Here is a 1153433-nt window from a genome sequence, read left to right as displayed (position 1 = left end):
TTTATTTTAATGTAGTTGAAATTATTTATTTTACATTTTGTAATATTTTCTGACTCTCTTTTGGTCTTAAAATTGTTCCTTTCCCATAAATCTGACAGTTATATTTGTCTGTGTTCACTTAATTTACTTATAGTTTCCTTTTTTTCATTTAGGTTTTTTAAATATTCTGGATTTATCTTGGTATAGGGTGTGAAATATTGATCTATACCGAATCACTCCCAAACTATTTTCTAATTTTCCTAGATGTTTTTGTCAAACCGTGGGTTCTCATCCCAAAAGCTGGGATCTTTGGGTTTATAATATACTATTTTGCTGAGGGCATTTATTTCAAGTCTATTACATTGATTCTCTCTTCTTTCTCTTAGCCAGTACCAGATTGTATTGATGACCACTACTTTATAGTACAGTTTAAGATCTGATACTGTTAGATACCAATCATTCACATTTTTTTTCATTATTTCCCTTCATATTTTTGCTCTTTTGTTCTTCCAAATGAACATGGTTATTATTTTTTACTAATTCAATAAAAAAAAAGTTTCTTCGTAGTTTGATAGGTATGGCACTGAATAAGCAAATTAATTTAGGTAGGATTGTCAGTTTTATTATGTTAGCTCTTCCTACCCATGAGCAATTAACATTTTTTTCCAATTATTTAGATCTGGTTTTAATTGTGTGGAATGTGTTCTGTAATTGCGTTCATATAGTTCATATGTTTGTTTTGGCAGATATATTCCTAAGTATTTTATATTGTCTAGGGTGATTTTAAATGGAATTTCTCTTTCTAACTCTTTTTGCTGGGTTTTGTTGGATACATATAGGAATGCTGATTGATGATTTATGTTGGTTTATTTTGTACCCTGCAACTTTACTAAAGTTATTGATTACTACTAGATTTTTTAGTTTGATTTTCTTGTATTCTCTATGTATACTATCATGTCATCAGCAAAAAGCGATAGTTTAGTTTCGTCATTACCTACTTTGATCCCTTCAATTTCTTTTTCTTTTCTAATGGCTACTAATAGCACTTCAAGTGCAATATTAAATAGTAGTGATGATAATCAGCATCTTTGCTCCACTTGTGGTCTTATTGGGAAGGCATCTAACTTTTGCACATTACAGCTGATATTTGCTAATGGTTTTAAATAAATACTATCTATTATTTTAAGGAAAGGTTGTTTTATTTCTACATTTTCAGGTGTTTTCAATAGGAATGGGTGTTGTATTTTGTCAGAGGATTTTTATGAATCTATTAAGCTAATAATGATTAGCTTGGTTGTTGACATGGCCAATTATGAGGATGCTTTTCCTAATATTAAACCATCCTTGTATTCCTGGTATGAATCCCATCTTGTCATAGTGAATAATCCTTGTGATCACTTGCTGTAGCCTTTTAGCTAGTATTTTATTTAATATTTTTGCATCTATATTCATTAAGGATATTGGTCTATGGTTTTCCTCCTCTGGTTTTGGTCTTCCTAGCTTGGGAGTAAGTACCATATTTGTATCATAAAAATAATTTGGAAAAATTCTGTCTTTGCCTATTTTGTGAAATAGTTTGTAGCATACTGGGAATAATTGATCTTTAAATGTTTGATAGAATTCATTTGTTAATCCATATGGCCCTGGTGATTATTTTATTAGGGAGTTCTTTGATGGCTTGTTCAATTTCTGTTTTTGATATGGGATTATGTAAGTATTCTATTTCCTCTTCTGCTAGTCTAGGCAATTTATATTTTTATTAATATTCATCTCACCTAGGCTTCCATATCTATTGTCATATAACTGGGCATAAAACCTTCTAATTGCTTTAATTTCCTCTTCATTAGAGGTGAGGTAACTCTTTTCACTCATGATATGGTTAATTTGGTTCTCTTTATTCTTTATATTAATTAGATTTATTAATATTTTCTCTATTTTATTTTTTCAAAATACAGATCATAATCTTAATTATTAGTTCACTTATTCTTTTGCTTTCAATTTTATTAATTTCTCCTTTGATTTTTAGGATTTTCAAATTGGTTTTTATCTGAGTGTTTTTAATTTTTTCTTTTATACTAGTTTTTTTTTTTGCATGCCAATTTGTTAATCTCTTCTTTCTCAATTTTTTAAATATGGGCACTCATTTATGTATATTTTCCCCTAAATACTGCTTTCACTACATCCCCAAAATTTTGGTACACTGTTTCCTCATTTTCATTCTCTTCAGTGAAAACATTAATTGTTTCTATGATTTATTCTTTAATCATCCAGTTTTGGAGAATCAGATTATTTAATTTCCAATTAATTTTCAACTTGCCTCTCCTTGAACCCATACTAATTATATTTTTATTACATTATTATCTGAAAAATTTGCATTTATTATTTCTGTCTTTCTATAATTGTTTGCAATGTTTTTATCCCCTAGTACATGGTCAATCTTTGTGAATGTCCCTTGTGCTGCTGAAAAGGTCTATTCCCTTTTATCCCTATTTATTTTTCTCCACATTTCTATTAACTCTAATTTTTTAAGATTCCATTCACAAGTCTTACTTCTTATTTATTTTTGGTTTGATTTATTTAGATCTGATAGAGCAAGGTTAAGGTCTCCCACTACTATAGTTTTACTATCTATTTCCTCCTTAAGCAAATAATTTCTCCTTTAAAAATCTGGATGCTATACCATTTGGTGCATACATATTGAAGTACTGATATTTCTTCATTGTCTATACTGCCTTTTATGAGGATGTAATGATCTTACATATCTCTTTTAATCAGATATATTTTTTACCTTGGCTTTGTCAGATATCATGATTTTGACTGCCTTCTTTTCTCAGAAGGTGCCCAATAAATTTTGTTCCAGTCTCTTACCTTTACTCTGTGTATGTCTGCCTGTCTAATGTAACAGTTAAAAATTAGGGGTAGACTGAGGCAGGTAGAAATTAGTTTCTATCTGCAATGAGTATTATATTTTTATGAGGTTTATTAAAGATTAAGGATTAAAGAAAATACAGGATAAGAAAACACATGCCTAGGCCAGAGAGGCCTAGACAAGATAATCTCACATCATGGAAGAGATGCGTCTGCTCCAAAATGGAAGTCCAAAAAGACCCCTCAGTAGGCGGAGAACTCCTTTAAATAATCATTTGTGTTCTTGCCCAGGTGAGAATTCAGTGTGATTACAAAGCACTCTGGGGAAGTGGAGCAAAGGATTCTGGGGATTGGAGTCCTGAATTCGAGTCTATTTTTACACTAATGTGGGTTTCTGATAAACAACATAGCATAGGATTTTGGTTTTTAATCCACTTTGCTATATGCTTCTGTTGTTTTTTTTTTTTCTTGTGAGTGTGTGTGTGTGTGTGTGTGTGTGTGTGAGTTCATCACATATTGCATTCAGTATATTCCACATCATTTTGATTTCCTCTTTTAGTCCTGCCATTTCTTCTTTAACTATTTCCTTCTACACTGGTCTTTTGCTTTTAGTCAATCCTCTTTTTCCCAACCTTAATTTAATTTCCTTCTTACCCCTTCCCTTCTTATCCCCCTCCTATTTCTCTTTAAGGTCTATTAATAACTCCCCAACCCACATCCCCCTTTCTTATTCCCTCTCAACTTCCCTGTAGAGTATGTTAGAATTCTATACCACAATAGATCTGGCTGTTCTTCCTTCTCAAAGGTAATTCCAATGAGATTAATGCTTAAGTATTACCTATTACTACTCTCTTCTTACCTTACTTATAATAGTATTCTTCACACACACATACATACACATGCACACACACATGCCTCTTTCTGTGGTATAATTTATCCTCTTTTACTTCTTCCTTCAAGTTTGTCTTAGCATCATCCCTCTTTTTTTGTCCCCTCCATTTTTTTACATATCATCTTAAACAGCTTAAGAACATACCATCTGCCTATGAATATTTCTTCTATTTACTATGATGATGAAAACAAATTTTAATAGTTACAGTTATCATTTTTTCCATATAAAAATATAATCAATTTGACCTTATTGAAGCCCTTAAATTTTTTTTCTGTATTTCTTGTTTCCTTTTCAATTTGGTCTATCTTGCTTTTCAAGCAGGTTAATTCTGGTCTCCAATTTGCTTATCACTGCATTTGATCTCTGTGCCTCTTTTCCCACATGGGCAATTTTGTCTTTTAAGCTATTTTTTTTCTTTTTGTATTACTTTCATTTCTTTTTCACACTTTTCTTCAATCTAACTTTGTTCTTAAATTATTTTTTGAGTTTCTCAAGAGTTTGTGAGCCATTTCCATTTTTTGAAAGTTTGAATGTGTTTGCTTTTTTCCCACTCTCTACTATTACTTCTGCATTTTGCCCTTTTTCTACTGAGAAATTATCCAGTGTCAAGAACTTTTTTTGCTGTTGCTTAATCATTTTGCCACTAGTGGTTTGGGGTCCTTGCATGTTGGTGGTCATTGCTTTCTTAGCTTCTCTCTCACAGGGCTTTGTCTTGGTAGTATCTTTCCTTTCCCTGTCAGAAGCCTGAGTGAGGGCAGGTAGATTTGTGGTGTTGTTTGAGTAGTCTGTGCTTTAAAGTGTTTTGTCCTAAAACTATCTTCCTCAGCTCCCTGCGTTTGGATTTCCAGCTGCACTGTGTGTTTTGCCCTGAAGCTATCTTTCAAGCCCCTGCTGTCTTGACTTTGACCAGCCATATTTCTGCCCAAGCTCTTCACTCTGTTGCCCAAGTTCTGTGCTCTTCAACCTCAAGTATTCCTGCCAAGTCCTTGCAGTGCCCTGAGCGGTAAGTCTGTCGTGCTTTCAGCTATCTCCCAAGATTTTAGAGATTGCCTGGGAACTCTTGTGTGGAGGGTGGGGGGGGGAGGGGTGATCAGCTTGTGCTTTGATTAGTACAGTTTCACCATTTTATAGGGTGGGAATCACCACTCATTGCCTACCTTTAATGCTACAACCAGTGGAAGAACCCCTTTACTCATCTGGTTTTGATTTCTGTCCTTTTGAGACACTTTTTTAATGACTGGTTGGAAGGAGATTCAGAAAGCTCCTGCTACTAAGCCACCATCTTGGCTCCTCCTCATCAATCAAGATATTGCCTCATACTCACAAATATTCTGTCTATATGTCATATTAAGCCTGTAGAAGATTGGAGTTATCCTCTATATTACCTTGTAGATTAGGTTTTTTTTTTCCTCTTGAATATCATAATTTCTTTTAATAACTCAGAAATTATTCAGTCAATTATTTATTTAAAGCTTTAGAGGAATTATATTTTCTGTCTCTTGAGAGAAATAAGTTGTTCTTTTTTTCTACATGCTTTGGAAATGAACATATATATCAACAAATGGGAACATGGGATTTAGAGCTTAGAAAACTTCCATTCCAGAGAAGGAATTTGAGACACAGGGAAATTAAGGTCTTTACCCAAGAATAAACTAATTAATAAGCAATCATTTATTAAATGCCTACTATCTTCCAGGCATGGTGCTAAGCAATGGGGATAAAAAAAGAGACAAAAGATAATCTTTGCCTTCAAGGAGCTTATAGCATAAAGTGGGAAACAAAATACAAACAAATATATCCAAAAGCAGGATATTTTTGGAAGACAGGGAGACCAAAAAGTCAATAATCAGGGCAGAGAAGAGTATATTCCAGGCATGTGGGAAGTCAGAGGTGATCCTTGAAGCTGAGAGGACCATATTATTGGTGGAAAAGTCAAGAGACCAATTTCACTGGACACGTGTCAAGGAAGAAGGAACATGAAGATTAGAAACATAGAAGAATGTTAGGTTATGAAGGACTTTGAAAGCCAGAGTATTCTGTATTTGCTCTTGTAGGCTCTTGGGGTTTATTGAGTGGGAGGGTCACATAGTCTAACCTGTGCTTTAGGAAAATCACTATTGTAGGAATAAGTTAGGGATAGTCTGATCTTCTAGAGTTAGTGGAAAGAAGGGAATTTTATGATAGCCCTAGGAAAGGATTCTGAGTAGCAGGAATTGTGGGAGTCTAAAACTGAAATAACTGAATTTCACTTCCTTCTTGGATTTTAACTGAGCTGGGAATTGGTTTTGTCTGTGCCTACCATTCCAAGCAGAAGGAGGAGTTTTGTTCTAAGGGATTCTCCCTGGACAGTCAGAATTTTCCTGGAGAAAATCTTTGGCAACAAGGTAGAAGGTTTATTTGGAGAAAACCAATTTCCCTAAGTCTAGTCCATCTACCAGGATTCCTATTGGCTACGGTAATTCAAAGCTTTCCACCTATAACTTTGATTTACTTAGGTACAGTAGCCAAACCCAGAGTTTTTCTCCTTTTTTTAAAATTAATTATTGATAGAAAGATTAGGGTTAAGTCAGATAGCCTGGGAAAGGGTTTTAGATAGCATAAAGAGGTGTAGGTAATATCTAAAGAAGAACAGAAGGCTCTCCTTAAGCAGGAGACTTAGGAGCCGGGTGGGGGTAGCTTAAAGTGTATCAGGGTCATACCTACCAGTTCCTCTTATCCCTTTTTGTTAAAATAAACTTTGTTTCATAACCAAAGGTTTAGGTGCTTAATTGGCCCTGTGGAGTTCCTCGGTGGGTTAAAGCATCTTACATCTCTCTAGGACACTTCCATATTACACTGTAGTGGCCTAATGGAAGATTGATTGGAGTGGGGAGAGACTTGAGGCAGACATATTCATCAGCAGGCTACTATAATAATGTAGATATGAGGTGACATGAGAATACATTTAAAGAAAGGGTCAAAACTTAGGAAGTACTTTTGTATCCAAATTCATCTCTCTATATATACCTTATACTTTCTTCTTCTGTCCATAGGTGGAGGATGAGTTGAGAAAAATTTTAATAAAGAAAAAATGGTTGCTAAAGTATAAATGATGAAAACCCTGGAGATAGGAAGAGATTATTCCTTCTTAGAATTCATGATAAAAGCGTGGGGAGGGGCAGGAAAGTGGGGGAGAGAGACAGCCAAGAATTATCTAACATATACAGAGATTTAAGGAGGAAAGATTTTAAAAGATAAAGAAAAAGGAGAAGATCAAGGCTCAACATTTATAGAAAATCTCAACCCAGGAAGGGAAACCTTCAAGATTCATTTTCTGATGACATAAAAAGTAACAGTTCTGATGAAAAAAAAAAAAGGAGTTTTCTAAAGAGACTGATCTGCTTACACAGGGAATTCATTGATCAACATAGAATTTAAAAAGTCATGTCTGGATGATGGAAACCAGGGCAAGAAAATGTCTAAATATCAAACCATGACTTTGTCTTGTAAGAATAATGTGAGGAAAACTAAAATTCAGAATGAGCTCAGGCTAGACAGGAAAGTTGTAGGGGAAAGGTGTATCACTTTTTTGTTTTTGTTTTGTTTTCAGCTATGTTGGGAGTAAGTGGAGGATGAAAGAAGCAAAAATATTACTGCTTAGCTAGTATTGGAAAATGATCAGGAATATTCAAGGGAAAAATTAAATAATATTCTGGAAATATTAAATTTTGATCTTGATTTTGCTTCTTCTGACCAGGATAATGATCTTTTGATCTCAAAGGTCAGAAGAAAAATGACAAATAGGTAGTTGAAATCAAATATATACATGAAAATAAAGAGAGCTAACATTTGACATAGCCTCACATATATATGTATTCTTTATATGTATTAGCTAATTAGATTATACCCCTATAATAATTCTGTGAGGCAAGTTGTTCTGTTATCCCTGTTTTACAAATGAGGAAACTGAGATTGAAAAGAAGTTTAGCAACTTGTCCAAGACGTACTCCTAGTAAGTGTCTAAGGCAGTATTTAAGTTCATCTTCCTGACTCCAAAAGCAGCACTTTAATCACTGTGCCACTTAGCTGCCCACAATGAAGAGGACATTACCAAGTAAACCAAAATGAAAAAACTGCTGAGTCAGTGAGTCAATGAACTAGTATGTATTAAGCATTTATTAAATGTCAGGCACTGGTATAAGCAGTGTACATTTTAATAGGTGAGACAACATATAAATAACTACATTGTACAAAATGCATGCAGGGTAAATTGGAATTAATATCACAGGGAAGACACTAGCATTAAGGAACAGCAAGAATGGCTTTTTGCAGAAGGTGGGATTTTAGCTGAGACTTTAAGAAAACCAAGGAAAGCTAGAGGGGGAGAATAGTAAGGAAATTATTTTAGGTTTAGAGGAATGCCAATGAAAATACATAGACTAGAAAGATGGAGTGCTTTGATCGTGGAACAATGAGGAGGTCAGTTTCACTTCATTGTAGGTCATATGGAAAAGAACAAGTTTTAGACACCTGGAAAGATTGGAAAGGACCAGGTTTTTCAGAGCTAAACAAGATTTTCTATTTGATCTAAAAAATAACAGAGTCCCTGGAGTTTATTGAATAGAGGGTAACATGATCAGATCTTTGCTTTAGGAAGATACTTTTGGTAGCTGAATGGAAAATGGATCAGAATGGGAGAGGTATTGGAGCCAAAGGAGCCAAACAGAAGATTTTGGCTATGATGTGATGAGATCTTGCATCAGGATGGTGGCATTTTTTGAGAAGAGAAGGAAGCATAGGTGTTTTAGAGAGGTAAAATACATAGCACTGAGAAAAGATTAGATACAGAGGGGGATATTGAGAGAGTGAGTTATTAAGTATGACAGATGATAAGGATGGGTTACTGGGGGGATAAAAGATTAGAAGAGGGGAGGATTTAGGAGAAAAAAATAATGAATACAATTTTTAACATCTCGATTTTAAGATGCCTGTGGGACATAGCTTGAGATCTGTAGAAGGTTTCTAACCTGTGAGAAGTGTTACAACTCACAGGGAAGGAGAACTAGTTTCCAAGATACAGACTGTTCAGTTTAGATGAATCATCATCTTTAATATTTGATTCATTCTGTAGACACATTCTAAAGTCACTGATGAGGAGGGTGATTAGGATGGTGAGGGAAATAAAGAAAAGTCAATGTAGGGATCAGTTTAAGGAAATTCTCATGTTTACTTTGGAGTGAATAAGACTCATCATCTTCAAGTATTTAGAAGCCTGTAAGAAGGAATTGCTTTGATTTGTTTTCCTTGGACATTAATATGAAATTGAGGAGTAATTGGCAGAAGTTGTAGAGAGTTTGGGTAGAGTTGATGTAAGAAAACAATTCTGAAAAGAACTATCCAAAAAACAAAACTAAAAAGGAATGGTCTACTTTTATGCACAGTAGTTTCCTCTTTTGTCAGAGATGTTTAAGCAAAAACTGGTGGACCACCTATTGAATATGTTCTATAGAATATTACATTTCAGAACTAAATGTGCTAAGAGTAGAAGGTTAGAGGACATCCACAGCTATTAGGCATATGCTGAATAAAAATCTAGCAAAGGAGAATAAGTGGTCAAGCATGAAGGAGAGCCAATAGAGTATCTTAAAGAAGACAATGATTAATAGCTTCAAAGTATGCAGATGAAGATTGAGAAAATATCATTAAATTTGGCAATTAAGAAAAAAATTGGTAACTTTGAATAATAAAGTTGCAAACGATATTTCAGAGGGCTTAGAAGCAACTAAAAATAGAAATGTAGATGGTTTTCTCATGGAGATTAGCCTAGAAAGAGAGGTAAGACATCAAATAATAGGAAGAGGAATGAGATGATGAGGAGGGATGCAAATTTTTGGCTTATTCTCTGTGGTAACTACAATAGTAAATTCATTAGGGAGTTGTAAAAGAATGGCCTTTCTGTAGTGGGGATCCAGTTGAGACTAGGTAATGCAAATTTGTGGTGGACCCAGTCTGAACAAATTTTTTTTAATTTTTTCTGGCTTCAGTAAGAAGCATATGAATATCTCCAATTGATAGATAGTCAAAGATTATGAACAGGAAGTTCTCAAATGAAATTAGAACTATCTTTACTCAAATGAAAAAATATTCTAAATCACTATTAATTAGAGAAATACAAATTAAACAACTGAGATAGCATTTCACAACTATCCAATTGATGAAAATGATTAAAAAAGGAAAATTATAAGTGCTGGAGTGGATTTGGGAAAATTGGAAAAATTGGGACATTAATACATTGTTGATAGGGCTGTGCTCAGATATAGCCATTTTGAAGAGCAATTTGGAACCATGTCCAAAGGGTCCTAAATTATGCATATCCTATGATCCAGAAATACCTACTGGAAATATTTATGAAGTAATGCAAAGTGAAATGAGCAGAACCAGGAGAACATTTTATAAACTAACAGCAAAAATGTGCAACAATCAACTACAAATGACTTAACTATTATTAGCAATGCAAGAATCCAAGACAACTGCAAGGTACTCAGGAAAGGAAAAAATTATCCACTGCCATAGAAGGAAATGAAAAAGTCTGAATGCTGATTGAACCATGCTCTTTATCTCTTTATTACCTATCTGAAATTTTTTCCTCATATAAGAGATGTTTCTTTTTTCTTTTGCACATAATGATCATTGGAAATGCATTGAATGATAGAAAATGTATAATCTATATCATATTACCTGTCATCTCAGGGAGGGGAAGACAGGAAAGAAACATAGATCACAAAATATATGAAAATGATTATTAAAATGACATATATATGTAATTGGGGAATTTAAAAAAAGCAAAACATGAATAGGATGAAAGGAATCAGATGAAAGGAGTAATCTAAAAAACAATGGGGTTTACTAAGTCATATTTGTTAGCTAGAAAAGGGGTCAACTTATTATTTGAAACTTGTTCACCAAAGAATCAAGAAACAGAAAGAAGATAAGTAGGAAGGAACTCAGGTTTAGAGGGAATGGAGGACAAGTGTTATTGAAATAAGGGGAAAGAATAGTTAGGGGAAAAGTAAGTCACAAGCATTTATTAAGGGACAATCATGTGCTGAAGACACGAAGAAAGGCCAAAACTCTTTGATCTGGCAATATCACTGCTGGGTTTGCATCCCAAAGAGATAATAAAAAAGCCAAAAGGATCTATTTGTACAAAAATATTTAAAGCAGCTCTTTTTGTAGTGGAAAAGAATTGGAAATTTAGGGGATGTCCATCAACTGGGGAATAGCTGAACAAATTGTGATACATGGTTATGGAATACTATCATGCTATAAGAAATAATAAGCAGGATGATTTCAGAAAAGGCTGGAAAGATCTCCAGGAACTGATGCAGAACCAGGAGAACATTGTATTTAACAATAGCAATCTTGTATGCTGATCAACTGTTAAAACTTGGCAACTCTAAGCAATTCAGGGACAATCCTGAAAGCTTTATGACAAGAAATGTTATCCACCTCCAGAGAAAGGATTGTTGGGGTCATCTTTCACATCAGTGTATTTATGGTTTTATTTTGGGGCTTTGATTTTGTTTGAATGTTCTCTTACAAAAATGACCAGTAAGAAATTGTCTTTTTATGAATGACAAAAATAAAATAAGAGTAACATGGGTACACAAGGATGGAAGCCATGGAAGGATAGATGCTAATAAAGAAAAGAATAGGTGCCCCACCTCAAACCCTGACTTCATTTTCATTGACAAGCTAATGTCTGGTACCTATAGAAAGATGTGTATTTCTGATTCAATCCCTGATCACTTGGACTCAGTTTGCTCATTTGTATAGGGAGTTATTTGGACCAGATGCACTCTTAGGTCTCTTCTAGCAATATATCTATAATCTTATATAAAAACAATTTATAAGTATACTATTTTATAGAAACATAAGTTATCATCATTTTAATGTTATTATTGAAGTTTTCTCATGAACAGGATTATAAACTCCTTGAAGGCAAATTCCTAGCCTTATTCATCATCAAGTCATTTCTCCTCATTCAATTCAGGGATATACCTCTATGAGTCTTTTTATTGAGTGGAAAGATGCATGACAGTGTCTTAAGGCAAGATAATAGAGGATGTGTCAGATTTCTGCTTTCTAGCTTTCTGTACTGTGTTTACATTATTTACTTTAAATTAATGATAAAATATCCTTGCATCAGCTCCCATTTTTGGTTACTATTGCTCTATGTTTATTCATCATAGCTGTTATCAAAGCACAGAGCATAAATAAACTACTTAGTAAATGCTTTCCAAACCTAATGCAAAAAATTTTGCTGTGTTGCAAAACAGATACTCAAATATCTCCTAAAAACTTTGGAAATGAGAGACCATGAGCTTCCACTGGAGAGTGCTGGTGGTATTCAACCTGGTCTGAATACCAGTCACCAATTTGTCAGGTCATATCCACCCACCTGATACTAGAAAAGAGGGAGAGGTTTCCTGATTTGCCTTGCCACCGGGGAGGGCATTGGCAGCTGACTGATTGACTGCAGGCCTGCTAAGAAGGGATCAATCAGTCATTCATCAATGCCAGAGGAAAGTTAACATTAAAAACATCTCCTCAAATCTTCTCCCAGTGTACCTGGACATGCATTAAAGGAAAGCATAGACACACATGTACATGGGCAGAATCATTGATAAGATGTTAGAGTGGGGATCCATGTGTCTTGTCTATTGTCTGGCCTGCTCTTTAACCAAACCTATACTTGGGAGAGAAGTGAGGAAAGGAAAAAAAAGAAATATATATATATATATATATATATATATATATATGAGTGTGTGTGTATCTATGCATGTAGGGAGATGGAGACAGATACAGAAAGATACATAGAGACAGAGTCACAGAGGAACAAAGGGAGTCAAAGAGAGACAGAGATATGCTGTAAAGATGAATTAGAGAGAGATTCTATAAATACCACGACCACTCCCATCATACTTATCCATTTACTGAATTCAGCATAGATGGCAACACTGAACATGTGTGTGTGTGTGTGTGTGTTTGTTCATTTGATATGAACCAGACTTGGAATTTCACTGTAAAGAGAATTTCTGGTGAGAAAATGCCCTCTACTGTTTCTCTCTCTCTCTCTCTCTCTCTCTCTCTCTCTCTCTCTCTCTCTCTCTCTCTCTCTCTCTCTCTCTCTCTCTCTATATATATATATATATATATATATATATATATATATATATATATATATATATATATATATATATATATATATATAGTGAGAGATTGAGTGATATGATTGCTTTGGTCCAAAGTCACAGATACAATATGTATTTGAGGTAGGACTTGAACCCAGTATTCCCTAGGATCTCTTAATCCACTAAGACTATCTCTTCATACACTAAGCCATGCTGTCTTTCTTCTTAAAAACACAACAGCCAGTCCTCTCCCTCTCTCTCTCTCTCTCTCTCTCTCTCTCTCTCTCTCTCTCTCTCTCTCTCTCTCTCTCTCTCTCTCTCTCTCTCTCTCTCCCCTTCCTACCCTCTTCCCCTGTAACCACTATCTAAAATATCTATCTTCTTTCTACCATTTTTAAATCTTGTATTCCTTTCCCCTTCATGGTTCTTAATACCATTCTATGTGAGAAATTCTACAATTTGCTTTAGCTATTTAATAACACCTTCAGTATGAATTGAGCTGAATTCTTGACATTCATTAGCACACACCAATCCATTTATCTCTGCTCCTTTTTTGCTCCAGGAACCAACCTTGCATTGCAAAGAATGTACACAGAGACCATAAAGACTCACTGATAGAGTGATAGATCTTTTTTAAACACTGGGGCATTACAGGATTTTATGAAGCAGTAAAACTTTCTCTAGGCATGAGAAGTGCAGACTGACAGAGACCATTTTATCTATAAGGCATTAAAGTATAAGTGCCACATTGGACAAGCATAATAGAGGGGGGAAGAAGCTGAGAACAGACAGCAAATTTCTCAAGCAGGAAGGAGCAGACTGGGTGGTTCCTAATGATCAGCAGCTAGCTAAAGGCCCCCCAGTCAAAACATGGGTGCATAGTTTATTTTTCTATTGAAAGGAGGATTTACCATTCTCTTGTCCTTCTCTCACCTTTAAAGAAACAGATGAGTTTGTGATCTAAGAGTCAATTACTCACAGAAATACAACTCTCAGAATTGAAAGAGACCTCCTAGGATTTCTAGTTCAACCTGATTTGAGCAGGAATCCCCTCTATATCATCCATAATAAGAAATAGTCCATCTCTGTTCCATAAATGAGGAACATACTATATTCCAAGGTAGCTCATTCCATTATCCTGTTATAGGTAAGGTTCTCCTCTAAAGGCTAAGACTAGTCATATAAATGTATTGAGAAATTTTGATTTGACAAAACAAACACTTCCTAACAAACCTTTCAATATATATTTCCCCACAAAGTGTGTCAATTATTAAAAGAAAAGAGTGATAAGAGGCAAAGAAATCAAATGCAATGATAAGCAAATTGGAGAACAGAATTGACCTGCTAGAAGCCATGAAAAGCAGGATCAAAAAAGGAAAATCAAAAGACCATAGATGCAAATCAGTCTTTAAAGACTAGAATTGTGTTAGTAGAAGCTAATGATCTCATGAGACAGCAAGAATTAATAAAGCAAAATTAAAAGAATGAAAAAATAGAAGGAAATATGAAATGTTTCAATGAAAATACAACTGACCTGGAAAATAGATCGAGGAGAGGCAACTTGAGAATTATTGGTCTTCCTGAAAGTCTAAAACAACAACAACAACAACAACAAAGCTTTGACATCATATTACATGAAATTATCCAAGAAAACTGCCCTGATGTTCTTGAACAAGAGGTCAAAAGAGACACTGAAAGAATCCACAGATTGCCTTTCCTACATTAAATCCCCCCAAAACAACCCCCAGGAATGTTATAGCAAAATTCAAGAGCTTCCAGGCCAAGGAGAAAATACTACAAATGGCCAGAAAGAGACAAATTATATATCAAAGAGCCCCAGTCAGGATTATAGCAGGATCTTGCAGCTTCCACACTAAAGGACTACAAGGCTCATAATATGATATACAGGAAGGCAAGAGAATTGAATCTACAACCAAGAATCACTTACACATCAAAACTGACTATCTACTTTCAGGGAAAAGTATGGGAATTTAATAAAATAGAAGATTTCTAGAAATTCAAGAACTAAATTGAAAATTTGATATCCAAATAAAAAATTCAAGAGAACCACCATAAAAAGGTAAATAAGAAAGAGGGAAAAAATAAAAACGTAAGCACTTCAATAAGGTCAAATTGATTATATTCCTATATGGAAAAATGATATCTATAACTCTTAAAATTATTTTCATCATCATAGTAGATAGAATATCCATAGTGTAAAAGTTAAAAATAATGTTGGACAATAATTTTATGAAATTATGTAGTTGCCGATACTTATTATTTCTTGAATCAGAAATTTATTTAAAAATATTTACAAAATGGAGAGAAAACAAAAAAGCAGATAAATGTGAGGAGGTTAGAGAGGTTATCTATCCTATCAAGCTAAATGTTTACTCTGGGTTTGTTTAATCCAGACAAAGATTAATTAGCTCTCAACCAGGAAGGCTAGTATTGAGTAACCACATGGCCTTCTCTAATATGGAAGCTAGTTTTTTGGGAAACTAGGAAAGGAGTCAGTCTTTCACTCCCCAATTAAGTAGTTCAGGAGTCAGAATCTAAGTTGAATCCAAGCTCCAAGCCCATGATCCAAGCCACAATCTCCAGTGAAGCTCCCTTGAAGACTCTTCCCATTCAGAAGACTATCTCCAGAAGACAATCTCTTCAGACTATCTTCTCAAAGACAATCTGCTCTGAGGGAGTTTAGGGATTACTTTTATGAGGACTTCTTTTCTCTTCACCTTTTCACAGGGGACGATCACAATATCCAAATTGTCTAGCATTGCCCAGTGGGCAGTTTCTATGGGATTCACACCACTCATCTGAAAATGTCAACTCTAATTATAAGATTAACAAGTTTGTGATACATACCTCTTACCCTCTGAAGGTGTAAACTCTTAACAAAGGATTCACAAGTTTCTGACTGAGTTAAAATGGTGGAGCTTTCCAAGTAAGTGACTATGAACTTCTTTACTTAGTGTTAAGTAAGGGTGTTTTTAAGTTTTTGGTTGATTAACTCAACATAGACAAAGAAAATAAAGAATTCCCTTTCATATTCAGCAGAGGTTATGATATTAAGCTGTTTAATGATATGTAAAAAATGGGGAGACAAAAAATAGGATGGTGCTAAGAGAAACTAGAAAGAAGAAGAAAAATATGATATATTATACCAAATAAAGAATCACATAGGGTGGGAGAGAATACTATTATAAGATGGGTAGGAAGAGAGTGGTAATAGGTAATACTTAAATCTTACTCTCAATGAAATCAGTTCTGAGAGGGAACAGCAGCCAGATCTAAGGGGGTATAGAATTCTATCTTACCCTATAGGAAAATGGGGTAGGAATAAAGAAGTGGGTGGGTGGGGTGGAAATATTAAAAGTGACAGAAAGGTTTGGGGGGAAATTAATAGTTCTTAAAGGAAATAGGAGGGGAATAAGAAGGGTGGTGTGAAGATTGGATTTAGCTCTCCCCAGATTGTAACAATGAAGATACTTAGCTCTTCCTTTGTTGTGAATATTAAATTGTAATCCCCTGATTGTAACAATGAAGGTACTTAGCTCTTCCTTTATTGGGAAGATTGTAAACCACAATCTATTTTAAAATTTTAATCCCCAAAAGGTGGTAACTCAGTATTTGAAGTAGATCTACCCATTTTAATCTACAAAAGTGTTAACTCAGTATTTGTAGTAGATCTACTCACTTTAACTACAAAAAAGGTGTTAACTAACTACAAAAGGTGAACTAACCAAAAAATGTGTTAACTAACCATAAAAGGTATAACTAACCACAAAAAAGGTGTGAAACCCATTTCATGTATTGAATTGGAGATCTGTGACCCATGTGTGAATGAGTGTGGGCTGTCCTAGAGAGGAGCTTCTGCTGTAATTGCTAGATGTGAAATTTAGGGAAGGTGACACAAGAGAAAAAGATCTTTAAACAGAGGATATTCCAGCATTTGTGTGAGACCAGAGAACTCTGACTCTGAGTTGGACTGGACAGCTTGGAGTGAAGGATCAGTCACTTGGAGCTGGAGGGAAGACAGACACTTGAGGAGAGACTAGAAGATGGGCACTCAGACTTGGCTGTGGAACTGGACCCCTGGAAGAGCTGTTGCAGGAGACCTCACACTGCTTTCCTTATAGACAGCCATTATTGGTGAGTGAAAGGCTGACTTAATGACCCTACCTTTCTAGAGGTGTAAACCTCTGAGAAAGGCCAATCATCTTGAGACTATTTTCCCTGATTAGGACCTTGGAATTTCTACCTGGCTCAGAGGAAACTGGAGTTTTCTCTACTCTCTGTCTGTCTGTCTGTCTGTCTGTCTGTCTCTCTCTATCTCTCTCTCTCTCTCTCTCATTCCTTATTATCTTCTCTCTATTGTAAATAAAATACTATAAATTACATTGACATTAATAATTCATTTTGGGATTTAGAAATTAAATCCTTGGCGACCACCAACTTGACACATTCCAGTCCAACCAATAATAAAATTAACAGTGGGGATGGGAAGAAAGTAAAATAATGGTGAGGGAAAGGGGTACTGGTTAAAAGCAAAACACCAGCATAGAAGGAAATAGTGAAAGAATAAAGGGCAGGACTAAAAGAGGAAATTAAAATGATGAGGAATGCACAGGTGGTAATCATAACTCTGAATGTGATTAGGATAAACTCACTCATAAAACAGCAGCATATAGCAGAGTGGATTAAAAACCAAAATCCTAACATATGTTATCTACAAGAAACACACATGAGGCAGATAGACACATCCAGGGTAAAGGGTGGAGGCTAGAGCAGAATTTATTGGGCATTGTAACAAATAAAGGAGTAGTTTGCCATAAACTGTTGCAGATAAAAGAGTGGTTGCCTTAAACGGTGACCATGGAAATATGATTTCAAGACAAAAATATAGTCGTTGCCAGGGAAAAATTCCCAAATATGAAATATACCCAAGTCAGCTGGGTTTTCTAGAGATTTTAATTAATACAAATTAAGGAGAGAGAGAGTAAGAGGAAATAATGAGAAAAGGTCTAGGCCAGCCTAGGCCAGCCTAGGCCAAAGCCTTAAGAGAAAGATCAGTCAGTCTTTAATCCACTCACCACAAGATTTTGTCCCAAGCAAGATTCTAGTGTTCAGAGAGACCGACCAGTTTAGTTCCTGAGCTCCACTTCAACTTCCAAGGCTGAATCCAGCTTTTGCAAGCTGCCCTCCCTCTTAAGGCCTTTTCTGACCTGCTTTTAAAGAGAATTTTCTCCTATGTCACCTCCCATAAGTTTTCACATCTACCAATCACAGTAGATGTTTTCCAAAGGACTGACCATTCTTAATTCACACCTGAGTAGACTAAACTTTTGAGTAATTCACACCTGAGTAGACTAAAACCTCACACCTCTTGTTAAGCTTGCTTGAACCTTTAGTGATTAATTTGACCTTCAGAGGTACTTAGTACCTTTTTGTATTAGATCTAAAAATAGACCCAGCTTAAGGTTTTTTAGCTTTACTTTAAGTATGGGTTAAGTACTTTTCATTGTTCAGGAAAGAGTCTACAACTTTATTCTCCCCTAAAGTATGCTTAAGTATGGGTGGAGTAGAGTTCTCACATTCCTAATCAAGTACCTTCATTATTTAAAATGTGGAATGGTCTTAACCAAATCTTTTGAAGTAGGGTCTGAGAATTTTTAAGATTCACACAAATGGTATAGCATCCAGATTTTTAAAGGAGAAACTATTTGCTTAAGGAGGAAATAGATATTAAAATACTAGTGGGAGACCTGAACCTTCCTCTATCAGATCTAGATAAATCAAACCAAAAATAAATAATAAAGAAGTAAGACTTGTGAATGAAATCTTAGAAAAATCAGGATTAATAGAAACATGGAGAAAAATAAATAGGGATAAAAAGGAATACACCTTCTTTTCAGCAGCACATGGGTACATTCAAAAAGACTGGCTATGGACTAGAGGATAAAAATATTTTAAACACATGCAGAAAAGCAGAAATAATAAACACAACTTTTTCAGATGATAATGCAACAAAAATTGTAATTAGTAAGGATTCATGGAAAATCAAGTCAAAAATTAATTGGAAATTAAATAATCTGTTTCTCCAAAACTGGTTTGTTAAAGAATAAATCATTGAAACAAATAATGATTTCATTGAAGAGAATGAAAAATGAGGAAAGAACATATAAAAAATTTTGGAATCTTTCAAAAGCAGCACTCAGGGAACACTTAAATACCTTTGTACCCATATTAACAAAAAAGAGAAAGAGGAGATTAACAAATTGGCATGCAACTAAAAAAAACTAGAAAAGGAACAAATTAAAAACCCTTGGGGAAAAAAACAATTTGGAAATCCTAAAAATCAAAGTAGAAATTAATAAAATTGAAAGTAAAAGAAATGTTGAACTAATAAATACTAGGAACTGGTATTTTGAAGAAAAAAAATGGATAAAGTATTGGTTAATCACTTAACAGTATCATGAATGAATAGGGTGATCTAACTTCTAATGAAGAGAAAATTAAGGCATTATTAAAAGCTATTTTGCCCAACTTTATGGCAATAAATATGGTAATCAGGGTGAAATGGATGAGTATTAATAAAAATATAAATTGCCTAGACTAGCAGAAGAGGAAATAGAATACGTACATAATCCCATATCAAAAACAGAAATTGAACAAGCCATCAAAGAACTCCCTCAGAAAAAAATCACCAGGGCCAAATGAATTCATAAATAAATTCTATCAAACATTTAAAGATCAATTATTCCCAATGCTCTACAAACTATTTGACAAAATAAACAAAGAAGGAATGTTACCAACTTCTTTTTATGATACAAATATGGTAGTGATTCCCAAGCCAGGAAGACCAAAAAAAGATAAGGAAAACTATAGACCAATATCCTTAATGAACATAGATGCAAAAATATTAAATAAAATACTAGCTAAAAGGCTATAGCAAGTGATCAAAAAGATTATTCACTACGACAAGATGGGATTTATACCGGGAATGCAAAGATGATTTAATATTAGGAAAACCATTCACATGATAGACCGTATCAACAACCAAAACCAACGGAAATCACATGATTATCTCAATAGATGCAGAAAAAGCCTTTGACAAAATACAACAATCATTCCTATTGAAGGCACTAGAAAGTATAGGAATAAAAGGGCCTTTCCTCAACACAATAAACAGTATTTAAACTATCAGCAAGAAGCAGAGATGCCCATTGTCACCACTACTATTTAATATTGTACTAGAAATGTTAGTAGTAGCCATTAGAGGAGAAAAATAAATTGAAGGGATCAAAGTACGCAAATAAGGAAACTAAACTATCACTCTTTGCAGATGACATGATGATATACCTAGAGAATCCCAGAAATCATCTAAAAAACTAGTAGAAATAATCAATAACTTTAGCAAAGTTGCAGGGTACAAAATAAATCCACATAAATCATCAGTATTCCTATATGTTTCCAACAAAATCCAGCAGCAAGAGTTAGAAAGAGAAACTCTATTTAAAATAACTCTAGGCAAGATAAAATGCCAAGGAATTGACTTATCAAGACAAATTCAGGAATTATATGAACATAACTACAAAACACTCTTTGCACAAATAAAGCTAGATCTAAACAATTGAAAAAATATCAATTGCTCATGGGTAAGATAAGCTAATATAATAAAAATGACAATTCTACATAGATTAATTTACGTTTTCAGTGCTATACCTATCAACCAACCAAAACACTTTTTTTAAAGAATTAGACTAAATTATTACAAAGTTCATTTGGAAGAACAAAAGAATAATAATATAAGAGGCGATAATAAAAAAATAATGTGGAAGGAGGCCTAGCTTTACCGGATCTCAAACTATAGTATAAAACAGTGATCATCAAAACTATGTGGTGCTGGCTTAGAGATAGTAGGATGGATCAATGGAATAGGTTTGGGGTAAATCACAGTAGCAAGATAGTGTTCAATAAACCCAAAGTTCCCATCTTTTAGGACAAGAACCAACTATTTGACAAAAACTGCTGGGAGAATTGAAAACAGTGTGGGAGAAATTAGGCTTAGATCAACATCTTACACACTATATACCAAGATTAACTCAGAAGAGGTAAATGACTTAAATATAAGAAGGGAACTCATAAATAAATTAGGTGAACATAGAATAGTATACCTGTCAAATCTATGGGAAAGGAGGGAATTTAAGACCAAGCAGGAGATAGAGAACACTACAAAATTTAAAATGAATAATTTTGATTATATTAAATTAAAAGGTTTCTGTACAAACAAAACTAATGCAACCAAAACTAGAAAGGAAGCAACAAATTGGGGGGGAAATTTACAACAAAAACCTCTTACAAATGTCTCATTTCTCAAATTTATAAGGAGCTAAGTCAATTGTACAGAAAATCAAGCCATTTCCCAATTGAAAAATGGTCAATGCACATGAATAGATAGTTTTCAGATAGAAATAGTAGTCTCTCGGTAACTGAGGATGATGATTGTCTTTGTGCGTTTTCATAGTATGCACAAAGACACTTGTGCGTGAAGGAGATTTAAGTGGAAAAGTCGATGCACAGAGACAGTCCCACTCTCTCGGCGTTGGAAGCCTGGGTCCAGTGGTATGAAAAGTCGTTACACCTGGAGACTTCCTAAGCTGCATTGGATGGTCGTGTTGTCTTTTGTGCTCCAACACCCCCTAAGCACTCCACAGTGCTTTGCTGTGTCGCTTCCTCAGCCATTGAACCTTCTTATTGGTTTCTTTTGTCTGTTTGGCTGAAGCAGTCTTCACATGCTAGGTGAGCAAAGCCCTGGTTCACCAGGGGTCGACGACCCGATGGCTACCCTCACAAGGTTTAGCCGGCCTGTCGAAGCCGTTGCCCGGGGTGTGGCTGCTGCCACATGCTAGCAGCTACTGGGAGCCACAAGTGAGAGCTGGATGTCAGGTGAGGGTCAGAGGTTGGAGAGCTTCCCTAGGAGGGCACGACAAGCCCTCCATATCAGAGAGACTACTCCTCCCTGAGCACCCCATACACCCCAGTTTTCAGATAAAGAAATCAAAACTATCAATAAGCACATGTGACAGAGGCTGGCACATAAGAAATGTGCCAGGCTGAAGAGTGTGTGGATTTGATCACCTCAACAGGGGAGGGGCCCAAGGAGTTTGGAATATTGAGGGCAGAATATTCTGTCTGGAAGAGCAGTTGGTCTCTCAGTCTGGGGAAGCTGAAGAGAGAAGGTGGAATAACACTTTCTCCTGAGGGGTTACCCATTTTTCCTGCTTATGACTAGAAATCTTTCCCCCCAACATTTCCCAATTGAAGAGACTCAGAGAAAAGAATACTGAGAAAGGTGTTTTTAATCTCTGTAAGACTGTACCTCAGCTTCTATTGCCCTTTGTCTGAACTGTGGCCAAGGGGCCAAACCCAGGGTCAGCCAACCTGACTATCTCTCAGGGGGATCAGGCTGCCAAAGCCTGAGTTCCCCTCAAATTCGAGGAGGGAGGGAAAAGGGTTTTAGAAAGAGACAGGGACCCCCTTTCCCACACTTTACTTTCCCATTCTTTTCCCTGATAGTTATTCCTTTGTATTACCCTGATTTAATTGACATTAAAATAGTTATCTTTTCCCCAAGCTGTGAATCAAGGGTGAGTGAACCGATCAAGGGGAGAAAAGAAACCCGTTGGTCTTGAGTAGTGGAGTGGGTTCAGGGGGGACAAGAGCATATCTAGGAGAGCAGCCATAGCTAAGGAGGTTAGGCAGAAGGGGTAAAATCTTTAAAATCCCTCTCCTCTCTCTGAGCCAACCCTAAACATCAGCTGTCCTCTCCCAGATCCTGTTCACTTTACCAATCCCTAAACCTTTTCTACATTACATCTGCTATCTCTTTTTCTCTTTATATACTGAAAGACTTAACCTTCATTCAATTACATACATAATAAAGCTTTATAAATCTCTGATAATTAGAGAAATGCAAATCAAAACAACTTTGAGGTACCACATCACACTTAGCAGATTGGTTAATATGACAGTAAAGGAAAATAATAAATTTTGGATGGTTTGTGGCAAAATTGGGACACTAATGCATTGTAGGTGGAGTTGTGTATTAATCCAGGCTTTCTTGAAGGCAATTCAGAATTGTGAGTAAAGGGCTTTAAAAGAATGCATACCCACTTCTGGGTTTGTACCCCAAATAGATAAGGAAAAAACTTGTACAAAACTATTCATAGCCATGTTCTTTGTGGTGGCAATAAATTGGAAAATGAGTCATTATCCCTCTATTAGGGGAATGGCTGAACAAATTGTGGTATATGATGGTAATGGAATACTATTGTGCTGTAAGGACTGATGATCTGAAAGCTTCCATTTGAACCAGGAGAACCTCAATGAACTGATGCAGAGTGAAATGAGCTGAACCAGAAGAACATTGTATACAGAAAGTAAAACATTGTGGTACAGTCCAATGTAATGAACTTTGCTACTAGTAGCAATGCAACAAGGAGTAGAAATGAAGAAGAAGAACATATGACATCACTTGTCACAGGTATATATGTGAATGTGATTTGGGGTTTAGGCCTTAAAAATCACTATAGTGTAAATGAATAATATGAAAATAGGTATTAAGTGATAACATTTATACAACCCAGTGGAATTGCTTGTAGTCTCTGGGTTTGGGGAAGGAATTGGGGAAGAAAATGAATCATGTAAGCATGGAAAAATATTTTTAAAAAAATAAATAAAATTAAAATAAAATAAAAAAGAGTGATGAACTCTTCTAAATTAGACAGTGTTACTAACATTGAGCAAATGTATCTGACCAAAGTTTTGGATCTTTACATATTGGGTTCATTTGTGATTCTGAAATTATTATGTACACTTTTATTTTTTTTCCAATTTTTCCCCAAAATCATATTGCCCTAGATTCAAAATGGGACTTAAAAGTTCATTTAGGCCAATCTCTCTTTATTCATAGGGTACTGAGGCTCAGAGACAGGCAGTGACTTATGCAATATCACATAAGTCAAATTAGAATTTGATTCTAGGTCTTCTAAATTCATATTGAATTATTTTCCTATTATACAATAAGATTTCTGAAGAAAAGAGTTATTAGATTAGGAGAAAGAGAAAATTTTTTTCTTTTCTCCAATCCTCCCACTGACTTTTCCTTATATTCTCATCTAGAGTGAAGAGATATCTGACTTCAGGTTTGGCATGAAGTAAAAAAGGAAAGTGGACATGGAAAGTATTATGATATGTTGGTTGGAATCTTTACAAGACATTTTTCAGTGTCCAGTGATGTTCCCTCCATAATGATCCTGCTTACCTACTCTATACTAACTCTATTCTACTCCATTTTCAACCTATATTGAACTACAACAATGACCACCTTTGCTCTGTTGTTGACACAACTCAGTACTTATCTTTGTTCTGTTTTTCCTTTGAATTCTGACATGTCTTGTCACAGGCAAAATCACAGTTATTACTTGTATGATCTTAAACAAATTAATAAACTTTTCTGATCCTCAGTTTCCTCATCTATACAATAAGAGGGATTATACTAGATAGCTTCACCAAAAACTAACATACAAACAAAAAACCTTTAGTCTGTATCTATCCTGGGAATTCAAGAAGCCAGCCTTGCATTTAATATAAACTATGCTATGAAAAGAACCAGCTGATGTAATTGTCTATTACCTCTGAAAAAATGTAAAAATAGGATAGTTCCTAGAGTTAGGGGGATGAGGAAATGTTCAAATTTTTAAAAGGGAAAAATTCACATTCTATAGACCAGTGTGTTTGATTTTGATTTTTGGCAAACTTCTAGACTTCATTGTTAAGATGATAGCTTGTGATCTCTTAGAAAGGAAAGAAGTGATCAATAAGAACTCAACTAGGTTAAATTAAAATAGATAATTTGTACTGCATGGCATTGGAAAGCTTTTGTATAGACAAAATTAATACAAAAAAGATAATCAGTGAAGTAGTAGACTTGGGAAATTATTTTTTTGCATCAAAATTCTGATAAGGGTCTGGTATCCAAGTTATAAAAGTAACTAGTAGAAACATAAAAAATTAAAAAGTCTTTCTCTAGTAGGCAAATGGTCAAGAATACATGAACAGTGATTTTTTAAATGAAAATTAACAGCCATATGAAATAATTCTTCATATCTTTTTCATAAGAGAAATTCAAATCAAAATAACTCCAAAGTATCATATATCTCAGCATGGCTGGGATTCAGAAAGTAGGCCAGTTTGACTAGAATATAAAGTGAGTAAGAGGCAATAATGTGAAATAAGACTATAAAAGTGGTGTTTAGCTACATGTTAATGTCCTTGGATATAGATATGGAAAGAACCTTAATAATCATCTAGATAAACACTGTCATTTTATGCCTAGGGAAATCGAGGATCAATGATGTTAAATGACTTGCCCAATACTTTAGAAACAGCACAGTTTCTGAACTTCAAACATAGTGTGCTTTTTACTAGAATATATTACATCCAACCCTATAGAAGGGTTTCATGCTATAATCAAAGATTAGACTGCTTGACCTCTGTGGTTCCTTACAACTGTAAGATTCTGTGACTCTATAATTTTAATAGTCACTCAATGAATATGTATCAATGAACAAACCCTTTAATCTTAAGACTTATTTTAATATCCCTTTTCATTATTTTGGGAAGGAGATACATTCATAGTTCTTTCACTTCTACTCAACAGAACATAAGCAAAGCTAAAGGCATCTCAAAATTGGGCTGCCTGCGTATATTAGAAATTTGTGCTTTCTCAACTAAACTTTCACTGCACCTAATTGCTTCCCAGTCTCACTCCACACAGAATTCATTCCAAACCTCCTTTTCTCTCTTCAAGTCCTTTCTGCCTCTTATCCCTTCTCATTAAATTAAAGATTGTCTTTTTACTTGAAAAAATGTGACCATTTGACATGTGCTCTTCTTTTTGCCTTCATTTTATCTCACAACTCCTTGACATCTTCTCACTCTCTTTTTCTCCTGTCACTGACAAAGACGTAACCCTTCTACTTACTAAAGATGAACTTCTGTATATATGCACATGACTTAATCCTCTGCAATGTCCTCTAGCAGGTTACATTTTCAATCACCTCCTCCCCAAAGCCCAATTCTGTAATCTTCAATCTCTCCCTATCAACTGATTTCTTCTGTACTGCCTTCAAATGCACTCAGGTATCCCTAATATTTAAAAACTCTTCCCTAGATCCTCTTACTCCTTCACAAAATCATATTATACCTTTCCTCCTTTTCTTAACCACACTCTCTAAAAGGTGCCTTACCTAGTTGTTTCTTTCCTCTAATTGAAAGCTCTTTACAACCTTGTTTCCAACCTGATCAATCAACTGAAACTGTTGTCTCCAAAATTACCAGTGATCTCTTAATTATGAAATCTGACAGGATTTTTTCTCTTATCCTCAACTAACGGATACATTTAACTCTTTTGACTATTTTCTCCTCCCAGACATTCTATCCCTTCTGGATTTTCGTCTCATAGTTCTTTTAGAACTTATCTGACCGATTTGTGAGTCTTCCGGTCAAGATGGCAGCATAGAAGCAGCGAAAGTTCAAATCTCAGAAATCCTTCCTTACGGATCGCAAACAGAGTGCTCCTACGACACTGAAATTCAAGCTTAACAACAGGATAGACCTGGGGAACCCTCCTCCTGGACCTGGATCAAAAGGTACCGCATACCAAAAGCCAGAACCCTAGAACACTCAGATCTAAGGGGTAGGCAGAAGGAAGGTCCCAGGACCCATCCCCCCCCCCCAACCCAGAGTGCTGAGCCCACGGCAGAAGCGGGAACCTCAGGGCTCTGAGGACTCACCTTGAAAGCAACCTGAGCCGGTCTCTGGTGTGCCCAACACAGATGGCAGGGAAACATAGAAAGAAGGGAGAAGCCTGTAGCCCCCTGGCTGGGTCCTTCCATCTGAGTCTCAAGGGAGGTCCCAGCTTTAGGGCACCAGCTGAACCCAATCCCATCAGGAGCCCTCAGAGCTACTGAAAGGACTGAAAACTCAGGGCTGGCAAAGGGGTTGCTCCGAAGAGCTTACCTTGAAAGTAACCCAGGCCAGTCTCCAGGCATTCAACACAGACTGTGGAGGAGGTTGTTTTTTTTTCTTCCTTTTTTTGGCTCGGGGATCATTCAGCCCACACCACCTGAACCTAATCCCATCAGGAGCCCTCAGAGCTTCTGAAAGAATGAAAACCTCAGGGCCTGTGAAGGGCTTACATTGAAAACAACCCGGGCCATTCTCCAGGCATTCAACACAGATTGTGAAGGAGGAGGTTTTTTGCTTCAGGGCTCATTGGGCCCAAACCAGGTGAACCTAATCCCATCAGGAGCCCTCAGAGCCCAGGCAAGCCACGACCCCTCCCCCCTTAGAGAGCAAGGTCTTCTGAAAAAACAGAAACCTAGAGGCAAAGTCAAGATGGCAGCCTAGAAGGAGCATAGACCTGGCAGCCTGGCCAGAGTTTGGAGATCCTCCATATTTGCTCCAGCCGTCCAGGAAGTTTAAAACTCAGAGTAAACCTAGCCCAACTAAGCTGAACTCAATCCCATCAAAAGTCTCCAGAACGCAGGGAAGCCCAGGCTCACCACCCATCCTCATTGACTGCTGGACTTTAAGCCAATCAAAAGCCTCCAGAGGACAGGGAATCTCAAACCCCAACAACCCTCCCCCAGAGACTACACCAAGAGATCTTCTGTTAAAGCTTCAAAAGGGGAGACTCATAGAAGTCCCCAAAAAACAAAGAAAATGAGAGGAACAAGAGCACAGACAAATACAGGGAGTAAACAAGGGGTGAATTTGAGCAAACAACAGAAAAAGAAGAAAGAAACTACAATAGACAGCTATTACTCAGCAAATGGAACAGAGGGGGAGAGACCAGCAAATGATAAACCAGAAATCCCAGCGAATTGGATACAGGCTCTGGAAGAACTCAAAACACAACTAAGAGAGGCTGAAGACAATTGGGAAAAGAACTTAAAATTAAGATAAGTCATCTGGAAACAGAGGCACTTGAACTAAAACGAGAAAATAGTGTCTTGAAAGCCAAAATCAAACAGCTGGAAAATGAGGCAAAGGAGATGAAAGATGAGGCAAAGGAGATGAAAGAAGAGGTAAAGAGGATGAAAGATGATCTTCAAAGAAAATCAGACCAGAAGAAAAAAAAAAGATGACCAAAAAGCCAGAGATGAAATTCAATCTTTAAGAACCAGAGTAAAACATCTAGAATCAAGTGACCTCACAAGGCAGAAGGACACTATAAAACAAAACAAAAAGAATGAAAAAAATTGAGGAAAATGTGAAGCATCTCATTCACAAAACAGATGATTTAGAAAATCGTTCAAGAAGAGACAATTTAAGAATAATTGGACTACCAGAAGACCACGACAAAATAAAAAGCCTGGACATAATACTAGAGGAAATTATCCAGGAACACTGTGCCGAGATCCTAGAACAAGAGGGGAAAGTGGAGATTGAAAGAATCCACAGATCACCCCCTGTATTTAATCCCCAACTGACAACACCAAGAAATGTTATAGCCAAATTCAAAAACAATCAGATGAAAGAACAGATATTACAAGCTGCCAAGAAGAATCCATTCAGATACCATGGAAACACGGTGAGGATAACACAGGATCTGTCTGCATCCACACTGAAGGACCGAAAGGCACGGAATGCGATATTCCGGAAAGCAAGGGAACTAGGTCTACAGCCAAGAATAAAATACCCATCAAAACTGACTATATTCTTACAGGGGAAAGTATGGTCATTTAACACAACAGAAGAGTTCCAAGCATTCATAAATAAAAAACCACACCTGAACAGAAAATTTGAAGTCCAACCACATAACTCAAGAGAATCATCAAAAGGTAATTAAAAAAGAGGGGAAAAACAACAATAACAACAACAAAAAAATTTTAAGAGACTCAATAAGTTCAAATGATATGTATCCCTATAAGAAAAGAGGTCATTGGCAACTCTTAAAAACTGTTGCTATCACCTGAGCAGCTAGAAGAACTACACTCAGAGGGAACAGTGACAAACTGTATAGGATGAAAGGACAAGACATAAATAGGTATATAGATATATGCATGCATAAATACATATACATGTGTATATATATATATATTTTCATATATATATACATGACTAAAGCTAAAAAAGAAAAAAGGTTATGACTAAAAGAAATGGGAAAAGAAACAAATGGGGGTAAATTTATATGTCACAAAGAAGCTCATGGCGGGAAGGGGGAGAACATCAATACACTGGAAGGGTAAAGAGGTTGGAGATAGAAAATACTCAACTCTTATGTACCTTGAAACTGACCCTAAGAGGGAAGAACAATCCAATCCATTGGGGAAGAGAATAGATTTGCGCCCTATAGGGGAATAGAAAGGTAAAAAACAGACTGGTGGGGAGGGAAGCAGTACAAGGGAGGGAGAGGGTGGGGGGGAATTTTAAAAAGACTACAGGGGAAAATAAGGGAGGGAATAAGAAAGGAGGGGGGTAGAAAGGGAAGTACAAGGGGGACTGTTTTAAAGTAAATCACTGGACTAAAAAGTAGAACTGAAGAAGAAAGGTTAGAATTAGGGAAGGATATCAAAATGCCAAGGAGTCCACAAGTGACAATCATAACTTTGAATGTGAATGGGATGAACTCACCCATAAAACATAGATTAGAATCCAAAACCCTACCAAATGTTGTCTTCAAGAAACACACATGAGGCGGGTAGACACCCACAAGGTCAGAATTAAAGGATGGAGTAAGACCTTCTGGGCCTCAACTGACAGAAAGAAGGCAGGAGTGGTAATCATGATATCTGATAAAGCCAAAGCAAAAATAGACCTGATCAAAAGGGATAGGGAAGGTAATTATATTTTGTTAAAAGGGACTTTAGATAATGAGGAAATATCACTAATCAACATGTATGCACCAAATAATATAGCACCCAAATTTCTAATGGAGAAACTAGGAGAATTGAAGGCCAATATAATAAAAATGACCATCCTACCCAAACTTATTTATCTATTTAGTGCCATACCCATGGAACTCCCAAAAAATTTCTTTACTGATTTAGAAAAAACCATAACAAATTTCATTTCGAATAACAAAAGATCAAGGATATCCAGGGAAATAATGAGGAAAAAAAAACACAAATGAGGGGGGCCTTGCAGTCCTAGACCTCAAACTATATTACAAAGCAGCCGTCATCAAAACAATTTGGTACTGGCTAAGAGGTAGAAAGGAGGATCAGTGGAATAGACTGGGGGCAAGCGACCTCAGCAAGACAGTATACGATAAACCCAAAGATCCCAGCTTTTGAGACAAAAATCCACTATTCGATAAAAACTGCTGGGAAAATTGGAAGACAGTGTGGGAGAGATTAGGAATTGATCAACACCTCACACCCTACACCAAGATAAATTCAAAATGGGTGAATGACTTAAACATAAAGAAGGAAATCATAAATAAATTGGGTAAACACAGAATAGTATACATGTCAGACCTTTGGGAGGGGAAAGGCTTTAAAACCAAGCAAGACATAGAAAGAATCACAAAATGTAAAATAAATAATTTCGACTATGTCAAATTAAAAAGCTTTTGTACAAACAAAACCAATGTAACTAAAATCAGAAGGGAAACAACAAATTGGGAAAAAATCTTCATAGAAACCTCTGAAAAAGGTTTAATTACTCAAATGTATAAAGAGCTAAATCAACCAAGCCATTTTCCAATTGATAAATGGGCAAGGGACATGGATAGGCAGTTTTCAGATAAAGAAATCAAAACTATTAATAAGCACATGAAGAAGTGTTCTAAATCTCTTATAATCATACAGATGCAAATCAAAACAACTCTAAGGTATTACCTCACACCTAGCAGATTGGCTAACATGACAGCAGAGGAAAGCAGTGAATGCTGGAGGGGATATGGCAAAGTAGGGACATTAATTCATTGCTGGTGGAGTTGTGAACTGATCCAACCATTCTGGAGGGTAATTTGGAACTATGCCCAGAGGGCGCTAAAAGAATGTCTACCCTTTGATCCAGCCATAGCACTGCTGGGTCTGTACCCCAAAGAGATAATGGAGAAAAAGACTTGTACAAGAATATTCATAGCTGCGCTCTTTTGTGGTGGCCAAAAATTGGAAAACGAGGGGATGCCCATCAATTGGGGAATGGCTGAACAAATTGTGGTATATGTTGGTGATGGAATCCTATTGTGCTAAAAGGAATAATAAAGTGGAGGAATTCCATGGAGACTGGAACGACCTCCAGGAAGTGATGCAGAGGGAGAGGAGCAGAACCAGGAGAACATTGTACACAGATACTAATACACTGTGGTATTATCGAATGTAATGGACTTCTCCATTAGTGGCTGTGTAATGTCCCTGAACAATCTGCAGGGATCTAGGAGAAAAAATACTATTCATAAGCAGAGGACAAACTGTGGGAGTAGAAACACCGAGAAAAAGCAACTGCCTGACTACAGCAGTTGAGGGGACATGACAGAGGAGAGACTCTAAATGAACACTCTAATGCAAATATTAACAACATGGCAATGGGTTTGAATCAAGAACAAATGTGATACCCAGTGGAATCACGTGTCGGCTACGGGGGTTGGGAGGGAGGAAAAGAAAATGATCTTTGTCTTTAATGAATAATGCATGGAAATGAACATATAAAATATTATAAAATTTAAAAAATAAAAAATAAAAAAAGAACTTATTTGACCACTCATGCTGTTATATTTAAAATAGTTGGATGTCATAAACTGTAAGAGTTAAATAGTTGAGGCCATACATTTTATTAGACAAAAGAGTGGATGAGTAAATTGTGACCGCAGAAAATATGTTTTCACTACAGTGTTTTGTTTTTAAATCAATATATAAGGTGGTCACCAGGGAAAAATTCCCAATTATTCAATATACCCAAGTCAGTTGGGTTTTATAGAGATTTTAATTCATACAAATGTGGAATTAAAGAAAAAGAGAAAGAGTAAGAAAGGAATAAGTATGAAGGGCCTTAAGCTAACATGGCCTAGACCAACATGGCCTAGACCTGAGTCTTAAGTGAGAGAGATCAGTCAGTCCTTAATCACTCACCACAAGATCTGTCCAAGCAAGAATATAGACACCAGTTCAGTCAGCCATCCTTCTCCAGAGAGAGATTCTTCTGACTGTCCTCAAGAGACTGTCCCAAGAGCCTGTTTCCAGAGCTCTGTCCCAACAGCCTCCTTAGAGACTGTTATTTTTTTTCAGATTTCTCATCTCCTTATATAGGGAATTTTCTCCTATGTCACTTCCCCTAAGTTCTTCCATCTACCAATCACAGTAGTCATTTTTCAAAGGACAGACCATTCTTAATCCACACCTAAGGTGTAAATTTTTGAGTAATTCACACCAGGAAAGCTCTGAGTAAGTTTCTCAGCTCTTTGTTCCTTGTAAATTCACAAGTTGCTTGACCTTTATAGGTACTTAGCTTAAGAACTTTTTGCCTTATTATAAGTATGGGTTTAAGTACTTTTCATTGTTCAGAAAAGAGTTTACAACTTTATCTTCCCCTAGGGCAGACTTAAGTAGGTGATGTAGAGTTCTCACATTCCTGAACTAAGTAGAGTTCACTGCCCAAATGGAGAATGGTCTTAATCCAATCTTATGAAGTAGGGTATGGGAATTTTTAAGGTTCACAATGCTCAAGATCATACTTCCTAACCTTGACTTCTCAAAGTTCTGTCCTGGGTTCTCTTTCCCCAATATATTATCTTCTTTGAAAAGTTCATCAGTTCACTGATTTAACTCATCAGTTCAAAGATTAATTCTCATGTCCATATGATATATATATATATATATATATATATATATATATATATATATATATACATGGATACACACATCCACACACTTCTATTGGGATTATCATATAGTGATGATAGTTACACCTACACACACACAGTTCTAGTCTCTGAATTTCACTCCATCACCAATTACCTATTAGATATTTCAAACTTTTTGTCCTGAAAACATCATGAAGTTAAAGAATACATAAAATCACCTTATTGATTCTAAGATGGAAGTTAAGGGTTTAAAAAAAAAAGAATACATAAAATGAAACTTGCTATCTTTCTCCCTAACCCTCCCCCTTACCAGACTTTCTGATTTCCCTTGAAACAATCAGCTTTCAGCTTCTAATCACAGTATCATCCTGGTCTTAACAATGCCTTTTACCCCAAAAATCCAATCAATTTTCCAATATTGCCATTTTTATCTTCACCACATCTCTTGCGTCCAACTCCTCTTGACTAACATAGCTGCCATCTTAATTCAAATCCTCATTACTTCTTAACTAGATTATTAAAGCAACCTGCTAAGTGATCTCATTGTTTTCACATCTCTCACTATTTTACTCCATCCTACACACTGCTACCAAAATAATTTCAAACTAAATTCTGATCACATAGCTCCTCTATTCAACCAATTCTAATGACTCTCAATTTTCTTTAAAATAACATCATATATATATGTATATGAATATACACTTCTTTGTTGTTATTATTCATCTTTCATTTTTTAAAACCCTTACCTTCTGTCTTGGAATCAATACTGTGATTCATTCCAAGGCAGAAGAGTGGTTAGGGCTAGGCAATGGGGGTCAAGTGACTTGCCCAGGGTCACACAACTGGGAAGTATCTGAGGACAGATTTGAACCCAGGACCTCCCATCTGTAAAGATTAAAATTTAGGAATATGGGAAGACTGAGGCAGGTAGAAATTAGTTTCTCTCTGCAAGGAGTATTATATTTTTTTAGAGGTTTATTAAAGGTTAAAGATTAAAGAAAATACAGAATAAGAAAAAACATGTGCCTAGGCCAGAGGCCTAGGCCAGATAACCTCACATCACAGAAGAGACGCATCTGCTCCAAAATGGAAGTCCAAAAGAAGACCAAAAACCTTTGCCACCAGCTTAAATCCTTCCTCGATCTCGGCCCACCTCAGAATTCCCGTGAGATTACAAAGCATTTTGGGGAAGTGGAGCAAAGGCTTGTGGGGATTGTAGTCCTGTATTCGAGTCTATTTTTTACATTCCCCTGTTTGATCGTTGTTGGGGAGCAAAGTTTCCTCAAAAAGGATCATGAGGACATAATCAACTTAAACATTACAATAATTTGAGGATAAGAGAAACAAAAGAATAAAACCAATAATTGCCGAACGCGTTGACAAAAAGGCAGTTAGGGGGCAGTCCCCTTTGGCATAAAATATACATACAAATAAATGTTCAATCAACCACACCCAAAGTTCAATTTTGTGCAATTCTTGGTCTGGAGGCATCTTCATGGTGGCTTCTCCAACAGTTCAGTTCTGGATTCAGAGAGGTAGCATCTTCTTTACCTAAAATTCTTCTCAAAAGGAATTTAAACTTTGCAATTTAAATAATGACTTTTTTTGCATTCCCCCCATTAAGAGGGTGATTAAAAAAACCAGGATCACTTAGGGATGCATGGCTGAGGTATATGAATCAATTGGCAAGAGATATTAAAAAGATATCAGAAAAATCCAAAAGAAAAGAAAAAATTTCTGGATGAAAATATAGACTATCAAAGTCTTATATGTAAAAATTCCAAGTAAAAAGAAAAATAAATCTATAACAGGTCCTTGAATCAGGGCCCAATTAAAATGATCTAAGCAATGATGCATTTACTCAGTCAGTAGCCAGGACTACAGAAAGGTGTACCACAGGAAGGCAGAAAAGGAGCCAAGGTTTTGGGGATACTCGTCTGTGAGTATTTTCAGAGTGAGTGTGGACACAAGGAAAGCCAATGTCTTAACACATGTTAAACATAGTAAACATAGTAACCTCGAGTCTTCACACTAGGTTCAAGACCTTTGTATTGGCCTAGAAGTGCATCAATCCATCCTGGATTGGCTTTTCTTTGGCTCTGTACAATGGCTCTTGTGTGTATATCTTGTCCTGGAATCAGACAGAATCATTAAGCAAAGTCCCATAATTTATTAAATAACTAGTGGCATTATTTTTATAGTCACAAGCTTTTTAGGGCATGCATTAGCAAATGTATTTCAAACTTGTAGCACTGAAAAGTCAAAAAGTTAAAGAAAATCTTAATGCTGGTGACATGTGCTTCAAATATAAAAAGGAGAGAAAAAATAATTTAAAAAACTGAAAAAGTATATTGCACATGCAAGAAAAATATAATAATAAAAGAGCTTTAAAAATTCAAAAATATAGCTTATAATCATTGACACTCTGTTTCAGCTAAGAAAATATAAAATGCAAGGTTTTTCTCACAAAAAATGCGATCCATTTCCTCTTAATATCTGGCCATGCTCCACGGTGAGTAGAAGGCAAATGAATTGAACAAGGTTATCAATTTTTCATTTTTTAAAAATACAGTAGTACAAATATGTAGTTACCAAAATCCCCAAAATTCTCAAAAGCCCAATTAATTACGATAGCAAACAAACACACTTTCATATTTCACATAAGTTGTATGACATTTAGAAGCATATGAATTGATGGATATTTGTCACAATTTTTTACAATCATAGCAATCTTTCAACCTTGGTATTCAAACATATTTTTTTAAACAAAGTAAAACTCATCTTGGGTTAAGAACATAATCAAGAAATCTAGATATCATTCTGGTGCAAGTAAAGTAGTGAGCTGAAGTATATAAATAAAGGGGTGCTCCTTTTGGAGGCTTTTAGGGATACAAATGCCCTGAGATTAACTGCCCAACTTCCATTCACATGTGGGAAGGTTGGGGTTTATAAAATGTATTTCACTTCAGCTACTAGAATGGGCCTTACCTCGTGGTAGGGGCAGGCAAAAATAACCAGATTGTTAAAAAAAAATTCCAAAAATCATATTTAAAAAACCCTTAAAATCAAATCATTTGAGGTATTTAGCACATTAAATTTTTCCAAGGTTGTTAATACAATTATAACCAGTTCTGAAGTCTATCTATCCTCGGCAAAGTAGAAAAAAGCTGTTTTTTTCATACATGGGCTTATTCACAATAATATTTGTTCAATAGTTATAGGAGAAAAACAACAGAATTTTTAAAACTAAGTACATTCAAAATATATTCAATCAACCTCAGTTCAAGCAGAATAATATTGAATCCAGTAATATATGAACTTAAAATCACAAAGTTAAACCATAACAAAAAATGCAATAGAATACAGAGATTTTTATAAACCATTGGAGTCTGAAATGCCTTAGAATATAGCCTTTAGTCTCTTCAAAGTTCATTGGGTTCTTATCCATTTAAATGCCTATTGTCAGAAGGCAGAGTGGTAAGGTCTAAGCAATGGGGTCTAAGGGGTCTGCTCAGGGCCCCAAAGCTGGGAAGTATCTGAGGCCAGATTTTAACCCAGGACCGCATGTCTTTATGTCTGGCTCTCAGTCAGTTGAGCCACACATTTGCCTCCCCAAAGTTGAATCTTTGGGCTGAATCTTTCTTCTGGCATGCAGGTGAAATCAATGAAATTATCAGAAGAGTCTAAAGGTAGCCTTTTAAACAGCCCATCGCTATTAAGTTTCTGTTTGAAAAAATTTGTTTCTTCTCCTCTCCCTTTTCTCTCTCCCCTGCTCTGATACCTCTTCCTGCCCCAGTCCACGTGGAGCCAATACACCCCCCTCCCCCCTGCCAAGGATCTGGGTTTGTTGGGCATGCAGATCATCAGGTGATTACAATCTTGGTTGAATCAGGTGGGCCAGGTGAGTGAGAGAAAGATTGCGGGTGGGCAGGGCTGGGAGCTGGAGTGCAGACAAACAGGGTCGGGAGCTCGGGCACCAGGTGAGAGGCCAGGAGCAGAAGCAGGAGAAGCAGGCAGGCAGAACTTAGCAGCCAGGGGCCAGGTGGGCGGCAAACGCAACAGGTCTGGATTGGGGACTGCAGCTTTTTGAGGGTAAAAAAAAAAAACTTGGCCAGAGAGATGTGGCTCAAAAAAAAATTTCTAGGTACTAGCTATTAAAGATTAACTAAAGATCAGAAAAGAAATCAGAAGATTGAGAGTTTTTTTTTTTCCCATTAGGTCACCAAACTGTAAAGATTAAAATTTAGGAATATGGGGAGACTGAGGCAGGTAGAAATTAGTTTCTCTCTGCAAGGAGTATTATATTTTTTTAGAGGTTTATTAAAGGTTAAAGATTAAAGAAAATACAGAATAAGAAAAAACATGTGCCTAGGCCAGAGGCCTAGGCCAGATAACCTCACATCACAGAAGAGATGCATCTGCTCCAAAATGGAAGTCCAAAAGAAGACCAAAAACCTTTGCCACCAGCTTAAATCCTTCCTCGATCTCGGCCCACCTCAGAATTCCCATGAGATTACAAAGCATTTTGGGGAAGTGGAGCAAAGACTTGTGGGGATTGTAATCCTGTATTCGAGTCTATTTTTTACATATCTCTGGGCCTGGCTCTCAATCCACTGAGATACTCAGCTGCCCCTCATCTTTCATTTTTGAAGAGGACCAATAACATCACTGGGTTATTTTTTGACTTGCACCTGAATTGGACTTAGGGAAGGCATTGTTACACAAAGTTGTCAGTCTCAGGCAAGGCAAAAGTCAGGATGACTGGTAATGGTCCAGGATGCAGTGGATGACCTTGGCATCTTCCATGTTGGACAAGGCTCTAGGTATTCCAAAGTGTTTGCTTGAGCTGACTTCATGGCCACTGGAACAAATTATTCTCATCCACCCATTGTACAGGGAGGTTTTCACATGCTTGGAGTAAACATCTCCCTAACTCGTTGATGGGTTTGAGACTCTCATTTACCCTCACCCTATTTTAACTTATCTGCCAAGATAATTTTCCTGGTAAATGCAAATACTATAGCTTCTTGAAGCCACAAGTGAGAGTTGGGTGAAAGGTATACACCAAAGGTAAATGGGTGTCCCTGAAAAGGGCTCAACAACTCTTCATACCTGAGGTATTAGTCCCCTTGGTATTCTGTTTCATGTTTAAGCATGCATTCTTCTAATTTTTAGCATGCTTTGTTAATTTATCTGCTTGTGCTATAGATTTTTAATTGATTTTTCTTCTTTTTGAAATATTTAGGTGTTTGTCTGTACATTCTCTAATCATTTACTGACTCTTCCTGCTTTGAGATAAACTTCTCTGCTTAGTTATGAAAACCTTTATGCTTTTGTCTCAAACTTTCATTCCACAGTCATTTCATATCACTCAACATCCTGCACTTGGACATCCAATTAGACTGTCCTCTTTGTTCCAAACACAAGACTCCATATCCTCTATACCTTTGCTCTGACCATCCACTCTGGCTGGAATGTGCGTCCTTTCTTCCTTCAAGATGTAGATCTATCTGTATAGGATAAAATAACAAGACATAAATAGGTATGTAGATATATGTATGCATAAATACATATATGTGTATATATACATATATATATAATTAGAGTTCAAAAAAGAGGTTAATACTAAAAGAAATGGGAAAAGAAATAAAAGGGGGTAAATTTTTATGTCACAAAGAAGCTCATGGCGGGAGGGGGGAGAACATCAATACATTGGAAGGGTAAAGAGGTTGGAGATAGGAAATACTCAACTCTTATATGCATTGAATGTAGATGTAGACTCTAAATGAACATCCTAGTGCAAACAACAACATGGAAATAGGTTCTGATCAAGGACACAAGTAATACCCAATGAAATTGCGTGTGGGCTGCAGGAAGGGTGGGTGGAGAGGAGGGAGGGAAATAATGTGATTCTTGTAACCAAAAAAATGTAATAGTAAAATAAAAAAAAGATGTAGCTTTATCATCAAGCCTTATCTGATCCTATTGCCAACTGCTAATGCCTTCTCTTCCTAACAACTTTTTATTCAACTACTTTTTACATCATTATGTTTATTGACTGTTTTATATTGCATATATTTCAAATCTCTTTGTTGTCTCCCCTATTAGATTATAAATGCATTGTGAGGAACAATTGTTTCATTGTGTTTACTTATATGCACAGTGCCTAGAACAGTGCATAATGCTTAGTAGATATGTATTCATTGACTGAAGCATCAATTTTGTTTTTAACACAGAAGTTATTCTGGAAGATCACTTGATTTAAACCTAAACTTAAATCCACATGTTACCCTTTGCTAGAGAAATGGAGGTGTCTCTTGTAGAAATTATGACATGAAGTGTAGTATTTCAAGGTGTTAGGGTGCGGTAATTGCACAGATTGAGGCAGAATATCCAATATAGTGTCTCTACTATAAAGAATGGCACTAGCCGGCTTTGGATCATGCTATGTTTTTCTAGTACTTTTGTTGATCCTCATATCATTTAGCAATTTTATTTATCATCCTGTAGTCAGCCACGGCAGGGAATTCTAAATGGTGTGTAAAGTGAACATCTGTCCACCAAGGGATAAGCACATCTGCACCCATTAATTTTTCATCATTTCCCCAAATCACAGGTCAGATGTTCACAATGTGCTAATGTCCTGGCACCTTCTTCCCATGGATTGTATGCCTATAAAGCAGATCCACTAATTATGAGATAGGTAGGTGGGAAAAATTAATGAACCTAAACCCTGCTGATAGTTTTAACTTCCTGGAGAGAGGAATGAGGTCACCCTCTGGACTCACCCCACAGAAACATTGTGCTGGACATTGGATTTTTCTCTAACATATTAATATTGTCATTCTATCTACAGATCTTGTCAAGGCTAGAGTTCAAAATTGTTTTTGCCTATTCCTGTAACTGAACCCCTAAATATTCTCAGATTGTGAGGATTATAACTACAAGCCTCCATTTCCCATTTTCCCCTTCTCCCTCCTCCCATATACTCTACAATACATGTATTTTTTAAATAAGTGTTTTTATTTAGAAATAGGTAATCCACCACCAAAATAAGTTGTAGTATGTTCATTGTAAGTACATGACAGGAATCTAGCTTGATTGATCCCAACCTTATTATCTTTTATTCCACATTCTATTTCCTAAATCAGGTATCAAATGTTCACAATGTGCTGATGTCCTTGCATCTTCTTATATGCCCAAACCCTTTTGTAATATTCTAGTTCTCTCCTCTTTTGCTTCTGTAGCTGAAATCCCTTCTTTTTTTATTGAAGCCAAGCTCTATATTTGGACCTTCAATTCCAAACCCTGATATATCTTCTACCAAATTCCCTCTACCTTCATCTCTCTGATGATTCATTCTCCATTACCTTTAGAATCTCTGAGTTCTCTTTTATCTAAAAAACAAAATAAAACCAAAGCCTTTGTTTTCCCATAATCTATCATCCTCCCTATCTTTCCTCTCCTTACATAGCCAAACTCCTAGAAGAATTCTCTATGTCTATGATATTCTTACATATCTCCAAAGTTGGGGCAAGTCTCCAGGGACTAAATCCATAACTGCTTAGGAAAATGTAGTTTGAAATTTGAAGGAAAATGATGAGTTGAATTAGGGTGGAGTTAGTGACATGCCCACAAAGTTTTTTGAACTGATAGCATTGGTTAAACTGAATAAGGATGAAAGTATATTCAGTACAAGAAGGCAGGCATAATTTTTCTTCCCTTATATTTTAGAGACATTACTGGTTTAGTTCCAGGCCACCACAATAAAGTAAATAATGCAATAAAGTAAGTCACCCTAATTTTTTTTGTTTTTCAGTGCAAGTAAAAGTTATGTTTATACTCTATTACAATCTATTAAAAATCCAATAATATTGTCAATATATACATATGTATGTATATACCTTAAGTTAAAAAATTGCTAAAAAATATCAACCGTCATTAGAGACTTCAGTGAGTCATAATCATTTTGCTGGTGTAGCATCTTGCCCTCATGCTGATGGCTGCTCACTGATCAGGGTGGTGGTTACTGAAGGCAGAGGTGATTATGGCAATGTCTTAAAATAAGAGAACAATAAAGTTTGCACCATTGATTGGCTCTTCCATTCCTTAGAACACTTAGAAGCCATTGTAGGGTTACTGATTGTCCTAATTTTGATATTATTGTGTCTCAGGGAATAGAAGGACCCAAGGAGAAAAGGGAGAGATATAGGGAATGGCCTATCTGTGAAGCAGTCAGAACATATACAATGTTTATCAATTATGTTCACTGTTTTATATAGGTGCAGTTCATGGAACCCCAAAATAATAATAATAATAGTAATATCACAGACCACAGATCATCATAACAGATATAATAATCATGAAAAAGCCTGAAATACTCAGAGAATAACCAAAATTTGCCACATTGCCTGTGAACATATGCTGTTGAAATATTGAGAGAATAACCAAAATGTGATATAGAGAATGTGAACACATGCTGCTGGAAAAATGGTGCCCACAGACTTGCTTGAAGCAGGATTGCCATAAACCCTCAATATATCAAAAACATTAGATCTGTGAAATATGAGAAAGGAAAGCACAATAAAACAGGTGGGCCTGAATCTGGAAAAAAGGACAAAGTGCCTAAGCAACTAAACAACAGCAGTAGCCAATATCTTCCCTTCTCTGGTATCCAAGGAGGTTATGAAAGAATAGAAACTATTAGGCACAGGTAGGTGCTCAATGCATAGAGAGCCATGCCTAGAAATGGGATGTCCTGGCCTCAGACACTTCCTAGCTGTGTGACCCTGGGCAAGTCACTTAACCCCCATTAACTAGACCTTATCACTCTTCTTCCTTGGAACCAATACATAGTATTGATTATAAAAAGCAAGATAAGGTTTTTAAAAAAATTATTAGATACCCCTAGCTATAATGAATCTGTCCATAATAGCTTCTGACCATACTAGAATAGTTCTGTGAATGAGTTGAACTGTCCCTCTATGATGGATCTCTATGAAATATTTCTTCTCCTCTCTCCCATCTCTAACCTTTCAGATATAGATTTAAATCTAAGTTTAGCTCCCTTTATATTATTTCAATAGTACTATTAATTCTGTTTTCTTTAGACACAAGATGAAGTCAATTCCAATTCTCTCTCTGTATTTGCCCTGAGTCATTGGCAACTACATGGGTGGTAGAATGTTAAGGAGTTCAGCTCACAGAGTATAACTGAAATGACTTTTCAGCTTAGGTGGTTTAATTTTGGGAACTAAGGTTGAAATGAGTGAGAGTGATTTTTCATTTCTCTTAATAACTTCATAATTCTCCTACAAGGTAGAATTTTTGCAGCCTGGGCTTTTTTCCCCTTGTAACTAAGCAAATCAGTCCTCCATGATCATGCTCATCTCAGGGTATATTTCTTTCCAACCCATTCTGCAGTGAAGGTCAAGGGATGGAACAAAGAAGAGGAGAGAATAGAGGAAAAATCTGTGTCTCAAATCACCAAATCCTTATGGGAAGAAATATGTATATTTAGGAGGATTGTACCTCTGCCTCTCTTGTTGGATGAGGGACTAGAAAGAGTCCAGCAACACTTAATGATTATATATCCACTATGTCCAAGTCCTCATCTTACTTTCCAACTCCTCGTAAACTAGTAGTAACTACCTGCACATTAAGTTAAAACTATTCTTTCTGACAAATGGGCCTTTTCTTGTCAATAAAATGTGCCTTGTCTTCTTCTACCTTTCTGAAACTTATTAACTACCCCCTTCTCTTCAGAGTCTCTCCTCTTTGTGCATTTGTGACTGTATTGATTCTCCTACCTGTCTCACTGTTCCTTCTCAGTTTGTATCATCATCCCTCCCTCCATTCAGTTCCATGTGTAAGTATATTCCAGGGTTTATCATGGCTTTCTCTATACATTTTTTTTTTACTTAGTGATCTCTTTGTTCCCATGGAATCAACTATCTTAGCTATATAAATTAGTCTAGTATCAAGACATAGAGTCTCATCACTCTCTGAGCTTCAGATTTATATCACTGGCTATCTAATGAACATACTTCTCAACACAATGTACAATGTTGTTGTGGTTGAGTCATTTCAGTCATGTCTGACTCCTTGTGACCCCACTTGATATTTTCTTAGAAAAGATACCAGAGTGTTACTTCTTTCTTCAGCTCATTTTCCAGATGAGAAAACTGAGGCAAAGAGAGTTAAGTGACTTGCCCAGGGTCACATGGCTAGTAAATATCTCAGGCCATATTTGAACTCAGGAAGATGAGTCTTCTTGATGTCAGATCCTAGGTTCTATCCATTGCACTAACACATCACCCTATAAGGTACTATTGGAATCTCAAACTCAATATTTCCAAACCAGAACTTTCTTTTTAAAGTTCTTCCTCCTCCTATTTCTGACTATCATCCTTTCATTCACTCACATTCATTCACAGAGTTGCAACCTTATAATCATTCTCAACTCTTCTTTCATACTCACTTTGAATATCAACTGAATTTTCAAGATTTCACCTTTGTAACATCTCTCAAATACAACTACTTCTCTCCTCTGACACTGCCACCACCTTAGTACAGGTACTCATCACCTTAACTTTGGTCCATTGTTGGTGGGGCTTCCTTCCATAAGTCTCTGTCCACTCAAATCTATATGTTATTCATCCACCAAAGTATTTTCCTAAAGCTATTGTCAAAATGTTATTTCTCTGCTCAAAAACCTGCGACGATTTATGATTTCCAAAAACAAATACAAATATCCTCTTTTGGCATTCAAAATACTTTATAAACTATCTCTCCTTTCCCCACCATGGTTTTAGTCTTATTATATCTTATGCCTCCTTCCCAACACTCTTTTTAATGCAATTGCACCAGCCTCTTAACTATTTCCAGAATAAAACACTCTATTCCTCATCTCTGGACATTTTCTCTGACTTTCCATCATGTCTGGAATGCTAGTTGCCTCCAATCTTACTTTAAGTCCTAGCTAACATCCCACCTTCTATAGGCAGCCTTTCTTAATTCCCTTTCATTCTAGCATCTTCTGTCTATTGATGAACTCTAATTTATCTTGTATATTGCCTTTTTGTACTAGTTGTCTGTATATTGCCTCCCTAATTAGATTGTGACCTCCATCAGAGCAGGAACTTCCTTTTGTCTATCTTTGTATCCCCAGAACTTTCCAATAATGCCCAGCACATAGTAGGTATCATGCCTATTAATGTCTGTTGAGTGATTGACTAATTGAGGTTAATTGACTTGCCCAAAGTCATTTGGTAGAAAGCGACAGAGCTAAAATTTCAGCACAGGTGATCTGACTGCTTCCAGTTCCCTTTTTACTCTGCTATCCTATCAAGGGAAAGGAAAGATGTTATCTACAGACAGGCTTGAACAAAAGGAATCATCTTACTTGTTTTTCATTTGGTACTTGCTAAACATAGGATAATCATCTTTGTTCATTTAAAATGGAACAATATAATAATTTGAAATGGAATGAGTTCAGCTAGTTTGTAAATGGGGCTCCCTTCTTTTTTATTCCAGTTCACACACAAAAAAATGGTCACAACATTCCCTTATTTCTTCATCTCTAGGAACAGAATTACCAGCTACCAGCTCTTTTCTTGTTTTCTCTTTATTTTTCTCCTTTTTTTCACTCTTTCCTCTTCTTCCCAAGGGACAATGCAGTTATGTGGAACATTTTTGCTACTCACTCTTCATTCTCTGATTTCCTAGTCAAATTTGCTAGTAATCCAGAAAGAGTAAGCATCAGACAGAGAGACAATTTACAGAGAGAGAGTTGATCATGACCTTTGTACATGGCTGTCAGGAATTAAAATCTGCAATGAGCTAATAAACATTTGCTTTAGGAGGAAAAAAATCCTCCTGCAAATATCATTCTCATATACAATAGAAACAGTCCCTTCTCAGAGACATTGCCTTGGTTAATTACCAATCTCATGGTGTGCTAAAGACCTAAAAATAACTATTGATTGTCCTTCCATGTAAAGAACTGAAGTCACGGGAGGAGGGATAGGAGAAACAAAATTTAGGAAGAGGGGGAAGGGAAATGAGAATAGATGAATCATGAGGATCATTTTCTCTTGTTTTGGAGATGGAGAATACTTTTCATTTAACAGTAAGAAAAGCAAACCTGGGAAATTTTAAAAGGCTAGAAAGATTTTGAGAGCATGTCTTACCTATAAAGGTACATAACATATCTTTTTAGGCAAGAAGAAAGTGCATTTTGCCTCACACTTAACCCCACACCAGGTTTAAAAACAAAATAAATCATTTTTAAAATAAGCTCTAAATCCATGTTACTTAGATCTTTTTATAAAAATAAAAATAATAGCAGTAGAAACAAAACCATTAAGCTGATAGTATTCTTTTCCTGATTTTGTCTACCCTACCTCTTCAATATTCAGAGAACCCTTCTGGTGTGTCCTGAATTTTTTAACTTATCTCACTTCTGTCACAAACAAATCCTGTGCTTTTCTTTGAAATATTTAATCATGCCTAAAAATCATTGTCAATAATATCAGGTTAGCAGAAAATCTATAGTAAGTTATTTATTATTATTATTATTATTATTATTATTATTATTATCAGGGGTTTTTAGAATTGGGTTTGGGGTCAAAATGAGTTCAAACTCTGGTTCTATCATGAATATCTAATAACTGAGAGAAATTGGTAAAATCACATAATTTCTCTGGGCTTTTGTTTCCTAAATTATAAATGGAGGAAGGAGGTTGGATTAGATGTTCCATCAAGTCTCTTTAAGCTCTAAATCTCTATGATCCTCTAATTGTACTGTGAATACTACTAAGCATTGGATCAATAAGGTTTTACTTGTTTGTCTTCCTTTGCCATGAGACACAGTAGCAAAGCCTAGCAGATGTTTTGGAGGCTTGCCTTATTTTCACTTTATCAATCAGATGCCCAGTAGTGTGCCGGGCACCAATAGGGTCACTCTCTACCCACAAGGAGCTTATGGTATAATTGGTGAGAAAAGACATGTAGACATGAAAACATTCTAGAGCATGGCAGCAATCCATTTAGCAGTAATATGTATGGATATTCCTCACTAAAGTCTTCTTCTGTCTCACGATCAGTCAGGGAATCTGAGTTATATCACTACATCCACCAGTTATATGAGTTTGACCTTGATCAAGCCATTAATCCTAGAATCTCATTTTCCTCATATGTACTGGACTAAATGAACTCTTAAGTCCTTTTCAGCTCCAAATCTATGAACCATATGAGTACTCATATTTATGAAAGAATATTGGCTCATAGATGATTTTGTTTTGTTTAGTTGAGTTTTTTGGTTTGTTTTTCAGTCATACCCAACTCTTCTCGACTCCTTTTGGGATTTCTTTTGGCAAAGATATGACAATGGTTTGCCATTTCCTTCATTAGGCAGACTATTCCATTTCCAACTTCTTTACTTTGTCTTGTCTATCCTCCAATTTGATTCCTTGGTCCTTCTGTCTGTTGACTGACTGATTCATATCTAGGTAAACTAAATTCATAGCATTCCTCACATATTTGTTTAGTAATCCTATCAAAAAAGTAAAAGGAAATTAAGTTATTATTGCATTACCTGGTCCTTCTGAAATCACTTCCCTATCTAGATAGATCAACAATCATCTCTTTAATATCCCTTCTACAATTTTCCTATGAACCAAAATCAAGCTTACTAGCCTCTAATTTGCTAACTCTGTTCTCCTCTACTCAGGAGCATAGGATACCTCCACATTGTCTATTTAATCCAATCTTCACTAGAATACATATTATTCTTATTCCCAACTGCAGTCTGCAATAAGCAATGCTTCAATTCCAAACTGCATTTGCAATGAGCAGTAGCTCACACTATTCCTCCTTAATTGAAAGCCCATCTTTTCCATCTGTCTAGTCAGTCTGCCTACCTATCCTTCAAGAACCAGTTCACCAAATCATTCAAGAACCTTCTCTGTACTAGCAACAACAAAAAATAGCAATACCTTATTTTGTTTTGGTAATATTCCCATGATTTTATTGGTAAAGGGAACTCTTAGAGAATAAACTTCCTCTACCAATACAGATTGACACCTCTCTAGCTTACAATCCTAAAGATTTGATTTGGGATCCTGAGAGCATAAATGACTTTCCTAGAGTCAAGAAATATATGTGTCAGAGGAAGGACTTCAGCCTCATTCTTAGGTTCTCTGGTGTTTCATGGTTTATAAGCACCCTGTGTACATTAATTCATTTGATCCTCACAACCTTGTGATATAGATAAGTCAACCAAATATCCAATTTACAGATGAGACCATTGAAGCTTAATCAAGCTAATTGACTCTGTAAGTATCATTCAGATATTATATATCAGGGACAAATGTTATGTCTTTCCTAATGATTCCTGTCCATATTAGCCAGAATTCTCATTAGTTTTTTTAAAATTTTCATTCCTGTATAATACACAGCTTATTACATATTGATGTTCTTTAATTGTCTTTGCTACAAAATGTGACAATTTATTATACAATATATTGTAGTTAATTTGTAAGGCATTTGATAGAAACTCTTTCATATTACCAAGGACCCAGGTTCACTTTGAATGGATTTTATAACTATAAAACTTATAGGTCCCAACCCAGAAACTTGGGGAAAATGTGAATAAGTAGAATTGTCACTTGATTACAAGGTAATGATGAGTCTCCAAGGACTTAGCAAAACTAGACCTTTAACATCAGAAATATAATTTACTCTTGCATTTTGGTTGAACCAGCAGGATGCTAGAACCATCCCAAACCAGCTTAATGGCTGATTGTTAAATTTTCTGTGTGAGCATTTATACCTCAGAAATTGACAAGTGCTATATAAATCAGGACTTGATTTATTGTTTTGTCTATTATTTAGGCTTAAGAAAGTGATAGAAACTGTATCTTAAAGAGATTTTTTTTTAAAGGGTAAAGGATCTACTTCTACAAAAGTATTTATTGTAGCCCTTTTAGTGGTGGCAGAGAGTTGGAAATTGAGGGGGTGTCCATCAATTGTGGAATGACTGAACAAACTGTGGTATATGATAGTGTTGAAATACTATTGTGCTGTAAGAAATCAACGGAATGATTTCAGAAAGAGCTGGAAAGACTACATGAACTGATGCAGAATGATACAAGTAGAACCTAAAGAATACACACAGTAACTGCAATATTGTGGAACGATCATTATGTTACAGGTGCAGGCTTTGAAAATTCAAGTTTATCCCTTCACTAGTAAAGTCACTAAAGGAGGATTTTACTGGAACCTGCTATTATTATTGCTGGGACATGGGAAGGACAAATCAATGAGACAAAATTTTCCACATATGTGTAAACTCAATTTGGGTGGTGAAGTAGATAAAGCATCATGTCTGGAAGACCTGAGTTCAAATCAGACCTCAGACACTTACTATGTGGCAAAAATCATTTAATCTCTGTCTGCCTCAGTTTTCTTATCTGTAAAGCAGGGATAATAATAGCATGTTCCTTGTGTCTCCCCCATGGTCATTATAAGGACAAATGAGATGATAATTGTAAAATACTTAGCACAGTACCTAAAACATAGTAGATGCTATTTAAAAGCTAACACTCCAATCATTAAATCTGATAACTTCAATAATTCTGTCTTTGTCCCCAAAGTTATAACTTTACCTACAAACATTCCTGAATGTCCTTGTCCAGGTAACATATTAAATATACTTCCCTTGTGCACTTTAAAAAAAATCATCTAATTGAAGAATCTAAAGAGGGAATGAAAAGGGCCATTCTTTATTCTATAAAATTGCTGAATAGTTTTTCAGGTGGGGAAGTAGTGGTGCCCTGTAATTTCTAGGCTTCTGCTAGACTAATAACTCATCTGTACTTTCTAAGCTTGCTAAAGCCAACATGGAGGATTTGTGAAGATAGAGGGAAATAATAGCAATGAAAGAACTTTGCAAGTCAAATAATAGCTCATATTTCTACAGTGTTTTACAATTATGAAGCACTTTCACTTTTATACTCTCATTTAATCTTCCCAACAATTTTGCAAGAGATCTCTTACAAAATATGAGTGGTAGAAACCCAGTTTGGGACTTGGAATGGATCTTAATGGTGATATAATTCAATCCATATCAGAGAAAGAACCTCCTGATAATTATTCTCAATAAGTGGTCATCCTATCTAATCTTGAATTATTTCTCTGGCACCCTGATATAATGCAAATGGTGTTGGATTTGGAGATAGTGAGCCTACTTATACAACCCAGCTTTGACACTTAATACTTCTGACACCTTGGGCAAATAATTTAACATTTCTCAGCCTCTGTTTCCTCATGTCTAACAATGAATATGTTGATGCTTATGACTTTTGTAATCCCTTCTAGCTTCAAATAGATTATCCTGGCAAGAAATTCATTTCTTCCTGGAGCGGTTCATTTTGTTTATGGACAGTTCTAATTCTTCAGAAGATTACTCACCCCCCCCCCCCATATATAGCCCAAATCTAGATACATGTTACATTTGCTGATTTCTTTTAATTCATTTTTTTCCTTGGTTCTATTAGATCAAGCTTAATATTTCTTTCACTGGAAAACACTTCAAATGTTGTAATAAAGTTATCAGGTCTCTCTTGTCTATTCTTCCCCATGTTAAACTCTTCCTTGTATCCTTGTATATCATGGTCTCCAAACTCTTTGGTTCCCTACTTGTCTTCATCAGGAGTTGCTACAATTTGTCAGTATTCCGATGCCCAGATCTGGACACAACACTATTTCCACTTTATCAGGCAGCCAGAGCAAGTTTAAATATAATGACCACTTATTGAGAATAAAGATCAGGAAATTTCTTTATTGATATGGGTTGAACTACATCACCACTGAGCTCCATTCTAGGTATGGTTGTAGTAGAGCAGACCACTTTTGCCCTTGTCACTTGTTTGACTTCTTTAAGGTAATGCTAGCTAGTAAGAAATAAAGCCGTGCTTTGAAACCAGTCTTAGAACTTCTGGTGCTAAATCCACTGGTCCTTTCAGAACATCATTTTAGTCCTAACGTCAAAAGGGAACAAAATCAACCAAGTATATGCAGTGCCTCTCTTCCAACAATGTGACTATTATTCTATCACCTTAAGAAAGGAAAACAATCACAGCCAAGTAATAAAACAGATTTGCATCTAGAACAATTCATTTGACAAAAACTAGATATAATCTGTTAAAGGGAAAGAAGAGAAACCCCTGGGATTATAACATAATGGTTAGTCAGAATGAGTTGGTGAGCTAACCCTCCTTAACCAGACAGAGAATGCTGCCCTCTGTCCTTGACTGGGTAAGGTGGAGGCACAGGGGAAATGCAGAGGTTTGCACCATAGGGAACACCATAGGAGTGGAGAAATGTCAGTTGGTTAGGTAATTTTGCAAAGCCTAACAACGTGCCCCCCTACCCCGCAACCCCCATGTCCCTTCAGGTCAAATCCCTTGCTGGAGGAAGATCAATGACTTTCCACTCAGGATCTGGCTGACCCTGGGATCTAATAAAGATCTCCCTCCAAATAACTCCTTCACCCTCTTGATAACTGATCTGACTGCATTTGTTCTTTAGTGGAAGTTTGGTTTAATAGTGAATAACAAGGAGAGGTGGGGAAGAGGGAAGAGGGGTCTCTAACTAGAATGAAGATCAATCAGTTCAGCTCTTTCTAGGCTTGGCTAAAGCCAGGGTTTGTCTTTGCCCTCTCTGCCTAAAGAGGAAACTGCTTCTGCTCTTCTAAGTGATCTAAGAGAAATGGTGATAGTCTTTAGGTAAGGAGACACAAGGAGAGAGAGACCAGTCTTCAGTGGTCCAAACTCCTCTCTGGGTAAAACCCTTTGAGAAGCTGGCTGCTGATCCTCTTCAGTTCAAAGCAAGATGGTCAGGCTGCTGGATTCCTTAAGGTACTGGGAAATGACTAGGGAATATCTGTTCTTCCAGGGAAATTCTCTCTGGTGGCTTCTGTTTCTCCAGAAGTCAAGAATAGACTTCCAGATTGTCTGTTGGGCTCCCACAATAGTCCCTCCCTCATGATTCTAATGACATTTGGCCTTTTACAGAGTTCTCTTACTCTGATGGCTTCCTCTGGGTGAATTCTGTTCTTTAAATCTAAGCATCTATTAGGTCAGACAAAATAGGGACACTCATAGCATGTAGACACAGAATTATTTAGTTGGATATATTTAGTGATGAATTGGCTGATGACATTTGGTGTGTCCTTCTCTTCAATTGTAGTTGAGAAAACCTACATTTTAGAAGCCATGCTGCACTGTGAAAATAGAACTAGACTTTGAAGGAGAGACTAGGCTTTCCAGAAATTTTCTGGTCCCAGCTAGTAGGCCCTACCTCCCTACATCATCTGGTACCTTTTTTGTAGATGTTGTTCCCTCTGATAAAATGTAGTTTCCTTGAAAGCAAAGACAATTTCACTTTTTCCTTTTTATCTCTAGAGTCTACCATAGTGCATAGCATCAGAGGAGCAAAAGAAATTATTTTTGATTGACTAGATCATCTGATCATAGTTGTTTTGCCAAAAGGAGTATCAGATACCAAGATTAGTCCATGTTCATTTTTCAGACGAGGAAACTGAAATTTAGAAAGGTATATTAAATCAGCTAGTCTTACATAGGAAGCAGGCACAAGTATATAATCTGAGCCTAGGTCCTCTAACTCCTCACCCAATGTCCCTTTCATTGATGCTATTAGGAGACAGCCTAACCCTTTTAGTTCCCCTTCATTGTTGGAATAGAATGAGGAACTCATAGCTCACTGAACAGTTGACAAAAGCCATGTTATAAGATATTCAACAAGGATACAGTAGAACTTAGTTTGAGTATATATGCCTCCAACATGCATCTTGTCTCCTTATAGAATAAAATATATCTGGTAATGTAGGACCTATGTGTTATTAGGACCTTTCTAAAGTTTGAAAGGTTCTAACAATGTGATTGGACCTTTATATATTCTTAGATAACCAGGAAGCCTCCAGAAAATTGGAACAAGCAAGATAAAGCTTGACCCTTGAATCCATAGATCAGTCAAATATTGGAGACAATTTTGTTACCTTTTAGAGAAAAATTAGCCTGGACCATGTTCCCATGTTTTGGATATGGAGGTAAAGAGAAATTAATGGGTAATAAAGGGGGGAGATGAAGTAGTCCTAGTAGATATTAGTCTGACAGAAGGCTTAGGTCAACCCATGTTATAGTTCCCCATATTCAAAACTAGATTTAGTTTGACTTTTAAAAAACTTGTTTTGTCTTGTTTTTGAGACAGACCTCTTCATCAACCTGTTAACTAGCCTACACTGTCTTTTCTCTTCCTTGTTAAAACCAAAGCTTCTAGCTATTTGGTACATATCTTCCTTTGAGATCAGAAATTTGAAAACAATGAAACAGGCCCAAGCCTTTGCCCCTCCTTTTGGACCAATTGACTCTTTTCAGAATCTAAGAGAAGCTCAGTTGCATGAGATAAGCAGATGCTTCCTCATTGAACTAGGAGGAAGTAAAACAATTTGAAATAACCTGTGTTATTTCTCAAAATAGTGTATCATGTGGAAAGGAAAACTGAGACTGAGGAACCATTGGCAGTTGGAGCAGGAGAAGAGGCTTGTAGGAGAAAATGCTGAGAAAGGGGTCTTTTCCCTGTGAACTCTGGAGAGTCAGGAGCTAGGACCCAAACTTGAGATTCCAGCCTGTGGTGACAGAGCCTTACCTCCGTTTCCCTTGCCCTGAAAAGAGAAGATTCCTAATATCTTTAGATAATCAACTAAAGAAAGAAAAGAACAACAACTGCTGCTCAAGGGTGCTGATCCTTTGAACTTTACAGGGTCACCCTGAAGACCCTTCCCATCCCTTGACCTTCCCAAGAACGACACTTGACATCTGATTAGAATAGCATAGTGACAGAAATTAGAGGAGAAAAGAGACTCAGAAGCCTGAGCCATTTGGCACAGCTGAAGAAAGAAAAGACAACCTGTAGGGTCTCCTATTCCTGCAAACCTACTCCCCCCTTTTGTTACTGGAATTAATTAATAACCTTGTATTGAAGAAACTCACAGGCAGATTCAAATCATAGAAGAACAAAGGAAGAGAGGGTGCTGGCTAGGCTGGCCATTTAGCCTTGGCTAAAGAACAAAGAGCCAACAGGGACAGTCAGCCTTCCAAACAAGTGGGACTTCTAGGGGCTCAAGTACCAGTCAGGCCTTGAGAGAATTAAACTCCATTATTCCCCAGAAGCCTACTCATGAGACCCTTCCCCTCTTATGCTTGCCTTAACATCAGCTCAGGGGTCCCTCTGTCATGGGTTTAAAGTATGAGGGAAAAGGAAAATTACAAAGATCATCCCTCAGTGGTTCTCTCTCCTCTACCTCACCAACCCTCCTTATTCCTTCTGTCCTTTCATGTTCTCCATTCCCTGTTACTTACAATCCCATAATTATTGATCTTTTTTCTACTGTCATCAGGATCATCTGAGCCAAGGTCTACCCCCTCTTTCTGGCTTAGTCTCTATAATGTCCTACCTGCTCCTCTAGCAATCCAGTTGATTCTTATATCTTATGTAATTCTGAGCTTAATATTTCCTTCCTAAATTCCTATCTCCTGGAAGTGGGGTTCATAACTTAATCCTCATGGATAAAAACAACAAAGAAAGGTTTATTGCCTTTAACATCTTTCTAAAATACTTTCAAATGCAATGGAACAGGACTAGCTATTATTAGCAATGTAGTTGGAGAGGAGAAGTCACTTAACATTTATGAGCTTGAATTTCCTCACCTTTAAAATGATGACAATAATACTTATACTGTTTCCTCCTCCACAGGGAAAGCACTTCATAAACTGGAAAGCACCTATGAAATCAGTCTACTATTATATTGTTGAGTATGTATGGCATAGTAGGCATGAGAGAAAACTGAGACCAGAGGTACTCTTTATAAAGATTTTAGATTTAGAGATCAAATGAATCATAGGGTGTTGATCTAATCCATTCAAGTGAGGCCTAGAGAAGTTTCAAATTAGTCAATTTCAGGCTAAATGGTTCCTTTTAGTAAGTGGCACAGTTGGAATTTGAACCCATATTCTTAAACTGAAAATATAGCTCTTATAGAATTAGATTATGTCTGTTCTATGACATCCTGAGATGAAAGTATTTACCTAAAGATGAAACCTCCATTAGAAGGCCAATTTTACTTGATTGGAGATAGAAATGGTCTTATTACAAAGCTGTCTTTTTTTTTTTCATTCACCAAGGATTATTTACATTGAATGAAAAGAGAAAGTGATCCATATTTAACATATCTACCTTGGCTAGTGGAGGTTTGGAATGGCCAAGATAGTTCTATCACTCTAAAAGTCATTCCCTAACTGTTAAATGGTCAAAGAATATAAACAGGCAGTTTTCAAAGGAAGAAATCTAAGCTATCAATAGCCTTGTAAGGGAAAAAAATGTTCCAAATCAGCCATGATTAGAAAAATACTAATTAAACCTGAGCTTCTCACAATTCACACTATCTTAAGTCAGAGAATGAGATGATGTGGATTTTTTGTGACCTATATTCCATAAATAAATGAATGAAAAAGCAATTATTGAGTACCTATTACACGCAGATGATTGTACTAAATACCTAGGATACAAATGAAAAAGAGTATTCTATAGTCAAGGACTCTTTTTTTAAATTGGGAAGAGACTACATATATAAAAGGATCAGGTTCTGGCCAGAAGCGAATGTCTAGTGTTGCATTGGCAGATCCAAGGGTTTAGAGGATGTAGAATCAGGGCAGATAGTAAGGTCCTCTATCTTACCAGAAAGAATATAGTGATTCTTTGCTCTTTGAGATGGAATGAATGGTCATATATACTTCCTCTCAAGATGTAAAATATTGGTGTTGCAGAGACCAGGCTCATGATATTGTGCAAAGATCAGTGGAGTTATATGTCAGTGAAATAGAGTTCTGAGTTTCTTTCCATTGCGATGAAGATAAATGAATGAAAAGACTGGATTTTGCAAATCTATCTCATGAAAAAGTGAGATAGAACTCTCCTGCCATTGGGGTATGGGAATGGAACATTCCAGCTATGAAAAGGAAGAGTAGTTGGGGACTGCTGGTTCTTTTCTCTCTTTGACTTAAAGAGGGAAGGAGTCAAATCCTCACAGAGCCTACTTAGCTACAATCTACTAAATCCCTTATTGAGCAGGAAAAGGTCCAGACCATTCCTCTGTGTTACTGTGGTGAGATTAGAGACTTTTTCCCTTCAGAGAAGACAATAGCCTATCCTTCAGAAGACTCATTCAAAACTATATCTCTGAGACAAGATATACCATCATCTTGAATCTACAAAGACATTAAGATAGTCTGGGACTTAGTCCCCAGACTTGTGCCTCAAACCCCTGAAGACATCTATAGGAGGGAGATAGCTCTGGGACTTCCTGTGTCCTCTCTCCTCATTTATACCTAACCCCTTATTCAATAATAGCTATTTTTACTTTACTGAAGACTCAGACATCTTAAATGTACTAGAAGGAGGATTACAAATACATCAACTTTGTACTTTGTACCAAGTAACTTTGGTTCCTTTTGATTCCTCACTAGTACACCTATCACAAATGATCCAGTAGATATTAGAAGACAAAGAAGTATACCACCAGTGCACCACTGGAGGAAGTACCTACATTGATGGATTCACTGATCCATCAAAGAAATGAAACATCTCTCCTTCCAGTTTAGACATCTAATTATTTAAAGATCTCTTCTAGGTCTAAAAGTGATAGGAAGCATTTTGACTTGAAAAATGTTGTGTTAATCCTAAAAGACCTAGAGAAAATCTTCTTGGAACTGAAACTCTCCACAGGTTACACTGACTCATCCAAGGTTACACAGCTAGTAAGAAATAGGGCCAACATTTAACCTATGCCTTCTGACTCCAAGTCCAGTGTGCTTTCCCCAGCACCATACTATCATTTGCACTTGCCACCATTTACCCATTATTATGGTTTGTGAGTGTCTTGTGATAATATCCCCTCCTTTTTATTAGACTTTATTTAAGAGTGGGCTTTGTATCATTAAAGCCTAAACAGTGCCTTGCACAGAGTAGTTGCTTACTGCTTTTTTTTTTTATTAATACTATTTAATTAATCAAGAGGGCATTTCCACCAGATATTGAATCACCCCTTTTCAGCTTCATTAAGCATCCCAACTTTCCCTCATCTTTCCTTTGTTCTGTGTAATTCTTTTATTTTACTCTCACATTCTTCATTCGGGTACTTCTCATATGTTGAAAAAAATTTTTTAAATATATGATTTTACCTCCTGTAATACACTGCCCCCCCTCACAATTAATCCTGGGGGGGGACAGAGAAGAAAAAGGATGGATTTTTGAGGAACAAAATGTCAAATGGAAGTTTAATAAGCCCAAATCTCGTGGATTTTTAAAACCAATAAAAACCAAAACTGTAATTGTTTGAGTGAGAGTTTAATACAAAAATGAAGATTCTGAAATAAATCTTTTTCTCTTGCCAGTGGAGTTCAATGTCCCCTGGTTTTTCAAGATTGGTGTTGTGGGATTTGATGGCACCCAAGGCCCTTCCATCATTACTATGGACTTGCAGCACACAGCAGCACACAGAAAGGGCTTACAGCCAAGCAATAGGGGTCTACTCAAGTTAAATGATATCTCCTCTCACCTCTCAGACAACAGTAGAAATAAGTAAATGCAATTTGTTACCCTTGCACTGTTGACTAGCTTACCAGGATGCTGTGGGCAAATGTAGCATTGAACAGCTCACTTTCTCTGCCAGCAGTTCTTAGGGGACTCTCTTAGTGGAATACGTTGATTCACAGAATGACTGAGCTAAGATATTTTGCAGGATATATGAATCGTGCCTCAAATCCCAGTACTTAATGATTGTGTGGCAGGCCTGTGTTCTCACGGCAGATGCGATCTGTAACAAGATAATAGCATTTACACCTTGGTTTTTTCCCCCATGTTCCTCTTAAGCTAAGAAACAGAATTCTGTAGCCAATGGCAGTGCCCTCAGAGTTCTTACTTTACTTCCACTTCCTAGTCTAGGGAAAACATCTGGACCTGGTGATTATGTTGGATTTGGGAAAATATTTTCTAAAAATCAAAGCTTTGTTAATTTATTCTGAACTTATAAAAGGGTATAAGATATTATTTGAAGAAAAATTGTAAAATTTAAAATAATAAAAGACAAGAAAAAAGAAAGTGTGGCATGGAGGATAAAAAGACAGCTTTGGAATTAAGAACTGGATTCATATCCCTTCCCATATTCTTGTGATGCTGGCCAAGTCACTCATCTCCAAATACTTCAAGCAACCATGTGGCACTATTGTTTCAGGATAAAAGCAGATCTGATTTATTAAGGGAGTTTCCTCACTAGGCAAGTGATCACTAATCCCAAGAAAACAAACACACACACACACACACACACACACATACATACAGAAACACACACAAAATTTATAGTTATCAGAGCTATAAGGAGTGTAAGGAGTGTGTATTTGAAACAATGACTTGTGAATGAGAAGAGTCATAAAATAGTTAACCAAGAATATGCATGTTTATTATTGAGAAAGAAGTCAAACTAGGATAACATAGTAATGAGAGCAAGAGATCACAGAGGGATGTTATGTGTCATCTACTCATGCCTGCAAAAAGTTAAATTTTACTTAAATTGAGTAGATTCTTTATGGGAAGATATAGGCAAGTCTTGCACAAAATTAGGAAAAAAATAGATTAGTTGCCAATTACATTGGTCAAAAGGATTCCCTCTGAGCTTACAAATTCAAAGAGGAAGTAAAAAAAAAAGACAGAATCTGGAAAGGCAAAGAAGTGTAGTCAAAGACATATCCAATATAGAGACAATTTGGTATAGTGCAAAGAGGATTGGACATATACAAAACATCAGAATTTGAATACCTGCTCTGGAAGTTGTGAGCTCTGTAACTATTTCTCAGTTCCTTTATTTTCCTCCCTATGAAATTGGCTTATGTATAGTGAAATCAAAAAGTATTATTTAGCACCTACTATGTGCCAGTAACTCGTACTTTTTAGCTGAGACCATTAATTTAAGGAAAGAATCATAAAATTACCCTTATGCTAACTAAAGGCTAAAAATGAATGAAAGTACTAAAACAGTCATTTATGAATCACAAATAGACCCTAGTGGGACATCATGACCAGGAAAATATGAAAATAGAAGAATTTTATTTTTGCTATCCACTTTCCTGGAATCTTTAATGCACATACTTGAAATGGAGTATCCCATATCCTATTCCTACATCATTGACAATTGAAATACTTGCTGACAAGGCATGATATACCCTATTTTGATTGCTTTTAAATGGGGATTCTAGATTATTTACTTTGGATTCTAGAACCAAAGGCATAAATATAAATGATAGATGTTTAGGCTGATGTTCAGGGGAAGAATTCTAGCCTGGTACTTCCTTAAACCATATTATATTGGCAGCTATAGATGACTTGATCCTAAATTGTAGAACTAAGACTTAATCCCAGACCTTCTGACTACAAATCATACTTTTCTTCACCAGTGGAAAATAAAGTATAAAACTTTAAACATTGGTGAATTACAGCTGCTGCTCTACTACAGCTACCTCTTCTTTTTCTCTTGCTTTCTTTGCCAGATGAGAGGCACAAAGCACAGAGAGCAGGAGTCAGGAAAACTTGAATTCATATCACACCTTGGACATTTTCTATTTGTGTAACACTGTTCAAGTCACATTGCCTCTGCCTCCCTCAATTTCATCAACTGTAAAATATAGATAATAATAGTACCCATGTTCCAGGGTTGTTATGAGGATAGAAAGAGAAGAGTACTTAAAAGTGCTTTGTAAATGTTAAAATGCTATGTTATTACTAGCTATTATTATTATTATTATCCCAAATTCTTAATAGAAGTAAGAATTTGCAATGCAAGTGAATATAAATACTAGATTTAGAGACTGGAATATCCATGAAATCTGCCTCATATATATGCTAGTTGTATTATCTTAAGGAAGTCAATTAATCTCTCTGAGTTTCAGTCTCCTCATATGTAAGATGGGACTAATAATAAATAGTTTCTATTTTGGAAGGGTTTCTGCTGATCAACTGAGATAATACAGGTAAAGATTCCTAAAAAAACAAACAATGACATTTAAGGTTTAGCTATTATATACTTATTCTTTTTGGCAGTATTACTTTCTCAATGTCCATTTCTTCTCAAGGGCTTTTGGGCTTCTTTTAGATCTTAAGATAACAAGTTGTTGTTTAGTCACTTCATTCATGTCCTACTCTTTGTGACCCCACTTAGGGTTTTCTTGGCAAAGATACTGGAGTGGTTGCCATATTGTCCTATAGTTCCTTCTACAAATGAGGAAATTAAGCCAAAAAGAGCCACACAGCTGGTAAATATCTGAGGCCAAATTGGAATCATTCCTGACTTCAGCACTCTATCCATTGCACCAGCTAGCTGCCCAGGATAAGTAGTGCCTTATAAAGAGTAGGAATTAACCATCTTACAGCTATTTATTCCCTTCTGTGGAAGTTTCCCAGTCTTCACTAGATGAGCCCCTGATTCATAGCATGCCATAGAGAGGTTTTCTCTTCAGGTTGGAAAGTCTCTTTCAATCCTGAATTTCCATAATTCCCAGATCATCATGTTTGGGTGTCATGTAAGACTGTGGACTTCTCTAAGAAAGATGTGATCTAGAAGCAAAAGTTGGCTTTGGACTTAGAGTGGAAAAAAGTCCTTTCCTATTGATTCAGCTGCCAAGACCATCTCTGGCAGTCCATGCATCACTGCTATTACATAATCTGTATGCTAATTAAGGTAAATGTAATAGTGAGAACATGGTGCCATTGTTAAACTTAATGATCCACAACATTACCACTTAACATACCTTTGGAGTTCATTCAGTGGAATTAATTGCAATAGTGGAGAAGGGCTCATGGCTTCACTCCTCTTTGTCCAAGAGCAGCAACTCTACATTGAGTTGAACATTGAAATAGCAGTTTTCACCATATGTAAAAGACATCCCATTTAGGTTTTTTTTTCCCTCATATATTTCACTTCCTTCATTTAAATAAATGAGATCTTGGAAAACAAAGGAACAAACAACAACAAAAACATTCTTTAGTAGAGAGAGTGCAATCTAATGAAAAGAACACTGACTTTTGAATCAGACATCATGGGTTCAACCTCTATTTACTAGTTGTGTATTAATTTCTTCTTCTAAAACAATGAAGAGGCTTGAGCTGCTTTTATTTAGTCAATACATTCCTCATGCCTTGAATACACTCCTCTTTCTCCTGTGCCTCTTAGAATCCATAGCACCAGGATTCAGCTCCTGCCAGAAAGCTTTCTGCTACCTCTAATTGTCTGTATTATTTCCCTTCCTAAATGAAAATGTATTTATGTATCTGTTTACCTATCATATCTCTCCACTAGAATGTAAACTCCCTAGGTAGGGACTATTTTTCACTTTTTCTTTGTATCCAATGCTTAGCTCTCTTGAACAGAGAAAGTACTTCCTAATATTTGTTGGATTGGAAAAAGAATTTATAAGGTCCTTACTGTATGCCAGGCACTGTGGCAAACGTTTTTTACAAATATCTCATTTAATCTTTACAACAATCCTAGGAGAGGTAGGTGCTATGATAACACCAATTTTACAGTTAAGGAAATGGAGGCAGACAGGTTATATGACATTCTCAGAATTATACAGCTAGTAAGTGACTGAGTATAAGTTTCAACTCAGGTTTTCCTGATACTAGGCACAGTGCTCTATTGGACCCATTCTCAGCCATTTCTAAATTCTTTTTAGAGGTTTAAATTATAAATCCTTTAGAAAGAGGTTTGGGAGGATGGCTATTCTAAGAAAATATGAGTTTCCTTGGCTTTCTGCAAGACTCAGCTCAAGCCCCAGTTGCTAGTGCATTTTCATTCGCATTCACACCCCCCCTCTGTCTCTGTCTCTCTCTCTGTCTCTCTCACTTTCTCTCTTTTCCTGTCTCTCCTTGTCTCTCTCTGTATCTCTCTGCCTCTGTCTCTGTCTCTCTGTCTTTCTCTCTCTGTCTGTGTCTCTTATTCTCTGTGTGTGTGTGTCTTTCTCTCCCTGTCTCTCTGTGTCTCTGTCTCTCTGTATCTCTCTCTCTGTCTCTGTCCTTTCTCACATTCTGCCAGAGGTGGGTGGTAGTCTCTTGTGACAGTATCAGTTAGTCAGTTTTCACTTGGAGAGGCTATTTTTTAGGGTTCTTTTTGGAGGGGGTTGGGTGAGAGACCATAGGATTGGGAAGAGAGAGCACAATTATATTAACATAGGTGTTAAAAGTTAAAGCAAGACTTTCTGTTTAGGGTTCAACATTATGAATGGTTTTAGCTATCTGTGGTAGGTCTTGGAATATATCTCCAGAGGATACAGGACCCTTCTATATTTATTTATTTGTAAACTTTTCCTTTCCTTATTAGAATCAATCCTATGTATTGGTTCCAAGTAAGAGCTAAGCAATGGGAGTTATGCAACAAGGTCACATAGCTAGGAAGTGTCTGAAGCCAAATCTGAATGTAGAACTTCCCATCTCCCGGTGCTCTCAATCTTTTGAACCACCCTGCTTCCCCTGCTCTACTATATTTAAAGATTGTTTCCACCATTACTTTGTTATTCCCAACACTTAACACAGTGAGTATTTTTACTGTGCTATATTACAATATGGTAAGTATTTGACGGTTGCTTGTTTCCTGATTGCCTTTACTAAATAGATTTGGAGTTTTGGAGATGGCACTTGGCCATGTGCAACTAGACTTCTCCACTGAAGCCATAAACCATCACAGAAAGAACTTTGATAGACATGGTAAACTTTGTATAACAGTAGAAATGTCAGATATTGAATATTATTAAAAATGATTCCACATTCAAATATTGGTTTTAAGTTTTGCATAGTATTTTGAGGTTAGGGGCATGTGTTAATGATTAAATCCACAACATAATAGTTTTATTTTCTTAGGTGATATCTGTCTGTTTCCCTAGGAGTAAACTGACTTTAAAGCATGACAAAATCCAGAGATCAGGGTTCAAAATTTGTCTCTAATGCTTACTTAGATGAATGGCTAGGGGCAAATCACCTCACCTCTCTTGTCTCATTTTTTCCCATATACAAAATGGGAATGATAATACTTGTACTAACTACCTTCTTTACAATTAGGATCAGAAGTAGTAGCATATGGCTGGAGCATTGGCCAAGGTACAAGAATAGGAAGGTATTTAGGATCCCTTCCTCACCCATCCCTTCCATCTTCATGTCTAGATTGAAACCTAAATTTCTCCTGAAGATATTCCTTTTCCTAACACCTTTTCCACAATAGAGTGTTCCCTTCATCATATCTCATGGTATATCAAGATCTGGTATATTCCTTGCCTCTTCCTCCTATGGTAAACCTTTGCCCCACCTATCCTGCCTTAAATTCATTCCATCTACTCTAGATTCTTGTTTCTGTCATCAATGGACCACTGGACTACTCTGCTTTCTCTGAACTAAGGTGAGTACTTGCATTATAATCTCCTCCACTCAGAATATGTTGGTCTTTCTGTTACTTCAGCTTCAATGACCTTTGTCACGAATTTCTCTCAACCACATATCCCACCTTTCTAGCTCTACTGAATTTAGCTGGTACCAAAAAAAATCTAGTTACAGCTCTGCTCTCAGTGTTGTTATGAGGGAAGTTCTTTGCTCATCTCAGTGAAGTATATAAGTGAAATTCATTAGAATGTAAACTTCATTTGGACAAGTATTATTTTTACATTATCTGCTAAACATTACCACATAGGATCATATTAGCTACTATAGAATATAAAACAAACAGTTCTTTGGGGGGGAGGGGGTCTGGACCTGCATTGTCATTATGAAAGGGACATTCCAATGAGAAAACTGCTCATACTTATGCTCCTGTTTTACAACAGATTGTCTTGGACTTACCTGGGCACCAAATGGCTAAAGGAATTGTCTAGGTTCATAAAGTCAGAAAGTGTTGGAAGCAGGATTTGAACCCAACTCTTCTTGCCTCCCAGGAAGACTATCTTTACATTGTGACATATTATTTCTTATGAAAAAAAATTTTTAATTACCTGATTTAAAAAAAAAATTAAAATGAGAGATCCATAGACATTCACAATAACAAAAACAGAAACTGGACTTAATAAAGTTTTTTTCTGTATCTATTTCATCCTCATAAAAGCCCTGGCATCTGTCACAAAAGCCTGATATCTCCCCTCAAAAACCAAACCAAACTATATGTATGAGGAATCTAGAGGTAGAAATTGGCCTTAATTATCTATTCATCAGAAAGAAAATATTCTGGTCTAGGGTAAAAAAAAAAAGTTACAACCTGTCATTAGAAAAGAGTGGAAAAAATAAATAAATATTGTCATTTCGTTTGTATTCTACTATGTCTGCAGGTGTCAGAACTGACAAACCCAGTGCAACATCTAACTCAACCTTCTTCTTAAACTGCAGGGCTGGTATTGATGAAGTTAATTCTCCACATTCAATCCTTTGAATATAGATGGATTTCTAGCACCAAGCTGAATAGCAGTATGAAGCAGAGAGTCAAGGAATTATAAATTACACCTATCATCGGCAGACTTTAGCTAATGGTTTAAGGACGAAGGCTTTTTGTTGCTGTCATTATTTTCCTGATGGTACTAATCAAATTATAAATGCAAAAATACTACTTAAGTCCTAAGTAAATGCTAATGTTTAGATTACAAGGTAACACCAAAGTGGTTATGTGAAGGGGCATTTCAATTGCTAATCTGATCAAAAAATAATGGTCTGAGCCTCCCTGGAAATCCCAAGTCATCTTTATACTTTTGCTCAGCATCATTCATCAGTATTCAATGACACACTTACAATTTGCCAGTAATGGGGCTAAGCATGCAAAACATAGAAAAAAGAGAGTCCCTGCTAAGGCTGGCCGCAGGCAAATTTATGAAGAAGGGAAGAAGGTGAAGTTGGTCTTCCTTGACCCTCCATCCCTCTGTTACTCTAAGTCCTACCTCTAGTGACTGCTACATTTGTGACTGTATGCAAGCAGCTTAATCTTTCTGAAATAATAATTCTTGTACTATTTACTTCACATGGTGGTGAGATGAAAGCTTTATAAAACTGTAAAGCACTAAATAAATGCGAAGTACTCTAGCTCACTTCCATTCTACCTGTCCCTCAACTCACCCTTGCTGGTTGAGCTCTAATGGGATGACTGTCCCAAGCTCAAAGTCCGTCTTGGGATTATAGTTCTAAGACTGTAGATCATCAGCCCACATGGGTGTGTTTACCTTTAATGGTCAAGAAAGCTAGCTTGGCTCATAATAAAAGTATTGAATGAGATGGTAGAATAAAAACTAGTAATTGAAAAATTGTTTCTTCATAACCCTTGGGCACACTTTTCCATAAGTACACATAGCATCAGTGAATACATAAAGTATATTAGGAGTGTTAATTTGAGTAGGGTAGAGATTGGAATAATTAAATTTTGATCTATGCTGCAGCCCTTCCTCAATCCTGTTAGGACTGAATAGGGTGGAGATTGATTCCAAGTGTCTCCATTGTATCCATTCTAAAATCAATCATGACTCAAAGAAATTCCTGTTCTATGCTTAAGCATAGGTCAAAGTCCTTTCCATTGTTCAGCAAAAGGTTTCTGTCCTAAAGTAATCTTAAGAAGGGAGGAGGAGGAACCTCCCATGCCAATGGGGTTCACATTCCAATAGACTATCAGTAAGAAATTTTCCAAGTATGAAATTTCCCAATGGTGAAATTTCCAACATTTATAAGTCTAAGGAATTTTAAGGTTTACAGGAGAGAAGTACACACTTTGGGGAACATGTGGAGCCAAGGCTACTCCTGTTTCCAATGTTACAAAGTTCTGAGGTCCTTTTTCTCCACATGCTGCTGCATACTTCTCAGCTAGATTCCTTGTATTTGCTTCATCTCTGAAGTTCAATTTCCAACAATTCTCTAATTTCCGAATGAACTCCCAATCTTATCTCTTCTGGGTGTAGCTCCTCCTGGGTCAGTAATGCTATTCCAAAATGTCAGCAAATTGAGGTTGAGGAGGGAGATTTAAGAGAGAGAAAAAGTCCCTTTCCCTCCCTGCTCCCTCTGAAAGAAACGCGAGGGAATAAAGGATGAAGTGTAATTCCCTCTCAAGAGCTTGGTTATTTTTCAGAGTGGTTTGTTTTTTGCTATTGGAAGTCACAGATCTTGATTTGCACTCTTGATTTTTAAAGGGTTCCCATTAAATGCAACCTACACTGGTCAGCTATTAGTTAACCTCTTTCTAATTCTATCAGGCTTAACTGAAAAAAAATTCCTGAACTGTCATAAAGAATCAATGAGGGACAGACTCTTATTTGTATTTTGCTGAAGACCATGACACCTTAGGATCTCTTTTAGCTGGCCTTTGTTCTAGGAGGAAATCAATTAATTTGTGTTCTCTTGATCAAATGCTCCCACCCTTTATATATTATTAATTATGATAGTAGTAATTGTGTAAGTCCTATACTTTCACAATGTTCCTAGGTATTAAGGACTCCCCATTATAGCACCATATAGCATATCCTGTTCTGATCTATTTTAATTCATGAATAGTACTTCCCACTTGGAGAATGGAAGAGCTGTGTTCAAACTTCATCTCTCATATGTTCTAGCTAAATAATTATGAAACTTCAATCTGTCTAAACATCAGTCTTCTCATCGTTAAAATAAAGGAAAATAATAATTGTAGTGCCTGTTCCAGGTGGTAGCTGGGAGGATAAATTGAGTTTGTTTATCTTTATTTTTATTATTATTTAAAAACCTTAAATGCTATGTAATATCAGTAGCAAAGCTAATAATTACCAGCAATAACAAAAACAATAATCTCCCAAATTCCAACCCATCTTCCAAGCTATGAATATCACAGGCCAATAGCAAAATGGAGGAACACAACAGGTGGTATAGAGAAGGCACAGAAGTGATGCAAAGTGAAATGAATGGAACCAGGAAAACACTGTACACAGTAAAAGCACTAAACTACCATGATCAACTGTGAATTACTTAACTATTGTCAGCAATGCAAGAATCCAGAACAACTCCCAAAGACTCATGATGAAAAAGGCTATCCACCACCATAGAAGGAACTGAGGGGATCTGAATACTAATTGAAGCATATCATTCTTTGCTTTATTTCCTCCATGAATTTTTCTCTACTGTAAGCAATATGTTTCTCCTTTCAAAACATGGCAAACATGGAAATATATATGTATTGTATGATAATACATGTTCAACTTAAATGATATTACCTGCTGTCTTGGGGATGGGGGAGAGACAGGATTGAGGGAGACAATATGGATCACAGATGTCAAAAACAATTATTAAAAATTGCATCATGTTAAAAAGACATAAAAAATGATTTTTATTGTCTATCAGGAACACTAACATTTTGAAAAATTAGGCCTGCTAATACCACTTATTGAGTACCCATTTCACTAGTGTGCTGCAACTGCTTATGAGTCAAAAAAATAGATTGGCTATTTTAAGAGAAAACTTTTCAAAACCATCAAAATGTTAAGCTCTGTACACACCGTATGGGGGAGCTAATGTCCTCCTTCAGGCTCTGGTATCCCAAAAATGCAAGATACAAATGAACAAATTAGGAATACCAAAATACAACCTGTTGGAAATGCTTCAGTGCAGATTGTACATTGACCCCCTACAGTAGGGAAAGCATGAGTGTAAATGATTTTGATTTGCACCAAAGACATGAATATGCCATTACAAGACAGTATTATCATAGCAAAATTAGAAACAGATATCACTAGTTACAGGCAAGGATTTCATACTGTTTTTCTGTCAATAATACCCACAGCTCTGTCTCACAACAATATATTTTCAATAAAGGCAAGAAATCATTAAGACCAAAACAACAATATCCTATATCCCCAAACTAGTTTATATAAAAATAAAATTGAAATCAAGGAACTAGTCATATCTGAAAGGGTAAAAGTTTAAGAACTCAAAGTCAGTGAAAACCTTCATTCATTCAAACTTTAGGAATTATATGTAGCAATAATATGACACTAATATCTCCAATGATTTTGTTAAACTGGGGAGATTGGCAACAGTAATTACAAAAAAAGACAAAACAGAGTCATTGGCAAGAAAAGAAAACCTAACATTTGTTATAACCATCTTGAATGAACACAGATCCAACCAAAAATAGTAATAGTAATAGTAATCATAATAAATAAATCCTACTCCTGTTGGACCCCTTTTTCTCATAATGTTGATTGAAGCAAGCTCAGTAACCCAATGTGAATGATTTGTTAAGATGTAATAATAGTTGTAGATGTTCTTTCTAATTCTTAATTATATTTTGTAATTTTAAGATGATTTTTTATATGTATGCCTAACACAAAATAGTAAACTCTTATAGGAAATACCATGCATTGTGAGAGGACTAGTGAAGAAAGACTCATTCAAATGGTATCTAAAAATTTTCAAACATTTTCATATTTTAACAAATAAAAATACAAATAAAAATCTCATATCTAAATAAGTATTCAGGCTTATCCAAAGAGACAATGTTTCCAACTCATTATATTACTTTTTTTTCCTAAGATTTAACAAAATCTCAGTAGCTTGTTGATTCTCTAACTTCTTTTCCCTCAAAAAGAGATCGAGAACTTCATAATCTTATTTTTAATTTGTGTCTCCATTTCTGCATTTCATTTAAATTAGGAGTTTCATCAAACTCATTTTTACCAATTACTACTGGTGTGACCTTGGCTAAGTCACTTAAATTCTCTTTGCTTAAGTTTCTTAATTATAAAATTATAGGTTTGAATTAGATAACCCATAAATCAATGGTCCACGACACACTAAATCTGTGATCCTCTGATCAGTCCCTGGCTCCATTGTAGTACAACTAGTAGAAATGAGGAGGTATAAGAATATCACAACTAATGTTGGGTACATGAAAATACAATTTTAAGTTAAACAATATTACAGGGGAATAGCTATAGCTACAGCTATGACATAGGAGCAGTATTATAAATGGTGTTTAGGCAAGCATTTTTCTAGTATGTTTCATTAACTACTATAGACAGCTAATTGGTGCAGTGGATAGAATGTGGAGCCTGAAGTCAGGAAGCCTCATCTTCCCTAGTTCAAATCTGACCTTAACCCCTTAGTATGACACTGGGTAAGTCATTTAACCCTGTCTGCCTCAGTTCCTCATGTGTAAAATGAGCTGGTGAAGGAAATCATAAATGACTCCAAAATCTATGCGAAAATCCCAAAAGGGGTCATTAAGAATTGGGCATGACTGAAACAATTGAACAAAGCTACTATAGATTTTGGTAATAAGTAATTGTCTTCTACTCATACTTTAAGAATATTCACTATTACTTGGAGAAATAACCTCTTTGAATAACCCTCAAATAATAAGATAAGGATCAGAGGAAGCAAAACCAGGGAGAGAAATGTCCACCCAAAGTATTTACCAGTGATGGAGGAGATCAAGGTCAGAAAAAGATTCAGGCTGGATAGTGAACTCCAACCGATGCACTTCTTTATGGATAATACTGTGCTGATTGCATCAAGGCCCAAGACAATACAGAACTTCCTGGAAGAGATTTGTATTCCCTGAAGACTTTGGTTTAACCATCTATGGACAATTGAAAGTTCAAATGGATTAAAAATGTACATTGCTCAGAAATCAACATACATTTGAACTGAATTCTTTAAAGCAAATAGAAATGCATTCCTGCAAACACATTTTGACTTAAAAACCCATAAATTAATATTATCTATATTGGATTAGATTATTTTCCTGTTACATATTTCCCAACAACAGAATGCAAATCTGAGACAGATAATAGAGCTATATAATGAACTGGGCCTGGAGTTGAAAAGGAACAGGAGAGCAGGATAAACTACTTTTGGGAAACTGACTTTTGCTTTTGCAAAAAAAAAAAAAAAAGCTTTTGGTCTACCCAAAATTTCCATAATAAGCAAAGATCCATCTTTGTGATATAAACATTCTACTAGCATTATTATCTTGCAGTGAGATCTGGAGCATCAGTGTCTTGAAGAACTAAAAATGAGTAGCACACGGAAGGCAATGGTGAAGGATTCATAGAGAGTGTGATGAGAATGTGGCATAGAGTGCACAAAGTAATCTAGAGAAGGACAAAAGTAAATAAAGGATTAAGAGGAGTTGGACATTTCAAGAGAGAGGGATGATGAATGAACAAAGTACTCCTTTAGCAGCAGAAGGGACTGCATTCTGGGGCAAGAAGAGACACAAACATAAACCTGGGACTCTAGTGTAAAGGTTCACTTATTTATTTGTTTGTTTGTTTGTTTGTTTATTTAGTCATTCATTCATTCATTTGTTTGTTTTGTCTTCCAGGAAAACCCAATCATTAAAGGAAAACTCCCAGACACTTGAGAAAATAGAGAGGATGTGAGTTTGTGGTAGTAGTTCCCTCCTCAATCTGATGCCTCCTCCTTTTATTTCCTTGCAATGGTTAGTCAATGAGGTTCTTTTGCTCCTTAGGTCTTCAGATTACCAACCTTGATCTATACTCTCCAGAATGTAATTCCCAACCTGGCTAGGATTGGGACTGAAAGGACTAATAGCTGAAGGGCCAATCTCAAATCACTGGATTACTGATGCTGCAACCCACTGCTACTCCATCTTTCTCCTCCATACTCAGACCACTAATACATCTCAGTGAGGAGTCTGGAAAATTCCTGTACCTTCTGCTGTTCCCAATCCCATCCCCCAATGGCAGTTTACTCTTGGATAGGATAGACCTAGGATACTGAGGCCATATTGTATTTTTAGGAAGAAGAGATGCCCAAACTAGGAAAGCTGGCAGTCCCAGGAGTAAATGAATATCATTCTTCAAAGAAGCAGGCAGTTTGGGCAAGGGTAGGGATTTGGCATTATGTTTTCTACTATTTCTCCATCATTCTCCAATATGACATGTATTAGCAACCCCCTTCATCTGCCAGACTGGATTTTAGTGTTAGTGTGTGCCATCAAAATTCAGCACCCACTGAATTTGGTAGTTCATTGAAAAGAGCTCCAGGTTGTCCACCCCTAGTCATAACTCTGTCTGTATATCAGTCAATATGACAACACACTGAAATAGATTATGAGCACTTGGCTCGGTTGAGCATTACAGACAGCATGGAGGGGAATGAGGCTCCATATAGATCATGTAAGAAAAGTCCCTGTAAAAAAATCAATGATGACTATAAATAAAACTTTGTGACAGATTCTCCAAAAGCACTGGGTTGTTTATCTGTCACCCTGTGAGATTCCTGTTGCCCATCTAATCCTTCCCCTTCCCCTCTCATCTGTGCCAAAACTAGTGTGCTGGGGAGGGAGGGATTTAGGGGAGGGTCAGGGTAATAAAGTTACATAAAAATTCATAACATTATAGATTTAGCATTCCTCTGATACTTAGTGCAATTGAGTTCAACCTTCTCTATCAGTTGATGAGGAAAGGAGCCTAGAGTCATTAAATGTTTTTCTCATTGTCACAAAGTAGCAGACCTGAGATTTGAACCTAGTCCCACTGACTCCAAATTGAGCATTGTTTTCATAACAACACATTGCCTAAGGAATAAGGAATAGGATTTTTGCAGAGATCTATTGATTCTTATAGATCTTGCTATTCCCTATTTTTGTTAGTGTTTCTTTAAAGAAATTGCCTATAGCTATTTGAGATGTTTCTCCTTTGTCTTTGTATTTCTTTTGTCCTTTTTTCCTCCTTCTCCTTCCATTTCAATGTTTTTTTTTCAGCTTCAAACCACAGTATGTGGGCTCTCCACAACTGTTTTTTTGGAAGCTGAAGATGTCACAAAAGAAAATGAGAAGTCACTGCTTGGTATATATCTGCCCTATCCCAAAGAACTGTGAAGCCATCTGGCATGCAGTAAACAGATTTATACCATTCACTGACTGAAGAAGAAACCTAGCAATTAGTAATTCATTGTATCTCCTAAAAACATGGTGGAAATTATAATCAATAGAAAGTAAAAAAATGGATAGCACCAACAAAGTGCCCAGAAATCCCTGGAAGTAAACTGTCACAGTAGATTCCTATGCCAAACTATGCAATCACTCAGATTAGAAATCAAATCAATGTCAGATTATCTTGTAGTTTATAGATCCTATTTGGTTTCATAAATGGGAGAGCACTGATCATAAATTCTACACTGTCTTTCCTTAATGACCTTAATGGGTTGCCATTATTTTACAGTGCTGTCGTTCAAAATAACCCCATCTGGTATTCATAAATATATCCAAGGGAGGCTGGACTTAGACAGTAATAAATTTAATCCAACAATGGCTTCAGTTTAAGTAAGATTGGAACTTCTCTAGTATAGAGATTTTCTACAAAACCTTAGTGTATAACAAAGTAAAAGAATGAAACCAAGGACATCTGTTAGTCTTGAATTTCAAACAAAGTTTCTCCCAAGGATCAAATTAATGATTCATTAAAGACTTTCTAGGCTAGGAATCAGCTGATGTTTGGCCACTGGAGCCCTAATGAAAGCTTTGTGACCAAACCAGAAGAAATGCTTTAAATTAAAATACACACACACACACACAGCCATAATTTTAACTAGACTTGAGTGACCAGTTTTCCTGGGCAAGGTTCTCTCTTGGTTTACCTGGTCCCAGGCCACCTTCTATTCAAGGATTATTTGGCAGGCTTGACCTTTGATCTTGGTTCAGTCTTTGGTACATGGTGGACCAAGTCACAAGTGCACCTGAATTACATCACTAAGTTTAGTGACCCATGCAATATAGGATGACTGGGAGAAATGGCAGTGATAGCACTCACTAGTCATCACAGCAGTCCTTTGCCACACCTACCAGAATTTGACCTACCTTCTAAAATTCCAGGTTGTAACTATGTAGACAGGAACCCCTCAATTTAGAGCACTAAATGTTCTTCATCCAGTGACTTTTTAGGGTTCTATGATATTATTATGCCTTCCAGGCACAAAACTTGTCTAATTTAATTTGGACATTCAAATATACTTTACTAAGGTACCATGATTAAGAATGAACTAATTTGAACTGTGATGATCTCCTTTGATTTTACATTGATATACTATTATAACTACCAATTTATTTTCTCATTTCTTAGAGAACTTGGTTTTCAATAACCGCATTATTAAGAATTAATGGTCAGATTTAGGATGGGATACTGGAATTTTAATAAAAGTCTTTACAGGAAAGGTCAATGAACTATAAAAAATCAATCATTCATAAGCAGCCTTTGGTTCTCATTGAAATATTTATGAATGATAAAACTATTTTGACAAGGCAAAGTTCAAATTGGAGGCCACTTGTGACAACTTGATATGGTTTCATAACAAACATTATATATAATTAAAAGCAAAGACATAGAAGGCACTTACATAACTCTTTGAAAAAAGTTATCTGATTTGGTTGTACACATGTGGATTAAATATATTTATAAAAAAAGAGAAAGAAACCTGAATAATAATCAGATTAGAGAAGAGCACATACCTTCCAATAAATGTATGAAATGTATCTAATCAGGTAAAATGGCAGAGTTGGGCATGAAACTTTCCCATCCCCTTAATATCATCTCACAAACAACCAAAAATAACTCCAGATTTAAAGATAAAAGCATCAGAAAAAAAAAAGCTATGAGTTGAGAGTGAAGCTGAATAGCCCAGGAAACCTAGGGAGGAAAGTTTCTCACTTCTCTGATCTCAGTCCTACCACTGGAGGTCCTGGGGGCAGAAACAAAGCAAATGGAATCAATAATGGGCAAGGATTATCCTTGTCTGCTTTTCTCTGAGAGGATACCACCTGAATCCTCAAAGGGAAGGCCCTGGGAACAGTTGGGACTGTCAGTCTACTCTAAGAAGTCTTTCCACATACCCCACCTCTAGGGATTGAAGGAGTGGACACTGCTAGAGTCTGTGGGTCCTGGACCCTGAGGGCACAAGCTCAATCATCACTGCTAGTTAATAAGAGACTTTGGAGGACCAAGGAATGTGGACTGGATACCTGCTGTGTACCAGGCAGTGCAGTAAAAAAAGAGTGAGAAGAGTGAGGAAGGAGTGTCCACCAGTTAGTGTGATTACTGAGGAACTGGTACCCCTTCAGCTATGGTCAGTCACTTCAAGGAGAATGGAGCCATGGTTGCTGTCATGGGGGGGGGGGTGGACTGGCTGCTTGCAGGAATAGTGGCAGAACTGCTCTTTGGCTATGATCAAAACACCTGAGACACTATCTATTGTACATATTTGAATCACTAGCTCCCTTATCCTATTTACATTCATGCCCAATCAATATTCAGTCATGGGCCTCTCTCAACATCACATCCTCTACCACTCTTCTACCACTGTCCCCATACAGTTATAATTACAGGTACTTTAGAAAATCTATTTTTTTAAACCCTTACCTTCTGTCTTGGAATCAATATTGTGTATTGGTTCTAAGCCAGAAGAGCAGTGAGGGCTAGGTAATGTGGGTTAAGGAATTTGTCCAGGGTCATACAGCTAGGAAGTATCTGAGGTCAAATTTGAACCTAAAACTTCCTGGCTCTAGGTCTGACTCTCTCTCCATTGGGACATTTAGGGAGCCTCTCAATTTAAAATTAAAAAAAAAAATTTAGGAGCTAGCTTCCCATACAAGTTGTTTTAAATACTTACTTTCTGTTTTAATAACAATAATACAGAGGGGCAAAGTCTAGAAAAATGTGGTTAAGTGCCTTGCCCAGGGTCACACAGATGGAATCTTAAAAATTAGAGGTATTCAATTCAGTTTGAAAATTAAGGAGATGTCTATCAACTGGAGAATGGCTAAAAGCGTTGTGGTATTGATTGTAATGGAATATTATTGTACTATAAGAAATGACAAGCAGAATGATTTCAGAAAAAATCTGGAAAGACTTACATGAACTGATGCAAAGTGAAGTACACAGAACCAGAATAACTGAAAACAACACCAGCAATATTATTTGATGAAAACTATGAATGACTCAGCTATTTTCAGCAATATAGTGATCCCAGACAACTCCAAAGACTCATGATGAAAAATGACATTGTCTACAGAACAAGAACAGACCAAAGCATATTACATTTCACTTTTTCTCTTCTTATTATTTTTGTTTGAGATCTTTCCCACAAAGTGACTAATATAGGAAAATGTTTTACATGATTGCACATGTAAAATCTATATTAGATTGCTTATTCTCTTGGGGCAAGAGAGGATAGTGACAGTAAGAGAGAGGGAAAATATGCAGAACTTGAAAAAAATTAAATAACTGTTAAAATTGTTTTTACATGTAATTGGGGAAAAATAAAATATTCTTTTAAAGTAGAGATACTAGCAGAGGAAGCTTTCAAACAAAGAGGGAAGTAACTATGTATTTGGTATACTATAGAAAGGAATTCTTAGTTTTCTTCTATCATTTTGTTTTCTAATTTTTTCTTGTTTCTTATTATTTCTCTCTCTCTCTCTCTCTCTGCCTAGGGTTCATTTTGGGCATGACATCCTTTCACATTCTTCTTTGAGTTTTCTGCACATTTTCATTGCTGTGTTCTTCTGAGCTTGTCTTTTGCTTGATGAAATATTTTTCGAGCATCAGGATTTTTTTCTTTGCCTTGCTCATTTGGGGGTTATTTTCCCCCTTGGTTTTATTTATATGCTGAAGCTTATCTCCATCCCTGGGGTTGAGCGAGTACTATCCCATGCTTGTACTGTGCCTGGGGATAGACTCAGCTGCCTCAATTTCAGATTAAGCAATCTGCATGGGTGGCTTGGTTGGCTTGCTGTGTGAAGGTTTAAAGCTGTTCAGTTCAGCAGGTTTGAATTGAGTTTTGCCCAATCATGTCAAGGCTGCCATTGTTGGACCGAGTTCTTTCCACTGTTAACTGAGTTGGCTCATACCCAGTCTCTGTTTGGGCTAAATTATGCAGGGCTGCTCTCCTCCCACTGCTGTTTGTTCTATATTGCATTCCTTTCCACTCTCAGACTAGACATAGTAAGCTCTACTGGCCCCTGCTGCTCTATCACGCCCCAGTTCCTCTGAGGTGTGTTTAGCAGCCCCTCCTCCTACTCCAGTGAGATGAGTCCTCCTTGCTGACTCTTGATGTTGTCCTGGGCTGAAGCACTGCTTCATCTCTTCTTTATGGGTTCTGCTCCTGCATTATTCTTTTTGAGCTGTTTTTGTTTTTCTGTGGTCATTTGGAGGGTGGTTGGTGGACTTTGAGTATTCTTATTTTGCCATCTTGATCTGATTTCTTCAGTATTTCCTAGTTCAGTTGCCCAATCCAAGGGGTTCCGTAGCTTCTATAGCCTTTTCCAACACCAACACCAAGCACCACTGCCCTAGGATTTACTGTCATAGGTGAAAGGAATTCTTGTTGAGTTATGTATTAGACAATATGACCTTTTAGCTCCTTTCAAACTCCAAGATTCTATGACATCTCAAACTATGCCAACTGAATACGCTAGAAATTCATATAATTTAATTCCATTTGGATTCTCGTAGCACTAGTTTATGCTCTATTACCCTCCTAAAAGGGTTGTTCCAGAGGCTAGATGACTATTTGTTAGAGAGATTTCATGTTCTAAGTCTTTTACTATTCTGAGATGAAGTAATTTTGCAATATAGCTATGTGATGATTAGAATTATTTCATTAATACAAATATAGGAGCAGTCCAGACTATGATGTAGAGCTTGGTATTTGGAGTCAAAAAACTTGGATTCAAATTCTATTTCTGACCTTTACTATCTCTGAGCTTAGTCATGTCACTTAATTTATCTCAGTTGTAAAATAAAGGGGCTGTATTTTATTATATTTAAGACCCTTTCCTACTTCAATTCCATTATCCAAATGTAAAGGTGATTTAATTTCCAAGGAATAGAATTCAACTAATTCTTTAAAGTTTATAAACCATTTTCTTCATGATAATTTGGACAAAGATAATTTGAGTGTGAAGATTTAAATTCCTGTTCTAGAAGTATGAATATTTGCAAAGAACTTAGCTTCTATAATCCTTAGTTTTCTCACCTGTAAAACAGAAATACAAATACTGTGCTTGATGATACCACCAACTATGCCTCAGTTTATTCATCTACCAAATGAGTATACTGAACCTTTCAACTTACCCCACAGAAACTGTTATGAAGATTAAATGAAGTTTCAAAAGGACAAATACTTTGAAAAATGCTAAATGCAAAATAAATGCACATGCAAATAATTACACATCATAATTATTTATATAAAACCTGTGTACTCTCTCAGTTCCATAGGTTAGCTATTAGACTTGTGAGTTCAATGCACATGCTTTAATTTCTGTATTTCACCGAAGGAAGTAAGCTAAGGTCGCTCACACTCAGCTGCTTATTGGGAAAAGCTTGATTCCATTCATGTCTAATTATTGGGCTCAGAGCTTCCCTAATTCTTTGCTCATATTTGACATTTTTCTAGGAAGCATGCATCTTTTTGCTTTTTAAAACACATCCATTAAATTTAATCTTACCATCAGCTTCAAGAAGCAGCAGAATTCAGGACAACCTTCAAAGTTCCCTGTCCTGACATTTTGCCCCTCTTCTTCTTACTTGGCATTCATAACATCTTTGACATTTATAAGGCATTGCTAGTTATCAACAGAAAAAGGAAAGAATTTAAAGGGCCACAAGGAATTATTCTAAGAAGGTTGGAAATGTAATTTCCTGGGACCCCATTGAGAGCCACATTTGTAAACTCTGCTCTAACAAAAGCTCAGTATAGCTCTTACAATGCATGAATCTTAATCCTCTGTGGGGTTTTCTATTCTACTGAATTTACATTTGATTACACTCCAGAGATTCCAAGTCATTAATGCTGCCCAAAAAGAAGTCCAGCTCATGTACATATGTATACACACATACATACACACATACATATAATTATGGGCCACCAAGGAACCACACAGAATGTTAAAACTAGAATAGAACACAGAAATCATTTCATCTAATCCTTTGACTTTTTTTTTCATGAGGAAACTGAGGCATAGGGACTTTGCAAATTGTTCACAGTCAAACAGATTTCAAGTTCAATGTTCTTCCCCCGGGTTAGTTTTAAAATCTACTGTAGGAAACTGGAATAAGAATTGTTCCAAATCTGAACTGTGACACCTCTCATACCTTTGAACTCATTCACATAGAACAATTGATGAAGGAAGAAAGGAGAGGAGAGAGGAAATGAATGGACAGATAGATTGATAAACAGGCTAACAAAATGAGAGAGAACAGAAGGGAGGAGTGTGGGAATAAGAGAGGGTATAAGAGGGAAAGAAACAGAGAGAGAGAGACAAACCTAAAGAGAGAGAGAGAGAGAGAGAGAGAGAGAGACTAAGGAAATATGATAATATACTTGGTGGAAAACAGCTTTCCTCCCAATCTTTTTCATTTCTTCCCAACAGAAATATCAGCTGGAATAACTGCTCATTTCTTGGCTTCACTTCAACTCTAAATTTCAATCTTATTGATTAGAAGTTCTGTCTCTGCCACCAAGAGGGCTAGCTGAAGTGGGCTGCCTGCTCGTCTAGATGGTTGAAGTATTTATGAAATTAATATCAGTCAATCAGAAATAATCAGACTTTTTTTTTATTCCTAGAAGCCCAAGTGTCTGTGGGCTTGCATGAGCAGCCCTGCTTTTGCATTAAGACCCAGTGAGATCTGTTCAGAGTTGGAATTTATTGAAAGTCAAACACTTAACCTTTGCTCCTTTCCATTTCCCATGTAGAATTATTTGCTATTGAGGCCAAAAAGCATCAACATAATATATGTCTGGAGACTCAATTGTTCATATTGTGTGGTTTCTGTTGGCAGTTTACATTGCCCTTACAAAGTAATTACAAAATATGAGTTGTGTTAAGAGCCCTGACAGATGACATTAAGTGTAATTTATTGACTAAATGGAACAAGGAAAGAGTTGGGGAGTTTCAGTGCAATTGAAAAGAAAGCTTAATAGGAGCATTTTTTTTCAGTGTTCTTATCGGGGTTGTTATTCCCCTCTTCTCCTTCCTGGTATTTTGGTAATGCTTTAAATGGGCAATGTAATGATAAATAGTTATTGATGGGGAAAGTGCATATCTTTTTTGGTAAAGATCAACAAATGTTACTACCATTTATTACTTACCTGAATGATATTATGAACAAAAAATATTGAAATCAATGAACAAAGGAGGCAGAAAGAAAGCCACCTCAATTGCATTACAAAACACAATCTACATTACAACAGGAATACATTAATTTAGAGGAAAATTAGCAACTTTCCCGTAACAGAATAAAGCATAGTTTCAAAGGTTTATCATATCAAAAAAGTGCTAATTGTGTTCATTAATTCTCAGACCAACATTATTGTGGGGAAGAAAAAGAAAGCTAAATGTGAACAAAGCAATAATCTACCCCATCTTCTGTGGAACAAGGAAAAATATTCAGTTATCCATTACTGTTTCTTTAGACCAGCTCATCTTAATTATGATGCAAAGGGAGAAAAATAGAGAAGCCTTTTCAGATTACACTGAGCTCTTGAGACTTAAAGGGTTAGATGGAGGCTGGGTGGGGAAGGATGGATGGAAACTGCAAATCAGTGTGCTTTTGGAGAACAAAGTTAATTAAGGAAACCCTAGTCTCTCTGATTTCAGATCAGACTTATTCCAAGGAAGAACCAACCTCTAGATTTTAGAACAGGGAATTTATCCAATTAATTAGAAGGAAAATGTGTTAAAATATTAAAGAACAAGGAAGGACCTTAGAGATCATTTTCCACATAGCCCTCTTTCCTCTATTTTACAGATGATGAAACTGAAGAACAAAGTAGAGAAATGACTTATGCAAGTAGATTATTAGGTGATGTTCAGAAGAAACACACAGAAGACTGATTGTGTTTTTCACTTTCCACTTAATTGTTTTAGCATCACTTGGTTTAATATTCATGTCTCTTTTCTGGGGAAAATAAACCACTCATGGGTAATTTCTCATTAATAAGAATATCAATTCATATTTCTTCAGTGCTTTCTCTCCCCCCCCCCATCTCAAAGGACTTCCTAAACTACTAATGAATTAAACTTCCTGACATTCCAGCAAGACAGGAAAATATTGCATCCATTTTTTTCATTGAAAATATGTTGGGTTTCTAATAATACCAACTATTAGAGTCTCCAAGAATTTTGTAAACATTTGATCATGAGTTGGTAGTATGGCATGGCATCCTAAAAAACTATTGTGATCTTCAGTTGCATGAATAGCAGTCAAGTGTTCAAAACCAAGGAGGCAATGGTGTTGTGGTGCCCTGTCCTAGCAAGAAAGAACACAGCTAGGTTTGATCTTGGACTTTAGGAAGACCATTAACAAACTGGCATTTATTCAGAGGGAGACCAGGATGTTAAGGAGATTAGAAACTTCTTCATAATAAGAGGATAGTTTGAAGAAATAGGGAATATTTAGTCTAGGCAAGACAATAGTTAAAGGGACAAAAAAGATATCTTCAAATATTTGAAGGGCAGTCATGCCCTTCAAGGGGAGGAGAGATAAACTTTGTTCTGCTTGGTCTCGGGGCAAATATTATACACACACACACACATATATTATGAATTTCCACTATTAAAGACACTGTATGGAGAAATCTTTCTGAGCTACAGTTTGGATTAGTGATGTTCCAGTTTTCTTTCAACTCAAGAATTCTGTCAGTAAATTAATCTAGGAGTCCTCTACCAAATCTGAAACCTCGTAAATGGGATTTTCCCCATGCAATGTTAATCCTTGATTGGGCATGTTAACTTCATTAACCTCAAGTTAATCCTTCCTAAAATCTCTAGATAACATGTAAATTAATATCCAGCTTCAGCATAATCTGCTCTATATCTGTTTACCCCACCCCCATGTAAAAATGTTCTACTCAAGGTAAACAAAAAAGTCTCTGTCACAGAAGAGAATGGAAGAAAGTTGTCCAGAGTTTCACTTCTTTACAAATAGACAACCCATAATCCACTCAGTATTCATGAGCCTGAAACACGAACCAGTTGAGAGAACACGTTAAATGACAGAACTTATTTCCTAAAAGTGAGTGAATCGTTGACAACATCATCCATTATACTGAGAGAGGGAGAGCCAGGAGCCCAAAGAGCAATGTTAATTTCAAGTCCATTTGAATTTCAAGTCACTTCTTCCGAAAAGCCTATCCAGAGTCCCCTTGGGCTTAGAAACAGATGATGTGCGATGGGAGGGGTGAATGAGTCCATTTTCTTTTAACCTCAAACAACATGATAAAAAATAACATATTCAGCCTACATCTCCTGAATGATTATTTTGTTAATGTTTGTCTATTTCTTGTTTCCTTGCATTGCTTGTTCCGCCAGGTGACAAGTTAGGTCTTTATGTACTTCCTCCAAGTATCTAAAATTTCAACAGTGAGAATAATTTCTTTAATGACATAGATCACAATCATTCCAGGTCTTAGTGAGTAAATTTGTGTGCTGGTATGGCAAACAATAAAAATAATAATCAACTGGTAACCAATACACAAGTGTTAACTCTTTCCATTCTGTCAGGTTGGTTCTCTGACAAGAGACTTTGTCTATCATTCAGCCGATGCTAAGGACCTCTATAGAAGTCAGGACCTAACCTAGTGTTAGCATAGCCTTTGAGAAACCTAGTGTTCGAGAGATAGTAGTGCAAAATGTCTAACCTAAATAGATGACTAACTCATATATAAGGATCCCCTGGAGCCTGCATATTGACTTAGAAAACCACATACTCACATTCTCTATTGTTAACCTGGAAAACACAAAACCCTCAAAGCAGTTAAAAAAACAAATCTTTAATCAGGATAAGGGAGAGAGGGCTCCTATGGCCACCACATAGAATCATGCCCCCACACCACCACACTGAGCTAAGCTCTGAGAATCTGGGAACATTGACTATGGGAAAATGCACCATGGATGGGAATCTCTATCATGGGAGTTTCCAATGAACTGAAGAACTTGGGGTCTTATATATTCTTTAGGGAGTATAGGAAAGGAAGAACAACTGATTAACTGAATGGAGTCTAGGGACACAAGATTCAAGCCAGGGGCTAGAATACCTGAAAGAGACTTCTATGCTATGAGAGAAACTTTTAAAACAAAAGGATATTTAGGATTAGATGATATCTGCTAATCCTATCTAAGGTGAGATCAATGAATGCTTGAAGATTTATTGTATAGGACAACCCTACTAATCATAAGGAGGGTGACCCAGGGGTGCTTGAGGTTTTCATAAAAAAAAAGTTGTCACTACATTGTATTTTATTTTTATTTATTTTTACAATATCTCCCAGTTATTTTTTTAATTTAATCTGTTTACTAAACTGTCCCAAGCCACAATGAGAGCCATAACAAACATATACAGGAAGACTTCCAAGTCTACTATATTGGACATTCAACAGAACTAAAATAATTAATAGAAAAGAACCTGAAATTTAACCTAAGAATATAGTAAATGTCTTTGTGTTATGGGAGAGCTTGATATGTCTAGTTCATGAGGGTGCTCTCTTAAAGAATTACCAGGTTCTGATGAATATCTTTAAAAATAGAGAAATTTATTGAATGTATAGCCAGGAGGCAGGTACAGGCAAAAACTGCCTCTTGGGAGGCAATTTGCCAGTAAAATAATTTTCCCTGAAGAGAAGAGGTCCAGCATTTTTATACCTTAAAGGAACAGGGTCTATATGTCTTAGAAAGAAGAGGGAGGGAGGGAGGCAAACAAGGGGGATAAATGAGAGGAATTAGGTGACGTTTGTGAATCTTAAAACTACTCAGACTGTATTTTAGAAGATTTGGTCTAGCTATTCCCTTATTGTAACAATGGAGATACTTGGTCTAACAAGAATTAAGAATGTATTGGGAACTTTTAAAATTACTCCACCCTACTCAGACAGTGCCTTAGGGGAAGATAAAGTTGTAAACTACCGATTGAACAATGAAAGTCTCCAACTCATACCTTATAGTAAAGCTAGAACCTTAAGTTAGTTCTATTTTTAGATCTAATACAAAAAGGTTTTAAGTACCTGTAAAGGCTAAATTAGTCACAAAAAGGTCAAGTAACTTACAAAAGGCAAGCTCAACAAAGAGGTGTGAAATACTCAGAAGATTTAATCTAACCAGAGAAGGTGAAAACCAAAGAAGGTGAAAACTAAGAATGGGAAGTCCTAGAAAAAAGCCTCTACTGTGATTGGTAGACATGAAAATTTAGGGGAAAATAAGAGAAAAGAGAAAATGTCTTTAAAAGGACATAAGAGAAAAATCTCCTTAAAAGGAGGTGAAGGAACAGTTCGCAGACAATTGAATTGGGTTTGCAATTGAATTCAGTTTGGGGAGTAATTTTAGTTCTAAGTGGAAGAACCCAGCTTGGAGATGGTCTTGTGGTGAGTGATAAAGACTGATTCACTCTCCCTTAGGCTCAGGCCTAGGCCATTTTGACCTAGGCTTTTTTCTACTGCTTGGCTCAGCCTGAGCCAGAGCAGTTTAAATTAATTCTCTCTCTCTCTCTCTCTCTCTCTCTCTCTCTCTCTCTCTCTCTCTCTCTCCTTCCCTTAATTCCTTCTTTCTTTATTCATTAAAATATCCATAAATCCCAGCTGTCTTGGGTATTTTCATATTTGGGAATGTCCCATGGCAACCACTTATTTATATTTTTAGTCAAAACACTAAAATGATCCTTACAGTTTGGGCATTTACACATTGTGAGGTGCTTTAGATTCTGGGGCAAAAGCACAGGTATAAATCATTCATAACATCCTGATCTTTTATAAAAGTGGGTAAGTTGCCTATCTTGAAGAATCTAGAGACATTTGAGGTACAAGCATAAGGTATGCCTCTGTGCTAAGACCCCTAACATAAAACTAATGTAAATGCATCTAAAACAAAAGCAAAGTCCCTTGTTTATTCAGTCATCTCTTTGGTTCCACTAGGGCCAGCTTTTTTCAGCCAACACTGCAGGGGTGCAAGATTGGGAAGTTCCACATGTACTCCTTGATCTGAGATTCCTCTAGAGATTTGGAGTTGCCAGGGAACCCTGTGCCCCTATATCATTTGGAGATATTGTGTAGTGAAGAAAACTTGACTTTTTTTGGGGGGGGTCATAAAGATTTGGATTTTATATCCACTGATCAGTTATATGCTTTTTAGCAAGTCACTTCAACTTTCAGGGTCACAGTTTCTCATTCAATGAAATGAGAACTTTGAGATAAATGTATTTAAAATCCAAAGATCTATAATTCCTTACCTTTTCTCCTTAGATATGCTGACCTTTTATTTATATAATCAAAAGGTTTATTTGCTTTAGATTAGCAGGATTTTTTAGATACTAAATAAATCAGCTCTCCTAGTAAAAGTGATCCCCTAGTAATTTCAGAAAGGTAAAGAGGTTTTTTTTTATTTGTTTGTTTATTTTGGATTTAGAAGGAACAGTTCTTTAAACAGTCTACCCAAACTCAGCATGCAGTAGGGATCAGAGAAGGAGCTGACTATGAGGATAGAACAGCAAAGTTGGGTAACTTACCAAATCTCCATATAGTTTCAATTCATGTCTAAAATTTTCTAAACTTCCAGAATATAAAAAAATGTAATTATTCAAATGTTAGTACCAAAACATTGCAAAACTAATGTACATGATCGTTTCAGTTCAGCACCTATTTCTAATAGAAAAATGTCTACGGAAGGCTAGAGGGATAGTCTGTGCATGAGTAATAATAATAGTATTTATATAAAACCCTTCCTTGTCAGGCACTGTGCTAAGAGGTTATAATATTATGCCATTGACCCTAACAAAACCCCAACAGAGAAGTGTTATAATTATCCCCATTTCCTAGATGAAGAATCTGAAGTAAAAAAATTAAGTGACCTTAAGGTCACACAGTCAGTGACTGACTGAGGCCATATTTGTTCATGGTCCAGGATTCAACTCATTGTGTGAACTAGTAGCTCCTTTAGGAGAAAGACACAATGTCATACACCCAAACTTAAATCTTTCTACAACATATCTGACTTAAAACTATCAGACTCTGTCTGAAGCTTCCCCAATGAGCCTGTTTTACTACTCTAATATCTGTGCCAAGAAAACCCCAAAGGTGGTCACAGTCAGACATGACTGAAAAATGATTAAACAATAATAAATTATTGAGGGCTGTTTCTCTTTTGTTTTGCTTTTTTTCTTGTATTATTACTAGATCAGCTTCTCTGCAACTTCCACCCTGGGTCCCTAGTCTTGCCTTCTGGAGCAAAGTCCAACACAGAGTTTTCATATGATGTTCACCAAACAAATGAAGACAGGCATTATGTTTTTGTTGGACATATATGCCCATGAAGTGTAGACCAAAGATCTTTATCTAATTGTTTTTTTTCCCAAAGTCTAATTATATTTCGAGTCTAAGCCAAGAGGAAAATTCCATTTTGTGAATTAGAATGTAGCATTTCCTCAAAAGAAAAGTCTTGAAAGACTGGGACCACCCCAGCTCCCTAATGAGTATTCTGACTCCCAGGACCAGCCAACATCACCCTATGAACTATGGCAATTTGGAAATCTTATTCTTCATTTCCCTGGGAGGGTTGGGGTGAAGGTAGAGGTCGGTGTAAATTTAACAAATGGCTCTCTAAAAATGCATTACATGCTATTAAATCTAACTTCCTTATTAACATTTTCTTCATCACTTGCTTGGGCCTAGATGATCAACAAAACAGCCATCAAGCCCTGATTTGTAGGGCTTATGATTTCCAAGGTTTCTCATGTGGAAAATTTAACAGTTGATACAAGCTGACTCTAGGAAACCTCTGCTCCTCCACCTCCAAAACCCAGCAACAAGCAGACCACCTGCAACTACTGAGAAAAAGCAAGGAGCTATCCATGCACCTTCATTCCTCTTTGACTCATTTCCCAATTTTTCTAGGGACAGATAGTTTATTGTTAGCTGGATAATGATACCTTTCATCCCCACATCTGCTATAGGCATCCCAAGCCCCTATTCCCTCTGATCTTTGAACTCTCTGTCCTCTTGGTCACTGATCCTCTGTCCTGCCTTTGAATCCAAGGTCCTCTTCTACCTTGCTATTCTGCTTGTCAGAATCAAAGTGCTTCCTGCCTATTGCAGCTGCTATGAATTGAACATGCATTCTTTTTTTTTTAATAAATTGTCTCCCCTAATTAGAATATGAGCTCGTTGAGGACAGATCCTGTCTCCTTATTTTCTATGTTAACCCAGTGCTTAACATAGTTCTTGGCACATATAAATGCTAAATAAATGCTTTTCAATTTAAATTAATTGATCAATAGATATTTATTAAGTATCCATTATGTACCAGGCACTGAGCCAATACTGTAGATACCAAGTTCAAAGAATGAAGCCATCACTGCTCAGAAAAAACTTACATTTTAATAGGAGAGACAAGTATATATAAAAATTAATGCAGGATAAATATAAACTTAAATCCAGATATATACATAGTAGGTAAATACAAGTTTGTGAGTGAGGGCACAAGTTAAATACTAGCAGTTGGTGAGACTAGGAATTGCTGCATGAGTGAGTTTGGGGAAAAGATAATGGGTTCTATTTTGGACATGTTAAATTTGAGAGGCTTATTAAACATCCATTTGGAAATATCCAATAGGTAGCTGATGATAGGGGACAGGAACGCAATACATAAGCTAGAGTTAAATATATAGGATAAACATATATGAGAACCATATGCTTATAGATTATAATTTTAACCCATCAATGAAAAAGAAAGAGAAAGCTTAAAAAGGGAAGAGAGCACATTAGAGAACATCAGAAGACACTCATAGTTAAGAAGTCGGGAAATATGTAATAGTCCAGCAAAGAAGATCAAAAAAGTCATAGAAACTAAAGAATGTAAAGTCAGGAAACATCAAGGAGAGAAAATCCAGGAATATTTAATGATTTTATTATCATTTCCCTAAGTTTGATCTTCCCTCTGATGACTGTTACTGGCACAACCATTCTCCCAATTTTATTAGTGTTATCTTTCACTTGTTTTCATCAACAATTAGTCAGTTATCAAGTCATGTTAGTTGCACCTCTAAAATATTTCTTACGTCTCCTCACCTCAATTTATTGAGTTCCAACTATTACATGCCTAATCCATTACAATAGATCTTCATCTTAATAGACTTTCCCATCTCCACTCATATTTCAATTCACTGTCCAAATCATTGCTGGATTTATGTGATGGACTTATACAGAGGATTTGGTCAGTCCTCTACTCAAACTTCTAATATGTTTCCCTGCTGACTGCCAAGTAAAAGTACAAATTTCTTAGTCTGATACTTGTGGACATTCATAAGCTGACTTTTCTCTACTATTCCAGCATTTTCTCTTGTAACTATTTCTAAATATTCCTCTTCATTCATTTTTGGCTTTTATGTCTCCCACGTCCTCTATATACCCTGCATTTTTATCCTGTAGAAAACATAATGTTGACAGGTGTATATAATTTCATATAACATTTCTTCTCTATGATGAACTTCTGGAGGGCATTGATTATGCATCTTCTAAATATTTGTTGCTGTGTACTGCTTCCCATCATGGCTTCACTTTCAGATTAGCCCCTAACTGTGATACCACATTCACTTCCTCAGGTACTTATTTTTTTTCTTTTCCTTTAAATAATATTTTATTTGATCATTTCCAAGCATTATTCATTAGAGACAAAGATCATTTTCTTTTCCTCTCCCCCCCCATAGCTGACGCGTGATTCCACTGAGTATCACATGTGTTTTTAATTCAAGCCCATTGCCATGTTGTTAGTATTTGCATTAGAGTGTTCGTTTAGAGTCTCTTCTCTGTCATGTCCCCTCAACCGCTGTAGTCAGGCAGTTGCGTTTCCTCGGTGTTTCTACTCCCACAGTTTGTCCTCTGCTTATGGACAGTGTTTTTCTCCTAGATCCCTGCAGATTGTTCAGGGACATTACACCACTACTAATGGAGAAGTCCATTACGTTCGATTATACCACAGTGTATTAGTATCTGTGTACAATGTTCTCCTGGTTCTGCTCCTCTCGCTCTGCATCACTTCCTGGAGGTCGTTCCAGTCTCCATGGAATTCCTCCACTTTATTATTCCTTTTAGCACAATAGGATTCCATCACCAACATATACCACAATTTGTTCAGCCATTCCCCAATTGATGGGCATCCCCTCGTTTTCCAATTTTTGGCCACCACAAAAGAGCGCAGCTATGAATATTCTTGTACAAGTCTTTTCCCCCCATTATCTCTTTGGGGTACAGACCCAGCAGTGCTATGGCTGGATCAAAGGGCAGACAGCATTTTATCGCCCTTTGGGCATAGTTCCAAATTGCCCTCCAGAATGGTTGGATCAGTTCACAACTCCACCAGCAATGAATTAATGTCCCTACTTTGCCACATCCCCTCCAGCATTCACTGCTTTCCTCTGCTGTCATGTTAGCCAATCTGCTAGGTGTGAGGTGATACCTCAGAGTTGTTTTGATTTGCATCTCTCTGATTATAAGAGATTTAGAACACTTCTTCATGTGCTTATTAATAGTTTTGATTTCTTTAATCTGAAAACTGCCTATTCATGTCCCTTGCCCATTTATCAATTGGAGAATGGCTTGATTTTTTGTACAATTGATTTAGCTCTTTATGAATTTGAGTAATTAAACCTTTGTCAGAGGTTTCTATGAAGATTTTTTCCCAATTTGTTGTTTCCCTTCTGATTTTAGTTACATTGGTTTTGTTTGTACAAAAGCTTTTTAATTTGATGTAGTCAAAATTATTTATTTTACATTTTGTGATTCTTTCTATGTCTTGCTTGGTTTTAAAATCTTTCCCCTCCCAAAGGTCTGACATGTATACTATTCTGTGTTTACCCAACTTATGGTTTCCTTCTTTATGTTTAAGTCATTCACCCATTTTGAATTTATCTTGGTGTAGGATGTGAGGTGTTGATCAATTCCTAATCTCTCCCACACTGTCTTCCAATTTTCCCAGCAGTTTTTATCGAATAGTGGATTTTTGTCCCAAAAGCTGGGATCTTTGGGTTTATCGTATACTGTCTTGCTGAGGTCGCTTGCCCCCAGTCTATTCCACTGATCCTCTTTTCTGAGCCAGTACCAAATTGTTTTGATGACTGCTGCTTTGTAATATCGTTTGAGGTCTGGGACTGCAAGGCCCACATCATTTGTGTTTTTTTTTTCATTATTTCTCTGGATATCCTTGATCCTTTGTTATTCCAAATGAACTTTGTTATGGTTTTTTCTAAATCAGTAAAGAAATTTTTTGGGAGTTCAATGGGTATGGCACTAAATAGATAAGTTTGCGTAGGATGTTCATTTTTATTATATTGGCTCATCCTATCCATGGGCAGTTAATGTTTTTCCAATTGCTCAAGTCTAGTTTTAGTTGTGTGGCGAGTGTTTTGTAGTTGTGTTCATATAGTTGCTGTGTTTGTCTCGGGAGGTAGATTCCTAGGTATTTTATTTTGTCTAAGGTGATTTTGAATGGGATTTTTCTTTCTAGTTTTTGTTGCTGAGCTGTGTTGGAGATATATAGAAAAGCTGATGATTTATGTGGGTTTATTTTGTATCCTGCAACTTTGCTAAAGTTGTTGATTATTTCAATTAGCTTTTTGGTTGAATCTCTAGGATTCTTTAAGTAGACCATCATGTCATCCGCAAAGAGTGATAGCTTGGTCTCCTCCTTGCCTATTTTGATGCCTTCAATTTCTTTTCCTTCTCTAATTGCTACTGCTAGTGTTTCTAGTACAATGTCAAATAGTAGAGGTGATAATGGGCATCCTTGTTTCACTCCTGATCTTATTGGGAATGTATCTAGTTTATCCCCATTGCAGATGATATTAGTTGATGGTTTTAGATATATACTGTTTATTATTTTTAGGAACGACCCTTCTATTCCTATGCTTTCTAGTGTTTTTAATAGGAATGGGTGTTGTATTTTATCAAGAGCTTTTTCTGTATCTATTGAGATAATCATGTGGTTCTTGCTAGTTTGCTTGTTGATGTGGTCAATTATGTGGATGGTTTTCCTAATGTTGAACCAGCCCTGCATCCCTGGTATAAATCCTACTTGATCATGGTGGATGACCCTTCTGATCACTTGCTGGAGTCTTTTTGCTAGTATCCTATTTAAGATTTTTGCATCTATATTCATTAGGGAGATTGGCCTATAGTTTTCTTTCACTGTTTTTGACCTGCCTGGTTTTGGAATCAGTACCATGTTTGTGTCATAAAAGGAGTTTGGTAGAACTCCCTCTTTGCTTATTATGTCAAATAGTTTGTATAGTATTGGGATTAACTGTTCTCTGAATGTTTGATAGAATTCGCTGGTGAATCCATCAGGCCCTGGGGATTTTTTCTTAGGAAGTTCTTTGATGACCTGTTGGATTTCATTTTCTGATATGGGATTATTTAAGAATTCTATTTCTTCTTCTGTTAGTCTAGGCAGTTTGTATTTTTGTATGTATTCATCCATGTCAGCTAGGTTGGTGTATTTATTGCCATATAATTGGGCAAAGTAATTTTTAATGATTTCCTTAATTTCCTCCTCATTGGAGGTGATGCCCCCCTTTTCGTCTTTGATGCTGTTAATTTGCTTTTCTTCTTTCCTTTTTTTAATTAGATTGACCAGCACTTTGTCTATTTTGTTTGTTTTTTCAAAGTACCAGCTTCTTGTCTTATTTATTAAATCAATAGTTCTATCACTTTCGATTTTATTAATCTCTCCCTTAATTTTTAAGATTTCTAGTTTGTTTTTCTTCTGGGGGTTTTTAATTTGGTCGCTTTTGCGTTTTTTATTTGCATTTCCAATTGATTGATCTCTGCTCTGCCTAGTTTTTTAATATATGCACTGAGGGATATGAATTTACCTCTGATTACTGCTTTGGCTGCATCCCAAAAGGTTTGAAAGGATGTCTCTCCATTGTCATTCTCCTCGATGAAATTATTAATTGTTTCTATGATTTCTTCTCTAACTAAATGATTTTGGAGTATCATATTGTTTAATTTCCAATTAGTTTTTGATTTGGTTTTCCATGTATCATTACTGATCATTATTTTTATTGCCTTTTGATCTGAGAAGGCTGCATTTATTATTTATGCTTTTCTGCATTTGTATGCCATGTTTCTGTGACCTAGTGTATGGTCAATCTTTGTGAATGTGCCATGTGGTGCTGAGAAGGTGTATTCCTTTTTGTCCCTATTTATTTTTCTCCATATGTCTATTAATTCTAATTTTTCTAAGATTTCATTCACTTCTTTTACCTCTTTCTTATTTATTTTTTGATTTGATTTATCTAAATTTGATAGTGGTTGTTTCAAGTCTCCCACTAATATGGTGTTACTGTCTATTTCTTACTTCAATTCTCCTATTTTCTCCATTAGAAATTTGGGTGCTATATTATTTGGTGCATACATGTTGATTAGTGATATTTCCTCATTATCTAAAGTCCCTTTTAACAAAATATAATTGCCTTCCCTATCCCTTTTGATCAGGTCTATTTTTGCTTTGGCTTCATCAGATATCATGATTGCCACTGCTGCCTCCTTTCTGTCAGTTGAGGCTCAGAAGGTCTTACTCCATCCTTTAATTCTGACCTTGTAGGTGTCTACCCACCTCATGTGTGTTTCTTGAAGACAACACATGGTAGGGTATTGGATTCTAACCCATTCTGCGATTCGTCTACATTTTATGGGTGAGTTCATGCCACTCACATTCAAAGTTATGATTGTCACTTGTGGACTCCCTGGCATTTTGATATCCTTCCCTAATTCTAACCTTTCTTTTTCAGCTCTACCTTTTAATCCAGTGATTTACTTTAAATCAGACCCCCTTGTCCCCTCCCTTGATATGTTTCCCTTTCTAGTCCCTCCCTTTTTGTTCCCTCCCCCTCCCTCCTCTTCTTCCCTCCCTTTTTTGTGTTCCCTCCTCCCTCTCCCCCTTGGTTTTCCCTTCTCCCTACCCTTGTTGGGTAAGATAGAATTCAAGATCCCAATGGATCTGGATGTTCTTCCCTCTCAGAGTTGATTTCTCTGAGAGTAAGGTTTAAGTAAAAACTCTCTTTCTCTCCTTCTTATAGGAGTTTTCTTCCCCTCCCCTTCCCCTGTGAATCTTTGTGTGAGAAAGATTATTCTATTTGGTTTTTCTTTTCCCCCCATTTACACATTATGTTTTCCCCACATGTTAATATATATAGATTGATATAAATGTAGTCCTTATAGAAGAGAGTTTGAGTAAAAGAAAAAGATAACATTTTTCTCCTTCTCCTTTCCTTCATATTTACCTTTTCAGGTATTCCATGCTTTTTGTTTTTCGATATCGAACTTTCCACAGAGCTCTGGTCTTTGCAAAAACTTGGAAATCTTCTATTTTGTTGAATGTCCATACTTTCCCTTGGAAGTATTTAGTCAGTTTTGATGGATAGCTGATTCTTGGTTGAAGGTCCAGCTCTCTTGCCTTTCTAAAAATCATGTTCCATGTCTTACGATCATTCAGAGTGGAACTTGCAAGGTCTTGTGTGACCTTGATTGGCATTCCTTTATATCTAAATTGTCTTTTTCTGGCTTCTTGTAAGATTTTTTCTTTTGCTTGAATGGTTTGGAATTTGTCAATTACATTCCTGGGAGTTGTCTTTTGGGGATTTAGTGTAGAGGGTGTTCTGCGAACTCTTTCAGTGTCTATATTGCCCTCTTGTTCTAGGATCTCTGGGAAATTTTCTTTGATTATATCTTGTATTAAGATATTGAGTTTGCGGTTTATTTCTGACTTTTCTGGTAGTCCAATTATTCTTAAATTGTCTCTTCCCCCTGTATTTTCCAAGTCTATGACCTTGTCAGTGAGATATTTTATGTTCTCTTCTAATTTCTTGGTCTTTTGGCTTTGCTTTATTAATTCTTGCTCGTTGTCTTCCAGTTGCCTAATTCTGACCTTTAAAGCCTGGTTTTCTTTTTCAGTTTAGTCAAACTGGTTTTGTAGATGCGTGAATTTCTTTTGCATTATTTCCAATTTTTCCTCCCAGAGGGCTTCCATCTTTTTGATCATTTCCGATTCAAATTCTTCATGGGTTTGTGGAGAGTTTCCATTTCCTTTGGAAGGTTTCAGAGCATTTGCTTGTGTTTCCTCTTCTATCTCCTCTGTATTTTGTATTTTTGCTCCATAAAATGTGTCCAAAGTTGCCCCCTTCTTCTTGCTTTTCTTGGAGTTTTGAGGCGTTTGTGCTTCTGTGCTGTTTGCCATCTCTATCTGAGTCGGGAGGAATAGCTTTTCTTGTCTCTGTCTGGTGTTCAGAGGCTTTAGCCCTAGGCAAATTGTCCATTCTCCCCAGCTGTTCTGTCTTCCCAGGGAAGCCAGGAATTGCTGGTGTTTCCCTGTTACTGCCCTCCTCAGTTCCCTCTCGATGCTTCTCCGTTGCCTTACTTCCATGCTCTGAGCCTGGCTTGGCACTCTCCGCGAGGTGTTTCAATGCCTTTGCCGGCCAGAAGACCCTGCACTCTGAGGTGGGAGGGGCCTTGGCTTTGCAGAGCTCAGAGGGCTCCTGATAGGATTAACTTCTGCTGGGTTGAACTGAGTATGCCCTGAGGCAGGGACCTTCTGTAAGACTCCGATGGAAGGATCCAGACAGGGGTTACAGGTTCCCCCCTCCCCTGTCTCTCTCTGTTTCCCTGCTGTCTGTGTTGGGTGCCCCTGAGACTGCGTCAGGTTGTTTTCAGGAAGCGGCCTTCAGAATAGCCGGCCCTGAGGCCCTTTTGCAGGCTCTGAGGTTCCCTCTGCTGCCTCAGACTCAGCACTCTGGGTTGGGGGGAATGGGTCCTGGGACCTTCCTTCTGCCTACCCCTTAGGTCCAAGTGATCTTGGGTTCTGGCTTTTTGGGGGCCATACCTTTTGATCCAGGTCCAGGAGGAGGGTTCCTGGGGTCTATGCTGTTGTTTGTTTTGAATTTCGGTGCCCTAGGAGCATATAGTTTGAGATCGGTAAGGAAGGGTTCCCAGAGATCTGAACTTTAGCTTTCTCTAAGCCACCATATTGACTGGAAGTCTCCCTCAGGTATTTATTATCTGTACAATTATTTTAAGTTTCTTAGCAACTTTGAGACTTATTTTCTTCATCTGTGAAAGGGGATAATAATAATATTATATTTGCACTTTCTGTCTTAAATGATTGTTGGAAGGAAAGTATTTTACAAATATTAAAGTCCTTGATTAAGCTTCCAATATTCTAATAGATCTGTTTTGTCACTAATGTGACTATTTTTTCTAAAACTTAAGTCCCAATCTATTCATGCCTATTCAGTGTCTTTTGGCATCATATAAATAATAACAATTCCAAGGCTTTTCAAGTTATCCTGCTCTTGTTCTATGTGACTAGAATACCTTTTTAGTCATACATTTTTAATTGCATCTTTTATACATCTATGTAATAATTTGTACAATGTATATTCTATTTATATCTATAATTTTTTTCATTGCCTATTTTGAGATCCCCTGACTTGCCCCCTTTGTAGACTGTAGTATTTCAAAACTAGTAGATATACAACATCATTGGAAAAATATTGGTAATAAAAATATAGTAGATATTTGTTTCAGTATGAATCTCAGAATCTTTAAAAGATCTGTTCACTTTCACAAGTCAGGCTTTAGGTCATGATTTTCTTACAGTATCTGAACATAAATAGATAGTTCTATATAAATGCATAATTAATATCTGAACTAAGATATACATATAATTGTATGTATATTACACATGCATAAACATCCAAACAATTCTAAGCCTATGTATATATATGTATATATATATATATATATATATGGATATATATATATATATAAGATCATAGGCATTGACTCTTTTTTGTTTTCCTTACAATAATAAAAATATGATGATCATAATAGCAAGTAGAATAACATAAAAGCATTGAAGTATAGTAGGATACAGTGGAGGCTGAATTCAGGAAGACTTTTCTTTGACATTTAATACTTGTGTGACCACAAATATTCACTTAACCTCTCTTGCCTTTCATCTTTAAAACTGAGGATTTGGTATAGGTGACCTCTTAATGATCTACTAGCTATATCTAAGAACCTAGAGTAGAAAGTACATTAACCTTAGAGACAGGAATCCTGCCTATGAATGCTGATTTTTAGACACTAATTAGTCATGATATCTTAGAGAAGTCACTTCTCTATTATTATGTTCCAATTTATTCATATGTAAAATGAAAAAAGTTGGATTTGGTGATTCAGTTCCAAATGTCTATAATTCCGTTATTCCAAGCAATTCCTCTATGATCATTCAAGAAGTCAGAGACAGAGTCAATTCTGGCTGCTTAATCCTGATTAAAAAAGTGTGAAAACAAAGTCCACCAATTATGCTTTTGAATTCTACTTTCTGGGTTCAATTGTCTTTCAAAAAGGGGGATTGATCATCAGTTCCAAATGGAGGGAAAGGAGAAAAGAGAAAGCCTTTGATAACAAAGAAAAAGACTAATAAAAGAAATGCGCCTGACATCTTTGCTTCTTACACTTCTATAACCTCCTGGATCCCTTTGTTCCTGAGATGTTGCCCTATTGATGTGTGAATCTGTAATGCTATTATTTCTTGTTTGAGGAACATTTATAACTTAGATATTTCTTGTCACTGTATCTCCTTAGACTTAATATTAATAATAAAAGTGTATTATCACAGAAAGGACTAGGCAAAGTTCTGGAGAAAGGTTTTCATTACTCAAGAAGCATTTTTTTTAAAAGGGTCCTCAGAAAATACACTTATTGTGCATTTTTTGATAAGGGCATGTTATACTTCCTTAAGATCTTCTTTGTAGTCTCATCACAGGGTTAAATGACTGCATTATCAGCCAGCTGTCACTTGAAAATGGTTGTTGCTTTTAGCATTGGGGACATGAGTGTCACTCTAGGAATGGTTGAATTGTTTAGGTAAAAGAGTTACTTGAAAAGCAGAAGTTGAAATTGACAATAGATTTGTGCTTAGTGTGGGGAAATTATGTGATTTCGAAAATTGCCTTTCAACTTTCAAAGAAGTTCAAGTTAACTTTAGATCAGCTTTCTCCTTATATCCCTGGATAGAGAAGAGGGGCTTTACTACTCTCAAAGATCCATGGTTTGTGTCATGAAGGAAGGAAACAGTTGTGGAAGTGGGATCTGACTTTAATTGTCATTTGGACCTCTCATTAATTAAAGAAACATTCCCACCACATGGATTACTGGTCCCATTATTATTAATTCTACCAATAACCAAAAGAGTCCCACAGATATTACCACCACTATGACTAATAACAACACTAACAGAAATACTTCTATCACCATGCACATTTCTTTTATTATAATACTAACCACCTATTGCTACTAATACTATCACTTATTATAACCATCTTGGTGACCAGTGCTACCACTTTTGCTCTATTAAGAGTGATAAAATAATCATAGTTTGCCATTTTAGAAAATGTATTTTTAAAAAACAGAACTTATTAAATATCAAGTAAATTGAGCATTTTCATAAGCAAACAAGAAAGAGAATTGTACATAAAATTTCGAGTTTAAATTGTATACATACTTCTTTTTTCCCTTTTAAATATACAAGAAATTTGACATATAACTGTGAAAGTTGTTAAGCTTGTCTGCGATGTTTTGTAACTTTATTTCTCTTTTTTATGCATTAAAATAATTCTTTCATGGCTTTCCTTTCTTTTTGGGGAGATGGGAGAAGGAAGATGGGCAACTTTGTTGTAGGCTTCTCTTTCCCAACTCTTTCTTGCCCAGTGATTTATTGAATATATTAATTATGAACTAATAAAATAATTAAATATATAAGTATTAAAATAAAAGTCTACTAAAACAAATTCCTAGGATGGATGTGTTATTTAATTTGATCAGCCTAACAATTCTCCAAGGTAAAGAGTGTCAGTATTATTATTTTTTAGATTATTTTTTAGATTTAGACCCTTTGAGGTCAGTGATTGTCTATTATTCTATTCAAATGAACTAGTTTCAAATATTCTTGTCTTGTTTCTGTTTCGTAATCTCATTTTGACATTTTCATCTTCCATTCCTTCTCTGCTGCTTAGTCCTTACTCCCTCTTAATTGTGTCCAGTTGAAAACTTTTTCTTCCTTTAAAATGCTGTCTCAGATGCTATCACTTCCATAAAATTCCCCTTAATTCCAACAGCTTTAAATATTCTTACATTACTCATAATTCTTGCCCTCCTCCCATTTGACTTTAACAAAAACTTTTTATTGGATCAGATTTATTCATTTATATGCCTTGAGTCAGCTCAACTTCATAATGGATGATACATTGGGCTTGGAGTCAGGAAGGCTTTACTTTGATTCCTACCTCAGATACTTAGTAGCTATAGAACCCTGAACAAATCACTTACTATCTTTCAACCCCAGTTTCCTCATTTGTAAAATGGACAAAATAAGAGCATCTACTTCTCACAGAAATGTTGGAATGATCAAATTGGATCATGTATTTAATGTGCATCACTAACCTTAAGGTATCATATGTTAGGCATTTATTATTATTATTATTATCTTCCCTTTCCCTCATCACCTCCCATTAGACTCTGATGCCCATGAGGGCAAAGAATATGTCAGTTTCCATGTTTGTAGACAGCATAGTACTTCGCACATAGCAGGTGCTTTAATAATCCTGGAGGAATAAAGTTTTGTATTATCCAACCTACTAAATTCAGAGATTAGAGAAGAGAGAGAGAGAGAGAGAGAGAGAGAGAGAGAGAGAGAGAGAGAGAGAGAGAGAGAGAGCAAAAGAGACAGAGAGAGAGAGTAAAAGAGACAGAGACAAAAACGGAGATAGAGATAGAGTCACAGAGACTTTCTTAAAGTTACACAGGGAATAAGAAATATAGTTTTGCTCTCTGAAATCCCAGAATAGTGTTTGTTCTACCACAACAACACCTTATGCGTTACATCTTTCAGAGACTACATAATGGGGCTGGATTTGTCTTTTTAAATAATTTAGCCTTAAAAGCAAATATGAAAATGGAGGTCCATAGAGAAGTGATTTCTCTACTGGTTTACAGAGCTATTTCAAGTATAGTTATTGAACTTAGGTATTCTGAATACAACATATATGGAGTATAGCAATTCATTCAAAAGGTAGTTCAATTCCTGTTTTCTCAGGAATCAGATCCTTATATATGATGCTCCCTGTGCAAATGTGCTAATATGTTAGATTTCTCACTTGGGGGACTGGTCTATCATCCAGGAGACAAGGGAAATCCAAAGTCCAAACATTTCTCTGAGGGTTTAGGGATATTTCTTCACTAAATTCCCAGTTTTGACAGGTCCCAAAGAGAGATCTGTCATAACTACAGTCTGCCTCCATCCATTCAATGCCCTTGGAGAAATTCCCTTCATGTCTGTGTTAAATATTTTTTTGTGTGTGTTTGGGCTGAATCAGCAGTTTACAGCCTTCTGGCAAACTCAATCATATCTGAAAATGAGGTTTTAAAAGAACAAGTACCAGGAAACAGTAAACTGATTCAGTAGCAAAATTAATAGACTCAGATTCATAGAATTATAGGATCACAGGGCTGGAAGGGATCTTAAAGGTCATCTAATACAGCACCTTCATTCAATAGATGCGGAAACTAAGGCTCAGCAACATCTGAAATCCAGGGCAAAGTCACATGATAAACCATTGTCAATGCTTGCACTATAACCCAGACTCCTAGTTTCCAGTCCAGTGGCTCCCTTTCAGTGATAATATATAGAGAGTAAAATATATAGCTCCTGTCCTTCCACAGAAGACCTGTCTCCTGATGACACAAAGATAACCTTGATGTCTCACAGGTTATGTCAGCAGCTCTTTTAGGGACAAAAATATGAAAGGCTTTGATAAAGGTACAATGTTAGAGTATGTGTCTGTCATCCTTACTTAAAGGTAAAAATGCTCCTGATCAGAAAGGCATATAAGTTGATGAATTATCTTGGCACCTTAGGAAGACATCTTATTGTTTAAAAATATATTGTTAGATTTATTTATATTGCCTATATGTTCCTCCTTGACACATTCCATTTAATAAAGAATTTTTTTAAAAAGAAAAAATCAGCAAAACTCATTAATATGTGGAAAAATCTGAACATATATGCAATCTTCTACACTCATGGACTCTTTACCTCTACAAAGGAACAGGGGAAGATTCTATGGACCTTTATTCTGAGATGTTCAGATGCTTTCAATCTTTATTGGTATAGAAGTGAGCACAATTGTGAAATCACAGATCCTCCAAACAATCAATCAGCAAGTTATTATCAATTAAGCACCTAACAGATGGATACTCTGCTAGGGATTAGGTATACAAATACAAAGAAGGAAATCTCTTTTCTTAAAGAAATTGCAATCTAATGGAAGAAATGAGAAACAAGTATAAGTATGTACTGGACAAATATAAAGAGAATACATGCAAAGCTGATAGGGAGGTAGGTGCTAGTATTTCAGGGAAACAGAAAAGTTTCATTTTGAAGGAAGAAATTCTATGAGATGGAGGAAGTACATTTCAGGCATGAGGAAAATCTGGCAATGGATTTCTGGTTCCAAGGGCAGGAATGGGAGAAATGTATAATGAAAGTGGAAAAATCTGTCATGATCAGGTTGCCAAGATTTTGTATTGGATCCTTGAAGGTAATGGAGAGCAGTGGGTGATATAAAGTAAATTTACATAAGATGATAGACCTCAGTGGGATTAAAATGATCCTAGTTTCCTGTTATAAAACTAAAATGACTTCACATAAGCTTGGGTAAAAGCTGTAGATAGGAAGATTTATGTTTCATGTGAGGAAAAACTTCTTTATAATTAGACCTATCCTAAAATGGAATGGACATTTTTGGAAAGTAATGATGATCTTTCTCCCCTTCACTAGATGTTTTCAAATGAAGACTGGGTGACTGCTTCTTGGAGCTGTTAAACCAGAAGGTCTCTGAAGTCATTTTGCACATTGAGATACTATGATAAGCTTTTGGTTGGTTTGTTTTTATCATGATTCCTAAAAATATTTTTACTTTAATTCTTTTTTTGGTGTATTTTTTTTTTCATAAGAGAAAAGCTGAGTGTAGGTAGAAATGATCACTGTCATTGAATACTTACTTGAAGGGCTCTGATCTTAAAAAAGAAATTTGATTTATTATGTATTTATCCAGAGGGGAGAACTAGGACCAGTCAGAAAAATTACAAATAGACAGACTTTGAGTCAATAAAAGACCCTCTTGTCAATTAGAATTGCTCTCAAATGAAATGGGCTGCCTTATCAGATAATGAGTTCTCCCACCACTAGAAAATACAGAATCATAGAATCTAGATGTTGCAGTCAACCTCAGAGTCCATCTTAATCTGATCAGATATCCCATATTCAAAATCCCCTCAAATGGCAATCTAGTTTTTGCTTTAAAAGACCATTAGTGAATGTTAAATATTATTGTGGTTGGACTGAATATATTATTGGTGGTCACCAGGGATTTAATATCTAAATACCAAAATGAATTTCTAAAGTAGAATGAAATTTATAGTAGTTTATTTTATAATAGAGGGAAGATATTAAGGAAGAGATAAAAGGGGAGAGAGAGAGGGAGAGAGAGCTCTGACTTCCTCAGAGCCAGGTAGAAATTCTAAACCCCAGTCAGGGGAAAGGACTCTCAAGACGATGGGCCTTTCTCAGAGGTTCACGCCTCCAGAAAGGGCAAGGAACTAAGTCAGCTTTTACACTCACCACAGTTACTGTCTAAAAGGAAAGCATTCTGAGGTCTCCTACATGAGCTCCTCCAGGGATCCAGTTCCACAGTCAAGTATCTTCACTCTAAGTCTGAGTGTCTGTCTTCCAGTCTCTTCTCAAGTGTCTCTCTTCATTCCAAGCCCAAGTCATTGATTTCTAGTCTAGCTCTGAGTGACTGATCCTTCGATCTAGATCTAATCCCATCCAATATGCCTCTGTTTCCTCTGTTTAAAGATTTTTCTCATGTCACCTCCCCTAAATTTTATGTCTACCAATCACAGCAGATGCCCCTCTCCAAGACTGCTCATTCTTTCACAGGGGGTCACAGACCTCCCACTCAATGTATGAAATGGGTGTTCACATCTTTTTGTAGTTAGTTCATACCTTTTTTGTGGTTAAAATGGGTAGATCTACTTTAAATACTGGGTTAATACTTTGGGGATTAAAATCTAAAAATAGACAGGGGATTACAATTTTATCTTCACTATCAAGGAAGAGCTAAGTACCTTCATTGTGTTGTGGTGAAAATTTCACCTTTTAAGATTGTTATAATATTGAACAATGGCCGCCAAGGAATTTACTTATGAAATTCCTAAAAAAGAAACACTCAAGTCAGAATGGAATTTATGGAGGTTTAATCACAATGGGAGCAGGGAAAAGGAGAGGGAGAGAAGGAGAGAGGAGAAAAGGGAAAGGGGCTACTCAACCTTTGACCAAGGCAGAGGGAGTTTAGTCCCAAAGGGCCAAGGTGGAAGGAATCAGTCCTTGACTCACGTGACTGATCTGAAGGGAAGCTGTCTGCAGGCCTTCTCCCTGTCCAAGCTCCTCACATGAACTGGCTTCTAGCTCTCTCCACAGGAAGTCAGCGAATTCCAGAGGCTGTTTCTTACCTCACTTCCTGTGCCTCACAAGTGCCAATGGTGGCTGTAGCTTGGCTTAGGATAGCCCAGGTGGGCAGTTAGTTATTTCTGATTTGTCATTGACTAGCACATGCCTGTGTAGTGTGGGTGTGCACAATTTTTGGGTGCTAGACCAAGATGGAGACTTTTAAAATTCACAATTGTTACAATCAGGAGAGAGCTAAATCCAATCTTCACAGGAGATACCACCCAAGGCAGCTCATTCTACTTTTGTTGAACTAATTATTAGAGAGTTTCCCCTTTCATATAACTGAAAAGTGTCCCTTTGTAAATTTCTCAAACTTATTCCAATTTTGCCTTTTGGAGTTGAGCAGACACATATTTTATAATCTTTCCATAAAATAGAGGCTATCTCACTTTTACATGTCTATCACAGTGTCGATGATTCATAGCTTTCTGTTGTTTGACTATCTGACAATTCTTTAAATATTTTTAGATTTATCTGGGTCCTTAATTTTCTTCAAAATAAACAACTACAGTTTCTTCTGTTCATTCATCTTCATATGCCATCATCTTGAGGAATTTCATCATCAGTTTGACTGACTTCTTTGATGCTATCATAAAGATTTAAACAGGTGCTAGTTTACTACCCAATCAATCAAAAGACATTTATTAAATACCTACTATGTGGTAGGCATTCTGCTGAGTATTTGGAACACAGATATAAAATTCAAGTCTTCCCTGCCTTCTAAAGATTTAGAGCCAATTAGAGGGAGTGTCGGGTAGGACATTTATAATCAGAAATATAAGGAAAATAAACACAGGGTCATTTTTGATGGAAGAGGGCATTAGAATATTAGGAGACAACTTTCTCTTGATATTATAGAAGGAAAAAATGTGTATCAGATAAGTGTAATTAAACTAAAGCTTTAAAAGTCCCTTTTTCTAAATCAACATGATAATACAGAAAATGTGCTAGACTTAGATACAAGCTTGCTTCAAATCCTAATTGCCACTCACTACTTTTGTTACCTTGGCTAATTTACTTAAATTCTCTGTTGTTTGGATTGCTCATCTTTGATATGAAGTGGTTTTCCGATATATCCTGTAAGATCCCTTCTAGATCAAAATGCAGTATCATTAAAATGGTTTAAATGCTGTGTAAAATTAACATAAAATATAACTCACAGTTGGTACATGTGTATTAAGACTGTACAAAGAATGACAGTGCAGCTTCTGACCTCCAGAATGGGCAGGTGGAACCCTGCTGTGTGGCCTCTGACCAAATGGCATGGCAGGTACAATTCCAAACTAATGGAAGTCAAGGGAAATGACAAGCTGGGATTGAAGTGAAACCCTTGCCAATCAGAAAATCTTAGGGGAAGGGTTTAAACTGAGCTTTAAAAGCCAGCACATAAAGCAGGCTGGGTGGGTCTCTGCCATTTTTTGGCTTGTGAAAGAAGCTCTCTCACTGTCTGGCTGTCTTGGAACTACTTATGCCATCTCTGGCAAGAGGCCTCCTGACTGGGAATCATGTAACTTGGGTTCTTTGGCTCTGGTCTCTTCCTGAACTCAAGACCACTGCTTGGCTGGCCTTAATTTGTCTGGTCTGACCATGTAGTTAGCTAGTCTTCATACCACCACTTAGGAAATTGACAAGTACCTGCAGGGAATGTGGGACATCATCCTGATGACCAGAGACTTTGGGTAGTTAGGCTAGTAACCATATTTCTCTCTTTCTCTTTACTAATAAATGCTTATAAATTTAAAGTCTCCAACTTTTATTCATTACAATGATCAGGATTTCTAGGTGTGACCCCTATATCCTTGTCCTAGAAAATGAAAAGAATCACATAATCATCTGATACAGTCAATTCATTTTGTAGATGAGTAAACTAAGGTTAAGAGACTATATGAATCACCTAATGTGGCAGAGAAAAAACTCAATCCTAAACCTTCAAATAAAAGCCTAATTTTCTTTTCAAGAAATAGGCTTTGGAGATTTTTATCTAAAATATTTCAAAGAGTTGTTACTGTTTATACAAACTAGAAGAAACACAAAATGATAAATTTGGCTCCAATGTTCTAATAAAGATGTTTAGACAGATGATAGATGACTAATCAATCAATGAAAAAAAAATTTATTAAATGCCTATCCTGTGATAGGTATTGTGCTTAGCAATTGGAATACAAAGATAAAACTCAAGCATTCTTTGCCTTCTAAGATTTCAGGGGAGACAACAGAATAATGAATTCTGCATTTTTTTAAATTTGTAAAAACACTAACAATCCCAAGAATTATTTTAGATAAAAATCTACAAAAGCTTATTTGTTATTCATTATTTTTACCGATGACAAGAAAGGGAATATGAGAAAATTTGGCAGTGTTATATAAAAATAGCAGTTTACCTATGGCTTAGTTACAGACCTTTTGGTGATAATGAATGAATGAATGAATGAAAAAGCATACATTAAGGGTTTACTGTATATTGTTCCATGTGCTCAGCACTAGTGATACAAACAGAAAAGCAAGGTAGTCCCTTCTCAAGGACCTCATTTCCTAATGGAGCAGACAACACATAGGGGAGATTGCCGATGAAAGCAAGATGGAAAGGCTCAGTGGTCCTTTGGGAACATAATCAAAGTTGATGATAATGCATCTTCTTTAATATGATTTCCATTGATAAGATCATATCTAATTCTAATGATGGACCTTTTGACTATGCCAAGGACTTTGTTGACAAGTACTTTCTTTTTCTAGTGTCAGGAGCTTGAGTTGCTGAGAAGGCAGGGGCTGCCAAATATCAAGTGCAGAGGTATTGTTTCCTTGGACCATGGCTTGGGGATTAGGCCAGAAGCAAGGCCAGTATTCCCACAGTTGTTTGACCTTCAGTGGCTGTGGTTAAGCAGTTGGGGTTGAGGAAGATAGAGAGATGGTCATCTGTCCACAAAGATGTTCTGCTCTTTGAAGAGATGCCCCTCATAGAAAAGGACAAGTATCCCTGAGCACACTGAAGAGATTGATGCTCTTTATAATCTTCTTGAGCTCTGTGTCCTAGACTGGCTCCATTAGGGTCTGAGGGGAAGAAAGAATCAAGGGAGTGGAAGTATTTTATTTAAGCTGACCTGCACACTTAACTCCTGTCTTGTCCAGCTACTTCAGTCCTGCTGATTTTGCCTTCTTGGATCATGATAGTTGGTTGGTAGCTGGGGATGGTAGTGGTAGGGATAGTAAGCCATATCTCTATGATGGTAACTCCCTTTGATGACACTTTCATGAGCAAAAAGAAGAGAGCAATAGTTCCCATTGGTATATATTCTAAAAACAGAGCCAGGTCTAGAGACAGGAGGTCCTAAGTTCAAATTTGGCCTCAGACACTTCCCAGCTGTGTGACCCTGGGCAAGTCACTTAACCCCCATTGCCTAACTCTTACCTCTCTTTTGCCTTGGAACCAATACACAGTTTTGATTCTAAAACAGAACATAAGGGTTTTTAAAAAATGTTATATTAATCAGTATTTAGTCCCAATTTTTCTCTATACTAATGAATGAAAGAAAAATAATTTATTATGTGCCAAGAACTCTGATTCATCTTGTAATATTTAAAAATTGGTTTTGTTAAATAATATTAGTTAAAAAAAGATTATTATGGTCACTGTTTATAAAATAATTAACCTTTAAATCACAAAGATGATAGTAGCTTTTAACAAAGTAATTTTAATATAAATATAATCTAAAAAAGAAATAAGGAGGGGAGGAAATAAAAATATTTCCTAGCTACCACCCTAATCTTACTAGCCCACAAAAGTGTCCTCTGCCCCAGACACCAACAGAGAATCACAGATAACCTCCTCTCCTCTATGGTCTCATTTCTCTCTCCTCTTTCATTACTTCCTTTCTCTGTGTGCTGGTCTACCACATCTCAGAAGCCAATAAAAGTCTCTGTCTGGAGAATTGCAGCCACACTAAGGGCCTGACTGATAGTCTAGCTCTAAGGAGCAGAAAGTTCACAACTCTGGGAGGAAGGGGTACCCTTACACAACCTTGTAGTACAAAAAAATAAAACAGTCATTGGCCTCAAAGAACTTATATTCTATGGGAAGACAATATACAATAAATATATGTAAAATAAATACAAGGTAATTTGTGGGGAGGAGAATTATTAGGTGCTGTGGGATGAGGGAAATAAAAGCTTCATTTTGAAGACATCATTTGAATAGTGTTAGAAAGGAAATGAGGGCTTCTAAGAGGGTTGAAATGAGGGAGTCAAGGCAAAGTAAGGGATTAAGTAAAAGATTAAATAAGTGAGAGATCAAGTGCTTGTGTGAAGAACCACAAGGCCTGTTGTATGTATCACGCTTCCAATTTTATAAAAGAGAAGACTTAGAAGTAACATATTCACCTTCAAAAAAGTAGTAATTGTTGCCGGTAGATTGGCTCTTACTCAGGTTAACTAGAGAAATTAAAGACTTTCCCATTCCTCTGGCAATACAAAAAAAGTAGTTGATCCCACTTTAGCTTTAGAAGTTTTAATCATTATTGCCTCCTCTTGACCTACACCTCCTCCCTCTAATTCCCCAAGCTCCAGAAAAGATAAAACAGTAAAAGAAAAGTAGTGAGCTGTTAAAAAGGATCTCCTGCTTTTTCTTATCACAAAGGTTTGACCATTGCTAGTTAACCCTACAACATCTCCCTCTATGCCCCCCCCAATAGTTGCTTCATAAGTGCCTATTATGTTCTGAGAACAATCATTGTTAAGCAATACTTAGATAAGATGAGGCCCCTTCCCTCTTGCCAGAGCCTGAAGTGTAATGGGAGATATTACATAAACTATAAACTCAGGCTGTCCAGTAGAAAGAAGGATGTATATAGAGTTGGGAAGATCTGAATTAAAGTCCAACCTTAGAAAAATCACTAACCATGTGATGCTGGGCAAGTAACTTAACCTCAGTCTGCCTGCCTCAGTTTTCTCAACTGTAAAATGAGAATAAGAATAATAACATCTATTTCCCAGAGTTGTTATGAGGATTAAATGAGATAATAGTTGTAAAGTGCCTTGTATATAGTAGGCATTAACAAATTGCTCTTTCCTTCCTTCCTTCTGAGAGATCAGCTAATAAAATCTTTTTATTTTACAAAGGAGTAAAATGAGGACCAGAGAAAGAAGTGATTTGCCCCAAAGCAGATCAGTTCTGCTAAGTTTTAACTCAAGTTTCATTAAACTATGCCACCTGTGTCTGAGGGCAGTAGACCAATTTCTACCTGAGGGGAATATCCCCCTTTCAATGTACATGCCAATTGTCCTTGTAATGTGATTAATGTTCACCCACCCACGCCCAGGCTCATAATGCCCATTTCAATTGTCAAAGTTTAAAGGCACAAATCAGGAAAAATATAGCAACAAATCATTTCCTCAAATAAAAAGGTCAACTGGTATTAAATTGGTTCATTTATAGAACTTATCAAAATTGGCAGTATGTTCTTAAATTGCTTCTTGATTGAGGACATTTGCCTCATTAATCCTAAACAACCTCAGAAAGCCATTAAAGTCTAAGAGAACAATGGCCAAGGGAAGAAGATGCACAACATACTGTATCATGGTATTCTAGGAAATCGTGCATACTTTGACAGTCACTCCGGGGATAAACTGAAGATGCTACCATTAATGCTGCATTTACATTCTTTTCTTGAACAAAAGAAGCAGGGAACATGCCCATTTTTCTGCTAAGGCTATTGGACTGGAAATTGGTCAAACAGGACAAGAACCTGAAAATTATTTTTCTGTTCAATTCAACTCTTTATAACCCCATGAACCATAGCATATCAATACTATCTGTAGGGTTCTCTTTGCAAAGACACTGGAGTGGTTTGGCATTTCATTGTCCAGTAGATTATTTGACAAGTAGTTTGAATTTAAGTAAGTTGCCCAGGATCACATAGTTACTCAATGTCTGGGACTGGATTTTTACTCAGGTCTTCTTTAATCCAGGTTCAGTGCTATATTCACTGAGTCCCAGAGCTGCCTCATTCCTTTGATGTTATTCAGGAAGAAAGAAAGCTGACTAGGATCATTTGGGGCCATAGTTTAGTTGTTTGAGTTCTGCCCAACTCTTCATGAGTCTATTTGAGTTTTTCTCTGTAAAAATTCTGCAGTTGTTTTTCCATTTCCTTCTCTAGCTCATTTTACAAATGAGGAAACTGAGGTAAACAGGGTTAAGTGACTTGACCAGTCACACAGCTAATTAGTATCTGAAGTCACATTTTAACTCAGGTTTTCCTGACTCCAGATATGGAGCTCAATCCACTCATTTTCTAGCTGTACCCTAGCTATTTAGAGTTGGTCTGGGAAACAGAAAGGCTTCCTTTAGATATTTTTACTAAATTAAGATGTCTTAAGAGAGTAAACAACAGTTTTCAAATCAACACATCCTTTTAAAACACCTTTCAGTGTAACTTCCTCTAAGAAACTTTCACTTCTCCATTTAGTGGATCCCACCTTTTCCCACTTCACATACATGTTTAGCACTTCCTTTGAACTTGTTTATGGCAATAGAAGATAGATTATAGAAAAATAAATAGATAGGCAGGTAGACAGAAAGACAAAGTGAGAGATGAGAGAGAAAGACAAAACTTGTACATGTTTTCCACATGAGAGTGACTGAGTTAAGTTTTTAGGATACAAATAAAAGTAAGCTTTGACAGTGTTTTAGTGACAAAATATATTCCTACTAAGTCAAAAATTCTGTGAAACTTTGGACCAATTCTAATTGAGAAGATGTATGTCCCTTCAACTCCCATTCTCCACTGTAGCCCCTTCACCATCTCCCTAGAAGGTTATCAGTCCATTTAATGATTATTTATTTTATACATTGGACTGGTTTGAATTGGACCACTTTATTTTGAAAAATTTCTAGAATCCTTCCCAAAAGATACATAGAAATCATTTTATGGGGCTCATATAAATGGAATAATTAAGCAAGCCACTAAAACAAAATCAGAGGGAGTTAAAACTGGAAGGTATCTTTAAAATAATCTAGTTCAATCATTTCATTTATAGATGATAATAATAATACTTGAAAAACATTTTAAGGCTTGCAAAGTACTTTATAAATATTATCTCATTGAATTCTCACAACTCTGGGAGGTAAATGCTATTATTATGCCCATTTTATAGATGAAGAAACTGAGGCAATCAGAAGTTAAATGACAAGGTCACAAAGATAATGAGTGTTCAAGGCTAGATTTGAACTCATGTTTTTCTAACTCCAAATCCAACAATTATTCACTGTAATATGCCTATGTGCATGATTACAGATCAGGAAATGGTAGTCCAGAAGAAGGAAGCCCCATAGCTAGTGTCCAGGTATGGACCCTAGTAAATAGCTATATTTACATAATTATACAAGATTATCTCAGTTTCTGGGACTCAATTTAATAACAACCTTTCCCTGGAAAAAGAGAGCTCTAAGTAAGAGGTAATCTATGCTAGTTTCTATTGGAGAACATTCTATTGGAAGACAGTAACAGCCAGAAAAGAGATTAAGGAAGGAAAAATGTCATTTACATTTAGGATTTTCTTTCTTTTGAAGGTTCAAATTTGAGTTTTAAGAGTATGTGGTTCAGGGACATATAGTTTATGCAGTGGCTAGTGATCCAGGACATGAAATGGTTCTGGATTCAAGTCTGTTCTCAAACACTTCCTACATGTATGCCCCTGGGCAAGTCACTTAATTCTCATTGCCTAGCTCTTACCACTCTTTTGCCTCAGAACTGATATTTTAGTGCCAATTCTAATAGAGAAAGTAAGGGTTTTAAAAATAACAAAAAAAAAAAGAGTGTTTGGTCCAGGAGAAAGGTCCAGAATGAGGGAAATATTAGTTTGTCATTGTTCTCAGAGGAGGACAGACCATGTCTGTGATATCCCACTCAGTTCTGCATGGTGTATTTTGTATTTTAGGAAGGACACTAAAAAAAAAAAATCAGAGCCTGTTAAGAAGAAATTGACCAGAAAATATTTATGGGGGATATGCTTGCTATGTTCAAATATCTGAAGGGTTATCATGTAGAAGAGTGATTAGACTTGTTCTACTTGGCTCTCTAGAGTGAAAACTTAGGGGGACAGATTTTGATTCAATTTAAGAGAAAAAATTCCTAAATTTGAGGTTTCTGAAAATGAAAGGAACTATCTAAGGAATATGCAAAAGCTTCAGTTATAGCAAGTGTTGTTAACCTATGGTACATGACCTTTTAAATTTTTTTAAAGTTGATAAGTATTTCAATATGTTGGTTTCATTTAAATTTCATTATATGCATTTTAAAACATTAGAAAGTTTCACTCTAAATTATAAGCTGAATTATCCTTTTTTTAAAAATCCTTACCTTCCATCTTAGTATCAATAGTGTATATTGGTTCTAAGACAGAGTAGCAGTGAGGGCTAGGCAATGAGGGTTGCCCATGGTCACACAGTCCTCATAGCCAGGAAGTGTCTGAAGACAAATTTGAACCTAAGACCTCCCTTCTCTAGGTCTAACTTTTAATCTACTGAGCAACCTAGCTGCCCACAATGATCCCTTTTTTGGAGAAAATGTAAATGAGGCTCCTCCTTCACATTTCCTCTTGAGATCTCCTCCAACTCTGAAGGTGTGAATCTCTGAAAGGCATATGCTGCAGCTCCAACTTTCTACTCCATTGCCTTCCCACAGGAATTAATTTTCAAGCCATATCAGAAAAAAAGAAGGAGAAAAAAATCAAACTAATTATTGTCACACCTCTTTAAAAAGCAAAGAAACAAAAACAGTATTCCTCAGACTGAGCAACCACTAATTCATCAGACATGGCTCTAAATGGCTTTTAGTTGTTCAGAGAATCAAATATCCTCAAAGAATAAAGTCTTGTCAACACTTAGGTTGTAGTCTCAAAATAATAGATTGCAGGCTGTGAAGACAATTTTAAAAATGCTTCCCAGTCTGATTTAATTAATGGAAACATCAGTTGGAAAAACTGGAAATATTGGCATAATTATTAGAACAATTGCAAATGTGTCATCTTTGAAGGGTGCCATCCTTTAAGTACAATATTCATTCAAAGCCATCTTCATAAAGATGACAGCAATAATAAGGCTTATTTTGAGCTTACTATGTGCCAGGCACTGTGCAGGCCATGCTTTATAAATATTGTCTCATTTTAACTTCACAATAACCCTGAGAGATAGGTGCAGTTAAAATTCATATTTTACAGATTAAGAAAATGAGGTAAATGTGGAAGGTGGATAAACCACCCAAGAAAAGAGTTGAGCAAATGCTTATAGCAGATGTATTGTCTTCTCTGAATACTCCATATGCCCTGAGGCTAAAATAATATGAATATGAATAGTTAGTCCTTATATAACCTGTTAAAGTTTGGAAAGTACTTTATAGATATCTTTATCCTTGACATAACCTTGAGAGGTATAGTATTATCTCATTTTACAAAAAAAGGAAGCTGAGTCAGACATAGATTAAGAAATATCATTTTAATCTTAAGAAAAAATAGAGAAACTTTCCTAACACATTGAGATCACTGTGGAAAATTTATGGGGGCCATGAAGAGGCAAAGTTTAAGAGGGACTAGCTTGGATAAATTATGAATTGCCTCATTGGAAGGAATGCCCATAACAATGAGATCACAAATCAATTGGATATTGAAGCATACTATCACTATTTTGTAATGATTTTTCTTTCCTTTGAGAGTGATGAATGATGACATTATCATAGTGCCTCTATATTTGAGGCATTCTTTTAAAAAAGACTCACATATCAAATTAATCACTTAAGGTATTTCTTAGATATCCAATGCTATAAATCTACAAGTCAAGAATTACAGAACATAAATGATTTCCCAAAGGATTTGCCTTTTTATGTGTTTTAGAATTAAAGACTAGGTAGCATAATCCACTGTGTGCTCCCTTGAGCTCCTTTAGTTTTTGATATGACAAGTCCTAGTTCTTTCAAACAAGAAAAAAAATTTGAGGAGAAATCCTGAAATGGTTATATTTTTTATGAACATTGTCCATTATATGAACATGTAGAATTACTAAATGAGAGACTGCTAAAGACCTTACTCCAACCCAGCCTCCTTTCTCTATAACAAGACTTAAAAATATAAAGAATTTGATCACTAAATTATATTGCCTGTGGCCCATGCTGCTCAGGTTTCTATCTTTTGCAGAGTCAACAAGGGATGTGTTTTGGAGGAGGACTGATAGAATTTTCCCTTTCAGTATCAAAGCTTATGGAACACCCTCTCAAAAACAAACAATCAAATACATTTTCCCCCTGAATCTTTTACTTTTTCAGCTGCTATCTACTTATACAAGGGAGGGGGATTAACATTTCATAAGTCTTGAAGAGATAAAGCTAGATAGGTAGATGAAAGAGAGTAAAAAAAATAGAGAGAAAGGGAGGGGGGAGCCAAGATGGAGGAGTAGCTAGAGAAGGTATTCTGTTTCACTATGAAAATCCTCTCCAACTAATATTAAAATATCACCAAAAAACAAATATAGGAGTAAAAGAACTAGCAAGGAGAAAGAGTGAAACAAACTTCAAGAAAAGAAAAACTCAAAAGGTAGGTAGAGACATATGGAGAACTGAGATGAGAAGGGAGCAGAGCTAGCAGGACACTATAATAAGGAATGAAAAGCAAGCCAAGAGCAAACCACAACTCCCTACCCCACATTTGCTGTCACAGGTTCTGAACTTAATCACTAGTTAACAGTCAGACCCTGAGATTCTGCCTGGACAAATAATGATCCAAGCCAACCCGCACCCTTTGAAATTTCAAACAGGTAGAGAAGTCCAGAGTCCAAGTCCAAGGCAGTATGGGCTGAAGAGGGATGATCTGTGTGGGCCCAAAGTAAATCCAGGAATTTCATAATGGGCTTGGGATGGGGATATAATCCATAGTTTGGGGTGAAGACAAAGTTCTCAGGGGAGCCCCCATTGCCACAATCTTTTTGCCCAAAACTAAGGGTGGAGCTCCAGGACAGGACAATCAAGGATGTGCCTGATTGAATGAAGAACACCTTGAGACCAAAAATGTGAGCTTAGGCCTGTGGCTAGAATCTGATCAGCACTTGACCTGATCAAGTTCAGATTGAGATCAAAAGCTTACACCCAAGCCTCATGAAAGTCTTTAAGCTATCAGAATCTCAAGGATCAATTGAATCAACAAGGGGAGGGGACTGTCATAGCTCTCAGTCCTCAGATCATCTGGTAAACTAGTAACAACCCAGAAAATAAGCCAAAAAAGAACATCTAGGAAGGACTGAATTTTAAAAGGATACCCTGACTTCCCAGAAAACAGAGCCTACCTATAATTAGATATGAAAAATGGGCAAACAATAAAAAAGCATCTAATTCTAAAGACTTTTTATGAAGATAAAGAGCAGAAACAGAAGGGGATATAGCAAAAGCAAAGAAAACACACCCAGTGTCCAAAAGAAAAATATGGATTGGCCACAGATTCTGGAAGAGCTTAAAAAATTCAAAAAAGCTATTAATAGAGGTATAGGAAAAGTGGGGAAGAGAAATGAAAGTGATGCAAGAAGAATGGAAAGTAATGCAAGAAGAAATGGGCCAACTGGAAAAGGAGAATCAAAAACTGACAGAGGAAAAGCAGGTCTTAAAAATGAGAATTGACCATCTAGAAACGAATGATTTAATGAGACGTCAAGAAACAATAAATCAGAATCAAAGGAATGAAAAAAAAAACAGGAAAACATGAAATAGCTAATTGCAAAAACAACTAACCTAGAAAATATGTCTAGGAGAAACAATTTGAGAATTATTACTAAAAGCTACTACCTGAAAGTCATGATCAAGAAAAATCCTTGGGCATCATATTATAAGAAATTATCAAAGATAACTGACCAGAGATCCTTGAACTAGAAAATAATATTGAAAATGAAAGAATTAAAAATCACCTCCAGAAAGAAATCCTCAATTAATAACTTCCAGGAATGTAATAATTAAATTCAACAGTCAAAAAGCCAAAGAAAAAATACTTCAAATAGCCAGGAAGAAACCATTCAAATTCCATGGAACTACAATCAAGATCACACAGGACCTAGTGGGTTCTACATTAAAGGATCAAAAGGCATTGGTTATGATATTCAGGAAGGCAAAAGATTTGGGCTTACAATCCAGAGTCACCTATCCAGCAAAACTGAGTATATTTTTTTCAGGGGGGGAGGGGAAGGATCATTCAATAAGATAGATTTCCAAGCATTCCTGGGGAAAAAAACCAGACCTAAATAAAGAAATTTGAAGGGCCAATACAAGATACAAGAGAAGTCCAAAAAGGCAAATAAGAAAGAGGAAATTTAAGGGACTCATTAAAGTCAAAATGTTAATATGTTTACATGGAAAGAGGATTTCTGTAATTCTCAAAAATTACTCTTAGTAGTAGAAAAGATAGAAAGAGGGTGGAAAAGTAAGCTAATTATGATAATATGATGTATATGATGATATATGATGTGTATGTAAATTTGATGATATGATATATATGCATATGCATGACATATACAAATCAATCAAGGGCTGAAAGAGAGGGTTGTATTGAGAGAAAAGGGAGAGATAGAATGGGGTAAATTATATAACATAAAGAGGCATGAAAAAAATCAATACAGAGAGGTGGGAATAAGGATGGTGACAAGCAATGCTTAAATTTTACTCTCATTGTAACTGGCTCAGAGAGGGGAAAAAAAGTGTATAGAATTCTATCACCCTACAGAGAAGTAGAAGGGAAACAAAACAAGAGAAGCAGGGGGTAATTGAATGGAAGGGGAAGTGGGGAGGTGACAAAAAGTAAAATACTGGTGAGGAGGAACAGAGTGAAAGGGAATATAACAGGATCTAAAGGGGAAAATACTATGAAGGGCAATACAGAGTTAGTAATCATCATGCTGAATGAGAATGGGATGAACTCACCCATTAAACAGAAAGGGACAGCAGAGTGGATTAAAAACCAGAAGCCTACTATATATTGCTTACAAGAAACACATTTGACACAGGATGACACACACAGAATCAAGGTAAAAGGCTGGAGCAGAATTTATTATGGATCATCTAAAGTAAAAAAAAAAGTAGGAATAGCAATCATGATACCAGACAAAGAATTAAGCAATATCATTACTAAACATCTATGTACTAAATGGTATAGCATCTAGATTTCTAAAGGAAAAATTAAAGGAGCTCCAAGTTGGAAATAGATAATAAGACCATAATAGTGGGGGATCTCAACTCTCCCCTTTTAGAACTAGATACATCAAATAAGAAATAACTAAGAAATGAGTAAGGGAAGTAAATGAAATGCTAGAAAAATTAGAGTTGAAAAATATCTGGCAGGGTACAAAACAAAACAACATAAATCATTAGCATTTCTATATATTTCCAACAAAACTCAGCAGCAATAGTTAGAAAGAGAAACTCCATTTTAAATCACTCTAGATAACATAAAATATTTAGAAATCTATCTGCCAAGACAAACACAGGAATTATATGAACACAACTACAAAACACTTTTTGCACAATTAAAACTAGATCTAAATAATTGGAAAAACATTCATTATTCCTGGGTAGAAGAGCTAAAATAATAAAAATGATAATCCTACCCAAATTAATCTATTTATTCAGTGCCATTCCTAACAAAATATCAAAAAAAACTTTTATATAGAATTAGAAAAAAATAACAAAGTTCATCTGGAAGAATAAAAGATCAAGATTATCATGGGAAATAATGGAAAAAAAATAAAGGATTGGGCCCTAGTAGTTACAGATATTAAACTGTACTATGTTGCAGTGGTAATCAAAACAATATGGTTCTGGCTAAGAGAAAGAACAATGGATCAATGGAATAGACTGGGAGTAACTGAACTCAGCAAGCTAGTGTTTGATAAACCCAAAGACCCCAGCTTTTAGGATAAGAACTCACTATTTGACAAAAACTGCTGGGAAAATTGGGAAAACAGTATGGAAAAAATTAGGAAAGATCAACATCTTACAACCTATACAAAGATAAATTCAAAATGGTTAAATTACTTAAATATAAAGAGTGAAATCATAAATAAATTAGGTGAAAATAGAAGAGTATATCTGTCAAATATGTGGGAAAGGAAGGAATTTAAGAACAAGCAAGAGATAGAGAACATTGAGAAATGTAAAATGAATGACTTTGATTATATCAAATTAAAAAACATGTACAAACAAAACCAATTCAACCAAAATTAGAAGGAAAGCAACAAATTGCAGAAATTTTTCATAACAAAACACTCTGATAAAGGTCTAATTTCCCAAATATATAAAGAACTAAGTCAAATTTACAAAAAAATCAAGCCATTTCCCAATCAACAAATGGTCAAGAGACATGAATAGGCTGTTTTCACAGGATGAAATTAAAACTATCCATAAGCTCATAAAAAAGTGTTCTAAATCCCTCCTAATTAGGCAACTCATAGAGGACAGAAGGAGCATAACTAGATAAAAATTCCTATGAAAAAAGCAAAAGAGTTTTAGTGGGCTGAGAGGTCAGTATGCTTCGGTAGTAGACTATGGGAGCCAAACAAGCTAATACTATAATGATCAGCAGTAAGAAAAACTCTAGTCAGGCTAGATCTAGAGTGGTTTGATGAGTTCTAGTTTCCATGCATTAGAAAAGATATAAATAAAGTAGAGTATATTCAGAAGCAAGTGAGAAAATAGAAAGAACTAGAGGCCATGATCACATTAATCAATTGGAGAAATTGTGAAGGGTTAACCTAAAAAAAGAAAGACAATTAGAAGAGAAAATAGGGAAATAAATGGAATTAGAAAAACCAATAAGGAATACATTCAAAAGTCTATGTAAGCAGAGATGAGGGTCCACCCTCGTATGGAAAAGAAAAAAGTTCTTTTCAATTAAATTCATTATCCCAAAACATCACACATTGGTAATATAGATATCTATCACTTCATTTCCATAAAGACACTTTTGCTGTTTCCAGAACTAGAAACATTTACTGCACAGGAAATATCCAGAGATGGTTGGATGTTCTGGCAATACATCTTCTCTCCTCATTAACTTTGCTTAGTATCCTGATTCTTACTGGGAGACACACACACAGACACACAACAACCCATAGAGAATGTGGGGTGCCATAGAAATAGCTGAAGTCAGTAAAGATATGTATTTGAATCCTGCCCCTGACACAATAGCTATTAGCCCAGGTGAGTCATTTAATTGTCCATACACTGTTTCCTTCTCTTCAAAATGGAAATAATAAAAGCTCCAGGATGTCCCAGGGTTGTTATAATGACCATGTGCCACAGGTAAGTACTTGTCAATCTTAAAGTGCTATATAAAAGGTATCATTGTTTGTTGTTGTTACACAAACATATACACATCTTGGATCCCTAAATATGCATCCCTTTGTGGTCACGATTGAGCTATACAGATTCTAAAGGGGAAGCTAAAAAACACATTCAAAAAGCATCTTGGATAATGGGGCTTCCCACCATGACCACTGCCAACTCTACTCATGGCTGGCAGTGCTGTGCCAGTAAAAAATAGCCTTTGGGCTTTGATCATCTCTCTCCAGGATTTTTTTTTCCTCCTCCTCCACAGGTAGGGATCTTCTTATGTCAAAAACTATCATTTCTACCCTGGAGCTGATAGACTTTTTAACCACATGTTCTCAGGTTGAGTTATTAATTTAGCCCCTAAATTTCAATTTCAAACAGCCCGAGGTCAGCCTCCCTGGTTGCCAGAGCTCTCATCATCCTCCAACCCCCTGCACCTCTGAATAACCTTCACTAGTCTCATTAGCAGTTTTGCATACATATTAACTTCACCTATGCAGGGTAAAATGAGCGTGGGTACAAATGGAGTCAGGCAATACTTGAGATAGGACTGAAGGGCTCACCTAATACTGCCAGCCCCAACAAATGACAAACTGGTCAGCACAATGTGTGCACTCCAAGATAATTAGTGCGGATGTTCTTTATGGCTGCATAATTGTCAGCACATCTTTATAAAAAAAAAGGGAAAAAACTCCATATGACACCATATTTCAGGGTTATTTTTTAATGAGCTGGTGTGTGTGAAAAATTAATCTTGACACATTAAAATGAAATGACTGCTGAAAGGGAAACCCATTGCTGACTTTTAAAAATTGTTGATTTGCTTTATTTGTATTGATTGGTTTTTAATTTGTATTCAGCCGGCTGGAGAGGAAAGAGAAAAGTAGACTGAGGCTGCTAACAGGCTCCCTAACAGCAAATGTGAATAGTTAAGTCCCATTGTGTGAGTTACATCTCATACTACAGTTTCATCCCAGCAGGGCTTTATACCCCCACTGATTAAAAATCCCCAAATCCCTTCTTTGCAGAGAACAATAATCCTACAGTAGTTTTATAATTTCCATGCTTTACTTTCTTTGCAAATGTGAAGAAATACATGACAAAGATATGCAGAAAATTGATTTGATTTCTATATTTCTTATTTGCTCTTTCCAATTCAACGAATACAACAAATATATATTAGGTGGCCACTATGTGCAAGATACAGCCCTGGGTTTTGGCTATGCAAAGGCAAAACAAAAAGTAGATCTTTCCTTCAAAGAGCTTACATTTTACTGGAGGACGCAATATTCGAACAGGTAAAAACCTAAAGGGCAATAGAATTTGAGAGTTGGATTGGCCACATGGACTAGATCATGCCCCAAAGGGTTTCTCAAATAACATGGAATCGTATAGCTTCTTGAAGATTGAAGACCTACAATGAGAAGAGAAACCATCAGCTCCCAAAGAAATACATTACGTTTTTGAAGATCTCTAGTAGTTAGACAGGTTTTTAGGCATGAGACCTAAAGTGGAGTTATGAAATGTTTCCTATAGCAGATGGCAAGTCCTAGGTTAATTGAGAAATTATATTCACATAATCAACCAGTGAACATCTATTTACCAGATACTAGGCTAAGGTGGAGAAACAAAGACACAGAAAATCTCTGTCCTCAAGAAGCTTGCATTTTAATGGTTGAGACCTCATGCATACAAATAAGTATATGCAGAATATGTACAAAAATGAAAACAATGTAGTTTGGGCAGGAGGACCCAAACAACTTAGTGGGAGCAGGAAAGGCTTTATGTAGAATATGGTTTTTAATCCAAGTCTTGAAGGAATCTAGCCATCATAAGAGGGTAAGAAGAATGGTATATTTTAAACTTGAGGTTAAGCCTCATCAAAAGCACAGAAATGGGACATAGAAACCCATGTGTAAGGAATAGCAAGCATAAGGTTTGTGGAAGGAAGTAAGAAAACTTAGAAATGGTTGGATGGGTAGTAGAATCAAAAGAGGGCAGTGTCATGAAAACTCATGGAGAAGACAGCACTCAGGACGACAGCATCATAAACATTAGAAAAAGTACTCAAGAAATTAAGAGTCTGGGATGTTCTCTAGAACTTTTCTTAATTCTATTCACCCAGATGATACCTATCACACTTTTCATAAAACTCTTGTCTTGGAAAGGGGCAGCTAGGTAGATCAGAATGGCAGATCTGGAGGCAAGAAGACATCTTTCTAAATTCAAATTTAGCTTCAGATACTTAATAGCTATGTGACCCGGAGCCAGTCACTTAACCCCATTTGAGCAGATATTTGAGGCTTGGAGGAAGCCTGAGAAATGAAGAGATTCAGTTCTTTTGTCTTCAAAATGTGGGGCCTGGATTCAGTGATCCCCAATTCTCAATTCTTTGGTGTTATGATCTATTACAACTCACCAGTGTGAGGTAGTGAAAATGGGAAGACACGAAGAATATGTTGTGCTGTGGAAAGAGTTGGGAATCCGGAAAACTGGGTTCATCCATGGTTTTGCCAGGCATTCTCTGTGGGATATTGAACAAGTCATCCCTGCTCTAATCCTGAAGTTCTTTATCTGCCAAGTAAAAAGACTGGAGTCAAGAAAGGCAAAATGCTATGATTAAAATTCTCTGAAGACTATATATTAATTTATAATTTTTTATTAGTAAAGGTTAGAGAGAGAGAGAGAGAGAAATAGCATGATCACCTGGTCATGCCTAATTAATCTCAGTTTATAGCCAACAGTGGTTGCCAATAACAAGAGTCTCTAGCCCCTGCGCCCAGAAAGCCCTACAGCTGGAAAAGAGAGCCTGTGTCTTCTGTGCCCTTTCTTATAAAGCTAATTTTCATCACTCCTCCTGGGACTCTCTGGTTGGACAGACTTAACTTTAGTCCAGATCCATGTCCTGTCTTTTTGACATGCCACCAAACTTAAGAGGGCTTAAGCCAGGCCCTTCCCTGGGCCATGTAGACCACTCAGTGTCCAGTCAAAGGGTGGGACCAATAGTGACCCAAAATGAGTTTTCAAACAAAATAAGGGGGTACAATTTATATTAAATTCATACAATGTGGATGAGGCGTGACTTGTGCTGCTTTACCCCCAAAGAGCAGAAGGAAGTCCCCTAGGTATAAAATTCAAAAAAGGCAAATATAGGTTAAATGTTGGGGATATCTTCTAATAATTAAAACTGACTTAAAGTGAAATGGGCTGCTTTACTTTTTGCTGGAGATCTTCTAGGAAAGCCAACAACATCTAGCAGTTAGATAACATTTTGGGGTTTGCAAAACACATCAGAAATAGAATTTCAGTTTATCTTCACTACAAAGGGAAGTAGCAGCTATTATTATCACCATTTTACAGTTGAGAAAACTAAGGTGGACAAGTGAAGTGGCTTCTATAGAGTCAAGATCTAAGTCCAACCAGATTTAAAATCAGGTCTTCCTCAGTAATCTATCCACTGTAATACTGTAGCGGAGCAATACTGTAGAGATTTTTGTTGTTTTGTTTTATTCTTATGTAGGGCGAGTATTATATACCTACAGAGGACCTTCACACTCCCAAGAACCAATTTTCTATGATGTCTAAAAACACATCTAATTTTAAAGTTCTACAAGTATGTGAAGATGGAAGTAGCGAGAGGAAGGGAGCTGGTAATTTGTAAACTATAAGGAAAAAAAAGCATATGCAGTACTATCCCCATAGTTCAAACAAATGGCTAAAAACAATTTAGCAATACACAAGTTAAGGTTCTAAAAGTAATGTTCACCTGCCATGCTCTAGCTCTAATTCCAAGAAGCTATTTCCACAGGCGCTACATGTACAAAGTGTATCAGAATTGCTTTTATACAATGTAACTTCTGTATTAAGATGTTTGGGGGTTTTGGTTTCAGCAAATCTTGTTTATCTGCCTTTCCAGTCTCTCCAGCCTCTTTCTCCAGGCTGGGCTTTTAGGGCAGGGAAATGCTTGGAGAATCGTATGAAGAAAAGTGCTTTATCTTTTAAAACCTACAGGGAGCAGGGCATCATGGATATGAAAGAAATTTTACGAGTTGTGTGTTTGTGCTAGCTTTCTATCAGGGTCCTCTAGGGGAAACTATCTAGGAAGAAAATTGGCACTTCTGCCCAACAGAATCGTTGGAAGATCTTAGTTCAGCTTTAGAGATTTGACTATACTGCTTTGGAGTTTAAAGGAAAGCCAAATCTGGAAGTGGTAATTGGGAAAGCCCATCATTAGTGGATGCAATTTGGGGGACTAAAAGTAGAACCCTTTCCCAAAGTTGTATGATTTGCCAGATTGAAATGAAAACTGCCTTCCCTCTAAGAAAGGGACTGCTGTCCCACTGAGTTTAGAGCATTCTCGGAGGAAGATGGCCATGATGGGAATGAGACTGGACATTATATTATGAGAATAATAACTGAACACAGAAACCTGTTAAAATAAAGATCAGATATTTATTGTAGTCAGCCAACACCTTGAAGAGCCAAGGAATGATACTCAGAAGTAAATTTCTGGACCTAGGCCAACAAAAGCTAAGAGAAATTATTCAGAAATGATGTTTCCTTTGGCTGTGAATTAAGTGGGACTGATATTGTATAGAAATTGGGCTATTCTTGATCCTATTCACCAAAAGATGAAGGTGATATACAACTACTGACTTCTTCAGCTAAAATCCTCACTTCTGCAAGAAACCTTTCCTATTTCCATTAATATCAGTTCCTTTACTCTTAGATGGTCTCCAATTTGCATCATGCCTTTTTTGTACACAACTGTTTATCTGTCATCTTCTCCATTAGACCTCCATTAGAACAGTGACTTTCATTTTGTTTGTTTTTTAAATTTCTTCTGGCACATAGTAGGCACTTAATACATCCTTATTGACTTGATGTATGGAAAAGCATGAACGTAAGGAAATAGGAGAACATGTTTGTTCTCAATAAGTCTTTGAATTTAAAAATTTCTTTGGAAAAAAAACCCAAAGGAAAAATAAGACAAAACAAGATGAAATCTTGTTAGGCTAGGCATGATTTTTTGTCTTCAAGAACTACAAATGTCTCCTGAGGAAGAGACATTTCACTTGATCTTTTTGTCCCTCAGAGGGACAGTAAGTCAGAATAAGTAGAAATTGGTAGAAATAGCAGAGAGGCAGATGTTGGTCTCTGTGAAATAATGAAGAATATTGCTTAGCAAAAAAAAGTATCCAGAGATGGAAAGAATTAGTGAGCTCACCATCCCTGGAGGATTTGACAAGACTGTGAATGATCTTATAGAGGGAATTCTTATTTAGATATGGGAAGATTCTGAGATGGTCTCTCAATCTGAAAAACTCTTTGAATTCTTCTTCCAAGAACTCTCATCCTCATTATGTAAACACAGAAGAGGAAAGGTGAAATGCTGACTGCTTCTCTGGTCTTAGTTTACTTTCCATTGAAATTCCTTCCCTTGGATGAGTACATGAAAGCCTGAAATTATATATGGTTGTTTTGGTTAGATTGTAAGCTCCTGGAGGACAGGAATTCTATTTTGTGTCTTTTTGTATGCCTTGCACTAAGCACGGGGCCTGGTAAATATTAGATGTTTAATAAATATTTATTGATTTATTAATCAATGGATTGATTGGTCACTCAACAAATATGTTCTCCCTTACAGACTATAGTGGCATTTTATGTCTATAAGTGCTCCCCCCCTCCACAGATATGCCATGGACTTATTCATGCCATCTATATTATTGAGTTGTTTAGTGGAGATAGAAAAATAAAATAAAAATAAACTCTAGTTGCCACTAAGTCTGCCCAGGTCTCCATATGCTACTTCTTTGCTATTCAGTTTCTGATTGATGAGGGAAGGCTAATAACTAGAGGAGAAGAGGAAGGGAAGAGGGACATTTTCAGGTGTTCCAAATTAGGGACAATTCAGCAGATTAGTTTAATGAAGTCAAAAAGTTAATTTGTAACTGCCAGCTGTTGAAAGGAAAGTTATAAAGCTCAGCCAGGCTTTCTGTAGCTCAGTGGGGGAAACACTGAGGTAGAACGGAATGGAATATGCTGAGGCCTTTCAATAAACACATAATCACCAATGCCAGGAGAGAACAGTCAGACAGTGGTCAGGAGGCCTCATGGAAGAAGAGATGATGGCAATAATAACCATCAGCGGCCAGGTTTCCTGTGGTGGCAGGCTCAGGGGAAGGAAAGGGCCATTTTTTTTTTCTGGTGTGTGATCTAATTCCCAGATTACATAGCTTCCTCCTGTTGGCAGGTTTGGAAATCTCACTTACCTCATGTATAAAGTGATTAGTGCCAGTTTTCAATTTCTTGTTTTACTGCTGATTTAAAGACCATCAGTCCTAAATATAAGATATTTCCCCTTCTCAACTCCAGTTTTTCTTGGGATAAGGACACGATATGTGGTTGCACCTATGCAGGTAAAGAAACTCCCTCTAACAGTGCAGGCCAGCACATTCTCTGTAATTCAGAAACTTTAGATAGATGCTCAAGGGTTGAGTGACTTGAGCAGACTTTCACAACTGATATATGTGAAAGGCAATACTTGGACCCACACATTTATTCCTGATTCTGACAGCAGCTCTCACTCTATCCATTACTCCTTCCCCACTCCAGTTTTTATGAATTAGTTAGTAACTTTGTCAGTAAAGATTGTCTCTGATTTAAATTAACCCTTAAGGGCAGTGGGAGGTCTAAAGCAAACAAGCAAGAAATTTTAGTGGTCTTATGGGCTTCTTGTTGTTTAACCTTATCCTCGAAAAAGACAAATGACATAATGATGTTGGGTCAGAGTACAGTGTGGCTGCACAGACTATAGCTGATCAGACCAAGAGGCATTTTGAAGGCTCTTCCACATGTCAGACACAAATAGTCCATTAGAAAATTTGGGATGGAGATGTCTACTCTGCGCCTCTCACATTTCCTATGTCCCACTGATATTCTGCTTAGCTCATGGAGCTCCCATGTTTCATAGTCAATACTAAAGTTCTTCAGAAAGGAATAATGAACTGGAGGACTTCCATGTGAACTGGAATTGATGCAGAGTGAAAGGAGCAGAATCAGGAGGACCTTGTACATAGAGATGGATATACTGTGGTTCAATCGGACATAATGGACTTCTCTACTAGCAGCAATGCAATGATCCAGGACAATTCTGAGGGACTTATGAGAAAGAACAGTATTTACATCCCCAAGAACTTTGGGAGTAGAAACACAGAAGAAAAACAACTGCTTGATCACATGGGTCAATGGGGATATGATTGGGGATATAGACTCTAAATGATTACCCTAGTGCAAATATCAATAATACGGAAATAGGTCTTGATCAAGGATACATGTAAAACCCAGTGGAATTGCTCATTGGCTACAGTAGGGGGGTGGGAGGAGACTGGGGAAAGAACATGAATCATGTAACCATGGGAAAAAATATTCTAAATTAATTAATTAAATGAAATTTTTCAAAACAAAAAAAAATTAAAGTTCTTCTGAGGAGACTTGAGAGTATCCTTCTAACCAACATGTGACTAGGAAACCAAGAAAATCCTAGGAATGGTATCATCCAAGAGGGTCACAAAGAGTTAGATATGACTGAATGACTGAACAACAGACTTGGGAGCTTTCTTCTTCATGTTAGGGCCTGTGAATCCAGAAACTCAATGACACTGGATGGCTGTTTCTAGGCAAGTATCACCTTTAGGTACTACAAATCCAACCCCCAAGTAAATATCAAAAGAAAATTATAAGAGTTTAGAGCAGAGGTTTCTCTAATGTGGCCAGATAATGTAGTTTTCTAAGTCAATATGAAACTTGCAGGGATCCTTATATACCATGGAGTGTCCTCATTTCTATTTGTCTTTGATTTCACTGGTTTAGAGTCTCATATTATTAGAACCTATCCTGCTCCTGTTGCCAGGTAGGTAGTGTGGCATAATTGGAGGGCACTGGATTTAGCCTGAGAGGCTATTTTATTTATGGTTCTTGTATTTATAAACAGCATGACTTTGGACAAGGTCAGCTAGGTTTCCCAGTGGCTATAGCACAGCACCTTGAGTCAGGAAGACTTGAATTCAAATCTAGTCTCTCAGATAATTATTAGCTGTGTGACCCAGGGCAAGCCACTTAACCCAGTTTGTCTCAGTTTCCTTAACTGAAAATGATCTGGAAAAAGAAAGGACAAACCACTCCAGTATCTTTGGCCAGAAAATGTCAAATGAGGTCATGCAGAGTTGGATACAAGTGATACAAAAGACCTTGGGTGACTTATTTCTATGAATCCCAGTTTTTTTCATCTGGGAAAAAAGCAAATTGGGCTAAATTATCTCTAAGTTTCCATCTGGTTCTAAATCTGACTCTACTCTACCCTCTTCATTTTACATGAGAGAATTGTTAAGTTAGAGTTAAATAAGTTTCCCAAGGTCACATAGCTACTTAGCTCCAGAGCTAGGATTCACACCCAAGTCTTAATACCAAAGACTTCTAAATATTAATAGGCAAAAGACAAAATACACACCAGAGGGTAGACATCTATTATGAGGAATCACAACCAATCCTAAATCTTTTATCTTTCCATAATGCCATAGGGGAGACTTTCCCAGCATCTGTTCCAATACTTAATTACCCCCCAAAAAACCTATTTTATTGTCTTGTATACTTCTCTGCCCAAAGCATGATTCCTTAAGTGTGCTGTAACTAATTTGGATGTATATCTAACTGGCCTGCTGCTTTTGAGTTGAATTTTAATCTTATCCCCCAAGAAGAAGAAAATGTTTCTGGGAGACTTGGGGCCTCCAAGAGACTCCTTTCTTAGTTGTCAGTGTTTCTGTATTGTAAAACTACTGTCAAGAAGTCTCCTCCAGTGCCCTACAAATTAGTAACTACTATTCCCTCCCAGGCATTACATAGTATTTTGTTTTATACCTCTCAGAAGCATTTCAAACTATAGAAATTAGAACAGGAAAAAGCCTAGAGATCATGAAGCTCAACCTCATTTTACAGAGGAAAAAAATGAGAACCAGAGGTGAGAAATCAATTGAACTGTCATTCAATTCTGACTTTGGTTACTTATAATGGGCTAAATGGACACCTAGGTGGCCAAGTGGATAGAGCACTGGGCTTGGAATCAATAAAATTCATCTTTGTGAGTTCAAATCAGACACTTATTAGGTGTCTGACCCTGATCAAATAACTTCATCCTGTTTGCCTCAGTTTCCTCATCTGTAAAATGAGATGGAGAAGGAATGACAAATCACTCCAGTGTCTTTGCCAAGAAAACCCAAATGGGAATCATGAGTCAGATTTATCTGAAAAAAACAACAACAACAACAAAAAATGAGGTAAACTGCTTGAGTCTGAGGTGAGATTTCAGAGGTCAATATAATTCAGTCTCAGTCTCAGATCCCATTTTTCTCAAGTGTGACCACAAAAGTAAAGTGGAACAACACTACTAGCTTAGCTACAGGAACAGAACCAGAGACAGTCAGATAGCAATTAAATTATTTGCATTTACCATCATTTACCAATCTACGATGGATATTTGAACAAAGTCACATTAAAGCCCCAAGACTTGAACTGCACTTAGGAGATCCTCTTGCATCATACTTCCTTCCCAGCTACCCTCATCTACTCTTTAATCCTCCCCACTCTCAGCTTTTTTCCCATTAGAATATGTTTCTGAAAGTCAGAATAGACTGTCTTTCTTTCTACTCATGCTTTTATTCCCAGCACACTACTTAGTGTAAAACACAAAGGAAGGGCTTAATAAATGTTTTTCAATGGACTATTTTATCTAAGCACTGTGTAAAATGTAAACTCCCTGAAAGCAGGGACCATATCTCTTTCATAATTGAGTCCATATTTAGTCTCTCTCCAGTACATAAATATTTGTTGATTGATTTTCCCCAACTGAGAGCTTTGAACTAAAGAGGCATTTAAAGATTTGAGGAAGTGAAATTTATTGTAATAAAGCTTTCTCCTCAATCTCTCTCTTTCCTCCTTTTCAATTCCCACTGCTACCATCCTACCATAGATTCTGACCTATTGTTTTAGCCTTCTTCAAAGTTTTCCCTGCTCCACTCTCATTCAGTAATTTTCTGAATCCTTTACACCTTTATAACTTTGGGAAACATTATTATGCCCAATTCCTGACCTGTCACTTGCTCAGAAATCTTCAGTTTCCTCATTAGTAACAAAAAAGTTTAAACTCCTTTGACTGTCATTTAAGACCTTAATAATCTTGTACTACTCCACCTTCCAGCCTTAGTTCCTGTTCCTCCCCTCTGTATGTTCTCCACTCAATCAAAATGGACTATTCTCCATTCTCTGTATTCACTCTGCAGATTTTCCATGCCTTGGCACATGCTGTTGTTCCCTGTATTTCAAATGCTTTCCCTTTTCTTCTTTGTCTATTGAATTACTACTAATGCCTTAAAATCCAATTCTAATGCCAGTTCCTTCAAAAACCCTTCCCCTATCCTGCCAGGCAATAATAACATTTCCCATTGTGATCCCATACAATAATTTGATGTCTCAGACTAATAATGACATGTTTATGAAGTATCTTTTAGGACCTCTAAAAAGTCCTATTCTTTTGCCTGGAAGTTATCATAGATTCTCAAAGTTAATACACACAGAGGGGCAACTATGATAGAGTGCTGGTCCTGGAGTCAGGAAGACTCATCTTTATGAGTTCTAATCTGGCTTCAGATACTTACTAGCTGGGCTAGCCCTAGGCAAGTCCCTTTACCCTGTTTGCCTCATTTTCTTAATTTATAAAGTGTGTTGGAGAAGGAAATAACAAAATCTTCCAATATCTCTGCCAAGAAAACTCTCAATGGAGTCATGAAGAGTTGAACACACATGAACAATAATAAATACCTACAGAGTTTAAATCTAGTAGGTTCTGTCATGTTGGAAAGATTTGGAATATAGCCTTAGCGACAAACTGATTCTGCTTTCTAAGGAACAGTTTAGCAAAATATAGAAAGAATTACTGATAGTAGTCTGGCCATTTGGTGATGATTTTTGGATGGGGAGGGAGATTGGGAGTCATGGCAACCTGCAAGTCAAATAACACTCAGATAATACATTCAATTCTTTGAGAACCCTTTCTCTTTCTGCAGTGATGCTGGCAGAGTTGAGGATAGAAGAGGAAGGTGATAAAGGTGTCAAGGATAACATAGATTTTAGAATTTAATTTCACTGATGGTCCCCAAAATGTGATATCTTTGTTCAATGTAGTAGTTTAAATATTTGTATATAACTAAAATAATTGTTTCTAGAAAGATACCTGATTGTAATGGGATTTTAGTAGGTTAGAAGAAGACAATCCTGTCACTTCTCCAGAATTCTGGAACCTTCCTGATTCTTCCTTTGCAGAATTCCTTCCTGCTCATTTCCTTATAACATGGTTCAACATCTGGACTAATCCTGGAACATTTGAATAATTCTAATTCCGACTTTCTTTAAATGAAACCAGAATAAAGAAAGAAGTTGAAATGGAAAGATATGTCACAAGTATTTTTAGAGAAGCAAAGAAAATAATTGTCAGAGCTGGTTTTATTATAGATCTAAAAATAGCAAAAACATTCATTTTAGTGATTATTTGGTCATCTCATTTTGAAAAGTACTTAAAAAAAGAACACAATGAAAAATTAATTGTAGTTCATTAACCAACATCAGCTGTTGAAGATGAAAAAGTAAAGAAATTGTATAAAATACTTAATAAGACTTCAGATTAAACCTAAATACATCATGATACAGTGACATTAATGCAAAGGCAGAGAAAGATGACTCGCAAGAAGGAGTAGGAAAGTATGATTCAGGGGAAGAAAAAAGGATTAAGAAAGACTCTTAAATACTATTCAGAAGACTTATGCCTGGAAATGTTAACCCTCTTGAAAAAATAAGCACTGAAGATAATGAATGAGTACCATCATAAAATGAAGCTGATATTTTTAATAGGCAGGGAAGGAATTATTGATGTGTAATCCATGAATCATTTATTTTATTTTTTTTTTATTCTTGGTGACCCCATTTGGGGTTTTCTTTTTTTTTTTTATTAATATATTTTATTTGGTCATTTCCAAGCATTATTCGTTAAAGACATAGATCATTTTCTTTTCCTCCCCCCCCACCCCCCATAGCCGACGCGTAAGTCCACTGGGCATTAGATGTTTTCTTGATTTGAACCCATTGCTTTGTTGATAGTATTTGCATTAGAGTGTTAATTTAGAGTCTATCCTCTGTCATGTCCCCTCAACCTCTGTATTCAGGCAGTTGCTTTTTCTCGGTGTTTCCACTCCCATAGTTTATCCTTTGCTTATGAATGGTGTTTTTTTTTCTCCTGGGTCCCTGCAAGTTGTTCAGGGACATTACACCACCACTAATGGAGAAGTCCATTACGTTCGATGATACCACAGTGTGTTTGTCTCTGTGTACAATGTTCTCCTGGTTCTGCTCCTCTCGCTCTGCATCACTTCCTGGAGGTTGTTCCAGTCTCCATGAAACTTCTCCACTTTATTATTCCTTTTAGCACAATAGTACTCCATCACCAACATATACCACAGTTTGTTCAGCCATTCCCCAATTGAAGGGCATCCCCTCATTTTCCAATTTTTGGCCATCACAAAGAGCGCAGCTATGAATATTTTTGTACAAGTCTTTGTGTCCATTATCTCTTTGGGGTACAGACCCAGCAGTGCTATGGCTGGGTCAAAGGGTAGATATTCTTTTAGCACCCTTTGGGCATAGTTCCAAATTGCCCTCCAGAATGGTTGGATCAGTTCACAGCTCCACCAGCAATGAATTAATGTCCCTATTTTGCCACATCCCCTCCAGCATTCATTACTTTCCTTTGCTGTTATGTTAGCCAATCTGCTAGGTGTGAGGTGATACCTCAGAGTTGTTTTGATTTGCATCTCTCTGATTATAAGAGATGTAGAACACTTCTTCATGTGCTTGTTAATAGTTTTGATTTCTTTATCTGAGAACTGCCTATCCATTTCCCTTGCCCATTTATCAATTGGAGAATGGCTTGATTTTGTGTACAATTGATTTAGCTCTTTATAAATATGAGTAATTAAACCTTTGTCAGAGGTTTCTATGAAGATTTTTTCCCAATTTGTTGTTTCCCTTCTGATTTTAGTTATATTGGTTTTGTTTGTACAAAAGCTTTTTAGTTTGATGTAGTCAAAATTATTTATTTTACATTTTGTGATTCTTTCTATATCTTGCTTGGTTTTAAAGCCTTTCCCCTCCCAAAGGTCTGACATGTATACTATTCTGTGTTTACCCAATTTACTTATGGTTTCCTTCTTTATGTTTAAGTCACTCACCCATTTTGAATTTATCTTGGTGTAGGGTGTGAGGTGTTGATCTATTCCTAGTCTCTCCCACACTGTCTTCCAATTTTCCCAGCAGTTTTTATCGAATAGTGGATTTTTGTCCCAAAAGCTGGGATCTTTGGGTTTATCGTATACTGTCTTGCTGAGGTCGCTTTCCCCCAGTCTATTCCACTGATCTTCCTTTCTGTTTCTTAGCCAGTACCAAATTGTTTTGATGACTGCTGCTTTGTAATATAGTTTTAGGTCAGGGACTGCAAGGCCCCCATCATATGTGTTTTTTTTCATTATTTCCCTGGATATCCTTGATCTTTTGTTCTTCCAAATGAACTTTGTTATGGTTTTTTCTAAATCAGTGAAGAAGTATTTTGGTAGTTCAATGGGTATGGCACTAAATAGATAAATAAGTTTGGGTAGGATGGTCATTTTTATTATATTGGCTCGTCCTATCCATGAGCAGTTAATGTTTTTCCATTTGTTCAAGTCTAGTTTTAGTTGTGTGGCGAGTGTTTTGTAGTTGTGTTCATATAGTTCCTGTGTTTGTCTTGGGAGGTAGATTTCTAGGTATTTTATTTTGTCTAAGGTGATTTTGAATGGGATTTCTCTTTCTAGTTCTTGCTGCTGAGCTGTGTTGGAGATATATAGAAAAGCTGATGATTTATGTGGGTTTATTTTGTATCCTGCAACTTTGCTAAAGTTGTTGATTATTTCAATTAGCTTTTTGGTTGAATCTCTAGGATTCTTTAAGTAGACCATCATGTCATCCGCAAAGAGTGATAACTTGGTCTCCTCCTTGCCTATTTTGATGCCTTCAATTCCTTTATCTTCTCTAATTGCTACTGCTAGTGTTTCTAGTACAATGTCAAATAGTAGAGGTGATAATGGGCATCCTTGTTTCACTCCTGATCTTATTGGGAATGCATCTAGTTTATCCCCATTGCAGATGATATTAGCTGTTGGTTTTAGATATATACTGTTTATTATTTTTAGGAATGACCCTTCTATTCCTATGCTTTCTAGTGTTTTTAATAGGAATGGGTGTTGTATTTTATCAAAGGCTTTTTCTGCATCTATTGAAATAATCATGTGATTCTTGCTAGTTTGCTTGTTGATGTGGTCAATTATGTGGATGGTTTTCCTAATGTTGAACCAGCCCTGCATCCCTGGTATGAATCCTACTTGATCATGGTGAATGATCCTTCTGATCACTTGCTGGAGTCTTTTTGCTAGTATCCTATTTAAGATTTTTGCATCTATATTCATTAGGGAGATTGGCCTATAGTTTTCTTTCTCTGTTTTTGACCTGCCTGGTTTTGGAATCAGTACCATGTTTGTGTCGTAAAAGGAGTTTGGTAGAACTCCCTCTTTGCTTATTATGTCAAATAGTTTGTATAGTATTGGGATTAACTGTTCTCTGAATGTTTGATAGAATTCACAGGTGAATCCATCAGGCCCTGGGGACTTTTTCTTAGGAAGTTCTTTGATGGCTTGTTGGATTTCAATTTCTGATATGGGATTATTTAGGAATTCTATTTCCTCTTCTGTTAGTCTAGGCAGTTTGTATTTTTGTATATATTCATCCATTTCTCCTAAATTGGTGTATTTATTGCCATATAATTGGGCAAAGTAATTTCTAATGATTGCCTTAATTTCCTCCTCATTGGAGGTGCTGTCCCCCTTTTCATCTTTAATGCTGTGAATTTGCTTTTCTTCCTTCCTTTTTTTAACTAGATTGACCAGTACCTTGTCTATTTTGTTTGTTTTTTCAAAGTACCAGCTTCTTGTCTCATTTATTAAATCAATAGTTCTATCACTTTCGATTTTATTAATTTCTCCCTTAATTTTTAGGATTTCTAATTTGGTTTTCTGCTGGGGGTTTTTAATTTGATCGCTTTCCAGTTTTTTCATTTGCATTTCCAATTGATTGATCTCTGCTCTCCCTTGTTTGTTAATATAAGCATTCAGGGATATGAATTTACCTCTGATTACCGCTTTGGCTGCATCCCAAAAGGTTTGAAAGGATGTTTCGCCATTGTCATTTTGCTCGATGAAATTATTAATTGTTTCTATGATTTCTTCTTTAACTAAACGGTTTTGGAGTATCATATTGTTTAATTTCCAATTGGTTTTAGATTTGGTTTTCCATGTACCATTACTAATCATTATTTTTATTGCCTTGTGATCTGAGAAGGCTGCATTCATTATTTCTGCTTTTCTGCATTTGTGTGCTATGTTTCTGTGACCTAATGTATGGTCAATTTTTGTGAATGTGCCATGTGGTGCTGAGAAGAAGGTGTATTCCTTTTTATCCCTATTTATTTTTCTCCATATGTCTATTAATTCTAATTTTTCTAAGATTTCATTCACTTCTTTTACCTCTTTCTTATTTATTTTTTGATTTGATTTATCTAAATTTGATAATGGTTGGTTTAAGTCTCCCACTAGTATGGTTTTATTGTCTATTTCTTCCTTCAATTCTCCTAGTTTCTCCATTAGAAATTTGGGTGCTATATTATTTGGTGCATACATATTGATTAATGATATTTCCTCATTGTCTATAGTCCCTTTTAACAAAATATAATTACCTTCCCTATCCCTTTTGATCAGGTCTATTTTTGCATTGGCTTTATCAGATATCATGATTACCACTCCTGCCTTCTTTCTATCAGTTGAAGCCCAGAAGGTCTTACTCCATCCTTTAATTCTGACCTTGTGGGTGTCAACCCGCCTCATGTGTGTTTCTTGAAGACAACATATGGTAGGGTTTTGGATTCTAATCCATTCTGCTATTCGTCTACGTTTTATGGGTGAGTTCATCCCATTCACGTTCAAAGTTATGATTGTCATTTGTGGACTCCCTGGCATTTTGATTGCCTTCCCTAATTCTAACCTTTTCTTCTTGGGCTCTACCTTTTAGTCCAGTGATTTACTTTGAAACAGTCCCCCTTGTCCCCTCCCTTGATGTTTCCCTTTTTAGTCCCTCCCTTTTTGTTCCCTCCCCCTCCCCCCTCTCTTTCCCTCCCTTTTTGTTCTCCCTCTCCCCCTCCCCCCCTTGGTTTTCCCTTCTCCTTACCCTTGTTGGGTAAGATAGAATTCAAGATCCCAATGGATCTGGATGTTTTTCCCTCTCAGAGCTGATTTCCCTGAGATTGAGGTTTAAGTAACCCCCCCCCCCTCTCTTCCTCTCCTTCTTATAGGAGTTTTCTTCCCCTCCCCTTCCCATGTGAATCTTTGTGTGAGAATGATTATTCTATTTGGTCTTTCTTTACCCCCTATTTATACATTACATTTTCCCCACATGTTAGTATACATAGGTTGATATAAATGTAGTCCTTATAGAAGAGAGTTTGAGTAAAAGAAGAAGATAACATTTTCCCCTTTCCTTAATATTTACCTTTTCAGGTATTCCTTGCTCTTTGATTTTCGGTATCAAACTTTCCACAGAGCTCTGGTCTTTTCTTTGCAAAAAGTTGGAAGTCTTCTATTTTGTTGAATGCCCATACTTTCCCTTGGAAGTATATAGTCAGTTTTGCTGGGTAGCTGATTCTTGGTTGGAGACCCAGCTCTCTTGCCTTTCTGAAGATCATGTTCCATGCCTTACGATCATTCAGAGTAGAACTTGCAAGGTCTTGGGTGACCCTGATTGGCATTCCTTTATATCTAAATTGTCTTTTTCTGGCTTCCTGTAGGATTTTTTCTTTTGTTTGATAGCTTTGGAATTTGGCAATTACATTCCTGGGAGTTGTCTTTTGGGGGTTTGGTGTAGAAGGTGTTCTGTGAGCTCTGTCAGTGGCTGTATTGCCCCCTTGTTCTAGAATCTCTGGGCAATTTTCTTTGATTATATCTTGTATCACCATGTCCAGTTTGGTGTTTATTTCTGGCTTATCTGGGAGTCCAATTATTCTTAAATTATCCCTTCTCCCCCTATTTTCCAGATCTATCACCTTGTCGGTGAGATATTTTATGTTCTCTTCTAATTTCTTGGTATTTTGGCTTTGCTTTATTGATTCTTGCTCTTTTACACGATCGTTGTCTTCCAGCTGCCTGATTCTGGCCTTTAAAGCCTGGTTTTCTTTTACAGTTTGGTCAAACTGGTTTTGTAGATGCGTGAATTTCTTTTGCATTATTTCCAACTTTTCCTCCCAGAAGGCTTCCATCTTTTTGGTCATTTCTGATTCAAATTCTTCATAGGTTTGTGGAGAGTTTCCATTTCCTTTGGAAGGTTTTGGAGCATTTTCTTTTATATTATCTTCTGTCTGCTCTGTATTTTGTATTTTGGCTCCATAGAATGTGTCCAAAGTCGCCCCTTTCTTCTTATTTTTCTTGGTATTTTGGGGCTTCTGTGGTTCTGTGGAGTTTGCCATTTCTGAATGTGGAGGATTAGTTTTTCTTGTCTCTTTCTGGTGTTCAGAGGCTTTAGTCCTGGGCAGATAGTTCTATGAGCTTTCCCTGGGTTAAACTGAATATGCCTCACTGGAACTGGAATGGAAGGGTCGGACCACGAGGCCACACTCTCCCCCGGCTCGCTTTCCGGAAGTTGCCTTCAGAATCGCTGGCCGTGAGGCTGTTTCGTAGGCCTGCGGGGGGATGGGCTGCAGCTTTCCCAAGCTCTGGGCAAGGACTTTCACTGAGACTTGGATAGCAGGATCCAGCCGGTGAGGCTGTCTTGCCCGCCCTGAGGGTTGCTGTTGTTTCGACCAGCTCTCTGCAGCGGAAGCCCCAGGCAGTAACTTTCACCGGGATTGTAGAAGGCCCTGAGGGTTCTGCTCTCTGAGCCCGCCGGGCTGCGGCTTCCGGGAGCCTTGGACTCTGCGCTCCTACCCCTGAGGTCCAAGTGATCTCGGGTTCTGGCTTTTAAGGGGAGCCGTACCTTTTGAACCGGGTCCAGGTCCAGGAGGAGGGTTCCCAGGGTCTGTGCTGTTGATCGTTTTGAATTTCGGCGCCTTAGGAGCTTATCGTTTGAGATCGGTCGGGAAGGGTTTTCAGGAGATCTGAGCTTTAGCTTTCTCTAAGCCGCCATCTTCCATGAATCATTTATTTGCCAAGGCAAATAATAGAATGAATGAAATGAAATAAAATAAAATAAAAGAATGAAGAAATAAAAATAAAGGGAAAAAAGACATGGCATATAATTGCAACAATTTGATCCTGAACTAATTAAACAAGTAAGTAGCATTGAAAAATGGGAAATAGAAATGAGAAAAGACATTAATTCTAATTACAATAACTTCCTGCAGAATCTATTGCCATGATAAAAAAAAGTCCAGAAAAGCTCCTAAACAAACATTGGACTTGTATGCAAGAGAAAGACAGCTGCCAAAGGCAAAAGTTTAGAATATAAACTCTTGTAAAATCTATGAAGGATATTGGGCAACTATGAACAGTATCATCTCATAAAGCAGAAAGAGGCAGTAGATGGTAAAAAACAATTAAATATAAAGTTTATCAAGAAATTCAACTAAGCAAATTCATTGCAAGGGACATTGAAAACAAAAATTGAAAAAAGGAAAATAAAGAGAAAGAAAATGGGAAAAATCACTATGATTATTGTAGTAAACTCTTTTTCACCATTAAAGAAACTCTATGTGACCACCAGTATTACAATCAAAGTTGTGTTTCTTTCTTACCCTGAAATCGGGTAGGCAGGTCTTTCCTATTATATGTATTTTGTATTTCTCTAGCATAATTGGAAATTGATGTTATATATGCCAAATTAAAACCTTGCTGCAAAGAAGTCCTTTTATTCCTTCCTAATTGAGTCCCTATTTTATTCCCCACAGAAACTATTCTAAACTTTTCTTTCCTGGTCTGGCCTTCTTATTTTGCTGAGAAAATTTAGGCTATTCCATAGCAAAATAAGAAAAAAAAATCATTGCATAAAAGACAGGAAAGAGGAAACCTGGAAGAATTTTAAATAAACAAATAAATAAATACTATGATGCTGGTTTTTTTTTGTTTGTTTGTTTTAAGATTACAAAATTTTTCCCTGTGCTCTCTTCCCAGCAACAGAGAAATTTTATATTGCAAATATTTTAAAAGAAGAAAAAGAAAAAAAAATCAGAAAATTCAATGACTACATAGGAAAAAAATGACAATATATACAATTGTCCCCATTCATGGATTTCTTCCACCACACTTTTACAAAGGAGTAGGGAGAAGTATCTTCTATGGCTCATTTGGAGTCCTTTTTATACTTGCTAATTTTGAAATATTTATTTCCAATCATTTGGTGTTTTTTTGGTAAACTTTTCAATTTACAATACTGTAAATATGTTTGTTTTGTTTTGTTTTGTTTGTTTAATTTGTAAAATTTCCTTAATCCCCCCCCCTACACACACACACACTAAAATCTGTCTCCTTACAACTTTAGTCATTAATTCTACTTTAGTTCTGCCCTTTGGTGCCAAATCAATCTTGACTAGTATAATGGGGTGATGGGTCAATAAGGGCCTAGTCCTTAAAAAAAATCAAATATGTTCTTCCTGTTGATTTTTACAGGTTTCTACAGATATTTTTTGTTTTTTTCTTATCCCAAATATGGAACTTTTAGTAGCAACTTCAGAGATTGTGAAAACTTGTGACAAGAGTGGAATTCTGGCTGTGTACCCTCAAAAGGCACCAATCCTTAGAGGATGAAAAGAGCTAAGTACTCTATGAATGGAAAAAAAAGGAATTCTCAGTCCTGGAATGGGAAGTACTCCTTGGCCATGTGTATTCTTTTACATCTATGCCTCTATCTAATTCTACTTTAAGTTTGAGCCCACTCTCCCTAGGAACTTTGTGGATACAAGGAAATAGTTTGCCCCAAGGGTTGGGGATATTCTTATTTTATAACTACTTTTTCCTTGCTATACCTTCTCAATAAATATTCATTTCCCACCAGCAGCTCTGCTTGTTTTAAACTATATTTCATTATCAACCTCTCCCCTTCCCTGACAAATTTATTACCTGGAAACTCAATATAATGGAACTTGCTTCAGCTTTGGTACTCCTACTACATCAGTACTTCTAATTGGAAGGCTAGAGGGTAGAACCAAAAAAACAAAACAAAAATATGTCTGATAATCTTTCCTTATAGAAGTTCAAATCCCTGATACCTCTTCATTTGCCAACACTGCTCTACTTGATTTCAATACCAGTATCATCTACCATTATGGAAGGATACTTTCTAAAGCCTGCTCTACCCCACCTGTTTGCTAGTTTTCAACTTCTTTTTTTGTATTTTCTTCCTCCATTAAATTTTAAGCTCTTTAAAGTCAAGAATTATATATATATATATTTCCCTTTATCTTATTTTATTTTCTCCAATTATATGTAAAAATGATTTTTAACATTTGGTTTAATTAATTTTTTTTATTTTGAACCCCCAATTCTTTCCCTCCCTCTTTCTTCCCCACTCCAACCTGACTGAGATAGTAGACAATGTGATATAGATTTTACATGTGCAATCATATATTATTTTTTTCTATAATTTTATAGACAGATGGAAATTTTCACCAGGAGTCCTTTGAGATTTTCTTAGATCATTGTATTGTTGATTTGTTGAAAATAGCTCATTCACAGATGTTTTTCACTATTGCTCTTACTATGTAAAATGTTATCATGGTTCTGCTTACTTCACTTCTGCATCAATTCATTTAAGGTTTTTTTTTTTTTCCCCTGAAATCATCCTGCTTATCATTGCTTATAGTGTAATAGTATTCCATCACAATAATATGCTACAATTTGTTCAGCCATTCCCCAATTGACAGACATACCTCAACTTTTCCATTTTTTTTGTCACCACAAAAAGAGCTCCTATAAATATTTTGGACATATAGGCCCTCTTCCTTTTTGTTTTATATTTCTTTTTGATGCAGATCTATTAATGTTATTGCTGTGTCAAAAGGTATATATGACTTTATAGCCCTTGGATACAGTTCCTAATAGCTCTCCAGAATGGCTAAATCAGTACACAATTCCTCCAACAATGCATTAGTACATTAGTTTCTCAAATTTCCCACATCCTTTCAAAGTTTTATATTTTCCTTTCCTGTCATTATAGCCAATCTGATAGATATGAGGTGGTACCTCAGATATTATCTAAGTTGCATTTCTCTAATTCATAGTAATAAAGAGAATTTTGTCATATAACTATAATTTTAATTATTTTACCTGAAAAATACCTGTTCATATCCTTTGACCATTTATCAATTGAGCAGTGAATTGAATTCTTATGCATTTGACTCATTTCTCTATGTATTTGAGAAATCAGGTCTTTATTAGAGTAAGTTGTAAAAAAAATTTCACCATAATGATTACTATGTATTATTCTCCATCCTATCTTCCTCTTGTTTATTCTACTCTCTCTCTCCTTTTGTCCTGTCTATTCTCAAGTGTTTTTTTCCTGATTACCACCTCTCCCGCCCTTCTTTCTATCACTCCTCTTTCTACCACTCCTACTTTCCTATAGGGTAAGATAATTTTATCTACCCAACTGAAAGTGTATGTTTTTCCTCTCTTGAGCAAATTCCAATGTGAATAATGTTTAAACACTTCCCTTCCTACTTTTCCCATGTCTCCCTACACTGTAAAAGCTCTTTTGCACCTTTTTTGCATGAGATTATTTACCCAATTCTATTTCTTCCTGAACCCTTCTTCCAGAACATGGATTCATATTATTATCATTTCATATCATAATATTATCATATTATAAATTTTCTTTTCTTGAAGCTATTTGAGTTCTGCTTTTTGATTGATATTGGATGGGCACAATAGATGGGGGGGGGTCATAAAATACCTTATTAGAAACAATAACACTCCTAGAATCTTGGAAATAGTACTCATTTGCTATCTGGAAACCTAATCTGCTAGGGCAAATGCCCCAAATTAACCCTAATATGTGTTTTAATAGAAGCTCTTCAAAATGATAACCTTCAAATCAATAGAGCCCTTTAAATTCATATTCTTTCTAAATCTTCTATTCTAAACATGCCTTCAAGAGTTCCTTTAAGAGATCCTCCTGTAACTTAATAGCAAGAGGAAAATTATCTATTACTTTATATTTAAAAAGTCCTTTCCTCATTCCATGTGAACTGGAAAGATCCCAAGGAATTGATGCAGAGTGAAAGGAACAGAACCAGGAGAATACTGTACACAGAGATTGATACACTGTGGCACAATCAAATGTAATGGACTTCTCCATTAGTTGCAATGCAATGATCCAGGACAATTCTGAGGGACTTATGAGAAAGAACATTACCCACATCCAGAGAAAGAACTGTGGGAGCAGAAATACAGAAGAAAAACAACTGCTTGCTCATATGGGTTGATGATTGGAGATGTAGACTCTAAATGATCACCCTAGTGCAATTATCAATAATATGGAAATTGGTCTTGTTCAATGACACAAGTAAAACCCAGTGGAATTGTGCGTCAGCTAGGGGGAAGGGGAAGAGGGGTGGAAAAGAACATGAATCATGTAACCATGGAAAAATATTCTAAATTGATTAAAAAAAACTTTTCAATTAAAAAAAGTTCTTTCCTCATAATAATCTTCTGAGGCTAAATTAATATAGCTATTATCATTCCCATTTTACAAATAAAAAAACAGTCTCAGAGAGGCAAAGTTATTTATTCAATATCATATAATCTACAAGTCTCAGATACAGAGCTCCATGAAGATGAATATTTCCTTATTCCAATATCCAATTCTCTTTCCACAATACCACTCTATAGCCTTCCCATCCTGCTGACCCTCCTATGGATGGTCTTGAGCTGATCATTATCTTGGAAATGCTCCACTTATAATTATGTATATTACAGTAGATTTAGTTTGACCAAGGAAGAGTACAGCAGGACTACAAATAAGTGATCCTGAAACGTGAGTTACTATAATTTGTGACAGCAACAAAAGACAGAAACAGTGAAGAATATAACTTTGTACAGTGTACTATAATATAACTTCTATCTTTTTCAATATAAGCTTCTATGATTTGTTGTCGTATTTAGTCAATTTTAGTCTACTTAAATAATTTTTAAATATTCCCTCAAAGATATAAAAATACCCCTAACGATCTTCTGAATTCTATGACCAAGAGGAAAGTCAGCTTCTAACTTCTAAGGGAAAACATTTTATAATGACTTTATACAATTTTCAGTTCTCATCAGAGCTTGAGTTCAAGTCCTAACTCTACCAATTACTATAGCTATATGACTTTGGTCAAATCTCTTGACCATCTTGAGCCCAGTGACCCTTATCTGTAAAATGGTATCATAATAATACCACAATGCCCTTTTACTATCCAGGATGAATCAAACAATCAAATATTTTGAATAAGTCTTTACGAAATCTATATACTCTGAAATGTTTTTCATAGTTGGTTAAATAAACTTAGTATTTATCTCTATTTTTATACTACAGATAGTCAACCCTTTAGGAATATTGTTGCTGTTTAGTCATTTTGGTTGTCTGACTCTTTATGATTCCATTTGTGATTTTCTTGGCAAAGATAATTGAGTGGTTTGCCATTTCCTTCTCCAGATCACTTCATGTATGAAGGAATTGAAGTAAATAGGGTTTGCTTTCCCAGGATCACACAGCTTAGTAAATATCTGAGGCTGAATTTGAACTCCGGTCTTTCTGATTCTCAAGCCCATTGCCCTATTCACTGCTTCATATACTCACCCTTTAGGAACATAATTTCTATTAATATCATTGTTTCTATGAGAAAAATCAAGTTTTACTAATATAATTTTAATCGGTAACTCCTATTTATGGGAATGTCATCCACAATAAGAGTAAGAATTGCTTCTGTGCACAGTGTATATTCAAAATACATTAAATGACTAGGTTTGAAGTAAGAGGACCTGGATTGAAGGTATTACTTAGTTTTAAAAATGTGTAAAATGAGAAGGTTGTAAGAAGTAGCTTCCGAAGTCTCTTCAGCTTCTAAATCTATGACCATAAGTCTTTTGCCTTCCTTAAGCTTCATTTTCCTCATCTGAAATAGGAGGATAATAATTTAGAAATTACTATTTTCAGAGAACTGCTTTAAAAAAAGACTCATTCTTTAAAAGGATTTCTAAACTGGCATACATATACTTTTTAATATTCTGATAATTGCATTTCAATACAATTGGTTTCCTTTGTAACCCTGTGAATTTTATTTTGTGCATTTAAAAAACGGAGAAGGGGGTGGTCCACAGGCTTATCTAGGCAGTAAAAAGGGTCCAGGACATAGAACTCCTCATTTATATCTTTGTGTGTGAAGGAGTAGAAGGGCTTCTTCCTAGTTATGCTGTCTGGCTTATTGACAACCCCCCAAAAAAGTGTCAGAATTGGGAGGATGACTCCAAACCATATGGTGAGTCCCCAAAAAAGAACTGCTTCGGTTTGACTACATTTCCTGATGTGGTAGTAAAAAATATTGAATCATCACATTGCCCATTTCTGCTCAACAGCTCTAATTTATTATCCCACAGAACCCAGATATTCGGAATGCTAATGAAAACGACCTATCACGCTAGTTCATGTCATTCTCCTTTACGATCTTATTAAAACCTTACAATTCCTTAGCACACAGTGACAATGACTGGGGAGTGGGACAGCTGTCCTCCTGCACTCAGTAGTGCCTACATACTGCCTGTCACAGCTAAAGGCTGAGTGATTTAGGCCAAATGAGCAGGCCACAGTGATTTTTTTTTTCACCCTTGACAGGATTATATAATTTACAGAAAGGCCATTAACAAATATAAAGGCATAAGCAGGAGGGGGAAAGCAGGTGAAAAATGGAAAAATAAATCTTTGAATCTGTCACTTTATAATAAAATACCCTTCATGTCAGGATTTAATGAGCTGGTTATCCCACCAAAGGGGACCCGGAAAGGCTGTCATCCAAAACTCCCCATGTTTTCGAATGATGCATTCAATTACAAAGAAGAGATTAGGCACATATAGTAGGAAACAGTCTTGCTGATCCTGTTAGTGAGGTGTGCCCTTGTTAGTGAGAAGCAGCCTTGTGGTAACATTTAGAGAAGCTACAATCCCTGAAGACCAAGTTTGGGAAGTGAACCCAGGAGTTCAAGTATTATTACCACTTACTGGGACAATAAAGCTAAAATAAGTCATATTTTTTTTCTTTGCTAATGATCTCTTATTTGCAAAATGCAATGATCTCTTCTCTTATTCTATTTGACCTCTCTTCAGTGTTTGACCTTATTGATTGTAGTTTCTTCCTGGACACTGACTCTTCTCTGGGTTTTGGTGATATTGCTTTTCTGTCTAATTGATCTCAGTCATCACACACACACACACACACTCACACACACACACACACACGAGTATAAATATATATTATATATATATTTGTGGCCCCAGGCTCTGGCCAGTGTCTTCTCTCTTTCCAAGATCTCAGAGGCTTCCATAGCTTAAATCATGGTATCCTTGGGGATAATACCCAAATCAAATATCTTGGCCCTCATCTATTCCATCAATTACAATTCTGTATCATAAATTTCTTATTAGACATCATAATTTAATATTCTATAGGCATCTCAAAATCAGCAAGTGCAAAACAGTACATTCTACCCTTCCCCCTCAAAATAATTCACTCTTCTTTTAGGTAACTGAAATTATTAATCATACTTTCTGCCACATTTATATTTCTAAAGCAGAGATCAAACCATGTCAGTCCCTTAATCAAAAAAGTCCAATAACTCTCTATTGCCTTAAGGAGAAAATATAAACTTCTTAGTTTAGCATATAAAGCCTTCCATCTACTTCCAACCCATCTTTCTAGAGAGATTCCATTCTTTTCCTCCTCTACCTTCTTCTCCTATTCTTCTTCCTAAGGGGAACATGAATCTAAATTCTAACCTGTTTGCTGTGGCTGCTCTATGATAATGGCTCCATGATAATGGATAGATTTTACACAGAGTGTCTCCCATGTCTGGAAGATATTTACTCCTTACCTCTATTTTTTGGAATTCTCAGGTTCATTCAAAACTGAGCCTAAATGCTACCCCCTTACTTAGAACATTCCTAATCTATCCAATTATTACCTATTTCCTCCAAATTCCCTTTAACCTACCTTGCAAATATGGCTTAATGTAGTGGATATAGCTTTTAGCTTGGGTTCAGGATGACTAGAATTCTATTCCTTTCTAAAATAATTATTATGTCATACACTGGGCAAATAATTTAATCTCTCTTGGTATAATTTTCTTCATATGTTAAATGGAGAGATAATAGCATCTACCTCACAGGATTATCATAAGGATCAAATGAAATAGTATATATAAAGACTTTGAAGACAAGAGTCCTGTATATAAATGGTATGTTTTATAATTATTATTTTGTTTTCTGTCCCTAATATTGTTTCTAAGTTTCTTATTATTTGCTTTTATGTTCTTTTTAAAATGTTTTTCTTCATTTTATTCCAGTAATAAATTTGCACATAAGTTTTTCAAAGTTACATGATTCATGTTGTTTCTCTCCTTTCTTCCTTCCCCCCAAGAGATGACAAGCAATTTCATTGGATTATACATGTATCATTCTATACATGTATGTTTCCATATCATTCATTTTTGTAAAAGAATAATTTTATAAGACCAAAACTCCAAATCCTATAGCCACATAAATAAGTAATATATGATATGTTTTCTTCTGGATTTCTACTCCCACAGTTCTTTCTCTTGATGTGGATAGCATTCTTTCTCATCAGTCCATCAAAGTTGTCCTGGATCATTGCATTGCTTTTAGAAGCAAAGTTTGATCATTCCATAATGTTTAATTACTTTGTATAATGTTTTCCTGATTCTACTTATTTCAATCCACATCAATTCATGTAGGTCTTTCCAGTTCTTTAGGAAATCTTCTGGTTAATCATTCCTTTTTATGCTTCTCTTGAGTTTTGCATTTGGACATCAAATTTTCTATTTAAGTCTGGTCTTTTTATTCAGGAATGTTTAGAAAATTTCTATTTTATTAAATAGAAATAGAAATTTTATTAAATAGAAATACCTTCACCTGAAAGAATATAGTCAGTTTTGATGGGAAGGTGATACTTGGTTGTAAGCCCAGCTCTCTCTTATTCCATGTCTTCCAGTCCTTCTATGTGGAAGCTGCTACATTTTGTGTAATCCTGACTGGGGATCCATGATGTCTGAATTGTTTCTTTCTGGCTGCTTGCAGCATTTTCTCTTTGGTTTGGGAGCTCTTAAACTTTGCTATAGTATTCCTGGGAACTGTCATTTGGGGATTTATTGTAGGAGCTGATTCTTAATTTGAATGGTCTTAGATTATCTTTCCTGGATCTATTTTCCAGGTCAGTTGGGTTTTTTTCAATGAGATTTCATTTTTTTTCATTCTTTTGATTTTGTTTTATTGTTTCTGGATGTCTTGTAAAATCATGAGCTTCTATTTGACCAAATATAATTTTTAAATTGAATTTCTTCCATGACCTTTAGCTCCTCCTTTTCCTTTTGGTCCATTTTAATTTTCATGGCACTCTTTTCTTCATTGGATTTTGAAACTCTTTTTCCAGTAGGTCAATTCTGTTTAAAAAAACAAAGACACTTTTTTCTTCACTGGACTTTTGTACCTTTTTTTTCTATATTTGGTTTAAATATAGGACTCAGTTTGATGACAAAACAAGGACACAGATGAAAACAGAAAAAAGATTAATACCCCAAAATGGGATCAGCTTTCAAAGAGAATGATTTCTTGGAAAAGAGAGGTAATGGGTATAAATTTCCTAATTAAGAAACACATATGTTTCTAAAAAAGAGGTAATTTATCTCTCAATACCTCCCTTTTTCTCTTCTACCCATCTGTTATTCTATCCCATCTCCCCCCTTTTATATATCAGCACATCTTATTTAGTTTCCTTCCTCTTTCTATGTATATTCCTTTTAATTGCTCTAATAGTGATAAATTGCTTAAGTATCTTAGGTAATTTAGGTCTTGTGTATATTTTAAATACTTTACCTTTCTCGAGAATCATATCTATCTTAATAATACCAGTTATCACCTTCCAATCTATAAATGTACTCAATTTCACCTTATCAAAAACCCTTGTTTTCTTTTTACTTTTTTACGCTTTTCTTGAGTGTGGAATTTGTTCACCAGATTTTTTTTCAGCTTTGGTTTTTTTTAATCAGGAAAATCTAAAATTATTTTATTTTAGAATATAAGCATATTTAGAATATGCTTAGTATTGCTGGGTGTATATTCTAGATTGCAGTCCTGGATCTTTTACCATTCAGAATATCTTATTCTGTGTCATCTTGACTTTCAATGTAGAAAATGTTAGGTCCTGTATAATTCTGACTTTGGCTCCTCAATATTTGAATTGTTCCTTTTTAGCACCCTATAGTTCTTTTTCCTTGGCCTGGGAGTTCTGGAGTTTGGAAACAATAGTCTTGAGATAGTTTATTTTGATGTCTCCTTCAGGAGGTGAACAATGGATTCTATTTGTATTTTTCCTTCTAATTCAAGGATATCAGTGCAGTTTTCCAGATAATTTCTTATAATGTATTGTACAGGGTTTTTTTTTTTTATCATGACTTTCAGGTATTCCATTGATTCTTAGATTATCTCTTTTCAATCTATTTTCAAGGTTGGTTGTTTTTCAAGTGAGGTTTTTTAAACTTTATTCTATTTTTTTTTCACTTTTATAATTTTCTTTTTTTGTTTCCTGATGCCCTATGGTTTAATTAGTTTCCATTTTTCCAATTCAATTTTTAAGGATTTATTTTTTTCTTGAGTAGTAAATTTGCTTAGTAGTAAATGACTTGTGAACTGTGTTAAGTAGGGGTACTTTAAATTCTTGATGGATTACATTAAAAATAAAAAGAGTTTTAATTCTTTCTTCACATTTTCCTCAGTAGCATGTTGGACACCTGAGACGAGAGGCTTATCTTCCAATGTCATATATTTTTATCATTTTAATACTGACCATTGGTTTTTCTTGGCAATTTATTGGAGTGGCTTGCCATTTCATTCTTTAGTAAATTATCTTTTTGTCTGAATTCTCTACTATCTGCTTTGGGTAACCTTGTATGGCTTAGCTCATAATTTCATTAAACCACACAAGTCCCTTTGCAAGTCAAGGCAGTGATCCAAGAGGAGTCAATGACTTTATGTCTTTTAATATATTATTAGTCCTATAATAAATTATATTATCTATTCTATCCTTTATATTTTATATATATATACACACTATTTTGTGGAGAGACATTATATAGGCACATGCTTATCACTTTATTGTGCCTATAGAATAATCTTTGGTGTGAATGTATGTATAGGTTAATCACTATAAACATATATATGTTCCTATATGTGTACATGTACATATATGTTTATGTTTATATATTTGTATTCACACATGCATTATTAAATATACTCGACTTTAGGGATCATTTTTTTTCAAAGTTGATGATTCAGTAATTCTGTTCTAGATATACATGGTAATTTTTTGTGCCAATATCTGATTAGCTATTTTTTTTCTAATTCCCTACTGACAGTTGGATTGCTTCAGTGGGAGTATTAGAAGTAGGGCAAGATAGAATGTTGGCTAAAACCCAGGCTCATCAGGTAATAGAGGAAAAAACCAATAATCATTTCCAGTGCCAGAGTCCTAAACATATATAAACTAATATGTTCATAATATGGATCTTAAACTGATAGGCTTGTAAAAATAATCATTGTATCTCCAAGATGTGCTAGACTAATGGTGTATAATTGAAAATCTGTTACCCTAAAAAAGAACTACATTTCCCAGGAGCCCACTGACTTCCTGTCCTTATGTACTTCCTGTAGACAGGGGATATTAGGAAGGGCCGTGGAGGGTCCTACCCTCTTTTTGTCCCTGTCAGGGAACATGGAGGTGGTGAGTGGGGATTTTGAAATGGCTAATCAGCCATAGGCATGTGGTCTTTATTTTGTATCCTCTTTTTCTCTTGATTTCTAATGATCATTAATAAATCACTTAAAATATAACATTTTAATATTTGTGATTAATTTTAAATCTTACAATGATAGATTATTTTAAAGACTATGTCCATTTATTTTGCCTTCCAGGGAACTCTTTGTCGTAGATAGAACTGGTTGAAATCTAACTAATACATGATTCCTTGGCAGGAAATGTAATAAGGGCAAAAAACTTGAGTGTCATCTTCATGTTTGGGTAGGGTGATGCAGACAAGAAAAATTGTTATGGACTAACAGATTTATAGCTGAGATTATGCCATGCTTTAAGGTTGTTAGAGACTTTTGGGACCTTTTATTAGTTACTTCCCATTTCTAAGCTTCAATTTCCTCATCTATAAAATGGGTGAAGGGTGGGTTTAGATGAACTAAGTTCCCTTCTAGCTTCAGATCCAATGACCTTCCATTGATGCTAGTTAATTGGATGAAAATAGGTTCTTTCAAGGGGAAATGCTATTTAAAGGAGTCTCTGAAAGTCATTCAGAGAGAATGAGCTAGAAACTGGACCTAAGAAAATGCAAACTCAGAGGACATCATTACAGTAGGAATCTATATGTGTAAGGAACAGCATTCACAGAGATGGAAACAGAGGAACTTTTTCATATTCAGGGGAATTTCAGACAAGGCCTTGACAAGTTTTCATTCCATAGCTGGGAGATGACAGTTATTATTTGGGACCCTTTCATACCTGACACTACATGCCTTTCACATGTGTGCCTTCCTGCACTCTTCTTTGCCCTCCCTCCCCCGTCACACCAGTGCTTTCAACCTACCCCTAGATTCAGTCATTGAGAGAAAAAATCTGCCAGGTGATGTGTCATTAAAAGTGCTGGATTCAGAATGCCTTTCAGAATACCTTTGCTTGGTGTCTATATTGTGAACTTGGACAGGTCTCCGTTTTTCCTCATCTCCTAAATGATGTAATGGTAAGATTCTCTCTGAGCCCCATTCTACATCTCAAGTTCAAAGGTTTTATGCATTTATATGAAGTACTTAGTAATTTATAGGGACCCTCTATCATAGAAAACAGGATTTAGAAAAGAAGGGGAAGTTTAGAATCTATATTGTCCCACCCTTTCATTTTGATGATAAGGAAGGAGAAACTCAGAGTTTGGATGACACCTGGGCCTGGGACCATACTTTCCACATCCTAATTCACCACATCTAGCCACCACCAGACACCATTATGCCATAGGCTAAGCATCTTTCTGCTGTTTCTGTAGCTATACTTGGGTTTCATTTCCACCTTATGCCTCTGATGGGATCCTTCTGATGTGGAAATGCTGAGAATTTATATATAGCTAGCTCTACACTTCAAAAATTTGCCCCTTCCCCATTTTCTTGGTATTTCTTGGGAAGCATATATCTTCCCTCCACTATCACATGAATACACCACTTTGCAAGTAAAATAATCAAATCAATACTATCATAATTGGGAGGAGTGTGTCAGTCAATTTCCCCATGACTCCACGCATCATCTCATGTGATGTTTCAAGCCAAAAATCTTCCTTTTAACCATTATCCAATATTTATTGTATTCTATTAGGATATAAGCTATTTGAGGGCAGGAATAATCTTCTTAGCACTTACCACATTGGCCAGCAATAGGAGGATTTTAACATATATATTTTAAATTTATTTAATTTATTAATTCAATGACTTGCCCAAAATCAAATAGCTAGCAAAATGACAGGAAAATAAAAGATTGGAACTGGATCTTCTAAATGAAAACCTAGAGATCTTTCTATTATATTTAATTGGGTACTCCTCCATTTGTTTTTTATTTTATTTGTAATTATTTTTAAATATCCTTTATTAAAATTGTTTATTTCTAGGGTCATCATAACTTCCAAATATATTTATCCCCTATCCTCAGTAAAGTAAGGTATCCTTCAGATAATTTTTTTAAAAAGTGAAAAAAAGGAGTTTAGAAACTTAGCTTAGCAACTAAACAACACACATAATGTGATGTCTGACAGAATATTCAATGTTTCATACCCATAGATCTCCACCCATGCAAAAAATGGAAATAATGTGCAATTTTTATTTTCTTCTTTAGGGACAAGCTCATTCTTTAAGATTATAAATGCTGGAGGCCATCATACCCTTGCTGGCTGACAAGATCACAGTCTGGGGAAATGAGGTTTGCAATGCAGTCCCTAGAGAACGAGGCCCTCACTGATCCCCCTCTGTGACATCTCTCTCTCTCCAACTTTCCTAACTAATGAATTGTTATGATTATTATTCTCTCCCCAATTCAGGAGAAATAATATGGGAGCAAATACTTATAGGATCAATACATATATATCCCACTTTAATCCCCCTGGGTTATTACCCCCAAAAGATTGCATTTACAGAATTAAAGCCCAAAGATTATTGCCCATCACCCCTCCTTTCTCTCACTCAAGCACAGATACACTTCAAAGCCCCACAATAAATACTGGCCAAATGCTTGAGCACTATAATAAAACTTTCCTTACAGTTATCACACTCCAATGAATTTGTTGATGGACAGAAACCAGGCAACATTGCCAGGTGCTTCAAAGTAACACAAAAAAACAGAACTTGTAAATTGAAGAAAACCCCAAATCTGATCATTAAATTGCCCTCTAACCTTGTACCTAGCTAAGAAATGTTTTGCTATTTATCTCCTAAGCAATTGTGATTGATAGTTAAAGCTGATCAAAAGCGCAATGATCCTCTCAGCAGGTCAAGGGTTACTAACCTACAAATGACTTTTTTATGTTATTCATATACATCACAGAGTGTTGGAAGTGTTTTTTTTTCTTTTTTATTTAGTTTTTTTTTCTTAATTACATGTTAAAAATTTTAACAATAATTTTTTAAAATTTTGCTTCCCAAATTCTCCCTCTCCCTTCTTCCACATATCCTTTACAAGAAGGCAATTTAATATAAATTATACATGTGTACTCATGTCTTAGCCATGTCGCAAAAGAAAGCACAGACAAAAATAAAACAATAATAAAAAAGTTTTTAAAAAATGCTTCAATCTGCATTCACTTTCCATCAGTTCTTTCTCAAGTGGTTAATACCATTTTTCATTTTAAGTCATTTAGAATTATCTTGAATTCTTGATTATTAAGAAAAAACAAGTCATTCACAGCTGATCAATGAACAGTATCATTGTTATATATACAGTGTTCTGGTTCTGCTCATTTCACAGATAAGTTTTCTCAGGTTTTTCTGAAACTATCCTACTGGTCATTTCTGATAGCACAATAGTAGTAGTAGTCTCTCGGTAACCGAGGATGACGATTGTCTTTGTGTGTTTTTGTGCATGAAGATTTAAGTGGAAAAGTTGATGCACAGAGACAGTCCCACTCTCTCAGCATTGGAAGCCTGGGTCCAGTGGCACAAAAAGTCTTTACACCTGGAGACTTCCTCAGCTGCATTGGATGGCCGTGTTGTCTTTTGTGTTCCAACACGCCCTGAGCACTCCACAGTGCCTTGCTGCGTCGCCCTCTCAGCCGTTGAACCTTCTTATTGGTTTCTTCCGTCTGTTCAGCCGAAGCAGTCTTCACATGCTGGGTGAGCAAAGCCCTAGTTCACCAGGGGTCCACAATGACCCGATGGCTACCCTCACAAGGTTTAGCTGGCCTGTCGAAGCCGTTGCCCGGGGTGTGACCACTGCTGCATGCTAGCAGCTACTAGGAGCCACAAGTGAGAGTTGGGTGTCAGGTGAGGGTCAGAGGCTGGAGAGCTGCATACAATACAATACAATAGTATCCCATCACAATCCTATACAGTACTTGTTTAACCATTCCCCAATTGGTGAGTATGTCCTCAATTTCTAATTCTTTGCCATTATAAAAAAGAATTGTTATACATATTTTATACACGTATGTCCTATTCCTTTTGTTTTGATCTCTTTGTGATATAGGCTTAGTAGCAATATTTATGGGTCAAAGGGTATGCACTGTTTTATAGCTCTTGGGGTAGAGTTCAAATTGATTTCTGGAATGTTTGAATCAGTTCACAGCTCCACCAACAGTTCATTAGTGTCCCTATTTTTCCACATCCCCTCCCAATATTTTTCATTTTTGTTTTGTAACATTCATCAATTTGATAAATATTAGGTGGTACCTCAGTGTTGTTTTAATTTGTAGTTCTCTAATCGATAATGATGTAGAGCATTTTTTCTAATGTTTACAAATAGGTTTAACTTCTGAAAACTACTCATTCATTAATTGGAGAATGGTTTGTCTTCATATATTTAATGGAATTCTCTATATGTTTGAGATATGATACATTTGTTAGAGAAACCCAATGATTTTTTTCAAAATTTGCAAAGTGTTTTCTGTAGATTGTCACTGGATCCTTACAATAGCTATGGAGATAAGTAGTATTATTTTGCTATTTTCATTTTGTTCATGAGGAAAATGAGGTTCAGAGAAATTGAGTAATTATTTAGCATCACAAAGTAGTAAATTAGAATACAGAATTTGAACCCAGGTCCTCTGACTATAAATCTAGCAATTTCTACTATAACCCACTATAAACCCTTTCATAGGAGAGGGAGGCAAATATTGCTGAAAGATTCTTGCCAAGTTTGGTGGCAAGAATATGAATATATCTATGAATAGATGGTGTTTGTCTAGAAATCTGGCCCTGATAACAGTTCTTTGGGGCTTTTCCTTTTTGTCATGGCTTCAACCCATTCTTCACTTTTATACTGGAAGTTTCTCTAAAAAATATCAGATTAAAGGGAAAATCCCCATTGCACTACTGGTCTGCTCCACAGGATTGTTATGAGGAAAGGCCTGTTTGATTTTGTGTTGTTATTATTGTGATAAGAAAGGCGGTATAAAGGAAAGATTCCTGACTGTAGAATTAAAAGAGCTCTGTTTAAATCATGGTCATGGCACTTACTAACAATGAAAATGGAGGATTTACTTTGGCTTTTTGTTCTCATTATTCTCTCCTGTAAAATAGAAAGGTCAGGATTAAATGGGCATTTAGATGACATGGTGGATAGAGTGCTGGCTCTGGAGTCAGGAAGATCTGAGTTGAAATTCAACCTCAGACATTTAGTAGATCTGTGGCAAAGTCATGTAACCCTGTTGACCTCCGTTTCTTCATCTGTATAATAATCTGGGAAAGGAAATGGCAAACCATTCCAGTATCTTTCCCAAGAAAATCCCAAATAGAGTCATAAAGTCAGACATGACCAATTGCTAAAAACAAAACAAAACAAACAAACGAAAAACTCCCTAAGGTCCATTCCAATTCCAATTTACTATTCTAAGCTGATAATGTAAAGCTGATAAAGATGTCTCATATTTCTTCTATCTCTCCTCTCCCCTCTCCCTAAGTTTTTTAATCAATTATTATTATAATTTGGGTATGTGAAGTTAAAAAAATTGATGAAACAGTAGCAAGTATACAATATATGGAAAGAGCTGGAGGGTTTCAATGGACTCAGAATCATCAGTATGAATCAATAGTGTGTCACGCAGTTAAAATGCAAATGTGATTTTAGGTGGCATTAAGAAAGTCATAGGGTTCAGAACATGGAAGGTCCCAATGTCTCTCCTTTCTCTGGTTAAAACATTTGGAATCCTATGTCTGACTCTGGATGCAAAAAGACATTGACTCTGGAGAACAAGGCATGGAAGATCTGTAAGACCTTGGTGCACATCCAGAAGAAAGCAATAGGATTGGAAACTATCGCATATAACTCATTCCTAAAATTAGTTTTCATGCTCTTCATGACCTCCATTCCCTGAGTCTCTCAGCACATTTCAAAACTATCCCTAGAAATGGAGCTTCATTTTCATCCTATCCAAATCTTGACCTTATAATTAGTTCTTTCAACTCAATATTATCTACTCTCAAAATCCTTGCTCCCTGGTCCAATAACTGCTCATGTAAGGCCAAATCTCAACTCTGATCACTCACCATCAGTATCCTCCATTGCTACTTGTTAGTGGATCAAAGCTGGAGGAACTCATGCAAATTTGACTGCATGTATCCTTTGCAATCTTACATTATTTTACATCATTTGTGCTTTCACTTTAGCAAAGCTGTCATTTTATTTTTCTCTGATTCTCTGTTCCATTTCCCACCAGAGCTATTCCGAACATTCTCTTCTCTAACATCATCATCTCTTTCCTTCCCTTTCAATTGATGACTTTGTTGCATATTTTAAAGAGAAAATAGAGACCATTTGATATAAAGTCCCTCTTTCCTCCTTTTCTACATCTCATAAATCCTTTACACCATCCCTCTTTCTCTAATCCTTTATCTCAGTTTTTGATGAAAAAATGTCCCATTTATTCACCATGGCCAACTCTTTTATGTGTAGTGTACCTTTGATAATATATCTTCAATCTTCATTAGGATATATTTTCTACAATCTTCCCTTCTTCTAAACTTTAGTCTCTCTACTAATAACCAATTTTTTCTATGACTACAAATATGCCCAAATCTTCCTCACCCTTTATAAAAACAAACAAAACCCTCTTCACCAGACCTTTCTATACCTTCTATCATCCTATATTTTTATTAACATTTTCACCAAAACTCCTATAAAAAGCTGTGTATAGTTATTTTCTTCATTTCTGTTCTCTGTATTTTCTAAACCCTTTATAATATGGCTTCCAACTTCACCATTCTACTGAAACTGTTTTCTCCTAAATTGCCTGTAATCTGTTAATTGCTGAATTATGATTCCCTTTTCTCAGTCTTTTATCTTTCTTATTCTCTCTACAGTTCTGACACTAGCCTCTCCTCTGTGAACCTTAAAAAATTCTCAGACCCTACTTCATAAGATTTGGTTAAGACCATTCCCCATTTAAACAATGAAGAGACTTAGATCAGGAATGTGAGACCTCTACTCCACACCTGCTCTTAACCAACCCACCCCTCCTCCTACCCCCTCGGCCTCAGAAAACCCTACTTCTAACCAACCCACTCTGAGTTCACAACCTGCCCATGCTTTCGATCCCACACCTTCAACTATAAGTACACACCCCACCCATGCTTCTGACCCTACACAATCCACTCTAAGTTCACACACCACCCATGCTTCTGATCCTAATGCCTCCACTTCACACCTTACTGATTCCTCCAATCCTAACACCTCTGTATCCTTTCACACTTCTTCCTTTGCTCCTCCTTCCCACCCTGCTCAATTCAATTTTCAGATCTTTCCTACCTCTGATCTTTCTGGCACTATGGGACAACAACAAACCCTCTCCTTTAATGTGCCCAACTCTTCTATTTCTCATACTTACCCCACTGAGAATGGAGCAAGAAGCCTAGAAACAGGAGTACCAAATAATTCAGATAGGTTATTTCCTTTAAGGGAAGTACCCACTTTTAATAAAAATGGAAACTTGGTATTTGTCAGACATCATACACCTTTTAGCCCTGAGGATTTAAATAAATTTAAGGAAGATATGCCATCATTTGAGGAAGAACCAAAATTAATTATAAAAAAAATTAGAGAACATATTCAGAACTTTTGACCCCACTTGGTTGCATGTTGAGAATTTGTTAGAAACATTTTTGACAAAGAGAGAGAAGTCTCTCTGGCTAATCAAAAATGAGGTAAAAAAAGGAAATTATTGGCCAACTGAAGATCCACATTGGAATCCCAATGTTGAACTAGGTCACACAAAACTAAACCAGGCCAGAGAAGCATTATTGACAGTCATGAGAACTTGCTCTAATAGACCTGAAAAATGGTCAAAATTTGAAAGAACCCGACAAGATATTGATGAAACACCCTCCCAGTTTAAGGACAGACTTATTGATGTAGGGAATACATATATGGACCTTGATTTATCCAGAGAAAGAGACATTAGGCAAATATGTAGGCAATTCATTGAGAATTGTTGTTCAGTGGTAAAAGACTACTTTAAAACTAGCTGTCCTAATTGGGACTCTATGGACCTTGAAGAATTGAGGAGAGTAGCAACCCATGTTTATAAGGGTCATGTAAAAAGACCTGAGGAAGGCAATACATTAGTGGAAGACTTAACGAAAGAAATTGAAATGTTAAAGAGACAATTGAAAAATAAGGGAGAGACTATAGCCCCATTTGTGGGAATTCACAAATAAATCAGTAACTTGCTACTTCTGTGAGAAGAAGGGCCACAAAATGATGGAATGTAGAACCTTTCTTAAGATGATTGGAAGGAATACGCAATTTAATAACAACTTTAGAAATAATAACTATAGAAATGATGATAATGGTCATAGAAATCAGAATTTTAGAAATTATAATAATGATTATGGAAATAATTATAATGAATATAGAAATAAGAACTTTAGAAACCAGAATTTTGGAAATAGGAATTGGGAAAATAATGACAATGCTCAAAATGAAGAAAATGATAATGCCCAACAACAATATATAAGAAATGGTGCTAGTCCAAAAAATAGTCGAGGTGCCCTTCAGGGGGGTGCCCAAGGAACATCCCAAACACAATGAAGGTGTCTGGGGTGGGGCTCAGGCACAGGAATCAGAGGATACAACCTTTGATTTCCTGGACCCTGATGTCCTACTACCCGTTATCCCTATCCACTGCCCTCCCCATACTAATGAACCCCATGTTACCTTAAAGGTGGGTAACACTTATTATGATTGTCTCTAAGACACTGGAGCTACCAGGTCTGCATTGAAGAATGTACCAGATTTAAATTGTTATTCCGTTGACTCACGAAGTGTAGTGGGAGTATCAGGAATACCCCAAAGAGTTAAAAAAAACTTCCCCCTAGAATGGTATCTGTAGGACCCCTACATTCCTTTCTTTTAATGCCTGAGTCCCCTTTAAATTTTCTGGGGAGGGACCTTCTATGCAAACTCAGAGCCACAATAACTTGCTCCCCAGATGGTTCCTTAACATTGGAAGTACCAGAGGAATCTTTAAATTTATTCCCTGTATTTCTCTTAGAGAACCAGGAGGCAAAAAAGCCTTCCATTTTTGAAATACCTAAGGATATACCAGGGTCTCTTTGGGCCATATCTTCTTCTGATGTAGGCTTACTTAAATCTGCTGTTCCTGTGCAGATAAAAACTAAATCTAGCCCACTTCCTTCCATTCCTCAGTATCCCCTCTCAAAGGAGGCAATTGAGGGTATTACACCAGTAATTAACTCATTAATTAAACAGGGAATAATAATCCCTTGCAAATCAGAATACAACAAGCCCATCCTGCCAGTTAAAAAACCAAAAAGAGGGCCTGATGGCAAATACCTCTATAGATTTGTACAGGATCTGAGGATGGTGAATAATCATGTTATAAAGAGACACTCCATAGTTTCCAACATAAATACTATTATTTCCTCTATTCCTAGCACAGCTACATACTTTACAGTAGTAGACTTGTGCTCAGCTTTCTTTTCCATACCTATACATGAGAACTCCAGGCATATTTTTGCTTTTACCTGGAAGGGCTTACAAATACATGGAGTTGTCTGCCACAGGGTTATGTGGAAAGTCCAAGTTTATTTGAACAAATTTTGAGCCAAGACACAGACAATATAACATTTTAAAATAGTAAATTAATCAAATATGTAGATGATCTACTCTTGGCTTCAACAGATGCAGAAACATGTCAGGAAGATAGTAAACACCTTCTTTTGGAATTCACAAAAGAGGACATAAAATCTCAAAGGATAAGGTTCAGTGGTGTCTCCCTAAAGTAGAATATTTGAGATTCATCCTGACTGCGGGTGCTCATTATATTTCTCCAAAACGCATTGAGAATATTCAAAATTTAAGTGCTTCTACTACTAAGAAACAGTTGAGAGCAATTTTAGGAGCAACAGGGTTTTGCAGACAATGGATTCCTTGCTATGGGGAAATTACTAAGCCCCTTATAGCACTAACAAAAGATTCGGTTCCTGAACCCCTCAAATTAGAGTCTGAACACTTGTTAACTCTATCAGATCTAAAAAAGGCTATCATGTCTGCCCCTGCTCTAGGCATCCCTGATTACAACAAAGCATTTACTTTGTATGTACATGAGCGAAGAGGAGTAGCTTCTGGTGTTTTAACTCAGACTTTGGGACCTTCTCAGTGTCCACTTGCTTATTATTCTGCCCGGTTGGACCCAGTAACATCAGGAGCACCACCATGTCTTAGAGGAGTAGCTGCTACAGCCTTACTAGTGACAAAAACTGTTGATCTAGTATTGGGATGTCCATTAACAATTATGTACCCACATGAGGTAGAAGCATTGTTGCTAAAGCATAGAACACAGACATTCTCGGATCAGAGAATTACAAGGTATGAAATAACGTTGTTAAATAGCGAAAACATTACCTTAAAACGCTGTACAACCGTTAACCCTGCTACCTTGCTTCCAGATTTACCAACTTCAGGAGAACCATTACACAATTGTGAAACATTAGTGTCCATGGCAGAAAAGCCTTGAGATAATCTCTTGGACACTCCCTTAGACAATGCATATCTGATTTTATTTACTGATGGTTCCTCTTTTATGAGAGATTGCATACGCTACACTGGAGCTGCCGTAGTCTCAGAATTTGCCACTGAATGGTCAGCTTCACTACCCTCTAACATTAGAGCTCAAGGAGCAGAACTCATAGCTTTGAAGCAGGCTTGTATAACTGCCAAGGATAAAAAGGCAACAATTTATACAGATTCTAGATATACTTTTGGCATTTGTCACTCAGTTGGAATGCTATGGCTCCAGAGAGGATTTTTAACCTCAGCTGGAAAATCTATAGCTAATGTAGAAATTATTAATGAAGTTCTTTCTGCTCTCCAGCTTCCTGAAGCCCTAGCTGTAGTTCATTGTTCTGCCCATACAGGTGGCACTGACCCTATCTCTAAGGGAAATGATTGAGGAGATGCCACAGCAGATTTTGTTGCTAAGATACTTTTAAAGGAAATTATTCCTCGCTTTGGACTACCAGCATGTTTTGATTCAGATAGAGGAAGTCATTTTACTGATTCTGTTCTAAATCAGATATATTCTTGCTTGGGAATAACTAGGGGGAGAAAATACTTGCTGAACAATGAAAAATACTTAAACCCATAATTATAGTAAGGCAAAAGTTCTTAAGCTGTGTCTATTTTTAGATCTAATACAAAAGGGTGCTAAGTACCTATAAAGGTCAGGCAACTTGTGAATTTACAAAGGCAAAGAGGTGAGAACTTACTCAGAGTTTTTTCCAGGTGTGAACTTAATCAAAAGTTTAAGCCTACTTAGGTGTGAATTAAGAATGGTCTGTCCTTTGGAAAACATCTACTGTGATTGGTAGATGTGAGAACTTAGGGGAGGAGACATAGGAGAAAATTCCCTTTAAAAGGAGGTCAGAAGCTGAGAGCTAGGGGGCTCTTGCTGGGACACTCTGTCGGGACTTTCTCTGGGATGGTTAGAAGAATCTCTCTCTGGAGATGGAGCTGACTGAACTGGTGTCTCTCTGAACACTAGAATTTTACTTGGGACAAATCTTGTGGTGAGTGGATTGAAGACTGACTGATCTCTCTCTCTTAAGGCTGGCCTAAGCTGGCCTAGCCTTTTTTTCTCATTATTCCCTTTCTCTCTCTCTCTTTTTTTAATTCCTCATTTGTATTAATTAAAATCTCTATAAAACCCAGTTGACTTGGGTATATTTCACATTTGGGAATTTTTCCCTGGCGACCACTTTATATTTTGATTTAAAACAAGACACTGTCTTAACACCATATTTCTGTGGTCACAATTTAAGCCAAACACTCTTTTATCTGCCACAGTTTATAACTCCCACTATTTTAATCATTACACCTCTTCATTCTGGGTTTTAGATTGCTATCTTGTCTCTTCTACTCAGTCTTCTTTGCTGAATCCATGTCTGGTAGGTATCTCTGCTTTGTTCCCTTTTCTCTTCTCTCCCAATGCTTTTCAACTTACCTCATGAACTTCCAGTGACTTGATGATAAGTTCTATCCTGGTGAGACTATATACATCAGTCTAGCCCTAGTCTCTTCCCTGGGCTTCTAGTCCTGCATTGACTATGAGACATTTAGTACTAAATGTCTTATAAGCATCTTAAGGACCCTTCTGACCAAAAAGGACAAAGTGGCTATCCCACAGAATGCTGCTTCACCTAGGTTTCATTCCCTCTTCATCAGACACTTGGGATCAGTTAAGGATCAGCAAGGGGAGGTGATTCCAATGGTGACAGATGCATGTGAGTTACCACTATCATTGCCATTTCACCCTCACTTGTAGTAAACTTTCTAATTTCTATTCTTATATACCCTTCTATGTCACCTTTTCTTTAGGAAAGGGAAATGAATTAAATAAATCTTTTTATTGATAAACATTTGTTTTTCTATCTCCTATGTTTTCCACTATGTTTAACTCTGCTCACCTTCCTGGGAAGCCATTTCTTACAACAGGGGAAAAATATGAAGAAAAAAGTTCATCGAAGTTAACCAACATATTGAAAAAGTCTGATTATATGCAGTGGTTCACACTCATATTTCCACATCTATGCAAAGAAGTGGAGGGGTAAGGGGAAGAGAAATATTCTTTATTGTTACTAGGCTTTCGTTTACCTTGGATCGCTCAATCTCATGTTCCTTCCATCTTTTGAAACTTACTTCCTTCAAAATAAATTGACCGATATACTCTTCAAAGCTAGAGTTCACTTTTCTTTAACCCTCTGACATATAATAAAGCTCTCTGTTGCCACTTCAGATACTTCCTTTGCCACCATCACTTAACAACCACTTCTCTCTGTTGAAGTTCATTCCAGGCTCTCCAGTACCATGTTGTTTTCTTATATAAATTTAAAGATCATTTTCTTTCTTCCCTACTAAATTCAACACCTGACTCATAATCTTTTTTCTCTACCCATCCCCTATACTTACTTACATTTCCTCCTCTTCACATTGAATCAACCATGGGTTATACATTATATCCCTAGTACACCTTGATCCCTTTCTGTACCCTACTTGTAAGTTTACTGAGTTTGCCACGGGTTATCAGATGTCCTAGCTATGAGCATATAGAAATATTTCAGAAAACATATCATCAAAAAAAGGAACCAGAGCAGTAGAATATTTCAAAGCTATCATGTGGGAAGATTACATTTTATTCTACCTTCCTTAATTATAAGCTTTTGCTATCCCTTCCATCTTTGGATATGACCCAAAGCTGAAGCTCTATGACAGCAATATAGGACTCCAGGTCTTAATGACATTAGTAAAAATATGTTCAAATATGATAATTTAGAAAACACTTTCATCAACAAGGAATCATTAAGTTTTTTGAATTTGGCACAATGTATTTTCCATGAGATTCACTGTAACTTAATGGAAAGAGCCCTTGACTTTGAATCAGGAAGGTCATTTGTTGCTATCATGGCTCTAATAATTATGAGTTGTCTGTTCTCCTTTCTGTCAAAGAAATCATAATTCTTCCAATCACCCTTGGTTTCAGCCTTAGCATTACCTTCAATTCCTCACCCTCTCTCAATACATATGTATAATAAGTTGCCAAATCTTAGTATTTCTAACTCCATAATATATTTCACATTCATTCTTTTCACTAGTTCAGACTCTCATCATATCTTGTCTAGACTATTTCAATAGTCTTCTAATAGGGCACCACCACTCAAGTCTCTTCTCATTCCAATCCATTTTATACATAGTCCCCAAGATGATTTTCCTAATGTTGTACTAGAGGGGGATCAGGAACAAAAGCTGAAAGATCTAAGAGAGAGAGGGGACAGATAAAAAGACACACTACTTCCTCCCTTGGGTAGAGCTACACAAAGGGAAGGTGAGAGATTTGATCAAGGTCCAGAGCTGAAAAGTAAGGAGGAAATCCCCTTCAGTCTCTGGTTTTTGCTTTATTCTCTTGATAGATATTATCCTGATCCTCTTAGTACATTAGATGAAAAAGATGTTTCAGTTTCTTCTGTATTAATAAGACCTATTTATTCTTTTTGTTAGTTAGGAATGGTAGGTTTAGGGTAGAGGGAAAATTAGGAAATCCCTAATTTCTATTTTAATCTAAATTCCCCTCAGGGCTTGAGGGCTCAGGTCTGGAGAGCTGAGTCCCTGCAGAGATTGTGGAGTCAGGCTGTTGTATTTTCCCGATATAGAGGGATATACAGTTATTGAAAACATCAATTAAAAATCTTCTTGGGATAGTCTCTTATCTTCTCCAAAGGGAAAAAGTCTTATCCATCACTGAGGAAGGGATGGTTAATCTGATTTTCTTCATATAGATGAGGGATCCCAATAGGTTGAGCTCAGCAAGATGCCCCTCTCCCTTCAAGTTCAAGAAAGAGAAGAACCCCTCACTAACTGCTGATCTCCTTTTCCTTGGCTAGAGGTTCTAGCCCATCCCCCATTGACAACAGAATTCCATTTTCTTCCTGCATGATGTTTTTTCTGCAAACCAAGTCCTTGCAATGCAGTCTGTAACTCTCATCCAAAATGTATATCTGACCATGTTACTCCTCTACTCATTTAAGTTCAGCGGTGCCTCAATATCTCTAGGATAAAATATAATGTCCTCTGTTTGACATGTAGAATCGTTATAGCCTGGCCTAAACTGACTTTTTCTAGTAGTACTATATAATAATTACTTTCCAACATTCTGTGGGCCTACAAATCTGGTTTTCTTATTCTGTAAGCACTGCAGTCTATCCTCAGTCTCTGTGTTTTATACTGATTGAACCTCAAGTTTCTAAAGCACTCTCTTCCAACTTCTATCTCAAGGTACATACATGTGAAAGATTGCTGAATTTATTATCAGAACTCCTGGGCTTGAATCCTGCTTCTGCCATTTATTACCTGTATGACAATACGTAAAGCCACTTATCCTCTTTGTGGCATAATACCTAAACTTCAAAATAAGGTTGTTAGGCTAGATGGATTCTGCATTTCCATCTAGCTCTAACTCTAAGATCTATATAGTAGTGAGTCCTACTAGGAGCTACTTTTTCCCCAACTTATACTCATAAGTTAAGTCGCCTTGATAGACAACTGCTACATCAATGTTTAAAAATGTCCTTTTTTCTGTGTCTTGTTTTTGTTGTGGTTTAGTAAATTTAGTCATGTCTGACTCCAAGATCTCATTCTGGGGGGTTTTATTGATACAGATACTATAGTGGTTTGTCATTTCCTTTACCACATGATTTTGCAGCTGAGGAAACTGAGGCAAATAAGATTAAGTGACTTGGCCAGGGTCACACAGTAAGTGTCTGAGTCCTTACTCCCTAGATATCCCTATATTTTATGTATATAATAATTCTACTTCATGGGCTTCTTTCTGTAATTGTACCTTTAACAATGAGGCAGCATGAGTAGTTCATAAAGACATATTTAATTCAAAGAAAAGGTGCTTACTAAAGTGACATAGTAAAGACTACAGTTACAAAACATGTCCCCTTCCATAAGCTTAGGGCTCTCTCTCTCTCTCTCTCTCTCTCTCTCTCTCTCTCTCTCTCTCTCTCTCTCTCTCTCTCTCTCTCTCTCTCTCTCTCTCTCTTTCTCTGTCTCTCTCTCTCTCTTTCTCTGTCTCTCTCTGTCTCTCTGTCTGTCTGTCTGCCTGTCTCTCTCTCTCTTTCTCTGTCTCTCTCTGTCTCTCTGTTTCTCTCTGTTTCTCTCTCTGTCTGTCTGTCTCTGTCTGTCTGTCTCTCTTTCTCTCTCTCCTCTTTCTCCTCTCCCTCTCTTTCTCTCTCTTCCCTCCCTCCTCTCTCTCTCTCTTTCTCTGTCTCTCTCTGTTTCTCTGTTTCTCTCTCTGTCTCTGTCTGTCTGTCTCTCTGTTTCTGTTTCTCTCTCTGTCTCTCTGTCTCTGTCTGTCTGTCTCTCTTTCTCTCTCTTCTTTCTCTCTCCCCCCACCCTCTCAGAAATATATACATCATCCATGGGAAGAGTTGTCACATACTTAGTATACACTGATAATAAGAAATACATAAGGAATATGTTGGCCAAAGTAGCTCAGACCTCTAGTGCTGGAGAGCCTCCATGTCCTATCTCTTCCTGTGATATTTTTCTACTACTGATTGCATTTCTATTAGGAAGGTAGCTAGGCTGGGCACTCAGGGTCTCCTCTCTGAAGCTCCCCTCAATCACAGGGGCTAGTTTTGTCCTAATGTGGGGACTCCAAATTCACATTTGGCTCTCTTCTTCTCCAGTATTTACGCAGTTCCTGGCACATAGTGTAAGTGCTTAATAAATGTTAATGACTACTGCCAAGAGGTCATGCTTCTTCAATTCAATTTTTTGCCTCTGTCTGACTCAGTGCCTGTGTTTCCTAGAGGGTATTATTTCCATTCCTTGACAGAAATGAGATGGATTCAAGATGCAGTGAGATATACATTTTGTTCCAATGTGGGGGTTTATGTTGTTTGACTGGGCATATTTGTTTTAAGGGTTTTGTTTTAGTTTTTCTTTTCTTTCTCAATGGGGATGAGTGGGTAGGATGTAAAGAAAATAAATAATTGAACTGGAAAAAAATGCTATAGCTAATGAGGAGGATGGAAGTACGACTCCGCACCCTCTCTGCTTCCACCCTGACTCCTCACTGTCTTCTGGCAGACATACAAGGATTACACTTCACAAAGATGCTCACTGCCTAGAATATGGGAACACAGTCCACTCAGTTCCTGGCTTGGCAGGCTTAGCTTTTTAAAGGCCTTCAGGGGCCTAGCCAATTTTTTGGCAAGCCAGTGAAAGCTTCCTTTCCTATTCAATAACAGAAATTTTCTTTACTAAAAGAATAACAGTATATAGATATCTTTGCTCTTTATTAACATATTTTTACCTAGTTATCTTGGTTATATGCTTCTTATTTCTATGATTATATGGGAGTGGAGGGAGGGAAGGAGAAAATCTCCCCTAATCCTCTACAAAGTGATCTTATAACCTATTTTCTCAGATCCATCAAACACAAATCAAAATGCCTCCTACATGAAGCTTTTCCTGAACTCTCTGTGTAGTAGAACCAGAATCAGCAGAAGAGTTGATTTATGTAAAGCAAATTTAACAAAAGGTCTCTACCAGTCTCAGCAATATAATGACCTCTATCTGAACTTACCTACTAGAATTCCCTTATTTGTACTTATGCGTTGTATAACATTTCAGAGCTAAACCACCAGATAAAACCTATAATGTCAGATGCAATTGCTGAGTTGGTACCTAGACATAAAACCCAATTTCATAGAAAAAGTACCCATCTAGCCTACTTCAGGGAAACTTTTTTAAAAAAATACTTTCTGTTCAGTCATTAAGTCCTGTCCAACTCTTTGTGGCCTTATGGACCACAGCATGCTGATACTGTTTATGGGGTGTTCTTGGCAAAGATAAAATAGTTTGTCATTTCTTTCTCCAGTGGATCAAGACAAAGGTTAAGTGACTTGCCAGAGTCACACAGCTAGTAAGTGTCAGAGGCCAGATTTAGACTCAAATATTTCTGACTCCAAGTCTAGTACATTATCCTCTGAGATATCTAGCTGTCTCTTTTGGATAATAGGTCCCCCCATCTCTTCCAAGCTGGAAGTACAGATGCTAGTCACTGCTCTGATGCTAGTCTAATTGGCCTGGGAGCTAAAGCCTGCTCCTTTTATCCTCCAGGGCTAGTTTGCTCCTCTTTAAAAATCCTAGTGGCTCCCCATTTTGGGGGTCCTGTTCTATTAATACCAAATAGCACAGACCCTTGGTTGTCACAGACCATTGCAACTCAGAGCATCTGAACTCGAGATTCATCAACCTCAGCCTCTGAGGCAGATAAAATTATAGATATTTGACCATATGCAGGTCTCAGTGAGATTTCTACCCAAAGAAAGAGCTCTCTTTGCAGGCAACAAACTTTAGAGGAATATTATTGTGATCTCCTTCTGCTGTTAGAAGAATAAGATTCATCTCCTCATTTTACTTTGCTTTAAAAAATTATTATTGGCCCTTACATTATGGCCCTTAATACCATGGCATTTCTCAAAATTCCTGAATTTATAATCTCCATGGTAAAAATCCAAACATCAGTGCCCTCTCCCCCCCAAAAAAACCTTTTACTGCTGTCAGTCAGTTATGCCTGGATCTTCGTGACCCAATGGATCATTGTTGTCAATGATATTTTCTTGGCAAGAATACTGGAGTGACTACCATTTCCTTCCCCAGTGGATCTTTTTGTCAGGCAGAAAGGTTAAGCAACACACATATAGTATCTAAGGCTGGATTTGAACTCAGATCTTCCTGAGTCCAGGCCTAATACTCCTAACCACTTAGCCACATCTAACTCTCAAAAATGAGTCAAAAATTACCATCTATTTATTATCTATATATTTTCCATTTTGTATGTGACCTCCTTTAGGATAGTGGCTATTTCATTTTATTCTTTGTACTTGTAACATCTAGTTCAATGTCCGGTATGCAATATGAACTTTAATGAAGAATGCTTTTGCTATCTCACCAGATTTCAGTCAAAAAGAGGACTCATTCATTTAAAGAAAAATACTGTTAATTTAAGAATGTAACAAGTAAATAATAGGAAGATTATTCATAAATAGTAGTAGTCTCTCAGTAACCGAGGATGACAATTGTCATTGTGTGTTTTTGTGCACAAAGACACTTGTGCATGAAGATTTAAGTGGAAAAGTCGGAGCACAGAGACAGTCCCACTCTCGGCATTGGAAGCCTGGGTCCAGTGGCACGAAAAATCATTACACCTGGAGACTTCCTCAGCTGCATTGGATGGCCGTGTTGTCTTTTGTGCTCCAACACGCCCTAAGCACTCCACAGTGCTTTTCTGCATCGCCATCTCAGCCGTTGAACCTTCTTGTTGGTTTCTTCCGCCTATTCCGCCGAAGCAGTCTTCACATGCTGGGTGAGCAAAGCCCTGGTTCACCAGGGGTCAACGACCCGATGGCTACCCTCACAAGGTTTAGCTGGCCTGTCGAAGCCGTTGCCCGAGGTGTGGCCGCTGCCACATGCTAGCAGCTACTGGGAGCCACAAGTGAGAGCTGGGTGTCAGGTGGGGGTCAGAGGCTGGAGAGCTGCCCTAGGAGGGCACGACAAGCCCTCTATACCAGAGATATTACTCCTCCCTGAGTACCCCATACACCCCTAAATAAATAAATAAATATTAAATGAATAGCATGCATTTTCCTCAGAGGTTAGCATATTACCAGTTGGGAAGGGGATACATTCAGGGAACCATTGTGAATATAGAATTCATATGTAAAAGCACATATAACAAATACATGACCAAAAAACATGACAAAAGTGGCGCATATACAGAAAGCAAATGACTGGGCTAACTGTCATCTTCACAAAGGGCCAAATGAATTTGTTGCAAAGTTGCCAATGTACCCTGGTGGTATGATCTAGCTAATTGATTTCTCCATTGAATTTAGGTCTTCTGCTATTTTGTTCTCCTTGTCACCTGCTCTCTGGTATTTGTCTCCATTGCTGTGTCATCTATTAATGTTTTTGACCATTGCTATTATACCCCATTGCTACCATATTCTGGTATTAGCTTACCATGTGGCTCTTTTTCCTATAAGGGGTCTGCTTACCCTTATTTCAGTAGACACAGAGACCATAGTCAGTTATTTTATGAAGCGAACACCAGTCAATCACAACTAGATAGCTGGCTAGAAAAGTCCTTAAGACTGTAAGTCTGTCTTCTGAGCTATTTTCCTTCTTGTCTGAATATGACTCCCTGAGAAAGATGTGACCTTTTTTGAAGTTAGAAGATTATTTTTAATACCATACATTCCCTGATCTTTCAAAGCTCAAAACCAATGGCAACTTTAATATGCAGTCTTTTCTAATTCCCCTAGAATTAGGAAGGTTCCCTTTCCTCCAACCTCACTGTACTGTAAAATAATTTTGTATTTTCTCACATATATATGTACACAAACATAAATATATATGTATGTACACATATATTTACACAAACCTATGTGTGCGTATACACATACAGATGCAGATATAGATATAATCTCTAGCAATTATAGGTAACTTTCTTTCAAGGAAGGACTATTTCATTCTGATCTTTATAATCTCAGTCTAGATACATATAAAACACAGTAGATACTTAATAAATGTTTCTTTATTGATTGATCTAAATTAGTCTTTGCCATTTCAAAGTATCTTGAGCACTCTACTTATCAAATCTACAAAAGAGATATATAGTGCTGAGTTAACAAGGAAAGTTCTTTTATGCTAACCATAATTCCCCTGGTTGTCATGCATATCAATTTGTGTCAAGACTGAAATCCAAGCAGGAGTCAATGAAATTGGCCACCTTTGCTCTAGTTTCTTCATTCTATATGGATGCCTGTTTTGCATTAGCGACAGTAATGAAATTGCTCATTTCATTACAACTATTTGCTGATTATAAGACAACCAATATTGCTTGTAACGTTCCATCATCGTCTTTGTGAATGTTTTGCAAGCACTGAGAGAATTATAAAACTCTGTATAACCTTAGACCCAGAAATACCAGTTAGGTCTATTTCCTAAGGAGATCAGAGAAAAAGGAAAAGAACCTATATACACCAAAATATTTATAGTGGCTCTCAGAGTGCTGTAAAGGAAGTATTTCTTTTGTTGGAAATTTGGTGGAAATTGAAGTAATGCTCATCAGTTGAGGAAATGGCTAAACAAATTGTGGTATATATTTGCAACAGGATGCTACTGTGCCATAAGAAGCAATGAGCAGGCTAATTTTAATAAAGTCTTGGAAAGAACTATAGGGGATAATGAACAACAAAATGAGCAGAACCAAAGAATATCATGCACAGCTTCAGATTTAATTCTTGAAGAATGAATTGTGAATGTTATCTCTAGAGAGTGACCTGAAACGTGGAAACATGAAAGACATAATTTGTATAAAGATTCTGTCTCTTGGTTGATGCCTTCTGTGATGTGGGGAAGTGGAGAAGGGACAGGGACACTTGTTGATTAATAATAATAACAATGCTTTGCAAGTGCATTTGTATTCTAAACATATTATTTGGCTACCATGTTTTTCTTCTTGTCAATGAGATTAAATTAATTTGCTGGTTGAGGCAGTTTCTATGCTTTTTGAGCCTTTAAGTTATGGAAATTGTGGTATAATTTTAACAGTTAATTGTCTCAGATAAATGGTAATAGAGTCAATTCCTTTCCTGTGGCCCTTTTCCTCTTTTTCAAAGTGTAAAGCACATTTAAATAAGAATAGGGTGCATCTACTATGATTGAGCAGTGTCTTCCTTTCACATAATAGGTGTTCAGTAAATGCTTGTTAATTAATCCATTTCCTTTGCTGAGTTGCTCCTATTTCTCCATATCACTTGGTTCATTTAACACCGTTATGGAAACATATAAATTAATAAGGACAGAGAGTTAGTTGTCTGTTGTGTTTAAAGTTAGTTACTTTTTAGAAAAAAAATCTGATTTCTGGCTCCAATATATTTTAAACCAATTCTCTTTCTTGCCAGTACTCTATGGCCTGACCTGGGTTGGCTCTGCCTCCTGACATACACCACATTGTTGAGCCAACTGGGCATGAACTTTCCATGTGTGGAAACAGACATCTATGCATTACATATGCTACAATCAGACTTAAGGCACCTACTAATCCCTCAGTAGAAGATGTAGGTTGAGAATAATTATCATTTTAATTGCATCTGTAAACCGTCCTCAGTGCTTGGAGAGATGGAAGTGGGAAATGATGAAAAGCCTCAAAGCAGAGAGGCTCATGTTATTAACCTTTAGTAGCATGCTGCTTTTTCATCTTTGTTCATCAGGATTTTTAAATGTGTAGGCATTTATGTTTCATTAAGCAGTTTTCCCTTAAAATTTAGAGCAAATAAATCATCTCAGGAGAGTAAGTTCTTTGAGGGCAGGGTGGCCCTAAAAGGTATCTTTTATTTCTGAGTCTGTGTTCCTAGCACCTAGTAGATGGATTGTTTTTCACTGAATTATTAAATTCATTTCTCTTTATTTAACAAACATTTATTAAGCACCTGGTTTGTACAGGGGTGGAGGAAGACTAGAGATATACAAAGATTTTTTTAATGTCTTATCTGCTTCCAAGAAACTTAAATTCCATAAGGGCAAGGGAAATAAGATGCACTTTAATAATTATATTTAATAATTAATAATATATAAGATAATTATAATACAAGGTAAAGATCTCCATAAAGCACCCCAAGCAAAATTTGAGAAAGGAAAGAATACTTTTTACCTGGGGAATCCTGGAATGTAAAGAGAGTCACTTGACCTGAATAATGAAAAGAAGAATTTTAAAACACATATTACCACAGGAGAGAATGTATGCTAGACATGGGGGGAGACCTATAGGAGTGAAATGACTTGAGAGATGCTATGTTACTTTGGAGAAGAGCTATCAGTCTAGTTCACATGGAAATAATATGAAATAAAAGGTGTAAATGTAGGTTCCAGACAATTTGTGGATGGTTCTACTGGAGGCAGCCAGGGCTAGTGCCCTGAGCCTATAGTAAGGAAAACTGAGTTCAAAATGTCCTCCTACACTTACTAGTTAAGTACCCTTGGACAAATTATTTAACCTCTATCTGCCTGAGTTTCCTTATCTATAAAATGAAGATAATAACATAATATGTAATAATAATATAAAAATGTAAGTAAATAAATAATAATAGCCCTTCTCTCCCAGGGTTTTTGTGAGGATAAAATAAGATATTTCTAAAGAATTTGGCAAATCTGAAAGTGTCATATAAATGCTGTTGTTATTATTGTTAATATTATTAACAGACTAAGGAATCTCTGAAAATAAAATAATACGATGCTACTTTCTGCATTAATTACCTAATTTAATAAATATTATGTTAAGATGTGACTACATATTCATTCTGGGGAAGATAGACCTGATCCTCCCTGCCCTCAAAGTGCTTAAAATGCTGTGTGTGTGTAAGATTATATATAAGTTAAGCAGAATGAGGAATGAATCTGTGATTTCATTATTATAGGGAAGGAGCACTAAATATACTTTCTCATTTGTACAAGTCAGCACATTCTCTATACTTAAAGTCTTAGAGAGTTGCTTAGAGCCCTAAGAGTTTAAATAACTTGCCAATGGTCACTCCTCCAGTATGTCTCAAGGGCTGGAAATGAACTCAGGACTTTCTGCCTCTCTAATTAAATATAAAAGAATAAATATAGTAAATGTATGAGGAATTAAAGATGTGAGAATATATAAGAACAGAGATTCTAAAAAATATTCTCTGTAGAACATAGTCTTTTCTCCTATTACTTTGAGTTCTGTATATACTTAGTAATATTATATTTTATATTCCATGTATTAGTGTAGTTATCTTCACTATTAGATCTGAACCTTTTTTAAAATTTTTATTTTTAATTTCAAACATTGTTCCTTGGTTACAAAGATCATTTATTTTCCTCCCTCCCCTTCCCCCACCCCTCCCATAGCCGACACACAGTTGTTGATATTTGCAATAGGATGTTCATTTAGAGTCTATTTCCCCATTCATATCTCCTTCGACCCATGTTATTAAGCAGTAATTTTTCTTTAGTGTTTTTACTCCCACAGTTTTTCCTCTGGATGTGGGTAGTGTTTTTTCTCCTGTAACTCTCTGGGTTGTTCAGGATCGATGCATTACCACCAATGGAGGAGTCCATTACATTCAATTGTACCAGAGTGTATTAGTGTCTGTGTACAATGTTCTCCTGGTTCTGCTCCTCTCACTCTGCATCAATTCTTGGAGGTTGTTCCAGTCCCCATGGAATTCTTCCAGTTCATTATTCCTTTGAGCACAACAGTATTCCATCACCAACATATACCACAATTTGTTCAGCCATTCCCCATTTGAAGGGCATCCCCTCATTTTCCAATTTTTTGCCACTACAAAGAGCACACCTATTAATATTCTTGTACTTGTATTTTTCCTTATTATCTCCTTGGGATACAGACCCAGCAATGCCATGGATGGATCAAAGGGCAGACTTTCTTTTATTGCCCTTTGGGCATAGTTCTAGATTGCCCTCCAGAATGGTTGGATCAATTCACAACTCCACCAGGAATGAATTAATGTCTCTACTTTGTCACATTCCCTCCAGCATTCATTACTTTCCATTGCTGTCATGTTAGCCAATCTGCTAGGTGTGAGGTGATACCTCAGAGTTGTTTTGATTTGCATCTCTCTGATTATAGAGATCTAGAGCATTTTTTCATGTGCTTATTAATGGTTTTGATTTCTTTGACTGAAAATGGCCTATTCATGTCCCTTGCCCATTTATCAATTGGGGAATGGCTTGATTTTTTGTATAATTGGTTTACCTCTTTATAAATTTGAGTAATTAGACCTTTGTCAGAGTTTTTTGTTATGAAGATTGTTTTCCAGTTTGTTATTTCCTTCTGATTTTGGTTAAATTGGTTTTTCTTGTACAGAAACTTTTTAATTTGATGTAGTCAAAATTATTTATTTTACATTTTGTGAATCTTTCTATATCTTGCTTGGTTTTGAAATCTTTTCCTTTCCAAAGATCTGACGTATACTATTCTGTGTTCACCTAATTTACTTACAGTTTCCTTCTTTATGTTCAGGTCATTCACCTATTCTGAGTTTATCTTGGTGTAGGGTATGAGGTGTTGGTCCAAGCCTAATCTTTCCCACACTGTCTTCCAATTTTCCCAGAAATTTTTATCAAATAGTGGGTTTTTGTCCCAAAAGCTAGGGTCTTTAGATTTGTCATGGACTGTTTTGCTGAGGTCCCTTACCCCAAATGATCCTCCTTTCTGTCTCTTAGCCAGTACCAAATTGTTTTGATGACCACTGCTTTATAGTGTAGTTTGAGATCTGGGATTGCAAGGCTGCCTTCCTTCGCATTTTTTTTTTCATTATTTCCCTGGATATCCTTGATCTTTTGTTCTTCCAAATGAACTTTGTTATGGTTTTTTTCTAATTCTGGAAAAAAAGTTTTTTTGGAAGTTCGATGGGTATGGCACTAAATAAATAGATAATTTTGGGTAGGATGGTCATTTTTATTATGTTAGCTCGTCCTACCCATGAGCATTTAATGTTTTTCCAATTGCTCAGATCTAGTTTTGGTTGTGTGGAAAGTGTTTTGTAGTTGTGTTCATATAGTTCCTGTGTTTGTCTCGGGAGATAGATTCCTAAGTATTTTATATTGTCTAAGGAGATTTAGATCTTAACCTTTTTGAGGGCAGGGATAATATTTTATGTATCTTTGTATCTCCTCTAGCACCTAGACTGCATAAGAGGTATGACTTCTCAGGTTTAGGTGTATTAGAGGATTGATTTGGGTATAATGGAGAAAGAATTGATGATAAATACCCAGAAGGTAGAAGGAGGGGGAGATAGATTCCCCACTTCAGTCTTCTTCAAATATGTCTCTCCACTAACCCTGCCTTTATTCCCCTCTAATAACTGGGGTTATTTGATGGGTGAACCTCCTTCCTTGGGGAAAAAGAGAGAAATCAGCTCTTTCCCTCTTCTGCTATGACAAAGAAGTCAATTTAGGATAACTGACAACTTTATTCTAATAAATTGTGGATAGGCATAAGATAAGAAAGATGTCTGAAGGTTGGGTCTATAGGAAAGAGGGAAAAGGAAGTCCCTGTCTATCTAAAATATCTTTCTCTCTCCCTCCAAAGTTGAGAGACTCAGACTTACCAGCCTGGTCTCTGAGAGTCAGGGTTTGTGACCCCTGGTTTTTATCACAGCAGAGCCAATGTCTAGACCCAGGGTATCACAGGAGCTGCGTGAGATCTTGTTATGCTATTCTTGTTCTTCTCAGGTTTCTGCCACACTTCCTGGTATCTTTGGGGAGAAATGGTGTTTTAAGTTCAATGAGGGATTTTGAATAGCTCAGGAGATAATTTCTGATCAGACTATCACCTTTGCTGTCTCAAGATAGAGAGATCAGCTGCCTCCTACCTGGAATCTCTCTTCCCTCAAGATTCCAAACCTTCTCAACCATCCCCCACTGTGGATGGAAATCTTTGCATGTCTTCCAGGATCTGTCCTTCAAAGTCTCTGGATTATTTTTCTATCATATAGGGAATGATATACTCAAACATTTAAAATCAAGAAAAGCTCATTAAGTGTTCAGAAAATAATTAATAGCCAGGGCATATAATGGAATTCAGTATGATAAGCAACTGGGACATATTGGTTTTTTTGGAGTTTGACTGTAAAGGGAAGTCACTGAATGTAAAAGCTAAAGATTTCAGACTTTGTTAGGTAATGGGATTCATCAAGAGTTTCTGATTAGTAGCATGATAGAATAATTTGCTCAGATCTATGTTTTAAGGAAATTAATATGTAAGATTTATTTGTAAATATCCTAACTTCCCAGATTTTTAGCCTTTTTAACTCCTTTGATCTCTTGGATAAGACTTTCATTTCACCTCAACTGCCAAGAGGGGTGGTCTTTTCTTAGACCTTACCATCACCTATAAATAGTTGATCATTGATATTGAACTCTGAGATTCATCATATTGTTCACAGTCAAATCAGGCCATGTTTCCTTCTACCTTATTCTTTCTAACCCCAGTATTTATTCTTATCATAACCTTCATTCTTCCCTATTCTCTCAATCCATCACTCCTTTAACTTTATGTTTTACATTTCTTTTTTCATAGTCTTTAGCCTATAGTTGATCAATTCAATCACAATATCCTCCAACCTAGTGTTTGGAAACCTGAGAAAATAACATAACTATGATGACTAGATCTACTAAAAATTCATGTTATCTGAACTCAACTGGGCTTTTTATTGGCACAAAACAATTTTTAAATTCTCCCTAAGCAACACATTTTTTGTCTGGACTGTAGTGACTGGAAAAATGGTCATGATTGCATCTAAGGAGGGAGCAGTAATAATCCTTAGGACTTGGTCCTTCACCAATGAAAACTCTGAATATTAGTATCTGACTCCTTTTGCTTTCCTAAAAAGAATTCTCTGCTCTGCTACAGGTATTCAGGCTAGCAAGACATAGAGCAAGGATAATTTCATTTAACATGTCTGATTTTTAAATCTTCCCCATCTTGCTTGGTCTAGCATCCAAAATTGTGCACACCCACACTACATGGGCATGTACTAGTCAATGACAAATCAGAAATAACTAACTGCCCACCTGGGCTGTCCTAAGCCAAGCTTGAGCCACCATTGGCACAGGTGAGGAGCAGGAACTGAGGGAGAGAACAGCCTCTGGAGTTCGCTCACTTCCTGTGGAGAGGGCTAGGCACCAGTTCTTTCTAGTAGCTGGAGCAGGTAGGAGGCCGGTAGGCAGCTTTCCTTCAAATCGGTCAAGTGAGTGAAAGGGCTGATTCCCTTCCCTGCCTTGGCTTTCCAAGGCCTAAACTACCTCTGGCTCTGCCAGAAGGTTGAGTTAACCTCTTTCCTTGTCCCCTTCTTTCCTTCTCTCCCTCTCCTTTTTTCTTACTCCCGTTGTAGTTAAAATGCCATAAAACTCAATTCTGACTTGAGTGTTTCATTTAGGAATTTCATGAGTGAATTCCTTGGCGACCTTAAATTAATATATATATATATATATATCAGTCTTTTAAAGTGATTTCAATATCACACATGACTAAAGGACAGAAAACTCTCATAACCTATCACTCTCATAAACTATAACCAAAATAGTTATGAAGTTCTTTCACCTTCTAATTGAAGGATTTTTTTAAGGGATTCAGAAATCATAAATTGAATAATTATACCATGTGTAATGTTTCTTCTGTGTGTGCAACTTCCCTTGACATCTTGAGATGAAACACTGGAATGGGATTGCCAATTCATCTTACCTTCCAGTGATTTAATGACAAACTCTATATGCAAAATATCTTATCTAGAATATAGATATTCAAATTATCAAAGTTTTCCCTAGAATTTGAGATTATGGATAGATATGGTTCAAATCATCCAAACTGATTTGTCTTGGGAGAGATTATAAGGGAATCATCTAATCTAATCACAGAAAAGAGGATCCTAACAAAATAGTAAACAAAACTAACTACAAAAATGCATTCACATCAAACGATTCCTTTATGAGTGCATGAAGAAGTTCAAATGAGACTTCATTTCCCAGCACCCCACTCTCTTTCTGTCATTGCCTGCTGACGTAGGCAGGATATGAGGTCTGGGTAAGCCCCACCTCTCCGGGGTGGCTCTTCCGGGGGAGGTGTTTTCGCAGAGGCTCAATGAAGTATCCTGCTGGAGCTCTGCCTTCTCTTTTAGTCCACCTATTCACCTTTCCACACGGGTTGTTTGTATGTTGTTACCTGCAGTAGATAGTAAGTTCCTCAGAGGATAGGGATACTCTTTTTCCTTTCTTTGTATCTCTAATACCTAGAATAGTGCCTGGCACAGAGTGCTTAATAAGCGGTCGGTGACTTGATTTCAATGACTTAACAATATGATTGGAAGAACAGTGATAGCCCATATCAATAGGGTGACTTTTAAAAGTCAGCCCAGGTATGTAGGGGTAAAGAGGAATCCAGATGCAGGTGAAATATATAGAATATGCAGGTATCTGGAGATATGGAGCTGGTCAGAGCCCGGAGCTGGTCAGAGCCCGGAGCTGAGGAAACGCGGGCAGAGACTGCCATGAAAAAAGGAGTCCGAACTCTAGGCATTTTGAACTGATCAGAAATGCAGCATTAGGACAATAGTTGCTAAAAGTCAGACACTTTTGGTAGTAATCCTCTATTTTCTTCTCGTTGTTGAGTTCTTACTAATCTAGAACCTCTTCCTCTAGGTACAAAAAATCTTACTTTTCTTTGTTTTTACATTTACTTTGTCTTTATAAGTAGTGTTAGCTGCAGGCCTTCACTGAAACTGGGCTCACTTTTTGGAAATGGGGTTAGACGATAGCAACTGAGAAGAAAGAACTCCCCATGAAATCTAATACTGATGTATTTTACTTCAGCACTTTTGCTGGGGTCACAGAAAGAAAAAAAAAAGTTGCAATTGCCATTATTTCTCTGGGCTTGAAAATTGTATTTATATTGAGAAATGCATCTAGGCTAGTGGTTCTCAAAATGGAGTCCAAGAAAACTCTACAGGTCCCTTAGACCCTTTAGGAGAGTGTATCTGATTAAAAACAACTTTCATGATAATACTAAGATATTTAAATTTCTAATATGATAAATGTCATAGATATAACCAATATAAATAAAAAGTTCTCCGGGTATTTTCAATAATTTTTAAGAGGTAAAGACATTCACGTACCAAGAGGTTTGAAATCACTGATTTAGACAATTAATCAGGAGTAGGAAACGGTGGTATAAGTCGATATTGAATAAAAAATAAGGTTTTTCCTTCATTTGTGAAGAGGATCCATAATTACATAATGGGATGATGTCATGACTTGCACATGATTTGATTTTAAGTAAGGCAAAGTTGCACAAAATTATCAGCTTACTCTTTCTTCCACAATCATCAAAGTCTAGTGCCAAGACAAAAGTTAAGATGACTGGCAATGGCACCAGGTACAGTGGATGACTTTGGCATCTTTGATGTCTGACAAAGTATGATTCCACAAAGCCTATTTCTGCTGCCTTCAAAGACTATGGAACAACTTGTTCTTCCCCACCTATTCTGCCAGAAAAAGTCTTCACATCTTCATCAACAGGTTTGAGGCCTACAGGTTCTCTCAACCTGGTTTAACCCATCTGCCATGACTATTTTACCAGTGTGGCCACTGTGCATGCTACAGCTTCTTGGAGCCACAGGTGAGAGTTGAAGGACAAATGGACATCAAAAATGGTTAAGTAGCCTTGGAAAGGGCTCTGCAAGCTTCCATACTGGACGAGTTGGTTCTATTATACAACCCTGCTCATCACACCTCCCCACCACTATTCAAATAGAGAATTACACTGAGATTTAAAAATTGATAAATTCATAGAAACCCTATGTGGCAAGGAGAACAACTATTCCATTTTTAGTAGAAGAAACTGAGGACTCAAAAAATAAAGACAATTGTTCAAGAACCTGTGCTCAATCAAGTAGCAAGCATTTATTAAGTACCTACTATGTGCTGGATACTATGCTAGGCCCTTGGGCTACAGAGACAAAAATAAGATAGCACCTTGCCCTTAGAGAGCTTATATTTCTTAGGAATATATATTCAAAACAAGGACCAAGTAATTTGAGGTATAAAGCATCTATGGCTAAAAGATCATGGAAAATCCTCATGTAGGAGGTGGCTTTTGAAATCTGACTGTTACCTTTTTTTTGTTGATCAGTCATTATCAATAATGCCCAACCCTTCATGATGCCATTTGCAGGCTTGGCAAAGATACTAGAGTGGTCTGCCACTTCCTTCTCCAGCTCATTTTTCTAATAAGGAAGTGGAAGCAAGTAAGATTAAGTGACTTGCTCAGTGCTCACACAGCTAGGAAGTGTCTGAGCATGGATTGGAACTCAGGAAAATGAAACTTCCTGACTTTAGGACCCATGATCTACCACCATATTACTTAGCTGTCCTTTTCCTCTGTATCAGCTCTAAAGTTTTGTCTCTCCAAAGACTTGTTGGCTCTCTGGAGCCAAAAGTCCATCCTCTGTAGCTTTCTTTAAAGACATTCTGGGAACTTCATTGAAAATTTCTGTTACTAGCTTTTGGGGACCTTCCTTGATATCATTAACATAAAATGCTACCAAATGGTCTGGGAAGTACTCTCTAAATGTATCTTATAAAAGAGAGTCTTTATTGTAATCTCTTCTACTCGTAAGGATGAAATGGGTGATAATAGGAGGGGCTGCTCCATTTTTATGGGGCAATAATCTGGCTCCTAAGCAGTCAAACTTGATAGTGGAGCCAACAGCAGAGAAGTTTATACTAAAGAGGCCATCACTGAGAACAGTAGCCAGGTTGCCATGCTACCTTAAGAAAGATTTTTGCTAACATTTTGTATTCCCTTGTTTAAAGGTCCATCTGTGGGGAACAGAAGCTATTCAACAGACCTCATATCTCCTTCACATGGATGAAAACACCACTCCCCAAACTCTCAGGCACCTAGAATTTTTAAAAATTTTTTATTTTATTAAAATCCTTAACTTCCATCTTGGAGTCAATATTGGCTCCAAGGCAGAAGAGTGGTAAGGGCTAGGCAATGGGGGTCAAGTGACTTGCCCAGGGTCACACAGCTGGGAAGTGGCTGAGGCCAGATTTGAACCTAGGACCTCCCATATCTAGGCCTGGCTCTCAATCCACTGAGCCACCCAGCTGCCCCCAGGCACCTAGAATTTTAAGAGACATACTACTTCAAGGAGACAGCTAGTTGGTTCACTGGATTGAGTGCTAGAATCAGGGGTCTGGGTTTTATATCTGGCCTCAGTAACTTCCTAGCTGTGTAACCCTGAGCAAGTCACTTAACCTCCATTGCCTAACCCTTACCACTTTTCTTCTCTGGGACTGCTATACAGTATTGATGCTAACATGAATAATAAGAGTTTAAAAAAAGATACAGACTTCTTCAAGATGAAATACTGGGAGGCTGGAGTGGAGGTGGAAAATAGTTCATAAATATTTCAATCTCCAGCACTGTAACTTATTTTTAATATGAATTCACTAAAGATGAATTAAATTGAATGTTTGTCTTTTTAATTTTCTATTTATTGGAGTTAGGGAGAAAGAGTATTTTAGAAAGAATTAGGTCCAGATGTACAGAGATATCAAACTTTCAGCCCATGGGCTGAAAAACTCTAGCAGGACTAGATTAAAATATAATTGGACACTGTTTGATAAAATAAAAATATAATAGAACATATATGGCATTGATTTGTGATGTTCTAGACCAATATGTGGCTTTCAGGGATCCACATGTATTGAGTTTGACTGTACTCATATAGAAGACCTGTATTTACGTCTCAACTCTAAGCCACTGAAATATTTTAAGTCTCTGTTATGTCATCTATAAATGCTCCATTTCTTTCAGCTTTGATAACCGAGTTTCTCTTAATTCTTCCCTTAGTTTACAAAGATTCTTTGTGGCCTGTGAGAATTCAGTAAAGAAACGAAATAAATTAACAGTAACAGACATTATGCTATAGCCAACCAGGTAATGAGCCTCCACATATTTAACTAGGAGGAAAATAAACAGGTAGCTTATTATGGGGCTCATATTTGAAATCTGCAGATTCTAGACCTTCTACGATCTGAGCTCTACCACTATAGCCTTCAAGAAAACTTTGGTGTGAGGGATCTAGGTGGTTCCATGGACAGAAAGCCAGTCCTGGAACCTGGAGATCCAGAGTTCAAATTTGATCTCAGACCCTTCCTAGCAATGTCATCTTGGGCAAATTTCTTAGCCCTTACTGCTCTTCTGCCTGGGAATGAATACTTATTATCAGTTCTAAAATGGAAGCTAATGGTTAAAAAAAAGAATAAGATCTCAGTATCCTCTCTGTTTCTCAATAGGACATAAAGTAGGATTTTGTGGAGCCCTTTGGAAAATAAGATGATGATAACTCACCCCAATAATTTTAGGGAGTCATGAGCTCATCAGAATTTTCACTCTCAGTTTCTTAAATGAGGGGGTTAACTAGATAATTACTTAAGTCATTTCTAGTCTTATCTCTAATTCTTGGTGATTCTACCTAGGAACAGGGAGAACTAGGTATAAATATGAATATAATTCCAGAGGTTATAAGATTCAAACAGCTGTCCATGATTTTGTTTGAAGAACTTTTTTTTTCCTTCTAGGCAATTCTATCAGAAAACACAGCGTCTAAAACAGCCAAGTACATCATGTACCAGACAAGATGCATTATTAGGAAATATTTAACAAAATAAATAATGCCACAATAAAACAAAGATAACTTTTCATATTACAACTAAATCTTTATACTGCCTACACACATGCTTATGTATGAAATAAAAACCTTCATTTCGATTTTAATTTGACACCACCTGGGTAAAGGATATCGTTATAGAAAGCCATAACTGACTAAGAAGTTGAACTTACTGAATATCAATAGTGATGCATAATGAGCAGATAGCCCATGTGCTCCAGTACTCAGGGCCATGCAACCTTGGAAAATGAGACTTAAGGGGGCTAAGTTGCCCAAAGTCACATAAATAGTAAGTATGATACCAGAACCTCTGCTCTTTCCATGTTACCAGGTCCTTTCCCTACACATCTTTGCAATGTCATGAGAAAGTAAGAAAGAACCCAAGCACATTGGGGGAATACCCTTTGGTGTTCACTGTGGGAGGACATAGGGAAGGAGAAGGGGGAGAGAATAAGCTTTTATAGAGTAGCAATCATCAACCATATTCCAAAAACTGCTAATTGTATTTTACAAAAATTATTTCATTTGATCCTCATAACCACCTGGAGAGATACTGTTTGTTTAGTCATTCATTGGCATCTGATTCTTTGTGACTCCAGGGACCACAGTTATCCAGGGGGTTTTCTTGGCAAGGAAGATGGTGCAGTTTGCTATTTCCTTTTCAGTGGAGCTGGTGGATCCTTTTGTCAGGAAATCTGCTGTTAAGTGGCTTGGCCAAGGTCACAGAACTAGGAAGTAGCTGAGGCTGGACCAACCACAGAGCCTCCTTGCTGCCTCCTGGACATACAAAGATTAAGTGACTTGCCCAAGCTTACACAGCTGGGAAGTATATAAGGCTGTATTTGAACCCAGGTCTTTCTCGATTCCAGGACTAATGTCCTAATTACCAAACAATAGCTGCCTCATAACTTAATATATACTTTTTATTATGATATCCATTTTATAGTTGAAGGAACTGAGGCCATCAGAGATTAAATAATTCACTCAACTAGTAAGTGTGAGAGGCATGATTTGAACTCAGATATTCCTGACTCTAGACCCTGTGCTCTATCTATTGTGTACCACCAATCTCATCCTAGGCAGACAAGGTCGCTTTGACATCTGTGTAGTTAAAGGTAATATCCACTTAGAGGAGATCATAGATCCCTCGATTATCCATATTTCCCCATATAATTTCTCTTTGTTTCTACCTTTATTATCGAAGAGGCACTGCTTTCGCTTAAGGATATCTATGCATCCTCCTGATAGTCATTAAAAGGAATTGTGGTTTTGATGACACCAGAGAACAGGAATTAGTTGAACACTGATGAGCTAAGAGACACAGTGAATGAATATGTGAAATGGCCTCCCAAATCAATTCCTGATCCATTGCTATTGAAATGAATAGATGGCAGGTTGGGACTATGTAATTTTTCATCTTTTTATCTACAGTGTCTAGCACAATTTCAAGACACCCAAAAGATGTTTGTTTGATCTTATAGGAATATAAGAGACAATAAGGCTATCTCCATAAATCCATAGATCTATGGAGAAGGGAAAATGAGGTTCATCAGAGATGCTAGGAAAGTTGCATTCATCTTATGTATTTATTTTTTAATCAGGTTAAATAAAGGCTGTCCTTTATCTGAAGATTTGTCTGAGTGCTTGCACAAAAACTAAAATTTGTTGTGGATATCTATACGAGTCAAATTCTGATATTTTTGGCCCCAAACGTGAACATCAAAAAGTGAAATTCTATAGCTCCTGGGAAAGACAATGGATAGGACCATATAACCAAGAGAATATGATTATAAAGAAGCTCCCAGGTTGAATGTGGTAAACATCAACCATTTCTTTAGTTCTGAGTCACATGTTCTAGTTGACTCATGGAATCCCAATATCATAAACTCAGACCTCAAAGGGAGCTCCAAGATATAATCTTTATACACACTATGAGGAATCAGCCCTTCCATGAAGAGGTGATGGTAGACTCAATACTTCCTAATTCATCAGCTCTGTGTTTCTCAGGAAATTTTCCCAATATATTTTGATCTGCTTTCTAGGGCCAAGCAGAACAATTCTTACCTCTCTTCAGCAGGGAAGACTTCAAATTTTTGAAAAATAAAATAATTGAATCTGATACTTCAGTTATAGTCAGCCCAGGGAAGAGTCAGTCCAGTGGCACTTTCTGATTCTGGGAACTATATGATTACTCACAGACGCTATGTGTAAGTCACCTTTTTTTGGCTACAATTTGAATTGAACTGAGTTGGATAGAAAACAAGGAAATATTTTAGTAAGATATAATATAGGGCACATTCCTGAGGCACTAATTACTATTGTTTTCTCTCTTTTAGTTCCTAGGAATATCTTCCTGTTTGTCTAATTTTCAGATGGGATAATATAATTATGGTGATGACAGTGATAATGTGGGCTTCTTTACATTAGTATAGTAATTCACATTTTATAAGATATGCTAACTTCAGGCATTCCTCACAATAACCGTATGAAGTAGGCAAAGCTAGACATATTATCTTTATTTTCCCCATGAGGAAACTGAGGCTTAGAAAGAATGTCTTACAAAGGGACATCCAGCTGTTAAGTATGCATATTTTCCTCACCAAATCTGTGAGTAGAGAGAGAGAAGAGGTAAAAGACCATAGGCCTTTATTAATTGGAGAAGAAACAACCACTTCCTAAAATAAGCTCTTTGCCCAAGATGCTTTTTGTTGTTGTTGTTGTTGTTAGCTTTTTGGTTAGTAAAGTTTCCTCTACAGCAAGGGTTTTTTTAAACTGGACTCCATGAAATTAAAAGTAATAATTAATAATAATTATAATAATTCTGTTAGTTGTATTTAATGTAACTGGTTCCCTTTTAATCATACATATTTCATTTTATGCACTTAAAAACATTCTGAGAAGAGGACCGTAGGCTTAAGGAGATTGCCAATGGCTTCCACCACAAAACAAATTAAGAACCTCTGTTCCACTGGTAGAAAGAAAAGATTCTTTGCATCTAGCTACATGTGTTTTCAGGAATTTTAATTCCTAATGATAGTATTATTTTTTTCATCATTCTGGGAGAACCTCAGCCATTCATGGGAGAATAAATACACATGAGGACACACATGGAAGGTTGGAGAAAGAAGGAACTGAGTGACTGAAAGAAAAAGGAGTACAGAAGATAGGTATTGGGGTAATGTTAGAAAGTGGTGACTGGCCATGGCAGGTGTTGAATACAACGGTATGCCATTGTGGGGGCTAGAACTTTCATTCACCAAGGCAGATGTTAGAGTGGTGAGCAAAATACGGGGCTTGTCTCATTGCTAGTGAACTTTGTCCTGATTTAGAATTCTTGTAAGAGTCTCTTTTCCTCCTCATTCCCCTCTGCTTTTCCATTCAAGAGAATCAGTGTATAAGCCAGAATTTTCTGTTCTTTCAAGTTGTTTCCTTGCCATTTTAATTTATAACAAATGTGGCTAATTTGAAATTAATGATTGATCCTAGCTTCCCGGTTGTGTGGCTTACCAACCATAATGGAAAAAGCAAACAGAAAGCAAGCAGGTAGAAACATGTACAGAGAAGAAAAAGACAAAAAAATTGGAACCCTTGGTCTAAAGCACTGTTTCTATACTGACTAGAGCCTCTAAAGTAAAAAAGATAGAAAATACAATTGATATTTGCTTTTTAAAACTCTTATCTTCTGTCTTATAATTAATACTAAGTGTCAGTTTCAAAGCTGAAGAGTGGTAAGGACTAGGCAATTCAGGTTAAGTGACTTGCCCAGGGTCACAGAGTTAGGAAATTCTGAGACCATAATTGAACCTATGACCTTCTGTCTCCAGTCCTGGCTCTCTATCCACTGAATCACCTAATTGCCCCAATATAGAATTATTATTATTATTATACATATTGAAAAGCAAGTAAAGCTGTGTTTGGGTGTTTATCTCAAACTCAGTATAGACATAGACACACATCTGTATGCATATCCATATGAATATAAAAGCATAATATGTAATTCATATTATATAAAATATATGTATGTGTATGTACATTTTTTCCCCTTTCCAGGTAAAAGTAGAGCAGTGGTCTGAAGGAAGTTCAACTATTGTGTTGGATAACATTTCCTCATTCATCGTTTCCCTTCTCTCAATATACATATTTAGATAAAACTCTGCAAGTGAGTGGTTGAGGCTGGTGACTTGGGAATTGGACAAACAAAATGCTGGACCTGTCCTATAAGGGCAGGGACCAGAGGATGGAGTGAATGCATTTTCCTTTAATTTTCTCCTTCATCCTCTAAAACCAGAGAGTAAAATATTGTTTTTTTCAAGTCTGAAACCTAAAAAATGCTCTTTGGATAGTCTAGGGAGTAACAAATTGAAAGACCTGGGAGTTGTGCAACCATCACAATTCTAATATTCTGCAACATTAACCACCAAACTTTTGACCCCACCAGGAAGTCTCTGCTCAGCTACCTGCTTCTAACTTTCTCCTTTCCAAGAAATATGAGAATAATGTGGGGAAAATGAATTTTCCTTTCTCTGTCCCATTTTTTCTGATGATGTAGCAGAGGGCAAATGTCATTTTGAGGCTAGGATATTTATATTTATAATTCATTGAAAATTACTGTCGTGATGAGTATTTCATCCTGTTAGCCCTGGGAAGAAGAAACCTCATTAGGATTTCAAGGTGCCACTCATGTAGTAATCTAAGATGTCAATAAAAGACTCTTTATTCATAAATAACCGATATGCAGTAATTTATGTCTGTACATTTTTCTTCAAAAGTCTGTAGCCATCCAATTTCTGCATACTCTACATAAAACATCCAAACTGTCCATTTTTTCAATACAATATAACACAGCTGTTGGGCATTACCAAATATATATGTATATATATTTATATATATGTACATGTGCTGAAAAAGAAGCCAGTGCAGCCTTTTCTAAGGAGTCCATCCAAGTATTTACTGTACAACATTCAGAATTTACATTGATAGTACAAGGCACAGAAAGTGTGGTATGAAGCCAAGGCCATGCTTTATTCAAACTATCTTCTCTGGCTTGCTTGCTCCTTCAGCTTCATGTCAAACCAAGTGTTCAACCAGATCTTTGTTGTTTCTGTTGTCTTCCAGCTCTGAACACATTTAAATAAAACAGAGAGTAAGGTGAGAAAGGGCGATCTGAGACATTTCTTTAGAAAATGCCTACAGACCAATCCCATACTGCACCACTACCAAAAGGGGAAAATAAATCAATTCTCCCCCCCAAAAAAACAAAAAAAAAAACAAAAACATCTTCTGAAGTTTTTCAATACAGAAATGGAAATAAATGGAAAAAAGAATTGGTTTCATGGTTTGTATTCGAGTTAGGAGAATAAGATGCTGTTTCCCTATGTGTTTTCACACTTGTATGTCTTTGTGTGCATGTGAGTGTGTAATGAGGGGGCATATGTAATAGACCCCAAAGGACAATTAAATGCCACTGAGATATGGACAAGAGGAAGCAGGAGCTTAATTCTATTTTGGAAAGACAAGGAAAATATTTTGGTCTGAAATTTGGTCCCTTGGAGTAGCTTTTTCCATAGTTTTTGATATCCCTGCATGCCTGGGAGGATCAATGGCAAGGTCACAAAGTGATGGCAAGTCATACAGATTTATTTTCTTGATTCTCTAAGAGAAGTCTCAGTGCAGGCCTGGGTTAATGCTGCTTGAATTGACATCTGTTCTATAATTAGAACTAGTTAGGAAGGGAGAATAGAAGAGTACCACTGGAGCTATTCTCAGCTTTGTTCTCTTTGCCATGATCAATGTGTCTTATGGAATGAGAGTTTACTTACAAAGTGCCCTCACATTCTTAAATCAGAGAGCTGGGAAGACTCCTACGAGGTCATATGGTCAGTTATTTTACTTCAATGGAATCACACCCAATTTGTGGCCAAGACAGGGAGTCTTCAAGTATAGGGTCAAAGAGGGTGTAGAGAAGGAAGGGAATATATAATTTGGGGGCTTCGTTTTGCTAGCATTTTTTCCCAGAAAAGATGCTTAACCAATACTTGTTGAATCTGATTGAATGAAATTAAATTTATTTCTCTTTGGAAATCATTAGACTACATGACCTCAGGCATACTTCCCATTTCCAAAAATGCTAATGCTTTCTCTCCATCATTATAGATGCTGGATTCTGAAGTTATAATTCTATCATGTTAAACTCCAAGGAAATGTCCAATTTTCTTTTGTTGTGCTAAAATGTTGTTCTACAGACTCTTGCTTGAAATGATGTGATCATTGTCCAATGGGTTGGGAAACAGAGCTTAAAAGGGCATTTCCCCCCATTTTAACAATATTTAACACGCACAAAACTGCAGTCATTCATGAAAAGAATGGCATGCTTTTCTGTAAGAAACTATCATGATCATTAAATGCTACATCTTTTAGGGACAGTGGTATGGTTCATGTTGAACCACTTTTTTCTCAATTTCAATTTTATTTAAGTAGACGGGGGGGGGGGATGCTCTTAGAAGTACAGGTGTAACCATGAAGCGTTCTGCCTGTGTTTATCTTTGGGTTCAGATGGTGGGTGGGTTCTAAGACATGAAGCTTGATGTTCACTTCCTAGGCCCACCTCATGAGGACATTTCAAATCCATGGTCTTCACAGCAAGAGGAAAAAAAAAGGCTAAGCAGCTGCTTAAAAAACTACAATTACTCTATGTGCGTTAAACTTCCTACTTCAGATTACAATACTACACACTAGTGACTAATTGGCTAGGGTTGGTCTTCCATCCTTTTTCCTTTTATTAAAAGAAAAAAAAATCTCTCTTCCTATTGCCATCCTGTTGTGGGAGATGACCCCGCCATGGGGATGTAAGAAGACCATGTGGTGGACCCTGGCCTGCCTAGAACCGCTTGCAAAAAACACCACATGCTGTTTAATACACCCAAACAGCTTGGTAAACTGCAGCTTTTAAAAATCATTTAGAAACAAAAACACACAAAGAAAATGCAAACACATCTAAGATCAGTTAACATTTTCACTTTTGTGACAGTTGACAAAATACACTTTTGATTGTTGTTTTGAAAACTTCTATAAGGACAAAACAGTGGAAACTGCGGCCATTCAGCTTTTAGCTAAAGCATTGATTTCAAATACAGCGCTATGGCAACTAACACCAAGGGCTACTAATTTTTTTTTAATGCCACTATTATTAGGACAACATTTTGCTTTCCCATTTTTATGTGGCTGTTATCCCTAATAAAGACAATGGTAGATACTAAGAAGACAGAATCTTGCAATGTTACATGAAGAAAAAATAATGAAACTGAGCCATATAACAGGCCATAGAGGCACATTTCTAGCTCATTGGCAATTCTTTTGAACTTTCTATACCTGGAACAAAAGCCTCTGGGACAACTTTTCCTTTACTGCATCTGTCAACTCTATTATTCAAGACATTTACAGAGAGCAGCTTGACCCACTACTAACAGATAGAAAAAGAGAAATGACTAAAAGGGGGAAAGAGAACATTGCACTGGTATATTTCACAATATTTTCTAACTTCACAGATACCTTTGCTAGAAGTTTGGCATCTGAAGTATGCTTTCTGAAAGGGAATGAATATGCCATATCTTTCTACTTCTTTTTTTTTAAGATAACATCTTTCAGAGAGACAAGTGCTTCAAGTCTTCAAGTCCAGAGATTTTAATCCAAGGAAAACCCCTGTTTTAGTGATTTAAACTTAATAAATAGCTTCTCTCAGAATTTCCTGAAAGAAAAATGTATAGGCCACAGCAAAGGATAACAGCTGCTTTTGGAGATAAAAATAATAATAACAAAAAGTCCCCCTCTCTTTAAGGAGAACAGTGTCAATTCTTTTTCATCTCTTACAAAAAGGCCAATAAAATTTTTGTGGGAGTACATCCTAGTTTTATGGGACTTCGTGCACCAGTAAATGAAGTTTGAATTTAAATCTACAGAGCAAGCTTCCCTTTGACTTAAAGGATTTTAATGTAAACTAGTCAGACTGCACAAGCAATGTTGTAAAACTCATAAATTAACTTTATGATGCTGCAGTCTGACAAAGCTATGAAGTGTACCATTTTGGTGATATAATTGTAAGTCATTTTGAAAGTATGACTATTAGTTTTAGATTACTCACAGGATCAAAAATGGCAGGGGGTGGCATCATGACATTTTCTAAAATAGGCCACCAAATACTAAAGGGTTTTGTATCTCTCTGTCTCTCTTTTTTTCTCTATCTCTGTCTTTTTCCTTCTCTTACTTTTACCAGTGCATAATCCCGGTACAAAAGGATGACCAAGACAGTTTATCAAAATAAGGCCTCAGAATGACAAGTGAAATCTCTTTCAAGAGGGGCATTTGCTTGGCTGGTCTCAGTGCAGGGATGGCCAAACATGAAAGACCATATAGGAGTTTAGGTTGGGATAAGTGGTCCAAGGTTCAAATGATGATCTAAGGCTTTATCTGATCTGCCCCTAAAGCCCATTGCTGTGTACATCTTGCAAGTTCTCTCTTTAAATCTTGCAAGTTCTCTTCTTGGATGTCCATTGCCACATTGTTGAATGATTATAAATGCAGCAAGAATTCAACTTTAGCCTTTTCTGCACCTAATATCCAAAGGAGGGAGATTAATATATAAAATGGGGGAAGGAGGGGAAAGAGAGGAAAAAGAATAGATCAAAGGGTTTGTTTGTACATTTGACTGATATTCAAACAAGATTTTTATTTTCTTTGACATTCCTTGAAATGATCAATTGCATCTTAAATCAACCTTTCAGTCTCGGTTTCCTTATTCAAAAAATAAGTGTTGATCTTGATGATCTTAAGGAATGGTCTGTCTCTTTATCAGATGAGCCTATTTGCAAAAGCCACAGTTGAAAAAAATCCACTGAGTTAATATTCAGAAAGTAAAAATGGCTCCATTTTGCCTTTAAATGTTCAAAATAAATTCTCATTAGCCTTATTTAAATTTTGGGTCTGTTGTCAAATTTAAGAGCACTCTTTTAAAATGCTAAGAGTCATTCAAGGTCTGTCTTAATTCACATTAATGGATAAAATGTTTAGAAGCCCATTCAGGAGAGAAGAGAAAAATTCTGAGTGTCCTACATTAGGGCAGAAAAAAAAAGATGGGGGTACTTTCTATTTTCTCTGAGGAGTTGAAAACAGCTGCTCTGCCAAATCTCCCCCAATCTCTCCTCCTAAGAAGTCAGTTCGATGCTTCTTTTGATGATTGACTCTACCCAAAGCTGCCTCTTCAAGAAACTATTTCAGAGATGTCAAATGATTTATACTTCCATGGTTTCTCTCCATTGTTCCCTATAAGGGATAAACATGTTGAAGACTATTAAGAAAAGGGCATTCTCCTGATCTAGAGACAGTATTTCAGAAAATGGGTTTGACAGTTCTAAGTGGTTTTGTCTGTTCTGTACAATAATCCATTCAGTTCCTGAGAAAAGCCTTATGCTGCTAAATATGACATAGTAAAACCAATGCAGGAGTCAATATGCACCAGACTGCATTAAATATGGCATCATAAATTCCAAGCCTTTAGACTCTTTTCCTTGTGACATGATTTTTGGATTTTTTAAAGGGCTCTAAAAAAAGGTAATTACAAATTTTAATAGTTATTCAGGAAGCTTCTTCTTTGGATAAACTTACACATTTATATAGTTTGTTATTTTCATCTCTTTGGATATTGTAAATTTTCTCCTTTTCCCCCTGTTGCTGGTAGAACCAAGTCCTTTAGGAAAGTTAGGGTTTGCTTATCCAACTTGTGGCCTTTTCAGGTTCCTGCCTCCTTCTCCTTTCTTCTGTTGTCATGCCAGAAATGTTATCCTTGGAGTTAATATGTCTTCATAAACATAGCTAGAGAGTAGAGGGCAACCTAAACAGAACCCTTTGGACTATTTGCATAAATCTCTGGTCAAAACGATTTTATGGGAAAGAAGGTTAAACTAAATTAATTGATTTTTTTGTGGATTTCAATTATTTTAGGGCAACTAAAACTACTTTTTCCCCACAAGACTAAAAATTAACTACATACTATTATGATGTTGCCAGAAAAAAACATCTAAATGAGGGAACTGAGGGTGTTGCTATAGCTTGTATTATAGGATAGCCCTTTGAGGATGGGGGGGTATTTCATTTTTATCTTCATATTCCTAGTGCCTCATACTCAGCAAGCACTTAAATATTTATTTACTTAAATTGCATTTATGCCAGGTATTATCCAAAATGAATGATTTTGGCTTCCCCGCCTGCCTCCCCGAAAAAGGAAATTTCCTAGGGAAAAAGTAGTTTTAGTGGAGAGTAAATTTATCTGTAAAATCTCAATGATATAAAAATGAAATAAGCATTTTTAGTAAGGTTCATCAAAAACGTAGAGTACAACTCCATTTTCTTGTGGTAGTATTGGGGGGATCTGGCTAACACTTACTGTCTTGTAAAGGAACCAGGCTCTTTGAGGCTTTCAGCTTATGGAGCTGTTTCCTGGGAAGTAAACTGACTTGGTTCATGGCCAAAGCCAATACCCAGCTGTGTTATGAGGGATTTGATTCTACTGCAATGATGTGGCTCAGCTGTGAGGAGAGGTGGTGGGGTTCAGGGCCTTGCTCTATACAGTTGTGAGCAATGGCTATCATCCTAAGTCACCATGCAGTGATGATTAACTGTGGTCATTGATGCACCTGGAAACAGTCCCTTACTATTCTGCATTGAGGGGGAATGGCAGGAAGGAGTGAGGTGAATCTTGGCTTTTGGAAGGACTATAGGATATAGTCAAATATTTAATCATCCTATTCTTCCTCCTAGTGGCCCTTGTCTAACCTGGGGGGGGGGGGTCTGTCATGGGCTAATTTGGGAGGTGGTGCTGGTGTGACTTACATAGATTCTGAGTTCTAAATGCTCATTTCTTGCTGGTGACATGGTTGAAATGGACCGGCAAGATTGTTACTTATGTAGGCCAGTTTTATACTTTTTTCCCATATTACAAATATCAATTGGTTAAAAAAAAACACAACAATCTGATATTGATATCAGACTAATTTGGCCCTTGGGGAACATCATTACTTTATAAACATTTTCCAAACTACACATTTATTCAATCTCTATTTTGCTGGCATCTGATATGTTTTGACTCATTAACAATTCCAAAAATATGAGCCTCTTTAAAGGCATTGTGTGTCCCTTTTTCCACTTCAATTCTGTAGAATTGGCCAAGAGTTAAGTAGGCATTAATTCAGATGGGACAGTGGGGCCTTTTGGATGCAAGCTTGAACCTTCCCAACATTAACCTGATTTACCAAGACAGTTTTCAGTTTCTTCAAGTGATGTCCCTCTCTGATTATAAATGAAGTTGAGTTTTCCCAAAAAACACTGGGCCAAAAGCCACCTCTTTTCTCCCCACCTAAAGAAAAAGTCACAAAGCTGGCCATCGGTCTGTCCATGAGAGGAGATGGACTAAAGTCCATTTTGCCTGCTGTAGCTGAAGTCAGGTTCTTCAAGCTGAGTTTCAGGAATGTTTGAGAGTTTCGTGTGTGTCCTCCCAATCTCTTCAAGAGCACAGGCCAAGGAGTCAAGGTCACCATCATGTTGATGACGAGCTTCCCACAGGTTCAAAATGACAGCAGATGGGCTACTTTGGGTAGCAAAGTAAGATAAATTCCTAGACAAGAAGAAACATTAATTAAATAATGTAATAAGCAAAAAAAAAACCTTATGGAAAGAAAACAAGAACACTGTTAGACTGGAATGAGAGGGAGCTTAAAGAATACTACAGTTTGACACAAAAGGGATTAAAACTGGGTTATGCCTCTGTGGCAAATGTATGGTATAGTAAGTAGACGGAGGAGTTCCCATTATAACTTGAAAATAATAACTGAGGAACAATTTAGTTATAGGTGATTTATTGGCTAGGTAGTTAGAAAGCAGTGGTCAGTGGACTCCCGTTAGTCCAAATGCTCCAAATAAAAAATTAAGCAAATCCTTATACCTGAAAATAAATTAAGCATATATGTTAAAAAAAACACTTTAGTTAATTAAAATAAAAGCAATTGACCAGAATACAATTCAGGACACAAAATTAGGAAATCTAGTTTCTAATTGGAGGAAAATTTAGGAGCTTTCCAAGTTGTGAGGGGGAAGGAGTAGATTTCAATATAATTGGGAGGGGGATAAAATAAATTTTGGGGTAACCTTTTCATAAAATTAAAGGATGCTGATTAATTAAATCCACCTTTATATATGAAACAATAGATGATTTATATAATCTAGTTTCCCATGGATGAATAACAGAAAAACGATGGAGAAGAGAAGTTGTGGCAGTTTTCACAATATAGAAGCTGATTGGTCATTCCGATTCTTACACTTAATGAAATGAGTTTTATACCTGATTTTTATTTTATTGTAACAGTACCCCAAATCCTAGATTCTTGCAATCTTGGATTCCAGAGCATGAAGGAAAAAAGAAATACAGTAATAAAATAAAAATCTTTACATTTTTTCCATTTCCTATGTTAACTTCGTAGTCTATTTTTAGTTCCTATTTCTATTGAAATAGCTCTTTCCCAGATTACCAGTGACTTGGCTTTTCTTTCTCAACCTTTATCTTCTTTGATCTCCCTGTGGTGGTGCCAACCTGAAACAGTCTTCTCTCTTGGGTTTTGAAGACACTAGCTCTTCATGGTTCTTGTTTTAGATTTCTGACCATTACTTTTCTATCTTGGTTTTGTTTGGTCTTTATCTACTTACCTAATTTGTGAGTATTTACAAAGACTAAGCCAACATTCTTGTTTTCTCTAGATTCATTTAGTAAGCTGCTCTACAACTAGGCTTCAACTATCTCCTCTGTGTAGATAAATTCCAAATCTATTTTCCATTCCTACAGTCAAGCATATAGGACTCATCTTTTCTTTTTAAATGTCTATGGGACATTTCTCCTTAGGTGTCCATGCTACTGTCACTTCAAGCTCAGATATTCAGAGGTAAAATGTAGCATGGAACTAAATAAACATTTATTAAGCTCCTATTATGTGCCAAGCAGTATGCTAATAAGCACTTTGTATCTATTATCTTATTTTATCCTCACAAAAACGTTGTGAGATAGGTGCTATTATTTTCCTCAATTTACAATTGAGAAAACTAAGGCATAAAGAATCTATGTGACTTGCTCAAGGTCACACAGGTAGCAAGTATCTGAAAACATATCTCAGGTTTTCTTAATTCCAGGTTTAGTGCTCTGTTCACTGAACCACTTTGCTGTTTATTCCATAGTACAGCAAAAATTCAATTTTCAAATAAAAAGAGGACGGTAATATAGTATCTGTAAAGTACAGACCTGGAAACCCAAGCTTGAGACAACAATAGCATAGCCAAAAAAAAAATCTGCATCTGGCATCAGACCCCAACTCTGGGTTCAAATCCCAATTCTCACACTTTCTAACTGTCTGATGTTGGATAAGTCATTTATCTTCTCTGGGTCTTAGATTCTTCTATTATATGGAGTTGCATTGGGTGACTTCTAAGATACCTTTTTGCTCTAAATCCTGTGATCCTCTGGACTTTGGGTCAAGAGATTTGAATTTGAAATCTTGTGTGACATCAATCAAATGGTTCATACCTCTACTGGCAGTGTGTATTGCTTATCTCACTGAACTATTGTGAGAAAAATGCTTTGTAAACTGTAAGACACTATGGAAATTTGAGTTATAATTATCATTTTCTTGAAGTAATTATTTGTTCCTCCACCATGCCTTTCTCTCCAAAGCTAGAAACCTTAGAATTATCTTCGACTCCTTCCTTTTATTATAGAGATCGATAGGTAATGTTTTAATCCATCTCCTGTTGTTTCTTCCTTTGACATTTTTCTCTGTCTCATCCCTTTTGTTTTCATTCACAATGAAGTCTCACAATCCAGGCCCTTGTCACTATAGATGTAGGAAACAAATATCTATGTAAATTCTATCCCTTCCTCTAATCTCTTTCTCTATATACTCCTTTCTGCTCATCAGTGCTAGACGTCTCTTCATTAAACAGTCACAACACTAATATCAAGCCTTCATTTCAATCTACCTCAAGACTAAACTCCATTTCCTGGCATTCCAGGCTCTTCATTTAGCTGCTTTGACACCAGCTATCTGATGCCTTAGCTGCTATTGTGATACAAACTTACAACTACTCTTCCATCTAAGCAGATCTACCTACTGCTCCTGAAAAACACTCATTTACTCTGTCATTCTTTCTCTTCTGTTCATTTTCTGACCTCTTACTATATTATATACATTCAACTCATCTTTCAATATTAAGCTCAAATCCCATCATCTCATGAAACTCTGAGCACCCAGGCTCCCTGGAATTCTCCCTTTTCTGAATAATGATTGCACTTTTTACTATAACACAATTCAGCACAAAATTGTTCTCCAGTTTTTTTGTACCTTAATTTTGTATCCCTCCCCATCTAGACAGTAAACCTTATGAGAAGAGGCTCATATTAGTTCTCAACTGCTGTCAACTCAATTCCTCAATATCAGGTATACCTACCATCATCTATCTAGTCACATTGCCATCAACCTTGTTCAAGCTCTTATCTTCTTTCTCCTGAGTTACTGACAGCTTCCTAACCAATTACTTTGCTTTTCATCTTTTTCTTCTCCAATATAGTTTCATAAATTTCATAGCAAAAATAATTTTAACACATATTTCTAATGATGTAATTTACCTGATTAAAAACCATCAGGAGCTCCCTATTGAATATTGAGGTACCTTCCATTCATGCTCCTTACCCCTTCTTCCTGACAGCAGAATTCGGAATAAGCTCTTTCATTCATGACAGAATGTGTAAATCAACTGTTCTATAGTTGCATTCACCCATCCTGTGGACTCCCCCCCCAAAAAAAAGATCAGCCTTCCTTAGCTACCATGTTTATCTAACCCCATTAGAATATAACCTTGTTGAGAACAGGGACTCTCTTATTTTTTCAATTTGTATCACAATTTCTTAGCATAGTTCCTGGAACATAAGCTTTTTAAATAAATTATTTTTCACTCATTAATTCATATCACATTCTATACTTTCTAAATCATCATATGCTTCTCATTTAAAGGTATATGTATGTGTACACACATTAGCATACATATACATTTCTCTCCCTACTTAATTTAGATTGAGAGCTTCTTGAGGTCTGGGACTATTTCTTCAAAAATTTATCCATGATAGCTTGCATATGACAAGTGTAATAAATATTTATCAAATTAAAGTATAGTCATTTGTGTCCCCTGAAACACATATCATATGGTACTAGATATATTGTAGTTGCACAAATTACATACTTGAAACCATGGAGCAGGTTTATTGAGCTACAAATTCAACTTAAGTTATAGTACAATGTAACAAAGCCTACCCTTTGTGTGATTTTATACTACATTAAGAATATTTTTAAAAGTCCAAAACTGAAGGAGTTGATATTCTTACTGTCTCTTGTTCTTCTCAAGCCACTTTAATAATATTATATTCAGGTAGAGATCCCGCTTTTGGAGAAGATTATTAGTAACTAAAGCCATCTTCAGATTACCAGGATGATCAGGATGATAAAGAGATTAGAAATCAGAAAAGTTCAGGTAAAGAATCTAGGGATGTTTAACCTGAACAAGATGAGACATAGCAGGAGAGAGATGTGAACATCATAGGAAATCATATAGAAGCAGGATAAGATTAGAAGGATTTGTTCTTTTTTTGGACCCACAATGGCAATGCCTTTGGGGGAAAACAGATTTTAACCCCAAATGAGGAAGGAGTGCCTAATAATTACAACTGACTCAAATGGAATGAGCTATCTCCAGAAGAGAGTTCCCTGCCACTCTAGGTCTCTGAGTGGTGACCAGATTTCTCTCATTAATGATGTAAAAGAGATTCTTGTTGAAGTGGCCTTAGAGGTCTTTCCAACTCCAAAATTCTGTAATTTTGTCAATGGACTAAAAATATAACATGAGTTATCAGTGAAACATAACGAGTACAAAAACATTTAACTAGTTATATTGCCCAACATGAAGAGGGCAGATGGCTCCTATTTTTGTTGTTATTCTTCTTGCTGGTTTATGAGATTTGATTTTCTTTGCTGGTTTCTGAGTTGGCTCTGTTCTACTGAGGGAAGGGGAAAAAAGGTCCCCTTTGGGCCAACACCGGTTTCCTATTTAGGTCTATCATAACAGAGAAACAAAGATTGGTGGAGGTCAATTAAGCATTTCCTTTTCATGACTGACACCCATTCACAATCAGAATTCATCTAGAAAGCACTTATATAAACAGGTGACCAGCTTTTAATGGCACATTACTATTCATCTTTACTATTTGATGATTCACTCAAAAGGCAAGCCAAAACAACAGTGAGAAGGTTATGACATTTTACTCAAAGATCCCAAAGGGCCCTTCAAAGCTGAGAAGCTGACTATAATAAATACCAGAAGCAGTGTATATACTTTTTGCCTGCCTGCATGTGTATCTTTAATAGAGAGGAACGGGGTCACCCTACAATGTCCTTTTCATTTCTTTCTGAGTTTGATTCTACTGTGTTTATTTACTTCTACACTAATAGAAATGTCACTGGACTACTTGTTTGTGGATTTGAAATGCTCCTCAACTCCCTGGTTTAAATACAGGTTGGGGACTATGCCATTTACACTTGGTCACATGGATGGTGCTTGTCCGGCAGTCTTCTGTGCCTCCCATAAAGGTATTTCCCAAATCTGAAAGTCATAGAATAACTGGATACCATCACATCCAACAATGCAAGGGCAAGATGCCAGCAGAACAAGGGGCAAAGGGGTAAAAAAGGAGATGAGCGGAAAGAACCTCCCTCAGAGTGGTCCAAGAGGGCTGATCCCCCCAGTAGTGAATGAACACACTTCTTATGCTATTTGTGTTTATAATAATAATGGAGAAGGAGCTGGATCTGGGATTTGCTATATGGACTTTTCTATATGGAAACTTCCCTAAAGCATAGCAGGACCTACTATGCTACTTAGTCTTAGTGAGTTATTTAGAGAATCAAGAGGCTAATTAACTTGTCCAGAGTTACATAGTCGGTGAACCCTAAAACCAGATTAGCATTTCTAAATATGATGCTAAGCTCCCTTTAATAGTTTACAAAGTCTGTCCAGGTTTACAAAGCACCTCCCTCACAACTACCCTGTGAAGTGGGTAATGAAAGAATGATCTATTGGGGCAAGTAGGTGGCTCAATAGATAGAGGGTCGAGTCTAGAAATAGGAAGACCAGGTTTCAAATCTGGTCTCAGACACTTCTCGGCTATGTGACTTACAGGTTTAACCCCAATTGCCTCGCCTTCACTGCTCTTCTGTTTTAGAACCAAATTGGTTCTAATAGAGTAAAAGGGGTTAATATAGGAAATGGAAATTAATATACAAAGTTATTTATTTCTTTTATAACGGGATTTCTTTTCCCCTCATATCTCTGGAATCCAAGGTTTCAAGAATCTAGGATTACCGAAGAAGTGTTAAGATAAATTAAAGATCATGTACAAAATACATTCAGTTTAGTACAAAAATCAGAAGGACCAATAAGAAGGTATGGCTTTAAAAAAATAGTGTTCTATCTTGAGGGAACTGAGGTTCATCAAATCCAATTTAATCCAATAAGTATATATTTGGTACTAAATATATGCCAAGAATTATTTTAGGTTCAGGAGATATAAAGATAAAAACAGAAGCGTTCTGGCTTCAAAGAACATACATTGACTTATATATCCATAGCCACAATGGTAGTGAAGTGGCAGAGGAGGCATCTCAAGCTAGGTCTTCTAATCACATATCCTGTGTTCTTTTGCTATTTCTCCATGATGCTCTCCATGTTAGACTATGTACTCATATTTATGTTTCTGTATCATGAGTTAGTCCTTCCATTAGGCTCTCCTTCATTGGTTTCTCAACAAAATCAGCTAGTCTTCTGATTAATCCTAATGAAGTTTTTATATTTGAAATGTCCCCTGAAAGATAGTGGCATGGGAGCCCCATAGAAATGGTCTGAAGAGTAGAGAATATTGAAAACTACTGTTTGCGCACAAATAATTATATTAAACCAAAGCACATATTTTGTTATTATTGACTCATTTCAGTAATATCTGACTCTTTGTGATCCCATTTGGGGTTTTCTTGGCAAAGATAATGGAGTGATTTGCCATTTCCTTCTCCAGTTCATTTTACAGATGAGGAAACTGAGGCAAACAGGTCACATACCTAGTAAGTATCTGAGGCCAGATTTGAACTCATGAAAATGAATCTTCCTGACTCTAGGTCCAGCACTCTATCCACCACACCACCTAGCTTCCTGTATTTATCCTATCAGGATCATCAATCTTGCCCTGCCAGGCCCTGGCCTTGGATTACTACTACCATCTGCTTTCTTCATCTCCATTAAAATGTTACTGATTGAAGCTGGAGAAAATCCTAACTGGTTCCATTACAAATTTAGATTATACAGTCTCAACTGGACCCTCATTTGCTATAAGATGATCCATTTACACCTCCCTAATTGATTCAACATACCATTCACTCCAGCGGCTTTAAGCTTTTTTATCCTTATTCCAACTGTCCCATGGCTCTCCCTTCCTATCCATTTAGTTGAGAATTGTGAGCTCATGCTTCACTTTTTTTAAACCCTTATCTTCCATCTTAGAATCAATACAGTGTATTGTTTCAAGGCAGAAGAGTGGTAAGGACTAGGCAAGAGAGGGTAAGTGACTTACCCAAGGCTACACAACTACGAAGTGTCTGAGGCCAGATTTGAACCCAGGACCTCCTAGCTCTAGGCCTGGTTCTCCATCCCTTGAGCTATATAGCATTTAGTACTTCATATTTCACTTTAAAAAAAAAATGAGGCCATGGTATGAGATCTCCTTCTTCTTGCTTCTGCCTTATTTCACAGTCATTTCGATGGTTTCTGAAACTATTTTTTCCCTCCCTTCTGTGTCATGTGATAAGGTGACCCTTTTTGTCAGGGCAAATCCCTCTCCCTGCAAAGGTGCCACATTCCTCCCTGGCCAGGAGGCCAAAGTCACTGGATCGCTGAGTACAACAAGAGGAGTAAAGTGTAAGACATCTTAAACTAGAGGAAGGGGTCAGGTTATGAAGGGCTTTAACAGCTGAACAGAGGATTTTATATTTCATCCTGCAGTTTGGAGGATTGACTGCAGTTTATTGAATAGTGAAGGTGATATGGTTAGACCTTGCTTTAAGATGATCCCTTTGACAGATAAGTGAAGGGAAAATGGACTAGAATGGAGAGAGTTGAGGCAGGAAGACCAACCAGAAGAGGATTACAATTGTCTGAAATTGCTAAAAGGGGATGAGGGTCTAACTCAGGGTGGTGGGAGTGTTAGAGGAGACATAAAAGGGCATATATCAGAGCCATTACAAGATAGCTGTTATAAGATTTGGCAGTAGACTAGATATGGGGGAGTAAAAAGTGGTGATGGGAGTAAGGAATCATTCTAATAATGACACAGGTTTGAACCTATGTGATTAAAAATATAGTAGTATGCTCAAGAGTACTAGGGAAGGACAGCTAGGTGGCTCAGCCCTGATGGGAGGTTCTGGGTCCAAATCTGGCTTTAAAAACTTCTTAACTGTGTAACCCTGGGCAAGTCACTTAGCCCCCATTGCCTAGCCCTTAACACTCTTCTGCCTTAGAACCAATACACAGTGTTGACTCTAAGACAGAAGATAGAGTTTTCATTTTAATAGGAAAATTTAAAAGAGAGGAACTTGGGGGGGGGGGGAGAAAGATATATTAAGTCTTGGACATGCTGACTTTAAGATATCTATGGGAGGGGAAGCTAGGTGGCTTAGAGAAGAAAGCTAGGCTTGGAGACAGATGGTCTTGGATTCAAATTTGACCTCAGACACTTCTACTCTGTGTGGCTCTAGGTTGTCACTTAATCCCCATTGCCTAGTCCTTACTATTCTTCAGCCTTGGAACCAATACTAAGGTATTGATTATAAAACAGAAGGTAAGGATTTTTTAAAAAAAGTGTCCATGGGACATCCACTTCAACATGCCTACTATGCATTTGAAAATGAGAGACTGGAGCTCAGCAGAGGGGTTAGAGCTAAATTAGTAGATTTGAAAATTGTCATCTTAGAAATGATAATTGAATCAATGGGAGCTGATATCACTAAGTGAAATAGGTAGGAAGGAAGGGAGAGAAGTACAGAAAGAAGGAAGGAAGGAAGGAAGGAAGGAGGGAACACTGGAATGAAGGGATGTAGAGAGGGAAGAAAGGAAGGAAAAATTTAAGCAGCTGTAACATGTCAAACATTTCTTATTTGATCATCACAACATTTGAGAGATAGATGCTATTATTATCATCTCTATTTTATAGTTGAGTAAACTGAGACCGACAGAGGTTAAATGACTTGCCCCGGGTCATATAACTTGTAAATATCTGAGGCAATCTGTGAACTTAGATCTTCCTGACTCCACGTCCGAGGCTGGACCTGCACCATGAGAGTGTGTTTATGCAACTGCAGCAGCTAGAACATTAGAATTGTCCTTTGTTTCTGACACATGTCATACCCTAGTCCCTCTGAGAAAGCCACACAATGGCAGATGCTTGAAAGTCATTGCTATTTTAGTAATTCCTTGACTTAATTCCACACCTTCAGCCTTTGAAGTGAGAAAGAGTTCTGGCTATGGAGCTGCTTCATATCTTCATTCATCATATAATTAGGCCCTCTTTCATTTATTTGTACTCAACTAAACATTGAGATTAGTGGATCTAAAGTACAGCAAGCAGCCTTTAGCAGAGGAATAAAGACTATAGATGCTGAGCACTGTAAGGGAGCAGCGACAGGTCTCTAGTATACTTTGGGATCTTAATTCCTCAAAAACTTAAAGAGAAGGCACCCATTAACCTGGGATGGGGTAGATCTCTGACTATCTTGAGGCCAAAGGCAGACTAGGTAATACCATTCCATCTATGGATTTGTGAAATCCTCAATGATTGTCCTAAGCTTAGAAAAAGCTACGATTGTGGCTGCAGGTGATGAATGCTCAAGAGATAGAAACATACAGCCTCACTTTGCCGCAGGTCTCCTTGTCTACTCTGTACTAGTTATAATGTGTTCAGCTGATCTCCCTCCTCCCCCCCAGGCAAGTATTAGCTTCATCCTTTGCATTTACAGAGGAACAAGGCATAATGATATGAAAAGCTAACTTGCTGCCTAGATTTAGTAGATGAAGTTGTAGTGTCATGTCAGCCTTATGGTGCAAAAATATTGCAGCTTCTCTGCTACCTGGCATCTTGTTAAGCAGAATTTCTCCACTTCTATTGTATAATATTATTCAAAATTATTACCTGGAGGCACTTCAAGATGCAAGGCTACCATTTTCCTCAAAGAAATAGGAGCTTGTTTCCTCCAGTTTTTGTGACAAATGCATACAAATGTTTTGCAGGTCTTTGATAATTTGTAATTCCAATATATGTTTAGTTATCTTCCTCCCAATCATTTTGGACTTAATGATGGCCCCTACTGATACCAAGCTATGCCCTCTCCACTTTTCACTTCCATTTTTTAGAGAGAGTTTCTCAAGAGAAAGATGCCATACAATATGGGAATTTGTTAAGTGACCTGGGATTATTTTAGCCTGAAAAGAACATATCTAACAGTGGGAGAGGAATAAAGAGAGGATCCTGGTCTACGAATATTTGAAGGGCTTCACGAATGACAGGCAAGATGTTTACTCCTTGCCCAAGAGGAAAGAACATGGGCCATTAGGAGAAAGTTATAAGGAGGTAGACTTCAAATCAATAAAGGGATCAATGAAATTGCTTATATTAGAAAGTGATTCAGAAAGGGAATCAGGTTGGGATATAGTATGTTTCCCATCATTAATAGCTAGCATTCATGAATTTTAAAGCTTACAAAATACTTTATTTTATACTCATTTTATACTCATGACAACCCATTTAACATACCAGGAAATTAACGTTCAAAGAGGTTAATTTATTTGCCCAGGACTACAAAGCTATTAAGGCTCTATGGCCAAATTTGAACTTAAGACTTCCTGACTCCAAGTCCAGAGCTCTATCATTGTACCATATTGTTGATTCATAAAAGTTATCATTTACATAGATGTTTAAAGGCTTTGAAAGCACTGTACATGCTATTTCATTTTCTCCTCACACAGCCCTTTAAGGTAAAGGCTATTTTTATCTTTATTTTACTTATGAATAAATTGAAGCTAAGAGAGATTAAGTGACTTGGCGGCAGTCACACAGTCAGTAAGTATCTGAAATTAGATTTGAATTCAAATCTTCTAGACTCAAGTTCAATGCTCTGACATACCATGCCACACCACCTAGATCAAGGTTTAAGTCACAACTTAGATGACTATCTATCAGGGATGGTAGAGAAGAGATCCCTGCTTAAGTAGTAATTGAAATACAAGATCTTGACAGTCCCTTCCAAGGTAAAGATTCCATTATATAAAGATCCATTACTTTGGGTTTTGGAGACTACAAGGTCTTCCAGAGATTCTATTAAGAGATACATTCTCTTGGGAAGAGGCTCTTCTACAATAAGTGGTTATCAGTTAATATCTCAAAAAAAGACTGGGTGACCAACTGCTACTGAGAACGAAATAAAAAGGGCTTTTGAGCTGAAAAGGAGAAGAAGAAAGTTTTTATATTTAGAGTCAGAAGGGACCATAGAAGTCATACTCCACTTAACCATTTTGTATGAGGAAATTAGTAGTAGATACCAGATAACAGAATGTGTGATCCATAGATAAGTTCTTGAGCTGACATTCTAACAGCATCCCTGGGATGGAATTGTCCTTTATAACAGTAAGTTTGTTCAAATATACCTGGTTATGATGTATTCTTTATGAAGAAATCACAAAACAAAGCAGGAGAAGTATAATAATAACAATAATATTATTTAATATTTAGTCACAATAGACTAAGGTGAAATGACTTGCCCAGGATCATACAAGAATAAGTATCTGAGGCCAGATTTGAACCCAGGTTTTCCAAACTGAAGGTCCACTGCTTTATCCACACAAGATAGCTGAGTCTCTAAGTGGTAAATATGTTCCAGGTATGTTAATATATAGTGTTTGTTTGTTTGTATCTAAGTGCTGTCCTTATATCAAATAAGATACTATAGATATTGTGGAGAGAGAGGAAGGAATATAGAGGAAAGGAAGGGAAGAAGGGGAGAGACAGGAAGAGGGAGAGCAGGAAGGAGAAAGGAGGAGAAAGAATGGGTAGAGGAGGCAGGAAAGAAAAGGAGAGGCAGAGACAGAGAAAGACTAAAAGAGAAAATATAGAGTGTTCCACAGTGTCTAGGGTGCTCAGTTTGGAGTAAGAAAGGGCTTTTTACCTCTCATCACTTTTACGATGGAGATAATATTTTATATACTACTACCTACTTCCCAGGGTGGTTGTGGTTGTGAAGCTCTGAGATTCTTTCTGTAGAGCATCCCAGAAAATGAAGGCTTCTTGGGAGGCAGAGGACCTGAGTTCACATCTTGCCTCTGATTTTTATCTCTGTGACTTTGGCCAATAAATGACCTTCCCTGAGTTTCAGCTACAGTATGCAAGTCATATTTGTTCCTATTCTATGATCCTAGACTAATATGAAAATAAGTTCTTAATGTGTTAAGTAGAGGAGTGTAGTGCTGGATTGGGTGTCAGGAAGACCCGAGTTCAAATTCCATTTGTGACAATTATTAGCTGCATCAGTGTAAGTAGGCCTAATTGATCTCTCTGATCCCCATACTTATCATCTGTAAAGCAGAGATAATAATTTAGTACATCTCTCTGAAGGAGGCTATAAGGATCAGATGAATTAAGTCATATTCAAGGTTTTTCAAAAATAAATGTGTTAATAAATGTTATCTATTGTGTGGCAATAAAAAAATAACATTTCATAGAATGTTCAAGTTTTACATAAGCCAGACATTAGAATATAGGACAAACTATATGGAAATGAATATGACACCATATAAAAATTGTGCTTGTTCATATTCTAGAAGGAAATTTTAATTATCTACTATTATATAACTTGTGTTTATCTAGTCAAATTTGTATTTAACCTTCTCTCCAAAATCTCTGCCAAATGGCCTCCCAATTTCTAGGATCTCCTGTGAACAAAACTCACTATTTCCCAAGACATTCAATTTGGGGAGACCCCTAATTGTTAGGAAATTTTTCCTCAGATCAATCCAGTCCTATCTTTCTGCATCTTCAATTCATCTTTTCCAGTTCTGTCTCCTGAGGTTAAATAAACAAACAATTATATACATACATGTGTATATATTATGAAAATTGGATTTGGCTCTTCACTGATTGTAACAATGAAGGTACTTAGTTCTTCCCTGTTTGTGATGTTTTAAATTGTAACTCATGTCTATTTTTAGATTTTAATTCCCATAAGTGTAAACACCCTACTTAAAAGTTAAGTATGAAGATCTGTCCATTTAGATCTAATCACCCAAAGTGCAAATATCCCACTTAATCATGAAGTCGGAGGTCTGTGACCCACATATGTGATAGTGGGTAACGAATCAGAATCAACTAACTGCCTTCTGGGCAGTCCTAGAGCAAAGCACCAGCTGTGATTGGTAGACTGGAATTAGGGAAAGTGACTCAAGAGAAAATGCCTTTAAAAGTGAGAGTGCTACACAGAGTTTGGGGAGATTCTTGGAGCAGAGTTCAACTTGGACTTCTACTTGTGCTGGAATTCAATTCTTCATGCTTTTGAGTTGAGGCTGGTAAAAAGGGGCAGAAGAATCTGCTGCCTGGACTGAAACGTGGTGAGTGAAAAGCTGACTCTAAACTGCTTGATTTTTCTGAAGAGACTTCCCCAGGTCCTGGGCTACAAGGGCCTAGGCCTATCTGGTTGAGGACTAAACTCCTCTGCCTGGTTTTTGAGCCAGGGGCCAGAGTAAATTACTTAGTGCTCAGGCTAGATTGATTACCTTTTCCTCTCTGATTTCTTGCTTCACTTTTCCTACATTTTGTAAATAAATTGTAAATAAAATCTCTTTGGAATTAATTAAGTTCCTGGTGACCAGACTCTTAAATAATCAAGTCCAACCCTTTAAAAAAAATAAGCCCCTTTTCCCCCTTACAATATATACACTATATGTCTGTATGCATATATGGGAATATATGTATGTATACATGTCATCAAATTAAAATCATATATTGTACACATATATATATAGTTATTTATACATTTATCCATACATATCTATAATATCAAGATCTATCTATATCTATTTAATATAGAATCTAAAAAGTCCTAGTGAATGTTAAGCTTTCATAGTCCCTATATGGGCAGGTAGGTGGTGCAATGGATCGAATGTCAGACAGGAAGACCCCTCTTCCTGAGTGTGACTCCAGGCAAGTCACTTAACTTTGTTTCAGTTCATCTACAGTAAAATGAACTGTAAAAGTCAGTAAAAGGAACTGACAAACCACTCCAGTATCTTTGCCAAGAAAACCCCAAATGATATCTTGAAGAGTCAGACTCAACTGAAATGTCCGAATAACAATAACAATTTCAGATCCCACAAAAGATGTGAGCACAATTTTTATTCCCACCTATGTGTTCCCTTCTCTATGAAAACAAAAAGTAAACCTAGTTCCTTCACTAAGAAAAATAGCTACATGTCTAAAGCACTGCATGGTGGGCAAACACTTTCTGTAGATTATTTCATTTGATCCTCACATCAATCATGAGAGGCAGGGGTAATTATGATTCCTGTTTTATATATGAGGAAACCATAGAGAAGTTCAGTGCCCCAAGGTCAGAAATTGTTTCTGAGATCTTTCTAACTCCAAGGCCACTGTGATCTACTGCCATATAATCAATTTTTTTTGAGTTTTGAGTAATATGGGTTTCCCACCGATGCATGTGCTCCAATTTTACAATGATATTTCCTAAAGCATGGTACCCTGAACTGAATAACATACTCCAGAGGTGGTGGAATATATCATCTCCTTTATTGTGAATGTTGTGCTTCCATGATCAAAATATAAGTTTACCCTAGCTCAATTTTTTTCTCTATGTCTTCATTTATTAAGAGGTAAAAAGAGTTTTGTCTTTAAAATGTACTTTGGTAGCAGCAGTTGTAAAAAGTAAAAACTAAGTTAAGCATTTTGTAACAAATACAGAAGAAATATCATTACAAGAACAGTACATAATCCTACTGTGTAGTACCAAATAGGGAATTGAAACACACTCATAATGAAAATATTAATATCTCTGCTATCACCATAATTGTCTCATTTAATGAAAGCCTCTTATGTGACCAAAACTAACCCTCCATATGGTTCTTTAAATGCAAATTGAAGGAAAAAGTCATTTATACTCAACAGTAGCAATTGGAGACCCTATTTGAGTTGGTCCATTTATTAGACATTCATTCCCAAACTGCAATCTCATTGGGTATCCAAGGAACATAAGCAGCCTTGAGCTATAGCTAATCAGTGCTTTTTAATTATTTTTTTTTCCTGGAGAAAATCAGAATAGGAACTATATCATCTGACTTGAATCCAATCTTGCCTATAGTTCTCTTGTGTCTTTAAGAGTCTAAAAATGATGAAAAATCACATATGCCTACACACATACACTGCCTGCCCCCCTCCCTTTACAATGGTAGATTGATACTGGAAAGAAAAAGATCTATGGATGCTGAGTATTTTGAGTCCTGACTTGACTCAGATGTTATAGACTGGACTCCTCCTACTCCATTGAAATCTGATCTAGATGGTCCCTGACATCAACTTTCATTTTGGGCCTATCTTCTAGAGATTGCTTTGAGATCAGTGTAAAGATATATATCCTATTCAAATAATCTTAAAAAAAAACCCAAATAGTCTTAAAAAAATCAGTCTTAAGGATTTTTTCTAATGAATATTTTTTTTGAGGACAGAGAAAAAACAGTGAAATTATCAAGTATAGGGAACTCCCCATGTGAAATCCTACCCAAATCCCCCAAAATCCTATCTAAAAAATCCAAAACATATCCTTTCCAAATAGTGAAATGAATTGTCTTGATAAATAGTGAGTTTCTATTCTAGGAGATCAAATGGTCACTGACTATTTTTGGTTGTTGTCCAGGGGAATCCTGATAAATATCAGTTGGTCCTAATGATTTCTAACATCCCTTCCAATTTTGTGATTCCAGTGATTTGGAGCTAGAAGGGATATTAAAAATTATCTAGACATAGGATCAGGTAATAATGGTAGTCATTAGCCCGTTGAGGGTGTCTATTCCAATTCTCTCTTTTTACAATAAGAAAACAGAATATCTTTTCCAAAGTCCAAAAACAGAATAGCATATCTTTTCCAAAGTTACACAAGTTACATGTTGCCACCAAGATTCTAAAACAGAGTCTGAGTACAAAACTAATGCCTTTCCTCCGTCAGTCTCTTTACTTTAGGTACAAGGAACCTGAGACCAAGCAAAGGAAAGTAGTTTGCTCTCAATAAGAAACAAAAGTAAGACATAAAGCGAGGCCAGAAAGCCTCACTCTTTTGATTATAGAACAGGTTCTTAAATAGGGGTCTCTGAAAATTTTTGCTCATTTATTTTGAATAACTTTTCAATATAATTGGTTTCCATTTTAATCCTATTACTTTATCATTGTTCACTCATTCAGTAGAGTCTAACTCTTTATGACCCCATGGATCAGATATCCATAGGATTTCCTTAGCAAAGATATGGAGTGGCTTTCCATTTCCTTTTTGTCAGGCAATCAGAGGTTATGTGACTTGCCCAAGACTCCAGCTCTAGTTTTCTAACCACTGAGTAATAGTTGCATCTTTCTATGTATTTCATTTTATACATTTAAAGATATCATTTGCAATGAGATCTTTAGAACAAATTATCACAATGGTCTATGACACTCAAAAAGGCTAAAAATCTCTGTACAAGACTAGCAAGTCTTCCTTTAATGATTTAAGGATTTCAAGAGATAAATAGAAGCTATTTCTTGAATACAAAAAATGTGATATTTCAGAAAATATTATATATTAGACTTAGTTCTTTTCTTTCCCATATCTGGTTTTCTCTCTAGTCCTAAGGTGGGTTCACTGATGTTTTTAGGAAAATGGGATTCATTGGAATTCTCCAGTGAACTTATCCCAATGGGATCTTTTCATTTTCTCCATCTTGTGGTCTTGCCAATATTTCACACGATCCAGTCATAGGTCCAAGGCTGGAAGACTGTCTTTTCATTATGCCTTTTTTAGTCAATGGAGAAGGTAGAGGGTAGGCAGAAAATAAGGATAGTACCTGCTTTTTGTTTGTTTTGGAAGGTATAAAATAATTCTGAAGCCTTGAGGATTTTTCTAGTGAGTATTTTTTTTTGAGGACAAGGAAAAACCAGTGAAATGATCAAGTATAGGGAACTCCCCATGTGAAAACTTTCTCCACTGACTCAGATGATCAATTCACCTGTAATTTGCAATCTTAGAAACACTGGGAGGTGAGGGGAAACCAAAAGGTTAAGTGATTTGCCTTGCTCAGGGTCACCAAGCTGTTATGTGTCAGAGGTAGGACTCAGGGGACAATACAGGCACAGCAAGGTCCTGATTAGGGCCAATAATGAGTTGTGTGAAGTGCTCTCAAGGACTGGAATTCACACTATTCAAAATTATAATTATGTAAAATAGGATAACTGGCTAAAGAGCAACAAAGATACAACATGAATTCAAAGAATGTGATCATATGACAAGGACCTAGTTAGAAAACATTTTATAAAACTTAAGAGTACCCTGACAGTATTTACTATTAGTCAATCAATTCACAAAGAATTTAAGTGCTTTCTGGGTGTCAGAACTATTATTTTATTACTGACTCTAAGGCCTGTCCTTCAACCACTCTACCATACTGCCTTTTGTTCTATGATTTACCAAACTATGATGATTCAGTAGTTGCCATATTGCACTATGGGCTCCTCCAAAATCCCCCTCCCCAAGGTGACATTTTTTTAAAGGATAAAGTATCTAGACTACCTTCCTGGAACAACATCCTACTAAAAACAGGAACAACGTCCTACTAAAAAAAGTCATATGTTTTGTACAAGTCAGATGAGGGAGAAAAATGTAGTTTATATTTGGACCAATTGAATAAAAGCCAAAGTTTTCTAAGGCCCCATTTAATTCTTGACAGACAAACCTCTTTCTGAGGCCTCTCTCTGCTTTGTCAGACAATTTGGGTCCTCTCACAGAATTTTAAACAAGACCTGAAAAGGTTGTCTTTTCTCATCAAGGAGGGAAGAGAAATGGTCTGTCAAATCGAGCCCCACTTTTCTTTGCATCAGAAAATTCCAGAGGGAGGTTTATTTAATTTTCCAGAAAACTAGAGAAATTCCTTGGAATGCCTGGATAGGAAGTAGATCTATTCCATCACACTCTGACTTGGGCCTGAATGTGGCCTCCCTAAATCTATACACAATAAAATAGTAAGAATATGAAAGTGCTTTATAAAACTTAAAAGTACCAAATAATCAATAGTTAACATTTATATAATTCTTTAAGGTTGACAAAGCATTTTAGAAGTATTTCATTTGATCATCACCATAACCCTGGGAAGTAGGTACAATTATTATCTCCATTTTACAGAAGAGCAAACTAAGGTGGACAGAGATTAATTGACTTGCCCCGGCTGAAGTGAAACGAGCCAGAACCAGGAGAACATTGTACACAGTTGTGGCAATAATGCAACGATGATCAACTGTGAAAGACTTGGCAATTCTGATTAATACAATAATCTAACACAATGTTTAAGGATCCACAATGAAAAAGGCTTATACACTTCCAGAGAGAGAGCTAACAAGCACTGAATACAAATTGAAACATAATTTTTTTTTACTTTATCATTCTCACTTTTTTTGCAACATGGCTAATATGGGAATGATTTGCATGTATAATTGACATCATATTGCTTGCCTTCTCAATGCATTGGGACAGAGAAGTTGGAGGGAAAGATAATTTGGAACTAATTTTTTTTTCCAAATGATGCTTCTATTCTCATATGCAGACCTTCAACCAGTTCTAATGGTAGACTATGAGAGAAAAGGATAGTTTGGTAACAAACTCAGATTTTCTGAAAGCTGCCTTATTAAAAAGGAAAAAAAGTAGACAGAAAAGGAGCCATATTTTTCACTGTGATCATCAAGGATTTATTTGTGGTCTTAAAGAAGTATAATTTCCATTAGTTTGGTAAACAGCACTTGATTTAATATTGCACTTAGTTTCTTTCCTTGGAAACATAAATGTCTCCTTGTAGTGAATAGATACCTGGGAACCTCCAGGTATTGCTTCTGTGACTGAATTTGTCCCAAGTCAAAATGCTTTCGCATTCTTTTTTTTAAAGTAAATGCAGTTTTATGAGTCATTGTCCTTAGCAGCATGGTGCTCAAAGACTTAGTGGAAATAAAGGGGTTTTAGAGCTGGAAAAATTCTCAGGTTTGACTGAGATTTCAGAGGTAGATGTGCATCCAAAGAACCCAGGACTGGAATGGATCTCAGAAGATACCCAAACAAGCCCGAACAGGTAATCCTTTCTATAATATTTCTGATAATTGCCAAATTATAGACATTTAGTGATGGGAAATTTTCAATTTCCTGAGGTAAACCATTCCACATTATGATAGCTCTAATTCAATTTTTTCCAATTTAATTCAATCTATGCTCTCCTTAGCACCTCTAACTTTTGGATTATTTGCATAGACTATAGGCAAATGGGATACATAGAGATGAAATATTTCTTTTGTTTTTCCCCAGCAAACTGAACTCATTGTTCTTGGGTCTATCCTCTTTGAGCTAAACAGAATTATTTTCTTTTGAAACCTAGCACTCTACTCTATCCATCATCTCATGCTACCTCTAAACTGGAGTTGAGGTTGGAGGATGAGGAGGAGTCCCAGGACTCTTCATAAATCCCCACCCCACCCGCAACACCAGTACACTGTGGCATCTTTGCTGACATGGATCTCTTTCTTGATTAGGAAGGATCTTCATTGCATGAATTCTTGGGTCACTTGGCTTGAGATAGAAAGCTCAATTGGGGTCTTGGGCTATTATTCCCACTGGGTGCAGTTTAGCTGTATAATATCTCCTAAGGCTCAATTCTTCCCTTAAAGCATCAGGAAGACTCAACTTTGGCAATGACTCAGCCCCACACAGAGTGCTTTACTATACATTTTTTTCGTTATTATTAAATGATTACTATCTTTTCTAGCCTGCAGCTTGGAGAACAGCCTGAGACTCATTTGGTATAATCACAGCAAAACCAGACAAACAACAATAAAAATGTCTAGTCTCAGTGGTCACTAATGCACTGCCCTTGGTGCTCCATCTAAATAATGTAGGCTTATAGGATGCATGGAGACTGTCCCTTTCTCTCTTTTTTTTCTCCCTCCCTCTCTCATTTTCGACCAAAGGCAGTTAGTTCAGTAGCTACTTTGGAATAAAAATTCAGTGACCTCTTAGTTTTCCAGGGTTTGATTTTTTCAGATTCCTACTCTCTTCTTCTGTCTCTCCCCACCATATTTTGGGCTATTTTCTCTGCCTAATTGCTACTTAGCTAGAGGTTAGTCAGGGGAAATCAAAGGAGATGACCCTGAAATGGTTAGTTTCACTCCTGATGAGATGCTCTGGTGATAGGTCTGGTGAAGAGGAGGTCAGAGAACCCTATTCATGTTACCATTACAATGGGTTTTTTCTGTCCAAACTTTCTCTGTTCCCTCATCAGTATTAACCTTCAAGAATAGTCTATATTACATATCACACAATTGAATCATCACAAATTTCTCTAGAAGTTAGAATTTCCAGTCCTTCAAGCCAATATATTGCAACAAAGGCCTGGCCCTTGGAAAATTCTGAAGTAGGGTTGGATTTATCTCCTTGTTCTCATTTTAGTGCCCTTCTTCCCCCTTGTTTCCCTCAATTTGTACCACCTCTGCTATTGTACCCATTTCCCCAACTCTAAGCACTTGCACTTATTGTCTGTCTTACTTATTTCCATGGGGATTTACTTTTTTTAATTAAAATTTTTATTTAATTAATTAATTTAGAACATCTTCTCATGGTTACATTATTCATGTTCTTTCCCTCCTCTCCTCCCCTTCCCCCATAACCAATAAGCAATTCCACTGGGTTTTCCATGTGTCATTGAGTAAGACCTATTTCCATATTATTGATATTTACAGTAGGTTGATGGCTTAGAGTCTGCATCCCCAATCATATCTGGGGGATTTACTTTTAGTTAACTTCCGACTAATCCTCAGAAATGTGTTAAATGATCGACATTCTCACTATGGCAGTTATTTCTGAAGATATTCCAGGTGTTTTAAATATAGAAACCTGTAAAGGCATAATTACAGTCACTTTGATAGATCAGATGAGGATAACATAGAAACAAAGGTTCTGAGCAGAAAGGGACATTAGAGATCAGACAATTCAACCCCCTTATTTTATAGGAGCATAAACTGAGGCTCAGAAGAGCCAGGAAAGGAGGATGAGGTTGTAGGCACATTCTAGAATCAGCATATTACCCAAGAATTAGAAGGAACCTTAGAAGGCATCTAGTCTAGCATTCAAGCCAATGCATAAAAGTGTTCTAAAATATTCCTGGCAAATGGCATTTTGCCTCTTCATTAACCCTTTGAAGGACAATGACATAACAATTTAGTGAAGTAGGCTAGTTCATTATTAGTATGTTTTTACATATATTGAACCTAGCAATATTCATAAGAAGATATCACGAAATATGCTTTCAGATACATAGGATCTCTGAGTTGAAGAGATTTGAATTCTCACAAGCTGCCTTCCTTTGTAATAGTTTCAAAGGATAAGACAATCCTTTGCCTTGTTAAGGCTAACTCTTTCTTTTCTCATTTGGAAGTCTGGACAATTGATTATTCTCCAAACATGCCTGTTCCCACTGGGCGAGTGCAGCTAAATATTTAACCAGGTTTAATGAGGTAAAGCTTGTATCTATCTGACTCTCCAAAAAATGAAGGACAATTTAAAATTTAATCCACATCATTAACATTTCCTTCATCACTTTCTTAAGTCTAGGTAATCAACAAACTAGCAAATAAGGTCCTAATTGGCAGGGTTTGCAAATTTCTGAGATATAAATGCTCACACTTAAAATTTAACAATTGGCTATCTCCAACAAACTAGCTTTAGCACAGTCCTAACTTCCAGCACCACTATCACTGCCCTCATACAAATATTTCTTCTCTATTGTCAATAAATATTATTAGGTATCTTCATCTTTAAAAATAAATACAGATAAGGAACTATTATGGAAATAAATAGATAAATAACAAATTTGCCTTGATGTGTCTATCATCTCAGATTAACTTCTATGTTTTCCTCTTTTCAGTGTTATTCTTGAAGAAACAGTCTATATTTGCTGCTTCTAATTTTCCCAAGACCTTGTAGTATGGCTTTTGATATCACCATTCTACTGAAACTATTCACTCAAGGGTCACTAATGATCTTATGCTTGCAAAAAAATTCATGGCACTTTTTTTCAGTTCTCATCCTACTTGATCTTTTTATAGCTCTTACCATCATTGTCTATCCTTTTTTCATAGATATGTTCTACTTCTCTGACTTCTAAGACACTGATCTTGCTTGATTTTTCTCCTACTTGTGTCACAGCTCTTTCTTAGTTTCTTTCAATGGTTCACTTTATCCTGCTCCCATCCTTAAGTACAGTTGTCCCTTAAGGCTCTTTTCTGAACTCTCTTCTCTTCTCTTTCTATCTATATACAGAATCATATATGCTCACATACAAACATATATATATATATATATATATATATATAAATTGAAAGGTGGCTAAGAAGCAACATAACATAGGCAATAGACTCAACCTTGAAGATAAGAATTCATGGATTCATCTCCTACCTCTGAAATACACTGATAGTGTGAACCTGGACAAGTAATTGAACTTTCCAGTACTCCTGTCTACTCTCTGAGACTATAACTTGCTGAGAAGACATCACCCTGCATGAGTAGAGAGTGTTTTCTCACCAGGGAGTTCCTTGTCCAATGAAATCAGAGACTGAGTCATTATCCTTCCTGCCTTTCACATTTCATGATCTAGTCACACCAGATTACTAACTAATTCTGATTTCTAATTTCCTCTTAGTATATCCTCATGCCCATTAATAAGCTTCTTCTTCATCTGCATTCTTCAAAAGCTCTATCTTACACCCAAACATTTAGTTCATAGGCCACCACGTGATCAGAAGAAAGGAAAGAAACATTTATTAGATGCCTACCATGTGACAGGTACTATGCTAAGCACTTTATAAATATCATCACATTCATCTTGACAACAACCCTTTGAGGTGGGTACTACATTATTTCTATTTTCCAGTTGAAAAGACTGAGACAAACATTAAGTTACTTGACCAGGGTCACAAAACTGTCAAGTGTTTGAGGCCAAATGTGAACTCAGATCTTCCTGGCTTAGATCTAGGACTTTCTGCTGCAACTACCTCTGGAAAGTCTTCCAGGATTCATCCAGCTTAAAATGATTCTTATCATCATAGTTTTTCCTAAAATGTTTTTGTCTTTTCTGGATTTTTCTCACTTCCTAACTTGTATAATTTATCTCTGCACACATATTTTTCCCTTCCCACCTCATAGAGTACAAACTCCTTGCAGGTAGAGACTGTCCTTTTATATCTTTATATCCCTGGGACCTGGCACATATAAGACATTTAATAAGGATTTATTAAATGAATTGAAGGACTGTTAGGATCATTGAGTTCATTTTTTACCCCACTTTAGTAAGAATAACCATGATGCATGGCTATCTAGTACTGCTGTAAGAGTTGGGAAAGGGGAGGATTAGCTTTACTTTAACTAGGTCATAATTTGGAATACACGTCCTTAATCTTAAACATTGAGTTACATTTAAGCAAAATCTTTTCCTCTTCTTGTCCCATTATTTTTTCTATTCTTTTTAAAAATGTTTACCTTCTATCTTAGCATTAATTCTAAGACAGAAAAGCAGCAAGAACAAGGCAATCAGTGTTAAATGACTTGCCCAGATTCACACAAGCAGGAAATGTATGAGGTCAGATTTGAACTCAGGTTCTCCCAGGCTCCAGGCTTAGTGCTCCATCCACTTTGCCAACTAGTTTCTCTTTGGCTTCATTATTTCTTGGTCGCATTGTACTTATAGTATTTCTGCTCAGTTGTCATTTTAGCACAGGTCTTGTATTTTTGACTGGTGGAATCATATTTAGAGATCTCTAGACATACCATAATATACTTCAGCAATGTTCCAGCCATACCTGCACCCTTTCCACTCTCTCCCCTTCCCTTGGAAAAATAATCAAAACAATAATACCATTCCTAGAAAGGACATATTGATCAATTACCCTGTGAACCCACTGAACTTCTTTGAGTTCCCAAATCAAATCACCTGATCATTCTTGCATGGTCACTATTCTTCTAGAAAAAGCTTCTTCCCCTATCAGAATGTAAGCTTCATAGGGGAAGAGACTATCATTTTTTTTGCTACCAAGATTAATAGTATCTGGCACATAGAAAGTGCTTAATAAATATATGTTCAATTAACCTTTTATACATGCTTTTGTCTGTGGTTAGTTTTTCTGTCACTCCATTTTTGTGTATTTTCCTCTAGAATTAAAACTTCTCTTTTCTGCTTTAGTCAATGCTTCTAACTTAAGTCTGCCTTTCCTTTTTTTCTGTTTTCCTCTTTGAAGAATGGAAATATATAATAATTCTTGCAAAATCTGACTCTTTTTCAGAAAAAAAAATTGGGATGATTTGGAGCTGTTTATAAAAATTCATTTTTTGGGGGACTTCCGGTTAAGATGGCGGCTTAGAGAAAGCTAAAGTTCAGATCTCCGGAAAACCCTTCCCGACCGATCTCAAACTATAAGCTCCTAAGGCGCCGAAATTCAAAACGATCAACAGCACAGACCCTGGGAACCCTCCTCCTGGACCTGGACCCGGTTCAAAAGGTACGGCTCCCCTCAAAAGCCAGAACCCGAGATAACTTGGACCTCAGGGGTAGGAGCGCAGAGTCCAAGGCTCCTGGAAGCCGCAGCCCAGCCCGGCTCAGAGAGCAGGGTCCTCTGAACAACAACCCTCAGGGCCTTCTACCCGAGTCCCAGTGAAAGTTACTGCCTGGGGCTCCCGCTGCAGAGAGCTGGTCGAAACAACAGCAACCCTCAGGGCTGGCAAGACAGCTTCACGGGCTGGATCCTGCTATCCAAGTCTCAGTGAAAGTCCTTGCCCTCGGAGCTTGGGGAAGCTGCAGCCCATCCCCCCGCAGGCCAACGAAACAGCCTAATGGCCAGCGATTCTGAAGGCAACTTCCGGAAAGCGAGCCGGGGGGAGAGTGTGGCCTCGTGGTCCAACCCTTCCATTCCAGTTCCAGTGAGGCATATTCAGTTTAACCCAGGGAAAGCTCATAGAACCAACATCTGCCCAGGACTAAAGCCTCTGAACACCAGACAGAGATAAGAAAAGCTAATCCTCCACATTCAGAGATGGCAAACTCCACAGAAGCACAGAAGCCCCAAAATACCAAGAAAAATAAGAAGAAAGGGGCAACTTTGGACACATTTTATGGAGCAAAAATACAAAATACAGAGGAGATAAACGAGGAAACACAAGCAAATGCTCTGAAACCTTCCAAAGGAAATGGAAACCCTCCACAAATCCATGAAGAATTTGAATCTGAAATGAGAAAAAAGATGGAAGCCTTCTGGTAGGAAAAGTGGGAAATAATGCAAAAGAAATTCACGCATCTACAAAACCAGTTTGACCAAACTGTAAAAGAAAACCAGGCTTTAAAGCAAGAACTAATAAAGCAAAGCCAAAAGACCAAGAAATTAGAAGAGAACATAAAATATCTCACTGACAAAGTGACAGATTTGGAAAATAGAGGGAGAAGAGATAATTTAAGAATAATTGGACTCCCAGAAAAGCCAGAAATAAACACCAAACTGGACATGTTGATACAAGATATAATCAAAGAAAATTGCCCAGAGATTCTAGAACAAGGGGGCAATACAGCCACTGACAGAGCTCACAGAACACCTTCTACACTAAACCCCCAAAAGACAACTCCCAGGAATGTAATTGCCAAATTCCAAAGCTATCAAACAAAAGAAAAAATCCTACAGGAAGCCAGAAAAAGACAATTTAGATATAAAGGAATGCCAATCAGGGTCACACAAGACCTTGCAAGTTCCACTCTGAATTATCGTAAGGCATGGACCATAATTTTCAGAAAGGCAAGAGAGCTGGGTCTCCAACCAAGAATCAGCTACCCAGCAAAACTGACTATATACTTCCAAGGGAAAGTATGGGCATTCAACAAAATAGAAGACTTCCAACTTTTTGCAAAGAAAAGACCAGAGCTCTGTGGAAAGTTTGATACCGAAAATCAAAGAGCAAGGAATACCTGAAAAGGTAAATATTAAGGAAAGGGGGAAAATGTTATCTTCTTCTTTTACTCAAACTGTCTTCTATAAGGACTACATTTATATCAATCTATGTATACTAACATGTGGGGAAAATGTAATGTATAAATAGGGGGTAAAGAAAGACCAAATAGAATAATGGTTCTCACACAAAGATTCATATGGGAAGGGGAGGGGAAGAAAACTCCTATAAGAAGGAGAGGAAGAGAGGGGGGGGGGGTTTACTTAAACCTCAATCTCAGGGAAATCAACTCTGAGAGGGAAAAACATCCAGATCCATTGGGATCTTGAATTCTATCTTACCCAACAAGGGTAAGGAGAAGGGAAAACCAAGGGGGGGAGGGGGAGAGGGAGAACAAAAAGGGAGGGAAAGAGAGGGGAGAGGGGGAGGGAAGAAAAAGGGAGGGACTAAAAAGGGAAACATCAAGGGAGGGGACAAGGGGGACTGATTCAAAGTAAATCACTGGACTAAAAGGTAGAGCCGAAGAAGAAAAGGTTAGAATTAGGGAAGGCTATCAAAATGCCAGGGAGTCCACAAATGACAATCATAACTTTGAACGTGAATGGGATGAACTCACCCATAAAACGTAGACGAATAGCAGAATGGATTAGAATCCAAAACCCTACCATATGTTGTCTTCAAGAAACACACATGAGGCGGGTTGACACCCACAAGGTCAGAATTAAAGGATGGAGTAAGACCTTCTGGGCCTCAACTGATAGAAAGAAGGCAGGAGTGGTAATCATGATATCTGATAAAGCCAATGCAAAAATAGACCTGATCAAAAGGGATAGGGAAGGTAATTATATTTTGTTAAAAGGGACTCTAGACAACGAGGAAATATCATTAATCAACATGTATGCACCAAATAATATAGCACCCAAATTTCTAATGGAGAAACTAGGAGAATTGAAGGAAGAAATAGACAATAAAACCATACTAGTGGGAGACTTAAACCAACCATTATCAAATTTAGATAAATCAAATCAAAAAATAAATAAGAAAGAGGTAAAAGAAGTGAATGAAATCTTAGAAAAATTAGAATTAATAGACATATGGAGAAAAATAAATAGGGATAAAAAGGAATACACCTTCTTCTCAGCACCACATGGCACATTCACAAAAATTGACCATACATTAGGTCACAGAAACATAGCACACAAATGCAAAAAAGCAGAAATAATGAATGCAGCCTTCTCAGATCACAAGGCAATAAAAATAATGATTAGTAATGGTACATGGAAAACCAAATCTAAAACCAATTGGAAATTAAACAATATGATAATCCAAAACCGTTTAGTTAAAGAAGAAATCATAGAAACAATTAATAATTTCATCGAGGAAAATGACAATGGCGAAACATCCTTTCAAACCTTTTGGGATGCAGCCAAAGCGTTAATCAGAGGCAAATTCATATCCCTGAATGCTTATATTAACAAACAAGGGAGAGCAGAGATCAATCAATTGGAAATGCAATTGAAAAAACTCGAAAATGATCAAATTAAAAACCCCCAGCAGAAAACCAAATTAGAAATCCTAAAAATTAAGGGAGAAATTAATAAAATCGAAAGTGATAGAACTATTGTTTTAATAAATAAGACAAGAAGCTGGTACTTTGAAAAAACAAACAAAATAGACAAAGTACTGGTCAATCTAATTAAAAAAAGGAAGGAAGAAAAGCAAATTCACAGCATTAAAGATGAAAAGGGGGACAGCACCTCCAATGAGGAGGAAATTAAGGCAATCATTAGAAATTTTAGAAATTACTTTGCCCAATTATATGGCAATAAATACACCAATTTAGGAGAAATGGATGAATATATACAAAAATACAAACTGCCTAGACTAACAGAAGAGGAAATAGAATTCCTAAATAATCCCATATCAGAAATTGAAATCCAACAAGCCATCAAAGAACTTCCTAAGAAAAAGTCCCCAGGGCCTGATGGATTCACCTGTGAATTCTATCAAACATTCAGAGAACAGTTAATCCCAATACTATACAAACTATTTGACATAATAAGCAAAGAGGGAGTTCTACCAAACTCCTTTTACGACACAAACATGGTACTGATTCCAAAACCAGGCAGGTCAAAAACAGAGAAAGAAAACTATAGGCCAATCTCCCTAATGAATATAGATGCAAAAATCTTAAATAGGATACTAGCAAAAAGACTCCAGCAAGTGATCAGAAGGATCATTCACCATGATCAAGTAGGATTCATACCAGGGATGCAGGGCTGGTTCAACATTAGGAAAACCATCCACATAATTGACCACATCAACAAGCAAACTAGCAAGAACCACATGATTATCTCAATAGATGCAGAAAAAGCCTTTGATAAAATACAACACCCATTCCTATTAAAAACACTAGAAAGCATAGGAATAGAAGGGTCATTCCTAAAAATAATAAACAGTATATATCTAAAACCAACAGCTAATATCATCTGCAATGGGAATAAACTAGATGCATTCCCAATAAGATCAGGAGTGAAACAAGGATGCCCATTATCACCTCTACTATTTGACATTGTACTAGAAACACTAGCAGTAGCAATTAGAGAAGATAAAGGAATTGAAGGCATCAAAATAGGCAAGGAGGAGACCAAGTTATCACTCTTTGCAGATGACATGATGGTCTACTTAAAGAATCCTAGAGATTCAACCAAAAAGCTAATTGAAATAATCAACAACTTTAGCAAAGTTGCAGGATACAAAATAAACCCACATAAATCATCAGCTTTTCTATATATCTCCAACACAGCTCAGCAGCAAGAACTAGAAAGAGAAATCCCATTCAAAATCACCTTAGACAAAATAAAATACCTAGGAATCTACCTCCCAAGAGAAACACAGGAACTATATGAACACAACTACAAAACACTCGCCACACAACTAAAACTAGACTTGAACAAATGGAAAAACATTAACTGCTCATGGATAGGACGAGCCAATATAATAAAAATGACCATCCTACCCAAACTTATTTATCTATTTAGTGCCATACCCATTGAACTACCAAAATACTTCTTCACTGATTTAGAAAAAACCATAACAAAGTTCATTTGGAAGAACAAAAGATCAAGGATATCCAGGGAAATAATGAAAAAAAACACATATGATGGGGGCCTTGCAGTCCCTGACCTAAATCTATATTACAAAGCAGCAGTCATCAAAACAATTTGGTACTGGCTAAGAAACAGAAAGGAAGATCAGTGGAATAGACTGGGGGAAAGCGACCTCAGCAAGACAGTATACAATAAACCCAAAGATCCCAGCTTTTGGGACAAAAATCCACTATTCGATAAAAACTGCTGGGAAAATTGGAAGACAGTGTGGGAGAGACTAGGAATAGATCAACACCTCACACCCTACAGCAAGATAAATTCAAAATGGGTGAGTGACTTAAACATAAAGAAGGAAACCATAAGTAAATTGGGTAAACACAGAATAGTATACATGTCAGACCTTTGGGAGGGGAAAGGCTTTAAAACCAAGCAAGACATAGAAAGAATCACAAAATGTAAAATAAATAATTTCGACTACGTCAAATTAAAAAGCTTTTGTACAAACAAAACCAATGTAACTAAAATCAGAAGGGAAACAACAAATTGGGAAAAAATCTTCATAGAAACCTCTGACAAAGGTTTAATTACTCATATTTATAATGAGCTAAATCAATTGTACAAAAAATCAAGCCATTCTCCAATTGATAAATGGGCAAGGGAAATGGATAGGCAGTACTCAGATAAAGAAATCAAAACTATTAACAAGCACATGAAGAAGTGTTCTACATCTCTTATAATCAGAGAGATGCAAATCAAAACAACTCTGAGGTATCACCTCACACCTAGCAGATTGGCTAACATAACAGCATAGGAAAGTAATGAATGCTGGAGGGGATGTGGCAAAGCAGGGACATTAATTCATTGCTGGTGGAGTTGTGAACTGATCCAACCATTCTGGAGGGCAATTTGGAACTATGCCCAAAGGGCGATAAAAGAATATCTACCCTTTAACCCAGCCATAGCAATGCTGGGTCTGTACCCCAAAGAGATAATGGACACAAAGACTTGTACAAAAATATTCATAGCTGCGCTCTTTGTGGTGGCCCAAAACTGGAAAACAAGGGGATGCCCATCAATTGGGGAATGGCTGAACAAACTGTGGTATATGTTGGTGATGGAGTACTATTGTGCTAAAAGGAATAATAAAGTGGAGAAGTTCCATGGAGACTGGAACAACCTCCAGGAAGTGATGCAGAGCGAGAGGAGCAGAACCAGGAGAACATTGTACACAGAGACTAATACACTGTGGTATAATCGAACGTAATGGACTTCTCCATTAGTAGTGGTGTAATGTCCCTGAACAACTTGCAGGGATCCAGGAGAAAAAAACACCATTCATAAGCAAAGGATAAACTATGGGAGTGGAAACACCGAGAAAAAGCAACTGCCTGAATACAGAGGTTGAGGGGACATGACAGAGGATAGACTCTAAATGAACACTCTAATGCAAATACTATCAACAAAGCAATGGGTTCAAATCAAGAAAACATCTAATGCCCAGTGGACTTACGCGTTGGCTATGGGGGGTGGGGGGGAGGAAAAGAAAATGATCTATGTCTTTAACGAATAATGCTTGGAAATGATCAAATAAAATATATTATTTAAAAAAAATTCATTTTTTAAAGAATGATAGGACTCTGCTGGAAAAACAACCATGTAGCAAAGGATGGAGATTTTGCCACATAAGAGAAAAATGGAATCAAAAAAGCAAGGGAAGAAAGAGGTTCTGTAGAGACTGATAATTTCTTTTATTCAGTTATTTTCTTTTGGAGAGAATTTCACACTTCAAACCCCTTTATTTATATAATAAACAAAAACTTGTGAAAATTCACAGAATTTTGGAGAATCTCCAAATTGGAAAAGACCTAAAAAATCCTCTTGTACCAAGTACTCTTCAATAACAATCCCTTCTTGTTTGCATCCCTGAATCAGTGGCCATTCACTTTTGTTCAAATACCTCCAAAGATAGAAGACTTAAATACTTCTGTATGTATCCATTTCACTTTCAAATACTTTTCCTAGTTTTAAAATCCTTTTTTAGATGCACCAAATACAAAGCAAATATAATTTACCAGATGATGTATTTACCAGATTAATTCCTGCATATCTTTACCACTCTTTCTTTACATATGAAGTAAAATCTGTTAACAAACTTGTCCATTGATCTCTAACTATTGCCCAGCAATAAAATTTCTCAATTTGTGGTAATTCCCTTATGTTTGATTCTCTGTGAACTCCTAAGTCCTGCCTTGAATTAGGATCCATATTGGCTTTATTTCCACATGGTCAGCATTTCCAGGTCTGAGTAGTACTTTAATATGAAGTGTATCGCTTTACTGCTTATTACTTAACAGGAGAGGTATGCTTGAGATAAGTAATGTTCCTGGAAAGAGTTAGCAGGTAGGGAGGGAAAAGGTTAACCCAGATGCCTCAGTTCTCTATCATTGCTCTATGGTGACAATCTTATTCACTCTAAATATGTAACTCCCTCTTCAACTATATGCACTTCCAAAATGCCATGATAATCCTATTTCATAGACAGCTCAAACATTCTAACAGGGTGGCACAATGTAAGTAAACTTGTTAATGGGATCAAGTATAATTTCATATTGTAGCTCCAGGGGGAAAGAGAAAAGATGATAGGAAAGTAAATTAATGAATCACATTAAAATATCAACCAGAACAATACAGTAATGTTGCCATTTAGTTATGTTCTCCATTTTGGGACCTCATTCATAGTTTTCTTGGCAAAGATACTAGCGTGGTTTGCCAGGTCCTTCTCAAGCTCATTTTACAGATGAGGAAACTGAGGCAAACAGGGTAAAGTGATTTGCTCAGGGTCACAAGACTAGTAAGTGTCTGGGACTAGATTTCAATTCAGGAAGATGAATCTTCTTGATTCGAGCCTGTTGTTCTATCCACTGTACCACCTACCTGTTCCTACAGGAAGGTAGTGGAGTGGAGTAAGTAATATGTCTTCCATCTATCTCCTGTTCATTTATATATCCCTCTTGTACTTTTTTTCCTACTTAAAAGATTTCAATCCCCTTGGTAATCATCTCAAAGAACCTGTTACCTGTTAATGCTGTTTTTCTGTGCTAACATCTGCCAGTCTTTGCCTTTGGCACTGGGAGTATCAAATGTTGCACATATCCTCTGTCTGATGGAGTAGGGGATTTTGAAGGCTTTGGGGCCAGTCTGTGCAGGGAACGTGTTGTCCTCTTGTGCAAAAAATGTGATGGTTTCTCTTTCACTCTACAAATACAAAAAAGAAAATTGTGATAAGATCCAATTGTTAGCATCACAATTTCATTAAAATCAGTTCACATGAGAAATTCTACTTAAAATACTTTCCTTTTTAAGTGCATTGAAACCATGGAAGGTGCTTCCTCGTCTTTAGTAGAGCATAAAGCCTTATCTCATGAGCCTGGCAAATATCTCCTAAAAATCTACAAAATCACTTGACATCTTCATGGTATCTGCAATCTAGGAATTCTCTATGGTTCATATTGAGCAAATCCAACAAGTAATAGGTAGAAACTTTCTCTGCTGTAACTACATGTAATTAGATCCAGTCATATCCTGCCTCTTCTGGAGAGTTCTAGAGAATCATATTTAAAGAATTAATGAGGAGGCAGTGAGATGGCTCAGTGGACTGGGAGCCAAGTGTAGAGATGGGAGGTCTTGGGTTCAAAGTTGGCCCTACATGCTTCCTAGCTGTGTCACCCTAGGCAAATTGCTTGACCCCCATTGCCTAATCTTTACTTCTCTTTTATCTTAGAACCAATATACAATATTGATTTTAAGACAGGAGGTGAGGGTTTTTAAAAATTAATGAGTAGGGTAAGCCCCACTGGTAATTTTATACTAGCTTATCTCCCAATGCATAGAAAGTTGTGTCATAGTGGTGACTGGAATTATTCTCATCATTTCTGGGATGCGTGGATGTCATCTGATAGTCCTGTTTCTTACAGACATTCACATGATTTGTATTCCTTTGGGGACATACAATATATCAAAGATCTTCCCAATAATGACAAATATCAAATGGCAGTTGATAGGTAAAAGATGGTAGATAAAATAAGATTTCCCAAGTTCCTTGTAGATGCAGTGAAATATTTCTTAATTAAGAACTTAAGCACTGCTGGGTTCTATAGAGTTGAAAAGTATTGGTTAGACATAATATTTGTCATATATATATATATATATATAAGTTAATTCAATTAAGATTTTCTTTAAAATATTTCCAAAAAGCATCAACACTATTTTTCTTATGGCACTTATTAGAAAAAAATTAAGCTGTCATAAAGGTCTCACCTCCACCCCTACTCCTAGGATGGTTTGATCCTGAGGGCATTGTGGAATTAATTAACAGCAGTAGCAAGTGAATAAGGGAAGCAGGACTGCAAGTGAATGAGTGACAATCAATGAGAATTTACAAATAAATAAATATGGATTCCAAGAGCACAAAAAAGAGAAAGTTTCTGACTTTTAATGGCAGTTTGATGGGTGGCCTTCCTTTGCTTTTTCATTTAGAAACTTTCCTGTTTTAAATCAGTTCATTGCACAGGGATGGGGATGCACTAGTCACTTTATATAACATTTATGATGTATTCCAAAAAGCATCTGGACCAGTTAATAAGAATCCTGTAGATACATCACATTTTCTGATTGTTTAAATTAAATATGCAGAGGGAAGAGTAGATTTCATGCCCTGCACATCTGAGATAAGCAGTCACTACCTGGTTAGCTGAGGGAATTGTAAGGCAATGAAGAATTCCAAGTATTCAGTCTATTTTGTCAAAATATCCCCCTACTTCCTTCACTTTTGGAGATGGGATAAGAAAACGAGCCACATGATTGAATCTGCTTGAAGGGAAGTTGTAACATGTAAAATTCCCATTTTAACTTCTTCTGCCCAAAAGATGATTCCACAGCAGTATTTTATTGAAGAGTAAGGATGAAAGAAATAGCTCATAGATGCCTCCCTTTTCTCTACAGCATTAAAAAAATTCCTTAGCCCTGCTTTACCATCTATAATATTGTGTCGTTGGTAACTCTGAAGGGTATCATTCACCAGTAGCCCATGGTCAATTCAATTGCCTTTCCTAGGTCAGCAATGGATTTATGTTTGAGGGACAACAATTGATAGTGAAAGTTGTTAAATTTGTCCTGATAATAACCTTATTTTTTAAAAAGAGACAAAATCCTTCTTCCATCCATGAAAGAATATGGAAGTGAGAAGGCAAGTTGGATCATATGTTTCTTTAGAAAATCATTTCATTGAGCAGGGTGGAAGGTGATAGTGACTGTGGGGACAGACTGTAAGGAATTAAATTACATAAATTAGAGGTTTAAGAACACTGATATTTGTGGGTTCAAAATCAAGGCTAAACCATAACCAGAGGAAGGATGTCTTTTATTATAGATAAAAAGTCTTTTTATTTTTTAATTTATTTTATTTATATATAATATATCTTTATTATAGAAAAAGAAAAAAGTCCATTAGGAGTATAGGATTAGAGTTCTCCACTGGAAGGATAGGACTGGAATCTAGGATATGACAATTTTTTATTTGTTTTTATCATAAAGAAGTCAACCTAGTTCTCTCAATTTCAATTGTCTAATCTGTAAAATGTAAAGCATTGCATGGAATATTGTGGGGAAAGTGATTTGTAAATGTTAAAGAATTGCAGAATTGTGAATCATTATCATACCTTCATCCTCAGCATTGGCCTCATATTTACTGTTGGTATCATGCAGCAGAGAGCTCCTCATTGTCCTAAGGGGGATGTGATTCCCTGCTGGTTTTGGTGATGTTTATTTGTTTTCACTCATGTCCTACTATTTATAACTCTTGGCTTCTTGGCTTTCTTGGCAACTATATTGGAGTGCTTAGCTCATTTTATAGATGAGGAAAGTGAAGCAAAAGGGGTTAAAGGATTTGCCCTGGGGCACTTAACTAGTAAATGAATGAGGCTGAATTTGAACTCCAGAAAAAGAATCTTCCTGACTCTGGATACAACACTCTATCCACTGAGTCCCCTACTTGCCTAAATCTGCAAGTTGTGTGAGTTTCAAAATGTTGTGGCCTGGGGAATTTCATTTCCCAGTGCCACAGGGCTCCCTCCTTCCTAATTCCTGGTGTGAGATTGGTCCAATCCCATGCTGGGAGAGGGACCACGCCCCTACTTCCTGGCATGGGATAGGTTTTGAATTGGACCAATCCCATTTTAGGGGGGCCCATATCCCCTACTTCTGGGTGTGGTATTGGTCTATGTAAGGACCAATCCTAGGCCTAGGAGGCTCTCTTTGGCTCTTTTATGAATGAGGGTATGAATAGGAGAAGTGAATGTGGTGAGTTAATTGGGGGAGGGGTTAACTCCAGTTTTTGTTTGAATAAAACTTTAGATTAGAGTGAGATAGGAGTTTTTTTTTTTTAGCACTTTCCTTTCAGTTGCCAGTGGCCTAGCCCTCTAACAGGGTGTGATGTCCTTTAACAAGTGAACCCTTTAATGAAACCTATAGTATGGAGAAGGAAGCATATGAACATTTCCACATTCAGCCCATAATCTGCTTTCTTCCCAGTTTAGGGACTTATTTAGTGATTGTAGTTTTGCTTTGCCTTTTGGTTCAATTGATTTATTAAAGGTTTGGAGAAAATTATCCCCTAAACCTTTTTAGTTTCATGAAGGGCTGAAGAAGAGAGACAAGCAGTTGTTATCCATGAGCATATACATTCACCTACTGATAAATGCTCATGGAATAGAATGGATCTTGAGAGATCACTCAGCTCCTGCCTTCAGTTAGGTCAACATCTAAATCTCCAGGGACTGTCTCTTCTCTTCCTGAAGATATAGGAGGTTAGAACTCTCTAAGTATCATGTTTTTTTTCACACTATTAATGAATGAATGAAAAACCATTCATTAAGCTTTTACCATGTTTAAAGCTCTCTGTGCAAGACAATAGGTATAAAAAAATAGAAAAGCAAGACAGTCCTTGCTCTCAAGAAGCTCACATTATAACTGAGGAGCTAATATGTATAAGCTCTGAGCTAGATGAGAATTCATTGTCTTTAATGTCATTTCACTAAATTATCATAAGGATGTTTATCATCTACTTATGCCTTCCCTGATCTACCCAGATGCTCATGATGATTCTCTCCTTGAACATCAAATAGTATTTTGTTGTGCACTTTCTACAATGTACTATCATAAAACTTTGGAAAGACTCCAACAATGGAATAATGACAAAGTTGTAGAGCAAGAATTTGAACCCAGATTCTGTGATTCCAAAGGCTCCATACCACATAATACCCCATAATTCTTTTTCAGGTTTGACAAGTTGCACAAAGTGCTTAAGACATGTGGCACACTGGACTTGGTTAGTTCTTGAAATTGAGTTGGTGTTATAGGAAAAAAAAAATCCATTGGCTTATTTTTTCCCCTTGAACCACAAGGGTTCAGTGGTGCTGAGAGGCAAATGTAAAAGATTTTAAAATCCTAACACAATTTTTCTTTCACATTAATATTCTGTAAAAGCTGAAGTTGCTACCTGCAAAGCCACTATGCCCTTAGAAGCCCTCAACCTGGAATTCTTTTGTCAACCTCTTAACTGATATTAAGGGTAATTTGCATTGAAGAGAACCATTATTGTGCATTCTCTGCCTTTCCACACTTCTGAAAGGCTGTTCTTCCTAGCTTTCTTTTTCATGATATTTTTTACATTTTCTACAATTCATATTTTACTTTGAAATTCATTGTGCTAAATAGTCCATGACTGTTCAAGCCAAAAAAAAATCATAATCTCCTGCTTATGCCTCTAGCTCTATTACTGATGCCTCTTTCCCAAGAAGATGCCTTGTACTAATTGGCCATAATAAATGCAAATCCGATAAAGACATGCCACTTGTGATAGCCATTGGTTTGGAGAAGTGGCCTTTTGGAAAATGTTCCATTATTTAGCAGAATAATTATTTTAGGATTAAGTACTACCAGACAAAATAAAATGACTGATTATTGGACAGTGAGTGAAACAGCAGAGTTACTTGTTTCATTCAATTGATCTTCTGTTGAAATGGTCTTCACTATTTTCTCTAGTAATTCTTTTTTTCCAGAAAGATTAAATCAGCTCTGAAACTCATTTCTCTTCAATATCCCCTGGTCCTGGGATCCCTTCACTACCTCTGATTAGAGAAGATGGAAAGTGGATCTTGGAGTGTTCCTCCCATTTAAGAAGGGAGCACAGTATAGCAATCTTCCCCTTGATGCCTTGCAGGTCTTCATCAACCCCCTGATTGAGGACCTTTCCTCTACTCTTTCCCCTTTTAAGTTTCTTTTTTATGTGTCACTTTCCCCATGATATTGTGATCTTTTTGTGGGCAAGAACTATCTTTTACCTTAGTGCTTAGCACAGTACCTGGCACACAGTAGTGTTTATTAAATACTGACTATTCACTATATAACTAATAGTTAAATAGCAGCATAGGTCTTAACCAGTTAATGGTATTTCCCTATTGATAATGGATTATACATATTAAAATGATTTCACTATTCTGCCAAAACTAAGCTAAGGTTTCTTATCATCCAGAGGAGAGTTAGCCAAAATACAGCTCTGTCTTGACTGGCCAGAAAATATCCTAAATGTTGTTTAATCATAACATAATGCTTCCCGTTGCCATTCTGGCATAACTAATTGCCTCAATAAGAACTCACATTTTTCTATCCTTACAATCCCACAAAACATAAATAATATCACTCTACTGTTACAGATGACAAAACTAAAGATCTGAGAGACAGGCCATGATTTGCCCAGAGACTCACAACTCCTGAGTGTCTAAGGTCATATTCAAGTCCAGGTCGCTTGACTCTAAATCTGGTTCTTCGTCTTCTATTTCCTGCCCTTGGAAATATTATTATTATTTTGAGTTTATAAACCAGGGTCTACAGCTAAAATATTTCAAGCATTTCTTAGAGTGAATCGGAGAGAAGTACTATAGTATAGTATGAAGAATATTGGAGAAACATGGAAAGATCTGAGCCCGAGTTTTGGTTCCATTACTGGTACTGAACTTGGCATCAGAAAGGCCTTTGTTCAAATTCTGCCTCTTAACATTTATCTAGGAGAATAATTCAATCTCCCTTGTCTCAGATTCTTCATCTATAAGATAATGATAATGATAGCAACTACCTCATAGGGTAGTTGAGAAAATCAAGTGAGAAAACATACATAAAGTGCTATCTAATTGGTAGCTGTAATTAATTTTTATTATTAGTATTTATGGGCTGTGTTGTTTTGGACATGTTTCTTCACATTTCAACCTCAGTTTTCCTCATCCTATCACTTAATCTTCTGCAAAATTAATATTATAGGCTTTAAGCTGGGCAGGCTCTTTTGCTAAGATCTCTTTTGCCCCATTATTTTGCCCTGAATTTTTGTCCTGCTCACTCTCTCTGGTGTCATTCAAATTGTGAACTGACCAATTTAGATTGTCTTGAGTGGTCTAGTAATAAATTAACAAAAATAAGAAATAGTGCCTTTCAAGATTTCAGTCATTACAATGACATCTTTTCATATTCTCCCCACCTGTAGTGCCTCCCCCAACAAGTTACCATTGTAGAAATTTAACTCTGTTTATTCCTTTCTTTGACATCTCAAAACAATCTTTAGATTTTAAAGGGTGTTATTGTAGTAATTATTACTGTGTAACCTTAGGAGAATCATTCAAATTCTCTTCACCTCAGTTTCCTCAGCTGTAAAATGGAGATAATAACAACACTTACAAGGTTGTTAAGATTAAATGTGATAATAGTTTGAGGAGAAAAAAAACAATGAAGTACCCAGTACAGAGTAGGTGTTATATAAAAGAAATGATGATAGCTAACATCTTACCTCAAGGATGGATGTCTGCACTTGGAGGATCTGTTCATGGCCTTTGAGCTGCCGGATGCAAATCTTGCAGGACAGCTGGGTGGTGGTGGGAGTGTAGCGCTCCAGGGAGAAGGCACAGTGCAGGGGCTGTCGGTTACTGCACCACACCCGAGAAAATGGGACTTCCTAGAGGCGAGAGAGGAGAGAGAAGAGGGAAATGACATGTGGACCTATCTGATGGGAACAGAGAACAGGAGAAATAATGACAACAATAATAATGATGGCAACAAAGATAATTGCATACATGCCTTTGATGGAATTGGTTTTGAAATAATGTTCCAATATATGCCAAGTAGCACAAAACTAATTGATGTCAATTCCAATTGATAATATTAGTATTCCAGGGGTACCACAAGCTTGAATTTCACTTTGTGGCACAAATGATTATGAAGAATGCACTCCAAAATGAATCACCCTTTCCTATTATATAAATGCTTCTCTTTCAAGAACTTATAAGAGCCCCTTTCCCAGGACTATGGCTATGCATTCTGAAGCGTGTGGCAGCACAGCATTCCTCATCTCTCCCTCTGTTCACTTAAAAACAAAAGGCAGTGAGACGATAACTGGATTTGATATCAAAAGTATTGAATTCAAATCTTGGTTTTGTTGCATACTTTCTGTGTGCTCTGAGACAAATATATCTCTAAGCTATAGTTTCTTCTTCTATCAAATTAGAGTCTCAGATAGGATGATTTCTAAAGCCTTCACATATATTCACATACATTATACCCTATATGCCATTATCAATTAAGATGAATTCAAATGTGGTGCAGATACCCCAAACTACAAAATAATTGATTAAAAAGATATGCTAATACAAACAATGGGCTATCTGTGCCACTCCATATTATCCAGTCATGCAAAATTTCCCAACTCCTCTTTCCTCCTCTTCCCAACAGTGATCAGAGAGGAGGAAGTAATTGCACTTATGGAAAATGAGAAAATAAAATACTATAAAAGCCCTCTCAGAATACTACTATCTTGCAAACAATTACAGCCAATTGGACTGGGCCCAAAGATAAGATTTATAATGAGTCCAGGACTTCATTCTTCTCTCACACATTGAAACAATCCACAATTCCTTACTTCTCCTTTCTAGGCTTCCTTTTATATTTCATGTTGAATTTTGTAATAGAAGAGTAGAAAGCTAGACATAGTCTGCATATTATGTACAAAATGTACATAGTACATTAATATTTCAAGGGTTTAGATAAAAGACAGGCAAGAATCCATGATCCTATAGAGAAATTCATCTCAGGCAGAATGGGGAACTCTAAAGAATAAAATTACAAGGCACAAAAAATTAACCACTTATATTAGGAGGTCAAAGTGATCTAAACACATCTAGACACCAATGTGGATGCACAGGGAGCTCACTGATACACATGAAATTTTTAATAAACATATATATATATATATGTATATATATATATATATATACACACAATAGAAACAGGAGGAGCCAACAGAATACCAAGGTAGGGTACACTATAATAATAATGTCAGGGGAAAGAACTGGGGAATTTCCAAGTTGAGAGAGGGCAAGTGAACAGGTACAATTCCCAGAATTCAGGAAAAAAGGTATCCTGAAATGAGTATTATATTCTGCCTCTCCTAAAGTGTTACTATAGGATGAAATGATATAGAGTGCATACGTATTCTGTCAATAGTAAAAAGTCACCCATGTCTATAGAGAAGGTCACCCTAAGGATATATAAGCATTATACTGCATAGCAGGATTCAAACCAATAACAGCTAACTTCTTAACTAGGACTCTTTTCATTATATCATATGTTGTGCCTAGGATTCTTGTCAAGACGTTGGTTATCTCTGCCTTTACCCCATTTTATCTCTTAAAAAAATATATATATATATATGTGTGTGTGTGTGTGTGTGTGTATATGTGTGTGTGTATATATATATATATATATATATATTCACATTTCATTTTGTTTCTCTATCCATCATTCACTTCAATGAGAAAAACAAAAATAAAAATATACAAACAAAACTCTAGGAAGGAAAAAAAGACCCAGCAAACTCAGTCATTTCAGTTTACTATGGTCAAGCTAGCTGTAAACTTTGGGTAGTCTTTTAATCTAATTGCTTATTTTCCTTCTCTTTTTCTTCTCCAATGTACTTGTGTTTTCAGCTACCACTTTTTATGTAAACGAGGCCGATGTATACATGTACATCTGTAGTCTCTTAAAGACACTGAGAGCATCTCCACACCATGCATCCTGTTCTCTGACATCATCACTGAAAACTTGGACTTTGCCCCCAGGATCCTCTAGCTCTGATAGATGAGCTTTTTGCCTGCTCTTGATGTGATCCAGACTTCAACATTTTCTTATCATTCCCTTGTTGTCTCCTCTTTCCATCACCCTTTATGCTTTCTCTCATTAGAATGCAAGATCCTTAAGGACAGGGCTATTTGTTTAATTTTTCATTCCCAGCACTTGGCACAGTGTTTGGTATATCAAAATCACTTAATAAATTCTCTATCATTAACTGTTCATTATTGTATTTCCAGTTGTCACTGACTGCTTCCTTTGTAGGTCTTATCAATATCTATAGCTTAAATATTCAAGATATCAACTCTCCATTGTCCCTTTCTAATTTCCCCATCAATGTCCCTTTGTGGATTTACCTCTGCCAAATCTATTTCTAGTCACTCAGATGTCTTTAAAATATATCTTTATATTTCTGCTCCCACTATCTAAGTCTTGCTTTTAGAGATCATCACCTTGCCCTATCCATGAATTCTTGTCACTAGTCATCTTGCCAATAGTGTCTCCTGGGCAACAGCTCTCAATACTCTCCAAACACTACTTTAAAATCACATTACTCCTCTGTTCACAGATCTCCCATGGTTAATTTATTGCTTATCCTGTCAAATCTGGACACATTAGCCCTAGTTTCTCTCAAGTCACAGTTCTTAGATGTCCTGTAGATACCTCAAGTTCTGTGTATCCAAAAAAAAAAAAATCATTATCTCTACATCCCAAACATCCCCTTCTTTCCACTTTCCCTAATTGTATTTGAATTCCCTAATCTATTGAAAATACTAACACAATTTTATTGTTTTAAGTTTACTACCCAAGAGTTATTCTGTGTTCCCTCTTTCACATTTCATGTCCCAAAAAGATACCAGGCATTAATGTTTCTACCTACACAACGTTTTTTCATATAGACCCCTTTTTTTGTCCATTTACCCCATTTACCCTAATGGAGGCTCATATTACATCTCACCTGGACCACTGTAATAGCATTCTAATTTGTCTCTTTGCATCTAGTCTCTCCCCTCCCCAACCCATTCTCCACTTGGCTATCAAAATGACATTCTTAAGGGAACAATCTGACCATATCAGTCCCCTGCTCACCACCTTCTGACAGATTTCTCTAACTAAAATAAAATATAAATTCTTATTTGGTATTGAAAGCCTTCACAATCATGCTGCATTTGATCTTCCTGAGATATTAATATTACTCCACTTTTCACCTGGCCAATTTGGGTCATACTGGCCTACTTACTGACCTTTGTAAAGTGGTTAAAGACCATTTACATGAGCATGAATAAAGGGAAAAGATCATTCTGATTTTTCTGCCTGGGCCTTTTCAGAGGCCATCTCCAACATCATGCCTAGAATGCATTTCCTCCTCATTTCTGCCTCACATAATATTCAAGTTAAACTTCTTCATAGCTTAACTCAAATTTCATCTTTTTCATGAGATCTATCCTGTTTCCCCCCAATTTTTAGTGCACTAGTGAATTCTCTATTTTTAGTGCCCTCTCTCTTTTGCCTTCCTTCTTTCTCTACAAAATCAAAACATTTTGAATATCCTATTTTAAGATAGTATCAAAGGAATTTTCTTTATTGTTGACTGGAGTAGCAGCTGCCAATAGCGATAAACAAAACATTAACAAATAATACAATTAGAGCCGCTGTGATTAGTGTTTTTCCAGGGCAATCATCTTTGCTTTCATTTATTTAAAAATTAAAAAAAAAAACAGGAAAAAAAGAAGCCCATTGAATTGAAAGGAAATATGTAGAAAGTAATATGGGAGGACAAAGTGTGGCAAAGTTATGGGTGTTTAAAGCATTCCGGAAATGTTTTCATTTTGATTCCCATTATAATTAGGTTCCTAGCAGATGGAGAGAATGTAAATCATCTCCTAGCAGGAGACAGGCACTGGGTTCTCTAAGATGCAAAGCATGCTGCAAAAGACAGCTGCTTTTATCCTAGTGAGGTGACAGCCTGGCTTTGTGTTTTTCTGGCTTAATATATATTTTGAAAATATTTTATTGTATACTACATATAATAGATTCTCTTCACTACACAACCCCTTTATCCCCTCAAATAAGGGATCAAGTGAAAATGATTAAAATAATATGAAGTTCCAGAAATTCTGGTGAGAGTAGAATGATTCTCCTTCTAGAGGAGGTGTCTGACTTTCAGCCTTACTAACTCTTTTATTTCCTATTTATCCTGTTTATAGCTTGTTTGTATATCTTTCCTTGTTGTTTCCCCTATTATATTGTGAACTGCTTGAGGGCAGGGACTGTTTTTGGCCTCTTTTGTTATCCTTAGAGCTAAGTATAATGCCTGGCACAAAGTAGACACTTAATAACTGTTTATTCATTGATTGATTAGAGAGTGAGTGTCTCTCTCTGATTGGTTTAGATAGCTGGAAAGGGGAACATGGAGTGAGTGAAATGGAATTTTCTTTGAAACATCATTATAACCCATGATCTTTTCTTGGAAAGTACATATGGACAAGGGGCCAATGTTTAAGGAATAAGCAAAGGTAACTAGAACCTAAAATCTAGGAATTATTGGCTAATTAGAGCTTATAAATATCAATAAGAACGGGTAAGATAAAACAATCCTCAGGCTGGAATGTGCCTCTCAATCGGTATAATTTATGTAAAAAGAAGTAGGCAAAAAGGGGGCAAGGTAGCATAGTAATGAGAAAGTAAACTTATAGCAGTAAATGAAAAAAATGGAGAAGTAAACATATTGGGAACAAAAATTTGAGTTAAGATAAGTGATGGGAGAAATGAGAGCTAGTTTATTACTGGTGTAAACTACAGACCACCTGACAATGAGTTTGGGAAATAGGTCACAAAGCTGCCACAGACCTGTAATATAGTAATGAAAGATAAGAAACTTTGTTTATCTAGACATATGCTGGAATACACTCTTTTGGAAAAAAAGCAGAAAAGCATTTTTTTTTCTTGATTTGCCCTAATGACAATCTTCCCTTTTAAAAAAGTAGAAGAAAAAAAGGGAAAATTTGATACGATATTTTTGTTATTTTTGCTGGGGTGGAAAACTCTTTATTTCTAAAATTTGTAATAGAGATAGAAAAGCTAGTTTGTGTGGCATGTACCTTAGATATTGAGAAAAGAAATTTACAATTGTTCTGGTTCATTATTAGAAGGACAGGTAAGAACCAATGGACTAAAATTCTACAGCAGAATTCTTCTGAGAAGAAATGAGAAACTCAGAAAAAATATGTTTTTAAGATACAAAGGAAAACTCCAGTAAAGAAAGAGTACAGGAATTGTATCAGTCTAACTGATGTGGACACACTGGTTACTTACCAGATAACTTCAATTTTTCTTTTAAACAATATATACAGAAGATGGAAGGAATGGCAGATAATACTGGATAAAGAAGGTATGGTTCTATCAAGGATAGGCAATGCCCATTACTTATGTTATTGTTATCTTATTTTATTTTTCATAGTTATTAAATTAGCCAGTTAGGCAAATGGTAAAAATATTTATTTAGATTTTAGTAATGCATTTGATAAAATATCTCATACTATTTTTGTGGAGAAGATGGAGATATATGGACCATACAATGATTCAATTAAATGGATTTGAAACTGGTTGGAAATTTGTACTCATAGAGTAGATGTTAATGGTCCAATGTCAAGTTGGCAGAAGCTCTCTCCAGTAGAGTAACAGAAAATTTGTTCTTGGCCCTGCACTGTTTGACCTTTTTATTAATGACTTGGATAAATATTCATCAGCTTTGAAGATTATACAAAGGTGGGAGGAATAGCTAACATACTGAATGACAGAACTCAGATCCAAAATATCTTAGGCTAGAACATTGGACTGAATCTAATAAGATAAAATCCAATAGGGATAAATATAGTCTCACTCTGGATTTAAGACACACACACACACACACACACACACACACACACACACACATACACACACACGAAATGATGTAGAATATCTAGTTGGGCTGTAGTTTGTCCAAAACCATCATGAATTTTTTTAGATTAAAAGTTTATGAATCAGTAATATGATATGGAAGCTAAAAAACATTAAGGTGGACTTCATTAAATGAGGTATAGCTTTTAGGCCTGAGAGAGTGATAATCCTATTTTACCATTCTCTGATAAGCTCACATTTTACAATGTTCAGACCTAATCCCATTTTGTCAAGGATTGATAAATTGGAGAGCATCCAGATATATATTATTTGGAGAGTAAATTGGTGAAGGGTTTCATATCTATGGCATATGAAGCTAATGAATATGTTTAGCCTAGTGAAGAATAGAATAGAAATAGAGTAAAAGAGACCCAAAGGCTTCATCAAATAATTGATGGGAGGATTACAGTTGTTCTTTTGGTCTCAGAGTACAAAACTATAGTAGGAACAATGGGCAGATATGGCAAAGAGTCAGATTTAGGTTTAAGTTTAGGTGAAATGTCCTAAACATTAGAGCTATACAAAACTACAGTAGCCTGCTTTAGGAGAAACTGGTTTCCCTTTCATTAGAGGCATCTGATGAAAGGTTAGATGAATTCATGTTAAGTGTGTTATAATAGGGAATAATTTTGTATATAGGATGACTTAAGCTTCTTGAAGTTCTAAATTCTATGATTCTATTGAATTTGAGACAAGATGATGTCTAAAATTTTTTTCCAGCTGTTAATCACAATAGGATCCTTCCATATTTTCATCTGCTCCCCCACAACTTGAATAACTCTAGGTTCTGCCCCAAGGGGTTGGTATGTAAATGTTCCACCAGCTCTGAAATTGCCTGGCTTTCCACTTTTCATATCCTCTAAGCTTTCTTAACCTGGTAATTTCCCAAGTAAACACAGAGCAGCATTGCTTATATCTAGAACCATCTTTGGATTCTCAGGTGCAACTGAGTGGATTACATTTAGGACAATTTGTCTCAGTATTTCTCTAGCTAGTGGCTTTCTTAGGATCTCAGATTCTGTTTAGGGAACCTACATTCTTTTTGGAAGTGTAATGAAAGATAAGGGAAATATTACTCATTGGGAAAAAGAGTATGAGTGGGCATGAAAAATGTGGCATAGTGCATTATGAGTATCTTAACTAGGAAGTGATACTTTACTATGTTTCTCCTTACTTATGCCCTCCAGTCCACCAACCATGCATTCGTCTTGCCTCTATATCTGATATGAAGATACAATATTATCAAAATGCTTTGCCCTTGTCATCTGCTGTACAGATGAATCTTGTTCAAGTGTTGTTTTCTTTTTTAAATGTGAGCTCCTTGAGAGGAGGTTCTTTCTTGCTTTTCTATTTGTATCCCCAGTTGTTAGCTTAATGCTTGGAAGATAATAAGTGTTCAACAAAGTATTTTTATAACCCTTTAATTTATTCACTCACTCTTTACTCTTCTACAGGAAGACTAGTTTAGATTCTGCTTCTGACATTTAGGTTGAATAACCATGTAGAAATTTATTCTTTTTGATACTCAGTTTACTAAACTAAACAGTTTAAACTAAACTCGGTTTAGTAACCTAAACATTTAAACTGCAAATAAAGATAACATTTTATAATAACTTTATCATAATATTTTTTAAGGGTCAAAGGAGATAATATATGTGATAATAATTAGTCATCCAGAAGGGAATATAACAAACACATAGTAGTTTTAGGCTTCTTGTGGGGATTTTATTTTTGAGTCCTTGTTAGTTTCTAATGACTAAGCTCTGAAAAAATCACCATTATTCATCCAGTGTTTGCCCAATGCATGTTCAATTCTATATTTATTCCACACAAGATTGGTTTGAAGGAAGTATTTTGTAAACTTTCAGGAACTATAAATGTGAAAATAAGAGTTGTTGCTATTTTTGCTTCTATTATTACCATTATTGCTTGAATTTTTTTACGCTGATCTTTGATTTCATCAGTATAGGGAAATCCTTGTATGGAAATGATCTTCACTGAAGCAGATTGGCTACCTACTTGGAACTAATAGTATGAGAGAGTTTTGGGGACCCTGAGAGGTTAGGTGACTTGTGTGCAAATTAGCTTAAAATAAGCTCAGCACATAAATTCCCCATGGGAAATGTTCTATGATTCTCTAATATTAGGAACATGGACTTGAAGGGCAAAATGACATATAAACTGAAATTTCCCAGGGCTTAGATGACCTCCAGCAATTGGCCAAAAGAAAATTCTAGGGCTGGGGTGGTGGAGGGAGGAAGAATATGTTAAAACACCAGGACTCGAGAAAAGAAAATATAGTGGAAATGAAACATTAGGGGATGCTCCCTTGTTCTTAGAAAGTTAAATTGGGGTTGGGGCCAGCTAGATGGCTTAGTGGATTGAGAGCCAGGCCTAGAGACAGGAGGTCCTGGGTTCAAATTTGACCTCAGATACTTCCTAGCTATGTGCCCCCACTGCCTAAATCTTACTACTCTTCTGCCTTAAAACCAATAAACAATATTCATTCCAAGATGGAAGGTAAAGGTTAAAAAAAAAAAGGTAAACTCTGTTCTAGCCAATTATATCCAGAGCAGATATGTATGATTTTAAATAGAAATATTTCTACCTGTTTACTATCAACCTCCAAACTTACCCATTCTGGTTATAATCATATGTGGCACAGCTTTGCCAAAGACTGAATTTTTGGCTTTGAAATTCTCCAATTCCTCTTCTGAAGTCAGCAAGCTACTTTTGGCCTTTTAAACAGGAAACTTACTCCCCAAAACCTTGCTCTTCATTATTGCTTAAACACTGTTGCAAAGTAATGTTCTCTCATCAGAATTTTTATCTCTTAGCAGTAAACTTTATAGTTATTTTGGACTGATTCATTCATATTAGCTCTAGTTATATGTGGCCTTTTAAACCCATAAAGATTAACACAGAAGGATTTGTATAACTGTACATGGCAGAGTAGATATAATTCTAGACCAAGAATAAGGAAGACCTTTCACCCTGAGTTGAAATTTGGACTCAGATACTTATTAGCTATATGACCCTGGATAAGTCACTTACCCCCATGTGCCTCAGTTCCTTATCTATAAAATGAGCTGGAGAAGAAAATGGTAAACCACTTAAATACCTTTGCCAAGAAAATCCCAAACAGGGTCATTAAGAGTTATATGACTGAAATGACTAAATAATAACAAAGAGTCTTGTTTTCAACAATACCCTAAAGTTCTATTTGCAGCAGAAACTCTGGATAATGTTTCCTGGAGAACAAAAACTCCCAGGTCTCATACCCTACAGACAATACATTTATTCATAGAAGACTATTTGCTCTAAAAGGAAAAGTGCTGATACTTTTAAATAAAATGTTCTGTGCCAGTTTGTTCTCAAAGCTTAGAATTCACTAAGAATTCATGATAAGGTGACAATTCCCCACAGTAATTTATGATGTCTATAGAAATAAACAGAAAATAAACTTTGTATTCATCAAGCTACCAAATATGGAAGTACTAAGTTTGCTACATTTAGAGGGTATAGGGTTCACCTTTCTCCTCAATCTCAGGGGCCCAGGCAGATTTTTCTCTTCATGGCTTTATTTATTGTATTTTTAATTTTTAAAATTAGAACAAATCTTTTTGGGCCCATTTTTCTTCTGACAGTTTGGTATAGTTTGGAGAAGGTGCAGACACAGTAATTATGTGATGAGTGAAAATATAGTCAAATCACTGTGCCATGTAGGTGATGGAGACAAGCAGAGCTGAGAGGTTAGAATCCTCAGGTGATGTTAGCTCAGCAGCAGTCAAACAAGTCAGCTAGAGACAACATGCCCATCTGAGTTACAGATGCCTCTATTTTATGTTCATATAACTTTCAGGATCCCTTATACTTGGCACTGCTTTTAATTATCATTTTTATGTTTCTAGATATTTCATGGAATATTTACCAAGTTTTTGATGAGGGGTAGAGGTGGAGTTCCATGCTAAGTAACTGCTGGATGGTTTTCCAAAACTCTATGAAGTCAACTTATTTTACATCCTGAGTAAATTAGACTCCCCTTCCCCGACTCATCTAGAGTGAATCTCAGTAAGCAATAATATATGTGTATTTCTGGTGCTTTAGCTGGGTAGCACAAGACTTCTGATTTATTCGTTTTGCTCTTGCTTATTTCATGTGAAGCCAATTTCTTCAAAGGCTTGACAACAGATCTATTGTGTTCTGCTCAAACCAAACCATACAATCATGACTTGGAATCATGACTGCATCAGTATTCTTTCTCAACTCTTCAGTGAAGCTAGAAAATAAAATGGATGGATTACAAAACATTTCACTATTAGTACCCAGGTTGGCATGTGAACCAGAATAGAGCAACAAATTCAACAGGAAGGAGGAAAGGAAATGTTTTATCTGATAAGCACTTTTTGAATGTATATACAGGCTCTGAATTTATAAAAACCTGTTTTGTTCCTGTTGCATCCCTAAAACTGGTATATTTCCATGATAGGGTTGAGATTAAACCCACATTTTTTTATAAGGTGTCAGAGCAGGAACTGAGTGGATCAAAGGGAACTTCACTCAGGTTTTGTTATGGCTTTGTTAGTCAATATGGAGCAATTTGGGGTAAATGGTACCATTAGTGAGTACATACCTGGCATGCAGTAAATGGTTTAATTCTCCAAAGGAAAGGGGGGATATCAAGGACAGAAATCTGAAGACTAAAGGTATTCCCTTTGAAATGCAGCAACTTTGGTTCTTCCAGTAGCTGTCCCCCTTGATGCCTTTCATCTGAAACCACTTCCTATAGGAAAGAAAGAGAAAAAGAGAGATAGAGAGACAGAGCAAATGTAAAATTCAGTTTCACAAACATTTTTCATTGACAAATATATACATCAATTCTCATGATGAATAGATAGGCATGTTATATATATATATATCTGTGCCTCTACTAAAGACTGGCCAAATTCAGAACACTGGCTACTTTTGACCTTAAGAGAAGAAGCTCGTTTGTCCTCACAATAACTTCCACTATTCAAGGAGTATTTCTTTTTTTTTTTTAAAGAAAGTCATTCTGTTTTCATTAAAGGTACCAGGGCTCAAAAAATCTTAATAATGTAGGTATATTTCTGCAAGCATTATTGGATTTCACTTTTTAATAGAAATATAGGTCTAGTTAATACTTTTATGCTGTGGAAGAGAATGTCCTCATTTACATTTTCTCTATATCAATAAAAATCACATTCTACTCCCTATCCCTATAAATATTAATTAATATATGTATATATATGCAAAAATACCTACATATATACTATACATATATTCTATGCTATTAGTTTATAATATTTTAGGACTATAAAGACTGGATAGTGGCTAGTAGTCATATTTGGGGAAAAAAGTTAAAAAATTAACATATCTTTACATATCACAGTTCTTTACACATTTGTATGTATACATATATTTTTCAAAAGGCAATAGATCAATAAGAAAAAAGAACTAAGTATTTCTTAAGTCAGTTTCAACCTTGGTAAAAGCAGAAAGGATACATTTTTTTCCCTAAAACAGTAAAGTTAAAAATATCCTGTTGCCTGTTCACATGTACTTTTCAGTTAGGGAGGTAGGCAGGGAGAATATTAATTTACATCTATGACACATTCACATGTGTTCTGATATATAAATTAACGGTTGTTTGCTAGCATCTCAAGAGCTGTGCTTTCTCGTTTAGGGGATATTGAAGAGGTATGAGATGTTTCCTCTGCTACTGAGTGCCTGAAACTGTGTGATTTTGACTAAAAGTAGCACATGAGATAAGGGAGTTTTTTAAATCAGTTTTTTATAACTAACTTTATTTAGCTTCCGTATTTGGCTAACAGCTGTGGGATGAATCAAGTCGTTGAGTTATACAATCCTAGATTTGTGGCCAGAGGAAGGATATCAAAAGTCACAAAGACAAAGATGGCACAGATTTTCCCTCTAGGTACTTACATTTCTTAATAAATATGTGTAGTATTAAGTAGATGTTTTTGCTGTTCCTTTTAATCTCATCTAAATTCATAGTCTCCAAGCCAGTGGGGAATAGAAGTGGACTTCTGATTAGTACTGCCAAGGTAGTACCAATATTGGAGCAAAACTACTCAAAACTACTTGAAGGAAACTAATAATCTAGGCAGTAGCTTTAGTAGCTAGAACTCTAGATTTGGAGTCTTGAAGATTTGGGTTCAGATTCAGCCTCAAACATACTGCTATATAACCATTTATTTTCATAAAAGGTATTTTTCATCTTGATTCAATCTTGACTCTAACTCTGATGAGTTTTGTAATTAGCATTTGGTTTGAATGTATCCTTTGTCTCATTTTCCTTATTTGTAAAATGGAGATAATACTATCATCTACCTCCTAGAGTTCTTGCAAGTATCCATTATAATATTTGTTAAGTATTTTACAAACCTAAAAATTCTGTATAAATGCTAGCTTTTTTTAAAAAAAGGAAATCATTTTTAAAATCTCTTTTGTTTTCTTTATATAATATGTAGGGTGTTTTTTAAAATGCAAAAAAAAATTTAAATATAGCCATTCTCCAGTTCCAGATAACTCAGTTTCCAGGGATAAGGTTACCTTGAATGGTCATATTGGGGAATTCAGTCATGTATGAGTTGAACTAGATGAACTCTGAGGTCTTTTCATATTCTCAAATTCTGGATTCCATGATTCCCTCATCTCATTTATTGTTCTGTCTATCCTCAGAAACAATCTGAATAAATCCTTTGCATAGAATTATAAAAACATAAAATATTAAAGTTGGAAGGGTTTTCAAAGATTATACAATCCTCATATTTAATATAAACAAAATAACAAAAAATATAATCTGTAGATATTTATATGTATATATAGATGTATGTTAATATATTTCATTCTCTACATGTACTATTGAATTTCACACTCAGCATTTAACTTGAGAAAAGTCAGTTTAAGAGATGACAATCCACGCAGCTGGAAAGTGGCCATAACTTCTCAGATCTTGCTTACTTCACTCTTCTTTTGATTGCACCAAAATTTCAGACCAATCAGATATTTGTCTCCATTTATTCTTTTTCTACCCATAAACTATTATTTGTTGTGAGTGAGCCATCATTCTCTTTCTGAAACCAGCCAAAATAGGACAGTTTCCTTACTTATTAAAATGTATTATTCTTTAACTTTAATATTGATGATAACTCTAACTGATGAATTTTACAATTCTTAGTATTTAAGTTTGTACATGATGCTGAGGCCACAAAAGCAAAGATGGCAAAGAACTTGACTGCTAGGTGCTTAAATTTCCTAAGAAGTTGGTGTGGTATTAATTGGATATTTTTGCTACTCCTTTTAATCTCATCTAAATTTTAGTCTCCAAGCTAGTAAAAAGTAAAATTGAATTTCTGATTGGTACTACAAAATAATAGTTAAGAGGAATTTTTCATAGTACCCATAATATATACTAACAGAGATAGATAAAATAGATGTAAATATTGATATTGATATTAATATAGACATTTAATTACAGGGGATATTAAACTTTCTAGAGAATTTCATGGAAGGAATAGGATATACCAGAAGTCCAATTCTAGTCAGCAAGCATTTATTAACTATATGCTACAAGGCACTGTGAAAGAGACTCAAGGAAAGAAGGAAGAAAAGAGAGGTAAGAGTAAGAAGTTGATTGGAGACTTTCAAGTTGGAAAAATTTAGCTTTCTAAAGAAAGAAGGGAATTTCCTGGCATAGAACACTCCTTGGAGAATGAATGGAATCTTTGCATAATTCCATTTCAACACACTCTACATCTATATAGTGGCTAAAGATTTTTTAAGCACTTCATAACAAGTAAAAAATGAATAAAAAACAAAGATAATGATCATTACTGTCATAATTTCTTATAAAATTTGATAGATATAAAGGTCATCACACAAAAGAGCATTCACAGCTTGTGTCACTTTAAAAATTTATAAACATAGACCTCTCAGTGAGTTTACATTTTATGTCATAAACTATAGTGAAATGTAATTCTGCATATCAAAGAAGCCACAGACTAGACTCGTGGTCTTAAAATGTTTTTTGATCACACACCCTAATCAGTTGTTTGTTTTACATTTTTAAGAACATGCACTACAATATTATTTATAGAAATTAAAATTTTTAAAAGGATATAATTATAGACAAATAATACTTGATCATAGAGTTAGTAGGACGTTACTGGAGTTTAATGAGTAGGTGAGTAATATGGTCAGACCTGTAAGACATCTTTGCGAAGGATAGTTTAGGAGAGAGGAAAGACATGAAAAAGGGAAATCAATCAGATGGAGGAGGTTGTAAAAGTCCAGGCGAAGATGATGAGGGTCTGATCACAAGCTACTGTTAAGTAGATAGAGGGAGAGATCTGTGACACATGGAGTTAAGGTAGAAACAAGTTTGGCAACTGATTGGACATGACAGAGGGTGAAAAATATAGGATGAAGCTAAGATTATGAACTAGGATGCCTATAAAGATAATGCTATCCTAGACAACAATAGGGAAATTTAGAAGAGGGATAGGTCCTGGCAGGAGGGGTGACACCAATATCAAAGCATCCATGCCTGACCATCTTGCCCCCCTCTATTCCACTCAAAATGACAAGCCAGATTGGAGTTCTTATTCAGCCTCTGACAGATGCCTCACAGTCAGAAGTGATTGGTTGGGGCAATAGGGAAAGTAAGTATAAGGTGGAAATGGCAAATGTTACCAATGATACTTAGATAACTACTGCTTTACTTATATAACTACTGCTACTATGTGGTTAGCCTATAACTAAACTTAGGAGCCAATTCCAGGATCAGAAGCAGGAGAATGTGATTTTACAGAACAGATGCTGTAGGAGAGTATTAGATAAGGGAAGGTTATAGTTGTGTTGGACATAAGTCATGTGATGGTTACTCTGTGGAGGGTTAGGATGAGACCAGTCTCCTCCACACATACGCCATATTGGAGAAACATATATCTCTTGGGGTTAGGTCACAGTTACCCATTTTAAAAAGTGATATACACAACTGGCAGGATCCCAGACCAACATTGCATCTGAGAATGTAGGGCTGAAGTGAAAGTAATTATGAATCAGATTAATATGTCTTGAGGATTAGGGAATATCAATTCATTCTTGGCTCTGAAGGATCTTCTGATGTCACCAGTGAAGAGAAAATCATATTCTAACAGAATCAGGTCAGTCTTTAAGGGTTAGGTCAGATCTCTGGTGTTGCCCATAAAGTATTGAGATGGAGGAGAGATGGAATAGGGAATAGTGATATAAGTGTAATTTTCACTCCAGGAAAAATTGGAGAGGAGTTATAGGTGATAAAAAAAGGAGAAGGAAAATGATTGATTGCATGGTAATGTGGCTACTAAGTGAAATTGAATTTGAATTCAAATTAGGATTTTCTGAATATTTTAGTGTCCCATTTTCAAATCATTTATATTAACATGGAGACGAGGATATCTCTAAAGTTGTTCGGGCTCTTCTTGAAGTTCCTATCTTAAAATGTGACAGTTTTTTGAGATTTTATGCCTGCTTCTGCTAATTAATTCATTCTTTTTTTTCATATATGGACATCTGAAAAACTGAAATTAGAATCCATAACTGGAAGCAGGTTCCTAATTGACAGAGCGAATAGTAACAAACACAGGAGCTTTCCTAATCTAAGGTCTCACATAGGTAAAAGCTGGCTATGTACTTTTAAATGACCTGGCCAGCAAAACCTAACCCTTGGTACCCTTTACAAAGATCTTCATATTGATTGAATGAGAGATATGGATATTAGAGCATGCTTTGGGGAGTCTGAACCAGCCAAGGTAATTTACATATTTATAAGACAAAACTGTTTGAACTTTAAAAGAAAACACAACAAAATATTATGTTGCTGTGTTTTTTTTCTTTAAATGAGTTACCTGAACAATATTTCCCAAGGTTGCATTATTGATAAATGTAAGAAGTGCATCTCTAGGAAATCCTTTGAAATTAGATTCTAAATCCACATTAATTCCAAGTAAGTAATGAATATCAAGAGGCATGGCTAGGAGTACAAGAGATGGATGACAGAACCGAGTTATTCTTTTATAAGACAGGGTGAGTGCTTAATTCCTTGACATTACTAAGTCAGGGTTTGTTTGGGTTTGGAAAGAGAAAAAATGAATTTGCAAATGTCAGAATATGCCACCATTCCTCAACCTTTGGGCTGAATTTATCAAAAGAAAGGAAATAGATATCAGACAGGAAAAGATGGCAGTTCTAATTATTCATAGAAACACAAGACCTAGAAAGGATGAGATCATTTAGAACTTCACTTACTCTTATCACTTTCAGCCCTTATCATATAACCTATTCCAAACAATTGGAAAAAGGTACTTTTCCATAAATTAAAAAAAAACTCTTTATAATTTACCCTATGGAATTCATTTATAATCATTGTACAAACTGTGAATGATTCTCCCAAACAAATTATAAGAATATGTAGCATTCCCTCTGTGAAACTGATGTTTCCCAATGGCACATCTGAATATACCCACTTACCACTATTAAATAAACTCCAATGACTCCTTATTACCTCCACAATCAAATTTAAAATGTTTTGTTTGGCTTTTAATGTGTTTCATAATCTGGGTCCCTTCTTTCAGTCTTTCTGCACCTTACTGTCCTCTATTATTCCTTTATGCATTGACACAAGCTTCTTTGCTATTCCCTAATTTGGCGCCTTTTCATTGGCGATCCCTCATTTCTGGACTTTTTTTCCTCCTCATTTTTCATCTCCTAATTTCCCTGACTTCCTTTCAAGCCTTAGTGAAAATCCTATCTTCTGCAAGAAGTTTTCCCTCAGCTCCCTTAGTACTGGTATTTTTCTCCTGAGACTACTCAGTATTTATTTATATACATACATCTCAATATATATACACACATATACATGCATATACATAGCTAGATCCCTTGAAACTACTCAAAATTTATTATGTGTGTGTGTGTATGTATGTATGTAGAGTCAGTCATAGTTGTTATACGTGCTCTCCCCCTCTTTAGTGGAGTTCTTTGTGAATAAAGAATGAAGTATCTTTGTGAATAAAAACAGGTTTTTGTTTTTACCTTTCTTCAGATCTTCAGCATTTCATGAAGTTCCTGGCATATAACAGGCACTTAGCAAATGCTATTTGACTTACTGACTGACCTCTGAGCCTACATCCTAATCCTCAGTCAAGGCCAGGTCCCCCAGCTGACTAGAGTTCTAAAAGTAACCCTTAGAGTACTATTGCTCATAAGCCCCCATCAATATGCTCCTATCAGCCAAACTTCATTATAACCTTTAAGACAGAGGTATAACAAAAAGGAAAAAACACTATAAAATGAATCCTTTCCTAACCAGTGGCACATTCTTTTCTTATCCATACAAGGTCCCAGAAGACTTACAGAAAAATATTAGTGAGGGGAAGTGGAAGATTGGATGTCCTTTTCTCCATTTGAGGATTCCTCATTGTTTCTCTTCTTGGCTCTGAAAGTCAGTGCCTTTTTAGAATCCTGAAGCTGCTTTACTTTAGTATCTTCAGTGTCTCTCCACTCCCAATGGAGATAATGACTTTAGTCACTACTTCTCCAGGAGCAACTCATGTCATGTTCTGAACTTTGAAGGTTTTCTAGGTCATAATCTAGTCCAATTTGTCTCTATATAATTAATTGGTATTTTTATCTTCAGTAGATGTTTTGTTTGTGCTTACTTTGTCTTTCTCTACTTCTAGCTAGATGCATTGTCTCTTATTAGTTCAGTCACTTTGGTAACATGTTTTATGGAAACATTGAAAGAAAGAGAGATAGACAAATTCCCTTCACCAAAGAAGTGTTTCTCATCTAAGGACCTAGAATTTTCAGCTCCTAAATCTGGTATCTTCTTCCTCTTGACTGTCTCTAAACTAACTTGTTTTTAGATTTTAGATGCACCCCAAGAGATGGCATTTGATCTTAATTAGCCAATCACAAGACATTTTCTGTTAGTATCATGTGCCTTTTTAAAATGACCCCAAGACCTTATGATGCTTTCAAATTGAACAATGAATTATTCATTTTTTGAATGATTGATTTAATCAAGATGTTTGAGCCTTCTATAATATATTGGTGTTGGCCACTACCCTTACATACATAGTATGGACAGGGTTGAGCTTTCAAAGCAAGTAATTACTATCATATCACATTTTAGTAAGGATATTATTAATAAGCTAGAATGTGTTTAGCAGGGTTAGTAGGATATTGTGGGTCTCAATTTTATACTGTGTAAGGATAATAGTTCACATTCTTATTATTTCCCAAATTTACAAAATACATTCTGTGCAACAACCTTGGAAGAAAGATAATGCAAGTATTATTATTCCTGTTTTATAGATTAGGAACCTGAGGCAGAAAAAGTTTAAATGACATTCCCATGCTCACTTGGCTAGAAAGAGCTAGGAAATATCAGAACCAAGACTCAAACTCAGCTCTGCTGACAATAAGATTGATGTTCTAATGACTGGTATCAACCTTTCTGTGCAATTGAAATTTTCTTCTTTGTGGAAATCCCCAGTCCTGGCTGGGCATATTTTTGTTTCAGATTCCCATTTCTTTAAGATGTAAAATATGCCCTGCTATACAAAATCAGCTGTCACAATCAGCCTTGTCTCTATTCCCAAAGGATGACAAGCATTTCATTAGAGCTAGAGTTGTGGCAAACTCTAATGTAGACAATTTCTGCAGAAATGTCCCATGAAAAATACATACTAATTTTGATTAAATACCCAAGGGCTCCATTGGAATTACAGAAAATGAGTTAGTACTGGAAACACAATCATCAGCTCTCTTCCACAGAAAAGAGAGAGAAAGAGAGAGAGAGAGAGAGAGAATCAGAGACAAAGACAGAGAGACACAGAGAGAGGGGGGGGCAGGCTCTCATCTACATGCCTCTCCAAGTGCTTTTTGATGTTCCAAAATTAATTGTTTTTTTCCAGGTTTGTACATAGAGAAGAGGTTTTTTTTCCAAGAAAATATTTTTTGAAAACATGTAGAAATTAAAATAAAAAAACTACATACTCAATGTATGTATGTAGAAATGGGTGGGATCAAATTGATAACTCCTTAGAAACTGAGAGCCAGGTTTTCAAGAGGTTGTGTGTTCATGTCCTGCCTCTCATAAACACTTACTTTACCCCTCATACTTTTAGGCTACTCTCTAATAATAAGCTGCAAACAAACCCCAGATATGTATCACAGTTTCTATCTTAAGGATGTAATCTTACAAAGTAGTGAAATCACGGATCTAGATAGGGTGAAATAAAGAAGAAGAAAGAAAGAAAGAAAGGAGAGTAGAAGAGAGAGAGGGAGGACAAGGAGGGAAGATAAAGAAGGAAGAAGAGGAAAAGAGAAAGACAGAATCCCAGAAAATCTAATCATGGACAAAACTGAGGATGAAGGAAAGGAAAATTTTGAGCTCATACCTACTACAAATTCAATAAAAACGACATGGGATGTTTAACCTAGAAAAAAGAATACTGAGAATCTGAAGGGCTATTATAGGAAAATGAGATTAGTTTTGATGATTAAGAACAATGGTGTTGGAGTCCAAGATGCTATGATACTGATCCAGAACATTTTGAGTTGCCTCACCATCTCTCCTTCCCTTTCCCATTCTCCTTTCCAAGTCCTTTATTAACCAGTATGTTGTGAGACAGACCAAGGCAGTTTGAGATAATTTTGCTCATAGATGGGTTGACCTGAAATCTACTTGTGGGTGCTTTGGGAAAGAAATAAATAAAGGGGGTCTGTGAGGCAGCTCAGTAAAAAATCAAGAATGGAAACAGGAGGTCCTTGGTTTAAATTTGGCCTGAGACACTTCCTAGCTATATGACACTGGGTAGGTCACTTAACCCCAATTGCATAGCCCTTACTACCCTTCTACCTTAGAACCAATACTTAGTATCAATTCTAGGACCGAAAGTAAGACTTTAAAAATACATAGAGCTGTCTCTATGGATATGTAGGAAATTTTTGAGCTCTTAGGCTGCTTTTACATGTTGACCCTAAATCTGTTATAATTTAAAATGGAGGGAAGCTGTGCTTATTTGAACCTACATTAAAAAAATATTTATCTGAAATCTTAGGCTATAGGTAGCCCTAGATACTCTTTCTAGTAATGGTAACTCACAATCCTGGTTTTATTCATACCAACCCACTCATATACCCTCTGATCATGTTGGAAATGTCAAAATACTCCTTGTCTACATTGGCACTTCTGTGCCCTTCCTTTACCATTATAGTTATGACTCAGGAAACTCTCCTCCTTAAATGTAACTTCAATTCAAGCATATTATTTAATCTAGTTCCTGGTAGACATTATCTACTCTTCTAATGGAGATTCTCCTGCCTTCTTCAGTGACTTTTGTCTGCCTTGTGATCTTTCTCTCTATCCTTTCCTTCCTTTAGTCTAAATTTGCATATCCCAAATTTCTATCAAATATCATAACTCTTCATTTGGGGAATCTACTGATATCTCATGACCTATTACTCCTCTCTCTCAATATCAGATAAAGGATGGTCATACAATTGATCTTGTATTCTTCATTTCACTTCAGGTCCCACTCCTGACATGCTGGACTTTCTCTACAACAGAAATATCCTCACCTTGGAAGTCCATTCCCTTCATGGGCTTCTCCCATTGGAAGTACATTCCAGTGCTGTATTCCCTTTATCAGATTGGCTGATTCCTGTCAGAATTTCCATTTTAAAAGAACATCCTCAGATGAGCTATGTTTTTATTCTTCTCTAGGATCTACTGATTTTGCTGACTTATACTACTCTGATTCTGTGAGGCTACCTTCTTCCCTCACCCTTCTTTTCAAATTCCTTTTCTAAGTTATCTTACTTCATTACAATATAAGCTCTTTGAGAGTATGGACTGTCTTTTTGCTTCTATGTGTATTCTCAATATTTATTATAGTGCCCAGCAAATAGTAAAAGCTTAATAAATGTTTACTGAATTAAATTGGCTTACATTCATCTAAAACTGTTCAATTTCCACATTCAAGAATTGTGTATTTTTGAGACAGCTGGGTAGCTCAGTGGATTGAGAGTCAGGTCTAAAGATGGAATATCTTGGGTTCAAATCTGGCCTCAGACACTTCCTAGCTGTGTGACCCTGGGCAAATCATTTAACCCCAATTGCCTAGCCTTTATTGCTCTTCTGTCTTGGAACCAATGTAGAGTATTAATTCTAAGATGGAAGTTAAGGGTTTTAAAAAATTATGCATCCTTTATTTGATCATTATCTTTAGTCTTTCCATCTTTCTCTATACTTCACTCCTCCTAAAATGACTTTTCCTATTCACCTTGACCTCCAATACCTTCATCTCTCACTTTGTCAGTTATCACCTGTCCTTTTCTAAATATTCTTTCTGTAGAAATCTTGGCTCTTTGGAAGCCATTTCAATTTTACACTATTCAGTGCTCTTGATTCACTTGTTTCTTTATCTTAATATCAATCGCATCTGGCAAAATGGCACAGTGGATAGAGTGCTGGGCCTAGAATCAGGAAGATTCACTTTCATGAGTTTGAATATAGCCTCAGACATTTACTTAGTGAGGTGACCTGGGCTAGTGATTTAAATGTGTGTTTTAGTTACTCATCTGTAGAATGAGGTGGAGAAAGAAATGGCAAACCTCTTTGCCAAAAACCTCTAATGGATGAACAAAGGGTTGGGTATGACTGAAAACCTACTCAGCAGCAATCACAATCATCACACTGGCCAGACCAGAAACCTGGATTATTCTCACTACTGTATCCTTCCTTCATTTCTATTTATCTATTGAAGAATTATAACAAATTACAAAACCATATTGACTGTGTTCACTCTAAATGCATGCTAGCTAATCTCATTTAGACCCTCTCTTTAACATGGAAATTATATTATTTTATGTCATTGAATATTTATTAAGTCCCCTTGTTTTCAGACATTGTGCTAAATGCTAGAGTTTCAAAGAAAAGTAAAAGATAGTCCCTGCTTTCAAAGAGCTCAAAATCTAATGTAAGAGACAACTCACCACCAACTATGTCCAAACAAATTATATATAGAATAAATTTGAAATTGTCAACAGAGAAAAAATTCTAGAATTAAGGGAAAGGTTCCTGTAGAAGGTGGGAATTTAGGTGATACTTAAAGGAAGCCAGGAAAGTAGGATGAAAAGAGAAAGCATTCCAGGCATGGAGAACAACCAAGAAAAAATATCTATAGATAGGGTTTCATTTGAGTTTGATCAAGGAGGCTAGTACTACTTCTATTTGATTTATTCTCTTGCTTATCACCAACAGCTATTCTAAACCTTTTCTTCATCTCGAAGTATCTAGTGCCTTACCCTTACCCCAACCAAACATTTCTATTGAGTGCCCCTTGTCTCATACTAGAATAAGAAAGAGAGAGAAACAGTGGGAGAGAGAGAGGGAGGTAGGAGATGGGGGAGGAAAAGAGGGGAAAGAGGAAGGGAGAGGGACAGAAACAGAGAAAGATAATTCAACAAGAGTTACTTCTCCTCTCCTTATCTCATATCCTTGTGAACTAATGTTTCAATATATTGTAATTCACTCTGCTCCCTAATGATGTGAATGCATCACATCTAATCTTTAGCCGAATTTCATTCTCTACAATATCAGTTTCATACACTCTTTACCAATCACTTCACTTCTCTCCTGGATTATTAAAATAGACTTGTAATTGGTCTCCCATTCTGAACTTACTCCCCCATCTAATCCATTCTCCAAAAAGATACTAAAGCCTAAATCTGTCCATGCTATCCTCTACTTAATAAAATTTATTGGATCCTTATTATTTCCAGTATAATGTTTGACATTTAAATCTCTTTGCAATCTGTCTGGTTCTTAGTTTTCTTAACTATTGCCTTCAGTGCATTCTGTGATCCAGTCTTACTTGCCTAATTGATCTTCCCCACATACGACACAGCATTGCTGGTTTCCATTCCTTGTCATTGGCTGTTTCCTATAATTAGAATATTGTCACTCTCATTTCTGACTCTTAGAATCCTTGTTTTCTTGCACGACAACTCCAGGGCCACCTAACAACTGATGGAAGCCCCCTCAGCTCCTTACTTCAAGTTTCTAGCCCTTTTCCCTCAAAGGTTATGTTCTATTTTCTCTGAAGCACCTACCTCACAGGGTTATTATGAGGATTAAATGAAATGTAACCACAGCTACAAAACTCACTGATCTTGGACTCCTCCAGCTCAGGTTATGCACATAATTTTTGTATAAAGTGCTTAGCATTGTGCCTGGCATATAAGTGCTTCATGAGTGCTTGTTTCCTTCTATGTCTCTACATTAACCTTGTATATTTTGACTTATGTATGTCTGTGTCCATCAGAATATAAGTGCCATCCATGATGACAGGTACTGTTTTTGCTTTTTCTTTGTCACTCCAGCCCTTAGCATAGTAGTTAGAACAGAGTAAATTTTCAACAAATGCTTGTTGATTAATTGATTACTAGCTATCAAAACTATTATTATTATTAACAAAAATAATACTTTTAAAAGGAGATTAAGATGCATATATTCTGATCAAGAAGCAAACTTTTTCCTAGTGATAACTAAACTGGTACTAATATTTTAAAAAGTTAATAGATGTTGAGAAGAAAAACTATTTTCAAGTTCTCATTAGTACAAATTCCCTGGCAGTGCATTAATTCTAAAGATGGCTAATAATTGGTAGGCTTGATGGAGGAATATTGGCAATTTATTAAGAATAAAGCATTTGGCTTAACTTCAAATCCACTTGGCTATCTCTAGTCAGTGAGAATATTATTTTAAAACTTTGAATTTTAAAAAAGGTCATGATTTTCTGTGGTTGGTCTCTGTCTTAAAACATTGCTCTTCAAAATGGAAAAATGGAAAATTTCCCTACTGGGTCCCCAAGAACTCTAGACTTGCAAACAGATGCCTGATGGCCACAAAAGTAATAAGAAGGGCACCTAAATTGAGAAAGAATTTCTTCAGAGATTGCTTCTTTTACAGTATCAATTTAAGTTTTTTCAATTTCCCTTTTATATGGAACAGAAGCTTTTAACAGTTTCTTCATGGTGGTTATGCAAGACATTTTTGGTGATTGTGACTCCAATATTATCTGTGAACCAATCTAATTTTTCAGCAGGCACTGAGATACCCAATCACAATTATCTTTTGATTCTAAATTTTGAAGAATAATATAGGAAGGTGGCAGTTTTAAGACAATAAAGGAATAGAAAAACCTATAATATTATTTTGAATTTCTCTAAGCTATGAAATTGTACCTTTGCTAGAGATATACACGTCAACTACTGAATAAAAGAGAAATCAATAGATATTTCCTATACAAACCTGGAAAACAAGGGGTGGAGGAAGAGGGGGAGCATTGGGGTTAAGGAGGCTGTGAAGGAGTAGTTTTGGAGAATCTAAAACACTACCACATCATCTTCATTTACTCCTGCTCAGTGTTCAGACACTGTCTCATTTCAATTGGTAAACGTGTTTTCCAACTCAATGTCTTAAAAGTCAGAGACTGAATAAACATTTTCTGTGATAAACTTAATGAGCCAGGCCTAAAATAATAGGGATACAGAATAAGTTAAGGCTAAATGTGCATGAATATTTTCATATTATCTTTGGAACTATTAACAAGCTTTTGTTTTCTATGAGTTGTTCATTTAAGATGAATTTTACATGATTAAAAATGACATAGATGAAAATGAACCTGTGTCCATTGCTTGGTTCAACGCATAAAATGACTTTAGCTATAGTCACAATTTGTGATATTCAATCAAAGTCTGTGAGCTTAATTGCCTCTTCTTTGCTCTGCTCCATACAGAGGCTTATAATCAGAAAAATGCATATTATATATGTATATATGTATGCAAACATGAGTGGGTACACATACACACACAAATATACACACACTGTCCCTGAACCCATCCCTCCCTTGCCATGTTCATTTGTGTCCAAGTTTTTACCAGACTACAGGAGTACTGCAAATTGACCTTGGGGCAAGTGGGAGGGAGTAAATCTTCAAGCTGGGCCAAGGAGAGATAGAACAGGCATTAGCAGGGAGATAGAAAGACATGAATGATGATGGTTTGGAGATCACAGTTGTGGAAACTATGATCTAAGGAGATGGGGGTGAGGGGGGGAGGAACGCACTTAGCCTAACCTTCCACTTGACAACTTCCAATTTTAAACAATTATTCTTGGTTTATTCTTTATAACTCTGTAGCTTTTACTCTGCTGAAGGCATATGGTCAATGTCCTATAAATTCAGCACCTTGGACAAAGCTCTGCTTATGTATGAATATATGTGTGTGTGTATTTGTATATACTTCTATGTAGACACAAACATACATATATGCCCCTATTTTTAGGTATATAACTCTTATATGTAGGCATAAACATACATATATGCATCAATATTTATATATAAGCATATATATATAGGTTTGGATAGTTATATGCTTATATATAAATATTGATGCATATATGTATGTTTATGCCTACATATAAAAGTATAAACATATTTATATATACATACATATATAGGTATGTACTTAATATATATATATATATACCTAAATGTATACTCAAATAAATTTACATATGTATTTCAGTATATATACATGTTTACATATGTATATATGTGTTGGTACATATATGTAATCTAATATGTACTCAATAAAAATGATCAATATTCACAATTCCCTATGCTTATATTGCCTTCCTTCCACTTTACCTATTAAATCCTTACTCATTTTTTACTAACTCAGACACTATGTCATTTGTGAAATTTTCCTTGATTTCAATTCAATAGCCTTATCTTATGGATTTTGTTTTTGTATCTCTGACGTGTCACTATATAAAATAGCTTATTATATTTATTTCTGCATATGTCTTACCTCTTCCCCATATCATTAATTTCTTTCTTTTTTTTTAAAACCTTTACCTTACGTCTTGGAATCAATACTGGGCATTGGTTCCAAGAAAGAAGAGCGGTAAGAGCTATGCAATGGAGGTTAAGTGACTTGCCAGGGTCACACAGATTGGAAATGTCAGAGGAAAGATTTGAACCCAGAAAGTCCCATCTCTGGGCCTGGCTCTCAATCCCCCGTGCCACCCAGCTGCCCTCTAAACCATAAGTTTTTTGACCTTATCTTACCTAATTTTTTTTTTTAATTTCTAGGCATTGGGGTTGCATACAGTAGGTAGTTAAAAATGGCTGTTGAATGAACAAATGAATGTTCCATATTTTTCAAGTGATGTAAAATCACTTATTGTCATAAAGACAATGGAAGGATCGGGGACAACGTCTAACCTGGAATGCACAAGGGGTATTGTCCACACAGTAGACTCTCAAGTTGTAATCCAAGGAGTTGCAGGACATACAGCCAAAGACGGCCACCTTGAGTTGCTTCACAGCACAATCGGTGATGGGTTCTCCAGCGAGTGCATATGTCCCAAAGCTGTCCAGGAGGACATGACATGCAAAGGGGTCCAAAAGGCAATAACAGGAAGTCGATTCATCCTCCACTGACATCACCTCCTGTTAGGGAAGAAAAAATGCACACTAACGAGAACTCTTACAACTTGTAATTGACATGCTGCTTAAGATTCATTCTACAAGTCTACATTTCCCCCACAGAATATTTATATTTTTCTAATTGGCTTGATGCTTAATACAGATCTTTCATCAATCATGATAACTACTTTAATCAGCAGCTGTAGTTATGGTTATGTACGGTGCATTGAATTTCTACTTAATAAGTAATAATAACAAAGTGTAAGCAATTTCAGTGTCATTTTGAATGTCCAGTATCCCTAGTTAATTTTTTTTTTCAATGTCAAGTTCAGAAATTATCTTGAACATCAAAGTCAGTAGAGGAAATCTTTACATTAGTCTGCTTCTGACAACCTTTTATCAATTTTTTTTTTAGTATCCATCAAAGTAATTTATGTTTTTATTATTGGTTGTTTTTGCCCTTCAGTATAACAGAACCATTCATGAGGCACCATTAAATACAGTTTGACTAGTTTCTCCTGCTATATTTCACCACTTAGCTTTTAGCTATTTGTAATTTGCTAGCAATGGAAAAACAGAACCCCAATGCCGTCTCCCTTAACAACAAAAACTTCAAAACAAACAAAGAGAAATAATAAGCCAGTGAAAGAAGGAAAGAGAAACTAAACTGGTAAAAAGTAGAGAAAATATTTTAAATGAATTTTCACAGAAGGTCACAAGATTTAGAGCTTAATTGAGACTGTGATTATGTAGCCTCTTATTTAACAGATGAGTAAACAGAGTCTCAAAATGTTAACATGAGGTGTTCAAAGTCACACCTACAATAAAAATAGCAGGGCTAAGATTCCAAGTGATTGTAGGATTGAGACTTGAAAAGTACATGAGAAATTACTGAACCTGTCCACAACATTTTATGGAGAAGGAAACTGAAACCCAAAGCTGGAGAAGGAACTCATGCAAGGTCAAACAGGGAATGAGGAACTGAGCCACACTTTTAAACTGGTTCCTCTGACTTCAAATCCAGTGCCCTACTTTCACACTGTTCTTCAAACTGGTATTCTCTCCAAGATATATTCTTCTACTAATCTGTTAATGAAATTCATAAAATTCACTCTCCCAGGAAACTTCTTTCAAATGTAATGATAATGAGGAACTGAGAGTAGGATGTATAGAGGACTTCAAGAAGCAAAAAACAGAATCAGGAGATAGCTGTAATGCTAGAAAGGTTCTTTTTCACCTGAAGATGTGAACATGAGCTTATTTTTGCTTGTTGATAGTCTTTTCATCCATCCTCTCCTGAAAGTTTCTCAAAGTTATCTCCTAATTCAGGTGGGAGTTGGGGACTGTGTTCTAAAATGAGAATTATACCACTTTCATGATAGTTGACTACATAAAGCTATGAAAATAATCCTATCACACAGGCAAATCATAGACCTAAGTTTTCTAAGAATGATATTGATGTTGATAATTCTACCATCCCAGTTTTCTGTTTTTAGCTAACTAGTATAGCCCTTTCTGTTTTTTTTATCATTTCCCCTTCTTTGTCAGATGTTTTTTTAAATAACTAAATAAGATTTTTTTGTTCATTACAAACACTGATTTAACCTATATGTATATTTTCCATGTTTTGTTTCTTTGTCAATAACAAGAATATAATGAGACCAAGAGAAAGCTAAGGCTTAGAATTAAGAAATGGCTTGTATGAACAGGTATGTATACCAATCAAATTATTAATAAGCTTTCATTACATCTATAAGAGGATCCAGGCACTGTGCTATTGTGTTTTGAATACAAAAACAAAATAAATAACCCCTGCCCTCAAGAAGCTTATATTTTGGGGATAGGATGCAGTGGGTAATGAATAAATAGATGGCATTTATTAAGTACTTGTTATGTGAAAAGTCCTGAGTTAATTTCTAAGGAAACATAAAAAGAAGAGTAAGACAGCCCCTGCTCTCAAGGAGCTCACATTCTAATGGAGAAGTCTCTCTCTCTCTCTCTCTCTCTCTCTCTCTCTCTCTATATATATATATATATATATATATATATATATATATATATATATATATATATATATATATATATATATATATATATATATATATATATATATATATATATATATATATATATAACATTTCACCTGTAAATCAGATGAAAAGGTCCCATGGTCCTTCGAGTTTAGGAGGGAAGCAGATGGCAAAACCTCTTTGATGTCATTTCTACTGATAAAATCATATCAGTGACAGATGCTGAGCTATTTAACATTGCCAAGGACTTTGGTGTCAAGAACTTTCTTTTCTAGGTCTTCAGGAGCCCTGGCAGCAGCACCTTTAGAAACAGTTGCCAGGCTGCATCTGGACATTGGGATGGAAGCATTGCTATTCTCAAGGCTCTTGGGTTTAGGGTCTTGGGATGTCTTCATTAAGTATTGAGACATGTACTTATGAAGGTTATAAATAAAACATATGTAATTATGTATTGTGTGTGAAAAGTCAGGAGCAGTTGGGTGGATCAGGAAATGTTTCATGCAGAAGGTGGAACATAAAGGAAATCTTGAAAAAAATAGGGATTCACAGAGATGGAACTGAAGGAGTCAATACCAGGTATGAGGAGTGAATAATAGAAAATAGACATGGGGAATGAGGGAGAATAAAAGTGTGTGCAGAAGGGAGAGGGGGTGCATGGAACAATGAGAAGGGGAGATTACTAGGACTACATATTGTGTGAAGGTAAGTAATGTGTAACAAGGCTGATAAGGTAGGCTTTGAAGGAATTTAAATGCCAAACAGAGGAATTTGTACTTGATCTTAGAGATCATACAGAGATGCTAGAGTTTAATGAGTAGGGAATGACATTCAGATCATTAGACAGATCACTTTGACAGCTCTGTGGATAATGGATTTGAGGGGGGAGATAGTTGAGTGAGGGAGATCAATTAGAAGAGGCTATTGCACCAGTTCTGGAAAGAGGTGATGAATTGGAGGAGGGCTACATGAGAGAACAAAGGAGGGCACATCCAAAAATTACTGTGACAGAAACAGTAAGATTTTGGAAACTATTGATTATGTAGGGTCAGGGAAAGTAAGAAGTTAAGGATAAAAGAAGATTTTGAACCTGGAGGAGTATAAGGAATCTGGAACCCTCAACAGAAATATGGAAGTTTTTAGGTTTGAATTTGATTAGGAAATAATGCTTTCATTCTGTTTTGAATGTGCTGAATTTGAGGTATCTATGGGAAATTCAGTTAAAAATATCCAAGAGTCGGGGGCAGCTGGGTAGCTCAGTGGATTGAGAGCTAGCCCTAGAGACGGGAGGTCCTAGGTTCGGATCTGGCCTCAGACACTTCCCAGCTGTGTGACCCTGGGCAAGTCACTTGACCCCCATTGCTTAGCCCTTACCACTCTTCTGCCTTGGAGCCAATACACAGTATTGACTCTAAGATGGAAGGTAAGGGTTTTTAAAAAAAAATGTCCAAGAGTCTTGTGAAAAATTGGTACTCAGGATAGTAACCATGGTAGAAATTGTGAAGATTGGATTTAGCTATCTCCTGATTGTAACAATGAAGATACTTAGCTCTTCCTTTAGAGTGAAGCTAGAATTGTAATGCACAATCTATTTTAGATTGTAATCTACAAAAAGATGATAACTCAGTATTTTAAGTACATCTACCCATTTTAACCACAAAAAAGTATTAAGTAACTACACAAGGTGAATTTACCAAAAAAGGTGTTAAGTAACCCAAAAAGGTATAATCTAACCAAAGAAGGCGAGAACTAAAGAGTGGGCAGTCCTGGAGAAAAGCATCTGCTGTGATTGGTAGACATGAAATTTAGGGGAAGTGACACAAGAGAAAAAGATTCTTTAAAAAGAGTACAAAAGGCCAGAAGAAGAGATGTATTCAATTCAAGTTTCAATTGGATGAAGCATCTCTGACTCAGAGTTGGACTTGGAGGAGAGACTGGAGACAGACACCTGAGGAGCGACGGGAAGACAGACACCCAGACTTCTTTTCATTTAGACCATCATCGTTGGTGAGAGAAAGGCTGACTTAGTGACCCAGCCTTTCTGGTGGCGTGAAGTCTCCAGGAAAGACCCATCATCTTGAGACTCTCTGCCCCTGGCTTAGAAATTTCTAATTGGCTCAGAGAAAGTCAGAGTTCTCTCTCTCTCTCTCTCTCTCTCTCTCTCTCTCTCTCTCTCTCTCTCTCTCTCTCTCTCTCTCTCTCTTTCTCTCTCTCTCTCTCTCTCTCTCTCTCTCTGTCTCTCTCTGTCTGTCTCTCTCTCTCTCTCTGTCTCTCTGTCTCTCTCTCTCATTCCTTAATATTTTCCCTCTATTGTAAATAAACTACCATAAATGTATTTTACTTTAGTAATTCATTTGGGATTTAGAAATTTAAATCCCTGGTGACCACCTAATAATATATTTCAGTCTCAACCACACACACAAAAAAATTTAACAAAATCAAACAGATGGATGCTAGATTGATAGCTAAAAGAAAGATGTATGCATGTGAATACACACGCACACACACACACATACACCTTTTCTCTATTCCCATTTTTTTAATTTGGCATTTTGATACTATTGTTCAAAACTTCCTTTTTGTATTTTGAAGCACTACTCTATCCTGACCTACTTCCAAACAGTGTGACCACTTCTTAATATCCTTTGTTGGCACATTATCTATTTCAAACTTTCTAACTATGACTCTTCCCAAGTTTCCATTGCATGCCTACTTTTCTCCTCTATTCTCTTTTGGTAACCTTGTCAGCTCACTTAGCTATAACCATCATTGCTATGCACATAACCATCAGATATATCTATCCCTATATCATCTATATTGATACCTACCTGTCTCCATTATCACTCTTGACCTTTAGTCCTGCAACACCATTTGTCTATTGGCTACTTCAAATTGGATGCCCCATGGACAACTATAAATCAATACATTCAAAGATGAACTCATTATTTTTCCCATAAACTCGCCTTTCTTCTAAATTTCCTTTTCTCTCAAAGATTATCACTTTCTATTTACAGTCTTCCAGGTCCATAACTTCAGCATTATCATTGATTCTCCACTCCACATATATCTAAACAGTTGCTAAATCTTGCCAAGGCTCTCTTCAGAACATCTCATGCATTCAAACTCTTTCTCTTTACTCATACCAGTTATAAATCCATTTTAAACTTTAATCACACTTACCCAAATTAAGTCACCTAATTGACCTCTTTGCTTAAAATCTCTGACCATTATATCTACTATATAAAGTGCTACCAAAGTAATTTTCCTTAGGCGTAGATCTGATCAGATGGCACCTCCCACTCAAACAAATCCAGTTTCCCATTGCCTCAAGAATAAAACATGAACTCTTCTATTTAGCTTCTAAAGTCTAAAGTAATCTAATTCCATCCCATTTTCAGCCTCATATGAACAGTACACTGCTTTCATTATTCTTATATCTGGTCAATATTGCCTTTTTGCCTTTCCTCACACTCAACATTCCATCTCCCACCTCTATGCCTTTGTACTAGTCATATCCCATACTTGGATTACATTCCCTCCTTGTATCTTCTCATGTCAATCATTTCCTTTAAGATGCCTTCATGAATCCTTTTGTGATCCCCCAAATGCTAGTTTTCCCTTGCTCAAACTACTCTTTAATTAACACCTCTCAAACTACTTTTTAATTAGCACCTCACACAATTATATTTATTCTCTTTAAATTTATATTATACATATATGTATATATGTTTGTATGTTTGCACATACGTACAGATGTGTATATTTGTTGTTTACTCTATTAAAATGTAGGCTTCCTGTGATAAGGAACTGTTTCAGTCTTTATGCATGCTTAGCACCTAGCACCATGCTTGACACATACTATGTGCTTAAATCTATCTATGGATTGATTGATATAAAGATAGTGGAGTAATCTTCACAGACATGATAATTAAACTGATTATTTCATCAAATAGAGATTGTAGAGGTAGAGGAAAAGAATGCTTAGGCTGAAGTTTGGGGCACACCCAACATTAGAAAACTACATAGTACTACTCTACATTACTTAGAGTGGACTTTAATTTATGGGTACATGTACTCAATTTCCTATTCATTCCCAAACTACAACAAAAGGAATTTTTAGAAATTATTGTTTGAGAATTGTTTCTGGTCTCCCACATAGTACCCAAATATGAGCCCAACAGGAGAGGCACAAAGAGGTCCATATCTGAGTGGTTGTCCAGATGTAACTCTTTTCTTTCCCATTATCATGAAGATGCAAGAGCTGACTGTATTTTGACAGGTTTATATAGCATAGGACCCCAAAAAGAAAGAAATGTTTACAAATTACTAAACTGTTTCATGAAAATAGTAATGGAATCTAAGCCCATCTCCTCATCCCATACTCCCATACTATTTTTTTGAAAAAAGAACTCTTGATCTTACCTCCCACTTGCCCTGCTGGGTCCTCTTCTTCAAATGAATATTCCAGTGTTCAGAACTGACATCAGCACAGTGAGGTATGGTCAAAGCAAAGGGAGTTGTGACTACCATGTCTGAAGGCCCACAGGTGACTTCAGGACTCAGGAGTACTTCTGATCCATCTGGCTGGAGGCTTTGGTTACATTTGGAGGAAAAGAGGAAACATGAGCCAAAAAGAAGGATGGCTTCGTTAGACATGGCAGTGACAGGTCTCATTCAACAAGTGGGGTTGGGGAGAGAGGAATGATACTTGAGGTTTGAACATAAACCAAGTTTGCTGTACTGCTCACAGTCCAGAAGGTGGGTGACACACATGCAAATAATTCTATTTACTCCTAGCAGTTTTGCTGTAGAACAGCAGGACAAGGCTCTTAACAGTTGATGCCTACAGAGTGAGTTTAAAGCCCACATTTCAAACCCAGGGTCTGGACAAAGGGGAGACTGACAAATGCTTGCTAATATTTGCAGTGCAGAGTTGGAGAAAGGACAGGGGCAGGGGGAAGAGCCACCCAGACCCCTCTCCCAACTGCAATGCAAGATTCTTACTGATGGAACACCCAAGTCCAGGTGTTTAAACATGATGAAAACAGCTGATGCCGACAATGTTGCCACCAGATTCTTTCCTCCCAATCATACTACAGACAATATTTTCATAGTAGTCAATAATAACAATAACTTATTAGATAACAAAACAGCCCTTCAGCGATGTGCAGATTGAGTATTAACTTCTCTCATTTTGAAAATATATTTTCTGCCAATTCACAAATACATAGGTTATACATATTGACAGCACAGCAGATAGTTATAAATATGCATTTTCAAATGCATGAATATAGATCTTTCAAATCTCCCTCGTTTGGTGTCTAAATTTAACGTCATCCCACGCAAACCTGGTGTTCACATTTTTTATTTTGTTCTCTTTATTGTGAATAATTCATAATGGGAATGCAGAGTCATGAAACAGATGAAAGAAAATGACGGTTAACAGAAGGAAAAAAAATCTACCTCACTAAATGTGTCAGTTCCTACTTCATTTCTCCTTTTTTTAAAAAATCTAATTTCTCATCCTTCAGAAGGGAATTGTGACATCCAGTACAGTAATTAGGGGGAGGACTCTGGGGTGTTCTTTCTCCTCCCATTCCCCGGTGCCTGACTAGGTGGTCTTGGATAATCTACTTTATCTTTCTTTGTCTTATTTTTATTTGTAAAATAAAGGTTTACAGTGGGGTAGAGTTAATAAATATTCTGAGGCTCTTGGATGAAAAGAACAGTATGAGAATTGATTACATGTTGTTTCCTAATTTTCACTTCCAAAAGTGTAGGATCATGCATCTACAGCTAGGAAGGAATCTACAGGTGATCTAGTACAACCTACTCATTTTACAAATGATGAAACTGAGGCCCAGAGAGTTTATGTGACTTGCTCAAGATGACACAGGTAGTTGGTGGTAGAGTCAATATCTGAACACAGATCCCATGACTCCAAATCCAGGACTCTTTCCCAACCACCAATTATGAACATCCAAATAAGTCGCCAGTGATTGAAAAAGTCACCTCCTTGATAATAGAAAGTGATTCTATTTCAGTGCATTTCAATGCATCTCACTGTTTTCAAAAATTCTAACAGCTTCAATAGAAACTCATAAAATAGTTTAAAAGTTTAACCTCTAAATTATTTTTTGTAATCATTCTGTTCTAAACGTGCTCTCTTTTTTTCCCTTTCTTCCTCTCTTCCCCCATGTGTTAGCAGTTGCCCTTGTATCTTGTTATCTCTGATTTGCAGCTGCAACAAACTTAAGATATTTAACTCAGCAGGTGCATCATCTCTAGCCTATGGCAGCTATCACATCGGCAAGGGATGCATACACTTTCACCCCTGACTCACAAAGCTGTACCCTGCCCAGACACAAAGGCATTCCAGTTTACTTAAAGTTAACTACAGCCCCAAGTTTGACGATTCCTGTCCATGCTGGGAGCAAAGTACAGGTGAAGCTGGAAGCCATCTTGCATTGACTTTCAGCCACTGTGATCCAGAGATTAAGCGAAGCCACAGGTGATGATTCACTGAAGGAAGGAAGTCATGCTTTTGGAGCGAAAGGGCAAAAACAAAGGTTTTTCCGTGGGGACTGGAGGTGGGCAGGCAAGAGGGGGGTTGGAAAATGGCCCATTAGCCATTGGGAAGTCTCCATGAATGGCTTAGAACAATGTGCTCGAGGTTTGAAAAACGTAAAATTTAAATGTGAGCTATAACCAGCATGCGACAGCAGCCCTGGACCACTGCCAGGGGCCATTAGAGAGGGTTAAGCGGTTTCTGTGTAATTGGTGCCTGCATTCATCACGTACAGGAATAGCAGGGATGCTTGTGAGTGACCGATGACAAGCTTTCCTAAAAGAACTATTTAATTGCTTTCAGAGAATCATCCCCCTTGTTGAACATATTGTTCAAACATATGGGAATTTGGGGAATTATTTAATGCCAAATGAACTGAAATCAGCTAATTAGATGAACTCTCACACTCATTGTGAATAGCAAGACTCCTTTCTGTAATAACTTAAACAGCATTAGGAGTCAGAGGCAGTACATATTGGGTATTAAGCAAAGCATGGGACGGGAGCTTTGCATAAAGCAGATACTGGCCATTTCCATAAGTGCAAAGTAAGTAAATCAAGATTTATATCTAATCCCCCTACAGCGAAAATAATGTGAGTGGGTGTAGAGTCTCCAGTGAAGGAACAAAACATAATCTCTCCATTTTTCCATGATTAATGATAATTTGCCCTTTCCTACCTCCTTCTATCTGTGGCAATCAGAGGGCTTTACAAATATTAATTAACACTCATCACACACCTGTGGAGGCAGGTGTTTCAAGCATAAGGTCACAGAGAAGTCAATCAAAATGAGGAGAACAAAACCTGAAATGCCTGATTCAGACTCTCCTGCTGTAACAGACTCTGTGGCATCTTATGTCTCTGTTCATGCTTCCTTCACGGGGTTCTGCCTGGATGCCTTGCTGTGGCTTTCAGGTGACCCTGAGCTCCTGAAGGACCTGCCAGCAACACACACGCTCTGACTAGTCCAAATAGGGTGGAAATACTCTGAAGGTAGGCCTGGTGGCAGAAAATGCAGCTGTTGTCCAAGGACTAGCCTCACTCAGAACAAAGAAACTTGTCACCTGAAGGAAGCCTGGCCATCAGCTGAGGATTATTGTCAGGCCAGGCAACTCATGATTCCCTAGGAAGGCACAGAGGAATGGCAATCTGCATCAGTGAAGAGAATAATATAGCCATGGAATAGAATCATGTTTCAAATATTTGGGAAAAGTTAACTTGCTTAAGAACTTCAGTCTAAAAGAAAGCCGGCCACCTAGACTTTCTCAAGGAGAGTAAAAACAATAGTAGCCACAAGACCAAACCTGTGGATCCCGGTTCAGATTCTAAGCAAGGGATGGAGAGTTATGGGCATGCTTTGTGCCATACAGTTTGAAAATCTGTGATAAAGATCCCTAACTGTACAAAAGAAAAATGAAAATTTATAAATGGAGAAAATTTAAAAAAATTAAAATATTGTTTAATGGTTGGAAAAGAAATGCAGAAGAAAATGTATGATTTATCAGTTATTTGTACAGGTTTGTAATTTAGGGTTTTGATTTTAAAAGATTACTTCATTACAAAAATGAACTATATGGAAAAAGGTATTGATATATATATATATATATATATATATACCTGTATATACATGTATAACCCAGTGGAATTGTTTGTCAGCTCTGGGAAGGTGGAGGGTGACAACATGGGTCATGTAACCAGGGAAGAATATTTTAAAAACAAAATATAAATTATATTTTAAAAAAGACTATAACATATTCAACATGTAAATGAAAAAAATAAAATATCATTTAATACATGAAAATCCTAGTTCAGATGGTATGCTTTTTTCCTCAACATGGTGGGGAAAAAAGGAAAAAAAATTGTGTAAGCTTTCTGTGATTATTATGGACTGAATCACTAATATCTATGAACTGACCACTTTCTTGGAACATTGTATAAAAGTCTTAGAATTTTATATTATATTATTATTTATATTAGAGATCCTACATCCAATTATCTAGCACTAGAAGGAATCTTTTTATATTTTAAACTCATCACTTGTCTTAGAATTGATAACAAGTATGGCTGCCAAAGTAGAACAGTGGAAAGGATGAAGCAACTGGGCTGAAGTGACTTTTTACAGGGTTACAAAGCTAAGAATTTTATAGCTAAAGAATTTTATAGTCTAGTTTTACAGAAGAGGAAACTAACCCCCCAGGGAGATTAAATACGTTCCTGAAGTCAAATCCAGTAGTAGTATTAGAATTTGAACCCCGTCTTCTGAGGCCAAATCTAAAGCATTCATGACCATACCAGGGTGTTACTGTAATCCAGTCTATAGGATACAATGTTTATGGGAAGGAGAGTTGTTCTAGACCCAATAGGAAGTCCTGGCTTCATAAACCCTTGATTCTAAAAGCTAGAATTAATATACAGCCAGTCTTGCTGAAGCTGTTTTGATTTCTTAAAGGCTAGGCTGGGAAGGGTAGATTTGTAAATTCAAAAACTGGCCCTCACTAAGTTTCTGAATGTCCTGAAGTAAATTGCTTCTTGTTCCTATACTTGCCTTTCCCCATTTTAAAAAGGTAAGTGGAAGAATAATATGCTTGTGAAGGCCCATGGGAAGTACCGGTGCTGCAGAAATGCTCACATGTGTTACACTTGGTAGATACCAGTATTCTGAGACAGGGACGGCACCAGGAAAATTTTTGAAGCTGGCAACAGATGCACAATTCAACTTAATTACAAATGTTCAGTGTCTACTGTGTGAAGGGCTTTGGGCTATTATGTATTGTTTAATTGTCCCTTCATTTCTCCTTAGAGATCATTCCCCTCTTGTCTATGTGGGACCCTCCAGGTACTCACTATCCTTCTGCAAGTCATTGATTGCCTGGAGTGTCCAAATACAGGGTTCTGTCTAAGTCTCTCTCCTTGAGGTGTCCCTAAAAACAGGAACTAGATGGACTTCCTGATCCCCAACTGCCTAACCCATTTAATCATCAATGACTAAGATGAAGATTTCCACTGTATACAATGACCACACAGATGGAGGAGATCCAGGGACCAATACCTCATGGAAGAGGTCTGGACCCCATATCTTCATTGCTCTAAACAGAATCAATTGTTGTATTTTCTGAATCTACTCTAAAAATTATTACAACTCACTTTCTCACCATCAAGTATATAGTCGAGTTGAAGGGAAGATTCACTATCCCTTTTTTTATTATCCATCTCCTTTCAATACCCCTGAATGCCAGTATAATCAAATGCTACTCACTTCCTCTCTCTCCTATTTCCTAAAGCCAAGGAGAGCATCCCAAGGTAATCTTCCATTGTTGGTATGAGATGTTGCCTGTGTTTCCTTCTGCCTCTGGACTCTGCCAAGCCTTATTTTCCCTATGGAAATGTAACACCCCTCCCTTTTTTTCCCCCAAATAATTTTTCTTGAGGTTCATTCCAATTTCTTGTGTGAGGTAATATGATAAATTATTGTCAGTTGTTGATAATGCCTTCATATTTTATATCTTCCCAGGCATACTGTTGTTGCTATTTCTACTAATGAAAACACTAGTCCTAGGACTGTCAGTACCAAAAGTAAGACTATTTATATCTTATAAAAGACCTTTTATGATTTACAAAGCACTTTCATATAAATTTTCTGTGATTTTTATACCAACCCTGTAAGGTAGGGCCAGGCAATCATTATAATTATATTTTATAGGTGGAATAAAGTGAATTGGAAAATTTAAATGATTTGCCTTAAGTCAAAGAAGGAGGATCTTAAAGGGCTAAGAAAATTAGGGCCCAAGTTTTTTGACCCCAAATGAAGCTTTTTGTTTTTGTTTCCTTTTTTCAGCTAGTCTAATTAGATTTCAACAATCCCTCTTGAAAGACAATATTATACAGTGCATAGATAACTAGGTGTGAAGCCATATGGACCTGTGACTAAGTTGCCTCTGACAGACAGGGATTTACATGCCTTAAAGCTATTATAGCTTAACAGAGCACTAAAAGTTTTGGGACTATGTAACTGTGGGAAGTCACTTAATCTCTAAGGGCTCTAAGCAATTTTTCAGAGAAGATGGTAGCCTGAATTGGTAATTCCCCATTAAGGTAATGCCAATATCACTGAAATCATAGGTTTGATCCTTATTTTCATTCTACCTCTGAAACCTCAAGGGTAGGGCACCTGGGTAGCTCAGTGGATTGAGAGCCAGACCTAGAGATGGGAGATTCTGGGTTCACATTTGGTCTCAGGTATATCCTAGCTGTGTGACCCTGGGCAAATCACTTAATCCCCATTCCTTTACCACTCTTCTGCCTTGGAACCAATACATAGTATTGATTCAAAGGTGGAAGGGGTAAGGGTTTAAAAGAAAAACACACACATATAAGAGTGAGTAATTAAAAGAATTTCAGGTCCTGTGATAGGGCTAGTGAGGGGAGGTATATTTCAAGATTGGATAGGGAGGGAAACTTGCCCAAATTTAAAAAAGCATTCCTTAAAGGAAGAAAACTATCTGCTTCCCATCTACCTAAGGCTGGCCCTATTAGAAATGAAGAATGATAAAGAAATGATGGATTGAGTTATGTTGTAAAAGTGGTGTTATCCATATATGTAGGTCCAGGAATATTCTGGAGGGTAGTAACAGTGAAAAACATGTCCTTTTACAGGGCTAGCTTTAGGATAGTAGCTGCTCAAAAAAGGCATATCTGGAAGGGCATTCAAATTGATTTTGCCTCTGCTTTAAAGATCTCAAGTGTTGCTGCTGACCCGTAAGCTATCATCTACTCCAGGCAGAAGAATCAGTTACTAAATTCCAGACCTGTTTTGCCCCATTTGCTTTTGCCTTACTGCACTAGGCAATTACTCCTCCTTGCTTTCCTCCTTATATATTATATGGTCTATATTATAGATTAATGTTGGTATGATCATTTTTACTCAGCAGATCATTCAGGAAATTAAGACAAGGGATTAACGATCATTTTACAATGTCAAACCCCAGGTCAGTACGTAATTAAATCATATTTTAATAGAATGAACATATAAAGGGAGTTGGATGCAAGCTTTACTTAGTCACCAACCTGCGTATGGGGGAGGAAAGGGAGGAGCTCAAGAAAGACAGCAATTCTTATCCTCCCACTAGCACTCCAAAAGTAGACACCAAGTTTTAGCTATTTTCCTACTGCCTTCTCTTTAAACTTACAAGAATTTTTCTCTAGTGTCAGTTTTGTAGGAACCTCAAATTTTTCTGGTTCAACTATTTTTTTAACTCGAACTGGAACATTTACTTAAACTATGAGCTCCATTTAGAAAATTTGGATAAGCTCCATTAAGATAATAACTGTAGGAATTAATAGGATGACAGTTATAGGATGACAGAAAAAGACCTTAGAGGAAGTGTGAGGGAGGTAAAAGGGCATTTATTATGCACCTAAAATGCACCAGCCCCTTTGCCGTCTTGTAAATACTATCTCATTTGAAGACATTAGGCCTAGCCCTTTCATTTTATAGAAAAGGATACTGAGGTCAACAAAGATGAAGCGGTTTACCCAAAGTCACACAGGTATGAAATGATAAAACCAGGATTTGACTTTAAGGCATTTGATTATATATTTAATAAGGGGGAAAGTATGTGGCCTCCCTCCACCCTCCCTGCAGGTTGTAGAGGAGTTAAGAGGGAGACGCTTTGGATTCTGAAGCATTCTTTTCTTGTATGAGTGTGCAATAGTTCAACTTGTTTGGATTCTGAAGATATTTTTGCTCACAGCTTTCTAAAGACTTCTGTATGAGGGTATCATAATTTTCATTTAGTTATTTGAATTTTAAGGAAGGTGATCTTATTCATTTATTTATATATTTGTTTTTGGAGGAGGTAATGAAGAGAAAAGAGGAGGAAGGATAAATGAAATGGGATCAGGGAAAGAAAGTGGTAGAGGAGATTTAACATTTGCTTCCCTTAATTTTGTAAGTCTTTACATATACTGAATTAAATATACTTCATCATTTACAGTGCCTTACATTATATCTAATTCATAGTCAATTAATAAATGCTTGGGAGTTGATATATTCCTCTAGTTCTTAAGGAAACTTACAAATATACCATCAGCAGAGGATAATAATAATAACTGGCACTTATATAACCTTCCAGTTTGCAAAGTGATATATATGTATGTATATATGTACAGATCAGATTATATCTGATCCTCAATAATATATAATCTATATAATCTGATCCTCACTCAATCTGCCAAAATTATCACCATTTTTCAGATGAGGAAATTGAAATAGAGAAAGGTTAAGTGAGTTTTCCAGGGCCAATCATATAACTATGGAATGTGTGGGGCAGGAGTAGAACTAGGATCTTCCTGCTTCCAAGTCCATTGCTTTATCTACTCTGCTTGACTATACAGCAATAAATAAGAAGGCGGGCTTCTGAAGTGGATTGTGGCAAGTTTAAACCTATGCCAAAGGGCATGGTAGGACTACTTTGATGGAACATTAATTTGTGCCTAACCTGTCCTGTAGCCAGCCCTTTTGCTAATGCCACCCACTCATTAATCTATAGGGATATTAGCTTGGGATGCCCATTAGAGACAACTGAAGTTAATGTCTTCCCTTTATCAAGCCATTCTATTCCATTAGTTGGATTGGGAAAAGATTTGGTCAGGAAGTATAGATGACTGAATTTTAAATACACTGAGGCAGTTTCCTGAGTCTAAACCCTGATGACTACTGCTCAAGGGTTAAGTTTATAGGTCACCCATATTACATAATAGTCTTCTACATAGAAGGAAGGGGAGGAATTGACTGAGTGAGTAAACAGAAATCATTTGTTAAACTTCCTAGATGCCAAGCACTATAGGCACAGATAAAAAAGCAAGATAGTTGTTCTCCAGGAGTTTATATTCTAATGGGGGGTTCAACATCCATTGGGACATGTCAAGTAGAGAAGGGGATTCTAATCTGGGAGTCACAAAGATAAGGAATGTAATAGCATAGCAAGTCATTTACCTACTGTATCTGGAACCAGAGGTAGGAGTGATTGGTTTATAGTTTCTAGAGAAAGAAGCCTGAAAGCATGTGGCCTCCCTCCACCCTCCCTGCAGGTTGTGGAGGAGTTAAGAGGGAGAAACTTTGGATTCTGGTGCATTCCTTCAGTCTTTTTTTTCAGGTGTATTTGACTCTCTGTGATCTTATTTGGGGTTTCATTGGCAAAGATACTAGAGTGGCTTGCCATTCTTCTTCCAGGTTATTTTACCAACGAGAAACTGAGGCAAATAGTTAGGTTAAATGACTTGTGCCCAGTCTCATAGTCAATAAATATCTGAGGTCAAATTTGAACTGAGGGCTCCATGACTGGCTCCACTGTAGCCCCTAAGTGAATGAAGCAACTTGTAGACAAATGGCCTCAATCTCCCTCCCACTAAAATTTTGGTCTCTGCTTTGTGGATTCTGGGCTCTGACGGGTGAATGAAATTTTACTTTATCTTAATAAATGGGACTCTTGACTTTTAACTCTTGGCCCCAGAACAAATCTCCTACTCACTTACAGGAAGACTGGCCTACCTTCTCACTTTTTCTGGCTCCTCATTATATGATATTTTCTCCCATTAGAAGGTAAGTTCTTTGCTGGTAAAAAGATTATCTCACTTTTTTGTTAGTACAACATAATCCTTTAAGGGACAGCCAAACTGTGTAATGGAGAGAATGGAGTCAGGAAGGCTCATCTTCCTGGGTTCAAATCTGGTCTCAGACCTTACCAGCTATGTGGCCTTCAACAGGGCACTTAAACCTCTTTGCCTTAGTTTCCTCATCTGTAAAATGAACTTGATAAGGAAATAGCAAACCACTCCAATATCTTTGCCCAAAAAGACTCCAAATGGGGCTACGAAGAGTCCAACAGGGCTGAAATGACTGAACACAACAACAAAATCCCTTAATGAGATCTTTATTATTTACCCATTCCCAGGCTGAAATAATGCTGAGGTAAGTGTCCTAACTCTTCCCAAGCATCACCTCTATTTATCTGATTTGGAGGGTGGGGCAAAAGCAGAACTAGAAGCAGGAGGGAGAGAAAGTTAAGCAAAAGCTTGGAAGAAATAGCAGATGCTGTTGAAAACTTACAGGGTCAAGTCAAACTGAAAGATTAAATTGTTTACATATGTAAAATGGTCATAGTTTACACCCACATTCACAGGGTATTTATCCATTAATAAATCAAAGGAATCACAAAGCATGTGCAAATCATGACTTCCTAGATACAATTTAAACCTCATCTTTCATGCAGTGTCAGAGTTGGTATTTGTCACTGAACTATCATCACACTTTCCTTGGAAAATACGCCAGTTCAGAAGGGAGAGAAAATAAGATGGTGGGGGAAGGGGTTGACTCTAGCAATGAATCACATAGATTTTTTCAAATTTTAGTTCTAAGGAGTTCTTTGGGCTGTTTTTGTTTGTTTTGTTCTATAGAATATTTATGCCTTGAAAAGGTGTTAGTGGGAACGAGAGACGGTCTGAATATTATATTGCTATGGAACAACTCCATATTACAGGAACCTGAGGCAGGTCTCCAATATGTTCAGTTGTTCCTTTATGGAGGATTTATTGGAAACCATGAATAGGAATTAGACAAAATGACAAGGCCCTGAGGGGCTGTGATCTGCCCTGTGAAAAAATTACCCACACAAATGAAGTTTTGGATCCATCAACAAATATACATGGAGGGGAGCAATGGGAGGGTCAGAGGGGCCTTGTGGCTATGAGCTCTTAGCTCCTAAAGGTGATTTTTTGGTCCTACTCTTTGTTTCTCTTCATTCCTGTTATGAACAATTAAAATGAAATCTTGAGAGATGGGGGAAAGGGAGGGGAAGGCATTCTCTAGGAGAATCTGACCCTCTCTAACCTGGATCAATTCTGCTATCTCTTTCTCTTTAGCATTTCTGATTTGTGTCTGATTTCTAGAATGAAACCCCACACCTACACATGTCTTATAGGAGAGAAGGAAACCTTTGGAGAACTAGCTTGGGTTCATCATAAGAAAATACACAAGGAGAATCATACTGTCACTGTCCACTGAGGAACCCCAGAGATGAGGCTGAGATATGCATTTTTTCACTGGGTCTTTATTAAACAGTAATTATCTGGAGTGGAAATGATAATCTATCCTAAATTTCTTCATAGGCCTAGTTATTCAGTATGGGCAATAAAAGAAATGAAACATAAAAATAAAAATAATTACAGTATTCAGGGCCCCTTTACAATGTGCAATCAAATTTGTCTCCCAGTGACTTTCCTTTTATTGAAGAGAGATGTACCTTCCTTTCAGATCTATTAGCAAACACTCACAAACCATTGTTATCTTGTCAATTGCATCTTTAATTAAAGCCTCATTTGGGCCACTCTAATCACTTCCTCATTGTGAGCCACTGGGGCTTTAAATGTGCTTTGATGAAAATGACAGCAATTTGTATTTGGTTCCCCCTACCTGGGGGTTGTGGGGATGGTGGTGGTAGAGATAATATAAAGAGAATTTGAAAGTGTGGGAGGACTAAAGTTCACTTGAAAATAACATAGATCCTTGGTTTGAGAAGATGTAAATGTCTTTTTATCCCCCTTTGTAATTATTATATTTTTTTTGTAATGATATTATGCCTGGATAAGTTGGTGAAATAATGGACTCCATTCTACTGTGGAACAGCATAGCAGATTTATAAAGGTGCATTAACCCTTCCCCACCATTAAGTTAACATTGAGTAAATTGCCTCTTCCATTACATTGAATAGCACTGGGCGGCCAGGAAGAATTAATGTATTTTCCAAATGAGAGTACTTGATGTTCTTCCTTCTAACAGCAACAGGTCTATATTTGATATATGGGAGGATATTTTTCTTTGGAATCACAGAAAACTTTAGTCATCAATGGAAACCAACTTCCTACTATGGGATGGGTGGATATACACATGGATGGTCATTCTGATTCTACATTAGGCAATGACAATGAAGAAAATTGAAAGTTATAGCCAAGTCTCAGTCATGTAGCTTCCCTAAGAATTCAAATGCCTGGACACTATGGGACAATAGATTTGCTTGTGGCAAAAGAGGTGTATACAGTCTGATCCTCTTCACTATTCCAATATTTAGAGCTTCTAGGAAACTTAGTCTTTTAGTTAATGTTCCCCATTTTACAGATGAGTAAACTGAGGCCTGAGAGGGAAAGTTGTTTGTCTAAGGCCAGGAAGGTAGTGCTGTTATAATCTGATCCCAGCTTTCATGGCTATAGACCTAGTGCTTTTTTCACTCTATTCTGATCACTGCAATTGTATGAACTGAATGCAATCCACACAAATTGTCAAAATTAGGGGAAATCATTTTCAAAATGACACTGGTCATTTTGCATACAGAGAACTGGCCTCACTGTCTAGATCCAATCATCTACCCACATGGAATCTGTCATTCTGGCCCATGAAATGAATCCAATGACTTGCTTAATAAATTGGGAACTTATGCATAAGCTCCCACCCAGGAGTGTCACAAGAAAGAAAGATGGGCTTAAAGGAAAGGAGGTGGTGAGTGAATTCAAGAAAGACCAGTTCTATTCTGCTTTTATTCCCTTTTAGCTTCATGGAAATTTCATTCAGTGAGGATACCTTTTGTGAATTTGCTCTGGGCAAATTGTATTCTTATTATACTTGGCACCATCTATTAATTTAGGGAGAGGAATATTGATAAATTAAGGTAAGGAAGCTTGCAGATTTTTAGAGGTTATAAAGCCTTTTTGTGACTGGTTAAAATTTTTCATATTATATATAGATATAGATGTAAAAGCAAAAAAAAAATTTATAGGATTTTAAAAAATTTGTAGTAATTTTTAATTTATTAAAATAACTCCATAGTATTTGCAGATTTGGTCCAGGAATTACAAAAATGTAATCTCCAGGCATATTTTTAACAATGAGGAGATAAATGTCAAACTAAAAGCAAGAGAGATGTTTATCTACTCTACCTTACTGAGAGTCAGAAGTCTTTCCCCCTTGCCTTTGTCCATAGATAAATCATTCCTTGCTAGTATCCTGTTTGACAATATCTTGTAAAATCACTTTCATTTTCAGAAATAAAAACATTTCTGGTTTTTATCAAATTCCATATTAGGCCTTAAATTTGTACCTAACTTTGTATCTCAACCTGTAAGAATCCTAAGCCCAAAGATCAGCACAAATGCTACCTTCTCTGTAAATCCTTTGCTGATCCATTCAATTGCTGGGACCATTCCTGCTAAAATTATATTGTGTTTATTTTGAATAAATCTTATATTTATCTTATGTTTATATCATATATATACAGATGTTGTTTCTCACTTTAGAGTATGAACTCCCAAATGGTGAGGATTTGTTTCCTACATCCCCAATATCTAATAAAGTTTCTGGGTAGTAGGTATTTAATAAAATACTTATTGAATAATGATAGTATTCACCTTTCAATTGTAGGTCAAAGGGCAATGTGTGCTCCATGATCATAAACAGAAGGTATCTTCCACAATGTGAGGGACTTGCTCTCATCACACTCTCCCCACACCCCATTTTATTAACCTTATTAGCTAAACTTTAAGTAAATAATATTGTCTTTAAGTCTATAAAAGATGGTATTAAACTTTTGTTGAGAAACTACTCTGTTTCCAATAGGTTTGAGGGTAAGGGGGGTATAGAAAGAAATTCTAACTTGAAATTCATGTCAGAAAGCAGGATGAGGGGGGAGATTTAGGCAATAAGCCTAGCAGTTTCCAATTGAGGATCTTCTCAATACTGAAATCTGAATGTCTTAATCCCTTTTTATAATACATTTCCCACCAGAAATTTGGGGTATCAGAGGGATATAGACTATGGATGTCATGATGTCCTATTGTGTATGTATGTAGACTATATATTTGGTGCATATGCACATATATCTATGTATCTACTATTTATGTACATACTTGAAAATGCACATATTTATGTAAAATACAGAACTGTGATTTTTTAAGTCCCAGGGATAGAAACTCCCTCTACCAAGGAAAATGGACTATTCTCTAAGTTATTTGATCATTGATGAGGGAAATGACTTGGCCAGAGTGGCATTATGTATTAGAAACAGAATTTGAACCCAATCCTCCTAACAAGGAGTCCTGTGGTTTTTTTCCACTATGCCTCACTCTTCTTTTAAGGTTTACAAAGCATTTTCTTCCTAAAAGAAAATAAGTTAGAGAGTGCAGGTATTGGTGTCATTATTTTACAGATAAAGAAACTGAAGGTCAAAGAATTAAAGAGACTTGGCCAAGGTTACTTAATGAGTTAAGTCTTGACCTTTTTATTCCATATTTTTTCTATTATAAATCCAAGGGATCATGTAGGTAACAGCCAAAAGCTGTTGTCCTGAGCTTGACTGTGTCTGTATGGCCATTAGGTGGCTTGGGGACTTTTCTCAGGCATGTTGTGGTGTTGGAATTGGAATACTTGCATCAGCATTTCTTAGAGAAAGCAGAAACTGAATCATCCAGCTCTAAACATTGGAACAGGACACACATAGGTTGGGAAGGAACAGGAACACAGAAGGGGTCCTACCTCTTCGTGCATTATATAACTGGCTACAGGGCTCACAAATTGCCTCACACTTCTCCTTTGCTACACACAGTACCTTTTTCTTTATGATCAAAAGCAAATCTGTGCTGCTTCCTGCCTTCTTAAAGTCAATTGTTTTTCTTTAGGAGTCTAGGCTGAGGGAATAGGAGAAAAATCCCATTTTTGTGGAAAGATGCAAAGCAGTAATACAATAGAAGTGCACTCATTAAATTTCGCCATAAAAAAGATGATTTTTTTCATGGAGTTTCTTTTGCTTTACCAGTTGTCTGTCCATTACCTAGCTGGACACTGACTCCTCTCCTCTCTCCTTCATTCTTTCTCTTTACTCCCCACACTCCTTGCATTCCATTCTATGCTTCTTGCTTTAAATCAGCTCCACCACCTAAATCTAACAAGCAGATTCAAGGTCTTAGAGAATCAAGGGCTTTACTTTTCTACAATGAACATTTTTCTTATATTATAGAACTTAAACCTATAAGACATCTTAGAGATCATATAGAGCAATCCTTTTCTTTGGTATATATGGATAATGAGAATCAAGAACTAATTCTCCACCCCCTCCCCCACTTCAGCTCCCATCCTACCAAGAAATAAAAGAAGGAGAAGGGAAGGGTCAAGATCCCACATGGGAGAGAGCTGAACTGAATATACATGTATTCATGGAAGCCTTTTCAATAAGACTGTTTTTGACACAACAGATTCCAGCCCAAGAATTTGGGCAGAAATATCCATACAGCAGTGTAATTGGAAAAAGAAATGAATGTTTGTCTTCGGTTTCATGTTATTGCTTCTCAGAAGAAAGCTCCTTACAATAATTTTCTGGTCCAGTTCACTATACTCCCTGACTAGAGTTGGAAGGAAAGGGTGGAGAACAGGACTAGGGAAAGCACAAAATCTGAATTTCACTAACTTATCTTACTGAATCTACATAGTATCTCTGTAATGGAAGTTAGGGTGTTTTTTCCCCCTTAATCCCTTCCTTGGTTTTATCTTAATTTTTCATCAAAACCCTGTCATGGCAATAGGGATAGAATATTTAAATTTTTGCAAATGTGCCTGGGGAGACAGAGCTAGTGAGTACTAAAACCCTTCAAATCAAATTTTGGAAATATCTTAGAGACTGGCATTTTGCAACTGGCTTCCTAGGTTTAGGAACTCTTCCCCACTTCTCTCCTCCCTTCCAGAGGGACTCCTTTACAAAGAGGCACAGTCTGACATTTAGCCGGTCACCTAATGACTGCTATCCAGGAAGAGCCCATGGGTGTCTAAGCAGAAGGTTCTTTCCACAATAATGATTTCATATCATTGTCTTCCCTCAGGGCTGAGGCCTCTGGAATTTCTATTCCTGTCATGTCATTAAGCCCAATATTCATTGTGAATGCAGGAACCCAACTGTTCCAATAGTCCTCTATGACAAGACCAAGGAGCAAGCTGAGGAAGGAAGCCAGAATAGTATGAGCTGATGGTCCACCCCATCTGCAGCTCAGAAGACCATAAATAGGGAGTGGGGCTAGAGGTTTGTTTAAAAAAAGGAAGTCTTTCATCACATGCTACCAAGGTGTCCTCAAAAGGCTCTAGAGCAGAAAAGAAATTAGGCTTGCTCTGCTTGATCACAGAGGGCAGAACCAGGAATAAATGGGGTTTGTTTAATATAAGGAATAACGTCCTAACAATACTGTCTGCCCCAAAATGGAATGGACCATCTTGAGAAGTAGTTGGTTTTGTATTTTTGAAGGTTTCAATGAATGGATGTATGATCACTTGGCAAGTATTTGGGGGAGGATATTCTCAGTCATATATAGGTTGACCAGATGACCTCTCTGGTTCTTCCATCGCTTAGATTCTGTGATTTTGCATGATCACCATCCATCTCTCTTTCAAGATGACCAATGACTGTATGGAGGAGAAAGATGATGAAGTAAGCTGGTAGGGGTGGAATGATTGTCCACAGAATAATATTTCTTAGTATTCAACAGTTGCTGCAATTTGGCAATACACTTGGTTTTGCATGAGGATAAGTAATATAGAATCCAGGGTAATAATTAATAATGTCCAGAGATGAGGGAACAGAGTTCTTGGGCTGCTTAATTACCTTTGAACTCTGCATTATATATTAAATGAACCACAGACTCATGGGATCCAAGAATTATAAAAGATTCCAATCCTATACCTTACTCAAATCCTCTCTACAGCAGTGCAAACTAGTAGTCAATTTTGCCAGAAGACTTTCACTGGGGAAAAGTCTACTTATTACCTCTTATGGCAGTGTATTCTGCTTTGGAGTAGCACTAATTGTTAAAAAGTTTTTTTTATTGATATTGTTTTCCCTTACCTTTAGCTGAAATCTGATTCTCTGAAATTTCTATCACTTCTCCTTTGCCCCACTTATCTATTGATTACTTTCTAGTGGAAAAACCACAATGGCAACCATACCCCCAAAATGAATCATCCTCATTTTTAAGTTTTGGAAAAATTACCTTCCTGATTCTTAGTATTATGAAGATAGTTGAGGTCCTTACCATGCTAAGATTCCTAGAAAAAAGATATTCAATAACACAATCTCCCCATGTTAGCCTAGGTCATCGATGAATCATTATCAACAAACATTTAATAATCACTCTGTTCAGAGTACTGTGTTAAATACTGATTGAGAAACAGTTAAGATATAGAACCTGGCCTCAAGGACCCTGCCAACTGGTACTGACAGAATATGCTTGTGAGACTTCCTATTGACTTCTGTAAAGGAGTAACATAAACAGAATCTGATAAAATTTCAATTCTAGAGGGATGTTATTAGCCATGTGTTCCAAATTGAAATCCCCAAATATTCCTCTCCCCTAAGTCAATGCTCTCAACTATTGGTAGCTCAGTTTTTACTTTTCCCCAAATCCTGTGATGGGGAGCCATCTCACTACCTTCTGAGCCCATTCTACTTTTGTCTACTTCAAATTGTTGGAAAGTTGTTTATTTTTTTCTGGTCTCAAGATTATGTCTCTGGATTCTAGTTCTATGCTCTGGGGCCAAATAGAATAAATCTAACCTTCTTCCAAGTCACAAACCCTTCTAATACTATAAGACAATTGTCATGCCTTTCTGCCACCCAACTCTTCTCTTTTCCAGAATAAATACTTCACTATCCTGCTTGCGTTCCCTGAATATTTTACAGATTATGATTAGGTGAATAGCTAATGCACTAGCTACTTGGAAAGTATCATGAAGATCTAAGACCTAAGATGCTATTTCAAAGGAACCAGAAAATGACCAAGTCCTTAGTTTTGTAAATGATAAGGCCATAAAGTCCGTATAGAAATAGAATCTACTCCTGAACATAAATATGTTCATTTATATGATGTTGAATTGAAAGTTTGAAGAGGGGAAGAAGAGCTGTTTCAAAAAATACAAAAAAACTACCACAAATTGCAAGTAACAGAGTGTTCTCTTACAGGCCTACCAAGAATACACATAGGATACTCTGAGAAATTCATGTTAAATTCAGTCACATTAGAGACCTCACTTAAAAAAATAATTGAAGTCATGCCATCTGAGGGTGTTTAAATATAGGGAACTATTTTAGTCATTTGATTCACATGGAACCACCAAGTCTCTAGGAATCTGGTTCAGGGCACGGCTCATTTATACCCAGTACAGCCCCATTATATGACTGTCCTACATCAGTGGAGAAATAATTTCCGAAAAGGGCAATAGAAGTAAACTGGAAAATGCATCCTAAAAAGATGAGTGGAATATGCACTCATTTAATTACAGCATAAGAATGTTGTTTGGAGGACTCCTGTGTATCTTTTCAATGTGGTGGAGACAGAGGGTGCAGTCAATTTAATTCTCATTCCTACAGTTAAAAGGGGGGAGGAGGGAAGTGATGGGGAGGAGTAGATTCCTGCAGCCCTAAGGCGAAGATGAGAGAAATAGATCATTGCTCTTCTATGCTCAGCAGAATTTAAAGAAAATGGGTCTTATTTGAACACCAGCTCAGAATGATAGAACTTGCAGCTCAGTATGAAAATGGGTTTCCAAGTGACATCATAAAGCATCGATGACACTGAGCTGCTATGTAAATGGCCTTTTCTTTTTCTCAACACCATGTGCTTAGTCATAGGATATCACATAGAAGACCTCAAATCTCAACAACTTCCTGGCAGGGGCAGGAAAAAAGAAAATGGGATCCAGCCTTCAGCAAAGTGGCACAGAGGCATTTGCAGGACTTACTCATTTGTCTGTGGTTTGGAAATGCTCAGAAGAGACTGCAGATTCGCTTAGAAAACTAAATGGCATTTTCCCCAGGGACTGGCCTTTCTTTAGTAGCTAGAGAGCACATCTAGGAAGCTTTCAGGAAACTGAAGAAGGATGCATGTCCTCTGCAACTTAATTTTACTTTCTTGATGTAATAGATGGAGAAAGGCATAGTTCACACATCTAACTTCCAGGACAAGCAACTCCCTTTGCCTGTGCATTTCACAATGAGCAGTAATGAAACTGCTTGTTCAATAAGTGAGTTCCCCAGCCTCTGCCGGGGCTGGAGAAAGGTGAGTGAGCATAGCCCCTTAAGTAAGGATGCACAGAGCTGAGGGTTTTCTATAAGGTGGCAACAGTATGCCAAATACATGGTCCTTTTGAGTGCATCTAGTTCTGGTGAATCCTTTCATTTTAAAATCTCAGGGTATTTTCCATCCTTTTCTTTCTGACTCATCTTTTATAGGCTCCTGTTAGGGGTGTGGCCAATGGATCATTAAAGGATGGCTAACATGACTCAGCTTAAAGATTTGGCTTGTTGAAGGAAAGAGGAATTGAGGTGAGCTTTCATTATAAGGAAGGAGATGACTTAGCAAATGGGAATTATGTTGCTAAATTACATGACAGGGTAGAGAGCTGTGTGCGATGGTATTAAAAGGAGGAAGCTAAATGCAGGCTCTTTGGACTGGAGTAAAGGGAGAGGGGTTGATAATTGGCAGATTCCAGGCCAGGTGGTAGAGGTGAAATTTAATGAAGAGCAAATCTCAGGATTCTGCCTTACTTTTGGTTCTCAATGAGATGCGCAAACAAACAATTGCAAGATGATGTGTCTGGAAGCATAAACATAATTGACTATGATTGTATTCTCACATAGGCATATTTTTGATGTAAAATAACCATGACAATGAATGTGAGGTGATTCCCACCCAGGGAATTCCTATTTTCAAGTCTGGTGAACTGACTTATCTGAAATTTTGAGCAAACCCTTCAAACCTCTCTGAGCCTCAGTTTCTCCCATCTGTCAAATGGAGATTATAAGACACCACCACCTTTTTCAGGCGCCCGAGTGAAGAATCTAGCTCTGCTGACCTAAGGAAATAACATGAGAGCCCAACTTAGTATATAGCATACCGATAAAAACCATAACAGCCTCAGCAACAACTGACTGGTAGGGCTTTCTCTCAATCCCTCACAATCCCTGTCGTGCAGAAAGTTAAAACCATTGGGAACCAACAAATTCTTTTATGGGTACAGCTATCAAAATCTGTTAAAACCATCTGTTTCTCTGGCTGTTTTTCCTTCAAGTGTTTTTCCTTCATGGGCTCTTTCCTAACAATAATTAAAAAAAAGTCTATTCTAAAATAACCAAGATGCTATGACTAAGAATGCCAGAGGTATATATCCAGTTTGAGAGAAATTGCTTTATAAAGAGGAATTTGGTTCATCTTGTGTAGAGAAAAAGGCAATGTCTCCACAAATATTATAGTTGCAGAAAGAAAATAACCTACCCCTTCATTAAAATGGCATCAGACAAGATTTGAATTTGTTCTCTTAATTGCTGCTGGAATTTACCACAATTGAAAGCTTAAAGCTTGGAACTGAATTTATATACTTAGCAAAAGATTCTGGAGGAGGGTTTCTTTCAGCCTATAGTAAAATCTCTTTCTGACCTTCAAGGGTGGCAGATGTTAATCATTTCATGTATTTCTGTACTACCTATCTTTTCAGTGTTTCCACTTGTCTTTGACTTTCTTTGGTTTTAGAGGAGAAATGAGAAACTTCAACTCTCTCACTCCATTTCTGTCTTTCAGTCACTCTTTCTCTTTGTCTCTTTTTCTGTCTCTCCTTTGCTCTCTGTCTCTGTCTCTGTCTTTTTCTGTTTCTCTATCAGTCTTTGTTTCTGTTATTTCTATTGCTTTCTCTCTCTTTGTATCTGCCTATTTGTCTTTTGTCTCTCTCAGTCTCTGACTCTGTCTACTCTTTTGAGAGAAAGGTATGAAGTAGTCAGGCTTAATCTTAATGATCTTGAAATAATGTCTTATCAATACATAGTTCCACCTGAGTATGTTGCCTTTCAGACAATGGTGATCTTGACCCATAGCTCATATATGGGAAGCTCTGTGTGCCTGCATTCTCCTTGGATATTCCACAGTCTGCAGTATGTTCTTCCTTTAACAATAAGGAGTAGAACCATCATAAATACCCTCATCTACTGCTGCCCCCTCTGTCCCATTCTTTAAATCATTTCACATTCCCTAGCAGGGAATATCTACTACCTGTTATATTATTGCCATAACATCTTATTTATCTCTCACCTGGCTTCACCTTGGTTGATGGACATATAAATTTCCCAAGAATTATCTTCAGGGATAGCTCCATGTGGTATGAGTAAACTCACCCCTAAAACAGAACAAGGTCAAATGTTATTTCCAGATCTCTCAATTATGCCAAAGTTTATTGACATGTTGCTGGTGTCTAATTATTAAAAAAAAACAAACCCTAATTGTCTATCATATCTCAGAACTTTGGAAATGTACATAGATGTCTATGCTACCAGAAGAAAGTATTAAATGGAGACCTTAAAAAAGGGGACTTCTTTTTATAACAAGTAGTTGTATTGGATCTTCTTAAAAGAACTGTTTCAAAGTCACTAGACCAATGGCTTCAAACTCAGACAGAAACAGGGCAACTAAAGTGCAAAGGATTACTATTGGCTGTGTGTTGACTTAGAAAACTGCATACTATTATCATTGTTCTTTTTTTATTTTTACTTATTTTGTTAAATATTTCCAAATCCATTTTAATCTTGTTCCCTCTGAACTCTGCAGTGCGGTGGGCCACAGTGATGTCCACTGGCTATTTGACAAGTCTGCACTAGACCATGTACCTCAGAACATACCAAGGCAAGGAATGAACTAGTTCTTTTACCTTAATGAATACTGCTTAAGAATTATGTCTATTAGATGATCCATGTCCATTCAGTCCTTGAATTTCTGAGCTAAAATTGGCAAGAGTTGATTTATAACAAAACTATTAAAGCTTACTAAAACTGTGTTAAAAGGGTGAGTTAATTTAAGAAATTACCAGGATGGGGGTACAAATAAGAAGCACTTTGTATATTCAATGGAAGCCTAATGTCTAACAATTTGAAGAAAGAAAAGTATCATATGAGTTTGTCATCTATTACTTGTAACCATTTCTTGGGCATCTCTTTACCACCAAGTTTCTCATTAAAGTCATATGGCTGTGAAACCCAGAAATAATATGAGAAAAAAAAATAACCTTAAGGAGAATAGATAAATGTAGATTGGGCAAAATGATCATTTGCCTGTAAGCAGAGAAGACATAATTGGGGATGTGTATAACTACAAAACAACACAAGCCTTCAAGTGAGAAGGAAGGCAGATAAATGGATGAGTCAAGTGGTTCACTGATAGTCATGCCATTCTAATGGACAAGACAAAACCTTCAATAGACTGGGTAGATATTGTTTGGTTGTTATACATGAAGAGACAGTCAAAAAATGCACAGAACAAGAAGATATGGCAGGATGAAGGGTAGTCATCAGCATCCAAAAAGGAAACATCACATAAACACTGAAAAATACTCATACATGGCTCCTACAAGGTATCATCTAATAGTCATGCATTTCTTCAAAAAATTATGTCTAATCTTATACTATATGGAATTTTTCAAAAAATGAATGAATATATGGAGCTTTTCTTGGATTTGCCAATAGAAACTAGCATAGCCAAATATTACAGCTATACTTATGTACTTATTTAACACTTTGAATGATCCCTATCTTTTATTGGAGGCCTAGCAAACTTTTAGCCTTGGGCAAAAAATAGTTAAAATATTCATTTCTAATTTAATACCCAGTTCAATGGCAAGTGGAAAACCACAGGAGCCTCATCATGGCAAAATAATATAAGGCCAGGATAAGCTATACAAGGACCCAATCCAATTCCCACATTATGTGGTGTTTCTGCTTTTTTTTTCTTTCTTGTCTTACATTTTCTAAAGTAAATCTTTTACCCTAGCCAAGAAATAAAAATCTGGGAAGGGCAGCGAATTTCTTTAATGCACTGTTTCATTTAAAAGAAGAAATGAACTAGATATACATAAAAACAACTTTACAAAATAAAACCTTGGGTGTCTTCCTTTCCTTCTTGAATAATGTAGCTCTTACCTCTCATTCCATTAGAAGCAAGGCAACAGCACAAAAAAGCTTTCAGGTTGATTATAATTTAAATCCAGAGATGGCAGCCTTTGCTGATACACTCCTATTGGCCTGTTAGCCACTGTATAGTCATGCAATCTGAGATTCATTGCAAAACAAGTTATTTGTGATTCATATTTATGAGCATTATTCAGTAACATGCTAGTTATCATCAGTACCTTTCACTGGCACTAAGAATGAGGCACATTTAAATCTTGCTTACATTTTCCTAGCAGAGAGATCCATTTATAAACCAGACCTTAATGTCAACAGTGGCAAGAACAATAATTGCCATAGTTAGGTGCCTCATTTTGACATCTTCCCTGTCCTACTTTTCTTTAAGTGCAGTTGCCATATAAAGTGGCCTCCATCAAGTTATACCACCTGTTGTTATATAGAATGTAAAATACTTAAGCGAGAGACATGTCCATACTATTCACTTATTTGCTCTCCTCCATTTAGGCTGACCTAGAATTCTCTGTAATATAACCTTTAGAGTTGATTTATACACTTCAATTCTTCCTGACAACAGGGCAGCTCAGTTTATTGGCACTTGGAAAAGATACCTCTGTTATCTATGGACAATTGACTTATTATGTCCCTTATTGGATACTGAGATTTGGCATTCTCCATAGAAAAGGTTGGTTCTGGAATCTACTTCCTATTTTAGGCCACTGGAAATTCCAAGCATATTTTCAGAGCAAAACGAAATTATCAGCATGCCAGCATTTACATGAGGAAGAGCTGTATGCATAAAGGGCCTGACCTCTTGTTTCATTGAATTAGATACTAGAATTTTGTAATCTATTTTAAATTTTCTTTTCAGACTTACCTAGAGAATTGATGAGAAAGGCATTGCCAATGAAGACTCTTTCATAGCAAAATGTCTCAAATGCAGGGAAAACAAAAACAAAACAAAACATCCTATATCCCCATAGGGCCCTCTAGACCAGACTTCTCATAATTGATGAGGTTATCTCTTCTTGAATAGCAAAGTATATGCACTACAAAATTCCCAACTTAAGACTTAAGTGTCATTTGTATTCATTCTGAAATTCTGTCTGAAATTATAGATCCTAAAGGGAATTTTGAATATTTCAGATTTATCTCAATCAATATTTTTATAATTGAGAGTCAACACAAAGTAGTCAGCAGAATCTGGACTTGTATCCTGTGATTGAAACCACTTCAAACATTTAGTAGTTGTACAGTCCTTGGGAAGTTTCTTATCCTCTCAGACAGTTTCCTCACCTTTAAGGACAGGAATTTAAGACTACTTCAAATGACCAAGATGTGTGAATTAAATCCATGCATTTCTTAATGTAAGATAAAAAAAAAATAGAAGTAGGATGCAATTTCTTTTGTTTTAAAGTAAAATATTTGCTTGTAATTGTTTCCATTTATAGTACATTTACATAGGTCTAGTATGTTATGGTAAAATTATTTTTTTAAACTGTGTTAAAAGGCTCTAAAACTATGCATACCCTTGATCCAGCAATACCACTACTAGACATGTATCCCAAGGAGATTTTTATTTTAAAGAGAAGGGGGTTTGTTTCTACAAAAATATTTGTAGTAGATCTTTTAATGATGGCAAAAAAATTGGAATCTAAGGAGATATCTATTGATTGGAAAATGGCTAAACAAGTTGTAGTATGTGACTATAATAGAATATTACTGCACATTAAGAAATGATGAGCATGATTTAAGAAAAGTCTGACAAGACTTGCATGAACTGATGCAAAGTGAATTGAGCAGAACCAGAAGAACATTGTACAAAAATAATAGTATTATAGGAGGAATCTTGATGAATGATTTAGCTATTCTTAGCTATACAATTATCCAAAACAATACTCAAGGATTCATGATGAAAAATAGCATCTGCCTCCAGAGAAAGAACTGATAAAGTCTGAATGCAGACTGAAATATACTATATTTTATTTTATTTCTTCACTTTTGTTTTTTTAGTTCTCTTTTGTAAAATGATTAATATGGAAAGATATTTTACACTGTTATACATGTATAATCTAAAAAATAAATACTCAAAACTGTGTCATTTAACACACCTGGTCCTTGTATTAAAATGAGGGTTATAATTTTTTTGCTAATTCAGGGCTATTGTGAAAAAAAATTCTACATAAATGTGAGTTATGATTATTTCCTTCCAGCCTCCCTATCTAGTCCACTACAGGTACAAGTTTCTTATAGTGGTGAATGAAATCTATGGAATATGGTTTTTATAAAGAGAAAATGGATAGTCTACAAAGTTTATTAGGTTTATTAAGGTACCAATTGATAACTTAATGCTCAAGTCTCCCTAAAGAAGTTTCTATAATCAGTGTCTTTCCACCAAAATCTGATAAAGGAAGTATACCTTCTCTATAAACAAATCAACATATTCTCCCTCTCCCCAAAATGTATAAGAACTGATATTTAAATATCTCATAGTATATGTTTTAGCTCTCATTATAGAAAATCATCAAAGAGTATTTACTAAGTGGCCATTATGAATGCCAACTCACACCAAGAACTTGATTATATTAACTTTAATCCTTCTGTGATTCATGATTTCAAAAGTGTTGGTATTCTGTCCACTGACACTGATCAGTATCCTTCTTCAACTGTGGATTACTAGGTGTAAATAATAGCCAGTCTTCTGTAGCTTAAGCTTCTTTCTGTCTTTAGCTAAACTGGTCCTCAGAAGGCAGAAATAAAGTTTGGAGTGGACATTGTACTAAAAGCCCTTCCACATTCTTAGGACCTGTGTGGGTTTATGATCAACTGGTATGGCCTTCAAAGACCCAGGATGGTCTCTATGCTACTCAAAGGTCCAAGAGGAGGGCTTCAAAGGAAGAATATTCAGATAGGTTTTGATTTTAAGGAATAACAATAACCATGATATTAGCATTTCCTTCATTCATAATTTTGCATAGAAAATGCTTTCCAAAGTATGAGAGGCTATTCTGCCTTTTAAGACAAAGTTTGGGAATAGGGATGAGAACATTGCATTTATGTATTGAATTGCATCAGCTTCCTTTCTCTATTGTTTTAGCACTTCAGAGAATATTTCAGTATCAGTGTGACACAGTGTCTAGAACACTGGACATAAGGTCGTGAAAATATAGTTTGAACACTAGTCATATGACTACAAAAAAAGTCATTTATTCTCCCTGATCCTCCATTTTCATATTTGAAAAAGCAGGATTATAATACAACTATGGTATCTATTTCATAGGATGCTGTAAAGTTAAATGAGATAATGTATGACAAAATGTATTGATGTATTATTGTACTGCATGATGTATTACCATATTGTAAATATGTTGCAAACTGTAAAATATTTTATAAATGTCAATTATTTTCATTTCTGCCTTCTAAAGACTGCCTTTTAAGTTTCCCTTCCCTTCCCTTCTCATTGACCAAACCATTATTGCTGAACCATACTCTTCCAAATGTTTGAATGTCAAGTATCTTGTCAGATATTTTGAAAACATTTCTTACATTTAGTGAAACTGTTTTGAAATCAAATCCTTGTCTTAAGTGACTGTCTAAGAAAAGATCACTGGACTCCAAAGGTGTCCAATTAACTTGTCAAGTGGCAACAGATTGGTTCTTTTACAGATTTTAATTCACAAGATAAAATGCTTGATGTCAAAAAAACAGGATAGTTTTACATTGGTTTTGAGAAATTTACCACAGGAAGGTAGGCCTTTATCTGATGCTAACTTGGTGCTTAATAACATTTTCAGTTTGAGCAAAGTCCAGGTAAGTGAGCAATCATTCAGTAACCTTTATTTTCTGAGCCAAAGAATCAAGAAAGAGTCCTATCTCCCTCTGACTGCCCATGTGGGTTTTGGACTTCTAATGCTTAAGCCATTAAAAGAAGATCTTTATAGTTCTGATTTCACTTTAGAAGTCTCAAAATGTTAAATTATTAAAAAGTCTATCCTCCAAATAAAACAAACAAACAAATGGACAACAACACCAACAAAATCCACTAAACACAAAACAAATTATTCTGATAAAGATAGCCCCAGAAATGAATTTTCTATCCTAAATAGTTGCATTGTGTAACTCTATCCATACTGATTAGGATGTGATATCACAAGAAGCTATTGGGTTTCCGACTATGAGATTCTAAATTCTGTGTTACTAAGTCATCTAGAAGTGTGTTACCCTTAATTATAATCTAGTTAGCTATTAGAAGCAGTTAGGTGGTACATTGAATGATCTCTGGGCCTGAGTCAGGAAGATAAATTCAAAGAGGGACTCAGACACTTATCAGCTATGTGACCCTGACCAAGTCATTAATATGACTGTCTCAGTTTCCCTGATTGTAAAAAAGGGCATAATAACAGTGCCTACTTCCTAGATTTGTAAGAATCAAATGAGATAATATTTATAAAGTTATTTGCACAATGTCTGGAACAAAGGAGATTCTAACTAAATTCTTATTTCCTTCCTATTTTTCCATGTTTTAGTATTAGAAAATGATACTCTTTGTACTTGCTTGCAGTACCTGAGGAATGAAACCTAATAGTGTTTAAATTCAAAGGACCCTTCCATTACCCAGCTTCAATTGTTAATCTATTTATCTCCAGCTTTCCTCCCCATATTTGTATTCAAGCACTAAGGAAAGACACCTAAGTGATTAAAATGGCCATGTGTTCAGTATGTTACATAGAGTGGCAATTGCTTTAGCCTAATGGGTTAGAGCAGACTTCCAATTGACAAATTCTGTGATTTTATGATTGTTCTTTGATTCTGTGATAAAAAGAACTATAACTCTAATCTTGGTTCTGTTACCTTTAACAGATTCAAATGGATTTTTTGTGACTTTCTACAGCTTTGTCAATGGCCTCAACAATAGTAATAACTGATATTTATTTACATAATGGTTTAAGAAACAAAAGGTACTTTAAATGATCTCCTTTGAGCCTCCTTACAGCTTCTTAGGTAGGTTCAGATAGTATTCAGATTTTATAGGTGAAGAAATTTAGATCTAGAGCGATTAACTGACTTACTTTGGCCACACAGCACTAAGTATTTTAGAAAAGTTTGAGATTCAAGTCTTCTGGATTACATGTCGAGTATTTGCTTGACTGGCCACATTATCTGAGAAAACCAACTTAAGGCCATGCTAATATTTTGCCCTGCAATGTATAATATGTGAATAAAATGCTAAAATCAAAACCCACCTGTATTTGGCATCACTAAACGCCCTCCCAGGTGGCCAAAAACACCAGTAGTCCTCAGCTCTGTTCTGGTGGGGAGTGATGAGAGATTCTGCATATAGGGGGGTTTATTCCTGGGGTGTATCGTATTAAAACCTCTGGTATTCCCATGAGGAAATGTCCCAGAGTGGGTCTTGCCATGGTACTCTGCTCGTTCTGATACTCCCAGGGAAACCATGAATGAGCTCTGGACTTTGACCTTGATGTCCGACAACGGGTTAAAGAGTGAAGATTCTGTCATGAGTTCCTTGTCCAGGGGGTCCTGCAGGCAGATGGGCCCACTGTAGGTACGGCTCACTGTCAGGTCAGGTTGCATGGAGGAATTCAATAGGAGCGAGTTGCCTGGCAAGAGAAAATTGATCTGTCACTCTGAAACCACAGGACTTTTGCCTTACCGCTTTACATCTGTCTCTACTAAATCTGCACAAACCTTTACACATCCAGCAGTTCCTTCCAACAGATCAAGCTACCCACATTCATTCTGAGTAATTGGAGAAGGAGCAACAGGCTGGTCATTAGAGATCAGGGGCTTTGGAAAAAAGAAGTGGCTCTCTCAGTAAGCCCTTCCCAAAAGGGGGGTGGGGGTAAGGGTTAAAAAATACTTCCAGCTCTCTTTCAAGTCAATAATTCAGGTATTATTATTATTATTTTAACTGGAGAAGAGAAATAAAAATTAAAAGGATCATTTAAAAACTCCAGGTGGAAAACAACATCTGTTCTTTTAAAATGGCAGGAGATGACAGAGCATGATGATTTGGCAGAGCTGTTTATAACTAAAGCTTCATCAGTTTCACAGGCATTTACGTAGGACATTAGGCCCTTACAAGAGTTGGGTGAAGAAATGCAATCACTTGTGATTAGATCCAGATTGGGGCAGAGAGCATCAGGTCTAGATGGACCCTTAGAATCCAGTTCAAGAGAACTATTCTGGTATACTAATGAATAGGGTGTGAAAATGAACCTGCTGTCATCAAAATGAACCCATGCATCTTATGAAGGGAAGAAAGGACATCCAAAAAAGCTTATGTGTCTTTATTTGCTTTAAAAATAAAGGAGAAAGCCATCTTTTCAAAAAGAAAAAGCAAGGGAAAAGGCAGGGAGTGAAGGAGGAAGGGAGGGAGGAAGGGAGGGAGGGAGGGAGGGAGGAAGGAAGGAAGGAAGGAAGGAAGGAAGGAAGGAAGGAAGGAAGGAAGGATAGATTTGGAAACTGTCATCCACCCCAGTTCAAGAATGTTTTCAAAGCCAAATATTAAAAGGAAGTGCTGTGATACTGTTTTCTGATAAAATTATTTCATGTATTAGTAAGTAACAAAATAACCCTTCCTCCCCATTCCCAACCTTTCCCACAATGCTGTTTCCAGTCCGTCAATGTGACATCTTAAATTGAAACACAGACCGCATTAAACAATTTTCCTTTGGGGCCTGACAAAATTCTTCAAAGCAGGGTATTTTGAAAATGCTGCAATTCCAGGACAAAGTCTATCAGCTTCTAATGTGTTTTCTTTCCCCCTTTCTCTCTTCTATTGTCATAATTTGTCTGAAAGCCAGCAGGACACCTGTAACCCTGACTTCTCTCATCCCCTGTTCTGATGCTCTCAGAAACTAGAATCACAGAGGAATATGAGCCAAATGAGATGAAACAATGTTGTAGATCTAAAGACTGCTTGATGCTTCCCTTCTCCTGCTTGAGGCTGATGTGGCACGTGGGCTCTGCCCAGGAGTCCCTCTCAAACACAAACTGGTTTGGGTGAATAGAGGTTGGAACCTTGCTTTTTCTCAAAGCTTTTGTAGGCTAGGAAAAATAGATAACTGGCCTCAATCTAAAGAAAGTTGGTCCCAGTCTTAAAGGAGTAGCCTTTAGCAGGGTCTGATGCTCTCAGAAGTGTTCTGGGCTTTATTATTATTATTTTTAATTTGAAATTACTTGGTTAGAACTTCATAAATTCATGTTTTTCCCCAGATAGTTTGTCTAATGATCCCTTCACTTGCTTTTGGAGAAAGTAATGAGACATTTCATCCAGTTTAGGCAGAACTGAAATGGAAGATGACTGGTTTCAGTTTGAAATGGTCTCTTATGGATGCTATTGGCTAAAGAAAATTAGCTGACAATCTTTCTTGAACTTGTCAAGGGACAGTTCAGCAAGTTGCCCTTATCTTATCTTCCCAAAAAGCTCTTTATCTTTAGCCCCTGGACTCTCTCTTTTTTTTTTTTAAACCTCCTCACCTGCTAGGGAGGGACCATAATCACAGAATTCACCAATGACAAAGGAATAGTGTCCTTTTTTCATTAATGGTATTTGAAAAAAAAAATATATATATATATATGTGTGTATGTATGCACACAGATACATATAATATGAATGGAGTAAAGAAGTGTCTGTTTTAAGAAAACTGCGTTTTAAGATAATTTTCAAATCAACTTTAGCAGGGCAGCTCTAGTAGGACAATGAACTAGAAAGATAAGAGATCTAGAGATTTCAAGATCTTGGTTTGAATTTCAGTTCTAATGCTTACTAATTATGTGACCCTGGACAAATTATTTGACTAGTAATTGACACAATGAATACTTGATCATAGGTCCTCTGAGTCTCAATGAAGTATACTTTCTCCTCAGTTTCCTCATTTGTAAAATTAAAAAGTTAGAATTTACTTCTGAATTGAGCTATGAATTCTATGAAATATAAATGATTTTCAAAGTTCATAAGTGGCATAATATCATTGTTTTGTGTGTTGGTGTGATAAGATTTCAAAACTGCTATAAAATATGAAAAATAATTTTAAAAATTCAAAACCAAACCAAATGCCCCGAAGAGCCAATTTGTGAAGCTTGGAGCACATTTCATTCCAAGAATAATAATAAAATATGATCTGGGTGGAAAATGAGCTCTTTTCAATTTGATGTGACCTCTTTGCTTAATATTCACTGTGCCTTGGGAATTACCTCCAAATATTTGTCTTTGCTCAATCTCTTCTGTGCAGTTTTACACTTATGGGATCATAAAATTTGGAGCTAGAAAGGATTTTAGAAATAATCTAATTGATCCTGTTCATTTTATTGATGAGGAAACAGGGTTGGAGGAAGGGAAGTGACTTATCCAAAGTCATACAAGTAGTCAATTAGAGAACCATGATTTGAGCCTAGTATCTTCCAGTGCTGTTTCTACTACTCAGTGCTGACTTCTTCTGCTTGCCCCCTGTGCCATAGAGGCTCTTGGCACGTAAGGAATAAAAATGGTGATATTAAGGAAGGAGAATAAGGCATAATATTATGTATATCCTTAAGAAGGAAGCCATATGATTATCCTAAAATAGTATATATGTGTATTAATGCATATATATAAGCTAACTACACATGTATATATGTATGTATGTGTGTATATACATGTTAGTATGTAGATACATGTATGCATTTCTGTATATGTATATAGCCATACACATATGCCTACATATATATGAAAGAGAGAAAGAGAGACATTGAGAGAGATAGAGACACTATTTGAGATCCTTCCCTTCTGTTGAGGTTGTTGGGTCCTCTGGGTCTTGCCCGGGGTTCTTTCAAACATAAACTCATTTGGGTGAATATGATGGAAACTTACTTTTGTTTAATGCATTTTCACAGAAGGAGAAATGGAGTAAACCTATTTGTACACATTCCTGTGTATATATATGTATATGTGTGTGTGCATATATATATACATACACATTTTCATGTATACACCCAGGTATATTGATATAAATGGGTATACACATAAACATGTGTGCATGCTTCATTTTCATGTGCCCCATTAGTTCCAGCTTTTGACTCAGGAGAGAAAATAAATGATCCTCTGCTTTGGATATAATTGTTTTGTTTTAATAAAATTAAATAAAATGTTACCTATCAAAAAAGAAAAAAAAAACAATTGAAAAGTCTTTCCTGATGATTTGGAGAAAGTTGAGAGTTGTTTAGGATTAGGATTCCATTTCCCCCATGAGGAAATGACGCATGACAAGACTTATAAAGTCTTCTCACTTGCTTAATATCACCTTTGAGAGTTCTTTTATGGAATCCTAGGCCTTGAACTAAGTTATTTATACACTATCAATATAGGGAAGTAAATATTTTATTTTATTGCTATAGGGAGCTCCCTAGGGGAGGAAATTGCTTCTTCCAATGCATGTTGGGACCTTTGTGTGCAACTTAAAGCTATAGAGAATTGCCTCAAGAACTAAAAAATTAGATGACTTGCTCGAGGTCACCCAGATAGCATGTGTCACCTACGGCAGGACTTGAACCTAGGTCATGTCTGGCTTCAAGTCTAGTTCTCTGTCCTCTCTACCATGCTGCCTCAAAGTGTTTAGAAGCCACATGTGCAAGATGAGATATGAACTATGGTAACTGGCCATGGGTCCTTATTTCTTCATTCTCAGCAGCAAGTTCACAGTTTTACGTGTGTGTCCAGTGCCTGAGGGCACTGAGCGTGCTGCTAGATGGAGCCTGGTCTCCTAGTAGGTGATGACAATTTGGTGGCCACTCTCAGTCCCAGCAGCTACATTCACACGAGAGCCATCATGGGGCATGAGGCTCTCGTGGGAACGTAGGCTACGGATCTGAGGAGGACTTGTCAGGGAGGCCCCCGTCGCTGACCTTGACGGACTGTTTTGAAGTTGAAGGTCTGGAAGCCACCTGTCAGTGCAGAGGAGTCAATGACGTCCACGCCGTAGTCACTCTGGCTCCGTCTGTACAGGGTTACTCCAACAACCAGAACGGCCACGGCAATGACTGCAGCTCCCAGTCCTGAGTACAGAGCAATGTCACTGGCATTCTCAATGCCTGAAAGAAGAGAAAGAAGAACATTCAATGGGCACACAAAGGATGGGACCCAGAAGGAAACTGGGAAAAGGGGAAAGGGTCTCTCAACTCTGTGGACTGGTGTAGACAACACAAGGAGAATGAGGAAAAGTGAGAGCTTTGTTTGCTCAGTACAATCACTTTATTCCTGACATGCTTAGGGTAAATCAAACAGCTATCAATGAAATCATATTTTATTTAGAGGAGCACTTACTTGAAAAAACACTCTATTGAATCCTTCTTTTGTAAAAACAAAGACTCCTTTTGTAATGCAAATAACAGTTCCCTTACTATTTGGCTCTGTAAAAATGCCATGCCTATGTGATCCTGGACAAATCAATGTCGCTCATTGGCCCTCAGTTTCCTCACTGGTAAAATGAGAGTGCTGGAATAAAATGATCAAATAGATCTTCTAGCTTGAAATGCTTGGTCCTAAAATACTGGTATGCTAAATTTTCTCAGAGATGGGAAGGAAGGAAAGATGCCTATGTGCATACACACATATGTCACTATATGGGGGGGATACATGTACTCAATTAGTGCAAAGGGTCACACAGGGTATTTGCATCACAGCCAGGAGAGGATGAAGATATTGTCTAATATATGAATTAAGAGATTATTGCATTTAAAATGAGAAACACTATCAATCTTAACAACAACTATCCAGCACTCTCATTTTATAAATAAACAGTAGAGCTGATCTGATAAATGTCATAAAACCCAGGTTTTCTGATTCCAAATCCAGAATTTGTTTTTCTACCCCACCCATAGACCAGGAATGTATCGAATTTCTCTATCTGTTGTTGTGGCTGTAACCTGCTGAGAAAGAAGGTGAAACATCCATTCTCCCATTGTGGCAACAACCACTATCCTAAATCCTTCAGGCTTAGTAAGCCACTGAAATTTGACCTCAGTTCATAAACTATAACAATTACTTCTGTGCTAGAATCCTTCAGCTTGAGAGGATATTGAAGTTTTCAGCTCAGGGCACAACTATTGCCTCTATTTGAGAATACAAGCTAAGTTAGGTAGCTTTCAATGAATCATAGGATCATGGATTTATATCTGGAAGGAAATTTAAGGGGGTCATCCACTCTGACCCCCTTCATTTTATGGATAACAAGACTATGTCTTGAGGAGTGAAGGACTTGTCCAAGGTCACACAAGTAGGAATTGGTAGAGCTGGAATACAAACCCAGGTAGTCAACTCTAGATCAAGTATCTGTTTCCTCAGGGCCATTCTACCTTCTGGAGATTCATACGCCTGGGAAAATCATCAAGGAGTCCATGGCTTTAACTACAGTTCATGGTTCCATTGATAAATGTAGCCTATGAAAGAGATTAGTTGTGATAATATACTCCCTATCATTTGTTGGAGGGCAGGGTGATGAGATATTCTCTAGAGCAAGCTAAAAAAAAATCACTCAGTTGAAACTACAGGTATTTTATTTTTCTTTCTATATGCCTATATTTATTTTTCTTCCTATATTCCTATATTTATCTTTCTTCCTCTATACCTCACAAAAGTCTGCACTCTCTATGCTTTTCTCTAGACCAAAGTTTAACATTTGTATGTGTGTGTGTGTGTGTGTATCTGTGTGTGACATGGACTCTTTTGATAGTCTGGCGAGGAATACAGATGCCTTAGTAGAATAATTTTTTTCTAATCTTATTTTGAACGAAATGCAACATTTCAGGTATAACTTAGTGAAAAAAATGTAAATACACATATATGTATATGCATATATTTTCCTCATCTATATTCATAGACCATTCGCCCCTCCCCCCAAAAGTAGTCACAAATACTTAGGATGGTTCTGTGGAGCTGAGGTTAAGAACTTCTACCCCAGCCCATTTACAGATCTGTGCTCCATTTCTTCAGAAGACCCAAAATGGCCCCTAGAGTCCAACATACCTGATTTCACCTTAGCCTGGATGATGATTTCTGAAGTAGGTGTAATCTTGGGAGGTATATAGAACTGTAAGGAGGTAAGTGCCACCTAACTACATAATTAATCTTCTAACAGATTACTTGGTAAGTAGACTTAATAGGGCCAAAAGTAATTACCATGTCACCCAAAGTCTGGCTTAGTGGATAAAATAAACCCATCATATATTTACTCTGTAATTGCATGCCACTTACTATGCATTTTACTGCACCCTAATATAGTACTTATGTTATCAAATGAGCAGCACTTAGCACACAAGTAAAGTGAATTTATTTTAAACAAAGTCAGTGGACTGTAAAATAAGGTGTTATCAAATTAAGAGTGAATGAGGAATTTGAGCAGAACCAGTTGCATCACAGGGCAAAAAACAGATAAAAGGACATTGTAAGGTAGTAGAGGGGAGAAAAGATTCAGGGCAGTGGTCTGTTTGCTACTTTTCCCACCCGGAATAGCCCCAGAAAGATGAAGGCAGTGGAAAAGAAGGTGGCGTAGACCACATTTAGTCTAATCCAAGTAAGGGATTGCTTTGTAAACTATTTTAGAGATAGTAACACATGGAAAACATGGTTCATAGGTTTTAAGGTTAAAAAAACTTCACTGAATATATAGTGAAGATGTGTTAAACATAGCCACTGGGAGCCCACACCATTCCTGAATGTAACCAGAATGAGATTAAAATGTAATTGGGAAATAACTAACAAAATAAATAACAGTATAATAAATCATAATGTTAATATTTGCAGTTCTAAGACAACATATCTCCTGCAGGGATTCTCATACACTGTTTAGTGCTCTACCCTCCCTACTTCATTTCTATTTGAGTTTGACACAATTGGTCTAGAGTAATTCCTTTATTTTATAGAAGAAACGGGGGCTCCCCAAAAAAGGGAAAAGTGATTTTCTCAGTCACACCAGGAGGAAGAACCAAGATTAGAAGCTATATCCCCTGATTAAAGATCAAAGACTCTTCATTCTTTCATGTTCCCCCTTGTTGATGTATCCTACAACCCCAGAAATATATTTCAAAGTCACTCTTAGCAAGGAGGGTAAAAATGTCCCTCTCTTTTTGTTCTCTCTTTTGCTTCTCTCCATTTTGCCACAGTTATACCCTCTGGATGAGGGGGACAAGGACACAGGAAACAGAGCACATTAGGAGCAGTGAACTGACTGTAAACCAAGAGACACACTAAGCCAGGGGCTGAGGACTGATAAGGGCAATTCAATGGAAGCACATTTGTCAGATTTTTTTCCCCCTCATTCTGCCTTCCAAATCCTGGGTACTGCTGACTCATGATGCTGACACTCTCTGAGGCTATATGCAAGGAGAACACAGCTGGGTCACGGCTGAAAGCATATTGACAACCAGTCCTGGTGAAGGCAGCTGTTTAATGGCTGAGATGTATAAGAGGAATAAGCAAAGGGAGCTTCTGGCTTCCCAAGCATCAAGACAGGACTGGCAAAAAAAGAGCAATAATAAATAAGGATTATTGGATTAAATGGTGCTTGCTTATTAGAGTCAACATTAATGGCCAAAACCAGCCAATAGACACAGAGACAGAGATAGCTTTGTCTGTTTCTAACAGCCTAAGTTGGTATTTTTTTTTCAATCTTCCCCACCCTGTTTATGCTTCCTTTACGCTCTGAGGTCTAGAGTCTTTTCTGCCTAGCCAAAAACTGCTCCTGAAAGTGAAACAATAGACAAAACACAGAGAATAAATGCACATTTTGGATATAGTCAATGTAGGAATTAGTTTTGCTAGACTATGCTACAAAGTTTAAAAAGGTTTTTTTTTTCCTATTCTATTTTTGATTAGGAGATTTGAAAAAAAGATAAATGTGTGCTAATTAAAGAATATTAATGAATTTTAAAAATAAAAATAAAGGATTTCACAAACATTCAATCTGAAGTTCAGAAGATGGATAAAAATTGATATGTTAGCTTTCATGGGATTATTTGAATTAAAGAAAAAAATGATCTTTCTCATGGTAGTACAGCATGTTAGACTTGCTGTAGACTTGGAGTTAAAGGGAATACCTGGGTACAAACCCTGACTCATAACTTGTGTGTAAATCAGGCACACTCCTTCACTTCTCTGGGCTAAACTTTGATAGGATTATAAATTTGGAGTTGAAATTGACCCAGCGGCTGTCCAATATTGTAATTTTTTAAAAAACAAATCAATAAACAGAGGCAGAGGTAGGTTAAATAACTTACACAGGGTCAGGAAGAGAATTAGAGTCATAGGAGGGATTTGAAACCAAACTTTCCATTTGAACCCAGTATTTTCCATTGTGCTTCTGTTCAATGAAGGAGTTATACTAGATCATGTCTAAAGTCTTTTCTGTCTCATTATCAACCCTCTATGGCAACTTCTAACCCCACCATTCTACACCATTGTATTGACAAATATGACAACTTTCTGGGCCATGAAGCAATATGGGCAGTGGAAAGATATGTTGGTCTTCAAATCAGAAGACCTATGTTTGAGTTCTTCACTATTTACAACTTTTTTTGCCAACTGATTTAATTTCTCCTGAGCTTCTGTTTCTCATGTGGGAAGTGACATCTAAAGAACATTAGCACTGATTCTTTGGCAATAGGCTCATATCTAATCATTCATGGTGATCAATTCACTCCAGAGAATGAACAAAAAACAGATTTTGTTCCATGTCTTTTGCCTTTCACTTTTTTAATTCACATCCCAAATTTAGGGACAATTTAGAATGCAAAAACCATATGAAGGTCAATCTATTGCGTCAAAGACATTTCCAATCATGTCATAAAAATGGATATGTTCTTTGTACAGCGGATCCCTAGGAGTGCCCCTCAGAAATCCAGACTTCTCTCCTTTCTCTCCCAATATATGGTTACCACATTTCTTCCCCAACCCTCTTCAGAAACAAAGATAATATGTGGGTGTGTGAAAGAGGCAGTGTTTGGGATTCAGGTATCCACATGATAAATATTCACTAAAGGACTAGAGGAAGAAAGCCAACAAGACATGAACAGCCAACTGTCATCCCAGAGATGCAGGGAATAAGGGAGCTTAGTGGTTGTTGGGACAAAAGCCATTCAGCAGAAGCAGAAACTCTTTGCAAGAGAGAGCTTGGGTCAAAATGCTGAATGTTGTACCTGAGGATGCTATAACTGAGGTATCTTTATGTGCATTTCTCATTTTTCATCAATTAATTTATTCATGTCATTTTTCCTGCAGTTATCTTTTCTGAAAAAACAACAAAACAAACAAAACAAACTACAAAAAAAAAACAATCGAGCTGGTTAGAGAGATGATATCTAGCTTCTGTCACCCAAATGACACTGGATCCTTTAAGGAGTTTGGTAGGAAGCCTACTGTGCAGAACTTGTCTGATGAATTCTCTGTTTACTTCCACTTTCAGCAGGGATTTGTCATTGGACTCCTATTTTATCAAGCAGGGTCATTCATCACACTGGGTTCTGTTATGTAATAAAAAGTCCTTCCCTTAGGGCTATGGGAGCTGAATGAAAGTAAGGATGCATGTTGCTGAGTTATTTTATGCAGCGAATGTGAACAGTTTTCTTCCCTGGGGTGATTCTTCTAAACAGGCCAATACCCAGGAGCATAGAGGATCCTTCGGGAGCCATGCTTCTTGTGACTCAGAAAAGGTCCAAATTCTGCAAAAAGTCATTGCTTATCCCAGCTCCAGAGGTGAGTACTGTCTGCCATTCCAAACCAACCATATTTTACTGCACCTCCTGACATTGTTACACAACATTTATTGAAAGCACATTTGATGGTAATGAAGTTTCTATTAACTATGATTAAATCTCATAAAGCACCTGAAGATAATTTAAGATGTGCAGAGGCAGAAAATGAAACATTCGGTTTAGTACATTAGGAAACGTAATTGATTAAATTATCTCATTTACAATAAGTGCTTTCATGAGCTACGCAGTGCACATATTTCCCCCAGTTTGTCATTACAGTTTGCTCACAGATCACTTAAGACTTTACTTTTCTTTTTTAGACTTTCCAGCAAATTGACGCTGGGCCCTCCTCCGTCCTCCAGGGTGCTCATCCTGCAAGATTCTGACGGATGTTTCCTGCTTGTAAGGGCTTCTAGAAGATCATGTGTTTGCCTATTTATAGGAACAGGTTGTTTCTCAATTACCTTCATAATTGACTTTGATTTTGCATCAGTGATGATTCATGGCATCTGAAGCCAAGCCCAGCTTCTACAGAGTGGCCATGGCCCAGTACTCTTAACCCACTGCAGCTTCAAGAACCCTGCTGGATCCCGTGGGGAGTCTTTTGTAGTCACATCATTTCTGTGCAGGTTTTATTTTTAGAAAATCATGCATTAAAATAGTTTAAATGTGTCTTTTGCAATATCCAGCAATTAAGCATGATGCTCAGGAGTGAGAACCCCAAGCGGAAGCTAATTCAAAAGTCCCCAAGGACAAGAAATAGTTACCATGGGGTTTACAGCTACAAGTACAGATGTAACCAAATTAGAATGGCACAGGACACACAAACTAAGCATGAAATTATTTGGAAAAACAACACAAAACAAAACAAACACATTCCCTAAGTAACTCTCATGTTGGCTTCCGCACTGATGCTTGTAGTCTTTAAGGGGCACCACACCTGCACCTGCAGATGGCATCTGCACCATACCCAGCAGGGGGGGAGCCAGCCCTTGCTCTCATAGTTAAGCAGAGTAGATCTAAGCTTTGCTGCAGGGTCTAATCCCTGCTCTTCTCACACACAAAGACACAAAACAGATGGGCTTTTGGGGCATGGAGAGGAGAACAATCTTACTGCCATGGCTAAAAGCTAAATTCATGAGAAGTTTATATGTATGAGCTTGGGGAAGTAACATCCATTCTACAGTTTCTCCTTCTGTAAAACGACAGGGTTGGATTGGCTGCGTTCTAGAATCCCTTCTAGATCTAAATTTATGACTCTATAATTGGCCAACAAAATTGGATTTCCCCAATAGAAGTATGTAGTTACATCTGTACTACTAGGAAGTATTCCTCCAGGAGTCATGCCTTAGTAATGGAAAGAGTATTGGACTTAGAGATAGGACACCAGAGTTCACTTCTAATTGTGGCATTTAGGGTCTGGGTGACAATGAACAAGTTACTTCTGTTCTCTTGGATTCAGGTTCCTCCTTAGTAAAATGTAGGAGTTTAGAAGAAAATATAAATGAGGAGTATAGAATGGGGAATTTAGAAAAAAATAGGATATTTTTCCTGTATACTTTTATCTGTTTATAAATTTAATTGGCATAGTAGGCCAAATGAAGGAATATAGTAAGGGAAGGAAAAGCTGCCTCCAGCCTGCTTCCACCTACCCATCTACCTCCAGTTTCAGTATCCCTCTCATTTCTCCCAGAGATCATCCTCTCCATTTCACCCCACAGTGTCTCTCTTATATCTGTAGAAAAACAGGGCCTTGCCTTTTCTTGATGGTCAGTTGTAATAAACTGATGATAAGGTGGTATGTTCATCCTTTTAGAGCTCTCTTGAAGTCTGGAAATAATTATTAGTTCAAAGAAACCAAAATCCTTAATTCTAGAATTTCAGCCCATGGAGCAAGATGTTAATGTGCAATTTATATGTTCTTTCTGCTCTTTTAATTATATGGTACAGATAGGTACTAACTCCATTGAGGCCTTATGGTGTCTAATTCCACCTAAGGCCAAAGTCCATTAGTAGGTTAAAATCCCATACGACTTCTAATATCCTTCTTTGAGGTCAACTTAGTTGCAGTGTGAAACTATGGGTACCATTGTCCAACTATATATGCTAATAATGATACTAACGACAATTATACAAGTCTATTATAAACTTAGTATTTTAAAAATCACTTGCCAGTGCCCCAGTATTATAGGTAGTATGATAATTACCTCTATTTTACAGATTAGCAGACCAATGTTTAGGGAAGTCAAATACCAGTCATTTCCCCAACAAGCTACCTACACTCTGGTCATGAACCTTTTCTGTTCTGTTTCTCCATCCCTATTGGGAGATTCTCATAGACAAGCTTTCACTTTATCATTCCAGAAATGAGGTCTCCATGCAACATCTTATCTTCTCACCATGTTGCTAACTATCGGGTCACCAGCCTCATCCTTCAACCCACTTCTACCCCAAATGTGCCACAAATGTGGCCCCTATCACCTGGGTTTCCTATTTGTGACAAGGAAGCTTTTATTTTTTCTAGATTAGAACCAGAGAATGGCTCCACTTCCCAGCCATATCCACCCCTCCCATCACTCCTATTTATATATGTTGTTTCCCTCCATTAGAATGCAAACTCCTCCAGGACAGCTTTCTGGTCTTTTTGTCCCTGGTGCACATAATTTTAAATAATTAGTCTATCTAAATAAAAATGTTTCTTACTATAGGTGACACAGCTAGTGTCTGAGCTAAGATTCAAATTCAAGATTTTTGATTCTAAAACTAGCATTTGTATCTTTAGTCCATGACCTCACTCCTTTCTTCCTCTAGCAAACCTTAGGACTTGGCTCACTGCTGGCACCTCTCCTTTCTGAATCAACCTTCCCTGCCACTGGAGCAGGAGGGAACACAGACTTTTTGTTTTCCCTTGAAAACAGAGCACAACTCATCTTTTTAGGTGTTTTTCACAATTTTACTATTAAACATTAAAAAATATAAAGGAGTGGGTTGTAAGGAAGGTAAATGGAAGGTTTATAGATTCATAAAAGTCTCATCAGATAACCCTGCTCCTTCCTACATACATACCAATAACTAACTCAATCTCATAGTTTCCTCTCTTTCCTTCATTGAGCCCTCTCTTCTAAATCTTACTTCTGAATCTCTAGGCCCATTCTAATGTTTAATGAATGGTAGCTTACACCTCAGATTTCTAGCTAATGTTATTTCAATTTGGAAAGTTTTCAAGGTCTCAACACATTAAAAAAATCAATTTTCCTAACTGTTGGGAAATATAGACAGCACCTTTCCTCTCTCATCCTAAACCTGCAGAAAATGTTCTTCTCCTGGGTTCTGGCATGTTAAGATTATACAGTACCTCACCTTAGTCTACATTTATTTTTCCATGGATATCTTTGGAAGTCCTATCCTCTCTTTTTCCCTGTCCCCATGAATGGGAAATCCACCAAAGGTACCTTTTTTCTGGATACCTTCAAGAAAAATGAATTTGTTTTTCTTTCTCAACTGGAGATCACTGAATTCTGACTTTGTTGTTACTTTAGCCCATTATTTCTGTTGTAGCTGGTCTGCTTGAAGTAAATTCTGTGGATATATTTCAATAGCATATTTTATGAAGAAACCATTTCCTTCACCTATTGCTTTAAACTTATTATCAAGACACCCTGGTTCAATCCTTTCATTTAACATGCTCTGGAGATCAACTGGTTTGGTATGACAAAGCCAGATCATTGTGATCCCTTTCCTTGCCTCAAGGTCTCCCATCATGCTCCCAGTACTATATATCTCCTAAAAAACTGAATTTCTCTCTATTTAACTCCTATGGCCTTTGGTGAAGCTCTTGTGGGTCTCACCTCTGGTAGAATCAAAACAACAGGTTGGCCTTGAACCAAACAAAGAATGAGTATCTATTCCAAAACTAGATCAATATCTAGTCTCTGCTCTCCTTTCAGAGTGCTGAATTCATGCTTGCTTATTCAGGGGAATCAGTGACAAAAATCAAGTTACATAATACTTATATTTTCACAAAATCAGTGAATGACCACATGAGACAAGGTTATAATATTTTTACTAATTTTCTACCCTCTCATTCATGAGAAAGCAAGTCTGTGCATCAGGATCTCAGGAGCTCACAACATCTCTAGGTTGTTAGAGTTTAAGTCTTTTATCTTGTTATAGTGGGGGAGGCTTGTCTACCCATTTCTAAGGGATACACTGAGAATCTAGACCTCAGCCCCCCTTCTGGGTTTTTTCCTCTCTTCCCACTTCATCTCAAGGAAAGGAAGGCTTGTGACCTGTTTTTATAAAAACCTACCAACAAATATTTGTTAATTTCAGAGCTACAAGTCAGTGATACAAGCAATGAGAATCCCAGGTGGCATCTGATGAGAAATAGATTTTAAAGCAGCTAGAAGCAGGGAGAAGGATTTACTTTTTTCATTGTGGGGTGGGGGTGGAATGAAAGAAAGAAGAGTGTCTTTATTTTCAATTTAAAACCACCAATATGCAAAAGCAAATCACACAGGGGCCTATGCCTTTCACACAACCTTCAATTTTACTCAGCTTCTAAACAAATAATAACAGTGAGGCAGCAAATATGAGAATAAATTATATTCACAAGAAGAAAAACAACTTACTTTGGGGTTTTATTTCATGAAGAGGTTTTTTATCTAAAGGAAAGAAAGAGAGAGAGAAAGTTGCACTTAATAAATTTACATGGAGCAGATATATTTCCTATATCACTTCTGTCTAACGCTATAAATGAAACATTTTCTCCTTGTTTGCAGAAAATGTGAATTATGTTGTTCATGGTTTTCTTTTTCTTATGTTAAATTTTTTTCATTTTTTCCTCCTCTGAAATTTCTTCCTGAGTGATTTCATTTGCTCTCTCCACTCTCACTCCCCATCCCCAACTTCACCCCTAGGAATACTGTTTTTTTTTTTCTGTTATATATTTGAATGTTTACCAGTTTGCTACTAACAGTGGGCTTGCTGATTTTTATATGCAGCCAGAAATCTATTTGCTCAGGTAAAGGATATCATTTCACTCTATATGATGATATAAGTAAGGAGCAATGAATAAATATTTAAAGGATTCCTGCAGTGATCTGTAATAATCACTAAAAGGGGAAAAATATCTTCAAAATCATGCACACATAAAAATTGTTGTAGCAAACAGATGTGCATATATTTGAATTTTGATTTCATTTTTGTTTAGTCTTTAAGAAATTTCTCCTCTCTGCTGCATATTCCCGATATCCATTCCTTGTCAATATCTATACTGTCTTTCTCAGTAGGAAATGGTACCCTTTCATGACCACTTCTCAGCAGGATGCTTCATCCAAGACTTGTTCATTTATTTTCAGTTGTTTCCAACTACTATGACCTCATCTAAGGTTTTCTTGGCAAAGATACCAGTGTGGTTTTATATTTCCTTCTTTAGCTTATCTTATATATGAGGGAAATTAGGCAAATGGAGTAAAGTAACTTGACCACAGACACAGAGCTAGTATGGATTTAATTAGAACTCAAGTCCTCCTGTCTCCAGGCCCCAGCACTCCATCCACTATACCACTTAGCTGTCCAATCCAAGAATTAAGTTACAACAAAGGTATATTGTCATTTGGTGAGGCAGCTAGGCGCTACATTGGTTAGAGTATGGTGTTGGGTCTGAACTTAGATCTTTCTGAGTTCAAATCTGACCTCAGATATTTAAGTAACCATATGATTCTAGATAAGTCACTTAACCCTATTTGACTCAGTTCCTACATCTATAAAATGAACTAGAAAAGGAAATGACAAACCACTAATATCTTTGCCAAGAAAATTTCAAATGGAGTCACAATGATTTGGACTTGATTGAAACAAATAAATAACAACAATGGTTATTTGGAATTATATTTTGGACATGCTGGCTAGATTACCCCACCTCCAAATTATTTTGAGGCTCTTAAAATCATGGAAAGATTATTTAAATTCCATATAATTAAAAAAACATTAATTAAGCATATCCAAAAGAAGCTAATATGGAAACGTGAATAGATAAATTTAAATAGCTTCAGCATCACAAAGACAAATGTTCAAGTCAGGTCTCTGACACATAATGGTTCTGTGACCTCAGAAGGATCACATAACCTTGTGATCAAGATGATTGATTACCTTCTGCTGTATAAGGAGTTTCCTCTTCTAGGAATTCTCTGTACCAATGAATTTACAGTTTTATCCCTCTCCTACTAAGAACAAAGCATTGAGTATAAAATCTCGGAGAGGACCGAGTAGGAAAAGGATATGGTTCCTACCTTTAGCAAGCTTACAAGTTAAAATAATTGACTACTCCAGCAGATTATTGTTGTATGGGGAAACACCATTTAACTTTATTTTAAAGAAACATTAATGTCATTAATGACTTACTATCTTTGGAACCTGTGCCTAGTTGCTTAGCCTTATCAGAATAATTATTTCCTCCCATATTCTCATCCCTCCCCAGTTCAGGACTATCCATTCACAATCCTTATTGTTCTATGTCTCCTTGTCCCACTGTGTCCTATGGAACCTATAATTTTCTGTTAATAATTATCTTTCTGTTCTAGATTTCTTGAACACATACTCTTCTAACACTCATGCAAATCCATCTCCAGGGTCACCTCCTCTTATTACTTGTTCTTTTATGCATCTTTGAGGAAGGAGAATAGAACCAGTAAGTAGAAGTTATAGGAAAACAAATTTCTGCTCAATATAAAGAAAAAAACCCAACAATCCCTACCAGTTTAGAATTATCTTACAAATGTAATGAGCTGCCATGTGAAATAGTGAGTTTTTCATAATTTGACATATTTGAAGAAGAGGGTGGAGTAACACCTGTCTGAAAAGTTGTCTAAAGGATAAATGAATATTGTGGATGTTTCCATCTCTGATAGCCTATGAATGTAGCCTGTCAGCTTTGTAGTGTCTATATTATAGTCCATATTTAGAGCTAGAAAAATCAGACAAAAGAAGCAATTATCAAATTTTTTTGTGTGTGAACATTTATTTACATGTCAGAAATCTTAAAAAGCTACAAATCAGAATTCAGACTATAAATATATGTATATATGCATATATATTCCGTATACATATAAGATAAAAGAAAGTGATGAAGAAAATGACAATGCTGATTAAACTTAAAAGTGTACTATGCATACTTTTTTCTAGAGTGTTAGCTGTTAAACATTTACTAGTATACCCTTACTGAAAGGGACTTTGGAGGTCATCGGTCCCAAGCTTTTAATGCACAGAAGAAAAAACAGAGATGGATGATCCATCCAAGGTCACACAATAAATTAACAAGCCAGCTGAAGGTAATGAACTTTTGGCGTCAAATGGATGCAGACCAGAGCATACTATCTTCCACATCAGTGTATTTATGGATTTATTTGGGGCTTTTTGTTATGTTTAAGTTTGCTCTTATAAAAATGACCAATATGGAAGTGTGTTTTACATGATAAACATAAAATATTTTAAAAAGAACAATTAAAAATGATGAAACCAGAATTTCAACACAGGTTTTCTAACTCCACATCTGGGGTTTTTGCTATTCACCTTGCTGCCTCTTTTTTTAGACTCAGTGATGCTAGACTATCAACGAGGCATTTACTCCTAACTTCACAAAATAGTACAGACACCATGAAAGGTCACCTTAAGTAGATACCTTCTTCCCTTTGCCTAAAGATAAATCTTATGGGATGAGATCTCTGTCATTCTGGGTTACATTTTATAAAGAAGCAAATATGGTTCTTCACACATGTGGGAATTTCATAAATTTTATTTGACTGAATGACTATTCCTGGAAAGATATGAACATTTATCTTTTAAGACCTCTGGGGAAGGAGATCCTATTTGATAATCTATCCCACACTTAATCCTTTTGTTGGGAAGGCCTTCTATACACTCAAAATGTAGTCATATTTTTGATAAATAAGAACCAAGGATTCTTTGTTATTTTTCCCCCAAACACTCTCCTTTACATGATAGGTCTGGGTAAAGCTTGATACCGTATGTCACCGAAGGTTTCTGAAGATGCAACTCCCTGACTTGAGCACAGCCTAAGCAATTCCAGTCTTTGCCATTCCACACATTCCATCATACACAAATGCAACATATACATTTCCCACTTTGGACATGGCCAATAAGGAAATTTGTTTTACTTGATGATGTATTTTGTGTTTTTGTTTTTCTTTTACTCCCAATTGTAGATTGAAAGGGGTATTTTTGATGATTAAAAAAAATAAAATTTGACTTAAAATAACAAGTTCATTAGAAAAATAAGATGAATTTACCAAGGCAATGAGAGCAGACAACAGGTTAGTGATTAAATAGAAATGTAAGTGGAACACTAAACCTCCACTAGAAATAAAAAGGCTTGCCAATTTGCTGAGATTGAACCTAGTAAAGTAAATAATTAAACTGAATCCAGAGTGCAAAAGAAATGTAAACCAGCTATAGGAAGATAATTAGTTATTAGAATACTCAAGGTGAGATAAGAGTTTGAACTAGGATGGTTATAGGGAGAGAAGAAACAAAAGACCAAATGTGAGAGATTGTGAAAGCAGAATTAACAGGGATTAGCAACTGGTTGGATATATTGGGTGAGGCAAAGGGAAGAGTCTACTTCACATCTACAAACCTAAGTACCTATTTGGAAGATAGTAGGACCAGTATCAAATAAAGAGAAGTTATGTCAAGGATCAGGAGTCGACTAAACCAATTCTTCTTAAGGAGCTTTCTTCTTAAAATAGTCTAAGCTTCAATTATTAGTTACATAACCTGGAGGGACTGACCTTCTTGGTCCCTTTTTTCTCCTTGGATCTCTCATATTAGAGACCAAGTACTTCCTGCTCATTCCCTTCCCTTTCATCCTTTGGCAAGTATCCTAAATATCTATCTATCTATCTATCTATCTATCTATCTATCTATCTATCTATCTATCCATCTATCTATCTATTTATCTATCTATCTATCTATCTATCTATCAACTCTCAGAAACAGAGATAGGGACAGGGACAGAAAGAGAGATAAGGACATAAGAGGCAGAGAAATAAAGAAACAGTCACAGATAGACAGACAGAAGGAGAGAAAGAGAAAGACAGAGATGGGGACAGAGATAGGAGAAACAGAATCAAAGAAAATGACAGAAAAAGAATGAGAGAGAAGAAGGAAAGAAATAGCAATAGAGATTATGACAGAGGCATGAGAGACAGAGAGAGACAGAAGGAGAGAGAGAGAGAGAAAGATAGAAACAGAAGGAAAGATAGAAAGGGACAGAAATAAAAAGAGAGATAGATGGAGAAGCAGAAAAATAGAGAGAGACACAGAAATAAATACATGGGTGGTGATAGGAGGCAGGCAGATAATCACTCCAGCTTTAACATAACAGTACCTCACAAAGGTTGGGGCACAATTAAAATTAAGGTACATTACTTGGTATTTTTCAGAAGTCAAACACAGGTCATAAGTCTGGGATGAATGATTAATCATCTGGAGGTCAACCAAATGCTTAGCAGTGGGTATAGGGAATTTTCATGAAGGTTCACTTTTCTTTTAACCACACTAAGGTATAAGCATTTATTATAGTAATATTCATAGCAATAAGTGGTAGTAACAGTCACAGTAGCAGTAATGATAGTGGAAGTGGTGGTTTAATTCGGAAAGCATTAGATATAGAAAACACTGCAATATGCTTAAGATAAAATGGTATATATATATATATATATTTTTTTTAATTTTAATTAAAAATTTTTTTTTAAAAAACCCTTACCTTCCGTCTTGGAGTCAATACTGTATATTGGTTCCAAGGCAGAAGAGTGGTAAGGGCTAGGCAATGGGAGTAAAGTTACTTGCCCAGGGTCACACAGCTGGGAAGTGTCTGAGGCCAGATTTGAACCTAGGACCTCCTGTCTCTAGGCCTGAGTATCAATTCACCGAGTCACCGAGCTGCACCCCCTTCAAGATAGAATGGTCTATATCTTAACAAGAAAGAGATGATTTATTTCTGATGTGGATAGCATTCCTGAACCAGTATAAAGTCAGACTGCTGACTTGGGATCAAGGGCAGCCGCCACACAACAGTATTCCATATATGACACTGTGTAGACCAGATGAGCACAAGACATGTCTTTAACAGACACTAACTATTGCTACTCACCTGGGCTACATGCCAAGGAAGTAGTTACATATTTCCTTTCTCTGTTTAGTCTCCTTTATAAGAGCCTAAAGACTTTTCCTCTGGATATAAAGAACGTCTGTTTATTAAAAGTTGTTTTATCTTTGAAATGCTTATTGTATCTTTATATATAGTTGTTACAGTTTTTTCTTGTTGTTTTTGCTATTTCACTGTGCTTTAGGGGGAATACAGTTGAGAAGAGATGATTTAGGGGAATCCTTTCCAGAAAGGGAAAAAAATGGGGTGGAGATAAAGGGTTTGAAAATTTAGGAGAGATTGATGTAGAAACTGAATGGTTTCTAAGGAGCACTATCTCTGGGGGATAGTATCTAAAACAACACAAAATTAGTTATAGATACTTTTGTTGCAACTTCTCAGAGCAAAGGGTGTTGAATTTTTATACCTGAAAACATATGTAGGCAATGGGTGAAGTGAGTAAGGAGTGACTGAACAACCTTGTCCCATATCAGCTCTGCTATAGATAAAATCACTTAGAGAAAATGATAAGCAGTTAAGAGAAAACTGTTTCTCCATTAGACTGTAAGTTTCTCAAGGACAGGACCTGCCTTTTGAATTTTTTTATATCTCTAGTGCTTCACACAGTGCCTGGCACACAGTATGTACTTGACAAATATTTACTGATTGATTTTTAATTACAAGCAGTGGAAGATAAAACCAGTCTTTGAAAAGTTTGAGGAGAAGCCTTCCAACGGTACCTGAGAATAAAAATGGAAGGAGATGCAATAGAAAAGTGTTGGAAGAGATATTTAAATATGAATATAGAAAAACACTTTTCATCATGAAGGACAATGGAGATATCGTACTTGGAATCTCATATTACAGTTCCAGATTTACTCATAGAAAAGGGGGGAATAGCACCAAAGAGAACAAAAGTGGAAAAGCCAGCTGGATTGGATCAAGTGTACATAGTAATGGTCTATCCTGATGTGGACATAATTGCATGGGTGTTGAGGGATCAATGAATAGGTATCTGAAACAGAGAAAGATACCAAAATACAAGGGGAAAAATGAAACCTTTAAATCTAGAAAAAAGACTACTAAGAGAAAATCACTAACTCCCAACTTTTATACCTTTTTTCACTTTTTCATTTTTTAAATGTGTATACTTTTCTCACACATTGATGAAATCTATGACAAAGACTTCTATAGGAACATTTCAAGATATGTTCAAGAAAAAGTCATGTCTTTACCTTCATAAAAATGACAAATGTAAAGGACATAAGAACCCACTCTATAATTCACTGACTATAAAAGTTTTGATTATTGGTATAATAAAGTACTAATTTAAAGGCTCTTGTCTCCCAAGATGCTTTCAATGCAGAAATAAAAATTAAATAATATTATTTGAAAAATATTACAACAGAAATAAACTCTGATCACCATCAAGCAAAGACTAAAAGAGGGATATGGAAAGATCTCCCCATACCTCTGTCACAGAGAGAATTCTATGAAGACTAAGAATAAGAGAGTTTCACTAAAGGCATTAAAATTCCCCAGGTGATACAGATGACATGATGTGTCATGAGTCAAGTTTTAGAACATTGCAGAGGGGGCAGCTGGGTTGCTCAGTGGTTTGACAGCCAGGCCAAGGTCTGAGTTCAAATCTGGCACCAGAAACTTCCCAGCTGTGTGACCCTGGGCAAGTCACTTAACCCCCATTGCCTAGTCCTTTCCACTCTCCTTCCTTGGAAACAATAAACAGTATTGATTCCAAGACAGAAGGTAAAGGTTTAAAACAAAACAAAACAAAACATTGCAGAGTTCATTGGATGAGATTCTTAACTACTCAAAATGGTCTTTTTACAAATGAAAAACAAAGTGAATGGAAAATCACATTGTCCAGACCAAGATTCAAAATTGGATAGATAACTTATAAGTTCATTCATTTTTATCTATAAGCTGAGCAGGTACTACAAATGCCCAAGGAATTAGGTTTAGAATTAAACAAGAGAAGGAGAATGGAGATTCTACATGGAAAATTGCAGCATTTATTTACCATAGAACTCCTCCTTGAAATAGAGGTCTATATTTTTTTTAATGTGGTCCATCTTTTAATAGCAGTGTAGCACCTCTTTGAGTATACTGCTTCAACTCAACACTAGGAGACTGGAAGTTGGGTCCCAAGTGGGCAGTGACTTTGGGTAAAAAAGGTACCATTACAGAAAAGTATATCTCACAAACCCCACATTGTTGAGCTGATCTTTAATATTAATATTAATAAATAATAAAATAAAATTATAATATCTAGATATAAATAAAATGAAACAAGGAATCAATTTACACAAGACAGAAAAAAGGAAAAGCAATGTCTACAAAACATTCCCACATTTCCAGTACACTAGAGGGTGCATTCTTCCACAAGAAAGCAGTGTCCATAAAAATGGGAAACAATATAGAGTGTATTAGTAGTGAGGCACACATAGGGAACTTATGTGACCCAGACAACTTCAGGGCCTTTCTTTCCCTTCTCATAAAGTCCTCATGCTAATTCCCCATAGTTATAGTATCTTTACTGAGTGAATTGATCAACTGGGCTCTTTGGATCTGTTTTTCTCTGCAATTCATTTCCTAACTACCATGGTTAATCCTCTCTTGAATCCATGGGCAGCTAACTTTCTTCTCTGTGGTCAGAGATTGGGATCCTTGAAGTTATTTCCTACTCTTTGTTCTCTCTGGTACTGGCTCTCCCTTTCTTTGTGTACTCTCTCCTATTGTGCAAGTAAAATAACTCTCCACAAAATGCCCTGGTCAGTGGAGGAGAGAGAAATTCCCTATCCACCTGGTTCTTTGACCCTCTGGGAAAAATTCAGGGACTATACTCCATAAAACTACTCTTTGCTATGAGTATGTTTTAACTGTCTACAAGACTGGCAAGCTTAGCCTTGTAAAGATCAAAAGCAACATAGTCTGCATTTTGCTATTCAACAGTAGGTTGTTCTTCCAATTCCATCAGGAAATGTTTTTATACTTCTAACATTCTATATTCTGCTTGTTTCTAACCCATACAATTGTGTGCTATATATTTTAAATAACATGTATCTTCAGCTCTTCCTATGTTCTACGTTTCCTTCAAAACTTGTGACATTCTGTAACCCAAGATCTTTTCCAGATATAACATGTCTTGATGGGGGTGGGTGGAGGTAGATATGAAGAAGATGGAAGGGAAGACTACCAAAGCCATTTCACAGAAATAAATTTAAAATGATTAAGCAAAATTAAATCAAAATGGCACAGCAAGTTCTATAAGATTCAGAGCTGGAAGGGGCCATAATGATCATCTAATACAATCTTCCTAATTTTACAGATAAGAAAACTTTGGTCCATAGGGAAAAATTATGATGTCAAGTTGGTACCTTATAGTACTACAGATTCCAATATTATATCTTGTGAACTTTAAAAACTACTCCACCCTACTTAGACCTGATTGAACAATGAAGGTACTTAGTTCTCACCTTATAGTGAAGCTAGAACTTTAAGCTAAGTCTAAAGATCAAACACAAAAAGGTGTTAAGTAACTATAAAGGTTAAATTAATCACAAAAAGGTCAAGTAACCCACAAAAGGTGAACTTAACAAAGAAGTGTGAAGTAACTCTAAAGAGATAATCAAATTAAAGAAGGGGAGAACTAAAAGTATGGGCAGTCCTGGAGAAAAAAAGCCTTTAATGTGATTGGTAGATGTGAAAATTTAGAGGAGGAGACACAAGGATGAAAGGTCTATATATTTGAGATTTTTCATCCCTCAAGGGGACTCTCTTTCTCTTTCCCTGATTGGTGGTGAAGAGTTAGCTGAGAGATTCGTGCTGAGCCTTTTGGCATCGTAGTGTGGCTACAAGCTTTTGTCCAGTTAGGTGGTGAGTTTCTGGTTGAATTTTCCTCCTTTACTTTCTAACTTTTTCCTCTCAGAAGCCTCTAATCTTCTTCAGAGACCTAGAGGTGGGGAGTTTAAAACTCCCCCTGGCATAGGCCAGGTAGGAGAAATCCTATATCCTCTTTCCCCCTTCTCCTTAAATTCCTACCCTCTATATTAATTAAATTACTATAAATTTCCAGACTGACAAGAATTTTATTTGGTGACCATTTAAATCTAGATTTTAAGTCACAAACCTAAAATTATCTGACAGTCATCCATCCCCATCCCCACCACCACTCAAGTAGAAAGCAATCTATGTCCTCTATCATCATTGTGTTAATGGCCACCAACTATGTTTTGTTGGCAAAAATAATATTGACAGAAGGATGTTGCTGTGGTGAATATTTTAGGAGATGAAATATTTTCCACACTCTCTAATTTCTTATGATCTAGGGTGGTTCCCTTCTTTCCTGAAGATGAGCACTTGAGAAATGTGACAGCAGGAGAGTTCTATATTTGCAATGTACCTCCTCCATTGCCCCCCCAGGAGGTTGTATTTGCATAATTGTTTGCATTTTTACCTAGGTCTGTCATGCTCTCAGCAGGAATCAACTATATCTTTCTAGCATCTAGCTATTTCCCAGCATGTTGGGAGCTTAAGGAGGGGCCATTACACTCATGGGTCACTAGAATATCATTTAGCAAACTATTGCTTGAGTGAACTTGAGTTTTCCAGAGACTTGATCTCAGGAGATACAGATTTGGAAGAAGCTGAATTGGTGAGAACTGGGACTAGTAAGGAAGTTGCCAACTTCTAGTAGATGGTTTAGTCACCGTAGAGGCTGCTACTGAAAAAATGACACACAACTCTCATCTTCTAGTTCCTTAGGTCATCTTCCCACAAGAAAGTTATGGCATGCAGGTATTCCCTGTAGAGAATGCCTTTGATATGTAATGGAACCTGGGACCTGACAACCACCCAGCCCTGGGGAAAGGGAGGAAATCCTACCCCTGGAAGTCAATGAAATGTTATATTGAGTCTAAGGCAGCTGGGTAGTAGTTTTAAAATGATAGCAACCTCTCCCCAGATTTTATCTAAATTCTGAGAGTCCTTCTAGATAAAAGCAGAGTGATGAAGAGGAATTCTAATTTAATCTAATAATCTGGTTAATCTTAGGGTGAAATTATGTCATCTGTGTCACTCTTACATTATAAAAATAGAACACATAAAAGAATGGTTTTCCTTTTCCCCTGAGCAAAGTGTGGGGTAACTTCTCAGGTGGGGCACAGCCACCACTCTTGAATGAAGCTAACAATCACCCTTAAAAGAAAGCTGATTAAGTATTTCACTACTGTAATGTTAAAGTTTCCTTAACCTAGAGAACTGCAAAGCTCCTCAGGGTGGCTCTCTGAAGAGATCTAGCCAGCTCTTCACTCAGCAGATTGCTGGTTCATCTGTGCAACCCTCAGTTTTGCTTATAGCAAAACAGAAGTCTAGCAAAACTCTTTAAGTTTCCTCTATGAGAAATGCCAACAAAGTTAGATCTTCAGTGATCAGGATGCTACCTCATTTACTCAGCTTCCAGATTTTCTTACAACACAGTAGATGCAGAGCTTTTATTTTCTTCCCCCCATTTCCCCCTCCCTCTCAAAGCATAGATAGCAATAGAGTATTCATCACCTCCAAAGAATCACCCCCCTCAAGTTGTCAAACCCAATAAGCAGAATTCAACTCATTTCTATAAACTTCATCCTTCTAACAATCATCAATCTCAGTCCAGCAGCTAAAGCATTTCTGCCAGCAGACTTTTTTGCTGCATTTTAAAATGGCTCCTAATGTTTTCTAAACTCCTCTCCCTCTAGTCAATTGTTGATTCTTTGGGGCACTTAGCATCACTCCAAATAGATCAAATCAGAGCCTCATACTGCTCATGATTCATCTTTCCCTTATGCAGGAAAACTTATTAAATCCTTTGTGTTAGTCACAAACAGTCTTTATACAGTTATTTGGTTTAGGACTCTAAGTTTTAATTTCTTAAACTATAAAATTGTTACATATACATGGGTTGATGAACCACATTGCCCTGTAGTCTCAGTCGTTTCTCTGTCCTCAAAAGGATTCTTAGTCTCCTTTTGTTTTCATTATTTCTTTATACCTAAATATGGTCAATTTGAATGTACCTGTGGGTAAAAAAGCTCTCTTTCTGCCATTTTTTTTTGTAATCACATTGTTTACATACGAAAAGTATAATATCTTCCACCTTTCAAAAATTGATTCATTTTTCTGTACACAAAGGTTGATTTTCTTCCCCTTTCAGCATTCAAATTATACTCATAGATGAAAGGGTAATATTTTATTTGAGCATAATAATCCACATTTATAAAGAACTTTAATGTATGCAACTAACTTTCCTCAAAACCATCTGGGTAGATAGTAAAAGTATTCTTGGATCTAGACATGTTAAAAATATTCCGGGGTTCCCTACAACTTCCTGAGTAAAATTAATATCTCTTTGGGTAGAGATTAAAGGTCAACAATCTTGTCCTTTTTTAAGTTCAAATTTAATAGTTTTATATATATATAGATATAGATAGATAGATAGATAGATGGATAATCTTTTAAAAATTATTTTGTTTTTATTACATTTTAAATAATCATTTTAATATTTGCTTTTTTAGTTTTTGAGTTTCAAATTCTTCCTTTTAGGTATTTCTTTCTGAAGGCAATTTGATATGTTATATATGTGCAGTCATGCAAAACACATTTCCATATTAGTCATGTTATAAAAGTAAACACAGACTATGAAAAAAAAACAAACAAAAAAGAAAGTTAAAAAGAGCAGGCTTCAGTCTATATTCTGACTCCATCAGTTCTTTCACTGAAAGTAGATAGTGAAGGTCAATAATCTGAAACAAACCTATTTTTAAAGCTTTATTTCATATTGCCAACTTCTACCCTTACTGATGACTAGAAAAGCTTGTCTATTTTCTATTCTCTAACACTACCTGCTATTTCCTGCTTAAGTCCCTTTATTCTGGTTATGTACCTGTAGCTGGAATGCCCCCTTTCTCTCTCTTTGCCTGCTGAATTCCTATAATTTTGTAAAGCCCAATTCAAATTCTATTTTCTCCATGAATTCATTCCTGACCTTTGAGTTTATAATCAGCTCCTTAGAATGTCACATGGCATTTCTTCTGCAAAAGTTTAATGCATTTGTGGGACATTGTAGAATATTGTATATAATAAGGAAATATAACCTGGTATAGTAGCTCCAGAGCTGGTTTCAAAGCCCCAAACTGTGGTTCAAGTCCCACCTCTGACACATATTGATAGTTATCTTGAGGAAATCACTTAACTTCCCAGTGTCCTAGCCAATGCTTTAAAATAAGAGAAGATGTTGTTAGAGTTTCCTCAGCCAGCAGTTTTCTATGCCATAGTTCTTATTTTCTAGTCGTATTGTGTATTAAGGCTTTCTCAGTATAGTCCAGCATCTTCTAGAATGAAAGATCCATTGGAGTAAGGATGACATCTTTATCTAAATTTTGTATCTCTCCCAAGGCATATAATAATGCTTTGAAAAAAGTAGCGACTATCTGTTGAACAAATTGAAAAGTGATTTTTATAGATGAGAAAACCAGAGCTTATAAAGTTTAAATTATTTGTTCATGATCTTACAGCTTGTGTTAACTAATAAAATCTAAATGTTGATATTGTTTTTGAAGGCAATGTTATCTTCACTATATAAGCTGGTCTTATCAGCTATAGTTTCTTATCACCTAGGTAAAGTGATTCTGACCAGTCTTGCAAAACTTAAGGAACTTGAAAACAGGAAACCACTTTAAAGAATTTTTGGGGATTTGAGATTCTTCTCCAGAATATCTCAGTTCAAATGTAGTCTAGTTGCCCTCTAATCTCTTCACATATTTTGTTTTTAAGAGACAAAATATTCCTCCCAGCTCTTTCTGCCACTTGGTGATATTGTTCTTCTCAAAACTTTGTCCCTCTAACAATTCATTTCTCAATTTTCTGGTGCTTTTTCTTTCTTTCTTTCTTTTTTTTTTTGGTAGTTGACATTCTGGCACAAACCATTTTTAAGGGTGGTAATGTCTTCTTGATGAGGTAAGCCATAGGCACAAGCACATGGAAAGAGTTCCCTATATACCTAACTCACCCCTTTTTTTTCCCCTTCAGAGATCACAGGTGGACAGATTTAAAGAAAGCTAAAGTTTCTTCTGTGTGGGAATAGTAGGTGAAAGAGAAAATTAACCACTTGAAAAAAATGAAGGATACCTTTTAATATCTTCTAGGATTTGAAATCTGCCTCATGGGTTTTGTTATTGTTTCTTTTACTTATATGGTTAAGTTTTAATAACAATAATTAGGTTACCCAGTTTATAGACTGCTGGGCCTGGAGTTAGGAAGACTAATCTTCCTGAATTCAGATCTGACCTCAGTTACTAACTAGTTTTATGATCCTGGGTAAGTCACTTAACACTTTTTGCCTCAGTTTCCTCATCTGTAAAATGAGCTCCATAATAAAATGGCAAACCACTGTAGTATCTTTTGCCAAAAAAACCCAAAATGGAGTCATGAAGAGTTGGACAGGACTGAAAAATTATTAAACAACAAAGTCTCTACCATTGTAGATTTTTTCTTCCATATCAATATGTCTTCCTGAATCACCATTTCCTGTTATTTATGGAAAGTGCCTGGCAAAACCAATTTTAAATTCCTTATGAAACATCCTCTAAAGACAGCAAATCTTGTGTGAATATTTCTTCTCCAGCATTAAACCAGGGGACCATTAAGGATAATATTCAGGTAGGACGCTTATATTTTCCTTCTCATAATCCTAATTTGGTGATGAATTATGTTTTCTTTTCTTTCAACTACTCACATAGTTGATCTTAACCCTGAAGCAGCTAATTGGTGAAATGATTGAGCACTGGACCCATAGTTAGGAAGTCTCGATTTCAAATCTTGACTGAAATACTTAATAGGGCTATGACTTTCCATAATCTACTTAATTTCTTTTAACCTCAGTCTCCTCATTTAAAATCACGATAATAATAGCTCCTATCTCACAGGACTACAGTGAGTACAAAATAAGACAACATATGTGAAACACTTCTATGAAATGCTATATAAATTCTTTATTAAAATATCATAAGTAATGTAGTTGATGATGACAACGACTGGCATTTCAGTAGGTTTTATAATTCAAAAACAGTTATATATACACATATGTAATTTTAGAGTTGAAATTATCTTGTATTGGATGATACTTTGCACATAGTGAGGACTTAATGTCATTGAATTTAATCAAAATTAAATTCTCTCTCAATCACAAACTGTGATGAACTTTCCAAATTCTGGAGAGGTTGAAGAAAAATGGGTTCATTGATACACTATTGGTAGAGTTGTGAATTGATCCAACCATTCTGAAGAACAAATTGGAACTATGCCTAAAGGGCTACAAAACTATACTCAAACTCCTTAAACCAGCGTTAATATTAATAATACTAGATCTGTATTTTGAAGAGTTCAAAGGGAAATGACCCAAATGTGCCAAAATATTTATAGCAGCTCTTTTTTAGGTGCAGAAAAGAACTAGAAATTAAGAGGATGACTATCAGTTGGGGAATGTCTAAATAAGTTGTGGTATCTCTGAATAAGTTGTGGTATAGGATTATGATGAAATGCCTTTTTAAACCCTGACTTTCCATCTTAGAATCAATACTGTATATTGGTTCCAAAGAAGAAGAGTTGTAAGGGCCTGGCAATGGGGGTTAAGTAACATGCCCAGGATCACACAGCTAGAAAGTATCTGAGGTCATATTTGAAGCCAGGACCTCCCGTCTCTAGGCCTGGTTCTCAATCCACTGAACCAGCCAGGTGCCCCCAATGAAATATTTTTTTAGGTTGTAAGAAATGACAAATGGGATAGTTTCAGAAAAAAACCTGAGAAGTCATATAAATTTATGCAAAGTAATATGAAGCAGAACCAGGACAAGAGTGTACACATTAAAACCAATAAAATAACAATAATCAACTATGAAAGACCTAGCTACTCCAATCAATACAGTGATCCATGACAGTTCCAAAGGAATTACAATTAAAAAATGCTATCTACCTCCAGATATAGAACTAATGATCTCTGGTCACAAACTAAAGCAATTTTCTTAAACATTCTTTAATTTCCTTACCTTTTTCTTTTTTTTCTTTTTTTTTTTTTACAATTTTACTAATATAGAAATATGTTTGACATGATTTCATATACATAAGGCTTGCCTTCTCACTGGATGGGAGAGAGACTTGAAGGAGAGAATTTTGAATTAAAAATTTAAAAATTAAGAAAAATTTGGTAAATTTCAGTTATTTAATACTCTAATGTAAAATCTACAGATTATTCTCCTTTTCTTTTGTTAATGCCAATTATCTGGATATTCCTATATTCATAGGAATTTTCTTCTGATACAGGATATCTTAAAATTGCAGTAAGAATTTTAGACCATGCTGTGATGTTTTATATAGTTCAATCCCTTGTCAAGAGACTGCAATGGCTTTCTAATAGTTTCTTATTTCATTAAGTCCAAATTACTATGTCTGGCTTTCAAAGCCAGTTTGGATTGAATGTCAAATTGGTGAAAGAGAGTAGAGAGAAATGAGACAAGAAGGGTAGTTTGGAGCCCAATTGTGCATCCATCAGAGGTCTATAGGATTTGGAACCGGAAGGAAGATCATTTAGTTCATTCTAGGCCTTAAAAATGAGGCATTTTCATTTAATCCAATGGACAAAGGGGTACTACTGAACATAGCTTTCAAAGACAGTTCTGTAAATGCCCATGCTCTACACTGTTTTCCATTAATCCTTGACTCCAATTAGGTCTATTTTATTCTTTATTTCCAGCTCTGCCATTAATCTATAGACCAAGTTCCAACACAGGACTTCTCCCAAAGAGCTCAGTTCAAACCCATATCCTCTCTCTGTTCTATGCATCCAACATTGTATGAATATCCATTACACAGAAGCAGTGTATTCTATAGATAGAAAGCTAGTTCTGGAGTCAGAACAATTCCTTCCTTTAAAATGCTTCATTTCAACTCTATACTCTAAGATTTCCTATGTCTCTCAGAGTTGCCAATCTGTTTGTCAGAGGAGCTATTTCACCATTGGCTTTCCTACACTGATGAAATCATACCTGTACAAACAAAATAACCAATTTTACAAAACTTAGTGTTTCACAGAATTACAGATCTCAGAGATAGGAGGAACCTCAGAAAATATTGAGTCTAACCTGGACTTGAATACAAATTTCCTCTACATCATCCTTGACAACAGGTTATCCAGTTTTTCCTTCCAGAACTGTACAATAGGGAATGTGATTCCAACTAAATCAGTCAGTGTTCTTTTTGGAATAGTACTCAACATCAGTAATGGTTATTTTTGTTTCAACTTCAAAACAATATTTGCTTTCTTTCCACTTCCCTCCGCTGATTTTAATTTTTTCCACTAATACTTCTGGCTCCACAACTATTAATTTTCTCTTACAAGTAAAGAGAATACAACCTTTTAAAGAAAGAAATCATGCTTTGTTATTCTTCTGGGCTACTTGGCACAGTGTCAGGCAATGCAAGTCTACAAGTATAAATGCCTGCCATTTAACTTGCACAGTGCTTAGCATTGGGTGGGCTGGAAGCCAATAAGCATTTATTAGGCATGGTTATTACTATATTCCAGGCACTCTGCCAACTATTGCAAATATAAGTACAAAGAGAAAGAAAACCCTTGCCATCAAGGAACTTACTTTCTAAATATGAAAACTATCACCTAAAAAGAAAGTGAGGAGGTACTAGAGAATTAGGGAATACAAAGCATCTACCTAGTTGGTATTTGATAGACACTGTTAATTAACTTAAAACTTCAATAAAAGTCATTTAATTAATACATGCTATTTAAAAGGCCCCATTTTCATCCCTGGGCTTACAAAAAAGAGAAAGCCATGCTCTCAAAGATATCATCCAAGATTGGAGTATAAGGCATATCTACAAATAAGTTAAGGGTTACTGTCATATGCTCAAAGGAAACTAAGATAAAGGGAGAAATTAATTTGGGATTAAAAAGGAAAGAATTTCTGCGGGGAGATGGCACTTGAGCTGACCTGTGAAGGAAAGAAGGAAAGGATTTCAAAAGACAGGGAATATGGAGGGAATTCTGTTCAGGTACAAGTTAGAATTTATGAGCATGATTAGAGTCAAGAGAGAAAGCAGAAGATGAAAACAAGAAACTGAAGATAGGGCAGTTTGGCTAGAAAAAGTTCAGGGAGTGTGAAAAGGAATTGAGTCAAAGAAAGATGAAAAGACATGTTAGTTTCTCATTGTGGTTGGGATCACACAACTTGAATGACAATTTGGGAGGTTATATTTTTTCATATAGGTACAGGAGAGCCAATGAAGGTGTTATAGCAGACAAGTAATAGGAAAACTGTGCACAAGGATAATTGTTGAGTTTATAAATCATACTTTATACTTGATCTTTATCAACTCCACCAGATATTGAGTAGGGTGAAAAGGAGAGGAAATTCAAATTAATCGACTATATTATTTACCAATTGCTGTGGTAGAAAAGAAAATTAAAGTCCCTGGCTGTGATACAATTTTGGGTTATCAGTGGATTTCATTTTGCCATGCTCTCCCTCTCATTTATTACAACAGATAATTGAGAGTTTGTGTTATGCCTTCTGAAAGCCATCCAAAGCTGCTGGAAATTCCACATTCTGGCAAATGTGCTGCCTATTACCATGGGAAGATAATTAGGCAAGCACAAGGCCTGCTTTGCATTAGCTGTGCCACCACACTCGAATATATCAGGAAGACATTGATATGACAAGTAGGGATTGTATCCTCCTGGATGTGATGAATTGAAAGTTCACTTCTATCATAGAACAGAGACATTTTTATACAGAAAGTGCTTTTAGTATGCAAAAAAGATAAAGATACAAACAAAAAGATATCAGAAGCATCTAGAAAAGATAAAGAAAAGATTCTAGCACCAGTTAACAGGGAAGATTTGTATAGTTTTTACTTCATTTTCTCTTCCTTTTTACCATCTTCATTCACCTTTGTAGACTCATTTTTTAAAAATCCTGAACTCAACCTTAGAAACTCATTTTTTTTCTTCCATACTTTAGTATTTACTGATGTGATTGGGGGTTAGTTTTATTCTTGTTTTCCCCCCCTAACTTTCCTGACTCTACAGACTCCACAAGATCTATTATTCCTTTTTAAAAAGTAATCTGAGCAAGTCCATGGGGAAAGAGAAGGAGAGAATGAAGTTTTTAGAGCCTCCTAGGGCTCGCTAGCTATTAATGTCTCAGCCAGAGAAAGTACTGAGCTCCCTAGAGATAGCTGGCCAATTGATATAGTCCCAGAACTGGATGGCAAAAAGCACCCACTATAGTTGTAGCTGAGCTAAATATGCCCACTAGGACATAAGGGCCAGATCTATTGACATCATTCACTTCAAAATGATTCAAAGCTCCAGTTCTGCTAATTAGAACATGTCAGACTCATGGACAGGCAAGATGGCTCACAGGAGAGAATCTGTTAATGGCAGTGATACACCAGAACTGTCACTTAGTCAAATAGCTAATATTTGTATAGTTCTTTAAGAAATTTACAAATATTAATTCATTTTATACTCACAATGACCTGGAAGGTAGATTCTATTATTTCCCCATTTTATGGCTGAAGAATCTGAGTCAGACAGAAATTAAATGATTTATTCCTGGACACAAAAAAGTGAGTATCTGAGTCTGGATCTGAACCCAGGTTTTAAGGACTTCAAATCTAATGAATGCTCTATCCATCATTACCTACCTAGCTACCTCCCATCAAAGAACATGTTTGGTCCCTATTTGGAGGAATTAATTTTCTAGGTTCTTGTTTAAAGGAGGGATAATTCTGAAGGTAAGCTCCCTTCTGCTCTCTGTAGTGTAATCCACTTAAAGGAGCAGGTTTACATATATGTGTCTTAGAAACAGCTTATTCTCCAACCAAAATAAATGCATTTTTCGACTTCATGTCAACTTTATGAATTTTACTCCACCTTAATTGGATCATGTGCTTTTCTACAAGTTTCTGTTACAAGAGTCAATGACCTGCTCCAAATTGCTAGGGAACAATGATAATCCCTGAAGTTCATGTAACCCTTTAAAACTTACAAAGAGATTTACATCCATTATTATGTTATATGAGTTTCCCAACAGTCCTTCCAGGTGGGTATTATAACTATTTTCCCTGTGTTATACAAAGATGAAGAAACTGGGTTCAGAGACATCAAGAGACTAACCCATCACCACAAAGGAAATAATGATCAAAGGCAGGTGTCAAAGAGATATTTTTCAGCATCCATGCCCAGCATGCTGCCTACGATGCAGCATTGTCTTTTGGGGAAGATACCAATAGCCATTCTTATAGGGATTTTGCCAAGTAGAAGAGGTGATCCCAAAGTGACAAAAGGCAAACTCTGGCTAAAGGAAATAACATACTCTAAAGGACAAAATCTAAACCAATAACGCAATGGGTTACCTAGAGGCTTTGATTTTTCTCAGGGACAGCAACTCCAAGGTCCTTATGGCTTATGTGTACTGTATCATGCCCCTAGTCATCTGTTTCTAAAAGGTAGAGAGAAATGACCTGGTTCAGACCAAACAGAAAGAGGACATTTATTACTGGCTGGTTAAGGATAACACTGAGCTAGAGACAAGGATGAGAGTCCATGAAGAGACATTTTATCTGCCATTTATCTCTCCTCCCTCCCTTCACACATTCTCTCCTCCATCTCCTCTGTCTATCTCTGTCTGTCCCTATCTCTTCCACTCTCTCTTTCCCTCTCTCTCTCTGAATATTCATATATGCATATATTTGTACATGCACAATACACATGTGTGCTCATGCGTTTATCTATCTTTTTTGAGCATATATGCACATATGCTGATATGAGTATGGGCATATTTATATATATACATGTATGAGTATAAATATATGTGTATTAAATAAACATATTGATTTTTTATAAAATTGAGAGCTGGAAGGGAACTTAAATGTCATTCAGTGTAAACTCCTCATTTTAAAGATGTGAAAACTTTAAATCTGTCCTCAGATACTTCCTAGCTATGTGATCTTAGGCAAGTCATTTAACCCATTTGCCTAACCCTTCTTGCTCTTTTGCTTTGGATCTAATACACAGTATTGATTCTAAGTCAAAGGTAAACCTTTTAAAAAAAAAGATGTGAAAATTGAGATTCAGAGGGGAGAAAGTCAATTTGTAAAGTCAATACACATTAACCACTATGTAACAAGGCACACAAGATAAAAGGAAGGAGAAAGAGCAGTCCTTGCCCTCAGGGGTTTTACATTCTCCTGAAACAACTGTCCAAGGTCCCAGACTTAGAAAAATAAGGGAAAAGTCAAATCTAACTTGCAGGAACCTAAATTCAGGGCTCTTTTTGCTCTATCCCTTTGTTCTTATTGACAGGATCTTAGCTGAGTGCTGGAGAGGTTATTCAATTTTAAGATAGTTCCAGTAATTAGGATGTTTTTCTTTGCTTCAAGGCTAAAATGGACTCTTTGATACTTCTTACTATACCTAGCATTGTCCTTTGGGGTCAAGTAAAACAAATGAAATTAATTCCCTTTCCATAAGGCAATCTTTCAAATATCTGAAGATAGTTAACATGCTAACTGTAAGTAATTGCTAGCATAAAAATTCCCACTGGAACTAGTATTCAGGTTAACTGATTTCCAATTCCATGTTTTCCCTCTCTAATGCTCTATCTCTTTGTTAGTGACATCATTCTTGAAATACAAATATTTCAATTTTTCATTTCACTGAGTGTCCACTGTGCTAAAGTGAATACATGAATAAAAGGCAAGTTTTTTTTTAGGAGAATCACAATCTTTACTCACAAGAAATAGGAAGATAAGGATTAATTAAATTACTGACATTATCTCCCACAGAAGTGATTAATCTTTGAATATATCAGAAGGAAAGTAACCATATGACAATATGTTTGATGAGTTATGTACATGTATTTCATGATTTTGGAAGAGAAATTGGAACAATAAATGATTCTGTCTAATTTCCATTAATTTTCATTGTCCAGTATGCCCCAGAGGTCCTTGAATCCTTTACTGGACTAAACTGTCTTTTTCTTTCCCTTATGTTCCCTATCTAATCAGTTACTAAAATATTATTTCATTTCTATTCTTTTCCCCCTTGTTCAAAATCTAATTGACTAATATTTTCCTTGGTTATTATATCTTCTTTTTTATACAAAAGTTATTGCTTCCATTAAAATTTTAGTTTAATCTCTAAGATTATCAAAATAAAGAATTATCATTTGCCAAAAAAGTGTTTTTGTTTCCTCCTTATTTCTACTGATTTCCTTAACTTCTTTATTTCATTCTCTAGCTAGCATTTCTAATACTATTAAATAGTAGTAGCAATAAAGGACATCTTTGTTTTACCCCTCATCTTGGTGTAAAGGTCTCTTATTTACCTGCATTACACACTATCTAACCCCATTATAATAGCATCCAAGTTGCTCTCCCTGATTCCCAATTTTATACTCATCCCTCATAATCATTCAAATGGAACTCTTAATATCGTATTAGTAGCATTCTTACTCTCAGACTTTCTACACATTTTCCCTAATCAATTCATCATATTTTCCTGTTATATCATTCCTAGTGATATAGTATGTTTTCCCTGTCTTTTTTCAAAAAATTATCTTGTATACTTTTTTTGATTTTTGCTCAATATTCAGTTCCCCTGCTCTATTCAGAGTCATCTCATATAATAAAGAACTTTCTTTTAATGAAAGAAAAAAAAATGAAAACAGGAAAGAAAAGAAAAAAAACAGGAAAATCCCCTATGTATATTTTAAAATAAATTTTAAAAATTATCAATATATCCCCTTTGAAGAATAAGGCTTTTAAGGTGGTAGCCCTTCGTTGTATTGGTTCATATTTTTCCTATTGTCATCTTAGCTGAGTATTCTTTAAATTTCTCTAGGGCAACAGGTGTATTCTAAACAATGTTTAACAACTTTGTATAACATATCTCTATCTCTATTTATCTATGTGTAAATATGTGTGTGTGTATACATACACACAAGAAAACCCAAAACACGCAGGATACATTGTTAAGCCTTATAAATACTTCCCTACCTCTTTTAAAAATCTAGATAATCAACAAAACAATGTCAAAATTTGAGTCTAAAAATTTAACAAGTAGCTCTCTTAGCTCCACCAAACCATTTCTGTCCTCTTTTCTTCTCTTTTAGACTATCAGCAATCTTTACTAACCTGACCATCAGAACATCCGAAGTCATCTGAAAGAGTTTTTAAATTTCTAACTAAAATAGCTGTATTTCTTTGTATACATTTATTTACATGTTGTCTCCTCCCTTAGATAGAAAGCTCCATTAGGGCAAGGATTGTTTTTTTTTTTTCTCTTTTTTGGGGCGTGGGGAGGAATCTTTTTTTATCCCCAGTACATAGCAGAATTCTTGAGACATAGTAGGCATTTAATACATATTTATTGATTGAGTTGCATGATTATGGCACTTTCTAGGCCCCAAATAGTTCTAAAATGGCTGGATTATATGACACATTTAGAATTTGAGAGTTTAAACTTAGAAACCATCCACAAAAATAAATAAATATATACAATGAGAATTAAATTCCTTAGCATAGAATGATGTATCATCAAATGAATTATTAAAATACAAGGAAAACATATTGTTTGATTATTTTGTCTATGTCCCCTTTCAGCTTAATCTAAAAGTTGTTATCTTCGGCCAACCTGCTTTCCTGCCTGCCTTCCTTTCTTTTCCTTTTGTCTTTTGCCTTTGTCTTGTTGGTTCTAGTCAGAAATGCAAAGTATTACTGATCAGATAATTTCACTTTGTAACATCATATAGGCCTTTCCTTATCTGCTAGGAGGCTTTACATATATTATTTTTATGGTACCACAAGATATCATTACATTAATATATAATAATGAATTCACCCATTTTACAATTATTCAATGTACATGTTATGTTTGATTTTTGTTATTAAAATAGAAGTTATGGATATTCTTTATAATGAGCACCCTTCCCTTCATGCTCCTAATGATAATTTGGGAATATAACTCCTAGCAATGAAAGTACTGGAAAGATAAATTGGAGAAGTTTTACAATTTTTTTTTGGCAATTACTAAATTGCTGTCAAATGCATTTGGATCAGTCTACAGTTCTAACTATAGTGATTTAGAGTGTCCATTTCTCTAAATCCCCACTAACATTGAATTCAATTATTTTTGCCATTGACTATAAGATGATATCTTAAGTTTCTATAGGTTTGCATTTATCTGATTATTAAAGAATGTGAGCATTTTTTATGGTTACATATGACTGGTATCTCTCTTTTATAAATTCTCCCTATGTATTTTTCTCTCTCTGTCTCTCTTTTTTCTCTCTATCCCACCTTCATTTCTCTTTTGGGGATATTCATTATTATTTTTATATATATGCTCATTAACATATTATTGTATTAAAAGTGTTTGAATACTGGTGTATAGGCATTGAAACAGCAGCTGTTTCTACTATATTTTGGTGATTAACAATTATTTAGTCACTAGATTCAATTGACATTTACTTAGTATATATTATGTTCATGCAATTTAATTAGTCACAATAATAAGATAATAATTAATATTTATGTATTACTTCAAGGTTGATAAAGTCTTTAGTTAGTTGGTCAATGTGCAAAATATTACTATTTTGGATAGAAAGATTTCACTTTCTATTCCTTAATATAGGTCTTTCCATATTTTCGAGGATGTTGCATATCTATTATTTTCTAGCACCATAAAATATCATTACATTAATGTATATCCATTAATTCACTTTTTCCCCAATTATTACACCCAATTTCAAAATTTTTCCAAATATTACCTCATTTAATTTTTAAAAATTTGGTGAGGATTATTATTTGCATTTTTATCCCCATTTTATAGATGAGGGAACTGAATTTGAGACACACTAAGTGACTGACTAATCCAGGGTTACATAACTATTAAGTGGGTAAGAGTATTTGGGATGTAGTCATTCTGATCCCAAATCCAAAGCTGTTGTCACTATGCAACCTAACTGTCTCTGAAGAGTGATGAGCTTAATAAATGTCTTATAGAGCCTAAAAATAGTTTGAACAGCTGGTTTGAAGTCCAATTGCTGACAGTAGATGTGTGTGCATAAGTCATTTAATTTTTGTGTGTCTCCATAAAAAAACCCAATGTAATTGTACATTGACTAAGGGAGGGCGGTGAGAGGAGGGGAAGGAAAGAACATGAATCATGTAACCATGGAAAATTTTTTTCTTAATAAATTAATAAAATTAAATTAAAAAGTAATGAATAAATGAATTCTGTGTGTCTAATGCAATTCACTAAAATGAAATAATAGACAGAAATCTGTCTCATTTGAAAGACTTCCTACATTAGGATTTCTCTGTCCCGATGGATACAAATTTACTTACAAAAAGGCACTACACTAGAAGCTCAAGATATAATGATGAAAAATTATATAATCCATCACCTTAAGTATCTAACAGTTTCAGAGAGAGGTATGTATAAATATATTCACATATGTATATGGTTTCATTTACATATAATCACATACCAATAACTTTATTGCAACTTATAAAAATAAAAGATATTTTAGAGGTTCAAGGGAGTTGTGTATTAGGGAAAGTGCTTTGGAAGTGGCACCTGAACTGGGCCAATAAGGTAGAAAAAGATCTCAATGGGCAGAGTTGGAAGGAGACTCCATGCCAGGAATAGAAAATGATACATAGCATAGGTGTCAAACTCCTGGCCCAGAGAAAGTTTGGACTATGGGGAACTAGTTTAAAATGTAATTGGGAAATATTTAACAAAATATTTTGGGAGGTGGAGTCAAGATGGTAGCCTAGAAAGAGCAGGAGTTCAGACCAATGAATACCTTTCCTTACCTATCACAAACCGAATGCTCCAAGTGGACTAAAAATCAAACCTAACAATTCAGATCCAAGGAACCTTCTTGCTGGGCTCAATTTAAAAGGTACCCCCCCCCCAAGCCTGAATCCGAGAAACTCGGGTTTAAGGGGAAGGCAGAAAGAAAGTCCCAGTATCCCTTTCCCAGCCCACAGAGAGCGCTGAGCCTCTAGTGGCAGCGGGAACCTCTGAGCAGGCAAAGGTGCTGGTCTGTAGGGTGTACCTTGCGGGCAGGGCTGTACCAAGCTAAGAGTGTCAAACACAGATGGCTGGCGGGAAGGAGGTAGAGAGGGAGCATAGAGCTGGCAGCCTGGCCAGAGCTGTGGAAATCCTCCATATTTGCTCCAGCCTTCCAGGATGTTTTGGCCTCAGAGCACATCCAGCCTAACCCAACTGTACTTAATGCCATCAAAAGTCTTCAGAACTCAGAAAATCCCAGGCTCCACACCCCTCCTTCATTGACTGCTGAACTTTAATCCAATCAAAAGCCTCCAGGGGACAGGGAAGCTCAAACACTCTCCCACAGACTGCACCAAGAGATCTTCTGTCAAAGCTCCAAGAGGGGAGACTGACAGAAGCCCCTAAAACCAAAAAAAAATGAGAGGAGCAAGAGCACAGACAAATACAGGGAGCAAAGAAAGGGTGAATATGAGCAAACAACAGAAAAAGAAGAAATTACAATAGACAGCTTCTATACAGCAAACGGAACAGAGGGGGAGGGATCAGCAAATGTTAAATTAGAAATCCCAGGGAATTGGATACAGGTTTTGGAAGAACTCAAAATGCAATTCAAAACATAATTAAGAAACACTGAAGACAATTGGGAAAAGAACTTTAAAAAACTAAGATAAGTCATATGGAAACAGGCACTTGAACTAAAATGAGAAAATAGTGTCTTGAAAGCCAAAATCAACCAGCTCGAAAATGAGACAAAGGAGATGAAAGATGAGTCAAAGAAGATGAAAGATGAGGTAAAGAGAATGAAAGATGACCTCCATAGAAAATCAGACCAGAAAGAAAAGAATGACCAAAAAGCCAGGGATGAAATCCAGTCTTTAAGAACCAGAATACAACGATTAGAATTAAGTGACCTCACAAGGCAGAAGGACACTATAAAATAAAACCAAAAGAATGAAAAAATTGAGGAAAATATGAAGCATCTCATTCACAAAACAAAGGATTTAGAAAATCGTTCGAGGAGAGACAATTTAAGAATCATTGGTCTACTAGAAGACCATTACAAAAGAAAAAGCCTGGACACAATACTACAAGAAATTATTCAAGAAAACTGCCCTGACATTCTAGAACAAGAGGGAAAAGTGGATATTAAAAGAATCCACAGATCACCTCCTGTACTTAATCCCCAACTGACAATACCCAAAAATGTTATAACCGAATTCAAGAACTATCAGACCAAAGAAAAGATATTATAAGCTGACAAGAAGAAGTCATTCAGATACCATGGAACCATAGTTAGGATAATGCAGGATCTGGCTGCATCCACACTGAAGGCCTGAAAGGCATGGAATATGATATCACTGAAAGCAAGGGAACTAGGTCTACAACCAAGAATCAACTACCCAGCAAAACTGACTATATTCTTACAGGGGAAAGTATGGTCATTCAACAAAATGGAAGAATTCCAAGAATTTGTAAATAAAAGACCAGACCTGAAAAGAAAATTCGATGCCCAAGCACAGAACTCAAGAGAATCATCAAAAGGTAATTAAAAAAGGGAAAAAATAAAAAATAAAACAAAACAAACAACCCCCCCCCCCTTTTTTAAAGAGATGCAATAATTTAAAATGATATGTATCCCTATAAGAAAGGAGGTCACTGGTAACTCTTAAAAACTGTTGTTATCACCTGGGCAGCTAAAAGAATTACACTTAGAGGGAACAGTGACAAACTGTATAGGATGAAAGGACAAGACAGAAATAGGTATATAGACATATGCATGTATAAATATACATGTGTGTATATACACACAACTAGAGCTAAAAAAGAGGTTACTAGTAAAAGAAATGGGAAAAGAAACAAATGGGGGTAAATTTATATGTCACAAAGAAGCTCATGGTGGGAGGGGGGAGAACATCAATACAGTATAAGAGTAAAGAGGTTGGAGATAGGAAATATTCAATTCTTATATGCTTTGAAATTGACCCAAAGAGGGAAGAACAATCCAATCCATTGGGGAAGAGAATAGATTTGCGCCTTATAGTGGAGTAGAAGCCTAACAAATGGACTCATGGGGAGGGAAGTAGTACAAGGGAGGGAGAAGGTGGGGGGGGTAATTTTAGAAAGGCTACAAGGAAAATAAGGGGGGAATAATAAGGGAGGGGGTAGAAAGGGAAATAAAATAAGGGTGGGAATTAGGGGGACTGATTAAAAACAAATGTTGGTATAGAAGAAAATAGTGAAAGAAGAAAAGGCAGGACAAGGAGTAGAAATCAAAATGCTGGGAAATACACAGCTAGTAATCATAACTGAATGTGAATGGAATGAACTCACCCATAAAACACAAGAGAATAGCAGAGTGGATTAGAATCCCAAACCCTACCATATGCTGTCTACAAGAAACACACATGAGGAAGCTAGATACACATAGGGTGAAAATAAGAGGAGGGAGCCAAATCTATTGGGTATCAACTGATAAAAAGAAGGCAGGAGTTGCAATCATGATATCTGACAAAGCCAAAGTAAAAGTAAATCTAGTTAAAAGAGATAGGGAAGGTAATTACATCCTGATAAAAGGCAGTATAGAAAATAAGGAAATATCAGTACTCAACATGTATGCACCAAATGCCACAGCATCCAAATTTCTAAAGGAGAAACTAGTGGAGCTCAAGGATGAAATAGATAGAAAAACTATACTAGTGGGATACCTGAACCTTCCTCTATCTGAACTAGATAAATCAAACCAAAAAACAAATAAGAAAGAGGTAAGAGAAAGTGAATGAAATCTTAGAAAAATTAGTTAGTGGACATGTGGAGAAAAATAAATAGGGACAAAAAAGGAATATACCTTCTTTTCAGTAGCACATGATACATTCACAAAAATTGACCATGTATTAGGGCATAAGAACATTGCAAAAAAGTGAAAAAGAGCAGAAATCATAAATGCAACCTTCTCAGATCACAATGCAATGAAAATAATAATGAGTAAGGGTACATGGAGAGGTAAATCAAAAATTAATTGGAAATTAAGCAATATGATTCTCCAAAACCTGATAGTTAAAAACAAATTGTATAAAAGATTAATAACTTCATTGAAGAAAATGACAATGATGAGAAATCCTTTCAAAATCTAAGGGATGCAGCCAAAGCTGTACTCAGGGGAAAATTTATATCCTTGAGTTCATATATTAACAAATTAAGAAGGGCAGAGTTCAATGAATTGGGCATGCAAATTAAAAAACTAGAAAGTGAACAAATTAAAATTCCGCAGATGAAGAGTAAATTAGAGATCCAAAAAATCAAGGGAGAAATTAATAAAATTGAAAGTCAAAGAACTATTGATTTAATAAATAAGACTAGAAGTTGGTACTTTGAAAAAACAAATAAAATAGACAAAGTACTAGTCAAACTAAAAAAAGGAAAGAAAAAGAAACCAAATTGATAGTATCCAAGATGAAAAGGGAGACCTCACCTCTAATGAAGAGGAAATTAAGGCAATCATCAAAAACTACTATGCCCAATTTTATGGCAACAGATATGGCAATCTAGGGGATATGGATGAATACTTACAAAAATATAAATTGTCCAGACTAACAGAGGAAGAAATAAATTACCTAAACAACCCCATATCAGAAAAAGAAATTGAACAAGCCATCAAAGAACTCCCTAAGAAAAAATCCCCAGGTCCAGATGGATTAAAAAATGAATTCTATTAAACATTCAAAGAACAACTAATGCCAATATTAAACAAACTATTTGACAGAATAGGCAAAGAAGGAGTTCTACCAAATTTATCCTATGACACAAACATGGTACTGAACCCAAAGCCAGGCAGGTCAAAAATAGAGAAACAAAACTATAGACCAATCTCCCTAATGAATATAGACACAAAAATCTTAAATAGGATACTAGCAAAAAGGCTCCAGCAAGTCATCACAAGGGACATCCACTATGACCAGGCAGGATTCATACCAGGAATGCAAGGATGGTTCAATATTAGGAAAACCATCCACATAATTGACCATATTAACAAGCAAATCAATAAAAATTATGATTATCTCAATAGATGAAGAAAAAGCCATTGATAAAATACAACACCCATTCCTATTGAAAACACTAGAAAGTATAGGAATATAAGGGCCTTTCCTGAAAATAATAAACAGCATATATCTAAAACTATCAGTAAACATCATCTGCAATGGGGATAAACTAGAAGCTTTCCCAATAAGATAAGGAGTAAAACAAGGATGCCCATTATCACCTCTATTATATTTAACATAGTACTAGAAATACTAGCAGTAGCAATTAGAGAAGAAAAAGAAATTGAAGGTATTAAAATTGGCAATGTGGAGACCAAGCTATCACTCTTTGTGGATGATATGATGGTTTACTTAAAGAATCCCAGAGAATCAACCAAAAAGCTAGTCAAAGCAATCAACAATTTAGCAGAGTTTCAGGATACAAAATAAATCCGCATAAGTCATCAGCATTTCTACATCTCTCCAACCCATTTCAGCAGCAAGAATTAGAAAGAGAAATTCCATTTAAAATCACTCTAGGCAAAATAAAATACTTAGGAATCTATCTGCTGAGACAAAAACAGGAACTATATGAACACAACTACAAAACACTATCCACACAATTAAAACTAGATCTAAACAATTGGAAAAACATTGACTGCTCATTGGTGGGACAAGCTAACATAATAAAAATGACAATCCTACCCAAATTAATTCATTTATTTAGTTCCATACCCATTGAACTACCCGAAAAACTTTTTTACTGAATTAGAAAAAAAAAATAACAAAGTTCATTTGGAAGAACAAAAGATCAAGGATATCCAGGAAAACCATGAAAAAAAAATGCGAAGGAAGGCAGCCTTGCAATCCCAGATCTCAAACTATACTATAAAGCAGAGGTCATTAAAACAATTTGGTACTGGCTAAGAGACAAACAGGAGGATCAGTGGAATAGACTTGGGGTAAATTACCTCAAGAAGACAGTCTCTGACAGTCTAAACCAAAAGATCCCAGTTTTGGGGAACAAAACCCACTATTTGATAAAAACTGCTGGGAAAATTGGAAGACAGTATGGGAGAGATTAGGTTTGGATCAACATCTCACACCCTACACCAAGATAAACTCAGAATGGGTGAATGACATGAATATAAAGAAGGAAACTATAAGCAAATTAGGTAAACACAGAATAGTATACTTGCCAGATCTTTGGGAAAGTAAAGACTTTAAAACCAAGCAAGAGCTAGAAAAAAATCACAAAATATAAAATCAATAATTTTGATTACATCAAATTAAATAGGTTTTGTACAAACAAAACTAGCCTCCAAAATTAGGAGGGAAGCAACAAATTGGGAAATAATCTTCATTACAAAAACCTCTGACAAAGGTCTAATTACTCAGTTTTATAAAGAACTAAACCGGTTGTACAAAAAATCAAGCTATTCTCCAGTTGATAAATGGGCAAAGGCAATTTTCAGTCAAAGAAATCAAAACTATTAATAAGTACATGAAAAAGTGTTTTAAATCTCTTATAATTAGAGAGATGCAAATCAAAACAACTCTGAGGTACCACCTCAAACCTAGCAGATTGGCTAATATGACAGCAAAGGAAAGTAATAAATGCTGGAGGGGATGTGGCAAAGTTGGGACATTAATTCATTGCTGTTGGAGTTGTGAATTGATCCAACCATTCTGGAGGGCAATTTGGAGCTAAGCTCAAAGGGTGCTAAAAGACTGTCTGCCCTTTGATCCAGCCATGTCACTGCTGGGTTTGTACCCCAAAGTGATAATAAGGAAAAAAGACTTGTACAAAAATATTCATAGCTGCGCTCTTTGTTATGGCAAAAAATTGGAAAATGAGGGGATGCCCTTCAAGTGGGGAATGGCTGAACAAATTGTAGTATATGTTGGTGATGGAATACTATTGTGTTCAAAGGAATAATAAAGTGGAGGAATTCCATGGGAACTGCAATGACCTCCAGGAAGTGATGCAGAGTGAGAGGAGCAGAACCAGGAAAATACTGTACACAGAGCCTGATACACTGTGGTACAATCCAATGTAATGGACTTCTTCATTAGTGGCAATACAATGACCCTGAACAACTTGGAGGAACCTAAGAGGAAAACCACTATCCACATCCAGAGGAAACACAGTGGGAGTAAAAACACCTAAGAAAATCAACTACTTGAATACATGAGTTGAAGGGATATGGTTGGGGATGTAGACTCTAAATGAACATCCTAGTGTAAACAACAACATGGAAATAGATTCTGATCAAGGACACAAGTAATACCCAATGAAATTGTGTGTTGGTTGTGGGAAGAGTGGGTGGAGGGGAGGGAGGGAAATAATGTGATTATTGTAACCAAGGAATAATGTTCTAAATTGACTAAATAAATTAATTCAAATGGAAAAAATATTTAAAAAATTAAAAAATAAGTTAAAATATATTAAAACACAGATAATTTTCATTATGGCTAAGTCAATGTGCTGCTAAGATGTGTTTCTATTTGAGTTTAATACCACTGGCACAAAGGACTTAGGCAGACAGGCAGAAGAAGGCAGGAGGAGATGGACCGTCAGCTAACAGCTTATTTTGGCTGTTGCTTTGGGCTTCCTTCATGAAGGCAAATACTATGAAAAACCAGAAAGATAAACTGATATCTGACTGTAATGGACCTTTAATGCTAGAGTAATAATAATTTGACATTCATTTAATAAGTTTTGGTTCATAAAATGCTTTACATATATCATAACCACATTTAGGGGGTCCTGGGACTGAGCTAGTTAGACAGATAGTGTCAGACCTGAAGTCAGAAAGATTTGAGTGTAAATCTGTCCTTACATACTTGTGATGTGATGTTGGGCATGTCCCTGAACTACTATTTGCCTGAGTTTCCTCAACTGTAGAGTAGGAAATAAAATAGCACCTATTTACCATGGTTGTTGTGAAGATCAAATGAGATGATATTATAAAGCCCTTAGCATAGTATCTGGCACTCAGAGATCTGAATAAATGGTTGTTTCTTTCCTTAAGTATTTTATGTATAGTGATCCCCATTTGATAGATGAGGAAACAGGTGCTAAAAGAGGTTAAATGACTTCCCCAGGTCATGTGGCTGGTAGATGTCAAAAGCAAGACTTGAGCCAAGATAATCCTCACTTAAATATCCATATGCTATTAAATATACAACATAGTTTGTTTTTAAATTTGGCAAGCAATGGAGACTCAATGAAACTTCTGAACAAGAGAGTAATATGGTCAGATCTGTGAACTAGAAGATTAATTTGGCAGCATTCCAAAGGATGGATTGGGGGGAAAAAAAAGACTTCAGGCAGTGAAAACAGTTTGGCAGCTTCTAAAGTCATCCAAGTGAGAGGCAATGAGTATCTTAGCAGGACAATTGTCCAGAGAATAGAAAGTCAGGTACCCACATGATACATATTTTAGATATTTAGCCTCAGGACTTGGCAACTGATAGTACTTGGGGGATGAAGGAAAGGGAATATTCAAAGATTATAAAGTTTAACACCTTGATAAATGGAAAATTGTAAGTTTCTCAACAAAATGGGGAACTTAGCAGTAGGGTACGGAATACAATTAGTCTATCTTATGATGTGCTGGGTTTCAGGCATTGCCATATTAACCAAGAGGAGCTGTCTCCCAGGAAAATATACATAACTGGAGTTTAGGGAGAGGTCAAGATCTGGAGATATAGCTTTAAGAATCATGTACAAAAAAGTGATAATCTAAGTCATGAGCCTATTCAGTGAGAAATACTTTAGAATAACAGCCAGCCTATAAAGCAGGCTGTATTATGTCTGTTAAAAGTATATCCATGGATTTGACGGATCATAAAATTCAGAGCAGAAAGATTTTTTTTTTAAATCATCTCATCCAACAGTCTCATTGTTACAAACGAGGATACTACAATCCAAGGAAGCCAAATGATTTGCTCAGAAATATACAGAGCTGTGATTGTCAGTCAGTTAACAAACATTTATTAAGACTCCAAAATATGGCAACAGGGGAGCATACCTCACTGTATCAGAACACTGGACCTAGCTTCAGGAAAAGTACTCTTTCTGAGTTAGAAATCTGGCCTCTGATACCTAATGTTTCCCTTATTTTCTTAATCTATAAAATGAGCTGGAATAGGAAATAGCAAATCAATCTAGTATCTTTGCCAAGAAAACCGCTTTGGGATCATGAAGAGTCAGACATGACTGAACAATAATAACAACAACAACAACAACAACAACAACAACTATGTTCCAGGTACTATGAAAATCACTGAGAACACAAAGAAAAGGAAAAGACAGACTCTGAGTTCAAGGAGCTTACAATCCTTTTTTATTTGTATTTAACAACACTAGACTATATGATCTCCTAGATTTCTTCTTCCAATTCTAAATACTATTATAATGAAAAGAAGATGGAGTGATCCCCAAAGTTGGAAGAACCAAAGGAAATAATAGAATTGAAGTTAAGGAAAGAGAAACTATCAATGAGATATTGTCATTTAAACTAGATAAGTACTTTCCCCAAAAAAATATTGGTTTTCTTTACATTTTCAATAGTACTGAACAAAAGGGAAGGATGAAGAGATGATAAGAATATTATTTCCTTTTGTCCCCTTAAAAATGTCTTGGGGGTAAGAAATTTAAATAAGATCAATTTAAAAGTCAGATTCAACCCTTATGCTCCACTGACTGAATTTTGAGTAACATTATCCACAGCTCCTTATGTGTCAAATTCCAAAATTTAATAAAAAGCATAACTCAGCTTTATACCTACTTCCTACCTAAAATGCAGTGGTTCCTGGCATTACACTTTCAGAACATATCGACAAACAATACAATTCCAGAAGAGAGCAACTAGAATAATGGAGATGCTCCAGTTTGTTCCACACAAGAACCACTTGAGAAAACTGGGCATGCAAAGATTTAAAGAGAAAGGTGTGTGTGGTTTATAAGATTCTTGTCCGCAAAAATTTTTTTACTCTGCAATCATTTAAAAGAGTAACTATCTTTAGTCAGAACAATGAGCAATGGGTAGAAACTGGAGAGACAAGTTTAGACTTGATCAATGGAAGAAAGAAAGAAAGAAAGAAAGAAAGAAAGAAAGAAAGAAAGAAAGAAAGAAAGAAAGAAAGAAAGAAAGAAAGAAAGAAAGAAAGAAAGAAAGAAAGAAAGAAAGAAAGAAAGAAAGAAAGAAAGAAAGAAAGAAAGAAAGAAAGAAAGAAAGAAAGAAAGAGAAGGAAGGAAGGAAGGAAGGAAGGAAGGAAGGAAGGAAGGAAGGAAGGAAGGAAGGAAGGAAGGAAGGAAGAAAGGAAGAAAGACAAAGAGGGAGGAAGGGAAGGAGGAAGGGAGGGAGGGAGGAAGGAAAGAAAAGAGGAAGGGGGAAGGAAGGAAGAAAGAAAGAAAGAAAGAAAAAGAAAAATGAAGGAAAAAAGAGAGACTGAAGGAGGGAGGAGAAAAGGGGGAAAATACTTCTTAACAATCAGAGGTATTCTAAAATAGAAGGGTATACTTTAGGAGATAGAGGTTTCTGCACAAGGATGTGTCAGTAAATATTTAAGAAACGGATCTCAGAAAAACAAATGTACAAAATACACGTTTTTTTTTTTTAAATTTAAGCTGAGTTTTATCCATCATTTTCTTAAGGGACTAATTAACAAATCAATAAATAAAGCCTTGATTTGTAGCATTTGCCAATTTCTAAGGTGTAAATGGTCAAGAAGAAAATTTAACAATTGCCCATTTAAAGCTAATTTGAGCTGGCTCCAGCCTATCCCTGCTTCTACCTCACTGGAGCTCTTTTAGAGAAGGTTGAATTATCTCCTATCATAAATACTCTAGAAGAAATAATTGTTTTAGTTAAAAGTAGAGTAGCTTTTCCACTGGAATCCCATCTTTCTTTGAAGTTCTGTGAGTCTCTTCAGTGGGTATACCACAGATTTTCCCTAGAGTCTCATCCCCCAGGGCAGTTCATTACAATTTCCTTTCCAATCCTACCTAATTTGGTTATTCTAAGACCCTTTGCCTGGTTTGGAGATACCATTTACAAAAAGACCCTGCAGGCCCTGTGGAATGGTTATGCTCCTGGCACTGTTGCTGCAGCCAAACTTTTAATTTATTTAAGCATTGCTTTAAAATATTCAGTCACTTTTCTCTCTTTGGTTCATTCTATCTCCCCAACCTTCATCCCCCCCGCCTAAATAGAGTTACTTGAAGGCACACAGAGACTGGTTTTTAGACCAACTTCAATTTAAGGAATCCATCCTGTTCACAGTAGAGGCTTTTCATTTCTATTTTTTCCTTCCTCATGAAAGGAACAAAGTTAAGAACTTACGCCTGAGATAAATAACCTCCCAGATATTACTTTTCTGAAGGACTGCAGTGTTTCTTCCCCAATTCCCTGATGAAATGCAAAACACAGCCACAAGAAGACACATATTGCAATGGAGCTGGTGGGGTGGGAGGAAAAGGAAAGAGAAAGGAAGCTAGAAAGAGGAAGGTGAGAGAAGACAGGCAGGATTATTGTCTCCATTTCCATTAGCCAAAAAAAACCCCACAATTTTATCCCGATGTTAATGTGTTAAGACTACAGTATGTACTTAGGATAGGAATCCATGAGGAGGTAAACAAAAGACAAATCTTCTGGAATGACAAGGGGCACATGAGATGCATCAGAGCAGCATGATAAGAGAGGAGATGGATTTTAAATGTCACGCAATACATGCAATACATGCTACCTTGTAGGTGAAATCTAATCCCCTATCTAGCCCTAGAGAGAAAATTCATTCTAGAAAAAAATAAGATGTCATTGCTGTTATAAATACCCAAGAGTCTGAACACTAGGGTATGAGTCCTGGCTACCACTTTTACTTACTGTGCAAACCTGGGCATATCACAGCACCCCTCTGAAATTATTTTTTAATATATCTTTACAGAGGGGCAACACCTTAGAATGACTAGAGGACTGGCCTGACTTGGAATCAAGTCTCACTTCTAACAAATACTAGTTGTATAAGCCTAGGCAATCACTTACTCTTCTCCCTACCCCAAAGTAGCTAACTCTGAGAGTCTAAGTTGTAGAACAGATGTTTCTCTTCACTGAGGCAGGGAATTTCCTTCCTGGGAATTTGCTATATCAATGAAATCAAAGCTCTGAATAATATGCACTCTTTTATATATCTATCTATCTATATGTATATATAGATATATATAGATATATAGATATATACATATAGATAGATATAGATAGATATAGATATATATATATATGTACATACATATATATATACATGTACATGTACTTAATAGTAATAGATATATGCATGTGTAACTACATTATATAAAATTGTAATTCTAGTCTTACAAACTCTTGGTTAAGAGAGTATGGTAAATGGGAAAGTACCCCAGCAGATGATTTCTTCTGCAAAATGGGAAGAATACTCTCCATAATCCCTACCTCATGGGATTGTTGTGAGGCTCAAAGGAGATCACATTGTGAAAGGGCTTTGCCACTTTTAAAGCACCATATATCAGGGCCAGTTTTGGAGCTAGGGACTCATTATGGTAGAGAGGAAAGAGTGCAGGATTTAGAAACTGAAACCTGATAATAATGACGTCTAGAAACTTATTAAATCACTTCTCCTTAGCCTGTTTCCTCCTCTGTAAAATAAGGCACTAGGTGAACTCTAAGTTTCCTTTTAAGTGTAAATCCATGATCTTATGATCCTAGATCCTGATATCTGTAAGTCTATCTGGCCTCTGCCACATTTTTAAGTCCTGCAAATGGGAGCAAGTTGAGATTCAGGGCTTCCTATACAGGTTTGCTATGGAAAAAGTCCTACATAAATGAGAGGTGTCTATAAAATGGTGGTACTGATCCTTATACTAACTACCTCACTGGCTTATTGTTAGGAAGGCACTTTGCAAACCTCCGAGTGTAATAGAAATTTGAGCTATTATTATTATTACCCTTCATTCCATTCAGAGAGGAAAATTGGAATGCATGGCTTCTTATCCTAGCTCTCAATATGCAGCACACCACTAATAGGTTCAGCCTTACAGAACTTTAAAAAAAAATGCTTTCTTTGAGCCACTGGTGTATTCAGAAAGCCCAGCTTCGTTTTTGTTTTTAATTAAGCAAGATGGAAATTTGAGTCCTGAGCCACTTAACTCTGTCCCTTTGAAGGTTATTACTCACTCTTCTTGTTGTTATGACCCATAACGGGTAATGCTTCTACTGGGGCATGGGGGAGAGATGGTTGCTAAGCTGCTCTTGATACAGTGTGTGCTCAGATCTTCTGCCTTTATGGAGCCTGTGGGCCTGTGGGATCATGGCAGACCTTGGGAATGACTGAGACACTGTAGAGGGGCTTCTCCTAATTCATCATTTGTTTGCTAAGCAGATGAAAGTCTGCAAAGGAAGCTCATTTCTGAATACAGTAAGTCTGAAGAAGGAGTACCTACTATACACCAAAAAGGTTAGAAATGGTGTTTTAAATGTTGGGAGAATTAGTTCCCAGCAGGAAGCATCATGATAGCACCAACATATACCCTGCTTGCTCATTTTCTTGCCTGCACTCCATAATTCTTTTGCTAGGCTGTGATTAAGCACGTGTGCTGCATAGTATCGGAATCTAAACAAGGTCTGAAATGCAAACTCATACTGCAACAAAATATAAACAGAAGCATTCAAGTGGCCAAATAACAATAAGAGTAGCTAACATTTATATAGTGCTTACAAAGTGATAACCACTGTGCTAAATGCTTTATACTTTTTATCTATATTATAGATATATAGATATATAGATATAGATATGGATATAGATCCCTCACTACATGTAAATATATAAATTCTTGTCGATCCACTATATAAATTCTTGTCCATCATTCAATTAAGCAGTCAATCAGTTCGTCAACAAATATTAATTTAGTGCTTACTATATGCCAGGCACTGTGTTAAATGCTAGAAACAGAATGAAAGGTGAAATCCCTGCTCTCAAGGAGTTCACAGTCTAATGGAAGACAACATTTAAATAACTAATTACAAATGAGCTGTGCATAAATTAGAAATCAATGGAGGGAAGACACTAGAATTAAGAGGGATAGAAAAAGGCTTTCTGGAGAAGGAGGCATTTGAGCAGGCACTAGAAGGCAGCATTTGGTAAGCACTGACTGAGGTCAGTTACAGGGTTAGGTATAGAGGATGGAAAGAAAAATGAAAGGGTCTCCTGCCCCCAAGGGGCTTCCATTTTCTTATATTTCTAAAGCACTAACTAATTGTGTTGGGGGGGGAGGGAGAATATAATCTTAACTTTATCCTGAAGTGCCTAATTAAGAGGGCACCAAAAGCCTTTCTTGTCCTTCAGCAGCACAGAAACAGTATTCAGCATCTAATTTAACCACAAGAGTTAGTTGAAATGGGGAGCTAACAGATAGCCTGCTTCCTCACTATCCCTCCTCTTCCCCCCCAACCCTATCCCTGTATCAGCTCTTCAGTGGTCTGGCTTGTTTCTCCTCTTTGCTGCAGCCTCCCCAGCAGTGATCCCATAGTGCCCCTAATTTGTTTATGAAAGGCAACTATGTGTTATGAATAGAGAACTGTCCTCAGAGTCAGATCAAGGTGGGTGCAAGCCCTGCCTCTGACACAAAATAGCTAGACAACTCCAAGAAAATTTCTTAATGCCTCAGTGTCACCTTCCCAACTTTCGAAGAATCTAAGTTAAAAAATAGTTGATCAAAATGGGTAGAGGGAATCTCCCTAGGGAGTTCCTGCACCAATTATATCATAATTCTAGACTAAAAAAAAAATGCTTATTCTTTCTCTCTTTGAGGTATCTTCTCCAACTGCTTTTAATGGGCCATTAAATGGAGAGAGAGTAGTGATGACTTCACATTAGAGAGTTCTCAGAATATTCAGTTACTGCTGCTTATCTGTATACCTCTAATGGCCTTTGGTTTCAATGACTACCAGTTTACTCTTCTCATTATTAAGCAAAAGAAACCATGTCTCAACTGGTGTTTGGCTTTTTAAATTGTCACTGCTCAGCAAATTTATCTTATTTCTTCTCAAGGAGAGGAAGTTTTTGGCTATTGGATTGCTCCCTGTAGTTTTCCTTTCTCTTTCAAATTTAATTGGTATTTCCAAATGAATTAAAATGTATGTTAAACAATTTGCAAGCCTTAAAGCACTAAATAAATGTTGTTGTGGTTTATTATTCATATTTTAATACCAACTTCAGAAAGACAGTGTTGTGTTATGGATAGGGCACTGTATTTGGAGTCATTAAAACCTGGGTTCAAATTCCATCTTAGATGCTATAACTGTATGATCCCAGGTCAATCATTTAACATGTGCTCTGCCTCAGCTTCAAATAATTTCACATGAGAAGTAAGTTTGAACTTGATGACCTCTCAGATCCCTGCCATCTCTAAAACCACAATTCTTACTCAACTGAAAGCCTTAATTCTTTTTTAGGGAGGTCCGCTTCATTTTTAACAAAAGAAAACTACTGTGTGAATAAGACAGTTATTAACCCTGTGAGGTTCACCATTTTTATCCTCTACTCCTTCTGGTGAAACATAGAATCCTTCTGACTGTGATATTGAGCTAAGTACAAGTTGTTTTCAATTCCCAAAAGGGAGAAGGGCAAGCTATTCAGGAGCAGAATGCTTTTAACTATGATAATAATAAGATGAGAATAATTATTATTAATGTTAAAATAATAAGATAATAATATCTAAGATATCAGATAATAATAAAAATAGAATAGCAAGTCACACACAGCACTTCAAAATTTGTTAGATTACATTTAGAGTTTTCAATTTATGTCTCATTTGAACCTCACAAAACCCTTGTAAGGTAGGTTCTACAGGAATTATGAACTTCATTTTATGTTGCAGAAACTGAGATTCAGTGTGTGTGACTTGGTCATGATTCCATATACAGCTAGTAAATTTTTTAGAGATTGGACTCGAACCCAATCACTCTAATTCCAGTAACCAAGCTGCTAAGCCAAAGAATGCACACCTAGAACCTTGTTTCAAGATTTCCTTTTTTATGGTAAAACACATGTTCTATTTATAAAGGCATTTTATGTTGTTAGCATTTCTGAATTTTGTCCACTAGGATAACTGTTATTGGCAAATAAATGAACAGATAGGCAGAAAGATAGGTAGATGAATGAATGAGTGAGTGAATGAAAAGATAAATGAATGAATAATTGCACAAATAAAATAAACATTTTCCAATCTTTTTCAAAGATTATGGTTCCTCTCTGAGACTCAACATTCAGAGCATTTTTCTTCTATCTGAGGACATTGTGCAAAGCTTAAGGCTTTTAGGTGGGGCCATCCGTAATAGCAGAACATCAAGGTTCCATGCTCCTGTCACAACTGACCAAACAGCAATCATGCCAAATATTAAAGGGATCATTCAGTGCCAACAGCTCTGTCTCTAAGAAGAGCCTTCACTAACCATAGAGGAAATTCAGAGCCTTGACTAAGTAGAAATCAACTCCAGATAAACAGGGTAATCTAAGAGGTTTATATTCTAAATGTTAACTCTGCAATGTTAGGTCTAGGACTGAGGCATCAAGCCAAGGGACCAATCAAGTCACAACCTCACCCAATGGAAGGGAGAATGGAATAATACTAATGCAAATAATAGCTATAATTTATGTAGTTCTTACATGTTTTCATGGCATTTTACATCTATTACTTCATTTTATTCTTAAAACAACCCAGGGGCACACAACTAGTGTCTAGGCAAGATTTGAATTCAGGTTTCTTTTATTCCAAATCTAGTCAATAAGAGTGTTGGTATTTGATTCATTTATTAACATTTATTAACTGTGAGTCCATAAGCAAGTTGCTTGAACTCCCTGGCTGCCATGATATCCCCTCCTGTGTAAAACTGGGATAACAATCCCTATGGTAGCTATCTCACTGAGTGTTGTGATTTGTAGGTGAGATAAAGTACATCTAGTTTTGCCAATTTTTAAGTGCTATATAAATGCCATTTATTATTATTTAAGAGAGATGAAGAGCAACTCCAGATACAGCATATTTGGGTTAGATGACCTCTGGTGGGTATCCTTTTGAGCACTGACATTTTATGATCTGACTAGCTCCCTCCATCAAACTTATAGTCCACTGAGCAGATGTCTAATATAATTTTTATTAAATTTAGTCACTCACTTGGTCCTTGTCCCTCTAATGACAATAGACCTTTGACTAGAGTGCTTCCAACAGAACTATCAGAAATATAGTGCTATTGTTATTTTTGACTACATAACACACACACACACACACACACACACACACACACACACAAACACAAAGTAGCTTGAGGAAAGGCAGCTTCCTGGCCCTCCAGATTAACTGACATCACTTCTCTTCAGACTAAATAGGCAGAGTAAATTCTTTTGTCTCCCATAAACAAATATCATTAGATATTCCCCGATACCCCCAAACCTTTACAACTCTCCCACTTTCCCTTCAGAGGAAATATATGATACTTCCCATTACAGCACTCAAGGGTCTGCGCTACTCCTCCTCAAATAACCCATTTATTTATAAGCCCTAAAAAGCATGAAGTGGTAAGTGAAGGATAGTTGGATGTATACAATGGAAAGACCCAAAGGATTTTAGGAAAAACAAGCTCTAGTGGACTGGGGAATTCAGCTCATGAATGAATGGAAAAGGCATGAGAAGCATGTTTTCTTCCAGTGGTAAGGATGTGAGTGGTGTTGGGAAGGTGGTGGATATGTCTTCCCAATTAAAATAAATATTGGCCTCTAAAGTTCACTACATTTTTTTCTACCACAGCAAAGTAAAAATATACTAATACCAGATATTTATGTTTGAACACCTATATCTCTGGGTATATAATGTTTATGTTTATATGTGATTGTGAAGAGCTTTAAAAGTCCATTGGGAGCCATCATAGAAGAGTGGATAGAGAAGTAGTCTGAGGGAAAGTCTAGAAAGCTTTAATCCTACCTCTGACATATCCTGACTATGAAACCTCTAATAAGTCTTTTTAATATTTTTAGTGCCCCTGTTCATTCTTTAATAATATCAATTATGGGGAAGTTATAGGCCCATATTGGTAGAAAAAGAAAGAAATGAAAGAAGGAAAGGAAGTAAGGAAGAAAGAAAAAAAATAAGGTGAACTACATATTTTCTATTATCCTAATAAATTCTCAAATCAACCCAAAGTACGAATTATGTGTAAGACATTAAACAAATTAAGCCTATAGAGGCTATAACAACATGAACCTTAAAAAGATAACAATACCATGTATTTACTACAGTGAAAATTAATCCAGAACCCCTAAAGGACTCTTCCAGTAGCCTATTCTCTACTAGTGATGTGATTCCATTGCTGCAGAAAACCAATTTTAGCACAACTACACCATGCAATCCTTTCCTCCCAGTGTCATTGAAAAAGCAAAAGCCAGAAACATGTGCTGCCTGAGACAGGAAAGTTTCATGGCAGTCTCTGGGCTGAAATGAATTTCAGTCAGAAAACAGAAATGAGGGAAATTGGGGAACTGGAACAGGACACATATGTGTGGCTATATGACATTCTACCAAGTCTGAGGGAATGAGTTTAGTATATAACTAGGACCAGCATTATTTCCCCAAAAGTCACTTGGAGGAGAAATCAAAGCTAGAGAATTCCATATTACCTAGTATATTTGTAGGATGTAAGGTTTTGTGATCTATCCCTCACAGAAACCAACATCAATAGGAAAGGAATCAGAAAGTGAATAATAGGGGAAAAAAGGGAAAAAAATAAAATTAGTAAAGATCTCAGGAGTAAGAAAACTCATTTAAAGACCAAGAACATAAACAGATAAAACAACATGGAAAATATTAATATGACCTCTACAGCAGATAAGTTATTCCAAGCACTTGTGAATAAATATTATAAGACCTAGGAAAATAAAACAATATTTATGAGGTAAAGAACCCTTTGGATTCCCAAGAGAATATGGAATCTTAGCAGAATGATTCTTAAAAGAGAAATGAGGGCTATGAAAGCAGAATTTATGGCCTGTGTAGCAAAAATAATTGATGAAAGAGAAAAATTTTAAAAAGCAAAACAAAACAAAAAAGCCTTCTTCAATCCATGATGGTATCTTACCAAAAAAAAAAGAAAGAGAGAGAAAATTACAGACTGAGAATATGAAATAAACAGAAGTAAGGGATACACTGAACGAAGAAAAACAAAATAATAATAATAACAATAAAATAAAAGAAAGCATGATCTCAATGTAAGAATAATTTATTTATCTTGAAAACAGGATGTATAGAAACAACTTAATGTTTAGAAAGTGAAAAAATAATAAACCAAAAATATTGAAGAGAAAGAGAGGGAGGATTCTATTTGAATATCCGAGAAAGACAGAGAGTCAGACAGACAGACAGAATCAAAGGAAAACAAAGAAATTGGGAGATTAAATGACTAGGTGAAATTAAAAAAAAAAGAACTAATTAGCAGAACTTCAAAATTAGGAGAAAGGTTAACAAGTTGGGGGGGGGGGGGCGAGGAGTGTTTAAGGATAAGAGGGAAAGAACCAGAGGTAATGTGGTTAATTTAAAGTAGATTAAGCTAAAATAAGTGAAGAGACATTGTGGTATCTTTGCACAGAAAGAGGAAAAAAATCTAATTTAGGAGAGAAAAGCATTAGAGACAAATCAAGAAAAATATAAACCTCGCTCTCCTAACTTTAAATATGAGTGGATTAAAGGATTTGATAAAATGAAACACAAAAAGAATGACATTGGATAAGAAAACAAAATTCTTCAATCTGTTGCTTACAAGAAATTCATTAAAAAACAAGTCATAAATGGAATAAAAAGGAAGGTCTAGGGAAAAAATCTATTCATTAGGGGAATCTAAGAAAACAGAAGCTGCAATCATGTTATCAGAGAAAGCAAAACCAAGTATTTACAAAATAAAAAAAGGATAAATGAGGAAACTATATTATGGTAAAGGAACTACAGACAACTAACAAGTATCAGCATCAAACTTATATGGTCCAAATGACATAGCATCTAAATTAAAAAAGGAAAAATTAAACAAGAAGAAATCAATAGCAATAAAATAGTAGCAAGTAATTTCAATAGCCCCCTCTCTGCTTGGGATCTATAACAAAGAAGATAAACAAAAGGGAAAATATGGAACTGAACAAAATATTTACGAAACCAGAGCTTAAATGCTAAATTCATCTTTTAAATGGAACTATTAAGTATATCCAGATTTTTCAGCATCACATAGGACTTTTATAGAAATTGACCATGTATTGTGGCACAAAGATATTGTAAATGAATGTAAAAATACAACAAAACATAAATTCCATATACCTTCCTTACAGAGCATAACCACATAAAATGAATAATTTCTTTAGGGAACCTGGACAAAAGATACATATCCAATTCCAAATAATTAGTGAGTAAAACAATGAATAATTATGTAAAAGAAAAAAATAATAATTGAATAACAGTAAAATTTCTGGGGTTCATTTAAAGTAATTCTCAAATGGGAAAAATCATATTCCTAGAAAAAATATATTAAAATAGAAAAGTGGATTAATAAAGAACTGTATATGCATTTTTAAAATTTAGAAAGTGTACAAATAAACCTAAAAAGAGCATAAAACTGGAACTCTTGAAAATTACCTAAGAAAGTGAAAAATTAGAAACCCAAAATACTATAAGAATGATAAATAAAATTTAAAACTGGTTCTTTAAAAAGATAACTAAAATTAGCAAATCTTCAGCCAGTTTGATTAAAAAGAGTACAGAAAACAAAAAGGAAAAATGGCAATTGAACAGAGGGGAATTGCAACGCAAATCAAGAGAAGTAAAAAAGAATAATCATAACCTGTTATACACAGTTATAAGGTAACAAAACAGAGAACACAAAAGAAATAGAGGAATACCTTTCCAGTCTCATGATATATTACTACCCTTGCCATATTCTATAGTCTAACAAAATTGGCCTTGTTGCTCACACAGTACTCCATCTCTCATGCTCATGCCTTTTCACTCACTATTGCCCACAATTGGATTGATCTTGCTCCCATTGTATCATATTTGCTCTTAATTCCATAAATCATAAACTCATGCACTGTCTTTTCCACTGAAATCTCCTGATCTACCATCTATTGTTGTTCTCCCTCACCAAAACTCATCATACAGACAGTTTTTGTTTTACAAACATTTACATTATGCAAATTCAACTTTAGGTAAAACCTGAAATACTGATGTGGAAGAATTGGTTCTCGTGGAGAAGAATTATGGAATGAGGATCTGGTTTCAAAGACTGTAGAAGAAAGGAAAGCCTCAGAACCCAAGGTCAAACTAAAAATATTCACAAAGAAAAAGGTATTAGAAGCATTTCATCATGTAAGAGAACATTTTTTTGTATTGATAATATGGATCCAAATATTTCAAGAATTTTTTTAAGTTAAAAAATTAGTTGAAGATAATATTGCTTGCAATCACATGAAGAAAAATAGTCCCTGTACGAGCCAACTGATTTTACATGAAAATTTCTTTATGTGGAAGTCTTCAGTTCACTTATATAATGGAAGAATTTCTGTTTATTTTCTGGTTATTCTGTGTATACTTGCAAATAGATATATTGTCTCACCTAAAATGCCATGTAGGCAGGAACTCATTAATTAATTAATTGTTTTTGCCTTTACAGTGCCCACTTCAAATAGTGCCTTACATTTAGATTTGATAAGTACATGTTGATTGATAAGAATAATTTGATTTTTCAAAATCACAAATGATTATTCTTAGCCAAATTATAAATAACTAGCCAGTGCTTTTCTGTCATCACATGCCAGCCTATGAAAATAGATTATTTTCTTGGCTGAATCTCAATAAAGACCAGGGTTCACATTTCATGCAAAACCATGACTAAGTTTGAAGGACTTTATATATGGTCAGTGATAAGGTTACACTAATAGCCTGATTTCACAGGAAATATGTATGTATGTATGTATGTATTTATTTATTTTTGGTATAAGATGCTAAATTTCATTGTGAAGATTAAATTTAACTCTCCCCTAATTGCAAAAATGAAATTAATTAACTCTCCCCTGATTGTGAAAATTAAATTAACTCCCCTGCCCATTTTTAGATTTAATCACCAAAGGTGTAAACAGCCCATTCACACTTAAGTGGGAGAGGTCTATGACCCACATGTAAGATAGTGGGTGATGAATCAAAATTAAACTGACTGCCCCTGGGCAGTCGAAAGCAAAGCTTCAACTGTGATTGGTAGATGTAAAATTAGGGGAAGGCACAGGAAGTGATGCAAAAGACAGTGTCTTTAAAAGGGAGTTACAACTTCCTGAGTGAGTTTTTAGTTGGCGTTCTACTTGGAGTTGAAATTACTGTGGGAGGGAGTTCTGCATTCTTTGGAGTTGAGACTGGATAAGAATCTGCTGACTGGACCTGAGACCCTGTTCCTGGTGAGCTGTTCTTAAAACCCTTCTTTTGGACTGACATGTGGTGAATAAAAAGGCTGACTCCTTTCCTGTATTTTTGGAAAAGACTAGCCTCTGGAGAGACCTACCTCTTGAGAGAGGCCAGCTAAGGACTAACTCTCCTTGCCCAGGTTGAGCCAGGGGCCAGGAATAAATTACTTAGTGCTTAGGCTAGATATATTACCCTATACTTTCTCTGATTTTCTTATTTCACTTTATTTTGTTAATTAATTGCAAATAAATCTTTTTGAAATAAATTAAGTTCCTCGTGACCCTATTTTAAATATAATCCAGTCCAACTGTTTTGAAAAAATAAATAACCTCCTTTTCCCCCTTACAATCCTCAATTTCCTTTGTAAAATGGTAATATAATGCTCACAGTATCTATCTTACAGAATTATTGTGAGGGAAGTGTTTATAAACCTTAAAACCTATGGAAGCATGATTGGTTTTAATTATAAAACATTTATTAATATCCTATTGTATGCCAAGGTCTGTAGAAGATATATTAGGAAAGGTAGGATACATGTCATGAAAATATAAATTATGTATATGTTTCAAGTCCATACTTCAAAAAGATTTGGTTTGGAGGGAAAAGGAAACAATAAAAGAGTCTGCAAAATAGTTTTCTCTTTAATGCAATGAAAATTCAATAGCAAAAAAATTTAATTAAAATAAAAAGATTCAATAGTGAGAACACTTGCCAAAGTCAGAAAGACCTAGGCTCAAATATTATTCTCTATGATTGAAAAATGACTTTGGATAATTCACTAAACCTTAGGTTCTTCGCCTGTGATACTGGGATAACAACTAGAGTATTTAATTTACTTGCAAATTTATTATATTTCAAGATTTCAGTTTCATGCAATCTTATTTGATCCTCACACCAAATCAATGATAACAGAAATGTTTATCTGACAAGAAGTCCATGAGGTTCAAATGAATTAATTCATGTACATGTTAGCTATGAATGCTCTGGTCATTATGACTCTTACATATAGTGTTCTATCTACTATGTCATGCTACCTATCACAAAAGTAATGATAATAATAATGATGATGATGATAGTTAGAATTTATATAGCACCTAATATGTGCCAGGCATTGTATTAAGTGCTTTACAATAATTCTATCTTTTGATTCTCACAATACCAGGAGAATTATTATCCTCATTTAACAAATAAGGAAACTAATCAGGCAGAGGTTAAGTGACTTGCCCAAGGTCTTAATGTCTGAATCTGGATTTGAACTCAATGTCTTCCTGACTCCTGGCTCAGCACTCTATCCAATGAGTCTTTTAAAGTTAAATGGAAACAATCCATTTTGTTTCAGCCAAATACATAATTACCTTGAAGCTTAAGATAAGTCACCCAAGGATTCAAGAACTGAGAGTCTGGAGAGCCCTGTACCAACCCTTCTGCTTCTTCACTTTCTGGACATACTTGCTTTTCCTTGCTATAAGCATTTGAGGCTCCTTTTGAAAACTGAAGAAATAATGGCTGCTTCTTACTACTCAGCCAGCTTTAGGAAGTCACTAAAATACCTTCCTTAAAGAGCATTTCTAGAAGACTCTCCTCTGTATAATTGAAAAACTATTATCCTAAAAAAAAGAACTACATTTCCCAAGAGCCCACTGACTTCCTGTCATTATGTACTTCCTATAGATAGGGGATATTAGGCAAGGATGTAAAGGGTCCTGCCCACTCTTTGGCTCCCTTCAGCATGGTGATGGTGGTGAGTGGAGATTTTGAAATGGGCTAATCAGCCATGGACACTGCGGAAAGGAAAACAAAAGTGTAAGAGTTAAAATAGTTTGAGCCATAAATTGGAGTGATTTAAATAGTGGAAGACTTAAATTGTAGTAGATAGAAGAGTGGATGAATAAACTGTGGCAGCAGAAAATATGTTTTCACTACAGTGTCTTGTTTTTAAATCAATATATAAGGTGGTCACCAAGGAAATATTCCCAATTATGAAATATACCCAAGTTAACTGGGTTTTATAGAGATTTTTAATTCATACAAATGAGGAATTAAGAAAGAGAGAGATAGAGAAAAAGAGGGAATAATGAGAAAGGAATAAGCCAGCCCTGGCCAGTTCTGGCCAACCCAGGTCTAAGCCCTAAGAGAAAAGATCAGTCAGTCCTTAATCACTCACCACAAGATCTGTCCAAGCTAGGATTCTAGTGACACCAGGCCAGCTTCATCTCAGCTGACTCCACCAGCTCAATCCTGAATCTGAATGTCTATCTGAATGAATGTGAGCTCCTATTTAAAGGGCATTTTTTCCTATGTCACCTCCCCTAAATCCTTATATCTACCAATCACAGTAGACGTTTTTCAAAGGACAGAACATTCTTAGTTCACACCTTAGAAGCTGTAAATTTTTGAGTAATTCACACCAGGAAAGCTCTGAGTAAGTTTCTCACCTCTTTGTTCCTTGTAAATTCACAAGTTGCTTGACCTTTATAGGTTCTTAGCACCCTTTTGTATTAGTCCTAAAATAGGCATGGCTTAAAGAACTTTTGTCCTATATGGGTTTAAGTATCTTTCATTGTTCAGCAAGAAGTTTCTTCCCCTAAAGCAGGCTTAAGTAGGGGTGGAGTAGAGTTTTCACATTCCTGATCTAAGTAGAGTTCTCACATTTCTGATCTAAGTTACTTTCACTGCCCAAATAGGGAATGGTCCCAATGGGGAATTTTTATGGTTTACAATCCTAACCTTATGAAGTAGGGTTTAAGAATTTTTAAGGTTCACAAAAGCAAGTTCTGGACTTTCTGCCACTGAGTTGGAACTACCAGCAGTTGGAATGTTAGAGAGAAGATATTGACAAGACTGACAGTTGGTGGGGGAAGGGCCAACTGGGAGTGGCAGTTGGTCTTGTGATGAATACTTCTTTCCTGGCCCTGGGACTGGAAGGAGCCTTTCTTCCTGTATCTGGATAGAAGTGGCTCTATTCCCAAATTTCCCAAATGTGTGCTCTACCTGGTTCCCTGTGATTGTGTTCATCGGACAAAAGGACTTAAGGGAAGCAGTTTGGACTATAATGATGGGCTTTAGGGCATCGGCCTGAAGAGAAAGGCCCTCCAGCTCTGAAGGTCAGAACTTTCTTCCTCTTGCTTTCTACTGCTAAGACTTTGAACTTAAGAAAACTAGCATTTATTAGTATAGACAGGAATAACAGAAATCCTTCACCAGCCTGTGAGGCCTGGCCTCAGCTCAAAAGCTGAGACTCAAACCTCATCTAGGGAATTCCCTCTTCCTACTTCCCTGAAACCTCCCCAATCCAAACTTGTTATTAAAATTTATCTTTATTTGAATATTACAATCAGATAAGAGGACTAACATTTCAGGGGACATAGATGGAGGTGAACCTCAGGACAGCCATTCAACTATAAACAGTCCTTATTGGACCCCCTCTGGGCAACCTTTGTCTGGGGAGGCCTTTCCCTCAGGAGGTTCCATGCTTACTTGCTCTGGGGTATTTGCAACATCATTCAATAGAGAAGATGTCTCCTCAGGCTATCATAAGTGACCCATTTCTCAGGAACCCCATTTTTCAAAAATAGCCTCTAGGCAGGGGGCATCTCTCTCCTTTTATTTGACCGGCAGCCATATTTCCTCTCTCCCTTCAACTCCTCCATTCCTTGTAATAAAACCTTCAGTATTCCCTGTTCATCAATTCCTCCCCATTTTTCCTATAAATATTACAGCTATGGACTTTATTTTGTATCCACTTTATTCCGTGATTTCTAATGATCATTAATACATTCCTAAAATACAATAATTTTATTATTGAGATTTAATTTTAAATTTTAAAATTATAAAAAGAATGAAATTTATGTTTGGCATCAAAATCCCATCTATTCATCAAGGAAAAGCACTCCTCTGAAGAGTTTGAAAATCATTGAACTAAAATACTAAATAGTTCATATCTGATATTGCTTTTGGTTTAGATTTGTAGTATCATTGGGACAGGAAAATCCCAGTATGAAGACAACATGTGCTAATGCAAATCAGTTCTCAACTGTCATTTAGAGGATCCGAATGCTGTCTTGGGGCATGTAGAGGCTATATGTTTTGTCACATGTTCATACAATCACAATGTGTCAGAAGCAAGTTGTGAACTTTGATTTTTTTGACTCAAAGCTGGACCTTTATCTATTATGCTATCTGATCTTTCCACAAGTATCTTTATTAAAAAAAAAAAGAAAAACAAGAAAAAAAACTTTCAAAGTCTGTTCAATTAAAAACTCATAACCAAGGGACTTCAGGTAAACATGGCAACAATTCAGATGGACTCTTCCTTTCTTCACCACCTACCAATATAGACTACCTCAAAAAGCCAAAAAAAAAAAAACAACCCAAATTCATATGAATGAAGGGATTCTACAGTAGGGCACAGCATTGAAGATAGGTGGGATTTGGGTATTTCCACACCATAAGAGGGTGAAAAATCTGATCCACCCTCCCCCACCCCACCTCTGGAGCCAGAGTCAGAGTCAGCGAGAGCTAGAATCAGTGAGTGAGCAAGGGGCACCGCTAAACCAAGTGAGGGGGCACCTCTAGGTCCTTGGCAGCTGACTAAGACCACCAAAAACCTACCCTTGATAGCAACTACACCTGAAACCCCAGCAGGCTTAAGACCACAGACCGTGGGCACCTGTGAGGAGATAGCACAGAGAAGGCCAGCAAACAGCACAAGCTACAGAGACTCGAGAGCTTGCTTTAGGTGAAATCCTTGCTTGTTAGGTCCACAAACAGAGAGCCTTCCCTTCTCACTCAGATTTCTGACTGAAAAGGGAAGGAAAAACAAATATAGTGATGGCAAACAGTGTCCAGGAACAAATTCCCAACACCAAAAAAAACAAGAAGAAGGCATTGACCCTGGATAATTTTATGGAGCAAATATCCAGACTATAGAAGAAATAGCAGAAGAGAAAATCCAAATAAATGTGCCAAAACTTTCCAAAAAAATGGAAATTGGCCACAAGCTCTTGAAGAATTTAAATTGGAACTTATCAAAAAGAAGAAAGTCTTCTGGCAAGGAAAGTGGGAAATAGTTCAAAAAGAAAATAGCAGTTTAAAGGACAAGAACTCCCAATTGGAGAAACTGTGGGAAGACATGAAAATCAGGATAGACCAAAACAAAAAGGAAAATCAAAAGATTATACCAAAAAAGCAAAAGATTAAGACAGAAAATCAAAAGATTATAGCAGAAAATAAAAAGATTAAAGCAGAAAACCAGGCCTTAAAGACCAGAATTGGGCAATTGGAAACAAATGATGTTGCAAAACAGAAAGAATTAATAAAGCAACATCAAAAGACTGACAAAATAGAAGAAAACATAAAATATCTTACTGAAAAGATGATGGATCAGGAAAACAGATGACAAAGAGACTATTTGAGAACCATTAATCTACCTAAAAACCCAGAAATAAACAGAAATCTTGACATCAAAGAAAACTGCCCTGATGTTCTTGAAAAAGGGGGGAAAATAGATATTGAAAGAGTTCATAGAACATCCTCTACACCAGTTCCTCAAAAGACAACTCCCAGGAATGTAATTGCCAAATTCAAGAGCTTCCAAGCTAAGGAGAAAATTTTATATGAAGCCAAAAAGAGACAATTAAGATATGAAAAAGCACCAATCAGGATTATACAAGATCTGGCAGCTTCCACATTGAAGAACCACAAGGCTTTAAATATGATAGACAGAAAGGCAGGAGAATTGGGTCTTCAACCAAGGATCACCTGCCATCAAAAGTGACTATATACTTCCATGGGGAAAGTATGGGCATTCAATAAAATAGAGGATTTCCAAGTATTTGTAAAGAAAAGACCATAACTGAGTGGAAAGTTTGATATCCAAACACAAAAATCAATAGAAACATGAAAAGGTAAATAAGAAAGAAAGGGGAAAAGGGAAAAAGGTTTTTTTTAATTAAAATTTTATTCTTTAAGGGCTTCAATAAGAACAAATTTTTTTATATCAATCAATATATGAGAAAAATGTTATTTGTAACTAAGATTATAGTAAATATTATAGTAATTAGAGAAATCATTCACAGCAAGAGATTGGCATAATAAGTGGTATAAGATGATATGCAAAAAAAAAAAAAAAGAAAAATGGAGGGGGGAATTGAATTTGGCACCAAGAGAAACTTGAAGAAATAAGATAAATAGGATAATCAATATCACACAAAGAGGTGCATGGGAAGGGGATGGGAAGAATACTATTATAAGAAGGTAAGGAAGAGAACGCTAATAGGTAATACCTAAACCTTACTCTCAGTGAAACCAGTTCTGAGAGGGAAGAGCATCTAGATCCTTTGGGGTATTGAATTCTATCTTACCCTACAGGGAAAGTAAGAAGGGAAAATTGAGGGGGGAAAAGGTGGAGGGAGTAAAAAAAAGGGAGGGAAAGAGAGGGGGAAGGGAAATTAACAGACCCTAAAAAAATAAGGAGAAGGAAAAAAAAGGGAGGGGGCAGAAAGGGAAGCATATTATGGGTGGGGTTTCGGGGGAATGATTAAAAGCAATCCGTTGGTTTAAAAGAATATAGCAAAAGAAGAAAGGAAAGAACTAGGAGAGAATATAAAAATACTGGAGAATACACAAGTGGCAATCATAACTTTGAATGTGAATGGGATGAACTCACCCATAAAACAAAAACAAATAGTAGAGTGGATTAGAAACCAAAATTCTACCATATGCTGTCTACAAGAAATACATATGAGGTAGGTAGAGACTCACAAGATTAGAATTAAAGGCTGGAGTAAAATATATTGGGCCTCAACTGATAGAGAGAAAACAGGAGTTGCAATCATGATATCTGACAAATATAAGTAAAATAGATCTGATTAAAAGGGATAGGGAAGGTAACTAAATCCTGGTAAAAGGCAGTATAAACAATAAGGAAATATCAGTAATAAACATGTATGCACCAAATGGGATAGCATCCAAATTTCTAAAGGAGAAACTAGTGGAGTTGAAGGAGGAAATAGATAGTAAAACTATATTAGTGGGAGACCTGAACCTACCACTATCAAATCTAGATAAATCAAATAAAAAAATAGGAAATACGTAAGAGATGTGAATGAAGTCTTAGAAAAGTTAGAGTTAATAAATATGTGGAGAAAAATAAATAGGGACAAAAAGGAATACACCTTCTTTTCTGTAGCACATGGCACATTCACAAAGATTGACCATATACTAGGGCTTAAAAACATGGCAAACAAATGCAGAAAAACAGAAATAATAAATGCAAGCTTTTTAGATCATGATGCAGTAAAAATAATAATCAGTAAGTGTACATGGAGATCCAATGAAAAATTAATTTGAAATTAAATATTGTGATTCTACAAAATCAGTTAGTTAAAGAACAAATCATAGAAACAATAATTTCAATGAATAAAATGAAAATGATGAGATACACTTTCAAAATCTATGGGATGCAGCCAAAGCAGTACTTAGGGGGAAATTTATATCCTTGAGTTCATATATTAACATGGAAGTAAAAAAACAAAACAAAACTTGAAAGTGAACAATTTAAAAACTCTCAGATGAAAACTAAATTAAAGATCCTAAAAATTAAGGGAAAAATAAATAAAATCAAAAGTGAAAGAACAATTGAATTAATAAATAAGACTATAAGATGGTATTTTGAAAAAATAAACAAAATAGACAAAGTACTGGTCGAGCTAATAAAAAAAGGAAAGAAGGAAAGCAAATTAACAATATCATAGATGAAAAGGGAGCCCTCACCTCTAATGAAGTGGAAACTAAGGCAATTATTAAAAACAATTTTGCTCAATGGCAATAAATATGGTAATCTAGGTGATATGGATGAATATTTAGAGAAATATAAATTGCTTCGATTAACAGAAGAAAAAATAGAATTCTTAAATAATCCCATATCAGAAAAAGAAATTGAACAAGCCTTCAAAGAACTCCCTAAGAAAAAATCCCCAGGGCCTGATGGATTCATAAGTGAATTCTATCATACATTCAAAGAACAACTCATCCCAATACTATACAAACTATTTGACATAATAAGCAAAGAAGGAGTTCTACCAAATTCCTTTTATGACACACATATGGCACTGATTCCAAAGTCAGGCAGGTCAAAAACAGAGAAAGAAATCTATAGAACAATCTCCTTAATGAACATAGATGCAAAAATCTTTAATAGAATACTAGCAAAAAGACTCCAGCAAGTGATCAGTAGTGTTATTCACTATGATAAGGTGGTATTTATACCAGGAATGCAAGGATAGTTCATATTAGGAAAGCCATTCACATAATTGACCATATGAACAAGCAAAGTAACAAAAATCACATGCATATCTCAATAGATGCAGAAAAAGCATTTGACAAAATACAATACTCATTCCTATTGAAAACACTAGAAAGAATAGGAATAGAAAGGTCTTTCCTAAAAATAATAAATGGTATATATCTAAAAGCATCAGCAAACATCTTCTGTAATAGGGATAAACTAGATCCATTCCCAATAAGATCAGGAGTGAAACAAAGATGCCCAATATCACCAATATTATTTAACATTGTACTAGAAACATTAGTAGTAGTAATTAGAGAAGAGAAAGAAATTGAAGGTATTAAAATAGGCAGTGAGGAGACCAAGTTATCACTCTTTGTGGATGATATGATGGTCTACATAAAGAATCCTAGAGAATCAACTAAAAGGCTAATCAAAATAACCAAAACTTTAGCAATGTTGCAGAATACAAAATAAGCCCACATAAGTCATCAGCATGTCTATATTATCTCCAATCCATTTCAGGAGCAAGAATTAGAAAGACTAATTCCATTTAAAAACACCCTAGACAATAGAAAACACTTAGGAATCTATCTGCCAAGACAAACACAGGAACTATATGAACCCAACTACAAAACACTTTCCACACAACTAAAACTAGATCTGAGCAATTGGAAAAACATTAAGTGCTCATGGGTAGGATGAGCTAGCATAATAAAAATGATCATCTTACCCAAACTTATTTACCTATTTAATGCCATACCCATCCAAAAAACTTTTACTGAATTACAATACAAAATACAAAAAAACATAACAAACTTCATTTGGAAGAACAAAATTTCAAGGATATACAGGGAAATAATGAAAAAAATGTGAAGGAAGAGGGCCTTGCAGTACCAGATCTCAAACTATACTATATAGTAGTGGTCATGTGAATTTCAAAACTACTCAACCCTATTCAGACCATTATTTAGAAGATGGGATTTAGCTATTTCCTGATCAATAACAATAGAGATATTTGGAATAATAGAATCAGGTCTTGGAAAATACAATCTCCACCCTACTCAGGGTAACAGGATTAGGAAGGGCTGCAGCAAAACTCAAGATTTAATTATTTGAGAATATGGCCTCAACAGACATGTGCAAAAAGGATAGACCTCTGGGCGGTCCTAGGTCAAGCTAGAACCACCATTGGCACATGTGAGACACAGGAAGTGAGGTAGAGGACAGCTCAGGAGTTCTTGTGACTTCCTGTGAGGAGGGAGAGAGGTGGTTGTAGCCTGGTGCTTGGAGTTGGAGGAGCCCACAGACTGTTTTTTTCCATTTTGGTCATGTGAGTGATAGGGACTGATCTCTTTCTTTGCCTTGGCTATTCAGGGTCTTGGGCCCCCTTTGGCTCAGCCTAAGCAGAGTGGGTTTTTAAGCCCTATTTCCTTCTCTCCCCTTTCCCTCTCTCTCTCTCTCCCTCTAATACTTTCTTCCTCCTGTTTGTAATTAAAACACCATAAAAAAAGGTTGGCAGCTTACTTGTGTTTTCATTTAGGAATTACATAGCTGAATTCCTTGGTGACCTTAAATTAATATATATCAATCTTTTAAAGTGATTTCGATATCACAGTCATCAAGAAAATTTGGTACTGGCTAAGAGACAGAATGGAGGATCAGTGGAATAGTCTTGGGGTAAGTGACCTCAGCAAGACAGTCTATGATAAACCCAAAGATCCCAGCTTTTGGAACAAAAATCCACTATTTGATAAAAATTGCTGGGAAAATTGGAAAGGCAATATGGGAGAGATTGGGGTTGGATCAACATCTCACACCCTATACCAAGAAAAATTCAGAATGGGTGAATGACCTGAATATAAAGAAGGAAAGTATTAGTAAATTAGGTGAACACAAAATGGTATACATGTCAGATATTTGAGAAAGGAAAGATTTTAAGACCAAGCAAGAGTTAGAAAAAAAATCACAAAATGTAAAATAAATAATTTTGATTACATTAAATTAAAAAGGTTTTGCACAGACAAAACCAATGCAACCAAAATTAGAAGGGAAGCAACAAATTGGGAAACAATCTTCATAACAAAAACCTCTGACAAAGGTCTAATTACTCAATTTTATAAAGAGCTCCATCAATTGTACAAAAAACCAAGCCATTCTCCAACTGATAAATGGACAAAGGAGATGAATAGGCAATTTTCAGTCAAAGAAATCAAATCTATTAATAAGCACATGAAAAAGTGTTCTAAATCTCTGATAATCAGAGAGATGCAAATCAAAACAACTCTGAGGTATTGCCTCACACCTAGCAGAATTGGCTAACATGATAGCAAAGGAAAGTAATGAATACTGGAGGGGATGTGGTATAGTTGGGATATTATTGCACTGTTGGTGGAGTTGTGAATTGATCCAACCATACTGGATGGCAATTTGGAACTATGCCCAAAGGGTGCTAAAAGACTGTCTTCCCTTTGATCCAGCCATATCACTGCTGGGTTTGTACCCCAAAGATATAATAAGGAAAAAGACATGTATAAAAATATTCATAGCTGCGCACTTTGTGGTGGCCAAAAAAATGGAAAATGAGTGGATGTCCTTCAATTGAAGAATGGCTGAACAAATTGTGGTATATGTTGGTGATGGAATACTATTGTGCTCAAAGGAACAATAAACTGGAGGAATTCCATGTGAACTGGAATGACCTCCAGGAATTGATGCAGAGTGAAAGGAGCAGAACCAGGAGAACATTATACACAGAGACTGATATATTGTGGTACAATCAACATAGTGTCAATGCAATGTCTGAACAATCTGCAGGGATCTAAAAAACACTATCCACAAGCAGAGGATAATCTATGGGAGTAAAAACACCAAGGAAAAGCAACTGCTTGATTACATGGGTAGATGGGGATAAGATTGGGGATGTAGACTCTAAATGATAATCCTGGTGCAAACATCAACAACATGGAAATTGGTCTGTGTAAGGACTCAGTGGAATTGTTCATTGGCTATGGGAATGGTAGATGGAGGGGAGGGAGGGAAAGAATATGATTTTTGTAGTCAAAGAATAATTTTTTAAATTTATGAAATGAAATAAAAAAAAACACTCATAACCAACAACCCCAAAACCAGTCACTTGAAGGATATTTTACTAGATTTTAGAGCCATATTATGTTAATGTCCTACTTCTTTAATTGAACCCTGAACAGGGAGCCATAAGAGAGAGAGACAGACAGAGAGAGAGAGAGAGAGAGAGAGAGAGAGAGAGAGAGAGAGAGAGAGAGAGAGAGAGAGAGGTGATAGATAGATAGATATTTAGATAGATAGATAGATAGATAGATGGATGGATAGATAGATAGAGACAAAGACAGACAGGCAGATAGACAAAGACAGATCATAGGTATAGCTATGTGTATATGTATATTGTATATGCATTTAGTGCATATATATATATCTGTTATGTTGACATATATACACACATAAATGTATTATGTGTATATAGTTTCTACTTTTTTGCCCATATCTTCATCTTCATCATTATTACAGTCATCACTATCATTATAAAGTTTTAAACCCCCTTTTTTCTGGCTTTGAGGCTAGGGAAAGGGGGCAGGCTCAACTGTATGGTTTAATTAAAAATACTGGAAGGAATGAAGACTTTTTTTCCTTGACCAATGAACCCAATGGCAATGTATGTTGTTACCTTGAATGCAGAGCCCATCTGTGCAGTTCTCTGATTCTTGACTCACACCTTCACAGAATTTACCCCCATTTCTTGGAGGTGGTGCTGTACACTCCCGTATTCTCAGATGCTCACACTCTGGACTGCACACTGACCATTCACTCCATACCTCCCAGCTTCCATCAACTAGAAGAGAAAGGCAAAAGTAAATAATTAAATAAACAAATAAATAAATGAATGAATAAATAAATAGATTGCTAAATAAATAAATAAATAAAGCCTATTAGAATGTCATTCAACTTGTGCTTTCTTCTCACCTTCTCCCTCCCCTGAGGCTAGTTGACATTCTTGAAGCCAGGTCACAAGAAACCAAAAAGAATAGGAGCTTTGAGATCACTTTCACTTCTATGGTTTCTTTCTGGAGTCAAAGAATAGGTACTTAGCTCTCTTCTTCAGGTCAAAAACAATTACCAAACTTAGGCAGGGCTACAAATTGCAGGTGCTATTGAAGATGATGGATGGTATGTTGGATGGATGGATGATACTGTTATCTACATTTTTTCCCCTTAGTTATTCCTGCCCAACTGTACCTTGTATGGAGAGATAACCGGTGCCCAAAGACCACAGGAAGGCAGTCATTTCACTACCTTTGTGGGCTTAAGATGGAACATTCTAGGCTGAAGTGAAAAATAAAATAAAATAGTCTCCACAAAATAAAAACTCAACTCTGATCTAACAAATAGATTCAGGAGCAGACATGAGCACATGGGCATTAGATGGATTTGTCAATCCATCCTTCATACAATGAGATACATTCTGTCCACTATAATGTGGTTTTACAGAAGACTGCTAAAAGATATGGGTTTGAATCTTAACCCTGATGCACAGCTTTGGAAAAAGAAGCAAGTTATTTTATCTCTCTGGGCCACTATTTTCTCATGCATAAAATGAGAGCATTGGACTTAAAAATCTTAGAGGTGCCTAAATATACACTAGACATTTGGTTTGTTGATTGAATGACTCCTTCCAGTATGATGCCCAGTATAGGATTTTAACATGAAAAACTCCCTCTCTCCCTCTTTTTTTTCTTTTTAAACACATTGAAACACTTTTTTAATATTTGTTTTCTGATGGGGGCTACTAGGTGGCCCAGTGAATAGAAAGCCAGGCCTAGACATTAAGGGTTCTGGGTTCTAATTTGACCTGAGACACTTTCTAGCTCTGTTAAAACAAAACAAAACAAAATGAAACGAAACAAAACAAAACAAAACAAAACTTAATCCCCATTTCCTAGCCTTTACTGCTCTTCTGCCTTGGATTGGATGTACAGTATTGACTAGTATTGATTATAAAATGGAGGGTAAGGATATAATCATCATTTTCTGACATTTGGTGAAATATGTTTTCTTCCTCCCTCCTTGTCCTCCCCTTCCCTAAGATGGCAGATAATGGGACATAGTTTTACATGCACTATCATGCAATATATATTTCCATGTTCATCATGTTGTGAAAGAAGGCACATATTGCTTATGCAAGAAAAAAAAAAACAAAGAAACTCATTAAGGGGATAAAGTGAAAACTGGTTTGATTCAGTCTCACTCCCTGTTTGACCTTAGACAATTCCCCACCTTTCTCTGGGTCTCAGCCTTCTCCTTTTCAATAAAATGAAAAGGTGGGACCAGAGAGTCCCTTGTGGTTCTCAGTCTATGACCTCAATGCCACTGTCCTGATCAAAGAACACCAATAGTTCCTGATATACCTCCAATAACTTCTCTATAACATTATTTTTGCTGACTTTCCCAGCCAAATTTCATGGTTTTCTTCCTTGTGCTTCGGATACTCAAACCAAATGGAACCACTGCCTGTGTTTATTCTAATTTCTCTTGTATCTTTGGACAGACCATCCCTCTGCCTCTCCCCACCTGTTTCACCTTTTTCCCATCTAGAGGAAGCTAGGTGACACAGCAGGCAGGGCACTGGCCCCACAGACCCGAGTTTAATCTGGCCGGAGATACCTACTAGCTGTGTGACCTTGGGGAAATCACTTAACCTTGGCCTGCCTCACTTTCCTTAACTGTAAAATTAGGATAACAATAGCACCATCCTCCCAGTGTTGCTGTGAGGATCAAGTGAGATGAAATTTATAAGATCCTCAGCATAGCATCTCTCAAATAGTAGATGTTTAATAAATGCTTGTTATGAGAACAGTTGAGTAGCATTTTGGATTGAGAACCAGACCTAGAGATGGGAGTTCCTGGGTTCAAATCTAGCCTGAGATGCTTCTTGGCTGTGTGACTCTGGGTAAGTCATTTAACCTTTATTGCTAACCCTAACCATTCTTCTGCCTTGGAACCCATACTCAGTATTGAATCGAAGATGGAATGTTAAACTAGAGTTTCTCTTCTATATAAATTTAATTTGATATTAGTTAATTAATTAATGCTTGTTTCTTTCCTTTCATGGCCTTCCTCAGGTTCCATATCTTCTACCTTCAAAGTCTTTTCTGATTCCTGTAGGTAGAAGTGAACCTTTCTCTCTCCTTTTAACTTCTTAGGCTCTTCTCTTTGATGCTTCATGGACATATACATTTTCTAAATTTCAGGAGTGTGAGGAGGACTAGACCTATGATTTCATAAATAAATTCTTTTCAGTAACATAAATTGGCACCTTCTGAGCAATTTGTGGAATCTCCTGGAGCAGTGACTTGCCCAGGGTGACAAGGTTAGTACTTGACCCTGACCCTGAATTATCATAATAATGTAAAGTGTCTTCAGTCATCATAATTCAGTCTAGGACATACACCCAGGGCATCTCCATTATTACAGACACTACAAGTGCCAAGCATTATATACACTGACTTTCTAAACTGCATCATCTTTAGTGATATATACATTGTACCTTCCTACTAGGCTATTAGCTCTTCCATGGCAGGGATTGAATTGTCTTTTTTTTCACCTTTGATTTTTTAGCTCTAAACACAGGGTTTTGCCTGTATATTGAAAAACTTTTGACATGTGATGCTTGGTGTTGAATTTTCTGGGGAGGGATAGTTGATTGTTATTCCCTTCCTTCCTATTCCCAGTATAATGGCTCCAAAGAACTGATTACCAGGAAGGCCAAGCTGAAAAATGGAAACTTGTCCCCTTAAGTAACAACAACACTCCTTTCTGGTACTACTTCTTAAGACAATGATTCTTCTTCTAAAGGCAAGTTTTCCAAAATATAACTGTAAATATGAAACAAGTAAGGGTTTCTCTCTATGAGCTGAAATCAAATTAAGTTTATATAGAAGTGAAACTCTAGTTTAACATCCTTGGACTTAATGGTTTATACTATCATGTTAGGGACTAGGGATCAATTCATACCTCAGTGTATGAACATGACTTTCATGGAATAAAGCTATTTTTGGTCTCACTGATTTGTCATTATATAATTTGTTGTTCTATACCTTGGCAGGATTGTTGTGAAGAACCAAAATTTTATTATTATTACTAGTTATTATTCCATGTAATATATACATAATGTCATATGTAATATTAATATTAACAAACAAGATTAGATGAGCACTTGTAGTGTCTATAATAATGGAGATGCCTTGGGTGTATGTCCTAGACTAAATTATGATGACTGAAGACACTTTACATTATTATGATAATTCTGTAAATCAGACAAGAAGGAAAGGAATTAAAGATGAACAATGGTGCTCAGGAAATTATTTTTGTTAACAGAGTTATTTGCTTCAAAGAGGAATGGTAAGCATATGCTGACTCAAAAACATATAGAATGTATTTACAATTTGTCATTATTTTGCTGATTTCATTGTAAATAAACCTGAGGCTAGAGAAAGCTAGGTTATTTCTTTAGAATAACATGCTATGATAGGGCCAAAGTGGTATATGCAATAATCCCATGAATCAGCAGGCTTTACAAAAAAATAATAATTTAAAAATATTTTGAGGGGGCAGCTGGGTAGCTCAGTGTGTTGAGAGCTAGGCCTAGAGATGGGAGGTCCTAGGTTCAAATCTGGCCTCAGACACTTCCCAGCTGTGTGACCCTGGGCAAGTCACTTGACCCCCATTGCCTAGCCCTTACCACTCTTCTGCCTTGGAGCCAATACACAGTATTGACTCCAAGACGGAAGGTAAGGGTTTAAAAAAAATATTTTGGGGGGCAGCTGGGTAGCTCAGTGTGTTGAGAGCTAGGCCTAGAGATGGGAGGTCCTAGGTTCAAATCTGGCCTCAGCCACTTCCCAGCTGTGTGACCCTGGGCAAGTCACTTGACCCCCATTGCCTAGCCCTTACCACTCTTCTGCCTTGGAGCCAATACACAGTATTGACTCCAAGAAGGAAGGTAAGGGTTTAAAAAAATATTTTGATAATTCAAAGTTCTATACCTCTATCATCATGAATACTCCCCCACACACAAAAGATGTTTATTCCTTCCATAGCTTCTTAAATAATTTTCATGAATTACTACTGCTTAAGACAAAACAAAACAAAAACACAACATTATCCTGTGGTCCAAGTGATCATAATTCTTTATCTGTATTGGATAACAAAGACAATTGTTAGTAGGACCAATACTCAAAGCCTTTCTAGCTTGGTAGAACTTGCCAAATACTTTGAGGACACTGTCTTCAGGAAACCAGCTTCGCCTCCTCAGCAGATGAGGCATCAAAGGAAGGTCTTGGTGGAGATTTTAAAAATAAAACAAAACCTTATTGTCCAGAGTCAGAGACTAAATATCTACCACTAGCTTTTATTCCCAAACATGAAATCTAAGTAATCAATCAAACAATAAGCGTTTATTAGACATCTACTTTGTACCAGGTACTGTGATACATCAGAGATGAACCAAAGGACACAGAGTGTGGATGGCTCAAGGCAAATTCAACACTGAGGTAAAAATCTTTCCAATTAAGGGCTTTCCTAATGGTCAGGACATTCTATGCTGACAATAAACATCATATAACTTCTATTCCCCTGCCTTTACAGAGACCCACATATAAGTGACCTCAGACAGATATCCTGTTGATCTTTACTGTGGAAGGGAAATATGGGCAAGGCCAAGACATCTCTGAAGAGGAAGGATGGCATTGATTTCATTTTCATCAGCTTTTGTGGGTGGGTCAGAGGGGGAAATGTAATCTGTAGATATATGTATATTTATATCTCACCAGGACAAAGAGAAGTGCAGGTGATTTTCTGCACTGACATTCCCTCACAAAAGGCACCCCCATTGAGTGGAGCGGGATTGGTGCAGGTCCGAGAACGTTTCTGCCAACCTCTACCACAGCGAACATTGCAGGCTGACCACTCTGTCCAGGAAGACCAGCCTCCATTCACTGAGAGAGAGAAAGAAGGGAGGACAGAAAGGAAGGAGAGAGGTATCAAATTAAATCGAACCAATGAGGAGCTGTTAAGCGCCTACTCTGGGCAAGGCACCCACTATGTCGGGTGGTATGAACCAGGCTGCTGGACATTCTGGATCTTCAAACTTTTTACTGCTTCTTCCCTTGACCTACAGACCGAACCACTTAGCTTTTCTATATCTACTTCCTTGATTATAACATAAGGAAAGCAATACCAACCTTCTTCACAGGGATGTTACTAGGGAGGAACTAGCCAAAGGGACTTGGAAGTTCAAGACATGAGTTTGAGGTGAACAAATATTCATCTTTAATCTCACCTTTGGCAATATACTGAGGAGAAGATACTTTCATACTTCAAATAGCACTAATGTACATTATACAAAGGCTGATATTCTCAGACACTCGTTTGTCTTCAGTGGGATTTATATATGAGGAAGCTTACTGATTGATGTGGAATCTGGGGGAAGGAGGGACACAGAAAACGCAATCTGATTTCCCTTCACTTAAGTGATAAACACGACACTCAGAAATGAACTTTATTTTTTTTAATTATGAAAAAAAAAAGGTTTGCAAGCACAATTGACTTCCTCTGTAGAAGGCCTGGCCTTAAAAAAAAAAGACAAAAAGATCAACTGAAGGAAATGGGTCTTGTTGATGAAATTATGGATTGACCTATATAATCTTAAGTTCCTTTCTAATGCTAAAATACTACAATTCCTTGAAATATATGGACCCATCACTTCCCTCTCCTGCATGTTATCCCCACCACCTTCATTCCTAAATGACTCCTAACCTACTGTAGGCTATTTTTTCATCTTACCATAAACAATAACAGTAGCTGACAAGCTTCTTCTCTTGGCAACAATGTTGGCAGCCATGCAGGTATAATTCCCAGAATCAGAGAGGCGAGCCTGCCTGATAATTAAGTTGTGATCAGCTCTGGTGTCAATGTTCTCATCCAGTTGGGAATCAATAGGCTCTTCATTCTTTAGCCATTCCACCTAGTTGAGGGCAGGAAGAAAAAGCAAGGGATAAGAAATTGTTGAAGTACTTATGGCCTGCTCCATAACACTAGTTGACACTTTAGCATATATGATTTTACTGCCCTTTGATTCACAAGGATGTTAAGTTAGACTGCTTGTTTGTAAATGTTTTCTCCAATTGGATTTTCAGTTCATCTAGGACAGAGATGCTTTATTTTTCCGATCATAGGCCACTTGAGTAAGCAAAAGTACTCATATTCATTAAATCAAATTAAATACACAAAAGAAAAATATATAGGATTACAAAGGAAATCAATTACCCTTAGTCATCAAAATATTAATATACATACAAAATATTAATATACATATTAAAGTTCAAAGAACCAAGGTTTAGAACTCCTCTTCTAGTTTAAGGATAATGTATAATATTTAGGTAAGTTGATCAACAATAAGCATTTAGTGAAGGATTAGGCACTTTTCTTTGTGCTAGACAAAAGAGATATAGTTCTTGCCCTCTAGTGGAGCATACTCTGACTAGAGAGAAAGCACGTACATATAAAATATATCTATGAAATGAATTCAAGGTAATTTAAAGAGAGGATGTTAACTGCTTAGGGAACTGGGAAGGCTTTCTATAGAGAGTGATTTTGAACTGAATCTAATGGAAATAGGATGCTAAGAGGTTCAGGTGAGGCATTCCAAACATTGGGGTTGACCCAAGCAAAGGCACAGAGATGGAAAATGGAGCATATACATGTTGGGAGTTAAGTCAAAAGTGTCAAATGCTACAGAACTGTTAATAAACCACTTAATCACTTGACAAGCATTTATCGAGTGTCTATTATTTACCAGTCACTGTGCTAAGTTCTGGCTATATAAAGACAAAATTTAAGTAGTCATTGCCTTTTAAGAAATGTTCATACTAACAGGATAGATAACATATATGTGTGTGTGTGTGTGTGTGTGTGTGTGTGTATTAGGGTGTTCAAGGGATGTACTAAATAGATAAAAGGTGATCTTAGAAGAGAAAGAACTAATACTTAGTAGGACCAAGAAAGGCTTTCTATAGAAAATGAAATGAGTTTTGAAGGAAAGCTGGAATTTTAAGAGCTGAGATGAGAAGTGAAAGCATTTTAGAGATGGCAGGCCACTCTCTGAACCAAGACAAAGACACAAGAAATGAAATGTTTTATTGTGAAAATATTTTAAGTAGGCCTCTATGAATGGACTGTAGAGTATGTGGAAGGGGATAAGAAGACTAGAAAAGTACCAATAGGTCCAGGTTTTGAAGAACTTTGAATGATGAACAGAGAATTTTCTATTTGATCCTAGAGGTAATGGGAAACCACTAAAGTTTGCTGAAAGGTATGAGAGATGGTATATGTATAACAATCAGACTATCATTTTATGAAAGTCATTTTGGAAGCTATGTGGGAGATGAGGTTAAGTGGGAGAGACCTAAGGAAGGGGCCAGAAAAGAGCCATTGATTGCCTAAATTAGGATAATTTCTGAGGGAAGGAAAAGTACATATAGAAGAGATGTCATAAATAGAAATATAAACCTAACTTCTCATAACTGATTAGATAGGTAAGATGAGGGACAGTGAGGCATCAAGGTTATGAGATAAAGGGACTGGAAAGACCATTGTGCCCTTGACAGCAATTGGGAAATTTGGAAAAGGAGTGAGTTTAAGAGAAAAGATAATGAATTCTATTTTAGACATGTTGAGATTGATTTCCCTAAGGAGCATACAGTTCAGGATGTCCAGTGGGCAGTTAATGATAGGAGGTTATAGCTCAGAAGAATTAATAGGGCTGGATCTGTAGGTCTAGGAATCATAGGCAGAGAGTTGATAATTCAACCCACTGAATGCTAATGCGGTCACCCAATGATAGAATGTAGGTGAAAAAGAGAGAGCAGGACAAAGCTGTGGGAGATATTTACAGTAGGTGTTACATAGATGAAATCTTCTTAGCAGAGGGGCTAAACTAGATTGAGGATACTTGATAGGCTTAAACCCATTGATGAGTTAGGGAGAATGTCTATCCCAAGCAAGTAAAGACTTCTCCCAGTGAAATGGGTCAATGAGAACAATTCATTCCAATGACCATGAAGGCAGCTGAAGCAGGCAATGTGGAGTTCTCAGAGCTTGGTCAGATACAGAAGATATTAAGGTCACTCACTGTATTCCAGGCAGTCTCTAGTCATCTTGACTTCTGTCCTGCCACTGAATTTTGATGACTCTGGAGGAGTGAAGTCAATGATTTACATAACTCTGCCTGCCTTAAATCCAACTCACACAAATCAAGAAGATATGGACTTTGTGATGTCATCAGTCCTCTTTGAAAATGAAGGATGAATAACAATCTAGATGAATACTTAGTAATGTAAATGAGAAGGAATGATCAGAGAACAACCTTGAGAGAGAAGTGGCATAAAAACTCTGAGAGGAAAGAATATTCAGGAGTAAAGATGGCTATTTTAGTGTCAAATGTTGCAGAAAAGTAAGGATTAAAAATGAGATCTAGTAGTAAAGAGATCCCTGCTATAGGATGAAGAACTATGAAGAGAAGGGTTTTAGCTGAGTGATGAGATCATAAGTCATATCAAAGAGAGTAGAGAAGAGTCTTAGAGGACAGGAAAGAATGATATGGAGTGTAGATGCTCCTCCCCAAAGAGGTTGATTGAGAAAGGGAGAAGAGATATAACAGGATAAGTAGTGTTTAACATGCATTTTAGTGAGGTTTATTTTTGAGAACTGAGATTGAGGGGAATTTAGGTGTGAGTAGGAGGGATGAAACATTTTAGAAGACACTGAAAATTTGAGAAAGAGAAGGAATAATAATGGGATCAATATGATAGAAATCAATCAGTTAATATATTGTTATAAACATAAGCTTTGTGCCAGACACTGTTAGCTGATGGATATACAAAGAGATTATTTTGGTTGTTTAAATTTTACTTTTTAATCTTAGAATCAGTACTAAGTATCAGTTCCAAGGAAGAGAAGAAGTAAGGGCTAGGTAATTGGGCTTAAGTGATTTGTCCAGAGTCACACAACAAAGAAATGTCTGATGCCATATTTGAATGTAGGACCTCCCATTTCTAGGCCTGGCTCTATCCACTAAGCCACCCACCAACCCCTGGGATGGCATCTTGCATGGAAGACTATCTCTTCCTCAGAGACTCAATTGAAGGAGGAAAATGTGTGTGTGAGAGGTAATTATGCCAAGAAAGTTTGATGTGAAGTGGAAGATTTATAAGATTATATTGTCTTTTTTTGGGTTTTATCAGATTTTTGAGATTATTACCTACTTACCTCCAGGGTATTCTTTCTCTTTTCTAAATGATGTTTAGAACATTTTCTGAAATACAATAAACTCTAGTTTATTCCTCCCACATTCCAGGTCCCATTATCTATCACTTTTTCCATGTTAGTTATATCTAGGAATAGTCAGGCCTTTGATCTTAGCAGCACTTTCAAATGTTCAGCTTCTGTGATTAAGAAAAGTGTGTTTCCTATATCTGATCAATATTTCCTACCATTCTTTTCCTCCCTATGTTTTACTTTTCATATAGTCATTCTTTATTCCTTAGTCATAGCCTTTAATTCATCTCTTCCTTAGTGTTTTGCCAGACCAATATCCTTCTGTGTTTATTCTGTCCTCTCTTCCCATAGTAAACCAATTTTTCTGTGATTGTGCTATACTCTGGATTTTCCTGTTCCTTTGCTCTATAAATGGCCATGCCTTGGAAAATTCCAGTGATGGATTAGTTCTACAACTTTCCTCTTATTCACATACTACTGAGTAGTAAGGGAGGAAATAATGAAATTATGCTAACTGGGTCCACTATAAATTTGTCATCTTATCTCAACTAGATTCAAATGCAGCAAAAGAATCCATTTCTCTCCTTCCTAATTGATCTGTTCAATTCAGTAAATATTCAGTGGAGACCTAATATGAGTAAGATGTTGACATACATCTTACTTAAGACATCTGACATACATTTAACTTTGACTAAGACGAAACACATAAGACTGTTTCAATGGATACAAAGATGAAATTAGACCTAGACTTTACCTTTAATAAGCATATAAACTTATTGAAAGGGTAGGAAAGAAAAATACAAATTAGACTGTTACAAAGGAAGAGTTAGATAAGTGCTATAAGAGGATTACTATCCTTTGGTTCATATATGTAAAATTATATATAAATAAAAATAAAAAATAAAGGCAATCACATGTAAAGTAAGACTGAAAATTAGAAGCAGAGCCTTTCTTTTCTTTCCAAAGGGAAAAAATGGAAAAGATAGGAAAATAAAACACTAAAAACTTGACCAAATGGTTAATATAACTCTGGCCTTCATGTGCTATAGTTATTTTTTGCACAGTCCTGCAACATCTTCCTGTGATTGATTGGTTCCTCCTAGAATCGCCATTTTAAGGAAAAATCCACAGCTAACCATGTCTCCATTAATATCCAGGGTCACTCCTGACTCTCTGGAATATCTCTACTACTGGGCCACTTTATGGAAACTATCTCCTCCTTTTCACACAAGTTACTTGAGGACAGGGACTCTTTTTTCCTCTTTTATTTGTATCTGCAGTACTTAGCACAATACCTGGAACTTTAGTATAAACACTTAGTAAACATTTGATGATTTGACATAAAGACTGAACAGTATGAAGCCATTTAATATGTTAATCTCAATCCAGTTGTCTCCCAAAGGAGATAGATTAAGTCAGTTGATGGGTGTTTGGGGGTGGGGGAGTGTGCAACAGCTGTGAATCATGGAAAACATGAAGATGGAAATTAACTCACACTTCTTGTTCCACCTCTGATCCCACTCTGGAGATGAGGGGAGGATGCCAAAAGATCTATCTTATTAAAAAATATTAAAATGTTCAAAGTGCCTAGTACATAATATGTATTGTCAACAACAGATTACATTATCTTCAACATACAAACAATTTTGAAGAATGAAAAGATTCTGTTCAGTGCAAGGATCAAACATAGTTTAGAGGACTAATACTAAAGTATGCTATCCATCTTCAAAAGAGGAAATGGACTCAGGATGCAGAATGAAGAATACATGATTGGATATGGTAAATAATGGAATGTTATTTGCTTGATTGGGCATAATTGTTACAAGAGTTTTATTTTGTTCTTTTTTCTCTATTTGGAGCAGAGATATGAGGCAAGAGGCAGAGATAATGCTTGTTAATTGAAAAAAAAGGTAAAATGAAATAAAAGTTACATAAATTTATGCTCCCTATATCTAAGAAAAATATTAATAATTCCCTATTTCCTGATTATGGCAGATAAATGAGTATTAAATTATATGTTTATACATTTTGTGACCTACCTCCACCAACCATTAGGAAGTTAGTAGATTTTAGTATGTGCTGATATTTGTGTTCTGACCTAATGGCTTATTCCCTTCTCTAAAATGACTCAGTCATTTAACTTCATTAGTACATCTGTTTGGAGTTTGTTGAACCTAGGAAAATGACAGATTGTGCTTGTTTTTGTTCATTTGTCCTCAAAGCTAAGTTTTTAAAGACCTTTTCATAGGCCCAGGTATCATAAAGAAAATAGTTGGATTAAAAAAAAGAGAAAAATATACCTGGAAACACAAAATATAAAATTGATTGGTCAAAGATGGACATTATGATACAGATGGACAGTGCTTAAAGCCTTTCATCAATGTCATTTCTTTTTCATCAAAACCCGGCATTGGCTGTTACTTAAAACACAAAATAGCATGAAGAGGGGAGGGAGGGAGATTCTTTTATTCTCTTATGATCGAGATAAAGGACAAGTTATAAGTAGTTGTGACCCCCCCCCCCTAATCAAGATTTTCTTTCAGAGAGCAATGGATGGTGAGAGCCAGTGAACTTGCTTTGCAGATGCTTACGGCAGGGAAGAGGTATAATGTTGTAATATTCATGCTTCATCCAGAAATTACTCTGTAGGAGGCTCCTAAACTGGAAAGCTCTAATTATCCACTTAACTAAGGCAGTACAAATTAGCATTACAGGGTCGATGCATTGAACACAGAGGACAGAAGATGCATATATCAAGTAATCTAAGTGACCCCTTGCCAGCAGGTTATCTCCATGATAGGGAGGCTTAACTGTCCCGAAGTGTGTGTGGGACATTTCCCCCCATAATCAAACAAGTCTTACTCTTTCTTCTGTTCCTTTGGTTCCCGATGGATAATCCCAGTTAGATGCTTGTGGAAAGACTAGTTACTTTGACTTAATGAGCTTATAGATTTGCAGGATACAGGCATTCATTAGCACAGTGTTATGTGCAGATGGTCTGCAATTTGTAGATTTTCCAGTTTATAAACAAATCTGCAAAGGCAGACCATCAAAGCCAATTAGATTTCATGCCAGACAGCAGGTTCCTTTTCCAGGGCCATCAGTCATTCTGGTTAGGTGGGTACAGAAGGTGTGCAACTGACATCCATGGTGTTTCACACAGAACTGTAGCAGGGTGCACTCAGATGGGGAGCCTAGCTCCTAAATGCATAAAATCTTGGGTTGCATTTGAATGTGTCTCAGTGCATAGGACATTGTACTTTCACCAAGACCTCTCTAGAATTTTCAGAGGTTTATATGTGTGAATATCTGTGTCAGACACTGTATCAGAGTCTGCCCAAATGCTTTACTTGTTCTCAATATCCCATAAGGGAAAGAGGTGTCAAGTGGTATTACTATCACTCTGACAGATGAAAAAATTGGGAAACAGAGAGGCAAAAGGTTTCTGCAGAGCCCTGAGCAAGTCTGCAGCAGGCTGGAAGAATTTGTGGCTCCCTATTCCCCTAGCATCATTATCAGACTGTGTGGTAGTGGTGGATTTCCACCATGAAATATGAACTGTTCTATAAATTTGGACTGTTTGTCAACAACCTTTCCAAGCATATAGGCAGGATGCTTTATGAATAATGTTGAATTACTAGTAGCATACAGCCTCAATGGGAGAAAATATCACTTGGCTGAATGAAATAAGGTTAGAATCAAAACAAATAAGGCAGAAGGCCAATTAGAAATTTAATAAAAGCTCTTGCCTGCACGCTTTCATCTGTGTTCATAAGGGGAAGAGTATTCTCATAGGCTAATGATGTAGAAAGCAATTGCAGGGGTCAGTGCTAACACTGGTAAATATTAACTGGTTCCTAAATAAATCTTTCTGACTTCAGCATAAAAAAAAACACAACAATTTATTCACAAATTGTTCTGAGGATCATATTAGGGTATATCCTTATATTTCTTTTCATAAGATTCTACTCTTAAAGGACTTCCACATCATTTTAAATTCCAACTCAACTACTTAATGAAACCTTGGCAAAGACCTTTTACCTAGACCTCCACTTCAGGCAGTCAAGATGGAGGAGAAAGGAACACTCCAACCTTGCCCAAAATCTACCTCCAAATAACCACAAAACAAAATGCCTCAAAACAAATTTTGGAGCAGATGAACTAACAAAATGTAGTGAAGCAGAGTCTTAACTAAAGAAAACATAGAGGCACAACAAGAAGGGGAGAACAGTGAAATCAACAGCATGTAAAATGTCTCAGTTCAAGCACATACTGAGGAACTAAAGAAGAAGCCAAGTGTGAGCACATCAGGGAGAACTCTCAACCAACAGGGCAATGTGGTGCTGGCAGAATTGAAGAACTGGCATCTAAGGAGTGAAACCCAGATAAATTCACTGCACATAATTCCTGAGGGGACCCAGGAACATTATTCCCTACATTCTTTAAGCATAGCTAAGCCTTAAGTTAGAGTAAAAGTCAAGAAAAAAGTGCCCCCAAATGAGCAAAAGACAAAAAAAATAGCCTGACTCTGGAAAACTATTTCAGCAACAGAGAAGACCAAAATCTATCTAGCTCAGAAGAGCAATTCCAAAATGGTAAAGTATTATGCTTCAAAGGAAAATATGAAAGAATGTCAGATCCAAAATTAATTCCTTGAAGAGTTCCAAAAGAGAGCCAAAACACAAATAATAAGAGGCTTAGAAGAAAAATTAGAGAATAAAATAAAAAGTCAATACCTTAGAACAAAATCTCACTGAAGAAAACAGCTACCTAAGAAAGGAAATACAAAAACCCAAAGGAAAGAAATAACTCTCTAAAAAAGGAAATACAGAGCCTCAGAGAAAAGAATGGCTCCCTAAAAATTAGAATGGGACAAATAGAACATAAACGACACCATATGATAGAAGGAAAGCAATAAAAAATTCAAAAGAAAGGAAATTAAATGAAAGAAAATTTGAAATATTTCACTGGAAAAACAACTTGTCTTGAAAATAGATCCAAGAGATAACTTTAGAATCATTGGACTGCCTGCAATCCAATATCAAAAAAGAGCCTGGATATCATATTGCAAGAAATTATGAGAGAGAACTCTCCTTTTGTTCTTAAGCAATAGGGGAAAATAGAAATTGAAAGAATCCACCAAGCCTCCTGATAGAGATCCTAAATTTTAAAACCTCAGGACTATTATAGCCAAATTCCAGAACTCTCAGAATAAGGAGAAAATACTGCAAGCAGTCAGGGAGGAAAAAAATGCAAATACTTTGGAGTAACATTTAGTATTACAAAGGTCTTGGCACCTTCTACATTAAAGGATCAGAAGAGGTAGAAAATGATATTCTATATAGCAAAGAATCTAGGATTACAACTAAGAATCACCCACCAAGTGAAACTGAACATACTCCTCAGATGACAGCTTCCTTGGCACTGCCATGCACATTTAATTAAATCTAGAACTTCCAGACATTCCTGAAGAAATGACCAGGGCTGAAAATAAAATCTGACAATCAAATTTGATTTTCAAAAGAAGCAAAAGAAGGCAAAAAAGAAAAAAAAAACTCAAGGGACTTAATGAGGTTAAACTGATCACTTTCCTTATTGGGAAAGTGATAACTAGAATACATAGATATCTGTGATATGAAATACCTGAGTTAATTAAGATTCTTAAGATAATCAAGGGAAACAATGGAGTTAACTGATTGCATTACTACATAAGGCAATAGCTAAAGAACTTTACCACTATTAGGGTAGTAATTAAGGAACAAATAAAAAGGTGATCTGGCCAGAATTATAATCATTTATTTATAAAAAAAGATAGAGAGAGAGAGAGACAGACAGACAGACAGACAGACAGACAGACAGACACAAGTTTTCCCTTAAGGTATCAGTCTGAAAGAACTTATTCTTTGTCTGGCTAAGGTCCTATTCCTGGATCAAGAGCGCAAGTCCAAAAAGCCCACACTCTTTCCCTTGCTCCCATTTAAAATCCCACTAATTCCTCCCTCCCTGTTGATGTTACATGTTGAGGCTCATGGAGATGCTAGGGGATGCCAGGGGTGCCAGGACTTAGATTCTGTTCTAGTAATCAAGGTCCCCTAATAACTTCTTTCACATAAATCAATGCACACATACAGAGGAGGGAGTAAGTTAAATGTGATGGGATGCTATATCTCCAAAAACAAATCAAAACAAAATCAAGGGGGAAAAGAGGAATATGAGAGAAAAGAGGAAAGTTAGTGGTAAATTATCTGACATAAGAAGGTATATACAAATCAAAGTAGTTGAGGGGAAGAAGGACAGTGGCAGGCAATGCTTGAACCTTACTCTTGTCAGCATGATGCTAAATGGGAATAAAAGCCACACTCAGCTAGCTACAGAAACCTATCTTATATAAAAGGAAGGCAAGAAAGGGAAAGGGAATGAGAAAAGGGGGCATGGATATAAAAGTAGGGTGATACTTGCAGGACAGATAAATCACTTTTAACAACTTTTGGCTTTCCTAATTCAACAATCTTCCTGGGAAATTTTGTTAGAATGAACAAAACATGGAGATGTTATGAATGATACCTCAACTTTACTGATTTTTGAAGATGCTCAAACAATACTCTCATGCAATAATGGGCATCTATTTATTTTTGTTTTTTCTAGGTCATTTAAAAAGAACCACTACACAGAAATGCTATTTGCTTTTAATTGCTTAAAGGCCCAGTTCTTGTTGCCCTCAAATTCCACAAAACTTATTCTCTCACCCCAGAAATGCCAAATTGTATTGGATTTATGTTTTAACATTATCTAACTCTTCAGGAAAATATGGACACCTGATTTAGCAAATCATTCATTCATTCAACAAATGTGTTGGACGCCTACTAAAATTCACATCTATTTCTAAATGCAAAAGATTTGCCATGATTGAGAATACTCAAAGGAAATGCCAAAGGGCATAAAGAAAAAAACAAAAGAAGTGCTTAGATTTGATAAATATTTGTTGAATGAAAATGAAATCTGTTTTAGCAATGATAGAACCATTGGAAGAAATGTATAGTTTCCCAAGGACACAATTTGAAGGGAATAACGTTCTTTTTATGCAGAAGCAAAACGTAAGTTGTTTGACAGTTATACTTTATGATGATTTCTAAACTTTTGTTTCTGGCATGAATTTATAATTAACTTAAGATATTTAATGAAATGTAGACTCTTTCATTGGTGTCTCTTTAAAAGCACTGACTGCCTTTGTTACTTCTAATGAGATTGCTCTCTATCTCTTTTTTCTCTTTCTTCCTCTTATCTCTCTTTTTCTCTCTGCCTCTCTCCCTCCCTTTCTCTCTCTCCTCTTTCTCACATATATTCACATATTCACACACACACACACACACACATAAAAGAAAAGGACAGATGTTAGCACTATTGGAATCAACCAGTAATAGGGACCAAAAATTGTTCAGTGGTTGTTATTAAATTGGCCAGCAATCTCTTCTGTGATAGATCACATTGAAGCTCCCTTAGTTATGATCTATATTCCTCCCTTGTGCACATATGAAGTGGCAGGGTTACCAGAAGTCTAGAATAAGTAGGAATGGCTATCTCTGTAGCCAAGTGATTTAGTTACACCTTTGTGCCTCTGGCCAGTTTAGACTGTTTACAGAGTGAGAATAAGACTCATTTAAGCGAACATGTCCCTGCATTGTCTGGGTTTCCTGAGGAGAAATTTCAGCAGGGAAGTTGTGAGAGTTGTGTGTTTATAAGAATCTTCCTTGAATCTTTATAAACATTTGGAATTATCTGTGCATGGCAAAGGGCTGGTGATGCCATAAGATCTGGTTCTGTGTTGACCAGACTATTCAGAGACACTTTTGGCCACTTTATTATATTGTTCTGGTTCTTAAGTTGATACCTCATCACCCTAAAATAAAAATATTGAAATAATACAAACAGAGCAATAGTAGTAATAACTAGCACTTTGCATTTACATTGCATTTTAAAGTTTACAAAGCACTTTACAAATATTGCACTCTCATGCAGAGTAGGTGCTATTGTTATCCCATTTTATAGATAAGGAAACTGAGGCAGGGACAAATTAAGTGATTTGTTCTGGGTCACACAACTGGTAAGTGTCCAAGTTTGGATTTAAAATCGGGGCTCCTTGCCTCAAGTCCAGCACTCTATCTATAGATGTAACACCAGCAGAAAATATTTCCCTGGGTTAAGGTGTGGGTTGGAGCCACCTCAAATTGGCTTACAGCTCACTGTTAAAATTTTCAGTGTGAACATTTACTTGTTCTGTTGATTGTCTAATCTCAAGAAAATGATGGAGAAATTCTTAACAATGCACATAAAAGTTCAGAGAGGGTTGTGGGTACATTTTTCCCCCAGAGAAATTCTTGTTAAACATTTGCCAGCACACTGGTGAACACTGCCTGGGTGTTTGGTTATCACATAAAAATGGTTGGTCTGAGGGTCCAATATGTTTGAGATCCAATATGAATGTGAAATTAGACCAACTGAATTCATGTGACATTGTGACTGACCATTACCATTGAATTATAAAGTTCCAAGAAAAAAGGAAGGAAGACATTTGAAAAGTTCCCCAAACTATACCATATTCCTGACATAAACCATTCTATCATCATTCATTTTAGGCTATATCTATTATCTGGCGAGCTCCTGAACTTCTGTATTCGCCATATTACATTCCTTCTCTCTCTTATCACACCCATTTAAAAAAGTATGATTTCATCAGTGGGTGGTCTACTTATTAGCAAAATAGATAACAGCTGCTTCATACTTTTATGAGTTTCTATGACTAAAAATTCATCTGGTAGTTGAGCTTTCTGGTGATCATTGCCATTTATCACCAGGAACTCTTGAAATCTCTTTTCAATTTGGTAGAGCTCACCAAATTCTGTAATACTACTCTTTGAGAACTCAGAGTCATCTCCAAGCCACAGTGAGATATCAGATAAGACTTCTGTGGAGACTTTCTTGAATCTATCCAACAATATGTCCCCATATAATAATCCTATAATGAATCAGACCAGGGGACCTCAAGGTCAAGCACTGATCCACAGATATTTCACCAGTGGAAAGTATTCTCCTGAGTCCGGAGGTGAGTTGGAATCATCTCAAACTGGCTTGGAGTTGACTGTTAAATCTTCAGTGCAACAGGTCTTACACATTGCACCTATTTTTGGACTTTCTCAATTCATTAATTGCTTATGCTAACTTTTTTCCACCCTTCTCTAAAAAAATTCTATTGAGCATTTGGGATAGCTCTCAGGAAGGGCTAGAAGGAGAGATACATGGCATTCCAAATACATAGGGGAGATATATATATATATATGTATAAGTATATATATGCATAAGTATATACATATATATGAGAAAAATCAGTTTTTTTAAGTAAATTTAAAAAAATTTCAGTGTGCGCATTTACTTATTATTTATATCTTGCTTTAGACACTTACTAGTGGCCCTAGGTAAGTCATTTAACTTTTCAACTTCAATTTCCTCATTTATAACATGGGAATAATAATATTATGTAATAATAATAATAGCTAACATTTTTAGAGCACCTACTTTGGGCAAGGTACTATCCTAAACACTTTACAAATATCAATTCATTTGATTGTTACCACAACCATAACAATAGGTGTTATTATTATCCCCATAAAATTAAGGAAACTGAGGCAGAGGTCAAATGACTTTCTTAATGTCACACAGCTAATAAATGCCTGGCCTCAGATTAATAACTCGTTGTGTGATAGTATTTGTCCTTTATAAACTACTATGTAAATGCATTTGTTATTGTTCAGGCTTTTCAGTTGTATCCTATGTTTTGTGACTCCATTATTTAACAAAGATATTGGAGTGGTTTGCCACTTCCTTTGCCAACCCATTTTATAGATGATGAGGCGGAGTTAAGTAAATGACTCGCTCAAGATCACACAATAAGTGTCTGAGGCCAGATTTGAATTCAGGTTTTCCTAAATCTAGGGCTAGTGTTCTATTCAGTTGGCCACCTTGCTGCCCATATAAAAGGTGAGTTATTATTAAAATGCTAGCAATGAGAGTTGCTAGAGTATATTTATAGAAATCTCTTCTGGGGCCAGTCTGGGATTCAGCCCTGTGATGTCTCCTAATACTGTATCTGATTTATTTTTCTAAATTCAGATTTAGGCCATCATTACTTCCTTAACCAGTTTCAGATTATGTGAAGAGTGCCTTCCCCTCTACCCTTGATGATATCCAAGTTATTTATAACATTGCTATCATGTTTCCCCCTTTGTCTCTTGCTTTTCTTTCTAGACTGTATAGATTGATTCAAAACCACCTACATTGCAGTTTCCGTAATTTAGCTCTACTTATCTGATTATATCTCACAAAAGAAGCCAGAAATTCAGCTTAATTGTGAAGCTATCATAGCAGAATCAATCAAAAGATGGAAACCTAACTAACAATCACAGATAGAATCAAGCTCATTTAGGTTCAATGAAATGAGAAGCACATAGAGTTCCAGAGAACACCAAATTCTGGTGATAGAAAATGTTGTGTTCTGACCTCTTGCACCTCCCACTAGATCCGTGTTTTCCCTTCTCATCTGCTATGGACATGCGAGCCAGGTACCATCTCAACCTACTTATTCTTTCTTTGTGATATCTCAATGTACTCTGGAAAAGAGAGCACCCTGATGCATTGTTTACCGAAGCTGTGATATTACTAGGCATGAAGAATGAAGCGTGTTTACATTAATGTAAAACATTTACAAGAATGAGGAACAGAGGATCAGGAGAGCATTAAACAGACGGAACATAAATGCAGAGTGGAAGGAGATAATCAAAAGAAGATTTCCAAGGGATTGCACAGGCAACATTTTTTTAAGTCTCCCATGTATTGATAGTAAACCATGGATTCCTAACCTAACTCGGTCACCTTAAAAAAATGATAATTGTTCTTTAATATAATTGGTTTCCTGGGAATGTTATCTATTACTTTATAAATTTAGTAACATTATGAAGTCTTTAGGCTTCAACAAATTGTCAAAAGGGATCTGTGGAACATACAAACACACCCAAAAGTTTAAGAACTCCTAATCCTATGCATAGCTCCCCCACTCCTTTTTTTTCAAATTCTACTTTTGCTTGCTTGTTCCCCTGTGCTTGGGGAAAACATAATCTACCTGTGTATTTCTAAGGATACACCATCTTAGATGTCCTTCCAGACCATGACTATTCTGCAGACATAAAAAAATATTAATCATCTTGTGACCTACTTAGCTAGAATGATATACACACAGACACACAGACCATCTCTGGGCTAATATTATAAAACATATTTGAAACCTTTGTAATACCTTAGGGCCTATTAGCATAGCCTTCAAAATTCTTTACAATTCCAGGTACACAACATGGTGAGCAATTGGATAGAAGACAATTTTAATGGATTTTTAAAAAAATATATTTATTATAATGGAAAATTAGTGGACTATTGGAAGTCTCCTTTGGGACACAAGAAAAAATACTATGTTTATCTACTTGCTGCTGAATGATAGAACATATTTAAGAAAAAATAACTTCCACTTATGTAAGATGCTTTATAAGTTCTAACTAATTTGATTGTTAAATCAAGTATAAAGTTGAGGTATTATCATCTCTATTTTATAGACAAGAATAATTGAGAGTTTTGCAGATACGCAATTTTCCCAAAGATATATATTGAAGGGATGGAGCAAGACCCTGAAGTCATGTCATTTTACTTCCAAATCCAGTCCTTTGTCCACTACACACAGTACCACTCCAAAGACAGAGCTCTTCATTATGGAAGTGGTTTTGAATATCACCTCCGATAAAGTTACATAGAGCTGGTTTCTTAAAGTGATATTCAAAATATTTCCAAATTCATCTCTCCTCTCCAGGTTAATGTATTTGGGTTATAAGGAAGATTCACTGAAAGGGGAGATTAAAGATCATTAGCATTTAACATCTTATTCTTTCTCAATGGATGTCACAGAACTGCTCATAACATGCTGAAAATAGCTACCTTGTTACGGATTAAAGCTTTGAAAGATCTTAAGTGTTCATATCATGAACTAGGTTTGAAAGCTGCTGTCTAGGGTGTGCCATCCATTTAGATAAAACACCTGACACACAACACATTGGAGAAATCAAATCTGTTCAGAATCAGAATGCTGCCATCAACCATGGGGAAAGGCTAATCATGTAATGATCTACAAAGGAAATGCAGGGACAGATATGGATTAGCTTGGCTCCAATATATTGGGTTGCTAAGAATGAATTAGCATAATCATAAATTTGTTCCAATTACACAAGGCAATTATCAGAGACCAGCTTTCAGCATTAGCAAAATGAAATCAGTTAAATACATCTGCATTCCAGGTAGATGAAGTAGGGTTGATGAATTGCTTTTTTTTTTTGCCATTTCATCTTGGGTCCATTTGTTTTCTCTATACCATATTTGAAACTCTCTTTTGCTAAAAAATGAACAATGGTATCATGAAAAAAAAATCCATATTCTGGAATCAAATCCCTAGACTGTTGAAGCTAGAAAAGACATTATAGAATATCTAATCAAGTTCCACTAATTTTACAAGAAACAGAGACCAACAGAAATGAATAATGGACATCTGAAGATAGTATGATGAGGTTTGCATGCTATTATTTATTTGCATTTATTATTACATTTGATCCTAATCCTAATTGTTAGATTAAAAATTAATATCCAAATACTCCAAGTATTATATTTAATAAGATTTATTAATAATAAATAAAATAAAAAGCTAGAGTAAAAAGGGAGCTAACTTGAGAGAAGAGAGTGTGAGGCGGAGTTACACACAACTATATATAATACGCAAGCACACAAGATGGGGATGAAAGAGGAAAGGGATGCTGGGAGATGTAGTTTAAAGGTACAAAATTTCTATTAGTACACTAACCCTATAAGAAGGATACTACAGAGATTATATTTTCCTAATTTTATATATTGTGGAAATAGGGATTCAAAAAGAGGTGAATTCAAGAAATCAGTTAATAAATGTTAGGGTTAAGACTTGAATCTAGATTTCTCATAAGTCCAGGTCCAATATTTTTGACACTATACAAGGTTTATATGAATAATGATGGCTATTGTCTAAGGCCACTCAGTTAGGACATAGCAATTTTAAAGTTCACTTAAATTTGTGAGTTGTCTTAAAATATCAATTGGCAATACATTGTGATGAAGACTCTACTTTCCTATGCACAATAAAAATACTTTGTTTTGTCAACAAAGCACTGTTTTGCATAGTGGCAGTGGTAAGCTAAGCACAGGGATTTTAAATGGGCTGATCAGCAATGGGCATGTGGTCTTTATTTTGTACCATTTTTCATTTCTTGATTTCTAATGATCATTAATAAATCCCTTATAATATGACATTTTTATATTTGAGAGTTAATTTTAATTTTTATACTTTCCAAGGCTAAATAAGGACACTCTAACACAACATTACTGGAACAAACTGACAGAAACTCTCTCTTTTTCTCTCTGTCTGTCTGTCTGTCTGTCTGTCTGTCTCTCACACACACACACACACACACACACACACACACACACACGCACTTACACATATCAGAAGTCCTGAGATCCAAAGAGATTTTTTTTTTAAAAAGGACAAGGACCTAGAAGTACAAAATTATTTATAGTACTCTTTTTTTGGTGGCAAGGACTTGGAAATTGAGGGGACATCCATCAACTGGGTAATGGTTGAATAAGTTTTGGTATAAGATTGTGATAAAATCCTATTGTTTTATAAAAAAATGAGCAGGAAGCTTTCACAGAAAATCCTGGAAAAGACTTACACGAACTGATACAAATTAATGGTGCCAAGGCAAAAGAAAAGGAAGAGTTAAGCAACTGGAGGGTTGTGGAACACCTTAAAATAGAATAGTATAGTTTAGACAGTTAAAAAATATTAATACAGTAAGAGGTAAGTATGGAAAAAGACAATTGCAGAAATACTGTTTGTAATTTCTGTTAAAATAATAAAATGGGGATTTGTAATTGATGATATGGCAATACAAAATGGATCTGCAGAAAAAGCAAGAAGCTTAAAACTCTTGAAACACCAATCATCAGAGATGGGGCTGAGGAGGAGAGACACTGTTCCAATGGAAGCTTGAAGGGAGCAGTTAAGAAAGTCCATCTGCTTGAACTTCACTTCCTTCTCTGGCTGTTGGATGAGAAGGTGGAATACAAACTCTCTCTTTGGTTATTGCTTATCCATAAGCCTGAGTGCTGAGAAGACTCTTGGGTTTAGCCCAGAAGAAAACTGTCAGCATTTGCTGTCAACATCTCCCCTTAGGGAAAGATAACTGTTTCCTAAATTTGAATACATCCTGAAATCTTCAATCAACAGGGATAACTTAGAAAATTTAGGGAGACCTATTTTCCTCTCACCCCCTCCCTCTTCTTACCTCCTCTACCCTCTTAGTTAAAAGATTTGATTGTGGGATTTAGTTATTAGGAGAAATCTTCCAGCTTACCATTATAGAGAAGAACATTTCAAGACAGTTGAAAGGGAACAGGAAGTAGTGCAGGGGGAGGGGCTCAAGATTCAGTCTTTCCCCTTGCTTGCTTCCTGGTGCTACTGCTTTAACATTTTTCTATTACCATAATTCCCCTAATAGTGGTATCTACTACAATATGCATATATATACAAACACACATGCTATAGTAGTAGCCATAGGTTTCAATAGACTGCCAAAAGAGTGTGTGATAATCACTATAAGGTTGATAATCTTTGGATTAGATTATCTCTGAAGATCGCTCCAATTCTAAGATTGTCTGATTCTATAGTTAGCCTCCCTAATAATTTTTAGGGTATATTCTATTTTATTTCTAAGCCAATCTTCTTCTACTTTCTCTTAGGAAGGGTTCCTTAATCTGGTGTAAGAGACTACTAGGGGCCTGAGGATTCATGTAAATAATTATTTTTACTAAATATAAGTATGAGAGAGCATGGCCTCCCTCCCACTTCTGTGAAGGCATGTTAGCAAAGCTTCTAAAAAAACAGTCCATTTTTGAGAAGCCTCAGCCAAATTAAATAAGGTTTATTCCCCTCAGGAAGAGACCACAACCTGAGTTTCAGTTCAATCCAACTGGGAGGAAATTCATTCAAGTTGCACTGAGTCTGAGTCATGACATCCTGATCTATAAAGAACCTATAAACATGGGGCTCTAAAAAGGTCCAAATCCAAAAGCAAGGCATCAGTGGTCTTTACGGTAAAGTATCTAAAACAAAAGGGGAAAAAATGTTGCTGAAAATGGAAGCCCATTTAAAAGAGTATTTGGAAAGATAATCTATAGTTTAGGAATATACAATATCCATATTACTGTATGACTGGGTAATTTCCTAATAAGGGTGAGAGATCATTCCATGATGCAGATAACCAGTTTCCATTTCATCTGCATACCTATTCTTATTTGGCTATTTTAATTCAAATATGGAATTTTAGCATTTTTTTTCCAGAAGATAGAGATTATCTAGTTCAATGTTTTACAGAGGAAGAAATTAAAACCCAAAGAAAGAAAGTGATTTCCATATATTCATGTGACTAGAAGGTGTCAAGGCTGAAAGTCAAACCATGATCATTTCATTGGATGTCTAGAGTTCCTTTTACAGAATCCACTTCTCAGAGTGTTTTGGAAACAAATCCTATCAGATCTGAGTTGATTGTTAAATTTTCAGTGTGAGCATTTTTGTCTCTTAAATTGGCAAACACTCTATATTAGAGTTTGATTTATTATTTTGTGGGTGGACTAGACTTAAAAAAATGATGGAGGATATGTTAATGCAAATTAATTAACTTTAAAATGTCTCATAGGTGTTAATGTGTATATATGTTATTATTGTTCAGGCCCCCCCCCCCCAATTTACGCTCACCAAAACCAGTTGTTAAACATTAACCAGTATACTTCTGTTTCTTTACCTACAAGAATATAATTTTTTTTTGCCTAATCTTGTTTTGGGGAGAGGAGGTTTACTACATTAGGCTATAGATTCTGAAATCCACTGAGAGTACATGTAAATAGAATTCTTTTGTTTGCACATGTCATACTTACTTTAGCTGATCATATACTTTCATTAATAGCCTAGAGTTATTTACTTTTGCTCTTATACTTTTGAATAAAAAAAAAAATACAATTGCATGGGGCCACTCAAATCCCCAGAGGTAAATTAAACTGAAGCAACTTCATACATCCAGTATTTTCTCTCTTTTGGGGAGGGCATTTACATTTCTTATTTTAATCAGTGTTCAATTAAACTGGACAGTGTTCTATTTCTTGCTAGGTAGTTATTTTCTACTTTACATTCTGATTTTCATGAACTCATACAAAGCTCCTGTTTTATTTTCACAACACTGCAGGGAATGTTTAAAAAACAAACTCAATTGCTTTCATACTTTTTTTTTTAACTTAGTGAAAATAAGATTTTGCAAACTCCTCTACTTCCCATAACTTCCTCTACCCCGCCTTTTTAATTTAAATTTTGGTCCTAAAACCAGCTTACAATATTCCATTAATGTCACTGAGGGGAAACACTAGTTTCCCTAGCTGCTGACAGAATATTCAAAAGTCTACACTCCTTTTCCCTCCTCCTTTTATTATTACATTATCTTAGCCTTGCATATACCCTGTGCATAAAACATTAATAGGTTCAGTCTTCTTTTTTATTGAAAGGAAAAAGGAAAAAAGGACTACCTGTTATGCTGCCTCTCACACTGCATAATCTGTTCACAAAAAAATTAATTAAACAGCCACATCACTCCTGACCCATGATGAATCCTTACTGGCCCAAGGATATGTGGGAAGGTAGGGACTTTCATGTGGCCAAGTCCCACTTGATCATATAATATAAGGGGGAAATATCTATCTATCTATCTATATATATGCATATATATATGTGTGTGTGTGTGTGTGTGTGTGTGTGTGTGTGTGTATACAATCTATGTGCTCTAAATATTAAGGGTACATTATTTTTTTTTAAAGACCTTAACTTCCATCTTGGAATCAATAGTATGCATTGGTTCCAAGGCAGAAGAATGGTAAGGTCTAGGCAATGGGGGTTAAGTGACTTTCCCATGGCCACACAGCTGGGAAGTGTCTGAGGCCAGATTTGAACCTAGGACCTCTCTTCTCTCATCCTGACTCTCAATCCACTGAGATAACCAGCTGTCCCCTTAAGGGTACATTATGAAATAACTCAACTTGGGAGAATTCAGTAAAGGAAGATATCTCTGGAAATTGAGGAGTAAAATATATAATACATTCAGAGACTCAAAATCAGCAGGGATAGTTAATGTACAGTGCAAAGGGAGATGAGAATGGTCTTGTCCCTAGAAAGGGCTGAAACCCTGCCCCCAACATAATTGCTAGGGGAAAAGGTTCTAAGAAACCCTGGGATAACCCACCACCGAGGATGGAGACACTGGGAAATATCACAGTCACTGTTGGGGAAGACCCAGGTTGGGCAGGTATCAGGGTGGAACTGGGCCAGGAAGGAACTCAACTGGGCATTTTGAAGAGGAGAAAAAGCCAAACGTGTTACCGTATTTTATTTTGTATTCTTGGTAACTAGGTATTTGGTTTAGTGGCCTCTAAATTTTCGTCTTGTGGTATTAAGACTAAACCAACTTGTGGTATTAAGACTAAATCAACACAGCAGGGCAACTCTTCAATGGAGTATAGTGAATTTGCTGAACAGGTTTCAAAGAACCCCTAGAAAGAATAGGTAGAATCCAATGGAATAAAACTCAGTAGGACAAGGGAAGCTATAAAGTAAATGGAACCTCTCAAGAATAAAATTCTAATGGCAAAAAGGAGAAAAAAATTATGAGGTGGAAGAAAACAGAGAGTTAATTAAACACTATATGTATGCATAGGCAACTCATTGACCAGCACAGATTTTAAAAAGGGATTTATAATGGAGGAATGACTGATGCCAACAAGTTGTTGATGGGAGGAGACATAGGGCCACAATGAATGAGGGCTCAGGAGTACCAGTTCTAAAAATCACAGCTTTTTGGTGTGACTTTTGGAATTCTGAGGGTATAGTACAGCAGTCTTTGCCCTTGGGGGTCGTGGGAGGTAGGGAGAGAGAGAGAGAGACAGAGAGAGAGAGACAGAGAGAGACAGAGACAGAGAGAGAGAGAGAGACAGAGAGACAGAGACAGAGAGACAGAGACAGAGACAGAGAGACAGAGACAGAGAGACAGAGACAGAGAGACAGAGAGAGAGAGACACACACACACACACACACACACACACACACACACACATACAGAAAGAGAACCCCAGAATAGGTGCTAAACATAGGCAGCAAGAAAGTAATACAGGGATTCTGGTCAAGATGGCGGCTTAGAGAAAGCTAAAGTCCAGATCTCTTGAAACCCTTCCTTACCAAACTCAAAGCGAATGCTCCTAGGACACCGAAATTCAAAACGATCAACAGCATAGACCCCTGGAGTCCTCCTCCTGGACCTGGACCTGAATCAAAAGGTATGCCCCCCCCCCCCAAAAGCCAGAACCCAAGACCACTCGGACCTAAGGGGTAGGCAGAAGGAAGGTCCTAGCCGAGCAGAGCGCCGAGTCCGAGTCCGAGGCAGCAGAGGCAACCTCAGAGCCCCATGGCCTGCTATTCTGAAGGCCGCTTCCTGAAAACAACCTGACCCAGTCGAGGGGGCACCCAGATAGCAGGGAAACAGAGAGAGATGGGGGAGCTCTTAAACCCCTGGGAGGAGCCCTCTGAGCTCTGGGAAGCTGCGGCCCCTCCCCCTCAGAGAGCAGGGTCGTCTGGAACAACAGCAAACCTCAGGGCTGGCAAAAGGGCCTTGGGAGCCAGCTATTCTGAAGGCCATATCCTGAAAACAACCTGATCCAATCGAGGGGGCACCCAGACAGCAGGGAAACAGAGAGAGAGGGGGGGAGCTTGTAACCCCCTGGCTGGATCCTTCCATTAGAGTCTCACGAAAAAAGTCCTTGCCTCAAGGCATACTAAATTCAACTCAGGTAAAGCTAATCTCATTAGGAGCCCTCAAAGCTCCAGGAAGCCGCGGCCCCTCCCCCCGCAGAGTGCTGCAGCTGACCGGCTAAGGCACAGGAACAAGGGCCAAGCTAGTCTCAGAGCATGGAAGTAAGGCAATGGAGAAGCATCAGGAGGGTGCCGAGGAGAGGAGGGCAGTAACAGGAACACACCAGCAATTCCTGGCTCCCCGAGAAGACAGAATAACAACTGCATAGAACGGACAATCTGCCTAGGGCTAAAACCTAGACAGAGATAAGAAAAGCTAATGCTCCCCACTCAGATAGAGATGGAAAACTACACAGAAGCACAAAATCCCCAAAATTCCAAAAGAAACAAGAAGAAGGAGGCGACTTTGGACACATTTTATGGAGCAAAAATACAAAACACAGAGGAGATAGAAGAAGAAACACAAGCAAATGCTCCGAAACCTTCCAAAGGAAATGGAAACCCTCCACAAACCCATGAAAAATTTGAATCTGAAATGAGAAAAAAGATGGAAGCCTTCTGGTAGGAAAAGTGGGAAATAATGCAAAAGAAATTCACGCATCTACAAAACCAGTTTGACCAAACTGTAAAAGAAAACCAGGCTTTAAATCAAGAACTAATAAAGCAAAGCCAAAAGACCAAGAAATTTGAAGAGAACATAAAATATCTCACTGACAAAGTGACAGATTTGGAAAATAGAGGGAGAAGAGATAATTTAAGAATAATTGGACTTCCAGAAAAGCCAGAAATAAACACCAAACTGGACATGGTGATACAAGATATAATCAAAGAAAATTGCCCAGAGATTCTAGAACAAGGGGGCAATACAGCCACTGACAGAGCTCATAGAATACCCTCTACACTAAACCCCCAAAAGACAACTCCCAGGAATATAATTGCCAAATTCTAAAACTCTCAAACAAAAGAAAAAATCCTACAAGAAGCCAGAAAAAGACAATTTAGATATAAAGGAATGCCAATCAGGGTCACACAAGACCTTGCAAGTTCTACTCTAAATGATCGTAAGGCACGGAACACGATCTTCAGAAAGTCAAGAGAGCTGGGTCTTCAACCAAGAATCAGCTACCCAGCAAAACTGACTATATACTTCCAAGGGAAAGTATGAGCATTCAACAAAATAGAAGATTTCCCACTTTTTTCAAAGAAAAGACCAGAGCTCTGTGGAAAGTTCGATATAGAAAATCAAAGAGCATGGAATACCTGAAAAGGTAAATATGAAGGAAAGGGAAAAGGAAAAAATGTTATCTTCTTCTTTTACTCAAAATCTCTTCCATAAGGACTACATTTATATCAATCTATGTATACCAACACATGGGGAAAATGTAATGTGTAAATAGGGGGAAAAGAAAGACCAAATAGAATAATCTTTCTCACACAAAGATTCACATGGGAAGGGGAGGGGAAGAAAACTCCTATAAGAAGGAGAGGAAGAGAGTTTTTACTTAAACCTTACTCTCAGGGAAATCAACTCTGAGAGGGAAGAACATCCAGATCCATAGGGATCTTGAATTCTATCTTACCCAACAAGGGTAGGGAGAAGGGAAAACCAATGGGGAAAGGGGGAGAGGGAAAACAAAAGGGGAGGGAAAGAGAGGGGGGGAAGGAGAGGGAACAAAAAGGGAGGGACTAAAAAGGGAAACATATCAAGGGAGGGGACAAGGGGGACCAATTTAAAGTAAATCACTGGACTAAAAGGTAGAATCGAAGAAGAAAAGGTTAGAACTAGGGAAGGATATCAAAATGCCAGGGAGTCCACAAATGACAGTCATAACTTTGAACGTGAATGGGATGAACTCACCCATAAAACGTAGATGAATAGCAGAATGGATTAGAATCCAAAACCCTACCATATGTTGTCTTCAAGAAACACACATGAGGTGGGTTGACACCCACAAGGTCAGAATTAAAGGATGGAGTAAGACCTTCTGGGCCTCAACTGACAGAAAGAAGGCAGGAGTGGTAATCATGACATCTGACAAAGCCAAAGCAAAAATAGACCTGATCAAAAGGGATAGGGAAGGTAATTATATTTTGTTAAAAGGGACTTAAATAATGAGGAAATATCACTAATCAACATGTATGCACCAAATAATATAGCACCCAAATTTCTAATGGAGAAACTAGGAGAATTGAAGGGAGAAATAGACAGTAAAACCATATTAGTGGGGAAATTGGGTAAACACAGAATAGTATGCATGTCAGACCTTTGGGAGGGGAAAGACCTTAAAACCAAGCAAGACATAGAAAGAATCACAAAATGTAAAATAAATAATTTTGACTACATCAAATTAAAAAGCTTTTGTACAAACAAAACCAATGTAACTAAAATCTGAAGGGAAACAACAAATTGGGAAAAACTCTTCATAGAAACCTCTGACAAAGGTTTAATTACTCAAATTTATAAAGAGCTAAATCAATTGTACAAAAAATGAAGTCATTCTCCAATTGATAAATGGGGAAGGGACATGGATAGGCAGTTCTCAGATAAAGAAATCAAAACTATTAATAAGCACATGAAGAAATGTTCTAAATCTCTTATAATCAGAGAGATGCAAATCAAAACAACTCAGAGGTATCACCGCACACCTAGCAGATTGGCTAACATGATAGCAAAGGAAAGTAATGAATGCTGGAGGGATGTGGCAAAGTAGGGACACTAATTCATTGCTGGTGGAGTTGTGAACTGATCCAACCATTCTGGAGGACAATTTGGAACTATGCCCAAAGGGCGACAAAAGAATGTCTACCCTTTGATCCAGCCATAGCACTGCTGGGTCTGTACCCCAAAGAGATAATGGACAAAAAGACTTGTACAAAAATATTCATAGCTGTGGCCAAAAACTGGAAAACGAGGGGATGCCCATCAATTGGGGAATGGCTGAGCAAATTGTGGTATATGTTGGTGATGGAATAGTATTGTGCTAAAAGGAATAATAAAGTGGAGGAATTCCATGGAGACTGGAACAACCTCCAGGAAGTGATGCAGAGCGAGAGGAGCAGAACCAGGAGAACATTGTACACAGAGACTAATACACTGTGGTAGAATTGAACGTAATGCACTTCTCCATTAGTAGTGGTGTAATGTCCCTGAACAATCTGCAGGGATCTAGGAGCAAAAACACTATGCATAAGCAAAGGATAAACTATGGGAATAGAAACACCGAGGAAAACCAACTGCCTGAATACAGTGGTTGAGGGGACATGACAGAGGAGAGACTCTAAACGAAACTCTAATGCAAATATTAACAACATGGAAATGGGTTCTAATCAAGAACACATGTGACACCCAGTGGAATCATGCGTCGGCCATGGGGGTCGGGGGGAGGAAAAGAAAATGATCTTAGACTTTAATGAATAATGCTTGGAAATGATCAAATAAAATATTATTAAAAAATGTTTACCAGATTAAAAAAAAAAGTAATACAGGATGAAGGGGAACAAATGGAAAAGTCATATAATAATGGCTACAGAAGTAATAAAATTCCGAATGATCTGAAGATAGTGATAAATTCTAAAGAATACAAAAGGTCCTTTTAAAACTGTTTGGGGCAAACAAACATCAAAGAAGTAAGACCATTGCCTTCTGCCAAGGAAAATTCTTTTTCAGACCAGGAAGAACAGTACATAAACATATAAGAGTAGGTTATGCAAAAGAACACCTAGTTGCCTTCCACAACTTCAAGTCCCTATGGCCAGTAGTAACAGCCTAATACTGAAATAACTGTCAAATGCTATTGCTATGACAATGACAATAATCTCAACATCAATTTCTACATCAAATCTTGACCATGTTATTAAGAGCATGGCTTATCTGCCCTTTGAAAACAGAAGTGATGGTTAGGAGGCCAGAATAACTCCTTCAAAACCAATTCAGAACAGAGAAACCTCATTTTTCAAAAGGGTTACTAGACTAGCATCTACAAAAATCTTACTTTTTAAATGGTTCATCCCACAAAAAAAGGAGAACCAGGATTCTTAAAGGTTGTTAGTGGAACAGAAACATTGTAAAGTTAAGAAGTGTTTATATGTTTTTTTAAACAAGGACTAGTCTAGCTGAGAATGGACAGGCCTGACCATTATGTGGTGAATACTTTGGCCATGGCAGCCTATGGAATAAAGTGAAATACAAAATGTGTCCACTTTTTAGACCTTCAGAGATAGTGGAACTGTTAGAAAGGATGGCAGAGATGTTAAAGAAAAATTCCATATTTATAGGTCCTTTAAATAAGAATTTATCTATTAGAGCTAGATGTGCTGTGATTTCACTGGAATAGGGAACTATGGGGTGAGGAATCTTGTTCTGTAATATTCTGTAATGTTTTGCACCTTCTCTGAAACTTATTGTTTAAGTACAGTTCTTAAACATTTTTATGTGTTATAGATCCTAGTAGTTGACTGATGAAGCCTAATAGAATCCTTTTCAGAATTAGGCTTTTAAATGCATCAAATGAATTAAGTATACCTAGATAAAGAAAATCAACTTAACTGAAAAATAGTTAACGAAATGTATATATTTAAAGACTGTATACTACCAGGTTCAGAACCCTATGATTTACAAAGGGTCACATAGCTGGTGTATATTGCAATCAGGATTTAAAGCCAGGTCTTCTTGGCTCCAAGCTCAGCCCTGTTACCATTATGTCATATTGTTCCTTTTCACCTAGCAGTATTCTAAATATCACATCCTTGCCCAGACACATTGCCATACAACTAAAAACATTGAACCATATCAATATTTACAATCTTCATAGAAATGAAAGCAGAAAAACGAAGGATTCATAGTTAACTTGAAGGATGACTCAAACTATCTTTCCAGAGAGGCAAATAAGTGAGTTGGCAGACTTGCTTTCATCATGGGCTCCAAAGCCAAAAGAAAATATCATTTCACAAAATACTTGGTTATCTTGTCTAAAAGTGCTCTTAATGAGCATAACGAAAAATATCACCATGAAGGTAATTACTGCTTATGTGAGTAACATTTGTTGCAAAGAATAAGTAGAGAAAATGCATGAAGAATATGACATGATGTTCTAAACCAAAGCAGAGTTAAGTCAAGAAGCATTTATCAAATACCATATTTGTGGGAAGATGATAAAAAATAAAAAAAAATTTTTTTGGAAAATATGGTTCAGAATTAAGAAATAAAAGCTCTGTCTAGGATGGGGAAAGTCTCATTTCCCTGTAACTCCATAACTTTTAATTTTGTTTTAAAATTTTAAATCCCCCATATATTTGTGGAAAATTTTCTTTTACACTAATTGTTTTGTTCTAATTTTAGGAAATAGGACAGGGAGGAAAAAGTGGGACATTGCATGCCTATTAGTCCTTGATGTGTGGCCTCATCAAGGGGAAGGGCTGTGGGTAGTAGCAGTGACACCTTTGGAGGAGGAGCCAAAATTAGCCATCTCTTAGGGTTCATAAGTGGGGAAAAGAAAGTGAAGGGGAATGTTGAAGAAGTGTATGCCCTATGTTGAGTGGCAGGAAAGTAACCAGCTGAAGAGATCTCTGTGTGGGTTTCACATCCCCTGGGCATTTTAACAGGAAACAAAGGCTTCAGAAGAGAATTATGGATTTTCTTATTGAACTTGGTGTCATAATCAGCATAAACTATATTTTCCTTAGACAAGTCAGCCAAGGTTGAGTAAGCCAGCATATGTGCTCTCTGCATTGTCAATTTCCATAAAGAGATCTTACCCAGGATTTGGGGCTGCTTTGAATTTTAATAGGTGACAGGCCCCAAATGTTCCAGGAATTATCACATAACTTGAGAACTTTCTGGGGGGCTGCCAATAAGGGGCCAATAAGACTGGTCCCCTGGATTGGCTGGAAATAGGGTCTGTGCCATAGCTGATGCTCATCAATTATCAGCAGATCAGTAGACTTAGCCTGGGTAAGCAATTCAGTTTGCATGTTAATAGCCTGCTTATTTAAGTGTTGCCATTAGGGACTCTTAACACATCAGAGTGTTTTTAAATCATAGCTTTGAGACTCTAAAGAGTTAAACTAAACACGCTTTATCATATCACATCAATCAGCACTGTTAACTAGGTCTAATGAAGACAGCAGCTGTTAAATGAAACAAGTTCCTAAGAAAAGAGAGCTGGCATAATGAAAAAGGAGCTTGGAATAACAAAAAGGGCACCATTCTAAAATGTGTCTTCATCTGAGTTCTAATATGGAATCTACCAATCACATCGCATGATACTGTGGAAGTTAGCTCACCTCTCTGTGTCTATTAAATGGTATATTTGATAATTTCTCAGTTCTGTCCTCCATTGACCAATCCCTCATCCTACCCCCAATGACCCACTCTAAAACTACCCACCCCTTCCACTCTTCTCCTTGAAATGTTTGCTCTTTTATTTATTCATTTATTTATTTATTTGTTTGTTTGTTTGTTTGTTTATTTATTTTAAACCCTTACCTTCTGTCTTGGAGTTAATACTGTGTATTGGCTCCAAGGCAGAAGAGTGATTAGGGCTAGGCAATGGGGGTTAAGTGACTTGCCCAGGGTCACACAGCTGGGAAGTGTCTGAGGCCCTCCCATCTCTGGACCCAGCTCTCAATCCACTGAACCACCCAGCTGTTGCCCTTTGCTCTTTGACATTAAAACAAAAACAAGTCTACTGTGAGTCTCAATCAATTCATATTTATTACCAAATCAAAGTTCTAGTAGCTATTATCACTGACTCCCAGGTCACTGTTTCCTTTCTCAGCTGGTTCAGTATCTGGATCACAATTTTTCTCCCTTCCTCAACTTCTGCCCTCATTATTGGGGTCTTCAATGTACTTTTATGATTCTCTTTCAAACATCCAAAACTCCATGTTTCTTAACTTGTTTATTTCCCATGGCCTAATCATCCATTCCACCAGAGCTACACACAAAGGTAGTCATACCCTTGATCCTGCCATCAGCCACAGTTCCATTTCCAATGTTCATAAACTGAATGTCCTTAATCTGATCAAAATCTGTTGTCATTTGGCTTTCCTCTCTGCTTTGAAACCCTAAATGTTTGTATCTTTACCAACGACTCCAATTTCTCCATTTTTGAGTTCTGTGAGAATCTATTTTTTCATTAACTGGATTAATTACTCTATAACAGGGAGAATTGCTGTGTATTCCTATATATGGGGATCTCTGTCAGAGATATCATCTAGTCTCCCACTTCTTGCATTTTTTTTTGTCCTTGTGAATATCTTCCTTTTTAAAAGTATTTGGTTAATGAATGAAAGAGACAAGAGACCTTTTCTGACTTGCCCACCTATGTGGATGGGGAGGAATGAATAGACTAATTGTCCACCTCTTAATTAGTTAACACCAATTAAAGACGTCATGGGATGGTCAAAGGAAGGGTTGATTAATGTGCTTCTAAAAATCTATTTATTGGGTTGCCTGACTCAGTTCAGGTTGCCCTAGCTGCAGGAGAGTCATGGAGATCAATATAATTTTATCTATATTGGTTATGATGCTGGCCTAATCAATAAACCTTATATAATCAATAAACTTATACACTTACTCAGAGATCAGCCTCTAGATAACTTTAAGTATAACAATTATCTCTTAGACTATTATTACTGCCTTCAACACTCCCCCCACCCCCTTCACCTTCATATTTTGGTAGAGTTTAATTCTATACTATTCACTTCTCTCAAGTCCCTTATACCATCTCCTTCTGCAGATCTGCCCTGACAAATCTAAGCCTTGAATTGTTCCCATTATCCTTTGCCTTCATTCTTCTTCAAATACTGCTGGAAAATGCTGGAAAAAATCATGAATCCATATTAACTGGGTTCACTACAAATTTATTATCTAAATCCTCAGTGTAGTGCCATTCCTTTTATACCTCCCTATTTGATTTACCACCAATCATGTGAATTTTCCAAATGTTTTCATTCTTTCTCAAAGCTCCTTTGGGTCACCCTACCCTCATTCTCTGACCTGAGAACTTGTCTCATGTTTTACTGAAAAAAATAGGCCATTTACCAAAAGTTCTTTCCTCTCTCCACCTTTTCATCTCATATCACTCCAATGTTTGTCCCCACCCTGTATCACACAATGAAGGACCCCTGTCTCTTTGCCTCTGATACAGGTCAAATTGATCCCATTCCTTCCAGTCTTCTTCAGCAAATTGTCCCTTCTATTATTCTCATTTTCTCATTCATTTTCAGTCTCTCCCTGTTTACTGCTTTGCTGCCTAAAAACAAACCTATTTCTCTTTTTTCTTCATAAAATCTTCACCTGATCACTTGATCTCCACTAGCTTTTGATCTATATATTTCCTCTTTTTTGTGGCTATATTCCATGAGAAGGTCATTTCTTTTCACTGTCTTCTTAAGACTATATTCTGATTTCCTCATTATTCAACTAACAGTTGTCCCCAAAGTTATCTATGATCAAACCTAATGTCTTTTTTTCCCTTAATCTTTATCTTTCTTTATCTCACTATAGCCATTTTCTCCTTAGTGGTGATCATCCCCTTCTCTTTACTATTCCCTTTTCTCTAGGCATTTGTGACATTGCTCTCTCCTCATTGCCCTTCCTGATTTTTCCCCCTGTTTTTTTTTTCCTTCTTATTCATCCAGGGCATGTGCACTAAATGATGATGTTCCATAAGGCTTTATCTCAGTCCTTCTCTAATCTTCTATATTATTTCAATTGGTGTTTTCAACAACTCCTATGGATTCAATTATGATATCCATGGAGATGAATCTTAGATCTCTTAATACAGCCCTAAACTCTCATCTAAACTCCTAGATCTAATTGCCTAATGGAAACCTCAAACTGGATGACCTAAAGATATCTTGAATTTATAACATGTCTGAAACTGAACTCATCTTTCCCTGCAAAAACCTCCCTTCCTCCTAATGGGACCTATTACAATTGAGGGTACCATCTTCCTCCTTGAAATTATTCAGGCTTCCAACTTAGGTACTTTATTCTCAACATCCCATCTTTACATCAATATCAAATTGGATATGTATTGCAATATCCAATCAGTGGCCATGACCAGTTGATTCTGCTTTTATAGCCTATTTTATATAGACTCCCACACTCTTATCTCCTGAGGATGCTACCTATGTGAATGTCCGCTCTCATTTCTTCACATCTAGTCTGTTGAAATGGAATTCTTTTCAGGATCACTATCTGAAATCTCTCTAGTTCATCCTTCACTCAGCTATCAAATTCATCTTCCTAAATTGCAGGCGTGACCTGTCATCCCCTTTTCATTTAACTTCAATGACCCCTTACTACTTGTAGGATTAATTATAAAATCTCTTTGTTTGGTTTTTAAATCTTTAATAACTTCACCCCTTCCTACCTTACCAGTCTGTGGATATGGCATGACCCTTTTTAATACAATGACAATGACAATGGCCCCTCTGCTACTCTGTCTGGAATTCTCTCTTTCCTCATTTCTACCTCTGGGCTTCTCTGGTTCTTTTAGGTCCAAGCTAAGATCCCATTATCAGCAAAAAGCCTTTCCCAATACTCCTCATGGTAGTTACCTTCCTTCTAAGATTAGTTCCAATTTATCATGTATATAGCTTGTTTAGACATAATCGTTTGAATGTCTCCTTGAGAGCAGGGGATGTTTTTCCTTTCTTTGTATCTCCATGCTTAATATAGTTCCTGGCACATAATAGACATTTAAATGCTAGTTGACTTGTTGACTAAATCACTGGATTTGCAAAAACAAGTATAATCTGTATAGGCTGACTTTTAATGAACATTTGCTAGTTGGTGTCTATTAGCAGGGCATTAATATTTTATAGATACAGATTCAGTGTTCTGCATTAATCCACTTCAAATGAATGAGCATTCTTTCTTATAAGAAAAATATAATGGATGGCATAGACATAATATATATATATATATATGCAATGCATGAGATAATACATTTATGCTTATTTACCACATTGTAACACTTTATAATATGCAAATGCAGCATAACAGTGGAAAAAAAAATTATAGGGAGTAAAAGGTTGTGGATTCTAGTATTGTCACTTAAGGTCTCTGAAACTCAGTATCCTTATTGATAAGATTTAGGCAATGAAAATACAGCATTCAAACTGGATGGATCATTAGTGACCATCTATGTAAAATGCATTAAAAAGAATGCCAAAGTTCATTCTTAAAGAGATCTCCCTTAATTATAACATCAAGTCAGTGCTACCGAGAGTAACATATAATCATCTCTGGTATTTTTTATTTAAGAACAAATAGCCAGAGATGCTAGGCTCTATAGGGTAATAATCAACAGAAACAATGTTAGCTTGTGATCTTTAGGTCATGCATGATAATTTTATAGGTCGAGCTACAAAACAACTTTATAGTTTTGCAGTTAAGATGAGGCCACTCTGCCCTTTAAATATATCTGACTCTCTAGTGTGGTCAATAACCAGAGAACACACACATGCATTAGAAGTAATGCATCTAGAATGTCAACTATCCTTGAAGAGAGAAATCAATTGTTTCTGGATGCAAGATAAAACTGTGGCTAGTTTAATATAAGAAAGGTCAATATCTGGCTAATGGTCACAACCATTTTCTTCTAGCCTCTACCTTTCTTTTACTAACTCATGCTCTCCTTAAAAAGGAAAATTAATAGATGGTCCTCAACTTGATTTACATTTTCAAATATATTGCAGGACAAGTACTTGTCATCTAAATTTTCCACTACGAACAGGGCACATAAATATATATAACAACTCAAGAAGCCTTATTTTTTCGTAGGGGATGGAGTTGTAGATTATATGAAATTTGGAGTTTTGAATATGTTATTTGGGATCACTTCAATCAAATTTTATTTTCCTCATAGGATAATTCTGTTTTCATAGCTTTTCTGTACTTTTTTTCTTAATTAGTTATTTGAAACAATTTAATATCTCTTTGTTGTAAGACCAGGATTAAATATCAAAGATTATTTTGATATCTGTTAAATTGGAAGGAACTTCAGAGTCCATTTTGTCCCAAAGCCCCATTTTTCAAGATAAGGAAAATGAGGCCCATAAAAATCAAATGACTTCCCTAAGGTCAAAAGAGTAGGCATTAAGAAGCATCAGGAGTAGGGGAGGGCTAGGTAGACTGGGCCCAGACCCAGAGATAGGAGGCCTCAGATTAGAATCTAGCTTCAGAAACTTCCCAGCTTGTTTGACCCTGGGCAAGTCCCTTACCCCACCATTGCCTAGCCCTTAGCACTCTTCTGCCTTGGAACCAAAACGCAATACTGATTCCAAGATGGAAGGTAAGGATTATTTTTAAAAGTATCCAGAGTTGGGTTTGAATTGATGTCCTCTGAATCTGGAGCCAATACTGTATTGTGTTGCCTCTTATCTTTATAATTTTAAAATTATTTTAATAATTATAAAGAAGAATAAAGGGGGAAAAAGAAAGAACAGAGAAGAGACCCAAGATAGAAACATAACTATCCACTAAAAGAGTGAGAGAAAAAAATGATTTTATCTTCTACACTAGCCAACCAAGACACTCATGTACAGATCTGTATTTTTTATCTAGGTCAGTCCATATATTAATGAAAAGATAGTAGGGCAGCAGATGTGTTACATCTGTAGCTACAAATGCTTTCAAAAGAGCATGCCCATTCAAATATTCAAGAGAAAGATGGGAGCTAGATAGATCTATAGACCCAGAGAAAGGAATTAGTAATTACCAAGAGCCTGGGCTTCAGGTCACTAGAAAATGTCTATGGATTGAAAGAGGTAACAGCATCAGGTGCTAAGAGGAAAGGCTAAGTAAGGCGCATATGTGTGCATACAATCCTTTCCTCAACTCATGCCTTTAGGAAGACAAAAAAGGGAGAAGTTTCTAGCATTTTCCTCATACTCCCCATAGCCAAATATATCCATGTTGCATTACTGACAAACTGGAATCTTCCAGAAGAGTTGGTATAAGGATTCAAAAATCTGCTGTACCACCTAAAGATGAGATAGAGGAAATACTTGTGTTTAACTTGAACTAGGGAAGGGAAAGAGGATGTGGAAGAGGTATCATGCCCTGGTTTGACTTTGTAAAAAATAGACTCAAATACAGGACTACAATCCCCATGAGCCTTTGCTCCACTTCCCCAGAATGTCTTGTAATCTCACCTGGGCTGAGATCGAGAAGGTATTTAAGTTGATTCAAAGGCTTTTGAGGGGCTCTTGGCTCTTTTTGGACTTCGGTTTTGGAGCAGGCAGTCTCTTGCGTGATGTGAGGTTATTTTGTCTAGGCCTCTGGCCTAGGTACATGTTTCTTACTTGTATATTTTTTAACCTTTAACCTTTAATAAACCTCTAAAAAATATAATACTCCTTGCAGAGAGAAACTAATTTCTACCTGCCTCAGTCTCCCCATCTCCCCTAAATTTTAATCCTTACAACTTCCTGGTTAGTTTTGGAGATTATCCCTTGTTACTTGATTTTGTTATTCAGTCATATCCAACTCTCAGTGATAACATTTGTTGTTTCCTTCTCCAGATCTTTTTACAAAAGAATGGAGGCAAGCAGGATTAAGTGACTTGCCTAGTGCCATACATCTAGTAATATGTGAGGCCAGATTTGAACTCATAAAGTTGGGTCTTCCTGATTCTAAGCTCAGTGCCCTATTCACTGAACCATTAGCTGTCCCCATCCCTTGTTAGAAGGAGAGTAATTTGTAGCTGATTAGCAAATTAAGGGTTTTGGATTTACAATAGGACTTTGCTTTATACAAATTCAACTCATGAATTCAAGTATAAATTATTGGCAATTGGAAAAAATAAAGGCAGAAAAATGTGTAAAATGAACATTTTTTTAAAATAACATGCTAAAATACAGGCCATTTTCCCCAGCATGAGAAGCATTACTATGAGTCATTACATTGTCTTGCACCAAACAGTAGCTCCTGCACCATCAGTCTTTGTCCAGTGTTCTCAATGGTACCAAGTCTTGTCCCCTGACAATAAGAGGAATTCTTCTCTTTTTTTTCATTGATGCTGTTCAGTTATTAATAATAACCCCAAAGTATAAGAGTAGTGATATTGTAGCTCTGATAAGCTTAAGCAAATTTGTAAAGTGCTTGGGTATGTTCTTATACGAAATATTATTAAATAGTCAACATCTACAATGGCGTGAAACAAGGCTGTGTCCTCGCTCCGGTACTATTCAACCTATACTTCACCCAAGTATTACGACATGCTGTGATGGATCTAGACCTGGGCGTCTACATCAAATACCTACTGGATGGCTCACTATTCAACCTTTGCCGCCTGACTGCAAAAACAAAGACAACAGAGAGACTCATCCTGGAAGCTCTCTTTGCAGATGACTGTGCTCTCATGGCTCACCAAGAAAATCATCTTCAAACCATTGTGGACAGGTTCTCCACAGCAACAAAACTGTTTGGCCTGACTATCAGCCTCAGCAAAACAGAGGTGCTGTTCCAACCTGCACCAGGGAGGCCAACTAACCAGCCGTGCATTACAATCGATGGCAGCTTTCTAATGTCAACACTTTCAAGTACCTGGGCAGCACCATCGCCAACGACGGGTCCCTAGACCACGAGATGAATGCCAGGATCCAAAAGGCCAGCCAGGCACTTGGGCGGCTGCACTGCAAAGTCCTCCAACACAGAGGTGTAAGCACTGCGACGAAGCTCAAAGTGTATAACGCAGTGGTCCTCAGCTCGCTCCTGTATGGTTGTGAGACATGGACACTGTACCGGAAGCACATGAAACAGCTGGAGCAATTCCACCAACGCTCCCTCCGGTCAATCATGAGGATCCGATGGCAGGACCGAATCACCAACCAGGAAGTCCTCGACAGAGCCAACTCCACCAGCATCGAAGTCATGGTCGTCAAAACCCAGCTACGATGGTCTGGACACATCATCTGCATGGACCCACAGCGAATACCAAGACAGGTATTCTATGGTGAACTGTCAGCTGGACTCAGGAAACAAGGTCAACCAAAGAAAAGATTCAAGGATCAGCTAAAGTCCAACTTGAAGTGGGCTGGCATGACACCAAAGCAACTAGAACTCTCTGCCTCTGTCAGAAGCAGCTGGCGAGCCCACATTAACCATGCCGCTTTGAAGATGAGCGACGTCGACGTCTTGCCGCTGTGCGTGAACGCTGACAAAAGGTCACAGCCGCACCTCCCGTAACAACTGGAGTCCCAGGCCCCATGTGCCACAAACTGTGCGCCTCAGCCTTTGGACTTCAAAGCCATACGAGGGTACACCGTAGATGCAACTGCACAAAGACAATAGTCATTCTCGATCACCGAGAGACTACCACTATACTATACTATTAAATAGTGGGGTTTGTTTTTATGCTTTTTTTTCAACTCATGTAAAGGGTCTTAGAAAGTATTGGTTGCATTAAAAAATGTGGTCCTATTGTATTTATCAGGTTACCCTTCATATGACTTCAATAAGAATATAAGCTTCTTGAGGGTAGAGACTTCTTTTTTGCTTTGTCTTTATACCCAGCTCCTAGCACAGTGCCAGATACATAGTAGAAACTTAAATGACAGCTGCAAATGGAATTAATTTAGCCTAAAAGGGCAAAATAGCAAAAGCAAAACAACAACAAAACAACTCAGAGAAAACGAATTGAAGATTTGTAGTCAATAGAACACAAATATTTCAATCAATCAGTTTCCAAAAGTAGAATAGATTGCCCTGGGAGGATGTAGACAGAGGTCAGCATAGTAGAGGTGAAGATAGCTGGAACAAATGGCATTTTAAGGCTCTTTATCGCTCAGATTCTAGGATTCTGATGGCTGCCTTTTTCCTCTCAGAGCTGCCCTCATAGGTCATTATCACCTAAATTCTGGGGTTAAAAATGGAAATAGGTGCGTTATCAGTCCCACAGCCTCATTGAGTTTGTTATACCCTCTTTTTGCCCCAATAATAATTTCCTCTGCTATAAACTGAAACCGCTTCTTCCAAGCCCATATTTTTTGCACAAATCACAGGCTGAAGGTAGTTGCTCACCCTTCATCGGCACATCTGCAATTGCTATCAACTTAAGCAGCAATACAATATCACCGGAGGGCATCATCTGCTTTATGAACTGCCTCAGCTTCAATAAAAGAAGAACCACTGCTTTCCACTCCCAATAAATCCTCTGTTACTGTAGATGGTGGCAGCAGGACTGCAGTGTACTGAGTAACAGAAGTTCAACTAATTCAGCTAGCATGAGTGTTTCCTAACCCACATAGACCAGGGCTAATGGGTCCCTTTGTCCTCCAGTGCTACAAAGACTGCTGCATTAGAGCTGGGAAGAACTGATCTTCAAAGAGATTATTAGGGAAGGGTGGGGCTGCTTGGTCAAGACTCTTTGGCTAGCAACTAACAGAATGAAAACTCCCTGGGAGCTGGGAATGCTCAGGGTTTTGATCTTTGCTACAAGGGTGTAAAAACTGGCCAGGAAAGGAAGAGTTGATTTTTAAAATGTATAGCCTCCCCCAACTTTCCAACCTGTTTGTTTTATTTTGAAGAAGGGGTATTCTTTTTTTTTTTATTTTATGTTTTTGTATCCCCTTTCCTCCAATAAAGAACATGAGATGGACTTGGACTATTTGTGGGCCAAGGTTAGTGTTTGAGGAACCAGAACATTTCAGTACACATGAACAGACATATATTTAAATAAAGATGTAGATCTGCCCTTTGGGCTTAGTTTATAAAAGCAGTTATAAAAAGATGTTATTTTCTGTAGTTTGTTCAGAGAAGAGGTAGAGTCTTGTAAGTGTCCAAGACATTATTCAGCCCTGGCAATAGAATGTGGGTAGGCCCACAAGCTGTCTTTTTTTCTGGGAGGGAAATAATGTCAAGGAGAAGAAATTACATATTTGGCCACCCTCAAGAAAACCAGTTGGGTGTGGCCTAGCAACCAGTAATAGAAGGCATTCAGATGCATTATTTCTGACACCAAGGTTTTCAAAAAAACTCATTAGCATCCTCCTTTTATCCCTGTCCTCTGTTTACTCCCAGCAACCATTCTATCCATATTATTCCTGCCTAATGGTAGATGGGGGAAGAAATGCCCAAGAAGAAGACCTCTTACTCATTTGGATTGATCCAAATCCTTAAAATGGGGAGCCAATCAAATATCATTCAGTTCAAAATACCAAAATTGATTAGAGGAATTAAACATTGATTAGAAAAATAAAACAAAAGATACTCTGAGTGGCATTAATAGATAGTCAATCTGGAAATCAGGAAGAACTAGTTTTTTGTACCCTTGCCTCCATAGCTTCTGATATTCTATAGCATGTGTCATCCTGAGCTAGTTTAAGTTATCTCTTAATCCATAAATTAGTGCCAGCCCTTCTACCCCCTACCTTTGTCCCTATCAGCTCTATAAGATCACTAGAAGCAAAGCTGGTACTAATATGTATTAACGGAGTTTCCTCAATGAAAACTCCCTATGCCAGTGAAATGGATAACGAAGACCAAAAAATAAAACAAAATAATAAAGAATTAAATACAAACCAAATTGAAACAAAACCCTAGTCAGTTTAGAATCCAACACCCTTCTACAGTTTGGTTCTAATCTACCTTTCCATCATTAAGTGATAGCTCTTCCCTTCATACACTTCAACATGTTCTAGCATGAACTCTGCACTTCCTCCTATCTATGCATTTCTACCACATTTATTCCCATTTTATCTTGTCTCTTTTGAAATCTTTTTTTTTTAAAGGCCCTGATCAATGTGCCATTTCCTGAATGAAACCTTCCTTGATTCCCCAAATTGAAAGTGATTTCTCTGCTCTCAAATTGTCTTATATCATGCTGTCTGGATTTTTCCTTTGCCTCATCACATTCTACCTTGTCCAAGTTTTCTATGAACAGTTTGTATCCTTCCTATTCACTCCTAGAATCCTTGAAGATGGGGCAATTCCATTTTTCATCTTTGTATTTCCAATATCAAGTACAGTGTATATTGTACATACCAGACACTAAATGTGAAGTGTCTTGGTGTTGTGTATAAGGACCTTGTGACTTTTTTTCAATATTAATTTTTCCTTCATGTCTCCTGAGATAGGACATAGGATCAAGGGCAAAGATTGTTTCACTCTTATGCTTGTATTACCAAACCCCACTGTAGTTTCTGACATATAGTAGATGCTTTATAAATGCTTTCTCGTTGATTTAATGATATGGAGTAATATTTAGAAGACACTTAGAGAAGCAAAATCAAAGAAACAAGAACAGTGTGCTATAAAGTACTGGGCATGAAACTGGAAACCTAGAGTTTGAATACCCTTTGACTCTGGATAGTCCTCATTTTTCTCCTCTGTAAAATAAAAAAAGTTGGAGTAGACAATCTAAATTCCATAAATCTATAATCCTAATCTTAGGTCCATTTTAAGTCTTCTAATTCTCACATATCAAATTACAATGGGTAAGGAGGTATAAAAAGAAACTGGCTAAGCAAAACATATAGGTACCTTATCCTCACTCAGTCTTGCTTAAATAAAACAGATTTAATAAATCATGGTTCTGTGAAGCAGGACTTTGTTCTGATTAAGGCACAGTATTATTTTTTAGCTGTTATCAGTCATGTCTGACTTTTTGTATCCCCATTTGGAGTGTTCTTGGCATAGATATTAGCGTGACTTGCCATTTCCTTCTCTAACTAATTTTACAAATGAGGAAACTGAAGCCAATAAGGTTAAATGACATGCCCAATGTCACATAACTAATAGGTGTCTGAGGCCAGATTTGAACTCAGAAAGATGAGTTTTCCTGACTCAAGGCTTAGTACTCCATCTACTATTCCAGTTAGCCACACAATAAGAAAGATCATATTGATACTGCTATCCAAGACCTGGAAACTAAACCGGCACAGAAGGGCAGGAAGTCTAGGAGGTCTTAGGTGCAGGAAGTAGTTATCCTATTGTATAAGTGTCAAGAAAGCCAAATTGAGGTAGTAGGGATAGATTCAAGAAGACCTCAGAACAAGATTCTAGTCTTTGAAAGGATTAGAGAGATGAGAAAGATAGTACTATAGAAGGTCTTGGATCCTTTTTGTTCCATCCTTTTTAGAAGGCAGGGGGGAGATGAATCTTACCCAGGCTTTGGCTATTTCTACTGTGCCCATGTTTCTTTTTCACAGAAGAATTGTAATTGAATCACTACCTCCCTCTTATAATAACTAGTTCCTTTGCAACCTGGTAGGGGCTAGTATGATCTATTGGTTCTCAGATCCACATAATTCCTTTCTCTCCTACTTTACGGAAGGTATTAATTCAAACACAATAGCTCAGAACCCCCAATTAAGAAAATTCCTAATATTTGAATAGAGAATTAACTATCTATTCTAATTATGCTTTGTATTATAGTTTCAAGACAACCTTTGGCTTCTTACATTGCTAGCAAAATCAAATCTAGGAATTGCTTACATAAAAGACATTTAGTAAAAGCAAAATACATTTGTGTGACTGTTATTTAATGGGTATAAGGGGTGGAAATTGGGGAAGAGTATATCTTTGGGTATTTTTTCTTCAGTGCTTCATAGGGTAAGTATAACTTAGACTTAATCTCATTAAAGATGGTAGACCATTTCTTTCTCTTTCTCCTCTGTAGTAATTTCCTTCTCTTTCCCCTCCTCCTTCTTCATTTCTATTTCTTTCTAGTTTGACTCATTCAGTTTTGGCTGTCATCTCCTCTCTCCTTCCTCTCAGTTAGCTCTCTCATAAACTATGTGTCTGAGTGACTTAAGGTCCCTTTCTGGCTCAAAGATCATGTCCAAATCAAACTCAGATCTACCAAGAAATGCTTCTCCCTTTGAACTAATAGTCCTAGAAAAATAGTCAGCATTCACACATCTATTAAAGTAGGACCAAGTTCTATAAAGACTTAGTAACAGAGAAGCAAGACAATGAGTTACAAGATGGATTCATAAAGTAAAGAAGAGAATATATTATGGCTTTTGTCAGAGATAAGCAAGGACAAAGACTAGTGACTGGAGCTGAGTTGCAAGACTACAGAGTATGACCAACAGAAAGACAGATCTAATGCTGAACTAGTGAACTACTACTAACTCAGGTTCCTCCCCAGTCAGGTATGGGACAGCTGTTCATCCTCCCTCCCAAGTACCCTAACAAATGTTTGTAATTCCGAACACTCACAGTTGTACATTAATACATACCAATAAATAAAATGTGGGGAAAAAAGACCCCTACCCCCTTATACTTGATTGGATTTTAGTGATAGTGATAGGTTAAAGATAATCAGTATTGTGGTTCTAAAGTGATTCATATAAATTCCATTATAATCTTAATACAATCAGAAAAATTCATAATTTTACAAGGATTTCTAACTAAAGCACAAAAACTGCTTCTAAGGGGACATCAAACCCCTCCCTAAGATTGTACTTCCCTTTATCATACGATGCTGACTATCTGGATCTCATGTCCAAATATGGCACAAACATCACGCCCCCTTTCCTGTTTGGAAATAGTCATCTCTTCCCCTATATCACATGAGAGAGAGGTAAGGGTCACTTGACTTGACTAAATCATTAGTCAAAGGACTAATATGGACTTTCTGAAATGAACTAACCACTCAGTTTTATAATTGGGTAATTGTTCATAAAATAAGGTCTATATGATGTTATGTCTTGTGACATACGGAAGTATTCATTTTGTTATAAAAACTAGGTCTCAACCTCTGGGTGTTGTCTCTTGCCAGAGTCCAACAATGTAATACATTCAAGAGAATGCATTTATTGGAGAATGCTTGCAATAAAAACTAACTTTCTACCTTGACTTGGAGAAATTTGACTTTTTGACTTTATTTACCTAAATTGTCTATATGGAGTCTGTGAGTTTCACAACAACAACAAAAAAACCCAAAACATTTCATTCAATCCATTTCACTCATTTTATTGCCCCAAAAGGCAAAAGTCTTTCCTTGGAGGGCTGAACAGATGTCTTATTTTCCTATTTGCCTGAGAACTATACTGTCCAACCAATTTTCACAAGGTACAGAATTTAACTTAGAGTTTCCCAGTAGTTTCTCTGTTCAGAAGTCCATCCCAGCTAGATGTGGTCCCAGATCTGAGAAGCAGCTGAACCCATAGGTGTAGGTAAGTAGTCTCTGCTATAAAAGCTTGAAAGATAGAGAGGCTAAAGAGCCAAGGAAGTAATTACAGGCTTGAATGACTTAAATTGAAGAAAAAGAAGTGTCCAATTTTCCATTTTCCTTGATCTCCCTTTAGCCCATTCTAATAGCTATGGACACACTTCCTAGCTGTTTTCTCCCAGATTCATCAATCTTTAATTAAACCACAGAACAAAACAAAACAAAAAGGAATAGCAACAACAACAAAAATCATCACTGAATCTGAAAGTTGGCATAATTTAAAAGTGATTTGAGATTATCTTGGCTTTTTTATGACCCTACATTAATAGACTGTATTTGTCCCACAAATAAGGTGTTTATAAGAGACCAAAGATTTCATTGCCATAAAACGTCCTTCTTCCTATTGTTATGAATAAAAATTAATCTTGGAGTCTTTATGGTAAATTATATATGCATGTATTAGTAAAGAGAAAGAAATAAAGAAAGAAGACAATTTTAACAGCCTATCTCAAAGTCGCCAGCCATGTGCTTCATCTTGTCCTAGATTTCCCATAAGCCTTGGTCCCTTTCAGAAGCTAGGGCCAGGGGGCCCAGCTACCCATATGGTCCAGCCAGACAAATTAAGGCCAGCCAAGGAGAAGACTTGAGTTCAGGAAGCCCAAGAGACCCAGTTTCCAGATTCCCAGCCCAGCATGATCCCCAAATTGGCAGAGAGAGCCAGCAGGCATTATGAATTGGTTTTTTAAGCTCTGTCTAAATCTTCTCCTAAGATTTTTCTAAATGGTTAGGATTTCACTTCAGTCCCTACATGTCACATCCCTTGACTCACACCTGTCAGAAATTTTGCCTATCAATGCTAGCAAATTAAAACACATGACTCTGTGACTCCTATAAGGTAAGATGGATTCCAAGATCTAGTTAGGTTCACACACTGTCTCACTTTTAGTGTAATTTCTTAAAGGGGTCAGAGGATCCCTCTTATAGAAGGCTGGGACTGAACATGTTTGTGACTCCAGTGTTAAAGAGTACTTCTAGATAGAGAAATACCCTCTATCAATTCAGGGCAACATCTCATTTTTTTTTAAGAGTTATTAAATGACTGAGGTTAAATGACTTGCCCAACATCACATATTGAATAGGCATCAAAGATAAGTCTCAGACTCAGGTCTTAGCAGCTCTGCTGCTGGCTTTTGAGCCATTATTCCATACTTCCTTTCATGGCAACATGCTTTTAGAGTTGGAAGAGGCTATTCATTTTAGAGATGAGAAAGTTTAGCACAGGGTTCCAAATAACAAAGGAAAATTTGAACCCAAATTCTAAGTTCTCTATCCAGGACTCTGCATTTCCATTAGTTGAAGGAAATTTTTCTCACCTCTAATGCTGTCAAAAATTTAAATGAGTCCCTTTTATTTGAGTCCTCAGTCTAAGAGATCTTTAAATGCAAACTTGAATTAATATTTGTTAGGCATACTATTGAGGGTACTACTCTACAGTTCAGGGCAAACTGTATGACCTCTGAACTCTTTTCCAACTCAATCTAGCTCAAATCCTTTCTTGGATAGTAATCATTCACAAAGATCCAAATTCCATTTATTTCTTGCCAAACCTTGGTGGGAGATGGGGAGAGTTGAAAATTAATCTTTCCTTGAGGAAGATAAAAACATCAAGCAACTAAGATGGTGCTCAAATGTAGAGAAAGAAAAATACATCCATTGGGTTGACTTCCAATCAGCAGTCCTGTGTATGAAGTAGGGAGAGCCCTGAATTTATAGTAAGGGGGGCTGTGCTGGAATTCTGGTTCTTCTGCTTACTGTACATGACTAGAGATAAGTCTCTTTACTTCTTTTCTAGCTTTAAATCCGATGATCTGCTACCAACCAGAGCTGGATCTGAATAGATAGCCTAGGGAGGAAAAACCCCATCTATCCCTAAACTTGTTCCCCAACTACATAGTCCAATAGCATATTTATCTCAATGGATTACTATATGAATGCTTATCATTTTTTCCCCCAGCTCTCTTCTCTTCCATTTCTTTTGCACATTTTACATCATAAACCAACTCCCTGCAGAATTAAGAGTGATAAAGGAGTCTCTTTGGTACTGTACACATTAAAGGAATCAAAAGTAAATGCTGGGTGATAAACAGCACCAAGGAGCACAGGATGTGCTCTAGGAGGAATGATCTTTAATAGAGCTGCTTTTAAAAGTGTCTGCATGTAGCAACGCTAAATACCATGAAGTCTCTGATACATATCATGGTCCTCAGATGCATTAATATTAAAGAGGAAAACAGCAGTGGAGCAACTAAGATGGAGCACATAAATGTATAGAAAGGAAAAAAAAACACATTCATTGGGCTGACTTCTCATCAGCAGGACTGGCCAGAGGCAAAACTGGGAAGTGAAGAAGTTCAGAGAATCACAGCTGGAAAAGACCTTAGAGATGATTTAGTCAAATCTCCTTATTCTATAGATGAGGAAACAGAAGCCCCAGGGAAGGAAGGGACTTGTCCCACATATCAAAGCTGGGTCATGCACAGCTGGGACTAGAACCTAAGTCTGCTTATTTCCAGGACAGTGCCCTATCCACTATATCTTATTTAATGCCTCCATTTTAATTCAGGCTCATTCCCCCCCCCCCCCTTATTATTTGTTCTGTCAAGGTGAGACTTCCTTCCTTTTCCATACACAGGTATTAATCTCTCACTTTTGTACTTCCTCCCCACTCTTATGGTGTATAGGAAAGGTATCTGGACATATTCAGGAGAGCTAGGTTTGAATATTTGCTACAACCCATATGTGTGACTTTGAACAACTGAGTTAATGTCTCTGAGTCTAAATTTCCACATCTCTCCAATGATCCTATTATTTGTACTCTTTTCCTCCTGAGATTTCTGTGAGAAGAAAAAATTGCTTTGTATATCTTAAGGTGCTAAAGGAATTCAAGTTAAAAAAATTTTAAGGCTAGAGGGTGTTTCAATTAAAATACTAATGAAAGATTACATTCACATAACACTTTCCTTCACTAAATTCCTTCTTTGATACTCTAAGGTGGCATAGAGATTACTCTGGAGTCTTTAAAGCAATGCCAATATGATATGGTCTAGTGGTTTGTACCAAATGGAAGGCTTTGTGGAGACTAATCTGTCTGGCTTCAAGCACCAGCCTAGCTAAGTACAGAAAGGCTTATTACCTGGCCATCCAATCATAGTATATTTCTTTTAGAGCAGAGGGCAGTAGAAAATCAACAAAACTCTCTGATACAGGGGGCAGTTAGGTGGCACAGTGGATAGAGCAACATATCTGAAGTTGGGAGGACTTGGGCATAAATCAGTCTCTGATACCTCCTAGCTGGGTGACCCTGGGTAAATCACTTAACCCTGAGTTCCTAGCCCTTCATAATTGAAAAGAGACTCCAATATAGTATGGAATATTTATGATATATGTCACTAAGGTACCCACAAATCTTTGAAAATTATAATGTTACAGTGAAGGAACATTAGTTCTAAAATCAAAGAACAAGTGTTCAAATCCTTCCTTTGATATTTACTACTTATGTGACTTTCAGATGCCAGATCAATTAATTCATTGGGACTAAATTTCTTAATCTGTAAAAAAAAAAAAGGTGTTGGCCAGCTTCATCTAGATGTCATGGTCCTATGAACTATAATTTATGAAATACTTTATAAAACTTGTTTCACAACTCTGAGGTATCACCTCACACCTAGCAGATTGGCTAACATGACAGCAAAGGAAAGTAATGAATGCTGGAGGGGATGTGGCAAAGTAGGGACAATAATGCATTGCTGATGGAGTTGTGAATTGATCCAACCAATCTGGAAGGCAATTTGGAACTATGCCCAAAGAGTGATAAAAGACTGTCTGCCCTTTTATCTAGCCATAGCACTGCTGGGTTTATACCCCAAAAAGATAATAAGGAAAAAGATTTGTACAAGAATATTCATAGCTGCACTCTTTGTGGTGGCAAAAATAAATTGTAAAATGAGGGGATGCCCTTCGATTGGGGAATGGCTGAACAAATTGTGGTATATGTTGGTGATGGAATACTATTGTGCTAAAAGGAATAATGAAATGGAGGAATTCCATGTGAACAAGAACGACCTCCAGGAATTGATGCAAAATGAAAGGAGCAGAACCAGGAGAACTTTATATACAGAGACTGACTGATATACTATGGTACAATCAAACATAATGGATTTCTCTAGCAGCAATGCAATGATCCAGGACAATTATGAGGGACTTATGAGAAAGAATGCTATCCACATCCAGAGACAGAAATATGGGAGTAGAAAGACAGAAGAAAAACAACTGCTTGATTACATGGTTTGTAATTTTTGGTTTGATTACATTGGGGATGTAATGGGGATGGTAAATATTAATAATATGGAAATAGGTCTTGATCAATGACACATGGAAAACTCAGTGGAATTACTTGTCAGATATGGGCAGGGGTGGGAGGAGGTGAGAGAAAGAACATGATTTGTGTAACCATGGAAAAATATTTTAAATTAATTAAATGAATAAACTTAAATTCATTAGTAGATCTAAAAAAATATAAACCTCGTTTTACTTCATCTTCCCAAGAAGCCCATAAAGTAGGTATTTTATCTGCCTATTATCTTCTTTTTACAAAAGAAGAAATTAAGCCACAGAAGGGTTAAGTGATTTGTCTGAGGTCATTTGTTTTTTAATCATTAGAACTGAGCCTTGAACCCAGTATCAACCAGATTCAAATTCAATATCGCTCTTACTAAATAAGAAATGTAAATTGAGTGGTTCTACCAAATCCCCATTCTCTTTTTCCTGTGTCATAAAATTCAGTCTATGCTCATGTGGTAGATATATGCCTTTGTGTGCTGTTGAAGTGAGAATAAAGGAATTAAAAAAACCCAAACAAGAAGCTGCTAGGAACATGACGGGAGATAGAGATGGGCAGGGAATGAAGTCTGTAGTCAGCATAAAACATAACATCATTGAATAATTTAATACCCCCCCCAAACCTCTACCACCACATATCATTTCCTAGTTTTACCTCATTCATGTACTTTCCATGCATTGTTATGTCATCGACATAACCAGAGAAATAAATCTTCATTCTGCAGAATTGATCACAAACACTGGAAGAAGGAGGAGGTCACTTTACCTGCTGCATTGTCTAAACAAATCCATTGAGGGTTCTTGAGCTGTTTAATCGTGGTGCTGCCATTTAAGTTGGGTAAGCATATTTTCCTTTCATTATATTTAACATATAATCTCATTATAGAAATCTGACACTCCCACACTGACTCAACTCACAAATCAGTCTATATATTTACTTCTAAGCACAAAGGGAAATGGAGGGAGGAAATGTGTGTTTGTAATAAACACTATGGAAACTATTCTAATAATGCAGGACAGGTCCTCTGGCTGTAATTCTATGTTTTATGCATTTCAATTCTTTTGTTTGCTCTCTGTTCCCATGTTATAGAACCATTGCTTCTGTAGCAACAAGTCTCCTTTTCTTAAATATATTGCCTAAATTGTCTATCCTAAAGGAAAGTGATTTACTCAAGGCCACAGAGCCACTAAGTTGAAAGGTCTTGATTCAAAGCAAGGTCTCTCTTCTGAATCCGCATCCATTGTTCCTTTTATGTCATTCTATCTCCAGAAAATATTACTTAGAACTAAGGCAAATCTCTTCACCTATTTGGGCCTCTGCTCCATTGAGGGAGGAGATTTTAAGACTTGCAGGAGCTTTCAATATAATGAGTAGAAGAAAAAAATTCCACAGGTAACTATTATATAACATACAATGAGGTAAGTGAGAAGGAGGCAGCAGTACAAGGTGCATAGTGCGTTGAACAAAATAGCACTTAATAAGTGTTTGTTAAATTTAATAAGAAATTTGAGAAGGGAGAGATCACTTTCACAGAGGGAGTGGATGCCCTAGTAGGAAGAGATGCAAAAGATTAGAAGTCAGTAAAGTGGGGACTTCACCCATCTCATGAAAGAAGGCTTAATGAATGGAGGCTAGAACAAGGCATCAGGGGAGCTCCAGAGCAAGGGAACAGAGATGGGTTGGCCAGGCCAACATGGTTTCTGCTTAAAGAAATCCAATGATAATAACACACGGTATAAGACTTTATAGTTACCCGGCACCTGCCATGTTTGATACATGCAACAATGCTTTAAAGTGAAGGCAATACCAGTATTTTCCTCCCAATTCAATAAATGGGAAAACAAAGACAGAGAACTGAAATGAGTTCTACAAATTTACACCTAGTCATTGCCTGGAGTGGAAACAAAGACACCAAAAACCAAGATTAGTTATTTTTCTATTCTATCATTCTACTTAAAAGCTATTCAAGAAGAACAGACTCAGGAAAATAATTAGCAAAAAAATAAATGCATCATTCCAAAATGAAACAGTCTTGGCCAAATCGGTCTGGCAAGTATGATAGTGTTTATGCTAACACGCACATATGGATAGGCACGCTCACATATTGCCTATTGAGTGGAAACCCTATTTGTTAGCATAATTTACTATTCTTTAAAATAATGTATCATTTCTAAACTAGTGATTTTTTAAACAGCCAAATATTAGTTTTCTTATTTTAAATAACATTTCACCACCTAAGTAATTGTACATCTAAAGTCCATTTATCTTATCCTTCTGCCTCCAAAAAAAGACATTACTGAAATCACTCCCTGACAGATGTGTATCTATTCAGGACTAAAAGCAACTGCATATTTTTAAAAATATCTATTTACTCCCACCAAGTATTTGCAAAGCCTTTCCACCCTTGCCAATAGCAAAATTATGATGCATTTGAGAGTAATTGTAAGCTGAAGTGCAAGCCACATGGTACTATAGCAATGTCATACATATATATATATATATATATATATATATATGTATGGATGTATACATATATATGACTGACAATATACTATACTTTCTCCTTTCCATCTTGACTAAACTCCTGTCTATCCATATGATATTTTTCTAAGTGATACCCTTATTTATTTTAGTCTTTTTACCTTATGGTTTGTTTGTTTGTTTGTTCCTAGCTGACATTGCCTGATAAAACCTTTGTTGTTGTTCAGTTGTTTCAGTTGTGCCTGACTCTTTGTAACTCCATTTGGGGTTTTCCTGTCAAACCACTGGAGTGGTTTACTATTTTCTTCTTTAACTCATTTACAAAGGAGGAAACTGAAGCAAACAGGGTTAAGTGACTTGTCTAGGGTCACATAGTAAGTGTTTGAACCAGATTTGAACTCAGATAAGTCTTCCTGACTGACCACAGGCCCAACTGGGCCACCTTGATACCCATGATATGACCTTAGGAAAGTCATTTTTACCCCCTTAGTTTCAATTTCCTTACTTAAAAGGATTGATTGGCTATAAAGTTCCTTTTGCAGCAGTTAGGTGGTGAAAGGGTTAGAATACATAGCTCTGAGTAAGGATAATCTGAATTCAAGTCTGGCTTCAGACACTTTCTAGCTGTGTGGTCTTGGGCAAGTCATTTAACCCATCTTTGCCTCAGTACCTCATCTTTAAAATGGGGACACATTGGGAAAAGAAATGGCAAAGCACTCCAATATACTTGCCAAGAAAATGCTATGTATGATATCCTTGAGGTCACATAGAATCAAACACAACTGAATAATTGAATTGAAGTTCCTTTCAGCTGTGAAATTCTATGAACGCATTCAAACACTTGGGAATGAAATATGGGTGTTACTTCTGAAGATCAAATAAGATTGTAAACTTCACAATTGACCAAAAGATAGGAAAAAAAAAAACATTAAATCCAGTGTGTCTCCTGTCTAGTTAGATCTCAGGAAAGTGTTTGACTAAGTAGAAGAAGAAACATAGCTTCAAATGTCAAAAGATGTCTTCCATATGTATATGTAAAAATGGAGAATTGAACCCCAGACTTCAATCCCCAGAAGACCTTTGTACTTCCCAGAATTCCCTATAATCTCACCTAAGATCCCCACCTGGGCGAGATCACAATTTGTATTTAAACTGGCTGTAACACTTACTTCTTCTCTTCCTCTACTCAGAGATTGCAAGAATATGTAAGTGAATTGTGAATGGGCTATTTAGCCCTAGGCATGTGCTTTTCTTATTTTGTATTTTCTTATTTCCTTGATTTTTTAATAATCTTAATAAACCTCATAAAATATAATATTTTTATCAGTAGAGACTAAATTTAACTTTTACATATATTAAAATACTCTGAAAGCTTACTAACCAATGACAAATGAAAATAACTGTATTCACCAAGCCGATGAACTAGGACATTAAGAGAAGCATTAAAAATATATATTTATATGTTCTCTACCCCCAACAACATTAGCCATCATTGTAGAAGAAATCCTGGGCAAAGTCAAGTCAACAAACATTTATTAAGCATGTATTTTGTGCTAGGCATTGTATTAAGCACTAGGGATACAAAGCCAAAAACAAATACACAACAACAACAAATCCTAAACCTGTCCCAATTCTCAAGAAGCTCACAGTCTAACAGAGTATTAAATAAACAAACAACTCTATACAAACAAGATATATAAAGATAAACTGGAGACATTCAATAAACAGAAGGCACTAGCGTTAAGAGAGATGGGGAAAGCTACATATAGGAAATAGGATTTTAGCTGGGACTTTGAGAGAAAGAATTCCAGACATGAAAGGTAGTCAGGTATATACCTAGCATGCAGATGAAGTACCTTGTCCAAAGAAGAGCAAGGAGGGTAGTGTCATTGGATTACTAAGAACATGAAGGGGAATAAGTTGTCAAGAGATAGGAAAGGTAGGAAGGTTCTAAGTTCACCTAGTTTAGGGATTCCCTAACACTTAGCAAAGTTCTTCAAGAGTTCCATTCATAGCTGGTATTGTGCCAATTGTATCAATATTGGGAACTTTTATAAATCACCTTCAATAAAATAACAAATCACACAATGAGAGAGTTAGAAGAGATTAAGTACAATAATAGCCCGAAAGGAAGTGTCACTATTATAAACCAATCTTCATTTTCATGACCCAGTAAGTAGTAATATAGCTTTTGCTCCAAAACCTCCAATGATGGGGAATTCACCATCTCTCAAGGCAGCCCATTCTTACTTTTACACAACTTTAATGATTAGAAAATGCCTACTTATATCAACCCTAAAATGGCCATTTTACAACTTCCACCCTTTATTCTTGGTTCTGCCCTTTAGGGCCAATCAAAACAAGTAGAATCCCTGTCCTCCATGGAGGTTCTTTAAATATTCTAAGGAAGCTGTAATTATCACTCAAAATACATCTGCCTAATAATATTTACTGAAAAAAGTGAATAAAATACCAATTAATCAGTTCATGAAATATATTTGTACTAAGTCATTAAACCTTATATGTGGATATGTAGCATACATGTACACATGATTGTTATGTGTGTGCATACTTACACACATATATATGAACACATACATACATTTTTATGTATATTCTTATATATGTGCACACATATATGACAAGTGCTACAGATAGACATTGAAGATGAGCTTGGGATAGAATAACCAAGAAAAATGAGTGTGATTCACTTTTGGAAAATTGTGTAGGCTTTCCTTTCAATGATCCCAAACTGTGATTGAGGTGTTTTTTTTTGGTATGACTGGCTTATTTGTTTGTTGGATGCATGATTTCCTTTCACTTTAACAGTATGGCAATTTGGCTGTCCTTTATGGTTTTAGAGAGTTTCCTGGAAGAACTGATTGGCTGAATCAATTGCCCCCAACAAACTCACAACTACTTAGGACCAGGAACAAGACTTGAGCCTAGGCTATTTTTGATTCCAAAGCTCACCCTCTGTTGTCTATATCATACTATATCTCTCTACTTTCAAAAGTTGACTAAAAGAAACAATTCTAGTCTTGGACAAACACTTCTTGAGGAATCTATCTTGATTCTTTATGAATTTTTTCTACATATGTACTATTCATCACTTTAATAATATAGAATGTTGGTAGGTCATTTGGATACAAGGACTGACTTTGAAAAGATGATAACAATTTCATTAAAGTGTCTTTCTTCATGATAGATGAAGTTATATTAGTCAGTCAGCCAAATAAACATTTACTAAAAACTTTTATGAGTACCTAGGTGGTTCAGTAGCATGAGAGTAAGACCTAGAGACAAAAGGTTCTGGGTTCTATCTGACCTCAGACACTTTCTAGCTGTGTGACCCTGAATAAGTAACTTAACCCCCATTGCCTACCCCTTACCATTCTTCTGCTTTGGAACCAATATAGTATTGATTCTAAGATGGAAGGGAAGGGTTTTGCTTTGAATCGATTTTTTTATTTTAAGGTCTACATTTTTCCCCAGGAACTAGAGATAAACACACAAAAAGGCCAAAGAGACTCCTTGCCCTAAAGGAGCTCACAACTGAATGGGAGATACAACAGCCAAACAAATATGCATAAACAAACTACAAGTATAAATAGGAAATAATTAAGAAAGGGAAAATACTAGAATTAAGAGCAGTGTGCTGATGCCAGGTCTGTCTCCCAAATACTCTTACCTACTGGTTGTAATTTGGTCCTTGGTAACAAGGAGAATTCAACTAAAAAGCAAACAAAAACAAACCAAGCAAAGGTATTAAGTACCTACTATGAAAGACACTGGAATAAATTTAATCACTTTTTCATAGGGCATGTCCTCTCTCAATAACTTAACCATAAGTTGCTAGAAGGCAAAGGTCATATTTTATCTTCTCTGTTCCCTACAGTACTTAACTTAAACATGGTAAGTGGCAAATAAATGTTGTTGTTGTATTTTATAACAATGAAAGTCTAAGAACATAGGCGAGAGGCAAAGAACCTGATTTTGGTAGAAGAAGGAGGTAAGAATATTAGAGGAAAATTTAAAAGTCCATTATTTCTTAGCATTGACTGAGTTTGCTCTTTAGGAACCAAAAATCTTGAGGAAATAGGAATTCACAAACTGTCACCAATTTCGTGGGCAGGAACTCTGAACACTTGTCACATAATTAGAAGATTTTAATCTCAGTGATCAATGATAATAATATACTTGGCTAATGCCCAAAGTTATGACTTGTTAAAACCAGATGAATCTGAAAATTGTGCTATTACTATCCTAATATGTACATAGAACCTCTTTAAAAAAAAGTTTAATGCATTTTAATACAAATGTTTAATCTCTCTCTGAGGCATTTAGGAGCAATTATTTCAGTGTTATCCCCATATTTTAAAAATGTCTTCCAATTTCCAGGTCTTTGTCCTTTCCTATTCTATTTATTAAGTTATGATGCCATGCTGTATTGAAAATGTGTCAGTTGTATGGGGTCTTAACAGGAGTCAGCAGCTAGGGTTTTGATCTAGGCACCCACACTAAAGCATGTGCTGGGGACACCATAGTCTTGATGTCTCACACCACAAGGCCCTTCACCTAAGAATGAATATTAGGAGGGGAGAAGAAACTCAAGATAAGGTAAAGGGCTGTTAATTGTCCTTAATAGGAGCTAGAGAAAGAAAAAGAAGATATAGGATACTGCTTCTCTCTTGTTGCTTTTGTACTTGAGATAAGACAATACAGTTTATTAAATGGACTAACAGAAAGTTGATCTCAAAGATAAATCAGATGATAATAGGAAAACAACTAGCTAGCTCTCCTACAAGAATATAAGTCACATGACCCAGATAAAGTTCATCTTTGGGTACTGGAAAAACTGGTACTTGGGGCCATGAGGCAAGATTAGTGATATCTGAAAGACTTAGAGACCAAGAGAAATACCATGGGGCAAAGAATTATACAATTCTGAATTTAAAAAACAAGAACAGATCATTAACAACCAGTGAGATTGGCTGCAATATTTTGCAAATTCCAAAGCAAATTATTCCAGAGATGGTCAATTAATATCTAGAATATTGAAGTAATAATCATAATCACAAGAGCCAGCATGGCTTCACCAATAATAGTCATAAAAGATTCCCTTCTTTTCTATTTTGATAGAGTTTATGAAGATTAAATTTAACACTCCCCTGATTATAACAATGAAAATATTTAACTCTTCCCTGATTGTGAAGATTAAATTGTAACCCTTATCTATTTTTAGAACACAGTACTTAAAAGTTATGTATGGAGATCTACCCATTTTTAGATTTAATTACCAAAGGTGCAAACACCCCATTTCACACATTGAGTGGGAAAGGTCTGTGACCCATGTGTGTGATAGTGGATAAAGAATCAGAATCAACTGACTGTCTTCTGGGCAGTCTTAAAACAAAGTGTCAACTATGACTGGTAGACATAAAATTAGGGGAAGACACAGGAAGTGACAAAAGAAGCATCTTGAAAAGGAGCTGTTACTTCCTGTGAGATTTAGATCTTCATTTTTTGGAAGATGAGACTTGAGTGCTGGATTTTCTGAAAAAAAAAAAAAAACTATCCTCTGGAGAGACCTACTCTTGAGAGACACTTCCTGGGTCCTTGGCTTTGCTGAGGCCAGTTGAAACTAATTCTCCCTGCCCAGAGAGGCTGGGAGTAAATTACTTGGTGCTCAGGCTAGATATTTTACCTTTTCTTCTCTCTGATTTCTTGTTTCACTCTTTGTGCATTTTGTAAATAAATTGTAAATAAAATCTCTTTGGAATTAATTAAATTCCTGGTGACCACACTCTTAAATAATCAAGTCCAACCCTTTTAAAATTAACCCTATCTGCCCCTTACAAGTTGCTAAACTGGTTGGTCAAGGGAATGTTATAAAGAGGATTTATGGTTTTTGAGCAAAGCATTTTATAAAGGAGAGGCATTACATGGCCAAGAGAATAGAGTACTAACTTTAAAAGTAAGAAGATCTAATTTCAAAACCTGTCTCTAAAATATATGTGTGAGCCTAACCAAGTCACTTAAATTCTTAGCACTCTCGGTAATTCTTGAAGGCCAAAGATGTAGAGAAGCTACCCACCTTCATTAGTAAAACAGTTTCCTCATCAAATAGTTCCTTATGCCAATAAAATCACAAGTCAAGCCTCTGTACTTTCTACTTTACAAAGTATCCCACCTTTGTAAAAATCCTGGGAAGACTTATATGAACTGATTAAAAGTGTGAGTGCCTTAATGTAGAAAGGACTTCGATGTGCTGAATGAGGCTTAAAGGAAGGTAATCAATCTGAAAAAGAACCCAGAACTCTTCTCTATTATTAATAAACTTTTCTTCTCTTACACTCCTTCCATCTTTTAGGTTTCACCATCTATCTGACTTCTGTGTCTTTATTGTCCAATCATTTCTAGGCACTTGGAACACAGACTTAAGGCTGTAATATGTGAAAAATTTGCCCTTCCTTTGTGAGTTCCATGTCTCCACACAATGTACCACTGTCTTCTATGAATACCCATTCACTTCCTTCCTCACAGGATAGGTTTATACATTGTTTTCTCTCAGGGGAATATGTTTCCAGAGGACAAGCAGTTATTGCTTGCTTATACTTTTATTCTCAGTACTTAGGATGGTGCCAAGAATATAATAAGCAATGCTTCCTCTTTTCCCCTTTCCTTGTCTTTTGGCATCTCCAAGCCTGGTTGTTTCTTTTCTCACAACCCTGAGAACCAGAGGGCCAGGATGAGCACTTGTCATATACCTTCCTCCACAATGAAACTTTCAGAATCTCTCATTGCTATTGTGATTTTGCGATCACCTCTTCTCCTTTTAAGTTCACTCCATCTTGCCTAGAACCTTGCTGTTATGAACCAAGGGTCTTCAGATAACTCTCTTTCCTGTCCCAAAAGTTCAATACATGGTTCACAGTTTTTTGTTTTTTTTTTGCCACTTAAACTCACAAACACTTCCAACAAAGCAGTTCCAGTCCTTCAGCCTCCTCAATTCCTATGACCTTTGTCTTTAATCTAAGTCAATAAAGACAGGAGTAACTCACTTTAGACCACTCTCCCTCCCCCAATGGAATTTGACCCATATGCTAGAATTCTTAATTATTGCCCTAATTTGTAAGGCCTCTCCCAGGACAAGAATTAACTTTATGCTCAGGAAATCATCAATAAGTCTGTCTAATAAGCATGTGTGACAAGAGTATTGTTGGAAAGCAGCATGGAAAATAGATAAAACAAAACTTTCTTCTTGACACAGGACCTAATTCTAGTGGACAATCATCCTGAAAGTAATGATGCTCAAGGGTATTAGCAATGCAAATGTAAGAGCCCAGGCATCTAAGCCACAGACAGGTAACACATCTCTCTAGGAGAGTAATTCTTAAACTGGAGCTTTCACTTTGTAACTCCAGGCAATGATCATTAAATAATAACAAAATAATCCTGCCTGAGGCCAATCAATCAGAAACTGCTATATCAGGGCAAATGGAGGCTCTTGACACTCTTAGTAAGTGAGCATTACCCCAGTGAAGGGGGAAAATAAGGCAAAGATAGACAAGGAGCTCAAAAGTCTTACTGCAAGTAAACAAAATTATGTCCTGAATCTGGTCCCTGGTTTCCTTTTCTGTAGAAAGAGGGGTTTGAACAAGCTGATCTCTCATCTCAGGTCTCTTCCAGATCTAAAACAGAGTCAAAAATTCAACTGCCCTGTGTTCTAAAGTCCATATTAAAGAATCTTCTTTGGTTTTGGGATTAAGGTATTATTTCATATAATTTAGTCATAGAGCCCTAGACCCTCTTGGAGGCAAATGACTTTTAGGGGATATGGAGTTTCATTTTACCCATACAAAAGCCTCCCATGAAGCTTCCCAAATAGTCATCCAACTTTTGTTTAAAGATATTCAATTCATTAAGGAGCCCATTTTAGTCTGGGAAAGCTCTGTTTTGGGGGACCATTTTTGCAGGGCAAAATCGACTTCCCTAAACTTTTATTGGACTTCCTGAAATCTCCATTTCTGACCCAACAAGTGATTTTGGCATAAGAAATCAGCCTTTCTGCAAAGTCTGTCTTCTGCTCCTCATTTTCCCTAAGGGTACCAAGGAGGACAAATGTGAACTTTCTTCTGTAGTAGTCTTTCAAACAGTGTCTTTTGGCATCTTGCAACCTGACTGCCTCCTTCTCCCCCCCCCCCTTTTGCTTCACCTATAGAGCATCCATGTCAACCCATTACAATACATTCTCTATTGTTAGAATAACATCATCCTAAGAATTCACCAGAAATAATGAGATTTCAAGCTAGATGAGACTGTAGAGATCATTTGGCCATAGAATCAGATATAGAAATGGAAAGGAGATCATCTTATTCAACCAGCTTATTTTATAGATGATGAAACTATGCACTATGAATGCCTGCCCAAGGAGGAGTTATAAGTATTAATATCTATCTATCTGGGATGGGAAGAAGAACCCAGATTAATACCATTAGAAAGAGACACATTGTTGGAAGAGTAGGGGAACACAAACTTGACATAGAGATAGTAAATTGCAGAGCAAGCAATCAAATGAAAGTTCTTTGATTCCAACAAATTGTTGTTGTTGTTTTAAATGAAGCTAAGGCAAATTACATTTATGGATGAAGAAACTGAGGTTCAAAGATTTTGTCCAACATCATAAAGGGAGTAAGCAGTGGTGCTTTTTGACCTCATATTGTCTGGCTTATAGTCCAGTATTCTTTTTAATACAGGGAAGAAATTCTTTATCTTGCAACTCAAGTCTAGAAAATTTCTGATTTAAGGGTCTTGTTCTTAGTTTGACAAGCTAGCTTTACATTAACAATAATCTTTCCTCCTGTTATTTCCTCCTTCATATCCTAACCCTTTTCTGGAATCCCTTATATCTGTTATCATCTATGTCTAGAATACTCCAAGTCCCAAATTTACAACTTTCTAGATGACTACTGCTTCCTTATTTGTAACCTAAGAACTGAAAAACTAAGTAAACCTAACTGAGAATGGCTCAATTTAAACCCCTGTGACCTCTCCCAGATCTCTGAGCTGCCTTAATCATTCAGTGATCACTTCCCCCAGTAGTCAAACTTTAAGAATTTGATAACTCACAAAACCAACCTGTATTTTCTCACCTTATAGGGCCTCAAGTCTGTGGAGTCCAAGATTCTTTGGTAACCACCCTGATTGTAAGTGCTTAGTCCAGTGCCTGGCACATACTAAGTGATTAATAAATCACTCATCATAATGTTTAAAAAAGAATGTTAAAAACAGTTTCATATGTAATAGGGAAAAATAAAATGTCATTAAAAATAAATATGTAAACAAATAAAAAAAAATTACCCATCTACCTGTAACCCTTTTCTGCTTTGCTATGGAGATACTAGATACTCTCCCGATTCAGAGCTAAAGCTATATGTTTTAGTTGCTTGCCAAGATTAGGGGTGGGAGATGGGTTGTCTTTTTCCTTTTCCATTAGGTTTGGAAGGTTCAAGCTAAGCCAAGTGGTCTTCCCTTAAGCATAAGATATAAAAGAGCCATCTAATGCTTTCAGAATTAGCTGGCGTGCCCCAGTTCTTCTGCAATTAACCACCTTTTGGGTTTCAAGAAATAGATTACAAATTTGCAATACCTAGAACAGCCTTCTGTGTATTTGAGGTAGATGCTCCTTCCATCAATTCTCTAGAACTTAGGTATCTGGTTAGGTAGTATGATAGTGGGGGACAGGGAAGAGAAATAACACAGTAAAATAGACTTCAAAGTCATGTTATGATATAGTTATTTAGAGTGGGTATCAAGGGGCTAAAGAAGGCACCATCTAGAGAAAACTAGGTATTTAACAATTAGTACATCCCTTCATTTTAATTGGATTGCCTGTTCCTCTTTCCTTTTCTGGAAGCCAGCATCATGACTCACTGAGCACAGAAGGGGCCCCAGATTGTTCAGGAGGTAGCTAAGGTACGCCTTCGAGTGGTGCGCGGCTCCTGGATCAGTTGGCTTCAATTATTTTTTAGTGAGTAAGAAACAAATGGCTTGGCTTGTGCTCTAACTCTGGGCCCCCTCATAGTAGCTCAGGTGGGTGAGAGAAACATAATTTTGGAGCTGACTTTGAAGCATTTTATCTTACTAACCTGGGAGGTGAGGGTTGACAGGGGCCCCAAGCATATCCTCTGCTTGTGTGACTTAAGCAGATTTCTCTCCAACTTGATTGAAAGATAAGCAGCAGGCTCTATGAGAAGTGCAGTACATAGCTTTTTTCTAGCTGGATTACATTTATAATTTCCTAGTAAAGAGGACTGTTCAGATAAAGCAGACACAGGAATGTTTTTAGATAAGGCCACTAGGTGGTTGTGGTTTGGGATGTGGTGCTAAGATAGCATTTGGCCACAGGACAATCTCTGATAGCAAGGTTTCCAAAGATGAGTATCTGGAGACTAATCAAAGAAAAATAAAGATTCACACCCATAAGGTCCCCCCTTTTTCTTCCCAAATCTTTTCACTGTTTCCTTATCCCCTCTTTTCAATTCATGTTGGAATAATACAATACTGAAGCAGAATAGTGAAAAGGAAAAGAAAGTTGTCAATACTTACCCAATGTTGGGAATACACAAAACCCTACAAATTATACACTCACACACCTGGCACTCAAAATGAGGGGCTGTTAGCCATAACAAAGCATTATGATGAATGCACCATGGCTTGTAACAATAATTTACTTCCACTTGAATATTTAATGCTTGCCTGCTCCTTAGTCCTAATTACTATGCCAACTTATAGGCTCCTATAGCTTATGCAGAGGCAAAAAGCCCACATGCAATTATGTTTGGTGATCTAGGGAATAGTAAAGATTCCTGATACTACTCAGATTCCTTTGGTAAAGAGTATCTTAAGGGGCAGGTAGGTGGCTAAGTGGATAGTGTCAGACCTGGAGATGAGAGGTCCTGGGTCAAATCTGGCCTCAGACACTCTAGTGGTGTGATTCTGGACAAGCCACTTAACCTCAGTTGCCTAGCCCTTTCCATTTTTCTGCCTTGGAACAGATACTTGTCATGTCTTCTAAGACAGAAGGTAGGTTTTAAACACAACCAAACAACAACAACAACAATATAGTAGCCTGCAATAATACATTTTTATGTTAATATGATGCAGGTGAAATCAGACCAGTGGAAACATCATTATGTTCAGTTAATGAATCTTCCTCCTAGGCATGCTAGAAATAAGTATTTGAACTCCATGTTCTATCTATATCTGAAGAAATACAATTATTGGTTAACAAACATGTTACACATAGGGGGTATCATTGTTTGAATACTAAATATGACCATTCCTTGAGTCTTCTGGGTTAGAAAAAAACTCAATGCATTCTCAGCCAAGTGTCCATTACAATTTCAACTGAAATATATTAGTATGGGTATGTGTGAATTTAGATGCATAGAGTGTTGCTCTTTTATTCTTTTTTTTTTTAACAAAATGTCATTACTTGGCAGTTTCAGTTCAATTCAACCTAGCTTAATTCCATTCATCATATCTTATATATCCTGCATGCACTAGGCACTGAAGACACAAAAGCCAAAACAAAACGTTATCTACTCTTCAGGAGTTGAAGATCAACATGCCTGAGGGACAGTTTCTCTAAGGATGTGGTCTTTGGGCACACCCTGGGAAAAACCCCAGGGAGGGGTGGGAAAGTCGAGGTTTCAGTTTTTATTAGAAAGAGTGGACAGATTACCACTGGCTGAAATCTTAAAGGCAACCCTGTTGATTTCATTTGAGACAGGTAGGTGATAGAATGGATAGAGTATTGAGATTAGAGTCAAGAAAACCTGAGTTCAGTTTCAACCTCAGACAATAGTTGTATGATTCTAGACAACTTACTTAACCTCTTGTCTTCCTCAATTTCCTCAACTGTAAAATAGGGCTAACAATAGTATTTCTCTCCCAAGATTGTTGTGAGAATCAAATGAGATAATTGTCTTAAACATAGTGTCTGTCGCCTAGTAGCTACTTAATTAATTTTTCTTCCTTTCCTTTCCTTTTAAATATTTTTAAATATTTAAAATTATATTTAAATGAATAAATAATCAGAAAATAAATGAATTTTCAATAAAGAATTTAAACAGCTGAGATTTCAGATCTTTCTATGAGCAGAAGATCTACTTACTATTTTTAATGATATTGCTTTCCATTTTAATCTCATCCAGGAAATGTATTCTAACCTAGGGACACCTTAGTAATCCTTTATGGTCATATTAAGTTGGAAGGAAGATGAGGATCTCAAATTAAATGTGGGCCAAACCTTGTTGATAAATATCAAAACATTTAGGGAGTTCTGTACAACATGAATGGGAAAACAATATCAACAACAATAAAAACTAACCTAAAAACAATAGGATCTAGGCAAATTCTACCTGTACATATGTTACAAAACTTTAAGGCTGTCCAGGATTTGAAGCATCTATGGCTCAGATCACATGTGTCCAAAGACCTGGCTCTGAAATCAATCTGCTGCCTCATGCAAATAGCTAATGGTTCTAGCCTCATTTGCCCAGTTAGGTGCATAGTCCTAACTGAATATCTAGTGTACTTGTATTGTGTTTTACCTGTCTGTGCTTAACATACGTGCCTTTCCAATTCTTCAAGATGTTTATTAAGTTAGACCTCTTGTGAAGAATAGTACTATTCCCTCTCCTTAGAAACACCTGCCCATCTCCATATCTCTAAGCTAAGTGACTTAGAAGACTGTAGAGAATGTTAGACTTTGTGTAAGGAAGACAGAGGTTCAAATTGAGCCAATGACACCAGCTAGATGATGATAAGACTGAATGCTGATCAATAATGACACAATCTTACTAAAAGAAAAATAATTTGAGAGATGGAAGGGATTTAAGGAATTTAGAGGTAATTGAGTCCAATTTTATAGAGAAATTACATGAGGCTCAGAGAAGTTAAATGACTTATACAAAGTCAACAGTCAATAAACATTTATTTAGAGACTACTTTATGTCAATAACAAAAGTAGGTTCAGGTGAGAAATGATATATTTTTTTTTAACCTCGACTCCTTGGAGCTCATGGAGGTTTTATGGTTCATTGCTCTACCTTTTAACTAAAGTCACATAACTAGCACCGGTAAAGGTAAGATCCCAACCACAGTGTCACAATCTTGCTTATTCCACTATACAATAAGGTTTTTTAGAAAGAGAGCTATGCTGTTTTTCAAACTCTAGGTAATCTGTCCAATATTGGAGCACTTACTTAGATTACACAAATTAAAGGTGAGGATGGGGGGGGGGGGTAACAGAAGTAAATGAAAAAATGTATCCTAAAGGGACAAACAACAACTGACTTTATTAACTGTGTGTGGATGAGTATGTTTGATTCCTGCCCTTTTCTCTTATTTCATTAAAGGATCTCCTGGTGGCTAAAAATGCATATCAGGCAGCAAGCATGCATCTTCTTAATAGAACACAATGCATGCCCAATGAATTCAGTAATTGATTAATTAGGGAGGCCATACTGCTGCCTCAGCTTCTTTAAATACAGTAAATTAATCCCAAATAATTGGTTTATAACCGAGTGAAGAAATTCTCCAATGTCCTGAGCTTATGGAAACTTGCTCTCTGGATCCTGAAGTAGCAGGTCAAAGAAAGGTATATGTTTTGGAACTATTTACATTGTGAGTAGAAAGGCTCTGCTGATGGGAAAGGGATGACTGTTGGACTTTATCTTCCTTAGAATGGCCAGTGGAGGCAGCATTAGCTAGGCATTTAAGGAGTAGGAAGGGCTGTTTCTAGTTGATGGTGAATAATTATACTGGTCAAAACTTTGTTGCCTTTGGATGGATATTTGGTTTGCTTTGTATTTGTGGAATAGAGGGAAGATTTATATAAGCCTTTAAGGTGATGGAAAATCATGGCTACTTCATCTGGATTTTGACAAAGAGTTTACATGAATGAGCATGACTTGTCTCTTATCCAATATATTGGCCCTAAAAACCAGGGGAATAGGGATGTTGTCTATATGCAGAAATCTTCCATGTGTTTTCAATTTGTTTGGTTACTATCTTGGAGGTAGAGGGACAATTTTTTGTTCAGAATTGAATTTGTAGCAACAAGTGCATTCAAAAGCAGATTGGGTTGTCTTCTGATAGTCTCTTCTCAAATTCCATTCCATCATTCCTTTTTTATAAGGGGTCCAAGCTTAAGGGAATCTTGTTTTATGGAGTCAAAACCAAGAAGAGCAGCAAATGAAAAGTAGAATGGACTTGAGAGTCCAGTGTCTGTCCTCTATGAAGAAAGGCACACTGAGGAACTAGCTACTATTCTCCAGCTCTACAATTAGAGGGGAAAGAATTTGTGGCAGGTGGTGTCAATCAAGGCTTGAGTTATCAGTATGATGATGACATTAGAAGTGATGAATTTATCCTGGGAATTACATCTTGTTCCATAGAGTTGATATCAGGCAGAACAACTGAGGCAAAGTGGGGAGCAATGTTTCATAGCTATTAGAGCTATGTAGGCATGAGAAAAATATTGTTTGCTGTCATGCCATTTTTTGCAGCTCTGAAAAGAGGGTCTGAGAACAAAAGGAAGAACAATATTTCTATTCATTTTGAATGTATCTTGTTCTGATCTGACTCTATTTGATGTGTGTAGAAATAGGATCCTCTTTGAGAGGTCATCTAAGAAATTCTTATCTGATGATACTATACCTGGTGCTTTTTAGCCACAGGTTATCAGCTCAGTTGGTCGAATATTTAGTTACTATTATGTGAGGAAAAAAAAAACATGTTTTACTGATTAGTGACTTCATTTTCAAATGTGGATGGCATATAATGTCTAAGAATGCTTTATGTATGTGTCTAGACCTGTGGAGTATCATCCCCTTATACTCTGCCCTTGTTAGATCACCTCTAGGATTTGGTATACGGCTCCATATACCACATTTTAGGATTGACATGGATAACTGGGCACTCTCTAGAGGAGAGCAACCAGCATTTTGGAGAAATTTGGAGTTAATTTCATAATAGTATTACTTTGAAGGAAATGGGGATATTCATCATGGTGAAGAAAAGACCCACAGGAGTGACAGTTGGCTTCAAATATATGAAGGGAAGAGGGATTAGATTTGTTTTGTTTGCTCTAACAGAGTTAAATTTTAAGCAAGCTGGGGAAATTCTTAATGAGTAGAGTAAAATATAGCATTATGGTAGAATAGGAAGGGCACTAGATTTGGAGTTAGGAGACCTAGGTTCAAATCCTGTCTCTGTTACATACTCCCTGTATGATCTTAAGAGAATCTTGGTGCCACAGTGGCTAGAATACTGGGCCTGGAGTTGGAAAGACTTGAGTTCAAATTCCATCTCAAACATTAGCCGTATGATCCTGAGCAAGTCACTTATGTGCTATATGCCTCAGTTTCTCTCATGTAAAATGGGGATATTATTAATACCTTTTCATGAGGTTCAAATGACATAATATTTGTAAAATACTTAGCATAGTCCTTGGTATAAAGTAGGTACATCATAAATGCTTGTTTCTTTCTTTTTTGGCGCATTCCACTTAAACTTTATAGTCCTCCATTTTCTTATTTCTAAAATCTGGTTGGATTAGATGACATCTAAGTCACCTTATGTTTATAAATCTATAATACTGTAATCTTAAAAGTAATTCAAAAGCACAGAGAATTGTTCATGAAGACAGTGACTTCCTCTTTCACTAGAAGTCTTTAAGAAAAAGCTGAAGGTTCATTTGATAGGAATGAGGTAGAAGTGATTTCTATTTAGGTGTGGTTTAGACAAGATGGCTTTGGGGCTCTAACTCTGAGAGCCAGGAAGTGGTAGAGTTGGGATTCAAACTAAGGTATCTTTTCTTTAAGGCTAACGCAATGTTTTTCCTCTTCACAAAAGTTCTTAAATAGAACCCAAAATTAGTCTTTTGTGAGCAGATGCTCCCTTTCAAGAAGCAGGGAATGAATTAAGAATCAGGGAAGTCTCTACATCCTTAACTAACGTCCTAAAAAGGTGATAAATGGAAACATCAAGTAAAAAGTCATGAAATTATTATCCTTGATGAAAAAAGATGATTGGCCTTGCATGTTCTTGATCCTGAGTAATCTCACTGTTAGATGGTGGAATTGAATAATCTTGTCTTAGACTTGGAAATAGGCCTGGTGAGTAGGGATATGGGGGCTGTGTTTTCATGGTAAATAATGATTGTAAAAAATTCTCATGTTTTGTCATTTTGCAAAAATAGCTCTGTTTTGTGCTTAATGCATCATTAAAATGTCTTATAGGTGCTTAATGTCTCATTAAAATTAAATCCTCACCTGCCAAAAAACCAGTACTTTCAAGTAATCTTTGGAGTATGCACTAATTAAATTTAGCAAATGTGTATAGATTAGCAAGGAACCCAGCTAAGAAAGCAATCTGCCAAGACAGTCTCTTTCCTGATATCTATCTTGATTGGAGGAACAGATTGGGCTGTTTTGAACCTCTGAGGCCTCATAGGATGGAGCATGCTGAGCTATGTGGCATTGGGTACTAGGGAAGAAGTTCAACAGTTGGGCAAAGTCCCATCAGACACTGGGGAACTGGTGCTGGCATAAACACTTACTCCTGCAGGCCTGTGGGGAAAGATTTCACAATCTAGAAGACCCACGGGAGGCAGGAAAACTGGCATCCTATAAATGTTTGTATCTTGCCCTTCCTGCTACTCTGACAATTTCTAGAAACAGTGAGGCCAAAACATGGATAACAGGCAAACTTAAGGACAGAAAGAAGGAAGATACTGACTTAGGACTCAGGAAACCTAGCTTAGCATGTCATCTGTGCCCTTTCTAAGTGCCTGTGGGACTGTGGCTAAACTTCTTTTGTTTCTTCTGACTTCAATTTCCTTTTAGTAAACTATCTGTTATAGAGCTGACATTATGTGCTCTAAGACCCCTTACAGCTTAGATAATAGAAGATATAGAGTTAGAAGGAGACCTTAGAAATCATCTAGGTTATCCCTTCCCTACCTTTATATATTTACATATATACATATGTGTGTATCTGTATAATATATATCTGATATATATAATCTGTCCATCCATCTCTTTCTATTTCTTTCTCTCTATTATCTCCTTAGTTACCTATCTCTGTCTGTCTCTTCCTCTCTCTATTTCTGTCTCTCCATCTCTTTCTGCCTCTCTTTCTCTATCTCTGCCTGTCCATCTCTCTCTATTTCTGTCTCTCTATCTTTCTGTCTTTGTCTCTGTCTCTCTATTTCTCTTTCTCTATCTTTTTTCATTCTGTCTCTCTATTTCTGTCTCTCTCTTTTGTCTCTCTGCCTATGTATCTCTTTCTGTCTCTTTCTCTGTCTCTGTCTGTCTGTCTCTATCTTACCTATGAGGAAACTGATAATCAGATTAAGTGACTTGTCCAGTATCACATGGGGAATAAGTAGCAAAGTCAGGATTTGAACTCAGTTCCTCAGGCTGCAGATCGACTACTTTTTCTCCTATACTTCACCCCTCTTGCAGAGTACAGGTTTATCTACCTGTACTCTGAACAGGTTTACCTGTATATGATACAGGGTATGATGGAGTCCCCTCAAACTAGCTAATGAAGTCTGATGATTAAATTTTCAGGGAAATATATATTTGTTGTTATTATTTAGTCATTTCAAACTTTTCCAACTCTAAGTGACCCTATTTTGGAATTTTCTTTGTAGAGATACTGTAGTGGCTTGCCATTTCCTTTTCTAGCTCCTTTTACAGATGAAGAAACAAAAACAAACTCAGTTAAGTGACTTGCTAAGGATGGTCACATAGTAAGTGAGGCTGGATTTGAACTCATGAAGGTGAGTCTTCCTAATTCCATGGCCAGTACTCTATCCACTGTGTCATCTAGATTGCCTGAGTATTTATACCATGAAAATCAGCAATCACTAAAAATAAAAGCTTGATTTAATTTTTGTTGACTGTCTAGTCTTAAGAAAATGATGTAGAAAATGTGAAAATGTAAATTAATCTTAAAAGAATGTTATGAGTATATTTTTTTCAGAGACAGTTATTAAACATTTACCAGCACACTGCTGAGAGTCCTTATGTGTAAGGATCTATAAGCATTGCCATGTTATAAATTCTAGCTTTCATCTTTAAAATATTAAGTAACAAAACCCTACTATATTCATTGACTATGTTTTTTTTAAATATGGCATGCCAAGGATAGTATAATACCAATAATATCTCATTTTTTATGCAGGTCTTTCTTTATAAAGCTTCTCTATATATTGCAATCATTTGATTATCACAGGAAAATCATAATTGGCACAATTCAAGTAGAAATCTACCCATTTCCTAGACAGAAAACAAAAGTTTCATGAGTTTAAGAGGCTTTCCCAAGGTCACACAGTTAAGTACTGGCAAAAGCCACAAGTGGAGCCCAAGTCTTTTATTCCTGAATCTACTGCACCACATGTTTTCTCTACTAGGAGCCAATTCTTAATGAAGGCTAACAATATTTTGTAAATGAATATGATATGTGATTTCACTTAGGAAAGATAATTACTCCCTTGCAGGCCATCCACTTAGGCATTTGGCAAAGACCTAATCAGATCATTCATCTCCATGTCTTCTGACATCCCAAATGTCATTGATTCATCTTTGCCTAAAGGCACCAGTAATGGGTCCCTCAGAGAAGGCATGCACTAAAGCTTAAAAGGGAATCATGGAAGTTTGGAAGTTTAGGGCAGCTGGAACCCATTGCTTAATTGTTTTCTTTGCCTTTGTTTCTTTGGCTGATGAGTGGTAAAAAAAATTCGTGGGACATTTCATCCACAGGTATATGGTAAGAACTGTCTCTCAAACTGGAACTCATCTTCATGAGTTCAGATCTGGCCTCATACTTATTAGCTATATAACTCTGGCCAAGTCACTTAACCTAACCCTTTTTTCCTCAGTTCTGAGGATCTGTAAAATGAGCTGGAGAAGGAAATGACAAACCACTTCCAGTATCTTTGCCAAGAAAACCCCAAGTGAGCCCACTCATGAAGAGTTGGAAGTGACTGAACAACATCAAACTTCTCAGACCATAGAATTTTAGAGCAGAAGAAGCATTCAAGATTATTTATTCCTGTGCTATCGCTTTACAGTTGAAAAAAATTGAGATCCAGAGAGGAAAACAAGTTTTCCCAAGACAAATTCAGAACTCAAACCAAGGCTTCCTATTTTCTCACCTTGTATTCCTTTCCCTATTACACTATTACACATAAATTTACTGGTTATGGAGCATTCTGTATCCATTGTTTTTTGATCATCCCAATAACTCATTGAGGTAGGTAACATACAGTATCATCCCCATTTTACAAGAGAGGAAATTAAGGTTCCAAGAGGTTAGCAGTTTGTAGAAAGCCGCATAGGCTTAAAGTTCAGCAAGTTCATCTCCTACGCTTTAGTAAGACGATTGAACAGATATTTAGTTTCTTTGCTTTGTCCATTAAAAATCTCTAGGGAAGACAATTAATGCAGAGAGCTTTTTCAAGGAGTTTCACTGTGAAAAAGGAGCAGAGATATAGGGTAACAGCTTAAAGGGATGATAGGACTTAATGAAGGTTTATTAAGGATAGGAATGAATTGTGAATACTTGTAGACAAAAAAGAAGGAATTAGTGGAAAGTGAGATTGAAGATTAACATAGCACTTTTCTGTGGCCTGCAATCCCCTGGTGGGACTCAGAAACCCTTTCAGGGATTCTTGAGATCAATTTTTATAATAATATTAAGACATGTTTGTCTATTGAAATAATGTTGCATCTTTTCATATTTATTGAAATTAAGATCTGATGAAATCTAATATGTTTGTGTTAGGTGGAAAACAATACAGAATTATATGTTGTATGTGAGAAATAATACAAATCTATTATATATAATATATTATAGAGATATAGATATAGGTATATCTAGATAGATGCATAGATATATGTAATATATAATAATATATTCCAACCAAATGTCTGAAGAGTCAGACACATGTTAAAAATGACTGAATAATGAAAAAGGGATCCTGAAACCAAAAAAGTTTGAGAACTTATACATTGGAGAAAATAGGGATGGTGGTAGGGAAAAATCTTCTAGGGGAGAGAGGAATGGATGGGATCAAGAACAGATATAGAAGGCTTAGCATTGACAAATAGAAAAAATCTCCAGGTCTTTTGCACTGTCCATCACCCATTATTGGAATGAAGTCACTCTGCCCCTCTGCCTCTTGAAATGACTCCTTGCCTCCAAAAAAAGAGCTCATGTTTTCTTCTACATTAGCCTTCCCTTTTTAACCTTAGCTAACATATCCTCCTTTTGTCCTGCCCACTATCTCATTTTTATTTTTTATTAAAGATAGCTTGGAGTAGAGAATAGAAAGCTAGATAAGATTATTTGTGTCCAAGTCTTGTCTCTAATACATACTGGCTGCGACTCTGGGCAAATCATTATCCTATTAATACTCTAGATAATTCTATAACTTTACAAGTGGTACAGAAAGTATAGCACTGCAATGGCAAATAATTTTCTTCCCATAGCAATGAAATCACAAGTCTGGTCTTGATTCTCTATTATTTCATATATATTTTGAATGTACATATATGTGTATCTATATAATGTTGTTTCCTCCAATAGAATGTAAGTTCATTGAAATTTTGTTGCTTAGTTGTTTCAATTGTAACCAACTCTTTGAGGCTTTCCATATGACTTGCCACTTCCTTCTTTAGTTCATTTTGCTGATGAGGCAAACAAGGTTAAGTAACCTGTCCAGGGTAATACTGCTAGTGTTTGAGGCTGGATTTGAATTTAATCTTTCTTGCAGTCTCATTAAGATAAGACACTATATCTTTTGTCTTTGTATTTCCACTGCCTTGCACAGTGCTTACTCGTATTAGAGAGGGAATAGGAACACAAGTCTTCATTACAGGTTCATAATTCTGCACTGCCTTCCTGGGGTGCCATTTTGGAAAAATATGTCTATTTCCATATGCTATACCAAGGAAGTGGGATTTGTTATGTTCAGGCAACATTAATGCCTTTTATGAACCCTAAGTGACAATCCTTTTTGCAAACTCATTTAAAGAAGCATAAAGTTGTTAGTGATTTTTATAAAATAGTGAATTTCTATTCTATTGTGTGAATTGAAAATTGCATGAAAGTTTCTATATGAGGATCCTTTTCCAGCGTGAGGAGCTCTTGGCATGGGAATCCCTCATATTAATGTGTATATTAAGTCCTGAAGGAACTCCATACTCCTATACTCACTTAGGATGATACAATTAGAAAATATCAGAAGTAGTCTGATTCTAATTTCTTCTGCTTCAAAATCCATTACTATGGCAATATTAATGAGGCAACTGGTAGTATAGTAGATAGAGTATTGATCTGGGAGTCAAGAAACATAAGTTCAAATGTGGCCTCAGACACTTGATAAGTATGTGACCTTGGGCAAGTCATTTAACTTCTGCTTGTCTCAGTTTCTTAAACCGTAAAATGGGGATAATTATCAGCACCTATCTTGTAATGCTATTGTGAAGATCAAATTTGATATTTGTGAAGAATTTAGCACAGTGCCTGACACATAATAGGCATTATATGTTTATTTCCTTCCTCCTCTTCTACTCCTTAGTTACTGGCAATAATAATAACTAACATTTACCTAGTCCTGTAAAATTTGCAATTTTTTGCAAAAAATTTTGCAAAAATTGGCACCTAAATCCATTATGCCAACTACATTTAAGATTTTTCTTTTAAACTATTGAATACTAATTAAAGGCAACAGTGCTGGAACAAAATATCAAGTTCTTTAACTCACAGTCAGATCTATTCTTTTTCTGCCTCAGGTCATGATAACCTCTGCCAAAAAACAACAACAACCCTCAAAACAAAATCATTAAAATTGTCTTATCTTCTAAGGTCTTTTCTCCTTAGTTTCTGAAACTTTCTCTATTATGACTTCCCAGGTGTGCGGCATCTGTGGAGCAATAGTCACTGAACCTATATCCCTGTAGTGCCTGCATGAGTGAGACAACTACCAGGAGGGGACCAAGGAGAAAAGGCTCTTTCCTGGGAGTCTCATCTTCACTTTCCACTGGCTCCATTGTTTCGGCGCTCTGTCTTATTTTCTGGGCATCTCCCATGATATCATGGTTTTCCCATGCTACCATTTTCTGTTATGTGCTTAATCTCAACTCTTTAGTTTCTTAGGGTACATTTTTTTTGCCTTTGCCAATCATCCAGTACCGTGAGATGGCTAAAATTTTTCTCTCTAACTTGGATAGCTTAATTGTCTTTTAATAATTAATCCTCAATATGAATTGTATTATATTCAACCTATCCAACATGTGCTTAGCAGAAAACAGGCTAAAAATTAGTTTATTCTTTGACCTCCTTTCTTCCAGGGCAAAGTTGAGGTACTTCTAAAGAAAACTATCTGATTTGGGACGTATTTTTTTCTACTTCCTGTTAAATTCTTGATTATGAGTGAGAATTTCCAAAATCCAAAGCGTCAGGGATTCCATTCCTCTGACTCTACAGAAAAGGTGTGGGAAACTGGGTGATGATGGCCCTTTCCCAAAATACTCTCTGATTGTCATGAAAACAAAGCTAGAAGAAAACAATGAGATGCTGGAATATGTTCCTGCCTTTAATATTCCTATCTGACAGAAACAGAATGACTTCTGTATTGTTCTCCAACTAGCACAAACATGTTAGCTTTCACCACATTTTAATTTCAGTAAATGTCAAAAGATGCAATGTTATTTTTTACTCGTATGTCTATAATATTCACTATGGAAAAAATGCAATCATGAATTGACTCAATCACTCTACAAGCATTTATGAAGTGCCCACTATGTTCTAGGTACTCTGATAGGGCTGTGGATTTGTCTTTATTTATTTTTTTAACCCTTACCTTCTGCCTTGGATACTAAGTATTGGTTCTAAGGCAGAAGAACAGTAAAGGGTTAAATGATTTTGGATTAAATGATTTGCCCAGGGATTGGGGATGGGTCACATGGCTAGAAAGCATCTGAGGTCAAATATGAATCCAGGTCTCTTGACTCCAGATCTGGAGCTTTAATCAACGAGCAACCTAGCTGCTTCCATGGATACAAATCTAATGAATGAAACCATCTTTACTTGCAGAGAACTTACACAATACCAGGAAAGACTACAAATATACACATACATATACAGATAAATGCATATAATAACCATATACAAATGTATGATATATTTACATTCATATTTATACAGCTTAAATATAAAGTGAAACTAATATAGACAAAGTTGTTATATAAATACAAGGGCGTTTGGGAAAGAGGGCACTAGTAAATGGGGGAATGAGCAAAGGCTTTATGCAGAAGATGGAGCTCCAGATGTAATGGAAAGAAATACCAAGACTGGGTGGCAGAGGTAAATTAGCAGGTCCTTTCAGGTATGTGGGATAGCCATTGTGAAAGGCTTTGAAATGGGAAATAGAGGGTTTTGTGTTGGGAACAAAGAGAAGACCAGTTTGGCTGAATCAAAAAATGTGGGAAAGGAAATAATGTAAAATGAGGTTCAAAAAAGTGGTTAGTATTAGATTGTGAAGAATTTAAAAAGCTAAACCTAGGGTTTTATTTGATTGTAGAGGAAATAGGAAGCCATTGAAATTAAGTGAACATAAGAGCTGTATGGTCGAATTTGTGCTTGGGTAAAATTACTTAGGCAGCAGTGCATTGGAAAGACTGCAGTGGGAAGAAACTTGAGATGGGTAAAAATTAGGAGACTGTTGCAATAATATAGGTGAGAGGTGAGGAGGCAATGAACTATGGTGGAGATGTGGGAGTGGAGGAAATCAGTCTGATACAAAAGATGCGAAGGCAAAAATAACCAGTTATGACAAATAATAAGACATTTGGAGTGACAGATAATGAAGAGTTGAGCATAATGAAGGGGGGTTACAAATATGGGAGAATAGGAGAATGTGCTCATGCCACTCTGTACATATACACTCTCAGTTTCTCTCCCTCTTCACATATATTACATGTATTAAAATACAATAATTTTATAAATATAGTGATTAGGTTGACAAGATGAGTCCTGGGAAATTTTTTAAGCTATTAATTTTTTATTTTAATTTTTAATTTCAAAATTAAGTGATCATTTGGTAGCTTTGGAGAGAGATTCCATTGAGCATTGAGGTTGGGAAATAGGTTGAATGGCTGAGCTATGAGGAAGTGGAAAGGAAATAAAGGCAACCAGTATTCCTAGCTTTATTTTTAAAAAAGAGTTTGCTTGAGAAGGGGACAAGTTATCTAGGATGATACTTTGTGGGCATAGTTGGGTCCAATGAAAGCTTTTTGTCACTGGGTATAATTTAGGCATATTTGAAGGCAATGGAGAAGGAACAAGTAGATAGGGAGAGAGTTGAAGATATTTTTGGGGTAGGCAAATGATTGAGGATACAATCTGCTCAAAAAATGCAAGAGGACAGGATCAAGGACATATAGAGAGGCTTAGTTCCTGAGTGAAGGACTACCCCCTTTATCAGAGGATTAGGGAAAGAGTGTAGAATGGGGCATGGTGTCAAGGGGTAATCAGATGAAGAGAAGAGGAAAAGAGTGACCTCATATCACATAGTCTCAATTTACTCAATAAAGTAAGGAATAGATGCTTAGATGAGAAATATCATTCCCTATAGAATTCCAGAGGCAGATGGTGGCACAATAGATAGTGCTGGGCCTCAAGTCAGGAAGGTCTAATTTCTAATTAGATCTCAGACACTTATTAGCTGTGTGACCCAAATTATTTAACTTTTGTTTTTCTCAATATCATTTTTAACCACAAAATGAGGATAATAAAAGCACCTGCCTTGCATAATTCTTGTGAGGATCAAATGACTTAAAATTTGTAAATGTGCTTATTTACTATTATATATATTATATAATACATATTATATATAGCTATTATATAAATGCTACTCCTTTTTTCCCCTTCTCCTATAAAAAAGGCTTCCAGTCATTTCTCTTCGTTTGTGATATTTTTCTGATAGCATAAAGTCCAAGAAAACGAAAAAGTTCTTCACAATGTGATTCACATTTGTTCAAAAGATATTAGCCTAACTGTGTATATAGGAAAAAGTGAATGAACAATGTATAGGTTCAGACAATCTATTGAATTTATTAATTAATACATAAATTATATGCATCATATATCCAGATATTTGTATACATACCTAAGCAAGTATGCATATGCATATGTTTACATACACATACATCCATATAAATATGCATATACATTAGACATTATAGAAGGTAAATTGTCTAGTCTCAGAATTTTAAAAGATTAAAAGTGATACAGCACATCTGGGAAACAAAAGAGTTCTATTAAGAATACTAAGCTGCTATTGTCTATTACCAAAAAAGCCCATTTTAAAAGCAATAATATTCCCCTTATGGTAATATATAGCAGCAAATTCTGGAATACCAAGATTTTAGAATAATCAAAATCACAGGTTATCCAAAGAGCAAAGAATATGATGACTATAAACAGATGTTGCATGCTACCAATGATAGCTTTCTCATGGGCGTGTATCATAAAACACATATATAGTAGGACTTCATTTTAAGCGACCCAATTTTAAGAGACTTTATATTAAAGTTGAAAATTGCACATAATATTGAATTCCATTATTTAATAAGTATTTCTTTTACAAACACTCCTAGGTACTTTATGATTTCTCTTAGGCATATCAGAGCTACTAGAATTACTACTCACAATCTTTGGGGCCATTATTAATAACCAAAGAGCATGAATGAAACAAAGAGAAGTACTTCACTATATGGGCACAATTTGTTACAAGTGAGAACTCTGGACAAAGAGCCATAGGGGAGCTAATGTTTGGTGCAAAACAATGTAATGACTCACACTAACAGAGTGTCTCCAAACAAAGAATGAATGTAATTAGGTGACTTGTTTTGAGACTTGGCAACACTTTGTAAAATGGTGCATATTAGCATGTAATTTAAAGAAATTTGTTCTACGTATTTTTCTGCCTTTACTTTTTCAAATTGCCAATCACATATACTTGAATTGAATTATTTTGAGTCCTCGTAAAATAAGCCCTAGTGTATATAATCACAAGATGTAGAGCTGGAAGGAAATTCAGCTATGTGTTCCTTATTTTTAAATTAGGAGATGGAGGGACAGAGAAACTGAATGACTTGCTCAAAGTTATATATACATATATATCATAAGCGGTAAAGAAAGGATTCCTTCCTCAATCAGGACATATAAAACCAGAAACAAAAGCAAGTTAGTTATGGAGTAAAATGAGGGAATACTATCTGGAATGCCAGAGAGCTCCACTAATGCATTTGGAGTAAATATTTTAATTGTTTGGTTGGTGCTTTTTTATTTCAAACACTCTTGCTCCCTGATTAACCCCTATCTACACAGAACCCTCCTCTTAAAAAAAAAAACACAACTGCTTCTTTCAATTTACACAATATTTCAGTTATAATATACCACCTCTTTTCTTAGAAAAACACCCCCTTCAAATATTTTTTATAATTCTTTTTAAAATTTTAAATCAATTTAAAAATGTTTCAATTTCATACAGGAATTCAAATTAGTACAGAAATACAGAAAAATTTCCCTCTCCTCCTCTTCCCCCCTTTCCCTCTTTAAGAAGTATGACAATTTATCACTATAAATAACTAGCCTATACTAGGTTAGTTATACTAGATTAGAGTCCTCCAACTGAAGGGGATTTGGAAATGGACTTAATGAAGAGCATAATTAAAGTACCAGGAGAAAGTGGGAGGTTTTTTCCTCGGGAATTCAGAGCAAGTAGATACACTTTTCATCCTGTCTCTCAGAGGAGACTTCCTAAAGGAATGGCCACCATAATGGCAGGAGTTCTTTTCCTTCTCTGGCCCATTTTTATTTATTAGTTAGTAAACAATTTTAAATTAAGATAAAGTCTTCAGAGAATTTTAACATTAACAGAAGTTAGGTAATATGATATAAATTGTACTTATTTTATTGTATAATGCATATATTCTCATTTGTCATATTGTGAAAGATGATACATATTGCTTACAATACAGAAAAATTCATGGAGGAAATTAAGTGAAAAATGGTATAATTTTCCATTACTGTCAAGAACATTACTAGCCTCCCTGTCACTCTGGTTTTCAATATCAGTGTTATTCTTGACTCCTTATTTTCACTCAACCCATATAGACTACATCATGAAATCTTGTCATGTCTTGTCATGTCATCTCTTCCATACATCCTCTTCTCCTCAATCAGAAATCCAGAACCCTATCATCACCTCTCACCAAGACACTTCCTTAAGTCTTTCCATATTTCAATTATTTTCTCCATTAATTTACTAAAGGGATTTTTCTAAAGTGGAATTATAACTGTCAGCCTCCAGCAATTTGAATTCTAACTCTTCCCCTATCAATATCAAGTCTCAGAGGAAGGCCCTTATATAACTAAAAAAGTCCTCTGATGAAGATTTATTCCATGAAACAGAGAAGCATCACAGGGGAGGAGAAGATCTGAAAGAGTTAGGTAGAAGAAGAGTCCACAAGTTTATCCAAGAATATAAATGTCCTTGGAATGACTTCTGACCACATTCAAATAAAAAAGTTCCCCACCTTTATCATCTTCTATGTCATGTGAGTAACTACATTAAATAGAAATAGATTGACCCTGGTTCTGGATTCAATTTCTACATCTCAGAAGAAGAAAATGACCAAAAGGACATTTGTTCTCCAGGTGGGTGTATATGTGTATGTATGTATGTTTCATAGTGTATGGTTGGGGGACCAGGAATGAAGAGAAATGTCACATTTATATTTACAAAGACAATGAATCTCAAACAAAATGAAACAAAACAAAAATTTCCTCCAAAAGAAATCTGATTCAAGGGAATTTTTATCCTTCTTTTCATAGGTTATATCTTTGGAGGAATTAGAAGGGGGATCCATTTAAAGTTATTTCCATTAGATTATACTTGAGTGAATGGACCAGTGAATCAGACATGGTAATAAAGTTCAAGGCTATGACAACATCTCTGTTCACGAGTTTTGTTTTCTTGTTTTTAATTTTTTTTGACACAATAATTTTAAAATCAGAGCAGAATTTCCGGTTCTTGCTGCAGCCTCAACAGCAATTTCCTCTCGGTTATCTCTTTCAAAACAGGTCTTTGATACTGTGAGAGCCCTAGCATCTTTAATAGCATAGCACTTTGCCCTAAGAGAAAGCCAGGTATAACAGTTGCATTCAATCTACTAGAGATCAAAATTGATACTCTGGACTTATGCTACTCATTTCATATTGCAGTGTGTCTAAAACAATGTAGGACTAGGGAGTTGCTAATTTTCAGTCTTTTTTCCTTCTGTAGGCACATAAATCTCCTTGTGTGTTTAAACATAGAAATACCTGGAACATCTCTCACCCATTCTCATCACTACATTTCCATCAATGACTTTTCAAATCCCATTCATCCTTTAATTCCCAATTCAGAAGTTTCTTTCCCCATGATAATAAAATAACTAGTATTTATATAATGCTTTTAATCAATCAATAAATCCAAAGGCATTTTTAAAGCACCTACCTATTGTGTGCCAGGGATAGTACCAGGCACTGGAAATATAAATACAGAAGAGAAAATAGTTCCTAAAATCAAGAAGCTTATAGAAAAAACAATATACATATGTAAGTACATATAAAATAGATACAAGATTATTTAGGGGCAAGGTCATAGTAGCTTAGGGAATCAGGAAAGGATTTTGTGATTTTAAAAAAACTTAGGGATTCTGAGAAATTAAGCTAAGGAAGAAGTAAATTTCATTTATGAGGGACAAATCAGTGAGAAAGCATGGAGATGAGAGATTACATGTCATGTATGAAAAGCAGCAAGAAGACAAATTTGATAAGCCTGTGATATTTGTGGAGGGGAATGTTGTACAACAAGTCTGAAAAGTTATATTTATAACAGATTATAAAGGGATTTTAATTTTCAAACAGGGGACTTTATATTAGATCCTAAAGATAATAGGGAGCCATTGGATTTTCCTGAGAAGTCCAGTGACATTTTCAGAAATGCACTTCAGGAAAAATCATTTTGGCAGCTCTGTGAAGGATTAGATTGAAGAGAGAAGGAACAAGGCAGGGAGAACAATGAGGTGTCTTTTGTAATAATTCAGGAACTCTAAACATTAACTTTATATGTATTATCTTACTGAAGCCCCACAAAAACCCCATGAGGAAAGTCTTATGGACATTATTATCTTCATATTATAGATGGAGAAACTGAGGCTCTTGGAAATGAAATGACTTGCTAGATTTACACAGCTTTAAGGATCAGAGGAAAGATTGGAGTTTGAATACTAAAGAATAGTCAGTAAGGCATGCAACAATATTTTCTTCACTTCCCAGTCAGTATTGATTTCTTTCGCATCTAGTAGCATAGCATCTTGAACTTATTGTAAAGTAATAACTTATTTAGGAGAACGAATTTCACCATTTTTAATCTTTGTATTCTTGCTCCTAGCATAACACCTTATACATAGGAGGTGCTTAATAAATGGTCAATGACTTATATTTTCATTTATATTCTGTTTACTCTTGCTTATGTGTTGCTACTTCCTAAATCCAGAGATTAGGAACTGATTTATTTACTTTTCTATGTTTTGCAGTTTGTACAAAGTCCTGCACAAAATAAGGTACTAAATAAATGTTATTTTGCAACATTAGGAAATTACAAAACCATTAAGAAATCGCAAATTAGTCCTTCATATCTCCTCAAGAAGATTGCAAGATAAATACTATGTGCCTAGCATACATATTATATGGGACAAAGTATGACCTAGAAAATTACCAATAAATCTTAGTCTCCCTCTGCCCCCTTTCCAGTAGTAGGCGATTCTAGCACTCATAGAGCAGAGATACATAGTGCCTAGGCAGTATTCTAAATTGAACAATGGGTAAAATTATGACTGGCATCTTCAAGTGACTATAAACCTGAAATAAAGGAAGTGACAAAGTCCAATGTAGTACTAAGTCCAATCTAACAAGCTAAAAAGGACCTCTGAACATGAAAGGGTAGGGATGGAATAGACAGGAGAATCTGAATTTGGAATATGAATATGGATAATCCATACTCCCTAGAGACAAGATTTTAGTTCAAAGATTCCTCCTTGCCAGGCCACAAATGTAATATTTAATTCTGAAAAGTGAGAATTAGGCTCTTTATCAATGTCCTACATAAAGCAAAATGAAGTATCATCTGAATAATATTATTCAAATCTCTGATTTCATCTTTTGAATATCTTTCCATCTTCTGATATCGAGAATAACTTTTCTCTGAGCCTAAAATTTTATGAGTTTTTTTTGGAGAAGGGTGGGTCAGGAGGGTATGAATCATTTCCTAGTGTTAAGATATTTTGGTAATAAGTTCTTCAATCTTTTTATGTTTTTCTAGCTTGGAAGACCTGCCAGAGAATATGCTCCAAGGGCCTTTGAGAACCAATGATTAGCTACATGAAATAGTTGGAATGAGGCAAAAAATGTACCAATGACTGACTGGATATACAAAGCAAACTCACAACCCCTCTTCATTTATAGAGAAGGTATTCATAAGCTAAACCCTGAATTGAACAGGAGCAGAGTGGACTAGACTATCTTTGGGAAATAGCTCTTATTTTTAATAATTCCAATATTCTCCGTGGGAAAAATACCAATTTTATAAAAAAACATCATTTGTTTGATTATGGCTATGAATCAAGGATTGCTACAATACTTAAAGAAAAATAATAAGGGAATAAACAAAATAAAAATTAGGAATGAAGGAGAAAGAGGTCTATCAGTATAAAATCTCGACAATATCACAAATAAAAAGCAGTAATCACCGCAACTGCTTGAGAGTGTTTTAAAAAAATAGAAAAAAAAAAGTTGACTAATGGAACATATTGGGTATAAAGGATTCAAAAACAATTAATCATAGTAACATTAGGTTTGCTAAATCCAAGGAAACCTACTAAGGTAAAGACATAAAGGGCTTGGGAAACTGGAATACAATCTGAAAGAAATTATTTTTAGGCCAAAATTTTATATCAGAGACAATTATAAATACAAAAATTATAAACTTCAAATACAAATACAAAATACTTGGGAAAAATTGAAAGAAATATATAGAAACAGAATTGCCAAGTAATGAGTAGGAGGAGGATTCTTAAATCAAAAAATTAAACCCTTATATTTTTCTTAGAATAAAAACTAGATATTGGTCCCAAGACAGAAAAGCAGTAAGGGCTAGGCAATTGGGATTAAATGATTTTCTAGGAAGTGTCTGAGACTAGATTTGAATTTAGGACCACTCATCTTTAGGATTATCTCTCTATCCACTGAATCATCTAGTTACCCCTACAGGGAGAATTTTTTTTAATTAAAAGATATTTTATTACCCCAATTACATGTAATAATAATTTTCAACATATGTTTTCCAAAATTATAAGATCTAAACAATCTCTTTCCCTCCCCCCACTCAGAGATGGTAAGCAATTTGATCTGGGTTATACATGTATCATCATGTAAAACATTTCCATATTGGTCACTATTGTAAGAGCACACTCATACAAAGACAAAACCCCAAAATAAAATAATAAATATACTGAAGTGAAATATGGTATTCTTTGATCCACATTCTTCTGACTCAACAGTTTCCCCCCCCCAACCCCCCCTGGAGGTAGTAGCATTCTCCATTGTGAATCTTTCAGAATTGTCTCAGATCATTCCATTGCTGAGAGTAGCCAAGTTTTCACAGTTGGTCATTGTGTAATATTATTGTAACTGTGTACAATGTTGTCCCAGTTCTGGTTATTTAACTCTGAATCAGTCCATGTAGGTCTTTCCAGTTTTTTTTTCTTCTGAAATCATCTTGCGTATCATTTCTTATAGAACAATAGTATTCCATTATCAACATTTGCCACAATTTTTTCAGACATTTCTAAACTGATGGACATGCCCTCAATTTCCAATTTTTTGCAACCAAAAAAGAGCTGTACTTTTTTTTAATAAGTAGGTCTTTTCCCTTTTTTTATTATCTCTTTGGGATACAGAAGAAGTAGTAGTATTAATGAATTATAGGGTAGGTGCAGTTTTATAGCCCTTTGGGCATAGTTCCAAATTGCCCTCCAGAATGGTTGGATCAGTTCACACCTCAACCAACAATACATTAGTGTCCCAACTTTATCACATCCCCTTCAACATTTATCACTTTCATTTACTGTCATATTGGCCAATCTGATAGGTGTAAGGTGGTAACTCAGCACAGTTTTAATTTATATTTTTTCTAAGCAAGAGTGATTTAGAACATTTTAATATGATTACTGAAATCTTTGATTTCTTCATCTGAAAATTATGTGTTCATATCCTTTGACAATTTGTAGGATTTTAAACAAAATATATAGATTAATGTCAGAGATAAAATGGATGATATTGATATATCTTTTAAACATTTGCTAAAGTAAAATCAAAGTATTAGAATTAAACAAAAAAAAGTTAGTCAGAAAAAGAATACGTTTATAGCAAATTTCTCTGATTAGTGTCTGATGTACAAGATATATATCACTGCTAGGTTGGTATACCAAAGAGATCAATGATAAGGGAGAAAAGAACCTACTTGTTCTTTTTTTATATACCCTTACTTTCTGTCCTAATAACAACTCTAAGACAGGAGGCCATGGGCTAGACAGGCAAACAGAGTTAAGTGGTTTGCCCAGGATCTGGGAAGTATCTGTAGTCATAGTTGAACCCAGGTTCTTCCATTTCAGAATTGGTGCTCTTTCCACTGAGCCAACTAGCTGCCAAAAAAAAAGAACTTACTTGTACAAAAATATTCATAACAACTCTTTTTTTGTGGTGACAAAAAATTGGAAACTGGAGGGATGTTCATCAATTGAGGAATGCCTAAACAAGTTGTGGTACTTCATTGTAATGGATAATATTATACCATAGGAAATGATGAATAAAATTTTTAACAAACCTAGAAATCCTTATGTGAAAATATGCAAAATGAAGTGAGTGGAACCTGGACAACACTGTACATAGTAATGGCAATAACGTACAATGATCAGCTGTGAATAACTTAACTATTATCAACATTGTAAGGATCCAAGACAACGCTAAGAGATTTATGACAAAAAAGCTATCCACAACCATAGAAGAAACTGATAGTCTGAATGCAGATTAAGCAGATTAAAGCATACCATTTTTTACTTTATATCCTTCATGAGTTTCTTTCTTGTATAAGCGATGTGTGTCTTCTTTCACAACATGACAAACATGGACATATGTATTGCATGATAGCATCTGTATAACCTATATCCTATTACCTGCTAACTCAGGAAGGGGGGAAAAGAAAGGGAGAGAAGGTGGATCACAAAATTTCAAGAAATGATTATTAAAAATTGTACCAACTTTTAATAAATAAATAAAATGTAGGGGCCAGGAATGAGTGCTGGAAACAAAATTTGAACCTGTTTCAATTCCTTGATTTCAGCAAAAATTAGGAGATCCAATGAGGACAGAACATAGATGTGACCATTATGTTCCTTGGTCTCAGAACTTCATCTCTTTCAACCTAGTTTATTACCTTAGACCAAGAGTGGGTCTTCTGTGCTTATTCACAGTAGGAAATAGACAAATACATACTACTTAGAGCAACAGTGATGAGACTTCTCTAGATAGTAAAACAATAGAGCATCTGCAGTTTGGGGTTACTAGTGTACTTTCTGTGTGACAGAAAATATCGACAAATGCCTGGATCAAAAGGAAGTGAGAGATAATTAGGACAGACTTGTCTTCTCACTCTCTCACCGTGATTCCAAATGAAAACCATTAACCATTCCTTATGCAGAAGGCAATGACATCCCATAGTTTAATTGGAGGAAATCCTCTAGTGTGTTCTCTCTGTGCTTGCATAATGTCTCAGGATGAAACCATCAAAAAGGAAGTTTTAATCAAAGATCTGCCACTGATGGTTTTCTTTTCTCCTTGCTATCCTGCTCAGAGCTCTGGCAGCATCCTCTGAGAGAGACAAACTGAATGACAGCTAGGGGCCCAGAGTGACATCTGGTGTGGAATTGAAAACATAATGGACTGACATGGTCTATCATGTTCTACTTTAGTTTGTGACAGGGGGACTAAACAGCAGGGTCAGCAATCCTTGCAGTTCAAACACCAGCTCTTGAATAAGTATCAGAAGTTGAGTGTCTTTTGAAAACTCTCTTATTGCCAGTCAATAATGGGTGAGACTTCTCTTAGGCAAGAGAGCACAACATTTTCTTACTCTTAGTTTAAAACAGAAAAACAAATACAAAACAAAGCCAATAAGAGTCAGAGGTTCCTAATTGGAGTAGAGTATCCTGTAATGTATGTATTTAATGATTGGCGTTTAATTCTGCTAGACTACAGTATTATCTGGACCAGCAATACAAGTGAGAAAATGTTTTGTTTTTTAAATAGAAAATACTCTTTTGAGGTAAAAATATTTGGATCCCTGTTCCCCTTCAGCTCCATGAATAAATTATTGAACCCAGATGGCTCTCAGTTTATTCTTCTATTAAAATTGGCGTTAGTCTACTTTGCTCCTTCTTCACTTTCCTTGTAGGAATATTGAAAAGCAAGTCTGTTGAATAACTTATAGGAAAGAGAAGGCAGAAGTGATTGGTGTTTTAATTTTTGGAAGCAGTACATATGAAAACTTTAGAAGATGAACTGATTATGATGATAATTATAGGATAGACTTTTATATGAATTATTACCATATTCTTCAAATTTAGTTTGTGATAATTAGACTTGGACTATGGATATAATATATCTTTGAATTACTTGTGAAGAAGAGGTTTTCTGAGCATATTTCTACCCCAAGATAGAGGGAAGGATTATTGTGGAATCATAGAACCTCAGGATTAAGGTTACCTGATAACTTATATCTAGTTTTTCTAATAAGTAATCATCTAGCTTCTCTTTGTAGAAATGGAGGGTGAAGTTAGGGGAGCTGCAAACTTAAGAGAAAAAACTATTTTATGAGACATTAGCATATTTATTTGATTTTATATCAATTTTCCCTACACTAAAATCAATTTAAAGATTTAATTATAGCATAAAGGTGATGCATTCTATGCTAACAAATGGTTGAATCTGGTAGTTCTACGAAGCTTGAAAATAGATCACAAATCTGTTGTCTAAAGTCTAGGTTAGCTAAGTTTGGAGAAGCTGGTCATCAGAAAGTTATCCACAGTAAGGGAATTTATGGTGATTTAGTGAAAAGTGGTCTAGATTTGGAGTTGTAGTTGGGTTCAAATTCCAGTTCTATTATTTAGCTCTTTGCAGTATTAGTTCCTTTATCTGTAAAATGAGAGAATTGACCTAGATGGCCTTGTAAGATCTTTTCCAACCAACTATGATCTTATGAAACTTAAGAAACCTGACTGTTGTATCCTAGGTTCATAGTATTTAGAAATGGAAGAGTCCTTAGATATTTCAGTTCAGTATGGAAGGCTTGAGACAAATGCTACTGCAGTGATAAGCGTCATTGTGGAAATCATCCATTTTTTTAAAAGTCAATCAGTACAGTGAATTACAAATTAATCCAAGAAGACTCAGGATATAGACTATTATGGAACATTGTTGAGATTTATTTACTTGAAAATGGTGGTTACAAGTTTTCAAAAGATAGGAAATTATTCAGGCATCCTCTTAATTAGTCTGAATTGGAAAAAAAAAAAGAATAAACAATAATAACAATTTCTTCCCCACAGTAAATCAGAAAATGCTAAAAATCTGGTCTGAAGATACAAAAGTTAATTTTCTGATAATATGTTAGTGAAATAGGCATTGTTGCAATGGGACTTGAAATAGATAGGGGAAAAAAATCTTCTATGTATGGTCTTGTTTATTCTTTGACTTTGGCCATTAATATGCTTTTTCCATGACACTTTTCACCCATAAATACACACAAATACACATACACTCACATGCATAGACACATACCCACTGTAATGTACATACTATAGACACATAGCTTCTAGCCTCTGAAACATATTAAATGGGTCTTTGGTTAGATATTTGCTATAGAGTTTTTAGTTTTACTTTGTTATCCTTATGTACTTTCCTCCCCTTTATATTTCCATTTGTATTTGATGTATTCTTATCTATCAAACAATTAGTGAGTATGTATTAAGGATCTACTGTGTACCAGGTACCATGCTAGGAAATTAAAACACAAAAAATAAATTGAGCAAATCACTTTCCTCAAGAACCTTGCATTCTACTCATGATGGGAGTAGGCAGCGATATATTAATGAATACGAACAAGGTATATCCAAATAATAACTGGGGAACTAACAGCTGGAGAAATCAGGAGATGTTTTCTAAAGGTGGTGGTACTTGACCTGAGGTCTTAAATTATCCAGGTATTCCAATGGGATAAATATGCTAGAATCAAGTATTCTAGTTATGGGGGCTCACCCGTGCAAAGCCATAGTTGTTGGGAGAAGGAATTTTGTGTGAGAAATGGCAAGAAGGCTGGCTTCATTGAACTATTGAGTGTTTGAGGGGAAAGTAAAGATAATTAGCTTGGAAAGACAGATTGGAACTAGATTGTTATCCTAAAAGGAACAATTACATAAACTTCCTAAGCAGGGCATTGGTATGGGAAGAGCTTTGCTTTGGGAATATTTAATTGGGCAATTGTATGAAATATGGACCAAAGTGGGATAAGGCTGGAGAAAAGGAAACTAAAGAGAGACCATTCCAATAGTCTATGTGAGACGTAATGAGTGCTTGATTTAGGAAAGTGGTGGTGTGAATGGAGAAATGGAGAAGAACATGGTAGATACTGAGGAGATGGAATCTATCAAACTTGGTAATCAGTTATATGTGGGGGTTGGGACTTAGAGAACAACTAGTTCTACCCATCCTATGGTCATAGTAACTAAGATCTTAAGAGATTAAAGAACATGTGCTGTTTGTAAAGATAAGAGAGATGAGACTAGAACTTCTAACTATTCATCGTTCTTCAACTATAACCTAGGGATTCTGAAGAAATATGTCTTACTTTTGTGGTAAAATGTATATTCCTTGAGAGTAGGAATTATTTCATTCTTTGAATTTGTATCTGCAAAACTGAACACTGTGCTCAGCAAAAACTAGGCTCTAATAAATGTATATGGACTGACTGATTCAGAGAAGGGAGGAAAGAGTATCTTACTTTTTTGATAGTATATTTCATTTGTTTTTATTTTAAGTTTCAAATGATCTCCCTCCCTCTATCCCCACCCTCACCTACTGAAAAGTGTAGAAGCAAGAAATACAGTAGCAGTTACACATATGAAGTAATGCAAAATATATTTCCACATCAGTCATGCCTAAAACACCAAACAAAAAAAAATAGAGAAAGGGGGGAAGATGCTTCAGTTTATATTTTGAGTCCATATGAAAGTGCATAGCATTTTACATCATGAGTTCTGATGAAACTTTGTACTGATTAGTTACTAACTCTTTCTTTGCTGATTATCTTTACAATATTAATATTTCTATGAAGATAGCTGGTTCTGGTCACTTCACTTTGCATAATATAAATCTTTAAAGATTTTAAAAGCATTCTTTTCATCATTTCTTACAATACAATGGTATTTCATAACATTTATATAATTTATTCAGGCACTACCCAATTGACAGGCATCTTCCCAGTTTTAAGTTCTTTATCTCCATGAAAAGAGTTAAATATATATGAATATATGAAAGAAAAAGTGTATATATATATATACATATATATATATATATATCTTTTTTTCTTTTTCTTTCATCTTCCTGAGGTGTAGGCCTAGTAACAATTATTCCCATGTGAAAAAGTTTGCACTGTTTTGTAGCTTTGGGGGCATAGTTCCAATTTTTTCTCCAGAATGACTGAATGAACTAGTTCACAGCTCCATTAGCAGAATATCAGTGGCCTGTTTTACCCTATCTCTTCCAGTATTTCTCATTTTCTTTTTCTATCATTTTAGATTATCTGACGGGCATGAGGTAGTCACTCAGAGTTGTTTAATTATTATTAATTTAGAGCAGTTTTTTGTCCCCATATGACTATTTATTGGTTTGATTCCTTCCTCTAAACACTGCTTATATTCTTTGAACATTTATCAATTGAGAAATGGCTTAATTTTTTTTTTATATATTTGTCTCAGTTCTCTCTATATTAGAGAAATGAGACTGTTATCAGATAAGCTTTCTGTACCCCCTCCCCAAGTTTCTTGGTTTTTTTTTCTTATTTTGGCTGCATTTATTTTGTTTGTGCAATTTTTAAAATTTTGTGTAATCAAAATTACCCATTTTATCTCTCATAAACCTCTTTATCTCTCGTTTAATGATGAACTTTTCTCCTATCCACAGATCTGATGGGAAATTTCTTCTATGTCCCTTCAATTTGCTTCTGATATCCTTTATGTCTAAATTATATAGACATTTAAAGCTTATCTTGGTATATAGTGTTAGATATTGGTCTACATCTAATTTATGTCAGAATACTTTCCAGTTTTTTCCCAGCAGTTTTTGTCAAATATCTTTATTCAATAGCTAGGATCTTTGATTTCATCAAACACTAGGGTAACATGCTCATTAGGTTCTATGCATTATGTGACTAACATAGTCCACTGATTTACTACTCTATTATCCAAATAAATTGTTTTGATAATTACTAATTTGTATTCTAATTTGAGATTGGGTGATGCTAGATCCATTCCTTAATGTTTAGTTTCATAGATTCACCCTATATTTTTGGCCTTTGGTTCCTCCAGATGAATTTGTTATTTTTTCCTAACTCTATAAAGTAATTTTTGGTACTTTGGTATAACACTTAATCAATTAGCTAATGCGTGTTATTTTTATTATATTAGCTTAGGCTACTCATGAACAATTAATATTCCTAGAATTCTTTAGATCTATATTTGAGGGAAGAGTTTTGTGTAATTATGTTCATAAAGATCCTGTGTGTGTCTTTGCAGGTAAACTCCCAAATAATTTTTTAGTGGCCGTAGTTATTTAAGATGGAATTTCTCTTTCTATCTCTTACAACTGGATTTTGTTGATAACATAAAAATACTGAGGATTTGTATGGGTTTATTTTATATTCTACAACTTTGTAAAGTGGTTAATTGTTTTGACTAGTATTTTTAGTTGATTCTCTGGGGTTCATTAAATATACCATCATACTGTCTGCAAAAAGAGATCATTTTATTTTCTTGTTGCCCATACTTATTCCTTCAATTTATTTGTTTCTTGTTTTATTGCTCTAGCCAGGATTTCTAGTACAATATTGAATCTTTACTCTTTTCTATTGGCTCACTAACCTGAAAATCCCTACCAAACTTGGCTTCATAGGAGAAACCTTTCCTAATTGGTGTCTTGGGTCAGCTTTGTTCAGTGAGGTGATACCATTCTATTCTGGATGATTTCTCATGATTAAGAAGTTTTTCCCTGTTTTACAAAGAGGCACAATGATGGGCTTTTATATTCTCAATTGAACCTCTTATTAAGATCTAAAACTGCCACAGAAACTACTATCTATTCTCCTGTCTCATGTCAATGGATCTTGGCATATAGACCAACCATGTGCCTTGTATATGATCAGCTGATATTCAAACATGGTATTCAAAATGTTTTCTCTTGAGAATGGGCTTCAGGAAATAAGGGGTCAATGAAAAAGGCAGATAGGGGCAATTGTACTTTTCCTACCCAAAATGTAGAGCACTTTTCCCATGTCTTGACATGAGTATAGTGGGAACTTCTATTATCAGCACCTAGCTTCTCATGCAGGTGATTACAGTAGAAAGAACTTCTTGGGCCACCTAGTTTAATTCTCAGTTTACAGATGGGAAAATTCAGGACCAGAGAGAAGGTCACATAGGGAGAGAGTGAGAGAACCAGGATTTCCTAAAAGAGGACTCTTGAGTCTTGTTTCCACAGCACTATGATATGAAAAATCTCTTTATGAAAGAAGGCAGAAGGTAGTCCAAAAGTGAACTTATCAGGTGGCCTATATACAAACTGGGAGCTAGAGAGCAATACTATATGAATCGTTATAATATTATTTTTCATTTATCCTTCTCTTGTCTTTCCTAAACCATTCTTCCTCTTCATTAGTTGTAACCTTTCCAGATTAAGTACCTTGTTTCTGGTATTTTGGTATTTAGTATGCTTCTTTAAGTATGTTTAATTACATCAAAAAGATTAATTTATACCACTATAAGACTTGATAATGAATTCATAATAGCTCTAATAGGTGTTATCTCATCAATGGTAGGATATTCTGTGATTCAAAATGTTAGCAATCTTATTAGTGAGAATGTGTTTTGCTCCTTTTTCTATTTTGCAACCTCTGTCATTTTTATATGCAGAATAACATTTTCTGTTGTTTTGCTTCATGCCTGAAAGTCTATCTCTCCTTATCTTTGTCTACCTACCTCTTTGGCTTTCTCTAAAATTATCATCAGCCTTTCCTAGTCTTCCTTAATCTCAGACTGTTCTCTCTGAGACTAACTCCAATTTATCTTGTAAATATTTCATTTGTAAATAATTGTTTTCAGGTAGTAGACTATGAGTTCCTTGAAAGCAGAGACTTATTTTTTGACTTTCATTAAATCCTCAGACTTTAGAACAAAGCTTGGCATGTAGCAGGTACTTAATAAATGTTTGTTGATTGATTATTTATTTTTATTTTTTAAATCCTTATCTTCCATCTTGGAATCAATACTGTGTATTGGTTCCAAGGAATAAGGCAATGGGGGTTATGTTACTTGCCCAGGGTCACACAATTGGGGAGTCTCTGAGGCCAGATTTGAACCTAGGACCTCCCATTTATAGGCCTGGATCTCAATCCACTGAGCTACCCAGCTGCCTCCTTTGTTGACTGATTATTACTCTATTTTCTTTAGAGTTAGACTCAGGTGTAATAATTTATAAACTGCTTGTTCTAAGAAATTATTCATGGAAAGTTATTTTTAGAAAATAGTGACCATGTTAAGTTGCCTACATTGTTGAAATAATGATAGCTTATATGCTTATAGGATTTTGAAATTTATAAAGATTTTCCTCATAGAAATTCCATTAAGCAAATAGTATCAGTATTGTTATTTTTCATCAATGTGGAAATTGAGGAACAGAGGTAAAAAGTTAGAAAATGTCATTGCGGGGATTTGAATACAAGGCTTTTGAATTCAAGTCCATTTTCTCAACTCAGGGTTCTTTCCATTATACCATACTGTTTGAGCTGAGGGGTACTTTAAGGGAGAAATTACACAATATACTGTAGAGAAGGAAACCCACAGAGAACTAAGTGATTTTTGTCCACTGATGTGAAGGTGTCAGAGGTAGAGTTTGAAACTCAAGTCTTCTCACTCCCCTTTCAATTTTCCTACTATCATACTACAAGAGCCGGAAAAAAAACCCAGAAACAACCAACAACATCAACAAAAGGAGGACTGAGCTATATTAAAAAAAAAATGGATTTTTAAATTTTTTTCCTAGTAAAAACTTAATTGGAACATTTTATTTTTATATCATTACAGCTTTGTGTTCTTCTCATTCCCCTTTTTGATAGCCTTCTGAAGAACTAATAATATTTTAAGGGGAAAAAAAGGAAGGGAAGAAAAGTAATCAATAAAAAGGATCAATACACCAAAAAAACTCAGAAATATTTTCAGAGTTCCAAACCTGTGGATCTATCACCTCTGCAAAGGAGAGAGGCCAGGTAGCTTCTCATATATTTCTGTGGACTTCAGAACATTTATAATTTTGCAATATTCACTTTTGATTTTTGTGATTATCTTTTCAATTTACATTGTTATAATAATTTTGTATTTTGGTTTATTTATTTTTAATTGTTCAACCCCAATTCAAAGTGAGATTCAGGACAAATGGAGAGTTTGCTAATTATAGGTCCATTAAAGTCATAAGATATGACTATAAGGTAGGGAAGAGAAGCATATTAGGTCTCCTTTATGAGGCTACCGTTTCAGAAGTCACAAGCTATTTTTATGCAAGCTAGAGTAAGAGAAGCATATGAGGTCAAAAGTAAATGTGTGTGGGCAGATAGGTGGCTCTCAGTGGATTGAAAGCCAGACCCAGACATGGGAAATCCTGTGTTCAAATCTGACCTCTGACACTTCCTAGCTATGTGATCCTGGGCAAGTCACTTAACCTCCATTGCTAGTCCTTACTGCTTTTCTGCCTTAGAACCAGTTCTAAGACAGAAAGTAAGGTTTTAAAGTAAAAAAAACAAAAACAAAAACAAAACTAAACTAAATGTGTGCTTTCCATGACAAAGAATGATATCCCTTGCCATTCAATATGTACCAAAAAAATGCATCAGTGCTAGCCCAAAGTTCAAATTCTCAGAGAAAATCTATGACATAAAATACATGTATATTTAAAAGGCCCTGGGGCTAACCTGCTCATTTCCAATGAGGAAATTAATGCATATAGGAAGATACCTAAATTCTGACCAAATTTGGAAAAAAAGATTGAGAGACACAGAATTCAGAACCAGTGACAACAGGGTTACAGATTCACCACTGGTTTCATTCAACATGCCCAGTTATCAGAATAAATAGTTTGGTTATAGCTAGTTCTTGGTCTTCTGTGCAAGAAGCCTCTGATTGCTCTGTGGGAATGCAATAGATTTTTGTGCTTGAACCTGAGAAGATTGGCAAGACTTTTATGATAAGCGTAAAGGATGGAGCACAATGCCAGATGCATGCAGAGTGCAAATGTTTCTTTATGGGCCCCAGTTAGAAACATATCTCACAATTCGGGTTTTGGACAAATGTTGCAGTGGGGCTTCTCTTCTGGCTAATGTGAGATTGTATTAAATAGAACACTCTAACAAAATGTTTAAATAGGTTCTGTAAGAAGGTCAAGAGCAATGGGATACTGAGATTAAAGCTCTATGGAAACAACTATTCACAGTTATACAGTTCATGAAATCATAGATTGTTTGAGCAGCAAAGGATCCTAGCTATTATCTAGTCATAATATTATAGATACAAAGCTGAAAGTGAAAACAGGAATTATATGATTACAATTCACTCATTTTTAAAATGAGGAAACTAAGGCATAGGGAGAGTAATTGACTTTCCCAAGGATATATAGATGGTAAGCTCAGAGGTGGAACTCCTCTTTCCACCACAGATGAAGAAAAGAAGGCCCAGAGAATTGAAATAAAATACCCAGAGTCCTATATGTAGCAAGTAGCAAAGGGATGATTAAAATCCAAGTTTTCTCAATTCAAATACAATACTTTCTACATTATGGTATCCTACTTCTTGGTCCACCTCCATTACTTAATTTTAAGATAAAATCCTAGTTTGATTGCTTGCTTGAGACTGGAATCTCTTCATTTTACAAAGTAACCATAAGCCAGGGTGTTTTGATGTGATTTTTTCCAAACTACAGTGAGTATAGAACATTTATTTTAATTTAAAAACCATGAGAGTTTATACAATTACAAAATACTCGTCACACAAATAAAGTAAGACTTAAACAATTAGAAAAACATTAATTGCTCATAGGTAGGCCAAACCAACATAATAAAAATGACAATCATACCTAATTAATTTATGTATTCAGTTTCATACCAATCAAACTACCACAAACATATTTCATAGATTTGTGCCACAAGAAACAATGAACAGAATAATTTAATAAATCATTGAAAGACTTGTATGAATTGATACAAAGTGAAGTGAACAGAACCAGGACAATACTGTATACAGTAACAGAAATAGATGATCAATTATGAAGGAATAAACCATTATCAGCAATGCAAATTTCCAAGATAAATACAAGGGTGATGAAAATGCTATCCATAGCCAAAGAAGGAACTTTAGGAATCTCACTTTATTTTCTTCATGAGATTTTTACTATATGTGTGATATGTGTCTTTTATCATGACACAAGCAATATGGTCATAATGTTTCATGAAAGTGGTGGTATAACCTATTTCAAACTATTTTCCACCTTAGTTGTTTCTATATGTAACTGAAAAAAGGAAATAAATAATAAAAACTATGGAAAGTAACATGGAAGGCTATAATGATTCCACATATAAGTTGAATTTCTGTTTGAAATCAGAATGTAACAGCAATCCAAAAATTTCCAGTCATTTAAAAATCTCTGTTCTTTGTGAAAGTTTGGACATTACCAGACTAAAACTCTACATACTTAGTACAGATTTGAAAAATAATTTTCTCTCAATACCTGTTATTACAGGAAAACTATGCATCAGATTATTATTAGTTTTAGTTTTAATTTATACAACTTAATAAAAATAAATAAATACCTAATGTGGGAAAGTACAATGGTAGGTACTGACAACACAAAAACAAATGGTCCTTACTATAAAGGAACTATCTTACATTTGCAGACTAGGGAGAACATTTTTCTTTTTTATGATATGCACACAGATAAGTTTTTTAAGTAATTTGAAGAAGGAAAGATAATAAACAAGTTTGTGGGAGAGTATTTGGAAGTGGCACTTGAGATAAGCATTATAGAAATCTTAGCATTTTAAGAAATTGATGTACAAGGATGTATTCCGGCTATAGACACAGGAAGGATCAGGACATTGTGTTTAGGGAATAAGTAGCAGTCTGATTTGACAGCTACACAGAGTACCTGATGGAAAGAAATGTGATTTGTGTTTGTAAAGGTGGACTAAAGTCAGATTACAGAGGAACTTACATTTTGAGGAGCTGAAGTATTTGGAGTTTTTATTAAAGACAATAGGAGAACACTGAATATATTTGACAATGGAAGTGACAGATATATTATACTTCTTAAAGGGGTTGTTTGGTGACTGTATGGATAGAGGAGAAAGGTGAGAGAATGAAAACAGGGAAAATAATTATGAGACTATTTCAATAATCTCCAGGAAGAGGTGATAGGAGTCTTAATTAAGATACTAGCCTCGTGAATAGAAAAAAAAAAAGAGGGGCCATGGGTATGTTAATCAACAACCAATTATTCATAAATAACTTATTGTGGGTCAGTCCCTGTGCTAAATACTAGACAGAAAAACAAGCAAAAAAAAGTTCTTGCCCTCAAGGAGTTTGTAGTTTAAAGAAGGGAGACAACATGTAAATAATTAAGTATATAGGTGGAAAGTAAACTCATAGGGAAAAGTGCTAGCAGGTAGCCAGATGATGAGAGGCACTTTAAAGAAGAGATCTAGCTCAGTTGAGAAGAAAGACAGAGCTGGTTGGAAAAGAGAAGGAAGAGCATTCTCAGGATCACAGTCAGTGCAATGTCATGAAGTTGGTGTCTGGTGTGTAAAAAACAGCAAGTAGGTGAGTGTGATAATACTCCGTGGATGGGGAACTGACAAAATTTTGCAACTTTTTGAATATGGAATGAGCAGGAGGAGATTTAGTCAATGATGACTCTGCACTGTGGTACCTTTAGCCTATTTCAGGAAATGTGGAAGAGGATGGTAGTTGGGGGGGAAATATTAAGTTCTATTTTAAAGATACTGAGTTTGAGATAAAGTGGTATCTTCTGGTGGAAATGTCCAGCAGGCATTTGGCAATGTGAACAAAGAGATCAGAAAAATGATTAGGGTTAGTTATATAATGGAATCATCATTATAGAAACGATCATTAAACTCTTGGGAACTCATGACAACAAAAGAGTGTAGGCAGTGATACCTTCTCTAATGGTTCTTAGGAAACGCCCATTCTGAGAGGAGAAATGAATGCTGACTCAGCAAAGGAAATGGAGGTCAGGAGAATCATGCATGAGAATCAGTGCCATGGTAGCTAAAGAAGCAGAAAAATTCCAGGAGAGCTCATTGTTATGATCACAGTGAGAGATTGTAGATTTTAGGATTACAAAGGTAGCATAGTTATAAATTATTTCTGAGATTTAATAAAGGAATTCATAATCTTTTTTGTATGTATATTATGGACCCCTTTGGTAGTCTTCTGAAGACTATGGACTCTTTCCCAGAATAATGCTTTTAAATTCATAAAATAAAAACCATAGGATTTAAAAAGAAACAAGTTATATTGAAATAGTTATTCATTTATATATTTATATACATATATATATATATATACATATATGTGTGTGTGTATTTAAGTTCAAAAATCACTAAGTATGAATCTTCTGATCCAAAAAATAAACAATGTCATGGGTCATTGGAGTACAGGAGGTTAATGAAAACAGAGGTGAAGGTATTCGAGGGAACACTTGTTATATATTGAAGACCATGAGTAGGAGGACAGAGACTGAAGTGAAGGGGAATATTGTAAATCCTTACACTAAATACCTCAAGAAATCAGGAAGAATAACCTGAAGGACAAGAGAAGGCTGCAACAAATATCTGGATAGAGTAATGTGAATGAATGAATGGAACCTCAAAAAAGGAGAAATGCCATGTGATAGAGACTGAGAGAAAGTTTGAAAGTGAAAATGAGGAAAAAGAAATATGCCCTGATCCTATCCCTGACCTAATATGTTGGGAAACAATATAAGTAGTTGCCAAATAAAGGAAGGGATGCAGTATAGTTTTCCATGGTTACCATAGAGGAGAAAGGATATAAGAGACAGGAAAAACTGGACCTTGTCAAGAATAGAATAGGGTTTCTTTTTGGGGGGGGTATGGACCAGGAAAGCAGAAAGCTAGAAATACAGAAGGATCTTATAGCATACCTGGATGGGAATAGGACACAGGAATAAGAGGAAAAAATCAAAAGCAGAACTTAATCACAAAGCAGATAAAATAATAGTTAAATGGGGTTATTTCAGGGACCTGTTTATCTGACCCTCTGGGGGATTCACTGGCAGAGAGATTGTATGGCAAAGTTCACTTTTGTCTGAGTCTGGGATGGTTGTTAGGCCAAGAGATGAGAGGAGAGGTAGGGAACTGTCATTCAATTCTTCTCAAAACATAAAGCACTGCATATAGAGTCAAGATTTGGGGGGCAGCTGGGTAGCACAGTGGATTGAGAACCAGTCCTAGAGACAGGAGGTCCTAGGTTCAAATCTGGCTTCAGCCACTTCCCAGCTGTGTGACCCTGGGCAAGTCACTTGACCCCCATTGCCTAGCCCTTACCACTCTTCTGCCTTGGAGCCAATACACAGTATTGACTCCAAGACGGAAGGTAAGGGTTTAAAAAAAAAAAAAAAGATTTGGTTTGAATTCCAGCTCTGTTTCTTGTTGCCTGTGTAACCTTGAGAAAATTATTTAACTTCTCTGGGCTTCAGTTACCTCAGTGGAAAAATAAAGGGGTTTAACTAGATTATTTCTTGGTTTTGTTCTAGCTATAAATATTATATTAATTTTTTTGAGGAATCCAATCCAGCAGCATACATGTTCTTATTTATTTCAATATTATCTCTTTCTCTTCGAACTCTTTTCTCTTTCCCTTCTTCTCACTCCTCTTTTTCCATTGTTAGGTGCAAAAATTTAGGGTTGGGACTGAATATATTATATTAGTGGTCACCAGGGATTTAAATTCTATCCCAATGAAATACTCAAGTGAATATGGGATTTTATGATATTTTATTTACAATAGAAGGAAGAATTAAGAAGAAGGGGAAGAGGGAAAGGGTAGAAGATCTGCTCCAGCCTGGCCTAAGCCAAGGGGAGTTCAGAGGCCTCAGCCAAGGGGTCTTCTCAGAAGAATTAATTTAGCTCAGCTTCCAGCCTGGAGGCCTACTCCAAGATGAGGGGCCCCCTTGGAGGATAGTGCCTTCAGAAGGTCAAGGAAGAGGGGAGTCAGCCTTCTCACCAAGTTCAATTCAGGGAAATCACCTCACCTAGACCATGCTATAGAGCTCCTCCCAGTAAACTCCAACACCAAGTCTGCTAAAGCCACAAGCATGCCAAATGCCACCAAAAGCCTCAAGAGAGCCCATAGCCTCTTACAGGAAATGACGTGAAATATATAGACAGTTCTTTACATCACTTCCTGTGTTTCACACTTACTAATGGTTATTTAAACTTGGTTTAGGACAGCCCAGGGGGTCAGTCAGTTGTTTTTGATTTATCACTTGCTAGCACATGCCAGTCATAGACCATCCTCCCCTACAGTTAATCCTTAAGTCGGGGTATATACATTCCTGGTTGCTAGAATTCTAAAGACTAAGCAGTGTGGAATAAATCTAAAATTCACACCATCTCCCTTTCCATCACTCCTTCCTTCTCCCTTTATTTCTCTATTTCTGTCTCAAAGAACCCAATACATCCTGCCAATGAGTAGAAACTTACAAAGTATCAGTATATTTCTATACCAAGCACACCTCAGAAGCAGTTAAACAGAAAACAGAAGAAAATTCAAATAGGAATGAAAAGCTCCTGGTTCTAATTTCATTCTGGATCATGTTTCTGTTGACATAAACCTATTGAGGAATGGGGGAAAATGAGAGAAAAGGGAAAAAAAAAACTACCAGTGTAAATCTTTCAGTCAGTAAACTCTATACAAAAAGAAACAAAGGGAAACCCCTGCCTTTTAGGAGCTTGCATTCTGATGGGTGAGAGAATAAGCAAGCAAATATATACAAAGAAACTACATAAAAGATACATAGGGAATTAAAAAGGAAGGCTCTAGAATTAAAAATACAATTTTATTTAATATGTTTTAATTTTTTTCCAGATTACATGTTAGTACAATTTTAAAATATTCATTTTCTGGTATTTTGTAATTCATGTTTTCTCTCTCTCTCTCTCTTACCCTTTCCTTTCTCCACAAGAAGGCAAGTAATATAATAATGGATTTATATATAATATATATGTATATATATATGCATTTCCATATTTGTAATATTGTGAAAGAAGATACATATTGCTAAAATAGAGATATTTATGAAGGAATAAAGAAGAGTATGTTTCAATTTACATTCAGACTCCAATTGTCACTTCTATGGAAGTGGATATTTTTTTTTGTCATTAATCTCTTAGAGTTGTCCTAGATCCATGTCTTATTGATAATATTAAAGTCATTCACAGTTTATCATCATACATTATTGTTGTTACTATTATTGTCGTTACTGTGTAACATATTCTCCTTGTTCTGCTCAGTTCATTTTGCATCACTTCCAATAAGCCTTTCCAATTTTTTTTGTGATCAATTTATTTGAAATTTCTTATTGCTCAATCATATTCCATTACAAGCATATATCACAACTTGTTCAACCATTTTCCAACTGAGGGAAAGATTCTGTCAGTCTTTGCTACCACAAAAAGAGCTGTATTTAATCATTTTGTATAGGTAAAATGGCCCAAAATTCTACCTCTAGCCCTATTTTACCTCAGAAGCAGACCCAGAGGTGATTTCCACATCTCACCATTTGAGAAACTATTTGGACATCCACCTATTCAGGCACAACCATTTACCCCTGCCTATATGTCATTGTTAGAAGGTGATACAACCATTGCCACATATATCAGACAATTCCAAACTAAATTGTGAGAACTCCATGACTCTTGAGCTGCTGTTCAAACAGGCCCCATAGACTTATCACTTCATGATTTAAACCCTGGTGATAGGGTCTACATAAAGAATTTCAAATGTACTGGGTCAACTGAACCTGCTTATGACAGACATTTCCAAGTCCTATTGACAACACCAATAGCCATTAAAATTGGGGAGAGGGACTAATGGATTCATTGTAGCCATGTAAAATGAGTACTTTTGTTGATAACAAATAATTGACTGTATTGATTTTATTTGAGTATTGATTGTAATAAGACTTCCCTAATGCTGGATCTGTATTATTTTGTTGCACAGTATTTAATCCTTCTACTTGAACGAATTGCCCTTATGGAATAATACATATATTACAAAAAAACCCAAAAAAACAAAACACTATATTAGTAACCTATATTGACCTGATGTGCCTTTTATAACATTTTGTGCCTTCTGTAATTTTTTTCTCTTAAATGTATTATTGCTGCTATAACTCCATTACTTTATCTACCTTATTTGCACTCACTCTGTGAATCATGGCATGTTAAGGAGGAAATAAATCTTATTTTTCAGCAAGTAGCCTCCATTATTTACCTCTGTAATTGTGAAATATATATATATATATATAATTTTTTATATTTTTATTATTGTTTTTCTTGCTGCATGTGCAATACTATATTTGAGTTTTTCTCTCATTTTTTATATTTAAAGCACATCACCAATATTGAAAAGATTTTTTAACTGCTTTACTTTTTGCAATAGAATAAGTTAAGATGTCCATTTGCCTAGCATATAGATGAATATCCAAAAAGCTTTGGACTTTCAACCTGCCATTAACTTATATCATAAGACTTTTGCTCAATGAATATGTCTGAATCAAGGAAAAAAATGGACCACAAAGGAGCACAGAATTTGACCTGCAAAATGACACACAAAAACTCTCTTTTTGATTATTAATAAAAATCCTACAGTAGCCTGGTCAATAAATAATTGCATCAACCCTTCATCATTTCCTTGGGCCCTGACTTATTACTGCTAATGGATTTAATTGAGCCATTGATAATCACTTATCTCATTCTGTAGGTCATTAGTTTTGAAATCAGAATTTTGGGATTTGACTCTTATTTCTACTACTATCTATATGATCCTGGAAAAGTCATGTAATCTTTGTCAGCCTTAGTTTCCAAAAATAGGGTTATTCCCTGCAATGTTATGAGGTAATAATAATAACAACAATAAAGACTTAGAATTACTCTCCTCCCTTAAGGCTACAGTGGAAAGATTAATATTTCCTTGTCAAAAAGAAGGAAGGTGATTGATTGATGTTCTTTGTTATAATCAGAGAAAAAGTCAACAGGCTAAAAACTTATAAAAATATGTCTGGAATAAAAAGACATCATTTCACAGACTAATCATAAAAGCTGACATTAGGAATGCTCCACTGGATTTATTGAATGAAACTGAATGTGATTTATCTCTGAATAGAGCCTATGAAAAAACTAAGATTCAAGAGTGGAATCAGGAGGTCTTAAATAGTGACCTCCATAGGAACTCAAATAACAAAATGTGGACATGAGACAAACAAATGACTGTCTTGTGATTTTTGAATCTGTATTTATCATTGATACAAGACTAAATTATTGGCATCAGATATTATAGAAAGCAGATCCTTAAAGAGTCTGAATTTATTAATCAATCTGAATCATGCATATAAGAGTAAAAATCATATAACATCATTGCAAGAAGCCAATATTTTGAGCTTATTGAATTACTTAGAATGACATAATCTGGAAGCTGGAATTATACATGTGGAATTTTCTTCTTTATAAATTAGAGAAGAAACCCTTGAACTACAAATATAGACCCGTTAACTATCCTTTGGATTCAAACAATAAACTGTGCTGGAATCTTAAAACTCTTACAGAAAAAAGTGTTGCCAACAATTATTCAATTAATCGATAAAAATCCAAGAACAATGTTTGGATTAGACATTATACTACCAAGGTCTCAAAATCTCCAAGTCATAAGGAATTAATTTTAAACACCCTTTAACATATAGAGATATAAGAAAAGACTGAATGAATAAAATTTAAGTGCCTACTATGTGCCAGGCACTATTCTAAGGTTTAAGGAAACAAAAAGAGATAACATGTAGGAAATATGAGGATATAACCATAATCTCCTTTGTCTTGAATAGTGCTATTGTTTCAATGATGCTTTCAGTAATTCTATAAATAAGCATATTTCTTAATATTTTCATTCAATTACTTCTTCTAAAATAAATTATTTTTCTAATTCTGAAGTAGTTCACCTAATGTTGAATGTGAAAGGACACTACTAGTTGGAAGGTGATCAATCCTAGAACTGTTTCTATTAGAACTAAGTTCAATGTAAAGATAAGAGGAATTCAATGATAATAATAAGAAGCATAATTGGAATTTGTATAGCACTTTTGGGAAGCACTTTAGCTACATTATTTCATTTGGGAAAAGTACTCCATAAACTGCAAGCACTTTATATGACATGTGGATTATGATTAGTTAAGACTAGATTTATATGCTCTGACTGGTTAAGGGTATAATTCACGGCCATGAAGAGATTTTTGTTTCATCCTATGGTTGGTTTTGCTTTCTTTTTCAATTTTGACTTTATCTTATTATTGGTTTACTCTCCTAAGCTAATTTAGGATTGAATCTAGAATCTTAAGATTATCTATAGTATCCTTCTTTGACAAAATAAATTGAATGTTCAAAGTTGGATGAATTAATCTATGAGCTAACTGGGTTGAGAATATCATAACCTGAAGAGGGAAAGAGGATTGGATGTGACAGCTGAGAACTTGCTGAAAAAAAAATTAGAAATAACATTATCTAAGAGGAATGTCCAGTATGGCCTCATGGTATAAGCCAGACTATTACCTAAATGGTCATGATACTGAGTGTTCCCTAAATCTTAATGTACTTTTAAGTAATTAAAGCTTAAAACTGCCCCAAAACTTTGGTGATTTTCTGTTTCTTATCTTTTAAAAATGCCAGTTACTAAGCATTAGGTTAATTTTTCCTTTCAGGAAGGATAATGATAAATATGGTAATTGTCAGATGAGAAAAACTAAGTTGACATCATATGATTTCAGTAAATCAACAGAATGTTTCACCTGGTGAAGAAAAGACCTCTTGGTTATATAAGGGTCTACAAATATTTGAAGGTCTGCTAAGTGGTAGAGGGATAGACTTTTTTGACCCCAAGATAAGAGTACAGAGGATAGAAAGGACTTTAAAGAGACAGATTTCAATTCAATAAAAGAGAAATTCCTAGTCATTAGTTATATTCAAAAATTAAATAAGTTTTGCTAGGGACATAGTGAGTTGCTTTTTATTTTTTTAATTAAAATTTATTTAGTCAATTTATAACATTATTTCTTGCTTACAAGAATCATATTTTCCCTGCCTCCCCTACCCCCAACCTTCCTGTAGCTGACACACAATTTCACTGGGTATTACATGTGTCCTTGATCAAAACCTAGTTCCACGTTGTTGTTTGCATTAGGATGTTCATTTAGAGCCTACATCCCCAACCATATCCCCTTGACCTATGTATTCAAGCAGTTGTTTTTCTTCTGTGTTTCTGTTCCCATAGTTTTTCTTCTGAATGTTGATAGTATTTTTTCTCATAGATCCCTCCAAGTTGTTCAGGATCATTGCATTGCCACTAATGGTGAAGTCCATTACATTCGATTGTGCCACAGTGTATCAGTTTCTGTATACAATGTTCTCCTGATTCTGTTCATTTCACTCTCCATCACTTCCCGAGGTCATTCGAGTTCACTTAGAATTCATGCAGTTCATTATTCCTTTGAGCATAATAGTATTCCATCTCCAACATATACCACAATTTGTTTAGTCATTCCTTATTTGAAGGGCATCCCCTCATTTTCCAATTTTTTGCTACCACAAAGAGAGCAGCTAAGAATATTCTTGTACAAGTCTTTTTCCTTATTATCTCTTTGGGGTACAAACCCAGCAGTGGTATGGCTAGATCAAAGGGCAGACAGTCTTTTAGCACCCCTTGTGCATAATTCCAAATCGCCTTCCAGAATGGTTGGATTAATTTACAACGCCACCAGTAATGCATTAATGTCCCAACTTTGCTACATCTCTTCCAGCATTCATTACTTTCCATTGCTGTCATGTTAGCCAATCTGCTAGGTGTGAGGTGATACCTCAGAATTGTTTTGATTTGCATCTCTCTGATTATAATAGATTTAGAACACTTTTTCATGTGCTTATTAATAGTTTTGATTTCTTTAACTGAAAAATTGCCTATTCATGTCCCTTGCCCATTTATCAATTAGAGAATGGCTTGATTTTTTGTACAATTGGTTAAGCTCTTTACAAATTTGAGTAGACCTTTGTCATAGGTTTTTGTTATGAAGATTGTTTCCCAATTTGTTGCTTCTCTTCTAATTTTGGTTGCATTGATTTCATTTGTACAAAACCATTTCAATTAAGATGTAATCAAAATTATTGATTTTACATTTTATGATTTTTTATAGCTCTTGCTTGGTTTTAAAGATTTTCCTTTCCCAAAGATCCGACATGTATACTATTCTGTGTTCACCTAATTTGTTTATAGTTTCCTTCTATATATCTAAGTCATTCACCCATTCTTAGTTTATCTTGGTGTAGGGTGTGAGATGTTGATCCAATCCTAATCTCTCCTATACTGTCTTCAAATTTTCCCAGCAACTATCATCAAATAGTGGATTTTGGTCCCAAAAACTTGGATCTTTGGGCTTATCATAGACTGTCTTGCTGAGGTCACTTACCCCAAGTTTATTCCACTGATCCTCCTTTCTGTCTCTTAGCCAGTACCATATTCTTTTGATGACCACTACTTTATAGTATAGTTTGAGATCTGGGAATGCAAGGCCACCTTCCTTCACATTTTTTTCATTATTTCCCTGGATATCCTTGATCTTTTGTTCTTCTAAATGAATTTTGTTATGTTTTTTTTCTAATTCATTAAAAAAAAAAGTTTTTGGGTAGTTCAATGGGTATGGCCCTAAATAAGTAAATCAGTTTGGGTAGGGTTGTCATTTTTATTATGTTTGCTCATCCTACCAATGAACAGTCAATGTTTTTCCAATTGTTTAGATCTAGTTTCAATTGTGTGGAGAGTATTTTGTAGTTGTGTTCATATTGTCCCTGTGTTTGTCTCAGCAGATAGCTTTTTCAGTTATCATGATTATGTCTCCTGCTTCTTTTTATCAGTTGATGCCCAATAGATTTGGCTCCATCCTCTTACATTTACCCTACATGTTTCTACCTTCCTCATGTGTGTTACCTGTAGATAGCATATGGTAGGATTTTGGTTTCTAATCCACTCTGCTATTTGCTTGCGTTTTGTGGGTGAGTTCATTCCATTTACATTCAGAGTCATGATTACCAGCTGTGTATTTCCCAGCCTTTTGATTTCCACTCGTAGTCCTGCTTTTTCTTCTTTCTCTATTTCCTTCTACACCAATGTTTGGTTTTTAATCAGTCCCCCTAATTCCCACCTTTATTTTACTTCCCTTTTTCCCTTCCCTTCTTATTTTCCTTTTATTTTCTTTACAGTCTTTTTATCCTACCCCACCAACCTCTTCCTCCCTTGTACTGCTTCCCTCAGGACCAGTCCATTTGTTACCCTTCTACTTCTCTATAGGGTGCAAATCACTTCTCTGCCCCAATGTATTTGATTGTTCTTCCCTCTTTGAGTCAATTTCAATGTAAGTAAGAGTTGAGTGTTTCCTATCTCCAATGTCTTTACCCTTCCAGTGTATTGATGTTCTCCCCCCTCCCCTAGGAGCATTTAGTTTGTAATCAGTAAGGAAGGGTTTTCAGAGATCTTAACTTTCACTGCCTCTATGCAGCCATCTTGACTCCACCTCACATAGTGAGTTTCTTATCACTAGAAATATTCAAGAGGAAGTTGAATAATTAAGAAGTCATAGCTCCAAAGCTAGCTATAGGGGATCTCAAGGGCCATTTATACTTTTATTTTTCAGATGAGGAAACTGAGCCCCAAAGTGATTTTATGACTTGCCTATTTTCATACCAGATTACCATTAAGAATGTTTTAGTGGACTTACATAAATTAGGTTGTTGAGTGGGTTTTAAGTTACCTTCTAAATAATATTCTAACATTCTAATGTTAATTGCTCCTCTACTTCTACCTCCTCACTCCTCTTGTGGCCAATCTAATCATCATCATGGCACCAATAGATGATGTCACCTTAAACTTTTCATAATGATAGTCGATTTCTGGAGTTAGACTGGTTGAACTACTGAGATACTATGAATATAATTCAGTTGTAAGCACCAGAGAAAGGGGAAGGCACTTACTCTCTTACCTTCCCCATCATGTTAGAACCAGGATGGTATAAGGAATGCTTTTTTGCTATCATAGAACAATGTTATCTTGAATTGGACATAAACATCTGACACATTGTCATTTCATTTTTCATGCCTCTGGATTATTTGGAGTCTTACCTGAATGGAACCCTCCAATTTGTCCTCAATTGCTAACATTTTCTCACACCTTGGACTTTTGGTACTCCCTCTATTAAATAGGGCTTTTCTTAGAAGGGTTTCCTTTTATACATGGTATTTGCGGTAATTACAGCTTGGCAGCTATCTAGTAGTATGCATAAAAGTGTACTCTCCATGTACAAGTGAATGAGTTATACTCAATGAAACTTCAGTACATCAGCATGGATTTCTCTATTGACAATATGTTTTAGTAGAATTTTTGAAAAATAAAATAAAATAAAATAAAATCTGAAAGTGGAGGAATCAAAGCCAGCTCTCTCTGGACACAGAAACAATTTATCATTTGTATCTTGCAAGTCCTATTCTAATATGTTGAGCAATAAACATTTGTTAAATGTCTACTATACTCTAGCTACTATGGTAAATTATGGGGTTATTAACAAAACAAAACAAAATAAAATAAAATAAAATACACATAACCTGAAGTGTACTCTGGTGGAGCCAACATTTGACTATATTCATCAGTCTCCATTGAACCAAAAACCCTCCTAATCTTCCTCATTTCAAATAATGTCTATTTTATATAAATGTGTTCCATATCTAAATATAGGTAACATATTCAAGAAAAGAATAACACTAAAAAATGAACAATTTGTAGTTTTCAAAGTGCTTTCTTCTCAATGACACCATGAGGTGGGAAATGAAAACATTATTGTCCCCATTTGATATATAAGGCAGTTGAAGTTCAGGAAAAGTCAAAGACTCTTCCAATATCCCCTGATTAGTGACAAATCAGGGAGTGAAATACTTGAAACTTTTGTTAAACAATGATGCCGACTCAAGATAATACAACACATTCATCTCTATAGTTGGTAGGTAAATCCAATTCCTAAAATAAAATTCATAATTCCCAGAAGAACAGCCTAACCTATGGTTCCCAGCTTCATATTTATTAATGATTGTATAGATTTTTTTATTTCAAAAGTTGTAAGAGGATAGGTATTACTTTGGAACAAAAAATGTAATGCAATGGTGAATTATTTTTATTCTCTCTCTCTCTCTCTCTCTCTCTCTCTCTCTCTCTGTCTCCTTCCCTCCCCCCCAGCTTTCAGTTGAGAGAACTGGGGGTATGTTCATGAAAGAATTAATATCTGCACAGAGCCTTGAAGAATTAAAATGGAAGAAGCAACTTTGGAACCATCTGTATTTGTGTATATGGGAAAGGATGATCATGATGGTGTTATGGGTTCTGCACATAAACCTTTACAAAATGAAGAACTTTGGGTCTGGAGTTGTATGGCTGCTAGTTGAATTTTGTTTGTTTGTTAACTATCTCCATGGACCTCAGTTTCCTCATGTATAAAATAAGAGTATTGTAAAATGAACTCTAAGGTGTTGTACTTTGCACAGAGCACACAGTTTGAAGTAAAAAAGAGCCATGAATAGATCTTGGCTCTATCATTAGTCATGTGTTTCATCTTGAATGATTCCCTTAAAGTCTTTTGTTTTCCAGTTGCTAATCAATAAAATGGGAAGATTGGACAACATGGGGAGAGGCTTGTAAAGAGGTATGCTGGGAAATAATTAACAATTGATTCTATGATTAAAACCAATAGTAAGCCTGAAACATTTCTAAGTTTAATCAGAACGAACATTTTCTCCAACACTTTCTCAAGTCCAGACACTCAATAAATCATGAAATAAAACCTTGAATTCTAGTTCTTGCCAATTCTCTAGGTGTATATGCTCATAATGAATTTTTAACAATTATTTCTCCTAATATGGTTGAAGCTGGTTATAGCTCCCTACTGCTAGATCTATTAGAGTTGAAAGAGATGTCAGAAGTCATCAAGATCAAGGTTACACTGAGAGTTTCTGAGATAGGATATAAGCCCTGGCAACAGTTAGTGCTAATTTGTTTTGAATAATACTATTTATCTCCATACTGTCATGAAAGTCCTTTTCAAACCTAAAACTATGAACCTATGATCTCATGATCTAATCATCTAGAGACTTTAGAAATGGAAGGAATCACAACATTAATAAATTTAAACATTTATATAGTACTTAACAGATCATACTTTACACAGTTTCTTTTGGTCCTCACAACTTGTGAGCAAATACTGCTTGATATTATTATCCCTATTTTACAGATTAGTAAACTGAGACTCAGAGAGATTATATTAGAACTTGTCCTTGGTCACACAACTAGTATTTTTTCAGAGCTAAGATTTAAATCTCTGACTTCAAGACTAATACTTTCTGCTAACTCATGGGATCTTAGAGGTTAGCTAGTCCAATCCATATCTAAAGCACTCTCAAACATCCCTGGCTAGTGATCATCTCAAATCTCTATTTGAAGACCTCCAGAGATGTGAAATAATATTGTTCAAGACATCTGGCAAACACTGACAATTTGATCCTCACTGAAGATCGTAAACTTAGTATTTTATCAGATGGTGAAGCAAAATTAAAATAGTTTCTATAAGCGACAATGGCCATAAACTATTTTCTTTTTAAAGCCACCTTCTGCTTGAACATAAAAATAAATGATCACTCCAGGGCTGATACAATGTTAAAAGTTGTTATACCTAATCCTTGGGGTTTATGGGGTGTTCAGGGAGGGGTAGTATCTCTGGTATGGAGGGCTTGTTGTGTCCTCCTAGGGCAGCTCTCCAGCCTCTGACCCTCACCTGACACCCAGCTCTCACTTGTGGCTCCCAGTAGCTGTTAGCATGCGGCAGCAGCCACACCCTGGGCAACGGCTTCGACAGGCCGGCTAAACCTTGTGCGGGTAGCCATCGGGTCATCGTGGACCCCTGGTGAACCAGGGCTTTGCTCACCCAGCATGTGAAGACTGCTTTGGCCGAACAGATGGAAGAAACCAATAAGAAGGTTCAATGGCTGAGAAGGTGACGCAGCAAGGCACTGTGGAGTGCTTAGGGCGTCTTGGAGCACAAAAGACAACACGGCCATCCAATGCAGCTGAGGAAGTCTCCAGGTGTAACAATTTTTCGTGCCACTGGACTCAGGCTTCCAACGCCGAGAGAGTGGGACTGTCTCTGTGCATCGACTTTTTCACTTAAATCTCTTTCATGCACAAGTGTCTTTCTGCACACTCATCTATACACCATAGATGAAAATGCACAAAGACAATCGTCATCCTCGGTTACCGAGAGACTACTACTATACCTAATCCTTGAACTGAGAGCAATATGCTCAGAGTATTTTAGGAGAGGGACAGAGAAACAGACCATGTCAAAAGTCATAATGTAGGGAAGAAAAATTCTGTCGTTCCTACTTCTCTAGGGATTTAAGCACTTGCATTCAAACAAGTTTGTTGTAGATATTATGTGTTATAACTATCTTAATTTTAGAGATGAAATGACTGATGATCCTGACAAATGAAATTGCTCATTCACTATCATCATAAAAACAGGAGTTATTAAGGCTGATATTTGAACCCATTTCTCCTGATTCCAAATATTTGAGTATAATTAGTGACAGAAGATCTTTTGGGATGTTTTGAAATTATGAATTTTTAAAACTTTTTGTGAATAAAAAATGGTAGTATCACATGATAATAATAATGGTAATAGTAAATAGCATTTGTAGAGAATTTTAAAGTTCACAAAGTGCTTCAAAGTGTTATTTTATCCTCACAACAATCTTGGAATCATTATGCCCATTTTGCAGGTGAAGAAATTAAGGCAAAGAGAGATTAAATGACTTGTTTAGGGTTGCAAGCTAATAAATATCTCTTTGAGGCTAGATTTGAATTCAGATCATCCTAATTCAAGATCCAGAGTTTTATCCACTCAGATATACTGGCAATAGAGTGAACTATCTGGAATTAGGGAGATCAAGGCTCAGAATCAATTTCTGACATTTACTAGCTGTCTGGCTATTGGAATATAACAACCTCTTGAAATTTCAGATTCCTGATCTCTAAAAAGGAGATTATGTTCTCTATCTTCCCTACTTCAAAAGTTGTTGTGAGGCTCAAATGAGATAATGCAACTAATACTAATAAATGTCACTTATTATTATTAACATCTTCCAAAATCAACAGGCAGTAAATAATTCACTCTGGCAAAGGAGTGCAGAAATACCATGCTGGAGATGAAGGCAAATTAATAAGATAAAGATGCCTTGAGTGTGTTCAGGACCTGGGGTGCCTTGCTTCTTTGTCATGCCTAGATGAGAAATCAAACAAATTAGAGCAGAAATTACTAGAATAATTAAAGCAAGTAGTTCTGTTGGGACATTATTGTACTGAATTTGCCCAGTACCTTAAAGGTCATCACATTTTACTCAGTAGGATGTGTATGGGGCTGATAAAAGGAATTAGAGAAGAGGCTAATTTCATGGCTCCTGTGGAAAGACCTTTTCCCTAGTTTCTGCTCTAAGTTTGAAATCTGAAGTACGTTTTGTTTATACCAATCTTTATGGTCAAATTAGACAGAATTATGTTATTTTTTCAAATTTTCTGTCTCCTGGAAGGTGAGTGAGAGGAAAATGAACTTAAGACATGTTAGAAGTACAGTCATTTAATAGTATAAATTATTCATGATAATTATGGTGCCCATAGCTGTTACAAGGGTGGGCAGTGGAAATCTTTCTCAGGAGGCTAGAAGCACTTTACTCTTTCAGCAGTTTGTACCAGCTAAGTTTGTCACCTAGTTAGCAAGAATGTTTATTTCAAATAGGAAGCTATAACTCTGTACACTTTGGGAATTCTGTCTCCCACTCAATCCCTGTCTCTGTCGACTCTCCCCCCCCCCAACTCTGTCCCTTGGCAATTGCTTCTCTATCAGTGATTCCCTGAGACTCCATGACCCCTCAGTCTTGAATCCTAGAGTATGAGGTATCCCCTTCCACAAACGAAATTTGCCTGAATTATTTGACTTGAGGGTTCTTTTCCTGCTATTAGCTAGCACTGGGCTCTTCTGTAATCTGTGCTCTGGGTACTATAATGGCAAGTGATTTCTCTGGGCATTCTCACCTGAGAGACTCTTCTTCAAAATCAATATATGTTGTTCACTTCTACTATGGGCAAGGGAACATATTCTAATTTCACTTGATGAACTATTTTTTTCCTTTAGGATCTGATATATCAAATGGATGGGTAGTAGATAAGATTGTTTACACATATAGGTTTTGTCCTAAAAATAGTCACCTATAGTAGGTGTTCAATTAAATGAATGGCAGAATGACTAAGGGGGACACTGCTGCAATATAGTAGATTTGGGATTTAGTGAATCTTAGTCTGAATCTGTCATTTACTATCTGAGATCTCAGTTTCCCCATTTGCAAAATGAGAAAATTGGATTGGCTGATCTTCTAGATCTTTCCCAGCTAAAGTAATTGGTTTGTTAAAACAAACAAACAGACAAACAAAAACACACAGTGACAAATGAACTTAAGGGGAGTCTAGGTAGAATTAGAGAATTGTAGTAATGCTTGAGCAGGGATCTTTATATAAATTTATTTCATACCCTGTTCTGCTACCTATGTGGTCCTTTACCTTCTAGATGAGCCATTTAACCTTTCTGGGTTTGTTTCATCTGCCAAGGGAAGATAATATTTATGATACCTGCCTCCCAGGAATACTTTGAGAAGGGCATTTTGTAAGCCTTAGAGCATTGTAGAAGTGTAAATGACTACTGTTAAGTCCTCCTCCTCCTCCTCTTTCATGCTATGGCTACTATTGAGGCAGCCACTACCACCTACATCACTACTACCTTCACTACCACCACCATTACTGCTACTACTGCTTCTGCTACTCCTCCTCCTCCTACTACTAATCACTACTGTCACTACAAGTACTTTTTACATGCATATGTATGAATAAAGGCGTATTTTATTACATATTAGCATTACATCATTATACCTTACATAGCATTACATCATGCACATATCTGGAAATATGAAAAATCTCAGAGATAAGAAAACCATTCCTTTGTGAAAAATTTTCAATGTGCATTAAATGAATGTACATGTATAATGTCAAATGACTTACGTTCTCAAGGGGAGAAGGGAACGTTAGAATTTTGAGCTCAAAAATTTTAAATAATGTTAAAATTGTTTTTTACGTATAATTGGAAAAATATACACATATGTATAAAATATATAAATTCTTCAACATGGCTGTCAAATTAATATTTGTAAGACACAGATCCAAGCATATCATACTCGCACCCAAAATTCTTAAGTGAATACCTAATGCCTTTAGAACAAAATACTTACTGATCATCCTGGCATTTAAAACTCTCCATAAGGTACCTCCCATCGATTATTTCAGGACTATTCCATATTGCATCCCTGAAGCATTCTATATTATATATAAGCTGTCTATATTATAATCTCCCATCTCTATGCTTTAGAATGGACTCCCTCTTCATCTCTAGTGTTTAGAATACTTGTTACTTAAAAAATAATAATTTTTTTGTTACATTCAAATTCCCAAATAATTAACCTGCTAGTCATTTTTTATAGTGTAGAAGTATTCCATCACAATTGTATATCATAACTTGTTCAGCCATTCCCCAATTGATCCTCAGTTCTTTGTCACCACAAAGAGAGCCACTATAAATATTTTACAACACATAAGTTCTTTCCCTCTTTTCCTGACCATCGTGTGAAAGAGGTCTAATAGGGGTATTCTTTTAAAGGTCAGGATAGGTGTCACCACTTGGGTGCAGCATTCCTTCATCTCTCTTATTTGTCAGTGTTCTCTCCTTAAATTTACCTTGATTTTGCTTATTCATGTGCATGCTGTATCCTTCTCATTTTCCTTCCCCCAACATATACAAAGTAGAGTAGAAGCTCCTTGAGGACAGGGGCTGTTTTTCATTGCCTTGCACACTTCTTAGCACAAAATAAACATTATACAAATGTTTTCATACTGAATTACATTGAATTTGTGAGAGATGAGACTGACAATTCTTCTGCCATATGCATCCTGGAGGAAGCAGCATACAAGTTGAAATTGTGCCTAGCAGTTCTGTCTTTCTTCATTTTAAAGCATTCATATCTTTCAGATGGCTTTGAACCCAAATGAGCTGCAGGCTACATGTGCCCTCCTCTAAATGCATTACCTTAAAAGATCTAATTAATCATTTTCATTCATTTCTAGCCTAGGAGCACAGTTTCTATGGTTTACTAAACACTGTAATCAAGTGTTCATGGAGCTAAGCTGAGAGTAAGGCTATTTCCAAGTGGAGCTAACAGTCTAATCTCTTGGTCTACAATTACAATATATAACTAACCAGCACAGAAAATACAGCACGGCATTTTTATATATTTTAAGAATATTGTTATTATTATTACCATTATTGCTCCTATTAAACATGTGTTGAAAGCTCCGAGAAGCGGCTAGGTGCCATACAGTGCATATTCTTGTGACTCAGCCTGGATTTTTTTTTTTTTTGAAATCCATTGCCGAATAGCCCAAGGGAGAAACAAAAATCCTTTTTGGTATTTCAGTGACACTGTAGAATGTGGGGTCAGCCTCCCCTTACTGCACATAGCTCCCATTAGCATTAATGAGAACTCTATGCATACATCAAGGGGAAAAGGAGACCCCACGGGTTCCAAGCCCAATCTGAAAGACGGTCCAGCAATCTGCCAAGGAGCAATTTAATTAAGCTCTTATTTATTGCTACTCACTCCAGTTCCATGGGTTTCAGAGAGCAGCAGCTCATGCACTGGCTTATTACAAACTGGTCCTGCTAGCTATCAGCCAGTTTTTTAGATCAATAATCATTGAGACATATATTGCCTGCCTTGACTCAAGAACTGAGGCTGGTATGTCCTAGATGAAAAATGAAACACACTTATTTTATTTGTAACTAATGTTCCTTAAAAGTAAAACAAATATTGATATTCTAGGCACACATAAAAAGTGAGATCTATAACTAAGCATGTAAAATGCACACTGCTCACATTTGATAATCATACTCCATTTTCAATAACGGGAAACAAGGTACAATGACTGCTATAATTCACCAATCTTTTTTTTTTCCCTCCTCCTCTCAAACACCCCATTGTTTTATTACAATAGAGCAATATTGCCATATTAGGCTTTACAGTATGCCTACCCACACCATAAATATGCGGGGCCATCTAAAATATGCAGCAATGCCTCTCCCAGCTTTCATGATACTTGCGACTTGGCGTTTTATGTGAATTTCACATTTTGTTGATGTGCTTGCAATGAAATGTGGACTGCCCAGAAGAGAAATTATTTTACATTTCCATTAAAAGCTACAGTTGTAAATAAACCATCAGAGTTTATGTAGATACCCACTCAAACATCTAGGGCGGCCTATTAAAGTGCCAAACCCAGTGTTAAACATTTGATAAAAGAGTACCTATAAGGCACATTTCAAATATTTTTTTCCAAGTGATAGAGTTTTAAAGATATTTTATAATACTGCTCCAGCCACTGCAGAATACTCAAAAATCAACACAAGTTTATGTTTGCCTGTAATGTAGCTATACAGCTCATCACTGCCAGATGCCCTTTCAGAGTCAAAGTTAGATATGTGACATTGGATGCATGAATATAAGGTGACTCAGGACTTTTGATGTGCATAGATATCGGGAGTTGGGAAGGAAAAGAGTGAGATTTTTAAAGTAGATTGTAAACTATAATAGGTAGGGGGTAATAAATAATAATTTGCAAGTTCAGAATTGGAAAGGTTCTAATTTAAACATTCAACTCTATTCAATAAACAATTATTAAGAGCTCATTTTGGATAGGCTTTGTTCTCCATTGGTGGAGATTTTAAAGGGGAGGAGGGTAGAGCCTTTATTGTCATATGCTTAATAGCTAATAGGCGGTTAGGACATGTGGGTAACTAATGATATAACCCAATGGAGAATGTGATAGAGACAAAAGTGATCCAGTCAAATTTCTCCAGGAAAACATGATGTGTGTGTGTGTGTGTGTGTGTGTGTGTGTGTGTGTGTGTGCGCATTTCAGTTCCATATCATTGCCTTAATGGTAGAGGGGGACAAGAGGGATCAGAAAAGGCTTCACAGAAAAGGTAGCACCTAAGAAGGTCCTTGAAGGAAAGGAACAATTTTAGTACGTGGAGAAAAGAGTACTTTCCAGGCACAGAAAAGGAGGAAAGCTCTGTGAATGCATAACAGAGATTGAGCAGAGGATACAATTATAGAATAACTGGTATTCAGTTTTATAAGGGAAGAAGCCTAGGTAGTTAAATATTTCCACTGGAAGGGACTGCATAAATCTGGTCATGTGGAGAAATGCTACATCAGTTTCTTTGTTAATCAAAAGACAAGCTGCCAGCTGTTATTAGGGCACCCTATTTAGATTGACATTTTAAACTGTGGAGAAATCTCACACATACAAGCTTGCAGATGAAGTGTGTCCTAGAAAGGAATCTTCAGGGGTTTAGAAACCTCCAGTGCTCTGGGATCATGTGTGCAAACAGTCTCTTGAATGTTTCTTTGCCTACTATTTTCAAGATGGAAAACAAGAAAAAGAAGCTTGGAAAATGGGATCAAACGAAGGTGACTTTCATTACTAAAATAATTTCTGCTGTGTGAAGGATATTGGATTTTTTCAAGGATGCGGTTGTCAGTCTGCAACCAATTCTGTGACAAAGAGTCTTGAGGGGATCAACCTTTTAAATTTCTATAAGACCTATTTGATTGTAAGCTTCCAGAGGATAGGAAATACGTCTTTCCTCTCTGTCCTTCACCCTTCAGAAAATCTGTTCATATATTTATTCATTTAACACATGTTTATTATATTCCCCATATGTCCAAAGCATTTTTCTTGCTCAAAGACTTATCAAGTTTACATATGATATAGTCTCTACCATCATGATCATTTATTGTCTAGTAGAGAAAAGGTAAATAGAAATGACTTCTGTTAACGTCCACTAGTTAGAAGATAATTGCTTCTCATGAACTACCTCCATTTTTAAAGTGTCGAAGATATGGGCTATGAGGGAATGAGTAGCTTCAGGGAAATAATATTAACAAAACTGTCTAAGATCATGTAGTGTCCCCCTGCTTTACAAATAGATCCCAGAGGTGCCAGAAATCACATGATCCAGTGATTTGGACTTACAGACTTTTCAGTGGGTGCTTGCTCTTTCACCTTGACTAAAGACCTACCCTCTAACTGCTTGGTCACAAAAGACAGATACAAAGATTTCCAGAGGCCAATGAGAAGATGAAGACAACACTTGACACTGTGTTTGATTGGAAATGGGATCTCCTTGAGAGGAGATGAAGGAGCAGACCCTGAGAAGATGTGTGAATAGTACTTGGTTTTGGAATTACTAGTGACCACTCTACTGAAGCATCAGCTCAAAGGTTTCCCCCAAAATATGGGTCAGGATGTAAATGTTACCATTAGAAGTTGGCAGGCACTCAGAAGAAATGGGGGGAAATGCACAGCAAGAACAATACCATGAGTTCTAATTTTTAACACTAACAAAATACACAGAAGGCAACTGGGCTATTGGTGAGGCAATAACCTATTTTTCTCAAATCCTGTAACTCTAAAAGTCTTCAGAGTTCTTTAACCTCAGGAATGAATATAAAAGGCAAAAAGGAAGAAAAGAAATTTCCAAGTTTGATAGTTCAGACTCATAAGTGACTATAGCTTACTTAAGTCTCTGAAATCTTTGACTGTACTTTTCACTTTTGATTTAATTCATTACACAAACCAAAATATGCTAGTAATAGTTCTTGTCTATAAAGTTGGGAAAGAGATTAAGATCTGTGGAAATTAGAGGTTAGAGGTATTTAATAAATTTTGACTTACTAGCAAAAATCAATCATAGGGTAGATAAAAGTCTAAGAATAATACTAAAAGTGAAAAAAAATAGATCCCATTTGTGCACATGGGTATATTCAGGACTTAGAGCCTGTGCAGTTGCTGAAGCTAGAAGTTTGGGTCTTATCCCACCAATTGGTGACAATTCAGTACAATATCTCCAAGTAACCCCTCAGTCAATCTCTCTAAGTGCTAAACAAACAAACAAAAAAACAAACCCAGCATTACTGTGAGGTTTTCAGACTTGTCCTTTATATTACCATTCACAATATATATAACAAGTGGATCAGAAAAGTACAAAATCAAGAGCCCTATGAAGTCCATTGACAAAGGTCATTACTAATTGGCATAATCAGGAATGTTTTCATGAATAAAATGACAGTTGCATGTGAGTGAAAAAGATGGATATCATTCCATGAGTGAAAAAAAGCATTCAAGGACATTCCATATATGAAACTTTATAAATAAGGATACACAGAAGAGAAAGCGAAGGCCAAGTTTAGAAGAGGGAGAGTTATTAAGTTTTGTTGAAGTATATCATGTGTGGAGGGCAATGATATAAGGTTGGGAATGAAGAGTGATAGAGGGCCTTGCATTACAGGGAAATGAGTTTCTATATAACCTGGGAGGCATTAAATGCTTGTTGAATTAATTCATGGGTGAATTAATTTTAACTTGGATGAGTAACTGGAGAATATGACAAGGTATGCAGACAGATACAAGGGAATGAGAGGGTCCTGCAAAAGATCATTGGGATAAAAAGTAAATATGAAAGACATCATCAAATCATTACAGAAATGTAATAAAATCAAATCGAGAAATACATGGATTGTTTATGGTAAAAAAATTACTTAGCCAAAGAAAGCAATATAGGGGAACAAAATGACTTAAAGAGAACTCAAAATTTGACACCCTGGATGTAGTGACCAAGTGTTTATTAGCTAGTGGATAGAGATTGGTTTGACAGCTGCGAGTTAGAACATCTTGGCTTCCACAGATCAGACAGTAAGAAGAAATTATCATCAATGAAACAGAGGGGATGTGATAATTTATCCTGTTTACTGACTCTATCAACAGGAGCCAGTGTCCATTAGTCATATTGATCCTGAATATACCGCCCTGCTGGAACTGAGAACATCCAATGACAAAATCAAGTCAGTCACATTCTTCATTGTTTTGTTTTGAAAGTAAATGAGTTTGTCACTGAGAAACCACAGTTCTCACACTCGCTATATCCCTGAAAGCAGAGACAAGAGCCTCTGGAAAGAATGAATCTGTGCTGACTCAAATACAGTGAAATTACCCTCCTGCAAACCCATCTTAAGTACTAGGTTGTGGGTAAAAATCTCAGTCAAGATGCCGAAAGCAGACAGAGATTATTGAGAGGGGAAACAAACTCCAATTTAATCTTATTCCAAAGTCCATATGGCAAACACTCAAAAGAAAGAGGGGAAATGCACAAACATGAACATGTATGATCATTGATCTAACAACTCTGATGCATTTCAAGAGATCACCTGTTCTCATTCTATCCTGTCAGTAAGATAAGGTCATATATGAGCAAGGACTAGGCAATGTGAATCCCAGAAAATGTTGGGTAATTGTTTTTGTTTGCATTGCTTTCCTCTGGAAGTGGAGGGCATTCATTTTAATTTACTTATTCCACAGAAAATGGAATTATCTGGCAGGAAGAATATGTGTAAGTAAAAAAAATGTGTATATAAAAATAATTTCTCTGTTGCTTCCTCTTCCTTTGTCTTCTCCCACAAATGTACACTGCATGATTCCCTCTGCGTGCCTTATCATTTTTCCAATAGCTAGAATGCATTCAAATCAAATTCCTAATGGTAGTCATTTTTGAGAGTTTTCAACGGCTGGACTATTATGTATAGTTGTGCAAAAGAGTTGTTTGTTTTCTCTTTGAGAAGCTAAGAGATGAGGAGGGCAGGATGGAATCCAAAAACTTTGGCCTCATTATCTTTATGTTCTAACCAAAGGCACTTAGCAAACTAAATACACCCCTATTGCAAAATCTATATATCTGATCCCAGGAAACCATATTGGGAAAGGAAGTATATGGGGTAGCAGAGTTGTAAGGACAGCAAGGAAACCAGAGCAGATGAGTTGTAGCGGTTGGTTAGAAGGTAGTGACTCCACTTACAGGTTTCATTAGAAATTTTTTTTTCACTTGGTGAAAAAACAGTTGATCAGAAAGGTGGGTGTGGGACTACAATAGTGGTACAGAATGACATTCAGGAATATATTTGTGTAAGAAAGAGGACAACAGGAGCCTAGGAAATGGCATCCCTACAGCACCTGACAGTGGTAGCTATTGGATTATTGAATAGAAGCTGTGGGAAAATAATCACTGGAAGGAGGAAGTATGCCTCTTCCAATGCTAGTACCTTGAGGGCAAAGCCTTATTTGCTCCACACTAGTTTTAGCCATGATCTTAATCAAAATACTTGATCTATGTAGGGGCTGCCTGCAGTAGCTCAAGAGAAAAATACAAAAGAGAAAGAAACAGGGTTTCTGATGTTAGTATTTGAAATTAGTCTGGATGGTATTGTTTGTATAGAGCTTTATAATGTTGAAAAAGGGAGAGAGGGAACATTAATGTCCCAGCAAAGCACCCTATCTCTGTGTCCCTGGGTGTCCCTGTTCTGTGGATGTGTTTACCCTATTCTGTGTATTTACTTGGTGGAATCTTACTATAGTGATCAGAATGAGGTTTTAGGCTCAGGAAACCAAAGCAATGTAATAGGGATGCATTTAAGTTACATAAGTAGTAATACCTACTTCCTCAGAAGTGAGTTATAGGACATGTCCTCTACCCTAGGATTTATTTGGGGCAGAGGTTGGGGGACTCTGATCAGTGTGAAGTCTATCACCTTAGTCAGAAAGACGTAAGTATTGTTACATGCCGTTGAATTCTAATGGTCATTGCTAAATTAATAATCACCCAATGGTAATTAGAAGAGCACCTAGAGAAGGGTTTCTTATCCTAGGATCCTCCTTTGGCGGATCCACTGATAGATTTTAAAAGATCTATTTTTCAATTAATTAATTTATTTATTTGTTCATTTATTTATTTATTTGGTCATCCATTTATTTATTTGTTTGTTTATTCATTTTCTAAACCCTTACCTTCCATTTTGGGATTAACACTGTGCATTGGTTACAAGGCAGAAGAGTGGTAAGGGCTAAGCAAGGGGGGTTAAGTGACTTGTCCAGGGTCGCACAGCTGGGAAGTGTCTGAGGCCAGATTTGTACCTAAGACCTTCCGTCTCTAGGCCTGGCTCTCAATCCACTAAGCTACCCAGCTGCCCCCTCTATTGATTTAAAAAAATTATGTTTAATATAATTACTTTTCTTTATAAATCTATATACTTTATTTTATATATTTAAAAACATTCTGAGAAGGGTTTCTTAGACTTTACCAGATTGCTGAAGTTGTTCATGAGGCATGGAAATAAAAAAGGTTAAGAACTCTTGATTTAGGGTCACCTCTATATTCTGCGCTGAAGAGAGTTGTCTCTTCACAGTACCCAGAACTTATCCATGTTCTACTTTTGCCAATGTTCCCTTAATGTGGAATTATCTGTTCACTACTTCTTTATCAATCCCCATTTTTGCCCCTCTTTAAGGGCTCAAGCTAGGGTTTATTTTCTCCATTAAACCTCCCTTGATTACTTAGAATTACATAATCATAGAACTTTGGAGATAGAGAAGAATTCTGAGGCCATCTAGGTGAACCAAGATCTGAAAAGGCATCTTCTCTATGACAAAGTCAACAAACATTGCAACTTATCCTTGAAAATTGCCAGTGAGGTGAACCCACGGGCAATGGAGGCGTGTGGTTCATTTCACTTTTGGAAAACTCTTCTTTTTAGTAACAATTTCCTATTATCAAGTCTTAGTTGATCTGTTGGCAACTTCTAACCCCTTGTCTTTCCTTCTGTCCTCTGGTGAATAAGTCTGATACCTTTTTCATAAACAAAATGTACAGTAGGAGTAGAGCCTTCCTTAATCTAAACTAGTAAAATTCGAATCATCATTTATTTGCATCTTTTTGTGCAAGAAACTTTACTACACAAGGGAGAAACAACTGAAATTCTTATTAATCCTAATTTTACCTTCTTTATCTTCTGTATTGGTGTGAGGAGTAGAAGAGATTTGACATATACACATAATACTAAATAGAGCATGGAATGAAGCTAATGGCTATCTAAAGAAGTGCTTTGAAAGGTCTATGGAAGAAGATATAACTTATAACTTAAGGTCCCAAGAGAACTTAATACAGAAGTTTTTGAGCTAGACCCTATGAAAGGGACTCTCATCTTTTATCTGTCATGGACCCTTTTAGCGGTTAGCCGAAACCTATGGACACCTCAGAATATATTTTTATAAACGCATAAAATTAAATATGTAAGATTATGAAGGGATATAATATGAGTGAAATACAGTTGGCAAAATAATAATAATACTTAAGACTCCCAGTTAAAAACCTGGACTTTAAAGGATAGGTAAAAATTAGACAAACCACAAAATGATGTGATCTTATAGGATGGGACATCGTGGAGAAGTCCAATAGAATGCAGCCAAGGGAGGAAAGAAGAAAAATTATCTCCTCTACAACATATTGAACAAGTTCTGCAGATTTTGCTTGAGAATATTTAGTGGGGGTGAATGTATCAGCAATCAAAGCAGTCCATCATATTTTTGGAAAATTATTGTTGTTAGGGGAAATGCCCTAAAACTTAGCATGACTTTGCTTCTTTGCCACTTCCATCTCTGTTCTTAGTTATGTCATTTGGGGCACAAGGAGAAGCCAATAGATCCACAATGTTGATGTTGAAGAATGTGTAATTGAGCTCCCTGTAACAATTCCAAATTAGACTTTATTCCTTAGTCAGTGAGGAAGACTTGAAGGGACTTCAGCAGATAAATGATAAGATCAGATTTATGCACGGAGACTAATTTTTATAGCTCTACTTTTAGAGAGAAAATCTGTGATTGAGATATCAGTCAAGGGACTATTGTAATAGAATAAGCACATGGTAAGTAAGGTTGGTGTTCAGATTCTATATTATATATAGGTCAGTTAGAAAAGCAGTTAGGATTCTGCATACACTGAGGAGGATGGGGATAAGAGATGGAGAATGATTGTAGGAAAGAATATTAGAGAAGAACACTTTAAAATTACTTTTGGTTAATAAACATAATTATAATTCTAGAAAACCCCATTCTCCATGGCAAGTTGACATATTTACTTTGTATTAGATTAAGTCAGGTTAATTAGAGTGCTGTCTCTAAACTTTTAGCTTTGTAAATACATGATGGTGTAGTTTTAAAACTTTGCCCAAGGCCCCAAAGTGAAAGTCAGGAGAAGAAAAGAGAATGAAAGTGGGACATTTGTTGTAGACAAAATGTAAAGGATATTACAACTCAACTGAAAAATAAGGATAATGATAAGACTTAACTGCTAAGTTATTATGAAGATTGAATGAAATAATATTTATAGAGCTCTTATCATAGTGCCTGGCACACAGTAGGAACTTAAATTCTTGTTCCTTTCATTCTTATAGTCTTATAATGGTAGCTATTTTTTTTTTGTGTTTCTATTATTACCCCAATCAGATGGCAATATATCTTTACAGTAAGGACTTGAATCATCCACAGCATTTATAACAGTACTTGGAATACCTTATATATGTATGCAATGATCTGCAACTTCCTTATTTTGGCCAACTCTTTAATTGGGGAAATCTGACAAAAACACATATCACTACCCAACTAGGACTCTACAGAAAAATATTAAAGAGCTGTCTGAATCACAAAGAGTTTAAAGAATTTGATCAGTATCTCATGATTACTAAGCAGTGAGGGAAGATTTGAATAGTTTTTTTTTTTCCTTCCTTACTTCAAACCGAGCATAACACTATTATATTCTGCTTTTATTTGGAATATGGTAGCAGCTCACTTTGTCTAACATGTTGATAGTTGAATGTTAATTGATGGAGAGATTTGATGATGAGAGAATGAGTGAAAGGGTTTGCTTATTTTTGGAAACAGGATATAGAAGAGGGAATAATCTCCCATTTACTCACATTTAGCATAAAAGAATCACATAATTTTATTCCAGGAACATCAGAGATTATCGTATCAAATATTAGTTTCTTTGTTCATAACTCTCCTGAACACCACACATATTCTAATTTGTATTATAGTTATTTCAGTACATATTTTATCTTCCCCAGAAGACTGTGAGTTCCTTGAGGGTAGAATCTCTATTTCAATCAATTGGCAGATATATGTGTATTAAAAAAAAAATAGTAGGCTCAGGGTCAAGTTCCATTTTAAATTAAGATTAGTGACTTCTGGCCTTCAAAGGATCATAGAATTTGAGAGCTAGAAGGGATCTCAATGGCTATCTAAGTCATACACATAGGGAATCTACAGTTACATATCCTAAAAGTATTCAATCAGGCCCTCTGCTTGAAAATTTAAGGAGGTTTAACCCCACACCTCTCCAAACTTGGTTTTTTGCAGTTTCTACTCATTTCTTCTAGTCCTGTTCTCTGACTCTCCCCCCCAAAAAAGTATAATCTCTCCTTCATATCTCAGAGCTTCTAACACTTGAAGACAATTCTAATGTTCCCCCCAACCCCAAGATGGGCTACACATCTCCAGCTTTTTCTTATTTTTAAAAATTTTCATTTTTTCAATTACATGTCATACCAATTTTCAACATATGTTTATATAAGATACAAATTGTCTTCCCCCCTTCCCCACCATTCTTGGAGATGGTAAGCAGTTTTATCTGGGTTATACATGTATTATAATGTAAAATCTATTTCTATATTGTTTATTGTTGTAAGAGAATACTCATATGAAATAAAATCCCCCAAATAAAAACCTAAATAAACTAACGTGAAAAATGGTATGCTTCAACCTGTATTTCAACTCCAACAGTTCTTTCTTTGAAGGTAGAAAGTATTCTTTGTCATAAGTCCCTCAAAACTGTCCTGGATCATTGTATTTCTGAGAGTAGCTAAATATTTCATTGCACAATATTGTTGTTACTGTGTACAATGATCTTCTGGTTCTGCTTATTTCACTCTGCATTAGTCCATATAGGTCTTTCCATCTCTTTCTAAAATCATCCTGTTCATCATTTCTTACAGCACAATAGTATTCCATAACCATCATATGCCACAATTTGCTCAGTCATTCCCCAGTTGATGGACATCCCCTTAATTTCCAATTCTTTGCCACCACAAAAAGGGCTACCATACATATTTTTGTACAAGTATGTCCTTTCTCCCCAACTGTTAAAAATCTCTTTTGAATAGAGACCTACTAGCATCTCCAGATTTTTCTCTTAATCTTTATATGACAAGGATTGGAGGACCTTCAACATCTTAAGTGCCCTCTTTTATATACTCTGGCTTAATGACATTCTTCTTAAGTAATAACTGATCACAGTACTTCATATGAGGTGTGATAAGAGCTGTGTACAACAGGAACATCATCTCAATATTTCTGGAAGTTTTAACTCTCTTAATGTCACTTAAAATTACGTTACTTTTTTGACTTCCACATAAAAATGCTTCTTATATTACATTTGCACGCTACTAAAATCCCCAAATCTTTTTCAGAAATGCTAAAAAAATGCATCCTCCATATTGTCTTTGGAACATTGATTTTTGGGGTACAACCATAAAACTTTATATCCATCCCTACTGATTGCCATCTTATTAGATTCAGCTTAGTGTGTCAGTGTGTCAAGATTCTTTTTTGGATCCAATTTGTCCAGTATTTTAGCTCTGCTTCCTAACTTTGCATCATTTTCTAATTTGTTGAGCATACAATTAATGCTTTTATCTAAGTCACAAATAAAATTACAAATAGCATGAGGCAATGTAGAGATGATTCAAGTACTTTATTAAAGCTTTTGGTTATTCTATTGAACCACTAACATGAACTACCCTTTGAAACCAGTAATACAACCAGCTGTGAAATCATCTAATTTTTTAAGCATCTAGTCCCCCCATCTCCAACTTTTTCACAAGTACAATATAAGATAATTTATAAAGTTGTTGAAAATTTAGGCAAACAAGATTCAGCATTAATTTCAACTACTATTGTAATGATTGTGCCAAAATAAGGGGGGAAATGCTAATCTTCCATGACTTGTTTATGATGGAGCCATTCAGGTTTTAAGAAATTATTCCTTTTCTTATGATGAACAGAATGATTTCAGAAACAGCTGGAAAGACCTACATGAACCAATGCAGAGTTAAAAAAGCAAAACCAAGAGAACATTGTACACAGTAACAGCAATATTGTGGAATGATAAACTGTGAAAGACCTAGCTACTCTCAGCAATACAATGATCCAAGACAATTCTGAGGGACTTATGACAAAAAATGCTTTCTACCTCCAGAGAAAGAACTGTTGGAGTTGGAATGAAGATCAAAGCATGTGATTTTTCACTTTGTTTATTTGTGTTTTTGTTTTGTAGTTTGGTTTTATATGATTATTTTCTTACAAAAATGAATAATATATTTAGAATGATTATATATGCATAAACCATATAGAGTTGCTCGCCAGCTCCAGCTCCACAGAGAGAGAGAGAGAGAGAGAGAAAGAGAGAGAGAGAGAGAGAGAGAGAGAGAGAGAGAGAGAGAGAGAGAGAGAGAGAATTTGGATAATATCATTTCAAAACACTTATGGGGAAATTTATCATTACATGAAATTGGTAAGATAAAAGATCTTTAAAAAACAGACAAAAAAGAACTTAGCACTTTTCTTTCTAGGTGTCTGACAATATCTCATTCATGATCTATAAGATATTTGGTACAATTCAGTTCAATCCACTGCCACTAACCCAATTCAGTTCAGTGAAAATTGACAATATTGTCAATTGTCCCAGCCAAAAAGAACCTTAGAAGTCATCTAATCCAATCCTTTCATTTGACAGATGAGGAAACTGATACCAATAGATAAGAAATGACTTGCCTAAGGTCCTATAGATAGTAATAAGGGGCAGTTTTGAGATTTGAAACAAGATTGTCCTCAGAATTCAATGATTTTTCCATTTCATTAAAATTAGAATACTGGGGTAAATTATTACTAAGAATGCTTCTAGTTCTAACATTTAAAATTTTTTATAATCTTTTTATTTCACTCATGTTATCATAGATGTACAACTGGAAGGGCTTTCTATGTCTAACTCCTCATTTAATAGATGAGGAACCTGAAAGCTTAGGATTAAAAAAAAAATGTTTTCTTACTTAACCAAGTGATTTGACCAAGTCATAGTGATAGTGAACAACTGAAGTAGAAATTGAACTTTGGTCCTCTGACTCCAAAGTCTATTCTTTCCAAGGTGGCTCTCCTACCATTTTTTGCAACTAACCCATCACTTTCTTCTTAAAAGAGTCTCTACCAATTTTCACTGAACTGACTTGGGTTAGTGGCAGTGTATTGAACTGAATTGTACCAAATGTCTTTAATTGCATTTGGGAGCAATTGGAAAGCCAGGGCAAATTGGGGAAACAACAACAACAACAACAAACAACAGAGATTTAACCCCAATGATTAGGGCTTGGCTTAATTTGGTAGATAGAAAGAAGGCCATTCAAGCAGAAATTTTAAAACCTTAAAGCAAGCAAATGAAAGTGAAAAAATGGCCTCAGTTCTTTCAGTGTCAGAGCAATGGGAAGCCATACTAGCACTAGCAACATTGGATGAAAATAGGCTTGACTGAATCTATGCATACAAAATGAAAGGGAAGCACTGGGTCATTGAGACAATGGCAAAAGCTTGCAGCTCAAACTGCAACTCTGAAGTAAGGGGAGCCAAAGCAGCTCTTCATGTAGACAGTAACCTCAAGGAACCTTTTGATAGAATATCTACATTATAAACCTGAAAGGAGTTTAGTGCATTGAAACAATACACACTCCCTCGGCCTTAGTCTGCCCTGTGAGCAGGCTTTAGAGGAAATCCCTGCCACTTAGAAGGAGCAGAGAGAGAGTGCAAAGGGCTGCATTATGACTTCTTGGCCCGACACAGGCTTTTAATGGGATCAAAGCCATTGGTAAATAGATGTATCTCAGCAGGGTTCAAGGATAATATGAAGCCATATAGAAAAGAAGGAAAGGGAAGCATTCAAAAGCTACTTCAAGTGGTTCTTGAAGTTCAAGCTGAATACAGCACTGAATGAATGGGTGGAGGAAATGGGGGGCATTCTAATGACATCCAACTCTTTGACTTGACACTTCAGTTAGTGCTTTCTTGCTGCATCAAAGAAAAAAGGACACCTATTTAATAGACTGCACAGGGTCGATGGGACAGATGCTGTCACTCAAGGAAGCTACATTCCAGCTGATATAGGACTGAAACCTGTGACCCCAATACTTTAGGAGGGTTGTAGGGTCTTTAATCAACACAATTCTGAGGGAGACAGGGCAAAAACATACAGAAAAAAGGAGGGAGGATTTAAGATCTGAAATCACATACCTAATTTTTCTTTGATACGTGAAATCAGGACATGGCTGTTTGCTTTGTATGATTTAGATTAATTTCAAATTCAAATCATCTTTTTTTCTTAAAGTTCAGTCTCACTAATGGCTAAAATGCTGTTTTGGAAAGGACTCATTGGCTACTTGATGCAATTCGTACTTAAACAATAATTGCTAAAACTATGTACTAGATAATGGGCATTCTACCCTTATTTGGCAACTTCTAGTGAAGGAGGATGTACTTAGCATAATGCCTGGCACATAGCAGGCACTTAAAAAAATACTAGTTGACTGATCTGGCTGTGACTTACTACTATTTAATTAGATGGTTCATTCTAGTCTTGGAAAGCTGTAAATTGTTGGGAAAGATTTCCTCACATAAAGAAAATCTGCCTAGATGCAACTTTTATTCCTTGCTTTGAACAGCTTTTTCTGCCCCCTGGAATGAAGAAAAAATAGGTTTAGTCACTCTTTGTCAGGAAAGTACTTTGACTATTTGAAGACAGTTATCACATACCAATACTAAACATCTACATATTTTTCAACAAATCCTCATATTATAATATCACTATCCTTCTCTACCTACCTTGGATATTCTCTAGTTTACTGAGGCTCTCCTAACTTGTGGTACCCACAGCAGAAGCAGAAACCATACTATAGACATAGGTTAACTTGCTCAAGGACATTGGCGTAATTACCTTTTTGATTCTGATTAGCATACTGCCCAGAATGCAGCCTAAGCATACAGTGTATTTTCTGCCACTATTTCCTACTATTATACAATAAAATCTAAAGATTCCAAGATTGATTGATCAATTGATTGATTCCTTCCTTTTTTCCTTCCTTCCTAAAATCCTTATCTTCTCTTTTGGTGTGACTTCTGAGACAGAGGAATATCAAGATCTAGGTAATTGAGGTTAAATGACTTCCCCAGGTTCACACAGACAGGCAGTGCCTGAGGCCAGATTTAAACCCAGGTCCTTCTGACCTCAGGCTTAGTGCACTATCTACTGTGCTACCTAGCAGCTCTGCAAAGTTCTTTTATTCAGGTGAGCTACTCTTTAGCTATACCACAGCATCATGCAAGTAATATTTGTAAATCACTTGGCACAATGTCTGGTGCTTAGTAGATACTATATAAACATGCCCATTCCCCCAACCCTGAAATTGTGGAGTTAATTTTTTTAAAACAAGTATAAGACTTTATATTTATTCTTATTAAATTATATTTAATTAGATTCTATCTGATATTCTAATTTGTTGCATCATTGCTTATACTGCCTCTGTCATTTAATGTGTTAGCCATATCTGTAACCTTTTGCCCTCTGAAAATTAAATAAGTGTATTATTTATGTCTCTATCCAAATAATTGGTAAAAATATAAAATAGCACAATGTCATGGAGAAATTCCCAGGGACATCTCTTTCTATAATACTATTAATCTATTTCCTTATAGCAAACCTGGGTTAAAAACTGCTTTTGATATTTACCATACATAAATCTTTGAGCAAGATCTCAGGCAACACTAGAACTATGAGTTTATGAACCATTTTCTATTCTTTTTGTCTGTTCTAAAACCAACTCATTATATTACAGCCTAGTGGGATCCAATTCAAATAGAAAAGTGGGGGGAAAGGGGACCAGAGAACTAAACCATATATAAAAATGCTACAGCTACATAATGTTTTAGTTTTAAAAGGTAATATGGCCTATGCTTTATTTTATTTTTCTTTATTTTATTACACATTTCCCAATTTCATTTTAATCTGGTTCTGGGTGGTCTCCAGTGCTATTTACTATATACTTTGGATGGGAGGAACTACACTTCATAGCTTTGATTTAGCCCTTACCCAATGAAAGACATGCACTTATTTTCTCTTTTATTTACTTGCTTTCCAGTTTTGAATTTCTAGTTTTGAAAAACTACTTTAGTAATACCAAATTAAGCTCTGATCACTGGCAATTGATGAGGTCACCAAGTGAGGGAATATAGAGACCATCCTTAGAGGACATCCACAGTGAGGGGGCACGACCAATAAAAATTTAGCAAAGGAGATTGAGAAGAAGCAATCAGATAGATAGAAGGAAAACCAAGAGAGAAAACAATCATGGAAACTCAGAGGGAAGAAGTGTTTAGGAGAAGGTGGTCAGCAACATCAAATGCTACAGAGAGGTCAAGAAAAATGAGGACTAATAAAAGGTCATTGGATTTAGTAGTCAAAAAATCATTGGTAATTGTGGAGACAAAAGTTACACTTTAATGGGGAGGTTGAAAACCAAGCTGTTTTTGCTTTAGGGTAAGCTGAGGACCTGTAAAAAGAATGAGGAGAGGAAGTAGAGGCAAGAAATAAAAATGGCTTTTTCAATGAGTTTAGCTGAAAAGGGGAAGAGAGGTGAGAGTTAGCATCTATGATATCATTTAATTAGAGATTTTGAAGTTTGGGGAAAATTTAGACATGTTTGAAAGAAGCAGGTACAGAGCCAATAAAATATTCGAGTAGGGATTTGGTGGAAGCAACATTTCTGGGAGAAAATAGGTCAAGGGTATAAGTAAATGAATTGGACTTAGCATGCATAATTCGAATTTATAGTCACAGAATGTAGTGAAGGATTAGAGAGTAGGGAATCATGTCAAAGAGACATGAAATAAGCATACAATAAGAAGGAACTCTTGGCAAATGGTTTAAGTTTTTTCAGTCAAATAGAAAAAGGTCCTCAGCTAGGAGGATAGGAAAGGATTAAAATGTGAGGGGCTTGAGGAAAGAATTGAAGATTTAGAAGAATCACAGTGATAAATGGTATAGGCAATCAATTAAGAAGAAATACTAAATTTGCCTTGATGCAGTGAGGACCCAGCTAAGATGAACTAACAAATCTGTAGCTATTAGAATGCAGGTGACTATTTTTGGTCTTTCTTTGCATCTCTATAATTCAATAATGTCTTACATGTTGTTGTTCACTTGTTTAAGTCATATCCTCCCTTCATAACAAGAAAACCAGAGGTTTTCTTGGCAGTTACTGGAATGGTTTGCCTTTTCCTTCTCCAGTTCATTTTACAGAGGAGAAAATTGGGGCATACAGGGTTAAGTGACTTGCCCAAGGTCACACATCTAAGTGACTGAGGCAAGATTTGAACTCAAGAAGATGAATCTTCTAAACTCCAGGTCCAGCATGCTATCCATTGTGCTCATACCTGGCACTGTAAGGATAATTTTAGTGTTTTGAAGTAAATCTAAATGATTGGTCACCAGGGAAAATTCACAAATAATAAAATACCCAAGTCAGCTGGGAATTATGGAAATTTTAATTAATATAGAGAGAAAGAATTAAGGAAAGGAGAATTAAGGAAAGGAGGGAGAGAGAGAGAGAGAGAATGGGAATTAATTTAAACTGCTCTGGTTCAGGCTGAGCCAGGCAGTAGTTAAAGGCCTTGGCCAAAGTGGCCTCCCTGAGCCTAAGGGAAAGGGAGTCAGTCTTATCACTCACCACGAGACTGTCTCCAAGCTGGGTTCCAGTCGAGTTCAGAACCCAATTCCACTCTGAACTGAATTCCCTGAACTGACTTTTTACCCCTCCTTTTAAAGAAAATTTCTCTTATGTCACCTCCCCTAAATTTTCATGTCTACCAATCACAGTAGATATCTTTTTTTTTTTTTCCAGGACTGTCCATGCTTAGTTTTTACCACTCTTTAGTTCTCACCTTCTCTGGTTAGATTATATCTTCTGAGGTACTTCACACTTCTTTATAAAGCTTGCCTTTTGTGAGTTACTTGACCTTTTTGTGATTAATTTAACCTCTACAGGTACTTAACACCTTTTTGTATTAGATCTAAAAATAGACTTAGTTTAAGGTTCTAGCTTCACTATAAGGAATGAGTTAAGTACCTTCATTGTTCAATCAGGAGTTTACAACTTCATCTTCCCCTAAAGTATGTCTAATTAGGGTGGAGTAATTTTAAAAGTTCCCAATACATTCCTGATTCTTGTTAGGCCAAGTATCCCCATTGTTACCATAAGGAAATATCTAGATCAAATCTTCTAAAGTACAGTCTGAGTAGTTTTTAAGATTCAAAGCACCCAATACAATCAGTATTTATTAATTGACTGACCAACTCAATTTGGTTTCATCATTTAGTCCAGTTTCTAAAAAACTGAAGTACCTAGTGTTATTATTTTTTTTAAAGAATGATCTGTGAAACTTTAAGAGAACAGTGAATTTCCAAAGTATATTATAATATAACAATGAAATGATTCACCAACGGGTCAATTCTTTGAAGGGAGGGGAGTACAGATAAAGCGGGGCAAGTACAAATAGTCTTGGATTATCCTGAGAGAAGGGAGAATTGAACATCATTATAAGGGCAAAAATTAGATTTATGATGAGTAAGACATGGGAAGACAGGGGGATATTAAAAACTTGTGATCATATAATGGAATTATGGAGATAAAAATCCAAGACAAGATCAAGGGTATTAGCATTCATGTGAGCAGCTATGGCAGAGTAGAAGAATAGGTCATGGTATGTAAGATTTAATAACTGGGGAGTTGGACTAGTTGAGAGAACATCAACATAGTTGTTCAGGTCCCTAGATAAAAAGAGTAGATTATGATTCAAGCAGAAAATTATTTTGAAAGGTGGGGAAAAGTATTAGGGATAGGGCATAACTATTATCAATTACATGATTGGTTGATAAATTTCATTATATTAACATAAAAAAGGAGGAAAGACTCCTGAGTGATCAAAATGCAGGGAAAGTCATGAAGTAGCAATGGGGAGCTCAGGTATATCCCGAGTCACTTCTGATGTGAATAAATTGAGGATATTCATGAAAGGTCAGATAATTTTGGAAAAGTTGCCAAAGAATATAATGTCATTAGAAAGGAGTTATGTATCAGTGAGTGCCAAAAATGAAAGAAGCAAGAGAATAAGTATTAAATTATTATTAAATTATTGAATTGTTCATTATTGACCAGGAAATTCAGAGCTCATATGAGAAGATGTGGGTCGATCTTGCATTGGACCTGATAGTGGTGATAGTAATGAAGTGGATAGTAATGAGGGAGATGACAGATTAGATTGAAGAGGTACCCCAAAAAGTTATATAGATAAGCAAAGCTTGAATGTTTGTACTATATAGTTTGTACTAACCACTATGGAATTCAGGCAGAAATTGAAGTTAGGGTGGGACAGGAATACAAAGAGCACAGTACAACATTATCAAAATTGCCTCACGAAGCATTCAATAATCTCAAAGTGTTTAGTAATTACTGGGATCCGATTCTAAAATCCAAATGAACATTTTTCAATTTCTCCCTGGAGTCACTTAGCTCTTTCCAAGCCTTCTAGAGAAGAGGTCATCTTGACCTCTTCTTTTACCTTGCCATATGAGTCAGCATGGCCTATCTTAGTCAGACCTCTCAATCTCAACAACCAAAATAATGACCACAGAATCAGAAAAAAGACAGCAACAACAACTTTAAAAAATGGTCCTGTTAACTTTACTTAAAATAGACAATCTGATATCATTCATATCATAAAATACCACCAATTCCATTCTAAAAACTCATCATATAAATAACATACATATTTGATAGCGAAGACTTGATGACATCATTTAGCAAGTCCTTTGGGTATGGTACATTTTAAAAAGTGTGCAATTTAACTCCCATAAACAATACCCAAGGTCCACACATATTGCTAACAGGACACTGAGAGAGTAAGTATCTTGGATGAGCTAATAGGTCAAACAAGCTCTTCCTAAACCATCTCAAAGCCTGGGCATTTGATGGTTCAAACTCTGCCAAAAGACATGAGCTCATCTTATAGGTGGAGCCTGTAAGGATCTATTTTTCATCTCAATTACTTTTAACCTTAACTTTGGGAACACTCTAACTAAAGATAATAGCTTCAATGCTTGACACTTGTTGTTTAGCCAAAACCAATTTTCTGTTTTCAAAACAATTCATTATTCTGGACTGCACTTTTTTATACTCACCAATTAAATGGAAAATCTATCTTTCATAAAAGTTAGGAATTATGTCCAATGAAAATCCGACATTTTAATGGTTTACCACAGATTAAAATTGTAGAGTTCTCAATAAACCCTGATTTACTGATGTTGGTTGTAAAATGGTTATTGCTGTTAATAAAGATTGTAAATCTTAACAGGTTATATTTGCCTTGGACTATAAAACTTGCCATAAAGGCTTAGTGTCTAAGGCTAATTCTGTTCACATCAAGGTAAACAGCCTACTCAAAATAATTCAATGTCTTTGGGAATTTAAGCTCCCTAAGCTGAGCAATTGACAGATTCTAGCTTTGGGCAACAGTATGACTGGTTCTGTTCGAATTTGACCTCACCAAGGAGACAAGCCTAGCCCTACAGGGAAATCAGTAAAAGAAAGTTTCTTAGAGGAAGTTGTTTGACTGAGGGGGAAAGTTCTTCTTTTCTTGTTCTTTATCAAATCATTGACTCAACTACAGACTAATTAACAACTTCAATTGTCTATGACACAAGGGACATTTCCAAAAGGGAACTAAGATTTTGTTTCTATATGGTGAAGACTTGTAATAATGAGAAGAATCCTCCTCCCTTTACCCAAATACCAAAGTGGAGATTGAAGAGTATGATTTTTAGAAATCTCCACATACATGTTACTTTAAAATAGGTTTTATTGATTTTTTACAACATCCAAACATTTCATAATATTAATCATCCACTTCAAGAAAGCCATTTCACATAATAAATCACATGTTTTTTTGAAGACAAAAGAAAAAGAAGAGAAAAACATAGTAAAATTTATCAATACATCAAAAAAATTAAAACATGTGCAATGTGCTATACTTGTCAACCTTTCATCTCTGCAATGATGGGTGGTCTTCTTATAGGTACTCTTTTTTTTAATGATGCTTACTTTTTTGTAATTTTTTAATTAACACTTTGATTTTTGTTTTTGGTGGTCATTTGTCCCTTTATATTCTAATAGTCATTATGTGTATTGTTTTCTTAGCTCTGCTTACTTCATTCTGTATCAGTTCATGTGGATTTTCTCTAGACTCTTCACTATCACATTCATCATTTCTTATAGTAATCTTCCATGTACTACAGCAGGTTTAACTATTCCATAATAAATGATCACGTACTTTCTTCCCAATTCTTTGTTATCTCCAAAAGTATTGCTATAAATATTTTGGTTTATGCACCAAGCTTTCTTCTTATTGATAGTCCCTCTCTTGTATGTAACTTGTATATATTTTTGTTATACTTTTGTTTGTTATATCCTCTGAGAGAATGTAAACTCTATGAGGGCAGATACTGATTTTCTTTTTCTTTATAATGGTGCACAATGTCTAGAACAAAGTAAGTTCTCAATAAATGTTTATTGATTGATTAAAATTGATCATGATTGAAATTGAAATAGATTCTTTCAGTAGATACATTAAAAAAAAAAACATCCAAAAGTGATTTTGGAAGAAGAGTGAGGTGATATGACCTAGAAATTTTCACAGATTTAGAACTGGCAAAGATCTTAGAGATTATCTAGACCAAACTCACTTTACAGATATTGAAATGGAGATAATTAAAGAATAGTGAGATATCTAAGGTTACATGGGTGGTTAATGATAGGACCCAGGCCTTCTGCCTCTAGAGGAGTCATTTAACCCTCTTTCCACTGCACTATGATGACTCTTATTTACTATTGTACCATCTCAGCAACTGTAGGAGAATTTTTGTATTTACTTCCATTGCAATACCTTAGTTCTTATTTGAGCAATTCTATCCAGCCAAGTGATAATTTTTTTTAATGATAGATGGTTTGCATTAATCAATAAGTCAACATTCTTGTTAGCATGTCTATGTGTAATAATTCATCAGAGTCTTCTTCAGGAAAATTAGACTAAATTGAACTTTGAACTAAAAGACCCCAAAACCTTGAATTTTAACTAAATTTGGATTAGAGATAAGGTTGTTGTGGTTGTTGTTTTTAAACAGAAGATTTTAAAAATCAATACCTTAGATGAAGCCATAAAGGTATTTCTGTCTCATTTGAAGATTTCATGAATTAGGGAAGACAGATTCAAGATGCCAAAATAGTTCAATAGTAACAGGTTTTATATAACATACTGATATTTAAATTTCCTAGGGAAAATTTTAAATCCTACATTTAGGTTCAAAAATTAAACTTCAGAAAAGAACGAGATGATATTAGAGGAGTGTGGCTAGAAAGTACCTTATATAAGAAAGACCTGAGAATTTAAATTAAAAAAAAATTTAAATTAAATCTAATTAAATTAAGAAGTTCAATGTGAGTCAGGAGTTTGTTGCCACTGTCATAAAACAATAGAACAATTAAACAATTATCTTAGACTCTCGTATGAAGCATTACTTATACTACTACTATTACTATTAATATTACTACTACTACTACTACTGCTGCTGCTGCTGCTGCTGCTGCTGCTGCTGCTATGAACACTATCTTGCATTTATATAAGGTTTGAAGGTTTTTCAAAGCACTTGACATATACTATCTCATTTGATTTTCACTACTCCTGACTTAGTTCAGCATTCTATATATTACTGAGCTATCTATAATCACATATTAATTTCTGGCCAATATGTTTTATGAAGAATTTCTACAAGCTAGAGTATATCCAAATGAGGGTGATATGTGTTAAGAAGTTGGTTAACTATATTAAATAAGGACCAGAGGAAAGAATTGGGAAATCATTAGCTTGTAGAAGACTTGGATATTGCTTACTTATTGAAATGCAAAGGGATATCATGATTAGGAGGGGTTAGACATTCTGCTTAATACCAGAGAGAAGAACTAAGAGCAATGAAGGCAGATTTTAGCTTCTTATGAGAAAAAAATTAACACTTCTTAACAGAGCTATCCAAAAGCCATATGGTTATCTAAGGAAACAGTGAATCCCTCTTTACGGGATGTACTTTAATCAGAAATTGTATATCCAGCTCTCAAGGATGCTGCAGAAGAGAATTATTCTTTAGGTACCGAGAGGAAAAAGTGACCTCTGAGGACCCTTCATCTCTGACATTTAATGATTCTATGATTCTTAATGATAATTCACTAGAGAAAAGTTATGTGAAGAGCCCAGGTATTAAAGCAATGGATCTCACATATAAATAATTAATCTAATTTGGTGCAGTCAAACCAGGGAGGATGTCTAATAGTCCAGATAAACTTTGCATTAAGGGGACTGACAAAGAGGACCTTTGCAGGAAGCCACATTTGCTTAGAATGTATAATATTGTAATAGAAACCTAATGGACTTGAAAGAAATGGAAATGTTGAACTGGTTAAATAGTAATAATTAAGTGCAAGTAAGTTACTTCCTGGAAAACATTTCTATAAAGAATTGCTATTGTAGCAAAGACAGGGGGAAAATGAGGTTAACATGAATTGTTTAAAAAGTGAACATTGGAAGCCCAACCTGTTCATAGGTCCTTAAATGAAAATCATGTAAACACTGACTTTTGTCATGTCTTTAGTCCTCATAACTTATTTATGGAGTCCAGAATGAGAGGCAGAAGACATGCATTTCTCAGTCTGATTTTTATTTTATTTTGTCTTGACTATGTTTTTAAAAGGCAAGTTTCTAGTGAATTTAAATTTGCATTTTTCAATGGAGAAGTTCACAAAACTGTTTTGGCATGAAAAGATTACTGGACTTGTTCTCTAAAGACCTAGATTTCAATCCCAGTTCCATTGTCTGTTATCTGTGGGACCCATGATAACCTGTTTAATCTTTCTTGGTTTTAGTCAAATGATAGGGTTTGATAGATCAATATTTAATGTCACTTATTCTTCAAAATTCTTCTGTTTAGAAAATCTTTTCCTGCTTTCCTTCTTTTCTTTTCCCTCCTTTTTTCTTTTCTTCCTTTTCCCTCCCTCCTTTTTTCTTTCATTCTGCTTTTATTTTGTTTTTCCTTTTCATTTCTTTTTGCTCCAGTTAGTGAAAAAGTGTTAATCTAAGATAAATTCATCAAAATAGCAGTCTCCTTTCTCCCCAGGTACTTTTCCCTGAACATAGAAGCTTTCTTGCTTTTTTTTTTCCATTTTGCTTCCCACTGCTAGCATAGCTCCCTAATCTATTCTTTAGCATCAAGCCAATCATCCCTTTTCCATGATGTCTACTCCCTTGTTTTCAATGGTCATAGCCATGTCAATGACTCCAAAATAATTTCTTTTTACCTTCAAATTCTTCCCAAGAATTTTAGTTCTCTGTTTCTAGTCCTCTACTCCTACCCTTGAAGGTTCCAACTGAATGGTTTCATCTACTTTAAACCTGAAATATCACAAACTGAAATCATTATCTTCCCTCCTTCTCCAAAAGTGACCTTTCCCTTAAATGAATATATTTCTGTTGTTTATGCTACCACCCCACTCCATCTCCCAAGTTGGTTAATTCAAAGTCATTTTTGAATTTTTGCTCCCTTTCAATGTCCATGCTTAATCCTATCAATTATATATTCACACAAATTCTTATTTCCACTTCTCTTTTCCCACTCCCATTACAATCATCCTAGTTCAGGAACTAGAATGTTTTTTGTTCCCTCATCTAGAGTATAATAACTTCTCTCTGTTTGGCTTCCCTTCAGTATTGCTCCCACCCCCAACCGTCTTATCCAATACATCTTTTCTACAACTGCCTGAGTAACCTTCCTAATGAATCACTCTGATTATGTCAGTCATATAATTTGAAAGCTTTAGTCTTAGGATCTTCTATTGCCAATAAAATGGAACAAATTCCTATCTCAGCCATTCAAGACCCTCTACAATCTGAATTGAATTCAGCTTTCCAGACTTAACTCATACGGATCATCTTCATACCTTCAGCAATATAAGCAAACTAGGCTGTTGTCTTACTTTCTTTGTCTTATCTCTTTTCTGATTTTTTGTTCACTTTTCCTCTCATGCCTGATATCTGATTTCAACTCCTAAAAATGTTATTCACTGCTATGCATACTTATAGGACAAAAGTCATCTGCAAACACTTCTATAATATCTTCTCTAATATTTATTTTCATAACCACAGGATAACAATGATTAACTTATTCTTCACTTTTTCTCAAAGCATTTTTCATTTGTCCCTTCTCCCCCCAATACTTTCACCATCCTGGTACAGGTTCTCATTATATCATGATTGTACTATTCCAATTGCCTACAACTTTTGGGTCTGCCTGTTGCAAGTCTCTTTCCAATATAATCTGTCTTCCTTTCAGCTCCCACAGTGATTTCCCTGAAGCATAACTGTCACCCCCTTCATTCAACAACCTTTATTGGCTTCTTATCACTTCTAGGATCAAATACAAAATCCTGTTTGGTCTTCAAAGTCCTTCATAATCTGTACCCACCTCTTCCTAATTATTTTATATCTTAATCTCTTCTATGTACTCGTTAAATTTTTTATTTGTTGATATAATTTTTAATAATAATTTTCTGACATGTTGTGATCTATGTTATCTCCCTTTCTCCCAACATTACCCTCTTCTCAAGACTGTAGGTAATAAAATATATATTATACATGTTTTATCATATACTATGAATTTCCATATTTATCTTGTTGGGAAAGAAGATTCTTTCACATATATTTCTAATATCACTTACTAGAGAAAATATATCGAGAAAATAAAATGAAGAATTGTATGCTTCAATTTGCATCTAGTTTCTATCAGTTCCTTATATGAACAGTGGGTAGCTACTATTGATGGATAGTCACTATTCAATGTTATACTAGAATTACTAGCTCTAGCAATAAGAAAAGAAACTGGAAGAATTAGAATAGGTAATGAGGAAATAAAGCTATCTTTGCAGAATATGATAGTATACATAGAGAATCCTAGAGAATCAACCAAAAAACTAATTGAAACAATTAAGAATTTTATCAAAGTTGTAGGATATAAAATAAGCTCACATAAATCATCATTGGCATTTCTCTTTACTATGAATAAAATTCAACAGCAAGAGATAAGAAGAGGAATAATTGTAAACAAAATAAAATACATGGGGGCCAACTGCCAAGAAATATCAAGGAACTATATGGTCACAACTATAAAACACTTTCTACACAAATAAAGTTAGATTAAAACAATTGCAAAAAACATTAATTGCTCATGGGTAGGCTGAGCCAATATGATCAAAGGACAATTCTACCATATATTCTTCAAGAGAGTGACACTGGCCTCCTTGCTGTTTCATGAGTAAGACATATTTCTCAACTCTGAGCATTTTCTCTGGCTGTTCTCCATTCCTGAAATGATCTTCCTCCTCATTTCTAACTTGTGGCTCCCCTGTTTTTTTCAACTAAATCCTCTATATTACAGGAAGCCTCCCCCAACCTTTCTTACTTTTAGTACCTTCCCTTTGTTAGTTATTTCCGATTTACCCTAAACATAAGCATGTATGTTTATTTATTGTCTCCTCTATTAGAATGTGAACTTCTAGAAGAAAGGGAATATTTTTAATCTCTCTTTTTTTTTAAACCTTTACTTCTGTCTTAGACTAGGACACTAGTATTGGTACCAAGACAAAAAAGGAGTAAGGGCTTGGCAGTAGGGGTTAAGTGACTTGCCAGAATCACAGAGTTAGGAAGTTTATGAGGCCAAATTTGAACCGAGGAGTTCCCAGCTGAGGATTTGGCTTTCTATTCAGGAAGCCATCTAGGTACTCCTTTTAACCTCTTTTTATATTTCCAAGACTTTACACAGTGCCTGGCACTTAATAGACATATAGTCAATGCTTATTTACTGACTGGCTAGAAAGGATCTCTCCTTTATATTTATTTTACTCTACCTAATATTATAATTGTTTTCAGATTACTCTCCCTACCCATGTTAGACTCTAGTATACTTGGAGAAAGAATTTGAGATGTTTTTATATTTTTCCTTAGCATCTATCATATTGCTTTAAATCTAGGAAGTAGATATGAAATACATGATTTTAATTAAATTAAATGGAATTCTTCCCTAAGCATTCACAACAACAGGGATTTTCTGTTCTATGATTTGGTGATACATAGAGAATATTGTGATAGGTACTGGGGAAAGTAATATAATCCTTTTTTGTGACAGCTCAAGCATTTCCTTTTTTTGTCAATCCTTTCTTTATTCCCTTCGCTATTTGTGCATCCTCACCAAATATATCTTATATAGATGTTGCATATACTTATTTAAATGCATGTATTCTCCTTCAACTGAATATATGAGACTGCTTCTTTTTTAACCCTTACCTTCTATCTTCCAATTAATTATTTCCAAGGATCAGTTCTGAGGCAGAAGATTGACTGGTAAGGACTAGGCAATTGGAATTAAAGACTTACCCAGGATCACACAGCTAGAAAATATCTGAAGGCAAAGTTGAACCTAGGATCTCCCATCTCTAGGCTTGGTCCTCTATCTATCAAGCAACCTAGCTGCTCCTAGACTATATGCTTCTTGAAGGCAAGTTTTGTTTCATTGCTGTCTTTATATTATCAGTGCTTAGCATAGTATCTGATATGTAGCAGACATTTAATAAATGCTTGTTGGCTGACTTGAATGATTAAAGACATTTATAGTCTCATAGATAAACATGTATATAGGGAAATAACTATAATATAAAATAATACCTAACTGCATAAGGGAGATGGCATGTAATATTCAAGGTCCAAGGAAGGTGCTAAAGGCAGAGGACTTAAAAGGAGAGTGGAAGAAATTGAGAAGTTTTTTAACAGAAAATCTACAAATCAAAATATGATTGCCCTTGGCCAAAATGCTTCATTATCATCCATTCTTGGTTTTTTGTGTTTTGTTATTTTATTCTGTGTGTGTAAATGTATGTGTAAGAGCATATACGTACATACATCCTTGACTCTAAGCCCCTGGAGGGTAGAGCTGAAATATCCTGTTCTTTTTTCAACTAGTCCTAGTGTGGCATAGTTTTGAGTCTTCTTCCTGTGGTCATCTTTTGTGTTCCTGAAATAGTGTGGTACATATAATATGAACTGACCAAATGCCATTTGAATGAATGCATACTTGCATACCTAGGCACAGATGTGCATATTCCATTGTCTTGCTTTCCTCTCCTTGACCCCATTTAAGTCCTAGCACTTTTTCCTAATTACTTTGATTCTCCAATTCAGCAAAAATAGAATCTTAAATGAATTGTCTTATTCCTCTCAGCAGGGCTTAAAATAACCACTAACCTATAGTGCATACTTGACATGAGATTTGATTGCTATACTTGATGGTGACATATCATTCATGGAATAAGGTTAAAAGTTTGTCCAGCTATGATCAATACCAAGACTATTTTATCTATTAGGGCATATTTGATTTTGATCTCCAAAGTCTATGACAATCTGATATCTTTCCAAAGCAGTAAAGCAGATTTACATTTCCAACTTCCAATATTCAATATTCAACTCCAATATTCATTTCCAACTGTTCTAGACGAGGGTCCTACAAGGCTGGAGTTCAGAGAATTTCCTGTAAAACTTTAGAATCATAGATAGATTACCTACAAAGCCATCCAGTCCAGCTCTTACCTCAATAGAAATTCCCTCTATACTATCCCCAGAAGTAGCCATCCAGGCTCTGGATCTCCTAAGTTACAGGGAGCTAATTATCACCTAAGGAAGTTAATTTACTTTCAGATAACTCATATTGTTTGGAAGTTTTCTCTAACATCAACCCATGTTTTGGCTCTCAACAGTTTCTACAAACTTCTCTTGACATTGCCAATGGGGCAGAGCAAAACATTCCTTCGACAGCTTGTTAAATTTTTCAGGGCTGCATTTTCCCCTACTAAGTGGTTTCTCCTGGAGGCTGAAATACCACTTGATCCTTCTAGCTGATGTCCAGGTAGCACCGTCCTCTTCCTTTCATCATTATGGTAGCCTTATTTCAATAGTTTATTAATGCTCTTTCTAGTATGCGATATGTGGAATAGAACTCGTGACCAAAATATAGTCTGATCAGGGCAAAGGACAATAGGATGATAACCTCCCTCATTCTGTGCACTATATTTTTTATTAAATGTACTAGAAGAGAACAATTTCTGAATCAACTTAATGAAGGCAAAGAAGCTATTTTTCTGCCCTATGTCTCCGCACACAGTTTAGCGGCAATAAACAGTCTTTATATTCTGAATTACACAGAAGTAAAAACAGTCTGGGAGGCCTACAAATAAGGAACTGCGGTACTGTAATTCAGCAGTAATGCAGTAATGTTACACCAGCATGAATCAAGCGTTCCCAATCCTGCTGAGACAGCACCCGTTTTAATGTGGCTTTGAAGTACGCCATCCTATCCTGGTACATTTAGCAGTGAATGTGGGCCACCTTTGTCATTTGGGGCTTTTCTGGCCCTCCCCAAAAGAGGCAAACAAATGTACCCTTTTAAAACCCTGATGCGCTCCCCAAATCCTAATTGCCCCAATCTGTTTGCTCAGAAATACCGATTTGAATCATGCCTGTTGCTTTTAGTTAACTGTGGGCAGTGTGAATGTGCAGTAAAACTGTGGGGGATCCACGCATCACCCACTAGTCTCACGGAATGTACCCATCTCGGCCTCGCTTGGTAGAGAAGAGACACGCAGAGCCAGCACCTGCCAAGGTACTACACAAATACATCCAGCTGGGATGCTGCAATTTTGTTTCAGTCCAAGAGTTTTCTTTTCTTCTTCTTCTTCCCCCATCTTCCTCCCCCTCCCTAGAAACACGCACACACACACAAAACCCTTATGGAGGCATTTTTGATAAGCTTGGTCATCTTTCCCTTCCTGTGATCCCCTGAAACATCTGAACATCTCCCCTGGGGAAAAGGACATTAGCAAATCTGTGCTAGTCGAAGGTCATAGAGTTTGGAAGGTGTATATCTCAGCAGTGCCATCCCCGTAGAGGATTAGATACACGCTGTCCTAGCCTAGCAGCTGCATAGCTAACATTCCTATCCAGCCCAAATCCACTTGGTCGTACCGGCTAAGCTTCCAGAGAAAACATCCAACATCCTGAGCTGAACATCTGATAATCCCCTGCTGTGGTGAATTTTTGATTTAAATATAACTGAGTCTCACTTGGCTCTGGCTTAGCAGAGTTGGAACTCATCTTTTAATTGTTGCTTCAGTATTGGCTTGGAGATCTGGCTGCCTACCCTCCCAACAGATTCTCCCTATAGATGTGTTTATTAATTGTGTGCAATAGCAATCATTTTGGCTGGCCTGCCAATACATTGGACTATGCTAGTTGGAAGTAATGACTGAAAGCTCTAGCTCTATGGAGAGAACGTCAGGCTCTTAATGCAATACTTCTGTACTGTTGGGGATCCACTATCATTAGCAGTGGCAGATGTAGAGGGGTCACTCTTGAACTTGGAATTCAAGACCCTCAAAAATCTGGTGCCAATTTGCTTGTTTAACCTAGCACATACCTCATGCTACTTTCATTTATTCTATTTTTCAACCAAACTGGACATTTCTCTGTCTTTTGTTTTCTCTTCTGTTTCTGCCCTCTTTCATATCTTTATTGAACCTTTGTTCAAGCCATTTCTTATGCCTAGATTGAACTCCTTCTGTCTCTTCATATCTTTCTTGTTCTATCAAAGCCCAGCTTAAATTTTGCTTCAATGAGTACTTTTTCTACTCCTAGCAAAAACTATCCTGTTTTCTGAAATTTCTTACAAAACTTTGCCTCTTCTGGACTTACGTCATTCACTTTCTCACAGGTTGGTTGCTTGCATATTTTGTCTTCCCCAATGGAAATGTAAACCTTTTGAGTGCAGCACCTATGCCCACCTATGCAATTGCTAAACTGATTAACCACTGGCATCAAGAGACAACAAAACATATCTAATTCCCTCATTGCTCTTCCATCAACTTATTATGTCTTAAAAAAAAAACAACACCTTGTCTTTTATATTAGAATGAATACTAAGGGGAACAGCTGGGTAGCTCAGTGGATTGAGAACCAGGCCTAGAGACGGGAGGTCCTAGTTTCAAATCTGGCCTCAGCCACTTCTTAGCTGTGTGACCCTGGGCAAGTCACTTGACCTCCATTGCCTAGCCCATACCACTCTTCTGCCGTGGATTCAATAAACAGTATTGACTCCAAGATGGAAGGTAAGGGTTTAAAAAAAAAAAAGAATGAATACTAAGCATCCATTTTATGGCAGAAATGTGATAAGGGCTAGGCAAATGAAGTTAAGTGCCTTGCCCAGGGTTACACACCTAGGAAGTTCTAAAGCAGGGGTCCCCAAACTATGACACACCACATGAAGCCCCCTGAGGCTATTTATTCATCCCCCACCACACTTCTGAAAGGGGTACCTCTTTCATTGGTGGTCAGTGAGAGGAGCACTGTTTGTGGTGGTGTCGCAAAGCTCAGCATCACTCACAGACAGTACTACGTCTGGTGACATAATCCTTTGCATGGCGCCTGGTTCTGAGAGTAACTGAATGAGAACAAGGTGCCATGCAAAGGATTATGTGGCTGCACAATGGAAGACTTCTTTGTGGTAAGCTGCGATCTGGGGGAGGGGATTCCACACTGTGTATACTGCTGCCCAGTATAGTGGTGGCAGTGATGGGCCTGTGCAAGGTGTGACAGGCCCATCACAGCCAGTGCTGCAGCCTTTGCTATCCCAGACAGCGGTATACAGATTTGATCATAGTTTTTTTTTTCATAGTTCAGCCCTCCAAAGGTCAGAGGGACAGTGAACTGGCCCTGTAAAAAGTTTGGGGACCCCTGCTTTAAAGACAGATTTGAATCCAAGACCTTCCATCTCCAGACATGACTCTCTATCCACTAAGTCATATTACTGCCCTAGATCCAATCTCTAAAACATTTTTTCCCCTTCTGTTCCCTTTTCTTCACTCACTCAGCTATCATGTTAATCTAGCCCTTCACCACCTCTGGCCAAAAAATATTTTAACAGTCTTCTAACTGATCCACTGCTGGCTTCCAATGTCTCTCCATCCCAGTTAAGATGCCAAACAGCCACCAAAGTGAAAGCATGGAATTGGCCATTTCCCTGTTTCAAAAACACACACACACACACACACACACACACACACACACACACACACATGTGTGCACATACCAGAAGATATTCAATGAGTGGCTCCTACTTGTCTCTAAGATGTTAATCAATTGACAAGCATTTATTAAGCACAATGTTACAGACACTGTTCAAGGAACTAAGGATATAAGAATAAAAAATGGACTATTTCTTATTCACAATGAACAGTCTGTGTGGCTTCTATAAATTACATCTCTCCAATTTTATACACATATAAGTTTATATACAATAAATGTAACTTGAATAGTATAAATGGAAAATATAATGACCCCAGAATTAGACTCATCACATCAAGCGTGGGCTGGGTTGCCTTTGAAAAATCACACAGAGCTTTCCAAGATCCCCAAGTACTCCCTGACATAGATCTCCATCTGTGGATCAGTAGTTAATATTCTCTCAAAGATGTCCTAGGGCTGTAGATATTTGAATACCATTAAATTTAAAGGCTTCCAATTGTTGCTAACTCAAAAAGGTCACTGGAGATCTGCAGGGTGAGTATTGTCAAATATGATGCAAAACAGTGCTGTTTGCTATGTGTGAAAAGTGGCAACAATAAAAAGCATCTGGAAAATTTCTGATCAAAAGATAAAATTGGTCAGTCATGTGAAGTGAAGGAAAAGAAATGATCACACTAAGAGGTGTTAGGGTCACCAGAGAATGGGAACAGATCTAGAGGAAGATAAAAAGCAAATGGGGCCAATCCTTTATGAGGGACTTATGAGGGCATGAGAATAGGGATTCCACAGGATGAAAAAAGTTAGATGGGTTATAGCTGACATTCCATTATTAGTGATCTGTGGGATGTTGTCTATATGTCACATAAATATCTCATTCAAAATTAATTTTATTGCCTCCTCCACCAAAATCCATCTCCAAACCTTGCTGTTTCTTATCATTCTCCTCCTAGTGTTCAAGTTAGTAACCTGAGTGTACTTGTGGCTCTTCTCTATTATCTCCACAATTCACAAGTCTGCCAAATCAGTGATTTTAACGTCATAACATTTCTTGAATATGCCACCTTTCGTTCACTCATCCAGATGCCATTCTGCTGCATGTGTCCATCACCTCTCACTTAACTACTGTAACACACCTAATTTCCTGCTTTCTGTCTTTTGTCCAATCTATCCTCTATGGAACCCTGAAAATCATTTTGATATTGATCCAATCTGTTTATCTCATACTTATTCAGTTTTAGACTCAAATTCATCACATGAAGTGTATAGTCAAGATTTATCATGGATATCTATGTCACACCTTTGCTCAAAAACCTTCAAAAACTCTCCATTAAAAGAATAAAAGACATTTTCTTTCCCCTGGCATTTAAAGCTCTCTGTGATCTAACTCCCATCTATCTTTTGAGCTTAATTTCATATTATTCCTCTTCAATAACTTTACAGAGCAGCCAAATTGGTCTGTTTGCTACTTCCTAAACTAAGTAGCTCCTCCCCAATTCAATGTCTTTGTCCTCTATGTTTAGTATGTCATCTTTCATCATCTATTTTTCCTAGAATTATTGTTTTCCCTCAAGAAATCAGGTAGAGCTTTCACCATGAAGCCTTCTCTGATTTCCTATGATGCTTTTTTATACATTCTCTCCCTTCTGCCAGTGGGATGTAAGATCCTTTAGGACAGGGACTGTTTTGTCTGAGTCTTTCTCTCCTCAGTGCCTTGCACACAGCAGGCATTTTATTAAGCTTTGTTGAATTAAAGAGAATTGTTGGGAGGAAGTACCTAGGCTGAAAACATCAAGAATCTATGGAAGGGGGGCAGCTGGGTAGCCCAGTGGATTCAGAGTCAGGCCTAGAGATGGGAGGCCCTGGGTTCAAATCTGGCCATTGCCTAGCCCTTACCACTCTTCTGCCTTGGAACCAATACACAGTATTGATTCCAAGATGGAAGGTAAGGGTTAAAAAAGACTCTATAGAAGTTTGAAGAATGTACAGATCAATGATAGGGAATAGTACAGTTATAACAGTATAGTAAAGTATTTCAGAATTACATAGTATCATGAAATTTGGAGCAAGGAGAATCCTCAGAAAGTAGGGGGTTTAGTCATGAGAGTATTGGAGTTAGAAGACTTGGTCCAGGAAGACCTGAATTCTAACTCTGACTCAGGGGCATTTTAGCTTTGTGATACTGGGCAAGTAACTTAAGCTTTTTCTGCAGGTTTCCTCATCTGCAAAATGGGAACCATGAAAATATCTACCCCTAATATTGTGAGGACCAATGAGATAATATGTATGGTTCTTTGTAAAATTTAGAGCACTAAATAAATGATGGCTGGTGTCCAATATCTTTATATTACTGATATATTTAACTGAATCCCAAAGAGCTGAATTGACTTGCCTGGGGTTATTCAGCTATTAAACATCAGAAGCAGAATTGGGACCCTTTAAAGTGAAGGGAAGTAAATAAGCATTTATGATCAGCCTATTTTATTTATTATATATGCAACATCCTGTGTCAAGTACTTTGCAAATATCTTGTTATATCTTCAAAACAACCCTGCAAGGTAGATACTATTATTATCTCTATTTTACAGTTGAGGAAAATGAGGCAGGTAATGGTTAAGTGACTTTCTCAGGGTTGCAAAGCTACTAAGTATCTGAAACCAAATTTGAATTCCAGTCTTCTTGACTCCTGGCCTAGTATTTTAGCCACTGTGACACCGACCTGCTCCATGTTCTAAGATGTCTTGTGTTCTCTCTACTAAACCGAGCTGCTTCCTCTATATCCATCAGAAAAGAGAGGTGCATATTTATTTCCATATCCAACACACCACTATTCTTCAAGAATACCATATTCTTTCAAGATCCAGAGCAAAGATCAATCATTTGAAACAGTATTTCTTTTAAAAAAATATGAAATAAGCTTGTTCTTCCATTGGTTTTAAATTCCCCATCACACTCATATAATGTGCAATCTCATTTCATTTCCCATTTGCCTCATTTCATGAGTTCCCTGGGCTCTGGATGATGTCTAACCCAGCATGCTTTTAGTTTAAATATGCATATATATATTTATATGTTTTCTTCTTTTGCAACTTCTTCACTTTCTTTCTTTGCCTCTCTAATTACAAGATACCACAGCAATAGCAAAAACAAGAGCAGTGAACAGCTTCTGTTTGCTACTCATCTCTTTATCCCTGCTCTCTTCATCAGGAATTAAATATCAGGATTGCAGACAACTTCCTGGCTTAAAACATTATAGGAATACAACTGGTCTGGCCAACTCTACACTAGGATCTGCAGTACTAAAAATGAATCCCAACTCTGCTAAGAAACCCTAAACCCTCTCTTGACTCTTTGGATAATTACTGAATCACAGCAATCCCTGAATTGTAGTTTTAGAGATCTAAAGCACCACTATGATAATAATTATTCAAGTTTATGCTCTGCCACTGAGAACTTTATGTAATTATCTCATCTGGCTTAAATGACCATCCAGTGAAGTAGGTAGTACAAGTATTAAAAAAAAACCTGTTTCAGATAAAAAAATGATACTCAGGAAGTTGAATAATTTGGCTAAGATGACAGTAACTATTAAGTTATTGCCACTGATTGTATCCCTACAGTGAAATGGAGGATCTACAGAACATCATCAGCATCATTATCACTTTATCCTCATCCTCATCCCTATAACCACAACGATAGCTAGCATTTATATAGTGCTTTAAGGTGTGCTAAGTGCGTTTTAAATATTTTCTCATTTGATCTTCACAATAAACTTGGGATGTAGGTGCTATGAAGTTGGACATTAAAGATGGGAAAACTTAGGGAAGCAGAAGAAGCAAAGATGACCCAGCTGCCTAGTGCACTCAGATTTGAACTCAGGGCTTCTGGATTTCAGGTCCAGCACACTATCCATTGGGCCCCCTATCTACTTCATATAAGAACATATAAGAAGTATCACTGCCTTCAATAACTCTGCATTTTAAATTCTCTGCTCTGTAGGAAAGGAAGCAGGTTAGATGTATAGTATCATAACACCACCATGGAAATCAGAAATCACCTCTCCAGATCCTTTATAGAGATAACCAAATCATTTCTGCCTCATTTAAATTCAATTGACCAGCCAGTCAAGAAATCCACTTATGATGTCACTAGTCCTCTCTGAAAACTAAGGATAAACAACATCAGGCTCTGTTCTAGAGCTGTGTATACAAAGACACAAATGAAACAGTACCTGCCCTCAGAAGTCAAATAATTTCCTGAGGGAATATAACATATACACAAATAAGTTTGTCTAAAAATATAGAATTCTACATCTACTTTTTATATTTCCTAGTTCATTCAAGATTCAGCTGAAGTGCCATCTCCCTGCCACCATACAAAATGTGACTCTCTCTTCTTTCTCTCTGTCTGTCTCTGTCCATCTATCATCTATCTACCTACCTTTCATCTATCTATCTATCATCTATATATTTAGATATCTTCTCAAATAATTATTCTGCATTTATTGTGATTTTTAAATATGATTTCATCATTTGCCTATCCTTGATACTTATTAGATCATGACTACAAACCAATATGTTTATATGAAAGAACTAAAAAAGTGAAGTCACTTAGCTAGCTGGAACCTAAATGCAATCTCAAACTCTTCAAATGTCAGACTTTGTGGCAACAAGGGAATAGATATGATTACACTAAAGGCAAACATGTTCTTTTCCTAGTTTTTCTTATTTCTCATAACTGAGTATTTACTCAACATCTAGAATATTTAGTTCCCCATAACACAGACACCTGTTACAGTCAACTAATCTCCCCCTGCAGGACTCAAGTATAATCTCCTTCTGAATATATTTGAGTCAAATCCAAGATGCATCTTACCTCTGCAGCAGGGACACCCTCTGGTGGGCGACAGTGTAGGACAATCATCCCTTCAATAGGGACTTCCCTTCCCTGGGGATCTTGCTCAAAGTTTTTCCGTAAATCTGCAAAAAGTTCAGCAAACTGGTCAGATATCTCAAGAAGGAAACCTTGGGCACATTTGTTCAAAATACAAAAGTAATAAAACTATGTATTGACTGGTCTAGGACATTTCTTAGCGACAGAATTGCCTCAAATACTATCAATCTCTTTTTAATCCCCATCACCCATTTCCCAGATTTTTCTATTTTTTATTAGGTTGTTTTTGTTTTTTTTTTTTAAGTGGCTGGCAAAGAAAACCAAGAATTCCTTGGGCCATGAATTTATACTACTATTATCTACTCAGCATATAACTTAAGACTTGTCCTAATGAATCCATGGCAAATATACAACCACAATAAATTCTTTTTTTCATACAATATATTATAATATGATTAACTAAAGAATACATTATTAATCGGTAATTTGTGCCATTCTCTCAGAGCTCTGGCAGTCCTACAAAATGGTAATAGAGTGAGATTACCTATTAGCTTTTTATTTGTAATCAGGGAGAAAGGGAGGCATTCAATGACAAAAACAACAACAAAAATCTATAACCTATCCAACCAAACATACAATTAAAAAAATACAGCACGCTCCAGTTCAATAGAAATGCTCTGCACTGGTATGGCACCCGTCACTAGGGACTCAAGGCACTTACAAACAAGTCTCACCATTAGCCTTTGACACGTGGAGGGCTGGAACATGGTGAGATTAATTGGTTTGCCACTGGTCACAGAGTGTCAGTGCTAGCACTGGGAACAAAAACTGAGATTCTTGACTTCCGGTCTCTGCTAACCAGTAGAGTCCTCTTGTTTTGGCAAAGTGCACACACATACTCAGATGTACACACAGACACATAGAAATATACATTCACCCTCACACATACAAACAACTTCTTTTCAGGAGCCTTGTTGGCATCAGTATCATGTGATCATGTACTAAATTATTTTTTAAAGAGGTTTTGGCCTTTTCTGTTATTGAGAGCCAGATGAACATTTTGTTAATTTCATAGCACATGTATAATTCCAGCTGTCACAAAATTATATAGAATACTGATGCCTATGAAGGTTATTTACAATGCTTCCCCAAATAAAAGATGGAATTTTTTTCTCCCTTCTCTCCCTGGTGATGTATTTTTGTTTCAATTGAGTATTTCAAATTGGGGATTTATTGATTTAATTTTCTTCATTATTTAATAACATGAATGAATATCCCTGGAAAAGAGCTGAGACCTTAAATGTCTTACATTTTTTATAAATTTTATAAATACATTCAATGTGATTTTAGCAAATCAAAAATATCCAGAGGGAAAAGAAATAAAGTACAGCAATCTATATATTCTCCTTTTTTAGATATTTTCCTCTCTTCATGTTTGTTTCTCTTGCAGGTAAGCAATGTCCAAAATACCTTTTGGTACAATATTTATGAAGTCATTAATTAGTTTATATGATGTAAGAGATGAGTGAAGTACTAGCGAGATCCGTCTGTTTATTTTCTCCTCTATCTTTTGAGTTCTAAAGAACAGCGTTCTGCCTTTCAGGGATCCATAAATTGCTACAGCCCTTTAAACTTATGATTTAGTTACTGGCTTGCAGTGCAGTGGAAGGCCATACGGAGACTGATGTAATAATAAGTACCATGAATAAGCCCTAATATGCAATACTCAGGTTTCTGTGCACACATTAGACCTGGAAATTCTTATCTGCTGCTCTCCTGGGGATATCCTCCTCAAGTAGAAAAGCCATGCTCCAGATTATACTAATAGGTTATTCATCAGGAAGGGACAAACATGGATCTACTGGAAAGTGAGAGTTCCTTTTACCCATGAGGCTTTAGAGAGTCTGCTAATAGAAAATTATTTTTTGGCCTGAATGTTCCATCTCCCAAAGGAAGTCTAATTCCACACTACTAACATGGTCATTCTGGATAATAGGAAAACACTTTCAGTGCAAGACAGGAAACCAGTGGTTACTATCACCAAACACACATGCCCATCTTGGAACAAGGAAATGAAGCTTAATCATAATTCTAGATTAATTCAAAACTTGATGTCTTACTTGGACTTTTCATACTATATCAAACTTAATAGGAAGCCATGGCAGAGGAAAAGTAAAAGGTATCATTTGAATTGCCAACTTCCAACTTTACTATGCCTTATACAAAATTAAATAAGGACCTATCAAAAATTTAAATGAGTACTAGAACTATTGTGATGCTAAACATAGTAAAGGTTATCATGAATGCATTCTGATTAAAATCTTTTACACAATACCCAGGATTACAAAATATTAAAAAATTGGAAGCAGGAGGAGGGGGCAGCTCTCAAACTTTTAATTCCAATAGTGTAGAAAACTTATCAATGTAAATTGGAAATGTCACTCTTCTGAAACCTACCATTTTAAAAAGATGGCTGGAAACACTGGAAAAATAAGGGACTTTCCATGTCATCCATAGTCTTAGGTTTGTCTTCTATTCTCTAAACTATTTTGACTCTCCTAAATAATACCCAAGAAAATTAGAAAATCTAATAACAGGTCCTTAATATCCACCTCTATGAAGGATCGACAAGGGTTGTTGAGAAGATGATGTTTAGAATGTCAACACCTCTCCTTTTGCCTCTTTCTTATTCCTGTTCAACCCACATCTGATCTCCTTGTGGAGTGCTTTCACAATAATGAAAAGATGGAATAATATTCCCTGCCCCAAACAGAAGAGGCTATGGTAAAGGAAGGGGCTTGGATAGGATATAAATCACATAATCAATAAGTGGAAAAATCAGTAGTGGTCAATGAGTAGAAATTTGGGGGCCATGTCAGGTCAGAACATGGGGCAGCAGAGCCCCCTTTCTAAAATTCTTTGGTCTAGCTCTCATTTTTCTTTCATGCTACTATGTTAGAAAAGTCATTGTAGCACAAGAAAATCAATAAAAATTCAATTCAGAATAATAGTCCTTTGCTGCTCAGCAACACCAGGGAGTTATCAGCTCATTCAATGTTATGGGAGTTAATGCAATGATATAAAAATAATTTACTCATTCAAACCAAATCAGCCAATGAAAAATTATAGTCATTTTTTATAGTCAAAGTCAGAGTCATTTGTTAAGACTGCAGGGAGATGACACAAGCTCCTATGAATTGTAGAAGCACATTGGCATTGAAAGCATCAGTTGAATTTGTCCAACTCATTTTGGCCCCATGAAGATACAAAATTACATTTCCCTTAATAAAAAGAGATTTGCAGATTAGCTATTTCAGATCATCTTAAAGTAATATATAGGAGCCCTCAAAATAAAAGAAGAGATATGTTTCAACAAAGTTGGTGTCTGAATTTACAAGCTAGAATGAATTACTGAACTATAACAACCAACTGGAGACAACAGGGTACCACAGAAAATACTGGGTTTGAGAGTTACAGGGCCTGGGTCCAATTTTCAGCTCAGCTATTTTATGTGTGACCTTGGGCACAACCACTTGTCTTATTTCCTCATCTTTAAAATGAAGGAGTGGGATTATATGATTACAGCAATATCCTAGGGCCATACACCATGCAAGCTGTTAGTTGTTCCTTAAAAGGGACTGAAAAAATCCTTGAAACATAATTGGCCCAGGGCTTGAACCATTGAAATAATTTCCTTTGGAGGAAGTTTCCATATGGATAGAGTTTCCAAGAGAAGGCAGAATGATGTTTGGAATGTCCACATCTCTCCTTTTGTCTCTTTCTCACCCCTGTTCTACCCATATATGATTTCCTTGAGAAGTCCTTCATAGTGAGAAAAAGATGGAATAAAATGCACATCTAATACCAATAGATGAGGATATGATAAAGCCAGGGACTTGGATAAGACATAAATCATATGATTAGGTGATTCATGTAGCCAACACAGAGGCAGAGATACTGTGCCTACCATTGATGTATTCTTGCCATATAATCTTTCCAGTGCAATGGCTAAATGAACTTTTGTTAATTGGTATAACTGGTGGTCTCCAATTATCTCATTCTGTTCCTATCCTGAACACCGGACTGACCCGAGCCACAGCTGGCTTGCAATAAATTAATTCAAAGGTCTCTTCTTGTTCTAAATTTATAATCTTGAGTTTCTATAATTGGCCTTAAAGTTGCCCTAAGAAGGTAGATATCAGATCGTGCTGAAGCAAGATGTGCAAAAAAGGCTGATTTCTTTTTTAAACTCTTACCTTTTGTCTTAGGATCAATACTGTGTATTGTTTGCAAGGCAGAAGAGTCGTAAGGGCTGGACAATGGGGACTAAGTCATTTTCTCAGAGTCACAGAGATAGGAAATATGTTAAGTCAGATTTTAAGCCATGATCTCCCATCTCTAGGCCTGAGTCTCAATCCACTGAGCCACCTGGATGTCCACAAAAGGCTTACTTTTTAAGATAGATATTATTCAAGTTCATGGTCCTTTTCTCTCTTGGTCATAGCCACACATAGCAATGGATCAGGACATCTAATCTAAGCTCTATGGAAGCTCATGTCTCTAAGTGTATTATGTTAATTCCTGCTATTCTGACTACTTGGGCAGCTTTCACTTATGGCTCTATCTCAGCCTCTGGTTTTCAAATATTCCTAGGATTGGCTACAGATCTCCTTTTTTAGGACTTTTAGGACTCTTTTCAACCACTTGACGCCTTTAAGCTGAAAGGAAAATTTAATATATGGAATCCCTCATTTTCCTATCCCTGGAAGCATATTCTTATTCCTAGGATTCCCTGGTATAACAGACATCTCTTCCATAGACATTGCTGGGCCACCACTTCAGTAGTATAATAGGACTAAGGTCACTATATTGGTGAAAGTGGTAGCTTGTTAGGGTAGCAGCAGCAGTAGTGAGAAGGAACAGCTCTGGGGATCCAAAATACCTGAAGGGTTAACTACATTTATTCATAGAAATACATGCCTAAAATAAGGGAGGCAAAGCCTTAGCACAATACTTTGTATTATCACTAAATAAATGCATGTTTGTTTGAACCATGCTGGTCAAACTAAATGTATAATATTGTGTTACAGAATGAAGGATGCATTTTAGGAAAGCCAGTGACTAAACAGAAAATATCCAAATGATGGTGGCTATCGAGGGGGCTCAAAAATGCTGGCCATAGTTGCACTGATTAAAGAACAGCAGATGTTTAACTTCAAACAGAGAAGATTTCATAGTAAAAACTGGGAGAAGCTAGGTGCCAAAGCAGCTAGATTATTAGACTTTGAGTAAAGAAAATTTGTATTTGAATCTTGCTTCAGATGCGTATTAGCTATGTGACCTTGGGAAAATCATTCAGCCCCTCTCAGTCTGTTTCTTTTAGTATGAAAAATGGAAAAATAATAACTACCTCACCAAGTTGTGAGAATAAAAAATACATATATGTGAACATTACACATATGCATGCATAAGTGTGTGTATACCACTTTTCAAACCCCCCAGTGCTATATAAATGTTATCCATCATTTTTACTAAAATATCTTCATCTTTGAATATCTGAAGCACTATAATATGAGAAATTAGATTAGTCTTTTTTCATGAGATTTTGAAAAGACTTTGAAAGGAAGAACTTGGGTCAAATGGTTAATGGGTCAAAATTATAGGGTGGTAGATTTTTACTTTATATTAGAAAGTATAACTGGGAGATTTAAGATGACCCAAAATGGAAAGGGATGTTTGAATGTAATTGGAGGTGTTTAAATAGAGACCAGGTAATCAACCAACCATTTCCTTCTAACGAATACTTATGGAGAAATTGAGCCATCAGGAAGAAGGTTATTATAGATGACTTACAATCCTTTTTATTTTGGTTTTCATTTCTAATGATTAATTTAGTGTAATCTACATTGGGGTTCTTTAAGTTCTACTCTTATTCACACAGATGTAGTCCTGGATTGTCAAAGGAGTTTAGGAGCCTAAACTCTGGGAAGTTCTGGTATGCCAAGGTTTTCAAATACAGGTCTGGGGACAGCTAGGTGTAGATAGAGAGCCAGAACTAGAGTCAAGATGATTTGGGTTCAAATCTGCCATCTGACACTTCTTAGCTGTGTGACTTTGGGTACATAACCTCATTCACCTGGTGTTTGCCCTTCTGTCCTAACAATGTTAATAGGACAAAAGGTAAGGGATTAAAAATACCTAAAGAGCAGTGCAGCTTTATGGGCAGAAGCTCAGATCAAGGTAGTTGGCCAACAAGTGACAAATTCTTCACTTCAGTTATTTAGGAAGCTCTATATTAAGGGGTATGTTGGTGTGTGTTTGGGAAAGAGAGACAGAAACGGAGACAGACAGAGATTTGTCATATTCATCAATGGAAGCATCATTCACATCAGTGAAATTACATGTCTTCTGAGGTATACAAGTCTACTGAAATATTTTAGAGAGAATGCATTCTCTATAAAAGTGCTTCTCAAAAAAATGGTTTCCATAAAGTGAATTACTCATAATTTCAGCAAGACAATACATCTCCAAAAAAGACTATTACCTTGTATCGGAATTTATTTATAAAATTATTGTCCTCTTGTGCATTATTCATTCTTCTTTTAACTATGACCTTCCATATTAGAATAAACACCAAGTATTGTTTCCAAGGCAGAAAAGTGATAAGGACTAGGCAATTGGGGGCCAAGTGACTTGCCCAGGATTACACAGCCTAGGAGTGTCTGAGGTCATATTTGAACCCAAGGCCTCCCATCTCCAGACTGGGCTCTCAATCTACTAAGTCTTCTGGTTGCTCCCTATACCTTCTATGAAGTTAAAAAATCAGAAAATTGGTATTATCCAACTTTTTTATCGGATTCCATTCCTTTCCTTAATAGTTGCCTACTTCCCTCACTCTCATCCATCCTCCAAAGGCAAATGCTAAAGTATTCAGTATAAGATTATTGTTCTGGTCATTTTCTTACTGGGGTTTTTTGTTTGTTTGTTTGTTTTGTCTAGACACCTGGTGATAGAATAACAAAACCCATCACAAATCAAAGTATGATAAAAAACAAATCAAAGCATGATTTATGCAAGAAGTATCAGACATTTCTAATTTCATTAAGTGCTTAATGCAATTTTTGAAATTAATGACACAACATGGCACAGTTGAATTAAGTGTTGGGGTATTAGTTAGGGAGTCCAACTTCTGACACTTACTAGCTAGGTGAGCATTTGTAAAGTCAGTCAATCTTTCTAAATTAATATACCACATCTGTAAGGGATTAACAAATGCAGGTATTACCTACTTAAAACAGTGGTTTGGAGGACAAACTAAGAAAGTACTGATATAAATACATATGTATATACATGCACGTATATTAATGCACATATATACATATATAATGTTTTATAAACTTTGAAATACTAAGTAAATATTATTATTATTAAGGCATGTAGCATCTTGGTGGTATAAGGCATAGACCAATGTACTTACGTAAGGAAGACCTGACTCAGAATCTCGTATCAAATATTTTTTAGGAAAGACATTGTAAAAATCATTTCTCCTTTCTCAGCCTTACTTTCCTCATCTATAAAATGGGAATAATAATAATAGTACCCACTTCACAAGGTGGTGGTGACAATCAAATATGACTACATAAAGGGTTTAACAAACTTTAAGCATGCTCTATCAGCTTGATGCAGTGGTAGTAAAAGTTCAAGGCTAAGATCCAGAATACAACAGTTCAACTCCTGACTTTAATAATTATTAGTAATATAAGCTTGGAAAAAATCATTTTATTTCTCCAAGGATAATTTTCATCATTGATAAAATGGAAATGCCAATACCTAAAATGCACATTTCATTGATTTTGTGAATAAAATACTTTATTCTATTAATACCTGAAAATGAGAGTCAGGTAATCATCATTGTCATGCTGCTACTATCTCCTAGAAAACCAAAGACAAGAACATTAATTTTTTTTTTATCATCTCATCTCTTAGCCCTGGATCTTCAGCCAAGCCATTGATAGTTCACCACTGCTCATATTGTCCATGTATGGACATGGTAGCCAAAGGAAGCTACCAACAGAACCCAGTCACTAAAGTCCTCTGGCCTTCCCCATCCCATGAGGCAGGGACAAAAGTTTCTGGAGTAATAATAAGTCTACAACTGGGGCAAACCAGTCTTGTGTGAATACCAGTTTGTCATCCCATTCCTGGCATTTCCAATTGATTGTAGGGCATGACAATGCACTGAAATTAGAACAAAGGATAACGATTTTTAAACATTAGCTTGAGGAAACCTCTTCAGTTTTCCTCCATGCTGTGAAAAGGCCTCTCTAGGTATTGAGAGCAAAAGAAACTGGCAAAGCATTTTATAAAAGGAATGACCTAAAAATGACCTTAGGTTGTTAGTATTAGTTGCCTCATTAGGATTCAGGGCCACTCTTGAAGAGGGGGAAAAAAAGAAGCACTTAAAAAGGAAAAGCCAACACAGCAGCAAGAAGGAATTAAATGTCTTAAAGTAACTTTGTTAACTCTCTATTTCTCACCTTATCCTGGGTCCCATTCTAAGCCAGTGAGGCCAAAATACCAGCAAGCTGAGAACTTGGAGTGTCTAAAGAGCTAAAATAATGACCACTGAGAATTCTGGCTTCCTTAGCCTCTACACCAAAAAGGCAAGAAAAAGGATGTAGAAGACAAACATAAAGTATGCTTCTTGCTCAGATAAGTACACGGATAATAAATTCAACATATGGATTTATGCATGTATCCATAGGGACAACACATGTTTATATGTCCACATATGTGGGCCAGCTGGCTTCTAGTATAGCCACATGCCCAGTGAATCATGCTTTTGATTGAATAATTCCAATGATCAGTAGTTCACCATCTCAGGCAAATCAAATCACTCTTTGGCAGCTTTGGCTGTTAGAAAGTGATAGAAACCAATGCGGAGTTGAAATTTCCTCTTGTGTTAGAAAGGGATGTTGAATTGAAATTTACTGCAGAAGATGGGAGTGAAATTCCAAACTCAGTGGGGAAACTCTGCTCTAACCCTTGTCGGCTGAAGGTGATAAATAAGAGAAATATTATGCAGAGAGGAATTTCCAGGTAAAGTGAATCAAAGAAAGACAGTGAACCTTCCAGAGACAAAGGTGGGCAGAGTAATGTCTTTCTGGATTCCTTTGCTGTTGTATATCTGAGTTTCTCTCCTGTAGCTATCTCTCCTTTTAATAGCAGCTTGCTGGTGAATAAAGATACCTACAGAGCAAGTTCCTTTACTTTGCCCTTAGACCCATGACAAGTTGTACAGGTGGAAGCAATCTTCCTTGGATATTTTTATTATTATTTATTATTTTCTCACAGATGGAGGTGTTATTCTTTTACATGTCGTACCTTCCCTCTACTTCATATTACATTAATTTGCATTTCCAGCTGTTAGTTCAGGGCTTGGCACATTGTAGGTAATTAATAAATATTAGAATCATTCATTCCACAAATGAAAAATAATCTACATAACCTAATAATTCCTGCTCTCATGAAGATTACTTCCTATTAGGAAAAACAACAACAACAACATGCATATTCTTGTGGGACGTCACTGATACGGGAATCAGACAGATTTCCTTTGAAGGTGGCAGTAGAGCTGAGCTTTAAAGGAAGCTATGGGATTATATGAAGCATAGATGAGGAAGGAGTGCATTCTAGGCATGGGTAATTATGTGAAGGCCCAGAGATGCGACCAATTGGAGGTAAATATAGATATGTCTTCTACATGGCAGCCATCCCAACACTCTAAGGTAACTATCATGAATCCACTTTGCCTTTTCTTCTCCAGGCTGAAGATCCCTAGTTCTTTTAAACCACCCTGCTGCAGCATGATTTTGATCCTTACTATCCCAGTTATCTTGGGCAAGTTTTGAAAATTTCACTCCTTAGTGCAACTGACTTTGGGTCACATGGGACCTGACATCCCAAAATCTACATTCACACACAGTGATGAGCAGAAAGCTCTTTTTCCCTCCTCACAACAACATGGACTTAACAGTAGGAAGCTACAGACTTGGTCAATCCTTAATCACAGAATTTAAGAGTCCGAATGGATCTCTAGGATAACTAATCCAATCCCTATCTGACTATGAATCTTCTCTGCAAAATTCCTGACTAGTGGTTTTCCTCTGTGTACTTCTTTAAGACTTCTTGTGATAAGGACTTAACTACCTCCTGAAGTAGTACAACAAGCCTGCCTCTGACATTCCCCACTGTTTCATGGTTCAGCTGACCTGATCTCTGTCCTTTATTTCAATTAAATACAACTCATTTCAAGCCATTTCAATTAAACTCAAAAGTATTTTTTGAACATTGGCAGAACAGTAAAGAACAACATTCTCCCTTTGGTTTCACCACCTTCTTCTTTAGAAAAGGGAGTATAAGCATTTAGAAATACAAGGATAAGTCTTCATGGTTACTTCCCAACTGAACAAAAGGTGTAGAGAATCATGCAGGTAGAATGTGTAGGCTGGCATGTTTTCCATGACATGTTTTTTTTTAAAATTAAATTAAAGTTCCCAGGCAATCTCCCCCTCCTTCCTTCTCCGCTGTACACTATAGAAGGCATCATTAGACAAAAAAGATATATGTATATAGAAAACTATGTCTTGCTTGTTTCTATTTATTATTTCTTTTTCTGGAGGTGGATATGTGCAAGTTGTTCTTCAAACAATATATCTGTTAATATGTATGCATATATGTATATAAGTTATCTTGTTCTGCTCTTTTCACCCTTCATAATTTCATTGGCCTTTCATATATATATATATATATTTTTTTTTTTAAATTTAAACTTTTACCTTCTTTCTTAGAGTCAATACTGTGTATTGGCTCCAAGGCAGAAGAGTGGTAAGGGCTAGAGTCACACAGCTAGAAAGTGTCTGAGGTCAGATTTGAACCCAGGACCTCCCATCTCTAGGCCTGGCTCTCAATCCACTGAGACACCCATCTGCCACCACCATATGTGTTTTTAAAAAAATAACCTACTCCTCATTTCTTGCACACAGTGGTATTCCATCACAGTCATATGCCACAACTTGGTTAGCAACTCCTCAACTGATGAGAATCCCCTCAATTTCAAGTCCTTTGCCAGCACAAAGAGCACTGCTATAAATGCTTTAGAACATATAGTTAGGAACATTTCTTTCCTTTTTTTCTTTTTCTCATTGATCATCTTAAGAAACAAACCAAATAGTGGTATTATTGAGTCAGTTTTAGAACTCTTTGGGGATAATTCTAGACTGTTCTCCAAAATGATTATATCATTTCACAGTTCCACCAACAGTGTATTAGTGTGACCATTTTTCCATATCCCCTCCAACATTTGTTGTTGTGCTATTTTATCATTTTAATTTATTCAATGCCATCCGTGATATATTAATGCCTAGAGAGAGAATCTTAGTGTTAGTTAGTCTGCAACACTTTGTTCCATGCTCCTCTTTTTCTTTCCCTGACTAAACTCCAGCTTGTAAGGAGCAGCTGGACAGGGCAGGGAGGACAATGATAACCCTGCCTTAGGCAACATATTTACTGGGACCTGTCCTTTTGATCTATGGTTTAACTGTGAAGCCAGATGCTAAGTCAGCCACATGACTCCACTATGAAGCATTACCTGCAAAATGTCCTTTCCAGATGATGCCCCCTGCATGTGGAAGGACATTGTGCAGATGGAGGTTCATAAAGGCAGCTCAATGGAGAAATTCTCTTTGCATTCTTGGTCAGCTGTCTTCTTCTTTAAGCTTTCAAGGGGGTTATAAACCTGTTTTCTTGGAAAGTGATGAACAAATATACACTCTAGTTCTGTACTGTATTCTGACTTGGATGCTTTAATGGGTTAGTGTCCCTTGGACCTGAGAGAGAGACTTCTTACCCAGAGACACAGAATAACTCCACTCGCCCTTCCTGTAAATGCTAAAAGGTAGAGTCCATCATGTTAGTACATCTCTTCCTTTACAGGCCCCAGCCTGAGAGCCATCCGCCTGGATCCCATTAGGATCTCCCCTTCCCAACAGTCATGGTCTGAAGTCCCTCTCTCTACCTCTCTGGTTGTTGGAAGGACATGGCTGCTTCAATGAACAGGGAATCACTGATTAGGATCCTTCTGGTAAGATGGAGGATCACTAGGTCCTATGATATTCCCTACCAGAAGGCCACAGACATTTATTATTTGCCCTGCTGCAATACTCTCTAGTACCCTAGCATTGACATCTGCCATGCCATTCAACACTAAGGACCTTTGGGCTCTGCCTTACAACCTGTTGTAGGGCTCTAAAGACTATTGGGACTTGTCATCCATCTTGCTGCTGACCTCTCCTTTTGGGATTACTGCATCCAAATAAAATATAAGCCTTTGGAGAACAAAAACAAGAACACTTTTGTAATTGTATCCCTGGTGCTTAGCATAGTACTTTACTACACAATAAGCACTTAAAGATACTTTTCAATTCCATTTTGTTCTAGTCTATTTTAACAGTTTGAATTAAAGGTTAAAGAGTAAAGTTAAGGAGGTTTTTTAAAAATTTCTATAAGTCTAGATCATAGTACCTCAATATCTCTTTTTTTGGATCTCCTGTGCATCTTAATTCACGCCCCCACCCCGACACAAGTCTTCCATAAACTAATACAAAAGAGGCCTTATTCTGCTGTTTTTATCATCAAACTAAAGGCAAGAATCATTCTTCTTTCTTTTTGAGACTTTGTCTATATTTATATTGCCCAGGATGGAGGTGGAGCTGCCCTATACAGGCCCAATTCCATTGTTGATCATCATGGAAGCTTTCTTTCACTTTCTCTGTTACCAACCTGGACAGGTTTGTTCCTCTTTAAGAACTCAGGTGGCCTTTGCTTTCCTGTGGCTCCCCACATCTGTGCAGCTACTGTGAACTCCCAATTGGCTTTATCATACTCCAATTTAGAGCTCTTGAGCGATCCACCAGTCTCAGCCTTCACAGTAATGGGGATTACCGTCATGAACCCACACGCCCAGCCTCAACCAGATTTTCCCAAGTGCATGTTAAAAGTTGAGGATATTAAAAAAGTGTTTAAAAAGGTGTTTCTGCCTTTTAAGAACTCACATTCCATTGAGAGATGCAACAACTAAATATTTAGGTCTATAAAAACACAGAATGAGTGGAAGACAGGGCGCTGGAGTTGGGCTATAAGGTAAAGGCCATTTACAGAATGTGAGGTTTGAGCTGGTGAAGATGAAATGGAGACGGAACGTTATGTGGGAGGAAAAACAAATAGTTTTGTTGGATTGTTGAATATGAGGAGGAGAATGTAAGAAGACTGAAAATGCAAGAAGGGACCAGATTATGAAAAGGTTTAAAGTTCATAAAAATTTGTTATTGATTCCTGAGATAAAAAGGATCTACTAGAGTTTCCTGGGTTGGTGTGGGGAAGAGGTTATAGCTGTGGTTTAGGAAAATCATTTAGATAGCTGACTGAAGAATGAATTGAAATAAAGAGTTGAGGCAGGGAGACTAATTATAAAGCTGTTTACTAGTTCTAAAGACTAATTATACAAATATTCGATAGTTCCATAGAGATGTTATAAGACCCTGAATTAAAGCAATGGCTGTATGAGTGGGGGAAAGGAGACTATTAAAAGATTTTCTGAGATTATCTGAGTAATATTCATTCTCATAGCATGATTGGCCCACCTTCTGTCTATACATATAAGTCTTTGATAATGTCTATTAAGCCACTTCCTGTATGCCAAGTCATCTTTGCTTACATATGGCAGCCTATATACACCCACCATCCATCTTTACATTTAAGGTGGGTTTATTTATAATTTTACTTTGTCTGAGATTGTGGTCTTCCATGATTCATAGCTATAAAACCATATTTTCACTGAGAGAATATTGATGTTAGACTTGTATTTTTTTTTACCCAACAGTTGGCAATCTGGGATCACTGAAAGTACTGTTCTATTGCCCAAATACAATGGTGCTCAATCTCATCTTTTTATTTTCTTCCAGTATCACATGCTGTCGGGTATTTTTGTCGTTGGCTGAAGAAAGTAGGGAAGGGATTTCACAAACCAAAATGAGACTTGAATTGTATGTTTTTTCCCCTTTCCTCTGGTTGCTAGCATAATTTCATGGGTTATTTTAGGGCTGTCTGAAGCATGCAGCATATTTGAATTCCATAAAGTGAGACTCTTGCATGCTTTTATTCAGGATTCATCACATTTCAGTGTCTTTTTACAAAAATATTTTCCTTCTATGTGGTATATTTCAGGTAAGCAATATTTGCTGCATGACACCATTCCTTGGTTTCCCCTTAATGAGGAAACAGAAAAATGGCCAGTGTCCCCAGAGAGTAGAACCACCGAAGGGTTAATGGAACAGACTCAATGTTTTGCAGGCAGCTGAAGAAGCATGCAAAGGAGAATGTGAAGAGGGAAAGCTTGGGCAAAGTGGCCAAATGTTCACACACAGAAATAAACAACCACGAATAATTGAATATTTCAACTCTTGACAACCGTCCAGCAGAAGAAGTAACAGATGCAGCAGTGTGGTTCTCTAACTTTGGCTGGATTGAACCAAACAGACTTGTGAGGTCTTGTGGGAGTAATTCCCAGAAGGGTGGTTTGTGCCAACTTTGTGAGGATTTGGACTAATTCAATTTATTTATTTATTTTTACCTTAAAACAGATACAAAGCACACCCATATTTTTGCAGTGTTGTCTTCAGTATCGTATTTTCTAGCCCTGGGCAGTTGGCTAAAGAGTCCACATTTCCCTGATGCCATGTGCAACTCTGATGGTATAATGAAAACTCAAGGTGACAGAACACTTTGGCTCTTAGGATAAAACCTCTCTTGGCTGCTGGTCACTCAGGGGGCAATTGGTGCATGACTGCATAATAGATGTGCTATCACTTTCCCATGAGAAGAGCAATAATTTATACACAGATTACTTAAGGAGACAGTCACTATTTTCCTGAAGGAAAAACAATATAAAGTTAAGTAAATGAATGACATTTGAAAAGAGCTAAATTTAGACTCATTTTGAAGAGGATATTTTTATTAATTAAAGTCAATTAGAGTGTAGTATAGGTTCCCTCAGGAAGAGATTGTTTTTCTTTAAATGGGGGTATCTGTTCAAAGATAGGGAATTTTAGTAGAGGGAATTCAAGAACAATTTAACCTGGATGGTCCTTGAGGTCCATTTCAGTGTTGAAATTTTGTGATTCTATAACTTTCCTCCTGGTTGTATTTCTGATATTCCCATTTGCTTTAAATAAGTGATGATGATGATGATAGCTAGCACTTCTCCAGTGCTTTCAGGTTGGAAAAGCTCTTGGCTGGCTGATTCTTATCTTATTCTTATAACAACCCTTGGAAGTATTTTGCCATGTTAAAAACTGGGAAACTAAGGCAAACAGAGGTTAAATGACTTATTTAAGGTCACACAGTCAGTAAGTCTCTGAGGCCGGATTTGATGCTGATCTTCTTGACTTCACATCCAATACTTTCTCCACTATGCCTAAGTAAGAAAGGCAATTGGATATCTTAGCTTGATTTGAAGGCAAAGGACTTTGGGAGTCAAGGGTTCTAGTTATGAGTGTTCAAATAAGCTATGTGAACTTTAATAAGTCATTTAACTCTCATTTTTTTAGTTTTGTTTTCTTTAAAATGTAGTGATTGGAGGCAGCTGGGTATTGCATTGGATTGAGAGTCAGGCCTAGAGACGAGAGGTCTTAGGTTCAAATCTGGTCTCAGACATTTCTCAGCTATGTGACCCTGGGCAAGTCACTTGATCCCCATTGCCTAGCTCTTGCCACTCTTCTATCTTAGAAGCAATACACGGAAGATAAGTGTTTAAAAAAATAAACATAGAAAAAAAAATGTAGTGATCAGGAGAAGACTGGTGAATAAAATGCCAGGCCTTGAGTTAAAAGGACCTGGGTGCAAATCTGAATTCAGGCACATCCTAGCTATATGGTATTCTGAGCAAGTTACTTACCCTGAGTTGCCTAGCTTTTACTGCTTTTCTGCCTTGGATCCAAGTATAAGGCAGAAAGAAAGGATTTTTTTTTAATGTACTGATCACTGAGGCATCAACTAAGATTATGTTACTCAAAGGAGAGCTATGATAGCTAAACATGGCTGGCTTTTTGGAGAATGGATTTTTCTTGTAATGTTATAGCTGAGAACAAGTACTCATTTTTCTAGAGAACTCTCTTAGGATAACACTATACAAGGTGTCACAAAAGTCTTAGTGAAGTTTTAAGCTATTGTCTCAAAATCCTACAGAGATTTTGGGGGATACCCCATACAATAAGAGGCAACACATTACAGATGAAAATACGTCACTCTTAGACAATCAAGGTTCTAATGCCACCTTTGACAAAGCTTGTTCAGTGTCATCTTGGGCAAATCATTTCTCTGGGCCTTTTTATCCTATCTGTAAAATTAATGGGCTAAAGGATCTCTAATGTCCCTTCCTCCTCTAAATCCTATTATCCTTGTCTTACAAAGTCATAATAAGCAACATTATATTTATTGGTTTGAACAGATCCAAAGGACCCAGGTGAGCCTTTCGATTACTAGATGGACAGCAAAGAAATAGAATGGATTTTCTGGGTCAGAGCAAATGAACACCATTACCAAATCTTAATAGCAGAAAATATTGAGCTAGAAATTATTGAAAAAGGAGTCGATTATTGAGTCCAAGTCCTTCTTAGTAGAAATGAAATAACTATACCAAAAAAGGTTTATGCACTTTGGTCACAAGGGAAATGAACCAAATCAAGGTGATTTCTTCTGACTCCATCAGGTTAAAGCTGGGTAAATTGAGGCCCAATGAGGTTAACATTCCTCTTATTTTTAGATCAACGAAAGCATTTTGGTAAGTATTGAGAAATTTTTAAGAAGAGGACAGGGAGGAAGTTTTTACTATATATTGAATGAACTGCACAATTTTTCAGGTGGTTCTAAGCACCATTCCCCCACTCTAACCTCAACCTAATATCCTAGTAAAATATCTGGGTCCTGTCACCCCACATCATACAGTGAGGGTAAAATGAATATTTTAAGAGGAAGATTTCACTTCTTGAGAAATGTAAATGTCTCTTCAAACAGCAACTCAGTTCTCCTCATAATCCCTGTACTATTGACATATGCCAGAAACAGTCTCCATGAGTTCTCAAATAAATCCCTCTTGCCCTATATTTTTTATGGCACACTCACAAGAAGTCATTTGAATAAGACTGCAATAACTGACACTATCCTCAGTGTCTCGATTACTTACTAGAAAGTCTCTATGCATTTTATTGTGAGTTCCCCTTGAGACAAAGAATTTATAGGGAGAAATGAGGGGTTTTCTTTTGTTTTATTTTTAAAGAGGAGGAAATACTCTGTGTCATCACAATCAGGAAAGCAGAACATTTTTTCTGTGGGACATAAAGGCTATTAAAAACCTTGATGTAGTGACCTATATCTCCACTCCAGTCTGAGGTTGCCTATGTTGTAGTTCAGTCACTTAAATCATATCCAACTCCTTTTAAAAATAAATTTTATTTTTTCCAGGTTATGTGTCAATACAATTTATTAATATTGGTTTTCTGCTATTTGCAATCCATATTCTCTCTCTTCCTTCCACTTCTTCCCCCTCCCCAAGAAGGAAAGTAATATTATATAGGTTATACCTATATGTTCATCATGTGAAAGAATACACATATTGCTTACACTAGAAAAAAATTCATAGAGGAAATAAAGAATGGTATATTTCAATTTGCATTTGGACTTCAGCTGTTCCTTCTTTGTCAGTGGATATCCTTTTTTCATCATGAATCTCTTTGGAGTTGTCCTGGATCCTTGTCTTGTTGATACTAGTTAAGGCATTCACAGTTGATCATTATATATTAATGTTACCATGTACAATACTCTCCTGGTGCTGCTCCATTCACTTTGCATCACTTCATAAAAGTCTATGATTTTTTTGTGATCATCTTATTTGTCATTTCTTATGGCACAATAGTATTCCATTAAATGAATATATCATAAGCTTGTCCAACCATTTCCCAATTGACATACATCCCTTCAGTTTCCAGTTCTTTGCCACCACAAAAAGATCTGCTATAAATATTTTTGTACAGGTAAGTTCTTTTCCCCTATTTTTAATCTCTTTGAGATATAGACCAAGTAGTGGTATTGCTGATTCAAAGAGTTTGATGGCCCTTTGGGCATGGTTCCAGACTTTTCCTTTCTAATTCAGCTATATCCCTTTGCCACTTTATCAGCAGTGTATTAGAATCCCAATTTTTCCACATCCCCTCCAGGATTTATCATTTTCCTTTTTTGTCATGTTAGCCAATCTGATGGTGTGAGGTAACACCACAGACTTGTTATAATTTGAATTTCTCTAATTAATAGTGAATCGGAGAATATTTTCATATGACTAATGATACTTTAACTTCTTTCTTTTTTTCTTTTCTTTTTTCTTTCAACCATTACTTTCCATCTTAGAATCAACAGTGTGTAATGGTTCCAAGGAAGACAAACAGTAAGGGTTAGGCAATGTTGGTGGTGGGGGGGGTGAGTTGCCCAGAGTCGCATAACTAGGAAGGATCTGATTCTAGATTTGGACCTACGACCTCACCATCTCTAGGCTTTCCTCTCAATCCACTAAGGCACTTAGCTTCCCTCTGATAGTATTAATTTCTGCATCTGAAAATTACCCGTTCATATCCTTTGAAGTCATATACAACTCTTCATGAGCTCATCTGGGGAGATATTCGCCATTTCTTTTCCAACTCATTTTACAAATGAGGAAACTGAGGCAAATAGGATTAAGACTTACTCAAGGTTGCACAGCTAGTAAGTATTTGGAACTGGATTTGAACTCAGTCTTTATACTTAACTGACCCATAGATTTCCTATAGACATCCTTTATAAACCGTACAAGTACAGAATTCTAGGTCAATATCCAGAAAATAACCCTCCTATTCTAAACCTGATTGTGTTGTCAGAAGGGAGAACAAGAAAAACAGGCAAGATGTATTCAGAAGAGTAGTATGACAATGGGGATTCTGAGTCCCTGGGCAGCTTTTCCTCAATGCTTTTGTTTCAGGTTCTCCCACCCCCTCACTGTCCCTAGGAAGAGTCTCAGGGAATGGGTTGCACAATTAGTTGTGTGAGATACATCGACCCCTGTCCCAGAATAGAGGAGCCAGGATCCCCAATTCAGAATAAATACGTAAGATGAGTTAGGACTCCTGATTCAGATCACAAAAGTCAAGGTCTAATTAAGGCAGATCTTTGACTTAGAATAAATAAACCAGAGAAGTCAAAGTTTATAAATTGTGTCTTTAGTTGGACAGGACTAGGGAATACACACATTGGGACTCTGCAGATATTGTCTTACAAGAAAGCCCAAGGACCAGACCAGTATAGCATAAGATCTACAAAATAAAAGATAGCTACAAAGGGGAGGGCACAGGGAAGCACACAAACAAGATAAATGACACCATGAGATTAAGTACAAAATGACTGCTTTATAGAGTTAAGGCAAGAGACTAGAATGATGGGCTAGAAGTTTGGTGATTGGGGACCAGCAACAAATGCCCATCTTTCCCACAGAACTTAAGAAAAGTTCATGGTTGAAGTTCAGGTGCAGAATAATGGTGTAGATGTTTAGACAGCAAACAAAACATCCTGGAAGGATAGTTTGGTGGCTACAGATGATAGGTTCAACAGCTTCCTTTCTTTCACACAAAATTCTCAACATAAGCAAAATTTTTTGAGGCAGGAGAGCTGGATTTCTAAATCCAGCTGAATTCTGAACTAAGTTCTGGAACACAGAGTCATGACCTATGTAATTCTAGGAAGCAAGTAAGAGCAAGAGTTGGGTCCTGAGCTCAAGCCTGTGGTTGGTCAGTCCAAAGCCTCTTCTTATAGAGGAGCATGATTAAGTGAATTTCTACAGATATTAGGAACAGTATATCCCAAAAGTTTGAACAGTGATGATTTCCTGTCAGGTCAGCAATGTCTATCTGCTTGATAACACTGCCTGGATCTTTCCTTACTTTCTTATATATGCCTGTATCCCAAGTCAAAGAATCCTGAAACAGAAATATGTAGAAATCTGGAACCACCTGGGAAGGTCCACCTTCCTATTTCTATCTGTTTCCTTTTCCCTGTTTTCTCTTAGACCAAGGTAGTGCACATTTAAAACCAATTTCTGTGTTTTAAGATTCATAGGGAAGATTTAACAGTGAGACACAATGAGTCCTTAATGCCTCCTTATTTTTGCACATCTTCATGTGCATTACAGGAAAAAAGTCATAGCTTGTACTTTCCCATAAATGACTCCAAACTGCTGCCTTTGGGTGCCATGCACAGCAGCCCATTCTGACAGGTTTTTCTCTTGCATGAACAGTCCTTACCTGGCATTGCTGTGACACCTGGGTATTCCTAATCCAAACAGAAGCTCTTAGCCAAACAGACTTGCTGAATACACTCCAGAGGAAATTATGAAACATTTTAGAAGGGATTTAAGAGAAGTAAGTGAATCTAATAAGGATATAGACAAGTCAATCTGTATTAGCAGTTCCTTAGCAGTTAAGGTTAAAAAAAAAAGACTTCTAGAATCACCACAAAGCCTGCTTTTACTCTTGATATCTTATAAAATATTCCATAACTTCAAAGATCTGCGGTTTTACTGGTGTGTGTGGGCCACTTTCCCCACCAATGAAAATCATAGCCCATTTTTGAATTTGTAGCTTGCCTTTGAGAATTAATTACCATGCCTGAAAAGTTCAGCACCCTATTGCCAACCTGGGGATGAAGCCCTTGGAATCCAGTGAGACCAATCTTAGGACTGGGGAAAACAATGCATTGCTAGGACTATATTGGAAATCTTTTTAGCTTGGTAGGATTGTCAGAGCTTGTGCCCTATTGGCAGAATCCTTGAGTGTTCAAGGATTCTAATTCTCCATGAGGCATAAGAGGAGGATGATGGCAAACAAAAACAAAATCACACAGATTTTAAAAAATCTATTAAAAACATATTAAAGTAGAGAACTCCTAATGTGGGAACCTTTTTTTCACCAACACACAATCTGACACATCTATAACTTGGTAAATGACCTAGGAAGGTTCCTGAGAAAATTAAAGGTTAAATAAATTTCCCTGAGTCACACAGGCAGTATCAAAGGATAAGATTTTAATCCTTCTTCTTGACCATAAGCCTAGCATAAATATAATCATAGCATTTCACATAGACTTTGAGATTTGGAAGAGAACTCAGCAGCTATCTTGTCCAACCCATACATGAAAAGAATTCCCAAAACCTGTATGACTGCACAAAAATATTCCTGTCGGAGAAAAAAAAACAAAACAAACAAATGAAAAATTGACTTACAGGCTATGCGGACTGATGCCTTCCGGCTCTTAGAGGTACCCAGATGGCTCCATGCGACACACTGGCACCAATAGTCTTCAGGTCCATGAAAATCCTCTACTTGCTGCCTGGTAACATTGATGAACACTTCTCGGACCTTCAGGCCTGACAAGGGAAGATAGAGGGAATCATCTGATATAGATATCTTACTCCAGCAGAAAGTTAAGGTGAGCCAACCCATTTCTTTTTTAATTAAACAATTCTGTTTTTAATCAAAGCAAAGCTTTAATTACTTTGACAATAATATATTACTGCTAATTAAATTCTAACAGCTGAGTAGGCCAGAACACACAAGTATAAAGAATCATCAACCAGTCAGGGCTTTAGTGAGGTTTCAAAGGTATCTCAGAGACTTGACTTTGTCTGGGGGCACATTAATATATGTACTTCCAAACTGCTGTAACAAACAGAATATTTGAGCTTATCTCCATATATATAGATAGAGAACTCGTACCCCATCAGTCAGAAAATCACAGGAACAAAACTTTTTAATAAGAAAGCAACTTAAAGTTTATACAACCCCTTAAATATTGGATAACTCGGACTCACAAGAGTTAATCTTTCTGCCCAATGTCACACTTCTGTTCTGTGATGGAGATATGGTTTATTGACTCCAAATAAATCAACATTAGAGAAACCCAGAAGAAAATATATCAGAACCCTGCAGTGTTAGGTCTCTGAAAAGACCTTGAATTTGTAGTCAGTATAGTCTACTGTCACAAACTTGGACCTGGAGTTAAGAGATATGAGTTCAAGTTCCAGAGCTGACCCTTATTAGCTGCATGATTCTGGACAAGTTATTTCTTCTCACTGAGCTTCAGTTTCTGGATCTGTAGAATGAAGGTAGTGATCCTAGCTCTACCTCTTTGACATGGAATGAAGAAAAAAAAAGGGCTTTGCAAAAGTTGTGAGTCAATATATAAATATGAATGATTATTAATCATTTAAACAACCACATACATAATATATATGAGAATTTGTATGTATGTCTATAAGATATATATGCAAATATATGTGTGTCTGTGTATATATACATATATATACATATGTATATGGTTTATACTTCATAAGAATTCATTAAGTACCTCCTTTTTCTAGGCACTGACATATCTTCAAATGTTATATTTGAATGGACAAGACTAACACACATAAAAGAGCTGGAGATCAGCTATGTGCAGTATTGTGTAACAGTGCCTCAAAAAAAGGATTTCTGAGATGTCAGACAAATATAACACATTAATGTAAGCTGGATTAGTTTAGGAAGACTTCTTAGGTAAGCTAAGACTTAAATTCATCCTTGAATGATGGGAAGGATTTGAATAGGAGAAAATAAAATGATAGGGAGGAAAACCAACAATGAGGGTAAAATAATCTTTGCATCAAGTATATCTGGATAAAGTCTGATAACTAAGATAAAAAGGAATTAACATATAAGACTATCCCTACTCTTCTTAATAGACAAATGGACAAAGAAAAAAGAACATGGATAAACAGTTCATAAAAGAAGATATGCAAGCAACAGACAATCATAAAATCCCTCGAAGGTAATACCTCATTTTCCAACTCTGGGAATTTCTATTGGCTGTTCTCCATCCCTGGAGCCCACTCCCTTCTCAAATCTACCTCCTAACAACCTTAATTTACCTCAAGCCTTACCAAAAGATCCACCTTCTGCCAAAAGTCTTTTCCAGGGCTTGATCTTACTGCCCTTCCTCTGACATGACCCCTAATAATCTTTGTGTTCAGTTCTGGACACTACATGCATTTATGTTCAGTTGTAACTACATTCCAGGGAAAATACTGATAAGCTTGAAAGCATACAAAGGAGGCAATATAGATAGGAAGGAAAAAAAAAAGATCTTTAAGATATCATCATAGGAGGATAGGAGGATTGGAATGTGAATGTTTTGCCTGAAGAATAAAATATTTTCAGATGATATTAGAAGAAAAGAGTTGGGGAAAAGTGAAGAATGAAATTGTTCTGTATTACTCCAGAAGGAAGAATTAGAAGCAATGGATAGAAAATACAAAGAGGCAAATTTAGGCTTGAAGTAAAGAAGAACTGCCTAATAATTATAGCTATTTTAAAGAGGATTATTGGCTACCTCAGCAGGTTATGGGATCCTCATATTCAATGGGTTATGGTTCTTCAAGTAAAGTACAGATAACAACTTATAAAGTATGCTATAGCAAAGATTCAGGTACAGATTAGGGAGGAAAAAAGCCTTGAGGACTCTGCTGATGCTGACTGTGATCTAATATTAAATATATATATTAAATTCTGCAGTATGTTCATTTGTACTTTATAGACTGAACCCTGCCATATATATAACCAAGACCATCTGGGATTCTAGGATCTTTATTGAGTCTACAGGCAAAACTGGCAATGTATTTTAAGGTAATGCTGATACTAGATCAGAAGATATAATATTTGACTTAGGTCTGGAAGGGAGATTAGTATTTCAATAGGTAAAAATTATGGCAGGTAATTCCAGGCAAAAGGGATGGTGGAAAGACATAGCCCTTAGGAAATCTTAGGAGATGCAAAGGGAATTGTAAGTAGTTCAGTGTGTTTAGATCATAGTCTGTGTAGGGTAGAAACATGAAATAAGGTTCATGGAAGTTATTTGGTTGCAAAAATTAGCTGTTTATTTTGCCCTATAATTTACTACAGAAAAAGAGACCAGGCATGAAAATTTGATGGGAAAACCTTGCAAAAATTTTAAATACCCAGCACAAAAAAAGGCAATTCAGTAGGGACAAATCCTAGCCCAGAAGTATTTCCACTTATATTGGGTTGTTGAGTTTCCCTGAGTCTTGAAGATTTTTACTAAGGGCAACAAGAAAGTAACTATCTGTAGTTGTCTATTGCTGGAATAGGGTCAGAAGGGTTATTCCCTCAAGAGGAAAAACTTTGGTGGCCACAAAATAAAGCTTTTCTCAGGGAAAAAAATCTTTAGTGCCCCCTAGGGAAAAGGGAATGGAAGCATAAGCAAAATAAGTTGTTATTTGAAAATTAATTTCAAATTCCTTCAGTAAATGTGTAAAGCTATGCAACTTGACAGTGCAGAAAAGAAAATGAGAGAGAATTAATAGAGAATTGCAAATAAGATTCACCACATCCTTAAAATTGATCCATTATAAATCTATTAAGCATTTACCTTATGATGTATGCAAAAGAGAAGGCCATGGGTCCTGACCTCCAGGAACTTATAATTTGGTTTAAGAATACATAACTTATGCACAAGAACCAATAGAATATAAGGAAACACATAAGAAATAGAAATTATGTGGCACATATAATAAATGTCTTTGCTCAGAAGAGAAGGAACATAGAATAGTAGGGGGAAATCAGAATTGAGAACTCATTTTAATAGGGGAGACAATAAGCATACATATAAGCATATACATAATATATATAACATGCATTCAATGCTGTATTTGGAATGAGGACACTAGTAGCCATGGGGGTGGAAAAAGTCTTACCTAGAAGAGGGTACTTGAACTGAATTCTGAAACAGAGAACCCTAGAGACAGAAGAGATGACTAAAACCTGCAGATCATTTTTATGTGAATTTTAATCTAACAGTATGTTCCTCTCTCTGTATGTAGATTGCTGATGTTTTCAATCTAAGTAAATGGCTTTACAATAATTTCATATGAATTTAATTTAATTTTAGCTGGCTCATTTTTTAGAATGAAATGAACATCATCTTAATAATAATAATAATAATTATCATTTATATGGTGCCTACTGTGTGATGGGCATTGTTCTATGTAAATACAAATATCTATTTTAATACAACAGTATTTGTTAGGGAGGCAGGTACTATTATTATACCCATTTTAGAGTTGAGAAAAGTGAGGGCAATAGAGTTTGACTTGCCCAAGGTTATAAAGTAATAATATTAATGTTAATTTAGTACTGCAGCTAGGTGGAGCTGTAGATAGAGTATCGAGTTTAGGGTTGGGAAAATTCATCTTTCTGAGTTCAAATCTGGCCTCAGACATTTACACCCTGTGCAAATCACTTCATCCTGTTTGCCTCAGTTCCCCATCTATAAAATGACCTGGGAAAGGAAATGCCAAAACACTCCAATATCTTTGTCAAGAAAACCTCAAATTGGATCCAAAGAGTTGGCTATGATTGAAAACATCTAAACAACAAACGTCAGCCACAACAAATCTACATGGTGCCTTCTATGTATCAGATGCTGTGCTAAGCACTCAATAAATAATATTATAATCGATCTTTATATGGTCCTGGGAGGTAGATGCTATTATTACTCCAATTTTGCAGATGAGAAAACTGAGATATAGATTACATGATTTCTCTATGGTCAGAAAACTAGTCTTTCAAGCAGGATTTGAACTCCAGTCTTCCTTACAATAATTCTTACATTTTATCCATTGTGTCACCTGCCTTCTGTCAATTAGTTATTCTTCTCAGATGTCTGACATCTATATAATTTAGAATAGTTTAAAAGTCATTCTTTCAAAATAGGTTAATGGTGACAACTCTAAGGGATTCAGGACAAAAAAAGCACAGTCTACTGCCATAATAGGAACTAAAGGGATCTAAATACAAATTGAAGTAGACCATTATTCACTTTATTTCTACCATGAATTTTTCTTCAGTGTAAGCAATATCTTTTCTTCCTCAACATGATGAACATGGAAATATGTATTGTATGATAATACATATACAGTCTATATCATATTCCCTGACTTCTTGGGGAGGGTAGAAGAGGGAAGAGAATAGATCTCAAAGTGCCAGAAAATGATTATTAAAAACTGGATCAACATGAAAATAAAAATAGTTGATGAGAATGATGCAAAGGACAGAGAAAAGTAATAACAAGACATTGTTGACTGCTCTTGGGGTGTAATTAGTGAAGCATTTCTGATTCTCCTAAATTACACTTTCATATAGCCTGTCTTCATCTTGTCCCTGAGGATATTGTAAAATAGTGTGTCATGTTCTTGGTGGAAACCTCAGTTCTTTATGTCTTTGCATAGATCTATTAGTCTAGTAGACTTTAAGGAAAGGAAATGAGGTTAGATCGACTTGACTTGTTTTTGATGAACCCACGCTGGCAAGGAAGAATCAGCAATGCCCTTTCTAACCAGGATTTTAATAATGTATTTTAGAATGTTGCGAGGAATCAAAGTCAAGCTCACTGTCCCAGAGTTTGAAGAAGCTTAACCTTTTTGAAAATTGGGTTAACATTTGCTTCTCTCCATTCACGCAGCACCACTTCTATTCTCAACCCCCTTTATTCCAAAGATCCCTCATCACAGCTTAGCGATGACATCTACAAGTCTTCAGGACCCTGAAATGTATTTCATCTTGCCCTGGAGACATGAACTCCCTAACATGTGCTCCTTTGCTATTTCCTCCCTCATCTTTTATAAACTTATCTCAGCTTCCTCATTTATAAAAGGAGGAGAGAAGTTCTGGCTCTGGTGGCATATAACTAACTACAACTAGAATGATGCAGAGACCATCATGACTCATGTACAAGGATGATAGAAAATTCGTGAAGTGCTTTATATTTTTAAAATATTAAGGATGTAATCATTGCAAGCCAACGGACTTTTTCTTTTCAACCTAGACTGATTCTCTGTTGTATAATTGTTTTAGTTGTGACCAACTTTCCATGACCCTATTTGAGGTTTTCTTGGCAAAGATACTGGAGTGGCTTACCATTTCCTTCTCCAGCTCCTTTTACAAATGAGAAACTGACACAAGCAGAGTCACACAGCTAGTGTCTGAAGTCAGATGTGAATTCAGGAAGTTGAGTTTTCCTGACTCCAGTCCTAGCACTCTATCCACTAGGCCACCTAACTAACCCAAACTGATCCTTTAGGGGAGATTAGAAGCAAGAAAAGAAAATCACTAGAATCTAAGGTGGCATCTTATAATTCTATTTAGGGAATGGCTGAACAAATTATCATATATGATAATGATATAGCATTATATTATGAAAGATGATTTCAGATATTCCTGGTTATCATGGATTGAGGCAGAGGAAAGTAAAGCAGGTGCTCTCAGTTTCTGGCTTGGGGTTCTATTAACTGAGCTACCTAGCTGTGTCATATTTATAAAGATTTTAAAACAAATAGTATGAAATAAAGACTTACCATTAAACAGAGCCCTCTTTTTTACTATATTTATGAAACTATCCTTTCATGTATGTGTGTGTTTAAATTAAAAATTAAAAAGAATTTTAAAAGAGGAATAAATGAGTTAAGAACTATTAAAAGGAAGAGAGGGTTATAGTAAGAGAAAAAAAATCCTTCCAGGTGCTTGCAGTCAGCAAACCCCCAGAGAGACTCCCAGATCCTGAGTTCTCAGCTCAACCCTTCCTTTTCAACATTCCAGAATCTTTTCCATGCATCTGTCCTCTGCAGACCATCATCTCTTACTATAACCCTCTCTTCATTATAACAGAGCCTACACAATTTTAAGATTGATTTTTTTAAGGGCTGGTGTAAGGATATGCTCAGGGTCTTACAAGAGAGGTAAAATTTGGAAAGATAAAGGGAATAAGATCAAATATTCAAGTTGGAGAAAATGATATGAACAAAGAGAGATAGAGGCAGGAAAGATTATAAGAACAGGAAGGAAGTCCATTGGACTATATTAGTACTGAGGAATATGATTGGATGGGGAAAGATGTGATGACCTAATTTAAATCAAACCTCTGACACAAGTTGAGTGACAATATCAAATGACCTAACTTTTCAATTTTACTTTCCTCATCGGTAAAATAAGTGAAAAAAAAAAGTACTTACTTTGTCTCAAGTATTTTGCTAAGTGCTAGGAACAAAAGTCGGAAAATCTGCAAAGTCTGTATGTAAGGATTTAACTCACTTTCTAGCTGGAGAAAACAACACATAAAACAACTGTTCAATTGCAGGACAGGTGATAAGGACATGGAGTCCTTATTCTGACTAGAGTTTGTGACTCTCAACATCATCTAAGCCTTGTGAGTAACAAAGCGGCTCAGATGAGTTCTAGGCAGCCCATATAAGGGAGAGGTGAAGGGAGGGGGAATCAAGGAAGGAGGATGACCCATTGATAGGAGGTGTTCTAACCAGATGAGTTCTGGGACAGCAGAGAGTTAGCTGGAGAGAATGAGAGGGGACAGCAAAGGGGCCCTGGTGGTGATCTACCTCATAGGCATGTTATCAGGCTCAAATGGAATATTTACAAAAAGTTGTGCAAACGTTGAAGGATTATATAAATGACTATTATTGTTATTATCAATATTAGTGGAGGAAAAGGTAGGGTTGATCTGTGAGATTATTAGCGAATAAAGGGTCCTAGTATGAAAATTGTCTCCCTCAATACAGACTGACAACATATTCTTTGAGAGCTTCCTGAGGGACTGAGCTGTAGTAAATGATTATTTAGGGTTTGAAGACATCTTAGTGATGCATCTAATCTAACTCCTTCCTCTATTTTGAAGATGAGAAATTGAGACCCAGAGAGATCATAGAATTCCTCCAAAGTCACATATATAGGTGTGAAGTGACAGAGCAAGGAATTCTAAACTGCTCCTCTGGTCCTCTGACTTCCACCCAGGTTTTTCTGACTAAAGTCAGACCTCTTCACTTTGTCCCATTATCATTAATATTGTCACCATTGGTATTTTTACTGCTGCTTCTATTGCTAGTTGTCCTCCTACAATGGCTTCCTTCTTTAAATTCACGCCAAGGGTGATAGACATTCTACTTCAAGGAATAAAGGTGAGGAAAGGCCAGAAGAATGATCCCATCAAAAGAGTAAAGCACCAGTTTGCGAGACTAGCTTGTGCCACACATTTTTGGCAGGGCTGTTGAGACTGGAATCGTTCTCTCCTCCGGGAGCAGAGGTATTGGACTGAATTAGGAAGCATGAGAATAAATGGAAAAGCAGGCTATTGATTTGAAAACAGGGAACACATTCATTTTTCATCACTTTCTTCTCTCCTTGCACATTCCCAAGATACTCTTTTCCCCTTGGCAGGAAATGAATGAAAACACAATCTTGAGGTATTTCAGGCTTATGAAGTTTATAAAGCAGGAAGAAATTTCCAAAGCTGAACCTCCCAAATTGGCCGCCACTTAATCTCAGGCATCATTACCAGCTGGGCATTTTGCTTTTGGAAGTCATTAGGAAGTCAGTCTATTTCTCCAATAAATAGTAGAAAAGAGGTCCACTAAGAGGGTCATAACTGCCCGCATGTGCTTTCTAGATCTAATATGGTACTCTGTTTCACTTGGGCAGTTTAACAGATGCTGGGGGACAAAACCCTGAGATTAACTTTAGTTTTCAACCTAATATCATGTACACTTAGCAGAGTCCAGACATAAGATCTTTCAAGTAGTATCTGAAGGATTAAACTATAATGACAGCCATGATGCCCCTCCCCACACTATTTTCTGACTTATTTAAGCTTCTGTTTAAAATATAGTAAACTGTATTGTCATCCCATGCAAAACATCTTTCTGAATCTTAATTTAGCCTGTCTTCTCTAATGGGAACTCTTCAGTATTATCAAATTATCCTTCTATTTGGTAATCCTCTGGATAATCAAGCTGCATATTTTATTCTTGGCCAAATTACTTCATCATACTTTAAAGGAGAAATGGGTTGAATTAGAAAAAAAATTATTTTAAAGGGTGTATGTGTGTGTGTGTGTGTGTGTGTGTGTACGTGCACACATTCAATAAAATATTTTTGTGTAGGGAAGCACTATTATGTGTAGGTGAAGATAGTAATTGTCATAGAGGACTTTAAAGTTTTTAAAGAGCTTTTAATAATTTTATCTCATTCAATTCTCATAATAACCAAGTGAATTTATGGGGCAGATCTTATTAAATTTACTCTCTAGAGGAAGAAACTGAGGTTCAAAGAAGTTAAATGACTTGCCTGAAAGGACTCAAAGCCAGTAAGTGTTAGCAGTGAGATCTACACCCAAATTCTACAGATACAACTTTCAGTATTCTTTTCATTATACTATGATACTTTTCTAGATAAGATGTGGCTCCCACTCCTAAAGGCAGCTAGATGGTATAGTGGATATAATGTTATGCATGGAGTTAAGAAGACCTGAATTCAAATCCAACCTTAAACACTAGTTAGGTGACCCTGGGCAAGTAATTTAAACTATTTGCTTTAGTTTCCTCATCTGTAAAATGTAAAAGAAACTGAAAGACACTTCAGAAATTTTGCCAAGAAAATCCCAGATGGGGTTGGACACAAGTAAAATGACTGCATAATAAATGAACAATCCCCATAACCAAGGAGTTTACATATTCATAAATACCCATATTTTATAGAACTTAAGAGAAATAGTAAGCAAATAAGGTTTATATGTGGTCTAAGGTTTGGTCTTGGGATCCTCACTGGTTCCACTACAGTATTACAAATTTAGGGAAGGATGTAGTAAAAGATAAATTTAGAAGAAGAAAGTGGTGCCAGATAGTGGAAGACCTGGAATGTCAAGATTAGAGTTTGTACTTAATTTGCCAAGCAATAAATAGTATTTATGGTATACTTTAATATGCCAATACATCAAGAATCTGAACTTTCATCAAGGTGAGGAATTTCTCACCAGACAGAGATCATAACCTCTGTAGGAATGTCTTGTTTAAGAATAAATAATCAAATTGACATTAATATCACAACATGGAAAGGGGTGACAATATGCTGTGGCTCCACTTAAAATCTCAGAGATTCTGAGCATACAGATTTCCTAGGACCAGGCTATCTTTTCTGACCACCACTTTCTTGTGACAATATACCCATCCACATCAGATCCCTCCTTCCTACACTCTTCTATTTTCTTCTCTCTCCTACTTCTATATTTCTACACTTTTATACTCATTCCTCCCTGGTGCTCTCTTCATTCTATTGGGATCAAATAATATTTTATTTTATACTCATGTCCTGCCCCAGAAAATGACTTTGTATGTGGTTTGCATTATCTTTTCTACATGCATGGTTTCCCCAAAAATCTCCCCCTCATTGTCCACTCCACAACAGAATATAAGGTGTTTTTTTTTTTGGCAGATGATGTAACTTTATTTTTTAAAAATTAACTTATTTAGTCTATTTAGAACATTATTCCTTGGTTACAAAATCACATTATTTCCCTCCCTCCCTCCCCTCCACCCTTCCTGGGGCTGATGCGCATTTCCACTGGGTATTACATGTGTCCTTGTTCAGAACCTATTTCCATGTTGTTGATATTTGTACTAGGATGTTCCTTTAGTCTACATCCTCAGCCATATCCCCTCAACCCATGAATATAAGGTTTTTGAAGGCAAGGGTATTTTTGTTTTTGTCTCTATTTTTATATCCCTGGCATCATGCTTGACACATAAGAGAAATTAAGAAATGCTTGATGAATTGATTTATATTGAAAGATATCTGGCCAATTGTCTTGAACAATTGCTGTATTATTCTGAGGTCAACCTGGTGAGGTACTTTTCTAAGTTTGACTAGGCAAGTCCTTGGATAACAAGGAGACATATAGTCCATTATTGATCCCTTAGCTGGACACATTCTAGTTGGATAGGAGCTACTGGCATTGATCATCTTGGAGAGGCCAAGGTTGCCTCCACAGTATAAAAGGAAGCATCAAAGTAATAATTAGGAGATGATATCTCTTGCACAAACACACACATGATAGCGGTGAAATAGTGATATCATGGCATATGGCAATGTTGGACTTGAAATTACAAATATATTTGTTAATAGAAATCCTTAGAAACTTATCAGTTCTTTCACTCTGGGCAATTCCTTCAACCTCTGTTGGCTTCAAGTAAATTCCTAGGGTTTTTCTACTAAATCAATATATATGTGTACATATATATATATATATATATGTGTGTGTGTGTGTGTGTGTGTGTGTGTGTGTGTGTGTATGATGAGGAAATTACAGATCCTTTGCATATTTACATATATACACATGAAAATAAAACAATGAAAAAAATAAGATTTAAGAAAAAAATTTTTGTTAGTTTCCAATGAAACTCCTTTAAACATAAAACCGGAAGTTTGGGACTACAATTGCCCACGTCAATATCCCCAGTGATGGAAGCAAAACTATTTATAAGAATTGGTACCACACAACCTATACTCCAGGCTAATAAAATGTGATATGGCCTAAGTAAGAACAGCATTGTACCTGAAAACATATAACTCTAATGAGCATGAAAAAGTCCAACCCTTTAAATTATTGTGCAAATTATAACCATCAGCCTTTGTTATAGAGTGGAGTCTTACAGAATGTAAAATGATGACTATGGCACTGATATGCTAATAAGCTTTCTGCACTGTTGGATGGTTTAGTTGCAGATAGACTAATGCTGGCAGCAGATGAATAATTGCCCGGCATGTACTAAACATAACAGGGCAGCCCAGAACTTCATCATTTGTCAGCTTTATTTGTTTAAATGAGAAAAATGCTGACAGAAGTTATTGCTGTAATCCCCTTATTTATCAGACAGAAAACGCTAGTTACTCTTAGCAGGCCTAATCCTTTTGGGAGCTCAAAAGTTAGAGTATTTTAAAGCCAATTTAAGGTATATGCTTCAGTATTAAAAAAGAGAGAGAGAGAGAAACATAAAGTGGAGAAAGAAAGATGGAGCAGGGCAAAGAGAAATATTTTTTTAAATGGGCTCTTTTTGGGCAACTTTAATAAAAGGGTGGCTGTCTTAGCTTACGATGATCACTTGTGCAGGAGGGACATAAAAATTCTGGAATGGTATTTAACATTCATTACCATGCCAACACAAGCCCAGTGCCTACTAACAGCTGTCCCCCAAGCCTTTTATCTACAGCTCATTATCACACTTACACAAAACCCATCAGTAACATCATTTCTCCAGTACTGTTGCCAACTGGTTTGCAAATACACCTGGTGATGAGCACTAAAAGAGGGATTTGAAATAGATCTGAGACGTTGATTCTTACTCCTATACCCCATGCACACTGATTGTTTGAATATTCTTAGGGGTAATCTGTTCTTTCAACATCTCAACTAGACAAGAGCCTGGGGAGAAAAGGCTTGAAGGGGCAGCAAGCAGGTTGAAAACTCAGTACAAGTCAATAGGTTCATCATCCCCCAAATTGATGGCCATATTAGGCTGCATTAATGAAAATATAGTATTCCAGATGCTTAGAAATTGCATGTTACTAGTAGTGGATAGAGTCATCCTGGGAGTTAGGAGGAGCTGAGTTCAAGTCTAACCTCTGACAAATACTGACTGTGTGATCCTTGGCTATTCCCTCATTTTTTCAGGGTCTGTAGACAACTTGTTAAGAATATAAAAAACAGGGCAGATGCTGATGTATATTGGAAGAGGCTGTTTTTCACTAATAATATCCCAGGTCCCGTTAAAAAAAGGGGTTCAGACCACTGCAATTTTTAATTCTGCTATACTTTGCTTCAATCAGGCCATCTCTAGAGGGCTGTGTCTGTCTATGGGTGCCAAAATTTAGGGAAGAATCTGACAATATGAAACACATTCAAAAAAGAGAAAAGAGAATGGCAAAGGGCCAGGAAACTTTACCAGATACATAAAAGATAAGTTGAAGAAACTGGGGATTTTTCCACTGGAGAAGAGTAAAATATTTTCAAAGACAAAGCTATTTTCAAGCACCTGAAAGGTCTATCGTGGTGAAGAGGGATTAGCTTTGAATCCCTCAGCCCTAGAGGTCAGATGTAGAAGCAGCAGGAGAAGTCAAACAGAAGCAGATTTCAAATTGATATAAAGAAGGAGGAAAAAAGTTCCTAACCACAGAGTTGGAGGGGAAAAATATGGAATGAGATGTTTCATTAGTTAATTCCTTATTACTGGAGTACTTCAAAAGGAAGTTTGATGACCACTTGTTGAACTAATTACTTTCTGAGAACCTTTATGACTTTGAGGTATTAAGTTTACAAGTTAGAGGAAAAGAGGATGAAAACCCACCGTCTTCCCTTTCATTCAGCCTTCTCGGGCTGAGACCCAAGGAACTAATAATAGGTTGGGTAGCTAGAGTCTAAGGAGTTTATCCATCCTTTTGCTTTATTACTTTTTCACTGGACAAAGTTAGCAAAGTATTTTACCTGTCTTATGCCTTTCTTGCACATTTGTAAAAGTGTTGGGTTGTTGGGATGAATAACTGCTGTTATTTTTGAAGAGGTGCAATAACATTATGGGGTGATTTCCTGACTTGTGCACAAATTGGATTTAAGTGAGGCAGAGTTGTATAAAGTCAGCAGCCTCCTCTCTTCCAGAGTCATCAAAGTCCAATGGTAAGACAAAAATCAGGAAGACTAGTGATGGTTTGGAATGCAGTGGTTGACCATGGCATCATCTATGCCATATCTAAGTGCTTCATAATATTTTTTAAGCTCCTTTCATGGACATTGGAACAAATCGTTCTCATTCACCCATTCTGGGGTTGGGGGGGATGTCTTCACAAACTTGAAGCAGACCTCCCCATAATTCATCAATGGGTTTGAGGCTTGTCAGTCACCTTCAGTCTGGTTTAAATTATATTATCTCTCTGGGCCTCAATTTCTCATTTTCAAAATGGGGGAGGCACTGGGATAGATTTTTCTCTAAAAGATAGTTTTACTGGGATGTGGCTGATGTGCATGCTACAGCTTATGTAAGCCAAAGGTGAGAGCTGATTGAAAGATAGACACCAAAAGTGGATGAAGAGCTCTGAAACAGGCTTGACAAGCCCCAACACCAGAGATGCTAGTTCTTCCTGAACACTTCCAAAGGCAGGAGGGTTAAATAGTAACAATATTAAAGTATGCTTCACTGACATCAAGATCACTGAATCAATTTAAATACAACAATATTGTCTCAAAAAGATAATAACATTTATCTCCCTTTCTTTTTTCTTGTGGTAAGGTAGTATGGATAAAAAGAGATTAAATCAAGTCAAAATTACAAAGAAAGTCATTGCTCCAAGTGCCCAGATGTGAGGTTGAGCTAAGGGGCAAAAACATCCACAAAATTGTAGAGAAATACAGTTCTCTTTCTTGAGATTCCATCCAGTTAGTAAACGAGTAACACAGGAGAATCTAGAATGAATAATACATATGAGGCATAAGACTTTTAAGTTTTATGCTGGAAATATTCCCATCTGGTGCCAGCTAGCATCCCAATGTCATAGCTATGTGGTCCTGATGTCTAAGGGCAAGTAAAAAGGACTCTATTCAATAAATTAATTAGAAAGCTCTGAGAAATAAGATTTCAGTCTTTGTGATGTATTTATTACCCTGGCAGACATAGGGTATTCACTTTAAGGGAGCTCAATGGCCCTCTCCTTGTGAGCTTAGAAGACTTCAGGACAATATACTACACATAATAGTAAATTAAAAGAGGGTAATTAAAAAAGAAAACCATATTTCATTTTATAGGCATATGATTAATTAGTTAAAATGTCTTTGTGGTTTCATCCTAGAGACAAGATTAAAGTGTATTATTATGAAATAAAAGGGAGAAAAAAGAAAAACAGACCATCACATACTCTCTGCCTAAAGAAATAATCACTCAACATGTATACCTCATGAGTAGTGCAATTTCAACATTAAGTACCCAAATAAAGAACTAAACCTGAGTTTACCGCCTCTTCTACACAAGAGAGCAGAATTAATCAGCATAGAGATGCTTCCAGGAAAGCAGCAAATTAACATGACAGTGTTGCTTGGCACACTAAAGGGAAAACACAAGACAAGAATGAGTGACACAGAGGACTTTACTCCCTGAATATCTCAGGCCTTATCTCTTGTTAATGAATATTATGGAATTCAATTCATTCTCCAAATCCTATAACATCAATCCTGACTAGTTCTTATCATAATCTGCAAAAAATAATCTAGAATAAGAAGTACATGAGGGCAGGGGATGGGATTTATATTTTTGTTATATTTATTGTAATGCACTTGCACTATTGATTGATTAATGCATTATTAATTAATTAGTTTCTTTTAAAAATTGCCAAATAAATAAGTGACACAAAGAGAAAGAAGAGTTTCAAGTGGGATTGTAAAATAATTGATCTTTTATTAAGTGTTAAAACATTAATTTCTCTCCATTTTGCATTTGAGAATATCTAGGGTTTTTTTTTTTAATTTGACTCTTTGCATATATTCTTTAATTGTGGAAGCCTTCAAAATAGTATGTTGACTGCCAATACTTATTCAATTAGTATAATAAATGGAATCCCATGTTCTATATTAAAATTAACTTTAACAAAGCAATGTATTCCACACACAGGGACACTGTTATGAAGGAAGATGTTGAAGTATAGGAAATGACAAACAATTGGGGCAGGATTCAACTTTAAGTTTTAAGAATCCAAATGTAGTATGACATAAAAATTTAAAATTTAAATTATAACTCTTTAGAGAAAAGAGATAGGTGATAGATCTGTGATTTTATTGGTATAAAGAACCCCCAAACAAGGAAATTTCCTATACCAATGCAGGTCATTAACTTTTCTTTGTAATTTATAATCTGAGTTTCCAAGAGCAATGAGAGATTCAGAGATTAACCCATGGTGACATAGTTTGGCTTTGAGAAAAGGCTTGGACTTATGTCTTCTTGATTTTGAGGTCATTAATTTATGTGTTATGAAACAGTCCTTTGACATTATTCTTTAGAAAAATATTTTTTAAAAACTCATAATTTCCTATGAAATAAGTGAAGAAACTCTAGGATATTGCAAAGTCAAGTTGGGTGTCATAATTTTCAAGATGTACAAGGGTAGGAAAGAATGAAAAATCCCAAAGATGCTGATAAGGAAATTTGTGCAGTAGATAATGTCTATAGGATGAATACAGGAAGAATTATTTATTGATATGTGGTGGTCAAAAGCTGTTCATCTCCTCCATTACTAGAACAAAACAAATAACACTGAGTTTTAGTTAGGAAAGATTTAACTTATAGTAGACATAAAATAGTATGGGACATTATTAGATACTTGGGCAGACTATGGAAGAAAGTCATTGATATTCCTTCCACAATGATAAATACTGATGACTAAATTTAATAAGATGAAGTCATTACAATCTTATACCTGGGTTCAAAAAATACAACAGAAAAAAAAGGAAAGAGAGAGGCATGTTTAGATGACTTTGTGTGTAAAAAAAAAAATTCTCCAAACAGTGTAGTATGACGTACCCAAAAAAGGCATTGTAATCTTTGACTAAATTAATGGAAAAATGAAGTGACTTTGCCACTGTCCTTTGTCCTTGTCAGATAATACACTGATAAATATGAACATGTTCAAAGGGTATGTGAAAGGGTCTACTAGGATATCAAAGTAGCTGGATGTCAGGGTTCAATGACTTTCCTGAAAGGAACAAGAGCTGCACTGGCTATCGTCCTGATACAACTTTCAGCACTCTCTCCATTATACTATGATATTTTCTAGAAAAAAAATGTGGTTTCCACTCCAATGGGGGTCCTTAGTACCAGCTATATAATATAGTAGAGAGCATACTAGGCTTGAAGTCAGGAAGAACTGAGTTCAAATCTAGTGTCAGATACTAGTTGTATGACTGTGCAAGTCATTTCACTTCTGTTTGCCCCCATTTCCTTAACAGTAAAATAAAGACAGAAATAGCACCTGTTAGGATTACTGTGAAGATCAAATGAGATATTTATAAAGTACTTAGCTCAGTCCCTGTCACAAAGTAAGTGCTATATAAATGCTAGCTATTATTAGTAGTAACTAGAATATGCTAGAAAATAGTTAACAATTGGCTTTTGGGGTGGAGGGATATACCCCAGACACATATTTAAACAATCCACATTATTAACATTTTTCTTCAACCTTTTTCAATTGAGATGATTAAAAAAAATACATGAAACCTTTATTTGTAGTGTTTGCCAATTTCCAAAGAGTAAATAAACATAATGAAAATTTAACAACCAGTTTTCCTGAGCTAGTAGGAGCTAGCTGTGGTATGCCCTTGTCAACATGGAAATCTAGAAATCCCCAGTTTATTTAGTTTGAGTGTAGAAACCCCAGGTTTTGACCTTGTCACAGGAGAGGTTTCCCCCTGAGGGAGGGTCCCTCTTCACCAGACAATGAACTTCCTGGTAGTTTGGGTGGGAACAGCTAATCCCATCCAATATTGAACATCCCTTTTGTCCCAATGGTTTCTTCCCCCTAGGCTAAGGTCCATGACCAAGGTGACCCAGCCCTAGGCTGAGTCTTTCCCTTTTGTGTCCATTGTAGGGCCCCAGCCCCTCACTTTTATTCCTGTCTGGAACTCCTCATTTTCCTTTCTTACCATTGTAAAGTCAATCAACTGTCCCTCTAATCCTATAGCCCCCAGGTCACCTAGAGTGGTATATAAGTTCCCCAAGTTCTTTTGTTCCTTGCAGTCCATCCTGAGTCAGTGGCACTCCCAGGGGCTGGTGACCAGGGCATCTTGACTCTGTGCAGTCTTGGAAAGCAGCTCTGTTGTTGTATTAGTAGTGCTAACCCCTTTTCCCTTGATTAAAGAGTGATTTTTGACTATTTAATAGTTCTGTGTTTTTTCTAGTTGACACCCTTGAAAAATAAAATACAACCTGAAGGAAGTAAAGTTGTTTAGCCTAAATAAGACAATACAAAAAAGATGAGACATGGGGGAGGGAGGCAGATGAGAACAATCTTCAGATATCAAGAAAAAAAAACTTTTGGGAGACGGGGTTATATTTATTTATTTGGTCACAGCAGACAGAAATAGTAACAACAAGTTGGAATTGTAAAGGGGTTGATTTGGGCCAGATATAACTTTCTAACACTAGCACTATCCATAAGTAGAACTGGCTAACTTGAAAGATAGTGATTTCAAATTAAAGCTGCCTATAGTCTGTCAACATGGAAATCTAGAGATCCCCAGTTTACTTAGTTTGAGTGCAGAAACCCCAGGTTTTGACCTTGTCACTGGAGAGGTTTCCCCCTAAGGGAAGGTCCCACTTCACCAGACAATAGACATCCACTTCAGGTGGGAGGTAGACCCCATCAGAAGTCAAGTAGCTCTTTTGTCTCCAGAAGCCTTTCTCAGTATATCACACCCTCCCTCCAAGGATCAAACTGGGGACTTTCAGCTTGCAAGACTGACTTGCTACCTACTGAGCCAAAGGAAGTGGATGTCTATTATCTGGTGAAGAGGAATCTTCCCTCAGGGGGAAACCTCTCCTGTGGCAAGGTCAAAACCTGGGGTTTCTACCCTCAAACTAAATAAGCTGGGGATCTCTAGATTTCCATGTTAACAAGTCATTTGAAAAAATGCTCTAAATCATCAGTGGTTAGAAAATTCCAATTAAAACAACTCTAAGGTACCACTTCACACCTATCATATTGGCTAATAAGACAGAAAAGGAACATAAGAAATGTTGTAGGAGATGTTGGAAAACTAGAACACTAATGTACTGCTGGTGGAATTGTGCAATAATCCAACCATTCTGGAGAGAAATTTGGAACTATACCCAAAGGGCTTTAAAACTGTACATACTCTTTTACCTAGCAATACCATTACCAGGTCTATATCCACAATAGATTTCAAAAAAGAAACAAAAAGGACATGAATGTACAAAAATATTCATAGGTGATCTTTTTATGGTGGCAAACTATTAGAAAATGAATTTCCATCAATTAGGAAAATGTTGAACAAATTGTGGCATATGATTGTGACAGAATAATTTCTGTGCTATAAGAAATAACGAGCAAGAAACTTTCAGTAAAACCTGGATAGACTTAACATGAACTGATGCAAAGAAAAGTGAGCAGTAACCAGGAGAATACTGTACAAAATGAAAGGACTATTGTAGGATGATCAACTGTGAATGTCTTAGCTATTTTCAGTAATACAAAGATCCAAGTCAATTCTGAAGGACTTCTAATGAAAAATACTACCTAACTCCAGAGAAAGAACTGATGGGGTCTGAATGCAGATCAAAGAATACAATTTTTATTTCTTTATTTCCTTTTAGTCTTTTTTCTTTTACAAAAAAAAAAACCAATATGTTTTCTATCACTGCATATGTATAACTTGTATCATATTGCTTGCTGTCTCAAGAATGGGGTTGGGAAGGAGGGAAGGAGAGAAATTGGAACTGAATTTTTTAAAATGAGTCAATTATTTTTACAGATAATTGGAAAACTATATGAGGATAGTGATTTTTCTATCTCTGGAAAACTAAGTGGCCATTTGTCAAGAATCACTTAATAACAGAATTTAAGGACTGGAATGAGCCTCAGAAGTCTTTCGATCAAGTTTCATAACCCTTGTATAATATAAACCACAAGTTATTGTCTAATTTCTTCTTAAAGATTGACAAAGTAGAATTTAACACCTCCTGAATATACCTCATTGAAAATTTTTGGCTTGTCCAAATGACAAGGAAGTATATTGTTTGCCCACCCCCAAATCCCACCTCTCCCCAAGTTACATGAACCTAAAATATACCTTGCTCAATATCTCTTCACTTGAGGCTACAAACAAGTCTAAAGTTTATTCCCTAAAAATGCCCATCAAAACCATGAAGGTTGGTGTATTTCCTCAATCTTATTTTCTCTAGGTAATATATCTATCTTCTAGCATGAATCTATGGCTATTCCAAAATGTGATAAACAGATCTAAAACCTAGGATCTAACCTCACCATAATATGAAGGCCAAATATAACAGACCTTGTAATTTCATTATCTGGGCTCCATTCTGGTCTCAATAATGGCTATGATAGTTTTAGTTGTTTTTGCTTAATATGCCAGACAATTAGCAAACCCTGTGTTGACAGCCCATTGAAATCTCTAGATATTTTTTTAAGAAATATTGTCTAGTTATATCAATTCCATCTTGTTAGTTGTGAAGTGTTTTTTTAATTAAAAATTTATAACTTTATAGTTTATCCCTTTTAATTTTCATTTCATATGATTAAATTCATCACTCAGGTCACTTGGGATTTTTTTTAATCTACATGATGTCAACCACTGTGTTAGTTAACACTACAGATTTTGAGTCTTTAGAAAATTTAAAAAGCTTGTCATCTAGACTCAGGAATATCATAAAACACCAATGAGAAAACAGATACAGAGCACTTTGAAAACATTAAAGTGTTATATACATGCAAGTCATTATTATTACTATTATTAATATCATTGTCATAAACTCACCAGGCCTCCAGTCTAATTACATGTCTTCCACTGCATTCTTACTGAAATCAAGTAATGTTAAAAGAGCAATACAATGGTGTGCTAGTAAATGTTTAACTACTGGTCACTAAAGGGGAAAAATGGTTTCTGTCATTTCAATATCAAAAGGAGTATAATTTCTAGGGTAGAAGTTTCCCCTATTACTTCTTCTACCTTTTCAGGGTTAGAATTATAATTGAGGGACTTCCAGGTTAAGATGGCCCAAGAGTAGAAGCAAGGCTCTTTTTCTCCTCTCAAGAGACTGATATAAAGTGCCTCAAAAGGACAAAAGCCAAAATCAGATGACTAAAGGGGTTCCATAGTACAGTGCAGCATCAAAGGTAGCTAAAGTTTGGGAAATTCCATACTAAAAGGGGGCAAAATTACTCACACCAAAGCAGGAGTTCATCACCTGTCCTCCAATCCACCTACAACACCAGTTAGAGTGAACTTGGAGCAACCTCTAGGTTCTTATGGCGCTGGCTGAGGACACCACAGATTTAGCCCTGAGAGCAGCAAGACTTGGGAGCCCAGAAGGCTGAGAAAATGTGGAGATTGGGAGCAGTGATTGGACAGAGAGGAGCTGCACATAGCAGACACTGTGGAGACTCAAAAAATAGCCTAAGTGCAAAAACCTCTCTGGAGCTCAATACAAAGACCACCTACCTTCCTCACTCAGACTTCTGACTGTGAAGGAACAAAGAAATGGCCACTAATAACCAAGAACTACAACCCATAACTACCAAAAAAACAAAACAAAACCAAGAACAAAAACATAAACCTTGATAATTTTTATGCAGAAAAATTGCATACTACAGAGGAGACACCAGAAGACAACAAAGAAGTAAACACATCCAAACCTTCCCCTCCCCAAAATAAAAATGGTACAATCTCTTGAGGAGCTTAGAATGAAATTATGAACCAAATTAGAAAGATAGAAGAAACATGACAAGAAAAGTGGGAAATAGTTCAAAAAGAAAATAACAGTTTAAAAGACAGAAACTCCCACTTGATAAAAGAAGCCCAGAAATCACATGACATGATGAGCAAATTAGAGACCAGTATTGAATAGCTGGAAGCCATGAAAAGCAAGATAGACCAAACTGAAAAGGAAAATCAAAAGAACATAGCTGAAAACTAGTCTTTAAAAGACCAGAATAGGGCAAGTAGAAGCTAATGATCTCAGAAGACAGCAAGAATTAATAAAGCAAAGTCAAAAGAATGACAAAATAGAAGGAAACATGAAATATATAACTAAGAAGAGAGACTTGGAAAACTAGTCTAGAAGAGACAATTTAAGAATAATAGGTTTATCTGAAAACCTAGAAATAAATAGAAACCTTGAGATCATACTACAAGAAAACTATCCTGATCTTCTTCAACAAGAGGACAAAATGGACACTGAAAGAATCCATAGATATCCTCTATTTTAAATCCTCAAAAGATAAGCCCCAGGAATATAATTGCCAAATTCAAGAGCTTCCAAGCTAAGGAGATAATATTACAAGAAGCTAGAAAGAGACAATTAAAATATCAAGGAAAACCAATCAGGATTACACAAGATCTAGCATCCTCAACACTAAAGGATAACAAGGCTTGGAATATGATATTCAGAAAGGCAAGAGAATTGGGTCTACAACCAAGGATCACCCACCCATTCAAATTGACTTCCAGTGGAAAGTATGGGCATTTAATGAAATATATTTCCCAGTATTTATTAAGTATAGACCAGAACTAAATGGAAAATTTCTGTTGAATAATTATTCACAGGTAGAGTTAGGAGTACTAAGTGGTTTAAGATGATATGCAAAAAAAAATGGGGAAGAGAAAATGGCACAAAGGAAACTTGAAGGAACAAGAAAAATAGGATAATTTATACCACATAAAGAGACACATGGGAAGAGGAGGGAAATAATACTATTATAAGAAGGAGAAGAAGAGAGTGCTAATAGGTAATACTTAAACCTTACTCTCAGTGTTATCAATTCTGACAGGGAAGACCATCTAGATACATTGGGGTATTGAAATCTGTCTTACACTACAGGAAAGCAGAGAGGAAAAACCAAGGTGGGGAGTGGGGCAAAGAGTACAAAAAAGAAGGGAAAGAGGGTGGGATAATTTAATAGACACTAAAAAATAAGAGATGAATAAAAAGGGAGGGAGTAGTAAGGGAAATTAAATAAGGGGGGGATAGAGGGACTGATTAAAGGCAAATCACTGGTGTAGAAGGAAATAGCAAAAGAAGAAAGGGCAGAACTAAGAGAGGAAATCAAAATGCTGGGAAATACATTGCTGGTAATCAAAGCTCTGAAAATTAATGGGAAAAACACACCCATAAATAGAAGCATATAATAGAGTGGATTAGAAATCAAGATCCTACCATATGTAGTCTACAAGAAACACACATCAGGCAGTTAGACACACAAAGGGTAAAAGTAAAAGGCTAGAGCAAAATCTATTGGGTATCAACTGAGAAAAAGAAGGCTGGAGTCTCAATCATGATATCTGACAAAGCCAAAGTAAAAATAGATCTAGTTAAAAGAGATAGGGAAGGTAAATACATCCTGATGAAATGCGGCATAGAAAATGAGGAAATATCAGAACTCAGCATGTATGCACCAAATGGTATAGCATCCAAATTTTGAAAGGAGAAACTAGTGGAGTTGAAGTAGGAAATAGATAGCAAAACTACTCTAGTGGAAGATCTAAACCTTCCTCAATAAGATTTAGATAAATCAAACCAAGAATAAATAAGAAAAGGGTAAGATGTGAATGAAATCTTAGAAATATTTGAGTTAATAGATACATGGAGAAAAATAAATAGGAACAAAAAGGAATACACTTTCTTTTCAGTAGCACATGGCACATTCACAAAGATTGACTATTTACTAGGTCATAAAAACATGGCATACAACTGCAGAAAAGCAGAAATAATAAATGCAAACTTTTCAGATATGAATGCAATAAAAATAATTAGCAATGGCCCATGGAAAGGCAAACCAAAAAGTTAAATAGAAATTAAATAATATTCTCCAAAATAGTCTAAAGAGCAAATCATAGAAATAATTATTTCATTGAAGAAAATGGCAATGATGAGACATCCTTTCAAAATCTATGGGATCCAGCCAAAGAAGTACTCAGGGGGAAATTCATATCCTTGAATGTATATATTAACAAATTAGGGAGGGCAGAGGTCAATAAATAGGGCATGAAAATTAAAAAAAAAAACTAGAAAAAGAACAAATGAAAAATATCCAGATAAAAGCTAAATTAGAAATTAAAAATCCTAGAAATTAAAGAAGAAATTAATACAATTGAAATTGAAAAAACTATTGAATTAATAAATGAGACTAGAAGCTGGTACATTGAAAAAAAAAACAAATAGACAAAGTACTGGTTATTCTAATAAAAAAAAGGAAAGAAGAAAACCAAATTAAGAGTATCAAAGATGAAAAGGGAGACCTCACATCTAATGAAGAGGAAATGGAAGCAATTGTTAAAACACTATTTTGCCCAATTATATGGCAGTAAATTTGGCAAAGTGATATAGTTGTTTATTTACAAAAATATAAATTGCCTAGATTAATAGAAGAAGAAATTAAATAATTAAATAATCCCATATTAGAAAAAGTAATTGAATAAGCCATCAAAGAATTCCCTAAGAGAAATCCCCAGGGCCTGATGGATTCACAAGTGAATTCTATCAAAAATTCAAAGAACAACTAACCCCAATATTATACAAGCTATTTGAAAAAAATAAGCAAAGAAGAATTTCTATCAAACTCCTTTTATGCCACAAATATGGTACTGATTCCAAAGCCAGGCAGATGAAAACCAGAGAAAGAAAACTACAGATCAATCTCCTTAATGAACCTAGATGCAAAAACCTTAAATAGGATACTAGCAAAAAGACTCCAGCAAGCGATCACGAGGGTTATTCACTATGACCATGTAGAATTCATACCAGTAATATAAGGATGGTTCAATATTAGGAAAACCATCCACAAAATTGACATCAACAAGCAAATCAACAAAAAACACATGATTATCTCAATAGATGTAGAAAAAGCCTTTGACACAATACAAAATTCATTCCTATTGAAAACTCTAGAAAACATAGGAATAGAAGGGCCTTTCCTAAAAATAATAAACAATATATATTTAAAACTATCAGCAAGCATCATCTCCAATGGCCATAAATTAGAAGCCTTCCCAATAAGATCAGGAGTGAAACAAGGATGCCCATTATCACCTCTATTATTTAACATTGTACTAGAAACACTAGAAGTAGCAATTAGTGAAGAAAAATAAATTGAACGTATTAAAATTGGCAATGAGGAGACTAAACTATCACTCTATGTGGATGATATGATGGTCTACTTAAAGAATCCTAGAGAATCAACTAAAAAGCTTGTAGAAATAATCAACAACTTTAGCAAAGTTGCAGGATACAAAATAAACTCACATAAATCATCAGCTTTTCTACATATTTCCAATACATCTCAGCAGTAAGAATTATAAAAAGAAATTCTATTTAAAATCATCCTAGACAATATAAAATACTTTGGAATCTATATGACAAGACTACCACAGGAATTATATAAACAGAACTACAAAACACTATCCACACAATTAAAACTAGATCTAAATAATTGGAAAAACATGAATTGCTCATGGTAGGATGAGCTAACATAATAAAACTGACAATCCTGCCCAAACTTATTTAGTTATTTAGTGCCATATCCATCAAACTACCAAGAACCTTTTTAGAATTAGAAAAAAAAAAACATAACAAAGTTCATTTGGAAGAAGAAAAGATCAAGGATATCCAGGGAAATAATGAAAAAAAAATGTGAAGGATGGTGGCCTAGCAGTACCAGGTGTCAAAGTACACTATAAAGCAGTGGTCATCGAAATAATATGGTACTGGATAAAAGACAAAAAGGAGGACCAGTGGAATAGACTTGGGGTAAGTGACCTCTGAAAGACTGTCTATAATAAACCCAAAGATCCCAGCTTTTGGTACAAAAATCCACTATTTGCCAAAAAACCTGGTGGGAAAAGTGGAATTTAAAATGGGAGAGATTGGGTTTGGATCAACATCTCACACCTGACACAAAGATAAATTCAGAATGTGTGAATGACTTGAATATAAAGAAGGAAGCCATAAGTAAATTAGGCGAACACAGAAAGATCTTGTCAGATCTTTGGGAAAGAAATATTTTAAGACCAAGCAAGGATTAGAAAATATTATAAAATGGAAAATAAAAATTTTATTACATCAAATTAAAAAGTTTTTGTACAAACAAAACCAATGTAGCCAAAATTAGAAGGGAAGCCACAAATTGGGAAACAATCTTCATAACAAAAACCTCTGACAAAGGTCTAATTCCTCAAATTTATAAAGAGCTAAATCAATCTAGCTATTCCTCAATTGATAAATGGGTAAAGGACGTGAATAGGCAATTTTAAATTAAGTAAAATAAAAACTATTAATAAGCATATGAAAAGTGTTCTAAATTTCTTATAATCAGAGAGATGCAAATCAAAACAACTCTGAGGTATCACCTCACACCTATCAGTTTGGCTAACATGACAGCAAAGGTAACTAATGAATGTTGGAGTGGATTTGGCAAAATTGGGACATTAATGCATTGCTGGTGCAGTTGTGAATTGATCCAACCATTCTGGAGGGCAATTTGGAACAAAGCTCAAAAGGTGCTAAAAGCCTGTCTGCCTTTTGATCCAGCCATGGCATTGATGGATGTGTTCCTCAAAGAGATCATAGGGAAAAAGATTTGTACAAGAATATTTATAGCTGTGCTCTTTCTCATGGCAAAAAATTGGAAAATGAGAGGATGCCCTCCAATTCGGGAATGCCTGAACAAATTGTGGTATATGTTGGTGATGGAATACTATTGTGCTAAAAGGAATAATGAGCTATAGGAATTCCATGTAAACTGGAACGACCTACAGGAATTGATGCAGAGTGAAAGGAGCAGAACCAAGAGAACCTTATACACAGAGACTGATACACTGTGGCACAATCAAATGTAATGGACTTCTCTAAATTCTGAGGGACTTATGGGAAAGAATGATATCTACATCCAGAAAAAGAACTGTGGGTGTAGAAACACAGAAGAAAAACAGGAGATCAATGGGGATATGACTGGGGATGTCGACTCTAAGTGATCACCCTAATGCAAGTATTAATTATTTGGAAATAGGTCTTGATGAATGACACATGTAAAACTCAGTGGATTTGCTCATTGGCTATGGGATGGGAACAAAGCAAAAGGGGAGGGAAAGAACATGAATCATGTAATCGTGAAAAATATTCTACATTAACTAATTAATTAAAAATTTCAAATAAAAAGAATTATAATTAAGATAAGTCACTTATTTATCATCTACCAGGCTTTTGTCAAAGAATATACCTTCAGATGTTCAAATAATTGAAGTTTCCAGACACTATGGTTTTGTGCTTTTATGTCAATTTTCCAAACTTGTCCATCGCTTTCCATAAGAATATCACTGTTTCTACATTTCTTAATCCTCACCAAAATAATCTATGCCTTGTTTATTCCTTCATGTTCATGAATTTAATTTAGTGAGAATGTATTTTTAGTGCTCAATTCTTTCCCTCTCTCAATTTATTCCATTCCATTTGTAGAAGATGCTCCCTTCAAGTACCAGTCTTTACTCCAGTCCAATCCCTTTAGTGATATCCTAATAGTCTACTTTGTGTCTTTGATTTCCAGTTTGTTTTATTTATAAACAAAGCAAGTATTTGCACATAGATATCTATGTCTATCTTGTTTTTTTTTTTTAATTGCTGGATCTCTTATTTGACTTTGCTGTGATATCAGTCTTCTTTTCTAACCTTTTTTCCTAAATTGTATACACTACTTTTTGTGTTAACATACCTATTACATCTCTTTAATAAGTTTTCTCTTTCCTGATATCTTAGCTATTTAATATCCTGTTAACTACATATTCAAGATTTCAGACAAGTATACAAATATACACAAACACACACATATAAAATATTCATAAACTTCACAGGTTCTAAAATGACAGCATTATACACATATATGAACTTGATTTCTTATACTTTCTATGTTTCAAAAGCTCTTTTAAAATTCACAGTGAATTTTTGTGTGAATATTATTTTACATAAATGTATATGTATGAAGATGTATATGTATTTATATATATATATATGTTCACATATACATACACATTTATAGCCACCCGTGATGGATGAGTTTTATCCTTTTCAAGAGTATATTCTTCCTGTCATCTTATCATTTAAGCCATAGTCAAAAAATCAAAAGATTGCAAAGAGATTCCTGCTCTGGTCCAAGTTGAATTGAATGACCTCTGGCAACATTTACAACTTAATATGTTATAAATAAAACATCTTAAAAACAGCTAAGTTTTATTAAGATGATATCTAAAACAAAATGAGCATTTATCCCACAGAAAGAATTTTGATTCTGGATCTTTTCAACCAATCCTGTTGTATTTTGTTTTGTGTAGCAGCAAGACTTTTATCCCAAACTTTAAATTTAGCTAGGTCCTGATTAGTGAGGATAATGAATCTTCTGAAGTAGTTGCATTATTTGAATTCACAAAGCCTATACCCACTGGATTAGAAACAATATGCTTATTTGCCATAATGATAACCTCAAATGTTGCAGATTTGAATACATGCAACCATTCCAAACACTTTGGATTCACACAAATCAGGACCTTGCTTTATTTTTCAACTTTAATTTGGGAATCTGCCCAAGATCCTTTGATCTATTGGCATGCTTACTTGCATATCACCAACACAGCAAAGGCCTTGGGTTAAGTAAACCTAGAAAATTTGGCACCTCTCCCATCTTCTTCATCTCACCCCTACTCATCTCATCTATGATTTTTTTTTTTTATCTCCAGAGGTAGATTCTAATTATTCTAACATGGAGAAAAAATAAAAATGCAAAGAAACCCCAGAAATGATATTCTTACAAGTAGGATAATACTAGTTGTCTGGAGATTATATTTTTCCCATAACACACTGGAATACACATTAGTTCACTCATTAGAGTACAATGTCTCAGAGGTAGAATAAGATAAGAGCCATTGAGTGTTGTTCAGGGAGCTCCTATTTTTACTGAACAATAAAGAAGTTGTTTAGCTTATTGATAATCAAGCTTCCCACAGGCAATATTAGTTTAGTTGCCAAGTGGTTTTGTTTTGTTTCTTTTCTTGGCTGTTTTGGTCCTCTTGTCTCATTTTTATTTCGTTGCATAATCGTTCCTTCCTTATGATGCTAAAGATTCCAAAGTGGGGATTACTTCTTCATTTCATGCCCCTTGTTGTTACCATAGCAGGAATCTGGGAAAGGAGCAGCTTGAAAACAGTAAAGATTATGAGGTCAAACAAAGGGAAGAAGAGCCAATGGGTTCTTTGGAGAGAATAAAAAGCATCCTCATATGCGTTTACTATAAGGAGGTAAACAAAAAAACCCACATATCTATGAAGCACAGAAATGCATTTCAAATGTTTTTGTTGTTTTTCTCTCTGTAGGGAGGAACTCTGGTTCTGAGTCTTTGAAGCTAAATTATATTTTTAAAATTTCCAATGTTATTTTTTTTCTTTTGATTTGAATTGTTAGATGTTGAGACCCAGTTGCCAGAAACACCAAAGTCAATTTTTAGCCCTTAACAACAGATAGGACTTACTGCTTCCAATTCCAAAGCACAGAGGATTTTCACATGGTTTTCCCATTAGAGAGTGATGCCAAGCCATGCATGGAAAGAAAAGAAAAAACAAAACAAAATGACACAAACAAACAAAAATCTACAGATGACATGGTATCCTCAGTCAATTCAATCAACTAACATTCATTAAATGCTTTCTACTTGCTAAGGACTGCTGATCCTATAAAAATACAATACCCGCAAAAGGTGATCTAATGGAAATTCAAGAAACATTTATTAAATCTCATTCTTCTAGGCATTGAGAGACACATAACAATTGTGAGACTTCAATAAGACCATACAGATCTGCAGTTTAGTTTGAGACACAGTGTTTGAGAATAATTGCTTTACCTGAATTATTTCATTCAGCCTTAATGAATATTTTTGGCCAATTACAAAGATATAATTATTCTCACTTCAAGACTCAGAAACTGTGTTACAAAAAGATGAAATAATATCTTATATATCTAGTAAGTTTTAAATCCAGTACTTCATCTTTTGCCATATTGCTAGAAGAATAAATTCATCTCACAACTTTAATCAATTAGCTGTCCAATCAATAAATATTTATTGAATTGTTGCTATGTGCCTGGCCCTGTGTTATCTGACAGGAAGACAAAAAAATGCAAAAGATAGTATGTGCTCTCAAAGAGCTCACAATCTAATAGGTAATGAAACAAACAAGTGAATACAATCAAGCTATATTCAGTGAAAATAGAAAATAAATGAGAGAGGGAAAGCTATAGGATTAAAAAGAGCTGAGAATGGTTTTCTTTAGAAGATGGGATTTTAATTGGGACTCAAAGGGAACTTAGGTGACAGAGATGATGAGGGACAGCATTCCAGACATAGGGGAGATTCGAAGAATATACCTAGAGATGAGAAATCAAGTTCATTATTCTTGGAACAGCATAGAGGACAGTACCACTGAATTTAAGAGTAAGTAGGAGGAATTAGGTTTAAGAGAACTAGAAAAGTAGGGCTACATTATCAATCGATTTGGATGCCAGAAGCTTTTATATTTGCTCCTAGAGAGAACAAGGAGCCATTGGAGTTTATTATGTGAGTTGTAGGAGTCTTGAGACTGAGAAGAAGTTCCGATATGACATTTACTATCTATGTGGAGAATTTTCCAGCTCATTTGATGGATGAGGAAACTGAAGCAAACAGGGTTAAGTGACTTACACAGGCTCATACAGCCAGTAAATATCAGAGGCCAGATTTGAAATGATGAAGATAAATCTTTCTCACTTCCATTATTTTTGCTAAAAAAGCCCTGAATGAAGTCACACAATTTTGGGCATGACAGTTGTCTATAGAGACAACCTTATCATGATTCTTACAAGGAGATTCATCAACTTCGCCCTAATGGGCAAGACCCCATCACAGAATCTCTACACTAGTTCCAATTCCTGTTACACTTAGTTTTCCTTTTTCTACTTATCTACATTTAGTAGACTTCTAGCTTTGTTCAAAAAATATTTCATACATGAGGACTGTCTTGATTCTTCTATTCATACCCCCAAATGTATGTAAACAGACATATGCACTTATATCTTGAGGTTAGTATTCTTGGCCTTTGAATGTTACTTAATATTCATATATATGTATATATGTTTATATATATATATATATATATATATATATATAGTACCTAACTCCTCAATAGAATGTAAACTCCTTGAGGGCAGGAACTATAATAAATTTTGTCTATCTCCATTATGTAGGAAAATGATCTGCACATAGCAAGTACTTAACACTTTGTGTTGAACTGAAAAAAAATAGAATTTTTAATAATAACAATTAATTCCTTCTGAAGTGGCTGGTACCTGTCAGGAAACAACTTTAGGTCACTATCTCATTTTGTATCAAAAGAACAGAGGTTCATAAGGATACTCATGACCTATTCTATAGTTTTGTATGAGGGTCCCTGAGGAGGGGGGTAATGTATCCATTTTCCAATATTTTGGACCAAGTAGTCTCCAAACAAAAATGTTTATATACATATTTTTTTCTTGTGTGTGTGTGTCTAATATCCTCCCTCATCTCTCTCTGCTTTCCACAGGTCCACTATTAATACAGAGTTTGGAAAACATAATTGCAATATGTGATAGACAGAGATTTTCATTAACTACACAGAAGAAAAAATGTTTAGGGAGAGATATTTCTTTCCTATTGATTGAATCAAAAATGCCTTGGAAGGAAAGGTTATGCTTATTAAATTCTTTTCAAAAAGGCAACTGTTAAAAATGTGAATTCTTCCACATCAGCATTCTAAAAAATCGGTATATAATCTCTCCAGATTCTGTCTGTATTTGTGTATTTTTTGTTCCACTCTGTGACTGAAATATGTGACTTTTTTATTAGTCTTTTTCTGAAGAGGTGGAGGGGGGGGGGGATTTTCATGTGGTAGCAGAGAGCTTTACCAACACTGCTATTTTCGAGACATGGGGTTGCCTAGCAATGCCAGGAATTAAAGTGGGGGGGGGGGGAGGCAATAACAGAGCAGAGTGTTGTGAAATTACAAGAGGGTATAGCAGCAAATTGGCTTGCAATACTTATCAAAAGGTCTTTAAGTGAGAGCGGATATAGGATTTGCTGGCGGCATGATAAACATCGGCTGATCATTTTTCAATGTTCTTCCTATCTTTTATTTGGTACAGTTCAACCCAATGGAATTCTTCAATTGCAAGTTCATTAACAGCCAAAAAATCTAGGGCAAAGACTTTTTTGAAGAAAGGACTTTCTGCCCCACAAACCCAGCAAAGAGTTTGGGAGTTGGCTTTTGTCTCTTTTGGCCTAATTGGAATATAGAAGCACAGCCAGTCTGTTCATGGCTATTGTTTTCTAGTTCCTTTGGATCTCAGGATTTTGAGCCGCAAGGGAGGATAGAAATAATTCAGTCATAATGCCTAATTTTACAGAAGAGGAAAGTCAGGGCCAGAGAAGAGGTGCCTTATCCAAGGTCACACAGCTGGTTAGTAGCAGAGCCAGCATCCAAACCCAATTCTCTTGATTCCAAATTCAATGTTTCTGCCACTCTCTACAATAGCCTCCCTCAGAGTTTAGAAACTCTTTAGTCTTTCTAATTTTCTTTCTTTCTTTCTATTTTTCTTTCTTTCTTTCTTCCTTCCTTTCTTTCTTTCTCTCTTTCTTTCTCTCTCTCTTTCTCTCTTCCTTCCTTCCTTCCTTCCTTCCTTCCTTCCTTCCTTCCTTCTTTCCTTCCTTCCTTCCTTCTTTCCTTCCTTCCTTCCTTCTTTCCTTCCTTCCTTCCTTCCTTCCTTCCTTCCTTCCTTCCTTCCTTCCTTCCTTCCTTCCTTCCTTCCTTCCTTCCTTCCTTCCTTCCTTCCTTCCTTCCTTCCTTCCTTCCTTCCTTCCTTCCTTTTTTTAAACCTTTATCTTCCATCTTAGAATCAATACTCTGTATTGGTTCCAAGGCAAGAGAGTGGTGAGGGCTAAGCAATGGGCAATAGTTAATGCTTATTAAAATATTTTAAAAAAGACAACTTGCCCAGAGTCACACAGCTAGGGAATGTTGAATCCAGATTTCAACTCAAGGTACCCAGTTTTCAATCCAATGAGTCACTTAGCTATTCCCAACTCTTCCTTTTCTAAAGAAAAGTTTATAAATACTATGTGTAAGATTTCTTTTCTTTCAATTTGCAACCAAATTGGCATTAGATGTATTGGGATATTGGAGAGAGTTAAATATGACTAGCAATATGATAACTAGGTTGTAGGGCAGGAAGGAATTTTAATCAAGAAGTCAGACCTTCATTTTATAGAGGAGGAAATAAGGCTCAGATTTGTTTTGTTTTGTTTTGTTTACTTTACCAGGATGATGATTCATGAACCTTTCTGTGAGGGAATTACTCTCAATTCAAATCAAAACATTTTGCATCCTGTTGTTTTAGAGAGTTGCCTAATAGCATTGGGAGATTATATGGCTTTATCAAAGTAACAGAGTCAATACGTGTATTGAATCATAAGCAGGATAAGCAGGATTTGAACCCAGATCTTACTGACTCTGAGACCATTTGTCTATTTTTTCAGTTAAATTTGAAGTAATTTACTAATGATCACTAAGAGGGATGGACTATAAACTTGACACTCTAAGACTTTTTCAAGTGTATAAAACTTTCTTCTTAAAAATATGCCTTTTATTTTCATTTTTAATATATTCTAAATATAATGACATAATGCAATTTACGCTATTGCTTTTATATTACATATCAAGACTTGGACATGACCCTGGATTTAGGAAGGCTATACCAGCAACCCATAACCTCTGGTAGGTATAATTAATGGAGAAACTCTTATATACAGTGTTAACTACTGACGATGTACTTCATCCAAGAAGTGGGGTAGCTAATTATAGCTCATCATCAGTAGGTTGACCATAAAGTTATGATTTTCTTAGCCACATCAATTTATGAAACCACTTACAAAGGCATAGAGGCATTTTGATGTCTGCCAATATAGGGGCTTATAAAGTTTAATGAAATCATATGTCTTTTGAAGTCCTAAAGTAAAAAGTATTAACATCTCTTGGCCTCAATATCATCACCTATAAAATTAGGAAACTGAACTAAATGGACATTAAAGTCTTTTCTAGCTCTAGAAATTCTATAATCTAGGAATAACTTTATTGTCTATCTAAAGTTGTTGTGGTACAAAGAGCCCCAAATTTGGAGTCAGAAAAACTGTTTCAAATGCTAGCCAAGGGATCTTGACAAGGTAACCTCGATCATGCCTTCCAGCTCTAGGTTCTTGGCTCTATATATGAGCAATCTCCATATTGGTATGATATCATGGAAAGAGCATTGGCCTTGGAGTGCGGAGAAATTGGAATTTGAAATCTGCCTTTGGCACCTAACGTGACCAGGAACAAGATGATAACAAGCCACAAAGTTCTTACTTTTTGTGATGCTATGGACCATAGCACATCAATGCTGTCCAATGGGTTTTCCGGTCAAAGATACTGGAGTGGTTCTATGTTTCTTTCTCTAGTAGATTAAGGAAAATAGTGGTTAACTGGCTTTCCATGGTAACCTAGCTAGTAGGTGACACAGTCTGTATTTGAACGTAGGTCTTCCTGATTCTTGGCCCAGCACTCTACCATGCCAACAGATTCCTCTGATCAAGATATTAATCTTCTTTTAGTCTCAGTTTATTCCTCTAAATAAAATATGCATTATTCTACTTGTACTTCCTAATTTGATGATTATTTTCAGGGCCTAAAGAAAGTGTTTTGCAACCACAGGCTGTTTCAAAAATCTTAGTGCAGTTTTAAGCTTAAATAGTTTAACACCATTAAAACTTTAAACTTTAAATAGTTTGAAATTATTAAAGTGTTAAGCTATTTAAGGCTTAAAGCTACAAGATTAAAAAAACAGTTTATCATGGTTTAAGCTTTAAAAGCTTCAACTGCAATAAAATTTTAAAATAATAATTGTAATAATAACAGCAAATGTTCACATTTATTATGCTAAGTGGTTTGCAATTTTATTTCATTTAATCCTCACAATGATTCTAGGGTGTAAATGCTATTAGTACTCCCATTTTATAGATGAGGAAAGTGAGGCAGAGGCTAAATGACTTGCCCAGAGTCACAGGGCTAGTAAGTCTCTGAGACTGGATATGAACTCAGGTTTTTCTGATTCAAGGTGTAGCATTCTATCTCTTTTGCCTCTTAATTGTCTACATGCACAGAATATCCTAAATAAGAAATATCAGTTATTGATTATTGAATAATAATTCCCAAGGATAGAACTTCAAAGACTTTGGGGATACCCTGTATAGAAATATTAGTTATATTGTTATTATCTTTCTAATAAGAGAAGTTCTATCCCATCTTTTCTCTTTCTATCTAAAATGTTTAAGAAACATAAAATTGTTATTATTAAAATTCCCTGGAGGCTCTATTTTAATTTATAATTACTTATTTTAAATAATAAAAAGTGGTCCAGAAAAAAAGAAAAGGCACCAGCCACATGTGGCCAAGTGTTTCCTTAGCAGCTCCTCCCTGAATCATCTGCACCAGCTCCACAGCCAGATCTTGGGCACATTGGTGCTTCCTTGGCCAGTACCAAGCCCAAATGTGTGTATGCACTGGAGCTCCCCAGGCTGGCACCCTGTGAGCCATCTTCCCTCAAGCCAGCTGCTCAGTACCCCCAAAGGGTACACCAGCACTCTTTTAGCCACCTCGTCTCTCTGCAATTCCATGGCAAAATAGAACTATTTCCTTCCCATAATCCCATTTCCAGACCCCTTAACATTCTTTTCTCAAGGCCCTCTGATTTGGAGGATTCTGACTTCAGTCTGGAAAAGAGGAGGGTCTTTCAGATGGCAGGAGTTACCATGTGGTCCTTGAAATGGCTGTACAGCACCAGTACCATATCACCCCTCATGGTCAGGGGTATGTAGAGCATCACTTTAGAGATATATGGTTCAGAAGTTCAGGAGATCTTTTGCTTCAAAATTCAAAGGTTATCTTGATGCCAAAAAAGGAGGTATAGACTAATGTTACATTTCCACAACTCTCTTTGGTTTTAAAACTCTTCCTTTGTCTTCCTCTTGAATAATTACCTAAATTCTGTGAAACCACTTCCCTAAGAAACTAAGACCATCATTCCATAAATCTTCCTCCCTCCCTCTCCTCTCCTTCCTCTTCCCCCTCTCCCTCTCCCTCTCTCTCCTTCTCCCTCCCTCTTTCTGTCTTTCTCTCTCTCTCTCCCTCTCCCTCTCCCTTCTATCCCCATACAATCTCATTGGCTTCCTAAACTGTGTAACTATATTTGGCACCATTCTAATAAACACTAATTAGCTCTTAAATAACCTGGAAAAAACAAATAAAATAAAGCTCCAGAAGGACAAATGTTGGGCAATTTGGATAATGCACTCAACAAAAGTAAATACACAGCAGAAATATCATGGGAACTTCCTGTCCTTCTGACAGGGGTGGAAAGTCATCTTGGTGTTTGTGAGAGGACATGGAATACCTTAAACTGGCATAAAGGGATGCACTAGAAAATATGACTAGGGTCCTACAAGCAGCCTTGTAGAGGTGGCTATGCAGCCAAACAGGTAGGACCCAGGAGTCAAGAGAACCTGTTAGCATTTTACCTGAAACATTTATTAGCTAGCTGTTTGACCCTGGGAAAATCACTTAATTATTTTGATTATCTTCAGTTTCCTCATCTGTAAGCTGGAGATAATAATAGCATATTTCTTTCTACCAGATTGAAAAAATTATAACATTTAAAGCATTTTGTGAAACTAAAAGCACTATATAAAGGCTAGCTACTCATATGGAACTTTTGGAGATCTTTGGTTTTATCCTTAGGACCAAAATTTGAGAAAGGTCACTAAGAACAAGGAGATACCCAGAGGAGGATCAGCAAAATGGAATGGTAATACAGCATTACACCATATGATGATTAATTTAAGGAATTTGAAGTGTTTATCCTAGGGAAGAGATAATATTTGAAGAGCTATTGTGTGATTGTTTTTCTTGACCCAGAGGGAAGAATTTGGGTAGGTGCTACCAAGGCATGCTACAGATGCTACAGGTTTAGCTTAATTATAAAGAAATTATTATAATTGTATTATAAATTATTTAATTGTAATTCAAGTAATTTAAATTAATTATAAAGAAAACTTTTAAACAATTATATCTAGTCAAATGTAAAAATGTGCTACATAGGAAGATACTGAGTTAAAAAGACAATTAAGAATCAAGAGGACCCTTAAAGATAATCTAGTCCATTTCATTTTATAAATGAGATCCAGAAAATTCAAGTGACTGAAATAAGATAAAGCCAGGTAAAAATGATAAAACCAGGATTCAAACATGGATTCCATATTGACCAATCTTTTTAATGCTGTCTTTATTGCTAGAAATATTTGGGGACATATGAGGTGCTCAGGGAGAACCAGAATCACTAGTGTTAGGGCTCATTCACCTTTGGTGCCCACTTGTCAGACAACTCTGACCTGAGGCTCTAGGAAGCTGCAGAATTTTCAGTCATGACCTGGTAAAACCATCTTGGCAAATGGGCTAAATGAGGCTGAGGGCAACTGGTAGGCTTGTTAGTTAGGGGGATGTCTACTCCCAGCATGTGAAGACCTCTCCCAACAACACTGAGTCATGAAGAGGAGAGTGGAGGGTTTAGTTGTCTCAGTCATGTCCTATTCTTTCTGACCCGATTTTGGGTTTTCTTGGCAAAGATATTTGAGTGGTTGGCCATCTCCTTCTCCAGCTCATTTTACAAATGAGGAAACTAAAGCAAGCAGGGTTAAGTGACTTGCCCAGGTTCATACAACTCAGAAGTGTCTGAGGCAGCTTTTGAATTCAGGAAGAATTCAGGAAGAATTCATGCCTCAAAAGGGTAACATTTATCCACAACATAGAGATAAATATGCTTCAATGGCCAGGGGAATCATCTGCTTTTAAACTTATAAGCTAAATAAACTGAAAAATTCAAATATCTTTTTGATTGTTTCTTTTCCTTAGCTTTCCTCATTGGTCTTATCTCACTCTGACTGTTAGCACTTCTCATACAATTTTTTTTTTTTGGAAGTCCTTATTATACTCATCCTCTGTAGAGGCACATGGCAAGGTAACAGAGGGGAAAACAAACAAATGAACATTTATTAAATGGCTAATATGTGTCAGGTGTGGTAAAATCTTTACAAGTATCTCATCTGAAAACATCCTAATGCATAGGTTAGGTGCTGTTATTATCTTCAGTTTGTAGTTAAGGAAACTGAGGCAGAGATTAAATGAATTGTCCAGTATTACTTAACCACTAAACATCTGAGAACACATTTGAACTCAGGTCCTCCTAATGCCTGGCCCAATGTCCTATCTAATATGTCACCTTGTTGCCTCTATATATGTTTTGTCAAATATTTCCTAATTACATTTTAATCTGACTTGGACCACAATTGGGAGTATTGTGGGCTGTAATATAGCCCAACTATATGATATCTCTGGTTTATAGCATATGCCAATGACAAAATCTCTTTTGCTTTTCCCTTCATTTACCTTTACCCAAATGTTTATTTTTCTGTTTCTTGGATTTCTATATATGAATATACATTCATGGCATACAATGCCATCGCCTTTTACTTATCATGTTTATTTATTTTAACTTTAATTATTAAAGTATACTGATTCAAAGACACATTTTAGTCACGAGTCTTATAGAGTTAGACTTATCTTTTTTTTTTTAAAACCCTTACCTTCCGTCTTGGAGTCAATACTGTGTATTGGCTCCAAGGCAGAAGAGTGGTAAGGGCTAGGCAATGGGGGTCAAGTGACTTGCCCAGGGTCACACAGCTGGGAAGTGTCTGATAGACTTATCTTTGAAGCAAAAATTTTCTTCTTTTACCAAGAGCTATTTTCCTTGCTCATTGTCTAACCTTTGGTCATGTTTATATGGACATGTAGGTTGAGATTTTACTACTGGATTCTTTCTTGTGTTTCATCTCCTATTAAATTTGAGTGTCTCATCCAAGATTTTTCCTTTGTTTTGTAACAATTATCAGAGTATCTACTGTGCAGGAAACAAATATATTTCTCCTTTCCTCATTCTATTTAAAGTCCAATTGATTAGATTTTCAAGAATCTTGGCAGATACATTCTTCCTAGCTTTTGTTAGGTGAAGCAAGAAGGATCTCAATTCACTTGAGAATCATAAGATTTTTAAATAATAAGATTATTAAAATAAATAAGATAAATAATAAGTTTATTAAAAATTTGGAGATTTTACTAATGGTTTATTTCAGATTTGTCAAACATGTAGACATGGACCACATATACAGTCCATAAACTTCTCAGCATGGCCCAAATCAGATTAAAACATAACTGGGACATATTTAACAAAACAACAAAAAAAAATCCTACCTAAGGTAGATAATATCACATTTTAAAACTGTTGATATCCAGCCTGCTGGGATACTTTGTAAGGCTTAGTGCTACTTCTATCACTATCCCCTGCCCACATTTCTATTTGACACCTCTGGTTTAATTAAACCACTTAATTTTCTAGATAAATCAAATGCAGGGAGAAAGTTTAAGCAATACGTTCAGGATTGGGATGGTATCCATTTACAGAGTCACAACTACACTGAGGTCTTGACTCTTGGCCCAACTTTCTTTATACTATATAACAAACAGTTTCCGTCTCTTTACCCAGTGTCCTGGAGAGGAAAAAGAAACCAAATTCTGTATGCCTTTAGCTTGCCTATCAAAATCCACTCTCAGTGATTAGACTAAAATACCCAAAAAGTTCAGAGATGAGCTCAGAAGCAATTAAAGTATGATATATACTTTTTTCTGGCACAGCCAAGTATAGCTTGAAAGAATTTTAGAATCATGGGGACACCCCATGAAATCTAAGGAACATGTGTGTAATGCTTTGAAAAAGTGTCATACAATTATAAATATTTAATAATGGAATTTGTATATTTTGTTACAAAAAGGAAAAAAAGTCATACGGGAAATGTTGCTAACAGCCCTCTCTATCTTCTCTAGGTTTTATTATTCTCTATACAGTTTAGTAGCCCGATTAAACAACTAGCCCAGGTCAGGCTCTATAGCTAGAAGAGGGGGTAGGGACCTTAGAAAGACTTTTTCATGAGGGATAATAGAGGAATTAAGGTTTTAGAGGATAAAGTTTATGAAGAGAGGAAGAAAATACTGGAATTGTTCAGTCTGAAGAAAGAATCTTTAAGTGGGGTTTTAACAGTGTATTATTTAGAATTAACATATAGAAGGCAAGGGAGGTGAGAGTCAGCTATTTTCTATCCCCATTAAGATTATGAAATGGACTTAAACAACACTGAGAATTTAAGTTCTGTAGAATGAAAAAAAGTCTCTGCACTTTATAATGGTACACACAACTAGAGGAAGTGTGGACCGATTCATGTATCTGAGATGACATAAATTTTGGACCAGTTTGTACAAAAAGATTTGGCAAGATGGTTCCTCTGGCATCTGTCTATTCTTACACAATGTGATCAGTTATACCTGACTTCCATTATTGCACATATCCTGACACTTCAAACTCAGTATATTCAAAACTCTTCGCATTTTAGTTTCTAAACTTATCCCCTTTCTGGTTTCATTATGTCTATTAATTATTCTACCATTCTTCCATTTCTAAACACAGTTTTTATCTTAGATGTCATTCTTAACCAAAAGATTACATCTTGTCAATTATGCATATGAAAGCACAAAATTATACACATACATGTTCATGTGCATATGAAATTAAAATGCTTTGAATAACTATTAATAAGACAAAGCAAATGAAACAAAGTTCTGAGGTATTATATTGAACCCATCCATTTGGAATGCATTTCCTCTAGGTTCTAACAATCACCATGCTTTTTACTAATTCTACTTCCCATTTATTTAGCATTTCCAGATGATCTTCCCAGAGAATAATGATGCTCCTAACATTGGTTTCATAAAGCAACTGTCTGCCCTTTGTAAAAATGCAATCCTTCTGTACTATTTTGTATTAATATTTTATATTCTGAATGTCTCAAAATTCTGAGTGCAATTGTAAGCTTTAGTAGCTTACAAGTGCACAAAGACATGCGGAATTCTCCATATTTGTTTTTTAATATAAATGACTAAAAGCTCAATGAGGACAGGGGCTGTCACTCACCTAAATTGTGTATTTCTCCATGTGCATAGAGAGTGTTCTATAGTAGATGCTTCATAAATTTATGTTGAATTGAATTTATTCATATTTATCATTGCATTTTTTATGGACAGTCCATCGACTAACACAGAGCAAGACTTTCCTCTTCAGTAGGGAGTCTACATGAGTGGCAATGGCAAAATACAATCACTATCTCATGGTCACCTTCTAAGTGATTAGCCTCGTCTCACTGGGCTAGGCTTGCCCTACTATGAAAATCACAGGTTCTAATATGGAACCTTTTCAGCAATCTAATAGTCAAGAGTCAATTCAAACAATGATGAGACTTAGAGGAGGACTTTAGTGGAGTTAATAACCCTGTAAAAACATATTCTGTTGTTTGTGTGAAAGAACAATGTGAGTACATTTCATTGGTCCACAGTCATACCTGTACTCTCATCCAGGCTCTCTTCAGACACGTGTTCATTTTGATGGACCCACTCTCCATTGCATTTGAAGAAAATCTGCATTGCAGGCATGGCTTTGCACCTCAGGGCAATCGGGTTGCTTTTTATAATGTAAGCATCATCCGGCTCCTGCATGAAATGAGGCAGTGTCCCAGGAGCTGATGGAATGGACTCAGGTAGGGTATCACCATTGTCATTTCCTGTAGAGAATAAAGCATAGATCAGAAAAGAACCAGTATTCATCAAGTGACTATTACAAATGTAGACTAATATAATTAGAGCTAGAAGAGACATGAGTATTAAGCATCCAGTATCAACACTAGTACTATAATAATCTGGCTTTCTTTTTCCTAACATATTTTATACCAGACCACTTTCTAGTATGTCTTTCTCAATTCAAATAATTTTATTTATTGATCTATGTATGTATAAATGCATAGATGTATTTATTTTTTTCAGGGCCTCAGGATAACTTCTAGTATGAGGCATGTCACTAAAACCTTCTTTGGCCTCATATCCAGTTAGTTGATAAGGTTGTCCCTGAGTTCCAAAAAAAGGCCTACATATACTTTGGTGGTCCACTGACTGAGTGAGGGAAGGTCCTTAAGAGTACAAATTGAATTCATTTCCACCCCATGGAGACCTTTTGAGACTGAATGCTTTATGCTATGGAAAGAGTTATATCTGGCAGCTCAGTCTCTTCACACCCCTCCTCAGAACCATCCAAAGATATTTTATTTCCCACTGCACCCACACAGAAACACAACCTAAAATGTACTAAATAGGCCAGGAACTAACTAACTCAAATTCAGAGAGACCCATGCTTATGGTCTGCAAGCTACAATTATAACTATTCTGTAAAGGGTAGGAAGAAACAGATGTGATTCTCTTATCACATTTAGGAAACTGATGAACAGAGAAATAAAATCTTTCTCTTTTTTCAAAAGAACAGAAGACTACATGAATTCGAGCATTCATATCTGTAATACTGTGTCTAGATACCACTTTTTAGGAAGGGAAATCATATAAGCAGGAGGGAATCCAAAGAAGTCAAACTCGTGGTAAAGGGCATTGAGTTCATTCATTGCAAAGATGGGTAGAAATAATGGGAACATTTAACCTAAAAGAAATTCATGATCAGTTCTGTCAAATATTTAAAGAGCTCCCATTGTGAACAAATAGTGTATTTCTTTAGTTAAGGCTATAAGACAACTAGAAGCAAGGGTGGATATGTTAGGCAATCTGAGACTTGGAATAAAGAAGGAGTTATAGGAAAGTAAAATGGAAAGTAGGTGTTTTCCCCTCAGTTGGAAAGAGGATATAATTATTTATTGGTTATGGTATAGAGGGGACTCTAGATCCTGTGATTAGGATAATCTCAGATGACCCTTAATGTCTTTTTTCAAATCTTCAATTGAATTGAAAACTCCAGGAACCTATTTAAGTGACTTCTTTGTGTAGGAATATAGACTAAAGCTGGGGTAATGATAGCATTTTTCCTCTAGGTGTGTGTGTATATGTGTGTGTGTGTGTGACACAGATGTACAGAGAGAGATAGAGACAGAGACACACAGAGAGAGAGAAAAGAGGAGGAAGGGAGACAGAGGAGAGAGGGAAGGGGAGAAAGGAAGGGAAAAGATGTGAAGAGGGGGAAAGGAGGGGGAAGACAAGAGAGGAGAAAAGAAGAAAAGAAAGGAAAATTGGGGAGATAGAGGGAAGGAGAAGAGTAGGGAGGGAATGAGAGGGAGGAGGGAAAGAAAATAGAGAGGATTAGGGAAGGGAAAGGAAGGGATAGGGAGAGATCATTTTTAGCTGAGGAAGAATCAGGGAAAACAGAAAGCACCTCCCAAAGGAAGTTACCAAAAGCTTTTCTGGAATGTGTTACATAAAGGCCTAGTCCTGCAATTGTTGGAAGTGATTCTGACTGCTATACTTTGCTCCCCTGAGAACTGACTAGCCAATGGACAAAAAAAGACGAGGACTAGATCTGACCCCAGGCCTCCTTTCTTCATACCCACCAATATCACTCTGTGCAAATATAGCTTCTTATTACTCCTGCTAAAGTCAATGACCCGTATCAGTAGGCAAACCATTGCAAAGAGTCAACATCACACACAGCTAAAAGGGATGATTTCTTGCTTCATGTTTCTTTTGGGACCATTTTCAAATACCAAAAGGGGCTGATACTTCAACAAAGTATGACTGCCTATAATTATATTTTGTGGAGGAGAGACTAGAAAGGACTCTGAATAATGAAAGAGATTGTTGGCATGCCAGCACATGCAAACACGCTTTCCCACTAAAATAAATTAAATATATAACAATAGCTCAAATCCACCAAACATGATTTCCCCCTTCACTATATTAACATAAAATTTAAAAAAAAAAAGACTTGTGCCAAATAACTGGAGATAATGGAAGCCTCAGAATCAAAGTCCATAATGGAAAAGTAAATGCTATTCTAATTAATTGGTACTACCAAGGAATCAATAAGTCTTGAATGTTTTAAATACTTAAGACAGGGCAGAGTATATACTATGCAAATAAAAAGAAGTCACTTATTTTTTTTTTTTAATTCACATGGAGTAAAAGAGATGCAGGATAAAACCACAGGGTTTTCCTTCTGACTTTAAAAAATATATATTTACAACAAAGTTTATAAAATATATCATACATTAAATCACTTTATTACTGACTGCTCATGCTCCATCTTCTATAAATACCAAGCCCCTTCAGGCTTTAGTAAATCCATGCATTAGAGGAAATGACAAAGGTATTAAAAGATTTTATATGGGCATCAAAACCTCATACTGCCATCATCGGCTTGAGTCTCTTCCAGAGCAGCAAACATGCTGTTGCATAAAGGGGTCACCTGATAAAGAAAATATCCATAAAGCATATAGTAGTGGCATTAATGAGCAGTGACAGTGCTAAGTTTCCAGCAGAGTCTCTTGCAAATGATATTGTTTTGCTTCACTATTAGCATCATCTCATGCATGACCAACCTGAAAATCTACATGAAACCAAGGGGGTAAAACAATAGTGAATAGATAAATATGAAACCTGGCACAGTCTGGCATCAAGAAAATGTCTGAGTAGGAACATGAATACATTACAGCATTCGATAAGTAGAGGTGCTAACCATCCATTTAGCAAAGTATTACAGGAGCCTTTCTCAGAGAAAGCTGCCTGATGCCATCTCAATATAAACATCTTTTAGATGCACTAACCATTTCATCTTCTTTGTACTTGTATACATTAAAAGACATGATTTCCCTTCTGTAAGTGCTTCCTACATAGATGAAGATTATCAATAAGGAGTCTTCCTATGTGGATCAAGTGAGATACTATGTATAAACCACTATATAAATATTACAGGAATAACGCATGGAGGAATGGATTCATATTTTCATTGGTATGGGACACTCTTCAGCTAGAATCAATAATCTGTCTTGGTTCCAAGACAGAAGAGAAGTAAGGGTGAGGCAACAGGGGTTAAGTGACTTCCGTGGTGTGTAGTGCAGTGGTGATTGATCATGATGGTGGAAAGAGTGGTGTTTGGTGGTGGTGGTAGTTATGTAGACAAAAATGCATCTCAAGGTAGTACGTCTCCAGGTAATGTATCTTCCTATATATACATGAGTTTGACCTCAGATACAAGTCCTGGAGTCCAGCTTTGTGTCCGTATCCTAAGCCTTTCTAGCATGGAATGATCTGTGTAAACCTCAAAATTTCTTAGACTTATAAATGTTGGAAATTTCACCATTGGGAAATTTCATACTTGAAAAATTTCCTATTGATAGTGGGTCTTGGCTATTGGAATGTGAACCCCATTGGCATGAGAGTTTCCTCCTCCTCCCTTCTTAAGATTACTTTAGGACAGAAACCTTTTGCTGAACAATGGAAAGGACTTTGACCTATGCTTAAGCATAGAACAGGAATTTCTTTGAGTCATGATTGATTTTAGAATTGATACAATGGAGATACTTGGAATCAATCTCCACCCTACTCAGTCCTAACAGGATTGAGGAAGGGCTGCAGCATAGATCAAAATTTAATTATCCCAATCTCTACCCTACTCAGGTTAACAGGATTTAGGAAGGGCTGTAGCAAAGGATCAAAGATTTAATTATTTGAAAATATGACCTTCAACAGACATGTGCAAAGCCCAGACCTCTGGGCGGTCCTGGGTTAAGCTAGAGCCTCCATTGGCACAGGGAAATTGATGGACAGTGATTGGTAGATGTGAGAACTGAGGGGAGGGAACTTGGATGGTTTCCTTAAGGATAGGGGGGTCTGAAGACTCAGGGTGGTGGTTGAGGAGTTTGTCGGTGTGGTTGGGGTGTGCTCTGAGAAGCTTGCTCTGAAGGAAGCTGAAGGTGGGGGCCTCTGAGACTGTTTCTCCATTTTGGTCACGTGAGTAATAGAGACTGATCTCTTTTCTTTGCCCCAGCTATCTAAGGGCTTGGGCCTTTTGGCCCAGCCTAAACAGAAGGGGTATTTAAGCCCTATTCCCTTCTCTCCCTTTTCTCTCTCTCTATCTCCAATTCCTTTCTTCCTCCTGTTGTAATTAAACTCCATAAAAGATTGACTGCTGACATGAGTTTTCATTTAGGAATTACATAGCTGAATTCCTTGGCGACCTTAAATTAATATATATCAGTCTTTTAAAGTGATTTCCTTGTCACATCTGCCAGACATTTTGTTTGCTTCTGAGTACCCAGTGTTGCCTGTTTCTTCCCTGGCACATGACACACTAGGACCCAGACCTAGTATTAATATTTTATAATTAATATATAATATTTAATATATACATGCATAATACAATTAGTTATCATTAATTTTCTAATGAATTAAAACTTCACTTTTTCTGTGCTAGTAATAAATGTACAATATTTAAGACTTCATGAGTTGCTATCACCAAATAAATACATTCTTTGGCTCTCAGTGTTCTAGAGATATATCAACCTGCATGTAATTAGGCTGGTCTGCACACCATAGATGCATTGTTGATTTCTTAGTCTACATTAGACTAGAAGGTTTTTGGCTCCCCCCCCCCATTTTGGTAGCATTTTTCAGAATTTGCTATCTCTTAGAATTGACTATGAGAACCTAAGATAACTCCCACATCATGAAAAGGTATGAGAATAAGAATTTAGTGGTGGAACGATCTCCACATCAAAGAAAAGATGGAGCAATATGAATCAATTGGAAAATACAGAGTAATGGCCTGGCCTTGCTAATAAACTCCAACATAATATAACATAGGCATTAAGAATGAATCAAAAATCATTTCTTGTATAGCTACTACATACTGGAAACTCAAGGGAAAGGGAATATAAGACCAAACTCCTGCAACAATGAATTTACAATCTGGATGGGTAGAGAGCCTATACATAAATAAAAATGCCTAGGAACGAGAACATGGAGGCAGTCCCAAAACAATAAATGAGGCATGTTCTAGAAGTTCATTCAGAAGTTGGTTAGTTAAAAATCCCTCACACATTTGATCTATAGCCCAAAACATTATGAATGATATTCAGTTCCTAAGCCCTCCCACAATACAATTTGTAGACGTTTATTTAAACCTACACTGTGTAAGACCTTGTTCTAGGTGCCAAGAATACGAATGTAAAATGAAACATAGACATAGCTTCAGAGTTAGACTAGCAGGGAACACATATATTACCTCGTAGTCTAGCTCCTCTATTTTACAAAAAATTGAAACTCATGCCTACTGTAGAAAGAGAAAGTGACTGCACATAGATGCTGTCCTATCCAAGGTACTCTGATTCCACATTTAGTGTTTTCTCGATTATAACACAATTCCATCAAGCACTTTATGTTTTCCTGGTGTGTGTGTGTGTGTGTGTGTGTGTGTGTGTGTGTGTGTGTGTGTGTGTGTGTGTACTAATTTATATAGATAAACAAGTGTAAACTAATTTAAGGACCTCACACAATTATTAAGTTTCTAGACCCTTATCAATTCTTGTCTGGACTACCACAGCTTCCAGCTTTTCTTCTCTAGATCTAATCCATCATCCATCCAGCTTCCAAGTTATTAATCCTTCATCAGTGTGTTATTCCCCTACTCAAAAAATCATAGTGACTCCCTACACTTCGGGGCCAAATATAAAGTCCTTAATCCAACAAGTAAAAACCTTTCACAATAACTCTTCCACCTAATTTTCCTGTCATATTTCATATTATTTCTCTTTGCACATTCTACTTTCCAGCCATCCTGACCAAGATATTCCTGAAATTGTGTATTCTAAATCATTTCCATGCCATAGCCTGAAATGTATTTCCTCTTCATCCTTTTGCCTTATAGCTGTGGTATTAATCTCAAATAGAAATGAGGGCAACTAAACTATACATAAGGATCTCTGGGGCCATATATCGATTTAGAAGATCACACAGCATTATATATGTTTTGTTGTATTTTTATTTATTTTGTAAAAGAATTCCCAATTAGATTTAAATCTCTGAAATGTTTCCATAAGGCTTTTTGTTTGACACCTCTGCCTTAGAATATCTAAGAATTTTATTTCTCTGCCTATGTATCTCTATAATTATGCTTTAATCAGCCTTAGCAAATATTTTATGAATTAAAATTTAAAATAAGAGATTTTATAGACAGAATTGATAAGATAGTCACAACTTGGATACACATGTTAGAGAGAAAGAAATAATAAAAGATCACTTCAATAGAATCTGGGGAATTATAGTCTAGGGTTTAAAGTAGTGTTACAGACAGCTTTAGCATCCCAAGGATCATAAATATCTGTTGATTTGAACATTTGTACTTCCTGGACCCTTGATATCATTAGCATGAATATTGTGTTCAAGGATATAGATCACAACCATTTCATAACTTCTTATTTTATGTGATTCTTGGCCATATTTTCTCATAATCTATATATGGAATATCCTTCTAAGGTCATGTTTTTTAATCTAAAGTCACATGGCACATAATGATGTTAAAGATGCCCTTCTGCTATAAGAAGAGAAATCTGAAATCCTTGAAATATTGGACAGTTTCCACATGCCACTGAACCTAATCTACTTGATTCTGGTCTTGCTTCATTGTTCACCTATAAAGTGGATGTCCTTAATATTTAGATGGATTGAGATATAGAGGAAAGAGAACCAGATTATAAATCAGCCAACCTATATATTCAAATTCCAGGTATTCTACTTTATGCCTACATAGTCTTGATAAAGGCTAACTTTTTGGGGGCTTGAATGTGCTCATCTGTAGAAAAATGGGCAAGATTAGATAACTCTATGACCTTTCAAGTTCTAAATCCAACAATCAAGGTTAAACGGCCTCTTCCCATGAGGCGCATGGTGTAGTTTGAATTATGTATCATATATTTTTATCAAATTTATAGTAAGATAAACTCAATTATTTACTTTACATTTAAATAATTACCCATTATTCTCCAGCACCCTCAATAAAACATCTAAAACATATGAATTATTGTTCACAATTTTATTTTTCTTTAACTAGTTGTTATATAAAATTACATTATCAAGGACTGAATTTTTTTTAATGAAAAGGCTCTATGACTTCAAATGATATTTATATATTTACTATTGAAGAAGTGGAAGACATATAGTGTGTTTGTGCACAGTGCATAGTCAATTGACAAAAATAGCTACTGTTAAAAGGATAGTTTTTTTAAAAAATTAGAATCATTTGGGCTCTTACTTCTCCTTTAACTTATACATAGCATTATTTGCTAAGCCTTCTATATTTTAATGCCAAAGTAACCCAACTAACTTGGAAAGACATATTAAGTTATTCAAAGTGAAATGAGCAGAAGCAGGAGAACACTGTACACAGTAACAACAGTAACATATGATGATCAACTCTGAATGACAACTATTATCAACAAGGCAAGGAACCAGAACAACTCCAAGAGACAGATAGAAAAGATATCCACCGACACAGAAGAAAGAGCCCAAATACAAATTGAAACACAATTTTTTACTATGTTTCCTCCATCAATTTTCTCTAGTGTAAGCAACTTTTCTTCTTTTACATGATAAAAATGAAATATTTATTATATGATAATATATGTATAACCTATATCACATTATCTGCCTACTTAGGGAGAGGAGAGAGGTGGGAAGGAGAGAGCATGGATTGCAAAATATCAGAAAACAAATATTAAGAAAAGTATCAATTCTAAGGTAGAAATTAAAGGTCTAAAAATACTCCGTGTAAGTGACCCAACCTTGTTGAAATTCAGTCTCATCATTTACAAACTGAAGAGTTTAGACTATTGGAAATGTCCCCAAAAGTCTCTTTCAGTTCTAAATCTATGATCCTATTCCTATTCATTAAATATGTTACTTTTTGTCTATGTTTCCATTTTATACATCTTGTCCATATAAATACCATCTCTTTTTTCAGGTTCCACTTTCTCTCATCTCCTTGTGTTTGCTCCATCCATTCTCAATGTCTAGAATGTACAGCCCCAAATTATGTCTGTTCAAATTTCTACCTCCTTCTAATTAGTTTATATTCTGCTTCCTGCATGAAACCCTTTGGACCATCCAAGTTAAAATAATCTTTCTTCCCTCAACCTCTCATATAATTTTGCTCACAGCTTTCCTTTGTATTTATTAAAGAAAAAATAGTGAAAAACAAAATATCTTTAGCTCTTACTCTATGCAAAAAAAATTGTGTTAAATGCTGAGGCTGACTGAAAAGTTAAAGTTCCTTCTATCAACCAACTCACCTTCTAATGGGAGAGAAAATACATATAGAAAGCTCCAGGTACAGGTCATCTAGAAAGGTTTCATGGTCCCCAGCCTGCAGTAGCTGATAATATTCTAATTCATCTTCTTTCATGTTATTTCCACCGATAAAATCATATATTAGCTTCTAACTTTGAACTCTGTGATAGTGTCAAGGACCTTGGCAATGAAATATTTCTCTTCTGGTATTGCAGCAGCTGTAGTTACATCACCCAAAGAAGCAGTTGCCAGGCCACATCTTAACAAGTTTGTTTCACAGAATGATGATATAAGAATGGAGATGGAAGCAGGGCCTGTAGCCTGGGCTGCTACCCCTCCAAAAGTTTTTTTGGGGGGGGATTTACCTCCTTATGGAAATTAGCCAGGCTTAAGGAAATTGGGTCCCTTCTTTGATGGAGACTTGAAATAGTTTAACTAGTCTGAGTCAAATTGATATTTCTTCCTAAGCCCAGAATACTGAGACTTAAAGGAGGTGGTAGTCTAGTTGGGAGTGCTGTGACCTGCCTGGCATGTTGCCTTCTATCTCTCCCCTAGATTCCCCTGCATGGCAGGTAAATGGCACAATGGATGAGTGCCAACCCTGAAAAGAGTACACTATGAATTCAAATCCAGTCTTAGACTCAGACAAGTTTTATGACCCTGGGCAAGTTACTTAATGGATATTTTACTCAGTTTGCTCAAATGTAAAATGAGAATAATAATAGCACAGGTTTTTGTGATGATTAAATGAAATAATATTTATAAAGCACTGAACACTGTGCATGGCATAATCTAAGTCTTTAATAAATTCTTGCTTTCTTTCCTCCTTTATTCTTTTTTTCCTTGCTTCTTCAGCAGCTCTTTTGTTTGCCTTGTATCATAGATATTTCTATATAACATCCCCTCATGTCATATTGTAAGTACCATGAGATCAGGGTCCTTGTGGAATTCTTTCTTTGTACCCCTAGGACTTGGGAGTGGCGCTTGCCCATAGTGGGGTAAATTCAATTTTAAGAGGAAACAAGAATGTTTGGTGGGCTACAACATACTACCGTTTCTCTGGCCCCGTCCTGTAATACTAAACAGCATGTATAGACAGCCTTCAGAAATAGCACTTTCCATTTCATTGTCTGGAAATGTACTGGCCTACAGAGCAAGATTGTTACAATCCTAGCCTAGAAACCATCTCTGCAAAGCTCAAGTTACATCACCTAAAAAGACAACACAAAGGAGTTGCCTTCTCTGCTTTTTGCTTATGTAAATGTGACTTGTCTCCATATGGTTACCTAATTACATAGGGGATGCATTTGTACCCATTTAATGTGCTACAACAGCCAGAATTTTGAATACAAAATATTTAATGCGATTTATGAAACATATACTCTTTCCCTAGGCACCATTAAAGGTCTTTTTTCTTTTTTCTTTTCCTTTTTGAGCATTGAAATCATTTTGCATTCCTTCCTTCCTCTAATAAAAATGGAAATGTTTTATATTGGTTTATTTGCATATTTCACCTCACTTGTCCTGAATCTCATATGAATGAAGCAAACTGATGATACTAGTCAACTGAGCAAATCTCTAACCCTTCTACAATGTTTTCTGAAAAGTGTAAAATGAAACAAAATGAACCTAAATCTTGAATGGCCATGCTCTTACCATAAAGGAGGAGTCCCAGATTTTGTAGATGCTTAGAAATAAAATTATTATATTCAAACAAGTAAGGATGTTGTAGTGGAAAGAGACTTGGATTGGGTTCAAACCTGAGTTCAGATCTTTAGTTGCTGTCGCTTTGCGCAAGGCATTTTGACTTATTAGGCCTCAGCTGTCTGAAAAATGTATGTATTATATTAAATAGTATCTGAAGTGCCCTAAGTGCCTATAATTCTAGTGCTGTCTAGGCATTATCTAGAACAGAAAGCCCTGAAATAAGAATATATGATTTCATAAGTACAAGAGTAGGTTGTATGCTTGCATTAAAAGTAGACAGCTAGGTGATATAGTGATTTTCCCGAGTTCAAATCAGGCCTCAGATACCTACCAACTATATGACCCTGGACAAGTGTATTAACCCAGATTGCCGTAGTTTCCTCATCTGGAAAAATACTTGGAAAAGGAAATGGCAAGCCATTACAGCATCTTTGCCAAGAAAATCCCAAACGGGGTCAGAAAGAATCACGTCACTCTGACCACGGAATGATGAACAATTCCAGGGTTTACCATAGTGCCTGACATTTGAGTAGATGTTTACTATTTTTTTAAACCTTATCAGCAGAATTAATATAAATATCCCTGGGATCAGGGTAAGGGCTAGGAAACTGAAGTTAAGTGAATTCCTCATGGTCACCCCACTAGGAAGGATCTGAGGCATGATTTGAACCTAGGAACTCCTGTCTCTAAGCCTGGCTGGAAACATCTTGCTCTTCCTTAATAAATAGTTCTATAATTACTCTTTTTTTCCCTCTCAGACATAATCCTTTTCTCTCTCCTTTCTCCCTAGGTTGAAGGTCATATGGCCCCAATATTACAGCCAAAAAGTCTTTTGATTGAAACCATAGTTTAGAAACCTCTGTATATAGTCATCTTCAGTCTCATATGCAAATCTTGTGAAATGCTATACGTAAGACAACTTAATATAGTGTGCCTGTAAGCATTGAAGAAAATTATCAAGTCACTCAAAAAGAGACTCTGTAGTTCTGCTTAAGACAATCTCTACTCCAAGGATAGAACCTAAACCTGACTTTTGTTCATTGATGATTTATTTAGATTTTTTAAAACAATGATTGATTTTAGAAAACATCCCTCGAAGAATGGAATCTGTATGTTTCACTGCATGAAATCTTATATGTTTGGAACAGTCAAAGGTGATTGGGAGGGTGTTTTAAAGAAAAGAGGCAGCATCCTGGGAATAATATTTATTTCCAGATCCCTGAATGAGTGTGCATGTTCTTGCTGACCTCAATTATGGATCACAATTGAAACAAAGGTGCTCCTTAATTCTTTCTCCATCATACATTATTGCTACTGCTAAAGCACATTTGTACTATTACATACACGATTACTGTATTCCTAAAAAATCATTTGTGCATTTCTTTTGTTGTGTGTATGTGTCTTTGTGTGTATGAATACACTTGGACCAGTTTTTAAATTAATCTGAAATCCAGTGAGATTTTGGAAGGGTTTTATCTTCAAATTGTTATCACTTTTCATTAGATACTGACTCTTTTTAAGAATTAAGGAGCAGAACCAGGAGAACTTTGTACACAGAGACTGAAACACCATGGTACAATCGAATGTAATGGACTACTTCATTAGTGGCAATGCAGTGATCCTGAACAACCCGGAGGGATCTGAGAAAGAACAGTATCCACATTCAGAGGAAAAACTGTGGGAGTAGAAACACAGAAATAAAACAACTGCTTGATTACATGGGTCGAAGGGATACGGTTGGGGATGTAGACTCTAAATGACCATCCTAATGCAAACACCAACAACATGGAAATGGGTTCTGATCAAGGACACATGTAATACCCATTGGAATTGCTCGTTGGCTATGGGAGAGGTGGGTGGGTGTGGGTGGAGAATAGAATATGCCTTTTGTAACCAAGGAATAATGTTTGAAATTGACCAAATTAAAAAAAAAAAACTAAAGGCATCTTTATAGATTAAAAAAATAGTGATGATGAACCTTTTATTGACCAAGACCAAGTGCCCAAACTGCAACCCTTACATCACATGTGCATTGCCTCCTAACCCCACACAGGGGAGGGAGGAAGTGCTCCCATTGGGCTGCTGGGCAGAGGGGTGGGTAATGGGAGAAATGTCCTCAGGTGTGTGTGGAGAGAGGGAAGGGACTAGCCCCTCTGGCATATGTGCCATTGGTTCACCAACACAGACCTAAGGAATTAAATAATCTCTTAGTGCATTGCTCGCTACTCTCTAGCTTAGAAATTTCAGAGAAATAAGGAATCTATCCTTGTAGATTGAAGTTAAAAGGTCTATTGTGGGTTTTGTTGTTGTCTTGGTCTCTCTTCATAATTTCATTTGGGATTTTCTTGACAAAGATACTGAAGTAGTTTGCCATTTCCTTCTTCAGTTCATTTTATAGATGAGGAAACTGAGGCAAAAAAATATTGGCGTGTGACCAGAGTCATGCAGCTAATGTCTGAAGCTGAATTTGAATTCAAGTCTTCTTGACTCCAGACTCATTACTCTATTCACTGTCAACTAATTTTTATGGGTGCATATATTTTTTTTTCCAGAAATCCAGTAGTGAACCATTTTCAGTACACTACTTAGTGGAAAGCACCTCATTGGCCATTTAGCCTAATCCATATATGAAAGAAATTCTTACTATCATATAACTAAAAAGCGGTTACCCAACAACTTTATAAAGACTTCCAATGAAAGAAAATCCACCATTTCTCAAGGCAGATCATTTCGCTTTTTGCACAGTTTTAATTGTTAGGGAATTGTTTGTTTTGACTTTTTTCTTGAAATCAAGCCTAAATATGTCTCTAATAATTAATCCTGATTCTGCCCTCTGGAGGCAAACAAAATAAGCCTTCTGTCTTTCATATGTAGTTATTTATATATTGTCTCTTATTATATTCCTGATTCCCATAGATTAAGGACTGTTTTTCCCTTTATTTGTATAACCATTCCTTAGCACAGTACCTGGCACATATTAGGTTGACTTGACTGTTACCTACCTATTCCAGGAAGTTGTGTCTCTCTTAATAAAGCCCAAGATTTCATTAACATTTTTGGCTATTATATCACAAGACTGATGCATCCTCAGTTTGTGATATTCTAAAATTTCCCAAACAACTATTATCTATCCATGTTTTTCTCATCTTATTCTTGTGAAACTGATTATGTTATACCCCTGTGCAAGACTTCACCTTTATTCCAACTGAAATTCATTTCATTAGAATAAGGCCAATGTTCTCACCTGTCAAGATCATTTTAGGTCCAGACTATGTCATCAGAGTGATAGTTACCCCTTGCAGCATTGGGTCATCCACAAATACGATAAACATTATATATTTCCCTTTATCCAAATAATTGCTAAAAATGTTAGATAGCAAAGGGTCAAGCACTCCATTGGACACCTTGTATCATATTAATATGAAACCATTAAAAATACTCTTTGACTCTAACCATCCAACCAATTCTGAATTTATTTGATTATATTACTGTCTCATCTATATCTATCTGGTATACTAGTTTAGCATCCTGGCCAAAAAATGTAAATGAATTTAGTTTGGAATTACTTGTATTTGATGAAGATATATTGGTTCTTTGCAATCACTGCTTCTCTGAATAGATGTTTACTAACCATCTCTTTAATTATCTACAGAAGTCATTCATACCACATTCATTGCACAGTGTTATAGAAAAATAAATTGCTATGGTTATAGTACTCTATAGGTCAGTTTGAGATTTTTTAAAACCTTTTTCCTGGCCTGAGAACCATTCCAAATATTACAGGAATCCTGACAGAAAGGTTTAGCTCCAGGCAAAGTAATGAATATTGGTAAACTTGGAGTAGTCAGAAAGAAAGAAGAAAAGGAAGGAAGGAAGGAAGGAAGGAAGGAAGGAAGGAAGGAAGGAAGGAAGGAAGGAAGGAAGGAAGGAAGGAAGATTGAGGAAGGGAAGAAGGGAGGGAGTAAAGAAAAGAGAAAAAGAGAGAAAGAAGGAAAGAAAAGCAGCTTTCTTTAAAGGAGATTCAGAAGAAAAGAAAGTCTAAGCAGGATTTGTCTCCCTTTTCTTAATGAGGTGACCTCCTTTGCACAACAAAGTCCCTCTTTTGGAAGTCACACAAAACATGCATGTGGGGATGAGGTTTTGATGCCATATGAAATCCTTTAATTCCTTTGTTATTTCCTCTAATACACAGATTTAGTGAAGCCTGCTGGGACTTGGTATTTAGTCAAGATTGACAATACACCCAGCAGCCAGTAGTGAAAGTCGTCTGCTCTCTGACTCCATGTGGGTACCTGATTTGTAACTGAAACCTGCACAATAAAGGACATTGCACTCCCTCTGTCCCCTGGGAGAAGACATCTCATTCAGCTAGAATAACAGTGAGATAGGGGCAGAGTCAAGAGGGAAAGGTGCACTGAGCTGCTTTGAAAGAGCCAGGCATGACCCAGAGAAACACATGACATTTTCTTGAAGGGCAGATTCTATTTTGTTTCCCAGAGTGACCATGAAAGATACAGATGCTACTTCACATTCCTAAATCAATGAACAGGAATCACTACACAATATTAGATACCTGACTAGAACAAATAGTCAGCCTCATGCCTTGTTTTTACCATGCTTTGTAGCAAGAAAAGAGCCAGATGAGACCTGAGAGACCATCCTATCTTGTACCCTCATTTTAACAGAGGGTCAAAGAAAGGAACAAACTTAACAATAGAGGATTTCAAGCTGGAAGGATCTTTAAAGATAATCAAAATCCCACCACCTTATTACATATGAGCAACAATAATAACAATATCTAGAATTTATAGAGCATTTTGTAAAGTGCTTTAGATGTCTTACCTCATTTTAACCTCATAATAACCTTGGGAGGTAGATACTATTATTATACCATTTTAAAGATGAGGAAACTGAGTCAGTCAGAGAATAAATGATTCATCCAAGTTTGCAGAGCTAGGAATTGTCTAAGGTCAAATTTTATTTTAATATATCTGACTTCAGATCTAATGTTCTATTCACTGTGCCACCTTGCTACACCCACAGAAATTAGATTGATTGTCTAAGATCAACAGAGGTAACAAGTAACACTGATGCTGAGCCAGATCCCCTTACTCTAATCTCAGTATTTTTTTCCTTTCTTCCATTTTTACTCTGTATGTGGGAATGTTGTATTTCCTTTAAAATTAGGGTAGTGGGTGAAGAGAAAAGTCTGGAAATTAAGAATTTCCTCAGTTAATGTCTGAATGTTTCGACTGTTTGATTTTTTGTAGAATAGTATTATCAATTGAAAAAGCAGATGCCAAAGTCTCTATGCATACCTTTGAGGATGGAGCCTATTTTCTTACTGGATAGTCAGTATCATTGCTGGGTTTTATATATGTGAAATGAAGGGAACTGCCTTCCTACCTCCAGTATATGACATTTGACTTCAAGTTATAAAAACAAAAAACAAAAAAAAACAACAACAAAAAAAATCCCTGAGTAGCTTAATATTACCTAATCAGCTTAATTGCACTGGGGCGAAACGTGCTATGAATGCTGTCAGCAAGAAGGGGGGAAAAGAAGCACTCTAACAAAGTAGGTGTAATTGCATTATGTGATTTGATGATTTAGCTATCTCAGCATCTCCCACCACCGGGCCACATACAAATGAATATGAAACAGACAACCACCTCTACCTTGCTTTGGGAAACACACTTGCATTTTGCTATTTGTCTCCACCAGGCAGTTAGTTCATAGGAATCTAACTCTTATAGCCAGCATTTAATTTTGTTGGCATCCAGGTCTAGGTCAGGGGATCGGTAATGACCTATATTACTAGTGAGCTGTTTTTTAAATTAAAAGAAAGAACTAACACTCATTGGTAGGTTGGGAGGTGATATTAAATCATCAATCAAATGGGTCAGTATGCCACCCAAGGGCAGAAACATTGCCTAGGACTTAAAGGTGATCCTCAAGCAAGCAGGAGACACAGAGCCAAGCTTGCTTGATGGAAAGTCAAGAGGGAACAGATGGTATTTGAGGGGACACACTACCATTTTCTCCTCTTCCTTAAAGTCTTTAGCAACCACATGTGAGTTTAAAAAGATTTCAAAATGTTGGGCTTTGATAATGAAGGATTAAATGGTAAAAAAGATATTATGAACTTACTAGTTTCAAGCACTAGAGATGAAAAAAGGGAAACATTTCTTCCTCTTAAGAAACACTCAAATTGGGGGAGAAAATACATGTTGGAGAGATAAATCACAGGGAGAAAAGGTCTAGAAGTCTTATGGTTTTAGCAGGAGTGTTTAAAGTCTGGTTCCACTAACTACCCAAGGGACTGATGAGTAAAGCATGAGTGTAGAAAGAAGTGCCCAATAGCAAGGCAAGTGGTCAGGTCTGATAGTCGTCCATCTACTAGAATTGGCATCCTAAAATTGGCATCCCTATCTCTTCTAATAATATGAATATTGACATTATGTGGAAGAGAGGTACGGAATGAAGTGGCCCTACCCACTCCAATGGAGAAGCTAAAAGTGGGTTTTAAGGGTGGGTGGTTAAAATAGATTTTATGTTTCCTCCTGTAGGGCTACGAGGGGGAAGGATTAGTGTTTAGCCAAAAGGGGAGCATAAGGTAATCAGCATAAGAAGTTTTGGGAGAAGGGCCCTTGTTGGTGGTTGGTCATTATACTAGCTCAGTTACCTGGCAGGGTATAGGATTTGGGTAGCCTAGGTGGGCACAGGAAAGACAACATTTATTTTATAGGAGGATCCATCCATATTCTGCAAGGCAATTCCCCAGACTTTGTTTCACTTGTTCTATGAGATAGGCAGAAGTTGAAGAAGGCTTTTTTTTTTTTAAGGTAAGATGACCTGAACTTGGGATTTTATTGCTGCAGGGGGCTGCGAGTGATAGAATCTCTTTTAATAATCCCAATCTGAAATTTAGACTCAGAGAGATTAACCTTGTGAGGCACTGAAAGATAGTCACTTGCCCAGGATCAAAAGGCAAGTGTGGATCAGAGGCAAGGCTAACACAAGTCTTCCTAAGAGAAGATAATATATGTGAGTGTTGCACAAATCTTATGCCAGCTACAATTATTGTAATTATAATTATTTCTGACTCTGAGGCCAATTCTCTATCCATTACCTCATGCTACTTGTCAGAGATATTTTAGAGGCCACTAAGTGGAATTGTAGTATAGCCCTGGGTTTGGAGACCTCAAATCTGAATCAAACATTCACCAGTTGTATGACCTTGAGCAAGTCACTAAGCATCTGTTTGCCTTGATTCATTTATCTGTAAAATGAGTATGATAATAATAGCACGTAAAACCTAGGGTTATTGTAACGATCAAATGAGATAATATTTGTAATAAAATTTGTAATTTAGCACGATTCCTGGCATATAGTAAGCATTATATAAATGTTACTTATTATTATTTTTATTTTTGGTAATGCTGTTATTATTATTAAACTACAGATGACGATTATAAAACTGAGAAGCCCAGAGAAGTCTCTTGCCTTAACAAAGTTCTCACAACCAATCAACAGCAGAGAAAAGCCTTGAACCCAGGTCTTCCAGCTTAAAGACCAGCCAGTGTCTTGTTTTCTCTCCCTCTATATTTGAATGTGTTTTCTCACCCTCCCAAACACTGATTTAGGAATGTCATGACTCACTGAGAAATCACAGGAGAGAAATTTTAGCCAGCATCATTCTTTTTTTTAATTAAAGAAATGTAAAAATTCAATTTAATATAACATAATTAACATGTATTAAGCAACAACTCTGTGCAAGCCACTAGCACTATATTTCATTTTGGAAAAGGTATTGTGAAAACCCATCTTGTCTCTGAGGTTCCCTATTGTGCAGTTTTTCTTTAGCAGTCCATTAGAATTGTTCAATTTCAGTTCTAGGAGGGCACACTCCACTGGGAAATGATCTGGAATGGGAATGATAGTAACAGTGTTAAGACCTAACAAAAGCCAATGTCAGTACAGGGGCAAAGAGTCCCCTTCATGCTCTGGAAAGAAAACCAAGCAACATCAGCTTAAATGAGAAATAAGACAACAATAAGATATAGATGTATTGAGCATGACTGCAAAGGATATGAATGACTGAGAAGATAGAATTACAGTGTCCAGACATCTGCACAGATGATGATATGAGGTTAAAATGGCATAGTGATATTGGCAGCAATCAACAAGAATGGCATGACCACTAACTCATGAAATCAAGAAGAAAGCTGAATTCCTTTTCAGTTACTTCTTACGGTGTTTCCAGTATAGACAACTATAGAAAATAAACTGAAGGCATATAGTTGTAAAATGCTGAATTGGGTTTGTTTCTACCATGTCTCAAGTTAATCTCCACATATGAACCATGATATTCCTGTTTAAGATCTAGAAAAAAAAATTTTATTTTTTTTAATTTATTTTTAAAAGTTTATTTATTTATTTAATTTAGAATATTTTTCCATGGTTACATGATTTATGTTCTTTCCCTCCCCTCCCCCAGCCCCCTGTCATAGTTGATGTACAATTCCATTGGATTTTACATATGTCATTCATCAAGACCCATTTCTATATTACTGATATTTGCACAAGAGTGATCATTTAGAGTCTACATCCCTAATCATAGCCCCATTGACCCATGTGATCAAACAGTTTTTTTTTTTCATCTGTGTTTCTATTCCCACAGTTCTTTTTCTGAATGTGGATAGCGTTCTTTCTCAAAAGTCCCTAAGAATTGTCCTATATAATTGCATTGCTGCTAGTAGAGAAGTCCATCATATTTGATTGTGGAACAGTGTATCCGTCTCTGTGTACAATGTCCTGGTTCTGCTCCTCTCACTCTGCATTACTTCCTGGAGATTGTTCCAATTCCCATGGAATTCCTCCAGTTCATTATTCCTTTGAGCACAATAGTATTCCATCACCAACGTATACCAGAATTTATTCAGCCATTCCCAAATTGGAGGGCATCCCCACATTTTCCAATTTTTTGCCACCACAAAGAGCGCAGCTATGAATATTCTTTTAAAAGTCTTTTTTCCTTATTATCTCTTTGGGGTATAAACCCAGCAGTTCTATGGCTGTATCAAAGGACAGGAAGTCTTTTAAAGCTCTTTGGGCATAGTTCCAAATTGCCTTCTAGAATGGTTGGATCAATTCACAATGTCCCAATTTTGTCACATCTCCTCCAACATTTATGACTTTCCTTTGCTGTGATATTAGCCAATCTGCTAGGTGTGAGATGGTACCTCAGAGTTGTTTTGATTTGCATTTCTCTAATTATAAGACATTTAGAACACTTTTTGATGTGCTTATTGATAGTTTTGATTTCTTTATCTGAAAATTGTCTATTCATATCTCTTGCTCATTTTTCAATTGGGGAATGGTTTGATTTTCTGTAGAATTGATTTAGCTCCTTATAAATCTAGGTAATTAGACCTTTTTCAGAGTTTTTTGTTATAATGAATTTTTTCTCAATTTGTTTGTTTCCTTCTAATTTTGGTTGCATTGGTTTTATTTGCACAAAACTTTTTAATTTAATGTAATCAAAATTATTCATTTTATATTTTGTAATATTCTCTATCTCTTGCTTGGTCTTAAAATCTTTCCTTTCCCATAGATCTGACAGGTCTACCATTATATGTTCACCTAATATACTTATAGTTTCCTTCTTTATATTCAAGTCATTCATCCATTCTGAATTTATCTTGGCATAGGGAATGAGATGATGATCTAAATCTAATCTCACCCATACTGTTTCCCAATTTTCCCAGCATTTTTCTCAAATACTGTATTTTGTCCCCAAAGCTGGACCCTTTGGGCTTATCATATACTTTCTTGTTGAGGTTATTTACCCCAAGCCTATTCCACTAATACTCCTTTCTGTCTCTTAACCATTACCATACTGTTTTGATGACTACTGCTTTATATAGTACAGTTTAAAATATGGCACTGCTATACCCCCTCCACTTTATTTTCATAATTTCCCTTGACATTCTTGATCTTTTGTTCTTCCAAATAAACTTTGTTATACGTTGTTTTCTAATTTAGTAAAAAAGTTTCTTGGTAGTTTGATAGGTATGGCACTAAATAAGTACATTAATTTGGGTAGGGTTGTCATTTTTATTATGTTAGCTCATCCTACCCATGGGCAATTAATGGTTTTCCAATTGTTCCTATCTAGTTTTAATTGGATGGAAAGTGTTTTGTATTTGTGTTCATATAATTCCTGTGATTTTCTTGGTAGATAGATTCCTAGGTATTTTATATTGTCTAGGATGATTTTAAATGGAGTTTCTCTTTCTAATTCTTGCTGCTGAGATGTGTTGGAAACATATAGAAATGCTGATGATGGGAAATCATATATATATATATATACACACATATATACACACATATACACACACATACACATATATATATATATATATAAATGATTTATGTGGGTTTGTTTTGTATCCTGCAACTTTGCTTAAGTTGTTGATTATTTCTACTAGCTTTTTAGCTGACTTTTCTCATATTCTTTAAGTAGAAAATCATGTCATCTGCAAAGAGTGATAGCTTGGTCTACTCATTGCCTGTTTTAATACATTCAATTTCTTTTTCTTCTCTAATTGCTACTGCTAGTGTTTCTAATACAATGTTAAATAATAAAAGTGATAATGGGCATCTTTATTTCACTCCTGATCTTATTGGGAAGGCTTCTAGGTTATCCCCATTGCAGATGATACTTACTGATGGTTTTAAATATATACTGTTTATTATTTTTTAGGAAAGGTCCTTCTATTCCTATATTTTCTAGTGTTTTCAATAGGAATGAGTGTTTTTATTTTGTCAAAGGCTTTTACTACATCTATTGAGATAATCATGTGATTTTGTTGGTTTGCTTGTTGATATGGTCAATTATGTGGATGGTTTTCCTAATATTGAACCATCTTTGCATTCCTGGTATAAATCCCACCTGATCACAATGAATAACCCTCGTGATCACTTGCTGGAGTCTTTTTTGCTAGTATTCTATTTAAGATTTTTGCATCTATGTTCATTATGGAGATTGGTCTGTAGTTTTCTTTTAGAAAAATATTTTAAAGCAAGAAATACTTGCTTTAAATTCTTCAGTCTTTTCAGACCTGTTATTTCCATTTTGTGACAGCCTACTGAATCTCAGAGTTTTTTAGACCTTCAGAATCTAACTAATGTCATCTTTCTTGACTAAGAACTCCTTTTATATCCCTTGTAAATGGTCATCTAACTTTTTCCTAAAAACTTCCTATGTGAAGAGCATCCCCTACCTTCAGATATGCCCTTCTACTTGATACAGTTAATTGCTTGGATTTTATTTTGGCTTTTGTTCATCTTGCATAGTCAATATAAATTCCTTTGCAACTTGTAACTTGATCCTAGTTTTGCCCACTGAAGCAGGGCAGAACATTTTGAATCCCTCTTTCCTATGCAAATCCTTTAATTGTTCAATTGTTCCCTTCCTCCAATACCTAGCATTTAGCACAGTCCTTGACATATACAGCAGGTGCTTAATAAATGTTTATTGACTGACTGACCCCTATGGCTTTTCTTCTTCAAGATAAATATCATGAGTTCCTTCTATTTATTTTAATACTGTATGATTTCTAGTTCCCTTGCCATTATGGAAATTCACTTTGGGGTATGCTCAATTTTGCCAATATCCTCTCTAAAATAAAACACCCAGAACTTAAGATAAAACTCTAGTTGTTTTTGGATTGATGCAGTCATAAAAGAATTGTATTCCTATTGTTTCAAACACTATGCTTCATGAGGGAGGTTAGGATATTATTGGCTTCTTTTTGGCTGCCATGATATTCCAGTTATTCATATTGATATATCAGTTCACTAGACTAGATTTTTCACACAAATTCTCTCTACTGAGGCAGAACAGGAAGGAGCATGGGAAATCATCTATTCTATTCTCCTCATTTTCTTTTTTAGTTTAAATGTATTAATACATGTATTTAATGTATTTATTTATTTATTTATTGATACATTAAAATACCCATTTATTTGCCTTCTTCCCTGGTTAGCAAAGACCACCTCCTTTAAGGATAGGCAAAATTTTAACAGGTAGGTAAAGTGAGGAAATTCTAGGGTGGCAACATGTTGGGTATTATACATGATGATGGGCAATCCTGTCTGTTGGAGCTCATATAAAGAAGAATCAAAATAGTTAAGGCTGGAAAGTTAGAGAAGTACTGAGTTGTAGAAGGCCTTGAATATCAAGATAATGAGTTTAGACCTTATGTGGGGAGCAGTAGCCAACAGTTTGTAATGGCTTAATAAACCACCTTTGTGAATTTCAGTGGCTTCAAAAAATAGCATCTTTACTTATGATTAACATTCTGGTGATGACTTAAACACATCATCCATACAGGTTGATCACTGAGTCTGTACTCAGAGCCCTTCAAAACTCTCAAGACTTACTAAAGTTGAATTCCTCTGGCAAACATTTTTGAAACTAAGGTGACCTTCATGCCTCAATGAGGCTTCTCAGGTTTATGTCTCCAACACATAAATAAAACCTATTGGCACAAACTGTGTTTCTCTAGGTCAAGAATTTTCCACTTGAGTTCTGGGAATTTATTTGTATTTTAATGTAATTGATTTTCTTCATAAGCCAATGTATTTTATTTTATATATAGACAAAAATGATGCCAAACTTCTAAGAGTCAGAGAGAGAGAGAGAGAGAGAGAGAGAGAGAGAGAGAGAGAGAGAGAGAGAGAGAGAGAGAGAGAGAAAGAGAGAGAGAGAGAGATTTATGTAACAAATATTTATCCCCTTCTTGTTAATTCATTTTCCCTTGGATTCATGGTGTGAAAAATCAGGATCTCACACTAGGGAAACAGGGAACTTATTTTTAATCCTCCCTCTCTCAATTTTTAAGTCTTCTTTGAAATCACCTCATTATATATCAGATCACTTTCCTAGCACTAAGACCAGAGACTGTGAAAATATTAACATAGCATACAACAGCATATCTTTCCTTTTTTAAACACTTTCTGCACTGTAAAGATATAAAAGAAGAGGAAAAGCAGGCAAAATGGTCAACCAATCTCAGAATTCACTTGCTTCAGAGGTACTAAGTGCTTCCTCGACAGCATTCACATTACAGAACCATGTGAGATTGATGAGGCAAACTCCCCGTCTTATTATAACTCCAGTGTCCAAGGACTCTGAGAGCCACTTTCTGAAGAATGCTCTGCACTTGTTATGACTGGAGGGAAAGAACTAACCTTCAAGATGGATGTAGGCCCTGGATTTGCTTGAAGTTCCTTGTTTGCTGCAAATACAGGCTTTAAACTCTTTCTTAGAAAAGAAGAAATTCTTAAGAACCATGAACTTGGTTATACATCTATATTGTATATATAAATGCCTTTTATATATGCAGAACATCTATCTATATATATGTATATGGATATACATATATACATATGAATATAAAATACATTTGTGTGTATTAACATGTGTGTATATATATATAATACATGCATATATGATATGCATGCATATCATATATGCTCTATACTGATCATATGCTACATAATATACATGTATCTACCCATATTTAATATTATGTATAATATGTATATTTGTATGTGTGTAGTCATATATATGCATGTTTATATATCTACCATCTATCTATTTACATATCTATCTATCATCTATTTATTTCTCTTTCATTATCTGCCTGTCTGTCTAACTGTCTGTCAGCCTATCTATCTATCTATCTATCTATCTATCTATCTATTTATCTAACTATCTACTTACCTACCTATTTATCAGCTTCAATCTAGGATATGACATTCCACTTCTGTTGGAAATTCCTTCCTGGATGTGGAGGGCAGAATCAAGATGGCAGCTTAGTCTAGACCTCTCTCAAACCCTTCCACACCAATCAAAACCAAAGTGCTTCTAAGAGACAGAAAACCCAATCTAATAATAGGACAGATTGGGGGACCATCCTGCTGGATTCATATTAAAAGGTACACCAAAAAAAAAGCCTGAATTCTTAGTCAGGTTCAAGGGAAAGGAAGAAGGAAGGTCCCAGAACCCCACCACCTACTGTGCTGAGTCTCCAGCAGGGCAGGCAAGGGCTCTAGTGTGGAGGGTGTGCCTTGCTGGCACAGTTGTGCCAGGCTAAGGACATTGAACACAGGTGGCAGGGAGGCAGATGTAGGAGAAATACAGTGAGGGCAGCCTAGTCACAGCCAAAACACTCCTTCTTGCTTCCCTTTCTCCAGGTTTTGGCCTTAGAGCACATCTGCCTCTGCAGATCAACTCCTCCCTGGCTTAATCTTATCAACAGAGGAGTTAAGAAGCCTTCAGAGGGCAGGGAATCTCAATCTGTAACACCCTTCTTCCATAGACTGTGCTGAGAGTACCTGTAAAAATCCAGCTGACTACCATCCCAGGGCAAAGGCTGTAACACTACAGAATACTTTCTGAACAGGGTGGGAAGCACAGCTCCCTTCACCTAAACCTTCAGCTTCAGCTACCATCTGGGGAAGATCTGACCTCAGGGCACATTAATAAGATCAGCATAACCTAGTCAATCAGCAGAGCAGAGAAGAAACTCCTTCAGAACTAAATAACTCAAACCCACAGATCCAGCAAATAATCAGAGGAGCAAGATTACAGCTAAATTAGAGGGGAGAAAGAAGGAAAAAAAAATATGAGTAAAGAACAGGAAATCCCTGCCTCTGATGCTAACTGGGAAATCCTCCAAAATGATAAGTGAGAGATACTGGAGACTAAGACACAAGGAGTCTTGCCCATGGTCACATAGCTATTATATATAACACTAGAGACTTGAATAGTTGTTCCCAAAATTAAGACTGGCCCTCTCAGAGTCCTTTCTTCATCCCACCACATACTTAAATGCATAAAGGCACCTCTTTTTGCCATTGCCTATCAAAAGCAACAACTTTACTATTGGGCATTTGTTATGTGGTGGTAATTCACAGAAGAATGAAGTGTTTAATGAAATAAAAGTCAGTTATATTTAGGATACATAAAATATCACAGACCATATTTGTAGGTTCTTTATGAATATTCTAGGACAGACAGAACTGAAAGTTTTTGTACTAGTGTGTATTCATGTGTTTTAAATAACTAAACTTGATTGTCATGCCTTTGATATAATACATTGCTTTTCCATCCAATTAAAATGAAAACTGAGGAGGTGACAGAGTATTTTGCAGATCTCATACTTGCAGTATATTAAGTTAATTTAAAAAGGGATGGCATAGTGATGTATAAAACACAATGGTTTCAACTCCGTGATGCTGTCTCACACCTATCAGATCATCTAACATGACAGAAAAGGAAATGACAAGTGCTGGAGGAGATGTGAAAAAAAAGTTGTATTAATGCACTATTGGTGGAGGTGTGAAATAGTCTAATCTATTTGAAGCTATTCCCAAAGGGCTATAAATCCATCCATTCCCTTTTACCCAATAATACCACTATTAGGTATGTATCCCAAAAAGAATAGAAAAAAGGGACAAGGACCTATTTAAAAAAAATTCTTGTACCTCTTTTTATGTTGGCAAAGAATAGTAAATTGAGGGGATACCCCTCAATTGGGAAATGATTGAACATTTGGGATATATGATTGTTATGGAATACTATTGTGCTATAAGAAATGACGAGCTGTATGGTTTCAGAAAGAAAAATTTGAGAAGACTTAGATGAACACAAGCAAAGTGGAATGAGCAGAACCAAGAGATCATTGTACAAAATAACAGTAATATTGTAAGGAGAATAAATTGTATAAGACTTAGCTATTGTTTTCAGTACAATGATTAAAGTCAATTCCAAGAGTCATGATGAAAAATGTTATCTGTCCAAGACAGAACTAATGAACTCTGAGTGCAAACTGGAATACAATTTTTTCACTTTATTTTCCTTGCTTTTTATATGAATAATTTTGAAATATTTTTGCTTGCTTTCTCAATAGGCAGAGGGGGCTGGAGGGAGGGAGAGAATTTGGAACTCAAAATTTTTAAAAAGCAATGTTAATGATACCTTTTAGTTTTAAATAATGGACAAGGGTTTTAAATTTTGACTAGGTTTCAATTTGAGCTCTGGCTCTTTTTACCTAAGCAACCCTCTTGATTTTTCTTGGTCTCAGTTTTCTTATCTATAAAATGAAAAATATCATCTGGATCTGCATCGTAAATTTAGGAAAATGAAGTTCAGGGATATTTTATTTTATCCATTGTCCTATAGGAAGTGAGTACCAGAAACTAGATTCTAAACAAGGTCCTTTGATTCCAAATGTAGCACTCTAAATTGTTATATACTGCCTCTAGAAGAGATGATCTCCAAAATGCCTTTCAGACTATGACCAAACCCTCAAAAATATTTAACTGTCATTATTATTTCTTTCATTACATCTACTTTTTGTAACTTTAACTTATTAAAGATTCTTTTCATTAAATTGAATATAACATTCTTGATAAGTAGAGATAATGATTTTTGCACGTCAGAAATCCACCAGAGAAAAGAGTTAACTTGGTCTGTAAATCACCCATAAACTAGTAGAGAATATGAGAAATTAGTATATTCTGGAATACTTAGTTTGGATGACTGGGGAAATCCTGAATTCACTGCAGTAAGTGATAGTAAATCATATTTACAGATCATTATGTGGTAGTGTGATAGGGTCAAGAAAGAGAGGGGTCAATTTAGGTAACAAATGAAGTAAAGGAGGGAAACTAATGAAATAAATTACATAGCAGAGGAATCAGTTAATGAAAAGGGCAAACATGGAATAGCTGAGACCGAAAACTGTGAACTAAAAAAGAAGACGGTTTGAATCTGAACAAAGGAAGAATTAGTATGTTGAATGACAAGATCAAGTGGATTCTAGGGTCCTTTTGATTGGCAGAGAATATTGGGATCTACCCACTCAAGTTTCTTGTAGTATTAATTACTCTTTAGACCTCAGACTTAATGAAGAATGACATTCAAATGATGGACAATGACCAAAGCAATTTATAAATGAAAGACTAAGATAGTTCCTCCTTCTTTAAGATGAAAAAATGACAAAAGGCAACTTTTAATATCTACTCTTTTAAATAAATGTTTGAAACAATCGATATAGGCCTAGCCCTGGAGTCATGAAGACCTGAGTTTAAATCCACAATCAAAGATTTACTAGGTATGTGATTAGGCAAATCACTTCAATGGTACTTGTTGGTGTTTTTAACTGTAAAACAGGAATAATAATAGCACCCATATTTTGTTATGAGAATCAAATGAAATAATAGACATAGAAAGTACCACATAAATGCTTATTCCTTTCACTTCCCTTTCCTTCTCCTGCTAATTTAATCTTTTCATATAATCTAGTCATTTTACTACTCAGCCAAAAATTTACTAGTGGCATTTTGGGGACAGATTCTCTACTTGACAAGAATTTCTGGGAAAACTGACTGGAAAGCAGTCTAGGGGGAAAAAGTTTATTTAAATCAGCTTCTTATACCAAGTACCAGAATAAGTTCCAAAAGAATATGCAAGCTAAATATGAGCATTCACACCATAAAAAATAAAATAAAATGAAGGAATGGATAAAAATGGATGGAGCAACCTTTCATAAGAATGCTTAAGGGAGAGATTTCTTAACTATGCAAATAGAGGAAGTAAGAAAGGGTGAACTAAATAATTCAGACTACATCACAATGAAAAACAATTTTTTCACAAACAAAACAAATTCCCCATGATAGATGATATGGAAAATGTATCATATATCTTTAATAAAGGTTTATCAAAATTATGTATGAAATTCACACAAATATTTTGAGACCAAGCACGATTCCCCAATGTATATGTATGTGTCAGAAAAAAAAATATAAACCATTCTCACAGAACTGGAAACTATTAACAACCATATGAAAGATCATTCTAAATCACTAATAATAACAGAAATTAAAGTAACTAAGGTTTTGCATTCTGGCCACAAAGTTTGAAACTATGACAAAAGTTGGATATACTAAATGCCTTAATTGTAACCATGGGATCCCCAAAGAAAATTTGTTTTATATTTTTAAATTAAATTTTTATTTCCCCCCAATTCAATATAAAAGCAGTTCCTAACAATTTTCAAAGAATACTGAATTTGTAATTCTTTTCTCTCTGGCTACCTCCAACTCCCTATTCTTTGAGATGGCAAGTAATATTATATATTTCTTACAAATGAAATCATGTAAAACATTTTTCCATACTAAACCTTTTGTGGAAGAAAACTGGAATAAAAAATTAAGAAAGAAAATGAAAAAAAAGTTTGCTTTGGTCTGGATTCAGACTCTATCAGTTCTTTTTCTCCGGAAGCAGATGATCTTATCATAAGATATTTGGGACAGTTTTGGATCATTGTATGGCTAAGACTAGTTAGGTTATTCACAGTTGTTCATTGTACAGTATTCCTGTCACTATATACAGGGTTTTCTGGTTTTGCTTATATCACTCTGGTTCAGCTTGTGTAAGTCTTTCGAGGTGTTTCTCAGCTCTTCAAGAGCTTGTCATTTTTTAAGCCCAATAATATTCCATTGCAATCAAATCCTAGAGCTTAATCAGTCATTCCCCAATGATGGCCATCCCCTCACTTTCCAGTTCTTTGTCCCTACAAAAGGAGCTATTTTAAATACTTTTGTATATTCAGGTCCTTCCCCTTTTTGTTCTTTATCTCTTTGGGATACACACCTAGTAATGGTATTGCTGGGTCAAAAGATAGGTACTATTTTAAAGCACATTGAGCATAGGTCCAAATTTTTCTCTAGAATGACTGAATAAGTTCACAACTACCCCAACAGTGTTTTTGTGTGTCAATTTTCCCACATCACTAAGTTTTGTCATTTTCCTTTTCTGTCATGATAGCCAATCTGATATGTGTAGATTGGTACCTCAGAGTTGTTTTAATTTTCATTTATCTAGGTAATAGTGACCAAAAATAACTTAAATTTCTTTGCCCACTTATATCCTTTGACCATTTATCAATTGGAGAATGACTTGTATTATTTACTAATGAGTAGTATATACCTATATATATATACAAACACACACACATCTTTTTCCATATGGCTAACACTGCCTTTTGAGAAGTTCTTCTCTTTAGTCTATATATCTTTTGCATATCCTTTTCCATTTGGTCAATTCTGCTTTTTAATGTGTTCTTTTTGGGGATTATTGAGCCTATTTTACCAATTGATGTATTCTGTTTTTTAGGGTATTAATTTCTTCAGTATTTTTTGTTTCTTTTACCAAGCTATTGACTTTTTTGTGATTTTCCTTTATCACTCATTTGTTTTCCCATTTTTTTCTAACTCTCCTCTGTAGTTTTTAAAATCCTTTTTGAGCTCCTCCATGAATTCTTTTTGTGCTTGATTATAATTCATATTTTTCTTGAAAAATTTGAATGCAGCAGTATTGGGTTTATTGTCTTCTTCTGGGTTTGTGTTTTGGTCTTCCCTGTCACCAAGATAACTTTCTGTGTTAGAGTTCTCTTTTTTGTTGTTTTTTTTTCATTTTCTAGTCTTTTTCTTTTCTTTTAATTAAAAAACAACAACAAAAATAACATTAAATTTGGATTCTGTAACTCTGGTGAAAAGAGCACATTTCCAAACTTCAGGTTCATTCTATAGATGCCTTAAAAACTGGCCCAGGGGATCTATCTGGTTTCAGTTCTTTCAAGGTGCTTTGATGTAAGGAGAGGAGTGTTTAATACTCCCCTCGCCTGTGTTATGGTCTGTAAGTAACCACAAAGACTCTTTTTTATCCCTTGGAATTGTGACCAGGGTACCCTGCTCCTCCATGGTTGCAAGAGCTGATGTGTGCTAGTGCTCCTAGAAGCAATGCAACAAGAGTCTTCGACCCAGAGCCAGAAAAGTGTCCCATCTTATTTACTTATGAGCAGTTGTCCCATCCTCCTCACCATTTAGGTCTAAGAGCTTCAGAAGCCTTTGCTGCTTTGTCCATTACCACTAAGACCTATTGCCCCAGTGGGGCTTTCTCTAACATGCTTTTTGCTCTATACTTCCATCCTAGTGTACTAGACCTCTTGTTCTGGCCTTCTAAATTGTTTTGGGCTGAAAAATTACTTCATCCAATCTTTTTGTGGGTTGTGCTGCTTCAGGAGTATTTCATAGGTTTTTAGAAAGTAATTTGGTAAAGATCAGATGGGTATGTATGCTTTATCCTACATCTTGGCTCTGTCCCATTTATTTATCTGAATTATTAACCAAATAAGGTGGTATGTTGCAACTGTTTGGATTTGTGTATATGAACTAAAAGTCCCATATCAACAGTAATTCTATCAAATGCAAATTTTAATTCTTATTCAGTTCTGATTATGGTGCTTTATACATAGTGGACATATAATAAATGTTAAAGGAAAGAAAGATTACAGTTTTAAAGGGTAATGCCTAGGTAATTTGGGAAAGAGCTCATAAACAAGTAGTAATACATCAAAATGACTTTCTGTAAGATGTTCTGAATACTTTATATCTGTGAAGATTTGGAAGTTTCTTTAAAAAAAAAACAAGCTAAAACTCAAGGATGACTCTGGAACCTTGATGAAACTCATTTTGGAAACTAGGGTTCACCATCCAAAGATGGCTATTCATTCCAAAGGTTGTGCAAAGCTTCTTCTCCTCAAAATAACAAGAGATATCTTCCTACTGAGATATGGGACTTAATGACTAGCATCTGCAAAAAAAGGGGGAACTAGAAGAAAGATACAATGTAAAATCTGAGAGAAAGTGTAGGAATACAGAACTTTATAGTCATCATTTTCTTTAAATTGGGGATCACTGAACTATAGCCCATAGGTCAAATGCTATCTACCACCTGGTTTTATACAGCCTGTGAAGTAAGAATGTTTTCTTAAAATTTTAAATAAAGTTGTAAAAATCTTTTTTAGGTCACAGGCCACAAAAAAAAACAACAACAACAAACAAACCAGGTGGTGGGCTGAATTTGGCTTGTGAAACATGGTTTGCTGATTCCTGCTCTAAATCATAATAGCTGCTGCTTTGTGGAAGGCATCAACAAAACCTGTTTAGTAAGGGAAATCCTTCCAGCAATTTGCAGATTTAAAGAAGTGACTGGGAGAGATGCATAAATATGTTCATTAAGTATGCCAAAGAGCAACAGACGAGGAATCTAATTCTTGAGGTCACAGTGACCTCAGGTAAATCATTTGACCTCTCTAAACATCCATTTCTTTATAAGAGGACATAATGTCATCTTCCTTGCTAACTATGCTGATTTGGAGCGAGGGCCAAATGAGATGAGAAATACTGAGAGTACTTTGAAATGCTGCAGCATGTTACAGAAATTGGAGTGATTCTTATTCTTAACCACAAAGGCATATACATGAAAAAACATTGGGAATATATTCCTGAGTTGGGAAACATGTATCTCTGGAGATGAGACTGGAAATGGGGGTGGGAATTTTGGGCCTCACTTCCACACAGTCAGGAAAGACTTTTGCGGAGGAGGTGGAATTTTGTTTTTAGAAGGTCTCCAAATGGGGAAGGAAGAGGGGATTGGTGAAGTCGGATAGGGGAGGGAGGCTTTCCAAAAAGTACATATAACACAAGGGAAGGTGTGAAGGCAGGAATAGAAACATGAGTTGAAGGCTGAAGTGCAGACAATGTAGAAAAGGGAGTCAAGGGGGAGAGAGAGAAGAGTGTGATTTTCTACAGAGGGAAAAGAGTAGCCCCTCAGAATGGAAGAGAGGGTCAACATGACATTAACAAGATTTGAGACTTTAGGAGCAACATCTTAGAGCGACCTCAGGGAGCAAATATTATCAACCATTGGGGTAATGTTTGCTGTCTTCCAATTGACAGCTGTCCAGAGCCTGAATTAAATTTTAATTCCTGACTGCTTCTGAGTGATAATGACCCTAGGAATGGCTTTACATTTCTCCTACCTTAATAACTAAATATGGGCAATTGAGAAAACATGTTCTTGTCTTTTATATTTTTTGACAGAAGCATATAACAATATCAGAAATAATAACATTTTATTAGAAAAACAGTGGAGGCATTGGAGTACATTTGTAGAATTAGGGTTTAGAATGTAGAAGAGAGGCATTCAAAACTTCCTCCTGACATTTATTAGCCATCACCTGAGTGAGTTACTAAATCTCTAATTGTCTCCTGGAACTTCCTGGGAGTTAGCTCCTAAATCATAGATAGCTAGTGATCTATAACCTATTTATAGCAGAGCTCCTACCTGGATATATTCTAATTTGAAGAAATCATACTTAAAATAATAATAACAATAATAATCAGTAGAAACAATAATTATGAGAAGCAGTATGACACAGGAGATAAAGATCTGAACTCAGTATCAGTTAAACTTGTATTTAAGCTATGTTTCTAAATTGAGCTGACTGTAATTCTGAGGAGTCACTTAACTTCTCCCAGTTTCAAGTACCTCTCCAAAAATACTACAGGATAGCTCCTGATCTGATATAGTGACCTCATTGGGTATTATCTGCACAAATTTTCCCACCAGGCTGCACGTCAATAGACTTATCCATCATGGTCTCGAGCCAGATACCTTCATTTTTCTCCATTCTTTACTACTTCCCCTTCAGTAAAATTCTTCATTACAATGTAAGCTTCTTGTAAGGAGAACTATCTTCTTTTCAGTTTATATTTAAATTCCCAGAGCTTAGTGCAGTGCTTGTTATAAAGTAAGCACCTAAAAAATTATTGACTGACTAACAAATAGAATCATAATCCCAAGAGCCGAACACCTCTATCATCACTAAGCTACTACCATTGCTAATAATAATAATAATAACAATAATAATACTATATAATGTTAATAAAATACAGGGCCTATCACTTGGGAATTCAAGAAAACAACATTTCTCTGCCATTAAGAAATAAGAAGGTTGATCGAATCCATCAGATTACTCAATAAACAAGTTAAAAAGTTATTAAAATGTCTTTGAAACTAATAGAGCTTACTTAAAAAGCCAGAATCAAAGATAAAAGCAGCTATATATCATTGGGTTCATCTATTGTAACTGAAAGCTGTTTATCTCTTATTAGGCCCAATCAAGTGGAATGGGAAGGTACTCCATGAGAGACATCCATATAAACTCAATCAACGTGATGTCAAAAAGAGATGTGTCAAACAAATGGCTGAGTCGTTATAATTTTTAAAATGCTAATAAAGAGTTCTGTGATAATGAATGAAGTTCAGGACATTGTCACAATTATAGAAAAGTTATCCTCAAGAAGACACAGTAACAGCAATAAAGTATGATGACCAGCTACAAATGATTTAACTATTGTCAGCAACACAAAAATCCAAGACAACTCAAAGGGACTCAGCCATAGGAAGAACTGATGGTCCCTACATGCAGATTGAAGCTACCATTGTTCCCTTTGTTTTCTTCATTGATTTATCTCTAGTATAACTATCTTTCACAACAGGACATATATGGAAATATGTATTAAATGATAGTTTATATATGACTTATAATAACTTATATTACATTATATATATATATATAACTTATATACTTATATTATCTTGGGGAGGGTTATGAGGGAGGGAAAGAATATGAATGGTAAAATGTCAGAAAATGATTATTAAAATGATATAGATACATTTTAAAAAGCCTGGTGTATATTATTGGTGTAAATGATGCATCATATGACAGTAAGTTATAAGCATAACTGATTATCTAGAAAGATGTGATCAGGTGGCTAGAATTATTCATCATAATTCTGTTATCCTTTATAAATGAAGAGATAAGAAATTGCTTTGCTACCAATATGAAAATCAAAATATCCTTAAGAACTCAACAAATTAAATGTTCTGGAACAACAGCATCATTAAAGCAGGATTCTTGGCCATCAGGCATAACACAATAAATACACATAAATTTGGATATCATTCTTTTATTAGTGGTACTTGATGCTTTCTTCCCTTCCTTTCCTAGGGCATTTATTCTGTTTATAAAAAAATATATTTTAGAAACAAATTTAACGAAAATGCTTTTGATAAATGATTTCACATAAATAAACCGTAAGCATTATGGAATGAAAATCTTTCAAAACCTGAGACCTAAGAGAAGATATTAAAAAGAATATGACAACAGAATAATGTGCATTTCTTCTCTGTTGTCCTGTCTACTACTGGTAATAGTCCCAAAATGTTTTCAGTGAAACTACAGACTATTTAATTTGAAAAAGCAGCACTTTTGTCCTCTGTTCAACAGTCCTTAGGGCATTGTATATGAAAGAATATCAGCAATAGGATTTTTTAACCTAGGGCTCTTTAAGTTGTCTTTAAAAATGCGTTGATATGATGCATATATAATCCAATGAAACTGCTTGTCAGCTTCAGAAGGGGGGAGGAAAAAGCAAGGGCCGTTGTGGAAATCATGAATCATGGAACCATGGGAAATATTCTAAATAAAAAGTTTAAATTAAAATTTTAAAAATGATTTGCTAACTATATTTCAACATAATTTATTTTCTTTGTTATTCCATGTATTTTGTCTCATTCTTTCAAAAAACTTTATTGTTGAGAATACACTTATAGGCATCATAAGAGTGCCAAAAGTATTCATGACACACACACACACAAAATTAAGAATCTTTCATCTGTAGGACAGGGTCTTGCTTGTAGAGAATTTCAATTTAAATCCCATAAACAAGGATGAGAATACAATAACGATGCTGATGATAACAAAGAAGGTGCTGATGGTGATGGTGTCAATAAATTATTCGGGATTCCTATAGGTTAGAGATCCTTACATTTCTCTCCTGGCAATTTAAAGGGTTGTTGCCACTGTTTGAAGACATTTAGAATCTATTTTCTGAAACATTCACTGGCTATGGGCAAAGACCTAAAACAAACTACACAAAGAGGAATATATGACTCAATAGGAAAAGTAAATTACTTCACTATGTTGTTCACTGATCATCCCAACTCTACTCTTGCACCAATGTTGTTGTCTGCTTCTGTTTACTAGGACAAATATTAGGGATCCCTGCAGGTAATTAATTCAGAAACTTGGCAACACCACAATTGTGATGTGTTTAAAACCCAGGATATGCAGAGCTGCTGCAAGGATTGGGACCTTTTAGTGGCCATATCGAAAGTTGAATTTTTTTTTTTTTGGTTTATTTACTGTGCTGTTCACAAATTTGTACCCAGCCAATCATGCACCATTCTAACTCCTGGAAAACCACATACTGCTTCTAAGATACTTTAGCAGGCCAGACTCTGATATTAGGATACTACTTTCATCAGACCCTCTCACTTCCTATGGATCTACGGTATAAACTTTCAGAGTCTGCAACATAATCCTTCTCATCAAATATTTGGGCGACAGGTGGAAAATTGTTCTGCCAGCTGAAGAAGACAAAATCCATTCCTTCTGGCAATTTTCTGCAATGAAAACTCCAGAAATGAATGTGCAATAACTTGTGGAAATAAATTTCAAATATTATCACACAAAAGCAGTGTGCTCAAAATCTCTAACTGTAAACTAACTCCTGCTTATCAGAATTTTAAAATGCTGGTTTCTCTTTGTGTTTGCATTGGTACCAGGGAAATGAATAATATTTTCAGATGCAAACAACCAGGGGAATGCTAAATTCAAAAAAGAAGCTAAACTGTTGCTAAAAATGCTTCTTGGTATCAGCTGCATCTCTTGGGGTAGGATGAAAGGATCATTTACTGTCATTAACTAATTCCTCCCATACTCTACTAATGTAATCCCTGAGATTACTATGCTCTGCCTAAGGAGGGCAAGAGAATTAAAAACTGACTTGTTCTCCTTTGGTTGGTTGTTGCTGCTTCCATCTGCTATATGCTGCTGAGATGGATTACATTGGCTTCCCTGTTAATGGTTCTTTTAAAGATTTCTAACTAACCCCAGCCTCATTTGTTCATCCCAAAGCAGTTCACCTGTGATTTGGATGGATGCATAAATGTATACTAAGGCTAAAAGAGCTCTAAATGAGATTATGGAATATTAAGAACTGGGAGTCTGAACTTTATGTATCCAATCCTGCCTTTAAAGATAAATCAAATGACATTATGAAGTTCAGAGTACATGGTGCATCTAATATAGAAATAGTTGGGAATGAAGAGAGCCACCTACCCATCCTCCCCCAACACACAAACCACCATATTGGACAATTCTAGGAAATATGCAACAATGGATCATTTTAATCTTTTTGCCCTCCTTTTTCTGTTATTCTTTTGTAGTTATTTCTTTTTACAATTAAATATTATAGATTTGGCCTCCATTAACTCAGAATTTTGAAATAGTTCAACTATTGCTTGGCAAATTGAGATATAGACAAGATTGTGGGACAGATGTATATGATATTTTGAATAAAAGAAAGTGTTTTCAGGTTCATCAGATGTACCCTTTTATACAAAAGTATGGGATATGCTTATTACAAATAATTATACATTCACTGAAGTAAGCTGTCAAAAAACTTTTGGTAGACCACATCTCAATAATTTTGTTTAAGCTATTATATATATATATATATATACATATATATATTAAATAATAAGAATACTTCTTTTAAAATAGTAAAAAGTAAATTGAACTTTCAATATTTCAGTCTTAACCTTTCCTTCTGTTAAACATATTTAGGTCTATTATGTTCTAAATGACAAAAGTCAACTATTGGCTAATACAGAAATAGGCAATGATATTGTTTTATGTCTAAGCATTATATCAATTATAACACTTGCATATCTGGGGAGTTTTTACTTTGTATAAGCTTAACTCTAGCTGTTCCCATATAATATACTCTTCCCCAAATTATCTTATATTTTGTTTCTTTATATTAAATGCATCTAAGTACACTAAGTACATTTAAAAATGCACCTAAAAGAACATTTAAATTATTTTTCTATTCATATTTGATACTTCTCCTGAATAGAACATTAGGAGTTTCATTTTTGTCTTTGCATACCCATTATCAAGCAAAGTCAAAGAAAAAATGCTTAATAATTTCTTCTGATTCATTGACTGATTGATGCTTCTTGCAGAAACACTTAATCCAGTATTGTTAATCTACAGCCAAATCTAAAGACTCCTTGAAAAATATTTTCCTTCTCATATAATTTCATATCAGTTCCTGTAGTTACATAAAACTTAATTGTAGCTCTTACTCTTTCTTTATGTCAAGAAGGAGTTACTGAGCTTTAGTGCCTGAGTCTGTCAATATGGACTTTGTAAACATGAATGTCTTCTGAATTAAAGAAAGGAAGGAAGAAAGAAAAGAAAAAGAAAGAAATTTCAAGTTTATACAGGTTCAAGGTTCTTTCTCATACATAATCTACATGTCAGTATATTTGGGACTAAACTATTTGGGTATCTCCTAGAAAGATGTTTGAGCTTTCTGAATCTGTTTTCTTAACTGTGAAATGAAGGAGTCGTATAATTGATCTCTAATGAATCTTTCAGGTTTCAAATTTTACAAATTTATTTGAGATGTCTTGAGTCCTGTGAGGACAATTTGATAGTTCTAACTATTGAATCAAATGAGATAATATTTTTAAAATGCTTACAATGGTTTTGTATATAGTAGGCTCTTGATAAATGTTTTTTTTTCCCCTTTCCCCTTCCTCATTCTCTTTCTGTAGATGGAAAAACTGAAAAATTGATGATGATGATGATCTTATTTCTCTCAACTTTTCTAACAGAATTCAGAGATAAATGATTCAGTGACAAATCATTATCTTAATATTAATATCTTATGCTTAATTTTCTGCAAGTTATTCTGCAGGTGGATAAAATACATTTTTGGAACTGAGCAAAAGTACTGGGATATAATTTCATTTTCTGTTGCCAGATTTAAATTATCTTCCAGATAATCCCTGACGAGTTGATATGACTGAAATTTACCTTATATAATTTCTGCATAGTTTTTTTTTCCGGTAGTCAGCTATATTTTCAAACTATTTCATTAGACATATCAGGGAAATAATGAGTGTTTTCTATTGAAATACATATTTAAAGTATTCTTAAATCTGAATGGAGCAGTATTATGCTTGGGAGATTCTGGGCAATATTTTTACTAGAAATTGATTATTGACTGACTGGATCATTAGATATACTTCTAGTACAGATGATTGATTGAATTCTCAATGCTATTTTGAAATACATCACTGTAGCAAAGGGATTTCTGATATATGCTTCTGACCCCCCAGTTATATCTTGCTAGATATTCAATAGATATTATGTGTTCACACCCTAAAGTATTGTTTTGTTCGATTTCTACCATTTTCTCAAGTCATTTGCATTAATTAATAAGTCTAGGATTCTTAAGGGTATGCTCTTTTCTAAGTTCTAGTATTAATGACTTAATCTTCAATAGACACTCAAAATCTATTTCTATAAACAAATCTACATGACAGATATTTGTTAGAGACTCCTTTGTTAACATGTTGATGGTGTCCAAACCACATAAATAATGTTGATTTAAATATGATCATTACCATTATTCTGCTATTTTGCTGAATTCTTGAAAGAAGATATCCTAGAATGAGTCATGATTCTACTATCCTATTTAGGTTTAATATTCAGGAAATTTTTTGGGCAAATGGATGCAGTTATTGATTTTAAGTGATAAAATGTTGGAATAAAAGGCCATCCCTAGCCTCAATGAATAATGGAACAACTCTAGTTGTTATTGTTATTGCTTTTGTATATTATTTGTTTGGTCAGATTCATTATTTATCCATTCTAGAATCTAAGGATTTTGCTTCTCAGACCAGCTATATCCAAATATGCCCTCAAATTGATTCACTGTCATCCTGTTTTATCTCATACCACCCTAAAGGAGGCCAAGAACTTTCATTTTATTCTTTCAAGAATCACCTAAAAGTTCATCCCCTTTTTACAGTGAGAAGGAGATTATTATCCCATGAGCCCATCTGATAAATGCCAAGATAGAAAATCAGATATCCTTCAATCCAAATCTCTCATTTACAAGCAAGAAGAATAAGACCTATAAATGTTAACTGGTATTCTCAAAATCATGAAAGTTGTAACACAGAAAATATTTGAACCTGGGTTTTCTGATTATAAATAAAGTATCTTTTCCAGGACACCATGTTTCCCTACATGTTCACTCTTACAACCATTTTCTTTAACATATCTAGTTTCCACACTATTACACATTTTAAATTGGATATGGTTTTCCCTCAGGAAACTGAAGGGAAAGAACTCCACTACAAATCATCTCAGAGAAAAAACAAAATTAAATATATTTTAATAAAGCTTCTAGACTCTTAAGAAAAGGCAAGACTTGAGAAAACAATCTGTGAAATAAAATAACAATAATTAGTCACCAAGTGAGGCAATTAATTAAAGCTTAGGTGATGGAGAGTTAAGAGAAGAAACTACTTCCCTTGGTGAGTCAATTGTTCATTAGAAAAGAAGGGATATTTTTTCTTCAAGAATAATAAGATTGGCCAGAGTTTCATTCCCAGTTCCTTACCCCCCTCCAAAGTTCAAGAAATTGCTTTTGGCCAGATTCTCTAAATCCTAGCTCAGAATTTCCTAGGGAAAGAGTATAATTTAAATTCTACTTGGTAAATCTAATTAGTTTTCTTATGAATAATGGTGATCTTTTTTAAAGAACAAAAGAGCGTACAAGCAGGTAACTAATGAAAGGACTGCATCCCTAATTATTCTTTTTCAAATATAGGATGTGGAAAGTTCCTCTACTAAAGCCCCAACCCAATGATTTATTATAGAACAAAGGGAGCCTAAGAACTCAAAATCTATTCCTATACAGCAAAACTTTGGCAGGCCCTGCTCTGAACTAAAATGGTATGATGATGGCCTTGTAGCAGACTACAAATCCTCAGTCCAAAGATCAGCCTTGTTGAGTTTAAAGGGATTCGTCACAAGAAGTTTGGCTGCTACAGCAGCCCATGAAGTATTATGCAGTAAAGTATAGATGGATATTATCTCCATCTTCAAAGGGAGCACACAAAACTGATAAATATGTTGCTTTTTCAAAGTTTTAAAGCTTGTTTAAAGATATATTTTCTGATTTTATGTATGCCTCTCAGGAGAATATATAATGTGTATTGCATGATTTAAAATACTATATAAATGCCATTGTTATTATTAATGTATCCTCTTAATTTGATATATAATATTACCTTATTGCTTTATGGTTTTTGTTTCTTAAAAAAAGGAAGTTCAAGAAATAATTTTGTTGAGCATCCCAATTAGAGGGGTTCTAATTTGACCTAGGTGAGTACCTAGATGGAAGAGTAGATAGAGAAATAAGCCAAGAGTAAGAAGATTCATGTTTTTGAGTTCAAATCCAGTTTCAGACATTTGTTAGCTGTGTTACCCTGGGCAAATCACAAATTAGTTTCCTTTACTTTCCTCATCTGTGAAGTGAGCTAGAGAAGGACATGGCAAACCATCTCTGTATCTTCAGCAAGAGAATCCCAAATGGGATCCCCAAAAGTAAGATATACAGGGAAGTTAAGAGGTGAATAATGAAGAGGGGAGTGGGGTGGGGAATATTAACAAGGAGGGAAAGGTTGCAAGTGGGAAATTAATAGACATTAAAGAAAAAGAAGAGGGGAAAAAGAAAGGAGGGGTGGGAAAGAAAGTAAAATGAGGGTGGGGAATGGGGGACTAATTTAAAGCAAAATACTGGTATAGAAGGAAATAGTGAAAGAAGAAAGGGCAGGACTAAAAGAGGAAATCAAAAAGATGGGAAATACATAGGTAGTAATCATAACTCAATGTGAATGGGATGAACTCACTCATAAAACAGAAGCAAATAGCAAAGTGGATTAGAAACCAAAATCCTACCATATGTTATCTACAAGAAACACAAATGAGGCAAGTAGAAACACACACAGGGTAAAGGTTAGAGGCTGGAGCAAAATTTATTGCTCATCAACTGAGAAAAAGAAGGCAGGAGTTGCAATCATGATATCTGACAAAGCCAAAAAATAGATGTGATTATAAGAGATAGTAAAACTATATTAGTGGGAGGTCTCAACATTCTTTTATCATATCTAGATAAATCCAATAAAAAATAAATAAGAAAACATGTAAGATGTAAAAATGTAAAACTGTAAAAAAAAAAGATGTAAATGACATCTCAGAAAAATTAGAGTTAATAGAAATATGGAGAAAAGTAAATATGGATTAAAAGGAATTCAACTTCTTTTCAGCAGCACATGGTACATTCGAAAGTCTGATCATTTACTAGGGCAAACAAAGATGGCAAACAAATGCAAAAGAGCAGAAATAATGAATGCAAATTTTTAGATCATAATACAATAAAATTATAATTAGTAAGGGTAAATGGAGAGGAAAATAAAAAAACATTAATTGGAAATTAAATAATCAGATTCTCCAAAATTGGTGGGTTAAAGAACAAATCATAGAAACTCTTAATAACTTTACTGAAGAGAATGACAATGAGGACACAACATATCAAAATTTAGGGATAATTCAAAAGAAGTACTCAGGATATTTTCTATTTCTGAGTGCCCAAATTAACAAAAAAGAGAACACATTCAATGAATTTGTGCATGCAATTAAAATAACAAAAACTAGGAAGAGGAAAAATTAAAAACCCTCAAATGAAGTCCAAATTAGAAATCCTAAAAATCAAAAGAGAAATTCATAAAATTGAAAGTAAAAGGAAAAAACTATTGAAATCATAACTAAGACTAGGAGCTGGTATTTAAAAAATAAAATAAAGTATTGGTTAATCAAATTAAGAAAAAGAAAGGAGAAGATTGAATTAACAGTATCATTAATGAAAATGGTGATCTCATCTCTATTGAAGAGGAAACTAAAGTAATTATTAAGAACTATTTTTCCCAGTTATAGGACAATTAATATGGCAATTTAGGTGAAATATATGAATATTTATAAAAATATGAATTGCTTAGGTTAACAGAAGAGGAAATAGAATACTTAAATAAGCCCATATTGGAAAAAGAAATTGAACAAGTCATCAAAGAACTCTAAGAAAAAAAACATCAGGGCCAGATGGATCCAAAAGTGAATTTTATGAAACATTTAAAGATCAATTAATCACGATATTCTAAATACTATGAGAAAATGGGCAAAGAAGGAGTCTTAATAAATTCTTTTAACGATACAAATATGGTACTGATTACCAAGCCAGAAAGACCAAAAACAGAGAAGGAAAACTATAGACTAATATCCTTAAAGAACACAGATGCAAAAACATTAAATAAAATATTAGCTCAAAGGCTACAACAAATGATCACAATGATTATTCACTATAACCATGTAGGATTTATAATAGGAAAATAATTCACATAATTGGCCATATTAAAAATGAAAATAATAGAAATCAGGTGATAATCTCAATAGATTCAGAAAAAGCCTTTGACAAAATATAACACCCATTCCTATTAAAAATACTAAAAAGTATGGGAATAGAAACCTTTCCTCAAAATAATAAGTATTTATTTAAAAGCATCAGTAAAATAAGATCAGGAGTAAAACAAGAATGCCCATTATCACCTCTATTATTTATCATTTTACTATAAACACTAACTAAAGCAATTAGAGAAGAAAAAGAAATTAAAGATATTTAAAATAAGCAATGAGGAGACTAACCTATCGCTCTTTATGGATGACATGATGGTCTACTTAAAGAATCCTAGAGAATCAACCAAAAAGCTAGTCAAAATAAACAACAACTTTAGCAAAGTTGCAAGATACTGTAAAAAATAGACTCGAATACAGGACTACAATCCCCACAAGCCTTTGCTCCACTTCCCCAGAATGCCTTTTAATCTCACCTGGGCCGAGATCGAGAAGTTATTTAAGCTGATCCAAAGGCTCTCTCTGGGGCTTGGACTTCCATTTTGGGGCACGCGTGGCTTTTTTTCATAATGTAGGTGAGGTTGTGTCTAGGCCACTCTATGGCCTGGACACGTGTTTCTTATCCTGTATTTTCTTTAATCCTTAATCTTCAATAACCCTCTAAAAATATAATACTCCTTGCAGAGAGAAACTAATTTCTGCCTCAGATGCCTCAGTCTCCCCATCTCCCCTAAATTTTAACTGTTACAATACAAAAGAAACTCACATAAGTCATCAGCATTTCTATATATCTCCAACACATCCCAGCAGCAAGAATTAGAAAGAGAAATTACATTTAAAATCACCCTAGACAATATAAAATACTTAGGAATCTATCTGCTGAGACAAACACAGAAACTATTTGAACACAACTACAAAAGATTCTCCACACAAATAAAACTAGATCTAAACAATTGGAAAAACATCAACTGCTCATGGATAGGATGAGAAAACATAACAATAATGACAATCCGACCCAAATTAATTAATTTATTTACCGCCATACCCATTGAACTACCAACATTTTTTTTTTCTGAATTAGAAAAAAGCATAACAAAATTCATTTGGAAGAACAAATGCTCAAGGATATCCAGGTAAATCATGAATAAAAAATGTGGGCAATGCAATCCCAGATCTCAAACTATACTATAAAGCAATGGTCATCAAAATAATATGGTACTGGTTAAGAGACAGAAAGGAGGATCAGTGGAATAGACTTGGTGTAAATGACCTCAGCAAGACAGTTAATGATAAGCCCAAGGATCCCAGCTTTTAGGACCAAAACCCACTATTTGATAAAAAAAAAAAAGTGCTGGGAAAATTGGAAGATAGTATGCGAGAGAATAGGTTTGGACCAACATCTGGTACACTACACCAAGATGAACTTAGAATGGGTGAATGACTTGAATTCAAGAAGGAAATTATAAGCAAATTAGGTGAACACAGAATAGTATACATGCCAGATCTTTGGGAAAGGAAAGACTTTAAAACCAAGCAAGAGTTAGAAAAAAAAATCACAAAATATAAAATAAATCATTTTGATTACATTAAATTAAAGATTTTGTGCAAACAAAACCAATGCAACCAAAATTAGAAGGGAAACAACAAATTTGGAAACAATCTTCATAACAAAACCTCTGAAAAAGGTCTAATTATAGAAATTTATAAAGAGCTAAAACAATTGTATAAAAATCAAGCCATTCTCCAATTGATAAAAGGACAAGGGACATGAATAGGCAATTTTCAGTCAAAGAAATCAAAGCTATTAATAAACACATGAAACAGTGTTCTAAATCTCTTATAATCAGAGAGATGCAAATCAAAACAACTCTGAGGTATTACCTCACACCTAGCAGATTGGTTAAAATGACAGCAAAGGAAAGTAATGAATGCTGGGGGTAAGTGGTGTAAACCTCAAATTTCCTTAGACTTATAAATGTTGGAAATTTCACCATTGGGATATTTCATACTTGGAAAATTTCTTACTGATAGTCTATTGGAATGGGAACCCCATTGGCATGGGAGGTTCCTTCTCTTCCCTTCTTAAGATTACTTTAGGACAGAAACCCTTTGCTGAACAATGAAAAGGACTTTGACCTATGCTTAAGCATAGAACAGGAATTTCTTTGAGTCTTGATTTATTTTAGAATTGATACAATGGAGATACTTGGAATAAATCTCCACCCTATTCAGTCCTAATAGGATTGAGTAAGGGCTGCAGCCTAGATCAAAATTTAATTATTCCAATCTCTACCCTACTCAGGTTAACAGGATTTAGAAAGGGCTGTAGCAAAGGAGTAAAGATTTAATCATTTGAAAATATGACCTTCAACAGACATGTGCAAAAACCAGAAACCTCTGGGCGGTCCTGGGTTAAGCTAGAGCCTTCATTGGCACAGGGAAATTGATGAACAGTGATTGGTAGATGGGAGAACTGAGGGGAGGAACTTGGATGTTTTTCCTTAAAGATAGGGGGTCTGAAGACTCCAGGGGGGTGGAGAGTTGGTCGGTGTGGTTCGTGTGGGCTCTGAGAAGCTTGCTCTGAAGGAAGCTGAAGGTGGGGGCCTCTGAGACTGTTTCTCCATTTTGGACACGTGAGTAATAGGGACTGATCTCTTTTCTTTGCCCCAGCTATCTAAGGGCTTGGGCCTTTTGGCCCAGCCTAAACAGAAGGGGTATTTAAGCCCTATTCCCTTCTCTCCCTTTTTCTCTCTCTCTATCTCTAATTCCTTTCTTACTCCTATTGTAATTAAACTCCAAAAAAGGCTGACGGCTGACTTGAGTTTTTCATTTAGGAATTACATAGCTGATTCCTTGGCGACCTTAAATTAATATATATCAGTCTTTTAAAGTGATTCCCTTGTTACAGTGGTAAAGTAGGGACATTAATGCATTACTGTTGGGGTTGTGAATTGATCCAACCATTCTGGAGGGCAATTTGGAACTATGCCCAAAGGGCTATAAAAGACTGTCTGCCCTTTGATCCAGCCATAGCACTGCTGGGTTGTACCTCAAAGAGATAATAAGGAAAAAGACTTGTACAAGAATATTCATAGCTGTGACCAAAAATTGGAAAACATTGGGATGTCCTTCAATTGGGGAATGGTTGAACAAATTATGGTATATTTTGGTGATGGAATACTATTTAGTTCAATTTCTTTTTCTGATATGGGTAGTTTAGGTATTCTATTTCTTCTTCTGTTAGTCTAGGAAATTTATATTTTTGTAAATATTCATCCATATCACCTAGATTGCCATATTTATTGTCATATAATTAGGCATGATAATTTTTAATGATTGGCTTAATTTCCTCTTCATTAGAGGTGAGCTCTCCCTTTTCATCTTAGATACTGTCAATGTGGTTGGAATGAAATTTTTAAAAACTATTATATTATAGTAACACATTTTCTAGTAATAGTAGCAGGTATCTTGGAAGTGATTAGAGAAATTATTTATTCAAAATTACTCAAGATGAGAAACACAACTAGCAAGTGGTACAAGCAGGATTTGAATAATACAAGCAATCTTAGCATTGTATCTCAGTGCCATCCCAGCTAGATGGCACAGTGGATATACAGTGCTGGGCTGAGAATAAGGAAGACTCATTTTTCTGAGATCAAATCTGGACTCAGATCTTTATAAGCTGTGTGACCCTAGGCAAGTCAATTAACCCTGTTTGCCTCAATTCTTCATCTGTAAAATGAGCTCGAGGAGACTTCCGGGTAAACATGGCTTCAATCTAGACACGACTCGCTTCCCCTCCCTGGCACAGAACGAAATAGACTACCTCAAGAGAGCATAAAAATCACCTTTGGAAGAATGGAGGGACTCTCCAGTACCCCACAGAAATGAAGGTACATGGGGTTTGAACATTTCTACACTACAAGGAGGAAGAAAAGCTCACACAAAAAAATGTGAAATGAGCCACCTCTTCCCCCACCTCCACACCAAACCAGAGTAAGCTATCAGAGTGCTCACTGGGACAGCAAATGAGTGAGGAGCGTCTCTGTCTGGGGGGACACACCAGGGTCCGTGGGATCTAAAGACTGCAAGGAAACGACCTCTCAGGGTGGTTTCATGGGAGAATCCTGTGCTAAGCACAGGGGACTGAGGAGCTGAACTCTGGGGCGATTGCACTGAGCACCTGGGTGGAGCTGAACACCTGGGTGGGCCGAGCTGATCACCTGGGGGTTTGGGCTGAACACAGGGGCCCACGCTCTAAGAAGCCTCAGAGGCTGGGAAGAACTAGACTGAGGCAACCTAAATTCACAGAAAACCCACCCATATCACCCAGACCCCAGACCAAAAAAGAAAGTGCAATAAAACCACAAAAGGGATGGCTCACATGGCCCAAAATCAAGCCTCCAAGAAGAAAGGGGAGAAAAAGTGACTATTGAAAACTTTTATGGAGGGAGTACCCAAGGAAAAGAAGAGAATGAGGATGAAATCCAAACAAAATCAGAACATGCCTCCCGAAATGGAAACTATCCACAAGCTCTGGAAGATCTCAAACTAGAGCTTACCCAAAAGATGGAAACCTTTTGGGAAAAAATGGGAGAAAGAGATCAGCAGTATGATAGACAAGACTTCACAATTGGAGAAGGAGCTGGAAGCATCTAATAGAAGGGCAGGCAAAGCTGAAAAGCAAAACCAGTCCCTAACGACCAGAATTAACCAACTGGAAGACAGCGAGCTTACAAAACAACAAGAATCAATAAAGCAAAGCCAAAAAATTAATGAATTAGAAGAAAACATAAAATATCTCACTGAAAAGGTCACAAACTTGGAAAACAGAGGAAGAAGAGACAACCTCAGAATTATTGGTCTCCCCGAAAAACCAGAGTTAAACAAAAACCTTAATGCTATTCTACAGGAGATTATAGAAGAAAATTGCCCACATGTTCTGGAGCAAGGGGGCAAAATAGAAATAGAAAGGGTTCTTTGAACACCCTCTATACTAAATCCCCAAAGACAACCCCCAGGGATGTAATGTCCTCCCCAGGAGGAAAAGAAAATGATCTTTGTTTCCAATGAATAATGTTTGGAAATGACCAAATAAAATAATGTTTAAAGTGAAAAAAAAAATGAGCTTGAGATGGAAATTGTAAACTACTATTGTAACTCTACCAAGGAAACCTTAAATGGGGTCAAGAAGAATAATACGACTGAATAACAATAAATTCATCTTTTTCCCCCCAGCACCTAGGAAAATGCACAGACCTTTTCTCTCTTTTTAATCGTATATTTGTATTTGTTTCCTTCTTTTGCTAATTCAGAAGAGACAACTACCTCTTCTGTGTCATCCTCACTCCTCAGATGATCAACTTCCATAAGACCTTCATTTATTTGAAAAGCATAGAAGTTTGTGTGGGTAGAATAGTAAGGTAAACTGAAAGCCTAAGAATGCCTAGAATGTGGGGCACAATAAACAAAGTTATAAAGGAAGTATAATGTTTTCAGGCAGCCTTGATCTCCCTCTTTGTTCCCCTTATTTAAGCTTAATATTATTTTCCTGTTTCCTGCATTTTTAACTTCTCAGTATTTTCAGTCCTTGTTATCAAATCCCCTCTGGCAAAATCTGTATGATGGAAGAAAAATGGGTGTGAATTCAGAAGACCAGAATTTGAATCCACTTAGGTAATTCATAAACTCTCTGTTCTTCAATAAACCTTTTCTTTCTGAGTCTCAATTATCTCATCTGTAAAGTGAGAGGATTGTATTACATAAACACGATTTTCCTTTACCTATCTCTGAAAGCATGGTGCAATTATCATTCTGGTGTATTGGGTGTGAATTTATGTGAGTGGGTTATTGCATCAAGGTACATATACATTTAAATATTTTCCTCTAATTTTAGAAAGACTATCCTTTATTGAAGTAATTTAAAACAAAAACTCCAAAGTGGAAAAAGAGACCTCAGAGACCATCTAGTTCCATGCCACAGATAGCTTAGGAAATCAAACATTCTTAATAACTAAAGTTATAATTTTAAATGTTTTGAACAAATTCTATCCCAAACAATAATTTCACACATATAAGAGTAATTATTTATTTGCAAAAGTAGCCAGGGTTATAGAGGTACTTCCATCTACATCTAGAGGAAAAAGGTATGAGTCTGTAGCTTTAGTTTTCAAAATGTCCCTTCTCTCCTAAGGTAAAACTCAGTGGCATTATAGTATAATTAGAGTATTAGTGCTAAAGTGGCATTCCAGGAGGAGCTGTTCCCTGCCTTGATATACCTGCCCATCTTGCAAGATTGGTCCTCTGCCACATTGCATTTCACTACCAGAAATTTACTTTTAGAGAAGAAAGTGGGAGGAGAAACAATGCCAAGTTTCTTCTTTCTGGGAAATCTTCATGAATAGTGCAATCTGTTTTGTTGTTGGGCCAATCTCTATTTGTTTAGTAGTGTTAAAGGGGACAATTCAAGAAGCAATTAAAAGACCTTAGATCTCCCCAATATTCCTTCCTTGACTAGCTGCTTTCACAAAGGAAATCATACTCATAGAAGTACTAGATATCAGTACAATTCTTCTGTGATCTTTCCCACTGTAGAAACTCTGGTGCTTTACTATAAATATCTAAGCATAAGGCCCTCAGGCACTTTAGCAAAAGTCCAAATTGCTCTTCTTACATGTGCCAAATAACTCACTAAAATAGTCAACAGGTACGTTGTTTCCCTCAATAGAACTTAGGTTCCTTGAGGGCAAGGAATAATTTATCTCTTTTTTTCTCCCTATAAAATAGGAAATATCTTTTTTTCCCTTTGAAAATAGCCCCTCGAACAATGTATTCACTTAATAATGCATGTTAATTGACTAAATAAACATTTGAGACTCAAATATATGTAGGATAATTGTCTATCTAGACTGGCTTCTGAAAAGTGCAGGGCTCTTTTAATGACCCTTAGCTTTTTATGGAAGAAAAGGTCCATCTTATTTAATCACTCAATTCTTTCACTATTGCTTTTAATGACAAGCCATAGAACTCAATGGCATCCTAAAAAATAAAGATTAATTCATACCACTAATAGGTGGTATGAATTCTATGCCCCAAAGACATCAAAGATAAGGGAAAAGGACCTACTTGTACAAAAATATTTATAGAAGCTCTCTTTTTGTTGTAATAAAGGACTGAAGGGATTTCTATTATTTGGGTAATAGCTGAACAAGTTGTTATATGTATTTACAATGGAACACTATTGTACAATAAGAAATTATGAAATTATTAACATTTGTATCAATATGTAAATATTTTTAATTTAAAAAATTAAGATAAATTATCCAACAGAGGGCAATGGAGAAATACATATTGGATGCAAGTAGGCCAACATAATACAAACACATATGAGAGATGAAAGAAGAGCCAGGAGAAGCTTTAAGGAATTTTAGAAGAGGAAATGGTCTGGTCATGTGATAAGAGATTACAGATAGAAAGGTCCTACCGATATCTGAACAAAGTGAGGAAAAATTGAGGAAAAATTCCAGGATATTGGGGGGATTCTCCTGTGGTGAAAATGGAGAATAGTCAAACAGCAATGCAATCTGATGTGTCAGACAAAACTTCAAAAATGATGAAATTGCATATTCATTTGGGAATTAGGAGATCACAATTTAACATGCTAGATGATACACTCCCCAATGAAATGGGTGATCATTTGTCAGTTATGGCACAGCTTGGTTATTTCTGCATAGGGATTTGGCATCTCAAATTATGTTATTCTGATAGAGCAAAAGACACTTAGTAGATTGGAAGGAGCCAGTTGTTGGAAATAATGTCCATGTTATTCTCAGTAAAAAGGAATCTATTAGAGCAGCTAAGTGGTGCAGTGGATAGAATGCTGTGCCTGGGGTCAGGAAGACGCATCTTTCTGAGTTCAAATATGACCTCAAACACTTACTAACTGTATGACCCTGGATATGTCAGTTAACCCTATTTACCTCAGTTATTTATCTGTTAAATGAGTTGGAGAAGGAAATGGCAAACCACTTCAGTATCTTTGCCAAGAAAAGCCCAAATGGGATCGTGAAGAGTTATACCTGACTGTTAAACTGCTTAATGTCATAAACTAGAGTATCTAGACTACCTGTTATATAGGTTCAGAATGTAGAAATATATTTCATTGGGTTTTTTTAATTGTAATTCATCTAAACTGATTGTTACAGGAATGGATTTCATTCTGAGCAAGTGAAATGTGTTGATATATACTTGCCATCTCCCTTTTCACCAATTAATAATCTTTTAATCAGCCACAGAACTGCCCACTCAAAGGCTAATGTTAGCATCAAATTTTAGCCACTACCTCCTATGTGAAGACTTCTTAGACTACGTAGAACAAAGAGTGGATTGACATAGGTTCTGTCACCACTCATACATATCCTTGCCTATGTCATATGCAATCAATAGGGATTAATATGAAAGAAAGCACTAAGCAAAGAGATCTGCTGAACAGGCTAGGGGTGGGAGGAGGATCAATAAAGCAAACAGTCTTGTCAGCTTCCAAAAAATGAATGAGGAATAGAAGGGAGTTATCATTAAACCTCATTCCTTCTTGGATTTTACTTGAGATTACCTGATCTTCAATTCCATTCAACAATCTTCTTGTGATCCTCCTTAATGATATTGCCTTCTTCCTATGATTAGCTCTAATTTATACATATATATGTTATATATATCTAACATATATATATATTTATTTCATGTTTTCTCTCCCATTAGATTGTATCACTTTGAAAACAGAGATTGTTTTGTTATTTCCATTCTCTGTATCCAGATCACTTAGCACATTGGCTGGCACATAGGAGGTAATTAAGAAATGAGTGTTCACTTGAATGAGAATTGTTGTTGCTGGGGGCAGCTAGGTGGCTCATTGGATAGAGAGCTAGAATGGGAGACGAGAAGTCCTGAGTTCAAACTGGCCTCAGATACTTCCTAGCTCTGTCACTCTGGGCAAGTGACTTGACCCCCATTGCCTAGCTCTTCTGCCTTGAAACCAATAATTAGTATTGATTCTAAGAAATAAAGTAAAGGGTTTTTTAAATTATATTTCTGATTGTGTGCTAGATACTGTTAGATATAAAATACAAAGAAAGAAAACAATTCTCATCTTCAAAGAAATTACATTATAGTGGCAGGGGAGAGTAGCATTATATATATATATTTTTATATATATGTGTGTGTGTGTGTGTGTGTGCATGTATATATTCAGATACATGAATATAAAATATACACAAAGTAAATATAGAATAATTGTAGGGTGAAAATTAATTATTAGAGTTAATTATGAAAGACTTCTTCTGGAGGTAGAACTAAATTGTTCCTTGGAGGTAGGAATTTTAGGAGGCAAAAGTGGGGAGGGGGATCATCTTAGACAAAGAATATATTGTTCAAAGTCTCAGAGGAGGGAAATATGTTGGATATGAGAAACAGCAAAGAAATGGATTTGGCTAGAAAGGAGCAAGTAAGGTAGGTGGGAGAGTAATGTGTCATCAATCTAGATCCATATATAGGGGCTTTGTTAAAGCCTTTGAATGCCAGAGTTTTTATCTTAGAGATTTTATTTAGTCATTTCAGTCATGCCTGACTCTTCATGATCCCATTTGGGGTTTTCTTGGCAAAGATAATGGAGTATTTAGCCATTTCCTTATTCAGTTCATTTGACAGATAAGGAAACTGAAGCAAACAGTTTTATATGATTTGCCCAGGGTCACAGAGCTACTAAGTGTCTGAGACCGCGATTTGAATAGAGACATTAGGAACTTAGAGACAATAGAGAATCTCAAACCACCCATGGCTCCTCTTCCCCTCCATTCACTCAGTAGAGAATCCTGCCTAATAATTCCCTAGGAAAAAATTGAGTCTATTGGCTGAGAGCTCCCTCCCTTACTGTCATCTCCATCTTACATCACTCAGATGCCTTCTGCCACTAATCACTTGACCCCTCCACCACTGTTTCAGATGTATATGTATTGCTATTCCTTACCAAGGCAAACCTTTTTCCATTCCATCTCACCTTCTCCAGGTGACTCCTCTTTCTATCATTCCCACTCTCTTACCAGGCTATAATCTCTCTTGCATAGCAGATCATTACTACTGCTTACAAATACCACCATATTGCCTCTATCTTCAGAAAAACCTCATTTGATCCATCCATAACTAATAGTTATTTTTATACTTTGTAAAATTGTTGCTTTGGCTTTTGAATCTTTCAGAACCTAGGTTCTTCTGACATTTTCAGTCTCCTTATACTTATTTCTCTCCAGTGCTCAATGGTTCAGTGATGCTGGTTTATTTGCTATTCTTTGAACATGACTGAATTTTCTCCCACTATCTGCCATTGCTTAGACTTCTCTTCTTTCATATTGCTGTCTCCTGCCTTCCCCATCTTTCTTCAGGTTCCAGCTAAAATGCCACCTTCTGCAAGATATATTTTTTTCTGACTCCCCCTTAATGTTAGTTCCTTCTATTTTAGTCTTATATATCTTGTTTGTATATACCTATTTGCATATTTTCTTCCCAATTGAGCTGTGAGCTCTTTCAGAACAGGTGCTGTTTTGCTTTTTTGATTGTTTGTTTTTCTTTGTATGTTAAATATTAACCTAGTATTTGACCCTTAGTAGATACTTAATGAATATTTTTTTGATGTGACAGTTGAAATTTCATGAACAGTGAAGTGACATGGTCTGACATATACATTTATAATATAAATTTGATAGGGACAGAGACTGGAGGCAGAAAGAAGAATTTTGATGCTAACCCAATTTATTGATAGTTGGAAAATATTTTAAACCATACTGGGATATTTTCTGGATCTTCTCTGCTTCCCTGTCCTTCAAACTGACAGCCATTTATTTCTGACACAGAAGTGTCTCTTCCAAATCCTTAGCTTCTCTACATTTCTTGCAATCACATAAAATTTTAAGTAAATTTTTATCATCCTCCAAACAAGTCAATGAATTTTAAAGATTCAAGAATCATCAGAGCAAGCCATATTTTGAATGATCATTTAAATCTAATAATTATATTCATCCAATAGATGGTAAAAAGAAGTAAACTGAGTCACATAGACTTTAAATGAATTCACTTGAATCTCTCATTTCTATTTGTCATTTTAAACTAAATCATAATATAGATATTGCATTTCTCTGTTAAGCTTGTTTCACTTAACAGTAATTACTCTTTGGATGAACCTTATTAGCTACTATACTGCCATTGGTTTCATGTTATAATAGGACAGAATTTAGAAGAAGATACTTTTCTGCTACTTACTATCTGTGGTGAGAATAAAGTCCTAAATTCAAATATTCATGTACATTAAGCTGCTTTTTTTTTTCTTACAAATGCTCTGCAACTGGATCATGGCACTAAGATTTTAGCCACTGATATAATTTTCTGGTACCATGAGTTCAAAACACTAAGGCCACAAGTGTTTGGACCTCCTCCTTTAGGTCTTTGACTACAGGCAAATAGAATGACTAACACCAGCACTGAAGAGTGCTTCTTAGATGAATCATGACTATATCCTTGATAAATATCTTTTCCCTCCTCTAATGTACTTCACTTGCTACAGCTAAACAAACCACTATCTGTTAACAGTTGAATAACCCAGGTCAGTACTATCTTCAAATATCTGAAGGGTTGAGATAAATATATATAAATATGTATATATTTATATATATTTGTAAAGGTGCTAAGAGTGCTACATTTGTCAATTTTTGTCTCGGGGCACAACTTGCAAGTGGCAAAGATAGGGTGCTACATCTGGAATCAGGGACATCTGACTTCAAATTCGGTTTCAGATTCTAACTAATGGTACAACCCCAGGCCAGTTACTTAACCTCATTCTGATTCAGTTTCCTCAAATGTAAATAAGGAAAATAATAGCAAGAGTTGTTATGAAGTTCAAGTGAGATAATATTTGTAAAATCTTTAGCATAATGTCTGGTACATAGGAGATACTTACTAAATATTCCTTCCTTTCTTTCATCCTTCCTTTCTTCCTTCCTTCTTTCCTAACTTGTGACTACTTTTGTGACCTTAGACAGTTAATTTCTTTTGGACTCCGTTTACTCTTCTATAAAATAAGTGGGTTGGAGAAGTTAATTGCTATCTTAGGGATTCCAAGATGTAGATTTATTACATTATGTTTCTTTGGGCTCTAAAACATGATCTTTTGATGAGCATGGACCCTGAGTACAAGCAGAGAACTTTGTCCCTAGTAAACATACAAATGTTGGTTAAATTGAATATTACATCCATTGTACCACTTAACATAAATATGAAGGTAACTGGGTGGCTGAGTGGATAGAGTACTAGAACTGGAGCTGGGAGGACCTGAGTTCAAATATGGCTTCAGACACTTCCCAGTTGGGTGATCCTGGCAAGTCACTTCACTCCTATTACCTACTCCCTACAGCTCTTCTATCTTAGAACTGGTTATTGTAGGTAAATATTTTAAAAACCCCATAAAATACATACAATTAGGAAACTGACAAAGACTTTTTAGTGACTTTAACATATTCTAGTACTCGAGGAATAGGTTTAGAAGTTCAGATTCACAACTAACAGAATACTACATATATTAATTTTCTATACATTTAAAAGAATGAAATGTTACTTATTTTTTTTCATTTTGACTTGAGATTGTTATATTCAATGATTTCTAAGGTCCTATGATTTCTATAGCTATGAGCCTATGTATAAAAATAATTCTTTGTAGGATAAAGTGGGGAAGAGGACAATTTTATTCTTGAACCAAATTCCCTGGGGGTGGGTTATGGTTTCATGATGCTATATTTTTAAATTTGGCTCTGGCTCACTCCCAAGTCATGTCACTTACCAAAGTATGACCATAAAATATTAAGCATTCTAAGATGAGACACTGGAATTCTTATCTGTATAGTACACAGCATTAATAAACAAACTTTTTTTAGTGTCTATTACATTTCAGGCACTGGGCTAGTATCTATAAATGTTAAAACTGGAAAGAGTCACAGAGACTATCTAATCCAAATTTCTTTTGTACATGAGGAAAATGAGGTCCATAGAAGTCATGCAAGTGATTTATCCAAGATAAATCAAATCAAAGCAAGCAATATCAGCAAATAAATCAAAGTTTTCTGATTAGAAATCGATGGCTCTTTGTGTCTCTCCATTATTTACATTAAGAGGAATTTTATTTCTAATAGTGATGAAACCTCTCTTTCTTCTGTATTCCTCACCATAACCACCACCTTTTAGGACCTCAAGATTTAGAATATATAAACAGAGTTAGTATGGTTTAGGTAGGATATGGTTTTAATGTTCTCTTTTCCTCTAGTGCCATGTTAAACTGAGATACTGCAGAAATGAAGAGGGGCAGCTTCCTATAAAACATAATTGGTTGTAGGAGACTAATGCATTTATCTCTACCAAAGAGGATTAATATGCTCATAAAACACTGGTAGCCTTTTCTTTGCCAGCTGAGATGAATGCACCATGCTGTTGCAATCTCTTATGTATTTTAAATCTATATTTTAGTTATATATATTTATAAAATATTCAAATATTAAATATTAAGTGGACTGCAGGTTAGCTGCAAGAATCATTCACATATTTATTTAAAACTGAGTTTTAAAAAAGAGAAAGAAAACTGGAACTTTTGAGTAAGAATTTTACTCTAAAACAAAAATAAATTTTAATTTGTTCATATTTTAAGAGGCACTAGTTCCACTGACTTCATATTTAGAAATGTAGACCAGAATGAGAGACTATTCAGGGCTGGGTGCCTCATGGGAATGTAAAATAGAGTACAAACATTCCCTTACAATTAGAGAAATCCCAAGAGGAAAAAAGCCAATTTGGGTAATATGGTGTTCTCCCAAAGATTAGATAACCATTGTTTGGTAATATTAGAGACAGAATTCCCAGTCTGGTAATAGATAGACTTGTGGGTTCAATGCCTGTCTCTTGACTCTTGGGATTTATGTAATACTGTGTTTAGTCACTTCACATTTATATTCCAAGGAATGGAAATTAAGCTTGGGGAAATCCTCGGCTGGAGAATTTATCTTGAACCATATATAATTTCTTAGGTAAGTCCTAGAGCATTTCATAAGGCATATTAAACCTAAAAGGCTTATTGGGTTCATGCAGCTAATTACATATTAGAGGTAGGATTTAAACAAAGTTCTTCTTGACTCCAGGTACAACTCGTTATCACCATCAACTATAACAATATTTTGTCTATGATTTTAGTTATATTGGCACACATTTTAGGGTTTAAAAGTTTAAAAGCAAGCATGATACTTATCTTTGCAATCATTCCCTTATTAACAGCATTGCTATTGATAATTTATGTCTAAAATTATAATCCTTCTACTAGATGGATTTACTCCTGATAATTTTTAAAAGACATGGCTTAAGGAGTAGGAAGTAGAGGAAGGGGAGAGAGCAATACTAGAATCTATACAAGAAAAGAATCCACACTGCTTTCATTACAGATACTAATTATCATGACCATTTAATATCCAATATTTAAGGGCTTTAGATAATATTTTCTCATTTAACCACTACGACAATGTAAGGAAGGCCAGAAGGGGTATTACTCTTTACAGCTGAGGATATAAGTCACTTGCATAATGGCAATAATGTAGGACAATCAATGACTTAATTGTGAAAGACTTAAAAATGTTATCAGTGAAAGGATTCAAGACAATTCCCAGAGAGTCATGATGGAAAATCTATTCACCACTATGACAGAGTCTCTATGAAGATTGAAGTGTATCCTTCTTTACTTTATTTCTTCCATGAATTTTCCCTAGTGTAAATGATATATTTCTTGTTTCACAACATTAGAAACATGGAAATATATATCATGTGATAATACATTGTACCACCTATATCATAAAACCTGCCATCTTGGGGAGGGGGAAAGGACAGGATGGAGATAGAGAGAGAGAGAATATGAATCTTGAATTTTCAGAAAATGACTATTAAAATTATATCAACATGCAATCTCTAAAAAACAAACAAACAAAAACAGATGAGTTGGCAGAGGCCACATAGTTGCTCAGGTAATAAGAGCTAAGACTTAGATCTTAGTCTTTTTTGACTCATGTCCACTAGACAATGTTCCTAATCTACATGTATATATATTTCATGTATTCCAAGCAAATATATTCATACACGGAAAATAAAATAATTTTAAAACTAAAATGGAAGTAGAAATTTTCTTGAAGATGATCTAGGATAACACCTATTTCTCAGGTAAAAAACCTAAATAGCAAGAATGAAAAATAAAGCATTTATTAAGTCCTTACTATGTGCCAGATGCTGTTCAGTTTACAAATATCTTATCTTCATAACAACGGGAAGTAGTTGCTATAATTATCCTCATTTTATAGTTAAAGAAAGTGAGGCAGCTAGAGGGTAAGTGACTTGCCCAGGGTCACACAATTAGTAAGTGTCTAAGAATGGAATTATACTCTTCTTCATTTCAGGCACCGAGTTATAACAACTGTACTACATAATTGGCTCTTCAAGGTGGCAAAGAGAGTTCATGGCTTTTTCAGTCATAGAAGTAGTTCATGACTGGGCTGAGAATAAAAATTCTTGATTCCTAGGTTGATGGTCTTTTCCAATATGCCACAGGACAATGGGCCTTTAGGGGGTTATAGAAAATAAAAGCAAAAATTGGCAAATAAAATCTGTGCAACTGCCTTGCCTTAGAAGAATTTCTATTTTAAGCCACATGCACATCTTTGAGATAAATACCTTTGAAGAAAATCCAACACATTATAAAAAGCTACCCCACTCAATTCTCAGACTTTAAAAAAATGAGTAAATACTTGATAAATCTCAATGTAGGATGGGGAAAATCTATAAGGAGCCTAAAGACTTCAAAATAAATAATTTTTATAAAAAGCAATTCAGGAAATAATTTGGTCATCTGTCCTTAGCCAATGCTAGAGGAACACTAATACACTGTCAGTAGAACTTTAAATTGCTCTAACCATTCTGGAAAGCAGTTTGGTATCATGTTAATGAAGCAAATAAAATGTCTCTACTCTTCAACACTGGGATCTTACTTCTAAGAATATGCCCAAAGGATGTCAAAAATCAAACAGAAGGTCCAATATATGGTAGCACTTTTTTAGTAGCAAGACACTGCAAACAATGTAGTTGGCTGTCCTTTGGGGAAAGACTAAACAAATTGTGGATATGAATGATGCATATAATAGAATACTTTGATGCTGTGAGAAATGATGAAAAGGATACAGAGATACATGAAAGCCATATGCTACAAAGAGAAGTAAAATAATATGCAGTTTACTATTATTACCATATAATGGGGGTGGGGGAAAGGGAAAGAAAACAAGCACTGCAGATAATGACCAAACTTTGCCCTAGAGAAAAGATGAAAAAAAAAATCTTCTCTTCTTTGAAAAGATAGGAGGTAGCAGGTATTAGGTGAACACTGCATATACTGTCAAATACAGCTGTGTAAATTAGTTTTGTGCAAAAGCTTTTTTTTTCTTTTTTATTCCTTGTTACAAGGGATTGCTTTCTGGATAGGGATATATCTGGAAATGACATTGTCAAAAGATTTTTAAACATCAAAACAACAGCACAAATATGAATAGTGGTGAAAGTTCTACCAATTCTCCTCCTGCAAAAGTATCCATAGGAGTCCACTGCTATGTTTGGGGGGAAAAAAAGAAAAACAATGACAAAAGGAAATGTTTAGGCTCTTAAAGGTCTCCATAATTTCATTCTAACTTACTTTCTAGCTTTATTTTACATCATTTACATTCTTGTAATCTGCCTGACTTCACTCTGCCCTCTCCCGTTTGTGAGCCTTCACACTGGCTGCCTCGCCATGTCTGAAATGTCTCCCTTTCTCATCTCAGTCACTAAGAGTCCTTTTCTGCCCAAAAGGTCAAATTCACAGTCTGTCTTCTGTGTAAAGCCTCCCTTTAACCTCCTACTTGTTTTGTTTTCTTTTCCTCCTCAGTTTAACTTGTATTTATCTATGCAAAAATAAATCCTGTTAATAGAATATAAGTTGCTTAAAGAAAGGGATTTTTCATTTGTCTCCCTTTGCTTGGCACATGGTCTGTTAATAGAAGATTCTTATTGTAAAATTCATTTGAATATACCAAATCACAGTCTCTTATCCACTGAGTGAAAAGGGAAATTCTCTCTGCATTTGCCATGGATACGTCCAGGTTAATGCCTTATCACAAGCTAATGGCCCTAAATGAAACGTATCTTCTTAGAAAATGCCATTATTGCCACATCCGTCTACATTCACATGGCCTCTTTTGAAGGATCTTCAAATGGGTATTGAGCACATCAAAGCGTGGGGAGAGAAAAGAAAGCTAACGGTGAGAAAATTAGCTTTCTGAATAAAAAATAAACAGAGTAATTGAATGTCTATTCTCTCCAATTTGCATAATGTTGTATGCAAGGCATCAGAACAGATATCATATAGCATTAAGCATCGAGTGGACATGAGAGCCATCCCTTATTTTGAACATAAGCAAACTCTTTTCCAGTCCTGGTGATTTTCCCTTCTTAATATCTTTCATATGAGTCTCCTTCTCACCTCTGCCACTGTTACCACCATGGGACAGATCCTCATCTGACCTCTTGCTTGTCTCCCTGCCACCCATTCCAGTCCTTCTTCTGCTCAGCTGCCAAACACACCATATCATCCAGACACCATCTATTTAATAAACTCCAGTGGGTCCCCCTTATCTCTAGGATGCAATATATAATCCTCTACATCAAAGCCCTTTACGACTTGATTCCTCTCTGCTTTTCCAATCTTGTTCACTTACCTACGCCATGTATTCTGTAATCCAGTAATATTGACTTCTTTCCTGTTCCTCACACAAAATACTCCATACTTCAACTCAGTTTTTTTCATTAACTGTCCCCTATGTCTAGGATTCTCTCCTGGCTTTGAATCGCAGCTAAAATTCCATCCTCTATTAGAAGTCTTTCCTGATATACAATAATTCTGGTGACTTCCCTCTGTTTATTAGCTCCAGTATATCCTGTATATACCTTGTTTACAGATAATCATGTTTATGTTGACCTCACATTAGACTGTGAATTCCTGGAGGGGGGGTATTTTTTTTTCTTTGTACTCTCAGCACTTAGCTTAGTTCTTGGCACATAATGTGCATTTAATAAATGTTTGTTGATCAAATATAAAAAAATTCCCTGTAGAAGAGACAATTATGGAAATTTAATTCATTCAATAAAGAAGCATATAGTGAGAGATATATTAATGTTGAAAAGGATAACAAAAGTTAAACTATTCTATCATAGCATTACAAGTGTATAGCTGAAAGGGAGTTAAGAGGTTAGTCAGTCCAACCCATTCATTTTTTTTTTAAACCCTTACCATCTGTCTTGGAATCAATACTGTGTATTGGCTCCAAGGCAGAAGAGTGGTAAGGGCTAGGCAATAGGGGTCAAGTGACTTGCCCAGGGTCACACAGCTGGGAAGTGTCTGAGGCCAGATTTGAACCTAGGACCTCCTGCCTCTAGGCCTGACTCTCAGTCCACTGAGTTACCCAGGTGCCCCCCAACCCATTCATTTTTAAAATAATATTTTATTTTTCCCAAATATACACAAAATAATGAACTTTTAAAAATTTAGAGTTCCATATCATCTCCTTCCTTCCAACTTTCACTCATTTTCTAAAAGCAGATTGAATCTCTGGTATCATTTTGGAACACTGCCTTGCTGAGAATAACTACATCATTCACAGTTATTCATCACACATAGTACTACCATTGTGTATAGCATTTTGGTTCTATTCACTTCACTTTGCATCAGTCCATGTAAAACATTTAGGTTTTTCTGAAATTTCCTACTCATCATTTCTTTCTTTTTTTTTTGAAAATTACTTTTAATTAGTTTATTTACAATCTTTTTCCATGGTTACAAGATTCATGTTCTTTTCCTCCCCTTCCCCCAATAACCTCCTGTAGCTGATGCACAAATCCAATGGGCTTTACATGTATTATTGATCAAGACCTACTTCCATATTATTTGTATTTTTCCTCATCATTTCTTTTTTACAAATTTTATTTAATTAGTTAATATAGAATATATTTCATGGTTAGAAGATTCATGCTCTTTCCCTACCCTCCCTCCAACAACCTCCCATAGCTGATGCACAATTCCATTGGGTTTAACATGTGTTATTGATCAAGACCCATTTGCATATTATTAATATTTGCACTAGGATGTGCTCATCATTTCTTACAGAAAAATAGTACTCCATTAAAATCATATTCCACAACTTGTTTAGTGATTCCCTAATTGAAGGATAATCTCTCAATGTCCAGTTCTTTGCTAACACATAAGGAGCTTCTTTCGGACAAGTAGGTTCTTTTCCCTTTAAAAAAAAAAACTCTTTGGGATACTTGCAGAATAGTTCCAAATACCTTATTTTATAGATGAAGAATATTAGTTATTTACGGTCACATAGGTAGGAAGCATTGCAGACAAGATTTGAATTCAAGTATATTCCAAATATAGTTGAGAGACTTACAGCCTAGACAGATTCCACATTTTGTCTAGAAGAGACAATGTAGTAAAAAGAATCTTAGACATGGAGTTGGAATGAGTGAATTTAGATCATGGCTCTGATAACAATAAGAGCATTATAAAAGCTAGCATTTATATAGAACATAGAAATTTAAAGTTTACAAAGCAGCATATCTCACTGGATTCTCACAACAACGAGGTGATATAGGTACTATTATTATCTCATTATACTGATCTAATGATTTTGCTGAAATTAAGGCATAGAGAAGTTATGTAATTTTCAAGATCACAGAGCCCACGAATGCCTGAAGCAGGATTAGAAATCATATCTTTCTGAATTCAAATCCTGTGTTCTGTTCACTTTGTCACTTAGCTATATAGGAATAATCACAGGCATGTCACTTCACTTCCCTGATACTCAGGTCCCTTATCTATAAAATGGGAATCATATATGTACTGTCTAGTTGAAAGACTTATTGAAATGAAAGTGATTAATATAACTTAAAAATGCTACATAAATGTGAGTTTGGTCTTGATCCAGTGATTTCTTGGTAAAGAAATTTCCATTGAGGAAACTAGCTCTACTACAATATATCAGGGCTATTCTTTGACTTGTATTCTTAAGAGTTGTCTACGGAGGGTCAGCCAGGTAACACACAGGATAGAGTGCCAGGCCTGGAGTAAGGAAGATCTGAATTCAAATATGATCTCAGATACATTCTAGCTATGTGATCCCTAACTCTTGCTGCTTTTCTGTCTTAGAATTGATACCAAGACAGAAAGTATGGGTTTTAAAAAAATAACAGTTGTCTGGGGAACTGAAAAATTAAGGTACTTGCCCATGGTCACATAATTAAGTAAACTTGACAGGAGCTAGGGATATAGAAAAAACAAACAAAAAATAAATACAACTCTCTCCAAAATAGTCCTTGTTCTCAAAGAGCTCAGGCTAATGTGAAAATAGACTTATTAATTAATTCACTTTTACACTCTTTGAACAACTTTAACTGTCCTTCTTACTATCTTCATTCTTGAAATATACATTTGCACTAGCTTTCCTTTTTTCTTAATACACCATCCTCAATTCTACCTCTTAGAATGTCTTGAACCTTTATCTCAAGCACCATTTTATACATGGATTCTTTCTTATTTCTCCTACCTGGCTCCTGCCCAATCTATTTTTATAATATTGTATATATTTATGTAAAACTTAGATATTCATGAGATTGTGATATGAGTAGACACCAAGTGTTTTCTTGCCTTTCTGAAATTTAATAAATAAAAATATAACAGAAAGCAGATCATGTTACTATGTGCTTTTCTAAGTCAACATGAAGCCCTCAGATATTCTTGGTACAGTTTGGTGGCTCTGCCATTTCCATTTGAGCTTGCCACTATTGTATTAAGCAATATTGTTTATCAAATGTGAGTTTCTATCACTAAACAGAACTAGAAACTGTGTCTTGTGTCTCAGTCCTGTTATTACTTCTAAGTCTTTGTGTTTGAGATTGAAAGGGATAGCAAACACAAGAATCATTTCTGGTCCTTGAAGATCCTATAGATCAGTGGAAAATGGTCTCATTTGCAATCCATGTTCTCAAATAGATAGACAGACAGACAGACAGACAGATACTACCTATCTACCTATCTATCCATCTATCCATCTATCCATCTATCCATCTATCCATCTATCCATCTATCCATCTATCCATCTATCCATCTATCCATCTATCCATCTATCCATCTATCCATCTATCTATCTATCTATCTATCTATTTATCAGAAGACCAGAAGTTCAGTATGGCCCAGCTCTGTGGGCTGATTCTGAATTTCAAGCAAGAGAATCTACAGTATTACACATGGCAACTCAAGACCTTAATTTGTTCAGTAACTAAGTTAAGCACCTGTCTCTGCAAAAGTAAGTAATACTGACACAATACATTGCTCAGTGCCTTTCACAAATGATGATAATTATTAAAAAGGAGGGTGATAGAGGGGGCTGGTTCTTTTTAAAAATGCTGTCTTGAGCCAAGTGATGCAAGATGATGTTTACTTCTTTCCAATTTGATATTTTCTCTCTCACAAAATCCAATTAGACTATCAGATGTTTTGCATTCCTGGCATAGGCATTAATGAAAAGATGGGGGGAAATGAGAAAATGAGATGTTTGATTCTATGTGATTCACCAATGTTTCTGAACATCCTGTAATGCTCCAACTAATGAGCAATAGCTGAGAAGCAATATAGGGTATTAACTGTTACATATTATTAATGCACTGCTTGGGAATTAAGACAGGCATTTTACATGCTGATTATAAACATCTTGCACAGCTCCCATCCTTCTTACCCTCCCCTTCCTCTCTCCCTAGGAACTACAGCTCTGAGCAGCTTTGCAACATTAAAACCAAACCTTAAAAGAGAAGCTTAAATAAATGGTCTCCATAGAAAATGCTTCCTGTGGCTAATCGGGTTGGGAACATAATTTACTTTCTCTGAAGTATTTATTTGAAAGTTTCTGACCCAGAGAGCAAAGTCTCCCCAACAACTGAACTTAGTCACAAGAATCATTGGTAGGGGGAGAAATAACGGCCCTTTTAGTAGTATTGTTATGGGTGTATCAAAGAGCTGCATTTCCATGGGGGAGAACTAATCTAGCAGCATGGTCAATGTTCAATTCTTCACAAAACGACTACAAAGTTCTGTCCCAAATGCAATTATTGACTTCATGTAACTACTTAGGAGACACTGGACCTAAACTAATTTGCTGATATGGGAACTTGTAGCCAGGCAAGTCAGTGATAATATGTATAAGCCAGATCTGCCCTGATCAAAAGTAGATTTGGCTTATGGTATGTGTGGAACTTATCTTTCTCCAAAAGGAATGCTACACTAACTAGAACATTAATCATCAGGTCAGACCAATTAGCAAACTCTATCAATTACCACAATTAAGGAGAGGGCACCAGAAGGGACCCAATACTGGTGCTCTGAGCTGAGTTAAACCTGGGTTGCTCTAAAAACAGTTTTTGTTTGTTACTGTTATTTTGATAAGTTCACAATCTAAATGGAAAATGGGAAAGGGAATGGAGTTAATTAAGAGAAGGAAAATAGAGAAAAACAATTTATTATAAAGTGCTTAGCACAGTGCCTAAGCACTATATAAACGTGATAATGAGGATAATGTTGCCAAAAGACAAATAAGCTGTTGTATGGTCCAGATATTCTTCTATCTACTAGTTACCTCTGTGAAACTACTCAGACTGTATTTTAGAAGATTTGGTCTAGCTATTCCCTTATTGTAACAATGGAGATACTTGGTCTAACAAGAATTAAGAATGTATTGGGAACTTTTAAAATTACTCCACCCTACTCAGACAGTGCCTTAGGGGAAGATAAAGTTGTAAACTACTGATTGAACAATGAAAGTCTCCAACTCATACCTTATAGTAAAGCTAGAACCTTAAGTTAGTTCTATTTTTAGATCTAATACAAAAAGGTTTTAAGTACCTGTAAAGGCTAAATTAGTCACAAAAAGGTCAAGTAACTTACAAAAGGAAAGTTTAACAAAGAGGTGTGAAGTACTTAGAAGATTTCATCTAACCAGAGAAGGTGAAAACCAAAGAAGGTGAAAACTAAGAATGGGCAGCTCTGGGTAAAAGCATCTACTGTTATTAGTAGATGTGAAAAATTAGGGGAGGTGACATAAGAGAAATTTCTTTAAAAGGAGAGGATAAAAAGTCAGGAGACATTGGAATTCAGTTTGGAGAGCAATTCAGTTCAGAGTGGAGAGAGATTCTGAATTGGAATTCAGGAGATTCAGTGGAGGACTGGAGCTTGTTTGGAGATGGTCTTGTGGTAAGTAATAAGACTGACTCCCTCCCCCTTAGGCTCAGGCCTAAATGGCCTATGCCTTTTTCTGCTGGCTTGGCTCAACCTGAGTCAGAGCAGTTTAAATTAATTCTCTCTCTCTTTATCTCCTTCCCTTAAATTACTTCTTTCTTTATTAATTAAAATCTCCATAAATCCCCAGCTGACTTGGGAATTTTCATATGTGGGAATTTCCCATGGCAACCACTTTTTTTAGAATTTAAGTCAAAAAACTAAAATTATCCTTACAGTTTTAGCATTTACAGTTTGCTGACCATGCTCCTGATTCATGGAGTTCACATAGATTGTGCTGTAATTCCTGTATATAGGAAACAATAGTTGAATAGTTGTATCTCCCCCTAATGGTGATGTATATGCGGGGGAGAAAGGCTTAGCCTGTATAAGTGGATGTCCAAAAAGCATCTCAAATGGTGAGATGTGTAGGTCTCCTCTAGTCCTACTTCTAAGATAAAATAGGGCCAGAGGGAGAATTTCAGGCCATTTTAAATGTGTCTCAGTGCATAATTTTTCAATCATAGTTTTAAGTTCTTTGTTCATCCTCTCAACTTGGCCTGAGCTCTGGGGACGATATGGTACATGAAATTTGGAAGTTATCCCCAAGCAAGAATATATCTGATTTAGGACAGAATCAGTAAAATGAACCTGTCAGAAAGATGGAAGACAGTTTAGCTGATGCTTCCTCATTTCAAAGAAAAATGAATATCCTTCTCCCTTTTTTCCCCATTGTCAAGCAGTCACTAAATTTTACCATTTCTCCTTCCACAACGTTAATTCCCTTCTCTCCATTTTTATAGCTACCATCATGTCTTGCCTAAACAACCAGTTTCCTAATCAGGCCAATGTTTTGAAAAGAACTTAAGAAGCAAAAAAAGTAATCTAGAAACAGAGACACATAAACTAAAACAAGAAAATAGTATCTTGAAAGCTAGAATTGAGTCACTTGAAAATAAGGCAAAGGTGAAAGATGACCTATGAAGAAAATCAGACCAGAAGGAGAAGGATGAGCAAAATGCCAGGGATGAAATTCAGTCTTTAAAAATTAGAATCCAACAACTAGAAGCAAATAACTTCACAAGGCAGCAAGAGACTATAAAATAAAAGAAAAAGAATGAAAAAATTGAGGAAAATATGAAACACTTGATTGACAAAATTACAGGTCTAGAAAAGAGATCCAGGAGAAACAATTTAAGAATTATTGGACTGCCAGAAGATCATGACAAAAAAAAAAGCCTGGACATCATTCTATAGGAAATTATCTAAGAAAACTGCCCCGATATTCCCAAACTTGGTACTCAATTTCCATCCTCTATGCCATTACCAAAGTTATTCCCCAAGTTTAAAGTTCAATTCAATTCAGTTTAAAAAGAATATGTATATTTGGGCAAAAGAAGATTTAAAAACAATGAAAACAAAAACACGAAATTCAGTCCCTACCCTCAAAATAGGAGAAAATTCTGTTGCATTGTTCACTCTATTCAAATATGCTTCTTAGAATCCCTAATTTCATTCAAGTTTTCCCTTAACACTGAGCCACCTGCTCTTTTGCTATTACTTTTTGGTTCTAGGTCGGCTCTCTGAGGCCTGGTAATGTCTTGTCTAATGTCTCTTGAAATGAGTAGCCTTTAAAATACTTAAATATAATTATTCCCTCATAATCTATCTTTATTTCTTTTTTTAACAAATTTTCCCCAATTAACCAATATTGTTTTTCTCTCTTTCACACATTCTCATCCCAAATACTATTGTGGTAATAAAGAGAAAACCCTTGTACTAAGCATGAATCATCAAGATAAATGGATTCCCATATTGACCCTATCCAAAAACATTTCACATTCTGTAAGTTTAGTCCTTTGCTTCTGTCAGAAAATGAGTAGCATGATTCCTCAATGATTCTCTAGAATTATAGTTGGTCATGGGCTGATCAGAATTAAATTTTCACAGCAGTGACTGTTTTTACACTGCTATTGTTAGTTTATAAATTGTTCTACTGCTTTGGTTCACTTTACCTGGCATGAGTTTCACTAAGTTTTTCTAGTTTTCTCCATTGATACCCAAATTTTTAAACTCATTTTCAAATGGCATGGTTTTAGAACACCCAGAATCTCCATTATTTTCCTTGCCACACCTTTCCAAAATTCTGTTAGCTTTTACCTTTTGCGAGAGAGACAACAGGTTTTTTTTTTCCTTTGATTATCTTGATCAGCAGGCAAAGTAGGACCTAGAATGAGCAGTGAGTTTGAGTGTACCGAAGGGTCCACAGTACTTAAGTGATCTTGAAGAGGTAAGATCCCCCCATTGTTTGCCATTGAAGCAAATAACTTGGAGTACATGTGCCCTAGCTGTGGCAGAGAGAATTTAAAATCAAGCCATGGATCAAGTCCCATTTTCTTTCCTTTTGAGTTAAAAAGATGTCACCAGCCAAAGGGAAATGTTTACAGCCCTTCAAAATTCCAGTAAAGGGGGGTGGTGGTTCTTTTACATTGGCTCCTTATCTCTACGGTCCCTGACTTCTTCCAGTGATTCTTCTCTAAGGCAAGGGTGACAGCACCTTAGGCAAGTCCAGATCCTTCAGGCTCCCTTTCTCTTGTGATTAAAAACAAGCTCCTAGCTATCAACTGGAAACAACTGCAGCTGTCAAGTTTCCAGCCCCAATTTTCGGTCATTCCTTTCCATGCCTTGGGCTGTACTCTGAGGCATCTTGTTTCAATACCATTGTGAGAGAATTTGACAAACCTCCTGGCCTTCCTTATCCCCCTAGATCCATCCAGAAACTCTTTAAGGCCAAACTTGCTGTGAAAAGAAAGCAGTGCTATAATTTTAACATCCTCCTGCAAGAGGCTATTGAGCCCAAGTAAGTAAATCAAGAACACAGTTTTGAAAATGTAAGGATTTCTCTCAGCCTCTCGTCAAATACTAAAACTTCAAATGAACTTGAAGTGGAAGAACCTAAAATAGATGAAAGCATGTGTGGCAATCTTCTTTCACAGGTCCTGCATCCCAGAACTATTTCCAAAACAAGGTGTTCAAAGTCCAAAGCAACAGAGCCACTATTAGTGGGTCAGAGGTGGCATCATAAAATGGAAAGAGCCCTAACATTGAAGTCAGAAGGCCTGGGTTTGAATTCTTCTGCTACTTAGTAACTGTGACTTGGGACTCAATTTTCACATTCATAAAATGATGGATTTTGATTATATAGATTCCAAGGTCCTTTCTAACTTGGAATTTATGAATCTAGCTCCCCTACAGAATACTTATTTGTTTTGTTAAACACTTAACTTCTTTCCTAGTAATAATTCCAAGACAGAAAGGCAAGGGCTAGTCCATACCTCAGACTTGCTCAAGGTCACATGGTTAGGAAATATCTGAGGCCAGATTTGCATCCCTATCCTAAGCCTGGTGCTCTATTCATTTTGCACCCAGCTATATAGATTATTTTGAATGACCCTGAACAATTCAAAATCAGTGAACTTCCCTGGGAATTAGTTTTCTTAACTGTAATAAGAGAATTGGACTTGATGAACTCTAACATTTCTTTCATCTCTAAAAATAATACAAGGTTAAAACAGTTATGGTCATAACAACAATTTTAAGCATAAAGGACCCTTTTTTCAGAACTAGAAGAGTCAAACTAATTTCATGAGAGACTCATACTTTAAAAAAAAATTAGACAAATAAAAGATCATCTTTGATATAAAATTAGGCCAATCAAATTGACAAGTCAGATCATCAGACTTAATTAATGAAAGGCTGATTTTAGTCCTGGGAACTGTTCATGGGAGTCTCTTGAGAAATCAATGGACTTGTCTAGGGCACAAATTTCTCATCTGTGAAATCCACATGTTAATACCTTGCCCTCCATAGCTCAGAGGAATATGTGAGGACAAAGAATAAATTATATATCTATAGCACTTGAAAACTTACAGAGTACTTTCTCCATCACAATCCTTTGAGTGAGATGATACTAGCAATATATTCCCATTTTACAGATGAAGAAATTGAGGCTTAGAGAGGCTAAGCCAGTTGCTCACAATTACCCCGCTAGAAATTGTAAAGGATACAATTTGAACTCATGATAACTGATTTGAAACCTAGTATTCTTTCCTTTGGACACAATAAGATAGGCAAAAGATCTCTAAATTGAGGAAAAGAGGAGGGGCTATGATGAAGTCAAGGTAATGTCATTATTTTCACACCAATACTAAGAGTCTACTTTACTTAATAATCTCATAGCAAATAAGCCTGCAATGATGACAAATGCAAGAAATGCCAAGGATTATTAATGGCAGCCTGGTAGCCTGCAGTTCTGTCAGTTTCCATGATGATCAATAAGTTATTTAGATTCATTTAAACATTTTCATTGAAGCTGTTTGGCCAGACTGGTGCTGACAGGATGGCACAGTTAGAATTAAAGACTATTAGTAGGAACAGCATCATTTTACATGCTTTATGTTTTGTTTGCTTGTTTTATTTCCTACTAAATGCCAGTAATCTCATAAAGAAGTAGCCCAAATATTTGTTTCCTGCTCAAATAGGAGGAAGGGGGAAGGGACTGCTGGTAAAGAAGAAATACAACTAAATGTAGTTGCCAAATCACTAGAATAGGAGCCATGAGACTTGCGACAATGGGACTCATATCCCATTTCTTCTAACAACTAACTAAAGAATTTGGTAGAAAGGAAGAAACATGCAATAATTAATTGCCTCCTTTATGCCCGGCAAAGTGCTAAGAACTTTACAATGTGATTTCATTTGCTCCTCACAACAACCTTGGAAAGTGGGTGCTATTAGGCTTTCCATTTTACAGCTGAGGACACTGAGACAGACAGAGGTTAAGTTAGGCTTGCCCAGGGTCACCCTACTAGTAAGTGTTTCAGGGTAGATTTAAACTCAGGTATTCCTGTCTCCAAGCCTAGAACTCTATTCAATGTGCCACCTAGCTTCTTCTAATCTTTTACATTGAAAAAACAAAATTTTGCCTTCATCAGTCCTCAGTTTCCTCACCTAGAAAACGAAGCAATTGTATTGAATGATCTCTATGACCCTTTCCAGTTCCAATAATCTGTAAAGCTACTAAAAACAAAAATCATGGTTTATAGGTTTGACAAATTTTAATGACCATGGCATGATAGTGATACAAGTTCATAGTAGATAAAATGAGAAGAGACCTTACAAGTCACACATTCCTGGTGTTTTATTTGACAGGAGAAGAATTTGAGGCCATGACAGCTTCAGTGTTTTTTCAAAGATTGTATTCCTAATCAGATACATCGGTCAAATCCAGCACCCAGTTAAAAAGAATGAAAAAACTCTACCACACTGCTATGAGGAGATAGGTGGTGAGGTGGTTGAAGCTCTCAGACAGGAGTCATGAAAATCTAAGTTCAATTCCACCCTGAGATATTTATTAGCTGTGTGTTCCTGGGCAAGTCATTTTACTGCTATCTGCCTCATATTCTTCAGCTGTAGAATGGAAATCATAATAGCAGTAACCTCTCAGTTTTGTTGTGAAGATAAAATGAGATCCAAATAATAAAGCACTTGGCAAACCTTAAAGTAATATATAAATATTAGTGATTATGATGATAGCATTTTCCTCATCTGGATAGATATAATAGCAGGAGGAAAAAAGGACTTTTCTCAGAGAGAATCCAACCTACTTTGAAAAATGTCTTTTATTGTATGAATATGTACATATTTGTATGTTCATAAGTACATATGTGTGTAGATCTCTATACCTAAACACTTGTCTCCTTAGAGCTTAGCATAGTGCCTAGTATAATATAGACCTCTAGAAAATGTTTATAGACTGATTGTTTCTTGACTAAATGGGAAATGAACACAGTTTGCCCTATTTTAACTATTAGTAGGATCAGGAAAATTATTGAAGGGTGTAATAGAGGCTGGCACTAAAGAAAAGTGCCAGACTGATAGTATGTGAAATTGATCACCTTGATAGGGGAGGGGCCCCAGGAGTGGGAATCCTGAGGAGAGAAGAATCTGGCTGGAGAGCAGTGAGGGTCTCTCCATCTTGAGATATCAAAGAGAGAAGGTGGATAAAAACTTTCTTCTGAGGGTTACCCAGTTTTCCTGTTGGTGACTGGAAATCTTTCCCCCCAACACTTCCCAATTGAAGGGAATTTCTGAAGAAAAACCTGAGCAGACTTTACTTCAGTTCCTATTGCCCAGGGGTGAGGGAAAGTCATCTGACTTTCTCTCAGGGGGCTCAGTCTGCCAAGGGCTGAGTTCCCTCCAAACTTGAGGAGGGAGGAAAATGGTTTAGATAGAGACAAGGACCCCCTTTTCCCACTTTCCTTTCCCATTCTTCCCTGCCTGTTATTCCATTTGTATTACCTGATTGAGTTAACATTAAAATTATCTGTTCCACAAGCTGAGTGTGAGTGAATGGATCAAGAGGAGACTTTTGGATCTCGAGTAGTGGAGGGTCTGCCATCTCCCCTAAACCCCGCTTTTGAGAAGGGAGTTCTCCTCTCTTTCCCCCTCTCTATACCTCAGGGTACAAGCCTCCTCCTTCCAGGGTACATCCTTTTCCCTTATTTTAATTTTTTTGAAATAGTTGTCACCCCAGATTTAAAAGGACCCCATTTATTAAAAAAAAAAAAAAGCTTTAGTGACTAACTGTCACCAACTACCATCAACTTTCAGTTGTGAAGTTGTTGTCAATTAAAACTCCTGAGGCGAGGCAAGCAGCCTTTGTCACTGACTCTGCCTAGCAGTTTCCACACAGGATCAAAAACATCTTGATTCCTTGTGGGGGGGAGAACAAGTTAGTTACTAACTGCCACTTTGGTCAATTATGAAACTGAGAGAGAGTCTACTGTAAAAGGGAAAATGTACTATCTAGCTAGAAGCAAAGCTTGTGGGGACAAAAACCATTTTCTAACTGTTAACTCCTGGCAGTTAGAGCCTAGAAAAGATATAATGGGGAACATGTTACAACTAATACTTTGGTCTTCTGTGCTAGGAATAATTACCATTTATTGGGGCTACTGTATCGTTTATAATACAGTGACAGGGATGATAGACAATGTTCTGGAGGCATTAACCAATATGACTATTGGATGGACACAGTTGCCAATGAATTATCTAGATGTAAATTACTTCTGTCAAATCATACTACAAATCTATGTTGTATTCTTGGTAGTGACTAACATCTTAAAGAATGTCAAAGCTGGTGCCAACCAGATCTTCCCAAAGAAAACTGTGCATGCTCTAGTCATTGATAATAGATTAGAGACATTGTTTGATCAGATCCCTATTATAACTGAGATATGCCAGGATTACATGCAGAGAAAATGAGGCACGGGTAAGGGAACCGATGAGGAGACTGGGTACATGAGGAGACAGACTAATAATGATGAGGTAATTACTAATACTAATACTGGGACACCATTAGGTGCAGTAGGGGGAAATGACCTTGAGAATAGCGTACAGGCAGCAATTAATGCATCTGCTAACAATCTCGCAAATTCATCAAAGGCTCAAAAGATTATGCCTTTGCGTGATGTAGCTAAGGTCACTGATAACGCTGGCATTTTACATGCAAAGGTTCATAAGTCATTCACCACATATGACTTAGAATCTTTAAGTAAATGTATGCCTAAATTTTTATTAGAACTACATCTCGCAATTAAAGAACTGAAAAGAGTATTTTGCCTCTATGAACCTGATATTTTGAGGATGTAGAAATTCTTTTATCTGAACTTTTTACACCCCACAAACATAAAAATTTTATTGATCAAACTAGAAAAGATTCTTCACTCATTAGCTGGCCAGAAGTTTTTGAAGATATGGATTTTTCTAATCCAAGATCAATGGCTTATCTAAGAAAACATCATGAGGATCTATTGCAGGGAATGAAGCAGTTGTCATAAAGACCCAATGCATAGGGAAATTTTGACATTATCCCAAGAAAAAAATGAACACCCAAGTACATTTATTGATTACCTTATTGAAAAAACCGAGGGACTGTTGGGTTTTAACCCTAATTCAAAAGAAGCAGAGCTACACAGGAGGAGACAATTTCTCAAGAGCTGTGATAAGCACTTGAGGGATTTCTTCAGGAATTACTGTCCTAAGTTTGACACCATCTAACTTAATGAACTTAGAGATATTGCCACCTATCTTCATGATAACAAGGTAGATCAAGATAGAGAAAAGAATGATCTAAAGAAAAAGCTCCAAGAGACCTCTGAAATATTAAGACAGAAAGAATTAGAGGAGGTTAAGAACCTGGCTACAATTAAGACATTTAACAAGCAAACCACACAGTATAGACAGATATCCCAAAGTCAACAGAGGGTGCAAAGAGATTACAGACTTGCTTTTTGTGTTCTTGTTAAGGACACATAGGAAGAACTGCCTGATGTAACATCTCTATGAACAGGGCCAAAATAAGAGAGATGGGGAAGTTCAAAATGCATATTATCAGGGAAAAGTATATAATAACAAAAACTATGGGAGAGAGGACTCTAATAGGAGACCCCAGACCAGAAATCCATGGAAGCAGTAATAGCTTTGGGAACAAAACCCTGTTATTCAGAAGTTGTAGAGAGAAATAAGCATTATACCGCATGATGCCAGGCTCTGGAATTATCTAGTAAAACAGAAAAATTTGGAAGGTACCCCAGGGAGGAAACATGAGGACATAAGCATAAAGTTTACAAAGGGAGATGGTAGAAAGGAAAAAGAAAACTTTAAAATTTTAGTGGTGGAGAAACAGAGAGTTGGGCAAGATGCCAAGGAAAGCAATTTAAGTACAAAACAAATGTCTAGAATTGAGGTGGAAAATGAATTTGCACAGATAATATCAGACTTGAAACATGACATTTATGGTTCACAATGCATGGGTACACAGAACTGCATAGAGAAAAGCAAGGCACAGATTAAATCCTTTTTGGAAAAAAAATTTAGCTTGCAGAATTGGTCCAGGCAGTGGAAAATCAAATGGGGCTAACAAATATATCAAACAGAAACTTAAGTAACCAGGCAATTCTGACAAGATAGCTAAATAAGAAATTGTTATAAGAGACTTTGGAGCTGATACATTTATCCATCTAAGAGGGGAAAGAAAGAAAAACAAGAGGATAACTAACTTAAAATAAAAGCCAAGGACTTTTACCCACAAAATCCTATAACACTCAAAGATACCAGTCCTGGGGATGGGTTTAGTACAGATCAATATCAAACTTCCAATGACTTTGTATTCCCTGAACAAGAGACTTCAAAACAATTTAAGGGGGTAGGAACAGAAGAGTCTTTGGTAGTGAAACCTCATCCAAGCAGTTCTCAAACTGAAATTAATACAAACACAAACCTTTCCTCTGAGCAAGCTGTTAGCTCATGGACAGCAGTGGTCCAAAGTGATACAAGTATATGACAAACCCTGGGGCAAGAAAGTAAAGATGATAATAGGAAATCTGTGTATTTAAGCACCATAATAACTAATTTACAAGAAATTTCAGAACCATATCTTGGGACAGAAGTGGGAGAACAAAAGTACAAACCTCTCACTGATATAGGGGCAAGTGGATCTGTACTGAAGTTATTCTCAGGAGATACCACCAAAGAGGGAATGGTTTATATGTCAACAGATTCACAAGAAGGAGTAGATACACAACAACCTGATCCAAAAGATATGGTAGAACCTGTGCACTCCAGTAACATAATAGCAGATCTGCAGGAAGCAGTAAACCCACAAGAATAAAATTTGTCACCACAGAACTCAGAATTAGAGCATAATACTGGACAACAGATTGAAAAAGAATTGGGAAATACAAAAATCACTGAAATAGTGTCAGTCCAAGACACCAAACCTGTATTAATAACACCTGACACAGAATTACAACTGGTCACTGAATGAAAGCTAATGAAAGACCTGAAGAGTACAGAAATCAGTGACCATGAGTCAGACTCAGAACTAGATGATACAGTACCAAATGGTATAATAATAGTTGAACAAAACACTGATGAAGAACAGGAACCCTATGAATACATCAAGCTTTATGATAAAGTTCATAAATATTTAGATGAATGGGACACAAATTGGCATAGTGAAAACCTGAATTCAGAACAAGCAAGCTTTTCTGATTCTGATTCTGATTCAGCAATTGAAAACATAGGAAACTCATTATCAATAGAGGAAACACTGTATATTACAGGAGTCAGTAGTTCTGAAGAATTTTGTAAGAAATATGACTCAGGGGACAGCGACACTGAATTGGAAGTAATATGATAGAGAACTGGGTACCAGGACAGGTTTGAGTTCTATAGGGTAGCAAACAACACAAAACTTTATAAGAACCCAGGCATACAAGAACCCATAGTACTAGGCATAAGATCTGACACATGATCCTCTAAGAAATGTTATTCAAATCAGTAAAATCCCTAAGCCCATAGTGACAATCCCTGGCTGAAAAAAACCAAACAAAACAAAACAACTGATACATGTCCATGAACCACAGTAAATGTAGATGAAAAACATCCAAGATGGTATTGGAGCATCTTATCCAAAAGAAAGTTATTACATGAAACTGAAACAGAGTAATGTCCAAGACAGGTAGTATAAATTAGGGATGATTAGTGTAGCCTATAAAACACAGAAGTGGTTCCTTGTGGAACCTGGGAGTTTATTTGAGTGGATTTAGAATCCCTTAGAATTATTAAACCTATATACGAAATTCAATCTCAAGCCTAGTCTAAAATATCATTTACCTCTACATTAAACCACATAAGAATGGAATAATCCCATTACAATCACACATTAAGAAAGTTAGCTACATTAATTACATAAAAAAATCTCACTTGCACACATGAGGATGGCACACACATCCTGTATACAATTTCACTCACATGCATCAAAATATTCACTCTTACATGCACACACATGTTACTCTTACACACACACATGATCCTGTAGTTCCAGATTCTTGAGATCATCTTTCAAGGTGAGACGACAGGCAAGTATGATTCCTGCAAAGGAGAAGGCACCCTGGACCTGTGACAAACTTCAAGCAATACCAAAGGATGGAAGATACACAGACAACTGGAAAGAACTTTGAATGAAAGACATTATGGGAAATGGATTAGGGAAAATTGGTCATGTAAGATTAATCGCCGATCACATTAACTTCACATATAGAGAAGTACATCCTCATATACATTGGAATAAATATGCATCCACCATGACAAATTTTGAACACAAACAAATTTCACATTGACATTAGGGACTGTGCCATAAATAAGGACAGTCCATAACTTGTATATTTGTAAATAGATCTGCACTACCTGAAGATATATATATATATAAATATATATATATTAATATATATATGTATTTAGATAACATGTGACATGTGTTAATGTTTAAAAATAGCAGACATATATATATATATATATATATATAAAACATAATAATGATCTTATCCAATAATATAAATAGAAAGGAGAGTGAAAATACTAACCATTAATAGACAGGGACAGAATAGTTTAGGGTGGAAAAGGGAATAATGTAATTAGAGAGGTAACATAGGGACAGAATAAATCAGATTTCATTTAGAAACAAGTTTATATATATATATATATATATATATATATATGTACATATATATATATATACACATACCTATAAATGTTATGAATTGTTACATTGGAATTAGCATTCTGTAAGGCATAGGATAGTTCAATTTTACTTAAGATTTAAATTTTATATTGATTGCAATAGGATTGACTTTTGCATTGAGAAATTGTCACATTGTAAAAATTTTTGTTGGCACATAATCCTAACCCTCTTCCCACAACTCAGTCTTAGCATAAAATAGGGAAGTAGATTAGCAAATAGACAGATTAGTATTAAGATTTATTATTTTGGGAGGGGGGAGGTTAGATGGGAACAATAAGTAGCATAGATAGATTAGAATAAACATAGAAGATAAGTAACTGGAGTGGGCCAGGGTAGCACCATGCGAACAACAGGAAATGAAGGATTTGTGATAAAGGCTGGCACTAAAGAAAAAGTTCCAGATTGAAGAGTATGTGAAATTGATCACCTCAATGGGGGAGGGACCCCAGGAGTGGAATCCTTAGGAGAGAAGACTCTGGCTGGAAAGCAGTGAGGGCTCTCCATCATGAGTTTTTGAAGAGAGGAGGTGGATAAAGACTTTCTCTTGAGGGTTACCCATTTTTTCCTGCTGGTAAATGGAAATCTTTTCCCCCAATACTTCCCAATTGAAGGGACTTTCTGAAGAGAAACCTGAACAGATTTTACCTCAACTCCTGTTGTCCAGGGGTGAGTCAACCTGACTTTCTCTCAGGGGGCTCAGGCTGCCAAGGCCTGAGTTCCCCCCAAACTTGAGGAGGGAGGAAAAGGGTTTAGATAGAGAAAGGGACCCTTTTTGTATTACCTAATTGAGTTAACATTAAAGTTATCTGTTCCCCAAGCTGAGTGTGAGTGAATGGATCAAGGGAAGACCTTTTGGGTCTCAAGTAGTGGAGAGTCTGCTGTCTCCCCTGAACCCTGCTTTTGAGAAGGGGGTTTTCCTATCTTTCCCCCTCTCTATACCACAGGTTACAAGCCTCCCCTTGGTGTACATCACTTCCCTCTCTTTATATCTTTTTCTTAAAACAAGGGTTGCTCATAGGAAAAACCCATTGTGGTGGCAGTGGTGGTAGTGGTTGTGGTTGTTAATGTAGTTTACTACTCTTTTCAGTGTTTCCAACTGTTATGTTTGTAAACAAAAACACACTTAAAATGATGTGATTTTCTTTGGTTCAGGGGAAATTGTTCCTCAATGTCAACAGTCTACTCTTTAAATTCTCATGAGTAGTAATGCTCTGGTGCTATATCTACCAAAATTCAGAATAATGTTTAGTGGTAATGAAAGAATGAGAAAATATAATATCCAGTATAAAATATCTTTTGAATTTGTAAATTTTAAAAGTTTTAAAAATGCTTTTCAAATTTTCTATAATTTAAAAAGCACAATATTAAATAATTTATATTGTAATCACAATTCTTCCTTTTTAATTAAATCTATATTAAGGTTTTTCTCCCAAATGACAGAAGAGTGGTCCTCATTATCATAGGATTTATAACATTCAAGGCCTTTATGAAAGTAATTTTAAAATATCATCTAAAGTAATATAGAATGACTTAAAAATTGGATAAATATTAATAGCTCATAGTTGTGCAACACCATTGCAATAAAATATATGGGAATACTTAAGTGACAGTTTGAATACTATACCATTCAAATGTGGGTTTTAATAATATTGTTGGGAGGAATGCATCCCTCAGCATGCCCCAGGGGTCCCTCTCTCCTACTTCCTAGAGCAGGATTAGTCTTGAATGGACCAATTCAGTGCTAGGGAGAGACCATGTCCCTACTTCCAAGCATGGGATTAGTCTATATAAGGACCAATACTGTGCCAAGGAGGGACCTTTTAATCTGACTAGATTCAGGGTTTTAGAGGGGGTAGTCAAGTTCAGGTGAACTCTTGTGTTTTTTTTTTCTTTGAATAAAAGTGTTTTTGAGATCAAAGAGATAGAGTTTTCTTTAGCATTACAATTGGCAACCAGAAGGGACCTCAGAACCTTCAAGATAAGCATAACATACCCCCCCCCCCCCAACACCACCTTGAGTCTCCTGGGCTCTCTGCCCTTCCTGCCCTTGTAAAAGGCAGGAAGCCTCTACTCCAACTACCATTCCATCTCCTGCTTTTCACTCCTTGTCCCCCTCATCTTTCCTCCTTCCCATTCTTCCTACTTCTCTCTCCTCCTCTTCCTCTACTTCCTCCTTCCCAAGGAGATATAGTGTAGAATTAGGAAAAAAAAATACTAACAAAAGGCATTTGAGGAAAGAACTAAAAAATAAAAAGGATATATTTAGGGCAATTAGAACTTCAAGATCTCATGCTATACTATACAGCAGTATATTTGCCAGAATTCTTTGGTACTGCTTAATAAGTAGATGAATAGAAAAGGCTAGATAAAGAGGAATCAGAAGTAACTGGATTCAAGAATTTAGTGTTTAATAAGATGGAGAACATATAAATTTTCAATAATTCTGTGGAAAACAGCAAAGTTAGGAGTAGCATTATACTTTAAACTATATCTCACAATAGTCTCAAAATTTATGGGCAACTTTAAATATTGAAGTTACAACATTAAAAAAAATGGAATCAGATCAGGTTGATTTCACAACTATGGCTAGGAGGAGATTCTTAACCAATAAGAGATAGATATGATCACAATGATAAAGCCACATGATACAAATGATCACAAAAGAAAAAATAGATTAGTTCAATTAAATTAACTTTAAATGTTGTTACATAATACAATGAAAGAAAGATAAGAAAGTTATCAGGAGGAAGTTTTGCATCAAATAATTCTGAAAAGAATTGATAGACTACATAGTCCCATGCACATATATTTACATATTTGTGTATACAGACATATATCTATATCTTATCAATAGCAATATATCTTAAAACATGCACCCAGTCATTAACCAAATGAAAAGTAGTCAAATGATATGAATAAATAGTTCTAAAAATTACAAATTAAAACTTTGCAACAATCTGAATTAATTCTTTCAATTATCAATAGTAAGAAATAGTAAGAAAAATTCAAATCTATTTCAAATTTATTTTAATTTGAAGTTTTACTTCATACCAAAAAAAAATGGCAAAGATAACAAATTAGGAGACTTCACCATGTGAGGGGCTGTTGAAAGAATGTACACATAAATAACACTGGTTAGAGCTGTGTATTAGTCCAACCATTGTGAAAGCAAGTTTAAGTATATTAAGAATGACTGAAATATCCATACTTATTGACACAGAGATCTTCCTGCTACATACATACCTAAGGAGATAAAAGTCAGAAGGAAAGGTTCATTATTCACAAAATTATGCATAGTGGTTCTTTGATATTAGCAAAGAACTACAAACAACTTAGATTCTCATCATTTGAGGAATTACTAAAACACAAGTGGTTCATGAATGTAAAGGAATATTTAGTATGTCATAAGAAATGATGATTGTAAATAATTCAGAAAAGCAGAAGATTCATAAGAACTGATATAGATGATGCATGAAAAATAAGGAAGATAACATTTATAATAACTAAAACAAAGAATAACATAACAGTTACAATAAAAATGAACATGAAGGTTATATAATTTTGTGCCTGAACTTGGAGCCCAAGAGAAAATATGAGAAAATACATCTTGCTTCCTTTTTGTAAAAGGGGCCTCTATTTGTGTAACATATACTATCAGACTTTATTGATATATTGGTTTTTTAATAAATTATTTTTTCAAGGAAGAAAAAAGATAAGAGGTGGAAATGACAATTATAAAAATAAAAAGTATCAATAAAGATTGGAATCTCAAAAAATAAGGCTCAGAATTTAGATCCAGATAGAACTTTATGAGTCATCTAGTCTACTTTAATTATTTTACTCAGGAAATCATTGATATCAAAAGATATTAAACAATTTGCTTGAGGTCACAGAATTCAAACCGAGGTGTTCTGATTGCAGATCTAATATTCTTTTCAACATTTCACTTTGTCCCTCCAAAATAAAAAGTTAACGATTTTTTAAAAGGATGTGAGACATTCAGATATTCGACCCAATTTTAAAGCTCTTGACTTCCGGATCCACTTTGACAGCACATCTCATAAACATCCAACCCAGGCGCTTCCTACCAGTGAGATTGATATTATGTTTCCTCTTCTCAAGACCAGAAACAGATGCTTAACTACAAAGCAAACTGTGCTTTGTCACAGGCTTCACTGAAGCAAGTCTTAATTGTTAATGAAAGAATTGTAAGAATAAGAGTTAATGTTCATAGCTTTATTATAAACAGAATGGTGCTGGGGCCCCCAGTGCCCAAGGCTCTGGAGCCAATAGCAGCTTATTCTTGGTGAGGGCAAATTTTTTTTTTTTTTAAGTTCTCACTCTTCTCCAGCTTTGTGTTTTCAGTATAGATCAAGTTCCTCTAACAAATGAGCAGGGCTTTTTCTTTGGACTTATTCCATAACATTTGTCTCTGTCCAGCAAGCCTTTCTTCTCTGGACTTTACTATCCTTTAAGTTTCTTCCTTACCCAGTTCATGTTGATGTCTTCTGCCATTAGTGAGTTCTTCCCAGCAACTGTGTTCTGGGGAAGACTCCAGGGCAGCCATCCCTTACTCTCTAGACTTAACTACCTGGTCCCCATCTGGACACCCCTTCCCTTTCTTTTCAACTTTCATTTCATGTGCTGTTTTCCCTTACTGAAAAAGAAGCTCCTTGAAAGCAGGCAGTGTTTTCTTTTTACTTGTATTTGTATGCCCCGAACTTCACAGGCATGCAGGGAACACATAAAAAGCACATTGAATTTTTTTTAACTCTTGTCTGCCTAACTTGCTGTCATCTCAACTTATTCATATCATTATCTAATGATTATCTTGCATGATCTATCCACTTTTCTTTCCCTATTAGTTCATATAATTATGTAGCTATGCAATTTTTATTTTAACAAAATTGCTTATATTGAATTCACCCGTTTAAGGTATAAAAAGGTGTGCTTTTCGAGTCACAGTCCCGGAACTTTGTATTTTTGTAGGTGTGCTTCCATCACATGAATTTGATTATTCAGTGTCTATCTTTTTTATTTGTTTACTTGGACAAGTTTTTTTTTTTTAAATTTGTTACTAGCATATTGAGAAGAATAGTAGCACAAATGACATCAATTTTTAAAATTTAGAAATCTAAAAGTTGTAAAACAAACCCTGAGATTTATGGAACTAATCTAGTGCTGGCATTTCATGATATTTTGAATTTCCATAACCTTTTCTCACACATGATCACTATTATGACCAAGTATCCTCTTGTCCTCGAGCAGTCACAGTAATTTTGTGACCTAGATTCACAGTAACAATCAGACATACTGAATTGTGTGCTATTAAAATCCACATACTTGGCTTTAGTGTTAGGATCTATTCTAATTTTGTTCTATATTGAATTTGTACAATAACAACATGACTGTTGAGATAACTTGCAAAGTTCTTTGAGTTATAATCAATACAGTGACCATTGATGGTTCCAGAGGACTGATGATGAAAGACAGTTTCTATTTCATGACTGAGAGGTGATAGGGTTAGGGGGCAAACTGAGAGATATATTTTTGCTTACAGACAATGAGGATATTTTCCTTCCTTTAATATGCATATTTGTTATATGATGAAAGATAGACAGATCCATTGTCAGAGAGAAAGAAATTTATTTTTTTCTTCCCCTTCTCTTTATTAATTTTTAATAGAAATGTTAAGGGTACTGCAGACATGGTATGTTACATGTACTTTCAGAAATTTTTCAATATATTCTTACTTTTCTTTATTTTCTTGTTACATGACACCTATCATGATTAGAGAAACATTTATAAAGGGTTATAATCTAAAAACAAAACATATCAATAATTTTAATAGGCATGCATTTCTAAGAAATGATAGCTAATATTTTAAGAAGACTTCAGTCAATAGGGCTGAGACTCCATGCTTTTTTCTCTTTGCTGGGATTTAATAAAGGAAAGAAAATAGAGATAGAAAACTAAATCAAGGAACAATAACAGTTAAGAAACTGTTGTTAAACAAGGAATATTTGTCAGAAGTGGTACTTGAACCCAAAGCATCATGATTCAGAAGCAAACTATCAAGATTCTATGCACTCATTGTTAAATTAAATGAGCAGGAGGAAATGAATTACAAAACATTTTATAGTGTTTCAGGGAAGACAAGTTTTGGAAAATAGGTAATGTATAAAATTACTGAAAAATAAGCTCAAATTCAAGATATCGAAAATAACTAAGGAAGAGATATAATATCAAGTAAATTAAAATGGCTAACAATGACCTTATGTAGACTACATATTAACTAAAGAAAACAATGATGGGAAGGGATTTATTTGTGCTAGACTAAGTAGAGACAAATGGATATCTATGTTGACAACAATACAATTCTAAGGGCATGGTAAGGTACGGGGAAGTACCAAATGCTTAAAAACATCATGGAGGTTTTCTTTGTGGTGGCAAAGAATGGGAAATTAAATGGATGCCCATCAGTTGTGGAATGGCTGAACAAGTTATGGCATATGATTGTGATTGAATACTGCTGCACCATAACAAATAATGATCAGGTTTATTTAAAACAAAAAAAATGGAAAGACATGAAATTATGAAAAAAATAAACTAATAGAATATAAATAAAACAGCAGAAATATCGTTTAAAGAATAACTTGTGAATGCACGTCTTTGGAGAAATAACTAATAAACAGAAATATGGAAGACATAATTTTAAATACATACATTTGTTGTTAAATGAAGTGTTCTCTAGTAAAGGACAGAGAGGGAAAGTGAGAGATATCTGGGAACTTTAATTTAACTAACAAACATATATATATTTTTTAAATCATGGAGCTCATTATCCTATCCCCTAAAAGAAAAAAAAAGATCAAGAACATATCAAATATTAGAACTTTATGCTTATTTTTACAATCTTAAATATTTGTGAAATAATACACATGATTATTGAACATAAGAGAAAGCATCAGACTTGTCTCAAATAATATTGTAAAGTATATCATCTTTAAAGACACACAACAGAATGAAAGGTATAGCACCAATTCTACTCTTTTAAAATTTGTTATCCATTAAAAACAAAGCAACTCATTTGATTTGGAAGAATAAAATGCTACCCTTAAATATAATGAATGTTAAGAAGCTATCTCCTATGCTTGTTAAATCATAAAAGATACTTTGTAAGTTATAATAACAGAGACAAATTTTTAGAAGCTCTTTGATTATTAATATTAAGGGGAAAATCTATGCACACCAAAGCTGTGTAACACTAATCATATAGAATACTTATAACAAGTCTAAATTTTAAAAAAGATAATCTATAAATGGTAAAGTCCTATGGGAAAAGTCTGAGTTGGACAAATTATTTACTCTACTGATATCTATTCTTATAAATAAAATAGGTCTCCAGTCTCAATCATCCAACTTATAAGCATTTATTAGGAGAGAGGGGGAGAGAGAGAGAGAGAAAGAGAGAGAGAGAGAGAGAGAGAGAGAGAGAGAGAGAGAGAGAGAGAGAGAGAGAGAGAGAGAGAGAGAGAGAGAGTGAGAGAGAGAGAGAGAGAGAGGGAGGGAGAGGGAGAGGGAGAGAGGGAGTGTTAGTTCAGTCTTAGTATAACTGACCCTTCATTTGGTTGGTTAAGAGTGTGACATTGCAGCCTATGCCCACCATAGATCAAGAGCCAAGAAAATGGAGTAGCACAGAGAGGAAAACGCTAGCTCTGTGGCAGATAAGGAAGCAGGAGAGTAAACAGCCTTTCCACTTGGGTTTAAAAAAATCTGTCCTAGAAAAAGACTTGTACAAAAATATTTGTAGCTGCACTCTTTGTGGTGCAAAAAAATTGGAAAATGAGGAGATGCCCCCTGATTGGAGAATGGCTGGTTAAATTGCAGTATCTGTTGTTGATGGAATACTATTGTGATAAAAGGAATAATGAACTGGAGGAATTCCACATGAACTGGAATGATCTCCGTGAATTGATGCAGAGTGAAAGGAGCAGAACCAGGAGAACATGGTACACAGATACTGATACACTGTGGCACAATCGAATGTAATGGACTTCTCTACTAGTAGCAATGCAATGACCCAGGACAATTCTAAGGGACTTATGAGAAAGAACACTATCCACATCCAGAGGGAAATCTGTGAGAGTAGAAACACAGAAGAAAAACAACTGCTTGATCACATGGCTCATTGGGGATATGATTGGGGATGTAGACTCTAAATGATCACCCTAGTGCAAATATCAATAATATGTAAATAGGTCTTGATCAATGATACATGTAAAACCTAGTTGAATTTCATGTTGGCTATGGGGGGGGGGGAGGGAGAGAAAGAACATGAATCTTGTAGCCATGGAAAAATATTCTAAATTAATTAATTAAATAAAGTTTTCCAAATAAAAAAAATATAAACAACTTGTTCTTGGTCACTGGCTTTCAAAAGTCATACTGTGCCCTTTTATTGCAACATTACACTGGCTCTGGCATATTGACACTAGGGATGCCCACGATGATGCCAGGGGATACCAAGAAATGCTAGCATCAGGCCATTAAATATGATGTTAGTATGACACACCTGTATCATCATTGGGGTGCCTCAAGATGGAGGTATTTTACTTCATATACCATTCAATTTCAAGAGATAGGTCCCTTTTGTGCCATAGGAACAACCATCAGAGGACTTAGTAAGGGAAATAAACAATAATCACACAGGATTACAATGGATGGATGGATTCTGATCTTCAGTGTTGGAAGAAATACCAAGGTCAGGGAGATGACAATTATGAAAGCAATTAAGTATTGAAAGAAAATTCCCATTCCTATAAAATTGAGGATACATCCAACTCTTCAATCAGTAGTTTGTTTATTTCAACACATGTTTTTCTCTATATTACAGGAAAATGTATAGGAATTATTTACACCATAGATAGAGGCAAGAAAAAAAGTTTTAGTATTTGGAAAAGATATTGAATATAATGAAGGGACATGGCAGAATTTCAGAGAACATTTTATCTCTAACAGAAAACAATCCACAGATTGTTATTGACAGTGGGCCTCTGATGCTAATCTGGGACTGACAGAGTGGTGAAAGCTTGTTCTTATCCACACAACACTATTGCTTTTGCCAACCAAAAAGAGATAGAGAGATAGCAGCTGTTCTTTCAAAAAGAAGAGGAGTAGAGAGGATTGGGCAAGGAAGATATCATATCCAACACTAAAAACAGCAGGAACTATCAAAGTTGATCTAGTCATGTGTCATATCCAGAATGTTTGTCCATGGTCCAAAACCATCTGGCTTTAGTCATATGCAGATTTAGAAGCTATGAAGTACAAAAAGCCACATCTCTTCTTCCAGCCTTAATCCATGAGGTAGCTACAAGTAATTAAGTATTACCTAGTAAACCAGAGGATCCATCTGTATGGACCCAATGCAGACTATAGAGTCAAACTCTATCCAAGTTCAAGAGATGGTCATTGTTTTGTAGTCTTGTGTTAATTCAAGCATACATCCTACACAAAAGCAGTTACACTTTAGACAAACATAATGTCATAAACATTGCTCATAATAATGAATCTGAATCATCAGCAAAAGTTAAAATGGATTTAAAATACTGTCTTAAAGAAGGTAGAGATGTATCTGATATATTTTAGAAAGATCTCCATCCAGACTTTTTTTTTCCCCTTTTTTGGTTTGGTGTACAAAGCAAGTAAAGGAGTGAGGCATAATATAATAGCAGTTGTTCTGAAAACAATCTGAGGGATTTAGTGGAATGCCAGCTCATTATGAATCAGTAATATCATGGAGCAGCCAAAAGAAAAAAGCTAATGTGATTTTGAAGTACATTAAGAAAGGGATATCATCCAAGAACGGAAAGGTGATACAATCTCAGTTACACTCGACTTTTGCCATAGCTCATCTGGACCTCTATGTTCATTTCTAGCCTTCTCAGTATAACTGTTTAAGAAGAACAGTAGTAATCTGGAAAATGTCCAAAGGAGGATAATAAGGATGATAAATAGCCACCTGACTATGAGTTGAGGAGAGATTGAAAGAACTGAGCATGTGTAGTTTGGAGAAGAGATTTAGAACAACCACAACAAAAACCAAAAAACACAGTCACTGCCCAAACCAAGAATAATGGGTAAAGTTGCAGAGAGCAGAATCTTACCTTGAAGTTAGGGAGGAAATAAACCTACCTAACAATCAGAATTAGCCAAAAATGGAACAAGCTTGCCTTAGGAGATGATCAGTCTCTTTGGATTTCTTAAGTGGAGACTGGGTCATCACTTGTTGGGAAAGTATTAGTGAGTATTTCTTCATGTTTTGTTTGTTCTTTATATCACTACATTTTAGGATTTTATTGCACAGGGGGATGTACTTCAGTTATCTGTGGTGAGTTGATAAAAGACTGACTAGTCTCTCTCCTAAGGCTCAGGCCTAGGCCATGTTGGCCTAGGCCCTTCATACTATATTTCTCTTATTCTCTCTCCTTTTTCTTAATTCTTTCATTTGTATTAATTAAAATCTCCATAAAACCCAGCTAACTTGGGTATTTCATATTTGGGAATTTTCCCCATGGCGACCACTTTATTTTTGATATAAAATCAAGAAACTAAAAATTATCTTTACCAGTGTGCCCAAAACCTTACAGTTTGGCCATTTACATATTTTCACGGTAACAGTTTATGGCAACCACTTTTTTGTCTGTAACAAGCCTTGTGCTCTATCTGCTGTGACACCCAGCTGGCTCAAATACAAAGAATGTATATGTATGCCTACTCACAAGGAACTTATAATATCATAAAGGAGACAAGTGCATATATAATTATACATGTAATAAATACAAAAGAATACTCATTGTATCTTGTAAACAGGTCAAAGTTAAACTGGCAATAACATAGCTCATTCTATTTTCCCTTAACCCCACCACCATCCCAAATAACCTTATTTCAGTAGAGGTCATTGACACCCATCTAGTCATTCAGATTCACCATCTCAGAGTTTTTCCAGATTCTTGTCTCTGCCTTATTCCCCATATACAATGTTTCCAACTTTGACCTCTATTTCCATAATATCTATTGTATATGATCTTATCCTTTCTGGTTACATGATCACCAATATCTATTACTTAGTCCAGTGTTGGCAAACCTTTTAGAGACTGTGTGCCCAAACTGCAACCCTCACACTGCATATGAACCCTCTGCCTTGTTCCTGAGAGGGGAGGGAAGAAGCTCTCCCATTGGGCTTTGGGGCAGAGGGGTGGGAGTTGTGAGAAATGTCCTCAGGTTCATGGAGAAGGGGAAGGGGGCAGCACCCTCTGGCATACTCCAGCATATGTGCTATAGGTTCACCAACATAGACCTAGGCCATAGCATCAACCTCTTAATTGGACTCCATCTCTTACCTTTAGACCATCTAATAGACTGCTGCCAAATCCTTGTCTCAAAGAACAAATCCTTCTATAAAACTATCCTCCTTAGTAATGAACCTTTAGAGGATCCTTTTTTTCTCTAGGATAAAAATACAACTTCTTTGGCTTTACTTTTTAATATCTATATAATCTAATTTCAAAATTCCTTTCCAGGAGTATTCCATGACTCCTATTCATGTTCTGTGTTGCAGTTGAATTTGCTTAACTGATGTTTCCTGAATTTGTTCTTGCCTCTCTAGCTTCTCAGTCACTACAAAGGAAGACCACATCCATAGAATGCCATTTTCGTACCCTACTACCTTTTGTAATCGTTAGTTTCCATCAGGTTGAATTTATATTCTGTCTCCTAACCTAGCTTTTTCTTATCCTCATTTGGACTTTCTCTTCTTCCTCAAATTATTATGAATAGATTTATTATTTTTTACACGTCTTTATAGCAGAATGTAAACTTGAGGGCAGGACATTTTTTTTCCCATTTGTCTTTGTAATCACATCAGTTAGCACAAGGCATATCATCAGCACCTAATAAATGCTTAAAGGATTTTATTCAATTGTAGGGTAACTTCAAAATTATATAATTATTTTGTGATTGCTAAAAATCAGTGTTTACATGCAACCCAATGTTCTTTCTTATTCATTAAAGCCCATTAAAGCCTATTTTTTCTTTTTCTCTTTTTCTAGTCTATTAAAAAAAAAAACAAACTTGAAGCCTATTTACTGACTCTTGAAGCTACAAAACATTTACATCTTCAACAAAGCATTTACTGAAACAATCATGCTAGATTTAATTGCCACTGAATATAAATGCATTATGAAATCTGCCTGGGGTCACATCATCACTCATTGTGATGCTAAAGTAGGCCAGAGGACAAGGGGATGATCAAGGACTGTCATTTACATTTTAGCCACCCAATCTTAAGCTGGAAGCATATGTAAACTGGCAGAAAGAATCTGAATGGAAAATAGTCACTAAATATTAGAACATTTCTATCACCATGATACATCTATACTACTATATGGAGAAGGTGCATTTTGTTCCCATTGTGGTGCAAACACCTACCAACTAAATTCCAAAAGCTCTGAACTCAAGTTAGATTACTTTAATTCCCTGGAAGTTGGATTAATTCCATTTTGACTGCTGGGTTCCTGGCTTTAAAAATAGTTATCCAGTCCTTTGATTTTATCAATGTGGTGAATTCCCATCTTGAAAGCTCTAGTCATTGATATAAATAGTATTATCATAGATTTATGGAGCATCCAGCTGACACAGTGGATAGAGTGCCTAATCTGGAATCAGGAAGACCTGAGTTTAAATCGAGCCTTGGTTACTTACTAGCTACATGGCCCTGGGCAAGTCACTTACTCTTTGTTTGCCTCAGTTTCCTCATCTGTACGATGAGCTGAAGAAGGAATGAACAATATCTTAGCCAAGAAAAACCCTAATGGGGTCTCAAAGAGTTAAACACAATTGAACAACAACAAAATCATAAATATAGAGATTATAGGAAAATTTGAAGCCATCTAATAGAGATGAAAAAAACTAAGGCAAAAGGCTTAATATCTTGTTCTGAGCTTATTACCAAAAAGAGTTGCCTGAGACACTGAAAGGTAAACTACCTATGATCACATAGTATCTGTCAGAGGTCAAACTTGAAACCAGAACTTAAGTCCAGAACTCGGATCTTTTCAATATGTCTTATCATGCTGCCTCTCAAAAAATCATCTTGACAAAAGACACATTTAAAACCCAGTGGAATTGTGCATCAGATAGGGGAGAATTTGAGGGGAGGTGAGGGAAAGAACATGATTTTTGTAATCCTGGAAAAATGCTCCAAATTACTCAATTAAATAAAAAAATCTTGACTTATATTTTATTCTACACATTGGATTATTTTTGGCATAGGAAAATGTCAGCTGTTCTGGAACTTAATAATCTTAGAGTGTCATTTAGGGAATAGAAAAGTGAAGTGACTTGCCTAGGATCACATAACAACTTTATTAGAGACATGGCCTGAAGTCACTTTTCTTCTTTATTTATATACCATGCTACCTACCTCTCATAATCAACTAGAATATTTTAGTTGAAACACCTCGGCACATGATAGCATGAAACACAGGGTTGGTTTAATGAGCTCTCTAGCGTTGATATGACAGCCACAAAAGCATATTTCCTTGGATGAATCTTCCTGGTGAAGCAAATCATTTTCATCTTCTGCTTTATTCTCCTGGACCAGTTCTGTTCAGACCTTCATGATTTTGGACCCATTGCCTTATAATCAGACCTCATCTTTCTGCCTATTCTCCTGGATCTATTATGGCATGTGTTCCTTGGTTGAGTGTTGAATTTAGTCATGACCTAGGCAAATCCCCAAAATAAGCTTTGAGTTTAGACAGTATCATTTTCATTTTCAAGGACTGGCTGATTTTTTATACATTTTGATCCTTGACCTCCAAAGAGGCTATGAATATGAAAGAATACAGGGATATACTTTGAATATTTTTCTTTCATGTTCAATAAATTCAACTCAATAATCATTATTTACCTACTATGTGCCAGGCATTGTGCAGTGTTGGTGATAGCAGATAACTACTCCATTTACTCACGCCTTCCTTCAATTGTTATTGTAAAAAATGCATCTATTTGTGGAGTAAAGTTATAGTATGCAGCCTTCAAAAACACTACAGTTTGAGGATATACAAAGGAATAAAATCTACAGTCCTGTCTCATTAAAAAAATTATCCAATAATGAAATTATAAGAGATGAAAATAAAATAACAACACTAACTGCAGATGTTACTTCTCTTTAAATTCATTTTCAGTGTTTATTTTGTCCACTTGCTGTAGAGCAAGAAGTTATTATCTAGAGCAAGGATGTGACTAATGAATGGCATACAGATAGTTTTAATCTTGTGGAAAGAGTGAGGATGACAGGCAGATGGCCAGAGTGCTTGATTGGATATCTTTGTGTTGTTGAGAGAAATTGAGGAAGGCATTCAGTCTAATAGACTGATTCCCCATGGAAAACATTTCAGAGAAAGTCACACAAGATGGACAGGCATTGAAAGCTTGCATGATGTTTATCATTACAAAGAACAGCTTCAGAACTGTTAAACTCAGATACATTTGAGTATTTGAGAGATAATCTCATAAGGTGAAGATACCAAAAATAGTCATTCCCTAGAAGCCAATGTACAAACTAGACTGCATTTCAGATAATTGTCTAGAATGCTATAATCCACTTCTACCTTTCTGAAATCCAGAAGAGTTTACACTCATCTAGTATAGCCTCTCAGATTACAGGATCACTTTCAGCCTATTATATGTATTTAAATATTATTCAAGTAGGCAAAATATTTATTTATTTGCTCATTCATTCACATTCATTTCTTGTTTAGACAAAAAAACCAAAAAAAACCAAACAGGACTACTTTAGGGGCCTTTGGCCTGAGTAGACAAAGCCCTTCAGGGCTCAGCAGCCCCTTAAGACATCTGTATATTGCAGTTAAAGGCAAAAAAAAATAGTCATAATGATAACTCTCTCATCAGGGAAATTTTAAATTCTATACAGCATATTCTGTAAAAGAAGGTAAGGAATGTGTTTTGTTCATAAAAGAAAGTCAAGTATTATTAATCTATTATAGAGGATCATGAGATTGAAAGTTTGAAGGCACCTTAGATAATTGGTATTTCTAACACCTCATCCCTGTCTTTCTGAGCCAGAAAACTGGCCACATATTTAGGTCTGGAAGGGCAAGTATATAGATATTGAACCTATAATATCTGAATCTAATGTATTTTTTCCATGACATAACTACTTTTCTAATTCACAAGTGCCATTTTGATTTCCATTCCTATGAAACAGAGAGGACCATTAATATTTTTCCACTTTAATTTGAATATCAGAAAAGACACATAGAGTTTATATGTGTTCCTATAGGATACATTGTGAATTGTTGGCAGATTTCTAATTTCTGTTCATGAATCTTCTAACTAGATTTTCCCATTTGGTACCAAATTAATAGATAAAGCATCACTGATATCCACATTGACTGACAAAGAGATTTCAGCTGCATATACTCATAATGAGTGTTAGAACACATCACTCACTGAGTACTGAGATAGCTTTTATACCTACACATGCTAATTAGGAAATTACTGAAAATATTTCCTATATTTAAAACACCAGAGCTCCTCATTGGTATGCCATTCTCTCCTTATATGGAAGCCCTGCTATGAATCAAAGAAGAATAACAATCAATCACTGTCAAACATAAATTGCCTCCTGGAAAAAGAGTAATACAGTATTTAAAATATTGGGAAATAGCAAGATATTTCCTTATACAAATCCAGAGCCACAGTTTAGCAGAGGACTTTGACACTAAAAATGAACCAGTGACACATGAAATTATATTGACATTTTCCTTGAAATATGAACTCTTTCTTGGAGCCCTTTGGAGGTCCACTATGTTTAGAAGCAATTTCTTTAGGTGGTACTATGTGGTGGCAAAGAATTATAATGGAAGACATAGTTCTAATGCTTTTGTTACTGAAAATTTTACAAGGGCAGATTTGATGCCAGTATCTCTGCTGGTGCAAAGCATAGAGTGTGGCATAAAATGACTCCTTAATAAACTTTTTTTTTCTATTGAATTGTTTTGGAACTGAATATCTCTTCTACAGTTCTTCCCATTAAATAAATTTAAAACCTATAATTTCTACACTAACATTAGAAAGTGAATAGAAACTTCTCCCCATTGCTGGTTCCATTGTTACCACCAGTACCACCACAACCATCATTATCAACATCGTCAAAGGTAGAGTTAGACTTAGATCAAATTATGAGGAAATCAGTGGTCTTCACCTTTCTCTATCAATCCAACTATTAAAAATATTTTAATAACAAATTTCCACATTAATTTTTTAAAGTCATATGATTCATATTATCTCCTTCCCTTTTCCCCTCCCAGCTCCCAGAGCTGACAGGCAATTCAATCTGGATTATATCCATATTATCACAGAAAACAAATTTCTATATTATTCATTTTTATAAGTGAATAATCTTATAGAACCAAATTCTCCAAAACATATATCCAAATAAACAAGTGATAAACCATATTTTTTCATCTGTTTTTCTACTCCAATAGTTCTTTCTCTGGAGGTACATAACATCCCTTTTCACAAGTCCTCAGAATTGTCCTGGATAATTATATTGCTGTTAGTAGCAAAGTCTTTTACATTTGACCATTCCACAATATTGCAGTTACTGTGCATAACGAGTATATAATGATCTCCTGGTCCTACTTATTTCACTCTGCATCAGTTCAAGTAGGTCTTTCCAGCTCCTTCTGAAATCATCCTGTTCATCATTCCTTATAGCACAATGATATTTCATTACCATCCACACAATGTGTTCAGTCATTTCCAAATTGAGGGATTTTTTTCTAATTTTTTTCCACCCCAAAAAGAACAGGTATAAATATTTACTACAAAGATGTCCTTTTCCATTTTTTTTAAACTTGTTGCAACACAGACCAGTAGTGATATTACTGGCTCAAAAAGCATGTATTCTTTCATCACCCTTTGGGCAAAATTCCAAATTGCCTTCCAGAATGGTTGGATAATCCAACTCCTATCTGCTATATTTACTGGAATTATATTCCCTAATGCCCTAGATAGCATATTCTATGAGGGCAAGTAGTTTAATTTTGCATCTTCTTGAGTACCTTTCTCATCACAGTAGATGCTTAATAAATTTCTACCAAACATGAAATTTTCCTTCACAAGCACAACATTCCAATGGCACTCCAACTCCCACCCTCATTATAGAGAAAAATCAGCGGATTAATTCACTTATACTTATTTCACTTATTCTTAATTCACTTATACTTATGTATTAATGACAATGTACCACTGCCTTAGCCATACAGTCTCATTTTTTGTCAGGAAGACTCATCAAATCTGACCTCAGACATTTAGGTCACTAAACCATGTTTGCCTCAGTTCCTCATTTGTAAAATGAGCTAGAAAAGGAAATGGCAAACCATTTCAGTACCTTTGCCAGGAAAATCCAAATGGGGTCATTGAACAGAAATGAAAAGTGTCTGAATAACAAAGCAAGAAAGGAATACAGAGAAGTTGTACTTCTAAATGAATAGCATATGAAACCATTATAGAAGTGTGAGTAGATCAAAGATGAGGTCTTTCTGAGTGGATCATCTCAAGAATTAAAATTTTCTGACTCCCTCCATTCCCTTCTTCTCCTCTTTCTCCTTTCCAGGGTTCTTTCTCTTCTCTCCCTCTTTCTCTTTCTCTTCTTGATTGATTTAATACAAATGTGTTTATTTTATTACATGCAGAGATGAAGAAACTAGGTCTCTACTTAAGGGTCTTTCTCTAGATATGATTACATATCTGATCAATTAATCAGCCCACAAGAGCTTTTCTTTGGAGTGTTTATATACAGTTGTTTCCTCCCTACAAATTCTTGTCTGCAAACTAGAGTGTTTAGCTGCTTCCCTGGCCTCTGTAAGTAAGAGATATTCTAAATGCATGCTTAAAGAAAAAAATGGTTAAAATGTTAGTATCTGTTCCTGATTTTCCTCTTAAGCTAATGATGTCATTTCCTCTTTGGGCCTATGAGTCCTGTCTTTGAATTGTTATAGCCCCATGCCTGAAGGCACTGAAGTCACTTTACCCTTTTAACATGTACCTTGTCATCGGCAAGGAATTGAGGTTCACACAGCTGTAATGGTGTACACCAAGCAGAATTGTAGAAGAATCAAAGAATCATCATCTCACAGCTGGAAGGGAACTCAAAAGTCATCTACTATGATCAGGAATACCTCCTAAAAAATCTCCAACAAAGTATAATAAAAAGGCAAGGAATTTCAGAAGTTTATTGAGAGAATTCTTTAGACTCCCATGTGGTCAGCCACAATGTGACAAGGGAATCACTTTAAAAGACTGATATATATATTAATTTAAGGTCGCCAAGGAATTCAGCTATGTAATTCCTAAATGAAAACTCAAGTCAGCTGTCAGCCTTTTATAGAGTTTAATTACAAACAAGAGGAAGAAAGGAATTAGAGAGAGAGAGAGAGAGAGAGAGAGAGAGAGAGAGAGAGAGAGAGAGAGAGAGAGAAAGGGGAGAGAAGGGAATAGGGCTTAAATACCCCCTCTGTTTAGGCTGGGCCAAAAGGCCCAAGCCCTTAGATAGCTGGGGCAAAGAAAGGAGATCAGTCCCTATTACTCACGTGACCAAAATGGAGAAACAGTCTCAGAGGCCCCCACCTTCAGCTTCCTTCAGAGCAAGCTTCTCAGAGCACCTCTCCAACCACTCAGAGCCAAAACTCTCCAACCCCCCCCAGTCCTCAGACCCCTCTATCTTTAAGGAAACCATCCAAGTTCCCTCCCCTCAGTTCTCACATCTACCAATCACTGTCCATCATTTTCCCTGTGCCAATGGTGGCTCTAGCTTAACCCAGGACTGCCCAGAGGTCTGTGGCTTTGCACATGTCTGTTGAAGGTCGTATTCTCAAATAATTAAATCTTGATCCTTTGCTACAGCCCTTTCTAAATCCTATTACTCTGAGTAGGGTAGAGATAGGAATAATTAAATTTTGATCTATGCTGCAGCCCTTCCTAAATCCTGTTAGGACTGAGTAGGGTGGAGATTGATTCCAAGTATCTCCATTGTATCAATTCTAAAATCAATCATGACTCAAAGAAATTCCTGTTCTATGCTTAAGCATAGGTCAAAGCCCTTTCCATTGTTCAGCAAAAGGTTTCTGTCCTAAAGTAATCTTAAGAAGGGAGGAGGAGGAACCTCCCATGCCAATGGGGTTCACATTCCAATAGACTATCACTAAGAAATTTTCCAAGTATGAAATTTCCCAATGGTGAAATTTCCAACATTTATAAGTCTAAGAAATTTTAAGGTTTACAATATACAGAGACAGAAAGACAGACAGAGAGAGAACGCTATCAATTAGTAGTTTGAGCACTGAGGCATAATTACATTTAAATTTAAAAAACAAATGGTGCTAGTAGTAAAATCTGAGTGGGAAGGTATAGCCAAGGACTAGACAGAGTATGAGAGTGTAACATAATGCAGGAGAGGGAAATGTTTCAGGGATGACAAAGACTGAAAAATGTTGCAGAGTTGCAGAGAGGTAGAAGAGTGACCTTTGAGGGAGAGAATATGAAATGGGCAGAGAAGGATAAAGTAAGACAATGGTACAGGCTGATAGAGGACAATTATTTACAGAAATTTTTCCATGAAAATGGAGTAGAATGGCCACTCAAAGGGATACTAAAGTCAAAGAAAGAGGGATGACATAATATTAGGGAAGGGCACTAAACTTAAGGTAAGAAGACCTAATTTGAACTCATTATATCACCAATTGCCTGCATGAACTTGAGAAAATAACTTAATGTCAGTTTTCTTATATGTAAAATGAAGGAATTGAACTCAATCATTTCTAAGGCTCTTTCCAACAAATATCATTTCTGAGATTGATATTTTCAAGAAAGACATCTGAACATATTGGCAGGGAAAGAAGAAGGTCCATTGACACTGGTGCATAATGAATTAAAGATCTAGAAGGGCCTTTCTGGTTTCTCTCCTAATATAGAGTTTGTTTTTTTGTTATTTTTTTTCCTCCTTCAATTCCTTCATTCATGATTTATTGAGCACCTTGTATATGCAAAGCATTATGCTTGGTATTTCTGAAATCTAAAACTAAAAAAAAAATGTATTATTGCTAGGGGTTAGCTTTGTTTCCTTGCTTCTCAACATTGGTGGGCTTAATTCTAATGAGAAAAACAATCAAGTTTCCTATTTCTGCTAAACCTTCTAAATCCAATTAAGTCAGATTGCTGGAGAGTCCTTTATTTCATTGAAAAGACCCATCCCTTCTCCTTTAAGACACTAAGTACTTTTGTTTTGCTCTCTGAAATGCATATACAATTTTACATACTAAAAAGCAAGCACAACTTTGAGGCTTCCATTGTAAAACACTTTGTGGACAGAGAAAGCCAAAAACCTGTCACAAATAGACTCTCTGAGCACATCTGTTATTTTTGTCTGTGGTCCCAATTATTCAGCAAATGAATGGATTTCTAATTTTAACTATGGTTGCAAGAATGGGGGCAAAAGAATGGAGGACAACTTATGACTTCATCTCTGGGTGAAGAATACATTTTTTCAGACCATCTCACTGAACTCACTTATTACTTTAAGTACAAAGAAAGACAGAAATTCTTCAGAGATTGCAGAACCTGGTCTCTAAAAGAGGAAAATAAGTAGTAGCAGACTTAAAATCTGATAGAGAAAGCCTGATATGTCAGCAGAGTTTGGTCAGAGGACAGACTTAAGAACAACTTTTGATACTTCATGGCTATATCAGTTTTAGAAAAGTCACTACCTGGTTTGGGACCTGATTCTTAGGTGTTGAATGAACACATTTAACTAGATGACCCCTATATGCTCCCCTTAGCTCTAGATCTTGAAGGGCTCACAAGTTGATGGCAAAGGCTACCTTCTGACATATGAAAACAATGTATTTTACCCAAATATTCCTAAAAGATTGGGGCTTTTTTTTTGTTGCTGGTAATGCTACTTTCATTACCCCTTCACTCTTTTCCTTTCCCATCCTTTCTCACTTTAAAAAAACAAAAAGTAGCACGTGATTTTTTTTAAAATTTTTAGTATCTTGTTTCTCTGTACTTCAGAAGAAGAGACAATTATTACTACTGCTTGTTCATGACATAATTTAGGGAAAATTTTGCATTTTCCAAGATGTTTGAGGGCTAGGGGTATTTCAATTAATAACATAGATTGGATAAGAAAATAATCATGTACTATGAAAATGCAAAATACTAAAGCTCTACTGAACACAGTTGAATCTTTGATGATTTATTTAGAATGCTCTTCAGAATTTTACATTGCCTCATGGGTGATCAGCAGCATTCAATTCAATGATCATTTATTAAATGACTACTACTATATGCAATGAATCAGGCTAGACACTATGGACACAAACATGAATCAATAAACTTATTCTTCTAAAAAGGATATGGCAAATACTCATTTTTTTATGTTGTAGCAAAAGGATATACATGGATAGCTCCAAACAGTTTTCTGAAAGATTTAAGGAGGGAGAATTCCCTTCTAGCTGGAAAGATTAAGTGAGGATTCATGGAGGTGGGGCATCTGAGATGTAGTCCTTGAATACAGCTCTGATACACAACCTAAACAAAGGTGTGTTAAGAATGTCTGAGACCTAGTGGGAGAATAGTAAGTAATCTGTTATTTTCAGAAATAAAGGGAAACTGTGTTAAATAAGGCTGGAAAGGTAGATGGATTCACAAATTATAAACAAATTGAAATACTAACTTAATGTGCAGTTTATTCAGGAGGCTGCAGGAAAATACTGACTGTCATCAAGTAGGAGAGTGACAAGGGAGTAAATCATTTGCATAAAGGAGAATCTCTGACAGCAGTAATCCAGTTGCAGTGCAAAAGGAAAGAAGCTAGGAGGCAGGAAGTGCAGGTAAGTTATTGTAATGTTCAGATAAGAACTAAGGAGAAAAGGAAGTAGGGTCTGGGAAGAAGCAAGAAGGGAGTCTTGTGAGAGCTCTTATGAAAGTAGATTTTATGATGCTTGGTAAAGGGTTGATATATGGAGAAAAGTGAACAGTAAAATTTGACTGTAAGATTTGAAGACCAGATAGAAATGTGAGTTATTTGACTCTCTGTTGATGAAATATAGGGCAAAGCAACTATGAATATATTGCCAATTTTTGGAGATTATTATTTCATTCAACTAATACTCCTAATTCTCTATTGTTAGGTATGTGAGAGTTGCCATGATGGATAAGACATATCTCAAACTTTATGTCACTTGTACCATTTACCCAATTCCCCAATATAGAGAAAAATGATCTAAGTTTCAACTTGTTACAATAAAGTCGTTAAAGTAACTTCCAGATTCAATTTCATGTCTCACAAGACATATGATGGTTTTTTCCTATTTGATGGTGGCCCAAAGCATTACAACATGTAATGAGCCATATTCAAGTTTCTGGTAACCCTGGGGATCAAAGCAAAGCATCCTCTCTAGTATCTTCCCACGTGGGGATTCACTGATGACCTGTTTAGAAATATTAACATGCAAACAGAATATTTCAGAGATATAAAAAAGTCAACCTAGAATTCCGACTGGAGAATGTTCATGCTAGATATAATCATCACAAAGATACTTGCACAAATATAATCTCTCTGATGCTTTCAAGCTAAAGCAACAAACTCTCCTAAGAGCTGCCCTTTATTTCCATGTGAATAATTTCCTTAAGCCTTCCTCTGTAATGCACAGTTGGAAATATAAATTAAATAAACTCACTAGTGGCAAGTGAGATGCTCTAGTGAAAATTCAGCCAGTTGTGCCTAAAATCTCTAGTTCTAATTAAAAGTAGGTTAAAGAATGCTGCACTTAACTTTTTCTTCCTCAGGTACCTCATACAATAAAAAAAAAAAAACAGAGAGTGTGTTTAATGTTTTTTTGGGGGGGTTTGTTTTATTTTGTTTTTTACATATTTAAGATACATTTCAATGCTTTTGCTTCCTGGGGTGATCTCCAGAATCATTTAGAAATTAAATCCAAATGAAGGCTCTCTACAAAGGATTTGAATGGATGCTGAGCTAGACTTAGAATCAGGAGATCTTATTTCAAAAATTGGCTTGAAAACTCATTAGTTGAAATATTTCATTCCATCTCTCCCAACTTCAGTTTCTTCATTTCAAAAGGAAGCTACTCCTCTTTGTATGATATATTCCACAGTGCTATTGTGAGGATAGTCCTTATTAACCCTAAAGCTTTAGAGAAATGAGAAATATTATTTCTCAGAAAAGAAAAAATGTCTTTGGTTTCTAACAAAGGGAGCATATAATTGTCAACTAATCACTGTACTAATTAAACACTATCTTGCACTTGAAATATGGAAGCATACCTAAACTAAAAAACATAATGTTATAAAATCTTACCCAAAATTAATGTAGTAAATGAGCCACACCATTTGACAATCAAATACTATTTGATCTGGTAATGCCACTACTGGGTCTGTATCCCAAAGAGATAATAAAAAGGGGGAAAGGATCTATTTGTGCAAAAAAAGTAAAGCTGCTCTTTTTGTGGAAATTGAGTGGATGTCCATCAATTAGGGAATGACTAAACAAATCGGGGTATATGTTGGTAATGGAATATTATATAATAATATTGTAATATATAATTAATAAAATAATAATAATATACATAAATAATAAATAATAAACAAGATGGTTTCAGAAAAAAGCTGATAAGATCTGTAGGAACTGATGCAGGACAAAATAAGCAAACCTAGGAGAATATTATACATAATAACAACAATATTTGATGATGGTCATCTATGAAAACTTGGCTTCTCTCAACAATGCACTGATTTGGGATAATCCTGAAACACTTATGAAAGGGAATATTATCCACCTTCAGAGAAAGAATTGTTGAAGTCATCTTTCACATCAGAGTATCTTTGTTCTCATTTTGGGGGTTTGTTGTATATGAGTGTGCTCTCATAACAATGACCAATATGGAAGTGGGTTTGAATGATAATAAAAAAGAAAAAAATTTAAAAAAAGAAAAAAAATCTTTTTGATCTCTTCCATGAATTCTTTTGGGGCCTTAGATCAATTCACATTTTTGTGAGGCTCTAGATGAAGTTTTGTCTTTGTTGTATTATAAGTTTGTGTTTTGACTTTCCCTATCCCTTTTGTAACTTTCTATGGTGAGGTTCTTTTTGTTGTTGTTGTTTGTTAGTTTTCCCATCTTTTGTCTTAACTTTTAAACTTATGTTGAAATCACAAAGGTAGTGGGGACATAGTTCTAAGGTTCAGATTTTCCACTTTGCTCTTTTCAGAGCTAGTTATGGGAGTTGTACATTTTCAGTTATTTCAAGATGGTATGATAGTGGTCACCGCTTTCATGTACTGTGTTTTTCTTCTCTACACCTGTGACCAGGCTCCTCATTTCACAATAGCTACATGCCTTAGTGTGCTCGTGCTCCTCCTTGCCTGTCTACTGGGGCACGGAATCACACACAGCCAATGCAAGAATGTCCTACACTTACTTCCAGCCAAAAAAATCACCATGTAATTCTTTCTGACTAACCCCTTAAGGTCTGTGGGCTGAGGACTCCACCCTCAGCCAGCTGCTGGCTTGCTGAGGTATGCTCTGTATGGTACTCCACCACTTTGTGAAGATGGCCCTTACAACTCTCACCCCAATGAGGCACATCCTGTGAGAGTTGACCTTTTAAGTTGCTTTGCCATGGAAAATTGTTTTACTCCATCCTTTTGTTGATTTTTTTATTCCATAATTCATTTTCAGACATAATCTTACATAATTTGGAGAAGAATTTGGGAGAGCTCAGATGAATCCCTGCCTTTACTCTGTCATCTTGGCTTTGTTGCCCTGTTTTCTTTGTAGTTCCAACATGCAACACAGTGCCTGGCACATAGGTAATTACTAAATTTATATTGACTGACATTGAGGGGTTGGTATATTCTCAGATGTTAACAAAGAAGGTGAATGACCTTGCCAAAGTGTGAGAAAATTGACTATCTTGGCTCACTTCTTTCTCTGCTCTACTTCTGTTCTACCTCAGGTTCTTTACACCATAATTTTTGAGAAACCTTTTATATGTTATCTTTTCCACTGTAATATAAATTCCTTAAAATTGTTGGCTATTTTTATTTATTTTTTTTACTAGTATTTATTTCTACACTCCTTAACATGGTGTTTGCAAAGTGGTTAGCACTTAAATGTTCACCCTATTTCTCTATCTCTTTATCTATCTGTAAAAATAGCTAATATTTATAGATCTTTAAGGTGTACAAAGCACTATACAATTATTGTATGATCTTATCCTGATCAAAAATATTAGATAGATGCTATTATTATCCCTATTTTATACATGATGAAACTGAGGCAAAAACAAGTGACTTTCTCAGGGTCACCAACCTTGTAAGTAATTGAAGTCAAGTTTGAACTCAAGTCATCTTGCTTAGAATGATAGCTCTATTCACTTGGACAGCTGGATGCCATATCTATGTTTCGCAGTAACTGGCTATGTTTAGACTATATGAATTAAAACTGAAGGGAGCAATATTTCCCATCTTCTAGCTTTTGAAAATTCATTCAGAAGAGGAATTTTTTTTTTGGCCTCTGGGGGAAGATGTAGGGTATGGATGGGGTGGAGGCACATTGCGTATAAACTTTAAGAGGATTAAAAATTCTATCTTTTCAAGCACAGTGCATCATAAACAAGAGAAGAGGGAGGAAGGGAACTAACAATCTAATCTAAATGAGTGTCATGAGGTAAAGAACAGAGAAGGAAAGGAGTCAGACATCCAGAAAACTGAGAAGGGGAGGAAGTTTGGAGGGAATGAGAAGCATCATGGAAAACATATCAATGCCAGAAATCTTGATCAAAGCATTCCAAAAAATGGCCAACCACAGGGCTATAATACTTTAAAGAAGAGATTATATATATACATATATATACTTTTTTTTGTGTATATATATATATATACACACACAAAAAACCCCATTCATTTATGTTTTTCAGTTTGTAGAAGAACAAAGAGTCAAATATTCTGCCTGAATGGTTTTCACTTGAGGTTTGAATCTCACCAGAGGCCAATCTGGTAGATCAGTAATGTTTAGAAATTGTACAGAGCAAAAGATAATGGATAGAAGGTACATTGGGTTTTGGAATAAACCAGCCGAAGCTACCTGTCAGTAGCAGCTGTTTGAGGTGGGTACTCTGGCAGAGTACCTTGAATATCACAGTTAAAGCCAATCTGTTTCTATCAAAAAAGATACTCAATGTCATCCTATTTTGTATCAAAAAGTGCTTTTCTGTAAAAATCTGATTCTGAAACAGGAGAGGGGGAATAAGTAGTCTTATTTCACATAAGATAATAAATGCAAAAAAAGGAACTGGATTTGAAGTCAGTAGTCTTAGGTTTCAGTCCTTTATCTGATAGTAGCTATATGAAAATAGGCAATTCAATGTTTTTTACAGCCTCAGGTTTATCATCTGGAAAATGAGAAGGAGGGAAGATTGAATAGAATATAAAAGATAGTCTTAGAGTTGAAGCTTTAAGATCAGATCCTGTTTCTGAACCCTATTTATTGTATAACCAGATAAATTGCCTATCTTCATCCATGAAGGGAGCTTCCAATATGATAATCACCCAACTAGAGAAAATCAAAGATCTAGACTACTGATGGTGAACCTTTTAAAGACTGAGTGCCCAAACCACACCCTTATGCCACATGTGCCCCCTTATCCCAGACAGGGGAGGGAGGAAGCTTCCCATTGACTGCTAGGTGGAGGGGCAGGTCATATGAGAAATGACCTCAGGTTCCATGGCGAGGAGGAGGGGAGCAGCCCCATCTGGCAAGAGTGCCATAGGTTTGCCAATATGGATCTAGATCATCATCACTATCTGCTCTACAAAGAAAGAAAGAAAAATTGGGGGAATTATTTGTACATTTTGAGACAAACACATTGTAAATGTTAAAGTGTCATACAAATTAGTTACTAGTGAGATGGATATGACTCTGACCTGCCCAGGACAGCTAGTATAGGCCATGTACCTAGTGGGCATTGAATGTCCATTAGCTGATAGTGATAGTATTATAGCATTGCAAACTGATGTTCAAGAAATGTTCAACAATAGATGGAAAATAAATGTTACTCCTTCAGGTACAGTTTAATTTGTAAAATTCCAATAGATGCGCAGTATATAGGCAGAGCTGATTCTCATGTTATCAGTGTAAATGGGAAAACATGTGATGCCTATGTTGAGTTTTATTTTTAAGAATCTGGTGCCATTTTCTCCCCCTTCTTTGTGAAGGTAGAGATCTGAGTGTAGAATAATACATATGTCACAGACTTAGTTACTGTGTTGGTTAGTTTTGCTGAATTATTTTCCCCCCTCTTTTTTTTTTAAAACAAAAATGGATCTTTGGGGAGAGAAAAAGAGCTAAGTTGGGAAGGAAAGCTTATGCAAAAACAGAAGTGAACAATACAGTTTTTTAAAAAGAGAAAGACTTTGGTGCCTCATCAGTTCTTCACTATCTTCATTCTTTAACAGTGGGTATCCCTACACTGTAGAGAAGCAACCATAAGTCCTTGTTTTCTGTGCAGTACTCCAGGGCTATATAGGAAGTAACCTCGAAGAAAGCCTTTCAAGCAAAGCATGTAAACCCAGAGAAAACAGCTTTTCTCCTTTCACAAAAAAAAAACAACAACAACAAAAAACAGCAATCACGCTCAACTCAACTCATAAGCTAGAGGAGCAGGGATTAAGCAAGAAAATGAAGGCAAATGAAAGTAAGCCATCAAGCTTAAGCAGGAGAGGGTAAGGGAAAAGAGCATGATTTTCCATATGTCACAAATTAACACAGTTGATATGCTTCTGAATATAACTGTTAAGATGTGTGTTCAATTAAAACATCTCTCAAAAATACCCAACCCCCCCAAAAAACAAAACTTTACTGCAAACATTTCTGCTCTATGGCCAGTGCTCTGCACATCTGGCAGGTCCCATGTCAGCACCCAAAGCACATGGAGGCTAATTATCATCCTGGTGCTTTCAATCCTCCAACAATTTAAATTCTCAACTGAATATGCCAATTTAATAAGGAGGTGAAAGATCGCATTTACCTCACTTCATTGTTGGAATCACAGTGGGGCCCTTTAGTCAAGAGAGAAAATTCTGTCAGTTTAGGGGGAAAAAAAGGCTTTTAGAAAATACAGCAAACTTCAATCCTAGGTGGCCAATTAATGAACTGCTGATTGGAAGGGGTAGGTAAAAAAGATACTGTGGGACTCTTTGTACCAACAAATGCCTATATAATCCTGATGTTTTGGAAATATGCTGCACTTCTTTTCTTTTCTTCCTTCTCTTTTTCCTCTTTCTTCTGCCCTCTCCTCTCTTCCTTTCTTTTCTATTCCTTTCACTCTAGTCTGATAAAGGCAATAGGCTATTGGCTTTGTAATGGATGGGAAAATGGCGTCAGTCACCCACCACATTTACTCTGAGACTAGAGACTAGAGTGAAAGAGGTGGGATGGAGTCAGACTATGGAGAGGGGGGATAGATTAATCCTCCCCTCTCTTCCCCTACTGAAGAGAGCATAAATGGTCTTTTAGAGGGACCAAATATGTGCCTTCAGAGACTGAGTTAAATATAAAGTCAATGATTGAAGTTGACTCTCCCTCCTTGAAGAAAAAGTATAGCTTTCTTCCCCAAGCTTCAGTTCTCTTTCTGAATTTTATGAAGCAGGCAACTTAATCTAAAAGGGATAATTATTTTATTCTAAAATGACACACAAGACAGGAAGAATAGGGATGTTGAATAAGGTAAATGGGAAGTGGGAGATCCCTAAGAACTAACAACTGACCCTCTCTCCAAATCCTGAGGGTTCAAGCTGTCTGCCTGACCCTCCTTGGTCAGTTGTGATCTCTGTCCTGACTTCTATCTACCCTAGCTGTAGAATGAAGTTCACAGGACAACTTTAGGGGATAGAGAGAAGTCTTCTTTGGGTGAATGGTTTTATCATAAAGTCTCAACCATTTCTTTTATCTTCAGCTGGATCCAAGGGTTTGGGTTCACTGAGAGATGGTCACTGTTCAGAAGTTCTTCTGTCTCAGAGGTTTCTCTTAGACCAACTACTCTAGAGGAGTTCCCAAAGAGAAAGAGTTGATCTGGCTGTTTCTCCTTAGCCCTTCTCTGTTCCTTTGTAGGAATCTTCTATACTCCTTGCCCTTCCCCCCTTGAGTTGCTCTTTTTCCCTCTCTTACAACTCGTATCTTTAAAATATATATGTACATTTATAATATACCTTTATAATATATATCAACATAATATTTCCTGATCCTCAACAGTAGCTGGAAGTGGATTTGTCAAAGCCTTCCTCTCTATGGTAGATGTAGGGAACCAGAGAGTCCCCCTTATTTGGTCTTTTTTTTTTTACTTTTTAAACATTATTTTATTTGGTTATTTACAAACATTATTCATTGGAAACAATGATCATTATCTTTTCATCCCCCCTCCCCCCTCCCACTACTTCTCCCATAGCCGGCACACAATTCCACTGGGTTTCACATGTGTTCTTGATTCGAACCCATTTCCATGTTGTTGGTAATTGCAATAGAGTTTCATTTAGTCTCTCCTCAGACATTTCCTCTCAGCCCCTTTAGTCAAGCAGTTGCTTTTCATCTGTGTTTTTACTCCCACAATTTATCCTCTGCTAGTGTATAGTGTTTTTTAGATCCCTGCAGATTGTTCAGAGACACTGCGTTGTCACTAGTGGAGGAGTCCATTACCTTCAATTGTACCACAGTGTATCAGTCTCTGTGTACAATGTTTTCCTGGTTCTGCTCCTTTCGCTCTGCATCACTTCCTGGAGGTTGTTCCAGTCTCCGTGGAATTCTTCCACTTTATTATTCCTTTTAGCACAATAGTATTCCATCACCAACATATACCACAATTTGTTCAGCCATTCTCCAATTGAAGGGCATCCCCTCATTTTCCAAATTTTGGCCACCACAAAGACCGCAGCTATGAATATTCTTGTACAAATCTTTTTCCTTATTATCTCTTTGGGGTACAAACCCAGCAGTGCTATGGCTGGATCAAAGGGCAGACAGTCTTTTATCGCCCTTTGGGCATAGTTCCAAATTGCCCTCCAGAATGGTTGGATCAGTTCACAACTCCACCAGCAATGAATTAATGTCCCTACTTTGCCACATCCCCTCCAGCATTCATTACTTTCCATAGCTGTCATGTTAGCCAATCTGCTAGGTGTGAGGTGATACCTCAGAGTTGTTTTGATTTGCATCTCTCTGATTATAAGAGATTTAAAACATTTTTTCATGTGCTTATTAATAGTTTTAATTTTTTTGGCTGAGAACTGCCTATTCATGTCCCTTGCCCATTTATCAATTGGAGAATGGCTTGATTTTTTCTACAATTGACATAGCTCTTTGTAAATTTGAGTAATTAAACCTTTGTCATAGGTTTTTATGAAGATTGCTTCCCAATTTGTTGCTTTCCGTTTGATTTTAGTTATATTGGTTTTGTTTGTACAAAAGCTTTTTAATTTGATATAGTCGAAATTATTTATTTTACATTTTGTGACTCATTCTATATCTTGCTTGGTTTTAAAATCGTTCCCTTCCCAAAGGTCTGACATGTATACTATTCTGTGTTTGCCTAATTTACTTATAGTTTCCTTCTTTATGTTCATGTCAGTCACCCATTTTGAATTTATCTTGGTGTAGGGTGTGAGATGTTGATCTAATCCTAATCTCTCCCACACTATCTTCCAATTTTCTCAGTTTTTATTGAATAGTGGATTTTTGTCCCCAAAGCTGGGATCTTTGTGTTTATCATATATTGTCTTGCTGAGGTCACTTGCCCCAAGTCTATTCCACTGATCCTCCTTTCTGTCTCCTAGCCAGTACCAGATTGTTTTGATGACTGCTGCTTTGTAATATAGTTTGAGACCTGGGACTGCAAGGCCCCCTTCCTTTGAATTTTTTTTCATTATTTCCCTGGATATCCTTGATCCTTTGTTATTCCAAATAAACTTTGTTATGGTTTTTTCTAAACCAGTAAAGAAATTTTTTGGAATTTCTATGGGTATGGCACTAAATAGATAGATAAGTTTGGGTAGGATGGTCATTTTTACTATATTGGCTCGTCCTACCCATGAGCAGTTAATGTTTTTCCAATTGCTCAAGTCTAGTTTTAGTTGTGTGGAGAGTGTTTTGTAGTTGTGTTCATATAGTTCCTGTGTTTGTCTCGGGAGATAGATTCCTAGGTATTTTATTTTGTCTAAGGTGATTTTGAATGGGATTTCTCTTTCTAGTTTTTGCTGCTGAACTATGTTGGAGATGTATAGAAATGCTGATGACTTATGCTGGTTTATTGTGTATCCTGCAACTTTGCTAAAGTTGTTGATTATTTCAATTAGCATTTTGGTTGAATCTCTACGATTCTTTAAGTAGAGCATCATGTCATCTGCAAAGAGTGATAGCTTAGTCTCCTCCTTGCCTATTTTGATGCCTTCAATTTCTTTTTCTTCTCTAATTGCTACTGCTAGTGTTTCTAGTACAATGTCAAATAGTAGAGGTGATAATGGGCATCCTTGTTTCACTCCTGATCTTATTTGGAATGCATTTAGTTTATCCCCATTGCAGATGATATTGGCTGATGGTTTTAGATATATACTGTTTCTTATTTTTAGGAACAACCCTCCTATTCCTATGCTTTCTAGTGTTTTCAATAGGAATGGATGTTGTATTTTATCAAAGGATTTTTCTGCATCTATTGAAATAATCATGTGATTTTTGTTGGTTTGCTTGTTGATATGGTCGATAATGTAGATGGTTTTCCTAATATTGAACCAGCCCTGCATTCCTGGTATAAATCCTACTTGATCATGGTGGATGACCCTTCTGATCACTTGCAGGAGTCTTTTTGCTAGTATCCTATTTAAGATTTTTGCATCTATATTCATTAGGGAGATTGGTCTATAATTTTCTTTTTCTGTTTTTGATCTGCCTGGTTTTGGAATCAGTACCATGTTTGTGTCATAAAAGGAGTTTGGTAAAATTCCCTCTTTGCTTATTATGTCAAATAGTTTGTATAGTATTGGGATTAACTGTTCTCTGAATGTTTGATAGAATTCACTTGTGAATCCGTCGGGCCCTGGGGATTTTTTCTTAGGGAGTTCTTTGATGGCCTGTTGGATTTCATTTTCTGATATGGGATTATTTAAGAATTCTATTTCTTCTTCTGTTAGTCTAGGCAGTTTGTATTTTTGTATATATGTATATTCATCCATATCACCTAGATTGCTGTATTTATTGCCATATAATTGGGCAAAGTAATTTTTAATGATTGCCTTGATTTCCTCTTCATTGGAGATGCTGTCCCCTTTTTCATCTTTGATGCTGTTAATTTGCTTTTCTTCTTTCCTTTTTTTAATTAGATTGACCAGTACTTTGTCTATTTTGTTTGTTTTTTCAAAGTACCAGCTTCAAGTCTTATTTATTAAATCAATAATTCTATCACTTTCTATTTTATTAATTTCTCCCTTAATTTTTAGGATTTCTAGTTTGGTTTTCTGCTGGGGGTTTTAATTTGATCACTTTTGAGTTTTTTTATTTGCATTTCCAATTGATTGATTTCTGCTCTCCCTAGTTTGTTAATATAAGCACTTAGGGATATGAATTTACCTGATTACTGCTTTGGCTGCATCCCAAAAGGTTTTAAAGGATGTCTCGCCGTTGTCATTTTCCTTGATGAAATTATTGTTTCTGTGATTTCTTCTCTAACTAAATGATTTTGGAGTATCATATTGTTTAATTTCCAATTAATTTTTGATTTGGTTTTCCATGTACCATTACTGATCAATATTATTATTGCCTTGTGATCTGAAAAGGCTGCATTTATTATTTCTGCTTTTCTGCATTTGTATGCCAGGTTTCTGTGACTTAGTGTATGGTCAATCTTTGTGAATATGCCATGTGGTGCTGAGAAGAAGGTCTATTCCTTTTTGTCCCTATTTATTTTTCTCCATATGTCTATTAACTCTAATTTTTCTATGATTTCATTCACTTCTTTTACCTCTTTCTTATTTATTTTTTTCATTTGATTTATCTAAATTTGATAATGGTTGGTTCAAATCTTCCACTAATATTGTTTTACTGTCTATTTCTTCCTTCAATTCTCCTAGTTTCTCCATTAGAAATTTGGATGCTATATTATTTGGTACATTCATGTTGATTAGTGATATTTCCTCATTATCTAAAGTCCCTTTTTTAACAAAATATAATTCCCTTCCTATCCCTTTTAATCAGGTCTATTTTTGCTTTGGCTTGATCAGATATCATGATTGCAACTCCTGCCTTCTTTCTATCAGTTGAGGCCCAGAAGGTCTTACTCCATCCTTTAGTTCTGACCTTGTGGGTGTCTACCTGCCTCATGTGTGTTTCTTGAAGACAACCTATGGTAGGGTTTTGGATTCTAACCCATTCTGTGATTTGTCTATGTTTTATGGATGAGTTCATCCCATTCACGTTCAAAGTTATGATTATGACTTTTGAATTCTCTGGCATTTTGATATCCTTCCCTAATTCTAACCTTTTTTCTTTAGCTCTAACCTTTTAATCCAGTGATTTACTTTTAATCAGTCCCCCTTGTCCACTCTCTTGATATGTTTCCCTTTCTAGCCCCTCCCTTTTTGTTCCCTCCTCCCCCCTCTCCTTCCCTCCCCTTTTGTTTTCCTTCTCCCCCTGCCCCCCTTGGTTTTCCCTTCTCCCTACCCTTGTTGGGTAAGATAGAATTCAAGATCCCAATGTATCTGGATGTTTTTCCCTCTAAGAGTTGATTTCCCTGAGAATAAGGTTTATGTAAAAACTCTCTTCCTCTCCTTCTTATAGGAGTTTTCTTCCCCTCCCCTTCCCATGTGAATCTTTGTGTGAGAAAGATTATTCTATTTGATTTTTCTTTTCCCCCTATTTAAACATTACCTTTTCCATATATTAATATATATAGATTGATATAAATGTAGTCCTTATATAAGAGATTCTGAATAAATGAAATATAACAATTTTCTCCTTTTTCATTTCCATCATATTTACCTTTTCAGGTATTCCATGCTCTTTGTTTTTCGATATCAAACTTTCCACAGAGCTCTGGTCTTTCATTGCAAAAAGTTGGAAATCTTCTATTTTCTTGAATGTCCATACTTTCCCTTGGAAGTAAATAGTCAGTTTTTCTGGATAGCTGATTCTTGGTTGAAGGCCCAGCTCTCTTGCCTTTCTGAAAATCATGTTCCATGCTTTACGATAATTCAGAGTGGAACTTGCAAGGTCTTGTGTGACCCTGATTGGCATTCCTTTATATCTAAATTGTCTTTTTCTGGCTTCTTGCAGGATTTTTTCTTTTGCTTGAAAGCTTTGGAGTTTGGCAATTACATTCCTGGAAGTTGTCTTTTGGGGATTTAGTGCAGAGGGTGTTCTGTGAGCTCTTTCAGGGGCTGTATTGCCATCTTGTTCTAGGATCTCTGGGCAATTTTCTTTGATTATATCTTGTATTACAATGTCGAGTTTGCTGTTTATTTCTGGTAGTCCAATTATTCTTAAATTATCTCTTCTTCGTCTATTTTCCAAGTCTGTCACCTTGTCAGTGAGATATTTTATGTTCTCTTCTAATTTCTTGACTTTTTGGCTTTGCTTTATTGATTCTTGCTCTTTTACCTGCTTGTTGTCTTCCAGTTGCCTAATTCTGTCCTTTAAAGCCTGGTTTTCCTTTTCAGTTTGGTAAAACCAGTTTTGTAGTTGTGTGAAATTCTTTTGCATTAATTCCCACTTTTCTTGCCAGAAGGCTTCCATCCTTTTGATCATTTTCGATTCAAATTCTTCAAAAGTTTGTGGAGAGTTTCCATTTCCTTTGGAAGGTTTCAGAGCATTTGCTTGTGTTCCCTCTTCTATCTCCTCTGTATTTTGTATTTTTGCTTTATAAAATGTGTCCAATTTTTCCCCCTTCTTTTTTTTCTTGTTGTTTTGAGACTTTTTTGCTTCTGTGCTGTTTGCCATCTCTATCTGAGTGAGGGGGGCTGGCTCTCCTGTTATCTGTCTGATGTTTGGTGGCTTTAGCCCCAGGAAAATTGTCTGTCTTCCCCAGGAAGCCCAGGATTGCTGGTGTTTCGGTGTTTCATTGTTACTACCCTCCTCAGTTCCCTACCAATGCTTCTCTGTTGTCTTACTTCTATGCTCTGCGCCTAGCTTGACACTCTCAGGCGTATTTCAATGCCTTTGCTGGCCAGAGGAGCCTGCACTCTGAGGGGGAGGGCCCGTGGCTTTCCTGAGCTCTGAGGGCTGGTGATATGATTAACCTCAGAGTGAGTATGCCCTGAGGCAGGGACCTTCGGTGAGACTCAGATGTTAGGATCTGGCAGGGGGCTACAGGCTCCCCCTGTCTCTCTCTGTTTCCCTGCTCTCTGGGTGCCCCCTCGACTGGGTCAGGTTGGTTTCAGGGTGTGGCCTTCAGAATAGCCAGGTCCTGAGGCCCTTTTGCCTTCCCTGAGGTTCCTGCTGCTGCCTGGGATTCAGTGCTCTGGGTTGGGGGGGATAGGTCCTGGGACCTTCCTTTTGCCTACCTCTTAGATCCGAGTGATCTAGGGTTCTGACATTTGGGGGGCCTTCCCTTTTGATCCAGGTCCAGAAGGAGTGTTCCCGGGGTCTATTCTGTTGTTTGTTTTGAATTTCGGTGCCCTAGGAGAATTCAGTTTGAGATTGGTAAGGAAGGGTTTCTGGAGCTCTGAACTTTAGCTTTCTCTAAGCCACCATCTTGACCGGAAGCCCCCCTTATTTGGTCTTAAGAAGGGATGCTAATGACAACTACTGGCTTCAGCTTTGGTTGGTTTTCCTTTCAACTAGGTATGAAGCACTGAGACCTTATTATTTTTTATTTAGCAGAAAGTGTTATAGTCAGCACTTTCACAGGTGAGATCAAAAATATATATTATGCTTCTCTACCTATGCTATTGAACATGATTAGAAAGGGCTATTTTTAGTCCAACACCAATCCATTATGATTTTTCCCTTAAGAAACATCCTAGACTTCCGGTTAAGATGGCGGGACTTCCGGCTAAGATGGCGGGACTTCCGGTTAAGATGGCGGCTTAGAGAAAGCTGAAGTTCAGATCTCCGGAAAAACCTTCCCAACCGATCTCAAACTAGAAGCTCCTAAGGCGCCGAAATTCAAAACGATCAACAGCACAGACCCTGGGAACCCTCCTCCTGGACCTGGACCCGGTTCAAAAGGTACGGCTCCCCTTAAAAGCCAGAACCCGAGATCCCTCGGACCTCAGGGGTAGGAGCTCAGAGTCCAAGGCTCCCGGAAGCCGCAGCCGCGTCGGGCTCAGAGAGCAGGGTCTGAGGAACAACAACCCTCAGGGTCTTCTACCCAAGTCCCAGTCCGGGTGAAAGTTACTGCCTGGGGCCTCCACTGCAAAGAGCTGGTCGGTCCGGGTGAAAGTTACTGCCTGGGGCCTCCACTGCAGAGAGCTGGTCAAAACAACAGCAACCCTCAGGGCGGGCAAGACAGCCTCACGGGCTGGATCCTGCTATCCAAGTCTCAGTGAAAGTCTGTGCTCTCGGAGCTTGGGGAAGCGGCAGCCCATCCCCCCGCAGGCCGACGAAACAGCCTCACGGCCAGGGATTCTGAAGGCAACTTCCGGAAATCGAGCCAGGGGGAGAGTGTGGCCTCGTGGTCCGACCCTTCCATTCCAGTTCCAGTGAGGCATATTCAGTTTAACCCAGGGAACGCTCATAGAACCATCTGCCCAGGACTAAAGCCACTGATCACCAGACAAAGACAAGAAAAGCCAATCCTCCACGTTCAGAGATGACAAACTCCACAGAAACACAGAAGCCCCAAAATACCAAGAAAAATAAGAAGAAAGGGGCGACTTTGGACACATTCTATGGAGCCAAAATACAAAATACAGAGCAGATAGAAGAAGATATACAAGAAAATTCTCCAAAATCTTCCAAAGGAAATAGAAACTCTCCACAAACCCATGAAGAATTTGAATCAGAAAGGACCAAAAAGATGGAAGCCCTCTGGGAGGAAAAGTGGGAAATGATGCAAAAGAAATTCACGCATCTACAAAACCAGTTTGACCAAACTGTAAAAGAAAACCAGGCTTTAAAGCAAGAACTAATAAAGCAAAGCCAAAACACCAAGAAATTAGAAGAGAACATAAAATATCTCACCGACAAGGTGATAGATCTGGAAAACAGGGGGAGAAGAGAAAATTTAAGAATAATTGGACTCCCAGAAAAGCCAGAAATAAACACCAAACTGGACATGGTGATACAAGATATAATCAAAGAAAATTGCCCAGAGATTCTAGAACAAGGGGGCAATACATCCACTGACAGAGCTCACAGAACACCTTCTACACTAAACCCCCAAAAGACAACTCCCAGGAATGTAATTGCCAAATTCCAAAGCTATCAAACAAAAGAAAAAATCCTACAGGAAGCCAGAAAAAGACAATTTAGATATAAAGGAATGCCAATCAGGGTCACACAAGACCTTGCAAGTTCTACTCTGAATGATCATAAGGCATGGAACATGATCATCAGAAAGGCAAAAGAGCTGGGTCTTCAAACAAGAATCAGCTACCCAGCAAAACTGACTATATACTTCCAAGGGAAAGTATGGGCATTCAACAAAATAGAAGACTTCCAACTTTTTGCAAAGAAAAGACCAGAGCTCTGTGGAAAGTTTGATACCGAAAATCAAAGAGCAAGGAATACCTGAAAAGGTAAATATTAAGGAAAGGGGAAAAATGTTATCTTCTTTTACTCAAACTCTCTTCTATAAGGACTACATTTATATCAACCTATGTATACTAATATGTGGGGAAAATGTAATGTATAAATAGGGGGTAAAGAAAGACCAAATAGAATAATGGTTCTCACACAAAGATTCACAGGGGAAGGGGAGGGGAAGAAAACTCCTATAAGAAGGAGAGGAAGAGAGGGGGGGGGGGTTTACTTAAACCTCAATCTCAGGGAAATCAACTCTGAGAGGGAAAAACATCCAGATCCATTGGGATCTTGAATTCTATCTTACCCAACAAGGGTAAGGAGAAGGGAAAACCAAGGGGGGGAGGGGGAGAGGGAGAACAAAAAGGGAGGGAAAGAGAGGGGGGAGGGGGAGGGAACAAAAAGGGAGGGACTAAAAAGGGAAACATCAAGGGAGGGGACAAGGGGGACTGATTCAAAGTAAATCACTGGACTAAAAGGTAGAGCCGAAGAAGAAAAGGTTAGAATTAGGGAAGGCAATCAAAATGCCAGGGAGTCCACAAATGACAATCATAACTTTGAACGTGAATGGGATGAACTCACCCATAAAACGTAGACGAATAGCAGAATGGATTAGAATCCAAAACCCTACCATATGTTGTCTTCAAGAAACACACATGAGGCGGGTTGACACCCACAAGGTCAGAATTAAAGGATGGAGTAAGACCTTCTGGGCCTCAACTGATAGAAAGAAGGCAGGAGTGGTAATCATGATATCTGATAAAGCCAATGCAAAAATAGACCTGATCAAAAGGGATAGGGAAGGTAATTATATTTTGTTAAAAGGGACTCTAGACAATGAGGAAATATCATTAATCAACATGTATGCACCAAATAATATAGCACCCAAATTTCTAATGGAGAAACTAGGAGAATTGAAGGAAGAAATAGACAATAAAACCATACTAGTGGGAGACTTAAACCAACCATTATCAAATTTAGATAAATCAAATCAAAAAATAAATAAGAAAGAGGTAAAAGAAGTGAATGAAATCTTAGAAAAATTAGAATTAATAGACATATGGAGAAAATTAAATAGGGATAAAAAGGAATACACCTTCTTCTCAGCACCACATGGCACATTCACAAAAATTGACCATACATTAGGTCACAGAAACATAGCACACAAATGCAAAAAAGCAGAAATAATGAATGCAGCCTTCTCAGATCACAAGGCAATAAAAATAATGATTAGTAATGGTACATGGAAAACCAAATCTAAAACCAATTGGAAATTAAACAATATGATACTCCAAAACCGTTTAGCTAAAGAAGAAATCATAGAAACAATTAATAATTTCATCAAGGAAAATGACAATGGCGAAACATCCTTTCAAACCTTTTGGGATGCAGCCAAAGCGGTAATCAGAGGCAAATTCATATCCCTGAAAGCTCATATTAACAAACAAGGGAGAGCAGAGATCAATCAATTGGAAATGCAATTGAAAAAACTCGAAAGCGATCAAATTAAAAACCCCCAGCAGAAAACCAAATTAGAAATCCTAAAAATTAAGGGAGAAATTAATAAAATCGAAAGTGATAGAACTATTGATTTAATAAATAAGACAAGAAGCTGGTACTTTGAAAAAACAAACAAAATAGACAAAGTACTGGTCAATCTAATTAAAAAAAGGAAGGAAGAAAAGCAAATTCACAGCATTAAAGATGAAAAGGGGGACAGCACCTCCAATGAGGAGGAAATTAAGGCAATCATTAGAAATTACTTTGCCCAATTATATGGCAATAAATACACCAATTTAGGAGAAATGGATGAATATATTCAAAAATACAAACTGCCTAGACTAACAGAAGAGGAAATAGAATTCTTAAATAATCCCATATCAGAAATTGAAATTCATCAAGCCATCAAAGAACTTCCTAAGAAAAAATCCCCAGGGCCTGATGGATTCACCTGTGAATTCTATCAAACATTCAGAGAACAGTTAACCCCAATACTATACAAACTATTTGACATAATAAGCAAAGAGGGAGTTCTACCAAACTCCTTTTACGACACAAACATGGTACTGATTCCAAAACCAGGCAGGTCAAAAACAGAGAAAGAAAACTATAGACCAATCTCCCTAATGAATATAGATGCAAAAATTTTAAATAGGATACTAGCAAAAAGACTCCAGCAAGTGATCAGAAGGATCATTCACCATGATCAAGTAGGATTCATACCAGGGATGCAGGGCTGGTTCAACATTAGGAAAACCATCCACATAATTGACCACATCAACAAGCAAACTAGCAAGAACCACATGATTATCTCAATAGATGCAGAAAAAGCCTTTGATAAAATACAACACCCATTCCTATTAAAAACACTAGAAAGCATAGGAATAGAAGGGTCATTCCTAAAAATAATAAACAGTATATATCTAAAACCAACAGCTAATATCATCTGCAATGGGGATAAACTAGATGCATTCCCAATAAGATCAGGAGTGAAACAAGGATGCCCATTATCACCTCTACTATTTGACATTGTACTAGAAACACTAGCAGTAGCAATTAGAAAAGATAAAGAAATGGAAGGCATCAGAATAGGCAAGGAGGAGACCAAGTTATCACTCTTTGCGGATGACATGATGGTCTACTTAAAGAATCCTAGAGATTCAACCAAAAAGCTAATTGAAATAATCAACAACTTTAGCAAAGTTGCAGGATACAAAATAAACCCACATAAATCATCAGCTTTTCTATATATCTCCAACACAGCTCAGCAGCAAGAACTAGAAAGAGAAATCCCATTCAAAATCACCTTAGACAAAATAAAATACCTAGGAATCTATCTCCCAAGACAAACACAGGAACTATATGAACACAACTACAAAACACTCGCCACACAACTAAAACTAGACTTGAACAATTGGAAAAACATTAACTGCTCATGGATAGGACGAGCCAATATAATAAAAATGACCATCCTACCCAAACTTATTTATCTATTTAGTGCCATACCCATTGAACTACCAAAATACTTCTTCACTGATTTAGAAAAAACCATAACAAAGTTCATTTGGAAGAACAAAAGATCAAGGATATCCAGGGAAATAATGAAAAAAAAACACATATGATGGGGGCCTTGCAGTCCCAGACCTCAAACTATACTACAAAGCAGCAGTCATCAAAACAATTTGGTACTGGCTAAGAAACAGAAAGGAAGATCAGTGGAATAGACTGGGGGAAAACGACCTCAGCAAGACAGTATACGATAAACCCAAAGATCCCAGCTTTTGGGACAAAAATCCACTATTCGATAAAAACTGCTGGGAAAATTGGAAGACAGTGTGGGAGAGACTAGGAATAGATCAACACCTCACACCCTACACCAAGATAAATTCAAAATGGGTGAGTGACTTAAACATAAAGAAGGAAACCATAAGTAAATTGGGTAAACACAGAATAGTATACATGTCAGACCTTTGGGAGGGGAAAGGCTTTAAAACCAAGCAAGATATAGAAAGAATCACAAAATGTAAAATAAATAATTTTGACTACATCAAACTAAAAAGCTTTTGTACAAACAAAACCAATGTAACTAAAATCAGAAGGGAAACAACAAATTGGGAAAAAATCTTCATAGAAACCTCTGACAAAGGTTTAATTACTCATATTTATAATGAGCTAAATCAATTGTACAAAAAATCAAGCCATTCTCCAATTGATAAATGGGCAAGGGAAATGGATAGGCAGTTCTCAGATAAAGAAATCAAAACTATTAACAAGCACATGAAGAAGTGTTCTACATCTCTTATAATCAGAGAGATGCAAATCAAAACAACTCTGAGGTATCACCTCACACCTAGCAGATTGGCTAACATAACAGCAAAGGAAAGTAATGAATGCTGGAGGGGATGTGGCAAAGTAGGGACATTAATTCATTGCTGGTGGAGTTGTGAACTGATCCAACCATTCTGGAGGGCAATTTGGAACTATGCCCAAAGGGCGACAAAAGAATATCTACCCTTTGACCCAGCCATAGCACTGCTGGGTCTGTACCCCAAAGAGATAATGGACACAAAGACTTGTACAAAAATATTCATAGCTGCGCTCTTTGTGGTGGCCCAAAACTGGAAAACGAGGGGATGCCCATCAATTGGGGAATGGCTGAACAAACTGTGGTATATGTTGGTGATGGAATACTATTGTGCTCAAAGGAATAATAAAGTGGAGAAGTTCCATGGAGACTGGAACAACCTCCAGGAAGTGATGCAGAGCGAGAGGAGCAGAACCAGGAGAACATTGTACACAGAGACTAATACACTGTGGTATAATCGAACGTAATGGACTTCTCCATTAGGGGCGGTGTAATGTCCCTGAACAACTTTCAGGGATCCAGGAGAAAAAAAAACACCATTCATAAGCAAAGGATAAACTATGGGAGTGGAAACACCGAGAAAAAGCAACTGCCTGAATACAGAGGTTGAGGGGACATGACAGAGGATAGACTTTAAATGAACACTCTAATGCAAATACTATCAACAAAGCAATGGGTTCAAATCAAGAAAACATCTAATGCCCAGTGGACTTACGCGTTGGCTATGGGGGGTGGGGGGGGGGAGGAAAAGAAAATGATCTATGTCTTTAACGAATAATGCTTGGAAATGATCAAATAAAATATATATATAAAAAAAAAAAGAAACATCCTAACTTGGTCATTCATTTGATAATTTATTCAACAAATATTTTAAGTATTTTCTGAGGTGACAAATATCCTATTACATTCTGAAGGAAATTCAAAGTTTAACCGAAATAAAGTCCTTATTATTTTCCTGAAACTTGGAGCTTGAAATCCCTTTCACAGGGCAGTTAGTTGGCTCAATGGATAAAGCCAGGCCAGGAGATGGGAGGTTTCAGATACTTACTGGTTGTGTGACTCTAGGCAAGTCACTTCACCCTCATTCCACAGCTCTTATTACTCTTCTGCTTTGGAACTGATACTTCATATTCATTCTATGACAAAAAGTAAGTTTTTTTCTTTTTTTTTTTATGAAAAGTCCTTAACAACATGGCCCAAGCATAAATTTCTAGCTTGTTCTCTTTCTCAAACTCCATGGAAAACTCCAGCTAAAGTGATTCTCTCTCTGTTCTTCACATATGACACCCTATCCTCTGTCTTTGCATTGTCCAGTTTCCATGTTTGGAATGCATCCCTTGCTCACTTTTGTCTCATAGAATTCCTTTATTATTTCTGCATCCAAACATTCTTTGTCCACCTAACTGCTGGAACCTTTCCTAACTACATTTTATTTAATCACCTTGTCATTATTTTGACCTATTTTGCATATATTATTTCCTCTATACTTATATGTGTTTTTGCTAACTTTTGGATGAAATATAAGCTTCTTGACAATAAAGATTATTTCATTATAAAAATCCACAATTATATGCTCTCATTTCTTAGCATGGTATCTATTACATTGAAGGTATTTAATGAATGCTTGTTGATTACTTTGAATTTAGTCTTAGGGGAGCATTTTCATTCTCTTTTCTCTTTTCAGCATCCTTAATAGTTATGAAAATGTAGAACCCTAGAGTCGGAAAGGGCTTAGAGAACATCTGGTCCAATATTCAGGGAAAATAAATTCCTTCAATGGGAGAATCCCCATCAATATCATCATCAACAAAAGTTCTTCCAACCTTGATCTGGTGAAGATTGATCATCGATGGTTGTTATTACTGTCTCATGAGGCAGCCTATTCCAATTTGGAATGGCACTAAGAAATAAAAAGTTTTATCATACATCAAGTTAAAATTTGCTTCCCTACAACTTCTTCAAGACAATGGTCATGTCTTTCAACAGGTATCTTTTATTCTCCATGATAAAACATACCTAAACCAAACTTTCTGCCCATACTCATATTAGAATGGTTTTGAACCTCCTCACTTCTGTCTGTTCTTTCTCTTTCTCTTGTGGTTAAGCAGCACTCCATTGGAGATGAACTCTAAACTAAAGATAACAAGGCTCATTTAATGCTAACCCCTCTCATCATCATAATTGCCTGATCACCAGGACAGTTTCCTACTTTCTTGCATATATTCACAAGGAAAAAGACAAACCAATTATTTCTCTTTTATTTAAGAACATGGATGAGAGGCAATGATCTTTTGAACCCCATTGGAATGATCCATTTCTATGCGAGATAAACATTCATGTATCACTTATTATGTGCCAAATGTTGTGTTAAAAACCACAGATATAATCTCATTTGATCCTCATAGCAACCCTGCAAGGGAGATGATATCATTATCTCCATTTTTTGAATTGAAGAAACTGAAGCAGGCAGAAGCTAAGTGACTTGACCGGAATCACATAACTTGTAAATGTCTAAGGCTGAATTTGAATTCAGATCTTCTTCAATCTCTGATTCCAAGGCCAGTGCTTTATTCACTGTACTATCACAGTGACTTCAATGGAAAATATAGTAATGCACAAGTGTAAAGGAATAGGAAGTTAATCAAATAAGTTGACACAGATGTCCCTCAAAAGTTATGGTTTTTCCAGCATTCTCCTGAAAGAGACAACCATCTATTCTAATAGTTATTGCCCTGAGATATAGAAATAAGGAACTAGGGCAGATCACAAATCTTGAGTCTTAGACAAAAATTAAAGAGCAAAGCAGGAGGACAGAGTGGTGCAGTGGATAGAGTGACAGGCTTGGCGTAGGGAAAATGCATCTGCCTGAGTTGAAATCTGTCCTCAGACACTTAGTATCTGTGTGTTCCAGGGCAAGTCACTTATCCTGTTTGCCTCAGTTTCTCATTTTGAAATGAGCTGGAAATGCTAATGGCAAATCATTCTAGTATCTTTGATAAGAGAACACCAGATGGGATGGGGAAGAGTCAGAGAGGACTGAACAACAATGTTGAAGGTTGAAGAGAGAGTAAACACTGGACTCAACTAACTGAAATTCCTTGCTGCCTATCCTTGTAGCTACATCTGTGCAGTGGTGTTTTCTGCCTGAATCATTGTTTACCATGTGACTCCACATGATCATGAAATAAGATCCTCCTATGGCCCCAGGATCTTATTTTCATAGCTAATTTTGTTGTGCCTCATTGTGTAATGAGAGGAATAACTTTCCACAAATAGTTTTGCAATCACACTTCTCCCAGTCAACTATTCTTGGTGTTGCCTTAGGGGGCATGTCAGCTACGGCTCTCATCCTTGCAATCATCTTCAATCAGTTTTGTCTGGATAAAACACCCCCTAAATCATATTTCTCCTTGAGTAAGTTTCTGTTTTATTTTAGATGTAGAAATGGAGTACATGGAACTGGAGAGAACATTGTTCAATGCAATGTAGAGGGAAGAGCTCTGGGTTTGGAATAATAAGAATTGGAGTTAAATCTCACATATTCTAACTTTGTGGTCTTGTTAAGGTTGCTTATTCCCTTTGGCCAGGGGTTCTGGGTACTGAAAGAAGTGGATTGTATGATACTAAAGACCTTCCATCTCTGTGATTTAAAGCTGTAATGCAAAGGGCCTATCAGTTTCTACATATTTAACACTGATGCTACTAAGGCAGGGTGAATTTACATTCGTATTTTTGGCTGCCATGTAATGTAGCTGATAACAGTCCAGACCCTGGTCAACTCTTGCCTTGAATCTTCTGAATAGGATTCTCATTTAATTCTCTACTTTGTAACTTCTCATTTTGGTTACTGGGAAATCCTTTTTTTTCCCCAATTACTTGAATTCCCTGTAGTCCAGTATCATCAAAAATAGCCAGCACTCTATATTATCCTTCAGAATTGAAAAATCAAAGTGTTGCCACCATACCTACTTTCCCAATTCCCCCTTTCCCCTTCAGAGATGTTCATTTGAAAACAGAAAACCAATAAGGAGAGACATTTCCTTAACCATGGGAAACTTTGAGAAAACTACTTAATAATGTCTAGCTATAGTATGGATCTGATCCTGGGTTTGCCCCTTTATGTATAACTTTTTATCTTATTAGAGTAGAGATGGAAGTATTAAAAAGGGGAATGGCACTGGATCAGATTGTGTTGGTGAAAAAATAATCTGTTGCCTCTAGATCTGTAACAAGAACATGAAAATTTGGTTCTTGCAAGATAGTTTAATAGACACTAACAGAATTGGTTTTACAGCTGATACAATATATCTTGTATTAAAACATAACAAGAATAATTTTAAATAGCAGATTGCAGAAATTTTTAAATACTCTGCCAAATGCATAACTGTTTTCTAACACTATGAACTCAAAGCCATCACTGCAAAAGTAAAAGCTGAGATTGAAGTTTAAAGTTTATGTCCAGTCTCATAACTATTAAATATTCATTTGGATAGAGAATTGTACGCAGGAGTAAGGGGGAAAAAAGTAGAAATCTGACTTCTTACCTGTGTGATCCTAGGCAAATCACTTAAACTCTCGAAAACTATTTCTTCATCTGTAAAATGTGGGTTATAACAGCACCTTCCTCCCAGGATTATTGTGAGGATAAAATTATAATGTTTACAAAACACTTCTCAAACCTTAAATGTCTACATAAAAGGCAGCTATTATTTAATAAGGTTCTAAATGGTTCTAGGGTCATGCTTTTAATATTATATTTATTCAATTGAGTCCAAGTCTTTGTGACCACATGGATCACAGAACACCAGGTTCTTCTATTCTCCACTATCTCTCCAAATTCATGTTCAATGTTTTCATGACACTCTGCCATTTCCTTCTCTTTTTGACTTCAACCTTTCCCAACATTAGGGTCTTCTTCAATGAGTTTTTTCTCCTCATGATGCAGTACACCAAAAAAAGGAAAAAAAAAAACGAGAAAGAAGAATAGAAGAAAGAAGGGTTACCTCTTTGAAGGAAAACTAACTTGTATTCAAGATGACTTTATTTGAATCTTCTTCCTTATTCTTATAGTTTAACATTAGTCAAGTCATTTAATTTTGCTAAGCCTTAGTTTTCACATATGCAAGTGAATTCATGCATTGTCAGTCTCAGGAAGTGGTCATCATGATGAACACAAGACAGTGTGTGTGTGTGTGTGTGTGTGTGTGTGTGTGTGTGTGTGTGTGAGCATATAACTAAGCAGAATAAAATCAGAATTTGAAGTAAAAGAACCTAAGGTTGAATCTTACCTCTATGAGAGGTAGGTGAAGCCAGGAAAATGTTAATCTCTAGGACTTAATTTCCTCATCTACAAGATGTGAGACTACAATATATGATAACTGAAGTCCCTGATACCTCCAAATCTATAATTCTATGATATTATGGCAGTCTGCAGATATCAGTCTGTGTTTATTATTATATTACAATATTTAAAACTGAACTTATTGATTTAAAACACATAGCAAACCCTTTGACTGAACAATACCATTACTAGTTGTGTATCCCAAAGAGATTAAAGATAGGGGGAAAGAACCTACATGTACAAAAATATTCATAGCAAAATCTGCCTTTCGGTGTTGGCAAAGATTTGACTCCATTAGTTGGGGAATGACTGAACAAGTCCTTTATGATTATAATATTATACTATTGTGCCATAAGAAATGCTGAATAAGATGATTACAAAAAATTCTGGAAAGATTTACATGAAATGATGCAAAGTGCAGTGAGCAGACCAAGGAGAATGTTGAAAAGAGGAACAACAGTAATGTATAATGATCAAATGTGAATGCCTTAACTAATATCAACAAGGGAAGGCTCCAGGACAACTCCAATTACCCACCATAGGAGGAACAGAGTCTAAATGCAAATTGAAACATACCAGTCTTTCTTTCCTCTGTGGACTTTTCTCTATATTAAGCAATAGGTTTCTTCTTTCACAAAATGAAAATGTATATTATATGTATTATATATATATATATACACTATACAAATCATATAGCAAGGACATTAAATATTAGAAATAACATTAGCACCAACTATAACACTTTCATCTAAAAGGTTTAACTATTATATAAATAGCCTCAAGGAGAACACAAAATCCCAGAATAAAATCTTAGTTAACAATCATCTAACTTAGTTGGCAACTGGAATGATATGACTACTGTAGGCAAAACATCCAGAATGAATATAATTGTTTATAAAATTTTCCAAAGAAAGGTGATGGGGAATTATAAACAGTAATATCTCATAAAGCAAAAGAGAAGCAGTAAAGGATAAAACCAGTTTAAAGAAAGCTTGGCAAGATAGTCAACTAGGCAAAGTAGTGCCAGGGCATCCAAGAATGAAAATGGAAGGACTACAAACAGTAGAAAAAGGGGAAAGACTTGCTGAAAAAAATAACAACCTGCTTTTTCCATCAAGGATTATAGAACTATAACATTTTACCCTAACTTCACAATCCCAGATGTTTTTATCAAGAAAGTAGAAATAGCATCAAAGAGAATAAAAATATGAAAATCAACCAAGGCAGACCAAGTACTTTATAGACAATTCATGCTGGAGGCAATAGCTTTGTGAGGGCATTGTGGGACCAACATACAAGGTACCTAAAACAGGGGGAAATACCAAAGGTGTGTAAAAAATTACCAAAAATTACAACTGATAAAACATCAGTAATTAATGACTGCCTAATCTCTCAGCCATACTAAGTCTTTTTTACAAGTCATCTATTCATGATACAATAGCATTCTCAGTGAAGATATCATTAAAGAACAAAGAGGCTTCCATAAGCAATGTTCAACAAAGTAATTTATCCTTAAAATCCTGGCAAAGATTAAAATTCTTTTTTCATCTATTAGATAATAATTGAGGCATCTTTGGGGAATAGTAGATAGGGGAAGGAAAGGGAATAGGTATCTATATAGTGCCTATTATGGACCAGGCAATGTGCTTTATAAATATTATTTCATTTTATTGAGTGTTAGAGAGAGCTGGACCTAGAGTCAGAAAGAACTGAATTAAGATATAGCTTTAGATATTTATTAGCTGTGTGATCCTGAGAAAGTTACTCTCTCTGTCTCAGTTTCTTCACCTGTATAATGGAGATAATAATACATCACAGAGTTATTATGAGGATCACATTATGTACATAATGTATATATATATTTCTATGTACATATATTTATGGATATATATGTATATATCTATGTATATACATATATTGCCTTTGAAAGCCTCAAAGTGCTCTAAATGCTAGTTATTTTTATTTGTTTCAATTGTTGTTGTTATCACTTGTATATACTTAAATCTTTATAGGAAGGAACTGCTTTGAGTTGTGTTTGTCTTCAGAATGCAAATTCCAAGTTAAGATAGTTTTTGGGAAAGACTATATTAAAGAACTTGATAGATGTCATGCAACAATGTAATAACAGGAGGAAAGAAATCTGACTCTCAGCTGAATCTTGATACTGATTAATCAGTGTGTTTCAGGAAAACACATTATGGTATCTTTGATATGTCCTTCAACTAAATGAAATTCAAAAATTATCCTGTTTGTCTCAAAATTGTCTCTGAAAAGCAAAAGAAAAGCTAATCATTTTAGCCTTACATTGCGACTGGGAAACTGAGGTGCAATGTGCACCTCAGTTTCCCAGTCGCAATGTAAACTAATTTTGGATTTGGAATGAGAAGCTAAAGAGTGGTTTCCCTTCAGTCAAGTCTAACTCTTTATATTCCCATTTTTTGGCAAAGATATTAGAGTAATTTGCCACTTCTTTCTCCAGCTCATTTTATAGATGAGGAAATTGAAGCCAACAGGATTAATTGATTTACCCGGTTTCACACAGCTAGTATGCATCTGAGACCAGATTTGAACTCAAAAAGATGAATCTTCCTGACTTCAGGCTCAGTACTCTATCCATTGTACAACCTAGGGACCACAAAACTTATCATAGATCAGTCAATTAAATTATAATAGAAAGGGAAAGAAAAGAAACATTATTAAGGTCCTACTATGTGTCAGGCACCATGCTTGGTGCTTTACAAATACTATCTTATTGGAGATTCACATCAACCCTAGCAAACAGATGCTACTGTTATCTAATTTTAAAGTTGAAGAAACTAAGACAGAGGTTAAATGACTTGTCCAGGTTCACACAGCTAATAAGTATAAGGGGTCAGACTTGAACTTAGATCTTTCTAACTATAGGCAAAGTATTATCCACTGAGCAACCTAGCTGGCAATCAACAGTTGAATAAAGAAGCCCCCATTCTTCTATGATGACAAACTTACAGATGTTTGTGAGTTATAATACTTATTCTTTCTTTACCAAATGAGATAAGAATACTCGTACCACCTACCTCCCAAACTTGTCATGAGGGAAAGCTTTTGTCCCCTATTTTAATTTTTTGGAAGGTCATTTTCAAGCAAGGGGTGGGGAGGTGGAGATAATTAGAGAATAACCATAATGTTAATAATGAAAATAAATCTATTATTTTAAAAATGTTTTATAAAATTTAAAATGCTATATAATGTTAACTCATGAATGCTATCATCAAATAACAACTAAACACTGTGAAGCTTCAGCCTCTATATACAATCAGATTCAAGTATTCATAATTAAGTAAATTAAAACATACTTTATATTCTCAGCATGGGTCTTGAAGACAATCATTATGAAATGGTATTTACTGAGTGCTGTCTTGTTCTTGAAGGAGGCATCAGAGACTGAACCTTGAGTAAATCTCAAATATTAAGAAGCCATACACAATGTGACATTCTATAGCTCTATTTCTGCTTTTTCTATGTCAATTTTAAGCTATTAAAATGCAGTCACTAATAGACCTACTCCATGAGACTAATAGTCTTAGCCCCAGCAGGAAGTGGTGATGTCTATATTTACTAGGTATGCTATATAAACCAACAGCACTCACATTTGTTCCCTTCTACAGTAAAATAAAATAGAATAAAATGTAGCTTTGAAAGTCTGCTCTAAGAATTAAGTTGGTACATATTCCCACTGTCAAAAAGCAAAACACTTCACAAAAATTAACTGAGGGTGAAATTGAAGTTGGAGAAAGCCATATCTCTGAAAAGACAATTCACATCTTTGAGGAAGAAGGAACAACAGGGGTCATAAGATTATCGATTGGACTTGAAAAGTAATCTAGTTCAAAACTGTCATTTCACAAATGGGGAAACTGAGGCCCAGAGAGATTAGGTGAAAACCTAGTATCACAGAGTCATTAAGCAATATAAGTTCTAAATTTAGCAGTGGAAAGAGAGTTATACACATTGTCAAGAAGACCTGATTTCCAAATCAGCCTCATCTGCTTACTGGTTCTATGACTGTGGGCAAGTCACTTTCTGTCTAATTCTGCTTCCTCAACCATAAAATGATGATAATAATATTACATGCTTATCAGGGTTGCCATGAGGATAAAATGAGATGATATTTGTAAATCTCTTTGCAAACCTTAAAGTTGTATATAAATACTTGTTATTAATAATTATTATTACCATTATTATTATTTCTACTTTTGATTGTTTTTGTAAAAACTTTGACAAATAGTTATCTAACACCCGAAACAGTGATGAGCTTACTGCCTCATATGGTAGCCTGTCATAATTCTGGGCAGATGCATTGGGGAAAAGTGTACATAGGCAATATGATATGAGGGAAAGAATATGGTACTTGGAGTCAAGAAACATTGATCTATATTCCATGGAACTTTTATATGTCATTTATTTCCCTAGACCTGAGTCTTCCTTATTTGTAAAATGAGAAGCTTAAACTATATAATCTTAAAGGTGTCTTCCAGTTTTCTACCTATGATCCTATATCACTGAATTATTTGAAATGGTTGTAAATGATTTTTTAAAGTGTTATACAGATCAAGTCAATTTTATTTTCTACAACAGAGCCCTTCTAATTCTCTTCTGGAAGGGAAGAAAGAAGGATGGCCCAAATACATTTGCCAAATTGTAGCACAGAAAGTGGCAGGTGCAATATACAAAGAATAGAAGAAAGGACCAATATCATCATATACTACATATCCAATGAGAGGATAGCAATAAAACTCATAATTTCAGATGTACATACTAAGATGTACAAAACAATCATGTATCAATCCTAATTCAAGAAAAAAAAAAAACATACCAAAGGTAGTACTAAAACTCCAAGAGAGAACTCTTGATATAAATAGGGTTGTAAAGATTTAGAAGTGTATATGTTGTTCAACATGAAGTTAATATGCAAAAATGGATTGTAAAAAAGCATTGACTTAAGCAAATCTAATGATCTTAGGCAACAGAGGAACTGGAAAAGAAACTTTGATGGAGAACAGGTGGTTAGGCTCAATATAGGGAGAAAGAAAAGTGATATTCTCATGGTAGAATATTAAAGAATATCTAGATAGAAAATACAGTTTTGAGAAACTAGGATTAGGAGACTGGTTAAAAGAAATTACAAGAAGACATGATAATACAATAGTAGATTTGAATTATCCATAAATTCCTTGAATCTCTTTCTCTCTGTCTGTTTCCAACTCTTTCTCTGTCCCTATCTTCCTCTCTCTCCAAAAACAGTTGGTAAATTCTTGACTGGCCTTAATAAAAATTTCATTCTTCAACAGATGGAGGAGGCAGCTCAGGGAAAACCTAGTCAAGACATAATTCTGACCAAAGAGAGGAACAGGTTGCTGAAGTAGAAATGATGAGAACCTTGGGGAAAGAGGACATTGCATCTTAGAACTTGTGATAGAAAGTGGATGAAATTCAAATACATTCTGATGTTAATCTAGGATGATTTGGGCAGAAAAGACTGAATTATTTAGGGAAAGAACAAGACTATTCCCATGGCCAAAAATCCTGACACCATGCTGATGACCTATAGAAAGCTCTCTAGAACCAAGTTCTGAAGACACAATCTAATAATACTGAAGATTAAAAGAGATGGAAGTGCCTGTTCAGGTATGTTTTTTAAAAGGCATGGACAACAATAACAACTGGTGTTATGTAGTCAATCAAAGTTTGAAAAAATGTTGCATGTGTATGTATTATTAAAGCTTTGAAATAATTCCGAGAGGAAGGTATTCCTAGTCCCACTTTTCAGATGAAGAAATAGGATAAGAGAGATAAAGTAGCTTTTCCATGGCCAAATAAGTGACTGGTAAATGCCAGAGGGAGCAATTGAGCCCAGTTTTGTGGGACTTAAACCCTAGCACTAAATCACCACAAAATAATAGACTGCCTGTGAACAGAAGGTGAAAGCAAGGTTAGGTCATGGAGGATGAATATAAAAGACATGCATGACCCTTTATAATGAGTAACATTTGAGTTACCACACATCATCACATACCTACATTCTTTAATAACTTGATTAGTTTCCTCCTTCAATTCATTCCCCACTCCAATCTATTCTACATCCTAAGAGATCTACTTAAAGTACTGTTCTGACCATCTCAACCTTCTACTCAATAAAATCCAGTGACTCTCTATAACCTCCAGGATCAAATATCAAATCTTCTGTTTGGCTTTTAATATGCTTCACTCTTGGGCCTTTATTAGTTGTCCAGTTTTTTTTTATACTTTATTACCCCATTCATGTGTTCTATAATCCAGGAACATTAGCCTTCTTGCTATTCTTTGAAGACAATACCCCTCATCCTAAATGACTTTTCACTAGCTATCCTCCATTTCTGGAATGTTCTTCCTCCTACCTCCATTTTCTAGTTTCCATGGAGACTAAGCTTGAATTCTACCTTCTGTCCAAATACCTCTCATCTGTGATTACCTACCATTTTTACTGTATATATTTTGAAAGTACATAATTTTTGCAAGTCATCTCATATTGGGATGTTAGCTCCTGGAAGGCAGGGAGCATATTTTTGCCTTGTTTTTATCCATGGTCCTTAACTCTGTGCCTAGAACATAGGATTAATTAGCATTGATTAATTGCTTGATCAATTAGCATGCAAAATGTTCAGGATGAGAAGAGCTGATGAAGAAGACAACAAGCAACAGCAAGAATAATAGGTTAAAATTATGTTGGTTTCAAGAAAAAAGCCAAAGAATGAATAGAATTGTTGCATAGGGTGGATGTGGCTATGATAATAAAAATGGAGGAAAAGTAGAACTATTCAACTTTAATTTTGATTTTATTATCTATATCAAAGATTAACTTTTTCATCTGGGAAGACAGAACCTAAAATGGTTTAACTGAGAGTCATTCCAAGGTAACCGAGATGAATATGATAGTGAGAGCATGGAACTACCCTAAAAGTGTTGAAGTCACCAGGTATAGTAGAAATTTATCTAAAACAGAAGAAATCATATAATGTGAACCAGTTGTGGCAAAACATGTAGGATATGTTCTACATACTCATTGGAACCCAGTGTTTTGAAAGAACCACCAAATATGACTTCTGATCCACTGTCAATTATCTTTATTTTTTCAATTTTCAATATATTATTTCTTTTTAAGAAAATTTCGAGTTCCAAATTCTCTCTGACATTTCCTTTAGCTTTTATGAAGGCAAGAAATGTGGTATCTATCAATCATGCATGCAAAGTCATGCAAAACATAGTTATATATGTCAATGATCTTTGAAAATTTATGAAGAAATCAGAAAAGATAAAAGAAGGGTTGATTTTATCATAATTTCTAGAAAATTGAAAAGAATGAAGTCTGTGAACTTTGGACAATAAACTTGACTTAAATATCTGACAAAATCCTGGCATGTTTGATGATAGGGATCTTTATTGAGCATTTAAGAAGGACCAGGTGATCATTCAGAGTTTTAATGGCACCATCAAGAATAAGTCATGGCAGACTAACTTCATTTCCTGATTTTGAAAGGCTTATTAGATTATTAGATTAGCAGAAATGTTACCAATAACTTATCCCCAGATATCATGTTGGTGGTATATGACAAACTCTTTCATACTAACCTTCTGAGCAATTGGGAAAATGCTGACTAGATGATTGTATATTTAGCTTGATTTTGAATTCATGTAATGAAAGGCAAACTGGAGTAGTCAGCAATAGGTTGGCCTTCATATGAGTTGCCTCCCATAACCGTATTTTATTGTTTTCTCTTAGAATTTCAAGCTCACTTCAAGTCTCATCTTCTATGTGAATCTTCCTAGTGCCCCCAGTTGTAAATGCTTATTCTTTCCTCAGATTATATACTTTTCAGTTACTTGTATACATAATTTAACCTATTTATTGAGGTTCAGTCATTTTGATGGTGTCTCCTCTTTGAGACCCTTGTTTTAGGAGGTTTTCTTAGCAAAGATACAGATGAGAATTCTGAGGCAAATAGGGTTAAGTGACTTGCCTAAAGTCACACAGGTACTAAGTGTATAAAGTCAGATTTAAACTCAGGAAGATCAGTCTTCTGACTTTAGACCTCATACTCTATCCACTGTGACATCCTATAACAGAATATAAAGTCCTTGAAGATTGAAAATCTGTATTCCCATTACCTCACCAAGATATTTGGCATATATTAGGCACTTTATGAATATTTGCTGAGTTGAAATAAATTGAAGTGAGACAGTATTCTTATCAAGTTTTCTCATCAAGTTTGCGGATGGCATACGGAGAACTTGTGGATGCACTGAGAGTCAGGAAGAAAAATAACTTCAGTAACCTAGATAAACTTACTAAATCTAATAATTAATTGTCATAGGGCTAATGATAAAGTCTTAGGTAAAAAGAAAAGTAATCAACTTCACAAAGACAGAAGGAGGAAGAATAAATTAAAACAACTCAGGTGGACAAAATCTGGGTGTCATTATTAATCTAATCTGATATGGAAACTGTAGTATTTAATTGTGTTATGTACAACATGTTTTATGAAGGACAGAGTAATTGTAACATGCCAAGAAGAGGATGAATATGTTTATGAAGCAATTGGTGACAATTCCAAGTAAAGATGGGGAAAAGGAACTCTGGTATTCGGTTCCACCCCCCAAAAAAGCTTACTTGAGAGTAAACAAATCATGATCTACTCTTTTAAGGCCTGTCATGCTGAAGAGGGATGAGACTGATTCCCCTTGGTCCAGGAACTAAAACTAGGAAATAGCCAGTAGTATTTGGAGAGGCACTTTTATGCTGAAAGTTGGGGAAGAGAGATATTCTGTAAGATCTGCCATAAAAGTAGGAGGTGCTCCTTTGGTTGGGAGTGAGTTCCTCCTCTAGACAGTTTTGCCAACAGACACTTGATGGCAGGTGCTCAGATATTTTGCAGAGCATATACCTATTTGGGTACAAGTTAGTCTATTTGTTTTTTAAGGACCATTCCAACTTATGTTTTATGAAAAAAATGGAATGAAACTATTAATGAACTAGAGTATCAACCAGTCAATAAATCAATAAAAAACCAATGAATAAAGAATGATTATTAATATTACATTCTTATATGACATTTTATAATGCTAAATATTTAACAATAAGGATCCTACATTTCAATATTCTTAACTACATTTTAGTTTTATTCATCATTGGTAAAACAATTTATATTATGTTTTCCAAATTATGATAGATTCTCTTATGGCCCAACTAGCACTGTATTACCAAGATCTTTATTCTTCTTACCTTTATAGAATGAAGAATTACATATTAAAATTAAGTAATTATATAAGACAGAGGACAAAATATAATCCCTAGATATCATCATGGGATCAAAAACAAAGAATATAACATTATGGTCTTCTATTATGGACTTTGTTAGTAGTCTGTTGGGCTAGGACAGTGCTAAAAACAACAGTATATATGAATTTTAGCAATGCATTTGACAGTCTCTGATATCTATGAACTGTGTAAGTGTATTTACTTAGTGATTGAAAGATCAGAACTAACAAGTGGTGATTGATTCATTTCACTCATATGAAATCCTCTACTGTATTTCTAAATTACTCTTCTATTGGCAAGGATAAACAAAGAAATAAAACTTTTAATGGTGTCTTGAATAAGGACACAGATGGTACACTTATTAAGTTTGTGCATGACTTGCCAACTATTTCCTGTTTTTATTGCCCAAACTCCTAACATCATCCTTAGCCCCTTCCCCTAAACTTGGATTTTTCTCCTGGGTACCCTGGTTCTAAAAAGGGAGATTTTGAAATTAATTTACTTAGGACTACACATCTATAACATATCCATGCCTTCTCCATAACATGCATAATGGCTCTTCACTTCCCATATCACATAGTTTGAGGCCCTTTTGATGTGCTGCCTTCCCCGTCAGAATGTAAGTTCCATGGGGCCAAGGACTGTCTCATATGTAAATTCAGTAATCAGTCCTATGCCTGGCTCCTAGCAAGAACTTAATGTTTTTATTATCTATCCAAAACACAAAGCTATGAGGGATATATTGGATAATAGAATCAGCATCCTAGAATCTCAATGATTTACTAAAAAATAAACAACAAATGTAATATAGTATTCTAAATTTAAAAAAAAGATACAAATATTTTAAAGCCCATTTAAAGGAATGTATCCCTTGAAAAATTGATAAAGTATTATAGTATTTATTATATAAAATGTCAAAGCATAATCATTAGAAATTATTGGCAGTGGTTTAAGGAAATATTGTCTTGTCTTCAGATTTAAATTAAAATAAATTAATAAAAGTCCTTACTGCTCCAAAAAAGCAGAGGAGATTTATTTACTTTGTAGCACTGGATTATTTACTTTCCAAGAAAAATATTCCCATCTTGTGGATATTTATGGCACTGCCATTCAAGGTCATATGTACAGTGTTGCATTTTTACAACTACAGACATCCTCAGTACTCGGCAACCATCTATTTCAATTAAATTTGAATTAAATAATGGACCCATTACTTGAGCATTGCAGTTTTGCAATTTACAAACTTCATTTACCGCAAAAATAGTTGTGTTTATTTACCCCCCCACACATATATGTGCAAATATATATGTATATATATACACACATACACACTTGTATATATACTTACAAAAATATTATATTCATATAAAAGACAATGCAAGATAGTGAATTTATTTTGGACCATATGTGCATAGTTAACATATATTCTAAAGCCCAGTATGAATAATTACTACATTTTTGTTAGCAGAGAACATCTTATGTAGGAGAAAGAGCAAAGAGCATTAGATTTACAGTGTGGGGTCTACCATTCAAATCCTGGAACATAAATCATCTCTGCGATTAATGATTAAAAAAATTTAGAATCTGTTATGCACTTACAATGGACCAGGCATTGTGCTAAGAAATCAGGCTACAAAGAAAAGTTAAACCACAAAAAAATGCCCCTGGCTCATGGACTTATTTTCAAATGGAGAAAGCAATACATACATACTCATAAACACATATGAATATATATCTGCTTGAGCATTGAGACATATGTCTATACAAGATGTATACAGAATAGACAAAAGATGATGGTGAACAGGAAGGAGGCTGGAAGCAAAAAGATTTCTGGAGAAAGTGATCTCTGAGCTGTCTTTAAGAAAGTCAGGAATTGTAAGAGTGGAGAGGGCATGTAGCACGACCTATGTTAACACTTTATAAATATTTATTTAATCTTCATAACCTCCCTGTAAGGTAAATACTATTATAATCCCTATTTTATAATTCAGGAAAATGAGTCAGAGAGAGGTTAAATGAGTTCCCCTGGGTCACACAGCTAGGAATGTATCTGAGGAGCTGCTGTGAATTTAGGTCTCAATGACTCCAGGCTGAGCACTCTGTGCACTGCCCTTCCCCTGCTATAGAAGTAAGAAGAGAGATGGCAGGGGAGAGCAAATTTAGGCAATAAGAACAGTTACTATAAAGGTATGGACATGGGAAATATAGTGCCCTGTGAAGAGAAAGCAAGTAGGACAGTATGTCTAGTCTGCAAAGCAATGCTTAATAACCTCCATCTACAAATTGTTAAAAATATTCAGCTAAATAGACTTCAATATAATTTGTTTCCTTTCTAATCTTAGGTATTTTGTTTCATGCATTAACAAGCATGATTCTTAGAAGCAGTCCATAGGCTTCACCAGTCTGTGGAAGGGGAGTGTGACACAGAACAAAAGGTTAAGAATCCCTCCTATAGAGACTATGGAGGGGAGGGAAGCATAAGAAGACTGGAAAGATAGAGAGGCCCTGGTTGTGAAATGATAGCAAAGTTTTTCTTTGAGTTTAGAGATAATAAGGAATCATTGGGGATCATTGAATAATGAGGTGACATACATTGACCTACACATGCAAAGGACTATGTACAAAACAAATCCTGGGATAAATTGGAGGTAATCTCCAAAGGAAGACACTAATATTTGGGGGACCTGGAAAATCTTGAAGAAATTGAAGATAAAATGAAGAAGGAGAAGACTCAAGACTTGAGAGATAGCGAGTGACTATAAACAGAATTGGGATATGAAGGGACCCTTTGATTGCAGTAGCAAGGAAACCATTGTCACTGGATTGTGGACTATATGGAAGGAAGATGTAAGAAGATAGGAAAGGTAGGAAAGGGTCAGGTAGGAAGGGTTTTAAAAGCCAAACATAGGATTTTCTATTTTTATCATAGCTAAATCCTTTGATCTTCATACCACTCACGTGAGTCTGGCATGAATTAAAATTTAATCTTGACTACCGTATTGGCCTGATGCTTTGTCATAAAGGTAACTGCATTTTTTTTAAAGTCCTTACTTCTATCTTAAAATCAATACCAAGTATTGGTCTAAGGCAGAAGAACAATAAGGCTTAGGCAACAGGGTTTCATGATTTGTCCAAGGTCACGCAGTTAGTAAATATCTGAGGTCAGATTTGAACCCAAGATCTTTCATCTCTTGACCTGGCCCTCTATCCACTAAGCCACCCAGCTGCCTTGAGTGACTGCATTCTTGAAGGCTATGTATGCTGATGGGATCTCCCAAGCTAGAAAGATTTGAGTACTGGTTTCATGACATTATCTATCTGTCCTTGAAAGATGAACATAGCTAATTATGGATCTACTTATTAACAAAAAGTCAGCCTCTAAGTGATGAACATTTTCCCCCCACTATAACTCATGAAGACAATCTGCTCTGAGATGAAGGGCTTGGGGTATCAGTTGATGGAGGAAGGACAGTCACCAATGAAATTAGAGATCCTTGAAGTATTGAAATAAGTAAATTAACAGTGTGAGGCTTATTAGTCACTCATTTTACAATGAATTATTATTGGGTTAGAAATCTCCAAGGGATATGGCCTTTTGAGCTGCCTTGTGAACTGCCACTAAAACATGATAGCTCTCCAGTCCCCTATTGCTATGATAATAACTAGCTTTGCTTTGATGTTCTTAAGTTTCCATATTCCCTTTAGCTTCTCAGCTGGAGATAAATATGTATTAATTTCTTTTTTCTGCCTGATTTTTTTTCTTTAAAAAACATTTTCCAAGAGGGATGGCTTTATTAAGAAGCTACATAGTCGGACAAACACTAGATATAGACATTTTTGGAATTTTGGTTCTACTACAGCCTTCCTTTGTGACTTCAGGCAAGTTACATAACTTTTCTCATCTTCAGACTTAGTCTGTTAAATGAGATATTTGACTCAAAGCTCTCTACGATTCCACTGACGTTTTAACACTATGAATCCTACATTCTTCCACATTTTGAGCTCAGTCCAATATAGAGGATACTACACTTTTAGATTTCTAACCTGTGTCAATGGTAGTAATCAACGTAATTTCCTAAAGGAAGCAACCAGATCTGTTTCCAATTCCTGTCACAGACCTAGCTCTGTGACCTTAGGCATGTTATTTCTCTTGTAACACCATCCTCTCTCTCCCCAGAGAGAAAGTCTTGCCACCACCTGGCTCACAGTGGTGCCTTGAGGATTAATGAAGCAGTGTTTATAAACTGCAGGCTCCAGGAGACGAGCTCTTAACATCCCTGTGTTCCTTTACTTGTTTCTACAATGCTAAAAGGTACGTGTGAACAATGTTTAAAGGTGGGATGGATGCACCTCTTCTCCAACAGGAATGGAATTGCTATTATTATTTGTTACGAGCCATTAATGGTTCTGTATATTGGATTTTATCAGCCTCCTCCAGGTGATGAATGGGTTTACTAACACTACTCACTTCTTCTCTTGGAGTATTTCCAACCTCAGCAATGAACATTTCCCTATAACCCAGGCTGAAGAGTTGGGATAATTCTCTGGCTTTATGGCTTGTAAGAAGAAAGAGCCTTTAGTACATAGTTGGGGCACAATAACACCTGTCTCCAATGCACAGAATGACAACAACAGACGTGTAGATTCTCATCCCATTGTCCATATATAGAATGGACTTTGAGTTTCCTAAAGTCACTCACAGAGCATGTTCAGCATCTTCTTGACAGCAAAATCCTAATGAGTGGTCAGTGGCCACAGAATGTATAAACTGTAGCTTAAGAACACAATACTGTGCATGGTTCTGATACAGACAATCTTAACCTGCTCCTCTTCTAATTTGTACAGGTTAAAATATAGTCAAAAGAGTGACATGAAGGTATATGCGAAGGGCAGCCAAGCATGGAATCAGTATGATATGGATTCAAATGCTACCCCTTGTGACTTTGAAGATGTTGTTAAACTTCCCCAAGTTTCTTCATCTGTAAAATGGAGATAATGAAAGCTCCAGTCAAATGAGAATTATGAAAGCCAAAAATGTAATAACAAATTAAATTATTATATAAATGTGTCCTGTTTGTAATACTACTACTAATAAACTATCTTATGAAGAAAAAATCATTTTGCTTTCTATTGTGAGATTCAGCTTAATATTGACAAAAACAGTTTTTCTTAGGGGGTTTTTCATAGTTTTTATACAAAAGGTATATGAGGGGTGAGCTAGGTAGTACAGTGGATAGAGTGCCAGGCTTTGAGTCAGGAAGACCTGGGTTCCAATATAGCTTCAGACATTTTCTAGTTGTATGACCCTGGGCAAGCTATTTGACCCCAATTGTCTAGCCCTTTTGGCTCTTTTGCCTTAGAGTTTTTACTGAATATGGATTCTAAGACAAAAGATAAATGTTTTACAAAGGAAAATAAAAGTATTTTGAAAGGTTTCAAAATGGGAAGGTCTCTTAAACAATTGTATAAAAATACTTTAGGGTGCATTATGGGGATGGAGTGAAGTGAGGATGTTTGTGTGGGTCTCTGTGGGTTTGTATGTGGGTATACATGACAGGGGTAAACTTGGGTAAGGGGGGCAGAGAAAGGAAAAGGCAGAAAGGCAAAGAGAGACAGAGACGGAGGAAGAGGAGTATAAAGAAAAAAACTGAGAGAAAGGAAGACAGGGATTACATACCTATGAACAAAGGCAGACAAAAACAGGGAGAGAGGCAAAGGAAAAAAAAACAAAAACAACCAGAGACAGAGACAGAAAATGGAGACTGAGAGCCCAACTCCTTGTACAAAAGCTCCAGTTGGCTTAGAGACTTATAGAAAAACCAGTCTTGCAGAAAAACAAGAAGGGCAAAAGAGGTGTGGGTATGATAAATAAAACACTCCTCGAATCAATGAATAAAAAGTAACTTGAGTTGTGGTTTACTGTAGCCACTGAATTTCCATGGTTTAAACTTTATCCACCCTAGAGACTTGGAGTAATTTGATGAAATTTTGTGTATTTCTGGGTGCTGTGGTCTCCTGTAATTTTCAGAAGTGGTGAAGTTAACAATAACCAGGTTTGCATTTCAATTTGCTGCATCTGGAATAATGCCTGATGTGAAATCTGTTTTAACCCATATTTCAATAGTGAATCTTGAGTCCAGCAACTCTGTTGTCTCTCAAGCTGTCAAGGCAGACTCCCTGGGGAGATTCTAACCTCTTCCAGGGGAGGCTCATACCAGCCTCAGGAACATTCTTTAAAAGGAATATTTTTACTCTGTTTCTCAGAAATTGGCAGGACTCTGCTGCCCAATTAAGATTCTCCCTGCCTTCCCTTGAGTAGATGCAATCTGATAAGCCAAAGCTCAACAATCAAACTTGGGGGTTGTAAAAACAAAATAGAATTTCTTTTCTGTCTTCTTCCTAAACTTCCAAACCATTTAGGAAAGGACTCACTAGCTCAGATGCTGACATGAGCTGGCTTCTGTCATTTTCAATGTTTTCCAAAAAGAGAGCTGAATCCTCCAGACTGGGGAAAGCTCTAGCTAGCTAAGTGTGTCTAAAGGACACGGCAGATCTAAAAATATCTAATGAGCAACATTAATGCAAATGTTTGTCAGTTTCAGAAGGATGGTCCAATGGTACTAATTCAAGCTAAAAATACGTAAAGCAACATGTTAGAAATCAAAACAAGAGACTCCTTAGTACAACATTAAAGTCTGGATTTAGGGGAAAAAGATGCTCCTTTATTTGACAAGTGTTCCCTAAAAAACATACGTTCAGATATACATACATACACACATTTATACACACTCAAAGATAATGCATTTCTTTCACATAATCTGATGAATAATGCATTGGGAAGAGTGACAGGTTTGCCATGAGCAGTGTATTTGAGAATGTGGGGGCTTCACATCACCTTAATGCTGCCCTGTCTACTACATGGCACAACCTTCAGGTTTGTGACTTGAACATCTGGCCTCAGATGTCAAAAGACTTGTGCAGTCAGCCCAGCAAATTCAGCTATGTATGACTGGATTCACTTTGAATTCCAGAATTAATGTGTGCTCAACAAGCAGTTATACTTCAATAACTAACATTTCAGCATGAAGAAAACTGGACTGAGAATTATGGAATTGAAATACTGTTATCCTACTTTCCTTCTTTATTGGCTCCAGGTTCATTTCTTGGTATTACTGAGGAAATTCCTGTGTTCTTCCCTGTTTCCCCAGACTACAACTACTCAAATGGGCTGATGTATTTATCTCTTGCCCCCTTATTACAGAACCCAGTCTTGTCTTTAATAAGCAACCATTGCCATTTTCAAAACTGACAGTGAGACTTGCAAATGATCACCAAGAAATAATTATATCACAATTATGGAGAATGGCACCTGCTGTATGACCACTCAGGTAAAAAATGACTCATGGCTCTAAAGATTAAAATAAAGAAAGCAAGCACAATGACATACCCAAAGTGACTTAAGTTCATTCTCACGGTGGGTGGGATAACAGAATACTGTAGTAGAACTCAAAAATAACTGGATTCTTGAGCAATCCTGCCTCTGACAAGTAACTTCATTAGTCTGTGAGCTCCTTGAGAGCAGGGACTGTCTTCTGCCTGTCTTTGTATACTCAGTGCTCAGCATGCTGCTTGATATACAATAGATTCATAATAAATGCCTGTTGGCTTACATCTAAGACTCACTTTTCTCAGCTATAAAATAAAGATGATAACATTATGAGTGCCTAATATGTGGGGTAATTGCTTATCTCAAATGATATAGTGTACGTATAAGTGCTAAGTATCATGAACTATATTTCCATTTAGTCATTTTTAGTTGTGTCCAACTCTTTGTGACCCCATTTGAAATTTTCTTGATAAAGATGCTGGAATAGCCTGCCATTTCCTTCTCTGGGTCATTTTTACAGATAAGGAAACTGAGGCAAAGTTCAGTGACTTTCCTAGGGTCACACAGTTAATGTCTGACACAGATTTGAACTCAAATCTTCCTGATTATAGGTTTAGAACTTTATTCTCTATGCCACCTAGAAACCCCATTCTATAGCCATGCTTATTATTAAAGGTAGGGTGAATAGAATGTGGATAGAGTGCTAACCTAATGATGTCAGAAAGACATGATTTTTAAATCCTGAGAGATACTAGTTGCTTGACTATAGAAAAACTACCTTACTTCTCTCAGTCTCTTTCTTCAGCTATAAAATCTTGATAATGGTAGAAGTTACCCCAAAGACTTGTCCTGAAGATAAAAACAAAACAAAACAACTGATTCATGTAAAGTGTTTTGCTATACTTAAAACATATAAATGACAACTATTACTAAAATTGAGATTTATTTCTAATGCTGTATTACTTATATTTCTAAATAATGCTTTATTTAATTTTGTAATTGAGACTTTTTCAAACCTCTTTCTTCATTCGTTTATTCATGACAATCCAGGGAATCCTCCCAACCTCAAAGCAACTTCTAAACTGAGATAACTGAAATTGAGATAGTGAACTCCATCTTGCCAAGTAAATACAGAAACAAGTTTAAGCCAAGTATGTCTGGGGAGGGCAGTGCCCTTGGACACATTGAAATGAGCTGTGCAGTTAAAACTTAACCAGATCCAACTTGATCTTCCCATCTGTATCACAAAGGGTTATTAGAATCTTATGAAGAGTGACTACCCCACCACACACACACACACACACACACACACACACACACACACACACACACACATCCATGAAGTAATCAGGGTGTGACTGGAAAATATTAGCCTACCTCCTTATTAGATATTCTCCAATTAAAGATGTCTAGGCTAGGACTGAATAATGAGTTTCCAAAAATTGTATTTAATGACTCAAGATGCCGAAGATCTTTGTCTCTGATCACTGAAAGGTCAATTAATCTATTAGCCTTTGCTAGACTGATCAATAAACTGATTTTCTTACCCAGATCCCAGTCTCCCAGAATTTTAATCATCACACTATACTATTATCATCTTTATTATCATTAACTTAAAAATATCTTATATTCAATGCAGTTCAGATAGAAATCATCCTGAGACAAGTTGTTCTCTTCCCCAGACTTTCAACTCCAAGAAAAACAGAAGTCATAAGTATTTACAGTGGTACTATTTAAAACATTATTCTTCCTTTACAGATTATTATTATCATTATTCAGCTTGTGCTTCTCATCTTTTCTGATGTTTGGATAAAAATGACTAAAGAAGTTTCCTGTCCTGGAATTATTATTTTATATCCAATAATCTTCAGACTATTATATAGATATACCTTATACCAGACTTAGAGCTCTATTTAGAAATAGGCTTTAAGAAATGTTTTGAAATCTCTTGAAAGCTAAGAACAACTCCATCCACCTCTATACTGGAGAGGTCTCCCTTTATAAATATGTTAGAAAATGATAAGAAATCTATAACAGGTCAGAATATATATATTCTGACTATAATAGTCAGAAATCTATAACAAGGTAACAGTAAATGCTATGATATTTCATTTTCCCTAGTGGATTCAATGGCTTCAGAGAAAACCAAAATATATATAAATGCATATATATATGTATATATATGTATTATAAAGAATATATATGTTCTTTATAAAGTACTAAGGTATATGAAGTTAGAATTAGGTCTCTGCTAGACCAAGATCCACATCATAAACCACGTTTACCATCATCCTTTATTTGACAAGTCAGAGCAAATTACCAAGGAGTATGGCATTAAAACCCATCTTCCTGATTCAGTCCCTCCTCTGAAGAGAAGTGAAGAGGCTTTATTAGGTGTAACAAATGCCAACTCTCACCCAGTGCTCTGACAGATAAGGTCAATTATATAGATGGCCTTTCCTCCTGCTGTCTGGAACACTGTGGGTGGTCCTGCCTCACTTAGTCCACTTTTCATTAGTGAATAAAGAGTTGCTCCAGAATGTGACAGAAAAATCAAAGGTTTTTGAGGATCTCCCATCCTGTCATTTCTTCGAGAAGCAGAACTGGATGCTAGGCAGCCATTGCCCGAGACTAGACATCAGAGCAAAGCAAGACAAAGTAGCTAATTTTCAAGCACCTACTCTTAGGCTTCTTTTGCTGACCTGGAGAGAATTATAAACCTGATCGATAAAAGTTAAGAATGAGAGATGAAGAACCACATGTGTTAATGTTGTCTTGAGTTATGATTTTGTACTTCAGTTTTTCAGAATGCATTTCTTTGGTAGGATTTAGTCATAGCAGCATTTATGGAGGGCTTTAACATTTGTAAAGCTCTATCCATATATGTAGTATCTCATTTGAGCCTTGAAACAACTCTGCATGGTGGGTGCTATTTTCCCCCATTAATTAACTTGCCCATCGCTAATAAATGTCTAAGGGAAGGTTCAAACTAAGGCCTTTCTGACTCTGAGTCAGATCCTCTGTCCACTGAATCACATATGCTTCCCTGACCTTTTAAGCTTTATTTACTCTGGAATAAGTCATTAAACCTCTCCTAACCTCCATTGTTTTATCTATCCTATGGTGATGGTAACTATATTCACTACCTTCCTTGAAAGGTTGTTGAGACCAAATGATAAAAGATAGTTAATGTATTTAAAGCATTAAATAAACATCAACTGCTCTAAAATTTTAAAATGCAACATATAGTAGAATATATCTAATTTTGAATGAATCAAGTAATGAAGAAACTATGTGCAAAAAACAGTACTAAGCACAGTGGAAAGAAAAAGAAAAATAAGAGAGCCCCTCCTCTAAAGAAGATCACATTCTAATAAGGAAGGAAGGTTTCAGATGCATGTTCATGGAAATGCCCCATAGTCCTTAGGAAACAATTGCAAAGTAGATGTTAAAGCCTTCTACTTCATTCTCATGGAACCTCTGCAAAAGTGTTTTTCATATTGAGGTTTGGACTTTTATAGGCAATTTTGAAAGGGTCAAGAGATGAGAGGTGTGGAGTTCCAGCTTGTTCTTTGAGGGCATCTCTCTGACAGGAGAATCTGAGGCAATAAGAATTGGAGCCATCTGCATCTCTTAATGGTCTCTTCCAATCTCATTCAACTGCACAAGTATCTCCCCCCCTTCTAGACTATTTGATGTGACTGCAAACCTATTGAACTCCCAATAACTGTTAGTGACAGCCATGCTTTTTTTGAGAACAGCAATAAATATTTTGGACAGAGCAAGGATACTTGAGTTCAAATCCAAGCACCAATATATATTAGCTGGGTGATCATGGCCAAGACATTTTCCCTCCTTTTGGTTTAGTTTCTTCATCTATTAAATAGGGATTTTTAAAATTGCACTAGCTAGCTCAGAATCCTGTTTGAGAGAAATCATTTGGTAAAACTAAACTATTACGTTTAAAAGTTATTCTTAGTGGGACAGTGCTAGAGAACAGGAAGGTTATTGAATCCTGATCTAGAAAAAAGAAGGAATGACTATTCTACCTCCATGTGATATAACAGAACAACCAAGAGGAAAATCTTGTCTGATTTAATTAGCAATTGGCTTAAAATATGTGGTTCCTTCCTAGGTTAGTGCTTAGAAGGACACATAAAAAAGAAAGAGATTAGCTTTAACATGTCTCCCATAAGTCTCTATTTTCCTTCAATGCTACATTTTTCTGATGTTACCAAAACACTTGGGAAAGGCAAAGTCAGACCAGTCTGCTGTGTGTGGGCTGGAGGTTAATTTTACACTTAAACTAAAGGAAGATGAGGAATGTCCTTGTGGGTGGGAGAGTGGGTGGGTGGCAGATGTCTTACTCTGCCTTTTAGAAATCTAAGTTCCAAAGTAAGGCCCAAACGTGTCCTATCCTTGAGAGAAATGGCAGGGAAGAAGACTGTAAAGAAAGATTGTAGACAAAAAAGGAACTAGGCCAAACAGCAATTAAGAGAAGAAATTAACTGAGAAAATGCCAGAGGGCTTTACCCTCCCTTCTTTCTTTTCCCCTACACAATTCTTAAATTAAATGTTAAAGGAACAGAATTTCTCAGTTCTTTGCTCTTCTCTTAATTGCCAACTGCACAAGAGTTTAGCTGACACCTGATGATGATATGCTCCCCATTTGCCAGTTTCCACTTCAAAAGAACTAGTTTTTGGAAAAAGTGATATCAAAGTTCCTGATCAGTAATGACTTCTACTTAGTAGCACAGAGGGAGTTTTATTAACAGAGCTTTGTTTCTTGTTTCTATTCTTATCACCAGTTATCTGTTTTTCCCTCTCTAAAATTATTTTAATTTCATATCTGTGTACCAGCAATACAGATGTGCACATGTGTGTCCATATATCAACACAGATATGTGTATGCATGGAATAAACACAGATGTACATATATATACACACACATATATGCATGTACATATATAATGTATTTCTCTGACTGTATCTATCAGAAGATTGTAAAGTTTGAGGGCTGATTCATTTTTATCTTTGCCTCCCTAATGTCCCCACACAGTGCCAACAAATAGTAGGTATTTAATAAATATTTGTTGAATCCACTTAACATCTCTAGGCAAACTATTCTCACTTCATAAGACTTTTCTTGTCCAATTTGATGAAGTAAAGAGAAGTGCACTGTTAAGCCTCAAGTCTAAGCATGGCTCTGTCAGAGACTGTAAAAATACCTTACCCTTCCTTGACATCTACTTTCTGTTCTTTTGGTGGAACAAACAGTTGTTATCCTGAACAAAAAGCACAAAAAGAAATGAATACACACTTTTAAACCTCAAAAGCTCAATCATTATGCAGACAACATAGCTTTAAAATGAAAATATACAGACAGTGGACATTCTAGTGATTTTTTTACATGAGGGTTGGAGCCCAAAAGCTATCAGCTAAATACATTATTTCTTTTCCTTTTCTTTATCTTCCTTTTCTGTCCTTCCTTCTTTTTTCTTTCATTCTTCAAACAACTCTGGGAGAGGATATTTGACATAAATGTATTCTAATATCTGTGCCTAATTCTTTTAAAAGAGGTGAATTTTTTCAAAGCTTAGGTTAGACATTTTCCATATTATTAATTAATATCATAGCTTATAGGCAACTAAATAGTAAGTCTTGAAAACTAATTTTCTTTCTTTGTGTGTATGTCCAATAGATATACATTGGTATAAAACAGTAGGGACCAGGTCATTAAAGGAATTTTGTATGATACCCTACACAATTTACATGTGTAAATATGTTGTTGTTTTTTAAATGCTGGGGATGAGAACCAATTCTCTCCTTGAAATAACAAACATAGCTCATATTTCTCTAGAAGGTTTCCAAAATCTTGTCTCCTCATCACCCTGCTATTACCATCCCATTAAGAGGCAAATCAGGCCTCAGCATGGGAAACTTATTCTACAGTCTCAAAATGAGTTAAAACATAAAGTGGTAAAATCATTTTTTAAAGGTCAAAGAGGTTAGTCTTAGTAAAGACTCAATATCAGGTAGTGCATGCCTCCACCTCTAACTTCAGCCCCCTTTCCATAGTACCATGATATTTCCCTGCACAAGGCTGTTTACTTTGAGAAAAGAAGCCTGTTACATGGTAGATATCTTCAATTATTGGAAACACCATTATGAAGGCTTCCTCCACTGTATTCAGTACATATTTTGATTCAACATTAATGGTGTCATGTTATCTCCCTCATTAGACTGTGAGATTCTTGACAGTAAGAACTGTCTTTAGGATGCCCATCAATTGGGGAATAGCTGAACAAATTGTGGTATATGTTGGTGATGAAATACTATTGTGCTAAAAGGAATAATAAAGTGGAGAAGTTCCATGGAGACTGGAACAACCTCCAGGAAGTGATGCAGAGCGAAAGGAGCAGAACCAGGAAAACATTGTACACAGAGAGTGATATATTGTGGTACAATCGAAGGTGATGGACTTCTCCATTGGTGTCAATGCAGTGTCCCTGAACAATCTGCAGGGATCTAAAAAATACTATCCACAAGCAGAGGACAAACTGTGGAAAGTAAAAACACCAAAGAAAAGCAACTGGTTGACTACGGGGGTTGAGGGGCTATGACTGAGGAGAGACTCTAAATGAACACTCTAATGCAAATACCAACAACAGGGAAATGGGTTTGAGTCAAGAACACATGTGATAACCAATGGAATCGTGCTTCGGCTATGGGAGAGGGAAAGGTGGTGGGAGGTGGTGCGAGGAGGAAAAGAAAATGATCTTTGTTTCCAGTGAATAATGTTTGGAAATGACCAAATAAAATTATGTTTAAAAGGAAAAAAAAAGAAAAAAAAAGAACTGTCTTTTTATTTTTTAATGCTGGTGGTATATCCTGAGCACTTATCACAGTACCTGGCATGAAGCAGGTAATAAATAATATTTATTACCCCAACTGAAAAACAAGGATGAAATTTGTTCATCTTGATATCTGGGGAAGAATTAATATAAAAGGAAAAAACTTCAAAGAGGCAAATGCAGGCTCCTTAACAATTAGAGCCATCTAAAGATCAAATTGGCTACTTCCACCATTGTATATAAGTTAGACTCTGAAGTCTCTTTCAACTCTGAGATTCTGTGGTTCTGATTTTCACCTTCTATATATTTTATTTATATTTGATATATACTTGTTTATGTGTATATTATCTCCCCTGATAAAATGTAAGCTCCTTAAAAAAATGTAAGCTCCTTGAGGGCAAGAATTCTTTCATTCTAGTCTTTCTTAAGAACTTTACATAGTTCTAATTTATAGTTGGTGTTTAATACATGAGTATTTTTTGAAATTTATTGATTCTGAATACCAGCACTTTTTCTGTTTCCTAGAGTCACACAACTAATAAATTCATAGCTAGAATTCAACTCTGACTTTTCTGATTCCAAGTTCATGTTTCTTTCCCTCATATCATAATGCAAGGTGAAGTTAAACACAATCAAATGAAAACATTCCATACATTAGTCATCCTATATAGTATAAGACAAAAAATATAAAGGCAAAGAGGTTTAGAAATGACACCTATGGATTTTAATCAAGCCTAATCATAAAATCTATTACAGTATGATGCCCGAACAATAAACTAATCAATTTATTAACTGAATACCTATAGTGTACTAGATTGTAAGTTAGACCCTCTTAAGGCAATATAAAGATGGCAATGTTACAGTCACTACAATCAAGGTTCATATAATCTCTTAATTACAGAACAAACTCATCAAGTATTTAATAACAAAGTAATACATTACATTTTAGTTCTACAATAGAAGAAATGCCATGGGGCCAACAGAATTAATGGAAGAGATAGGAGGTAATTGAGTAGTTGAGAGAAGAAAGAAATCACAGTGGACAACAAAGGATGTCACGGAAGACTTCACAGAAGAGGAGGAAATTGATCTTGGATTTGGAAGATGTAGAGGATTTGGAGGGACTTATTCATTTCTCTATTGCCTTCAGTGTCAAAGATTTGGAGAGACAGATGGCAGGTGGAAAGGATCTTTGTTGAAGAAACAATCTGAATAGCAATGAAAATACAATGACTGGATATTGGAAGGCATATTGTGAGTATCAGCCTATCATATTACTATACAAGTTTGTAGAGAGTGGAGGCATCAGAACTATGAGTAACTAGCTAATTCTCTAACTTCAAATAAACTCAAATTTCCCACCAATACATCCATTCCATCTTTCTTGTGTTCTTTCAAAAAATTCTCTGTCTCTCTGCTGCATGGGTAAAATTATGAAACTTTTCTGGCTCTGGAGGTAGATAAGAACAAGAGTCAAAAACTTTTAGTAAATGGGAAGTTCCCTACAAGGTGGTCTGTAAGTCAAGTCTATTGCAAGTAACAGTTCCAAAATGGAATGGAATGAAAGTGAGTGAAAGGAAAAGATGAGTAATAATTCTGTCCTCTTATCCATATAGAGGGAATTTAGATACAGTTAAGAAGGAGCTCAAAAAGAGCTCATATTCTCTGGGAAAAGTTCAGACAAATAATTATAGCTGACATTTATTTAATGCTTTTGCAGTTTACAAAGAGACGTGCATACATTATCCTTTTTGATCCAACAAAGCTGTATGAAGTAACACATATTTTTTTTAATTCATATTTTGCAGAAAGGGAAATTAAGGTTAAAGGGTTGCGAAGCTGACCCAAGGTCACAGAGTAAGTGGCAAAATGAGGAACTAAATTTAGGAATTTAACTTCAACATTTTGCTCTTATTATACCACAACTGACTAAAAATGTTCATAAGAAGATTGCATTTGAAATTCTTTACCTTTGACATATTTTCCACTATTAAATTCATATCCAAAATAATCAATGAAAAAGAAAGAATATAATTGTAGTACTGATTCAGTCAGAAAGAAAAGAGGGAGAATAATAAATCCCTTTCAATAGATAGAAAATAAAATACTTGATCAAAGCTTAATTTGAGGGGTTTTTTCCCCATGTTGTATCTCAATAACCTAAAGTAACCACTACTCTGTCTGGAGATCAATCAAATAGACCCTAAAGGGATAAAAGTTTTATTTTGCCTTGTCCTATATGCAACATAGGTTGAATCTAAATTACGGTGTATCACAGATTCTCCTTTTTAGAGAGTTGATCCCTAATGCAAGAAAGTACAAAATAGCTACAGTTTACTATGTGCAGAATGAATGAGTGGGGGGCATGTAGATGGTACACAGTCTTTAGTGATGAATTCTTGGCAGATTGTTGCTACAGTGGAGGCCAAACACAGATCTAAGAGAAGAGGGCTCAGGTGACCTACACAGCTACACTGACATACTTCCTTGATCCTCGAAAGCACACCTGGAATACTTTTTTTTTCCATCACCACTATTCTAAAACAATATAAAGGTAAGGAAGGAGAGGGGAAGGGAGAAGATCAATAATATCCAATAGTAGTAGCAGATACTAAAAATATCTTAGCTAAAGTTTTATATTGTTGAGTCATATTCACCTCTTCCTGACTCCATTTGAGGTTTTCTTGGCACAGGTAGTGGAGTCAGTGACTTGCCCATTATCACACAGCTACAAAATTTTGAAGGCCAAATATGAATAAGTTCTCCAAGCTTACTTATATTCTGCATCATGTAGAAGGAGACTGTTGGTATTCAGCCATTTCAGTAGTATCAGACTCTTTGTGACACAATAAACAGTTTTCTTGGCAAATATACTAGAAGCTTTGCATTTTCTTTTCCAATTCCTTTTACAGATGAGGAATCTTAGGTAAACAGAGTTAAATAACTTGTCCAGTGTCTCACAGCTACTAAGTGTCTGAGGCCAGATTTGAACAAAGGATAGTGAGTCTTCCTCAATCCTGGCCCATCATTCTGCCCACTGTGCCTTCTAACTGCTTGTCGAAGAATAGCTTATCCTTGCTGACCTTCAGAATATCAGATGAATGAAAAACTTTCTGACAGTTTGCAAGAAGTACAGAGTAGAATTATGAGGTCTACCCCAGGAGAAATGCTGTCATCACATGGACTTCCTTGGAATAGCTTACTTTTAAAAATAAAAAGGCAACACAATGACAACTTCAAATAGTTTTTCCATCTGAAATGACTGAAAAACATGTTCCTTCTATTTCACTTCAGAGGATGAATGAGCTAGAACTTGTTTATGTTTATTTGCCCATGTTACATGTGTTTCCCTGAATGTTCACCTCCTCTTTACCTGACAAAGGGAAAAAGTATCTGGATGTTGCCAAAAAGAAAGAAAATTAACTCAAATGAATTAACTTGAATGGAAATGATGCTCTCTGCCACATTCTTAACATGATCAGACTGTGCTGAAAAACTGAAATCAACAAGATCTTCAATGTGCTCATTAGAGTTTGCTAAGATTGTGTCAAGAACAAGGAAGACTCCGATGCTCCCAAAAGAGGAAGAAAATCCTCAAGTCCTCTACCTTTAGGAGAGTGCTTTCTATTGTGTTTCATCTTAATAACCATATTTTGGTAGAGAATTTGACAAACTGAAAAACATCCAGAGAATAGTGAACAGGATGATCCATGGAATTGACCAAATGTCATATCCATCCAAGAATGTGGCACATTTAACATGGAGAAAATAGTACTTCAGGCATGAAATATACATTACATTAATTATAAAGGATGATTAAGCATGTTCTCCTTGGCCTCAGAGGGAAGGACTAATAGTAACATGTATAATCTTAGAGGGGTAGATATTGGGTCAACATAAGGAAAGTATTCTCCTAATTATGTCTGTCCCAAAGTGAGTTTTATATTATTAGAGGTCTCCAAGGTGAATCTGAATGTTCCCTTATAAGGGATTTTGTAAGGAGATTTCTGTTCTGAGAGGTGCTGGGCTGGGTGACCTTCAAAGTACTCTCCCAGACCTGAAAGAGTATGGTTCCATGGAAATTCACTAGAACCAAACTATTAGCCTCATACACTATATTTATTAAAAATAATACTAGTTGTCATGTGTATTATATTAAATGGATTACACATCTTTTAAAAATATTCAAATTTGCTGGTTTAAATAATACATAACAGTAGAAACATGATGCTATAAAATTGTATTTTATATATTGTATCTTACATCTTATAAAATTGTACTCCATTAAGTTGGAATGGATAGGCAATAGACAACCCTTAGATCTAGGCAACCAGAACTAATGCTTTGAAGGACCTATGTCAACAAGCCCTAGTTATTTCTTTTGACTGGTATTGGAGTAAAAACTTATGTACTATGAAGCTGAACTTATCATAGACAAAGAGTTGGCAACTAGCTGCCTCTGCCCTAAAAGGGTAAATTTTTCCATCATCTCTTCCATATTTCACCTGTTTAGATGCCTACTCTTACTTGATCTTTACAGATAAAAGTTGTTTCCACACATTTTTTCTTGAACTCTATGTATTTTGATCTTGCTCTTATCATAACCTACCCACATTATAGTTATCTATATGTAGATCATAACATACAGTCTCCATGAGGGCAGAAATGGTATCTGTTTCTTTATAGGTTCAATAGCTAATCAACAAGCAAATTAAGATCTTATTATGTGCCAGGTATTGTATTAAGTGCAACAGGTACTATTATAAATTGGGGAAGTCCCTGTCCTCAAGGATCTTACACTCTACTGAAGGGGAAACATGTTCATAGAAGAGCAAACACAGAGTTAAAGAGGTCATAGTGAATATTCCTGAAACATTTAGGGAAAACATAAGGAAAGATCACATGTAATCAGCCTGAAGAGACTAGAAACTTTCAAAACCCACAACTGAGGATTTTCTTTAGTTTTTCTTCTTTATATATATAATTGTTTTCATATTGTCTTCCCAATGTGAGAACCTTAGACTATGTCCTTGAGGGCAGGGACTTTCCTTTGCCTTTGTTTGTATCCTAAATCTTTAGCGCCCCATTCAGAAGATCAGGGACAGCTAGGTGGCACAATGGATAGAGTTCTGGAGAAAGAGAAGATCAGAAAATTCAAATCCTATTTCTTCATGATAACCCTTCAAAAAATTGAAGGCAACAATTAATTTCTTTCTAAGTCTTCTCTTGCTCAGGATAAATATTTCAAGCTGCTTTAACATATTCTCATTCAACATGCTTCATCATGGTTGACCTCCCAGGGACCTACTGCAGTATATAATTATGCTTTCCAATATATGGAACTATATATATATACTGCTGGAGATAAGAATTGACTAGTATATAGCAGTGGTACCATTGTACCATCATCTCCCTCACTCTGAATATCAATGCTTCTATGAAAAATAGTTTTGGAAGTAGCTAGGTAGCACAGTGGATAGAATGTTAGGACTGGAGTTAGGAATACCTAGGTTCAATTCTGGTCTCAGACACTTCCTGGTTGTGGAACCCTTGACAAGTCCCTTAGCCCAGTTTGGCAAGACCTTATCCTCTATCTTAGATTTGTTACTAGAACAGAAATTAAGAGTTAAAAATGCCATCAAAGCATCACTTCAATGCTTTACTTTTGAATGAAAATGATATTAGATTCTTAATGGCAATGCCATAATGTAAATTCTGACATCCTATTAACATGAAAAAATTTTTGAGTACAGACATGGTGAAGTACTTTGTCTGTTAACTGCAGGGAAATCTAACTACTTACTGTAGACCACAAAAACTCTATATACCATATACTAAGTTATAGAAAGCTTACAGTTGGTTTGGGGGAAGAAAATCTACAGAACCATGAAATACCAAATTAAAACTGTTAGCTTTTTTTTAGCTGCCTAACACACAATTGACTCATAATGAGTTGGCAGTCCACTAAACTTCCAAGATTTTTTTTTTTGGCATGAACTTTTATCTCACCAGACTTCTCCCATCCTTGTCTTGTACACTTGATTCTTAAAATTCAAGTGAATAACTGTATACTTATGTCTATTAAACTAGATTCTTATTAGTTCGTGCTCAACATTCTTGCCTTAAATGTATTTTTGTTCATGTTCTGTGAACATGTGAGGTAGCTGTTCCTTCCATTATTGTTTCATCTTCAAATGAGATTAATGGGATATCTATGCTTTAATAAAAGTCAATATGCAATATCAGAAGGCCAATAATTTTTTGTACTGTTTCTTGGCTTTTTTGACTAAGTCTCATTGGCTGATTCCTGTCTTCTCAGAAAATTATATATACATATGTATATATGTGTACATATATACATTTATATATGAGGAAAGGTGAGTAATGAGGAATATATATATATATATACATAATTGGATAGTAACTAAATAAATTATATGATAATACATTGTGATATTGCTATTAAAGGTATAAATAATAAGCATAAAATATATGAAAGTTCTAGTAAGAGAGTCATGTCATCATGTCAAAAACCTTGAATTTAAACCCAGGGGACCTTGGGCTCTGGTTTAGTTCCTCCATTTATTACTTGAATGACCATGACCAAGTTATTTAACTTCTGTGTGAGACTTATCTCTTAGACAAGATCCTGAATCTGATAAACACCAAGGTCCCTTCTAGTTATAAACCTATGATTATATGTAATACATAGAAAGATAGTCACATATATAATGATATGCATGAAAAAGTAAAATAAAGAAGGAAGAAAGAGAACAGAGATAGGGGAGAAAAGGGAGTAAGAATCATTGGGGAAGAGGTATAGAAGACAAATATACAGAAAGAAAAAAAAGGAAGGGAAAGGGAGAAAGAAATTGAAGAGGATGAGAGGAAGAGATAGGAAGAGTTGGGAACCAAATTGATTTGGAAGAGGGAAGAAAAAGAAAGAGGGAGAAAAGACAAGTAGGGTAGAAGAGAAAGAGAAAAGATTAAAGAGATGAAGGGAAGGAGAGAGGGAAATAGAAGTAGAAAAGAACAAAATGAAGGAAAATTAAACTTCTGACAGATATAGACACATAACTTTTTTGTGACTATTTCTTTACATGTTGTTTCCCCCATTAGTTTGCAAGCTCTTTAAGGACAGGGACTGTCTTCTACTTCTTTTTATATCCCTTGCAGTTAGCACAATGCCTGGCACATATCAGGTACTTAATACATGTTTTTCAATAGTTTATTAATTGTTGGATGAATTTAAACTAATTTGGACTATTTTGGTAATGCTAATAGTTTCTTGTAATATTTTATTCCTTAATTTTGCATGTTGATTTGATTACTTTTGTTAATGATTGTGTATAATTTAAAAGAAACGGCAATTAGTACCTAATTCCCACAATATTTTACATATGGATGGTAATGGACAAGTTGGATTCTGGACTCTACTTCCAAGGATTCATTTAAGGACAATAAACATAGCTTTAAGGAATGATGCAAAGCAATCCTTACTTATAAACCAATCTCATGGCTATAACCACAATTTATTTAGCAAGAGGATTTCTATTTAATCAACAGAGGAATCATAGCAAGTAGACACCCAATTCAAATATTGCCCTTTTAAGATTCCATTGAATATTCTTAAGTTTATATATATATATATATATGCATATATATATATCTTATGGCCATCATAAAATCATTAGTATTATATTTTTCCAAGGATCCAAAATCACTTAATGCATGAATATTTAGCCCTAGTAAATCCTCCCCAGGTCTAATGATTCCTAAAGCATCTCTACTATTGGTTTCAATTGATGACCTAGGGAACAATGACAGCCAATATATATGAAATACCATGTCAAACACAGCATCCAGGTATGTGGCTGCAAGCCCCTTAATAGATTACCATTGCCAAAGCCCAGTCAGTGTTATTTGGCTTGCTTAGTCTTTGAGCAAGTTCTTCCTCTGAACTATTACAATTATGCCAGAACAATGGGGACAAGAGATGTCCAGGGTCAGCGGAAAATCACATTCAATGTTTGGCAGTGTAGGGAGTTGGGCTGTAAAACACTGGATGTGATTTTTAAAAAATTCAATTTTAGAACTGAATAAGATGAACAATTTAACAGTGACCTACATTTAAAATAATGGATAATTTCCAACCTCAAGAACTCTCACCCAAACTTCAGATGAGTCACAAAAGCCAAACTGAGTCTTTTTACTCCCAGAGCCTGATTGCATAATTAGGTGCTTTTTGGTTCCTTTGGTTCCTTAAGTACTCAAAAATTACGGTGTCAGCTCTTGCATCTGACATCCTCCTCTCTGTATAGTTTACTTATTGGGATCACGGCTCCTGCTGAATCATCTACACATTCTCACCCATGATACTGTGGCCTCTTGACATTCAGAATTGAAGAGAAGGTTATAGAAGAAACATATTTTCTTATTTTTTGCCTAAAGATGGCTCTACATTTTTGATAGAACAGTAACATAAGAAGAAACAATGTTGATTTCCAAAGCAGATGAGATTACAGCCTTTTAAAAAGACTAACAAAAATAAATGTTTTTTCTCTCTTATGTTTCCATCCTATACAACACAATGTGTTCTGACAATCAGACATGTGGGCCAGTTGCAAACTCTATGCCCCTTCCTATGGATACTTAAAACAAGACTTAAAAATAACAAGTGTATAGGGGATGATGAAAGATTGTCAAAGTCCCCAATAGGAATTAGAGGCTGATCCATTACCATCATTACTCCAACTCTAGTAAAAAATCAGAATGTATGTTTCATGCTATGCCTCCCAACCCCAATCATAAATAACTATTCAACCTGTCCCAAGATGAAAAGAGATAGAAATTTAGAGCACTGCTGTAACGGATTTCTGCTGCACATAAGATTCCTCTTTGTTCATTTCACCCTTATTAAGACTTTTAAAACACAAGAATAAAATAATAAAAATGATGAAAAATAATAGCACCAACAAAAACATCAATAATTGAAATTATTCTAAGGATCCTAGAGCAATCCCACAGAAGTTGAGAGTTCATCCTAATACGTTTTCTCAGATACTAAAATAGTTATTTTTCCACTTATGTGATAGTAAAAATAACACCAAACATATTTAAAAGATAATAGCAGGTTAGCAACTTGCCCCAGTTATGTATCTATCTGAACTTCAAATAACAATATAATTAAAGAAAGACAAACAAACACTAAGAATGATTTCAAAGCCTCAAATATCTATAGTGTGGAGGTTGAGGAAATGGTAAAGTAATAGAACACCAGGCAGATGATTCACAATGGGGACTCCATATGTCCTGAGATTATTACAGAAGCTGTGAGAGGCTGGTAGGTACCCTGAAATACTGTCCAACTGAGTTCTGGTGTTACTTGTGATTCAATGTGTATCCCAGACAGTGTGATAAAAATGTGCCTATAGACCTATGAAATAGAAGAGATAGCATAGTGTTACAGTTTGGCACAACTTAAAATCATCACATAGATCAGTTGTCACAATGGACTGTAGAGTGGGTAACAAAGAAGAAATACACAGAAAGGAATCCAAATTACAAAAGCATAGAAGAAATTCTACATTATCTTCATCAAAATGGAAAACAAAAGTTAGAAGGTCAAAAAGGATACAAGATGGCAAGGTAGCACATTCAGGGGGGAAATATCAATATCAATAAAAGACTGATAAAAATAATAAAAAACACCTTTTTCATTTCATATCTCTGCTACAGAATGATTAATACAGAAAAATATTTTTACTTGATTTCACATGTAGATTATATATCAGATTGCTTGCCACATTGTGGAGGAAGTGAGGGAAAGGATTTGGAACTTAAGATTTAAAAATAAATGAATGCCAAAATATTGTTTTACATGTAATTGAGGAAAACAAAATATTATAAAAAGAAATAAAACCAGAGAAAAGGAAAACTAGACAAATATGTTCTATTATGGCATGGAGCTCACTATAAAGATGAAAGAGATCAAACAATAAAAAGAATGTTTAACTATCATTAACATAATGAATGCCAAAATAATTAACATGATGAAAGTTGACAAAAATTCTAGTTTCTGTTCAAAATTAGAAAGCCTTGGAGGAAGTTGAGGGGGAAAAGATAATATCAATTTGAAGCAATGAATAAAGGCAATACATACAGTCACTTTGGTCTTTTCCAGGCAAGATTCATTGATCTTAAAGGTATTAAGAAGACTGACTGAATGTGTTAAGAAATATATTGGTATCTTGGAAGCAAAACTAAACTGAAAATATGTATTTAAGATAATTTAAATTTGTAACATGGCAATTTTAATGGATATTTTAGAATTATAAAAGAGATTATAATATATTTAATATATTTAGAAAGTAGGTTCCTGAAAATCTCCCAAATAATAATAAAACAAATGGTCCCTTAACATAAGGCAGCTATACAAAAATGAACATTTCTTCCCCAAAAAAGAGAAAGAGGATTCATAGACATTTTTAGGACAGATAATGAAAAGATCAAAACCCACATAAATATTAAGAACAAGCAGACATCACTTCAGTAATTTGCAGTAAAAGCTGATAAAAGGTACATCTTGCAAACCTTAAAATTTCTTAGACTTATAAATGTTGGAAATTTCACCATTGGGAAATTTCATACTTGAAAAATTTCCTACTGATAGTCTATTGGAATGTGAACCCCCTTGGCATGGGAGGGTCTTTCTCCTCCCTACTTAAGATTACTTTAGGACAGAAACCTTTTGCTGAACAATGCTTAAGCATAGAACAGGAAGTTTTTTGAGTCATGATTGATTTTAGAATTGATACAATAGAGATACTTGGAATGATAGAACCAGGTCTTGGAACTTCCAATCTCCACCCTGCTCAGGGTAACAGGATTTAGGAAGGGCTGCAGCAAAGGATCAAGATTTAATTATTTGAGAATATGACCTTCAACATACATGTGCAAAGCCACAGACCTCTGGGCGGTCCTGGGTTAAGATAGAGCCACCATTGGCATAGGGAAGACATGGACAGTGATTGGTAGATGTGAGAACTGAGGGGAGGGAACTGAGATGGTTTCCTTAAAGATAGTGGGGTCTGAGGCCTGAGGGGTGGTTGGAGAGGTTTTGCTCTGAGAGGTTGTGCTCTGAGAAGCTTGCTCTGAAGGAAGCTGGAGGTGGAGGCCCCTGAGACTGTTTCTCCATTTTGGTCATGTGAGTGATAGGGACTGATCTCTTTTCTTTGCCTCAGCTATCTAAGGGCTTGGGCCTTTTGGCCCAGCCTAAACAGAGGGGGTATTTATGCCCTATTCCCTTCTCTCTCTCTTTCTCTCTCTCTCTAAAATACCTTTCTTCCTCCTGTTTGTAATTAAACTCCATAAAAGGTTGACTGCTGACTTGAGTTTTCATTAAGGGATTACATAGCTGAATTCCTTGGCGACCTTAAATTAATATATATCAGTCTTTTAAAGTGATTTCCTTGTCACAATCTATTGAATCTGATGGATATAAGTAAAAGTCATTAACCTCCAGATGGAATTTATGCAATGGCTAAGATATAAAATGAGAATCAAAAGTCATTCTTTGGACAATAATGATGTGAACTTAGTTAATATACACGTTTACAAAGAAACTTTGAAAAATGGCTGTGTCAAGCTGATTTATTTGAGGAAACAGAAGGATTTATTAGGCTAATTCAGGATTGAGTCTTTATCAGAAATTACCTAAGTATCATCCTTAAGCACATAGTGATAAGTATAGATCATGAAAAGAAACTGGAGGAAACTTGTAAACTATGCAAACAGAAATAGTGTAGGTTGTAAAAAAGTTAGCACTTACCAAATAGCTAGCAAGACATGAAGTAGTAGGAAGAATTTTATGTTCAGAATTAGCATTCTACATCATGGACTAACAGTTGACACATCCCAATACTACAAATATAAACCACAAATATTCTAGCAAGCTCAACCAGTAAACCATAATGGAACTGGGCCATTATCAGAGATTAAAATTATCACAATTACCTAGAATACTGGGGGCTGCAGTAGCTAGTTGAAATAGCAGCCACCACCAGAAGCAGTGCTCTGGAGAAAAACAAGATGGAGAAACACCCAGGAGGATTCATTTTCTGGGGCAAAAGGAGGGAGTTCTCAATGGAACTCAGAAAAAATATGGTGCAATTAACAGGAGAAAGAGATGAGCTGGTTCAGCCAAGCTCTAGCAGTATAAGAGCAGAAACCAACACAATAGTGGGAGGAAAGTGACCTTTTATAGTTCAGCCAGAAGAGAGGCCAGGTATGACCTAATATAGGCAGCAGTTGGAGGAACCCAGCTCAACAAAATCCAGCCTTGGCAAGATTGGGTAGACTCCAAATCCAACCAGTTGAACTGAAAAATCACAAACCTCCACAAAGCAGGTAAACCAAGCAACCTCTTCAGAATGCTCAACCTGAGGATGAGAGCGCTGAGCTGATCCTAGTCACAGTACAAGCACAGGACAGTACTCCCTCCACCACAGAGAAAAGCTTCAGTAGATAAACAAAATCAAAGGAAAAATTAGCCCCACATGACCGAGAAAAAGCCTAATGTTAAAAAATACCTCAATAAGAGAGATGACCAAAATACAAACTTAGAAGACAAAGATACAAAAATGAATACATGAATACAAAAAGGAAAATGCAATAGGATATCAAGCCCAAAACAAATTCCTGAAAGAGCTCCAAAAAAGGACAGAAAATAAATAATAATAAACTCAGAGGAAAAATTAGAAAAGAAAATTAAAGAAAAAATTAGTAACAGAACAAAAACTTACTGGGAAAAATTATTTCCTTAGAAAAGGGAATACAGTACTTCAAACAGGAAAGTAAATTCCTGAGGGGAAAAAAAAAGCTATAAAGTCACAAAGAAAATATCTCCCTAATAATTAGAATTGGATTGCTAAGGGCTTCATGAAATAGAAGGAAATTATAAAATAATTATAAAAAATTAAAAAAGAAGCAAATTTGAAATCTTTTAATATTAAAAGCAACTGACCTAGAAAATGGATGAAGGAGAAATAATCTAAGAATCATTGGATTGCCTCAGATTAAAATAAAAAAAGAAGAACCTGGACATCATCTTGAGACAATTTATCAGGGAAAATTACCCTGATAGTCTTGAACAAAGAGAAAATAGAAATTGAAAGAATCCATTTATCATCTCCTAAAAGAAATCCCAAATTTAAAAATCCCAAGGCTGATATAGCCAAATTCCAGAAATTCCAAGAAAAAATATTATAAACAGCAATAAAAAATAAAAATAAATATTGTGGGACCATAATAAGGATTACATAAAACCTAGCAGATAATACATTAAAGGATTAGAAGTCATGTAATATGATATTTCACAAGGCAAAAGATCCAGGTTTACAAGCAAAAATCACCAACCAAGGTAAACTGAGTATGATACTTCAGGAAAAGAGGATATTTAATGAAATAGAGGAATTCCAGGCATTCCAGATGAAATGGCCAGTGCTAAAAAGAAAATTTAATGATCAAATTTAACTATCAAAAGAAACATATAAAGGTAAACAAAGAAAAACTCAAAGGAATCAGGGGTGGGTGCTAAACTAATCACATCTCTGCATGGGAAAATTATAGGTAGGATACTTGAAATTTCTACAGTTAAAAAAATTCTATACTATAAGGGATACTCAAAGAATTTCATATTTTCAAATCAAACAAATCAAACCTGGGAAACAATGAGTTTAAACTGAATACATTCCTTGCATGAGAAAATGATAAGTAGAATATTTAAAGATATTTATGGTACAAGAGACATTTATGATATTTAAGATACTCTAAAGTAATCAAGGGAAACAATGGGTTTAAACTTATTACATTACTAAAAAGGTGATAACTAAGATGTTTAAGATACCTGTTGATATATATACCTAAAGTACTTAATATACTCTAAAGATATGTAAGAATTTCATCACTATTAGGGCATTGAATAACAGCCTGGAGTAAGTTGAATATAATGGGATATTATTATTTTTTAAGTCAAGAAATAGGAGTAATACACTAAGGAAAGATCAAATGAAAATTAGAGATAAACTATTTCATATTAGCATGAGAAAATCAATACAACAGAAGGGAAGATAAGGAGGTGGGCAGTACTTGAACCTTATTCTCATTGGAATTGGCACAAAGTGGTAATAATATCCAAACTGGTGTATAAATATCTATCTTACCCAATTGGGAAGAAGGTGAAGGGGAACAAATAAACAAGGGAAGAGACAAACAAAAAGGAGGGGGAACTCAGGAGGTAGTTAAGCAGAAACAAAAATATTTGTTAACTAGGAAAGGCTGAAAAGAGAGAAAGAGAAACTGGGTAGGGAATAAGGTGGAGAGATCAAAAAGAGGAGAAAAGGACCTACTTACATAAAAAAAAATACTTTCAGCAGCTCCTTTTGAAGTGGCAAAGAATTGGAAACTGATGGTGTGTCCATTAGTTGGGGAATGGCTAGGAAGCTGTCATATATGGTTGAAATGGAAAACTATTATGTTATAAGTAATGATAATTAGGATAATTTCAGAAAACCTGGAAAGGCTATTATGAACTGTTGCAAAGTGAAGTGAGCAAAACCAGGATAACAGTGTATAAGGTAACAGAAATATTGTATGATAATTTATTATGAAGGACTAAACTATTATTAAGCAAAACAAGGTTCCAAGATAGCTGCCAAGGTATTCAGGACTTAAAATAATGTTTTCCACAGACAAAGAAGGAATTGTTGTAATCTGATTGCAGATCAAAGTACAACAATCTTCAGTTTATTTCCTCCATGAGATTTAGTATTATAATATATGTGATGTGTCATGGCATGGGTAATATAGAAATACTACGTATTCCATGAAAGCATTGATATATCCTATATCAGGTTATATACTGCCTCTGGAGGTTGGAGGGGATTAGGGGAAATGGGAACATGGAAGGAGAGAATCTGAATGGTGAAATGTAAGGAAACAATTGTCAAAAATTGTTTCTACATGTAATTGACAAAAATAAAATTCAATAAAATATTGATAAAAAAGACACATTGCTTAACACTAGAAAAAATTATAAAGGAAATAAAGAGAAGAATGAATGCTTCAATTTGTATTCAGATTCTATCAGTGTTTTTTTCTGTTAGTAGATAGTCTAAGTCATTCTATATTGAACCTATTTAATGGTATGGTCTTGACATTGTCCTAGATAGTTATAATAGGAAGAAAAAGTTTCATGTAAAATAGAGAAGTCATCCGCTTAATCTTTTAAACTCTTAATTAATGATGTAACTAATCCTTCATGCTTTTTAAATTAAGATGATTAATTAGTAGAGGTCTTATCCTAGGCCATGAAGAGAAACAGTTTAAAAAAAAAAAGTATATTCAGGTGTCTGAGATGATTGTATCTACTATCTAAGCAATTTAGAAAGTAGGCTTCACACCCCCTCTATATTTCTACTCCAGTGAAGATGCTAGATGGAAATTGATGTGAAAATCCCAATAAAACTCATTTATATAATGTTTTAGAGGGTGCAATGCACTTTCAGATCCATTATCTCATTCAAATCCCATAATACTTCTGTGAGACACCCAGGGCAGCATTATTATCATCATCTTGAGGAAGAGAAAACTAAGATCCAGATAGATGAAGTGATTTACTTGAAAAACAACTAAGTGTTAAAATTAGAATGAAAACCAGAATCTCTTTTCTCTCATCTATGGAAAAGATCCTTGATATTATTAGACTGTTTACCTAGGAGAAAGCTTTCAAAGCTGAGAAGGAATTTCCACCATCCCATTTACAATAAGAAATGGAATTATTTGGAGGTTTGAATGTAACTCAAGTTCAACCTTAGTCTTTGAGTGGATTATACCTATAAAGATTTTTAAAGGAGTGAGCAAAAAACTGAATCTATCTTAAAGAAATAAAAAGTTAGCTTCAAACTAGGACCCTATATAATTAAATTTTTTCAATCAATGAACATTTACTTCTTTTCCTTTGAACCTCTTCTTTTTTGATACTTCAAAAAGTACTGCTCTCTCTATATTTTCCTTTTTTACATACAAGTGGGCTTTTCCTCCTTTAAAAAATCTCACTGGAGTATAAGTGTAATCTTTTAGTCAAGTTTAGTGATTTGGAGAGGGTAGTTCCAAATTTCTCTCCAGTATGTTTGGATAGCCCCTTCCTAACTTATAGAATCATTGGATACCTGAAAATCTCCATTCAAACAAAAAGGATTTATTGAGAAAAACTTCCTATATATTTATCAGTAACAGAAATTCTAGCCAGAGTGCTATGCTAAAAGTGAGGTATTTGAAGTCATAAAGTCTGAATATTCAGTTCTCCCAATTTTTGTTAATTTGCACAATTAAAAAAATCCTTCCTTAGCCTCGGTTTCTGCATCTGTATAATGAAGAGGTTGGATTAGGTAACTTCGAAGATCCTCTCCATATTGAAAATCTATTGTCCTAAATTAAGATATGGTCCTCACCCTCAAGTACTCACAATCATCTTTTAAGCCCTGGAGTAATAGGAACAACACATACAAAGAATTTTAAATGAAGTAACTCATTAAAAGCTCACCAAATCCTTTGAGGTAAGTGCTAATATTATCACCTCAGTTTTACAGATGAAGAAATCGTGGCTGAGAGATAGTGACTAACATGAGGTTACACAGATAGTAAATATATGAGAGAAAGGACAGCTATGGGGCTCAGTAGATAGAGAGCCAGGTTTAGAGATAAGAGTCCTGGGTTCAAATTTGATCTCAGATACTTCCTAATTTTGTGACCCTGGGCAAGCCACTCAATCCCAGTTACCTAACCCTTAAATGCTCTTCTGCCTTGGAACTAATATTTATATATTTATATAAGTATTCTTTCATATACAGATGAGAGAAGTGATTACCTCAGACTTTTTTAATCCTTTTATTCCAAATTAAACATGCTATCAGCCCAGGTGCCAATAAGCTGCTTAGCTGAACTAAATGGCATCTAAGGTCCCTTCCCACTCTTAATCCTATGATGGAATGTTAAATATCACTGGGAATCAACAACAATGATGTTACTCAATAGACTAAAAGCCTAGGTAGACACAGTTTCAGACTTGTGAAGGCTATTCCCCAAAATAAGCTATCTAGAGCATTTCAAACTATTATTTGATTTAAAGTAAATCTGACTATGCATTTTCACTGGCTGTCCTCTGTGTCTGAATTCTCCCTTCTCAGCTGCCTTGTGGCTTTCCTAGGTTCTTTCAAGTACCAGCCAAAATTCAACCTTCAGCATGAAACCTTTCTCAATCCTCCTTAATAGTAGTTCATTTCCCCTGCAATTATCTCTGATTGATCCTGTATTTATCTTGTTTGTACATATTTATTTTAACATTGTCTTCCACATTAGCTTCCTGAAGGCAAGGATTAGTATTTTCTTCTCTTTCTTTATATCTCCAGGAATTATTAACACATTGCCCAACACATAGTAGGTACATAATAAATACATGCTGACTTGAACTGAATTGAAACTAGGATAGAAAAAGCAATCTGAAAATAAATGTATTTCCAAAATTACTTCGTCTGACTGGAGCAGAAAGAATATAGTTCTTAATGGTGATTTATGCTCCTGTGATATGCTAGAAGAGGGTCCTGGGAATTTCAAAATAAGATCAGGAAAACATAATCAGAGAACTTTTTGGATATCAGAGAAGCCTGAATGGTAATAGTTCTTTTTTTCTTACCTGGAAGATCATCTCCAAAATGAAAAAAAAAATCAATTGTAAATACCATCCACCTGGGAACTATTGCTACTCAGTTGAAGAATAGTTCACCAGACAGTCAGGCCCTTTCTGGTGACAGAAGCAAAAAGAATTAGATTAAGTCCAGATCAGGCTAGAAAGAAATCAATGCATCTGGATAAACCTTGGTTATGATGTAATGATCCCTACAACTTGAAAACTTCTTCCTAAAGCATCGTGTTTATCTTAAAGATTTTTTTTCTCTGTTCCAAACTGAGAAGTCACTTCTTTGTTTTCACCAGGAAAAGCATCTGGACTTCTTTCCTCTACTTGCCAAAATGTTCCCAGAAAGAATAGTCTCTTTCACTAAGAAAGAGATTGAAATAGACTCAAGAAAAAACTACTGGTTGACAAATTCCGTTGTCTGAATTGAACAGTAAGAGGTTGATGGCCAGCTGTCTGTCTTAGTCTAAATGGCCAAGCCATTCAAATTCATTATGTATTTTGTTAACCACTAAGAGACAGAGTGAAAAGTAAGTCAGAATATTAAAATTAAGGAAATATACATTAAACAGTAATGAGACAAACTTCTTTCTCTCTTTTCAGTTTTCTTAGGTGTTACTCTTTTAGATACATTCTAGTCTAATTGTGTTGGCCTGCTTGTTATCTCAACTCTTTTATAAATTCCCAGAATTAGCTCTTAAAATTGTTACAGGATTTCCTTTTGTCTCTCTCACTCCCCAATCCTTTTGCAATCCATATTACAGCTTCACTCCACTGAACTTCTTTCCAAATAAGCAAAATATGGTGGTCTTTTTGCAGACTTTATTCATATTGAACTATTTGTTCAGATTCCAACTACTGACCACTGTCTTTCTTCTCCATGTTAGTTGTGACATTTATATTTCTAGTTCTCCTATTCATATAACCAACTTTCCTGCTTCCCCTCGACTGGTCCATCATACTTATCATCCCCCTTTATTCAAAAATTCTGTCCTAAGTGATAACACATGTACAATCCAGTGGAATTGCTTGTCAGCTCTGGGAGGGGCAAGGGAAGAAGGGAGAGAAAATGAATCATGTAACTATGGAAAGTTATTTAAAAATTTTAAAAAATTAAATAAAAAACTTTCTGTCCTATATATATATATATATATATATATATATATATATATATATATATATTTCTTCTACAGTTTTCTCTTGGTAAATTTAGCAGGATTGATGTGCTAAACTACCACCTCCATGTATGTATCCTCACTGTCTCCTCTGAGCTTCAGTTCTGCATGATAAGGATGATGGGAAGAAATGGCATAAAGTAGACAAAAAGAAGGATTGGTTTTGGCAAGGAGGTGGGCCATATTTTCATCAGTGTCTGTAGCAGGAGAAAAAAATGAGAGATGATACTGAAGGAATTTAAGGTATAAGTCTAAGAGGAAAGGAAGCTTATGAAATATGGCCCAAATTTTTGTATTATATTTGATTTAAAGTCTTTCCTGAAAGGAAGAGGGATATATATATATATATATATATATATCCTTCTTCTTCCTCTCAGCAAATATATATTATAATATATAATATTTCATATTTTATTATCTGTTATATTCAGTTATTTATATTTTAATATAATTATAATAAATAGATTATACAATAATAGAAGACATATAAGCCATCTATCTATCTATCTATCTATCTATCTATCATCTATCTATCTATATTTATAGTTGGTTGATTGTTTTGTTTTGTTTTTAAACTCTTATCGTCTGTCTTAGGATCTATCAGTAAGACTGGGCAATTGGGGTTAGTGACTTCCATAAGATCATACAGAGAGGAAGAGCCTGATGACATATTTGAACCCAGGACCTTCTGCCTCTCAACCTCATGCTCTATCCACTGTGCTACTTAGTGGTTCCCTGGGCACATATAATATTAGGAGAGAAGCCATTGTTAGAAACTGCTCTAGACTGTCAATTAGGGAAAAGTAAAAGGAACGTCATATAGCAGTAAGGATTGAATTGAAATTAACATAAATTTGAAGTGGACCTAGTCAACAGAAGTTTGTGACTTTCTCTCGAATAGTTCAGTTAGTAAAAGAGTAAGAATAGATAAAGCAGATGGCAGAATTAGAACAGGGCTAGGGACTGAGGAGTGATAAGTATTTAATAGTAAATGAGGTAAGGCATTCAAGGTAAAGGGGAGTGTAAATTTGAACTGATTTAAAATTTCAAGAGATTTAAAAGGACAGAAAAGGACTATTGAACTGGGAGAAAAGAAAGGGGTGAAAGAAGAAATAAAGTTTTGTAAGGACAAATAATAGAATTTGAAGGGATGATGCACGGGGGTAAAGGGAAAGATAGGAGACTGAGAAATTTTACAGTTCTGGATCTTGAGGGTGGAATAGTTATGTTTGATGCTTAGAATTATGGAATGAATCACAGATTCATAGAATCACAGAATCTGAGAGTTGGAAGAGATTTCATAGGTTAGTTAGTACATTGTCTAAATGAAAAGAACTCCCTTTATAGCAACCTTAAACATGATAATAATGTAGAGGACTTAAGGTCCTTATTATTATAGAAGTATTCCCAAACTATGTTCTCAATAAATCTGAGTAGGAGTTCTGCTTGTATTATATACATAAGACTTGGCACATGAGTGAATTTCTTTTTGGAACTCCTGCTTCTGGAGTATGAGGTAATTATTTCTTCTTTAATAAATGAGATTTTAAGCTAACAACAATAACAATCATATCATCACCATTACAATATTTCACATTTACATAACTATTTATTATTTTATGGAGCTTTTTTCATTACAATAACTCAGTGAGATAGTCAGGAAAAGTATCACTGTTTTCCACTTCACAAATAAAGTAATGGATTATAATAGGACCATAGATCTTTTACTTCAGAGGTCATCTAGTCCAATGCCTCATTTTAAAGTTGGACAAACTGAGGTCAAAGACCTCAAATAGGTTAAATGTCATGGTCTCACTTAGTGTCATATTAAGATAAGAGATGAAATCATCTGTAATGTAGAGTTAGTCCTCTTTGTATGGTATCATGCTAGAGATGAGTGCCAGAAAGCTGTAAAGTGACTCATTAAAGAGCTCTTGGATAAGCTAAATAAAACTAGGATTTGAGTCTAGATATCATATCTAAGTCGAGTATATTTCCACAACATATTTCTAAATACCAAGTAAGAAAATCTGAATGCTAAAACTTTGCTTATTTAAGCTTCTGTATAGTTATGGTTTAGTATAGATCTGCAGCTATCGTTTTGAATCTTCAGATGGCACTCCTGGATCAGTAAGGTGAAAGGCTGACCACATCCACAGAAGCACTGTACTGAGTTTATTTTCAAAGATCAGGAGAATCAACAGATTAATCAACATGGGAAAATGAAGTAGAAGTGGGTTTTAGAACCAGAGGAGGAGATTAATTAGATTCCAAGATGTGAAAAATGATGACTGCCTATATAGTCACCAAAAACATTGAAAAGTTCTCTACATCTGTCCTTTTTGAACTCTGCTCCTATGGAGGAATTACTTGGACAGAACTACTTTAAAGCCACTTAATAACTAAACCTCATGAATTTTTGTTTAGCAGTTAAACACTTTCTCCAACTACTCAGTCAATCATTTCCTGGAAAACACAAACCTGACCCATGAAAGAGGAAAAAAACAAATAAACAAACAAACAAAAAAACCAAAGATCTTGCTATTGCCATGGTTTTTATTTTATTTTGTTGTTGTTGTTGTTGTTTTTTACTAAGGCTAATTTTTATACTTTGTGCTTGATATCAACCCCCCCCCCTTCAAGAACTTATTCTGTAATAACCTAATCTTCAGCATGCATCTTCAATTTCTGACTCTATTGGCTCTTTACCATATGCCTACAGATACACATAACTTCCTTCAATCCTCCTCCCCCTACAACAAAGACAAAATTCTGATTTCATCTAGCTTCTCATGCCATCTCCCTTTGCCAAACTTTGAAAGTTTCCAGCATACTTCTACACCTACTCTCTTCAACCTTTTGTAAAATAACTTCTTATTCAATTACTGCTTCCAAGACTGATATGCAAAGGTCACCAAATGACCTCTTAATTTTGAGCTATAATTATTTTTATTCTTCATTCTCATTGACCTCTGTAGCACTTAACACTACTGATGACATTTTTCTTCTTGATTTCTAAAAGACTATAATTTAGGAACTCAGTCAATGTTTATCTAAAAAACTTTCATTGAAAAATGAGATAACTTCAAGAGAAATAGTCTATGAAATAATAAATTCATAGCAATGTTTTTTGAAAAAAATGAGTGTGACTAAAAATGTACTACATAAATATAATGGAATATTACTGTACCATAAGAAATAATAAATATGGACAGATTCATTGAAGGATGAAAAGATTCATATAAACTTAAACTATGAAAAATAATCAGATTCAGGAAACAAAATGTACCTGACTACAATATTATCATGGGAAAAATATTGACTAACCTGGGCTTTAAGAAAAGTTGAGAAAATATATCTGCTCCCTTCTTTGGAGCAGAAAGTGACCATTAAGGTACAAGGTGCAGAAATGAGGATCTTTTACTGTCCCAGACAATTTAGTTCCTACTCATTCTTTGAAATCTACTTTAAATTCTGCTAACTCCTCCAAGAAGTCTTCCTTATCTCCCAGTTGGACTGGTATTTCAGCCCTTAAATCTCACCTAGTAATTGACCTACATTTAATCTACTTTTCTTAAAGTTCTTTGTATATGTTTGATATAATCTGTAGTGAATAAGTTCCAGAAGAGACCCACTATGATTTGATTCTACATGCAAGCATAGGAGATACTTAAAAATGATTTATGGAATAGCAAAATTGAATTATCTCCTGAAAAGATGACCATTAAAAAACCAAGGTTGCATAGGAAATTTAGTTGTCAGATCTCTGGGTAAAGGTCATAAATGCTTATGACCAAACAAGAGCTAGAGAAGATTACAAAATACAAAATAATAATTTTGGTTATATTAATTTTAAAACATTTTATACAAAACCCCAATATAACTAAGATTAGAAGGGAAACAATGAACTGGGGAATTATTTTTATAGTAAATTTCTCTGATAAAGTCCTCATTTCTTGAATATATGTGTAGAAAAATGAGTCAAATTTATAAGAACATGTCATTCCTCAATTGACAAATGGCCAAAGGATATGGTCAAGCAGCTTTCAGATGAAGAAATCAAAGCTATCAATAATCACACAAAAAAATGTTCCAAATCACTTTGAAGAAATGCCAATGAAAACAACTCACATCTATAACATCAGCTAATATAACAATAAAACATAATTATAAATATTGGAGCAGATATGGCAAAATTGGAACAGTAATAAATTATTAGTGGAATTGTGAACTGATGTAACCATCCTATAGGGCATTTTGCAACTATGATCAAATTGCTATAAAACTGTGCATACCATTTGATCCAACAAGGCCACTATGAAATTTGTATCCCACAGAGATTTAAAAAGGGGGAAAGAATCTATTTGTATGAAAATATTTATAGCAACATTTTTATGAAGGCAAAAAACTGGAAATTGAGATGTTTACCAATTTGAAAATGGCTTAAATTTGGTATATATGATGATTATGAAATACTATTGGTCTATGAGAAATGATGAACAGGATGATTTCAGGAAAAAAAATTGGAAAGATCTACATAAACTGATGCAGAGTGAGGTAAGCAGAAATAGAACATCATACCCAGTAACAGCAATATTGTATGATGATCATCTGTGAAAGACATAGCTACTCTCAGCAAGATAAAAATCAAGGACAATTCTGAAGGACTTATGACAAAGAATGCTCTTTACCTCCAGAAAAAGAACTGTTGACATCAGAATGCAGATTAATGCATATTCATTTCCACTTTGTTTGTATTTTTATTTGGGGTTTTGGTTTTACATGAGTATTCTTTTATAACAATGACTTATATGGAAAAATGCTTTGCATGATTATACATATATGATCTAAATAAAATTTCATATCATCTTCAGGAAGAGGAAAGAAAGAGGAAGGAAGACAATATGGATGATAGCATTTTGGAAAAGTTATGTTTCAAATTGTTTTTACATATAATTGGTAAAATAAAATATTTTTAAAAGGCTGGAAAATTCATTTGCTAAGGGAAGTAATTAAGGAGGATGCTTAACCAGTTGCAGAGGAATACTAAACAAATCAGCATCAGGAGGAAAGACAAAGCTTACAGTGAGTTAGTAAGGCAACTTTGCAACTCCCTCTTTATTAGAAAAGGAAAATGAGAGGGGAAAAGAAGAGGCATTCATTCAGATACAAGGAATTATGTTATAATGCTTATTCCCCATCTTCTCATCACATATTCAGGGATAGGGGAAATGTGAGTTTAGATGGAACACTCAAAAAGTTTGTCAATAGTTCTCAGAAAGTATTTAATGACTTCACTTTAGATAACATAGTTATGGGATGTCAGACTCAGTTGTCCTTTTGGTAAAATAAGTATGCTTATCCAGGTAATTTCCAAGAGCTCTTTCAAATCTCAAGACTAAGCCTATGCCAAGCAATTTTAGAGTTCAGATGTTACAATCCACCTGATGGCATCATTAAAATTCCAAGAATAGAGCTTAGTAGGAAATAAACATCTCTAAAGTAGAAACCTTAGAAATAACAGCAAACTTCATGCTGAGATAAAGACATGTATTTTCAGAGCGAATTGCTACAATGAGGCAAGAGAGATTAATGGAAAGAACATTGGATTTGGAGTAGAAGACTTGGGGTCAGTCTGGGCACTACTACCTACAACTTTTTTCACCTTGGGTAAGTAATCTCCACTGCACAGGTTTTTGGTTTCTTTTATCTACGAAATGAGGGGTGTGCTAGAAGATCTTTAAGGTTTCTTCCTGTTTTAAATCCCATGACTCTTTTCCAGATAATCTCAAATAAAATTATTGTGCACTTGCAGAAAAATGCTACTTCATTTTCCTAACCTATCCTGCTGGTGGGTGATAGATACAAAATTACATTCTAGCAATTATGCTATTCCGGGACTTAATTCAAGGTCCTAAACATTATTTGTTGACCCTTATTGAGGGCAAACAATTTTTATAATCATTTTTGAGGGTGAATTTGATTTATGACAGCATTGGCACAGGAATAAAAATAAATCTCTGACTGGGAATCAATCTGGCTGGGGCATTGAAACATTAAATTATGTCAATAGTATATGTCAGAGTCAGAACTTGAACCCAAATCTTCATGACTATGACACCAGCTATCTCTGCTATTGCATTAGGCTTCTCAAAAATTTCTTAATACCCTCAATTCATTTCTGTATGTTCTTGTTGTCTAGCAACGAGCAAGTGTATTGTACCAGATGCAAATTCAAATAGAAAAAACAACCATTTCAAGTAGAGATTCCAAGACAATTTATCATTGAAAGCAATATAAATATTAGCATTTGTGTTATAATTTAATGTTTGCAAAACAATTTTCAAATAGTAACTTATTTATCCTCATAACTCTTAGAAATCTGTGCTATTATTACCCTCCTTTTACAAATGAAGGAAGTGAGGCAGACAATAAGTTAAATGACTTGCTCAGGGTCACATAGATAATGAATTGTTATAGGTTGGATATAAACTCATATTTTCTTGATGTCAGATTCACTATTCTATCCACACTATCACCTGGTCATCTAAGATGTCTCCCCCGACCCATTTAGAATCTGTTGTGCAGACTTCAGATCTGTGTTTTCCTACAAAGATCATAACTCCTATTTTTATGATGCTTAATAAACCTATGAAGTAGTCATTGGAAATTTCATTACAACTCTTTTACTAATGAGAAGCCTAAGCCAAAGAGAAATGAAATTATTTTGCTTTATAAAGGTAGATTTGAAAGAGATTCCACAAATTATCTGGTACCAGCTCTGACAAAAATCATTCATTTTTTTTCTACACTACAACCATTAAGTGTCTCTGCAGCCCTTTTTGGAGGTCTTTGGTGACAGGTTACTCATCACCCTTTAAGCAGCCCATTCCTAAAGCTCTGGCTTTTTTGAACTAAAATCTAGCATTTTGTAACGTCCACCCAATCATTCTAGTTTTGTTGTCTAGGATGAGACAGAAAAAATATAATCCCACTTCCATATGGTAATCCTTCAAACATGTGAAAGCAACTCTCACATTCCCACTCATTTCTCTTTCTCATGATAAACATTACCAGTTCCTTCCTTTGTGTTTCCAATAGCATAAATTCTGTTCTGAAGAATTGAATTTCATAGATGACCTGATGGAACTTGTATATTCAGTCACTGAAAAAAATGCATCTTTGGTTTGTTGAAAGGATTCTTGCACATATACAATGCTTTTAAACTTATTTTAAGTGGCTTAGTGGTCTTTTAGCTATTTAACAAAATATTCCAGATACTAAGCTAAAAAAGGGCACTTTGGCAGAGTAGAGAGATGTATTGTTAAGTTAGATAGACATGGTTAAACATCACCTTAGTTATATCCTGGTTTTAGACAAGTCTTTTAAAATTGAAGTGTTCTAGAAAAGTTTCTAAGGCTATAAATTGAAAATAATGTTATGATATATTGGTAGAAATAGTTGGGTTTTTTTTCACACAACATCTCCTTATATTAATGAACTGAAGGCCTTCAAGAAAAAGATGGCTGACTGGTACTTGAATATATTGAAAAGGAGACTTTCCAGCATGGAATGGCTACTGAGGTCCTTTACAATTATGAGCTTCTGTGATTAAATGATTTTGAAAGAAGAAAGATGACATAAATCTGGGAAAGTGAAGATGACAGCAGGTTATACAGAGTTTTAAATTCTAGATAATCAAGTTTGAGTTTTGGCAGTTGGCAATAGGGAGCTCCTAAGCATTTTTGAGCTGAGAGTTACCTGACAACCTGGGCAAAAAAAAAAAAATATATATATATATATATATATATATTATGAAAATGATAATATATCTATATATGTACACTCTATCTATTATATATATAAAGATAGATAATAGAATGGGGGTAGGAAAACCTGTTTGAAATTTCCATTCCTCTTTGAAGATTATTACAATATGATTTGGTACAGTACTGAAAGACTTATGACAAAGAATGCTATTCCCCACCACCAACCCAAAGAAAGAGCTTTTGAACTCAGATGCAGATCAAAGCATACTATTTTCCACACTAGTTTATTTGTGATTTTATTTTGGAGTTTTGGTTTTATATGAGCATTCTCTTGCAAAAAACGACCAATATGGAAGTATGTTTTGTACAATAATACATGTGCAACCCATATCAAATTATTTAACATCTCTGGGAAAGGGGAAGGAAGGGAAGGAGGGAGATAATTTGGATTATATAATGTCGGAAAATATACATTGTAAACTCTTATCCCATATAATTGTGAAAATAAAATATCTTTGAGTAAAAAAAGAAAAGAAAAAATAGTGTATTAGTCCAAATTGGGAGGGGGGGACAAGGATTAGTGGCATTGGGCACTGCTTTAGGAGATGTCATAGAGAACAGATATGACAAATGTGAGAAAGGGAAGAATAAAAAAAATTCAGGCTCATAGACTAGATGAATGTCATCATGCCCCCTCCCCCCTTAGGAACATGTTTATTATATTGGTAAAAAAGAAAAGCTAAAGCTCAACTTTTTTATTTTGAAGTTCTGATGACATTAACAAATAAGGAATTATCTGAATATGGTCAGATTTATATTTTTTTGTTTTGGAAAATTTTATTTAATTAGTTTAGAATATTTTTCCATGGTTACAAGATTTATGTTCTTTCTCTCCCCTCTCCACACCCCTCTCTCATAGTCAACACGCAAATTCACTGGGTTTTACATGTGTCATTGGTCAAGACCTATTTCCATATTATTAATATTTGCATTAGGGTGATCGTTTAGAGTCTATATCCCAGGCAAATTCCAATTGACCCACATGATCAAGCAATTGTTTTTCTTCTGTGTTTCTACTCCAACAGTTCTTTCTTTGGAAATAGCATTCTTTCTCTTAAGTCCCTCAGAATTATCTTTGATCATTGCATTGCTGCTAATAGAGAAGTCTTAATACATTCAATCAGGCCACAGTGTATCAGTCTCTATGTATAAAGTTCTCTTGGTTCTACTCTTTCACTCTATATCAATTCCTAGAGGTTGTTCCAATTCACATGGAATTCATTGACTTTATTTATTTATTTTAAAAGAAATAAATAAAGTCAATGAATTCTATGGTATTCCATCACCAACAGTTACCACAATTTGTTCAGGCATTCCCCAGTTGAAGAGCATCCTCTCATTTTCCAATTTCCCTATCTCTATACACAGAATGACTGCCCTCCACACTCAGACTTCTGCCTGGAAAGGGAAGGAAAAACCAGCATAGTGATGACAAAAAATGTCCAGGAAAAACAACTTCCCAACATCAAGAACAAGAATAAGCTGTGAACCTGGATAATTTTTATGGAGGAAAAATCCAGACTACAGAGGAAATAGTAGACTAGGACGAACAATTAAATGCATTTAAACCTTTCCAAAAAAGTAAATTGGCCACAAGGTATTGAAGAATTTAAACCAGAGCTTATGAAAAAGATGGAAGAACACTGGCAAGAAAAGTGGGAAATAGTTCAAAAAAGAAAATAACAATTTAAAAGACAGGAACTCCCAATTAGAAAAAGAAGTTCAGAAATCAAATGAAATGATAAGCAAATTAGAAACCAAAAATAAACAGCTGGAAGCCATGAAAAGCAGGATAGAACAAACCAAAGAGGAAAATCAAAATATTATAGTGGAAAACCAGTCTTTAAAGATCAGAATTGGGCAATCAGAAGCCAATGATCTGTCAAAACAGCAAGAATTAATAAAGCAAAATGAAAAGATTGACAAAATAAAAGTAAACATGAAATATCTCACTGATAAGATGACTGACCAAGAAAATAGGTATAGAAGATACAATTTGACAATCATGGGTATACCTAAAAACCCAGAAGTAAACAGAAATCTTGACATCATTCTATAAGAAATTATCTAAGAAAAGTGCTCTGATGTTCTTGAATAAGAGGGCAAAATAGACATTGAAAGAGTTCATAGAACACCCTTCACACTAAATCCTCAAAAGACAACCCACCACCAGGAATGTAATTGCCAAATTTAAGAGCTTCCAAACTAAGGATAAAATTTACAAGAAGCCAAAAAAAGACAATTTAGATATCAAGTATCACCAATCACAATCACACAAGATCTGGTAGCTTCTATGCTAAAGGACCTCAAGTCATGGAATATGATATTCAGAAAGGCATGAGAACCCATCAAAATTGACTCTATACTTCCAGGGAAAAGTATGGGCATTCAACAAAATAGAATATTTCCAAATATTTGGAATACTTGGAATATTTGGAATATTTGGAATTGTGGGGAGAGTAAACTCAATAGATACTAAAAAAAATAAGAAGAAAGGAACAAAAAGAGGGGGAGCTGAAAGGGAAGTATAATAAGGGTGGGGGCTAGGGGGACTGACTAAAAGAAACCACTGGTTTAAAAAGATATAGCAAAAGAAGAAAGGAAAGGGTAGAACTAGGAAAGGGTATCAAAATGTTGAGGAATACAGAGGTGGTTATCATTATCTGAATGTGAATGGAATTAACTCATGCATAAAACAAAAGGAAATAGCAGAGTGGATTAGAAACCAAAATCCTACCATATGTTATCTATAAGAAACACACATGAGGCAGGTAGACACTCACAGAATAAGGATCAATGGCTGGAGGAAAATCTATTGGGCCTCAAATGAGAGAAAGAAGGCAGTAGTTGCAATCATGATATCTGACAAAGCCAAAGTAAAAATAGATCTGATTAAAAGAGATAGGGAAGTTAACTATATCCTTATAAAAGACAGTGTAGACAATGAGGAAATAACAGTACTCAACATGTATGCACCAAAGGGTATCTATAATATGTAGATAAATCAAATAAAAAAAATAAGAAAGAGGTAAGAGATGTGAATGAAATCTTAGAAAAATTAGAGTTAGTAGATATGTGGAGAAAAATAAATAGTGACAAAAAGGAATACACCTTCTTTTCAGTAGCACATTCACAAAGATGGACCATGTAGTAGGCCATAAAAACATTGCAAAAAAGTGCAAAAAGGCAGAAATAATAAATGCAAACTTTTTATATCTTAATGCAATGAAATAACAATTAGTATGGGTATATGGAGAGCCAAATCAAAAATTAATTGGAAATTAAATAATATGATCCTCCAAAACTGGTTAATTAAAGAACAAATTATAGAAATAATTAATAATTCATTGACAAAAATGACAATGATGAGACATCTTTTTAAAATCTACAGGATACAGCTAAAGCAGTACTCAGGGGAAATTTTATATCCCTGAGTTCATATATTAACATATTAAGGAGGGCAGAGGTCAAAGAATTGTGCATGCAAATCAAAAAACTTGAAAGGTAACAAATTAAAAATTCCCAGTTGAAAACTAAATTGGAGATCCTAAAAATTAAAGGAGAAATTAATAAAATTGAAATGGAAGAACAATTTAATAAATAAGACTAGAAACTGGAATATTGAAAAAAAAACAGACAATTACTGCACTTGTTTTGAGGAATCTCAGCAAAATGCCATGACATGTCAAAATAAGACTAGAGACTGATTAATGCAGGGTTATTTACTTTTATTTCCTCTTTCTTCCAGTAATTTCTTAGTATGGCTAATATATTCAAATAAAGAGGATAATTTCTGTGAAAAGAGCCTGTAAATTCCCCAAAGCAAAGTTAAAAACCCTTCCTGACAACATAGCATCCATGAAAAAAAAAAAAAAACACTATTTAAGTGATCAAACCGGAAACCATCATTTCCCAACCAGAATCTTCAGACCACTTGGTGATTTCACAGCTAGGACTTTACCTCAAGAAAGTCAATGACAAAAAGAAAGCTTACAAATATACCAATACATTTATGGCATCAATCTGTGTGTGTTTGCCCATTTGTGTGCATGTGTGTACAATGAACTAGAAATATTCCCCATCAGTTGGGGAATGAATAACTAAACCAACAATCAGTTGAGGAATGACTAAACCAATTGTGGCCCATGAGTATAGTATTATTATTGTGTTATAGGAAATTATAAATCTGATTAATGCAGAGAATTATGGAAAGACTTAAATGAACTGATACAAAGTCGTTAGAAAAGACAGGAGAGCAGTATAAACAATGACTACATCAATGTAAATGGAAAGAAAAGCTAGCACAAAATAATCAGAGAGGAAGCTACAAAATTATAAAACTCAAATATAAAACACCAAATAAGGGATATTGGAAGTTTCCACTTCCATGGACATTAACATTGACTATACTCTCAAAATTTAAATATATATGTGTACAAACACACATACACACACCCACACACATATATATTTATGGAGGTTTTAAAATATTTCTATTTTATTTCTCATTTTTTTTCTTTTCTGTTCAATTCTTTATTTTAAGAATAATTCTCTGCAAAGGAGAAGAAAGGACTACACAAATCTAGTTAATATAAAGATAAAAAGATTTCAATAAATATATATTTTCCAAAAACCATCCAGGAAGAGACATTTAACCACAATGGGTGTATTATTTATTGGAAAAGGAAATTGGATTGGAAAACTGGGGATAATGGGAGGTTTGTATGGGGTATGGAGGAGTTAAGGGGAGAGAGGGAACACTGCTTGGTGAAGCAAAGGAGAGAGATGCCAGGTAGGTTTTCCAACCTATTTTGTCAAGAATTTGGGAAAAAGAAGGCAATTGGAGTTTCAGAGAAGTCAGGCCTGCATACATTTCAAAAGCCTGTGTGACTGTGAAAAGTAACCATTTTGAGAGCAGTGCTGAGTGCAACTAATCTGCCTAGTGATACCACACCCAAAAGAAACCACTCCTCCTGGAGGGAGGAGGTGACTCTTAAAGGGCCAGACTTAAAAACATTTTTTTTTTCTGTTGCAAAAAGCTTTTCAAGATATAAGACAGCAAAGAAACTATTACTTGCCATGGGTTATCTAGCTTGGATTGCATATTTCTTGTATATGTTTTACAATTTATTTTTTGTCATGATTCCGGATTATATTTATTTTCTGCTTAGCATCTATGAAAGTTTACAATGGCTGAATATAAGTATGTATCACTTGATTTCATTCATTCCCACATATGCTGGAGCATTATTCTTCATAAAACAAATTATACTATGCCCTAAAAAAAGGTGTGCATCTAATTTTTGGAAAAAAAGCAAAAGATAATGAAATGGCTGTGACAATTTTAGCCATGAAAGAGGAGATGATGCAAATAAAGAAAATGATTAAGTAACAGAGTGAAGAGATACAATGTGGCAGATGTATTAACACACAAGACATACCTAAAAATGACAATGTAGTTCAGCAAGAAAATACAGATGGGACTGAAGGTGGAATACCAATATTGCCACTAAGAGATCAAACAAGCCTACAACCAGATAGCGGCATAATTGATATTAAAACACATAAACCATTTACAACAGCTGACCTTGAAAGTCTGAAAAGCAGATGCCTTCCTGGTTTTCAGAACCAATGAGATGTTTAAAGGAATTTAAAAGAGCAATTAGGCTTTATGATCCAGATTTCCAAGACACTGAAATTCTTCTCTCAGAATTATTTTCAAAAAGGGAAAAACAATTCCTTAATGAAACTAGAAAAAATCCAAATTTAACATCATGGCCAGAGGAAGGAACAGACTTAGAGTTATCTAATAACGAAAATCTACGTTACCTAAGAAAGGCCAGAGAAGACTTATTAGAGGCAATGAAAAGTTTTTCAAAAAGACCAGATATTTGGGGAAAATTTGAGAAATTGAGACAGGAAAGTGGGGAACATTCATCAAAGTTCCTCGATAGAGTGATTGAAGTAGCAGAGGATGTGCTTGGATTTGAAAATTTAACTTAACAAAATCTCCAACACATAAGGAGACAATTTGTGAAAGGCAGTAACACACCTATTAGATCATATTTTAAACTTCAATGCCCAGATTGGGAAACACTGTCTGGAATATTTAAGAAAAACTGCTACCTACATATTTTCAGGTCATAAAGAAATGCTAGAGGAAAAGGATGAAATAATAAAAGAGCTTAAAGCCAAGATCAAGGAGGCAAATAGCACAAGTAAATATAAAGAAATTGAAGAAATAAAAAATCTAGCCACTCTGCAATCATACAAACCCACAAGAAATTACACACAAACCAATCAAAGAAGAAATTTACCCAGATGTCACCTCTGTGGAAAAATGGGTCACATGGTCTGAGACTGTTATTTAAAGGCACAATTATTCCAAGCTAATAACAAACAAAGGTCTTGGAAAAGCAATGTAAAGTATAGCAGCAATAATACACAAACAAATACAAAATGTTGTGATTGTAATTGCAAGAAATCATTGCAAGCACCAAATTTAGAAACCATGGAGAAATATATCCAACAAGGAGCTAAACCACATTATTTGCAAGTTGTCTCAGGTGCTGCCAAAGAAAGTCAGTTATGAAGCCAGGTGCATGGGGTAACATCAAAAAGGAAAAATGGGAAAGAAAAATAGGAAAAATGAAAAGGAAGGAGACTGCATGCAGACAGAATGTAGGTTGCCAAAATAAAACTAAAGAACAGATAGAAGAAGAGATCCATCAGTCAACATGAGAAGTGGAAATCTGAAGAAACTTGATAAGTATTAATTCAACACAACACTATTAGACACAAAACAAAAAATCACGAACATATTGAGAGACCTTGTTTATATAAACAAGTTTCTCAAATTGTATTTATGCAAAATGTAAATATGTACATAGTTAGTTCCATAAGTTCTTTGGCAAATAGAAAGATCAATAGATATTACTATTTGGCTGACATCATGATGTGGAACAATGTGTATTGTTGTATTATGTGTAAATAATATCTGTAAATAAGGTATTAATTTTAGTTAATGTAGAGTAAGTAGTATTAGCCCTAAGATTCAAATTTCTTGTAATAGTTTTGTTCAATATTTATTGTACTGAATTCATTGTAAAACCCAAAACTACCCTTACCCTAACTTTCCTGCTAAGAATTCCTTAAAGTAGATTTACTAAATTTGTAACTATCATATAAATATGTGACCTTGGGAAGGTCACAACAAAAAAAAGGGAATGATTGTGGAAAGGAAACTAGACTGACAGTTTGTGGGGGAAGGGGCCAACTGGGAGTGGCAGTTGGGTCTTGTGACTAGCACTTCCTTCCGGCGGTGTGGGACTGGCTTCCGGGTGTTGGAGGAGAGAGGAGCTTGTTCAGCCCAGTCTGGTGTGGTGTGCTGCCTCTTCTTGGTTCAGCCTGAAGATTCAGGCCCATTCACCTCTGAAGGTTAGACCTGTTCTTGTTTGCTTTCTGCCTACCCCGAAGATTCTAAAAGACAAAACTAGACTGATATAGAGTGGACGGGAGTGGGAGGACCCTCCTCCAGCCTCTGGGGCCTGGCCTCAGGTCGGAAGCTGAGAAAAACTCCAATCCCAACTAGTTATTAAACTTTATAATATTTGAATACGCAGTCAGATACATGGACTATCATTTCTGGTCATAGAGGGAGCTGAACTTCAGTTTCAGTCATTCAAAGACAAACAGACCTCATTGGACCCCTGCCGTTTCCTCTCAGCAGGGGGCATCTCCCTCCTTTGCTTCACCAAGCAGTGTTCCCTCTCTCCCCTTAACTCCTCCACACCCCATATAAACCTCCCATTATCCCCAGTTTTCCAATCCAATTTCCTTTCCCAATAAATATTACATGGGGTAGAGGGAAGATCTTTTCAATAAATATTCCTTTGGTAAAGTTATTAATCTTAATTGGTTAGATGGAACTAGGATGCTAATGACAAGAGGTTATCAATAACAAAGTAAAAGAACTTCAGGCTTTAAATGTTCTTACCAAATTTTTGAGCATTGTGCCTGCTATTGCAAAGCTAAGAAATGTTCATATGTATTGTAGGACTGTGAATAAGCAGGAGGAAAAGATCCCAATATTAAGTTTCTTATTCCCATCCTTTCATTAATAATTGACATAATCTTTACACTAGATTGCTAGTCAACCTGACATTTTACTCCTTTCAAGTGAAAAACAAAACATAATTTGATTTTTCTCTCTTTCTCTCTCTCTTTTTCAAATGCAACTAGATTTAGAGAGGGATTTTTAGAAAAGTCTTTCAGGTGCCTTGCTCTCCTTACCTTTTGATAAATAAAGGCTGAATTTTTTTAGGCTTTTAATACCAGTGCAACTATTTATTAATGTTATCTGAACCTATGAATTTTGTTAATTTAATGGTCAGGGAACACCTGGAGTCAGAAAACTGGTATCTACTCTGATCCATCATTCATTAGTCATACAAGTATAGAAAGGAAACATTCTTTCTGAGTCCTTACATCCTACCTATAATATTAGGAGAATAATAGTAATACTGTTTTACCTCACAAAGTTATTATAAGAACTGAATTAGATAAAGCGCTGTAGAAAACTTTTCAATTATACTTCAATGCTTCAAGAATCCATGTTTCAACAGTGTTGATCCTCTAAATTCTGAGGATCAATTAACAATCTAGCATTTAAGTGCTTATTATTTCCCAGGCACTCCATTAAGAGGTAGGGACATGAGTACAAAAAAAAAAGAAAGAAAGAAAATATCTTGGTTGCAAGAATTTTATATTCTAATAGGAGAGACAAGTATGCACATATGCAGAATAAATATTATGTGAAAAAGTACAACTAGATACACAGTAGTTAAATAAAAGTTAGATTCTTGTTGTTGAGTACTTTCAATTGTATTCCATTCTTTAACACCTTCCTTGGGGTTTTCTGGGCAATGATAATAGAGTGTTTTGCCATGTCTTTCTAGATATAGAACTGGGGCAAAAGGGTAAAGTAATTTGCCTAGGGTCATAGAATTAGGAAGTATACAAAGCTAGATTTGAACGCAGTTCCTTCCAAGTTCAGGTCTGGCATTCTATCCATTGAACAAAGCTAGCCAGTTTGAATGGGTTTCAGAGTAAATGATGCAGAATAATATCCAATGAGGCTACAAGGATCATCCATCTATACCTGGAGTTGCAAATGGATTTAACAACTTGAAATGAGGTTTTTATTTTATATTAGAAGCAATAGGAAGCTAATTGAGTTTATTCAATCAGAGAATGATTCATTTGGATCGAAGCGTAAGGAAAATTAATTTGATAGTAGCTAATATTTATATGCTGCTTAAAATTTTGGAATGTGCTTTACTTATAATGTCATGTTGGATCATCACATCAACCCTAAATGGCAGATGCTATTTTTATCTCTCAGGAAAGTGAGTCTCAGAGAAAGTAAACAATGGGTCAATAGTCACAAGATTTGTAAGATTAAGAGACAACATTTGAACCATGGACCACATAATGACCAATGATCTTAAATGCTGTAAAATGTGAATTTATTACTTCTTCTGTCATTGTTGACATCATTGTCATCTTCATTATTATCAACAAATTACACTATTATACCAATTTATTATATAGCCACTACTACAGAAGGGCAGATGTGTTTACAAAATTACTAACAAAAAAGCTAATTTAATTTTACTTCAGAAATTTTTTTTCTTTGTAAGACTTTAAACATGTGTAAATTAAAATTATAAAACTGTGTGAGAAGAGTTTAAGACACTCATTCATATTACCTTTAAACTAGAAGATAACAATGTGGGTACTTCAGTTTTAAAGCGAAAGACTATTATATAGTCAAAGTAGATGTAATTTGTTAAAAATTCTTACAGAAATTAATTTTTGCTGATCCAAATTTTAATAACACATAATGATAGCAATGATTAGTATCTAAAAATGTTTTGAAATGTAAGTACTTTCTGTATTTTCTCTTTCTGTACTCATAATCACCTAATGAGGGAGCTGTTACTATCTATTATCCATCTTACAGATGAAAGTACAAAATCTGAAAGTAGTTAAATGACTTTTCTAGGATGACATGGCTGGTAAATGTATGCAGTGATTTGAACTTGGGTTTTTCTGACTCTTAAGCCAACTTCTATTTTCTTGATCAACAAGCTATATATGATTGTAAATGTTATTTTTAGAAATATATTGCATATTGCCAATGAATTATCTTATATTTACATAGCAAAATATTATTTTGAAACACAATAGTCCAACAGTCCTATGCAGTACTTTGAACAGAAATAATTCCCTCATATTACTGGGATTCTTAGGTCATGAGCCTAAGAAAAACATCAAACAAAAAAAGAAAGGAAGTATGAGAATGAGCACAGACTTAAACCTAAGACTCAAAGTTCCATGATCTCTCCATTCTATTGACCTGTCTCAATTGGTCATTAAATAATAGCTCTGCTAAATTCTCATCATGATTTTCTGACTCACTAGGAAATCCTTAATTTCTCAATTGATGTTTTTTTTTTATTAATTTTAATTCAGAATTAAAATGTTCTATCTTATTCATTCCCTCTCTAATTGGTTGTACTACTTATCTATTGCACTACATTGGATCAATTCATTGCTTAATAAATGGTGGAGGTAGAAGAAATTCTTTTTCAAAAACATTAACAAAGTTCAGGGATCACTAAAAGATACCATGGCAAAGTCACTTGTTTTCTCTTAATGTCTGAATAATAGATATGAGAATCTGGGTGAAAATATTAACAAGTTTCTCTCTTCATTGTCATTTATCTATGGAAGTCAAGCAGCAAAAGCATGCAAAATGAATTTTTTTCAAAAAGTATTCATCTGACAAGGTGAATTCATAAGTTCCATAATGTTATGAGTCTTCTTGGAACATGAATTAACGTATAATAAATAAATAAAATGCACCATGGTTATAAAAGTATTTCACTGTGATTGTTTATATTCAGCACTAGTGAAAAATACTTGGCATACTAAAATGTGGATTCCCATTTTTGAATCTTGGATTCCTTATTTGTAAGTTGTGTGAATTTTCTAAAGTATTTTAAATATCCAGTTTTCAGAAATGAATTGTTTCAGGTATCAGAGAGAGATGTAGAACCAGAATGGTGGAGCACCTGTGAGGCCTTTGATAACCATTAGATTCTGATAGTTTTCACATTCTTACTATAATATAAGGAGGTTAGAATTAGTGTCCTTTGAAATATAATTTAAAGGTATCTAATTCAAACCACCACATTTCATAGAAAATGAAACTGATGTCCAGAGAAAAAACTTTTCCTTTGGACTCACAAGCAATAAATGGGAGAGTTAGGAATTGAAGCTAAATCTCCTGACCTCAGATACTGCTATTGTTAATTTCTGACACACTTAGCTATAAAATTTTGGAAATGTCAGTAGTCATTTTTCAGACAGGATTTTAAAAAATCAGTTCATTCTATTTTTTAATTAGCAAACATTTTTTCTCCAATTTACCCCCTATTTAAAGGGAAAAAAAGAGAAAATATTTGGCAAATATACATTGTCAAGTAAAACAAATTCCTACATTGTCCATGTCTAAAAGTGCATGTATTATTCAAAATCATGAACAGCCAATTCCTTTGCCAAATGAATCAGGCCAGGAAGAACTCGCTTTGATGAAAATATTAAAAATATCAACTCAGTAGATTGGTTAATAAAAATGGGCTACTCTTTTACTGAAAGTGTGACCCATTTTCCCTCATTTCAGCCCTCCCCATACACAAAAAGATATATAATCAAGGAGCATTATGCACTGTCCTTCCTTAGGATGCTTTTCCCTCACCCCTGTGTAATGGAAGGATTTCAGCAAGTGTTTACATATTCATTTCTGCTGGCTGATACACAATTAATTGCTTTGCAGAATGCATAAGCCAGTATCTTTAAAATTAAATAAAATTTTAAAAATCTGTTCATGGTGAAAGAACAGCACCATGGACAACACCACATTGCTTTAGGAACTAAAATGCAAAGTATTGCTAGAGAATAGAAATATTTCTTGAAATGTATTACCCTGCTAAGAGCTTCTTCTAAGAGATACAAAGCACCCATAACATCCTTACACAAAAGAGAATAAAAATAAATAAAGGTCCACATTTATCTTTAAGGTACTGTTATCATTCTTTTGGACTTGTGCACCTGTAGGGGGAAAACAGCTTATCTTAAAACTCTAGAAAGATTAAGTCATAGAAGAGAAATTATAAAAGCTACCCAAGCATGAATGTTATGGCTGGGAAAATGCATTCCCTCCCCAAATTCCAAAACTAGGATTAGGGGCTAGCCTTTGAAGCTTGAAAAAAAGTAGGTTTAGGACAAATAAGTCAGATTACTTTAATGCAATATGTAGAGAGTTTAGGTAAATCATTACCCAAGAGGAATTTGCAATTCTAAGAGTTTGAAAAAAGAAATATATTTTAAAGTAGTTAAGATAAATTAATGGATGATAAAATCATAATTAGTTTCCAAGGGAATCTGTAGATACATTGTGGTATATCTTCGTCTTTTCTTTAAGGAAAAATATAGCTGTTAATTTTTTTTTTTGCTACTCAGTGCCATTGTCCCCAAACAAACACTTAGTGACTGAAATTTCTTGCCTCCTTTTTAGAATAAATGGTTGTAGAAGAATATGAGAAGACAACCCTATCTGGACAACACTTTTCCAGAAAGCCAGTATGGTATAACAGAAAAAGCACTGGATTTGTAGTCAGAGGATATCGTCTTGAATACCAGTTCTGCCACTTGCTGCCTGAGATAACTTGAATGAGTCACCTTAAATCTTTAGGTCTTGATTTTCTCATTTGCAAAATGAATAGCTTAGATGAGATGGAAAATGACTCATGATCCTCCCAGATATAAATCTATGTTTTTCAGGGTTCTGCGTCTTCAAAAGAAGTAACTTTTTCCATATTTGCCTTCTTATTTGTCAGGGGTTAACCATCCTTTTCCTTCCTGGGGGAGTTAATTGATACTGTGGATAGAGGATTGGGCCTAAAGTCAGGAAGATGTTTCTTTCTGAGTTCAAATGTGGCCTCTGACATTAACTGTATGACCTAGGATGAGTCACTTAATCCTGTTTGCTTTTGTTTCCATATTTGTAAAATGAGATGGAGAAGGAAATGGCAAACCACTGGTATATATTTATGGAGAAAAGCCCAAATGAGGTCATAAAGGGTCAGACACAACTGAAACAACTGGACAACAACAACAACAGCAATAATATTTTCCCCTGAGGTCAATTCTGTATCACTAATATAGAACAGGGATAAAAATATAAAAAGGAAAGGATATGGAATTACAAACAATTTTGCTTCTCCATTATGGAAATCAACCAATATGCTTATTTTCACAATTAAAATGAAGTATGAAATAACAAGTAAATGATATTTTTATTGATATCATATATTCTCTGAAACTAATGTTTTTAACTAATAAATATTGGTCAAAGTGCTCTGGGGAAACAGATTTGTAGACCTACTTGCTCTTAGAATTTTTTATTTGCTTACTTGTCTATTTGAGAGCTGACACATTTATGCATTATTCCTTATTCAAACTGGGGAAGGACATGAATTTCCTGGGGAAGAGGCTGTAGACTCATAGGCACAAAGTATCAAATATACCTTTTCCATTTGCATCATGAAATCCCACTTTATTTATTGAAAAAAAGTTTTCCTATATAAAGTAACAGATTGAATATAGGATCAAAGATAAGAATCCAGTTAACTCTTATTAAAATAGACATTAAAGAGATGCAAAAAATTAGATGAAACAATGTCATTCTTCACAATGTAATTTTTGTTTCAGAAAATATAATTATTTTCATAAATATACTATGTTAATATCTAATGAGTTTATTTTAATAAATATATATTTTAAATATGTAGTTTAATAAATATGTATTTTCATAAATATACTATGTTAACAGCTAATGAGTTTATTTTAATAAATATATATTTTAAATGTGTAGTTTAATAAATATATATTTTAAATATGTAGTTTATTTCAATGAATATATATTTTAAATATGTATTTTGAAATTCTAGTACAAGTATTGGTAACTCTACCAATGAAAGTCTTTGGGATTGTCCAAAATTTTTGAGAGTTTGATTGGTCCCAAGACTAAAATTTACAAACGACTGTCTTGGACTATACTGTGAGTTTAAGTGACTTTTCCATGATCACACAATACATTTTAGAGTTAGGACTGCCTGTCTCTAAGCTCAGTCTTCAATCCTTTATTTGTTCCAATTTATGCCCTCGAATTTATTCCTATTTAGAGTATGGCAAATACTTTTTTTGAAATGTAGATTGTTATTTATCCTTTGTTTCAGTGTAGAGTGATGTCTTGACTGCTTCATGAATAAGATTTAATTAAGTAAGGCAGAAATGAATAAAATAGGCTGCTTCACTCTTCAGAGTCATACAATAAAAATATATTGGCAAGACAAGAGTCAGGACAACTGGCAATGGTCTAGAATGCTGTCTGAACTGTAGGTATACTAGATGTGAAATAAAGAGTTTGTGGAAAGGCAGATTTAAAATTAATTGGAAACTAAATTATCTAATTCTTCAAAATTGGTGGGTCAAAGAACAAATAAAAGATGTGAAATAGCATGCCCTAATATGTTTTTCTATTGTACATGAAAGGAATACTTGATGTTCATCTTGAATATTCATCCCCTACTCCTATTCTGACTTCCACTCCACTCAGATTCTTTGCAACTGGAAATCAATGATATCCAAGGGGATCTCTTTCATTAAAGAATGAAATCCAAGGCCAGTGTTCAGAAATATGATTAACCTATCGATTTGCAAATGAAGGGTGAGAAAGAGATGGGAAATCTACTGTTAATGTAAAAATGATTTTAGAAGTGTCAGTATATAGAAATTTTTAATAAAATGTCAAATTGCAGGAGATTCAGAAATATGTTGAAGTGAGTATTTAAAACTAAAGTCAACTCCTCTTCAGCATCACAAAGATAACAAATGTGTGAAATAAAGTGAAAAGAAAAGAAATAAAAACATGCAGGGAAAATCACTTAGCAAAAAAAAAGAAAGAAAAAAAAGAGTGAATAAACAATGTGTAAGGAAGAAAAATAAAACTATGAATAACTATTTTCAAGTAGAAAAATAGGGTCTCCAGAAGTTTACAGTAAAAAAAAAACATGAAAAAATAACATAAGAAGGCAGTTAAGTGATAAAATGGAAAGAAAGCCAGCTTGGTGTCAGGAAGATGAGTTCAGATTTGGTCTCAGACACTTAGTAGGTGTGTGACACTGAGTAAATCATTTAACTCTGTTTGCCTCAGCTCCCTATTTGAAAAATGAACTGGAGAAGGAAATGGCCTCTGCAATATATTTGCCAAGGAAACCCCAAATGAGGTCACAAAGAGTTGGACATGGCTAAATATAACTGAACAATAACAACAACAAAAACAATATAAAGACTTTCAGAAGATTAAAGAGACAGGGTTAAAAACATAATGACTATATATATATACATATATATATATACATACATATATTTATAATGTAGAAAGATAAAAAACTCACAAAACAAATAGAATATGAATATGACTCAATAGCTTGAAATGGCTGAAAATCAATGAATTATTTGATGAAAATATTTTGATAAAAACAGATGAAAATCAAGAATAGGGAGGTTGAAGAATAAATAATATTTTTTATAAATAATAAATTTAAAACTTAAAAATTGTAATAAAAAGAATGTTTGAAAACAATTACAACTTAATCAGGGGTATACAATAGATCTTAGACAACTTAAGAAATATACATCTCTCAAAAATACTAAGAAATAAGTGTTTTTAATACCATTTTAAAATCATGCAAGCAAAATGCTGTTAAATATTTTAAATGGAGAAATTATAAGTTTATGGAAGTCATAGGATGCTATCAGAGAGGAAGTCCAGATTTTATTTACCTAAGAAAATATTTGTCTGATCCTGAATTTCATGTGACAAAGAAAATCCTACTAAGTATTCAGGAAGGAGCATATCAAATATGGTAAAAAAGCAATTCAAATTTCAGGATTTGAGAAATGAAAACTATTATTGATTCAAGTTAATACTAAGTAAAAGGAGTCAGATGTCACCTCATATTTTGCCATTAAATCTTAATTTTCTATGAAAAAATTTACATTTTTATGTTTTTACATAATCAAAATTTTCTTGACTTTTATACAAATGAAGCCATTTTGTGGCATGTATTTTGACATGTAAGCCTTAATAATATAAGCAAAATTTAAAGCAAGAAATGAACATGATATTATTAATTATTATTCGATGCATTTACAAATAGAAAAGCTGATGTCTGTTTGAATTATTGCCTTGTAAGGATGTCAATGGGAAAATAATGGCTACATTTGATGAGCAAATTCATAAAAGGAAAACAGAAAGAAGGTATACAGACAACCTTGAACAGGAAGGGTATAGGAATGCAAAGAGAATAATTCTATATTTATCTTTGGTTCTAAATACAAGGTGGAGGCTAATGAAGAGTTGGTAGACAGAGGGTGATTTCTAAACTGTCCTATACTGATCTAAAACTAGGATTAAGTTTACTAAATGTTAGAATAAAAATATGTCAGTAAAAGTAGGAAAGTAGGATTCAGGTACAAGTGTTTTCTGTGGGTGCAGTGAAACAAAGCTTTGTCTGTCTGACTGTCTGTCTCTTTCACACACATACACACATGATCAGGTAGGTGGTGAATTCCAATTCATTATAGTGTATGTAAAAATGGAGATTTGAACCCTGGACTTCAATTCCCAGTAGTTCTTCGTGGCTCCCAGAGTTTCCCATAATCCCAGGTGAGGTCATCACCTGGGCCACAAGGAGAGAGGGGTTTTTAAATGGACTTTGCCCTCTCTCTCTCTCTCTCTCTCTCTCTCTCTCTCTCTCTCTCTCTCTTTCTCTCTCTCTCTTTTTTTTTCTCTCTCTCTCATTTTTTGGAAATATAGAATAACTGAAAAATAATAGTGACTGGGGTTCATATATGATACTTTTAGGAAATTTGATTATGTTCTTGACAATAAGAACTACAAGATTAATGTTAAAAGGCCAAAATTATAAGACATCTCTTATAGACCACAATGTAATAAAGTTACATTCTATAAATGAAATATGAGAAGGAGATGCAGATTTAAATGGAAATTAAAACATAATATCCTAAATAATGAGTGAATCAAAGACCAAATCATAGAAACAATAAAAATTATATTAAAGCTAATGACTAGAGTGATACAATATGCTAACATTTATACTATATAGCTAAATCAGTGCTTGTAGGTAAATTTATATTCCTTCATCCTTATATAACCAAAATAGAAAAAAAAGAGAAGACTAATGAAATGAGCATTCATTTTAGCAAGTTATAAAAGTAACAATATAAATTCCAAAACCATTGAAATAAATGAAAATTAGAAAATTATAGGTGAAATAAACTGAAGTATCTTTTTTATTTGACTAATTAAGAAAAACAATAAAATACATATCTCATTTAATTAAAAACAAAAACAAAAAAAATAAACCAAATCTCAAATAAGAAAAAAATGAAACAGAGGGGAAATCAGATTATCTCAAACTATTAAATGCAGTTACATTTCAAAAACAATGAAGTCATAGTGAATTAGATGAATACCTAAAAGTAAAACATATAATGTTCAAGTTTTTAAAACATAAATAATTAACCTAAATTATATTATTTTAGAAAGAAAATTAAATAAATGAATGACTTTCTAGGGAGCAGGGAAGGAAAATGCAATTCCAGCTACCAATGGTCTCTTAGGTTTAATTCTATCAAATACATAAAGATCAATTAATTCTGTACTATAGTTTACAAAAATAGAGAAATGTGGAATTCTGCCAAATTCCATCTTACACATAAATAGTGTCTGGGTATCCAAAACAGAGATGGATAGGTTAGAGAAAGATTTATAAACCATAGCCAATATATGACCCAGTTTGATTTATACCAGAAAGGATGTTCTGATATTAGGAAAATAAATAGAATAATAAATCACATTGAAACTAACATAATAAAGTATCATTACATTAATAGAAAAAATTTTCAAATAGCAAATTTTGGAAACAAATTACATGTTCAATGATGAGAGAATGGCTATTATAAATCTAGTAAAATACTATTGTTATATAAAGAAAATATGAAAATTCTAAAACACAAAGAATGAAAAGGCAAATAATCTACTACAATCTACTTTTTTTTAGAGCACAATTTCTTCTTTTAATAAACTGTATGATTACAAAATTGTTTAATTGCATGGATAATTGTAATGAGTCACAATCACTTTTGTGTTTTTTTTTTGCTTAACTGTCAAATTCTTTCAGTATTAGGTATTTTTATCTTTATCTCTGCCCTGTTAAAAGAAAATTTATCAGTGAGTAATATATGATCTTGTAAACAAACCAAAAATTCTAAGACTATCTACAATCATAAGGAAGATAAAAATAATTATAGACAGCACTTATGTATGAATTTAAGATTTGCAAAATACAAATGCTTTTTCCATTGATCCTCAAAATAATTCTGTAGTATTAGTACTATTAAATATATTTTGCAGATGAAGGAAACTGATGCTGAGTAATATTTAATGTGTTGCCCAAAATCACTTAGTTGTTTTTTTTTTTATATCAAAGGTAGGCTTAAAACTCAAGTCTTAATGACTTCAAATCCAATGCTCTGCCCACTAAACTACCAATCTTCCTTAACAGTGAGATCATCAGCTTCCCTCTTGTCTTTTTCTGCCTTCTTTATTCAATTGGTATTGTTTCTTCATTTTTAGGTCCAAGTTTTCAAGAAGGATCTAAAGTTATAATTCATCCTATGGAGAGTGATTAGAATGGTGAAGAATCTGGAAACTATAATATACAAGTACTGCTTAAAGAAATTAGGGCCGTAGATCTTCAAGTAGTACAAAATATATAAAATTGTGATGATCATTGCTTTGGATTTGCAAATAAGACCTTTGCTGTTGTGGTGTTAGAACCTGTTTTACTTATTTTCCACTGGATTAAGAGGAGTACCAGAACTGGCAGTTAAGGAAAGGTAGATTTACCTAGATATAAGGAAAAGGAAGAACAAAATTAAAAAGAAATTCCTTCCAGGGAATCAGGTCTCTTCAAAAGAACTAGATTGCCTTGAAGGGAGAATGAAAAGTATATGAATGGAGAACTTAAACAAAAGTTGAAGTATCACATCCTGTGGGTGTTGTAAAGGGGATTTCTGTTTCAGGAAATGGTTAGACTGTGTTATACGCGATATCTCATAAGATCATAGATTTGAAGTTGTAAGTGAACTTTGAAGCTATATAGTCGAGGCCCAGAGAGCTTAAGTGTTTGACCAAGGTCATCCACAGCAGTAAGCAAGAGAGCCAGGAGTTGAACCCAGGTCCTCTAACTGTGGAGTCAATGTTTTCTTCACTGTGCCAATTTCTTTAAGGTCTTCTTTTCTATCATTTTCTGAAGTATATTTAGGGTCTTTTTCAATAGTAAAAGCATTTATTCAATAGAAATAATATAATACTCTATTTTGAAATTCCCTGGCTTCCCACTTTATTTTTCTGTCTGTAAGGATGTAGCCAAATGCTGTTAAGTGTATGCTTGATAGTATAATATGTTTCTATGTGTTTGAATGTCTTGTCTTAAAGAAAAGATGTGTCCAAGAGGTAAGAAAAAAAGCAGGTGAACTTTCTTAAGAGAGACTGTCAATACATGTGTAGAATGTCGGGATCTTACTTTCTCTATTATGTGATTTCATCTAGCAAGTTTGACAAGATAATTCAAAAGGAGACACACACACACACACAAACACAGAAATCCTGCATCCTATATAAGGTATCCAGTCAGTTGTATATTCTCCAATTGAACCAAAAGCTGTTTTTGTCAGTGTAAGAGGAATAAATCATGGAAGATGTATTTCACCTTTAGCAGAGCAAAGTGATTGTGAGAATCAACTCGTTCATCATCTTCTATCAGCTAGAAATTTAGTAAATAGCATCAGAATAGGAGTCGATAAATGTGCTTAAATAATACCCTAGCTTTTACTTGCTCTGCTTTTAATTTGGTAAATAAATGCCTTCCACTGGGCATGCACCCTAGAGTCCAAGCAGTGACGTGGATTAAGTACTCTGTTAGCTCTTCAGAGTTGAATGCATCTCAGAGGTCTAGCTAACTCTAATGGCCCTGGAACATTCAGCCTAAATCTCCCTGCTGTTTAATTTCAAACATTAAAAAGGGGCATGTGGGGGTAACAAAACTGTGAAGTTAAAAATATAGCCCTTTTTATAGTTTTAAATCTGTTAACTGTACAAATAAGAAATGTGAATCTTCAAGCTAAAGGATACAAGCCTAATGATATCTTCATGAGATTCTTTCAAAGTATTTTGCTAATTAAATCAGGTTGAGTCCAAAATTACTCCCTTAATGGCTTAACTAAAAAGAATTTTTGACTAGCATTGGAGGAACAACTTTATTTCACCTACATCTTATAAGGAAATAAAACAGATTAGTTGAAAGGGTTATGCCATCATCATATTAATAATAAATAACAATGCCACTGATGATGGTGATGAGAATAATATATGTATTATGTTTCTCTAACTCTTTCTGGTTTCTAAAGTTATTTCACCATTACAACCCCAGGAAAAGGGAAGCTCAATTCTAGTTATTCTCTTTTTATAGAAGAGGAAATTGAGGCTCAAAAAGGTTAAATGACTTGTTCAGAATGGCATAGCTATTGTCAGAATTGTGATTCAAGCCCCAATTGTACAGATTCAAGTGCCTAAAGAGATTTGTTTCTCAAGATAATAATGTTTTAGAAAACATTTTTTTCTGTCATCAGATCTAATAAGGAAAAGAACCCATCACAAATATGGTCATTATCTATCTCCTTTTTCTGTTCCTATCCACTTTAACTACCAAAATCAGATGTAAAGTATCTATGATGAATTAATTATAAAAAATACATGAAGCTACAGGCTTATGAATTATTAGTTAATTGTTTCCTGAGGATCAGTTCAGGGACAGGGCTTGTAGAAGAAGATCTAAATGTTCAAGGGTAGCTTCCTGTTTCCCAAGAAGGAAAGAGGATGGAACTTTCTCAAAGTAAAGAAACTTTCAAAACTTAGCTCCATGAGCATCTAACTAAGTATTCTTAGATAAATTATTTGGATATTACAAAGTTCTTCCTCCAAATTATTAAATCACTTGAGATTCCCGAACTCATGGGCTTGTTGTAGAGGCCTCACAAGCCAGAGGGTTACATGGTATTTTGAGAACAGGAATGCTTTAATGTTGAGATTTCAGATAGGGTGCAAGTCAGCACTATTTTGTGCCTTAATGAGAAAAATCACCATGAAGAGAAGAAATTAGCACAGGAGACCTCATATTTTGCTAGAAGTTGGGATGGAACCAAGCCTTGGAAGTTTTAACTTCCAACTGGCTCTTTAGGGGTGCAGGTAAGGTTGGCTCACCATGGGTATTTGAATAAAATACAAGAGAGCACAATGTTGTGGAGCTAATGAAGGGAAATGTAATTGTTCAGATGATAGAGGCTAAAAATTAAGACTGCCATGGGACTATAGCAAAGGGTTGAAAAGTGGGGAAAATATTGTAATTGTGCCTTGAATTTATAGAATACTTTAAATTTAAAAATTCATTCCATTTGGCTTATTTGATTTTGATTTGGATAGGTCTAGACTCAGAAAGACCTTGGACTCATGACAAATGGGAGTTAAGCATTGTGGCTTGCATCAGTTGATGGAATATATACACTGAATAAAAGCAGTAATCTTTTGATATGTATCCACTTCAAAATTATTTGTACTAATGAAGATGTGATGCAAAAGTTATTTCTATTTAGTCTAGAAATTTTTGGAGTTACAATATATGTCCAGAAATCCATGAATGTAAATACCATTTTCTTAAGTATATTGTGTGAAGGGTATAGACTGTATCTCATTCTTCACATGGAAACAATAATGAAGTATAGGTCCAGTGACAGTCTAGATGTTTGTTGGCCTCATCCCTTCTTAGATAAGACTGCAGACTCAGAAGCAGCCACAAAAGGTAAAGGTTGATCATTTGGTGATCTTTTCCCAACTACGGCAACTCTGTAAAACTGTTATGTCAAAAAAGGGCTATGATGTCTGTGGGAATAGGGGAAAAATCATTCTGATGAAATAAAAAATTCCCATGAGTACTAAAGCAACACAGTGCTAGACACTGATTTTTATATAATAAAACTTTGATTCAGTCATTAACACTACCTATACCATTCCATATAGATTCATAATTAGAAAATACTATTAGAAGCAGACAAACTCCAATACAAAAACCCAAATAAGGGCTATCCTGATCCTTCATTTCATTTCAATACTATTCAAAGGCTTGTAGTCTCTGGGATATCTTCCAGGTCTTATAAGGATGTAAAGGCTTTAAGATTAAGATCAGCAACAGATTGTGTGTTTGTCAGTTGACTGGCATAGCTAAATTTAGAGAGACAGCACCAGGCTAATGATTACCAAGTTATATGTTTGATCAGAGAAACTCATAATATTTGTCTTCAAAAGTATAGAGAATAGGTTTTGTCCATTCCATTATTGCTAATGTTGAAATTCTTTCCTTTCACATCACTAGCTTCTGATTTCATTCAGTTCCTAGCTAAAATTTCAGCTTCTCTTTCTTTTCTTTTCTTTCTTTGTCTTTCTTTCTTTTTTCTTTTCTTTTTTTAAAATTTTTTTTGGTAAACCATTACCTTCCATCTTGGATTCAATACTGCAAATTTGTTCCAAGGCAGGAAAGTAGTAAGGGCTAGGAAATAGGGGTCAAGTGATATGACCAGGGTCACACAGCTAGGAGGTGTCTGAGGCCAAATTTGAATCCAGGACTTCCCATCTCTGGCCCTGGATTTCAATTTACTGAGCCACCCAGCTGCTGCCTATAGTAAAACTTTCTTAATATTTCTCAATTCTAGGGCTTGGCTTTGCTGATTGTTTCAAATATGGCAGTTGGTTCCAGCCCAATAGGAATACGCAATACAAATTCAAATAATGCACACACTTCAAACAAATCTTGTTTATTTTTTCTTTATGCATAGTTGTTTAAATGTTGTCTCTTCTACTAGACTCTAAGTTCCTTGAGAGGAGAGATTGTTTGTTTGTTGTTTTCTCTTTGTATTCTTCAGTGCTTAGCATGTTGCCCAGCACAGAGTAGAGACATAATAAATATCTTCTGACTGACTGCCTGAGTAAGTATGTGAAGGGGTGAATGAAATCCCAGTATGACTTTATGTCACCTTAAACATGTTATGGACATAATATTCTCCTTCAGATGCCAACTTTGGGCCTTAATTAGTATTCTGTGGTTCTTCCCTCACATGATGGAGAAGCCATATTTTCATCCAAATAGCCATATAATCTTGTGCTTCAAAGGCATCACATGGGAAAAAAGAAAGGAATTCTTCATTTGAATAAACCCTCTTTATGTCATTCCCACTAGTAGCCATTTCACTTTTGCTTGAACACATGATGTGACTGGGAATATATTCCATAAAAGACATCCCAATCCATATGTGAATAGATATAATCTTGAGGAGGTTATTTTGCATATCACTTAAAGGATTATTGAATCTTACATTCAGAAGTAAAAGATATCTTAGTGGCTCTAGAGCACAATTCTTTTATTTAACAAAAGAGGAAGCTAAGGCTAATTAAGTGCTTTGCACAGAGTATATAGCTAGTGTCTGAGGCAGTATTTGAACATTTCTTCACTTCAAGTCCAAAACTACATCTGCCATGCCACATTTCTGATCTGAAATTGAGGTTATCTTCCCTTCAGAACCAGAAGAGATCATAGGGACTACTTAGTCCAACTCCCTCCTTTTAAAAATGGGGGAACAGTCTCAGTAAAATGACTTAGCTCAGTTCACTCAGGTAGAAAATCACAAAGCCAGGATTTTAACCCATGTTCGTTGATGCTAAAATAAATATTCTTTTCATTGTCTAATAATGCCTCTCAGTGAGTTTAACTTATTCCTGTTCTGCCCTCTGCTCCTAAGGAAAACAAGTCTAAGCACTCTGCAAATATATTAAGACAAAGAATAATTCCTTACCCAAGCCATCTCTTTTCTGGGTTAAAAGGGAGTAAATGAAATCCCATTAAACACCCCTAATTCTAGGAAACAATCCTCATATATATCATAGTTATGAGATTTCCATGACATGGAACCCTCTCAAGGGTGACCAGGTTATACACAAGTGTGACCAGGTTACTCTTTCAGAAGCAGAGGTTATATTATGCAGCACTTCAAGTCATGATTCCAAGAAGATGACCTCCTGCATATATGTATAAATATATATGTCCACATACACTCAATAAAGAAAGCCCAATATTGAGAACTAGTCTCTGAAATGATAATTAGATTTTTTAAAATTGCCACACAATATCCAATAAAGATTTTTTTTGCAATCTCAGAGACAAATGTAATCCTAACAATCCATTATTCACTACATTTAGTATTTACTAGAATTCTCTTAGAAATTAAAAATAACAATATAATAATCACAGAGCATATAAAAACGTATTTAGCAGGGAGTAGGGTTTTTAAGCTAGACTTTGTTAGCCCTCTATTCTCAGATTTCCAATAAGCCCTATTAGCAAGTGATTCAAGAATGACTTTCTTTTTCCCCTCTACCTCTGAAATTCCTTACCTTCCTTCAGATCTCAGCTCAAATTCCATTTCATATTGGGATTCATTCTTTATCTCTTCTTCCTCAAATATGCTTTTATATATCTGTATTAATGATGTACTTAACTCCTCCATCATCCTTAATGTAAGCTCTTTAAAGGCAGGAACTGTTTTGTCTTTGTTTTGTCTTCTTATCAATAGTAGCTAAGACAGTGCCTTGAATGTAGCAAGAGTGTAGCAATATATGTTTGTTTATACTGCTACAATCCTTCACCATAGACTTATAGGCAAAAGAACATATAGAATAAGAAACACAGACTGTAAGACTTGGAGGTGAACTCATCTTCATCTAGCCTAACCTATATCTTATCAGGAATCTCTTCTAAAACATCCTTGGCCAAGGACTGATTATCTAACTTCCACTTGCCCGTCACCAGCAAAGAAGAACTGATGCTTCCTGAAACATCAATTCCAGTTTTGAAGAGTTCTAACTTTTAGGAATTCTTGTAAAAATTAATCTGAAATAAGCTTTTCTGCAGATTCTTCCTACTTCTAGTTCTACCCTTCTGAGTCAAGTAGAGTAAGTCTAATCTCTCTTCCATGTTATAGATTTGAAGATAGCAGTGATGTCACCATCGTGTTCTCTTCTCAAGGCTACACCTCAGCAGATTCTTGGATCAGGCTCCATTTGTTGAAATGTTATGTTCATTTCACATCTGAATAAATTTCCTTTATTTGTTCTCTAGAACACCAATGTCCTTTTTTTTTAAATGAGGCACCAAGAAGTAAGCATAGTGCTCAGATTTTGGCCTGACCAGTATGCAGAGAATAGCAGGGCAGCTGGTATCTTCAAATAAGAGAACCTGGTATACTTTGCCATCCACCAAGAATCCCTTCTTAATTTGAATTATGTGCAGAATTCCCTTTTTATCACCATGGTGTGTTCTTTTGGAAAGCATGCATCTTGTTTTATACCTCATTTGAGGTGTGTGATAAGAGTTGATGAACAGTTATTTCTCTTATGAAAGATAATGAGGTATGGTTGAGATAAACCTTATTGGAATATAGGGTTTTATGAAAAAAAAGAAAGAAAAAAATAATATAGTCCCTTATGCTTTTAACTTTTTTCCCTTCATGTTTTTAATATTGTCTTCATTCACTGGGTAGCTTTGGATTTTGGTGTGTTTGCTTTACTTTCACTATCCTTTTCTGTGTCTGTACCTTGCTCTTTTTCACCATAAAAATTCTTTATAGTTAGGTGCTTTTTTTTTGTTGTCTGCTCATTTTCCCAACATTTTTTATAGGTAACTTATGTTCTCTGGGACATTAGGGTTCCTCTTAAACTTCAGTCCTTCCTTGATGCTACCCTTAGCTTTATTTCTGGATTTCTACCAATTTCAGTTCTTCCAAATGGTACAATGGCCTGATGGTTGGGAGCTCTGAGAGCCACCTCACACTGCTGATTCAATTAACCATTGATACTGATGATAGCTTAAATTCTAGCCTCAGGTTTAGGTATATGTAGGTTTTTGGTCTCACTCTAGACTTTATCTGGTCAGGCACACTGTAGATTGCCTTGCCCTGGGGCTCTGCTCTGAGTTTTCAGCACTATAATTGGGCCTACTAATTACTCCAAATTGGGATGTATGTCCTAGCCCCAGGCCCAGACTGGGACTCCCGGCTTCACTCTGGGCCCATACAGATCAGGCTGCCTTAGCACAGACTACCATAGCTTAGAACTCTAGACTTCACTGCAGGTTTGCTTATATTTCAAGGAATGTGCATTGGCTTGGACCTCTGTTTGCTCTAACAGAGTCTCAGGGTCTGGATGTTGACTTAGGCTCAGGTTCAGAAACTGGCACAGCAAATGCAGGGTGGGACTTGCTGTTGGCTTGGTCCTTAATACTTGTTTTCCAATTTTTCTCTTCTTGAAAATTGTATCACTCTGTGTCTCCTTGTTGGTTCTTTCACTTCTGTATTCCTTTTGTGGTAGTATTGCAAGATTGGTTGGAAACAATTCTCATGGTCGTTTTCTGTTTTCTTGCTTTTAGTTTGCCATCTTATCTATGCCTCTTACTGATCTCCATTGGATATCTTTGAATCAATTCCTTCCTAGATACCACCCTCAGCATGCATCTTCTCTAGGTACACTTGGTCCAAAATGACAGTTTCTCTTTGGTGACCTTTCTACATCTTCTACAAGCAAATCATAGGCTATGTTGCTGAATTCATGTGTGGTAGCTCAACTATCCTCTATGCTAAAAATGTTGCTATAAAACAGTTTTGCAGGTCTTTTATATTTTTCCTCTGTTTGTTGTCCTCTTTCTATTTTCATCCTTAAGTATCTTTTCAAATAGTATAAAGTTCAATTCAATTCAACAAGTGATTATTAAGTATCTATTACATGTCAATATTGAGCTAGACCTGGAAAGAAGGAAATGGAATAAAGACTATAGTTAAACCCATTTTGTTCTCTTGAAAAGTTTATATTCTACAACAGTGCATTCCTATTCCTTATTCTAAAGGAATAGAATTTGCTCTCATCAGAAGTTTCTTGATTCAAAATATAATCAAGGTGTTTGAACTTTCTTCCAATGCTTCTTGCAGGAATATGAGTCCACCTTTCAAACCTCTTTTACTTTAAAAGATGATCTTGAGGTATAGGCACCATCCCTAAATGCAGCCAATTTTAGAGACAGTGAAAAAGTTTTCCTGACCATTTACCTTCACCTAACAAAAATTAAAAATAAGAAAATAAAATTTTCATCTATTTCAATGTACTGCTAGACTAGACGCCAATCTTAAAATATAATAACCCTGTGAGTGGTGACTTTACAATGTTAGTGATTAAAAATTTTATCTTCTTATATGAGGAAGATTTGATAGGGAAAATAAGGGACAGCATGGGTCAATTCATGTATCTAAATTTGAATAGGATGAGATTAGAGAGCAAATTATCCCAGAGGAGAAGAAAAGGTTTAGTTTAGCCTTCTTCTTAAATTTGCCTAGGGCCATCCCTGATTAGTGAGATTAGAGCAGCAAATGTATAACTTAAGTTGCAGTCTCAGGTAATGCCAGAACAAAATAATCACCCAACACTTCTGACCTGAATCCTACTTGTCTTGTCAGGTATTTTATATAACGGTGATTTTTATGGACCTCCTGGGTCTTCACATTATGTACTAAAGCATGAAAGAAATACACAGATTCCTTCCAAGGAAATGGAACACCAATCTCCTTCAAAAATCCATACTATTAATGCCAGTCATTCAATTAAGATGGCATCAGTATGATTTTCCACTCATTTACATCCTAAATTATAGGTTATTACAGTAAGGGAGAGGGTTGAGGAGGGAAAGGAGGAGCATCTGGTTCCCTAAGGGAAAAGTGGTATGTTCACAAATGCATCTGCTACTCCTCTGTTCTTGAGATACTGTTTCCCCAGACTCAAAACTAATTGTATCCAAATTAATGGGGATTACAAACACTTCAGTCTGAGATTCATTTTCATACTCTTTCCTTGATGCTTTGCAAAGCAGCATGTGCCATCCCTACAACAGCAAGCACCCCTGTGTACAATGAGAAAGCCATTAGTAGAAGAGAAATAAAAAGGAAAGAGGGTTGTTTTAGTGAGCTATAATGAGGTGTTTCCTAGGAGGTTGGAGCTTGTCCTTAAACTCCTAATCAAGAGAGTCTGTATGAACCATTCTCCAAGATTGTGAATGTTATTAAAATGTATAATAATGCAAACTCTACAGCTTTTCCAGGGCAGTTCTTTAATTTTAACCACTTTTCTTTTAAAAAAAAAAAACTTAAGTAAAAAATCAAAGTCAGATGAAAAGAAAAGGTTGGCCAAATGATTCTTCATTAGTTGGTTGAGAAGATGTGAAATATTCCTCCCCATGGGAAGTCTATCCGGCCTTTAATTGGCATGACTGGTGATGCCAGAGCATCCCAGCTTCCCTGAAATCCACATGCAATTTGTGTAAGGCTTATTGCAAGCCACTGATGTTGCTTGTGAAGCTCATTGGTTAGAAAGTAGGTGCTAATGAGTCAGTTTGTTGTGATCCCCACAGCTGTATTTTGGGAGTCATCTGGAGAGGTAGAATTCTTCTACTAATAAGTATTCCTTCAAGATTCCCAAGTCACTGCTGCTACTTCTTAACAGCCTGTTCACATAATGTCCCACCTGGACTATATGGATGGCGTAGGAGTCATTTGTAGGAGTACAAATCACAAGAGTTGTGTTCGAAAGGAGAGGGCATGCATGAATTCATTCACAGGGTGAATAAGGAAAGACTTCAGTGAGTGATCTCAACCACTGAAAGGAATTTTCAGTGTTCATTGTTCATCCTGGTCTTTTCTGTGGTACCAGTTTTGGTCCTAGGGGAATAAACTTGCCAGTTTCTCTACTCTGCTTAACAGAGATTATCTGCTTGTTCCTTAGAGGTCTTAAGAGTTCAATTACTTTAAAATTTTCTTTTCAAAAGGTGGTTTAGTTGATATTTTCTTTCATCTAGATTTTTTCCCAGTAACTCTTCCCTACTCCATCCCCAAGAATCATCCCAATTTACATTCTCTCTAGAAATAGAAAATAGGTATCTATGTCGACACAGAGATATAGATAGATGGCATATAGATATACTGTTATTTTAAAAGCATTTTTAAAAATGGCAGAGAAAAAAAGTAGAATCAGGAATATGAAATTTAACACTCATGGGTAATACTCTGAAAAGGAACAAAAATAATGGGTCTCCTTATTGGAACCTAGAAAGTTCTTTATAATTTTACATTGTTTTGACTATTTTATAGTCATGGTTCTCTCCTTTGACATTTAATTGTATATTTTTTCCCTTGGTTCTGTTCACTCTAAATAGTTTCAGTTTATGGAATTCTTTTGTTTCAATTGTTTCTTAAGTAGGACAGCTAGGTAGTATGGATACAGTGCTGATTTAGGAAGACTCATTTTCCTGAATTCAACAGACACTCAATAACTGTGTGATTCTGAACAAGTCACATGAGTTGCAGCAGAAGTGGCAAATCACTCCAGTATTTTTGCCTAGGAATTCTCTAAAGAAATACTATTGTGATGTAAGGAATGATGATCTGGAAGATTTCTATATGAACTGGAAGAATCTCAATGAACAGATGCAGAGTAAAATGAAGGCAACCAAGAGAACACTGTACACAGAAAGAAACTATGGGAGTAGAAATGCAAAAGAAAAACATGTGGCTTATCAGCTATTACTTTTATATATAGGTATATGATTTGAAGTTTTGGCTTTAAAAGACTATAGCAAAAATGAATAATATGGAAATAAGCATCAAGTGATAACATTTGTACAACTCAGTGGAATTGCCTGTCAGTTCTGGGAGGGGGAAGGAAGAGGGGAAGGAAAAAATGAAACATGGAAACATGGAAAATATTTTTAAAAGAAAGAAAAATTAAAAAAAGAAAACCCCAAAGGGATCAGAGTCAATATAATGAAATGACAGAACATTGCAGCAATACCCTACTATATTCATACACCATAATTTGTTTAACCATTCACAAATCAATCAACCTTGATTTTGCTTCCAATTCTTTACTATAACCATAAAGAGTTGCTATAAATATTTTGGTGGATATATCACCTTTCTTTTTGTCAATGGACTCTTTTTTATATGTTTAGAAGTAGAATATCCTGTTCAATGAACATGGAAATAGCTACTTTTATTTGCATAATTGCAAATTGTATTTCATAAGACCAATTATAAGAGTCTGATTTGGCACCAGTCAGTGACCAGCTTATTGACCTGTAATCTATTTCCTTTCCTCTGAAGGCCTTCCTACTACCTCACAACTCCCATCAATTATAGCCATTCCTTCCAGCATACACACAGAAACTTTCGTTTATTCAGCTAGGCAAGTGAATACACAGAAGCTAAGATTCCATATGGAAGAATTTATTCCAAGAGTTGTCACAGCACTGATGTAGCAAACACTGATGTGCAGGTCTGTGGGTAAGGATAAACCCATTTTCTTGTGTAGTTATTGTTCTTGTTCATTTATTTGGTCATATCCAATGCTTCATTTTCTTCTTGTTTATTCAGTCATATTCAATTCTTCATGACTCTGTGGACTATCCACAAGATTTTCACTAGGTCCATCTCTCTATCCACTGAACCACTTGGCTTCTTCATAGGCAAAGAGGGGATTAAGTGACTTGTTCAAGGTCATACAGTGTCTGAGGCCATATGTTAACTTAATTTAGGTCTTTCTGACTCCAAGCTGGGCACTGTATCAACCTAGTCATGCTACTAGGTATGTGGGTGGGGGGAAGCCAGGTTCATGATATGCAGTATATAAAAAATATAGGTAGAAGGGGGAAAAAGAAGAGGAAAGACTAAATAATGACTCAGGAAAAGTCTCAATTCTTCCCCATACCAACCTCCTACATCCTATCCCTTTACAACTTCCTTTAACCTTTTCATTTTCTCTGTTTGTGTGGCACATATGAGAGTCCCAAACAAGTTGTTTGATAGAGGAGAAAACAGTCCTCAAAACCACAGTTCAACAAAGAAGAGATAAGTCTTTTTTCTTTCTTAATAAAATCTCTTCAAACTAGGGGATAAATATGTGGAAATGAGGACTAAGTAAAGGACCTTTAATCATTAATATATCAGTTAACATTAATTATTAATATTATTAATTCCCAATCCATATGTTAGTTAAAAGAATAATATTTAATATTTAATTGATAGACTATATTGATCATAAAATAGTATATAGTTTGGCAGCAAAATCAACCTCAAACACCATGATATATCGTGTGAAGCAGGTTCCTGTTTCTGGCATCTGAGGCTGAAATGAAAATTCTGGCAACAGCACTCGTAGAACCTGTAAGGGAACAGGTTGCATCTCTGATAGCAACTGCTCCCTCAGGGCAGTGAGATTGCTGTTAGCAAACGAATAGGGGCAGGGGTTACTATAATAAACTACTGAGATTATTTTAGGAACACCATGGGTATGAGCAGCCTCAGAGATCTGATAATGGGGCAAGAAGGAACCGGATACAAATAAAACAATACAGACACTATAGTTGAATCTACTCCTGCTAAGATAATTCATCCCTGCACAAGGGAGGTGTGTGAGTGTGTGTGTGTGTGTGAGTGTGTATGTGTGTTGGGGAAAGGGGGGGGGCTTCTTCCAGCTCCAGCTGATCCAATCAGTAGCAATCTAGCAGCTGCTCTAGAATGGGGAAAGTTTTCAGTGGTTTGTGAGAAATTAATTTAATTCCACCCTACTCACCAATGTACTGTTCATTGGAGTAGAAAATGAGCATGCTTAAAATACAGAAACAGGAGTCAAAAGTCTAGTGCTTTGAACACCATCATTTCTCTCCCTTAACTCCTCCTGCCCACCCTCCTCTATATCTTTGAATCTGCAAGAAATATTTTTATCACTTTATTTGAAAATATGAAAACTGAAGCTTAATCTGCAGATTCTGTCTCTTCAGGAATCATGCAAAAAATAAAGATACATTTTCTATTTTGAGAAAGTAATGCAACAATTGAAAAGTAAATAAATGTCATAAGAAGAAAATAAAGGTATTTACGTATAAAGGAAACAATGTATTTAGCTAATATAGGCTAGGACCATCTTTTTAAAAAAGCATACTCATATATTCAAAATTCCAAAAATCTATACTTTTGACCTGTTACTTCAAACAAAATCAGAATGGAATGCTATACTAGCTGTTTCATTTTATGTTATATTGCTTTTCTGTACACAAACTTTTTTTTTCAAATTGGTCTGTTGGAGAAAATAAATCATTCGTACAGTTTTGATTCTTGGTCACATCAATCCTACTTAAAATATATACCCAAACCTAAAACAAGCAGCTGACCTCATTGTGCCCCACTGAATCTCATGTGAGAATTCTTGTATGTACCTGTCCTCAACAAGAAATCACTTGGGATGAGTTCCTCTGTTTCTGAAGACCTATACCCTAAATGGTTAATTTTGAAGAGAATTCTAAGACAAAAGGACCCCTCCCAATATCACCAAGAGTAAATGAATAACTGATATGGTTCTTCAACCACAGAAATAGACAATCACATCACAGTCCTATATTTATCCTATTGGCACTTGACATAAATTTGCCGATGCCTTGGAAGCAAAACAGAATGTGGCATTGTTATTGTCAGTAAATCAAGGTCATTTATATTTCTCCTTTTCCAGCTGTCATTGTCTTTACAGTAAAATCTCAGCATTTAATTTTCACACCTTTTTCTTTAGGAGAAAGAAAATGTCAGGGATACAAAAATTTGTTACATACCACAAAAAGAAAAGACAGTCAAGTCACCTGTGTTTTCTTTACACATTCATTCAATTAGCCATTTGTGAGTTCATCATCAATTCATCTGCCTCCTAGGATTGACTTATCATGCCTGATATGTAGAACTGTTGATTCTCTGGCAAATCAAGCTATTGATGAGATACAACTGAATACAAAAACAGGGAATACATGCTTCTCTAGGGTAGAGTGGATAGAGTGGCAGGCCTGGAGTTAGGAAGACTCATCTTCCTGAGTTCAAATCGGGCCTCAGTCACCATGTGACTCTAGACAAATCACTAAACCCTGTTTGCCTCAGTTTCCTGATCTGCAAAATGATCTGAAGACAATGGAAATGGCAAATTAGTATCTTGGCCAAGAAAACTCCAGATGCAGTGAGGAAGAGTCAGACATTACCAAACCAACTGAACAAAATTTATTATGCATTTTTATATCATATACACATATGTTCACAAATTTAGGTGCATTCATCTATAAAAGGATACACAAGGAATATATATATATATATATATATATATGCATATATATAATATTAGAAAAACAAAAATATATGCACCATGGGTATATGTGTGGTTCATTATATATACTCATATATGTAAAAATATATACATATAGGTACTTATGTATGTATATGTATATAAATAAAAATATATTTGTCTCACATGCATGTGTGTAATTTGTTGTCTACCACTGGAATGAAAACTCTTTTTATTCACTGTATTTGTATCCTCAGTGCCTAGCACTGTACATGGCACAATGACTGTGCTTAATAATTGTCATGGATAAATATTTAAATCCACAAAGAACAAGAATATTTTTATTTCTGTCTTTACAGCAAATATCCTGTTTTACTTTCTCTCCATTCACAAAGCTATTTCCCTAGTTCTTTGCACCCCCACTTCCACCCCTGACTATTGCAAAGTCTTCAAACTGGCTTCCTTGACTCAAATCTCCCAGCATTCACATCCATCCTCCTCTCAGCTGCTAGGGTGATTTCTCTAAAGCCTAGTTTTGACCATTACCCTACTCCTTCTGGGAACTTAATGGCTCTCTATTTCCTCTAGAATCAAATTTGAAGGACTCTCTTTGGCTTGGAAGATCTTTATAACTTGGTTTCTTCTTACCTTTCTGTAGTCTTCTCATACTTTGTCCTTACCTCTGCATCTAATTTTACTTGGCTTTCTTAAAGACTCAGTTCAAATATGGCCTTGTACAAGGGGTCTTTCTTGGTCTTTTCCCTCTGTCTAGTCCCCCATGGTTTTTCTTCTAAGGTTGCCTTTTACCTCTACTCTATTTTTAACTTGTGTCTACTTATTTATGTGTTGTCTCTTCCCTTAGAATGTGATCTTCTTGGGAGCAGGGTATGGACTTGACTTTCTTTGGATTTCTGTTACTTAGCACCGAGCTATATTAGAGCATCTAGGTGGTTCAGGGATTCGATCACCGTGCCTAGATTCAGGAAGATACAAGTTCAAATTTGACCTCAGATACTTATACCAGTGTAACATTTTTTTGGCTTGTTTTCTTAATTATAAACATCAGAAAATAATAGTTCTTATCTCCCAGGGTTGTTGTGAGGAAAGAAGATAAGTTATATAATACTTATATATATAATCCAATAAAAAATTTAGCTAGTAGTAGTTATCATGGTATGGTAATGGTAATGGTAACCGCAGCAGATATAATAGTAATAGTAGTAGTAGCAGCAGCAGCAGCAGCAGCAGCAGCAGCAGCAGCAGCAGCAGCAGCAGCAGCAGTAGTAGTAGTAGTAGTAACCACTTGTTAAATAGAATGAGACTTGTTTAGGGAACTGTAATATAATTTTAAAAAACAGCCTTTTATTTTCAGCAATGTAAGAAAGAAGGCATATTAGGGAATTGATAGGGTTCAGAAGGGTAATCAGGAAAAAGTTTGTACTTTTCAGAAATGCAATTCCAAATTCCTAGAAATATTAAGTAGCAACTACCTGATGACTTAATTTCATTTGGAAACAGTTACTAGGAAAATAATAAAAATAACTAATTATTAAAAATTCAATCCAGTCATCAATATAAGAATGAATGAAAGAAGCAAATCTGCAGTCTCTTAAAAGGTGAGTCAGGGAACAAGGCCATCAGAGAGTATGCCAGTCAAGGCTAGGAATTGGTGAGCAAAAGTTACCATGTCAGTCCCTTGTCATAAAATGGCCAGATGGAGCTGGTTCTGGTTGGTAGGCAGGGTTCAGAAAGCCATAGTTAATTGACAGTAAAATTATCAATGGGTGGAAGAAAAATTGAAATTCTTCCCCCAGGGCATACAATATTAAGCCCAATGCCATTTAATGTGTTCACTGGAGTGGCTTGGATAAAAGAACTTGCAGACTTTGGTGCTAATCTGCAAATAATGAAGAGAGATAAAAGAAAACCCCATAGATGGAACTAGATTGCAAGTGGAATTACTTAGATGATTTCTTCCAAAATGGATGGAAGAATCTTTTGAATATGTATAATTATCCATACCCCTAACCCTACATCTTTGGAAGTCAGGACAGGAGAGCCCAAGTTCCAATAGATTCTACCAAGTTAGAAACATTTGAAATATAATCCTGAAGAGAGATAATTTCACTGTTCAAAGACTGGCCTACTTAAAGTCCAGAAGAGTTTGTTGAAAATAAATTCATAGGAATTAATTAAGCAGTTAATTAATTAATTAAACACTAGGATAGGCATATACTCTTGCTGACAAGCTACTGACAGTTATATGAATTGCCACATGTGCTTGTTCTCTGACATACCAGGAAGATGAACATTTGAGAAATGTAGATACACATCTAATGGTTCTGCTGTTACTTAAATTCCTTTTTTTTAGGGGGAGGCACATTAATACTAAAAAGATATAAGAAGAGGAGGAGTAGAAAACTGGTGGGGAACAGATGCACATCTTTTGGGGAATGTGTATTCAAACTATACCATATGAATTAAATGGAATGTCATTGTATTGTAAAGAAATAATGAATGTTAGTAGTTAAGTGAAATTTGAGAAGATTTTTTGAACTGATAGAAATTGAAATAAGCAGAACTAAAAATACTACATTGTGATCACCACGGTAATCATTATAGCTACCACACTTCGAAGATCTGAAAACCTGGTCAAATTCTGCCAAACACACAAGCTGTTTGGCTTTGGGGAACTTTATATTTTTGCAATTGCTCTACAGATGATGAAATTGAGGCTGAGAAAAAGCTTAGTGATTTGCCAAGGTCACACAGATGTTAAGTGATTAAGAAAGAATTTGAATTCAGGTCTTTATGATTTCTGGATAAGGAAATGGAAACCACTCCAGTGTCTTTGCCAAGAAAATTCCAAATGAAAATCACAAAGAGTCAGACACAACTGAAAAAGGCCTGTAAAATGTGGATAAAAATAGTACCTCCTTCACAAGATTATTGTGAGAATCAAATTAAATAAGACATGTTCAGAAATACAATTATATACTCATCTTGAAAGTTAACTACCTTAATTTATTCAGCTTATTAGCAGTGGTCAAAAATATTAGGTAATCATTTTAATTTAAAACCCATACTTTAAGAGTCTCTTATATAAAAGGTAATGTGCCAGATAATGAGGCTAAAAGGATAGGAAAGGAATTTATTAATAGGGGAAACACACACACACACACACATAACCAAGGACATTTAAAGAAGTACAGAGGAGATGCACAGGTAAAATGGAGGAGAGATTCCTCACTTATGCAAGACATTGTGACAAGTACTTGGTAAAATATGTTTACTTTGATTCTCAGAAGTGAAAGAGGTGGAATGGAGCCAGAAGATGGAGAGGGGTGACAGATTGGCCCTCCCCTCTCCCCCCCCCCCCCCCCCCCCGTGAAGAAAGCACAAGTTGTCTTTTAGAGGGACATAATATAGAGTCAAGGACTGAAGATGATTCTCCCTCCTTGAGGAGAGAGTATAACTTTCCTCCCCAAGCTTCAGATCTCTTCCTAGGTATTATGAGATAGGCAACTTGATCTATGAAAAATAATTCTTTTATTCTAAAGGGGACATGCAAAGACAGGGAGAATGGGGTTGAGTAAGGAAAGTGGGAAGTGGGAAAAAGGAGATCCCTAAGAACTGACAACTGACCCTCCTCCCTAAATCCTGAGGTTCAGGCTGTTTGCCTTGACCATCCTTGGTCAGTTATAATCCCTGTCCTGACTTTTATCTACCCAACTTTAGGGCACAGAGAGATGAAAGTCTTCTTCGGGTGGATGGCTTTATAATAAAATCCCATCCACAACTTTTTTCTCCAGCTGGATCCAAGGGGTTTAGGTTCAATGAGAGGTGGTCAATGCTCAGGAGGTCTTCTGTCTCAGAGATTTCTCTTGGACTACTCACTCTTGAGGAGCTCCCAAAGAGAAGTGAAATAACTGCTTTGAATCTTCTCAGCTCTTCTTTTTCTTCCTGGAATTCTATGTCTTCTGTGCTCCTCCCTCACTTGGGTTGCTCTTTTGCATGCTGAATCTGATTTTCATCTTTTACAGTACTTATATGTATGTATGTGTATATATATATATATATGCATGTATATGTATACATGAGTTGTCTAGTGTCATGTAAGGAATAAACATTAGCTTGCTCAGACTTTGGGAAATAATGGAGGATAAAATGACCTAGAATACTTTGGTCCATTGGGTCACAAAGAGTCAGGCAGGACTGAACAACAACCTATGTATACACATGTATCTAGAGACATGTATGTGTATACATATATGAGTACAAAGGTATGCATGCATACCTCTACACCTATACTTATATATATATACTTATATGCATATATAGATATGAATGAAAGAAATTAAATTATGAACAATACAAAGTGTTAAGAGCTTAGAAAAAAGGTATAAATCATAGTGGGTTGTAGAGGATCAGGGAAGGCTTCCTAGTGGAGACAGTATTTGCATTTATCCTTGAAAGTCAGATAATATTTCAATGGATAGAAAGGCAGAAATTTGAGATGAAGTGGGGAACAGAGTGAAAAGAGGAAGAAAAACAGTGACCCTATGGTAATTTCAGAATTGAATTTTTTCATGGCCCCATTTTTGTCATTCTCAAGGCTGGTCCTTCTGTCTCCCCTCACATGGTTTATACAAAGATCAAAGCAATTCTTTAAACTGAACAGGTGATTTGGAGTGCTTCAAATAAGTATGTCAGGCTAAGTTCATTATTGCCAACTTTCTGGACAGTGAGACCTTTTCATCAAGGCCACTTTATTTCCCTTTTCATTTTCTCATAAGATTCAGATGGCTGCAGAATGTCAAAGGGCATCCTCCTCCCCTTACCTCCTCCCCACATTTATTAAGGGCTTTTCTGTTCAACACACAGTATTAGCTCCTGATTTTATATTCAGAATGGATTTAAAGGCTTCTGGTAATGTCAGAATTTTTGCAAGAAGAAGAAGGGGACAGCAAAATAAGTTTTATGACATTTTTCCCCAAGGTTTGTTAAAATGAAATTCGCCATATGACCATTTCTACTTAATCCCAACACAGCAAAAAGGATTCAAGGGCAAACAAATAAAAATAAACTAAATGGGACCATTCTCAGAAATCTTGGAAATTTTTGTGGGTATACCTAGGGAACACTGATGTTTTGGCATTATCTTTACAGTGATTCTTACAATTAAACCTGGATATAAGTGAAAACCATTGCTGAAACACTTTGTATGCAGCTCCAAAGACACATTCCCAATATTGTACATTTCCAGCCACCCAATGTAAACAAGTGACTGCCTAGACTGGAAAACTCAATTGCACTGGAGCATTTTATATGCTGAATATGAATCCAGTGAGACCTGCTTGAATTCTTTGAAGCTCTCTCCATAGACTTCATGCCTACCTTTCCTTGCAAAACAGTTTTCCATAGCCCTCAGTGAAACAAGAGTTAGATGCATTTTCCAGATTACAAGTTCTGCCAGGTAGAACACAACTAATTCTGCATGTTAAAGAGTAGATCTCTATATAGTTCCCTGCTATATGTGAGGACAAGTAGCCTATTCCAAAGAATGTGCTTTTCAACTTAATTCACTTAATTAGGTGTGCATTTAGTGCCTACTGTGTGCAGGGACCAGCATCAAAGAAAGTCATCCTACAAACCTAATTCAAGAAGTTTATAATCTAGTAGAGAGAAAAGAAATGTATGCAGAAAATTAAAATACAAGGGACAACAAGAGATGTGCAAATAAGAAACCTAGATATGCTATCAGAAAATTGATGAAGAGTTCAAAGAAGGAGAATTTCATGGGCAAGCAGGCTCTTCAAAAGATAAAAGTCCATTTGGTGAAGAAGAAGCCTCATTCTAGGCAAGAAGGAAAGCATGAACAAAGGACTGGAGAAGGCAAGTTAGACCTTGGGGCTGAATTTTAAGCCATGTGAAGAACATTATGAGACATTGCTAGAAAAGTAAATTAGAACCAAATTTTATATGTCTTTGGAATTAGCCAGGCATTTCTATGGGAGCCTTTGAAGATGCACATCCATTTTTTCTCATATTTGCTATTTATTTTTATGATGTTTTTCTTCATAGAGTGTCAAAACACTTCTCTTATATGAAAGCTTTCATTTTCATTTTCTGCTCTTAAGACTGATTTCCTAATACTCGTTCTCACCTGAATGCTCTAAATTCCAACCAGAATGACAAAATGAACATTACTTCATACAGAACAGTCCATCTGTATCATCTCCATTCTTTGAGTTGTATCCCTCCCATACCTGCAAAGCATTCCTTTTTTACTTCTTACTTCGGGAATCCCTAACCCTCTTCCTCACCTCCTTCAAGAGGTTTTGTTTTCTTTTGCTGACTGTCACTGATTGGTTTACTTTTGGACCAAACTTCTCAATTCATTTGTTGTAGGAAACAGCTGTTTAGGAAACTCCTTTTACCAGCACAGATACAAACCTTTTTTCCAAATAAAAGTTTTATAATTTCTAGAGTCACTGAAAGTTTAAGTGACTTGTCCAGGGTCAAACTGATATAATGTGTTAGATTGAAAACCTGAGACCAATGTTCCTTTATGTCAAATTAGATCTATTGAATATATAACATACCCTTTCTGCATGAGGCTTCTTATGATATCCTTATTAATGGACCCACTTAAAATTACTTGATTTGGTTAATTTTTTTCATTTACTTAACTACATGTATGTTTCTCCCAGGTTTCATTTCTCTCTTTGCATCTTGATAGTCTACCAAAGCAGGCATTCACCAGGCATTCAAAGTATTAAATCTCATTCATACCAATATTAATGTATATCATCAATAAGGCCTTGAGCAAATCATTAAAGCATGAGGTCAAAGATCTAGAACTTAAACAACCTCAGCAGTCATCTATTCCAAACCCTTCCTTTAATAGAGGTAAGGAACCTTTCCCCAAGGCCCTTTTCATTCCTATTCCAGTGCTTTTCATTTGTTAATAATTTTCATTTATCTTATAGTTTTCTTTGTATATATTCATTTGCCTATTTTTCTTCTCCATTAGATAGTAAGTTCCTTTAGAGAAGGAACTGTCCTTTGCCTCCTTTTACATCTCCATTACTTAGCTGGGTATCTGGCAAAAAGTGGATGCTTAACAAATGTTTATTTATTGATTGAAGTGAAGTCCAGGAAGGTTGTTATTTCCCTAAGGATTTGGAGACAGACACTGAACTCAGGTCCTCTGAATCAGAGACAGTGCCATTTATACTGTATTCAACTATCTTTTAGAACCTCCACTTTTTTATCTATAGGAATAAGACCTGCAACTGTGATTGCATTAGTTTAGGAAACTCTAATGAGGAAACACCTTCTGCCAATGTTGGCTGACATCTAGTCTAGTCTTTGAGAACTGCCTCCAGCACTAAGTCACACAGCCAATAGATGCCTGAGATAGCTTTCCTTGAGTTGAGGCAGGTTATCCATTCATTAGAATGAAGATAACCATCTTTGTACCACTTAACTTACATTCCCTCCTTCCCTGCTCATCAGCTCCCAGAGAGTAAACCTTAATGGAGTATATTGTTGTTCATTTGTTTCTATCTTATGTTACTCTTCATGACCCCATTTGATGTTTTCTTGGCAAAGATACTGGCATGGTATGCAATTTCTATCTCCTGCTCATTTTACAGATGATGCTAACAGGGTTAGGTGATTTGCCTAAGGTCTTACAGCTAGAAAATGAATGAGGTCAGGTTTGATATCAGGATGATCAATCTTCCTGACTTAAGACCTGATGCTCCAGCACACCGACTTGCCCATTAATGTGGTATAGAAATACACTATTATATTCTGAAATGGCTAAAATCCTCTTTCCCAAATTAAGGAAGGAAGAAACAAGGTAATTAAAAGTTTGTTTGTTTTTTGATCACCAGGACTAATTTTTTACAAATTCAGTTAAATAAGCACTGTATTAAACACTAAGCTGAAGCTAAAGTCAAAAATTATCATGATGAATTCTGCCTTTCTAAACATGCCACAGTTCTTTCTGGACACTGGCTCTGATTCCCTAAAGAATACCAGTGGGTAACTCTCTAGTTGTAGGGTGCATCTCTACTCCCTCTTTGTCAAAAGCGTTGTGTTTTCCTCAAAGCAATAATATTTATCTTTTCTGGACAAGAGCATGGTAGATAGCCAGTAGTATACAGTAGTTACAAATAGAACACTTTATTCCCATTAGTGTCAGTGTGGAGAAGTTAAGTATACTCTAAATGTTGCACTTTAGTATATTCTCAAAATAGTACCAAAGCTACATATCGGGAGGCTAATGTCTTCTTTTCCATACTGATGACTTTGCAATTGTTTGGCTGAGGGCTAGATGACCAGGAGTGCAATGGAACCAGCTAGTGTCAGAGTTAGTACAGTAGAGAGAAAACACATTGAAGATGAGATTGAAAATGGGACAGTTTCATTTGACAAGTGTTAGGCTGACCGGCTCTTGTTCTGACTCACTTTTATGGCAAGGGAAGGCACCTAATAAAGATGCAATGAAGTTGCTTCTTCATTTTTCCATATATTAATGGAATTATATTTTCAATATACTAATATAATTATAAAACTTGGAAAACATCTTGAAATATTCTATTTTTCAATCCCCTGTCTTTAGGAGTAGTAACACACAGTAAGTGTCCCAAGCAGATAGGAGTCATCCTATTTTTAAAGCCCTCCAGAGATTGGAGGTTCCATAAACTCCCTTTGTAACCAGTCCAATGTTTAACAACTCTCACTTCCAAGAGATGTTCCCTTATATCACTTAATAGCCTCCTTGTAGTAGCTTAAAGCCATTTCCTTTTATTTTGTCTTCACTGAAAATGGAGAGCAGCTGTTCACTGTCCTCAGGTACTTGAGTGCCTTTCTCTCTGGAATAAATAACTCCTTAACCTTTTCTTGTAAGCCTTTCTTTATACTTATTTGATCATCTTGGTCACTCTCTCTTCTATATCTTCTACTTATTCTTTGAAATGCTTCAAGTTGAGTCATTGAAAAGCCTCAAAAAAGATGTAAAAATTTAGAGGCCAGACCCAGAGCCTCAGCCCTCCTGCCTCTACCTCTTGACCTCTGGAGGTCAAAAAGCATAAGACTGCTGGAGGGGCAAAAATCTGTCCCTTCAAGTCCTTTGGGTGAAGGTATGGTCGAATGAGTTTGGGCTGGAAGTGAGGAGATGTCATGAAATCAAATACCAGTTCTATCACTAATTAGCGCAGTTATTTCACTACTCCAGGCTTAATTTTATTCCTCTTTCAATAAAGGAGTTGTAAAAATGGAAAAGGATCAGCATGATATAGTCTGGATTAACTTGGTCTTTGAGTAAAGAAGACCTGAGTTCATATGCTACTCCATATACACAGTGGCTGTGTCATCCTGGGCCGGTAATTTAAGTTGTAAAAATTAAAATGAAAAAAAAAATTAATCTTGGTGGTCCCAAAGCAATTAAGCTAGGCAACTGAGATAATTAAGTTGAGAAGCAATTGTAGATCTGCAGGGATAGGGGATACACAAGTTTTCAATGCTGCCAGGCACTTTTAGACAAAACATGTTAGAGAAAGGAATTTTCTCTAAATAAAGAAGTTGAATAACTGGAATAAAAGCAACATGCATAAAGTTAGACATAAGGGCAGGCAGTTGCTTGGTAGATCTGGCTCTGGTGCCCTCTCTGATGTACTATCAGGCTCTGGTATCTATTTTAAGCAGATGTTTTCTACAATGGTGATTTTATACTGTCAGTAGCCACACCACAAAAATGTATTATGTCTTATGTGCCATATATATTTGAACTCAAATGGATTAAAATAGCATTTTGGAATGCAGTCAGCTGGCAATTGATCACAGAAAGGTACAGGGACTCAGGTGGTGATTGGGCCTCCAAGTCACTACCAATAGCATAGTTGAGGGAAATCGTTCTGCTTAGCTTGCAGTATCCCAGAGCTGGGACACAGATCTAAGAATAAAGCAGGAGTAGATCAAAGGTAGAAGCTCCTCATATTCTCTTAGAAGGAGGAAAAACCTCAGTTCTCCACATGGTCTATGACTTTTCAAAAAGTTTTCTCTGCTTAAAACAGAGATTCTTAACACAGAGTCAATGAACTTTAAGAATATTGGTAACTATATATATTTATTAATATATATTTGATAACTATATATATGTCATATATATATATATACTTTTGCTTTTCCTGGATTACATGTTGGAACCATTTTTAATAATTTTCTGACATTTTGTGATCGATGTTCTCTTCCTCTCTCCCAACCCCCCCCCCCAGATGGCAGGTAATATGATATAGGTTATACATGGGTTATCATACAATACACATTTCCATGGTTGTCATGTTGTGAAAGAAGACATATGTTGCTTACTCTATAGAAAAATTCATGCAAGAATGAAATAAAGAATAATATGTTTCTATCAGCATTTAGACCATCTCAGTTCCTCCTATGGCAGTGGATAGACTTTTTCAGATATTTTTATTTCAATATAATTGGTTTTCTTGGTCATCTTATCTATGTGATATAATTAAAAACATCATTCAGATAAGGTACAAGGGGAGCAAAAAACAAACAAAACCAAAAACAAAGATCCTATTAATTCTTTTGTGACTTAAATAAAGGACAACTCTTAACTATCCCAAAAGGTTTCCATGTTTTAAAGCAGGCTGCAGAAGCCCAATAGATTAATATTCACTCAGGCCTTTTGTATCCTACTTCATATATTGGGGTGTCTTTCATCTTTGGGATGAATCAGCAGCCAATTTAGGAAACTAAGAAAAACCACCCTTACACCTGCCAATCCTCCCTGTTTTTGATCTGCCCCTTCAATGCCTTCTCCCCACAACCCTGGTGTTTCCTATGTTGCATTATCTTTTCTGTCAGAAATTTGAGAAACTTATTCATTCTCAATTCAAAGACAATGTCATACACGTGGAGAAGGGGGAGTTGGCATTTTAAAAATAGGAGGAACAGAGGGTGATGATTAAAGTCCCTGAAGGTAGAATTTCAGACATCTGTAAGGGAGATATTTAAGTATAAAAAGGAAGTTCCCAGCATCCCTCATGCCACCTATGAAATAAAGACCAGCCCTTTTAGTGACTTTGAAGCACAAAAATATCAGTTTTGGCCCCCCTTAGAAAGGGACCCTAACAGGGTTCCAGACAAAAATCCCACAAAGCCATTCCACTGTACCCCTGCACAACTAGCAGGGTTTCAAAAATCTATAACTCAGTTTTGTATTTTTAATGGTTACTGACCTAACACACAAATTCTTTTCTTCTTTGAGACTTTCAGGGTGTGACCCTGGAGTCCATGTTTTGGGACAGGGTTTTGGGAAGAATGTGACTTCTTTCTTATGACTCAGGGTTCCATAAATCCCACCAGCATCCTGCCCTGGTCATGCTAAAGAATGAATGAAACCAGAAATCTTCACATACTATTCTTCCACTATTCAAGAACCCCACTTCTAAGTAACTTCAGCTAAACATGTAATATATATGGTATCATACTCAGAGTATTTTTTAAGTCATTCATGATGGAAGAAGCCAGAAGAGATGATTTTTTAACCTTGTTTTACTGCTGGCCAGCTGTGTGACCTTGGATAAATGTCTTTTTTAGACCATCATTTATTTCTTCACATGTAAAACAGTGGGTTTGAGCTAGATAATAATCAGGGTTCCTTTTCATCTCTATATCCTGGAGTTAGTTTTTAAAATGTAGGATACTATATGGATAATCTCTAAAGGGGTTCCTCTAATTTTGAGCCCTTAAAAACCAGGCCACTCAAGTAGCGGGTCCCACAGGTTCTAGAGAGAAGAAAAGGCTTCCTGTTTGATCTTGGTCACAAAACCTTATCATCAGAAAGTTGGCAATTAGGTGATTGGATTATCCTTTTTTTTCTTTTTTTTTTATTCCAGCTATCAGCACTCAGAGACTATCCACTAAGGCACAGACCACTGAAGGATGAATTGAGTGCCTTGTGAAATGTGTGGCTTGCATTGATTTATAACAAGTGCTTCTTAATCTTCATTTCCCAGTCAGACAAAATTAATTAGCCTAATAGAATGGGAAGGAACAGCATGGTGAGGAAGGGGGCCCACAGAGTCTCAGTGGCTTCCTTACAGTGTTTTGACATGGGGTCTTTTGGAAGACAGCCCATCTCTTGTGAGATTCTCTTTCATTCTCTTCAAGGAAGCAATCACCTTTATTGCTCCTCTTTGTCTTGTGTTAGGTGGTTCAGTTGATGGAGTTCAGTTGATGGAGCTGAAATCTGGTTTCGGACAAGTACTTGTTGTGTGACCCTGGGCAAGTAATTTAACCTCTGTCTCAGTTTCCTCAAGTGTAAAATGGGGAAAATAATAGCACCCACAATCTAGGATTAGGGGTAGCTAGGTAATGGAATAAGTAGAGTACTAGACCTGGAGTTAAGAAGATTCATCTCCTTGAATTCAAAACTGTCCTTAAAACACGTGTCAACTACGTGACCTGGAAAAGTCATAGCTAGAGAAGTGGCATTTCATTCCAGTATCTTTGCCAAGAAAACTCCAAATGGGGTCATGAAGACTTGAACACAAAATGAACAATATCCTATGGTTGGTATAAGTTCCAAATAAAATAATATTTATAAAGTGATTATCATGTTACCTGGAAGATACTAAGCATTTAATAAATTTATACATTCTTTCCCATTTCTCTTCATTACTCTCCACTTCAATTTTGCTTCCCTCCCTCCCTCCCTTCTTCCTTCCTCCTTGTCTTTCTTCTCATCCACTTTGATTGCTAAAAGAATAGGATTTTTGCAATTGTATATCACCAAAGACTTTTTCATGTTTTCCATCGTCTCTTTGAAATGAAACTGTGCTTTTTTCCCACTCCAACCTCCCAGCACACACATTCCTTTCCTGATTATTGACACTATAGAGTGTTTTGTTGTTGGTGGTCTTTTTGGTGTAATATGTGGGTTTGTTGTTTTGGTTGAAGGCTGAAGGTCATGGTTATTTTTTTTTTTTTGGTCTATCAGACTCCTTGTTTCCCAGAATCTGGGTAGAATAGTGTTTTTCTTTTGTAGCTTATTAATTTGCCATGTTAGTCTAATACAACATGTATAATATATATATATGTATATATATACCTACTTATAATATACTTACTTATAATATACCTACTATGTGAATGATGCTAAAGTAGGCTCTGAGAATAAAAATATAGAACTGCAAACATAAAAAAAGGAGAGAGAAACCCATGTTCTCAAAGGCATTTTATTCAGCTGCGGGTAGGAACTGGAAACAATATGTCAAAACATAAGAAATGTATATATAATATATATATAAATATATGCATAAATACATATAACTAAAACATGTATATGCATTTATGTGTGTATAAACATACACATATCCATATAAATGATAAGGAAAAGTTGATAGTAACAAGAAGGAATAGAATGTTTTCCTAAAGGAGACCATACATGAGCTGAGTCTTGAAAGAAGCTAAGGGTTTTAAAAAACAAAATTATGCAAGAGTATCAAAAACACTCTTGTCTGGGGGTATTTGTCTATATACACTATGAGTATTTTTTCTTAAGAAGTATCCAAGGAGAAGCTTTATAATTGCTCCAATTGGGAGCCATTTCATTATTTTTTTTCCTTTCTCTGTCTTATCATTTAGTTTCCCTGCCCAATCATCTCTTCGGTAGAAAAGGGAAGGAAGAAAAGCAACAGGCATATTAGGATCTTTACAAATATTATTGAACTTATCTTCATGAGCACCTTGGGAAATTGACAGTTAAGGAAACTACTGCAGTCAAAGTCCCCCAGTATCTGAGATTAGATTTAAATTTGAGTCTATATGACTATTAGTCCAATGTCACCTAGGTGATTAGGTGATTCACAGAATTTGTACAGAAGAAAAAGGATGAAGACAAACAATCTGAATGTTTTGAAATAGAGGCCACTTAGATTTGAAGCTAACCTCCTTGTACTAACCTCCTTGGCTCTGCTCTAGGTCAAGATACTATGGGATACTGACTCCAGTGTGGGACCTTGGACAAACTGCCCACACAAATGTACATGTACTTGCACATGTAGTGCTTAATAGTGCTTAATAAATTCTTGTTGACTTGAAATAGTTTGCATTTTTCTATAAAGCTCTGTGTCTCTTTGAGAGAGAGACAGACAGATTCAGAGATACAGAGACAAGAGAGAGGAAGAAAGACACGATGAAAAATGATGGTGTCTTGGAAGCTTTTAGGAGTTCCTCATGCACTTCAGTCTAAAAGGTGAAACATTTCCATGCTATTTTTCTCCTTCAATATAACACCTTTTAACAACACTGATAAAAAGTGTGAATGAGTAGCAAAGGCCTTTAGTGGAAGGGAATGTCATTAGGGCAAATTATTTGCCTCTCTGTCACTTGGCTTTTTCTTGTAATTGTAGTTTACTACAATGTAAGAAAATCACACCCATACACAAAGCAAGCTTCCCTAATGGACTTTTATCCTTTCAAAATACAGCTTTGCCAAACCTTCCCTTGATAACAGTTCTGACTCTCCCATTATTAAAATGAGTGGATTCATTCCAGGCTTGTCTTTATCCTGTCATGGTTGGAATGAGAAAAAAAAATCAGGGCGATCACTAAGTGGGAAAGAGCTCTTTAGAGTTTTATGACTTGGGTTATAACAGGTAGGGGGGCTGATATTGATACCAAACCATTCATTTCATGGGGTATTAAATGTACTTAAAAGTGATATAGAAGGTTTCTCCCCCCAAAATTAATGATTTCTTTCCACATCATGAAATGAGTCAGATGTGAGAATGATGTGAGTTATCACAAAGTTTCTTGGGTACTGATCTGATTCCAAAAAGTCCTTGGAGGCAGAAAATCCTATTACCTAGAAGGAGGTCTTTTAGCAGAGGCTGGGTAACATTACAGAAGAATTCTTTGTCAGGGTTGAAGGAGCTAGCCTCTGCAATCCCATTTACCTCTAAAAATCTATGAAGTAAGAAGAGTTTGGACTTCTCTAATTTTATAATGCAGTCTATGGTGATTTTGCTTACAAGGATCATCACTGTATTTTATTCACATAGTACTTTAAGATTTACAAAGCCTTTTACAAACTGTTTCTTTTGATACTGACAATAAATCTGGGAGGTAGGTATTATTATTATCCCCATTTTACAGACATTTAGACAGACAGAGGTTGAATGACTTGCCCAAAATCATAAAGCCATTAATTATCTGAGGTGAAATTTGAACTCAGGTCTTTCTGATTCCAGGGTCAGAGCTCAATCAGCTGTGCACCAAGGGTGCCAAGTCGATTGCTTTACTTATTTTGTGAAACTACTGGGCATTCAATGATGATGTATAGTGACATAATTTTTAGTATGAAGCAGTTCTTTGTTTACCTGAGACATCTTTCCAAATGCTATGAAATATAAAATAGGTCTTCCTTTTCAACAAAGTAAAGCATACCCAATTAGCAATTAAAAAAATAAAGGCAGAAAAAAATACCTGAAATAAACATTTTTAATTACACACTAATTCTGTGCCATTTTCCCAGGCAGCATAAAGTCTCCCAGCAGTTCACCTAATCACACTTATTCTTGCTCTGAAAAGCATTAGTGTAAATCATTACATTGTTTTATGCCAAACATTGGCTCCTATATTAGCCTTTGTCTGGAGTTCTTTCTTGTAACAAGTTACACCTGCATCAGAGCAGTGCTTCTCTTGGCTTCATTAACACTATTTTGTTATTAATATTGGTCTCAAAGTATAAGAGTAGGAATGCTGCTATTCTGGTAAACCTAAGAGAAGTCATGAAGTGCCTATCTATATTTTCATAAGAAATATTTATTAAATAATGGGGTCCACTATTATGCATGATTTTTAACTTTACAGGAAGGGCCTTGAACCTACTGGTCACATAAAATGTGGTCATACTATACTCTTTTCATATATGGAGAATATCTCCTATGAAAACTGAGCCTATTGTGGTAAATCCTTCTTAAGATTCCAAAGTGCAAAAAAGTTCCTTGTTATTTTTCTTTTTCATCTCTTACTCAAAAATATATCCTATTTGTGAACAAACCCCCCAAATTGGTGAGATTTTCTTAGAGTTGAAAAGTAATGAGTGTTTGAAATTAGTCTCCCTTCCCCACCAACAAAAGGACTCCACTTCTTTCATCCACTGAGTCCCAGAAAGATAGGCTGAAATTCAGATGTTTAAGAATTAAGGAGTATAAACATATCATTGTGTGGGAACTATAGTGGTGGATAACACCAATGCAACCAACATTAAAAGGGAAATAACAAACTGGGGGGAAATTTTTAGCAAGTTTTTCTGACAAAGACCTCATTTTTCAAATATATAGAGAACTGAGCCAAATTTATAAGAATATAATGCAATGGTCAAAGGATATGAACGGGGGCAGTTGGGTGGCTCAGTGGATTGAGAGCCAGGCCTAGAGATGGGAGGTCCTGGGTTCAAATCTGGCCTCAGATACTTCCCAGCTGTGTGACCCTGGGCAAGTCACTTGACCCCCATTGCCTAGCCCTTACCTCTCCTCTGCCTTGGAACCAATACACGGTATTGATTCCAAGATGAAAGGTAAGGGTTTAAAAAAAAGGATATGAACAAGCAATTCTCAGATAAAAATTAAGACTATCTTTAGTCTTATGAAAAATTACTATTAATTAGAGAAATAAAAATTAAAAAAAAAACTCTGAGATACAACCTCATTCATATGACACTGGTAAATAGATTAAAAAAGAAACATGATCAGTGTTGGAAGGGATATGGCAAAATTGGAATACTAATACACTGTGTGTAGATCTATGATATGACCATTCTGGAGAACAATTTGGAATCATGCCACTAAAGCCATCAAATTGTGTATACCCTTTGACCCAGTAATACCACTACTGGTTTATAATTCAAAGAGATCAAAGATTGGTGGAAAATAGCTACTTGTACAAAAATATTAATAAGACCCTTTTTTTCTAGAGGCAAAGAAATGGAAAGTGAAGAGATGTCCATCAATTAGGGTACAGCTACACAAGTTGTAGTATATGATTATAATGGAATATTATTGTGCCACAAGAAACAAAGAAGAATACACACACACGCACAGAGAGACAAACCTGATAGGATTTATATGAAGTGATGAAAAATGAATTGAGCAGAATCAAGGGAATGTTGTCCATAACAACAATAATGATGATCAACTGTGAATGACAGCTATTATCAACAATGCCAGCAACCAGGACAACTCCAAGGGACTCATGATGAAAAAGACTATCCAACACCATAGAAAAAACTGAAAGAACCTAAAAACACATTAAAGCATACTATTCTTCACTTCAGATTCCTTCCTTGCATTTTCTCTAATGAAAGCAATATGTGTCTTCTTTTAAAACATGATGAACATGGAAATCTGTATTGTATAACAGATGTACAACCTATATCATGTTCCCTGTATCTTGTGGAATGGGAAGACATGGGAGGGAGGGAAAGAATATAGATTGCAAAATGTCAGAAAATTACAATTTGGATTATTAGAAATTATATCAATATATACAAATTTAAATTTAAAAAGTCCTTCATAATCTGAGGAAAAAAGCAAAAGAATACAGGATGGGAGAATCTATGAGTAGAGTCATGGAATCAGGACTTGGTTCACACTTAAGCTCCCATCAGTTATAAACTGTTTAACTTTGAATATATTATGACACCTTTTTAAGTCTTAGTTATATTTGTAAAATTGGATAATGGCCAAAATTAGTTACTTTTATTATTGAATATCACCAATCAACAAGCTTGGAAAAATTTTAAATTAATAATTCATTTTCACTCATTGTTAATTTCTTATCAAAATTAAATCATGGCAATTAAATATTGAACAATATAATCTTAGAAGATTCAAAATTATCAATGACTACAGAGCAATGGAATGACACATGATGGGTGTGAACAGGTTAATTATGACTCATGTATGTAATGCAGTGTGCTATAATGGAAAGGGCATTGCAATTGCAATTATAGAACTGGGCTTGAAATCCTGGTTAAACTCTTTACAAAGTGGATAGCTTTGAGCACATCATTTTACCTTCTTGGGATTCAGTTCCTTTTTCTGTAAGATGAGGTAATTGGATCAAATGATTGCTAAGGTCCCTGGAAGATGAAAATCCTTGCATCATCCTATGTGAGACCTCCTATTTCTCTGTAATCTTACTTGTTTCTTAAAGTACAATAATATTCCATTAAAATAATGTACGAGAATTCTTTTAGCCATTCCTCAATCAAGAAATAATTACCTTGTTTCCAATTTTTGTCACTATATGATTCTATAAACATTTTCATGTAATTCAGGCCTTGCTATGCATCACTGATCTTCTAAGAATATGTGCCTAGCAGTGGAATTATCATAGCAATGGCTAAGGACATTTACATTTTTTTTTTGCATATAAACACAAATCACTGCCAGATTGGTTGGACCAGTCCATAATTCCACCAATACTTCAGTGTTCTTGTTATCCCTTAACTCCAACAAAATTAACTTTGTATCCATTTTTATCTTGGCTATTTTCCAACCAGAATTAGAAATTATATACATTCCAAATTCTATATTTTGCAAAAGAAATTTTTATCTTCAGGGATACTTTATATATTTAACTTCTTATATGCATGAGTATACACATAAATACAGAAGTATATCTCTATATCTCTATACACAAAATACAAAACAAATTAAAATGCATATCTTCAACAGTAGTACAACTTTATGTGATACTCTGCAAACCCAACAGATCTTGGCATGTGATAGAGTAACTCAAAATTCAAGTATACGTTTCACCTGAGATATGAAAACTGCTAGGAATGACTTAGTCCTGCCCTGGAGGTTAACTCAGACACAGGGAACTATGGCTAGAGTCCATGATGATTTGGTTTTTTTTTTTGGCCCCTAAAACTTATAGTATCCTAAAGCACAACTACAGAGGGCAAAGTTCAAGAGGATATAAATCCATAGTGAAATTGTATTGATGAAGTAAGAAGACTTATTTGACTGGCTGCCAAGTCACAAATTTCACAGAGAACTCTGGAATCTCAGAGTTAGAATCATATTTCATTGAGTATAATTCCTATCTGAAGCAGGAATCCTCTCTACAACACAAATTTCCATAGAACTTCAGTGATGAGGTGCCTAGAACTCCCTGCAATAATTTATTCTGCTTTGGAAAAAATCTCTTATCATTAGTATGTATTCCCCTTTACATTCAGCCACAATTTGTTGTTTTGTAAGTCCATCTATTTTTTCTTTTCCTAATTCTGTCCCTTGAGGATAATCAGAACAAGTCTAATCCCTCTTCTACAAGAGATCCTTTCTAATATCTTAGAATAGCTATTGTCCTTGCACTTCCACTCTTTTCTTCAGCAATATAAATGTCCTAGCTGAGTGAAAAGATGCTTTGTTATCACCCCTTAGGTTGAGGTTACCAGTTAGGCTGGAGTAGTCCTTCCTGTAGGAACTCCCTGACTTCCACTCAAATGAAAGATATGTGGGCTAATTGTTCTTGTTGGGCTACTCCTCTGTCCCTTTGCATTTACAAACTACCTTATTAATGATAATAATATATGGAAAAGAAACTATTCTTAAAATCTTTTCTCATTTCTCTTTCTTTACTGACAGAATTAACTCCATCTTTTGAGATTTTTGTTTTACCACAATGGCAATATATGTCTAAAATTATAATATAAAATAGTGGCAAAATGGATTTAAATTACATAATTTACTTAAGTGTCAATTTTACTGAAACATACCTATTCTGTAAAGCAAGGGGGATTGGTAATTCAGAAATACATTCATAGTTCCTTAGAAATCCTTAGAATGGAAATAACAACTTCTTATAAGGAAAAGGGTGACGATTCACTAAGGAGAGAAGGTATGTATGAGAAAAGATATGTATGAGAAAAAGTAGCATAAATAGGATGGACTTCTCCATGTTACCCTGTAAATTTTTGCCCTGTCATGACTACCCTTATATTACTGATGATAGTCAATTCTGAGGCTGTTTTAGATAGACATTCCAACAATACTTTCAAAGCTCTTCTCTGGACTTTTTCTGACCTCTTCCCAAACCATTCACATTTCTATTTTTCCAGGAGTTCTTAATTATATGGAACAAAATCACTCCTTTTCCCAATCTTGTCTTCCTTAGTTGGGGGACCATTTGTCAGAATGACACATCTATTCCTGAACTGAGACACTATAGCAAATGTAACTCAGCTGATAGAGAGTGTCCTTTGGTATTCAAGGATGGCCTACATCTTTAGTACTATTGCCATAGGACTCATACTCATTGTGCTATCACGTATTTGTTTCTACCAGCAAACTCTGCCACTTACCTTGTTTGTGTCCCTTTCTTATTTCTGACAGATATTCTCTCTCTCTGTTAGTTTACCAATATCATAACTTTTTTACATATCAATACAGTTTTTAATAATTGTTTTCTGACATATTGTGATTCATGTTTTCTGATTCCCTTTCACAGATATTACAATATAGGTTATACTTATGTTATCCTATAGTTTATATTTCATATTCATCATTTTGGGAAATACCAATGTCATAAATTTGCCTGTAGGAAAAGACAGATATTTCCCCCTCATTTATAATATTTATTTTATTTTATTTAACATATACCTATGGCTTTTACTACAGAGAGTTATAGAGTGAATACAAATAAAAATAGGAAAAATACACATTTCCATGATATTTTCACTTAAGCCCAGCAAAAAAAAAAACATGTAAGAAATGGGCCTAAAATTCATATTTTTTTTCCAAAAAAGTTATATACAAATGCCAACTCTACCACTAATGTGATATTGGGAGGAATCACATTTGTAAAATCTGAACCTCAGTTTTCTTACGTGTAAAATGTAGGACTTGAACAACTAGATGATCTCTAAAGAAAAATTGGAGTTTTTCTCAATTACATAAGAAGGACATGCTTATTACATTCATAAGAAATTACATACTCAGAGAAATAGAATTAGGAGAACAAAATGAGATTAGGTAATAAGTAAGTTGACTCACTTGGATAAAATATAGAATATCTGAAGGGAAATAAGAAATAAATTTGAAAATTTATCTTGATATAAGGTTTCAGAGGGCTTTGAATGCCAATCTAGGGAGCATGCGTTTTATTCCTTAAAAAGTAGGGAAATGCTGAGCTCATTTGAGCAATGAAGTGACACAGTGGAATCTCTACAACAGGAATATTACTGTGATGGCTATTAAATATACTTAGGAATGGGAAAAGACTGGAAGCAAGGAAGCAGTAAGAAATATTTGTTGTTATTCAGTCATTTCAGTCATGTCCAACTCTTTATGATCACATTTGGGGTTTTCTTCGTAAAGATAATGGAGTAGTTTGCCATTTCTTTTCTCTCATTTTATAGATAAGGAAATTGAGGCAAACAGGGTTAATTGACTTGCCAGATTTGGACTCATAAATTTGAATCTTCATGTTTCTAAGTCCAGGGTTCTATCCACTGTGCCACCTAGCTGTATAGGTAACTTTAATAATTTAATAATTTATTCTTGCCCAGGAATGATTTTCTTCTAGACCTTGTATTTGACACGAATTAATCCATTCCTATCTATGTAGAATGGTATTGTCAAGTTCTTGTTTTCTTCATGCTGTAGATACAATTTCACATGGAAAAGAACTAGGTTCAAATTCTTTCTCTGGCACTCACTAAGCAACTGTGTGTGACCTCAGGCAAATTAATCTTTCTGAACCTCCTTTTCTTTGCATATAAATCAGAGATGATATTTTCAAAAGATGTACTTTCCATGACTGTAAGTGAAGTTCAACTGAGATAATACATATATATATAATATTTAATATAACTGGAAAATTAGTTCCCTTTTACTATCATTATTGCCTTTCTCACATCACTGCCCTTATAGTGAGGAGATATGGATTTGCATCTTTTTCTACTACCAGGACAATATGTGTTTTATTTTTGTAACATATTCTCCCTAGTCTATATTGAATAGAATAGTATTCTTGGACAGAGAGCACTGTGAGTCCTGTCACCTAAGAAGAAGAGAAAGAAAAAAAGAAAAAAGGAAGAAAGGAAGGGAAGGAGGAAAGAAGGAAAGAAGGAAAGAAGGAAAGAAGGAAAGAAGGAAAGAAGGAAAGAAGGAAAGAAGGAAAGAAGGAAGGAAGGAAAGAAAGAAAGAAAGAAAGAAAGAAAGAAAGAAAGAAAGAAAGAAAGAAAGAAAGAAAGAAAGAAAGAAAGAAAGAAAGAAAGAAAGAAAGAAAGAAAGAAAGAAAGAAAGAAAGAAAGAAAGAAAGAAAGAAAGAAAGAAAGAAAGAAAGAAAGAGGAAGAGAGGAAGGGAGGAAGGGAGGAAAGGAGGAAAGGAAGGAAGGAAGGAAGGGGGAAGGGAGGAAGGGAGGAAGGGAGGAAGGGAGGAAGGAAGCTTGGGTCTTAAATGTTTTTTTATTCTGCTCCTTTCTCTAAGGAGGTGCCTGCCCTGAATACAGGTTTCATAAATGTGACATTGTGACACTGTTTGTAAGCCTGCCTGCCTCTGCTCAGAGACAAGAGTATTATAAATGGCATACTTTCCCTTCATTGATTTACACTGTGTAATGTGATGGCCTGGTCTGATTAATAAATATAGGTGACAGGGAGCAGAAGCAGCAACACTGGGCAATGTTAACTCAGGAAATAGCACTGACTACTAGAAATTGATAACGACAAGTGTACTCACAGGCACAGTGTTACCTACTCTACTAAAGGTATAAAGGGTGAGTTGAGGGGTTATGGATGGAATGTTTTAGGCAAGGGGGAAAATTTAAGATGAAATTAGGCACAATTTAATAAGTAAATAGAATAATAAAGGAAGAAGCTGGGTAAATAGAATTCAAAGTGTATTCCATCAGAGTTGACACAAAATAAGTAATCATTAGATGGTGTGATTTGAAGACTTCAGAAGTTTCTTCATTGAGTGACCTTCTTTAGGGAAAGAATTTCTGCCATTAAAAACATTCCTTTGCATTAAGAATTAGGAGTAGAGATAGAGAGGAGGCCAGATCATATGGAGGGACTGTAGCAAGAAGCCAGAGGCCAGAATGATAGAACTAAATGCAGGTTCTGGGTGACAGAAAGGAGATGAAAGAAATTAAGAGATTATAGGAAAGGGAGTGCACTAAAGCAACATTTATTTACTTCACAGTTGTTTTCTTTTCTCTTTTGAAGGCTGACTTTCTTATTATAAAGATACATTTTGACATTTTTCATGAAATCAGAAAGAGAAAAAGCAGGATGGATAGCTAGGAAAATCACAGGAAGCTAACTCAATTGCTAAAAGTAAAAAAAAAAAAAGACTACTCTTTAGAGGATTCTGATGCCCGGACAGGGTCACTGAATCTGTTTGACCATATTTGTGGTCCAAAGGACTTTTAGAGAGTTTCCTAAATTTAGATGATAGCATTTAACATGACCTGTCTGATCCTGGCGCATTGGTCGTTGTCATTCTTTATCTGATTGTTGCTCTAGATGTCAAACTGATAGGGTGTCTCTAGGGCTCATTTGGACTTTCTTTTTTGTATTAATTTCAGATTCTGATTTTAGGGTGTAACGTGAGATTGGAAAAAATTAAATCAGATGAGGGTTTACATTTTCCTGAAGTCATTCTGAACAATAAAAAGGGAAGAGAAATCCCTTGCAGTTTAGTTTTTAAGATGCAAAATTTCTGGGCCTCTCAATGACCCAAATGGAGTAAGGATAATAGAACAGAAAAGCAATCATAGAAGAGGCTGATGAGAGAAAGACAGAGAGCCAGAGCCTGAGAGAGAAAGGATGCACATACTTCTCTGCTTAAATCCATTATTTACAAGACAAAATTAAGATCAATATTCCTCACATTTCACGAAGAGAACACTGAGACTGCTGGAAGCAAGAGTTAAGAATGATAGTGTTTGTTCAGTATAATGCAGACACTGCTGATTCCTTCATGTAAGGATTTGGTGGGTGTCCTTGCCACATATTTTTAACTGCAGCAACATTCTGGGAGGTCCCTTGGTACCAGACACACTTTTGTCTTCATTTGATTCTGGGAAAAGTACACTAGTCTTCTGATTCCATGTGGAGATGGAGTTAGACATCTTCTGGTCCTAAAACAATCTCTGCTGTCCATATTTCTTGGTTAATTTACTCCATCCCTCCTGACAAAGGGCAAAAGGGGCTGAATTAAGAAGCTTCTCCAGAGATTGGAATAAGAGCTTTCCTTTGTTGGAATAAATACTTTGAAATATAAGAAAGAAAGATGGAGCATTTACTTTGTTAAACTCACATAGAAAAGAGTGAGACAGAACCACATCTTTATAATAAATGAGCTTTTATAAATGTCCAATATTGTGATGGAGTGGTTATCTTGGGCTCTACAAGCCCTGCATGAACCAAATGCAAGTACTGCTAGGTCACATTAAACTGGAAAGGTTTAGCAAAAAGACTCGACAATGAACTGTGTGATTGTTGTCTGAAAAATAGTCAAATTCCATAGATGCTCATTACCAGAATGATGGTGCCAAGTAATGATTTTCAAAGTATTATTTTTATTATTTTAGTATTATTTTTCTATAGCAATTCATGAAACCATTTTCTAAGGTGAAGGGGATGTGCTTTCCCTCTGTGCAGGATATACTCTTACCTAAGGAACTAGAGAATCTGATTCCAAGTGCAGTGGTGAAGTGGAAAAGGCAGAATTTGAAATTAGAAGGGGTGAATTCAAGTTCCAGCTCTGTTACTGATTTGCTATGGGACCCTTGGTGATTCATTCAATTTCTTTCTGCCTCCACTTTCTCATCTGTAAAATGGAGCTCAAATGCTTATCCAAGGGACTTTACAGTGTTGTTGTGGAGAAAGAACTCTGTTAAAGTACCTTAAAATAATATAGAAATGTCAATTAGTATCTTAACACTTTGTAGCTCAGATGTTGACAATGAACCAAGTCATTCGATAAACATTTATTATGTACCTATTCTGTGAGAGGCATCATGGCAGGTGCTAAAGATAAAAAGATTGAAATGAAACACTGCTTGCCTTTATGGAGTTTACATTTTACTACACACAGAGAAGTAAGTACAATGTAATGTGAAGGAGGGGAAAATGTATTTTTATATCCATTGGTTTCTTGATTGATTAATTGCTGTCCTTCATACCAATGGGGACCAAAATCACCTCAGAGTCAAAGAGCAGTGTGTCTAACTGTGACTGATCCAACTAACACAAGCTTCAAAGGCTCTACCACAGGTCAGGCACAAATAGCAAGGTTATTTCATAGTTATGAATGGAAAAAAAAAACTATTTCCCCATTGCTCATTTTGGTTAGAAACAAAGAACACCAAAAATATTTTGCTTCTTTGATGTCTATTTGAGAAGACAATGATTTCTCACCTCTCTAGACATGTTTGTGTAACCTTGGTCTGTTGATCTTCAACCAATCTTCAACCAATACAATGTAATTTCACAGAGACAAAATGGCAAGCGGTTGGACCACAGACTCAGGAAAATGTGTTCAAATCCCATTGGAGATACTCTTATGACTCTGGGCAAGCCATTGATATCAGCATCAATAAAATGGATATGACAATATGACAATACTATTTCCATTGCCCAGTGTGCAGGGTTGTTTAAAGGACCAGATGAGTTAACTAATATGATAACAGGAAGTAGCAGGGGATATTGTTTCTGTGGCATTTTATAGTGTGACAATGACATTATATTTGTTTCCTCATTCAATCCTCATAACAGCACTGTGACATAAAGATGGTTATCATCATCATCCCCATTTAAATGATGAGTGGTAAAGTGTGATATTGCTATAATATGGTAGTTACTATCATTAAAAAGAGTCACTCTAGAAAAAAGGAGGAGAAAACAGCTACATAAGAGTCAATAGAGCTCCATGCCTAGAGTCAGGGGAATCTGTGCTCAAGTTTGTTCTCAGATACTTCCTAGCTGGCAAATCACTTAACTCATATTGTCTAGTCCTTGCCATTCTTCTGTCTTGGAACTGATACTAAGCAACAAATAACTTATTTAGAAAATTGTCTTTTTATGTTTGTTTTTTGGATTGTGAATAGGCATTGATGTTGATGTTATTTTTGTTTTAAAACTTACAGACTAGAAAATGAAATAAACTATTTTAATCTGTGAAAAAGTAAGGATTTAATTAATAAATAAATAAGATGTTGCTTAGCTGATAACACTTAAAATGTTTTTATTCACCTTTGTGATATAAAAAATAAAAACAATATACCTCCTAACCCCAAGAATTGGAGATAATAGAAATGACGAAAGCATCAGAGGATATAAGTAAGGTCACTACATATAGAACTGCAAGAGACCTTAGCAAGTGTCCAGTTTATATATTTTATTTCTCTTTTATTTTTTTCAAACTGGTTTTTTACATAATTTGAGACCCAAATAAGAACATTGACTTGCCTAAGGTTAAACAAAAGTAGTAAGTAAAGAAGTCAGAATATGAACTCTAATCAACTGACTCCAAATGGGAGTGTGAAATAGGGGGATTTGGGTAAAGTACAACTTGGGAACTCAGGAATCATGAGGTTTTTTTTCCCTTCCAAATTCATTCTGACATCCTAATTCAGACATTGGCAATCTGTGCCAGCTCCTGCAAGGCCCTGGTCAAAGCTTCCAACTGGGCAAAGTGTGTGTTTATTCCTTGCCATGTCTCTGTTTAAACCTTTCTAACTAATTATTTTTTGAAACTTTTGGTAACATTTTCATTGAGAAGGCAGTGCATTTTTCTTATTAACTTCCACTTAAGAGCACTAGTTCAAAAATAAATTTTACAATAATAAGGATTTGTATGGAATTTTATATTCTAGAACATATTTTCTATAGAATTTTATTTTATTTTTTTAAACCCTTACCTTTCATCTTGGAATCAATACTGTGTATTGGTTCCAAGGCAGAGGAGTGGTAAGGGCTAGGCAATGGGGATTAAGTGACTGGCCAAGGGATACCCAGCTAGGAAGTGTCTGAGGTCAGATTTGAACCTAGGATTTCACATCTTTGGGCCTGGCTCAATCCTATGAGCCATCTAGTTGTCCCCTCTCATAGAATTTTAGATGTTAAATGGACCTTTGGGATCATTTAGTGATATTTCTTCATTTTACCATGGAGAAACCTGAGCCAGATAGGCAAAGTGAACTCTGTTACAGAGAATAAATAATAGAGCTCACATTCAAGAGCAATGTTCTTTCAAATATTCATTCTTTATTACATTTCTTCCTTATAACTTGCAAATGTCTTCTATGCACATCTAGGTTGAATTGATGCGTATGGACCAACCTGATTATACTATTCAAGGGAAATAACATATATGGAATGAATTTACTTTGGAGATGTATATGTATGTATCTGAATGTCTGTGTGTATGTGTCCACATGTGGAAATCTGTCCATACCTCAGCACTCAAAGCTTGCTGTAGAAATTTGATTTGAGACTGTGCATCCCGACCTCTTCATTTTGGACTGATTCGTTATGAACAGAACAAGAGCTCTCACTCTCTAGAGAAGAACTATACCAGAGAAATGATGTTCAACAAAATTCTAATTCTGATCACAGCTTACAAAAGCACTTTATCTTTGCGTGCCTTTGAAGTCAGGGTGGATATTGTCTCGATCTTCAAACCAAATGGCTTGAAAACGTGCCATCCTGCTTAGCATTTTGAGTATATTGCTGGGCTTCTGGGACACTATGCTGAGTCTGACCACTTATAAGTCATAAGATCACAGAGAATTCATAACTGCAGTGCTGTGAGGTTCCATTAATTGATATGTAAAATATGTGATATTCTCCTGGTGAAAATTTTCCTCCCAAAGTCTGAAGAATTTCTTTTATTGTCAGTGGTAGAGAGATGAGCAGGTGGGAGAATGGGTCATACAACACAGTTCAAAAGGTTCCACTAAATAGAAAGAGACAGATTTAGAAATATGCCTTTACACACATATGTAATAAGTACAAATACTGATTATATACAGATATATAAAGTATACATATAATGTATAGTGTGTGTATATGTCTAGGAACATGCAGCAAGTCTAGATTTAGCATTTGATTAGTAAATAGATACATAAGTGTATATATATATATAGTAAATGTAACATATATATATAGCAAGCATATATTTTATATATATAAGGTATATATATGTGTATATACATTTATACACAAATTCTTTTGTAGCTCTGTGAGTGTATGTATAGGGGATGGGGAAGTAAAGGTAATAGCTGACATTACTGTAGAGCTTTTGGTGTTCACAAAATACTTTTCTCACTAAGTTTCTGTAAACGAAGCTTCTTCGATTGTTATTGACTCTTATCAATTTTTGTAGATGAGGTAAGTTAGATCCCAGAGAAATTTAATGCTTCAGGCTCCATCCTATTCCTCACACATGAAACTACCTCAAAATTGAATTTCTACATAAGCTGTCTGACCTCCATGGCTGGAACTCTTCCTTTCTGCATCTCCCATATCCTCCTTCTGATTTCTAGGGCTTCCCTCAAATCTCAGCTAAAGTCCTACTTGAAAGCAGACTTAATTCTCCTTAATTTTTAATTCTTAATCCTCAATTCAAGCAGACCAATTCTCCTTAATCTCATGGCATTCCCTCTGAAATTATCTTACTTGTACTGGATACTCTATGTATCTTTATTTTTTTGTACATAATAATATGCATCTTGTATGTCAAGTCATTCAGTCTTCCAGGCTTTGTGCTAAGCATTGGAGTTAAAGAGAAATGCAGTCCCTGCCCTCAAAGTGATGACAATCTAAAGGGGGAAACAAAAAGCAAATAAATTCATACTAACAGGCTATCTACAAGATAAAGGGGAACTAATTCACAAAGGGAAGGCACTAAAGTGAAGAGGAATTGGGAAATCCTTTCTGTAGAAGATGAAATTTTAGACAGGGAAGGCAATAAGTAGAGTTGAGGTAAACACGTATCCCAGGCATGGAGGACATACCAGGAGCTAAGAGATGTAATTATCTAAGTTGGTGTCTTGTTTAAAAACCTAGAAGCCAGAATCACTAGACAGATGGTACATGAAGGGGTGGGAGTGATGGAGGAAAGGTAGTAAGGAACTAGGTTATAAAGAATACAAAACTGAACATTTTATACTTGGTCCTAGAGGTGATAGGGAAATGCTATACTTTATTGGGGTATTGGAGGATATGGGACATGGTCAGACCTATGCTTTAGAAAAATCATTTTAGTGGATGAATGGAAGATGGATGGGAGAGAGGAGAAACTTGAGGTAAGCCAATGCCCAAAGTGCTATTGTAATAGAACAAGTATACGGCTATATGGACCTGCATCAGAGTGGCAGTGGTGCCAGGAGAAAGAAGGAGTAATGGGAATGATGCTGTAAAGAGAAATCAACAGGCATTGACAACATATTGGGTTTGAGAATGGTGATGGTGAGAGATGGAGAGAAATCAAGGATGACAACAGGTGCAAGCCCAAGGACCAGAGAGGAAGGTGAGTGATGAAGAATTTGGGGTTAGCAAGGGTTGTTGTTGATAATGATATGTTTTAGAAGTTGAGCACCTTGAGAGCACTGAATGCTTTTGACTTTCTTTGAATATGAGATAGTGGACCTAGGACATTGTAGATGGTTAAAGAAATTCTTTAAAATTAACACGAGGTCACTTGGCTAGCAAGTGTCAGTACAAATTTAGGAATCCTCCCACTACAAAGCATTATTTACCATATTTAAGGGGTGCAGAAGCAGATGTCAAGATACTCATTTTGGCATTGCTCCTATTTTTCATCAGTGACAGGGGGGAAGTGAGTGCTAGAAAAAGAAGAGAACTGAATTCAGGGTTGATCTAAGATCCTCCACATATTTTGCCCTATGTGGTTTACCCTAACAACATGAAAGCAGGTCATCCAGCGGTGCTATGGACTGAGTCCCTCATCTGTCCTAAATTCAGATAATATATATACCTAAATTCAGATAATATATATACAGATGTGGAAGAGAGTTCTGAGTGTAAATGTGACTAGATTAAAATGTAATTGAGAAAAAAAATTAACAAAATAAATAAAAATACAATAGAACATAATCATGTTACTATGTGGCTTTTCTAAGTCAATTTGTTATTCTCTTCAGAGGTCCTTAAGTATTGGTCATTGGCTCCATTTTCTCTTTCAGTTTGTCACCACTGGCATAAAAGATGAACTAATTCTGGAACTTAAGGATCTGGGTTCAAATTTGGCTTTTGGTGCTTCTAAATATATGACTTTAGCTAGTCCTTTAACCTCCATGAGCCTCAGTGTTGAGAAGGGAAAGGGCTCTATAACCTCTGAGGTCTTTCTGAAGCCAGCTCTGGGTTTGTAATCTACAATCCTACATTCAGTATTATTCTGTGGCTATGAAAAGAAATGTTGTTAGAAAAGGTACCTGTGAGCACCAAAGATGTGACCTCTTCTCTCATTTTACCTTATATCCAGATTTATAACATCTCTCCTATTTTCACCTTCTTGCTATTCACACCACCCTAGTTTATGACCCACGTTACCTCTTACTAAGACCATTGTAATAGCCTTCAAATCAATCTCCCTTCCTCAAGAATCTTACTCCAATTCTTACTCTTCTCAGCTGCCAAATGACTTTTCTAAAGCTGACCTCATCTTCCCTCAAACTCCAGTGGCTGCCTATTACCTCAAAGATTAAATAGAAAGTCCTCTGTTTGGCATTTAAATGTCTTCACGATTTATCTCTTCTTGTCTTTGCAATTTCCCTCTACAAATTCAGTGATACATTTGATCTCTTATATTCCTGCTTTTTCCCTGGCTATCCCCCAAGTCTGGAATGTTCTGCCACCTCACCCCTACTTATTCATTTCCCTGACTTACTTAAGATTCAGCTTAAATCCCACCCCATTTTCTACAGGAGGCTTTGTTCTTTAGAGTTTAATGCTAGAGCCTTCCTTTTTAAAATCCCCTTCCATTTACTATGTATGAGTAGATATACAGAGACAGAAAGACATAGATAGGTCGATAGATAGATAGACATTTGTCTTTTTTCTTTTTTGTCTCTGTGTGTTTGTGTGTGTGTATTTTTTTACAGGATAGCCAGATGCCACAGTAGATAGAGTGCCAAGATGGAGTCAGGAAGACTAATATTCATGAGTTCAAATCAAGCCTCAGATACTTTCTTGCTATGTGATGCCAGACAAGTAACTTCACCCTCTTTGCCTCAGTTTCCTCAGCTGTAAAATGAGCTGAAGAAGAAAATGGCAAAAAACTCCAGTGTCTTTGCCAAGAAAACCTCAAATGGAGTCACATGAAAAGTTGAACATGACTGAAACAACTGAACACTATACATATTTACCTAAATGCAATATTATGCGATATAGGGGCTTTTACCTTGAAAATTTTCCCATTTGCCAAATTAAATTCCAAACGAAATGGTACTGTAACAAGATAAAGGGCAGGGTGGTATAGAATGGAGGCAGCATAGTATGGCAAAAGAGTCCTGGGTTTCAAGTTAGAAGACATTGTCAAATCCTGACACATACTTATTCTTTAGGTGGAGTGTCGGGTAAGTCACAACCTCCCTTTTATATCAGCGTAATAATGTGTTGACACGGATTTCTAAAAGAATGTCTAATACTAAAGTTAGTCTTAATTTTAAAAATAAGGAAACTGAGGTCCAGAGAGGCTATAACTTTCCAGAAGAGTGATATTCTCAAAGAAGATAGCTACTGTAAAGATTTCCCTTCTATATTTCTTCCCTACTTTTTGTCTTGCTATAGGATGCATCTCTGATTATAGTAGGCATCTAAGGACTTGTATTTTGCAGTAATGGAGGCAATCAGCACAGATATCTCAAAGTGTCAAAGCCAAGGCAGGTTTGTATAACTGTAAGATGAGATCAACATCCATACGTATAGCTAATTGCTGCCTTCCTGAGGCTACCCACTGAAGGCATTTCTCTTTCCCTAAGGCCACATGTGTTTTACAGGTACCAGACCTTGACACCCATTTACAAGTATGCATAGCCACTTTATTTATTAGCTAGTGCTTTAGATGAAAAATAAGCAAGATTACTCAGCCATGGAAATTATGCATTGGACCCTCTGCCTTGCTATTCATTTATGTGCCAAGTCCTTAAAGAAATTACTCACGGATTTACAAATCACTTTCAAAACCATATGCCCACCATTCCCCCCTTTTTTATCTTCAGAAGTGCAAAATTTTATTCCTAAGAACTTAACATATCACCAAATTAATACCTTATTTATTCAGTGCTACTAAACAAACCACCACCTGAAAGAGACACCCTATAATTTATTTAAGAGCTTCCCAATTACAAGTAGAGATGTAAAAAATAAATTTTATAAAAGGATAGTGGATTGGAAAAATAATTCAGCAGGCATCACCCAGGAAAGGTCCAATATAAACTGATCAATTCAATTTAATACATAAATATGATCTCTGATGAAGTACCAAGCACCGTGCTGGTTATCCTGAGGTTTGAAAGACAAGAGAATGGTCTGTTGAATAAATAGCTAATAGCTGACATTTATATAGTTCTTGCACATGTTTTATTATATCTACATTGAGTCTCATAGTGACCATTGTGTGGTTAAGGCAAGTCAACAAACATTTTTTAAGTCACTGCTCTCTTCCAGTCACTGTGCTAAAAACTGGGTACTACAGGTAGGTAATTGAGGTACATCTATTCTCATCATTATATGGAGGTCAGGTGACTTAATCAAAATTACAAAACTCATTAGTGTCAGGTTTAGAATTCAGGTGTTCCCAACTCAAAGGCCTGCTTGTCCTCACATGAAGCCAGGCTACCTCTTTAAATATGAAAAGACCTTGTCCTTGATTTGTGTGTAGCAATTTCTTTGAGTGTGGTTTGGGTTGGATGGGGAAGATATGAGAAACCAAACCAGTCGGTCCAGGATCACATATATGTATACTATATTAATATATAATTAATAATAATATAATTATATTATAATAAATATCTATTATATATAATTCTATATTATAATAAATAATTATATATATAACATAAATATATAATAAAAATAAATAAAGATAGACATGATCAAAATTAAAACAAATAGATTAGGAACAAATGTGTTGTACAGAAATAAATAAGAGCAGAGGCATGGCTTCTCCAATCCCTTGTGTTGCTGATAAATCCCCTAAATACTGATCACTTAGATGTCAGGGTTGACCTCTTTTTCCCTTGGGAAGATGATTCCATCCTTAAAAGACATGTCTGCTAAAAGAAAGTCCCTTTTTTTCTTTTTCTTTTTCTTTGTGGAAATGCCCCCAGCATTTCAAGCCTCTGGCTCTGAACTTGACTGAAGAATTCAGTTTACAGGCTTCAGCTGTGGAATCCACCCAAAGCATTATTTGGAGATAGTGAGAGAAGAGGATGTAGTATTTCGGGGTGTTGGAGGGGTAAGATTGGCTGAGATGTGGGCCAGAAAATGTCAGATGTTGTAGAAGGACTTCTGGATATTTTTTTGCCGACTCAGACTTGCTATCTCAGCTCGACTACAGTTACCAAGAGGATGTCATCTGTTGCCTACAGATCCTAGGAGGGGCTGGCTCAGGGATGGGAAGCTGGTATTGAGAAAAGTAGATTGGGCAGGGAGTACTGCTTCTGGAAGCTCTGCCTCCTTCACTATTACTACCACTCAGAGAAAGGATGTATTTATTCTCTGGCACTCAATCTAAAGAAGCATTCTGCTGGGAAAGTTGATTTCAAATGCAAAACAACAATAAAAGAAAATCCAACCAAATTCAGAGACTAATATAATTATGCTAAGACACACCAATTCTCCTTCTCTCTCTTCAAAAGAAACAAATGGATTTTTTTCCCATTTAGTCTGTTGAATTTGCAAATGCTTTTTAAAAATAACCCTTGAGACTGCTGGAAACCACATCTTCAGGAAAGACAATATTAACATCACTTCTTCATGGCTGTCATCAAATAGTATTTACTGTGTTCAAACATGCACATTCCTGGACTCAGCTGCTGTAAGAGGCAGCAGTTAAAGAGAGGAGCAAACCCATGCCTTCTAGGAATGTTTTAGGGGAATTCCCTCCACCACTAATGAAGATTGGCATCTCTGCTGCAACTCAGACTCAGAGAGTTGCCAGGGGCACTGAGAGATGGAATAACTTGCCTGTAGTCAAACAGATTGGGTAAATCAGGGGCAGGCCTTGAACCTAAGTTTTTCTGACTCTAAGATATGCCCTCTCCCAACTATGCAATGCTACCTTATATTCCAGAATCTGTTTAAAATAGTCTACCATCTTTTCACATGAGTAGAGGGGGAAAACATTCTCCTAGAAGCACTGAAAAGGAATTCACACAGATGTTCATATAACCTCTTATCATTCCAGGAAAGGGGGGAAAAAAAGGAACAATCATTCATTTCCATTATATGAACCAGAGAAAGTCAATTAATCCAAAGGGGAAACAATAGTAATGATAACAATAATAATTGCTAGTATTTAAACAGTATTCTGAAGTTTGAACAATACTTTAAAATATTATGTAATTTTTCTCAACAGTAAACCCAAACAGTAGTTATTATTATCTCATTTTATAGATGAGGGAACAAACCAAGGGAGGAGACTTAGGCAAATATAATTGCAATCCAAATATGAATTTGAGATGTATCTGTAGGTGTATTTTTAAAAAACCCTTACTTTCTGTCTCAGTAACACTCTAACACAGAAGGGCAATGGCTAGATAAATGGGGTTGTGACTTTTCCAGGGTCATAGAACTAGGAAGGTCATATTTGAACCCAGGTCCTCTCAACTCCAGATGTGGATGGAGCTCTATCTACTGTGCCACCAAGCTGCGCCCATCCTTCACTCTTTTTTTTTTTAACCCTTACCTTCCATCTTGGAGTCAATACTGAGTATTGGCTCCAAGGCAGAAGAGTGGTAAGGGCTAGGCAATGGGGGTCAAGTGACTTGCCCAGGGTCACACAGCTAGGAAGTGGCTGAGGCCAGATTTGAACCTAGGACCTCCCGTCTCTAGGACTGGCTCTTAATCCACTGAGCTACCCAGCTGCCCCCCATCCTTCACTCTTAATGATGAACAATAATGAGAAATATAATTTTGAATCTACAGAACCTTTTCTCCTCTCATTTTTGCTATATCTATCTAGTCTACCCATTCCCCAATTTTACCCTCCTGTTCAATATCTTAAAAAAGTGATCATTCAATTTCACTTAATTTCAATTTATCACACAAGTATGAAACACTTGTTATATATAATTCATTTTTGATAACCACAGCACAATGAGCTCACTCTCTCTCTCAATGGAGCCCATTCTATTTTGATCCTGTTCTGATTATTACCAAATTTCTTTTATGATTAGGCTGAATTTATCTTTTTACAAGTTCTGCCCACTTTACTCAGTTATATCATAAGGGGAGGAGCAGAAAAAAAAAAAACTAATGCTTTTTCCATGTGACATTTTAAACCTCAGGAAGACCTCTATCACATCCTTCTTTGTCTTCTCATCTGGTAGACTAACTAATCTCAGTCCCTTCAATGCATCCTTTTGTGGCACGGTTTCCTTCACTAAACTGGTTCCTTTTTCTATATGCAATCCCTATTAAAGTCTTTTTTTTCAATATTTGAAGTTTTATAAGAGAATAATCCTTTAAAGTATGAAATATTATAAAGTATAGAAGAGAGCTTGAGTGACTTTAGGTCATTTAGTACCATCTCATTCTTTGAAAAATGGGGAAAACGAGACCCAAAGAGAATGAATACCCACTAATGTCATGCTCTGAAGTCTTACTACATCCTCAAGACATGTCCAAGCATAGTGAGTTTTAGGTTTTAGAGGTATTTCAATCAGTAGAAAAAATCTATTTTTTCATAGTCTCCGACTCTTGAGAAACCCAAGTATTCCTACTATTTATTGTTAGTCCTAACATCTATTATTAGTCTTGTTACAACTTTGTTGTTTGGTTGTTTTTCAGCCATGATTGACATTTCCTGGTCCCATTTGGGGTTTTCTTGGCAAAGATACTGAAATGGTTGGTCATTTCCTTCTCTTAGCTCATTTTATAAAGGAGGAAACTGAGGCAAATGAGGTTAAGTGACTTGTCCAATTAGAAAGTGTCTGAGACCAGTTTTGAATTCAGGAAGATGAGTCTCCCTGACTCCAAGCCCAGCACTCTATCCACTGCACCCCTTAGGTGTACGTGTCCTCCAGACCTGGAGCTCTATTTGCTGTGCCACTAGCTGCTTCTTCATGATGAAAAATAATCATAATAATACTTTTGAATCCTATGGAAACTTTTCTCCTCTCTTGTTTTTGCAACTCTATCTAGTCTGGCCATTCCCCACTGTTGTAGCGAATGGTACTATTCTCCATGCTTTCCAAAGGAAGAGAATGAAACAGAGAATTATTCAAAACAAAGAGGAATACCCCTTGCGGCCTAGAACCCTAGCATTAAGAAATAAGCAATTTGTTCCCAGTCCACCCAACCACCTATTTGGTGTTTTAGCTCATTTCCCATTCCAATGACCATTTACAGAAGCCAAAATTTGTGATTATCCTTAATTTTAGCTCTACAATTCAAGCCCATCTGTTAAAACTGCCAAAGAAAAGGCTTTTTTGTTTGATATAGTCTTAGTAAGATGACTGGGTATGTCCCTATTGGGACATTTATTGGAGAAAAGTTTTCCATTGCTAAAGAAGTCAGAGCAAGAAAAAGGAAGAGGGCAGGAGAGTCCCTCGGTGAAAGAGCATGACCACTCGTGCTGTTAATTCCTCACTACTAATGAAGAGACTACAGCTTCATATATGTCATTGGTACTTTCCAAATTACATCCAGATCATGCTGTTTGCGCTTTTAATTTGGCGAGACCCACTGGCAGCAATGAGATTGCAATGGGGGAGGACTTCTAATTTATGTAAAGCATTACTGAAAATGATCTATATGACAGTTTGATATAAAAAGCTAAATGCAAGTCATTACTCACTGAAGATAATTTGAAACAGTATCGTGTCAAGGGAGACATTAGATTACAGAGGATAAAAAGTAGGAACAGGTATTCAGATATTTAGTTGTATTTGCATAATCATATAAAGTAGGTTGTGATGTTCTCTGGGGCCCAACTAGTAAGACAATAAGGAGAACCACTTTTGCAAGCAAGAAATGTGTAAACAAATAAAATAATAACTATATATGCACACATAGACATACCTATCTATGCGCATATCCTTAAAAAAAACCACTAATGCTTAGATTTTTAAAAGAAAAAAAAAGAGTGTTAATTAATTATATCACTTCAGACCAATATATCCCTTCTCCAAGAAGCAAAGGCATAATATTTCTTCTTTTTTGTGCACATAAATAAATATGGTCTGGTTATTACTGGGGGAGTTAGAGACATCTCAAGGTCATTTTGGCAGCTAGATGCTGCAGGAAGATGAGGTGTTCCCCATGGCTGATCCATTCATCTTCCCTTCCCCATTATCAGGGTTACCTGACTCAGCACAGTTTTTACATCAGCAACAGCTGAGATTAGAGGAAACCAAGAGAACACAAACAGTGTACATCAGAGTCATTCAAAGCCAATATGGATTCATCTAACATCCGAGAAAATGAAACATCAAGATTCCTAGAAGTGAACTCTTTAGGGGTCAGGAACTACATGTACCTGATATCTCTACCTAAAAAAATCAGTACATTCGAAAGACATTTAAACAAGTACTTTATGGGTAATACCTTCTCAATTTTTTTTTTTTTAAAGAAAAGAGCATTGATTCAGAAGAGCTAGGTGGATCAGTGCAAAAAGCTCCAAGCTTGGAGATGGGAGGTCCTTCATCCAAATCTGGCCTCAGACACTTCCTAGTGTAAGAGAATGTTTGCCATCTTGGAGAGAAATGAATTGGAAAGGGCTGCAGAATCCTACAGCAGTGGGGGATAGGTGGAAAAGGGACTCAGAACTTTACAGAGGGAGGAGAGCTGAGCTGAGCTGATCCAGCATTTGGGAAACTGACTTCTGTCTGGTATCACATACCAGCAAAGTTAGTTCCAGCTGGCTCCTTGATCCAGTGATCTCTTTCCCTGTGATTCCTGACCCAGATCTCCACAGAAGACAAGCTGATTGGACAGGGCTTTGAAAAATAAGCTGTACAACAAGGGAGATTTCCATCTACCTCCTTGAATCTGAACTTGACACACTTACTGTGCAGCCAAGAACCAGAGTCCTCTTTATTCTCACCCTAAAGGGTCAGGTGAACCAAACCTGATTTGCTTTGGTTTGGGGGAGAGGATATTAGCTACTTAGGGACCCCTTCTCCCTCCTTCCTTCCAGAACACTAAATCTTTACCTTCCGTCTGTCCTGTAACATTTTCCATTTCCCTCCAATAAATTTCAGTTAAGAAATACTCAAGAACTGACTCAAATATTACTAGAGAGAAACTTGGGAGTAAGGGGGAGAGAGGTGACTTTCTCTCCCCAAGAAGAAGAGAACTTATCACCATAAGCCTCTTCAATAAAATCCTTCAGAGAACCCAGCAATAAAAGCTGAAGGTTGCCTTAGAGGAGGGAAGACACAATTCCCTTTATTACCCTTTTCCCTTTATCACAAATCTCTTCCCCATTTTACCCACTCTTACACTAGCTACATGACCCTGGGCAAGTCACTTAAACTGGTTGTCCAGCCCTTACCAATACTTAGTATTGATTCTAAGACAAAAGGTAAGGGTTTATTAAAAAAAAAAGGTTATTAATTCATGGAAACTGACTTGAATGGAGCATAAGTAAGAATCATACCTCCACAGTGGGTGTCCTGCTCTCCTAATCAGTGTCTTTTTATATGTTGTCTTTCTCTACTAGGTGTGAGCTCCTTGAAGTAGGAACTGTCTTTTGTCTTTCTTTGTATGTATGCTCAGAACTTAGCATACCTTCTGCCACATTAGCTGCTTAATAATTATTTGAGTATGAAGGACCTTCTTTCTCTTTCAGACCTAAAATCATCCTCTGAGATATTAAAATTTATGTTTACTCAGATTTATATCTGAGAAAAATATTGGATGAATTTTGTGTGTGTATATGTTTTCCATAGCTATCCTCTATTAATACTCATCCTCACTACAGAATACTCCCCATGGAAATCTCCCTGGAGGTAAAGGAAATTAGTTAGACAAAACAAACCATCACAATGTTCAAATATGGAACTTTATGCAACAATATAAACCTGGAATTCTCCATCTGTCTATCAAGGGAAGGAAGTATACACACACACACACACACACACACACACACACACACACATTATCCTTAACCAATGGTCAATCCCTTTATTTTATTAGGAAACTTAAGGCAAAGAGGGATTACATGACTTGCTCAAAGCCACAATGGTAGTAAGTAGTATAACCAGGATACACACTAAGTTGTCTTCTCTCAAAATCCACAGCTCTTTCTACTGTAAAATTTTCTTGTCCATAGAGGTATGATGCATTTGCAGAGTACTAATACAAGAAATCAACAAACTTTGGGCATAAATCTCTATCACTAGCTAACCATGAAATCTTGAGCAGGCCACTAATTCCTTGGGTCTTATCAATCATATGGTAGGTTTAGATAAGATAGTCTTTTGTTTTTAACCCTTTATCTTCTGTCTTAGAATCGGTACTAAATATTGGTTTCAAGGCAGAAGAGTGATAAGGGCTAAACAACTGGGGTTAAGTAACTCACCCATGATCACACAACTAGGAAATATATTAGGTTAAATTTGATCCCAGGACCTTCCATTTTGGGGCCTGACCATCTACTGAACCACCAAGATGCTCTCAGTTGGTCTTTTATCCCAGCATGAGCATTCTGCAAGGGTATGAAAATTTGAATCAGCTATTTAAATTGAAATGGTAAGCCTCCTACTGGTAGGGAAGGGAGAATTCCTATGACTATATCCTATGACTAAAAAGAAGTTATTCTTCCTTTTCCTACAGCAAAACCCTGTTATATCTATGACAAAATGGGAAGTGTCTGTGGTAGACAAAGAACATGATACATCTAAAGGATAACCCCCGTCCCCAAATGAAGCAGCTCTCTTGACTCATGAGATGTTTATCAGCCCTCCCCTGAGGTTTACAGTACATAGGTCACCTTGGATTTTCAAAATACTATGCCAAGAGTACAACTTTTGGCAGGTCTTATCAAACTTGAAAAGTTTCAAGTACAAATCTGGTGACAGACACTATTATCAGCCAGCCAGCCTAGCTGAGTGCAGAGGGAGTTACCTGGGTACCAAGTAATGACATCTTTTGGCCACAGAAACTTATGACAGTATAATAATGTATGTACAGGGTTACAGTGGCATTGGAGGAGGGGATATTCATCCATTGGGATAAATCAGAGATCTGTGGTCTTCCTAACCGGATGTTTATCAATGAGTTATTTTATCTTTCTTTTAAGTATACACTCAATTTCATGTCATCGCACTCTCTCTGCTATATTTCATCTTCGTTTTATACTCCAGTTGTGCATTATGGAATTTTAAATGATCAAACATGAAAGGAAAATACTGTAATTTCTCTATACACATGTTCTATCTGTAAACAACACTATGAGGTTTTAAAAAGGCTATTATGTTTGAATATAACAACTCAAAACCTGCTTACTTTCCCTTGGCAACTCCTCACACTATCCCTCCTCCCTACCCAAATCAGTAAGGAGAACATTTTGATGCAGTATTTGAGCCAGATTAGATGACAACGAAGAAGAGCTAAAATCCATTACAGACCAATTACATCCGTCAGCTGAAGCAGTGGGCTTTCACTAGTGAACATCAGCATTTAATCCATAAAGGGGAACTAATGAGATATTTGAAAATGGAATCCACGCATCAGTAAATTAGGAAAGATTTTGCTGGGATTAATGAACTGCTAAGAATGTTGTCAACACACTAGAAAGCTCTTTTCTTTGAATTTGTTTACTGACCAAAAGAAACAACCTCACCTTTTTCAAGTTTTTTTTTCTTTTTCATTTAACTTGGCTTCCACACTGTGAAGCTTTTGCTTCTCTTTTCTTTTGAGTTTTCTTTACTGAGGACACTTAGTCCCTTAAATAGGTCATGGGAGACAAGTTGGCAGTGGAGTCAGGAAGAAATGAAATCAAGTGTAGCTTCTTAACATATTATTGCATGAATATGGAGCAATCACTTTCCCTCTTTTTGCCCTAGTAAATTCAGGTCAAAAAGTAACAGATTTGTTGGTGATTTCCAAAAGTGGGAGGAATTTGCACACTAGGAGTTTCCTATGCCAATAAAATCACTAATTCAAAAATCCACTTTTCCCCAAAATAGAAAGTTTGCACTTATGTATCTAAATATTCTCTCTCTTTCTACCTTTCTAGTCTGCTTATTTCTGTCTCTCTTTCTACATCTCTGTTTGAGCATCCCTTTAACCATATTTTTAAGATTTCAAAGATCTATGATTTAATAAATATGGTTGTTCCATCCATTAAATCCTGTGTGTATACACCCACAAATATCATCCTTCCTCAATGCTTTTAGTCTTCATAATTTGTTGCACCTGAAAAAAAAAATCACCTGTTGGCTTACCCTCTGGTGGCTAGTTTCACTCTGCATAGCTAAGCCCTCAAATAATAGAATCCCAGTCTCTATCCTGAGGCTATTTGCAGGTCAGGTAATTAGACCAAATTCATACTTTGTTGGCATTTCCTTTGGGAACATCCAAAGTCACCTGAACATCAGGATAACACATCAGAAGATGATCTTATCAGATGATATCTCCAGCATACCACACATAATGCTGCACACATGAAGCTATTTTGCTGTGATAACATTAATTATATCATTATTATTATATTATGATTAGTTATAATAGAATTATTGAGCCACCTCAAGCCACTTGAATCCTCACTGTTATAGCTTTGTGAATAGTGGTGAGCCCTCTTTATTAAGTCAAAATCATTAGCTTCAGTTGAACATAAAATGATTTCCTGAACTGGCAGAGGGCCTACATAAATAAAAGTAATGTGATAACTGAAATCTGTGTAGCTTTTTTTAAAGTTTTATATACATTAGCTTGTTGGTTCCTTATAAACACACAATGACTTCAATGTTAAAGATATATTATTATGCCCATTTTACAGAAGAGGTAACTAAGACTGAGAAAACTTAAGTGATTTGCCAAGGTATAAATACAAGTACTAGGAAGCATATGAAGAAGCTTTTCTTCTCTAAATTCTGCACTGTCTTTCTATGAGTTTATATATATATATATATATATATATATATATATATATATATATATATATATATATATATATATATATATATATAAATGCACACAAACTCTCCGAGATACACACACAAATTCATTTTTTTTATTCAGCTTCAGATTTTCCTAGACAGTGTCCCATAAAACTGAACTTCTTATCAGGCTGAGACAATAACTTCCAACATCCTATTAAAGAATTTAACTGTGGTTGCAACATTCATGATACGGTGCATAACTGTTCTCAGCTACCACAGTATTATTTTTTCAGTGTGAAAAGAAAAAGAAAATATCTACACTCAGCAAGAAATAGTCTTGTTTATTATAAAAAGAAGAAGAAAAACATAATGACCTTCCCTACAGGTTAAATAATGGGTACTGGAAATCCTTACTCATTCATAATTGTGCTATAATATAGTTGGCCAGAGTGCAAATGATGCCCTATTTGTCTCCTGCTACCTTAAAAGAGCCTTAAAAGAACCAGGATTTAGCATAATGCATTCAAGATTCAAAGAAACTTGGTTCTACCTCCATTAGAAAAAAAAATAGAAAGTCAGCTATTTCACAATCTTATTGTACTTTCAATATCAACTATGAATTTCATGAGAGAAAAATTTCATTGCATACTATAGATTTCATATTTAAGTGAAAAAGAGCTGAAAATGCTTAATAAACACTTCATGCTGGACTGTGAACCCTGATTTTCTTAAGATGGATCCAATATTTCCTCTGTCCAGTGACAATCTTACACTTCCTTTTGAGGAACGAGAATGGGAAGCATAGGTACAAAGGATCATAGAAGGATTTTGTGTGTGTGTGTGTGTGTGTGTGTGTGTGTGTGTTTAAGGGTATTTTTGTTTGTTTTAAGGACCTTAGAAGTTCTGACCTCAAAGGGGTATTTCATTCTGCAGTTGATACCCTTTCAATGACTTTTACCAAATCACAAAGCAAATTAATGTTAGAACCAGGACCAGTACCTGGTACCAATTTTCCAATAGCAGGATTCTTTCTCTTAAGAGGAAAAAAAAGTAAAAAAAAAGGATGAAATCATTTATTCAATAGTTAAATGAATATTGATCAAGAGCCTATGATGTGTAAAACAATGATGACCTGAATCTCTCAGGAATTTTGAAAATCAGAATGGCCATTCAGCACTTTCTAGAGATTCTGTTTGTACATTAGATATGACATACTGATTTGTACCTTTCACCTCATCCCCAAATGATCATGCCTGACTTCAAAGGAGGCCAAGGTAACATATGTCTTATTTAAGAGATGACAGCATTGATCAGCAAAAAGACCAGAATGAACCTGCAGAGGCACTACTCCTAGAATAAGTTGATGTCTTTGGAGGTAAGGGGATTTCTTAAAACTTCCAAACCCCTAGACATCATCTTAAGGGCAGGGATTTATAAACTTTGAAATCGACTAAGAATACTATCAATTCACATAGTTCCCAAGGAAACATACCATACAGGGTTACAAAAAAGTTTCTCTAAAACAATTCACTTGAGGGGTAGGTAGATGATTCAGTGGATAGAGAGCCAGACCTGGAGATGGAAGGTCAGAGGTTCAAATCTGGCCTCCAACACTTCCTAGCTACATGACCCTGGGCAAGTCACTTAACTCCAAATGCCTAACCTTTAACACTCTTCTGCTTTGAAGATGATATTTAGTATAAATTCTAAGAAAGAAGGCAAGGGTTTAAAGAAATTAAAAAGTAAAAGTAAAATAAAACAAGTCAGTTTAGTGAAGCTTTATCAGGGTAAGGATTGGTTCTTGTATCTCCAGTGAATATTGCAATGTTCCCAAATGTATCACTCTATACATCAACATGCATTTTGCAATAACCTATTAAGTATTAAGAACTGTGGTGTATATGATAGCTAAAAAGGCAAAAAATAATTATTCTCTGACCTTGGGGAACTACTAGGGGTGTCACTAGCTACTATCTAGATTTATGTTCTCTCTCCTTTCAAATATAAATATACATGTATCATACACATGTGTAAATGCATGATAAAATATACATGTGTATATTAAAGATATATGCATGTATATATATGATATAAATGTGTGTATATATTTATTTAACAAGAAGCTTTTTATTTGGTAGGAAAACAAAATAATATAGTGATGGAATGGCAGAGATCATGATGTTAAATTACAAAGAATTTCAGAGGAAAGAAAGATGGCAGAGGATCTTTCTTGTATTTCCCACCTCAAATTTTAAAAATAAAATTATGTTTTAGTAAGTTTTAAATTGGAAGTGTGAAAGTATGCTTGGCCTCAAGCTGATACTGTTTTTATCCAAGGAAACCATGAAGTGAATGTGTGTTGTGTGTTGTGTGTGTGAGACAGACAGAAAGACAGACAGACAGACAGAGAGAGGGAGAGGGAGAGGGAGAGGGAGAGGGAGAGGGGGTGGGGGAGGGGGAGGGGGAGGGGGAGGGGAAGGGAGAGGGAGAGGGAGAGGGAGAGGGAGAGGGAGAGGGAGAGGGAGAGAGAGAGAGAAAGAGAAAGAGACAGAGAATTATAAAACATTTTGAGGGAGGGAGCCATGAGCCACTTGAGAAACCAAAAAGTCCTCAGCTAGGTCTTGCTTGAGTTGCTCTTTGAAGAAAAATAAAGATTCTAAGAGGTAGAAGTGAGGAAGATATACTAGACACAATAAATATTTATTGATTTAACCTGTCAGAACTCTTCATTCATGGCTGAGCTTAAAGCTACTGTGACTGTACATATTTTGGAGTCTAAAATCATCTCTGAAGTATAGTTCACAAACAAGGTCCCATTCATACAATTTTACTTTTAATCAGAAACATATAACATACATTACAAGATTATTTCATTGTTGTTGTTGAGTCATTTCAGACATGTCCAACTCCTTGGTGACCTCGGTTGGGGTCTCCTTGGCAAAGATGCTAGAGGGGTTTGCCATTTCCCTCTCCTGCTCATTTTACAGATGAGGAAACTGAGGCAAACAGGGTTAAGTGAGTTATCTAAGGTCACGTAGCTGGGAAGTGTCCAAGACCAGATTTGAACTCAGAAAAATGAGTCCTTCTGACTCCAGGCTTGGCACTTTATCCACTGTGCCACCTAGCTCCCCACTTAGTTAATAGCAAAAGTGTTTAAATAATTACTCGTATGAATAAAACAGTTCCCCTTAAGCTTTGAATTGATTACTCTAAAAAGTCTATATACAGGGCAGCTAGTTAACACAGTGGATTGAGAGCCTGGCTTAGGGACAGGACATCTGTGGTTCAAATCTAGCCAAAGACACTTCCTAGCTGTGTGACTCTGGGCAAGTCACTTACCTTCCAATTGCTCAGCAATTACCACTCTTCCGACGTGGAACCAACACACAGTATTGATTCTAAGACAGAAGGTTTTAAAAAAATGCATAGGCATAGTGCAAAGATAAAGCACTCATGAAGATCATGCAAGGGCTTTTAAACATGAGGAATATGTGTAACCAGGGCACTTCTGGGAAAAGAGAACATGAAAGCGAATATGCCCCCACTCCTGCTGATTTCTTCTATTAGTATCATCATTCTACTTTCAAATGAACCTGTCCCCTGCCACATTTTGCTCATACTCCTCAATTGTGTTGCTCATGATTGCTTTTCTCTGCTCTCTGTTGATATATATGGTATAGTCTGCCAGGACAGGCTTGCTCTTGAACCCTCTCACTGTTTGACTCCAGGTACAAAAGGCCACCTAATGCTCAAAAGCAAGTTCTCTGGCTACACCTCTTTTACTAACAGTTTTTTTAGCCACTTTCTGAATGCAGAAAGGCTATGGTTGTCCTTAATCGGGATTCTCTTTCTCTCAGGCATGTTGGGCAGTTTCTATGAAGCTTTTTTTCTCATTTAAGCTTCTCTCAACCAATGGTTATGAAGATCTTTTGCTCTTATCCAAGGTGAAGAACCAGAGTAATGCAGCCTATGTTAAAAAGAGTCATGCTGCCTTCCGGTCAAGATGGCAGCTTAGAGAAAGCTAAAGTTCAGAGCTCCAGAAACCCTTCCTTACTGATCTCAAACTGAATGCTCCTAGGGCACCGAAATTCAAAACAAACAACAGAATAGACCCCTGGAACACTCCTCCTGGACCTGGACCAAAAGGTATGGCCCCCAAAAGTCAGAACCCGAGATCACTTGGATCTAAGGGGTAGGCAAAAGGAAGGTCCCAGGACCCATCCCCCCCCAACCCAGAGCTCTGAATCCGAGGCAGCAGCAGGAACCTCAGGGCAGGCAAAAGGGCCTTGGGAGCCGGCTATTCTGAAGGCCGCACCCTGAAAATAACCTGAGCCAGTCGCGGGGGCACCCAGACAGCAGGGAAACAAAGAGAGACGAGGGAGCCTGTAGCCCCCTGACCAGATCCTTCCATCTGAGTCTCACCAAAGGTCCCTGCCTCAGGGCATACTCAGTCTGAGGTTAATCCTATCACTAGCCCTCAGAGCTTCAGGAAGCCACGGGTCCTTCCCCTCAGAGTGCAGGCTCCTCTGGCCAGGAAAGGCATTGAAATACATCTGAGAGTGTCAAGCCAGGGGCAGAGCATAGAAGTAAGGCAACAGAGAACTGTAAGTTCTCAAGTTCTCAAGTAAGGGAACTGAGGAGGGTAGTAACAACAAAACACCGAAACACCAGCAATCCTGGGCTTCCTGGGGAAGACAGACAATTTTCCTGGGGCTAAAGCCACCAAAAACCAGACAGATAACAAAAGAGCCACCCCCCCCCCTCACTCAGATAGAGATGGCAAACAGCACAGAAGCAAAAAAGTCTCAAAACAACAAGAAAAACAAAAAGGGGGAAATTTTGGACACATTTTATGGAGCAAAAATACAAAATAGAGAGGAGATAGAAGAGAAAACACAAGCAAATGCTCTGAAACCTTCCAAAGGAAATGGAAACTCTCCACAAACTTTTGAAGAATTTGAATCGAAAATGATCAAAAAGATGGAAGCCTTCTGGCAGGAAAAGTGGGAATTAATGCAAAAGAATTTCAAGCAACTACAAAACTGGTTTGACCAAACTGAAAAGGAAAACCAGGCTTTAAAGGTCAGAATTAGGAAACAGGAAGACAATGAGCAGGTAAAAGAGCAAGAATCAATAAAGCAAAGTCAAAAGATCAAGAAATGAGAAGAGAACATAAAATATCTCACTGACAAGGTGACAGACTTGGAAAATAGAGGAAGAAGAGATAATTTAAGAATAATTGGACTACCAGAAAATCCAGAAATAAACAGCAAACTGGACATCGTAATACAAGATATAATCAAAGAAAATTGCCCAGAGATTCTAGAACAAGGGGGCAATACAGCCACTGAAAGAGTTCACAGAACACCTGCTACATTAAATCCCCAAAAGACAACTCCCAGGAATGTAATTGCCAAATTCCAAAGCTTTCAAGCAAAAGAAAAAATCCTACAAGAAGCCAGAAAAAGACAATTTAGATATAAACGAATGCCAATCAGGGTCACACAAGACCTTGCAAGTTCCACTCTGAATGATCGTAAGCCATGGAATATGATTTTCAGAAAGGCAAGAGAGCTGGGTCTTCAACCAAGAATCAGCTATCCAGCAAAACTGACTATATAATTCCAAGGGAAAGTATGGGCATACAACAAAATAGAAGATTTCCAAGTTTTTGCAAAGAAAAGACCAGAGCTCTGTGGAAAGTTCGATATCGAAAAACAAAGAGCATGGAACACCTGAAAAGGTAAATATGATGGAAAGGGAAAAGGAGAAAATTGTTATCTTTTCATTTATTCAAATTCTTCTATAAGGACTACATTTATATCAATCTATGTATATTAATATATGGAAAATGTAATGTGTAAATAGGGGGAAAAGAAAAATCAAATAGAATAATCTTTCTCACACAAAGATTCACACGGGAAGGGAGGGGAAGAAAACTCCTATAAGAAGGAGAGGAAAAGAGTTTTTACTTAAACCTTATTCTCAGGGAAATCAACTCTGAGAGGGAAAAACATCCAGATCCATCGGGATCTTGAATTCTATCTTACCCAACAAGGGTAGGGAGAAGAGAAAACTAAGGGGGGCATGGGGGAGGGAAAACAAAAGGGGAGGGAAGGAGAGGGGGGAGGGGGAGGGAAAAAGGGAGGGGCTAGAATGGGAAACATATCAAGGGAGGGGACAAGGGGGACTGATTAAAAGTAAATCACTGGATTAAAAGGTTAGAGCTAAAGAAGAAAGGTTAGAATTAGGGAAGGATATCAAAATGCCAGAGAATTCAAAAGTCACATTCATAACTTTGAATGTGAATGGGATGAACTCAGCCATAAAACATAGACGAATCGCAGAATGGGTTAGAATCCAAAACTCTACCAAATGTTGTCTTCAAGAAACACACATGAGGCAGGTAGACACCCACAAGGTCAGAATTAAAGGATGGAGTAAGAGCTTCTGGGCCTCAACTGACAGAAAGAAGGCAGGAGTTTCAATCATGATATGTGATAAAGCCAAAGCAAAAATAGACCTGATTAAAAGAGATAGGGAAGGTAATTATATTTTGTTAAAAGGGACTTTAGATAATGAGGAAATATCACTAATCAACATGTATACAGCAAATAATATAGAATCCAAATTTCTAATGGAGGAACTAGGAGAATTGAAGGAAGAAATAGACAGTAAAACAATATTAGTGGGAGATTTGAACCAACCATTATCAAATTTAGATAAATCAAATCAAAAAATAAGAAAGAGGTAAAAGAAGTGAATGAAATCTTAGAAAAATTAGCATTAAAAGACATATGGAGAAAAATAAATAGGGACAAAACGGAATACACCTTCTTCTCAGCACCACATGGCACATTCACAAAGACTGACTATACACTAGGTTATAGAAACATGGCATACAAATGCAGAAAAGCAAAAATAATAAATGCAGCCTGTTCAGATCACAAGGCAATAAAAATAATGATCAGTAACGGTACATGGAAAACCAAATAAAAAACCAATTGGAAATTAAACAATATGATACTCCAAAATCATTTAGTTAAAGAAGAAATAATAGAAACAATTAATAATTTCATCGAGGAAAATGACAATGGCAAGACATCCTTTCAAACCTTTTGGGATGCAGCCAAAGCAGTAATCAGAGGTAAATTCATATCCCTGAGTGCATATATTAACAAACTAGGGAGAGCAGAGATCAATCAATTGGAAATGCAAATAAAAAAACTCAAAAGCGATCAAATTAAAACCCCCCAGCAGAAAACCAAACCAGAAATCCTAAAAATTAAGGGAGAAATTAATAAAATAGAAAGTGATAGAACTATTGATTTAATAAATAAGACTAGAAGCTGGTACTTTGAAAAAACAAACAAAATAGACGTCAATCTAATTTAAAAAAGGAAAGAAGAAAGGCAAATTAACAGCATCAAAGATGAAAAGGGGGATCTCACCTCCAATGAAGAGGAAATCAAGGCAATCATTAAAAATTACTTTTCCAAATTATATGGCAATAAATATACCAATTTAGGTGATATGGATGAATATATACAAAAACACAAACTGCCCAGACAACAGAAGAAGAAATAAAATTCTTAAATAATCCCATATCAGAAAATGAAATCCAACAGGCCAACAAAGAATTCCCTAAGAAAAAATCCCCAGGGCCCGACGGATTCACAAGTGAATTCTATCAAACATTCAGAGAACAGTTAATCTCAATACTATACAAACTATTTGACATAATAAGCAAAGAGGAAATTCTACCAAACTCCTTTTATGACACAAACATGGTACTGATTCCAAAACCAGACAAATCAAAAACAGAGAAAGAAAACTATAGACCAATCTCCCTAATGAATATAGATGCAAAAATCTTAAAGAGGATACTAGCAAAAAGGCTCCAGCAAGTGATCAGAAGGGTCATCCACCATGATCAAGTGGGACTTATACCAGGGATGAAGGGCTGGTTCAATATTAGGAAAACCATCCACATAATCGACCATATCAACAAGCAAACCAAAAAACATCACATGATTATTTCAATAGACGCAGAAAAAGCCTTTGATAAAATGCAACATTGATTCCTATTGAAAACACTAGAAAGCATAGGAATAGGAGGGCCATTCCTAAAAATAATAAACAGTATATATCTAAAACCATCAGCCAATATCATCTGCAATGGGGATAAACTAAATGCATTCCCAATAAAATCAGGAGTGAAACAAGGATGCCCATTATCACCTCTACTATTTGACATTGTACTGGAAACACTAGCAGTTGCAATTAGAGAAGAAAAAGAAATTGAAGGGATCAAAATAGGTAAGGAGGAGACCAAGTTATCGCTCTTTGTGGATGACATGATGGTCTACTTAAAGAATCCTAGAGATTCAACCAAAAAGCTAATTGAAATAATCAACAACTTTAGCAAAGTTGCAGGATACACATTAAACCCGCATAAGTCATCAGCATTTCTATACATCTCCAACATAGTTCAGCAGCAAAAACTAGAAAGAGAAATCCCATTCAAAATCACCTTAGACAAAATAAAATACCTAGGAATCTATCTCCCGAGACAAACACAGGAACTATATGAACACAACTACAAAACACTCTCCACACAACTAAAACTAGACTTGAGCAATTGGAAAAACATTAACTGCTCATGGGTAGGATGAGCCAATATAGTAAAAATGACCATCCTACCCAAACTTATCTATCTATTTAGTGCCATACCCATAGAACTTCCAAAAAATTTCTTTACTGATTTAGAAAAAAAACATAACAAAGTTTATTTGGAATAACAAAGGATCAAGGATATCCAGGGAAATAATGAAAAAAAAAATTCAAAGGAAGGGGGCCTTGCAGTCCCAGATCTCAAACTATATTACAAAGCAGCAGTCATCAAAACAATCCAGTACTGGCTAGGAGACAGAAAGGAGGATCAGTGGAATAGACTTGGGGCAAGTGACCTTAGCAAGACAATATATGATAAACCCAAAGATCCCAGCTTTTGGGTCAAAAATCCACTATTCGATAAAAACTGAGAAAACTGGAAGATAGTGTGGGAGAGATTAGGATTAGATCAACATCTCACACCCTACATCAAGATAAATTCAAAATGGGTGACTGACATGAACATAAAGAAGGAAACTATAAGTAAATTAGGTAAACACAGAATAGTATACATGTTAGACCTTTGGGAAGGGAAAGACTTTAAAACCAAGCAAGACATAGAAAGAGTCACAAAATGCAAAATAAATAATTTCAACTACATCAAATTAAAAAGTTTTTGTACAAACAAAACCAATGCAACTAAAATCAGAAGGAAAGCAACAAATTGGGAAGCGATCTTCATAAAAACCTCTGACAAAGGTTTAATTACTCAAATTTACAAAGAGCTAAATCAATTGTACAAAAAATCAAGCCATTCTCCTATTACTAAATTGGCAAGGGACATGAACAGGCAGTTCTCAGCCAAAGAAATTAAAACTATTAATAAGCACATGAAAAAGTGCTCTACATCTCTTATAATCAGAGAGATGCAAATCAAAACAACTCTGAAGTATCACTTCACACCTAGCAGATTGGCTAAAATGACAGCTATGGAGAGTAGTGAATGCTGGAGGGGATGCGGCAAAGTAGGGATTTTAATTCATTGCTGGTGGAGGTGTGAACTGACCCAACCATTCTAGAGGGCAATTTAGAACTATGCCCAAAGGGCAATAAAAGACTGTCTGCCCTTTGATCCAGCCATAGCACTGCTGGGTTTGTACCCCAAAGAGATAATAAGGAAAAAGACTTGTGCAAGAATATTCATAGCTGCGCTCTTTGTGGTGGCCAAAAATTGGAAAATGAGGGGATGCCCTTCAATTGGGGAATGGCTGAACAAATTGTGGTATATGTTGGTGATGGAATACTATTGTGCTAAAAGGAATAATAAAGTGGAAGAATTCCACGGAGACTGGAACAACCTCCAGGAAGTGATGCAGAGAGAAAGGAGCAGAACCAGGAAAACATTGTACACAGAGACTGTGTACAATGTACACTATGTACAATTGTACACTGTGGTACAATAGAAGGTAATGGACTCTTCCACTAGGTACAATGCAATGTCTCTGAACAATCTGCAGGGATCTAAAAAACACTATCCACAAGCAGAGGATAAACTGTGGGAGTAAAAACACCAATGAAAAGCAACTGCTTGACTACAGGGGCTGAGAGGAAATGACTGAGGAGAGACTCTAAATGAACACTAGTGAAAATACTAACAACATGGAAATGGGTTCGAACCAAGAACATATGTGAAACCCAGTGGAATTGTGCACCGGCTATGGGAGAAGTGGTGGGAGGAGGGCGGGGGGAGGAAAAGATAATGATCATTGTTTCCAATGAATAATGTTTGTAAATAACCAAATAAAATAATGTTTAAAAAGTCAAAAAATAAAAAATAAAAAGAGTCCTGTGTTTTGCCTGTCTCTTATGTTCTTCAAAGAAATGCTCCTCTTTTTCTGAACTCTTCTCAGTTGTGCTTGGCTTTTCTCTACTGTTTAACTCTCCCTTGGTCTCATCTCAACTTGACCTAAATTGTGTTATACTCCTTTGGCTATCTTCATTCTCTTGTCACCTAACTTATGTTCATTTTAGGATTAACAACAGCTCCACTCTTACCAGAGAGGATTCTCCATAGGCCACTACTCTCACAAAGAGAAAAGAGATTAAAAGATGATACATAGGCAAGAAAATTCCCTCACCTTATCAGCCTCTCTGTTCACTGTCAGGTAGTGATATCCCTGCTATGAATTCTATATAGTATACACAAATCTCAACTACTGTACTGACTTGTAGAATTCTGTAAGACATCGTTGACCTTCCACACTCTTTCCCCAGAAACACATCAGAGTTGGTCTCTCTCTCTGCTTGATATCTCTACGATAAACAATTCCACGTTACAGTTGCCGAAAAGTTTGAGTATTGCAAATACTCAATACAAAATATTGCAAAATGTTTGCAATATACTTTTTTTACAGTATCTCCAAGACTTTAAAGAGTCACTTTCCCCTTCCTCTTCTTCTGGTGAACAGAATATTGATTCTTCAAAGGAGACTATAAGGGAAGCCTTATCAGGTCTTATGTACTGAGAAATAGAAAAAAAAAGTAAGACATATCTACATATATCTATAAATCTTTTTGTCAAATGCCTTTTCTAATGGGGAAGGGCAGGGATGAAGGGAGTTAACTGAGTATTTGAATGTACAAAACAAATAAACAGAAAAAAAATCTATCATTTGGTCATCTGATTTCTACCTTTCTTTCGAGTATACTTGTATGTCTCATACTTTCAATTTACAATTAAGAATTAGCAATATCCTCAATTTATATACATTGTGTGATAATAAATGTTTATTGATTGATCAATGAGTTTTTATGCTTGCCATTGAGTTAGAAACTTTACTGATAATCTATAAGCTTATAGTTCTAATTAAGTGATTTTTTTTCTCTCTCTTAAACAAAATGATGTGTTTCATAGGGTTCTTGTAGTCTAAGTATCCTATTGTCTACTATTGGGAATATTCCTAGATACAGAGATATAGACTTGGGTGTTGGAGAGTCAATAACAATATTTAGTATAGAAGATAGTCTCTTTAATACCACTTTATTTCTTTAAAAAAATCTCTAGTTTGGTATCTAAAATCCCTCAATCTAGGACCCTGCTTAACCTTCTAGGCTTATAATTTTTCATTACTTTTCATGATTTTTACATAGCTAGCATGTCTAGTATTTATGTGGTACTTTAATGTCTGAAAAAACCTTTACATATACATTCTCATTTAATCCTAACAACCACCTTAAAATATGCTTTATTATTCCTATTTTATAGATAAGGAAACTGAGGCTGGGAGTATTAATTGACTTACTGAGTGTTATATCTAGTTAATATCTGAGGCAGAATTTTAAACCAAGTTTTTTTGAATTCAAATACAGAACTCTATTCATTGTGCTATATAGCTATCGTTCCAGTCACAGGGTGTTACTTGCTATTTCTTACACTTGAAATTCCATACCACATCTTCATACTGTTTACAGGCTGCACCACTTCCATCCTTATCTCCATTTCTTAGAATTCCCTAGTATCCTTCAAATTACAACTCAAGTACCATTTTGCAGGATACCAGTCCTAATTCTCCAATTGCAATCATCTTACCTGCATCACATATTCATTTAAAGATATTTTGTTTTTATTTAGTTATGTTTATTTTCTTTCCTCTTAAGAGATTATTAGCTCCTGAAACACTTAGGCTATTTGATTTTTTATGTTGTTGTAGTCTCAGTATCTAGCACAGATTAAGTACTGTTGAATGAACAAATGTAGTTGGAAAATGTGGCAGGCTTGTAATAGAACAGAAAAGAAATCAGGTTGTATCATATTTGGAAATTTTTATAGTACTTTCAGAGATATCGAACTGGTAATTGCTGCCAAAAAAACTTCCTTTATTTAAAAATATCAATATTATTCTGGTCTTGCTATGTGATTATAGAGGAATATCAAATATTTCCAAAGAATCAAAATTCTACATGGAGCAAAGCTTGATGGAGATATGATACAAACATTATTGCAAATTATATAAAATGATCAAAAGAGACCATTGTAGATATTGACAAAACCAAGAAAAACTATAATGAGAAAGGATATGGACAAATCCTCTAGTTAGAAAAACTGCATGTTGAATAAATCCTTTATGAAACATTTATGGAAGAACATTATCCAAAAGAGGATACAATGAATGGATGAGGATTGTTTGAGATGTGTATGCATATTGAGGATATTAATAGTTTATAGAAGGATCAAAGTAAGGAAATGATATTGGGCATTTACTCTTTGCTGTAATATTTTACCTCTCTTTGAGGTTTTTGCATTTTAAGCAAAATGACCAAAAAAAAAGTCTTCTGAAAGGAAAATCTTTATCCCATGTTAAAGGAATTTTAGGCATCAGCAAGCAGATGGAAGAAGTCTTTTTCTGAATAGATAGAGCATATATTTTGAGGGATAAAAAGGCTCTCCCCATAGTTACCATATATGTGACCACCTACTCCACCTACATGTCATCCTCATGGAACAAACTTTATTTTGCCACATATAATTTCCCAATTCTCCTATTTTGTATGATTAAGAAGACAGTTTATTGGTATAATTTCCCTCCTCCAGCATCTTAAATTAGGCTGAGGGGGAAGAAGATGTTCTCCTATATGTACCAATATCTTAAGTGGGAAAACAAAGTCATTTTGTCCCTTTCCAATCTCACAAGTTTAATATCTTTCCTGATTTATATATTTAAAGTGGAAAACCCACTGTTTGCCACCTTTAATGAAGAGTAACCTGAGATACTCTTCAATGCCATCTCCTCAATTAAATTTTCTTTGCTGTTCAAATAAGATAAATGAGGGGAATCCAAACAATTTTTCATAGGTCAGAGATCTGGAGCACCTAGTACAGCTGGGTTTGGTTAACAATACAATGATGCCTCATCTAAAATTTCAATCCATATTTTTTTTTCTCCTCAGGCTTCCAGTCAATTTCCTTTTCACAGCATTGAACTTCCCTTTACAGAAATAATTAACAGACAAAACCAGTCAATTTTAGAGTTAAAAAAAGAAAGGAAGAAAAGAGGTACTGTGATTAGAATGCAAGTAATTGATTTACAAGCTCACTGGGCTGAATGATTTTCTTGTTTATATCCTGTGTGTACATGTGATGTGTGTTTGTTTCTCTTCAGAAAAGGTAATGACAAATTTCTAGTCTGATGGCCACGCCTAGAAGTTTTAACAAATTATAGGATCATTTGCTTATATAGACTTAGAACTAGAAGGAACCTCAGAGGCCCTTCTATCCTATCCAAAGTGTACTCATTTAGCCTCTGCTAGAAGGCCTCCAATGAGTTCTACTCCTATTTTTTTTTTCATTTTGAGTGTATAGAAACTGAGCTTCATAAAATTTTAATTGATTTGTTGAAGGTCTCATGTATTAAGAAAGGTTTTGAGAACCCAAGTCTTCTTGACTACAGAAGCAGGATTCTTAAGTGATGATTTGAAAATTGGTAAAAATGACTTTCTGCTTTGGATCAGATAAACTTTTGTAACAGTATGTGTTACATGTGTTATTTTATTTTAATTTTCCTTGCTTTCATGGCATGTTTCTCTCTTCAGACTGGAATGAATATGTCAAAACCACGACTTCCTGATCCCACTGGTTTACATGTTCCATCTGCTAGCAGAGATCACAACTCATCCATGCATTCTCATTTAATATGATTCCTGTTCACATTATTTTATTGAGTCTTCACAAAGAATCTATTCAAAATGTCAAGGGATTATATGTATATATATTTTTCATGAATACCAGGGCAACATTCATGTTGTCCATCCCTCATTCTTGCTGCAAGACCAGTTCATCTGCTTTTCTGATCACATATTACTTTGATGCTTTATTTCCATTAATATACTTTTATTGATATCTACTCCACATGAGGCATTCTTTAAATTACTGGGGAGACAAAAAAAGGTAAAAGTGAGGTTCCTGCTCTTCAGGACCTCACAGACTAATAGGGTGACAACATGTAAGTGACTGTGTACAAATAAGCTAAATACAAGATAAACTGGAAATAATCAATAGTGGGAAGGAACTAAGATTAAAAAGGATTACAAGATACCTATAAAAGGTGGGAAGTTAACTGACACTTAAAAAAAGCCAAGGAAATCAAGATGTAGAGATGAGGAGGCAGTGAATACCAGGCTGAGGGGACAGCCAGTGAATATGCCCAGAGACAGTAGAAGCATCTTGCTGAGGAAAGTCAATGAAGTAATGGGACATTGTGGGGGAAAAGGTAAGAAAAAAAAGAAAAAAGAAAAATCACAGGAATTAATATTTAAAATGCTAAATTTTATTAAAATTCTGAGTAGCTATAAGTAATCCTCAGTCTAGCTGCTCAGGACAGCAGAAGCCCACCAATTCTTTAAAGGTGAAGCAATCTTGAAAGTCGTAGTTCTTAGCAATGTCTGGGCAACTAAATACCTCCTGTCCTTCTAATGCCACTTTTTAAACTTTCTTCAAACTCTATAGTTTGTCTAACTTTGTTTCCTATTTAGTATCACTTTCTCCAATTTCCTACCTTTTACACTCACTCCAAGCATCAAGTCCTCAGCAAAGATGCTATGCAATAACATGAAGAAAAATTATTCAATCAGAAACCATACATTTTGAGTTCATGAATCAATAATAATTCATTAAGTTTCTATGTTGTGCCAAGCCCTATGCTAGTGACTGCTAAAGATGAAACAAAATTAAAGTCCTTGTCCTTAAGGAGTTTCATTCTGTTGGGGGAGATGGAATGAAAATGTATAAGTGAATTCAAAATTTGTAAAAATATAAGGTAAATAAAGAGATAACACAAAATATGATGTATGATCTAGGCTTTTAAAACCACCAGGGAGTCAGAGTCAGAGAAGTAAGGTGAGAGTGTATTTTAGGTATGGGGGTAAGGAGGTATTTAGAAGTTGGAGCACTTTGCTAAATCAAGATAGGAAATATCTAATTGGAATTGGCCCCAGAAAGCAAAAGTTGTTTGAGAGAGAAATTCAGCCAATAGTATGCCCAATTCCACTTTTCTACTACATCAATGCTCATATAAGTCTGAACAAGGAATTTATTTGTAGACTTGTTTACCAGCATGTGGAGAGGAGGAAAAATAATATTAAAATTAAAGGGCACAACTCTTCTCCTTAAAGCCACAATTCACATCTAAGATTAGCAGTAAGTAGATTCTTTTGGGGGGTGACAGGTAAGAAACTCCTAGAGATAAGATATAAGAGTTTTGGGGCAGTATGACAACAGGAGCAAATCAAAAGAAATCCTGCACCCTGAGAGATCAATACCTTATTACAAGAATCACTGAAAAGTACACTGGACAGAGCATTGGTAAGTAAACTGGAAGGAATAATCCTCATATTGCTAGAAAAGGATGGGATGGAATATATCTAAGAGGCCCTCCCCTATCTCTAATTTCTGTGATTTCACAGCACTATCAGAGCCAAGATAATTTCACCAAGGAAGTAGCCTGTTAGCACTGGCTCCTTGCCTAGGTCTATTCTGACTTCACATTGGAGTTCTTAGAGCATCCCTCCCCTCTGCTGCCCTCCCTCCACTTCCTTCATTGCATAATGTTTTAGCTCCACACCTACAACAGCCATGCTCTGCTGACCACTTCTACCTCAGCACCTGCCCTGAATAATTCTTGTGCAGTTTACTAAGTACCCGCTAACAAAGGATTCTACTCCAAGACTTCCATTGCTATCTGGACCCTGTCGTGCATAACCTTGTAAGGTTACCCACTCCAATGATGATTACTGCAATTCTGCTAGTTAAAATTCCCCTTGGGGAGAGGTTAAATATTTCTGCCCAGGTTTTCAAATTAAAAGAAAAAAATAATACAGGATGAAGTTTCTGAAACTTTGCATTTGCTAATTAACAGGATCTTTAAATTTGGGTCAGTTGCTCCCCTCTTTCTTATCTTTGTCCCAGTTTGAGTTTATGCAACTGCCACCATCTGTATCTTTGATTAAGGGCTCTGCATTTCATTAGGAAGACAAAAGTGCTTGGGGGAACAGGCAGGCAACTGCAGAGTAATAACATAAAGATGGGAATTTAAATGAGGGGGCAAACACTGGTCCAGAAGATTGACTATATCAGTCTGGTTTTAATGAAAAAAGACGCGAGACTCTTTAACAAGGCTCGAGGTAAAAAGGGGATTAGGACGAAGGAAAATCTTGTCTTTGTGCATTGGCACCTGGCTGTCTATACAGTTGCTAGACTATAGGGAAACATCTTTATGTCATTAACGTGTGCATTCCCTCTAGCGATGCAAACACCCACAGCTTCCCATCTTTTCCAGGTTCTCCCATAAATTCACTCTAGGGGTTCAACCCATGTTCTGGAAGCCTTTCTTGGGTTCTTTAATATCCTGAGCATTATCACTCACTCTGGCTCTTTGACTGAAGAGATACTTAATATGTAGGTTATGAAGTTCAGTCAGTCAGCAAGCATCTGTAGTTGATTATCTAATCATATCACTCCCCTGCTAATAAATCATTAGTTATTCCCTAAATTCAGATAAGTAACTTTCTGATGCTTTTGTCTGGCATTCAAGGACTTCCTCTGACCAACATTTTCAAGATCATCTCATGCTACTCCTTTCCATGCACCCTGTGGTTATACTTGACTGGATTACTACCACTCCCTGCCTGGATCATATCCTCTCCCTTTGCTTACACAATCTCCTGGAACATTTTGCCTTTTTGCTTTCACCATCCTGCCTGCTGAATTCCTAGTTTACTTGAAAACTTCCCTCATTCCTCTCTACTGGTAATAATTTCCTCTCTAGAACCTCAGAATGCACTATACTCTGAACCTAATGCACTTATCTTGAAATAGCATTATAATCATAACAGTAACTCACATTGATGAAGTGCTTAAAAGACAACAGAGCTCTTTTCTTCAGAGTAGCTCTATATTGAAGCTATTTATGATCGCCACTTTAACTTGTTGTCTTTGTGCATTGTAGGCAGTGCTCACATGTATACAATCTATGTACTATATATATCCCATATATTATACATATTCCAGATTATATATGTGTATGCTAGAGTGAAATAAATTTAGCTTTTATTACGTTCTCAGCTCTGTTAAGCATTGTAAAGGATGGAAACAACACTGAATAGATGATTTCATCTTTTAAACTGACCATTTACCTCCACTGGCCACATAGCAAGCTATGAGCAGATTTCTAAGTAGGCCAATTCACTCTTTAAAAAAAAAAGACCAACCTATAATTTGCAAAGCCAAACCATCTCAAGTGCAGCTAAACACATAAGTGGTTTATAATAGTCAACCTTCAGTTGCCAAACTCAAAATACTTTTACCCCCTCCCCAAAGTCCCCATGGGCTAGCAGAGGAGGGTGTTGGAAGAAGAGAGCTGAGGAGGGGATCAAAAGAAAAACATCTAGTCTCCACTGTTCTTGGTAAGTTTCAGCCTGGCTAGGCCAAACTGGCTTCAAAAGAATTTTTATTCTTCATTTTTTCCCCTATTTTCTAGTCTCTGGAGGGCTCCAACAAAGACTAATTCTTATTGGGCAAAAAGTCCATCCAGTCTGCCAGTAGAGAACCCCATGGGATTTCAATCAAACTTGGACTATAAGTTTTTGAAAATGGTGGAAATATTGCCAAAATATTGCCTGGAGAACAAGAGTCTGCAAACATAAGATATATTCTTTCAGCCTACTTACATTCACAGACATCAAATCCACAGCCACAACACAGGGATCTAAGCAGCAACACCAGGAGGCCTTGGCTCTATACAGTAGCAATGTTTGGGTTGGCAAATGGCACTGGAGCTTTGAGAGGTGTGATAGTGGGAGCCAAATTCAGCTGGAGCCACTCTAAATATACAAAGCAAAAAAATCCCTCTTTTTGGAATCTTTTTCATCTTGTGAAATTTATTACCAATGAAATATTAAGGCTCAGTCTAAAGACAATAAAGGAGATAAGATATTTGAGCCAATAAACTTTAAGGTGAATAGGAAATTTTATTTTTTTAAAAATAAAATCTCTTTAAAAATCTATATCAGCAAGAAGAAATATATGATGTATCTTGATACAATTAGTCATACATTTATTAAACAAGATGATACTCAAGGAGCATGACAATATATCTTTTGAATCAGAGATTTTAAAATGTTTCCTTGTTTCTAACTGCTCAGGTAATGGCATATTAAATCAAATTTTGTCTTTAATATTAATGATGATGATGATGATACCATGCCACTTTCTATTAATGAAGTGCTTTGCAGTTTATGAGGCATTTTCCTAGTCATTTTATTTCCTTCTTGCTTGGTACTACTCTCCTATTTAGGCAAAAATTATTATCTTCCACTTTATATTACATAGAAGAAAATGACAAAGGGGAAACAACTTGGTTGAAGTCTCATTGCAGAAATAGTACATACCTTAAGGTCTGTTCCAGTGCTTTTTTCCCACTCTACCTTGCTGGCTTGCAGCAAATAAAGTTGAACTTCAGCTTATGTCTGTTTTCTATTATGTCTAAGGAAATCACAGACACTCCAAAGTAGGATAAGAAATACAGTTGTCTGGCCTGTGTTAGGTATCAAAAATGTCATCAACAACTGTAGGGAGAAAAACAGGGCCTCAAATTCTGGACTCTTAATGTCTTTCAGTTCACCTTGACAGATTTTATCATGCTCTGTGCAGAACTGGGAAGAACCCTAGAAGGTTATTTGAGATTGCTTTGTGTAGAATTTACTGTGGATAGATTTCTGAGTACTGGTTATTTGAAAGTGCATTGGTATGAAATGATCCACAATTACAATGTCCTTTTAAAAGCCCAAGAGGCCAGCAGTATTCCCTCAAAATGTTGTAATCTTCATTTCTGTTATCTTTAGGAAGTTGTGACTTTAAAGATGCCATGCTGGCATTATTCCTGAGCCACATCAACTCACCTTTCAAGTTAGCAAGTGCTTAATGTGAAATTAAACCTCTGGCATGAAACAAAAGCAACAGAAATGCATGGCAAAGAGGGCAATGAGGAGGAAAGGAATGCCTAGTTTTAGTCATTCCATTCTAGGGGAACTTACAAAGCACACCCTGGCCACATGCTTTATGATGAAGGTTTTATGTTGAAATCAAAGTAGCAAAAATTCAATATTTCATGCTACCACAGTGCCTTGGCAGGGCTGGAAATTTAATAAGTGCTGTCTAAACTAATGGCAGTGCTTCAGACTGGCAAAAAGATGCACGAGATTAGGCATTTTAATGACTACTTAATCAAACTTTTAAAAAATAGATCAGCTCCTCGTGAATTAAGAAACTCACCCTAAATAATGAGAGTGAAGAATAAAGGGCTATGACTGAGGATTATAGAAGAATTAGCAGCTTTCTGGGTGGTTTTAACAGGCTATCTCCAGGCAGAATCAGTGAGTTAGGGAATCATATGTTCTCAGAGCTGGAAGAGACCTTTTAACATAGCATACACATCTTTCTATTTTTCTTGTGGATTTTCAAGATCTATTCTTAAAACCCCTACTATTCAAGAGTTCTGCAAAAGATAGTTTGGATAAATGACTTTGTGCCTTCTTGAAGTTAGGGATCCTGTCTTATTTAAACTTTTATCCACCCCAGAGCCTAGCAATACTCAGGAAGGTTTAACTCCTTGGTAAATGTTTGTTGCTTTTGTTGTGGGAGTAGCTAAAGGACAGCCACAAGTCCGACATGCTCAATGAAGTCTCTGTTGACTTCCTTAAACCAACAACAACCTAACCGAAACGCAAAATGAGAGAAATGGAAGAAGAATCTCCACTGAGAAGTAGCCTTTTGAGGGTTATCTTATTTCACTTTTGGACAATGCTAATAATTAAGATTTTTTAAACCTTTCGTTAAACCTAAATTTACCTGTCTGCAATTCCTGTCTGCAAAATCTGTTATCAGTGTCTTTGATGAGCATGCCAAACAATACAGGACCATCCCTAGTTCCCTGTAGTAACCTAAAGGACAAAGAACCTCTGGCATACTGATACTGAGCAACTGATCATAAAGTACAAGTAGAAACCAGTTCTGAAACCAAAGAATTGCATTTTCATCTCATTCACAGCTTATGGGCAGCTGATTGGTGCAGAGGATAGAGTGTTCAGGCTAGAGTCAGAAAGATTCAGGTTCAGATTTGACCAAAGACACTTATTGACTGTGGCCCTGGTCAAATCATTTAACTCAGTTTGCCTCAGTTTCTTTATCTGTAAAAAAAGCTGAAAAAGGAAATGGACAACCACACAGCCAAGAAAACCCAAATGGAGTCACAACGAGTTAGATACAAATGAAAATTAATGAACAATAACAAAATTCATGTCTTCCTATTTTCTTCATAAGAATAATATGAATTACTTCATCAGGAAATCTGATAAATTTTAGGTCAACTATAGCCACAGCATTTCCTTTTTTGAATTGCTAAGAGCATTACTTGTTGCAAACTAAGTGTCCAAAGTAGTTTGGTACAGTAGAAAGAGTGCTGGACAGCAACCAGTAAACTCAGTAACATAAGAAGAATCTGGAAGCTGGAATCTAGTCAGAGCTTTAATGGTGTAAATCATGGAAAGTCTGGAAGAGAAGTAGAGAGTAACTCAAGTTGGTATCTCATTCCCATCAGTTTGAAAGAAGTTGTCAAAAAAAATTTAAAAAGGGTTGCAGATGCTAGAGAGACTTTGGTAAAATTGAGACACTAATCCACTGCTGGTAATTCTCAGAACTGGTCCAACTCTTGTGAAAAAACATTTTGGAACTATGTCATCAAAGTTATTAAGCTCTTTGTATCATTTGATTTCAGCCATAGCACTACTTGGTCTAAAGCTCAAAAAGATCAAAGAAAGAGGAAAAGGAGGCATATGTGCCAAAAACACTTATAGCAGCCCTCCTCATGTAGTCAAAGAACTGGAAGCTAAGGGGTGTCTCTTCTGTTAGGGAAGAGCTGAACACATTATGACATCTGATTGGAATATATACTGCAGAGGATACATGTTATATATAGCATATATGCCAGTTTCCTGAATGAAAGGTAATGAACTCAATGTAGATATTAAGACATTTTTTCCGATATGACTTTATTTGGCTTTATTTGACTATGTCTTTTTTTGTTTGTTTGTTTTTCCAGTGGATAGGAAATGAGATTGAGAGAAAATAGATTTTTGATATTAAAAAGAAAGGACAGAGATATGTTAACAAATAATCAGATTAAGCTAAACCAAATAAAACTAAAATACTAAATTTTAAGTCAGACTGTATTCAAGATCAAGATCTGTAACTGTCTTTGGCTAATTGCTCAGTGACAATGAAGATAACAATAACATAAATAACAACAAATGACACATTTATTATGTCAGTTTTCATATTATCTCAGTTAAGCCTCACAAAATTCTTTAACATAGATATTACTACTATCTCCAGATATTTATAGGTCTCTAAAGACTTCAATTTCTTCTTCTGTAAATAATTAATGAAGGATAATAAAAAGCTTACCTCTTCATAGTGCCTAGTATGCACTGTACCATCCATGTGGCTACCATGCTAAGCACTTCACAAATATTACCTTATCTGATCTTAATAACAATCCTACTAGGAAGGTGCTATTGTTACCCCCCATTTTATAGCTGAGGAAACTGAGGCAAATAGAGGTTAAGAGGTTAAACTGAGGAAACTGAGGCAAATAGAGATAAAGTCATATAGCTGATTACTGGCTGATTCTAGATTTGAACTCATGTCTTCCTGAACCCAGGCCCAGTACACTGTCTACTGTACCATCTAGCTACATAAATGAGGGCATGGAACTAAAGGACCCCTCAGATGACTTCCAGTTCTCACTCTTATCATCCTCTGATCTTAGGACTTAATGAATTCTAAGCCATCTAACAATTCTAAATACAAAATCCCATTATCTATGGTCAAATAATATTTTAATCTTCAGTCTCCTTACCTATAAGATAAGTAAAATAATATTCGTACTTATGATCTCACAAGAATTATGAGAAAAACACTTGAAGAATGTTATCTAAATGAGTTACTACTTTTAAAGCATTGATCCTTAACTTTTCATTTAGAAGCCTTGTTTTTCTAGATAGATTAGAGAAGACAAAAGAAAACAGGCATGATCACATATTTCTTTGCTCTCAACAGAGATTAGAGTTCAGAATCTGCATGGAAGAGGCAAGACACACATCTGATGATTATTTGAATTGAGCTGAGCACAGAGATCTTGGACTGAGCTATCAGCAGCAATGTCCTTCATTCCCTCTCTCTCTTTCTTAAAAGAGAAATTATATATACTCATGGGAGGTGATGAGAACAATTAAAGTAAGAATCATATGCACTGTAACTTTAAGCATTCTGGTATTTAAGTGGCTTAAAGCATCATACCACTATCAGTTTCCTTAAGTCACTGACAAATTTAGATCCAAGAATATCATTCTAAATCCAGAATGTGATTTTATAGTAGGGTCTTTGGTTTTGGCCACTTTTAGGTTCCCATTTCTTATTTTCTGATGTAAAAGATCTATAAACTGATCTATAATCTAGAAAAAAAATACATACTATATCATTGTAGAATGATAGATTATTTGTAATTGGGAAGGGACCTCCATTTAAGTAAGTATATTTTTCATACAGGTTCTCTAGGCACAGTTGAAGATTGTGACTCTTTTATAGCCTAAGAGAAAGTCTTCTAGAGTTGTTTTTCCTGGGGAAAAAGCAGTCCCTGGTAGGCAATCTTCTGAGAAAATTTCTCCATGGATTGAGTTATGGTTGGACCACAGATGCCAGGCAATAGGACTTTGATAGACCTAAATTTTATGCATTTTCAGATTTCCAGTTAGCATCTGCTTATATAGGAGGAATTCGCATGAGTAATTCTAAGCTGCATCCAATGTGTCCTTATCTGGGGAGATTTGTGGAAAGGAAAACTGAATCAAACTCTGGACTTTCTGCCACTGAGTTGGAGCAAACAGTAGTTGGAAGGTTAGAGTGAAATTGATGGACAGCAATGAGAGTTGGTGGGGGGGCAGGGGTCATGGAGTGACAGTTGCTCTTGAAGGACACTCTTTCCTGGACCTCAGACTGGAAGGAGCCTCTATCCTGAGACAGGGAGAGAAGTACCTCTAGTCCTGGATTTTCACAGCTGTGTACTCTACCTGGATTCCTGTGATCATGTCATTGAACCAAATGATTTAAGGGGAGCAGCTTGAACTATACGGCCAGTCTTTATGGGCTTCAGCCCAAAGAGACAGGCCCAACCAGCTCTGATAGTCAGAACCTATTCTTCCTCTTGCTGTCTACTGCTAAATACTTTGAATTTAAGAAAACCAGCAGATTAGCAGAGACAGGAATAAAAGAAACCCTCCACCAGACTGCAAGGCCTGGCCTCAGCTCAAAGCTGAGAGAGACTCCAACCCAATCTAGGGAAATCTCAATTTCCTCTTCCCTTATATCTTCCCAATTCAAACTTTTTATTAAATTTATCTTGAGTTAAATAATCTATAGTCAGATAAGAGGACTAACATTTCAGGGGACATGAAGGCAGCTGAACCTAAGGACAGCCATTCAATCATAAAGGGTCCTTATTGGACCCCTGCCAGGTGACCTTGGTCCGGGGGAAGGCTTGTCCCTTGGGGTGGTCCATGCTTACCTGCTCTGGGGTATCTTCAACATTAATCAATAGAGAAGACATTTTCTCAGGCTATCATAGTTGAACCCCATTTTTCAAATATAGCCTCTCATCAGGGGGCATCTCCCTCCTTTCACCCCACCAGCTTCCTTATTGCCTTTATCCCTTCAACTCCTCCATTCCCTGTTATAAAACCTTCCTTATTCCCTCTACCTTTTCCAATCCTCAACAATCCCTTTAACTATAACAGGTGGCATTTCTCCCATACCCTCTCCCATAGGAACTTGCCTCTCATCTCTTCCTACATCCTCCTAGCTTCAGCTACCTGACTAGCCCCAAGACAGTCTCTTCAGGGTCTAGTGCAGGATCACCTCCTCAGCTGCAATATCTTCATCTGCTATGTCCTGTCTCCCAGAGCCCTTCCTGATGGGTGAGAGAGACAGGGCTTCTCTTCCACCCACCCACCAAAATAATCCATCTGGCCTGGAAACCTTTGGTGTCACTTGCATTACAAGTAATCCATGGGAAATCAGCTAAGGGGATTCACTTCAGATGTTAATCCTTGCATTCCTCTACCCTTGCAAATCGGATATTCAGGTCTAGCCTTTGCCTTCTCACCTTGCCCTCCCTTTTCCCTGTGTTCTAAGAGACTTCCTCTGCTCTGATACCATTAAGATTGCTAGCTTTATTTAGAGGCTCTAAATTTCAATTCCCCTACCACTTGCTTATCTCTATGACAGTGAGGTCTCTCCAGACCTCAGTTTCCCCATCAGAAAAAGGAGGAAATTTAGATTAAATAGTATCCAAAGTTGCTCTGATCTAGCTCTACATCTATGATCCTATAAAATTTCTTTGTTTAAACTTCTTTATATCTTCTGGTTCTTGCTGAAATCTGGTTATTCTTCCAACTTGAAGAAGAAAGAAATGAGATATTTTGATTCATGCATAAATTGGATTTAAATGAATCAGAGCTGCACAAAGTCATTTGGTCTTACTCTTCCTAATGGCAAGACAAAAGTCAGGGTGTCTAATGATGGCTCAGGATGCAGTAGATGATCTTGGTCTCTAACCAAGCCCTAAATGCTCCACAGTATCTTCTAATTATTCTCATCCACTCCTTCTGCAAGGAGAATCTTCAAATGCCTGGGTTAGTCACCCCCATTTCACCAATAGGTTTGTTACCCATCAGTTTCCCTCACCGAATTTAACCCACCTCCAGATACAGTTTGCTGGCCATTCTACATGCTATAGCTTCTGGGACCCACAAGTGAGATTTGGGTGACAGCTGGAGACACTCAGGGAGGAAAGAAGCCCTAAAAAGAGCCATGCAAATCCTTAATCCAGAAGTACTGTCTTCCTTGAACACTGAAATCTAGATTTCTCCTGAAGACACCATGTTTTCTTGGCATGTCCAAAGCAGGTTGCTAATTCTCTCATAGAATTAATACAAAGCAGGGAGAAGAAGCAAGCCATTGACACAATCAGATCATTTCTCTGCCATGGTCATTGAGGTGAGATGTGGGAGGGGGTAGCATTATTAGAGTAAGAAATCTAATGTGTCACCACTCTTTTGTTGATAGAAGGTAAGGTCATGGGAGTTAGTGAGGTCAGGGAATTTGTAGAGGGCACTGATTAGAATGGGAGAACATTTTTAAGCCCAGAACTGAACTTATGAAGAAAAAAAAAAGAATGACTTGTAGTTCACACACAATGAAGACATCTATATTAGCATTATAATAATAATTCATATGTATATAATTCTTTCAGGTTTCTTCTCCTTTAAAGTTTACTTCATTCTAAGCAGATCCTTCTCATTGTCTTCAAAGACAGGAGGGTTAAAGAACAACAACAGTTATAACTAATATTTATATAGTGCTTACTATGTGCCATAATATACTGTGCTAATAACAAATATTATCTTATTTGACCCACACAATAGCCTTGGGAGTCAGGTATTATTATTCCCCCATTACAAATGAAGAAACTGAAGCAAACAGGGATTGGGTAACTTACTCATGTCTACAGCTATTGTAGTTGAGGCTGAATTTGAATCCAAGTCTTCATATCTGTAGAGTTTTATTTTGCTTGTTTGCTTCTTGGCAGGGGAAATACTTTTTGATTTTATTGGCACTGAAATAGAACTTTATCATAACCTTAGAATAAACCCTTTCAGACAAATAACAATGACCACAACAAAAGAGACATAGGACACAAGTACAAAAACTAGTAGATTGCTGCCCTCCTGCCCCTAACTCTGACTTCAGGAACAAAATGTCAAGTGATTAATCACTTGTGGCTAGGAGAGTGAAAACTAAACAGCAAAACATGAGACTTCTAAAGGAAGACAGATGGCAGCTGTGACCCATTCCCCCCCCCCCGCCATCCCTGCCCCAGTGTCCCTTTACTCTCTAAGGAAAGGGAAGAAGGTCATGCTTTCATGACTTCAGAAATAGAAAAAAAAACTTGAAGAATTAGTAATAATAATAAATTGATCAATTCTGATGTATAGTAGCAATGTCATCACTACTAGGGAAAATGTTTCATATCAATTTTGTGCAAAATATCTTCTATATAATATAGTATATACTTTCAAGGTCTGATAAGGATTAGAGACTGAAACTCAAGTCTTGTCCCAAGACTACTAGCACAATTCTATTTATTGGTAATCAGAAGAAGGGAAGTCACATTTTATAAGTGCTGGTAATGAAGTAGGGGTTAAAAGGGGAAAGATATATTATCCATAATATTGGCAGGGAAATTTTTTGGACATGGGGGACATGGCAAGAATAGCTCTATAGTGTGCTGAGTGAAGGTAATGGTGATGCCGAACAGGGATAAGGATCGTGGAGCAGAAGAATGGTCACAGATTATGATCCCATAAGGAACTTTCTGAGTTCATGAACATAGAAGTAGAACAATTGTGGATAATGAGAAGATGCATGCATGTTGTCACCTTCCCTCGGTACTGATCAGTTGGCTTGGGGCAGTGGTTCTCAACCTTTCTAATGCCGTGACCCCACAATACAGTTCTTCATGTTGCGGTGACCCCAAACAAAAAAATTATTTTGGTGGCTACTTCAAAACTGTAATTTTGCTACCTGATATGCATTATGTATTCTCATTGCTACAAACTGAGAGGTTGAGAACCACTGGGTTGGGGGATACATCAGGAGAAATGATTAAGTTGAGGATTAAGACATTAGAGTTTTTGAGAGAGTATCAGTAAGCATGTTGGTTTTCCCAAGTATAGGGAAAGTTGAGGATGAAAGAAATATTATGAACTAGGCACAGAACTCATAGAAAAAAAGGAGAAATATTAGGGAGGTAAGCATGTAACAGATAAAAAAACTTAACTGAGTGATAAATATAATTGAGTGAACCTCAAAGAAGTTCTGAAGTATTTTGCAAACTATAAAACACAATGTAAATTCTTGATATTATTATGAAGATGAAGTGAGACAATGTATTGAGGAACTTTGCAAACCTGAAAAAACTATATACATAAAAATGAATTATTACTATAATATTGCATTAACATTCTTTTGAGTGACTCACTAGTCATCCTTTCTTAGGAAGTATTGGGCTCAAAAATTTATTCTCCCCATCTAATCCCTGCCCACAAAACAAGTTTGTTTACTGGAACTTTTTGGCCTCACTAATTCCCATGATCTTTACCTTCATATTCATCAGTCAAAGAGGAGTGTTCCTACCTTTGGTCCTCAGTCTCATCATTTCAACCCCTACTACATCTCAACTGAATTTGGCCCAAGTGCAAGAATTTCTCGTTAGAATTAGATCTGTCAGAGTTTGTACTCCACTGACACAGGCTTCAAGAGCCTATAGCCATCTCCAAAGCATGATTCTGCCATAGAAATAAGGTTTCAGTGTCTGAGAAAGGCCCATAGAGATTAAGAAATCAGATTCTAACCACATAATAAACACCCTCAGCACCATGATGGCTCATCTGAGTGAACTATTTTTTCCAAGTTACAACCCTTTTGCTACAGCTTCTGAAAAAGTTATCAGTAAGCCCCCTAATTAAATACCACATTTTAAGTTGTAATCATACTACGACATAATGATGAGAGGCGCTATGGTCTCATCAATAGAGAATCAGCCTTGACACCTTTAATAGTTGATATTCCTTCTTCTAATACATGCCTATGTGATTCTGGACAAGTTGCTTAATCCTTCAGAGTTCAAACTACTAAGACTTTATATTGCAGAGAAGTTTTCACCTGCATTGGCAGAGAGAATTTAAAGGAACAGAGGGATCTGGGAGATCACTACTATGTCAATGAAATAGCAAATACTGTCCTTTTCCCTTGACAATAACTATAGGCTAATAAATATTAGGCTGTCATTCAATATAACAAAGGCAGAGCCTGGCCAAAAGCTATCTTTGAATTAACTTATAGCTACAAGTATCCCTTCCACATTTAGGGGATGAAGGGCATGGCATCCCCCCTCCAAATTGGAAAATATACATAGTAATTTTTGGCTTTCCCTTCATATCACAGAAGTTGATTTTTTCTTTTATAGGGTATTGACAGTATCTTGTAAAATGTGGGTTAAGTTTTTGGTCATAGACTATATGTAAGTCAATGATTAATAAAAATAACACGAGAAAGAATAAATAATTCAAAATATGAAAATTAATTTTAACTCATTCTCCTTTAAAAAAGAAGTTATATATGCTTATGGTATTAAAAGAGAAAATATATTGACATTATATAATACTATGCATAAATGTTTTTTCATTTCTAAATTTCTAAACTTTTTCTGTGTCATTTTCTGGACTTCAAGTATTGTCTTAGGTTTTAGCAAAACTCCAACCCCCAATTCCCATTCAATTTTTTATGCCTATCCATAATATATCAAAACATTGATGGGAAAATTTACAACATGGAAGGGATTACCTATATTTACTTTTGCTTAAATGTATATTTTACTTTTTCTACAAATAGTCACCACTGCTTTTGTTTCTGCTTCACAGTCATAAACTTAAATTTTGTGTAAATTTCAGCTATTGTTTGATTTTATTCCATCACCAATCCACCTATTCTTCCCCTTCCATTCACTCCCTTCACTTAAATCACAATTAAATCTAGCTTCAATTCTCATCTAAACAGCTCCAAATGTGGTACTTTAATTCCCCCAAATCCCTTTGAGATATTCCATGTAGACAGCTTTTGGCTCTCTCAAAAGCAAACTCTCATTTGGCTCCCATTTCCAAAAGTTAGAGTCATGATAAAAGCAATTTGGAAAGCAGTGGGATGTAGTAAAAAGAGCACTAACCTAGGACTCAAGGGGCTGGGTTCTAGTCCTGACTCTGCCATTAATTAGTTGTATGAACTTGAGCAAACCTTTCTGAGCCTCATGTTCCTTATATACAAAATGGTTTGTGGACCAGGCAGGGCTCTCTGATCTCGAAGGTGCTTCCTAGCTCATACATTCTAATTTAATTCTAAACTCAACTTGGTCTATTCTTAATTCTACTTTAATTACTCATATTTATCCAAATTAAAAGATAGTACACAAAGAAGTAATGATTGTTCTCTAGACACAGGAATGGAAATCAGACTTGAAAATAATCCTGGAAAAAGCATCCCTCAACTACAGAAAAGAGACCTCCTAGAAATGTACACACCTGCTAGGAAGCCTCTTCTCTAATGAAGCACCTTTTATCCTGTAACACCTCCTATTAATGCTTGGAACTTATGGAGAGGGAAAGAGTTGGGGAGTGGCAGTGGAAGTGAAATAAAGCAAGAAGAAAAGGAATCTGGCTTAAGTTACAATGCAGGTGACGGATTAGAGGTAGATATCTATTAAAAGATTTGCCTTAAGAATTGGCACAGCTCAAATCTGGGCCAGGGCACCTTGCCTTGACTAAGGATTCAGTCATCTGTTTTTCATCTGTCATCATCCCATTGGCGCACAAGATCTTTACAATCCAGGTGCAGGATCTGGCTGCTTGCATCCCCCCATCACTGTGATGTTTTCACTCATCATGATCATTCCAATTAGATGTGAAATAGGGAACTGAATGTGCCAGTGTTTGGCTTATGAGAGCAATGAGGCAGAGTAGGTTAGGAGACAATGTAGTTTAGTGGCAAGGGCACTGACTTTTGAGTTAGAAAACCTGAAATCGAGTCTCTATGGCCTTTACCACCTTCAGTTCCTGGCAGTTCCCCCCACTAAACTTCAGATTATTCATTTGTAAAATGAGAGTTGAACAATTAAAAACCACCCCCACCACAACTAGCAAGTATATAATGTTTTAAAGCCTGCTAAGTGCTCTATATGATTTGATCTTCATAATAGCCTTGGTTGGTAGGTGTTATTTCTGTTTACAAAACAGGTTCAGAGTTTAAATTACATGCTCAAGATCCCACAGCTAGCAATGTAAGTTTTGAACTCTATTTTTCTTGATTCAAAGTTTGTCCCACCATCCACTGTGCCACTGATATGTAGTCTCAAGATTATGAGGATTAACAATATGTCTCCAATGCTGCTGATTCTCTGATCTCTAAGATTTCTTTTACCTCTGTGAAGGATGAGGGAACACCTGGCAAGGTGTGATGAATCCTGGATTATAAAAGGAGAGCAGGACATAGCAAGTAGAGCATAGAAAGTAAGAATATATAGGTGCAATTCATCCATAAGATGAATTTGAAGTATGAGTGTAGAGTATCGAGTCAAATTATAAAGAATAAAAAAATCTATATAAAAGAGTCAAGGTTTATATTTAGATATCCAAGCCAAGCAGAAGCATCCTCAGAAAATATGGGTAGGGTTCAAGATGAGCACAAGACAAAAAGCAAAAAATAGGATCTGGTCCTGCTTGGTAGTTCCTAAAAAATCAAGAAATGATTAATGATCCTAATACAGGGCAGCTCCTGTATTCTGTTCACAGCCCTGGTTTAAGCACTTTCTTAGAGTAGACAGATAAAGTAGGAAAAATATGTGCTGCCTTGAAAGTGCTGATATTTAAATAGGCCAAAGGTTGGGTCTTCTGGCAAATCCACAGTATTCTAATACAACTGAAGTTTTGGAATGAGTTAGCACACTATGTAATAATAACTATGATAAAAATAGGGTTTTCCATTATAGTAGCCAATGATGTTCATACTATCCTTCCTGGACTAATGCCAATGAATTCTGGGAACATTTCAAAAAACAAGTCAGAAGCAATGGAAAGCAATGTTAAACAGGATAGGAAGAGATTGCCATGTGTATACTGGAAGCATAGATTTGGAATTAAAGGGAGAAAGATAATGTTTGAGAAAAGATAAGCGGGGAATGTGTAGCTTAGAAATAATAGAAAGGAATTAGTTCCTGATGTTTAATGACCATAGATGGGGGGACAATATTGCTGTCAGTATACCACATAGTCTTGTGCAGTGGGGGAAACATACAATAATTGTCTATGATTGTCAAGGCCCTGTAGGTGAATCATTGGGGGGATTTTCACATTTATACCTTGATCTCTCCATTTAAAACTAATGAAGTCAGAACAACATAAACAGAAGAAAGAAAATGTGATTTGTTCTTGAAATTCTACAGTGTTGAACTGTTACTTCAATGGGGAAGCCAGGATCAATAGTCCAGAAGCCAATGTGGACATTTCTCCCACAGTGTCACAATGACAGAAACAACTCACTCTGACAACCTCACGCTAGTGATTTTCAGAATGATACAATCACTTCTTGCTCTGTGGATTGCTGACTCCAGAGGGAGCAGGTCCCATAGGAACATACCCAAAGGCTGCTTGCTGGATGACACCCTGATGTTTATTTATGTTGCCACCATCCATGCAAGTGAACTGGACAAGTTCTTACAAATATTCTACCTTTCATTTCAGGAGGTAATGAACCAATATGCCACTGGTGGAACTTGGTCCTTTGCTGTTTCTTTGTTTTTTGTTGTCGTTTATTTGTTTGTTTTTCCTCATTAATAATTTGGGCTAAATAATCTCCTAATAAAGTCCTCTCACCTGATATTTCATCATAGCATGGTGCTGAACCTCTGTTCTCAAAGGTAATGTCAATTAAGTACAAATTTGATGGTTCTTGTCAAGCAGGAAAGGCTATGAGTATGGACCTCATCATCATCTAGGTATCTAATGTCTGAGTAACATGCAAGATAAGCTGTAAGATGCCCATCCAGAGACTGATCACAGAGTGATCTTCAGTCTGACAAATGCCCTGCTAAATTACAGAGGAGTTATAATCTTTTTGAGTGAAGGGACAAAATCGCATGTCTGAGGTAAAATGCTAGAGATTTTCAGAGACTAAAAAAGCTGCAAAGGCCTTTCATATCTAGTTCCAATAAGTCTCTGAACTAATCTGGTCATTCAGATATTGCTTGAGGACATCCAATGAGAACCTTTTTACTACCTGAGGCAGTCTATTCATTTTTTGGTAGCTCAAAGACAAAGGAACCTAAATGTTTTTCTATACTTTCCCCTTATAGTTTCTAGTTTTGCTCTCCATAGTCAAGCAGAAAACTTACATTCTTCTTCTAAACTACAGTTCTTCAAACACTTAAAGGCTATTACGTGTTTCTTCTTACTTAATTTCCCACCTTCTCCCCACCCTAGTCCAAGGTTTATCTTCCCCAGACTAAACATCTCTAGCTTGTCCCTTTACTCATACTCCTATGCAATAGACACTATTCTGGTTGTCATCCTCTGAATCTTCCCTAGTTTATCAATGTCCTTCCTGAAATATTCTTCTACCCAGAAATATACATAATACAAAGCAGAATACATACAAAAACACTTAAAGCGGTTCTTTTTGTGGTTTCAGAGAATTTGAAATTTAGGGGATGCCCATCAATTAAGGAATGAGTAAACAAGTTGTAGAATATGATTGTGGTGTAATACTATTGTGCTATGATAAATGACAAGCAGAATGCTTTCAGAAAAACCTGAAAAGAATTACAAGAACTGATGCAGAGTCAAGTGAGCAGAATCAGAATAATATTGTACACTGTAACAGCAATATTCTATGATGAACAATTGTGCATGATTTAGCTACTCTCAACAGCAAATAAGAGAATTCCAAAGAACTTAAGAAGGAAAATGCTATACATTTCCAGAGAAAGAATTGATAGAATGTGAATACAAATTATAGCATGCTAATTTTGAAAATTTGTTTTCTTTCACAACATAGCAAATATGGAAATGTGGTTTGCATGACTGACATGAATAATTTATATCAAATTGTCTTCTCAAAGAGAGGGAGAGAGAAAATTTAGAAGTCAAAATTAAAAAAAATGAATGCTAAGGATTGTGTTTATATGTAACTGAAAATGAAATAGAAAAAAAAATTAATTGGAAAAAGTAATCATTAAGTGCCTGCTGCTTATAAAGGTCTTGGAATATATATAAAAAAGAAACACTTCTTCCCCTTAAGCTTACATTTGACACAAGGAATACACAATGTACAAAGGTAATTAAAATATAAAGGTATAGGAAAATGATTGAATGATATAGCCTTTATAGAAATGACAAAATTAGAAATTCTGCAGGCACATGATGTCAATTTGGATTTCTAAATGCAGGTCTCTGCTTCAATGTGAGATTTGAAAAATCAGATCTGAATGAGAGTATGAAGAGAGAAAAAGAATTGAAGGACACATCAAAGATTCCATGTTAAGGATATAGACAAAGAGCCAACAAAACAGACAGAGAAATTATATAGAAAAGGGTAGAAAGAAAAACTAGAGAGTTTTCACACTGAGACATTGGATACATTCTTCTTGGAGTTCATCCAATTCAACTGATTGTGAACACATCTCTCATTCTCTTTTAGGTCACATTATCCTATCTCTTCTAAATCAAAAGCTATGGCATTGAAGGTTTTGCTAAAACCTAGGTGGATGCACAACAGTCCCCTTATCTTATTAGTCTAGTAAACCTCATCAAAAAAGGAAATCAGCTTAGTCTGGCATGACCTGTTCTTGATGAAACAATGCTAGTTCTTAATGATCATTGCTTCCTCTTCTAGACATTCATTAACCATGCCATTAATAATAGACTACAATTATACATTCTACAATAATACATTTTTGTTAGTAAGTCAAGCTCATAGACCTATAATTTGCATATTCCATTCTCTTTTCTTTTATAAAAATAGGAACATTTGTCATTCTCAAATTCTGTTCTGCCTCTCCCATTCTTCATGACATCTCATTGATCAGTGACAATGCTTCAACAAATACATGGAATGGAATAGAATAAAACAGGGGGGCGGGTAGGGAACCTGTAACGAAGTATTTACTACATGTCATGGGGGGAGCTAGGTGTTGCAAAGGATAAAGTGCCAGGTCTAGAGTCTGGAAGACTAATTTTTATGAGTTCAAATCTGGCCTCAGACACGTATTAGCTCTATGATCTTGAGCTAGTCATGTAACTCTGCCTCAGTTTCCTCATCTGTAATTTGAGCTAAAAAGGAAAGGGCAAACCACTCCTGTGTCTGTGCCAAGTAAACCCTAAATAGGGTCATGTAGCATTGGACAGGACACATGAACAACATGCCAATCATCCTATGAAGTATTTCATGTGTTAATTCTGGTTCTATGCCAGATGACTTTAATTGATCATGATTGACGTCCTAATTCACTATCTCTATATCTGTTTTTAGGTATTGACTCCTCCTTAGAATCATATTTGTTCAGTTTTGACCACTCCAGTGCTCAACCATTATCTTGAGCAGAGAAAACAGAAGGACAAGAAGGGTAGAACAACTTTATCTCACCTTCATCAAGTTACCTTTTTCTAGGAATGGTTTTTATTTTTTTTACCTTCTTTGATCCTCTCTCCTCTAAAATATATTTAAAAACTACATTAACAGCACTACTTATTGTCCTTAGATTTCATAGGCAGTATTAGTTCACCAGGAGCTTTAGCATAACTAACATTATTCTTATAGGATCATGGCACAATTTTGTATTTGTCTTCAACCATATATGACTTTGCTTCTATCTTCTGAATTACCTTAAAAAAACTCAAGTTAGTCACTAAGTTCCCTATTTATCTACATAGGTCTACACAGACAACTTATTCTTCCTTCCCTCACTAGGATTGTTTCTTTCTCTATCTTTAGAATTTCATTCTTGAGCACTTCCAAATCCTCTGGGCTCAGCTTTCACCATATAATCTTCCTATGCAAGATCTAATCTATTTTTTTTTTCTTCTGAGCCCTCTTAGAGTGATACATTGAGTTATTAAAGGGAATCCTCATTGGTATCCCTAACTAGACTAAATAAGAGATATTTTTAAGTGAATATAATTCTAAGCACTCCTCATCTCAAACGTAAAATAAGTTTTTTTAATTCATCATCATATTCAATATTCTTTCATGGACTTGGTTTCCCCAAAAATATAGAGGTTAAGGTTCTTCATAGCATGAGAACTCAATAGACTCCATAATAGCTCACAAGCTAACAATACTTTAGGATTACAAAATACTTCAGTCACAATAATCCTGTTAGTGTTAAATAATGCAAGACTTGTTCTCCCCATCCTATTGATGAGAACATTGATAATACTGGGTGTCAAGGAAACTTATTAAACTTCATACAGGTATTCAATGGTCAAGTTTGGTTTCAAACTCAGGTCTCAAGATTTCAAGCCTAGTTCTCTTTCCATTATGAAATGAAGCTTCTCACGAAGCTTCTCAAGAATGGGGTCCGTTCTAACATTTCAGGATTTCTCCTATAGTTAAGAAGTTACAGTACCTACAAGGCCTGATTCAACTAATGGTCTTGTTTTGTGAAACTTCATGTTGAAACAAAAAATAACATAATGTTTAGGACAGTAATTTTTAGTCTGCTTTAGTCTGCTATCCAGTTTAAATCTAAGGCTAGATTTTAAAGGGTCAATGAATTTAGATGGGGGAAAATACATCTTAATTTTCATTAGCTTCATTTCCTTCATTTGTGAATATAGGCAACAGACATAATTCTGAGAAAGGGTCCAGAGGCATAACAAGACTGCTAAAGGGATCCATGACTTAAAATAGAAAAGGACCCCTGATTTTTTTTTTAAATTTTGGTTCCAAATATTGTGCTAATGTTCTATTTTAAAGAAATATAAACAAAAAAGTCTTTTTTAAAAATAATCCAACTAAACAGGACAAATTCAATTGCTCAATCATTCCTCCATAGATAAGGAATTGCAGACTCCAAGAAATACAACACAATCAACAGTTTGAATTGTAGAATGTGTAGGTAAGGAATGGATGCAGGGCAAGATAGGAAACTTAGTGACCTTTTCTTTCATTCTATTGCTTTCTAAAATGAAAAAAAAAAGGTGCATTTCTAACAAATGGCATTCCTACTGTTAAAATTGAATATAGATCGCAAAGTCAACTCCATTAATCTTATTTGTTACCTTTGTATTGAATGAAAGATATGTTATTCCCTTTAAACATAGGTTGAACAATAACATCAGAATCCCAAACATGAAATGCGTAATTTACTAGATAGACTCTTTTCTTGTTTACAAAGCAAGAGTGGGCATCACCAGTGTATTTAACCTCAGGAAGTACTTCTTACTGGTAATCTGGCCTTCCCTTATAAAGTGTCTATGACTGAGAATTTATATGGACATGATGTTTCTGCAGCTGAAGTCATACAATGAAAGCAAACACAGGCAGAGGCAAATAGCTACTTTCTTTTTTTTTTCTCCAATTCTGGAAAAGAATATTTAGCAATCAACTTTGTAATTCAGATCTTGTCCATCCTTTGCTTATTCTTAAGGTATTTTATCCTGTAAAGAAACTAATTTAATTTGTTCTGTGCATCTACAGAAATTGTAATAAATATTGTCAAATGTTTGAAGGTTAAAACTTATCTTTGCATTTTGGGAAATAGAAGCATTTAAAAAAAGATAACAAAGGATACAAATAAGATTTTTTTAAAAATTTATTTTTTGAATCAGTAATTTCCAGATATATCTCTAACCCCTTCCCAGGCCTTTTAACAAAGTAAAAAAAGATAAAAGACCCATGAAAACATAGGCCATCTCTGGCAGTGTTTATGTCATTCCACGCCTATGTTCGCCCAGTAAAAGTAGGGAGGATCTAATACCAACCTACTCTCCCAGGGTCAAGTTTGTTGCTTATAATCATACCAGGTTAAGTTTCATTTTCATTATTCTTTTTATTTTCATTAGTTGTATTTATCACTTCCTTATTCTACTAACTTTACTCTGAGGTACATATAAGAATGAAGGGGAAGTGTGTATTAACTTAACAGAATAAATCTTGAGAATTATTGAACCTTAATTTATATGCAAAGAATTGATATTCTAATTACAAATTATTCTTATCTATTTAATAATTGAAACAATTCTCATTTCACCAGATCAATAATTTAAAAGAGGCATTTCTTTTTTTTTAATGCCCTTTAGTCATTTCACTAATTGAGGATGAGTATGAATTGATAAAATTTTAGTCTACATATCATTGTAACCAGTGTAGGGTAGGTGAGACAAATAAGTAAAAAGTTGGCATCATTCTAAGCTATTTATTGCTCAATTTCCTATTTCAAAATATCCTGTAATAATAAAGTCAAATAGCGGGGATTCTATTCTAGACCTTCAAACTCTTTCATCTTGCCTTCAAGGCAGGATGGAGTCATTCACAGGGCCTGGCACAAGTGTAACCAATGCTTGTTGACTGGCAATATATTCCTTTTCACACATTTTAAGCTACAGCTACCCTCCTACCAATATATACCATATATTCTCCATTTTGAGCGCATCTGTACAATCTCTTTTTTTTTTATTTTCTCCAATATCCAGCACTTCTACTATAGCATGTCAAAATTCCTTCCCACCCTTAATATCACATCATCATCAACAGACACCTGGCTAGAAACACTCAGTGAATTGTGTTAGACACTTTCTGTCATCATTTAAGTGAATTACTTTGAGAACCAAAAAGCAAAAGAGCCATTTGCAGCAAAAAGCCAAAATGAGCAGTGATGGCAATTTCTCTGAGTTGGAATGCAAGATCATTAATACATATTTAAGATGGGTACTAAACTGCTAGTATGTCACAAAAAAAAAAAAAAACACATTGTTTCTTGTGTTTGCAATATCTTTCAAAACAAATCAGACTTGTAAAAAAATAGCCTTTTAAATCCACATTATTCATTCTCCAACTCAGTTTGGCCTTAAAAAAAAATAAAATACAACCCATTTGGAAAAATAAAATGTACCAAAAAATGAAAGATCAGCTGGGTCCTTATAATCCTGGGGCCTAGCCAAGATAAGGAAATGCTGGCACTCTGGAATTCATCATCATTATTTTTTGCCATGATGATAACGCAAAAATGAAGATGTGTTCAAACTCAGGCACCTTGAGATAACAAATTCTAGGAAGTGTGCAGCTGTATATATTCAAATCCTATCATCTTCTGTCTCCTCTCTCAAGTCTCTATCCACTTTCAGGATAAGCTCAAGCCCAATCCTCAGTGCATTTTTAATATACTTCCAAGGTAAGACAAACTTGGGATCAAAGCATCTCCTCACTTGCCCAAGTGCCTTTGATTGTGGCATCTGTCTGCCTTATTGTATAAGAGTTACTCACTAAACCCTTCACGATTTCATGAATGTATGCAAATCAAGCATATCAATCAAATTGATACACATTATATGATGATGCTAATCATGATATAATAATGATAACCAGCATTTGTATAGAGCTTTTTTTTTTTTTGGCTTACATTCTGTATTGATCAGAGTAGCCAAGGCTTACACAGTTGATCATCATTACAAAATTGCTGTTACTGTGCACATTGATTTCTCAGTTCTAATTTCACTTTGTAGCAGTCCATCTAGGACTTGGCCTTTTTATTCCCCTCTCTATAGAGCTTTAAGGTTTGCAAATTATAATGCATATGTTGTCTCATTTGATCCTCACAGCAACCCTGGGAAGTAGGTGCTACTATTACCTCCATTTTACAGAGAAAGAAAAACAAAACAAAACTGAGGCTTAATGAGGTTTTGGCTTGCCCAGCATCAGTCTTTGTGTCTGAGGTAGAATTTGAACTCAGGTTTTCCTGACTCTAATTCTAGTAAGCTTACTCACTGCACCATTAAAGAGCCTCATTAACAAGGAAGCTGCCTTATTAACAAGAAAAAAAAAACTGTGTTAAAATATGCTTGGCAAAGGAAAAAAAGGATAAATAAACCCCCCATTTTGCTGCTACATATTTTTGAAAGTAAAGCCTATTGTACTGTATAGTAGGTAACATTTCCCAGTATGTTTGAAATCATTCAGTGTGGCACCATATGGTACTGTAATGTCACTGAACAGTGGGGCACAAATAAATCTGAATTCATTTCACTTTGTACTCTTGTTTGTTTAAATTGCAAAAAGAGTCTGTCATTTCATTTGCAACAGAGGCAAAATAGGGTGAGCTTGGGTGATTCTGTTCCCTCTGTCAATGAATGACACCAAATCAGGGAGCAGGCTAACTATCCTCTGGAGCACCAAGTGGGGAAATGTCAACGATGGAGGCAGATGCCAGCACGTGGGAGTCACAGGTCAGCAACTGCTTTAGCTCTTCCATTTTCCCTAATCACACGTTCTAGGAATTTAAAAAATAGAAGAAACCTTGTAGTCTAAAGCAAACCTGAAAAAGTATCTTTTCTACAGCATAAACAATAAATGGTCATCTGGACTTGCCTTAAAGACCTCTGCTGACACAGAATACTCAAGGATGTTATTTCCCTTTGGGAAAATTCTGATTTTCAGAAAGTGTGTTTTTATGTCAAGCCTGGGTTTGCCTTTTTGCATCTTTTACCAATTGATCCTAATTTTGACTTGAGAACACTCTTCAGAACAAGGCTCATAATTGCATTTTTTAAATTGGCACTGAGATCTAAAAAAAAAATAACTTGAGCAAATGGAACCTAAATCCCAAATAGACATTATAAGTCTGGTCTGTCTGTATCACTTCATCTTACGTGATCCATCTATACTTGAAATATTATTTTATATATTTTAGTTGACTCAATGTTTAGATGACAGGTCTAAATATTGAAAGGGGTGGAATTCTGATAAAAATGAATTCCTTTATGATTTTAACAATCATTTACTGAGTATCTACAGTTCTGATTTTTGTACTGTAGGAGAGGGACACAAAGATAAACCTATGCCTAATATAGTTGCTTGTACACAGTAAGCTTGCCAGATGCATCTGGGAATAAAAGATTTTTGTCCTTAATTCAATTCAATAATTGTTCCTTTGACATCAATCCTGTGATTAATACTGGGGATATAGGAGTTCTAGGTAGTATGATGAGCCTGACCTCATGATGATTACAATCAGTTTTATAATGCAATAATACAGAACAACAAAAGCATGGAATTCCAAAGGAAGTCACATAAATTGCTACAAGGTAGAACTGTGGATGAGAAAGGTACAATGGCAAAACAATTCAGAGGAGGAAGAGAGCAGCCCTAACTTGTTTCTCTTGGTATAACTTTGTCTTACTGTCTCTCCACTTAGATCTTTTTTTTTTAATGTGACTTTTAATGTAGCATTAAATCATACTTGAACAGTTTGAACTGTATATATATTGTATGAACTGGAAACATTGAATTAGATCTTATAGAAGTGGATTGCTTTACATATGGTCTCTAGCGAACAGGGCAAGTAGAAAGATGAAGGAGAGGAATTGTGGATGGAGGGAATATTGGGATAAAGGCGACAGAAGGAAGTAAACATAGGGCATGTTCAAGAAATGGCAAAAATGCCTGGTATATGAAGTTGAATAGTGATAAGGTTAAAAGGTACTGGGGAAAGATCACAATGGGTCTGGGATCTAGCTTTCATTCTGGTTTTCTGAGGTTGCGGTCACAGGATTAAAAAATAAAGGAAGGAGGTAAGACAGTTGCATATTCAAAAAAATGCTGTTGAAATTGTTTAAAATTGTTACATGAGTTATTATGTCAAAACCATGTTCATGTAAATCCCTATTACCTAAACCATTTTCCTATACCCAAACAACATAGAACTAGATAGACAGAATAGCTAGGATAAGTTTAGGATTTGTTATTTTGGGAGGGTTAAGGAATATTTGATAGTACAGGGCTAAGAATTAAATATTTAGATATATAACAAAATACATTTAAAAGGTTAGTATGAATAAAAATTGTGGGTTGCAATTTTTTTAAGACAAAAAGGGAGGAATTGTGGAAGAGGCATGCATGCAAAGGACAGAAGCTAGAGATGGGTCATCTGTCAATCAAAGGAAGATTCCATTTGGAATGTGACTGGGAAACAGTTGGAGGCAAGAGTCAACTGCTGGACTGGATTTGAAGGTCTTTGGCTTTCTGGCTAATTGAAGGAAGAAGCTGGTTTTATCTCTGGGACTTGGGATAATCAAGTTGGGGGTGACCTGGCTGATTTGAAGGCAGAAGAAGGGCAATAATCCTTATATCTCTCTCTGACTGGCTCTGTTTCATGGTAGTGACTGAATTGCCATTTCTCTCAATATCCTTCAACCTAACACTCACTGTAGAGAACAGGGATATCCCACCCCTCTTACCTCCACCCTCCACCCTTGTCCTGTCTTCCCCAAATAAACCCCTTGTTTGACAAAGAAGATTAAGAACTATTTCATTGAAACCTCACAGCTCACACTGAGTGACTTGAGGGAGACTGAAGGGGGAAGGGGAGGCTGAAAGGCTTCTGAAGAGGGGCGGAACAAAAGGGAGGAGGGTACAAAAGAGAGGAGGGTAGGCAAAAAGAAGATAACTATCTGATCTATTAGTTATCTAGTATCTATCAAATATACCTCCAAATATCATCTATTACAAATGGAAAGGGAAGGAAGAAGAAAGAATTGGAAGGGAAAATGAAGGCAGATCAGAGGAGAAAAGCAAAGAAAAGAAAAAAGGGAGAAAGAAGAGAGGAATGAAGAATGGGATGAAGGAAGGACAGATTGAAGGATATGGAAAGGAATACAAAAGCCGTTTAAATATATCAACATGGAGGCACCAGGCATAGCATTTCAGCCAAATTAAAAACCTTATCAGGTTATTATGAATTAAATGGTAAATAGTGAGAAAAACATGAGTGCTTCATCCCATTTAGTCATCATGACTACCTCTTGTCCATATTCCCAACACTAAAGGTACAAGTGAACCTTAGAGATCATCTAGACCAAAACTCACATTTTGGAGATAAGCAAAATGAGGCTTACAAAGGGGAAATGACTTGACTAAGGTTACACGATTGGACAGTAGTGTGGCTGGAGCTAGGCACCAGATCTGGAATTTATAAGCTCAGGTATATATCATATATCATTATTCATTTCACAAGATACTTTTCTCACAAAGAGATTATTAATTATGGAGTACAAGTTTTAGTGTCCCTGTTTTCCTATAGAGGAAATAGAGACTTTGAGGTAATCTGACTGATCTGACTATATAAGGCTAGTAAATTCTTCAAATAGATGGGCTTCAAATTCAGGTTTTCAGACTTCCTGCTTTCTCTCCACTAAACCAAATAAATTTGTGGTTTCCCATTGGATTCTTTATTTAATGCCACTTAGATGGAGCCACAGACAACGTGCTACAATTCATATGATGCTGTAGAGGGTGAGTTAAATGTAAAAATCTTTAAAAAAGTGTAATTTATGGGGCAGCCAAGTGACTCAGTGGATAGAGATCTAGGCCTGGAGAAGGAAGGTTCTAGATTTAAATAAGGTCTTAGATACTTCCTAGCTATTTGATCATGGATAAGTTTACCCCAATTGCCTACTCATTACCTTACTTCTCTTCTGCCTTGGAAGCAATATTGAGTTGAAATCAATAGGCGGAAGGGAAGGGTTGAAAAATAAACAAAAATGAAGAATAAAATCAATTCAAAGAAAAACGTTCTCATCTTCCTCTTCAGGCCTCACATAACACAATAATTTGCACTCCTATTGAGCACCACAATCATGTGACATTTCTTTTGCTCTCCTCCAACATAGGAATATCACAAAAAATGTAAAGTCTCTGGAGAAAAGGACTATATTTTTACATATCCTCCATATCTCCCTTAAAGCTCAGCTCCACTCTATCCCCAGGATAGATGTTTTCAAAGTACCTATTGCAATTGTATCTATAGTTTTATATGTACATATATCACACAAAATAATACTTAAATATATACATGTTTATGGATGTTTACATCCATGAAAACATCTATATGTGTACACATGTTCCATGATTAATGCATAAGTTTCTGTGTATAATGCATATATGCACATATGCACATGCATATAATGTATACATTGTCTAATAGGCTAGAAAGTAATTATTCTAGTTTTTGATGAAAATGGTTGAAAAAGGGAAAACCTAGAACAACATAAATAAAACCAGGGCATCTTTTTACAGATCATAAAAAAATGGAAATGACAGAATCCAGGAATATACCATGGGGGAAAAAAAAACCCTATAGTATTTGCAAACAGAAGACCTGGGTTCTAATCCTGAATCTGTTGTTTACTACTTTCTTGACCTGGAATAAACTTCTTAGTACCTACTTGAAAAGGTTGTTTTAAGGGTTAGTTTGTAAAGTGTAAGTAAAAGTTATATAAATGTGAGCTAATAATAGAAGTAGTTGTGATCACATCACTGGACCTCTGTTTCCTCATCATTAAAAGGAAATGCTTATATTAGAAGATCTTTTCTTCATTAGGCAGCTCAGTGGCATGGGGTGTAAAGTGTTGGAGTGAGGAAGACTGGAGTCCAAATCCCGCCTTGGGCATTTTACTAAATGTATGACCCAGGATAAATCACTTAACCCCTTTCCTTTGCTGGAAAATAGGAATAATAACTCTTACCTTAGAGAATTTATAGTGCAAATACTTGTGAAATGTTTTGAAGACCTTAAAGGACTATATAAATTACATTGTCATCATCATCATTCATTCATTAAGTATTTACTAAGTACCTACTATGTTCCAAGCCTCGTGTTGGGTGATGTGGATAGAAAGACAAAAATGAACCAACTCCTATCCAGGCACTTAAATTCAATTGTGTGGGAAGGGAATTGTATTCAAAAAGGAAAATCTGTACAAAGTATATATATATATATATATATATATATATATATACACATATATGTGTGTGTGTGTGTGTGTGTGTGTGTGTGTGTGCGTGTGTGTGTTTGTGTGTGTTGGACACTAGGGGGAATCAGGATAGGTTCCTGGAGTAGGTAACACTTTGAAGGAAGTTAGAAGGAAAGTGTAATCTAAAGACATGGGGGACATCTTGGGCAAAGGCAAGGGAAAAGGTGAGAGGTGTCCATCAGCTGAACAAGTTGTGGTATATGATTGTAAAGGAATACTTTTGCACCATACAAAATGACAAATAAGATGATCACAAGAAAACCTGGAAAGATTTATGTGAACTAATGCAAAGTGAAGTGAGTAAAACCAGGAGAATGTTGTACACAATAATAGCAATGAAGTGCAATGATCAACTGTGAATGACTTAACTCTAATCAGCAATGTATGAGCTAGGACAACTCCAAGGGACTCATGAAAAAGGCTATCCACTGCTATTGAAAGTACTGATGAAGGCTGAATGCAGAATGGAGCATGCCATTTGTCACTTTATTTCCTCCATGAATTTTTCTCTAGTGTAAGTGATAAGTTTCTACTTTTACAACATGATGAAAATGGAAATATGTATTGAATAACAATATATACATACCCTATATCATATTACTTGCTGTCTTGGGGAAGGGATGGGAGGGAGGAGGAGAACATGGGTCATGAAATGTCAGAAAACCATTACTAAAAATGTACTGATGTCATCTGGAAAAATATAAAGAAAAACTTACTTAAAAAAGAAGGAAAAAAGTGATAAAACACTATGTTCAGGGACCAACAAATAGGTTAGTTTTGATGGAGTATGTGAAAGAAAAAAATGTGATAAGGAAAACAAGAGAGAATCATGTAGAAAAAGTTATTAAAAGGTAAACAGAGGAGTCTATCATTTTTTTTAATCAAGAGAGAGGAACTTGGGCTTTTTGAACCAGTGCAAGACAAGGCCTCATGACCTTAAGCAATTTATAATCATGACTGTATACCAGGCACTGTGTCAGGTGCTAGGGACACAAAAACAAAATTGTTCTCAAGAAGTTATATTCTACTGGGGGAGATGACATGTCTACACATAAGTATATACATATTATACTAAAAAAAAGTATTATTCTGCCATCTGAAAATTCCCTTAATCCCTTCTAGCTTTCTAACCACAAAATTCTGTCCCTTACATAGGGCAGACTTTTATTTATTTGTTCTTTCCCCCCATATTCAGGAAAGCTAAATTTTCCTAAATCAATCTTGTGCTTTCCAGTCTAGGTTGCTATTAAGCAGATGCTCCTGTTTTATAATTGAGTCCTCAACAAGACTACACGTCTTCCTATAATATTCTTCTATTGAAACAAAAAAGTCAAGCTAGCCCTGCCCCCAGACAAAATAAAGAGCATTATCAGATACAGGGGGAAATAACATTTAATAAGCATTGGCCTAGAAGAAACAAATGCTGTTTTAAATTCCTCTCTTCCTTTGCCACATTAATGGGACCCAGGTGTTACCATCATGATTAAGACATAGCAATCCAATGGCAAAGCAGCATGAGGTATGAATCAAAACGCAGCTTTAATTGCCTGATTCTCAGTCACTCCTGTTTAATACTCTGCTTAAAAAAATTAAAAATAAACTTTGTATGAAATGTTTTAACAAGTGCTCATAAGTAATTCCATGGAAATTATGCAAGGGTTTCTTCAAATGTGATTGACGAGGATGTTTTAGTGCTTACTAAGTGATTTTATTTATGCACTGGATCTTTGCTGTGGATAGCCACTATGATTATGTTCCAATCGTCATTTCTGATATCATTTTAAAACTATTGTTGTACTTGGCTCCAGACCAACAAACACAATCAGCTCAATAACCTAAATGTGGCTTTTCTCTGCTGTATTTTCGGAGCTCAAAGTTACTTTCATGGCTCTATTCTTTTTTTTTCCCCTCAAGCTTGCGAGAAATAAAGAAGAGCCTGACAGACTGTTAAAAAAAATATACAACATTCTAAATGGCACAAATACAAGTGAACCATAAAAATTTCAAGGAAATTATATTTTTCCCAATGACAGTTTTAATTTTAACCACTCAATATTCATATGCTCTTCTAGACACAATTACATTGAAAAAAAGCTTCATACATTTAAAAAGAATATGACAGAACACTTAGTTAAATGTTATATTAAAGATTCATTGTAAATTAAATATTAAAAAGTGTTCAACAGTCCCAAGTATAGTTCAAATCCATCTGTTACTATAAACTATATTTTTTCTTTATCTTCATTTAGCCATATGCCATGGAACAATCATCAAATTTGTTTCAGCATTCAATTTTTTAAATTTTCCCTTAGAAATGATGGTCACTGTTAACAGATATATAAAGAGTTCATCTTCTTTTAAGACAGAACATTCATTTTGCAAAGTGTGTCTCCATGCACATTCTTTTTCTCCATTTGATTCAAACTCAGAAGGTCAAAGTCTCAGTCAGATTTTAAAAGAATTCAGAATAATCAAAATGGAGTAGTGAAAGTAGCTGGATAGTCAGAAGACCTTGATTGATTTAAATCCTAGATATGGAACCTATTACATATGTTACTGGCCAAATCACTTTTTCATTTCTGAGTTACCCTTTCTTCAACTATAAAATGAAAGTGTTGGGTTAGGTGATCTCCAAGATCCTTTACTACTTTTTATCCTATGATACTGTAGGAGACTGATTTTATGCCTTGGAAAATAATATACAGTTTCGCCTCTTAGTTGGAGTGTGGGCGACAAGGGAAGAACATGGTATATGTAGTCGCATATTTATGTTCATATGTGTGTAGACATATAAAACAAAATATCACAGACAGGTGACTAGACCTATTTTTTCCAATCTCTTTCCCCTGATTTCCTACATCATTCTTAGAAGATATGAATGCAATTGCAGATCATGCCTTAAGTTTGTTGGTTAGGCTTCTTCATCTTGGCCTTTTACAATGAGTTTTTGAGCCTTTAGTTATGAGTATAGAGTTTAAAAAGTTTCCAGCCACATTCCTCCAATGTTATTGCTCTTTCCTAGGCCTTCAGAATAGAGAAACAAAGCTAGCATAAGCTATTAGGCTATAATATTTTCATCTTAGATCTATCCATAAAAAATTCAGGTGTAGAAGATATAGACAAGATTATGTATTCTGGAATAAATATTCCTTCAAGTGAGAATTGCCTCTAAAAATTTACCTCTCAATAAGTGTGGTACCCTAATGAATAAGTGATATAAGGGAACTGAAAAGGACTGCCTATGAAATTTATTTTGGTCAGTGATGTCACCTTTTATCCCAACTAGATTATCCTGGATTTTAAGTAATCTGAAGAATATAACATTTTAAATGACCCTTAAAATAACTCAGTTAATACTGTTTTTACTTATTAAAATAAAAAGTAAACTTTGGTTCAAATTTTCCTGAGAACAGTTATTTATTTAATTGTGCACAAATCGCTGGAAAAATGAGAATTAAGTACCTAACTAAATTCTACTTTTCTCCCAATCATAAATGGTATCTCAAAGTTTCATCTAAAAGCAACTCACATAAAAGCCCCAAAATTTCAATGCCCTTTTATTTGCAAAATTATTTAATTTAAATTTATTTAATTTAATTAAAATAAAAACATTAGTTTTTAATTCTTTTCCCACGAGTGTTTTTACTCTAAAGCTCGCTGATCAGTATTATTACAGAATTTAGGGTTGAAAAGGAAGCTTAAAGGTCATTTAGTTCAAGCATTCACATAGTGAAAAAATACCTTCTATAGCATCACTGAAAGTCATTCAAGTTGATCTAGAATCCTTTAGTATTAGGGAGCTTACTACCTTTCAATGCAACCTGCTCTTTTCTTAGGCAGGGAAAGAAATAAAAATAGTGAGAGGGTCAGATTAGAATAAATTTTCCCCAATTCCATGTTCTTTAACTAACATATTAAACACAACATCTTTGTGTTATGATTTTTGAGAAGGCTTGAATTCTATGGTAGCAATCTAGTACAATGTCAGAAACACTAACCCCACATATTTCAATTCATTTGCGTTCAATAAACATTTATGTGAAAATCAATGACCTTGGTTACAACTTGTCTATATTAGAAGAGAAAAAAAAACAGAAAGAGGAAACAAGACAATAAAAGGGGAATAAAATAGGAATATATATTCCAATCTGCTCAAAGAACCTTTTTGGGGGATGGGTGGGAAATGTTGGGGGGGAGGAGTAAGTGGAGAAGTGATTTCAATGATGTGGGAAATTGGAACTCCTGATCCCTATCAGCAAAATCTCATGAACTTAAATTCTTAATAAAGAATGGTAAAGTGACTTGTCTAGGGTCACACAGTTAATATAGGCAGGATTTGAATTTGTATCTTAATGACTTTGAAATAAGCTCTCTACCATACTCTATTTGAGTTCAAATTTGGCCTCAGACATTCACTAACTGTGTGATCCTGGGCAAGTCACTTAACCCTTTTTGCCTCAGTTTTCTCATATGTAAAATGAGCTGGAGAAGGAAATGGCAAACCACTCCTTTATCTTTGCCAAGAAACCCCAAAATGTGGTCACAAAAAGTTAGATGTAAATGAAAATGACTAAGCCATGATAGAGAGTTTAAGTCTTAGGTCATAGAGATATTAAATAGCAGAGCTAGAATTTAAATTTAGGTCCTTTAATTCCAAATCCATTACTCTTACACTCTATCACCAACCCCCTCATTTTACAAGTATGCCAGTAGCAGAGACTTGGACTAGTACAATGCCTTGCTAAGTTTCCCAAGCAGAGAATGGTGAGGTTGATCTCAGTCCAGGGCTCCTTCTATTATGTCACAACAGTAGCAAAAATACACTCCAAGAGATTTCTTCTATGAATAGGAAAAGATTCAGGAAACCAGAAGTTAGATTATGAGAAACTATGGGTTTTCCCAACTGAACCCAAAGGTTCAGCGAGTGATTCGGCAATTTAGATAGTAGAGTGACCATTGACCACTAAACAGTAGCTGGAATGGGATTGAGGCTTGTCCTTGAACTCAGGTCCTTTGATTGCCACCTCTCCCATTCTTATAAGCAGAGGCAATGGGATCAGGAAAGATGAACAATAGGAAGATGGGTCTCTACAAATTGAACATGCCTACTGAACCAGAGACTCTCTGATATTTCTGACAGATCTAAATCTTATGATCTTTGGTATCCATATTTTCCATGTTTCTTGCCTTTTCCAATTTCCAACCAAAAGGAAACAAATTATACACCAGTTCTTTTTACTTGCAAGGTATTAAGGTATTTTCAGGAAAGGATCTGATAAACTCATTCACTCCAGGTGTAAATAGCCAGATAAAGATTGCAGTGTTACCCAGGGAATATTTGCATTTTAGAAGAAGATAAAACACTTGGTTTCACTCTATTTAAGTGGATAAAGCCCTTAGAGTTGGGTTTCAAAATCATCAACATTAAGAAATGAAGTATGTTGAGGTAAGAGAGCCTTCTAGATCAGAGGATCATGACTGTTCTTGTCTGTGTCCTGAGCCACGTGTAAAGTCTATGGGTGCCTTTGAACAATACTTGTTGCCTACATTCCTAACTGTATGGAATAATTCCATTTAGAAGTTATTGAACATTTTTTTCGGAGGTTTTCCCCAGGATCACTCTCTGATTCTTTCTCGCTCCTAAGGTTCTTGCCCCTCCAAAATAGAGGAGCACAGGAATTATGACATCTGTGCTCCTGACAATCAAGCCCCAGGTGAGCTGTGATTCATTCTGCCCTTTCCTAGCCAGCCAAGATGGAGATAAGCTAATGCAGAAGCCAGGGGACAAATCTGTTGAATCCTGTGCCTGAAACCAGAGGTGCCCAGTGACCACGAATGCATCTTCCAGCAGATTTATCATTAGGAACTCTAGCTTTAAGTAGAATTGAATCCACAGAAAAGATGAGTATGTCACTGAAAGATAGAACCAACTAGAGAGATGAATAGTACCAGTGCTTTGTTCCCCTGGAAAGCAGAAATAGACGTACCTCTTTCTTATTTGACTGAAGGTATAGATGGCACACTTACTAAATTTATAGTTGATCCAGACCTGGAAGGGATAGTTAATATGGTGGGTCAGTATTCAAATAGCCCTGATCAGTGAGACAAAGTATTGGGTTTGGAGTCAGAAAATCTGAGTTCAGTCCTGTTTTTTTTTTTTTATTTACTGATTGTGTCTGGGTCCAGTTCCTTCCGTTCTCTGAGCCTCAGCTTTCTCTTTATATATTGGGAGGAGCATGGATAAAATGATATCTGAAGTCTTTTCTAGTAATAAATATTATTAATAACAGGGCCAGAAGCAACAAACTGAAACATAATAGATAAATGTTTGCATTTCAGTTTTTTTAATTATTTGTATAAAGGATAGGAGATAGAATTGGCAACTGTATATGGGGAAATAATTTGAGAGATTATCTAGAACAAATGTTTAATCTGAGTAAACTGTATTGCGGCTACCTCCTGCCTATGTATTCTTTGTGCTCCTCTGATCTAATGCAATTTAAGAAAAACCTATGGTCATGGGAGGTGGTAGTTTTGCTTTACTATGCCCAGGACAGACTGCATCTTAAATGTTACATTTATTTGCCAACATTTAAAGAACATTGACAAACTAGAGATATTTTGTCCTGAGAAGCAAGGTAAGAACTAGCAAATTGTTGCCTTTTGAAGATTAGTTTCACTTTTACAAAGAGCCAAAACATTTCTTGGAAACTTAGAATGTTAATCCTGGAAGAGCCTATGGAAATTAGTACCACTCAGTTATTTAATGATGATGAAAGAGGCCCAAAAAGGGAAAATGATTTACCCAAGGTCACCCAACTAGTTAATAGGAGAGCCAGATTTCCTGACTGACAGCCAATCTGCTTGCCCCTACTACGGATCAGACTGCTTTTTTCTTAGAGCAAAGCCTGATTGATAGGATGAATGATTCAGTGTTTGTTTTGGTTGGTTTTCCTTTTGTGTATGTGTATGTTTAAATAAATAAATAAAATGTGGCTATAAAAAAAAGAAGTTATTGAACAAAAAAGGTATAAAGATATAACTGTCTAAGACATAAGTGTGTGAGTATTTCCTGATATCCAAGTTCATGCACTTCCTGGAATGCCAGTGAATAATCCTTGTTCTAGGTCCTGGAGTAGGATTTGCTTTTAAAACTAATAGTAGCTATTATACCTTATTTTACTTGAAAGTTTCTTAAGATCTAGATTCGTTTGTTCCCTTTGTTGAAAAGCCTTAAGTAGTCATTGGATAGATAAAGTATGTTCCAGAGTTGAAAGGAAATAATATGCTCAAGATCACATAGTAAAGCAGAATTGAAATTCAGATCCTCAGATTATAAATCCAACCTTCATTCTAAATCCATTTCGATGAATGTTTATTAAGCACCTAATATGTGTCAAGTACTATACCCAATATTTTTATGCAAAAAGAGTCAAAAGGCAGTCCCTGGCCTCAAAGTAGTCAAATGAAAAACTCAATTTTATAATTTAAAATTTGTATTAATTTTAATAGCAATTCATTACTAATTTGTAAAATGCTGATGTGAAGAAAAAAAATGTCTTTTCAAGGTGCATAGTCAACTTTTAGTCTAGTGAAGGAAAATCAAATGACTTAGAACTGGAAAGGAACTTAGAATTCATTTAGCATGAACCACCTATTTATACTTGAATAAGTTGAGTCTGATAAAAAAGTTAAGTAAATTGTCTGAGGAAAACAAAGAAATGGTTTTCTCATTTCCCAGCTGACAAATGGTCAAAGGATTTCAACAGGCAATTGTTAGATGAAATTAAAACTATCTTTAGTCATATGAAAAAAATCTCCAAATCACTATTGTTTATATAAATGCAAATTGAAATAACTCTGAGGTACCATTTCACATCCATTAGACTGTATAACTTGACAAAAAAAGAAAATGATAAATTCTGGAGAGGATGTAGAAAAATCAGAACATTAATGCTGCTGGTAGAGCTGTGAACTGGTACAACCATTTTGGAGAGCAATCTGGAACCATGCCCAAAGGGCCATAAAACAAAGGCTATAAAACCCTTTGACCTAGCAAAACCATTACTGGTCTGTATCCCAAAGAAATTAAAGATATGGGAAAGAAACCTCCCTGTGTATAGCAGTTCATTTTGTGGTAGCAAAGGACATTAAACTGAAGGGATATCCATCAATTAGGGAATGGCTGAACAAGTTGTGGTACAATAAGGGAATACTATTGTGTCATAAGAAATGAAAAAAAAAGTTAATCTCTCTTTCTCCTACACACACACACACACACACACACACACACACACACATACACATGAAAACAGCCTGTCAAGTCTTATATTAAGTGATGCAAAGTGAAGTAAACAGAACCAGGAGTATGTTGTATACAGTAACAATAATAATGTACGATGATCAACTGTGAATGACTCTAACTGTTATAAACAAGGAAAGGATCCAGCACAACTCCAAAAGATTAATGACTAAAAAATGGATATCTACCAGTACAGAATGAACAGAGTTCAATGGAAATTGAAATATACTATTCTTTTCTTTCTTTTCTTCATGAATATTCTCTAGTGTAAGCAATATGTGTCTTACAATGTGATGAACATGGAAATATGCATTATATGGTAATGTATGTACAATCTATTTCATATTGCCTGCCCTCTTGGGGAGACGGAAGAGGTAGAAGGGAGAGACAGAGAATATGGATTGCAAAATATCAGAAAATGAATATTAAGAAATTTTATTAATTTGTAATCTGGAAAAATAAATTTTGTTTTAAAAAATGGGTTTCAAGCCCATATCCTCTAACTCTCAATACTGTAGTTATTTTTAATTAATTACTTTATTTATTTAGAATATTTTTTCATGGTTACATGTTTCATGTTCTTTTCCACCCCTCCTCTCTTTCCCCCCAAGCTGATGAGCAATTCCACTGGGATTATACGTGTATCATTGTTCAAAACCTATTTGTATATTATTTATATTTGCAATAGAGTGATTATTGAAATTAAAAATCCCTGATCATATACTCAATGAATCACATGATTGATCATATATTTTTCTTCTATGTTTCTGCATTGCATTGCTGCTAGTAGAGAAGTACAACCTTTGATTGTACCACAGTGTATCAGTCTCAGTATACAATGTTCTCCTGTTTCTGCTCCTTTTGCTCTGCATCAGTTCCTGGAGGTTGTTCCAGTTCACATGGAATTCCTCCAGTTCATTATTCCTTTCAGCACAATAGTATTCCATCACTATCAGATACAATATTTTGTTCAAGAATTCCTGAATCAATGAACACTCCTCATTTTCCAATTTTTTGCCACTACAAAGAACTCAGCTATAAATATTTTTGTACAAGTATTTTTCCCTATTGTCAAGCACAGCAGTGATATGATAGGATCAAAAGGCAGGTAGTCTTTTAAAGTCCTTTGGGCATAGTTCCAAATCACCCTGGAGAATGGTTGGATCAGTTCACAACTCCACTAACAATGCATTAGTGCCCAAATTTTGCCACATTCCTTCAAAAATGTATTGCTTTCTTTCCCTGACATATTGGCCAATTGGCTAGGAATGAGGTGGTACATCAAAGTTGTTTTGATTTGCATTTCTCTAATTATGAGAGATTTGGAAATTTTTTTTCACATATTAATTGATAGTTTTGATTTCTTTATCTGCAAACTGCCTATTAATATCCCTTGCCTTTTTATCAATTGGGGAATGGCTTGATTTTTAGTATAATTGACTTAGCTCCTTATGAATTTAAGAAATTAGAGCTTAGAGGTTTTGTTATAAAGATTTTTTCCAATTTGTTCCTTCCCTTCTAATTTTGTTTAAATTGGTTTTGTTTGTACAAAAGCTTTTTTAATTTCATGTAATCAAAATTATTCATTTTATATTTTGTGATATTCTCTCTCTTGCTTGTTCTTAAATTATTTCCTTTCCCATCGATCTGACAGATATATTTTATGTCTATAATTTCCCCCTTATATTTAAGTCACTTACCCATTATGAATTTATCTTGGTATAGGGTTCAAGATGTTGATCTAAACCTAATCTGTCCCATACTATTTTCCAATTTTCCCAGAAGTTTTTGTCAAATATGAGTTCTTGTCCCCAAAGCTGGGATCTTTGGGTTTACTGTACACTATCTTGCTGAAGAAATTTAGACCAAGTCTATTCCATTGATCCTCCCTTCTGTCTCTTAGCCAGTACCATATTGTTCTGATGACCTCTACTTTATAGTACAGTTTAAAATCTGGTACTGCTAGGCTCCCATCCTTCACATTTTTTTTATTAGTGCCCTTGATATTCTTCAACTTCTGTTCTTCCAAATGAACTTTGATAATTTTTTTTCTAATTCCATAAAAAATTTTCTTGGTAGTTTGATAGGTAAATTTATTTGGGTAGGATTATCATTTTTATTATAGTAACTTGTCTGACTCATGAGCAATTATTTTTTCCAGTTATTTAGATCTAGTTTTAATTGTGTGGAAAGTGTTTTGTAGTTGTGTTCATATAATTCCTATTTCTTGGCAAATAGATTCTTAGATATCGTATATTGTAAAGGGTGATTTTAAGTGGAATTTCTCTTTCTAACTCTTGCTGCTGAGTTGTGTTGGAAATATATAGAAATACTGATGATTTATGTGGGTTTATTTTGTATCCTGCAAATTTGCTAAAGTTGTTGATTATTTCTCTTAGCTTTTTAACTGATTTTCTAGGATTCTTTAAGTAGACCATCATATCTGCAAAGAGTGATAGTTTAGTCACTTTATTACCTATTTTAATGCCTTCAATTTCTTTTTTTTCCCTATAATTGCTACTGCTAATGTTTCTAGTACAATGTTAAGCAATAGAGGTGATAATGTGCATCCTTGCTTCACTCCTGATCTTATTGGGAAGGCTTTTAACTTATCCCAATTGTGGTTATTTTTCTTGATAACTATTTCTCATTTCACCTTTATATTAATACAAGTATTCTCTAGAATATTTGCTTGATGTGGGATCGCCCCTTTTGACTGAGGATCTGTTTTTTGAAGGCAGCTCTTGACTTAATGACTTGAATAAATAGGAAATGATTTTTAAAAAGAGTAAAGAGACAAGGGAAGGAAAAGTTGCATAGGAGGTATAAAGATGTTCATGATAAGAACTAGCTGGCATAAATCCCATCAATGCATGCCTGTCTTTCAATTTCATCTCATATTACATGGCAATACAGGAAAAGTGAACATGTGAACCTAGTGGGCCTCATTTGTACAAAATAAAGAGGCCAATCAGAGCTGGCAGTGGCTACTTCCTCTACCAATGCCAAGTAAATACTTTTGTCAAAAAACACAGTTTTCTTATCTTGGGGAATATAAAATATCAATGACTGGAAACTTGGAAATGAAGAGACCTAAAGTCCTTCAACACTGTTTCCTGTTTTGTTAATTTAGAGTCACTACAGGCACATCAAGTACCTACAGATTTGAAATTATTTCTTCCAACTCATCCCATTAGGTATTGTAGAAAAGAAGATTGCATAAGGCTGATGATCATTATTATGACATAAGCTGAGAAAATAATTTCCATTAATCTTAAGTGATTATTAGGGTTTTATCAACCTGTCTACCCTGCCACATTGGAGAGTATGTAATGGATCTGAAATGATGCTAATCAGCACTAATAAACCTATTTTCTATTTCAATTGTTTTCCAATACATTTCCATCCTAAACGTTTCTTTTCCATCAAACAGTGAATTAGATTTCAACCTGTGGATTATTTATCTTCCTGGCTTTTCTCAGAATTCCCTCCTCTCTCTAGCTACTGGATTATTCTCCTGGTACACAAATCACAAATGTCTTTACCCAGGGGTAGCTGGTGGCATAGAGAAGAAAATACGACAAGAGGAACTGGAGGATTTTCATACCTGTTATGGCCTCTGGCAAAGAACAAAGCTCAAAGAGAATAGAAATAGAAACTATACTTTTAGTTTCTTGGTTTAAAAAATACATATAAATTAATTAAATATATACACATATATGTTGATCAAATTACATATGTATTTTTAAATCAATATATATTATATAGATATTTTCTATATATACACAGATATATGTATATACACATACACAGACTTTACGTTATAAACAAAAATCCTATTTGCATGCATATATGTGTGTTTCTATTTATACATATTAGATATACAGCTCTTACTACTGGGGTGGTAGAAAGAGTAGAAGATTAGATCTCAGTTTGAGCCATGCCTTTCCTACTTAGCAGCTGTGTGATATTGGTAAATTTCCTTATCTGGAAAATGAGATTGGCCTTGCTGATTTCTATGGTACCTTCAAGCTCAAAAAAATTAAATAATGCCCAAGTTAGTCCTCAGAAACTTGAGGGTCCATGAAAAAAGAATTCCTTTGCTTCCCCTCTGCCTTTCACACAGCAAAGATATTTTAGAAGCGGTGGACAAAAGGTTAATAATTCTGGATGAATTCATTCTAGGGGCTCAAAGTACAAAATGTTTAATCCTAGTATTAATATATTATAATTGGAATGGTGAATAAAGCCGTTGCGGAATCCCTGCCTGTTAAATTTTTATATTCAGGACTTTGTTTAGCAACTTACTCATTAAACTCTTATGTTTGTTCTGAGCAGACAATGACAACTCATAGTTGTGAGTAGTTCCAGATGTGTATAGCCTCAGAGTTGATGTAGATGTGTCTAGACTTAGAGCTGAATTTCAAAATGTGAAGTAGAAAAATGTACAAATTGCCTATTCTGATCTCCTTCTCTACCTGGAAAGGCATTCCTCAGGATCATTTCTTTCCTCTTCTGTCCAAATCAAAAATAGCATTTATTCTTAGGTGTGAATAGTAGCTTAAAAGATTAAATTTAGTAAAATTCAAACTTTACTGAAAGGGTCCTCAGCCATGTGGTCTTAACCTAGCCTATACATTTCAAGCTTTAAAGAAACTTCTCTGTATACAGAATAATAGATTCAGAGCTGGATAAGTTCTCAAAATTCTTCTGGTCCAAACTTTTTTATCTGATAAATGAAAAACTAAGGTAAACTAACTTGTCCAAGGTGACCATAATTATGTGTAGCTACGATTCAAAATTCTCATATTTCCCATGATTCAATGCCATCTCTGTATGCTAGCCATTAAGTTCATAGGTTTTAAGCTAGAAGGAACTTTGGGAACCTGCCATCTTATAGAATAGGGAATTGAGTACATCAAGGTCAAGTGTCTTGTCCAACAGTCACACAGGTCAAAGGTGTCACACCCAGGAATATATGCAAATCCAACATTTTTCCCACTATACCACTCTGCCTACAGTTAAATTATTCCTTTTGCCCTTTTTCCAATTTATACCGTGGGAAGACCAGTATAAACTGATGTAGAATGTAATGAATTATATACCAACAATGACCTAGGTGTTCTCTGTCATAACCCAGACTCCTTTTCATCATGGAAGATCTTTCCAACCCTAAAATTAATACCTTAGAAGTACCTACTGAGTCACTAACTCTCCTTATTAAATACTATGGCTTAACACCTTCATTTAAAGAGAAATTGATGAGTCTAGGCCAGACATCTCTTTATTTTTTTACCGGGTTGCAATCTGCCTTCTCCATTGTGCCCAGGTGGCTGGGTATCTTTCATCCCTCCCTGTTCAGTTTCCTTCAGTCATTCAGGCATATATAACTTTTCATGACCCCATGAACCAAAGCAAAACTATCTATGGGATTTTCTTGGCAAAGACAATGCAGTAGTTATTATTTCTTTCTCCAGTGGATTAAGGGAAAAGTTAGTGTTTGAGGCTGGATTTGAATCTAGGTCTTCCTGATTCCATGTCCAGTCCTCTATCCAATGAACCACCAGGCTGTAATTTTTTTGACATTCGAGACTCTTTCTACTTGTATGTGTACCCTCAGTATAGCAAGGTATCTAGCATATAGTTAATAAATTAATGGTATATGATTAATACTTCTTGACTGACTACCCATTATTCCTGGTTTTATTGTATTCAGATGACAGAGAGATTAAAATTCTTTCTAAATTATATCTCTTCAAATATAATGGTAAATGAAAATGATGAATGTTGGAGGAAATCTGGCAAATTTGGGACACTAATTCATTGCTGGCAGGGTTGTGAATTAATACAACCATTCTAGAGGGCAATTTTGAGTTATGTCCAAAGGGCTTTAAAAGAATGCATACCCTTTGATCCAGTAATACCACTATTATATCTGTATCCCAAGGAGATTAAAAATGGGAAAGGATCTGTTTATTTAAAAATATTTATAGCTACTCTTTTTATTATGGCAAAGCATTGGAAACTAAAGGAGAATGGCTAAACAAATTCTGGTATATAAGAGTAACAGAATACTATTGTGTTATAAGGAAGGACAAACAGGATGATTTCAGAAAGAGCTGGAAAGACCTATGTAAACTGATGCAGAGTGAAATAAGCAGAACCAGGAAAACATTGTTCACAGTAACAGTAATATTGAAGAATGATCAAATTTGACATACTTTGCTACTAACAGCAATACAATCATCAGGACAATTATGAGTTCTTATGAAAAAGAATGATAACCACCTCCAGAGAAAGAATTGTTGGAGTAGGAATGTAGATGAAAGTATATGATTTATCACTTGTTGATTTTGGTATATATTTGGGGGTTTTGGTTTTATAAGATTATTCACTTACAAAAATGAATAATTTGGACATATGTTTTGTGTGATAAAACATGGATAACCCAGAATGAATTGTTTGCTAGTTGTGGGAGATGGGAGGAAAGAAAGGAGGGAGACAATTTGGATCATATAACTGTGGAAAACTTATGTGGAAATTGGTTATTAAAGTTAAAAAAAGAGAAAAAATAAATGATATCTTTTCAAATGATTGAAGGTATCTATCTAGAAGGCCTTATCTTCAACTACTTTAAATATGCATAACTCTTTCTGATGAATGGCAAGAACTTCATACCCTTCAGCATCACATCCTCTATACCTTACCTGTATCTTTCCTGAAATGAGGTTTCAGACTGAATATCATACTCTAGCTTTAATGCAGCCAGAGCAGGACACTGGTAATCAGTCTATCATTTGGATGCTATGCCTCATCTAGGGTCAGTGTAACCTGCTCTTATTAAGAGCTGAGTCAAGGAAGCTCATAAGCTTATACACTATCACAAATGAGAAAGGGAAGGAAAAGGAGGGGATGGAAAGAAACAAGCATTTATTAAGCCCTTGCTACATGCCAGGCAATGTGTTAAGCACTTTATAAATATCATAACAGGTTATAAATAATATATAACATACAAATCAAGGTTAAGTAAGGTGCCCAAGGTCACACAGCAAGAATTTGATCATATCAGAATTTAGGTCTTCCCAATTCCTGGCCCAGTGCTCTGCTCACTGTGCCACCATGCTGTCTCAAAAGTGCAAGTATACATAATAATGTAGTCTGCTTAGAAGCTAAGAGTGTCCACTCAAGATTTAGGCATATACATTAAGCAGCAAGGGCCGAGATGTATTTCTCAAAACTTCTCTCCTGCTGCTGAAAATCTTTTCTTTAATTGAGATTCTAAGGAAAACACATACTGTTATATATAAGAATGAGATAGGAGGTGATTTACTTGACATCATTCTGTGAATTTCAGTTTAAAAGACAGTGAAATGTACCTGAAACCATTGGAGAGAGGTCTTCCATCTCTACCTTATTCAGAATATTACTTGGATTAAATTATTTCTGTCAGCAATAATAATAAATTGCATATTTGTAACATGGCAGTTTATGTTTTTAAGGTTTCTTATGGTTTCTGGTGTTGCCTGCTGGATGATAATACAAAGTCTACTTAGCAAATGGCAAACTTATCAGGGTCTAACTCAGAAGAATAATGGCAGAGTGAATATTGAGACTTACAATTACCACCAGTAGAAACAAAATGGGAAATACAGAAACCAGAGATCTCAACTGACCTTTCTTAAATTCCTCTGACATTTTCCCAAAATCAAAAGCAACAAGTAAACACCTAAAATTAAAAATAATACATAAATTGTCTGCTCTGCAATGACAGTGTCTGTAGGAAAACCAACAGAGGGAAGGGACTGAAAAATTCAGTTTTGATGCCTACAGAAATTATTTGGAATTGAATATGCTAAATAACTGGATCAATAACCAAATGTTTCCAGTTTTTATATAGAATTTTGTTTTTTTGTAGACATAATCAGTATGGTAATGAAGGCAGAACATGCAGTGTTCAGGATGTTGAAAAATCAAATTGAGCCTAAGAACTTTAAAGCTATAGTTATCAATTTCATTAAAACCTATTATTTTACAGGATTCAAAATTTGAGCCCAGAGAGATTGTCAACACCACCACCTTCAGTTCACAGACTAGGTCTAGAAGGGATCTCAGAAACAATTAGGTTCAACTCCCTCATTTTACATATGTAAAAGAGTCACACAGGGGTTGTAACTTATTCAAGGTCTCACAATATATCACAGTGCCAGAATTAGCATTATGTCCCTCCCCATCTCACATGTCCTTTTCATTTTATCATGTTTAAGTCAAAGGTGAGTTCAGTATAGTTTTTGTTCCCTCAATTGATTATTTCCTTTTATTTCTAACGCAGGTTCTAAAATCTTTTTCATTGACTGCATTTATTTTGTTTTTAGAAAAGATAAGCCCAGATGTACTTTTCCTACCATTATTTTTTAAAAATTAGACATTTGTATGAAAATAAAACCCTCCAAAGTAATAACAAACCAGAAAACAAATTCTAGTCACAAATCAGAGAGTCTAGGCAGGGAAACGAGGTATTTTATGCTATGTGTTTTGAATAGCTGTAGTTTGTCATTTGTTATATTTTAATATACATATATAGATGTATGTGTATACAAATAGAAGTGTATTGCCTCTTCCCATATATTCATAGTATATATAGTCACTTTAGTATTGCCATTCCTGGCAATAGTCACACATACTTCCCCCAAGTATCTCATGCTAGGGAAATACTCTACTATCAAGAAGAAATTACTAGATACAATCCAGGGTTGTATATATTAGACTTATCAGGTGGTTACAGTAAAATACAGATCCATTGAGTAGACAGAACCATTTTCTTTCCTAGAAATGACTGGTAACCTATAGACACTGCATTAAGCAAGATATATTAGAGAAGTATGAGACATACTCAGCATTCTAGAGAATGTGGAGTGAACTTATCAGGCCAATCAGTGGCTACATTGAAGTCCAAACCTACCATAACTCTAATTTAATGTGATTCCCAAAAACCACTCCTGAGGAAAGGAATGGTTTAGTCAAATTTAAGGCTCACTAATTAAAGTGTTTGCTGTGAAAGTAAAAGCTCTCCATGCTAGGTGAAGAAAATCGACATTTTTTTTTTGTACTTAGTATGACAAGGCTGGTTATTCCCATATGTGGAAAAGGAAATCTACAACAAACAAAAAACAGAAAAAGAAGACATATTACTGTAAGGGCACAGGAGAGAGCCACGGTGACTGACTAGAAACTGGATGAATGGGTTGGAGAGAGAGAATCTTCATGGACAAGCATGGAAAGCTTATTTAGACAGAGTAGGGGAAAAATTTAAACATCTCTACATCAAAAGACACACTTTATTATATGAATTCCAGATTGCAATTATTTCAGGCAATTTATAAACCTAAGCATATGATGGCCATGTGTGTGTGTGCACACACATGTGCACATTATTGATCTGCCAACTTAATCAAACATAAGTTCCACACATTGTACGAGGAGACCTGAGTTAATGTCATATTTTTGGTAACAGCTGTAATTATTCATTTTACTTCTCTGAGCCTATTTCTGTATATTTTAAGTTGGACCCAACATCTTTCTAGGCTCATTATATATGACTGCTCCTTCTGTACGATGGTCCCACAAAACTTGTTTCTTCTCTTTCTCACAAAGGTAGCTATGTTTCCAACTCCATGCCTTTGCATTGATCATCTAGGACACCCTTGTAAAGCAGGAGTGTTCTTAATGCTGAATGTGGAAAGGAGAAAGACAACACCTTCACTAGGGAATATCTACCTCCTTGATTCTCCCTCTTCCCTAGACAGTATACTAGAAAGAAGGAAGACCACTCCTTTCCTTCAGATGGGATAATCACAAAGACTACCATCTGCCCTTTCTTTGTGACATATAATCATCTTCAACTGTCATCTCAATTAATTAAGTAATGTAATGCCTTCTGGATCTTTCCATCTACCCTCCTACCAATATACTTTCAGCATTTCAAGGAATTCCATCTACATTAAAGCTAAACTTTCTTTTATGTATTATCCTTCTATTTCAAAAGAAAGAAATATCTAGCATTTTATCTTTGTATATAAGCCCTTATCACAGTGATCAGCACATAGTAAGTGTTTAATAAGTGCATTCATCATTCATTCATTCAATGCATTCCCTCCTTACATCGACTGTGTTTCTCTCTAACTTTGATTCAATCTATGTATCATTTTGTAGGAAGCCTTTCCTGTTCCCTTCAACTGCTAGCTCCCTATTTCCCAAACTAATTTTTATTTAACTATTTTGTATTTATTCATTATACTTATATATATATATGTATATATATATAATACACATGTGTGTATATATACTTATATATACACTTATTGTTTCTCTTGTTAGAATAAATATTCCTCATAAAGTAGGTTTTTTAGTCTTTCCTTGTTGCCTGGATAAAATTTGCTGCGAGGCCATAAAAGGTTCTTTTTAAAAAAAAATTACCTTCTGTCTTAGAATCAATACTAAGTATTGGTCCCAAGGCAGAAGATCTGTAAGGGCTAGGGAATTGGGGTTACATGACTTGTCCAGAGTCACACAGCTAGGAAGTTCCTGAAAACAAATTTTAACCTAGAACCTCCCCTCTCCAAGCCTGGCTTTCTATCTACTATTACCTAGTTGCCCTACATAATAGGTTTTAATAAATGCTTGATGTTTAGTTCATTGATAGTAATATATATATATGTATATATATGTATATATATACATATATATATATATATATATATATATATGAGTCACCCACCTTTCAATATTTTAGAGAGGTAGATTCTTGATCAAAGTGCTTTTTGGTCTCATCTCTTGCCTTCATCACTGCCATTGGAAAAGAGTGGCAATTGGCTGAAGAGATGAAGGCCATTGCTGTGTCTTTCCTTTCTATCATACAACATGTGCACTCCTTAGTGTCCTCCATTCTCATCTTACCCTTTCTACCTTAGTGTCCTTTCTCACATTATCCTTCCTTCCTGAATGAGGCTCTTCCTCTTTCTTGGATTATCAAAATCCCTTCCTTCTAGGACCAATCCATGTGCCACAACTTAAGGGAATTTTTACTTGGCATTTTCCCCATATCATCCACAAGTGCAAATAATCTTTCAAATTCCCAGAAGTATTTTTATTTGTCTTTTCATTATAACATATTACTTTCCCATATATCATAGTTTTTTGCATATAAGTTCCCTCCCCCTTATTAAAGGGTAAGCATTTTGATCTTGAAGATGTCATCTTTCTATTACTGAAATAAAATAAAGTGTTTTTTTTTTAAGTCTCTACCTTCTACTTTATTGTTATAGGGAACTACAAATGTGGAAATTTTCCTTCAACTCTACAGATTGGGACCTCTCCACAACTTATACTTTTAATACATTTCCTATGGCATCAAGAAATTAACTGAATTATCCATGATTGTACTGTTTGTATCCAAGACAGAAGTTGAACTAGACTTCCTCAAATAAAATCCTGCCTTCTATATATCATGGCAAATCATGCCTTCTCATATGTTGTATATGCTTGATACATGTATATTTAATACATATATAATATACAAGTATATTTATTTGAAATGAGTCAAAGTGAGTTGCTTCTATGCATTCAGCTTCCCAAGATGAGGTATTCAGGTTAATTAAATATTCTCTTTAATGTAGTTTTATGCAAACCATTTGTGAAAGCCAATTTTAGAAATCAAAAGAGAAGAAAATATGTGGTAGGTCATTTTTACTGCTCATGATTTTTCTGAAGTACAAAATGCCATTAATGAAAAAGGAAGCATTATTTCGAGAAAGCTGGCATTATATACAAAGTGTTCCACTCCATGTACACCCATATCTTTGTCCAACTTTACACCCCACACACACAGAGCATAATTTCTGCCCATAAGGATCTTGTAATCCAGGTGGCATAGTAATCAGAATGTTAAACTTGCAGTCAGAAAGGCCTATATTGAAATTATGCCTCAAATACTTAATATGTGTTGAAGGTTAAGACCCAGAACCTCTTACAACCTGAGTTTCCTCACATGTAAAATGAAGGAGTTATATGCAGGGATTTTCCTTCCATCTTTAAATCTATGATCTCACAATCATCCACTATGATTTTTTACTTGGAATTGTGCTCTTCCCAAAATCATATTTAGCCAATTCCTATTATTAGCTATCTAGTCTACTGTTCAAGTAGCGTTCTTAACCTATTCAGGTAATATAGCCCCTCTTCTACTCAAAATCTGTAACTGTTAATGACTCCTCTATGGAATAAAATTAAAATGACTGACCTTGGCAAACATGGTCCACTCACAATGTGGTTCCAACCTATCTATCCATCTTTACCTTATACTTTGCCTGCTTACAAATACATTATTCTAATAAAAGTGGTCCATAGCTTACCTCCCACCCACCTCATTTTTACCTTTTCTACCTTTCTTTGTGCCAATCCCAGTCCTTGGAATAAATGCTGTCCTACTCACCTCTATCAAATGTATCAGATAACTTAAGCTTTGAAAAGTCTAAATCAGGTGCTAACTCTTTGGCAACTTCATGAAATGATGATTAGTAGCAAGAAGGACATCACAGTTTCCACTATGCCCCTACTCCTCAGTTAATTAACTTAGTCAGGCTTTGCACTTGAATAACTAAGATTAATCCCCAAGGTGCTGAAAAGACTGACATATGCAAAAATCCATCCCCAAAATAGTGGACTAGAATCAGGTTGTTTGCATTCTTGCGCTTCTCCCACATTTACCTTGGTGTGTGACCTTGGGTCACTTCCCTATGAAAGTCAGTTTCCTCCTTGGTTAAATGATAAGGTTCAGTCAAATAATCTATAAAGTCCTTTCTAGCTCTAACAATCTAAAACTATAATTGGGGGGACTTATTTTTAAAATTTTTGTTTTACACCCTTAGGTTTAGTGCTTTAACTGATAATCATGATCTTGAAGTGTCTATAAAGCTACAGGGATCTCTCAAGTTTCAGATTTACATTCTAACAATGACAGTGCTGTCCCAGAGTTGTTGCATCTCCTCAAAGCCTTTTAATCTCCTGTGAAATGGGGTGTGAGCATCAGTCTACTGGCAAGAGAGTCCATAATCTTATTTAAGAAAAAATAAAGATCAGCCACCAGCTGTGTGAGAGTCCCCTTACCAGAACAGTTGAGGAATATAAGAGAGAGAGAGTTTATAATCTTGAAGAGAATGTTACTGGGAAGGAATAAATTAGTTAATTCTGGCACTTCCTCTGCTGGACTCCTGTTAAGGAGAAGTACAGATATTTAGACTTTCTACATGATGCCAAAGCAACATTTGGAAAGACAAACAATTCAGTTAACAAACCAGGTGTTTACAAGATACCAACCAGCCAGTTGGACTGATTTGTTTGCCCTGAACAAAATCAACCAAATTGAATGGTTGTTTTGGCATCTTGTACCATACTGCAGCAGGGATGACAGCTGGGCAAAGCTGCCTAGAAGGGTCCTGAACCAAGAGCTCAATTAGACAAGTGAATCTGGCAGGAATCACAGGTCAAAAAGGCACTGGGTGAAGTACAGAGGTATACAGGGCAAGGAGAATCAGGCAGATATCCAAAGATAGGCAGACAATAATTCCAGGCCAAAGCAATAGCAGTAGTTGGAATAATTTATCAGAGCTGGGCAAACAGGATGATCCAAATGTCCATGGAAACAGAGAAGCAAGATATAGGAACCCAAGGGAATGAGGATTCTAAAGTGAATCTTTCTTCCGTCTTTTTTTTTTTCCTTAAATCCTCCCTACCGTGGGTATAGGGTAGGGTTCAAAATTATGTTCTTTGAGGCATGAGGAAGAGCTAAACAAGCTTCTGATGATGACAGGTACAAAGGGGTACTACTTTAAAACCAGTCTTAGTTTTGCATCTTGTGTCAAACATAGGTTGAAAGGACATCACTCAGGTTCTAGGTTCCATTGCTTTCAGAAGCTTGTCGTTCATGTGCAAAGCTGACAAGAGTACTTATTTTGAAAAAAAAAGGAAAGGAAATTATGGCTATTTGTAGAATTTGTGGAACTCAGTGATCAGGCTGATGATTGCTTCATTGGATCCCACTGCCTTGGCTTCTAACACTGATTGTTTTGGGGAGATCTATCTCCTTGCTTTGTGGGAAATTCAATTTAATTAACATTTACTATGGGCCAATTGTGTATTAACTACTGGAGATACAATGATAAAGCAATTGTTTGTTCCCTTGAGGAATTGCCAGTCTAAAAGAGGTTATGCCTTATAGATAAATAAATATTATACAAGGTAGGAAGAGATGAGAAGTATCCAGACAAAGCGCTAAAGGAAAGAACTTCCTGATATAAAATATCCCATTTTTAACCTTTCTAATCATTAGAAAGCAAAACCTGTTTCCCTTTAATTAACACCCAATGGTCCTTTGAAGCAACACAGAACAAATCTAATCTTTCTTACACATGACAGTCCTTCAGATGATTGATGATAGCTATCATACCTTCACAAGTATTCACTTCTCCAAGTTAATCATTCCAAGTTCCTTCCACTTTTCTCATATGACACTGACATTTATCTGGGTGCCTTTATGGCAACAAGGTAGTGCATTGAATAGAGAACTGATTTAAAGTCAGAAAGATAAGTTCAGATCCACTCACAGACATGTTATGTGATCCTGGGTAAGTCACAACCTTTATTTGCCTCCTTTGTCTCTTCTGAAAAGTGGTTGTGAGGATAAAATTAGAGAACATTTGTAAATGTTTGAAAGCATCACATATGTGCTTTTTGTTGTTGTACTTTAATATTGAATGCTCTACTTTCTCAAAGTATGGTATATAAAACACAGTATTTCAGATGTGAATGGATAAATTCAATGTACCTCTCTCTCTCTCTCCTACATAGACCCACACACTTAGACACAACAATGACAATGATGTGAAATACTTCAAGACTTACTAAGTACTTCATATATTTTTTCTCAGTTGATCCTCTTAACAACACTATGAGGTAACCATGTCTCCATTTTACAGATGAGACAACTAAGACTTGTAAAGTTTAAATAAAATAAGAACTGAGGTCACACACTTGGTAAGTATTTGAGGTAAAATATAAATTTAATTCTTTTAGACTTCAAGTTCAACATTCTACCTACTATTAGCTAATTATGTACTAACAGTGAAAGATAGTATGCAATTAAATAGATATTATGCCATATGAAGATAATTTGAGATGGAAAAGCAATAGCACCTGGGAAAGACCAGGTAATGCTTCTTATAGAAGGTGGTATTTGAGCTGAATCTTGAAGGAAACTAGAAAAATGACATTAATGCAAAGAATTCCAGGCAATGAGCAATGGATGAGGAGTCGCAGTTGTGCTACTGGTATTGGGCATGTGAGAAGTAGCGACTAAGATTTGATTCAAGTATCAGATTTTTAATTTCAAATCACAATTTCACCAGAAAATATGATTTTTATTACCTGTTGTTGTTGTCATGTTTAAATCTTTGTGTCCCTATATAGGGTTTTCTTGACAAAAATAATGTAGTGATTTGCCACATTTTAACACAACTCTTTAGAGATGATAAATTTAGGAAAACAGTGTCAAGTGATTCACTCAATGTCACACAATGAACGAGAGTCTGATACTGGATTTGAACTCAGCTCTTACTCCAGGCCTAGCTTTCTATCCATTGAACCACCTTGCTCCCCTTTCACAAGATCTCATTGACTACATGTGTTACCTGGTTGAGAATCATGGGGAGAGCTCTAAGGCAATGGACCAGAATGAAAATAATTACTATCAAGACACTCCAAAGTAGATCAAGAAGAAGAAGAATGTGTAAGTATTTTTAGCTTAGCCTGAAGATTTCTAAATCATTATTGATTGGCTGGAGAAGAATCAAATGGAAGCTGAGTAAAGAACTCATGACACAAGTCATATGTGTCTTAGTGAAATGACCACTGCTGAAGGCCTGGGTGAATGGTGGGCTAGAGAACTAGATGGGATAATATGTCTCTGGAAAAGGAAATTATATTATTTGTATTACTTCTGAAAGAGTTATTTGATATTACCTAGTAGTATTGTCTACATATTGATGAGTTCTGGACATAGAATAGGTTAGAAATCAGAGTTAGTTATTATTAAGGGAACATAATATTATATGGATAGTCTTTGCAAATAACTTTTTTCTCTTATGGTGATATTATAATAGAAATTATAATGATAATAATAGCTAGAATTAATATAGTCCCTTAATGTTTGCAAAATGGTTCAAATATATCATCCCATATAATCCTCAAAACAACCCTGTAAATTAAATGCTATTGCAATATCCATTTTAAAGATGAAGAAATTAGAACTAAGATTAAGTAACTTGCCCAGTATCATGCAGCTAGTGAGTTTCTGATGCAAGATTTGAAACTGCATCTAACTTTCTGACTTTATTGAGAAAGTTTTTCCTAAAAGCTAACTCTTCCCAAAACTTAAGGAGTATGATCTATTCAATACTGCCAGTCAACAAATAAAGAAGTATTCATTAAGCACTTGGTATGCACTAGGAACTATGCTATGAGATACAGATATGAAAAAGGCAAAACATTATATCTGCTTTTCAAGGAGGTCAGAGTCTATTGAGAGAGGAATTGGAGTGAGTTTTGAAGCAGAGATGACTTAAAAACTTGTCTCAAAGGGTAAAAGCTTTAATATACCTCTTCTTTCTAGAGCCAGCCTGGTCTCAGGACTCCATCAGTCTTTTCCTTAACTATAAAGTGAGAAAAGGGAAACAACAAACATACCAATTCCCATTCACATTCCTTGCCTGTTTATCACTCTACTTTTTTCTTCCAAATTAATATTCAAATTGACAAAACCTTTCCTCCATAGAAGAACAAAATTAGAATCCTTTGATCCTGAGTTGTAGGCTGTCTAGGGCAATGCTTCCTTCCCTGACTACCATTCCCTTCTCCCTCTTAGACATCTATGTCAGCAGCATCCTTCTAGTCTTCTTATTACACTTTTGCTACCCTTTTAGTTATATCATTTAGAATTTCTTTTTTACTATAATAAACTACCACTTATAGCGCACCTGTTCCCAACTCCAACAATTATGTGTACCATTGTGTTTGTGCTTGTGTGTGTGTACTATCTACATACAAACATACAAGCACAAGCACAAACACAATGATGTTTGTAGTTTCCTTTTATAGTTCTGAGGAGTAAAGAACAAAGAACAAAGAACAGGACTTTATAGATGGGGAATAAGTTATCATGCGTTAAAAGAGCTCAATATTATGAGTGGCAAAATCAATATGATTGGTTTCAGAGCTGGTGTGTGGGACAATATGATTGGTTTTAAATTGGGAATTTTCCTTAGCTAACAAAAACTCCCTCTTTCAACCTGTGACTAAGAAATCTTCATTGTTTGAGTCTACCTGTAAAGATAGAGATAGTGTGCCAGACTTCTTTGGATAACAAACCAGACATCCTTGAAGCATAGCGTGGTAATGTAATGATACTAGACCAGACTCCCTGGTGTCCACCCACATCCCTCATGGACAACAGATTTCCTTTAAGCAAGAATAGAATAGTGCTTAGCAAGAGAACTGAATTTCTAAACTTAACTCATTATAGGCCAATTGAATTTCTGAACAAAGTTCAAAGACAAAGAACCATGACTTAGGCAGCAACACAACCAAAACCAATTAATTAACTGTAAACAGGATAAGTTTTTAAGAAGGCAGGATCAATCTGTTCATTGTAGTACCTAGCACAGTCTCTAATACATAGCAAGAGCTTAATAAATAAATTCTTAATGGAATCATATTAGAAACAGGAGAAAAGTGTACCTAAAATCTTTAAATTCTGCATGTTGTACATTTTGAGTATCTCCCATATATAAATGATTAAAATATGATTAATAGAAGGAGGGACACTTAGCTATGTCTCCCAGATTTAAGAACATACAGGATCCTTAATGCATAATTACTTAATCTGCCACATTCTCAGATGTCCTCATACTAAAGATATTCAAATAAACTATAGGTTGGCAAAAAAAAAAAAAAAACTTCACTACCTCATTTTTAAAACAATTATTGTGTATATGGTTTCATGAGATAGGTTGACTGCTATTTTCAGGATTTTTATGGTTTGCTATTTTTTCCCTCTCTACTGTTTTCTGTATATTCAGATTCATGCCTAAAGAAATAATACTGCATTTAATTAGGCACCATTCTAGGGGTTGTCTGTGTCAAAGGACTTCCAAACAAAAGTTCAACAATCTTAAAATATGAAATATCTCCACTCGACTTTAATTTTTTTAATATTCTGATGAAATGCAGCTCTAGATTAAAATTAATATATTTACATAGCATCTTAAAGCTTACAAAATGCTTTAAAAACCTGTTATGTACTTTAGCAAAAATATCACTTTGTCGCAGAGATGTGCTTCAAAGATTTTATTGCCCACTATGTAACTGTTTTAGCTAGGAATCATCAAATGTTTCCCAATTACAAATCCATATTCTTTGCACTAAACCAAATTTTCTACCTAATATCTGTCTTCTTTCACCTTCCTGAGAAAAATACCCTTTAGAATTCCATAGGTAATTCTCATTCCTACACTCTCCTCTTTTGTTTATTAAATATGCTCAAATGTCTAATTTTGTTTTGATTTGTTTTAGCTATTCCCTGGAGAAGAAAAGGATATATATTTAATAATGGGCACACACCTTTAGATTTCTAAAGTGTCAACATTTTAGGTAAAATATTTCAATATTTATTTTTTCAAATGTATAAAGAATAACTAAACTGCTTTAATTAAGCTCTTTTCCTTGCCACTTAAAAATATTTGCAATCAATTATTATCATTTAAACAGCCTCTTAACTTATAGGCAATTCTACACCAAGTCCAGTGTTGCTAATTCTCTTTAACTAAAAGACAATATGACACTGTCTGGTGAGAAATTTTGCTTATCACATCCTGAATTAATATTCAGTTCCTCTTTTCCCCAGGGATACAAACAGTTCTGAAAAAATCAAGAAATGTAGGTGCATTTTTTAATGGACCTAACCCTTTTGATGACTTCAGCTGGATGAAAATTATTCTTAAGGAATTCAGCAACTAAGCAAGTGAAATTCTCATGGAGGAAAGATGGACTGCACGAAGATTCTAAAGTTAACTGTGGAAATTAAAAGCACAAATCTTCTTTAACCTCTAACTCCCTCTGGGCTGACAGTCTTCACAAACAGTTGAATTTGCCATTCAAACTTAATTCTTCTGACAGGGTGAAATTAGAATCATAAAATCCTCATTATTAACTACGACCGATATCAGTTTTACTAGACACTTTTGTGACTATTTCTTTTATTCCCCCATTTTTAAGAAGAAATAAATCTAATGCATATTCCCTATTTTTTTGGTGATAACTCAGGAGAATATTTAAAATAAAACTTTATAGAGAAGACCCAAGAATATAAGGACAGCATATTGTGTTGCTTGAGCATATAACCTATGTTTAAAATGGATTTACTAGTCTTTCTATGGCTTGTATTGCCAAAGATGACAAATGCTTCAAAGATAATGCAGTATATTTCCTTTCTGCCTGAAAGATACCATCCTCCTGCAAATGAAAATTTAGGCAGAACCCAGGAAACTTCCTAACATTGAATTGCAGAAAGAAAATGCATCCCAAGCAAGTTCCATCTCTGGAAATTTTTCTAAAGCCACCCTGCACTCATTCTCTGGTCAGGAGTGAATGTACCTCCCCTGACTCCCTTATGATGAATTTAGTGTGACTTCCAAGAATTTGGGCATCTCAGTCTTCCACTGTTTCATGTAAGACGTTTTTTTGAATTCTGAGTGAAGAAAAGAGTTTTAGGGAAGGTTCAAGAGGAAGCACATTAGCAGAAGATACAGTATGTCATGAATAAATATAGGCATTATGAAATCCAAACACTATTGGCTACCATCAAATATAATTAGAATAGAAGGCATTCATTTCTCTACTGGGGAAAAATGTTTTCAGTGGTAATGTCTAGGACTTAGCAAATACAAAAGTTAATATACAGATTAAACTCTACCATGAGTGTTACATTAAAAGTAATAGAGTTGCATTGCAGTAATCCTTTTTGCATTTTGCTCCTGCAACAACCACATTATCCAATAGGAAAGAAACATACAAAGATTATCATTATATTATTTTGTACACAAACTCAAAAATCTATTTATACTAACATCTAACATTTATCTGGGGCATTAAACACTGCAACATAAACTGGGAAACCATTTCATCCTTAGCATGGGGCTTCTTAAATAAATCCTACATCTTTTTAATGATATCATGTCTGCAAAAACAAAACAAAATCCAAATAAATACATACATACATTGCCCCTCCTCCACCCCTCACCATTAATCTCCTTCAATAGCTTTTCTGTTCATGGAAAAGATAAAATACAGCAAACAATTTCAAGCCTCTAAATTCCAGATAACCATTCAGAGACGCAAAAGATTCAGTGTTGTAAAGCCCTTTATGAGACTGTAGTAGTTGTGGATGAGATTGTAAATGGGGAAGCCTAGATTGCTTTGATTTAGAAAATTGTTGCTATTAAATGGTTTACAAAGAGCCTACTGTTTCTGCATCATTATCCCCAATGTGTCAAAGTCAGCATTTTCACAATATTTAAAGCACTCTCAACTTCCTCATAAATATTATTTATATTCCAGCATAGCTATTTGGCATATCAATGAATGTCATTTAAAATATTTAAAAGTTATATGGCATGACTACCTGAGCCTAAAATAAAGATACAGTAGTCCATAATATTCAATATGCAGAGCCACATAGTATCACATCATGTGACAAACCAAGATGTTGGAACACTGCTGATAGGTCTATATAGTGCCTGGAATCAGCTGGGCATATTATATAAAAGCAATGTTTTGCTATTCTTGGGACCCATTTATGGCTTTTTTTAGCTGGCCACTCTACAAGTCTGATTTTTCTCTTTATTCTCTAAGAATTAATGAAGAAAAAAAGATCCTATGCACATTATTATGAAGTTCTCACTATATGCATCACTGATTATGATACATATTCACAGAAAGAGCAATATGCATTATACAAAGTGTCCTGTTTCCTGGGTGTATTATTTTCTTCTACTTGCTTGTGAAGTTTCAAGCTAAAGGGGTTTCTCATTCAAAATATTTCAGCATGTATCCATTTATTCATGGGGTAATGGAAAGAAATTGGATTTGGAGAAAAAACATATAGGTTTTTCCCAAATAGGGCCCCTCCTTCCCCCAGTAGGGGATCCAGGTTAAAATCAAAAGCCATGTGATCTTAGGCAAGTCCTTTCTACCTTTTTTGGGTTGGTTTCTTCATCTATAAAATGAGGAATGAAGGAACTGAATAAAATCTTTAAAGTTTCATCCAGTGCTAAATCTAGAATACTATGATGCCACTATGGCACTGTTCTGTCTCTACTATCAATTTTGGCACTTGCATGTATTCATGGTATTTCTGAGGTACTTTGATTCATTGTTTCTATGATGACTATTGTCTAAACTCTGAATTCATAAATGTCATTAAAAAAAGAAATGTATTAAAAGTTCTCTTCACTAAATTGTGATTTTGGTGAGCTGTCATCAATAGCCTTAATCTTTCGGTTCAAAGGCAAGCAAGGTTTGGCAGATCATGCTGTGCAACTAAAAAGACGTTGAGTATGGAAATAATGAATAATTGTCATATATAATTAGAGGGTTCAGGAAGAGCAGTGCAGAGCATGGTATCTAGCACCCAGGAGCTGCTTATTATTGCTGTTCAAGTAATTGATAAGGACTGGAATTATTTTGATATGCATGGGGTATTAAATTATCCACATGAATGCAATCTAAGATCCTTGTAATCTTATTTTCAACTTTAGGAAAATATATCACTTTGCATTCTTTTTGAAACAATGTCTTATTTTTATTTGTTTTAATATCATGACAATTTCCATATACTACCAATACCATTTTTTCCCCAAATCACCTCCACAAAAAGTTCCACGATGATCTCTACCTTAGAAGAAAAACAATTAAGTGAAAATCACTCAATAAATCCAGTGGGGTAAGCAGCATCTGTCCTTGCAATCCTGTGTCACTCAAGCTCAAGGAATGAAACTATATTATGTTCATATTTTAGAAACTAAGACCAATGGGAGCGGAGAATACTTATTAAGGTTTGGAGAAGAAAATACATAGATGATTGAACTAAAATTCATAATGATTATTAAAAGAAAGGTATTAATTGGCAAAAAAAAACAATTCAGATTATTTCTATCCTATCTACTTCCTATGCCACTAGTGTTGAAGTGAGAAATGTGTTTAAAACCACCACATGTACATTAGATGTGTTGTTTACCATGTTCCAGACAGTGTGCTAAGTGCTTTGCAAATGGTATTTCACTAGATAAACAAGATATGGCTATTGTTGTTAGTCTTATTTTTGGTCTGAAGGTAAACTCCTACAGGGCAGCGTACAACAGGAAATTGTACTCAGAGATCTGAGACCTTTAATAAATAATTTTAATTGTTTTGTTTCTGCTCCAAGGAAGACTAAACCACATACTTCATTCCTACCACCTTTGACTTACCTCAAATATAGGAACATTTTGGATTGTCACTCATTTCTCTACATGACACTTGGCAGAGAGAAAAAAAATGCTGGATTTGAAATCAAGAAACCTTTGTCCTTTTAATCCTGCCCCTGACATGCTATTACCTGCATGGCCATGGTAAATAACAAGTTTTCTGAGATGATGTCTTCATCTTTAAAATGATACATGTGCTCAGAGAAAGTGCTTTGCAAAATTTAGACATTAAATAAATGAGCTTTCCCATACTTTATGAGGCAGGAAAGTTTAATGGATAGTGTTCTGAGCCTAAAGTAAGAAGACCTGAGTTTCAAACATAGTTCAGACACTTCCTAATCTTGTGATTATGGATGACATAATACAGTGATCCGGATCTATAAAATGCAGGAAATTGTGTCTGTTAGACCTGCCTTATGGAGCTTATCAGGTTAATTAAATGCTATGATTTAACCAATAATCATTATTAAAGCATTGGGAATAGAGAAAAAAAAAACTAAAATAAACATGACCCCACCTCAAAGAGCTTATGCCCTATTAGGGGAAACAATTTGTACATAAATAAACATATACACAATGCATACAAAATAATACAAGGCAAGTTGGCTTATTTTGTAAAATGTTTTTAAGACCAAGAGTAGAAACTAAATGGCAACTCTAATAATGTTATCATCTTGATTTAGACGTTCTGATGTATTATTTAAAGTTAGCAATTAAAAAAAAATCAAGGAAAATCCAACATATACCTTTAACTAAAGTCAAATTTCCCAAAATCATGGCTGAAAGAAGTCTTGTTTCCAACATGAGAGGCAATCATTGATTACTGCCAAATTAAGAAATTTTCCAGACCAATTTTGTATTCAAAAGTCTAAACTGCTTTAAGTCAGTCCTGTATCTTATCCATTATAATGCAATACCTTGTGCCATATCAAACACATATTAATGTTGATAATAAGAGAATAATAATAGCATTTCAATTTTTTCAAAGTATTTTACAAATTTCTCATCTTATCCATGCAATCAACTTGGAACACTTAGAATATATTTATTACATGAATAATTGAGTGATTTATATTCTTCATGTATAAAATAGATGCCTTATACACTGTATATCATCTTATATGAAACATTTTATAAACCATACATATCTCACATACCATACTATAGCTTACACACCATATTACATTCACATAAATGCATACACTTGTACCTTCTATGCCTTTCTAGAGCATATCTTCAGAATTTCCTATCAAAATTAATTTAATTTATGAAGTTGTTGAATCAGATTGTGGGATATATTCTGTTAGTTTTCACTATGCAATTAGCTAAAAAAGGGGGGAAATACTTTCACAATTAATTACAGGTTATAGCCAGCTTTCCCTTCTCTTGGATTATTGTTTATTTAATCTGGGTGCTTTGAGGGAAATAGAAATCTTTAAAAATCAAAACATATAATAAAGGACCAAGCATATAGTTACTGTCTTTGCAAGTCCAAATATATCAAAAATGTCAAAAATGAAGAACAAAAAGGCAAAATAGGAACAAGAAGAAGAGAATGAACAAGAAAAGTACATTTTGAAATTTTGAAATACTTAACCAAAAGAATTATTTCCATTTGACCATATTCTTGACCTAAACATTTCTAGACTCCTGGAAGATGACAATTTGATGGGAGTCAAAATCTCACCCCAGCACAAATAAGAAGCATTTTCAGGTTCAACAGGACATAGAAATCCACTAAGAAACTTAGATCCAGTAATGTGGATGTTTTTTGTGATCTCTCCCTGTCCCTCCAATTCCTCACCCCTCCTGCCAGTCAACAATTCTGGAACTCTCTCATATGACCACTAGGTGATTATATATATATATATATATATATATATATATATATATAATCTGGAAGGAAACAACATATGATTTCATAAATTCATTATATAGCCTGTCAGTAGTTTATCAAAACCCCCACAATGAGTGCATCAGCTGGTAGAGAACATGAATTAATCTGCTCCTTGTTTGTCTAGGAGGCACAATCTGATCTACTTTGGATTCTGAGGTTAGTCAGAGAGGTCACTCCATGTTGGCTGGGCTCAACAAAGCATTATATTATTTACAAGATGCCTATCTGCAAGTTCCCTTGAGCCTTAAAAATTTTATGAAAGGTTTTATGTTGACAATAAGTTAATTCCTTCATTGGTAAGTTAAGTTCTTTCACATGTTGTAAGAATGATTATAAAGAGAGTGGAAGAGGAAAAATATTATATCCCACACATATTGATATTTCAAAGCCATGACATTAAAGATATTGCAAAATAGAAGGACTTGGCACTGTGCCCTTCTCCTTTCACCCCAAATAAAAAGAGATTGGGAAAATAAATCATACATTTGTCAGCTCAACTGAGAAAAGATTTTTTTATCTGAGACTGGTCTTTTGACCTTAGGTCACTGTGTTGGGTAAGTATGACTTAGGCTTTGCCTTTTATATTAATCTAACTATGCTAATGCACTATGTCCCTAATTATACCCTCCATGTTCCTCCCCATTTTTGTCTACAAGAGACCAGAAATATTATATTTATTAGTAGTTCCTCCTTCTTTAATTCATAGATAATTGACATCTTTAAATCAGGAAGGAGGGGAAGGAGGAATAACAGTTGGACTGCCCAAGTGCTGCAGAGGTATTTTTTTCTTGTGAGGTAGAAAACATAATTATATTTGAGTAGAGAATTCTGATTTGGAAAGTTCTGTAACAGATGTAGATCAATAAATTATCCATAACTACTTTCTTGGTTTGTTGAGACCAATGAAAATTTAAGTGAATGACCAAGAATATACATCTAAAACATAAGTTTGACCTTCTGACTATTGTCACACTGTCTCTCACAGTATTATTAAACTATTAAAAAGATAAAGAAAACCTCTAGAACATAGGTAGGCTATTAAATTAAATAAAAAGGACAAGAGCAAGGGTCATATATGATGAGAAGGAATGGAAGGGATCTAAAGAGTACCTCCACAATGATGGATCCATCTAAATATTAACATAGTCCTCATTTTAGAGAGACCACTTCTTTTTTCCTTTTTTATAATTCAATAAAAGTTGCTTGAAGGTGGTGGCTAATTAACATTTCCCCATTCCCACATACACATGTATATCAACACAGTCCAAGTCTTCCATATACTACACAGAATTCCTGTGAGAAAAGTATATGCTAAGCCTGGAAATTCAATAAATTGAAGTTTAAAAAATTATTATTACTAATACCATTATTATCATTAATATAAAAGGCAAAGCTTAATCATACTTATCTAACTCAATCACCTGAGTTTGAAGGCTAGTCTCAGAAACAGAACATTTTTGCTCATTTTGGCTAACAATAACAGGTAATAAGTATTATTATTCTTATCATCACTATTATCATCATCATTATCATTTATCTATCAGAACTAGAACTATTCCAGTTCTATGCATCTTGTTCTATGTGGCTGGGGGTTGGGGTGGGTTAATGGAGCATGATTAGTGAATACTTAACACTCCAGGAGGTCTATAGCCTCTTTATTATTAATTTCAATTTCAAAATCCCCTATGTACATCTTCAGAGTTTGTGGTAGCCAAGTAGATTAATGATATAAGCCTTTCTTGTTGGTGATCTCCTTATATAGATTTGTTCTAAAGGAACAAAAAAGGACACAGTTTACTGCTTCACTCATACCACCTTTCCAGCTTGGGTGAATTTGCCCAAACTTGTATTTTTATTCACTAAGTTTCTGAGAACTTACACCCTGATGAGTCATCAAAGATCGCTACTCCTCCAAGCCTTCAAAAAATTACATAATCTCAGATGTGCAAGAGATCAGATGTACTCTAATCCAACCCATACTTGAACAAGAAACTGTATACCATACCCAAGCATTGGTTATCCAGTTGAGTCTTGACTATCTCATTTTCCGTAATACTTCACCATGTTTTCCCACAAATTTAAACAATGTAAGGTCTACCCACTGTACTGGAGGCCTTCCACATTCCCTTTTAATATTCAGTGAGTCACTGTTACTGATCTGTTATTCTTCACTATCAATTTAAAGCCAGTCCACTTTTTTTCTATTAATATGTCTAAATAATTTCTTTTAACGATTCTTGATCACAGTTGTCCCTGAAGGTATGTTGAGTCCAGGACATATTTCAGTACTGTCTTTTTATCCTTTGGAAATTGCTTGGACTATCCAAATCACATCTAATAAACTCAAATTTATTGTTTTATGATCTGTGGCCATATATAATGACCAGAAAAATACAGTTATTTTCAAAGATGTGTGTGTGTGTGTCAGAGAGAGAGAGAGAGAGAGAGAAAGAGAGAGAGAGAGATAGATAGATAGATAGAGAGAGAGAGAGAGAGAGAGATAGATAGAGAGAGAGAGAGAGAGCACAAGAGAAAGAGAGAGGAGGTTAGGAGGGTTGGAAAAGGGAGAGACAGACAGAGACATTAACAGAGAGAAGTGTAGGAGCACTGTACAATATCCCAAATGATATTCAGTCTACTCACTTCTTCCTAATCACTTCTGAATATGATTTATTTTACCACTACAGTCCAACACACATATACAAATATGTACCTTTACACATATATGGTAAACTTCTCAACTAATTTCATGTTATTACCCAGATAAAGCCCTTCATCCATTTTTTTCTTCATTTTGATTATTAGAGCACTACCTTTTCCCTCACTTTAGCTTAACCCTGTTTGTCTCAGTAAAGCTAGGTGGTATAGTAGATAGACTCATCTTTCTGAGTTTAGATCTGGCCCCAGAAATTTACTAGCTGTGTGATACTGGATAAGTCACTTAATTCTGATCAGGATCAGATTCCTCATTTGTAAAATAGGGATAGTAATATCACCAACCTTCCAGGGTTATTATGAAAATAAGACAAGATAAAATATTTTTAAAGCACTTATCATACTACCTGTCATATAATTGGTAGTGTAGACATTTTAGTTGCTCTTATTATTGTTATTTTAAAAAGTATTATTATTGACAGATATATATATACATGTGTATATGCTATATATACACAAATACATATATGTTATATGTGTATATATATATATATGCCATGCTCTAAGAACTAGAAACAAGATATCCATGTTTAAATTATCAAGGGTTTTTTTTAAGTTGTTTTTTTGAGAGAAAAGGAGAGATATAATTAAATTCAACAGAGAAAAGTTTTATTAAATTTCCATGGGGGGGGAAAATGAATGCTGAATGAATTTTCCTTATATTTTTCACAAAGAAGATCAGAGCTTGAAATGAGTTTAAGGAAACCCCAACTAAGTTTGCAAGAGAGAGGAAAAGATGAGTTTCTAAAGGAAGCTCTTTAAGGGTTCTGAAGAATTCAGTGCTTGCCCAATGATTCATTGGAAAGCTAGTAGGTTCACTGCTGATTATAAGGGCAGAGTTACCCACAAATTGAGGGCAAATTCTTTTAACCTGGTAGTAAAAAAAGAACAATTTCATGTATAATCATTGAAATTTCATGTCAATATATTTTCTCAGTCTCAACAGTTCTCTTGAATAGATTAACTATAAATAACATTTCAGTGGTGGCCCCACAATAATGCTCTTGTTTTCTCTTACTTCATTATTAGAAATTAGCTTGTTTTTTAAAAACAATAATCAAGTAAGACTAGATGATGGGTTTTTCAATAAGAAAACCTTAAGAAAAAGCATGTATGATATTTAAGGAGGTTCCAGTAAAATTCTTGGAAAATATCACTAAAAAATAATGTCTTACAAACCACTGGATAATAGGGGAAAATGTATGTGGCTTGGTGAGGAGTTTGGGAGAGAATATAAATTTATCAAATATACTAATGTCTCCTCAAGCACATATCTGAAAGGAAGCCCAAATTAATATCACTCAGGAGTTGAAGTCTGTGATGTATTAAAAGTCAAAATTTATAACCACTGCAGTATTTCTAAATCATTACACACATATGATGGGGTCAGCATTTTGAATGTTACTTGGAGAATAATAGATGTATACATAAATAAATGACTAGGAAAAGAATGTAAATGCCATTCCTGACAGAATCAAGCCTTTCACGTTATTGGACTTCAGTTCTTCACTGGCATCTGTTCAGGCAGCTGTTAGTTAAGCAGAAAGAAAAAAAGGCATCAATTTAAACCCAAGATTATTACTAACTTCATAGAGGTGGGAAAGAAAACTCAAGTACTAGTCAGAAGAAAGTGTGCTCTAAAGGGCCTTGTAACTAGAGACCCTGTCTTTGGAATCTACAATCTTATCAAGATAGTTATGCTTCCTTTGGATACATTTTGCATAGTTTTGGGAAGTAGTATATCCAAATGTTATATTGTCTGGGAAGCCCTGAAATGTAGGCAGAGAGGATAATAATAAAATAATTAAAATTTATAAAGTTTTATGCAACTTCCAAAGTGTTTTCCTTACAACAACCCTAGGAAACATGTAGGGCAAATATAAAGATACTCATTTCACAGATGTAAAAACAGACTCAGAGATGGGAAATGATTTTGCCCAATTTTAGTATCAGAGCTTAAACTCATCTCCAAGTTTTTTGGTTCCAAGGCTTTTAGATCAATAGAGTGAATTTTGAGATTCCAACTTAGCTTTAAGACTTCTCCCAATAAAGAGCTTAAGTGTGTATCCCATAATACCCAGAGGCCTTTGAGGAATCTGGAGGTGTTTCATGTTTTGACGTATTTAATATGTTCATAAAAATACAAATGATGCATTACATCTTTCACTTGGTAGCAATAAAGCTTTCAAATGGCATGATAGGTAGGTTTTTATTCAAATACTCAAATGGTCTGAGCTCATTTGGCTATTCCTTCTTTTTAAATTTCTTTTTTTTTTTGGAATTACATAGAGAAATATTATTTTACGATTGTTTTCGGACATTTTACAATTCAGATTCTCTCCTTCCCTTCTTTCCCCAGCACCAACCCTTCCCCTAAAGTCTGTTTGTAAATGGTCTTTTGTACATTAATATCAGTGCCTTTATGCAATACATATTTCCATATTCTCTATTGCATGACAAAAGACACATATCACACATACAATTAACAAAACTCATGAAGGAAATAAATTGAAAGATGGCATACTTTGATCTGCACTCAGATTCCCACAATTCCTTCTTTGGCCTTGGAGAGTAATCTTTTTTTTTTTTAATTTATCATGAATCCCTTGAGGTTACTTTGAGATCTTGTTTTACTGACAATAGTTTAGTTCTTCACAGCTGATTGTGGTACAATATTTCTGTTACTATATATTTTAGCTATTCCTTCTTAGGAGACAAGTCTCAACTCATCCATGCCTGCCCATCTGATATTCTAGTCTAGGACTTTTCCACACATTTTTATAGGGGTTCCCTAAATACGAGGGATATTCTTAACTTTCACCAATACTGTAAGTATACCCATTTAAGTTGAGTTTTCCCTCTGTTATTCTCACACTTATCACATGACCAGCCCAATTTCTTTTTAACATATTCTTTTTTTTCTTCTTGTTTACACTTGGTGTATTCTTTGATTTAGTCAATTAATTTAATGCACGTAAGTTTCATTCATATATAAATGAGGAAACTGAATCCAGGGGAAAAAAAAGGCTTTCTTTTTATCCCCCAAAGGACACATAGCAGCACTCAAGCCTAGAGTTTAGCTCTTTTGGCTCTCATTCAGTACTCTGCATAGTATGCTAATTAGGTTAGGCCACCCAGTAAAAATCTTTCCTGGGTCAGGAAAAGATGAATAGTTAGATGTTGATATTGATGTTGATGATGATGACTGAATTTGGAGTTGAAACTTTCTGAACCTTCACATAATAATGATTAAAATTTTCTTGGAGTTTGCCTCCAACTTTTTTCACCTTTCCATTCTATTGATCTTCTTCCCCCTTCTTCCATGTACTTCTTTATGAAACATAAAATAACCCATTATATTTCTTTTCTCACCCCTAATATATATATATATATATATATATATATAGACATTTCATCCTATACAGTTTGTCACTATTCCGTCTAAGTTTCTTATAGCTAACCTGATAATAATACAATTTTTAAGAGTTACCAATATTATCTTTTCTTATAGGAATACAAATCATTTGAACTTATTGGGTTCCTTAAAATGTTTTTTTTTCCTCTTTCTTAATTAACTTTTGGTGATGTTCTTGAGTTCTATGTTTGGGCATTAAAATTTCTGTTTGTCAGGTCTTTTCTTTATGAATGCTTGGAAGTCTTCTATTTTATTAAATGAACATACTTTCCCCTTCAAGAGTACAGTCAATTTTGCTAGGCAGTTGATTCTTGGTTGTCATCCCAGTTTCCTTCCTTTCAGGAATATCATATTCCATGCCTTCTGGTCCTTCAGTGTGGATGCAGCCAGGCCCTATGTTATCTTAATTGTGATTCTATGATATCTGAATGGTTTATTCTCAGCAGTTTGTAGTATCTTTTCCTTGGTCTGGTAGTTCTTGAATTTGGCCTTAACATTCCTGGGCATTGATAGTTGGGGATTACATGCAGGAAGTGATCTGTGGATTCTTTTAAGCTCCACTTTTCCCTCTTATTCAAGAATATCCAGTCAGTTTTCTTGGATAATTTCCTGTAGAATGATGACCAGGTTTTTTTTCTTTTGTCATGATTTTCAGGTAGTCCAATAATTCTTAAATTGTATCTACTGGATCTATTTTCAGGTCTGTAGTTTTATCAATAAGATGTTTAATATTTTCCTCAATTTTACCATTCTTTTGATTTTGTTTTATAGATTCTTGTTGCCTTGAGAAGTCATTTGCTTCTAGTTTTGGATTCTAATTTTTAAAGACTGAACTTCATCTGTGCTTTTTGGTCATCGTTCCCCTTTGGGTCTGTTTTTCTTTGTAGGTCATCTTTCACTTTCTTTGTATCCTTTTCAAGCTGGTCAATTCTGGCTTTCAAGATACTATTTTCTTGTTTTAGATCATGTGCCTCTGTTTCCACATGACTCATTTTGCTTTTTAAATTCTTTCCCCAATTGTCTTCAGACTTTAATTGTTTTTTTGAATTGTGTTTTGAGTTCTTCCAAAGAACTTCAAAAATCCAATTCGCTGGAGTTTTTGTGGTTTTGCTTGGTGTTCCTTGGTGTTCCTCTGGTCCATTTGCTCTTTGTTCATTACCTGGATCGAAGCTGTTGATTATAACTTCTTTTTTCTTTTTCTATTGTTTACTTCTAATCTGCCCTATTGATAGACTATATTAAATGTGTCTGGATGTGCCTTGAAGTCAAAACCTGAGAAGCAGAGAGTGGAGGTTGGGATTAGGCTGTCCTCCCCTTGGTGTCTCTTCTCCAGCTGCCTTCCTGCTGGCTGTGGCTAGAGCCCTGAGCCTGGCACAGCTGTGGCAGCTAGGCATTCTGCCTGGGCTGGAGCCTTTGCCCTGAGATTCCAGCAACCACCAGAGATTCAAGCAGAAATTTAGTGGAGGGAGGGATCCTAGGACCTTCCTTCTTCCTTTTCCTTAAATGGGAAAATTCAGCCTTCTCTGCATATCTTGTAAATTGAATCCAACCTGATGGTCTCCTAGTTCTGTCCTGTTGTTAGATTCCCTTTTCTGTCCCCTTGAAGCATTTTGTTTTTGATTGGTGTGGAAGAGTTTTCACAGAGGTCTGGACTTTTTTTGCTTCTAAATGGTCATCTTGATTCTTCCACCCCCCACCCCCCCAACATATTCTTTTGACAGGAATTCCCTTTCTCTCAATTCATATGGATAGCCATTTCAAAGAGATATTCCCTAATCAGCTCCTTTATCAATTCGCATATGTCTACTAACATTTGTAACATGCAGGGGCAGCCTTTAGGATATTTCTCCATTCATTTTTTTTTTTATTCTTTGCCTATTGCCTGATAAAGGGAATGGAAGAGAATAAGCATTTATATAGCACCTACTATTTATAGCCAGGTATTAGGCTAAGCATTGGCTTGCAAATATTATCCTAATTGACTCTCATGGCAACCCTATGAGAGAGGTGCTATTTTTATTTCAATTTTGAAGTTGAGGAAATTAAAGGAAATAGATAAGTTGTTCAGGATCACACAGGGAGTAAATATCTGAGGATGGATATGGATTCAGGTCTTCTGGACTTAAGGCCTAGTGCTCTTTCTAATTGCACTAAGTAGCTGCTTATGATAGAATCCTTTGACTCAATGCTTTGAATTGCCTTGTTTGGTTTATGTTGTAGACTACTCACCAAAATAACAACTGGAAACTCAATGGTTGTGGAAATGTGAAGGAATGCCAGCACTTTGCTAATTGGATGCATACTCATTATATTTTAATATACAAATATATGTTATATGGGAAATGAGCTCCATCATTTCCAGAATATATGTCCTTTGGCTTACTTGCTGCATTATCTAATTGCCTTCTCCCTAATTCATGATACAAATACTTATGGTTACTTACTTCAATAACACTTCATTTAATTAAGATCCTCAAAAAGGAAATATTCAACATCATCTATTTTTTCCAGGTATGGCCTTTCCAGGATGAAATACCTTCAATAGCTCCCTCCTGCATGCTGAATAAAATGTGAGCTTCTTACTCTGAGGCCTGCAGTGTTGTTAAAAAATCTAAAATTCTAGAATTATTGCATCTTTCTTTTTCAAGCATTCTGTGTTCTCCAGGCCTACACTACAGTCTCTGTGCATACATAATCAGGCTCTCCACTTGGTCTTCCTCCTTAAAGGAGGCTCAGTTTCCTCTATTAAGTCTTGTCTGACATTTCCCATCAGATGGAATTATTCCTTAACAAATTATCTTAGAGTATTTATTGAAATTTCTCCTTTGCTCTTATCATATTCTATCTCATATTATCTAAATGTTTGTCAATATGTTGCAGTTTTCATCTTTGTATCCCTGGTGAAAGCCCCACTGCCTTATACTTTGTAGGCCATTAATAATTGTTTGTTGAATTAATGTGAATTAGCCCATTAAGCATAAACATTTTAATTTACTCATTTATAAAAATGGAAGTTTATTTAATGCATGCACACACCTGCCTCAGGAAACAGGGTAAAATAGAACACTTTAGGGTAAAATGATCACATTAGATATGTAAAATTAGGTAGTGTGGAGTCTATATCTAAGAAAGCAAGAGAGTGACTAAAATTTCTCCTCTGGAGTAAAGTACAGGAGTATTATAAGATCTGTATTGGGCTCAAAAGCTTTACCCTGCATAATATTTTAGGTTCTCCTCTAGGTCCAAAGCTTTAAAAAAATAGTTAAAAGTGCCAGGCATCTGAAAAATGTAAATTATTAATGAAAAGAAAATTTCAATAAAGTACTTATCTACCCTTCTTTGTTTTACATAATACAAATTATAAACTAACATTTTTATTTGTCTAACATTTTAAGTAATTTCTTATAAAAATTCTGGAACTTTAATGTAACACATAGGTAGTAAGTGAAGCCTAAGTATTATCTCCATCCAAAGGAAACAGTTCTAAGTGATTTGTTTTTCATTTTTAGGAGAAAGAATTTGTTAAACACTATTTTTTAAAATCATAAATCTTTCTCTTTTTTTCCCCTTGGATATTTGTATTCAGCTGAAAACTTTCTGACAAATCTGCTAATAAACCTAATTTCCTTCATCAAACAAATTCAACTGATTAAAAAAAAAAGATTCAGAGTTCCAAGAAAGCTTCAAGACACCCTTTTGACTGAAGTGGGAGGTAGACAGCAGATACACATAAGAAATAAGATACACATCAATTACCTTTTTTTTTGTTTATTCATTCATTCATTCATGCATGCATGCATTTTTTTATTTGGAGTTCTGGTCATTGTTTACTAGCTTCATATCCATGGTAATTTTAGAACATTCAGGTAAGAATTAGAAATTCATGCTTCCCAGTCCAGGGTAGATGTCCTCTTATGAAATAAGACCTACTTTTTGCTAGGGATATCATCTGAGTTTTGTGGGTATAAACTTAAATATTTATGGTGAGTCAAACACAGACAGAAATTTGTTTCCCCCTAAATAGTATTTACATTTTTGATTATTTCCAAGTTGACTTCATGATTTTCAAATGAGAAACTGTTATCTCCATATAGAAAAAATATCAAGGGATATTAGGTTTTCACTTAAAGTTCTATATAACTTTTCTACATGTACATATATACAAGCAAATTGTTCCCTTCTCCCCTTATCTCTGTTCCTTTCTCTCCTTCCCTTTCCTCTGCCTTCTCTTCCTTCTTTTGTTTTTTTTTTGACCTCTCCTTTTTTCTTTTCTCCATTTTCTTTCCCCTTTCAGTCTGCCCAGTGACATTTCTTTCACTTTCTCAAACCCTGTTAGCATACACATACATACACACCCCCACCAACTATTTATAGGTCCCCCTCCCCTCCTATAAAGTAGAAAAAATTGAATGCAGAGGAACAGATTTCAAAGTTTAAAACTGATATTTATTACATGTGATATTTATTTCATCTCCCTGGATCTCAATTCTCTTACCTGTAAAATGGAGAGAGAATGGACTTTCATACCCTCTCCTTCCCTAAATTGATGGTCCCTCTCTTTTCCTTCCTTCCACAGCTTCCTCCCTACACTTGTCTCCCACCTACAAACATACATGCATATGCACACGTGCACACACACACACACAGGTCTGTGCCATTTTAACTTTTGTGTCTACCTTTGCCTTTCTCCTGTTCTTTTAAACACCCCAAATTGCCTTTTTTTTCCTTTAGTTTCCCTCTCTCTTTCTCCCTCCCCTTTCAAAAGGACCCTTCTGTATATTAGTCAAATAGTCTGTACTGAAACAAAGATAGTTTTGAATAGGAAATGTGTACACACACACACACACACACACACACACACACACACACACACACACACACCCTAAAAACTTTCTTCCAATGCCAATCCAAAACCTTAGGCACTTTGAAGAAAGGAAATGAGACTGTTACATTTTTCTGATCCCCCAGGGCAAAATGCTTAGCGGAATGACAATGCACTTCACTTATACAATCATTTTAAAATTCACTTATCACTTTATCCACATTTGGAATAATACAGTGAAAGAATCCACTTGAAAGCTAGAGCATCAGCAAGTTAAGGAGGCCTGTCATGGTTCATATCAAGTTCAATTTTATAGGTTTTTATATTACAGCCCCCAGCTCCACCACTCTATGGTAATCAAAGTTTGAATGATATGAGCAAGTCTATGTATATTTCAGGTTTTCAAATGGAGGGTTAGAAGCCTAAATGTATTTTGTTTTTCAAACACTGAAGAAATGATAGGGCTCTGGCAGAAACGTATCTAGATTGGATCTAAATGGAATGATGCCACTTCTGCTGAGCTAGAAAAGCTCCTGGAATTAAGCAATACTCTCTGCCCAGTCATTTTTGTTGCTGAACCAGTTCTGAATCTTTTGTCTATGCCTTGCCTCTGCTCTTACTGATCTAAGTCCAGACTTTTCTTTCTGTCCATTTCTTCATGTGAAATGATTTGTGTGGTACCTTCTAGTGGGATGATTCTCTTTTTCACTTTCTCCTACTTCCTGGACTCCATCATTTGGGGTAAAAGAGGGAGGTAACATAAATCTCTTCCACATGTTTTCAGTTGTGACAGGAGTCAAAAAACAATACCTGAGGCTAAGGGAAAAATATGACAGTAAATGTTGTAGTTGTAGTCTTTAGAAATGAGACAGCAGATGTGAGTTTGATTTTTTTTAACCCTTATGTTCTGTCTTAGAATCAATATTATGTATTACTTCCAAGACAGAAGAGTGGTAAGAGCTAAGCAATGGGGGTTAAGTGATGTGCCCAGAGTCACACAGCTAGGAATTGTCTAAGACCAGATCAGAACCTAGGACCTCCCATCTCTAGCTCTGGCTCTCTATTCACTGAGCCCCAAAGGTGCCCCCAGATGTGGATTTTCTATCCAAATGTGCTATTTATTAATTATATTTCTTAAAAACTTCATAGGTGTTAGACCCAACCTGGCTTTTAAATATATGAGTTTCCCAGAATCTCAAAGGTTCAAAGGACCTTTATGAAGTAACCTTGTAACTTCTCCAACACTTATTGAGACTTCCTTGGGAGACCTCTGGTAAGAAATAGTACTAAATCCATAGCTCTAAATGTTAGGAAATATATTCTTCATGTCACGTCAACATCTGCCTCTCTACAATGCTTGCTCATTGCTGCAAATTTTCTAGGTCAATCTTTCTTCTACATTCCTTTCAAATACTTGAAAACAGAGGTGATGGCCATATTAGATCATCTCTTTATGAATCAAAGATGAATAATTTCTTCAATGGATCTTCTTATAGCATGATATCTTGTATCTTTTCCATCCTGTCATCTTAATATTTTTACTTTTAATTCCTAATGCCCTTTCTAAAATTGTCCTGTACTATTGAATGTAATACTCATATGGTCATCTAGGTGGCATAGCAGATGGTCCAAATTGAGGAAGAAATGAGTTCAGATTCAGCTTTATACACTAGTTCTCTGATCTTGAGTTTGTCACTTAACCACTATTTGCTTCAGTTTCCTCAAATTTAAAATGGCAATAATAATAAAACTTACCTCCCAGGATTATTGTGCAGACTAAATGAGAAAATATTCGATAAAATGCTTAGCATAGTGCCTGGCTTATAGTAGGCACTGAATACATTTAGCTGTTATCATAATCATCATTAGATATGGTTATATCAGAACAGAAAATAACTCAAAGCAAACAGCAAGGTAACAGCAATAAATCATAGGCAAATCACTTGACATTTCTGAGTTAAGCTATATGAAGGCTATAAAGTTCAATGCCAACAAAGGAAGGAAAACGGTATTGGAGATCTGATTGTATTGGCATAGGAAACTCCCAGTGAGGACCTTTTTCTACAATGTAGATGAGACTTTCTCATAAACTAAATTTTAAGAGTTAGTTGTCTATAGAGCCAAGCGGTTAAGCAAGTTGCCCAAGATCATAAAGTTAATATGTGTCAGAGACAAGACTGAATCTCAAGTTCTCTTCTGCTCTATATCATAGATCCTTCTTATGCCAACCTAAAGTATTATATAATTAAAAATTCAAACTTCTGGAGTTCTTAAAGCTTAGGGGAAAAATAGCATTGTTTTAAACTACCTACTAAACTTGAAGTACTTCCAAGAAAGGTGTTCATTATCATTCCATACTTTTTGATTTAGTCTTTGAATACTTGATTGTCTATGTGGGAGGGGGCCTTATGCATCAGAGGAGCTAATAAATATTTATTGGATTAATTAATACTTGACCTTGGATACTAATGTTTACCTATACTGCCTTTTACCAGAAGTCTTTAATCCCCTTGTGAAGAGAATAGATTTCAGTCTGAAAGAGTAAAGCAGGATGAGAGAATAAGCATTTCTTTTTTAGATATTTAGTATGTGCCAGGCACTGTGCTAGCTACTGGGAATATAAATATAAAAGTTAGGCCAACTCTGCTCTCTGAGTGCTTATGTTTCAATAGAAGGAAATGATGTGAGGAGATTTCTGGTAGCCAGAGGAGGGAGTTCTGGTATGATGAATCTCAGATATGATGAGTTGGTCAATAAGGCATTCAGTCTGCACGGCTTTTCTAGAAACATTGGTCTTACTGATTTGATTATTGTGTCCATTTTAGGTTGTGAGGAGAAGATGAGTTCCACACCCAAGACAGGATGGAAGGCAAAATGGACTAGAGGAACCGTTTGCACTAACTAGTTAGGCAAAACACTAAGATCTTTCAAGAATTTCAAAGAATTCCACTTTTAAAATGGGTCATGGAACATAGTATAATGAGAAAGTCTGGTAAAGTGAGTAGGGTGTTGGCTTAAAATATGTAAGACCTAGTTTTACGTACCATGTCTGATGCACACTGGATGTGTGTCCCTGGACAAGTGAATTGAGTTCTCAATTCTCTAGGCAACTCTAAGACAGTAAATTACAGAGAAGATGCCAACCTCCTTTTATGGAGAGTTTCCATACCTGGGAGTTCCTAGTTTCATAGAAACTCCAGGTTGAGGCCCTATTTTAACCTTATGTGGTAGAGTAGAAATGTCACTAGAGCAAGGAGAACTGTGTTCTTATCTCCCATTTAGAATTTATTGGTCATGTAAACCTGGATAAGAAGCTTAGCATTTTTGAACCTCAGTTTTCCCATTTGAAAAAGAGGAGAGAGGACTAGGTACTGTTCAGCTCAAAAACTTCTCATTCATTGAGCTACCTGAATAGTGTTTGAATTGGTTCAAGTTCTTACTTGATAAAATGTAACAGAAAAAAAGGTGACTCCTGATTTGGGGTTTTGTCATATAACTCTCTCTCCATGAATCATGCTCTGAGTAATTTCTTTAGCTATATGTGGTATCTCTGAATTATTTTCATCATCAAATGCATCCTCTGTAACCACAGAGAGAGTTTAAAGAGGCCAATATAGAGGTTTGGTGGAAGAACTCAACTTTGCTTTCTCTGAAGCTACTTCAACACTCTTTATTAATGTGATAAATAAAAATCAGAGCAAAAGTTTTAACCCACAGGTTATCAATCTCATGAATAAGACCCACTGGACACTGAGAGTGCCATTTATAATAGGTTTTATGTACACATAACCAACCATCAATAAGGAGAGCCTTTATGGTGTCATTTTACATAAATCAGGACATATATGATTCTTCTTCATAGTTAGCTAGTCCATGAGTTTCTAGCTAAAGTAATAGAAGTGGCAAGAGACAGAACGTCATAGTACTCTTCAAATGTCACATCTTAACTGATAATCTCTAGGGAGAATAAGATAAAGTATAATTAATTCTCTTTTTCAAGTCCCCTTCTACATGTCTGCTGGAGTCCAGGAAATGCTCTATTTTATTTGGGGGTTGAAAGGCAAGGTTATTTTTTTCCTCTTCTGTAGTCTTCCCATTCTCCCAACTTTATTCCTTGTTGCTTTGCCTCTTTTCAGGAACTATTCCTCTAAACCTCAACATCATGAATCTTTTCTCTGCATGGAATAGGGGAGACTTTTTCATTTTCTCAGTTTACTGGCACCTTTTTGCCAGGGATATTAGAGGTGAGATCACATGTCTTCCTCATTTTTTCCCATTTACCTGTCTCTACAAAATAACTGAATTCCTCAATTCTGAGATGTATGGGGTAAAGATGAACCCAAATATTTCAGAGAGAGATATAGGAAAGAAAGAAGGAGAAGGAAAGAGAGAGGAAGACAGCTGATTAAGAAGAAGAAGAGAGGGAAGGAAGATTAGATAGGGGAAACTGAGGGGGAAGGATGTATGGAGAGAGAGACAGAGATAGACAAAGAGACAGAGAGACAAAGATAGAAAAAGAATGAAGAAGATAGACAGAGATCAATATAATGAGGGAAAACAAAAATAGAAAACTAAGAAATGTATTGTTGAAGAATTTGTTCACCTCAGTAGCAATATGGATGAACTTTAATTCTATGGTCTAAAAGAGAAAATGCAGCCCTAGACTGGAACTGACTACCTTGAAAAAAATTTCCCTTTGGGATAGACTGATCTTATTAAATTAAAAATCTGAAACCTGAGGTCTTTTATCAACATTTTAACTCAAAAATAAGTTCATCTGCCTTGAAAACATGGGCTATAATTGAAACAAAGTACAACCAAATGGTAAGGAGGAAGGGGAAGGAACAAAGGAATTAGTTATTCTTTCATATACTGGTATTGTGAAGCATAATTATGCAATATAAGTCATCACTTCTACCTTGACTACAACATCTATTAGCTTGAGGCCTATTTGTGAGATTAAAGGTAAACAACTTGCTTGAAAAGAGGAGAGTAAATAGAATCCCAAATGTAGAATTTGTTAATTGTCATTCCCAGGTGTCTTTTCCATCTTCCTTCCCATGTTTCTTCTATGCCTCTCAATACTATATGCAGAGAAGAGAACACTTTCTGAGGGAAGTCTGTGTTCAGAAGGAATTTAAAGGACTCAAACATGATTCTCTCATTTACAACTACTATATAACATCCACTGAAAATAAATCTACCTTTTATTAGAGAAAGAGTTCAATGGCTCTCTTACTTCAGTGACTTTAAACATTTTTTTTATATACACACATCAAATGAAGGTTACATCCCTTGAGGGTCAGGCAGACAGAAAGAAACTCTATTGTTATCCCACTAATTAAAAAGAGACCATTCTGATATTTAAATGGCCTTAATATCCATGGAGAACCGCCTTCACCCCAAACCTACAATGACACTGGGAGGAAAATACAGCCTTTAATCCATCAAAGATCCTCTTATCCTAATCTTCTGTGAATTATGTTTCTATGTGGTATATAGAAGAGCTGTCACCTCAAACACCCAACTCTCTTGGTTCACACTTCTGACAAATGATTATTGCAGCAGTGTACTTGTGAAACCAGCTGACCAGCTGGGATCTCAGAACTTTAACTCACACTGTCATCTTCTATCCATCACTGCAGATTGGGGAGAGTTAGTGCCGCAACTGAAGCCCAGGCTAGTCTCTTCCAAGAGGAGTCGTGGCCAATTAAACAGTTTAGGGATCAATGTCCTAGACTTCTCTACAACCTAACATAAAAATGCATCTTGTTCAAAATGGACATTTACACAGTAAATGTAAAATCAAGAGTTAAAAACATTTGCCTCAGCCAAGAAACCCTGCCAGGCAGTCAGTGTTTATCACCAAAATGTGGACAAGTGGAATGAGTTGTGGCTTTGGAGTCAAAGGAGCTGGAACTGCTACTACTTTCTATATGACATTTGGCAAGGCATTAACCATTCTGGGCCTCAGTTTTCTTTTATATAAAATGAAAAGATTGAAACAGGTGAAGTCTAAATGTTTTTGAGGTCCATATTCTCAGATAAATAGGCAAAGGAATTATAGTTCAAGTCTCTGTCACAAACAAAATTGTTTTGATAAGGTAGACAATTCTCCAATCAATTCTTTAAACCCTTACCTTCAGCCTTAGAATCAATTCTAAGCAGAAGATCAGGGAAGAGATGGGACAATAGGGCTTAAGTGACTTGTCCATGGTCACATAGCTAGGAAGTGTTTGATTTGAACCCAGGACCTTGCATCTCCAGACCTGGTTCTTAATCCAATAAGACAATTAGTCGCCCCATCTTCATCAATTTTTAACATGTATCATATGTATACACATGTCATGCCAGTAAGATATGACAGACCATATGAGCAAAGTGAGATGCAAAAAAGGCAATTAATGTATTTCTATCAAAAAGACCATAATTATTGAGAGACACCAGTCAGCCAACTTAGAAATTAACTATGATTTACACAGTTATAATAAGCAAGCTTATACTGTATGCTACTTAGAAGATCCATTGGGACATAGAATTTAGAAAATACCACCACAGCAATAAAGTGTAGAACTCAGTGGGTGTCTAATTTTAACAGGAGAGTTCTCCTATTCATACTTCTGCCAAAGCATTGTGGTAGCACACCCTGTTAGATTTGCCACAAATAGAGATGTTTACTCAACAATTTTCTATTTTGTGCATTTTTTTCATGAACCAGTTAACCTACTCAAAGTCAGTGCTTATCACCAATCTATTACAATCAAGAAAAACTTCAACAAATCAAATACATTATAAAAACAATTTTGCCTTCTGCCAAGGTATCATTATCAGAATCAGTCTTTAACTAACATCCCTCACCTCTTCCCAACCTTAGAATTGACTCATTTCTAAGCAGAAAGTATATAAAAAGTTTGCATCTGGACCAAAACCTTGCTTTAAGATCAACCTTCATCCCTATCTTAGCATGATCCACTGGTTCTGGTGGCTCTGTTCGTGAATATTCTATAAGTCACTGAGTTTGTAGATTCTGAATGTGAATTAAATGAATATATGAATGAATAGGACATTTATTAATCACTTGTTATAAAACACTTCATTAAAGTCTGGGGACACAAATAGAAAAGAAATACAGTTCCTGCTCTCAAAGAGCTCACATTCTAATGAGTGATGAAAATATATTTGAGATGTTTAAGTTTCAGAACATATGAAAAGGTCCCATTGTTCTTAGGGTGCAGCAGAAAACTAAATAATAACATCTCTTTTTTAATATTATTTACACTGTTAAAAATCCTGTTAGTCTCTGAAGTTAAAATATTTTAATCTAACAAGGACTTTGATGTCAAGAATTTTCCTTATGAACAATATATATGGCCACTTTTCTTCCTTTCCTTTCTATCTGATCCCTGCACCTAGCCTGATTGGGTATTTTTTTCCTCTCCTTGTTCTTTTTTGTAACCAAGGAATAATGTTTGAAATTGACCAAATAAAAAAAAAAATAAAAATGATTTCTAAACAAAAATATCTACTCTTTACCTTCTACTAGCTTACATTTTTTTCTTACATCTGTTTTAATATGTTTTGTTTGTTCTTGGACTTTTAACTTATTGATTGGCTGCTGACATCTTAACTAATCTACACCACCATTGCCTTCAACAAATATATTCCTGCTTCTCCTCACCCCCAATTCCTATTCTGTTCATGTACTTTCAAATCACTAGCTGTTCTTTCCTGGTGATTGTAATAGTTAGAGGAATTGTAGGGATTGAAGAGGCACAGGGAATAAGGAAAGTTTTGTAACAGGAAATGGAGAAGTTGAAGGGATAGAGGGAATATGGCTACCGGAAGTTAAAAGGAGAGAGATGCCCCTGCTGAGAGGCTGTCTTTGAAAAATGGGGATCCCAAGAAATGGGCCAACTAAGATAGCCTGAGGGGATGTCCTCTCTATTGATTGATGTTGAAGATACCCCAGAGCAGATAAGCATGGACCCCCCTGAGGGACAAGCCTCCCCCCAGTCTAAGATTGCTCAGCAGGGGTCCAAAAAGGACCATTTATGATTGAATGGCTGTCCTTAGGTTCAGCTCTTTCTATGTCCCCTGAAATGATAGTCCACTTATCTGACTGTGATTTGTTTAAATAAAGATGAATTTTAATAACAAGTTTAGATTGGGGGAGGGGGTATCAGGGAAGAGAGAATCTGGATTTCACTAGTTTGGGTTTGAGTATCTCAGCTTTTGAGCTGAGGCCAGGCCTCACAGGCTGGTGGAGGGTTTCTTTTATTCCTGTCTATGATAATCTGTGGTAATTTTCTTAAGTTCAAAGTCTTTAGCAGTAGATAGCAAGAGGAAGAAAAGATTCTGACTTTCAGAGCTGGTTGGGCCTGTCTCTTCGGGCTAATGCCCCTAAAGACCAGCCTTACAGTTCAAATTGTTCCCCTTAAATCCTTTAGTTTGATGACACAATCACAGGAATCCATGTAGAGCACATAGTTGGGAAAATCAGGAATAGCGGGACTTCTATCCCAAGACAAGGAGAGAGCTCTCCTTCCAGTCCCAGGGTCAGGAAAGAAAGACCTATGAGAGCAACTGTTACTCTCTCAATCACCCTCTTCCCACCAATTGCCATCACTGTTCATCAATTTCACTCTAACCTTCCAAGTGCTATTTGCTTCACCTCAGTGGCAGAAAGCCCACTGATGCAGTTTTTGATGCAGTTTTTCTTTCCACATGATACAAGGTAAAAACTTTTGGAAAAAAAAAAAACTTTGTTATAACCTAACATTATAACCTATTGATACACCAAAAGGGCATTAACATGATGGATTAATCAAGATTAATGAATTAAAAGAAATGTTAGGAAGCCCTAGAAGTTATAGTGCAAATATATCATCAATTATTCAATTTTTTCTTCCCTCACTTTGTTGGTACATGCTTACTTAACTGATCTTATGGTAAGGTAGCCTGATAACCTTTAAGCTCAGAACTTATTTTGATGCTACTAGGTGGCTCAATGTATAGAATGTTAAATTTGAAGTTAGGAAGGCCTGAACTCAAAGCCAACCTCATAAATTTTCCATCTTTCAGAGACTAAGCAAGCCAACTAAACTTTCATAGCCTCAAAATCCTCATCTGTAAAATAGTGATGATGATAATAATAAGTACATATATATATAAGTATATATATTCATATATAATGTTATATTATTGTAAGAATTAAATAAGATGACATATGTATGATATTTAGCAAACCAGTGTTCCATAAATACTAGGTATTACAACTAAACTAGGCAATATTCTCAATAAATAGGCTATGCTAGTAAATACAAAGCTAATTGTTTATTTAGTGGGACTAGGCCTTTCTTAATTTCTCTCTACCAGCTTCTCTATCTACTTTGTGTTTGAATAGTTTGAGTTTCATGATTTGTCTCATCTATGATTTCCCAACATTTCTAAGATTGACCTACACTTTGTAAAACCTGAGTAGCCCAGAAGAATTCATTCTTTTTCATGCTGATAGAGGGACACAAGAAAACTGGGTTCTGAGAAAAACTAGCCTCTTTCAGAAACACGACACAGGGGCAGCTATGGGATGTTATCAGCATTTCCAGAAGTAATTAGTATTCATTACAAAAGAACAGACAAGTCACTAACGTGATAGAAAAATCCAAGTAAATTTGCAACTTTTGTTCATCATGCAATATTCATTTTCATTAAGCAACACAACTGTATCATATTGAATATTAGTTTTGCATATTTAATTAAATATGCATCTTTTTACACAATAACTATAAGCCACAAACACCATGCTTAATCATTAATGCAACTGAAATAAGAGAATAGATTCTGTTTCTACCTGATAGAAGGGAAGAGAGGATGGAAGCATATCATGGAAGTCTCTTGGCTTTTGAGAGCTACTAAGTCCAAAAAAATGACTGGCAGAGTGACTTAAGTAAACTATATCTAGAAAGGTGTGAAGTAAGAAAGCTTCTTTGACCTGAGCAGCATAAAACTTCTTGGGTATAGAGCTCAGTGGTATTTAACTTGAAATCAGGCTGAGCAGTACAAAATATCTTGGGCAGACAGTCAAGAAATGAACAAATCAGGGACATCAAAAGATTAGCCCTGTGGAATCCAGGAAACATAGGCAGTACTGTAGGGCCAGAAAAAAATTCCCTGAAACTTTTGAATATTGTAATAATATTGTGTTTGTTCCAGGACACTTGGGATTCATCTTTCCTGTCCTGTACTGTCATGCCCATTAAGGGCTGATGGGTCTCAGTTAGTTTTAATATTAACTGAAGAAGTTGCTTTAAGACTTGTGTAGATGGTCTTCAACAGAAATGGCAAACCCATATAAAAATATTTTGAAAAAGGGAATGAAAAAATGAAAAAAAATTTGACTCTTCATCATTATTTTCATACAATAATATAAAAGAATCCAATTACACAGTGCATTTTACAGGCATGCAAATTGAAAACAATTCCTGTTCTGCTGATCATCACAATTCATCATCTGTCTATCAAGAAGAAATATGTACCACCATAAATGGCTTTCTCCATCATCACTAAATAAATAAAAGGAAGAATGGGAAGATAGTCAGAGGGAAAACTTTGTCAGCTTGTTAATGGGTCACCCTGCATTTTGGCAAGATAAGTAGAATGAGAGACATTCAGAGTTGGAAGGGTACTCAAAGTTCATACAATACAATTTAGCATAATTACTACCATAAATTAGAATTTCCTTTTAAATTTGGAATCCTTGGCAGGTATTTATAAAGCCTATCCATGAAAATTTTCAATGAAAAAACAAAATTACTATTTATCAAAAAATTCCAATTTGCTTTTGGATAATTAATTGGAAAATAGAGAGAAAGCAATGATTTCTTAAATTGTGAAGAATGAAACATAATGTTTAACTGGATATAGGATGAGATATAAATGAAGAGATAATAAAGGAGTATCTAGCATCCTTCAATAACTTCATGTCAACTAAAGATCAGGATACTGGAAGAATGACACATGTGTTTACTAAACTGCATCAATGATATTTGATAAATCATGGTGAATTCTAAAATTATAGCATACTTGGGGCATATGTGGTAAAAGATCACTATTTTAATTTATTTTGGAACATTTTAATAATGTCTCATTTTCTATACTATGATCCTTTCACAATATACTCCTAACACCATGTAACTTAAATATTACAAAGAAAGCATTTAAGGAAAAATGACCAGAGTGATCACATTTGAATTTATACAATATTTTATACCACTAGTCTCCTTACCTCTGTGAAAAAAGGAGGTAAATATCTTTCATTTTCCTGAGGTGCCCAGGCCAAATGAGTGAGGCAGGACAATTCAGTTGTGAGAACAGGAGGGTACAAATCATTGTAAATACCTCTAAACAGATACTAACATTTCCTTTACTTTGAAATGACATATTTGGTCTCTGAAATTAGATCTAGCTCAGGAGTTTGGATTGGGGATCCTTTGTTGGCCCCATATTACAACTGTAAATCGGTTTGCATATAGGAAGGAAAGCCCAAAAAAACGTCCATAAGACTTCTTCGTGACAGAACAGTACAGTTGGAGGAAGTCTGGGCATCTCTTGTTTTGCCTGAGTGTCTAGATATTGTGTTATCCTATACTGTATGTGTTCCCAGGAAGAATTTTGTGTACTTGGCTGTTCTGTGATTTGCCTGAAATCCTACATACTGAATAAAGATCTAGGAAGTGGTTGCTCTGGCATTAGGTTAGAGACACATTACTGAGAATTCCTTTTTAACTCTTACCTATTCTATGTGTGTTTGTCTTGGAGGTCAGAGGACCATGGCAATCTATAATAATAATTTACCACTTTCATTTATTTGGCTCTCAGACTTGTCTTTTACTCTGGAATACTAGGGAAGTACTCACAAAGCCACTATTTTTTTTTATTATTGGTTGGTTTATAACCAAACCTGAGTTTAAGACCCGGATTAATAGCTTTATCCTGAAATAAAGCATTGTACTATGGCATAGACTAATGGAAATTCCTGATTCTGCCAATCAGCCCTCTTCAGAGAGTACTAAACTCATCAAAACATTATAGTGATATAGAAAGATCATTTAAAAAAAATCATGGGGACTGATCCAAAACTTTGTGCCATGATTAGGAGAAATTAAAGACATTAAGTTAACTATAAATAGGAAATCAACATATTAACCTTTACTTTATTTAAAGAGGCAGACACAACATGCATTGCAAATTAGGGGAATAAACATCCACTTATTCCCAGTTCACTTCATTACCAAGTGCTTAAATGAGAACACAGGGTCGAAGAGGGGATTAAAATATGCTTTCACCCCTCCTCCCCTGTTTGCAGAGTCTAACATCCATTAGGTGAAAGCAACAGATCCACATAGAAAGCATAAGATGTCAAAAATCTAAATAGATAATATCTTCAGAAGCTGAAAAGGTGAGCATGTAAAATAAAGGCTTAACAAGTGTAGTTTTTCATTCTAAGCAGCAAGTGCCATTGAAGAAGGCATTTTAACACTTGTGAAAACAAGAGCAAAATGCAAACTCAGGAAACTTTAGGGATGGAAGGCACCTTAAGAACATCTAACTAAGCCACCCCCACTACTGCCCCCACCACCACCATTTTCCTACCCATTTTTGCAGATGAGGAAAAGGAAACTCAGAAAGAAGTTAGTTGTTCAAGGTCAATGGATGGACAGTGGCAAAACTATGATTTGAACACAGTTCCATGGCATCCAGAACCAGAGTTCTTTTCAATAAATTATGGCTGTGTTTACATGGTGCCAGATAAAAAAGGATTCTTGCTCTTGGAGGCAAATTAGACCAAAGGACATGTAAGATTTCTTCCAATTATGAGATTCTATAATTCTTTGAATAGAAAACTTTCAAACTATCATCCAGATGGTGCCAATTATCCAACTATTTTAGAGAAAAGACCAAGAAAACAGAAGCCTATGGTGCTTGTTCAGTTAAATTCTATTTAGATCTATGTAACTTGAATAATGACAAAGATAATTTATAACAAATTTAGTTCTTAAATCTAAATCTCCTGCTTCAAAGTAAGGTGTATTATCCACTCCACAATGGATATTTTCTGCATCTTCAATGAGGTACATTAGTGTTAAAAACTTTGCTTCGATTCACACAGAGGGGAATGCTAATTATTTGCTTGGTATAAAAGGAATTCATGTTTTGGAAAGAGGATTAGGCTTTAGTCTCTTCACTTTTTAACATAAAAATTTTATATATGTATGCCAAACAGAAGAAAATGTGGTTTCATTAGTATCTTACAACACTTTATTAACATATTTCAACTAATATTTGACTTTGTATTACTGGAATAATATTATTTCAGCAAACAAAAATGGCCTTTTCAAGTTAAATAAGATCAAATGAGATAATGCCTGTGATAATACTTATAGTATACTGCCAGATACATAGTAGGCTTTTAATGAATGTCTTTCCTATTCAGCCTCAAATGCTTCTTCTCAGAATAGAACAAATAGTTTGTGTGGTCTTGTTGTCTACCTCTGAAGATCAATGACTTCAATTCTATTTATATAAATGAGTACTATTTAAGTAACAACTAAACTTTAACAGCATATATCTATTGTTTGTCAGAGACATTAACTAATTATGTTGTTATCCTCTACACAAACTGGGTATTAGCCATATTGTTCTACTTGCTATCCCTGATGTACAACATTAAAAAATCTCCTTTATTTTCTCTTTGAATGGACATTCCCTCATGCTTGAACTATTCTCTTCCTCAGCTCTGTTTGATCCCTTCAAAGTGAGATCTTCCAAAGGATGTCTATCTTCATGCCTCAATTGCCAGTGACCCCCTCAATTACAAAATGACACTGTATTTTTCTTCAAGCATATTTGTCAGTTCTTCATCAAAGATTATAGGCTTCTTGAGCATGGGTATCATTTCATGTTTGTTGTTTGATTCATAGTGCCTAGTATAGTGTGTGCTTTATGTATTAGCTGCTTAATAATTGCTGCCTAAATAGATGAATAAGGTCTTGGGCCTATTCTAACTCTGGCTTTTAGAACTGAAAAATCACCATGCCAGAAAGTCACATGGGTAAAAAATGCATAGCCATTCTTTCTTTTTGAATTAAATATTTTTAAATTAAGAATTTATTTTCTTTCCTTCTCACCTCAGCAAGAAAGGAAGGGAGACACTCAGACAAAATATCTTATGCCAATCAATTAGGGAATGATTGAATAAAGTATGTTATACAAATGCAATGGAATACATTTGTGGATGCATATCATCCCTAAGACCAATACTTGAGCAAATAAATAGTTTCATGTGGAAAGATTATTTCAATGTAGTCACTACCTTTGCAAAAAGGTCTAAATATGCTTTTTGCCAACTATAATATGTCAAATAAAATTTTAACTTTGTCACTAGAAAAATATTTCTGTATTAATTCAGTTCTTGATTATCCTAGAATGATGATGAACCATTCGATTCTACAAATTAATCATAAATGTGTTTTATTCAATTAGTTCACTATGTCCCAAATGAAAGCTTTTATAAGTTTTCAATGAGCAAAAGTATCTAATTTCCCTAACCCTACTCCTTTACCTACTTTCATATGAACAGAAAATTTTCTCAGAGTTTATAGGCATCAAGTGCTAGAAGAAAAATTTTCAGCTCTTGATCATACATACTGGATAATCAGCTCCAAAAAAAAAAAAAAACTCTGAAGATTGATTATACAACTTAACAGAACATTTTCATATGAAAGCAATCTATGTTGTAACTATCTAGTCCCTTCCTTCTATTGAATGAAACAACCTCTGGAAGAAGGTGAACAACCCAGAGTTTCCCTAGATAATTCCTTGGAAAAGCCTCTCTCAGTTCTCCTTTCACAATGGGATCAATAAAGACCCTTGTTTGACTCCTATCTTTAACTTAAGAATATCTTGTCTTAGCAGGATCTGGTCATTCTTTCAAGTATACAGTCATTTTCAAATAGAAAAAGGCAGAAAATCCATCTGGACACAAGGGATAAAGGTCTTTACAATCTCACAAATTCATATCCTAGGTAGAAATGCATCATATTCCACATGGAAATATACATCCTTCCTGAAGGAAGCAGGTTAATCCTCCCTTTATCCAAGAGCACATTATCTCAAGGATTCAGACAGTTTCACATTCAGCTATTCAGGATTCCTGGCTAAGGCTCAGGCAACAACAAAAACAAAATGTGGTCTATTACTGACAAGCAGCAAAGCAAATTAAAAATACAGTTTGAAAACTGTAATGAGTCAACAGTGTCAAGGCCAGCAGGGGAAAAATACATGCTCAGGTTTGCATAAATGAGACGTTAGGGTTGGCCTTGTGGGTAAATTATAATAGAAAGTTATAATGTGACCGCGCTTCTACTACAGGGAAATATCTACACTTTATCATACTAACTGGGCACCTCAGGAACCTGCAGCCTTCTTAACTCAAACCACTTCACACAGACAATTGAGGAGTGGTAAAACAAGACCAAAGATTACCAAGTTTCTTTGGAAACCAAAGGAAAGGATACAAAGATATAGTTTGGGGATAGTCTTTTCCACAATATCCATTATATAGAGAAGTTATAGCTAGGATTCCCTAGGATTCCAGACAATAAATTACTATATTGCATTGTACTCCAAAGGGTAAAAGTATATATGTGCACATTATCCATATATGATACAATTACAGTCAATGAATATTTAATGAGTGCCTAGAATGGACTAAGTATGCTAAATATATGGAGAAAAATGGGTAGTGCAACAAATAGAACTCTGGGTCTGGTGTCAGTAAAATCTGAGTTCAAATCCAGTCTCAGAAGCTTACTAGCTTTGTGACCCTGGACATGTTTTTGCTTCAGTTTTCTCATATATAAAATGGGTATAATAATAGCAATTTCCTATTTTGGTTGCAATGTATGAGGAGCACATGGTATATAATAGAAAAGCAATTAAGGTAGTGCCTGACATAGTAAGTACTGTAGAAATGTTAGCTATTTATTATTTTTATGATCTTCATATTCTATTTAAAATATTAAAACATTTAAAAATATTCTATTTTATTTAATTGAATTGACATTTATTGAATGTCTGGTGTCTGATAGAACCAGGTCAAATTTGGAGAATCACTGCTGATGTACAAAACCACTAAGCCAATTAGCAAAAATCCTTTCCCAAGTGGGAATGTCTTTTTTCTGGCTTTGAAAGTCACCAAAATATAGTCCTCAAAGCTTTATAATGGATTCACTGCTTTGTTCCTTCTGTGAGTTATGTCAGAGGTGATTTGTCACTTGCATTACTAAAAGCTCTCTTTCAAAGTGTTTTGACACTTTAGTTAGGGCTATAAGCCCTTAACAATTTTTGACATCTAGGCAGAACTCATCTGGCCATTCACAGGATGCCTTATTTATCTCCAAATGGGCAACTTCCCACAGATGGGCTTGCAGTAAATAGAATGATCTTATGTAACATAAAATGATATATGCAAAATAGCCGCACTCTTGAAAATTTGGAAGCAGCATGGTGTAAGAGAATATTTCCCACCTGCCCAGTCCAGACTTTGCAGTCTACATTATGTTATTAATGTTATTTATGTTATTATTGACTCAATGTAATTAATAAGCAAACCTAGCATCTGTAGACTAAATAATATGTCACACAATATGAGTACTAATATTTTCACATGTATATAGGTACAGTTATAATTAATAAAATATCGAATACTTCAGGGATGCAATGTTTGTTGAATTTAATTTGCACATATATTAAAAAAATAAAGATTTAAAATTGTTCCTGAAACAAAAGCAGCCTTTTGTCATTGTGCATTCTCTTAATAAATATCTATTAATAACCCAACCACTATCACATCAGGGCCCATTACACTTTTTTTTTCTTTAAAAGAAGTGCTCATACTTAGAAACATTTGAATAATTGGGATAAGTAGAAAAAGTGGGACACCAAGGGTCAGTAGACCTGAGATCTTCTCTCAGTTTTAATTTTTTAAATTTAATTTTCTCTCTGCTTTAAATTATCTGGGTGATCATGGAAAAGCCAAAACACAATTCTAGATCCAATTAATCTATAAAATGAAAGATTTGGAAAAAAAAATTAAAGGTCCTAGAGCCCCTTATAATAATGATAGTCTAAGAACAATATTCTAAAAGTTTATGTTGATGTTGTAGTTGGTCTTTTAAAAGTCTGAAAATACATTTTGTCCTCTTTGGGGTCATTTTCTTTAAAAGTCTTATATCATGAATGTTACTTGAAATTTATATGATTTAATTACTATCAACTCAATTCCCTAAATGCAGAAAACTTATCTTAAAAAAATAATATGTGGACATTAAGAGCACTATTTGTGAACAGAGGGTGGGGGAAGAACAACAGTAGCAGTTTGTGTTGGATATGACTTGTTTTACTGGTATGTCATGTTGCAAACTGTATAATTGAAAATCTGTTACCCTAAAAAAAGAACTACATTTCCCAGGAGCCCACTGACTTCCTGTCCTTATGTACTTCCTGTAGACTGGGGATATTAGGCAACCTCTCTGGCTTCCTGTCAACATGGTGACAGGTAGTGAGTGGGGATTTTGAAATGGACTAATCAGGCATGGGCACATGGTCTTTATTTTGCATCCTCTTTATTCCTTGATTTCTAATGATCATTAATAAACCTCCTAAATATATTTCTATTATTTGAGATTTTATTTTAATTTTTACAAAACATAACAAGATTTTTTCTTAAGAAAATTCCATTAAATTTGATTCATTTCTATTCACATTTACATAAACTGCCCTATAAAATAAATGTCCAAGAATTATAGATCAAAATGCTTTCTTTTTTGTATTCATTTGATTTTCCCTGATACTGTAGTAAAGCAGCATTCAGGGAATTAAAAAAGAAATCAAACAAGACAAACATTGCCATATATTCTGAGTGAGTCAAACAGGCCAATATAAAAAACTGTCTATCTTCATTGAATTCATATCAAATACTTAGCTACCATTCAGGTATCCTGATATCAATAATTATACAAAGTATGGGCTTAATAAATGGTATAGAAGAGCACTGACTGTTGGTCTAAGAACCTATGTTCTAATCTTGTCCCTCACATTTATAAACTGAGTAAGCTTGGCTATAGCTTAGGCAAGACATTTAAATTTCCTAATTCTTAATGCTTTTTTTCTTTCTATAAAATGAAGCAGCTGGCCTATATGGTCTCTGAGGTCTCTTGGATCCATAGCTCTATGATCCTATGATATTCATTATGGTTCTATTTGACTGTCAATATGTCAAACATTGGTTTATTTGAAACTCAAATGTCTTCATTTTTTCCTACTTCCTTGACTTTTATTTACTTATTTGTTCCTATTAATCTTGCTTTTAACTTCTCAACATAACTAAAACTAGTCAGTTGCAAGATTTTCAGAAAATTTTTAACTGTTTTAAAAAATGATCTTTTCTCAGTCTTTAATGTCATCTCTCTTGACCTCTATGTAGCTTTGGATATTGTTGGCCATTATATACTGTAACAATAAGGTAGGATAATCATCTGTGAATGACAACTATTTTGACAAGGTATGGATCCAGGACAACTCCAAGGAATAAATGATGAAAAATGATATATACTACCACAGAAGAAATGGAGGGAGTATGTCTGCAGAATGAAATATACCATTCTTCACTTTATTTCTTCCATGAATTTTTCTTTATCGTAACCAATATATTTCTTCTTTTTCAATATGACAAACAGGGGCAATATGTGCTATATGATAATATATGTACCAGCTCCATAATATTACCTATCTTCTTTGGGAGAAGGAAACAGTGGAAAGGAGGGGGAAAGAGAATGAGATTTAGATTTCTAGACACAACTAATATGAGATTTGTTTCTCCTGGAGAAGCATATTTATTATAATTTATTGCCTATTTAGAACAAGTCATATATTATGTTAATATTATATTACATATTATATTGTTATATATTTTAAAATGGCAACAAAAAAGCAGCTTCCTATCTTCCTGTTGTCTTTAATATAAACTACAAATTCCCCATTCTGTCATTGAAAGTTCTTCACTTTTTGGCTCAAGTTTATCTTTCATAATTCTACCCTTCAGATCCTCTATATTCCAGGAGAACTAGCGAACTTGCTATATTCCCCATACGTAACAACCTACTTCACAGAATTGTTGAAAGGATTAAATTATTATAAACTTGTAATGTATTTACCTTAGTGACTGAATATGGTGTTTTATAAATATTTGTTTCCTTCCCTTCCCTTTCCTGACATTTCTCCTAATTTGGTGCTAGATTGTTTTCCCCTCCTTATCTTTATCTTTGGGAATCAAGAGATACAGCCACCCTTAAGGCTCAGATAGGGCACCAATTCCTAAATATTTTATTTATTCAGTAGTTATTAATGCACTCTTCTCCTAAATTACAAGCATTATATTTATATACATAAATTTATAATATATATATGTCTTGTATTTTACTTGTGTATATGCCACCAGACAAGAAAATATAAAGTACATGGCATCTAACAGTGCATTGGAGAGTTAATCCTTAATGGATATTCTGTTCACTTGAACTAAAATTGTCTACTTTCATTATTGCCTGACAGGAAATGATGATACATTTGAGTTTTGAGAGACAATATAGCAGAGTGGATACAGAGCTGATATTAGTCAAAAAGATCTTGAGTCAGGTTCCACTTCTAATACATCCTGGCTTTGGGATCCTGGGCAATATACCTAAATCCTCAGTATTATAAGAAATGTTTTAAAATTATACATGCAGAACAGTTATTGATCTGCATTGTTAAGGGAATTTCCATTTTGGGAGCTCCCTATGATGCAATCATATTATCTAGACTACAGTAAAAATTAGAATTTCCTTTGTGATTTTTTAAAAAGTCAGCCAAGGTATTTATAATGACAGTTAGGAAGATATATGGTCTTAGAAAACTATCATCCTATGCAATGGAATTATTAATAGAAGAATTCTGATTCATGAATTTGCTGATAATTTTTCTTAGGCTGACAAATGAAGATAAATAATCACAAAGTTTGTTTAAGTGATGAACCAAAGACAATGTAAGGGAGGACTGAATAGAGTAGTAGAATAGAGTGTCTCAAATGTGAAAGCAGATTGAATTATGAAAAATTAAATAATTCCTGGGCTCATGAAGCTTCTATTTTATCAGCCCATTAATAATTATTTATTAGTCATTTACTAATAAACAGTAGAGCTAGGTATAGTGCTAAGCACTGGAGATACAAAAAAAAAATAAGGAAGGTGGTGGGGAGTTGCTGCTCTCAAAGGGCTCATATATTCTTAAATATCTAATCTGTAAGAACCTTCCCTTTCTCAATAAGTAGGGAAGGGTAACAAGATCAGATCACTAATGTCAAGGAAGATGCTGCTGGTTATAAAAATAAATCCAGCTAACTTCCTACAAGAGGCCATTAGCTAATGATTTTAGCAATATTGCATGTGTTGATCTTTTCTTCTTAAAAATTGCTTCACTTTTACTCTTGTTCTCACTGCTCCTCTGATGACTGGTAGGTGTGTTGGTTTACTTTGTCCTGTACCCCTGAGAACTTCCATGTGGTTTTAATATTGACCTAAGCATTTACCATATTCATTATCCCTCCCAATATTATATCATTTACAAATTTTATAAACATTCTATGTATTCATCCAAGTCAATGGTAAAAATTCTTACTAAGAGACCAAAATATAGAACTTTCTGGTATGGGACAATGACCATCATCTGTGTTGTTCTAGTCAATAAGCATTTATAACAAAAGTTCTAAAGTTCCAGTTATTCAAACAACTGAAAATATAGTGAATTATTATATCATCTTGCCTTCATTTTCCTCCTTCTCCTAAGGATACCATAATAATTAATTAGATTTCCTACTAAAACTAATATCCACCATATCTACCAGTCTTGTAGTCTCATTAGAAAAGGGAAATCAATTTGGATTGGGATGAATTGTCTTTGGTAAACTCTTTCTGTGTGCAAATATTCACCTAATTACACACAAATGATTTAATAATCCATTTAATAATCCATAGAATAATAGAGTTCCAGAAAAATAAGGTATCTTGGAGCTACATGGCCCAACTCATACCTAAGAAAAGAAAACTTATTACAATATTTGTGACTTGAAAATGTTCAGTGAAGGGCAATTTAATACTCTCAAGGAAGGTCACTGAAATAGCTCTAATGGTTAGGAAGTTTGGGATTCTTTTTTTTTTTTTACAACCATAAAATAATCCCCTTACAAGTTCCATCCATTGGTTCTAGATCTATTTTTCTAGGGCCAGAAAGAATAAGGAAGTATTTCAATACATGAAGACAACTGTCTTTTCCCTTTGAGTCTTCTCTTTTCTAGCTAGACATCCCTAGTTCCTTCAATTTGTCCTGGAGGTCTTTCACCATTCTTATAGCCACCCCTTGGACATTTTCTGTCTTATCCATCTATCCATTTCCTAAACTATAATGCCCAGAAATAAATGAAGTATTCATACATGGTTTAACCAAGATAGAGTATGTGTGTTTAAGTATATATGAACACAGTTAGGATCCCACTTGATTTACTTTGGAATGAGCATTTGAGGTATAACTGGTGTCAAGCTCATTGGTCTGAAGTTTCCAGAATCCACATCTTGAAAATATAGATATGTGTCCCTATGGGGCTTCTAGTACCTCCATCTTTTTCTGTGATATCTCAAAAATGATCAAAAGTGGTTCTCCAATCTTACTTAGAGAGGATGCTGATAACTGGAATATATTTGGAGAGGATAAATTACAAGGCAGGATCTAACCCAAAGAAGACTTAGATCTGTGTCTTACTTGAATCACTCAGTTACTCAGATCTGAAAAATAAAGCTGTAGTGCTAGCCCACTAAGCAGTAGTATCATTTGAATGTCACCAGAATAATCTGGGCATCCTGGCTTGAAAGGTTGTCTTTTCTTCTTCCTATGAGCAATCATGACACTCCAATATGTATGGGATAATTATAGTAATTTTCTATCACATGGGTTATAGTTCTCTTTCATTTCATGGAAGAGGAAATTTGATGTGCGGTATACAATGTGCTCAAATGTTTCTTCCTTACTGAAGTTCAGCAAAGATAAATTCACAGGATAACACATTGTTATCTTCAAGAGTATTATTATGTTTGATGACTTAGAAAAAATCTCCATGAACCATGTGCTTTTCTAAGTGATGCCAGATGGATAAATGATATTCGCATTTTCATTGGCCTCCTTGCTATACCTTGCACAAAGCATTTTATTTCTCACTTCAGGCATTTTCACTGATTGTCCCCCATGCCTGGAATTCTCTCCCTCCTCATCTCTGCTACCTGGATTCCCTGGCTTCTTTTAAATCCCACCTTCTATGCAAAGTCTTCTCTAATCTTTAATGCTAATCTTTTCCTTCTGTTCATTCTTTTCAATTTATCCTCTATATATCTTATTTGTACCCAGTTATTTTTCATGTTGTATCCTCCAGTAAACTGTGAGATCCTAGAGAGTAGTAATTTGTTGAGTTTTTTGTTGCTATTTGCTTATTTATTTTTTGCCTTTTTTTATCTCTAGTACTTAGCAAAATACCTAGCACATATTAGACCCTTAATAAATGGTTATTGCTTGACAGATTTTTTGCTTATATTTTGACATGCTGGGATTAAATATAATAAGATTATATCAAAACTATTTCCTTAATTGGGGAGAATTTTGCATTGAATTGCAATTTGGTGGTGTGATTTTGCCAAATGGTGAGTTTAATTTGTTTTTTATTATTTTAATAATTTATTTAAAAGAGTGAAATGAAGCTGACAGCAAGTCAGTGATCAAGAAGGAAGACATAATCTTAAGGAGATAATTATCCCAAACTTATGTCCTTTTATCTTAAAAAATAATCATTTTAAGGTAGGAACTTCTTTTTCTTTCTGTCCTTATATTCATAGTACACAGAACAGTGCTCTTTGCATAATAGATAATTAATAAATTTTTGTTGAATAATCAAATTAGTTTCTGAGATACTGGATATAGCTTATTTGATAATTTAGTCATAATAGTGATGCAAGTCTTATAGATGGAATGAGGTTTAAACTCCTTTTCTAGGAAAAATCTGAAGGAGACTAGAAGGCAGTGATTTAGGTAACCAAACAAAAATGGGAAGAACTATTAGATAGTGATTAAAAGTTAACAAATTTCCATTAGCAGAGGCTAGCATTGTCCAAGCAGGAGTCAGAAAGGAAAGGAAAGTGGGGGGAAAAAAAGAAAAGAATGCAGAGTAAAAAGGAAGAGTGAGAAAAGGCTTTCCTTTGTTTCCAGGGGACTTGTTCTGTTGGTGGTGTCCTTTAGAAGGGAGCCTGTGTCTCAATAGTTCCCATGTATTCAGAGATGCTAATCAATTGTTCTGAAGGCTATTCTATCTGTAAGATTGCATTTTAAAATATTACCCATTGTGACAAGCCCTTTCCTTAGCCCCTTCAAAAGCTTTCTGTATCCAATTTCCACACCTAATGATTCTGAGTTCCGCAGACTGATCTGAAGTGAGCTACCTTCTTTCCAAACTTGAAATGAAGCATGAAGCGAAAGGAAGACATTTACTGATACACAGGGCATTAAACTTTAAAGTCACTGAGGAAAACTGATGCTTTTTTGATCTCAGCAAAAACTGTATTCTGCACAGATACTTAAATGTGTGCCAAGCCTAGAGCAGTAATACCTGCCATTTTCAAATAGCAGTGAACGATAGTGGCAGCAAAAGCACAATTACATATTTGACAATTATATCATCCTAGTTAAACATTTCGAATACTCCTGTAAGATGTGTAGGATTGTGCCACAAGAGGGATTTGCAGAAGGGCTGTGATGACAGCAAGTCATCATAGTGATTTATGGTGATTGTGACTGCATTCAATTAAATTGTTCTTAACTGATTTTAATTAATTGAAAAACAATGTTAGTTTGGGGAACATGACTTTAACTCTGTGGAGGAAATTCTGATTGAACAGAGTAAAGTACTCACATAAATGCTCATTTTTATTTTTTTAAGGTAGTCTTTAAGTATTCTGGAAATAAGACTGGAAGATATACAGACAGTTTGCATTCCAGCCATGTTGATTCAGGGATCAACATGTGGTATAGGATCACAGATTTGGAGTTCGAAGGGACTTTAGAGATCATCTAGTCTACTTTTTCATTTTATGGTTATGGAAATTAAAGCCCAGGAAGATAAGTAATAATATAACAGATACTGGGTATAGCCATTACTATGTACCATTTTAATTCACTATATTGACCCAAAGTAGGTATGTGATCCTCCTAAGCAAAAACTGCAAATGACCTATAAACCACCCGAGGTTACCTAAAGCAAATTTTAAAGCATGAACAAGATACCAGATTTATTTCTGAGAAAGGTTAGAGTTTAACATTGGATCAATCTCAGTCCAGCTCTGATGATTGATGGGTTTCCTTAAGCTAGTGAGTCAACAAAAGAAGATAAGGATCTAGCCCCTTAGAAATCAGGGACAATGCTCCAAATTCCTAACTGTCTCTCTATGTCTATATGTATCTGTCTGTCTGTCTACATGCCCTTCCATCCCAGCCCCATCATCAGCATTTAACAGAATGTTTCTTGGCACAGAAGTAGGTATTTACTAGGAGTAGATAGGTAGCTCAGTGGATAGCATGCTTGACCTGAAGTCAGACTCATCATCATCTTCATGAGTTCAAATGTGATCTTGGCTATTTATTAAATGTATAAACCCTGGACAAATCACTTAATCCTTTTTGCCTCAGTCCCTATAGCAAATAACTCCAGCATCTTTGCCCTGAAAACCTAAAGGGAATCAAAGACACTTGGACATGACTGAAAAATTACTGAACAAAAAGAAGGTATTTAGTGTTTGCTGAATCAAATTCATATCAAGAGGGACCCAATACATAGAACTGTATGAAAATGAACCAGTTATTTCATTTCTTGATCAGTTAAATGAAAGGGTTTGGACTAAATGATTTCTAGTTCCCATCTACCTATAAATCCTATGATTTTATGATTTCATTCATTTAATCTAATCTATCTCCCTGATAGAATAAAAAATCATGGGAATGTGCCAGACCTTAGGAAACCTATTAATTGAACATAATGTAGAGTAGAATTGTAAGTGTAAGAATAAATAGGCATTCCCTGTAGCTGAACCTTGGGTACATCTATCTACAAGATCATCAAGTTTAGAGATAGAAAGGAAGTATGGAGACAAACTAGTCCAATCTACTCATTTTAGAGATTAAATAAATGAGACCCAGAATGAGAGGGATTTGTGCAAAATTACATAAGTAAACATCAGAATCATGTTTTAAATCCTGACCCTCTGATGCCAAATCATCCATTTTCTATTACACTATGTCCCTTTCTTGTTCAGTAGTATACTGCTATAGTTCTGGAAAAGATTATTCACCACAAAGAAAAGAAAGATAGAAAGGAAGAGAAGAGAGAGAGAAAAGAGTAGTTGAGACCAATTCACTGCCACATATAAAGACTGTGAGATCCAATCTATTTTCAAATATACATACATATATATGTATGTATATTTAATACTCAGATTTACCTAGTACTTTGAGAATTACAATATGGTTTTCTTCTCAATAACCATGTAAGAGTTCATGTGGTATAGATTGTAGAGCAGAAAGAACCATACATTTGCCATCAAAAGATGAATTCCAATCATGGCTCTGGTGCTTAATACCAATGTGGTCTCAGATAAGTTACTTTATCTCACTAGAACCAAGTTTCATCACTTGTAAATGAAAAGTTTGTATTATATGATTCCTAAATTTGCTCCCAGCTTTAAATTTTATGATTCTATGAGTTAGGCAGGTCCTTTTGGTTCTGAAAGAATTTCTTTTTTCACTTGTAAATGAAGGATTTAGATTATTAGAATCCAGCTCTAAAGTTCTATGAGTTAGGTAGGTTAAATTTCATCTTCATTTCCATTTTATATAAAGTGGAGTCTCTGAGTGGTGAAGGGACTTGGTCAGTAATACATTATCTAGTAGAAGAAGTAGGACTTGAACTCTTGAACTCAAAAAGTATTAATTTCAATGAAGAGAAAAAATTCAGCTTAAAGAAATAATTGAGTTGACAAGAGAATTGCAAATAGGATCCATGGTAATTGTTCTTACCTGCTGTGACATAGCCCAGCTGGTAGATAGTCATAATATTTACATATTCCAAATTTACATACCCTACAGCCAAGGTATACAAAAGTCCACACTATCAAGAGGTTGTTGCATAATATATGTATATATATGAAATGTATATATACATATGTATATCCATGTATGCCTGCACATGTAGATTTTAGATATATTATGACATACATTTAAAATATGTTTTTCACAAAATTAGACTCATGGAATTTTAGAATTTGAAGAGGCCTTACATATTATCTGTACACACATCTCATTTTATAGAATGGGAAAGTGAAGCCATTAAACTTGGTTTTATTAGCAATAAAGTTGTACTAAACAATCAACTTGGTAGAAAAAAAAAAGTTGCATCTATAGTTCATAAGTACTGAAGCCTCATAGCTCTCAATTCCAGCTCTTAAAATCCCTATATAAGTCAATAATTAGGGCTTGTACTTTCATGCATTCCAAATGAAAATTTCAGGAGGTTACCCCCTACTGTCTTTTCCAATGCAATCAATGTTTCTGTTCTGACAGCAAATCAATATTAATTGTAAAGTCTCTGCATGGCATTTATGTATGTATATGTAGGAAGCCAAGGTCAATTTTCACCCCAAAGCATTTCCCCCTCCCCATAAAAGAATAGCAAAAAAAAGTTCTTGCAAGGTTAATTAAATCAAGATTCATGGCAAAATAATCATTTCCATAAAAAAATATGTTGTCTTCTCTTCCCTCCTTGAAGTGATTACCACAATTCAAATATTAGAAGATATGAAATGATTCTCCCTCAATATAGCCACTCTTCCCCTCTTCTCCCAGATCTTATTTTATCACATTAAAAACAAAATAAAACTATTGCTTATACGTCATTAATAACTAATAATTTTACAATGACAGAAGAATAAGTACATGATCAATATTGAAATATACATCTACTTAGTAGAATTTCTCTTATTTCCTTATCTAAGTTCTTTAGAAAGGTATTGATTCTAAGAGTAAACAACATGAAACACAGTCTAGAATTTTTTTCTTCAAGAAACTAGTAGAAAGTAGAGGTCCCTTCACAGTAAAGCATTGACCTCAAAAATAGGACCGTATCAGAATCATGAATGCATATGAGTGTCTTATAGTGTCATCTCTATTGTTAAATCAGATATCAGGGCTACCTCAAGAGATGATGAGATTCTTCTTTGGGGGGAAATCTTCAAGTAGAGATGGCTAAACATAATATCATATATTTATAATATATAAAATATATAAAATAATAACATTACATATTACATAACATGAGGTATATGATATATATGTATAACAGGTAGATTTTCTTCAAATATGGAGCTAGATAGTTATCAAGATGTCTTTTAGCTTTCAAATTCTGTGATTCTATGTCCCAGTGACTAAATTAGTTCATTTATATATTCAATAGACATTTATTAAGCACTTACTATGCTCATAACTTTTTACTCACTGCTAAAGGGGATACAAAGAGTAGATAAAATATTGCCCTTGCTTTCAAGGAGTTCTTAGTTTCACTGAATACTAAATACTAAATACTAAAACACACAACCAGTTAATTATAAGACACAATCCATAGTGAGTGTAGCAGAAGATTGCAAACATAATGTCTGAGTAAAAATGTCCTCACTAAGAGGTTTTGAGAATACATCATAGATAGGAGATACATCCTTTGATTTGGTCTCTAAAGGAAGATGACATTATGAAAAGAATGATATACCAGCCATTAGACTTTCAGTCATACCTCTGCCAGAGAGGCAGCATATTGTAGAGTATGAAGAGTTAACAATGATGCCAAGAAGACCTGAATTCAAGTCCAGCCTCTAATACATATTGGCCACATGACCCTGGGCAAGTCATTAAACTCTAAGTTTTTAAGAGGGTAGGTTGTTGGGAAAGCCTTGGTCTGCATTGATTGAGAGTTCACCAATAAAATTCACCAATAAAAATCACAAATCAATTATCAGGTTCTATTCCCCTCTGCCACTTCCTCAGGCAAGTCAGTTATCCTCTCTGGGAGTTAATTTCTTTATCTACAAAGTGAAGTGGTTGAATTAGATAAGATGCAAGTTCCCTTCTACCTCTGATGTTCTCATTGTGTCATTATGATGAGCAAATCCTTGTTAGAGGTTATTTCAGCCATCAGCAGCAGTCTGAAAAAAGAAGTATGGAGAAAGGGCATGTTTGGGGTGTGGTCAGAAGTCCAGTGTGAGTACAGCATGGAATTAGTGGGAGTAGAATGAGATGAAGCTAAAAAAAAAGGGTGGTACCAGATTGGCAAGGAAATATCTGCTAAAAAATTTGAATTAACCTAACTTGCTGATAACATTAATCATTCCCAGGTTTAAAATGTTCCACAAAAAAATGATATTTTTGACTTCTGTAAATGTGATTTTGAAGAACTTATCAATTACTTAAAAAGAAACCATGTTTTAGGAAAATTCTGATTTGGGAAAAAATAATAAGTGATGATAACAAAACTTTATTCTTGCAGGCTATACAAGTGGATCATGAGTCCTACCAAATTAGAAAGTCAACGCGCATGTTATGAACTGTATGCTTCTTGTTCAAGTAACAGCCTTACAATGTCCAGAGAAGTTTACCATGAAGTCGACTAACTGATGAAGAATCCTTCAGTCATAGTAGCCCTGGAAAAATTTCTATAGTGTTTCAAGGAAATGGGGAGTAAGGGCCCTATGCTGATAAGGCATGGAAGGAATGAATCCTTTTCAAGTGAACTCCTTGGCACTGTCCATCCCTATAAAGGCCAGTGATCTAAGGCTATAGAGTTTGAAAAAAAAAAATTGGTAAATCACTTAACCCAACCCCCTCATTTGACAGATGAGGAAACTGAAACCCAGAGAGAGCAAATAGCTTGTCTAAGGTGAAGTAGCTCCTCTCCCAGTACATAACCTAAATCATTTCACATAGAGGAATCTATTTGTTTCTCTTTTTCCTTTTGGGGCTATGTATTATGGAAGGTAAACTTATGATCACAGGGGCTGCTTTTCTTAGTCATTGTATCCCCAAAGGACATGCTTAATGAATGTTTGTTGAATTGGGTGGGATAAGAAAAAAAAAATGTATCCTTCCCCTTCCCTCCTCTCCACCTTACTTTTAACAGAACGGGGATCTCTGTCAACAATACTTGGCCCAAGGTCATGGTTTGTCATTCAGAGAAGCAATGTCAGAATCCAAGTGACTCTTATGTTCCCCAATTCCACATTTGGTGCAAGAGACACTGCTACTTGTCATTAATAACAGACAAACCAAAGTTTTCAATAAGCATGAAAAGATTTAAATTTTCCCATCAGATGAATATGACCTTTAGGGTAAAGTATGTCATTTTGAGAAGAAACTATCAATGGTGTTGTTCAGCTCCTTCAGCTTAAATGAATTTAATACATTTCTGTGGCTTTCAGACCAATATAAATGAGTATAATAACTTTCTTTTGTTCATGGCCGATTACATTATATTACAACAGCAAGACTTCTAGGGCTGGCATGCAAAAGTAATTTATTTTCCCCTACATCTGTAACTGTTTGGGAAAGCAGCTAAGTCTTCATAATTATGCCACGGAAACAGTAAATAGAGCAAGTCTGATGGGTCACAGTGTGACCATAGTTCAAGGAGAGAACAATTATTTTATCCCTTACAATTTGCATAAGGCATTTCATATATAAAGCTAAAAAGAAAAACACAACCCTGATTTGGAAAATCACTACAGCATTTTAATATTCATTCCTTTTCTTTGTTCTGCTGATTTGCTCATTGAAATAGCAGCATATGCCCACATACACATACACACACACACACACACACACACACACACACACACACACACACACAAAATGCTGGAAGTAGCATGCCTGAACTATTTTCATTAAAAAGTCATTTCCATTTATACTTTGATTCATTTTGCTATGTCTGACATAGATTAAGTTATTATGAAATTAACTAAAATGGTGTGCATGTCACTCAATTCTTACCTCTTTCTCAGGTTCCTTTCCTTTCCTCTACAGGGGAAAAAAAGAGAAAAAAAATCTGCCAATTGAAGTAAAGTCAAGCCATGAAAAAGGCTTTTCTGCTTTTGTCAACCAATACTACCTTATACATTTTTAAGTAGAAGAAAAACGGCTGTCAAAAATGCAAATCACTAACGAGGAATTGTCTCCTCTGGGGACCTCATCTGTAACAGATAGGCAGCAATTGGGAAATGCTGCAAGTTTTGTTTTTCTGTTATTGGGAAACAAGACAGCATCAAAATGATCCTCTGGTGGGGCAGTAAGAAGAAAAGTCAAGTCCACGGCAATTTTCCCTGCCAATCAAAGGATTTCAGCTGGATTGTACTTGTTTTATAAGCCAAGCCTCCTCATGAGGAGATCAATATGCCTCCCCAGAGAAGGGTAGACTAATAGCCTTTGTTTTTTAACATGAAAGGGCTCAAAAATGTACCAAACAAAATTAAAAGGGCCTTGACAAGGACAAACAACTTGGATTGTTAATGAAGTACAACTAGGGAATTTTGCTAAAGTGGAATGAGCCTCTGGAGGAAAATGGTTTTGCTGACCATTTATATTTTTGTTCCAATTTCATTTGTGGTAATGACCAAGATTAAGTAAGATGTACATTAGCAAGTCTGTGAAATGGGAGATGTTTCCAGGGTGTCACTCTTATTTCTGCTTTTATCTATTGCTCTTCAAGGGGTTATCCAATATGCCTTCTAAAATATTTCTAAATAATTTTCTTGTGGGCTGCTAAGAAAGAGTCATCAAAATTCCTAGTATTAGCATTAATCCATTGGAAAGATGGACTATATTTATTGCCATTTAGTCATTTTTCAGTCCTGTCTGACTTTCCATTACCCTATTTTGTAGTTTTCTTGGCAAAAATTGGAGTGTTTGTCATTTCCTTATCTGGCTCATTTTACAGATGAGAACAAGGCAAACATGGTTAAGTGATTTTCACAAGGTCTCAAAGCTAGGATCTAGGAAACATCAATAACTCATGTGTCAATGGCACCTTAAGGATTATAAAATGCTTTCCCCATGGCAATCTGCAAGGTAGATAATATAACTAATATGTCACAAATGAGGAAACTAAGCTGCATAGAGTCAAGTGACTAGTCTAAGCAGACACAGCTATTAAACTTTAGATTGCAAAAGGCATGCTCTTCCTTCTCTACTTTGCTCTCTCTATGTAGTTATGAGAAAGATAATTAAACAAAACTAAATCTAAAAGACTAACGAAGATTAAAATTCATTGCAACCAAATGTCTATAATACTATCAAAATAAGTGATGCATTCACTTATTTAAAGTACTATTAATTAACCATAGTTCAATTCAAGTTAATACACCTTAAAAGAGGACACTAAAAAGTTGGAGTACATATACTGAGAGGCTAGCCAGCAAGCATAAGATGATATGATACAATGGAATCTGAGGAAAATGACACCGAAGAAAATTAGGCTAATTCACCTGAAAGAAAGGGGGAAAAAACCAAACTTGAGTGGATGAGTTTGCTGTTTTCAAATGTTTGAAAGACTATCAATGGTTGATTCACCAACATCCAGAAGGACCAACTAGGAGTGATGGGTAAGAACTTCCAAAATAATACTTTCTGTTCAATATAAGAAAGGTCTTATAACACAGAGTTTTCCTAAAAATGAAATGGATTGCCTTCAGGTGGGTTTAGGGTAATGTCACACTCGCCTACACCACACAACTAGACAGACTGGATTTGATGATCTCTAAGTTATGATTGTTCCTTAACAATTCAGTGCCACTGAATGTCTTAAAATCAATTTGATGCTCTTTTTAAATGTTATTCCACCTCTTAATGTGATACAGGTGTAGCCTTAGTGCTTTAACAACTCTCAGGAGTTTGTGTTAGGCAATCCATCTCCCAGTAGATAGGAGAATGCCTTTACTACCTGTAGAAATTCTTGCCATAGAATGAGAAGAATAGGGAAAAGGACTGAAGCTCAATCTTCCTGACTTAAGGTCTCATATCCACAGAATACCCATATTTATTTTCTCACTCACATACAAATTCCATTGTTTCTGCTATATTTGTTGACCATTACCCATGTGGAAGTGTGTATGTTTCAAAGCAGCTTGTAAAAATCCTCTAAAAGCCCCCACGAGACTGCACAGCATCTCCGGAAGGAAAATATGTATATTACTAAAACGAAATGCACATTTCTTTCGTTTGATAACAACATAATTGCTCAGCATCACATTTTAGAAGCTTCCGGCTTTTGTTTCCTGCTTTCAATGCAGGGAACATCCAGTGTTGTAAAAAGAAAATGGTAGTGAGATTTTTATTCCTGCCATGAAAGTATTTTACAGATTGGCTCTTTGCCAATTCCCATCTGTAGGTGGGTTTCCCTCTCTTCCATTCACAGCATTACAGTAGTAAGTTGCTGAAATAGAGATTTCTTGACCTGGAAAAGGATAATATTCTAAAATTTGGTTCAGGGTTCTCTGATCTTCCTGTCATACTGAGTTTGGGCTGTAGTAATACTTAGCTAACTCTCTTCTACAGACTTTCATGAAGTCAGCCCAATTACTAAATATCAATATGAAGTGCAAACGTTGCCTAGTTCTAAAAATTAGTTCAATGAAGTACAACCGGTGGCATTATCTTTCAAAGCTAGAAAGTCAGTGCGTATAGAATTGCTTATATACTCTTCATAAGCTAAGAACTCCCTAAATTCTGAGAGGCTACTATGAGAAACCTGGATACATAGATCAGTGGTGTCAAAAAGCATAGAAAAATATTGACTTAGAAAATCAAAGACTGCTTTTGCCTATATTGTACTGTATTTTTATTTATTTTAACTATTTTCCAGTTATATTTTAATCTGGTTGTTGGTACACTCTGGAGTTTTAGAGCAGGTCTCTGATTTAGATCCCAATGGAATTTTGGCCATAGGGATTAATGAAAACCAATGATGTAAGCACATTTGAATCCTCTTCTAAATGAACAAAAGTGTACCCACAGTGATGATGTTATGGACTTTGTGAATTTTCTGAAGGTTCATAGAAGCATTGGTTAACTAAAGTTATCTTTTGAATGTTTTCCCATTGGAAAATGAACACTCCCCTTATATAGTTATATCAGTTCTCTATAAATTATGGATGTCAAATAATTTTAACTGGCATATTTCTCTGAATGTTTTCATTAATCATGAATTTTTAAAAAAACTATTTACATGGTCAGCGATTAATACAATTTTATTTATAAAATTAATCTACCTCATATTCAACCATTTAGTTCATTTTTTTCAAGTGAAATGAATTTAGCTCACCTACACATGAAGGACAAATATGCTAATTTCATTTTCATCTTTTTAATTTCATTTTATCTTTATGTTTAAGTTTGAACTAGTTAGAGTTATTATAGTATACATTTATAATGTATGGGTCAAAGTTTATTCTGGGCCACACTGCTCTTTAGTTTTCCCAATAGCATGTACAATGAAGTTTATTTTTTTTTTTAATTCCTACCTTCTGTTTTAGACTGTATTAGTTCCAAGGTAGAAGAGTGGTAAAGATTAAGCAACTGGATATAAGTAACTTACTCCAGGGTCAACCACACAGCTGGGAAATATCTGAGCCCAGATTTGAAACCAGGACTTTCTGTCTCTAGGCCTGCCTCTCAATTACCTGAGCCAGGTATATGCCACACTCTGCCCCCTAGCAAAGTTTAATTTTTTTTTTCAAATATGTATACCCTAAAGTGATCACATGTATCCAAATTTATACTATTAAAAGTTATATTTATTTAAAATATGACAATTGGTTTCAGCCCAATGGAAATATTCAATCTGAATTTGAATAATGCAATTCCTTCATGGGATTTCAATATTCATGCTAATACAAACATAGATAGTATTAACTAGTAATTCCATTCCATAAAGTTTGATTAAAAATATAAAATTTAAAAAAATTGTCTCTATTCTTTTAGTTTTTGTATCTATCTCTTCTAGGATTCTCCATTCTATTCAACTGACTTAGTTTATGATTTTTGTTTTTCCCAGGGGAAGGAGTATGTGGCATAAAGAAGTAGTGATAACTATCATTTGGTAATGCATTTAAAATCTAAAACATCTGGTCCTTGTTTTGAAACCAGCCCTCCACCATAATACTTCTTTATATTCTGACTTATTGGATTATCTATGACAATTTCATTTTTACATGATCCAGTTTTACAAAATAAACCATTTTAATTTAAATTTACATTGAGCCTGAATACCATGGAAAACTACTTTTCTGGGAATTGAGAGACCTGAGTTACAAGCTCTACCTTATCATTCCTGAGAGACCGTTGTAAATTTGTGTCACCTTTTTTACTTTAATTATCTCATCTCTAAGTTGAATTTGGGCTAGATTTCTTATAATGTCCCTTGTAGCTCCTAATATCTACAGTTCCATCAATGCCCAATGTCATGAATCTTGAGATGGCAAGATGAACAATTTATAGTTGTAGGGGATATTAAAAATCATCAAGTACAATTTTACATATGAGAAATCTGAAGTCCAGAAAAGGGATGTGATTTCTCAAGGTCATACAGACACTAAGTTGGAGAGATGAGATTTTGGTAGGTCCTCTAACCACAAACTTTGTATTCTTTTTACTTTTTTTCAATGCCATCTATATCTGGTAATATACAGAAAGAAAGTTTATGAATGAAGTTTTTTTTTTAATTGGGTTGAAGGGGGTGGGGTTGGTTGTTGATGGTAGGCCACCAGAAAGTAATCCATTAAAACAAATATTCAATTAAAGTTCTTATCTTGCCACTGTTGGAGACAATGTCAATGCCTATCCATGTATCTCCGTAATAATTGGAGAGAAAATTTACTGTAGTAAACATATAAGAAGTAGCCTGTGCTTTGAATATGCACTGAATACTTATCCTGGGTTAACATATCCCTAATGGGCTTTGTAACTAAGTAAAAATTGGCAGAGTAAGTAAAATTTAACATAAGAGATAAAAAGTAATTAGAGGTACAGGAAACATAAAAAAAAAAAAATCTTTCTTAACTAGCTATTTGGAATCCTGAAAGAGGATTTAGTTCTTATTCTATCTCAGACAATTGGGGATTGAAGAAAATAAATACAACCATAAAGAAAGGAACAAAAATCTTAATCATATCAATCAATCAATAATCAATAGACATTTATTGAGTACCAACTATGTGTCAGGGACTGTACTACTTGATAGGGATACAAAAAGAAGCAAAAAATAATCGGTGTCAAGGTGATTCTGAATTCTAAATATACGTTGTTGTTTTTTTTTCCTCAAAATTCCCCAGGATAATTTCACCTTGATTTCTCTAGAGACTGGCCTTTAAATAATCTATGAATTCATTCACATAGGAAGGGGAGATAGTTACATTCTAGGAGAAAATTAAAATAAAACCAGTGGTAGAACTCTAAGACCAAGTGTTCATAATATATTTTATTTTGTTTTGTTTTCATGGACCACCTTGATGCTATTATTAAACCTATGAATTCTTTTTCAGAATGATGTTTTTAAATGTGTAAAATAACTATAGAATCATAAAATCAAGTATATTTAGATATGTACATTGGAATACATATGTGTTATATATATATATGTTTGTATACATACATACAGTTTAAAGATCACATACCTCAAATCAAGAACTTTTATTCTAGGCAAAAATTCATACTTTCAAACATAGCTTCACTTGGAGCCTATATCTGATGACTATAGTTAACTGTTACCCAAATCAGAGATGAATAAATAATAATTTAAGTATCTTCAATAACAATGAAATATCTTTAGATGATATTTGTTTTTCAAAAAAAGTTCCTGAAAAACATATGGTGAAGTGTCACTATCCATTCATTCATTAAATAGAAATATATTAAGCATCTAATGTGAGGAGAGCTCTATCTTAGGTAATGACTCCTTGAAAGAATTTAAATATGATATAATCCTATCTCATCAAATCTGTAATGTAATGAGAAGATAAGAAACCAATACAGATAAGTATAATACACAACATTATTATAAAAGCATGACTCTTAGTAATTCACAGGAAAAAAAAAAAACAACTATTCTCTCAACTTGGGAAGTAGATTAAAGATGTACAAAAGAAAGTACTAAATGAATTCAAAGAGGAAGAGGCATTGGTGGTAATGAGGTTAGATTACTTTCAGTGAAGTAGATAAATAGAATAGTCATAAAATGTTAATGTTCTGACTCTATCAAGTCAGAAAGGTCTTTCAAAATCTTTTCGTTTAAGCAGTTATTGTTATAAAAGAGGAAAACAGGCCCCAAAGAGAGATTCAAATCATTTTGCACTAAATCACAGTTAATGAAGGAAAGAGTTTACAATCCAGATCTTGTAATTTCTTATTCAGAGTTTTTTTTTCATCATTATTAAAATGAGAAACAATCTCTCAGAAACAATCCTTAAGTATCTTGTAATTTGTGTGGGTCATCCTATACAAATGTTAAACGGATCCATTGTTTCCAAGACCACCTCCAGAAAGGCTAGAATCCTTTTGAAAAGGGAAGTGGTAGTATTCCCTGTTATTTAAAACAAGTTTAAGGTTCGAATATAGACCCATTAATGAAACCATAAAGGAAATATCAAGTTTATTTCAAGTCATTTCACTGGGTCCTGGTCTCTGAGACTCAGTTTCAAGGAGTTCAATCTCCATTTGTCTTCCCAAACATTGGTATTCTAAAAGTAATTTTGTCCCTTTCCAACATGGCCAGAAATAACTGGTTATGAATCTGTTCTAACCACTTTAGATGCTTTATCCTATCCACACTTTCTTGAAAACATTTATGCTGGTTTTATTTCTGTGATATTGACAGAGTGAAATGCAGTTCGATTTCTGATGATAATGCTTTTTAACAGTTGTCAAGAGAGATTTAACAGAAGACTATGGTAGTTAATAATTCTGTAGGGTTTTTTTTCCATCTTTCCCTAAACACTTTGGCCCTAAGTTGTTCTTTAGATTTTCTCCCCTAAAATGCACCTATAAAATTGTACTGCTTGTCTTTTTGATGATACTCATATCTATATAAGTACTCTGAGTTTAAGAAGTGCTTTCCTCATAAAAAATAAAAACCAAAAAACTGTAAGATAAGTGGTTTCACTATCATCTCCATTTTACCGAGAAGAAAACCAAGGTTTACAAAGATAAAGAAATGAGCTGGTCACAACACACAATTAGTTTTAGATCAGGGATTGGACTCTAGGTCTTGTGACTCCAAATGAAATATTCTTTCTACTGGACCATACAGGCTTCCAGCTTGAGTCGATATTAACACAAAGGTTCTTAACTATGATATGACCATCTCAGCTGCCTCTATAACCCACACTCCAGCTAGATAGGTATAAAAGTCTTTTGCAATGTTGATAGGCTCATTACCAGAAATGTGGAAGAGGAAGAGAGGAATAAATTCATGGAGTCTATTCTCTGCCTGTGGCAATACAATTTCCCCAGGGATCTGGCCAGTCTACACCGAAGAATCTTAAGGAATGAGGTTTTTAACACTTCCCTTAGAAGAATACTCTACCACCTCATATCCATTTAAGAGCTTTGCTTTCTATATGTCCTTGCTTGTTCTTATTCCATTCTGGTCCTTAGCTCTGAAGAACTATTTTCTTATTCAAGGTATGAATTAAACACAATTGATTAAGGATCTTTTATCACTTTCAATGTTAAGGTATAAGTTTCCTATAAATCTTACTGGTTTCTATTGATAATATCTTTCTCACCTATCTATGAAGGTATTATTTAAAGATTTCCAGAGCTCTTGAGTTGGAATTTCATAATGGACTTCCTTGATTTAATTTGTCCTCATACAAGTCTTCAATTTAATAAGCATTTATTAATCACTTTCTATATACTGTGCTAGGTATCTGGGATAAAAAGGCAAATATGAAACACTAGCCCTTAAGAATTTCTGTTCTGCAGGGAGAAACAATGAGTTCATTGATATGTAAATATACTCGATACATACATGTAAATAGCCCTAGGCAAAGCTATACCATAGAACTGGGGAGAGCAAGTGATTTATTTTTCCTTTTGTTTAGATCTTCTCTGGAGCTAATACCTCTTCAACACCAAGTTGATTTTTTTTTTCATAATTTAAGTTGTCATAGATCTAGTGAGAATGTTTTAAATCACAAAATCAAAAAGATTCAGTTTATTAAAATATTTTGCTACTAAAAAGGTAATTTTTTATTGTCTATAGCATAATTAGCTATTATCTTAAAGCCTGTTCTTCATGAGTCGCAAAGAATTGTTTTAGTATTTTTGTTTTATTTTAGAAGTAATATTGTTATTTAAATTTGATGTTTTAGAAGTACGTATTAATATTTTATTTTCAGAAGTAATCATAGTACTATGATGTGAAAGGATAACTGGTCTTTGACCAATTGATTCTGGTTTCTTACCCCCTGACCTCCCTTTACCTAGAACACATAGGCATAGTAAGATCAAATAAAGATAGCATTGTGTTAATTGAACTAACTATAAAAATTTTTCTAACCACTGTGCGTGTTGCTTTTCTTTTTTGCTGATTTATTCATGTCTGACGTGTCATGGACAAATTTTGGGTTTCCTTGAAGATACTAGAATAGTTTGCCATTTCATTCTTCAGCTCACTTTACATATGAGGAAACTGAGACCAACAGGGTTAAGTGATTTGCCCAGAGTCACAAGCTAGTAAGTGTCCGAGGCCAGATTTGAACTGAAGTCTTCCTCACTCCAGGCTCAGTACTCTAGCCACCATGCTACCTAGCTGATCCCTTACATAGCTTTTGTATGTTTCTATAATTAATTGTAGAGGAGATATTTGGATTGATTGTTTAAAAATTGGCCAAAAAAGTAGAATGTGACCTCCATTCCTATACAAGAGGACTGCTCCCATGAGCCACTGTGTCTAACAGTAGAACTCTTAAAATAGTAAGTAAAACATCATACATTACTGCAAGAGTTTGTCACTTCAAGAGAGTCTGAAGTATAGTGAAGGGAGCCAAGACATTCTGCAGTCAGATAGACATGTAGAAGTAGCCACTCTATGAAGGAATTCAAAGAATTTCATAGTTGAAAATATTTTGCTCCTATAACAAGGTAATTGTTTTATTGTCTGTAGCATAATTAGCTATTACCTTAATGCCTGTTCTTCATAAGTCACAAAAATTGTTTTAGTATTTTTGTTTTATTTTTATATTTATTTTTAAATATTAAAAGGAGCTAGTACATGGAATATGGATGAAATTTTTCCCTTGCACATGACCGACTTGGAAACAGTATTGGAAACATTTCAAAGAATATGACCTTAGGTAGCAGAGGGGAGAGCCACTCTTGGATTGAAGGAATCCAGAGAAGATTCCACAAGAAAGAAATGATGCTGAGTTCCCATAGAATAGGAAATGCAAATTTCCATGACCACATGTATTCCCTACATATGTGATTCACTGTCATTGTACTTCTGAAAGGCATTGTGTATATTTGTGGAGGAAGCATTTTGTGTCTATTATTCTTAGCATGCCATTTTAGTAAGTGTCATTGTTTTAGCTAGTTTTATCCACTGGCTATCTATTAAAAATAAGCATGTTGATGGGAGTTCATGTGAGATTCAACCCACAGATTAAATGCTGGGACCTGGGAGCAATAGTTACCTCTCTGGAGACAAAACCCACCTATAAGAGTGAAAGTTAGGAAAGTGGAAATAGAATGAGTGCTATAATGAAATCTAAAAGTTTAAGGTAGGTCTGAAGCTACCTAATCCAATTCAAATGTTTATTATATAACATTTTCAAAAACTATCTAGTGTCTGCTTGAAAAATCTCTAGTAATAAGGAATCCATTCTCTAACAATGCAACTCATTTTACTTTGGTAATGTTTTAATTGTAAGGAAATTTCTTCTTGTATCCAGCCTGAATGTCCACTAAGAAGTTGTTTCCAATACTGTTTCCAAATCAATCATCTGAAACTGCAATGGAAAAATTTCATCCTTATTCCACATACTAGTTCCTTTGAATATTTAAAAATAAATAAATATTTAAAAATAAAACAAAAATACTAAAACAATTTTTGTGACTTATGAAGAACAGGCATTAAGGTAATAGCTAATTATGCTACAGACAATAAAACAATTACCTTGTTATAGGAGCAAAATATTTTAATAAACTGAACAAATATATATTGACAAGTCCTTTCTTTTCCAGTGTAAAACATTCAATCCCTGAAGCATCCCATTTCCTATTCACTAAACCAGCCAGATCATTTCCTACAAGGTTTTATATAATCCCATACCCCCCCCTTCTATGCTTGTGAAGTTGTTGCTATTGTTTTTGACCTAAGTATAGAACTTTACATTTAATTTTGTTCTAGATCAGGTGGATCTAACCCAGACTGATGATTAAATATAATATGATACCCACGAACTCTAAAGTATGATAAAATGGGATTGCTAATCACAAAGAAAAAAGCAATGCAATTACTAAAGTCAAAAAGATAATTAAAATAAAATGACTATCCCTCTCCCTTTTCCTTTTACCACAAAAAGCAGTCACTATTTCAGAAAGACAGTCTCAAAGACATTCTGGTAGAGATGTGAGGATTTCCCCAAAATCTTTGAGATCAGCAGGCCAGTTCCTAGGTCATTTATGCCTCAGGAATCAAGGACACCAAAAGGTTTCTCAGACTGCTCAAAAGACTAGCCTAATGTACATAAAACAGGAGCATACACCTTTATGCTATAACTTTATTAGATTTCATTTTCCTTCTCTTAGTGTTTCATTTTTACTTAAATTGTAACATTAGCAATCTTCAAGTTCATGTTATCCACAAATTAGACAAATGTTTCATCTATACCTTCATCCAAGTCCCTGATAAAATTATAAAATAGTCCCAATGACAGATTTACTAGGGCCTTCCAAAAGAGACATTCTTCCAAATTTCAGTACACCCATTAATTATCCCTTTTGGGGGCTATTATTCAACTAGCTCTTGAAACCACCCAAATAAACAAATAGTTAGCACATATCTCTGTCTTTTTCACATCAATTGCAAGAGAGACTTGGTGAAATGTTTTATTGAAAACTAGGCATACTATTTCTACACTGTATACTGCACATTTAATTCTTGTTTCAGGTTAATTCCATAGTAAAATTACATGCAGTTTTCTAGACACTAACCAGACAATTTGCACGATTTCAGATTTAGAATTTAAAGAGATCATAGAGTTTATCTCCTCCAAACACCACCCTAGCTCACATAAGTAGGAAGAGACAGTCAGGATTTAGAGCCTGCATCTAGTTCCTCTGCTGACTACCATTCTACTATTTGTCAGTTATAAAACCAGCTTGCAGAGAGGGGTACAGAATGAAGGTGCAAAGAGACAAAGAAAGACAGGGAGGAATTGCGAGAGAAAGGAAAGGTAGGGAGATAAAGGATGATAGGGGGGAGAGAGATATTGAGAAAGAGAAGGAACAGGAGAAAATTGGGGCTAAGATTTAACTCCTCTGTTCCACTCATTGTGAAAGAGTGGGAGTAAAAGCAAGAAGAAGAGAGGATGGGAAAGCAGTAAAGCCAGGCAGTGACTTCCTTATTTCTAGTCAAAAGGGAAAAAGAGATTAAACAGATGAGGAAAACCAGGGATCTATCCTTCATTCAACTCAAGGAATGGAAAAAAAAAAGGCCCCTGGGAAGACCTGGATTCTTCTACTAAACCACCAGAAGAGAAGGGAAAGGTAGAATGTTGACAGTCATAAGGAAGAGAAAGGCAATAAGCAAGGAGAAGAAATTCAGAATCTCCACCTAGTCACATTCCATTCTGCAGAGACCCAAGACTCTACCTCAGTACTACCAAAGTGGCTGGTGATTCATATCTGTATTAGAAGTTCAACAAGAAGAAGGTTCCACAGATTTAGAGGCAATGGAAAGGGAATTAGGGAATTTGTTCAAATCCTGCCTCTTACATTGATTACCTATATGACTTTAGGAAAGTCATTTAATATTTTAGCCTCAATTTCTTCTGTAATATGAAGTTCTTAGACTATTTCTTATCTTTTAACCTGTGATCATAAAAGTCATTTATGAATCTAATGGTATCATCTAAAGCACCATCATTAAAAAAAAAAAAAGGTTTACCCAAGCAACAGAAGATTAGAAGATTATATCTGAGCCTCCTGTGACCCATTTGGGTCTCCTTGCCACTAGCTAGGGCTTAATGGGAGGTGGGTTGGTAATTCTCTTATCTCCTCCCTATTTAAATGGCTAAGAGGTATCAACTAATCACTCCCAAGGAGAGTACAGAAAAAGAAACATCATAATTCTCCATGACGATGTACAATTATCTTGAGAAATGACTTTCTCTGTGTTATGCCTTACTTAATATTCATAATCAAAGTATTATTATGGCCTGGTTAACTCTGTGTTTGCAGAGAAACATAGCAATAACATGACCATGCCACTGTAAAACTGGAACTTTGGAAGACTTAAGAACATGATCAACTAATATTATAGAGGACCAGTAATGAAGAAATCTACCCATGTAGCAAGAGAAAAATGATGAACTGACATTGGAAAATCAGACATCCTTTTGTATATGGCCAATATGTGAAGATGCTTTTCTTAGCTATACACATATACTATGAGAGATTCATTTTTCTTTGTCCCTTCACCCAGGAATCTAAAAGGGAAGAAAAAAGAAATGCTTTTTAATCAAAAGAAATTAAAAGTAAGGAAAAAATAAGTAGGATAATAGCAACAATAGTTAGTTGATTTTATTGGATATTTTTTAGTCTGCAAAGGGTTCTACAACCATTTTCTCATTTAATCCTCATAATAGCACTCTGAGGGAAGTATCACAAGTAGCATTATATTTATTTTACACATAAATAAATTGAGTAAGAAAGAAGTTAAACTGCTTGCCAAAGATCATACCTTTAATAAATATCAGAGCTAAATTCTGAATCTGTCTTGAAATTCACAATTTCTTATTCTTTCTATTGCAATAGTAAATCAAGTATTTTTGTTCAGTAATTTCAGTCATATATGACTCTTTATGACCTCATTTTCTTGGCAAAGATACTAGAGTGGTTTGCCATTTCCTTCTCCATTCATTTTACATGTGAGGAAACTGAGGCAAACAGGGTTAGGTGACTTGTCCAGAATCACACAGCTAGTAAATGTCTGCAGCCAGATTTGAACTCAGGAAGATGAGTCTTCTTGACTCTAGATACAGTAGTCTATCTATTATACCACTTACCTGTTAATAATTATTTAACAGGTTCTTATTAAGGATCTTTGTTTCAGGCATTATGGTAGGCACCAGAAGATGAAAAGAAAAAATGAAATAGTGTCTGACCTCATATGAATTATTTTCAACTTTCCTCCATGATGGAATTTTAGATTTATATATTAAATGAAATTTGTAATTAGAAATGTCATGATTTTGTAGTAAAGAATTTTAATAAAATTTAAAATAGCTAAGTAGAATTTTGGATTGAAGGGTATTCTATTTTTCTGCAGCTTAGTACATTTTCCTGTTCACCCTTCTGTGAAGAATATTTTTCTTTCATTTTCTAGGGTCAAATGTGAGATCCAAAATTGGGGGGGAGTATGTATTCTAAGCATTAGTTATTATATACACAAGAACAAAACAACATAAGATTAATAAAGCACTGTCGCATTTAAACTAGAAGTCTGATAGACAAAGTTATTGATATTTCAATGCAATAATAAGTAAGATTCAAGAACTAGAGGATTCTGGTTTAAAAAAAAACTCTCACTGTAGTTTTGAAAGCCTAATCAATAATTAGACTACTTAGAAAGTTCAGTTAATTCTTTTTGAAGTCCTTGGCTCCTATTAGCTGATTGATATCAGGGCATCATGTTGGGAAGACAAGAATGAAATGATTTGCTAGTAGGAAAGGGGAAGGCATTCAATACTGATGAAGCACTTTTAATAAAAATTCTAGCCTCTATAGCACTTTAGGGGTTACAAAAGATTCTCTCCTCATGACAACTATGAGCAAACATTTTTTGCTGTCAAACACCACTATTACTTTTCCCTGTTTATGTCATGATTGTATGAGATTGAGTCCAGTGATGAATTTCTCTTCTCTCTGTATTGGTTGAGTTTTTCAACAGCTAATTAGGAGCCAGAGATCTTTTGCCAAAGGGAAAGCCAGCAGCAACTAAAGCTGGCCTCCACAAGACCCATCTTTCTCAAGGAAATCAAGGTCATTGAAGAGTGCAGAGAAACACATGGGGAGTGGGAGAAGACCAAGTCAACAAACACCACAAAGATGCAACTGTGGAAATATCCACCTAAGAGAATGTTAATTTCTCTTTCTCTACACTTGGAATCCCAACTCATCAATCAGTGGTGTGACATGAAAATACAATACAATACAAGCAAGTGCTCCTTTCTCTGGGAAGGAGAAGGCAGCCTGGGAGCAATTTCCGTCCCATAAGAAATTCATTTTTTATGCTCCTCTCTTTGTATGACAAATATAGAACTTAATCTGAGAATTCATTCTTATTATTCAAATATTCTGTCCTTTTCTATCTCAGATATACACAAAAATATACTTCCCTACATATGTATGATTCTCCAATTCTCTCTCCTTCTTTTCTCTCTATTTCTCTCCCTTATCTCCATCATCCCCTCTCTTCTTTTTCTCTCTCTCTTCTTCTCTTTCTCCTTCTGATTAACTCTAGATTTCCCTCCTCTTTCTAAAATACTATGGCAATAAAGATTCATCAAGTTATCAACCCCTTCAGCATCAAGTGCTTATATTCAGAATTTAGTTGAGTGGGGACCCTATATGTCATGTTCTCTAGAAATTGTTGGAATCCAGCTCACGTGGCCTATCTCATTACTACTTCTCAGTAGGAAAGGCTCTGTTGTTGTTGAAATCTGAAGATTTATAAGTGAATTGTTTTGGTTGACTGATGATACAGAAAGTGCTAGATAGAACAAGGCTAAGAAGGGATGCCTGAGTGTCTGCAAGGTGAGTATCTTTCATAGGGAATAGAGGGATTCCTCACTGAATAATTTATCACATTGGCTAACTCTGAAGTTAATATCTGCAAGGTCTAATCTATAGCATTTTTCAACAAGCCTGGGAGGTTATATAAATATTGTCATCCTTAGTTTTGTTCATATAGGATCCAAGAGGTAGAGTGGATCTCAAGGGTCATTAAGTCAAACTCATGCCTAAAACAATCCAACAAGCATTTTTCAGATGAAGGAACTGGGAATATTGAACTTAGAGAAGACTCACTGGCAACAAGATATTGGTGTTCAAATATTTGAAGGACTATCATGTGGAAGAGAAGATAAGAGTTATGAGGCAACAATGGTTTGAATTTGCAAAGATGCAATTTAGATTTGGTAGAAGAATTAGAACTGTCCAAAAGTGGAATGGACTGGGGGGGGGGGTCACAAATTCACTCTTTATCGTTGTCTTAAATTAGATATTATATGGCTCCAAGGAGGAAATGCTAAAATAGGCATTCCTTTAGGGGCATGTTTTGGACTAGATGGTCACTAAAATTCTACACTAAAAATCTATGTACAATTCACTGTACTAGATGAAAGAAGTATTATATTGTTGATTTTCTTAACTAGAAAAATCATTGTATTTTAACCTCCTCATACAAATATTTTAAATGTTCTTAGGATCACTATAATTATTATTACAATAGGAACAGCTAGGTGGTACTGTGAATAGAGCACTGGACCTATAGTCAGGTAGACCTATGTTTAAATACCACCTCAGACACTTATTATCTGTTTGACTCTGGACAAGTCACTTAATCCTGTTTGCCTCAGTTTCTTCAACTGCAAAATGATCTGGAGAAGAAAATGGCAATGACAAATACTGAATCTTTTCTAAGAAATCTCCAAGTGTGGTCTTGAATATTTGGACAAAGCTAAAAACAACTGAACAACACAACAGTCTAAAAGTGGAAGGAAATGACTCAGAAGGTAGATTCCTTCATAGGGGGATTTTTGAACAAAGAGTAGATGAACATTTAAGTGGAAGGAGCAGATATAGGATTGTGGAATGGATTGAGCACTGGACTAGGAACCAGGAAGACCTAGTTTCAAATCATGTCTCAGAGTCTTACTAATTGTGTGACCTTGTTTCTCAGATTTCTTATCTTTAAAAATGAGGAAGTTGTTTTTAGTTGCCTTTAGGACCTTTTCCATATCCAAATCTGTGATTCTGTGAATTTTATGCAGGTACAATTCAGACTGACATGAGATCCCTTCTAATAATAGGATTCTATGAAAAACATTTATCTAATGTTGTATATTTAACAACATTTTTGTATATATTTTCACTAGATTTCTCATACAATCCTGAGTTGGTTAGTTAGGGGTTACCACTTTTTAAAAAGAAATAGAAGGCAAAGGCTAAAGTCCCACAATGACAGACCTGGCCCTCCCAATTCCAAGCCTAATGATCCTTATGCAATATAGTTCATGCTTTCTGTGATGACATTACAGAAAGGAAACACTACTTGGGACAGAGAGATGTGAGCAAGTAATCCAGGTTAAATAGTCATTTGCACCAGAGATGCATAATTTTATCAAGAATTTTTATGTTTCCCCAGAGGAATCTGAGCCACTCTGAGTGATTTCAGAGTAAGGCAACATAATGTAGGGAAATGTGAATTGGATTTTTAGTCAAAAGATATGGATTCAAATCCTGACTTTGCCAGGTAACAAGTATATCCCAGGTTCTAAGACTGCTCATATAATCAAGAAAATGAAGGGACTAGACCAGATCCTTTCTGTCTATCCTACAATGAAATGATAAGGCTTGAAAAGGCCTTAGAAATCTCAGGAAAAAGGGACCTCAAGAACCCATCTAGTCTGCCCTCTCTTTTCACTGATGAGGAAATTAGGAATTTGGGAGTTTAAGTGACTTGTCCAAGGTCAAAATGATAATGGAATTTTAGTGACTCCAGTCACACAAGTAGTAAAACATAATAAAATGGCATCCTCTTTCTACAGAGCCAGAATTCCCTTCAATACCTTATTATCTCACAGGCAACTTTTAATTGTGTAGATAAGTAAAGTTAAGCCTATTGAGAATAAACTTGCCCAACACCATACAATTAGTTGTGAGAGGGGTAGTATGATATTGTAAAAGAATACTAATCTTAATTTCAAACTACTTTTAAGGGATGGGATCTTGGAAATTCCTCTGACCCTCAGTCTCCTTTTCTTTAAAATGAGAATACAAATTGCCTTACCTATCTTACTAGACTATTATAAAGAAAATACTGTGTCAAACTTAAAAGTGCTAAAAGAATTAGGGGAAGCTGGGTTGCTCAGTGGATTGAACTCCAGGCCTAGAGATGGGAGGTCCCAGGAATTCCTAGGTTCAAATCTGGCTTCAGATACTTCCTAGCTGTGTGACCCTGGGCAAGTCACTTAGCTCCTATTGCCTGCCTTTACCACTCTTCTGCCTTGGAGTCAATACACAGTATATTTATTCTAAGATCAAAGGTAAGGGTTTAAAAAAAATCCACTGACATTTGTATAATGCTTATAAAAGTGTGCTAAATTAACACATTTGATTGAACAACATTAGTACTCCAGGTATCATGAAATCCCAATGGATGAAGAACGCAAATAGCAATGATGAAAGAGGTAAGTCTAAAACCCAAACTATCTGGAAGCCAATCTCTTTCCCCTCCACTATCCCATCACATCCCCTTTTTTAATTAAAAACTAAAGATATGAAAGTTAAGCATTTAAAATATTATATCAAAAAATCCAAACAGTTGAAGGGTCTCAGAATCATCATTTACTCCATCTTCCCTATCCCCCAAACCATGGGGAGTCAGATTTAAAGCATCTCAGGAAGATAAAAAAAGAAATCTATCTTGATTTTGAATGAATTAAAAATTGGACCAAGCCATTGAAGCATGCTATTGTCATGGAAATTCTATTTTCAAAAATTCTCCAAAGGAAAGATTGGTTGAGAATTGAAGTTCTTGTTTTGCAGTAACTTCTCCTCATCCCTCACATTGGAGCAGGGCCTTCATCTCCACTGATAAGGTAAGAGTCTTACATCTATGGATCTTGGAAGCAAGCTTATTATTTGTCCTTCATTTAGAAGAGATTATCCCATGGTGATGTCTTGATTTACTTGACTTACTTAAATTAGATTTAAGTTAGGCAGAATTCTACAAAATCATCAATCTCATCCTCTTTTCCAAAGTCATAGAAATCCAGTGGCAAGACAAAAGTCAGGATTACTGTGCATGACTTTGGTGTCTTTAATGTCTGACCAAGCTCTGGGGACTCCACAGTGCTTACTTCTATTCCTTCTGGGAAGTCTTTAAATAGATATTCCAGACAGGGATTACATATTAATGATGTAACTTTCCTTCACTTAAATTTCTAATACCTCACTCCAAAAGAAATCCTCAGTGTCCTATATTGAATTCTCCCCAACTGCTACTTAAATCCATTTTGTAGTCCTTCCATAATAGAGATGGAGAATGGCTGTTGTTTTGAATGTTTACATTTGCAAAGAAAGTCAGTAAGAAAGCACTGATTTTTTCTAAGAGACTTCTAAGGTCAAGTAAATAGAGGTGCCTTGGGGAAAGACTTCTTACTTTCAGATTTTTCAGTGGAGGATGATGAAGATTAAGTAGCATTCTTTTCCATTTTTAGGTTCTTTCTTATAAAAAAGAACTCATATTGGAAAAATTATGATAATCATAAATAATAATAGCTCTTATTTACATAGTATTACACTGCACAGCAAAACTACAATTAAAAAAAGCCATGAAAGTGTTTTTTCCTCTTTATTTGGAGTTTATTGGGAGAAAAAAGTGATTATTAATGCTTTCAAATATTGATGATTATGATTGACAGCTATAATTTATATACCATTTTAAATTTGAAAAACATTTTAAATAATTTATTTCACTTTTTCCTTCCTCACCTCTATTAATTGCTAGCATTTATATAGTACTTTGCTTTACAAATATTATCTCATTTGATGCTTTCCATAACCCTGGGTTGTAGCTATTACTCTCCTGTTTTGGTTGTGGTTGATGAGGAAACAGATGAGGAAACAGAGGCATTTGGAAGTTAAATAACTTGGCCCAGGCTATATAGCTAGTAAAAACTAAGGTCACATTTGAATTCAGGTTTTCCTGACTCTAGTTCAAGCAGTTTATCTGCTGCTGTGCCACCTACCTAATGGGAAGAAGTTCAAAGATTTTTTTTAAGGAGGGGAGGTATTGGGAGGAGCACTAGGGTGCTGCTAAACCCATTTTTTCATTATTATATGAGTCATTCCTGTTGAAAAAAACTTTCTACTAATTCTATCTAGCAACCACCTTAGAATGTCAGAAAATTTTGGGGACAATGAATGGTTAAGTGACTTGTGCAGGATCATTCTGTCAGAACATGAAACAGGCAGGACTGGAACCCCCTAGTCTTCCTCCTTGCATCAGATCTTTCCCCATTCTAGTTCCTCCACTCAGCTACCAAAGTGATTCTCCTACATCTCAAGTTTGACCGTGTTACTACCTTACTCAATAAACACCAGAAGCTCAGTGCTGGATCCAAGATAAAATATAAAATACTCTGACTTTCAAACCCTTTCACATTATGGCCCCTTCCTACTCTTCCACTTACTCTTATATCAAGGAAAGTTTCTCACACCTGCAACCCACCTCTTGATTTTATTCATTTTCAGCGACTGCCCACCATATCTGGCAGGCTCTTCTTCCCCATTTCTCTGTATTCTTTCCAGATTCCATTCAAATTCCCTCCTGTAAAATTTCTTTCCTCAGCATTCTCCTGTCCCAGAGTTACACTGATAGTACTGTTCCTTTCAGATTATCTCCAACTTCCCTGTATGAATCTTGCATTATATATAATATAGTATAATGTTATATCATATATTAGTCTTTTATATACAGAGCTGTTTGTTTCTTGCTTCCCCCAATAGAATGTTAGCTCCTTGAGGGCTTGTTTTTGCTTTTACTGGGTGTCTCAAAAGACGTTAGTTACCTTTATAGCAAATCTTAAATCTTCACTGTCTTTTTGAGATACTCGCATATTTTTTATCTGCTAAGTGGATCAGTGTCTAGTATCTGGTCTCAGATCAAGAAGGCTCATCTTCCTGAGTTCAAAACTGTCCTCAGACTCTTACTAGTTCTCTGACCCTGGGCAAGTCGCTTAGTCCTGTTTGCTTCAGTTTCTTCATCTATAAAATGAGTTGGAAAAGGAAATGGCCAACCACTCCAGTATCTTTGCCAAGAAACCCCCAAATGGGGTCTCAAAGAAGTGGACATGACTGAAAATGTCTGAACAACAAGTATTTGTATCACCCAGACAGAAGACAATACCTAACATCGTGCCTAATCAATGTGTGTTGTTTGATTTTCTATAAATTAGACTAGAGTGTCATTCATTTTATGGATTAAAAAAATGAGGCTGAGAGCAGTTAAGAAACTTACTTATAATTTCTCAGTCTGAAAGTGAAAGAATTTGAATCTAGAACTTCATGATTCTATATATTATACCACTTATACCATATTGCTTCCCTTGATATTTAAAAAAAATTCAGTTGGGCAACATGATATTTATTTTGTGCATTTAAAATCATTATTCTGAGAAAGGCATCATAGATTTCTGTCAACTGATGAAAGGTGGTGGGAAATACAAAGCAGTTAAGAAGCTCAGATATGGAATCTCTAGGGAACGTGATGCTGCCCCTCTTTTAGGGTAAATGTATCTGATGTTGCCTTGTCCTTTGCACTGTCCACTCTGTGGAAGAAGGAGGGATGTAGGTGGGAAAAACTCAAATGTTCTTCCAGTTTAAGAATTCTGAATTACAGTTGTGTTTTTCAATATCAGGCAATAGGGAAATGTGGAAGATGTCTGACTGAGTATATAGAAGGGATAAGAATGAGGAGTACCAATAAAATTCAAAGATGAAGATGAACTAGAGTTCAATTTGGAGCTGTTCTCAGTCTGGTGCTGAGTATACAACTTAAACACCATTGATGAAGTAGGAAAAAACTCAACTGAATGTTGCCTGGTCAGAATTGGAATGAAGCTAGTAGAAACAGCACAAATGGCCCCCCTACAAGGGGGAGTAGATATGTATGCTTCTTTTGATTGGGGAGGGGGCGGGTGGCAGGCAGTGGAGGCCACAAACACTTGGGACATCTTAGAAAATAATCTCAGCTCTGTGAGGCTATATCCTGACAGCTGGTCACTCCATATGTGTGTGAGGATAACTATAGCAATGAATTAATGTTCTAATCATACCCCTAGAAGACAAACTACATTGTAGCACACAGGGATGTTGCTAGCAAGGGGATTTGGGGGTAATATTCCTGACTGAAAAACAGGTTTTCCATGTGCCCATATGTCAAGTCTACCCACTGGCAAATATCAACACACCCACAAAGAGTTAGTTACTCTTTGAAAACCAGTTACTGAATCCCCGCCAATATTTGTTGGGTAAACAGGTTATAAACTCAATCTAGCCCAGATTGCCATTTTCTCTCCCTTTCTCATACTGTTTGGCATCGGATAATGTAACTACTGCAGGGAGAGACCTAAGAAATGGCCTCAAAAATCATTCTAGAGTTCTCCCAAATCACTCAAAAAGAAAAATAAACTTTTATTTTTCTCATTTTCCACACAGTCAAAAACAAACAAAAAAAATCTGTCTTTCAAAAAATCAAACATTCAAGGGCATGAAATGTAATCTAGGTGTAATGATATCTCAGTATATATATTCTCTTTAATAGAGAGAGGCAGTCTGAGCTTTTTTGCACTTTGCATAAGCAGGAATTCTTAACTTGATGTCTATTTTTAATATTTTAATAGTTTTTGATGACTATATTTCTATAAAATATTTCTTTTGTAATTGTACATAATGAGTATTTCTCTGTAAAAAACCACTATTTTGAGAAATGTTCCAGACCTGTGATATTTTTTCTCCTCCAGATTTGCTATATTATACCCAAACTTGTGTATTCCCTACACCTTCAACACCCTCTGGGCTTTCTTGCCTCTGTGTGTTTGATAATGATATCCTCTCTATCCTTCAGAATGCTGACTCATTGTTTAAAACTCAACTCTAATTCTAATCCCTTATGAAGCTTCCCTATTTTCTCCTTGTCCTTATTGACCATTTCTCTCAAAACTCTCTTTATCAGTTTTCAAATAGCAGTTATCGTGCTTTATAGTTCTCTGCATCTTATTCTCCTATTAGATGACAATCTCTGTGAGGGTCAGGACTTTGTCTTATATAAGCTTCTTATCTCTCTTAAGAGTAGATATAGGGGGCAGCTGGGTAGCTCAGGGGATTGAGAACCAGGCCTAGAGATGGGAGGTACTGGGTTCAAATGTGACCTTACACACTTTCTAGCTGTGTGACCCTGGGCAACTCATTTAACCCCCATTGCCTAGCCCTTACCACTCTTCTGTCTTGGAACCAATACACAGTATTGATTCTAAGACAGAAGGTAAGGGTTTAAAAAAAGTGTAGATATAGTTGTTCTGCATACAGCAAGAGTTTAATAAATGCTTCCTAAAGGGAAATGAAATTGGTCAACTTTTTGGGAAACATTTTGCATAGGAATTGTACAGAAATTCTTTTACATGTAATAACAAAGAGTTGATGTCTATTTCTGCATAAGATGATTTATTTATCAAAAAACTACAAGGTTATCTGTTTGCCACATAATAATCTTACTTATAAAGCACTAATACTATGATTCCAAAGGACAACCTTATAAGAAGCATCCAGTCTACTTATATGAGAGTAATTAATTTCATCCTGTGGCATAGTGGATAGAGTGTTGTGCCTGGAATCAGGAAGAACTGAGTTCAGATCTCATCTTAGAAATATCTTCGAGACTCACAAGTCACTTAACTTGTTTGCCTCAGTTTCCTCAACTGTAAAATGGGAATAATACTAGTACTATCTTCTATGGTCATTGTGAGGATCAAATGAGATATTAAAAAAATGTTGTTAAAAAACGATGTTAAAAAAATCACTTAGTGTAGTGCCTGGCACTGGCATATGATGGATTATATATAAATGCTTATTCCTTTTTCAGTATGTCCCTTCCTTTATCTTGAACTAGCTCTTACATGAGAAGTAGCTCCAGTATAATGGAAAAAAAACCCAATTCATCTAAAATTATAATAACTAATTCACAATCTTGAATCTATTATGTATTTGCTTGAAGTGAGTTAAGACTTTTGGCAAACCACTAACTCCCCAGTTTTCTCATCTATAAAACTCAAATAACAGTTACACTATTGTCACAGGGATGCTATGAGAGTCAACTGGGATAACATAAAGTGGTTTGTACACCCTAAAGTGAAATATAAATATGTCAGGCACTGAACTTATTATTTTTTCCAGATAGCTGAGAAGCTGAGTACCCTTCAAAGTGTTTTTGCCCTTAACTTCTTAAGTTATGTCGAGTACCAGAATAATCTAATTACACTCAGAAGATATATACATTTGTGCACTTATCATAATTGATTTAATTGGGTTTAGCTAATCAATTTGGAACCTTTTTCAGAGACTCTACACTTATTTCCAGAGAAGTGGTAGGAAGGTTGTGGTGAGGTAGATGCTATTTTCATTTTTGACATTTATGAGCTATAGGACTATATTCCAAGTTTATTCCAACTCTAGGTCTCAGTTTCCACATCTGCAAAGTCAATTTAAGTGTTTTAAGAGGCTCAGAACAGATAAAAATAAACATTTTCCATACATTAAAATGCCATACTTTATATTATAAATATCAGCTATTTTATCCCCTAGACACAACTGTGATGCTATTTGTGAAGGGACTTCCCAGGAAGGACATTAAGTCTACAGAGGCAGTTGAGCAAACTCAGGTAAATTATATTCTTAGAAGGTTGTCTAAGGTTCTTTTTAGGTTCAGGGATTTGCCCAGCATCACATAAGTATCATAAGTGGGACTCTGAGAAAAAAAATGAATGAAGTGCACTGTGCGAAGTGCTGGGATACAAATATAAAAGCCAGACAGCCCTTGCTCCCAAGGAGTTCACATTCTAATGGAGGAGGTAGAAAGGTCACACAGTCCTATTGGTGCAGCAACACAAAAGGTAATTTCATCATCATGAATGTCATTTCCATTTATAAAATCATATCTATTTCTGAGGCTAAATCATTTGAAAGAGTCAAGACCTCTTGTAACAAGAATTTTCTTTTCTGGGTCTTCAACAGATGTGGCTGTAGCCCAAAAGGTCTTTTTCAGGATAATTCTGTGGACATGGGGCTGGGAGCATTGGCTCAGGGTCCTGGGCTGTCTCCATCAGGATACATGAGGATACTATTTTAATTGATGGCGGTAGTCTGACTTTCCTGGAACATGCTCTCTGTTTTTCCTCCCTCAGGGTGCCTTGCTCCTGAGGATGATTGGCTCACCTACCCTGTGAGTGGAAGCTCATCAATAATTTGGTGGAGATGGCTGATTCACTAGAGCGTCTTCCTCAGATGGTGGCTGTGAAAGATGCACCAAAGCAGGCAGGGCTGGTGGTTTGGGTCCCACTGCTAAAGCTCTTGTTGAGATCAGCCTGTTGGTGGCAGGAGATTAGCGGCTATTTCTGATGGGGATTAAGGAGGTAGGCACCTTTTCCACAGTGATTCTTCCTACAATGATGGCAGTGGGAACACTGCTAGAAACTGGGCTTGGGGTTTGGGGGACATTGTTATTGCCAAGGCTCTTAGGTTCAGGATCCTGAGCTGCCTCCGTCAGGGTTTCATGGGAAAGAATGGTTATAGTGGTGGTGGTGGTGATTTGTTTAACCTGGCAAAAGATCTCCCTGCTCAATTGCATCATGCTGCCTGTCATCATCATCGTCATCATTATTATTATTCAGTAGAAAAAATAACATTCTCTGAGTGATGTCATATTGTGCTAATAATGGAATCTTATGATCCCAGAAGAAGCAAAACTAGAGATGACCCAAAGAGCAAGGTAGAAAAGAATGGTAGCACGAGTAGAATTCATCAGATTAACAACACATTAACATGTATTAAGTATTTTCTATGTGAAAAGTAACCTTAGAGGGGATGACACTATTCAACATGTAGCATAATTATATCACTGATTCATGAATTTGTCTCTAGTATAAGTGATATGGGTCATCTTTAATGATGTTATATATGTTACATGATAATATATGTACAACTACATCATATAACAAGCTCTTTTGGGAAAGGAGGAGGAGTAGGAATGAGGAAAAGAACACGGAATGCAAAATGTCAGAAAAAATATTAAAATTATATCTACGTGTAATCTGGAAAAAAATAATGATCACTGAGGCCACAAATGAATTGGAAAGGAGGCATGTTGAACATCACCCGTGTCTGCAATAAATTACAAGAATCAGAGTAAAGGCTCTCATGAACTGAGAGGATCCCTTTGAAAAGAGGGTTGTCTCAGGAGCTAAGAATGATTTTTACATTTTTACTTTCAATAAATCTTTATTTTAAAAATGTGAAATTAATTCTTAGCTGGGGGGGGTCATACAAAAATAGACAGCTAATTTGGTTCAGGCTATATAATATGAAGACCTCTACTTTAGAAAAGTATTTCTGCAAAGCCATTAAGAATCAAAAGGAAAGAGAAAGCAGGGATTAATTTCAATCTGCACCAGTAGGGGGAGCTTCCATATCAATGAGATAACAGGTCCATTAAAATTGTTAGAGACAATATATTTTGTTAATAATCTACAATAAATTTTATTCTTTGAGAATATTCTAGAAATTTTTAAAATACACATCTTTAAATTTTATATGTATAAACATATGCAGTCACTTCAATGTTCCTTTTATAAAACTAAATGTTAGTACTTTTTAGCCAAAAACAACATTAGCTGATTCCGTTCCACAGCTGCTGAGTTTTCCCTGAGACATGATTTCATTCCAGTGGTGGGCAAATTGACCATATGCCATACCTGGGTAAGGCTGTAGACCACATGTGTCTGAAACAGAGCTGTTATCCCTACTGTGGCCAACCCAACAGTCATTACCCACACCAGTGGCAAAACAGATTTCCAAATGTTATCTTAGCATCTATGATTTCTTTGAAATTTTCTGCACAAAATCTGTTTTTCAAGCCTACTGGATTAAAGAGATGACAAATTCCAATTTCCAGCCATGTAAATGGAAGTACAACAATCATTAATCTAGCCTGATGAATCACTTGAGGTTTTTGTGGTATGTGTATTTTAAATACATGACTGACCCAAATGAATATGTTCTACTGATGAGAAATGGCAGTCGGCCATTTCCTGAAATATATCGTAATATGTCTGTAATGTACCTTTGGGGCACATTTCAATGTTAAAAGTTAAAGAAATAAATAGCTTTTTTTTTATTGCAGCCACAAGTACAGTGGCATAAGCTGGCAGCTTGAAGAGATGACGGCCTATAAATTTACAGTATATTATGAGACGCTGTTTTAAATGGCCATGAAGCAGGTGTCTGCTTTAGACTTGCACAAAACTAAGAGGTTCATAAAAATACAAATGAACAGCCAAGCTTGGTGTCACATCTTATCATTTAATAGGACAGGACACAAAGGCTTTATTTTGAATTTGAGGAAAACGTCAAACCATACCATTATCCCCATGTAAATAATTGTGTGTATATGCACACACACACACACACAAAGAGCATTCACACACATACCAGGCATGAAGACATATAATGCAATCCGTGTTGTGAAAATTTTTACTATTTTCATTTGTGGATGATGAAAGGTCATTCCCCATTAAAAATGAACTAATTAAATAAAAACCAGTTGAAAATGATGTTATCTAATAGAGTGGCTGCAATAAAAAATGGAGTGATCATTTTTTTTTGAGTACAAGTATTGTTTATTCCTTTGCTCAAACAAAGGCTTTGATGGGGAAGAAGAGCTTTTAGGGAAAATGACTATGTCTTAAAGGTAAAAGGTAATAATAAAACTATGGATAAAGTAGATAGCTAACTAGACGGCTTAAGGAAAGCCTATTTCATATGAAAAAAAAAAACAGCGTTTCAGAGACACAGATTTTATATTTAAATTTTTAAAACTCTTAACAAGAGATATCCAGAAATGGAATTCTCTGCCCTAAGGGGAAGCAAGGGCAATAGTATATCATAGGATTTAGAGCTTAAAAGGACCCCAAAGGTCTAGTTGAACCTTCTTATTTTACAGATTTACAGATGAAAAAGAAGGTTCAATAAGCAAAATGACTTATCTGAGATGCCACGACTGTAAGTAGCAGAATTGAGATTCAATCCCCCAACCTGATTGTAAAATCTGACCTTTGTCCAGACTCAAACCTGGCCCTCCTGATCCACAGTCCTGTGTGTGTGTGTGTGTGTGTGTGTGTGTGTGTGTGTGTACGTGTACTTGTGTGTTTGTGTGTTTTCCACTCCAGCTGCCAGTAACTGGATTGACTTTGAAATACATTGGATTTCATAGATCAGATTGGTGAACTTACTCTGTTTCACTTAGAAGTTTAAAGTAATTTGCATTTCCTGGATATATGCTAGTTGACTTTGGGAAAGGAAGGTGGCCTAGTAGCATGTAAGAGTGGCAGCCTAATCCATTTAGGATAAAACAATTACAATAGATATTCTACTGCAAAATAGAAAAGAGGATAAACTGGAGGCAGATAACTGAGAGTTAATGGTAGTCTTCACACAATCAGACAAATGGGTTTTTGAACATTATTGACTAATCATTCATCTGATAGCTGTGGGAAAAAGAAGATTAAAAGTCCCTTAATTTCTTTATAAAAAATTCAAGTTCTAAAAAAATAAAATTTTAGAGTAAACGGGGAACAGAAGTTGTGAAATGGACAATGGACCTGAATTCCCATGAGTTCCTGCAGAGAACATAGGTAAGAAGAGAAAAAGACTAATTCTCATATGTGTGTGTGAGTGTGAGTGTGTGTGTGAGAGGGAATGTGTGTATACACTGCTAGTAATTGTGCTGGGAGTGAGGGGAAGGGTAAAATCTCCTCACCAGAAAAATTTTGAGTTTGAGGTTATGAAAGACAATAATTTCCAGTAATGAATAAATGAAGGTGACCATTTCTAAGAAGGTGTACTGGTTTTCTTTTTGTATGCTATCAATTAAAAAGCCACTATGATATCCTAAAAACAAGCTATGGAGAAAAGCCACCCCAACATTATGCTTCCTCTTCTTATGTTCTTGAACGTTTCCCCTTTATATTTCAACAGATTCTCATGAATATTATTACAATTCATGAATGAGAGTATATATGAAATATATAAATACATATGCATATGTGTTATACTTTATAATACACAATACATGTATATGTACACACATGTACATTATATATTCATTTATATATGTGCACACATACACTCCCCTACATAGATATATACACTGATTTTATATATAATGTGTACATTTACATACATATATATAAACAAAGAAAAAAGAAGAGTTTCCTACATCCTTAAATAATTATGTTTGCAAGGAACCACCCAGAAATGAAAGTCAAGAATTTGGAGGCAGTGGGGCAGCTAGGCAGATCAGTGAATTGAAAGCCAGACTTAGAGACTAGAGATCCTGAATTAAAATCTAACCTCAGACACTTACTAGGTATGTGTGACCTTGAGCAAGTCACTTTAACCTGAACTGTCTATCCCTTATGATAATTCTACCTTGGAACTAATACTTTGTATTGATTCTAAGATGGATGGAAAGGGTTTAAAAATAGTATGGAGGCAAGGAAAAAAAAATGAATTTACATTCAAATGTTGCAGCTATTATTTGGCAGCCTGAAGAAGATCACTTAGAAGGGTTGATCAAGTAAAGAAAAAGCACCTGATGACTTGTGAAGGGTATGGACAGGAGGAGAATATGAAAGAATGCAGACAAACCACAGACAAATATATTTCATATGTTGAAAGCATGCTAACCTTCTAGGAAAGTGTTCTCAACCCAGGACATGTAAAACTTGTTAATATTTTGTTAATTATTTCAAATGGTTTCCTTTGAAATTCCATGGATTCTATGAATTTAAAAACATTGTTCTTAAAAAGGTTCTTCCATAGCCTAGGTTATCAAGTCAAAAAAAAAAAAGGAAGAGTCTCTTTTCGAGCAGAAGGATAGGCTATATGAACGATAAAGCATGGGGAAAATCCAGGAAGAAAATTTGTCAAGTTTATTACTATTTTATTACTTTAACCAATGGGAAGAGCCTTCCATATGATATTGATATTTTAAAAATAAGTTTTATCCAATCATAAATTAAAAATAAGATATTTTCTGAAGGTCCTTAGGAAAACTGGATAATTTTAAAACAAATAGTTTGAGGAGATTTTTATTCAGAGCAGTATAAATGTTTTATTTTTTCTTCATACTGAGATTCTATTAATTTTGAGCATAGCAATCAGAGTAGCAAAGGTTTTTTTTTCCTTCCCCTACAAGAAGCAACTATTGTTCTATGCAGAATTAAAACATGAGCATTATTAACTACATCATGTATAATGGATTATTGTTCATATGGCTACATTCTCAGTCTAATCTAGATTCCCAGGTATTGATGCTTCAAGGCACCTTCAATTTTATATATGAAGATTATCATCAAATGATGAAAATAAAAAAGAGAATAAAAAATTAAAAGTGGATACCTTGGCTCTGTCCCAGAAATCTGGGGAATTTGGGGCAAGGAAAGAAGAAAGGAAGGAAATAATATCCTGTAGCCTAATGGGTAAAGTAGTCTTAAGATTTTTGTTCATTTTTCAAATGGCATAAATTCCTTTTTTGGCCCAAATAGCAATTTTTTAAATTCTTTTTATTGATTCTCACTCAATTCTAATTCCATGGAACATCCTTTGACATTGCATGTATTAGTGCATTAGGATTTCATAGTCCTTGAACATTTATGATTTTAGAGGGTATCCTTGATGTGGTATGAACTAGACTAGATCTCAGGTCACAGTTCTGAGATCCCATGATCCTCTGAATTTCCCTCTCATCATTTCTTATATCTTGAATTGTTTATACCCATTTCTTACCACCACTTCACCACTTCCCACCATTTCAATCTCAAAAAGTAAAGATTTCTGTCTAGTCCCACTCTACTTCCAGAAAACCTATCCTGACAATAAATTCCTCTGTCAGTTCTCCATATTTTATGTCTATTTGAGTACCTAAAAAGACATCTCCTTTTCTCTTTCAAGCTCTAGAACCATTACCAAATCAATATTTTCATTGTTATTGGAAAGGTATTTATCAATCATCAATCATAGGCTTCATTTTGAGGCTCCAAGTTTTATTACTCATCTCCATGTGGTATCTCCTTCTATTAGAATGTAAGCTCTGAAGGACTCTCTAATTCTTCTAGTTTTATACTCCCAGGGTTTAATAGAGTACTCAGAACATAGTAAACTCTTAAACACTAGAAAGATCAGGCATTTCAAGCTCATAGGTTTTCAAAATTATTTTTATTATTATATATTACATTATTATTTAAGGGTATTATATTTTAATACTAAATGATATATTACTATAATTTCTTCTCTATATGCAAATGCATTTTAAATACAAATAAGTAGTAGAAGATATTATACTTTTCTTCAAAATAAAATTTTTCATTCATTTATATTTCTACTGTGTCGACTTTTAAAACCTGTTCCTTTGAGGAACTCTTAATTTTCAATCCTTTTAATAAATGTTTTTATTCATTCATTTATTCATCTTGCTAATAACAATCCTTCTTAAATCTATGTTCTATTTTTGACTCTTCATGCATACCTTTGGAATAGGGATTCTTTATGCTCATGATTCTTTTTTTTTAAACCCTTACCTTCTGTCTTGGAATCAATACTATGTATTGGTTCCAATGCAGAAGAGTGACAAGGGCTAGGATATAGGGATTAAGTGACTTGCCCATTGGTCACACAGCTGGGAAATACCTGAGGTCAAATTTGAACCCAGGACCTCCCATTTCTAGGCATGGCTCTCAATCCACTTAGCTACCCAACCACCCCATGCTCGTGATTCTTAAATGAAAAGTACTCATTATATTGCAACTCATCAATTCCATTCATATGTCATTTTGCCAAAATCCTCCATGACACATGACCTTAAAAGTATTATATTTAATTCATTTAATGTTCATATTTTCAATTCTTTTTGCAGACACAATCACCATAGCCTTCAATCTCTCTATCAGGGTAGGGGGTTCTTATTATCACTTTCCCCAAGAGAAAGTCTAAGCAAAATAACAGTGAAGCCCTTGGAACAAAACCAAAACCTAAGGAATTCTAGTTTCCAACCCTTAAGACTAGACCACCTGGAATGTTCATATAGTCAGTGAAATATGGTATAGCTCCTTCATTGCTATATTAGACTGCTCAGGCATAGTAAAGAACAAGGTTTCCTGCTTTGCATGAGTATTAACTTTTTTTTTTCCGTACGAAGGATTATTCTTTCTTAGTTGGGTATTTTCCTCAATGATGTAAATACTGAAGCATTTAAATCATTTCTAAATTGCATTTAATATAACAAGGCTAAATATTTAAGAAACAAAGCAAGCCATCAGGCAAATATTTACACAATTTTTAAAATAAGCAGTGTTTATTCAGCAGATACTATTTAGTATAGACATATTCATAGGGAATGGGAAAAGCAGACATAATGGAACACAAAGGGTAAGAGTTTCTGTTATGGAGAATTACTTGTTACTTATCTCATTCCTCAAATCTCTGGAATACCTTCACAGTAGATCATCTTTTTAATATCAAATAGAATGATCCTAGGGGCTTGATCGCTGTGTAATAGAAATCAGATGAAATCTGGGTACTATGCATGTGCTTCTCAGAAAACACTTGAAAAACATGAAAATAAACAAAACTTATTTATCCTATTGCCAGTTGTCTTCAAGTGTAGGGAAGGTAACCACTGGCTAAGGATATCATACAAGGGGTTTCTGTTTAAGTATGGTTGGGGTAGATGCTTTATGAAGCCCTTTTGGAATTCTGAGAGCCAGTATTTCTTAAATAAGTGCTTATGCATATATATATTTGTGAATATTATATGGTTTTTCAAATCTTCCTTTAGCTATTCAGACCCTGTACAGTGGGACAAAAACTGCCTTGGAAGCTAAGATTTGGGATCAGGTTCTTCATCCTTTAAGTGATGAGGCTGAACATGATAATCTTTGTTTCCTTCTAACTCTAAATCAATGACTTTCAGAACATATGGGAGAGTTTAAAAAGTCCTAGATCTTTCCATCAGGTATCGCTTAATGAGTGAATTGTTAAATTTACTAACAAGCATTAGGTTATTTTTTTTACATTGAAAAATAGAATTTTCATTAATTTCACAACTAATATTCTTGTCAGTGAGGAATATCAATGAAAATCTAATTCAACCCACACATTTTACAGTTGAATGAAATGAGGAACAGAGTGGATAAGGGATCTGCCAGGAACTTACCAATCTGGTGTATAGTTTATACTTGATAAATGACTGTTGATTTGACTGGACTTGCCCAAGGTCACACGATTCAACATGTTCAACATGAACAACAGTTCAGAGATGAACTGAAGTTTGTATTTCTAAAACCTATTGTACATACCTAAATTTAAAAGTCCTGAATAGTAATTTAAAAATATTGATGAGAAATATCTTTCTTTTTTACCCCACCATTGTCACTTTGGAATTCCAAATCAAATTGTGATTATTATAAGCTTTAAAAATAGATGACTACTACTAAGCCTGAGAATTAAAAATTTTCAGGTTTGGAATAATATAATCAGTGTACATATATATGTTCATACACACATATATAATATATATGTATATATGCACACACACACCTGTATCCTTCTGTAACAATTGCACCTACATTCTGAACCATTAATGAGGTTTCATCAAAATAAAAAGTGACAAATCATTGTCAGTCCAGGCTATGTTTTCCCTCCAATAGAAAAGGGCAAGGCAAGAAGGAGTGGAACCCCTCCCTCCCCTGAAGAATAGCTCTGACTGGCCCTAACATAATAAACTGCTGTTTACCTTTGGGATTCTACTTATGCCACATACACATTGTTCATCATGATTAAATGATCCTTTTTTATCTTTCTATGACAGTTACATATTTTAACAGGTGACAGTTTGCCTTTATAAGCAGCAAAACACTAGTTTATTAGTATGCTTGTGTGGCATAAAATAGAGTTCATTTTTTACTGAAATAACTGGAGGAAAGAAACATCAATTGTGCAAGGTTCTGAATGGCTCAATGGGTAGAGAAGGTACTGGCAATAAATTAAGATAGGTTTGCCTTATTTATGAGTCTTAGGTATTCCTTCACAGTTGCTACTCTGCATGAATTTTAAGTGGTCCTTTGATGGGCAAGTCCATCTGAAGCAGCATCATAAACTCTTACATGGTTTCACAATTAATTGTCTCTCTGCAGTAAACTCAAGGAAAAGCTTGACTTTACTGCCTGGAGCCTGTTCTGAACCAAAGTCACCTGTGCAGGTATATATAAAAGGAGAATCATCATGAACCCACCAAGTTACTAAAGTAACAATATTGTGAACATGTCAACAAGGGCCTAACTCAAGCTAACACGGGAGAGAAAAAAAAAAAAAGCAAATTCCCCAATGAAGGCAGCTGCTTAGAGAATGGTCACCGCAGAATGTGTCATACTGTGATTAATGTTTTCACTACTGATATGAACAAGAGATACAATTACTTATAGCATTGGTGATTTTTATCATTCTAATTGGTAATGATAAAAATAGTTACCATTTATATGGAATAAATCTGTAATAAATCATATGAACAATAATTGAACAAAGTATAGAGAAGAGATATTGAAAGAGACAGCACTTTGAGGGAGAACATTCTTTGTAAAAGTATTAGCCAATAGACTATTCTAGTATAGAATACCATAACCCGGTGTTTCCAATGAGTCCTGAGTTATTTGCTTATTTCTCTAGCTCTTATAGTAAGTGTCTTAACAGATATGAAATATAGCAGTCCCAGATATGAACTGTTTGAAAGATGTGTGATAGTACAGCAGAGACCTATGATAATGTAAGTGTCTAGTAGCTCATTTATTTGTTTCTGAGATGACAGGGGTACCTTTCTTTCTTGCATTCCAGGAGACATAACTATACCCAATGCTCAGAAGGCAAAACTTACCCAAGAATATTCTTGTCAGGTTCTTGATGATTGTGATTGCACTCACTGGGGAGATAAGGGTTAGCCAATCAATGGCAAAGAGAAAAAAACATCATGGTTCTGAATTCAGAACTTGAGGAGCTATGCTTATGTTTAAGGAAGAAAAACAACATCAAAGGTATTTTTCTTCCCTATTAAACAAAATCACAACAGAACATGAAACCAATATTTCAGAGTGTACTTTCTACTTCTTTCACTATCAGTATCCATACACAAAAGGCTAGAGGATATATCTTATACATATTTTCATTATATCACTTTAAAAAAAAGATCATTGAGCTTTCTGCACTCTTTTTCTCTCACTAAAGTTGCTTCTGCCCTTTGAAAATATGAAAGCCCTTGAGTGATTTTATATTTTCAAAGGGTAAAAGTGCTAAAGAGCACTCTTCTATTTCAGAGGTCGGAGGAGAGGGGGGTAGCAGTAATCAGTCTGCCTAAAGTGTTCTCTTGGAAAAGGGAGAAATGAACTCTCAATGCGTTGGAGAGTAGTCACAGCACCTAAAGTGCTATATATAGCACTCTGCGTCTACAGCAGGAAAACTAAACTTGAGAGACTAGGCAAAGAGAATTGTGTTTTGTGTCTATAGGGATCTGAAGAAATCAAGTCAACTCAAGACCATTCCTAATGCTACTGACATTAAATTGGTATTAATTGACCCTTTTCAGCAAAATTATAAAGCAGGTGAAATGTGTCACTGATGCCCCAGACTTCCTTTTTCTGGGACCTTTCTCCATTTCCATAATAGCCCTTTGTAAAGTCTTTAAGTCAAACTCTTCTCCTCTTCTTGTTCTTCCTCAATGATTAATGAATCGTGTTCTAAGAAATGCTTATGGCAAAGCAAAGTCCAGGTAAAATTCTTACATGATGCAGTTTAAGTGTGAACTTAGATAATTGTTCCAGAGTATTTTCATTTGAAGCCATATCTCTAATTTTTAAAGAAAAGCTAATCATGGTAGTTAGTGGAATGAATGGGGTAGGTTAAGTCATATGACCTGGGTGGGTTCCTTTCTGATATATTCTACTCAATGCCTATGTGACTTTGAGTAAGTATTTTAACTGTTCAAATCCTCAAATTTTTCATCTACATAATGAAGTTATTATATTAGACCATCTCTCAGTTCCTTACACATTTAAAATCTACAATTTTATAATATTTAGACCTAGAAGGAAAGAATTATAAAAACTTAGGAATCATCTAGCTGGAACTCTCATCTAACAGAAAAATAAACTAAAGCCCCAATAGAGCAAGTGAGTTGTCCAAGGTTAAATGGGTAATAAACAAGTCAAAACTTTAACCCAGTTTTTTAAATTCCCAATTGAGTATTCCTGTGACCACATCACTCTAGATTTTTTCTTCTGTTAAAGCAAGTTTCAACATCATCTTTCTGATGCAGAATATGCTTTTATAGACATACAGATATTTCCCAAATCTCTTTCACCTCAGTCTAAGTATGCTATCTTCCGAGGAATGAATGAATGATACACTATACCCGTATGATTACTTCTTCATGAACCCTGTAGAAAATTCAGAAATAACTCTACCTCTAGGAAAGTAATTAGCCCATAATCCCCACTTCCACCCATCTCCAACTGTAGCATGAGAAAGGTATCCAAAGTAGCAATCCCCATTAGTGTTAAGGGATTTGGCTCTAATTCAAGTCCAATATTTCCCTAGGACTTCATAACTCCTATTTAGAAGGAAGTTGGAATAAAGAATTATTCTTTGGATGCACAGCATTTGACCTTTCTTTTATTTACTCTTAAGGAAAGTAACATTTAATTTGGTTCTGAGGCAAGGCATAGCAACTAGCCATAAGCATAAAACTAGTAAAAGAATATACAAAAATACTTTTTCAAAGACTTTATTATAACTGGAATTGCATGAAGTACCCTTGCTGGGTGGGAGGAAATAGCTTCAAAGGATACAGAAAAATGTACATACTTAGCAATCTATGACATTGAAAGAAAAGGAACTGTCCATCTCCTGAAATTTGATTCTGGGGATCAGATGAAAGAAGATAGTGGCACCTTGGTGGTTAACATTATAATAATAACAATAATCAGCATATATGCAATGTTTTTAAGTTTTCAAAGTGCTTTTTATATACCCTTCAAATTTAGGACTCTGTTTAGTGTCTTTATAACTTTATCTTACAAAGTCCTGAATACCTCTATTGATATATCTACAGACTATACTGTTTTCTTCTTTGGTCTTTTCACAAATCTGAGGGACTCACACTTCCTTCTTCCTGAAACTTATTTTACCTAGTGTCTGGACCATTACACTACTTCCCAGATATCCCAAGATATGGCACCATATGCATATCTTCTGCCAACTCATACTTTTCCAACTCATTCCTCTTATGTGTCTTCTGTAATTAGAATGTAAGCTTCTTAAGGACAAAGACTGTCCCACATACTTGTATTTCTATCCTCAGAGATTAATAAAGAGCATACCCTTATTTTTAAAATTCCATTTATTCATGGGTTCAGTGGATTGAGACTAAGGCCCAGAGACAGGAGGTCCTGGCTTCAAATCTGGGCTCAGGCACGCCTTAGCTCTGTAACCCTTGGCAAATCACTTAACCCTAAATGCCTAGCCCTTACTATTTTTCTGTCTTGGAACTAATATTAATTCTAAGACAGAATGTAAGGATTTAATATACATTTATTTTAATATATTTTAATATTTATATTATATTTATTTATACATTTTATTACATGTATATTTAATATATATGTAATTCTGTTCACTCATTCATTCTTTCATTACTTCATTTGGCCTTCACAAAAATTCTATAGAGTAAGCATTACAACTGTTATATTTCCATTTTATGGATAAAAACACTGAGTGTCTGAGGTATTAAGTAAGTTGCCCATCGTAATACATTTCCTGATTTTAAGTATAGGATACTATCTGCTTTGCTATATTGTCTCTCTGTGGTAATTATAGAAGAGTGGAAGAAAAGGGAGAAATTAGGGGACACTGGAATGGCAACATAGAGACCAATCCTGATCTAATTTAATAATATGATTTAGAGCTAGAAGGCAATAAAGATCATCTTGGCATATAAACTGATTAGGTGATTTCTCTGATATAGGGAGCTCTCTGGCAAGAAAACTTCTATTAATGCAGGTCAACATCTTCTCTCCAATTTATATTCTTAGAGACTTGCCTAGAACAGAGGTGTCAAACTCTTTGCCCAGAGGCCATATGCAACCAGCAAAATTCCCTGTACAGGCCAGACCAGATTAAAACCTATTTGAGAAATGCTTAACAAAATAATTAAGAGCACATTATAGCACAGATAATGTTAATTTGTGATTTTGTAAAGTCAATTTTTGGCCCTCTGGGATTCATATCAATTTGAGTTTGACACTACTGGTCTAGAACACAGAAGTTATAATATGCCAAGAGAATAAAATTATTATGTGTCAGATGCATGCTTACATTAGGAATTCCTAAAATGGAGGCCAGTTCTTCTCTATACTCTGCTACCTCTTGGAGATAGATAGATGGATGGAGGAAGAGATGAAAAAAAGAGAGAAGGGAAGGAATAGGGGGAAAGGGTGCAAAATAGGAAAAAAAGACACAGAGAAGAGGGAGAGATGGAGAGAGTCTTTTATTTATTAAAACTCACCCACAAATGGCCAACACACTTGACTGAGGTAAGGTCTAAAAACATAAACTCTCAAAGGCCCTTGGTGTAAGCCAGTTTCTAGTTTGGGAAGCTGTGATTGAAAATCATGTTACAATAATGCTTTCACTATCAATGGAATTGGCATTCATTGGAAAGCTGATTGAAAAATAAAAAACTTCAACTCACCTTGGTTAGTGGTTTCTTAGGAAGACCTTGCTTAGAAAGCTTTTTCAAGAGGCTAAGCAACCCTCTTAAAAAGCAATGTCATGAACAAGAAACCTCTGGATATTGATTTTCCCATTCCACTAGAGCTAGCAAATACAACAATGTAGTTCGACATGAAATGGGTTTGAATCAAGAACACATGTGAAACCCAGTGGAATTGCGTGTCGGCTATGGGGGGGAGGGAAAAATGATCTTTGTCTCCAATGAATGTTTTGAAATGACCAAATAAAATATTGTTTAAAAAAAACCAATGTAGTTCGAGGCTCAATCTAAACACACTTATGCATATACTTATAAACAAATTAAGACACTGGAAAACAAAATACATGGTGAAATATTCAAATTTGAATTCAGCTAAAAATGTACATTTGGCTTCCAAACACTAGGGCCAACTTCCCTCAGTATAATTTATAGAGATTTTGAATAAATAATTTCAAAGATACATTCCAACTCTCACATTCTTTAATTACATATAAATATGCCATATATGAGTAGGGCAGATAGGTGGTCCAGTGGGTAGAGCACCAGGCCTGGAGGCAGGAAGATTCATCTTCTTGAATTCAAATCTGGCCTGTTCATACTAGCTGTGTGACTCTGGGCAAATAACTTAATCCTGCTTGCCTCTGTTTCCTCATCTGTAAAATGAGTTAGATAAGGAAATGGCAAACTACTTCAGGATCTTTGTCAACAAACTCCTAAATGGGGTCAGATAGTCAGGAATCATGACTAAAACCAGTTGCACAGCAACATACCATTTGATGGGGAATGTTTGTGGCAATTTAGAGAATATATATACATAAGAAACTATATAGCTTCATGTTAGGAATAGAGGAAGCAGAAAGTTTATTCAGTAGATTATGAATCTTACATTAAAATTTTTTTATATTCTTCAACACAATAATAGTAAAGTCTCAATTTGCCAGAGAATCAATCATTCTGTTAGCAGTCCTACTAGGGGTGTAGATCTTATGCCATTCACAATTTGTTTTTCTTGGGGGGAAGTGATTCTTCCCCTGTCCCAGCAAATGTCCAAAAAGGATGTACCTAATTCATTGGAGGTCTTCTTCTAAGACTTTTAACACTGCTTTAGAAATCACTGGTATCCCTTCTTTACAAGTATATGAACTATTTTTTAGATAGATTATAATTATACTTATATTCCTGAAATTTATATTTCATGACATATAAGAACATACATTTATATTTCCTATTAGGTATTTTCTGAGTGTAAATCATCCATGGTAGTAATATATTTCAGGCTACTTTTATCCACAATTTGTCCCTCTACTGTTCTTTGGGTCAACACACAATTCTGACACTTTGGAGATACAGCATTCTCTGACACGAAGCTACAATATATTGTTGGAAGAATATTCACATAAATAAGATGCTTTTCTGTTTCATGATGCATCTTCAATACATTAAAATTGCTGTGTATTTTCCCAAATACAATCTACCCTGCTCTTTTCTTCCTAGACAATTTTGGGTTTACTTCCTTCTCCATTTACAATGTCCATCTAACATATATGTGTACTAATGATCTAACTCAATGGGTTTCTCATCTAGCTGGAAAAATACTTTTTTTCAAAAAAAAAGATAAATTTTATTAATAACTCAGTATGAATAGGAGGCTGGAAGAGGGACTGCTTTAATCTTAATTAAATTTGCCTTCGAAAATTCCATCAGCTCTTTTCTTCTTGTTCAATTATAAGGGTTAAAAAAAGAGAGAGAGCAGAATAGAATTTGATCTCTCTGTGGTATCAGCTGTATTTATTCTTGTCTATATAAAGAGCATCATGTATTGCCCTAATCAGAAGACAACTCTACAGGCCCATATGGCATACAATAAGTCAGATAAATTGAAATTTCCAAATAAGTAAAGGAAAACTTAATCTTTCCCTCTCCTGATTCTGTTTTGGGCTTCTGGATTTAAAATCCATGTCTTGCCATTGTCTCCCTCTACTACTTCTCTAAGAGCCTGGGTTTCTTTGTCCTGGAACATCCAACCATCTTTGTCACTTTTTCAACTTCTGTAATTCTTCTCACTCCATCTTTCCATTGGCGAGTTCTTCCTTGGACCTTTATTTTCTGGAAGGATCTAATCTGACCTTCATTTCCCTCTCAGTAATATTTCTGGCTATTGGACTTCAAAGATGTGCTCCCATACTAGGCACTGGTATCTGTTCCTCCCAAGTCCCCAACTCTTTTTCTGTTACCTTTTGTATAAAGTCTTGCAGAGGATGTTGTTCTTTTTGTTTGTATCTGTACATCTAGTGCTTAGCACAGTCTATCTGACATATAATAAGTGCCGAATCAATGTTTCCTTCCTTCCTTCCTTCCTTCCTTCCTTCCTTCCTTCCTTCCTTCCTTTTTTAACAAAACTCTGAAGAGCTCTATTATCCCAGGTTCTGATTCATTCTCAAACTAAAACAAAACCAGCAAATGACAAAGTGAATCAAAACTGTTAATAATCATTCTGAGAATAGCCAAATGCAATGACAAGGTGGTCCTAGGGGTAGTGAAGGGGGATGGGGGAGGGAGGAGGAATATATTCTTCATAACAGTACAATAATCTTATTCACTCACTTTTCTGATACTGGGAGATAAAATGCTTTCAGTTCATTTCTTTTATTTGATTAATACAATGATCCAAGTTATAGCTGTGTAAATGTGCCCTTTTGGAGCTAAAAAGCCTGCTTCTGGCTGATTATGAGGCACAGTCAAGGAGATGGACACTGAACCTGCTGTAAAATAAGGATCATTCACAATTTATTAAGTACCTCCAGCCTTCAGGGTATTGTGCAGGAAAAAAAAAAGATTGACCTCCCACGTTTGTTGGGAGGAAAAGTCTTTGTAAACCTTAATGGGCTGTATATATTATAAACCATTAGTACCTGTTCTTGAGGGCAGCTGCGGGCTTAGAGGATAGTGTCCAAACTGGAGTCAAGAAACACTCATCTTCCTGAGTTCAAATCTGGCCTTAGATACTGGCATGACCCTGAGCAAGCCACTTATGCCTGTTTACCTCAGTTTCCTCGTTTGTACAATGAGCAGGAAAAGGAAATGGCAAACCACCACAGTACATTTACCAAGAAAGCTCTGAGTGAGGTCATGAAAAGTAGGACATGACTGAAACAGCTTGTTCTTGAGAAATTCCCAGGTCTGGAATATGAGGGTACTAGGAGAACTGTAGTAATGGAGTTCAACTGTAGACCCATCTTCCATTTCTTGAATGATACTGAGATAGCTAGTAGGTACAGTTTACATCTAGAGTATTACATCTAGTAGTTGTACAGCTAGTATTATATACTAATGTCATTGATACTTAATGGTCTTCCCAAAACCTCTTCAAAACCGTCAACGTACAAACACTTATTAAACTTACATGAACTTCTGACCACTGTGATAAGGTGTTAGAAATTCAAAGAATAAACTGTAAGACTCTCTGCCCTCCAAAAGCTTATACTATTTTAGGGGGGGGGCATCCTAATCCTTTCTAAGCATGTATATACACTATTTAAAAATAAGCACAAGATAATAGATAGGGAGGTCCTAATAGTTTGCAGATTGGGAAAGATCACATGCATATAATGATGCTTGAGCATCCATCCCAGGCATGGAGGACAGTCACTACAAAGTCAAAAAGAGAGGAAATGGAATGGCTTGAGTAAAATATAGCATGAAGGCCAGTTCAGTTTGAATGTGTGAAGGGAAGTAACAAATAAACAAACCTAAAAAAGTAAAATGGAGGGTAAGCTGTGAAGAACATTATTTTTTCATTAAGTTTTAATTTTTTTCTAGATTACATGTTGGTACAGTTTTCAATAATCATTTTCTGATATTTTTCTCTCCCTAATCTCTCCTTCATTCCAACCCCTCCATCTTGCCTAAGACAACAGTTATAAAGAACTTTAAATATTTAACTTTGATAATAGAGGTAGTGGGGAATCACTAGAGTTTATATATAAGGGAATGGCATGATTATACTCTGGCTTGGGATATGTGAGTTTGGAAGCTCTATGAAAAACAGATTAGAAAGGAGCATTATGGATTGGAAGAAAACTATGTTGAGGTTACTGAAATAGTCCAAGAGAAATGTGATAAAGGTTTGTACTATGGAGACATCTATGTGATTTGAGAGAAGGGAGAAATACAAAAGGTGTTATGGATTGCATGTTTGTCTTGCTAGAGATCCTCTTTCTCCTTATCTTTGCATCTTTGGATCCCTAGTTTACATTTAATCAATGAAATATTTAGTCAAAGAAGGAGGCAAATATCAAAGCTTTTGTGGATCTTAGGGAATGATCCCCATACTTGGGATCCTCTTCCTGCTCACCTCAGAAACTTTGGATGGATGCCTAGTTTCAATTAATCCAATAAAATTGCTTATTAGAAGCCTCTTATGTGTCAAACTTGGTGCTAAGCATTAGGGGAACAAATGTAAAAAATGAAACTCAACACAAGTGCCACTTTTTGCCTTCTGTCTTTCCTGATCTCCTACATGTTTGCGTCTCATCTCCTATTATCCTATGTTTATTTTGATGTCATTTTCTTATACTTACACCTCAGATGCCACAGAAGTAATAAGATTAGGCAATTAATTAGATATGTGAGATAAGGGGGAGTGGGAGAGTAAGTATGACTTCAAGTTTGTCAAACTGGATGATAGGAAAAACAGTAATGTTGTCAATAGGAAATGGAAATTTGGGTTTTGGAGAAAACATGAATCCTATTTTGACATGTTGACTTTCAGATGCTATAAGATACCCAATCTGAGCAGCCTGCTGCTTCGGTTTGTCACATCTCTGTAAATGGGCTAGATTCTGTGTGGCTATTCATCAATCCCTTCCCCATCTCTTTGACTCCTAGTCTGCCTCAGGATTGACTTGAAGGTGATATTTTTTAAAGTGACCCATGAAATGTCATATGCTGTAGGTATTTCCTCAAAAGTACATTATGACTGACATAACAAATGTCTAGGAATTTTGTTTTACATAAGACTTTAAGTAGAAAGGAAAGAGAATTCTTCAATCCTAAACCTTAATTTTAGACATAAGGAAATCTATAATCGTCATCATCAACAACTATAGCAAGAAATGACTTTCCCTAGGCTACATGAGAAAGAACTAGCAAAACTAGGATTCAAAACTAGGATTTCTGAGTTTAACACCAGTTCTTACTGATATCATTAGAAAATCTTCATGTCGAGGCTTTAAGCAATCAATGAGTTTTTTCCTAATGCCGTCTTTGAGAAAAATGGGAGTAGACAAAGTATGGCTTTGATGTCCTTCTACTCTCTCATTCCATTGCCCCCTCCCATTTGCAACCTCTGCCTACCCTTCAAATACCATTCTAAATAGCAAATGACTTCATCTGGCTCCCTGGTTGCCCAGAGCCTCCCAGCTGTGGTATCCATGGGAACTTGCTTTATTTGAATGTCAATTTGAGGAAAAGATAGCCAAAAGGATAGCTTCTGATCCTGTCATGAAAATATGTTCTGAAGTCCAAAGATAGATCAGTAAGCAACAGAAATCAGGGTTAAAAGAAAAAAGTAAGAAACTCCATTTTCCATTACATTTTAGTTAGCAACTCATCCAGAGCTGATATATAGATGTCTTTGTGGGATAATTCTACACTTTGGGGTTCTTGGAAGATTCTAATATCAATTTTCCCTTTTGGACCTCAATTCCCACTTCTGTGATATGCAGATAATACTTAAGATCCTAACTGTTTGAAGGGATTTGCGAAACTTTGATAGCATTTATAAAGTCCTTTGAGATCCTATACTGAAAGATGCCTACAGGGACTAGGAATCAGTAACTGTTTGCCTTCCCTCTTTACGCTTTGGCTATAAATGCCTTCTTTGAAATAATCTTGTCTAGTGTTCCAAGAGTCCATCTTCTACTGCACTTATGAAAATGACAGATTTGTCAAAACCACACCAAATATCCCTTATCAGAATTTTTTAAATTGTCTGGATCGACAGCACTTAATTGAAACATTCAGTATTCATCTTTTCAACTAATATGAATCAACAAGAGTGTTTAAAAACATATTTGACAATTAAATATCAGTTTATGCTGGGAAATGCTAATACTCACATGTGTTCAAAACACCTGTCGGCAACCCTTCTCACCTAACTCTGTGTGACAGTACTACAGATCCTCCCCAGAGCAATTTCATCTGGGAAATGTCTTGGGCAGGTGGCTCGGGACAACTTGACCTCATGTCTTTTCTCCCAATGAGCTTCTTCCTAAAATCATTGCTAAAAATAGCCAACTTCTGAATATTTTGGCATCTAATCTCCACGAATTCCAAGTCCTCAACACCAGGTTTCTAATACCTCTCCTAATTAGCAAGGTGGCTTCTATAGAAACATCACCCTGATGTGCTTTTCTGACTTTTCCATGCTGAGTTTCAAATGAGAAGAATGTTTTTACTTTTTCTCAAGATAGGCACAGATTTCAAACTGTTTTCTTTTTTTTCTTAATAAGAAATGGGAAGTTGGGGTGGAATAAGAAAAAGAAACTGGAGCCTATGAGACCCTGTCCAATTTCTTCGAAGCAGGTGAGTCTTTTGAAGTTACAGGATAAGTTTTGTTTGGCCATCACTGACAACCTTTGCCAGAAAGCACAGTATAGGATGAATATTAAAAATTTGCACCACCTAGTGTCCTTTGAATGACCACTGCATCCTTTTGTACAACAGCTCAACAATCAAGCTCAGCAGCCCATCAAAGCCCGTCTAGCCTACCTTACAGATAGATAGTATGTTCAGAAACTGGAAATCAATGAACAATGCACACATGTCCATATACACAAACACACAGTATAGCACTATCTGCGAGTGCTAATATGGAAGGTTAAGAAGTTCCTAAATAGCATTAACTCACCTTGAAATGACAGTTATTGGGGGCTATATTATTTGAGGACATAAATACTAAAGATTATTAATAGGCTTAAATCTAAGAATTTATATAGGTAGTTTTTAGAATAGTAAGAGAACCCTTTATGATGACAATTACAATGATAAAAATTAAAAATATTCATAATGTTCACAATGATAAACATAAGATGTTAGTGAATATTTATACCAGGGGTCCTTAAACTGGAATTTATAATTTAGATTTCAAGAAGTCAATAAATCTGGATGGTAGAAAATTTCAGTGAATAGTATATACCCACCTTATAATATTACATATTTTATGTATCTCTCTCTATATTATATATATACATATACTATACACAGTTTCTACATATATATGCCATCTATAGTATATGCATATATAAATATATACTGCGTATATGCACATATATGTAGTCATATATTTACATATCCATACACATTTTATATACAAAAATATCTACATGTATACAGATATAGTATACACATATTTAAAATATATCCTCTCCTTTCTACATATATATGCAAATTTTCATTAACCTGTAATGTTGTAAATTATTTTAAGAACCTAGTATTTATAGAATTCTTTAAGATTCACAAGGCTTTTTGCATATTTTAAATCTTATGAGGTTGATGAAATTATCTGCATTTTACAGATTAGGAAACTGACACTGATACAGGTTAAATGACTTTCCCAGGGTCACACAGCTAACAATGTTAGAAGCTGGATTTAAACCCTGGCATTTCTGACTCTGATTTTAGCATATTCAGGAGAGAGGCTGCAGAGAAACAAATCAATTTGCTACCCTATGTAAATAATAAACATCTATTAAGCAGCATTTGCTTTCTGAAGAGAACTATGTCAGACCCTGGAGGGAGATACATATTTAGCAATGCCTTGGTCCCTCTCTAATAGACTTTATATTCTCTTTTTTTCAGATAGCAGACTAATACAGGCAGCATAGCCTGGATAGCTGGATGATGTGGCCTGGAAACCAGTAGACATCTATGTCTTACACATACTGGTTGCATAATCTTGTCCAGGTCCCTTTATCTTTTAGCTATGGACTCTACAAAGATTATTAGTGTCAGAAAAGGTACCACCCTACATTGTAGAAGAAATTTCCTCACCCAGAAATTTACCTATACCAGTGAAATGGCAGGTTCATTCTTTATCCCTTAAAAATGGCTATAACATAAAATATTACATAATTTGTACCTAAGCTATAAAAATAAAGTGCTATATAGTAGACTGGATTAATGGTCGTTCTGTAATCCTGGTACCATCTAGAGTCTATGATAATCATTCAATTTGTATTTAAGGGTAATAATTCAATATTTATAGGAATACAGGCTGGCCCTATGATTTCACTGATATAGGGAATACCTAGGTAATGAAATCCTTTTGAAAATGCAATCCACGGGTAGCTAGGTGAATACTTCCTAGCTGTGTGACTGTGCATAAATCATTTCACCTCAATTGCCTAAATTACATACCCCTAACTGCTCTGATGGAAGATAAGGGAAGAAAGAAGGAAGGAGAGAGAGAGGGAACGAGGGAGAGAGAGACATACAGACATACAGACACAAAGACAGAGACACAGAGACAAAGACAGAGACAGAGAGACAGAGAGAAAGATGGAGGGAGAAACAGACAGAGAAACAGAAAGACAGAGACAGAGACAGAGGGAGAGAGGCAGAGAGGGAGAAAAGGAAGGAAGGAAGGAAGGAAGGAAGGAAGGAAGGAAGGAAGGAAGGAAGGAAGGAAGGAAGGAAAAAGGAAGGAAAGAAAAAGGAAGGAAAGAAAATGGAAGGAAGAAAAGAAAAGAATAAAGGAAGGAAGGAAGGAAAGAAGGAAAGAAGGAAGGAAAAGGAAGGAAAAGAAAAGAATAAAGGAAGGAAGGAAGGAAGGAAGGGAGGGAGGGAGGGAGGGAAGGAGGGAGAGTACAAGCCAACGACTACTTTGGTACTATAGAGATAAAAAGCATTTTCTAGATTGCTGAGAAGTTAAGAGATTCACCCAGGGTCATGCAGCCAAAATGCATCCTAGGAGGGAATTTAATCCAGCTCTTCTTTATATTTATATATTTATAATATATATAATATATATATAATATATATCTTTTATATATATATATATATATACATATATATATATATATATATACTATGCTATGCTGTGTTTCAATTCATTATATGTGCCTCAAAATACAGGAGGAGCTAGGTGGCATAGTGGATAGTGCCACACCTGGAATCAGGAAGACATGAGTATAAATCTGGCCTCAGGCACTTACTTAGCTTGATGACCTTGGGCAAGCCATTTAACCCTGTTGCCTCAATGTCCTTACCTGTAAAATGAGGTGGAGAAGAAAGAGTTAAACCACTTCAGTGTCTTTGCTAAGGATATCCCAAATGTCCTAAGTAGGGTCATGAAGAGTCAAATATAATGGAAACAACTGAACAATAACAATCTCAATAGCAATATTATTATGGATATAAAATATCTGTAATTATTTCTGTATGGGTACTTTTTTGACCAATGAAAACTTAAATGCCTCTAAGTTTTAATTCTCACATTGGTCAAAATTCCACACCTTACAGGCAGCCCTCTGGTGAAGAATCTCCCTGAACTTTGTGAAAGCAGTCCTTAGAAACTATACATGCAGCCCATCTCTCAGCCCTTGGCCAAAGCTCTCTAAGTCAGGAAAATTTGGCAGAAATGCCCTTTTGAAGAGGATTAAAGAGAAAATGAGATTGAAACAAAGTCCAGTACTTTATTATCAGGGAACCTAAGAACATTAAAGCAAGTTTACAGAATGTCACTTAACTGGTTACTGAACAAGAAACTAGTATATCAGAAAACTCTGTCCTAGATTCAAGCATTGTTCTAGCTTTAGCAACTTTCTGTCTGACGCTGGGCACATCATTTCACCTGCCCTGGACTCAGTTTCCTCATCTGTAAAATGAATGGGTCAGATAAATTTAAGATCACTCAAATCATGTCAGCCCAAGCAGCATCATAAAATATTTAAGCTGGGAGGGAACTTAAAAGATCATTTTTTCCATCCCTTAATTTTATAGGAGAGAAAGCTGAGACACAAAGGATTAAGTTATGTATGCAAAATCAGCAAACTATTAAATGGAAAAGCTGGACCTCAGACTCAGATCTTTTGACTGCAGTTCTCGTTCTCTTTCTAATACCCCACATTCTGAGCATTCTCTGAGTCTTAGTCTCTCTGCTCCTAGTCTATAGTATTTTAAGGATCTCCTGTTTTCCTATATTGGCCAATAAACTATGTTCCCCCTAGTGAAAAGTCTTTAAACTCGCATAACTCAAACAAGACCAATTGCTACCTGATCAATTCAGTCTCATGATTAAACTGTGAGCTAGATATTCATTTAAGAGACATCAGGTCATAAAGAACAAGTTCTTTTCATCATTTGCACTTGCTAGAAGGAGCTCTGGGCCAGGACCAGAAACTGTTCATTGAATCAATCAATCAATGTTTACTTTTTATATACATACCTGTGTGCCCAGCAGTGTGCTAAATGCTGATAATATAGAGGCAAAAATAAAACAGCCCCTTCTTTAAAGAACCTTATAAGTAAGTAAGTATTGACAAAATAAATATAAGATATATATATTTTTTTTCTTTGCGGGGATGGGAAGTGAGAGGACACTAATAATCAGGCCCTAAAATACTTCTGTTTTTTAATTGTTACCTTTGATCTTAGAATCAATACTGTATATTAGTTCCTTGGTAGAAAATTGTTAAGGACTCTGCAATAGGGATCAATATATATATATATATATATATATATATATGCATATATATAAAGTTTGATAATGGCAAATACTTGCAATCATCAAACAATAAATAATTTCCACCAGAGACTGGAGAAAGAAGCCTACTCCATATAATCTATTCTAGTTCTTTAGTAGATGAAATAGGACATCTGATAATGAGCATCTTGAGGGAAGTTACTGGGTTTTTGTTCTTGTTTTGGGTTTTTTTTTTTTTGGCCTTTTTGTGTCTCTAGGATTTAGTTTGACCTGGCATGTGTTAGGTGCTTGAGGAATATTTCTTGACTGGCTGATAATAAGTGCAACATGTATATTAAACTATAAAATAAAGGTTAAAAAAAAACAACCAAGGTTATTCTTGCTTCACTAAAAAGAAGGGAAATGCTTTCGTTATTTGGGCCCTTTCTCTAAAATAAAGGCTCTGATATAACCTAATCACACAACACACACTGATAAACCTGTGAAATCCTGATACTTTTGACCAATAATATCTGAGATATTTCCCTTTGGACAAATTTATAGTATTAAGTCTCTAAGCAATTGGTCCTCTGTTCACAAACAAGTACCCCTCCCCCCACACCCAATTTTGGCTTCTAACCCCAAAAATGTCTAAGAAGTAATGGGGGGGTAGATTTTCACTACATTTTTGACAGGAAAAGTCAACAGTTTTCTCTCTCTTAAAAAAAATTCTTTCTTTAACATACACTTCATGAACATTGTTATTTGAGGGTCAGCCAGCAGTACATTATTAAAGTACTTATCAAACCCAATTTAGGATATTTTAATCCCCTGCTATAACAAAACATTGAAAGGAGAAGAAACACACATTTTGATAACAAAACAAGCTATTTAAAAAGTAAAACAGAGGAAATGCTTCATGCAAACAAGTATTTTTACAAAGTTTTAGGTCTCTAATGGTGTTTTAAAAAACAATGAATAGTTTTATGTTCACACTTTGCTGGATAAATTATGTTTATCCTTTTGCTTTTTAAAAAAGAAACCACTACTACTTAGCATTTATCCTAGAAATGTTTTGCATATCAGTTAATCTCAAACATATTAAAAACAAAATATTTTATTTTTGTACTATGAATTTTTTTATATACTCAAAATGATTTTCTTCTCCATTCATTTTCCACATATTCTCTGTGGTCCATTTTATTCACAGCACTGGCTGCTATTTAGAACAGTGTTAAACAAACAATATCCTGAGCAAGAAGGCAAAACAAGATTTTTCTGATTTGAAATTATTTTATTTCTTCACTCCCCTAAGACCCCCTTTCACCCTTATCCAAAGCACATTTATCAAATTTACTCTGAGGGCAAACATTCTCTTTTTCCCTTGGCAATGTGACTCTACTTCATTAAAATAAGTTGCTAGTTGGGGAGTAGAAAGAGTACTGGAATGGGAGATAGTTGCCATATGATCTCAGGCAAATTCCCATCATCTACCAGGGCTTCAACTACCCCCCCTTTGAATGAGGATAATAATAGTTCTTTCCCAGAAAGCATCTAAAGATAAAATAAATGTGTCTGTGTTTATTGTATTTTAAAGAAATAGCTTAGAATATAAAACAGGACAAAATAAAAATGAAAGGTAGAACTATTATTACTTACAGAATCAATCTTTATAGTTTCATCCTAGTCATTTTTCTAGAGCTGACATAGCCTTTCAGATGCAATTTATTTGTTAGACTCTCCTTAGAAATTCTTAATGGCAGAACACCCTCCCCAGCTCAGTCAGAGGTTAACTAGTTCTTCTCCCTTCAACTTTGACATCCCATGTGCCTCCCCTGGGTTGTAGAATAAATCAATAGGAAAATTCACCTAAGACCTTTGTATCTCACCACCAAAAAGTCAAACAAAGAAATGGCCACATCTTATCAATACTACATCCGGTAGCAATGAAAACTGGCTTTCCATGAAGATGATACATGTTTCTGTTTGAATTTAAATTTGGCTTAACCCAAGCCTCTCTCTTTCTGACTTTGATTATATGAACCTGAGTTAATTTCCCATGTAGGCTAATTTGAGGATCAGAGTGAAGAACTTTACAAACCCTTAAAACACCATCTAAATACTTGCTATTGTTATTATTTTATTTAAAAGATCACAAGAGAGGAATCAGATGATCTGAATTTTAAGCCCACCTTTTCAGTTTCCTTAAATAAGTGTTTGATTTTGGCCAATTCATTTAACCTCTCTAGGTCTATTTCCTGATTATCAAATTAAAGGACCTGAACTAGATTATAAATTCTTTCCTTAAAACATCATCAACAACAAAAAACTCTAGGATTCTAGCTATTTCTTTTTCAAAGATTTCCTTATGGAAGGCTGAACTATCTTCTTCCTCTCTTGTACATCTATAATTCCTTTGTCCAAAAATATACCTAATGGTGTCCACCAACAGAAGATGAGGTTTCCTAAATAAATGCTTATGTCCCCAAAGAACCTGTGCTTCCCTTTGGTTTTTATAGCCATTTCTGAAAGTTTCTTGTTTTAACTATCAGAAATTGGCATTGATTCCCATCAGGAACCAGTTCATATTGCCACTATTCTATTGATCTTCCTCTAAAGTCCAATTTGAGGAAGGAGCTAGTTTTGGGTTCCAAACTGGCCTCAGACAATTCCTAACTTGTGACTCTGGGCAAGTCACTTAACCCCAAGTGCCTAGCACATGTAGTGCTTCTACCTTGGAACCATTACTTAGTATTGATTCTAAGACCAAAGGTAAAAATTTAATTTTTTTAAATCTTTATTTGAATTGGAATGTGGAAGTGGCCTGTGAATATTATTTATACCCAAAAAGAATCAAGCTCTAACAGGTCTCTGCTAATCTATAAAGTCTAAGAGACCAGCCTGATGAAGGCTTGCATTTTTGCAGGATGGAGACTGGATTCACTTGGCATAGACAGCCTCATCACCAGAAGGATGATCCCTGGGTGGTTGGATGTACACAGAGGCTCATTAAACTCCCAGAATAGGTGTGAAAAGGATAATGCCTACCTGGGTAAATGGAATAAGTTCAAGGGATAAATAAGAAAGTATTGATATTTATGCAACTCCTTACAACTTCTATAACTTTAATCTAAAATTAAGGTTTTAAAACTTATCCATTCCTCCCCTCAAAACATATTAAAACATTCAAAAGAGAAGTAAATAAGTCCCCTCTGATTTTCAAATTGGGCAACTAGATGGCAGGGTAGAGTGCTTAGCCTAGAGACTCATCTTCATGAGTTTAAATCTGACCTTAGATACTTACTAGCTGTGTGACCCTAGATAAGTCACTTAACCTTGTTTGCCTCAGTTTCCTAATATGTAAAATGAACTGGAAAAGGAAGTGACAAAATACTCTAGTATCTTTACAAAAAACAAATACCAAATAGGGCCATGAGTTGGACATAACTGAAAAATGACTAAACAACATGGTTTTCAAACAACTATAAGAAGTCTTTTGCATTTCTTTTCCTTTAAATATAATTCACATTCAATCCCACCTATTTTATTAGCTAAACCCCTATGCTTTAGGGATTAATCAATAGTCAGGACTTTAAAAAACCATATTAACTCTATGTCTTTTGTTTTCTGCTTGTATAAACATTCACCAGATTACCAAAAGGCACTGACACACACTCAAAAAAGGTTAAGAACCTCTAAAATGGTGAAAGATCAACCAAACTAAATTGTGGAAGATAATATTCAAAACATCATTATCCAAAAGCCTGATGAGCACTTGAAGTCATCATAATGACTGTTTTGCCTTGGATTCATTTCCTGGCTCTACTTGCAGGCCTATAACCCATCTTCTATAATGTTGTTTTCCTTCTGACTCATCCCAAATGAGAAATTTTAATCCAAACAACAGCTAGGTTTTCCTTAAAGTCCTTCCTTCATTCAAATATGCTTATCGTGATGCTTTGTACATTCTCACAAATCCAGGGTCTGATTTGCAGTCCACAGAGGATTCTGTCTCCAAGGTATTTTGATCCAACAAGAAAATTCTTTTATCCTCTTTTATAGGGATAGGTTGAGGACTTCTGGTTTTCACTGGGACAGGGACCTCTTGGGCAGGAATTTCCTCCACTAAAGTAGATTGATACCTTATACTACTAATGGATATTGATAGCTTATAATTTTAAAGAGGTTCCTAGAGCACTAAGAGATAAAACTTGAACTCAGTCTTCCTTTGCTTTGAGGTCAGTATAACAGCTGTCTCTAAACACCATTATATTCTTTTACAACATAAGGCACCAGAAAATATGTTTGTCATATTACCTGCTATCTTGGGGAGGGAGGGAGAGAACCTCACAAAGTGCCAGAAAATTATTATTACGCCCCCTCACATCAACTCCCTGGAACAAAGTCCTATTGTTCCATATTATTTAAAGTTTGAGGTTTTGGCTCCTGGTGTCCATGTTTTTAGTGTGCTCAGAGGGAATTATTATCAATACTTTCCTGTCGATGTTAGTACAAGAGCATGAGCAAAAAATGATTTTCTTTAACCTAAACCTTTGATTTAATCTGCCAAATGTTAATGTGGAAACTCCTTCTGAAATGTCCACCTGTAACCCTGGGCAGTCATAAGACACCTGGTTAGCTACCTGCCTAGAGCAATCAGAGGTTAATTTATTTGTTCGGAGTCACAGGGTATGATTATGTTCAAAGTAGGATGTGAATCCAGGACTTTCTGACCTAAGGTCAGCTTTCTACCCACTACTCTATCTGACTGGGGTTAAAATACAAATGAAAAGTAATATTCTATTTCAATGTTAGCCATAAGTGCAACATTCTTCAAGCAAAATGATAGATAACTGTTCCTGGCATCTGGAAAACTGAGTTCAAGACTTGCCTCTGCCATGACCTTGGACAATTCACTTTGCCCTCACTGAAATTAAGAACAGGTTTTCTCTCATTAAGGGTTCAGTGAACCAGTGACATCAAAAGACCATTTGGAAAGAAGAGAAGGGGAGGAAAGAGGAGTGGGGAAGTGGGGAGGGGAGGATAAAGGATGAGAAGAGAAGGGGAAAGGGAGGGAAGAGAAGGTGGGGGAAAGATGAGAGGAGCAAAAGGAGGGGAAAGAACTGGTAGGGGGAAGGGGAGAAGAAGGAATGATAAGAGGAGGGGAACTGGCAAGGTAAAGGAATAGAAGGAGGTGAAGAAAAGGACAGGAAGCATTTAAGGGAAGAGGGAGGATTGGAGAAATGAAGGGAAAGTGGGCAAAGGAGGGGAAGGAGGAAAGGAAAAGGAAGGAAAAGAGGAGGGGACAGGAGGAGAAGAGAAATTGAGGGGAAGAAGAAGAAAAGAAAGGGGAAATGGAGGGGGAAAGGAGGAGAAGGGAGGAAGAAGGGGAGAGAAGGGAAAGGAAAAATAAATAAATCCCCAAATTTTGCTAATGAGTGGCTGAAAGTGGAAGTGAAGCACAGAGGACACAGTAAGAGGAGAGTTCACAGAATAAACTTGTAACTCTATACATTCCTTGCTTCCTTTTAAGGAGCACTTTCCAAAACCATGGCTGAGTTTTGCACGGACTTCTGCTGCAGTACAAACTGAGTACATCAACACCCGTCTAATTCTGAAAATTATCTATACACACAGCATGTATATGTGTACACACACAATAAGACCATATGAGGCAATGTGGCACAAACAATTAAAAGTTCTTTGGAAAGTAGAAATGCAAAATGGAACGAATATCTATTTTCTATAAATGAATCGAGCCATCTGCCTCACAAGAGCAGCAGCAGGAGTACCCAAAACAGCAGAAACAGCAGCCTCTGGTGTTAACAATCTATTCTCAAATCGCATGCTCCACATTTCCCCAGCAAATAAGCCTAAAAATACAAGAGATGCAACAAATAGTCCCCAGGGACCTGCCATTCCATGGATGGAGTGCTCAATCTGAGAGTAATATTTCCAATTGAAATTCTAAAATGGAAAAAAGAGAGAAAGTTATTCTATTAGGAAATAGAATTCTGAATTGTAAGTGTTACTCCAAGTCTAAAGTGCATCAGCCTGAATGCTGATTGAATGCTTGTTTTTGTACCACATGCACCTTTGAGGTTGGCCTGAATATATCAAAGGATTTCTTTAATCTCTTATGTATCCCCCTACTATCTGATATACATATATACACATCTATATATCTATATCCCATATACATATATATATATACATATACATATATATAATACACGCATATATCTACTGTCTGCTATATCCTATGGATTTTATTCTTGTAGTCTTTCTCTCTCTCTACTACCACCAGTAAAATAAAAGGGAGAAAAATGAAATAAAACCTGAGGATTGAGTTGTATGCCAAATAATCTACCCAAATTTCCCTGCTAATGCTAACACTCACATTCAAGTAAGCTACCAACTTTGTTCTTTTAAAGCAGGTATGTCAACTTTTTAAATAGTCTCTTCAAATCTGTTCCCATTTGTGGTTACATACATTGATAATGATGAAAATTACAATAGTGATAATGTATACTTTAATATATGAAGAATCAGGAACTGTATCAGTGACCTTGCTCCCTCTGCTGACGCAGAATGCAACCCCCACTATATTTTAGTTATTGGTTATCTTGAGTCACTTCTCCAACCCTCAAAAATAATTTTCATCCAGTAGCCAATATTCTCAGGATGAGCCCTATTGTATTTGGTCAAATGATTATGGCTGGACCATACTCAGCCTGTCCCTGAGACCATATTTGAATATATTTCCAGCTTTCATTTTCCTAGCTCACTTCTAAGTCACAGGTAGGTATCAACGACTACAGGAAAGATATCTGGTAACAAATGTTATTTTAATAGCAAGAGCTCATGTTTTTTAGAGTGTTTTATAATTTATGAAGCACTTTCCTCACAACAGTCCTGTGAATTAGGGAGTAGCTAGGCTGGTCATGGAAGGACATGCCCTGATTAGTGTATATGGTTTAGAATGCTCAGAGAAAGTTACTCACAATACTTTCATGTTGGCATTAGTACAAGAAGGCAAAGAAGGTAAGGAGATGAATGAAGTGTATTATTCCATTGCATGTAGATGAAAAGGCACAATCTGATTAATGGAGTATTTGCCCTAATAGCTCAGGAGTGATTTGAATACAGAAAGATGGTGAATGTAAAGCTCTTTGATAATACTAGTGTATACTCCTAGAGCATATGATCTCCTTTTTTTCCTCCTTATGGTATGCTATGGAGCCCAAAGGAGTCATTCAAATATTGGTGTTCAAGATAGGATTTTCATTAACATCACCTTCACTTGCCTAGATGAACAAAGTCTAATGGAAGAGATTGTTCATTACTAGGAGTCTGATGCTCCTCTCTCCCTAACAATTTCATATCCTTCATACTACACTTTCACATCGAAAGATTTGATTTGGCACTGTTGCAAGAACAGAATTAATATGAGGGTGGAAAGGTGGAGAGGGGATTAGGAAAAAAAAAAACTTCAGAACTTAAGGTAGAATTGTAAAAACAATAGCAAAACAAGCAATGATACTTCTATGAAGAAACTTAGAAAGGCCCACACTGCATTTTCAGATGTCATCATTTTTAGAAGGGAAAGACCTGGAAGAACTCTGGGGTTTGGCTTCCCAGTGGCATCAGTAAAATAAAAGGATCATAAAGAAAGAAATTAGATATTAGGGATAAAAGAGGAAGGTACATTTCTTATGTTAAGATATAAGGATTTAAAAGGTAAAGTCTATATTACTAAAAAGTAAGGAGCTCAAAGAATTCTTAATAAGAAAGTCGGAGGCTACTATAATGAGAAACCTTTTAGGGTTGGAATTCATGAGGCAGAACCAAATAAACACAAACTTTAGTCCCATACAATTCTATGAGGCACAGACACTTAGAGTAATAGGAACAAGATGGCATTTAAACATGGAAAGGTAAAAGAATAATTACAACTAAATGGATTGATGAATTTGTATTTCTTTATAGATTACAATCTGATTCATCTTTCAAAGAATTATAACCTTTAAGAACAAGTGCTATTATGTCCTCCCAACAAGAAATGACTTCAAGTTTTCACTACAAATGGATAGCATGTATCACCTGAATTAATAACTTCCATAGCAACATCACAGAAATGCATCACTTCTTTGATATAGCACCAAGGGAAGCTGCCATAAGTCTTTAGAGATCCTGAAGAATCTACTCTTTGACCTGCACACACCAATAGGAAACAGTGCATAACTGAATCTTATCTGAAGGGTTGGCAAGTAAGTGATGAATTGTTTTGCTTTAACCATAACAGTTCACAAAAATAAATTACAAGGACCATAATCTGGCATGCAGAAAAAAGTATACAAACCAAATGAAACCTGTCCTTCTTGAAGTATTGAAAAAGCATTACCTTATTATGACTGCTATACAATGGTTGCCAATTTCTTGCCCCATATGTATATATTAAAAGTTGGGAGGGAGGGAAAGTGTCCAAAGTGACTAAATGTGTGACCTAATTAAAACCAACTCATTACAAGCTATGCTGACTTCCTAGGATTGTTTTCCTTCTCTTTATTCAATGAGTTGTTGGCCACTTCTCAAATATATTACAGGAATCATGGATAAACACACCATTCAATATGATATATACATGTGTGTGTATGTATGTATGTGTGTGTAAATAAAAACAATCAGCATGACAGTTAGACATGTATTTAATTAACACTTGGCAGGTCAGAAATAACTTTTAAAATGTTTGCTTTTAAAATTGAAAGTGTCAAATACATAGTAGTAACAAATAACTAATATGCATCTCCAGCATGCTGACTGGCAGTTATAGGAAACTGAGCAGGCAATTCTCAGACTAACAAAGGAAGAAATACAGTGAGTTTCTCTTCTGCCTCTACCCTCACTACATCCCAGATCTCCTCCCATAGGTCTTCTTTAAATCCAATTAGCATGAACCATCTGGAAATATCACTATGGGTTCTCAGTGAGATATTTATTAACTAACTGGGAAGGAAAAAGAAAAAGAAATCTTGCAAGCAGATATGGCCTCAATGAAGATAACAAAGGTCACAAGTGAGAAATAATATTGAAAGATATTTTCTTTGTCACAATACCCCTCAAATTAAATGGGGAAATAGGTCATAGTGCCACAACTATACAGAATGTTGGAGGCAAAAAGGACCTTAGAGAACATCTAGTCCAACCGGACTTTTTTCCTATATTGTACTATTGGTCATTGGTGAAGACATAGTCCCAGTGGACATGTATCTTAGAGTTCAAAGAGAACTCAGAACAAAATGCATTTCTCTTGGAAAACCTTTAATGACAGACCTTTGTCCACCAAGATGCATGTGGAGGTAATGACCTCCATGGCAACATCAGAGAAGTCTGAACCTTTCTTTGATATAAAACCATGGGAAGTCCCTATGATCTCAGGGACCTTGAAGAACAGGGACATAATCTTTGACCTGAAAACATCAATAGCATACAGTGCACAGCTGCTTGATTGTTTAAGAACCAAATGGCCCATAGCTTTGTGTTTTTCAAAAGCCTGATCCCTGCTAATTTCTTCAGGGATCTCTGACATAGGCCAAGAGAAATGGGCTACATGCCCCAGTGAGTGAAATGTTACAAGAGAATTATTAGTCAGAGTTATCATTCCATCCTATGTGGCCCGAACATTACTATGATCGGTGCAAGGCATTTGTTGTAAATAAGAAAGCCTGTAGAGTGTGCAATATGTTTTCCAGAAGCCCTTTAAAGGACAGCTTGAAGATAAGAGGTGCTAGCCTGAGTTTCACAGTCAATGAAAACTCCACTCCAGGAGGCTTTTGGACACATTCCCTGCCCTTGTTTAGAGATGCCTTGAAGACAATTTCCCAAAGCATAATATTCCTGCTGAAGGGGTCAGTAACTGGAGTTAACTGCTTAGAGCAGGTGGGATTCTATGCAGCACACCAAAATGAGTAAGGAGTAAGATAGCCACCACAGAGTTCCATTTTTTAAAATGGAAAAAAAGGCTTAAAAGGTATTCCACATAAATACTTTTTACATTGAATGAAATGGCTAAAGCTTTCTGTTTCCTTGCAGCTACTCTATTTAAACATGTTCCACAGTATGGTTTCAGGGATACTCTTCAACTTTCTCTGCTTTTCTAAAAGCCTGCTCCATTAAAACAAACAAACAAACAAAACTTTTTTTTAATATGAAATGCAAACGGTGATAAACCAACTAGCTCAATTGACCACCCTTTCTCACCCCTCATGCCATTCTAGGCAATAGATTCAAAGCAGAGCTTTTGAAAAAAAACGGTATTATATAGGCTCTTCTGTGATCAGTCTTAGCCCTCTCCACCGCTGTGGTTGGTCTTCCAACCTCCCTGCTATTTACACAAGGTTTAGTGAAGCAAAAGAGAAGGCGATGGGGGCAGCTGTGCTCTATCACACAGCTGACAACTATAGGACAAATCATTTCTAACACTAACATTTTCTAAACCTAATCGATGGTCAAACTGGTGTTGGAGGGGGAGGGGAAGGAAGACATCAGAAAAGAAGTGCCCTGGTTATTTTATTTGGAAGGGAAAAGAAGCATAGAAAGCACAGCTATTTGCCACTTGAACCTGCACATCTTTTAAAACAGATCCCTGTCTTGCCCTTAAGTTGGTGTTCCACGTCCTCCCTCAGGTGGAATAGAAACCAGTTGCAAAATGACACACAGCTGGAGCCTAGCGGTTACAGGCAAAAGGTGTCAGTATCTCCAGCCCGAGAAGAGCTCAGCTTTCTCTGCCTTTCCGTAAGGCGGCAGGACTCCACACTAAGGACTGAGATCCCAGGTTACAAGACCACTGGGGGTTGGAATACAGAGGAAGGCAAGGCCAGGTCACTGGACTTGCAGGCCAGTTGCCTAGCCCTCCTCTTGCCTGGCAGGAGCTGTTGAACCAGGCAGGGTATCTCCCAGACAGTCATCCTATGAACACAGGCACACACCCAGTCTTGGAGGAAACAGGGGCTCAGCTTGGGGAAATAGGGTCCCCTAAAGAATGTAGTGACTTGGATTGAAGGGGGTCAGGGGATGCCTGAAATATGGGAGGGGCATGGCGAGAGGGAACTCCTGCATTGACATTGCTTTCTGGATTTTCCTTCCGTTTACCCTCGTCTAGGGAATCAGTAAGCCCAATGCAGGGGAGTGCTTAGGTTAGTGGGTAAGTCACCATCTCAGACCTTTCCACCCTCAAAACAAAGATGACACCCCCCCATTTCCCCACCCCACCCCCGTCTGCCCTCTGTAGAAACTCCTGTTCAGCTCAACTAGGGGTCGAAGAGGTTGATTGTATCTGAATCTTTTTTCTCCCCAGGCTTCATACGTTTTTCCCATCAGAAGAGGAGAAAGAACCCAGGGATCGGGAAGCAGGAGTTTAGAGGGGTTACCTCCTCTGCAATGATTCTTCTCCCCAGACTGGGAAGGAAACCAATGGATGAAAGGAAAGGGTCGAGGAGAAAGGGGTTGGGCGAACGTTTGGGCTGCTGCAACTTGTAGGATTGCCGCAGATGGCAAACTTGGGCTCCAAGGCAAGGGTCTGTCCGTCCCCTTGGACCTACAGCCCCGGTTGCGCTCACAATAAGCTTAGCTGCGCCTAGAGCTGCGGGACGCAACTTGTCAAGCACACGCTGCACGTTCGGATCTGGCTCCCTTCTCCAAGCTCTCCTTTCCCCTCCCTTTGCTTCCCCATCGCTTTGCTTACCTCGGACAGCCGCAGCGCCTGCAACCCAGCAGCAAAACCCCAGTAAGAGAAGCCGGCAGAGCTCGGCTGGACAGCCTCGGCCACTGCTGCCACCTCCTCTTCCTCCTCCTCTGGCTGCTCCCCCCATGCTCTGTACTCCTTCTGACTCCTCTTCAGCACTCCTGCCTTTTCCTTCTGGGAGAACGGGAAGAAGAGAGAGGCACTCCAAGAGAGGCGGAGAAATGGAAGAGTGCGTGTCCTCTCAGCTCTCCAGTGACTATGATCCTTAGCTTCTTCCTAAGGCTGTAGGACAGGGAGTCCTGAGCTGTCGCTGGATACGGACCCAAAAGGAGCGATGGCCCCCATCCCTTCCCCACAGCGGAGCGACCGTCACAGCTGCCTCCTGCTTTTTTTTTTTTTTTTTGCTGCCTTTACCCTACTCGGCAACGCTGAGCTTCCGCACGTTGATGCTGGGCTCCAGACTACGAGAGCGAAGGAACGAGTCCGCATTCCTAATGAGAGCCCCCCCTCCTTTCCCCTAAGTCCTTCTCCTCCCCCCTGTAAGCAGCAACCAATGAGCCTGGCCTGGGCGGGACTGGCTAGGAGGAGGAGGAAGAGGATGAAAAGGAACAGAGATTGGTACCCCAGACCTGGTGTAGTTAAGGAGAGTCAGTCAGGTGCGTGAGACAGTTATTTCCATTCCAGGAGGGAGCTTTGCTTCCTTTTCTACCTCATAGAGCTCTTTCCTAGTTTCTTTCTGTGCCCTATGAGAAGTAATAGGCCCTGAGGAATAAATGAAGAGGGAAAGGGATGCGGAAGGAGATTGAGGTAATAAGGCTTAAGGAGAGCTGGTGGTCTGCTCACACAGGAATGATGGGTGTGTGTGTGTGTGTGTGTGTGTTAAAGTGGGGTTGGATGACATGCTCCCTTTGGATTTTTCACTTTCGACATGGGATCTGAATTTTCTCACAAAGCTTCATTTGCCTTCTGAACTTTGAGCATTCTCTGACTGCTGGAAGCTTTCATCCCTCTGCACCATTGACAGTCCAGATTTCACTCCCGAATTTACCACTTTACAGCAGATACAACTCTCATCCATAGGGGCTTTTTCCTTCATTTCCTACAGCTGAGCTCTGGGGATTGTCTTTCAGTCTATCGTCAATAAGAGGGCCTAGTCAGTTTGTCCTGTTATATATAGTCAACTAAAATTGTTTTAATAGTTATATAAATAATGCTATATGCTTTTAGTCCAGATATACTTCACAGTATGGTATTGTTTATTTTTTGTTCATGAACCTGAAGGTGCTGAGAAATAGACCAATGCAACACAACACCTATTAACCCATCACATATACTCCTTAAGAATAGTGTTATCTAAACGGTGCCAGGCTCAACTGGATTAAATACTGCCTCTTGTCCAATTTTAGCCCTGGAGGAAAAGTAACTTTTGATTTTTAAAAATACCATTTCCCCCCCTTCTTGGACATTCATTGGTAAACTGTTTCCCCACTATACTCACTTTTGTTAAATGCACAAGGGGGGGGGGATTAGAGGAGAGTCTAATTCCCCTCTCAAAATGCTACCTGCTCATAAATAACTTTCTCAGGGGAAAAGACAGTTTACAGTGAGGTAATTGGACTGGGTGAGGTAATTGTACTAACACACTTTGTTCAGGAGACAAGTGAGGATGATAGGCAGGAAGATTGATTCCTCCCGTTAAGCACACATGCCATCCCCTCTCCTGAGTGCCACAGAGATGTGTGAATGTCAGCAAGAATGAGCCAATTGTTTCCTGTATTTTCTGATGGCTCTAAAAATGGTCTGGGCTTGGTCAAGAAAGCAGAACACTTAGGAGTTAGAGATAGCAGCATACAGGGGATTAGGTGAATATATGTTCAGAAATCCCAAAAAGAAACCTCTATGATCCTCAAAAGACTTTATTGTGATCCTAAGAGGTGATCTAGGGAAATGAGGATACAGTAGAATTATGTACTAGAATTACCTTTACTTTACTTTTGGAAAATGACTTTTGGAAAAATTTGGAAAATACTGTTGCTTTTACTCCCTGTGCTACTGGATGATTGGCTTTTTTTTTTTTGATAACTACAGTAAAATATATTTTCTAGAAATAGCAAGCAAGATAGATTCTCTTTCCAGGTACCACTGTACTTAATGCTTCCTCTGCTTCGATATATGGGTAAATATATATCATCAAGTTTTTTTCCCTGAACATTTTGGGATAAAATCAGATGATAGAAAAGCCATGACTTCTGTTACCCAGTACTTCCATTGATGAATTATATGACCATGGACAGAAGGAAAGAAGAAAGATATATCTGTTGAATCAAATATTTTATCAGAATGCCACACATTTACATTAAGCCTTTCTTTGATCTCTTGAAATGGTATTCTAGTACAGAGGTGTCACACTCATGTACCATTCCCTAAGGACCACATAAATCCATGAAACTTAAAACTCCAGTGTAGCCAAGAAACAGATTGAAATGCTATTGGGGAATGTTTAACAAAATGAAGAAAAATATAAGACAACATTGATAATGCTCATTTGTGCTTTTCAAAATCAACACAAATGTAGCAGGAATCTATTTCTATTTAAGTTTGACACTACTTATTTAGTGATTAGAAGGCATAAATGAATTAGTACTTATTGGAACATATTCTACCAACTATCATGATATTTGGCATTACTACTTCATTTTCTCCCCATTCTGATCTATCCAACACATAACCTCCACAATAAATTTCCTAAAGCACAGATCTAACCATATTATTTTATATGCCATAAACTCCCTATTACCTCTAGAATCAAGAAATCAGGAGAAAATGGATTACATCCTCAGGTCCTGAAACAACTCAAAAATGTGATTACTGAGCTACTGTCAGTGAAATTAGAAAGAGCATGGAAAACAGGAACAATATTGCCTTCTAAAGAAGATAAACTATCCCTATTTTCAAAAAAAGATAAGAGGACAGAGTTTGCATACAACAGCAGTAGACTTTACTTTGATTTCTGGGAAAATTCCAAAAATAATAACAAAAGAGATGTTTGAAGAACATCTTGAAAAGAAAGCAATCATTAAAAAGAGTGAGCATGGGTTCCTCAGGAATAGATCAAGCCAGACTTAACTTATTTCCCTTTTTTGATCAGATTACTGACTAGTAGGTAAAGGGAAGAATTTAGAAAAAAAATTATGAAGTACCTCATAATAGTCCTTTAGAAAAGATGGAGAGATATTAAGTACATTATATTCAGGGCTAGAGGAATGGCTAGACAGAAAGAGTAGTTAATTGTTAGTGGTTCAAGGTCAATGTGCTAAAATGTCTTTGCTAAACCTTAAGGATCTATACTTGACCATCTACTGTTTAACATTTTTATTAGTAACTAGAAAAAAGTTATAAATAGATCAAATTTTCAGATAAGACAAAGATAGGAAGGATAGTTAATGCATTATATAATACAGTTCAGAGCCCAAAGGATCTTGACAGGCTGTAGCATTAGGTAATAAATAGACTACACAAGTAAAAGATGGAGAAGGAATGGTTGAAAGAAATTATTCTGAAAAAAGATCTTGTGTTTTTAGTAGACTGCAATCTCAATGAAATTAACAGGGTGATGATGTAGTTTAAAAAAATCTAGTGTGAATTTGAAAACTTACAGAATGCGTAAAGTGATAGTACACCACTGTATTTGCCTGTCTGGTCTCGTCTGTAGTAGTATGTCTAATTATAGGAACCATGACTTAAGAAAAGCATCAATCAGGAGTAAGGCAAACAAAGATAGTAAAGGTCTATGAATCCATGCCATATGAGGAATAGTGGAATGAACTTCATACTTTTAGCCTGGAGAAGAGAATACACAAGGAGGGTAATTGTTTTCAGGATTTTGAAAGGATCTTGGAGGGAGGAGAAATATGAGAAGAAAGAACTGGGAGCAGTAAAGAAGCAAGTTTAAACGAAGTGAAGAAAGACTTCATATATTAGAGCTTTCCAAAAGTGGAATGAGGTATCCCTAGAGATGGTGGGTTCTCTTTCCTTGAACATCTCAGTTATTGGGCACCTACTTGTCTAATATATTATAGAAGGAATTCCTTTACTGTATACTTCTAACTTGAATAGTGCAAATCTATGTAAGCCATATTTGGGGGTATTTAAAGCCCAGGAATCTTGGCCCCAGCCTAACTTTTGATCTTATTATACATACTTTTGACCTTTCCTCAGATACTTGTACAGTGAGAAGATCAAATCAGTAAATACTTAAAGAAATTAATTCAATCTATTCACTGGAAGGTCAAATACTGGAGCTGAAGCTTAAAATTTTTGGCTACATAATGTGAAAGCAGGACTCATTGGAAAAGGCCATGATCAGTTTTTACAGTATAAAATCAAAACTATCAACATGAAAAGCACATGAAAAAGTGTCCTAAATCCCTCCTTACTAGAGAAATGCAAATTGAAACAACTCTGAGATACCACTTCACACCTAGAAGATTGGCCAATATGGCAGGTTGTGAATTGGTCCAACCATTGTGGAGGGCAATTTGGAACTATGCACAAAGGGTTTTAAATGAATGTCTTCCCTTTGATCCAGCCATACCACTGCTGGGTTTGTGACCCAAAGAAATAATAAGGAAAAAGACGCATAGCAAAATATTTATAGCTGCTCTCTTAGTGGTGTCAAAAAAATGGAAAATGAGGGGATGCCCTTCAATTGGGGAATGGCTGAACAAATTGTGGTATCTGATGGTGACAGAACATTATTGTGCTGAAAGGAATAATGAACTGGAGGAATTCCATGTGAACTGGAACAACCTCCAGTTATTGATGCAGAGTGAAAGGAGCAGAACCAGGAGAATGTTGTACACAGAGAAGGATACACTATGATACAATAGAATGCAATAGATTTTTCTACCAGCAGCAATGCAATGACCCAAGACAATCCAGAGGAACTTAGGAGAAAGAATGTGGGAGCAGAAATGCAGAAGAAAAATACTTGATCGACCACATAGTGTGATAGGGATGTGATTGGGGTTTTGATATTAAAGAATTTCTCTATTGCAGATAGGAACAACATGGAAATAGTTTTTGGACAATGATACATGTATAACCCAGTGGAACTGCTTGTTGGCTTTCGGGAAGGGGTAAAAAGCAAGGGGTGGAATGGGGAATCATGAATCATGTAACCATGGAAAAATATTCTAAATAATTTTTTTAAAAAAAGGAAAAGGCCATGATGTAGGGAAAGAATGAAAATAAAAGTGGGGGATGGTCAAGGTTGAGATGGATAAATACTGTCCCAGAAACAATGGACATGGGCTTAGACAGACTTTAGGAGGTAGTGGAGAATTGAAGGGCCTGGTATAGTATGGTCCATAGGTCACAAAAATCAGACACAACTCACAAAAATAACTACAAGTATATGTTTGCCTTCTTACCAATAGATTTCAAGATCTTTGAGGGCTGGGGTTTTCCTTTTTTTTCTCTGTATACCTAGCACTTAGCTCAATGCTTTATATAGAAGTAATTTATAAAGACCTGTTGATTAATGCCTTGCAAAATTGTGTATGTAGACATTGTGCAAAATGCTCTTGTAGATACAAAGTATTAATGAAACTCAGGGAGTTGAAATCAGAGAACTTGGAGTCTATCAAGGTAGATAAGGTACGTAATACCATTAACTATTAATATAAAACATTCCCTGAAAAGTGTAGAGAGAAGCTGAACAAATGCTTTATGAGTGGGAAGGTTGTGACTAGGTTATGTCATTAGTAGAATTTATTCTAATCCCTATAAGTTGGTTCCTTTTTAGCAAGTTTTTAACAAAACAGTACTGTAGAGAGATTGTGTGCCATAAGGGGAAAAATGAATTGGAATAAGAGACAGAAGAGTTTTTGATTAGAAACTCAGTTTCAAAAATTGCTAGCCTATAAAACAGATAGTCACATCTCTTTTATGAGCCTTGTTTTCTATATCTATAAATTACAGGACTAGATGGTCTCTAAGGTCCCTTTCAAGTTTAAGACCTTATGATCCTGGGACCATGATCTATAAGGAAGTGATTAATTCTGATGACCTAGACAGCAAGCCACCTAATTTTTCTTGGATGAACTTAGAATAGTTCTGTCACAAGCATTATGAGTTTAAAACATATTTCCCTGTATGAGAGTAAAGCTTAATTGAGGGGACTTAGCCATTTAACTGGAATCACCAAGACAGTAAAAAATAAAATATGTAGAACTGGTGCAATTGCATTTTTATCACTAAGTGGTTTAATTGGTGACTCTGTCATTCCTCTACTTTTTCATCCAGTGACTATGGAGAGGGAAGGTTTTGGTTTTGTTAGTCTCAAGGTAACAAAATGGTTGTACTTGGTCTAGAGTCATGACTACAGACAGAAAAGAGAGAGAGATAGACAGAGAGATAAAGAGAGAGAGAGAGAGAGAGAAAGAGAGAGAGAGAGAGAGAGAGAGAGAGAGAGAGAGAGAGAGAGAGAGAGAGAGAGAGAGAGAGAGAGAGAGAGAGAGAGAGATTCAATAAACATTTCTCCAGTGTTTACCATGTAGCAGGCACTAGGTTAATACTGAGTATATAACTAAGAAAAAGAAAGTCACTGTTTTTAAGGAGCTTACAATCTAATGTGAGGCAAGATAAACCACAAAAGGAAGCTGGAGGCTAAGGGAGGGCATGACAAAGAAGTATCTTGTTCCAAGGAGACCAAGCAGAGCTACAAGTGGAGAGTGGAATGGTAGGTAGATAAAATAGGTATAACTCCTAGCTAAGGCTGTTGAGTAACTGCCAAATTGAAGGGTTGGGTCTAGGGATAAGCTGAGTAGCCAGTCATCAAAGCTACTGTGGTTTTCTAAAGATATTGGAGTGCCAAACTTCTGTGATATACAGTTCTTTATTTTTTAATGAGTGGAAAATAGCAACTCATTTCTATTGTGCTTCAGGGTTTAAAATTTAGCTTGATATTTATTTGTTAAGTATCTACAAGGGAGAAAACCTGGGCTAGGTGGTAAAGAAGGAAACAAATAGAGATTAGTCCCTTATACCCTCCCCACCAAAAAGCTTATATTCTCTCCAAAACTGGCATTCTGCCAGTGGGAAATATCATATGCATTGAAGAGAAATATGCAAAGTAATTTTGGTTAAGTAGAGTAGGAAAACACTAATAAATAATGATGCAAGGTGAGGGAATTGAGGAAGAAGCACATGAACTGAACATTAAAGGTAAACAGGGATTCCAAAGGGTCAAAATGGGTGGGGGCGGAGACCCATTCAAAGTCATGAAGATTGGAGATGTCATATAGATTACAATGAGCAGGCAATTTGACTGGAATGTAGGATCAATAAGAAAAATCCAGAGCCATACAATGGTGATGAGTAATAATAACAACTAGCTTTTATATGGTACCTACTATGGGTCAGGTACTATATGCTAAGTACCTTATAATTATCTCATTTCATCCTACACAGCCTTGTAAGATGAGTACTATTATTATCCCCATTTTATATTTGGAAAAACTGAGACAAATAGGTGTTCGGGTCACATAACTAGTAAATACCCACAGCTGGATTTGAACTTAGGCCTCTTTGATTCAATGTTCATCATTCTATCCACTTGCCACCTTGCTGCCTCCTTACTGTAAAACATTTTGCATACCAGAAGGCATTCAATTCGTCCTAGGAGTGATAGAAGTGATTTTGTGAATGTAGCTCAAAATTATGTAACATTTTACATTTTGTAAAAGTGCTTTCTTCATAATTCTATGAGGCAGGCAAAAGTATGGCTATTCCTACCCTTAATCTTTCCTTTGTTTTGTCTTTTTTGTTTGTTTGTTTGATTCTTTTTTTGTTGTTGTTTTCCAGTGAGGAAACTGTGGTTCGTATGCAGACAGTAAATGTGAGAAACAGGATTTATATACAAATGTTCTAAATCCCAACACTTTTTACAATATAGTCTTCCTTAGGTAAACTGCTGCACTATAAACCTTTGTAAATTAGGAAGGAAAGTAGGACAGAAAGAAGGAAGGAAAGGAGGAAGGAAGGAAGAAAGGAAGGAAGAAAAGAAGGAAAGGAGGAAGGAAGGAAGGAAGGAAAGAAAAAAAGGAAGGAAGGAAGGAAAGTAAGGAGGATGTAAAGAAGGAAGAGCTATAAAACGAAATTATTAAGAACCAATGTACTATCTCACTGTAAAATTGAAAATCTGTTATGCTAATAAAAGAACTACATTTCCTGAGAACCCACCGACTTACTGTCATTATGTACTTCCTGTAGACAGGGGATATTAGGTGGGGACATGAAGAGTCCCGCTCTTTATTTGGCTTGCAGTGAGCTTGGTGGTGATAAGACAGGTACTTAAACTGGCTAATTAGCCATGGGTATGTGGTCTTTATTTTGTATCCCTTTTATTCCTTGATTTCCAAAGATCATTAATAAAACAACTCAAATATAATATTTTTTTATTATTGAGACTAATTTTAATTCTTACATTCATGGCAACCAGAAGGGATGAGAAAAAACTCTCAATATTTTTGAGATAGCCTAGATAATTTTTAAAGCCATGTTTCTCCAAGGCTTTCTGCCTACACCACCCACCTACCCACCCACCCTTGAAAACTCAGAGAGAGACCTCCAAAATCTCTGGAGCTGCTGCCTTTTTCTTTCCCTACTTTTTGCCTGGTTACTCTTTCTACTGGCCAGGCTATATTTAGCCAGGGGACTCTTGGCAACAAGGAGATGTCACTTTTGTCACCCATCTGCTTGAGCCCATGTTTTTAAGTTCCTTGCTGCTGCCTCTGATGTTGCTGATCCAGTCTCCTGGGTTGTCCCAGCCATCTGCTCCTGATCTTCTTGATCCCAATTGCTCCTCCTCCTGCTCTGGTCCCAGCTCCAGGCCTGGGCCCTGACCCTTGTAGCTACCCATGTTGCTGATTCTTTTGGTGCTTCTGATTGTTGCTGCTAAGAAGCTGGGAGTCCTTAGAGCCACTCTCTGGGCAGCAGATAGAAAAACCTGGATATGATTTCCCTAGGCAGTAATTAACTGCTACATGGCAGGGGGAGAGAAGAAGGAAGTCTTCCAAACAGGAAGTAAATTATAAGCATGACACATTCTATGAAAGAGCATTGTATTACCTATCTCAAACAGGTTCCAGTTTTACTTTGTTTTTTTCATGAGTGTACTGATCCTTTCACTTATCTTGCCTGAGATTCAGAGGAGAAATTCATCTCCCTACAACCCTTTGCCATTTGGGCCTGCCCAGTCTTTAAGATTCATCTAATTTAGGATTCCTTCACATTATGCTCAGCAAGGAGTTATCCCTAGCCAAGGGAGATCTAAGAGCTCTGACAAAAGGAATCTGAATAGAAATAGAAAGGAAATTTAAAGAGCCTGGAGGTAAAAAATATAAGCCTCTTCAGACTCCATTGTTTTATGAAAGTCTCTATATTTTATTTTATTTTGCTGATTTGTCTTCCTTAAGATAATTTGGTTGGTTTTGAGTTCATATATTAATCTGATCAATACTGTTCTGTTACACTGAATCATTTTAATCTACTGTGTTTTAACTATTAGATATATTCAGTAGCCCTATGGCTCCTGAAAAAAATGTTGTAAAATACTCTAAAAGTCCATAAACAGTTTTGGTTTTCCATTTTGCATTTGTCAATTGTCACATAAATGATGGATGGACTCAACCTGGCTAACATCCTTTAGAGAATTTAATAAGCTAAGAATTTAATTGTAATGTTAAGAGGTCTTCATAAATAATTTTAGATAGCTAGTGGTTTCTGAATGGATGATATTTTATATTTACATTTATATTATAAAGAATGTTGTATTAAAGGTAGAGAACCAAAGAGATGTTCCTATCAAAGTGTTTATATGAAGCAGGAAGCCAAAAGAAGAGAGCTCCTGCAAAGGTTTTCAGTTTAATTTACTTCCACCAGAACAATCTAGATTTCTTGGTGATGTTCTAGACCCAAATAAGTTTTACTTTGTTTAAAAATATCTTTTCCACGGTTGAAAGATTTGCTACATCTGTAACAGTTGTGACAAATATCCATCATTTCATAGTTGTTTTTTTATGTCATACAGCAAGTTATATGAACTATGATAGTGGGTTTGTTTGCTATTGTATTTAACTGGGCTATTGTGAATTTGGGGGACTTTGGTATTTCTTTGAATGTGCATTATCTACTGTATTACTGTTTTATTCTGAAAATCATAATGTACCCACACTGTGGTTCATGGCCAAGTCAAAAAGGAAATGGATCTCATTTTTTTGGTAAGAAACCTTTGTACTCTACTTTTCCTTAGCTGGAACAGTGTGGCAATGATTGTCAGCTATCTATTTTTGATTTTTAAAATTCTTTTATTATTTTTTTGCTTGCATGTGCAATATACTATTTAAGTTTTGTTTTTTCTCTCCCTTTTGTATTGAAGCACATGTCACCAATATTGAGAAGATTTTCTTTAGCTCTTTTGATTTTGCAGTAGCTTTAGACTATAAAAATGATGCTTTTGATTGTTTAAAAAATAAGGGGCTTTGCTTAATGATTGTGTCTGATTCTAGGAGAAGGGAACTAAAGAGCCATTATACAGTGCCAAGAAGCCCAAGGGCAAGGAGAACAACCATTCTCAGTTAGGCTGATGAAAATATGCACAGTGCCAAAGAGCACAAGGTCAAAAAGGACCAAACCAATACAGGTAGGATTGATGAATTTCTAAGCCAATACAAAAGGACTTGTACTCCTGAGACTCAAGGTTGTAGTGGCTTGACATATGTTAAGATGCAGGACTCTGTGAAATATGCACAGACAGGTACCACAGTTTGGCTATCATCCTGGCTCCCCCTATCCCTGAGAGCAAAGGTGAAATAAGACCAGGGAATGACACTTCCCTATCACACAAAAATCTAGTCCTTTTTTCCTCTCTTTATAGTATGGCAACTTTCTGTAGTCTTGGCTGCAAATGGGTAAGTGAAATATTACTGCAATGTTGTCCTACAGACTTGGGGAACATAAATCACTTTAAGTGGGCCCTGATTCAAGGACCTTTTATAGGTTTAATTTTCCCTTACTTAATTTTTTACACATGAGACTTTGATAGTTTATATTTCATCCATAAATTATGTTTTTCTTTTTTCTTTGGATTTTTTGATGTTTTTTTTTTATTTTTCTTGTCAATTGATTCATATGCCTCATAATTCAGTCATGCATTCCTAAGTGATTCCTGTGTTCTTCAACACCCTCTTCAGGGGGGAATTTATTATTATTCTAAAATGCAAAGCTTATATTCTTTTTGAGAGTAATTTTAGGAAAAGAAACATGCTACCTCTCTGAATCCAGAAAGTGAACTCTTTGGAGAAGGCACCATTAAGATGCCTACACAGACTACACACTGCACCAGAAGATCCAGAATGAATTTTGGGATGTGGTAATTTGAACTGTGTGGGATTGAATGCATTTGTCTTGCATGTGTACTCTTATGACCAAAGGGATTGCCCCCTAATTGGCTTTTTGTCAATGTGCCTAGCAAACATGGGTTTGTTCTTTCCCCTTTTATCTCCCAAATTATTGTAATTTAAAAGTTGGTTATGTTTACAAGATCCATTGGAGAGTCTAGTCTTTCATGGATTATCAAGTATAATTGAAAATCTGTTACACTAAAAAAAGAACTACATTTCCCAAGAGCCCACTGACTTCCTATTGTTACATACTTCCTATACACTGGGGATATTAGGCAGGTGGTCCTGTGGAGGGTCCCTCCCTTTTTTTTTTGGCTTGCAATGATCTTGGTGGTTGTAAGGAAGGCGTTATAACCAGCTAATTAGCTATGGGCACATGGTTTTTATTTATGCCATCTTTATTCCTTGATTCCTAATGATCATTAATAAACCTCCTAAAATATATTTTATTATCTAGACTAATTTTACTTCTTACATCACAATATGAAGACTGTAACAGATGGAAAATTTAGAAAGCCCCTTCTTTCAAGAAATGCACATTCTAATATAAGAGGTAAGCTCAAGGGCATGTAGAAAGATCAGTAGATCACAGAAAAACAGAAAAGTAAAAAAGGTAGTACATTTTCTTTAGTGGCATTCCCATTGATAAAATCATATTAGTTTCTGATACTGACTCATTTGAAAGTGCCAAGGATTTTGGTAGAGAACTTTCCTATCTGGAAAGATTTATTGTGGCTATTGAGTAGCTTTAAGCTACAGTATTTGTAAAGGGATTATGCTGAGCAGAGTCTGCATAGGAATTGCTCTTCCAGATTAAGATTGGAGGTATAGGTTAGAAATAACTGATGGCCTTTGGAGGTGAAGGTTGGGGGGGGGGTGGGAGTGATGGAAGCTATTACTCTCCAGGATTTGATTCTATAGGGATATGACAGTCAAGAAGGTGTTAGTTTTGGCCTGTTGGCATTCCTACTTCCTCCTTTCCCTCAGGGTGTATTGCTGCTTTGACTAGGATGCCTTACTTACCTTTAGGTGGCAATTGCATTGCCAGAAAATGATATTAGAGGGAGAACAAAATGCCTGGGAAAGCCAACCTTCCAGTAGAAAGGCCTTGAATGTGAAGTCAGAGGAACTGAGCCTAAATCCATTTATGTGACTCAGTTTTCCTATTTGTAAAAATAAAAAGTGGGTTATGTTAGCTACTCAGAGATCTCTTTCAATAAATCTATTTAGAATTTAATTAAATTCTAAATCTATTGACTAATAGCTTAACACCATCAAGGGTTTGTATTGCATACTACCTTTTTCTTAAACTTTCCTTACCATTGCCAAAAGCACAACTAATTGTCCATTTCTAGTTCTGCCACTGCCTGATGCTTCAAATGGAAGCTGCTGTCCCTATTAATCATATAATTATGATAATACAAAAAGGGGAGGGGGACCAAATATAAAGTGGGCAAAAGGGCAACAGCTGGCAACTTCAATTGGTAAACTCAGAGATACAATTAAATGAGCTATTGTACAAGGAATATTTCCAGTGGGAATACTCAGTGCCAGTCATTTCCCTGGGAAGGTCTGTTTCAGTCAGAGTAGCTCATTTCAGACATCCTTGCCTCGTGCAGTGAGCTGAACAGGCTGAATTTTATACATCACTGTGTGCACAGGGCCCATCTCATGATTCATGAAACTGCTAGAAGCAACAGAAAAAAAAGGAAAGAAAAGTTAAAAAAAAAAAAAGAAGCTGTGGGAGCTCCATAGACCACATTCTATCTGTGTACAATAATCCAGGTTAACAACCTTTCCTGTTAAAGGCAATATGGGATCGTTTGTTAAATAAACTCTCTCACGCAAAATTAGAGAAGTCTATTTTAGATATTGGGCTATGAAGCAGCAATAAAGTGCACAAATCCAATACATTTATTTAAAAAGGGCAGAAGGGCGGCAAGATAAGACTCAAAATAAACAGATTTTTCCCTGAAAGGGAAAGCGTGCCTTCCCCGCTTTGTACCCTAGGGATTATTCCTGGAAGTCATCCTTGTAGAGTTCAGCCACAGCTGCCACCACAGATGAACAAAAGGATTTTAAAATAATAGGAAGTTGATGGTGGGGGTAACATCAGCTACTATATACTATATATCTAAAGTCTTCCCCCCAACATAGAAGTACATTATTTTTATTGCTTTTCTTAAAAGGAGTGGTATAAGAAAGACCATCTTTTCTTCCTTTCAAAAGATGCAGCTTCATATATTCACACATCACATAGCTTTTACTTAATATGAAGAACCAATAAGGAAAGCATATCTTCAAACAAACTGTACAGCCTAGCCAGATGTTGGGATTTGGTAGCCCAGTTTGTCCAACAGGTTGTTGCCGGCTAGAGAACTGGCAATTTCAATGATATGGAGGATGTGAGTCTTCTGCGTCTGGCAGACAGAGAAGCAAGTTATTTTACATAAAAAATCTGTCTTTATCTGTTCTTCTTCCACATCCCATCTATGGCTACTGTCATCAGGACAACATTTCATTACTTTTAAAGTGACATGTAAATAATGGTATTAGTATTATTATTATCATCAACTTCATTATTAATAACCTTTTTGTTTGGTCCCCTCCAAGAATAACAAGTCTTCACATAGAATCAGCCAGAAATATTAAGCCAAAAAGTCAGGTCATTAATGCATTGTGGGTAGAGTTGTGAATTGATCCAACCATTCTGGAGGACAATTTGGAACTATGCCCAAAGGGCGATAAAAGACTCTCTGACCTTTGATCCAGCCATAGCACTCCGGGTTTGTACCCCAAAGAGATAATAAGGAAAAAGACTTGTACAAGAATATTCATAGCTGTGCTCTTTGTGGTGTCCAAAAATTGGAAAATGAGGGGATGCCCTTCAATTGGGGAATGACTGAACAAATTATGGTATATGTTGGTGATGGAATACTATTGTGCTGAAAGGAATAATAAACTGGAGGAATTCCATGTGAACTGGAATGACCTCCAGGAATTGATGCAGAGTGAGAGGAGCAGAACCAGGAGAACATTGTACACAGAGATGGATACATTGTGGTACAATTGAATGTAATGGGCTTCTCCATTCGTGGCAATGCAGTGATCCTGAACAACCTGGAGGGATCTATGAGAAAGAACACTATCCACATTCAGAGGAAACACTGTGGGAGTAAAAATACTGAAGAAAAACAACTGCTTGATTACATGGGTTGAGGGGATAAGACTGCGGATGTAGACTCTAAATGAACATCCTAGTGCAAACATCAACGTGGAGATAGGTTCTGATCAAGGTCACATGTAATACCCAGTAGAATTGCACATGGCCTATGGGAAGAGTAGAGGTAGAGGAGGGAAGGATAGAATATGATTCTTGTAACCAAGGAATAATTTTCTAAATTGACTAAATAAAAAAATTAGAAATAGAAATATTAAGCCAAACATACCATGATGAATTTTAGTTGGGGTAGGAACCATAGAATTTGAGAACCAAAGTTATAAAAATATTTCTACCTTATCCCTTCACAAGTATTATTAAAGATTGTGGTATTCTAGCATTGCCTTCCGCAGACTTATAAATTAGTGGGCCTGATTGTGACTGGTTCTGGATGGTCCTTACAGCAACTTATTTTTCTTGTCTTTAGCTTCCTCATCTGTAAAATGAGGGCATGGGAGTAGATGTTCTCTGTTGTTGGAAATCTATAATCTGAGAAGGTATCTCTTTTTTTTAATTTTATGTGTCTCCTTTCTGTTCTGATGCTACTAAAAACTGGGTGGTGGTGGATTAATGGAGGTAAGAATATGGGGAATTTCTAAGGGATTCTTCAAATTTTTAAAGAGTTTTAAGCTTCCACTTCTTTGTCACTTGATACGTATTGATGTAAACAGAAGAAGGAAAAAATATAACAGAATATTGTAAAATTGAAAGACAACAAATCTGATCAATGCAATGTTCAACCATGATTTCAGAAAATGGATGATGAAGAATATTATCCACTTACAGACAGAAAGGTGATAGAATAAATATGTGGGATACATCACACGTTTAGACAAGATTGATATGGGAATTTGTGTTACTTGACAAAGTATATTTTCTTTAAGAGTTTACATTTTTTATTATTTTTTTCCAGTGGTGGCCAGAGGTAGGAGAAAGAGAAGAAAAAAATAATCATTTGTATAAATAACAAAAAAATAAAAACAAGACATCTTATCTTTTCTATTCTTTTCAATATATTTTCATGGGAAGAATTCTGCCACTAAAAAAAGAAAAGAGTAAAATGTTTTAAGCTTATGACAAGATCCCCAAAAACTAGCTATGATTTTAGAACAAAGTATTAACTAGAGGACAGCACATATGAAGATTAGAATGGTGAAGACAACATTTATCCACATGGTTTAGTTTAAGTCACTTGAAGAAAAATAATATCTAAATGCAAACTAGATATGAAAGAAGAGATTTGTGTTTGGTTCACATAGAGGTTATTCATTAAAACGACCCATTGAGGTACAATACAAGTATCTGCTTAATAAAAATACAGGTATCCCTTCCACATAATGACTTTCCCCATTGTGGTTTGGATATATTGTGGATTGGCCTAAAAATTAAATAGGAATTTGGGGAGGTTTGCAGAAGCAGGAGATGATGCATGAAGGTCAAAACACAGAAAAAGTTAAAAAAACCTGTGACCAAAATTTAAGTCAGATTTGACAATAAGGTACTGTAAACACTACATAAAAGAAAAGGAGAAAAATCAAAACTTCTCTGTTATGAAAGAAGGGCCAATAAACCTTATATATATATTTCCAAATCCTTGGAGTGCTGTCCCCCTAACCCCTAAGATGTGGAAGAGAAACCTGTACTTCTAATAAAATTAAGCATAACAAGTTCACATTTATAAAGGGTTTTAATATTTACAAAGCATTTTGTATACATAATCTTATTTTCTCCTCACAATTACCCTGTGAGACAAGACTTATTATTACTCAATCATTCAGATTCTTCTTGACCTCATTTGGGTTTTTCTTGGCAAAGATACTTTAGTGGTTTGCCATTTCTTTCATCAACTCATTTTACAGATGAGAAAACTGAGACAAACAGGGATAGGATCACACAGCCAGTAAGTGTCAGAAGCCAGATTTAAATTCAGATCTTCTTAACTCTGCTCTATCTATTGTGCCACCTATCAGACCATTGCCATAATAAAAAAAAATAAAGTAGACTTATGGAGGTCAAATGGCATGGTGGGAGCCATGGAGGTACCTGGTAAAATGTCTGAGATGGAATTTGAACCTGGATCTTTTTGTTTAGAAATTCATTATTTTGTCCACTCTAACAAAGAGAATTTGTTGAGTTTCTGGGTGCAAGTCCTATAATAGCTCAGATAGACCCAGAGTCTCTTTTATTCCTCAAAAGAACCTAATATCCCATGCCATGTTGCCTTATTGCAAGTTGATATGAATCCAATTAGATGGAATCACATTTTTAATAAATCACATCTCTGTTGTACTTTGAAGCTGAAAATACACTTTTCTACAAGCAACATTGTGGAATACACTGGACAAAGTATCATTATCATCCTCATCTCATAGATGAATAAACTGAGACAGAGAGATGTGATAGGAACTGTTTGACTTTCATATGGGTAATAAGTAAACTACAATCATTCTCATATTTATCATGAATGGGTTTCACACTTTCCATCTATGTACATTTTTAAACCCTTACCTTCCATCTTGTAGTCAATGCTGTGTATTGGCTCCAAGGCAGAAGAGTGGTAAATGCTGGCCAATGGGGGTTTAGTGACTTGCCCAGGGTCACACAGCTGGGAAGTATCTGAGGTCAGACTTGAACCTAGGACCTCCCGTCTCTAGGCTGGACTCTCAATCCCCTGAGCTATCCAGTTGTCCCCTAAATTTTTTGAAAGTAAGAAGTCAGAAGGTGGCAAAGTGAGAGAGAAGTCACTAAACACATTCACAGATCCAATAATTTTGCTTTTTATTGTAGTAATCAGGCCTATGAAAATGTATACTTGCCTGGCATGGGTATAGTTATTTGAGGGAAAGTGTAAATGTTAGCTGAAATCAGTGACCACTAATTTAACCATGAGTTTTATATATGCATGTATGTGTTTATATATGCTATACACCTATATATACCTGCATGTATGCATAGATGTTATACATACATATTCATCTTTATATACATGGATATATACATATATGACATTGGTATATGTATATGACAGGCAGTAGCAATAGGGAAATAAGCTTGGAATCAAGAAGTTCTACCTTTTAGACATAATGTCTAAAAGGTCTTACATGCAGCAATATAATTACAAGGATCATATAGTATGACCAGGTAGGTTTTATACCAGGCATGCAGAGATGGTTCCACATTAGAAAAACCATCAACATAACTGACCATTTCAATAACAAAAGCAAATGTAAACTACATGATTATGTCAATGGTTGCAGAAAAAGCTTTTGACAAAATTCAACACTCGTTTCTATTAAAAACACTAGAGAATATTGGAAAATGGAATATTTCTCAGCATGATAAATAGCATCTCTATTAAACCATGAGCAGACATTATATACAATGGAGATAAACTTAAAGCCTTCCCCATAAAATCAGGGGTGAAGCAAGGATGTCCATTACACCATTACTAATCAATATTGTACTAGAAATGCCAGCTATAGCAATATGGGAAGAAGTAACTGCAAGAAATAGAATCGGCAATGAGGAAATAAAGCTATAACTCTTCACAGATAATATGATCATATAATTAGAGAATCCTAGAGAATCAACTAAAAATCTTATTGAAACAATGAATAATTTTATCAAAATTGCAGGCTATAAAACAAACCCACATGAATCATCAGCATTTCCCTATAATACCAATAAAGTCCAACAGCAAGAGATAGGAAGAGGAATCTCATTTAAGATTACTGTAGTAAGAGAGGGTGGGATTTATACTAGAAATGCAAGGCTGGTTTAATATTAGGAAAACCATCAGCATAATTGACCATGTCAATAATCAAACTAAAAGAAATCACATGATTGTCTCAATGGATTCAGAAAAAGCCTTTGACAAAATACAACACCCATTCCTATTGAAAACATTAGAAAGCATAGGAATAAAAGGGCCTTTCCTCAAAATAATAACTAGTATTTATTTAAAACAATTAGCAAGTGTCATCTATAATGAGCATAAGTTAGAGGCCTTCTCAATTAGATCAGGAGTGAAGCAGTGTGCCCATTATCATCATTATCATTTAATATTGTACTAGTAATGTTAGCTATAGCAATTAGAGAAAAAATTAAAATAGGTAATGAGGAAATGAAACTATCACTCTTTGCAGATCATATGATGGTATACATGGAGGCTCTGAGATAATCAGCAAATAAGGTAGTTGAAATAATTAATAACTTTAGCAAAGTTGCAGGATATAAAATAAAGCCACATAAATCATTAGCATTTCTATAAATTTCTTTAAAAATCAGTAGCAAAAGTTCAAAAGTTTAACTCCATTTAAAATCACTCTGGAAAATATAAAATATTTGGAAATCTATCTACCAAGATAAAAAAGAATTAAATGAACACAATTACAAAACACTTTTCACACAAATAAAAATTAGATCTAAAGAATTGGAAAAACATTAATTGAACATGGGTAGGCTGAGCTAATGCAATAAAAATGACCCTCCTACCTAAATTAATTGACTTATTCAGAGCTGTACTAACAAACTACCAAAAAAAAAGAAACAAAATTATTTTATAGAATTAGAAAAAATAATAACAAAATTCATCTGGAAGAAAAAAAAAGATCAAGAATATCAAGGGAACTAATAAAAAAATGTGATCAATGATGGCCTAACAGTATCAGGTGTTAAACTGTACTATAAAGCACTAATCATCAAAACAATGTTACTGGTTAAGAGATAGAAGGGTGGAACAATGGAATAGAGTAGGGGTAAATGACCTCAACAATCTAGTGTCTGATAAACTCAAAGATTTTGGGATAAGAATTAAGTATTTGATAAAACTGCTATGAAAATTAGAAAACAGTATGGCAAAAATTAGGCTTAGATCAATATTTCACATCCTATATAAAGATAACATTAAAGTAAATATATGATTTAAATATAAATAGTGATATAAGAAAATTAAGCAAATATAAAACAGTTAATTTGTCAGATCTATGGCAAAGGGAAAATTTTAATACCAAACAAAAGATAGAATACTTTACAAGATATAAAATGAATAATTTTGATTATACTAAATTAAAAAGGTTTTGTACCAACAAAACCAATGCAACCAAGATTAAAAGGGATGCAACAAACTGGGGAAAATTTTTATAAGAAATTTCTCTGATAAAGGTCTAATTTCTCGAATATATAAAGAACTAAATCAAATTTATAAGAAACCAAGTCATTCCCCCAATTGATAAATGGTTAAAAGTATTATGAGGCAGTTTTCAGATGAAGAAATCAAAACTATTAATAATCATATGAAAAATTGATCTAAACTCCTCTTGATTAGAGAAATGCAAATTAGAATAACTCTGAGGTACCCTCTTACACCTAGCAGATTGGCCAATGTGATGGTAAAAGACAATAATAAATGTTGGAAGGGATGTGACAAAATTAGGACACTAATGAATTGGTTGGAGTTGTTAATTGATTCAAACATAATTGATAGCAACTTGGAATTATCCTAAAATGACTTTAAAAGAATGCATATCTTTTGATCCAGCAATATTGCCACTGTGTCTGTATCCCAAAGAGATTTTTAAAAATACAGGAAAGGACCTATTTTTATTAAATATTTATAGCCGTGCTTTTTGTGGTGGCAAAGAATTGGAAACTAAAAGGATTTTCCTTTATTAGGGAATGCCTAAACAAACTGTGGTATATGATAGTGATGGAATAATATTGTACTATAAGAAATGAACAGGATGATTTTAGAAATAACTTGAGAGACCTACATGAATTGCTACATAGTGAAATTAGCAGAACCAGGAGAACATTATATACAGTAACTAAAATATTGTGGGATGATCAAATGTGACATGCTTTGTTTCTAATAGCAATTAAATGATCCAGGACAATTCTGAGGGGTTTATGAAAAAGAATGCTATCTACCTCTAGAGAAAGAAATGTGTGAGTAGAAATGAAGAGGAAAACATAATTTATAGCTTATTTATTTGAGTATATAATTTGTGGTGCTGGTTTTATAAGATTATTCACTTACAAAAATGAATAATATGGAAATATGATATGAGAAATAATACATATATAATACAGTGGAATTACTTGTCAACTCAAGGATGGGGAAGGGAAAAGGGGAGGGAGACAACATGAATCATGTAACTTTGGAAAATCTATGTGTAATTTTGATACTGGAATAAAATAAAGATAAAATTAAAAAAAATTTAAAGATCTATAGTTAATGTAAAATACCTAAATCCACATACCAAGAACAACCCAGAAACAATATTAAGATAACTACAAAAAACTTTTCACAGAAATAAATACACAAAATCCACATACAAACAATTGTAACACTATTCATTGCTCATGGATAGGCCAAAAAATATAATTAAAATGGCAATTCTATCTAAATTAATTTACCTAATCAACACCAAACAAAAAAAATGTCCAAAAATTATTTCATAGACCTAGAAAAAATAATAGTAAAAAGCCATCTAGAAGTCAAGAGAATTATTAAAAAATATATCTAGGGCAATACACAATTAGTAATCATAATGCTGAATGTGAATGGGATGAACTTACCCATTAAATGAAAGCAGATAGAGGAGTGGATTAAAAACTAGAATCCTACTACATGTTGTTTACAAGAAGCACATTTGAGTCAGGGTGACACACACAGATTCAAGGTCAAAGGCTGGAGAAGAATTTATTATGCATGATCTAAAGTAAAAAAAAAGCCATAATGGTAATCAAGATATCAGAGAAAGCTAAAGTAGAAATTGATCTGATTAAAAGAGATAAGGAAGGAAATTACATTCTATTATACAATACTATAAACAATGAAGTAATATAATTACTAAACATTTATACACCAAATGGCATAACATCTAGATTTCTAAATGAAAAATTAAAGGAGCTCAAGGAGGAAATGGATATTAAGAACACATTAGTTGGGGATCTCAACCTTCTCCTTTCAGAACAAGATAAATCAATCCAAAAAAAAATGAGAAAGAAGTAAGAGAAGTTAATTAAATGTTAGAAAAAATTGAGTAAATAGATATAGAGGGAAAACTGAATAAGAATAAAAAGGAATATACTGTCTTCTCAGCAGTACATAGTGCAAATACAAAGATCAACCATGTATTAGAGCATAGAAATATTACAAACAAATGCAGAAAAGCAGACATAATAAATACCACTTTCTCAGATCTTAATGCAACAAAAATTATACTCAACAAGGGTCCATTGAAAGGTAAATTTAAAAATAATTGGAAATTAAATAATCTAATTCTTCAAAACTTGTGGGTTAAAAAAGAAATCATAGAATTACAGACTTCATTAAAGAGAATGACAATGAGGAGGCGTCATATCAAAACCTATGGGATACAACCAAATCAATACTCTGGGGAAAATTGATATTACTGAGTGCCTATAGCAACAAAATAGAGAGGGAAGAGATTAATGAATCGGGCCTGCAATTTAAAAAAATTAGGAAAAAAAAAACAAATTAAATATCCCCAGATAAAAACTAAATTAGAAATCCTAAAAATTATAGGAGGAATTAATGAAATTGACAGTAAAAGAACTATTGAACTAATAAATAAGACCAGGCATTGGTACTTAAAAAATTACCAAATAAAATAAAGTACTAGCCAATCTAATAACAAAAAGAAAGAGAAAAACCAAATTAACTCTCAAAAATGAAAGGGGCAATCTCACCTCTAATGAAAAGAAAATTAAGACAATTATTAAGAACTAACTTGCTCAATTATTTGACAATAAATATGACAATCTAGGTGAAATGGGTTTATATTTACAAAAATATAAATTGCCCAGATTAACAAAAGAGGAAATAGAATTCTTGAACAATCCTATCTCAGACAAATAAATGGAATAAGCCATCAAGGAACTTCTTAAGAAAAAATCCCCAGGGCCAGATGGATTCACAAGTGAATTCTATCAAACATTTAAAGAACAACTAATCCCAATACTATACAAATTATTTGACAAAATAAGCAAGGAGGCAGTTTTACCAAATTCCTTTTTTGACACAAATATGATACTGATTCCAAAGTCAGTCAGACCAAGAACCAAGAAAGAAAACTACAGACCAATCTCCTTAATGAATATAGATGCAAAAATCTTACATAAAATACTAGCAAAAAGACTCCAACAAGTGATCACAGGGTTATTCACTATGATCAGGTAGATTTTATACCAGGAATGCAAGAATGGTTTGATATTAGGAAAACCATCCACATAATTGACCATATCAACAAGCAAACAAACAAAAACCACATGATTGTCTCAGTAGATGCACAAATAGCTTTTGACAAAATACAACACCATTCCTATTGAAAACACTAGAAGTATAGGAATAGAAGGCTCATTCTTCAAAATAATAAACAGTATATATTTAAAACAATCAACAAGTATCCACCTCAATGGGGATAAGTTAGAAGCCTTTCCAATAAGATCAGGAGTGAAACAAGGATGCCCATTATCACCTCTTTTATTCAATATAGTACTAGAATTTTTGCAGTAGCAATTAGAGAAGAAAAAAAGAAATTGAACAGATTAAAGTAGGCAGTGAGGAGACTAAGATATCACTCTTTGCAGATGATCTGAGGGTATACTTAAAGGTCCTCAGAAAATCAACAGTAGTAGAAATAATTAACAACTTTAGTGAAGTTGCAGGGTACAAAATAAACTCACAATATTCATAGCCTCACTCTGTGGTGGCAAAAAATTGGAAAATGAGGGGATGACCTCATTTGGGGAATGGCTGAACAAATTGTGGTATCTATTGGTTTTGGAATTGCTATTGTAATAAAAGAAATAATGAACTGGAGGAATTCCATGTGAACTGGAATGATCTCTAGGAAATGATACAGAGTGAAAGGAACAGAACCAGGAGACCATTGTACACAGAGATGGATACATTGTGGCATAATCAAATGTAACAGACTTTTTTTTATTAGTAGCAATGCAATAATCCAGGACAATCCAAAGGATCTTTTGAGAAAGAACTCTATCCATACCCAGAGAAAGAACTGTGGGAGCAAAAAGCTGAAGAAAAAATATAATTAACCACGTGGTTAATAGGGATATGAATAGGTTTTTCATGTTAAAAGATCACCTTACTACAAATACGAATAACATGGAAATAGTTTTTGAACAATGATACATGTATAATCCAGTGGAATTTCTTTTCAACTCTGGGAGTGGGGAGAAAAGAGGGGGTCATGAATCATGTAACCATGGGAAAATACTCTAAATAAAAATAAACTAAAAATAAAAATAATACTCTTAAAGGCAAAATAAATAAAGGAAAGTGATTTAGCTGTACCAGATTTCAAACTATATTATAAAGCAGAAACCATCAGAACCAATTTGGTACTGGTTAAGGCAGGGAGAAGTGTATCAGTGGAATAGATTAAGCACTTATTACACAGTTGTAAATGATTGTTAGAATCTAGTTTTTGCTTTATGACAAAATCTACTGAGAAAACTAGGAAACAATATTGCATAAACCAGGCAGAGACCAATACATTACATGATATAACAAAAAAAAAATGGTTACATGAATTAGAAATAAAGGCTGAAACCATAAAGAAATTTGAAGAGTATAGAATAAGCTACCTTTAAGACCTATGGAAAAGGGGAGGATTTATTTCCAAACAAGACATAAGTACATTATTAGATATAAAATAGATAACTGCGACCACATTAAATTAAAGAATTTTTGCACAAACAAAACAAATGCAACCAAGATTAGAAGGGAAGCAACAAACTGGGAAAAAATTTTTTATAGCAAGTGTCTCTGACAAAGGTCTCAATTCTCAAATATATAGGGGTCAGAGTCAAATTTATAAGAATACAAAGTATTCTGACAAGTGGTCAAATAATATAAAAAGGAATACCAAATATAGAAATTAAAAATACCTTTACTTATATGAAAAAAATGATTCAAATCAATATTAATTAGAGAAATGAAAAATAAAACAACTCTGACGTACCACCTTATGCCTATATGACTAGCCAATAGGACAAAGAATAAAAGTGGTAAGTGCTAGAAGGATAATAATACACTCTTGGTAGAGCTGTGAACTGATACAATTGTACTGGAAAGCAATTTTGAGTCATGCCCAAAAGGACATGAATTTGTGCATAATCTTTGGCCCAGCAATATTACCATTTACTATTTTACCAAAAGATCTAAGATAAGGGAAAAAGAACTGCTTGTACAAAAATGTTTATAGCAGCTCTTTTTGTGGTAGCAAAGAACTGGAAACTGAAGAGAGTTCCATCAGTTGAGGAATCGTTGAACAAGTTGGGATATATGGTAGTAATGGAATACTATTGTGTCATAAAAAAGGCAAATGATATGATCACAAAAAACCTAGAAAAGACTTATATGAAATGATGAAGAGTGAAGAGAGCAAAACCAGGAAAACATACATAGTAAGAGAAATAATATGTTATGAGCAAAGCAGCAATGAAAGATCTAGGACAACTCCAAAGGAGTCATGACAAAAAAGACCATCCACTGTAATAGAAGGAACTGATGGAGTCTGAATGTTCATTGAAGCATACAATTCTCCACTTCATTTCCTCCATGTATTTTTCTCTAGTGTAAGTGAAATGTGTCTTCTTTTACAGCATAATGAACATGAAAATATGTATTGTATGATAACACAAATACAACCTATGTCATATTGCCAACTGTCTTTGTGAAAAGGTAGAGGTGGGTAGGAGAGAAGGAACAAGGATCAAAGAATGTCAGAAAATATACATATATACATGCAATTGTACTATATATATGGAGGTAATTATAGGAATATATGTCTCTAAGATAATGATGTTTGCATTAAAAAACATATGTACATATACATATATGGTCACACTTTTACTGGCAGATTAAATACTTAAATGCCACGTGCTCAAATACATGTATATATATATGGTATCTCTTTTGCTTAATTGTTACATTGTTGTTCTATAGATTATATATATATATATACATATATTTATATATAAAATAGCAATTATTATTCTAAATGGGACTCAATATGTCACATTTCCCTCATCCCATCACAGTGATGTTTACATGTGAGATAACTGGTCATCAGCAAAGTCATTTAGAAGTGTCCTGAAAAGTTCTCTGTTTCACCTCCTTTGCTACTTTCATGCTCAAAGAACCAGACAAAGATGTAAAATCAAAGGCAAGACCCATTAAGCAATCTGGGTCATCAACAGTTAAAATATAGGAAAATCAGTCCAGGATGGAGGAGTGAATCAGAAATGACATCTTCAAATATAGTACCCTTAAGGCACTGAGACTGAGTCATCATATTCATTGTTCTGCCCACTGATTAGTGCAAATCCTTGGGGAAACTGGAAATAAGCATGAAATGGGGAAGGCAGGGAATGGGGAGGAGGAATCAGATACAGCCTTAGTTCATCTTAATTAATGACTGGCCTCCATGAGCATGTATTGCCTTGATGAATTAAAGTGAATGCACAATATAAGTATATTTGTTGTTCTATTACCTGCAGAAAAGGCACACAGCTTTGTTTTTTTTTTCTTTCTGAAGGTACAGAATTTTGAGTGCAGAAGAGGTTGGTCATCTACATTCATCACAGAAAAGTCCAAACCCAGAGACTTTCACCAACCCAAATGGCATGGACCCATGATGGCCTCTCTTGCAGGTATTGGGGCATGATGCCTTTAACATAGAGTTTCAATGATTCTCATATATCCCATATTAAAGTATGAAATGTGGGAAGAAGGAAAACAATTGGCGTGCAATGAAGCATACTCCAATTTTCTAATCCCATCTTTAGCAAATATTCTTAGTTTAAATCCTCTAACCTATTTCACTTTCCCTCCTATATAAAGCAATGAATCCTATGATTATTATTTATTATGTCTTAAGTCTCAGGCAGTAGATTTAAAACATTAATTAGTTAATGCTTGCCATTCATTTTGGAAATGAAATGACCTGCCTTTCATGCTAAGTAGTATTTCACTGAAAATAAAATTTAAACAAGTCCCATCTGCAATTAAATGTTTCTGCAGTACCACTCATGGTGCCAGAAGCAATAATGACTTCATTTCTTTTCAAAATTTGACTTCTTCCTAGTGTGAGATTCTTCTCCCAGTTTTAGATGAGAGAACTTTAGAGATCTCACTAAGAGGCCACAATCAAATATTGACCATTGCACTGATACCAGGATACCAAGAGAAAAACAAAGGAAGAACCCTTGAACTCCATTTTACATTTATTTTTATTTTTTGGTGACCAAAGGTTATAACACTGTCATTTCTTCATCACTGTCAAAATCATTCAAAGCAATTCAATAATCATAAGTAATATGGATATTCAAATCAATTGTAAAGGGCCTATGAAGGAAGATGCTATCACTTCCTCAAGAAAGAACTGCTATAGGCAGGTATATATTATATGTACATTTGTGTCAAATGTTGGCCTTCTCTTCTATGGGTTTGGGAGGGAGAGAGGAAGATAGCACAGAACTGGAAATATAACAAAAAATTAAATTAAATTTAAAAAATCAACAGCCATAAATCAACCCTGTGCTTGACTAAAACATTAATTGCCTTTGTCTCTGTGGAACATAAAATATATTCAACTTAGATAGAAATTATTGTTACATAAGCTGAGACCCAATACGTCCCTGAGAAATATAAAATTCTATGTTAGAATTATAGCATAGGGGAAAGCATGATTGATTGAAATCAAGAAGACCTAAATTTGAATCCTGCATCTGACACCTATGTGACCTGGACAAGTCACTTTAAAACTCTCCATCTCAGTTCTGCCATCTGTAAATCAGGATAGGTATCAAGGTAGCAGTGGATAGAGTACTTGGTCTGAAGTCAGGAAGACATGTTCTGAGTGCAAATCTTGTCTCAGACCCTTACTAGCTATGTGATTTTGGGCAAGTCACTTAAACCTCTTTGCCTGTTTCCTTATTTGTAAAATGAAATGAAGACGAAAAGGGCAATTATTCCATTTTGTCTTTTTCCAAGGAAACCCTAAACAGGATCATGGAGAGTCAGACATGGCTGAAATAACTGAACAACAACAATGCTAAGTTGGGATAATAATTATACCAACCTCCCAGGGTTGTTTTGAGACTCGAATGAGATAATACATGTTAAGATTTTGTAAACCTTAAAGTGCTATAATGTCAGCTATTATTATGATTTTACAGTCATGTGATTGTGAGTGAATCATTTAACATTTCCAACTTTCAATTTCCTCACCATGATTATTATTTACTTTAGGGATCAGGCAACACTTTAATGGAGAATATATCACTTGGTCTGAATGTGAAAGAATAAATCTAATTTCTACAGGTAGAATTGGCAAAAGTGATATCCTCAACATCATATATATGAGCAAAGGAGCAGAGGAAAGTTTGGGATATGTGTGATACAATAAATAATCCAGTTTGGTTTGTGATTATTCTAATGAAGATTCAGTGGTACATTGTATCAGGGGAAATGGCTATAAATGAAACTGATTATAAATTCTAAAAAACTAATATAGTAAGAAAAGAAAAAAAAACTAAAATAATGACTTGGTTATATAACTTATATTCATTAATTGCAACTTATTTCAGATAAAACCTCATGGTGTTTGTCCTGTGAAAGGGTCACCTAGGGTTTGGTCCTAAGCTTTGCATACCCAGGAGCTGCCTTTCTAGATAATTAAATGTATCAAATTAGCTATGTAATTAGTTTTATTTGCTTATCACAACATATTCTATACACAAATATTTAATTTTTATAGTTGGTCACTCAAATAAATATATCATCATGGAATACTAGTCTATGATGCTAGAATGAATATAAACAATTGGATGGAAATAAAGAATGATATAGTTTGTATTACTTATTTCAAAGATGATAAAAATTGTGTAACAAATATTAGATTTTTCTATGTACTAGGTACTAAAAAGCTTGTGTAGAAAGGAAAACTGAATCAAGCTCTGGACTCTCTGCCACTGAGATGGAGCAAAGAACAGTTGGAAGGATAGAGTGAAATTGATAGACAGCAATGACAGTTGGTGGGGGTAGGGCCATTGGGAGAATGACAGTTGCTCTTAAAGGACACTCTCTCTTTCCCGGCCCATAGACTGGAAGGATCCTCTCTCCTTGTCCCAGGATAGAAGTGCCTCTATTCCTGGATTTTCCCAACTGTGTGCTCTACCTGGATTTCTGTGATCCTGTCATCAAACACAAGGATTTAAGGGGAGTGGTTTGAATTGTAAGGCTGGTCTTTAGGGGCATCAGCCCAAAGAGAGAGGCCCAACCAGTTCTGAAGTTCAGAACCTTTTCTTCCTCTTGCTGTCCACTTCTAAAGACTTTGAATTTAAACTACCACAGATTAGCACAGACAGGAATAAAAGAAACTCTCCACCAGCCTGCGAGGCCTGGCCTCGGCTCAAAAGCTGAGAGAAACTCAAACCCAATCTAGGGAAATCCCCATTCCTTCTTCCCTGATATCCTCCCAATTCAAACTTGTTATTAAATTCATCTTGAGTTAAATAACCCACAGTCAGATAAGAGGACAATCATTTCAGGGGACATAGAGGGAGCTGAACCTAAGGACAGCCATTCAACCACAAACAGTCCTTATTGGACCCCTGCTGGGCAATCTTGATCTGGGGGGAGGTTTGTCCCTCTGGGGAGTCCGTGCTTAAGTGCTCTGAGGTATCTTCAACATCAATCAATAGAGAAGACAAACCCTCAGGCTATCATAGTTGATATTTCTCAGAAACCCCATTTTTTCAGATAGCCTCTCAGAAGGGGGTATCTCTCTCCTTTTACCTCACCAGGATCCATATTCCCTTTATCCCTTCAACTTCATTCCCTGTCACAAAACCATCCTTATACCCTGTATTTCTTAAATCCCTACAATTCCTTTAACTATTACACTTGAAAAGATACATTTTTTATTTTCCTTTGCTGAAGAATGAAAATCTATTTTACCTCATATATGAAATACCCAAATTCCCTATATTCATGCCCCATGATTGTTAGGGATTACAATACTAAGGATACCTTTGGATTTGGCACTGCAAACAGAAGTGCTCTTTTTACTATAGAAGAATTTCATAACAAAGAACCAAGCAAAGTAAAGTGATGTTGGTGATATTCAGCAAGGTAATAAATGACCTGGGCTTTCTTGGGGAAAATGAGGTGTTTGGACTTAGATGATCTCTAAGGTGCCTTCCAGTTCTAATGCCAATAATTCTGTTGTAAGGAGTGGGGTTCCACTCCTACTTCAGGTAATTTAACCACAAAAGACCTAGATAGCTCAACTGAAATAGTCAATAAATATTTTAAAACTAGGGATTAAATAATTTTTCCTAACCCTTACCTTAGTGTCTTAATAAGTTCTTAATTAATTTGAAAGGATTGTAGTATTTTGACTATGGGAAGGCAGATGATACTATGTAGGACACATCTTGTGAATGGTTAAGATCAAGTCATGGGCTGGACTGTGTATAGAGTCTGCCTGTCAAATGGTGAACCAGGCAAGTCAGAAAGGACTCTAACTAAGAAACTAAGGATTCTAAGTTGAGCATTGACTTCAAATCCTAAAAATGAAACATTTTTGAGAAAAACAAAGGGCTCCAATGTTTGTATATCTCACTATCTCTTATACTCTTCTCCCTTCCTGACTATGTTATTGTACAGTCTGAAACGTTAGCAGAGAGATCATTCAGCTGGGATCAGAGAGTTTAGATTACTAGAAGGAAATATGTCTAGCCAGAAATTGACTGGCACACTAAGGACAAATGTATGGGAAAATGATTATCTTGGCAGAGTCAAGATGTTGAAATACAGAATGGGAATCAGCAAACTTTCCTAATATTTTCCTCCAGATAACTTTAAAATTGTAGCTCAAATCAAATTTTGGACCTTCAGAGTCAATAAAATGGTAGGAGAATTTTTCTAGTCTAATACATCTTAGGAGGTCTACAAGAGAAGTCTATAATATTAGAGTGTGAGTCAAACCAGAGCAGTACAGATGTACCAATAGCAGGTCTTGGAGGTGGCCATAGCATCAGCAGCAGCATAAGAAGAGATTAGGAGTTCTCAGCCCAGAGACATAAGGGAATTAGACAACTAGTCAGAAAGAAATTACAAGAAGTCCTTTGTTAGAACTCAGGTATAATTGCAGTGACTGGCAACTCTATTATCCATAAGCAGGCCTCAGTCACAGTTCTGAGATGGAGAGAAGAGCTTGTGATCAGTCACAGGGAGCAGAGTCCATATTACAATTCCAGGACCAAGAGGAACATTAGCATTTGTGATTGCAAGGGAATGGGAGACTTCCTAGGTAAAAAGGCCAGAGAACAAAAGAAGAAAGCAGTGACTAAACCTCTCCCAGGATAACATCCTCCATATCATTCACAATACATACATACATATATATATATATATATATATATACACATGCATGTGTGTATATGTATGTATTATAGAAAGAGAGAGAGGCAAACATTTATTCTTTGGGAAATGTGAAATATGAAATTGCAGCTAGATGATAGAATATCACCCATTCAATTCTATTTATCCCAGAAAGGTATCCTGAAAGAGAATTTTGAAGCTATTTTTCAATGAGATGTGGTTAAGAAACCTACAGAAATGAGGAATAAAGAATTATTACAGACTTATGATATGTACAATGTAAGAGTAAGAGAGTGGAGATAGCAAAGGGAAGTACATGCTGTATATGAAGGTTCTCCATTTTAAATCAATACTCTTGTTCTTATTGGGAGAACAGGAACAATATTCCTTGAGTTTAAAGAATCTCTTTTTCTTCCCACTTCAATGTAGAAATTCATTTACACACATGTAATTAAATGATTTAATGTATTCCAAGGTGCACAGCTACAAGGAGGAAAATATCCAATGTGAAGGATATGTAAGCCTCTACTGATTGGATATCTGGATTTCTTCCTGCAGGGAATGTAGTAAGAGAAAAAATTATTTCCATCATTTTTCAATCTTCTCTCATCTATCTCTACATATTAACTGGCAAGATCTGACTCGATAATTTCTCTCTCTCTCTCTCTCTCTCTCTCTATATATATATATATATATATATGCATATATGTATATATATGTATATTTATTTGCATATATTTGGATATACACACATATATGTTTATATAATTATTTTTATTCTTGTATTTTTTGTATTTCTATTATGTATTACAAATGTAAAACATATGCTAACTCAGTATTATTTTCTAAGAATGAATCCAAGAAATATCCAGTGAGTGATTGTCATAGCTACCACCTTTTTCTTTTTTGGGGGGAGTCCCTATATGAAAAAAACAGTGAGGTGCTGATGATAAGGAAGAAGCAAATGGCTTTGGTACAACATATGACAGAATTTTTTGGTTCTGTTCACTCAGATGAACTGAATGAAATCATTGCATAACCTGTTCCACATCAAATCCAATGATGGCCCTATTTTTATGGCTTTTGTGCCATCTCTGATACCTTAGAATAATGTCTATGATCTCCCACTGTCTCAAATAAATCATTTCCCCCCAAAAAGCAAAAAACAAGAAATACCTATGGAGATTATCTATGTAACTTAGAATTATAGAGAACTATCTGGTATATTAAGAAGTTCAAGTGAATTGTCCATGGACACAAAGCTGGTATATGTGAGAGGTGATACTGGAACCCAGGGAATAGAATGCTAGTAAATCTTTAAAAAGCAGCTGGGAGTAGTGGAACCAAATTATATAAAGCTCACTTTTAAACTTAATCTGCATGATTAACATTTTCTACATCACTTTAAGTTTAGACAATCCATGAAACAAAAATCAAGCCCTGATTGTAATGTTTGCTGATTTCCGAGTTTAAATGCCAATGCTAAAATTTTAAAATTAATTTTCATGATTTGGTTTGAGCTGAGTCAAACATACACTTGAACATGGATCTGCATTGTTGAAGCTGGTCTTCAATCCAGTATGCAAATCTGCTCCTAGGAAGCAACTCAGTTTGCCTAATAGGAAATCACTTTAACCCTTTTTTTTCCCTAATAACCCCATGCAGATCTATCACTCTTAAGATTCTTGTCAGTCTTGTAATCTGATTCTGTTTTGGGATTGATAATACTTTGGGGATAACAAATTCCACAGATTTATTCTCTCCCATCTCAAAAAACACTTGACTCCTTGTGTCTTTGATGTTCTTCCCTGATTGCATGTTCTCCTCTGAATGGTTTAAGCTCTAACAGGTCCTACTAAGCTGGAAAGGATTTGAGAAAGTACTTGGTGAGTCAGTCTCTGAGAGGCATCATTGCTAAGGCCAGAGGATCCATCACATTGCCCCAGGCTGGTGGACTTTACACCCTCCATTGTACTAGATGGCCATTGACCATATCATTGAGAGACTGAAATCAGTGTAGATTGGCATGAATATCTATACTAATAGCATCACAGATCCTTGATGCATTAAAGTATGTAAAGAAGTACTTACCTTTATTTATCCTAAAACTACCTCCTTCAAGCTTCAAGTGGAGCTCAAGGGCTCTAGAGACTATTCCTCTCTAGTTTAAGGGAAACTAGATGGTTCTAGGGATTATTAAATTGCCTTCCTTGGAGGCCATAGAGAACACCTGGATATTGAAAACTCTGACATAGGACTCAGGAGGCATGATATAAACAAAGTAAAAGTGGTGTTAACTGTGGGAGACTTGGCTAAAGGAAATGCTTTCGAGCATTCTGGAAGGATATTGAAGAATTGTGCCTGACAAAGGGAAGAGAATTGTGGCTGCCTGAGCATGGAGGTTTTTTTGGAATCTAGCAAAGAAGGATGAATCCACACTTATATCCATTAGGAAAAAATCAGGGATAGTCTCATTTTTGTAAGAGTAAGGTTGGCCTGGGGAAGCTATTGGCTCAATGATTTATTCTACATGGAGTCCAGAAGACTCATCTTTGTGAGTTTAAATTTAGTCTCAAACAACACTAGCTGTGATACCCTGGGCAAATAATTTAACCTTGATTCCCTCAGTTTCCTCATCTGTAACATGAGCTAGAGAAGGAAATGGCAAACCACTCCAGTTTCTTTGCCAAAAAAAAAAAAAGAGATATGAAGAGTTGAACACAGTTGAAAATGGCTGAACAGAAAGGTTGCTTGTCTGGCTCAAAAAGAAATCTAGGGGAAGTAGAGATTAGATATATTTAAATTATGGGAATTGACTTAGTCCCTCTTTTGGGGTATCATAGAGCTTCACAGAGCAGATGGAAAACAATGCAGGTAGACAGCTAGTGGTAGAGTGGGAATGAGGGGAGGCAGAGGTGTCACTCTCAGTCAGTGATTTTAAAAATAATGTCCAATGTATCCATGTATGTAGTCAACACAACAAAAATTCCAAAACATTTTTGTTAGTGACAGCACACATTTATAAAGTGCTTTAAGATTTTTAATAATCTTTTCCCATAACAGACCCTGTGAGGTTTATTATTGCACTCATTTTACAGATAAGAAAAATAAGGCTCAGTGAAGGTATTTTCCCATTGTCTGAAGTATTAGAATCCAGATTTGAATCCATAAGTTCTCATTTGAAATACAATACTCTGACATCCCACTCATCCTTTTACTCCATTTCATATTGACCTTTTATATATACTATCTATGAGACTGTGAATTGTCACCAGTGTTTGCTATAGAATAGTAATGATTCCCTGCCTTTTCCCTACATACCTCTTGGGCTGTATGCTGCCTTTTGTGGTATCTTTAACCTTTCAAGGCCTCAGGTCCATATGCTCCTTTTAATCAAATGATAGCTCTAAGGATGATAAAACCAGGAAGAGAGAATGTTTATTTGGGGTGGTGGTGGAATGATATAACGCTGTTTCCCCTTTGAGTTATAATAGTTGCATATTTTCTCAGCATTAAAGTTGTTTAATCCAAGGTTCTAAGATTGCTACAGAAACACTGAGCTGCAAAGATGAGTCATATTATAATAGTCTTATTTAAAATCCTAAAAGAGGCTGTGAGAGAGTGGGAAAGAGGGCACAAGATTTGCTGGTCACCATTGGAGCCTAGGACAGTTCCCCTTCACATGAGATATATTTTTTGTCACCCTATGTTCTGTCCTTTGCTCTCTCTGTACTTCCACTTCAAACGGCGGTGTTACTAGAACAAGGACATCAGGGTAAACCGGATGCCACTTCAGGGTGTCTGTAGCCATCATAACATATGCAGGAACAAAATAGAGTTTGCTTTTGCCCTGAAGTTTATGAGAGACTACAGTTGCAGGTCTGCATTTTTATGTGCTTTCCTAATGTATTTTGTAATTGCTGTTTAATTAGTGTTCTTTGGTTTGGGCTGGATTCCCTCCTAAGTATGTTGGATTAGCCCAAGAAAAAACAAGGAGATCCTTATTTGGAATTCAGGGACAGTTTTCACTCATGTAGGTTTGCTTTCAAAGCAGGCTGCCTAAACTTCACTTTAAGCAGGAGACTTTTATGTCATTTCCAGCCCTGATAAACAAAGACCTTGGTTCTTCAACACGTTAGCCATTTAAAAATACAAGTCAGGTTTCTTTTTCATATTTATAGTTAGGAAGAAGTACAAATCCATTGGTCTGTTTTAAGGTGGATTGTTGTAAAACTGAAGTCAACTTTTTTTTCTCACCCTTTCAAATGAGAATTAGGAAGGAAAACAAGGAAATTTTATGTATGTGTATATAATGTGTCTATGAATTTATACATACGTGCATATATGTGTATATACATGTATTTATAAATATATGCACAAACACACACATTTAAGATTCACAAACATTGCCTCTTAACCCCCTCATGAAAATTAGAGAACTCATTGCTGAGAACAGAATAAATATCTTCTATTTTTGGTCTCACCACATGAAAATGAGGACACAAGGACCAGAGCAAATTGAAATAAATAAGCACATATAAAATAATCTCTTTGTATTTATTAGTAGATATTTTAGGAGCTGAGTATATTGGTAACATATCTGGGTGTGGGAGTTGTTAATGTGTGAGATGGCAAAGCACATGATCTTTCTTGAACAGGCAAGGAAAGTCACCATGAGTGAAATGGATTTTTCAAACTTTATCAAAGTGTTACTTTCTAATGAGGGCCAGTGGAGTTGGCTAACCACAGATAGATTTTGAGGCTATGTTGACAAGAGTCACTGTTTTCTCATTGCAGGTCTACATGAAATATATTCCCTTTTATCCCCCAATAGAACCAAAAGTAAGATGAGTCGCTGAAGTACCCTCTTCAAAATGTAAAGTGATTTTATTATTCCACTCTAAGACGACCCACTATAGGAAATTATAAATGTATAGCACTGATAAAACACAAAATGAATGGTTATCAGAGAAAAGGGCTCTTTGCAGAACAAAATCATCTTTGCCAAAAGAATCATCCAGAATTGGGCTTTTCTAATACAATTTCTCTCCTTAAGAATCTATGACTTCTTTACTCCTCTTCATCTCCCACTCACCATAACTACATATTAAGAGAGTTTGAAATGATACCTTTGGGATGGGATGGGAAAAGGAACCATATTACCTCTAGTTTATAAAATATGAGCAGGAGAACAATACATATATTCTAATATGTGCTCTATCCCTTAGAAAAGTAGGTTTCAAGTGAAAGATAATATGACCACATGTTATGAGACACTAAAATTAAGCTAGTTCTAGAGGGATAATAAATTTAGAGCTGGAAGAAACTGGGGGATGCATTTAGTCAACCCCCTCCCCATTTTATATAAAAGGAAACTGAAGTCAAGAGAGATAAAAAATAACTTACTGACTGCAACACAAACCATAAAGAGCAGGAACAGGATTTGAACTCAGATCCTCTAATTCTAGAAAGTACTTTTTTTACTCTGTCTTTTTTTACCAGTTTTTTAAGTAAGAAATTCTGGCAATGAAATCATAAATAATTCTGATTGGAAGAGATTCTTAAGAAGTCTCCAGTATTCCCATGCAGTTCTCATTCCCTACCTCAGATTTTAATAGTACAAAAAATAATAACTGGATACAAAATAGTGGCCCAGTACTGTAGTAGCAGTGTCTTTGAAACTTAAATTTATTGTCTTATTTTTGTTGGTACTCTCTCCTCAAGTGAAGGCTGAAATCCATCTCTGCCTAATCAACTTGTGCGACTCTTGTTCTTATCTTTCCCTAATTTCACCACAGACAGGCCATATATAGTGTTTGGTATCTACCTTGAATTCTCTAATCATATTTCTTTTAAAATTAATTAATTATTTTATTTATTACATTAAAATTCCAAGCTTTCTCCTTCCTTCCCCTCCATATACTAGATAAAGCACCATTTGGTAAAAAGATGAATGTATATATATAAAATTATGTCATGCTTTTTTCTATTTATCAGTTATTACTCTGGATCTAAGTGTTCAGAGGTCATTCTTCAAACAATATTTCTGTTGCTGTATATAATGTTCTCTTGGTTCTCTTTGTTTCCCTCTTCTTGTCATGTAAGCTTTTCCATTTTTTTAATAATCTAGTCATCATTTTTTTATGGTGCAGTTATATTCTACCACAATCATATGTCTCAGCTTGGTTAGCCATTTCCCAATTGATGGGTATTTCCTCAGTCTCAGCCACCCCAAAGAGAGCTGTTATAAATGTTGTAGAGCATATATGTTCTTTTCATTTGTCCCTGATTACCTTAGGAAATAAACCTAATCGTGTTATTGCTGGTTGAAAAGGACCTTTCTGAGCATTGTGAGTTTGACACTTATCTTACCAAATGAGAAACACTGCAATATGATGAAAATAATTCAGCATGTATGCAGCTCTCCTTAGTCCAGAAGTAAAACCCCATTTCTAGTGAGGGGAATAGAGTATTTGAATTGATCACCAACTGGTGCTATCCTTGAACCACCAGTCCATCAGCCACCTCAGTTTTATTCCATGATTTTTTCATGTGATGGTCTTCCAAAATACTGCATCACCCCTTACCACTCCCATCTATTTTGGGCATGAATAATTCTAAGTTATTAAACTCTTGCTGGTTAGATTGAGATAAAATTAAGAGATGAAATGAAATATTACTCAAAATATCAGAAGTAAAAAGTCTGTAGTCTATAAGCAAATCTGGAGCTTCCATTTCTATCTAAATCTAAATATAAAATATAAAGAACTAGATTCTCCTTTCTCTTGTCATGACCAACTCCTCCTTCCCTTTGACAGAACTCATATTCTCAATATGGTATGATTGATCACAGAGTGTTGAACATAGTAAAAACTGAAAGCAATTTGTTATTTGAAATCTGATTTGTAGCCATCCATTTCCATATACATCTCTCAAATGTCTTTTTGCTTGCCATTCCCCAGATTCTGAAGTATGGTCAGAGAATTCTATAGATGGACTTATATCTACTGGAAAAAATAAGTGTTGTGATGTTCAAAAATTCTGAGAGATTAGGTTCCAGTTAAGAAAAATCAATTTATTGATCAGGATAGCAATCACCAATAAATTAAATGGTTATTGATCTCTCTCAGTGATCAAAGACAATTTCATTAAGCATCTTGATTCATTAAGTCTACTTTGGGAAGCTCATTATGTAGACATCCCCAAGACATCTCTAATTGGGAGATACCTAATGAAGAAGTGGAATAATAATTTCAATCCCTCCCTGATCCCTTATGCAGATGGGAAAAATCACAACTCTGATTATTGGATTCCAATATCATTACTGATCTAGATGAAAAAAAATTAGGTTATGCCTGATTAGGATTGACTTTTCCTATCCATCCAATGGGAGATTCAAAGATGTCACCATACTGCTCCCAGACATGCTTGACCTAAACCAGTGTTTTGTTTTGTTTTTTCTGGACAAGATGTGTCTTATATTTTCAATAGTAATTATCCCAACTTTAGAAGCTGCTCTGAGGCTAGGAATGTGGAAGCACTCCTATAAGTTTTAGGACAAAGTCCTGAAGAAAAAGGCATGAAAAATACACTTCTGAGCCTACTAAAAATAAAATAATCAGAACTGGGCAGAAAAAGAATGGTGTACACAGTAAAAACAATAAAGTATGATGATCAGCTGTGAATGACTTAACAATTATCAAAAATGTAATCCATTGCTCTTGAAAGAATTGATAGTCTGAATGCAGATTGAAACATGCCATTCTTCACTATTTCCTCCACAAATTTTTTCTCTAATGTAAGCACTGAGTCTTCTTTTACAATATGATGGATATGGATGTGTATTGTATAATAATGAATATACAACCTATATCATATTACCTGCAGTCTTAGGAAAGAAGTAGTGATAGGAAGGAGGGAGAGGAAATGGATTGCAAAATGTCAGAAACCAATTAATGATTTGTACTAACATGTAGTTTGGAAAAAAAAATCAGAAAAAGCCAAAAAACACATTATTTAGAAATTGACATGATATAGAATTAGGAACAAATCTTCTCAGAATAAAAAATGTGTCTGGAACCCTCAAAAAAAAGTGAAAGCATGGCAAGAATATTGGGAGGGAAAAGTCTTTAGGTCCTTGCTCAGCAGCTGCAGGATTTTAAAAATCTTCCAGTTTTAAGTCTTGTAGTTCTTTCTCCATATGCTTTGACCCCAGACTGCTCTCTAATCTGTGTTACCCACCTTAGGATTGTCTCAGAAAATCTTATTCATTGTAGTCTAAAATTTCAGGACATAGAAATAGTGGCTGTCATAGCCACTGTTGGAATTAATCTGGTCATTTAATTTAGGTGATATATTTTGTATGTTAATCGCTTCAGTTTGCCCTTATTTGCCAACCTCTCCTCCCTCCCAGAAGATTAAAAAAAGGATTAAAAATAAGTAATTAATTAATTTAGAATATTTTTCCATGGTTAAATGATTCATGCTCTTTACCACCCCTTTTTCTTCTCTCCTCCCAGAGTGGACAAACAATTCCACTGGTTTATACATGTATCATTGTTCAAAATTTATTTCGATATTATTAATATTTGCAATAGAGCGCTCATTTAAAAACAACATCCTCAGTTATATCCCCATTGAACCATGTGATCAATCATATGTTTTTCTTCTGGGTATCTACTCCCACAGTTCTTTCTCTGGACTTGGATAGTGTTCTTTCTCATAAGTCCCTCAAAATTATCCTGGATCCTTGAATTGCTGCTAATAGAGAAGTCCATTACATTTGATAGTGACACAGTGTTTCACTTTCTGTGTACAATGTTCTCCTGGTTTTTCACATTTTGCTCTGCAGCAATTCTTGGAAGTCTTTCCAATTCACAAGGAATTCCTCCAGTTCATCATTCCTTTTAACACATGAGACACCACAATTTGTTCAGCCATTCCCCAATCTATGAAAAACCCTCATTTTCCAATATTTTTTGCCACTACAAAGAACCTAACTATAAATATTTTGGTGAAATATTTTTCCCTATTGTCTCCTTGGGGTAGAAACCCAGCAGTGGTATGGCTGGATCAAAGGGCAGGCAGTCTTTTAAAGCCCTTTGGGCATAGTTCCAAATTGCCTTCTAGAATGTTTGGATTGGTTCACAACTCCACCAATAATACACTAGCATACCAATTTTGCCACAACTACTCCAACATTTATTATTTTCCTATTCTGTCATATTAGCCAATCTGCTAAGTGTGAGGTGGTACCTCAGAGTTGTTTTGATTTGCTTTTCTCTAATTATGATTTAGAATACTTTTCATGTACTTATGGATAGTTTTGATTTCTTTATCTGAAAACTGCCTACTCATGTCCCTTGACTCTGTCAATTGGTTAATAGTTTGATTTTTAGTACTATTGACTTATCTCCTTATAAATTTCAGGATTTAGACCTCTGTCAGAGGTTTTTGTTACAATTTTCCCCCAATTTGTTGCTTCCTTTCTAATTTTGCTTCCAATGGTTTTGTTTGTATAAAACCTTTTTTTTTAATTTAATGTAATCAAAATTACTCATTTTACATTTTTTCAATATTCTCTATCTCTTGCTTTGTATTAAATTGTTTCCTTTCCCATAGATCTGACAGGTATACTATCTTCTATGTTCACCTAATTTACTTATGATTTCCCTCTTTATATTTAAGTCATTTACCCATTCTGATTTTATTTTGGTATAGGGTGTGAGATGTTGATTTAAACCTAATCTCTCCCATAATGTTTTCCAATTTTCCCAACAGGTTTTATCAAAGAGTGGGTTCTTGTCCCAAAAGTTGGGATCTTTGACTTTACTTTATACTATCCTACTGAGGTCATTTACCCCAAGTATCAGAAGACCATTGATGATGATGAATATTTTTTTTTCCCAAAGAAAAAAGAAAAAAAAGCTGAAAAAGAGAAAAATAAGTCAGCAAAACTACATATGATGTTTCAAAACCTATTGACAACCCTACTTCTACAAAAGAATGGGATATCTTCTCATTTTTCTTCTTTGAGACCAAGTTTGTTCCCTATAATTTTTTTACAACATTCATTTTAAAATTATATTGCGGCTGTTTTTTTCCAATTCTCCTTTCTGATCAGTGAGCTTCAACACTGTGAGATTTAAAATAGTGAAGGCCATAAACTGTAGTGAGTTAAAATGGTGGAAGATATAAATTGTGATAGATATAAGAGAGGGTGAGCAAATTTGACCACAGAAAATATGTTTCACTACAGTGTCTTGGTTTTTAAATCAAATATAAGGTGGTCAGCAGGGAAATATTCCCAATTATTCAAATACCGAAGTCAACTAGGTTTTATAGAGATTTTAATTAATACAAATGTGGAATTAAAGAAAAGAGAGAAAGAGAGAAAAAGGAAATAAGTATGAAGGGCCTTAAGCCAACATGGCGTAGACCTGAGTCTTAAGAGAGAGAGATCAGTCAGTCAGTCTTTTAACACTCACAACAATGTCTGCCTAAGCAAGGATTCTAGTGACACCAGGCCAGCATCATCTCAGCTGCTTTCACCAGTTCCCTCCTCCATTTGAATGTTTCAGAATCAGTCCTTCTTCAATCTGAATGTTTCAGAATGAGTCCTCCTCAATCTGAATGTTTCAGAATGACTTCCAGCTCTTCCCTGAGCTCTTATTTTTAAGGACAAAATCTCCTATGTCACCTCCCCTAAGTTCTTTCATCTACCAATCATTGTAGATGTTTTCCAAAAGACAGCGCATTTTGAATTCACAGCTGAGTAGATTAATCTCTTTAGTAATTCAGAAAAAAATGCTGCTGTGTCGACTAATTTCATTAAGAGAAAACCTCTGAGTAAGTTTTCACCTTTTAGGTCTAAGTAGTTTACAAGTTGCCCCACCTTTATAGGCACCTAGCATCCCATTGTATCAATTCCAAAAACAGACAAGGCTCAAAGAACTCCTTTTCCTTTATAAGTATGGTTTTCAAGTACTTTCATTGTTTAGCAAGGAGTTTTCTGTCCTAAAGCAGTCTTAAGTAGGGGTGGAGTAGGGATACTCCCATAGCAAGGAGTTTTCACATTCAAGTAGAGTTCTCACTATCTGGTAGGGAATTATTTCAAGCAGGGAATTGGAGGATTCCTCAATGTGGAGTAAAAATTTTAACATTCATAAGTCTGTGAAATTTTAAGGTTTACAACACTTCAATAGTTCTCTGTAATAGTATTCCATTTGGCCTTTAAAGCACTTAATGCCATTGTCTCTTCAGCCTCCTTAAAACTTATTACCCTATGCATACTATGTAATCCACCTACCCTGAACTACTTGTTGTTCCTCACATAGAACATTCCATTTCAAATCTCAAAATCTTTGCACATATTGTCCCCTATGCTTTCAATGCTTTTTTCATCACCTCTACCTTTTACATTCATTGGCTTCTTCAATACTCAACTTGAATCCCAAATTTAGCATAACATATCTTTTGGTCCCTCAAATGGCTGATGCCTTTTCTTTTCAGATTATCTCTATATACTTTATATCTCATTTGTAGATACCCAAATATTATGCGTTGTCTCCTCCTAATAGAATCCATATTCCATAGGAGAAGTAGTTGAAGGGTTTTTTTTTTTTTTGGTTTGTTTGTCTTTCCTTGTATTCCTATATTTTAAAGCACAGAATCTGGAATATATTGTAAGTGCTGAACAACTATCCCTATTGACTGACTAACTTTATATTTATTTTGCTGTAGTATTTTGTGAACTGTTTTCATGGTTTACCTTATGTCACTTTATATTTTTCCCATACTTCTCTATATTTGGTATTTGTTGTTTCTTACAGTGCAGGAATGGTTCATTGAACTCATGCATCACAATTTATTTAGTCATTCCCCCATCATTCATTTTGTTTAGATTTATTTGTTGTTACAAAAAGTGTTGTTAAAATATTAGAGTATATATGAAGTCTTTGTTTTTTTTTAATGATGTCCTTGGACTATATGCCTCACCTCTGAGTCAAAGGGTAGAGATGTTTTAGCTGCTTCATTTAATTAAGAAAATGACAAGTCTGCTATATTATGTAATGAGTTTTTGCTCCCCAAACCTTCCAGTGAGGAAAAATGATAATTAGATTCTAGATTGTGTAAGGAATAACTTGTAAGAATAATTCCAGAGAAAAGTGAAAATTCTTAGAGATTAGGTGTGGGATAGATTCAGTGCATTGCTCCCCTCAGGCAAAAATTTTCAGTTCCTAAAACATTACTCAAGGTAAATTTGAAGTTCATAGAGTTACTCTAAAAAATGTATGTGTATGTATATATATGTACATATATGTTTATATGTATATAAATGTACACATATATACATAAACCTTTTATAATCATGTTATTAATCCCTACTAATATTCTTCCTTCCTTCATCTGATTGAATCATGCCTCAAAATAAATGTTATGAAAAAATTCAGCATACCACCCAGATATAACAGTGCATTCTTTATTCTGTACCTCTAAACCCTCACCTGTCCAAACCCTGTCAAAGGAAGAGGCAAACTTTAAGTAAAGATTAAAGGATCTGATATTGATCATAGTTTGGGATTTTTTTCCATTAAATTATTTCAGGAATCATATGAATTGTTCTTATATTACTTATTTTGTATAAATTCATATGTGTATCAAATTTTCTCTAAGTTCTTCATATTTTTCATTTCACAGATCACAATCAATAATATTCAAATATATTCTTATACAGTAATTTGCTTGGTTACCCAATACACATTTATGATTCCTGTTTGTTTGTGATTTGTTTGTGATTATATAATGCTAAGGCCCTATTATTTTACTTTTATTTTCAAAAGAAAGAAAAGTTTAAAAAGAAAGGAAAAGAAGAAAAAAGAACTAAAAGAAAAACACTTTGCTAATTATGAAGAAAACAGATTAGACCAGAAAGTAAATAAATTATGGAGACCAATTAGGAAGGTTGTTGCAAAAAACCAGAGGAGTGATATAGGTCTGATCTAGGTTCATAGCAGAATTAATAGCTGGTTTGAGAAAAATGCAAGAGATGCTATGGAGAAAGAAATGACATTATTTGGCAGGGAATTGGAGTGAAAATTTGAGGATGACTTGGAGGCTACAAACCTGAAGGAAAAGAAAGACGTTGCTATCCTCAAAATAAATAGAGTAGGTCATGAGACTAGTAAGTTTTGGGGGATAATGAGTTCTGAATGCCCATGTTGAATTTGAAATATATACAGAATACATAGGGTGTTATATCTATGAGGTCCTTAGATATATGTGGCTGGAACTCAGCAGAAGAAATGGGGTTGGAAATAAAGATATGGGAGGCATCTTCATAGAGATAAATGAATAAAAATTTATTTTAATTGCTTATCATATACCAGACATTTTACTGTGTGGTAATGATATAAGTACAAATATTGAAACAATCTGTATCACTATCACGTACATTCCAGTGAAGAAGTGATCAAGGAAAAAAATACACAATATAAATCAAAGAGGATGAATATAACTATATACAAAGCACTGAAGGAAAATATAAGGTAGTTTGAGAGGAAGGGCAGAAGCAGTTGGGGTGGGCATCAAGAAAGGGTCCAAATGGGAGATGGTGCTTGATCTGAATCATAAAGGAAGAAAAGAACTCATTGCTGCTAAGTTAAGGAGGAAGTACATAACAGGTATGGTAGATGGTCAGTCAGGTTACAGGCTTAGTCTACATTATTACTCTCTAAATTGAAGGAGCTGGATATTGAAGTCTCCTGAGATCCAAACCTTGAAGGAAAGAGTTTATTCTTTTTTTCCCATTTTCATACTTATTTTCTGATGGTATCCCAGAGTCTAATATTAGGGGCCCTTAGGTAATGATTCAGATCTTGATATTATAACATAGTCCTTTTTTGTTGAGCCTTTTTTGTTTTATTGGTTAAGGGGGAGAAAAGATATCACTTTTTTTTCCTTCAGGTTTGTAGAATCTCTGATTCATCTTTTTGTTATTTTCTATTTTTTAAAAGTAGTTATTGAGGAAATTGGACTTCAGTGGAAAGTTTCATGTTGACATTTTTGCTGAAAGTCTTCATTACAGCATCATAATAAACATCAAAAGCCAATCTAAGAAAATTATCCCATTCTCACCAGAAATCCTGCCATGGTGCATTTTTTTTATTTAGTCCACAATAATTACAAGCAATGAGCATAGCACAATTTGAACCATTTCTTAACATCATGCTTCAATAACTATATGTCTAAATTATATTCAGAATCTATCACATGCACAAGAAAATTATCCTAAGTTAACAAAAATTCATAACCAGTAAGAGATACATATATCAATAATGGATGCACATTAGTACATTAAGCAAATCAACAAATATTTATTGTGTCTACTAAATTGCAGACCTTGTGCTAGGTGATGGAGATTTAAAAAAAGAGTCAAAAAACAGTCCCTACTCTCATGCAGCTCTCAGCCTAATGAAATCATTACAGCTATAAAAAAATAGAAAATAATTATATCCTATAATTGATGGAAATTGACTGATAACCATAATATAACATGCAATTATATATAGAAAATACTTTATACACATAAGCATTATTATTTTCTTATGGTGATATGTGTAACAATGTTTCCTATAGTGTCATAAATTAGTTTTGTCTGTGTTCTCATAGTTCGTATTATTTTCTGAATTGATAAATGGTCTACATCTATAGCTGAGCTGAATGATGATATAGGTGATCATCAATGTCCTTACACCTTGAGTATCAGCTTCCAAAATCTGACCTTGTTTACTTTGACTATCAGTTTTTCAGAACAGGAAGAATGTTCTTAATATGTCAAATTTTCATTTTCACATCAAATGGAGGAGATAGGGAAAGAGCAACCTTCCTTCAGGGTTGGACTTACATTTCACCTTCCTCAAGAGACATTTCATGGTACCTCTTTTCTATGCCCACTAAAGGCCTTTTCATTGCAGTGACCTTCTGTTTATAAAATATTTACAGATATTTGTGTGTTTTCCCCTCTATTAGAATGTGAACTTCTTGATGATTATGACCAAGATTTTTTGTTTTTATGTGCATTCTTTCCTCTTTTCATATTGTCATTTATTTCTGACAGAGATCTTCTGATTTGAAGTTAGCTTTGGTTTATAGGTAGTTGTTTTCTCAAACATGAAAAGTGGAATTATTACATTCATTCTATCTTCCATGACTCCAAAACATAAGTCAATTGGTAGACCTTATTCTTTTCTAATATCAGCACATATTCATGAAAACTGAATATCATCACTCTTCTTAGAGTTAATGCATGGACTAGAAATATCATACATTGATTCCACTGAGATTTCTGCTTAGATCTCAGTGTTTCTTGTATGTGCATCAAAATGTATAATTAAAATGCTCAAGGTGTGGGTATTATAAGTATAGACTTCTTGATTATTGCCACAGTTAACATGTCCTTTAATGGTTTCCTCTGATAGTCTATCTTGGTTAGATAATCCACAACATTTTACCAACTGTGGAAGCTTTCTGGTTCTTGTTTGGGTATGCATAAGGATATTTGGAGAAATGGTGAGTACCATTTCATCACCACTATTACTTTCTGTCAGTCTCCTTACAAAGATTAAAAGTAAATAAGTATACATAATTTCCAATATCTTCTTAATGCTTATGTTGTCCAGATGTTCAGAGGGAAATGTCTTTCTTTGAATTTAGCAATAACAGACCTACTTTTCAAAAATCTCTACTATATTGGAAGTACAGAAATAGTTTCTCATTAAATTGAGGTCTCTTTCTTTATGATATATTTATTGCCATGCCTTCATGGCCAAAGAGCATGGAACAATATGCATCAAATAGCAATAACAACTTCCTAATATCAAGAATATAATCAGTTACAATCTGGTAAAAGCCTTCCATTGCATATTCCAACTTTCTCTATTGTTTCTACAGCAATGTGCCTCCTATATAATTAACCTTGAATCTTTTAAGTTCACTTTTTTGCATCTTATATGTCACTTCTTAGGAACCTTCAGAAATGATTACTGTGACTAGTCATCCAGAGTCATCTGAAGCAAAGAGGATTAGTGCAACAAATCATATTTCACATATACTCATGGTCCGGTAGAAGTTCTAATCTCAATTTCATTTCCACTGGACTATAACCCAGTTTCTAGAGTACATAGATAACTCTCATTCTTTCTTTGAGTTTTGCCATAACTTTGTCATGTGACCTTTCTTATAGAGTATCTGTATCTATTCTGATCTTCTATTTGTAATAGTGTAGGCTAATATAAAAGAGAGTAGTACCACTTTCCAAATCTGACATTTAAACACTGAGTAAGTAACTTGGTGCTGTCAAACTATATATTACTAGTTTCATATTTATATGATTTTGCCCTGCTGACTTTATTTCTGGAAGATAATCCCTCATAACCTCCACTTCTTGGAATATCTTGCTTCTTTTGTATCTCACTCACAATCAAGCTTGTTCCTTGCTATATGTGGAACATTATTCTGTATTGGTGAAGAGAATGATGACTCAATGTTATGTGCTTATATGAGGGATAGAATTGGGTTTTTTTGAGGGAGAGTGAAAGAAAAAAGCAAGAGTAAGAGCTAGAGTGAGAAAAAAAAAGAATGTAGGTAAGAAGGTAGGAGAGAACTAGAAAAGTACAGCCAATGCCTCAATATGCCCTTAATTCCCAGTTTACTTCCCAAGAGAATTTCAGTGAATTTCCTTTGAAGTAAGAAAAGGGACTTTGGTGAAGTTTAATGCTTTGGGGATTGAGTGATATCGTTCCTTTCTCCAACTAACTGTTCTTCAGAATTAAGCTTCTTATACAGCAACTCTGTATTACTCTCTTGAGTGCATGTACTATTCAGTTGTCCATCTAGATCACAGTTACAGCAGAAGCTAACTCTGTCTCACTGAATGAACTCTGCTAATGAGGTTCAAGCATCAGACCACTTTAATGACTGTTCCCTTAAGCCTATGTCTTAATAGAATGTGTTTTTCCAAGGTATCATTTCTCAGGAGATTTTCAGTGGGCTCCAGCTCTTGAGTCTGCCTAAGTAGCATAGTTCTTGATTTACTAGTGGTCACATATTAAAATGGAGTTGTTGACGTTGAATTTTTTTGAGCTTGACCTCTCTTTGAACATGTGGTCCATCTCTCAAATGTTTTATTTTCTCTTTTTAGTGACTATTTGCAATTCAGCTATTTATAGTTTCCTGCAGTAATTGTGCCAATATGTCCATGAATTTTTGGTTGCTGGCTCATTAAAAGAGGCAGTTAGGTGGCTCAATGGGCATAGTGCAAGGTCTAGAGTCAGAAAGACACTTCTTTATGTATTCAAACCTGGACTCAGACACTAGTTATGTGATCCTGAGCAAGTTATTTAATCCTCTTTGCCTCTGTTTCCTTATATATAAGATGAGTTGGAAAAAGAAATGGAAAACTATACCAGTATCTTTGTCAAGAAAACCACAAATAATATCATAAAGAGTTGAGCATGGCTGAAAAATTGGCAAAAAACAAAACAATAAAAAGGGGAAAACAAAACAATGATAATGGAAGCAATCTATCCTCACTTTATTTTTGATCATTTAACAGAATTTTTAATACCTGCCAAGCTTTTTTTGGAAATTTTGCTTATGATATGATCCCTAACTCTATTCACAGTTAGGGTCCCATTCCTTAGGTTAATATCCAGCAATATTTTTCATTGTCCACTAGAGTCCTGGAATATAACATCAGTAGGAACAATGACAACTATATTGACAGTTCTGCCCATTTCAGTCTACAGAAACCTAGAAGTTTGTTTTCAATGGCAGTTGCTACTTGCAGATACCCATAAGTCTGATTTTTCTGGGATATATCCATCTTCCCAGTCACCTTCATAGTAATTGGGAAGTATAAAATCTCAAGGGCAAAAGAAGTAGCAAAATGTCAGTTTACTGATGTCCCTTCTCCACCTCCATATCTTGTATAATGGCTTCCTGTCCATTGTAAATTAACATTCTCTAAGATTCTTCATAATGGGAGAAGGGCAATTAGACTCTTGTGTATAGAAGCACCATTAGAAATATCTTTGCTAATCTCTCTCTTCCCACATCATCATCCCTTCTGGAACCAAAGGAAAAACATTACTAATTGAGATAAAAGGCTAAGGTATGTGCATGTACTATATGGAGATACCAGTGGAATAACTATGATATTCATTCATTTTTCTTTTTTATTTTGTTAAGTGAAAAGTTAATTGGGGCTTATCATACATTTCATGCACTACAACATACTCATGTATACTGTTTACCTACACATTTTTGTCCTTTAGATGATCCTTAACTTCCAGTTTTCAGAAATTGTGATTTTCCATTGACTTGCAAGTTTGTGGGATTCCATGACTTGATATTTAGGGCAGGAACAATATCCAGAACAGTGGCAGGAAGTCTAAATCCCAGAATGAGTTGAGATTTATGAAAATACAAAGGATAAGAAGGACTTTAAAAGCTATACTGGTGTCAAGAAAGAGTGTGGCAAATAAATCTGATATTTGGGTTAGATGGGATAATGATTAGATGACCAAAACTAAAAAGGTCAAATGATTCTACTCCTATTGTGCTTCTGTATTCTCTACCATGGAGGGCTATAATTACACTGAGAATACTAAAGAAAAATGGAAATTCTAGAGGGAAGTTAAAATCAGACAAAATAAAGAGATAGAAAATCTAACTATACTCTTGGAAGTCAATTAAACTCAGATGAATGACGGTCTAGGATGTTGGAATTTGCTTATGTGATGCTTAATATTATCAGTAATATTTGAGAAATTCAGGGTAATGGGAGAAATAAAAAAATGGGATGAGAACATATTACTTCAATATATTAAAGGGATAAAAGGTGGATTCAGTAAGCTATAGATGAGTAAGTATGACCTATATTTCTGTTATAATTCCAGAATGGGCTATAAAATAAATGGTTTGTAAATATTTAAATGAGAAACATTGATTACTAAGAGTCAGCATGGGTTCACTATTGAAAAGATACTAAGACTTTACTTTAAAAAATGGATTCAAATCCATGCTTTGACAAGCTCTGTAGCTTTGAGCAACTTTCTTAATTTCCTCATCTGTAAAATATAGGGCATGATTTATATCATCTCTAAGGTCCCTTTCATGCCTAACATCCTAGGAATAAAGCAATGCCAGATTCATCTCATTTCCTAATTTGATGTTATTACTGGATGGGGTGAGACCATAGACATAGCATACCAAAAATTCATCATGATATTTGGCAAAATCCCTCATTTTATACTTATGAATAAGATAGAAATATATGGGTGAAGTTAAAGGGATTTGGAATTTTCCGTAAGCCAAAAAATCAAGTAATGATGAATGGATACATGTGAAACTGGTCATAGTCTCAATTGGTGTGTGATGGGGCTCTGAACTTGTCTCTATTCTGTTTAATTTTTTTTTATTAATGATTTAGATGAAGGCATAGATATCAAATTTTCAGGTGACACAAAGCTGGAAGGGATAATTAAAGTTTGGGGTGACAGAATTGGGTTCCAAGAGGATCTCAACAAGGTATAATGATGGACCAAATCTAATAAGAAGAAATTTAATAGAGATTAAAGTAGAATCCTACACATGGGTTTAAAAAAATCAATTATATAATTACAGAATGGGGGAGACAAAGCCAGAGAGCAGTTTATGTGAAAGAGACCCGAGGGTTTTAGTAAAAAAACTAGATCAATATAAGACAGCAGTATGATGTGGCAGCCAAAAACACTAACCCTGTTAAAAGCTGCTGTTATAAACACACAGGGCCAAGGAAAAAGGAAGTAATAGCTCTATAGCACACTGTCCTAAACATACCACTTACATAATATTGGGTTTAGTTAGAAAGCATCATTAACAAAATGAAAGGAATGTCCAGAGGAGATAATCTGAATAGTGGGGAATTAGAAAATAATGTCATATGGGAATCATTTGAAGGAAGAGAAGATACAGTAAGTTTTAAACACAGATCCACTCCCCTACTCAATAAATTCCAAATGACTCCCACTTATTTATGAGATTAATAAAATAATTCCTCTGTTTAGCTTTAAAGGATCTTTACAATCTGTTTCTAATCAGTCTTCCCACCATCATTTTTTATTATTTCTCTTATACTCCTTTGGGGGTCAGGAAAACTAGCCTTCTCCTTACATATATGGCACTCTACCCACTCTCTTCATGCTTTGGCCTTAAAGTCTTCAGCACTTAAGCTTGATCAGCTTCAGTTCCTTCAACGGTAAAATGGGGAAGATAATAATATTTGCCTCCCAGGGTTTTGTGAGTATCCAATGAGAGGATATTTGTACAGCACTTAGCAGAGTGCCTGTCATATAGTGAGAGCTAAATAAATGCTTATTTGCTGTCTTCCTTTATTTCTATACTCTATCTCTGATGCTTGGACATAATTCCATCTCCATCTTCTTATCATAGAATTCCTCTCTTCCTTTAAGGTAAAGTTCAAAAACCACCTACTACATGAAATCTTTTTTTGTTTTTATCTCTCAATAATCTAGAATTTTTGCTCCCAAACTTAAAAAAAAATCCAACCATTATGTATGTATACAAATACATACCTATGTTTATATATGTATGCATATATTCTTTTTAAAATTAATTTGATAATATTTTATTTGATCATTTCCAAGCATTATTCATTAAAGACAAAGATCATTTTATTTTCCTCCCCCCACCCCCCATAGCTGATGCGTGATTCCACTGGCTATCACATGTGTTCTTGATTCAAGCCCATTGCCATGTTAATATTTGCATTAGAGTGTTCGTTCGTTTAGAGTCTCTTCTCTGTCATGTCCCCTCAACCGCTGTAGTCAGGCAGTTGTTTTTCCTCTGTGTTACTACTCCCATAGTTTATCCTCTGCTTATGAATAGTGTTTTTTCTCCTAGATCCCTGCAGAATGTTCAGGGACATTACACTACCACTAATGGAGAAGTCCATTACATTCAATCATACCACAGAGTATTAGTCTCTGTGTACAATGTTCTCCTAGTTCTGCTCCTCTCGCTCTGCATCACTTCCTGGAGGTCGTTCCAGTCTCCATGGAATTCCTCCACTTTATTATTCCTTTTTGCACAATAGTATTCCATCACCAACATATACCACAATTTGTTCAGCCATTCCCCAATTGATGGGCATCCCCTCATTTTCCAATTTTTGTCCACTTCAAAGAGAGCAGCTATGAATATTCTTGTACAAGTCTTTTTCTCCATTAACTTTTTGGGGTACAGACCCAGCAGTGCTATAGCTGGATCAAAGGGCAGACAGTCTTTTATCGCCCTTTGGGCATAGTTCCAAATTGCCCTCCAGAATGGTTGGATCAATTCACAACTCCACCAGCAATGAATTAATGTCCCTACTTTGCCACAATCCCTTCAGCATTCACTACTTTTCATAGCTGTCATGTTAGCCAATCTGCTAGGTGTGAGGTGATACCTCAGAGTTGTTTTGATTTGCATCTATCTGATTATAAGAGGTTTAGAACACTTCTTCATGTGTTTATTAATAGTTTTGATTTCTTTATCTGGAAACTGCCTATCCATATCCCTTGCCCATTTATCAATTGGAGAATGGCTTGGTTTTTTGTACAATTGGTTTAGCTCTTTATAAATTTGAGTAATTAAACCTTTGTCAGAGGTTTCTATGAAGATTTTTTCCCAATTAGTTGTTTCCCTTCTGATTTTAGTTACATTGGTTTTGTTTGTACAAAAGCTTTTTAATTTGATGTAGTCAAAATTATTTATTTTACGTTTTGTGATTCTTTCTATGTCTTGCTTGTTTTTAAAGTCTTTTCCATCCCAAAGGTCTGACATGTATACAATTCTGTGTTTACCCAATTTACTTATGGTTTCCTTCTTTATGTTTAAGTCATTCACCCATTTTGAATTTATCTTGGTGTAGGGTGTGAGGTGTTGATCAATTCCTAATCTCTCCCAAACTGTCTTCCAATTTTCCCAGCAGTTTTTATCGAATAGTGGATTTTTGTCCCAAAAGCTGGGATCTTTGGGTTTATCGTATACTGTCTTGCTGAGGTTGCTTTCCCCCAGTCTATTCCAGTGATCCTCCTTTCTGTCTCTTAGCCAGTACCAAATTGTTTTGATGACTGCTGCTTTGTAATATAGTTTAAGGTCTGGGACTGCAAGGCCCCCATCATTTGTGGTTTTTTTCCTTATTTCCCTGGATATCCTTGATCTTTTGTTATTCCAAATGAACATTGTTATGGTTTTTTCTAAATCAGTAAAGAAAAATTTTTTGGGAGTTCCATGGGTATGGCACTAAATAGATGAATAAGTTTGGGTAGGATGGTCATTGTTATTATATTGGCTCATCCTACCCATGAGCAGTTAATGTTTTTCCAATTGCTCAAGTCCAGTTTTAGTTGTGTGGAGAATGTTTTTGTGTTGTGTTCATATAGTTCCTGTGTTTGTCTCAGGAGATAGATTCCTAGGTATTTTATTTTGTCTAAGGTGATTTTGAATGGGATTTCTCTTTCTAGTTTTAGCTGCTGAGCTGTGTTGGAGATATATGGAAATGCTGATGACTTATGTGGGTTTATTTTGTATCCTGCAACTTTGCCAAAGTTGTTGATTATTTCAATTAGCTTTTTGGTTGAATCTCTAGGATTCTTTAAGTAGACCATCATGTCATCTGCAAAGAGTGATAACTTGGTCTCCTCCTTGCCTATTTTGATGCCTTCAATTTCTTTTCCTTCTCTAATTGCTACTGCTAGTGTTTCTAATACAATGTCAAATAGTAGAGGTGATAATGGGCATCCTTGTTTCACTCCTGATCTTATTGGGAATGCATCTAGTTTATCCCCATTGCAGATGATATTAGCTGATGGTTTTAGATATATACTGTTTATTATTTTTAGGAACGACCCTTCTATTCCTATGCTTTCTAGTTTTTTTTAATAGGAATGGGTGTTGTATTTTATCAAAGGCTTTTTCTGTGTCTATTGAGATAATCATGTGGTTCTTGCTGGTTTGCTTGTTGATGTGGTCAATTATGTGGATGGTTTTCCTAATGTTGAACCAGCCCTGCATCCCTGGTATAAATCCTACTTAATCATAGTGGCTGACCCTTGTGATGACTTGCTGGAGTCTTTTTGCTAGTATCCTATTTAAGATTTTTGCATCTATATTCATTAGGGAGATTGGTCTATAGTTTTCTTTCTCTGTTTTTGATCTGCCTGGTTTTGGAATCAGTACCATGTTTGTGTCATAAAAGGAGTTTGGTAGAATTCCCTCTTTGCTTATTTGTCAAATAGTTTGTATAGTATTGGGATTAACTGTTCTCTGAATGTTTGATAGAATTCACTGGTGAATCCATCAGGCCCTGGGGATTTTTTCTTAGGAAGTTCTTTGATGGCTTGTTGGATTTCATTTTCTGATATGGAATTATTTAAGAATTCTATTTCTTCTTCTGTTAGTCTAGGCAGTTTGTATTTTTGTATATATTCATCCATATCACCTAAATTGGTGTATTTATTGCCATATAATTGGGCAAAGTAATTTTTAATGATTGCCTTAATTTCCTCTTCATTGGAGGTGATATCCCCCTTTTTGTCTTTGATGCTGTTAATTTGCTTTTCTTTCTTCCTTTTTTTAATTAGATTGACCAGTACTTTGTCTATTTTATTTGTTTTTTCAAAGTACCAGCTTCAAGTCTTATTTATTAAATCAATAGTTCTATGACTTTCAATTTTTATTAATTTCTCCCTTAATTTTTAGGATTTCTAGTTTGGTTTTCTGCTGGGGGTTTTTAATTTGATCACTTTTGAGTTTTTTTATTTGCATTTCCAATTGATTGATCTCTGCTCTCCCTAGTTTGTTAATATATGCACTCAGGGATATGAATTTACCTCTGATTACCGCTTTGGCTACATCCCAAATGGTTTGAAAGGATGTCTCGCAATTGTCATTTTCCTCGATGAAATTGTTAATTGTTTCTATCATTTCTTCTCTAACTAAACGATTTTGGAGTATCATACTGTTTAATTTCCAGTTAGTTTTTGATTTGGTTTTCCATGTAACATTACTGATCATTATCTTTATTGCCTTGTGATCTGAAAAGGCTGCATTTATTATTTCTGCTTTTCTGCATTTGTGTGCCATGTTTCTGTGACCTAATTTATGGTCAGTCTTTGTGACTGTGCCATGTGGTGCTGAGAAGAACGTATATTCCTTTTTATCCCTATTTATTTTTCTCCATATGTCTATTAATTCTAATTTTTCTAAGATTTCATTCATTTCTTTTACCTCTTTCTTATTTATTTTTTGATTTGATTTATCTAAATTTGATAATGGTTGGTTTAAGTCTCCCACTAATATGGTTTTACTGTCTATTTCTTCCTTCAGTTCTCGTAGTTTCTCCATTAGAAATTTGGGTGCTATATTATTTGGTGCATACATGTTGATTAATGATATTTCCTCATTATCTAAAGTCCCTTTTAACAAAATATAATTACCTTCCCTGTCCCTTTTGATCAGGTCTATTTTTGCTTTGGCTTCATCAGATATCATGATAACCACTCCTGTAAACCTCAAAATTTCTTAGACTTATAAATGTTGGAAATTTCACCATTGGGAATTCCATACTTGAAAAATTTCCTATTGATAGTGGGTCTTGACTATTGGAATGTGAACCCCATTGGAATGGGAGGTTCCTTCTCCTACCTTCTTAAGATTACTTTAGGACAGAAACCTTTTGCTGAACAATGGAAAGGACTTTAACCTATGCTTAAGCATAGAACAGGAATTTCTTTGAGTCATGATTGATTTTAGAATTGATACAATGGAGATACTTGGAATCAATCTCCACCCTATTCAGTCCTAACAGGATTGAGTAAGGGCTGCAGCCTAGATCAAAATTTAATTATTCCAATCTCTACCCTACTCAGGTTAACAGGATTTAGAAAGGGCTGTAGCAAAGGATCAAAGATTTAATTATTTGAAAATATGACCTTCAACAGACATGTGCAAAAGCCAGAGACCTCTGGGCGGTCCTGGGTTTAAGCTAGAGCCTCCATTGGCACAGGGAAATTGATGGAGAGGTGATTGGTAGATGTGAGGACTGAGGGGAGGCAACTTGGATGGTTTCCTGAAAGATAGGGGAGTCTGAAGACTCGGGGTGGTGTTTGAGAAGTTGGTCGGTGTGGTTGGTGTGTGCTCTGAGAAGCTTGCTCTGAAGGAAGCTGAAAGTGGGGGCCTCTGAGACTTTCTCCATTTTTGGTCACGTGAGTAATAGGGACTGATCTCTTTCCTTTGCCCCAGCTATCTAAGGGTTTGGGCCTTTTGGCCCAGCCTAAACAGAAGGGGTATTTAAGCCCTATTTCCTTCTCTCCCTTTTCTCTCTCTCTCTCTCTAATTACTTCCTCCTATTGTAATTAAACTCCATAAAAGATTGACTGCTGACCTAAGTTTTCATTTAGGAATAACATAGCTGATTCCTTGGCGACCTTAAATTAATATATATCAGTCTTTTAAAGTGATTTCCTTGTCACACTCCTGCCTTCTTTCTGTCAGTTGAGGCCCAATAGGTCTTACTCCATCCTTTAATTTTGACCTTGTGAGTGTCTATCCACCTCATGTGTGTTTCTTGAAGACAAAATATGGTAGGGTTTTGGATTCTAATCCATTCTGCTATTTGTCTACATTTTATGGGTGAGTTCATCCCATTCACATTCAAAGTTATGACTGTCACTTGTGGACTCCCTGGCATTTTGATATCCTTCCCTAATTCTAACCTTTCTTCTTCAGCTCTACCTTTTAGTCCAGTGATTTACTTTAAATCAGTCCCCCTAGTCCTCCCTTGATATGTTTCCCTTTCTAGTTCCTCCCTTTTTGTTCCCTCCCCCTCACCCCTCTTCTTCCCTCCCTTTTTTGTGTTCCATACTCCCTACCCCTCTTTGTTTTCCCTTCTCCCTTCCCTTGTTGGGTAAGATAGAATTCAAGATCCCAATGGATGTGGATGTTCTTCCCTCTCAGAGTTGATTTCCCTGAGAGTAAGGTTTAAGTAAAAACTCTCTTCCTCTCCTTCTTATAGGAGTTTTCTTCCCCTCCCATTCCCATGTGAATCTTTGTGTGAGAAAGATTATTCTATTTGGTCTTTCTTTTCCCCCTATTTACACATTACATTTTCCCCACATGTTAGTATACATAGATTGATATAAATGTAGACCTTATAGAAGAGAGTTTGAGTAAAAAATAAGATAACATTTTTCTCCTTTTCCCTTTCCTTCATATTTACCTTTTCAGGTATTCCATGCTCTTTGTTTTTCAATATCGAACTTTCCACAGAGCTCTGGTCTTTTCTTTGCAAAAACTTGGAAATCTTTTATTTTGTTGAATGCCCATACTTTCCCTTGGAAGTATATAGTCAGTTTTGATGGATAGCTGATTCTTGGTTGAAGGCCCAGCTTTCTTGCCCTTTTGAAAATCATGTTCCATGCCTTACGATCATTCAGAGTGGAACTTGCAAGGTCTTATGTGACCCTGATTGGCATTCCTTTATATCTAAATTGTCTGTTTCTGGCTTCTTGTAAGATATTTTCTTTTGCTTGAAAGCTTTGGAATTTGGCAATTACATTCCTGGGAGTTGTCTTTTGGGGATTTAGTGTAGAGGGTGTTCTGTGAACTCTTTCAATGCCTGTATTGCCCTCTTGTTCTAGGATCTCTGGGCAATTTTCTTTGATTATATCTTGTATTACGATGTTGAGTTTGCTGTTTATTTCTGTCTTTTCTGGTAGTCCAATTATTCTTAAATTATCTCTTCTCCCTCTATTTTCCAAATCTGTCACCTTGTCAGTGAGATATTTTATGTTCTCTTCTAATTTCTTGGTCTTTTGGCTTTGCTTTATTAGTTCTTGCTTGTTGTCTTCGAGTTGCCTAATTCTGGCCTTTAAAGCCTGGTTTTCTTTTTCACTTTGGTCAAACTGGTTTTGTAGATGTGTGAATTTATTTTGCATTATTTCCCACTTTTCCTCCCAAAAGGCTTCCATCTTTTTGATCCTTTCTGATTCAAATTCTTCATGGGCTTGTGGAGAGTTTCCATTTCCTTTGGAAGGTTTCAGAGCATTTGATTGTGTTTCCTCTTCTATCTCCTCTGTATTTTGTATTTTTGCTCCATAAAATGTATCCAAAGTCTCCCCCTTCTTCTTGTTTTTCTTGGAATTTATGCTTCTGTGGAGTTTGTCATCTCTATCTGAGTGGGGAGGACTAGCTTTTCTTATCTCTGTCTGGTGTTCAGAGTTTTTAGCCCCAGGCAGATTGTCCATTCTATGTAGTTGTTGTTCTGTCTTCCCGGGGAAGCCAGGAATTGCTGGTGTTTCCGTGTTACTGCCCTCCTCAGTTCCCTCCCGATGCTTCTCCATTGCCTTTCTTCCATGCACTGAGCCTGGCTTGGCCTTTTCCAAAGGGTGTTTGTTTCTGTGCCTTGGCCGGCCAGAAGAGCCAGCATTCTGAGGGGGGAGGGGCCGCAGCTTCCAGGAGCTCTGAGGGCTCCTGATAGGATTAGCTTTCCCTGGGTTGAACTGAGTATGCCCTGAGGCAGGGACCTTCCATGATACTCAGATGGAAGGATCCAGCCAGGGGGTTACAAGCTCCCCCCATCTCTCTCTGTTTCCCTGCTGTCTGTGTTGGGTGCCCACTCGTCTGAGTCAGGTTGTTTTCACGAAGTGGTCTTCAGAATAGCCGGCCCTGAGGCTCTGAGGTTCCCTCTGCTGCCTTGGACTCGGTGCTCTGGGTTGGGGGGATGGGTCCTGGGACCTTCCTTCTGCCTACCCCTTAGGTCCGAGTGATCTCGGGTTCTGGCTTTTGGGGGGGGCTGTACCTTTTGATCCAGGTCCAGGAGGAAGATTCCCGGGGTCTATGCTTCTGTTCCTTTTTGAATTTCGGTGCCCTAGGAGCATATAGTTTGAGTTCGGCAGGGAAGGGTTTCTGGAGATCTGAACTTTAGCTTTATCTAAGCCACCATCTTGACCAGAAGTTGCATATATTCTTTATATGTTCATATAAAGAAGAGGAATTTGGGATAATATCTAAAAGTTAGAAAGCCAGATTCAGGACTAGGAGAAACCAATTTCAAGTCCTATTTCTAAAACATACTAGCTGTGTGATCTTGTATAAATCACTAAACCTCTCAGTACTTTAAACAACAATAAAGTGCAGAAGGAGGGTCAATCTGCATTGATAGAAGGAGTTTCTCCATGCAATAATTTACTTCACTTACAAAAATTATTAATGCAATTCCTCTTCCTATCTCGTTACTTTTCCTTTATTTGCTTATGTACTCATTGTCTTCCCTATTAAATTCTTTGAGAGTAAGCATTCTTCCATTCATTGAATTTGAATCCCTTGCATCTAGGACAGTGCATATTTTTTTAATTTATTGCTGTATCCAGAAGCTGAAAATCCTTTGAAATAAGGATATATGACATTCTAGTTTAAATTATTAGAAGGGCTTTCATATAAAAGAAGGTCTGTGAAGAAAAAAAAAAAACAAAATAGTTTGAAGTTGGACCTATTTGCCCCTATAATGACAAAACAAGAACCAATGTGTAGAAATAATCTGTTATATTGTATACACACAAACATTTAAATATATTTTTGTCTTTCTATTAAATGAGAGAGAGAAAGAGAGAGAGAGAGAGAGAGAGAGAGAGAGAGAGAGAGAGAGAGAGAGAGAGAGAGAGAGAGAGAGAGAGAGAGAGAGAGAATCAGTTGAATGAGTCATGAAGTGACTGGGAAATGGCAAGTTTCCCATCACTTTTGGCCTTCAAACTAAAACTTGTAGGACTATTTTTGGAGATACCATAGAGAAAATTCTTGCATCATGTGGTAATTAGATAGTCTAAACTCTCAAATTCAAACATTCTGATTCTAAATATTAAATTTTAGAAGAAAATATTTAGATTTTATGTAGAGACACTCACCCCCTCTGATATAGACTTACTTAATCAAGGATTACCTCAAACCATCCAGCATCTGGATTGAACTTCTGTAAAATATCATCCATATATTGAAACATAATCCTTCATTAGTAATAACTTCTTTCTGAAATGTTCTTAAATATCAATCTAATCTGTGAACAAAAGAGATTGTAAGTTTAGTCATATCTAATGTCAATATGCATTTATTAAGTGCCTAGTAATTTTCAGAAATTGTGGTAATCACTGAAAATTTATTATTTTTATTTTTTTATTTTAAATTTTATTTTATTTTTTTTATTATAATACTCACTTTATTTCTCTCCCTCCCCTCCACCAACCATTCCCAAAGCCCATGCATAATTTCATTGGGTATTACTTATGTCCTTGATCAGAACCTATTTCAATGATATTGTTTGCACTAGGATGTTGATTTAGAGTCTACATCCCCAAACATATCCTTTCGACCCCCATATTCAAGCAGTTGTTATTCTTCTGTGTTCTTAATCCCCCTGTGTTTCCTCTGCAAGTGGATAGTAGTTTTTCTCATAGATTCCTACAAGTTGTTTAGGGTCACTGCATTGCCACTAATGGAAGAGTCCATTACATTTAATTAAACCACAGTGTATCAGTCTCTGTGTACAACACTTTTCTGGTTCTGCTCCTCTCACTCTGCATTAATTGCTAGAGGTTGTTCCAATCCCCAAGGAAGTCCTTAACTTTATTATTCCTTTAAGCACAATAGTATTCCATCACCAACGTATACCACAATTTGTTCAAACAATTACCCCAAAGGAGGGCATCCCCTCATTTTTCAATTTTTTTACCACAACAAAGAGAGGAGTTATGAATATTTTTGTACATGCCTTTTCCTTATTATTTCTTTGGGTTACAAACCCAGCAGTGCTATGACTGGATCAAAGGGCAGACAGTCATTAAGCGTCCATTGGTCATAGTTCAAAATTGCCCTCCAGAATGGTTGAATCAATTCACAACTCCACCAGCAATGCAGTAATGTCCCAACATTGCCACATCCCCTCCAGTATTCCTTACTTTCCTTTGCTGTCCTGTAAGCCAATCTGCTAGGTGCAAGGAGATACCTCAGAGTTGTTTTGATTTGCATTTTTCTGACTTTAAGAAATTTAGAACACTTTTTTTCATGTGCTTATTAATAGTTTTGATTTCTTTAACTGAGAATTGCCTTTTCATGTCCCTTGCCCATTTATCAATTGGAGAATGGCTTGATTCTTTCTACAATTGGTTTAGCTCTTTATAAATTTGAGTAATTAGACTTTTGTCAGACATTTTTGTAATGAAGATTTTTTCCCAATTTGTTGCTTCCCTTCTAATTTTGGTTGCATTACTTTTGTTTGTACAAAAACTTTTTAATTTAATGTAATCAAAATGATTGATTTTACATTTTGTGGTTTTTTCCTAACTCTTGCTTGATTCTAAACTCTTTCCTTTCCCAAAGATCTGACAAGTATACTATTCTGTGTTCACCTAGTTTCCTTCTTTATATTCAGGTCATTCACCCATTCTGAGTTTTTCTTGGTGTAGGGTGTGAGATATTGATCCAAACCTAATCTCTCCCATACTGTCTGACAATTTTCCCAAAAGTTTTTGTCAAATACTGGGTTTTGATTCCCCAAACTGGGCTCTTTGGGTTTATCATACACTTTCTTACAGAGGTCATTTATACCAAGTCTGTTCCACTGATCCTACTTTCTCTCTCTTAGCCAGTACCAAATTGATTTGATGAGCACTGCTTTATAGTATAGTTTGAGATCTGGGACTGCAAGTCCTCCTTCCTTAGCATTTTTTTTTCATGATTTCCCTGGATGTCCTTGATCTTTAGTTCTTCCAAATGAACTTTGTTGTGTTTTTTTGTAATTCAATAAAAAAAGTTTTTTGGTAGTTCAATGGGTATGACACTAAATAAGTAAATTAATTTGGGCAGGATTGTCATTTTTATTATGTTAGCTTGACCTACCCATGAGCAATCAACATTTTTCCAATTGTTTAGATCTAGTTTTAATTGTGTGGAGAGTGTTTTGTAGTTGTTTTCATATAGTTCCTGTGTTTGTCTCTGCAGATAGATTCCGAAGTATTTAATATCGTCAAGGGTAGTTTTAATGGTAATTTCTCTTTCTAATTCTTCCTGATGAAATAGGTTGGAGATATACAGAAATGCTGATGATTTAGGAGGGTTTATTTTGTATCCTGCAACTTTCCTAAAGTTGTTGGTTGTTTCCACTAGCTTTTTGATTGATCCTCTAGGACTCTATGAGTAGACTATCAAATCATCTGCAAAGAGTGAAAGCTTGATCTCCTCATTGCCTATTTTAATACCTTCAATTTCTTTTCCTTCTCTAATTGCTACTGCTAGAGTTTCTACTGCACTGTTAAATAATAGAGGTGATAATGGGCATCCTTGTTTCACTCCTGATCCTATTGGGAATGCTTCTAGTTTATGCCCATTGAAGATGATGTTTGCTGCTGGTTTTAGATATATACTGTTTATTATTTTTAGGAATGGCCATTCTATTCCTATATTTTCTAGTGTTTTCAATAGGAATAGGTGTTGTATTTTGCCAAAGGCTTTTTCTGCATTTATTGAAATAATTATGTAATTTCTGTCATCTTGCTTGATAATATGATCAATTATGTGGATGGTTTTCCTAATATTGAACCATCCTTGCATTGTTGGTGTGAATCCTACCTGGTCAGAGTGAATAATCCTTGTGATGACTTGCTAGAGTCTTTTTGCTAGTACCTTATTTAAGATTTTTGTGTCTATATTCAATAAGGAAATTGGTCTATAATTTTCTTAATCTGTTTTTGATCTGCCTGGATTTGGGATCAGTAACATATATGTGTCATAAAATGAATTTGGTAGAATTCCTTCTTGGCTTATTCTGTCAAATAGTTTGTATAATATTGGGATTAGTTGTTCTTCGAATGTTTGATAGAATTCATTTGTGAATCCATCTGGACCTGGGGATTTTTTCTTAAGGAGTTCTTTGATGGCTTGTGCAATTTCTTTTTCTGATATGGGGATATTTAAGTAATCTAATTCTTTCTCTGTTAGTCTAGGCAATTTATATTTTTGTAAGTATTCATCCATATCACCCAATTTCTTTATTTGTTGCTATATAATTGAGCATAATAATTTTTAATGATTGCCTTGATTTCCTCTTCATTAGAGGTGAGGTCTCCCTTTTCATCTTGAATACTGTCAATTTGATTTCCTTTGTTCCTTTTTTTAATTAGACTGACCAGTACTTTGTATATTTTATTTGTTTTTTTCAAAGTACCCACTTCTAGTCTTATTTATTAAATCAATATTTATTTGACATTCAATTTTATTAATTTCTCTTTTGATTTTTAGGATCTCTAATTTAGTCTTCATCTGATGATTTTTAATTTGTTCACTTTCTAATTTATTAATTTGAATGCCCAATTCATTGACCTCAGGCTCCCAAATTTGTTAGTATATGAACTCAAGGATATAAATTTCCCCCTGAGTACTGCTTTGGCTGCATCCCATAGGTTTTGAAAGGATGTCTCATCATTGTTATTTTCTTCAATGAAACTATTAATTGTTTTTATGACTTGTTCTTTAACTAAATGGTTTTGGAGAATTATATTGTTAAATTTCCAATTAATTTTTGATTTACCTTTCCATGTACCCTTGTTAATTATTATTTTCATCACATTGTGATCTGAGAAGGTTGTATTTATTATTTCTGCTCTTTTGCACTTGTTTACAATGTTTTTATGCCCCAATACATGGTTAATTTTTGTGAATGTACCATGTGCTGCTGAAAAGAAGGTGTATTCCTTTTTGTCCCTATTTATTTTTCTCCACATATCTACTAACTCTAATTTTTCTAGGATTTCATTCACTTCTCTTACCTCTTTCTTATTTATTTTTTGGTTTGATTTATCTAGTTCAGATAGAGGAAGGTTCAGGTCTCCCAAAAGTATAGTTTTTCTATCTATTTCATCTTTGAGCTCCATTGTTTTCTCCATTAGAAATCTGGATGCGATGCCATTTGGTGCATACATGGTGAGTACAGATATTTCCTCATTGTCTATATTGCCTTTTATCATAATGAAATTACCTTCCTCATCTCTTTTAACTAGATTTATTTTTACTTTGACTTTGTCAGATATCCTGATTTCGACTCCTGCCTTCTTTTTATCAGGAGCCCAATAGATTTGGCTCCATCCTCTTACTTTCACCCTATGCAGATCTACCTTCCTTTTGTGTGTTTCTTGCAGACAGCATATGGTAGGGTTTTGTATTCAAATCCACTGTGCTATTTGCTTGAATTTTATGGGTGAGTTCATTCCAGTCACATTCAGAGTTATGATTACTAACTGTGTATTTTCCAGCATTTTGATTTCTACTCCAAGTTCTATCTTTTCTTCTTTCACTATTTCCTTCTATCCCAATGCTCACTTTTAATTAGTCCCCCTAGTTCCCACCCTTACTTTACTTCCCTTTCTAACTCCTCCCTTTTTATCCCCCCCTTATTTTCTTTGCAGTCTTAAAAAAACTACCCCTACCCTCTCACTCCCTTGTACTGCTTCCCTCCCCACCAGACCTTTTGTTACCCTTCTACTCCCCTATAGGGGGCAAATATCTTCTCCTCCCCAATGGATTGAATTGATCTCTCTTTTCCTTCTCTTTCTTTTTTCCTCAATATCCTCACTCTACTGTAAATAAACCACCAAAAAATTCCATTCTAGCTTGAGTATTTAATTGAGATTTAGAATTTTAAATCCCTGGTGACTAAATAAAATATATTCAGACCAACCATAAGTTATATCCCAACACATGTTGAGTACTGATATTTCCTCATTGTCTATACTGCCTTTTATGAGGACATAATTATCTTCCCTATCTCTTTTGATCAGGTCTATTTTTACTTTGACCTTGCCAGTAATCATGATTGCACATCCTGCCTTCTTTTTCTCAGTTGATGACCAATAGAATTTTTGCTAGCCTTTTACCTTTTCTCTGTGTGTGTATACCTGCCTCATGTGTGTCTCTTGTTAACAACATATGGTAGGATTTTGGTTTCTAATCCACTCTGCTATTCACTTCCATTTTATGGGTGAGTTCTTTCCATTCACATTCAGAGTTATGATTACTACCCATGTATTCACCAACATTTTGATTTCCTCTCCTAGTCCTTCCCTTTCTTCTTTCACTATTTTGCTCTACACCAGTGATTTGCCTTTAATCAGTCCCCCTAATTCCCACCCTTATTTTACTTTCCTTTCTGCCTCCTCCATTTTTATTCCCCTCTTATTTTTTAGGGTCTATTAAATTTGATTCCTGCTCTGTTTCCTTTCCTTTTTGTACTTCTTGCATCACTCTCCACCTTGTTTTTTTTCCCTTTCCTTTCCTGTAGGATAAGATAGATTTCAATACCCCAATGTATCTTGATGCTCTTCCCTCTCAGAATTGATTTCATTGAGAGTAAGATTTAAGTATTATCTATTAGCACTCTCTTTTTCTCCTTCTTATAATAGTGTTCTTCTCCTCTCCTCCCATGTGCCTCTTTATATTGTATAGATTATCCTATTTTTCTTATTCCTTCAAATTTCTCTTTGTGTCATTTACTATCCCCCTTTTCTTTTTTTTGCATATTATCTTAAACCACTTAGTACACCAAACTCTACCTATGAATAATTCTAACTACTATTATAGTGAATATAATATTTGAGAGTTGCAAATAACATTTTTCCATATAGGAATATAAACAATTTGACCTTACTAAAGCCCTTAAAAAAAGAAAAAATCCCCCCTTTCTTTTTTATCTTTTCATGTTTCTCTTAATGTTTGTATTTGGACATCAAATTTTCCATTTATTTCTGGTCTTTTCTTCATAAATACATAGAAGTATTCTATTTTGTTAAATGTCCATACTTTCCTCTGGAAGTATATAGTCAATTTGGATGGGTAGGTGATCGTTGGTTGAAGACCCAATTCTCTTGACTCCCCAAATATCATATTCCAATCCTTGTGGTCCTTTAGTGTGGAGCCTGCCAGATCCTGTGTAATCCTGATTGGTGTTACTTGATATCTGAATTGTCTCTTTCTGGTTTCTTGTAATATTTTCTCCTTAACTTGGAAGCTCTTGTATTTGGTAATTACTTCCTGGGAATTGTATTTTGAGGATTTAATGTATAGATCTATGGATGGTTTTGATGTCTATTTTGACCTCTTGTTGAAGAACATAAGGGCAATTGTTGATAATTTCTTGTAATAAAATGTCAAGGTTTCTGTTTATTTCTAGGTTTTCAGGTCGACCTATGATTCTCAAATTGTCTCTTCTAGACTGGTTTTCCAGGTCTGTCATTTTCTCAGTGAGATATTTCATGTTTTCTTCTATTTTGTCATTCTTTTGACTTTATTAATTCTTGCTCTCTTGTGAAATCATTAGCTTCTACTTGACCAATTCTGGTTATTAAAGAAAGGTTTTCAGCTATGGTCTTTTGATTTTCCTTTTTGGTTTGGTCTATCCTGCTTTTCATGGCTTTTAGCTGTTCAATTCTGGTCTCCAATTTACTTATCATTTCATTTGATTTCTGGGCTTCTTTTTCCAAATGAGAATTTCTGTCTTTTAAACTGTTATTTTCCTTTTGAACTATTTCCCATTTTTCTTGCCAAGTTTCTTCTATCTTTCTCCTTTAATTCATAATCTCAAATTTTGTGTGACCAATTTCCATTTTTTTTTGGAAGGTTAAGATGTTTTCTTACTTGTACTCTTCTGGTTTCTCCTCTGTAATGTAAAAATTCCTCTGGAATTTTTCTGCATAAAAGTTATCTGAAGTCAATGTTATTTGTGTGTGTGTGTGTGTGTGTGTGTGTGTGTGTGTGTGTGTGTGTGTGTGTGTGGTAGTTGTGGATTATAGTTCTTGGATGTTGTTGGCCATTGCTTTGTTCCTTTCCTTTCAGAAGTCTGAGTGAGAAAGGTGGGAGGGTCCAGAAAGTTTTTTGCCCTAAGGCTATTTTTAAAGTCTTCATAGTGTCTGCTGTGTAGCCCCTCTCTGCCCAATCCCCATGGCCAGTCTCCATATTGCCTTGGCCTTCTGGGGTCCCAAGTCTCACTGCTCTCGGTGGTAAGTCTTTGGTGTCCTCAGCCAGCCACCTGAAAACCTAGACTTTGCCCTGAGCTTGCTCTGACTCTAGTACTGTAGGCGGAGTGAGGGAGGGGTGATGAGCTCTCACTTTCGTGGGAGTAATTTAACCCCCTTTTAGTGTGGAAATGCCCAATCTCTGCCTACCTTCAATGCTGCACCCTAGTGTGGAACCATTTCCCTCATCTGATTTCGGTTTTTGTCATTTTGAGGCACTTTATATCAGTCAGTGAAGAGGAAAGGAAGAGTCTTGCTTCTACACTGAGGCCATCTTAACCCAGAAGTCTCCACACAGTATTGATTCTAAGTTGGAAGGTAAGGATTTAAAAATTGCATTGCCATGTAAAAAGAGTAAACTAAATTTTAAAAATCTTTAAAAAAGAGAAATATATGCAAAGATAAAATCTATTGACCAAAGATCTATATAAGTTCTCATAGTAGTCAATTGGGTACCTCCTTTGTAATTCTAGTAATATTAATCAACTATACTAAGAAGGTAGACTTTTTGCTTAAAAAAACCCTCTACTCCAACACTAACAAGACATTATAAAATTGGAGTTAGAAAGAGGCTTTTCACTTGTTTATTTTAATTTTTGCTTTTAGCATGTGCGTGTGTGTCTGTTTAATCAGATGGAGTTTTAAAGTATCTCCAGCTTGAGTGGTGTTTGTCTTTGTTTTCATCCAACAGGATGCAGAATCATTCTCACATCGTCCAGGATGCAAAGTAGAGTCATGAGGCTGTGAATGAGCTGAAATCAGACAGTTCTGAGCAAAGCAACCATATGGGAAGTCATAAGCCAGCACTCCAGGGGAGATAAAATCAATATTCTTTTCTTAAGTAAGCAGATTATCCCTCAATGAAGAAAAATGGACTGTCTTGCATTTTGCCATACAGAAATACAACCAATAATTGACACCTACTGAATCTGGCCTAAAGAGAAAGAATTGAGAGTGGCTAGATTTCCAGTAGGAACAAAGCTGGTAGATTCTCTTTCCACCTAGATAATCAAAATTTGAACACCTCTGATTTATTTTAAATCATCAGCTTCAAGTCTTTTATAAAGCAGAGCAAACCTTTTCACTTGTAATGTCTTTCTAGTTCAGTCAGTAGGAGATACCAAACTTTCTTGAAATTCCCTTGGAATTAATAACATCACTATCCAAGTTCAAGAGTAAGATACTAGTCAGGAGCAACCTTTTTTTTTTCTTCTAGCTTTAGGTGCCCAGGAAAAGAGAAACCATGGTGTTAAGAGTATTTGATTCTGAGTCAGAAATAATATGTTTAAATTCTTGATCTGTCACTTGGCATTTATGATCTAAGGGCATATCCCCTAAACTCTCTGGGCTTTAGTACCTTGTGTATTAAATTAAAATATTGCATGAGGTGATCTTTAAGACATCTTCTAACTTGAAATCTGTGATCTCATGAAAAGGAAGAATAATTAATTCTTCTGGTATCTATGAGTGTATTCTACCTTATTAAGAATTCTTTTCACTTCTATAGTTCTAATAACTTGAATACATATTTACAAATCACTTTTTAGGTTTATAAAGCTTCATAATAATGTAATTCACACAACTCTGGAATGTAGAAATGGAAGACCTTCAGATATCATCTAGACCCTTCTCCTAACTTTATAAAAGAGGTGACTTGAACCTGGAAATGTTAAGTAACTTGCCTAAAGTCACACCAGCCAATATGTGGCATATCCTAGATTCAAGCTCAAGTTTTCAACTTCTAAATAAAGAAGGCTTTCTATCATATCGTGGCTCCCGATTCGAAATATTATCATCCATTTTCAGATGAAGAAACTTTGACTCAAAGAGCTGGATCCCTATAGTCTAAGTTTTACTCTTTGTTCACTATACCAAAATACTTTTCTGTTTCTGTCAGTTTCAAATCACTAAGAGTGACCAACGAGAAAAATTCACCTACTTGTGACCTTTAAGAAAGTCTTTTAGTTTTTGAAATGCAACTTGTTTCAGTCACACAACAATATATGTCTACTGAGCACTACAGGAAGTTTGGTGGCTTAGTGGATAGAACAATTGGTCTAGAATAAGGAACACCTAAATTCAAATCTGACCTCAGACACTTCCTAGCTGTGTGGGCAAGTCACTTAACCTCTAAATGCCTAACAAAAGGACCCAGAGGCGAAGGAAATGCCAAACTATTTCAGTATCCTTGCCAAGAAAGCCCCTTGGACAGACATGGTCCATAAGACTTAGACATGACTGAACAACAAAACCACTATAGGAATCAGCCTTTTTTTCCAAACTGTTTAGACTCATCCCTCTGAAGGAGGCTAGTATATTTAAAATAAACAGAGAAAATAAAAGCAAGTTGGTAATATTTTCAAGTTATTTGCATGGCTCCTTTAAAAATTATAATTTGTGCAAGTATTTTCTGCCCAAAGCTGCCAGGGTTGGAGAGGTGAAGAGAGAGAGATAGCAATAGTGACAGTGATTAAAAACAAAGCAGTGATATCTCATACTTGCTTGAGAAAACAAAGGAAATCAAATCAGCAGGGTTGTTTTTGCCACTCAGACAAGCAATTTAGCAGCTTGACTATTTGTAAATTGTGGGTTTGGAAAATAAAAAATGTTTCAAATTCAAGTAATAAAAGTAAGTCATCCAAGACACTCTTTCAGATATCATATGCATCGTTTTGTAGGCTGCTGTATGGTTTAAGACTTAAGATATTAGACACTAGAAGAGAATGAGCACCTAATCTCTTTAAAGGAATAAGAATAAGAAGAAATTGAACCCTTTATTTTGAATAGATATATGGGTATATATACCCTCTTCTTTCCCAATCTATTACCTCTAGACAGAAGTATAGGGAGGGAAGGGGCAATTAGGAGAAATTAGTGGTGAGAGAAGTCAAGATAGAGAAGAGAACAGAAGGAAGAAAGAAAAAAATTCTCTATTTCAATTCATTATGCATATTTGTTATAAGGGCTTTTTTTTTTTCCTGGGGGAGGGGAGTTGGTAGGTGGGAAGGTGAGGAGGAGAAAGAAGGAGAAAGAGAGGGGAATTTTGGGGAATCTTTTTGTAATGAATAGAAGGAAGGTGAACCAAGGCCATGAGGAAAAACAAAGCAGAAAAATAGTTTTGAAAGCTATGGGTTGAACTTTTATACTTAAAAAGAAAAGCAAGGTGCACACAACAGAGCTTCATGGGTTTTATGTACAATATTTTTCTATTCTGCAACATATATGGAAATGCATATATAATTTGTTGTTTCTGAAGTTCAGAATTCAAAACTCATATTCTTTGAAATTCACATAAAGAGAAATCTTATTCCATTTTTTCAAAAAGTCCACAACTTCTTGGGTATTCTCTCCTCTGATGTAAAACTAATCCTCCTCTACTCCTAACCCTATCCCTTTCTCCCCAACCCATCCCCATACCAAAAAACAATCATGCACCAGATTTAGAACTCCTGAATCCACTGGACAAAGAAGAAACAGCCCAAAGTAAAATCTTTCTGAATTAGAACACCCGAGAGCTCTAAACTCTACTGCAGTTTCTTAGAACCCTTCCCACCCAACTCCAAATCACAGGCATGTCTTCAGACCCCTCCAGGATGCACAGTCCTAGGCAGAAACTTCATTAGCAAACTATGTGCTTTCCTTCCCTTCAATTCTGTCATGTCAAGCCATAGATATTAGCTCAGATTTTCTACATAAAGAAGGCAAGGAAAAAAGCTGATTTCTGACTAGGCATAAACCCCAGTGTAGAAGAGACTGCCCCAAAACTGTTCCTGCCTTTCTGACATGCTTCTAAAAAAAAGCATTTCTTAAATTTCTTAAAGGCCCTATAAGTTGATAATTCTGTTAAGACATTATTGAGAACTTGTAACAATAAAGGAGGGAGAATCAAGGGATGGGTAGGTGAAGAAGTTAAATCTAAACAAAGGACCACAAAGGGACTAAAATCAAGTTGAAACAACCCCTGACCACATAGAGGGTCCTTGAGCAGTACCCAAACTAATGGCTATATTTGATACTGTTGATCACTTTCCCCTCAGTTTTCTGTCCTCTCTAGATTTTCATTACACATTTCTCATGTATTTCTCCTAACTGTACAACTGCTTGATCTGTTACTATTTTGCTGATTTTTAAAAATCCATGTCATACCCACTAACATCTCTGTCCTGGACCCTCTTCTGCTTGATTTATATTTTCATACTTGGTGACCTCATCAGCTTCCATAGTATTAATTATTTTTTCCAATCAGTTGATTCCTATATATTCTTCATTTCTCTCTTAAACTATGATTATTTATTTCCAAGTGACTCTTGGATATTGCCATGCCCCAAAGTCATCCCGAATACATTTCTTTCCTCTCAAACCCTCCTGTCTTATGAATGTCCCTAATATTGTTGAGAGCATCATTATCTTCTGGTCACCCAGACTTGCAACACTGATGTCATCCTTGATTTCTGGCTCTCATTCACCCCATGAATCTACTCCATTGCCAAAACTACTTGCTTTTACAACTATGACATCTTTCATATATGTCATCTTCTGTCTATTAATATAGCCTCAAATCTAGTCCAGATTTCCCCTTCCATTCTTACTTACAACCTATCACTTCTCCCCTAGATTATACAATAGCCTTCTAACAGGTCTTCCTGGCTTAATCTCTTTCTTTACTAATCCATAGTTCATATAGATACCACAGTAATTTTTTTAAAACAGATGTTTTAACATCTTACTGCCCTGTTCAGTGAAGTTCAGTGGCTTCTTATTACTTTCAGGATCAAATAAGAAATCTTCTATTTGCCATTTGAAGCTCTTCATAACATTATGCCTTTCTGCATTCCCAAGCTTCTTATATTACTCCCTTTCAGGAACTATGTGATTGGTCTGTTTGTTTTTCCTCTTACCCAAGATTCATCTTCTCTCCACGTCTCTGCACTAAATATGTACCATCTATTATTTTAATAGTTTCCTTCCTTACCTCTGGCTCTTAGATTACCTAGAATTCTTCAAGTCCCCTCCAAGTCTTAGATCTCCTACATTTAATTGGAGTAATTTTCCAATTCCTAACACCACTTGTGCCTCAGAGAGAGAGAGAGAGAGAGAGAGAGAGAGAGAGAGAGAGAGAGAGAGAGAGAGAGAGAGAGAGAGAGAGAGAGAGAGAAGAGAGCAGGGGAAGAGTTATTTACATGTTGTTTCACCCACTAGAATGTGAGTTTATTGAAAGAAGATTCAGGGGTTTTTTTGGTTTGTTTTTTAAACTATTTTATTCCCAGCATTTATCATAGTGCCTAACACATAGCAAATGCTTGATAAAATATGCTTTTTTTTAAATTTGATTAATCCAAGTCAATGAATCCTATATTCCCTTTCATTTGGAAGTAGAAAAAGTTTCAGGGGTATACACATAGGCAAAGAAAAAATGGTGAGAAACATTTAAAAGGGCTGAAACACCAAATATTTCAAAATAAATCCAGGGACACAAGTAGATAGTACTAAAATCTTAGAGGGATAACAACTCTCTCTTAAGAAATAATGCAAGACAAAGGGAAGTAAATTGATTCTTGATAAAATAGAATACTGTGCTTGGGGAGATGGCAGAATAGGGGTGAAACTTCCATGCCCTCCTAACACCCTCCACAAACAAACAAAAATAAATTTACAAAATCAGTTCTAAAAGTAGGAAAAGCAGAGGGCAATTGACAACACAAATAAGGAGAGAGGTTTTGACTTCTCCTTGTCCCAGGCCCACTGTTACTTGGAATCAGCAATACAACCCCTAAGGGAAATATTTGAAATCTCTCCCCCTTTGCTGAGTCCCAGAATCTACCTCCAGGATGATATCTTTGGAATCCATATCCACAGGTGAAGGTCCTTAGGAGCAGCTGAATTTGTGGCAACAGTGGCAAACACTTTGGTAACTTTGACATCTCCCCCTTCTATCCCCTTGGCCCCCACACAGTAGCTCTCCTCCCCTCACAGTTGGGAATTGAAAGAGTAGATGCCATTGGAGTCCATGGGCCCCAGGACTCTGAGGGCAGGACATCAAAACTTGCTGAAGACAGGCATAGTGGAGGACCAAAGAATGTGGGCTGAACACCTATTCTATACTAGCTACAGATATGGGAGAGAAACATTGAGGAGGAATAACTCACTGGTGAAAATGTTTATTGAAGGACTGGGCCCCAGTCAGGTGAGATCATATTCGGTAGATTAGGATCCCTGGTTTGTTGCCACAGTGGGAGTTGGCTTGTCTGCTTGCAGTTGCATAGGAAGAATTGCCTGCCAGCTCTGCCTGGAGGACTTGAAATCAATCATAGACTGGGGCTTGAAGAAGGACCCCTGGAAATACATTAGACCCTGAGCTATAAAAATTGGAATAATTAAATGGAGCCCAATAAAAAAAAATGCAAAAAAAGAATTCCTGAAACTTGAGATAACATACTTCAAGACCTTAGGAGCCCTGGAAGTCTAGCAAAAAACCAATGATCTGGATTCTAAAATTAAAAGGAAAACTGAGCAGTCAAAGGAGAAAGACCCCAATTATTGAGAGCTACTATTGGGCCAGAAAAGACCTTGGCTCAAACTCAGAGGACAATGAATTGAAATCATTTACTTTAAAAATTCCCAAGAAACCAAGAAATGGCCACTTGCTCAAAATGAACTTTTGGAACAACTTAAAAAGGACCTCAAAAACCAAATAAGAAGTTGAGGGGAAACTATTAAAAAAATAAGACCAATGCAAGAAAATCAAGAAAATTATGAAAGGTCATCCAAATGGAAAAAGAATTTCATGGAAGAAATCATTTTATTAGAAACTAGAATTGGTTAATGGAAGCTAATGACATCAACAACAAAAACAACAAAAGAAATAATAAAGCAAGATCAAAAGAATGAAATGTTATAAGAGAATATGAAACAACATCATGAAAACAACTGACTTGGAAGATAGATCAAGGTGAGACAATATAAAAATAATTGGACTCTTGGAAAACAACAATATAAAAAAAAGATCTTAGACACCATACTCCAAAAAATCATCAAGGAAAACTGTACCCAAATCCTAGAATAAGAGGGTAAAATAGAAATTTAAAGATTTCACTGATCACCTCAAAGGAACCCAAAGATGAAAATGCTAAGTTCCAATGCTCCCAGATAAAGGGGAAAAATACTATCATTAACAAGAAAAAAAATACTGTGAAGCTAGAGTCAAAATAAGACTAGACTTAGAAGCTACAACATTAAAAGAATACAAAACATAGAATATACATAGAATATAGCATTTTGTAAAGCAAAAGAACTGGGCTTACAAGCAAAATATCCATAAAACTAAGCATAAAAATAAAAGACAAAATTGATATTTAACTCAAGGAGTTTCAACTACTCCTGGACTAAAATCTAGAGTTTAGTAGAAATTTGATCTATAAGAAGCATATGAAGGTAATGAAGAAAGACTAATTATAAACAGCCCAACAGATCAAAATGTTTGATTCTTGCTTGTGAAAATGTTATGTAGAGTCCCTGGGAATGGCATTATTGCCTGGGTATTTTGAAAGGGTATGTACTGATGGAAAACATGAGGTCAAGGTGAATGCAATGGAATGAGCCAAAATGGTAGTAGAATTGAACAGGAGGAGGTAGAGAGGAACAGCTATCTAATATGGAGGAGGAATGAGTAGAGGAACTTCCATGGAAGGAGGAGGAGGAATTGGAGGGCAGATAGTATTAGAATTTTAATTTCGAAAGATCTGAGATAAAGAGAGAGTGACATACACAGTAAGAAGGGCAAAAATCTTCTTAATTGATAGAGAAACAAGAGGGGAAAATGAGGAGATAAGGGAGAGACTGGGATAGGACCAAGGAGGGACCAAGCAAAGGAAAATCCTTTACACTACTAAGAAAGATTAGATTAAGAGAAAAGTTAGCAAGGGGATAAGAAAATGGAGGGCTACTGAGAAGGAAGTATATATGAAGAAATAGGAGGTTAAAGTGAAGGGATAAGGGAGCGGCTCCTAGGAAAAGATAAAACTGAGGAGGAATACAGCAAACAGAAAAAAAAATTGAGGGACCAACAGTAAGGAAAAGGAGAATGGAGGGAAATACACAACTGGTAATTAAGACATTGATTGTCAATAGAATGTATTTACCCATAAAACAAAAACAAATAGTAGAATGAATTGAAAACAAACAAAAAAAATCAACAATATGTTGTTTAGAAGAAACACACTTAAAAATAAGAGAAGTTAGAAGTCTTCTCAAATGAGATCAGGAGTGAAACAAAGTTGTCCATTATCACCGATATTATCTAACATATTATTAGAAATGGTAATGATACCAATAAGAAATAAAAGGAAATTGAAGGCATCTGAATGGGAAAAGAGGTAATAAAACTATCTCTGTTTGCTGATAACATGATGGTATAAGTAGAAAAGCTTACAAAATCAATGAAAAATTAGTTGAATATATAATTTTATTTTTTTAATTTTTAAATTTAATCTTCTAAAATATTTTCCCTGTTTACATGAATCATTTTCTTTCCCTTCCCTCTTCATCCCCCTCAAGATCCTATAAGCAATTCCACTGGGTTGTACAACAGTTATCATTTGATATTTATCTCAATATTTTTCATTTTTATCATAATTACCAAAACCCCAAATGATATATCGATATAAATAAATGATACGTGATGTCAAAAGTTTGTCTTTCACATTTCTACTCCCATAGTTCTTTCTCTCAATGAGGATAGCATTTTTTCTCGGAAGTACTTCAGGAATGTCCTGGACTATTGTATTGCTACTACTAGCAAAGTTCATTACATTGGTCACTTCTACAATGTTTCAGTCTCTGTGGACAATGTTCTCCTGGTTCTGCTCATTTCACTCTGCATCAGTCCTTGGAGGTCTTTCCTGAATTGAGGGACATCCCCTCATTTTCCAATTCTTTGCCACCACAAAGAGTACAGCTATAAATATTTTTGTACAAATATTTTTCATTATTATCTCTTTGGGGTACAAACCCAGTAGTGGATTTCCTGAATTGAAGGGTAAAGTCCTTTGCACATAATTCCAAATTGCCTTCCAGAATGGTTGGAATAATCCGCAACTCCACCAGCAATGTATCAGTATCCCACCTCCTGTATGCAGTATGCCACAACTCCTCCACTATTTAATATTTTTTCTTTCCTGTCATATTGGCCAATCTGCTACATGCAACATGGTACCTCAGCTTTGTTTGGATTTGCATTTATCTAATTATGAGAGATTTAGAATACTTTTTAATGTGCTTATTAATAGTTTTGATTTATTTACCTAAAAATTGCCTATTCATGTCCCTTTGACCATTTTTCAATTGAAAAATGGCTTGTTTTTTTTTGTACAATTGAGTTATCTCCTTATAAATTTGAGAAATTAGACATTTGTCAGAGGTTTTTGTTATATTATTTTTTGTCAATTTGTTGCTTCTCTTCTAATTTTGGTTACATTGATTTTCTTTGTACACTTAATTTAATATAATCAAAATTATTCCTTTTACATTTTGTAGTGTTCTCTACCTTTTGCTTAGTCTTAAATTCCTTCCTTTTCCATAGATCTGACAGTTATACTATTCTATGTTCATTTAATTTGTTTATAATTTCCTTCTTAATAATTAAGTCATTTACCCATTTTGAATTTATCTTGGTATAGGGTGTGAGATGTTGATCTAAACTTAATGTCTCCTATATTGTTTTTCAATTTTCCTATCATGTTTTGTCGAATAGAGGATACTTGTCTAAAATCTTTGGGTTTATAAAACACTATCTTTATTTTAAATTAAATTAATTTAAAAAATATTTAGCATATTTTTCCATGGTTACATGATTCATGATGCCACCCCCCCTGCTTTCTCTCCATCCCCAAAGCTGACAAGAAGTTGTATTGGGTTATACATGTATCAATGTTCAAAACATATTTCCATGTTATTCATATTTGCTGTAGAGCAATTCTTTAACATTAGAACCCTAAATATGTCCCTATCATACTACATGGTTGATCATATATTTTTTAATGCATTTCTGATTTCACGGTTCTTTCTCTGGATGTGAATAGCATTCTTTCTCTCAAGTTCCTCTGCATTGTCCTGAATCATTGTATTGCTGCTGTAGAAAAGTCCATTACATTTGATTGTGCCATGTGGACAATGTTCTCCTGGTTCTTCTCCTTTCACTCTGCATCATTTTATGGAGGTCATTCAAGTTCACATGATATTCCTCCATTTCTTTATTCTGTTCAACACAGTAATATTCCATTACCAACATATACCACAATTTATTCATCCATTCCCTAATCAATGGACATCCCTCATTTTCCAATTTTTTCCACCACAAAGAGCATGACTATAAATATTTTCATACATCTTTTTTCCTTATTATCTCTTTGGGGGTACAAACCCAGGGGTGGTATGGCTGGATCAAAGGGCAGGCATTCATTTAAAACCCTTTGTGTATAGTTTCAAATTGTCCTCCAGAATGGTTGGACCAATTCACAACTCCACCAGCAGTGTATTAGTGTCCCAATTTTGCCACATCCTGTCCAACATTTATCACTTTCTTTTGCTGTCATACTTCCAGGTATAGTACCTCAGAGTTGCTTTAATTTGCATTTCTCTAATGAGGAGGGATATAGAACATTTTTTCATGTTATTATTGATAGTTTTGATTTCATTGTGTGAAAACTGCCTGTTCATGTCCCTTGACCATTTGTTGATTGGCAAATGGCTTGATTTTTTTGTAGATTTGACATAGTTTGGGGAAATTATACCCTTGTCAGAGAATTTTGTTATAAAATGTTCTCCTAGGGGGCAGCTGGGTGGTACAGTGTATTAAGAGTCAGACCAAGAAATGAGATGTCCTGGGTTCAAATCTAGCTTCAGATCCTTCCTAGCTATGTGACCTTGGGCAAGTCACTTAACCCCCATTACCTAGCCCTTACCACTCTTCTGCCTTGGAACAAATACCCAGTATTGATTCTAAGACAGAAGGTAAGGGTTTAAAAATAATATAAAATAAAATAAAAATGTTCTCCCAGTTTGTTGCTTTCCTTCTGATTTTGGTTGCATTGGTTTTGTTTGTGCAAAACCTTTTTAATTTGATAAAATCAAAGTCATTCACTTTATATTTTGCAATGTTCTCTATCTCTTGCTTGGTCTTAAATTCCTTTCTTGTCCACAGATATGTCAGGTATACTAATCTATGTTCACCTAAATTATTTTTTATTTCACTCTTTATACAAGTCATTTATCCATTTTGAATTTATCTTGGTATAGGGTGTAAAATATTTATCTAAATCTTATTTTCTATTTACTACATTCCAATTTTCCCTGTAGTTTTTGTCAAATACTGAGTTCCTATTCCATAAGCTGGAGCCTTTAGTTTTAAACCAAACATGAGTTTACTGAGGTCATTTACACGTAGTCTATTTCATTGATCCACCCTTCTGTCTCTTAGCCAGGACCATATTGTTTCGCTGTTCACTGCTTTATTTTAAGTTTAAGTTTAAGTTTAAGATCTAGTACTTCTAGGCACCCATTATTCACATTTTTTCATTATTTCCCCTTGAAATTCTTGATTTTTTGTTCTTCCAGATGAAATTTGTTACATTTTTTTTGTAATTAAAAAAAGGTGTTTTTTTTCTGGTATTTTGATAGGTATGAAACTGAATAAGTAGATTAATTTGGGTAAGACTGTCATTTTTCTGATATTAGCTCATCCTAGCCAGGAGTAGTTAATGTTTTCCCAGTTGTTTAGATCTAGTTTTAATTGTGTTGAAAGTGTTTTGTAGTTGTATTCATATAATTCCTGATATTGTCTAGAATTATTTTAAATGCAGTTTCTCTTTCTAACTCCTGCTGCTTAGTTTTGTTAGAAACATATATAAATGCTGTGGGTTGATTTTATACCATGCAATTTTACTAAAGTTATTGTTTCCTCTTGCTTTTTAGTTGATTTTCTAGGATCCTTTAAGTATATAATCATATAATCTGCAAAGATCAATAGTTTAGTTTCCATACTGCCTACTTTAATTCCTTCAATTTCTTTTTCTTCTCAAATTGCTACTGCTAGTATTTCTAGTACAATATTGAGTAAAAGAGGTGATAATGGGCATCCTTGCCCTCCTGATTTCATTGAGAAGGCTTCTAACTTATCCCCATTGCAGATGCTACTTGCTGAAGGTTTTAAATATATACTTTTAATTTTTCTCATCTCTTTATGTCATATAATTTACCTCATTCTATGTTTCTCTTCACTTTTCTCTTTGTGCAACCCTCTCTTTCAGCCCTTGATTGATTTGTACATGTCATTCATATGCTAACATATCATATCATATACGTAGATTTTGTTCCATATAATTACATTTACATATACATCATATCATCATATACATAATATTGTCATAACCAGCTTACTTTTCCACCCTCTTTTGTAGCAAATTCCTTCTATCTTCTCTATGAATGAGAGTAATTTTTTAAAAATTTCTTAAAAAGCAGAATAATCTGTTTATTCCAAAGTTTACACCTTAGAAAAACACAGGGGGAAAGCTCTTGGAAAAAAAGAGGGGGAAGAAGGGACAACAGCCAGGTCCAGGGAAGAATTGAAGCCTGGCCCAAGACACCAATGTCTCATTAGAATTCTTCTAAGCACAGTCTAGGGCCAGCTCCAGCCCACTCCTCTGGCTCCCTGGCTGAGCATTGCCTAAAAAAGTCCAGTGAAGAGAGGCAACAAATATACAGCATCTCCTTCCCATTATGCCAGAAGAAGGGACTGGGATCTTCCCATTCTTCTAAACATTAAGTTTTGGGAGAGAGAAGAACTAAGAAGCAGGGCAGGAACTAAGAGGTCCAGCCTAGTTATTCATCCAGAAATTTGAGGATACTCCTCTTCTCCTTTAGTGTTTTCCAGGCCTGGTCTTTTTCCTTCTTGGTGGGAATCTTCTTCTGTCAGGCAACCATGATCTTCTGGAAAGCATCCATTACATCGTTGTCTGCCATGTGTACCTATTACCTCAGGTCCTGATGATTTACTTCTTTTGCCAACCTCAGGAGAACACGTTTCTTGGTTCAATTGTGAGCACTGAGTGCCTTTAATTCAGCCTGCCACTTCCTCAACAAGTAAGGATTTCATCCTCTGAGTCCTCAGCAGGCCTGTCCTCAGATTCCAGCAGGCCCTGGGCTATCATCTCCTCTTTTATGAGTTCCTCCAGAGATTTGGTATGGGGGACACTGAATGACTTATTCTGATTTCAAAGGGAAGTACTGGCATCATCAGGTCCAGATTCTTTGCCAGACACATCTGGGATAGGGGAATCTTCCATGTGGGAGATAATGTTTTCCTCCACCAGAGCCTATATGAGTTGTTGAGTCAGAGGGACACCCATCTTCAGGCTTCTCGTGCTGGGCCTCTGATTTTTTCAGCAGTGCATCCATCTTTGATGTCCAGTTCCATTAGAGGTGCCATAATGCCTTTCTTCTTGTCAGCTACAGCTGCTGCTCAGCTCCATCTTTCTGCTGTTCAAGTAAATCCTTCTGGGCCCAACTCTGGGAATAATGCTTCCCCAGAGGTGGGTCCTGGTAATGCTCAGCCTCATCTTCTGGGGGCTTACGCAGCTTAAGCAGAAGTGTTTGTACTTCCTCCCTGGTGATGTCAGCAAAGTACAGTTCCACAAAGGCCCAGAGCCTGTTAGGAGAATCTTTCTTGGGAATCTGTGGCACATTAATGGAGTCATCTGTGAACTCATATTCCTGAATATTGGACTAGAGGTTCTTGTACTTGGACTGGCCAGGGCCAGGACCTGACCTGTGGCCGTCCAATTTCTGTTTTTTGGGTTTTTTATGTTTTGCAGGGTCCCCTGGTTCATGTTCTTGGCCCAGCTTTAGGATTCACCAGGCATTTTTCTTATTCTGCCAGTGAGTCAGGATCTGGATCTCAGCCTCTAACACCCAAAGAAGTCAGTTGGCTGAAGAAATGTAAGGGAGAAATGGGGTTAATTTTAACAATCTTTGACTTGATTATTTAAGAGTGTGGTCATCAAGAATTTAATTAATTTCAGAGATTTTTTTTTTACAATTTATTTACAAAATGTAGAAAGAGTGAAGCAAGAAATCAATGAGGATAAGGTAAGATGTCTAGCTTAATTTACTCCTGGCTCCTCCAGGCAAGGAGAATTAGTTTTAACTGACCTCAGCAAAGCCAAGGACCTGGAAAGTGTCTCTCATGAGTAGGTCTCTCCAAAGGAAAGATCTTTTAGAAAAATCCAGCAGTTAAGAGTCAGCTTTTCACTCACCAAGTGTCAGTCTAACAGCAGATCAAAGAATGAAGAATTACGCCAGTCTCCACTTCCAAAAAATGAAGAACTGTCTCTCATAGGAAGTGTGTCACTTCCTATGTCTTCCTCTAATTTTATGTCTACCCATCACAATTGAAGCTCTGCTCTAAGACTACCCAGAAGGCTGTCAGTTGATTCTGATTCATCACCCACTATTGCTCACATGGGTCACAGACCTCTCCCACTCAAGTGTGAATGGAGTGTTTACACCTTTGATGATTAAATCTAATATGGGCAGATCTTCATACTCAACTTTAAGTACCATGTTCTAAAAATAGAGAGGGGTTATAATTTATTCTTCACAATAATGGGAGAGTTAAGTATTTTCATTGTTATAATCAGGGGAAATGTTAAATTTAGTCTTAACAGAAAGAAGAATCTCCAGCTCCAATTGAAGAGTTTCAGGGTCCTCAATGCCAATACTACCGTCTTCTGAGCAGGCCAGCACTGATGTATATCAGCGAAATACTTCCAAATGGTCCCCCGACTTGAAGTCATGAAACTTCAATAGGAAGTCATTTAGCTAACTCATAGCCTTTTTATGCTCTATAGGGCTTCGCAGATCAAGCACAATCTGGATCTATGGGGCGAGCACTCAACTGGTCTCAGTACCTTGAGGGAGGCAGGCAGGGGTCCTTGAACACAGGTAACTTCTGGCCCTGTGCAGATGGGCGGAGCTGCCCACTGTGACAGGAGTGGTGCAAAACTCTTGTGAAAGACAGAGGAGATGAAGTCTCTCCTACTGAGAGTAATTATTTTCCCATTTGAAATAGTTTATTTAGTCAATTTAGAACATTATTCCTTGGTTAAAATAATCACATTATTTCCCTCCCTCCCTTCCACGCACCCTTCCCACAGCCCACACATAATTTCATTGGGCATTACTTGTGTCATTGATCAGAATTTATTTCGATGTTCTTGAGTTTGCACTAGGATGATCATTTGGTGTCTACATCCCCAACCATATCTCTTCCATCCATGTATTCAAGCAATTGTTTTCTTTCAGTGTTTTTACTCCCACAGTGTTTCCTCTGAATGTGGATAGTAGTTTTTCTCATAGATTCCTCCAAGTTGTTCAGGATCACTGTATAGCCACTAATGGAGATGTACATTACATTGGATTGTACCACAGTGTATCTATCAGTCTCTGTATACAATGTTCTCCTGGTTCTGCTCTTTTCACTCTGCATCAATTCCTGGAGATTGTTCCAGTTCCAATTGCTCCACTTTATTATTCCTTTGAATGCAATAGTATTCCATCACCAACATATATCACAATTTGTTCAGCCATTCCCCAATTGAAGGGCATGCCCTCATTTTCCAATTTTTGGCCACAACAGAGAGTGCAGCTATGAATATTCTTATACAAGTCTTTTTTCTTATTAACTCTTTGGGGTACAAACCCAGCAGTGCTATGACTGAATCAAAGGGCAGACAGGCTTTCAGCACCCTTTGGGCATAGTTCTAAATTGCCCTCCAGAATGGTTGGATCAATTCACAACTCCACTGTAAATATTAAATTTTAGGGAATATGGGAGGCTGAGGCAGGTAGAAATTAGTTTCTCTCTGCAAGGAGTATTATTTTTTAGAGGTTTATTAAAGGTTAAAGATTAAAGAATATACAAGTAAGAAACATGTGCCTAGGCCAGAGGCCTAGACAAAATAACCTCACATCACACAAGAGACCGCCTGCTCCAAAACGGAAGTCCAAAAAGAGCCAAGAGCCCTCAAAAGCCTTTAAATCAGCTTAAATACCTTCTCGATCTCGGCCCAGGTGAGATTACAAGGCATTCTGGGGAACTGGAGCAAAGGCTCATGGGGATTGTAGTCCTGTATTCGAGTCTATTTTTTACACCACCAGCAATGCATTAATGTCCCAAATTTGCCACACCCCCTCCAGCAATCATTATTTTCCTTTGCTCTCATGGTAACCAATCTGCTAGGTGTGAGGTGATACCTCAGAGTTGTTTTGATTTGCATTTCTCTGATCAAAAGAGATTTAGAACACTTTTTCATGTGCTTATTAATAGTTTTGATATCTTTAACCAAAAATTGCCTATTCATGACACTTGCCTATTTATCAATTGGAGATTGGGCTGATTTTTTGTACAATTGGTTTAGCTCTTTATAAATTTGAGTAATTAGACTTTTGTCAGAGGTTTTTGTAATGAAGATTGTTTCCCAGGTTTTGCTTCCCTTCTAATTTTGGATGCATTACTTTTGTTTGTACAAAATTTTTTAATTTAATGTAATCAAAATTATTTATTTTACATTTTGTAATTTTTTCTAAATTTTGTTTGGTCTTAAAATATTTTCTATCCCAAAGATCTGACAATTCTGTATTCACTTAATTAACTTATAATTTCCTTTTTTATATTCAATTCATTCACACATTCTGAATTTTTCTTGGTGAAGGGTGTGAGGTGTTGATATAAACCTAATGTCTCTGGTTCTGTCTTCCAATTTTCCCAGCAGTTTTTATCAGATAGTGGGTTTTGGTTCTGAAAACTAGGATCTTTGGATTTATCATAGACTGTCTTGCTGAGGTCATTTACACCAAGTCTATTCCACCCATCCTCCTTTCTTTCTCTTAGCCAGTACCAAATTGTTTTGATGACCACTACATTATAGTATTGTTTGAGCTCTAGGACTGCAAGTCCTCCTTCCTTTGCATTTTTCTTTTTTCATGATTTCCCTGAATATCCTTGATCTTTGTTCTTCCAAATGAACTTGTTGTGTTTTTTTCTAATTCAGTGAAAAAGTTTTTGGTAGTTCAATGGATATGGTACTAAATAAGTAGATTAATTTGGATAGGATTGTCATTTTTATTATCTTAGCTCATCCCACCAATGAGCAATCAATGTTTTTCCAAATGGTTAGATTTAGTTTTAATTGTGTGGAGAGTGTTTTGTAGTTGGGTTCATATAGTCCCTGTGATTGTATCAGCAGATAGATTCCTAAGTATATTATATTGTCTAGGGTGATTTTAAATGGAATTTCACTTTCTAATTCTTGCTGCTGAAATGGGTTGGAGATAGATAGAAGTGCTGATGAGTTATGCGGGTTTATTTTGTATCCTGCAACTTTCCTAAAGTTATTGATTGTTTCCATTAGCTTTTTAGTTGATTCTCTAGGATTCTTTAAGTAAACCATCATATCTTTCGCAAAGAGTGATAGCTTGGTTTCCTCATTGCCAATTCTAATACCTTCAATTTCTTTTTCTTCTCTAATTGCTACTGCTAGTGTTTCTAGTACAATGTTAAATAATAGAGGTGATAATGGGCATCCTTGTTTCACTCCTGATCTTATTGGGAAGGCTTGTAGTTGATCCCCATAGCAGATGATTTTTGCTCATGGTCTTAGATATATTTGGCTATAAGATTCCTGGGTGTGGTCAGTTAGAGATTAAGTACCAGAGGTGATCTGTGGATTCTTTCAATCTCTACTTTTCCCTCTTGTTCTAGAATATCGGGGCAGTTTTCTTGAATAATTTGCTGTAGTATTATGTCCAGGCTTTTTCTTTTGTCATGGTCTTCTTGGTAGACCAATGATTCTTCAATTGTCTCTCCACAAAAGATTTACTATATCCTCTGTTTTGTGAATGAGATGCTTTACATTTCCCTCAATTTTTTTTATTTCTTTGGTTTTGTTTTATAGTGTCCTGCTGCTTTGTGAGGGTCACTTAGTTCTAGTTGTTGTATTCTGATTCTTAAAGACTGGATTTCAACCCTGGCTTTTTGGTCTCCTTCTCCTTCTGGTCTGATTTTCTTTAGAAGTCATCTTTCATTCCCTTTACCTCATGTCTCATCTCCTTAGCTTAATCTTTCATCTTCTTTGCCTCATCTTACATCTCCTTTGCCTCCTTTTCAAGCTGGTTGATTTTGGCTTTCAAGACAATATTTTCTGTTTGTTTCCAGATGAATTAGCTTAGTATTTAAATTCTTTTCCCAATTGTACTTAGCCTCACTTAATTGTGTTTTGAATTGCATTTTGACTTCTTCTAAAGTCTGTATCTAATTCGGTGGGATTTCTGATTTGTCTTTTGCTGATCCCTTCCCCTCTGTTTCCTTGACTCTTTGCTCATTACTTGTGCAGAAGGTGTCTATTGTAATTTCTTTCTTCTTTTTCTGCTGTTTGCTTGGGTTTACCCCTTCTTTGCTCCCCGTATTTGTCTGTGTTCTTGCTCTTCTCATTTTTTATTTTTTTTTGGTTGGTTTTAGGACTTTCTGTCACTCTCTGCTCTTGGAGCTTTGTCATATCTCTCAGTACAGTTTCTGGGGGAGGAGTGTTGGGTTTGAGATTCCCTGTCCCCTGGAGGCTTTTGATTGGATTAAAGTCCAGCAGTAAGTGAGTGATGGGTTTTGGAACTTGGGCTCCCATGAGCTCTGAAGACATCTGAAGGGATTACGTTGAGCTGGGTTGGCCTTGATGTTCCCTAAGGCAAAAATCTCCTGGAAAACTGGAGTAATATGCAGAGTGCCAGATATACTGATTGGGCTGCCACCTCTTCACTCTCTCTCCAGCTGTTTCCCTGCCTCCTGTGTTTGACAATCTGAGCCTGGCATAGCACTGCTGACAAGGTACACCCTCCAGACAAGCACCTTTGCCTGTCCAGATATTCCAGCTGCCTCTGAAGGCTTAGAGCCTTAGGTGGGTGTGGGGGGGAGGTTTTTCCTGGGACCTTCCGTCTACCTTCCCCTAAAACACGAGTATTCACAAATTCTGGTTTTGGGGGGGCATAACATTCAGATATAGTAGAGCAAAAAGGTTCCTTGGTTCTATCTTGTAGTGAGGTTTAATTTTTGGCCCCTGGAGGCATGCAGTTTGTGATTCGTCAGAGAGTGTGTTCTTCGGAGCTGGCAGGAAGCCCAAGTCCCATGGACATGCCCACTGTGCAGGGCAAGCAGTCAGCCCAGAGCCTTAGAGCCCACCCAGGTCCTGGAGGCCCTGGCCTCCAGCATGAGCAGGCAGCTGAGACTTCCCAGAGATGTGGGTGGCCAGGCCAGGTGTGGCCAACACCAAGCCGTTCAGAAGCTGTTCTGTGAAGATGATTTCAGCCCACTCTGTGTCTCGTGCTTACTCCCTCAAGAACACGAAGGTCATCGTGTGTATCCCCTGGAAGAGTCTGCGGAGACCTGCAAGGCACAGCTGCAGGAAGCCCTTGGCCAGGCCTGGGATAAGGCAAGAGAGGCTCACATGTTGTTGGAGCAGGAGAGAGAAAGGAGGCTGAGGTGCCGGAGGGAGGCTGCCACTCTGAAGCGGGTCATCTTGCCAGAATATATCAAGACCCACCTTGTGTGGACAGAGGACCAACAACAGGATCTCCTGGACAAGGAAAAGAGAAGGAATGTGAAGAGATTATGGACCAGTGAGGCCAGAATCTCCAAGTATGTCCAAAGCCTCAGGAAGCTGATTGAGGAGCTCGACAAGACTTTGGAGCAGCCCCTGGTGGAGATGCTCCTGGCTGGGAGGACCACTTTGGAAAGGAGTCGGGAGCTGCTGCTTCGGTGTCCAGAGCCTGCTGCCCTACGCTGGACTCTGTGTGGAACCACTGGAATGAGGGAGCTCCTACTGGCCTTCCAGAGCCACATCCTTCTGGATCCGGGAACAGCCCATTCCTATCTCAGCATCTCTGGAGATCTGAAGAGCGTGAGGCTTGCTAGCCATTGGTGGGACCTTCTGGACAACCAGCAAGAAGAGGTGGATCGTCTTGTTTGTGTGCTGGGTGCTCAGAGCTTCACCTCAGGGAGCCATTATTGGGAGGTAGAGGTAAGAAGCAAGACAGAGTGGGAAGTGGGCATCTGTACAGGGCCAGGAAACAACCAGGGCAGCATCCATGGGGATGTGCTCTCCCTCTCTTGCCTCAACATGGGAGAACAATTTGAACTGTGGATCTCTCACACCATGGAAGACCCTGAGGATACAGGACCCCTGCACAGGCTGGGCATTTTCCTCCAATACGAAGGGGGACACCTGTCATTTTACAATGTGACCCAGGGCTGCCTGATCTACGCCTTTCCCCCGGTCACCTTCCAAGGTCCTCTCAGGCCTTTCTTCTCCCTTGGCCTGCTGCAGGAGGAGAATCAGCCCATCCCTCTCACCATCTGTCCACTGAGCCCTCATCCCTGAGGGAGCTCATGCCATTCCACCTGGCCTAGGCTCTGGGGCTCCATTCAGGGAGAGGATCCATCCTGTGCCGAATTCCTTAGTGAAAAGCTCCAGGACCAGCGAGAGTGACACCAAGGGACTGCAACGGGAAAAGGATGGACCACAGAGCTACCAGTGGAAAAGGAAAAACAAAGAAAGAAAAAATAACATAAAAAAATAGGAGCAGAGATCTGGAGACCAATTTTGGGAATTGTAAGGGTGATATTAGAAAATAAGTACTGTTCTATTAGTTTAGGGATAAGAAGTAAAGTGGCTGGCTTGAGAAAAGAACTGGAGTTGGAAGCAGAGCTGAGAGAGTGTGTACATTTCAACTGCTGACAGCTATAACCATTTTTCTGTGTCAATTAAGCTCTCTGGAAGTTGGCAGAGATATGCACTCTCAGAGACACTCTCTCAGGACTGGAGGAGGTAGCATCATGGCCACCCCCCACCCCCTTTCTGTCTGTCTGAGGGAAAAGACCTGAAGGAGCTCGGCCTTTTCCTTTCCCAACTGGGGAAACACTATTGAATATCTATTGTGGGTTTTGTAGATTCTTTAACTCTGAGAAAACCAAAGAAAAACTTGGCCTTTGGTTTGGACTCAGAGTCCTAACTTGCTTCTTGACTCAACCAGGTAGCCTTTGCTATTTCATCATCTGAAGGTGAGGTTAAGATTTCCAAAGATAATAGCAGTAGGTTTTATTTAGATAGTATAAATTTGGGTTGGTCAAATCAGAGAGGATTAGTGTAGCCGGTGAAACACAGGAGAAGCCGTTCCTTGGGGAAACTGGGAGTCCATTTGGGTTCATCTAGAATCAATTCCCAATAGAAATCCTTGATTCATCCTGATGTCTTTCAAGAAATGTTTTATGTTTATAATAAGAGGCTCCTTAGCATCCTTGAGCCTGCCCCCGAAGGGAAGCTCACATTTGACCTTCACTTCATCACCGAGGATACTTTTGATGACCTCTATCAAAGGTACCCAAAGAGTTGAACCTGATTGGCAAGTTGAAAAGTTTTGAGCCTACGTTGGAGCCGTTTTTCGATCTAAACGTTTCTTTTCCGTAAGTCATCAAAATTCATTTTTACAGAATGGGCTTTAAAGGGCTCTAAAATTGTGCTTGCCCACTGATTCAGCAACACCACGCCTAGGTCCCAATGCCCAAGGGATCACAGGAAGGGGTGGGAGGGTGGGGATAGAGGGGGCGGGCATTATTTCTTTTCATTTTTATTATTTTTACTTTATTTATTTATTTATTTATTTATCTATCTATCTAGTTATTGATTGATTTAATTTGGTCATTTCCAAACATTATTCATTGGAAACAAAGATCATTTCCTTTTCTTCCCTCCCCCCTCAACCCCCCACCCCCACCTCTCCCATAGCCACCGCGCGATTTCACTGGGTATCACATGTGTTCTTGATTCGATCCCATTTCCATGTTGATGGTATCTGCATTAGAGTGTTCATTTAGAGTCTCTCCTCAGTCGTATCCCCTCCACCCCTGCAGTAAAGCAGTTGCTTTTCATCAGTGTTTTGAATCCCAGAGTTCATCCTCTGCTTGTGGATAGTGTTTTTTAGATCCCCGCAGATTGTTCAGGGACACTGCATTGACACCAATGGAGAAGTCCATTACCTTCGATTGTACCACGGTGTATCAGTCTCTGTGTACAATGTTCTCCTGGTTCTGCTCCTTTCGCTCTGCATCACCTCCTGGAGGTTGTTCCAGTCTCCATGGAATTCCTCCGCTTTAGTATTCCTTTGAGCACAATAGGATTCCATCACCAACATATACCACAATTTGTTCAGCCACTCCCCAATTGAAGGGCATGCCCTCATTTTCCAATTTTTGGCCACCACGAAGAGCGCAGCTAATGAATATTCTTGTACAAGTCTTTTTCCTTATTGTCCCTGTTGGGGTACAAACCCAGCTGTGCTATGGCTGGATCGAAGGGCAGACAGTCTCTTATCGCCCTTTGGGCATAGTTCCAAATTGTCCTCCAGAATGGTTGGATCAATTCACAACTCCACCAGCAATGAATTAGTGTCCCTACTTTGCCACATCCCCTCCAGCATTCACTACTTTCCATAGCTGTCATGTTAGCCAATCTGCTAGGTGTGAGGTGATACCTCAGAGTTGTTTTGATTTGCATCTCTCTGATTATGAGAGATGTAGAACATTTTTTCATGTGCTTATTAATAGTTTTAATTTCTTTGGCTGAGAACCGCCTGTTCGTGTCCCTTGCCCATTTATCAATTGGAGAATGGCTTGATTTTTTGGACAATTGACTTAGCTCTTTGTCAATTTGAGTAATTAAACCTTTGTGGGAGGTTTTTATGAAGATTGTTTCCCAGTCTGTTGCTTCCCTTCTGATTTTACTTACGTTGGTTTTGTTTGTACAAAAGCTTTTTAATTTGATGTAGTCAAAAGTATTTATGTTACATTTTGTGACTCTTTCTAAGTCTTGCTTGGTTTTCAAATCTTTCCCTTCCCAGAGGTCTGACGTGTATACTAGTCTGCGTTCACCTGATTTACTTATACTTGCCTTCTTTATGTTCAAGACATTCACCCATTCTGAAGTCATCTTGGTGTAGGGTGTGAGGTGTTGATCCAAACCTAATCTCTCCCACACTGTCTTCCAATTTTCCCAGCAGTTTTTATCACATAATGGATCTTTGTCCCCAAAGCTGGGGTCTTTGGCTTTCTCATAAGCTGTCTTGCTGAGACCATTTACGCCAAGTCTATTCCACTGATCCTCCTTTCTGTCTCTTAGCCAGTACCAAATTGTTTTGATAACCACTGCTTCATAGTAGAGTTTCAGATCTGGGACTGCAAGTCCTCCTTCCTTTGCATTTTTTTTCCCCACATGATTTCCCTGGATATCCTTGATCTTTTGTTCTTCCAAGTGAACTTATTTATGGTTGTTTTCTAATTCGGTAAAGAAGTTTTTTGGTAGTTCACTAAACAAGTATGGCACTAAACAAGTAAATTAATTTGGGTAGGATTGTCATTTTTTATTATGTTAGCTCGTCCCACCCATGAGCAATCAATGTTTTTCCAGTTGTTTAGATCTAGTTTTCGCTGTGCGGAGAGTGTTTTGTAGTTGTGTTCATATAGTTCCTGTGTTTGTCTCGGCACACAGATTCCTAAGTATTCTATATTGTCTAGGGTGACTTTAAATGGAATTTCACTCTCTAATTCTTGCTGCTGAGATGGGTTAGAGATATATAGAAGTGCTGATGACTTATGCGGGTTTATTTTGTATCCTGCGACTTTGCTGAAGCTGCTGATTATTTCGAGGAACTTTTTGGTTGGTTCTCTAGGATTCCTTACGTAAACCATCATATCATGAGCAAAGAGTGATAGCTTGGTCTCCTCATTGCCAGTTTTAATACCTTCCATTTCTATTCCTTCTCTAATTGCTACTGCTAGTGTTTCTAGTACAATGTTAAATAATCGAGGTGATAGTGGGCATCCTTGTTTTACTCCCGATCTTATTGGGAAGGCTTCTAGTTTATCCCCATTGCAGATGATGTTTGCTGATGGTTTCAGCTATATACTGTTTATGATTTTTAGGAAAGGCCCTTCAATTCCTATGCTTTCTAGTGTTTTCACTAGGAATGGGTGTTGCATTCAATGAAAGGCTTTTTCTGCATCTATTGAGATGATCATGTGATTTTTGTCAGTTTGCTCGTTTGTACGGTCAGTTATGTGGATGGTTTTCCTAATATTGAACCATCCTTGCATTCCTGGTATGAACCCTGCCTGGGCATAGTGGATGACCCTTGTGATGACTTGCTGGAGTCTTTTTGCTGGTATCCTATTTAAGATTTTTGCATCTATAGTCATTAGGGAGATTGGCCTTTGGTGTTCCTTCTCTGTTTTTGAGCTGACTGGCTTTGGGATCAGTACCATGATTGTGTCGTAAAACGAATTTGGCAGAACTCCTTCTTGGCTCATTCTGTCAAATAGTCTGTTTTCTATTGGGATTAGTTGTCCTTTGAATGTTTGATAGAATTCATTTGTGAATCCATCTGGACCTGGGGATTTTTTCTTAGGGAGTGCTTTGATGGCTTGTTCGATGTCTTTTTCTGATATGGGATTGTTAAGGTAATTTATTTCTTCCTCTTTTAGTCTAGGCAATTTATATTTTTGTAAGTATTCATCCATATCACCTAGACTGCCATATTGGTTGCCATATAATTGGGCATAGTCGTTTTTCACGATAGCCTTAATTTCTCATTCATTAGAGGTGAGGTCTCCTTTTTCATCTTGGAGACTGTCAATTCGGTTTATTTCTTTTCTTTTTTTTTTTTAATTGGACCAACTAGTACTGGGTCTCTTTTATTAATTTTTTCAAAGTACCAGCTTCTAGTCTTATTTATTAAATCAATAGTTCTTTGACTTTCAGTTTTATTAATTTCTCCTTTGAGCTTTAGGATCTCTAATTTAGTCTTCATCTGAGGATTTTTAATTTGTTCTCTTTCTAAATTTTTTAATTTGCCTGCCCAATCCATTGACCTCTGCCCTTCTTAATTTGTTAATATATGAACTCAAGGATATAAATCTCCCCCTGAGTACTGCTCTGGCTGCATCTAATAGGTTTTGAAAGGATGTCTCATCATTGTGATTTTCTTCAATGAAGTTATTAATTGTTTCTATGATTTGTTCTTTAACTAACTGGTTTTGGAGAATCGTGTTGTATGATTTCCAATTAATTTTCGATTCACCTCTCCATGTTCCCTTACTCATTATTATTTTCCTTGCATTGTGATCTGAGAACGTTGCATTTATTATTTCTGCTCTTTTGCACTTGCTTGCAATGTTTCTATGCCCTAATACATGGTCAATTTTTGTGAATGTACCAGGTGCTGCAGAGAAGAAGGTACATTCCTTTTTGTCCCTATTGATTTTTCTCCACATGTCTACTAACTCTAATTTTTCTAAGATTTCATTCACTTCTCTTACCTCTTTCTTATTTGTTTTTTTGGTTTGATTTATCTAGTTCAGAGAGAGGAAGGTTCAGGTCTCCCACTCTTATAGTTTTTCTATCTATCTCGTCCTTGAGCTCCTCTAGTTTCTCCTTTAGAAATCTGGATGCGATGCCATTTGGTGCATACATGGTGAGTACAGATATTTCCTCACTGTCTATACTGCCTTTTATCAGGATGTAATTACGTTCCCTATCTCTTTTAACTAGATTTATTCTTACTTTGGCTTTGTCGGATATCACGATTGCGACTCCTGCCTTCTTTCTGTCAGTTGATGCCCAAAAGATTTGGCTCCACCCTCTTACTTTCACCCTATGTGTATCTACCTTCCTCATGTGTGTTTCTTGTAGACAGCATATGGTAGGGTTTTGGATTCTAATCCACTCTGCTCTTCGCTTGCGTTTTATGGGTGAGTTCATTCCAGTCACATTCAGAGTTATGATTACTAGCTGTGTCTTTCCCAGCATATTGATTTCTGTTCCTGTTCTGGCCTTTTCTTCTCTCACTATATCCTTCTACACCAACGTTTGCTTTTAAACATTCCCCCTTGTTCCCACCCTTATTTTACATCCCTTTCTACCCCCCTCCCTTCTTATGCCCCCCCTTATTTTCCGTGTAGTCTTTCTAAAATTAACCCCCCACCCCTCCCTCTCTTGTACTACTTCCCTCCCCACCAGACCTTTTGTTACCCTTCTGCTCCCCTATTGGGCGTAAATCTATGCTCTGCCCCCAGTGAATTGGATGGTTTTTCCCTCTTTGAGTCAATGTCAAAGCACATAAAAGTTGAGTATTTCCTGCCTCCGACCTCTTTACCCTTCCAGTATATTGATGTTCTCCCCCCTCCCACCATGAGCTTCTTTATGACGTATAAATTCACCCCCATTTGTTTCTTTTTCCCATTTCTTTAAATATTAACCTATTTTAAGCTCTAATTATATATATATATATATATGTGTGTGTGTGTGTGTGTGTATGTATTTTTGCATGCATATATCTGTATACCTATTTGTGTCACGTCTTTTCGTCCTATAGGGTTTGTCACTGTTCCCTCTAAGTGTACTTCTCTTTGCTGCCCAGGTAATAACAACAGTTTTTCAGAGTTACCAATGACCTCTTTTCTTATAGGGATACGTATCATTTTAACTTATTGAGTCTCTTAACAAGAATTCCTTTTGTTTTGTTTTGTTTTTTCTTTTTTAATTATCTTTCGATGATTCTCTTGAGTTCTGTGCTTGTACATCCAATTTTCTGTTCAGGTCTGGTCTTTTCTTTAGAAAATCTTGAAATTCTTCTATTTTGTTGAATGACCATACTTTCCCCTGTAAGAGTATAGTCAGTTTTGCAGGGTCGTTGATTCTTGGTTGTAGACCTAGAGAAAGGAAGTAAGGTAGACACCCAATGCCTGGGTTGGGGGTGGGGATGGGAGTGGTGGTGGGGGACTAGCAGGTGCCAGGCCCTCTCAGACTCCTGGGAATGCAGCCCTCACACCAGGGGACCAAAGGTGTGAACCCAGGTGTCAAAGATCCTCTTGGTGTGAACCCAGGTGCCACGCCCACTTTGATATGAACCAGGTGACAAGGCCCTCTTGGTGTGAACCCTATTGTGGGTTTTGTAGATTCTTTAACTCTGAGAAAACCAAAGAAAAACTTGGCCTTTGGTTTGGACTCAGAGTCCTAACTTGCTTCTTGACTCAACCAGGTAGCCTTTGCTATTTCATCATCTGAAGGTGAGGTTAAGATTTCCAAAGATAATAGCAGTAGGTTTTATTTAGATAGTATAAATTTGGGTTGGTCAAATCAGAGAGGATTAGTGTAGCCGGTGAAACACAGGAGAAGCCGTTCCTTGGGGAAACTGGGAGTCCATTTGGGTTCATCTAGAATCAATTCCCAATAGAAATCCTTGATTCATCCTGATGTCTTTCAAGAAATATTTTATGTTTATAATAAGAGGCTCCTTAGCATCCTTGAGCCTGCCCCCGAAGGGAAGCTCACATTTGACCTTCACTTCATCACCGAGGATACTTTTGATGACCTCTATCAAAGGTATCCAAAGAGTTGGAACCTGATTGGCAAGTTGAAATGTTTTGAGCCTACGTTGGAGCCGTTTTTCGATCTAAACGTTTCTTTTCCGTAAGTCATCAAAATTCATTTTTACAGAATGGGCTTTAAAGGGCTCTAAAATTGTGCTTGCCCACTGATTCAGCAACACCACGCCTAGGTCCCAATGCCCAAGGGATCACAAGAAGGGGTGGGAGGGTGGGGATAGAGGGGGCGGGCATTATTTCTTTTCATTTTTATTTTTTTTACTTTATTTATTTATTTATTTATTTATTTATCTATCTATCTAGTCATTGATTGATTTAATTTGGTCATTTCCAAACATTATTCATTGGAAACAAAGATCATTTCCTTTTCTTCCCTCCCCCCTCAACCCCCCACCCCCACCTCTCCCATAGCCACCGCGCGATTTCACTGGGTATCACATGTGTTCTTGATTCGAACCCATTTCCATGTTGATGGTATCTGCATTAGAGTGTTCATTTAGAGTCTCTCCTCAGTCGTATCCCCTCCACCCCTGCAGTCAAGCAGTTGCTTTTCATCAGTGTTTTGAATCCCAGAGTTCATCCTCTGCTTGTGGATAGTGTTTTTTAGATCCCCGCAGTTTGTTCAGGGACACTGCATTGACACCAATGGAGAAGTCCATTACCTTCGATTGTACCACGGTGTATCAGTCTCTGTGTACAATGTTCTCCTGGTTCTGCTCCTTTCGCTCTGCATCACCTCCTGGAGGTTGTTCCAGTCTCCATGGAATTCCTCCGCTTTAGTATTCCTTTGAGCACAATAGGATTCCATCACCAACATATACCACAATTTGTTCAGCCACTCCCCAATTGAAGGGCATGCCCTCATTTTCCAATTTTTGGCCACCACGAAGAGCGCAGCTAATGAATATTCTTGTACAAGTCTTTTTCCTTATTGTCCCTGTTGGGGTACAAACCCAGCTGTGCTATGGCTGGATCGAAGGGCAGACAGTCTCTTATCGCCCTTTGGGCATAGTTCCAAATTGTCCTCCAGAATGGTTGGATCAATTCACAACTCCACCAGCAATGAATTAGTGTCCCTACTTTGCCACATCCCCTCCAGCATTCACTACTTTCCATAGCTGTCATGTTAGCCAATCTGCTAGGTGTGAGGTGATACCTCAGAGTTGTTTTGATTTGCATCTCTCTGATTATGAGAGATGTAGAACATTTTTTCATGTGCTTATTAATAGTTTTAATTTCTTTGGCTGAGAACCGCCTGTTCGTGTCCCTTGCCCATTTATCAATTGGAGAATGGCTTGATTTTTTGGACAATTGACTTAGCTCTTTGTCAATTTGAGTAATTAAACCTTTGTGGGAGGTTTTTATGAAGATTGTTTCCCAGTCTGTTGCTTCCCTTCTGATTTTACTTACGTTGGTTTTGTTTGTACAAAAGCTTTTTAATTTGATGTAGTCAAAAGTATTTATGTTACATTTTGTGACTCTTTCTAAGTCTTGCTTGGTTTTCAAATCTTTCCCTTCCCAGAGGTCTGACGTGTATACTAGTCTGCGTTCACCTGATTTACTTATACTTGCCTTCTTTATGTTCAAGACATTCACCCATTCTGAAGTCATCTTGGTGTAGGGTGTGAGGTGTTGATCCAAACCTAATCTCTCCCACACTGTCTTCCAATTTTCCCAGCAGTTTTTATCACATAATGGATCTTTGTCCCCAAAGCTGGGGTCTTTGGCTTTCCCATAAGCTGTCTTGCTCAGACCATTTACGCCAAGTCTATTCCACTGATCCTCCTTTCTGTCTCTTAGCCAGTACCAAATTGTTTTGATAACCACTGCTTCATAGTAGAGTTTCAGATCTGGGACTGCAAGTCCTCCTTCCTTTGCATTTTTTTTCCCCACATGATTTCCCTGGATATCCTTGATCTTTTGTTCTTCCAAGTGACCTTATTTATGGTTGTTTTCTAATTCGGTAAAGAAGTTTTTTGGTAGTTCAATGGGTATGGCACTAAACAAGTAAATTAATTTGGGTAGGATTGTCATTTTTTATTATGTTAGCTCGTCCCACCCATGAGCAATCAATGTTTTTCCAGTTGTTTAGATCTAGTTTTCGCTGTGCGGAGAGTGTTTTGTAGTTGTGTTCATATAGTTCCTGTGTTTGTCTCGGCACACAGATTCCTAAGTATTCTATATTGTCTAGGGTGACTTTAAATGGAATTTCACTCTCTAATTCTTGCTGCTGAGATGGGTTAGAGATATATAGAAGTGCTGATGACTTATGCGGGTTTATTTTGTATCCTGCGACTTTGCTGAAGCTGCTGATAATTTCGAGGAACTTTTTGGTTGGTTCTCTAGGATTCCTTACGTAAACCATCATATCATGAGCAAAGAGTGATAGCTTGGTCTCCTCATTGCCAGTTTTAATACCTTCCATTTCTATTCCTTCTCTAATTGCTACTGCTAGTGTTTCTAGTACAATGTTAAATAATCGAGGTGATAGTGGGCATCCTTGTTTTACTCCCGATCTCATTGGGAAGGCTTCTAGTTTATCCCCATTGCAGATGATGTTTGCTGATGGTTTCAGCTATATACTGTTTATGATTTTTAGGAAAGGCCCTTCAATTCCTATGCTTTCTAGTGTTTTCACTAGGAATGGGTGTTGCATTCAATGAAAGGCTTTTTCTGCATCTATTGAGATGATCATGTGATTTTTGTCAGTTTGCTCGTTTGTACGGTCAGTTATGTGGATGGTTTTCCTAATATTGAACCATCCTTGCATTCCTGGTATGAACCCTGCCTGGGCATAGTGGATGACCCTTGTGATGACTTGCTGGAGTCTTTTTGCTGGTATCCTATTTAAGATTTTTGCATCTATAGTCATTAGGGAGATTGGCCTTTGGTGTTCCTTCTCTGTTTTTGAGCTGACTGGCTTTGGGATCAGTACCATGATTGTGTCGTAAAACGAATTTGGCAGAACTCCTTCTTGGCTCATTCTGTCAAATAGTCTGTTTTCTATTGGGATTAGTTGTCCTTTGAATGTTTGATAGAATTCATTTGTGAATCCATCTGGACCTGGGGATTTTTTCTTAGGGAGTGCTTTGATGGCTTGTTCGATGTCTTTTTCTGATATGGGATTGTTAAGGTAATTTATTTCTTCCTCTTTTAGTCTAGGCGATTTATATTTTTGTAAGTATTCATCCATATCACCTAGACTGCCATATTGGTTGCCATATAATTGGGCATAGTCGTTTTTCACGATAGCCTTAATTTCTCCTTCATTAGAGGTGAGGTCTCCTTTTTCATCTTGGAGACTGTCAATTCGGTTTATTTCTTTTCTTTTTTTTTTTTAATTGGACCAACTAGTACTGGGTCTCTTTTATTAATTTTTTCAAAGTACCAGCTTCTAGTCTTATTTATTAAATCAATAGTTCTTTGACTTTCAGTTTTATTAATTTCTCCTTTGAGCTTTAGGATCTCTAATTTAGTCTTCATCTGAGGATTTTTAATTTGTTCTCTTTCTAAATTTTTAAATTTGCCTGCCCAATCCATTGACCTCTGCCCTTCTTAATTTGTTAATATATGAACTCAAGGATATAAATCTCCCCCTGAGTACTGCTCTGGCTGCATCCAATAGGTTTTGAAAGGATGTCTCATCATTGTGATTTTCTTCAATGAAGTTATTAATTGTTTCTATGATTTGTTCTTTAACTAACTGGTTTTGGAGAATCGTGTTGTTTGATTTCCAATTAATTTTCGATTCACCTCTCCATGTTCCCTTACTCATTATTATTTTCCTTGCATTGTGATCTGAGAACGTTGCATTTATTATTTCTGCTCTTTTGCACTTGCTTGCAATGTTTCTATGCCCTAATACATGGTCAATTTTTGTGAATGTACCAGGTGCTGCAGAGAAGAAGGTACATTCCTTTTTGTCCCTATTGATTTTTCTCCACATGTCTACTAACTCTAATTTTTCTAAGATTTCATTCACTTCTCTTACCTCTTTCTTATTTGTTTTTTTGGTTTGATTTATCTAGTTCAGAGAGAGGAAGGTTCAGGTCTCCCACTCTTATAGTTTTTCTATCTATCTCGTCCTTGAGCTCCTCTAGTTTCTCCTTTAGAAATCTGGATGCGATGCCATTTGGTGCATACGTGGTGAGTACAGATATTTCCTCACTGTCTATACTGCCTTTTATCAGGATGTAATTACGTTCCCTATCTCTTTTAACTAGATTTATTCTTACTTTGGCTTTGTCGGATATCACGATTGCGACTCCTGCCTTCTTTCTGTCAGTTGATGCCCAAAAGATTTGGCTCCACCCTCTTACTTTCACCCTATGTGTATCTACCTTCCTCATGTGTGTTTCTTGTAGACAGCATATGGTAGGGTTTTGGATTCTAATCCACTCTGCTCTTCGCTTGCGTTTTATGGGTGAGTTCATTCCAGTCACATTCAGAGTTATGATTACTAGCTGTGTCTTTCCCGGCATATTGATTTCTGTTCCTGTTCTGGCCTTTTCTTCTCTCACTATATCCTTCTACACCAACGTTTGCTTTTAAACATTCCCCCTTGTTCCCACCCTTATTTTACATCCCTTTCTACCCCCCTCCCTTCTTATGCCCCCCCTTATTTTCCGTGTAGTCTTTCTAAAATTAACCCCCCACCCCTCCCTCTCTTGTACTACTTCCCTCCCCACCAGACCTTTTGTTACCCTTCTGCTCCCCTATTGGGCGTAAATCTATGCTCTGCCCCCAGTGAATTGGATGGTTTTTCCCTCTTTGAGTCAATGTCAAAGCACATAAAAGTTGAGTATTTCCTGCCTCCGACCTCTTTACCCTTCCAGTATATTGATGTTCTCCCCCCTCCCACCATGAGCTTCTTTATGACGTATAAATTCACCCCCATTTGTTTCTTTTTCCCATTTCTTTAAATATTAACCTATTTTTAAGCTCTAATTATATATATATATATGTGTGTGTGTGTGTGTATGCATTCTCATGTGTATGTATTTTTGCATGCATATATCTGTATACCTATTTGTGTCACGTCTTTTCGTCCTATAGGGTTTGTCACTGTTCCCTCTAAGTGTACTTCTCTTTGCTGCCCAGGTAATAACAACAGTTTTTCAGAGTTACCAATGACCTCTTTTCTTATAGGGATACGTATCATTTTAACTTATTGAGTCTCTTAACAAGAATTCCTTTTGTTTTGTTTTGTTTTTTCTTTTTTAATTATCTTTCGATGATTCTCTTGAGTTCTGTGCTTGTACATCCAATTTTCTGTTCAGGTCTGGTCTTTTCTTTAGAAAATCTTGAAATTCTTCTATTTTGTTGAATGACCATACTTTCCCCTGTAAGAGTATAGTCAGTTTTGCTGGGTCGTTGATTCTTGGTTGTAGACCTAGAGAAAGGAAGTAAGGTAGACACCCAATGCCTGGGTTGGGGGTGGGGATGGGAGTGGTGGTGGGGGACTAGCAGGTGCCAGGCCCTCTCAGACTCCTGGGAATGCAGCCCTCACACCAGGGGACCAAAGGTGTGAACCCAGGTGTCAAAGATCCTCTTGGTGTGAACCCAGGTGCCACGCCCACTTTGATATGAACCAGGTGACAAGGCCCTCTTGGTGTGAACCCTATTGTGGGTTTTGTAGATTCTTTAACTCTGAGAAAACCAAAGAAAAACTTGGCCTTTGGTTTGGACTCAGAGTCCTAACTTGCTTCTTGACTCAACCAGGTAGCCTTTGCTATTTCATCATCTGAAGGTGAGGTTAAGATTTCCAAAGATAATAGCAGTAGGTTTTATTTAGATAGTATAAATTTGGGTTGGTCAAATCAGAGAGGATTAGTGTAGCCGGTGAAACACAGGAGAAGCCGTTCCTTGGGGAAACTGGGAGTCCATTTGGGTTCATCTAGAATCCATTCCCATTAGAAATCCTTGATTCATCCTGATGTCTTTCAAGAAATATTTTATGTTTATAATAAGAGGCTCCTTAGCATCCTTGAGCCTGCCCCCGAAGGGAAGCTCACATTTGACCTTCACTTCATCACCGAGGATACTTTTGATGACCTCTATCAAAAGTATCCAAAGAGTTGGAACCTGATTGGCAAGTTGAAAAGTTTTGAGCCTACGTTGGAGCCGTTTTTCGATCTAAACGTTTCTTTTCCGTAAGTCATCAAAATTCATTTTTACAGAATGGGCTTTAAAGGGCTCTAAAATTGTGCTTGCCCACTGATTCAGCAACACCACGCCTAGGTCCCAATGCCCAAGGGATCACAAGAAGGGGTGGGAGGGTGGGGATAGAGGGGGCGGGCATTATTTCTTTTCATTTTTATTTTTTTTACTTTATTTATTTATTTATTTATTTATTTATCTATCTATCTAGTCATTGATTGATTTAATTTGGTCATTTCCAAACATTATTCATTGGAAACAAAGATCATTTCCTTTTCTTCCCTCCCCCCTCAACCCCCCACCCCCACCTCTCCCATAGCCACCGCGCGATTTCACTGGGTATCACATGTGTTCTTGATTCGAACCCATTTCCATGTTGATGGTATCTGCATTAGAGTGTTCATTTAGAGTCTCTCCTCAGTCGTATCCCCTCCACCCCTGCAGTCAAGCAGTTGCTTTTCATCAGTGTTTTGAATCCCAGAGTTCATCCTCTGCTTGTGGATAGTGTTTTTTAGATCCCCGCAGATTGTTCAGGGACACTGCATTGACACCAATGGAGAAGTCCATTACCTTCGATTGTACCACGGTGTATCAGTCTCTGTGTACAATGTTCTCCTGGTTCTGCTCCTTTCGCTCTGCATCACCTCCTGGAGGTTGTTCCAGTCTCCATGGAATTCCTCCGCTTTAGTATTCCTTTGAGCACAATAGGATTCCATCACCAACATATACCACAATTTGTTCAGCCACTCCCCAATTGAAGGGCATGCCCTCATTTTCCAATTTTTGGCCACCACGAAGAGCGCAGCTAATGAATATTCTTGTACAAGTCTTTTTCCTTATTGTCCCTGTTGGGGTACAAACCCAGCTGTGCTATGGCTGGATCGAAGGGCAGACAGTCTCTTATCGCCCTTTGGGCATAGTTCCAAATTGTCCTCCAGAATGGTTGGATCAATTCACAACTCCACCAGCAATGAATTAGTGTCCCTACTTTGCCACATCCCCTCCAGCATTCACTACTTTCCATAGCTGTCATGTTAGCCAATCTGCTAGGTGTGAGGTGATACCTCAGAGTTGTTTTGATTTGCATCTCTCTGATTATGAGAGATGTAGAACATTTTTTCATGTGCTTATTAATAGTTTTAATTTCTTTGGCTGAGAACCGCCTGTTCGTGTCCCTTGCCCATTTATCAATTGGAGAATGGCTTGATTTTTTGGACAATTGACTTAGCTCTTTGTCAATTTGAGTAATTAAACCTTTGTGGGAGGTTTTTATGAAGATTGTTTCCCAGTCTGTTGCTTCCCTTCTGATTTTACTTACGTTGGTTTTGTTTGTACAAAAGCTTTTTAATTTGATGTAGTCAAAAGTATTTATGTTACATTTTGTGACTCTTTCTAAGTCTTGCTTGGTTTTCAAATCTTTCCCTTCCCAGAGGTCTGACGTGTATACTAGTCTGCGTTCACCTGATTTACTTATACTTGCCTTCTTTATGTTCAAGACATTCACCCATTCTGAAGTCATCTTGGTGTAGGGTGTGAGGTGTTGATCCAAACCTAATCTCTCCCACACTGTCTTCCAATTTTCCCAGCAGTTTTTATCACATAATGGATCTTTGTCCCCAAAGCTGGGGTCTTTGGCTTTCCCATAAGCTGTCTTGCTCAGACCATTTACGCCAAGTCTATTCCACTGATCCTCCTTTCTGTCTCTTAGCCAGTACCAAATTGTTTTGATAACCACTGCTTCATAGTAGAGTTTCAGATCTGGGACTGCAAGTCCTCCTTCCTTTGCATTTTTTTTCCCCACATGATTTCCCTGGATATCCTTGATCTTTTGTTCTTCCAAGTGACCTTATTTATGGTTGTTTTCTAATTCGGTAAAGAAGTTTTTTGGTAGTTCAATGGGTATGGCACTAAACAAGTAAATTAATTTGGGTAGGATTGTCATTTTTTATTATGTTAGCTCGTCCCACCCATGAGCAATCAATGTTTTTCCAGTTGTTTAGATCTAGTTTTCGCTGTGCGGAGAGTGTTTTGTAGTTGTGTTCATATAGTTCCTGTGTTTGTCTCGGCACACAGATTCCTAAGTATTCTATATTGTCTAGGGTGACTTTAAATGGAATTTCACTCTCTAATTCTTGCTGCTGAGATGGGTTAGAGATATATAGAAGTGCTGATGACTTATGCGGGTTTATTTTGTATCCTGCGACTTTGCTGAAGCTGCTGATTATTTCGAGGAACTTTTTGGTTGGTTCTCTAGGATTCCTTACGTAAACCATCATATCATGAGCAAAGAGTGATAGCTTGGTCTCCTCATTGCCAGTTTTAATACCTTCCATTTCTATTCCTTCTCTAATTGCTACTGCTAGTGTTTCTAGTACAATGTTAAATAATCGAGGTGATAGTGGGCATCCTTGTTTTACTCCCGATCTTATTGGGAAGGCTTCTAGTTTATCCCCATTGCAGATGATGTTTGCTGATGGTTTCAGCTATATACTGTTTATGATTTTTAGGAAAGGCCCTTCAATTCCTATGCTTTCTAGTGTTTTCACTAGGAATGGGTGTTGCATTCAATGAAAGGCTTTTTCTGCATCTATTGAGATGATCATGTGATTTTTGTCAGTTTGCTCGTTTGTACGGTCAGTTATGTGGATGGTTTTCCTAATATTGAACCATCCTTGCATTCCTGGTATGAACCCTGCCTGGGCATAGTGGATGACCCTTGTGATGACTTGCTGGAGTCTTTTTGCTGGTATCCTATTTAAGATTTTTGCATCTATAGTCATTAGGGAGATTGGCCTTTGGTGTTCCTTCTCTGTTTTTGAGCTGACTGGCTTTGGGATCAGTACCATGATTGTGTCGTAAAACGAATTTGGCAGAACTCCTTCTTGGCTCATTCTGTCAAATAGTCTGTTTTCTATTGGGATTAGTTGTCCTTTGAATGTTTGATAGAATTCATTTGTGAATCCATCTGGACCTGGGGATTTTTTCTTAGGGAGTGCTTTGATGGCTTGTTCGATGTCTTTTTCTGATATGGGATTGTTAAGGTAATTTATTTCTTCCTCTTTTAGTCTAGGCGATTTATATTTTTGTAAGTATTCATCCATATCACCTAGACTGCCATATTGGTTGCCATATAATTGGGCATAGTCGTTTTTCACGATAGCCTTAATTTCTCCTTCATTAGAGGTGAGGTCTCCTTTTTCATCTTGGAGACTGTCAATTCGGTTTATTTCTTTTCTTTTTTTTTTTTAATTGGACCAACTAGTACTGGGTCTCTTTTATTAATTTTTTCAAAGTACCAGCTTCTAGTCTTATTTATTAAATCAATAGTTCTTTGACTTTCAGTTTTATTAATTTCTCCTTTGAGCTTTAGGATCTCTAATTTAGTCTTCATCTGAGGATTTTTAATTTGTTCTCTTTCTAAATTTTTTAATTTGCCTGCCCAATCCATTGACCTCTGCCCTTCTTAATTTGTTAATATATGAACTCAAGGATATAAATCTCCCCCTGAGTACTGCTCTGGCTGCATCCAATAGGTTTTGAAAGGATGTCTCATCATTGTGATTTTCTTCAATGAAGTTATTAATTGTTTCTATGATTTGTTCTTTAACTAACTGGTTTTGGAGAATCGTGTTGTTTGATTTCCAATTAATTTTCGATTCACCTCTCCATGTTCCCTTACTCATTATTATTTTCCTTGCATTGTGATCTGAGAACGTTGCATTTATTATTTCTGCTCTTTTGCACTTGCTTGCAATGTTTCTATGCCCTAATACATGGTCAATTTTTGTGAATGTACCAGGTGCTACAGAGAAGAAGGTACATTCCTTTTTGTCCCTATTGATTTTTCTCCACATGTCTACTAACTCTAATTTTTCTAAGATTTCATTCACTTCTCTTACCTCTTTCTTATTTGTTTTTTTGGTTTGATTTATCTAGTTCAGAGAGAGGAAGGTTCAGGTCTCCCACTCTTATAGTTTTTCTATCTATCTCGTCCTTGAGCTCCTCTAGTTTCTCCTTTAGAAATCTGGATGCGATGCCATTTGGTGCATACATGGTGAGTACAGATATTTCCTCACTGTCTATACTGCCTTTTATCAGGATGTAATTACGTTCCCTATCTCTTTTAACTAGATTTATTCTTACTTTGGCTTTGTCGGATATCACGATTGCGACTCCTGCCTTCTTTCTGTCAGTTGATGCCCAAAAGATTTGGCTCCACCCTCTTACTTTCACCCTATGTGTATCTACCTTCCTCATGTGTGTTTCTTGTAGACAGCATATGGTAGGGTTTTGGATTCTAATCCACTCTGCTCTTCGCTTGCGTTTTATGGGTGAGTTCATTCCAGTCACATTCAGAGTTATGATTACTAGCTGTGTCTTTCCCGGCATATTGATTTCTGTTCCTGTTCCGGCCTTTTCTTCTCTCACTATTTCCTTCTACACCAACGTTTGCTTTTAAACATTCCCCCTTGTTCCCACCCTTATTTTACATCCCTTTCTACCCCCCTCCCTTCTTATGCCCCCCCCTTATTTTCCGTGTAGTCTTTCTAAAATTAACCCCCCACCCCTCCCTCTCTTGTACTACTTCCCTCCCCACCAGACCTTTTGTTACCCTTCTGCTCCCCTATTGGGCGTAAATCTATGCTCTGCCCCCAGTGAATTGGATGGTTTTTCCCACTTTGAGTCAATGTCAAAGCACATAAAAGTTGAGTATTTCCTGCCTCCAACCTCTTTACCCTTCCAGTATATTGATGTTCTCCCCCCTCCCACCATGAGCTTCTTTATGACGTATAAATTCACCCCCATTTGTTTCTTTTTCCCATTTCTTTAAATATTAACCTATTTTTAAGCTCTAATTATATATATATGTGTGTGTGTGTGTGTGTGTATGCATTCTCATGTGTATGTATTTTTGCATGCATATATCTGTATACCTATTTGTGTCACGTCTTTTCGTCCTATAGGGTTTGTCACTGTTCCCTCTAAGTGTACTTCTCTTTGCTGCCCAGGTAATAACAACAGTTTTTCAGAGTTACCAATGACCTCTTTTCTTATAGGGATACGTATCATTTTAACTTATTGAGTCTCTTAACAAGAATTCCTTTTGTTTTGTTTTGTTTTTTCTTTTTTAATTATCTTTCGATGATTCTCTTGAGTTCTGTGCTTGTACATCCAATTTTCTGTTCAGGTCTGGTCTTTTCTTTAGGAAATCTTGAAATTCTTCTATTTTGTTGAATGACCATACTTTCCCCTGTAAGAGTATAGTCAGTTTTGCTGGGTCGTTGATTCTTGGTTGTAGACCTAGAGAAAGGAAGTAAGGTAGACACCCAATGCCTGGGTTGGGGGTGGGGATGGGAGTGGTGGTGGGGGACTAGCAGGTGCCAGGCCCTCTCAGACTCCTGGGAATGCAGCCCTCACACCAGGGGACCAAAGGTGTGAACCCAGGTGTCAAAGATCCTCTTGGTGTGAACCCAGGTGCCACGCCCACTTTGATATGAACCAGGTGACAAGGCCCTCTTGGTGTGAACCCTATTGTGGGTTTTGTAGATTCTTTAACTCTGAGAAAACCAAAGAAAAACTTGGCCTTTGGTTTGGACTCAGAGTCCTAACTTGCTTCTTGACTCAACCAGGTAGCCTTTGCTATTTCATCATCTGAAGGTGAGGTTAAGATTTCCAAAGATAATAGCAGTAGGTTTTATTTAGATAGTATAAATTTGGGTTGGTCAAATCAGAGAGGATTAGTGTAGCCGGTGAAACACAGGAGAAGCCGTTCCTTGGGGAAACTGGGAGTCCATTTGGGTTCATCTAGAATCCATTCCCATTAGAAATCCTTGATTCATCCTGATGTCTTCCAAGAAATATTTTATGTTTATAATAAGAGGCTCCTTAGCATCCTTGAGCCTGCCCCCGAAGGGAAGCTCACATTTGACCTTCACTTCATCACCGAGGATACTTTTGATGACCTCTATCAAAAGTATCCAAAGAGTTGGAACCTGATTGGCAAGTTGAAAAGTTTTGAGCCTACGTTGGAGCCGTTTTTCGATCTAAACGTTTCTTTTCCGTAAGTCATCAAAATTCATTTTTACAGAATGGGCTTTAAAGGGCTCTAAAATTGTGCTTGCCCACTGATTCAGCAACACCACGCCTAGGTCCCAATGCCCAAGGGATCACAAGAAGGGGTGGGAGGGTGGGGATAGAGGGGGCGGGCATTATTTCTTTTCATTTTTATTTTTTTTACTTTATTTATTTATTTATTTATTTATTTATTTATCTATCTATCTAGTCATTGATTGATTTAATTTGGTCATTTCCAAACATTATTCATTGGAAACAAAGATCATTTCCTTTTCTTCCCTCCCCCCTCAACCCCCCACCCCCACCTCTCCCATAGCCACCGCGAGATTTCACTGGGTATCACATGTGTTCTTGATTCGAACCCATTTCCATGTTGATGGTATCTGCATTAGAGTGTTCATTTAGAGTCTCTCCTCAGTCGTATCCCCTCCACCCCTGCAGTCAAGCAGTTGCTTTTCATCAGTGTTTTGAATCCCAGAGTTCATCCTCTGCTTGTGGATAGTGTTTTTTAGATCCCCGCAGATTGTTCAGGGACACTGCATTGACACCAATGGAGAAGTCCATTACCTTCGATTGTACCACGGTGTATCAGTCTCTGTGTACAATGTTCTCCTGGTTCTGCTCCTTTCGCTCTGCATCACCTCCTGGAGGTTGTTCCAGTCTCCATGGAATTCCTCCGCTTTAGTATTCCTTTGAGCACAATAGGATTCCATCACCAACATATACCACAATTTGTTCAGCCACTCCCCAATTGAAGGGCATGCCCTCATTTTCCAATTTTTGGCCACCACGAAGAGCGCAGCTAATGAATATTCTTGTACAAGTCTTTTTCCTTATTGTCCCTGTTGGGGTACAAACCCAGCTGTGCTATGGCTGGATCGAAGGGCAGACAGTCTCTTATCGCCCTTTGGGCATAGTTCCAAATTGTCCTCCAGAATGGTTGGATCAATTCACAACTCCACCAGCAATGAATTAGTGTCCCTACTTTGCCACATCCCCTCCAGCATTCACTACTTTCCATAGCTGTCATGTTAGCCAATCTGCTAGGTGTGAGGTGATACCTCAGAGTTGTTTTGATTTGCATCTCTCTGATTATGAGAGATGTAGAACATTTTTTCATGTGCTTATTAATAGTTTTAATTTCTTTGGCTGAGAACCGCCTGTTCGTGTCCCTTGCCCATTTATCAATTGGAGAATGGCTTGATTTTTTGGACAATTGACTTAGCTCTTTGTCAATTTGAGTAATTAAACCTTTGTGGGAGGTTTTTATGAAGATTGTTTCCCAGTCTGTTGCTTCCCTTCTGATTTTACTTACGTTGGTTTTGTTTGTACAAAAGCTTTTTAATTTGATGTAGTCAAAAGTATTTATGTTACATTTTGTGACTCTTTCTAAGTCTTGCTTGGTTTTCAAATCTTTCCCTTCCCAGAGGTCTGACGTGTATACTAGTCTGCGTTCACCTGATTTACTTATACTTGCCTTCTTTATGTTCAAGACATTCACCCATTCTGAAGTCATCTTGGTGTAGGGTGTGAGGTGTTGATCCAAACCTAATCTCTCCCACACTGTCTTCCAATTTTCCCAGCAGTTTTTATCACATAATGGATCTTTGTCCCCAAAGCTGGGGTCTTTGGCTTTCCCATAAGCTGTCTTGCTGAGACCATTTATGCCAAGTCTATTCCACTGATCCTCCTTTCTGTCTCTTAGCCAGTACCAAATTGTTTTGATAACCACTGCTTCATAGTAGAGTTTCAGATCTGGGACTGCAAGTCCTCCTTCCTTTGCATTTTTTTCCCCACATGATTTCCCTGGATATCCTTGATCTTTTGTTCTTCCAAGTGACCTTATTTATGGTTGTTTTCTAATTCGGTAAAGAAGTTTTTTGGTAGTTCAATGGGTATGGCACTAAACAAGTAAATTAATTTGGGTAGGATTGTCATTTTTTATTATGTTAGCTCGTCCCACCCATGAGCAATCAATGTTTTTCCAGTTGTTTAGATCTAGTTTTCGCTGTGCGGAGAGTGTTTTGTAGTTGTGTTCATATAGTTCCTGTGTTTGTCTCGGCACACAGATTCCTAAGTATTCTATATTGTCTAGGGTGACTTTAAATGGAATTTCACTCTCTAATTCTTGCTGCTGAGATGGGTTAGAGATATATAGAAGTGCTGATGACTTATGCGGGTTTATTTTGTATCCTGCGACTTTGCTGAAGCTGCTGATTATTTCGAGGAACTTTTTGGTTGGTTCTCTAGGATTCCTTACGTAAACCATCATATCATGAGCAAAGAGTGATAGCTCGGTCTCCTCATTGCCAGTTTTAATACCTTCCATTTCTATTCCTTCTCTAATTGCTACTGCTAGTGTTTCTAGTACAATGTTAAATAATCGAGGTGATAGTGGGCATCCTTGTTTTACTCCCGATCTTATTGGGAAGGCTTCTAGTTTATCCCCATTGCAGATGATGTTTGCTGATGGTTTCAGCTATATACTGTTTATGATTTTTAGGAAAGGCCCTTCAATTCCTATGCTTTCTAGTGTTTTCACTAGGAATGGGTGTTGCATTCAATGAAAGGCTTTTTCTGCATCTATTGAGATGATCATGTGATTTTTGTCAGTTTGCCCGTTTGTACGGTCAGTTATGTGGATGGTTTTCCTAATATTGAACCATCCTTGCATTCCTGGTATGAACCCTGCCTGGGCATAGTGGATGACCCTTGTGATGACTTGCTGGAGTCTTTTTGCTGGTATCCTATTTAAGATTTTTGCATCTATAGTCATTAGGGAGATTGGCCTTTGGTGTTCCTTCTCTGTTTTTGAGCTGACTGGCTTTGGGATCAGTACCATGATTGTGTCGTAAAACGAATTTGGCAGAACTCCTTCTTGGCTCATTCTGTCAAATAGTCTGTTTTCTATTGGGATTAGTTGTCCTTTGAATGTTTGATAGAATTCATTTGTGAATCCATCTGGACCTGGGGATTTTTTCTTAGGGAGTGCTTTGATGGCTTGTTCGATGTCTTTTTCTGATATGGGATTGTTAAGGTAATTTATTTCTTCCTCTTTTAGTCTAGGCGATTTATATTTTTGTAAGTATTCATCCATATCACCTAGACTGCCATATTGGTTGCCATATAATTGGGCATAGTCGTTTTTCACGATAGCCTTAATTTCTCCTTCATTAGAGGTGAGGTCTCCTTTTTCATCTTGGAGACTGTCAATTCGGTTTATTTCTTTTCTTTTTTTTTTTTAATTGGACCGACTAGTACTGGGTCTCTTTTATTAATTTTTTCAAAGTACCAGCTTCTAGTCTTATTTATTAAATCAATAGTTCTTTGACTTTCAGTTTTATTAATTTCTCCTTTGAGCTTTAGGATCTCTAATTTAGTCTTCATCTGAGGATTTTTAATTTGTTCTCTTTCTAAATTTTTTAATTTGCCTGCCCAATCCATTGACCTCTGCCCTTCTTAATTTGTTAATATATGAACTCAAGGATATAAATCTCCCCCTGAGTACTGCTCTGGCTGCATCCAATAGGTTTTGAAAGGATGTCTCATCATTGTGATTTTCTTCAATGAAGTTATTAATTGTTTCTATGATTTGTTCTTTAACTAACTGGTTTTGGAGAATCGTGTTGTTTGATTTCCAATTAATTTTCGATTCACCTCTCCATGTTCCCTTACTCATTATTATTTTCCTTGCATTGTGATCTGAGAACGTTGCATTTATTATTTCTGCTCTTTTGCACTTGCTTGCAATGTTTCTATGCCCTAATACATGGTCAATTTTTGTGAATGTACCAGGTGCTACAGAGAAGAAGGTACATTCCTTTTTGTCCCTATTGATTTTTCTCCACATGTCTACTAACTCTAATTTTTCTAAGATTTCATTCACTTCTCTTACCTCTTTCTTATTTGTTTTTTTGGTTTGATTTATCTAGTTCAGAGAGAGGAAGGTTCAGGTCTCCCACTCTTATAGTTTTTCTATCTATCTCGTCCTTGAGCTCCTCTAGTTTCTCCTTTAGAAATCTGGATGCGATGCCATTTGGTGCATACATGGTGAGTACAGATATTTCCTCACTGTCTATACTGCCTTTTATCAGGATGTAATTACGTTCCCTATCTCTTTTAACTAGATTTATTCTTACTTTGGCTTTGTCGGATATCACGATTGCGACTTCTGCCTTCTTTCTGTCAGTTGATGCCCAAAAGATTTGGCTCCACCCTCTTACTTTCACCCTATTTGTATCTACCTTCCTCATGTGTGTTTCTTGTAGACAGCATATGGTAGGGTTTTGGATTCTAATCCACTCTGCTCTTCGCTTGCGTTTTATGGGTGAGTTCATTCCAGTCACATTCAGAGTTATGATTACTAGCTGTGTCTTTCCCGGCATATTGATTTCTGTTCCTGTTCCGGCCTTTTCTTCTCTCACTATTTCCTTCTACACCAACGTTTGCTTTTAAACATTCCCCCTTGTTCCCACCCTTATTTTACATCCCTTTCTACCCCCCTCCCTTCTTATGCCCCCCCTTATTTTCCGTGTAGTCTTTCTAAAATTAACCCCCCACCCCTCCCTCTCTTGTACTACTTCCCTCCCCACCAGACCTTTTGTTACCCTTCTGCTCCCCTATTGGGCGTAAATCTATGCTCTGCCCCCAGTGAATTGGATGGTTTTTCCCACTTTGAGTCAATGTCAAAGCACATAAAAGTTGAGTATTTCCTGCCTCCAACCTCTTTACCCTTCCAGTATATTGATGTTCTCCCCCCTCCCACCATGAGCTTCTTTATGACGTATAAATTCCCCCCATTTGTTTCTTTTTCCCATTTCTTTAAATATTAACCTATTTTTAAGCTCTAATTATATATATATGTGTGTGTGTGTGTGTGTGTGTGTATGCATTCTCATGTGTATGTATTTTTGCATGCATATATCTGTATACCTATTTGTGTCACGTCTTTTCGTCCTATAGGGTTTGTCACTGTTCCCTCTAAGTGTACTTCTCTTTGCTGCCCAGGTAATAACAACAGTTTTTCAGAGTTACCAATGACCTCTTTTCTTATAGGGATACGTATCATTTTAACTTATTGAGTCTCTTAACAAGAATTCCTTTTGTTTTGTTTTGTTTTTTCTTTTTTAATTATCTTTCGATGATTCTCTTGAGTTCTGTGCTTGTACATCCAATTTTCTGTTCAGGTCTGGTCTTTTCTTTAGAAAATCTTGAAATTCTTCTATTTTGTTGAATGACCATACTTTCCCCTGTAAGAGTATAGTCAGTTTTGCTGGGTCGTTGATTCTTGGTTGTAGACCTAGAGAAAGGAAGTAAGGTAGACACCCAATGCCTGGGTTGGGGGTGGGGATGGGAGTGGTGGTGGGGGACTAGCAGGTGCCAGGCCCTCTCAGACTCCTGGGAATGCAGCCCTCACACCAGGGGACCAAAGGTGTGAACCCAGGTGTCAAAGATCCTCTTGGTGTGAACCCAGGTGCCACGCCCACTTTGATATGAACCAGGTGACAAGGCCCTCTTGGTGTGAACCCTATTGTGGGTTTTGTAGATTCTTTAACTCTGAGAAAACCAAAGAAAAACTTGGCCTTTGGTTTGGACTCAGAGTCCTAACTTGCTTCTTGACTCAACCAGGTAGCCTTTGCTATTTCATCATCTGAAGGTGAGGTTAAGATTTCCAAAGATAATAGCAGTAGGTTTTATTTAGATAGTATAAATTTGGGTTGGTCAAATCAGAGAGGATTAGTGTAGCCGGTGAAACACAGGAGAAGCCGTTCCTTGGGGAAACTGGGAGTCCATTTGGGTTCATCTAGAATCCATTCCCATTAGAAATCCTTGATTCATCCTGATGTCTTTCAAGAAATATTTTATGTTTATAATAAGAGGCTCCTTAGCATCCTTGAGCCTGCCCCCGAAGGGAAGCTCACATTTGACCTTCACTTCATCACCGAGGATACTTTTGATGACCTCTATCAAAAGTATCCAAAGAGTTGGAACCTGATTGGCAAGTTGAAAAGTTTTGAGCCTACGTTGGAGCCGTTTTTCGATCTAAACGTTTCTTTTCCGTAAGTCATCAAAATTCATTTTTACAGAATGGGCTTTAAAGGGCTCTAAAATTGTGCTTGCCCACTGATTCAGCAACACCACGCCTAGGTCCCAATGCCCAAGGGATCACAAGAAGGGGTGGGAGGGTGGGGATAGAGGGGGCGGGCATTATTTCTTTTCATTTTTATTTTTTTTACTTTATTTATTTATTTATTTATTTATTTATTTATTTATCTATCTATCTAGTCATTGATTGATTTAATTTGGTCATTTCCAAACATTATTCATTGGAAACAAAGATCATTTCCTTTTCTTCCCTCCCCCCTCAACCCCCCACCCCCACCTCTCCCATAGCCACCGCGCGATTTCACTGGGTATCACATGTGTTCTTGATTCGAACCCATTTCCATGTTGATGGTATCTGCATTAGAGTGTTCATTTAGAGTCTCTCCTCAGTCGTATCCCCTCCACCCCTGCAGTCAAGCAGTTGCTTTTCATCAGTGTTTTGAATCCCAGAGTTCATCCTCTGCTTGTGGATAGTGTTTTTTAGATCCCCGCAGATTGTTCAGGGACACTGCATTGACACCAATGGAGAAGTCCATTACCTTCGATTGTACCACGGTGTATCAGTCTCTGTGTACAATGTTCTCCTGGTTCTGCTCCTTTCGCTCTGCATCACCTCCTGGAGGTTGTTCCAGTCTCCATGGAATTCCTCCGCTTTAGTATTCCTTTGAGCACAATAGGATTCCATCACCAACATATACCACAATTTGTTCAGCCACTCCCCAATTGAAGGGCATGCCCTCATTTTCCAATTTTTGGCCACCACGAAGAGCGCAGCTAATGAATATTCTTGTACAAGTCTTTTTCCTTATTGTCCCTGTTGGGGTACAAACCCAGCTGTGCTATGGCTGGATCGAAGGGCAGACAGTCTCTTATCGCCCTTTGGGCATAGTTCCAAATTGTCCTCCAGAATGGTTGGATCAATTCACAACTCCACCAGCAATGAATTAGTGTCCCTACTTTGCCACATCCCCTCCAGCATTCACTACTTTCCATAGCTGTCATGTTAGCCAATCTGCTAGGTGTGAGGTGATACCTCAGAGTTGTTTTGATTTGCATCTCTCTGATTATGAGAGATGTAGAACATTTTTTCATGTGCTTATTAATAGTTTTAATTTCTTTGGCTGAGAACCGCCTGTTCGTGTCCCTTGCCCATTTATCAATTGGAGAATGGCTTGATTTTTTGGACAATTGACTTAGCTCTTTGTCAATTTGAGTAATTAAACCTTTGTGGGAGGTTTTTATGAAGATTGTTTCCCAGTCTGTTGCTTCCCTTCTGATTTTACTTACGTTGGTTTTGTTTGTACAAAAGCTTTTTAATTTGATGTAGTCAAAAGTATTTATGTTACATTTTGTGACTCTTTCTAAGTCTTGCTTGGTTTTCAAATCTTTCCCTTCCCAGAGGTCTGACGTGTATACTAGTCTGCGTTCACCTGATTTACTTATACTTGCCTTCTTTATGTTCAAGACATTCACCCATTCTGAAGTCATCTTGGTGTAGGGTGTGAGGTGTTGATCCAAACCTAATCTCTCCCACACTGTCTTCCAATTTTCCCAGCAGTTTTTATCACATAATGGATCTTTGTCCCCAAAGCTGGGGTCTTTGGCTTTCCCATAAGCTGTCTTGCTGAGACCATTTACGCCAAGTCTATTCCACTGATCCTCCTTTCTGTCTCTTAGCCAGTACCAAATTGTTTTGATAACCACTGCTTCATAGTAGAGTTTCAGATCTGGGACTGCAAGTCCTCCTTCCTTTGCATTTTTTTCCCCACATGATTTCCCTGGATATCCTTGATCTTTTGTTCTTCCAAGTGACCTTATTTATGGTTGTTTTCTAATTCGGTAAAGAAGTTTTTTGGTAGTTCAATGGGTATGGCACTAAACAAGTAAATTAATTTGGGTAGGATTGTCATTTTTTATTATGTTAGCTCGTCCCACCCATGAGCAATCAATGTTTTTCCAGTTGTTTAGATCTAGTTTTCGCTGTGCGGAGAGTGTTTTGTAGTTGTGTTCATATAGTTCCTGTGTTTGTCTCGGCACACAGATTCCTAAGTATTCTATATTGTCTAGGGTGACTTTAAATGGAATTTCACTCTCTAATTCTTGCTGCTGAGATGGGTTAGAGATATATAGAAGTGCTGATGACTTATGCGGGTTTATTTTGTATCCTGCGACTTTGCTGAAGCTGCTGATTATTTCGAGGAACTTTTTGGTTGGTTCTCTAGGATTCCTTACGTAAACCATCATATCATGAGCAAAGAGTGATAGCTCGGTCTCCTCATTGCCAGTTTTAATACCTTCCATTTCTATTCCTTCTCTAATTGCTACTGCTAGTGTTTCTAGTACAATGTTAAATAATCGAGGTGATAGTGGGCATCCTTGTTTTACTCCCGATCTTATTGGGAAGGCTTCTAGTTTATCCCCATTGCAGATGATGTTTGCTGATGGTTTCAGCTATATACTGTTTATGATTTTTAGGAAAGGCCCTTCAATTCCTATGCTTTCTAGTGTTTTCACTAGGAATGGGTGTTGCATTCAATGAAAGGCTTTTTCTGCATCTATTGAGATGATCATGTGATTTTTGTCAGTTTGCTCGTTTGTACGGTCAGTTATGTGGATGGTTTTCCTAATATTGAACCATCCTTGCATTCCTGGTATGAACCCTGCCTGGGCATAGTGGATGACCCTTGTGATGACTTGCTGGAGTCTTTTTGCTGGTATCCTATTTAAGATTTTTGCATCTATAGTCATTAGGGAGATTGGCCTTTGGTGTTCCTTCTCTGTTTTTGAGCTGACTGGCTTTGGGATCAGTACCATGATTGTGTCGTAAAACGAATTTGGCAGAACTCCTTCTTGGCTCATTCTGTCACATAGTCTGTTTTCTATTGGGATTAGTTGTCCTTTGAATGTTTGATAGAATTCATTTGTGAATCCATCTGGACCTGGGGATTTTTTCTTAGGGAGTGCTTTGATGGCTTGTTCGATGTCTTTTTCTGATATGGGATTGTTAAGGTAATTTATTTCTTCCTCTTTTAGTCTAGGCGATTTATATTTTTGTAAGTATTCATCCATATCACCTAGACTGCCATATTGGTTGCCATATAATTGGGCATAGTCGTTTTTCACGATAGCCTTAATTTCTCCTTCATTAGAGGTGAGGTCTCCTTTTTCATCTTGGAGACTGTCAATTCGGTTTATTTCTTTTCTTTTTTTTTTTTAATTGGACCGACTAGTACTGGGTCTCTTTTATTAATTTTTTCAAAGTACCAGCTTCTAGTCTTATTTATTAAATCAATAGTTCTTTGACTTTCAGTTTTATTAATTTCTCCTTTGAGCTTTAGGATCTCTAATTTAGTCTTCATCTGAGGATTTTTAATTTGTTCTCTTTCTAAATTTTTTAATTTGCCTGCCCAATCCATTGACCTCTGCCCTTCTTAATTTGTTAATATATGAACTCAAGGATATAAATCTCCCCCTGAGTACTGCTCTGGCTGCATCCAATAGGTTTTGAAAGGATGTCTCATCATTGTGATTTTCTTCAATGAAGTTATTAATTGTTTCTATGATTTGTTCTTTAACTAACTGGTTTTGGAGAATCGTGTTGTTTGATTTCCAATTAATTTTCGATTCACCTCTCCATGTTCCCTTACTCATTATTATTTTCCTTGCATTGTGATCTGAGAACGTTGCATTTATTATTTCTGCTCTTTTGCACTTGCTTGCAATGTTTCTATGCCCTAATACATGGTCAATTTTTGTGAATGTACCAGGTGCTACAGAGAAGAAGGTACATTCCTTTTTGTCCCTATTGATTTTTCTCCACATGTCTACTAACTCTAATTTTTCTAAGATTTCATTCACTTCTCTTACCTCTTTCTTATTTGTTTTTTTGGTTTGATTTATCTAGTTCAGAGAGAGTAAGGTTCAGGTCTCCCACTCTTATAGTTTTTCTATCTATCTCGTCCTTGAGCTCCTCTAGTTTCTCCTTTAGAAATCTGGATGCGATGCCATTTGGTGCATACATGGTGAGTACAGATATTTCCTCACTGTCTATACTGCCTTTTATCAGGATGTAATTACGTTCCCTATCTCTTTTAACTAGATTTATTCTTACTTTGGCTTTGTCGGATATCACGATTGCGACTCCTGCCTTCTTTCTGTCAGTTGATGCCCAAAAGATTTGGCTCCACCCTCTTACTTTCACCCTATGTGTATCTACCTTCCTCATGTGTGTTTCTTGTAGACAGCATATGGTAGGGTTTTGGATTCTAATCCACTCTGCTCTTCGCTTGCGTTTTATGGGTGAGTTCATTCCAGTCACATTCAGAGTTATGATTACTAGCTGTGTCTTTCCCGGCATATTGATTTCTGTTCCTGTTCCGGCCTTTTCTTCTCTCACTATTTCCTTCTACACCAACGTTTGCTTTTAAACATTCCCCCTTGTTCCCACCCTTATTTTACATCCCTTTCTACCCCCCTCCCTTCTTATGCCCCCCCCTTATTTTCCGTGTAGTCTTTCTAAAATTAACCCCCCACCCCTCCCTCTCTTGTACTACTTCCCTCCCCACCAGACCTTTTGTTACCCTTCTGCTCCCCTATTGGGCGTAAATCTATGCTCTGCCCCCAGTGAATTGGATGGTTTTTCCCACTTTGAGTCAATGTCAAAGCACATAAAAGTTGAGTATTTCCTGCCTCCAACCTCTTTACCCTTCCAGTATATTGATGTTCTCCCCCCTCCCACCATGAGCTTCTTTATGACGTATAAATTCACCCCCATTTGTTTCTTTTTCCCATTTCTTTAAATATTAACCTATTTTTAAGCTCTAATTATATATATATGTGTGTGTGTGTGTGTGTGTATGCATTCTCATGTGTATGTATTTTTGCATGCATATATCTGTATACCTATTTGTGTCACGTCTTTTCGTCCTATAGGGTTTGTCACTGTTCCCTCTAAGTGTACTTCTCTTTGCTGCCCAGGTAATAACAACAGTTTTTCAGAGTTACCAATGACCTCTTTTCTTATAGGGATACGTATCATTTTAACTTATTGAGTCTCTTAACAAGAATTCCTTTTGTTTTGTTTTGTTTTTTCTTTTTTAATTATCTTTCGATGATTCTCTTGAGTTCTGTGCTTGTACATCCAATTTTCTGTTCAGGTCTGGTCTTTTCTTTAGGAAATCTTGAAATTCTTCTATTTTGTTGAATGACCATACTTTCCCCTGTAAGAGTATAGTCAGTTTTGCTGGGTCGTTGATTCTTGGTTGTAGACCTAGAGAAAGGAAGTAAGGTAGACACCCAATGCCTGGGTTGGGGGTGGGGATGGGAGTGGTGGTGGGGGACTAGCAGGTGCCAGGCCCTCTCAGACTCCTGGGAATGCAGCCCTCACACCAGGGGACCAAAGGTGTGAACCCAGGTGTCAAAGATCCTCTTGGTGTGAACCCAGGTGCCACGCCCACTTTGATATGAACCAGGTGACAAGGCCCTCTTGGTGTGAACCCTATTGTGGGTTTTGTAGATTCTTTAACTCTGAGAAAACCAAAGAAAAACTTGGCCTTTGGTTTGGACTCAGAGTCCTAACTTGCTTCTTGACTCAACCAGGTAGCCTTTGCTATTTCATCATCTGAAGGTGAGGTTAAGATTTCCAAAGATAATAGCAGTAGGTTTTATTTAGATAGTATAAATTTGGGTTGGTCAAATCAGAGAGGATTAGTGTAGCCGGTGAAACACAGGAGAAGCCGTTCCTTGGGGAAACTGGGAGTCCATTTGGGTTCATCTAGAATCCATTCCCATTAGAAATCCTTGATTCATCCTGATGTCTTTCAAGAAATATTTTATGTTTATAATAAGAGGCTCCTTAGCATCCTTGAGCCTGCCCCCGAAGGGAAGCTCACATTTGACCTTCACTTCATCACCGAGGATACTTTTGATGACCTCTATCAAAAGTATCCAAAGAGTTGGAACCTGATTGGCAAGTTGAAAAGTTTTGAGCCTACGTTGGAGCCGTTTTTCGATCTAAACGTTTCTTTTCCGTAAGTCATCAAAATTCATTTTTACAGAATGGGCTTTAAAGGGCTCTAAAATTGTGCTTGCCCACTGATTCAGCAACACCACGCCTAGGTCCCAATGCCCAAGGGATCACAAGAAGGGGTGGGAGGGTGGGGATAGAGGGGGCGGGCATTATTTCTTTTCATTTTTATTTTTTTTACTTTATTTATTTATTTATTTATTTATTTATCTATCTATCTAGTCATTGATTGATTTAATTTGGTCATTTCCAAACATTATTCATTGGAAACAAAGATCATTTCCTTTTCTTCCCTCCCCCCTCAACCCCCCACCCCCACCTCTCCCATAGCCACCGCGCGATTTCACTGGGTATCACATGTGTTCTTGATTCGAACCCATTTCCATGTTGATGGTATCTGCATTAGAGTGTTCATTTAGAGTCTCTCCTCAGTCGTATCCCCTCCACCCCTGCAGTCAAGCAGTTGCTTTTCATCAGTGTTTTGAATCCCAGAGTTCATCCTCTGCTTGTGGATAGTGTTTTTTAGATCCCCGCAGATTGTTCAGGGACACTGCATTGACACCAATGGAGAAGTCCATTACCTTCGATTGTACCACGGTGTATCAGTCTCTGTGTACAATGTTCTCCTGGTTCTGCTCCTTTCGCTCTGCATCACCTCCTGGAGGTTGTTCCAGTCTCCATGGAATTCCTCCGCTTTAGTATTCCTTTGAGCACAATAGGATTCCATCACCAACATATACCACAATTTGTTCAGCCACTCCCCAATTGAAGGGCATGCCCTCATTTTCCAATTTTTGGCCACCACGAAGAGCGCAGCTAATGAATATTCTTGTACAAGTCTTTTTCCTTATTGTCCCTGTTGGGGTACAAACCCAGCTGTGCTATGGCTGGATCGAAGGGCAGACAGTCTCTTATCGCCCTTTGGGCATAGTTCCAAATTGTCCTCCAGAATGGTTGGATCAATTCACAACTCCACCAGCAATGAATTAGTGTCCCTACTTTGCCACATCCCCTCCAGCATTCACTACTTTCCATAGCTGTCATGTTAGCCAATCTGCTAGGTGTGAGGTGATACCTCAGAGTTGTTTTGATTTGCATCTCTCTGATTATGAGAGATGTAGAACATTTTTTCATGTGCTTATTAATAGTTTTAATTTCTTTGGCTGAGAACCGCCTGTTCGTGTCCCTTGCCCATTTATCAATTGGAGAATGGCTTGATTTTTTGGACAATTGACTTAGCTCTTTGTCAATTTGAGTAATTAAACCTTTGTGGGAGGTTTTTATGAAGATTGTTTCCCAGTCTGTTGCTTCCCTTCTGATTTTACTTACGTTGGTTTTGTTTGTACAAAAGCTTTTTAATTTGATGTAGTCAAAAGTATTTATGTTACATTTTGTGACTCTTTCTAAGTCTTGCTTGGTTTTCAAATCTTTCCCTTCCCAGAGTTCTGACGTGTATACTCGTCTGCGTTCACCTGATTTACTTATACTTGCCTTCTTTATGTTCAAGACATTCACCCATTCTGAAGTCATCTTGGTGTAGGGTGTGAGGTGTTGATCCAAACCTAATCTCTCCCACACTGTCTTCCAATTTTCCCAGCAGTTTTTATCACATAATGGATCTTTGTCCCCAAAGCTGGGGTCTTTGGCTTTCCCATAAGCTGTCTTGCTCAGACCATTTACGCCAAGTCTATTCCACTGATCCTCCTTTCTGTCTCTTAGCCAGTACCAAATTGTTTTGATAACCACTGCTTCATAGTAGAGTTTCAGATCTGGGACTGCAAGTCCTCCTTCCTTTGCATTTTTTTTCCCCACATGATTTCCCTGGATATCCTTGATCTTTTGTTCTTCCAAGTGACCTTATTTATGGTTGTTTTCTAATTCGGTAAAGAAGTTTTTTGGTAGTTCAATGGGTATGGCACTAAACAAGTAAATTAATTTGGGTAGGATTGTCATTTTTTATTATGTTAGCTCGTCCCACCCATGAGCAATCAATGTTTTTCCAGTTGTTTAGATCTAGTTTTCGCTGTGCGGAGAGTGTTTTGTAGTTGTGTTCATATAGTTCCTGTGTTTGTCTCGGCACACAGATTCCTAAGTATTCTATATTGTCTAGGGTGACTTTAAATGGAATTTCACTCTCTAATTCTTGCTGCTGAGATGGGTTAGAGATATATAGAAGTGCTGATGACTTATGCGGGTTTATTTTGTATCCTGCGACTTTGCTGAAGCTGCTGATTATTTCGAGGAACTTTTTGGTTGGTTCTCTAGGATTCCTTACGTAAACCATCATATCATGAGCAAAGAGTGATAGCTTGGTCTCCTCATTGCCAGTTTTAATACCTTCCATTTCTATTCCTTCTCTAATTGCTACTGCTAGTGTTTCTAGTACAATGTTAAATAATCGAGGTGATAGTGGGCATCCTTGTTTTACTCCCGATCTTATTGGGAAGGCTTCTAGTTTATCCCCATTGCAGATGATGTTTGCTGATGGTTTCAGCTATATACTGTTTATGATTTTTAGGAAAGGCCCTTCAATTCCTATGCTTTCTAGTGTTTTCACTAGGAATGGGTGTTGCATTCAATGAAAGGCTTTTTCTGCATCTATTGAGATGATCATGTGATTTTTGTCAGTTTGCTCGTTTGTACGGTCAGTTATGTGGATGGTTTTCCTAATATTGAACCATCCTTGCATTCCTGGTATGAACCCTGCCTGGGCATAGTGGATGACCCTTGTGATGACTTGCTGGAGTCTTTTTGCTGGTATCCTATTTAAGATTTTTGCATCTATAGTCATTAGGGAGATTGGCCTTTGGTGTTCCTTCTCTGTTTTTGAGCTGACTGGCTTTGGGATCAGTACCATGATTGTGTCGTAAAACGAATTTGGCAGAACTCCTTCTTGGCTCATTCTGTCAAATAGTCTGTTTTCTATTGGGATTAGTTGTCCTTTGAATGTTTGATAGAATTCATTTGTGAATCCATCTGGACCTGGGGATTTTTTCTTAGGGAGTGCTTTGATGGCTTGTTCGATGTCTTTTTCTGATATGGGATTGTTAAGGTAATTTATTTCTTCCTCTTTTAGTCTAGGCGATTTATATTTTTGTAAGTATTCATCCATATCACCTAGACTGCCATATTGGTTGCCATATAATTGGGCATAGTCGTTTTTCACGATAGCCTTAATTTCTCCTTCATTAGAGGTGAGGTCTCCTTTTTCATCTTGGAGACTGTCAATTCGGTTTATTTCTTTTCTTTTTTTTTTTTAATTGGACCAACTAGTACTGGGTCTCTTTTATTAATTTTTTCAAAGTACCAGCTTCTAGTCTTATTTATTAAATCAATAGTTCTTTGACTTTCAGTTTTATTAATTTCTCCTTTGAGCTTTAGGATCTCTAATTTAGTCTTCATCTGAGGATTTTTAATTTGTTCTCTTTCTAAATTTTTTAATTTGCCTGCCCAATCCATTGACCTCTGCCCTTCTTAATTTGTTAATATATGAACTCAAGGATATAAATCTCCCCCTGAGTACTGCTCTGGCTGCATCCAATAGGTTTTGAAAGGATGTCTCATCATTGTGATTTTCTTCAATGAAGTTATTAATTGTTTCTATGATTTGTTCTTTAACTAACTGGTTTTGGAGAATCGTGTTGTTTGATTTCCAATTAATTTTCGATTCACCTCTCCATGTTCCCTTACTCATTATTATTTTCCTTGCATTGTGATCTGAGAACGTTGCATTTATTATTTCTGCTCTTTTGCACTTGCTTGCAATGTTTCTATGCCCTAATACATGGTCAATTTTTGTGAATGTACCAGGTGCTACAGAGAAGAAGGTACATTCCTTTTTGTCCCTATTGATTTTTCTCCACATGTCTACTAACTCTAATTTTTCTAAGATTTCATTCACTTCTCTTACCTCTTTCTTATTTGTTTTTTTGGTTTGATTTATCTAGTTCAGAGAGAGGAAGGTTCAGGTCTCCCACTCTTATAGTTTTTCTATCTATCTCGTCCTTGAGCTCCTCTAGTTTCTCCTTTAGAAATCTGGATGCGATGCCATTTGGTGCATACATGGTGAGTACAGATATTTCCTCACTGTCTATACTGCCTTTTATCAGGATGTAATTACGTTCCCTATCTCTTTTAACTAGATTTATTCTTACTTTGGCTTTGTCGGATATCACGATTGCGACTCCTGCCTTCTTTCTGTCAGTTGATGCCCAAAAGATTTGGCTCCACCCTCTTACTTTCACCCTATGTGTATCTACCTTCCTCATGTGTGTTTCTTGTAGACAGCATATGGTAGGGTTTTGGATTCTAATCCACTCTGCTCTTCGCTTGCGTTTTATGGGTGAGTTCATTCCAGTCACATTCAGAGTTATGATTACTAGCTGTGTCTTTCCCGGCATATTGATTTCTGTTCCTGTTCCGGCCTTTTCTTCTCTCACTATTTCCTTCTACACCAACGTTTGCTTTTAAACATTCCCCCTTGTTCCCACCCTTATTTTACATCCCTTTCTACCCCCCTCCCTTCTTATGCCCCCCCCTTATTTTCCGTGTAGTCTTTCTAAAATTAACCCCCCACCCCTCCCTCTCTTGTACTACTTCCCTCCCCACCAGACCTTTTGTTACCCTTCTGCTCCCCTATTGGGCGTAAATCTATGCTCTGCCCCCAGTGAATTGGATGGTTTTTCCCACTTTGAGTCAATGTCAAAGCACATAAAAGTTGAGTATTTCCTGCCTCCAACCTCTTTACCCTTCCAGTATATTGATGTTCTCCCCCCTCCCACCATGAGCTTCTTTATGACGTATAAATTCACCCCCATTTGTTTCTTTTTCCCATTTCTTTAAATATTAACCTATTTTTAAGCTCTAATTATATATATATGTGTGTGTGTGTGTGTGTGTATGCATTCTCATGTGTATGTATTTTTGCATGCATATATCTGTATACCTATTTGTGTCACGTCTTTTCGTCCTATAGGGTTTGTCACTGTTCCCTCTAAGTGTACTTCTCTTTGCTGCCCAGGTAATAACAACAGTTTTTCAGAGTTACCAATGACCTCTTTTCTTATAGGGATACGTATCATTTTAACTTATTGAGTCTCTTAACAAGAATTCCTTTTGTTTTGTTTTGTTTTTTCTTTTTTAATTATCTTTCGATGATTCTCTTGAGTTCTGTGCTTGTACATCCAATTTTCTGTTCAGGTCTGGTCTTTTCTTTAGGAAATCTTGAAATTCTTCTATTTTGTTGAATGACCATACTTTCCCCTGTAAGAGTATAGTCAGTTTTGCTGGGTCGTTGATTCTTGGTTGTAGACCTAGAGAAAGGAAGTAAGGTAGACACCCAATGCCTGGGTTGGGGGTGGGGATGGGAGTGGTGGTGGGGGACTAGCAGGTGCCAGGCCCTCTCAGACTCCTGGGAATGCAGCCCTCACACCAGGGGACCAAAGGTGTGAACCCAGGTGTCAAAGATCCTCTTGGTGTGAACCCAGGTGCCACGCCCACTTTGATATGAACCAGGTGACAAGGCCCTCTTGGTGTGAACCCTATTGTGGGTTTTGTAGATTCTTTAACTCTGAGAAAACCAAAGAAAAACTTGGCCTTTGGTTTGGACTCAGAGTCCTAACTTGCTTCTTGACTCAACCAGGTAGCCTTTGCTATTTCATCATCTGAAGGTGAGGTTAAGATTTCCAAAGATAATAGCAGTAGGTTTTATTTAGATAGTATAAATTTGGGTTGGTCAAATCAGAGAGGATTAGTGTAGCCGGTGAAACACAGGAGAAGCCGTTCCTTGGGGAAACTGGGAGTCCATTTGGGTTCATCTAGAATCCATTCCCATTAGAAATCCTTGATTCATCCTGATGTCTTTCAAGAAATATTTTATGTTTATAATAAGAGGCTCCTTAGCATCCTTGAGCCTGCCCCCGAAGGGAAGCTCACATTTGACCTTCACTTCATCACCGAGGATACTTTTGATGACCTCTATCAAAAGTATCCAAAGAGTTGGAACCTGATTGGCAAGTTGAAAAGTTTTGAGCCTACGTTGGAGCCGTTTTTCGATCTAAACGTTTCTTTTCCGTAAGTCATCAAAATTCATTTTTACAGAATGGGCTTTAAAGGGCTCTAAAATTGTGCTTGCCCACTGATTCAGCAACACCACGCCTAGGTCCCAATGCCCAAGGGATCACAAGAAGGGGTGGGAGGGTGGGGATAGAGGGGGCGGGCATTATTTCTTTTCATTTTTATTTTTTTTACTTTATTTATTTATTTATTTATTTATTTATTTATCTATCTATCTAGTCATTGATTGATTTAATTTGGTCATTTCCAAACATTATTCATTGGAAACAAAGATCATTTCCTTTTCTTCCCTCCCCCCTCAACCCCCCACCCCCACCTCTCCCATAGCCACCGCGCGATTTCACTGGGTATCACATGTGTTCTTGATTCGAACCCATTTCCATGTTGATGGTATCTGCATTAGAGTGTTCATTTAGAGTCTCTCCTCAGTCGTATCCCCTCCACCCCTGCAGTCAAGCAGTTGCTTTTCATCAGTGTTTTGAATCCCAGAGTTCATCCTCTGCTTGTGGATAGTGTTTTTTAGATCCCCGCAGATTGTTCAGGGACACTGCATTGACACCAATGGAGAAGTCCATTACCTTCGATTGTACCACGGTGTATCAGTCTCTGTGTACAATGTTCTCCTGGTTCTGCTCCTTTCGCTCTGCATCACCTCCTGGAGGTTGTTCCAGTCTCCATGGAATTCCTCCGCTTTAGTATTCCTTTGAGCACAATAGGATTCCATCACCAACATATACCACAATTTGTTCAGCCACTCCCCAATTGAAGGGCATGCCCTCATTTTCCAATTTTTGGCCACCACGAAGAGCGCAGCTAATGAATATTCTTGTACAAGTCTTTTTCCTTATTGTCCCTGTTGGGGTACAAACCCAGCTGTGCTATGGCTGGATCGAAGGGCAGACAGTCTCTTATCGCCCTTTGGGCATAGTTCCAAATTGTCCTCCAGAATGGTTGGATCAATTCACAACTCCACCAGCAATGAATTAGTGTCCCTACTTTGCCACATCCCCTCCAGCATTCACTACTTTCCATAGCTGTCATGTTAGCCAATCTGCTAGGTGTGAGGTGATACCTCAGAGTTGTTTTGATTTGCATCTCTCTGATTATGAGAGATGTAGAACATTTTTTCATGTGCTTATTAATAGTTTTAATTTCTTTGGCTGAGAACCGCCTGTTCGTGTCCCTTGCCCATTTATCAATTGGAGAATGGCTTGATTTTTTGGACAATTGACTTAGCTCTTTGTCAATTTGAGTAATTAAACCTTTGTGGGAGGTTTTTATGAAGATTGTTTCCCAGTCTGTTGCTTCCCTTCTGATTTTACTTACGTTGGTTTTGTTTGTACAAAAGCTTTTTAATTTGATGTAGTCAAAAGTATTTATGTTACATTTTGTGACTCTTTCTAAGTCTTGCTTGGTTTTCAAATCTTTCCCTTCCCAGAGGTCTGACGTGTATACTAGTCTGCGTTCACCTGATTTACTTATACTTGCCTTCTTTATGTTCAAGACATTCACCCATTCTGAAGTCATCTTGGTGTAGGGTGTGAGGTGTTGATCCAAACCTAATCTCTCCCACACTGTCTTCCAATTTTCCCAGCAGTTTTTATCACATAATGGATCTTTGTCCCCAAAGCTGGGGTCTTTGGCTTTCCCATAAGCTGTCTTGCTGAGACCATTTACGCCAAGTCTATTCCACTGATCCTCCTTTCTGTCTCTTAGCCAGTACCAAATTGTTTTGATAACCACTGCTTCATAGTAGAGTTTCAGATCTGGGACTGCAAGTCCTCCTTCCTTTGCATTTTTTTCCCCACATGATTTCCCTGGATATCCTTGATCTTTTGTTCTTCCAAGTGACCTTATTTATGGTTGTTTTCTAATTCGGTAAAGAAGTTTTTTGGTAGTTCAATGGGTATGGCACTAAACAAGTAAATTAATTTGGGTAGGATTGTCATTTTTTATTATGTTAGCTCGTCCCACCCATGAGCAATCAATGTTTTTCCAGTTGTTTAGATCTAGTTTTCGCTGTGCGGAGAGTGTTTTGTAGTTGTGTTCATATAGTTCCTGTGTTTGTCTCGGCACACAGATTCCTAAGTATTCTATATTGTCTAGGGTGACTTTAAATGGAATTTCACTCTCTAATTCTTGCTGCTGAGATGGGTTAGAGATATATAGAAGTGCTGATGACTTATGCGGGTTTATTTTGTATCCTGCGACTTTGCTGAAGCTGCTGATTATTTCGAGGAACTTTTTGGTTGGTTCTCTAGGATTCCTTACGTAAACCATCATATCATGAGCAAAGAGTGATAGCTTGGTCTCCTCATTGCCAGTTTTAATACCTTCCATTTCTATTCCTTCTCTAATTGCTACTGCTAGTGTTTCTAGTACAATGTTAAATAATCGAGGTGATAGTGGGCATCCTTGTTTTACTCCCGATCTTATTGGGAAGGCTTCTAGTTTATCCCCATTGCAGATGATGTTTGCTGATGGTTTCAGCTATATACTGTTTATGATTTTTAGGAAAGGCCCTTCAATTCCTATGCTTTCTAGTGTTTTCACTAGGAATGGGTGTTGCATTCAATGAAAGGCTTTTTCTGCATCTATTGAGATGATCATGTGATTTTTGTCAGTTTGCTCGTTTGTACGGTCAGTTATGTGGATGGTTTTCCTAATATTGAACCATCCTTGCATTCCTGGTATGAACCCTGCCTGGGCATAGTGGATGACCCTTGTGATGACTTGCTGGAGTCTTTTTGCTGGTATCCTATTTAAGATTTTTGCATCTATAGTCATTAGGGAGATTGGCCTTTGGTGTTCCTTCTCTGTTTTTGAGCTGACTGGCTTTGGGATCAGTACCATGATTGTGTCGTAAAACGAATTTGGCAGAACTCCTTCTTGGCTCATTCTGTCAAATAGTCTGTTTTCTATTGGGATTAGTTGTCCTTTGAATGTTTGATAGAATTCATTTGTGAATCCATCTGGACCTGGGGATTTTTTCTTAGGGAGTGCTTTGATGGCTTGTTCGATGTCTTTTTCTGATATGGGATTGTTAAGGTAATTTATTTCTTCCTCTTTTAGTCTAGGCGATTTATATTTTTGTAAGTATTCATCCATATCACCTAGACTGCCATATTGGTTGCCATATAATTGGGCATAGTCGTTTTTCACGATAGCCTTAATTTCTCCTTCATTAGAGGTGAGGTCTCCTTTTTCATCTTGGAGACTGTCAATTCGGTTTATTTCTTTTCTTTTTTTTTTTTAATTGGACCGACTAGTACTGGGTCTCTTTTATTAATTTTTTCAAAGTACCAGCTTCTAGTCTTATTTATTAAATCAATAGTTCTTTGACTTTCAGTTTTATTAATTTCTCCTTTGAGCTTTAGGATCTCTAATTTAGTCTTCATCTGAGGATTTTTAATTTGTTCTCTTTCTAAATTTTTTAATTTGCCTGCCCAATCCATTGACCTCTGCCCTTCTTAATTTGTTAATATATGAACTCAAGGATATAAATCTCCCCCTGAGTACTGCTCTGGCTGCATCCAATAGGTTTTGAAAGGATGTCTCATCATTGTGATTTTCTTCAATGAAGTTATTAATTGTTTCTATGATTTGTTCTTTAACTAACTGGTTTTGGAGAATCGTGTTGTTTGATTTCCAATTAATTTTCGATTCACCTCTCCATGTTCCCTTACTCATTATTATTTTCCTTGCATTGTGATCTGAGAACGTTGCATTTATTATTTCTGCTCTTTTGCACTTGCTTGCAATGTTTCTATGCCCTAATACATGGTCAATTTTTGTGAATGTACCAGGTGCTGCAGAGAAGAAGGTACATTCCTTTTTGTCCCTATTGATTTTTCTCCACATGTCTACTAACTCTAATTTTTCTAAGATTTCATTCACTTCTCTTACCTCTTTCTTATTTGTTTTTTTGGTTTGATTTATCTAGTTCAGAGAGAGGAAGGTTCAGGTCTCCCACTCTTATAGTTTTTCTATCTATCTCGTCCTTGAGCTCCTCTAGTTTCTCCTTTAGAAATCTGGATGCGATGCCATTTGGTGCATACATGGTGAGTACAGATATTTCCTCACTGTCTATACTGCCTTTTATCAGGATGTAATTACGTTCCCTATCTCTTTTAACTAGATTTATTCTTACTTTGGCTTTGTCGGATATCACGATTGCGACTTCTGCCTTCTTTCTGTCAGTTGATGCCCAAAAGATTTGGCTCCACCCTCTTACTTTCACCCTATTTGTATCTACCTTCCTCATGTGTGTTTCTTGTAGACAGCATATGGTAGGGTTTTGGATTCTAATCCACTCTGCTCTTCGCTTGCGTTTTATGGGTGAGTTCATTCCAGTCACATTCAGAGTTATGATTACTAGCTGTGTCTTTCCCGGCATATTGATTTCTGTTCCTGTTCCGGCCTTTTCTTCTCTCACTATTTCCTTCTACACCAACGTTTGCTTTTAAACATTCCCCCTTGTTCCCACCCTTATTTTACATCCCTTTCTACCCCCCTCCCTTCTTATGCCCCCCCTTATTTTCCGTGTAGTCTTTCTAAAATTAACCCCCCACCCCTCCCTCTCTTGTACTACTTCCCTCCCCACCAGACCTTTTGTTACCCTTCTGCTCCCCTATTGGGCGTAAATCTATGCTCTGCCCCCAGTGAATTGGATGGTTTTTCCCACTTTGAGTCAATGTCAAAGCACATAAAAGTTGAGTATTTCCTGCCTCCAACCTCTTTACCCTTCCAGTATATTGATGTTCTCCCCCCTCCCACCATGAGCTTCTTTATGACGTATAAATTCCCCCCCATTTGTTTCTTTTTCCCATTTCTTTAAATATTAACCTATTTTTAAGCTCTAATTATATATATATGTGTGTGTGTGTGTGTGTGTGTGTATGCATTCTCATGTGTATGTATTTTTGCATGCATATATCTGTATACCTATTTGTGTCACGTCTTTTCGTCCTATAGGGTTTGTCACTGTTCCCTCTAAGTGTACTTCTCTTTGCTGCCCAGGTAATAACAACAGTTTTTCAGAGTTACCAATGACCTCTTTTCTTATAGGGATACGTATCATTTTAACTTATTGAGTCTCTTAACAAGAATTCCTTTTGTTTTGTTTTGTTTTTTCTTTTTTAATTATCTTTCGATGATTCTCTTGAGTTCTGTGCTTGTACATCCAATTTTCTGTTCAGGTCTGGTCTTTTCTTTAGAAAATCTTGAAATTCTTCTATTTTGTTGAATGACCATACTTTCCCCTGTAAGAGTATAGTCAGTTTTGCTGGGTCGTTGATTCTTGGTTGTAGACCTAGAGAAAGGAAGTAAGGTAGACACCCAATGCCTGGGTTGGGGGTGGGGATGGGAGTGGTGGTGGGGGACTAGCAGGTGCCAGGCCCTCTCAGACTCCTGGGAATGCAGCCCTCACACCAGGGGACCAAAGGTGTGAACCCAGGTGTCAAAGATCCTCTTGGTGTGAACCCAGGTGCCACGCCCACTTTGATATGAACCAGGTGACAAGGCCCTCTTGGTGTGAACCCTATTGTGGGTTTTGTAGATTCTTTAACTCTGAGAAAACCAAAGAAAAACTTGGCCTTTGGTTTGGACTCAGAGTCCTAACTTGCTTCTTGACTCAACCAGGTAGCCTTTGCTATTTCATCATCTGAAGGTGAGGTTAAGATTTCCAAAGATAATAGCAGTAGGTTTTATTTAGATAGTATAAATTTGGGTTGGTCAAATCAGAGAGGATTAGTGTAGCCGGTGAAACACAGGAGAAGCCGTTCCTTGGGGAAACTGGGAGTCCATTTGGGTTCATCTAGAATCCATTCCCATTAGAAATCCTTGATTCATCCTGATGTCTTTCAAGAAATATTTTATGTTTATAATAAGAGGCTCCTTAGCATCCTTGAGCCTGCCCCCGAAGGGAAGCTCACATTTGACCTTCACTTCATCACCGAGGATACTTTTGATGACCTCTATCAAAAGTATCCAAAGAGTTGGAACCTGATTGGCAAGTTGAAAAGTTTTGAGCCTACGTTGGAGCCGTTTTTCGATCTAAACGTTTCTTTTCCGTAAGTCATCAAAATTCATTTTTACAGAATGGGCTTTAAAGGGCTCTAAAATTGTGCTTGCCCACTGATTCAGCAACACCACGCCTAGGTCCCAATGCCCAAGGGATCACAAGAAGGGGTGGGAGGGTGGGGATAGAGGGGGCGGGCATTATTTCTTTTCATTTTTATTTTTTTTACTTTATTTATTTATTTATTTATTTATCTATCTATCTAGTCATTGATTGATTTAATTTGGTCATTTCCAAACATTATTCATTGGAAACAAAGATCATTTCCTTTTCTTCCCTCCCCCCTCAACCCCCCACCCCCACCTCTCCCATAGCCACCGCGCGATTTCACTGGGTATCACATGTGTTCTTGATTCGAACCCATTTCCATGTTGATGGTATCTGCATTAGAGTGTTCATTTAGAGTCTCTCCTCAGTCGTATCCCCTCCACCCCTGCAGTCAAGCAGTTGCTTTTCATCAGTGTTTTGAATCCCAGAGTTCATCCTCTGCTTGTGGATAGTGTTTTTTAGATCCCCGCAGATTGTTCAGGGACACTGCATTGACACCAATGGAGAAGTCCATTACCTTCGATTGTACCACGGTGTATCAGTCTCTGTGTACAATGTTCTCCTGGTTCTGCTCCTTTCGCTCTGCATCACCTCCTGGAGGTTGTTCCAGTCTCCATGGAATTCCTCCGCTTTAGTATTCCTTTGAGCACAATAGGATTCCATCACCAACATATACCACAATTTGTTCAGCCACTCCCCAATTGAAGGGCATGCCCTCATTTTCCAATTTTTGGCCACCACGAAGAGCGCAGCTAATGAATATTCTTGTACAAGTCTTTTTCCTTATTGTCCCTGTTGGGGTACAAACCCAGCTGTGCTATGGCTGGATCGAAGGGCAGACAGTCTCTTATCGCCCTTTGGGCATAGTTCCAAATTGTCCTCCAGAATGGTTGGATCAATTCACAACTCCACCAGCAATGAATTAGTGTCCCTACTTTGCCACATCCCCTCCAGCATTCACTACTTTCCATAGCTGTCATGTTAGCCAATCTGCTAGGTGTGAGGTGATACCTCAGAGTTGTTTTGATTTGCATCTCTCTGATTATGAGAGATGTAGAACATTTTTTCATGTGCTTATTAATAGTTTTAATTTCTTTGGCTGAGAACCGCCTGTTCGTGTCCCTTGCCCATTTATCAATTGGAGAATGGCTTGATTTTTTGGACAATTGACTTAGCTCTTTGTCAATTTGAGTAATTAAACCTTTGTGGGAGGTTTTTATGAAGATTGTTTCCCAGTCTGTTGCTTCCCTTCTGATTTTACTTACGTTGGTTTTGTTTGTACAAAAGCTTTTTAATTTGATGTAGTCAAAAGTATTTATGTTACATTTTGTGACTCTTTCTAAGTCTTGCTTGGTTTTCAAATCTTTCCCTTCCCAGAGGTCTGACGTGTATACTAGTCTGCGTTCACCTGATTTACTTATACTTGCCTTCTTTATGTTCAAGACATTCACCCATTCTGAAGTCATCTTGGTGTAGGGTGTGAGGTGTTGATCCAAACCTAATCTCTCCCACACTGTCTTCCAATTTTCCCAGCAGTTTTTATCACATAATGGATCTTTGTCCCCAAAGCTGGGGTCTTTGGCTTTCCCATAAGCTGTCTTGCTCAGACCATTTACGCCAAGTCTATTCCACTGATCCTCCTTTCTGTCTCTTAGCCAGTACCAAATTGTTTTGATAACCACTGCTTCATAGTAGAGTTTCAGATCTGGGACTGCAAGTCCTCCTTCCTTTGCATTTTTTTTCCCCACATGATTTCCCTGGATATCCTTGATCTTTTGTTCTTCCAAGTGACCTTATTTATGGTTGTTTTCTAATTCGGTAAAGAAGTTTTTTGGTAGTTCAATGGGTATGGCACTAAACAAGTAAATTAATTTGGGTAGGATTGTCATTTTTTATTATGTTAGCTCGTCCCACCCATGAGCAATCAATGTTTTTCCAGTTGTTTAGATCTAGTTTTCGCTGTGCGGAGAGTGTTTTGTAGTTGTGTTCATATAGTTCCTGTGTTTGTCTCGGCACACAGATTCCTAAGTATTCTATATTGTCTAGGGTGACTTTAAATGGAATTTCACTCTCTAATTCTTGCTGCTGAGATGGGTTAGAGATATATAGAAGTGCTGATGACTTATGCGGGTTTATTTTGTATCCTGCGACTTTGCTGAAGCTGCTGATTATTTCGAGGAACTTTTTGGTTGGTTCTCTAGGATTCCTTACGTAAACCATCATATCATGAGCAAAGAGTGATAGCTTGGTCTCCTCATTGCCAGTTTTAATACCTTCCATTTCTATTCCTTCTCTAATTGCTACTGCTAGTGTTTCTAGTACAATGTTAAATAATCGAGGTGATAGTGGGCATCCTTGTTTTACTCCCGATCTTATTGGGAAGGCTTCTAGTTTATCCCCATTGCAGATGATGTTTGCTGATGGTTTCAGCTATATACTGTTTATGATTTTTAGGAAAGGCCCTTCAATTCCTATGCTTTCTAGTGTTTTCACTAGGAATGGGTGTTGCATTCAATGAAAGGCTTTTTCTGCATCTATTGAGATGATCATGTGATTTTTGTCAGTTTGCTCGTTTGTACGGTCAGTTATGTGGATGGTTTTCCTAATATTGAACCATCCTTGCATTCCTGGTATGAACCCTGCCTGGGCATAGTGGATGACCCTTGTGATGACTTGCTGGAGTCTTTTTGCTGGTATCCTATTTAAGATTTTTGCATCTATAGTCATTAGGGAGATTGGCCTTTGGTGTTCCTTCTCTGTTTTTGAGCTGACTGGCTTTGGGATCAGTACCATGATTGTGTCGTAAAACGAATTTGGCAGAACTCCTTCTTGGCTCATTCTGTCAAATAGTCTGTTTTCTATTGGGATTAGTTGTCCTTTGAATGTTTGATAGAATTCATTTGTGAATCCATCTGGACCTGGGGATTTTTTCTTAGGGAGTGCTTTGATGGCTTGTTCGATGTCTTTTTCTGATATGGGATTGTTAAGGTAATTTATTTCTTCCTCTTTTAGTCTAGGCGATTTATATTTTTGTAAGTATTCATCCATATCACCTAGACTGCCATATTGGTTGCCATATAATTGGGCATAGTCGTTTTTCACGATAGCCTTAATTTCTCCTTCATTAGAGGTGAGGTCTCCTTTTTCATCTTGGAGACTGTCAATTCGGTTTATTTCTTTTCTTTTTTTTTTTTAATTGGACCGACTAGTACTGGGTCTCTTTTATTAATTTTTTCAAAGTACCAGCTTCTAGTCTTATTTATTAAATCAATAGTTCTTTGACTTTCAGTTTTATTAATTTCTCCTTTGAGCTTTAGGATCTCTAATTTAGTCTTCATCTGAGGATTTTTAATTTGTTCTCTTTCTAAATTTTTTAATTTGCCTGCCCAATCCATTGACCTCTGCCCTTCTTAATTTGTTAATATATGAACTCAAGGATATAAATCTCCCCCTGAGTACTGCTCTGGCTGCATCCAATAGGTTTTGAAAGGATGTCTCATCATTGTGATTTTCTTCAATGAAGTTATTAATTGTTTCTATGATTTGTTCTTTAACTAACTGGTTTTGGAGAATCGTGTTGTTTGATTTCCAATTAATTTTCGATTCACCTCTCCATGTTCCCTTACTCATTATTATTTTCCTTGCATTGTGATCTGAGAACGTTGCATTTATTATTTCTGCTCTTTTGCACTTGCTTGCAATGTTTCTATGCCCTAATACATGGTCAATTTTTGTGAATGTACCAGGTGCTACAGAGAAGAAGGTACATTCCTTTTTGTCCCTATTGATTTTTCTCCACATGTCTACTAACTCTAATTTTTCTAAGATTTCATTCACTTCTCTTACCTCTTTCTTATTTGTTTTTTTTGTTTGATTTATCTAGTTCAGAGAGAGGAAGGTTCAGGTCTCCCACTCTTATAGTTTTTCTATCTATCTCGTCCTTGAGCTCCTCTAGTTTCTCCTTTAGAAATCTGGATGCGATGCCATTTGGTGCATACATGGTGAGTACAGATATTTCCTCACTGTCTATACTGCCTTTTATCAGGATGTAATTACGTTCCCTATCTCTTTTAACTAGATTTATTCTTACTTTGGCTTTGTCGGATATCACGATTGCGACTCCTGCCTTCTTTCTGTCAGTTGATGCCCAAAAGATTTGGCTCCACCCTCTTACTTTCACCCTATGTGTATCTACCTTCCTCATGTGTGTTTCTTGTAGACAGCATATGGTAGGGTTTTGGATTCTAATCCACTCTGCTCTTCGCTTGCGTTTTATGGGTGAGTTCATTCCAGTCACATTCAGAGTTATGATTACTAGCTGTGTCTTTCCCGGCATATTGATTTCTGTTCCTGTTCCGGCCTTTTCTTCTCTCACTATTTCCTTCTACACCAACGTTTGCTTTTAAACATTCCCCCTTGTTCCCACCCTTATTTTACATCCCTTTCTACCCCCCTCCCTTCTTATGCCCCCCCCTTATTTTCCGTGTAGTCTTTCTAAAATTAACCCCCCACCCCTCCCTCTCTTGTACTACTTCCCTCCCCACCAGACCTTTTGTTACCCTTCTGCTCCCCTATTGGGCGTAAATCTATGCTCTGCCCCCAGTGAATTGGATGGTTTTTCCCACTTTGAGTCAATGTCAAAGCACATAAAAGTTGAGTATTTCCTGCCTCCGACCTCTTTACCCTTCCAGTATATTGATGTTCTCCCCCCTCCCACCATGAGCTTCTTTATGACGTATAAATTCACCCCCATTTGTTTCTTTTTCCCATTTCTTTAAATATTAACCTATTTTTAAGCTCTAATTATATATATATGTGTGTGTGTGTGTGTGTGTATGCATTCTCATGTGTATGTATTTTTGCATGCATATATCTGTATACCTATTTGTGTCACGTCTTTTCGTCCTATAGGGTTTGTCACTGTTCCCTCTAAGTGTACTTCTCTTTGCTGCCCAGGTAATAACAACAGTTTTTCAGAGTTACCAATGACCTCTTTTCTTATAGGGATACGTATCATTTTAACTTATTGAGTCTCTTAACAAGAATTCCTTTTGTTTTGTTTTGTTTTTTCTTTTTTAATTATCTTTCGATGATTCTCTTGAGTTCTGTGCTTGTACATCCAATTTTCTGTTCAGGTCTGGTCTTTTCTTTAGAAAATCTTGAAATTCTTCTATTTTGTTGAATGACCATACTTTCCCCTGTAAGAGTATAGTCAGTTTTGCTGGGTCGTTGATTCTTGGTTGTAGACCTAGAGAAAGGAAGTAAGGTAGACACCCAATGCCTGGGTTGGGGGTGGGGATGGGAGTGGTGGTGGGGGACTAGCAGGTGCCAGGCCCTCTCAGACTCCTGGGAATGCAGCCCTCACACCAGGGGACCAAAGGTGTGAACCCAGGTGTCAAAGATCCTCTTGGTGTGAACCCAGGTGCCACGCCCACTTTGATATGAACCAGGTGACAAGGCCCTCTTGGTGTGAACCCTTTTGTGGGTTTTGTAGATTCTTTAACTCTGAGAAAACCAAAGAAAAACTTGGCCTTTGGTTTGGACTCAGAGTCCTAACTTGCTTCTTGACTCAACCAGGTAGCCTTTGCTATTTCATCATCTGAAGGTGAGGTTAAGATTTCCAAAGATAATAGCAGTAGGTTTTATTTAGATAGTATAAATTTGGGTTGGTCAAATCAGAGAGGATTAGTGTAGCCGGTGAAACACAGGAGAAGCCGTTCCTTGGGGAAACTGGGAGTCCATTTGGGTTCATCTAGAATCCATTCCCATTAGAAATCCTTGATTCATCCTGATGTCTTTCAAGAAATATTTTATGTTTATAATAAGAGGCTCCTTAGCATCCTTGAGCCTGCCCCCGAAGGGAAGCTCACATTTGACCTTCACTTCATCACCGAGGATACTTTTGATGACCTCTATCAAAAGTATCCAAAGAGTTGGAACCTGATTGGCAAGTTGAAAAGTTTTGAGCCTACGTTGGAGCCGTTTTTCGATCTAAACGTTTCTTTTCCGTAAGTCATCAAAATTCATTTTTACAGAATGGGCTTTAAAGGGCTCTAAAATTGTGCTTGCCCACTGATTCAGCAACACCACGCCTAGGTCCCAATGCCCAAGGGATCACAAGAAGGGGTGGGAGGGTGGGGATAGAGGGGGCGGGCATTATTTCTTTTCATTTTTATTTTTTTTACTTTATTTATTTATTTATTTATTTATTTATCTATCTATCTATCTAGTCATTGATTGATTTAATTTGGTCATTTCCAAACATTATTCATTGGAAACAAAGATCATTTCCTTTTCTTCCCTCCCCCCTCAACCCCCCACCCCCACCTCTCCCATAGCCACCGCGAGATTTCACTGGGTATCACATGTGTTCTTGATTCGAACCCATTTCCATGTTGATGGTATCTGCATTAGAGTGTTCATTTAGAGTCTCTCCTCAGTCGTATCCCCTCCACCCCTGCAGTCAAGCAGTTGCTTTTCATCAGTGTTTTGAATCCCAGAGTTCATCCTCTGCTTGTGGATAGTGTTTTTTAGATCCCCGCAGATTGTTCAGGGACACTGCATTGACACCAATGGAGAAGTCCATTACCTTCGATTGTACCACGGTGTATCAGTCTCTGTGTACAATGTTCTCCGGGTTCTGCTCCTTTCGCTCTGCATCACCTCCTGGAGGTTGTTCCAGTCTCCATGGAATTCCTCCGCTTTAGTATTCCTTTGAGCACAATAGGATTCCATCACCAACATATACCACAATTTGTTCAGCCACTCCCCAATTGAAGGGCATGCCCTCATTTTCCAATTTTTGGCCACCACGAAGAGCGCAGCTAATGAATATTCTTGTACAAGTCTTTTTCCTTATTGTCCCTGTTGGGGTACAAACCCAGCTGTGCTATGGCTGGATCGAAGGGCAGACAGTCTCTTATCGCCCTTTGGGCATAGTTCCAAATTGTCCTCCAGAATGGTTGGATCAATTCACAACTCCACCAGCAATGAATTAGTGTCCCTACTTTGCCACATCCCCTCCAGCATTCACTACTTTCCATAGCTGTCATGTTAGCCAATCTGCTAGGTGTGAGGTGATACCTCAGAGTTGTTTTGATTTGCATCTCTCTGATTATGAGAGATGTAGAACATTTTTTCATGTGCTTATTAATAGTTTTAATTTCTTTGGCTGAGAACCGCCTGTTCGTGTCCCTTGCCCATTTATCAATTGGAGAATGGCTTGATTTTTTGGACAATTGACTTAGCTCTTTGTCAATTTGAGTAATTAAACCTTTGTGGGAGGTTTTTATGAAGATTGTTTCCCAGTCTGTTGCTTCCCTTCTGATTTTACTTACGTTGGTTTTGTTTGTACAAAAGCTTTTTAATTTGATGTAGTCAAAAGTATTTATGTTACATTTTGTGACTCTTTCTAAGTCTTGCTTGGTTTTCAAATCTTTCCCTTCCCAGAGGTCTGACGTGTATACTAGTCTGCGTTCACCTGATTTACTTATACTTGCCTTCTTTATGTTCAAGACATTCACCCATTCTGAAGTCATCTTGGTGTAGGG

At 36.0% G+C, this 1153433-nt stretch overlaps 2 protein-coding genes, 1 long non-coding RNA gene and 1 pseudogene across 7 annotated transcripts; 1 reads left to right on the top strand and 3 right to left on the bottom strand.

Moving 5' to 3' along the window:
• Positions 1–183681: 183681 nt before the first annotated feature.
• UNC5D (unc-5 netrin receptor D) lies at positions 183682–1015005 on the bottom strand. Of its 5 annotated transcripts, none has more exons than XM_056813497.1 (17): positions 1014496–1015002; positions 584117–584335; positions 543031–543174; positions 521601–521704; positions 371727–371907; positions 370712–370879; positions 365557–365721; positions 306335–306367; positions 295863–296048; positions 291200–291577; positions 284095–284179; positions 262792–262960; positions 256139–256366; positions 240385–240534; positions 229477–229641; positions 222661–222839; positions 183682–190652 (listed from the first exon to the last, which is right to left on the bottom strand). In XM_056813497.1, the coding sequence occupies exons 1-17, from the start codon at positions 1014620–1014622 to the stop codon at positions 190448–190450; spliced, it is 2886 nt and encodes a 961-aa protein (XP_056669475.1). In that variant the 5' UTR covers positions 1014623–1015002; the 3' UTR covers positions 183682–190447. The 5 variants fall into 5 exon arrangements, with proteins under 5 accessions (XP_056669475.1, XP_056669476.1, XP_056669478.1 ...); XM_056813498.1 differs by having other exon boundaries at positions 295902–296048; positions 1014496–1015001; XM_056813500.1 differs by lacking the exon at positions 1014496–1015002 and adding an exon at positions 644839–645043.
• Positions 916723–927541, bottom strand: LOC103102428 (uncharacterized). Its single transcript, XR_458911.2, has 2 exons — positions 921266–927541; positions 916723–916934 (listed from the first exon to the last, which is right to left on the bottom strand). It is a non-coding gene; the product is annotated as an uncharacterized LOC103102428 (long non-coding RNA).
• A 79653-nt stretch (positions 1015006–1094658) lies between the features above and the next one.
• On the bottom strand, positions 1094659–1096665 carry LOC100619707 (transcriptional adapter 3-like; annotated as a pseudogene).
• A 4427-nt stretch (positions 1096666–1101092) lies between these two features.
• Positions 1101093–1102262, top strand: LOC103095002 (probable E3 ubiquitin-protein ligase TRIML1). Its single transcript, XM_056817676.1, has one exon. The coding sequence runs from the start codon at positions 1101093–1101095 to the stop codon at positions 1102260–1102262; it is 1170 nt and encodes a 389-aa protein (XP_056673654.1).
• The last annotated feature ends 51171 nt before the right edge of the window (positions 1102263–1153433 follow it).

The sequence above is a fragment of the Monodelphis domestica genome, chromosome 1, assembly GCF_027887165.1.
Source record: "Monodelphis domestica isolate mMonDom1 chromosome 1, mMonDom1.pri, whole genome shotgun sequence".
Taxonomy (NCBI): Eukaryota; Metazoa; Chordata; class Mammalia; order Didelphimorphia; family Didelphidae; genus Monodelphis; species Monodelphis domestica.
The sequence above is the reverse complement of the archived record's forward strand: the minus strand, read 5'-3'. Positions and strand labels throughout refer to the sequence as shown.

Coding starts and splice junctions, on each gene's coding strand:
- UNC5D (XM_056813497.1), bottom strand. CDS start 1,014,622: ATGGGGGGAGCAGCCAGAGGAGGAGGAAGAGGAGGTGGCAGCAGTGGC. Junction 543,175..584,116: donor GAGCCTGGATGAGAGTACAG/GTATGACTGTGG, acceptor TTCCCTTGTCAG/GCCTGAAGGTCCGAGAAGTG. Junction 296,049..306,334: donor TCATGAAATAAAACCCCAAA/GTAAGTTGTTTT, acceptor CTCTTCTTTCAG/GCATTGAGAATGCCAGTGAC.
- LOC103095002 (XM_056817676.1), top strand. CDS start 1,101,093: ATGAGCAGGCAGCTGAGACTTCCCAGAGATGTGGGTGGCCAGGCCAGG.